This window comes from Pseudonaja textilis, chromosome 2 (assembly GCF_049901715.1).
Source record: "Pseudonaja textilis isolate UNSWEBS1 chromosome 2, rPseTex1.2, whole genome shotgun sequence".
NCBI classification, from domain to species: Eukaryota; Metazoa; Chordata; class Lepidosauria; order Squamata; family Elapidae; genus Pseudonaja; species Pseudonaja textilis.
The window spans coordinates 28,758,622-29,912,054 of NC_141991.1; the positions used below are offsets into that span (position 1 = coordinate 28,758,622).

Sequence of the window (1,153,433 nt, forward strand, 5' to 3'; positions counted from 1 at the left end):
CACAGACTTCAATGGATAATTAGAACTGCAGAAAAAAACACTGCTACCAGCCTGCCTTCCATTGAGGACTGTATACTGCATGAGTCAAAAAGAGGGCTGTGAAAATATCTACAGACCCCTCACATCCAGACATAAATTGTTTCAACTTCTTCCCTCAAAATGACGTTATAAGATATTGCACACCAGAAGAACTAGACACAAGGACAGTTTTTCCCCCATACCATCACTCTACTAAATAACTAATTCCCACAACACTATCAAACTACTTACTAAAACTGTATTACTATTATTCTTCTCATCCTTCCTATTACCTATTTCCTTTTCTGCTTATGACTATAACTTGTTGCTTGTATCTTTATGATTTATATTGTTTTATTTAGTTTCCTATTATGATTTATGTTGATTGCTGATTTAGTATCCTATGATTATCACTGAGTTGTATCCCATGATTCATAATGAATGTATTTATGATGACTATGATCATGATTTATCATTTATATCTTTATGTACGCTGAGAGTTTATGCATGAACACATATTCCTTGTTTGTCCAATCACACTATTCTAGAACTCTACTCTACTCTACTCTACTCTACTCTACTCTACTCTACTCTACTCTACTCTATCTCACAGTGCTATAATTTGGACCAATGGCAGATAAGGTTTCTTTATAAAGCCTACTGTACATACCTGTTTTATATTTGTTTTAGTGTCCAAGCAGACACTATTTTACATGTATCTTATGGAACACATTGGAGGCATAAATGGATAAAGGAAAATAGGTGTGACCAAATCAACACATCAGCATCCCCAGATACCACGATTCTTCAACCCCATGCATATATCTTCATTGGGTGAAGTTCTCCAAATGTTTTCTCTACTTAACTCACTTTCTCTACTTTTAACTTAAAATTAGAAATGGTCCAGAAGACACCTGTGCATAAAAAGCATATGTTGGAGGTGCATAAAAAGCATCTGTTGGACCTGTGTAGTTCTTGGGATGCAAACTATCTATATTCTGATGGCAGAAATGATCTTTTACCCTCTTAAAAAGGAAGATTTTGTTTTTAATTTGCTGGAGCTTGAGTTCAACATTTCCACATCAACTCAGGTTGCTAAAGCATGTTTCATTCATGAATAATACCATGTTTGCCAATTGGAGGTTTTATTTTCCATAGTATTATTCTTTCCTATGTGATTTGTGAACATAAATTATGTTGACTTGGCCATTTATCTGTCCAAATACATTTTTAAATAACAATTCTTTCACTGCTATCTGCACATTATCAATCTCACTGATGAATTATTTCTCTGCTTCTCTTCATCTCTGTGGATTCAGCAAAGTTGGTCACAATTTGAAAATTTATGGTTGTTTGCAAAAGAGGAGAGCCAGAGTAATGGGGGAATAGGAGCACCTATGTATAAGATTCAACATATTTTTCAGTTTAAGCCAAAAGGAGACATAGAAAATTCATTGGGAGAATATGAATTAAGAGGTTGGGAACAGGGGAACGGTAGGCCTGTAACTATCTAAAGCACAGTAGCTTCAAGTTCTAAAACTGGAATTGTTTACAAATATCAGCTGGTTAATTCCTTCATATACTCATTTATACACCCAACATGATTAGGAAATTTGCCCTTTAAATTAAGATTCTTAACAATTTAAATTTTGGATAGTGGTGTTATTTTGCTTTTTTTCTCATTCCATATCTCTCAGTTCCACTACACAATTTTTAACCAAAAGGCTTTAGATTTATTTTTATATTAAAGCTTTTAAGCTCTGCTATTCCAAATAGCAGACTGAACTAGCAGACATTTCCAGTGTGTATTTGGTGGTCTCTTTGTTGTGATTTAAGACAGAGCCATGTCCTCTTAGGTCTCAAATACAATTATAAAATTCTGGTTTCACTAAAATATCCTTGACTTTTGGGCTAGATTCTGGTTTAGTCCAATTTTTTTATGATATCTATTTTATATTTGAGCCAAAGATTTGGTGGCTTTGGTGGCCTTAAAGCAATATAATTAGTTAGTATATTCTAAACATATTATAATACAAATCTGAACAACTATGTAAGTGTGCACATAAAATGTGCATTTCTAATTCTTGCTCATCTTGGAGTAGTTCTATCTTTGTAATCCCTAAATATAGATACTGAATTGATGCCACGTAATCATCACTAATTTCTTATCGGTTTGTATACAAGTGATCCCCATTTATTGTTCAGCGACAATTCAGCTTACAATGCTGCTAAATGAGTGGTACCAGCTATTGAAGTGCTCCTGTAGTCATGCGATCACAATTTGGACATTCAGCAATTAGTCCAGATTTCTGACCTTTACAGTATCCAATGGTCACGTGATCATATCAGGTGACCTTCTCTGACAACTTCCTGCAAGCAAAATCAATGAGGAAGCTAATGAGAAGTTGGAAGTCATGATCACATGAGGTCCTCACATAATAACTCCTATGGTTTTCACTTAATGATGGAAGCTGCTGGAACTGCCATTGCTAAGTAGCACGTCATGTGATATTGTACTATACAGTGGGACCTTGGGTCACGGATGCTCCTGTTCGCAACCAAATCCACCTGATTTTTGAATCGGGTCATGATTCACAAATCGGGTAGTGAACAAAATCAGCACAGAAAGATTCCCTTTCCACACTGATTTCCCCTTCGGCACCATTTTTTTAGTGCGCGCATGCGCAGTCAGTTGTGCTTCCAGTCCCGACCCAAAGCTCCACTGTTCAACCATATCCCTTAGCAATAAAAAATTCCAGTCCCAGTTACCATCATTAAGCAAGAACCAACTTGAAAGAGTCCCTATTTCATTTTATGCAGAATTTCTCACTTTTGTAATATACAAAGCAGGTTTCTAACATGTGCCTGATGCTATGAGACCATATTACGAACAACATGTCTATTGAATTACGAGCAATGTAATGCTAGCATTGCTGAGAGGGAACATTTGGGGAATTATTATCAGGGTATACAGATTGTAATTTTTTTTTTCCTGCCTCCCAGTTCAATTCAGACAGAAAAGAGTATTAACTACAGATCAAATTACCCCAGAAAGGAAGCTAACATAGGATATATGCAACTGTGCCATTTCGATTAATGACAGACTAGCCTCATCTCTGTTCCCCAATGGAACCCTTGTTTTTGTTTACTGCCTCTTCCTATTTAAAGAGCTGCACAGGAATGTCTCCTAGGAGAAAAGGGGATGTTTTTTCCAAGTTTTTCCTTCAGAATACAAGAGAATACAACACTCTAATCCCTGGCCCTGCAGCCCTAGTGTTTTGAGAGCTGGCATCCAACCACATCCGGAGGGGGCAAGAGGTTCCCCTACTCTTGACCTAGATTAGCGTTTAAATTATTCCCAAACAAAAATAAAAGACAAGGGGATCAAAACTGTTGTTTTTTTTTGTCTAGAAAAGTTGCGGGTTTAAATCATTTAAAACTACCCCTCCTCCCCCCCACCGAAACTTCACGAGAACAATAAAAAGTAGCATTTCTTCTCATCTATATGATATTTCTTATCAAAGAGCACTCTGATCGTTCCATTTAAGATCTTTTCCAGCAACAGCTTTGTTTAGCATAGTCGTCTCATTTGCAAAGAAACGTAGATAACCAAAATGTTATTAAGAGGTCTGTGACCAATAAACAAGAAGTCACAAGGCTTCTAATTTATTGCCATGTGCTGGGTTTATCTTCTTTTTCTTTGATTTGATTTTGGGATTTATTTATTTTTTTGCTGTGTTGGCTAAAAAGTGCTACTTAGATTACTTTTTTTTTTCTCCTGCTGACTCAGCATTGCTGTTGAAAAGGACCTAGGTTAATCCATCATTTTCTTTTCTTGGAAATAAATATTCTTGTGGCAACATTGTCTAGAAAGAGTACAGAAAGTCTGAGAATGATTTAGCTTAAAGGTGAAGCCAAGATAGATCCTTTTATCGAAGGGGTGGGATATTTATACTAGAAGATGCTAAGATTGGGATCTTCAGTAGTCCGCAAATACAGACCTCTAGCCCTTTCTGATAACATAAAGATCAAAATTTACAATAGACTTTAATTCAAATCCTCTGTTGGCTTCTCGAGTCATTAGGGCAGTGGGCTTATTATTTATTTATTTTAGCAATGCATTTCGTTCTTAGGAAAGAAAGTTCAAAAATGCCACAATTTCGATAAGATCGCAACATTGATTCACACCACATTGTGCAGAATACAGATGGGATGATTTTGTGATCCTATTTTCAGAAAAAGCCAAAGTTTCTTTTGAAGTCTATGCACTTTGCAGAAAAAAGTCAGGACAGATATTTCAAATTAGAACTGGGCTGGCTTCTGCCTAAAATTTTGGAGGGCTCAGGCTTTTTGAGCCTCAGAACAATGGCCTGATTCAGCGTAAGGCACTGCGGTGTGTTCATGCACTGGAAAACCTTTTCAGGTTAACATGTTTAGATTTTTTTTGCAACTGTTGGCAATAATGTATGGCAAATATTCAAGCTCTGCTCTTATGAAAAGTTCTATCTCTTGGCAAGTTTAAGGGATCAGTGCAACACCTCCATTCTTTGGGCCTGATATTTCTAAAGAAAGCAACATTACTTGAAACCTATTGTTGTACGCCACTCTGTGTGAGATGGATGGCTATATAATTTTGGTGTTCTCCAAGCTTGGTTGTTTTCTTGTAGAAGTTTCATTATCCAAACTAAGTAACATTAGCAGTGTTCACATTAGAGTAAACCAATAAACCCTCAAAACCATGCTAGCCATTTAAATCCTTGTGAAATCATTTAGACTCTACCGAGGAGACCCTACAACAGGGGTATCAAACTCAAGGCCTGGGAGCTGGATCCACTCCATGGGGTGCTTAGATCTGGCCTGCAGGGCTGTCCTAGAAACAGCAAAGGACCGGCCCATGGTGCATTCATTCCCCACCCCCGAGCTCCATTTTCACTGGCAGAGGGTGGCAGGAGGCTGTCACAACTAAAAATGGAGCTCTGGAGTCTGTTTTCTCTGACAGAGAGCTTGGGCCGCCACAGATGCCCCCGACAGGAGTGATGTCAAGCTGGTCAGGCCCACCCCGGGTCCCGAGGTCAAACACAACCCTGATGCAGCCCTTAATGAAATAGAGTTTGATACCCCTCCCCTACAGGATTATCATAGAGTTGCCTTTACTATTTTGAACATTCAAATGGAGAAAGTAAAAAAAAAAAACAATTAAAAGGAAAGCCCTTCTGGGTCTGGAATGATTGTTCCCTCTTTTTAATCTCATTTTCATATTTGCCATAACTGCTCCAAGAAAGACTCTTGATTGGCAGATCCGTTTTTGCAGAACCTGCTTCTGCAAATATTTTGAGGTAGCACAATTAATATTCTGGGTGACTCTGTTCTAAAAAAAAAATAATAATAAGAAGAAGAAGCAAAGATCAATTAGCCAGGGAACTCTTCCAGAAGGTTACTAAATTCTAAGGAAAAGCAGTCTCTCCATCCCAGATCTGGAAACTGTTTATCCACAATGGTGCCCTTCCTTGGATGATTGCTAATCATGTACACTTTCCTTTACAGAGGTGGTATTCAGCAGGTTCTGACCAGAGTAGTTTGGAGAACTGGCAAATACCACCTCTGATTGGACCCGCCCCATCTATTCTCTGCCTCCCGAATCCCAGCTGATCGCTGGGTCTTCTTTTGTTGCCCTGCACAGGAGAACAGAGCTGGAAATCAGGTTTGTTGGGTGGGGTGGGAATGGAGATTTTACAGTATCCTTCCCCTGGAGTGGGGTGGGAATGGAGATTTTACAGTATCCTTCCCCAGTCACACCCACCAAACCATGCCCACCAAGCCACGCTCACAGAATCAGTAGTAAAAAAAAAAATGAATCCCACCATTGTACTGATTTCTTCTTAATTATCTGAAACTTTATTCCTTCTTTGTCAGTCTTTCTCTTTTTAATGTGACACTATCAAAGGAAGCAGGACAGTTATATGCAATTCATGACTTAGTCTTGAAACGGTAGTAGTGTTGGTCATAACAAAGCAAACTTATAGTATTTATACAAAATAATCAAGTGAGCCTAGTCAGAACTCTAAGAATACAGCTATAAACCTGACAGTACTACTAGGTGGAAAAAAAATATTTTCATTTAAAATTTAATAACTTCAAGCTGGTCATAGCTTTGCTGCATGGAATTCCCTAGCTGGAGCTGTTATAGAAAATTGACACCACTATCTGACTATCTCTACAGCACTGCATAGCCAGTTTATAATGCCCGGTAAGACCACACTTGAAGTATTGCATCCAGTTTTGGTCACTACAATATTAAAAAAAAAATGTTGAAACTCTAGAAAGAATGCAGAGAAAAGCAACAAAGTTTATTAGGGGAGTGGAGGTTAAAACATATGAAGAACGGTTGCAGGAAATGGGTATGTCTAGTTTAAATGAAAAGACAGACTAGGGGTGACATGATAGCAGTGTCCCAATATCTCAGGGGCTGCCGCAAAGAAGAGGGAGTCAAGCTGTTCTCCAAAGCACCAGAGGGCAGGACAAGAAGCAATGGGTGGAAACTAATCGAGGAGAGAAGCAAATTAGAACTAAGGAGAAGTTTCCTGATAGAACAATTAATTCCTGGAATTGCTTGCCTTCAGAAATTGTGGGTGCTCCAACACTGGAGGTTTTTAAGAAGAGATTGGACAATTATTCATCTGAAATGATATAAGATTTTCCACTTGAGCAAAGGGTTGGACTAGAAGATCTCCAAAGTCCCTTCCAACCCTGTTATTCTGTTATTCCTCCTGTCAGTTTCAAAGTATTATAGTGAATGCATGAATACCTGGTCTTTTCAGTACATTGGGAATTTAAGTTTTAATAATCTGTTCAGTGTGTTTAGTTCATCAACACATCTTGTAGGAGCAGAGGAATCCTTGAAATTGGGTTCAAACATTGACTCAAACAAAATATATGGAAGTAACCCCCCCCCCCCATCCTCATTTAAAACCATATGATGCTGTGAAACCTACGGATTACTTCTCAGTTTTTCTTGAGAGTATATCCCACTAAACTGAACAGGGCTAAGTTTTAATCAGGCTAGCTGGGATATTTCCTTTATTACTTAGGGAAACCTTTTGGTATTTCTTCCCACCGGATCTGCTGTTCGAGGATCTGGCCTTGGAGAACAATTCTGGATGCAGCCTATTACCTAACTGATATAAATTACCAGGATGTAGAAGAATTCTGAATCCTTAAGAGGAAAAGGACTTTCCATGCCAGACAAAAGAAGGCCATTTCCCAGAGTAACACAATACTCTAATTGCAGTAAAAGCTCCAATAAAGTGATTCAGCACATTGAAGGTCTAGACGCATAGAAGTCCATTGTTAACATTTGGCCTTCTCACTCAGAGGAAGCTCACATCATTTCCTTTGCTGGTAGTGGAATTCCCCTCATTGTATACTCTGAGGAGATGCGTATTCTCCTCACTGGTTGTTAAAAAAATGTCCTTGTAATGGATCTGATAGTACCAACTAGCTAAGGCTTCCACTTCGTAATGATCATTATTTTTAAAATAATACATCCAGGGAAAAAAAAGTTACAATCAAGCCTTTTTTGCTACCCCCTCACTCTCAACCCTTGATCCTGTCATTTAAAAAAAAAAAAAAGTAAGAGAAATATGAAATTCTGTGATTTGCTTCCCTGCATTATTTGTTAAACAGAAAAAAACATATTCCACTCTCTCTATTCTCTCTATTCAGCCCAGGAAATGTGTTTTAACATATACATTAGGTCCTTCTGCAGAAAACATTAGTGCCTCAACAATCAACACTCAAACTTAACTTGCTGAGTTTTCCATACGGCTCTTAGAAGAAAGGAAGTAGAGAGTCTGAAATCTCTATTTAAAAGACCTTCCTATTTTTATGTATACAGTTTTTCTTAATTGATCACAGACACTTATTAATAGTCTATCTCAGGGGTCAGCAACCTGCTGCTCTGGAGTTGCATGTGGCTCTTTCATCCCTCTGCTGTGGCTCCCTATTGCCGGTTGGTTCCACAGTTGATAGGGTTTTGGTTAGGACAGGTAGAGGACAAAGGATGCCATGCTAGGAGGAGAATCTATGGTGGGGAAACTGCCATAGAGTCTGGTCAGCTTCAGAATTGAAAGGAAGACTCCCAATTAGGAACTTTGTGACTCTGAGTATTAAAGGTTGGTCTATCTCCTTACACATTTTGCTGATTTGTGACTATAGGAGGTCCTGGATCAAAAGCACCTTAAAGGGGACATCAACATAATCAACAATAAATGATATTTTGTATTCACCTTACCATTCCTGGACTTGCACCTTTAATTTTATGTGCCTAAAACACACACACAATTGTCTCTGCCATTATCAAGAGCATCTGGCTCTGTACCCAAGAGGGGACTGACTGAGAAGCAGAAGCAGTCAGGGGACACTTAGAATCATATAGCAATCGCAATAGCACTGAGACTTATATACTGCTTCGTAGTGCTTTACAGAGGTTTATAAATGTTGGCATATTGACCCCAATGATATGGGTTCTCGTTTTATCAGCCTCAGAAGGATGACTCAACCTTGAGTCCAGTTATTATTGAACTCCTGGCAGTGAGCTGAATTAGCCAGTATTACTACATTCTAACCAGTACTCTTTTTCTACAGTTGGAAGGGATGTTAGAACTCATGTTCTCCAATTCCCTGATTAATGCAGTAAGGGCTTGTTCATGAATAGACTTTCATTATTTATTTATTTAATTTATATTGCCGCCTCTTGCAATTGAATAGCCTATTGCCGCCTATCGACCATGGCAATTCAAGGCAGCTTACAAATATAAAACCACATTTAAAACAGTAAAACTAATAAAAGGAATAAAATAATCAAATAAATTAATAAAATAAAATAAAATCCACCCCCTCCACCCCGGCAACAGCACCTCGCACAAGCCAATTAATGGGCTCCATTCTGCTCTGGGTTCCCCAGGCCCGCTGGCAGAACCAGGTCTTCCACTCCTTCTGGAAGAGTGCTAGAGTGGGCGCCATTCTAATCTCTGGGAGAATGATGTTCCAGAGAGAGGGAGCCACCACAGAGAAGGTCCTTCTTCTGGGTCCCAACAGGTGTACCTCCCTAGGGGATGGGACTCGCAACATTCCCTACCTCCGCACTCTGATAGGTCAGGTAGATGTGATGCCAAGAGACAGTTCCTGATCAGTTCCTGATAAGTTTACAGGTGGACCATCTATGGTAGCCAAACAGCATTGTTCCACTGTTCATTGTTCTTGCTGCCCTTTGAGTTACATGGGCTAGTTCTGGAGTCTGAAGAAGGCTCTGACGAGTGCTCTGTGTTGGAAGCAGAGATGGGTCCAGGACTGTCTGACAGTTATCAGCTGCCTTTAGAGTCATACATCAGTAAGGCAGAAGAACAGCTAGAACCTGTTCCCAGTGTGCGCATGCACAGAGTTGTCAGACAAAGGGGACAACTGAGGAACAAGGGCCAACTTGGAAGTAAAGTTACAGATGGATGGTGAATTGTCCCTCCCCTAGAGTATAAAAGGGAGCAAAAGATGAGTGGGGTTTTGCAAGAGACAATTACTTCATTCCAGCATGCTTGCCAAGTATTGCAGCATCTGAGAGATATAGGCCAGCCCCTCTCCAAGCCTGATAAAGGTTTGTAATTGGGAATTATTGTGAAAACTGTTGGCTAGGACTTTGTTGGAGAGTGAATTCATTGTAAATTAAATAAAAGAGGTTTATCAGGATGGGACCTCAGCTTCCTGCTGTTAGGGAAGCCTAGGTCAGAACACAGGAGACCTTGCAGGTTTGATACCTTAACCACAACACCAAACTGACTCTCTCTTTCCCCACTCTTCATAGGAGGTTTCAGATAGATAGATAGATAGAAGATAGATAGATAGATAGATAGATAGATAGATAGATAGATAGATAGATAGATAGATAGATAAATTTATTGTCATTGTACTCAGAAACCTGAGAACAACAAAATAAGGAAATAAGGTGCTCTTCCACAACATACAACTGAACAACACCAAAAGACATATACAAATAACAATGTAAAACAAATTAAAACAAATAACAGTTAAAAACTGTACAACCAGGATATATATATGTTAAGACCACCAGATTCATAACTCTGCATTTAACCTAATCATCTGCTTCAGCAGTAAAATAATTCATTGCAGAAAGAGAGATAACTCACCAGAAGCATACTGAATCTTACGCAGATCTGCTGAATGATGCCAGTCTGAACAGATTGACAAGATCCAGCATGTGAAACCCAATACAGATATTATAAAGTCATTCATAGGAGTGCATAGGGAATATAAATAGCCTGGAGTTATTTCGCATTCTTCCTGTGCAGTGATACCTTTGCTAAAGTTCTTTCTGAACAGTTCAACAATTCCTACAATTCTGATTCATTCAATACATTTGCATTGGTGTAATGCTTTCTGGGAGATCACCTTCCCCTTTTGCTTTGTTTGCTAAATGAAAGGATTAAGCTTTACAACAGCTGTTGATCAGATACAAATGTGGCACAAACGTTAATGGAACCATTCCCCCCACTTTAAATTATCTCGAGGAAATACAACATGTGTATCTGACCTAGTTACACAATGCCTTGCTAGCAGCTTCTTCCTTATTATTACAGAGAATATCATCACAATATGGTTGCAAATGTATAGGATAGAGCTATTGAACACTGATTAAGACTTATTCTTTGGTTATAAGTAAAAGAGATATGCAAATGTTTTATCTAAAATGTTGACAATTTTATACCCCAGTTATAAATTAAGGAAGGACAAACTGTATGAAAAAGAGGGATTCGTAGACATTTTTTTTCTGGATATAAAATACGATGAGATTGAAATAAAAAGATAATTACTGATTCAAAAATAGGACAAGGAATCAAAGCTTACATTATTCTTGTAAGTAATAAAACCCCAGAACCGCCCCCTATCACAAAAAAAACCCATTTCATCATAGGCAAAAGAAGAACAAAAGAAAAACTACAACACATATAAAATGTCCATTGTTCAGGTTATATCTGCTTCAGCAGTAAAATAATTCATTGCATCCTTCAATCCAACACATTAGAACAAAGGTCTCATTCTCGCTGCCCGCGGGCCAATTGTGGCCCGCAGGATGATATCCTGTGGCCCCCACTGTGATATGAAAGTATATTAGTGCGTTCTCCATGCGTCACTAGCTGCCTAAACACTTCTATATGCGGCCCAGCCTCACCCAGACTCTGCCTCCAGCGGCCCCCAGGTAAATTGTGTTTGAGACCCCTGCTTTAGAACATTCACTTAATTCTTTACTATTACGTATAAACCAATAATCAGGTTCCTTTTTTAATACAACAGTTGATATATTTCCACGATGCTTAACTCTATTTTATTTTAAAAGAATCTTTTTACCTATTCATTAGGAGCAAATAGATGTGACCTTTTCAGTAACAGAGAATACTGGCCTGTCTGTTCACCCATATGTGTCATGTTAACAAGAAAAATAGCACCTCCAGTCTTGGTATCAGCACTTGTCAAACTTTCAAGGAGGAATTAATTTGTATAATAAAATATTGTGACACAATTCTATTTTCTGACCAGCCAAGACAAGAAGCTATCAATTTGTAACAAAAAGAGTCACATCATGATAACTACCAGTAGCTGCTTTGACAACATGATTCTCTCATAATGTATTATACTTCAACTTCTCTAAGTTCCTACCCTACTCATTGGCTGGAAATTATGATAAGAAACCAGGATAGAGAATATATCCCACTAGAAGAGAATATCTGCACCTCAAGGTTGAACTATGGAGTCCTTAGTTGCTCTTTGAGCTTGGTTGTTTGCTTGCAGACATCTCATTGCCTGACTAAGTAACACCATGCTCTAATCATTACGATGATGATAATGACAACGCTCTTAGATAGTTGACTGATCATGTCACCTATTTGGGTAATTCAGAGAGGACCAAGGACTTCACAAGATACCCATTGTTGGGCCTGTTGCATAAAGCCACCATGAGTAAACATCAATAACCCCAGTCCAGGGGTGGGATTCCACTGGTATAACAACCGGTTCGATGATTGCATGCTTCATGCATGCACACACACTTCATGCATGGGCCAAACACGCACTCCATGTGTGTGCTCTGCATTTTAAAAAGCTCTAATACTTACCTTCTACTGCAGTCCCTGTGAATAAAACAGCTGAAGCACAGAAAACTGCTCTGCTGAGTGAATCAGCTGTGTTCTTAAAAAAGGAAATAAAGCACAGGAAAGAGCAGGGGCGGGCGGGCCCACATGCTAATCGCAGCGAACCGGTTTGCTGCCAGCTGATTTTTGGATCAAGGGGTTCGCCCAAACCAGTCTGAACCAGTAGAATCCCACCCCTGCCCCAGTCCAAAAAATTATTAATCCCATTTTGTATCATCTATCGCTAAGGCAATTCCTTATGGCATTGATTTCTGTAGTTACTGCTGTGTGAACAAGTATTTCTTTTTGGTCTTTCCTGAATCCCTTGCCAATTACTTACTATATATGGCATAAACCATTTTTTTATCTGTAAACTTTATAAGGATCTAAACAGCTTAGTAGTGGGACCAGAGGTGGTATTCGGCAGGTTCTGACAAGTTTTGGAGAACCGGTAGCGGAAATTTTGAGTAGTTCGAAGAACTGGCAAATACCACCTCTGACTGGAGATTTTACAGTATCCTTCCCCTGCCACATCCACCAAATCACGCCCACAGAACCAGTAGTAAAAAAAAAAATTGAATCCCACCATAAAAAATGTTTAGAAAAAAATGAACACTAGATTTTCAAATGTTTGGCTAAATTGTTTGAGAAATATAATAAGAACTGAATATTATAAAGACTCCATTTGGTGATCTTACATAGATAGAAAAAACCATGTGTCTACAGTGAAAAAAAATGCTAGAGACATCTAAGTCAAAAGGATGAAGGAAGAAATATATGTAGACTTATTACGTGCTATGCACATTGTTATGTTCTGATGTGAACTGGGATAGAAACAAAGGAGTAAAAATTAAAGTATAGGTTTATTCTGGTTTTTAACTTTCAGACTTTAAAAGGAATATGGGATAGACAAACCCATCCCTGTTTTTAGCAATAAAGTATTGCATTTAAAGGTTTGCAAGAGGCTATTAATCATACTTGATTTAAGCAACATGTTAAGTGTTTCCCACTTTTGATCTTTCATTGTTCTCCCTTGCTTCCCAGAACAATGCTTTGACATCAGGAAAAAAGAAAAAATAACAGAGAAAGCCTTTCTAACATGCCAAACTCTAGTTGTAAATAGGCAGCATGACTTAGCAGAGCAAACAGAATAATGAAATCTAATTCTGCATTAAAACTATGATCATAGTCAAAAGTCAGAGAAATTGCAGAGTTGCAGAAACTTGAATTTAATTATAAAATTCTGAAAAAGTATATAGGTTGAGAGCACCTAACTATCATTTTTCAGGATTTGGGATGCTGAACAGCTTTTGATAGGAGATCCGATGTGGTTCTAAATAATATCTGAGTCATCAGTTATATTAATAGTATAATAATGAAGAGATTGCCTCAGGAACTCCCTCTTTCTCCTGTAAGAATAAGCAATGTCAATAAATATATAGAACTTAGGAAGAAGTTAAAAAGAACAGTGTATTTCTGCAGGTGAGCTGATTTTAAGCTGCTGCAAAAACCAAAATAACTCAGTATGGGTTATTGACCCAGTATGGAAAACTGCATCTTTGTGCACATAATAGAAATATTGTGGACCGAACAGACTAATTCTTGAAATTTTCAGAAAGAATAAATTTTTTATAAAAAGCTCTTACCAGAAATCATAACCATCTATACTAGATGTACAAATATCCACTTTTCCTATTCTACACATTTCTGCTCAAGTCTCTATAGTTTTATTGGCACAGTTTCTCAGAAGTGGTTTGCCATTGCCTCCTTCCTAGGGCTGAAAGAAAGTGACTGGCTCAAATCACTCAACTCGCTTTGTGCCTTAGGAGAGACTAGAAGTCATAGTCTCCCACTTTTTAATCTGTTCTCTAATCCCCTACCCCAAACTGGCTCTTTCTTTGTTGTTAATGGTAACTAATGAAAGGTATATAAATAGCGATTTAACTAAAATTTAACTGATGAGGTGGTTCCAGTATTATTAACATTCCTTTGCCTATTAATTTTGTTTCAGCTGCTTTTATACTTTTTAATTTTTGTTGTTGGTCATGATTTTAGATATTTATTGCTTTGGTCTTGTTGTACACCAGATGTTTGTATGATGGATGGCTAAATAAATCAATAAATATCACAATTGTTAACCGATTGCTGTATTGTACATAATTCTCATTTTATAAATACTGTCAGGGTTCCGACGATTGCCTAATTAAATCATGAGTCTCAAGTCAATGCTTTACGAGTTGACAAATAACACATTTGACAATACAATAACACATTTGACCAAGAAAGTAGGTAAAAATAAATGTTTCCCCTATCTAGTCGTATCTGACTCTATCTCTCTCTCTCCTTCTCTCTCTCTCTCTCTGTGTGTGTGTGTGTGTGTGTTCATCTCCATTTCCTAGTTGAGGGAGCCAGTATTACGTTTCCATGATCACATGGCAGCATGACATCATGCTGCAGTGCAAAGTATGCAGCAAAAATGGAACATTGTTACTCTCCTGCTGAAGTGGTACCTATTTATCTAGTCACGTTTTCATTCTTTTGATCTGCCAGCTAGATAGCAGCTGGGGAAAGAACAGGAGCTCGCCTGTCGCACAGCACTCAGATCTTGAACCCAGGCTGTTAGCTTTCTAGCTGACAAGCTCAGCTTCATGACTGCTGAGCTCCCCAAACCAAGAAAATATGAATGGGCAAATAGCAAGACAAATCACCTTCTCACCAGTTTTTGTTCCATATGAATGCCAGGTTTGCAGGAAATGGAGGTTTAGTTCTGTTATATCAACAATGGCAGATCCTCTCTTTTTCAATTAAAGATATGACATGCTTGACAAATAAATGATTCATAATTAATTGGAGCAACTTTACCTAAATTCCTTTTTGCATATCCTAAGGATGTGTGCAAATGTATCCTCAAGAGTCATATGAATAGATTCTTTGTAGATATGACATCCTTTGGCAGACTTCTGTGGAAAGTCAATCTGCTTTTTTTAAAAAATAGCAGAGGACAAATGTATTTGTGCAAGAATCAGAAAACTTCTGAATAATTTCCAAAGCATGCCCAGCCCTAATAAACACATTTCAGCCTGCACAGAGTTAAGTGGTACTGATGTCATTTTTAAAAGAATATTTGTTTTAATTTATGCAATTCTAGTGCTTGACATCACCTCAGAAGACATTTCCATTTTCCAAAAAGAGCTTAAGCTCGTGGAATTTATTCAAGGAATATTTAGCACATTCAGGCAGGGTAGACCCTAACCATATTCATACTTACTTGGCAGTAATCGTGTATATAAAGGGACTTACATCTTAGTAAACAAGTTTAAAAGGACAGTCTAAGGCTCTTTCAAAGTCTCCAACTAAGCCTCCCCCCCACCCCAAAAAAAATAAAAATCTGAGTGCTTTATAAAGTTCTCAGAGCAGGCTTTATTTGGAAATACTAGGACCAAAAAAGTTTTTATGGCCTAGTCTTCTATGCAACTTGTTATACAAAGCAGTTAGCTTGTTATCAACTATATTCTTAGAATTTTTGGTTTATTTCTTTCCCTGGCTGAATCATCATCCTGTACTAGAACGTACAATTTGTTCACTATGTTAACAAGTGCACAGGAAAATCCATGCTTAATAAATTATTTAAGAAAAATGAAAGAGAAGGAGAACAGAGAATAAGGTAAGGTAGAAAGAAGGAAGAAAGGAGGAAGGGGCAGCTTACTATGAATCTATAAAATTATGATAGAAGTGCCAAAGTCTACAATAAGGCAGGCAGAGTTTTAAACTTACAAAACTGTGGCCTGTCATTCAAGGAGAGTTATATGGGATAGGACAAAAAAAAAAAAGCTGTAATGTCGTGTATTTTTGTATACACTTCAAATTTACTCACTTGCATAATGCATTTTCATTGCTGATAAACTATGATTCATGATTCTGAGGAACAGACACACTGAATGGAGTAGCATTTCAGTTTTTGTCTTTATAGGGGGCGAGTATGTAAATTCATCCTAGAATGACTACTGAACAAATTGCATCCACTTTCAAGCCTATACATTTCCTTATTTCATTCTTAAATTGTCCCTGTTCTTCATGAGTGCTCAAAATGCTTTACAATAAATCTGTACAAATAACATTAAACAGTAAATATTTCAAAGAGTAAACAAAAAATAATATACTTTAGACTAAAACAGGAAATACCCAAAATTAGGGAACTGTAGTATCTTGAATGAATATACGTACATGCATCACAATTTGAACAAACAGATGTTGAGATAGTTTCCTTATAGTTTCTGTTTAGATCATAAGAACAGTTGCGCCAATTAAGGGACACTTAAAGAAGGTTTTCTAAAATAAAATTCAAACTGAATCTACAAGATCAATCTCTGAGCCTATATTTCTGAATATAATCAACTGCTTCTTAAAATCCTGGATAATTTGCTTCCCCGACATCAAATCGTCTTTTTATTTGTCTTCCTCTTGTTGTCCTTTTCCTGGAAGATTCAGAGACAAAAATCTTTATCAGACTCTTTCCTTGTTATTTAATTTCAAGCTAAATGTCCACCTGAGCTTCTTAACCAGAGGTAAAAGAAATTAGGTTATACTTATTTTTACTTGATAACATTCTAATCCAACAAAGGCTTTTAGGGACTTATCTAGGTAAAGGGGCTGTTCCTTTAAACATCCTATTTTTATTGTACTATCCTCCAGCTATCTGATTTTCTATATTTATGTTAAGAACTTGGAGAGCATAAGGCTCCCCAAGCTTCCGAGGAAACAATAGGGGTGGTGATAGAGTGCAGTTGTATCATATGTAGCAGATAGACAGGAATTTAAATTGGATTTAAATCTCTCTCTCTCTCTCTCTCTCTCCCTAACCCTAACCCTAACCCTAACCCTAACCCACCTATCTACATCTATCATGTAGAGGACACAGATTGTTGGGGGCAGTATGCCGACTCTGTAAACCGCTTAGAGAGGGCTGTAAAGAACTGTGAAGTGGTATATAAGTCTAAGTGCTATTGTTATTGCTATCATCTACTTACTTTCCTACCCACCTACTTGCCTATGCCAATCAATCAATCAGTTAGTCAGTCACCTGTGTGTCTATCATCTGTCTATCTTCTATCATCTCTCTCTCTCTTTCTCTCTCTTTCTCTCTGTGTGTGTGCGTGTGTGTATATGTGTGTATGCAATAGTGGCGAATATCTGTAGCTCAGGTGCAGGATGAGGGTAAAGGATCATTTTCCGAGCTTGTGGGTTGGTTTCTAAACATTTTGTTACCAGGCTAGATAACATCTTCAGTAGAGTTTAGGAGATGTCAGTATTCTTCTGTTTATAACAGTTTCAGGTGTGGGTGTGTCAAGTGAGGGTCTTGTGATGGGTCAGTTGTGATTCTTGTGATAGGTCTTTTTATAAGGATCTGAGTCATTGGAAAGTGAATTGCTGGTGTGGGGAGGGTTGCATGGGTTGGTTGAGGGTCAGTGCTGTCTCTGGTTGGCTGTGCAATTGATTTGGATTCTGAGGGGTTCGTAGGTTGGTGATAGGTCAATGTGTCTGTTGATGGAATTGCTTATGGAGTGCCAAGCTTTGAGTGTGGTGGGTAGTAGGATGATTTTTGTGTTACTCCAATTGAGCTGGTGCTGTTTGGTGTTGGTGCGGGTAGAGATTAAGGATTTAGGATCGTGGCATTTGACTGCCACCCAGTGTTCATGGATCCTGGTTTTTAATTGACGTGATATTTGTCCCATGTAGAATATCAACTGTAACCATTGCAACCAATTCTACATAGATATATGATAGATAGATATAACGTAGATAGATATGTCGTGTATCTATTCTATCTATCTATCATCTATCACAGGGGTGTCAAACTCAAGGCCCAAGGCCCAAGGCCCAGATCTCGCTTGTGGAGTCCTTTTATCTGGCCCATGGGGCTGCCCTGGAAACAGCGAAGGAGTGATGCACCATGGCACTGCCAGTGAAAATGGAGCTCGGGAGCCTGTTTTCTCTGGCAGAGCGCTTAGGCCACCACAGGTGCCCCAACATGAGTGACGTCGAGCTGGCCGCACCCACCCTGGCCATGCCCACTCAGGCCCCTCCAAGGTCAAACAAAACCCTGATGCAGCCCTCAATGAAATTGAATTTGACACCCCTGATCTATCATTTATCTATCTGATCTATCAATCCACCCATCTACCTAATGTATATATCATGTAAGTGATTCCGGATCATTTACAAAAAATTTAAATTGTTGTAGAGAAAAAGAAGAAGAAATAGAGACAGAGGGTGAAAATAGAATGTGGTTTGGGGATGACATTCATGGCATCCAGTTGGGCAAATGGAGAGAGATTCTCAGTTGGGCAAATGATGGTCTAAGAAGATGCATGGTGGTTTGTTAGAACTGCAGTTGGCTGGTTTGGGAAGATGGGAAGAGGGTAGCTCTTCCTTTGTGGTGATTGTTTTGGCAGTGAATGAAAAGATGAATTTGGGGGGGGTGGGGTGTTAATTGGCAACTGTCTTTCAATATCTAAGTGGCATTGAGAATGCCAGCTAGTTTTGAGCAGTATCAGAAAAGGTTTTTTGACCTGCATAAAGAGGTTATCTTGGATAGCTAATCCTAGATCTGGACAGGATTTTTTTCCTCCTTTTGGAATGTTCAGAGAGCTTTGGGTTTAGGTTCAAAGTTTTCTCCTGAGTAAGCTGACCATAGCTATGAGATTCTGGGAAATTTGCCTGAGGAAATCTTTGAAAATGTTGATAATGTTTTGTAATATGGTGTGGGAAAGCAGCATTTTGCTTAGTTCTGGGAATGTGAATATTATTATCCCAGTGAGTCAGTTCCAGAATCCTATCAACCAATTGCCTTGATATCTTGTTTATGTAAAGCTATGGAATGTGTATTGAACAAACATTTAATGACATTCCTTGATAAGCATTGTTTGCGTTTGGATATTCAACTTGTGGTTTTCAAGGAGTGTAGAACTTTGGGTCATGGGTTTTGATTGGAAACTGATATTTGGAGAGCCTTCTATTCAAAGGCTTTTGTGAACGTGGTATTCTTGGATTTGGAAAAGGTATATGTTTTGGTGTGGCGTAAAGGTTTGCTGTATAGATATGAATAGGAAATTCAGGGAAGATTTTTATGGTGGTCGTTTCTTTGTAGATGGATTTGAGCTAGTATGTGGAATTCCTTTTTTAACCTCCAGGATGTGACTAATGGTATTCCTCAGAGTAGCATTAAAATTTTCTTTGTTTAATATAATGGTGATTTACCTCAGGTTTTACCTCAAGGTAAATTTTAGTATCTTTACAAACGATTATGCAATTTGGATTAGGAGTGAGAATATGAGGGAAGTGGTTGGTTTATTGAATATTCCTCTTTGCAATTTGAAATAATGGGAGAATGCTTGGGGTTTTGGGTTTTCTCAAAATAAGACTATAATGATGGTCTATATGTATGTCAGGTCGGATATTTTTGGAAGGTTTTCGATTGTTGTTTGCATAGTTCTCCAATTTTAAATGCCTGGGTGTAATTTTTGAAAATGTTGACTTGAATCCCCCATATTCAGTGTGTTGAGTATAGAAGTTAATAATGTAAATAATTTGTTTCATTATTTGCATTGTATTGCTGGGTCCTAATGTGGGGAGATTTGAGTTTCTTTTCATGGTATTGATCCTGCTTTTCTGAGGCCTTTTCTGGAATGTGGTTGCCAGGTGTTTTCTTCAGACTCAAAGGCAGTTTTGTGTAGATATCATTTAATAGAAACTAGGGTTCTTTGTATTATTTGTGATGCATTTGTTATTACTCCTTTTAGTGTATTTGAGGGTGTGACAAGTGAATGACAGGAATTTTATGGCAGAAGTGTCTTGATATTATGCTTTGAAATAAGTAACACCTGCAAGCTCATTATCATTGATCCTGTGCTGACAATGATCTATGCTGGTGACCATTTGCAGATGTTAAATAAGAGTGAGGACAGTTTTGAGCCCTGTGGGACCCATCAAAACAAAGGCTTTGGGCTCAGTCATTTCCCCCATCACCAAATCTGACAGAAACTGACACCAGAGAAAGGAGCACAAGTGGAGTCAGTGTCCAATTTCCAAGCTCCAGAGTCAATCTAGAAAGATCCTGTTATAGATCGGAAAAAGGGGAGGCCACACCAGAGCATTCCAAATAACACGCTTTATTCAGGGAATAAAGGGGGCTGTCGCGTCTGCATTCTAACAGGCAGACCTACCAGCGAACAGCAGCTGGCTCGACCTGGCCGCAGCCGGCTTTTATAGCCGGCTGTCGAAGGAGCCAGCCAATGGGGCTGCAAACGCCCCGCGGAATGAACGGACCTGATGGGGAACTTGAGTCAGTCCGGGACATAACACCCCTTCCCCCAGATACGAACACGAATAATCTTTCAAGTAAGCGGGTGGTCTGTGCGAGCGCCCTGACCGGCGCAATTGTGGTGAGTCACAAAGTGGCACAGAGTTCGGTGGGTCAGGAACGGGTTTTGCTGGAACACAGGATCGACCCGGGACCTGGTCTGGAGTCTGGGAATGACCCCCGTCTTCGGGTTGGATTGTTGAACTGTCATTGTCACGCAACCCGGTAGTGTCATTGGACGGTAAGGCTGGCGACTCTGACGGACGGTCCCGGTCTACCGTCCGTTCCCTCGGCTCGACTGGTGGAGGCTGGTCACTCTGGTGGTCCCAACTAGGATTCGGGAGTGGCGCCTGGAGTGTCCCTGGAGTCCCTGGGTCAGAGTTGGCAAATTCGCTCTGGTGACTTCTTATCTGGTCCAGATGTCTCCTCCAGACGTGCCCGTCCTCCAACTGGATACGGTATGATCTCGGACCGGTGATGGCCACGATCCTTCCGGGTACCCACAACGGATCGCCCGCGTAGTTCTGGACAAACACTCGGTCCTGTAATACAAAACTCCTGACCCTACTGTTAGAACCAATTGGTGTGTCAGGGCAATAGTGGGGATGCAGTCTATCTAATACTGTCCTTAAACGTCTGCCCATCAGTAGCTCGGCTGGAGACTTGTTTGTGACAGTGCATGGGGTCAGTGTTGGCTTAAAAGAAAACGAGAGAGTCTGGGTGCCAGTCGTCTTGAGTGAATCTTGCCAACGCCTCCTTTGCTGTCCTAACGGCTCTCTCCGCCAACCCATTGCTAGCGGGGTGAAAGGGAGCCGTTAGGATATGTCGGATGCCCAGGTTGGTGACATACCGGCTGAATTCTGTGGACGTAAATTGGGGCCCATTATCTGAGACTATGGTGTCAGGCAGACCGTGTGTAACAAATAGGTGGGTCAGAGCCTGGGCAATTGCTCGGGTGGTGGTCGCGAGTAGGAGGGCCACATCGATCCATTTTGAGAATGAATCAACGACCACCAGGAAGGTCTTGCCGTGGAATGGCCCGGCCAAGTCAATGTGCAAACGTGACCACGGCGCGTTGGCACTTTCCCATTTGGTTGGGGTGGTGATTGGCGGTGCTGGCCTGTGTTCCTGACAGGGACGGCAGGAGCTTACCCATTTTGCTATCTCGTCGTCCATGCCCGGCCACCAGACGTAACTCCGAGCCAACGCTTTCATCCGGACGATGCCGGGATGTCCCTCGTGTAATGCCTTCAGGACGGGTGTGCGCAGTGGTTCTGGAATGACAACTCTGGTCCCCCATAACAGGCAGCCCTGCAAACTGGAAAGCTCTTGCTGGCGGGTTTTAAACGGTGAGAATTCAGTTGAGAGATCGTTGCCCGGCCACCCCCCCCGTACCCAGTCCAGAACCTGGGCGATAAGTTTGTCTTTTTTGGAGTGGAGGGCGATGTCGCCAGCAGTGACTGGAATGTTGAACTCACTGGCATCGAAAATGGCATGTACCGGGGCCGGGTCCTCCACGGGTGCTGGCGCGGGCAGCGGCTGAGGCGTCGGCGTGGCTAAGGTGTTTTCCTGGGCGGTGAACTAGTTTGTATGAGTAAGCCGCCAGGAATAAGGTCCACCTAGTCATCCTAGGTGACAAGACTTGCGGTGTCTGCTTTTCACCTGAGAGAAGCCCCAACAGTGGTTTGTGGTCTGTGACAAGTTCAAAATTGTGACCAAAAAGAAATTCATGGAATTTTTTGACCGCAGCTACGGCGGCTAGGGCCTCTTTGTCAATTTGGCTGTAGTTACGTTCAGTTGCTGAAAAAGTTCTCGAAAAGAATGCGATTGGGGCTTCAGAGCCGTTGGGAAGTCTGTGACTCAAGACTGCCCCAATCCCGAAAGGTGAGGCGTCTGCTGCTAAGACTAGAGGAAGGTGTTGGTCAAATTGTATTAGGACAGCGTCCGAGGTGAGCAGCGATTTAACTGCCTTAAAGGCGTAATCCTCTTTGGGTCCCCAATGCCATGGAGTGTTTTTGTCTAGAAGTCTATGCAGCGGTTCTGCTACTGACGCTTTGTGGGGTAGGGAACGATGCATAGAAGTTTAGCAAACCCAGGAAAGCCTGTAACTCTGACTTGGAAGAAGGAGTGGGTGCCTCGTGAATGGCTTTGACTTTGGATTCCACCGGGTGGATGCCTGAGGTGTCTATTTTATACCCAAGAAAGTCCACCTGCTTAGTGGCGATGGCACACTTCTCCCTTTTTAGTTTGAGGCCATGCTGCCTGAACCTATCCAATACCGCTCTGACTCTGAGGAGAAGTTGGGGTCTGTCCCTGGCTGATACCAAAATGTCATCAAAATACGGAACCACGCCAGGGAGGCCTTGCAGTATCCGTTCCATTAATGACTGAAATATACCTGGGGCGACGCTGCGCACGCCAAATTGGAGACGTTTGCATAGGAATGCCCATCTGTGGGTGACAATTGTTTGTAATTCGGCCGTTTGGTTGTCTACAGGAAACTGTTGATAAGCCTGTGACATATCCAATTTGGCGAATATGGTTCCTGGTTCAAATGTGTGTAGTAAGTGTTGGATCACCGGAACTGGGTATGCGCTAGTCTGTAGATAGCGGTTAATTGTGGTCTTGTAGTCAGAACACATTCTTATACTGCCATCTTTTTTTAGGAGTGTGACAATTGGGGTCTCCCACTTAGCAAAATCCGTGGGCTCGATCACCCCTTGTTTGAGCAATTTGTCCAGTTCCGCGTCCAGTTTAGAGCGCAGAGCAAATGGTACTCTGCGTGGCTTTAAACGGACGGGAACTGCTTGGGGGTCCACTGCAAAGGAGATGGGCGTACCCTTATAACAACCCAATTCATTGCTGAACACATCAGCATAGTCTGAAAATAGCGAGTCGATATCGGAAGGTGAGACAGCATGAACTCCCGTTATGCTAAGGCCAAGATAGGGGAACCAATCCAACCCCAAAAGGCTAGGGAGGGCACCATCTACCACCACTAAAGGCAGATGGCCTTTAAAGGATTTGAATTTAACGAGGAACTTGCCTGTTCCGAGTACTGGGATGTTCTTCCCCTGGTAGTCCCTCAAGGTGAGACGACTCTTCTGGAGCTGGTTTCTGGACAGGCTGGGTCGTAGTTTCTTGAGCGTGCTCCATGAGATGATCGAGAGTGCTGACCCGGTATCGACTTCCATAAGACAGGGTTTACCTTCTAAATGGATAGAAAGTGTGATTTCGTTAGGTGTCAGAAAAGTGTGGTTAGCTTGGTAGCACGTGTAACAATTTTCTACTTGCCTGGGTGGCCCCAGAGGGGAGTAAGAGGACGCTGACTTTTGTGGAGCCACGTATGTTGCCTGGCAGGCCCTGGTGATGTGGCCTTTCTTGCCACAATTGTTGCAGGTGGCGTTCCTGAACCTGCAAGTCGTTCTGGCATGGGAACCCCCGCAGGTGAGGCACAACAGGATGTGTTTGGACGCGTTGCCGTTCCCAGGCCTAGTTCCTACCTGTGGCTGCTTGGATGGTTTGAGCCGATGAACTTCTAAGTGCTCGACGGGGTCTTCTTCGCTCACCGCCTCCTCTGAATGGATGGTGACTGGACTGAATTTGGCCGCGCTCCCTTGTATTTCGGCGGCTGACTGGGTCGCTAGCTCCGCTGCCAAGGCTTCCTCGATCGCTTGAGTGAGGTTGAGGTCTTTTCTAGCCAGCAAACGCCTCTGCAATCTTAAGTCTCTGACTCCACAGACGAGTTGGTCAAGGAGCATGTCATCTAGGTAATTTTTAAATTCGCAGTGGAGAGCTGCGGTTCTCAGGGTGGCCAAATACTGATTGATAGATTCCCCATCTGCTTGCTTCCTCGTACGAAAGGCAAAACGTCTCGCGATCTGCGATGGTTTTGGGGAATAATGGTTAGAGAGTGTCTCTAACAGCTCGAACCAGGGGACGCTCTTTAATTCTCTGGGTGCAAATAGCGCTGTGGCGGTATCGTACACTGCGGCCCCGCAGTAACTCAGGAAGTACGATTTCTTCCTGTTCTCTCTAGCATCGGCCAGACCAATGGCATCAATGTAGTGATTGAAACGGTTCCTGTAAGAGTCCCACTTGTCTTCATCTGGCTTAAATGGCGGGAACGCCGGATTTGAATTCATATTGGGTTTTCAGTCTGTTGGTAGACTGACCAATCTCACTGGGGAATACAATGGCCCTGATAAGTGTTTCAGCTCTTAGAGGTTCTCTCTGTGTTTCACGCTCTATGTGACTCTGTCGGCTATGGCTGTAGCCCGTAACTGACTTCCGTTTGAATTTCGTGCCTTTACAAAGGCGTAGGCGGCTATAGCTGTAGCGTTGTGCTGACAGCTATTTGAATCGCGCGCCCAATGCGTTCTGGCGGCTGCGAGTACAGCGCCAAGCTTGCTAACAGCAGAATCCGAAACACAGCGGTTGAATTCTGTGCTCCAGTGTTGGGCGGCTGAGGCTCTCAGTGCCCTGCTTCTCACGTAGCTTTTTTTTTTTTACACGGAGCGGCTACACGCTCCGCTTTCACTTCTGCAATCCACAACTGACCGAGCTCTCACGACGCGGCTACGGTTCAGCGTTTTGGTGTGTGATTTTCAGCTCTTTGATATTGCTGCTGGTTGGCCAGATCCCACCTTCGTCGCCAATGTTATAGATCGGAAAAAGGGGAGGCCACACCAGAGCATTCCAAATAACACGCTTTATTCAGGGAATAAAGGGGGCTGTCGCGTCTGCATTCTAACAGGCAGACCTACCAGCGAACAGCGGCTGGCTCGACCTCGCAGCCGGCTTTTATAGCCGGCTGTCGAAGGGAGCCAGCCAATGGGGGCTGCAAACGCCCCCGTGGAATGAATGGACCTGATGGGGAACTTGAGTCAGTCCCGGGGACATAACAGATCCCATGATTGGTATCAAATACTGCTGAGAAATTACAGGGCCAGGGAAGTATGGACAATTATTACAAGTCATATCATTATAGGAAAACCATCTTGTGATGGTAGGATGAGTAGTAGCAGTAATGATAGAAGATGGTTTGGTAGAGCTTTTCTGGAAATTCAAAGTCTTTGAGTCTTTTCAAAATGCAGTGAAACCTCAAGTTATAAGTTTATACAAACCATTCTGAATGAATAACTAAAGGTCTGTGGAGACCTTAGTACTCTCTGAGCTTGGTTGTTTTCTTGCAGATTTTTCATTATCCAACTAAGCAATATTATTGCACAAAGGTCAGAGAGCACCAAGGGCTCTACAATTCAACTCTGAACTACGAATATTCTCTTCTATTGGAATTAAAGATTTCCCATGAACAGAATACAATTCTTGGCAGGATATAAATATTTGTTTATGCTTTATGTGCATTATTGTGAATATTATCTTTGTCGAGGCTTATTTGGGTTTTGGCATCCTCCCAACTGTGGGTGCTGCCTTATCTTTTGGAAGTCTGCAATTTATCATCCCAGCCTGTCATGTTAATTACTTCACAGTGTTGGTTTTTTAATTTCCAATTATCTTTACTTTGGGTTCGGACTGCATTTCTTCCCTTCCTAGACTGCTTTTGGAAGAGTTTGATCTCCAGCCGAGGATAACTGGACATTGGGGGCCAAGTTGGAGGCATTACAGGAAATTTATCTACTTTGGTGACTGTTATTTTTGTGCCACGCCCTGGGTCATCACAGAATTATGAAAAAGGTAGGTTTCTCTCTTCACACTCCTATATTGAGAATAATGGCAGCCCCCTATTACCTGGACATTTTATGCTATGCTGTGCTCCTGGAGTTCTTGAAAAATACACAAGGCCTGAACTGCTGTGAAACATCATGACATGTACCAGAATATGAAAAGGGAAAAGACTTCTCTTGCTTCTGCCTTTCCCTTCCTGTACTTAAAGGTGTGGGAGAAAGGAAGGAAGTGTACAGAAGTGGAAGCAGGGAAAACAACACAGAGAATTCAGTTCAAAAATAAACAGAGCTCTTTCTCAATTTTCAAGGAAATTGTTTGGCATGATTCTGAGCCAATCCAATTACAGCTAGAAGAAACGTAACCTTCAGCTGAGAAAGGAAAAAGGTCCACTTGGATTCCTTTCTAACTTCTTATTTCTCCAGTCTTTTGGATGGTCAAATATGTACTTTTCTTTTCCATAATCATCTTGCAATTTGTATGTTATTATTATTATACAATAATATCAGGCAACTTGTATCACTAGCATCATTGTTTATGCCTCACCATAATATACATAGATTGTCTGCATTTTTGACTTAGAGAACTGTATAACAATATTTTTTAAAATGCAAACATCAAAAAGTCACTGACATTTTAGGTCACATATTCCTGCAAAATGCAAATGTACATTTAAGTCCATTCTTATTAAGTCCTCTAAGAGTATTTGGCCTTTGTGTTTCTGGGATATTTATCACCCGTATTGGGAAACTCTAAATCCAATTTAAGCCTAAGCGGGGGGTGGGGGGGGAAGGACGGACACCCTAGATTTGTATTTCTTTCCAGGTCATTTTTCAGGGCATACAAAAATGGAATCACCTGCCTGTTACAGATTTTGGGAGCAGGAGAGAAGCAAAGACAATGGAGCCCACAGCTGCAATTGTACAAAGGGCTATTTATAAAGAAATGAGTCATAACATGATGACATTAGCATTCTCTCTCTCCCTCCCTCCCTCTGTGTATGTATGTTCCTCTCTCTCTCTGCCTCTGTCTCTGCCCCCCTCTCTGCCTCTCTCTCTCTCTCTCTGGCCTCTCTCTCTGTCCCCCTCTCTGCCTCTCTCTCTGTGCCTCCCTCTCTCTGTCTCTCTTTCTGTGTGCTCCCCTCTGTGTGCCTCTCTCTCTCCCCTCTCTCTGCCTCTCTCTCTGTGCCTCTCTCTCTCTCTCTGCCCGCTCTGCCTCTCTCTCTCTCTTCTCTCTCTCCTCCCTCTCTCTCTCTCTGCCCCCTCACTGCCCCTCTCTCTGTCCCCCTCTGCCTCCCCCTCTCTCTGTGCCTCTCTCTCTCTCTCTCTGCCCCCTATGCCTCTCTCTCTCTCTCCCTCCCTCTCTCTCTCTGCCTCTCTCTTTCTCTGTGCCTCCCTCTGTCTGCCTCTCTGCCCCCTCTCTGCCTCTCTCTCTGTGCCTCTCTCTCTCTGTCTCTTTCTCTGCGCCCGCTTTGTGTGTGTGTGTGTGTGTGTGTGTGCGTGCGCGCGCGCCCCTCTCTCTTCTGTGCCCCCTCTCTCTCTGTACCTCTCTCTCTCTTTGCCCCCTCTGCCCCCACAGACTGCCATTCTCTCTCCCTCCATCCCCCCCTCTGTCTTTCCACAGACTTTATGGGACAACTAGACAAATAAATTGTGCCTATAATAGGCCTATTTCAAAATGCTTGCGAAAGCAAAAATCTTCTGTCGCCTTGTTTCTAAATGACAAAAATATGTTTAAAGAACAGTCAAGTAAGTGTCTTTCATGTGGTGAATTTAAGCTATGAAATCCCCACACCCTTCTCCAACCATAAAACCAACTGCTGATTTTTCTCACTCAGTTATACAGTAGCTTCCTGGTCAGAAAGATGGTGATGTGGCAAATGAAGGAGTGAAAATGAGGAAGAAATAGACCCTTGCAAATGCACACTCTCCTTTTAAAGATACAAATTACTTAAATGTGTTCTTAGAAGCAGATATGTTACCATTGTCCAGGTGGGGTATAATCCAAGTATTCTTAGATTATATCAGCTTGTAGGAAATTCTTGCAACTGAAGTATAGTTTGATCACAAACTTAGTCTTTGTTACATATTAAATTTCTTCAACTGCTTATTTGTGATGAAGTTGAAAGATTGAGGACTCTAGTTTATCCTGCAGAAGAAGCACTATAAATGGACTTCTTGATTGTGCTGTTTCTTTGTTGCCTAAGCAACAAAGACTTCCTGGATTTAATGCAATTCTTTTATTTTATGGCTAGCCCTTGACACTGATCTCCTGGCTTCTGGTCTTGTGCCATGCATCCAATTTCTGGCTTTCTTCTTAGTCAAAAATATTGATTCCATTATTAGTTTAGCTCCTTATTGATTATTCTTTAGCTCCTCATTCCCAGCTTTAGTTTGTTGCAGACTACTGCGTATTCTTAATTCTAGATTCATTGGTGTTATCTTTCCTATCAAACTATTTGTAATTTCAGGGAACAACCTTACTAATGCCCAGTACTAGATATATGTGGGGGAGACATATGGCAGCAGTCAAATCTGCACTGAGTTCTAGTCTGTGTTGGAATCAAAATGGAAAAGGAAGTAGGCTGGATGTGTCACGTGGTGGCCACACCCACACCCAGTTTAGCGAAAGGGAAAAAAGTCACAATATATCACGTGACGATACCGTGATGACTTCTCATTGTCAGAAGTAGGTGTGATGGAATGCAGTCTTGATCCCCAGAAGGGAGGGAGTGCATTCCAGAGGAGGAAAAGACAGAAAAGTTTAGATAGTTTGTGAGGTAAAGAATTAAGATGACTCCTTCCTAATAGTTTCTGGAGTATATGTTTATTGGTGCAAGTAGTTCTGTCTATAGGTGAGGGACAATAAAGGAAACTGCTTAGAACAGGGATGTTAAACTCACGTCATCACAGTATCGTCACGTGATGCGTCATGACTTTTTTCCCCTTCGCTAAACCAGGTGTGGGTGTGGCCAGCATGTGATGCATCCAGCCTGCAGGCTGCGAGTTTGACAACCCTGGCTTAGAAGAATCTCAATGTATCTTACTGTTCTGACCCAGCCTTAGCAGAACCAAGAAATAGACTCCTTTCCCCCAAAAAACCCTCTTTATTTAGCTACTGTGAATTCATGACATTCACACCCAGAAAAGTCCAGGTAATAATCCTTCCAAGGGTTAACTAGAGTACAGACTTTATCAGTTCCTTGGATAATTGCCAGGCCAGGAGCTTCCAGCCATAAAGCAGTAAATCAAACTCTCTCAAGCAGTCTCTGAGGCATGAACCATGATGAGCAAATCTTCCGAAAGAAATCTGTATGGTTGTCTCCTATGACACTACTCCTCTTTTGCATCTGTTTATTCCCCAGCCAGGGAGGGCCCATTCAGTGTCCATGTGTGGCTTTCTTCCTAGGTCAGCTCCTGGTCCTCAGTTGTTCCCCTTTCCTGACAGCTCTGCGCATACATGCATCTGGAACAGGCCCCAGCTGTTCTTCTTCCCCACTTATTTCCGACTCTGAACGCAGGTGGGAAATGTTGGATGTCCCTGGCCCTATTTCTGCAGAGCATCCATCAGAGCCTTCCCCAGACTCCAGGACTAGCCCAAGTTCCTCCCCAACCTCCTCATCGTCTGAATCTCTGCTGGCGGCCACAACCCTTTCTTGGTTTTTAGAGCCTCACAGTAGATGTGCTCATGCACAACAACTTTACAGTAAGATTCTGTATGTTTAAATGTTCTCTCTCTCTCTCTCTCTCACACACACACACACACACACACACATACACACACACACACGTTCTCCCCCTCTTTATTAAAAACTCATTTACAAGAGAGAGAAAATTGGAATGTCTTATGTGATCCATCAATATGACACTGATTTCATCCGTTAGTCAAGCAAACACACATTATGCCAAATAGGCATTCCATATACCTGTTGCTAAGATACAGGTATGCACTCCACAACCTTGTTGAATTTTACTATAGACACATTCCACACCCACACCCCACACCCCACACCCTGGTAGCTTCTTTCACATGTTTAGCGAATGGAATATTCCTTATAGGACCAAAACATTTTGCAGTGGTTCCTATAAACATTTGGTCTTTTTCATCAGTAAGTGACTGATGATGTGAGAACATGCTTTTAAATCCAGTGTTAAATAGCATTGTTAAAAGCACCTCAGCTATAAAAAAAAACTAAATTCTTGCATTCTTATTTTGACTCAAAGGAGAAATGTGTAATGACTATGAAGATATCTTTCCTCCCCCCAAAAAAATATGTTCTAAGGGAATTTAGATGTGGTGGAGAAACACAAAAAAAAATAGTGAAGAGGCTGTGTTGTTGTTCCATGGTCATTAGTGAAAATACATGCCAAGCTAACATCTTTTGATGAACACTTGCAGGAATGAATCCTGTGCATATAACCACCATCATAGAAGTTCCTTGCCAATCAAGTGGAAAATTCATTCACAACAATAAATGTTAGACAAGAAGAGGAAGGCAGTCAGTAGCTCTGATGAAGTGTGGGTTTATTTACTTGGGAAGTTAGTCCTGCCTCTAGGCAGAGCAAAGCAATATGTAGCCTCAGAAGCAATGCATTATATTTTATCTTATTGACCACTGGAGGCCTTAAGAGTAGAGATACCAAGCAAGTGAGCATTTTTGTTTCTTCTCAACTTTCACCTGATTGGAAGATGGATATCATTAACATTCTTACAGGAAGAATAGTTTCCATCGGTGTTTCTCAGCTGTGGCAAATACTGGCAGGTAGAATTCTGCAAGTTGAAGCCCACATACCTTAAAGTTGCCAAGGTTGAGAAACGCTGGACTATGTCTATCTTTTTCATCTCCCCATCAGGAGGATATAAAAAAGAATATGGGAGGATATAGAAGAGTAACATCATGTATCTTTTTGACTGATCAACGAAAGGGCTAGGTTTCTACCTCCTGCTTGCTTTCCTGAAATTCCTCAACTACAGTGAGAATTGCAACATATACAGGAATCCAAAACAACTGGGCAACAATTCAAGATCACAGGCATGCTTAATCAATCATCAACAAAAATAACCCAATTTACTACAATATTTTTTAACTGAAGCATGTAACTCTTTAAAAGAAGCATTATTTTAAACCATAGCATCTGTCTCTAATTGGCTTACTTGCACCCACAAACACATACTTTGCTAAATAAGGAACTCGGTAAAAGAGTAGGAAAATTCCAATTAAGGTTACCTTAAATATGGTCTACATATTCTACTGAAAAGCAGTGACAACGTGTTTCCTGGCTAGTCCTTTATGGAACCCTCCAGCTATTCCTTGCCTTGAAGAGTATAGCAGAGTGTATCACACAATCTGTCATGTTAAGCTAGCCAGTTCTCTGCACCTTGAGGAAAATATTTTACCTCATTGCCAGCGGTGGGGTAAAATTCATCAGATGGTTTAGGTAGATGGAAATGAAATGGAGTTAAGAGCTTGGTCTTTGACTCGACAGGTAAGTGACATGAAAGGAATTCTGCCTGTATAGTTTTCTCCTACTAATTTAATTCTTCAGTCTAAGTGAATGCACAGTGAGATTAATAATACACTTAATGTATCACAAAAGAATATACAGAGAGTGCAGCGGACAGTGGTGTCTCATGAGGTTAGAATGCTGGGCTGCCAATCTGCCATTGCTCCTGCGGGGCAGCGTGAGCTCCCATCATATGCTCTAGCTCCTGCTGACCTGGTAGTTCAAAAGCAGGCAACTGCGAGTAGATTAATGAGTACCCTTTGGTGGGCAACTTCAAGGGACATAAAAGGAGCCCACAACTGGGTGTTCCCTGGGCAATGATGACATCACCAGAAAATCCTTGTGCTGCAGAACTGCTTCAGGGCTTCCAACACAGGGAAAAAAACAAAAATATACAGTTTCTTTGATTTTGATACAAAATTAACAGAACTTTAAAAACATAAAGTCTGTTAAGTAGACCGTCTTCCATAAGAGATGGAAAGAGAGGAGGCAGGACTTTTTGGTGGTTGCCCCATCATTATATAGAACATGATGTATACAGAGGTATACCTAACTCCTTTTCATTTGGTGCAATGAAGACATTTCTTTTTAAATGGAATTTGACACCCAAAGCAATGGCAACTTGATGACCATTGTAAGCTATATATTGTTGTTTTTATTTAGTTGATTAAGTTGAGCTTTCTGGGAATTGTGGAATTTAAGGATTTATATTTATATTTTTCTATCATATGCTACTCAGAGTTGATCAGATAATTGTCATAGAATTTCTAAAATAAATAAAATTGTAAACAAAATAATTTTCATTAGTCATATCTCTCTATAAATCTCCCCCTTAGAACAAAATATTTCAAGTTACTGACCTAGGGAAAGATGTATATTTTAAAAGTTATCTTCACTATCACCCCCAAATATTATAGGAAAATTAACTAATCTATTCTCTCCCTCTAAAAACACTGTATATTTTGATGATACTCTCACTATATATTGGAACAGACTTTAGAATGCAAATGAATTGGAAAAACTATTTTTTGATCTTGCATAAAACTTGTATCTCAGTTTTAGCAGCCTTCACCCTCTCAGAAGATACTACAAGCTAGTAATATTCACCCAACTTTACATCAAATATTCATTCAGCTCTACAAGCTGATAGAAACTAACATTACAAGCAGTACAGACACTTCACCTTATTAAGGAAAAAAGGGAATTGTATATCAAGGTATTCATTCATATCCAAACATAGTAACTGGTACTAGAAATGCTTCAAGCAAAAATCAACAACCCAAACAGAAGTCTCCAATATAGACTTCCCATCTTGGACACTTCACAGCAATAGCTGGCCTGGTTCTAGGGGTTTATCCACATATCTGGAGGACACCCACATCAGATAAGCCTAACTTAATATATTCTATAGTCTGGCTTACCTGTAATGTAGATACATAAATAAATTACCTGAAAAATAGATCATGTCAAAATCAGACTTCCTTGTAGGTAAGCATCTCATCCCAATGGGATTGGCCCAGGGGTGGGATTCTACCTGTTCTGTCCACCTCTGTAGAACCGGTAGCTCTGAAGAGCAGCAGACATAAAACCAGTTCTATGTCTGCTGCTGTTTTGGCCCACCCATCCGTCCGGGCTCTTACCTTTTTCAACCACTGTGCACCCACGTGCAGTGCTGCTCAGCTGTCCAGGCAGCAAGCTGATGATGATTCACACACGCATGCAGTGTAAATCGTAAATCACGGAAGCAGTAGTTACACTGGTCGGATCCCATCCCTGGATTGGCCCATCCCACCCATGCTGGCAAAAGGGGCATTCTGCAAACTCAGTTGGTCAAGGAATTCCAGGGGGCATTATTGAGACCTGATCAATTCAGTAATATTTGAATGTACATTAAATGTACACAAACTACACTCTGTTGAATTTTGTGTACATTTATTTACCAAGCCTATGACATGAGTGAATGCAGCTGAGCTCAACCTAAGGGACAGGCTCAAACCCTTGGCAAAGATGCAAATTATAAAAAATTCTGAAATGTGAAAGCAAAGATAATTATTTTAAATATGCTGGAAATGCTACCATCTTCAAATCTTGACATCCCTCAGACTTTATTGGAAGTCATGACTTTTCTGAAGTGAAATGCATTGGTTGAATGAATGTCATGTGAATGCTCCTTCCTTGAGCATAAAGCAGTAATCCTATATCCATTTACTTGGACATTATTTCTGATTGAGGTCCTATTTCAAAGGTGCTAAGTCCTCATGACCATGAGGAGAGAGTAGGAAGCAGTTAGAGAGTTAAATAGTATTTTAAAGATAATAAAATAAGGATTTATTTGTGTCCCTTTGTCTAAGACAGAGATGGGGAATTGTGGCCCCTTTATGACTTGTGGATTTGAATTCCCAGAATTCCGAAGAAAAATCAAATTAACTATCTCTTAGCTCATGGGTGGGGAACTATGGCCCTTTTATGACTTGCAGACTTCAACTCTAAGTATTCCTGGGGAATTCTGAGAGTTGAAGTCCACAAGTCATAAAATGGCCACAGTTCCCCACCCCTGATCTAAGAGATAGCTAATCTTATGTGATTTTTCTCTGCCTTTCTTCTCAAGTAAAGAAACACGGATACAAACACACAGACATGCTCAAGTCCAATTCTTGGACTTGAGCATGTCTGCTCTTGGAAAACACACACACACACACACGTACAGACACGCAATACTTCAGTTTGACAATAAAAATGCCTTGGATTGAACATTTAATTGCTGCAACCTCTGTATTCCATTGTACTTTCTCTCAACTACCTGAAAATGAGGAAGGAAAACAGGATAAGCCGATAAATGCTGTTAACGTCCCTATCCTTGGAGAAGCAGCAGAATGCCAATGAGTTTAATAAATTGTTCTGTTTTAGGGAATACAAAGATATCCTTATAGTCATGTTTATATTGCTGTATTTATCACAGAGGTCCTATGGATCAGAAGATCTATAAATAAGGCCTCTTCTGCATTGAAAAACAGGTTACTTCATTGTTTGCTTATTTAAATTCACTTGGGAAGCACTGTCTAATACGCTGCACATTCTCAGCAAGGAAAAAACCCCTTTGATGAAATTTAATGACTTCATGCCACCCATTTGAATTGAGACAAACTGATAGCAGGATACCGAAGCTGTGAAAAATATTGTTCATTAAAAAAGATACCATATCAAACTTCAAATGCCAGAAAGGAACATTAAGCATTCATCTACATGTAAAAATGGGTTCCTTGCCTTCCTTGACAATGTAGCTGAAAGCAAAATTTAAAAGTGCCATTTTTAAAAGAAAAAAAAAAGGACTGGCAGTAGAGCAGAAAGGACAAAGTGAAGTTGTAAGGGGGCGTGGTGGTACAGCAGCTTAATGATGCTGGAATTGTTGGCCAGAGATGGTTGTCACCCCAACAATTCAAGCCCATGACACCGTGTGACAGAGTGAGATCCTGACTTTTGCTCCTAGCTCCTGCCTGCAGTTTGAAAGCATGTAAAAATGAGAGTAGATAAATAGGTACCACTTTGATGTGAAAAGTAGTATTCTGTGCAGAAGCAAGAGATAGCACTAGACCTGCCCGGATGCAAGGCAGTAAGCCCAGATGATCCAACATTCCCCGAATGCTGCTAGCCACCTATACAAAGTTAGTTCATCCCCCTGTGGTGTTCTGTGGATAGCATGCATGCATGAAAAAAAATGAACTACTCTGTGGTAAAAAGCATTGTAGACTTCCCTGGCTATGTACGGCATATGCTAAATAAATAAATAAATAATAAAGACCGTTGTGATGAGATGGAATTATGAGTTCTTTCATAGAAGAGGCATAAAAATTCTGAAGAAGAAAAGGTTGTGTATATTTATTCTTGTTTTTCCTAAGTTTCCTATTTATTCTTGTTTTATTTTTAATCCTAATTTTTGTTTTTAATCTTAATTAAAAAATATGTAAACTAAATACTTCATTATTTTAATAATTTTATCTTTTAGTTTTCAGAAACCTTGGACTATTACTGGATGGGGAAATTACTTATGAATGTGGATATGCTTAAAAAGAAAAATGAAGGAAAAAGTTCCTTGTGGTAGCATATTCTTCCACCTTTCCACTGGTTTGGTTTGGTTTTTGCTGTGCTCCATAATCCACTGCACAGAGAACAACACAATCCAGATTCTTGGAAAGGATAGATTGGGAAAATAATAAATTAAGTGACTTGCCAAAAACACTGAACACATCACTGGACAGAGTTTATCCAGAATTTATTCTGAGTGCTTTCTTTCTTAATAATATCTGGAAGTGGTTATTTAAATCACTAGAGTTAATACATGTCAATAGTAATTAGTGAGCACATTATTGGTGTGTACATGCTGGAAGAACACAAGTCTTCATGTCAGAAGGAAATGGTAAGAACTCCACCCCTTGAATGGGAGTAGAAATCATTAAGACATTTGGCTAGCCTTCCATCTTAAATTGGAGCCTAGCTGTCCTACAATTATCATTCTTAAATCATTAATAATGATTAATAACTAAATAACTTTTAGCAATAATAAATAACATGAGAGCCTAACAACAATATTCAAGTCTTGTATCGGGCAAATAGTCAACTTAGCATGTCCTTCCCAGGATGTGGTATTCAATTTCACTTTCTTTGAAATTTTCCATTCCCCTTGCAAAAACTTATTTTTTAAAATTGTCATAAGTGTTTCCTATTTGTTCTAGGTTGTTGTTTCAGGTGGGGGCGAGCTCTAAAGTTCCGTAGTTCTGCAAAAGTTGTGATTACTTCAAGCTGGCTGAATTCTCCCTTCCTTGCGTATATGATTTTTATTGGACTTTTTTCTATTGTATTATTGTGTTATCACATAGTCATAGATTGAAAGGGTTAGAAGAGGCCATTCAGGACAAAAAAATCCAATTGCCTGTCCTGGACAGAAATCCACATTAAAACATCCATGACAGATGGCTGTCTGGCCTCTGCTTGAAGAGGTGGAAACCAATTGGTTCCACTGTCAAAGTCCTCTATTAGAATTTTTTTCCCTTAATAGTCAACTTGTTCTGCCCTTTGGGATAATAAAAAAACAGGCTTTAGCGTTCTTCTGTATGACATCGTTTCATAGAGTGCATTTGCAAAGTTCCACCATATCTTATCTAAATTTCTTTTCTCAACACTAAGTAATCCTGGTTCTTTCAATCTCTCCTCTTAGTTTCAAATCAAGCTGTGTAGTGGTTCAGATTCAAAAGGTCATGTGGAGCATCCATTTTATTTTCAGCATCTCCTGAAATATATGGATCATGTAGTGGCAGCCATGGAAGTACAGAACAAGGAACAGCCTTTCACGCCCACAACGTCTTCCAAATCCTTTCTCCCTTGATTACTGTGCAGCCCTCATTTCTAACACCCAATCAACCTCACTGAATATGTAATAATTTGGCCAAACCTGGAAGCACCATTGGAAGGTGAAATAATAATTTCCTATGATTTAGAAACTCTACTTTTTAATACAACTTACAACTGCATAAGTCTTTTCTGCAGCTACATCACATTGCTAATTCATCTTCAGTCTATAATGAATTCATCCTCAAGAACATCTTGCTTACAGATATTACTGCTAAGGCAGGTATTCAGTGTTTGAGGCCTGGATATTTGTTTATTGTGTCCTAAGTAAAGACTATGTATATCTCCATGTACACTTTCATTCTGGTATTTTCAGCCCGTTTCTCTTATAAAGATAGCTTTGAATATTATACGTCTTCCAAACTAATAATTATTGCACCAGATAGTTGCACCCAACTCCAAACTGAAGTCTTCCTTTGGGAAATCTAAAGTTTTGTGAATCTCCATAATGTTGCAAATCAAGAGATACAACTTGTTTGCTTTTTACTAAGGGGAAGTACAGCCTTATAAAATGAAAACACTGGAGAGTGGTGTTATGCTGTAAAACTTTGTGTGTTTTATTTCTTAAGAATGTAGATAACTTATTTATTTCTTGGCTAAACTGAATGAAAATTAAATTGTATTGAGCCAGTTCGGTCTAGTGGTGAAGATCCCAGGGAGACCATGCATTCGAGTCCCACCTTAGCTCAGAAAGCCCACTGGCTGACTTTGGGCCAGTCACTCTCTCTCAGCCCAACTCACCTCAGAGGGTTGTTGCTGCGGGGAAAATAGGAGGAGGAAGCGGTGTTGGATATCTTTGTAATCTTCAGTTATTTGTAAAAAAAAATATGACAAGATATGAACAAACAAACAAGGAGATAAATAAATAAATTGCTCTCTTTACCAACAAGATAAACTCTAAAATGTTTGCAGATTGTTCATTTCAAGGTAATAGCTAAAAAAAATCAGCTTTTACATCTTGGAAGAGCATGCAGAACAGAGCTCATGTTTTGGGGAAGTGCAAGTCTTAAAGGCTTAAACCATGCACATCCCCTTAATAAAGGCACTTGACAGGAGATGCCCAGAGGTTTTTCAGCTAGGCACTTTGGTTGCACACCCTTGTTGTACTAGAGTCTGTTCATTACAGTTTTCTGATCCCCTGACAATGCCCTCATTACACAAAGTCTTCCAGTGCTGATGGAATAAGCATGGGTGAGAGAAAAGATGAGTGTGGATGGACAGTAGAGATGTTTAATGCAAGCGAAGCTCTTAAAGACTGCAATGTGCTCTTTTTAAAAAAATAAAAATCTGGCTTGTGTACGTTATTATGTTACACGCACAAAGAGAATTGCTGTGTTCTTAAATAGTGCTTTCTTCAGGCAAAAAAGAGTGTGTCCTTCTTTTCATCTAACTGGTCGCAGGAGAGCTGTTCTGTCTCGTAAGATCAGCCCTTCTCTGATTCTTCCCCTTGTCGCCTTAATTCATTAGCTGACAGCTTGCAACCTTTCTTCTGTGTTTCGCCTTTCACCTACATAATTCTTTCTGGGCTTCTGTTTAAAATTTACTGATCTTGGTCAAGCGTAATCTAATCTTATCTCCCTCTCAAGATCCTTTATGCTGGGTTGAATAGATTTTTGTCTCTTTTAACATTATCTTACAAAAGAAATTCTCTCTTCCTTGAGGAACCCCGAACTCAGCCTAAACTAATACAGATAAATGGGCTGGAAGTGAATTATTTATCAAAGCACAGAGACATTTTTTATGAAAGGGTAATAACTAGAAATTATTGTCCAGTGATGCAAAAGTCCATTGTCACTTTTTAAACCCCTACCTAGAGAAGATCTTTCTTTTTTCCCCTCCTCTTATATGGTTTTACACAAAGCCAGTATTGCTTGTACCTCAAAGCAAAGCTTCCTTTTTTTCAGAATGCAGGTTCAATGTAATGGAGACTTGTGAAAGCCATCACTGGAAACCTGCACACTAAGCTACAATTGATGTAACATTGCTAGAAGCAGTAATGCACAAACAAATGTGCAAGAAAATCTCTAGATTTCTAGTCACATAGCTATGACATGTAAATCTGTGTTTTGGAAGACAGTGGATTTTTTTTTAAGTAACTCATTCCAGCCTTTGAGACCATTCAAAAATATTTAAGGATGTGTAGGAAGTAAAACCCACCCCTCTCCTAGAAAAATGAAATACTCTAGGAAATATTAAAAGGGCAGAATATTTCCCCTAAAAAGAGAAGTAGAAACTCAGAGAGGCAGAAACTCAACCCCCTCCCACCGTTGTTAATGGGCCATTAAAGCCTGGGGTGACCTATTCTACATAACAAAGATCTACCTCTTTCAGGCAGAGCCATAATAGGCATTGCCCAAAGCCTTTTCATTACATCATCACCCAGCAAGAGCCTGGGACTCAAAAGACAACCTACCAAGCTACCCCTGCATGGCCCCATGGGAGTCTGACAACCAATCAGAACACCATCTCAAATTCAAAGCCCAACAGAGGGCATAAAATCCAGGCACTCTCAGCATCTCTTCCCTTTTCTGCCCAGGAACCCATCCTGTTCATCCATAAACCATCTTTCCAAATGGCTTCCATGTTTCCAGTGTCTTTTTTTTCCCCACTTGGAACTGAACCCAGAAGGATTTTTCTTCCAACAGGTGCTTTAGAGCTACTAGAGCACAGCTTTTGTAGAATCACATCAAAGTGGAATTAAAATGGTTCAGTGTTATGTAGAATACAAGGCTAGATTTGCTACCTGCTAACAGGAGGGGAATATCATGTAAGAAAATCAAGAAAGGCAAGAATTGGTGATTATGGTTTTTGAGCCGGAAAATCCCTAATCTGCAAAAGAACGCAAGAGGAACTAATGACCAAGGGAGATAGTAAAGTCCTTTTATGCCAATATTTTCAAGCAAAGCCTGAACTATTATCAGTCAGAGGTCATTTACTTTGGTTCCTGGTGCTGATCAGAAGGAAGATGGTCTTGGGAACTCAAATTGAAAGTGTCCTAGGCATAAACATCATCAGAAGCCAAATTAGGCACATTAGCAGGTGATGGGTGTGGGGAGGACTCTTAAGTGGGTAAAATCCCTTTCCAGACACAAAAGTTTATCTCCTTGCACTAGTAAATTATGATTTCCTCTTCACACTTGTTGCCCTTCTTTGCCAAGCATTGCTCCTCGGGAATTGGAGATAAATTGCTCCTTGATTAATCTCTCTTTTTTTTCCTACCAAAGCTAATGGAGAGGAGAGAGAGAGAAAGAAATGAAATTACAGATTTATTTTCTTGTTAATTTTGTAATGGAATAATGCTGTTTCATCAGAGAAGCGGGGCGGGAATCATCATAAAAAGAATTACCTACCGGTACTAAATATAAAACAGGTACTGGAGCAGAAGCCCTAACACTTTTAATTAAAATGTACCATTGCCTTTACTAGTACCCTACGTCCCTTGACTTCTCACAGTGGCATCCTTGTGCTGGGTCAGAGGCCATAGATACTTGCCTTGACTCAATTGCAAGATATTTGGGCAGAAATGAATTGAAGATTGGTAATTGATGAAAATAAGAATTAGGGGTAATATGATAAATGATAGCAATGTTCCAATATCTAAGGGGCTGCCACAAAGAACAGGGGGTCAAGCACCTGGAGGCAGGACAAGAAGGAATGGATCAGTGACAGTGTGCTACCAGTTCAGCCCGGTTCACCTGAACCGGTAGCAAAACTTGCTACCAGTAGCGAAAATTACCAGCCAAACCAGTAATTTTAAAAAAGCCTCCAACGATCAGCTGGGAGGAGTGGGGGAAAGCTGAAAGGAGAAAGAAGAGAAAAACATAGGATCGGCCCTCACATCCTTGCGCTTTTCTCTTCTTTATCCTCTCAGCTGATTGACGCTGCAGGCCTCAGCTGGTGGATGGAAAGCTGCGCGCACACTTTAGGTGCACGTATCTTAGGTGCATGCACATGAGGTGTGTGTGCACAATCACTGAACAGGTAGTGGGACAGGTAGGATCCCACTGCTGGAATGGATGGAAACTAATTGAGGAACTAACTGAGAACTAAGGATAAATTTCCTGACAGTTTGAACAATTAATCAGTGGAATGACTTGTCTCCAGATATTGTGAATGCTCCAATACTGGAAGCTTTCAAAAACAGATTGGACAACCATTTGTCTGAAATACTATAGAGTCTCCTGCTTGAGAAGAGGGTAGGACTAGAAGATCTCTAATGTTCCTTCCAACTGTTATTCTGTTACCTGTTAATTGTGATGATCTGCATGAGGATAGGCTATACCCTGAATAGGTGGAAAGCAGCTATATTATTATTCACAAAAAAACAACAGTATGCACAGCAAACGAGATAAACTATGCTGGGTTTTGTATCACAAATCACTAATCAAACACTTCCCAAGTGTTTAGGACTGTGTGATGTATCGGCAGATTATCCGAGCAGATCCCAGTAAGGTTGCCTTCTGCAGATGACCAATGGTGATTTTGTCAGTGCCAATTGTTTTCAAGTGTTTGCCTAGGTCTTTAGGCACAGCACCCAGTGTGCCAAGTACCACTGGAACCACCTGCACTGGTTTATGCCAGAGTTTCAGCCGCTTCTCTGGTGGGAGAGCCACCTCTGTAACTTCCATGGTTCCCGCCGCTGCTGCCGCTGTTGTTGGAGATAGCACTGGCGAGAGAGGGACAGCTGTAGCTCGGCCTGGGAGCTTGGAATGCAGGAATGGGCTGTGCACTGGGACTTTTGGAAACTTGCAGAGCCCAAGGCTGGAGCACCAAGGGTAGCAGTAGCAGAGATGCTCGCTTGGCTCTTCTCATGCCAACCAAGCCACTCGGGATTAAACCAAAATGCAGCGTGCGACGCTTCCAGGTACCTGAAAATGTTTTTTTTCCCTGTTGTTACGGGGATGGGAGAAAAGCGGGAGCGATTCAGATGCTGTTGTTGGAGATGGTGCTGGCGAGAGAGGCGCCAGCACTGGTGGGAACTGTGGAAGCTACGGAGGCCTGAGAAGCGGCTGAAATGCTGCCGGCGGACATCCACACCGACAACGCCCACCTGCTGACTTGGGTCTGTGGCAAAGGCGCTTGATGGGAGTAAGGGAGCCCTCCACACTCCACCATGATTGGCTGTTAGGAGCGGCTGATAGCAAGGCATAGCTACCTGCGGCAAGTTTCCCCCCATCTTAAAATAGGCCTAAATTTGGGGGGAGGGGCTTAATTTCATTTTATGCCTAGAAAACATGCTGGGTCTTCCTATTGGGAGGGCCGTATTGTTGGAGAAACACGGTATTATTATTATTATTATTATTATTATTATTATTATTATTATTATTATTATTATTATTATTATTTTCCATCTTTTGGTTATACAACTCTTTTTTAATAGAAATTTTATTCCAAAGATGATCATGAAAAAGATAAAAGCTAATACAAACTGAACAAATAAAAGAAGAAAATAAAAAATAGAAAGTGCAGAAAAGGGAAAAAAATAGAAAAACAGAAAAGAAAAGAAAACAATACCGTGATATAGTAAAGAAAAAAGAAATATATAAAAAAGTTCATTACAACATTACAACACATATAAACAATTCTTAAACTTGTCACCTTGGTCAGACATTATGTGTGATGTTTTCATAGTCAGGAGAGATATTTCAGCACACGTCTAGGAATGGAAACTAATCAAGGAGAGAAGCAACCTAGAACTAAGGATAAATTTTTAAACCAATGGAACAATTTGCTTCAGAGGTTGTAGATGTTCTATCACTGGACATTTTCAAAAAGAGACTGGACAAGCATTTGTCTGAAATAGTACAAGGGCAGTTTCCCCCCGAAGGCCATCACTTTGCTAAAGAACTAATTCCTACAACACTGTCAACTTATTTACTAAGACTATATTACTATTATTCCTCTTATTCTTCTTATTACCTACCTCTTCCCACTTATGACTATAACTGTGTTGCCTGTATCTTTACAATTTATATTGTTGTATTTGTGTCCTAGTATGATTTGATTGCTTATTAGTAACCTATGACTATCACTAAATGTTGTATCTTATGATTCTTGATGAATGTATCTTTTCCTTTATGTACACTGAGAGCATTTGCACCAAAGATAAATTCCTTGTGTGTTCAATCACACTTAGCCAATAAAGAGTTCTCTTCTATTCTGAAATAGTATGGAGTCTCCTGCTCGAGCAGGAGGTTGAACTAGAAGATCTGCAAGGCAGTGGTGGGATTCAATTTTTTTTTTACTACCGATTCTGTGGGTTTGTCTTGGTGGGCATGGTGTGGCTTGGTGGGTGTGGCAGGGGAAGGTTACTGTAAAATCCCCATTTCTACCCCCACCCCACTAACCTGCTTTCCAGCTCCGTTCTCCTGTGCAGGGCAACAAAAGAGGACCCAGCTGATCATCTAGGACTTGGGAGACAGAGAATAGATGGGGGCAGGGCCAGTCAGTCAACCGATATTTGCCAGTTCTCTGAACTACTAAAAATTTCTACCGGTTCTCCAAACTACTCAAAATTTCTGCTACCGGTTCTCCAGAACTGGTCAGAACCTGCTGAATACCACCAAGTAGAAGAACAGAAGGCCTATAAGTAGAATAGTAGAAAGCCTATACTTTGCACTGCTAAGAAATCTGACATCTTATTTTGGACCAGTTATAATTTCTGTAGATTTTCAATAGCACTGGATGAAATGAAAAGGAAAAAAACAACAACCAGTAAACCAGGACTGAATTGCATATTTACCTAGAGACTGAATAGATTTCAGGTAGATCCATTCCCCAGAATTAAGTGGCAGCTTCTGGCAGCCCTCGGCTGATTCTGAAATGCGAAGCAGGACCTGAAGTGATTGGTTGGAAGTTGGGTAGAAGATAACCAAGAAAGCTACATGATGGTGGAGGCAAGTTGTTGAAAAAATCTAGTAGATTAATGGTAAACCACAAGTTGATTGTGACCAAGAAAATTACATGGATGTTCTATATTGTTACAACAACATGAGCTTTACCCAAAAGGGCCCTCTATTTTTTTTTTAATCTAAGGCAAAAATCAATCATTTTATCACTATGCACCTCATATATTTAAGAACCAAAACACAAACTAACCAATATGGCTATTTATCAGCCATTTTAAATATCTGTCATAAATGTGTGGTTAATTTGGCAATATTGCATTTGCCTACAGAAGTCGTCTAACTTCAACTAATCGATATAACTTATTTTGAAGTGACCTAACTGGAATATTACCTTTGTTACACTTTATTAACCTACATACAAAAAACAAGATTAAATACACCAGTAGTCACATCTTTCCAAATTGGAAATGCCACAGTTAGTACAGTATGTGAATTCAGCTGATTGTATACATTATTTTATTTAATTATTTTCATCTTGTAATAAGAAGCAAACAATTATTATCACTCCATTTCTGGTATTAGCAATTATTTTCTAGTTGAGGGAGTATAGTTGTGCCTTACTTGTACATGTGGGCAAATCTGAGTTTTCTTTCTGATGCAATGGTCTAGAAACAGAAGAATGGGTAATCACATTTGTTTCAAAGGGCATTATTAGAATAAGTGTAATTAGCAATTAAGATATAAGGAGCAATTTGATCTGATTCAAATCATTGTTTTGATTCAACTCATCGATTTACTCCAATTTGAACTGAGTTGGAAAATCAAGTAGATTTCTTTTCTGGGTCATTTTTTTTAACGACATCTAACTTGATATTTCCATTCTTAATCAGATAACAGATAACAGATAATCAGACTTGGAAGGGATCTTGTAGATCATCCGGTCCAACCCCCCTGCCCAAGTGAGAGACCCTACACCATTTCTGACAAATGGCAGTCCAATCTCTTCTTGAAAGTCTCAAGTGATGGCGCTCCCACAACTTCCAAGGGCAAGCTGTTCCATTGGTTGATTGTTCTCACAGAAAGTTTTTCCTTATTTCCAGGTTGAATCTCTCCTTGTTCAGTTTCCATCCATTATTTCTTGTCTGGCCTACAGGCACTTTAGAAAATAGCTTGACCCCTTTCTCCCTGTGGCAGCCCCTCAGATACTGGAAGACCGCTATCATGTCTCCCCTGGTCCTTCTCTTTACTAGACTAGCCAAGCCCAGTTCCTGCAACCGTTCGTTGTATGTTTTAGCCTCCAGTCCCCTAATCATCCTGGTTGTTCTTCTCTGTACTTTTTCTAGAGTCCCAACATCTTTTTTATAATGTGGTGAACAAAACTGGACGCAGTACTCCAGGTGTGGTCTTACTAAGGCTTTAGAGAGTGGTATTAGTACATCACTTGATCTCGATTGTATCCCTCTGTTAATACAATTTAGGATTATATTAGCTTTTTTGCTGCTGCTGTAGACTGCTGGCTCATATTTAGCTGGTTGTCCACTAAGACTCCAAGATCCCTCACCCAGTTACTGCTATTGAGCCTGATTTCACCCAGTCTGTATGTGTACTTTTGGTTTTTCTTGCCTAAGTGTATTTCAAATGTGAAATATCTGTCTGAGTTAGAGTTTCAGCTGAATTACATTTGAATTGCCTTTCCGAATAAAGCATCAAGTGGGACTTAATAGCTACTATTTTGTAAGCAAAGTCAAAGGTCCTTAGAATAACACTTTTAAATAATTAATTCTGTGTACTTGCTTGGAGAAAGAATCACTGGATCTAGATTGCCTTCTGCCTGCCCTTGCCTATTTATTGTTTTATTCTCTTGGACTATATTGTTTAATCTGCTCCTAGTCTTTTACTTAATCCAATATTAGACTATTTCTGGAAGTGTACAAGATTTACAGAAAAACCAACTTGGGCAATGACCCCGTTTCTTTCTACATGTTACAAAAAAATTAAGAAAGAAAAACTATCTTTGGGTTGATGTGTCCCTGTAGTAAGCAAGTTGTTCATGCTCCACTTTGTCTTGTAATATTCTTTTTGTTAGCATTATTGTAACCAGATGTAGTCTTTGCATAATTCTTTGAAGCTGTGGTTGTAACATTTGATGTTCCAATAACCTGAGGAGGCAGAAGGGAGGAGAATAATAAAAAAATATATTTCAAATGCCAAGAGTCGTTCCAGCCCTCCCTCACCCCTAGTTATGTTGTCAGAAATCCAAAAAAACAAGAAGTTCATTTTGAAAAGACGTGTCTTCTTCTCATTATGAAGGTTTGCAAAGAGAAAGACTGGCCAGAATATCCCAGTATGGCACAACTTCCAACATCAATGTAGACCAGGGGTGAGCTGCTGGGCGTTTGCAGGGGTTCAGGAGAGCCCCTACCTAAGATTCTATGCAGTTTGGAGAATCCCCAAATTCCACTCCTGGCTGGTCCCACCCACCCCACCCCACCCTGCCCAGGAGTCCCCATGTGGCCCATTTTGGATTCAGGTAAGTGCAGGGCACGCACGGAGGCACAGGGAGGGTGAAAAATGGGCCTCCCAGAAGTTCAGGAAGGCCGGAAATGGGCCTGTTTCTGGCTTCCAGAGAGCCTCCAGAGCCCAGGGGGCCATTTTCACCCTCCCGGAGGCTCGAGGAAAGCCTCCGGAGCCCAGGAAGTGCAAAACCCCGCCTCCCCTGCTGCCATGGTGCTGTCAACTGCCCCCTAAGGAGCTTCAAAAATCAAAGTCATGCTTTTCGGACTACAGGGTCCCCTGGAGGTGTTCATGCAGTTAATAAATGAGGTGCTACATGAACATCTTTATAAGGGGGTTCTTGTCTACTTGGGTGACTTCTCATCTACATAGAGATGATGGACAACCACATACCCCTAGTCCACCAGGAAAAACCTCTAGCAGCACACCTGAACGTCGAGCTATCTTGAGCCATGCCCACCCAGCAACCGGGCAGAGAACTCTTTGCTAAAAATTTTGAAGCCCACCTGTTGTGGTTAGCTGGCAGCAGGTGCGGACTGCTGAGGAGAGCAAGGACTCAGAAGAGGGCCCAGGACCATTAGGGAGTAGATCGCTGCCTTCAGAGTTTGTGGGGGCTTGCAGCAGCGATGAGGAGGTTCCCGAGGAGCCTGTGCCAAGTGCGTGTGCACGCAGGATTGCTCAGAGGAAAGAGCAGTTACAACAGCACAGGCAACTCGGTAGTAAGGCTGCAAGGTAATGGCCCCTCCTTCAAGAAGGTAAGACCCAGCTGTGAAATGAATATACTTTGAAGAAGGCAAAGACATTTTGAAACTCCAGTCTCATGGACATTCCAGTATCCTGAGTTTGTATTTGAAGATTCTTATTTTGCAAATTATTTCTTGTCTGTTATCTTTTGGCAAGTCTTGCATAGTTTGGCAAGGCTTGTGCTTATCACACCTAATTATTTTGTAAAAGTATTACAAGGTTTCTGTTCCTTTTGGATTGTGTTTGATTTGTTGGAAAAAGGTGTGGGTCAGAACACCACCCCTGATGTAGCCATCTAAACACCTACCCTCAGAAATCTGCCTGTATTGCATATCTGCATTCTATTAGCACCTGCAATCTAAGAGAAGGCTCCCTGGAACTCATATTTGTCCTAGCAGCACTCCTATGTCCTCCTGAAATTTAGGGTGACTCATTACATATAGTCCTCAATTTACATTCATTCATTTAGCAACCTTCAAAGTTAGAACAGCAGTGGCCCACACACTTCTTAACAGTGCAGCTTGCCTATGGACACTTGATTGTGATTTGGGCACTTGGCAAACAACAGATGTTTACAATGGTTGTAGCACCCCAGAGTCATGTTGTCACTATTTACAACCTTCCCAGCATTTTCCAACAAGCAAAGCCAATGGGGAAGCCCACTGGAAGTTTCAAGTCATGGTCACATGATGTCAAATTTGTAAAAAAAATCAGGTGTGTTCGTGTAATGACTCATGTAATGACTGCACTGCTTAACAATGAATTTCCCAGTCCCAATTGTGCTCATAAATTGACAATTACCTCTATATAGATGAGTGAACCTGGAAAAAGCAGAAAGAGAGACTAGTGGTTTCGCCATCCTGTAGTACTCTTTGACTTAGGAGTGCATTTATTTGTCAGCAATTTAACTCTTGCACTTGGGAAAGAGATGAGGCAGCCTCCTTCTTATATGCCAATAAGAGAATGAAACTGAAGGTTTTTAAGAAGACATTGGACACCCATTTGTCTGAAATGGTATAGGGTCTCCTGTTTGGTCTAGAAGACCTCCAAGGTCCTTTACATCTCTGTTATTCTGTTAACTGTGGGTGGCAATGGATTCCTTTGGGGGTATCAGTGCTATGCCTGGGGGAACCTACACAGGGCAGTGAACTTTGGGGAGAGAAGATGGAACCACCAGCCTGTCCCTTATGCTTTCTTGGCTTTCATCAAAGCACAGATGTTGCAGTTGGACTCTGCCAATGAATAAGCCCACTTGCCAGCATGTTTTTTTGGGGGTGGGGGGAGTCCATAGACTTATAGACACTAAAGAGAAACTTGAACCCCAGGACACTTTTGACAATTCAATGTCATACCAATGCATTATGCACAGTGTCCAAAGATGCTTTATTTTTCCAAAAAGCAACTGGAAGTTCTTGATTATTTTTTTCCATTGAAAACATTCAGCTTCTCATCCAAGAAGCTTCTTTAGTTCATTGCCTTATGAGAAAGTTTGAGAATCTCCATAGACATTATGCAGAATGGTATTCCTGGATCACACTCCTGCTAAAAATTATCTAGTGCAGGGGACTTTGATGACAGAAAGGGTTTTTTTTAAATAGCAACAGCAATAGCCTTTAGACTTATATACCGCTTTATAGTGCTTTACAGCCTCTCTAAGCAGTTTACAGAGTCAGCATATTGCCCCCAACAATTTGGGCCCTCATTTTACCCACCTCAGAAGTAGGGAAGGCTGAGTCAACCTTGAGCCTGGTGAGATTCGATCTGCCAAATTGGAGGCAGCCAGCAGGCAGCAGAAGTAGCTTGCAGTACTGCACTTTAACCACTGCGCCACCAAGGCTCTTGATCCAGTTACTAAATAAAGGCCAGCCTCAAGAGACCTTCAATTTGGAATGAGGATACCAGAATAGCTTTACGTAGCTCTGCCTAAAAAATAAACGCAACTGATGGTTAGTGAGGAGATGGGTATAAGATGGAGAGAGGTTTTTAGGCTACTTTTATTTTAAAGACCACTGGTAACATATTACATGGATTAACACCCCTCTCTCATAAAGCATATAAGTGTGACCCTTTAATTAGAAGAGAACATGTTGTAATCCATACAAAGGTCTACAATTATTGTGGATGTAGGATTGCTTGTCCATTAAGGATGGAGGGGGAAAATCTCATTAAAAAAAAGAATTTTGAGAAGATACAGGTTAATATTAATAAGAGCTAAATGTCAAGCCTTTCACATTACTAGGCACCTAGCATTTAAAGCACATTGATGAATGGGAGGAAAGTGAAAGAAAGAGGGAGAAATGTTAATTGAAATTAAAATAGCATTAAAAATTCTGCTTCAGAAGATGAGAATTTCTTTTTGTGTACCATATAATGGGAAGAAGGAAACCTCAGACTTCAAAGCGCTCCATAATTTAAGAGACACCATTGACAATTTACTGCCACTACTTAATCTCTCAGCCTTTTTATATTAAAACCTTGGCTTGGCACAAGACAGTCATTGGTGGCGCTGACTGAACTAATGAAATTTGTTATCAGTGTTTCTTTTTTTAACGTCTTCCTTTACTTAAGGAACAAAGTGGCCTTAAAAATGCAACTTTTAAGCCTTCTGTTATCCTTAAGGCAAGCCCTCACATTTTAAACACAAAATAATTCAACTGAGGATCCAAAAATACATGTTGAGTTTCAGCAGACTGAGAAGTGGTCTTAGCGGGTAAAGCTATCAACCAAGGGCACATACTTCAACATAAATATCTATCAATAATTAATCAGTCATATTCTCTTCTTTTCTCATCTCTTCTCTCCTCTCCTCTCCTCTTCTCTTCCCCTCCATTCCATTCCATTCCATTCCATTCCATTCCATTCTATTCTTAGTTTGTCATCTTTCTGAAGACTTGGCTGGAGCTGAAATGCACTGACTTGTTCCTTTAACAGATCTACCTTGTGTTATACCGGTAGCCCTCAACTAAACCATTGGTTTAGTGACCATTCATAGTAAACTGAAAAAAGTGACTTATTTTTCACACTTACAACTGTTGCAGCATCCCTAAGTCCTTTAGAAGGAATTGATAGGTTAATAAAAATGTCAAATCCGGTCTATCTGACTGACTGTTCAATGAATCATAATAAACCCAATAATAATAGTGAAGACAATAATAATAAATCATTACTTATTATTTGCAAAACTTGAAACAGCTTACATCCTGTGATGATACCTTTAACACCATCAAATAACAACATGTCCCAAGTCCTTTGATAGAACTCAATAGGTGGATAAAAATGCCAAATCTAGTCTAAACATCTGGCTGATTGTTGAACGAACCATAATAAACCCAATAATAATAGTGAAGACTATAATAATAAGGACTATGTTAATTGATAACTACTCAGAATTTAGATTCTTTGCATCAAATTGATCTTGAGCCTTAATTAAGGAGAAAAGATAGATACATGAAATGAACATCTATAAATAGCTACCACTCTGAACTGTATGGATCAATGCAACTTTTATTTTAAGGAAGGAAAATAATATGCTTATTGTGTAGTACTCCTCTTAACCTTATATAAAATCTCTCTTTAATATCCTAGTTTTCATACATGCTATTGTAAATTTTCCTTGTTTCTTGTTTCCTTCCTAGATCCAAGAACAGTTTTTTTCCTGAACGCCATCACTCTGCTAAACAAATAATTCCCTGCTTATATCCATACAATTTATATTGACTCTTTCCTAGTATGATTTGATTGCCTATTTGTACCCTATGACTATATTGTGTTGGACCTTATGATTCTTGATGAATGTACCTTTTATTGTTATGTGTACACTGACAGCATATGCACCAAGACAAATTCCTTGTGTGTCTAATCACACTTGGCCAATAAAGAGTTCATTCATTCATTCTTCTGCTATCTAGCCTGAGAAGAACGCGGCTGGTTCAGACTTGATCTTATACTATATGAAACGTACCTTTACGATAGTTGGTAATGATTTCTGTATGTAATATATATTGCCTCAGTTGAAGAGTTAGAAGAACAGGTAAGCCTGGTTTCATAGGGCATGTTAACCAGGCCAGTTTTGTTCCCCTGATCACAGCTTTCAGTTGTGGGCCTTTTCCAGTAGGTGTCAGTCCAAGTGTGTGTTTTGCACCCTCCCAGAGGTTCCTGGTACTTCTGGTCACTTGGGCGTCATAATGGGATAAGGCATACAAGAATAGTTTGTGTACTACATTTGATATTAGCCCAGAGGATTATCATTAAACCAGATGGCTTGACTGGAACCTGGCCATGGTAGTATCAGTATTCAAATAAAGCCATCTGGTTTTGAGTGCTAACCTTGCACTCAGCCTGTTTGACGGATTGTCTCTCTCTGCTCCTTAAGCTTCAGAATCATTTGTCCTATTAGCACGGAATTCAGCACTTGGAGAATTTGTTCAAAAGAACCTTTAGAAGAAGAGTGCAAAGCAGTGGTGGGATTCAATTTTTTTTACTATCAGTTCTGTGGGCATGGCTTGGTGGGTGTGGCAAGGGAAGGATACTGTAAAATCTCCAGTCAGAGGTGGTATTTGCCAGTTCTCCAAACTACTCAAACTACCAGTTCTTCAGAACTAGTCAGAACCTGCTGAATACCACCTCTGGTACAAAGTATTACATTTGCAGGTTAGGAAAATTTGTGATCACGAATCTGTTCAGCTGATTCTAATCAAGATGATGCTAGAAAGAACAATCGCTTTAGAATACATAAGCTGGTTTTTAAAGGTCTAATATTGAGGGCAGTCCAGTTTCACACTGAGAATTTTTTATTGCATCCTGAAGTCAAGGAAAAACTGGATTGGAGACTAAAGCATATGAAGAACTGTTACAGGAACTGGGCTTGGCTAATTTAGTGAAGAGAAGGACCAGGGGAGACATGATAACAGTGTTCCAATATTTGAGGGGCTGCCACAGAGAGAAAGGGGTCAAGCTATTTTTTTTAAAGCACCCGAAGGCCACACAAGGAATAATGGATGGAAACTGAACAAGAGGAGATTTAACCTGGAAATAAGGAGAAACTTTCTGATAGTGAGAACAATCAACCAATGGAACAGCTTTCCCTCGGAAGTTGTGGGAGCGCCATCACTTGAGACCTTCAAGAAGAGATTGGACTGCCATTTGTCAGAAATGGTGTAGGGTCTCCTGCTTGGGCAGGGGGTTAGACTAGACCTACAAGGTCCCTTCCAACTCTGATTATCTGTTATTTGTTAAAAACGTATCTGCTTTTTCTCCTCTCTTGTCCACCTTCTCTCATCCCTGCACAGTGTTTCCAGAAGGCCTGGCATTTTATGAATGCAGGTAGCTTGCATGGATTTAGCACAATGAAATATGTAAACATTACAGGAACAACCCAGGAACAGCACTTGAGGTTCTCCGTCCAGAAGTCTGCAGTGCTAGGAACAGCTAAGAGACTGTGCCAAACCCCCAAACTCCAAGGTCCTCTACCAGACTGAGGAAGACACAGATAACCCACAGGGTGATTTTTTTTTTTTTATGAATGGTACACAACTATGGGTGGTTGTCTAGTCTCTCCATAATCAGCTGCATTTGAATTTCTGCAAAGGATATGCTACTTTCCATTCTGAGTTGAGAAACATGGAAAATCTGTTTCTTTCTTCCTGACGAGAGACAATAGTTACCAAATATAGCTACCAGAAAGTTGGCAGCAGGAATGGAAAGGCTGACTTGATTTTTATGTATTTGTTTAAAGTGTCATGATTTATTTATTTATTTGCCTAATTTATATACCCCACCCCCCATCTCACAAGCAAATGATCCTGGGCAGCGAACAACAAAATGAAAGCCATTAAGATTCTTGCTATTTATTCACAAACTATATCCCAGGCTACAGCCCCAAATATACTGTATAATTTAGAATTTGCATAGTAGATATATCTAGCCCTTAATTAGGGGTGGTAGAAGGTGTTTTTTAAATGGAGGAAAATGTTGAAAATCTGAATGCTGTACTCAAAAGTATCTAAAGATATTTTTGAATCATAACCAAATCCTTTCCAGCGTTCTTGAAGTGGGGTTCTCAGCCTATGCTGGCCCCTCAACTATCTGCCAATTTTGTAAGTGAAAAAGAGAAAAAGGTGAGCCTTTTCATATTTCCTGTATACAGATTATCAACCTCCAACCCACCCCACCCCCAAAATGTTGCTGTTACGGGTATTATTATTAATGTTGTGCTAAATTGTTCATGCCCCTTTCTTCATTCCATAGAAAGATGAATTAAAAACAAAACTCAACAGAAAAAAAGGATGAGAAACAAATCTTTTAATTTTCAGCCAGAAAGGCAAGATGGAGAAATCAGAATAAAAGAGCTGGAATGGACCTTAGCAATAGCACTTACACTTATATACCACTTTACAGTGCTTTACAAGCTGTTCACAGAGTCAACATATTGCCCCCAACAATTTTGGTCCTCATTTTATCCTCCTCAGAAGGATGGAAGGCTGAGGCAACCTTGGAGGTCTTTTGGTCATGCAGGAAACCCTAAACCATTTCAAACAAATAGTTGTCCACTCTCTTCTTGACAACCTCTTGTGTTGGAGCACCGACAACTTCTGGAGCCAAGTCATTGCAACTGTCAGGAAAGTTCTCCCTAATTCTAGGTTGGTTATCTCCTTGATTAATTTCCACCCATTACTTCATGTTCTGCCCTTAGGTTCTTTGGAGAATAGCTTGACTCCCTCTTCTTGGTGGCAGCATCTTAGATATTGTTATCATGTTACCCCTAGTCCTTCTTTGTGGCCACAAAATCCTACACAGTAGAGCAATTGCTTTGTAGAAGAATCACCTGCAAGATGTATGTATGCATGTATGTGTGTATATGCGTGTGTGTGTGTGTGTGTACACACACACATATATAAACATATATAAATACATACATATATACACACATACACATATCTAAAGGCTTTTATAAATGTTTTTTTTAAAAAAATCAGCCACATTCTGCAAAGTAACACTAACGTACCCTTCCCTATCTGAATAATTGTTATTAAAATTCTTTTACTCCCTAGGAAAATGGGCCTTCTCCCAAATACCGAAGCCAGGGCTTGGTTTAACATGATTATAAATATTTTAAATCAACCTCCTTTGAAATAAAGAATGTCTAAATCAAGTCATTTTCAAATAGTCAAATAAAGTCAAATAGTCAAATAAAGAGATGTAATCATGCCTGGTGATTCTAAAAAACAGAAAATGTTCTCTTTCATTATGAAGGGAAAGAAAAGTTGGATGACCCCATGATTAAAAAAAAAATGAGATTCTACACATGTTCCAAGAAATTCTGTCATATTGTCAAAATGAATCCAGGCCATAGCTACTAAATCAACTTTGCACAGGAAGCCGAATTTGGCTTCTCTGACACTACAAATAGAAAGGGCTCTGCTCAATGCAGTTATCAGGGAATAAATACCACAAGGTATAGTGCAATTTCTTTCTAAGTAAATGGAAAAAAGGGTGAAGTTGCAGTTTGAAGTATACCTTGCTTACATTCAGTCCCATGTAAATTCAGTGCAACAACTTGCTTCTGATGAAAAGTATTGAGGATTGACTGTGTACAAGAGTTTGAAAAGCTGAGCAGATAAACATTGGTTAACATAGTTTCTTTTTTCAAGAAACAAAAAAAATCCCTGAAAAAAATGATGAAAATTGTTCAAGCTTTATAAAAATACAATCAGTTCCATTTTGTTTCTGAATACAAATATGTATTAAGAAACACATATTTAAGAAACACATATTATGATTGCTGGTATCCTTGGGTAATAGATAACAAATTACCTAATCAAATTTACTGTATCCAAATATTTGCTGTACACATTTACTTCCACTCTAAGAAAAAACCTTGTTCTTGTTTTCTTAGAATAAACATGTAACAGATATGACACCCAAAGATTTTCATATCTATTTCTTTATAGTTTTTCCCATAAAAGGGTTTTTTTTCATTGCTTCTTTGGTCTAATAAGAGATATGTTGCGTAATACCCAATTTTTCCTAATGAAGATGTTCTTTTCCAGGTAGCTTATGGGAAGTCCATAATCAGGGTCTTTGTGTATTCCAGGCTGGTGACTGCTTTTCGCTGATGAAATGTAGAGGGGCGTCTTCCCAGGAGGGAGGGAGTGCATTCCAAAGGAGTAAGAGGGTTACTGGGTTGAGATAGTTTGTGTGAGACAAAGAGGATGAAGACAGCCCCTCCTTAATAGTTCCCAGAGTATATGCTTGATGTAGGTATTAGGCTACTTCAATTTGGCAAGATTTTTTTCATAGGTTTGGAACAATGAAGATACCTGCTGAGAACAATCAACATGTATGTTTCTTGGTTTTGGAGGCCTGACACTTTCATTTCTTCTTACCATGATTTGGTATCAGGTCATTAATCACCTTGAAGACAGACTTTTTTTCTGTGCCCAAATTCAGTATGGAATAATTAAACAAAAAGGTGCCTACTCTACATTAAATCTTATTAAGTTTTATGATTTTAGCACAAGATCTCCAGCTTGTTTAAATGAATTCACTGGGAATTTTGGAGAAAAAAATTCTTGCCACTTTGACACTTTTTCAGTATGAAAGTTCATTTACAAAATGGTTGGTGGGATGGGTACACTTTAATTTGCACAGAAAGTTAAAATATACATTACTTGATTCAAATGATTGAATACTACATGTTTGAGTCATAGACACATTGGGATATATTAAAGTGTTGTGACTCGGAGGTTTGAACCTGCTCTGTCAGAAGACATAGGCTCAAGTAATGAGGAAGATCTGGCATTGAGGTTTGAGCCTGCTTTGTTGAGTGACACAGATGGGAGTCAGGAGGAAGAGGAGGACTTGGCTCTAAGGTTTGAGCCTGCTTTGCTGGAAGTTTCAGAATCATCTTCCTCCCCAGAATCTTCCTCCCTGATTGTGCCTCAGGTATTGGCAGATAATCAGGAGAGCGTGCCGGAGTCATTAGCTGAAGATCAAGCCGAGAAATGCTGGTCTGATGCAAGGCAAAGATGCAGGCAGAAACGTGACATACAACGTAAAAGGAAATGTCAAATCAGGGACTGAGAAAAGAGACTGACATGCCCCTCAGGGAATATAAGGGGGCATGTTAGCTCTGCATCCTTGTTTGGGTCAACTTGTTTATTTGAGTTAGCAGTTTGGACAAGTTATTCTGTGGGTGTTCGCCTCTGATTTATGGTTCTGCTCATTATCAGACTTGGCAGGCAGCTTCTGGGAAAACTGCCAAAGACGGATTCAACCAAAGGAAGTTAACTCTGCCATTCCTGTTCCTGTCTGTTTGTGTATTTTCCTTTGGAAATTTGAACTCTCACCTCGTGGCTACAGGTGAGACAGAACATTAAAGCATAAGAAAATCGCCTATAAATCTTAATAGTGGATATGGGATTTGGGCCCCAAACTATAAAACTACATCTGTGTGCTCAGAAAATATATATATTTGTCTTTTAGGATTGTGAGAGGGCAAGCTGCCTGAGATTAATTAGCACTTGGGCTGATGGTACCTCATTAAGACCTCTCCCCAGCCAGCTCAGCTGCTTATCTGGATGTAGTGAGAATATGGTTTGGTCATTGTGGTGGAGCAGTTGGCATTGATGGTGTTAAGCAGAGAAATAATCCAGAAATAAGGAGAAATTAATGGACAGAACAATTAATCAATGGAACCATTTGCCTCCCTAAGTTGTGGGTGCTCCAACACTGGAGGTTTTTAAGAAGAGATTGGACAACCATTTGTCTGAAATAGTATGGGGTTTCCTGTTTGAGCAGGGGGGTGGACTAGAAGACTCCAAGTTCCCTTCTAGAAATCTCTTTGAGTGGACAGCCATTTGTTTGGAATGGTGTAGGATATCCTGCTTAAGCAGAACTTGGACTAAAAGACCCTCAAGTTCTCTTCCAACTCTATTACTCTATATTTTATGTTTACTGGTACAACATATTTCTTATTATACCATTTCAAAAAGAAAAAGAATCCTAGCATATGGTTTAACATTCTCTAGATCCTTGTCTATGGTAAGGTCTGAAATAATCATAACGCTAACATTCATTTCAGTTCCTGGGTCTCAGGTCAAATTTAGGCAGACAAAAATCTGGTTCTGCAGTGAACAATGCTATTCAGAAATATTAACAAATATAAATATAATCCTAAATACACTAAATAGGAGTGGCTTCTGAATAACCACCCAGCCAACCAAACATGGACCATTTTTTCCAGGTTGTACTGATACAAGCAGAATGACAAATAGGACTGTGTTACTCTCTTTCAAGGATTTATTTTTTGCTGAGCAGTTTATCCAAGTAGAACTTTAGTTTTCCTAACATAAATTGTAAATCTTATTTCTTGTTCCTATGCCTACGTCATCCAATGTCCTAATCCTCGGGCTTACTGCTACTACATATTAACTATTGCCTTCTTTACTGAGTGTTCCTAACACTTTACTTTTGTATATAAAATCTCCTATGCTTCTTCCCTTTTCCACATTGTTGTATATAAACAGCTGTCCATAAATCAAACTATTACACAGTCTTTGCCAAAACTGGTAACTTGGGTTCTTTAAGTAATGCTGCATTCACTCCAGCCCCTCTAAAGTTTCCTTCTCATTCCTTCTTATTTTCATTCCTATTTATCTTTTTATTATTAATGTGTTTTAATTCCACCAGCTTTCTTCTGTTCTTCTAATTTCCTCTGTGCAGATTCTGTTTTTTGAGGGTGCCTCAGTTTTTTATTAAGCTTCAACACTTCATTAGATTCTTGGTCCTTTCTTCCTCACCTTCTTTGCTGCAGGACTCTTTAAAGTCACCTCTGTCTTCTTCTCAGTCCCTATGTTATCCTCTTCCCCAGAGGAAAATCTTGCTTCCTTCCTGACAAAATGGCAGCCTCCATACACGAATGCCCAGGCCAGTTCTAACAGCACCTCTCATGATCTCTTGCTTTTATTGCAGCTTATTTTCCCAGCTAGTAGATGACAGAAGGTTAAGAAAGCACAGATTCCTGTCCTAACTAATATGCTTGGAAATCTACCTGATAGGGAAGGTCATTCTTTAAAAAAGAAAATCAGAAGGGAGGAAGGGGAAGACACGCTTGGAAAAGACTCCCCTCTTCCAGATCTTTTTGTGAAACTTTCCTTCCAAGCCGCATTTAGAACTGCAGTCTTTCTGGGACTTCCGGTTTGAGCTTCTTCAGCGACAGACCAAAACCTCGTCTCTGTGAGGCTTCGATCCGTGCTCGCTGCTGGAGCGCCCCGAGATGGCTGGCTTAGGGGCTAAGTCACCCCGTAGAGGTGGTGAAGACGGGGGAAACTGCCAGCAGGGTTGAGGAGAGCCACATCTCTCCTCCCCAGCTGGCCATTACTCCCTTTCCTGAAGGCGGTTGTAGCGGTGGTCAGAAATGGCCACCACAAAGAAGAACTCGACCAGAAAAGAATGTGCAGGAGGAAGATAAGAAGAGAAAGTTTTGGTTGACTGGGTCAAACAGCAAAAGCAACAAATAAGGTGCCCTGGAATTGAAACTGTTAAAAAACAATAACATTGTTCCCTAAGAAGATTTTGAAGCTGCGAAGGAGAGAGAAAAGGGAAAAGATTTGGTTTTCTCCTTTTCCTATACTGACAGCTAAGAGACTTAAGCAAGAAATTGGGAAAAAAATTCCACTTTGACATCAATAGGCATTTAATGCTGAAAATAAAAAGTCAAAGGGATAATAAAGATTTCTGGATAATTAAAAGCTTTTGAAAACAGGAAAGGAGAGAGGAAGAATAAAGGGGTAGGATCTGGAAGGGAGGAGACTGCCTGGAATTAAAAAAGAATTTACAGCAAAATCTCAACAAGACTTCCAAAAGATACATTCTAACTGAAATATCGCAACAAAAACCCCAGGAAGAGAAAGTCAAAGAAGAAATAAGAAGATATAACTCGGGACTATCTGGATTACTTGATGATTTCTGGATTCTTGATTATTGTTTTGAATGACTAAAATCAATTGGGTGGTTGTTTAAATTTTTTTTAAATGGCTCCACTTTTAGAAGAACCGAAAATGGAACTTAAAAAGTACAAAGAAGATGCACAAGACGGGAGAGGTTCTTTTGGCTTCGTATTTCAGTTTTTAGAAATGGAGATTTGGAATTATGAGAAACAACAAGAAATGCCTGCAGAACAAGAAGATTGTGGCAAAGAAGAAGCCATCTTTAATAAACAAGTAATCTTAGATGCGGGGGAGGAAAGGGGAGAAAGAGAATGGAAAGTTTAAGATTAGGAAAAACAACTCCAAAAAAAAAAAGGTGAAAAATAAGTATAAAATCAGAAAGCAACAGAAGAGGGAAATACAGAAGAGAGAATTAGAAGTAGGGAGACAAGGGGGTAAAAAGGGGAGGAAGAAGATGAGAGGGAAGAAAGAAAGGAAAAGAAGTTATAAAGGACAGACGCAAAATATAGAGAAACAGGGCCTATTTAGAGATAATGGGTGAAAACTTAAGGGGAAAAAGGGATTCTGCAAAGGTACATAAGATAGTATGGTTATATTAGAAGCAGAAATAATTTTAGAAAATATGAAACAATGTATGATTAAAATGTCTGATAAAATAGCTATCGTAATTCAGTGGAATGCTTGTCAATAAACAAATGTAACAAAAGGTATATTTAATGATTTATAAAACATATGTGAAGAGAAATAAAGGAAAAATTAATTATGGAGATTATATGTGTCCTTAAGGAAGTATGATATTTAATTGAAAAGAAGTGTTAAAGATGTTATGGTTTTAATGATTATTAATGATAGAACTGAACTGGAATGGAATGAGGGTTTATAATTACATATATTTACAATCTTTCTTTTTTTTAAAGAATATAGTATGTATTATAAGAATGTGCCAAGCAGAATTTGATTGGAAGTTATGTATTATGTATTATATTGAAGGTCATAAACTTAAGGTATATATTGAAGCTTAAATAAGAGTTGAATGGATGTAATTAAAAGATATAAAGGTGTCATACTCCAATTAGTAACTACAGGAGAAAATTTGTTTAATGAGAAAAGATAATATGAAATTGAAACAGAACAGGCAAAAGTATAAATATAATGATTTGAATTGAGATGAGATAATCAAAATGAAATTGAGAAAATTAAAAGAGGGGAAAAACTATATAGAAAATGTAAAATAGTATAAGATATGGAATAGAATACAAAAAGGAGCATGAAATTGAGTTTTGTGTCTGTATAAAGTTCAACCCAGGACCATGCTATTTTCAAAAAAGATGTTTTACTTGTATTTTGTGTGTGAAAACCCAAATAAAACTTTATTAAAAAAAAAGAATTGCAGTCTTAATATACAAAACGATTAATAGACTTACATGTATGGTTTTCCTGAAGTAAACAGAGCTGCATAGCTTCCACTCAATAGCATAGAACAAACGGCCCCCTAAATAGATGTGATATGAATCAAATAAACATACATAGTTATAAGAGAATTTTAATTAATGGGTTTAAGTGCAGTTAACTCTCTTTTGACTTAACAGCACATGGAATGAAACAAAATCAGGCTTCAATTACTTAATTATAATTATACATTATATCCTTTATATCGAGAAGATTATAAAATTGCACTGACATTGTAGAAGAGTCAAGAAACTTCACTGGCATAAAAAATAAACCCTGTTTCCCCATGTAGTCACACACCGATACGCACACTGTAAGGTGCAAAGAGAGGGCAACATATCTAACTTTTTAAAGCAATATAACCAAGATGGAAGTTATTTTTACTCTGGTCACATTAGAAATCTTAGTCATTCTACATGTTCATAAGCACAGGGTCTGAACTGAAGCTAATGTGCAATTCCACTGTCTAAAGGACAAAAAGACTAAACCAATTGGTGACCTATAATGAATACAGACTGAAAACATACGTTAGCTATAATTGCTCTTCAGGAAAAGAGCACTGTCAAAACAAACAGAAGGTCTTTGCAAAGTATGGCAAAATGAGAGAAAGGTTTGCAATCCAGTGATAGGTCAAATGTTCTCTAAAAGTGCCCCTATTTTTTAATATCTCTGTAAATATCACTGAGTATCTTGGAAACAACATACAGTTGAATTTAGTTGATCTTAAAAATCTAAGGAAGATTAGTAGTTAAACTATTAATTATACACAATACGTGCAAAATTGCTGGTATAATCATCTATATTATGAACTTCTAATATTCTTGTTGGCTCCTGGACTATTAAAATGACCAATAAATTTTTAAAAATGTTGAAACACACAGAGAGAAAAAGAGAGAGGGAGAAGGAGGAAAAAAGAAAGAAAGAAAGAAAGAAAGAAAGAAAGAAAGAAAGAAAGAAAGAAAGAAAGAAAGAAAGAAAGAAAGAAAGAAAGAAAGTGCTAGCAGCATTTTATTGGACTTTACATGCTGCATTACTAGATGAAAAAGAAATCCAGATTCCATTTTGGTGTCTATGCCTGTGTTTTACTTTAAATACCATTTAAACAATAAGACCAGATGCAGAGGATTAATCAGAAAGGGTGTTTTTTCTGTCTCTTTCTCCCTACAGTGGATAAGAATATTTGGTTTGTTTATTTTTATATAGTTTCCCTTGAGAACCAGTGATTTAGAAGAGAGATAGAAACAGGGAAGGATTGTGTTTTAAAATTCTAAACGGGAAATGTGTCCTTTTAAATGCACTGCAACAATCCACAGAACGGTTTATAAAACCCCAAACAAGGCTAAACCATTAACCTCTCTGCCTGAAAAAGGCCACATGGCTGGTTTCAGTCAACTTTGTAGTTTTGTTGAAACAACTCCTCTTTACATAGCATATCATTTTTTTGCAAGACACAATCCTGAGCCATTTAAGCTTACAATTCTGGAAGCAGGACACTTATACACATACTTTACAGAGCTGCTGCAAGAGAGAGATGATAACACCTTTTATTTATTTTATTATTTATTAAGAAAATGGTGAAGGTATGTTGCCTGGAAGGCCTTTTGTTGACCATAAATAAGTTGCAGCTGTTTTTTTTTTAACCTTATGAACCAACTTAGCTGTTTTACCTATTTTTATTTTGTTTTTTGATTTGCTTGATATCCAGCTGCTGCTAGCAACTTCAAGCACCGTTTTGTGAAAAAAACAGGATACACGTGTATCAATTAATAAATACACATTGTTTACCTTTCAGCCTGGCTTAATTCCAAAATAAATAGAATGCCCTTAACTTAAGTTGGTTTTCCAGATGTTATTCTGTGATCCAATATTTGAGGGGCTGCCACATAGAGGAAGAGGTCAAGCTATTTTCCAGGAAGGGGTCAAGCACCCTAAGGCCAGAAAAGAAATAATGGATGGAAACAGTGGTGGGATTCAAAAAATTTACTACCAGTTCTGTGGATGTGGCTTGGTGGGCGTGGTGTAGCTTGGTGGGCGTGGCAGGGGAAGGATACTGCAAAATCTCCATTCCCTTCCACTCCTGGGGGAAGGTTACTGTAAAATCCCATTCCCTACCCACCCCACTAACCTACTTTCCAGCTCCATTCTCCTGTACAGAGCAACAAAAGAAGACCCAGCCCATCAGCAGAAAACAGATGGGGGAAACACTACTGTTTTTCCAGGACTGGTCAGAACCTGCTGAATACCACCTCTGGATGGGAACTGATCGAGGAGAGATTCAACCTAGAAATAAGGAAAAATTTTCTGACAGTGAGAACTATCAACCAATGGAATAGCTTGCCTTTGCAAGTTGTGGGAGCTTCATAACTGGAGGCTGGATTGGACTGCCATTTATTAGAAATGGTGCTTGGGCGGGGAGTTGGACTAGATGACCTACAGTACAAGATACCTTCCAACTACAATGCTAATCTGTTAAATCTTTAAAAAAGCCAACTTGAACAGACCCAAAAATTTCAATTCTAATGCCATCTTGGTATAGGAGGAGGAGAGGGGGGCTTAAAGCTGTTTAAAGTATAAAGGTAAGTTAAGACTTCAGGCTATCGTGGAAATCTTGTTATGACACATTTTTAAAACAAAATAACTCCCTCTATCTCATTTGGACATGCCATTATATATCTATGCATATAGGAAGTTATATCCTTTTGTGTAGCACTCTCTCTGTAGCAGTGGTCGCCAACCAGTGAGCCGTTGGCCCACTGGTGGTCCATGAGAAAATTTTGGTGGTCCACAGAGAAGTGTCATCCCCAGAGCACCACCCAAAGCAATTAATCCAGGCTGCTCAGGAACACAAGACACAAGCCACATGGCCTGCAGGAACCCTCCCCGCCCACTCACTCCTTTCCTGTCAAACTTGCCTGCTAAGTTGCTATTTTTCCTTTTCCCCCCCCCCCGCAACATCAGCTGTTCTGCTGTACTGGGAGTTTTAGATTAGCTAGAAAGCAGGAAACAGTTGCATTTCTTGATTTCTAACTAATCTTTAGATCTTCGGCTCTGCTTTTAAGCAGACTTGAACCTTCCTTAGGACTGAAGCTTCTATTATTCAGTGCAGGTAGTCAATGACAGAAAGATAGATCTCTGAATGAATCTGTAATTCTGTCAGCAACTCAGTCTGCCTGCCTGCTTTGCCTGATTTTGGATAAAAGTTGCTCTTTTTTAAATAAAAAATTCAATATTTAAATACATGGTGTGTTGTGAGTTAATTTTGTGAGTTTGCTTACTAACAAATATTATGAGTTTGCTTGCAAGCAAATTTTATGTGACAGACTCAGGTAGCCAATGCCAGAAAGATAGATCTCTGAATGAATCTTTGATTCTGTGAGCAACTCAATCTACCTGCCTTACATACAAGCCATGCCCAGCCAGGCACATGACCACCAAGCCACACCCACAAATTAGACCACGCCCACAGAACAGGTTGTTAAGAAATTTGAATCCCATCCCTGTCTCTCCGTGTTTGTGTGTTTGTGTGTGTGTGTGCGTGAGAGAGAGAGAGAGAGAGAGATTAGATCAGATCTCTCTCTCTCTCTCTCTCCCCCTCCCTCCCTCCCTCCCTCCAACGTCAGCAAGCCACTGTCAGTCAAAATTCATATTAGTGGTCCCCGGGACTTAAAATCATGAGTGGTTCCTGAGGTCCAAAAGTTTGGTGACCCCTGCTCTGTAGCATCCCCTTCACAAATTTAGTAGAATTAATACACCAGTAAATAGTGGGCTGGATTAAATTTAGACTTCTGTAAATTCTGACTTTTGCAGGAGAGATCCTTATAATTTTTCATAATTAGAGATAAAGAGCAGTAGCAAGGACTCTCTGCAGCAGCATGCAGATTTTTTTATTTTTTATATTGTTTGGATTTATTTTGTTTTGGGGGATTAAAATAGCCAAGTGCTTCTTTGGTGAGATTAATCTTATTGGAATTCCTTTCTGATCCATGTTCCCTGCAGACCCATGTTCTAAACTCAGTTAATATTCATGACGACATAAAGACACACACGGGAAGAAGCAGGATTGTAAATCACTTCTGGAACATCTGCCTCATTGGAAGTGGCTGTTTATAAAAAGCTTCAGAAAACAACACTTTACTGTACCAAGTACATACACTATGTACGCAAGGAAGCCTAAGCAATGCCAGAGTTTCCAGGAAGCAAGGTAACACTGTGTACTTTACCAGAGTGCCTTGATTAGATCATCCATTTCTCTACTGACCTTAAAGGTTGTTACAATTTGGTGATGTGGAACAGCAAGAGAGCCAACATTTCTGAAGCACATCAGATTAGAGTGAACTGCAGATATTTCATTAACTATAAGCTTTGATCAGAAGATAATTTTTTTCCAGTTAGTGACTTCATATAAGGTATTAAATACAGACTTATGAATTTATTGCTTATCACCAGGTCATGCTATAAATCCTTTAAAATGAATTAATGGAAATTATCAAATACACACACACACACACACACACACACACACACACACAATATACAAGCCTGATGATGGCAGATGAGATTCTGCCAAAACATCGCTGCAACTTTAAAATCACAACTATAATGACGTGGGAAAATACCCAAACAAAGCTGAATACCATACATATATATTTATTTTCAGTCAAACTTTGGGTGGGCAGAAGACTTATTTGTTTTTGAATGATGAGAGAAAGAAGCCAAAATAAAATAAAGGATTTTATTCCTTTATTTAATTCAACATTATTCATGTAGATGGCCTCTTTCAGATTATCACCTTATGATTAGCTGGAAAGAATGTAAGAAAAAGTCTAGATGAAAGATTGGTGTTTCCAAAGGGAACTGCATGGAATCTGAATATTTTGTTATTGCAAAGTCATTTTCAACTCATAGTGACCCCGTGGACAACATTCCTCCAGGCCTTCCTGTCTTCTACCATCTTCTGGAGTCCATTTAAGCTCACGCCAACTGCTTCAGTGGCTCCATCCAGCCACCTCATTCCCTTCTTCTATTGCCCTCAATCGTTCCCAGCATCAGGCTCTTCTCCAGTGAGTCCTTCCTTCTCATTAGAAAGTATTTGAGTTTCATCTTCAGGATCTGGCCTTCTAAAGAGCAGTTAGTGTTGATCTCCTCTAGGACTAACTGATTTGATCGCCTTGCAGTCCAAGGGATATCTACAGAAGATAGTCCCCAAAGCAATAGGCAGCTTTAGAGGTAAGAGACAGTCCCTTGAATTGGACCCAGAAATCTACAGGGAATCAAGACAGTTGTCTACAAAATAGATGTTCTTTGGCTGAATTGGGTTGTGCTAGTCAGCAAAGAAGCACCTGGATTTTGTGTTGGTTGCAATTTCTGATTACCTTCAAGGGCAGACCATGAAGGGTAGACTGAAAGATGACAAGAGAGTAAGTCACAGTTTTCAGTCTCTGGTTCAATTCCTTTCAATGTTTTGGTGATCAGTGAGAGGTAGTGCTGCTAAATATACTCATTACTGAAAACTAAAACTCTCACTTTCTCCAATCAAGTCTCTATAGTGGAAGTCAAATTGGTCAGACATCATGATAAAATCCATCCTCGTCTGGATGGTTTTTCATAACTTTCATTTCTTGGGATAGGTTTGCAATTGATGCTAAAATAAAAGAAGGAAACCATATTATAGATTAATGTTATGCATGTCTCAAGCCAAATGTATTCAGTATATGCTTACCCCTTTGTATGGAGAATCAATATATTCTTACTAATTATCCTCCTATTTTAAGTCCTCCTTAAATTAGGCAAGACAATTTCTTTGAGCCACAATCCAGCAACCACAGACTTAGAGGCCAAGATTCATGCTCAAAACATTTCATTTTCCAAATGCAGATCAATACTAGATTTAGTCTTGTAAGCAGTTATGGGAAACTTTAAAAAGCTACAGTTCAGTCTTCCAAACTTCCATTAGGCTGCAAAATAAAAAATTAAAAAAAATCTGGAGCTGATGTGAGTGAAGCTGCATATTTTTTTTAAGTTTACTTTTGGGCATGGGAGACAAATCACTTCAATTTCCACACCCAATTCCCTGAAAAATGTTCTCTAACAAGGCTCCTCAAGTGTGATCATAAAATAGCCCACTTCCAGGCTATTTTCAGAAGAGTTAAATGTGGAAATGTCAGTGGGATCCTTCTCACTTTCATTCTCCTCTTTCTTTGGTGGGGATAAAGAAGAACAAACAACTGCATAAGCAGCCATTTTGCTACTGAAATTTGGAAATGCAAGCTTACAGTGATGACAAGGCACACATGAGGCATTGGGGTGTGTGTGCACAGGTTGCCACTCAACAATATGAGGAAAGGTGGGACTTCCGGTTTGAAGGGCTTTGGCGACAGACAGAAATCCATGATTGTGCACGGTTTCTGTCTGGGCTCTCCTCTGGAGCGCCCCGAGCCAGCTGGTTTCGGGGCTAAGCCACCCCATAGAAGTGGTGAAGAGGGGGGAGACCACTAGCAGGGCTGAGGAGAGCCGCATCTCTCCTCCTCAGCTGGCCATTACTCCCTTTCCCAAAGGCGGTTGCAGTGGTGGTCAGAAATGGCCACCACAAAGGAGAACTCGACCAGAAAAGAATGTGCAGGAGGAAGATAAGAAGTGAAAGTTTTGGCTGACCAGGTTAAATTGTAAAAGCAATAACTAAGGTACCCTGAAATTTAAACTTACAAAAAATAACATCACTCCCAAAGAAGAGTCGGAAGCAGTGAAGGAAAGTGAAAAGGGAAAGGTTTGCCTTTTTTTTTTCTTCTCTCTCCTTCCTTATACTGACAACTAAGAGACTTAAATACAGAAGAGAGAAATAGAGGTAGGGAGACAAGGGGGTAAAAAGGGGAGAGAGAAGAAGAGAGGGAAGAAGGAAAGGAAAAGAAGTTACAAAGGACTGGAGCAAGATATAGAGAAACAGGACCTATTAAGAGATAATGGGTGAAAATCTAACTGAAAAAGGGATTTTGTAAAGGTACATAAGATTATATTGTTATATTAGTAATAGAAATAACTTTAGAAAATTGGAAACAACGTATGATTAAAATGAGGGAAAAAATAGTTAGTGTAATTTAGTGAAATGTTTGTGAATAAAATAAGTGAAATAAAATAAATTGAATTAGGAAGGAACAGGAACATTTTAATTAGTTAATCTTTTATAAAATATAAGTGAAGGAGGGGGAATTAACTATGGAAAGCTTATAATTGTTCCCACAGAAGTATGATATTTAATTGAAAAGTAATGTTAAAGATGTTAAGACTTTAATGAATATTAATATTAATGATAGAATTGAATTGGAATGGAATGTTGTTTTAATTATATACATTTATAATATTTTTTTTTTTTAAGAATACAGTGTATATTTCAAGAATGTACCAAGCAGAATCCGAATGGAAGTTATGTATTATATTGAATGTTACAACTTTAGAGAAAAGATATAAAGGCGTCATACTCCAATCAGTAACTACAGGAGAAATTTTGTTTAATGAGAAAAGATAATAGATAATTGAAACAGGACAGACAAAAAATATAAATACAATGATCTGAATTGAGATGAGATAATTAAAATAAAATTGAGAAAATTAAGAGGGGAGTAGCTATGCAGAAAATGTAAAATAGTAATAAGATATGGAATAGAATATAAAAATGAGCATGAACCTGAATTTGTGTCTGTACGAAGAAATGTAACCCGGGATTACGCTACTTTCAAAAAAAGATGTTTTATTTGTATTTTCTTTTCTCTTTGTGAAAACTCAAATAAAATTTACAAAAAAAAAAAAGAGACTGAAAAAATGTTAGAAAGTACCATAACAATGATGGAACTAACGGAAGCACTTAATAGGCAGAATAATGGAAAAGCACCAGGCCCAGATGGGCTCCCGGCAGAATTTTATAAAACATTACAAGAATCGTTGAGCATTCCATTGTTAGAAGTTATGAATGAAGCCATGTTAAATAAGAAAATACCTAAAACATGGTCAGAAGCTTATATCACACTTATTCCAAAAGAAGGGGCTGATCCATCACAAATTAAGAACTATAGACCTATTTCTTTACTGAATGCAGATTACAAAATCTTTGCTTCCATCTTGGCAGAAAGGCTCAAAAGATATCTAAATAACTTTATTCATCCTGACCAGAATGGATTCCTGCCAAGGAGACAAATTAGGGATAATATGAGGGTAATTCTGGACACTTTGGAATATTACGAGGCACACCCTGAAAAACAAATGGCTTTGGTATTTTTAGATGCCCAAAAAGCATTTGATAATGTGAATTGGAGATTCATGTTTTTGTTATTGGAACAGATGGGCTTTGCTAGAAAATTTATTCAAGCAATAGAAGCCATATATGACAAACAAACGGCGAGAGTGATGATAGAGGGAGATTTTACAGATTCTATTAATATAAGAAAAGGCACAAGACAAGGTTGCCCATTATCACCTTTGTTATTTGTATTGACTTTGGAAGTGCTGAATAGAAACATTAGAGAGGATCCAAATATAAAAGGAATGAAAATTAAGAAGGAGGAATTTAAATTGCAAGCCTTTGCGGATGATTTGGTTTTTATTTTGGAAGATCCTCTAGGAACAGCTTTAAAGCTACTGGAAAAGATAGAGATTTATGGTGAGATGGCCGGTTTGAAAATAAACAAAGATAAAACAAAGATCTTGACAAAGAATATGTTATTAAAACAAAGAGATGAACTGGCAGATTTATTGAAAATTCAAGTTATGAATAAGGTCAAATATCTGGGGATATATTTGACGTCAAGATGTACTACATTGAAAGAGAATAACTATATCAAACTTAAACAACAGATAGCATCTGATTTGAAAAAATGGGAAAATCTACAATTGTCATTGATAGGTAGAATATCAACAATCAAGATGAATATTTTACCCAGAATTTTATATTTATTCCAAACCATACCAATCAGGCTTGATAAAGATTACTTTGAAGAATTAAATAAAATTGTGTTGAAGTTCATATGGCAAGGTAAGAAAGCCAGAATAAAATTAAAACTCCTGCAAGATGCTAGAATTAGAGGAGGTTTTGGCCTCCCGAATTGGGAGTTGTATTACCAAGCTGCAAATTTAATGTGGGTTAAGGATTGGATAACATTAAGAAAGACTAGATTGTTGACTCTAGAGGGGCATGATTTATTACTGGGATGGCATGCTTTTCTGTGGTATAAGGGAACCAAATCGCAGGGCTATTTTAGAAGGCATTATATAAGGGAGTCTTTATGGTTGAATTGGGAGAAAATTAAGAGAAAATGTTATTTGAAAATCCCAGTCTGGTTATCAACTATTGAAGCTTTTTCTTATCCTATAATATATGAGAAGGAACAAACAGTTAGATATGGGGAAATATTGGATGAAAAGAGTGAACTTAAAACAATGCAAAAACTAGAAGAACAAGGCATAAAGATGAATTGGTTTTCATATGCTAAATACATTCAAGGTATCTTATAGATTCTAAAGCGGAGGGATTTTATGATAAATTGACTGATCCAGACAGGATCTTGACAGGTACTGATGAAAAAATGATTAAAAAATTATACACTTATTTGTTGGAAATTTTATTAGAGGAGGAACAAGTTAAAGAAACAATGATTGTTTGGGGGAAGAATTTTGGATATGGGATTGATTTGGAGAATTGGGAAAAATTGTGGTCTCAAAATTATAAAATGACAATGTCAACAGCTTATAAAGAAAACTTGTATAAGATGTTTTACAGGTGGCATTTTCCCCCGACAAGAATTGCAAGAATGTTTAAGAACAAATCTGAAAAATGTTGGAAATGTCATCAGATACCTGGCTCATACTACCATATGTGGTGGACTTGTGAGGACGCTAGAAAATATTGGACTAAAATTCGCATATGGTTGGAAAAAATGACAAAGACACATATAGACTTGAAACCAGAGATTTTTTTATTGGGAATCTTACCGGATATATATAATAAAAATTTGAAGTATTTGATTGTAAATATATTAACAGCGGCTAGGATTGTATTTGCTAAGAACTGGAAGAGTGAGAAAATTCCATCAGAAGAAGAAATTATTAAGAAAATATTGGATTGTGCTGAAATGAGAAAATTGACATTTGAAATCAGAGAACAAGAAGATAAACAATTTTATGAAGTTTGGGATCTTTTTTATCAATGGTTAGATAATAAAACATAATGATAGAATATTCATGTTATGTCCTGAGGACTCAAGGAGTTCTCACTCAGGTCCACTCACTTTGTGTGGGCGTTATTCCCCCATTCCCATTGGTCGGTTCTCCCCAGCAGCCAGCTATAAAAGCAGGCTGCGGGGTCCAACTGGCTGCTGATTGCTGCGAGCCAGTTCCAGGCTTGGCAAGCACGGTCAGCCCTTTATTTGTAAAATAAAGTACTGTTGCACTCATGCTCTGGTTCAGCCTCTCATTGCTCAAACTTAACACTGGCGACGAGGATGGGATGGCTACCAGAAGCACCTTGCAACCGCTGAGTCACTAGCCACCGATCTACAGCCCAGAGAGAGCGATCGGCTGGCGACAAGGGAAACGCTGATCCACAGCCAGAGAGAGCGGTCAGCTAGCGAAACGAGCGATCAAAAAGAGCAAACGCAGATCCGCAGCCAGAGAAAGCAGTCTGAGTCAAATAGTTAGAAGCGTCTGTAGCCGCTTGTTAGCCTCGCTACGGGGAAAGTGAAGCGCTGCGAGCCGCAGCCGCTCTGCATTTGGCGCGAAATTCAAACGGGTGTCATTTGAATTTCGAGCCAGTAGGAATCACAGCACAGCGCTGTAGAGAGTCACTAACGCCCACTTTTTTGGCGCGAATCAAGACACCTCCAACGGCTAGCAGCCAACGTGGTAACCCAGAGAGAGAGAAAGAGAGGGTAGCAAAAAACCTCTCCAGAGCTGATATCACTAGTAACTCACGAGCGTTCGTATTCCCAGAAAGATTTCTCCCGCAGGTAGCCCAGCCGTTCCAGCACCATGAGTTCCAATCCAGTATTCCCAGTGTTTAAACCAGACGAAGAGAAGTGGGAATCGTATAAGAACCGTTTCAATCATTACATCGATGCGGTCGGCCTGTCGGATGCGGGAGAGCATCGGAAAAATCCTATTTCCTAATCTACTGCGGAGCCACCGCTTACGATACCGCTGCAGCACTCGTGGCGCCGAGAGAATTAAAAACGTTCCGTGGTCCGAGTTGCTTGAGATCCTCACAAACCACTACGCTCCCAGGCCTTCACAAATCGCCAGGAGGTTCACGTTCCGAATGAGGAAGCAATCAAGTAAGGAGACCATCAACCAATATATGGCCGCCCTCAGAACAGCAGCCCTGCACTGCGGGTTTGGAACATACCTGGAGGACATGCTCCTCGATCAATTGGTTTGTGGGGTCAAGGATCTCAACCTACAGAGGCGACTGCTAGCTAAAAAGACCTCAACCTCGCGCAAGCGGTAGAGGAGGCCCTAGCAGCCGAGCTAGCAACAAACTCAGCCACCGAAATTCAGGGCCCAAGCGCCAAGCTAGCAGCGTTCCCAGTCCATTCCGAAGAGGTGGAAGCGGAGGAAGGCCACAACGATGAGAACGATGTCCATCGCCTCACCAATGACAGACGGTCGCAGGTAGGGGCCAAACAAGAATACACCGGTCCACCCAAGCACATCACCCTGTGCCTAGCCTGTGGGGGATCACATCAAAGGGCCACCTGCAAGTTTAAAGGAGCCGTTTGCAACAACTGCCATAAGAGGGGGCACATTGCGAGAGTCTGCAAAGCCCCCAAAGCGCTGCACAAAGACCCCGTCCTCGCACTCGGGACCACAGAGGCAAGTATTAAACTGTCGCACGCACCGCCTTGCCAGGCGTACTTGCCACTCTGTTAGTAAAATTTCTCTCTCCGTTTCCCTAGAAGGTAAACCGTGCCACATGGAGGTTGACACAGGGTCAGCGCTCTCAATAATCTCGTGGAACACCCTCAAGAGACTCCACCCCAGCCTATCTACTACCCGGCTTCAGAGATGCCAGTTCGGTCTGAAGGACTACCAGGGGAAGGCCATTCCCGTGATCGGCAGAGGCAAGTTCTTTGTCAGTTTTAGAGCTTTTAAAGGCCACCTACCTCTAGTGGTAGTTAACGGCAATCAACCCACCTTATTGGGGCTCGATTGGTTTCCCCACCTCGGCCTAGGGTTAACAGGAGTCCATGCTGTCTCAACCTCAGACACTGACTCCTTATTCGCTGACTACGCAGATGTGTTCAGTGAGGAGCTGGGGTGTTATAATGGAACCCCATCTCGTTCACCGTTGACCCCCAGGCAGTCCCAATCAGATTAAAACCACGTAGAGTTCCATTTGCTATTCGACCAAAACTAGATGCTGAATTGGATAAACTACTAAAACAAGGGGTCATTGAGCCAACAGATTTCGCCAAGTGGGAGACGCCCATTGTCACACCCTCAAAAAGATGGTAGCCTGAGAATTTGCTCGGACTACAAGACAACAATCAATAAATATTTACAAGTTAGCGCCTACCCCGTGCCCGTCATTCAGCACTTATTGCACACATTCGAACCGGGCAGTATTTTTGCTAAATTGGACATGTCTCAAGCATATCAACAGTTCCCTGTTGATAACCAAACAGCGGAACTTCAGACCATTGTCACTCACAGGGTGCCTTCCGATGCAAGCGTCTCCAATTTGGCGTAAGTGTTGCCCGGTATTTTTCAATCCCTCATGGAGCGGATTTTACAGGGCCTCCCTGGTGTAGTACCCTACTTCGACGACATCTTGGTCTCGGCCAGGGACAGACCCCAACTCTTCCAGAGAGTGCGAGCAGTGTTAGAGAGGTTCAGACAGCATGGCCTCAAGTTAAAAAAAGAAAAATGCGCCATTGCCACTAGACAGGTGGACTTTCTGGGTTATAAAATTGACGCCTCTGGCATTCACCCCTGGAGTCCAAGGTCAGGGCGATCCACGAAGCTCCCACACCGACCTCCAAAACGGAGCTACAAGCTTTCTTGGGACTCCTAAACTTTTATGCATCCTTTTTGCCCCATAAAGCCTCAGTAGCCGAACCCCTACACAGATTACTAGACAAAAAGTCACCGTGGCACTGGGGGCATAAAGAAGACCAGGCGTTTAACGCCGTCAAATCACTACTTACGTCAGAGGCAGTGCTCATCCACCCGACCCCAACCTTCCTTTAGTACTGGCAGCAGACGCATCCCCTTTTGGAATTGGGGCGGTCCTTAGTCACCGACTCGCCAATGGCGCCGAGGCCCCATCGCCTTTTTCTCCAGGACGCTCTCGGCCACGGAGCGAAATTACAGCCAAATAGACAAGGAAGCCCTAGCAGCTGTTGCAGCCGTGAAAAAGTTTCACGAATTCCTTTTGGCCACTTCTTGAACTGGTCACCGACCATAAGCCCTCCTGGGCCTACTGGCCGGCGACAAACAGACACCTCAAGTCCTCTCCCCTCGGATGACAAGGTGGACACTTTTCCTAGCGGCCTACTCATACAAACTTATCCACCGCCCGGGCAAAACTCTATCCCACGCTGACGCACTCAGTCGCTGCCCCTTACCCGCTCCGGCTGAAGACCCAGCTCCTGTCAATGCCATTTTTGAAATCACCCAGTTGGACCTGCCCATCACCGCCCTTGACATCGCCGCCAAAACCAAGGCAGACCAAACGCTCGCCCAGGTGCTCGACTGGGTGAGGAGGGGTGGCCGGGAGGCAATGTTGATAACAAATTCGCACCCTTTAAGACTCGCATGCAGGAGCTGTCCAGTTTGCAGGGTTGTCTACTGTGGGGCACTCGAGTGGTCATCCCGACCTCGCATGCTACCGAGTCCTGGAAGCGTTGCACGAGGACACCCGGCATTGTGAGAATGAAGGCGCTGGCACGCAGCTACGTGTGGTGGCCGGGTCTAGACGAGGACATTGTCAATTGGGTAAGTTCCTGCAGCATTTGCCAGGAATCCCATCCTGCTCCCCCCCATCGCCACCCCTACCAGATGGGAGAGCGCCAGCGCCCCTTGGTCTAGAATCCATATCGATCTGGCCGGCCCCGTGCATGGAAAGATGTTCCTAGTGGTCGTGGGCGCTTATTCCAAGTGGATAGACGTGGCGCAGCTATCCACGACCACCACACTAGCAATCACCAACGTGTTAACGCGCCTGTTCATTACCCATGGACTACCCGACTCCTTGGTCTCCGATAATGGCCCACAGTTCGCATCAGTAGAATTCAGCCGTTTTGCAGCCAACCTAGGCATTCGCCACATTTTCACAGCCCCATTTCACCCTGCGAGTAATGGGTTGGCTGAAAGGGCCGTCAGGACCACCAAAGAGGCCCTCGCTAGGTTTGGCAGAGATGACTGGCACCACAAACTCTCACGGTTCCTGATGAGCCAGCACTCAACCCCTGTGCAGTCACCAATAAGTCCCCAGCGGAACTTCTGATGGGCCGGCGCCTGAGGACTGTATTAGATAGACTGCACCCACAATACTGCCCTGACTCTCCCTCGCTTCCACTTCGGGGTTAGACATTTTATGTTACAGGAGCCGATATTCGCAAGGAATTTTGCTGGGGACCCACTTTGGATTCCGGGCGAGGTCATCGCCGTCACCGGGCCGAGATCATATAGAGTCAGGCTGGAGGATGGTCGCGTCTGGAGGAGACACATAGACCAACTCAGAAGGCGCCTCAGCAACCTCGCAAACAGGAATCCAGAGTCTCCAGTCGAAGGGGAACCGTCCCATCCGCCACCCAGCCACACCGCACCCAGTGACCAGTCTGCGCCAGCGGTCGCCCGGTCAGCCCAAACTCGGACAACAGCGCCCAGAGAGTTGATCAACCGGATCCAACCCACGAGAGTTTGATTCCAGAAACCAACCCGGTGGTTTCCGAGGATGCCCAGTCCAGAGAGAGTGTTGGCGACACTATGCCAGCTCAACCGTCACAGACTGATACCGAACAGTCAGACAATGTTCCCGAGTTGCGCCGCTCCGGGCGCCAACACAAGCCCCCCATCTACCTCAAGGACTATGCGTGTTCGCATCTGGGGGGAAGGGGTGTTATGTCCTGAGGACTCAAGGAGTTCTCACTCAGGTCCACTCACTTTGTGTGGGCGTTATTCCCCCATTCCCATTGGTCGGTTCTCCCCAGCAGCCAGCTATAAAAGCAGGCTGCGGGGTCCAACTGGCTGCTGATTGCTGCGAGCCAGTTCCAGGCTTGGCAAGCACGGTCAGCCCTTTATTTGTAAAATAAAGTACTGTTGCACTCATGCTCTGGTTCAGCCTCTCATTGCTCAAACTTAACAATTCAGATTTAGCATAAAAAAAAATTTTTTTTTCTTAATATTTTCTTTATAAAACATTATTAAGGTAGATTTGGTATGATCTTATGATTTATTGCAAAATAAATTAAGCAAACTATAGTTATCTCGTTAAAATATGAATTAACAAAATTATAAATGATTTATTTTTATTTTTTTAGTGATGATATTAGGTTATACAATTATTGATTGATAATATGAGCTATTATGTAATATAATTATACTGGTGACTAGGAAATGGATGCACAAAAAAAAGTGGTAAACCAATTGATGCACTGTATGTAAATTTATGAAGAAGGATCTTTTTATGTTTTTTGTGGTATGTTTATGTTTATTTTGTTATGTATGTTTATGTTTATCTTGTTATTAAAAAATAAAAAAAATTATTTAAAAAAAAAATTACAAAAAAAAACAATATGAGGAAAGGTGACTCAGTAGATTCTCAGCAAGCTGGCAAAAAAGCTGGAAGATTTGGCTTTGTGTCTGTTTAAGGAAGCGGGGAGAAATAAATCAGTAGCTCCTTCAACCGAATCCCTGATTTCTCCAAGATAAGAGAGCTTTTTACCCACTGTTGCAGCTCATTTTAAACCAAGTTTAATTGCTGCTCTTTCATGGAAAAACATCCCATTAATTCATAGTAGAATTTGACTCTCAAAGGTTCATCGACTGTTTCTCTTCTTTGATTAAATGGCAGAAGCCAGAAAACTTTTGGCCATGGTGATAAATGAAGAAACACATATGTCTCATTTCAAGGAACACATGAAAACAAAACAATTTCCAATTATCTCTTCATAAACAGGAAACATCCAACAATTACTGTAGGATCTCTGTGATACACCATACAAACATTATAGTCTGCAAAGACTGCATTGTTTCAGGTTTTGTTTATAATGAGACTCTTTTCAGAAACTTGAAGTTTTTAATTTTTCTCCTCTATGTGAAAGATGCCGCAAGAAGAGTTTCGCAAAGTTTTTCCTTCCTTTTCTTTAAAAAAGAAATTGAGGAACTGCATACTTGCTACAGTTAAACAGTATTTTTTATGGAATACTAGGAAGTATTCAACATAGAAACATATTAGATAATTTAGTTACTGATCAATTAAATTTATATGTCTATGGAGATTCTCAGTCATCCAGCTCATGGTTGTCCAAAGGTACATTTTCAAGAGGCAACTGGACTTTCTGGTTTTTCTTTGAAGATGTTTCAGTTCTCATCCAAGCAGCTTCTTCTGAGATGAGAAGCGAAACATCTTCAAAGAAAAAACAGAAAGTCCAGTTGCCTCTTGAAAACGTATCTTTGGGACATTAAATTTCTAGGCCACCCATCTTGCTATCCAGAGTGATTCTGAGTGGCTTACAGTGCAATAATATATATTTAACATGCTAACCAACACATTGGACTGGACTCAGAAACAATTTGGCAACCAATGCAGTTCACATAACATTAGTGTTGCATGTACCGCCTGATACCCAACAGAAATCCACAAACTGACTCCGTTTTCTAAAAAAATATTGGCAGGCCAATGCTCACTTGAGTATAGGTGAGGAGATCATTCTTACATTGAGGGATGTATTCTTTTCAGTGTGAAATGAGGACAATGTCAAAATGTCAAAAAAGCAGCAGGTGTGGCCAGAGAATGGAATATCCATTAGCTCTGTTATGAACACGTTTTCTTTCCATTTCTGACTCCTCTTTTTCCCTCTTTCTTTCTGACACCATTTTCTCTGTGGAATTTCTCTCCATGTCCACTATCAACCAATATGGAGAACTGGGGCAGATCTCATTAAAAACTCCCTTTTCTTGACCTGTAATATCTTACATAGGGGAAGAGTCAGGGTGACCAGATGGAAGATCCAATTTAGGTCAGTCACTGGGACCAGACTTTTTCTTCTTCTGAGCTTTCAGACTCATGCTGGAGCCCATCCTAAGGGAACTTCTCTCTAGCACAAGTCAAAAAGCTTGGAAGAGAAAACCTCTGGTCCCACTGACAGACTCAGATTGGATCCTGCAACACTACCCTGGGACATGTATATTCACCTTCATTCATGACTGGATGGAGCTGAGCATTTACTGGCTGGATGCCCTTCCTGATGCCATGTGGAGTTTGCAGCAGATATTTTTTTCCTTTGCGTCCTAGGAGAGAAACATCTGCCGCTACCTAGGATTGAACCCTGGACTTCCTGAGTGGGAGGGGAGCATCTTCACCACTAGGTCACCACTTTGATCTGGGACATTTTCCATCAATTGTTTAAAATATTTATCCAAAAACCCTTGTGTGAGGGAGGATGGAGATCAATGAATAAGAACATTCACAACCATATCTAATGTGTTTTCAATGAACACAGGATGTATTCTTCATCACACAGATTAAAATATATATAATATCTGGGCATTCTTGTTAAATTAGATTTCCTTTTCAGAGATCTGCATTATCTCCCATCACAGCGCATCAGATCGATGAAAAAGAGCTGAACCCATTCTCCTTTGAACATGGAATTATAACTGGCTTCATATAGTCGCCACATTTTTGCTTATGTATTTTATGATCAAAATGAAGATTATATTGTTATTTATGTCCTTCTCTGGTAGATGATTCTGAATGAAAGAAAATATTGTTTATGGAGGCTAAATCTATATTGCAGTCTGAAGTTAAAACCAATCCCTGCTGCTTAACTCTGGATTCATATAACTGCAAATACAATTGATGAATGTGGTTGGTAACTGGTTTTCTAATCAATAAAAAAAAAATTTCTAATGGTGTAGACGTATTGTTTTGAACATGTTGTTGAACAAGTTTAATCGGCACTTTAGTGTGTCTGTTGATTGAAATTGCCTCAATCTCTCCTTTCTAAAGACTTTGCATTGCAATTTATGTTCCTCTCTGTGAGTAATGTTATAATCCAGTGGAGTCAAGATATCTATTAAAGAAGCTTTATTTGCTAGGAGATTTATATGGATAGTGTCAGATTCATTGGCATCAATCTTCATATCAGTCTCTACAAGGAGCTTGCTGAGAATCTTAACTAAGGAATATTCCAGGAACCTCCATCAGGCACTGTCACAATCGTTTAACTAGAAATTCAAAGACATCACTCACTTCCTGATCCATCTACCATAAACCTGATCAAATAGTTAAAAATGAAGCAACCATGTAAAATCACTGTACCTAATTATAGAAAAATACCAGGATTGGTATTGCTCTGATGTTCTACAAATGAGACCAACGTATATTAGAACATCTCTGAGCAGTGAAATCTATTCCAATGTTTCACAGAAACTGTTACAACATTGAAAAAAGTGAGTTATGACCATTTCCCACACTTATGACCAGTGAAGCATTCCCATGGTCACATGATTAAAATTCAGGTGCTGGCAACTGGCTTTTATTTACGACAGCTGCAATATCCCAAGGTTATGCAATCTCCTTTTTGTGATCTTCTCACAAGCAAAGTCAATGGGGTAATGATTCACGTAGCAACCAAGTTACTAACAACTGCAGTCAATAACTTAACAACTGTGGCAAGAAAGGTTGTACAATGGGGCAAACACTCACTTAACCCAATTGAAATTCTGGTTCAGTTGAAGTGGTAAGTCAAGAGCTACCCTGTATATTGCATCTGAAGCTTTAAGAAGCACATAAATTGCTGTCTCCTTTACTAATTAGTGAATCTAGTTTTGTTCTTATTTTACTCAGATGCCTAGGCCTGGTTCTGCCTCAGGTAGGGAGTTTATTATTGAATCAGTAGCCTCTCCAGTCTAGTGAGGACTGGGAGAACTAAGCAAAAAAGCAAGGTTACCAAGTTTGTTCTGATGGACGGATCTCCATTACTGAAGAATGGTGGTTTTAGATTTGGAAAATAAACATTATCTCTTGATGTTTTTTCCTCCAGTTCTTCTATTCTGTTTTTTTTAAAAAAAACAACAACAACAACTTCACAACAAAAATTATTACCTGCAATAAAAACTTGGAACTTGCCCTATATATTTTTATATATTGTATATTATACAGTCTGGAGAATAGAAAAACTTGAGTGTGCTACACACCAGAAAAAGTAATGGAATTCTGTGGTTGGCATTTTCCCCATGAGTATTGCATTTCTATGTTTTTAAAAGTGATAATGTAGGAATAATGACATACATTTTTATAACCTAATCTCAGTTGTTGCACACTTGCATTCCCATTGAGTGTCTTTGAAACTAAAGTAATGATCTTAGTCAATTAAAACAAAAATGGCATTTCTTTGTCGCATTTCAAACAGTCCTTTCCTGAAACCGATCATTTTATCCATGGAAATGTTAGCCATTTCTCCATAAATATCTACAAACTACAAATTTCCTTGTGCTTTTATATTCTGCTTCTTCTTAAGTCCTAAAATAAAGTTACTCTATCATATCTGGGACTCATAATAAATGGGATATTTGCCAGGTGGAATCCCATGGAAGGAAGTGAAAGTTAAAAATCATTGAGCTGGAATTAAACAGGAGGTGAAATTTCTCTCAAGTGGTTTGGGTATGAAAGAAGATCGTTACTTTTGGAATATAAAATTAGAAATAGTTTTTCAAGACTAACTATACCTTTAAGGTAAGGAAAAGTTTCTATGGCTTAAATTACATTGGTTATCACCTTTTCAAACTACCACATATGTATAAGTTATATATAAAGGCTGACCTTTTTTATTCTTATATCTGCATAATAATCTAAACCCTTTAACAGAATTAACAGAGTTGGAAGGAACCTTGTAGGTCTTCTATTCAACATCCTGCACATGCAGAAGACTTTATACCATTTCAGACAAATGGTTGTCCAATCTCTTCTTAAAAGCCTTCAGTGATGAATTTCTGAAGGCAAGCCATTCCCTAGTTAATTGTTCTCACTGTCAGGAAATTTCTCCTTTGTTCTAGATTGGTTCTTTCTTGATTATTTATTTTATTTTATTTATTTATTTTTGTCAATTGCTTACAAGATAATAGGTATAAGTTAAAACATAGTTATGAATACATGGATACATATAAGAAAAATAAAAGAAACAATAGGACAGGGATGGTAGACACGTTGGTGCGCTTATGCACGCCCCCTACATACCTCTTAAGAAAGGGGTGAAGTCAATAGTAGACAGTCTAAGGTTAAAGTTTTTGGGGTTTGGGGAAGAAACCACAGAGTCAGGTAGAGTATTCCAGACATTGACCACTCTGTTGCTGAAGTCGTATTTCCTGCAATCAAGTTTGGTGCGGTTAACCTTGAGTTTGTATCTATTGTGTGCTCTTGTGTTGTTATGGTTGAAGCTGAAGTATTCATTGACAGGTAGGACATTGCAATGTATGATTTTATGTACTATACTTACATCGGACCGAAGGCGGTGTAGTTCTAGGTTTTCTAGGTCTAGAATTTCGAGTCTGGTGGCATAAGGTATTCTGCAATGAGTAGAGGAGTGGAGAACTCTTATTGTGAAATATTTCTGGACTTCCTCAACTGTGCTAATATCAGATACGTAATGCAGGTTCCAGACTAATGAGCTGTATTTGAGTATTAGTCTAGCAAATGTTTTGTAAGCTCTAGTTATTAGTGTAATACTACCAGAGAAAAAGCTAGGTAAGATTAGGTTAACAACTCTTAATGCCTTTTTGGCTGTGTAGTTACAGTGGGCTCTAGCACTTAGATCATTAGAGATGAGTACTCCAAGATCCTTGACAGAGTTTGGATCATCAACAAGGCCTTGACTATTCACCCTGTATTTTATTTTCTGATTTTTTTGCCAATATATTGGACAGAGCATTTATTTGTTGAGATTTGTAGTTGCCATTTGTTTGACCATTCTGATACATAGTCAAAGTCTTTTTGAAGGGTAGCAGTATTGTCTGTGGTGTTGAATAGCTTTATGTCATTAGCAAAGAGAATGCAGTTGCTCTTGATATGATCACAGAGGTCATTTATGTAAAGTATGGAAAGAGTTTGTCCTAGAACACTGCCTTGGGGGACACCACTGTTGACAGATACAGAATTTGATAGGACGCTCCCAATTTTGACCATTTGTTGTCTGCTTAACAGGAAATGATTAGTTTCCATCCATTGCTTCTTGTGCTGCCTTCAGGTGCTTTGGAGAATAGCTTGATTCCCTCTTCTTTGTGGCAGCCCCTCAAATATGGAAACACTGCTATCATATCACCCCAATCCTTCTTTTCACTAGACTAGACATACCCAATCCCTTCAATCATTCTTTGTATGTTTTAACCTCCATGCCCTTAATCATATTTCTTCTTTTCACACTTTCCAAAGCTTCAACATCTTTTTTTACAATGGGGTGGCCAAAACTGGATACAGCATTCCATTTGTGGTCTTACTAAGGCTTTGTAAAGCAGATCTAATACTTCATGTGATCTTGATTCTATCCTTCTGTTAATGCAACCTAGGATTGCATTGGCTTTTTTGGTTGCTGCTGCACACTACTGGCTCATATTTAGATGATTGTCCACAATTTTCTCATGCAGAATTAGCAATTTAGAATTAAATGATTGTCCACTAGGACAATCAACTACATTCTGCTAATTCTGCATGAGAAAATTAATTCACTAATGATGTTCTTGTAGATACAAATATAATGGTTTAGGATGAAATTAAGCAGAAATGCAATTAAAACACATAAGACTAGATTGTCCTCTTAGATCAGAACCAGCATCATTAGACATCTTGGAAATTCTGGGAGTTGAGCTCCACAGATATTAAAGTTGCCAAGATTGAGAAACACTGCCATAGAGAACACACATAGTAATTCTGGTGCTTTCCGCTCTTGAAGCTGTTGCTTCTTGCTCTTCCAAGTTAATTTCATCTTGCTTTCATTGACTTTTCCAACCAAGCCAGCAGAGTTGATGTCTACATATCTTAAAGTTGCCAAGATTAAGAAACACTGACTTAAGCAGCGATAAGAATGAAGCTTCATCATCATTGTTTCACTCTCTAAGGACATTTATTGTAGGTCGGCTGAGAATATAAACACAAAAAAAATTGGCAGAGGAAACATAAAGATAAGAGTGTCTCTTGCCCTTGGGCCCCCAAATACCAGAACTTGACCTGTGTAATGCTTAATTACTTCTCCAGCCACTTTCTTACTATTTCAACATATGCACTAAATACCTTGCAAACTACCATCAAAATACTTTTCCCACATGTGGAAAAAATAGATGAAGAGTATATTTTTCCTTCAGGTACCTAAATACAGGTGATCACATATACACTGTCATCATTACTATCATACATTAATATCCTTGGTTAACTATATTGCCTCTAATTTATTTCTGCTTTCCCCAACCCATAATATATTTCAATACCCCCTAGCAATTTTTGTGATTCTCACACAAATCTGCAAAATTGCGAAAGCCATCCCAAGGTGCATACTATCGATATATATAAAAACAGGTGTGTGTGTGTGTGTGTGTGTGTGTGTGTGTGTGTGTGTGTGTGTGTGTGTTCCAGCATAGCTCTGGAAAGCCTTGAGCAGTTTCAACCAAATTTGGTACACAGCAGTGGTGGGATTCAAATTTTTTTACTACCAGTTCTGTGGGTGTGGCAAGGGAAAGATACTGTAAAATCTCCAGTCAGAGGTGGCATTTGCCAGTTCTATGAACTATTCAAAATTTCTGCTGCCAGTTCTCCAGAACTGGTCAAAACCCGCTGAATACCATCTCTGGTACACAGATGACTTACCCTCTGGAAACAACTACTGTGGAGGTAAGACACCTCTAACACTACAAAAATGAAACACCCGCATAGACAAGAAACTCCTGAGGAGAGGAATAGAAGATTTGCAATGCTGCACGAGAGACAGTACAACAGTGTGAATCCCGACTACAGGGTTTTCCTGTCTAATACAGGATTGGGATAAAAAAAAAAAAATACCCAGGCAATGCCAGGTTATTGGCTACTTACAAATAAAATCAGATTCTAATATTCACTCCTGATAATTTGATGGATTGTTTATGGTATTCTGCAGACATTCAATGTAATTTAGATCATTTAACATAGATTAGAGCCTTACATGGAAAGGAAGATGCTAGAGGTTCAAGCGGATTTTCTAAAAGGCCAATTATATTGTACAACAATGATTTTGGTTCCTGAACCAAATATATATTTTATAGACACTCTTCACTACCTGATGGCCATTCTGCACACATGAAACAAACATGTAAAGACACAGAATTGTTGAAATACATTCAGCATACCAAGCACAACTGGAATATCTATGGAGAGCTAAATGTAGTGGCTCTCCTGATTAGAATGGATCTCAGATATACCAAGTATTGTTATATATTCGAATAGGACAGATGTGCAAAAGAGTTGCATCACATAAAAAAAAATCACCACTCCAAAAGAATTTGGTTCCAGGACAGAAAAATGTGGCACATGAACCACTTGATGGCCCAAGATAGATATTGTTGTCTCCTTTTTTCATGAACCTCAAACTAATGAAAAAATGTGTGAAAGCAATGAACAAGGGAAATGAAGGTTTCTGTTACATGAGTCAGATGTTTCCGAGAATAACTGATGCCAAGATTAAGGAAGGCATATTTTGGTCTATAGATCCAATACATCATCAATGACAAACAGCTCAAAGATTTGTTAGTGGGGTTGGAGAAAATCACTGGGAAAGCATTCAAGGATGTCATTGAGAATTTGATTGACAACTACAGAGCACTAAGCGACATTCAGTTGGTTGACAAACTTCTTACAGCATATAAGATCATGATGTGCAATATATCAGTGAAGATTCATTTTCTGTATTCACACTTAGACTTCTTTTCTGAAAATCTAGGTACAGTCAATGGCGAACATGGTGAAAAAAAATTGTTGTCCAATGTTGGTGCTGATGTTGTGGTTTTCAGTATGATACTCTATAGAACCAAAAGTTGGGCTTTGAAGAAGCAGGATAAGAATAATATTAAAGCACTTGAAATTTGGGTGTTGGGGAAGATTCCACAATATATCATGAATATCCCCAAAAAACAAAAAACAAATGTATCATAAATAAGGTAATTCAGAGTTCTCACTCAGTGCAAAGTGAATGCATCATATTCTTGATGCATTATGCAAAGACTTACCTCTCTGGAGAAGTCTATAATTTTGGGAAAGATGGAAGGAAAGGCAATAGGATGACCAGCAACAAGATAGATGGACTTGATGACAGCAACAATGGGTGCACCTTTGGAATATCTGAAGGGCCAGGTTGGGAATAGATGTTGTGGTTCGCTGGCAGCAGGTGCAGACGGCTGAGGTCTTGGAGAGCAAGGACTTCGATGAGGGGCCTGCATGTGATGCAGAGATGGGGCCAGGACTGTCAGAGAGTGGGAGGCTGCCTTCGGAGCTTGTGGAGTCTGGCAGCAGTGATGCAGAGGACCCCGAGGAGCCTGTGCCCAGTGCGCGTGCATGCAGGGCTGCTTGAAGGAAAGAGCAGCTGCAGCAGCACAGGCAACTCAGGAGTAAGGCTGCAAGATGATGGCCCCTCCCTTAAGGGATAAAAGCCAGCCCTCAGAGGTGGGATTCTTTGCAGGAAGCAAAGAAGTTTTTGCACTTCAAGTCTTGTGGAAGTTTGGACTATCCTGGTTTGTGTTTGGAGACTTTTGGTTTTGAATATTTCCTTGCAATTTAATCTAGTGTTCTTGGCAGCCTTGCACAACCTTGGCAAGGCTTGTTCTTATCTGGGACAAGTAGTTTTAATAGCATTTTACTGTGAATGAATGGAATTCACAGAGAAGCAATAAAAAGGTTTTGTTTTTATCTCTGTTTGTAATTTCTTTGCTTGGAACGAGGCTTGGGTCAGAACAATAGATCATCCTTGGATGATCAATGTATGAGCTTGCTAACAGAACACCAACTTGATGGCATATGCTCAATCAATCAATAAGTGTGATTTGCACCTGGATGCTTTATCAGAGAATCATGCATTCGAAGAATCTATTTAGCATTTATTAAGATCCAAGATTCAATATAAAACTTCCAAATTAAAGTATTCCCAAATCCACCATTACCTCTACTTGAACAATTCTTCGGGGGGAAACTCACCATCTCATTGCTTGCACTGTTGATCTGTTATCAACTGGAAGGATTTCATAACATTTAATCATTTAATAATATCATAATCATGTAATCGTTCATCTAACTTACAACTATTACTCTGTGTCCTGTATTTTAGTATACCCCATAGGTCCCTTCAAGCACTTAACAAATACTGTCATGTTCTCACGTAATGGTATTCAGGGGTGGGATTCTGCCGATTTGGACTGATTCGGACAAACCCCTTGCTCCGAAGATCAGCTATCTCAGAACCAGCTCGCTGTGACAATCATGTGGGCCCACCCACCCACTCCTGCACAGTATTGATCTTTATTATCCCAGCTGATCAGCATGGAAGAGCGGATTGCCGCTCCTCAGCTGTGTTATTCCCCCAAAGTAACATAGTAGGTAAGGACTTTTTTGTTGTGTTGATGCACACACAGTGCGCGTTAGGCACAAGCACACATGAAGCACGTGATCAACGAACCGGTTGCTATAATCAGCAGCAGGTATTGCCTCGAGAAGCACAGATAGGTTTTCACCAGACTCTCTGAGTATCCTTTTTAAATCAGTTGTGAATCCTCCTAACAGACATGCCTCTCAGGTGGTACTTAATTAGCTTGTGTTTTCTTTTTTTAAAAAAAACTTACGGGTAAGACTACTATATCTGAACTATAAAAATCTGGATAATCAGCAGATACAAAAAACCCTCTCGTTTTTTAACTGCCATGTAGTGATCGTCCAAATTGGTACAGCTCAAGCCAGCAATATATCAACAAACATTATGTTTTCCTCTCCTGAGTAAAAATAAAGAAGTAGTAGAAGTGTGTTGTCATGGGGACAATCCCTAGCTTTTACTTTCATGCCAGCCTCTTTTTCAGAAAGTGCCAAACTGTAAGAATATGAAGCAGTCACTGAGGGATACTATTGTCATTTACAGGTTGTGTAGTTTCAGATATTTGGATCCTAAAATGGGCAAGGAGAAACTAATAATAAACAGTGAGCAAAAGCAAAGAACTGAAAACAACTTTTACTGAAAAAACTCTCAGGAGATATTTCCCAAACCAGCTCCCACATACTTTGAACTTTTTGTATACCCCTGGTTATTCTTGTTACTGATTTATTCATATCATTTTCATGTTTTCATTGATCTGGATAGTTTCCTATAAATTACTCTCATGTTCAGAAAGAAGCACAAAATTAGTTTATGATCAGGAAACCATCTTCCCCACTTTTTTGATTTTTGATTTAATTCTTAGATCTTTGTTCCTTGAGTGGTATTTAGGTAATAAAATACCTCATTTTTCCAATTCCGATTAAACACTTGCATCTAGTATGTATATAAATCCATTCCACTAGATTCAACAATGGTCAAAATGACCTCTGTTTCACATAGAAAAAGTCATTTTTTTAAAAAACCTGAACTGAAATAATAGTTCTTCTTGGCATGATTATATAAGTAGTGGAAACTATTAATATGTTACTCTTTGTTTTTTGCTATATGGCAGTGTTCCCAAAAATGTATCTTATTCTTTACTCATTGTCAAAATTACTTTTGGTTGAAGCCCAACTAAGTCCATGCTGAATCAATGGGACTTTAATCATGGGGGATGTGAAAATTAATCTGGATGCAGTCTTTTGTCTATTCTAAGAAAATGCAAGGAATTCAATAGTAATAGTCGACTTCCTTCCTCCCTTCGTCCTTTCCCCTTTTCCCCAGTTGGATCATAGACAGGGAACATCTATCTAAGAGAAAAATTTCTACAAAGCAAAACAAATTCCACATCCATCTTCTGGTTTCCTATTCCATTTGGTCCAATGGTTACAAGAATGAAAAAAGAAAAAGGAATTTTGATTACATAAGGATATATACTTTTGTACCACTTTAGGCTTCATTTAATTAAAAAAAATCTGATCTGAAAGAATGTGTAAGGTTTTCTGAGAAGATTTAGCTGTTGTGAGATAAGGGGAAAGGCTCTCATAGATTTGTAACATTTTATGCAACATGTTATGGATCAGAAAACAAAGCATAAAATGTTAAGTTCTCGTGGTGATAGTAGGTACAAAGCAGTGGTGGGATTCAAATTTTTTTACTACTGGTTCTGTGGGTGTGGCTTGATGGGCGTGGCAGGGAAAGGATACTGTAAAATCTCCAGTCAGAGGTGGTATTTGCCAGTTCTCCGAACTACTCAAAATTTCCACTACAGGTTCTCCAGAACTGGACAGAACCTACTGAATACCACCTCTGGTACAAAGGGATCTTCCAAATAGAAGAACTTACAGAATTTGTTGATGTTGTGTGAATGATTAATTGAGTGTTGCAAAATTGTGAAGTAAACTTCACCTCTTATATAGAGGCATGTAATGCTTCATGGTACACATATGGAAGGTATGTATTCTCATTTTGTTTCACTTGTTCCCTCTCCCTGTAGATGTTCATGCTCCAAGAAACTTCATTTTAACCAACTTTATTACAGAAAAATAAGATAGGGTGAATCACAATTTTATATCAATTTATTATGGTAACTTGAAAAGAAAGAATAGGGCTTCAGATCAGCCTCAACAATCTGAAAGTCTCAATAGAAATTTGAGGAACTTCTTTCTATATTCCACCATTTTGAAAATTATCCAGTTTGTTCTGTTCTTTATTTCCAGTTTTTAATGGCTTATTGAACTATAATATAGGACAATGTTGTGACTGCTCTGTTTGCTGAAGTGTATTTGTTTAAGAACTTCATCAAAAGTTGTTTGAAAGTCTAAAGAGACAAAGTCTACCAATCACTCCTATCCATGTGTTTGTTGACACTCCCCAGGAATATTAAAGAAACAGTGAGACAGGATTTAATCTTTCCAGAAGTCAACTTAAGGGTCTTCACCTTTGGGAAGTTGTAAATCTTATCTCCAAAGTCTATATCCACCAAAAAAGAATTGTTTTTAGTGTCAGATAAAGGCAATTCTGGCTTTAGCATATAGTTTTTAATTGAGGATTTTTTAAGATTGTGGGTAGTTAGTGTTTTTGGTAATGTTTTTGTTGTTGTTCAATCACTAAGCTGTGTCTGACTCTTTGGAACCCCATGGACCATCACATGCCAGGCTCCCCCTATCCTCCACTGTCTCCCAGAGTTTTCCCAAATTCATGTTCATTGCATCAGTGATATTATCTCACTATCTCATCCTCTGTTGTCCTCTTCTCCTCTTGCCTCCAATCTTTCCCAATATCAGGGTCTTTTCCAATGAATCCTCTCTTCTCATTTGGTGGTTGAAGTATTTAAGCTTCAATTTCAATATATGACTTTCCAAAAACATCAGGATTGATTTCCTTTAGGAGTGACTGATTTGATCCCCTTGCAGTCCAAGGGACTCTCAAGAGTCTTCTTCAGCACCACAATTCAAAAGTATTAATTTTTTGGTGCTCACCAGTGGTGGGATTCAAATTGTTTTACCACCAGTTTGGTGGGAGTGGCTTGGTGGGCATGCTTTGCATAACCCTGTGCACAGCACCAATCAGCTGAGAGGATAAAGAAGAGAAAAACACAGGGGTGGATAGGAGGACTGAACATGCTCTCCTCTCAGCTGATTGTGGAGGCTTTTTGTCCTCCTCTCAGCTGATCATCAGAGGCTTTTTTTACTACCAGTTTGTCCAAACCGGTCCGAACCGGTAGCATACCACCACTGGTGCTCACCCTTCCTTATGGTCCAACTTTTAGTCATTACATTGTAACTGGGAAAACTTTGACTGCACAGACTTTTGTTGATGTCTCTGTCTTTCAATACACTTAAATAAAACCTAGAATCTGCACTGTCTCTAATTAAGCAGCAAATGTGCATTCTAGTCATATTTAATGAAGAATGCATCACAAAAATCTATTAATATTAAAGGTAAAAATGTCTGCAGTGTGTTTTTCTCCTTCCTTCCTATTTTGATGTTTGCATTGACAGCAAAGGAAAAGGCCGCTTTTTAGAATGAAGCGCCTGAAATCTTTATCTTCAATCTCAATTCGTTCTGTGAAGTTTGCTAAATAGATAACTTGAGGTATGTAGATTTTTGCATTATATACACTCGGACATAGCATATTGGCAGTGGGTGGGTGTTATCTGAATTACTGCATGTTTTGATAAGTTTAGATCCTTTAGAAAAAGAAGGTATGAAGACACCTATCTGTATTCTGCCAAACCTTATCTTATTTGCTCTTTGGAGCATTTTGCTCTTTTATGATAAATATACATGATGCTTGTAGTGATAACAAAGGTATACCTATTTCAACAACACAAAATGCAAATAATATTGACTTAAAAGCAAGGCACATATGCATTTCATTTAGCCAAAATAGGAGGGAGAAAACTATATAGCAATTAAGGAAAGCCACAGAGGAGGTATTAGGTACAAATTAGCTTTGTTTACTGCAGAACTAAAAGGAGGGGGATTTAATTTAAAAAACTGAGAGGAGGGGAGTCAAAGATACTAATTTGTTGATCACAGGGCACTAAAAGCTAAGCAAACATCAATGTAGCATTTTAGAAATTAGCAAATAGTTCTAAAGGAGAGCTCAACAAATATCAAAACCTCTTCAAAGCTGTAGGCGAGACTAAAGCATTTTTTCCTATGTTTCAGGGGAAAATATTTATTGAGTCACAGTTGCAGTGAACCATCAAATCCTTGGCAATGTATTTGTCATTGGTTGCTTTGCAAAATAGACAGGAGAATGACTGTGCAAAAGACCTTGGGATTTAACTGAAAAGAACAACAATCCTTCCCTTGTAGTCAGAGCAATATGCTTCACACATGCTGAAGCTCGCACCCCACATGCTGCTTGTAATTTTAGCATCATGGAATTGATCTTGCATTCCTAAAAAGATGGTGTTCCAGGACAAAATTACCTGGAACGGTGCATGGCAAGCAATTAAACAACACAGATAATCATATCAGGGCTAACAGGTTGGTTGGCTGATAGGGAGAAAAAGAGGCAGGAAGAGATTTGAGGCAAGGAAGGAGGGACCCCATTGTCTATGGAGATTCTCAGTCATCCAGGTCATGTCCCAAAGGTGTTTTTTCAAGAGGCAACTGGTTTCTCTTCGAAGACATTTCACTCCTCAGCTCAGAGCTAAAGAAGTTTCAAGGATGAGAAGCGAAATGTCTTCAAAGAAAAAACAGAAATTGCAGTTGCCTCTTGAAAAAAAGGCACCTTTGGGACTAAGACCCATTCTTGCAAATTTAGGACAGCCCCAGTGATTTTCCACAGTTTATCTTCTCCCTGGCTGAGGCTAAACCAGACAGCAAGCAAATTTATGTGAGCTTGCTGTATCTGCTAACCCCGATACAACTCTAATTCCATTTGCTTAAATCCACAAAAGCCCATTATTATGAATCAGGATCATCATGTACAGGGAACAAGAAGTCCAAGGCTCCCCTTAAAACCTATATTTGCTTTTTTTTAAAAAAAACTCAGTTGTTTTGCATGAGTGCAAGAGGTGTTTTTTTAAAAAAAAAATAACGCCAATTCATCACAAGATATTTTTAAGGAACTAAATTTAGATCACATCAGGAAAAATAATACCCTTATTTGTTTTTATTTATGTAGGGATTCAATTAGTGAAACAACTTTTCAGCCTGCTAGATACCATGGGCAACAGACAATAAAAATGTTCAGTAAACATATTATGAATGAAAAGAAATAAAGGGACAAAAAACATCCTACAATGATATTTGGAGGTGACACTAGCATTAAAACGGAGGAGTGACATGAGATATTTTAAGGTGTTTTGGTATTTTATTATAAGCAACCAATTTCACCTCTCTAGGAAGGGTAGCTTTAAAATCCAGGTGTTAGTTTCAATATGATCCAGTCAGCTTAGCCTCTCTAACTGGTGGGACATTAACTCATTGTATTCGATTGTCTTGCCTAGAGAATTGTCAAGATAAGGAAATTGGTGCCTTCAAAATATTCTACACTATCAGGCCTTGTCAAGATCTATCACTTTCTGAAGCTGGGGCTGATAAGAGCTCTCTGAAAGAAAAGAAAGCCCTGGCACACTCCAGGACATGCTAAGCTTTGAAAATGTGGAAGCTGCTGGCACAAACCTACAGAAATTGAAGCAATATTACAAAATAAGTTTTTTTTTTTTTGAAGATGTCATACTTCTGAAATACAAATTTTAGTCACTTGGGGCTATTTAAAGAAGGTGGTTATGGACAGAAAAGCACTCTTTAAATGTCTTTTATATCAAGGCTAAATAAATTTATCAAATTTATCATTTCTTCCATTATTAAAAATTACAAACAGGAAAAGAGAGGAATTGGAATATAGGGTTAAGTGTCTGTTCATTTGATGGAGAATGTTGTTTTTTCTACAGCCTTTGCCACATCTATTATTCCCACTCATATTCCCAACTCAAAATATCTTTCCTGGATAAGAAATAAGGACACTTAAGAACCATGTGCTTGTAAACAGGCTTTGAAATATGCATAATAGTCAATATATAATACTGCTTCCTTACGTCTTTTATGCTTGGAGGCAAACAGTTACTCAACTCCCAATAGGGATGCATTTGAGGCTTAATTTATATTTTTTGTTTGAAAAATTTAGTTTATTCAAAGATTAAAATGTAAAACACTTAATTTATATTTTAACTTAAATTAAACATAATGTATATTTTACTGTTTCAAATACTCATACCAGATCCTTTCTGTTATAGCAAGGAGCATGAGGCTGACTAAACTATTACATTTTTAGAATAGAAGTTGGAAGGGACCTAGGCAGGAAACCCTACACCACTTCAATCCAATCTCTTCTTAAAAACTTCCACGGTTGGAACATTCACAACCTCTGGAGGCAAGTTGTTCTAATTGTCAGGAAATTTCTCCTGAGTTCTAGGTTGCTTCTCTCCTTGTTTAGTTTCCATCCATTGCTTCTTGTCCTTGCTTCTTGTGCTAAAAACATTCCTGGATGAATGATTCTCCTCTATAGTCCCAAAGGGGCTTTTTCCAAAAAGCAATTGGACTTCTTGTTTTTTCCCCTTTAAAAACATTTCACTTCTCATCCAAGAAACTTCTTCAGTTTCTTCATGCGGCTTCTTCAGTTCTATCTAGCAACGTCCAGCTGCCTTTTGATGAAAACACCTTTGGGACAACCATGATGTGGATGATTGAGAATCTCCAAAGACATTCTCTATAAGATGCTACTATTGGTGCCATGGACTATCCATGTAGAACAATAACAGAATGACAGAGTTGGAAGAGAGCTTGGAGCAATGCAATCCCCTGCTCAAACAGGAAACCTTATACCCATAATGGCGAACCTATGGCACGCATGCCGGAAGTGGCATGCAGAACCATTTCTGCCGGCATGCAAGTGGTTGCCCAGAAGAGCTCCACTGCGCAAGTGCATGAGCCCCCTGTCAGCCAGCTGATTGTCGGGTATCTACAACGCATGCACAGGAGGAGAAACATGCATGGTAGATGCGCATGCATGCATAGAGGCGTGCGGCGTGCGGGGGTTGCATGTGCATGTAGAGAGGGATCGCACGCACATGTGCAGAGACATGCAGAGACATGTGCAGGGGGTCGTGTGTGCATGTGCAGGGAGGTGGGGGGAGTCGAATGCACATTGTATCATGGGTGCATGCAAGCACGCAACTTGGAAAAGGTTAGCCATCACTGCCTTATACTATTTCAGACAAATTGTTGTCCAATTTCTTCTTTAAAATCTCCAGTGTTGGAACATTCACTATTTCTAGAGGCAAGTCGTTCCACCGGTTAATTGTTCTAACTGTCAGAAAATTTATCCTTAGTTCTAGGTTGGTTCTCTCCTTGACTAGTTTCTATCCATTGCTTCATGTTCTGCCTGCTGGTGCTTTGGAGAAAAGGTTGATCCCCTCTTCTTTTTGGCAGCCCATTAGTTATTGGAACACTCCTATCATGTCACCCTTCATCAGGGGTGGGATTCAAATTTTTTAACAATCGGTTCTAAGGGCGTGGCTTAGTTGGTGGGCATGGCTTGGTGGTCATGTGACTTGGTGGACATGGCTTGGTGGTCATGTTACTGGCTGGGCGTGGCCAACTCAACATCACTCACATCGAGACACGGATCTCCTTGCCTGGCCTCTCGTGACTGTGGGGATGCTGCAACAGTCTTAAGTGTGAAAAATGGTCATAAGTCACTTTTTCAGTGGTCACTCCACACAAGCAAAGTACCAGCAAAGGAGGGGAAAAACAACTCCTGAGATGTTCCTGAGACAGGAAGTCTAGTCCTGCCAAGAATGTAATAAGAAAAGGCAGTTTCTGTAAGCAACACCAAAATGTTTCCTTCCTGCCTTCCTTACAGGATTAGACCAGTAATTTCTTCTAACAACCGGTTCTTCAAACTGCTTAGAATGTTAACAACCAGTTCTAGCGAATAGGTGCAAACTGGTGGAATCCCACCCCTGCCCCTCATCCTTCATTCACTAGAGATACCCAATTCTCATCTGTTCTGAAATCTAATATATGAGAACACTTTTCCAATGTTGAGTCTTGTATATAATGTGGATAATTTAACGAAATGGCCTATCCTTGCATATTTATCACTGTGCATTGTTAGGGCTACAAGTTGTAGCCTACAACTCCAATGTTTACCCATCGGCTAAAAGGAAATATGCATGGGCAGCAGCTATCAACTGAGTTACAGAACAATACATTAGATACACTCCCTGTCAGTGGAGACAATAGGTTTCTCTTGGGAATCCTTTGCTGGAATCCCTGTTCTTTCTTATGCATAGATAAGCAGGTGAGTTTGTAATGTAAGTATTCTTTTCACAATCTCAGGCAATAGGTCTCTTTTCAGAGTTCATCATATATATCTGTGTGTGTGTGTGTGCGCACCAAATCTGGCCTTGTGTTTATGTCCACAATAGTTTTAAATGCCAGCCTTTATAGCTCTCTCTCTCTCTTTCTCTCTCTTTCCCTGTACATGTGTAGGTTTGGGAATAAAGCTCATTTAGTTCTCATTACTATGCTACCTTTTGGCAGAGATTTTTATTTTAATGTAAAACAGAAAGTCTGGTTTCAGTAAGTCTTATCTTTTGTTTATATATAAAAGCAAAAAAGGGGGGGAATATTTAAGTTCACATAGTAAAACTGATGCTGTGGAGTGCATTCTCCAAACTTCCAATTGAAGCAAAAAGAAACTATATGCTGGCTCTATTCAAGCTAATAAAAATAAGAATCCATATGACCAGCCTTAGATAAATGGTCAGTATTTGTGGCTCAATGGCTAAGATGCTGAGCTTGTCGATCATAAAGGTCAGCAGTTCGGCGGTTGAAATCCCTAGTGCAGCATAGCGGAGTGAGCTCCCATTACTTGTCCCAGCTTCTGCCAACCTAGCAGTTCGAAAGCATGTAAAAATGCAAGTTGAAAAATAGGGACCATCTTTGGTGGGAAGGTAACTGTGCCTTTGATGTTTAGTCATGCCGGCCACATGACCACTGAGATGTCTTCGGACAGAGCTGGCTCTTTAGCTTTGTAATGGAGATGACCACCACCCCCTAGAGCTGGAAACGCACAATGTGTGAGGGGAACCTTTACCTTATTAGTGATGCAGTGGTTAGAGTGCAGTACTGCAGGCTACTTCTGCTGATTGTCTGCTGATAGTAAAGCACTATTAAGTGGTGAATAAGTCTAAGTGCTACTGCTGTTAGAGAGTGGCATTCAGTTGCAATACTCCATTATTCTTGATTTCCTGAGAAGAATCTGAGTGTTATTTATTGTCTCTCTTAGAGATAATTTTAAAGGTCAAGAAAGGAAACAAGGACTATAATATATCCCCTCCAGCAGCCCATTTTCAGATAAGAAACAAAGCCCACCCTCTCTCACACTGATGATATTATTAGTTGGGTTATGAAATGTCTGCTAGCAAACAACCAACTTCAATGAGCATCAAGACTCCCCTGGTCAACCATGGCAGGGGTCTCAAACTCGTGTTAGCATGGTATCACATGACATATTGTAATTTTTTTCTCCTTCACTAAACTGGCCATGGGCATGGCCCATGCCTGAGGCATCTGGCCTACAGGCCACAAGATAAGATAAGATAAATTTATTGTCACTGTACTCAGAAACCTGAGAACAACGAAATAAGGTGTTCTTTCACAACATACAACTGAACAACACCAAAAGACATATACAAATAACAATGTAAAATAAATTGAAACAAATAACAGTTTAAAACTGTACAACCAGGATATATATATGTTAAGACCACTGTTATGTCCGTGGAACTGGTGGGGGTTCCCAACCAGGTCCGCTGTTTGAGCGGGAGCACCAGCCGCTCCCATTGGTTGGCTCCGTTTGACAGTCGGCTATATAAGCCAGCTGTCGGGCAGAGCCAGCCCGTTGTCGCCCGCTAGTCTGCAAGTTAGCAAGCAGACGCGACAACCCTTTATTCCCTACAATAAAGCCTTAGTTGTACGCTCTGGTCTCATGCCTCTTCCTTACCATCGCTCTACAACACTGGCGACGAAGGTGGGATGGTCGAAGGCTAGCCAGACGCGTCTTTTCAAAGAGCTGTAAATCACTGAGAGTGAAGTCACGAGCGCTGTAGCCACAGCCGCGCAACGCTCACAAAGAGCGCGAAATTCAAACCACCATTACTCGAGCTGCAGTCACTGAAACGAGCCGCCGGCACCGTAGCCGCGGCCGCCAACACTCACCAAGAGCGCGAAATTCAAAAAGAGCTACGTAACCCAGAGAGACAGTCACAGCCTGCGCTCTTTTAAGAGCGCGATTTCAAAGACGATTGAAGAAGACGAACCCGACACTACCCATGATGAATACTAATCCAGCATTCCCGCCATTCAAGCCAAACGAGGAAACGTGGGACTCCTACAAGAATCGCTTCAGCCATTTCCTCAATGCCATCGGGTTAGCTGACGCTGCGGCACATAGAAAGAAGTCTTATTTCCTCAGCTATTGTGGGGCCGCCGTTTTTGACACCGATACAGCGTTAGTCGCACCACGCGCCATCAGAAGCATCCCATGGGATGAACTACAAGAAATACTCTCCAATCACTACGCGCCAAAACCATCCCAGATCGCTAGAAGGTACGCCTTCAGAATCAGGAAGCAGGCAGTGGGGGAGTCGATCAACGAATACATGGCTGCCCTGAGGACAGCTGCCTTACAGTGCGGTTTCAAAGAATATCTGGAAGACATGCTGCTGGACCAGATCGTCTGTGGGGTTAGAGACCTGAGACTCCAAAGACGTTTGCTGGCAAAAAAGGACTTGAATCTGGCCCTAGCCATGGAGGAAGCCCTGGCTGCTGAGCTCTCTGCCCAGTCAGCAGCTGAGATTCAGGGCACTCCATTAAAGCCCAGCAGTCCAACCGTCCATTCTGAAGAAGTGCTCAGTGAAGAAGACCCCACAGACTCATCAGACATTAACCGCCTTAAGCATCAGAAGCCTTCACAGGTAGGAGCGGGACAGACAAACAACTTCAAACAACCGCCCTTGTGCCTAACCTGCGGAGGCTCCCACTCTAGGGCATCCTGCAGGTTTAGAAACGCCATCTGCCTGAACTGCCAAAAGAAGGGTCACCTCGCTAGAGTATGCCAAGCAGGGCGCTCCTTGCCTCAAAGACCCCCACCACCTTCTATTTCCCAAAGGCAAGTGGAGGACTGCTATACCTGCTACCACGCTAACCATACTTCCCAAACCCCCGATAAAATTAAACTTTCTGTTTTCCTAGAAGGTAAACCCTGCAGGATGGAAGTAGACACGGGATCTGCGCTCTCAATCATCTCCTGGGACACTCTGAAGAAGATCCAGCCCAGACTGTCAAGGAAACAGCTCCAAAGATGCCACCTGACACTGCGGGACTACCAGGGCAAGAACATTCCTGTCCTCGGGAAAGGCAAGTTCCTCGTTCAATTCCAAGCCTTTAAAGGCCATTTGCCTCTAGTGGTTGTTAACGGTGCCCTCCCCAGCCTGTTGGGACTTGATTGGTTTCCTTCCCTTGGCCTTAGTGTAACTGGGATCCATGCTGTCTCAACTTCTGATGTAGATACATTACTTTCTGATTTTTCTGACGTATTTAGCAGCGAGCTGGGTTGCTATTCAGGCACCCCCATCTCGTTTTCCGTAGATCCCCAGGCAATTCCTCTCCGCCTTAAGCCACGCAGGGTGCTCTTTCGCCATCCGTCCTAAATTGGACGCAGAATTAGACAAACTACTTAAACAAGGGGTGTTAGAACCTACTGATTTTGCCAAATGGGAGACCCCCATAGTCACCCCACTCAAGAAGGATGGCAGTTTAAGGATCTGCACAGACTATAAAACCACGCTCAACCGTTATTTACAGGTCAGCGCATACCCCGTCCCTGTTATTCAGCACCTGTTACACACATTCGAACCCGGTACCATTTTCGCCAAGTTAGATATGTCCCAGGCATACCAACAGTTCCCTGTTGATGATCAGACAGCGGAATTACAAACCATAGTCACGCATAGAGGGGCATTCAAATGTAAGCGCCTCCAATTTGGGGTCAGTGTGGCCCCGGGTATTTTCCAATCACTCATGGAACGGATTCTCCAAGGTCTCCCAGGAGTTGTTCCGTATTTCGATGACATCTTAGTCTCAGCTACTAGCCGACCTCAACTCATTCAGAGGGTCAGGACAGTGCTAGAGAAGTTTAGGCAGCATGGCCTCAAACTTAAAAGGGAGAAGTGCGCCATCGCCACTAGGCAGGTAGACTTTCTGGGTTATAGGATAGACGCCTCTGGCATCCACCCAATTGAGTCCAAGGTGAAGGCCATCCACGAGGCACCCATACCAACCAACAAGACTGAACTACAAGCCTTTCTGGGGCTTCTAAACTTTTACGCCTCATTCCTCCCGCACAAAGCATCAGTCGCTGAACCCCTACATAGACTCTTAGATAAAGACTCACCCTGGCATTGGGGACCCAAAGAAGCCCACGCTTTCAAATCAGTCAAATCATTACTCACATCGGAAGCGGTTTTAGTCCAGTTCGATCAACGCCTTTTTCTGGTCCTGGCTGCTGACGCATCCCCTTTTGGGATTGGGGCTGTCCTAAGCCACAGACTCCCCAATGGCTCCGAGGCACCAATTGCCTTCTTTTCTAGGACCTCCTCCACAGCAGAAAGGAACTACAGCCAAATCGATAAAGAGGCCCTGGCTGCGGTTGCTGCAGTTAAAAAGTTCCACGAATTCTTATTTGGCCACCATTTTGAACTTGTGACTGACCACAAACCTCTCCTAGGACTTTTATCTAGAGATAAGCAAACCCCGCAGGTACTTTCACCCAGAATGACCAGATGGACTTTGTTTCTGGCCGCCTACTCATTCAAGTTGGTGCATCGTCCTGGCAAGAACTTGAGTCATGCCGATGCCCTCAGTCGCTGTCCCCTGCCAGTCCCAGTCGAGGACCCTGCACCAATTCACGCCATTTTTGAGGTCAATGAACTCAAACTTCCAGTGACAGCCGAAGACATCGCGGCGCACTCAAAAAAAGACAAAATAATCGCCCAGGTTCTGGACTGGGTGGGAAGGGGGTGGCCGGAAACTCAATGTACAGTTGACTTTGTTCCCTTTAAAACCCGCCAGCAGGAACTGTCAAGGCTACAGGGATGTCTATTGTGGGGCACAAGAGTAGTCATCCCAGCCACCCTTCGAGTACCCATCCTGAAGGTGCTTCACGAGGGCCATCCGGGCATTGTAAGGATGAAGGCGTTGGCCCGCAGCTACGTTTGGTGGCCCGGCATGGATGCTCAAATCGCCAACTGGGTAAGCTCTTGCCAACCTTGCCAAGAAACCAGGGCTGCCCCGCCCGCCGCCACGCCCACCAGGTGGGAAAGTGCTACTGCCCCGTGGTCTCGCCTGCACATCGACCTGGCTGGACCAGTGCATGGCAAGACTTTCTTGGTGGTCGTGGATTCCTACTCCAAGTGGATTGACGTGGCCTTGCTTCCCACGACCACCACCCAGGCAGTAGTCAAAGCCCTGACCCGTTTGTTTGTCACCCATGGACTTCCAGACACGCTGGTGTCCGACAATGGCCCGCAGTTCACATCATGTGAGTTCAGTATGTACATGGCTAATTTGGGCATCAGACATGTCCTTACAACTCCCTTTCACCCCGCTAGCAACGGGATGGTGGAGAGAGCAGTAAGGTCAGCCAAAGAGGCACTCGCCAGGTTTGGCCAGGAAGACTGGCACTCTAAACTGTCTCGCTTCCTGCTTAGCCAACATACGACGCCTTGCACCACTACTAACAAATCTCCCACTGAACTTTTAATGGGGAGACGCCTTAGAACCACCCTGGACAGGCTACACCCCCACTACTGCCCAGACACCCCTTTAGGGTCTGACAGTCTGGTCAGAGACTTTGCCTTGCAAGACCCGGTGTTTGCCAGGAACTATGCAGGGGATCCTTTGTGGGTACCAGGTCAAATCGTGTCAGTCACAGGTCCGAGGCACGTGGACCAACTCAGAAGGCGACGTGCGGCTGATACCAACCCAACCCGACCTGCCAGCGCCAACGTCTCCCTGCCGGTGCCAGACGGAAGCTCCCTGTGGGACCCGGTTTTCCCTGACGAACAGGAAGGTCTACTGGAGAACCCGAGTTTCCGGCCAGGATCACCGACTCAGCAACCGAGCGTTCCAGTTTGCCAACCGGACCACGAGACTCGCCCGGGTCAGCCCGAGCAAAGGGACTCGCCGACTTCGCAGAACACCGCGCCAGGGCAAGCCCATACCTCGACGACTGCCGAGGCGCGTCCCGAGGGCCCGGACTTGTCACCAGCCAACAGTTCACCCAAACTGCGACATTCTGGTCGCCAGCGCAGACAGCCAACTTACCTACAGGACTTCGCGTGTTCCCAGCTGGGGGAAAGGAGTGTTATGTCCATGGAACTGGTGGGGGTTCCCAACCAGGTCCGCTGTTTGAGCGGGAGCACCAGCCGCTCCCATTGGTTGGCTCCGTTTGACAGTCGGCTATATAAGCCGGCTGTCGGGCAGAGCCAGCCCATTGTCGCCCGCTAGTCTGCAAGTTAGCAAGCAGACGCGACAACCCTTTATTCCCTACAATAAAGCCTTGTTAGTTGTACGCTCTGGTCTCATGCCTCTTCCTTACCATCGCTCTACAACAACCACCAGATTCATAACTCTGCATTTAACCTGATCACAGCACTTGGGTAAAAGCTATATTTAAATCTACTTGTCCTGGCTTTTAGCACTCTATATCATCTTCCTGATGGTAGGATCTCAAACAACAAGTGGCCTGGATGCGAAGGGTCTCTCAAGATCTTTTGTATCTTCCTTCTACATCCCATGTTATACAACTCCTCCAATGAGGGAAGAGGACATCCACTGAGCTTTTGTGCCTTTTTTATCACTCTTTAGAGTGCCCTTTTCTCTGCCTCTGTACAACTCCTAAACCACACACAGAGGCAATAAGATAAAATGCTCTCTATAGAGCTTCGATAAAAGGCAACAGCCCTGAACCCTGGGCTATAGATATCCTCTTTTCATGAAATGAAAAGAGAATTATAAATGTTTTTTCTCCTAGAAATATCATTTTCTTAACATTATAAATGTATAATAGAAAAAAACCCCAATGGTTTATAATAGGAATAAGACATCAGTGAGTGATCAACAATTGACACATCTTGCCAAACAAGCATCCAACCTTGGATGCTTGCTTTTATCACCACAAACAATAAGAAGCTGTTAAAGTAAACATGGGGAACACATGCAGTAAAAAAATATTTTGGTTGTTGGAAATCAAGATCTCAGTTTATAAGTGGGCTGAGGGAGGAGGAGGAGGAGATGCTGTTAAAGTCACTCATGTGTGGCAACTGCCACAACTGGATAAAAAAAACATGGTGCAAAGTTACAGGGTTTCTTTCAAAAGTAGATTCCTGGAGTCTCATTGAGCAGGAAACAATATGAAATGTTTCAAGAGACATTATTCCTCTCTCAGTTGCAACGAACATTTCTACTGCTCTAGAGTTATTGCTGAGAACATATCAACTCTATTTTAAGATCAACTACCTGTTATGCCAAAATAGGTAGTTTCCAAGTGAGCCGTTTAAAAAAAAAAACACTTTAATATCAGGGTAGGGAAGACTGTTCCACATAGGGACTATTGTGCCAGAGAAATGAAGAGTTAGATTTCATCGCTCTACCGTTTTTTTTCCCCCCTCACCACTTTCCACACCCTCCAATGTTTTTTCTCTTCCCTATTTAATCCTTTCAGTGTGGGGAAAATTTCAATATGTATTTTAGATCTAAAGACTTAAACCACAACCTTTCCATGCAAATTATTAAAACCTTCAACATCATCTGCCTTTCTGGTCTAAGAATAGGAAATATGATTGCTAGTAGCTAAGGCACCAGGCTAGAATAACAGAGTAGGAAGGGACCTTGGAGGTCTTCTAGTCCAACCCCCTTCTCAAGCTGGAAACCGTATACCAATGATGGTGAAATCGAGTGGCACGCGGAGCCATTTTTGCCGGCATGTGAGCCATCACCTGGAACAGATCCACTGCGCATGCATACGTGCCCCGCTACCAGCCAGCTGATTTTGGGGTGTCTGCCGTGCAAGTACAGGGGCAGGGTGTGCATGAGAGATGAGAGTGCATGCGCAGGTGGCATGGGGGGGTTGCATGCACATGCGCAAAGGCAGGCAATGTGCCCAAGTGGGGGTCACGCATGCATGTGCAGGGGGCGTGGGGGTCACACATGCATTGCATTATGGGTGCAGGCACACATGCGTATGCGCATACTTTCAGGACGTGATGATGAAAAAGTTAGCCATCACTGCCACATACCATTTTAGAGAAACTGTTGTCCAATCTCTTAAAAGCTTCCAGTGTTGGAGCATTTACAACTTCTGAGGGCAAGCTGTTCCACTGATTAATTGTTCTTACTGTCGGGAAATTTCTCCTTAGTCTATCTTTGTTCAGTTTTCATCCATTGCTTCTTGTCTTGCTTTCTGGTGCATTTTTAGAAACCAGGAGACATTGACTTCTGGTCAGTGTGGACCATTAGTTCTTACAAGTATCAAACAATTTTCCCTTGGATGTTTTACAGACCATAACAATAGTCCTCTTGGCTCAGAAGAACTTTATCTAGCTGATAAAAAACATAGAAGCAGCCAATGCAGATAATTCAAGAGTAATTCTGAGTATTGCTTCCTCAGCAACTGGCATTCAGTTGTGTGCTACACCCAATGGTCAAAAAGTTTAACCATCATAATGAGTAGTCAATGATGATCTTAGTCTTCTCCAACTTCAGCATCCTCCAAATATGTTTAGATCCTATTCTGTACTTTTCCAAGCAGTTTTGTTGTTACTAAGGGTTCTGGGAATTGAAGTCTATACATCGGGAAACTATGGCTGCTTTAATGACCCAGGAACTTCAACTCCCAGAATTCCTGGCTCAAGAATTCTGAGAGTTGAAGTTCACAGATCATAAAAGGGCAATAATTCCCGGCTTCCGGTCTAGAGGTGGCCAGAGTAGGACAGGTAGTCCCAATTCTCTTTTAAATCCAAAGTAGCCCTCAAAACCACCTATGTTGCCTAATGTTACTATCTGTTGTATGAGAAAGTATCTCCTTTAATCAATCCTGCATCTTCCAGCATTGATTTCATCAAATAATCCAATATCCTGGTATTATGAGAGAAGGAAAAAAGCTTCTTATTTTTATCATAGCATGCATTATTTCATAATTTTCTAATACATTCCAATTACCCATCTTTTTCATGAAGTCACCCCCTGAAAAGGAGTTTTATTTTCCTTCAAGAAGAGGTTTTTCTGGTCGTTTAATGTCATGATTGTCATTTCTGCATTTTTTTTTTCTGGCTGTGCAACATCCCTTCCAAGTTTTTTGGAAGTCAGAAGCTGATGTCCTGTGACAGCATTTGTGCCCGAGAGATACTTGATCCATGGAACCTTTTATACTCAGAGATAATTTGTGCTGCAAGTTGGTTTTCCATATTCTAAAACTATGAAGTGTCAAGACAATCCTATTATAGTTGGCTATAAATGCCTTTAAAAAAAGGCTGGTTTTAAAAAGGACCAATTTTCTTCTATCAGATATAAAGCTGGCAGACTTATTTGCTGTTAGTAATATCTTTGTCTAAGCAATGGGCTTTTTTTAAAGCAGGAGTTTCAATTTCAGATAGAACAGTTTGTCAGATCAGGAGTGAACCAAATAATTTCTATAACAAATACATGGGCTTCTATAACAATAAATAAAATAATTGCCTACATTGTTCCCTGTTTCTTCAGTGCTATCTCTTCCAAAAGTAATAAATGTCCCCATTGTAGAAATACTACTACATTTGGAGGATTATAAACTGCCAGAGTGTGTGTCAGTACTAATTGCATTTTATGAACCTTAATTCAACGTAACACTGCCCTCTTATGTTTAATCTCATTAGATGTCTTTTGAATTTAAAGTCTGCTTAGATCAGAGGGCTGTAGAGATGCATATACATGTACAAAACATTGGAAAAACTGCCCTTGGTCCTGTAATGGAAATTTTGGTACAGGACAATATAGCAGTTCAATCTGTCTGAAAGTGGATGGAGTACTTGTAATGAGTTTGTGAAAGGCTCATTGAAACTGATAGAACCATTTCATACATGGCTAGCTCAGAAATAAATCCCACAGAGTTTAATAAGATTTATTCTCAGGTAAAAGACACAGGAGTGAAGCCTTAGTTATGAAGTCAATTGGTGTATTATCCTTTGTAGTTTTGACTGAAGAGACATGGATTGCCATCAATACTAGGATAAGCCATGAAACTTTGTACCTCACAAGATTGTTGTGACTACTAAGACCTGCAAAATTTCAGATGACCACCAGGCAATAGTACAGAGAGACAAAAAAAACTCACTCCATCTAATCATCATCTGGAATTTGATGGCTTAGAAGAAGCATCAATAATAAAGAGGGAATAATCTAAGTGTCAGGGTTCCAAGTAATAGACCAATATCAAGCAAAAGTCCAGTTGCCACACTGGAGCTGTAAAGATGGCTTCAGTCAGGTCAGCTTCAGGGCTGACCCTAAGTTAATGTTTCTCAACCTTGGCAAACTTTCAGATGTGTGGACTCCAACTCCCAAAATTGATTGGCTGAGGAATTCTAGAAGTTGAAGTCCACACAGCTTAAAGTTGCCAAGTTTGAGAAATATTGGTCTAGGTATGCTTCTCTGAACAATTTGGCACAGGGAAAAACAGAAAGTGAAAGGAAAGCAATGGAGAAGCAACCTAGAATTAAGGAGAAACTTCTTAACAGTGAGAAAAATTAACTGGTGGAATGACTTGCCACCAGAAGTTGTGGATACTAAATCACTCGAAGTTTTTAAGAAAAGATTGGATAGCCACTTGTCTGAAATGATATAGGCAGAGGTGGTATTCAGCAGGTTCTGACCAGTTCTGGAGAACCGGTAGTGGAAATTTTGAGTACTTTGGAGAACCAGAAAATCCCACCTCTGACTGGAGATTTTACAGTATCCTTTTACAGTATCCTGCCACGCCCACCAAGCCACACCCACAGAACCGGTAGTAAAAACAATTGAATCCCACCACTGGGTATAGGGTCTCTTGCTTGAGCTACAAGAAATCCCCCAAGATTCCTTCCAGCTCTATTCTTTTTTTTTTTTGTAAATTTTATTTGAGTTTTCACAAAAAGAAAAGAAACACAATTAAAACATCTTTTTTGAAAGCAGCATAATCCTGGGTTACATTTCTTCGTGCAGACACAAATTCAGGTTCATGCTCATTTTTATATTCTATTCCATATCTTATTACAATTTTACATTTTCTACATAGCTTCTCCCCTCTTTTAATTTCCTCAATTTTATTGTATTTATTTCATCTCAATTCAAATCATTATATTTATATTTTTTGTCTGTCCTGTTTCAATTGTCTATCATCTTTTCTCATTAAACAAAATTTCTCCTGTAGTTACTGATTGGAGCCTTTATATCTTTCCCCTAAAGTTATAACACTCAGCATAATAGCTTCCATTCGGATTCTGATTGGTACACACAGTATTCTTTAAAAAAAATTATAAATGTATATAATTAAAACAACATTTCATTCCAATTCAATTCTATCATTAATATTAATATTCATTAAGGTCTTAAGATTTTTCACATTACTTTTCAATTAAATATCATACCTCTATGGGAACAATTATTAGCTTTCTATAATCAGTTCCCCCCCCCTTCACTTATATCTTATAAAACATTGACTAATTAAGGTGTTCCCATTCCTTCTTAATTCAATTTTCTCATTAATTTTATTTCATTTACTTTATTCACAAACATTTCACTAAGTTACACTAACCATTCTATCCCTCATTCTAATCATATGTTGTTTCCAATTTTCTAAAGTTATTTCTATTTCAAATATAACAACACAATCTCATGTACCTTTACAGTATCCCCCTTTCAGTTAAATTTTCACCCATTATCTCTAAATAGGTCCTGTTTCTTTATATCTTGCTCCGGACCTTTGTAACTTCTTTTCCTTTCCTTCTTCCCTCTCTTCTTCTCCCTCCCCTTTTTACCCCTTTGTATCTCTACCTCTACTTCCCTCTTCTGTATTCCCCTTTCTGTTGTTTTCCAGTATTATACTTATTTTTTGAATTATTTTTCTTTTCTTTGGTTGTTTTTTTTAAGTCTTAAATTCTCCATCCTCTTTCCCCCCTTTCCTTTTTCTTCTCCACATAGAGTTACTTGTTCATTAAAGATGGCTTCTTCTTTGTCCCAGTCTTCTTGTTTTGCAGTCTTTTCTTGTTTCTCATAGTTCCAAATCTCCATTTCTAAGAATTGAAAAACGAAGCCAAAGGAACCCTTCCCTTCTTGTGCATCTTCTTTGTACTTTTTAAGTTCCATTTTCAATTCATCGAAAAGTGATGCCATTGTAAAAAAATTTAAACAACCACCCAATTGATTTTAGTCATTCAAATATAATAGCCAAAAATCCAAAGGTCACCAAGTAATCCAAATACACACAAACTGTTTCTTTTTGCTCTTTCTTTTTTTTCCACTTTCTCTTCCTGGGGTTACTATTTAGTTGCAAAGTTTCAGTTAAAATGTATCTTTTAAAAGTCTTATTGAAATTTTACTTTAGATTCTTTTAAAGTCCAGGCAGTCTCCTTCCTCTTCCAGATCCTGCTCTTATTCTTTTTCTCTTCCTTCCTGCTTGTAGAAGAAAAAGTTTTTAATGTCCAGAAATCTTTATTGTCCCTTTGGCATTTAGTTATATTTTCAGCTTAGTTGCCTATTGATGCCAAAGCGGATTTTTCCAATTTCTTATTCTTAATTGTCAATGTAAGGAAGGAGAGAGAAGAAAAAAAAAGCCAAACCTTTCCCTTTTCACTTTCTTTCGCTGCTTCAGACTCTTCTTTGGGAGCGATGTTATTTCTTGTAAAATTTAAATTCCAGGGTACCTTAGTTATTGCTTTTTCAACTTAGCCCAGTCAGCCAAAACTTTCACTTCTTATCTTCCTCCTGCACGTTCTTTTCCAGTTGAGTACTTCTTTGAGGTGGCCATTTCTGACCACCACTCCTACAGCCTTCGGGAAAGGGAGTTTGACCAGCTGAGGAGGAAAGATGCGGCTCTCCTCAACCCTGCTGGCAGTCTCCGCCTTCTTCGCCACCTTTACAGGGTGGCTTAGCCCTGAAACCAGCCAGCTTGGGGTGCTCCAGCGGCAAGCCCAGGCAGAAACCGTGCACGATCACGGATTCCTGTCTGTCACCGAAGCCCTTCAAACTGGAAGCTCTATTCTGATTGATTGATTGATTGTATAAAGCCCCAGTTTATAAAATGTACTGTAGAAAAAATATATTAAAAGAGAAAGAAGTCAATATGTAGGGAAAATAAGTTTTCTGTTTCAGAGATCAAATATTGAAAATTGTTAATCAGAAAATGTTGCCTTGAAAAGTCATTCTTGAACATCAGTATTCTTTTTATGTAAAATTTAACTCTCCTTCAATCTTCCAGAAAGAAAAGAAGAGCAACAGAATGGCCATGACAATAAAGCATTTTTTTCTTCTTCTTTTTGCTGCACTGAGCAGTTTAAATGAAATATTAGCACTAAGTGTGTACTGTCTGTATAACATGTGTAACTGTGTTTTCCATTATATAATTCCTCACTGTAAAAACAAAATGAAGAAGAAGTAGTCAGGGAGAGAGGGAGGAAAATGCAAGAAAAACAAATGGAGATATTGCTGTAAAACAATTAGGAGGAATGGAAAGAAATAGCCATTTTTTCATTAATGGGATAGGGAAGGATATCAGCTTTGAGATACCTTCCAGTAAGTCAGGGGCCAAAGTGGATGTTTTCCAGATAATGGTCCATATTTAGTCTTTGATTGTCATGATGGAGGCTGTGCCCGAAAACAACAGAGAGGACCAGACCAAAAATGCAACACATTTTAATTTAATTTTCATGTAATCAAAATTCGAGTATTACCAGGTCATATATTTCTTCCTTCAGTTGTATTAAAATTTACAATTTTGTAATCAATGTTTGATATTGTTAGAGTTTGGAGCAGAAATTCAAGTCCAGAAAACACACAGACTGATTCAGCAGGATCATTAACTTCTTTATAAACATATTAATATGAGTAAAGTTTACAATGCCATTTGTAGATTCTTTCAACGTAACATAAGCAAAAACACAAGCAGCAGCAGCTCAGAGCAGAGATCTGTTGCAAGCAAGCAAATCTAGTTTCAGTTTCACTTCTCAGCAAAGCACCCAGAGCCAAACCACACCCAAGCTGTCAGCTCCCATTGGCTGGTCTGTTGCCATGCTTTCTCACTTACTGACTTTGTTAACCATGTCTCTGCCAGTTAATGAATATACTCTGACATATATCTGAAGATAGCAATCAGAGCTTGGGAGATGCATCATAACCTTGGCTTATAGGTTTTGGTGTCAGCTCTTAGCAATCATCTAGACATATTTTCACTGTGATGGTATGTCCCTAACCTGGTCTCTCAGGTATTCAAACACTGAATAAACACTCAATTTCACTGTAATTGGGTCCATCTATCTTGCTGCTGATTGCCCTCTTCTGTTTTTTTTTTCCTTCTGTTTTTTTCAGCAATAGAATCTTCTCTAAAAAGCAAGGCTTTGAATAGTGTGCCTGAAATAGGATAACTAGGCTCAAATTAGGGTCATTTGTGCCTAAAGTGATAACCAGGGGTTGGCTTGTTGGATGATCCATTTGCTTGTTTTCTTGACTGTCAATGTTATCCTTAGGAGTCTTCTCCAATACCAAAAGTACCAACAGCTTCCTATTCTGTTTCTTCAAAGTCCAACTTTCATTTCCATAGAACGTCACAGGGAATATCATTGCTTGCACTATTCTTGACTTTGTACGTAGACCTTCTGCCTACAGAAGAAAGCAAAACAAATCACAGAAATCCAGATTATGTTTGTCTTTAAACGATGGGGCATATTTGTTTATTTATTCAATGTATATGGCTGCCGATCTCACTCACATAACTCTGGGTGATGCACAACATTTAAATTACTTCCTGTTCCTCAATGTACAATCACAATTGAATCCCAGATACCTGTTGTTAACGAGGCAGTTGTTAAGTGAGTTATGTTCCATTTTACAACCTTTCTAGTCATTGTTGTTAAGTGAATCACTGCAGTTGTCAAGTTAATAACATGGCTGTTAATGAATCTGGCTTCCCCGTTGACTTCACTTGTCAAAAGGTCAGAATAGAACTGCAAAGGACCTTTGAGGTTTTCTCATCCAAGTCCCTGTTCAAGCAAGTGATCCTATACCATTTCAGACAAGTGGATATCCAGTCTCTTCTTAAAAACCTCCAGTGATGAACCATCCACAAATTCTGAAGGCAAGCTGTTCCACTGGTTAATTGTTCTCACTGTTAGGAAGTTTCTCCTTAATTCCTGGTTGCTTCTCACCTTGATTAGTTTCTTGTCCTGACCTCTGGTGCTTTGGAAATAAATTGACCCCTTCTTCTTTGTGACAGCCCCTCAAATATTGGAAATTGTCCACTAGGATTCCAAAGTCCCTCTCACAGTTACACTTTTTGATCTCAAAAGATGATCACATGACCTTGGGACACTGCAACCCAGAGGTGGTATTCAGCAGGTTCTGACCAGTTCTGGAGAAATGGTAGCGGAAATTTTGAGTAGTTCGGAGAACTGGCAAATACCACCTCTGACTGGCCCCACCTTCATCTATTCTCTGTCTCTTGCATCCCAGCTGATTGGCTGGGTCTTCTTTTGTTGCCCTGCACAGGAGAATGGAGCTGGAAAGCAGGTTAGTGGGGTGGGGAGGGAATGGGGATTTTACAGTATCCTTCCCCTGCCACGCCCACCAACCCACACCACGTCCACCAAGCCACGCCCACAGAACTGGTAGTAAAAAAAATTGAATCCCACCACTGCTGCAACCATTATAAGATGAACCAGTTGCCAATCATCTGAATTTTGATCATGTGTATATGGGGAGGCTGCAGTGGCCATAATGTGATAAAAGGTCATAAGTCACTTTTTTCAGTGCCATTGTAACTTTGAAAGGTAACTAAACAAATGGTTCTAAATCAAGGATTACTTGTACACATGCACATACATACACATAGCTAAAATGAAGCCCCCCCCAAAAAAACATACAATATCCAGAAAACTATCTTAAACAATGCCTTCAACAGGAAACATGTTCCATCACACACCTGGAGCCCCAGGCTTGGGCACAGAACCAGGTCTCCAAAGATTTATCAAAGGCCAGCAGGGTGGGATTCAACCTAATCTCAGAAAGGATTGTGCTCTTCAAGGGCCCACCACCACTTGAAATTCCTTGGCCAATGATACCCATTGCATGGTTCTCCCTGCCAAATTGGATTGGATGGATAGAAACAAGCAGGAAGAGACATCCCATAAGTAGCCACTCCCCAAGCCATGTAGGTCTACTACTATCACCTTGAATTGCACCTGGAACCAAACTAGTAGCCAGTGCAGCTAATGTTGTATAGGCTATCTGATTTTTTTTCATAATTTGGCAAGCTCCAACTTGATGTAAATAGATTTACAGTCATATAACATGACAGCTCCTTGTTGTCCCTTCGGCAAACAGCAGGCACACACACTCAAATCAGCTCCGGTGAGTTTTTCAAACTGACAAAATACATTTGGAAAATGCACAAGAGAGTTTTAATAAATTCTTTCCTCTTTCATCATTTGTTTCCTCTGAAATGCAGAATATAATACTGAAAAGTCAGTGATGAATGCAGTCCACTTTTGTGTATACAGATCTGAGATCACAGTTTTCCAGTGTTTTAGTGATCATAGCATGTTTGATCCACAATCTGTTTATCAAAATTAACAGTGTTTAGATGAGGCCATATGCGCTATAACAATTTATATGAATGAAAAGCTGCATATATTATGGGAGCTGATACTTTAAAAACATGGGCCCACGTTCTATTCAGATTTTCCAATGCATCAGTGCAAAACTATACAGTAACTGAGGGAGATCAGATGCAGAAGAAGAAAAGATGGCTGGTGCCCAGAATCCATTTCTAGCACATTGTCCTCCTCACGTTAAGAAAAGGTTTGTAGACAGCAGTGAAATGTCTGTCAAACATGGCTTGCATCTGTAGTGTTAAATGATACAGTCTTGCATGCATGCTTGTTTCGCACTTCTAATTTGAGAGGCATTGCATTGATACTCTTTTTGATATAACACCTTGTCAGAGAAATAGAAACTCACAGCAGCTTCAAATATTTGTGCCAGGATATATTCAAAACTAGCTTGGATATAACTTAACATTTTTTGTTTTGCCCAGTGCATTTTGTAGTGTTGGAAGAAATATCCATCTGGTTCAGTTCCAAGCTGGGAAAAAGACACTGGAAACATGGAGGCCAATTGGAAAGATGGTTTAATGGTGAAGCAGAAGTACATGGGGGCGTTCTGGGCAGCTGACCACATGGAGTTGTCAGAGAGGGGTATTTATACCTTCTCCTGGGCTTTGCACTTGAACTTCCTGTTCCTGTGCAAGAACATGTATTCTATTGGCTGTTGTGGGAGTCATAGTTAATTTTGTAGGTTATCTGAGTCCCAGGTTTGATTGAAGTTTGGACTCTCTGAGATGATGCAATGAAGAGGTATTCTGAAAGGGTGATGGGCAGCAGTGGGATTCTACCAGTTTGGACCAGTTCAGGCAAATCGGATGTTAAATTTGCATCTGGTTCGCCGAACTAGTATTTGAACCAACTGTCTGGCCCTGCCCACCACTCCCCACTCCCATGAGTCTCCACATGATCATTTTCAATGCGGGTAAGTGCAGGGTCTGCACGGAGGCTCTGGGAGGGGGAAAATTGGCCTTCCAGAAGTACCAGAAGTTTCCGGCTTCCGGAGAGCCTCCAGAGCCCAAGGCAGCCGCTTTCACCCTCCCAGAGGCCTGAGGGAAACCTCTGGATCCTTGGGAAGGTAAAAAAAACGGCCCTCCTGGGAGTTCTGGTAGTCCACGCCCACCATGGCCACACCCACCAAGCAACTGGGCAGCGAACTGGTGGCTGGGATTTTTGAATCTCACCCATGGTGTTGGGCAATTCCTATTATGGAATAATGGCTTTGTCCTGGAGGGTCATATCTTAATTCCATCACCCTGGAGCTGAAGGTCTTTTGTCTTGTAGATAGGCTGACCCAGTCTTTCTTAATGGGTATCAAATATTTGCTGGGGGCAGTGAGCTGCTTTCTGTCTTTAAACCATGTTTCTTCTTTTCTCATCCAGGGAAATGTAATATTCTGACTTTTTAATAGTTCTCAAAATAGTTCATTCTTCTAGGAGAGAGGTGGGGGATAACTTTCCACAGTAGTTTGGTGCCCAAAACTATGCCCAGTTACTGAATGAACAGTACAGAATAAGTGGAGGCATTGTTAAGTCATGCTCATGAATCCAACCACATAACTTGCATAGAAGCAGTTAATCACAGCTTTCCTCCAGAATGTTTCGACTTTCCATTCTAGCCTATAACCCTGGGATATTCTGAGGGTCTCCCCTGCAAGATCCGAGCCTAATTAGCTCCCATGGCCAGACAAGTTCACCTACATGCTACCATAGCTGAGCAGTGTGATTTGGAATAATTTGTCAGCTTGACCTCTTGATATCAGCACTGCAGAATTTATACCAGGCAGGCATGACTTAATGGAATGAATCAACTAATAATTTTATGAAACAGCTAATTATAAATTCAATATTTTATTAGTTACATTTAGAAGTGAGAGCCATATGAAGAGGAGGGCAAGTAGGTGCTTGATGACTAGCTCCCAGCTCCTGATGTCTCGGTAACACAGACATATTCTAAAGCAGAGGGGCGCAACTATGGCAACTTTACAACTTGTGGGTGTCAACTCCCAGAACTCCTGAGCCACCATGGGAATTCTGGGACTTGAAGTCCACAGGGTGCAAAGTTGCCCACCTTTGCTTCAGAGCGCTCTTCCTGCTCACATGCTTAATTCCTGTACAAGAATCCGTACAGCAGGTGGTAATTAACTGCAAACGTTTACATAATTCATTTTTAAGTATGATATTACTATGGGATTTAGATGGGCACAGAGAGGTTTTTTAGTTAACTCTTTCTGTCTTCTACATCATCTATCTATCTATATCATCGATCTCATCTTCTATCTATCCATATCTCTCTCCCTCTGCCTCTCCCTCTCTCTCTCTCTCAGTTGGGCTTTAAAAAATGTAGGCTAGAAAGAATATTGATGCCTTTGAAATTTGTGTTGGAGAAGACCCTTGAGAATACCCTGAAAAAAAAATCTAGGAGACAAACAAATTGATTATAGAACAAATCAGTTCAGAGGCTGATTTGAGGCACAAATGACTAGTTTAGTTTACTTTACTTTATTGTCATTGCACCTTGTACAATGAAATCAAACACCATCTTCAGTGCAAATCATGATCATGACCATGAAAATAAACACAAACAAACATCTTTCACCCTTCACACATTGAACCGGAAACCCCCGACACCACACCAACACTGCACTATACAGCAGAATTCAAAAGAGCTACTGCCCTGGGATAGAAGCTGTTTTTCAGCCTATTTGTCCTTGTTTTTATTATTTGTACCGTCTGCCAGATGGTAATAGTTCAAAAAAAGGGTGCCCAGGATGAGATGGATCTTTGAGAATGTTTTGAACTTTCTTAAAGCAGTGGGAGCTATAAAGCTCTTCCAAAGAGGGGAGAGGGCAACCAATGATCTTCTGGCAATGATATTAACCCTCTGGACTGCTTTTCTATCTGCCACTGTGCAATTGGCAAACCATACAGAGATGCAGTATGTTAAAATGCTCTCTATGGTGCAGCAGTAGAAGGTCACCAGCAGTTTTTCATTCTGTTGTTGTTTTCTGAGAAGCCTCAGGTAGTATAATCTCTGCTGGGCCCTTTTGATCAGGGCTGCAATGTGGGCATCCCAGGTCAGGTCCTCTTTTATGGTAACACCCAGAAACTTAAAACTGGCCACTTGCTCCACTCAGTCTCCATTGATAAGCAAGGGCTGGATGTCTGATCTGTTCCTTCTATAATCCACTGTAAGCTCCTTGGTCTTATTGGTGTTGAGGACTAAGTTATAGTCTTCACACCATGAAAGCAATCATTTGGAGGCTCAAATGATTATATTTTGGACAGATTATGTGAAGACCTAACTCTCTGGAGAAGCACATAATGCTGGGGAAGGTAAAAAGAAAGTGAAGAAAAGGACAACCAGCAGAAAAATGGATGGATCCAATTAGAGCAATGACAGGTATATCACTGGATATTCTTGATGTTACCTAGTTGGGTAATGAAACATCTGCAAGCTAAGAGCTAGGGAGCAACAAAGACTCCACAGTTCAACCCTGAGCAACAGATATTATCCTTATGGGAAAATTAAATATGGACACGTGTATGTATAATCATAGCAGAACTTAAGAAAACTTGATTTGATCCAATTGCTTGAAAATCCTGTTCTTGACCATCTGCCATAAAAGGACCAATTGACAAATATGCCGATTAATCTGCTGCTTTGGGTGACGTGTTAATTTATCCTTCCGAGATTGTATCACAACTCTTGTTATATTAGCCACATTTCAGAGCTGATACATAACAGAATCTGACTGATTCATCCATACCTAAGAAATCCCATGAATTACACCCATAAAAACTAAAGGAATTACATGAAAATAAATTTTGTGAAACATATGCATTATTCAGCTATTTAAAGGTGATGTTTGTTTTCAGTAAACCGATCACACCTTCCGATAAGCAGTTTTCTGCAGCATGCAAAATAATCTACCAGTAAAATCTCTGTGATACAGGAAGTTGTTTGGACTTCAAAAGCCAAACTATCTGATCCCACATTAGAGTGATTTAAAACTGTGACAGTAGCAACAACAAAGCTAACTTTAACATTTTAAAGTCTCATTAAACCGTAAGTCCTTTGAACATCCTCATTTGCTTATACCATCTGGGCCAGATCCTTGGTGATTTTAATGTAACACCAAAACTGCTGAGCACTGAAGTTCTTCCATGCACCAAGTTCACCTTCACAAATTTGGGGAGGAAAGAGAGAGAGAGAGAAAGAGGGAGAGAGAGGAGGGGGAATATAAAGGAATTCATGAACGAATTAAAAATGCTGAATATACTAAACAAAAAGCTTTTGCTGGGAGAAAAAGCCACCCTTCCATCATTGTTCACAACAAAAGTGCAATTGACAATGTGCTCTTTTTATGTCAGAGACTCTAGCATGAGGCTAAACATGCAAATGATTTTTGGAGGTGGTTAACGAAAGGAGCTGATTAATCCCAATTGACAGTCAGTTTCTTGCAGGAAGGCAGCGAGATGATTGATTTACCCCAATGTGTGCAGGGTCGATTGCATGACCTCAATCCAATTTCACAAAGTCCAGCTAGAAGACCAAATACAGAAGCCGCCAAATGGAAGATTAAGTGCTGGCCAGCTTAGACAGCGGTCCCTTCTATACAACTATCCCTAATAAAGCCACTTTAATCCTTCTTATCATTTACAAATAGGCATCTATAATTCTACTATTTATTTCAATCAGCAATATGGGATCCAATAAATTCTTAATGATTGCGGTAGAAGAATTAATATACTGCAAAACATTTTAAGGGTGGGCACTTAGTTCACAAAAGACACCACTGCTCACCTAAATTATTGCTGCTTATTTGAAACAGTTATGAGTTCTAATCCTTTTCTGGATATAAAAGAGGTGAATTATCCTGTATTGGACCATTTCAAAGAACACATTCTAGCTATATCTTCAGTAGACTATAAAAATATAACCCTTCCACAATTTTAGACACCATTTTTAAGATCAGCCTATATGGATACTGTTTACACTCTTGCTTCTATTTTGATTACATCCCTACTTGAATTTCAACATGATTTATATTGATAATCTATTTTAATTACTTTATAATCAGAAAGGCAGAGTAGAAATATTTAGATGTAAATAGATATCAATTTTGTGCTATAAAAGAACCCAGAATACAAATTGAAAATCAGTAGTCTGAAAATGCCTAATAGAAAAGTACAATCACTCACTGAATAGCATTGTTTTCCTTTACTATGAACACCAGTCAAATTATATTTCTGCTATTTGTTTCTGTCATCAGTTGCTGGGGTGGGGAGGGGAGCGATTATCCCCACATCTGTACCAATTATAGCTTTTTAAGTGGTATCTGCTTAGCTACAATGTGACCCACTGATATTTATACGCTGTAGATATGTTACATAGCCCAAATCAGAGGTGGTATTCAGCAGGTTCTGACCAGTTCTGGAGAACCTGTAGCGGAAATTTTGAGTAGTTTGGAGAACCAGAAAATACCACCTCTGACTGGAGATTTTACAGTATCCTTCCCTTGCCACACCCACCAAGCCACGCCCACAGAACCGGTAGTAAAAAAAATTGAATCCCACCACTGGCCCAAATCATATAATGCCTTTTTATTTCAACCCTGATCCGTAAAAATCACATGAAGGTTTAGATCAAGTTTGCCCAATCCATGGTCTTTGATTCACATGCCCTTGGACAGCTACTAATGCAGCCCCATCATCATAGATTGAAGGGACCTTGAAGGTCTTCTAGTCCAACCCCCTGCTCAAGCAGAAGCTCCTGAAGCCCCTGAAATGGTGTATTGCAGACAAATGGATGCCCAATCTCTTCTTAAATACCTCCAATGATAGACCACCCACCACTTCTTAAAGTACACCATTCTACTGATTGATCATTCTCACTGTTAGAAAATTTCTTCTTAGTCCTAGATTGCTTGACCATAAACTGTCAACCTTATTCTGTGATTCTTTAAAAAAAAAAACATTTTATTGATTTTACAATTAAAACAGACCAACAACACATACATAAATGTAAGAGAGAAAAAGAAAGGGTTAATTTGTCCATTTCTGCACAACTTGAAATTTTTTGAATAATCATCTCCTCTGATGGAACATGAAGCTGTTTCCAACATTGTGCAAAAGCCAATCTGGCTGCTGTCAAAATATGTATTATGATACATTTCACTTTTTTTGGTATTTGTTTATCAAAGATCCCTAATAGAAAGGACTCTGGTTTGAATTCGATCTGTTCTCTTGTCATTTCCTCCAGCCAATTTCTAATTTTCTGCCAATATTTTTGAGCTTCTGTATAAGACCACCACATATGGAAGAAAGTTCCCTCTCTTTTTTTGCATTTCCAGCAATTCGGACTCATATTGGGGTGCATCTTCACTAATCTCGGTGGAAGGTGCCATCTATAAAACATTTTATAGGCATTTTCTTTGTATGCTACCAATTTTGTTATTTCTACCCCAGACCTTTTCCCATTCTGTTATGGTGATACTATGTCCTATATTCCTACTCCAGGCTATCATGTTCCCTTTAACAATTTCTTCTTCTAATTCTACCTCTAATAAATAATTATAAAATTTTGTTATATTTTTTTTGCCCGATCCTAATAAAATTTTATCTAATTGCTGGTGTTTATTGTTAATTCCAAATTCTTTCTCGTCCTGTTTGTATCTACTTTGAATTTGAAGATATGCCCACCGATCAATTTTTAATCTCTGATCTTGAAGGTCTTGTCACGATTTCAGATTTCCTTGTGTATCCAATAGGTCCTTATATTTAATCATTTTAGTAATATCCAGATTATTTGGGTGAATCATCGCCTCCATTGTTGAGATCCAAATTGGTATTTTTAAATAGTGTTTTTTCCGTATTTTCTTCCAATTAGTCAATAATGAATCTCTAATTAGGGGTCTGTGGAAATATTTCTGGCTAGTTTTCCCAACATCCCATAAAAAAGCATGCTACCCCTTTTGTAAGCCATGGCCTTCTAAGAATAATATTCTTTTATTGGTTAAATTCACCCATTCTTTCAACCATACTAAAGAGGCTGCACTATAATACAACTCCCAATTTGGAAGTGCCAACCCTCCCCTGCTCTTCATATCCTGCATTTCCTTTAAGTTTATTCTTATTCTGTGATTCTTAACTTCATTAAATATGTTTTATATTTTATATGTGGCCCAAGCCAATTCCCCTTCACTCAATGTGACCCAGACAAGGCAGAAATTGGACACCCATAGTTCAGATAGAAAGAAGTTATAAGTCTGGGACCTTTCAGGTCAGACTGTTTTCTCCCCCATTTCTCTCAGTATGGGACTTTCTAGAATAGCAAATGTTGCCCTCCCTAACTAGTTAACATCAAAATATTTTTTTAAATTCAGAATCACCATCACAATCAAAACCTTGGTAGATCATCCAAGGGCTTGACAATCCCATCCTTGCCAGATGTGATGTCCATCCACATGTAAATGCATTGGAATGAAAATAAAAAAGGAAGAGTATAAATTACAAGCTTTTGCAGATGATTTGGTCTTTATATTGGAAGAACCATTGGAAACAGGCCCTAAGTTGATTAGAGAAATAGAGTTTGGTGAAGTAGCAGGATAGAAAATAAAGAAAAAACAAAAATCTTGGCAAAAAATATAACAGAAAAACAAACGAAAAGATTAATGGACAAATTAAATATTCAAATTACAAAAAAGTGAAATATTTAGGGATACAAATGACAGCTAGATGAGGAACACTTAAAGAAGATAATTATGAGAGATTATTACAACAGATTGCGATGGACTTGGAAAAATGGAAGAATTTATAACTATCTTTAATAGGTAGAATTGTGACAATTAAAATGAATATATTGCCAAAAATATTATACTTATCCCAGACAATTCCAATTAGATTGAAAAAAAATATTTTGAAGATTTAAATAAAATGATGTTGAAATTTATTTGGCAGGGGAAAAAGACAAGAATTAAGATAAAACTATTGCAGGAGGCAAGGGTGAGAAGGGGTTTTGGATTACCCAATTGGGAACTATATTATCAGGCAACAATATTGATGTGGATGAAGGAATAGATTGTACTGAAAAATGCCAGATTATTAACACTAGAAGGGAATGATTTACAGTTGGGGTGGCATGCATTTTTATGATATAAAGAAAGTAAGGTACATGGATATTTTAGAAGACGCTACATTAGGGATGCTTTATTAACAGTAGGGGAAAAAATAAGAGACTATCATTATATGAAAATACCAGTCTGGTTATCAACATTAGAAGCTTTTACATATCCACAGCTCTTTAAAAAGGAACACATTATTAGATATGAAGAAATTTTAAATGAAAAGGGTGAACTCAAAACAAAGCAAGAATTAGAGTTACAAGGGATAAATATAAATTGGTATTCGTATTTGCAAATACATACAAGGTATGAAAAAGACATTAAGATGGCTGGTTTTATAAGGAATTGACTAAATTGGATAAAATCCTAACAGGCACTGAAAAGAAGTTGTTCAAAAATATATATGGTTATTTATTAGGAGTGAAATTAGAAGAAGAACAAGTTAAAGAATCAATGATTGCATGGGGAAAAACTTTGGATATGGAATAGACTTGGATTAATGGCAGATATAATGGTCCAACAACTATAAATTAACTATGTCAATGGCTATAAAGAGAATTTGTATAAGATGTTTTACAGGTGGCATCTACCCCCAATGAGAATTGCCAAGATGTTTAAAGATAAGTTGGCGAAGTGCTGGAAATCTCAGAAGTCATCAGAATCATACTACCATATGTGGTAGACATGCACAGAAGCTAAAAAGTATTGGACTAGAATACACATGTGGCTGGAGAAAATAATAAAACAGCCTATAGACTTAAAACCAGAGACAATTTTATTGGGAATTTTGCCTGAGGGTTACAATAAAGAATTAATGTATTTGATTATCTATGTACTAACAGCAGCTAGGATTGTATTTGCACAAAATTGGAAAAATGAGAAAATTCCAATGGATGAGGAAATTATTAAGAAAATAACGGAATGTGCAGAAATGAGTAGATTGACAATGGCAGTTAGAGAACAAGAAGAAAAAAATTATTATAAAATTTGGAATTTATTTTATGAATGGCTGGATAGAAGAGTAAGAAATTGAAATATGTAAGTACAGTATAATATATCATTACTGATAAATGGATGAGTTAATAGAGTAAGAAAGTGAACATGAAATATATCATTGAAAATCAATAATTACAATGTTAAGGATAATATATTAAGTGATATATGTGCTATAAAATACTGGTTAGAATGATTATAAACATATATAAGTAAAATATGTATGATAATGTTACTATGTGCACAAAGAGTGACACATTGTTGACCAGAAAGGTTTTATTTGTTTGTTTTTGTTGTTGCTATAAAAATAAAAAAAAACTTTTTATATTAAAAAAACATGTAAGTGCATCATTCCACCACCCCCTGAGTCTGAGAGGTCAAAAGACAGGATCAAATAACCAGGGGTGGGCTGCTGGGGGTTCGCAGGGGTTCAGAAGAGCCCCTAGCTAAGATGCTGTGCAGTTTGGAGGACCCCCAAATTCCATTCCTGGCTGGGCCCGCCCACCCCTCCCCTCCCAGGAGTCCCCACTTGTCCCGTTTTGGATGCAGGAAAGTGCAGGGCCCATGCGGAGGTTCGGGGAGGGTGAAAAACAGGCCTCCCCGAAGTTTGGGAAGGCTGGAAATGGACCTGTTTCTGGCTTCCAGAGTGCCTCCAGAACCCAGGGAGACCATTTTTGCCCTCCCAGAGGCTCGAAGAAAGCCTCCGGAGCCTGGGGAGGGCAACCTCCACACACACCCATGGTGCAGAAGCCCAATTAGGCCATGCCCACCATGGCCACACCCACCCAGAAACCGGGCAGAGAACCCTTTGCTAAACCTTTTGAAGCCCATCCCCGCATATAACCCAGCCCCCAGTTGAAGTAACTTTTGCCTTAAAAGTATGTTTACAATTACACTGTTTACATATTTCTGCCAAGCCATTTAATAGAAGGCCCTGAGTTATGTACAGGTCATCATCCGAGTGAGACCTTTTCACCTCAATGAAAAGGCCCTCCCAAATCTTCCCATAATCCATGAACATGAAGCATATTTCTACCATATGTGTCCTATAAAATATATATATATGGCCCAACATAGCTCTTGGGAATTACAATGGAATGACATAGCCACCCACCAGTCCACATCCCAAGTCAACCCCGACAACTGAATTGCAAACAGATAATGGCAACATGACGAGAATGCAGGATCTGACAGCTAAAATCACTCACATCCAAGAGAGGTTTCCCAACAACTATTTGCAAGGAATTATAAGGAGTTGCAACTCTTCAAGCTTGCAATAGCAACAAAGGTATAGTTATGGCAGCAGGCAACCATCTGGTCAAAGGGTGAAAATATAACAGCAAGGAGCTGGAATTATGCTGAATGAATGCCAATAACATCTGCCTGATTTTCAGGAAGGCAATCTGTAATCTTAAACTGGGAAAAAGCAATAGTAAGAGAAAAGCAGGAGTACAATTGTTGCTAAATAGTAATTTATAGAACTCTGTTTAGATAAGCTACCTTCCATATCCTAAAAGGGAAAGAGAAAATGATGTATTGATTTCCTTTCCAAACTTCCCTATTGCAAATTCATATCAAATGTTAATTTTTGCAGAGAATTGCAACAAGTCTGGCCTATTTGGGATACTTCAAAGGGTCTCTGTTATGTCCTGAGGACTCAAGGAGTTCTCACTCAGGTCCACTCACTTTGTGTGGGCGTTATTCCCCCATTCCCATTGGTCGGTTCTCCCCAGCAGCCAGCTATAAAAGCAGGCTGCGGGGTCCAACTGGCTGCTGATTGCTGCGAGCCAGTTCCAGGCTTGGCAAGCACGGTCAGCCCTTTATTTGTAAAATAAAGTACTGTTGCACTCATGCTCTGGTTCAGCCTCTCATTGCTCAAACTTAACACTGGCGACGAGGATGGGATGGCTACCAGAAGCACCTTGCAACCGCTGAGTCACTAGCCACCGATCTACAGCCCAGAGAGAGCGATCGGCTGGCGACAAGGGAAACGCTGATCCGCAGCCAGAGAGAGCGGTTAGCTAGCGAAACGAGCGATCAAAAAGAGCAAACGCAGATCCGCAGCCAGAGAAAGCGGTCTGAATCAAATAGTTAGAAGCGTCTGTAGCCGCTTGTTAGCCTCGCTACGGGGAAAGTGAAGCGCTGCGAGCCGCAGCCGCTCTGCATTTGGCGCGAAATTCAAACGGGTGTCATTTGAATTTCGAGCCAGTAGGAATCACAGCACAGCGCTGTAGAGAGTCACTAACGCCCACTTTTTTGGCGCGAATCAAGACACCTCCAACGGCTAGCAGCCAACGTGGTAACCCAGAGAGAGAGAAAGAGAGGGTAGCAAAAAAACCTCTCCAGAGCTGATATCACTAGTAACTCACAAGCGTTCGTAGTCCCAGAGAGATTTTTCCGCAGGTAGCCCAGCCGTTCCAGCACCATGAGTTCCAATCCAGTATTCCCGGCGTTTAAACCAGACGAAGAGAAGTGGGAATCGTATAAGAACCGTTTCAATCATTACATCGATGCGGTCGGCCTGTCGGATGCGGGAGAGCATCGGAAGAAATCCTATTTCCTAATCTACTGCGGAGCCACCGTTTACGATACCGCTGCAGCACTCGTGGCGCCGAGAGAATAAAAAAACGTTCCGTGGTCCGAGTTGCTTGAGATCCTCACAAACCACTATGCTCCCAGGCCTTCACAAATCGCCAGGAGGTTCACGTTCCGAATGAGGAAGCAATCAAGTAAGGAGACCATCAACCAATATATGGCCGCCCTCAGAACAGCAGCCCTGCACTGCGGGTTTGGAACATACCTGGAGGACATGCTCCTCGATCAATTGGTTTGTGGGGTCAAGGATCTCAACCTACAGAGGCGACTGCTAGCTAAAAAGACCTCAACCTCGCAAGCAAGCGGTAGAGGAGGCCCTAGCAGCCGAGCTAGCAACGAACTCAGCCACCGAAATTCAGGGCCCAAGCGCCAAGCTAGCAGCGTTCCCAGTCCATTCCGAAGAGGTGGAAGCGGAGGAAGGCCACAACGATGAGAACGATGTCCATCGCCTCACCAATGACAGACGGTCGCAGGTAGGGGCCAAACAAGAATACACCGGTCCACCCAAGCACATCACCCTGTGCCTAGCCTGTGGGGATCACATCAAAGGGCCACCTGCAAGTTTAAAGGAGCCGTTTGCAACAACTGCCATAAGAGGGGGCACATTGCGAGAGTCTGCCAAGCCCCCAAAGCGCTGCACAAAGACCCCCGTCCTCGCACTCGGGACCACAGAGGCAAGTATTAAACTGTCGCACGCACCGCCTTGCCAGGCGTACTTGCCACTCTGTTAGTAAAATTTCTCTCTCCGTTTCCCTAGAAGGTAAACCGTGCCACATGGAGGTTGACACAGGGTCAGCGCTCTCAATAATCTCGTGGAACACCCTCAAGAGACTCCACCCCAGCCTATCTACTACCCGGCTTCAGAGATGCCAGTTCGGTCTGAAGGACTACCAGGGGAAGGCCATTCCCGTGATCGGCAGAGGCAAGTTCTTTGTCAGTTTTAGAGCTTTTAAAGGCCACCTACCTCTAGTGGTAGTTAACGGCAATCTACCCACCTTATTGGGGCTCGATTGGTTTCCCCACCTCGGCCTAGGGTTAACAGGAGTCCATGCTGTCTCAACCTCAGACACTGACTCCTTATTCGCTGACTACGCAGATGTGTTCAGCGAGGAGCTGGGGTGTTATAATGGAACCCCCATCTCGTTCACCGTTGACCCCAGGCAGTCCCAATCAGATTAAAACCACGTAGAGTTCCATTTGCTATTCGACCAAAACTAGACGCTGAATTGGATAAACTACTAAAACAAGGGGTCATTGAGCCAACAGATTTCGCCAAGTGGGAGACGCCCATTGTCACACCCTCAAAAAGATGGTAGCCTGAGAATTTGCTCGGACTACAAGACAACAATCAATAAACATTTACAAGTTAGCGCCTACCCCGTGCCCGTCATTCAGCACTTATTGCACACATTCGAACCGGGCAGTATTTTTGCTAAATTGGACATGTCTCAAGCATATCAACAGTTCCCTGTTGATAACCAAACAGTGGAACTTCAGACCATCGTCACTCACAGGGTGCCTTCCGATGCAAGCGTCTCCAATTTGGCGTAAGTGTTGCCCCGGTATTTTTCAATCCCTCATGGAGCGGATTTTACAGGGCCTCCTGGTGTAGTACCCTACTTCGACGACATCTTGGTCTCGGCCAGGGACAGACCCCAACTCTTCCAGAGAGTGCGAGCAGTGTTAGAGAGGTTCAGACAGCATGGCCTCAAGTTAAAAAAAGAAAATGCGCCATTGCCACTAGACAGGTGGACTTTCTGGGTTATAAAATTGACGCCTCTGGCATTCACCCCCTGGAGTCCAAGGTCAGGCGATCCACTAAGCTCCCACACCGACCTCCAAAACAGAGCTACAAGCTTTCTTGGGACTCCTAAACTTTTATGTATCCTTTTTGCCCCATAAAGCCTCAGTAGCCGAACCCTACACAGATTACTAGACAAAAAGTCACCGTGGCACTGGGGGCACAAAGAAGACCAGGCGTTTAACGCCGCAAATCACTACTTGCGTCAGAGGCAGTGCTCATCCAATTCGACCCCAACCTTCCTTTAGTACTGGCAGCAGACGATCCCCTTTTGGAATTGGGGCGGTCCTTAGTCACCGACTTCGCCAATGGCGCCGAGGCCCCCATCGCTTTTTTCTCCAGGACGCCTCGGCCACGGAGCGAAATTACAGCCAAATAGACAAGGAAGCCCTAGCAGCTGTTGCAGCCGTGAAAAAGTTTCACGAATTCCTTTTTGGCCACTTCTTGAACTGGTCACCGACCATAAGCCCCTCCTGGGCCTACTGGCCGGCGACAAACAGACACCTCAAGTCCTCTCCCTCGGATGACAAGGTGGACACTTTTCCTAGCGGCCTACTCATACAAACTTATCCACCGCCCGGGCAAAACTCTATCCCACGCTGACGCGCTCAGTCGCTGCCCTTACCCGCTCCGGCTGAAGACCCAGCTCCTGTCAATGCCATTTTTGAAATCACCCAGTTGGACCTGCCCATCACCGCCCTTGACATCGCCGCCAAAACCAAGGCAGACCAAACGCTCGCCCAGGTGCTCGACTGGGTGAGGAGGGGGTGGCCGGGAGGCAATGTTGATAACAAATTCGCACCCTTTAAGACTCGCATGCAGGAGCTGTCCAGTTTGCAGGGTTGTCTACTGTGGGGCACTCGAGTGGTCATCCCGACCTGCCGCTGCACCCGAGTCCTGGAAGCGTTGCACGCAGGGACACCCCGGCATTGTGAGAATGAAGGCGTTGGCACGCAGCTACGTGTGGTGGCCGGGTCTAGATGAGAACATTGTCAATTGGGTAAGTTCCTGCAGCATTTGCCAGGAATCCCGTCCTGCTCCCCCATCGCCACCCCTACCAGATGGGAGAGCGCCAGCGCCCTTGGTCTAGAATCCATATCGATCTGGCCGGCCCGTGCATGGAAAGATGTTCCTAGTGGTCGTGGACGCTTATTCCAAGTGGATAGACGTGGCGCAGCTATCCACGACCACCACACTAGCAATCACCAACGTGTTAACGCGCCTGTTCGTTACACATGGACTACCCGACTCCTTGGTCTCCGATAATGGCCCACAGTTCGCATCAGTAGAATTCAGCCGTTTGCAGCCAACCTAGGCATTCGCCACATTTTCACAGCCCCATTTCACCCTGCGAGTAATGGGTTGGCTGAAAGGGCCGTCAGGACCACCAAAGAGGCCCTCGCTAGGTTTGGCAGAGATGACTGGCACCACAAACTCTCACGGTTCCTGATGAGCCAGCACTCAACCCCCTGTGCAGTCACCAATAAGTCCCCAGCGGAACTTCTGATGGGCCGGCGCCTGAGGACTGTATTAGATAGACTGCACCCACAATACTGCCCTGACTCTCCCCTCGCTTCCACTTCGGGGTTAGACATTTTATGTTACAGGAGCCGATATTCGCAAGGAATTTCGCTGGGGACCCACTTTGGATTCCGGCGAGGTCATCGCCGTCACCGGGCCAAGATCGTATAGAGTCAGGCTGGAGGATGGTCGCGTCTGGAGGAGACACATAGACCAACTCAGAAGGCGCCTCAGCAACCTCGCAAACAAGAATCCAGAGTCTCCAGTCGAAGGGGAACCATCCCATCCGCCACCCAGCCACACCGCACCCAGTGACCAGTCTGCGCCAGCGGTCGCTCCGGTCAGCCCAAACTCGGACAACAGCGCCCAGAGAGTTGACCAACCGGATCCAACCCACGAGAGTTTGACTCCAGAAACCAACCGGTGGTTTCCGAGGATGCCCAGTCCAGAGAGAGTGTTGGCGACACTATGCCAGCTCAACCGTCACAGACTGATACCGAACAGTCAGACAATGTTCCCGAGTTGCGCCGCTCCGGGCGCCAACACAAACCCCCATCTACCTCAAGGACTATGCGTGTTCGCATCTGGGGGAAGGGGTGTTATGTCCTGAGGACTCAAGGAGTTCTCACTCAGGTCCACTCACTTTGTGTGGGCGTTATTCCCCCATTCCCATTGGTCGGTTCTCCCCAGCAGCCAGCTATAAAAGCAGGCTGCGGGGTCCAACTGGCTGCTGATTGCTGCGAGCCAGTTCCAGGCTTGGCAAGCACGGTCAGCCCTTTATTTGTAAAATAAAGTACTGTTGCACTCATGCTCTGGTTCAGCCTCTCATTGCTCAAACTTAACAGTCTCTCTCCATTCCCTACTTTGGGGGGGGAAATCTGAATCTTTCTGGTCTACCTCACTCTTTTATTCCTCTCTGTTCTTTCTCTGCCTGAACCCTCTCGTCTTTCTTTTTAGCACTCAAAAGTGGCCAGGAATACTAGTGAAATGAATAGAGTCACCCCTGGCATTTTCATTTATCCTGTGGGACATAAAAATATCAGGGCAACCCAGCTTGGTTCTACAGAATGCAGATCTCTCCTAAAAAGCTCAAAGGATTAATGAGGAATAAAAATCTCCTGGAGTTTGCAGCAAAGAAAATGAGCAAATAGAAAGATGTGGAATCTGTGCTATGAAAGGAAGAACGAGAGGGAGCTGAGGATAAAAAAAATCCGGGAATAGCGGAGTGCATGGATTTAAACACACACATTCTTTCCAAGCCTTCACCATCCTTACAAGGTTAAACTCTCATTTGCTATTAATCTGTTTGCTCAGCTCATGTGAAGTATTCAGTGCATAAGTGGATAAACATCGATGAACAAAGGTCAGATCCAATGGATGTTGCTTAGCCACAATCATTCATTAGGCAACAAGGCAGGAACCAGGTTAGGTATCATAATGTGTGTGGCAGGGGGAGGGAGGAAGAGAGCGGGGGAGAGAAAGGGAAAGAAGGAGAAAGAGAGAAGGAAAGGGGGAGGAGAGGGAGAGAAAGGGAGAGAAGGAGAAGGAGAGGGAAAGAGGGAGGAAGAGGGAAGGAGGGAGAAAGGGGGAGAGAGGGAAAGAAAGAGAAAGAGGGAGAAGAAGAAAGGGGGGAGGGGGAGAGATAGATAGATAGATAGATAGATAGATAGATAGATAGATAGATAGATAGATAGAGACAGACAGACAGACAGACAGACAGAGACAGACAGACAGACAAACAGACATATAATAGATATATATAAAATAGATATCAATGATATGTATATATCATAGATATATAAAACTTAGCAAGAGAGTTTGAGCAAACTAAGGCCAGAGAAGGCTGGGAATCAGGGATTATTGGAAAAGAACGAGTCGAATAAAGTGTCCTCTAAAAGGTTGCCTCAGAAATTGGAAAATGGAGCCAGTTTGCTTTTTTTTTTCGTAAGAGCAGGCGAAATTAAAGAAAAGTTTTGATGAGAATTGGCATTCCATCCGTCTCCTGTTCTTGCAGGGGCAAATAGTGGATATTGTGCTGTAATGCAGGAAAGGGAATTAAAATCAAAAGGCCTTTATTGTTCTATAAGAACCTGTAGAAGCTCCCGGCATAAGAAAAAATGGCCTGCAGGCAAGTAACCTTTTTCTGGTGGGGAAGGAGAGTTGTTCTGGTTCCTCTTTTTCTGCATTTCTGCCCAAAGTTACCTTAAGTAGGTTAGAATATTAGAGTGTCACCAGAGATTGCAGGGTAGAATTTTTAATCCATTCCTCTCCCTCCAGTTTTATGTGGGACACTTGTTTTCTTTGTATGTTAAATCTACTGGAGGTTCAAAATATCTATTTTTCCTTCCTTTCTAATCCCCAGACAGGAAGGAATCATCTGCAGTTTTCAGCAGTTTGCTACTGTGATAACCCGCAGTCTCTCAAAATAACCCAAAACCCAAAAACATATATTAAAGTCCGGTAAAGCCTTCAACTTAACTTCACTGTTTTATTAGGCACAGTTTAAAGTCACAAAAGTAAATAATGAGGCAAACAGAAAACCAAAACAAACCATATTGATGAGAGTTCTGAAGCAAGCCGAGATAACTAATCATAAACTCCAGGAAAATAACCGAGAAAAGTCCATGGGAAGAATGCCAACAAAGATAAGCCTCTTTCAAGGTGAACACTAAATGACTTCAGCAATTCTAACTGAGCAGTTGGAAACTTATATACATAGCTCCCACCTGCAAGCCACGAGGAGGATCATGGTAATCTCCTCTTGAGTAGACCTCACTTTTCCCTGATCCTCTCCTCCCTGCATGATCTAGGATGGATAGGGGATGGGCCTGGATCCTCCTCTGACTGCTCAGCCGGCCTCTCCCCTTCCCCAGCCTCCTCCAACACCTCTGGAGCCACACCCCACTCCCTGTTGGCTGTTCCTCCTCTTCCTCAGAGTCAGACTCCACCAGGGGCATGACAGCAACTGAATTTCTATTTTGTGATCCAGGTGGGTGTGAGAATGGGGAACAGTTCTCAGTCCTCACCAGGGGTGGGATTCTAACAGTTCACACCTATTTGCTAGAACCAGTTGTCAACATTCTAAGCAGTTCTGAGAACCGGTTGTTAGGAGAAATTACTGGCCTAATCCTGTAAGGAAGGCAGGAAGGAAACATTCTGGTGTTGCTTACAGAAACTGCCTCTCTGTTAACTCTTATTACATTCTTGGCAGGACTAGACTTCCTGTCTCAGGAACTTCTCTGGAGTTTTCTTTCCCTCCTTTGCTGGTACTTTGCTTGTGTGGAGTGACCATTCAAAGTTACAATGGCACTGAAAAAAGTGACTTATGACCATTTTTCACACAACTGTTGCAGCATCCCCACAGTCGTAAGAGGCCAGGTGAGGAGATTTCTGCCTCGATGTGAGTGATATTGAGTTGGCCATGCCCAGCCAATAACATGACCACCAAGTCATGCCCACCAACTAAGCCATGCCCACAGAAGCAGTTGTTAAAAAATTTGAATCCCAGCCCTGGTCCTCACCACTCAACTATCTGGAATGTTGAACGCATTCAAGCTAAGATTCAGCAGCAACATTTATTTGCAGTTGTTTTAAACAATTGCCTTCAAATAAATAAAAAAAACAAGACTCTTAAAATAGCAGAAGGTTGGAAGAATTGCCCTAGTTAACATCTTTTTTCTGCTTTGTGTGTGTGTGTGTGTGAGAGTGAGAGAGAGAGAGAGAGAGAGAGAGAGAGAGAGAGAGAGAGAGAGATCATCATTTGAGGCTTCAGTGTTGCCAATGTGTGTGTGTGTATCAGTGGTGGGATTCAAATTTTTTTACTACCGGTTCTGTGGGCATGGCTTGGTGGGCGTGGCTTGGTGGGCAAAATCCCATTCCCTCCCCACCCTACTAACCTGCTTTCCAGCTGCCTTCTCCTGTGCAGGGCAACAAAAGAAGACCCAGCCGATCAGCTGTGACTTGGGAGGTAGAGAATAGATGGGGGTGGGGCCAGTCAGAGGTGGCATTTGCCGGTTCTCCAAACTACTCAAAATTTTCGCTACCAGTTCTCCAGAACTGATCAGAACCTGCTGAATACCACCTCCGCCTAGTTAACATCTTTTTTCTGCTCTCTCTCTCTCTCTCTCTCTCGAGAGAGAGAGAGAGAGAGAGAGAGAAATCATCATTTGAGGCTTCAGTGTTGCCAATGTGTGTGTATGGATGGATGGATGAAGGATGGATGGATATGTGTATGGATACATGGGTATCCATGCTGATGCCTTCCTCTCATTCACAACCCATAAGTATGATAAGCTTACTCTACTGTGTTAAAATAATATTTTACTAAGATTAAAGGTTACCTCAAACTCAGAGATTCCATGGCTAATAGTCCCCAGTAGATTGGTTTGCAATTATGTTGCTTCATTTCTCTTGAAAGCCCTTTAAGAAATGAGCCGTCAGTACATGTTGTGGCTAGAAGTTCAAATGCTTCATTTGTGTGAAGGAGTTTGTCTCTAATGCATTGCCACATTAGATACTGGTATTATGTTAGAGGTGGGCAGGAGTGGATCTTATAGATATGCTGACTGTCTACATCAGGGTCCCCAAACTTGGCAAATTTAAGACTTGTGGACTGGCTGGAGAATTCTGCCAGTTGAAATCCACAAGTCTTAAAGTTGCCAAGTTTGGAGACCTCTGGTCTACATCAAACTCAGAGAATCTGATTTGGGTCATATAGAATCATAGACTCATCGGGCCAGAAGAGATCTTGGAGGTTTCTTAGTCCAACCCTTGTCCTTATTCCACCCACACCAGACAAATGAATGACCAATCTTTTCTTGAAAACTTCCAGTGATAGAGCACCATCAACTCTATGAGGCAAGCATTCCACTGACTAATTGTTCTCATCATCAGGAAATTCATCCATAGTTCCAGGTTGGTTCTTCCACTGATTATCTTCCACCCATTGCTTCTTGTCCCGCTCTCAGATGCTTTGGAGAATAAATCAATGCCCTCTTCCCTGTGACCTTTCATAACTGTTTACAAAGTCTCATAAAATATAGAAGCTTTGTGTGCATCTTCTTCTAATTGACATAATTGTTAAAGTAAGTTGCCAGTAATCTTTTTTTTTTTTAATGCAAGCCCTGCCTGTTGCATTCTTTTTCACCTAAATTCTGCCTGCTGCATCCTTTTAAAGCAACAGTCACCAACTGGTGGTCCACGAGAAAGTTCTGGTGGTCCATAGAAAAATTATTTGCATTTTTTATATTGCATTAAGCCAGAGGTCTTCAAACTCCGCCTCCTGGGCCAGATACGTGCGATGAACATTTGTGTTGCTGCAGAGAGTCTCCCCCTTCGGTGTCTTTTTGTGTGGGTCAGGGGGGCGCAGAAATTCCGACAGGGTGTCTACTTCAGCCTCCTGGTGTGGGGCTTTGGGTGAAGTGCCACTGGTGGTGAAGAGCTGGTGGGCCATGTTCCAGTGGGACTGCATTATGGCCTGGAACTGGCTGACCACTTCAGCCACTGAGCCTCCAGGCCTTCCCACTGCTTGGAAAGCCCATGCTCGTAGTCCTCAGTGAAGTACTTCTGCTGAGCCTCCTTCTGGTCAGATTCAATCTGAACTGAGCCAGCTGTTTTGCCAACTCTTTCTCATGGTGGCTGCTTAGTTCCAACAACTGCTTCTATAGAACTGGTCGTTATGTTTCTGCACAGTTTGGAGAACCAGGAAATCATGCCCCTGGCTGGCCCGCCCCTCTCTGCCCAGTCAGTCCTTATCGCATATGCACAACATTGTGTGCATGCCCGACATTGCTGACTGCATTCTTCCCCACCCAGTCACTCCTTAGGGTATTTTTTCCCCTCCCAACGATCAGCTGTTCCTATGGTCAGCTGTGCCGGGATTCACTTCACTTACTTACTGCTTCACTTAGGAGGCTTCTCTGAGGCCTAGGAAGCACTGGTGCCAAAAAAGGGAAGCCACACCCACCCAGTCACAAGGTCACACCCATTTAGCCATGCCCACAGAACTGGTTGTTACAAAATTTTAATCCCACCCCTGGCCCCACCCCAAAAACAGCCAGATGGATACATGTTCACCTTGGTCCCTTCATCATGCACAGATTATGAGAAAATTGCAATTCAGTTTGCAACCAATCTAAACAACTGTTCAAAAAAAAAATCTGGGTTACATTTCAAGAACCTTTGATTTAGAAATTGGGTATTCATTAGGATAGTAACATGATATTTGAGCATGGAGGAGCATAATCTCCCAGCATGTGGAAAATGATTTAAAACTTAATCTGTACCTTGTGATGCTCACTAATTATTTTTATTTACTCATGAGATTACAAGCAAGAAGTCAAAAATGTCTTGGGATTTACAAACTAATGAGATTCTGAGCAATTAATGTATGTATGTATGTGTGTGTGTGTATGTAGGTATGTATGTACGTATATATGTATGTATGTATGTATGTATGTATGTATGTATGTAGTGGAGGACATTCATAGCTGTTATCTGCACCTTGGTGCATATGGATGCTATCATGCCCACCCATGATGACTTATAGTGTGTTCTAGGAAAGCCAACCATGATGGCATAGGATTATCCAAAATTAAAAGGTTTGGGGATCATTAGAAAAACATGCCATTTGTTTAAGAGTATGCTATATACCATTTTGTATATGCCAGTCTAAATCCTATTGCTCTTTTTCTGAAATACACACAATCTGGATTCATTGTTATATATGTTTGGATAGCTGAAAAGTCGGACACATTTTTAAGTGCAAGAATCATAATGTTTTCTGGGATGTGTGTCACGAACTAAGCCTCTCATACTTATTTTTTTTTTCCATGATCAGTGGTATCTTTCTAATGAAAACCGTCTAGGCAATGCACACTTCAAAACCCAGCAGGACAAATGATATGTGCCTAGAGAATAAATATGCATTGCCTTCAGTTTCCTGAAGGTCTTTGTTTGATGGATTGACAAGACAAAATACCAGCGAAAAGGCAGATACAAGTTTGCAAATAAAACTAAGGTGGATGCCTCTTTCCTCCAAGATGATTTAGTAGAAAACAGAGTTAGAGCTATTTCTCATGAAAAATTGGTCTCTAGGAACAAGGTGGCCCCTGGAAATTGTTCCCTAGAAGTTGATATTTGGGAGACTATGTCAAATTCAATATATATTTATAATGATATATAACGCAAGGACCCCTCCTCCAGAACTCACATTGCAATACACAGTCATCGAAGAAATAATATTTCATCTATTCATATTAACTTTTTCATTAGTTTCCAATAGAGCACGGGTTATCTTAAAGCAAGTATCATATGTTAAAAACTGAACGGGGACTTAGAAGAGTCATAATAGCAACTTCTGTGTATAGATTTGCAAAGCAATATAGATAAACAAGTATTGTACTTTAACAGTAGCATAGTAAGTAAGGAATCAGTAAATTAGCTACAGATATATCTATGGTAAATGAACTTAACTGTTATTAAAGGACATGTACACTGCTATGATATTGCTGTAAAATGTGAGAACTTGTTCCTCTTTTTTAAATTGTTGAAACTTTGAATAAATGATGAAGAAGCATAGGATAACTCAAACTGTGATGAGTCAACCAGCAAAATGACTTCAGTAGAAGCCATTCTTTCTCATGCTTACTTCTTTTTCTTTTCTTCATTGCCATTCACGGGGGGATGGCAGGGCCATCTTAACAGCATTATGGGCCCTGGGCAAAGCAGTGTACTGGTGCCCCTACGACAACTACTCACAGGAATAAAAATGCAAAATGCAATAAAATTAAACATATATTTATGTTATTGGCACTTCCAACAAATAAATACATAATAAATGAGGTATGTTGCTGTATTTACCATGTTTCTCATAAAATAAGGCCGGGGGTTATATTTTTTTGAGCCCTGAAAAAATGGCTAGGCCGTCTTTTTGGGGGTGACTTAATTCCTCCCCTTGCATCCTCATCTAGAGCGCAGGCAGCCTCGCCACCAACCACTCCTAACGGGTGATCATGGTGAAGCACAGAGAGCTCCCTACTCCCACCAAACACCTTTGCTGCAGACCCAAGACCTTTGGCACCTGCCGCTGTTGCTTTCCCTTCTGCCCATTCCGCTGCCACGTTTGGAGCTGCCGCTTCCGTGTTTGGAGTGCCGCTGCCATTTGGAGTGCCGCCGCCATTTGGAGCACTGCCGCCACGTTTGGAGCTGCCGCTTCTGTGTTGGAGTGCTGCCGCCATTTGGAGCACTGCTGCCATGTTTGGAGCTGCTGCTTCCGTGTTTGGAGTGCCGCTGCCATTTGGAGCACCGCCGTCATGTTTGGAGCTGCCATTTCTGCATTTGGAGCTGCCGCTGTGTTTGGAGTGGCGGTGGCGCTCCAAATGGTGATGGTGCTCCAAACAGTGGCAGTGCTCCAAACGCGGAAGTGGCAGCTCCAAATGCAGACATGGTAACTCCAAACACTGGCAGTGCTCCAAACAGTGGCAGCGCTCCAAACACGGAAGCGGCAGCTCCAAACGGCAGCGGTGCTCCAAACAGCAGTGGCAGCTCCAAACGCGGCGGTGGCATGGGCAGAAGGGAAATCAACAGCGGCGGGTGCTGAAGGTCTTGGGTCTGCTGCAAAGGTGCTTGGCAGGAGTAAGGAGCTCTCCGCACTCTGCCATGATCGCCCATTAGGAGCAGCTGGTGGTGAAGAATTGCTGCCCACGGGGTGCTCCTAATGGCAAGTCCCCCCGCCCTTCCCCCCATTTTGCATGTTTTAAAATAGGCCTAAATTTGGGGGGAGGGGTTTAATTTGATTTTATGCCTAGAAAACATGCTGGGTCTTCCTATTGGGGAAGGTCGTATTGTTGGAGAAACACAGTATATGATACAAGGTGCATTGACATACGTTAACATACAAGATTGATATGGAGGGCCTATGTTCGTGGGGATCAGGGGCAAGTGCCCATCAGGCCCATGCATTAAGACAGCCCTGGGGGAGAGATGGGGGAATTTAGGAATTTGGTGCCTCAGCCGCTAATCAAAACATCTAACAGCCGGCATGTGGACCAAGGCCATGTCAACGGACACCTGTCAGAACTGAGCGGGAACTTGTGGCTGATCTGATTGGCCCATGTGACCTAAAAGAGGTGTCTCCAACCTTGGCAACTTTAAGCCTGAGGGATTTCAACAAAGCAAAGCTGGCTGGGGAATTCTGGGAGTTGAAGTCCCCCAGGCTTAAAGTTGCCAAGGTTGGTGACCTCCAACCTAAAAGACACAGGGGATGGGAGAATCTTATTCTTTTAATTATCCATAAGCAGGGAAACTATTTAGAGCTAGCTTCACTTTTCTAATTGCCGACATGATATTCTCAATAAAGATAACATCTGAACCTAACCCTAGTGTCAGAGTCCTGACTTCTCTAAGTTCATTGATCGGAACGATGGCAGAGAATGTGAGAAGTTCAAAAAGAAAAAAAAATCTTCTCTGAAGAACCAGCTTCAATATTACCAATTCTTAGGCGGAACCAAGCTATAACCTGGTAAGCATTAAGATACAGAAACTGATGGACTTGCTGATTCAATGTTTTTGCCACTGAGGGTCTTTCCAGGGCAATGAGGGCATTACTAACCACAGCCAACTCACCATCGGATAATTTGCCACGGCCAACTTGCTGTGGGACAAGTTGCTGCGGGACAATTACATACTATGGAAGAAATGGTGAAATAGAAACATTAAACAAAAGATACAAAAGGAGACCCAAAATGAAATGAGAATGACAAAAATTAAAATACTTTTAAAAATTATTTTAAATAAATAAAATTGATGAATGGTCCTGCGGTGAGTTTTCCCATGCTGAATTGGCCTCTGTGAATTACCCTGTGGCGAGTTGGCCATGGCGAGCTGGCCACGGCAAGTTGGCCAAGGCGAATTGGCAGCAGTGAACTGGCCGCAGCAAGTTGGCCATGGTGAGTTATCCCATTCTGTGCTGGAAGGGCTAGATTTTCAGCCCTGTGTCCAGGGACACCAGCAGTTTCCTCATAGTTGTCTCCTGGCATCTACTAAGCTTTCTGCTCCATTGACGTCACCTATTAAAAGAAGAAACACTTCTATGTTCACATTTTTTGTATTATCAATTTCTATAGAAGTAAGTCCTTGCTTAAAAGCCAATTACTTAGCAACAATTCAACAATTAAAAGAAGAAACACTTCTATGTTCACATTTTTTGTATTATCATTTTCTATTGAAGTAAGTCCTTGCTTAAAAATCAATTACTTAGCAACAATTCAAGTTACAGCAGACTCCCCCCAAAAGATACTTACAATCTGATTTAGAAGTTCTGATGGAAGCACACATAGATGCACACACACCACAGTCAGTTGTAGGGTGCTGGAAAGGATATGTTCTGGTTTCTTCATTTCCTTCTTAGCTTTTTTATTGCCTCTTCTGAATGACATATAACTATGGTTTATTTCTAAGTGTCTATTGATGACTGATTTGTCTGTTTGCCAAGCTTCCAGGAATTCCTGAGCATGTTTGGATTTGGCTAGATTTAGGATGCTCACAGGTTTCCACCTGAAATTGTGGTTGAGTCTGTCTATGTGTTGTGATAGTAAGGAATTTTCATCATGCCATTTGGCCTATGGTTGGTATTCATGGATGCGCTCTGCCTGTCTATCCTACACTCTGGCTGCTACAGACCTTCCATCTTAAGTTGTAGATGAATGAGACAAGTTCCATCATGGCATCTTTGTTGAAACATTGAAAACCAGGAGGCTGCTGATTGAAAGACAAGATATCACACCTACACGTTGGTTATTATTCTTTCATTAAACATGGCCTGAAATTTTCTTCTCTTAAATTCCAAAACAATCATGGCTGAGTAGTATAGAAAGGTAGGATGGGGTTGCAAAGCAAGCAGATTAGAAAAGGAGGAGCTACACTGATTCAAAGGTTAGAGAATTAAAGTTAGACAGCGTGGGATGTGTTGTAGAGCGAAGGGACAAACGAGGCCAAGACCAGAGCATACAAGTAAAGGCTTTATTCAGGGGAATAAAGGGTTGTTGTGCCTGCCCGCTAACAAGGCAGACTGCTGGAGAACAACAACGTCTGGCTCCGTCCGGCAGCCGGCTTTTATAGCCGATTGTCAAACGGAGCCAACCAATGGGAGCTGCTGATGCTCCCGCCTAAAGTGCGGACCTGGTTGGGAACTCCAACCAGTTCCAAGGACATAACACCCCTCCCCCCCTGGCTGGGTGCATGCATAGTCTTTGAGGTATGATGGAGGACTTCGCTGGCGACCCGAACGTCGTAGCTCAGGAGAACTGCCGGTTGGCATCGAGTCCAAGGAGCGCGGCTCCGAGGCCGCCGTGGAGCCCTCTGGGATTGGCACTGGATCCGGGGATCGAGAAGTCTCCCCTCGTTCGGGTTGGCTCGGTAGAACGTCTCGGCCTGGACGGTCGGTGCTTCCGCAGGGTGGACGTGCAGGAGCTTCGGGCCGGTCGTCTAGGTCCGCTCTCGGCTCCCTTTGTTCGTGTGGAAATGTCTGGTCCCTCAGGGAATTTCCCTCTGGGACCTGGGCGAGGATTCGAGGGTTGGCTGCTGGATCTGGCTCACCGCTGTTCCAGTCACTCCGCCGCCTGCGTAGTTGGTCCAGGTGTCTCCGCCATACTCGACCGTCTTCTAATTGGATCCGGTAGGACCTTTGATCGGTGATAGCCACGATCCGCCCTGGCACCCACAATGGATCTCCTGCATAGTTCCTTGCGAAGACTGGGTCCTGCAAGGCAAAGTCTCGCACCTGGCTGTCAGAACCCAAAGGGGTATCAGGACAGTAGTGGGGATGCAGCCTATTGAGAGCTGTCCTTAAACGTCTCCCCATTAACAGTTCAGCCGGGGATTTGTTAGTGCTAGTGCATGGGGTTGTATGCTGGCTGAGGAGGAAACGGGATAACTTGGAATGCCAGTCTTCTTGACCGAATCTGGCTAGTGCCTCCTTGGCCGATCTGACGGCTCTCTCTGCCATCCCATTACTAGCAGGGTGAAAGGGGGCCATGAGGACGTGTCGGATGCCCAGGTTCGTGACATACCTGCTAAATTCGCAGGACGAGAACTGCGGCCCGTTGTCGGAGACTATCGTGTCCGGGAGTCCATGAGTCACAAAAAGTCTGGTCAGGGCTTTGACAACTGCCTGCGTGGTGGTCGTGGGGAGCAAGGCAACGTCAATCCATTTAGAATACGAATCCACGACCACCAAGAAAGTCTTGCCATGGACCGGACCGGCCAGGTCGATGTGTAACCGTGACCAGGAGGCATTGGCACTTTCCCACTTTGTGGGTGAGGCTGCAGGTGGGGCTGCTCTGGATTCCTGACAGGGTTTACAGGAGCTTACCCACTCTGCGATCTGATCGTCCATCCCGGGCCACCATACGTAACTGCGAGCCAACGCCTTCATTCGCATGATACCCGGATGGCCCTCGTGCAGCACCTTCAATATGGGTACGCGAAGGGTGGATGGAACAACGACTCTGGTACCCCATAGCAGGCATCCCTGGAGTTTTGATAGTTCCTGTTGACGTGTTTTAAATGGGACAAAATCAACTGAACATTTTGTTTCCGGCCACCCCCTTCCCACCCAGTCCAGAACCTGGGCGATTAGTCTATCTTTCTTGGAGTGTGCCGCGATGTCATCAGCAGTTACAGGTAGCTTAAGTTCATTGACTTCGAAGATCGCGTGCACCGGAGCTGGGTCTTCAACCGGGGTCGGTAAAGGGCAGCGGCTGAGAGCATCTGCGTGGCTTAAAGTCTTACCAGGGCGATGGACCAGCTTGAACGAATAGGCCGCCAAAACAATGTCCATCTGGTCATCCTGGGGACAGAACTTGTGGAGTTTGCCTGTCTCCGATAAAAGTCCCAGAGTGGCTTGTGGTCTGTAATGAGTTCGAAATGGTGGCCAAAAAGGAATTCGTGAAATTTTTGACTGCCGCTACTGCAGCCAGAGCCTCCTTGTCAATCTGGCTGTAGTTTCTTTCAGTCATGGAAAGGGTCCTGGAGAAGAAGGCAATTGGCGCTTCTGTGCCATTGGGGAGTCTGTGACTAAGGACAGCTCCTATCCCGAAGGGGGATGCGTCAGCGGCCAAAACCAAGGGTAGGCGTTGGTTGAATTGAATTAAAACGGCGTCGGAGGTGAGCAGAGATTTGACCGCTTTAAATGCAGAAGACTCCTTGGGGCCCCAGTGCCACGGAGCATCTTTATCTAACAACCTGTGTAAAGGTTCAGCGACTGAAGCTTTGTGTGGTAAGAATGAGGCGTAGAAATTTAATAAACCCAGGAAGGCTTGCAGTTCCGCTTTATTATTTGGCGTGGGTGCCTCGTGGATGGCTTTTACTTTTGACTCCACTGGGTGGATGCCTGAGGCGTCAAGTCTATATCCTAAAAAGTCCACCTGTTTAGTGGCGATGGTGCACTTCTCCCGTTTGAGTTTGAGACCATGCTGTCTAAACTTCTCCAATACTGCTCTCACCCTCTGGAGGAGCTGGGGCCTGTCCTTAGCTGAGACCAAAATATCATCAAAATAGGGGACTACTCCTGGAAGACCTTGGAGGATTCTTTCCATTAGTGACTGAAAAATCCCTGGGGCCACGCTAACGCCAAATTGGAGGCGCTTGCACCTAAATGCCCCTCTGTGTGTTACAATTGTTTGTAAGTCTGCGGTGTGGCTGTCGACAGGGAACTGTTGATATGCCTGCGACATGTCTAGCTTGGCAAAAATTGTGCCTGGCTCAAAGTGTGCAATAGGTGCTGGATAACTGGAACGGGTATGCGCTAACCTGGAGATAACGGTTAAGTGTCGCCTTGTAATCAGCACAAATTCTCAAACTACCGTCCTTTTAAGTGGGGTGACTATGGGGGTCTCCCACTTGGCGAAATCTGTGGGCTCAATTACCCTTGCTCGAGAAGTTTGTCTAGTTCCGCATCCAATTTGGGGCGGATGGCGAAGGGTACCCACGGAATTTCAGGCAGACAGGGACTGCCTGGGGGTCTACAGAAAAAGAGATGGGTGTGCCATTGTAGCAACCCAGCTCGCTACTGAAAATGTCGGAATAGTCAGAGAACAATGTGTCTACATCAGAAGTTGAGACAGCATGGATTCCTGTGACATTAAGGCCGAGAGAGGGGAACCAATCTAACCCCAAGAGACTAGGAGGGTACCATCAACCACCACTAAAGGCAAATGGCCTTGAAGGTTTGGAATTTAACAAGGAACTTGCCTTTCCCGAGGACAGGGATGTTCTTGCCTTGATAGTCTCTCAGCGTGAGGTGGCACTTTTGTAGCTGTTTTCAGGTCAGTCTGGGTTTAATCCTTTTCAGCGTCTCCCAGGAGATGATTGAGAGCGCTGAACCAGTGTCCACCTCCATGGTACAAGGTTTACCTTCTAGGGAGAGAGAGAGTTTAATCTTATTAGGAGTTGGGGAAGTGTGGTTGGCGTTGTAACACGTGTAACAGTCTTCCACTTGCCTTTGGAGGCTAGGAGATGAGGGAAACTTCTGGGATGGAGCTTGTGCTGCCTGGCAGACTCTTGCAAGGTGACCTTTCTTGTGGCAGTTAAGGCAGCTGGTGTTTCTAAATCTGCAAGATGCCCGGGAATGGGCACCCCCGCAGGTCATGCACAAAGGAATCTGTTGCGGGCTACTGCTGTTTCTCTGTCTCACTCCTACCTGGGGCTGTCTCAGTTGTCTTAGGCGATGGACATCCGCGGTTTCAGAGGGGTCAGCTTCGCTCATCACTTCCTCCGAGTGGACGGTGGAAGTGCCAGGCTTTGGTGCGGTGCCTTGAATCTCGGCCGCGGACTGCACGGATAGCTCAGCGGCTAGGGCTTCCTCCACCGCTTGGGAAAGACTTAGATCTTTCCTGGCTAGTAGGCGTCGTTGGAGTGTCTGATCTCTTACCCCGCAGACGAGTTGGTCAAGAAGCATGTCGTCTAGGTAGTTCTTGAACTCGCATTGAAGCGCGGCTGTCCTCAGGGCTGCCATGTACTGGTTGATGGACTCCCTTCTCGGCTTGCTTCCTCATCCGGAATGCGAAATGCCTAGTGATCTGGGAAGGTTTGGGAGAATAATGGTTAGAGAGTGTTTCCTGTATTTCGGTCCACGGAACGTTTCTGATCTCACGTGGTGCGAAGAGTGCGGTGGCGGTGTCGAAAACCTCAGCGCCGCAGTAGCTTAGGAAGTACGACTTCTTTCTGTGTTCCGCAGCATCAGCCAGGCCAATGGCGTCCAGGAAATGATTGAAGCGGTTCTTGTAGGAGTCCCATTTTTCCTCACTGGGCTTAAATGGTGGGAATGCCTGATTGGCATTCATTTTGGGACCCTCAGCCTCTGAGTGGGGTAGGCTGTCTCTCTGGGTGGTCGTGGCCCTTGGGTTTTGCGCAGTTTCGAGCGCTGGCGGCTGCGGCTGCAACGCCCGAGACTCACTCCGTGAGCTACAACCTCGTGAAGGCAGTTTAAATTTCGCGCCCTCCGAGTGCAATGGCGGCGGTGGCTAACAGCGCCGAAAATAGCTTCAATGACTTCAGCTCAGTGCTTCGCTAGCTTGATTTGAATTCAAACGGCAGCGGTTTGAATTACGCGCTCTTTTGCGGCGGGCGGCTGAGGCTGTCAGCGCCGTGACTTTCAGCTCCGAAACGCAGCGGTTTGAGCTCGAGCTCTCTGTGAGCGAGGCAACTACGACCCAGATGCCGTGGCTTCAGCTCTTTTGCCTTTGGTGCTTCTGGTTAGCCTGTAGTGATCCCATCCTCGTCGCCAGTGTTGTAGAGCGAAGGGACAAACGAGGCCAAGACCAGAGCATACAAGTAAAGGCTTTATTCAGGGGAATAAAGGGTTGTTGTGCCTGCCCGCTAACAAGGCAGACTGCTGGAGAACAACAACGGCTGGCTCCGTCCGGCAGCCGGCTTTTATAGCCGATTGTCAAACGGAGCCAACCAATGGGAGCTGCTGATGCTCCCGCCTAAAGTGCGGACCTGGTTGGGAACTCCAACCAGTTCCAAGGACATAACAGGATGGACTGAACCTTAGGAGAAACTAAGGTATGTCAAGAAAACACTTAGCAAAAAGGTGGGGAAAGAGAAAGCAAGATAGAGAGCAGGTACCCCAAGAACAAACAGAGGGAAGGGTAGATCAAGGCCAGAAATGGCATCAGAGAGGGAAACCAATATCTAAAGTTGTACAGTGTGGTTGGGCTTGTGGCAGGGACTAATATAGGGTGAAGGAGTGATGGCTTGGAAGCAGCTGCAAGGATAAAAGTCAGGGTGATGGATCAGGCCAAGACCAAAAAGATGTGGTGGTAACCAAGTTCAGGTGGAGGACAGCAGGAGAAAATATTAGAGAAGATCAAAGAATGCTGAAAGACATATTGGGTGGAGGGGGTCAGAAAACAATAGAAGAAAAGCGACACAGCCAGAAGGGAAGTTCAGAGTTACAACAAGGAGCAGAATTAGGCCAGAATACAGAAGAGAGGAGAAAAGTCAAGGGTGGGTAAGAAGGAATAAGGGTCAACAGAAGAGGAAGAGAAATTTTGGTTCTTACATGCTGCCAGTATTTGCGCAGGAAGCACTAGAGACCCAGACAGCAAGGATTGGAAGGAAGCAACTAAGGGCTTTTTGTGTGTAGTAGAAAGAACAGCCCTCATTGCAATGAATGACAAAGAGTTTATGAAGATGGGCCAAAGGGGGCAGGAATAGTTTTGAATAATTTGCAATTCTGCTAATTTACTAATTTTCCTCTGCATGCCAAAGACCATGCATTTGCCTAATGCTGACCTCTGTGTTTGACTAATGGCTAAAGACTGAAGCCAATGAACAAGAGCTATTAATGTCATTCTGGAAACAAGCTAAAGGTTTTCTCTAACATTCTATGTCAGTGTGAAGTCTATGCTAACAGGCTTCTCTATCTTAATTATTTGCTTTCAGTAGAATGTTTGAAAGGCACTTTGGATAAATATAAATTACATTTGCCATCAGAAGGTGATCTTTCTATCTTGCTTTTATTGGAGTTCCCGGGGAGGGGTTAGGAATTGATCCCTTTTGTTTCAACAAAAGGAAAGTTTATAGTTACCTCACTGGTGCTGATTTTGTTTTAAAGAAAGTTGGAAGTGAGATGGAAAGAGTCCCACTGAATTCTTGGGCTAATCAATTCCCAAATCTATTGATCCTACATTTAATAGGAGAGATAGTCCTTGGCTTATGACCAGCAGCTTAGTAAACAGATAACAGATAATCAGAGTTGGAAGGTACCTTGTAGGTCATCTAGTCCAACCCCCCCGCCCAAGCGGGAGACACCTGATCAGCCACAACCCAACGCAGACCCTCTGGATCTCCACTGGTTGAAGCTCCATGATGAATAACTGCTTCCTCTTCTTCACTGCATTATTTTCTTCCTTTTTCCTACAAACATTGCCTGCAAACCCCCTCAATCTACACCAGCCAGTGAAACAAACTTGGACAATATATGATGCCTACGATCGTGTCTTATTTTCCATCAGCAACACCACTCACCCATACACCTGGTGGCCTACCCTCAAAGCTGACATCGGACAGATATTGGTAGGCTTCACCGCCTACACCAGCATGACCGAGACACCCACACCTTCTCTGGGATTCGTCCATCGCTATCGATTTTATATTTGCCCTGGACATAACAGACTCGCGAGAATATTCGCATTTGCGGAGGCCCTGCAGATGCCTTGTATGCCGCTTGGTCATGTCTCTCCACCGGTTCTATCTCCTGGTCGCCACCGATCAAAGACGATTATATCTTTGCCTTCCAAAATGGTTCTTGGCATCAAGCTGATTGCCCCTCAGGGGGCATATGGACTCCATGTAATCCCATGTATATTTTGTTTTCAGCGGGAGGGAAAAGGCTGACTACATGGTGGGAGGCGGGACTTACCTGGGGAATCCGGATTTATGCTGATGGGTACGACTATGGCAATACCTTTACCATAAAACTCGTCATTGAGTGGCCTGCTATCCAAGTAGGTCCCAATAGAAACATATCCCTGGTAGAATATCGTCCAGGCCATACAGTTCCCCAACCTTTGCTACGGTTAATAAACTCTAGTTACCTCCTCCTCAATGCCAGCAACCCTGCAATTACCAATGATTGTTGGCTGTGTCTTGAGATTCATTAGATAAATTAAAAGAACGGTTGGAAATACGCAAAAAGGAAAGGGAAGCAGGTAACACTTGGTATCATAATATGTTTAATTTCTCCCCATAGCCACAACACTTCTTTCCTCAATTGCCGGACCATTAATATTGCTCCTATTGCTGTGTGCCATGGGCCCTTGTGTATTTGGGAAAATAATGCAATTCCTCAAAAAACAACTGGCCATTATTGATACTGAGATTACCAACATAAACATGCTTGTAAAAATAAGGTCCGAGATCAACACTCCAGCAGAAAAAAGGACTCGGAGGAGAACGAAGATGAATACCCAGAAAAAGGAGACGGCCCTCGCATTCTAATATGCCGGCAGGACTTGGACTCGGAGGAGGACTAGATCTCGCAGCATAAAGAATAGAGGTGTATCAAAATAATAAAAAACAGAGGAGATGTTGCGATATCATGACATATCAGTAGGAAGTCACGTACACAGACAACCCAATACACATACAATACACATATAGGGCGACACTATAGGAACAGCAACGCGTAAAACCTGAGTTGGCTATAGCATAAGGATTAGCCATATATGGCAATATTCCCTATTCCTGTCTAACCTCCTCATGTGTAACCTAACCCCCCGCTTGCTGCACAATAAAAGAGAGGTGCGTAGTACTATCTGTGCTTCCTCTCACCAAAAGAAACCTTTGTGTTGCTATCATCTTTGCCATCAAGAGGAGCCCGCCCAGACAGTCTGCCTGGGTGCAGGTCGTCAGCTGATTCATCCCGGCACTGGGACCCGCAACGCATCAGAATCCCACCACTGTACAAGGTTCCTTCCAACTCTGTTACTCTGTTAATGTACTAAGTAGTTGTGACCCAGATTTGAAGTTCCAATGGCCGGGCACTCCCTGCAATCATGTGAGTGTATTTTGGACACTTGCCAATTGTTTTCAGCATCCTGCGATTTATGAGGGTTTTTTTTTTTTACTGGAAACCAACGTTTACTTCCAGCAAAAATGCCCAGTAACAAACAATGGTTCATTTAAAGACATTGGCTTATTGACTACCTCAAAAATTGTCATAAAATGGAGTGTGATCATTAAGTGGATGTGACATACTAAACAATCATAACTGACTTGCCACCGTGATTTTGGGCTCAGACAATATCTTCTTAACACTACTTTTAATAGTGAAGTTATTAAGTAGTAACTTGGTTTGGTACTGATGCAAAGCAATTGGAATGTACTTTTATTAACTGACACCTTGTTCAAGAGACACTTTCAAAAACATCCTGTTTAGCCTCTTATCTATTTAAGACCAGCAGAACGTGCCATCAGTTGGAGATCAAGGATGTATCTGTAAGAAAAGTTAGGTAACAGAGATCTACTTCTGTCTCTTCTTGCAATGAATTTATGTATTATGGATTTATAACCCAAGTACTTACTGAAGCCATCAAAACACATCATGTGTCATGAATAAAATATAATGAAAATATTAAATTTTTAAAAAGAATAACAAACACAAAAAAGTACACATAATGGCAGCATAAAAGCAATCAGCTATTTAAACAACATCTCTCAAATATCTGTAATGCAAAGATTTCAGCATTTGGGAACTTTCAAAAGAAGAGCTGATCTAACAGGTCCAACCTACTGCAGAAACCAAGGGAAATATAGTTCAACTTTTTTTTAAAAAAAAAAAATGAAATGGTAAGAGAAATTCCCATTTCCAGTCCTCCAGGGAACAGGTTGCTAGCTTGGAAAGAGACTTGAATTGTTCAAGACCTCCAAAAATTGCTGAATGAAGATAGCATCAACTCATATTAAAAGGGTATTTTAATTATGCAGTATGTTCCACATGGATGACCCTCAAGATGAAGAGGAAGTTCAGGATGCAGTTGCTGTATTTTAAGTTGGATAACTAAATGAGACCTTAAAATTGTCCTGTCTAGGAAGGCAAAAATTAAGGTCAAACAGTCTGAGACTGAGAATCTAGCATAAGGTACTTTCAGGAAAGTCTGCAGCAAAGAGCTTGTCGGGGTCAATAGGGAGGGCAAGGCAAACCAGTCTGTATCTCTATCTAAGTGTATAGGTTCAGAAGATCAGCAGTAAAGCCTGGGACAAATATTCAGGCCATCAAAGCAAGACTGAGAGCACAACACATTTAAAATAGCCTGCCCTAATCATTTGTGCCAATGTCATTCTATGTATGTTCCCAGACTCACCCTATGGGCATGAATGATCCACACTTATAACTTGACAGAAGATTTTGTTTTTCAGGGGTATTCCCTAATCATGGAATGCTTTGGTTTAAGAATTGCAGATGGTCACCGTGCTGTCTCATTTTAGCTGGCTGAAATATCTTTGTCTGTTCAGGATTTTGCGAATATGCTCCAAAACAAAGTTGGAAGGTTTTTGCATGCACAATCTTACTGTTGATGATGTAATTGTTGTAGAGATCAGTGTGGTACTTTCACTCTTTTTATACTTCTCTTGACACTCCACTGGGCCTGACACCTGAGGACCTTTTACAAGGTCTGGTAGAGATGCCAAAAGAAGCAGGGTGAGATGCTTCTTTCCCAACTAGGTTTCCAAGCAGCTCTTAGCAGATGGAGATACAGTGGGCACAGAGAAAAGTCCTGCTAAGAACCATAACCAAGTTATCAACCATGCTTAGAGGCCCTGTAGATTATTTGTGTGGCATTATTTGCATTGGGACTCGGGGGAAAAAACACTTTGGTACCAGAACAGCTAGAGCAGGGCTGTCAAACTCCTGGCCCATGGGCGGATGCGTCACACGCTGGCCATGCCCACGCCCGGTTTAACAAAGGGTGGGGGGAAGTCCCAATAGATCACATGACGTAGCCACGATGATGTGTGTTTGACACCCCCGAGTTAGAGTACCTACAGAAAGAAAGCATTTGTCATGAGAATAAACTTTGTGAATGGTTAGGATATCTTTGTGCCATAGTTATTGACATGAACCATTATTCTGCAAGTTAAAAACTGAAGAGGGTTTTAGGAGGACTGTACTATTTCTCAGCTCTTTGTTTTCTATTTATTTTTGCTGTCTTTGGGTCCTGAGATAAAGGTTGGGTTGGGTTGGGTGAGGTTAGTTTTGACCCAAAGACTTCCTTAATGCAGAATGGCCAACAACCAAACATGAAATACCAAATTCCTAATTTGTTGTATTCTGAGTTATAGTTACAGAGGGTGGGCAAAAAAAAAATGTTTTTCCCTCTGTATAGACATCTGGGCTTAATCATCTTTGGGTTATGTTGTGATTAGCTTCGAAGTGATAACTTTCTTTCTTTTTTTTTGTTAACAAAGACAGTGGGCAGAAATGGTTAAACTCATTTAAAGATTCCAAGGGGGTATTTTATTTCAGCCACCTCAACTATTCTGCAAGTGGAAAAGAGTATAGATTACAACAACAGCAACAAAAGCTTTCTCCCCCTGATACTTTTCACAGGTGATAGAACTACAATTCCTACAATAGCCAGTGAGTATGGACCATGTATACATTGCCTGGGAATTATTGAAAGGGTTGAAATTCAAAACATCTTGAGAGTACAAAGTTAAGGAAGGCTGATTTACAAAATTACCTTGCAGATGCAGTATTTACAGTGGTGGTCTAGTTAGGCTTTGTTTTACTACGGGTTGTCCTATAATACCATGTTTATTTATTGTTATGTTGATAGGGTTCCACCAAAAAACCAGGGCAATTGTGACATTGACTATTCCGTTTTTGCCATTAAAGTCTTGTGACCTGCTAACACCATGTATGTTTTTCCCATCCAAGGCAGGATAATTTTACTAGACTGGTAATATTTGAATTAAAATTGATCATTTAACGACTATTCAAACTTACAACAGATTCTAAAAAAGGGAATTAGGATTCAGATTCAAAGTTTCATTGTCTGTCCACCTTTCCCCAAACAGTCATATGATTGCATTTTGGCACACAGCAATCAGTCCGCATTTGCTTTGGAGTAGTTCATGGTCATATGACTGCAGCTTAGAGAATAGAATAGAATAGAATAGAATAGAATAGAATAGAATAGAATAGAATAGAATAGAATAGAATAGAATAGAATTCTTTATTGGCCAAGTGTGATTGGACACACAAGGAATTTGTCTTGGTGCAAATGTTCTCAGTGTACATAAAAGAAAAGATACATTCATCAAGAGTCAAGAATCATAAAGTACAACAGTTAATAATAGTCATAAGGTACAATAAGCAATCAAATCATACTAGGAAACAGTATAAATCATAAGGATACAAATGACAAAGTTACAGTCATACAGTCACAAGTGGGAGGGGATGGGTGATAAGGAGCGATGAGAAAATTAATAGTAATAGTAGTGCAGACTTTGTAAATAGTTGAAGAGTGTTGAGGGAATTATTTGTTTAGCAGAGTGATGGTGTTCACTTGTGTCTACTTGTTTTGTTGTGTGCAGTGCTCTACAGCATTGTTTTGAGGGAAGGAGTTGAAACAGTTTGTGTCCGGGATATGAGGGGTCTGTAAATATTTTCACAGCCCTCTTTTTGACTCCTGCAGTATACAGGTCCTCAATGGAAGGCAGGTTGGTAGTAATTGTTTTTTCTGCAGCTCTAATTACTCTCTGAAGTCTGTGTCTGTCTTGTTGGGTTGCAGATCCAAACCAGACAGTTATAGAAGTGCAATTTTTAAAATGTTTTGGGCAAAAACTAGCATCTACTTCCACTTTTCTTTGAAAACCACTCCATTGTGAACAATGAGTTCACTAAATAACCGCCTTCACTTTTCAACAGCTGCACACACAAAAAGGTTGTAAAATTGGCTGAGGTCACATGGTGATCGGCTTTATGATTATCCCAAATTAGGACCAAAATTGTGGGCTCAATTACTGTCACAAGTCAAGGATTGCCTGGATCTAACATTATACGCTATCAACAACTATCTCACCTAAAATCTTCTTTCCATAAAATAGGTGCTCTTTGCATGATAAAGGGTTATGTGTATCTCAAGATATTCTGTATTTATATTATAGACAAAGTCTATTCTCTCTTACACAGTTCTAGTTGTTGTTGTTTCTAGTGAAAGCTGGCTTTATTAACTTTATAGAGAAATATTAGTTGCTGTTACTGCGGAGATGTATTGCCTCGTTTTCAGCAACCAAATAGAACTAGCACTCTTGTCATCATTTTCTTTTTAATGCCAGCATGAAATATAGATTAGCAAAAAGCTGTATAACTGGAGTCTGCAGCCTCAACTGAGACTGGAGAATTTTAAGCAATTCAAGTCTGTGATGCCTTGTTCCAGCTAGTATGGATTGTTTACATTTCAGAAAACATTGTTTTATCATCTGAAAGATGATCATACTCATTAAAATACAATCTTACCAGACATAGAAATTCTAGATTAGTTTTCCCAGCTGTGCGTTTGACTTATAACTGAATGATGACACCAGGAAAATCTTCACATAATAGAAACAGCACTTCAGCTTATATACTGCTTTATAGTGTTTTACAGCCCTCTCTAAGCAGTTACAGAGTCAGCATATTGCACCCAACAATTTGGGTCCTCATTTTACCCACCTTGGAAGGATGGAAGTCTGAGTCAACCTTGAGCCTGGTGAGATTCGAACTGCCAAATTGCAGGTAGCTGGCAATCAGCAGAAATAGCCTGCAGTACTGCATTCTAACCACCACGACTCATAACTGCTTGTGCTCCTGATAGGTGCCCCCTATTCTATTTTCCAAACCTTTTGGGACCTCCAGAAACATTATGCACATTAGAAACACATTTATCTTTAAACAATCAGATCTTAGATATTTATTTGCTTATTTATTTGCTTATTTATTTATTTATTGTACCATTTAATCCATATCAGGAAGATTAAAGTTGCCATCCCTAAACATAATTTATGTCCATAATGTTACAAGTGAAGTTCAGATACAATCACCTCAGCTGAAACATGGCATAGATTCTTCTGGAAAATATTTAATACAGAATAGTAACTGTAGTGAGCCATATTGAGTTGATCTCAGTGAAGTGGCGATTATTACCAAGTATGTTTAGTAGCATATTTGGCTAGATGAATATGCAAGACTTATTCATAGTAGCTGGTGGTAATTATGTATTACTATTTTTTTAAAAAAAATGTCACAGGAAAGATTTGGAAGATTTGATATCTTTCTATTTTTGTGAGGAAAGCAATGTTTAGACAGTCCCAGGGAGTTATTTTTCTCTATATGTCCTATATATGTCAGGGTTTTTTTTTCAGATATGCAAATATGGGAAATAATGACAGCAACAAACTTCTTTTTACCAGCTTAGAAATATATTTGAAGACACATGTCTTGTTCATACCATAAAGGGATGAATAATCAGAAAACCAGCACAACTAATGCTAGATCAATATATTGTAACCAATAGCATGGTTTTCTACCTATAGGTAGAAAATGTGGCATTTTCTTGAAGTAGAAGGAGTATTCAGACAAAAGAAAAAGCAAATGTAGGTTTCTTTTGCTTTTCTTATTTAATATTATAGATTGTTTATTCTGTAAAAGTAAGAAAAACCTTTTCCCCCCAAGGTTTTGTAAAATAGAGCCAATATATAAAATAGCCTAAGTTGTGGTCACAGAAGAATTTGATTTAGCTCCCTCAAAAAGTCAGAAACACAAAAAAGCTAAATAAACAAGCAAGCAAGCCAAACCATCTGATTAGGAGATACTGAAGAATCCATCCAAAACTCATCTGCTTTTCTTTAATTCTCAAGGAAGAAAATGATTGGCATTAATGTATTGTCTTGACGCTGCAATTCAGGAGAATCCAGAATCTACCAGGAGTACAAAATACAGCAGTTCGATGGTGTGAGAACATCTTTGGGAAATTATATGACTCTAATCCAAAAGAAATTAAATTTCCTAACCTAAATCATGGGGAACCTTGATCCTAAACGAAATACTTTTCTGTATTTGTGTGTTTTTTGTTCATATCATAGAGTCTATTTTTGCTGGCACTCAGCTTCTTTACAATTCTATGTCTCTTCTTTGTTTAAACCTCTTGGGGATCCATTGCTGAGCTTGGTTATAAATATTAAGGGCTACATATATATTGATAAATAAACCAGAAGCATCATTGGTGGAAAAGTAACACATCAGCAGCTACCTTTACCTGTGAGCCCACAAGAGCTCAACCCCCAAAAAACATAACTGTAAAAGACAGACCAGAAATAAAAGTTAAAATAAGCAAAAAAATATAGAAAGAGAACACCTGTCTGATCTTGATGAAAACAAATCACCGGGGCCTGATGGATTACATCCCAGAGTTTTAAAGGAGCTGGCAGAGGTCATCTCAGAACTACTGCACCATATCTTTCAAAAATCCTGGACACCAGAGAACTACCAGAGGACTGGAAAAGAGTTGATGTGGTTCCTGTTAAGTTTGAGCAATGAGAGGCTGAACCAGAGCATGAGTGCAACAGTACTTTATTTTACAAATAAAGGGCTGACCGTGCTTGCAAGCCTGGAACTGACTCGCAGCAATCAGCAGCCAGTTGGACCCCGCAGCCTGCTTTTATAGCTGGCTGCTGGGGAGAACTGACCAATGGGAATGGGGGAATAACGCCCACACAAAGTGAGTGGACCTGAGTGAGAACTCCTTGAGTCCTCAGGACATAACACCCTTCCCCCAGATGCGAACACGCATAGTCCTTGAGGTAGATGGGGGTTTGTGTTGATGCCCGGAGCGGCGCAACTCGGGAACATTGTCTGACTGTTCGGTATCAGTCTGTGACGGTTGAGCTGGCATAGTGTCGCCAACACTCTCTGGACTGGGCATCCTCGGAAACCACCGGGTTGGTTTCTGGAGTCAAACTCGTGGGTTGGATCCGTTGATCAACTCTCTGGGCGCTGTTGTCCGAGTTTGGGCTGACTGGAATGACCGCTGGCGCAGACTGGTCACTGGGTGTGGCTGTGGTGGCGGATGGGACGGTTCCCCTCGACTGGAGACTCTGGATTCTTGTTTGCGCAGGTTGCTGAGGCGCCTTCTGAGTTGGTCTATGTGTCTCCTCCAGACGCGACCATCCTCCAGCCTGACTCTATATGATCTCGGCCCGTGACGGCGATGACCTCGCCCGGAATCCAAAGTGGGTCCCCAGCGAAATTCCTTGCGAATATCGGCTCCTGTAACATAAAATGTCTAACCCCAAGTGGAAGCAAGGGGAGAGTCAGGGCAGTATTGTGGGTGCAGTCTATCTAATACAGTCCTCAGGCGCCGGCCCATCAGAAGTTCCGCTGGGGACTTATTGGTGACTGCACAGGGGTTGAGTGCTGGCTCATCAGGAACCGTGAGAGTTTGTGGTGCCAGTCATCTCTGCCAAACCTAGCGAGGGCCTCTTTGGTGGTCCTGATGGCCCTTTCAGCCAACCCATTACTCGCAGGGTGAAATGGGGCTGTGAAAATGTGGCGAATGCCTAGGTTGGCTGCAAAACGGCTGAATTCTACTGATGCGAACTGTGGGCCATTATCGGAGACCAAGGAGTCGGGTAGTCCATGGGTAACAAACAGGCGCGTTAACACGTTGGTGATTGCTAGTGTGGTGGTCGGGATAGCTGCACCACGCCTATCCACTTGGAATAAGCGCCCACGACCACTAGGAACATCTTTCCATGCACGGGCCAGCCAGATCGATATGGATTCTAGACCAGGCGCTGGCGCTCTCCCATCTGGTAGGGGTGGCGATGGGGGAGCAGGACGGATTCCTGGCAAATGCTGCAGGAACTTACCCAATTGACAATGTCCTCGCCTAGACCCGGCCACCACACGTAGCTGCGTGCCAACGCCTTCATTCTCACAATGCCGGGTGTCCCTCGTGCAACGCCCAGGACTCGGCACGCAGCGAGGTCGGGATGACCACCGAGTGCCCCACAGTAGACAACCCTGCAAACTGGACAGCTCCTGCATGCGAGTCTTAAAGGGTGCGAATTTGTTATCAACATTGCCTCCCGGCCACCCTCCTCACCCAGTCGAGCACCTGGGCGAGCGCTTGGTCTGCCTTGGTTTTGGCGCGATGTCAAGGGCGGTGATGGGCAGGTCCAACTGGGTGATTTCAAAAATGGCATTGACAGGAGCTGGGTCTTCAGCCGGAGCGGTAAGGGGCAGCGACTGAGTGCGCCAGCGTGATAGAGTTTTGCCCGGGCGGTGGATAAGTTTGTATGAGTAGGCCACTAGGAAAAGCGTCCACCTTGTCATCCGAGGGGAGAGGACTTGAGGTGTCTGTTTGTCGCCGGCCAGTAGGCCCAGGAGGGGCTTATGGTCGGTGACCAGTTCAAGAAGTAGCTAAAAAGGAATTCGTGAAACTTTTTCACGGCTGCAACAGCTGCTAGGGCTTCCTTGTCTATTTGGCTGTAATTTCGCCTCCGTGGCGAGAGCGTCCTGGAGAAAAAGGCGATGGGGCCTCGGCGCCATTGGCGAGTTGGTGACTAAGGACCGCCCCAATTCCAAAAGGGGATGCGTCTGCTGCCAGTACTAAAGGAAGGTTGGGGTCTAATTGGATGAGCACTGCCTCTGACGTAAGTAGTGATTTGACGGCGTTAAACGCCTGGTCTTCTTTGTGCCCCCAGTGCCACAGTGACTTTTTGTCTAGTAATCTGTGTAGGGTTCGGCTACTGAGGCTTTATGGGGCAAAAAGGATGCATAAAAGTTTAGGAGTCCCAAGAAAGCTTGTAGCTCCTTTTGGAGGTCGGTGTGGAGCTCAGTGGATCGCCCTGACCTTGGACTCCAGGGGGTGAATGCCAGAGGCGTCAATTTTATAACCCAGAAAGTCCACCTGTCTAGTGGCAATGGCGCATTTTTCTTTTTTTTAACTTGAGGCCATGCTGTCTGAACCTCTCTAACACTGCTCGCACTCTCTGGAAGAGTTGGGGTCTGTCCCTGGCCGAGACCAAGATGTCGTCAAGTAGGGTACTACACCAGGAGGCCCTGTAAAATCCGCTCCATGAGGGATTGAAAATACCCGGGCAACACTTACGCCAAATTGGAGACGCTTGCATCGGAAGGCACCCTGTGAGTGACGATGGTCTGAAGTTCCACTGTTTGGTTATCAACAGGAACTGTTGATATGCTTGAGACATGTCCAATTTAGCAAAAATACTGCCCGGTTCGAATGTGTGCAATAAGTGCTGAATGACGGGCACGGGTAGGCGCTAACTTGTAAATATTTATTGATTGTTGTCTTGTAGTCCGAGCAAATTCTCAGGCTACCATCTTTTTGAGGGTGTGACAATGGGCGCCTCCCACTTGGCGTAAATCTGTTGGCTCAATGACCCTTGTTTTAGTAGTTTATCCAATTCAGCGCCTAGTTTTGGCCTAATAGCAAATGGAACTCTACGTGGTTTTAATCTGATTGGGACTGCCTGGGGGTCAACGGTGAACGAGATGGGGTTCCATTATAACACCCCAGCTCCTCGCTGAACACATCTGCGTAGTCAGCGAATAAGGAGTCAGTGTCTGAGGTTGAGACAGCATGGACTCCTGTTAACCCTAGGCCGAGGTGGGGAAACCAATCGAGCCCCAATAAGGTGGGTAGATTGCCGTTAACTACCACTAGAGGTAGGTGGCCTTTAAAAGCTCTAAAACTGACAAAGAACTTGCCTCTGCCGATCACGGGAATGGCCTTCCCTGGTAGTCCTTCAGACCGAACTGGCATCTCTGAAGCCGGGTAGTAGATAGGCTGGGGTGGAGTCTCTTGAGGGTGTTCCACGAGATTATTGAGAGCGCTGACCCTGTGTCAACCTCCATGTGGTACGGTTTACCTTCTAGGGAAACGGAGAGAGAAATTTTACTAACAGAGTGGCAAGTACGCCTGGCAAGGCGGTGCGTGCGACAGTTTAATACTTGCCTCTGTGGTCCCGAGTGCGAGGACGGGGTCTTTGTGCAGCGCTTGGGGGCTTGGCAGACTCTCGCAATGTGCCCTCTTATGGCAGTTGTTGCAAACGGCTCCTTTAAACTTGCAGGTGGCCCTTTGATGTGATCCCCACAGGCTAGGCACAGGGTGATGTGCTTGGGTGGACCGGTGTATTCTTGTTTGGCCCCTACCTGCGACCGTCTGTCATTGGTGAGGCGATGGACATCGCTCATCGTTGTGGCCTTCCTCCGCTTCCACCTCTTCGGAATGGACTGGGAACGCTGCTAGCTTGGCGCTTGGGCCCTGAATTTCGGTGGCTGAGTTCGTTGCTAGCTCGGCTGCTAGGGCTCTCTCTACGCTGCGCGAGGTTGAGGTCTTTTTAGCTAGCAGTCGCCTGTAGGTTGAGATCCTTGACCCCACAAACCAATTGATCGAGGAGCATGTCCTCCAGGTATGTTCCAAACCCGCAGTGCAGGGCTGCTGTTCTGAGGGCGGCCATATATTGCTGATGGTCTCCTTACTTGATTGCTTCCTCATTCGGAACGTGAACCTCCTGGCGATTTGTGAAGGCCTGGGAGCGTAGTGGTTTGTGAGGATCTCAAGCAACTCGGACCACGGAACGTTTTTTAATTCTCTCGGCGCCACGAGTACTGCAGCGGTATCGTAAACGGTGGCTCCGCAGTAGATTAGGAAATAGGATTTTTTCGGATGCTCTCCCGCATCCGACAGGCCGACCGCATCGATGTAATGATTGAAACGGTTCTTATACGATTCCCACTTCTCTTCGTCTGGTTTAAACGCCGGAATACTGGATTGGAACTCATGGTGCTGGAACGGCTGGGCTACCTGGAGAAATCTCTCTGGGACTACTTAACGCCATGAGTTACTAGTGATATCAGCTCTGGAGAGGTTTTTGCTACCCTCTCTTCTCTCTCTCTGGGTTACCACGTTGGCTGCTAGCCGTTGGAGGTGTCTTGATTCGCGCAAAAAAGTGGGCATTAGTGACTCTCACAGCGCTGTGCTGTGATTTCCTACTGGCTCGAAATTCAAATGACACCCGCTTGAATTTCGCGCCAAATGCAGAGCGGCTGCGGCTCGCAGCGCTTCACTTTCCCCGTAGCGAGGCTAACAAGCGGCTACAGACGCTTAACTATTTGACTCAGACCGCTTTCTGGCTGCGGATCTGCGTTTGCTCTTTTTGATCGCCGTTTCGCTTAGCTGACCGCTCTTCTGGCTGCGGATCAGCGCTTCCTTTGTTGCCAGCCGATCGCTTCTCTCTGGGCTGTAGATCGGTGGCTAGTGACTCAGCGGTTGCAAGGTGCTTCTGGTAGCCATCCCATCCTCGTCGCCAGTGTTAAGTTTGAGCAATGAGAGGCTGAACCAGAGCATGAGTGCAACAGTACTTTATTTTACAAATAAAGGGCTGACCGTGCTTGCCAAGCCTGGAACTGGCTCGCAGCAATCAGCAGCCAGTTGGACCCCGCAGCCTGCTTTTATAGCTGGCTGCTGGGGAGAACTGACCAATGGGAATGGGGGAATAACGCCCACACAAAGTGAGTGGACCTGAGTGAGAACTCCTTGAGTCCTCAGGACATAACAGTTCCCATCTTCAAAAAAGCAAAAAAAACAGACCCAGGAAACTATAGACCAATCAGCCTAACATTAATACCTGGGAAGATACTGGAAAAGATAATAAAAAAAACAAATCTGCCAACACCTAGAAACAAGTAAAGTAATAACTAGCAGTTAGCACGGGTTTGTTAAAAACAGATCATACCAATCTCGTTTCAGTCTTCAACACAGTGACTAAATTGTTAGACCAGCAAAATACTGTGGACATAATATATTTAGATTTCAGCAAGGCATTCGACAAAGCAGACCACAACCTACTTCTTAGTAATCTAGAAAAAGGCGGAATAGATAGCACCACCATTAGATGGACTTGTAACTGGCTGGCAAACTGTACTCAACGAGTAGTCCTTAATGGGGCTAAGTCTACATGGAGGGAAGTAAGCAGTGGGGTGCGGCAAGGGTCCGTCTTAGGCCCAGTACTCTTCAATATCTTCATTAACGACTTAAATGGGGGAATAGAAGGGGTACTTACCATATTTGCAGATGATACTAAGCTGGCAGGAATAGCTAACACCCAAGAAGATAGGCTCAAGATCCAGATGGATCTTGACAGACTAGAACACTGGGCCATATCTAACAAAATGAAATTCAATATAGAGAAAAGTAAAGCCCCACACTTAGGCAAGAAAAACCAAAAGTACACATATAGACTGGGTGAAACCAGGCTCAATAGCAGTAACTGTGAGAGGGATCTTGGAGTCTTAGTGGACAACCAGCTAAATATGAGCCAGCAGTGTGCAGCAGCAGCCAAAAAAGCCAATGCAATCCTAAATTGTATTAACAGAGGGATACACTCAAGATCAGGGGAAGTACTAATACCACTCTCTAAAGCCTTAGTAAGACCACACCTAGAGTACTGCATCCAGTTTTGGTCACCACATTATAAAAAAGATGTTGAGACTCTAGGAAAAAGTACAGAGAAGAGCAACCAGGATGATTAGGGGACTGGAAGCTAAAACACACAACGAATGGTTGCAGGAACTGGGCTTGGCTGGTCTAGTAAAGAGAAGGACCAGGGGAGACATGATAGCAGTCTTCCAATATTTGAGGGGCTGCCACAGGGAGGAAGGGGTCAAAGTATTTTCTAAAGTGCCTGTAGGCCAGACAAGGAATAATGAATGGAAACTGAACAAGGAGAGATTTAACCTGGAAATAAGGAGAAACTTTCTGATGGTGAGAACAATCAACCAATGGAACAGCTTGCCCTCAGAAGTTGTGGGAGCGCCATCACTTGAGACTTTCAAGAAGAGATTGGACTGCTATTTGTCAGAAATGGTATAGGGTCTCCCGCTTCAGTGGCGGGTTGGACTAGATGACCTACAAAGTCCCTTCCAACTCTGATTATCTGTTTGATCTGTTTGAAGAGGGATGCTTTTGTTATATCTCTCTAAATTGTATCTATTTTTGTCTTCATATATTTACACACATTTCCTCTCATTTGTACTTGATATCTTGTGGGTTTCCAGGATTTATACAGTTCTTGTTTGCCAATGTATTGAATGTTATATAGCACAAAATGAGAGGAGAGAGGATCCGAACATAAGATTATGAACACCTCACCTGAGTTTAATTTCTGTCAATTTCTGTTTGCAGCTGCAAAATTTTGTTTATAATTTATGCAAAGTTCTAACAATATGCCAGCGCTGGTTTGGGGCATATCAAAGTCAATTGGTGCTTGGTAGTTGGCAAGTTAGACAGCAGTGAATAATTTGTTTATTCATCAGCCCAAACTGCATGTTAGGTCTGATGAAGTCCCTTTGTGCCATGATTACGTTTTATCAAAACATACATTACAAATGTTAGTTTGCAATCCAGAAGATACATCAATACAAGATGTGTCCACATTGAATCATCCTTTTTCATCTGGTTAAAATGGGTTTTAGATGTTTTTTCATGGCTGAAGTCAGAAGGGGGTTTAAAAGTATTAGTTGAGATTGCTAAAAAGTGTCATGAGAATTAAGCCACCACAAAGCATTGCACTGAACTGAATCATGTGGCTTCTTTGCTTTACTTCTCGAACTAACACAGCATGGCTAGAAGCAGAATAATCAAAACCATCAGGAAGGAAGTTTCTATTTAGAGTATGGATGTACTGAGGAACAAAGAATGGCTCAGAGGTTAGTTCCAATATCTAAAGGGCTGCCACAAAGGAGAGGGAGTCAACCTATTCTCCAAAACACCTAAAGGCAGAACAAGAAGGAATGGATGGCAACAAATCAAGGAGAAAACCAACCTAGAACTCAGGAGAACATTTCTTGACAGTGAGAACAATTAATCAGTGGAACAACTTACCTTCAGAGGTGATGGGTGCTTCATCACTGGGGGGTTTTAAGCAGAGACTGGGCAGCCATTTGTCAGAAAAGCTGTGAGAATTCTTGTTTCAGCAGGGGGTTGGACTAGAAAACCTCCAAGGTCCCTTCCAACTCTATTATTTTATTGTATTCTCTCTTTGTATCTTGCAAATTTGTGTTTGAATACGCTTCGGCCCTTACAATGCTTACTTTGGATTACTGCTTAACTCTATTATCCACCCAGCATTGGCTTTTCTGACTGTTTCCAAGATGTATTTTGCTGACTCATGGATTTTTCTTGTTTTTGCTTGCAGCGGATTCCAAATTAACTTATTGCAGAAGAGTGACCATTAAGCGAGAGGGAAATTGCCTTACTTCTGTGTGCCTTAGCAACAGTGCTTTTACTCTCCTGTTGCCATAACAACTGCAGCACACACATCAAGGTCACCAAACCCACTTTTCCTTCCAGCCTGAAGCTATATCAGATGGATTTTCGGCGTGTGCTTCTTTTTATTCTACATTGCATAAAGGATGACTTGTTACAAGAAACAACTTTTCACCTACCATGTGAACAAGCACAGGAAGACAATGGTGTACTATAACAGCTCTTATAACATGATGGAGATGGACCTAGCTTTTACCTGGAAAATAGCCAGAGTAGGAAATTTCATCTCCTTTTTCCTGTAAGAAATAGATAGATAGATAGATAGATAGATAGATAGATAGATAGATAGATAGATAGATAGATAGATAGATAGATATAGATATAGATATAGATATAGATATAGATATAGACAATCCATATACACATACAGATAAAATATAGACAGACAGACAGACAGACACAGAGAGAGGGGGGGGAGAGAGAGAGAAAGAAAAAGACAAATACACAGAAATACAATACAGAAATGGAATACAATTGCAATCCATGCCAAAAATGATTACTATAATTATCAATCGAAAGTCATAACATTTTTCTCTGTAGAGCAAAACTAAGCGAGAGAACATTACAAATTGCACCACTCTCTGTGTAGTCAGCTGGGAATTTTTTTTAGATGCATTGTGCTTATACAATATTGCATTTTAAATCATGTTGTCTGCCCACAGTGAGATGGATTGACATATAAACCAGTTTGCATAAATAAAAATAAAATAATCTGATTCATAGATTCTTACACATTTATTATGCCTGCAGCCCACAGGAATGTCCTTTCCAAACCCACTTATAATCCCCAAGAAGAATCTAATCATTTGGAGTATAAAATCCATCATTTCAAAGTATTACATGATTCTTCTGTTTCATTCAAACTCTGGAGAAAAATTTAAAAGATATACCCAGCAGCTTTTTGATTACTGATAAAGCAGTTTTCCAATAACAAGGAGTGACTGAAATTTGGGACTGTGTTGAATTGAGTCACAATTCAATATTTATTTAAATTGCCAGATAAATATTGCTATCCCACCTTTTTTAAAGTTTCTCAAAAATGGTTGATGGTAGGTTTTAAGAAAAAGGTAATGACAAGATTTTCCAAGTAGACTTAGAGAAGGTATGCAGAAATATTTAAGCTCTGTTGAGACAAGAAGTTTGTGGATGTCATACAGTCAAAAAGGAAGGTATAAGAAGGTTGAAGATATCAGGTGGGATATGAGGGAGATTTTTCTTCCCCATTCAGACACAATAATGCTAAAATTCACTTGACAAAATTGAGGGAATTTAAATAAGAATTTTCTTTCTTTCAATCGATAAGGGTTCTATGGATTTCATCATCGTCATCAAAGTTCTACCTTGAATGGTAAGGCTTTTGTTCCAACAAGTCTCCTCCATGTTGGTGCTATAGTTTATCTATCCTTTATTTTATTTTGTTTTGTTTGTTTGTTTGTCAGACATGTACAAGATGACAAGTACAGGTATGAACATAAACATGAACAAAGGAAGTAAATACAGATAAACGGGGACAGTAAGACAGGGGTGGTAGCAGAGTGGTATTCAGCCAGTTCACACCAGCTCGGGCGAACCGGTAGTGGTGATTTAGTGTGGGTCGCCAAACCGGTGGCGACCCCTCGCTGGCCACGCCCCCAACCCAGTTGCCCGGTCACTCACTTGCCCCGGTCACTCTCCTAGCTTTCCTTACCATGTGGCGACTGGGTGTAGCTCGGGCAGATATCCCGCAGTTGCTGCACATGTGCACTGTGAGTGCAGCCACTACATATGCAGTGCGCATATGCAGAGGCCCTGGGACATCTGCCCACCTGCCTATCCATCCAGAGCACACTTCTCCTGGTGGATGCACCTCCTCCAGCCCGTCCTGGCCCGGCACAGCTAGCCAGTAGGTGGCCACATGTCTAGCCATCCCTTTTGCAGCACCAGAAGCTTCTCCCAACTGTCTGGATACTCTCTTCCTCCTCAGCCATATAGAACAAACAGGCAGAGAAGGAAGGGAGCAGCCGTCTGTCCGGTTGCACTGAAAAAAGGGTGGCTGGGACCGGGAAAAAAAGCCGTTTCCAACCACCTCTTTCGGAGTGCTACACCAGCAGGGTCAATGGGGTAGACCTGCCTGGCCAGTGGCTAGGATGCAGCAGTGGCGGCGGAGGGTTGGAGGAGTGCAGCAAAGCCGCTTGAAGAAGCCTATAGCCACTGTGTGTTCTTTTTCAGTGTGGAAGGAAGGAAGGTAAGGTTTCAGGCAGTCGAGAAAGCTGCCTGGCCCAGAGCTGCTGGTGGGAGGGGGGGGCGAGGCTACAGCACACGCCTCACTTGAATTTCCCAGTACCAGAAGCGGGAGGGGAGGATGGCTTTTTCAGGCAATGCAGGACAGGAGACTGGCTGGGATGAACCCTTGTAATGAGAGATTCTGCCAGGCACTTGGAAGCCTGTGTGTGTTTCAGATGGGTCTCCTTTCCTAGAGGGAAAGGAGGGAGGAAGAGAGGAAGAGAGGGAAAGAGAGAGACAGAGAGAAAGAGAGAGGGAGGGAGAGAGAAAGAGAGAGAAGAGAGAAGAAAGAAAAGAGAAAAGAGAAAAGAGAAAAGAGAAAAGGGAAAGAAAGAAAGAAAGAAAGAAAGAAAGAAAGAAAGAAAGAAAGAAAGAAAGAAAGAAAGAAAGAAAGAAGAAAGAAAAAAGAAAGAAAGAAAGAAAGAAAGAAAGAAAGAAAGAAAGAAAGAAAGAAAGAAAGAAAGAAAGAAAAAGAGAGAGGATGGAAGAAAAGGGATAGACAAAGAAAAATGGGATGGAAGGAAGGGAGAGAAAGAAAGAAAGAGGGAGGGAGGAGAAAATGAAAGATAGATGGATGAGTGGATGGATAGATACATGGAAGGAGAGAGGGAGGGAGGGAGAGAGAGAGAAAAAAAAGGAGAAGAAGGAAGGACACAAACCCTGGCTTCAGAAGACTCTTTGAAACAGCACAGCAATCTAGGGCTGGAAGGGATCTCGGAGGTAAATTTCTAGTCAAACTTGGCAAGTGTAAGACTTATGGACTTCAACTCCCAGAATTCCTGAGCTAAGATGATTGGAGGAGGAATTCTGGGAGTTGAAGTCCACAAGTCTTAAAGCTGTCAAGTTTGAAGACCCCTGTTTTAGTCCAACCCCCTGCTCAGGCAGGAAAACTCTGAGGATGCCAAAATCTGATTAGAGGTCCTGAGAAAGGTGTCAGAATAACAGAATAACATTTAGAAGGGACCTTGGGGGGAACTCTATACCATTTCAGAGGAAAAAAACTTCCAGTGTTGGAGCAACCAGAACTTCTGGTGGCAAGAAATTCCACTGGTTATTTGTTCTCATTGTCAGGAAGTTTCTCTTTCCTTTTAGGTTGCTTGTTTCTCTGTTCAGTTTCCATCCTTCTGGTGTTTTGGAAAATATATACATTTCCTCCTTTCAGTGGTCCATGAAAGTACATCTATAGTATGTAGATAATAAAGTCAAAAAAAGGTGAACAACAGTTTTACAGAACTATAAATATGTTGAGGCTGGGTATGGACAAGGAATGGCTGGGAGGGGAGGGGCCAGCCGAGGCACCCCTTGACATGAGTGACATTGAATTGGCCACACCCACCCAGTCACATGACCACCAAGCCATGCCCACGTGACCTTAAGCCACGCCCACAGAACCGGTAGTAAAAAATTTGAATTCCACCACTGGGTGGTAGGCACTCTGTTGCCAGTGGTGGGATTCAATTTTTTTTCACTACCGGTTCTGTGGGCGTGGCTTGGTGGATGTGGCAGGGGAAGGATACTGTAAAATCTCCAGTCAGAGGTGGTATTTGCTGGTTCTCCAAACTACTCAAAATTTCCACTAACGGTTCTCTAGAACTGATCAGAACCTCCTGAACACCACCTCTGGCTGGTACACTTATGCATGCCCCCTTTAAGGACCTCTTAAGAATGAGGTGAGGTCCACAGTAGACAGTTTATTCATCGCTATCAGGTTTTCCCTATCAGTTTTTTTTTTCTTTTCAGAAAACTGGGAAGGGGGAGGGAAATGAGCTGCTTTAATGAATTGCAGGGAGGTGCTGTGCTCCCATGAAAATTCAAAGCATTTCTTCTGAATAACTTTTTGGAGTGTTCATCGCCCTAATGGGAAGAAAGAAAATTTCTACAGTTGCTTAAAGGTTTTCCTTAGAAGAGGTGGTAGCACCGTTACTGAAAAAAAATCCAGGTAGAGTCCTTAGGATATTATTCCCGATGGTTCAGTTAAAGCTACAGATCACCTCCCAAATGATACAATGATAATGTTGCTTATCTTAAAAGTGTGAGAGGTGTGTACATTCCGATCGTCCTTTCCTTACAATGGCAATTGGGACTGGAATTTTCATTGCTAAGGGATGCAGTTGTAAAATATAATGTCACATGAACCTGTTGTTTAGTGATGGCAATCCTGGCAGTCCCATTACCATTGTAAACCAAGGACTGAGTGTTCAGGTTGTCGTTGTCATATGATCACAATTTACAATTTCCTGCCAGCTTCCCCATTTACTTTGTTTGTCATGGAATTGCAGGGATGCTGCAGTGACCGGAATTACAAGTACTCATCATAAATACCTTTCATTTAGTACCGTTGTAACTTTGAGTAGCCTCTGAATGAAAGGGTGTAACCTGAGAACTACCTATATAAAGGCATGCAAAACATCGCAATGCAATGTCAGCCATATTTTAACTTCACAGTTATGTAATCTAGTTTTTAAATTAATATTTGCCCATAAAAAATAATAATAAAAGGGTTTTCAAAACTTAAGTTAAAGGTTTATACGGCTCTTCAAACATTGATAGTCTCACTTCCCTGAAAAAATGAGATGGGCAATTTTTTTAATTACTATATATGAAGTATATTTTCTAATGAGATAATTTTATCAGGTACCTCTCATTTGGCTTTCTGTTTCTGAGGCGTCCTTTTGAAGATGAGATTCTCACCTCCTTTCTTATTTTACAGCTGTATATTAGAAATCATTTTAATGAAATGTAAGCATATGGTTCCTGCATTAAAAAATAAAAGTCTTCAAAAGCTATTAGCGCAATTTACTTCAGGAATTTCTTTGAAGTCTGAAGATGTTTCCATTCTTAAAGTAGCACCTTGCAGATTAACAAAAGACTGGCTATTGTTTAGGGTAGTGATTGCCTACCGGTGGGCCACAGACCACTGGTGGTCTGTAAGAAAACTTTGGTGGTCCGCAGAGAAATGTCACCCCCAAAGCACTCCCCCAAAGTAATTAATCCAGGCTGTGCAGGAACTCGAGGCTGCACTGCCCACATGGCCCACAGGAACACAAGGCTTGCATCACTCGCATTGCAAACAACCTGAAGTAGTGAGGGGAGGGGGGAAAGGGCAGGGGGGGGAACTTGCCCCACTTGCCCCACATAGCTTGGCTGGCCACCGGACTGCTTCGTTCCACTTCTTTCTTCATCTGCTTTTGGCTGCACACAAGGAAAGCGGCTTTATTTCTCTCCAGAAATGAGTCTTTGGGACCCTGCAAGGCATCCTGCTCCCAAGAGGCTGCACTGGCATGACAAGTCTCACAAACGAAGACTCATTTCTGGTGGAGTTTGGGGGAGAGAAAGAAAGACTTCTGCTGCTTCTGCTGATTTCCTTGCACGAAGCCAAAAGTCTCTCTCCCGCCCCAAGAACAGAGCTGGAGACAGTATCCTGCAATCTCAAATAAAGAATGATCAATCAGTAGGAAAACGGGGTGGGGGATTTTCCTGCAGATTTTGGGGGGGATTTTCCCAGGGTCTCTGCTGCTTCTGCTTCTTCTACAGAGACCCTGGGAAAATCCCCAAAAAATTCCCCACCCTGTTTTCCTACCGATTGATCGTTCTTTATTTGGGATCACAGGATATCATCTCTCTCTCTCTCTCTCTCTCTCTCTCTCTCTCTCTCTCTCTTTCTCTCTCTCTCTCTTTGTGTCTCTCTCTCTCATTCTCTCTCTCTCTCTCTCTCTCACATTCTCTCTCTCTCTCTCTCTCTCTCTCTCTCTCTCTCTCTCTCTCTCTCTCTCTCTGTCTCTCTGTCTCTCTCTCTGTCTCTGTCTCTCTGTCTCTGTCTCTCTCTCTGTCTCTTTGTCTCTCTCTCTCTCCCCTGAGAACGGAGCTGAAAAGCAGGTTAGTGAAGGAATGTGACTGTCTTGGAGTGAGTGGGGGGGTGAGGGACCTGTGTGTGTGTGTCTCTCTCTGTGTGTGTGTGTGTGTGTGTGTGTGAGAGAGAGAGAGAGAGAGAGAGAGAGAGAGAGAGAGAGAGAACATCACTGCCAGCTCTCTAAGATTAGATTGAATCTCTCTCTCGTCCTCCCTCTCTCTTTCTCCCCCCAGCGGCAGTGGTGGAGCTTCAGTGCTTGCTGGTAGGGAGCCAGGCAAGGCATGTCGCTCACTATTTTTGGCCGCGAAAGAAGCAGCCCAGGGGTCAGGCAAAGGATCTGGGTAAAAAAATAGGACACCCCTACCCCTAAAAGCAGCTCCGGGATGACCAAAGGGCCAGTCTTGTGACAACTCCATCTCTGGAATAGGGGACCAACTTTTCCACCAATGTCAGCAAGCCACCATCAGTCAAAATTCATATTAGTGGTCTGCAGGATTTAAAATTATGAATTTGGTGGTCGCTGAGGTCCAAAAAGTTGGTGATCCCTGGCTTACAGAAGGAGCTAAAAGTAACAGGCTATCTCTCTGCATAAGAATTTCCAGTTGGAGGCCATTATGCACGTGATACCAGTGTAGCTTCTATCAGTTCACCAGTGGCTTCCGTCACCAAGTTCCTTGGCAGGCACATTTTGTCACTTGAGCCTTCTTCTGTCATGGGATTTCCAACTGATGAGAAGCCACTATAAGCTTATGCCACATACAAGACTGGAATTGGTCTTTAAAACAGGAATGTCCAACCTTGGCAACTTTAAGACCTGTAGTCTTCACCTCCCAGAATTCCCCAGATGACCATAGTGGCTGAGGAATTTAACTGACTATAAATGAGGGCTGGAAAATAGAACAGAACAGAGCTGCCTGAAAGGGACCTTGGAGGTCTTCTAGTCCAGCCCCCTGCTCAAGCAGGAGAATGTATACTATTTCAGATAACTTTCTACTCTCTTCTTAAAAATATCCAGTAATGACTTTCGAAGGCCAGCTGTTCCACTGGTTAATTGGCCTCAGTGTTAGTAAGTTTGTCCTTAATTCCAGATTGCTTCTTTCCTTGATTAGTTTCCATCCATTGTTTCTTGTCTTGCCTTCTGGTGCTCTGGAGAATAATTGGACTCCCTCTTCTTTGTGGCAGCCCCATAAATATTGGAATACTGCTATCATGTCATCCCTAATTCTTCTTTTCTTTAGACTAGCCAAACCCAAAGCTTGCAACCGTTCTTCATACGGTTTCGTCTCCAGGCCTGTGATCATCTTAGTTGCTCTTCTTTGAACTTTTCCCAAACAGATTCCTTAGTTACGAGAGACTAGCAAGAGTCCTTTCTGAAACTCTTAGAATCTGTCTAGTTCATGCATCCTAGATGTTCTTTATCTCTGAAAGGGCTGGCAGAAGAAATATCAGTATCTGCTGATTCGCATCTGTCCATTTGAATCTTTATTTGCATTACATATCAGTTTTAGGAATTAATTTTGGGGCAGCAAATTTGATTATGGAAGATTATTGATATTCAGAGAGCCAATATGCTTTTAGACCTCCCCTCTCCTTCCCTCCTCTCCTTCCCTCCCCTTTCCCAGTGATTTAATCTCTTATGTCACCATAATTTCTTTTTCAATTTCATGAGGCCATAGTATCTAAGAACAGTAATGGTCTCAGATGAATGAAAACAAATTGGGACTGACTCCAATAAGATGGAAATATTTTGGAGTGAGTGGTGTTCAACCTTTCCTAGATAGAGTTATTGCAAAAATCAGTTTCTACAATAGTTATTAATCTCTCGCAACCCTTGAGGGATCAAACAACCTCTTTGACTTTGGCTGATGTACCAACTGTGACCTTCTTGATAGAGACCACTTATCCAGAGTCACTCATGCTCTGATCTTCTTTAGGCTATGTGTCTTAGCTGCCTGTTGGACATAAATCAAGAACATGTGCTGAATATAGCATCTGTCAGCCTTAGAAACCAAGGCAACTGATTTGGAAAAGCGGAGTAGTTGGTTAATAAAGTCTTTGAGGAGTTGATAGTAATAGCCCCCACCCTTCACGCAGGTGACAGCATGCATTTTGACAGCTGGGCTCTGTGTGGACAAATTCTCTGTTTCGCAGTATGAATTGGCTCAACATGTGAATATTCCTTATCTCTAATAGGATGCCTGCAGAAAATTCCAGTTGTTTGTTTATTTTATATTCAGTTTTTATCCTGCCTCTCTTTGAGGAGCTCAAGGCAGATTACACTGGCCTCTCCCCCCATTTTATCTATGCAGTAGGAACACGCATTAGTGTCAGGAGTGTCAAACTCAAGGCCCGTGGGCTGGATCCGGCCTGCAGGGTGATTAGATCTGCCATATCGGGCCACCCTGGAAACAACAAAGAACTGGGCCATGTTGCTCCTGCCAGTGAAAATGGAGCTCCGTTTTCACTGGCAGAGGGCTGCAGGAAGCCATCACGAATGAAAATGGAAGTTGAGTTGGCCACGCCCATCTTTGCCATGCCCCCTGAGGTCAAACACAACCATGATGCAACCCTCAATGAAATCAAGTTTGACGCCACTCGCCTAGAAAAATATCTCAGCATTATACTCGCCTAGAAAAATATCTCAGCATGCACTTCCATGACTGAAAACAAATTCCTGGTTTGAGCCCATGCACAGTGATGCTTTGTTCCTCAGTTCCCGGTCCACTGTTTTAAACCACCTTCCACTCTACAACCTTTTACATGTAGTCCTCGACCTGTGACCAACAATTGAGCCCAACATTTCCGTTGCTAAGCAAGACAATTGTTAAGTGAGTTTTGCCCCCATTTTATGACCTTTCTTGCCATGGTTGTTAAGTGGATCTCTGCTGCTGTTAAATTAGTAACACAGTTGTAAACTGAATCTGGTTTCTCCATTGACTTTGCTTGTCAGAAGGTCACAAAAGGTGACCACATGATCCTGGAACACTGCCACATGTCAAGATTCCAACCGATGCCCTAATAAAATCAGGAGCCTCAAGCCATCGCGGAAGAAAAATCCAGTTGTTTATTAGGAGCACCATGTTGGCACAACCTAAGCAAAGCCAGCTCTGACTTCACCCAGTTTGCTGACCTTGTTTCCCCCTCCCCTCAAGATGTGTCATCAGTCACATTCCCCAACGAAGCAATTTCGTGGGCCATAGAAGTCACTCCCTCCAGCTGCTATGGGTCTCCGTGGAGATGGCCTTGACTCGGTGGGTTAGGATGTGTTTTGTTTTGACTGAGGTGTGAATTCCTTGGTGCAGCTGTGAGGCACGATTTCCCATCCCCTTGCCTATGGCAACTTGGAAGCAGGTCAGGAAAGCTTCCCGAGTTGACACAACCATCATAAATATGAACCAATTCCCAAGCATCTGAATTTGGATCACTTGATCATGGGAATGCTACAACGGTCATAAATGTGAAAAACAGTCATAAGACACTTTTTTCAGTGCCGTTGCAACTTCAGTTGCTAAGCAAATTGTTATACATCAAAGACTACATGTATTGAAAAATGAAATACATAACCACAAGTGTAAATGCTATTTATCTCTGATGTATATTTAGAGACAAAAGCAAAGTATTTGGTACAAGAAACACCTGTACTGTATCACCTCATGAAAAAAAACAAAAGCAATTGAAATGCCACCAATAACACTATATTAAAACTGATGTCTCAAAGTTTCTTGGGCTATCATTGCTAAGATGAAAATTCTAACAATATTTAAATGTCATATATGTGCATCACAATCCTTAACAGTAATTTTTGTGACAACTCACACAAAACCAGGGACTGGTATAGATGCAAAATTTAATATCGTTGGGTGGGATTGTTTTTTAAAAGCATATTCCTTGCATTTCTGGAAAGGTACCAGAGCTGAAACAAAACAGCGACTGAATAGAAGCTGTTTAAGCTGTTTATAGAATAACAGAGAGCTGGGAGGGACCATGGAGCTCTTCTAGTCCAATCCACTGCTTGAGGAGGAGACCCTGTTCAAACATATGGCTCTCCAGTCTCTTCTTAAAAGCTTCCAGTGATGGAGCACCCATGACTTCTGAAGGCAAACCATTCCATTGGTTAATTGTTAGGAAATGTCTCCTTGCCTTCTAAGTTGCTTCTCTCCTTGATTAGTTTCCATCCATTGCTTCTTGTCTTGCCCTCAGGTACTTTGGAAAATAAGTTGACCCCTCATCTTTGTGGCAACCCCTCAAATATTGAAACACTGCTATCATGTCACCTTTTGAGTAAACCTCTAAGGATCAAGAGACTAAATTCTATAAGTATTCCCCCGACAATTTAGATTAAATAGATCTTCTTACACGTGAACAGACACAGATGTACAGAAGGCCAGTGTATAAGATTTGTGCTATCTTTTGAAACAATAGAATGTAGTGTGAGTTGGCACATAACAGGTCATTCTAATGTTTCATTCGGCGGGAGGAAAGTTACTATCAGAATCTACTGAGATGCAAAATATGTTTGAACAATTATAGAATAAAATGAAATTCCCAGAGTAATTCTCGCTTGGCAAAAGCAACAGTAAAGTTCACACTTAACACATTGCTTCTCACTTCTTCTGTAGCTCCAAATGTCTCTGTAGCACCTTCCATGTGGAGTTAGCAGCATTCCGGAAGCCTTTGTTTCGACAAGCCTCTCCATGCAATCCTCCATGTAACAATGAAACATGAAGGCGGCCTAAGGAAACATGTTGCTCTGAATTGTTTGTAAAACAACCTTGCTAATATGGCAGCTCGTAAAAAATATTTATAGCCCACCAAGCACCATCTTTTACACCCTGAAGCAGAAAGCAGCAGTAGCAGCTGTAGCCTAGTGTTAGTGTGCTCAGTGCTTGGAGAATTAGAGATAGTTTTAAATCTCAAACCAACCAATAATCCACCCTCCAAAACCAGGAAAAGATACCGAACCAATGGAAACGGTTAAACCTCCAAATCAAAGCAGAAATATTTTGATTTCATCGGCAAATAGGGAAAGTAAGGATTGAGGTGGCTGATCCAGGAACCATCCGCTCCCAGATTTAAGGTGGTTGTTATGCAAATGTTCAACTGCAAACCAAACAAGCATCACATCAAATATCCATTATTTTGGAAAGATAACACAAGTGTCAGCTGTCACCGTATGCTTGCTGTGCTTTGTTGTTATGAGGTGACAGACTGCCATGAGCTGGTGCGGGTGGGGGGTTGTGCTTGGGGAATTGAAAGTAGAGGCTGCACCACCTAGAGATGCTGTCCCAAGGTCATCCAGCTGGAAGAAGAAGGGAACTGCATACCAAGATGCACTTAGATTGACCATCATGAAAAATCTTGCATGGACTGATTTGCTTGGTTACAGTAGACTGGGTAGCTTGCGGAGGGCAGGAGAGGATACAAGGGAGGGATTTAGGCACACAAATCTCAGTTCTGTCTTTGCAGAGCTGCATTACACCACTTAACCTCTAGTAAAACTATGCCTTTCTCAACAAATAAAGCCAAGGATTGTTTATATTTAGACGGTTTAACTTGTGGCCAGTCTGACAGCAAGTTTAATCTTATTGGGATCTTTAAGCTATTTCTATTTTGGCATTAGCCGTGGGCAATAAATTGTTGTGCAGTCCCATCTGCAATAAAATCTAAACCTCTCGCTGAATGAAGCCATGTCTTCTCAGCCAAGTCAAGCATGGAGTTGAACAAAGTTGTGGAATTTTGGGAGATGAGAGCCATGATTTAGTGTTCAGTCCAGGTCAGAACACCTAATGCCAACGAATGCTGACTCCGACCCCCACATTTAGCCATCATCCACACCTCAAGGATTTACGCAAGAATTCTGAACTTCTGGCAACTCATTAATGGTCAGCTAAATTATTGCTGCTTTGTACTATATCCTGCACTGCAATCTCCTCATTGCACTCTTCTACAACTCTGGAGAAAGCCAGTTCAGTATGTTTTCACTTCTATCAATTCCTGGATATGTTTTCCTCTATTCTGCTTTATTTCAAAAGGAGGAGAGTGTTAATCTCCTCTGACTTTTCTCACTGCAGTCTAATATATATGAATGTGCTAAAATTCTGTTAAAAAGATTGGAGGTAATTCAATTTAAAAAAACTGTGAGCCTTTAATTATGTTTATCAGTTTTAAAGAATTAACAGGAGCAAAAGACAAATAGTGTTGAAAGGCTGTCAAAATGCCTTTCTTCTGAGGATTCGATTTCCCTCTGGGAGAGCTCCGGCGCAAGGATACGGACAACTGCTTGAAAGCTGGATCTTTTTATTTTTCAGGAAGGCGAGAGATAGCAAGAAGTCTGCGTTCCTGGGCTAGCTAGCTTCGAATGGTAAGTCCCTGATTTTTATACCCTTTTCTCCTTTTGTGTGAGTGCTTGTGTTTGTATTTCTTAATGTTTTAAATCCTGTCAGGGGTTGTCTTTCTTCCCGCCGGAGGGTAAACTCCGCGGGGTGCAGAAGGCAAACTTTGCGGGGTGGCTTGATTGTTTTATCGGTTTTGTCCTAATCTTTTTTAGCTTAATGGTTTCTTATATTTGTTTTGTGTCAATCTCCTGTCTGTCTCCTTTGTAATATATTTTGTGTCTTTTATCTGTTTGTTTTACTGATTTGGCATGTCTTGTGTTTATAAGGGTTTTCTTTTCTTGTTTCCCTAGTTTTCTTAATTATTTGGGCTTTTGTCTAAGGGGCTTCTTTAATAACTTTTATTTGATTCCTTTTCCTATGCAAGTTTGTTTTATGGCTGGCCTGATGTTCCCTTTGGGCTTTTCCTGCTTGGGTGACACCACTGTCCTCGTGAAGTTCCCTTTTCACAAAAGGAGAACTAAAAGGAGAATTGAACAACCAATTTGAAGAGTTTTCCCTTCAGCGGCTATATATCTTCACCCAGGAATACACGAAATAAAAATGGTAAGAGGAAAGAAACTAGAGCAACATTCAGCAGCCATCATTCCAATTTCACATCCACTTTTTACTAATCCTTCGTCTTACTATATTTCTTCTAGATCTTCAATTCAGCTTTCTTTGATTTAAAGTTCTTTTTTAAAAATCTGGCATTTAGACAGCTTTAGGAAAGGTGCTAACATGGTGGACATAGAAGAGAAAAGCACAAAAGAAAAAGACCAAAAAAATGAGCTGCTCAGTTCTCTTTTTAAAACCCATCTGACAAGGGAACCTTTTGGTTCTCCAAAGTATGGTTTTACTGGGCTTTGATGGTCTCGGTCCACTATTTACACTGACAGGTTTGCTTGATTGAGAGATAAAGTTTATGATTTTCTGCAACCATTTTATGTCTGATTCTCTTGGGATAGGAATTCTCCCCATCCCATATAGCTCTGAAGTGGGCAGCTTCTTTCTGATCCAACAAAGGTTTGGATTTAGACTACTGTGCATGCCTGAGACCTGCCTGAGACCGAACTTCAAGGATCTGGACATGCAAGTATCTGCCAACTGTGAAATCCATCACATATGACAGACTAAGTGCTCAGCACAGGAATAGGCTGCTGAGTTTCAGCTTCTAGCTCAGGATGTGGACAGGAATGAAAGAGAGTTAATTGACCAAAGAAGATCTGTCAGAGTAGCTCATTTGCCATGGCACCCCAGAGATTATGACAGCATGAATCCAGATCTACCTGGACACTGCTGGAAAATTCAAGGAATGGAGACAGAATATTACGGAAGGAATATGCCACTATTATCTTTCATTCCCTTTCTCCCTTCCATTTGAGAGACTTCAAAAGTTGACCTCATGTACCTCTGCTTTCTACCTGAGAAAAGTTGTCACTTCACAAGGATCTATATCTCTATTGCAGAGAGCTCAGCCACTTGGCATAGGAGTGTTTTGCTGAGACTGCCTTTGCCTATGAAAGAATCAAGTGTTGCCCTCGGGGGAAGAGAGACATTCTAAGGGCAGATTACCTTAATCCTCCTGTAACAAGACAGTCCCACCCCTCATTGACTCAATTGCTAGAGCAAGTAGACATTAAGAGGTCAGGCATTCAGATGTGTGCTCTGACATTTAATCATAATTGTTACCTTTCAGGCCCTAATTGACACTATAGTACATCCAGGGATGGGCTTCAAATTTTTTAGCAAGGGGCTCTCTGGGTGGGCGGGTGTGGGTGGGTGGTCATGTGACTGGGTGGGTGTGGCCAACTCGATGTCGCTTCTTTTCCCTAATTACCTAAAAAAAGATATATACCAAAAAGTTGTTTGTTATTTCGTTCATTTAATACTTAAATAAAGGACTGGATGAAACCAGGCTTAAAAGCAGCGACTGTGAGAGGGATCTTGGAGTTTTAGTGGAGTTTCTGGTGGGAGTTATTATTTGGGAATTAATCCCTTTGGAGGCTAGTGGCTATGTTATCTGATTTTCTCAATGGCTCTCCCTTGCAACCGCTGAGTGGATTGTTTATCTAGCTTGCAACACTTTTACGAGGTGTGAAATGCTCTTGACTGATTGCCCAGAAATTCAATTAAGCCTATTAAGAGCTTTCCTTTGCTGCTTGTCTTTCTGAGGTTATTGGGGGCTCTCCGAGCCCCGCAGAATCTTAGTTAGGGGTCTCCCAAGCCCCTGTGAGCCCCCAGCAGCCCACCCCTGAGTACATCTAAAGGAGAATGCTTGTAGCTCAGGGTTGGAATGAAGGGTCTTTAATGCTCCCTGAGCTTGGTTGTTTTGTTGCAGACATTTCATTACCCAAAGTAGCTAACATCATCAGTATCATCAGTATTCTGATGATGTTACCTAGTTGAGTAATGAGACGTGTCAGAATAATCATGAACTAGCAGAGACATGAGTAACAAAGTCAGCCAATGAATAGGCATGGCAACAGACCAGCCAACGGGAGCTGAATTGGAAAGTGAAACTGGAAGTAGCCTGGTTGTGGCTCTAGTCTCTGCTCTGAATTCTGAAACTGCTGCTTGTGGATTTTGCTTGTAACCTTTACCACATTGGAAGAATCTACTACTGGTATAGTAAACTTTATTTCAAATGTTATTAGGCGTATAAAGAAGTTAATGAATCCTGCTGAATCCATCATCTGCATGTGCTTTCTGGATTTGAATTTCTGCTGCAAAATCTAACAAAACGTCTGCAAGAAAACAACCAAGCTCAGAGAGCAACCAGGTTCCTTCACTAGAATACATCAGCAGATCTTCTTAGGTTCTGAGGTCACAGGCAACTTCACCAAATTCTCCATCACACACAAACATGCTGCATCTCTATGGAGGTTCTCAATCAACCAGATCATGGTTGTCCCAGAGATGCTTCTCTAAAAGGCAACTAGACTTACTTGGGGTTTTTTTTTCCTCCTCCAAGAAGCTTCTTCAGTTCTAACTGAAGAAGCTTCTTGGATAAAAAGCTAAATCTTTTCAAGGGGAAAAAAAATTAAGAAAGTCTAGTTGCCTTTTAGAAAAGCATCTTTGGGAACCTGCCAATATGCCCTGTTCAGTCTCTTGCTAGGCTTGGGAGCAATTACTGTTGCTTCTTGTCTTCATAAGTCATCACAGAGTGCACATAATCTCCATATCTGATAATTGGAAGTAATCAGGGATGCCTGCAACTTTATTTAGCCTATGGAAGGCTTGAAGATCTGGTTCCTCTCCCTGGCCTTTAGCGAAAATGAGCGTAGCCCCCTTGGATTCTCTACCCAGTCTGGTTTTGGTCATCTTGCTACCAAATTTTATTCCTTATTTTGGTTTCTGATTATATATATATAAAGGTTTTATTGTGAGTATCCTAGAATTGTGGTGAGCCAGACAGCATACAAATTGAATAATAAATCATTATTGTCAATATTTCTGGGAATGGACTGGCTAGGGACTTAAAATCTGAATATTCATTGGGATCCAAATGACGTCATTCTTGATTCCCCAGAATACACGATTCACAGCCTTCAGAGTCCCAATTTCTCATTAGTCACATACTTCATCAAGTACTTTTTCTTTCTTTGCCTGCCAACTATGTGTTTTGACAATGTGTTTTAAATCTCAGGCTGTCCCTTCATTCCTTCCCTGCTGGCTGTTAGCAAACGTAGGGAAGAGAAAGCAAGAAATTGTGCTGTGCCTCCTCCCCTTATTATACCCACGTGAATTATGGAGTGTCTGCCTGAGTGGCTTACACATACTTTCTGCTTGCTTTGGACTTAAGACATTTTTTTCCCTCCTTATTACTTTGGTAATAGATCTGGTCAATCTCTGTCAAGGTCTTCTTTCTTATTCTTTACAGCAGGCTCTGTTGTCCAGGCAAAAGGGACTGAAGCATTCTTAAAGTCTACAATGAGATAACATTCAGGAGTGTCTAAGGCAGACATGTCGCTATTTCACGGAATTATAAGAAGGAAGAACTAGCAAGATTGTTATTATTGTAAATGGTTTCAAATAAAAGTAGGTCTAGCCTTTCTGTGGAATTGATTTCCTGGTCTGGTCTATCTGACCAAGAAACTGGACTGACTGAAGGCCTCTCAGTTGGTAAGGTAAAGGTAAAGGTTCCCCTCACACATATGGGCTAGTCGTTTCCGGCTCTAGGACTCATCTCCATTACAAAGCCAAAGAGCCAGTGTTCTCCCAAGACATCTCTGTGGTCATGTGGCTGGCCTGAGTAAATGCTGAAGGCGCATGGAACGCTGTTACCTTCCTACCAAAGTGGGTTCCTATTTTCCTACTTGCATTTTTACATGCTTTCCAACTGCTAGGTTGGCAGAAGCTGGGACAAGTAATAGGAGCTCACTCCATTATGCGGTGCTAGGAATTTGAACCACCAAACACCAACTTTTCTGATCGACAAGCTTAGCTTCTTAGCTACTAGTCAAACCCATTTGCAAATGGAACACACATCATATCCTGTTGTGGCCTCTCCTTCACCCTCAGTCGTCATGCCTGTTTGTTTACCATAGCTAGTTTGCCCCTTCACTTAACTTGTGACAGAGACCCAACACATTTCAACTCTTGGATGTGAAATTCCACCTATCCTCTGCCCATCATACACAATCACAAATTGTGAGACAAATGGCACCTTAAAACAAATGACTTTGCTTCTGTATAGACTACAGGTTAGTCCTTGACTTAACAACAGTTCATTTAGTGATGAACTGAAGTCACTGGAAAAAAATGACTTGTGACCATTTTTCACACTTATGACCATTGCAGCATCCCAATAGTCATGTAATTTACATTTGGATGCTTGACGACTGGTTCATATGTATGATGACCGTAGTGTCCAGGGGTCATGTGACCATCTTTTGTGTCCTTCTGACAAGCAATGGGGAAGCCAGATTCATTTAACAACTGCAGTGATTCACTTAACAAATGTGGCAAGAAAAGTCATAAAATGAGACAAAATTCACACTTGATAAATTTCTCACTTAGCAACATAACTTCTGGTCTCAATTGTGGTCATAAATTTAGGATTTATTGGACAACTCTCCTAACTTTTAACTCATGGATGAATTTATTTATAATCACATAGTTGATGTCTCCACTCAGCTGTATTGTAGTTCATCTATGTGGATTGTAGGTCATCCATTGTAAGTCATCTATTGTTGTGGTAGCCAGCAACAGGTGCGGATGGCTGAGGAGGGCAAGGACTCAGATGACGGGCCAGGATCCTTAGGGAGTGGACTGCTGCCTTCAGAGATTGTGGGGGCTGGCAGCAGTGATGAGGAGGTTCCTGAGGAGCCTGTGCCAAGTGCATATGCATGCAGGATTGCTCATAGGAGAGGGCAGTTAAAACAGCATGGGTGACTCAGGAGTAAGGCTGCAAGGTAATGGCCCCTCCTTCAAGAAGATAAAAAGCAGCTGTAAAGTAAACATTCTTTGCAGAAGGCAAAGACGTTTTGAACTCAGCCTCATAGACATTACGGTTGGTATTTGAAGACTCTTGTAAACTATTTCTTATCTGTTGTTTTTTGGCAGACTTGAAAAAACTTGGCAAGGCTCTTTCTTGTTGGAGCTAATTAGTTGGAAGCAGCCTTTTAGCTGTGAAGAAACAGGATTCTTAGCTGAAACCTAAAAAGGTTACACTGCTGCCTTTGTTTTGTGTTTGCTCTCTTGGAACCAGGTTTGGGTCAGAACATCTATGTCTACCATTACATCTGTTGCTGATTGCCTCCTGCCCCTCCTCCCCATACCACAGGCCTCCCTTTTCCTTCTTCTTAAGGATCATGCCAAGGCCTCTTACAAGAAGCACTCTGTAACCATTACGAGTCAACCCTAAACCCTCCCTTGCCGCTTTTAAAAATCATAAATAGATTTATCATATTCAAACAACCATCTAAGAAGATGTATTTATTTATTTAGTCAGGCATGCATTTGATAATATATATAAGTATAAACATGATTATTAATACTTGAAATAGATGCGAATAAAAGGAAACATTAAGACAGGGACGGTAGGCACATTGGTGTGCTTATGCACGCCCCTTACAGACCTCTTAGGAATTGGGTGAGGTCAACAGTAGACAGTCTGAGGTTAAAGTGTTTGGGGTTAGTGGAAGAAACCACTGAGCCAGGTAGAATATTCCAGGCACTGACCACTCTGTTGCTGAAGTCGTATTTCCTGCAATCGAGTTTTGTGCAGTTTACCCTGAGTTTGTGTCTATTGTGTGCTCATGTATTGTTGAGGTTGAAGCTGAAGTAGTGATTAATGGGTAGGACATTGCAATAGATAATTTTATGTACTACGCTTAGGTCAGACTGAAGGCGGCGTAGTTCTAAGTTATCTAAGCCTAAAATTTCAAGATAGGGAGCCAAATTTATTGGCTTATTCTCAGTGAAACCCAGGTCTGTGACCTTTCCCCTGCAGTTTCCAGCCAAACTGAAAATTCACCATTTTCTACTCATTCATTCCGATCTTGGAGTACCTTCCTTGCAGCTTATATGCTTCTGTCACTCTTTCCATCTCCACTATCAGCTCATCTTAGAGGCGGGCGGAAGGAAGAATCTGAATGATATCCTAATGTTGGATTCTTTGCAAGGAGGGGAAACTGGAATATTCAATTCATTGGACAGGGAATGTTCTTGAGTGATAGCAGATGACAGTGACAGATATTTGCTTCCTCAAGAGTTCCATTTCAAATACATTCACAAACCAAAACCACACGTCTGGCCATTCACAATAAAGCTTTTGCACCTGCCAGCAATCTATCTTTGAGAGGATGGTGACATAATAGAGAGGGAGTGGCAGGGAAGTTGGTAAGGACAACTGCATAATTGATGAGAGAAATCAAAAGAGCGCCCCATCTCTTGAAATGAGAGGGTGGGCAATTCCAGTTAAGTCAGGAAATTGAGACTGAGGAAATGGAAAGTGTTCCTGAAAAAAGAAGAAAGAGAAATTCAGGGTGGGGGTTGTAGCTACACAAAGCCAGAAGGAAGAGGGAGAGAAGTACTCATAGACTCAGAGGTGGGGGCAAGAAATGTATGAGTGGGTTGAATCTTTAGATCAAGGGTCCCCAAACTTGAAGTCCACGAGTCTTAAAGTTGCCTAGTTTGGAGGCCTCTCCTCTAGATCATAGAATCATAGCTGAAAGGAACATTGAAGATATTCTAGTCTAATCAGCTGCACAAAGCAGGAAACCTTATACCATCTTGGTCCAATGGTTGTCCTGTCTATTTCTGGAAACCTCCAGTGATGAGGCACCCACAATTCTGGGAGGCAAACAATTCCATTGATTAGTTATTGGTGGGTCAGGTCAGAAGGCACCAAGAACCCCCTCAGACATTTTATCTCCCACTCCCAGAACCACTGAACCCTACTTCTACAGCCAGCAAGAGGGAAAAACAGATGCCACTAATATAATAATGAGATACTGAAGTACACAGAGCTTACAAATCTTTATGTCAAATCTGCTTTCACAACTCAAATTAAGAAAAAAGCAGTAAGAAGGAAGACATCATTTTAATTCCAAAAACTTACCTGATCTAGATTTTCTAGATCAGGTTGGAGCACGCTCCCAAGGTAATGATGATAAGGGTGGGTTTTAAAAAGTTGTTTATGTTTTCTTTATAGGAAAGTTAGTTTAAACCAGTGGTGGGATTAAAAAAAAATTTTCCTACCAGTTCGGTGGGTGTGACTTGTTGGGCATGGCAGGGAAAGATTCTGTATCCATTCCTACCCAACTCCAGGGGAAGGATACTGCAAAATCTCCATTCCCTCCCCACCCCACTAACCTGCTTTCCAGGACAATCAGATGGGACTTGGGAGGCAGAGAATAGATGGAGGTGGGGCCAGTCAGAGGTGGTCTTTGCTGGTTTTCTGAACTACTCAAATTTTCTGCTACCGGTTCTCCAGAACTGGTCAGAACCTGCTGAATACCACCTCTGGTTTAAACTCAGTTGTATCTCCCAGATATAAAGAGGATGAATGGACATTACTTTGCTATTGTACACTATGAAGAACATACCAAGGCCAAACACTCAAAGAAATGGATAGAAGAAAAATCCATTTTTGAAACATGGACCACAACTGAGACACGGGTCAGCAATATACATTCCACTGGGTTAATGATAATGCAAGGCCTGTGGCCATGACTTAAATTCAATGTACAACCCATTAAAACCATCACCATATTTCAAGCTGCCAGCCTATAATGCAATTTTCAATGGGATATATGCCAAGATCAAACCAAATTCTTACATAATCATAAAATAGAAAGTGACCCCCAAAGAACTAAGATCTCACACAAATGAAATATTATTTGATACCTTGTTGAAATCCATCTTGCAGATGTTGAAAAGCTATCTTCCCATAAGAAATGGGCTCAATTTTAATTCTCATGGTGCTTGAGAATTTTTTTTCATTTTCTTTGGCTTGTATTTTTGAGTCGGCTTTATTATAGTAGACAAAGTAGAGGATCTTATTATTTGTGTTACTGTTACTTACTGTTGCAGATCTTTCTTTCATTTGGAAGCTTCTCTCAATCATTAAGCTTTCCAGTCTTTGTTTTTTATTTGGTTTATTTTTTTCTTTTTTCTTTACATAAGTTTGAGTTACTATCTTGTTATCTAAAAGCTTTAATAAAAATTATATACCAAAGAAAAGAAATGCCCTGGAATCTTTTTGATCCCTCTTGTTGCTCTGCTCAGTCAGAGGATGAAGAGTCAGCAAATGGAAAAGTCAGAAAGACTGTTGAAGGAGTTAGAACCTTAAGTGGTTGATAATGATAAGAAGTAGAATAGAAGTAGTAATAGACTAGATGTCAAAGAATTGGAGAAGATAAACAAGGTATCAAGTTCTGAAAATCAAAAATGGTTTGGAAAAACCGGCTGGGGGAGGCTCCAGTGGTTATAGGCACACTAGGTGCCATATCAAAAATTTGGATAAGAGATATTGCAATACCTGGAGATAGCAGAAGAGAAGAGAAAGAACTGAGAATATCACAAAGTATGAAGACGTGCAAGTAGAAGTAGAACTGCTGTGGTATAAGATAACAGGGACCTTGGTTATAATCCAAAAACACCTGGAGCATCACTTGAAGATCATCAGCATTGACAGCATCAATATCAGTCAATTGCAGAAGATAGTTCACTTGGAACAGCTTACATCCTACAACGGGGCTGTCAAACTCATGGCCCATGTTAGCCACGCCCATGCCCGGTTTACGGAAGGAGGAAAAAGTCATGATACACCATGACGATGCAAGTTTGACATCCCGTCCTATGACAATACTATCAAACAATACTATCAAACAATGTCCTATGACAAGACTATCACCCCTGTCCTATGACAACACTATCAAACAACAACATCTGCCTTTCCCATGTCCTTGAGAAAGACTCCATAGTTGGATAAAAATGTGAATCAAATCTAAACATTTGGCTGACTGTGCAATGAATCATAATAATAAGCATAATTATAATAATTTTAATAATAATGATAATACAATTGTAATAATATTCTTCAAATAATGTACCTTGCACCCATCATTTCTGTGCCCTGTAACCATTTTGTGAAGGGTTGTCCCTAGTGATGGGTCCCCTAAAAACAGAAGGGTTCTAACGGCATCATTTTTATGGGAAGTTAAGCTGATATAATACTTATATTTATATTCTTTCCTAATAGTTCCCCAACAGCAAATCTATTCCTGAAATTCTAACTAGAAGGAGCAATTGTTTAAAAAAGAAAAACTAAAAATAAACACGAACCTAGTCCAGTAAAGAACAAAACATGACTTGCATCAAATAGGTCAAGAGATAGCATTGTTTCCCTTGGTGATAAGTGCAATTAATCAGCTGCAGATAAATTGTAGTCTGGCACATATTTTACATATGAAGACAATCTGGCATAATATCTCAGATTAATCTTCACCCAGTAGCATGGCTCTCCCTTGTTCTCTTCTGCTCTCTCTCTCCCCTGCTGTGACTTCTGGAACAGAAAATAGGTTGTTGAATAAGCCAGTGCAGAAAACTTCCTGTCATGAAGAACTCATTAGGTCAGCTGTAAAGCAATTTATCAAAGGTCTGGATGGCGGCCACGAGTTTTGCTTGTACAACAGATTCAGTTGTGATGTTGAAAAGCAAAAAAGCTTATAAATTGCCAGTCCAATCTAAAGATGCTTATCCCTAGCTATGCTACAGCCTGGCCATTCAAGTGAAGACCAAGTGATACAATCTTTGTTGACCTCTATTATGTGTTGTCGCCCATCCAAATGTGATTCCTTTGACTTAAGCAACTATTCATACTTGAGTTGGCTGATGAGGAAAGAATTGCTTTGGGATAGTGCCCAGGCAGCAAAGGATGCAAGTAACGTATTAATGTGTCTCTCATTGATGAGCAGTATTGTCATTCGGACTTAAAACCTACTGAGGGAAGATTTCTTTATTTCATTCATTTTCCCCAATAAGATAGACTTAAGCAAACAGCCATCTCTTCTGCTGCAAAGCCAGACTACAAGCAGTTGAAATGTTCTTCAACTGGCAGGATTTATCTGCAATGATCACTGACACAATTTGCATGAACTGCTTACTTTAAAAAAAAAGAAATGGTGACATGAAATTTATTCACAAAGCATTTCTGCAGGATAATGGTTCTCTTTTTGAGAGGGGGAATTAAAACACCAACTTCAGGAATAAATTACTAGTCCGAAATTGCATCAGGAGAGGTCATAAAGTAGATCTCCTAAATGTAACTCTCTGTAATCCTAAAAATGGGTATTGAATTTCTGTGACTTACTCCACCTTTGGCCTGAAGAAATTAAGTGCATTGCAACCTATTATTTGATCTATCCTATTGACAGAGCTGCTTCTCAAATGACACAGGAAATGGGAAGTTTTTCAGGTTGTCCTGTACATCTCTGGATTTTTGTCTTGGTCTAGATTTGTTTAGGGTAGTGCGGCGGCTCAATGGTTAAGACCCTGCTGGGCTTGTTAGCTGGAAAGCCAGCAGCCTGAGTTCAAGACCCGAGTGCCATGTGACGGGGTGAGCTCCCATCCTCCTCCCAACTCCCACCAACCTAGCAGTTTGAAAGCATGCAAATGCAAGTAGATAAATAGGTACCACTTCAGTGGGAAGGTAATAATGCTCCATGATGTCAGGCTGGCCACATGACCACAGAAATGTTTTTGAACAGCGCATTTCAGTGGCCTTGACATGGAGATGAGTATCACCCCCTAAAGTTGGCAACGACTAATGGAATAAAATCCACAGAGACTCCTTTACTTTTGCCTAGGTTTATTTAAAGATTTTATCAATACACAAGGGCTTCATCAAAACATCCTCCATGTCAGCTTTTAGCATTCAATTCCTATCAGCCCTACCACCTATCACCATCCAATCCTTTTGCCATCAGTCTGCTTAATCTTGTTTTATGGTAGACATTGTTCTCCTCCTGATACCATGTTTGATGACTTCTGAATCATACTGGGATGTACATTCAATCCAATAGTTAGAACCAGATGGGTTAAAGTCTTGAGAGTGACCCTCTTCGTTGTTACTCATTGACTGAGACGAGATTTGGAGTGCACCAGTGTTATATTTACAAACATGGGATGTTTCCATGATGGGATCATCTTAGTCAGCAATGAAAGACTTGGACAATTATCAGCATTAAGCAGCATTATCTTTCATTCTTTTGCCTCTTTACTGATTTCCAAATTAGAAGGAGAAACATCAAATTAAACGCACGATGAACCTACAGTTGCTTTCCTTTCAAGAATGCCTGAAATTAAACAACCAGTAAAATATTTGGGTATCATCATGACAAATACAATTGTATGCTACTTCAAAATAACTGTATCAAGTCATAGAATGAAGTTAAAAAGCTACGTTAAGACAGGAGAAGCTACAATTGACATTGCTGGGGGAATTTACATAACAAAAATTAGTGTCTTACTTAGAATGATGTTTTTGTTTCAGATAATACCTGTTTTGACAACTGATGCATATTAAACATTGGTAAAAGTCTAGATCTAAATTTGTGTGGCAAGGGGGAAAAAAGCACCTGTTAAATATAAAGTGTTACAAAATGTAAAGGAAAGAAGATGATTGGATCAACCTGATTTGAAATTGAATGTTGAAGCTTGTTGTTTGGTTTGGATGAAAGAGTAGGGTATTGCTGAGAAATAGGAGGCTCTTGGGGTTAGAAAGACAAGAGCTGAGATTTGGGTGGCATAATGTTTGGGGTATAATAAAGTAAAATTTAATGTGGATTTTAAAAATCATGATAGCATTAGAACTTAGACTTATATACTGCTTCATAGTGCTTTAGAGCCCTTTCTAAGCAGTTTACAGAGTCAGCATATTTTCCCCAACAATCTGGGTCCCCATTTTACTGACCTGGGAAGAATGGATGACTGAGTCAACCTTGAACTGGTCAGGATCAAACTGCTGACAGTCGGCAAAGTTAACCTTTGTTATTATATTTTAACCAATGCGCTATCACAGGTCTTTTTATGTTTTATATTTTATGGTATACATACGGCTCTCTTATGTAACACATATGCTAGACAAAGCCCCTCCTTGAAAGATATGAGCAATTCAGAAAGCAATAAATAAACAAACAAACAAATAAATGGATAAATAAAATGTCATACTGAGAACATAGAATAGATACAAATCCAAGCTGTGTCTGAAAACACCTTTATGGCTCTCAGCGCAAGAAACATTTAACAGAAATAATAAGCAAAAAGATAAGAAATAATATGCAAATAGAAATGGGTAACATATTGTGAGACACCAGTACTTTGCCAAGGGGAATACAAAATAAAATCAAGAAAATAATATGTAGCAGAAAGATGTAGTTGTTACTGTTCGTTTACAGTTACAATAAATATTTCAAGTAGACAAAAGAGTTTATATTATTGAATATGTATATTATACAGATCAAACAATGGAAAAATATACGATTGAAAGGATTGTAATTTACAGAGTTGTAATCTTAAAGACAACATTTATAAAACAATGTACCATTGGTATATAACACCAGATAAATTGTCTAGAATATATAAATTCTTCAAATTTATGTTGAAAATATGAACAACAAAGAGTCATTGAATCACGTATATGCAAAGAAAGTTAGAAAATGTTGATTTCAAATGCCTGAATTAATTCAAAGGTTTGTAAAGGTTAATATACAATTGAGACCAGAATCCTCTCTCTTGGGACTGATGGACAGACAGTTGGGAAAAAAGTCACGGAACTTTGTTTTTGTATATGATAATTGCAATGAGATTACTGCATGCACAGGGATGGAAAGATTTGGCACTACAAGTCATTTCAAAGTGAGATGACCAGCAACAAATTTAATAAATATGGCCAACAGAGGATTGGTTGCTGAAGATGATGAAACTTGTTGAGATGACCAAATTGTTTTGTTTGATGAGAGAAAAGATAATATGTATGTTTATTGCTGGAACTGCTGGTGGATATTTGCATAAAGCAGAAAAAGTGACCTTATAATTTATGATTTTGATGGCAGGATTAATTATTGAAGAAGAGAGTCATAATGTAACTTTAGAGAAATAATGTATGTATGTATGTACATATAGATATGTATGTATGAATGTGAATAGATAGATAGATAGATAGATAGATAGATAGATAGATAGATAGATAGATAGATAGATAGATATGATATAGATATACAATAGACACACATGTTCACAACCATTCTTTCCATCTAGCTTGCTTTAAAATCTGCACAGATTCAACCAAAAAGGAATAGAAAGCGAAGATATAGGGTAAACGAATGAGAGGCCACAAATGGTTTGCCATTTTTCTCTTTAAATGGTGACACATCATAAAACATTTACAATTTATTTGATGCCAGCAATCGGTAGAAGTTCCATTTGTATACCATGCACATCTACATGAATGAGGGGAGCCCTGAAAACACCTTCCTAATGTCAAATAGTAATTGCATTTTTATAACATTAATCACTTCTTATCATTTATGTTCAGTTTGGTCAGTCAATGCCACATTTGCCTATATAAAGGTTGGAGCTACCTCTGCATTAATTCCACAGACAGAGGGAATTAGTTACCATGTTTGTTAAGACCCAGCACATAAATAAAAATAAGTGGGCTTTTTGTCCTAAGGTTCTGATAATAGTTTAAGCCAGGCCTGTTATTAGTCCTTGTCACATTGAGAGATTATGGAGCAATTAGAAAAAGAATAAAATGCACCTGCACTGCTCTAAGTGGAAGTCTTAAGAACTACTGTGTATGTAAAGATGATTTTATTTGTTTGTTTGTATCCTGCCTTTATATTTTTTTAAAAATCACTCCAAGCAATGAACACATCCCACATACCTTCCTCATCTTATTGTTCCCACAACAACAATCCTGTGAGGTGGGTTGGGCTGAGAGAGAGTGACTGGCCTATGGTCATTCAGCTGGCTTTTATGACTAAGGACTAGAACTCACAGTCTCCTGGTTTCTAATTTATTGTGCAGTGATGGGATTCAAATTTTTTTACTACCGGTTCTGTGGGTGTGCCTTGGTGGGTGTGGCAGGGGAAGGATACTGCAAAATCTCCATTTTCACCCCATTCCAGGGGAAGGATACTGTAAAATCCCCATTCCCTCCCTACCCCACTAACCTGCTTTCCAGCTCCATTCTCCTGTGCAGGGTAACAAAAGAAGACCCAACCGATCAGCTGGGACACAGAAGGCAGAGAATAGATAGGGGCGGGGCCAGTCAGAGGTGGTATTTGCCGGTTCTCTGAACTACTCAAAATTTCCACTACCGGTTCTACAGAACTGGTCAGAACCTGCTGAATAGCACCTCTGGTGGTCAGATAAAAGGCAGCTTACCCCACAGCAGGAATGTGACCCTAGCAAGGAACCTTCCCTAGTTTCATGGGCCATAAAGGGTGACAGGGGGAGGGAGAAGGGTATTAACACTAACACTAACCTTAACGTAAACCAGAATTAGCTTCATCTGGCTGTGCTTCCTATCTGTTCTACCTTGCAAGAGTGACGGAATGTGAGGAAAGGGCTGCTGCATAAGTAACATTTAAATCAAGGAAACCACACCACACAAGATAAACCAATGATGTAGGTCTCTAGGTGTATACCATGCATTTTTCTTGTCCTCTAGAAAACATCTAAAAAACCGTTTTGTTTATTTTTACATCATTATTTGAGACATGATTCCATAATGGTAGGGTTTAGGATTGGATTAAACCCAGTTTCTGTGATTCGATGCTCTTTGTTCATTATTTCTATCCAAATACTTGATAGAATATCTTTGAAGACTGAATTCCCCAGAGTGAAGCATATGGATTTACATTAATTTCAACAAATCAATTAGAAAGTCCATAAAAGGAAAGTCTTCTGTGAATCAGACCCAACTATTACTCACTACATAGACATCAAAGTTTACAATAAAGAGATAGTTGGCAATTGCCTTTTCTTGTTATTTTTTTTTAAATTTCCCTTGCAGTTTCCTGGTCGCGTCCTCTCCAAGGACTAAGCACATCCAATCCTCCACGGTTTTTTTTCCAGTCAAAATCTGGGTCAGGGTTTTTCAACCTTGGCAATCTGAAGACATCTGGATTTCAACTCCCAGAATTCTTGGGAGCATATTGGCTGGGGAATTCTGGGAGTTGAAGTCCACACATCCTAAAGTTGTCAAAGTTGAGAAACTTTTATCTAAATGGTAGCGCCCAGTGGTGGTATTCAGCTGCTTCGCACTGCATCAGGCAAACCGGTAGCAAGGATTTGGCGTGGGTCGCTGAACTGGTAATAAGTTCTGGCTGGCCAGGCCCCCAACCTGGCCGCAACTGGCTCGCTTGCCCCGCCCACCCGATGCTTGCTCACCCACCCTGTCTGACACTGACCCCTTAAGGTATTTCTTTCTTTTTTTCCCTCCCGACAATCAGCTGTTCATATGATCAGCTGTGCTGGGATTCCCCTTGCTGAGGCCCAGGAAGGCAAAAAATGGAGGGATGGGCTCAGGGCCCCCTCCCTCCATTTTTACCTTCCTGAGCCCCAGAGGAGCCTTCTGGAAGCAAAAACACTCCTTTAGAGGCTCCTCTGAGGCCCAGAAGGCCCAAAAAACAGGTAGGGGGTGGCTGCAAAAAAAAAAGCAGAAAAAATAGCCACACCCACCTAGTCACATGGCCATGTCCACCAAGCCACACCCACCAAGCCATACCCACAGAACTGGTTGTGAAACATTTTGAATCCCACCACTGGAGGCGCCAGATATGGAAAAGGTTCTCTTCTTTATGTGTCTGTTTGTTTAGAATAACTCTACACCTGGGAGCTGGGTCACAATGAGCTTAAGCAAGGTTGAAACTTTCAGACTGTTTCTTCAACAGAGGCCTAGACTCTGCTTTAATGCTCCCATCATCTCCCCTGGCTGCGTTAGTCTTTCTCTGCATCTGCAGTATGATCAGCTGGGCTGTTTTCTAACAATTACAACAAGCAGCGCATGTGAGGAAAGCAGAGATCCTTGAACTTAACAAAGTGGGAAAGAGAAGGACGTTGGCCAACGAATCAAAGCAGCTCCATTTTTTTCCTCAGCAGACATCCCCCTCAAGAACTGCATCTATAATTAACCGAAGAGAAAGAGCAGGGCTCGCCTGCCTTCACAAACCGCACGCATATCCTTCAGCACTGCATAACATTTCCAGAAAGCGATGTAAAACGCAGCATGTAAAATAAGACCACAAGGAATTAGGCAGCTGAGGACAAAGCACGCAAGTGGCGTGTACTCGGCCAAAAATCCCAGAAAGTGTTGCCGAGAGGTTGCCGAGGCTTGCTGAGCCCCCGAGGGATCAAAGAGATCAAATCGAAAGGCTGGGTTTTATGCCGTTTTCCCTTTTCCTTCCATTATGCGGGGAGCGAAAAAGAGCAAGCACACAACAGGAAGGCCGTGAAATTAATCCCGTGCCTTCCCCGGTGACTCCCCTCTTATGTTTACATCAGGTGAGCCCTTTCTACACTGGGAAATGGAAGATGCTGATTTGATCTGGGAAAACATAGGAAGAATGGTTGCAGGATTGGGGTTTGGCTAGCCTAGAGAAAAAAAAGGACTAGAGGTGACATGATAGCAGTATTCCAATATTTGAGAGGCTTCCACAAAGAAGAGGGGTTCAAATTATTCTCCAAAGCACTAGAGGGCAGGACAAGAAACAATGGATGGAAACTAATCAAGGAGAGAAGGAACCCGGAACTGAGCAGAAACTTCCTAAACAGTGAGAGCAATTAACCAGTGGAGCAGCTTGCCTTCGGAAATCATGGGTGCTTCATCATGAGAGGTTTTTTTTAAAAAAAGACTAGACAGTCACTTGTCTAAAATAGTATAAGATCTCCTGCTTGAACAGGGGGCTGGACTAGAAGACCTCCAAGGTGCCTTCCAGCTCTACTCTACTCTACTCTACTCTGCTCTGCTCTGCGCTATTCTATTCTTAAACTGGAGCAACTGTAAAAGCACTGGTGCAAATGTTTCAGAGCCGAGAAACCAGTTACAGGTAGTCCTTAACAGAACCATTCATTTAGTGACTGTTCAGTGTTACAATGGCACTGAAAAAAAAGTGATTTATGACCAGTTCTCCCTTACGGCCATTGCAGTATCCCCATAGTCACGCGATCAAAATTTAGGCACTGAGCATTAGTGACACTTGCACTGTCCCGGGATCCCATAATCACCATTTGTAACCTTCCCTGCCAGCTTTCAACAAGCAAAGCCAATGGAGGGAAGCCAGATTTGCTTAATGGCCACATGATTCACTTAACGATTGCAGTGATTCTCTTAATAACAAAACAGGTCGTAAAATGGGGCAAAACTTGCTTAAGAACTGCCTTGCTTACCAATGGAAATTTTAGGGTCTGTTGTGGTTGCCACTAAAGCTCTTCTTATAATATAGAGAATTTTGGGGTCCAAGTATTGAATGGTCGCTCCCTTTGAGTTTCTTTTTTTTTTAAAAAAATAGGAACTTTCTTTAAAGTAAACGAAAATAATATTGTTGGACAAGGCAAGGCTTTAAAAAGAGATCTGCCACCTGCCATCAATGAATAATAAAGCTCAAACAAAACAAAAGCCAAACAAGCCAAAATTTTAAAAAAAGATAAAAATCTGAAAGGAATTCTCAAGCACCAAAAGAATAAAACAGAAAAAGAGGAGCTTTCCTGCAGGCAAGGAACATTTCTGAAAAGCTGCAAGATTCATTACCACAAGTCCAGGACTGAAATGTTTCCTATTTTATTTCCAGGGCATTGAGCGTTTCATGCTCTGAATTTCAAACAGATCAACCTGCTCTTTTTAGAGGAGTGGGGTCCAACTCAAGGCCCAGGGCTCAGATCTGGCCTTCAGGGTGCTTAGATCCAGCCCATGGGGTCACCCTGGAAACAGTGAAAGACTGGCCCACGGTGCACGCTAAAATGGAGCTTGGGAGGGCCACATTTAGCATGATTCTGTTTCCACTGACAAAGGGTTACAGGAGGCTGTTGCAGCTGAAAGTGGAGCTTGGGAGGGCTGTCTGCAGCCCTCCTGAGCTCCATTTTCACTGGCAGAAAGTTGCAGGAGGCCGTCACAGCCGAAAATGGAATTCGGGAGCCCGTTTTTGCTGGCAGATCACTCGAGCCACCACAGCTGACCCTGACATGAGTGATGTCAAGTTGGCCGCGCCCACACTGACCATGCCCACACTATCCCCCTGAGGTCAAACACAACCCTGATGTGCCCCTCAGTGAAATCGAGTTTGATACCCCTGATCTATTTAATCTAAATTTATGGGGGGGGAGGTATCTATAACATTTAGTCTCTTGATCCTTAGAGGTTTACTCAAAAGGTGACATGATAGCAGTGTTCCAATAATTGAGGGGTTGCCACAAAGATGAGGGGGTCAACTTATTTTCCAAAGCACCTGAGGGCAAGACAAGAAGCAATGGATGGAAACTAATCAAGGAGAGAAGCAACCTAGAACTAAAGAGAAATTCCCTAACAATCAGTGGAACAGCTTGCCTTCAGAAGTTGTGGGCACTCCATCCATTTGACACTCCTGTTTTAGAGCATCATTTTTTACTTTAATCAGGCTGAGTTGGGATCATTTTGATGCTGTGATCTATTACTGTACAAACAGAAAAAGCAAAGCATTTTTATAAACCATTTCTGCATAAATATCCATGAGTCTTGGATTTAACAGAGCCTGGAAATTTGGCCTATGACTTGTATTTGTTTTTGGGTTGGGTTTTTTTGGTTTTTGCTTTTACTTCCCTGAGACCCACGACTTTACACTTCTTCATTCCAGCCGTATTAGCTCAAATTAGAACTCAAAGAAACTCATAGGAAAGTTACTAATGAATTATATATAGATTTAGCTATCTAAATAATGGATAACATTTGAATGCAATTATTCGGAGCAAGGAAAATTCTCGTGTAAGAAAGTTGCTTAATAAAAGAAGGCAAGAAACTTAGTTCTGTGTGCTTATTGAAAGAAGGCCCAAGTTAAAGTAAAAAAAAAATCCAATAGATAATAGCAAATGATAATAGCAAATGCAACTTTCACAACTGATTAGCTGATGATGACAGAGTTCAGGAAATGACCTATTACAGGGGTGTCAAACTCGGTTTCATTGAGGGCTGCATCAGGATTGTGTTTGACCTCAGGGGGCCAGGGTGGGCGTGACCATGGTGGGCATGGCCAATATGACGTTACTCATGTCAGGGGATGCCTGTGTTGCCCCAAGTGCGCTGCCAGCAAAAACGGGCTCCCTAACTCCATTTTTGGCTGAGATTGTCAACCCCTGTGATGGCCTCCTGCAACCCTCTACCAGCAAAAATGGAGCTTAGACCCTTTGCTGTTCCCAGGGCAACCCTGTGGACCAGATCTAGTGGTAGGATTCTTTTTTTTTTACTACCGGTTCTGTGGGTGTGGCTTGGAGGGTGTGATGGGGAAGGATACTAAACGCTCCAGTCATAGGTGGGATTTGTCGGTTCTCTGAACTACTCAAAATTTCCACTACTGGTTCTCCAGAATTGGTCAGAACCTGCTGAATACCACCTCTGGCCAGATCTAAGCTCCCCATGGGCTGGATCTGGCCCCCGGCCCTTGAGTTTGACACCCCTGAACTATTACATCCACTGTTTTGCAATAGTTCCATTTTTTTTTCTTCAAGGGACAATTTTGTAAGATGGGATTGGGTGATTCCTATTCAAGGTCCTTGCTACCATTTGCTTATAACATTCTTCAGGTTTTGTTCTTGGCCCTGATGCCATTTAATAATTAGATAAAAAGACCTCAAATCTTGGTGGTCTTCCAGATGAAGGTGTGTGTTCCTGGCAGCGTGCAAGTTAAACTCTTTATTTATTACATCTCTATTATAACTGAAAGACTTGTGGCACAATGTAGAATACCAAGAAGACCTTGAAGAAGGAGGTTGGAGTTATTATGTAAAAAGCCTATGCATAAGGGGGGAAGAATGAGAGAGAAACCCAAGATTACCTTGCCTTGATGCTCTGATATATGGGAAGGCAGGGTGGTGGAAGCGGGAGAGAATTTCTGTCAGATTTTTAAGTTTTTGTTAATTATACCCTGCAATAAAGCAAAGTTCCAGTAGTCCTTAAGGAGTCTGCTTCCTGTCCTGGTCTTCCTTGAAAGGCTGATAGTAATAACACTTATACTTATTTACCGCTTCATAGCCTTCACTAACCAGTTTATAGAGTCAGTGTCAACTCACGAAGCATTCCTGACCTGCTCTCGAGTTGCCATAGGCAGGGCGATGGGGAATCGAGCCTCGCAGCTGCATGGAGGAAAGTGCATTTCAATCAAAACAAAGCACATTCCAGCCAGCAATGTCAAGGTCATCTCCATGGAGACCTACAGTGGTCAGAGGGTTTGACTTCTATAACCCACGAAATTGCTTCGTTGGGGGATGTGACTTATGACACACCTTGGGGGGAGGGGGAAACAGGGTCTGGAGACAAGGCACAAATTTAGTGAGGTCAGAGTTGGCTTCACTTGGTCCCTGCTGACATGAAGCTCCTAATAAATAACTGGATTTCCTCGGAAGCTTGGCCTGAGGCTCATGATTTAATTAGGGCATTGGTTGGAACTCTGACAGCCAGAATATTGACCCCAACAATTTGGGTCTTCATTTCACTGACCTCAGAAGGACAGAACACTGAGTCAATCTTGAGCTGGTCAGGATCAAACTCACGGCAGTGAGCAGAGTTAGCCTACAATACTGCATTCTAACCACTGCATCACCACAGCCTAGCTCTTGGCCTTGACATTGTATGCCCGAACAGCAAAACATCTTTTCAATGTGCATGCCACCTCATTAACGTCAATGTTATCTTTCTTTTTTCCTTTCCTTTCTATTTTTGCTTTCAAGTCAGTCTTGACTCCTGATGACTACATGACCAGGTCCATGCAGTTTCATAGGCAGCTTTCTCAGGCCACAAGACCTAAGAATGACATGTGGTATTACTTCTAGTTTCTTTATTCTATTCACCTATAGACAGAATCTTGCCAGACTAAACCAACTATTTGCATAACTTTAGATATACTCTATAACAGGGCTGTCAAACTCCCAGCCGGATGGCCATTCCACACCCGGTTTAGCAAAGGGGGGGAAAGTCCTGAAATGTCACATGATGCCATCGTGATGACATGAGTTTGACACCCCTTCTCTATGAACTACTAGGGAGGGGCTATTTCAGTCATCTTCCTACTTACCAGACTTTCTGTCTCTGCCCTTTGGAAAGCAACCCCACCCTCCTGGAACTCCAAATTACATTCCACCACAAATTTTTGAAAAGTTTTTTTTTTTTGTCGTTGCTTTCTTTCTATGACTGAGAGTAACTAGCCCCCAAAAGCCTAGTTAGACTATCTAAAATAGGACTGAAAATCAAGTTCCTCTTTTCTTGACCCAGTGCAACTAAATCAAACTGGCTTTCCAATATATTATTGTCTACTGTTTCATGAGATAATCTGTGGATGGTATTTTTTTAGTGGGAGTGTTCTTGGTGGTCTCTTGATTAATCTGTTGTTTCAGTAAATGTCTGCAACCAAGCTCAGAGGGCATCAAGGACCCCACAGGTCAACCCTGAGTTATAGCATTCAACTCTGAATTAAAGGGTTCTCTTCTATTGAGGATGCGGGTATTCTTGTCTTCTCTCATCTTCCAGTTGTTGGGAGCCTTTCACTTGCTCTTTGCTGGCCTGGCTAGAACCAAACATTCAAATGCAGAATTGTTGATTTGTGAGTACTTTAAAGTAATAGTAATTTGCCACCCACCCTCTTTCCCTAAGTGGAAAAGTTTGAAGAGTATTCAATACTTTATACTTTTGACAATCCATCTTATCTTTTACCCAATTCAGATTTGAGTTTTCCTCAACCTGGTTCTAATATTTGATTACAGAACAAAATTCAAAAGCAAGCACATAAAACCACTCCGCACAGAAGAACAGAATGGTAGCAATTTATTTACATTTTTTTGGAAAATAGAGAAGGAGTTGGGGGCTTTTAGGCATGAAGTTGAGTAAATTGGTCCAGACTTACAATTGTTGACAGTCTTAAAAGTAGCAGATTGGAAGTTGACTCTCTGGCAGTTCTGTGTGCTTAGGTATTAGCCAGGAAAGGCAAACCCTAATTGGCTGTTGGTTCCCTACAAGCCCTAAATGCAGAAACAGATGAATGTGATTGTGCTGAAATACGAAAAACAGAGTTTAATCTCTCTCCAGAAAGTCTGGATGGCAGAAATGCTGATCATCTGGAAGACTCTTTAGCCATCAGTGTCACAGACTATTATGCTGATGACATCCATTCCTGTCTTTCTTTCCCCTCAAAATCTAGGAAAGTAGTTCAAGCCAAAGACCAGGGCTTGAAGTTGGCAATGGACTGGAATCTTAATCCAAGCAAGGCTCAGCCAGTTTTGATCAGGGGATGGGGGGTTCAGTTTGTCTGGATAGTAAATTCCCGAGAATCCCTTGCTTTATTGCTTTGGATTAGTTATGAAACTCAATGCCCACCTTTCAGTTACAGTCTGTTGTGCATTTGAACAAATATGGTTAGTATGTGTACTGTTCCCATTCGTGGAAATGTTTTAATCTCATTTTACAAATGTCAGCTAATCCAGAGTGTTGCACTCAGACTGTCAACCCTGAAGCTGTCCTGACTGAAGCCATTTTGTCCACTTCAGGGAGGGGGATTTGAGATAGGTAGATTTTTGTAGCCAAAACAAAATATTTTCTCTTGGGAACCAAGGACCTTCTTGCAGAGTGATGCCACCCGGTTGTTGGATTCCACAGTGATTGGACCATGTGACTGATTGTTTTGAGAAAGTAGAAAATATTTTACTACTAATAAGGTGAAAACTGCGGGAGTTTCCAGAGTTGATCTTCACCAGATACGTGCCAATATGATTTCTCCAATAAAAGTAATCTCTGAGGAACTCCATTGCCATGGAGTCTTGATTACAATGGATTTCCCACAATTCCGGGAGGCAAGCTGTTCAATTTAATTGTTCTCACTGTTAGGAAATGTATCCTTAATATAAGGTTGAATCTCTCTTTAATGGGCTTTCACTCATTGCTTCCTGTCCTACCTAGATTTTTTTGAGAATAAGTCTCCTCTCTGTGACAGCCCCTCAAGTACCAGAAGATAGCCATGTCTTCTCCTGTCACTCCTAAATCTTCCCTTCACTAAGCTAGACAGACCTGTGCTGGGGATGCAATAACCATGCTGGCTGAGAATTCTGTGAATCACCTGTCCTCCATACCTATGTGGTACCAAGTTAAGGAATACTGCAGTATATCTGCATCTCATCTGCATTTGCCATCTCCAAAATTAGCAAAGAAAACATAAAACATATTAAACAGCTTTGCTCAAAATTCTCATTTCACCTGCCTGGTTGTGGACGTATAGACAAGCCTTCCTATTTTGCTGAAATATTTCTCACAGTATGCTTCATATCCACTTCTTTCTTTGACAAGGGAATGACAGCAATTGCTCAGTTGTGTCTGACAACAGAATCAAGCAACAGCCTTCTCAGAGTGCAAATCACAAGGGATACTTGAATCCAGGTTGTGAATATTGTGAAAAGGTCAAATGAAAAAGCCAAAGACAAGTCTGCATTTGCAAGAGAGAAAGAGAGAGAGAGAGAGAAAGATTTCTGTGCACAAAAAGCTCTACAGCACCCATTGGCACTGGGGTCTATGACAATTTGCCATGACGAATTCACCACAGCTAACTCGCCACAGCCAATTTACCATGGCCAACTTGCTGCAGGACAAGAGTTACAATAGTATCAAAGAAATGGTGGAATAGAATCATTAAAGAAAGGATGCAAAAGGAGGTACAGACTAAATGCCGTGTGTGTGTGTGTGTGTGTGTGTGTGTGTGTGTGTGTGTGTATGTGTATGTCTAGATGTGTTCGGGACATTTCCCATGTAAGATTAGGAGTATCTTGGCGACATTTCAGCAAGGTCCCACTTGCCATCCTCAGGCTGGTGCTTTTGGCTTCGTGCCAGTGCAAGCAGTGTGTGATCAGAGCTGCCATCTCTCTATAAATACTGGTGGTGGTGGTTGGTGTGCTGGGCTGGTTGGCTGAGCTGCTGCCTCTTGATTGGTTGATGGAGTTGATGTTGGCATAATGGGCTGTGTGATGGCCTTGTGAGTTTTGTTGTGGAGATATCCTGGATCTTGTGCTGTAATCTCCTGGGTCATTTGTTTTGTAGTGATCTTTTTCCATTAGCCTCTCATGTTTTAATGGCTTGGGTAATGGGTTGTGTGATAGGCTTGTGAGTTCTTTTGTTGTGGTATCCTGGGTCCTGCGTTGTAATCTCCTGGGTCGTTTGTGTTTTGATCTCTTTTCCATTCACCTCCTGTGTAGTAACAGCTTGGGTAATGGGTTGTGTGATGACCTTGTGAGACTTATTGCTGTGGTATCCTTGGTCTTGTGCTGTGATATCCTGAGTCATTTGCTGTGTTGCAACTTCTTGAGTTCTTGTGGTGTAATTTCCTGAGTTTTCTGATGTGATATCCTGAGCGGGTGGCAGTGATGTAGCATTCTGGGTTTTAGTCTGGCTTCGAGTTTGGGGTCTGGGTCTGTGTTCTTGGCGTGTGTCAGCTTGTTTGGTTTTGGGGTCAGGGGGTGCGACAACTGGCATGGAAGCCGTGGTCTGTTTTCTGGATGGTGGTTGTCCTTTGTTTATAGGATGGGCTATACACATATATATAAAATTATTGAATAGAATTGTTACATTGTTCTGCAGTGGTGAGTTGACCATGTCAAGTTGTCCCACAGTGAGTTGGCTTTGATGAGTTGGCTGTGATGAGTTGGCTGCATTGAGTTGGCTGTGGCAGGTTGACCCATTCCCATGACATTGACTTCTGGGTGTCACCATTTCCAGGACAGCTACTGATTGTGCAGGTTTGGGTTTCAGATGAGCCCTTTTTTTTTCTCAAGTAGAAAACCTACCCAATAGTAGGCAATCTATGAGCTCAGGCCATAGTAAGGAAGAAAAAGAATTAAAGCATTGGAGAACTCTATTTTTTAATGTATTAACATTTTTTAATAAATGAAACCGTCAGCAGCCTCGTTGCTTTTTAAGACCATTTTGATGCCCTCTTGAGATTTAAGAAGAATGGATCAAACAGTTAAAATGAGGGCTGAAATTATACAGTCAGGCGGGCTGTATGGGCTGACATTTTTACTGGCAGATGTCCCTACTTCCAGGTGTGCCCAGAAAGTAAATTCCAGAAGATAATGTCCTAACATTCATAACTGATGGCAAGATGGAGAAAACTTCTTTAAAAAAGAATCCACTGGATGGATCTCCTGAGGTTTAAGGCCACCACCCACAGTCTGGTCTCCTCCAGCTATGTTGACATTGTAGTTCCCAGAATTCCCCTATCAGCCTGAGTGGAATGGTGTAAATTTGTTCCCTGGATATTTCTCCAGATAATATTGTGGTCAGTCCTCATTCCCCAAGCCCATATAATCAGGATGTTTTTCTTTTATAAATCATAATACTTGAAATGCTAATAATTAATTTCATCCTCCTTTATGTATGTGGAAATTATCAATATTGTTAGTAATCTCCGTTCTATGCTCACCAGCTAGCGAAGAAAGGAAACCTCATGTCCTTACAGAGCAAAATCTCTGAAAAAGAAAACTGAGCAACAAAATGGCACAAGCAGACAGTGTATAACTAAGAATACTACCAGGTGACAGCTCTGTAGTTTATTAGATAAAAGCATCCAGTTGTAAATTAAATCCGATATTAGCCATTGTCAGCTTCTGCTGGCAGTCATATCAAATCTTCCTACACTTTATAATACATTATTAACCTAATTAGAGACAAAGAAGCAAAAATATTCTTTGTCAGTTTGTTCCAATAAAATCTTCACAAATTGGGCTCAACTTTCATCATGTGCAATTTGGTAGTTGTTTGTGAGTCTGATTATACATCAGGTAGACAATAATTTAGAAGAATGCAGAAGCCATTAGCAATAGTGTACTGACAAATATTTCCTCCTACTTTGCAATGTGCAGAAGGGAAGCCCAAAATAAGGACACGCTATGCAGAAATACAACAAAGCGAGCTTTTCTGATGTTGCATAGCTTCTTTCACTTGCTCAGTCACTTGGATTACTTCTTTTCTAACAGATCTTGGTTTCGTAAAACTGACTTGGAGTTTGTTTTGGATTTCTTGAAGATCCTAACTCAGCTGTGTCCAGAGTAAAACTAAGATTCCTAATACGGTAAATAAACCATGAGGTCACCTTTGCTACTTTTCTGTTTTCAGTGGCAGTGCAAAGGTTTGCTTTGCAGAACAATCCAAGCTTGGGAAGCAGAAGAAGAAAGAAGAATATACACATTGCTCAAGACAATCATTTGTCCTTCCTCTTCCAGCCTCACTGTCCCTTATTAGAGAGTTGTAAAATTTCAGATAGAGTGGAAAACACACACAAAAAGAGATTCGTGCCCCTATGACAAATAGAGGAGAAGCCACGCAATTTAGAAGATATGCGTGCTAGCCATTTGAATTAACAGCTACACTCACAGTGCATAATTCATCTAATTCAGCTATTTGAAGAAGTGTCTCAGAACTTTGGTGTCATGAGTGCATCCATCCCCCCCCCTTTTATTTATTTCTTTTTATTTAATTTAGGGTGAAACAAGATCGTTCCACGAGCCAGCACAGCAAGTTGGCTGTCTTTTTGTTCACTCTATGTTTCATGGCAGCTGAATTCATTTGCACATCAACCGTATTGCTCTGCAAGCAGGACCACTATGTAACATTATCTTCAAAAGGACTTCAAGAGCAGTGGAATCTTCAGGAAAGTTGACTTTTTAAAAATATACATATATAGAAGGGGAGCAGAGAGTGCAGAGCAATAAAAGAAAACCTCACAAACCGTATTTATGATTTGAAGAACCACAAGATTCATCGGCGATAGCTAGAGGTAGTTTTTGACAAGAGGATATGGTAATTTTTAGAGTGCACCAACTCAATTTGTCCAGTCACTTTGCTTTCAACATCCTTGATGGACCTTGAGATGTGTTTGATCACAGTAGAGGATACTGAGATTAGAGTTTGGAGCCTATTTCACTCCTATCTCCTTAGAGTTTGTTTTCAGTAATAGGTTTTAGTTGTCAAAGAATTTGACATTGATGTTGTCAAGTGCCTGTGGGAGAAGCCGGAATCTATGACCAAGGACTAGGTCAGAAAAGCAGTCCAAAAAGCAGAACTCAAGAAGAATAATTAGAGTTCAGGAAGACTTTGCTAGACAGATAAAGTTCAAATAGCCACAAACAGCTGTACATAACACCCAGCTATATAACAGCTGTACCGTTAAGAAGGGATTGTGGGGAAGCAAGAGAGTCCATAAGAGAGGGAATTGTGAAGTTTGGGGATTGTTTAGAACAGGGCTCCTCAAATTTGACAGCTTTAAGACTTGTGGACTTCAATTCCCAGAATTCCTCCTCCGGTCATGTTAGCTCAGGAATTCTGGGAGTTGAAGTCCACAAATTTTAAACTTGCCAAGTTTGAAGACCCTTGGTTTAGAAGTACCAAAAACCTATAAAGATATAAGTTTCAATTATCTTCTTTTGTATCTAAAGGAAATACTATATTTTAATGATCATCCCAACTAGGATCATTCAAAAGTCTACTTAGCTATTGTAAGGGAAGAGTTGTGTTAGTCTATGACAGGGGTATCAAACTCACAGTGTCACATTGTCATCACATGACATATCACAACATTTTCCCCCTTTGCTAAAACAGGGGTGAGCATGGCTGGTGCATGATGCATCTGGCCATGGGCATGAATTTGACATCCCTGGTCTATGGGAACCGGAACCCATCCAGTCTTTCCCTCCCCCTACCTCTTCTTGGTTTAAATCCAGCATCTATTTAACCAACTCACAGTATCTGATGAAGAAAGCTGAAGATGATGCAAGTTTATGCCTTTGAAATTTCTCATTCAGAAAAGGATTCCCATCATCCCAATCAGCTATGAAATGTGTTACTTGACTTCGGAGCAACAACTGTTTCACCCTACAAATAACTTCACCGGATTGTTACCAGACTAATGATTAGGCAATCGGATAATTTAATATACCTCCCTAGGTTCATCATCATCATCATCTTTCCACAACCATCAGCCGATAGTTAATTATGGTATTTGATAAGTGAAGCTTTCCATCTAGGAACATAAAAGTAGTTACTACTAATAAACATTGAAACAACTTTTTATTCAGGGAACATAGAATCATAAGGCTGGAAAGGATCTTGGAAGTTTTCTAGTCCAAACCCCTGTTCAAAGCAGGAAACCTTTATACCATCCTCATCAAATGGTTGTCCAGTCTGCTTATGACTGGTTGTCCAGCATTTCAATGTTTTTAAAAAATATTCTGCATTTTTTTTAAAAAAAGACTCTCACTTCTAGCAACTTGGAATTATTGCTATGTATTCCCCTCTGTTTCCAGTTAAGAGCTGGCATTGCCAATCCACAACGCTTCAATAAAGGTGATAATGGTTTTCTAAGCCAGAATGAAGTGACTGGGGTTTTAGTCCTTAGAGAGAAGTGTTCCTTAGCCCATCTGAAGCTTATTTTCCTCTCTTTCTAATCTGAGCTCAAGCAAAGCAATGAAAAGAAGAGCATGGAAGCCCCTCAAACTAGGGGTGTGATTCTACTGGTTCTGTCCACCTCTGTAGAACCGGTTGCTCTGAAGAGCAGCGGACATAGAACCAGTTCTATGTCTGCTGCTATTTTGGTCCACCTGCCTGCCTGGGCTCTTACCTGTCCTTTATTTCCTGATTTTTCAACCTCAGCTGCTTTGTGTGGCACAGCTGCGGTTGAAAAAGCAGGGAAAAGGGGCTTTTCCAACCGCTGCGCACCCCACACAGAGTGCTGCTCAGCTGTTCGGGCAGCTCAGCAGGTTGTAAATTGCACTCGTGCGACTCGCACAATTGCACGTGATGCAAAGCAACAGAACTGGTAGTTATGGCTTCCGGATTGAGCTTCTTCGGCGACAGACCGAAACCTTGTCTCTGTGAGGCTTTGATCCATGCTTGCTGCTGGAGCGCCCCAAGCCAGCTGGTTTCGGGGCTAAGCCACCCCGTAGAGGTGGTGAAGAAGGGGGAGACTGCCTGCAGTGTTGAGGAGAGCCGCATCTCTCCTCCCCAGCTGGCCATTACTCCCTTTCCTGAAGGCGGTTGTAGCGGTGATCAGAAATGGCCACCACAAAGAAGAACTCGACCGGGAAAGAATGTGCAGGAGGAAGATAAGAAGAGAAAGTTTTGGTTGACCGGTCAAACAGCAAAAGCAACAAATAAGGTACCCTGGAATTTAAATGTAATAACATTGTTCCCAAAGAAGATTTTGAAGCTGCGAAGGAGAGAGAGAAGGGAAAGGATTAGTTTTTTTCTTCTTCCCTTCTTTATACTGACAGATAAGAGACTTAAGCAAGAAATTGAAAAAAAAATCCACTTTGACATTAATAGGCGTCTAAGCTGAAAATAAAAGTCAAAGGGATAATAAAGATTTCTGGATATTTAAAAGTTTTTAAAAGCAGGAAAGGAGAAAAAAAAAGAATAAAAGGGCGAAATCTGGAAAAATGGAGGAGACTGCCTGGAACTAAGGAATGGAACTGTAACTAAAGGGAACTTACAGTGAAATTTCAACAAAATTCCTCAAAGATACATCTTAATTGAAACTTCGTAACAAAATAATAGAACCCCAGGAAGAGAAAGTGGAAAAAAGAAGCAGAAAGAAACAGCCTTGGATTAATTGGATTACTTGGTGATTTTTGGTTTTTGCATCTGGATGACTAAAATTAACTGGGTGGTTGTTTAAAAGTTTTTAAAATGGTATCACTCTTAGAAGAACTGAAAATGGAACTTAAAAAATGGAAAGAATATGCACAAGAAGGGAGAGGTTCTTTTGGCTTCGTATTTCAATTCTTAGAAATGGAGATCTGGAACTATGAAAAACAACAAGAAATGCTTGCGGAATAAGAAGATTGGGACAAAGAAGAAGCCATCTTTAATGATCAAATAATTTTAAGTGGGGGGGGGAGAAAAGGGGGGAAAGAGAGTGAAAGGTTTAAGACTAGAAAAAACAACCAAAAAGAAGAAGAATAATTTGAAAGATAAGTATATTAGAAAGCAACAGAAAGGGGGATTACAGATGAGAGAGTTAGAAGTAGAGAGACGAGGGGGTAAAAAGGGGAGGGAGAAGAAGAGGGGGAAGAAGGCAAGGAAAAAAAGTTGTAAAAGACAGAAACAAGAAATGGAGAAACAGGGAAAAGATATAAGGGTTATAACCATAAGCTTGTTTAGAGATAATAGGTGAAAATTTAATTGCAAAAGGGATTCTGCAAAGGTACATAAGATAGCACTGTTATACTATAAACAGAAATAATTGTAGAAAATGTGATTAAAATGATGGATAAAATATTTACTGTAATGTAGTTGAATGTTTGGTAATAAATAAATGAATTAAAATGATTGAGAGAATTAAATGGAAACATTTTTAATTATTAGTAATTTATACTGATAAATAGTGATATTAGTGATTTATAAAAATATGTGAGAAATATGGGGAAAAAAAGAATTAACTATGGAAAATTTATAAGTGTTCCCAAGGAAGTATGATATTTAATTGAAAAGAAATGTTAAAGATGTTAAGATTTTAATGAATATTAATGATAGAATTGAATTTGGAATGGAATGTGCTTTATTTACATCTATATACTTACACTTACATCTATATACTTATACATATACATATATGTTTGTAATATATATATATATATATATATATATATATATATATATATATATATATATATATATATATATATATGGATCTTTGGTTGTTCGGTTTTCTCCCGCGTAAGATTTGAGGTATCTAGGCAACGTTTCGATGAAGTCTCATTCATCATCTTCAGGCTTCTGTCTCCGGCTCTGTGCTTCTCAGAGTAATGGAGATTGCAGCTGCTTCCTCCTTTTAACTGCCAGTGGGGTGGGACTTGATTGGGTGGGGGCTTGGCTGTGTTCTGATTGGGTGGGGTGTGTTCTCATTGGTAGGGGTTTGGCTGTGTTCTGATTGGTTGGGGGTTAGCTGTGTTCTGATTGGTTGGAGGCGTGTTCTGTTCAGGTGGGGGCTTGGTTGTGCTCAGGTTAGTCTTAGTTGCTGGGGATTTGAGCTGGGGGTTGTGATCTTGCTGTTTGGCTTCTAGTTCGTGGTCCTGCTGCATCTTCATAGTGGGTGTCGGTTTGCTTCATGTATGGCTCAGAGGGGTTTGAAGTGGGTAGTGATGCAGCTGCAGTGCAGCTTCTGGTCCATGGTCGTTTCTCATTTTTGAATGGGTGGGAGTCTGTTTTCTACATGGAAGTGTGGTGGTGGCATCTTGTGTGGCTCTCATGGGTGTGGGTCCGGTGTCCTTCTTCATGTTAGGTACTCGTCTGTTCATGAGGCGGGTTTCCAAATGGCTGGAAGGCGGGAGGTGTCATCTCGTTTGTTCATGCTGTGTGGGCGTTTTCTATCTCTATGGCTTCTCTGATTATTCTGCTGTTGAAGTGTTCGGTTTTGGCGATAGTTCTGGTATTTTAAAATCAATTTCATGTCCTGTAACTTTGAGGTGTTGGACCAGGAAGAGGTCGTTTCTTCTTTTTGATTGAGTTCTTATGTTCTTCAATGCGTGCACTTATTCTTCTGTTGGTTTGTCCAATGTATGTGGTAGGGCAGGCAGTGCAGGGATTTCGTATACTCCTTGGTTTTCTAATTCGATTTTGTCTTTGGGGTTTCTTAGGATGGTGGATATTTTTCTGTTTGTGCAAAATGCTGTTTTGATGTTGTGTTTTTGGAGGATCTTGCTAATTTTGTCTGTAGTGCCTTTTATATATGGGAGGAGGGCTTTACCATTTTCTTGTTCTCTGTCTTGGATTTTGGTTGGGGTTTCTTTTTGGATTAGGTGGGTAATCTTCTTTCTTTGGAATCCATTGGCTGTAAGTACGTTGGTGAGAGTGTGTAGTTCGGTTTTTGGTGTTGTTCATCGGCTAAGCATTTTGTTCTGGAGATGAGTGTCTTGGCTACGGAATTGATCTGTGCTGGGTGGTGGTGTGAGAGTGCATGTAGATAGCGGTTAGTATGTGTTTTCTTCTGGTAGATGGTGTGTCCTAGGGAGCCATTGGATCTTTTGTATACCAAGACATCTAGGAAGGAAGTTGATTGTTGGCTTCTGTTTCCATGGTGAATTGTATTTTGGGGTGTAGGCTGTTGAGGTATGTGAGGAAGTTGTTCAGTTTTTCTTTCCCGTGTGGCCAGATTATGAAGGTGTCATCTACGTATCTGAGCCAGAGTTTGGGTTTGTGGTCGTATTTTTCTAGAGCTTGTGTTTCAAAGTGTTCCATGTAGAGGTTTGCGATAACAGGTGAGAGGGTGATCTCATGGGTGCTCCTTCTATTTGTTTGTATTTTTGTCCATTGTAGGTGAAGTAAGTATTGGATAGGCAGTGGTTGGTTAGATCTAGGATGTGCTTGGGGGGTTGTATTTGTTTTGGATGGCTGTCAAGGCTTCTTTTATTGGCACTTGGGTGAAGAGGGATATGACATCGAAGCTTACTAGTAGGTCGCTAGGTTGTAAGTTTTGTTTCTTTATGATCTCGATGAACTGGAATGAGTTTCTTACGTGTGAGTTGATGGATTCTGCATAGGGTTGTAGTTGTTTGGCAAGAAATTTGGCCAGGTTTTGTAGAGGTGAGCCTATGGAGCTGACTATTGGTCTGAGTGGGGTTCCTTCTTTGTGTATTTTGGGGAGACCATAAAGCTTGGGGCATCTGGATGATTTTTCTCTGGGTATGATTCCTTGCTGGATTTCTTCACTGATGGGGGAGGCTTTTATTTTGGATTTGGTAGTTTTTTCTAGGTAGGTGGTGGGGTCTGTCTTTAGGGGTTTGTATGTGGGGTCTTGGAGTAGGTTGGTTAACTTGGTTTGGTAGTCAGATGTGTTCATTACCACTGTCGCGTTGCCCTTGTCTGCTGGTAGGATTATTATGCTGGTGTCTTCTTTCAGGTTAAGTAGTGCAGTTTGTTCTTCTTTGGATAAGTTGCTTTTGGGTGGTTTGCTAGTGCAGAGGATGTTGGTGATTTTGAGTCTGATTTTGTTAGCATCATCGGGGTTGGTTTTGGTCAGGCTGGTTTCAACTCCGCATATGATGGTTTCTGTGGGGATGTGTTTGGGAGCGACAGCAAAGTTGAATCCTTTAGAAAGGATCTTGGTTTCAGCTTCAGTGAGGATCTTGTCTGAGATGTTGTGCACTGTTTGTTTCATGTGTGGCTGTGGGGGGAGGAGTTGGTTTCTGGCGTTGTTGTAGTTTCCTGAGTTTGTTGGTGTGTGTGTCTGTCTTGAGGATGGTCTGTGTTTCGACTCTCCAGACAGCGAGTTGTTTGGATTTGTCCCAAAGTAGAGGGTGAATCTTGTTGCTGAGTCTGAGGTGGAGTGTGAGGAGATCTTTGTTGATTTGGTCTAGGAGAAACCTTTTTGTGTGAAGTTCATTTCTGATTAGGGCCAGTTCTGTTCTTTTAAGGATGCGTTTGGTGGCTGCTGTGTTGGTGTGGAATTTCAATTGGAAGCTTGTGGGAATTAAATTTTGATCTCGGCAGTTGCATAGGAATGCAAGGTCACATAAAATGGAGGCTCTTTGGACTTCAAGTTTTTCATAAGTCCTGGTCAGATGGTGGGTTTCCTCCCCGTAGAGGTGCAATATCTTCCCTGGTCCAACACCTCAAAGCCACAGGACATGAAATTGATTTTAAAAATACCAGAACTATCGCCAAAACCGAACACTTCAACAGCAGAATAATCAGAGAAGCCATAGAGATAGAAAAACGCCCACACAGCATGAACAAACGAGATGACACCTCCCGCCTTCCAGCCATTTGGAAACCCGCCCTCATGAACAGACGAGTACCTAACATGAAGAAGGACACCGGACCCACACCCATGAGAGCCACACAAGATGCCACCACCACACTTCCATGTAGAAAACAGACTCCCACCCATTCAAAAAATGAGAAACGACCATGGACCAGAAGCTGCACTGCAGCTGCATCACTACCCACTTCAAACCCCTCTGAGCCATACATGAAGCAAACCGACACCCACTATGAAGATGCAGCAGGACCACGAACTAGAAGCCAAACAGCAAGATCACAACCCCCAGCTCAAATCCCCAGCAACTAAGACTAACCTGAGCACAACCAAGCCCCCACCTGAACAGAACACGCCTCCAACCAATCAGAACACAGCTAACCCCCAACCAATCAGAACACAGCCAAACCCCTACCAATGAGAACACACCCCCACCCAATCAGAACACAGCCAAGCCCCCACCCAATCAAGTCCCACCCCCCACTGGCAGTTAAAGGAGGAAGCAGCTGCAATCTCCATTACTCTGAGAAGCACAGAGCCGGAGACAGAAGCCTGAAGATGATGAATGAGACTTCATGAAACGTTGCCTAGATACCTCAAATCTTACGCGGAGAAAACCCGAACAACCAAAGATCCACATATAAATACCCCGAGAACCTCAGAAAACAAATATTGCACCTCTACGGGAGGAAACCCACCATCTGACCAGGACTTATGAAAAACTTGAAGTCCAAAGAGCCTCCATTTTATGTGACCTTGCATTCCTATGCAACTGCCGAGATCAAAATTTAATTCCCACAAGCTTCCAATTGAAATTCCACACCAACACAGCAGCCACCAAACGCATGCTTAAAAGAACAGAACGGGCCCTAATCAGAAATGAACTTCACACAAAAAGGTTTCTCCTAGACCAAATCAACAAAGATCTCCTCACACTCCACCTCAGACTCAGCAACAAGATTCACCCTCTACTTTGGGACAAATCCAAACAACTCGCTGTCTGGAGAGCAAACACAGACCATCCTCAAGACAGACACACACACCAACAAACTCAGGAAACTACAACAACGCCAGAAACCAACTCCTCCCCCACAGCCACACATGAAACAAACAGTGCACAACATCTCAGACAAGATCCTCACTGAAGCTGAAACCAAGATCCTTTCTAAAGGATTCAACTTTGCTGTCGCTCCCAAACACATCCCCACAGAAACCATCATATGCGGAGTTGAAACCAGCCTGACCAAAACCAACCCCGATGATGCTAACAAAATCAGACTCAAAATCACCAACATCCTCTGCACTAGCAAACCACCCAAAAGCAACTTATCCAAAGAAGAACAAACTGCACTACTTAACCTGAAAGAAGACACCAGCATAATAATCCTACCAGCAGACAAGGGCAACGCGACAGTGGTAATGAACACATCTGACTACCAAACCAAGTTAACCAACCTACTCCAAGACCCCACATACAAACCCCTAAAGACAGACCCCACCACCTACCTAGAAAAAACTACCAAATCCAAAATAAAAGCCTCCCCATCAGTGAAGAAATCCAGCAAGGAATCATACCCAGAGAAAAATCATCCAGATGCCCCAAGCTTTATGGTCTCCCCAAAATACACAAAGAAGGAACCCCACTCAGACCAATAGTCAGCTCCATAGGCTCACCTCTACAAAACCTGGCCAAATTTCTTGCCAAACAACTACAACCCTATGCAGAATCCATCAACTCACACGTAAGAAACTCATTCCAGTTCATCGAGATCATAAAGAAACAAAACTTACAACCTAGCGACCTACTAGTAAGCTTCGATGTCATATCCCTCTTCACCCAAGTGCCAATAAAAGAAGCCTTGACAGCCATCCAAAACAAATACAACCCCCAAGCACATCCTAGATCTAACCAACCACTGCCTATCAATACTTACTTCACCTACAATGGACAAAAATACAAACAAATAGAAGGAGCACCCATGGGATCACCCTCTCACCTGTTATCGCAAACCTCTACATGGAACACTTTGAAACACAAGCTCTAGAAAAATACGACCACAAACCCAAACTCTGGCTCAGATACGTAGATGACACCTTCATAATCTGGCCACACGGGAAAGAAAAACTGAACAACTTCCTCACATACCTCAACAGCCTACACCCCAAAATACAATTCACCATGGAAACAGAAGCCAACAATCAACTTCCCTTCCTAGATGTCTTGGTATACAAAAGATCCAATGGCTCCCTAGGACACACCATCTACCAGAAGAAAACACATACTAACCGCTATCTACATGCACTCTCACACCACCACCCAGCACAGATCAATTCCGTAGCCAAGACACTCATCTCCAGAACAAAATGCTTAGCCGATGAACAACACCAAAAAACCGAACTACACACTCTCACCAACGTACTTACAGCCAATGGATTCCAAAGAAAGAAGATTACCCACCTAATCCAAAAAGAAACCCCAACCAAAATCCAAGACAGAGAACAAGAAAATGGTAAAGCCCTCCTCCCATATATAAAAGGCACTACAGACAAAATTAGCAAGATCCTCCAAAAACACAACATCAAAACAGCATTTTGCACAAACAGAAAAATATCCACCATCCTAAGAAACCCCAAAGACAAAATCGAATTAGAAAACCAAGGAGTATACGAAATCCCTGCACTGCCTGCCCTACCACATACATTGGACAAACCAACAGAAGAATAAGTGCACGCATTGAAGAACATAAGAACTCAATCAAAAAAGAAGAAAGCGACCTCTTCCCTGGTCCAACACCTCAAAGTTACAGGACATGAAATTGATTTTAAAAATACCAGAACTATCGCCAAAACCGAACACTTCAACAGCAGAATAATCAGAGAAGCCATAGAGATAGAAAAATGCCCACACAGCATGAACAAAGCGAGATGACACCTCCCGCCTTCCAGCCATTTGGAAACCCGCCCTCATGAACAGACGAGTACCTAACATGAAGAAGGACACCGGACCCACACCCATGAGAGCCACACAAGATGCCACCACCACACTTCCATGTAGAAAACAGACTCCCACCCATTCAAAAATGAGAAGCGACCATGGACCAGAAGCTGCACTGCAGCTGCATCACTACCCACTTCAAACCCCTCTGAGCCATACATGAAGCAAACCGACACCCACTATGAAGATGCAGCAGGACCACGAACTAGAAGCCAAACAGCAAGATCACAACCCCCAGCTCAAATCCCCAGCAACTAAGACTAACCTGAGCACAACCAAGCCCCACCTGAACAGAACACGCCTCCAACCAATCAGAACACAGCTAACCCCCAACCAATCAGAACACAGCCAAACCCCCTACCAATGAGAACACACCCCCACCCAATCAGAACACAGCCAAGCCCCCACCCAATCAAGTCCCACCCCCACTGGCAGTTAAAAGGAGGAAGCAGCTGCAATCTCTCCATTACTCTGAGAAGCACAGAGCCGGAGACAGAAGCCTGAAGATGATGAATGAGACTTCATCGAAACGTTGCCTAGATACCTCAAATCTTACGCGGGAGAAAACCCGAACAACCAAAGATCCACATATAAATACCCTGAGAACCTCAGAAAAATATATATATATATATATATATATATATATATATATATATATATATATATATATATATATATATATATATATGGCATTCAGCTTTGTTCGGGTATTTTCCCACATCATTGTAGTTGTGCTTTTAAAGTTGTAGCAACATTTCGGCAGAATCTCATCTGCCATCATCAGGCTTCTGTATAGTGTTCATCTGTGAGTCAGGCTTTTACAGTGGTTTCAGATTTAAATTTGGGGCAGCCAATTGCTGTGCCAGAATGGTTTTTTCTTCACCCTGATTGGTTGGGAGTCTTGGTCTATGTTTATTGGTCTTGGAGTTTGCTGTATTCTGCTTGATTGGTGTTTCTAATATCTTCTGTCTGTTTTTTGGCTCTTTTTGTATTTTGATTGGCTGGCAACATTGTGTTACTTTATTGGAGGCCTTTAGTGCAGTTTGGCTCCGGGTAAATGGACGGCTATCATTAGTTAGGAAGCTAGGTTTCATCTGGGTGCCTGGTTGGGGTGTGTTTGAGCTGGAGGTATCAGGGGGGATCTGTCTGTGCTCAGGTGTTTGCCTGGCTTGTGGTGTGGAGATTTTTTTGTTTGTGAGTGCAGGCTTCCAAATGATTGACAGTCTGGTGGAATAATCTCTTCTATTCATGCTTTCTGGTCTTTTTTCAATCTCTATGGCTTCTCTGATGATTCTGTGGCTGGGGTTTTCTATAGTGGCTAGGGTTTTGGTGCCATTGAAGTCGATGCTATGACCTGTGGCTTCCATGTGTTGGACTAGTGAGGAAGTGTGTTCCAGCTTTTTGACTGCATTTTTGTGTTCATCCAGGCGGGTACTTATTCTTCTATTGGTCTGTCCAATGTATGTGGCCGGGCATGATGCAGAGGGGACTTCGTATATGCCTTGGTTTTCCAGGTCAATTTTATCTTTGGGGTTTCTAAGGATGGCTGCTATTTTTCTGTCTGTTTTGAAGGCAGTCTTGATGTGATGTCTGTGCAGTATCTTACTAATTTTGTCTGTAGTACCTCTTATGTAGGGCAAAAAAGAACCGGTAGTTATACCGGTTGGATCCCATCCCTGCCTCAAACACGTGAATGCACCTTGAACAAACATTTGAATTTCTCTCATTTTGGCTCAAAAGCTTTTAACAAGCAGCTTTTAGAATGGAATTTTCATCCTTGACAAGAGAAGGATCCAAAAAGCACAAAAAATGTTCTCTCAACCCTCCATTAAAATAAATACCAAAAGATTGAAGGCTTACTCATTTCTCCCACAGATGAGCTGTCTTTAATCTATTATCTGCCAACTTTGTGATTATTGTACAACATGTACTTCTCTTTATGCCAAGATATAAATGGCAGATCTATAATTCTCCAAGACCCACTCAGGTAAATAGGGGAAGGAAGAGAGGATAGAGGAATTCAATCATAATGATTTGAGAAACATCAAATATATCAGCCCCAGAATTTAATGATACAAGAGATCAAAAACAGCTGGTTCATAGCATGGTTATAAGGAAGGAGCTTTCCTTCTCAACATTCCCATTTTTCAACTGTAACACTATTCTAGGTGTCATCTGGGCATTCTTGGCTAGTGGTTCTTTTACAGTGATGTTATATTAATAATCCAAGAGCTTTTCTAAAAAGAGTTAATCTCCCGGGATAAATTCAGGATTGCTGTCAACAGATTTTCATTCCAGTTGGTGTGTCTTAGAAAAGGAGAGAGCAGAACCACAAGTTGGAGAAAAGAGAAGGATAAATGAATAAACAGCTTCCACATGAAAGATGCAAGAATTCTATTTTTTTTCTCCTCAGCTTCATGGACAAGAAAACAGCTACACCACCAAGAACCAGCACGGGCAGAGGCCAAAGATTCATCAGTGGTATATTATTTCAGCTACATGCTCTGTAGTATATCATTTCAGCTACATGCTTTGTAATTATCACAAGACAAAATGGAGATCTATCATAAAGTTTCTAAAGCCTCAGACACTCTAGAAGTGAATACTTACAGATAATTAAGAATGCACTGCAACAGAACAGTAGTTACTACCCCAGGTGGATTCTCAGTAAAGAACATTCAATTTAGCTATGGTAGAAAAATTCCAAACAAAGCAAAAAATAACAAGAACAACTTTGATAAGTTTCTTTTCCAGGGTGCTTCCAAGTTGTTTGTCCAAAGCTTCAGTCAATTAAGAGCTGTGAGTAAGGCTAAATCAAAGGCCCTTGAAAATTTTAATAACAGGTTTTTACAAAGAGCTAGCTCTACGTAGTTCAACCAATTGTATGTCAACTTTGGAAGGTCTTACTAACAAAGCATTTCCTTCCCAGTGTCCTCTTTCACTGTATATCCCCAAAACATTCCATCTGTTTGGCTCAGCTATTATTCTTCATAAAATTCTATTATATGAAGTATCACGTGGCACAGTAGCTTCAACTTTAATCATTTGAGCTTTCAGTAGTCCTCAACTTATAACCACAACTGAGCCTAGAATTTTGTGAAATATGTTTATATCATGTTCCACTCCTGTGTTAGAAGTTGAGCCGGAGAAAAATATTATTGTAAACATCAATGCCAGTTAAAAACACAAGATAAATGGGACAATTTCTGTAGCTAGTGACTCACCTTACCTAGAGTTCCTTTGAGCCCAATTTAACATGGAAATCTTAATCTTACATCTTAACAAATAAAACTTCTTGTGAACAACCTCTTCTTCCTCCTCCTCCTCCTTCCACCCAAGAAGAAGTGGATTCTTGAAAAAAAATAGTTGTTTTTGATTTCCTACAGTCCTGGGATTTCTGGTAGTCCTCCATCCATTTATTAATTAGTCTGACCTTACTTAGCTTATCCATAATTAGCCAGGTGATGCTACCTGCTATAGATTTAGATCTGCTTCTCTTAATTCCAAGAAGGAAGGCCAGATTTTGTCCAATTGAACAATAAGGACTTCTTTTTATTAGAGGGGCCCACTTAGAAAGTAGAAAGAATTGGGGGGGAAGGTTGTTAGTACAAGGTTCCATAGCAATGCAGCAGTTATATTTCTAAAACAAGTTGAGTATGCTGCTTCTACCCTCTCCCTCTCCCTCTCTCTCTCTCTCTCTCTCTCTCTCTCTCACACACACACACACACACACTTTTTGTTCTTTATATGTAGCTGTCAAGTCTGTCCCAGCTTGAGAATTTAGGAAAGAAAGATCCTTGACTCCATTTGCAGTGCAAGGTATGCTTTTACTAAAGCGAAGTAGTTACAGTGTGTAAGCAAAGTCAGATCTGACTTTACCTGCACAAACCAGGTAATTTTCTCCTCTCCCAGACCTTCCCCCCCTTGGTCATCTTGTTAGTGACCAATAAGGTTTAAACAAGTTGTTTTGGTAACAGTTCTAAAGATTAGCACATTTTCAGTGGGATTCACATTCTGTTCCCATGCTTGTGTCCTTGGATCATTCAACTGTTGTCTCTGGTTGGCACTTCTGGTTCCCTTCATCCACCTCCCTATATCCTCCCAGCCCCTCTCCCCAAACTTTGTGGCAGGATGCTATCAAAGTGAAGTAGAGCTGCAGAGGTGTGATGGAAGCTCCGACAGTAGCTCTGCCACAAGGGCTTCGGTGTTACTATTGTGCACACCTGCCGGTGCACTCTACCGCTAGATCCATTCTTCATCTGAAAAACACCAATCTGCAAAGGGAGGAACCACTGTACTGCATGTGCAGCCTGGTTAAAGGGAATAAACAAAGTACAAGCACAGGACAAGTGAGAAGGCATTCAGTTCCACATCACTGTGCACTGCACAGCATGGATGTGCCAAATGTTCTAGCTCATGAAATATTTCACCTTTCAGGAAGGATAATAGCTTTTGCAGTCTCATGAAGCATGACCAATGCTGCCTTGCATCTTTTGTTTTCAGCATCAACTAATATGCTCTCTTCTCTGGAAGGCTCAGCTCAGCCATGGAATATATATTTTAAAAAACACCACTACATTCCTTGTTCTATTTAAGGCAGTATCCTTTCTATCGCCGTTTTCCCAAGATATACACACTGTAGTCAAGAAGATTTCAATTGGTAATACAGTGCACTAGGGAAAATAGATAGGATATTTATCTACTTATTTACTTATTGCTTTTTTCTTGCACAAAAGAAGTACCTCCACTGGGAGTTTGGGGTTTTGTTGTTTTTTGTTGCAGAAGAGATAGACAGAAGGGAAAGACTATAGAACAGCAAGAGATATTTCTTTTAACTATTTAGGGACATAACTGATGAAACCTGTAAAAGAGCATGCAAAGCTAGGGAAGCAGAATTAAATATGTCATCACTTTAGAGTCCTTGCAAGTCCAACCTTCTTGAGTTCTGTTGCTTTATCTAGTACCAGTTTAGTGCTGACCATTAGTTGACTAGATTCTTAAGTACAAGTTTGAAGAAACCTTCTATGCTGCTACTTTATGAATGATCCTGATTCTTTGTGCCTAACATTAACCCATCTAAATATTGAGGATGCTGTAATGTGGCTGGTTGGTTTACCTTTGCGCATGTGTAAACCTAATCATTGGATTCACAGATATTTTTTCAAGTCATCCTCAGACATCCCTAATTGCAGTGAATCTGCTGCGGTAATACATAATTTAGCAGTTTCATACAGCCAGAGACTTACAGCACTTTAGCATGCTAGCTGAAAACTGGATTACTGGAAGCTGTTTATGGGATGCTTCCCCTTAAATTATGAGCACTGGGGATGGAGGAAGCCCAGTCATCTCAGATTTGTAGTCATTATGTTGGAGAGAAAAAGATTCAGTAGAACAGATTAATAATTCCTGATATCATCATTTGCAGCTAAAAAAAAAAGGATTGTGCATTTTAAGGACTATGGAAATTTAAATTTATAATTTTGGGGGCAAAAAAAATGAGAGAACAAAAGGAATGCCAACAAAGACTTACAGATAAAAGAAAGAAAATATGTTATGAGGGTGTTTTTTTTTTTAAAGAAATGGGAAATTGCAAGTGTAATTCATGGATGCACTTTGCCGATGGGAGTTGTTTCCATTGATTGAGAAGGAAAAAAAAAATCAGTTTTACTTTCTCCCCAGCAGGAAGACGTAGTATGAGTCCATGTAGCTTCAGAATCTTCTCTGGAGGGTACCAGCTTCCTCCATGAGCTAAAACAAAGGAAAGAGGCAGGTTATCAGGAAAAGAAACAGCTGGATGTTTTGCATGCTTTGAAGACCTGGAACTACCTCTGTGAATTACTAAACTAATCACTATACACTAAATAAAATAAAACCTCACCTGCAGTTTCACATCCTCTAGAACAGGGGTGTCAAATTCGATTTCATTGAGTGCCGAATCAGGGTTGTATTTTACCTCAGGTGGGCCGGGATGGGCATGGCCAGGGTGGGCATGGCCAGCTCAATGTCACTCGTGTTGGAGGCGCTTGTGGGGGCCCGAGCACTCTGCCAGTGAAAATGAGCTCTCAAGCTGTGTTTTCGGCTGCAACAGCCTCCTGCCACCTTCTGCCAGAGAAAATGGAGCTCCATGTGCAAAGCTTGTGAGGTCTGTTTTCGGCTGTGATGGCCTCCTGCAGCCCTCTGCCAGAAAAAAAGGAGTTTGGGAGGGCAGCACATGGCCCTCCCGAGCTCCGTTTTCACTGGCAGAGGCACCATGGGCCAGTCCTTCACTGTTCCTTCAACCAAGGGCCAGATTTAAGCACCCCGAAGGCTGGATCCACCCCAGGGGCCTTGAGTTTGACACCCCTGCTCTTGAAGGCTTAAGTATCATCTTCTAAATGCTGCTACCAAAATGAATTATTTTAATGTGATAGAAGGGAGAAGTATTAAATAGACGAGGATTAACCCTTCTTGATTATGCTTAATTGCTTTAATGTTCATTCAAAACTGAAGTTTAAAATCTATTTTGGTTTTTGTTCTACGACTTGTTACTTTTTGGAGTACCACAATTGCTAAGTGTGTGGTCCACAGATTAAAAAAATCTTAACACGTATAAACAAATAAATACATAGCGTTGCTCTTTGTGCAGTCTTGTCTCCTAATATCCTTGCAAGATGAAGCAGCTTTTCCTTTGATATTTAACTGGCATATATTTCATTGTTACATTTTTCCACCCTCTGTAAAAGAATAAGTGAGTTTTCACTCTCATCTACTTCTTAATGTATTTGAATCTCCTTCTGTATAAGACACTTTATATGATAAATGATATTACAGAATGTGATTCTTATTTCATTTCAGGCTGTGTGTAAACTCAGACAAACAATAAATGTGAGAATCATGCCTGCTAATTTTGTATAAATGAAAACTATAACAAGAGATGAAAATCACATAGGGCAGTCTAGGGAGTTGGCTTTTAAGAAAGCCAGAAAGCATCTCTCCTGAAATGGAAGTCTATTTATTGCTGTTGTTATTTATAACTGAGGCATGGATTGCAAATGGATGCAGATCCTATTAATTAAACAAATGAATGCCTTTGTGTACTTAAGAATGTCTCTACCCTCACATTTATTTGCAAAATCCTTTTGAGGCCTGCCGAGATTTTACCAGGACTATTTGCCTCTTGGTAAATGTGACTATCAGTCTTCATCGTGACAGCCATTTTATAAAAAACAAGTCTCTCATACCAGCCCTGTTGTTGACCAAAGGGCCAGATCTCTGCACTAGTAAAGATAACAGTTTCTCCTGTCCAATCATGTCTGACTCTAAAGGGCGGTCCTCATCTCCATTTCTTAACTGAGGGTTCAGCGTTATCTAAAGACATTTTCTGTGGTCATGTGGCCAACATGAGTATATGCTGAGGTGAATGGAACCTTCCTACCAAGTGGTACCTATTAATCTACCACTCTATAAAGTGATAGATAAATTGCCACTCTATAAAGCCTTAGTAAGACCATACCTAGAGTACTGCATCCAGTTTTGTTCACCACATTACAAAGAAGATGTTGAGACTCTAGAAAAAGTACAGAGAAGAGCAACCAGAATGATTAGGGGACTGGAAGCTAAAACATATGAAGAACGGTTACAGGAACTGGGCATGGCTAGTCTAGTAAAGAGAAGGACCAGGGGAGAAATAGTAGAGGTCTTCCAATATTTGAGGGGCTGCAACAGAGAGGAAAGGGGTCCAGCTATTTTCTAAAGCACCTGAAGGCCAGACAAGGAATAATGGATGGAAACTGAACAAGGAGAGATTTAACCTGGAAATAAGGATGACATCTTCGCATCTCACTATTTGAGGAAATGGCACAGCATTCTCAGAGACGCTTCCCATCCGGCTTACAATCTTTTTGAACTGTTGCCTTCTGGCAGAAGATATAGAACAATTAAAACTCGGACCACATATTTTCTGAACAGTTTTTATCCCAGGGCTATAATTGTACTGAACAATGAACTTAAGGACCACCATCAGTGACCTGTTGGACAGTATTACTTGTTCTGTTGTGTGGTTGCTTGTGTTTTTCGGGGGCACAGAAGTTTGGTGGGTGCGGTTGTGTTTGGGGATTGTGTGTGTGTGCATCTTGGGTCTGGTCTCTAGGTGTTATGTGAATTTCGTTGTATGTGTATCCTGTGTATATATGTACAATGACAATAAAGTATTGTTATTGCTATTGCTATTGTTGTTGTTGTTATTGTTGTTGTTATTGTTATTGTTGTTATTGTTGTTGTTGTTGTTATTGTTGTCATCATCGTCATCGCCATCGTCATTATTAAGGAGAAATTTTCTGACAGTGAGAACAATCAATCGATGGAACAGCTTGCCTTTGGAAGTTGTGGGAGTTTCATCACTTGAGCCTTTCAAGAAGAGATTGGACTGCCATTTGTCAGAAATGGTGTCGAGTCTCCTGCTTGGGCAGTGGTTGGACTAGATGACCGACAAGAACCCTTCCAACTCTGTTAATCTGTAATCTACTTGCTTTTGCATGCTTTTGAACTGCTAGGTGGGCAGGAGCTGAGACAAGTAACAGGAAGTCTTGAACCACATGCTGTCAGCTTTCCAGCTGATAAGCTCAGCGTCTTTATATTGCTGAGCCCTCACACCTCCTTCAATTTCTTCATTTTTAAAAAAAAATAAACCTCAATGAGCTTTATTGGCTTCCAGTTGTTTGCATATAAATATCTTCATGGTTTGGTTCTGGGCTATTTATGGTTCTGTCTCTCCCCAGTTCTTTCCACTTATCCCTCCTGGTTTGGCAGGAGTGGCCCGCTCCAGACTCTGTCAGTTGGGGTCAGCAGGCAGGGGTCAGAAGGATAGCCTTTTCTGCTCTGGGACCCTCCCTATGGAATATCAATCCCCCTGAGATTAGGTTAGCACCAATTCTGCTGGCTGCCAGCTTTGGAAGCCATATTAGCACCAGAAGCTTCCACGCTGCCACATTCTTGAGCATGGGAGGAGGGAATTTCATGGAGCGTATGTGGTTAGACATAATAGCATTCTTCCTCAGAGTCAAGGTCATGTTGTTCCTGCACCTGGCTGAGGAGTAGTACAGGGGATGTCTCAAGTTGGGATGGATGGTGATTGCGGCATGTGATGGAATGATGGGAGCAGGGGGTGGATTTGTAATATTTTACTTATTGGAGGGAAACCTGAGACTTTCAGATTCGGGATTTCCCAGATGTGCCAGTTTACTATTCTAATAAAAGGGAACTTTGAGAACATGTCTTGTTTGGAGTTATCTGTTGGAATCAAATTTTTCTGGAATGCTGACATTGGCCTTTTGCAAGCCCCTTAAAACGTGGTTTTGTACCTGATCCTGGGATCCTGGAAGTGTGAGAATGCCAATCTCTTGGCTATGTTGATGCTTGGTTTTATGACGCTCAGATGCTTTTATTTTATGTTACATATTTTATTTGCATTTACCTGTTTCATTGTAAAATGTATAGAAATCAGATTAAACAAGCAAACAAACTTCAGGGGGGAAGAGTTAGGCGGTAGACTTTTGTTAAAAGCTCAATACTACTGCAGTCGCTGTTGCTCCTGGAGGAAGCATTTTGGTAAAGTTAGGTGTCAACTCAAAAATATTTATCTGGTCTTTTAGAGTTGTCAGCAGAAAGGGAATGGGGGGAGTAATACATACTTTAACATTTTTATAGATAATTGCTAGGCGGCCAAAATTTCTGGCACGCAAGATTATTACTGGAGAGCATGATTGATGGTTCTTAGCTGTGGATGTGTCCCATTGAAGAATATACATCCAGAGGGTGGGGGAAGACTAGGGTCAAGGGTGAGATGAATGATGTGTCGGCTGCATCTAGGTAACACCGACATGTTCATTCCTAATATATGATTTTTTAAAAAAAACTCTGAAAGATGCAGCTCGAGACTCATGATTTGAATGGAGGTAGACATTAGGTATCACAAAGGCTCTTAGCATGAATTCTGATTGGTGGTGGTAAGAGAATTAATGTCGTAAAGTATTTTAAACATTTTCTTTCACTCGGACTGCACTGGAAAAGCATCCAAAAAGCTTAACAGGCTACAATTTCCAAAGTATTTCTAAATGCAGGTAGTCCTTGTTTAATGATTGGTCACTTAGTAACAGTGGTGGGCTTCAAATGTTTTTACTACCGGTTCTATGGGCATGGCTTGATGGGCATGGCAGAAGAAGGATACTGTAAAATCTCCAGTCAGAGGTGGCATTTGCCGGTTCTCCAAACTACTCAAAATTTCCGCTACCAGTTCTCCAGAACTGGTCAGAACCTACTGAATACCACCTCTGCCTAGCAACCATTCAAAGTAACAAGAGATATCCCAAAAGGTCTTTACCATCTTGTTCTCGCTCATGCAGACCCCCAGTCACATGTATTTCAGGTGTTTGGCTCACTGTTACAGTCAGTTAATGGTATTCTCCAGGCACATGACTTTGAATTACAACAGGGTTGTTGTTTTTTGCCCAATTCTGGCTTTTTCAGCCAGTTTTCAGCCAAAAAAACCCAACAACCCATAGGAATGAACGGTTTTGTTTTATGACTGCCACATTGGCTTTATATCCACTGCATTCACTTTAACAACCACTACAAAGAAAAGTCATAAATTAGGGTGAGTCACATAGGTGCCAGGACTTACAATTGTCATGGTTTATAACTGAAATTCTTAGCTCTATTATGGTCATAAGTTAAGGACTATATATATGCTCCTCCCTTAATACATATCTTTCATGCTCCACTTGTTAATACAGTATCATCTATAGTACCAGCAGTCCTCTAGACTGTAAATCTGGTTTACGTTATTTCTGCCTTATCTCATTGCATATTCATGAATATGGAATATGGAAATAGATGTCTGTAGCTTATTTAACTTTAAAAGAAAATGTTTTGCTCACAATAAATGTCACAATTTCACATTGGCAGCTTTTCTTCAGTGGCAGATAATTCTCCCCACCCCCTTTCATTCACTAACACAGTTCTCTCTAAAAGCCACAAGCCCAACTCACCCCTCCGACTTTCTGCCAAGGACCAATGGTCCATTTCAGGGATTCTTAATCTTAAATTGTGTGGACTTTAACTCCCAGAATTCCCCAGTAGAATTTCTAGAATCCAGATGAATGATTTACCTAGAATGTTCTTTTTCCTTCAGACAATGCTTGTTTTGAAAATTGATGTGCCGTTTAAACAATGTAAGAAGGACCAATCTAAATTTGCATGGCGAGGAGGAGGAAAAACACAAGTTAATATAAGGTGCTACAAGATGCAAAAGAAAAAGGAAGATTCGGCTTGAAACTACATTTTGTTCCCTGTTGCTTACTTTGGATGAGAGTAGACATTCTTAAGAAATAGAAGGCTACTGAATTTAGAAAGTCACAATCTGAAATTTGGATGGCATGGATGTTTTTATATATATATAAAACATCCATGTGTGTTGTATATACATATATATATATATATATATATATATATATATATATATATATATATATATATATATATATATATATATATACACACATACATACATACATACACACACACACACATACACAAACATGAAATACCACTCACGGCATCATCACAAAATCTCCAGAACCGTAAAGCCTACAAACTTGAAATTTGGCACGTATGTTCCTCTTGGTTTCTAGGTGCTCACTAAGAAAGGATTTTTCAAAATGACCATCAGAGTATTAGTATTTCGGATATATTATTAACACGCTCTGGTGCTAAGAATTTCTATTTCCCCTGCCCACCTGAAAAGAAATCTGTTCCAAATGCAAAACACAACCAGAGGAGAGGAGTTTCAGTGTTACTTTCACAGCAGCAATCAGCTTTAGTACAGAACAGTTGAGCTAAGCCATGCCCAGACTCTGTCTCCTTCTTGCTCACACAGCAAATACTGTTTCAGTTTCCAATCAGCCCTCAACTCTCTCACAAACTGACAGGACATTAGCCAATGAATGGATGGCACAATATTTATTGCAGACTGGAAACCCCTTGTAGACCTTTTATGTGTAACAAAAAAAAAGTACTTCTGATGTGCCGTTTAATGATTAGAAAAAAATATGGGTAATAGAAAAAAGTGAGTTTTGATGTAATTATAGAGTAGGAATTAATATTGTAACTGCATTTATATTTGCTGCAGAAGAAATTGCTTCTTCCTTTTATTTCTGTCAGTTCTTCCTTTCTGCATTTTTTCTCTTTCTTTTCTTCCTTTCCTTCTTTGCATCTTTTACTCTTTATCAATTTGTGTTAATTTTATGTTCTTTATAATAAACATACATGTGTATATGTAGAGGTGGGTAATTTTGAGCAGTTTGCCGGTTCTCTAAACTACACAAAATTTCTGCTACTGGTTCTCCAGAACTGGTCAGAACCTGCTGACCCCAGCCTGGTTGAAAATTACAGATCAATCTCCTTATGCTGCGTCACCTGTAAAGTCATGGAATCAATTATTAACCAATCCATCACCCTCCATTTAGAGACAAACATTCTACTCTCTAATAAACAATTTGTTTTCAGAAAAAAACTATCCTGTAATCTGCAATTCTTACACTGCAAAAACATATGGACTACACAACTCAATCAGGACAAAGCAATAGACATAATCTACATAGATTTCTGTAAAGCCTTTGACTCAGTGGTACACGACAAACTACTACTAAAACTAAAATCTTATGGTAACTCTGGACACCTGCATAACTGGATAGAAGCATTCCTGTCAAACAGACAACAAATGGTCAAAATTGGGAGCGTCCTATCAAATTCTGTACCTGTCAACAGTGGTGTCCCCCAAGGCAGTATTTTAGGACCAACTCTCTTCATACTCTACATAAATGACCTCTGTGATCATATTAAGAGCAACTGCATTCTCTTTGCTGATGATGTAAAGCTATTCAACACCACAGACAATACTACTACCCTCCAAAAAGACCTTGACTATGTATCAGAATCGTTGAACAAATGGCAACCTCAAATCTCAACAAATAAATGCTCTGTCTTACATATTGGCAGAAAAAATCAGAAAATAAAATACAAGCTAAATAGTTAAGATCTTGTTGAGGATCCAAACTTTATCAAGGACCTTGGAGTACTCATCTCAAATGATCTAGAGCCCACTGTAACTACATAGCCAAAAAGGCATTAAGAGTTATTAATCTAATCCTATGTAGCTTCTTCTCTGGTAATATCACACTACTAACTGGAGCATACAAAACATTTGCTAGACCTATTCTTGAATACAGCTCATCTGTCATGTATATGATATTAACACAATTGAAAAAGTCCAGAAATATTTCACAAGAAGAGTTATCCGCTTCTCTACTCATTGCAGAAGACCTTATGCCACCAGACTTGAAATTCTAGACCTAGAAAACCTAGAACTACACTGCCTCTGGTCCAATCTAAATATAGTATATAAAATCATACATTGCAATGTCCTACCTGCAAATGAATACTTCAGCTTCAATCATAACAATACAAGAGCACACAATAGATAAAAACTCAAGGTTAACCGCACCAAACTTGATTGCAGAAAATACGACTTCAGCAACAGAGTGGTCAATGTTTGGAATACTCTACCTGACTCTGTGGTTTCTTCCCCAAACCCCAAAAACTTTAACCTTAGACTGTCTACTATTGACCTCACCCCCTTCCTAAGTGTCCTGTAGGGGGCATGCATAAGCGCACCAATCATGCCTACTGTCCCTGTCCTATTGTTTTTTTATTTTTCTTATAAGTATCTATCTCATGTATTCAAAACTATATTTATTCTTATATCTCTATCTTGTAAGTGATTGACAAATAAATACAAAAAAAAACACCCACCTCTGGGGTGGAGGTTTCCAATTCAATTCAGGAAGGGTCATCAAAGGGTCTTCTGTCTCCTAACAATCTTTCCTTTCTCCCCTCTCTGCCCTCCCTTGATCAACAAAACATACTGACCAGAAACTGGAACTCTTCTACACCTGGTTGGCTTATCTAAGTCCTAGCTCATTTTCTTTTTTCCTCCAAGTTCACATCATTGAAACTAAACAGCAACAAACTGAAAATATTGGGCAGATTCATGTATTCATACACCTAGTATTGGTAAATTGCTCCACTCCAGAGAGTTGGGGAAGCTTTAATATCTACTACAAGCAACCAAGAAAACTGCCACGAAAGAACGACAATAGTTCCCTCAAGAGAACACCATCACACATTTAGTACCCAATGCCCCAATAAACATCAAGAGTGGGAACCTTTGGCATTTCTTACTATTTTTTTTCCCTAGGGTGGAAAAACACACTAAAAAAAGAACATTTTAACTATTTATGTCTGTATTTTAGGTTAAAAATACCCACTATTTTCTCAAGTGGCCAGGCAGGCAGCAATCATGTGCCTAAACAATTCATTCTTTGTAGATCCAGAAGCAATACACCAGTGAATAAGAAGAGTTTAAGCCTTATTGTTTAACTGCAGCAGGCAAATTAAACATAAACACAAGAAAGTAGAAGATACCAAGGCAGGATGATACCCAATCTCCCTTCAGGAGCTCCAGGAGAATGACACCAGAGGACACCCAAGGCAGCTTGCACTATGTCTGTGCCAATGACCCAAACTCAAGAGATAATACCAGGGTCTTATTAAAGTCTGAAACTAAGACCTTGTGACCCTGTTTGCATGGTACTGAAATTACAGGACCTGACCTTGACTAGAAGATGCATCTGCAAACTGACAGAACCCTGGGATAGGAACCAAGAGCCTGGGAACTAGACAGATAAACCAGCGCTGACCCAAACAATCCTGAGGTTCTCCAACAACTGTGGGAAGATTTCCCTCTTCTTATTTCCCAGGCAAAAAGAAAAACAAGCCAGCCAAACGTTACTATGACTCAGAATGACCTCTAAGCTTCTATGTCATTCTTCATATAAAGGAGAAATTAAAAGATGCCACACTCTCCTTGAAATGGTCTTCTGAATGGTCACTACAACAACCCAGTATTTTGCTCTAATCTTTTATTTATCTGATATTGGATAGCACTGTTGCATTGTTTGCAGTGTTGATCATTCTGGTGATTTTATTTATTCTAAAGTTGAACATTAGGATCAAATCTTGGAAGTGGAAAGGGAAGAAAAACTCAGGTGTTAAAACATTTAAACCAGAAGATGCAATTAGACAAACAGATGGTCCTTGTTTAACAACCACTCATTTAGCAATCGTTCAAACTTATAACAATGTTGGACTAGTGGTATTTATGATCAGTCTTTGTATTTACAGCTGTTGTAGCATCCCTGTGGCCATATGCTAACAATTTGTGAGCTTTCCTGCTGGCTTCCCATTGTTTCCTAAAGCCAATGGAGAAGCCAACAATGGGAAGTTGTGGTCATTTGAAATCCTTGCTTAATGACACACAGGGTTCTCATTTAATGACAGCAGCCAGGACTGCCAGAACTGCTACTGCTAAGCAGTCGCATGGTTGTTTTTTTACTTAAACCATGTCACTTAACAATGAGTTTCCAGTTCCAATTAACATTGGTAAGCAAGGACTACCTGTAGGTCATAGTTAGGGTAGGGCCCTTGCAGCCCTCTTGAAATGGCTAAACTACAACACCCAGCAACCTTAGCTAGGATGGCTACTGGTGAGGGAGGTGGAAAGACAGTTCAACATCAGGATGGATTTCTCCTACAATTGTATTAATCTCCTCCCTCTAAGATCTGACTCTATATCAGGGGTGTCAAACTCACATCGTCACGTTGTCATCACATGATGTAGCACAACTTTTTCCCCCTTGGCTAAAACGGAGGTAAGGGTAGCCATTGCATGACACATCCACCCTGTGGGCTGCGAGTTGGACACCCCTGCTCTATGTATTTATAACATTTAAATCCCACCACAATCATAACTCTATTTTTGGTTATTAAACAAATCCCAACAAGAATATAGTTATGATTGTGGTGGCATTTAAATGTTATAAATACATAGGTAGAGATCTTAGAGGGAGGGGATTGTAGGAGAAAGCCATCCTGATGTTGTTGAACTGTGCCTCCCCACCTGCCTCCCCAGTAGCCATCCTAGCTAGGATTGTTGTAGTTTAGCCATTAAACTACATTAAATCCCACCACAGTCATAATTATATTCTCGGTGGCTCAGCAAACAAAGAAACCAAAAATAGCACAGCGATACCTAACCACATAAGGTCTCCTGCTGGAGCAGAGGGTTGGACTAGATGACCTCTGAAGCATCTTCCAGCCCTGGATTGCTGTGCTGTGCTGTTTTAATGAACCAATGTTTTCAGCCCTTAAACAACGCCTGGCATCAAGCCCCAAATGCACCTCCAGAAGTTCCATTTCCAATTGTTCCTAGCTGGTAATGCTGGAGCCAATTGTATCTCCCTTGGGAAGTCTTTACAGAAAGCTGGCCCCATTACTGAGAAATGACCCCCTCCAAGCTTCAGCCCCACTGAGCACCCGCCCCCCCCCACACACACAAATGGGGAACCATTAGCATCAACTAACTACTTCTGACAGGATCAAAGTGGATGTTTTATTGTAGAGTTTGCTCTCTGGGTGCTTGAGACCTCTTTCTTTCTTTTCTTTTCAAATGTAATCCACCCAGAGTCATCTAAAGTCATGCAGCCTCTAAATTACAATAAATAAATGGATAATCATTTGCTTTTCCAACACTTTAATCTGTTTTCTTAAGATCAGAAAGGAAATAACACTTTAAACGCAGGAGTCTTGGCATTCTAATTGCTATTTAATTTAGTTTACTGTTTAATTTGCAGGTGTCTGTCTTTTGATTTTTCTTTCAAATTATACTGACATGTCAATTTACCCAAGCTTGACAAGTGCATGCCTTAAGTAAAGAAGCAAACCATCAACAACAACAAAACCCCAGCTCACGTGGCTTTATCTAGAGGTTAATACTCTAGCTGAACAAAACATTTTGTATTGGTTAATACAAAACATTTGCTAGACCAATTCTTGAATACAGCTCATCTTTCTGGAACACACACTGCATATCAGACATTAATACAATTGAGAGAGTCCAGAGATATTTCATAAGAGTTCTCCACTCTTCTGCTCACAACAGAATACTTTATGCCACCAGAAATGAAAATTTTGGGCTTAGAAACTTAGAACTACACTGCCTTCGGTCTGCCCTAAGCATAGTACATAAAATTCTTTGCTACAATGTCCTACCTATCAATGACTACTTCAGCTTCAACCACCACAATGCAGGAGCACGCAATAGATACAAACTTAAGGCAAACCACTCCAAACTTGATTGCAGAAAATACAACTTCAGCAACATAGTTGTCCATGCCTGGAATGCACTACCTGACTCTGGTCTCTTCCCCAAACCCCCAAACTTTAACCTTAGACTGTATACTATTGACCTCACCCCATTCCCAAGAGGTCTGTAAGGGGCGTGCATAAGAGCACCAACATGCCTACCATCTCTGTCCTAATGTCCCCTTTTATCCCTACCCATTTCATGTACACATAATCATGTTCCTAATTATATCTGTTATCAAAAACATGCTTGTCAAATAAATAAAATAAATAAAAATAAAACTTACTAGTTCTGTAAATGTACTCTGAAGCAACACAATCTGCTTTATTGAGGTGTAGAGATGATACTTTGCAATTTGTCTTGAACAACCTTTGCAGCTTTTGACTGGTCCATGCAAAAGCCAGAGGATGAATTTTGCAGAAGGTGACTAGAAATCCTTTTAGCAATTGCAAATGTCGCTTGGGTCTGTTGAACCAGATTAGCAAAGCAACGGTGCTGCTTGGCTTCATTCTGAGAAGTAAATGGGCCATTTAGATTCCCAAAGGCGAGAAGGTACTTAGTTCCAATCCCTCAGCCCTCTCAAAAATCAGTAGAGTCCCTTTTCACTGAATGTTTGAGACTTGGCTCCAAGTATCTATCTGCACTGCATATCAGACATTAATACAATCGAGTGAGTCCAGAAATATTTCATGAGAAGAGTACTACACTCCTCTGCTCACAACAGAATACCCTATATCACCAGGCTTGAGATTTTGGGCTTGGACAACCTTGACCTACGCCGCCTACAGTTAGACTTAAGCGTAGCACAAAAAATTATCTGCTACAATGTCCTACCTGTCAATGACTACTTCAGCTTCAACCACAACAATACAAGAGCACAGAAGAGATACAAACTCAATGTAAACCGCTTCAAACTTGATTGCAGAAAGTACGACTTCAGCAACAGGGTGGTCAATGCCTGGAATGCACTACCTGACTCTGTTGTTACATCCTCAAACCCCCACTCCTTTAACCTCAAACTATCCTCTATTGACCTCACCCCATTCCTAAGAGGTCTGTAAGGGATGTGCATAAGTGCACCATTGCGCCTAACGTCCCTGCCCTATTGTCCCCATTTATTTGTACCTATTTCCTGTATTCATACTCATGTTTATACTTATATCTATTACCTTGTAAGCGATTGACAAATCAAATAAATAAAATAAAATAAATACAGTATATAGTCAGGGAGGGTGTGATGAACCCATTTGTCTGCTAAGATCTACAGAAGAGGCCCTTTCAGAATGCTCAGGCTGTTGATAATGATGATGATGATGAAATTGTTACCCATTCAGTATCCAACTCTTGGGGATTCTATGGTCCAGGCCTCTTCACATCTTCCAATCTTGCACTGCTTTAGTTGTTCCATGCTCTGGCTGGTGTCAGGTTTGATAGTATCCAGCCCGCGTGTTCTTCGGCAGCTTTCCTTTTACTGCTAACTCTTCCAAACAGACTGCTTTCTCCAGTGAATTCCCCTGCATGCCATGACCAAAATAAATGAGTCCTAGTTGTAAGAAGACTGTAATTCTGGCACATGAAAGTGAGCCTTCTGCATTGTTACCAAGCTATGAAGCACATTTCCTTGGTTTTCTGTCTCAAGATTTTTGATTTGGTGCACTTAGTAGTCCTCACTTTTTTTGTTGTTGTTGTTCAGTTGCTAAGTTATGTCCAACTCTTCATGACTTCATTGACCATAGCACATCAGGTTCCCCTGTCCTCCACTGTCTCCTGGAGTTTGCCCAAATTTATGCTTGTTGCATTGATGACACTATCTAACCATCTCATTCTTTGTTGCCCCCTTCTCCTCTTGCCTTCAATCTTTCCCAGCATCAGGGTGTTTTCCAATGTATCCTGTCTTCTCATTTGGTGGTCAAAGTATTTGAGCTTCAACTTCAGTATCTGTCCTTTCAAAGAACAGACAAGGTTGATTTCTTTTAAGATTGACTGATTTGATCTCTTTGCAGTCCAAGGGACTCTCAAGAGTCTTCTCCAACACCACAATTTGAAAGCATCAATTCTTTACACTCAGTCTGCCTTATGGTCCAACTCACCAACTGGAGTTGGGACTGGCAACTCCATTGCTAAGAATGCAGGCATAATACTTCCCTCTCAGCCCTAGGAAAAAAGTAAGGACAACTCATTTCTGAAAATGTTGTTGTTGTTTATTCTTTTATTTCTTTTTAATAATGGCAAATGGGAGAAAACCCAAAAGATAAAATACATCCATTGTCAGGAAGGAAGGAAAGAAGAGAAGGAGGGAGGGAGGACATAGAAAATATTTTTAATACAACCAAAGAAAAAAATATAATTGATCACTTTATCTAAAATTACAATTCTATATAGAGGTATCTAATGCACTTTGACAACTATAAATTAATTGGAGTAACTGCCAGAATCCTGATGCAATTATTATTCAAGTACATATATACTGTATTTCTAACACATTGATATAACTATCATATTTGTAACCTATTGTATTTTGTTTAAATGACTCCCAAATTTCATTATCTGTGTCTGACTAAATGAAAAGTCTATATCAATCAAGAAGTGCATAACTTTCCAAAGCAATGAGGAACAAGATCGGATAAATAGCCTGAGTATTTCCAAAGGGAGAAATCTTTGGTTGTTCCAACTTTATCCCATTTATGTACCTAATGGTGGCAGAATACAGATGAAAAGGAGGATACCAGGTGATGATCCCTTCTCTATATTGCACCATGTTTTAGGTCTCTCTGGTTGGGTGACTTTGTCCTGTCATTATCTCTCAGCCCAACCCACCTCATAGGATTGCTATTGTGGGGTAAACAGGAGCCAAAAGGATTAGGTATGTTTTTGCCTGATGGAGTAAATGAAAATGGAGAAGAAGATGGAGGTGGAAAAAAAGAAGGAGAAGATGGAGAAGAAGGAGAAGGAGAATCATGTGGCAATACCAGGATATGATAGAAGACAATTGGAGAAGATTACAAAGTTTCAAAATCTTTCAAAATAGAAATTGAAAGATTATGTGATGGTCTCAGTGGTTTATCAGCCATACCAAAAAGAAAACTCGGACAAAAATCTTAGAAAATTTGTGCATTGACAAAATTTCCATCTATTAATTGCAAAAGGCCTCACTACTTGGATGTGCGCATATACTACACCGATATATTATGACATCCTGGATTCTTGGGAAGAACTCAATGTGCATGAAGCCCAACACTGGCTAAAGAACTGACATCTATGACTTCATGTTATTTGAACTGATTGTGACAATGATAATGATGATAATTAAGGAGGAGGAAACAATTTCATGATTGGGAGATGGTGCCCCAATCAAGATTCTATTGCATCTGAGATATTTATACTGAATAGACCACCAAATACTTACTCATCAGCAAAACTTACCTCTATGTTACATGTTCAAAGAAAGCTATTATTACCGAAGCTTAAGATGACTTTGAACAAATGAATGGCATCTGATTATTTTTCAGGTAAATCCAAACTAGTCTGGAATCTCCTTGAATTTCTTTGTCCTCCCAAATTTACACAACCTCGGTATTTTTTTCCAGAAGCATTCAAGGCATAATGGATCCTTTGATGAATGTAGTTTAAAGTCCATCAGGATTAGTCTGTGAAGTCAGATCTTGTGAGTACTCTGAGAGAATGAATAATTAGAATTTGAAATAAGATTGATCAAAACCAAAGAAGAAGCCAAAAAGAAGAAAGCAGGAATTGGTTTGAGGCTGCTTTTATCAAAAAGGGACATGAAGAAGGGAAGTTAAAAACTACAAACGGGTTTCTGATCTAGTGGAAGGATTAATCAAAGTACACAGTGAGAAGACCAATGCAAGTAAACATATAAAATAATATTATTTAGATTGTAGAGAATCTATTCGGCCACTGTTGCAGCCTTGGATTAGATTGTGCCTGAGTGGCCTCTCCATGACCATGGTTCCTGGAACTGCCCATGGTATACAGAGGAGTTGAGATAGCTCAAGAGGGTTAAGAGACACCTAGAGCATTACTGATAAAGACAGGGAATGAAGACAACCAAAGACAAGCTAGAGTCTCGTGGTAGTAAAGGTTCACCACCTTTATGTGATTATGTCTCCACCCTTATTGCATCCATGCAATCTCCCAGTTTTGTCCTCCTGCCTTTAGGAAAGATTATGGAGAAAATGGTTGCATAGCTGTTCAGAGGACCCTGGACAAAGTGGATTATATTGGCTCTTCTTGACAGGGTTTTGGCTGGATTATTGATCGCACTCTTAGAGGGCCTCTGGCAGGAGAAGAATGGGCATAATGTGACTGCCTTTGCTCTTGATCTCTCAGCAGCCTTTAATACCATCATTCATGCTATCCTCTGACAGGTTTGGGGAATTGGGTTGAGCAGCAGTGTCTTGCACTTGTTCTCCTTCTTTGTCCAAGGTTGGTTCTAGTTGGTATTGATGGGGGGGAGGAGAATTCCAGTCATGTCCCCTACTTTATGGGATGCTCCAGAGCTCAGTTCTTTCTCCTCTCCTAGTAAATATCTAGATGAAGTTGCTGGGTAAGATGATCTGACAGTTTGGGGTGAAGTATCATCAATATGCTGATGATACCTAGCTTTACTCTGTATCTTCACCCCAGTGTGCCTGAGCAATGCTGTGGATGTCCTGTCTCAGTGCCTGGAGGCCATAAGGGTCTGGATTGATGCAATGGGCTTCAACTGAACTCAAGCAAGACTGAGTGGCTTTAGGTAGTTAAGCCTTCTGGTGACAATTTTTTTCTACCACCATCCTGGGTGGCATGACATTGTTTCAGATGATCCCAGTGCACAATTTGGGGGGTGCATCCTCTTTGACTCACTAGAAGAGGGCCATAGCCAGGAAGCCCACTGCACCCCTTAGGGTGGTGCATCAGTTGTGTCTGTTCCTCGAATGGCAGGTTTTGGTCAAGGTTACTCATGTCCTCATGACTTCTCATCTGGACTATGGCAATGCATTCTACATGTGCCTGCCCTTGAAGAGCATCTGAAAGTTTCAATTGGTGCATTATGCAGCTGCACAAATAGTAAAGGTGTGGAATATTCAACATCATTAACACCACTGTTTTGTGAATTGCCTTGTTTCCAGGGAGTCCTAAATGTAATTGAAGGTGCTGGTTATCACCTTGAACCTCCTTGATGGGCTTACTGAAGGAACCATCTTCTCTCAGTTGTTTCTACCCATCCAATTTCGTCAACCAAGTTCTCCCCAGGGCAGAAAGTCAATATGTATTTATTTAGTATATGGCATATCATACATGGACTTGCAATATACATTAATATTTCACCTAGATTTTAAAAAAACTATAAAATATTAATGTTAAAAAGATCTATATTCAAATACCAGTGTCTAGGTCATGTAACCATTGAAGCACAGCATCGTTTATATGAAAAAAAAAATCAGATACTAGACCTAGCTGCTGTAAAAATGAAAAATCCTTTTCTTCCCTCATAGTCATTACAATCAGTAATATACAAATTCTTGCAAGTTCAGGTTCTAATACAAGAAGGGCTCCTTAGCTGTTTACTTAGCTGAGAATAGAAGAAATTTTCAATTAAATGAACCGAAGTGCAATACATTAAAGGACAATTCATTCAGCTTTTGTGTCCTAGATGTGATCTACAATTTGATGTGGGACTCCACAGTCACACTGAGGGGAGGATATTATGCTCCATTTATACAGTGAGCCCCAACAGATTCTGTGTGAGGTGCAAATCCTATTCAGGACTAACCATGGCTGACAGGGTCGTTCAATGGCCGGCACCTTTTTTGTGGGATCATTTCTATGTCTTTCTAAGTCTGAATATTCAGCAACCCATTTGGCTTTGCTTTGGGAATCAATGTGAAAGTTGAGCAGATGTCAACAGGCAACTGCCCGTTACCAAAGTTGATGGGAAACTGTAGAGCTGTACAGCTGGTTTTCCATTAAACTATGGAAAAGGGAGATGAAAAGGGTTAAACCAAAGTGATTATTGGGTAAGGTGGCAGCATGGAAATGACTTCAGTTCTTGGCTTCCAAGCAAGGTCCTTCCTAGCTAAACCCACACCCTGAAACTTCAGCCATGTTTGAATTGTATAGAAGAAGCTGACAATGCCTAGGAAAATATAATACATTGAAAAATCCATCTGTGTAACTCCCAGATTATAGAAACTGCATTCTGAACACAAGTGGTTTAGAAATTTCTCAATTCTACAAAGTCAATTCATTTGGGCTTTGCTAATTTCCATCAAACAATCAAAAGTGTTTTGGATCTTGGCTATCCAAACTTTGGGCATCTCAAGCTTAACATAGGATATCAGATCCAATTATTTCCCCCTTACCAGAATAGACCTGAATAATTATAGCCCAAATATGAATTTCGGTTTTGTTCACTGCACTTTGACAGATGAGACCTTCAGCCTCTTGGAGAGTCCTGGACATTCAGATGGTGGTGTTGTAATGACGAGGCAGTCGAGTTGTTTGATCATGAACAACTGAATCATGATGATCTTTATTGGAGTCCAATGTTGCATTTATACACATTTTTAGTTATCCTCCATCACTGGTTAACTTTGGTTACTGCTTAACTTTCGTTACTGTTTAGCACAGTAATCCATACAATTAATTATCTCTAGTTAAAGTCTAACATATGTTTACTTCCTCTCTCTAATCCTCCTTTAGATTAGTGACTTTGTTTACCTGAGTTGTATTTGCTTGGAAACATTCTTTATCTGAGGTTTGCCATCCGAGATTGGAACATTCCTGCAATTACAACTCTACATGGTGGCTGTAGCACCATGTCCATTATCACAATTACATTTACTGCAATGCATTTGCTATTAATATTTCTCAACCACAGCGACTTTAATAGGTATGTACTCCAACCTTCCAGAATTCTTCAGCCCCCATACTATGTTCTACATGGTATCTTCTTTTAAGACTATTCAAAAGCTTTTATTTGAATAACAACGTGAGACCACAGAGCTAAATCAATCTGGGTGATTGTAATTCTATCACTCAGATAGTGAAAAATCTTCTGGTGGCCAGCAATTTTATGGTCTTTATGGTGTGTCCCCCCCACCCCCAAGTTGGGTTCTGCCTAGCTAAAGTTTGCCTCATTAATGAACAGATCCAGTTAAGATTTATATCCAAAACCTTTTGAAATCATAGCAAATGAGGTGGCTACATTTTCTGAAGGCAAGAAAAATATGTTTATTTTAGTTGACTTTTTATCCCACCTATATTTTATCCCGCTTATTCTTTACAAATAACTCCAGGTGCTGAGCATATCTGATCTTCATTCTACCTCCCATTTCCCCCACAACATTGTGAGGTGTGTTGGGGTGAAAGAGGGTGATGGCCCAAAGTCACCCAGCTAATTTTTTAGGTCTAAGGCAATACTAGAACTCATGATATCCTGGTTCCAAAGCCAGCGCCTTAACCACTAGGCCAAACTGGCTCTGAATGCTCAGTATGGTCCTCAACAGCAAAATGCTTCTTTTGTTATTGGAATTGCTACTTTCAGGTGTTTTGACACATTTTTACAATGAGGCTGAGGTTTTAAAAGGCTTTTTGTAGGCTTTTAGTGTTTACTTTTTCCTCATCTATACATCAACACAACTTATTAAGAAGGTACCAGGTCACCTGATATAATGGCATAATTCCTGTTTCAATTGATACATTTATAATATTTAGGACCGACGAAATGATGTACAGGCCAGTAATTCAGCCACTGAAATCATTCATCAGCACCCACACTCCAATCAGCCCCTACGTATTTGTAGCAAGTACTGTTTTTAAAAAGACCTTGCTTTTCTGTGTGACAATGTCTCTTTTGTTAAAGCTCCATTTAAAAACACATTGGCTAGCATTGTGTCCCCAGGGGTGCCATTCTTGTGTGTTTAGACTGCTGTAATAGGCATTTTACAGCTTCTTAATTGTCTCTTGCTGGAAAAAAAATGTGAAAGAATATTGCACAGGTTAAAAATACCAGAATAAATAGAACCATTGAGAGCCTCTTGGATCAAACACCTCTTGTTAGCCGTTTGGCTTAATTCAAAGGCTAACACCAGGAGCTGCTCAGAATGGCTAAAATGTGTAAGATGGTGGTGGTGGGCTGCATAATAAATTGAATATGGCACACTTGGGAGTGTATCAATGATGCTTTCACAAGTAAAGTAAGGGTAAGGAGTAGAGACCATATTTGCATCTCATTTCAGGGGATAGCATCTTAACTTCCCCATTCCAGATGGAAAGGATGCTGTTTTTTTCTGTCAGCTTATTTGCTTCTTAGACATATCTAGTTGGAGAAAGCTGGAGGAGAGCAAAAAATTCTGTTGTGTTTGGTTCACGTCCTTTTATAAAGTGGGTGTTTGTCCTGATCTAGCAGAGATCTGTACATGTTCCAATGGGAGTGTGAAATGCAAGGCAGTTTTTCATCAGTTGTTGCAACCACAAGCTTGTGTTTAGTACAGTGGCTAGTGTGCTATCATATATCCCATATGCTCAGTAGTTCTGTGCAATTCAGTGGCTGCCATGGACAGAGATGATAGATGCAGCTGAAATTGGTAGTTATATCCAGTGCCATTTTTTTTTTAGTAGAGATTGAAATGCAAAATAAATCTCAATCGTAAATCTGGAGAGCACTCCCCTGGGCCATTTTACTTCCTTCAAATTAAGACTTGGCTGTCCTTCCTGTACTTGAACACACCCAGCCAAAGGGAGTCTCTCTCTTTTGTAATTGTTTCCCCGCTGTTGCTTTTGTTGTTAGGGGAAAAAATACCTTGAATTGAACTTGCTTTCCTGTAGCATGAATCCATTATCCTGTCATCAATTCAAATGGATTATTCAGACTAATGTGATTCAACCATTCAAATCAACAAATTGAATTATTAGCTGATTCAAAATATTGAATCTTTGACCTAATATTGAATCTTCCCTTCCCCCCCTCCCGCCCCAGATATATATTAAATGTAACTGCTGCTTCAACCAAAGAAATGTATTTACCAATAACAAGAAGACAAACTTGGAAGGACAATATTTTTTTCTGGTAGACATTTTCTACCTCTCTTTTCTTCTCTCTCTTTTCAATACAATAGATCCAGCTTTTATGGATAATTCTTTGAATTACAGGGTCTATTTGTATGGGACTGTATGGGATCAAAGTAGCCTATTCTTCAGAAAGAAGAAGGAAGTCTAAGTAATGTATAGTTTAAAGATCAGGAGTAACAATATGAATTACACTGAGTTTTCTCCTGAGTTCAATTATGTTCTAACACTTCAGAGGCAGGGTGTCTATACTGTAGATCTGTTGAGCTAAATTGGGCTGAATAGGAACACAAGATATATCCATCAAAGAAAATACTTTAAACACAAGTACTTACTCTTTTATAAGTTATGCTACACAATCTTACCATTATGCATCAAGAATGTTATAGTTCATAGTGTAGAATTGACTACATTAAAGATCATTCCATTTAAGTGACCCTTTTCAAGTAGAAATTAGAACTATTATAGTACCATGAAAGATATTTAATTAATGCAACTGATGGTCGACATCAGGGAGTTGAGTTTACTACTTGAAACTTTATGATTGGTTTTGCTAAAGCAAACTATGTGGAATCATGAGGACTACATCCTAAAAAAAATCATGAAAGTTTAAGGAAAGTAGATCTGGAATCAAGGGGAATCTATTTCTTTTGAACAATCTAGTGAACAGGGTTTATATTACAATAATCTTTACCAGACTCTTTTCATCTGTTTGTAAAACACACCTCAACCCACAATGGGATGTCTGTGTTATTTGGTTTTTGGAAGTTTAATAATTTTCCAGAATTTACTAATTCTACTGTGGTTTAATGGCTAGCAAATCCTACTGAGATGGCCAGATACTATTCAAATCATCATTGTCTGCTTTAACTCTCATTAGGATAGTATATACAGTCCACCTTGATATTCTTAAACTCAAAGAGTCGTATGTGTAGTCACTTGTGACTATTTTACCTAGGTTCTGTCTTGTATTTTTCCACAAGAAGAAATCTTGCTGGAAAGCACGTATTCAGCTCAGCAGGGAAGCACTGACAGGGAGGAAGTTAAATAAAAGAATAACCCCAGACAAGAATGTGTATTCCAAGGAGATATGCCTGTCTATAGGAGTTACAAAATAACAGCTATAGAGTATGTGACTCATGTCACGTAAACTGGTCAAAAAAGATTAACATTGTATCTCTTTACCTTTCTGTAAATTTCCTCTTTCACCCCCTCCCTTGAATTAGCACAATAAAAGAGGACAGCAAAAAGCCTGGGAGAGGAGGAAAAGCAGAAGAAAGGAGCAGGAGAAGGAGAGAAGCCTGGATTTTTCCATCTGTTCCAGGGCAGCCAGGGAATCCCATCTCCCCCAGGCTCAAAGTGTTGCCTCATTTTAAGATCTCTTGTGTTTTGTGTGTTTTATTTCTTGTGCTTGCTTGGCAATCACTCTTGTGAGAGTCTTGCCTAGCCTCACCCTTGCGAGGGTCCCACTCTATCTCGCCCTTGCGAGGGCTATTTTCTCACCCTTGAGAGGGTTACTTTAAACTTCGTCCTTGCGAGGACTAATTCACCCTTGCGAGGGTCCCACTGTCTCGCCCTTGCGAGGGCTACTTTAAATCTCACCCTGGCGAGGGTTATTCTCTGAGAGGAATTCAGCAATCAACCAGAAAGGCGAAACAATAGACCGGTCGCTCAACGCGACAGTCACTAATGAGTGTTTTCTTTTATGTACACTGAGAGCATTTGTACCAAGACAAATTCATTGTGTGCCCAATCACACTTGGCCAATAATTCAATTCAATTCAATTCAATTGGTGAAAAAAATTGTACAGTACTGCCTACAGGTACTCTACTTACAACCATAATGGAACCTGTTATAAGTCATGACAATCATAAAGCAAGGTAAGTCAAGGACTATTTGTTTACTGCAAATAGTGAATGCTACAATGAACTCTTTGGAAGGCATTGGCACTTTAGAAATGATTATTTAAAGAAATCAGAAATATTGTCTTTTCTCTACATTTTTATATTTTGTCTAAATGGCTTCATAAGATTGATTACATACATGGTTGTAGATTCTATAACTTGTATATATAATACTCAGTGTGACCAGAAAAGTATTAATCAGTTGTGGGAAAAAGGAAGGCTAACGTTTGAATGCAGGGGAAAATAAAAGCAAATCTTCTCAAAAATTAGTATGGATTTTGTACTTGGCTGTGCACGTAGACACCCTGCTCTTAATTCTTACATTTTTCACCACTATTATTTTGCCATTGGCTCTCTCCTCAGATAGATCTATTTTAATAGATATTTAAAAATATTTATTAATGAACTAGCTGTGCTTTGCTACAAAACTATGTGGTCAGGCTTTGTATTTTTTGGGGGTGGGGGGGTGGAAAAAAAAATCTGCCTCTGTCTACCAGCATTCCTCAATATTCATCTGGCTAGCATCTTGTCAGTGTGTGAGTGTTGAGGGCTGTTTGGGAGCTGAAACAGTATTTGCCGTGTGAGCAAGGAAACAGCAAGGAGCCTGGACATAGCTTAGCTCAACTGTTCTGTACTAAAGCTGGTTGCTCCAATGAAACTGAAACTCCTCCCCGCTGCTTGTGTTTTTTACATTTGGAACATATATTTTTTCAGGTGGGGAGGGAGAGTAGAACTACTTAGCATCAGAGTGTGTAATAATAACAATATCTGAAATATTAATGTTCTGATGGTCATTTCAAAAAATCCTTCCTTAATGAGCACCTAGAAGCCAAGAGGAACATATGTGCCAAATTTCAAGTTTGTAGGCTTTACAGTTCTGGAGATTTTGTGATGATGCATGAGTGGTATTTCACTTTTATATATATAGATTTCATATAAAAATATCTTCAATAAACTTAAAATCTTTCTTTTCCTATTGTATGGTATTTTAATCATCTTTTAATTTTCCTTATTGTTTACATTACCCAATCTATTCTCTTTCTAAACATCATTTTCCCTCAAATTACTGGCCAGTCATTAAACTGTATTTATATTTTCTGAATTTAACAAAAATAACCTTCATGTACATTCTTTCTCATATAAGCTGCTATTGAAAGATCTTAAAATGTCCACACATTTACTATATTTATTTCAATTAGATGGAATTATTTAATCTCCAATTTTTTTTGCTTCTCACATAAGTAGTCAACACCAGTGATTATACTGCTTAAATTACAAGTGCCTTATGTTCCTTCTTTCCTTTGTGTTTTGCTGTGCTTTGAGCCTTTGTTTGTTTGCTGTAATGTCACTGAATTAATGCAGCGTTGCAAAGGGAGCTAATCTCCACATTTATGTAAAGTATATAGACCTGAGCTAAAACATTCTAACAGATTTCTTTATAGACAAATAGGATAGTCCAATGCTGCCAATTTAATCAATGAAAAAATAGTATCTGAGAATAAATATTGTCTTAAGGTATTTTATGTCCTTCTTACATGGTAGCTTATGATAATTAAGCTGCTAAAATTAAAGAACAATTTTGATAGTGGTTAGCACTAAAATAACAGCTACAACCCAACAAAACCCCTTTTGCACATTATCAGGTCAAGATTTGTAATCCTTAAATGTAAATGTCGTTTTATTCTCACCTCTGATATTTTTAAATGGAGTGGCTGCAAAATAAAGCAGCATTAAGAAACAGGAGGCAAAGTGACTTTGAATGCCTCTCTGGATTGTGACTGTTCATCACATCTGAGAACAGAATTGTTCTTTCTCTCCAGTGTAAAATTAAAATCAATCGTTTTAATTCTCAGGTACCCCTGGCTAAGTTTGAACGTCTTTTAATTATCTTTGCAAATCAGCAGCCTACTGTCTTATTGATTTAACTCCCAGATCCATAAGCAAATCATCAAACAATTATTGTTTTGCTGCTCCACTGATATTTCTCATAACAACTTTGTCATTGTTATACTTCTACTCCAGTTTGGCTTCAAAACAGTTGAAAAGTCTTAAATGTAGTCTTTTCCCATTCAGGTTTTTTTCTTTTTTCTTTTGTTAACAGAATTCCTTTAAGGATGTTCTGGGCTCCAAATCATTGGTAGGATTTAAACATTTTATGGCTTGGTGGGTGTGGCAGGGGAACAATACTGTAAAATCCCCATTCCTTCCCCAGCCCACTAACCTGCTTTCCAGCTCCGTTCTCCTGTGCAGGGCAATAAAAGAAGACCCAGCCAATCAGCTGGGACTCGGGAGGCAGAGAATAGATGGGGCGGGGCCAGTCAGAGGTGGTATTTGCCGGTTCTCCAAACTACTCAAAATTTTCACCACCGCTTCTCCAGAATTGGTCAGAACCTGCTGAATACCACCTCTGCTCCAAATCAGTGATGTCAGTGGTGTCAGTGGAGGGGCATCCACTGTGTTTAAAACTAATTGAAATATAAAATCAAAGAAAGGAAGATTTCTAAGACAAACCAAAGAAAAGGCTGTTCTTGGATCACAGCAGCCTATCTCAATATTACTAATTCACCAACTAGCAGGCCCTTTTCAAGGCTTTAACCAGGAGATATTTATTTTTAATCTAGCCATGCAAAGGATCAAATTGATTGCTGGCAGATTGCGTGTTTAATTTGTCAATTTGAATCTTCTTCTTTCGGCTGTTGGTGACATGATTTGCTCCAAAACTGCACAAACAATATTGATAATGGAATCCTTGGTATTCTCTGAGTTTTGTCGTTTTCTTGCAAACATTTCATTCATTATTAAATAATGTACCTAACCCTGAGCTGCAAATATTCACGATGATAGGAGGTACAAACATTTGGCCAGAAACCCAAAGCTTGTGTTGCTTTGTGAAATGTGGTGTCAAAAATAGAGCAAGAAAAATCCAGACAAATACACAGCGTTTTTTCCTTAATTGTACCACTGGAATCACGTGGATGCTTTGTATGGAAATCTTTATTTGATAATAAAAATAGCATTCAGAGACTCTTTCCTTCATTGTAGCTACATCATATACATTGTATTTTGTCCCAAGGAAAGAATCTTATATTGAGTAAAGTCCACATCTACTTAGACTATTGTCATGTATAAACCCAATCTTTCAAATAAAGCTATGAACAATGCCGTATTTATATATGCATAGGGTTTTATAAAAAAGATTGGCCCATGTATGCTTCTCGTCAACACAGAAAAACAGCACTATAACTAGACCACATGGTAAGAAATGATAATTGAAGAACAGAAACCTCATCCCGAGGCCTCCAAGAGTCATTTTCCACCCCACAAAAGGGTGGAAACATGATATGATCTCCCAATCAACAAAATCTTCCAAGTTACTTATATTGTCTTCTGTTAAAACAGCTTTACATACCTGATTCAGTTTACATTAAAATATATCCCCGTGAATCAATTTGTTCCATTTCCCCCCCAGAAATATAAACACGTAGCACATTCCTCACAACTAAATTCTGTCATAAAGTCTCTTTTATACAAGCAAAAAGGCAACAGTTTCGTTTTGTTTGTTTTCAACAGGCTCTGTTAATTACAATTTAAAGTCTGTATACACAATGATAAGCCAACTTTGTCTTTCCTTTTTCTTTACAGTACCAGGGCAATAACAGTGATAGACTTGCAATCTTATTTTCTTTATGTATATGTGTCTATGCATGAGCATATGGAGGGGAAAAAACCCAGTGAAACGGTATTACATGTACACATCAATGCACTGTAAAATAAAAAGCAGCAGTTTTTTAAAAAATTTAGTGGTCCAACAGTAACGGCAATTTTTCTTTTTTTTGGCTCAGCTAGGCAGTAATCCATTAATTCTGCTATTGGTACTACAGTATATTTACGGAACAAACTTGTTGCATGAAAACACCCAACAGAAAAGAATCCTGAATAGGTTTATTCCACTCATGACAGAGCTCAAACCACTGCTTTCTCTCAAGAACTCCATACCACAATTTTTAACTTTTTCTTTCTTTTTTGACAATTTTGCAAACATATTTCCTTTTGTCTCAAGTAAGAGTGCACCAGAAAGTGGAAAGGAAAAAAGGTAAAATAATAATAATTAAAAAAAACCCTAGAAGCCCAGAGAAACAGTTCCATTTGGCAACAAGAGTACTTAAACTGGCCTGAAAGCATTTAAACTCAGCCTATGAAAGAAACATTTGTTCCTTAAAAGGCTTCTTGAATAAGGAATCAAAGTCATGTCAGCTTCCCTTTCAAGGCAAACAAGTGATACTATTCAGGCTCCAATTTCATCTGAATGGTTTTACTGGTTGAACAAGAACAACAGTGGTGCTGCCTTTGTGAAATTTCATTAATGGTCACAATTATTGAACAAACATGATGGTTTATCCTACGCATGATGCCATGCATGATGGCTACCGATCCTTGGCCACCTTATTTCCTTTCAAAGGAGACCCAAAAGTACTTATTGTTCAATGGAACACACTATACATTCCTTAACCACTTGTGCTGTGTAGATCTGTATAAATATCCTTCATCCCAGCAGTAGTCTCTTCAAAATGCTATCTTAGTTTGAGAACTATGTTTGTTATTGGTAAAGGGAAAAAAAAATCCCTCCACAGTAGTTCAAAGTTTTACTGATCAATCCTCCATCCCATTCTTTAGACAATCATAAATTCATGTTTGCAATGAAGTAATCAACAAAAACAGTGTGGTTGATCACAAATGTTTAACTACTGTTGGCTTGCCCACCATAAAACCAAGAATGGAACAACTAAGCCACAGAAAAGTACAATGAATCTAATGTCCACAACGGTGTGTTGGGAAGGAACACAACTTTTCATCACACTTTGGGATGAACATTTGGCAAATATGATTTGAAATGCATATACTTTAATGTTGTCCACACCATGTGCAAAACACGTGAATCGGTTGTGATGATAAGATTTTAATTGGGTGGTGGCTGCGAGAGGCATTTGAGGTTTGCTACCTTCCTTCCTAGGAACTCTGAATGCTGGAAAGGCTGCAAAAGTATTGTAGGTAGGGCTTCAAAAGCCACTAGATACTGAGGTCAGTGCTGCACTCTTTATAGGGTCTCCGTCTTTGTTCCGTAGGGTGCCTGTTACTTTTGTTTGTGTCATATCTCAGGGTGCCTTCTTCCTTCTCCCAAAAGCTGACTCTGCCATTTTTATTTCGTTTATCGGGAGACCTCTCCCTTCTTCGTTCAGGGGTTCGCTCTCTCCTCCTGTCCGTTGATTTAGCTCTCCTTTCCGGAGGTGAGCTCTCCTTCTTCCTATCTGGTGATCTCCTCTGATCCATAAGTCTTTCGAGTGACCGTCTTCTTCTGCTGGGTGAGTTTTCCCGTCGGTGAGCTGGTGATCGTTCTCTTCGTTTCTCTGGAGAAAAATCTCTTCTCCTCTCATACCTGTCTCTTCTCTCCAGAGTATTTTCAGCACTTCTTGTACCTTCTCTCCTCTTTTCAGGAGGTCTTCGTTTTTGTCCATTGATGGCCACTCTCTCTGGTGGACGCTCGTGCCTTTTTTCGGGTGACCTATCCTTTTTTCGGATTGGGGTGCTATTGCTGTTTTTAGAAGTTCCATTCCATGTGTGATGCTCATTTGATTGTCTGCCGAGCTCTCTGCTGCTTTGGGGGTCCTTAAAATATATCCGCTTTTCTCCATGTTGGGGTGATTTGTGAAGATCTGGTGGATAACTGGGCTCCAATGGTAAGTGTTGTCTGTCGTACGGCATATTTTTCACTTCCAAAACTTTTTGTGAACCTGTGGCTGGGCTGCTCCTGTCACTGCTGGGGTCTGAAAAAAAGATAACAACACAATGTTTGGCAATGGTGGCCTGAATTTAAGACTTGGATACCAGTCATTATTCTGAAGACTTCATTAGTAACAAAAAACAAGCAACTGTTAAGCAGTCAAAAAGATGCTTCCTGAAGCTTTTGTTAATTTTAGCAAAACAACAAAGGATGAGCGCTCTACATTAGTATGGATGCTTCTCAAGGCAATGTCAAATCTCTAGTTAAATTCTGGTCTCTACAGGATCAGGAATGGGAAAGTTAACTTTTTTTTCCCAGCTCCAAATCAGAATATAACATAAAGCCTTTGTAGTGAACTCCTTCATAGCCTCCTATTCTTTTCATTTACTGATAAAAACTAGCGATTCAAATAATTTAAAAATATTTTACATTTTTTTAAAAAAGAAAACCACATCTGGAAGATGGCTTGTAACTTGTAACTAAGCTTTGAAGACAGATGTATTTTTAATTATTTCAGAACTGATTCTTAGAACTCTGGAATGAGATTCCTCAAAGCTCTGGACAGCTGTCACTCTGATAATGCTCAGGAAGAACAAGCTATCCTTCCAGCTTCTGGGACAGAGTAAAAGTTGAACCCCTGCTGGGTACTTTTTGGGGTGGGTCGTGTAATCAGTTGTTTTGGTATCATTCATGGTTCTTTTTTTTCTTTTTGAACCTTACACTTTCAGTTGTAAGCCACCCAGAAACATCAGACATCAGAAGACCGATTGCCTGTTTTAAATACACTCAGTGAACACACAACTTAGCCCCACTTTCATATATAACACGTGCAAGCATTGAGGACAATTTTGGTTTTGCCACAATGATTGAACTTAAACACACACAATGAGAGCAGCAGGGTAGGGGAGGATATGATCCGATCTTATCAATGCAGCAGTCTTTTAGATCTGCATTAATATCGGGTAAAATATTTACATTTATCCTGTTGCAGTAAACACAGATGCTTGTAAGCAGAAGCAGCAAATCATCGCACAGGAGCAACCTTTGTATATGTACTTTGCAATACTTGATAATGAATTGCTTTAAAAATAGCAATTCAATTGTTTTGAGGTTGGTACTGTAATTGTTTATTACTTTGGGGGAAACCCCCCCTAAATATCTTGTGTGATACCACTTCCTGGATTCTAAGCCAAATGATTACGTGCCCAATAGATGTTTGAGAACATTAACACGATAATAAGTAATCACAAAATTCCTTGGAATCCCAAATTCCTCTCTCTTTTCTCCTGAATATGAAATAAAATTCCCTGATGCAAGCTCTCTTCTGGACAGGCATAGCGAGCTTGGCTTTTCTGCAGGCTTTGGATGATTTCTGAGAGGAAACCATGGATTGCTTACACCAAAAGACTTCAGAAATGAAGGACCACTGTTCCATCTTCAAATGAGGCCAAGTCAATTTGGCATCTTGTGGTCTCTTGCAGAAGACCACAGGGTATGGGGGTACTTACAATTCTGCAGGATGCTCAGAATGAATTGCCGTGTATGCAGAAGTTTAGCAAAGTGGAAAGCAAGGTGAGAGAATTAGGCCACAGCACAGAAACACCTAGTATTGATTTTAGCTACAAACCGTAGTTTGATTATGGCCCATAAGGTAGAAGCAAGATTCCCCGAGCTTGTCATTTCTCATGCATGCAGTGAGATTAGGAGGTATCATCGCTGAGGAAGGAAGAGCCCCGGCACCAAGAAAAGTAGGAGAAAGAGAAAGAAAAAAGGTAGAATGTTTAGATTCCCTATAATAAGGAGGTAAGGGGGAAAAAAAAATCTTCATTTGTTTAAAAAAATATTAGAATAAAGAAAAGTTTATTTTTTCCCCAGTCAGGATTGTCTAGGCATCACCCAAATATAAGGCTGCAGAAACAGCAAATTGTTAAAGCGAGACAGTGTACTTTAAAACATTGGGAAAAAAAGGTGACTAAACAACCCAGACAACCAAAGTCTCAGTTTGGAGTGGGAGAGTGCAAAGGAGAGAAGAGAGACATAATTGGGACAGTGAAACAGAATGTCAGAGATAAAACAATTAACAATCAACAACGACCAAAAGAAACCCACTACAGACCATGACATTGAAGAGAAGTACAAAACTCATTACAAAAATATACAGCCTCCTCAGAGAAGCATGTTCCAATTGAGTCAGAAAAAAATACTGGAACCTCATTCTTCTTCTTTTTTTTTTTTGGGGGGGGAGCAATTTGTTAGTGACTGCAAGGGACAGGAATGAAGCAATTCACCCCCCAAAATTGCAAGCAACTGTAAGACAGCAACTGTGCAGCCCATGACTTGAAAATGGAATTGCTTAGGGGATTTCAAAAGTGACTCGCAGCCCAGACTGTTAAAAAGAGAGAGAGAGAGAGAGAGAGAGAAAGAGAGAGAGAGAGAGAGAGAGAGAGAGAGAGAGAGAGAGAGAGAGAGAGAGAGAGAGAGAGAGAAAACAAACTAACAAAGAGACAAAAAGAAGCTACCTTGCCCCCAAACCCTAATGTTAAATTTTTCATTCCTCAGGGCAACAGACATTCTGGAAGATGTGAAACACTTTTTGATAGGCTATATTTGCAATGTTTAGCATATGGTACAATACTTTACAGCCAAAAGAGCATAGGAAAAAGACAGAACATAAAGAACATTACACAGTTTTAGTCCTGCGGAAACATGGCCAATTAAGTGTACAACAGAAGTGCAAACACAGGAATTTTAATCATGACATGGATTAAAATGGTAGAGTGAGTTGGCTAAACTACTAAGTCGTCTGACTGTGTGAAGTTTTCAGGATGTTCTAAATAATAATAATAATAATAATAAAAAAGGACAAGTCTATGTGTGGCACACTAATTAAATCCTTTTAAGAAACTGGCATTAGAGGCAACACCAGAAGAACTTTAAGGGCAATGTTCTCATCTGAAAGCATGCCAAAATACTTTGCCCTAAATCCAGGGATGGGGAACTATGGCCCTTTTATGACTTGTGGACTTCCAATCCCAGAATTCCTGAGTAAGTCATGCTGGCTCAAAAATTCTGAGAGTTGAAGTCCACAAGTCATAGAAGGGCCATAGTTCCCCACCTCTGCCCTAAATGACTGCGTAAGTTTTTTTCACTTCTTATAGTACCCGTGAGGTCACTCTTGCTGACACCTTATATATAATCTCCCATTCTTTTATTTTTTTTTCTAAAAAAACCCCACTTATTAAAATGAATATAAGCCACCTTTTTTCAGATTATGCAGCTTTACAAGGAATATAACTGGGCCTTTATCAATGAGGACAAGTCCATCTTTCTCAAGACAAACTGAATTGGTATATAGATATTCACTGATTCATTTATAAGACCAGTTCAACCTGGTGCTAATATAATGGAGTGAAAAAATAAAGAATTTTTTTTTCTTTTTGGTAATTTGTGGGGATACAATTATAACCTTTGAAAGATCCCACCCACGTGTTGTTTTGCCACTTCTCCCATCTCTGGAGAACCAAAGTAGAAAAGTACAATAGTTGGAACTTTGATACTGCTCCACACTAGGAATAAAAAGAAATATAATTTATTGGTATATTATCCCAAATATGGGGAAACATAAAGGACACCTGTTCATTTGTGTGCTTATAATTCATAACTGGTTGGAAACCAATTATATTTGGGAAAAGCCCTACATCTAGGGCATATATCTGAATAGCTGTCTCAAATAAATAGGACATCATAATACAGTACTAAGCCACCCAAAACCAATACTACATAACTTAAATACAAGTGGGATTTTTTTTTAATGCAGATATATCCCTCGGCAACCAAATAAAACAACATCTCTTCTCTTATAATAAACATTGAGAATGGCAATATTAATTTGTTCATAGCTGACACAGTTGTGAACAAACAATCTAAAGGAAAAGGGCAGGAGGGGAATCCAAGTGAATATATTCTTGTATTGCATACGTTTTTAAAAATAAATTTATAAATATTTACATAAATGTACGGGGACAGTAAAAGCCCAGACACCATCGTGGAATTCATGCCTATGGTTACAGACAAAAGCCAAGGACAACAGTTTCCAAAGGATAACACAAATTTCCCAACTCTGCATTGATCAGAAGACGAGAGAACAATTCATCCGCTGAGAAAGAGTTTGGCACAGTTCAAGAAACATTCCTTGTTTGGTCGGACAGGATAGTACAGTTTTGGTTTGTCTATATGTTTTTGCCCCCTTGGATCACCAAAATACTGCTCTGAAGATGGTCTTGCCTGTACACTGTGCCCCCACAAAAGTCCACAGTAGCAAGCAAAGGATGAAAAAGTGTAGAGAAAATTCAGCACAAGCGAGGCAATTAACCACGGTTGTCAAGGTTGGTAAGACATTGGTGGAAAAAGAGAAAAAGAAAGAAAAGGAAAAAAGAAGAATCCCCGCTTCAGATCTTGGAGATATATCATTCATGGTGTGATGCCCGGAGCAAGATAAGGAATGTTTTCATAGTTTGACCCACCATATTCCGGTACAGAGCCATCTCCACGTTTGAGAAACAGGCGAACTTTGCGGCCACCGTTTTTAATTAGTTCTATGGCTCGAGCGTGCTTCATGTTCTTTGTGGTTTCTCCATTAATCTCCAGGATTTCATCCCCAATCTGTGAAAATAAAATACTCTTATGATTAGAGTAAAATGCTGGCAGGAAAATCACATAGAAGAATGTGGAACGAGCTGTTTGCCAAAGTGCAGAATTGAACATGAGCCCAGCGTTAAGATTTTGAAGTGGGAATGTAGCATTTTGGAAACTTTCTAGTGACAAAGGTACAAAAAACACATATTAAATTAAAGACGAGATCCTGAGTTATTTACTGGTAAAATTCTATTACTAAGATTTCTGTACTATTCCATTTTGGAGTGGTATGACATAGACCTACAAACATGATTTTAAAAAACCTGAAAAAAAAGAAAGGAAGGAAGAAAGGAAGGAAGGAAGGAAGAAAGAAAGAAAGAAAGAAAGAAAGAAAGAAAGAAAGAAAGAAAGAAAGAAAGAAAGAAAGAAAGAAAGAAAGAAAGAAAGAAAGAAAGAAAGAAAGAAAGATGGATGGATAATGATAGTTTGAAAATATCCATGTATCTAACCCCCAATGCGAGGATGGCAAATTAACCAATTTTGCTTATAGAACCCTGATAGAGATTTTGTTGTAAATGTGCTACTTCTAATAAGACAGTGGTATGGAAAAACAGAGCTTTTTATTCTTTTTTTAAAGCAAGCAAGTTAAAATATCCAGACTAATGTTTTAAAAAACTACATAGGTAAAAAGAAAAAAATAAACTAGGAACAACATCAATAACAAAAAAGAGAACAAAAAAGATGACCATGGATTATGTATCCTTCTCTCCTTTTCTGAAGCCTATAGATAAATGCATAACTGGATGGCCTATAGAACCACCTTAGAAATACTGCACCCACTTTTGATCGCCATAATGTAAAAAAAGATGTTGAGATTCCAGAAAGAGGGCAGAGAAGAGCAGCGAAGTTGATTAAGGGACTGAAGGCTAAAACATATGAAGAACGGTTGCTGGAATTGGGCATGTTTTATTTAATGAAAAGGACTAGAGGTGGCATGATAGCAATGTTCTGATATCTCAGGGGCTGCCACAAAGAAGAGGGAATCAAGCTATTCTCCAAAGCACCTGAGGGCTGGACAAGAAGCAGTGGATGGAAACTAATCAAGGAGAGAAGCAACTTAGAACTAGGGAGAAATTTCCTGACAGTTAGAACAATTAATCAGTGGAACAACTTGCCTCCAGAAGGTGTGAATGCTCCAACACTGGAAGTTTTAAAAAAGATGTTGGATAACCATTTGTTTCAAATGGTATAGGGCAGGGGTCGCCAACCTTTTGGACCTCAGGGACCACAAAACTTATAATGTTAAATCCCAGGGACCACTAACCGGTTCTGTGGGTGTGGCCTAATTTGTGAGTGTGACTTGATGGTCATGTGACTGGCTCGGCATGGCTTGTATGTAAATATTATAAATATTTATATAAATATTGAATTTTTTATATAAAAAGAGCAACTTTTACCCAAAAAAATCAGGCAAAGCAGGCAGGCATATTGAGTTGCTCACAGAATTATTCAGTGAGCTATCTATCTGCCATCTCAATCTGTCACATATAATTTGCTTGCCGTGAGTCTGCACTGAATAATAGAACCTTCAGTTCTAAGGGAGGTTTGGCTGTGCTTAAAAGCAAAGCCGAAGGTCTAAAGACTATCTAGAAAGCAAGAAATCCAACCATTTCCTGCTTCCTAGCTAATTTAAATCTCCTGGCAGAGCAGAAAAACTGATGGGCGGAAAAAGGAAAAATTGCAATTTAGCAGGCAAGTTTGCCGGGTAAGGGGTGAGTGGGCAGGGAAGGTTCCCGCGAGCCATGTTGGCTGCACAGCTTTGAGTTTCTGTGCAGCCTGGATTAATTGCTTTGTGGGGGTGCTCTGGGGGTGAGATTTCTCTGCAACCCACCAACATTTTCTCGTGGCCCACTGGTATAGGGACTAGAAGACCTCCAAGGTCCCTTCCAACTCTAGTATTCTATTTTAATTATTTCTGCAAAGACATATGTTTAGTTTCTATAGATTTTGAAAATGTATTTTTGTAGTGACGCGATGGGGAAATCTCTAATTAGTTTTATACTGGAGAATAATTTTAATTGAATGTATGTGTACATGAAATAAGTATTTTTTTTGTAGGGACCCTGCCTATTATTTGAGGGTATTCAATATTTGGCGTGGCACTCAACGATTAAGCACGGTGATCTTTGGTCCAGAAAATGTTGCACATTTAAGTTTGTAAGTCCTAAGGACTTCTTAAGTGAAATTCTACAGATGGAATTATGAGGCCTTGTTTAAAAATGCAGCAGTTCTAAAACAAAACCAACAAAACACTGTCACATGAAAACAGTTCAAATGCAGAGCAATTTCGAGAATGGTATCAAATGCAGAGCAATTTCGAGAATGGCATCTGAAGCAGTGAGATATCTGCATTGAATAGAGGAAAATCAATAATCTAAGCACATATTTATTTATATGGGCTAAAAGGCTTTTTCACTTTTAGACATAACAAAAGAAAAAAATATCATTTGCTGATGATTTTTGTCTGATGGCTTGAATAAGATCATCTGTATTCTGCAACCAAACAGGAAAAAAAGGAGGAAACTGAGTAGAAAGCTTGGCCTGCAGATACGGCAAAGGAGAAATGGTAGCTCATGTGAACTTGTCACATACCCTCATTTTTCCACATCTCTCAGCAGGCCCATCTTCTGCTAACCGCAAGACATAGAGATCCATGTTATATTCTCGGCCACCTCGCAGACTGAAGCCAAATCCTTTAGCTCCTCTTTCAAGTTCCACAGTGTAAAAATCTTGTTCTGGCTGGAAAAAGGTAATAAAATACAATGTGCAACCTTAACCATCAAAAAGATTTAAATTATTTACATACAAAGGCAGAAGAGCATTGATTCAAATGATCAGGCTGATTGGTATATCATTAAAATGAACACAGGACATACGAAATATGGAAAATGCCCCTGTATTAAATTAGACTTATTTTCAAACCGCTATGTTTAATCTATTTCTTAAAAATTAAATTCAATTCTTATATCAAAAACAAGATAGCTCCCATTTTTAAAGACAGAAATCTTGTGGCATAGTTTACACCTTAGTGTTCTCCAAAAGTTCATTAATTAAGTCATTCAAATCTGTGTTAAGACCACTTAGAAGTGCTGAAACAGCTGCTTCTTTCAGAAGTTTTGGTACAATTGTTTGGGAGGTATCCTAGTAGTGTAATTGGCATGTATGCATGTACACAAACTACACCACTGCTACCATTGTCAGCAAAGCGTATTTGCTCTGTATTTGTTTCATTGCTTATTTAAAAGATTTGCAAGGTCACTCAGTTTAGAGCACAATTTTGGGTGGCTCACAGTAGCACATGTGTACATACATGCAGAGACAAACTAAGAAAGCACTCAATGCAGATACACTGAACTTTATGTGGGAAATACATACATAAATACAGTTTATACAGAGATGGGAAGAATACTGTTAATGTGCAAGCTGCAGCTAATAAGGTAAAACTGTGGGCAGCAAATAGCCTTACCTGGGAGGCTGTTGGTGCTTTGAAATCAAACTGGGATTCCTGTTTTGTCTTTGCATTGTTTCTGTTCAAATTAATCATGGAAAGAAGGAGGAAAAAATAAGATCAGATTTATGGGAGTGAAGATAACGTGAGAAATACTGAATGGAGATAACAGCCCAGCCACTCTAAGGGAGGGTAGCATTAAACTAACCTGTTCTCCTGTGGCATTTGTTGAGGAGTATGTGTAGTTGTAATTGTAGCAATTTTTTCTGCGTTGGTCAATAACGTTGCATTGGAAGATTCTGGAAAATAAAACAATGCTTTTAGTGCATCAGATTATTCCTGTAATTAGCTTCTTGTTGGCTGAGGTAACCCTTTTGAAGTTATCAAATACATTTCTCAACACTATTCATGAGGGATTTGCTCAGATCTAATTCAGATTTCAGAAATCCAATAACAGAAACCATACTACTGTACGTAAGTTTTTATTTAACAATACACCTGTGAACATACTGCCTACAAATCTTTACTATGAGGGAAAGGAGCAAAGGAAAAAACCCAATGCAATTATGAAAATCACAAGAACAATTTCTGCTCTCTCACAGTAGCTGTGAACAATAGCGTGGAATATCAAATCAAGGCTACAGACTGTATAGCTGTTTTCTTCCCTACTTTTAATTTTACCCTATTGTTTAAAAGTCCTCTTATTTTCATGAATTCATTTCAATACAGTTTAATATCCTTTTGCTTCCCAAGATTCTAACACAATTTCCCAGGTTTTTTTCCCCTTTATCCCCCATGACCTTGGATTCATTTGCCAATGCTATCATTTAGTACAAGAGCTTACAGTGACCTATGTTTTTCAGCTGCCCTTGTCATGATAATCACATCAGATATTGTATTGATTTTGATAAAATTGCATAGGTCACAGTGATTTAATCTGATTAAATCAAAGAAGGGGCAATGAAGGTATAGAAATAAATAAGCAGAAAATTCAGTATTAGTCTGTGGTATTCCTAAACCAAAATATTTGTTTATTATTTCATGCTCAAGTCTGTTAGTAATCCAACACAACAGGCAGACGCTTGCAGTACCGCAAATACAATGCTTTCCAAGCAAGATTCAATTGCTCACCATTAATTGGGTGAATAATGTGCCAAATAAATAAGTAAATAACTGAATTATTATTAGCCAATCCTATTCACAAGCTTCTTAATACCGATTCCATGCTGAATGTTTAGATAAAAACATATTCAGTGAACAGACCTTTGATAAGCACCATACCTCTAACTTAATGGTAAGCAAAGTGTTTTCCTTCAGATAGGTTAGAAACTTCTATAATGACTTGTCATTATTAATTCTGGATATAATCTGAAGGAAATTAGTCCAAAACATCAGAAGAGCACCAGACTAATTATTCCTACCCTAAACTGATTCAACTGCATAAATGCTGATTCAATTCTACAGTTCAAATAGAAACTACACATACATATTTTAGGCAGTGTTTTTTGGTTCCTGTCTGCAATTTAATCTGACATTTAAACCACAAAAATGTTTTAACCTAAAAGTACCCAACACCTGTCATCAACGCATTATAGAAAATTTGAACTACATATATAAATAGTAAGAAAATGTGAACTTTAGCTTGTATCCTAAATTCCACAAGTGAATGTTTATCAGCCTTAAATTTCTCTCAAATAATCTACCCTTAAAAAAGAAGAGTTGAGGGCTTCGTGAAAACGGTTTTTTAAACTGTAGTTTAAAAATATATAAAGCAAATAAGATAAATGTTTTAAAATTTCTCTACATTGAACAGTAAGTTAAAAATGTTTACAATGTTTTACAAAGTTGTATATGGCATGTTAATTGCTATATCTGGTCTTTCACACTTGTACAGCAAAATTTTCAAGGATTTCCTAAATAAATAAACAAACAAACAAATAAATAAATGCAATAGCACTTAGACTTATATACCACTTCTCAGTGCTAAGTGGTTTACACAGTCAGCTCCCAACAATCTGGGTCTTCCTTTTACCCACCTCAGAAGGATGGAAGGCTGAGTCAACCTTGACCCTGGTGAGATTCGAACTGCCAAATTGCAGCCAGCCAGCCAGCCAGCAGTCAACAGAAGTAGCCTGCAGTACTGCACTCTAACCATTGCGTCACCACAGCTCATAGTCAAATAGATTCATATCGGAACGATATACACAATGATTAATTTACAAACTGTTGAACAACTTAGTGCCCCTGAGATTTTATAATGCACTGTGCCCAAGCCATCTGGATGTGTTAGATATACACAATGACCAATCACCATTAGCTTTTGGCCATGCCATCTGGAGATTTCAAGAGTACAGAAGACTTTTCTAGTGCACTCTTTAAATTCCACCAAGAAACTATTTCTAATATCATTATTCAGATATCAAGCTGAGTAGCCAAACACATCAAATTGTTCAAGAGACTGAAATATAGCTTTGAGGCCTATTCTCCAGGAGCTTTGCATTGTTCCCTCATAAAGAACTCTAAACTATCTGGATGAATCACACAGAAAAACTTTCAAGTTCCAACATTACGTGTCTCACAGTGGCTATTCGGAAGCCTGTGGGAAGTATATAGAGAAGGCCAAAAAGAAAATGATATATAAAAAAGAAAGATGACAGGAGGATATTTTTTTTTTTGGCATACAATAGTGTTGAGATAACATTTAAATATAACACTTAACATACATTGGTATTATCTCTACAGTTTCCAATTCTAACATAGTCACTGTATCAAATGCATATCCTTATTGCAATGCAGTTCCCATTGGTGAGATTCTAGATTAGTGCTAATGATTTGTTAACTTCTATCACAATGAGATTTTTTTTTAGTTTACTTTATTGTCATTGCACCTTGTATAATAAAATGAAACACCATCTTCAGTGCACATCATGACCATGAAAATAAACACAAACACACATCCTTCACACTCCACATATTGAACAGAAACCCCCAACACCACACCAACACCGCACTATACAATAGAATTTAAAAGAGCTACTGCCCTGGGATAGAAGCTGTTTTTCAGCCTATTTGTCCTTGTTTTTATTATTCTGTACCATCTGCCAGAGGGTAATAATTCAAAAAAAGGGTGCCCAGGATAAGATGGATCTTTGAGAATGTTTTGAACTTTCTTCAGGCAGTGGGAGCTATAAAGCTCTTCCAAAGAGGGGAGAGGGCAACCAATGATCTTCTGGGCAATGACATTAACCCTCTGGAGTCCTTTCCTAGCTGCCACTGTGCAATTGGCAAACCAAACAGAGGTGCAGTAAGTTAAGATACTCTCTATGGTGTAGAAGGTCACTAGCACTTTTTCATTCAGTTGTTGTTTTCTGAGAAGTCTCAGGTAGTATAATCTCTGCTGGGCCCTTTTGACCAGTGCTGCAATGTGAGCACCCCAGGTCGGGTCCTCTTTTATGGTAACACCCAGAAATTTAAAATTGGCCACTTGTTCCACTCGGTCTCCATTGATAAGCAAGGACTGGATGTCTGATCTGTTCCTTCTATAGTCCACTATATGCTCCTTGGTCTTATTGGTGTTGAGGACCAAGTTATTGTCTCCACACCACAAAAGCAACCGGTCTACCTCAGCTCGGTAGGCAGACTCATCCCCCATCCCGGAGATGAGTCCCACCACTGTTGTATCATCTGCAAATTTAATAATAGTACTACTAGCATGAGTGGGACTGCAGTCATGCACATAAAGAGTATAGAGTAAGGAACTCAGCACGCAACCCTGTGATGTACCAGGGTTAAGAATACCAGTTGAAGTGGTATGATTACCTAATCTGACCCTCTGTGAGTGGCCAGACAGGAAATCCATAATCCAAAGGCAAATTGAATAAGAAAGTCCAACGTCCAGAAGTTTAGACACTAGTCTATGTGGAAGAATTGTGTTAAATACAGAACTAAAATCTACAAAAAGCATCCTCACATAGCACCCCCACTGTTCTAGATGAGTCAGAGCAGTGTGAAGAGTGATGGCTATAGCGTCCTTTGAAATTCTTTTAAATAGGAGAACTGTGCTTTTCTTCAACAGAGCTCCAAGCAAAGCCCTTCTTTGAAGGTGCTTCATGTTGCTTTATTTCAGTCTGCTTGGAAAGCTTTCAGCCAGTACTATTAAGATGAATTGTTCATGGCCTTCAACCTGCTTGCCAAAAAGCTTTGGAAATGCTGCTGAAGAAGACACGTGTCAACTTTTGTGAGTGCTATGAAGGATGTGCTGCCTTCCTTCCCTGGAATGCCTCACTCCAAGCTTTGGTGAGCCATACTGGGGAACATCCATTTCAATGATGACCAGGCTGTGGTTCAAAGAATCTTCTGTCCAAATGCAATGTCTGTATTCTGGCTTTGGGAAGTGACAGGCAGGAGACAGTGAGAAGATTTGAGACCATATAAAATGCTTCAGTGAAATAAATATTTACTTTGATGAAAATAATCATATTGCCTCTTCAGCAGGAATCTTTCGTCTAAATGAATCTAGGTCACCTAGCACAGAGCTACCAAATGGTGTTATATCACATTGCTCTATTTTTACAATGCTTTATCAAATCTTGCATAAGTGTAATAAAATTACTAGGAAAAGAAAGGGTTTTTTCCCCCAATTTCTTTAGTTCTCTAAACTCCTTACTGCCAACTATGTGATTACTCAATAGCAAGTAGAAAAGGTTGTGTCTGCAATTGTCTTCTAAATATACCTGGCAAGACTGTATACATAAAAAGGCAAGAGAACCATTCTGTGTGAACTTTCAAAAACTGAATTATTTTACCCATAATACTCATGCTGATGACCATTTTAGATTGAACTGTCATACATAACTTTAAATGAAATGAGCAATTTTTAGACAAGAATTAGTTAGTTACATAACATCAGGTCACTGATTTCTTCATGGATGGATTTTCAATAGGATAGAAGATGTATAAGAAAAGGGTATATATACATTGAATTGCACAGAGAATGAAATTTAGACTATCTGAATCTAATGAAAAAACGTATTTGCAATGAACTCAAATGTCAGCTTTGGAAGCCATATTAGCACCAGGCGCTTCTACACTGCCACTTTCTTGAGCCTGGGAAAATGGGAGGGGGAATTTCTTGGAGTGTATGTGGTTTAGACATAATAGCATTCTTTTTCTAAGTCAAGGTCATGTTATTTCTGCACCTGGTTGAAAGGACATCTCAAGCTGGGACGGATGGTGATTGGAGCATGTGATGCAATGAGGGGTGCTGGGGGTAGATTTGTAGTATTTACTTATTGCAAGGAAATCCGGAACTTTATTTCCCAGATGTGCCAGTTTAGTATTCTTATAAAAAAAACAAACTTTGGAGAGGATATCTGTCTCTGAGTTATTTTTTGGAGTGGAGGTTTTCTGGAACGCTGACACCAAAAATGAACCTTAAGACTTTTCATGACTATAAAATCAGCCATCGATTTCCATAAAGATCTTCAGTATAATTGAGATGCTAGAACTGGGATAAAATTCAAATCTTGTTTAGCTTTAGACTCTTAGCAAAAAAATACAACTATGTTACTTTCGTTGATTCTTTCTGCAGTATAACTAGTTAACAGGAAATAGTTTGAAGAGAAATGGTGTGATCAACATGCTTTCTGTATTTAAAAAAAACATTTTTGTTCAATTTGATTGGGAAAAAAACCTTTTTTTTCCCAAAGAAGAAAATTTGAAGTGTATGTACATAGATTGTAGGATTCTTGGTCTTGCCTTCAATTGTAAAATGGTTGATGGAATGCATGAATACTCTCAATTTCATTCTACAACTATCTTTCATGTGAACATGCAGTTTTTTCCAACTTTAATTAAATTTCCCAAAGGTACCCAGAGGGATTCTTTCCATGGGCATTTTCAGTTCTACCATAGAAGCATGAAAAGTAGTCTAAGAGGCTGCAGCAAACTGATAAAAAGATGTGCAACAGAAAAATAGAAGTACTTAGGACTCATAAACTAATCAATATCACCAAAATAAATATGAATGATAGTAAAGAGAAATACACTCTTAGAGGCATTCTTTTTGAGAAACAGGTAGGCAGCAAGTGTATATTGAACTTGTTAAGCATTCAATACCTTTAATTTTTGATTTCCCAAATAACAGCACATCTAGTAAACATTAATTTCTTTCCTCGAAAGAACTCTGGATGACTAACAATGACAATATAATTTAATATTTGTTGTATTAGACTTTAAAATGTCATAGCACTCGAAAATCAGATAGTGTACCTATTAAAGTTGGTGTGTCAGATTGCAGAACGAAAAGACTAGCTTACAAATGATAATATTCTATACATCTGATAATACATCTGATAATATTTCTGGTTAGGGTTAGGGTTTGGGGGCATGTCCTCAATCAGGAAACATCCTTCAAAAGCTAGAAGATGAGCATTGTTTAAAATGATAATGATTTCTAAAAGCACTGTTACAGCTAAAGAAAAACCTTTAACTCTCCCTCAATCTCAGAAAAACAACAAGCTTAGTATAAGGCAATGTGCTTATCAATGACCTTTGTTTGCAGATTGCAAACATCCAGATTATACCCAGGAAAAAAAAGCAAAAGGATGCAAACCAACTATCTCCCCCTGTACTTACAGTAACACAACTTACACTTACGATAACACAAAAACAAGTTCCTAAACACACTGAACGTACACCGCCCAGAGCCCTTCCTTGAGGGAGATGGGTGGTCTAGAAACATAGAATATAAATTTAAAAATTAGATTTATTGATGGTATTTTAAGACTCCACGGATATCAACAATTTTACAAAACTAGAGTCCACTTCCCAATTTCTCCCTATAGAAAGAACCACTGGTTTAGCAATTGGTTCATAACATTTTTGTCCCCAGAAATATAGAAATAGAGATGCTGAAATAAGAGTTATTTCAAGACATGTTTAACACAGGAGTGTGTTACCTTCGCAGGGACATTTTTTAGCACCAGAAGTTGCTTTGTGTGATGTGCTGGTTTTTTTTTTTTTTTTTGAAAGATGTAACATAAGGGAGAGTAGGCCTAACCAGGAGCAAGAAAAAGAAGGCAAAGCAGAGAAAGAGGTTTACTAAATATACATAACCAACAAGTAATGAGATGAAGAAGTATTGTTCAGGAGTGAATGGCATGACAGTGGGACTCTGAAGCTCACACATCAAAGAAGTACAAGACGTTAAATTTATTTGATTATTTTTTCCTCTTTTTTGTACATTATGAAGCCAGAGGAATATTGAGGAAGTCGCTACAACTTGTTGATACTTGACAACATATATTAAGTAAGGACGAGATAAAATAGTAGAGAATGGATACTAAGATGGATATTCGTCAATCAGCTTTTCGTCAATCGTATACTTTTGCAACTTCAGTTGTATGCCTCCTCCTCCACAGAGGCTTCCCTCGAGCCTCCGGGGAGGCAAAAACGGCCTCCAATGGGCCGAAAATCAGCTGGGAGGTGCGTGCATGCACAGTGCAGGTAAGTTTGGCCAGGGTTCACGTGCCTGTACAAATGGCTCTGCGTGCCACCTGTGGCACATGTGCCATAGGTTCGCCATCACGGTCCTAGGGGATGAATGACACAGTGAGGAACTTCCATTAACATCAAAATCCCTTTGTCTTATTAATTTTGTTTTACCTGTTTTTATAATGTTCTAGTGCTTTAATATTTGTTAATGATAATGAGTTTAGTTATTTATTATTTTAATTTTGTTGTACATGCCCCAGAGTCATTGACTTGTGAGATTTATTTATTTTATTTATTAAATTATAATGCCGCTCCTCTCCCTTATATGGTGATTCTGGATGATGAGTAGTTATTTAAATTAGATAAATTAAATAAAATATACCTTACAGTTGCAGCCAAAAATTTAGCCTTAGTCAAATGTATGTTTCTAGGAATTTCTATGTGAACAGAAGCTAACAGAAGCTACACCTGTTACAAGCTTGGATTCAATTTCTTCCTGAAAATGGGAATGCATATTTATTCTTTTGTGTTGTTATTTATAAATTCAAAATTAGAAAACAACGAACATTTGGACACACTCTAAGTTAGTTATTTACTTTGGCAATCGAAAACAACTTCTAAATATTTTCTATAACCAGTGCAGGGTCTTACTATTCTTACATTCTTTCTTTCAGAGCTCTTCCAATTGATAAATAATTTTCAGTATCTTTCTGTGCACCACATATTTCAAATCTATCTGTAATTTCATGTCTGGGGTCTCACATCTTTTTTTCCCCTAAAGCTGCTTAACTGAGAAGTAAGTTTCAGGTTGGTCTCTTGCTGAAATATTTAACTTTTGTTCAGGTTCAAAAACTTCACTGACCATGCGATCCTAGTTAAATACAGGCAGTCTTCGTTTAGTGAGCACAATTAAAACTGGCAACTCTGTTCCTAAATGACATGGTTGCTATGTGGAAAATCACGTGACTGTAACTCTGCTTTCAATTTTACTTTAGCTTTCCTTTGTCCCCATTCTTCCACTCTTTGGAATGTTTACCCTGGAATTGGGATAGTTAGCAAGAAGAGAATTATCTGTATTTACATTCACTGGGGAGAAAGGGATTAAAAGAGAGTAAACAGGCACATAATGGAGAATACACATCAGAACAGTGGTGCTATTCTACTGGTTTGGCCCGGTTCTGGCATACCGGTTAGCACCAAAGATCAGTGGAGACCAAACCGGTTCTCTCGGACGAGCTGCTGTTGGGCCCACCCGCCTGCCCAGGCTCCCATACTGACCTTTATTCCCTGCTTTTGAAGCGCAGCTGCTTTGCGCGGCACAGCAGGGTGCCACACACCAGCTGTTTAAGCTACAGGATTTCAGGAGGTGAGTAGGAAAGCCTCTGAGCATGCGCAAAATGCGTGTTTGGCATGCGTGCGCACAAAGCATGCCCACCAAGTCACACCCACCAAACCGGTGGTAAACTACTCTGATGCACCGGCTATTTGTCGAGCATGCTTGTGGCTCCTAGGCGAACAGTCAGCGACAGCACATTCCTTTTGCTGTGTGTTCCACATTATATGCCTACTTACTCTCTTGTAATCCTTTTCCGTACAATCATCCCAATCTGCAAGGAGGGTGAGGTGGAAGAAAAATTGTGATAATTTGGCAGATGCTGAAATCTGCCATTCTTACTGTTGGTTCATTGCTGCGTTTTTAAACTGTGCAATAAAGTTGTCAGTAAGACTAGAAAAGGTGCAAGGCTTGTAAGGCCTACAATAGGTCTACTCATAACTATTAAATACAAGTCTGGACCTGGAAGACTGAGAAAAAATCTTTGCTGGAACTGGTCAGATCTTCCTATAGATCACTGCAAATGACCTGCTGAAAAAATTAGGCAACACTGAAACAGTTCTCCGTACTTGAACTTATTTATTAGCTATTGATATGGTCACCCAACTTGCAAATTGTGACTTTAGTTGATTAATGGAGCAAAATAGATTAATAGAGCAAAATGAACTTAAAAACCACAGGAACATCTCACAATACAATTTATAGCAACTTCACATTCCAAAACCATTTGCCAGAGAGGCTCAACCAATACTCAAGCCAAAGTGTGTGTGTGTGTGTGTGTGTGTTTGTGTGGAGGTAAGTTTTTCTACAGCGTTATGAAAAGCTAACAGGGTTGGAGCCAACCAATCCTTGATGGTATATTGTTCCAAAGAGTACATAATATGAATCTAGTTTCACAGAAGGTATTTTCCCACTCTATCAGATCTCATGTTTCATTTTCTACCATACAGAGGTAATGTAAACTCTTGCTAACTTAGGGATTTATTGATATATATAAATTGATCATAGGTACCTAAACATTTTCATGTAATGTTATATATAATGAGTCATTCAATTTTTTATGCTCATACTGCTCATTATATCATTCGGTTTTCCAAACATTTTCTGCAAGTAATTTGGGCTCGAAACAATAATGTGACTATTTGTACACACACACACACACACACGAACAAATATTTCTACCTGAATATCATATCTATCATATACCTGATATTGAATTCAGCAACCAACTTCCAACTCTGTAAGTGCACTAAACTATCCAGAGTTCAAAACTATTCACTTTATGATGCACTGCTTCTGAATCAACAAAGCTGCCATCACTTTTTTTTTTCAAGAAACTGCTGAAAAGCAGAAATCCAGTTTGTACATTCCCTGCTTGACCAGAAACTGCACTGCACTTAGCAAATTCGTCACTACCTCCTCCTAGGGCCTTTTGATCACAATTTTGCCAAATATCTTCCAAACATGCTTAGCAAATTAATACTCTACAATGTTTCCATTCACTCTTGCTAAAACCTTCCTTCAGGGAATAATAATGGTATCTCTTCTATTATTGGGCACAGATGCCGGTTTCACACACACATGTTAAAAAGTCATATTGTTACTCCATTACTATTGTTTCCCTAGAAGTAAACAATATGAACTATATGCTCATTTAACATTTCTCCAGTTCAATCCTCTATACCGGGGTGCCAAACTTGATTTCATTGAGAGCCGCATCAGGGTTGTGTTTGACCTTGCCGGGGGGGGCGGGGGGGGATAGGCATGGCCAGGGTGGGTGTGGCCAGCTTGATGTCACTTGTTGAGGCTCCGTTTTTGGCCGTGATGACCTCCTGCAGCCCTCTGCCAGTGAAAACGGAGCTTGGGGAGGCGGTGCGTGGCCCATCCAAGCTCCCTTTTGGCTGGTAGACGCACTGTGGGCCAGTCCTTCACTGTTTCCATGGCAGCCCCACGGGCCAGATCTAAGCACCCTGTGGGCCAGGTTGACACCCCTTCTCTATACTCATAACCTTACCATTTTTCAACATTCTCATAGCATGTGTGACTTCTTTTTGGTTTTTAATTTTATAGTAACTTTTACAGCATTCGTTTCAAAGCGATTCCTGACATTTCACTACCATTCCCATGTAAAAACTTTAAAATACTAATTCTAGCATCTAGCATTCAAAACATATTGCTCAGGAGATCTTTTTTCCCAAATACATACTCACCATTTTCAACATTTTCATTTATTCTAGGCCTCTGACTATCCCAATTGGTTGTATTTCTATACTTTCTTGTCTGCTCATGTATCTCATTGTCCAAAACTCCAACATCTTACATCGTCCCTAAATCCATACCTGTGTTTCCATTGTAAGAATTTACTGGAACATAACGTATTACCATTACTAATGTTGATTTCTATAATATCTGCTCTCAACAAGTGATTCATTTTCATTATCAGGCTAGGTAACATCTCCAGCAGAGTTTAGGGGATGTCACTCTTCTTCAGGTGTGGGTGTGTCAAGTGGGGTTCTTGTGATGGGTCAGGTGTGAGTCATCAGTGAACAGAAGAACACTGAAACTGACATCCCCTAAAATCTGCTGAAGATGTTATCTAGCTTGGTAATCAAACATTCAGAAACCAACCCACAAGCTCGGAGAACGAACCTTCATCCTCCACCCGAGCTACAGATATTTGCTACTATCGCAATTCAATTCATATGTTCTGAAAGATGTTGTAGCCATAGAGAAAAACAGACAGCATTGGAGGACAGAGTTAAATGTATGATCACTTCTTGCAGTCCTTGTGTTGCCACAAGAGATCCACATCCAGCCCACCCTTGAATTTTGTCAACCCTTATCCAGGACCAATTTAGTGCTGGCTGTTAGTTGACCTGATTCTTATGTATAGTCATGAACAGTAAATATTTCTGAGCTACAACTCAATCTATGGTTTTGATCCTTTGTGCCCGAGAGTAGCCCTTTAATACACAACTACAATCTTCCTTTTCCTTCATGTATTCATCAGCTCAACAATCCTAGATCAGAACATCTTCATTCAACCTTTATTATTAATCATATTGTAAGCATTCCCTCAGTTTCAGAAAGAAAAAAAATATTTTTTTCTCTCTTTCATTATTTCCTTAATTTGCATTCTTTACTATTTACTCCATGAAGGAGATGGGTTTGAAGTTTGATAAATAAATGAATATATTTACTCCCCTTACATTCCATTCATATTTCATATGGTAAAATCAGAATGGCCCCCTAGACCTCTAGCCCAAGTGGTCTATAATCAGCTGAGGTTTTCATATATTGGTTTTTAGTAAGGTATAGCAAATAGCACTCAGACTTGTATACCACTCTGTAATGAAGTTTGGCTAAGGCCCGGTTTCCTCCACCTCCTCCTCATCAAAAGATAAATTCTGCAGGGCCATCAGAAGATAAAGGGTTGACTAAATTAGTAGATTTAATTGCACCTGTGTTTTACTCCATGGATAATGACAGTAATAGCAATAAAAAGCAACCATGACAGTAATAGTTTATATGTTTGGGGCCAATTATGACACAACCCAAACCTAGTTTTAGCTCAAATATACTTGAGATAGACTATGCATCTAACTCTCTAATACAGAGACTAACTTGCAAACCAATACACTATTGTATTATATATACTATATATTGTATATATTGTATTATATATATACTAGAAAGCACATGCACTATACTGTACACCCAGGATACATGGATTCCTTATAGGAGGAAAAGAACCTTTGCTCTCATATACAGAAAGAGACACTTCTTGCAAACACTGTACCTGGTTTTCTAAATAAAAGTAGCAAGTTTTCTCTCCATGCCCAGCACACAGGTAGTCCTTGACTTAAGTTATGATGGACACTCCAAAAGTTACTTGTGACCAGGTTCCAAAGCTACAACAGTGGCCCTCATTGCCATCATTATCACAACATTTTGGGAGCTTGGCAACTGGCCCACATTGACGGCTATTTGTAGTGACCCCAAATCACATTTTTGTCAGAAACTGAGGTTTGCTTCTTCTTTGCAGCAAAAATGTGGCCCATAGCAAACAATGGGTTTGCTTAACAACCTCAACACTCACTTAATGACCCCTACAAAAAAAGCTCCTAATATTGGATTGGTGATGTAATGACACACATTATGACAATCACAACTTTGGGCCATAATTGCCAGGGTCCATTACAGTCGTAAGTCAAGGACTTACACAGAGAGAGAGAAAAAAATCAGGAGAAGAAGGCAAAACAGAGCAATGCAGCTCAGAGCAATTCAACAGCAATATTGTACTGTAGGGAAGAGGGTAGTGGAATGAAAGAGAGAATATATACTTTACCATCCCCTGGAATTATGCGCAGAGTAACCATATTTCCTGCTTCTTTAATTAGGTTGACGATGTCCGAATGTGATTTGTTGGTGATGGAACATCCATTAACGGCCAATATCCGGTCCCCGACTTTCAGCTTCCCGCACCGGTCTGCTGGGCTCCCCTCAATAATCCGACCTATTTTGTGAGGCATGGCCACACATGCATTGCCTGCTTTTGAATTGATTTTTTGTTTTTGCGCGTGTGCATTTTTTTTAAACAAATTGTTTAAATACGTTGGGAACATGGTGAGAGGGGGAAAGGAGAAAAAGGGTTGAAAAGGGAAAGAGAAGGTTAAGGGTTAATTAATTAATGCATCAAGCAAACGTTATTAAAGGAGAGCTTTTGCTGCCAGTGTTCAAAACATTGGCAATTGACTCTGTGAGTACAAATATTAAAATGTGCTAATCAGCGCTTCCTATGCTTCTCGTAGTGCTTCTCTTCTGCACAAAGGGCTCTTCTTGTTACATCGCATGGTATGTTTGAATGGGTTGCCACTGTGCTCAGCAGCCTTCAGAATAAAATCTCAGAGGATTCTACTTGTAAATCTGAAATTGCTGAATGGCAACCCAAGCCTCTTTGATTTGCCTTGAACCCAACTTTGTCTCATTCTTTATCTTAGCCAATGATGCTTAAAATCTCTGCCAATGTTTTGTTCTTTCTCCGTTTTGAAAGACAATCATTATATTGCCTACCAAGGAATGAGTTTTCTCTTAATTCAAACTCAGAAGGATAGATTCTACAAAAAATAATTTCAGCAAGGATAAAAGCAGTGGGGAGTCAGGAGTTTCTACTACAATGGAGAAGGAACTAATTGAGGCCAGGAGCAAGTAGCCACTAAAGATGGACCAAGGGAGAATATAGAGCTTTCCAAAAATGCTTACTTTCAACACAATTTAATATAAACTATCAACAAAAAAGTGGGAAATCTTAAATATACCCCAAATATACCCTCAAGAATTTAAATACAAGAATTTAAACTCTTATTTTCATAGCTAATAGTTTTAAATATGCATGTTAAGGATGGAAGATTAAATGATGACAGTAAGGGACAAGGAAAAATTTCCTTTTTACAGTACTGTTTACAGTACCTTTTTCCTAATCAACTCTATTAAATGTTTCTAGTAACACAAATTTCAGCCAGTGAAGGTAATGATGAGGAATAAAGGAAATTATTATTCATGCCTATATCATGCCTTTACTAATCTTAAATCAGTCTTTGGAGAGTTAACAGGTTTGTTGGCCTTGATCTATACCTGTAACTTTCATTATTGGGTTTGATCCATCCTAAATTTGTGTATATTTTCCACAGTTCAGAAAGCTAGATTGAACTCTTTCCTATTGTATAATGTATAATGACTTATATAATGATTTTCTGCCATACTACTGTTTTAAAATAGCATTTAGAAGTTATGAAAATGTTCTATCTTTAATAAAAAGGAGTTACTTTATGCACCAGTTTAATGGATTACATAATCTAACTTGCAACAGTGATTAGGTTAGCTACACCAGGCTGTTCCTCAGTTTAAGCTGTACCTATTTTTCAGTATGATCACCGAGTAACAGAATTACTTGTAATTATATCCATATATCTGTATCTTCATTTTTTGCTTTACATAATATAGAAAACCAGTGAATATTTTTTATTTATAAAATAAGGAACTTTTAATGGCTTTGCTTCATTCCAAATGATTGATTACTATGTATTTCTATTTTTATATATTTTACGATCAATCTAAACCATTACTGCTACTGCTTACTCTACTCTTCTTTGGACATTTTATTTTCCTGGCGTTCTGACTTGATTCCTATCTCAATTTGCCAATTTTGTTTCCACAAAAATTCATCTCTGGAATTGCAATTTGAACTAATATCAAATATGATTGTAACCTTACCTAACTTGGCTTTGTCAATGTTTCCTGCCCACATCTGGGTATGCTTCTTTAGAACTTTGCACATAATTGTGTTTTGAAGCAGCTACTTCACTCACTTTGCATGGGGCCATGATGACTATGGAGGCCTCATTTGTGTGTGTGAATGGAGATTTTATCAAGCCATCCAAATATAATATGCTTGTACTGTATTTGTATTAGTAATTTTAGAAATATGTCTATGTTGTGATAACATGGAAAACATCACAATGAAGGATGAGTTAAATGATCAGCCATATATTATCCAAAGTCCATTATAACTCCTAGAATGGATTATTTTCATAACAGATAGCAGTAGTCATGACTTATTCTTAAATATAACCACCATACAATGAAAATATTTCTTGGTTAATTTCTAAAAAAATTAGGAATGAACAAACCTAATCCACAGATCTGTAGAAAAGACAGTGTTGGCCTAGTCCAACCCACTTTTGTTGACCACCTATATAAAACTATAAAGCCTCCTATAGCTACAGGGCAAGCACTGTATAGCCAAGGACAAGGATTTCATGCAGAATATGGGAGCAGAGGAGAAGGGAGGGATTAACTTGAAGTCAAGACATAAAATTGCTTTCACATGGCCTTGTATGTCTAGCTTTCAAGAAACTTTCAGAAATGAACATTAATCACTGGTGTTCCAACCAAACTGGAAAGTAAACATTTAATTACCTTTATTTAACAGACCATCCTATCCCTTCAATAAACCTTGCAATAAAATTCTCTGGGCTTAGAACATACATTTTTACCATTTTAGGGTTGCCTCTTATACTTATGAGTTTGTACTAAATGCATGGGATTTGAGTGGTTTCAGATTATATTTGCTGCTTTATTTTATTTGTCGTTATGATTTTTTAATAGGCATTCACTATGTTACTTTTAAGATCAAATAACTATCTCACATGATTCCAAGTGCTTTTTTTATTAAATGAATGCAAACAAGAACCATATGAATTCTTCAAGGGTGGAAAAGAAGTTTGAAAACTCTTCTATTTGCTAGCACCTGGTATGTATAGGACTGACAGATGAAAATTGGAAGATGAATCTTTTTTTGTTGCTTAAGCAATAAATATATAAACAGGCCTCAGAGTCAAGAGGTGAACCCCATCTCTAATTACATTTAGATTGATTTGGATATCAGCAGTTTTAGCTAGGTGCAGGGTTAAATCCAGATTAAAAAGCTCTAGAGATAAGACGCTTCCATCGTATTTTTATTTATTTATTTTTATTCCGTAGGAATGTCTTAAGACTATCTAAGCCACTCAGTTCCATCCCTGTGCTAAGAGAGAAATATAAATGGAATAGCGATTCACCATTGATTTAGGCTTTAGATAATTTAAAATGTGTTACATGCAATGGTGGGGGAATTGAAAGAAGAGGCTGCAGGTGTTTGATCTAAAAGGATCACCTGCAAGGTCAAGCCTTACCTAGCAGGTAAATGGGAAAACACTCATAAGCAAAGAGAGGTTACCTGAGACAGGTTCTCCTCATGAATGATGCTATGTTTAAAAAGTGAATCAAAAGGAATGCCACGCCAACTACATAAACCACATTGCTAGCACATGTTTCCTTTACAGTATCTTCTTAAAAATTCCTAATCTGTTTATCTCAAGAAAAGCCATATGCTACGGAGGGTTCTTACTTTAAGCATAGGATTACACCCCCTGTTGTCTTCCTCCCCCTCTTACTGTTGCCATTATTTCTAGAATCCCAATTTCAAAATGACTCTTTTAGAAAGAAAACAAAGTCAACACAAAACAAAAATTGTAATTCAGCTTTGAACAAGACCCGGGAGGCAAACATTTCCCAAAGCCTGACTTTCCAATTAGTCACATTATTGAAATAGAAAGGGGCACATTTGTGAATTTTAATTACTGTTTTGTAATTTGTAATTACTATTATCATTGTACTCTAATGCAGGGGTGTCAAACTCGTGGCGTCAGGGCATCCTCCTGTGACGTATCGCGACTTTCCCTCCCTTCACTAAACCGGCGTGGGTGTGGCCAGAGCCTGATACATCTGGCCCATGGGCCGCAAGTTTGACAGCCCTGCTATAGTGTAACAATTTAGGTTCTGTTATTAACTTAGAGTTGCTGTCTTTTCCCTTGTTCTTATTTTGGTCATTGGTGAAGGCTTATTTCTTCAATAAACACTACAGATGCATTAAGGATAACCCTCCCAGCCAAAAGCATAACTGGAATGTCTCCAGGTCCTTTTGAAGTTAAAATATTGATAGGAGTCACATAAACCCCGCCTCCAAATCTAAATTTTAGAAGCATATTCTGCACTTACCGAAAGTTGTTCCAGCTTCTGGACGACTAACTGAAGACACAATGACAAATCCAAAACCTTCATTCTCTCCACGCCGTATTTCTACATCATAGGGCTGGACCACAGTGCTGACGACGCCACTGCCTCCTCCCCCACCACTACCAATTCCACTGGTGCTGCCACTGCCTGAACTGACAGTGTTGAGTGAGTTTTGACTCCCTTGCGGAGTGCGTTTCTCCTCGGTCAAAGAAGTTGGTTGGTTGCTGCTGTGATGAGAAGAAGCTGGAGAGGGAACCTCATTCTCTGCTTTGGGGACTGTGTGAAAAAGATGCAACCCTGGATTAACAGCTTTTCAGCAATGTCAAGTTTTTAGGAGCATTAGACCAAAGTATAAAGCTAATACATTAGGTTCCTGCTTTGTATCAATTGATTATAATGGTGAACAATTAAGGAAGATTTAAGGCAAAATATCTTGAGGGACTCAAGAGGTGGGAGAAATCTGCTATTGGGACAACATTTAGGAAGAATCTTTTTCTACACATTTCTATATTCCTAAGTTCATCTGAGGCTTTCATTTTATATATGTCTATTCAATAGTGGCACTCATCTGGGGGGACACTAATACTCAAGAACAATACCCATGATAAGTTTTTGCTAAAAGATATTCAAAGATTAAGAGCACCATTCAAATCAAAGATCAAAGATTTAGTACGTCAACTTATTTTTTCTGTCATGGAATTTAGTGGTTTGACAAAAAGTTGTATTACTCTTTGGAATGTGTACAATAATTCATTCTTTTTCTTTTATACTACATTTTACTAAGTGTGTCCCATTGTTTTTCCTAATTTGAGGAATAATTCTAAGTAATGATCACTAAGAAGATACTCTTAATACAGGCTTCAGTTAAGGAAAGGCATTCTCAGCCTTTCCATTAAGCATACTGAAGGCTGGAACTCTTGAATATCTGGAAGTCATCTACTTGCATAGATAACCTCCATAAAGTACCATCAAATCTTCATTAATTTAACCCCTGACACACACACACACACACACACACACACTTTTTATGCTAGAAATTGAGAATAAATGGTAGGGGTATGACTATCACATTAATATTAGTGTAATTTTAGAAGCATCTGCTGTAAACAGATAGTTGAGCTAAATGAATCTGGTCAAATGTAACAAGGCAACTTTTATAGGAGAATATTCAGCATGAATCCTGATCACTTCTGTAATTTTGCCAGGTTACATTCAGTACCTTTACAGTAAATTTTCTTTCAACTATTGTATTTTTACACAATGATGTATGATGCTGTTACCTAATTTAGATAATGAAACATCTGCAAGAAAACAACCGAGCTCAGAGAGCACCAAAGTCCCCTTATTGTATGTTTTCCTCCAAGTACAATACACTATTCTTCCAAGTATAGAATAGAAATAAAACAACCACAGTCACATTGAAGCTTACCTGTGAATACCACTTTGCGTCTGATAGTTAAATTGACATGGCCTTGCTTTGCAGCTTGCTGCATAAGTTGGACTACAAGCTGGTGTGATTTTCCAACTACTGGTGTTCCATCCACGCAGATCAATTCATCTCCAGATCTCAGGCGACCATCAGCATCTGCAGCACCCAATGGCACAATATGACCAATGTAAATCTGTGAAAAGGAAGTGAATGTATATGAGAAGGGCTGTCACTTGCTCAAGAAACAAATCAGGATTACCTACACCCCAAACACCTTTGAAAAGACTGCTCCAAATCAGAACTCTTATCCTAATGGATTCACGCACCAAATATGCAAAAAGATTTGGATTACCTAGATCTAACCTAGACCTGTGAAACATATTCACAAAAAGGATAATGAAACACATTGTAGTAACCAGTTGATTCCACAGGGGGGAAAATACTACTTTCCTATTTCAAACAACCAGCAGGTTTGATTAATTATTTCTGGTACAGTTTCAATTTAAAAAAAACAATTTTCAATTGGTATTTTATATCACTGAAATGTCCTTCTTTAGGGAATTGAACTCAACATGGATACAAAATTTCACCACAAGCTCATTTTCAGTTCTTGTAAATTTCTCTTAAATGAGACTGTATATGCAGATTAAAAGAAGTCTTACCTTTAACTTGATTCAAATCATCAACAGACTAAAATTGATAACATCTGTTCAATGTTTAGCTCAGTAGCTATTGTACAACTGCTTCAGGGCTAAGCCACTTGCTGGTGGAAACTGCCACTCATATTTGAGCTGGATTGAAGTAGGACCATAGCTATTCAAATTGCTTTCAATTGGTTTGGTTTTGGGTTTTTTTTTGCTAGCACAATCAAGTGCCATATCCAAGAGACAATCAAAGGCTGTGCTAGCAATACACATTAGATAAGCAGGGCCATATTTTGCTGAAGATGATCCTAGAAATTAAGAAGATATGAAAAATAAAAAAGCTAATTTTGGATACTTACTGGTTCCCCAGGCTCATTTCCACCAAGAATTCTAAACCCAAAACCAGTTTCTTTCCTCCAGAGAAATATATCCTGTTCTTGATAATCTGGAACTGTAAGGAAGTAGAAGGAATTCATGATTTATAATTAGCTGGATGTGTTTGTTTTAATCAGAGTATATTGAACAAGCGATTACAAAACACAGACATACAATGGCACTGCCCTCTATTTAGGGCAAGACGGCAATTTGATTTGCAAGGAATGACATCCATTTTCTACAATGAAAGAGATGTAGTTTGCAAAATGCACCCTTTGTTATTTATACTATTTTAAAATTAAAATGGCACAGCTTCCAAGGCCTTCTGGAAGATCTTCTCATGGTCTAATTAAATTAAATATATTTGATGCCATTTGCTCTTGAGACGATGTAAATATGATACCCATCTTCAAAACCTTGCAAAACAAGCCAATGACTTTGATCCAGATTTAATCAGGATTAGAACTATTGTAAATTTGAGTTTTGGTTTGGATCCAAACTCGTGTTTTTTAATTTACTTACGTCTTATATTTATAAACCTGTCACATGAATTTCAAAGGTTAATATCAGAAAGTAACACATTTGTCTATTTTGGAATAAAGCACAAGTAGGACAAAGCAATCGAAGCCTTTTCTCTCTGGAACAGTTGTTTATATGGTTGCCAATCATTGCTTGAGAGTTTTCAAAAAGAGGAATAACATGCAGCATATATCATACTTCCAAGATACATGTGCCAGAACTTAAGGGTATGCTGGCCCATTGTCCAGTGCATCTGGTCTTCACCAGCCAAATGAATTGCAAAACCAATATAATCCACTTCTTCTCATACTTGGTAAAAGAGATTTTTGCGGAATCCATTTTTATGACATTATGTTTCTGGTTCAATGAAAAACTACCCACTCTAAGATTTGAATATGTATGTATGTCCAATTGTAATCCATGCCATAATATGCATCTATGCACTGCATAGTAGTGCACTATGCACTGCATAGTAGTGCACTACATAGATGCACTATATGCATCCAAAACAAACTTCTTTTAAACCTAAAAGATGTTAATGTCAATCTCTGTCAATCTTTAAAACTGGATGGGATTTGAACAGAGATACAACTAGAAATATACCAAATATACAAACCACTAATTTATATGTGAAAGACAATTGCATATATAAGAAAACACAATATCAACTTGGAAAATATGATATTATCATAGATGAACAATTTCAGCAAACTCTTGAATCCATGAATTTAGATTCCCTGTTTTTGCAATAATTCAAAACTCTCTGTTATAGACAGCCTTTAATATGGTCAAGGTATTTTATTTTTTCAGTTCTCAGTAAACCTAAAGCATGGTTTTTATTTCAGATGCCAACTGACTGCCAATTAAGTATTTGCTCTTTGCCGCATTATCAGAATTTGTTGATGCTAGTGTCAGTTATAAATCCCTGATCCTTTTTGGAAATAATGAGTAGATAGTTTTTTTGTCATTAGATAAATGAGATCCTGTTAGAGAGTATAACTCCATTAGTAGTATAGTACTGTTGATTTTCTTTTCAAAAGAGAGATAAGGAATGGAAAACAAATCAAGAGAAATAATTTTTGTAATAATTAACATTTGCAAGCCTTTTTTTAAAAAAATTGCAAGCATAAATTCAGTTGACAGTACTATAAATGGCTGGAGCTACTGGGCACACTCCTTGTAAAATATCTGTTACATTGACTGAGAATATATCTTTTCTACGGTATACATCCAGGTTTACATACGCAGGTTTATATACGCTCCCCCAGGTGAGAGCTCTATTTATCCACTGATCAGACCCAGGTTCAGCACTGAAAGAAGATTAGGTGCATAGCAAAAAGACTAATGTGCATCAGCCCTCTTGTTAATGGTTGCAGCTTCAATGTCATATTGCAAGCATAATCAATGCAAAACTCATTTTAGACCTGAACATTTCTAGGATGCCACAGCCCTAATAACACACTGCCTGCCTGTGGTGACTTTCCCTTTCCGGCTGTTGTTCTGGTTTGGGAATTGTTTTCTTTCTTCAGCTTTTCCTTTTCTCATCAGCTAAATAAATGATTCTATCACGATGCTTCACTGAAATTTGGCTACAAAAATGATTCAAAATGAAGGCAATGTTTTTTGTTCATTTTGATCTCTCCCTCTCTCTCCCTCCCTCCCTCCCTCTCCCTCCCTCTCGTTCTTCCCCTGTACCCAGAAATGGCGAAGTGTGGCATGTGTATGCATTGCAGAGATTTGCAGCAACTTGAAACATTAGCAAGGCTCAGTAACATGATGCAACAGCAGCAGTAGTAAGTAACAAAATGAATGTATTGAGCAAATGGAGTATTAGGTATTCAGGGTGAAGTTTGCTTTGTTTTGATAAACATAACATGCTGGATCATTCACAGTCTATGATCTGTGATGGCAGATGGCAACCCAGGACAGTAAATTGAGCATAAACCTTATTTTGTCATTTGTGCAAGAAAGGAAACTTCTTTTCCTGAATTCTCTTCAGAAACAAGATGTACTTCGTTTCTGACCATTACATTTTTGAAACTTTTCAGAGGACAATATTGTTGCACTAACAGGATCAGAATATATAAAATACAGTATTCCACAAGGAAATTGAATCTTTTAAGAGACTGTATAAGCATACTAATGTATCAGTCAAGTACCAACAATTACTTTTAAATGCATCAAAACATAAAGTTTCTTATGCAGTTAAGAAATGGTGTTTTAAAATTGAAATATTTGAGCGGAGGGAACTAATCCCACTATTTCTATGAATGGTGAGTTCCAAGATATTTTGAAATGTTTTCTTTGAAAGCTTCCTTTGGCTTTTAAAAATTCAGTGCCAGAGTCATCCAGATACAGAAATGATCCCAGAGCAAAAGAACAGGTCAAACCAAGTCCCTATCCTTTCATGGAAGTGTTGAAAGGAAGCCGATGGCATCCAGTTTAAATAAAATGAATTCTGGATTCCGTTTGCTGTAGGTAACATTAAATCGAGCAGTTGACAGTTTGTTCTCCACTATGGAGGATGACTAAGAGTTTAATATTAAATTAGTGCATGAACTAAATAGTTGGAATATAAAAAATGCACATATGCTGTACATTGTTTTTTCTTCTTACATCTATTCTTTTCTGTCTACGTTTTCCATGTCCTATCATCTTAACCTACCAGTGTTTATGATATTAAAGTGGCTCTAAAGCTTGCGTGCATTGGTGCACTGAGCTACAGCTCCACAATTTTCTAAATATAGTGACAGAATAGTGAGATGATAGGGTTGGTCAATACTTCGCTACCTGAAAGTTATTATCTTACAGCAACTTAGTTTAAATGCAAGTCAAATTGCATAAAAAAAATTGTGAACTTTGCCACTAACTCAAGCTGAAGGCCAAACTAATTGGTCTTGGCTGCTGTCTCTAGTTCACAAAAGCCAAAGATTTCTTCCAATTAGGTCTAGGTGAAATATATTAAGAGCTAGTTTGATATATGCAAAATAGCTTCTGCAGAACATTTCAGCAGCACTTTCTCACCTATTTTAACCTGTGAACTTTAGAATGCTTTCATCCCAAATTAGAGCTTTCTTTTCTTCTATTTTCTCAAACAAAAATATGTTCTACCTATGTTACTTGCAGTTCTTGCACAGTTTAGTTAGAAAAAAGTAATGAGAATAATGCTGCTTCCCCACCCCCCACCCCTTACAGTGGAGTTATTTTTAAATAGTAAAAGTAGCACGATAGCAAATAAAGTAAAGTTGCTTTAGTCTATCTATAGTGACCATTCAAGGAAACTTATTCCTGAAAATGTGACTTACCATAAGGAAGATGACATTTTCAAGGTTAAGAAGTTTGTTTGCTCTGGTATATTATTTCAGGCTTAGTCACTTATTCCATTTATATTAATGATTCATTCATTGATTCTAATGCACTCATAATTCCATGCAATTATCATTACCTCACTGATGCTATGAATTTTAATTCCGAGGATCTCTGGACAGAGCATTAATAGAGGTTTGGATTTGAAACAATCCAATCAAATATAAACTCTAATACGTGTGACTGCTTACAATTCAGCAAATACTTCTCAAGAATCTCAATACATCCTTATTTTCATTACTGTTGACACAGTCTAACAGTGAATCTCCTTTGAAGGGAAAGGAGATAGTAATAAGATAATGGCAACATGAACTACAAACACACATGTGCACAACATAACCAAAAGTGAATCAAAACTCATCTTACAGCCTTTTGCATCAATTGATCCAAGTACATGGCTAACCTTAGCATCTGACTGAGTGGTGAGCTAAACAAAATTTTATTCTAAGTCCCTCTTGATATAGTTTCCATATCTTTGGGAGGCCATTTAATTGGTTATAGTGCTAGCTAAAGATGGCAATGGAGTTACATGGCTGGTAATCTGGAAGTTGTCATCAAACATGAAATCTCAACTATCTGATATTTCCCCTGATGCAATGATAGAAACTGACCAAATGGCATTGGTTAGAAACAAGCCACATGGACAAAATAAATGTGAAGGGGATTCCAAATTTAAAATGTTATTGCCTGATTTTCCTCCCATTAATGTTTATTTTGAAAACAATGTTTGAAGACTGATGAGCACAGTTAAGTGCTGATCAGCATAATTATCATTTCAAATTAAAGGACATTTTAAAGGACTAGAAACCTTCTTAGAGGGAGGGAACCCTCTATCAAGTATTCTGCAATGATTTAAATCTGTTTCCCATGACGTAAGGATCAATTTTCATACCAGTGGCTTATCCATACTGACTCGTTATTGCAGCCTCTCAATGATTTCATGCAAAAGTTATAAAAAGAGTTCTTAACATGGGATGAATGGAAGGAATGATAACAGGTGGCTACAGGTAAATCTTTTTTTTTAAATAGAGCAATGCTAATACTTCAGCTAGAATATTTTGTTTTCATTATGTTGGTTGACAGTGACATATTAAGGAAAGCATTAGTGACTCTTCGTACATTTCATGCTTCATGCCAAAATCTCCAACCAACCCAGCCACATGAACTCCCCCAAATCACAAACACTACTACATGATGGACAGCAAGACAAGATATAAAATTCTCAACTCATTCTTACATTCTCCAAAACTCGTTGAATTGATTTCTCTTTCTCTTTCACCCTTGCTCAGTCCAGTCGTAGGCGAAGGTGACATAGCTGTGAATATTAATTTTAAGATTTTGCAAAGCTTAATGAAATCTGTTTTTTTTTTGTTGGTTCAGTTCAATTTCGCATCTGTTTTCATATCTAACATGACACCCCCAAAATTACAGCTCCCAAGGATTACAACAGACCCACCAATTTTAATAGATTTATCTAGAGCTAGAAAATTTGAACTTGGAATAATTGTACCAAAATATAAGATACAAACATGTTCTAACTAGGTTTTAGAAAAAAAGCAGCAAGAAGCATTTCTTGCTTTTGATAACATGAATTCCTACAGGGTTAGAAAACAAAATGTACAGGAAATTACATTTAATGATCTTCAATCAAATATTGATTTATTTTACCCTTTTAAAATGAGAGGTACCCAGAAGCAGGAGGAAGTTGAATAAAACCTTGCTTTGAGTTGTTTTAGAACTTCTGCTGCAATGAAACATTTTTGTGACTTTTTTAATTATGAATACTCATTACTTGTACATGAACTAATTCTACCAGCATAGATTTTGATTATTAATATCAAACATGTAGGCCCAGCTGATACAGACACAGGTTTCCCAAATTATAAACAAAACTGTGGTGACATCAATTATATAAACTCCTATGAGAAATTTCAATTAATCTGAAAACCAGTGACCAGTTCAAGGATCTATGATCATACTATTGAGCAGTAGCCTAATAACAGACAGATTCAAGTCATTATATACTCAATGTGTAATCCTCAGTGGAACTACATCTACACAGAGGGAAGTATACAGTGGGGTACCCCAAGGTTCTATCTTATGCCCAGTACTCTTCATTATCTTCATCAATGATTTAGAAGAAGAACATCTAATCTGTGGATGACACCAAGCCAGCATGAATAGCCAACATGCCAGAAGGTGGACTTAAGATATAGAAGGATCTTGACAGACTTGAACATTGGGCACTATCTAACAAAATGAAATTCATGCTGAAAAAAAAGTAAGGTTCTACATTTAAGCAAGAAAAACCAAATGCACAGGTATAATATGGGTGTATAGTATGGCTCAATAGTAGCAAATGTGACAGGAATTTTGGCGTCCTAGTGGACAATCAAATATGAGCCAGCATTGTGCTGCAGCTGCCAAAAAAACCCCAACACGGTTCTAGGCTGCATTAACAGAGGGACAGAATCAAGATTACATGAAGTATTAATACCACTTTATAATGTCTTGGTAAGACCTTGGAATACTGTTGGGCACTGCAATATACTATTCTATCCAAAGTTTTGAATAAAAAAGTCTGGATTCAAAATGAATGTGCAAAGGAATTCTTTCTGCTGTTTTATCTCTATGTCTGTAGCAGGCCTGGTCAGGATCCTCCACCAAGTAAAGACCACTGCCCACGCCTTAAAGCCTACCAAGCTATGCAGTCCAAATTAAAGTCAAACTTTGCCTTTGACCTTTCTAGTTACTTTGCCACACGAAGGGATGTACTGCTTAGAAGCTGGGCACTTTTACAAATAGCAATAGCATTTAGACTTATATACCGCTTTATAGCGCTTTACAGCCCTCTCTAAGCGGTTTTACAGAGTCAGCATATTGCCCCCAACAATCTGGGTTCTTATTTTACCCACCTTGGAAGGATGGAAGGCTGAGTCAACCTTGAGCTTGGTGGGATTCAAACTGCCAAATTGCAGGCAGACAATAGTCAGCAAAAGCGGCCTGCAGTACAGCACTCTAACCACTGTGCCACCGAGGCTCATATAAATAGGGTCAATAGGATTTTCATATAGGATACAAGCAATCTTTGACTTGAAACCATCCATTTAGTAACCATTCAAAGTTGCAACAGGACCGAAAAAAGTGATCTTTGACCAGTTAACAGATTAATAGATAATCAGAGTTGGAAGAGACCTTGTAGGTCATCTAATCCAACCCCCACGCCCAAGCGGGAGACCATACACCATTTCTGACAAATGGCAGTCCAATCTCTTCTTGAAAGTCTCAAGTGATGGCACTCCCACAACTTCCGAGAGCAAGCTGTTCCATTGGTTGATTGTTCTCACTGTCACAAAGTTTCTCCTTATTTCCAGGTTAAATCTCTCCTTGTTCAGTTTCCATCCATTATTCCTTGTCTGGCCTACAGGTGCTTTAGAAAATAGCTTGATCCCCTTCCTCCCTGTGGCAGTCCCTCAAATATTGGAAGACTGCTATCATGTCTCCCCTGGTCCTTCTCTTTATTAGACTAGCCAAGCCCAGTTCCTGCAACCATTCATTGTATGTTTTAGCCTCCAGTCCCCTAATCATCCTGGTTGCTCTCCTCTGTACTTTTTCTAGAGTCTCAACATCTTTTTTATAATGTGGTGAACAAAACTGGATGCAGTACTCTAGATGTGGTCTTACTAAGGTTTTATAGAGTGGTATTAGTACTTCCCTTGATCTTGATTGTATCCCTCTGTTAATACAATTTAGGATTGCATTGGCTTTTTCGGCTGCTGCTACACACTGCTGGCTCATATTTAGCTGGTTGCCCACTAAGACTCCAAGATCCCTCTCACAGTTACTGCTATTGAGCCTGGTTTCACCCAGTCTATATGTGTACTTTTGGTTTTTCTTGCCTAAGTGTAGGACTTTTCTCTACATTGAATTTCATTTTGTTAGATATGGCCCAGTGTTCTAGTCTGTCAAGATCCACCTGGATCTTGAGCCTATCTTCTTGGGTGTTAGCTATTCCTGCCAGCTTAGTATCATCTGCAGATTTGATAAATTCCCCTTCTATTCCCTCATCTAAGTCATTAATGAAGATATTGAAGAGTACTGGGCCTAAGACGGAACCTTGTGGCACCCCACTGCTTACTTCCCTCCATGTAGACTTAGACCCATTAAGGACTACTCGTTGAGTACAGTTTGCCAGGCAGTTGCGAGTCCATCTAGTAGTGGTGCTATCTATTCCACTTTTTTCTAGCTTACTAAGAAGTAGGTTGTGGTCTACTTTGTCGAATGCCTTGCTGAAATCTAAATATATTATGTCCACAGTATTTTGCTGGTCTAATAATTTAGTCACTGTGTTGAAGAATGAAATGAGATTGGTTTGGCATGATCTGTTTTTAACAAACCCGTCTTCACACTTATCAAGTGTGCAAGGAGTCACAGCATCCCCACACACAGTCATGTGATCAAAATCAGATGCTTAGCAACTAGCCTGTATTTACAATGGTGGTGGCGTGTCAAGAGTCATGTGACCACCATTTGTGACCTTCCCAGACAGCTTTGCTTAATAAGCAACATGATTCAGTTGACAAGTAGGGTGATTTGCTCATCAACCATGTCCCCCCCCCCGCCCCCAAAAGGTCACAAAATTGTGAATCTTTGGTTATTAGGCAAAGTCACTTAAACTCAGCAATGGAAATTCTGGTCTCAGTTACCGTTTTAAATCGAGGACTAGCTATATGTTTAAATGTGGTTGCTTGTTTCCTAGTCACGCAAGGATAAGCACTTCGAACCTTCCCCCAACACGCACTTTGTTTTAAAGCTGCTTCATCAAAAATGTCCTATTTCCCTTGCTCTCACATTTTTCAAACTTATCTAATTATGGATTAAGGAACTGCTTCATGTGCTTTTCTGTTTATCTGATTTACAAGCCCTACATCTAGCGTTTGACTGCAAATAAAATCCAAATATTAAAAAAAATGAATGCAATAGTTGTTAAAGCTCTAAAAAAGGTTTATACCTTCTTCTGCATTGTTTTAATTAATGCTTGTTTAAGCCTTTCAGAGGGGTTCATTAACACATCTGCAATTCAGTTTAATTCATTTTGTCACTGCTGCTTTGATAGATGGCCCCTACATAGGATATGGCAGCTTTGTAAAGCATGCAGGCAGCACAATAACTGATTGCAGCAATCCTCAAGGAAATTTTAGACTAAGACACCAAAACAAAGAGGAGAGGGGAAAAAAGCAACTTCTGCTAAATCTATGTTTTTAAGAAATAGGTTACCTATTTGGATTTGCAAATAGGTACAGCATTTGCTGAATAGGTAAAGGATGGTTCTTGAAAATAATGCTAATCTAAATATTAGTTCATCACTTGTATTTTATTTATTTATTTATTTTATTTGGTTTGTCAATTGCTTACAACATAATAGGTATAAGTAAAAACATAGTTGTGAATACATGGATACGTATAAGAAAAATAAAAGAAACAATAGGACAGGGAATGTGCAGGCACTTTGGTGTGCTTATGCACGCCCCCTACAGACCTCTTAGGAAAGGGGTGAACTCAATAGTAGAAAGTCTAAGGTTAAAGTTTTTGGGGTTTGGGGAAGAAACCACAGAGTCAGGTAGAGTATTCCAGACATTGATCACTCTTGCTGAAGTCGTATTTCCTGCAATCAAGTTTGGTGCGATTAACCTTGAGTTTGTATCTATTGTTTGCTCTTGTATTGTTACGGTTGAAGCTGAAGTATTCATTGACAGATAGGACATTGCAACGTATGATTTTATATACTATACTTAGATCGGACCAAAGGCAGAGTAGTTCTAGGTTTTCTAGGTCTGCAACAAGTAGAGGAGTGGAGAACTCTTCTTGTGAAATATTTCTGGACTTTCTCAACTGTGTTAATATCAGATACGTAATGTGGGTTCCAGACTGATGAGCTGTATTTGAGTATTGGTCTAGCAAATGTTTTGTATGCTCTAGTTAGTAGTGTAATATTACCAGAGAAAAAGCTACATAAGATTAGGTTAACAACTCTTAATGCCTTTTTGGCTATGTAGTTACAGTAGGCTCTAACACTTAGATCATTAGAGATGAGTACTCCAAGGTCCTTGACAGAGTTTGGATCATCAACAAGGTCTTGACAATTCAACCTGTATTTTATTTTCTGATTTTTTTTGCCGATATGTAAGACAGAACATTTTATTTGTTGAGATTTGAAGTTGCCATTTGTTTGACCATTCTGATACATAGTCGAGGTCTTTTTGAAGGGTAGCAGTTTTATCTGTGGTGTTGAATAGCTTTACATCATCAGCGAAGAGGACACAGTTATTATTAATGGAAAGCATTGGCAATTGCTTGTTTATGTACAAAGGGACAACTGAATTCATATGCATTTAAGAGTAAGAAAGCAAACAATATATTAATTGTGGGCCACTCCTCAGATGTCATGAAGTAAGTAACTAGTTTTTTAAAAGAGAAAAGTAGCTGGTTTGTCTGCTAAGGTTGAGCTCCATTATAGTTTTGGAACTGTCTAGTAACATGATGTTGATAATAATAACTATATATTTGAAATGGACCCAGGATTACTCACCATATAACAATGATTTAGACATTAATAATATAAAATTCATCTTAGTGGTCTTATAAAGACCATTTGTATTCACATACATATGTTAATAAACATTCTAAAACATGCCATTTCCTGGAACAATATTACACAGATTTGTACTATAAATTTTTTATTTTTAGTTCTATTTGGAAATATTTGATCAATTTACACACTCTACAGTTCACAAGTGGAATGATTCTGCACTGCTATTGACATCTGCAGGTTGGCTATTCAGTGTCCTGAGTCATCCTAAATTACATTCAGTTGTACTTTTTGGTCATTACTTTTGCATGCTTCTGACTGGCACAGAAACCAACCTTTAGTCTTATGGAAAGCATACTGAAACATATCCTGCAGTCTTGACTGACTGATTGATTAATTGATTGACTGTAAACACAGTTAATGTTGTAAATGAGGTATCTATGGATTTATATGATACTGTAGTTGTTTTGAATGTATCTGGGTATACTTTTCAAACCACTGGTGCTTCCTGTTACTCAGAAAAATAGTATCACCACCATCTTCTAATATAATCACATGGTTGGTGGTTCTGTCACATACATCTTGGATCTAAGATAGGATCCAAGCAAAATAGGTTCAAATTTCAAGGCAAGGGAACACCCTAAAGAACATCTGGATTGTACATGCTATTTCAGAATGGATCAATGGTGAACACTACTTAATTAAGAATTTCTAAGTAGAGATCCAAATTGCATCAACTGCAGATTCTTTAAATTAGCAGGAGACTGGACTACATTCTTTGAGGTCCATTTATATTTCATGATCCTATGACCTGAATCTTCTGCTAATTCTTATTTCTGTCACTTTATGTATTGTTTTAATCTGTATGTTCGATAATTTTACATTTGAGCACTTTTTCTAAAAAATATAGCCAAAACATTTTGATTAAATGCTTTAAACAGGGCTGCCAAACTCATGGCCCGTGGGGCGGATGTGTTACGTGTTGGCCCCACCCCTGCCTGGTTTAGCGAAGGGGGAAAAAGTCTTGATACATCCCATGACACTGCCGTGATGCCGCGAGTTTGACACCGCTGATTTAAAATAAGCCACCTTTAAATATAGGTAGAATAAGGGATGACTGAATTTCACTGAGGAAAAAAGGAAGGCATTGCATTGCTAATAGCAGACATTTTTTGGTTGAAGGAATGGACATCAGCAAGAAAGTAAGTACTGTTTTGATTTGTTTTGCATTATTATTACTTATTAATATATCAGTGTTGGTGGGAGTGGTCTTGATGGTTCCTTGATTGAACTGTTGTTTATTGTTAGCTTGTTTGGCAGCCCCTTGTTTGGAGTATTGTTTGCTTCTTGATTGTTAGGTCTAATGGTATTAATCTATGCTCATCTGGGTGCTGATTGTTTGTGAGTTTTGGTCTTTTTGTTTCCTTTTAGTATTTTTCAATGTCTCTTGAATGGCATGTAGATGTTGTTTATGTCAATATGCCAGTTGATGGCCAATCTATCTGAGTGCCAGGTTTCCAAGAATTCTCTATGGTTTTAGACTTGGCTTGGTCTAAAATGCTCACAGTTCCCTAGTTAAAATTATGTCTAAGTCGGTCTATGTGTTGTGAAGTTAAGGAATTTTCATCATGTCTTCTGACTGGTAGTTGGTGTTCATGGATGTGCTCTGCCAGTCTTCCGCAGAGACATGGGAGATTTCATGGAGTTTCATGTGAAGAAAGACTGAAAGTTTGAGCAGCTTCAGCCATTGAAGACATTGGACAATTTTTTTTTTTTACTGCAAATTGTACTCTGCAGAAAGGGCTGGTTGCTCTGAGTCTTAGGAGCCATGGTGACAGAGTGGTTAAAATGCAGCATTGCAGGCTAACTCTGCCTACTGCCAGAAGTTAAATCCCGATTAGCTCAAGCCTTTCTTAACTCAGCCTTCCATCCTTCCAAGGCCAGTAAAATGAGGCCCCAGATTGTTGGGGCAATATGCTGATTCTGTAAACTGCTCACAGACTGCTATAAAGCACTATGAAACAGTACATAAGTCCAAATGCTATTGCTGTTTGAAAACTAAAAAATGCTGGGGCAGCCAGAAGAAACTATCTTACTACATGCAGGGAATGAACCGGCATACCACTAGTAAGATGCATGCTTTATTTCAAAGGCCGTTTCAAAGAAGACAGAATTTAGATCAGTTTGGGTTAATTGTAGGGATGTCAACTTACTATGAACATGTCATATTGTTTTCTTTCTATCTACTTGTATATTTGTATTAGTTTTATTGATTTAGTCATTTGGTATGGTCAAATGAGTAAATCAATAAAGATTCTATTCTATTCTGTTCTGTTCCCTTTAAGACAAATAAGGATTTGCACAGATTTGCTGAAATATCTCCGTGATTAAATCCTCCATCGCCAGCAACCTGAACATCAGAAGCAGCCTGGCTTTGTGAAATGCAGGAGCATTTTAGCAGTCTGCACACACAGTGCTCTGAAGAAAAAGATTATTTTTATTCTGAAAGATTAAGATACTATTGGTATCTGTCTCAAGTAAGGAGAAGCCTAGGAGTAAAAATAATGCCAGGGAACACTGCAAATTCAGGTTGAATCTGCTGAGAGGGCAGATTCATTTACCTGTATAGAGCAAATTATATTTTAAGAAGATTCACTTCTCACTGCAGATGGGACAGATTTGAAATATTCAGGTAGGTTTTCCAGATGGCTTTATCCGGCTTATTCAAAGGCTATGCCCACTGTTCTAACTTGCACTGTATACATTTCTAATCCAAAACATTCTTCAGTAGTCTTAAGCAACGTTGGGGCACAAGGGAATCATCTACTTTTTTTTTCCGGCTTAGAATTATTTTCTGAGGTCAGGCAATATACACACACACAAACATAATCACAAACAGAGAACTGGTTAAAGGAAAGCCTAGGGAACCAAACAGGTTTCTACACAATAAAAATTGTTCTGTGTCTAAAGTATGGCAAAATTTGGATGGTAATCCACATAAGAGGTGGAACATCAGCTCATTGACAAAACGCACATCAGCCCTCAGACTGCTTGCCCAAGGAGGGCTGTAAAAGATTGCGTCTCAGAAGCAGTCTACTCTCATTTGCATTTCTGGGATGGATCAAACAGAGCAATTGGTAGTCAGCCGCCCATCAGAACTTGTATGAACCAAAGTCCCCAAAACAGCTTTTATTGTTTGATGGTATTGTTATGGGATATAAGCTGTTCTGAGTAATTGCAATTGACTGTAATTAAGATGTTCCTGATGTTCAGACTGGGCACTTTTATCTACCTATCAAGTCCTTCCCAAGAACCTGGGATAGGCAGATGTGGATGTTTGATGGTGTTACAGATAGCATCACATGATGTAAACTGTTCCAAGTCAACTTGTCTTTTGCAATTGACTGATGGTGAATTTGACAATACTGATGGTGCTCTAGTTGGTTTGAGATTGTACCAATGGGCTTATTACTAAACTTATTACATATTATTACTATGATGATGATGATGTGAAAATTCCACCATTGGAAAACTTGAAGGACTAGATTAAAGACAGATCACCATGGATAAAATCTATGTGGTCACTAAGAGTCAACATCAACCTGATAACACATAATCGATCAATCAGGATTAAAATATCTAAGGTTATTCTCTCTCTTCTACCGTATTTCCCCTATAATCTTACTAATATTCAGTAATATTCTTTCTTATGTTGGCTTTTATTGTCAGTGTTTCTTCATGCATTATTATTGGTTAAAATCGAAAATATTTTAAAGTAAAGGATAATTCTGTTCATAGATTTAAATAATAATGATCAGTTGAGAATAGTCTCTTTAAATGGTAAATAACAGCAAAATTGAAATAACGGTAAAATTAATATTTCAAGGAATTTGAACTTTTCAAAGTTCAAATTTTAAAATTAGAATGTTCTAAGCTAATTCTGATTACCTCATTTCTAAAAAAAAAGTGCTAATGGTTTTAAAAATGTTATTACACTTTAAAAAGCAAATATAATGTTAAAATATGCATTAGATAAAACTCTATGCAAGTGTCAATGGTCATACAGTTTACACTACAGCATTTCTACGGGCTGCTTTTGTTCAACCCAGCTGGAACAATATTACTATGAGAAATCCCCTTTAATCCATCTACCAGCCTTTGAGGCACTGATGTGCAACAAAACACTCTTGCATTTTAAAAAAATCTCAGTAGGCATTAATATCCTAAAAGATAAGTTGATTTTGAAAATTCTTTCAAAACCCCTTTCTTTCTGAAGAAACATGGAGTGTGGAGAAATCAAACCTGGAGAAAGGGCCACATTTAATCAACTAGGAACTGAATAAACCTATGTATGAATATGTTGTATAGAATATATTTATAGATTACATTATATGTCCTCAGAAGCTGCATCCATCCTGACTTCTTCTGCTTCCATTTATACATTACATTTCAAGGAGAAACATCCTTTACTTTTTTCTTCTTTTTAAACGGGGAACTGTCAGCATCCAGGGGAGTCTTTGAGTAATGAAAACTTGTAGAGCAGGTAACAACAACATAACAGCACATTCACTGTGACCTCTAGCAATGAAGAAACCCCCTTACCCAAAATTATGGACTCCAAAACTCCTAACATGCATGTAACTTGTGTTGCCTAAATAAGTAGATGCAGAAGTTGAGAAAAACTCAGACACACGTATATACATATATTAATATATATGTATGCATGTGTGTATATAGATAGACAGACAGACAGAGAGGCAGGCAGGCAGGCAGACAGACAGATACAGATAGATAAATAGATAGCTAGATAGATAGACAGACAAAGAGAGATACACGCACAAACACACACACACACACACACACGGATGCAGGGAGAACAGATTGCAGCTGAATCTGTTGCTCTTATTCTAATTAGTAATTAGCTATTTCTAATAAACTGTTTAGCTGGCAGTATTATAGCTATGACGGAGGGGGTCTTAGACAAATGTGATCTAGTGGTTACGGCACCAGGCTAGAGCCAGGCGATGGTGAGTTCTAGTCCCATTTTACTCATCTTTGGTTGTTGGGAAAAATTGGAGGAGGAAGGAGTACTAGATATATTTGCAGGCTTGAGTTATTTATAAAAATAAATAAATAAAAGAAGGATAAAAATAAATAAATAATAAATGTTACTGCAGGGATGATTGAGGGAGGGAACAGGAGATAAAAACTCCATATAATGGAAGTTGCATGATGACAATGCAAAAATTAACCAAATCTTTTTAGGCCAAGCTACATGCTTACATTAAATGTGCAACTAATAAGCTCCCAAATATTAGGGGATAGTTTCCCCTTGTAATCTGCATTAGAATTGTACTGGATTTAGAATATCAGAATTGAGAATTTCTTTAATATCACATATTAAGGATTATATTGCCCGTTTTTCAGTCAATTGCTACCTCCCTTGAGTCATTGTCACTTAACAATTGTGCAGCCAACCCTGCTACCAGCTTTCTAAGCTAAAAAAAAGGACAAGACACCCAAGTGAAGGAGGAAAAGAAGAAAACCATTTCTTCAAATCTAGAAGGCAATGGTAAATCATAAAGTCGCACTTTACACAAACTTCATAGGGCAGATTTTCCTTTGCTTATGTGATTGTTTGGCAACTAGGATTCTTGCCATTGTTTTGTAACAGCGTTTCTCAACTCTGGCCACTTGAAGATGTGTGAGCTACAATTCTCAGAGAACTCCAATCATAATGGGCAATTGCTAGTGGGAAAATTATGGGAATTGTAGTCCACACATGTTTAAGTGGTCACGGTTGAGAAATACTGTTTTACAGGATGAGAAGGGACAAGGCCTGGTCCTGCATCTGCTCTTTCTCTGGTGTAGTGTTAGATAGATCAGGTGGCTTCCCTTGGCTCTGAGGTTCTTCCTAGAAGGTAGGATTTAACCTTGGTCTTCTGATCATCAGAAACCAATGCTTAACTGTTTCTTACTCTAAAACAGTTGAACATTTTGAGAGGGAGAGGAGGAGTCTATTAATATTTTGGGTAGACAAAGGAAGGATGAACCTCGGGTATAGACTGGCTCTATAGTCCAGAGCAATCTATAAGTTAATAAGTTGACCATATTTTTATCCCAGATTTCCAGAACTGAAACACAAAAATAAATTTGTTAATATTTTATGGAAGATGTACTTTTAAGCTCAGAACAGTATTTGCCCTTTTTGGAAGAACTTTGGGTCTAATTCTTAGCCTGCAGATATCCACCCACCTGTAAAAGGCTAGTGTACAAGTTTGTTATGCTATTTAGAATTGAATGTATGGAGAAATGTCCTTTGTCGTTCTCTTAGAACAAATATGAGTAATACGAGAGGAACAACCAAGCAATAAAAAGACTTTGGCATTGTTTTACCCTCAAAATCCCTACCAATGTATTCCTACCCTTCATGCAATACATTTCACGCTGATTTTACTTTAAGTCCATTCAGTTAACTATAGCCAATACAAAATTCCCAACTCCACATGACAAATGGCAGTTTTTCATGTATGTAGTTTCAAAGCTGCTTTATCCCTAAGTCACTCTTAAATGATAATTCATGCTGTAAAAGATGCTATTTTTTAAAAAATAATAATCCATTATTTAAAATCAAAAGTATATTCAAAGACATCTATTTTTAATTTTACTTATTATTTATTTACTTTATTTGTATCACACTCTGTCCCAAGAGTATATTGGCTATCAATCTCATCATAAAATAATTCATCAATAAAAGAGGGGGGGGGAAAGGAAAAAAAGAAATGCATTAAAATAGTCAGAATAATGAATAAACAAAATCCTTTGGAATCAAATCAACTCTCTATTGAATTATTTGTGGACGGAATCTATTAATAACTAAAATAAAAGCTGCTTGCTGTATTTATTTGTTTTCTGCATTGATGGAACAACACATAATAATAAAGATAAGCATGGTTTATCAGCCATGCACCTGTACTTTTTTTTAGATAGGATTACAGCATTTTTGGATTTAAACCTTTGTACTTCAAATAGCCAACTAGGAAATGTTAACCTGACTAATGAAAAACAATGCAATAATTGAACACACAAGGGCCTGATGCTCCTATCCAAAGGTTCTTTAAGCATACTATTGTAACGTTCAATTTTAACGAATTCTTTAATTAACCCTTTGCAAGATCAAGGCTTGAGAGCATAACATTTTGTAGAGATTAACTACAAACAGGAAATGCTGACCAGTTTTGTCTTTCTGAGAAAAGTATTTGGACAATCTACCCTTTTAGGAATGGATTCGTTTTTAAATGAAAAAGAGAAATAAACAGACATTCCCCCTCCCACCCAAAGTCATAATACTGAAAATATGGGTCCTTCTTTGGTCATTGTTAAGCCCTCAATCTACCTCTTGCAAGTAAGCAATGCTCCTTCAATTACACATAATTTGCTAATCTTCCTAGTTGCAAAATATTGGTTTCTTTCCCCACCCATTTCCAGCCACAGCCGGCATCCCTTACTCACGTAGCCCACTAATACAATCAAAGGCAAATTTATTCTTTTCAGTCCAAGCAAACGTTTTCCTGGAGTCAGAAGTTGATCATAATGAATAGACGCTGCTGTCTAAAGCTGCCATTAGCATAATAATATCTCGCGGCATACTCACGTCGGCTTTCATACATGCTCCTGGACTGGGCCCAGATTTTGAATGGATCTGGCTTCTTCTGCCCTGCGTTGTCCGGCTGGTCTGTTGCTGGTGTTTCAGGAACAGGGTATTCGGGAAGCACCTGAGTGCTGTGAATCGGTGAAGCCGTGTGGGTGCTGTGGTGGCTGGAGACGCTGTGCTGGGAGCTGTTTTGGCTGTCTTTCCGTTCAAGAGGTTGCTGTCCAGGAAGAGAGCCAGAAAAGAAGGAAGAGTAGGGATGGGATGGGGAATCCCAAGAAGGTTAATGATCTGCAAGCAAGCAATTTCCCTTAGCCTTTTCCCCCGCCTCTAGCTTCAGCACTTCTGCAAGTTCCCAAATAAATACATAAGGGCACTTTGGGGCTTTGGCGATTTCCATTTTTTTTTTTTTTGCTGAGCGCAGGAAAATTCAACCAATGATAAACAGATAGAATGACGGAGGAAGGGAAAATCATCCATCACAAACCACACTGGCATCCCTCCGATACTATATAGACATATCCCCAATCAAGGATTCTGTATGGATTAGGGACTCAAAAGCGTCATCTTCTGCTGAGGACAGCATTTCAAATCCAGGAATAGGAACAAGGAATGGATCATATCAGACAGGTTCAAATAGTTTCTCTTCCATCCGTACAATGACTCAGTGGCTTTCACTCTCCCCTAAATACCGTACACAGCACAAGCAGATCCACAAAGTTTCTCTTGCCATCATAATGAAGTTGAGACTGGTACTCAAACATAAGAGTTTTTCTAGGATAAAAAAAACAGCTACCAGAAATTAAATTTGAAGGGGTGCAATATTTCTTGTTTTAGATCCTTAATCTGCTTTTCGCCAGGAAAATTGTCTACCTTACTTTAATAAACCCTTGAACAGAATCAACACATATGGGTGACAGATTCAGGGACAACTTCACCTGTGTTTCCCCTCGATAGGTTAGATAGCTAAAATCAAAGTTGCTCTGAATTCTTACATTGGTACAAAAGCAGAATTCCTTGCCAACTGAATCCCATTAGGCTCTAATAAGAACTGTAAAGTGTCTTTTCCTGAATTCTCTTTCTATTCTGTCTTACAATACATCATTAAACATGGGACAAAAAAAAAATCCAGTGTGGGGATTAGATCGGCTATCTATAATTCATTACAACGTTTAGGTTCAGTGAAATGAAATTTACAGAAGAGATTCTCATTCTAAATAAACGATAATGCCAAAACAATGTGAGAATAAATTACATCAACTTCAGGGGAACAAAGCAGTCTGTGCAACTACGTAGATTCCATTTATTTGTCATTCATCAGCAGTCATGACAGCACAAAATCAATATACATTACAATAACCCAGACCTGGAATAATGTTCTGGTTCCACTGTACATAAGAATATTCAGGTGCATCATAAATATGAAACAAATCTCAAAATAATGATTGAAACCAAATCAAATCAAATTTCCAAACTCTGAATATCATTAACCTCTTATTTGAAATATCTATGATCGCTAGAATATTTGGATTACTTTCTACATCGTGTTTTAAGATACTTGTGAGATAGAAAGCATGTTGTTGAATAAGGACACTTTCCTTAAGTCCAATACATTTGAGCAACCAATGTTAAAAGAGATAGACAATGGTTTTCAAAGAAGCTTGTCTGATCATGCTAATCTTTTCACTGAAAATACCAGAGAACTCTGAATGACAGTCTAGAAACACTGAATTAATCTATCAGTGCCAATTATTTTCATATGCTTCAAAGCACAATTTTATAACATCATCACTAACATGAAATATAAAAGAAACCAGACAGAACAACTAAAGTGTAGCTCTTACATCTTAGTACAAAAATATCTTTAAAAAGCAAGGGCTTGGTCAAAACGCATTGAAACAACATGTCAGAGACTATGCTGAAAAACAACTCCTGTAGCATGTTTCTTTGATAGAAAAACTGCAATGGTATCATCCACCAATTCCATCTATATCAATTTCAGCTTTCTGGTGGAAGCTGCAGGCAGATATTCTATCTCCCTACTATCCCTTTCCCCAAAAATCTGACTTATGACACCACATTGTAGACAAACCTGATTGGCTGCTTGTTTTTCTAAACTGATTGACAGCAAGAAAATACTGCTAGAGTTCCAAACGGTTACATCTCTAAGGTAGAATTTCTACCGCAGTGTGTGTCCTTGCTGATTAGGATCATGTTTCCAACTGAGGAAGAAGACTATAATACAATTATGAAAAATTATGCCAGCGAGAACCTGCCAAAAGGAATAGGGAATGTGAGCAAGCAGGAGAAAATGTAATTATGGAGTTGGATCCTACAATCTGGAGCTACCTAAGCTCATTTCTTTGTCAAAAATATTTAGTGTTCCAAAAAGCTTTGTCTGAAATATGTAGCATATTTAAAAGAAAATTTTAGAAGTGCTTTTCAGTAGCATTTCATAAATAATATATTTATTGATTATTGTAGCAGCATTTTTATATCACTTACTCCCCTGGCAGTTGATTAAAAAAACTGACATAAACCCATAGAAATAATGCTAAAAAAAGACATCACCCCAACATCAAAACAGTGACGTCTATTACTACAGGTAGTTCTCAACTTATGACCATAATAGAATAGAGTAAAATAACAGAGTTGAAAGGGACCTTTTTAGTCCAACCCCCCGAGGACCATTATTTCTATGACTAAGCAAGCTAATTGTTAAGTGAGTCACAACCAATTATTCAAGCTTTTTTAAAACAAGCCTGTTAAGTGAATCACTACAGTTAAGTGAATCATGCAGTCATTAAGTGAATCCAGCTTCCTTCATTGATTTTGGCTTGCCAGAAGCTGTCTGGGAAGGTCGTAAATGGTGATCACATGACCCTGGGATGCTGCAACCATCATAAATATATGCCAGTTGCCAAGTGTCCAACTTCTGAGCACATGGCAATGGGGATGCTGCAACAGTCATTCAGTGGGAAGTCTGGTCATAAGTCACTTTTTTCAGTGCCATTGTAACTTCGAACTCTCAGTAAACAAATGGTTGTAAGTTAAGGACTACCTGAACTCAACATTCATCCACTCATTTTTTAAAACAGTTGCCTGATTTGAAGGATTCTGGGTCTCCCACCATACACCAGACAACATCAAAATAATATAAAAATAATATAACCGCCACCAAACTAGAACTGAAGGGGGGAACAGAACAAGATGGTAAATGCAGCAGACATCCCAAAACATCCCGTTAAAAAGGCCTGCGGAAGAGCTAAGGGTTCACCACTCTCTGAATGACTGTTAAGGAGGCTCCATTTAGCTCCTTAGCAGTACATTATTCTAGGGAGTGGGGCCTAACATAAGAAGCAGGGCACTCATGCCCTCTCCCTTAGAACTCTTGGTATCCCAATTTGGATGAGTCAAATCTATCTGAAGCACACGGTCCTACAGTTACCTATGGGCCTTATAGGTTAAAGCGAGCATTTGGAATTGTACTCAGAAGTCTACTGGAAGCAACCATAGCACTTTCATAGCACTTAGGTAGTACTGGTGCCGCTCACCCATGACTAGGCAGGCTGTTGCATTCTGTCCAGTTGCTCCTTCTGAGTAGTCTTCAAAGACAGCCCCATGTGGAGTATTGCAGTATAAAATTTGAGAGATGATGAGGGCATGGGTAACCACTGCCAGTTCATCAAATTCCATGCTGCTGTAGCACAGCAAAGACTCCCTTCCCATGGATTCCACACACCTCTCAATTAGTAGCTGTGAGTTCTGAAAGTGGCTGCGTCCATTCGGGTGAGGGGAGCAGAACCATGGAAAATCCCAACTCTATAGATCAGGGGTGTCAAACTCATGTCATGTGATGTATCATGACTTCTCCTCCCTTTGCTAACCCAGGCGTGGGCATGGCCAGCGCATGATGCATCCACCCCGTGAGTTTGACACCCCTGCTATAGATGATATGCAAACACACCACCCATGGTCAATAATGGGAAGGCCATTCCAGAGGTCAAGTTAGGCAGTAACCATGCATTTCCCTCTACCAGGCTGAACAAAGACTGTCCATCAGAGCAACCAATGTGGTCCAGACCATCTGTTGTCTCTAGAACAGTCTGGAGTTGGAACCTTACCATTCCCTAAGAAGAGGAGACTGAAGCAGGCAGAACATAGCAAAACTTGCCACATTCAGGAAGATGGCATATAATGCCCCCTTCAAGGTAGAACAAATACTCCCTTGCTGAGTTGATATAAGATCTAATCTTCTGCCCCACATCCAATTCCTCTGGGATGGTACCTGAGAGAGAGCATGAATCAATCCTACAAGCGGCAGAGCTCAAACCACAAATCACCCTGTCCATTTTCTCAGACTTCACAAACCTAAATGAATCCCAGGTTAAACTGCTAGATTCTACCCAAGCCATTGTTGATTCTCTCCATGTGGAGCGGGCAGAACAAATAGAAGTGATTTTATGTGTAGAAATATTTGCCACATCTCATTACAACCTTCAGTAACAGCTTCCTGTTTTCTATACACCAAGAGGGCATGGGTTACCCTAAAAATTGCTGCAGGGTCACCACCTACAGTGAGAATGGAGAAGAAAGGCCACTTCCCCCGTATCACTAGTGTGGATATTCAACCATGCCCTTATCCATATATGACAACAATTTAAAGTAGTAAAAATTATTTTAACCAATTGGAAAATAAATGTCTACGGAGATTCTCAGTTATCCAGGTCATGGTTGCACACCCATTTGCATTACTCAGGTGACAGATAAGCCTCAAAGTGGCCTCAATGATTCTCTAAAAGAATGCAAATGACCAGTTGTCTGCAAGGAGTATAAATCCTTCCGTTCCCCAGCATCCAATAAGAGTTGAAGAAGCTTCTTGGAAGAGAAATGAAACATCTTCAAAGAAAAACTACAAAGCCCTGTTGCCTCTTGAAAAAGCACCTTTGGGACAATTGGAAAATAATACATTTAAATCCCAGGTAGCCAAACACAACAAAATTATAGAGGTGTATGGGTTTTTAAAAAATATAATAAAAGTAGGATTTCATTCTGCAATAGCTATTTTATGTTGAACTCTTATACTAATTATGTTATAAAGACCTAAAATATGACAATATCTATTAGTAACTGCTATGGAACGATAGCAACCCAGGCCTTGCAGTGATGAGTAAAATCTAAGAAGCACAAATGAGCATAGAAAATAAAGCAACTCTTCATATTGCTTTATATGACTGAAAGTGCGATTTTGTTTTAAATGAATACAAGTGTGTTTCTTGAGGGGGTGTGGCAATTCCAAAAGCAATAATTGCTTTGTGGCTTTATTGACACCTTGTAGGAGCTTTTGTCCCATCAGTGACATTTTTCTAAAATGATATGCTCCCAACAGACTTACAAAATTAACTTCAAATGACATTTTGAATAACATTAGCTAGCTCTCTTTTCTCAAGTACTACATTTTCCGTTGCTTAAATGTGGCCAATTTTCTCCCTATCAGGTATGACTAATTCACGCCTGTTTTTTTTTAAAAAAAACATACTGTGAAAACAACCTTTGGATGTAGACAATTGCTTTTTCTTCAAGTACAACAGCATAAAACATTTTAGTTGCCCTTTTGAGTGTTCCCACTTAAGTATGCCCACAGAAATTAAGGCACGGGAGGGAAATCCATTCCAAAAGGTGGGTGCCAAATTTAAAACTGGAAAAGCAAACGAGAAGCAAAACAGCAAACTATGGGAACTAAACTATTGCTTAATCAACTTAGCATTCTAAGCCTTTGCTCTCTACCTTGCTTTTCTTCTGTCCATTCCAATACATAGTAAGAAAGCTACAGAGAGGGAGAAAGAGAGAAAAGTGAGAGCGATTGAGATTGTTAGGGTGATTAAAAGGTTTAAGGCATTATATTTGGACTGAATAAACCCATTTAATGGCAATTCACTCAATGACTTTGTCCCCTGTCTTTCTGCTCTCTTAGCCTCAATTATCTCACAAGCTTACTGTGCCATAAACTGTAGGGGGACTACATTTTATGGTGCAACATCTTAAGGTTTCAGAGAAAGATGGATAGGACTGTGACAAACCCCAACCACTCAACTAGTCACCCAATCAAATTTATTTTTAGAAGAAGGTAGTAATTCAAGAGAGACAACTGCCAATAGCACTTAGATTTTTTCCTCAAAGGCACCTAGAGATAGCAAAAGAAAAAGTAACACATACAACCACTATGGCTGGGGCAGGATCAACTAACAAGCAGGACAACCAGTGGAAAATAGAGAATTGGTCGCAACTGTGCTAGTGAAGACAAATTTAAGAAGTAATAAATATAATAGCGTTTCATATTACCTAATGATGGTTTTAGCATAGATTTAGGACCCTTGAAAACTCTCCAAGATCAGAAGCATTTCTCATGTTCGCTTGTTCAATTGAATGATATAAAGTATGGGTGTCAAACTCGCCGCATCACGTTGCCGTCATATGATGGTTCATGATGTTTCTTCCATTCACAAAGATAAGGTAGGTGTGGCCTGTGCATGACACATTTGGCCCACGGGCTGCCAGTTTGACACCCTAATAAAGACTCAAACCGGAGTTCAGATCACACCTTACTTAACTACCGAGTTAGGTCAGAATTGGTTGGATTTATACATTTTGATGAAAAAGTGAATGGACCACATTATGCTTTGGCATGATGAATGAACTCTAACTCAAAAATATTAACAAAGTAAACACATTTGGTAATTTCTTTAGATTTCTATGTTAGAAATCTAGTATCAATGTAAAAATATCCATATGCATATTTTGACCTGCTTAAAGTAGAGAGTTTATTTAATTAGCTAATTTATATCGCTGCCCACTTACAAAATGTGACTGAGAGGTTAAAACGTCCAAAAAATAGTAGAAATAAGAGAAGAACATAGTGAATATGAGAGAAAATCATTCAAAACCAACAATTGTAGGAAGCTTCAATTCAGAGATTTGATATGAGAACAATTTGAGCGAAATCATCCATCAAATTGAATCTTTGAACCAAATCAATGAGTTAAATCAAGTATAGGTGCCTTCAAATCAATTTGATAAACTTTTGCACATACACAAATGACCCTTTTTTTCCAAAACTGCAAATCCAAATCAAAGAGAAACACAAATGCATAGGAAAACACACACTTCAAGCAAATTGATTTGAACTGCAAATCTGAATTGGATGAGGGCTGATATGTATATCCTATTACAGAAACCTTTTTTATAAAATGTCTACTTCATCTTCACTTTCAAAAATGTCTTGGGAATTTCAGCACTCAAATTTTATTTAATAAGACTAAACAGAAAGTTTAGAGGGCATATCTAGAGAAACAGAAACATTATCTGTAAAAATGATAAATGAGGCCATCACTATTATTATCATATATAGTGTCACAGCCATAACAATTAGTCGTCATAAGATCCAGCATGTTTATAGTGAAGGGGACTTTTATAGGCATGGGAAAATGAAGATATATGGTCAAAATGTAAAAATAAAGATATCATGTATGAACACCATTGCGGTTTTGAGCTTTAAATATACAATGGAGGAATGTAAAATTCACACCAAATACTGAGATTTTAAATAAGTCTTCTACCTTATACTTACTGACACAACAAGAATATTATTTATAGTATTTCCATGTATTTTCATTCCATGAATAAATCTCTTCTCCACTAATGAAAAATGTTTGCTTCCAAAATGTGATTAATGGATTTTTTTCCTTTAAATTCCTTGTTTAAGAAATCCTTATATCATTTAGTTCTTCTAAAACATATATTTACTCACTTACTTATTCGTTTTATTTATTTATCCATCAATCAAATTTATACAGCTGCCCATCACTCAAAAAGTGACTTTGGATAGTGTACAACCATTACTTAAAACAATACATATATCAAGTCATTATTAAAATGTAAAAACCACAAGGCACCCAAAAGAATGAATGTATGCAGGCAGAATTTTGAAATTATTCATAAATTATCCCAACCTTGTCTTCAGGGTGTTTTCATCCACAACAGCCTCCTGCAGCCCTCTGCCAGTTTGAGGGCCACACATGGACCCCCCCCACCTCAATTTTGGGTGGCAGACGGCTGCAGTAGGCCATTGCGGTCAAAAACAGAGCTTGGGGAAGCTGCACACAGCCCCCCCACCGTCCATTTTCACTGGCAGAGAGCTGCAGGAGTCACATCAAGCTGGCCACACCCACCCCAGCCACACCCACCCAGCCCCACAAAGTCAAACACAACCCTGATGCAGCCCTCAATGAAATTGAGTTTGATACTCTTGATCTATGAGTTTTCTTACTAAGTAGTAGTAAAATGGTCCAGTGATCAAAGCTTGAAAAGCTACTGAACCAAGTCAGGGCAAAAAACAAGAATGCAGGAGTGGGAGGAGCCTAGGCATCGTCATTTTCCTCTAGCCAAAATTGTTCTCAAGACTGATACTTTACTTTCTGATTTAAGAGTTGCACTATTCAAGTATCCCAATGCTAGGAAGCTGCCAGATTTCTTTGCCTATTGCTTTCTCTTTGAAATAATGGAGGCTACCTTGAGGTCTCAAGTCATTGACAACTGTCTACCACAGAGAGCATAGAGGAATGCAATGAGATGCTATGACTCTAGCATGTAGAGAGGGAATGCCATCTTCTAATGTTTATTTGGAAATACACTGCTTTATTTTGGTGTTATGCAAGTGCACAGAATTGTGTGAAAAAATATATATTCTGATGTTTTCCCAACAATTTTTTTTTGGTTTGCCCATCATTGATTTCCAGCAGCAAATGTGAAACCGGAGGAAAATTCTTTGACTGGAACACGAAGTTTTACAGTGTTACTATTCAATTACTATCATCTGCAAGTTTTGTTATACCTATTTGAGTGCCAGCCATTTTAACTGAAAAACTGCAGCCAAATCTCTAATGACTTAGCTATATGTAAACTGAAACCAATCTCCAGGTCTACAATTAGCCGTAAGAATTTGATAAAATGATCCAGGAAAAAATCCACAATAATAATAAATGTGCTACCTTTTATGACAGAAGAGTTTTTACTCTTAAGGCTAAAAAAGAACTTGCTTGATATTTTGATGCCCTGTCCTATGCTGCTAGTCACAAAAACTCTGTCAAGCTAAGCAGAAAAGAAGACTAAAAGGATAAATGAATGAACTGTATACCTAAACTAAAATGAGATTTGAATGAAGGTCACATGTTATATGTTACATAAGCAAGAGGTAGACTACTGGGCTTGGAGAGAAAATAACCTCCTTCCAGGCTAATTTCTGTTGTTGCCTATAAAAGCTAAGCATATCTTTAATAATGGGCAGTCTTCCTGAAATACTACTTTTTCCTCCAAAATGATGCAATGTTTTATGATTCAATCCTACTTTTTCCTTAGCTTCAGTACGTTGGTGCTTTCATTCCAAATGGAAATGCCATACAATTCAGTTTGCTGGAATGGCAGCAGTGATTTTGACTCTGGTCACATTTATTTATCTGGAACTGAAAAAAAGGCAGCTGAAGATACCAGCATCATTTGGTTATCAGGCAAATTATATTGGCTCTTTAGTCCTATGTAGGCTTTCCAGGGTAACTCTTACAATGAAAAAATATTTACATAGCATATTCAAAAATACCTACAGAAAGATTTTATCCACACCATGAAGAAGAAAATTATTAGATGTTTTGCTTCTCAACTGGCACTAGTCTGTGTTCTAAAAAATCCTGCATACAATCGAAGGCAAAGTGAAATCAATTTTGCAATTTCATTTCATGTAAAAGGTACAGCACCTCATAAATAAATGGGAAGAAGTCTTCAAAAAATGGTGTCCCTGAGAAAAAGAGTGGACGTGTATTTGTTTCCTTCCTTCATGGTACTTGCAAGTCTAGAAGACCACTTCTGTTTCAATGACATTTCCAGTGTGAATAACATGAGCATAAATGCAACACATAGACAATGTCATCGTTTTTATATACATCATTTTTTATCTTCACCATTTCAATCATCCTATGTAGTAACAGCTGTTCCATCTTTCTCTAGGCTGGTGCTTCCCAAAATTGTCAACCAACTAACGCTATTTTTTTAAGTCCAAACAACCTGGAAGGCATCCATAGAATGTTGAAGATTACAATATCCATTTGTAGTTAGAGTGCTTTCTTTATCATTGATTTTATGATGGAGATGAACTTAACTCTTTATTCACAAGCTTCTACCAAGTGGTAGAAACTACTCCAAATCAGATACAACAGCAGATTCAGAGCAGTAAAGAGAACTTCCATTTTCCACGTAACTTTTCTTCTGACTTGCCTTAAGATCTCTCCACTAGTAACAACTGATAGATACATCCTTCTCTATTGATAGGACTGGAAGTAATATCCCAAAGTTTATCTGATTCACCTGGCAAAATGGTTGCCCTTATTCATTCTACATATGCAGTTGTATCATATAGCATTACCACTTGTCATCTGAAAATGACTAAGTTGATCATTTCCATAGCAGTTACCGAGATTCCCTATTTGTTCTAGTGAGGTAAGGTATCTTCATTCCATTTAGTAAGCAATGTTAATTTTTCCTCTATTTTTATATGATGATTAAGCATGTATTGGAACGTGCAGCATCTGGCAATGAGCTGCCATTTTAATGAAATTGGTTAGCTGGAAAATGTGCTACCAAACTCCTGATTTTTTTTTTGCCACTGCAAATTAACACAAGTTTCCTCCTACAATGGCACCTTTTTGTATTTATGAAAAGCTAAGTCCATTTGTTTTTCACAAGCAGATGCATTCAGTTTTATTTAGATGACAACTCCCATCATATTCCCATCCAGTTACTCATGAAGCAATGTAAAACTGTGACCAAGCTTGAACAATGCTCAGGAAAATCACTCCTACTATCAATCTCACCAGGTAGACTAGACCATGAAATCAACTCTACAGGAAAGCAAAAACAACTTTCCTCGAGATTGGAGGAAATCTTGTAAGTTTGATTTTGTTGTACCTTCTCCTCATCCTTATGGGTTCAGTGAATTAGGGAGTGCCTGACCCACTTCTAATTGTCACTTGTGGAGTTTAAAAATGTTCCAGTCCCCTTTGCCCAGACCTTTTCTATCAAGGTCATCTTCCTTACTCTTCAAACTTACTAACAGGTTTGGATATCCTAGAATCGTAGAGAATAGAGTGGTCATTTAGGCCACTGAAGCCAACTCCCTACTCAGTGCTGGAAACCAAGCTAAAACATTGAAGTCATTCAGTGAAGTCATCAAGAACTGAAGAAGATTCTTGCACGAGAAGCGAAATGTTTTCAAGGAAAAAAAAAAAAAACTAAGAAAGTCCAGTTGTCTTGTGGAAAAGCATCTTTGGTATAACCATAACCTGGATGATGGAGAATCTCCAGACATTCATCCAGTGAAGGGAAGTCCACCACCTCTCTGAACAATTAATTCCACAATTAAATTACTCTTACTATTAGGAATCTCAACTGCAACGTGCCTTCTTGTAGCTTGAATCCCATGCCTAACCTTCTGGGATGACAGAGAAGGGATTCTCATCTTCTCTGTCCTCAGGTCTTTGTGCTTCTACGCCCCTGCTCAGTCTTCCCTTCTCAAATCTAAGTATCTCCAAGTCTTTTCAGTCTCTTTCTTCATAGGATTTATATTCTGGTCCCTTGATCATACTCCTTGTCATTCTCTGAGCACGATACTCAGGGCGGGACCTGACCAATGCAGAATAAAACGTCAACATCATGATGTCTGTTTGGAGTTATTACCCCCATAGCATAACGGATTGAGAAAGCAAAGGTTTGCGAAGGTGTATTTTTAAATTTAATTCAAACAACTGAGGAGAAGGGTGGCCATGAGAGGAAGCTGCACCTTGCTCACAGAACAACAGCTAATCTATTATTGATCAAGAAATAATTAGTGTTTAAGGGACTCCTGGAAACAAAACTAGGAAAGTGGAAGGGGGAAAAGAAACACAACTGCCAGACCATGTTAGTAGCCGCTGGGGACTTCAAGGGCAAAAGGGTTCTGTCATCCTGGAAAGCTGTCAACAAGTAGGTTTCATCCAATAACAGCAACCAACTGGATAATATTGTACAGCATTTTCAAGGATTGGATTAAGAAAAATCCCATGAGGGGTGGGGGAGAAGGGTGGATTATTACATGTCTAGAGAAAAACGCTTCAAGCATTAGCAATATGGATTCCCAGAGCATATACTTTTAATTCCCCCATACTTTAAAACATTCCTGTTACAATATTGTGATTGATTTTATCTCTAGTGACATCAAGAAAAATCTCCTGAGATCTCCCGTTTCTGCTTCTTGCTACCAGCAAAATGATACCTTCAGATAAAGCCGTTTTGTTATTAAAACACAAACACAACACACACACACACACAAATCAGCATGACATTACTGAACTACTGCCCCATTTGGAAAGTCTTTTTTTTAAAAAAAATAAAATTATATTTCCTAAAGCATTTCCCTCTTCTGAAGGAAATGAAAAAGGGAGGAAGGAGGTGTGGCATTTGGGCTCTCAGCAATGCAACATTCCAAGACTCCTCATTTATGTAAAGAATTGACGCTTGAGACAGATGGAAGGGGGGATGAATGAAAACAAGGAGCAGCTCTAGAATGACAGCTGTTTGTAAACAATCTCTTTGTTCACTCAGCAGCATGATCCAAATCCTCTCTAAATGGATCTCAAATTCCATACGGAAGATTTTGAAGCTTCTTATGAATTTCTTGAGCCCCTCACCAGGCAGGCACCTGGGACAGCCTCTCAATAAGGAGAGGAGGCGTCCTGGAACTTGCGTGAAGGGAGAAGGCTCTCGCGGCAAAGTTTTGGATCCATTCATCTGATATTTTTTTTTTTACTTAATTCCAGGGACAGGGAGAAACGGGGAGCCCTTCCTGCTTGCCTGCCCATTCCCCTCCCACATTTTGCACACCTGCTTCCATTTTAACCAAGGGCTAAATCCTTTGCTGACAGTGACACAAAATTAAACCCAGAGCGTGCTGGATTTGAGACGAAGTACGAACGGTTCTTGTTTGCCTCAAAAGCAAACCCGATCGTAATAGAGGCCTGGGGAAGGTGTGACTTTAATCAGCACAGGCTTAAGCCAGGAGAAACCACATTTATGATATCAGGGTTTGCCCTCCACCGAGCAAAGTTGCACTGAGGCTGGCAAGGGATTTCGGCACATCTCTCCCCCCTCACCCCGCCAACCGTTTGCCACACAAAGGAGCCCTAGAAGAACCGTGTGGCTGCAATCCTCTCCTTCCCTGCCATCCAAAGGCTAAATGGCTAGAGATCACCCTGTCTACTTCCTTACTCACCATCCAACAAATGAGAAAACTTTCCTCCCACAGAAGCTAACTCCCTAGAAAGCCAAGGTAATTGACATTATTCCTCTGGGTCTGCATGTGTAGGTCTGCAACATCGCCCGTTTTAATTACACTTCTCTGCAATCACCTCCACGCTATTAGCTAACACCTCAACCAGGTAACTGCTCTGCAAAGAAATGAGATTAGCAAGGACAATAAAACATTGATCCCTCCCTTCTTTCTCTTCTTGGGAGGGGGAAAAAAAAGGCAAAAAAGAAGGAAAACCCAACCTGCAGGATACTGAATGCTGCTAAATCCAAGCAAGAACAATAAAGGATGATTTCCCTTTCCAAAGAAAACTGCTTCACATAAGCAAAATGCCCGGGCAGCAGCTCGTTGCAGCTGCGGGGAAAACAACAAAGATACCCTTTTGTATGTGATCAAAAGGGATTTTCTCTGATAATACGGTTAGGCAGCCACCCCCAAGATTTCCTCCCCCCCCCCACCATGCATTATTCATAATATAGCACATTTAAAAGCTCAAAACCATAGTAGTCACTGATAGGGAGTACTATCTTTAAAGGGGGACGAACCTTCAACACCGAGAGAGAGAGAGAGAGAGAGAGAGAAAGAAAGAAAGAAAGAAAGAAAGAAAGAAAGAAAGAAAGAAAGAAAGAAAGAAGGAAGGAAGGAAGAAGGAAGGAAGGAAGGAAGGAAGGAAGGAAGGAAGGAAGGAAGGAAGGAAGGAAGGAAGGAAGGAAGGGGAAGGGAAGGGAAGGAAAGGAAGGAAGGAAAGGGAAGGATGGAAGGAAGGGAAGGATGGAGGGAAGGGAAGGGAAGGGAAGGAAGGAAGGAAGGGAAGGATGGATGGAAGGAAGGAAGGAAGGAAGGAAGGAAGGAAGGAAGGAAGGAAGGAAGGAAGGAAGGAAGGAAGGAAGGAAGGAAGGAAGGGCATTTCAAGTCTAAATTAAATGCCTCCGTAGCCCAATATTAAAAGAAGAAATATGTAAGTTACTCAACTGATTTCAAGGCAAGCCTTCCTGCCCGCATCAATTTCATTAACCACTTTCTGCCCTGCTTTCTCCACCCCTTTTCAGCAAAAGCCATGCCAAGCAATTAGTGCAGCAATAAAATGGTTATCCGGCAACTTTTAAAGGGACTGGCTAAGGTGAGGGCGGGTGGGATAAGGATTGGGAGCCAGCTGCGTAGATCTAGCTTCCCACCTTATTTTTATCTGTATTTGAAGAAACACCCACCCACGCCCCAGACAAAAATAATCAAACAGGTCTAGTAGCTGAAAAGTGCTTACCGACTTTGGGCTCTTCTTGGGGGCTGGCAATCCTGCAAAAGATGGCAACAAGGAGAAAAAGAGAGGATTAGCATATAGATCTTTACCGTCCTGAAGGAAAAACAAAAAAAAAACACACCCCCAAGCCTTAGGTGTATCATCCGAACATAGCCATCTGCAGAGTTATGTCAGATGTTGCTGGAGCACCGGAGTTGCCAGTCTGTTCATATCGAATCAAAGCACAGCTTTTTTTTTTCCCCCAAGGGTGGGGGAGTGTAGAGTTGGTGGGAGGAGAGGAATGAGACAGGGGGGTGGGGGGAGAGAGAGAGAAAGAGGGAAAGTGTGTGTGTGTGTGTGTGTGTGTGTGTGTGTGTGTGTATGAGAGAGAAAGAGAGAGAGAGAGAGACTGTGCGTGGAAGGGGAGGAGATCTATCTGCATTAGCTATGCTGACTTGTGCTGCAGCAGCCTGGAGGCTGGAGAAAGAAATTCACAGACCTCAGTGGCCTGGGAAATTGAACACTTGGATAGAATCTCAAATGCTCCCCTGGATTAAGAGAGATTTAGCTTACAATTAAGCTGAGGATATTACCTTTTGATGCAAGCAGCGTGTGAAATTTATCAGACCAATTGGAAAGGTGGTGGGGTGGTGCATAAACAAGAGGATGGTGAGATAGATAGATAGATAGATAGATAGATAGATAGATAGATAGATCGATCCTAAACATTTTAACAAAAGGCAAAAGCGTTTCAGACTTCTTTTCACCACGCATCGATGAAACAAAAGCCAAAGCCGAGAAAGAACAAAGGAGGACAACATTTTAATGAAAAGCAAGGTCAATTATTATGGTGGATGCTACAGGCAACCCCCCTAAGTTTCTTGCCAAGTCTAGTCTGCATCACTGTACGAGGAGACCCTCAGCTAGCTGTGCTGTGCAGAGTACAGAAGATTCACAATGAATGCACCACTAAGTATATCTGAATAAAGAAAGGACCGCTAAGGACAGAAGGAGGGATGAAAATGCAAATAAGAAAACCCTTTAAAACTCAGTGGAGAAGCCCAGAGGAGGTATTTGCATTTTGAATGTAGACCCTTAAAATTGCTGTGCATTTTCTTTCTTTTCTTTTCTTTTCTTTCTCTCTCTGTGTGTTGTGTGTGTGTGTGTGTGTTTGTGTGTGTGTGTGTGTGCTGCAAATGGAAAGGATGGGATGAAGAGATTTTCCACTTTTTGTACTACAATGTCCATCTGGAAACACGATTTCGCGCTTATGTGAGCTGATTGGTTTAAAAAAGAAAGAAAGAAAACTAGGTCCCTAACCTCATGGAGAAAGGTAAGGAACAAAAAATAATAATTCAAGAATTGAAGAAAAACGTACAATGGAACAAATGGGCAAAGTGATTGTTTCAGATATAGATCCTTACACTCAGCGTTATGATGTAAAAAAGCTCAACACGTTTCCTTCCTTTTAAAGAATTACTTCTTTAATATATTCCAATGACCCAATGCTAAAGATCACATGCCTGACTAAAAAAAGAGTAGCACTTGTATAAAGAATGTTGATCATGCATTAAGATACCAAACAACACAGACTTATTGCTAATAAACCACTAAGATCCATGCCACTGGGTCATCCCATGAGCCTGTAGAGTGATGCCCTTCGAATTATGGCTCCCTTTAACCAGAATACTATCCACCAAAAGAGATAAACATGAATTAAATGCTTTTAGTTCTGATATGCTTGTGTTAGGAGCAGGGCTGCTTTCTCCGCAGATTGTCCATATCATCTACACCCTAAATTGTCTATTGACAGTAATTGTAGCTAGGAAACAGTAGCAGGGTGCATGCTCAAGCTGCATTTTCTAGCAACTCCCTAGAAATCCTTTTGTTGAAAGCACTTATCTATGTTAACAAGCTGACTTGGGGTCATATGGTATCGAGAAAATAATTAATTAAACAATTAATTTGAAAGCGTCTATGCTTATAAAACCCTTCCTGTGGCAGGTTACTCAAAGGCAAATAATGTGATGGTCCCTAAAGAACAAACAAGCCAGAAATAGGTTCCCTTTTACAATAAAACCTGCAAAGTCTTCAGTGCAAGGAACATTGAAGCATATTCACAGATAGCCCATGACTTACAATTGGATTTCAGTCTATAGGCACATAGGACAGTTGTTAAATGAGACATGTCTGATTTTATGACTTTATTTGCCATGCTTATTGAATGATTCATATAGCTGTTAAGCAAATCTAGTTTCTCCTATTGCCTTTGTTGGAAGTCAGATGGGAAATGATCCTATGATCTCCCCCCCAACTCAAACTATCATAACTACATGTCAAGCTCTTGAATTTTGATCACGTGATCACAGGGACACTGCGATGGCTATGAGGGTCCACTGTGAGGACCAGGCATAAGCCACTTTTTCAGGGCCATCATAATTTCAATGGTTGCTAAATGAATGATTGCAAATTAAGGACTATTGGTATTTTTGAGTTTCTCCCTCTTTGGCCTTTGGTGGAGTATAGCATCAAAAACATTCAGAAAACAGGTCAAATTGAATATGAAAAGTGAATATTTGCTGAATAGTAAGAGTTTGGAGTCAATGTAGTTTTGCAAAATGCTAACCCAGAATTGCTGAGAATTTTGGCCTGTGGTTCAGAGCAACTTTGCTGGTATGCCTGCTTTTGTCAGTTCACTTCCTTTGCAATCTGAGGCCATCCGAAAATAGCTAGGATAGACCACTTTAGATTTATGGCAAAATCTGGGCGGTACCTTGTTGTTCCACAAGACACCTTAAATATATAAATCAGTCTAAATGTCTGGTTCCAAAAAATAATATAAATATTTTTTTCATTGTAGTCTCTGTTTGCTTCCATTTACTGGAGCAGAGAGGTGGCAGTGGCTGGACAGTGGGCATCTGAATGCTTACTCCAAATAATAAACCAGGTTTTCCAGTCATTCTAAGTCAGCATTCTTGGGCGATGAACATCCATTTCCATGGAGCAGGTGTGAGAAATGAGAGCCATAAATAAAAACATGAAGTGCTGAGCATTTACCAATGGAGATTACGTAAATTATTCAAAGCAGCTGATATTAATGATCTCAGCCATCCCTTAACTGTACTCTTCAGGGACCTTTTTCTGGATGAGTTTTCTGTAGTTGTCAGAAAATGTTGGGTGCAGCTGGATTCAATATGCCCTTATCTTATAACATCCCACCCCATTCCTTTGGGATTGATGGGGAAGGAAGGAAGAACATCGTTGGTTAACTTTTCATTTGCACTCCTAAGACAATCTCTTTTGCCTTATAGTCTCACATTCTGTCCAAGGTATCTGAAATGTGGGTTGGTTTTTTTTTTTCATTTTTCATTTTGGCTTTGTAATAAAAAATCAACAGAGCTTTTTTTTTTAATACTTCAAGAATCCTCAGCCTTATTAGGAAAGTATTCAAGAGTGAAGAGCAAGCAGATTTAAATGTAAAAACCCAATGAACTCTCTCAGTTTGTGGAAGAAATATGACCAACGAATCCACAAATTAGTAAAACTTCAGTAATACTGAATGATACACTCTGGATTGTAACATCAGATGTAGTGGAACATTACTATGCAGCAAGTTAGGTTTGGTAAGAAATCTGCATGTCAGCTTTCTTGGTTACCAAAATGTTCCCATTAAGCAGTCTAATTTCTGGAGCTTTTGTCTCCAGTCTGGTCCTTCTTGGATATTGGATCGGAAGCAATAACTCTCAAGCTAACACATGAATGACAACTTCTGCCAGGGGATTGTCTGAAGCAATACTTTTAATCAGGATTTTCCTTTAATACACATTCTGTATTCACCTTGTAGAATAGACACCCAATAATTGCACAGAACTTTGTGCATACTGTAAAGCCACATTAAAAAAAATCCAGAAACATCCAGGTAATAGGCATCATTGCACTCATGCCAGCAACCCTACCTCGTTTCTCTATCTTATTAGACTTAAAGGCAAGAGCTTTCATCTGGTCATGGAAGCTACCATGACTTGGGGAAAAAAAATCCACAATGTAAGAACTAATCAGGCACTAAGCCACAACTGCAATATGACTTTTCAGCATATTTCAGTTATTGAACAAAATGAGAAATTAAAAACTTAATATGGGGTATATATGATAGGTTTTTCAACTGAGCCAAGGAGACATTATAATTTCTTTGAATATTTGAGAGAGCATAGATGAACGAAGTGGCAGGTTTGTTTGATTTATAAGAATGGCCACTAAGACACTACCATCTCAATCAGTGTTTGTGATAACATCAATAGTTTGGAAGCAAAAACAGAAGAAGAATACAACTACTTAAGTAGGAGCCATCCGTGTGCTGCAGCCTCCAAAAAAGCCAATGTAGTCCTGCATTAACAGAGGTGATAGAATCAAGATCATGTAAAGTGTTAGTACCATTTTATAATAGCTTGGTAAGACCACACTGGGAATATAGCCTCCAGTTTTGCTCACCATATTATTAAAAAAACATGTTGAGACTCTGGAAAGAATACGGGAAAGAGCAACAGGTGGCTGGAGGCTAAACATATGAAGAATGGCTGCAGGATTTGGGTGTATCAAGTGAAAAGAAAGACTAGGGCAGGGGTGTCAAACTCACGGCCTGTGGGCCGGGTGCATCACGTGCTGGCCCCACCCTGCCCAATTTAGCAAAGGGGGGAAAAGTCCCAATACGTCATGTGGTGACGCGAGGTTGACACCCTTGGACTAGGGGCTGACATAACAGCAATGTTCCAATATTGGAGGGGCTGCCACAAGGAAGAAGGGATCAGCCTATTTTCCAAAGCACCTAAAGGCAGGATAAGCAGCAGTGGGTGGAAATTAATCAAGGAAAGGACCAATCTAGAACTAAGGAGAAATTTCCTGACAGTGAGAACAATTAACCAGTGGTATGGCTTGCCTCCAGAAGTTGTGGGTGGTTCATCACTGCAGGCTTTTAAGAAGAGATTTGGCAGCCATTTGACTGAAAGGGGTATAGTTCTCCTGCTTCAACAGGGAATTGGATAGAAGACCTCCAACCCTAACACTTCTAACTCTGTTATTCTGTTAAATCACTTCATTCATATGCTTACTAGCCAATCTCTCTTTCCTTCATGCATCAGAGGAAACAGCTGGGAAGTACTAGATATGCTTCCAACCCAACTGCAGCTTATTCCCTGCTCTTGGTCCTGGATTAGGATTTTAGGATTTATTTTTGTTGCTGACCAGAGTGCACTTGTAGCAAATAAAAAAAAAAAAACATAATACATCCAGGGAGACTCAGATGCATGGCTATCTTAATTAATAAATTATTCGTTAACATCAGAAGAATCTTACACTGCTGACTTCATTGATTCTGGCAGAAGGATGGTAAATTACATTGCAATATCAAGTGCTGAGATAGATATTAATTTATCACTAGAGAGAATGCTGTATTATCTTTCATCAAAGTTGAATAGACCTGAGTAACAAAAAAAAAGGCCAGTAGAAAAAGAAAAGATAAAGGGGACATTGTTGTATATATTTTTTTTAAAAAAAACCTAATCAGCATATTTATTAGGGATGGAGGAAGAAGTTTATTGGAACTCGCATAAGGAACAAATATTTCTGGCATAGGTGATCCATCTAAATGTGGAATACTGTCCTCTACTGGACATAAACATTCACGGTAGTTTTTAAATAAAGAAATCAAAGCCCATCCCAAAAGCAGAGGCTGCAGAGGCTATATAGAGACCCATTACATTCTTCACACACACACAAAATGTCATTTTCCAATTAGCGCTACACAGGAGGTCCATCTGAAATGTTGAAAACAGAACACATACACTAAACTAATTATCAGAAACATCAGAAGCAAAACATCCTGCTTAAAGTTCATCATTCATAAAAGTTTGTTTTTACACAGGTTGCTGAAGGGAAATGATAATTGTGAACTATTAAAGATTTTTTTTTAAATCACTGTATGGCAATTTGGAATTATTCTTGGTGCTTGCAATATTGTGCATAACTATCAATGATGGACATTATTACTGTAGTAATACTTCCTTTTTGCATAGCATTTGTGCCGAGCTATGAAAGTGGAACTATTTTTTTTCTTTTAAAATAGTTGGCTTAGGTTGTCCGTGGATTTGTGAATCATACCAGCACCACTTAAAACACCTTAAGGGCAGGAACTAATCAAGTAAACATCCATAATCAATGAGCTCATAGACGCTTCCATTGGAACCTGTTGTGCTCCCTGTACCAAATGACTCTTTTACACTTTTCATTATTTTAATCTTAAAGAACGGTAGTGGCACATTGCAAAGTAAATGCCAGCCTCCAGTGACATCTATTTCCAAGTACATCTCTGAATTCCAAATATAGCTTACCTGGAAAATCACGGCACAAGTTGCTAAGATTCTCCACATATTGAGAGAAAGGGGACATTCTCTCAATGGATCCCTGTCAGGTGGGATAACTTGCCCTAAAGGTAAAAGGGGCTGCTTCCTTTGTGATATTAGGTTTGTTAAAACTTATTTATTGTAGAAGGCCAATGTAGATCATGCAGGGTAGAAAATGAAAAGCTAGAAAGGAGCGATGCTTTGGATGTTTAGGATAACTTTACCACAGCTTTTGATGCATTGTTTTAACTGTTAATTAATTGTATATAATAATATATAATATACAGATCACTTAAGAGTCATCTCGAACTCAGGAAGGATAAAGTTTCATAAACAAACAATCAAAAGTTCTTGAAAACTAGAGATGCTGAAGAACTACAGCCTACTGCTCTGTTTGCAAACATAACTTATACATTCAAAATCTATCCAAAAGAAAGGTACTTAGTAAAGAATAATCTACAGCAGGAGGAACTAGAACATAGATTAATAGGGTTGGAAAGGACTTTGGAGGTTTTCTAGTCCAACCTTGCATAAGCAGGAGATCCTATTCCATTCTGGACAAATGGCTGTCTCTTTGTGAAAACTTCCAGTGTTGGATCACCCACAACTTCTGGAGGGAAGGTGTTCCACTGATTAATTGTTTTCACTGTCAAGGAATTTATCCTTAGTTCTAGATTGGATCTGTCTTTAATGATCTTCTTTACTTCTTATCTTGCCCTTAGGTGCTTTGGATAATAGGTTAATTCCCTCTTCTCTGTAACAGCCCCTCAAGTATTGGAAGATTGCTATCATATTGTTCCTAGTCCTCCTCTTCATTAGACTAGACATACCTAGTGTCCATAATTGTTCATCGTATGGTTTAGCCTCCAGACCCCTCAACGTTATTGTTGATCTTCTCTGCACCCTTTTTAGAGTCTCAGCATCTTTTTTGGTGTCTTGGGTGACCAGAATTGGATGTAGTATTCCAAGTGTGGTCTTACCAGTGCAATATAAAGCAGTGCTATCACTTCACACAGTCTTGAAACCATCCCTCTGTTGATGCAACCTAGGACTGCATTAGCTATTTTGGCAGTTGCAGCACTGCTGGGCCAATTCTGGTAAAGTGGTGCTTTGTAAATGGGGATGTCCTTCATGGCTGCCATTTCATGAAATGGGAAAGCCTCTGGAGCAATGACTTGCAAAAAATGTCCAACCCTTGTTTTAAGCATTTCAAAAAGTCCTCAGTCGACCATTGGGTTTGATGATTTTCTGTTTGCTTATAGACCCACAGTTGTTGAATCAATATAGACATCTGGCAATTTCAAGTTGATTCCGTGCCTCGGAAACCTAAGCTTTTAATGGGGGCTTCCTGGGGACCCAAACATATTAGAATCCCCAAATGCTCTGCCCAGCTTTTCTGGGACTTTTGAATAAGGAACATTTTTATTGTGTGAAAGATAAGCTTCACTCTTACTGTAAACAAATGGAAACCTCCAGCAATCAAACTTTTTAGTACAAAGGTGAACAAGCAGACTACTGGATAAATACATCTATTTATAGGACTTTTAAAAGGAAAAGAAGAAGCTCTTAATTATTTATACTAATGAGCAATAATATTTTTATTTGTGGAGAAAGGAGGAGGATACTAAAGTAACTGCAGAAAATTTTGCCAGCAAAGTCATATTAAAGACTAATTTAAAAGTCAAACATTTGTCGGCTTGATCTGAAGAGCAAAGAGAGAGAGAAAAAAGTCTTGATGTGTTGCTACTTCAACAAAATTACTTGTTTATAAACTTAAATATATATCATTTATGAAAAGAAGCATTGGCATGAGTGTATGCATAAAAAAAAACTTTGAATGTCATTTTCCTGCAAGAAAATCAACCTAATTCTTGTTAAATACCAAGGCAAAAATACTGAAGTGTTAGCCTTGCATGTAGACCTACAGATGACATCCTCTGATATCCAACCTTCACAATCTGGTTCCATAAAACTTCAGTTGATTTGTTTATTTATTTTATTTTTATTTATTTATTTTGTCAAGCAATTATAACATAGTCATGAATACATGAAATGGATTCATATAAGAAAAATAAAAAGAATCAATTGGACAGGGATGGTAGGCATGTTGGTGTGCTTATGCATGCCCCCTACAGACTTCTTAGGAAAGGGCTGAGGTCAACAGTAGACAGAAAGTTTTTGGGGTTTGGGGAAGAAGTCAGGTAGAGTCAGGTAGAGTATTCCAGACATTGACCACTCTGTTACTGAAGTCGTATTTCCTGCAATCAAGTTTGGTTCGGACCGAAGGTGGAGTAGTTCTAGGTTTTCTAGGTCTAGAATTTCAAGCCTGGTGGCATTAGGTATTCTGCAACGAGTAGAGGAGTGGAGAGCTCTTCTTGTGAAATATTTCTGGACTTTCTCAACTGTATTAATATCAGATACGTAATGTGGGTTCCAGACTGATGAGCTGTATTCAAGTATTGGTCTAGCAAAGGTTTTGTTTTATCCCATCTCGCATCTTGCACTCTGAATGTCCTTGGCTCAAAACATTTGATTTTAATTTAATTCAATTTAGCTATTATGAATAAAGCTTTTGTCATATTTATAATACATTAATTTGATCATTTTTAAAAAATAAAAAGGGCGTTTATACTTACCTGATAAGCCCGTTCTCTGTAAGCTGTGAAGAGCATCCAGAAGTGGGAGGTGCTTCAGTCTCTTCTGGAAAAGCTGGGCTTAAAACTCCGGGATGCTCCTCCTCCTCCATGGGACACCTCCTCAGCGTCCCCCAGTTTTGTGAAGACCGAGTGTCAAAGTCCGGGACTCATCACCTAATCTAGATCCCTGACTGGAATGGAACCCCACCAGGCGGAAAGAAATGGGTGGGGCTGGATGCTCTTCACAGCTCACAGAGAACAGGCGTATCAGGTAAGTACCAATGCCCTTTTTCCCATGAGCTGTTCAGAGCATCCAGAAGTGGGACATACCAAAGCTTGGCCTGTCCTTACAGAGGGACTCCATCTGGATTAAATCCACTCCTAAACTCTGTGGACCCTCTGCAGGACTCTTCTGCCAAATGAAGCATCTGCTGAGGCACAGACATCAATTTTATAATTTCTGACAAAGGGAGATGGTGAAGCCCAAGTTGCCACTCTGTAAATTTCGTCTATGGAAGCCCGTGTGGCCCATGCTGCTGATGTTGCCGCACTCCTTGTTGAGTGGGCTGTAATGTCTTGAGGAACTGAGGTGGACTGGCATTCGTAACTTTTAGCTATGGTGGCTCTCAACCATCTACCGATGGTCATCGACAACACCTTTTGCCCTAAAGTGGATAGATTGAAGGATAGGAATAGAGCCTCAGATTTTTGAAATGCCGCTGTGCGGTCTAGCTAGATGCTTAAGGCCCTTCGAACGTCAAGTCGATGCCATTGATGCTCCAGTCTATGAGATGGTTTCGGACAAAAATTTGGAAGCACCAACTCCTGCGCTCTGTGGAAGGCTGAATTTACTTTAGGAGTGAACGATGGATCCAATCGGAGAATCACTCTGTCCACATGAAACGCGCACAGATCCTTTCTCATTGACAATGCCGCCAATTCGGAAATTCTCCTAGCTGATGTGATTGCAATTAAGAAGGCCACCTTATATGTCAGGAATTTAAGACTAGTGGTTCTTAAGGGCTCGAACGGGCCAGTTGTAAGTGCAGTTAACACCTTGTTGAGGTCCCAGGTGGGATAGCGGTGAATTACAGGAGGTCGTAAGTTTGCAGCACCCTTAAGAAAGCTGTGGACATGTGGATGGTGCGCTATGGAACGGAGGTCACCCCAGGCTATCACCGAGGCTAATGCCGCCACCTCTCTGCGTAAAGTATTTGGAGATAGGCCCTTAGTCAACCCCTCCTGTAAAAAGTCCAATAATTGTCCTATTGATGGGGCAGTTGGATCGATCTTAGACCCCTGGCACCAGCAACAGAAGGCGGACCACGTGGCCTTGTATATACGATTTGTTGAGGACTGTCTGGATGCTTGAATGGTGGCAATAGCATCCTCGGAAATCTGTTGGGCCCTTAAATGGCTCCGCTCAACCTCCATACGGCTAGACTGAGCCATTGTGGGTTTGGGTGAAGTATCGGCCCTTGGGAGAGGGAAACCTTCGACGGTGGAATTTTCATGTTGTTCTCTCAACAGGTCCTGTAAATCTGCGAACCATGTTCGTCTGGGCCAGTAAGGGACGACCAATATCAATTCCGCTCGTTCCTCCAATAACTTCTGGATCAACCTGGGTATTATCGGGAGGAAACACATATAGAAGTCCGGGAGGCCGCTGACATTGTAGGGCATTGACAGCCTCCGCCCCCTGAGTCGGGTACCTTGAAATATACCAGGGCAATTGGGCGTTGAGAGGAGAGGCAAATAGATCGATCACCGGTTGCCCAAACCTCCGCACTGCTTCCTGGAAGACAGACAGTTGTAGGCACCACTCTGCCTGATCTATCATGGCCCTGCTGAGCCAGTCCACTTGTGTGTTTAAGGCCCCTGCTATGTGTTCTGCCTTGAGCAAAAACAGATTGGCCTTGGCCTACTTGAACAACTTGACCATTTCCAGCATCAGAAGTTTGGAATGGGTAACCCCCTGTCTGTTTACGTGGGCCTTGGTTGTGATATTATCTGTCAAGACCAGAATGTGGCGTGATTGGAAAAGGGGTAGAAAACTGCGTAAGGCCAGGTGAACCGCTCGTAGCTCCAACAGGTTGATGCTTTGTGATTGTTCGAAAATAGTCCAAATTTCCTGCTCAGTGTGGGATTGGAAGTGAGCTCCCCATCCTACCAGGCTGGTGTCGGTTGTGATTGTTGCCCTGCAAGGTTCCTTGAAAGGACACCCCTTGTTTATCGTGTTGAAACTCTAGCGCCAAACCAAACCTAATAGTGTCCTTGACCCACGCATCAGAGGTGGAGCTGTCCCATTGATCAGCAAACAATTTTAGCCACCCTCCAATGGGAACTGCTGTCAAGGACTCACTTGCGGCAATAAAAAAATCGGCCTCTGGTGCCTCTGGGGTTTCTTCTGTTTTGGCCTCCCCGCTGACCTCTATCGGAAGATTCAGACCTATCCTGTCTAAAACTGGATCTGTAGCCTGATGTTCTCTGAGCTCTGGGAACGTATGGGCCTTGATAGTAGGGCTGAAAGGAACCCCTTCGAAACGACTGGGGTGTTCTGTTTTCAGACCTCCGAAAAAGAGGGGGAAGCACTTTTTTCTTGTTTCTATTTCTACAAGGAGGGGCTCCAAGACACTGCCAAATAATTTATCCCCCGATATTGAGGCTGATGCCAACTTGCATTTATGCTTGGTATTCACCTGCCAATGCCGGAGCCATAGCAGTCTCCGTGCTGATACGTGAGATGCTATGGCCCTAGACGAGAATTTGAGTGCATTAAATGTGACGGCAGAGAATTCTGCTGCTGCAATAATTTTAGCTATGTCCTGGTGGGCTCTGACATTTGACGCCAGCAATATATCCCTCAAGTGGAAGACCCATCGGAGGGAGGACCGTGTAAAAAAAGGATGCCGCTGTAGCAGCCCTAATGGCCCAGGCGTCAGAAACGTGTGCCCTACGGAGTGCCAACTCTGCTCTCTTTTCTTCCGGTCTCAGGGCTTCCTCGGCCTCATTGGGAAAGGTTGAAGAAGAGGCCAGTGCCACCATGGGCTCATCCACCTCCGGCATTTTGAGAAAATTTGAAAACTCTGATGCCAAATTATAATATCATTTATCATACCCTGTTGGGGCTGGGTATGATGATGCTAATGCCCACTGATTTTGTACTAATTTAGCAAACATATGAGGGACAGGAATAGTTTCCGCCTCATTAGCCGGTTGTGAGAATATTAGATCCTCAGATTCATCCTGAGACCCTGTTGACAATGGATGAGGGTCTGATGTGCCTAGTTTAGCGGTGTTCTTTGCCTTGAACAGTAAGGATTTAAAGAGGTGCGGGCGAAAAAGGCCAGAAAAAGTAGGTTGGTCCGGAATGAGGCATTCCCCGTTCTAGCGGGTCAGCTTCTGACAACCCCAAGTCCATCTGATGGATCGACCCCCCCCTCCATGGGAACATCCTGATCCTCAAAGTCCACCTCCTCCCGAAGACCCTGGGCTGGTATGTTAGGAATATTGGGGAATACTGAGATTGATGTTGTCCGATATGCGCAAAGGATCGAGTGGACAGGGATCCTGCATCCGAAGCAGCTGAGAAGTTTCTGGTCCTGATGGATTGCTAAACTCCAGCCGCAATGCCCCTTTGAATCGCCATCTCCATCCATTGCCTCATTTCGATGAGGATAGTCTCAGGCAATCCCTCCTCCTGTCTTAGGCCGGCGACCGTAGGGGTGAAGGTTGTCTCTGGGATTGGCCGGGCAGTGCTCATTGGAGGAGATATGCCTATGAGAGGTTGTCCAGAAACAGTCTGCCTGGGCTGAGTAGATAAGTCCAAGGGCCCCATCAATGGGTTTGGGTTCTGATCAGATTGTTGTGTCATAGCCATCTTGTCTGCCTCCCTGGCTCATTTCTGCAATTGCCTTTCCAAAGCTAGGTGCCGTCTATGGGCATCCTTATCCGCCACCTTAGAGGCCTTTTTGGGGCCCACTGGTTTATCTCGGGACTTATTCTTTAATTTTAAATTTTCTTTTTTCTTTTTTAAATTATTATGATTATTATTGTTGTTGTTGTTAATATTTGTACTTTGGGGTGATGCCTTCCCCTGCGGTTGAAAGTAGAACGCTCCTCCAGGAGAGTAAGAATATATATATATATATATGTGTGTGTATGTGTATGTCTTTGTGTATGTATATGTATATGTATATATGAATGCCCATATACATAGACATATGCCTATATCTATATGTATAATTGTGTATATGGTAAACAGCATCTAAAGGTCCCCAACAAGGGAAACCACCAAGTGCTCCAAGTGAGAAAAACTCTGGATCCCTGGTCCCCAACAAGGGAAACCAGCTATACAGTCTCTGAGGTGAATCCTTTCCTGTCAAAACCAAACATCCCGCAATTTAAATGGCACTTGCAATTTCAGTCCGAAGAAATGATCCAAAGGCAATTGCAAAGAAATGCCTGTTTAATGACTAGCCTGGTTATCCAATGTTAGCCAGACAAGGGAGAGCTAAACCCAGGGAGAACAAAGTGGAAAGATACTGCCTCGGTCCCCAGAAAGGGAAACCAGTGAGGAATGGCGCCTGTGATAATTAGGCGCTAAGTTGAGCCAGCCGTTGAAAAGGGCGGGAAGCAGAATCACCGTTGCTAATGTCTGAGCCGTCTAATGAGCCGCTGCTGCTGAGGCTCTAACTTGCGAGTTAAATGCTTCTGTCAGACGAAACGACAAGGCAAAGTGAGCCGCAGCTGCGAGCGCTCCGATCGCAGAGAAGGTGATTGGAAAGTTAGATAAGGTAATTGCCTGAGGCGGTACCTCAAGCTGCCTGCGGAGTGGCAGGCTCTGCTATTTACAAAGAAACTGTTTTTGTTTTTTGTTTTGAACTAATCGAGGTAACCTAATAGAGGGACAAGCCTGAAAAGGCCAAATTAAAAGGGGAAGAATTTTAAAAGCTGAAATAACCCAAGAGCAAACCTGAATCAGAAAACTGTTCCAGTCGGGGAGTGCACAACCTCTTACCACGAAGGCTGAGCTGAAACTGGGGGACGCTGAGGAAATGTCCCGTGGAGGAGAAGGAGCGTCCCGGAGTTTTAAGCCCAGCCTTTCCAGAAGAGACTGAAGCACCTCCCATTTCTGGATGCTCTGAACAGCTCATGGGAGAAAGGCTATAACATTTCACAAAATATTACAGTATGGAAGATTTTATATTACATGCTACATTCAGAAAATTTATCTAAACTTGCTCTCAACTTATTCACTGAAGATCCCTGAGTTCTCATATGCTAGAGAGAGAGAAAATAAAAGTTGCCAAGTTACTCTAACTGAGCTTTGATACCAGTTATAAATATTGGGAACAATATTAATACAACCCTGAAGTTGAAGCTCCAATACTTTGGCCACCAAATGAGAAAGGAGGACTCACTGAAAAAAAAACCCATAATGTTGGAAAAGATAGAAGGCAAAAGGGGTAGGGAGGATGAGACAGTTAGATAGTGTCATTGATGCAATGAACATGAATTTGGGCAAACTCTGGGAGACAGTGAAGGACAGGCAGGCTTGGTGTGCTGTTAAGCACCAATCCATGGAGTCACAAAGAGTTGGAGATGACTTAGTGACTGAACAACAACAAATTAATCCAGCCAAGTAGAGCACTTTTATACATTGTACTAGACCTTAATTTGCTTAACTGCACTCTGTTGATTAAGTCACATGTTGCCTTAAATCACAAATAAGAATTTAGTTAGATTCATAGATCATCTTGAGTCAAACTCAAACAAACCATATTACTATTTATGTAATGAGTATGGAAACCTAGACTAAATCTATTAATATTGATCATTCTTTCTATCGAAAGACAGAAAAGAACTGTGTGGTAGATATAGAATGATGATGATGAACAATTAATTAACAGTTTCTAGAATTCAAAGACAGAGTATTTGAGAACCACTAATAACATTTGTTGAGATTTATATATTTTCAAAAACAAGGACAGACTTATAGGACATGAAAAAAATAAGGGAAAATAACCAATGGGCTTAGGCATGCCTATTCCATTAATGACTCAAGGCAATCAATTAATGAGGTCAATTCCTTTTAGAGTATTCTAGGCACACCGTTCATCCTATTTGTGTTGAATTTTGTAGCTTTCAATGAGGCTGCTTAATCAATTGCCCAGCTACAATCTTTATTTGAACCAAACACTGACGTTTTCAACCTTCCAAAATTATATATAGAAGCCACTTGTGAGAAACATGACATTGCAATCTGCTTTCAGCAAGGCAGAGTAAAATACTGTTTATCTCTCTTAGCTGAGACAACTTAATGTTTGCTTGATTTACTGGTGTGTAAGTTATAACTGGGAAAATGGAGAATCTCACCTCTTCTTAAAACATGCCTTTTTTAATGCACAATATAAGGTTCTGCTGTGCCACCTTGTGTTATATTATATCACATCTGCTAAAAAACACCAGGACAAAACTGGAGTCCGTAGGATTACTCAAAATCATGCAGTTTTTATATTTAAACTCCTGCTAGATCAACATCTTTGCTCACAGAGTTTCATACCCATAGTGATGACTGAATTAAAATCTCATTATTCAGAGACCAAAAGAAAGAGAAAGGGCATTGGTACTTACCTGACATGCCCGTTCTCTTTGAGCTGTGAAGAGCATACAGTAGTGAGCATCCAGTAGTAGTGGGAGGTGCTTCAGTCTCCGCATGTCTAGACTGGGCTTAATTTGTGGAACGCTCCCCCTCCTCCACGGGACTCCTCTCCAGCATTCCCGTTTTGGCGAAGACGAGATACTTAACCGCCCTCGTCCTCAATGCCCTAACAATTTGTTGGCTGAAACAGCACCCCACCAGATGGAAAAAAAAGGGGGTGGGGCTGGATCTCTTCACAGCTCAAAGAGAACGGGCATGTCAGGTAAGTACCAACGCCCTTTCTCCCATGAGGTGTTCAGAGCATCCAGTAGTGGGACATACCAAAGCTTGGCCTGTCCTACGGGAGGGACTCCATCTCGCCTGGAATCGCCTCCGGGTCCCTGTGGACCCGTTGCAGAACTCTTCTGCCAAACGAAGCCTCAGTGGATGCAAACACATCTATTTATAATGTCTAATGAATGGTGATGGGGAGGCCCAAGTTGCGGCTTGACAAATTTCAGTTATTGGTGCCTGTGTGGCTCACGCTGCCGATGTTGCAGCGCTCCTTGCTGAATGAGCTGTTATGCCCCTGGGCACTGGCAGGGATTGAGTCTGATACGTTTTCGCTATTGCGGCCCGAAGCCAACGGCCTATCGTAGAAGGTGAGACCTTGCATCCCTGAGTATTGGGCTGAAAGGACACGAATAAGGCCTCTGTTTTTCTGAAAGCCGCTGTGTGGTTGATATATATTTGCAATGCTCACCTCACATCAAGCCTATGCCATTGCAGTTCCATCCCTTGAGATGGTCTGGGGCAAAAATTAGGAAGTATCAGCTCTTGTGCCCTATGAAAAGCCGAGTTAATTTTGGGTATAAATGTAGGATCAGGGCGAAGGACTACCCAGTCAGCATGGAAAACACAAAGATCTTGTCTGATAGACAAGGCTGCAATCTCCGAAATACGACGAGCAGAAGTGATCGCTACAAGGAAAACTACTTTATATGTCAGAAATTGTAGACTTGATGATTTCAAGGGTTCGAAAGGGCCCTTAGTGAGTGCGACAAGGACCTTGTTAAGGTCCCAGGTGGGATAATGGTGCACTGCTGGAGGGCGTAAATTTGTGGCTCCTCGAAGGAAAGTCTGTATGCGTGGATGATGGGAAAGAGAAAATAGGCCTTCACAAGTGAGAACTGATGCCAAGGCCACTACCTGTCTTTTCAACGTATTAGGTGACAACCCCTTGTCAAGTCCCTCTTGTAAGAACTCAAGATGTTGAGCCACGAAAGGAGAGGTGGGATCAATTCGAGACTCGGTACACCATTTGCAGAAACTGGACCATGTGGCATTGTAAATGCGAGTTGTTGAGGAGTGTCTGGCGGCTAGGATAGTGGCAATAACTCTGTTGGAAAACTTTTTGCTCTTCAGACAACTCCACTCAACCTCCAGACGGTCAAGTGCAACCATTGAGTGTCCGGATGTTGAAGGGGCCCCTGAGTTAACGAAACCCTGGCTGGCGGGATTCTCCATGGAGCTGATACGGAGAGACTGCGGAGGTCTGCAAACCATGGCCGTCTAGGCCAGTAATGAGCTAATAGAAGTAGTTCCGCCCTCTCGTCTAGCAATTTCTGGATGACCTTGGAAATCAGTGGAAGGGGTGGGAATGTATACAGGAGTCCCGGGGGCCAATGACAGCGGAGCGAGTTGAAGTTCTCCGCTCCTTGTGAGGGGTACCTGGAAAAAAATCTCGGGAGCTGAGTGTTGAGGGGGGAGGCGAACAGGTCCACCACCGCTGTCCAAATGTCCTGATCACTTCTTGAAACAGGGAGGGATGGAGGCGCCACTCCAATTGATCGATGGTGGCCCTGCTCAGCCAGTCTGCCTGTGTATTCAACAGACCCAAAATGTGCTCTGCTCTGATGGAAAGTAGGTTGGTCTCCGCCCAATGACACAAGCGCTCTGCTTCTCACATGAGATGTTTCGACTGTGTGCCCCTGTTTGTTTATGTGAGCTTTGGCTGTTACGTTGTCAGTCAGTATTAGTATGTGCTGATCACGTACCTGAGGAAGGAAGCTGCGGAAAGCCAGGTGTACTGCTCGAAACTCCAGCCAGTTTATGCTGCACGACTGTTCTATGGTGGACCAGTGGCCTTGGGTTGTAAGCGATTGAACGTGAGCTCCCCATCCAAACAGGCTAGCATCGGTGGTGATAGTAAGTCTGTGTGGCTCCTTGAAGAGGCAGCCTCTGTTGATGACTGGTCTGGTCCACCAGAGGAGAGATATGAGGACCTTTGGTGGTACCCTGACCTTGTGTTTGGAGTTGCCTTGGCCAGAGCACTGGTACAGAAACAGGAACCACTGGAGAGATCTAGTGTGGAGCCGGGCCCAAGGGATGATAGAGATACATGAAATCATCTTGCCTAACAATTTTGATAGATCAGCTAGGGACACCCTCTTAAAACCCCTGATCTCTTTAACTAATTGCTGAATGCTGTTTAGTCTATCTGGTAACAGGTAAACCTTTCCTTCCACCGTATCTATGACAGCCCCCAAGGTGGGTTAACCAAGTCGATAGTGTTAATTGACTCTTTTTCCAATTTATTGAGAAGCCATGTTTTTGTAGGGATTGTAATGTGGTTTGAGTGTCTTTGACTGCTTGATGGGCGGAAGATGACAAAATCAAGATGTCATCAAGATAACACTGGAGTCGTACGGGGATGTCCTGGAGATGAGCAGCTAGCGCTGCGAGAACCTTCGTGAAGGTCCTAGGGGCAGAAGCTAGTCCGAAAGGGCCACATATTCAAACTGGTGGTTATTATAACAGAATCTCAGAAATTTATAGTGGGAAGGCCGAATAGCAATATGCAGGTACACCTCCATCAAGTCTATGGACATGAGGACGTCCCCCTTTCTGATGCCAAGTAAGATAGATTGCAGGGTATGCATCTTAAACTTGCGATATACTAAGAAACGGTTGAGACGTTTCAGGTCTAATATCGCTCTCCACCCCACCCCCCAAACTTTTGGGAACAACAAAAAGATGTGAATGGAAACCTTGCCCTCGTTGAGTGGTAGCTACTGGTTGGATGGCTCGTATATCCAGTAGGTGTTGGATAGCCAATTCCATGAGATTACATTTAACCAGGTCTCTGGAGAGAGGGCATGACATGAAAAAAATCTGGGGGAGTGGATTGAAACTCCAGTGCAAGGCCAAATCTGATCGTGTCTCTGACCCGCCAATGGGGGTCGGGTCCCGGGAGTTATCTTGGATGCCGAAAAGGCCTGTTTCCTTCTCCCGAAAGGATCTTTTGGATTAGCCACCCCTTCTGCTCCTATCCCCGAAGCCAGACCTGTCTGGCTGCTGCCCTGGTCTGAATGATGGGGGTCTCTGATATCTGGGTGAAAAGGATCCCTGGTAAAAGGGTCAAAAGGATCCCCACCGAAAGGACTGGGGGTTTCTAGGATCTGACTTCCGAAAAAGGGAAGGAAGAATTTTCTTGTTACGGGTTTCGATTAGTAGCAGATCAAGGGAAGGGCCAAACAGTCTGTCTCCCACAATTGGGGATGAAGCCAGCTTGCATTTGTCCTTAAAGTCGGCTTGCCAATGTTTTAACCATAACAAGCATCGCGCTGTGACACATAAGGTAATGGCCCTGGATGAAAATTTGACTGCATGATAAGTTGCATCAGCTGAGAATTCAGCAGCTGCAATAAGTTTAGCAATATCTTGGTGCGCTCTAAGGTTAGAATTAGGGACATGTTCCTGTAAGAGGCAGAGCCATCTGAGAGATGAATGGGTGAAGAAGGAGGTGGCCGTGGCTGCTCTGATGGCCCACGCGTCAGGCTGATGGGCTCTGTGTAGGGCTAGCTCGGCCCGTTTTTCCTCCAGCTTTAATGCCTCCAGTGCATCACTTGGAATGGGGGAGGATGCTAATCCCACTATAGGTTGATCTACCTCGGGAGTATTCAATAATTTTGAGAAATCAGGGGCCAAATTGAAATATTTCCTGTCATATCCAGTGGGGGCTGAGTACGCCGCTGCAGAGGCCCACTGCTTCTGTACCAGGTCCGAAAACATGGGAGGAACTGGGATCACCTCTGCTTCAACTACTGGTTGGTCGAAAATCAGATCCTCTGGTCCCTCTTCCGAAGGAGTTGGTGTGGTGGAAGGGGTCGACTTGTTTAGGCGTGCAATATTTTTTGCCTTAAACAAGAGAGATCTGAAAAGCTGTGGGCGGAATAAGCCTGTAAAAACAGGTTGGTCAGGAACAAGACCCTCATCCTCAGACATTCTCCTTTCTAAGGGGTCTGCTTCTGACAGCGGCTCATTGTCATGCATTGATCCTGATTCAATCTCTTCCATTTGATCAATTTGATCCAATTCTTCCTCCTCCTCCTCCTCCTCCATCGGCCCTTGGAGGGGGACCTCCCCCTGTAAATGTACCTGGGTATAGTGCTGCTCCGACCCGATCAGTGACCTCAGCGATTGGGAATCATGATTGGTGATCACAGGATATGCCCTGGTCATAACAGCGTGCTGAAGCCCCGCTGTGATCCCCTGGTGGATTGCCAGCTCCATCCAGGCTTTCATCCTCTCTGGGACCTCCTCAGTAAAACTATCGCCCTGACGAAGACCAGCAGCCATCGGAGTGAATGTGGCTTCAGGAGCCCTTCGCGTGGTCAGTGTCCCAGGCACTTGGGCCTGTTGGCCTTGGGGAGCCAAGCTGCGCCTGAATGAGAGGGAGAGATCTAGGGGAGGATGAAGGTGGGAAGAGGTAGACGGACCTGGGCTGGAGGAGGGGAAGTCCTTTGAGACTTTGTGCACCTCCCGAGTGCGCTTATCTATCTGTTTTTGTAAAGCATAATGGTGCCTGCTAGCGTCCCTTTCTGAGGCTTTAGAATTCCCCTTAGCCTGCTTAGGTTTGTGTTGAGATTTGGCTTTTGCCTTCAAGGATGAGGTCTGAGAGCTGCTACCATCTGCCATTTCGATTCAAATTGGAATTGCAGTATGCTTTTTATACAATGCAATACTGTGACGGCGGTTGGCATGCCCAGGGGCCTGATCTGAGGATAGACCAGTTGCCCTGATGATGATTTTATTGCCCCCTTTTCTCTCTCTTTTTTTTGGAATAATACTTATCTAAAATGAATCATATCTAGTAATAATATTTTATTGAAATTAAAATATTATACTGAAGAGAAAATTATTATTATTATTACACACACACATATTAATAAGTATAAGAATGTTAATTAAGTGGCACGATGTTGCGTGCAGAGAAAAACCAAACAGCCAAATTGCGAATGCCTAAAGGCCCAGATTGATAAGGGTAGAGGCCTTCAACAGCTTCCCTGCACAGGCGGATACAGGCCTGGGTGCTTGCTGTTGTGCCGCTGGGTTGATTGGGCTGTGAGGGTTAAGCCAACAATTTAAATGTAAGAATAGCCTTGAATGGAGAACAAACCAAGACGAGGATATAATGGTTCCCAGAATATCTGAAGGGAACTTCTGTTCCAAGCAGAGCTACCTTACACAGCATGAGAAGGAATACAGGCGCGTGGCCACGGGTTCTTGAAAGAAAAGATGGCCTCTGGCTATTAATCTTTTGGTGCGCTCCTCAGCAGCAAACTCCCGCCTTGTAAATGAATAGCCTCCGATGGCTTTTTTCTATGAGGCTAAGCGGCGGGGAAGGGTGGAAGGTACCAATCCACTCTAAATGGCGTTCAGAGGCGGGGAGAGTGATACGACTCAGTTTGGAGCGAGAACTCATGCCGCTGATTGATTAAAAGAAAACACTGCAGCAATCACTCGAAATGGCAGGGGTAGAAATATCGCTGTGGGGAGGGGGTGCGGAGTAGGGCTAAGGTTCCCGCCACTTTGAGGTGCGAATTGGTGCTTCCCTAAGTTGGACCTGTCTGGCTGCGATCTCTACAATGCGAGCCAACTTGAGAAATCGGAATGGAATAGAAGGCTAAAGACAAGATGATTAACTGTCAAACCTGCTGGCAACGAAATAATTTTTCGTGTTTCGGCCAAGGAAGAATCACAAGCACTGCCTATCTCTCACGAGGCTGAGCAAAAACTGGGGAACGCTGGGGAGGAGTACCATGGAGGAGGAGGAGCGTTCCACAAGCCCAGCCTAGACATGCAGAGTCTGAAGCACCTCCCACTACTACTGGATGCTCACTACTGGATGCTCTGAACAGCTCATGGGAGAAACTAAAAATTCTTTTAGCAGATTAAAGGCCACTGTGTGGATTTATTGTACCATAAGTCTTAGTAGATTGAGTTTTATCAGGTGTAGCTGTAGAAGTCAACTCTACTTTATGAAAGCTTACGCCACAATAAATTTGTGACCCCCTGCCCAAGCAGGAGGGGTTGGACACCATTTCTGATAAATGGCAGTCCTATCTCTTCTTGAAAGTCTCAAGTAATGAAGCTTCCACAAATTCTGAAGGCAAAGTGTTCCACTGGTCGATTGTTCTCATTGTCAGAAAATTTATCCTTATTTCCAGGTTAAATTTCTCCTTGTTCAGTTTCCATCCATTGTTTCTTTTCTGGCCTATAGGAGCTTTAGAAAATAGCTTGACCCCTTCCTCCCTGTGGCAGCCCCTCAAATATCGAAAGACCGCTATCATATCTCCCCGGTCCTTCTCTTTACAAGACTAGCCATGTCCAGTTCCTGTAACTGTTCTTCATATGTTTCATATGCTTCTTGAGCCTATCTTCTTGAGCCTATCATCTCCCTGAATTTTCCTCACATTTGCACAACAGTATCACTATGGGAAACGCAGTCAAACAGTGTTGTCAATTCTGACAATGCCAATCATTTATCACATGGGAAAACACTCTGTCCAGTTGGTAATACTGTGCCTTATCCTGTGGAATTGATTAACGGATGAGAAGTACCGTTACCATTGAGGGAGGGTTCCTTAGGGATTGATGAAAGGCTATGAGATGCAGGCCTTGTGACTTTTTGATAGCAAGGATCAGGAACATTTTCAAAGAAATGCAAGTGGGGAAATGAAGTGACTGGAATTTTTAAATATTATAAAACCTAATAAATATTTTCATTTAAGAACTGGGATACATACTATCGGTGAAATTCTTGTCATGCACATGTAGAAAATTTAAAGGTGAGCTTCAATATTCTGTTTTGCATTCTGAAAAGACTGGGATCGTGTGGGATGGGGAAGGAAAGATAATTTTGAAAAGATGTACATATAGTCATGTTGTCAGTGGATATAGTTTGCTTCCCACAAGACTCCAGCCTAGGAACAGAAAGGATTGTTCTCATTCTGAAAGTGATCAGATGGCAAGCCTTGACATCAGTACTTATATATCTCCACACATTTTTTTAAAAATGTTATCTTCTACACATTTACCCATCAAATGAATCTATACGTTAATTTAACTACGATTGTATACTGAAACTTCAGTATATGTTCAGCTGAGATATAGGTACAGAAAAAAGAAAGAATAACTGACCACACACATTAACAAAAGTCTAAAAGGCGTTTGACAAAATAAACAATACAAGTTTGGTGGTTGATTCTTTGAGACATGAACTCAACCTGTGATGTGCAAAAATAAAATAAAAAAGTACTTGACTCTTCAGGGTCAATATCTGGTTGTATTCCTTTTAGCTACATTGACTACAAGCAAAACTTACAACAGGTGGTGACTGGTTCTTAGATTACTTGTAAGAACTACTGCCTACACTTCCAAGGCTAACTCCTACAACTTAGTAATATTTGAAGATTTTCAAGCATCCATTGCTTATTTCAGGTCTTCCCATAATATTTATATGGTGTTTCCATCCAGACATTGTCCTGGAAATTCTAAGAGTTTCTTCTTCATTCACTCTCTTGTAGATATACCTTCATTCTTGGGTTCATTGTCTTGCTATCTGACCGACTTGCCCTTGACAAGACAGATGGCTTAATATTTTCCTGCAGAATTCTCTCACATAAAGCAAAAATTAATCCTTCCTTCAATGATGGCAAATAGTCCAGATTTTCAGACAGCAAAGCATACTTGAAACATAATGCTCTACCTCTATGCTTAACACGAGAGATGTTATGAGAGTCCAATTGTTGATGGCAATGTTTGCTGATCATCAGACATAATTGTAGCCATACAGTCTGAAAATATGATATATCTGTCCACAGAATATACCTCCAGAAGTCTAGAGAGTAATTGAAAAATGTTTGGGCAACTTTGAGAAAAGCATTAATTTTCTTCTTAGTAAGCAATTGCTTCCATCTTATTTAATGAACGTATTTTCATCCAGATATTTTGTTTATGGTAGAATCACAGAATAGTGTCTTAAAGACCTTTGGATGTTTTGTAGGGGTTCTCTGTGACTTCCTGGATTTTATGCTGTACTTCTAGTTATTTTGGCAGGACAATCACTTGAAAGAAGATTCACAGGAGTTCAAATCTTCTCCATTTCAAATCTATTCATCTGACCATGAACCAATGGAGACCCAGATCTTCACATTTGCAATTAATTCTCCTTTCTCTCACTTCACTTCTTCAATTAGTGAGGGCATTTCAGTAAATTGTAACTTCCTGCTACTCTAACCTAGTTTGTGGATAATGAAGACATGGCTAAGGTTTGCTTCCAAATCTTGCCTCATTTGGAAGTAATGAATTACAGCTTCCACTTTTGACAGGAGCACTCCTGCCTTCTTCACTTGATTGTAATAATGGAAAAACAAACTGGAAGCTAAGGGGCTAGGGTTAGGGTCAGGGTGGTTGCAATGGTTTTAAGTGTGAATAAATGGTCTTAAGTTATTTTTTTCAGTGACGTAACTTCAAACAGTCACTAAATGAACTGTTGTACCTCAAGGACTATCTGTAATTTGTTTATACAATTGTGCTTTTTGTACTTTGTGTATTGACACCCTCTGAAAGTAGTGAATGACGTAGATCTTACCCAGTGGTCCAAGTACCTATCCCAAATACATAATAAAATTTCTTACAGAAACTTAGAAATTGACTCTATCAGAACTGACAAGCTTATTTTATTGGTTAGCTGAGAGGAATAGTATACCTGATACCACACTAAAGGAGTTTTCAAAATGCTAATTTACAAAAAGAATTCTTCATACTGCTTTCTCCTTCATTCACTTTCTCTTTGTTCCAGTGGTAGCAGAGATAAGAATCTGTCAGCACAAGTGATCTAATTATGGGGAATCAAGATTCTAATGGTGGATGCATTATCGTAAATATTTTACAGGCTATCCTCTCTCTGGATGTGCGTCTTGAATTTTAAAAGAGAGGCATAATTGTGAAGAAATACCAGTGGCTTGGAGCCTGGCTGAACTTGTCACATCTACTACACGTACATTCCTGATATTTTTCAGCCTGATTTGTAATCATGACCAAAGAATCTTTGACGCATCTCTGCTACATTGAGGAGGCTTACCTGAGCTTGACCGGGCAGAAATGGCATGTCAGTAAAATCACGACCTAAGAACTGGGATGGGCAACTATAGCATCTTTACAACTTATGGACTTCAACTCCCAGAATTCCTGAGACATCAGCCATGCTGGCTCAGGAATTCTGGGACTTGAAGTCCACAGGTTGTCAAGGTGTCATAGTTGCCCACCCTGCCTAAGAATAAGGCATTTTCCCAGGTGCTGTTTCCAAAGGGACATCAGAAGGAGAGGTAGCTCAAACAGTGTGTACTTCAAGAATGATGAAGAGTCTGATTCTAAACCAAGAGCCAGAAATCCCTCCCAGAAGGAGCCCAACAAAAAGGAGAAATTGTGTATTATATGAACTTTTGGTTCTGGCAGCACAACTGAGGAAAAAACAGGGTGGAAGTGAAATGAAAAAGAACAGAGTCATGTAGAAGGAGGAGTTTTCACAAGAGATGCTCTCCTCACTGACAGAATGGGGGTGATGTCTGCCAAAATTTCCTCTCTAAAACAACTACTAAAAAAATTTATACTGGAGCATTACTGTTGCATTTTTGGTTATCTTAGTTACATAAAACAAACAGCTCTGGAAAATTCAAGGATGCCCTTAAAACTTTGTGTGTGATGTTAATGTACTTGTTAAAAAAACCCCACTCATTCTTTTCTATACAGGTAGAGTCCTGGACCTGCAACCATAATTGGGACTGGAATTTCTGTCATTAAAGGAGACAATTGTGATGTGAGTTATGCCCAATTTTATGACCTTTCTTGCTGCAGTCATTAAGCAAATCCCATGCTTGTTAAGTGGATCACACAACTTTTAAGTGAATCTGATTTTGATCATTGATTTTGTTTGCCAGAAGCTGGCTGGGAAAGTCACGAATGAGGATTGCATGATCTAGGGATACTGTAACTGTCATAAATACATGTCAGTTGCCCATCACCTGAAGTTTGATCATGTGACTGTGGAGACGCTGAAATGGACAGATGTTTGAAGCCTGGTTGTAACTTTGAACAGGCACTAACCAAATGGTCGTAAGTCGAGGACTACCTGAATAGCACTGGTTCGGACAGCATGCAAATATCATGGTACTCTAAATCAGGGCCTCCCCAATCCCAGGTCCGTGGACCGGCACTGGTCCACAGCATGCCAGAAATTGGGTCATGCAAACAAGCGAAGCCCCATCCGCGGGATGCATGCAGCACGTGAAACCACGCCCCTTTCGGTCTGGGGAAAAACCTCTCTCCACGGAACCGGTCCCTGGTATCCAAAATGTTGGGGGCTGCTGCTCTAAATCATACCCTGGATACTCTTTTCCTCTAGCCAAGGCTAAGCTGTCTTGTCCATCTGTCCTTATACTAACAACAAGAAGAAAACAGGCAACTTTAGCCAGTCTGCCATAATGTAAGCTTTCCATTTTGGAGTTGGAACTATCAAATTAGGGATTTTCATCCCTTGTTCTTCATGCATCTTTTTTAAAAAATTACTCTCAAAAATAACATAGAAAACTAAAATGAGACAGCTCAGTAATACTGGATTTTAAATGTGGCAGCTGCAACATCTTTTCTAAAGTCTAGGGTAAGATTCTTACTTTGCGAGTAGATACTGAACAACTCAAGCTATTCAAGAACAACAATAAGAAATTCGACAGTGTTTAAGTAGAATGGGATAGCCTTTAGCATAATCTATGACACTGAAATGAGAAATCCCACTATGCAGATGGAAACAATGAAATGCATAGTTATTACACATACACAAATAGTGAAAATCAGAGATAAAGAAACGATCAGCATTTCCAAAGATCTGCTTGTTATTGTGGCGCTGCAGATAAGAGAAGGTGATGATCGAGAGATGTCCTAAAGAGAGATGAAGTCAATTTTTTGAGTGATTACACCTACCAAGGGCTTGATGAATTATCAATACAATGAATAGAAACTGAGAAGCTTTTATTACAAAGTCACTTGAACAGAAGGTGACTAACACCCTGGGGTTTTTTTCAGTCTAAAGGCTACACTTTCTACTCTACCTGGAGGCTCAGGAGGAATGGGCAGAAATATTATGTGATAATTAGCAGTTATTTTCAGACCCATGTTTTACTTGTAGAGTTTAGATTAAGGGGATGAAATGCATGCATTATAATTTGCACTAGCTATATTTTATCTGATTTTGTCTCTTGGCCTCTCCTAATGGAAAAATTGATCCAACATCTGTAGGGATTTGTAGATTTCAAAGGATGAAATAAGTGCAATTAGATTCTGCAATGTTTAAGGCATCATCTAATCCATTAGACTCTCTCAGCCAAGAAATGCTTCTGAAGTATCAGCCCTACCTGTCATGAGGTTGGGGACTGCAGCCACAAATACACTACTAGATATAGAAGATGACCATGCTGAGGCCGAAGGAGGGGTTAAATGCATCATCAGTCATGAGTCCTTGCATACCCACAAGAGCTCTAAGTCCAGCACATCTTGCATTCCTTTCTATTCTTCACTCCCGCTAATTTTCCTTGACCGTTAGTGGTTCAGAATTTTATAGGGAGCTTAAGTTTACAATAAATCTTTATACACATTTGAACTGCAGGGTCTCCTGACTTCCCTAGTGCTTGACACTAAATGACTACATGCAGATCCCACAGCGAAAATACCCACCTTTGCTAAAGAAACTACAACCAACGTGAGGATATGCACATTCTTTCCAAGGCCACCATTGTACAGACTAGGCACTGTGGTAACCATAGGTACTCTCATGCTTGTGAATCGTCCTCTGACAACACATCAGATTCAATATGCACATCATAAGTTATCCAAAATTGCCTTTAAGTTGCAAATTGGTCCCTTTGCTTTCTTGGAAAATTAAAATAATAAAACAAGATAACTTGGAATACCATAGTACAAATATTCTAGTAGTTTCAAACTAGAGAAGAGGCAACCCCACTCCTTTTTGCCTTCTGATGAACACATAATTTATAGTGGTCACATCCATGCTAGCAGCCATTTTGTAAATCAACACCTCCCTGAAATGTTATCTTATGCGAAGATCTCTCAATCACACAAATATCCAATTGAATCCACAGGCCTAAAATATTGTCTGTTTTTGATTCTGGACAACTTGAGAAGTACTCTGTGAAAAAAGATAGATGAAGTCCAAGGGATGAATGGCTCTTCCTCTATACATTAAAACAATGGAGAACATGGAGAAACAAACATGTATTTAAGTACCAAGAATTAAATGAATTTTCTGTAGTAATAGGAAGGTGAGCATAACAACTGAAGCAAGGTGATAGCAAACCCCTTGTTATGATTCTGTAATAAAATCATCAACTGAAATGTACTAAAAAATTAAGACAGAAATGAGACACATTATGAATCACCTGACTTCGAGAAGTTCAATGTTTCCATGAAAAAAATAGATATTTTAACTTTTCAATAAGCAAACAAGCAAACTCCCATCTAATCATATTTAGGTCAAGAAAGTTTAAATGCCATCTATGCCTGTAATATAGCCATCAATTTCTAAATACAGGTAGTCCTCGGCTTATGACCACAATTGAGCCCAAAATGTATATTGTTAAGTGAGACATTTGTTGAATTTCATCCCATTTTACAAGCTTTCTTGCCATAGTTGTTAAGTGAATCATTGCAGTTGTTAATTAGTAACCTGGTTGTTAAGTGAATCTGGCTTCCTCATTGATTTTGCTTATCAGAGGGTCTCAAAGGGGGATCCAGTTGCCAAGCATCCGAATTTTGATCACATGACCTTGGTGATGCTGCAATGGTCAAAAAAGTGTGAAAAAAGGACAGAAGTTACTTGCTTCAGTGCCATTGTAACTTTGACTGGTCACTAAATGAAATGTTGCAAGTCGAGGACTACCTGTAGTGTTTATATCTTAAAAAAATCAACACATTAAGCAAACTTTCTAATGCATTTATGTTCATTACCTTGAGTTACTTGTAAAAATAAGAAAGCGTGCGTGTGGAGAAGGGTGAAAGATACAAATAGATAGAGGCAAATACAAGGACCAGGGCTAACTCAAAATAATATCATGCCATATTTTGTTATGTTTTCACAATGCTGTTTAAAAATATTTAAATTAAAAGCCAACAGCTATCTTTTTTTTTTTTAAGCCAAATTAAACTAGTTATGTATATTTAGACACCAATGTTTTAAGTAGAGTACTTTGGTATTAAATTTTAAAAAAACCTACCTCCTCGCTGTACCAGCAGTGTCACCTCACTTCCTTTAGGACATTCAATCAGCATATCCACAACTTGGTTGTGAGTTAGATTCTGCACATTCTTCTTGTTGACTTCAACTATAAGGTCCCCTTCTTTTAGACCACGGCACCTTGGACTGTCGACAATTTGCTTCACTCTCTGTCCCCCACCCCCGGGACTGTCTGCTATAGTGAAGCCAAAGCCCATTGGCCCTTTAATTATATGTACAGTTATGAGTTCAGGTTGCGTTGCTATAGAAGAAGCCAAGGAGACTGTGTCATTGGGGTAGCCGTGGGATCCATTGGAAGAAACCTCGGCGGGACTGCTAGGTCTCTGCTCTTTCATCCCGTTGACTTTCCCTGTTTTGCTACCATGGCTTGCCGGAGAGTCATAGCTTTCTTGCCCATTTACAATGATCGGTTCTTTATCCAAAATGGCCACAGACGTCACCAGGCTTGTGTTGGGATCATCTGGGTCAAAAGGCAGAGGATAGCCTCGGCACAGTTCCAGGTCCACGCTGGCACCGATAGGAATTGACTGGAAGATTTTGACCACTTGAGCATGGGTGTGGCCCAGGACACATGTGTCATTCACGCTGACAATAACATCTCCTACAGAACAGATGGTTGAAACTCTGTTAGGTTATCATACAAACTTCTTGCTTCATTTACTCCATAGCAAAAGGAAGGAGGCGGAAGAGGAACAAGAACTATTACTAGTAGTTTTATCAAATATAATATTTCTATGTATGTATGTATGTATGTATGTATGTATGTGTATATGTATGGTATTCAGCTTTGTTCAGGTATTTTCCCACGTCATTGTAGTTATGCTTTTAAAGTTGTAGCAACGTTTCGGCAGAATCTCATCTGCCATCATCTGTATTGTGTTCGTCTGACAGAAGCCTGATGATGGCAGATGAGATTCTGCCGAAACGTTGCTACAATTTTAAAAGCACAACTATAATGACGTGGGAAAATACCCGAACAAAGCTGAATACCATATTATACACACACACACACACACACACACACACACACATTGTTCAAGGAAATGTATCCAGGTTTGTTCATTTATCTCGGCATCAAATAACTCAAAATGCTATGTAACAGAGACAAAGAGTGATTTTAGCTTATCAATTATTAAAAATTATTATAATAATTTTTCTTTTTGTGAAACTAAAACTTGCATAGCCATCTTTCACTACAACAAATTCAGAGATTATGAAAAAGGAGGTATTGAATCCAAAGCGGAATATTACATATATTAAAACTATTATGCTTATGTTATATTAATATTTAATATAGCATTTTAAAATTCAGAAATTACCTTACATAACTAAGCACATGAGTTCCTGGGGACAAGATAATGGATTTGGATCTGTGTTTAATGCCGTGGGTGATAGAATGCAATGTTTTGGGTGCGTAATTGTATTCATGGCATTTTTTGAATATTTGTTGTAACTCCAAATGTTCACTAAGTGAGTGGTTGTAAATTAAGCACTACCTGTAGCTTACATTCTAAAATTCCCCAGGAAAGGGAACAATAATAGCATGTCATATAAAGCGGAACAAACACTGTTATAATAGTAAATATATTCCAACATGGAAATCATCAAATATTCCTGTAGTAATATAAATTTCATTCTTGAATGAGAATAAACTAATTTACTGATAAATACTTTTTTAAAAAAAGAATCATTTTGTTGACTGGAAAAGACTACACTGGTTTCAGCAGTCAAGCTTCACTTTTAACCAATAATAAAGATGAAGGAATTTTTGCTTTTAATTGTTTTAAAACATCTCAAACATAATTTTTGATAGATTGGGTTACAGTTCAGTTCACTTGGAAAGAAATATTTTGATGTTTTTATTTTTGAAAAAGAAATTGCTTACATAAAACTCTTTTGCCTATATAAAATGAGGTTTGTAGCAGATATGGGATTATCCTTCAGTGTCCTGGAAATTTACTCTTTGCATTTTTAAGCTCTAATATGTTTTGTCCCTTCAAAAGGTTTGTTAAGTGCAGCAGTGCTACATTGTGTGTGCTCAATTATGACTCACACAGTGAAGGACTTTGTTTTGAATTATATCCAAAAAAATGGCAGAACATTTCGGCTTTGACATAGCACATGTTTTAAAAATACACACAAGTCCTTTAGATTTAATTCTCTACTATTAAGAAATTCGGAAGATTGTAATATTTTGCTTCTACAATGTAATGGCTTTATGCCTGTGTGGTTTGACAGTATAACCTATTTATAGTGCTATATATAGACGTATTATAGAGAGACACTATAACCTCCTTGACATTCTTTTCTTTTGCTTTTTTGGGGGAAAAAGTCCTTTGGCCAGAATAGAATAATTGAGGTTTAGATTCTGGTAGACTACTAATTTTTCTCTAGCGTTGTATTAGTTAAAGGGGCTCTTGATTGAATATTTTATTATTTTCTTTTTGTTTAAAAGACAAGTGGATGTATAGAGGGTAAGTTATTAACTGTAGGACTGCTGCTCTTTTTTTTAAATCAGAGATTTAAAAAAACTTTTGAATCAACTTTGATTCCTGGTGATTGCTTGAAGAAGTCTCGGCAGTTTTCTTGGCCAGATTTGAGAAGCTTACTGTTGTCTCCTTCCTAGGGCTGAAAAGGTGACTGGCCCAAGCTTTGTGTCTATGGTGGGACTAGAATTCCCAGCCTCCTGGTTTCTAACCCACTACCTTAACCACTACACCAAACTGTCCCTGTCTCTCCTCTTTATTTCATCTAGTTTCCACCAACGATAACTCTCAGTGGATTGACATGAAATTTTATAGGAGGCAAGACAATCATGATTTTTAAAACAAGGCACCCACATCACCCAAACAGCTGGCAAACTGTACTGTAAAGAGTGTGGAACAAAACTGTGGAATGGAACTTCTAGTTTTATCCAGAGGAATGTGTTATTTCCCTTCTTTTGCTTTGAGACAGAAATTAAGGCAAACTTAACATGATTGAACTCCAGTTAACTACGCTACTTTTCCGTGGCTGATCTCCCATTAGAGCAGAGAATCCAGGAGTTTCCTGTCAAGCTACCTGTTTCCATTTTGCCATCCAGTGCTGCAGGCCCATCAAGCACCAAACTCTTTATCTGAAGAAATTCATCTGGTTCGTCTCCGCCGACCACAGTGAAACCAAAGCCTCTGCTGCTTTTCCTCAGTTTGGTGTGAATGAACTTCCCTTTCAGTTCAGATGGGTTCCGGGTGAAAAATGGCTTCCCTGCTGTGAAAATTCCAGAAGTTTATAAATCAGGAAAAATAAATGCACTAATTTCTCTGTAGTATCCTTCTCTTCTCTAACTTCTGCCAGCAGAGCAATTAACTAACCTCCCATCAGCACTGATGATGTTAGTTTGGTAATGAAATGTCTGAAAGAAAACAACCAAACTGAGAAAACACCAAAGACCCCTTATTTCAACTACAGATATTCTCCTCTATCAATGAGTTAACCCTCAGAAGGACTAAATGTTAGAACTTGATTGAGCTTTCCTCTTCTGAGAAGTTTGCCCACACCCAAACATTGAAAAACACAAGGGGTATCAAATGGGAAAATCTATAGTGTAAAACTTAGGACAAACCCATGGGGTTCTGCTAAATAATTCTGAGGTGGTCATACCTTAACAGAACTGAGACCCAGAAATATTGCTTATTCCAGGTTTCAGATGAAACAAATTCCAGTCAGGAAGAGAAAGTCAAATCTGATGTGCACTTTTCATTTTCTGAATTCACAGCATCATTTACTATTTACTATACCATTTACTTCTCAATTTGCTTACTATCTTTCTTTTCTTATGTTGGCTTCTGCCATTGATGCCCCAGTACAACACCTACCACAGGTCTACTCACCATTTAATTTTTCCAGGCCTCTTTCCCTCCCTTCTCTCAGATACCAACCAAGATTGCTACTATTCTAACATGACTTATTCCAATGGCCTGTCAGCTGATCTTCCCTGCACCTTATCTTCACCCTACAATGGTATGTGGAAATAACCTTGGGAGACATTAGATAGAGACAGGAAGGAAGAATAGAGACAGTAGACTTGAGAAAGGACTATCCCTGGTTTTCAGAGGAGTAGAAATGAGGGACAGGAGAGATATTTTCTGACTTGCAAGATTCTATTAATAGAATCTTGCAATGAAGATCGAATTAGTGTTCATTGTCATGCTTCTTATCTGGACTAAAATCAATGTGTAACAGCCACTATGAAGAGCAGATAGGCAGAAGACCAGTAGGCAGCATACGTGAACACCAATTAGCAGCCAGAAGACATTATGAAAACTCCTTAATCTCACAATAGACAGACTCAACCATAGTTTTAAGTGAAAAATTGTGAGCATGCTAGAGCAGGGGTGTCAAACTCACGGCCCGCAGTCCGGATGTGTCATGTGCTGGTCCACCCCTGCCCGGTTTAGTGAAGGGGAAAAAAGTCCCGATATATTACATGATGCTGCCATGACAACGCAAGTTTGTCACCCCATCCTAGAGCAAGCAAAATTAAAAAACACTAGGGAATTTCTGGATGATTGACATTCATAAAAATCTGCCAGAGACATATAGAAAAACCCCCCACATAGATTGCCTTTTGTTTTTAATTCCTCACCTGTTCCACCATTAAAAAAAAGGATATACCATTCAAAAGACCCAATAATAAAGTAAGAAGGAATCACATCCTCTCCAGCAACCAATACCCAGATAAGGAGGAATTAATACTAGACAAACTATCAAGCAGGAAACAATACTCTAATCAAGGAATTACCAAAGAAAGAACCACACTGGCAAATCAAGCTACCAAATACAAACATGAACCCTGCACTCACTCATACAGATGATATTACCTAGTCAGATCATGAAAAATCTGGAACAACCGAACAACCAAGATCAGGGAGTACCAGGGACAGCACAATTCAACCAACCTACCTTCCTTCCTTCCTTCCTTCCTTCCTTCCTTCCTTCCTTCCTTTCTTTCTTTCTTTCTTTCTTTCCTTCCTTCCTTCCTTCCTTCCTTCCTTCCTTCCTTCCTTCCTTCCTTCCTTCCTTCCTTCTCTTTTTTTCTTTCTCTCTCTCTCTCTCTGTCTTATTTACCTACCTACCTACCTACCTACCTCTACTATCCTCCCATCTATCTATATTCTCTTCTATTGTAGCATTAGAGGAGTCTTCGTTGGCAATGTAACATGTACTTCTTTATGCAATTAATCTCAAGTTGTTGGAAAATCAAGCAATTTGCAGCACATGTTCGACAGACTACTGTATAGGATACAATGAGAAGCATGGATGTTATGTAATACATAAATGGTGAAAAATTAGAGCAAGTGTATCTTGTTAGAAGGGTTAATAAAAACATGGGGAAATGGATAATAAGTGTTTAAATTTCCAAATGCTGGTAGAAAGGTAGCGAGCAGAACAAGGTCTGTGCAAAGAATGTTTGTGGAAAAAAATGGCTGTGCATAAGAGTGTACTACTATCTAATATATTTTATGGAAGTGATAGAAAAGAAAAGTTGAACGCAATAAGAATTAAAACTATTGATTGATTTGACATGACTTGATTTGATTTATTTGTATGGCCTAAGTGACTCTAAAGAGATAGAGGATGGTCCAGGACAATAAAGCCAAGGAGGGACATGAAGCAATAGGAACTATATCAGTGTGGACTGAACACAGAAATGTTTGTTAGCACAAAAGAGGCAAGATTAAGTTGCCTTGTCCCATGGAGTAGAATTGAAAGGGATTGAAACTGAAAGCTTATGAAGGAGGAATAAATAAAAGGAGACCGAGAGTAAGATTGAGAACGTTATAGTTGGACGGAGTTGATGAGATTTTCAAAAAGCAAGAAGTGAGGAGTTAAAGAACAGAAAACATCTACAGCGTGATGTATAAATGGGACAAAAAAAAGTTTGCTTGCAAGGCTGCAATTGTATGAATGGAATTGCTATTAACTAGATTTAATTATGTTTCCATTTCCTTTTCTTTTTATCATATACCTTTAATTTATTATTTCTTACTTCTTAGTTAGGCTCTATAGAGTGCTGTTGACCCTGAAAGCAGGGGTGGGATTCAAATTTTTAACAACTGGTTCTGTGATCATGGCTTAGGTGGTGGGTGTGGCTTGGTGGTCATGTGACTGGGTGGACATGGCTTGGTGGTCATGTTATTGGCTGGGTGTGGCCAACTCAACATCACTCACATCGAGGCATGCATCTCCTCGCCTCATGATTGTGGGAATGCTGCAACAGTCGTAAGTGTGAAAAATGGTCATAAGACACTGTTTTCAGTGTCATTGTAACTTTGAATGGTCACTCCACACAAGCAAAGTACCAGCAAAGGAGGGGGAAAAAACTCCAGAGAAGTTCCTGAGACAGGAAGTCTAGTCATGCCAAGAATGTAATAAGGATTAACGGAGAGACAGTTTCTGTAAGCAACACCAGAATGTTTCCTTCCTGCCTTCCTTACAGGATTAGGCCAGTAATTTCTTCTAAAACCGGTTCTCGGAACTGCTTAGAATGTTAACAACCGGTTCTAGCAAATAGGTGCGAACTGGTAGAATCCCTCCCTTGCCTGAAAAGTATGTATATACATATATGACCATTTGCTAATCTATGTAATATCAATTAAAATAAAATAAATTTTGAATTTTGAATAAAAGAGGTGTATTGCATGCCAGCTTTGCATCATTTTTGTATATATTAATTCCTTGTTGTATTTCTGGTGCACCATCACAGGCAATTAAATCCCCAGTTTTTATCAGCTGAAATCAAAAGGCCAGGTATGTGTTTAACTTGGCCTATGAATGGCTCACACATGCTGAGACTATGATTCAGCCTCTTTGACAAAACGGTGGGTGCATTTGAGATCAATAAGCTTTCCCTAGGTTTCTTTTGGAGTAAAGCTCTCCAAAGTAGCTGCAAAGCTTTTGAAATTATACATTACAGCTTTTCTAATTAATGGGCAATTATATATTGTGCGTTAAGTACATTTTAGAGGAACAACAATTAAAAGGCAGAATTTTCCACGTGAATAAACTACCTTTTTTTGAATTGGCTGCTATAGCAGAAAATCTCTCCAAATATTTTCATAGTTCCAAAGGAACTCAGGAGGAGTTCTATGGCCTGTTTTAAATTATTCAATCACAAGCGTGATTGAAATGAAACAAATAATAAAGTATAGCAGGTCTTGATTTGTATGTGCATATTAATTCAACAGCAACAGAAAAAAAATCTTAAATTGGTTCTTCCCAAGTATTCTAAGTCAGAACATCTTCAATACTTTCTTCTTATGTTAATGCTAAATAATCCAAAACAGAGTAATATTGTACTTCTTCAAAAGATAAATCTGTCCACAAAAATTAAACCAAATCAATGATGTATTTATCCTCTGATTGCATCTAGGAAGACTTTAAGTAGGGGATGTGGCAATGCCCATAGCTTCTCCCCAGAGAAAGTCTCTTGCCACCCGGAATCTGAATTCCCATCCTTTAGTCATAATTTCTTGTTGCATGTTATTAATAACATACTGTATATACAATAGCACAGTGAGCTTCTATACTGCTAGTACATTTGGTTGGTATCAAGCTGCAGATGCCCAATGTTCTCTAATTCTCCCTTTCCCATTTCAGCTTGGCATCCTCAAACATGTTGAAAAGGGTAGACTCAAGTGCAGCTTTTCACGAGAATTTTTTAGTAGAAAAGAGAGAGTACAAAGCTTCCTGCTTTAATGGCTTCCAAAACTTGAATCTGAGCATTTCCTTGCTACTCTGAACACCTCAAAGAATGAGCAGGTAAGAATGTAACGTTATGGAAAATAATATTCTTCTCAGAATAGAGGGCAACATCAATTTACACTAAAAAAAAAAAAAGTATTATTACATCATTCTGAATGTCTGCCTGAAGTTTGGTAAGACCTTAGACACCCTTGTCTGGTTTAGTTTAGACACACTGGAAAGGAGAGATTAGATATGAAAATTGTATATAGTCTTGTACAATTATGTTATACAACTAGGGCATTTTCTATTCCTGTTATTCTAGATTTTCAATGATCAGAAAGTTACTTCCTTGGATGAATAGTAGGAATTAATAATATTGAATTAATAAGCATTACAAGGTAGTCCTTGGCTTACAACCATGACTGAGCCGAAAATTTATGTTGCTAAGTGAGACAATTATTAAGTTTTCCCCTATTTTATGACATTTCTTGCCACAGTTATTAAGTGAATCACTGTAGTTCGGGAGTGGGATTCTACCAGTTCACACCTATTCACTAGAACCTGTTGTTAACATTCTAAGCAGTTCGGAGAACCGGTTGCTAGAAGAAATTACTGGCCTAATCCCGTAAGGAAGGCAGGAAGGAAACATTCTGGTATTGCTTACAGAAACTGACTCTCCGTTAACCCTTATTACATTCTTGGCAGGACTAGACTTCCTGTCTCAGGAAATTCTCTGGAGTTCCCCCCCCCGCCTTTGCTGATACTTTGCTTGTATGGAGGGACCATTCAAAGTTACAATGGCACTGAAAAAAGTGACTTGTGACCATTTTTCAAACTTATGACTGTTGCAGCATCCCCACAGTCATGAGAGGCCAGGCGAGGAGATGCATGCCTTGATGTGGGTGATATTGAGTTGGCCATACCCAGCCAATAACATGACCACCAAGCCATGTCCACCCAGTCACATGAACACCAAACCACGCCCTCCACCTAAGCCATGCCCACAGAACCGGTTGTTAAATATTTTGAATCCCATCCCTGCTGTAGTTGTTAAGTTAGTAACTCAGTTGTTAAGTGAATCTGGCTTCCCCATTGACTTCGCTGTTCACAAAAACTGTTCACATGACCCCTGGGCACTGCAACCATTATAAATAGGAATCAGTTGCCAAGTATCTGAATTTTGATCATATGACCATGGGGATACTGCAAAGGTGGTAACTGTGAAAAACCATCATAGGTCACTTTTTTCTGTGCTGTTGTAACTTTCAATGGTCAACAAATGAACTGTTGTAAGTCAAGGACTACCTGTATATTCTTATTTGGAGATGATGATCTGGTTGTGATAATCCCAGAAGCATCTAAACCGACGAAAGCCAGTGAGGACAGCAAACAATTTTGGAGGGAGGTGTAAAGTTGGGATGAATGTTCCTGAAGGTCCTACGGTCTAATTTTCGGATAAATATTCTTCTTTTGACACTTTAAAAACAAAAAACCTTTCATTACACTTATAGCAACTTACTTTGTACTGGAACATCTCTAACTGCCTCCTGGTTACTGGGAATATGGTTTGGAACAGGAGGAGGAGCAAGGGGAGGATTCTCTTCAGCCCATTCTGAAAAAAAGAGAGAAGAAAACAGAGATTTTATTTATTTATTGAATTTATATTGCCGCCTATTTGCCCATGGCGACTCGATGTGGCTTACAGAATGTAAAACCATATTTTTAAAAAAACAAAAAAAACCAATAAAAACTAACAAAAAGAATCAAATAAATTAATAAAGTACAATAGAACAAAATCGTTTAAAAAAAGGCACCTCCCAACTCCCCTCCCCCACCATGACGACAGCAGATCACATGAGCCATTTGATGGGCCCCATCTCGCTCTGGGTTCCCCAGGCCCGCTGGCAGAACCAGGTCTTCAGTGCCTTCCAGAAGAGTATCAGAGTATTTTAACTGTTTTCACCATTAAATAGCCCATTGCTTCTACAATCCAAAGGGCATTTAACATGCCGACTAGAATATTCAAAGCACATTTGTTTTTGAACTGTATCATCTGGAACAGGAAGTGCTATTGGAATATTATATATAGTAGTGGCCCCCCAAGCTTTTTGGGCATCAGGGATCGGTGCCGTGGAGAAAGTTTTTTTCTGCAGATTGGAGGGGTTGCGGTTTCGTGTGTCGCGTGCATCGTGTGGAGCTTTGCTTGTTTGCGCGGCCTGGTTTCTTGCATGCTGTGGACTGGTGCCAGTCCATGGACCAGGGGTTTTTTTGGGGGGGAGCCCTGATATATGGGATCCAGCCACACAATGAACCACTCTGGTTTTGTACATTGTTAATACAAGCCCATTGTGTCTCTAGGCACAGTCCCCTTCCTTTGACTTTCCTCAGAAGGCTTGTCACGATAGATTTTATGGGCATTTCTCAAAGTGTTCTCGGGAACAAGTGTGGGCAGCACCATTAGCCAAGCAAAAGCTGGAAACCTGAGTGGGAGACCAACCAGTGGATGGAACATATTGGCCACTATGAGCTGCACCATTGCCTATCACTGCAGGGGTAAACAAGATCTTAGAATACTTATGTTATTTAGACTGCCACCTTTATATTCATTTATTTTGCGTATCAGAAGAGAAAACTGATTACAACTTAAAAAATGATTAATGGAAGAAAGTACTGAGATATAACAGATATAATTTATCTATTAAACAAATTTGTCCCCCAGAAATTATTGGAGTAATAAACAGCTGGGCTGTGTGGGTGGGGCGAGCTAGCCAGAGAGTGAGATAATAGGATGGGATACACGGGGTGGGGGTGGGGGGCAGCCAGTGGTCGAAACTATCAGTATGGATGAACTGGTTTGAACTGGCAGCAGCCCACCTCTGATCTGGAGGGATGGAGTCAAGCAAGGGCTAAGCTTAGACTCATTACGCTGCTGTAAACGGCATAAGCATGAATCCATGAAGTCCTATCTGGTCATTCCCAGGGAAAGCTAGCAATTTAATGATAAACAATAAAGTTTACACAAGTGGTTTTAGTTGCTTGTGCCTGACACTTCCAGACAGTACTTTTACATTTTGATCATTTTTAGCTTTGTATTTTTAGTTATTTTTTTCTTATTTAATTCCTGCACTCTGTAAGCCACCTAGAGTTCAGTTGGTTTCAGGTAGTCAGATAAGAATATTAAATATATATATACACACAAACAAATAATGCTACCTTGTTATAATGAATCACTCTAGTTTGAGATGATATCTGTTTGCTTTGGAACAATTTTAATATAATTTTATGACAATTTGTGCATACAGAATGCAATTGTATTAGCTTCAAGCTCTGTACTCAAAAAGTTTTTGCAGTCTTATCTTTTTGTCTTTCATAAGTGTATATGTGTCCTTGTGCATGTGTGATTACAAGAACTGTACATGTAATTTTGTGAACTAAACATGTAGAATACCTATCAGGCTCCATTTCTTCCACAAATAGGGCTTTACACATGTCTCAAGCATGCATGTTTCAAATTCAAGTTTCAATAGTTAACTCACAACTGCATAGGATTCTCCATAGAGACCCTCCATAGAGTCCCAAAGAGATTTTTCATAGTGGCCACATAACCATTTGGGTGAGCAGATTATTTGTCTTAAATATTCCAGTTAAATAACCTCACGTTCCCTGTGTCTTCGTGCAGGAAGGAAGCCAGGACTGTTCAGTCATTTATCAAAAATATGAAACTTTAGAGAAGTGTGTATGTGTGGCATTTGGCCATTTGTTCAACCCTGGTCATTCTATTCAGGAGGTGCCAACCTTCAGATGGTTGCGGTGGAGGCTGTGCTGGCGGGGGCTGCTGTTCAAGCTGCTTTTTCCTTTTTGCTTCCAGAACTGGATTCTCATATTGTGTTTTCCTGTTGATGTGGCTAAAACAGAGAAGCAAACAGAGCCATTAGTAAGGAAACTCTTGGTGCAAAGTGCAAAAATGATAGGGAGACTTAAGATTTTTTAAAAAACAAAACAGGGCAAACATTAGATGTAAAATCTGCAGGAGCAATGCTCCTTGACTCCGTGCCCAATGTTGAACTATGAATTACAACAACTTATCTGACATAGCAACTTTCAAATATTCTAAGAAAAGTACAAACCCAGGTAGGTTTCAGTATGGTTTGGCTTGGCGAAGTTTCAAATAATTAGCTTCTCTAAATTATCTGATCAAAATACGGAATGGTCTTAAATTACCTAATTTGTGCTTCAACTGCTAAGGAAACAAAAAATTGGAAGTCTGTTAAAAAAAGCCCTATGGATACAGTCCTGATTTAAAAAAATAGAAATTGGAACTTCTCAGATATTTCACGTGATGACCCAGGGTGGGATACAAAACAAACACAGTCACAAAAAACCGGTGAAGCCCCTTTTATTCCTTTTTTGTTTTAATAATGCTTTATTGAATTTTTTTCTATTTATACATAATACCAATAGTTATTAAATAGCACTGTGACATTATATATACATTTATGTGTCCTATCAAAACTTACAATGCATAATACTATTATACCGTCTTATTTATTATATACATTATTTACATTTTCTATTTTTATATCTATTATTTATCCAAATAAACCATGTTTCCCATACTGCATTGTATACTGTGTCTGTTTTCCCTTTTAATTCCATAGTTATTTTAGCCATTTCCACACACTCTAAATTTTTTTTTTATTATTAAGCCGTCAGGTGGTATAGAGTTTTCCTTCCAGTACTGAGCATATGAAATACTTGCTGCTGTTAATATATGTAATATAAGATATTTTATCTTTCTATTATAGGGTTTTTTTTTATTATTCCTAAGAATAATAATTCCGGGACAAAATCAATTTTGTTTTTAGTTAACTCTTCTAGCCACGTTTGAATCATTTTCCAGTATTTTATCGCTTTGGGGCATGTCCACCAAGAATGAAAGAAGGTACCTTGTTGTTGTCCACACTTCCAACCATTTGGTTTTAAGTTTGGGTAAATCTTAGCCAGTCTTGAAGGTACCAAATGCCAACGATAGAACATTTTATGTTGGTTTTCCTTATATGCCACCAATTTTGTTATTTTATAATTCACATTCCAAATCTTTTCACATTCTTCCAGATCAATAGTATGTCCAACATTCCTACCCCATGCAATCATCGTTCCTTTCACAATTTCTTCCACTCTTTCAAATTCTAATAAATGTTTATATAACTTCGATAATAATTTCTCCTCTGGGCCAATCAAGATTTTACCTAGTTTTTGTATTTCATTATCTATTCCAAATTCCCCACTGTCTTTGTGATATCTTGTTTGAATTTGCATATAGGTCCACCAATCCAGTTTTATTCCCTGCTCTTCCAATTTCTGTCTGCTCTTTAAGTTCCCTTGGTCATTTAGAATTTCCCTATACCTAGCCGTTTTCTTAACCTCCATTATATTGGGGTGGCCCTTTTATTCCTTCACTTTACTTTTAAGCATCAAATATCCTTGACAGAAAACAAAAACCTCCCACACAAACAGTTACAAGAAGGAGGAGAAAAGCAACACAAACCAGGCAAGATAAGGGCTGGAGGACGTCCGCAGATAACAGAACACATACTGGGAAAGGCACCAGACTCAGAGAGGAACCATTAACTAGAGATATTTCAACGTTTTGTTTCCAGCGTTCACCCGTACACAAGTCCGTCCTCTTATTCAGTTGTCACAGCTGCAGCCCATGAAGAGGATCAAGGCCCTCTCCTCCCGAGTAGACCACGTCTCTCCCTTATCCTCTCCTCCCTGTGTGCCCTAGGATGGAGAGGGGATGGGCCTGGGTCCTCCTCTGGCTGCTCAGCCGGTCTCTGCCCTTCCCCAGGTTCCTCCCCAGCTTCCAGAGCCACACTTCCGCTGTTCCTCCTCTCCCTCAGAGTTAGTCTCCACCAGGAGCATGACATTTCACCATAAATTCAGGTCAGAAGACTATGTAAAAAAATGGAAACATATTCTTTATTACAGGTAGTCCTCAACTTACAACCACAACCGAGCCCAAAATTTCTGTTGCTAAAATAAGTTCTGCCCCATTTTATGAACTTTCTTGCCATGGCTGTTAAGTAAATCACTGCAATTGTTAAGTTAGTAACAGGGTTGTGAAGAGAATCTGGCTTCCCCATTGACTTTGTTGCCCGAACGGCACAAATGGTGATCACATGATCCCAGGACATTGCAACCATCATAAAGACATGCCAGTTGCCAAGCATGCAAATTTTGATCACACGACTATAGGGATTCTACAAAGGTTGTCACTGTGAAAAATGGTTGTAAGTTACAATGGTTCAGTGCCATTGTAACTTGGATGGTCTTAACTTTAGTGAATGGTCATTAAATGAACTATTGTAAGTCAAGGACTACCTGTATTGTAAAATTAAACTGCTACAAATATCTTAATAGAGAGGTTCCATGTCCAGAAATTGATACAGAAGGAGTAATCTGTCTCACTTGTAACCTGCATCAATATTAACAACTCATATTCTCCTTCCTCCTTCCCCCAACCCTATCCCAATTTAAGTCAAGCTATTTTCCAAGGCACCCGAAGGCCAGACAAGGAATAATGGATGGAAACTGATCAAGGAGAGATTCAACCTGGAAATAAGAAGAAATGTTCTGACAGGGAGAACTATCAACCAATGGAACAGAAGTTGCCTTCAGAAGTTGTTTGAGTTTCATTACTGGAGACTTTCAAGAAGAGATCGGACAGCCATTTGTCAAAAATGGTGTAGGGTCTCCTGCTTGGGTGGGATGGGGAGGTTGGACTAGATGACCTATAAGGTACCTTCCAACTCTGCTAAATCTGTAAATCCTACATCCCTCAACCTACTCTATGCATCGCTTTTCTTTCTTTTTATTAAAACAACGACATCCTTCTCTTCAAATGCAAGCATAGTACTTGGGGCCCTTAACACAATATTAATCATAGCATTAACCACTATTAACATGACATAATTAATAAATCAACAGAGCAACAACTGCAACTACGGTCTAATTAAAATTAAATATAATTTCCCAGTTGCTTGGACAAACGTGATCCTCACATCTGTAATGTGAAATAGATTGTCCCTAAAATCAAAATCACAAAGTTTATTTCTTTATTTATCAAATATATTGGCATTATGTTATATAAATATTGAGGTAGATTATTTGCAAAGAATAATTTTATTGTATGCTTATTAGTGTACGCTCGAGGTGGCAATAAAGTTATTCTATTTTGTTCTGTTCTATTTTTCTTTATATCTATATTTATCAGGAAAAAAACCGAGTGATTTTTGTTCCATTTTAAAATGCCAAATTTGCTCTATAAAGTTTGTTCTAGCTCTACAGCAAACCATGCATGAAATTCAACAGCTGCATGAAACAAAGGCATATTTGTTTCTAAACAAGTATAAATGAAATAAATTGGCTTATGTGTACATGAAACTCTGTCCTGCATGGACTATGTGTAGATATGTATAACCACTTTTGCAGCATAAATATTGAAGGATTACATCTTTAAAAGATGTATATAATTTCCAATGGACAATTTCTTAATAAGGTTACTACTTAACTATAGAAACGACTTGACAATTTTATTCATCTCCTATTCCCAAAGAAGCTTCACAGATGACATTAAAAAATATTCAAGAAACTCTTCCAATTTTTGAAACAGGTTTTGGGAGGCACATGAAATGGAAAAAAAAAAGAGATTCTGATAGGCAGGTGTCCATCATTGATCTCAACTCAGTATCCCTCCAGAGTTCTTGAATTCCTAGCCATGTGACCAATGGATTCTAACAAGCTGTGGTGCCCCATATATTTGAAGAACATCTTAGTTAATCTCTCACATAATATATAAATGTAAAAGAAACAGCCATTTGGATGTGCTCAATTCCTTATCCAAACTGTGGTCCAGAAAATAGTGGTGAGGTTTCCTATCTATCATAATTAATTATTTTCTCTTGATATTTTCTACAAAATAAATTTCATATTTTAATAATTATCCAATTGTGTCCCTAGTACCAAGAGAGTATAATCTAAAACAAATGTACCCAATTATTAAATGTTATTATTATGGAGGTGAGGGGTTTTGAAAATTATCCTTTTACTTTTCTTCAAAATTGCTATAAGTCACTTATAAATAGGAACATACTTATATTTAAATGTGCATTTTTATCAAGTGAGCAATATGGCTAATGCTGAATACAGATTATTAAAAAGGATGAGGTTATTGCCATCCAGATTAAGCTCATTTAAAAATGATAATAACATAGAAGCTTTGATTTGCTCTTTCATTCTGTATTGAACAGCTAAACATTGCAGAATTCCATGTGACTAATATTGATTTTATACATTTAAATTAGTTTTTTAAATTCTCCATTATTAAAAGTAATGATTGATACAATAGGAATTTGTTCTGCTAGAATGCATTTTCTTGCAAAGTATCTTTTTTTAAAGAACCCAAATATAAAACTTCGGGCAATATTCCTTAACTTTGTCATATTTTATTTCTAGAGTACAGCTTAGTCAGAATGTTTTATTTCAACTTTGTATTTAGGTACCCTCATTTTTTTGCTTTTGCCGGCTGAAATACTGATTTTTCAACAAAAGATCACTAGGGGGAGCTCAAGAGCAATAAATCACGAATCTTTCTGCCTCATTCTTGGAATCTTTCCTATGGGATACAAGCAAGTGTATGCTGTTAACAAAATATAGCACTAGAATAAACAAAGGGAAACACAATCAAGACTGCTAATTTGTTTGAATGGCAAATGTGAAATTAAGGTGAAATTCCATGGCAGTTGAACATTATTCTGTGGCATGTGTTCCTACAAAGTAATCTGTACAAAAGACTTACTCTACATAGTAGACACCATATACAGGATCTTCAATCTTTTCCCAACCAGCAGGTAGTTCTAGAAACAAACAAATAAACTTTTCTTTAAGCATATTAATTTTGCACATAGAAAAATTCTGCACACCCCCCACTATTTTCCATAAAGCTGCAATGTTCCTTATTTAAAACATACAAAAGCACGAATGCAATGACAAAACATTTTTTTCCAGGAAGAAAATGATTCCATTTAAGGCATACCCACTTATTCTTACTTTTTGATTTAACCAAGCATTCAGACAATGGAATTAACATTTATGGATCCCTGGGTCTTATTTTGCTACTTAAGAGTAAAGAGCATGCAAATCTTATTCAGAAAGATAGCAAAGTTGTAGTAGTGCAAAGAATGCAGATTAAGAGAAACTTTTGTGATCCAGGAGCTTTTGTGTAACTCTTTTTTAAATATAAGAACCATGTTACCAATTACATTGAGGTTTGTGATACTGCTATGTAAGTTACATTTGAACACTTAAAACATTACAGTGTTATCCAAAAAGACAAACAAAGAACACAGTGGTGGGATTCAATTTTTTTTACTACCAGTTCTGTGGGTGTGGCTTGGTGGGCGTAGCTTGGTGGTCATGGCAGGGGAAGGATACTGTAAAATCTCCAATCAGAGGTGGTATTTGCCAATTCTCCAAAGTACTCAAAATTTCCGCTACTGGTTCTCCAGAATTGGTCAGAACCTGCTGAATACCACCTCTGAAAGAACACATTAAAAGTAAATTCAAAATGAACAAATAATGATTTGGTGATTCACTGAAGAAGACAAATGACTTCCAAAATCTTTCTCTCCAAAACTTTTCTAAAAGTTGAGCTCAAGTTGTAATTTTTAATGTAGCAAAAGGAGAACATTATAGAATCTTCCGCAACAAATTCCATTACATTAATGTAATAAAGTTTAAATGAAATCACATCAAATTCTGCCTGGAGTGCTGGGACTACAAATCCCAGGATTCTCAGCCATGATGATCCAAAATATTTGGAAGGCCTCTGATTGAAGAAGGCTCCAGGATCTAGCTGATGAGGTCTGACTTGTAGCAAGTACCTGTTAGCTATCAAGGCATTTCGTATTTCTATCACAACTGAAATGACTTAGAATCCCAGAGCTGACAGCGCAAATCTCTGTGCACACACCGTCATTTTATCATGTTACAAAACTTGTCACTGAATCATTATCCTTTAATCACACCATAAAGTAATCTTCACTGTTATAACAACTGCAGGGGGAAAGAGTGCACGAATAAGAGGCGGAGGAGTGCAGAGAGAAAGTAAAGAGCTCTGTGTCTGAAGACTTGCTAACTGAAGGTGTAAATACTTCTATAAACATAGGTTAGTTTACAGAGAGAAAGTGTGGGAGTGTGTATCCGAATTCACCTTTTTAATTTCACTCTTTTGTTTTCTTGATTAATGAAAAATTCACTGTAAATCCTGTGAAAGAATACTATTTGAATGCTGCATTGTCACAGGTGTGGCAATTGCTCTCGCCTGTGCTCTGTCTACAGATTTCAAGTTAGGGATAAATGCATTGACAGTGCTTGTGTTGCAGAAGGGGGTATGTGTATGTGAATATGAGAGAGAGAGAGAGAGAGAGAGAGCACTAGCCAGCCAGTTCAAAATGGAGGAAGGGAGAAAGGCAAAATTAAAAAAAAAATATGGCTTCATATCTTTACCTTACTTAAGATTACCAGAGAGTAGAATTTTACAGAAATATGTATTATTTTCAATAGAGTATCTCTACTATACGTAAGGATTTTCATTTTTCTACTGGCACACTAATAAGAAAGAACCCCAGAAACATTCTAGGCTCATATTACATGAGACTGCATAAAGAGGATTATATGAGGAATTCTTCCTTTCAAACAAATCTATCTTCTCTACCTTTGTATCTTTGTATCTCTATTTCTATGTTTTTCTATCGCTATCTCTATTTCTCTCTCTCTCTCTTTTGAGCCATCCATCCATCCATCCATCCTCCAAAGCGCCTGAGGGCAGGACAAGAAGCAATGGGTGGAAACTAATCAAGGAAAGAAGCAACCTACAACTAAGAAATTTTCTGACAGAACAATTAATCAGTGGAACAACTTGGCTCCAGATGTTGTGAATGCTCCAACATTGGGAGTTTTTAAGAGGTGATTGGACAACCATTTGTCCAATCTGAAACGGTATAGGATTTCCTGCCTAAGCAGGGGGTTGGACTAGAAAACCTCTAAGGTCCCTTCCAATTCTGTTATTCTATAGTGTTGGAATTCATTCATTCTGTCTGTCTGTCTGTCTGTCTGTCTATCTATCTACCTATCTATCATCTACACACACACACACACACACACACACATGTACACACAAGGAATAGCAGGACATGATACAAGGGAAATGGAACTAAAGTATGCTGGCTTATGACCAGGTGGACAACTGAGCAGCGATCAATTGCCCTGTTGCAATTTTGATATGGTATAACACAAGAAAAAAACTGCTTTTCTTTCCCTCTGAACTAAAACTATAAGCATAAAGTTTAGGAAAATATCCCCCAAAAGAGATAGTTTATTAGCTGCATAGTGGGGCACATGGGTGGACTGGAAGGCAAATGACAAAAAAGAAACCTTTGCCACGGCATTTCAAACTGTGCTCTTTTTCTACGTAGTTCAAGATGCCAGATGCAGGTAGAGCCCATCATGTTGCTTGTTTCTTCATTTTGGCAAATCGTTGTATTTTGCGGGTGCACTGCTTTTGACATTTAAAGGCATCCATGTGCAAAATGGAGGGGGCGTATCCTAACATACTCAACCGCAGGATAAGTATTCAAAGATGATCAGAGATCATATTTTTTTTATTCATCAGGAAATACACAGTAGTTAACAGCGCAATCCTTTGCGCAACCAAGGAGGGGGGGAAAAAAAGTAGCTAAGCTCAGGTAAGTACTATTGTATACAAGAGAAAACCTTGCTGTTTATAGAATCAGGCGCTTGCACATAAATCTCTGCGCTTTTCAATGTGCTAGCTGCAGGCTCCAACTAGTGTGCCATACGGACACAAACAGTTCCAGACTGAAAAGAAATTAATCCCTTATAAACACACATGGGCTAATTACTCAAAGTTTATATTACGAACCCAGAACTGGCTAAAAATCAAGGAAAAATATTGAACAAGTTTTACTCCACATGTTCCTTGTTTGCAAATAAAAACCAGGTTTCCTCCAATTTCTCCCACCCACATGCTTTTCATGGCAACTATCTGAAGATTTTTTGGATTTCCTGAGAAAACGAAGAAAGGAAATGTGGGGCTAATTGGCAATAGGTGTGATGAGAAAATATTTGGCAACAGAGTTTTAAAAATATTGGCCTCTTTCAAGTCCTACACAAATGAGGAATCTCTGAGGATAAGAGTCTTATGTAAGCTAGTGAAACAAACTAACTCAGGATAAAACTTGTATAACGTACTTTGGTCATTCTCCAGCCACAAATCCCTATCAATAGGATATTTTAATTTATTTAGGAAAGAAATTCCAAGCATCCCCTTAAAAATAAAATAAGAGTGCCCTGGTTAGATCCAATCTACTTCGAAAGCCATTTTTTTTTTTATGTCATGCTTTGCTTTCCATAAGAACCTTTGGTCCACTTCTATTTAGCTTTTTGAAAAGTTTTAATAGATACAGGAAACCCATTCCCCCCTCAATCTATAGAATTTATTTCCAATATTCTACTTGGCTGTAAAAAATAAAAAGATTTTGTGGGGGCCTGCAAACTGGGAAATAGGTTCCATTAATTAATTAGGAAGTGAGGATGGAGGATGGAAGAAGATATTTTCTCATCTGCTATGACCACACGCTAAAGCCAGTTTGAGGTAATAATCTAAGGCAGATTATAAACTCAGGGACAGTGAATTTTCATCCTGCCTCAGGCTGTCAAAGCCAGTGGGATGACTTTGGACCACTCTCTCTTAGTCCCAAAAAGAAAGCAGTGGCAAACCACTTGCAAGAACTTGCCAAGAAAACTATAGGGACTTGTCTGAGGCAGTTCTCTAGGAGTCAAGACAGACTTGGAAGCACAACAACAAAAGAGACCACACACATTTTTTAAAAAATTAATAATAGTAGTAAAATATAATCAACGCTAAGTAACTTCCCATTCCCCTTCATCCTACATTCTTTGTAGAATATTTCTGTATTCCACACTTAAGGCAGAAATCTAAACAGATAAAAATGTGTGCCTATTGAAGGAAGTGCGCACCTGGCTGAATACATCAGGCTGTCGGTGTTTAGCTCATAAAGGTAAATTACTTGATAAAGTGTTTTAAGAATACATAATTATAAGAATCGTGGCCAAATTCTCTAAAAGAATTATCAAGTAGATCATCCTAAGTGATCATATGCTCCTGACCCTAATCCACTTCTGCCAAGTAGATCCCAGCTCTTATTTCATTCTTTTTATTTCTGGTTTTGTATGTGGTGCTATTTTTTATAATACCTCTCAGGGTTCAGTGTCCTCCAGAGGAACTATGAAGAGTTACTTCAATAAATGAAAGTTGAAGGTCCTCCAGCTGCCCAACCATTAAAACCGAGTGCAACCAATCAAAGCTCTATGCAAAGCACACTCTCTGGTTTTGCGCAATGCAGCTGCTATTGATAATTTGCTTAAAAAATGTGTGTGTTTTTAAAAATATATACATCTATTTAAATTTTAAGTAAACAAAATATATGAATAAAGAAGAAGGGTGGGGGAGAATCTCCACATAGCTACAATCATACAGTAGTTAAAATGCAGTACTGCAAGCTACTTCTGCTGACTGCCTGCTTCCAGCAGTTCGAGTCTTATGAGCTCAGCCTTCCATCCTTCCGAGGTGGGTAAAATAAGGACTCAGATTATTGGGGGCCATATGCTGACTCTGTAAAACCACTTAGAGAGGGCTGTAAAGCAGTGTGAAGTGGTATATAAGTCTGCTATTGCTTTCTGCAAACCTTCAAAAGTCTCAGATTTTCAAGGCATATGCCATCCAGTCACGATCAGGTCTTGCAAGTTTCCTGACCATAGCAAGGCCATGAATTCATGATACTGGGTTGTAATTAAAAATATCGGGGTTGTTGTTGTTTGTTGGGAGCTTCTGCATAAAACCTAGCACTAGGTACTCTGGAAACTGGCCACTGTGGTTTACCTCTGTTGTGGTTATTAAAGAATTCCTGAGAGCATGTAAGAGATAGGGGCATCATCATGCTTGATATGTATGTTTTTAAATGATGCTTTTATAACCATTTGCTTGAGCTAATAACAAAGTCTAAAGCCCTTTATTTATTGGTGTGCTCATTGTCTCTGGACCCAAAAAAGCCAGTTGCCTTGGCAGCTGATCACTGCCATGACATGTGGGAAAATATATAGAGTGGTACTTCAGTGCTTGGGACTTGACACATTTTGACTTAAAATGTTGTTGTGGTACTCATATGTTTGGTACTTGACGCACTTCGACAGGAAAAGGGGGACGGACATGAAAAATGGACAGGAAGTCAGCCATGCCGGGAAGTTGCTACAAAGGGAAGAAGGGGATTGCTGCAGAGAACAGACAGGAAGTCCCCCATGCTGGGAAGATCATGGAAATATTGGAAGTCCTTCCCGGCTGAAACAGAGTCACCTGGCAAGTCAATGGTTTATTTGGAACTCATCATTTTTAGTACTCACTGTGCCTTCCAGAACTAATTAATGGCAAGTACCAAGGTAACACTGTAGCAAAAAAACCTTCAATAAATGTGTAATTGTGAGAAAGAGAGGACTACGAACAGAATGGAAAGAGGTGCATTAACAGGCATGTCACTATTTTTATATGTTGAAAGGCAAGCCAGGAAACATAATTTTCTTTTGCAACTAATTTGCTAAACTTTTTCCTTACTTTTCCCCAGAAGGATTGCAAACATATAGTTAAATAAGTTCATCTTGCATCAAGTAAATTACACCTTCCATTCAAAATGTAACTGATGCTTTTTGAATCCCACAGAAGGAATAAAATTCAATAATTGAGCTGCATCGTTTTAGGGTTTCATGGTTATGTCGCATGATGCCAGTTACATGTTTATTCTAAGTATGCCTAAAAATACTCAGCAACCAGAATTAGGATGGCAATTTAGATGATCTCAAAATGTCAGTTTCAAATTCTAGGTCTTTGCAAGCACATTTTATACTTTAAGTACTGTTTAAGCCATATGGCATCATATATATCCCACAAGAAAAAAAATAAGAACTTTTTGTACCAAAATAGCATAGTCTTTGTATGTATCCTGGAATCCTAATGCTGCAGTATTTCACAAAGTTTAACTCAAAACTCAAGTTCCTAATTTAATATCAAAACTAAACAGGAAGGAGCCAATAATTAGAATTATCACTCAGCTCATGGAAAAAGTCCTTTAATGTCCTATAACTATATCCATGTCAAGCAGAAAAAGTTACAATAATGCCATGGGGGAAGAAGGGCAAAGATCCCAAAATAACGGGGCATTCATTGATCCCAAAATGTTATTCCTATGCAAATGCTGTTCAGTGCAGAAGCCAAGCTACATGTTGTTATTGCTTGAAATTAAAAAAAAAAAAAAGGAAAAAGTGATACAAAGAAAAAAGATGCTAAGTGGTTAATACGGCAGTCCAACCAATGAAGCAAAAAAAAATGAGAGATGGATGATTTACCTAGTTCACTGTCCAGTTCTTCCGTGTGTACCCCTTCTTCTCCAAAGGAAGAGCAGTGAGATAGAAAAAAAATTAAAAGAAACATTCAGACACCAGCAGCAAGCAAGAAATTCCTTCCAGTAAACAGCAGAACCAACACCATGTTTCATACCAACTTAGCCCAAACCCATGCCGCCACAACACTCTGGTTACTATAAAGCATGTAGCTTTTGGCAACTGTGCTAAAGACACATTTGGCACTGCAAAAGTAAAAGCATGGATCTCCTCTTCAATCCCACAAAGGGTAGAGAAGATTGCAGGACAATCAAGAACGTTCAAGGATTACAAATGAACTGTACTGATCGAGGGCGTTGGGCATGGCGAATTCTTGCATGTTTGGAATTTCCATTCATTTCAGGGAATGGCGGAAAGGCTTAAGTGGTTTCCTGCATGTTATTTTTATGATAATTTGTGAACATATTCAAATCAGAACTCTTCTCTGTACAAGGAACCAAAGTCTCATACCAGGTGCAATTCAGCTGTTTCCAAATCTGGTAGTCCTCAATTTACAACAGTTCTTTTAAGTGACCGTTTGAAGTTACAACGGCACTAAAAAAAATGACTTATGGCCATTTTTCACACTTATGACCTTTGTAGCATCCCCCATGATCATTTGATCAAAATTCAGATGCTTGGCAACTGGTTCAAATTTATGATGCTTGCAGTATCCCTGTGGTCATGTGATCCCTTTTGTGACCTTCTCACAAGCAAAGTCAATGGGGAATCCAGATTCACTTAACAACTGAGTTACTCATTTAACAACTGCAATGGTGATTCACTTAACAACTGTGGCAAGAAAGGCCTTTAGAAAAGGCAAAACTCACTCAACAAATTTCTCACTTAACAACAGAAATTTTGGGCTCAATTGTGGTGGTGAGTCAAGGACTACTTGTACTTCCATTCCACAATAATTAAAATAAAAACCCTCATGACCAATTATAACTTCCTATTAAATAAAACCATTAATGGAAATGATTAATTACAACTCCTGGGTCAACTTCATTGGAACGAGTTGACACATCATATAATGCATGCTTGCTAGTTGGTGTCATCTTAGGACTGCATTTTTAGCCAACGTACATAGCTTCAAAATGGGCTAATTGCATGAATTTCAAAGCAAATGTCTTTTAGTCTATTCTAAGAAACTCTTTCATGTGAAAGTACTTGCAAAGAATGTACTCCATTTAAAAATACCACTAAAGCGTAGAATTTTTATCTGTAAATGATGGCATGAATGAGAGTGTGTGGTGTTGTTTTTATATTAAGAAACAAAACTGTAATCAGCAAATGAGAAATGATAAAACTTGCAAGCAAATTATAGGACAGGCATGGATTCATTTGAGCACATCAGCCATGTCTTCTAAAAAGACATGACTTCTCAGCATCAAAACACCAAAAACAAAGTAACGTTCCCAGCTAGATTAATTTATATTTGTAAATAATCTATCAGTCACAATGCAAACAGTATTGATTAAGTATGTTTTTTTTTCTAACAAGTATAATAATGTTTTCTCAATTTCAGATAGAGCATACTATGATTCAGGTAGTAGACACCACTTTTAATATAAAAGAAATCGGAATCAATAGAAGGCAATTTTACTGGTAGCAAGAACAGGAAACACTTACCAAAGCCATTTGAACCAAAGGTGCTTTTGAAAAGGCAACTGTGCTGAAGAAGCTTCTTGGATAAGAAACGAAATCTTTTCAAGGAAAAGGAAAAAAAAAACAAGAAAGCCTAGTTGCCTTTTGAAAAACATCTTTGGGACAACTATGACCTGGATGATTTGAGAATCTCCATAGGCATTTAAAGCCATTTGCAGTTGAAGCAACATAAAATTTAAATGCTTATGGAGATAATGGATCTGTTCAGGTTTGTGCAGTATTCAAGTCCAAATATGCCAACCAATCCCTGCTCGCATGGTCAACAGTGAGGAATGCTGGACTTATCATTCAGGCACATCTGGATGGCTGGATACTGATTAGACAGGACTCAATGAGCCAACAGGTCTAAACTAAGACGTGGAAAGCTTCCCGGATTAAAGACCACCCAATTCCTTGGACATGATGTCTCAGAACTTCAAGCACTTTGATATATTTATGCATTATGTTTATTACTGAAGTTGTTGTAACTGCTGATTGGGAGCCTCCAGAATTCAGTATAAGACAGGTGGCTATATAAATGGTTTCAATAAATAAGTAAATGCCATACTGACAGGGAGTTTTCCATGAATTTGGATCTGGTTTATAGGTAGTCCTCGACTTACAACACTTTGTTTAGTGACTGTTTAAAGTTACAGAGGCACTGAAAAAAGTGACTTATGACCGTTTTTCACACCTAGAACCATTGCAGCATCCCCATGGTCATATGACCAAAATTTGGATGCTTGGCAACTGATTCATATTTGTGACGGTTGTAGTGCTCTGGGGTCATGGGAACAGCATTTGCAACCTTCTGACAAGCAAGATCAATGGGGAAATCACTTTAACAACCCAGTTACTAGACTAGAATAACAGAGTTGAAAGGGACCTTGGAGGTCTTCTAGTCCAACCCCTTGCTTAGACAGGAAATCCTACACCACTTCACAGTTTAACAACTGCAATGATTCACTTTCTTGCTAACAACTGTGGCAACCTGAATTTTGGGCTCAATTGTGGTCGTAAGTCAAGGACTACCTCTACAGGTAGTCCTCGTCTTACGACAACAATTGAGCCCAAAATTTCCATTGCTAAGCAAGGCAGTGGTTAAGCAAATTATTCCTATTTTACAACCTTCCTTGACACAGTTGTTAAGCGAGTCACTTCAGTCGTTAAGTAAGTAACGTGACTGTTAAGTGAAACTGGCTTCCCCATTGACTTTTCTTTTTTTGTTGGAAGCTGGTCAACCATCATAAATGCATGTCAATTGCCAAGCATCTGAATTTTAATTATGTGACCACAGGGATGCTGCAATGATCATAAGTGTGAAAAAAGGTCACAAGTCACTTTTTTCCCCCAGTGCTGCTGTTAATTTCAAATGGTTACTAAATGAATGGTTGCAACTTGAGGACTTACATGTATTTGAAGAACATCAAGTCAGGGATGGGTATCATAAAACCATCACTCTATGTGTTCATACGTAGGAGCCATGTCATGCAACCAGTACAGTTTCTTGAGTTTGAAAATAAGCGTGATAAACTCGTTTTAAAAGACAGCAAGAACGTTCTCTCCGAAAAGTTAAATCGAAATGGAAGTTGGCAAGGGTTTTTCTGAATTTACTCACTTTTCAAGTGGTTGACGTGCTTTTAGCGATTGTCTGCCAAAAAGATTTTGTCCATCTCTGCAGCCTTATTCTCAAATCAAGATATATTTGAAAAACATGCTATGGAAGTACCTTCAAAGCAGAAGTTTATTATTCCTGATATGTATGTATGTATGTATGTATGTATGTATGTATGTATGTATGTAAAAAATATTTGGTTTTTCATGTCAATTTAGTTTATGTTTAAAGAGGGAGGTGGCATTTAGCTTTTTAACACCATCAACGATGTTAACATCCTTCTAATTTGTTGCTTGAATATCTGTTTGCCCACATCTATCATTCCTAATTCTATAGTTTAAGAAAATCTTTTGAACCATAGAGAATCCATCACAGTGTTACATTAAGAAAATATTTCTTTATATATGTAGAACTAGCCTATATTTGCATGCTCAAAAGAGAATTTTGAAAATGCTTTAGAACTTTAGAACTCGGAAAATGATTTAGGCTTAGCCTTTTTTGAAATGTTTTCAAATGACATATATTCTGCCTGCAAAAACAAATTGTTTTTTTAAATACATCCCCCACCCCCCCATTCTCAATGCATGCCTAACAAATTAAGGTAGTTTGGTTTCTTAAAGTGGACACTAATTTCCTTCCTTCAGTGTTTCAGAAACAGTCAAAATTAAATCTTTGCCAATATAGCATTGCAAAAAATATACAGAATATATATTGCAAAATATATTTCTGCAAAAAAGAAGTACCAGTATACATTTGCCTTCAATAACGTTAATAAAGTGACTTTGGCACCAAATGCATAGGATAATAAAAATACGTGATTTCATAACTCTGATGTCTAGTGTTCTTTTACCCAGAGTGGTTTTGAAACTATACCTACTATAATTGTGATTCCAGTAGTTTAAAAAAAAATCTAAGAGGACCAATGATGATAATAACTAAAACACTACCTAGCTTGGAAATCTGGTTTTATCCTTTAATCCTAAAATAATTTTGACCATCTTCCTTATTTTCTTGCCAAGACCCTGTAACCATAATTAGATGTTTCAACTAATGAGATGAGACAAGGTTGATGGCCATTAAATGAATGGTTATTTTGGTACAAGGCCTTATTCATCAAACACTCTCTCTAGAGCAGAGCTGTCGAACACATATTCTGGCCATGCCCACGCCCGGTTTAGCAAAGGGGAGAAAAGTCCCAATACGTCACATGATGCCGCCATGATGCTGAGGGTTTGACACCCCTGCTCTAGGGGGTCTTTGAGTATGTGCACTGTGCTCTTTTAAAGGTGATAATCTTGTTTTCCTTAACATTTTTACTAATCTTAAAATGTGCACTACTTATTTTGCTATTGTTTTCCTTTCATTTACGAACAGCTAGTCCTTGACTTATGACTGTAACTGAGCCCAGAAGGTCATTCAGAGGGTCACCATGTGACTGTGGGAAGCTGCAAACTGCTGTAAAGGTAAATTGGTTGCAAAGCCCTCCCCCCTCCCCAGTGATGATGTGACTGTGGGGGAGAAAATGACAACATAAGTTTGAAATTGAATCATAAGTAGCTTTTGGGGGAGAGGTCTGTCGTAACTTTGAATGTTCACAAAACAACTGGTCATAAATCAAGGATGATCTGTACCAATTTTTTATTACTACTATTGCTGCTGGTGGTTTTATCTTTACTTACAAAATTGTTTCCAGGGTGGGTGTTGGCTGGGTGTATGGCTTCGTAATTCCTACAAAATGTGAATATTCTTCCCCCACTTCCACGCCATCAAAAAAGAATTGTTTCCTATACAGACACACCCAACCAAAGACCTTTGTGTGCAGCTGCTACGGGTGTATGTTTGTCTCACTCAACCCACATCTGAGCTTCACTGAGCTGGTGGAATATTTCTTCGGATAAAGATCAAGGAGAGGCAAACAGTAAGATATATGGAGCTCCCCAGACTCTTCTAAGTCTTGGAGTACCATATGATCGTACTGCTGAAACTATGTAGTAAACAAAACAAAATTAAAATGGCAGTGAGGAGAACACTAAAAATCTCCCCTGTGCTCCTTCTCTTACATCATGTCACCAATGGTCTTCTGAAACTCTTAGAGGCCTACTAGACATTTTTAAAAGGGGTTTTTCACTAGCTACAAAAGCATTGCTCACTCAGATTTATACACCACAATTGTATTAAGACTACAGGCCATGCTGGGATATTCTGTGGACTCTCGTGACCCAAGACTTCTTGAGGGCTGCCAATTGCTGAAGATGATTACAGACCAACCTGTGATTCTCAGATCGCTTGTCATTAAGGCATGATGACTTGTTAAACAACTGAAGTTTGATTGCAGCCAGAGAATCAAGCCTGAATTGTAAACTACTGACTTTCAAAACAAGAAAAGGTTGACTTCCCAAATTATTTAAGCACGGATTGTCTTACCATCATCTTCACATTCTTCTAGAGGCTTTTGCTGTTTGTTCAGGCACCTTGGGTCTAGCCAAGACGTTGTTTTAGTATTATGACTATAAATAAAAAAATAAAAAATGAGGTTCATAAAAAAACATAGTAAAAAAAAAAATAACATGTCGGCATAATTTTTATTTTCAGAAAATGGAGAGAACCAGTCTAGAACTAAGGAGAAATTTCTTGACAGTTAGAACAATTTATCAGAGGAGTGGCTTGGCCCAAGAAGTTATGGGTGCTCCATTACTGGAGTTTTTTAATGAAGAGATTGGACAACCATTTGCCTGAAATGTTAGAGAGTTTCCTGCACGAGGAAGAGTTGGACTAGAAGAACCCTAAGGTCCCTTCTGTCTTTGTTATTCTGTTATTTTGAGCTGTATGATTGGATTGTGAACCATATACAATTATGTTCTTTATTCCCCATTCCACTGTTGTAGTTTCCTATGACTTTTAAAGAAGATGTCATTTTAATTCTTGGTGTGTCTACAACCCAGCTGAGCCCTATGATTTATTCACAGTTCTTCATTCAAAGAGCCACAATGTATTTGCCTGTATCCACAAATAAATAGGAAAACACAGAAATTCTACATTGTTGAAACAGAATACCATGGTTCCTTCCACAAATCTCAAAAGGATGATTTAATCATCAAAGTGATCTAATCCTCCTGTGACATTATGTGAAGGAGAATATACATGTTCCTTTGAAGACTTACTATTAAATAACAGTTCTGCTTTCAAAGGAGAGTATTCACATCCCTGCTATCCATTACTAGTGATGTGAAAGCTGGAGTGGAAGGTCACCATTTCGCATACTACATTACCCACCCTTGCAATGCAAGAAGAATCCATCTATTCAATTCTTTTGTGCATTTCTAGGCAATTAATCACCGGTTGGTAAATTAAGCCATAGAATTCCAACAAGCAAAGCAAATTAACAACAATGGAAAACACTGGGTTTGCCAAGGTACAAAACAATTTATACCTCAAAATCATAAAAGGAAGTTGTAAAATGTTTGAATATCCTTCCAAACTGAAGGTGAAGGATATATTTATGGAGGCAGAACAATGCAAATTCTGGGCTAAGTATTGCATAAATGAAAATTAGGTGTTTTTTTTAGTTTGTCATCCTATAATTTGTTTTACTGTAGAAAATAAAAATGACTAATTGTGAAGACCGTAAAGCAGTTACCACTGAATGTTTTTAATAACTTACCACACGGTAAGAATTCAGATTCTAATTTACTCTATCAGCAGCCAGAGTGCTATCAATGAAATGTTTACTATCAGCATTACATGAAGAAATGTCGCTACATGAACAACTCTATATGCATTTGCTAGAAACAAACTCTACTGGATTCAGTACAATGTATTTATGAATTGATGCATGATGATTAATTGCCGAATAAAAGATCCAAAGGCTGCCACCATGATGCCCATTGCCTGAAACTGCTAAACTGAGCAACACTTAGTCTGGATGAATCATTCAGTCATGAGACCTAGGCTACTTGGAGGTTGTGCTTCCAAATAGTCAAGGAGCATCATTATCATACAAGGAAGAAATAATCTTGCCCTAGTCATTATCACAAGCTTAGTTTATCTCGCCTGTAACAGAAGGTACTTTATACCATTTGGGAGTGACCTCCAAAGTTGAAAAGTAGCACACTATGGTACTTACTCAATGGAGCAAGGGCTACTAGACTAATTACAATGCATATATCAATAGAAGATCTGTCAGCATGGAAGATCAGCCTGGCCCCATCTAAATGCCTGTGTAAATCTCTTCACTTCATCCAGGACACTGTCAAATTATTCCTTTTTTATTCTCTTTCCTTATATAATCTTCTCCAAAAACAAAATAAAAAAACACAGCAACTAAGATGATTAAAGGCCTGGAAACTAAAACATGAAGATCAGTTGCAAGAATTGGGTATGGCTAGTCTAGATAAAAGAAGTACTTAGGGGTAACATGATAACAGTATTCCAATATTTGAGGGGCTGCCACAAAGAAGAAGAGGTCAACTTATTTTCCAAAGCACCAGAGGGTAGCATAAGAAACAATGGAAGGAAACTAATCAAGGAGAGAAACAACCTGAAATTAAGGAGAAATTTCCTAGCAGTGAGAACAATTAACCAGTGGAAAAGCTTTCCTTCAGAGGTTGTAGGTGCTTCATCACTGGGGTTTTTAAAGAAAAGTCTGGACAGCTACCCGCCTGAAATGGTATAGGGTCTCCTGATTAAGCAGAGGGTTGGACTAGAAGATCTCCAAGGTCCCTTCCAGCTCTGTTTGGATTATTATAACTTCAAAGCTTGAGATGGGGATCTCTTATAAGACTAAGATTTTACAAAGTTAAGGCAGATAAATAGTTTATACCTTCAGAAATTCAATGAAATTTCAACTCTTTTCCAGAATTCTTCTCCATGTTCAGAAAACCCAGAAAGTCCCAAAGGTGCTTTTTCAAGAGGTGACTGGGCTTATCTGTTTTTTCTTTGGAGACATTTTGCTTCTCATCCAAGAAGCTTCTTCAGGTCTTCAGCAAGAAGCCAGAAAGTCCAGTTGCCTCTTGAAAAAGCACCAACTGTCTGATTTGGTTCTGCTACCCAACAAGGCAGACACAGACTTCAGAGAGTAATTAGGACTGCAGAAAAAACAATTACTACTAACCTGCCTTCAATCGAGGACCTGTATACTGTACGAGTCAAAAAGAGAGCTGTGAAAATATTTACAGACCCCTCATATCCCGGACACAAACTGTTTCAACTCCTTCCCTCAAACGAGGCTATAGAGCACTGTACACCAGAACAACTAGACACAAGAACCGTTTTTTCCCCGAACGGCATCACTCTGCTAAACAAATAATTCCCTCAACACTGTCCAACTATTTACTAAGTCTGCATTACTATTACTATTAATCCTCCTATCCTTCTTTCCTTTCATCCATCTCCTCCCACTTATGACTGTATGACTGTAACTTTGTTGCTTGTTTTTATTGGCTGCTTCCTAATACGATTTGATTGCTTATTGTACCCTATGACTATTATTAAGTGTTGTATCTGATGATTCTTGACTCTTGACAAATGTATCCTTTCTTTTATGTACACTGAGAGCATATGCATCAAGACAAATTGCTTGTGTGCCCAATCACGCTTGGTTATTCTATTCTATTCTATTCTATTCTATTCTATTCTATTCTATTCTATTCTATTCTATTCTATTCTATTCTATTCTATTCTATTCCATTCTTTGGAACAACCATGACCTGATGACTGAGAATCTCCATAGACAAAACTCAGAGAGGTTTATGGAACCTAAAGGTTAAAAAAGAAATGAAAATACACTTTACTCTATAAAGTAGACTTCTCCATTCTCTGTATAAGCCATCTCCCAGTTTTCAGGCAGAGGACCCAAGTTTTCCTCTGCACAAGGAGGTAGGTATTGAGGGAGCTTCTCAGATGGTTCCGTGGTGGAAGCAGTGGTGATGCTACTATTCAGAGATGGGAGAGCTGCATCTCTTATACTGTGTATATTGTGCTCGTCTTGTTCACCGGATTCTGCTGTAGAAGAACATAATAAATAAAAAGAGATTATTACTTGGAATATTTATAAAGCCCCCTTTTTTTTGTTTCCATCCCTACTTGGTTTAGACCAGGGATGTCAAACGTCATGCACTGGCCACGCCTACACCCGATTTAGCGAAGGGGGGAAAGTCCTGATACATCATGTGACGCTGCCGTGACGCTGTGAGTTTGACACCCCTAGTTTAGACTCTCCACTCACTAACTCAGAATGATATAGAGTTTTAGACCCTTTTCACTGAATGAGAGACAGATCAGTTTTCTTTTCTTTTTTTAGAAACAAATTATCACCAATGACGTGGCATTAACGAGCAAATAGCTAAGAGGGACATACATTATTTATGGACCATAACACACACATACATTTTAAAAAGAGCTTTCAAAATTGGAAAATGAGTCTTAAAATAACAAAGACAATTTCAATATAAAAATCTGTACTGAGATACAATCCCCTCCCCCCAAAATCCTAAACTTTAAATATATGTTTATGGACTCTGACTTAGTAGTGAATAAATAAGAACCTGATACATACTTCTAAATGGCTGAAAAAAATATATAAAAGTACAATTACTAGAAAGCAGAAAACATAACATTGTAGCCTGGAAAAGCTACAGAAAATAGAATGGAACTAAAATGATCAAGAGTTGATATAACTGTCCTAAGTACAATATTTCTGGTTGGATTTCTGAAACTTAGGAAAAACTTCAAGAGAAATTGGAGGAGAACTATAATGCTGATCTGGACCTCAAAAAAATCCAGTTTGACGCCCCTGATCTAGAGAAACTTTTTCAAAGCTATCAGAAAAATCAGAATATCGGACTCTATTCTCAGTCTTGCTGGTTTCCACAAAGCAGCTGTTCCTTAAAAGCATGACTCATTTTACTTGTTATGAAAAGTAGGGATATGCAGCAGTTTGGAATTCTGTTGTCTCCAGCTATTGCAATGTCCACTATCCAGATTTTTTTTTTTACTTTCTTATCAACAGTGGTTAGGTCTGATGTGTTATGTAGCAGATGCTTGTCAGTGGTTAAGTAAATGCCATGGTTGTTAAGTTAAACAAAGGTTTGCTATGGGCCTGTTGAAATAAATGCCACTTTTCAGCAAAATTGTGGTGAAAATGCAGTCATGCAATCATGGGTGAGCACAAATGGTTGTACATACAGGTCAGCTGCTGAACTCCTGACATGTGGAGGGCATGTGACTGTGAGGGAGGAGAGCTAGCAGTGGGAACTTTGGAACTGAGTTGTAAGTACTTCGAGGAGGTCCGTGGTAACTTGAAACAGTTGCTAAGTGACCAGTTGCAAGCCAAGGACTTTGTGTACTTTGTCTATTTTGTGGTCCCAACAATTCTTGCTTATAAGCAAGTGGCATCTCCTGCTGGTATTCCAATGCATCACTGTTGCTACTTCGACATTCTGTTGGCATTTTTATCTATCTATTGAGTTTTTCCCAAGAAACTGTCGTCCTCTTTGAAATAGGATGTAGACATTCCAATTATGCTCCATCAGGTGATTTTTTTTTTAAAAAAAAGGATTGTTGCTAGCAGCAACAATCTTTTTCAATCTGTCAATGTTGTCTTATGTGTCTTACCACACATTACAGTTAATATATTACTCTGATACTTGTCTAATTGCAGTAATGCAATTACTTTAATTCCCCAGCAATGCTGGCTGGGGAATTCTGGGGGTTGAAATATACATGTCTTAAAGCCACCAAAGATGACAAACACTAATCTGACATATTAAATAATATACTATCAAGTAAGAAATACACAGGGTTATTGCTTAGGAGCCAAATTCCAACCAGTGTAATAGCCTTTGGTGACCCCCATCTGATAGCTTAAATTCAAAAATTAATAGATTGTTTCCTCAGGATTGTTCTGATTACTCTCATAAAAGCTGCAATGCATATCTTAAATTTGAAATTAGAAAAAAAAATCATATTGTTAACCGAATGCAGCCAATCCCAGGAAATTATCTCATGAAAAAATACTGATTTACATGGATCATGATTCTCCTGATCTTCCAATTCATCAAGGGAGAAAGAGAGACCGAAAGAGATGGGGGAGACAGAGAAATTAAGAGATTTACCTGTAAAGCTACTGTTCATTTCAGGGGTGTCATCCTCTTCATTCTCTGCATGTACTAAACCAGCATTTTGCATATCATTGTAGGACTTGGTTCGTTTGGGAGTTGTCTGCTTGGAACTTGAGGGGAGATTTTGCAAAGCATCAGCATTATTCACTTTCCCACTGAGGGATTGGCTGGGAGGTTTGGGTGTTCCATAATAGTTACCTAGGAAATAGAAACACTTTTTATTTATTTGATTCAATTTAGGCACCACCCAATTGCAGCTGGCGGAGGAGGCCCACAATATAAGTTTAAAAAGGGAAGGAAAAGAATCCTGCCACTCTACATAGCAATAGCATCATCATCATCATCAACATCATCACAACAACAATAGTTATTATTATTATTATTATTATTATTATTATTAATAATAATTATTATTAGTAGTAGTAGTACATCCTTTTTTGGTAGCCTCATTTTTCTGGTTCTGCTTTGTAGTAGCATTTCATTACAGTGCGGTTCTCTGACATGGTGTATTTCTGCCGTTTCTGAGGTTGTTCAGCTTCCAGTAGCCCTGCAGGCCCATGCCCTGGTTGCTCAGCTATGGGACCCGTGGCCTGTAGCCCACTTGTTGACAGCTGCCCAGGTTCCCCAACACCTGAAGCGGTCCTTGTTAACCTGGGCAACGACCAAGCCGGTATAGGCTTCGTTCGGTTGTGCTTCATCATGATTCACTGCATGGGTTGTTGGGTGCACTCAGTTCTCCTCCTTGGCTGAGACCTCTTTGACATGGTTGGACCTGCTGGTAGTTTGCACTACTAGCAGCACAGCTCTCAGCTTCATTGGAACAGTTAAGCCCTACCCACCCCCACTATGTCAAGGCGGCACCGCTGAATACAGACTGACAAAGTTTTGGAACACAATACCTCAGATATCACGACTGTGGAGAAGAAAAAAGTATGAATCGTCAACATTGCCATACCTAGTGACAGCAGAATCAATGAGAAACAACTTGAAAAAGTCACCAGATATCAGGACTTGAGAATCGAACTGGCAACAGACTTGAGACTTTGGCATAAACCAATGCAGGTGGTTCCAGTGGTACTCGGCACACTGGGTGCTGTGCCTAAAGACCTAAGCAAGCACTTAAAAACAATTGGTGCTGACAAAATTACCAAAATCAAGGCCTTGAAGAACAACCAGGTTATTAGGGAAAGCCAGTATGAATCTCAGAGGGGATCTTGTTTTAAATTTGCAAGTTTGTATGTCATCCCATTCAAAGTTTTCCTTTTCTCCCCTTCACTAGCTGCAACAATAGGCATTTCCCCCTTATTATTTATTTAGCGTATGATATACAGGAAAATCTGCAAAATGCTAGAAACAATGCAGTCCTGGCAGCCTAAATTCTTTTATACAGGTATGAATAAGTTGTGGACCCTGACTTCCCATCAACTGGAAAACTTTAAACAGATGTCTGCAGCAGCGAATCCACATCTAACAGCCTGGGCATATGCCAAAGCCTCACGTAGGCAAAGGAGTTTTGATATATGCCAAGCCTCACGTAGGCAAAGGAGTCTTCGATACCTGCAAGGCCTCACGTAGGCTGAAAGCAGGTATCAGGAACAAAAGGATGCTGCCCACCTTGGGCTACTGGCTGGACTGCAGGCGCGGATTGGTTATTTTGTATCCCTTAAGCACTGTGATTGGGTGCTACAATATATCCACTGAGACCCCCAACCCTTTTAACATGTAAAGTAGGCTGAACTCTCTTTTGTGACGTTTTTTGTTCAATAAAAGGGCTTCCCTGAGCGCGTGCTCGGGGCTGCTCATCCAAGACTGAACCGGCTTGGTGTCTTTCTTGATGCATTGGACTCAATGAGAAGCCCTCCTAATGCGGAACAAAGCCGCATCTGGTGACCCCCGACGTGATCTGCTGAAAAGAAGCAGATTCGCCTGCCTTCTACCTCCCATCTCACCCGGCCGGACGAGCCAGTTGCAACCCAGGGACGCCGTCTAGTCACGGATCCTTCCCCAGGAGAAATCCTCCCTTCAGGTGAGTATGGGCGGGAAATTCTCTAAAGTGCAGATGGTGCATCTGCAAGAATTAAGGAATTAATGAAGAGCTCAATTTTGATTCTTAGGAGTCAGGGCAAAAAGCTCCTGGCTCCAACTAAAAAGGACCTCAGAGCCCTTTTAAAATACATCCACAAGCAATGTCCGGCTTATCCGGAAAAGGGGTCCTTAAAAGTCTCCACATGGCAACGTTTGGGTGACTTTTTTCATGATACTCCCAGGGCTCCGCCAAAGATTTTAACCACTTGGAGGGTGGTAATGGAATGTTTGATAGTTCAGAGCTCAGCGCTGACTAACGCTGGCAGCCCCCTCTTCGGGAGGTCCCCCTCCCTATGCTGCTGAGACCAAAACCAAAGATGCTCTCCCACTGGAAGCCTCTTCCCCACAGCTCGTGAACCCTCGGTTCCTCCTAAATTAAATCCTGTGGGGATCAGACACCCATGGAAGCAGTTGCACAAGCCATGGCACAGGGGCGCAAGGAGGGCTCTCTTACCCTAGAGGAGCTCTCCTCTGCCCCATAGAATATGTAGGGATAGAGCTGGGAATTTGGTGCCCAGGCTTGAGCCCTTATCCATGAAATTAATTAGAGATTTAAAACAAGCTGTGGCCATGTATGGCGTTCAAGCACCTTATGTCAGAGGTCTCATTAACACCAACAGCAGCTCCTTTTTCTCCAAAAGGCTGTCCAGAGGCAAATTTCAAATGGAGAGGCCTGCAGAGAGCTTCTGTTGAAATTAGCCTTTGAGAATGCAAATGAGGATTGCAAAAGGATTCTGCAGCCCCTGGCTGCCCAGTGGGGTTTCCCTCTCGGACTATCTAAAGGCTTGCAGAATCGGGGACTGTTTCCTACAATATGAAACACCTGGCAATGGCCCTGCAGCACGCAAATTCTCAAAACAGGCCGGCTGGGAATTGCTTCAATTGTGGGAAACCAGGCCACTTCAAAGCACAATGTAGGGCTAGGGACAATCCACAAAACAACAACAAGCCAAAAACAATTTACCCAAGGTGCAAAAAAAAAAAAAAAAGGGTACCACTGGGCAAACCAGTGTTGCAGCACCACCCCCAACTGCAGGAAAACTAGAGGGGGGCAGTCAGCCAGCCCCACTCCAAAGGCTGACACCATATCTTTCCAATTAATTGCTTCTGAAGATATGGAAATTGACATCCCAGGAACTGTGTACTTTCTCCCCACGTGTCTGAAAACCATTCCTCCTGCCATGACGCCCTCATAATTTATCCCATCCGGGACCTCATGGCAAAAGGAATTATTGCATCTCCATTTCTGAGAGATTCCGATGACTTTTCCTCAGTTGCCATAGCAGTAATTGGAAATACTCCCACAAAACTTAGCAAGGGAGAACTAGTGGCAACTGCTGTTCCAGTACCTGTTAAAACTGAAGATGCCTGGGCATTCACTGTTCATCAATCTATGGAACGAGCCAGGCCTGTATTACAATTCACAATCAATGATAAGGTCTTTTCGGGTCTCTTAGATACTGGAGCTGACGTTAGTGTCATCCGAACGGCTGAGTGGCCAGACGCATTGGCCCCTGGAAACTGCCCGGCCGCTCGGGAGTGGGAGGAGTTCAGCACGCCCACCGTAGCAAACACTGGCTACCGGTGAGTTCATCTGACATCTCTCGCACTGCCTACCTCCAACCCTTGGTGCTTCCACTACACACTAACCTGTGGGGCCGTGATCTCATGTCTCAACTTAATGCAAAACTCATCATAGATTAATGGCATCCTCCACTGAAACCCCACTGCGGCTGCAACTAAAAACCACAGAGCCTGTTTGGGTGGATCAGTGGCCCCTCACTATAGACAAATTAGAAGCCTTGCAATCACTTGTCCAGGACCAAATTGTCAAAGGGCATGTTGAACCATCTGTCAGCCCATACAACACCCCATTTTTGTTGTAAAGAAAAATCAGGCAAATACAGGCTCCTACAAGATTTGAGGGCCTTGAACTTGATTATAAAACCAATGGGGGCATTACAATGTGGTCTGCCAAATCCCAATATCATCCCTGAAAAATTTGATCTCATGGTTGTTGACTTAAAGGATTGTTTTTTCTCTATCCCACTGCATGAACTTGACCGCGCCTTGTTCGCCTTTACTCTGCCTCGCTTGAATAACTCCTCTCCTCCTCTCGCTTTCAATGGAAAGTCCTACCTCAGGGCATGCTCAACAGCCCCACCATGTGTCAGCACTATGTAAATAAGGTCCTGTTACCCTATCGTTCTGCCTATCCACAATTTCTGGTGTATCATTACATGGATGACATCCTTGTTGCTGCTCCTGGACCCCCAGGTACAGTGTTTGCTTCGTTCTCTTTCCTGAAAGCCATCCTTGCAAAGGGAGGCTTGCACATAGCACCTGAAAAGTGCAAGTGCTGACTCCTATGCATATCTAGGCTATAAAATGCTCTCAACTACTGCCTATCCTTCACTCCCCTCACTCTCTCTGCCTCCTCAACCTACCCTGGTTCAGCTTCAACAATATCTGGGCACCATTAATTGGGCCCGACCTTTCCTGTCACTAACCACTGACACTCTCTCTCCACTATTGAAGCCCTTACTTGGGAAAAGGGCCCGCTGACAAAATATCCTTGCAGCAACCTCAGCTTCAAGCGCTGACCCATATAGAAGAGAACATACGTAGAATATGGGTGGATAGGGCCGCTGCCAATACTCCTCTAGATATGGTCATTCTAGCCACCCCAAGGCTCTTGACTGCGGCAGTGACCCAAAAGGACCAAAAGCTCCACATCTTAGAGTGGATCCATCTCTCCCACACACCCGATGCTCCATCACTTCCAAACCAGCTCAATTGGCTCAATTAATCATAAAGGGCAGGAGCGCACAAAAGCACTCATGGGGATAGATGTCTCCACACTTTTATCCCCTTCTCGCTGCAAATTTGGGAACCTCTATTCCAAAACTCCCAGGAGCTTCAGTTGGCCTTATCCGACTGGCCTGGGCTAGTCTCCTGCCACCCACCCGCTGACCCACGTTTCAGATCATTAGAACCATACCCATCTCCTTCTCCTCTCCCATCAGCAAACAACCTTTGGTCAGTGCCCTGACTATATTTGCTGATGGCAGCAGGAACGAGGGGCATGTGCAGCAAAAGAATGGAGCATGGCACACCAAAACCACCCTGTGCAGACTTCACCACAAAGGGCTGAGCTTGCTGCAACCATACTAGTCCTCCAAAATTTCAGCGAACCCCTCAACTTGATCTTGGACAGCCTGTATGTTACCCAAATAGTCTCTACCATCCACGACTCTTACCTCTCTCCTGCTATTGACAAGAACCTTCTCTCTCTTTTTGTTACACTGCAACAGCTTGTTGCACAACGACAACACCCTCTCTTTGTAGGCCACATTCGCAGCCACCAGCCTTTCCCAGGAATTCTCCAGGAAGGCAATGGCGCGGGCCGATCAAGCAGCTGCAGGTATTATGACCACGCACCCTAACTCCCTGGGAAAGCCATTCTTACTTTCATCAAAATGCCAAAGCCCTCATGAAACATTTAACCTTACCATGGCAGAAGCCTCAGCCATCAGGCAGCAATGCCCCACCTGTAGTCAACAAGCCAATTCCATCCCCTTAGGAGTAAATCCCGGGGTTGAAAGCCTGTGAAATATGGCAAATGGATGTTACTCAGTTTCCCCCATTTGCCCCCTGGAAGTATCTGCATGTCACAATTGATACTTATTCAGGGTTCATAATGGCAACCCGCAGAGAGGAGAAGCCTCTAAACATGTCATCAACCACTGCATTCGCACCTTTGCATCGTTGGGACGCCCAAAGCGAAATAAAAACAGACAATGGTCCTGCATACACTAGTGTGGCTATGTCAGAATTTTGCTCTAAGTGGCAGGTCACCCACAAATTTGGGATCCCTTACAACAGCCAGGGACAAGCCCTGGCAGAGAGAGCCAATTTAACTTTAAAGACAGCACTAGAGCGACATCTGGCCAAAGGGAAAAACCCTTGGCCTCCGGTCATGCAAAACACCCTTAATCTTTGCCTTTATCGCTTAATTTCCTCAATCCCTCTGGCACCCCTGCTACAACAGCAGCGGAGCGGCACTTTTCCTCCCCCCTCTCCTGATTCTCCCAAACCACAGGTGTACTACCGCCAACTGCCAGACCCTGCTTGGAAGGGTCCTGCTGATCTCCTCACCTGGGGTCGTGGCTACGCAGCTATCCAGCTTCCAGATCGTGTCCTGTGGGTTCCTGGACGGCACGTCAGGCCATACCACCCCAAGGTAGCAAAACCACCAGCTGCAGACATATCAACATGATCTGCCCTGCTGCTTCGCTGGCCCTCCTCCTCCTCCCTCTTCCACCTTGCTGCGCACGCCTCCAAAGTTTCCATTCCATCCAGAGTAACATACTTCACGCCAGACACCCCCTCCTGCTGACCTGCACTGCATCCTGGGACATTTTTCCTCCTTATCTCAGATGGTCAACGCTTCCTCAGCCATGGTCCTACATCTCCAGCAACGCCTCTTTCCGGGTCAACACCTTTGAACAACCCCCTCGAGCTACACTCCTCATATCCCATCCTACTGCAACCATCTACTATTGTTCAGGTCGGGCGCCTCCATGATTCTACGCGCAACACCTACAGCTCCTGGACAATCCTCAGACCTCGCTCATCTCATCATCATCACAGACAATTAGTGAATCCAGCCTGACACTCATATTCAGAACCCCCTTTGCTGCATAGGATTAAAAGATCACCAAAACCCTCCAAACCAGATGACTGCACCCCCTGCTTGACCAAAACCACACAAGCAGGCTTCACTCGACTGACTCTCATTTACCATACCCAGCAACCTCAGAGATGCCTTTCTACTGGGAAAACTTGCCAGAATAACGGGACTATGTATCAGTTATGCAAAATGAACTCAAAAACTATTTGCTATGACCCCAAGGCGGCTGTTCGCCTCAATGTTACTTTGTGGGCCGGACTTCCAAAAGCCTCTGGCAGAGCCGATCCTGAAGGGGAGGAAAACTTTACTACCTAAATCACACCACTGTGCTTAAGGATGGTACTGACCCAATTGTCTTAACTTTTGATGTTTGCATTGCTTGTTCCAAACCAGGGGATATCCTTGTGGGTCAGATGATTGGAAAACCAAATATGCTCATGATCATAAGTATTTGTGTCCCACGCCCATCAATTGGGCCGTAGAAAACCCTAATCATTGGATCCCTTGCGGGGCTCCATTGAATGCTCGGGTTGGTCTTGTGTCTGTGATTACACTGGGGAGGATACTCAGGTTGCAATCATCTGTCACATTTTAAACGAGTATCAGGGTCTACCAAGGACAACAAGGTAGAGATCACTATCTCCAGACAACACCCTGCCATGGATACCTATGGTATAGGGATCGATGGCATAGGAGCAGACCCAAACACCTACATTACTATAAAAACAGAAGTGATATATGAGGGTAAGGAAACATCATTAGGCTGGTCAGTGTATAATAATTTAAGGAAGCTAGATAAAGCCCCTGATACCAGCATAATAGCAAAAAACCTATTCATGGACATGGCAGAAAAAATTGCAAAACAACTTGCAATAACCAATTGCTTTGTCTGCGGGGGAACCACCACAGGAGAACAGTGGCCATGGCAAGCCTTAGAAGCCTCGCCATCACTGTTCAACAACATGTCTTCTATAGGAAACATAACAGCCAGAACTGCCCCTGACCCCCTTATCTGGACAATTACTACCAATCTAATCGGTAGAAACTGCTTCTCCCGAACGGGTCCATTCCGGTAGGACATCTCCTTTGTTTAGGTACGTGGGACATCTCCTACCAGAATTGGACAGCACCTGATAATGCTACTACCACACCCACAAAATTCAACACAACCCTCCTCCCTTATCTCAGGGACACTTCATCCTCCCAGAACTGGACTGCACCCAATGACATGTATTGGATCTGCGGTAACCTAGCCTACCCATCCCTCCCAGCAGATTGGCAAGGGTCATGTGTATTGGGATGGATAAGACCTTCCTTCTTCCTCCTTCCAATCTCAGTGAAGCAGGAACTAGGCATCCCTGTTTATGACATGTTGTCTCTCAAAAAGGAAGCCGACAATACTTTTGTAGGCTTCCCCTGCCAATCAGAATACACAGGGGACACCTGGACCTCACAGAGAATCGTCTGCACCTATGGCATGGCCACTTGGGCCCAAGACGGGTCTTATGGGTACAGGACCCCCATATATATGCTTAATAGAATCATTCGCTTGCAAGCTGTCTTAGATTTAGCAGGTCAACGAATAGATAAGGCTCTAAACACTCTTGCAACTGCTACAGACAAATTACGCACAGCTGTCTATCAAAATCGCTTGGCTTTGGATTATTTATTAGCCAAGGAAGGGGGTATGTGGAAGGTTTAATCTCACAAATTGCTGTCTTCAAATTGACAAGGTTGGCAAAGTTGTAGCACAGTTAACCACTGAGATGCGACAATTAACCTACAATCCGGATCAAATATGGCGGTATGGACCTCAAAAATATCTTTGGCTCCTGGCTCCCAAAACTGCCAGGATTACAAGCTATAATAGCGCTCATAGGTATTATTGCTGCTGGGTGTGTTATTCTTCCATGTATATTACCAATCTTTGTTCGCACCATCTCTAATAGTCTGTCACTGCTAGCAGAAAACGCGCCATTGCACAGGTCAATGCCCTCTGGGAAAAGAATCTCTGTACAAAGCTATACCCTCAGAGGACCCGATGAGAACATGCGCAGGGGCTTCTGTATGGACTATAGCGAAGAACCAGAAGAAATCCCTCTGCGTAAAACTAAAACAGAGGAGATGCAGCAGCGAATCCACATCTAACAGCCTGGGCATATGCCAAAGCCTCACGTAGGCAAAGGAGTTTTGATATATGCCAAGCCTCACGTGGCAAAGGAGTCTTCGATACCTGCAAGGCCTCACGTAGGCTGAAAGCAGGTATCAGGAACAAAGGATGCTGCCCACCTTGGGCTACTGGCTGGACTGCAGGCGCGGATTGGTTATTTTGTATCCCTTAAGCACTGTGATTGGGTGCTACAATATATCCACTGAGACCCCAACCCTTTTAACATGTAAAGTAGGCTGAACTCTCTTTTGTGACGTTTTTGTTCAATAAAGGGCTTCCCTGAGCGCGTGCTGGGGCTGCTCATCAAGACTGAACCGGCTTGGTGTCTTTCTTGATGCATTGGACTCAATGAGAAGCCCTCCTAATGCGGAACAAAGCCGCAGATGTCTGCTGTTTTATTTTGCAGCAACTTAACCATTTTTATTTTAAAAGGAGAAACAAAGTCTGCATTTTTAGGGGCACCACACATATAAGATCTAAACAAAATAAAAGGCAACTGAGACTAATGGAAGAAAAAAGGGAAGAAAAAAAATTACGTCTGAATTTTGATTAGTTATCTCCAAAGAAAATGCACACTAAATTAACACTGAAACATACTGACAGTGAACTTCTCACAAAATTCTATCATCACCTGGAAAAATAAGGGAAGGCTGAGATCATGTTCTTTAATAAATATCCTCAGCAGATGGTAAGTTCATTTTTTAAAAGCAACATTAAAAAAAATGCAACCTACAGCCTAGAATTTAAAACCATGTCACCTGCTTTAGAAGGATAAGCTTTTAATGGTTGCAAATAAAAAAAGAGAATCAAAAGACAGATCAGATACATCTAATTTCAGCAACAGAAAATGCATGTCAAATGTGGAAGCTGTTCTTCTCAAAAACGGATGTCCAGGAAAAGCTCTTCCAACTACGTTAGAGTCATTTTATTTATCTCCCATCTTGGTAGCATATGCTTGGAGATTTTCAGGATGGCACCAGGAAAATGTTACACATTTATCCCACTGCAATTGTTGAGCTTCGTACCTGCCAGGAACTGTTAAAATCCATGGGCTTGGCATAGCTCAGATTCCGAGGGAGAGCCCTCGGGGTGTAGATTTTTAAGAAAAAATATTTTTTAGATGTGTTAAATCTATCTGACAGCTGTTTCCTGCTCAAAATATTCAGAAAATGACTGCCAAAAAAAAAAAAAAAAGTGTAGGGAGCAGCATTTGAAATCTCATGAAGCTCATGGGCTGCCCACTCTTGTTTGAAATAACTGCAGACTCTTAATTAAACGCTTCCCCGGATTCAGTAAACTCAGTCATGTAAGTTGATTAATTCTTCCTAAACAGAAAAACTGAATTTCCTAGGCATTGTTAACAAAGGAATGACAAATGCCATATCTGCAAACACCAGGGTATCAGTCACTCTGCAAATGTCACTTATGACAACCCCACTTAAATTAAAGCTTTTTTTAATGGGCACTTTTCTTCTTGTGGGTCCAAATTTGGAGAGATTTTTGATATCACTGTGTGAGGCCTTGCGGATGTTGCAGTGAGAATACTGAAATCTTGGGAAATGGAGATTGATGACGGTGGTTGAGAAATGCCAAGCCACCCTTCCAGTTTCTGTAATAATGTTCAGTGCACAGAAATATGCTAGGTGCTTTATAGAACAAAATCTATCCAGGAATGATCTAGTTTCAGCTAAGAGCTAAGCCTTAACACTGCAATCTAGCCCAACATCAATTTATTAGTTTTTTTTTAAAAAAGTCATATATTGAAGTACAACCTTAAGATGAACCATACTAGAATTATATGACTAGTTTATGGAAAAGGACCAGGAGTGACATGATAGCAGTCTTCCAATATCTCAGGGACTGCCACAGTCAAGCTATTCTCCAAAGGACCTGAGGGCAGGACAAGAAGCAATGGATGGAAACTGATCAAGGAGAGAAACAAGAACCAAGGAGAAATTTCCTGACAGAACAATTAATCAGTTAACAATTAATCAGACTTGCCTCCAGAAGTTGTGAATGCTTCAACACTGGAAGTTTTCAAAGAAGAGACTGGACAGCTATGTCTGAAATAGTATAGGGTTTCCTGCCCGAGAATCGGGTTGGACTAGAAGACCTCTAAGGTCCCTTTCAACTCTGTTATTCTGTTATAGAAATACCTCTAGAAACAAGACTAGACCATTAACAGGGTGCTACTTTCTAAATCTCTCTGGATCAGAGAGATGGGAAAGCCCATTTAAGTTTTCAGTGGGGTGAACTTTCTCTCACCCGTACCCTGACTTTCGCCTTCTATAATTCGCTTCTGGAGGAGACTGAAGCTGAGGAAAATTACTCAAAAGAGTGATTCCTTTTCAAAGGCCTTGCATAAATCAGTTCTAATGAACATAAAGGCTTTAGCTTCAGTGCAGATGCAGGACCTTTAAACTCCTTCTTCATTTTGGATTTGAAACGCACATGTATACATTATTGATACAGAGGAAATGGCTTCTTCTAGTAAAAGCATTAATGGGAATAATGAGTGCTCTTACAGCACATCCTGTCTCTCTTATTTGTATGCTCTAAATAATGCCAGGGTAGCAGGATGATGAATGGGGAAGAAGATTGAAAAAGATTGGGGGGGGGGGGAGAAATAGGAAAAGAAAGCACTTCTTTAGACCATCTTCCTGTAGCAGTTGTGTTGAAATAGTTGACAAAGGTTCCATAAACAACACAGTTTCTTCTGATAACTTCCATGATGCTGTAATGCCCTCAAATTTTTTTTTAAAAAATTCCTTTACTTGGGAAGAAAGAAAGAAAGAAAGAAAGAAAGAAAGAAAGAAAGAAAGAAAGAAAGAAAGAAAGAAAGAAAGAAAGAAAGAAAGAAAGAAAGAAAGAAAGAAAGAAAGAAAGAAAGAAAGAAACTGGGCATTTCTTTCTTTGCTAAATTTATTGGCTGCACACTTTTTTGGAGGAATAATCCTCTGTTCCATAAAAGTGTCATGTCAACTGAGGTGGACAAAGAAAAATCAGAATGAGGTAGAAGGTACAGAGATTGGGGAAGTTTCCTCTTCAGCTTCCTTTCTGAAAAAAATCATATTTCTCTGATTATGTATGGCCAGATGGAAACTATTTGGTACATTCGTTCGTGACATGTTTTCATATTTTTGAATGTACCTATCAGCCAAAAAGATTGCCGATCCTTAACGGTGGCATACCTGGCACATTTGACACCAGAGTGGCCACCACCCCTCACTGAACAGCACCCTAAGGGCTTGGAACCATGGTCTACTTCATCTCCATCCCTGTGCTGCCTAGCAAACAATTGATCAGATAAAATAACTTTTTATTAACATTTTTTACTGTGAGCCCACTGGCCCAGATTAAAAATGAAATTCTGTTGCCTGCTCTGAAAAGAAAGTATGCATCTACCCATACATAACACACATATATACATGCTATACACATACACATGCTACACACACATGAATGGAATGGAACGGAACAGAATAGAATAACAGAGTTGGAAGAGACCTTGGAGATCTTCTAGTCCAACCCCCTGATCAGGCAGGAAACCTATACCATTGCAGACAAATTATTGTCCAATCTGTCTCTGTCTCTCTCTTTCTGTGTGTGTCTCTCTCTCTGTCTCTCTCTCTGTCTCTCTCTCTCTGTCTCTCTCTCTCTACACACACACACACAGACACACACATATATTTATATAGTTTTCGTAGATTTTCATGGGTACAGATATGCAGGTCTTGGCATGTTCGGGTCTTTTCCCGTGTAAAATTGAGAATATCTTGGCAACGTTTCGATAAGGTCCCACTTGCCATCTTCAGGCTGGTGCTTTCAGCTTCATGCTTGTGTGAGCAAAGCGTGATTGGAGCTGCTGTCTCTCTATAAATACTGGTGGGGAGATTGGCTGTGTTATTATTTCTTGATTGGTTGATGGAGTTGATGTTTGCAGATTGGTTGGGTTTTTTCGTAAGAATACGTGTAACCTCCTCAGTTTCATGATGTGATATCCTGAGTGGATGGCTGTGATGTGACGTTCCGTTTTTTGGTTTGGTTCCGAGTTTGAGGCCTGGCTATGTGTTCATGGCGTGTGTCAGTTTGCTTGGTTAGGAGGTCGGGGTGTGTGTGGCAGCTGGTGATGCAACTGTGATCTGGTTTCTGGATGGTGGTTGCCTTTCATCTATGGGGTGGGTTTGGGTTTGAGTCTGATGAGGAAGATTGGTGGTGGCGTCATGTGTTGTTTTGGGTCCGGTGTTGGTTTTCGTGGCTGGGACTTGTTTGTTGATAAGGGCTAGTTTCCAGATGTCCAGTAGGCGGGAGGTATTAATTAATTAATTAATCTCCAATACAGAACACTTCAACAAGAGAATAATCAGGGAAGCCATCAAAATAGAGAAAGACCCCTATAACATGAATAAATGGGACGATACCTCCTGCCTGCCAGACATCTGGAAACTAGCCCTCATCAACAAATGAATCCCAGCCATGAAAACCAACACTGGACCCAAAACAACACATGACACCACCACCAACCTCCCTCACCAGACTCAAACCCAAACCCTTCCCATAGATGAAAGGCAACCACCGTCCAGAAACTAGATCATGACTGCATCACCAACTGCCGCACCCCCTGACCTCCAAACCAAGTAAACTGACACACGCCATGAACATGTAACCAGACCTCAAACTTGGAGCCAACCAAAACCTGGAACATCATATCACAGCCACCTGCTCAGGATATCACATCACGGAACTCAGGGGGCTACACCACCAAACCCCAGGATGTTACAACACAGCCAACTACCCAGGAGATTACAGCACAAGACCCAGGATGTTGCAACAATAGAACTCAGAAGGTCATCACACAGCCCATGACCCAAGTCGTTACAACACAGGAGGCTGATAGACACACAGCCAATTTCTCAGCCACAAGTGTTCTTACGAAAAAACCAACTAATCTGCAAACATCAACTCCATCAACCAATCAAGAAATAACAACACAGCCAATCTCCCGACCAGTATTTATAGAGAGACGGCAGCTCCTATCATGCTTTGCTCGCACAAGCATGAAGCTGAAAGCACCAGCCTGATGATGGTGAGTGGGACCTTGTCGAAACGTCACCAAGATACTCTCAATCTTACACAGGAAAAGAACCCAACACGCCAAGACCTGCATTTATTGATTGATATACATATACACAAATATACATATAAATATTAGTCACTATCCATTTTGAATACATAGTGGAAAAAGGAACCTTGAGAGTTCACAAGATTGATGCTAGGTGGAACCAAAATGTGGCAGAATCTGGATGTTCTGCTTCCGATGTTCTGTTTCATTACCTCCTCCCAGAGAGTAACAAGGATGTATAGCGTCCCAGACAATCCTGCGGACTCTGTTCAAGCATCACTAATATGCTATGTCCTGGGTAGAAGGGAGTGAATTGCCAATAATCTTTTCTTCTATCTGTTACTCTACTCCACACATGTCATCCACCTTCCAGTCAGCCTCCTTGTCTTCAGTAGCACCTTCCTATTACCTACTCCCAACATTCTGCCCTTGGGATACTACTTCCCTTAAAAATGGTTTTATAAAAGTCTCCAGTTTTGTAGACGAAACAACTGGTGACAATCTTGTTATGGTGTCATTCCATGAACTGGTGCAATCATTCATGTTCTGCTTCAGTTCATCTCCCACTCAGTTTAACAAGGCTGTAGAACAACTGCCAGTTTAGTATTCAAAACAGAGTATTGTCACTCTTATGTGGAAACTATTCACTGTTTTTAGGTCTCTAAATTCTTGAGCCTACGTTGGTTGGAAAAGATTGTGTTCTGTGACTTGTAGCAGTTTTGCAGACCAAAAGTTCATCCCTGATGGATGCCTTTAAGGCTTCAGGTTTCCTTTCTTTGCCTTGGACTGGAGACAACTAGGACATAAACTGACACCAAGCACAATTATTTTTCATGGTAAAATTCAACAGCAAATGGAGTTTGGGCTGTCACTTACAATCCATAATTCCCAATCTAGGAGCACCTCTTTTACCATGACATTTATATCCTGCTTGTCTTAGGGGGAAACAAGGCAATATAACTGAATTCTGTACGATAAGTTAACCTGAGAAGTTGTGAATGGCTTAAAATCACAAAGTGAATGGGAATTCGAACCTGAGTCTTCCTAATCTCAGTCCAACGATTTAGTTACTACCTTAAACTGCATTTTTCTATCTCACACTGCATTTTTCTATCTCATTCAACACAGCAATTAAAAGGGTATTAGGCCAGATATTAAGAAACTATGCACAACTTCTTAAACATTTAAGTTTACAGATAATTTCCCAAGAACTACCTTTTTCTTGTACAGAAAGGATTTTTTAATATTCTACTTTCTACCTAATATCCCTTTTCTCGGAATCACAGTAAAATCACACTGTCCTTTGGAAAATGTCATTTATACCTGGTTTTAGTTGCTGATTGTAATTAAAGGTTACATTTGGTTCTCCCACAATGTGGAGAAACAAATGCCAAGACAGTTGTGAGACATTTCACAGGGGTACATATGTTTTACACCACAAGTAGAAACAAATAATTCACTGATAACCTTTATAAAGGCTTCCTGTTAATTCAGTTTTCCCCTGAATATTAACTAATAGAATAAAATATCCTTGTTTCTTTCTAAAAAGGTAAAGCCTGAAAACTTTCATCTGCATATCCATAATAGAGGTTATAAAACTGGGTAGGTCAGTTTAAAGTTAACTATTGAAATGTGGGCATTCTCTTAACTGCAATAGCTTGCTCCATTAATTTTTGGAAATATTTATAATGTTTATCTGATCCAGTGGTCTTAGGTGTATGTTGATTTTCATTTTTTTTTAAAAAAAATATCCCGATTTCCGAAGCTCTTCAATTGCACCCCATTTGTTCTTTTACCTCCTAATGATGTAAATTACTTTAGTCGTCGACTCAAGAAAGCCCTACCCTATGATTTAGCACAACACACCCACTGCAAGTAATGAGAGCAGTCAAAGCAAAGCTTATGTAGAACAAATCAACCTCTAGTCTGCAGGCTATTCATTGAAAGCAAAGGGAAGGAATGAGGGGGTGGTGGGAAAGAGAAGGAACCCTGAAGAAAATGCATCACAATTTTACAAACTATTTGGGGAGCCACCAGAAAGGGGGCGGGGAAAGTCTACTTGTAATTCCAATCAATGGTTGTCTAATCATCATAATCTTCGCCTAAGCCAGGATCCTGTTTACATAACCTTTTACATTTTGCAGTGAATTTATGCAGCCACCGTAATTTAGTGTTAAAAAAATACACATTTAATTAATAATGTGGTGGCTCCCACAATGTGCGAAGAGGAAAACTTCCTTGCCTCATCAATAGTAATGGATGAATGAAACAAACGAAGAATTAGGCAAGTTTGTACTGTGGTTTCTATTTCTGTGACTAGCAAAGCGTGGTTAGAGGTTGTTGGTTTTTTTTTAAAAAAAAGATGAGAAGCAGAAGATAACCAAAAGAAATACAAGATTTTTAGTAGGATTGCTTCCTATTGTAAGGTCCCTGTAAAAGACCAGAAAACCGAGGTTGCTAAAACAAAGCCTTAAGGATATCTCAATACTGCTAATTTATATTTCTAAATTATTGTACTGAACCTCAAAGCGGGGGTGGTCTTCAAGCATTTTAGCAATGGGTTCTCCGCCCAGTTGCTGGGTGGGCGTGGCCATGGTGGGCATGGCCTAATTGGCCTCCTGCACCACAGCGGGGAGGGGATGTTTTCGCCTTCCCCAGGCTCCGGAGGCTTTCCTAGAGCCTCTGGGAAGGTGAAAACTGCCTCCCCCAGGTTCCGGAGGCTGGAAACGGGCCCATTTTTGGACTTTCAGAACTTTCAGGAGGCTCGTTTTTTCCCCTCCCTGAGCCTCAGTGCGGGCCCAGCACTTATGTCGCGTCCCAAATGGGTTGTGTGGAGACTCCTGGGAGGGGCAGGGCAGGGCGGGGTGGGGTGGGCAGGGCCAGCCTGGGTTGGGGTTTGGCAGTTTACCCAACTGGCCATAACATTAGCTACATTAGCCTGAACCCAGGCGAACCCATAGAGACCCACCCCTGCCTCAAAGTAATGTTTGCTTCTGGATCCAACTCAAGGTGTTGGTCATTACCTTTTAAAGCTCTTTAAGGCATGGGTATCATCAGAGAAGCTATCTCACTTCAGTGGGATTAATCTGTCCCATTCGCTCCACGAAAGAGGCCTATTTGGATCCCATCTGCCAAAGAAGTTCAGCTGGTCCAGGAAAAGAGCCTTTTTTGCTGTGGCTCCTGCCCTCTGCAATATGGTGAAGTCTGTACCCAAACTCCTGGTTTCTGAGTAACAGAATAAGAGAGTTGGAAGGGACCTTGAAGGTCTTCTAGTCCAACCCCCTGTGAGGCAGGAAACTTCCAAAAGAGCCTTAAAGCCTGGCTCTGATGGCTGGTCCTGAACATTATGATGGGGCCGGCTGGCAGCGTTTCTTATTTAATGCTCTTTACATATCTACTTTAATGATAAGAACGACTAGGAAGAGCAGTTGAGGGCCTGCCACAAGGAAGAAGGAGTCAGTCTATTTTCCAAAACACCTGAAGGCGGGAAAAGAAGCAATCGACGGAAAATTATCAAGGAGAGATGTAACCTGGAATTAAGGAGAAATTTCTTGACAGTGAGAGGAATTTACCATTGGAACAATTTCCCTCCAGAAGTTGTGGGTACACAAACACTGGAGATTTTTACGAAGAGGCCGGACAGCCACCTGTCTGAAATGCTATAGGCTCTCCTGCTTGAGCAAGGGGTTGGGCTAGAAGACCTCCCTTCCAACTGTATTATTCTGTAAAAAGACTCAATTGTTTTTAGTAGCAAGATGAAATTTCTACCTGTGTCATAGTTCTTTTCCCTATGGACCTTCCCTTTAGTGAAGATTTGCATTTAATTTATTTTTAAAAGTTTTGAGTCAGATTGAAAAGAATTTCCGTATGCAGCAAAAGAGGGGAAAATGATAAAGATCTATTATTAAACTTGCAAGAAAACAGACTTGATGAATAGTTCTTAAATTTGTAAGAAGGGCCACTCCCCTTCTTTTTAATGGAACATTTCAGTCATTCTTTTTAATATACAGCCATTCATCCTCCTGATAATCTGAGAAAAGGCGTTAGGATAATTGCTATAAGACACCCAGAAATATATCAATTATCACCTCTTGTGGCTGGATTGGCATAGCAACCTCTTATTTAGAAAGCCTTTGCAGAATGCCTTTGTATTTGTTATTATAAGAATTATTTCCTATTCTTTCAAAAAATCTCCAACTAGCAAAATCTTTGTTAGCTTAAAAAGAAAGTTAAGTAAACTTGAGAGAGTTTAAACATTAGCCAAATGAGCAGTAGAGGAGCAGGAAAAGAGAATACAAAATAGCCCTGAACGTATTTGACTCAATTCTGTGAAGCTTTCTTCTAATTAAGAATGCATAGCATTGCAGCTAAAAGGGGCTTAAATGGCCTGCAAGATCATTAACAAATCAATGGAGTTCAATGTTATTTTGGCTCATGTGTCCAGCTATCCAGACACCCAGACATTTTCAAATAAACAAATTACAGGAAGCAATAAGTAATTGTTCACCACAGCACACAGTAGGATGTAGGCTGAAATAACCTCAATATCACAGCTAGTCCTTGACTTATGACTACAACTGAACCCAAAATTTCCGCTGCAAAGCAAGGAGGTTGATAAATGAATTGTGCCCATTTTACAAATCATGGATGGGGGGGCGGTTGGGAATCCCTGCTCTATGGCTATTGTATTCAGATGGTCCTTGGCTTATGACCATAATTAAATCTTAATTATAATTATAATTGAGTCCCCATTTTTTGTTGCTAAGTGAATTATTTGTTAAGTGACTTTTGCCCCTTTTTTCGTGCCACAGTTGTTCCACGAATCACTGCAACTGTTAAGTTAGTAACACAGATGTTCAGTGAATCTGGTTTCCCCATTGGTTTTGCTTGTAAGAAGGTCACAAAAGGTGTTCAGGTGACTCCAGGGCACCGCCACCATCATAAATATGAGTCAGTTGCCAAGCATGCCAATTTTGATCATGTGACTATGGGGATACTGCAATGGTCGAAAAATGTGTGAAAAAACCCAGACATAATTGTTTACTTTATTGTCATCGCACCTCGTACAATGAAATTAAATACCATCTTTAGTGTACAATTTATGACTGTGAAAGTAAACACAAACACACCACCTTCACATTCTATACATTGAACCGAAAACCTCCGACACCGCACCAACACTGCATTCTACAGTAGAATTCAAAAGAGCTACCGTCCTGGGATAGAAGCTGTTTTTCAGCCTATTTGTGCTTGTTTTTATTATTCTGTACCATCTACCAGATGGTAATAGTTTTAAAAAAGGGTGCCCAGGATGAGATGGATAAATGACTTTTTCAGTGCTGTTGTAATCTTGAATGGACACTAAGTGAACTGTTGTAAGTCGAAGATTACCTGCATACATTGGACATAAGGTTCACCAATGGAGGAAAATATACAGTCATATATTTTTGTAGGCAACTAATGTTAATACATAATGTTAAACTTTAATGGATTCTTTCTATTGCTGATTTTTTTGCGTTGTGGTAGAGGTCTACTTAGACAGATAAGATTTCCTCCCCCCACCCCTACAAAATATTTCAATGGATTCCTTATAAACCCTCAGGAGTGTCACAATGTCCTCTTAAAATTTTCCAAGATGTTCTCCTTTCAACATTCAAGGTGTCTCAGAACATACCTTCATAGGTTCCTACTTCAAGAAGAGTTCCACTTTTCTCAAGTTCAAGAAACTCTTGTACGCTTAGAAAGTTATAGTCCACACCAGGCACTTCTCCTTCTCTTGGAGGACGTGTGGTGCCTAATTAAAGAAAAGAAAAAAAAAACAGATAGAACAAGGTGAATATTGATGTTACAAGAGTACTATTGGAAATAAACAAATATTACATTTTGATAATGCTGAGAGAAACAGTGGTGGCCAGGTGGAATCTTCTGTGTTAAAAGTCAGTGTAGAGAAGCCAATAGAGTTTAAAGCAGCACCTCTTTGCCCAAGTATGGATAACTATCACTATTTCATTTGCTCTGCTCCCTGCTTGTCAGAGGGGAGAGGAAAAGAGGGGAGGAGAAGGGAGGGGAGAAGAAGAGGAGAGGAGAGGAAAAGAGAGAAGAAAAGAATTTTCTCTCTAGAAATTATTTCTTAAGTTCTTTCTATTTGAGTGGTTATTTAGGGAATACCACTGGTTCTCTTACTGGAATCTTTCTGTAACGTGAGCTTATTTCCATAATATATTCACATTTTTAACTATGCCATTCTTCAAGGGATATTGTTTTGTGCATCTTCTGTTTCTATGATAGTCTAACGGTTTTTCTTAATCTACCAAGTACATGCTGAATAGCAATATTTCTCAGTTTACTTATACTTTTTCATTCCTTTCAAATACCTAGCCTACTTATACAAGGAAATATGAATTAATTTCACAAAGCTTTCCCAAATAGGATAATACTTGCATAAAATAGAGTGGGAAGGGGTAGGGAGAGCTGTTTCTCATAATCTTGATACAATCAAATAAAAATTGAACATTAAGCACTCTGAGTGATGTATATTTAACTTTCTCCGGGTAGAGGTAATTCACTGTACTTTATTCTGAGTATCTCTTCAAAACACAGTTCCTGTATCCTTGGAGACTCAATGAGGAGAAAATAAATCTATATCTTATTCATATTAGGGAAAAGATACACCCTATGAGTGAGACACCAGCTGTAATGCTTTGAATTCTATACAAATGTGATTTTAGTAGTATTTTTTTTGTTCCAAGTGCTGAGAACTAACACATCTGACCATGTCAAATGGGCTGGTTTGTATCAGCTCACTGCTCTTCCTGAGCTCTCCGCACTGACTGAGCTAAAGGTCCATTGATTTACCTTCCTTCAATTTTATTTGGGCTCCAGGCATATCTTTTTGCCAAAAGAGCCCTCAAGAAATAGGCAACTTACTACAAGGCCATGGTCTAACTTTAAGATACAAGATCAGTGACACTGTGTAACTTCTCCTTCCATGGAACTAACCAAGCTATAAACATCCATATTTTGCATTCTGAAGAGCAATGGTTGCTTCTGGCTTTGTGGCTTTAAAGCAAACGTTCCCCAACTGCAATTCAGAAACAAACTAAGGGAAACAAGAGGTAAAGGAATTCCCGCCTTCTCTTTTCTTGCAGCAAAACGACAGGCTGCTGGCTGGACACACGCCTGACAGATGGCATTTGAAAAGGATTTTATGAACCATCTGGGGTGTTTACAATGAGTCTAAACCACAGTTACCACCAACCTAGGGACATTTTCCTCCTCAATGTGGTTTAAGCAGAGAAATACAAACAGGAAAATCGAAAGCAGTACGTTTTTCTAGCATTGTTGCATTAACAGTAAGTGCCAAATTCTTAGTTGAATTCATGAGCTGAACATGCAGCAAATGGGTTGCTATCATGTCGGTAACAAATTCTGAAAAGGAACTGATTTTATGGAACCACACTCAGAAAATGTTCCTGGAGTAGAGATCCAAACATAAGTTTTCTTTTCAACATGCACAGAATAACAACCAACATAAAAGGGTTAGTTTTGTAAGAGGAGAGCTGGGTTCGTCTATGTTTTGCCAAAAAAAAAAAAAAAAAAAAAACCCAGGAAAAATCTGGTAGCATCTTTGCAGACAAACCATTTTTATTAAAAGGCATATGCTTTTATGAAGTGCAGCTCATTTAATCAGATGTTAGCATTAGAAATCACAACAATACATGAAGAATTTCTATATTTGGGGCAAAAAATGAAGCAACCAAGAAACAGTCACAAGAAATTACTGAATTCTGAATAAATTTCATGTAAGCAAATGTTGATGTGAAAATGCTGTAATGCAAATGTAAGTTTACTGAAAATCTTATCAAATGTCTGCCAATATTTGTAAACAAAGAACTTTTAAAATTTATGTGTATTATAGTATCTTCAAAAAAAACTCTTACTGTTCTAGCATCTTCAAAAAAAAGTCTTACTGTTCTATAAAATCTATTGCAAGTATGTTAGATGTGAAGAATGCCATTTATTTGGCAGAGAAATCGAACTTGCTTTCCTTGGTTTTATTTATATTGCAAAAGCCTTTAAATATGACAAGTTTCAAATCTGTCACAAAAACAGAATGACTGGTTTGAATCTCCTAGCTGTAAACTCTTTTAAAGAATCTTAAATTATATCTTAAATCAGGAAGTTAGTATGAAAAATCATGGTTCTTGTTATCTTTTTCTCCTCTTCTCCAAGGGATTTTTGGATGTGCAAGGTTTCCTCTTATACTGCTTAATAAATGTTGACACTCAGCGGATAAATTATTCCAAACTTGCTTACCATAGTCTTAGAATGACACTTCAGAACTCGCATTTGGTAACCTCAATTGATTTTCCATTAGATTCAAACATTTATCTAATACTACAGAGCAATTAAAACATATGCTAGTCTTAAAATGAATCATATGGCTTGGAAAAACCATTACAGATTCAAAACAGTCTACTTTACATTATTGTTATTCTATATCAATCCAATATTCTCTGATTTGAATCTAGCAAGGAATCCTAGCTTATTACCAATAAGAATAATGATATAATGCTTGATTGGTGGAATATTTGGTCTAGATACTTAAGGCTGTTTTTTTATGAGGTGCAAAAGACCAGGTCCACACATGAAAGTCCAATTAAACTGATTTATTACTAAAGTGTATGTACAGGCATTTGTTTCAACTAACCATCAATACCTGATCAGAGTTAGGCACCTGAGGGAATTTGGATTTAGTTTGCTTGCGCCTACATAATGATTCTAGGATGATTCCCCTTTTCATTCCACTCCCAGATTCTGACATTCCTTCTCCTACAGCAGGGGTGTCAAACTCACGTCATCGCGGCTGCATCACATGACATATTGGGACTTTAACCCCATTTGCTAAACCAGGGGTGGGCCTGGCCAGCGCATGACACACCTGTCCTGTGGGCCGGGAGTTTGACAGCCCTCTCCTACAATTTCTTGGCCTCCCCAAAACTACTGTCCATGCTTTCTTAAATATGGTAATCCCAAATTTACATTATACCATCTAGATGATCTTGCCAATTTATACTTGCATGCAATATCATGAAAGCAGTTTTGCTTTGGAACCCTCTGGCACAACCCCATATGCACATGCATTTAGCTCAGAACAAGAAAATACAGCCTGGTCTCTTGATCAAACCACAATTTAGCATTCTCCCCACTCTTCCTTCAGTCCTTATCACATTTATTTATTTAATTTATTTATTTTGTCAAGCGATTATAGGATAACAGGTATAAGTATAACATAGCTATAAATACATGAAATGGATACATATAAGAAAAATAAAAAGAAACATTGTTAAGTCATGTTTCTCAGCACTATGGTGTGAAGATGGGTGAATCTGAAGAATTTTTCCAAAAGACGCGAGTTTAAAAAACCCTGATGCCACTCTTTTTTGCAGATGTTCAGTGGCATTTGTCCTCAACCTATGCTTTCCACAACATTAAACTTTCACTCCATTAACCCCAGGAGCTTGGGCATTGACCTTGCAGGTTTAGAGAAGTACTCAAAGAAAGATAGAAAGTATCACATTGCTGATGGCTTCTGTATATTCCTTTTATTCTGTTTAAAAATAAATAAAAATAGGAAGGCATAATTCTATTCAGATGAAATATAAATGTGATTAGTTGATTGATTACATGTAATTAAGTCAGTGTTGATTATTAGCTACCATGTAGATAGATTTTTTCCAGAATGATCTGTCCTCAACCTGGTCTTTCAGGTCTTCCGACAAAGCACCAATCCATCCACCTCACCTTGTTGCTGGTCATCCTAATTTTTAATTCATCTACCCTTCCCAACATTATGGATTTCTTACGAAAGCTACAACAGGTTTCCACATAATGCACTCAAAATATGAAAGTTTGAGCCTAACCATTTGTACTTGAAGTGAAAACTCTAAACTGATGTGTTCTAGTATCTATTTATTTATTTTTTTTGGCTACCTAATAGTATTCTCGGGAGTTGGTTCTCCAACACCAACATTCAAAGCATCTATATTCTTTCTATTCTGCTTCTTCAAATCTTTTGTGTGTGTGTGTGTGTGTGTGTGTGTGAGAGAGAGAGAGAGAGGGGGGGGTGAGAGACAAGAGACAGGGAGACAGAATTTCTAGGGCAACTGGTTCACCACAAATAATAGTCTCTTTGTATGTCTCATACCCTTTCTAAATTGGAATGGCTCTCTTCCATTTGCTCCCAGCAAATGTTACGTCATGTACAAAGTGTGAGCTTAAAGTTAAGCAGTAACTGTGACCCTGTTCTATTCTTCTCAAATGAGGCCATTTTAAATGGACCCCTCTTTCCACTCTGAACTTTTGAACTAAATACTGAAGTCATATACTTGCCAACTTTAATATCTTCAGCAACTAAGGGAGCCTAGGTTACTTAAAGGTCATCTTCTGCCGATGACATCAGCTGACAAACGCAGAGGTCTGCTTCCTTCTGCCTCTGTCATCTAAATCACAGTGGACAGCCAGAGTTCTGCAGATCTGCTGAAGGCAACAAGGCAACTTGTTCCATCTTCAGAAGGGGCAACCTGGTTATTGACTAGGCAAAAAAGTATAACCATATATGACATATAATTAGCAATTTCCCAGTCAATTGTGATTAAAAAAAAAAGTCCGATAAAAATTGCACCCAGTCTTTCAACACAATCAGGGCATCTAACTTTTCTACTTCTGACGTACTGCCAAGGTACTTTACCTGGCTGAATGATTTGAGAATAAAGTGCCAAACTGAATCAGAACAGCAACTAAAATATAAGATGCTTCAAGAAAGATGTGGCTTGACTAGAAAGCAGGTGGAAAATAATACCTATTATTTTATCCTTGACCTCTAGATGGCAATTCCTATACAGGCCATCTGCAAAGCTTCATTTGAGCCGATTTCTTAACAAGAAGATACGTTTAATAAAACCTGCCATACTGAGCAAGGCAATACTGAAAATCACCCCTTGACATCCACTGGAAGGGTGGGGAGGGCAGAGAGAAAGAAAGTATGCATTGTGACTTCACAGTGTAAACTCAGCCTCTTTACATACTTGCCCCGAATATCATAATGTAAGTACAAAAGGCTGCAACTTGTGACATCGTAATATCTGTTTTGTCAATTTGTCACCCCTGTAGCTAGCTGCAGACTCCAATGCTTGAGATACTAACAGAATGAAATGGAATAACGGGTATGTTTGTGTGCATATGTGTGTGTGCGTGTGCGTGTGTGTGTGTGCGTCTGTGTATTTTTTTTTTTTGCAAGTTCTTTCCTTTCCCAGGACGGCTATATACATATGAATGCCTGCCTTTGTATTCTAAACATTTATTTCATTTAACTGCTTGCTAATGCAGCAGGCAGGAAACATTACTGGAGCAGGTTTACAACCACAGTAGCTATAGGAAGGGCCAAAGTCTCCAAATTCTCAGTCACTTCCTCCCTTTTCCTCACACACGTCCTTGGTGCAGGTGGGAAGTGGTCTCTGTGTCTGCCCCCTTCTCTCTGCAGTGTGGTGTGCTAATGAAGGGAGGGACAGCTGCTATCTGGGACAAAAGACTTTTGTTCCTTCTTGACTCCTGGCTGGGCTGCGAGTGGGGGTGGGGGGAAAGAGAAAAAGAAGAAGGGGCAACAGCTGTTGCTCTAAGCAATGTTGCTCTAAGCCATCTGAAGGAGGTATGCACCACATCCCTAGTTACTGGCAGTCTAGTTCCTTGCAAAGCCCCATGACTGAGCTTCAGTTCCCTGAAAGTGGAGCGCATTGATGGCAAAGATGGATTTTAAAGACCAATTACTCTAGCAGAATACAGCACTTGCACATCCCTGGAGAGATAGGCATGTATAGGTGAGGAGTATATACTAAAGCCTCACTTTAGCAATAAAAGCAATTAAGCTCTGGTTGCTTTTTTTGATTTTCTTGGATATGAACCAGAACTTCCTTTCGGGGAAAAAAAAGCCAGATCTCCTGCTGTCAATCCTTTGAGATGAGCCAAGTGAGGAAACAAGCACCACAAGGTCTGTAGAGATTCTTAGTCATTCAGGTCATGGTTGTCCCAAAGGTGCTTTTTCCAGGAGGCAACTGGACTTCCTTTTTTCTTTTGAAGACGTTTCGTTTCTCATCTACGAAGCTTCTTCAGCTCTGACAGGATTGTAGGGATTGGAATGGAATATAAATCCATCCATTCCCCACTATCCTATCAGTGCTGAAGAAGCTTCTTGGATGAGAAGAGAAAGGTCTTCAAAACAAAAAACAAGGAAATCCATTGGTTACAACTAATCCTCAACTTACAGCCGTTCATTTAGTGTCCGCTCAAAATTACACCGGCACTGAAAAGAGGGAGTTATATGATTGGTTCTTGTACTTACAACTGTCACATAATGAAAATCTGGCCTGGGTTTAGGGATTTATGATGGTTGCAGTGTCCCAGGATGTGATTGCTATTTGCACTCTTTCCAACCAGCTTCCAGAACAAAGACAATGGAGGAAGCCAAATTTGCTTAATAAATGTGTGCTGCACTTAAAGACCAGTGATTCGCTTAATTACCATGTCAAAAAAAAGATCATAAAAAATCAGGTGTGACTCACTTAATAATGGCCGTGCTTATCAATGGAAGTGGAAATCTATACATGAATGTTACTGTATCATTCCTGGATATAAAAGCAGAAGCTTGAAAAATAGTTTTCCTCTGTTCCTCTTGTACCAAAATGAATCAAAGCAGATTATGTTGAATCTCTTTCTCACGTTCCCTCCTTTTCCGGGGCTGATGTGTGGAAGTTGGGGAGTTGCCACTTATTTTCCATTTAGTTTCTCTTAACAATTCCCCTAAGGACTTTTGCACTGCTTTCTTAAGGTTATCTCTGTGATCCTCTGCACCTACTGATTGATACTGGGGAAAACAGCAAGCAGCTATTAATGCTTTCTTTCTTCTTTCAGCAGGACCAGGTGGACTTTGCAATCATCTCCAAGTCGATGAAGTCTATTTGAACAGGACCAATCTGGTGCAGTTTTATACCATTCCTTTCTTTTGACTGTGCTAATTCCAAGAAGTATGGCAAGGAGCCCTGATCTAGCTTTTAAAATCTTTAGATGAGCTGATCCAAGAGGTTTTACAAAAAAATGACTAAAGACTGCAATTGATTGAGAAGAGAACAGAAAAAAACAGAACAGAAGTTGGAATCGGTGGACCAGAAAATGAAAGAACCGAATAAGGAAGTGGAAAACTCTTTGATCCACCTGGAAATGGAGCAAGCCTCATTCTACCTGAGATTTCAGAATATGGAAGAGATGAAGGAAGAAGACTTAACAGCAATAATGGCTGAAATAATAGCAGAAGCTCTCCAAAGAGATCAGAGCAAAATAATTAACGAATTGGACAAAGTTTACTGAGTTTACACAAACTATGCCAGAAGATTTAGATTGCCGAAGGAGGTTCACATCCATTTTGTGCGGAAAAAAGTGAGGGATATAATCTACAAAATCACCAGAGATGAGCCTATGTCCTATAGAGGAAAAGAAGTTATTACGCTAAAGCAAATCCCGAATGTGTGAACAACGGAAAGAATATCGCTTCCTGGCTGCTCAACTTAATAAAAATAACATACTGTTTAGATAGATAACACCTGAGTGAATGTTGGTGTCATGGCAAGGGAAGAAGATTAAGATAGATGCCTTGGAAAAGGTGCAAGACTTCCACACCCAACTGGTAGGAACAGAAGAAGCGGGCAGCAGCAGAGAAGAATTGGAATTGAGCAGCCAAGAAGACCAACAATTAGAAACGAAAGAAAAAGAGCAGGAAGGAGAGGTGGAGAAAAGAGAAGAAAGACCACAAGAAGAGAACAGAGTAAGAACAAGGGCACAAACAGAGGCAAAGAACAACAGGAACTAGGTAGTAACAACAAAGAAGGAAAATAATTGGAAAATATTGTCAGTAAACGTAAATAGACTCAATTCTCCATCTAAACAAAATCAAACCTTAAAGAAATTGGTAAAACAAAAAATGGATATAGTGTGCCTCCAGGAGGTAGCTTTTAACATCTTTAGATGAGCCTCCAGACATAACTATCTGTGGTGGCAAAAGTTAATAGTTAATGTGACAAAAGAGCAAAGTCAAAATGAAACAGCATCAGTTTTGGTTCTATCCTGCCTTCATGTATTCCTGTGAATGTGATGGTTCTCTGTGAAGGAAAAGTTCTAATTTTAATTCAAGTAGAGGTCTCCTGTCCATGTTTATCATGGTTAAACGCTTCCCGTTTTCTGAGTTTGCCCACTACCTTAAAATGATAAGCCAACCACATGGCCTGATTAATCAAGATAGGCTAATCATTAGACACTATGGGCACCAAAGGTCTCTGGTACTGAACAATTAATCAGTGGAACAACTTGCCTCCAGAAGTTGTGCGTGTTCCAACACTGGACGTTTTTAGAGAGAGATTGGACTATGATTTATCTGAAATGGTATAGGATCCAGCCTGAGCAAAGGGTTGGACTAGAAGATCTCCAAGGTCTCCTCCAACTCTGTTATTCTAACAGAGTCAGGGTTGCACAGTGGTTAGAGTGCAGTACTGCAGGCTACTTCTGCTGACTGCCAGCTAACTTTCACCAGGCTCAAGGTTGACTCAGCCTTCCATCCTTCCGAGGTGGGTAAAATGAGGAACCAAATTGTTTGGGGGCAATATGCTGACTCTGTAAACCGCTTAGAGAGGGCTGTAAAGCACTGTGAAGCAGTATATAAGTCTAAATGCTATTGCTATTGCTATTGCTATAAGTGTGTCCTATAAAACCAGCCATGATTTGGAAACCATGCTTTATGGCTTAGCATGTTGTATGTACCTGGCTTGCATTTTATTCATCCAGCCATGGTTAAAGTTATCATGCTTTAGCACAAAATCATAATGTAATGGCTTTAAAAAAAAGTTCCATTCAATAGAGATTTGAAAGTAGAAAGTTTGCTAATATCTGACAAACTAAATGAAAAATGACTGTTCATGGGACTTAACTCTAGTTGATAGTGAAATAAGATGTTGGCTTTTTGTCACAACAATAGGCATGTCAGATTCATTATCCATTTTTTCCCTCAGTCTAGCTGCAATAGGGTTGCTGCAAAGTGTTCCCTTGAGAGCTCTAAAGAAATTTATTTCGCATGAGATGTGGGCTTCTATTTTCTAATCTTTATATAATCGATGTGTTCAAAGGAAAACAGTAAAGATTTAATCTCTTCATATGGTCCTATTGCTACCTGCTGCAAACCAGCATTTATTTATTTATTTATTAGTTTATTTATTTATTTTTATTTGTCAATTGCTTACAAGATAATAGGTATAAGTAAAAACATAGTTATGAATACATGGATACACATAAGAAAAATAAAATATATAAAAGAAACAATAGGACAGGGATGGTAGGTACATTGGTGCATTTAGGCATGCCCCTTACAGACCTCTTAGGAAAGGGGTGAGGTCAATAGTAGACAGTCTAAGGTTAAAGTTTTTGGGGTTTGGGGAAGAAACCACAGAGTCAGGTAGAGTATTCCAGACACTGACCACTCTGTTGCTGAAGTTGTATTTGCTGCAATCAAGTTTGGTGCGATTAACCTTGAGTTTATATCTATTGTGTGCTCTTGTGTTGTTATGGTTGAAGCTGAAGTATTCATTGACAGGTAGGACACTGCAATGTATGATTTTATATACCATACTTAGATCAGACCAGGTTTTCTAGGTCTAGAATTTCAAGTCTGGTGGCATAAGGTATTCTGCAATGAGTAGAGGAGTGGAGAACTCTTCTTGTGAAATATTTCTGGACTTTCTCAACTGTGTTAACATCAGATACGTAATGTGGGTTCCAGACTGATGAGCTGTATTCAAGTATCGGTCTAGCAAATGTTTTGTATGCTCTAGTTATTAGTGTAATATTATCAGTGAAAAAGCTACGTAAGATTAGGTTAACAACTCTTTTTTTTTAAACAAATTTTATTAATTTTCAAAGACAATACACAAACAAACAAAACATAAAACATAAAACATCTTTTTGAAAGCTGCTTATTAAGTTTTAACAAAACAAATAAAACATCTTGAGTACAGCATAGTTCCAGGTTATCACATTTCCATACAGACACAATTTCATATGCGTATTCATCTTATGTATTCAACTTCATATCTTTTTACTCTTTTTCCAACTTCTCACTATTTCTCCCTTTACTTCTCTTAATTTTCTTTTATGGTTATCTCATTTTCTTCTTATTCAATTATATTTCTTTTACCTAGATTTCTATATCTTTTTATTCATTGTACTTATACTTTCGTCTGTCTTATTTACAATTTCATATGTTCTCTTCCAACATTCTTCCAAAATTTTATTAATTTTCAATAAACAAACATAGACAAACAAAACACAAAACATAAAAACATAAAACTTCTTTTTGGAAAGCGGCTTAGCCCCGGGTTACATCTTTTTGTACAGACATAAATCAAATTCAGGCTCACCTTATATACCATTCCATATCTTATTTAGCATTCTATATTTTCTATATGTCTTCTCCCCTCTTTTCACTCTCTTAATTCTATGTTATTTATTTCATCTCAATTTAAATCATTATACTTGTATCTTTAGTCCGTTCTTTTTCAATTATCTATTTATCTTTTCTCTTTAATACAAAGTTTCTCTTGTAATCACTGGTTGAAGTGTGACACCTTTCTATCTTTCCCCTAAATTTAACACTTAAAATAATATATAATTTCCATTCTGATTGTGCTTAGTACATTCTATGTACTACATTTTAAAATAAGAAAATAATAAGTTTATAATATAGTTAAAACAATATTCCATAGCAAATTAAACTCTATCATTAAATCTTAAGACATTTTACACATTCCCTTTAATATTTTATTAACTCATATAATATTCCAATTTTCTAACTCTATACTACAATACAACCTTATGTACTTTTGCAGAATCTCTTTTTTAATTGTATTTTACCCTTTATCTCTGAAAAAAACCTGTTTTTTAACATCTTGTTTCAAGCCTTTATAGCTTCTCTTCCCTTTTTCCCTTCCTTTGTTGTCAAATCTAGCCTTTTTACCCCCCCATCTCTTAATCTCCGCCCTCTTAGTCTCCCCTCTCTGTTGTATTCCTCTTTTCTGTTGCTTTCTGACATTGTATCGATTTTTCACCTTATTTTTCTCTTTCCCCTCTTTCCCTTTTCTTCCTCAACTAAAATTATTTCTTCATCAAAGATGGCTTCTTCTTCATCATCCCAGCCTTCCTGTTGTTGTAATTCCTGGTAGGTAGAAATCACCATTTCTAAGAAGTGAAAAACAGATCCAGAAGAGCCCCTGCCTTCTTGTTCCTCTTCTTTTAGCTTTTTGAATTCTATTTTCAATTCTTCAACCGACAATGCCATTGTAAGATTTTTTTAAAAAACAACCCAAATGTTTTTAGTTTTTTCAAAAAATAGTTTCCAAAAGTCCCAAAGTCACCAAGCAATCCAAATCAACAGAAACTGTTAGCACTTTCTTCTTTTTATACTTTCTCTTCCTGGGGTAGGATTCAGTTACAAAGTTACAAAATGTATTTTTTAGAAGTCTTATTGCAGTTTACCTCTGATCTTATAAGCTCCAAGCAGTCTCCTCCAGCAAAGTTTTAATATAAATTCTTTACCTCTCCCTTCCCACTTATAGCAAAAAGATTTTAATTTTTAATTCCAATGTTCAGGATTAGGTTAACAACTCCTTTTGGGCTATGTAGTTACAGTGGGCTCTAGCACTTAGGTCATTTGAGATGAGTACTCCAAGATCCTTGACAGAGTTTGGATCACCAACAAGGTCTTGACTATTCAGCCTGTATTTTATTTTCTGATTTTTTTTTTGCCAATATGTAGGACAGAGCATTTATTTGTTGAGATTTGAAGTTGCCATTTGTTTGACCATTCTCCTGGTAAGGAAGAAAGGTTAAAGCAATCTCTGTTTGTCAAATGTGGAGTTTCTGTTAGCATTCATATTTTAGTATACTGTATTTTAGTCTTAGTTTATTTTTAGTTGTGTTTGAAGCCAAGAGTGTTGACATATTTGCTATATACTATTAACTATAGTTACACTGGTTAGAAATCTAACCAGTGACACATATCTATTTTTTGTAAGTTTGCAGTCTGCATGTCCTTTGCAACCGTAGATTGAACAACTGGATTTTATAAATGTGATACCTTTTTGTTGTCCTTCAGTGGTAGTTATTAGTTGAAATAAAAGTGATTAAATATTACAATAAAAGTGATTAAATATTACAATATCTGGCTACCCTTACTTGATAAGGCGTACTTCTAAATAAGTATCTCTAGAATTGCATTCTTCTAGCTATAGAAGTTATATACACTATTATGCTTTAATTCATTTTTTTATCAGTCCTTCCCCCCCTCAGTCATGAAATAAATACACACACACACACACACACACACACACACACGTATTGAACACAGATGCAGAGTATATTTTTTCTGAACTGGTATTAGTAGTGATATGACATGTGGCTTCAGTATGAAAATATGTTGAAACACCCTTGGTGGTCCCTGGATAATATTTATTAATATTCTGTCTTTAAAGTTATTAAAAGTTGGTTTAATAAAATTTAGCAGCCAGGGGTATGGAAAATGAGTGTAAATGATAGACTCAAGAGGGCACTGAAAATCTGGTTCTCAAACTAACCATGATATTTTAGAAGTATAGGTAATCCTCAACTTAAGATGGTTGCTTAGCAACTGTTCAAAGTTATCACATATCTCCCTGGAGGTACTTATGAACCAGATTCAAAGTTATGACCCCCTCCCACGTGGTCACATGGCCACATTTATGGCTATCTGCAGCATCTTTCCAGTTCTTGGGTATAAGAATTTGAGATAAAACTATAGGGAAGAAAACAGATTTCTAGAAAGGTCATGCAGAAAGAAAAGGAAGGGAAGAAGTTCTGGATTGCAAGACATCCAAGTAACAATAGCAATAGCACTTAGACTTATATACCGTGTCGTGCTGCTTTACATCCCTCTCTAAGCTGTTTATAGAATCAGCATATTGCCCTCAACAATCTAAGTCCTCATTTTACTGACCTTGGAAGGCTGAGTCACTCTTGAAGCTGGTCTGGAATCGAACTTCTGGCTGTAGTCAGTGTTAGCTAGCGGTACTGCATTCTAACCACTGCACCACCATGGCTCAACAAGGTGCCATCTGCTCTCAAAATGGAGAATGGAGCCTCCAATCTTACCCTTTGTTTCCTAGGAATAAATCTCTGGTATATGATGAAGGGACATCATGATTTTCACTGGAACTGACTGTTGCCCAATTAGAAAACACATTTGTATATGTGTGTTTCCATTGGTACTGGAATGGCAGCTATCATAAAGAGAGCATTGCTCATCAGCCTTTTGTATTAGTCACATTATGGAGATTTCCATTCTTTACTTACAGATGGTCCTCAATTTATGACCAGCTGCTGAGTGATCATTCAAAGTTGTAACAGACCACCCCAAAGATACTTAACAAACTGATTCAAAATTATGATAGCTATTTTCCCGTTCCTTCCCGTGGTCACTTGATTGCATTTTGGGCATATGGCTACTGGCCTGCATTTTACGCCATTTGCAGCCTCTTGTGAGTTGCATTTTTTGCCAGAAACTGGCGTTTATTTCCGGTTCCTGGCAAAATAGCCTGTTGCAGACAATTGGTTCACTTGATGACCATGGCATTTGCTTAATGATCATGAATTTGCTTAATTACTGCCATAAAAATGTCATAAAATCCGAGTCAGTCATATGAAGATCTGCTAAATGACTGGCACGTCATACAGGTGTAATTCCAGGTTCAATTATGGGCCAATTATGGTTATAAGTCGAGGAATAGCTGCATTTAATTGTACTGATCAGATCTCAAATCTTGGGTCTAGCACTGTGCCTTCTAAACCTTCTGACTCTTAACAAGGAAAAGCAATCACTTGGAAAAGATCTCTCAAACCTGATTTTGGGTCTAAAGGTGAGAACTCAGCTACGCCCACCCTAATAAAACAATAAGATTACATTAATAGTGAACCTATACTCTTGCTATTGTTTATCTTCACAGAAAGATCTGCTGAATACCTTCAACTCAATGCAGTTTTTCTGGTTCACTCATGAACACGCAAGATTTCTAGCAAGTTAATTGATACAGCACATACATTACCACACAACAAATTGTAAATTACATTAGACTAGCAATCCCGTATTAGCATCAGAGAAGGGACAGGGCAGAATATTCCCCTTCCTAAATGGTAAGAAAATGCCATGATAAAAGATGGCTTCTTCTTGATCTCCATTTACTGAAATTATAGGAATGTAAGGGGATAACTACCCATATAAATCCGAAGAAAACACACAAACACACACACACACACACACACACACACACACCCTGTAAGAAAGTTACTTGATCTCATTAGGTTGGGGAAAACAAAAACAAAAAGATTTCCCCTTTTATTTCTTCCTGGAATATAATACCATCATCTTCTCAAGAACCTTGTGCTTCTTGAAGTTGAGCTGTCTAACTATGATTTAAACATCCCTGTTGTATACCAATTCTCATGTTGCATAGTAACATAGGAAGTAACAATATCCATCAACTTTTCTTTAGCATTTTGTGGAATGGAGTCACTTAACTGTTGGGGGAAAAAATGTAAGCTCTCCCTTGGGGCAGTAAGCAATTCAGCAGATTTTTCCGTTAGCAATATAGAATTGCTTTTAGAGTTGGAGAGGTCATATCAGTTTATTCACTTTTAAGGAAGTATTTCAAATGTAGGCTTTGATTTTCCCGTTCCTTACTATTATTTCGATCACACTTTTGGAATCTGCGCAGGATAATCAGACCAGATTCTAAGCGGTCACTTAGATGCAACATATCAGTAACTGAAGAGCAATGACTGCCTAGTGCGTCAATTAAGAAGTATATACCACCCAGATTAGGAAATACCTTGAAGTGTATACAATCCAGAGATGTCTACAAAAAAAAGAGAGAAATGATGAAAACAGCATTGCATCATCATGATGCAAGCTCCGCCCCTCGGGAATATACAAGATAACATTGGTCACACATAAAAAGAGTGGAGCTTGCAATGGGATGGCTCATTTTGATGAAAGCCCTGGATTTTGTGGTGTCTCTGAATTCTGACCACTGCTTTCAACTTCTAAAAAGATGTGAAGATATAACTTTTATGGGCTAAAGGCCTGTTACTGAAGTACATGGTCTGAAAGACAAACTGCTAGTAGATATGCGATAGATATTTTTGTAAACAGCTAAATTTTTAATCAAGAAAGAATAAGCAACTTGCTGGATTGAACCAAAAGCCAACCACCCAGCTAATGTGATCCATAAAAAAAACAAAGATGAACAAAGACCTCTCCTCTACTATTGCTTCCCACAAAGGGTAATAAAGTTCAAAAATAATAAACTAAACTAAGAACTAATAAAAAGGGAAGGGAAGGGAAGGGAAGGAAGCTGCCCATGATTCTGGAAGCAATAAATGGCCACCAAGTCTCATAGCTGTTGAAAATTTGATATTCAGCAAATTTGTCCATCAATGAAAATATCTCATGGTAGCAAATTTACTTCCTAATTTATTTAATGGGTAGAGACAAATTGTAAAAAAAATTAAAACAATTAAAAACAAGTACAAAAATAAATATATACAGCAGTTAACATAATATAATAATTGTCACTATAGCCAAGAAATGGACTTAACATATTCAGGGCCTCAGGCCTGGGCACATAGCCATGGTTTTAAAGCTGTGGGTCAGGGCCATACTGAAGAAAGGATGTTTCAAAGAGCAGAGGCTACAATAGAGAAGACACTTCACTTAGTCCCTACCAGATTGTTTGGTGAGACACAAGCATGCCCAAACTGCTGGACAGAATTGAGTTGGTAGAAACTACTGGGAAAAGACTTAAGTAACCCGTAATCAAATTCCAGTTGATTTCATTTTCAATCCTTATTTATAAAGCTATCCACATTTAATGTTCCTTGTTCAGCAATGAAAACCACAAACATTTCTATGAATCCCCCCAAAGTACAGAAGCCGTGAGATGCTTGAAAATTAATGGACCTCCAACTGGGATAACCTCATAGCATTCTTACAAATATATGGCTTCTGTGACGTGCCAATTTTTAGCAAAAAAGACACTCTGCTCACTTATCTTTAGCTTAGATAATTCTTGTTCACAGGAAAATCATGATATGTCTTGGTTCAGAATGTTTTTTCTCAGATATCCATGACTCTGGAAGTTATTTTACTTATTCAATAAACATTTCCTTCTTAACAGGCATCAGAAATAACTGAGTTCTCAGTAGTATTCGGAGGCTAAAATGTACCTCTACTTTCCTACAGAAATGTTATTTCTGCATTTGGACCTTTGTCGTATTAAGACATAAGCTGGGTTGTATACCACATTAAGCCACAAATGTGTTTAACTATGATTTACTGAGTAACCAAAACTGGGTTTAATCATACCACACACTAAGCAAAAATAAACATCAATACAGCACTCTTTGAGAACTGCTGCTTTGTTAGTATATCCAGATGAATTAATGGTTGTTGGAAATATGGGATGGGGAAAATGGATTTCCCTTTCTCTCTTCTATTAGAAAAATCCAGTGATAGGCAGTCTCTCTGTTGTTTTTATTATGCAAACAAACAGGAAATGAAAGAAATCAACCCAGAATGGCACAGCATCCTCAGCATTCCACCATCTGTGGACTACCAAAGATTGAGACTGTCAAAAACTGTGGTCAATATGGCACCATTTTGGGTAGTGGTGATGAAGCTGGTTTATGTGGAGATAGGTGTGGTTTGTCTCAGACAGGCTGCCTGCTTCCATCCCTACCTATAACTATTTCCCCAAAGAGGTGTGGTAGCTCAGTGGCTTAAAGATGCTGGAGAAGGTGTATGCTCCAGCAGCTCAGGTCCTAGCACAGGGTGACAGGGTGAGCCTGCCTCACTTGTCTTGGCTTCTGCCAACCTAGAAGTTCAAAGCATGCTACATGCAAGTAGATAAATAGGTACCATTTAGGTGAATGACATTGACAGCCAATCTATTGTGTATTAACACTGTAGTTTCCTGGCTAATGTGCCATTGCTAAATAAACAAATAACAACTATTTCCTCAGAATTGAAAAGGACCAATAAAATAAAAAGTCTATCCCAGATTTGCATTTTGGATCGGCTCAGAAGATTGAAAGGCTGAGTTGAAGCCGCAGACCCCTCAAATTTTGTCTACCCCATCCAGTCCATGAGGAGCACTAACAAGAGAGATATTACAGCTGCCTAATGGCGACTGGACATACAAAGATTGAATTAATCCATTGGATGGTAAATCCGTATACAAAAAAGTTGAAAGGACTAAATATGTAGAATTAAATCAGAATTGTGATATTTTGTCTCATCTGAAAGATGCCTCTAAGAAAAGAAGTTTACTTTTCTATATTCAGTGAAAAAGAGCCATTTATTTCTATGTGAGCACTGCTTTATCGTTGTTTGTTAAGTAGGCTAGAACACAACGGAAAATGAAAAGAATAATTGGTCAGTGGGTTCTCTTGGCATTACATGGAGAATAAAATGAATCAGAAACCAGATCATCAGCCCAAGCCTTTATATTCTTCCTGGAAGAACATTAAATATTCAAACAATTAAGTACTAAATTCCCTAAACACAAACAGGAGTCTAGAGTTGTGACGTTTGTTTCTAAGTGACACTTGGTATTTCGGTGGTTCTGCTAGTAAGAATTGGAGAAAACAAACATTTGTAATAGGGCTGCATCAACATTCCAGCATTTAGCTCAAAGACCAGATTTTTTTCAAGCATTTCCTTAAGTAAAATGTCATTTAATCCCATTGCATTTAATCGCAGGGCACTCCTCATATGTAACACCCATGTTCATTTTGGAAATGGCAACTCGGACAAAGATTTGGGGCTGGAATGCAAGAAGCCTCCAGAAAGATGGGCAGTCCCCACTTTGGTTTTCACCATTCCTAATCACTCAAACAAAGGTGGGCTCAAAGCACCTTCCAGTCATTCAGAAAATACATTTCTTAGAATGCATTTTATCTAGAAAAAGCAGGTCTGAGACAACATCCAAGCATTCTGAATTTATCCATTGTATTTTGGGGGGAGGAGGACTTGGGAATTTCATTCAAATATAGCCTTAATTTAGTTCAGCCATAGAACTATCGTTTTCACTTTCTTAACCATCAGGGCCAACGTTCTAAAGGAACAACTTTTATACTTGGCTTCTGGAAGTCAAGCTTAAAATGGAAGATCCCACTTCCCACTCGCTTTGGGTCTATTTGTAACAGATGCCTCAAGACATATCCTGCATGAATACGCACATGGACAACTCTACAGTTTGTTCAGTACACTTTCCTGTTAAGATTCTACTCCCCAAGACTAAGTTAAAAGATTAAAAATAAAGAGAAGCTGTCGTCACTTGTTAAGAAATGCATAACCCCCCTCCAACTTTGTCAAAGTGACATCAGTCTCCTGTGGATATTCACATGCTGAGCATCAATGTCTGATGGAGAGAAGCTTCATGCATATATGTGCATATGCACGACAGATTCCATGTGAGCCAGCATGAATATTTCTAAGAGAGAAAAAAAAATCCTTTCAGCAATGTTGTTCAGGAGGATTATAAAAAAATTTGCATAATGAGCATTCCAGATTGGAAGTTAGATGGAATGCTAAAATTAAGAATTGACTACTCCTTAGCAAATCTTTCCTGATGAACAACATATATCCATATCTATCTGTCTGCCTGCCTGCGTCTCTCTATCCCTATTTATTTATTTATTTATTTATTTATTTATTTACTTACTTACTTACTTACTTACTTATTTATGTGTGTATGTATGTGTGTATGTATGTATTCATTCATTCATTCATCCATCCATCCACCCGTCCATCTGTCCGTCCACCCATCCATCCATCCATATGGACAAATTCATTGTGGAAAGCGTGAAAAATGGATGCATGAAGTTACATCTGGGATAGAATTCTCCTTAGCTATAGTAACTTCAGTTTCTCTGTAAATAAGAATGTTACTTACTTACAAGTAGAAGGTTAAGATAACCCTGCAAGTGCCAGAACGTGGGTAAGAACAGGACTGAGCAGTAGCTGGTGCTAAGCCCTAACTTCCTGATTATAGCATAGGAAAGATTGAAACTGTCTAGATGCTTGTAGTAGTCAAAGCACCATCTTTCTCTTTATATCCTTGTATCTGAACTGTCTACATATGCTTGACCATATGCTCAAGTTTTTGTTCAAGGAAAAGTTGCCAGACTTATCCTTTGTGTGTTTTGACCAGACTCTTTTGTTGTGTGTGCTTCTGAGTCAGTGTTGATTGCTGACAATGGCCTAAATAAATACCTGTGGTTTTCTTGGCAAGATTTTCGGAAGTGATTTACTCTTGCCTGCATCTTACAGCTAAGAGGGACTGGCCTAAGGTAATCCAGCTGGCTTTGTGCCTATGGCAAGACTAGAATTTACAGTGTCCCAGATTTTAGAATACAATAGAATTCTTTATTGGCCAAGTGTGATTGGACACACAAGGAATTTGTCTTTGGTGCAAATGCTCTTAGTGTACATAAAGGAAAAACATTCATCAAGAATCATAAGATATAACACTTAGTGATAGTCATAGGTTACTAATAAGCAATCAAATCATACTAGGAAACAAATCAAACTATATAAATTGTAAAGATAAAAGCAACACTGTTATAGTCATAAGTGGAAAGAGACAGCCAACCTGAGTTTTAATAAAAGTAGTGGAGACTTCACAAATTGTGGACAATTGAATAACAACAGCACTTAAGAGTTATATACCACTTGAGCGTGTTTTACATTCCTCTCTAATAGATTTACAGAGTCAGCCTATCCTATTGCCCCCAACAATCTGGGTCCTCATTTTATTGACCTTGGAAGGATGGAAGGCTGAGTCAACCTTGAGCCACTCAGAATAAAACTCCTGGGGTGAGCAGTGAGTACTGCATTCTAACCATATAGAGGGATAGACCTGAATGTCACCACTTAGGTGACTAAGCAGGGAGAAGAGTTATAAGTTTTTCTTCATCAAAAGAAAAGTGCAACACAAAGAGGTCTGAAAAAAGACAAAACGAAAGTTAACATCACGTCCCACCATTATTTACCACTTACCATTCTGAATCTCCTACAGATCTCAAGTATAGCAGAGTCATAATGCAGTTTAACTGGCTGTCATTATACTTTAAGTTTAGTATAGGGTGCCCAATTCATACTGATCAGTGTGCAGACCTGTGAAGTTCATTCTGAACAGCACAGAAGGTCAGAAATAATGGGCAAGCTAATTTCCAGGGAGACTTGTCTATTATTATTCACCTTCACCTTAATAAACCTCTGCCAAGGAATTCCAGGCTTCCCAAGAAATCCATTTTAAAGCTCCTGCTAAAGGCAGAAGGACTATTTAAGGAGGACATATCCCTTCATTCCAGACTTTCTACCTACAAGCGGCAGTCAGAATTCATTCATTTGAAGAGTCTCACGAAAAGGATCAGATAGATGCTCAAAAAGACTTTCTTTTCCCTTTCCAGCACAGTAAAAATCCACAAAGCTTAGCTGCACATTCTTCATTTCAATAACAGCGGAATTGAATTGAATAGATCAGGCCTTCAAGACTTTGGTTCATTTTGTTTCTAATTATAGCCATCACAACTGTAAACATTAGAACAACAACAACAATAACAGACCAATGTGCCAAACTTCAGAAGTACTTAAAATCCCCTATTTCAGGGGTGTCGAACTCACGTCATCACGGCAGCATCATGTGACGTATTGGGACCTTTCCCCCCTTTGCTAAACCGGCCGTGGGCATGGCCAGTGTGTGACGCATCTGGCCCTTGGGTCGGGAGTTTGACAGCTCTGCCTTATATCTTCCTAGGTTTTGCTGGTAATATTAACAAAAGCCTTCCACAGGGCAGTGAAAGCAAAATAAAGGGTAAATTGGTGCCCTTAAGGAAAGTGGCTGTTATTATACATTTGATTTACATTAGCTGGGTTCCCCAGAATTACATTAGTGATGAATTACTTAATGAACTTCAATAGAATAGGAAAAGGACAGAGAATAGAAAAACTTCAATAGAATAGGAAAATACCCTTACTTCCCAGGAGATGGGCAAGTCTTTCCCTGTCTGTGTCTTCCTTCTTCATAACTCATCCTGGTACAATTTCTTTAAGATGGGGTGTCCAAGCTTGGCAATTTTAAGGCTTATGGACTTCAACTTCTAGATTTTCCCCAGTCAGCATGGCTTGCTGGAGAATTCTGGGAGTTGAAGTCAGGGGTGGGATTCTACCAGTTCGCACCTATTCGCTAGAACGGTTGTTAACATTCTAAGCAGTTCGGAGAACCGGTTGTTAGAAGAAATTACTGGCCTAATCCTGTAAGGAAGGCAGGAAGGAAACATTCTGATGTTGCTTACAGAAACTGCCTCTCCGTTAACCCTTATTACATTCTTGGCAGGACTAGACTTCCTGTCTCGGGAAATTCTCTGGAGTTATTTTTCCCTTCTTTGCTGGTACTTTGCTTGTATGGAGTGACCATTCATAGTTACAATGGCACTGAAAAAAGTGACTTATGACCATTTTTCACACTTACGGACTGTTGCAGCATCCCCATCATGAGAGGCCAGGCGAGGAGATGTGTGCCTCGATGTGAGTGATATTGAATTGGCCACGCCCAGCCAATAACATGACCACCAAGCCACATCCATCCAGTTACCTGACCACTAAGCCATGCCCACCAACTAAGCGATGCCCACAGAACTGGTTGTTAAAAAATTTGAATCCCACCCCTGGTTGAAGTCCATAAGTCTTAAAGTTATCAGGGTTTATGGTGGATGGACACTAGATGAACTGGTATTATTAACAGAGCAGAATATTAATACTCTGTACTGGTATAATTATAGAAAATATGTGCATCCCTGGATTGATAAGTATACAAGTAATCCTCGACTTATGACTTATGGCTGCTTAGTGACTGTTCAATGTTACATCAACACCCCACCCCCCCCAACAACAAAAAAAGCTATTTATGAGCTGGTTCCAAATTACTAACAAGCAGGATTCTCCCCATGTTCATGTGATTGCATTGGGCACTTGGCAACTGACCTGCACTTATAGCCATTTGCTTACTTTTGAATAATTTGCAGTTCAGTTATTAAAAGCAAATTATGAATCAAATGAGTTAAAGAATAAATAAATGCAAGAGGGGTATTAAAAGCTTTATGAACTCTAGCAAAAAAATCCAAAAATGAAAGAAACTAGAAAATACCTGGGAATACATTTCTCAGCAGTACTTGATGTAGCATAATGTTCCCAACTAAGATTTATTATGGTTTTAATTAAAATACTAGAGACTACTTCGAATGTCATATGGGCTGAGACCTGAAAACTTAAAATTTAACATCTCATTTATGTAAGTGAAAAATAGTTTGGATGAGGAATCACTAATACTTCTTTATAGCACATTCCTTGCTGAATTGCTATATTAAAGGTCAATGACACCAAAGATGTGAACATAGAATGAAATGCTGATACAGTTCAACCACTGAAGTGAAGAACTTCCATTATTCAATGAAAGGTCAGAAAAAACTGCAAAGCAGCAACGAAAGCCACAAAGTTTGGGTTCAACATGAGAGGATATAGAAGGCAACACAATCCTTTATGATAGCTAGCTTAGGATATAGGACTCCTCCACTGCTATTTGATTAAAAAAAACAACCTACCAATAACAGCCCAGAGTCCCCACACAAACTTCCTTGAAAATATAGTATCTATAAACTATGCAATTAAATAGGGCATTTAAGCTATTGGCCGCTAAAAAAAACTTGAATATAAAATGATAATCCCGAGATATGCCACCAGTAACTATTTTAAATTGATAAGAGAAATTCTAATTGATAAAATCAAAGATTCCTTTAGTCCAGGGTCTCCAAACCTGCCAACTTTGTGAGTTCCACTCCAAGAATTCCCCAGCCAGTACCCTGCTCTGGTCCTGCAATGGGATAATTTGCCGCGGCTGACTCATCATAGTCGACTCACCTCAGAGTTCCCATCACAGGTAACTCGCCACAGTGGGACAATTCAACTTGTATAACTCAAGAGGTGTACAGATGTTCCCAGGAAGTTCACAATCAGACATGACTCCAATACAGTAGTACTTTTATGTTCTTTCTCATGAACTATTGATATTAAAACATATAAGGAAAAATCATGGTGGGGAAAAGGAAAAACAAGAACACTTTCACTAGATATTAAATGTATCTTTTTATAGGACCTACACAAGTACTACATATGAGGCATTTACAAGAGAAGGAACTAACTAGAAGCCTTTTCTTAATGCTACTCTTGGAAATTTCTTTACTGACTTCATATTTTTTATTTATTCAATTTCTTTTGCCACTCATTTCAACCAATGACTCTGGGCGGCTTACCACTCCAAAATGATCAAATCAATTAAAAGAATGAAAACTATTTAAAACAATAAAAATACCAAAAATAAATATCCTTCTATATGTTTATAAGTAATCAGCATTTAAAATGCAGACTTTTCTAGAACTTGAGCACTGAAAGACTATATTAAGTTACACAAATTGACGCATTTTATAGATTTTCCATACTTTATGCTGCTTTTGTTCATCTATGGTAGCTGCAAGGAGCTATATGACATAGCTGTAACAATACCTTCTTAATTATCCAGCATATTTTTAGTTTCTGAAATTAAAAAGTCTATTTGTAAAACGTCTAAAAATAATAACTCTTAAATAATGAAATGGCACAATGAGTTGTACAAAAATACCTGTCAAATTCACTCAAGTGGCAAGAAATGTTAAGTGTAGACTTCCAAAGGAACCAAAGCTCTAATAAGTTAATTTATTGTAGCAAAGATAATGAAACTATTTCAGAAACTGCTGTATATTACCTGCAAGTCCTATTTATACAGATATTCTTGTGATTCTTTCTCCTGAATGCAAAATGTGACAGGCTAAAAGTCATTCTTTTGTATGAAAGGGATATTTTGTCCTTGTATCTTGATCTGGTAGTGGTCTGACCTATTATCAGTTGTTTGTTTATTATTATTACTCTACAAGAAGATACTCTCACAAAATCTTTTGTATAACACGGGCATTTTTAAATAAGATATTAAAGGTTCTTTCTTCAGAGAGACAAATTGTGACAGTGGAAACAGCATGTTTATCTGAGATAAAATGACATTATCTGAACTTTATAAAAGTAATAATAGCATGGAGAATTGCTTGTACAAAACTGAAAGAAATTTGGATTATTTACTCCCTTATCAAATAATAATTTAGGAACAAAACCCCCTATTAACTTTGTAAGCAAGGTAAGATAATGCAAATTCTGAGGGTTTATAACACATGCAAATTCAAAAATGTAACAGATTTTCCAGTAAAATGTACAGGAATATATAATATATATATATTATATATATCTTTTACCTCCCTGTCTGCCCCCCAAAAAAAACCCACACCCCCGATGTAAATATATTAATGTTATTTTCCGAAGAAAAAGGCTGTTATTATCTGTTATCAAACCTCAGAATAATGGCAAGGATATTCTTTGGGCTTTACTATTTTAATAAAAAGAGCTGTTTCATCTTTATCATTTCAACCCCAAGACAGACCCAAATCTCAAAAAGAAATTAGCTTTTGCAAAATTAATACACAAATAGCAGATTACGTACAACCACAAGTCAGGACCTGTGCTCCAGAGAATCTGCTAAAGTCCCAATTCTTACCAGATTTAATAAGCGTGAACCATAGCTAGATGCTCACTAGTAATTTCAACCTTGTGGTAGATGAATTAAACAGTTAAAAATGGGAGACAAGGAATAACTTGCAGGTATATGTTCTTAAATCCATCTGGCAGTATAAATAAATCTAGGCTGTACTAGAAATAGGGAGATCTAGTCTTCAATTCCAGCATTTCATATGTTCAGGTCATTTTTTAAGGATATTCACAAACAAGCCAGCAGCTGTTATTTAAAATATTTTTTAAAATATATTAAAAATATATTTTTAATTTTTAAAATATTTTTTTAAAAATTCAGTTTCAATATTATAGCTAGAGATTTGTCTGGAATCCAGTGTTGCTATTGTGGAAGGAAAAATAGGGTGGAGTGCTATCTATAGCATTTTGAGCCCCTGAACCAAAAAAGAATAATAATAATATACATCAAATCAATCAATCGATCGATCGATCAAGGTTGGACTCATACTTCAAAAAACTTGATATTTTTAATTATGATTTATTTTCAAATCAAACCTTTACCAATGTTAAAGGACCAGTATAAGGAGGGTGGGGTGCAAGAAATTAAAGAAAATAAAGACAACAAAAGTACAGGGATATAAAAAGGTAAAAAATGTTAAAACAAAAGCCTAAAGAGAATCTCTAAAAAGTTTAAAAGGAGAGTAGGAGCAGTAGCTAGACATAGGGGTACACGGCAAAGTAAATTAGCATAAATCAGAGTATTCTAGGTGCTCATTAAAACTGGCTTGTGGCATAGGTCATTTTCTGACAATTGTTAAGTGCAGCTGCATAGAACCTGGCAATGTTATATATTGTGGCAGGGTCAGTATATGAGATCAGTGGGGAAGTGAAGCAGTGTCCTGTGCATTCTGCATATTTATGCCATAATGGTGAGATGAAGTGAGCATGAATCTCTCTGTAGTACAGGCATTGCAGAAGTACAAGTTCTGTAGTTGCTATGTGTTCAGAGTCATAGGGACCTTGTCTTTCTGGATAGGGGAATCTTCTTGTATCAGCCTTCAAGGACGGCTGTGCTAGAGTAAAGGCCGCCCAGTGATTAGGTACTTCAAGATTAGAAGTCAAAGAGGATCTGATGAGTTCACTGGCAATAAAGTTTGGGCACTTGGCTAGGAAAAAGGATAGACTGAAACAGTGATTAAGTATGGTCATCCATCCTCTGGCCTCTACTTTCTTGAGGCCTGTCTATACTGTAGTCTCAAGGTGGCATTAGAGATATATTTAGCGGCTTGAAGGGCCCATCTTAGGAATTTGGATTGAACATGTTCTAATAGTGCAAATTTGGAGAAGGGTTCCAGCTGGGCACCATAAAGAAGTTGTGTTAATGGTTTGGCTTCAAATAATGGAGTGTTGCACGAATGCAGTGGCCACCTATTGTCTTGAGGAACTTAGAAGATGGCAGAACATTCAGCTGATGTCAAGGGAGATGGGAGGATGTAGATGTAATCTTTATAGAGGACAACCAGTACCATGAATTGAATCTGGAAGGCCATTGGGAGCCAAAGAAGCTTGTGGAAAAAGGCATCACATGGGCATAATAAGATAGACCTGTAACTGCTCATTCTCCCACATTCTAGACTGTCACAAGTTCTTTTAAACTATACCCAGGTTAGTTGTCTCCAAAACCCCAAAGAGCCAACACAACCACAAAGGTCTCTAGGGTAGGGGTCTCCAACCTTGGAAGACTTGTGGACTTCAATCCCAGAATTCTTCAGCCAGCAAAACTGGGAGTTAAAGTCCACAAGTCTTAAAGTTGCCAAGCTGACCCCTTAAAGTTGACCCCTGCTCTAGGCAACAGCCACACCAGCACTCAAAGGCTAGTATTTTACTGCTCAATATTCCACTCCTACCAAATTGTACTCCAGCTCCTACTATTGCTTCAAGGTTCACGTTTGGCACATGTATGCACGCAAAGTGTGTGCACACATGCAAAGCGTGCCCACCAAACCACGCCACTGAACCAGTGGTAAAAATATTTGAATCCCACCATTGAGCTACACCATGATGCAGTGCAGGTAGTCCTTGACTTACAAACATTCATTTGAAAGGTACAATGGCACTGAAAAAAAGTGACTTGCAACCAGTCCTCACACTTATGTACTATCCCCATGGTCACATGATCAAAATTGGGACATGTATTTATAGAATTGCAGCCTGCTAGGGCATTGTGACTTTCCCTGTGTGCTTCTGACAAGCAAAGTCAATGGGGGAAAGCTAGATTCACTTAACAAAAACATGATTCATTTAACATGATTTGCTTAACAGCCATGGCAGAAAAAGGTCATAAAATTGGGCACAACTCATTTAACAGCTGCCTTGCTTAACAATGGAAATTCTGCTCCCATTTGTGGTTGTAAGTCAAGTACTACAGTGGCACCTTGATACTTGTCGTCAATTGATTCTGGGAGGTGTGACAAATATAAAAAATGAGTACCAAATAAAAAATTTCCCCATAAGGAATAATGTAAATAAATCTAATGCAATCCCAAACCAAATAAAATGCATGTTTTAAGGCAATATATAAAGATGGAGTTGTATATCATTGCTTTGCATGAGAAATAAATCTAAAAAATCAATAAATATTTAGATTAAATAAAATAAAAATTTCACTTTAACTGAACTGATGAGAAAAAAATGGGGAAAAAATACACAAAATGACCATAGAAGCTAAGATAAGGCTGCTAGAGATATATGCACAGGGCAAGAGCTACCACATGTCTAAGATGTGGCCCTTTGTTTTGGTTGGAAACGGTAGCGAGTTATGAGGCAACCAACACTGACAAGTTCTAACTTGCGCGTTGAGTACCAAACAAAAAACAAATCATGGGATAAAATTTTCTAATCAAAATGTGCCAGGTACCAAATTCAATGAGTAGTTGAGTACCAAGATATGACTATACTTCTAATCCAACTGGGAGATGGTGATTAAGGCACAAGTAAGGATTCATGATCTAGGAACAGGTGGCATTGGGCACATAAGATGGACCTGTGTAAAAGTCCAGCTCGTGTAGCAAGAATGACTCCAAAAGGAAACCTGTGGTGTGCATCGGCTTTGTCTGAGGAGATACAAACTGCATTTAGGCGTATATACTGCCCCATTTACAACACTCTTTGGGTGGTTTACAATGTAAGCAGTATTTGCATATTGCCCCAAACAATCTGGGTCTTCATTTTACTGACCTTGGAAGGATGAAAGGCTAAGTCAACCTTGAGACTCGACAAGATTGAACTCCAGGCTCTGGGCAGAGTCTGCCTGCAATACTGCACACTAACCAGGGCTCTTCATTCAGGACTCTGAATTGGATGTTTCCCCATTCAGAGATAAAGATTGGAAAATCAATTAATCTGGGGCAGCCTCAAAACTCACAGCCACCCAATCTTGAGACGAGCTCATTCTTCCCCATCCAGAGCCCGACTGTTGAGGCAGAACCTCAACAGTATCACTTGGTCAGCCCAGGTTTGAACCATTGTTCAAAATAAATGTACTAGAACAGTAATTATTTTATGCAATTTCTTACATAAATATTCATTAGGCTCTTCCCTTTTAGGGTAAACAATGTTATGCACAACACAGAAAAGGAGTAGGCCTGAAGCACAATCACAGCCTAGTTTTATGCCAGGCTTACATATAATATTCCATGCAAGGTTGAATTTTTAAACTATAGACTAGCTTGAAAGCCAAAATATTGCTGGCTGAAGCCCACAACTAAAATGCACATAGACAGTCTCAAGATCCATTTCTTAAAAGTAATGTTGCCATATAGGCATACTGAAAACACTTATGTTTGGTTATCCAGCAATACATTTAAAGTAGAAAAATATTTCTGACAGTATTGTGAATATAAGAAATGGGGAAAAAAATAGAAGTAGAAGTAAGGTACATAAAAATAATGTCAAAAGGAAGGATTTTTAATAATTATTTTTTTAAAAGAATAAACTACTTGCAAATCTGACTATAGTAGATGCAGAAGATTCAATGAATATCACTGATAACATCGAAACTGACACCTTTTCCAATTTGGGGAACAAAAAATTGTGAATATCTACAGCTTTCAAAATTTGTACTTCTAGTTCTTAATTTTTCTTTTATTCTTTAGCAAAAAGAAATGGAAAAGATAAAATACAGGCTGCTAATAAAGCATGATGACAACACTTATATGACCATGAAATTATTGCATCTTTGCAAAGAGTAACCGGGAGTATGTGGAAATATCTGCCTGAAAGTATCTCACTTTCTAATTACAGCATATAATTTGGGATATAGTATCCATAGCAACATTTCATTGCTCTACATTTTGAGGGGGAAAATCCTACAAAAATGTATTTTTTAGAATATAGACTAGTGTTCTCAATGCGGTAGATAGTATTAAGCATGTTTCAGAATTCTAAATCTGATTTAATGCAATTTAGTAGAAATATAGCTTGTGTGTATATTTTTAGTGGCTTCCTAATTGTTGTATTCTGTTGTGTTGTCATGTGGGTGTCAACCTGTGCAGGAGTTGTGGGGTTCACACCAATCTTTAGACAATGACACTTGATGAAGAAAGAAATGGGGAATTCAAACAAAAGTCACATGACATTTGCTAAACAATCATTTCCTGAATCTTGTTATTTATGGAGATGTAGTATTAATAAGATATCACTTAGATTCAGGGGTGGGATTCTACCAGTTCGGACCAGTTCAGGCAAACTCCTAGCTCTGATGATCAGCTGGCAGTGAACCGGTTCGGTCCGGCAATTATGTGGGCCTGCCTACCCGCCCCTGCACCGTACTTACCTATAGCCTCTCAGCTGATTTGCGCTGCAAAGATTGCTGCTTCTAAGCTGTGTTACTCCCCAGTAGTAACATAGCAGGTAAGTGTTTTTAGAAAGCTGTTCATGTGCGCAAAGCACATGGTCACCCTTCAAAACATCCTAAGTAAACCAGAAGCCCCAGGGGGGAGGGAGGAAACTGTTGTCATCTACAATATACAAATATAAGGACTGCAACAGCCACTATGTAGGACAAACAGGCAGAAGAGTAGCAGAACTCATCCATGAATACCAACTAGCACTCTGAAGACATGATGGAAACTCCTTAGTTTCACAACAGATGGACAGATTTTACTATAGTTATTGGGAAACTGTTAAATCATCCTACACCAAGCCAAGTCCAAAAACACTAGGCTAGAGAATACCTGGAAGCCTGGCACTCTGACTAATTGGCCATCAATAGGCACATAAACATAAACAACATCTACATACTGTGCAAATGAAACAATCAACAAGCCAAAAAGGAAACAAAAAGACCAAAACATCTCCCCACCACCAATCATTTCTCAGATGAGCAGAGATTAACACTGAGATTAACATCAGACCAACAATCAAGAATAAACAATACCCCAATCAAGGAACTGCCAAAACATACTAATAGGAAACAGCCCAACAAAAGGACCACCAAGTCCATTCCCACCAATACTGACAGGGCAAGACACTAGAACAGGGGTCTCCAACCTTGCCAACTTTAAGACTTGTGGACTTCAACTCCCAGAATAGGAATTCTGGGAGTTGAAGTCCACAAGTCTTAAAGTTGGCACGGTTAGAGACTCCTGCACTAGAGATGGACCTTGACAGACTAGAACACTGGGCCATATCTAACAAAGTGAAATTCAATGTAGAGAAAAGTAAAGTCCTACACTTAGGCAAGAAAAAACAAAAGTACACATATAGATTGGCTGAAACCAGGCTCAATAGCAGTAACTGTGAGAGGGATCTTGGAGTCTTAGTGGACAACCAGCTAAATATGAGCCAGCAGTGTGCAGCAGCAGCCAAAAAAGCTAATGCAATCCTAAGTTGTATTAACAGAGGGATACAGTCAAGATCGAGGGAAGTACTAATACTACTCTATAAAGCCTTAGTAAGTGCAGTACACCTAGAGTACTGCATCCAGTTTTGTTCACCACATTATAAAAAAGATGTTGAGACTCTCAACAAAGTACAGAGAACAGCAACCAGGATGATTAGGGGACTGGAGGCTAAAACATACAAAGAACGGTTGCAGGAACTGGGCTTGGCTAGTCTAGTAAAGAGAGGGACCGGGGAGACATGATAGCGGTCTTCCAATATTCGAGGGGCTGCCACAGAGAGGAAGGGGTCAAACTATTTTCTAAAGTGCCTGTAGGCCAGACAAGGAATAATGGATGGAAACTGAACAAGGAGAGATTTAACCTGAAATAAGGAGAAACTTTCTGACGGTGAGAACAATCAACCAATGGAACAGCTTGCCCTCGGAAGTTGTGGGAGCGCCATCACTTGTGACTTTCAAGAAGAGATTGGACTGCCATTTGTCAGAAATGGTGTAGGGTGTCCCGCTTGGGCGTGGGGGTTGGATTAGATGACCTACAAGGTCCCCTCCAACTCTGATTATCTGTTAAATCTGTTAATCTGAATACAAAAAGGAGAGAAAATTCCACTCCTTACTAGCACTGATTCTGTTAGCTATATTGAATAATGAAACGTCTGCAAGAAAACAACCGAACTCAGAGAGCACCAAGGATCCTTCATTTCAGCCTTGAACTATTTATTCTTCTCTATAGATATTTACTCCAGTATTCAAAATGGAAACAAGATTTTAAACTAAGGATGAAAAGCAGATCTCAGAGGTTGTACAGAAATAGCCAAGCAAACATTCCCCAAAGGGAAATTGATTCTAAAAGTCTAAGCTTCGGTTTCAACCTAGGAAAAGAGAGTTTGGCAATCCCTAAGTTTATCTTTCAAAGTAGTGTGAAAAGGCTGCAGCAGTGGTGAACGCTTTCCCTGTAACTTTTGACCTCCCCTTATGCGTCAACTTTGAGCCTGTCAGGGTCAAATTCCAGGCTGTGGGCAGAGTTTGCCTACAATACTGCATTCTAACCACTGCACCACCGCAGCTCTTAATGTAAATGCATCAATGATCATACAAAGCAATATACTAAGATACTCTACTACAGCTATTCCCCAACTTTCAAAATTTCCATTGCTAAGCAAGGCAGTTATTAAGTGAGTCACACAACCTTTCTTGCAGCCGTTGTTAAGTGAATCATTACATTTATTAAGTGGATCATGTAATCATTAAGCAAAACTGGCTTTACTTTTTGGAAGCCAGTTAGGAAGGTTGCAAATGGCAATCACATGACCTGGAACACTACAACCCTCGTAAATACGTGTCAGGCGTCAAGGTCTTGAATTTTGATTGTGTGACAATGGGGATGCTGCAACAATCGTAAGTGCAAGGACTGGTCATAAGTCACTTTTTTAGTGCTGTTGTAAAACCAAATAGTGGTTAAACAAATGGGTGTCAGTTCAAGGGTTACCTGTATTTTGCTAAAATCTTTAAGTCAAGCTTGACTCTTGGGACTACATGCAAGCAACCATGGAAGAAATGATTTGTTATGCTGTATTTTCTTAGGATTTCCTGATAGCCCCTCTTCCAAGTACTAGTTAGGCCTGACCTTGTTTAGCTTTCAAGCCCAAGCATGTTTTTTCATGGGGAAAAAAAACCAACATTCCTGATAATTTGCCAAAAATGCCCTTAACTACTGCCTCACTTCTAAACTGAACCGAGGGATACCCTTGTCACTGTTGCTGAAGAACTAGTTGAAATTTTCCCCAAACTCTATGAGAAATTCCATTTTTTTAAAAAAACCAGTACTAAATCCCAGACATTTTAAGTACCTTTAAGTATGCCTAGTTACAAACATTTGAGCGCTTGGAACACAATTATCCTTGTTTAGTGACCACTTGAAGATACAATGATCATTTTCACACTTAACAGCTTTGCAGCATTCCCACAGTCACATGATCAAAATTAAGGTGCTTGGCAGCTAAATCCTATTTATGGCGGTTGCAGTTCCCAGGGGTCACGTGATCGTCTTTTGCGACCTTCTGGAAAGCAAAGCCAGTGGGGAAGTCAGATTCACTTAACAACCCTGTTACCTACTTAACAACTGCAGGGATTTTACTGTGGCAAGGCAGTTCGTAAAATGGGGCAAACCTCGGTTAACAACTGTCTCAGCAACATAAATTTTGGGCCATAAGTCGCAGACTACCTGAATACATAGCTCCTGATTTATGGCCCAGAATTATGGTCATAAGTTATGCCAGTTGAAATGTGGGTCATCATGTGACTGATGCAGTGTGACATTTTTATTAAAACAAATTACCATAGTCATTAAATGAATCCGCAGTAATTAAGTGAATGCCTTAATTAAGCTGTTATGTAAATGGATTGTCTGCAATGGGCATATTTTGCTGTAAGCAAATGCTGGCTTTCAGCAAAAAAAAATGTTGTAAATCAGGATCATGTGATCACGATTGCTAAGCCCACAAAATGCAATCACTTGACCATGCGGTATAAGGGTGGGGTGGCCATTGTAATTTCATATCCAGCTTATAAATAAACAAGTTGTTGTAAGTCGAGGACTATATATGCAGAGATATCATTTTGGTTCTTTTGCGCCAACTTACTTTTTTTTAACAAAAAGTGCTCATGACATGATCAATACTTTACCAATAATTCATCACTTGTGTGGCCTGAGTAGCTTTATTACTTGTAACCTTCTTGCACATTTTTAAAAATTAATATGACTTAAGATATAACCTAGAATCTTTTCTATGTCCATCATAATGCAAAAAAGAAATGCTTCCTATTTCTCTGCCTAATTAGTCTCAAAAGCACATTTCCAGCACCAGCTTCGATTCATAGCAGTAGCATTCTCTGTGCAATGTTGTAATTAAACTACTAAGCTGTCAGGAATTCCTTATCGGTATGTAAATTATTTTCACATGTTATATATTAGCACTCATGGATGCATTAAAAAAGAAATGAATCAAAACCTTGTAATGCAATAATTGTACATATGCCACCTAACCATCCCACCTCTTCTGCTACTAAAAGACTGAAACAGAAGACATTAGATGGGGGTGGCAATTAAATAACAAAGAAATGCATGATCAGGAAAACCATATTAATTTTAGGAGAAATTGCAGAGGTAAAACTTTTTCTGTAATATTGAACTTTCTATGAATGGATTACAATAATAGTTTGTTAACAGAGTGTTTTGAAACTTTAAATGTGTTTTGTTTTTAGTATTATTCATTGAGTATGATTTATTGCTGTATTTTATGATTTATGATCTATGATTCATCACTTTATTGTTTGTATGTACCAGAACACTAGAGACAAATTCCCTGTGTGTCCAATGACACTTGGCCAATAAAAATATTCTATTCTGTTCTGTTCTGTTCTAGTTCTAGTTCTATTCCATCCCATCCCATCCCATCCCATCCCATCTTATTCTTCCTGTTAACTACTTTGTCACTGATATAATTGATAGAAGATGGTTCAATAATTTACAAAAAGATTTAGTAGTTTAAAATTTTTGGGAGGGCCTGTTTCGCAAGGGCTGGGAACTAATGTGGTACTAATGTATTAATCAGTATTCAACTACTAGTAGTAAAACGTGTTTATGTGTTGGCCTTTTTTATGAACCTTTGTCTTTTTTTAATGTTTTGATTCTATTGTGTTTTTTGGTGGGTTGTCTTTTTTTGGAGTTTTGTATTTTAACGTTTTGAATAAAATAAAAATATATGATTAAAAAAAAAACAGTAATATTGCACAAAATTCCATTAAAGATTACAAGATGAGCAAATATATCCATATATATGCGGGGAAAGTTAGAATTAACAATAAGATCAGCAGCTGTTTGCTCCAAGCTCTGACATCGGTCATCAGCTGTTGTTGAACCCAACGTGGACAAATGGAAGGAAATACATAAATGTGGCAAAGAAAGGAGAGGGTTCATTAGATCTGCAGCCCACTGCAAAAAAAGGGGGGAGTTATGGGGCAGGAAAAATACATGGGCATGTTCCATTCACCTAAGATATTATAGGCAATTAAAAACTGATTATCTCCTAAGCTTAAATGCTGATTGCTTTTACAAAATTGTTAGACAGAAAAGGCACTCAACTGTATCTCTACAGCTTTCTTAGATATTGTATCTCATCCAGTCATCTGGAGACAGGGTTGGAAAAGCAATATAATAAATCTTTGTGTATGTAGCCTCTCTTTCTCTTTTCTTCTGGTGATACTTTAATATCAAAGAATAAACACATTTTCCCCTTCCAAAACACACAGTAGTATTCCACAGCTTATTGGTACAATTTTTTAAAAAAAATCTTTGCAACTCAGAATATTTGAAACATAACTGACTTCAGAATAAATTATTTGGGTGTACATGCAGAGCTTATTCTTTGCATAGACTTACTCTCTTCCTTGCTCTTTCTGTGCATAATTTTGTTCTCTGTATCATTTTTGTTACATTTCTTTTTTTTCCTTTGAAAAATACCTCAGAAAAGCATGCTGCACATTGAGATGTAAAAAAAATAAAAGGTAAGTTCAACTGTGAAGTCCCCTTGAACATGGGTGAATGGAATACATTTGGAGAGCAACCAGGTGAAGTGGAAGGTTGAAAGTAGATTGTCCAGAAATTTATTTAGATCCTTTAAGTTAGAGAATGTAGATTCCATCCTGGAATCTAAAATATCAATGCATTACTGAATAAACTTGGGATAAAATTATCAGTGTTCTTATCCATAATTTCCATTTTCATTTGGGCATTCTACAACTACGAAGGGTTTTGAATTGACCAATTCACAATTAAAAACAAAAACAAACTCTTTTTATGCCTAATTGTGAATTGGCTTTATAAAGAACAACACATTTCCAAGATCCCATAACGGGAAAGGCTCATCAAGATTATTCATCCTGCTATTGAGCCACTTTAGCTGTTAGCTGAAAAAATTGGTTTTACCTATGCAGGCTGGAATTTCCATTCTTTATGTCCTACACTGTCATGTAATACACACTGCTCTAAAATTATAAAGTCTTTTAGCCTCGGTTTACACAGTTCTTTGTTATTCTCTCCAGTCAAGGCATATATACCTGCACACTTAGGGTAAAATTATAGATTATAATAATTGTGTGGGTTGTTTCTTTTTCTTGGCTGTTCCTTTTCCTCTCACATACAGTATGATAGCCCTACACAGTCTGAAACCCTGAACAATTGCTATGAAGTAATTACAAAGATTGCCGCTTCTAACCTGTGCACATGTATTTGTTAGGCTTGAAGCTTGATGCAGTGGAACGTGGACCAGAAAACCTGAGTTTAAAACCATGTTTTATTGGAGAAATATACCAAAGGCAACTAGCAAATAATATAACAAATGAAATACTCCCTGTAAGCAAATATGTGGTGGTGCAAGGCAAGGATATCCCCTCTCACCTTTACTATTTGGAAGTAAAATATAAAGAGCCTTGGAAGCCCTAGCAAACCAGGTGAGAACAGATAACCAAATAAGATTTAAATCTGAGGAGAGGAATGCAAGATGAAACACTATGCAGACAATAAAAGTACTGGCAATAATATAACCACAAAGTTATATATGACATTTGATGCAAGTAGTCAAAGACTTTGGCTGCCTTTCTAGATGTAAAATTAATGAAAAGAAAACTAATATAATAATGAGACATTTAACCTCTGAAGTAGATGACTTTATGGAAAAACAAACTGGCTGAGAGATAGCAAAAGATTTGGCAAAATACATAGAATTCTACAGTATTTGAAAAGAATACACACAAACAAAATTAAATTATGGAAATAAATATAACAAGATATTGAAAGGTGTAGTATTCCAAGAGAAACTTTATATTCCAAATGACATCAATTTTGATGTCAGAAGAATATCTTGTGGACTGGCAAGGACAAAAAAATATTGAGAGAGAAGATAAAAATTGAAACTTTTACACAAAACTAATATGAATTATTAGGATGTATTTACAAATTGCTGCTGAGTCTATACTGCTATTACAAAGATTCAACAAATCAAATTCAGCAAAAGTTGCATGTTAAATTAAATGGAAAACTTCAATTTACTGCAATTACAGTAAATCAATGGGGAGGATTATGGGGGGAGGGAGTCCATTACATTTACTCCCAAATATAATTTAAGGGAGAATTGGTATACGATGTTACAGGAACATTTTTCCAGAAACATGAATGAAAATTATCACAATTTACTAAGATACATGTTGACAGCTTCAAGAACAAACTTGGCAAAATGCTGGAAATGAGAAACCTTGCTGACAATATCAGATTATGAGACTAAAATTGAAGAATATGCTGTAGTGGCAAAATTGAATACACAGAGACACACATATACTGTTGTTACCATTTTCTTTCAACTCCTGAGAGTGGTTTATGTCAACAGGCCACAACAGAGTGGTGATGTGTATGAGAGAGAACAGATGCCATGTGTAACACCCTTTTTTCCCCACCTTTCCTCAACTAGTGCAGCCTTGAGTTTTTTCACTTGGCATCTGAGCTCTCTCATCAGTGGGGCCCACTTCAGAGGTATGTCTTGCTGTGCCCAGACAGCTTAACAGATAATCAGAGTTCGAAGGGACCTTATAGGTCATCTAGTCCAACCCCTGCCCAAGCGGGAGACCCTACACCATTTCTGACAAATGGCAGTCCAATCTCTTCTTGAAAGTCTCAAGTGATGGCACTCCCACAACTTCTGAGGGCAAGCTGTTCCATTGGTTGATTGTTCTCACTGTCAGAAAGTTTCTCCTTGTTCCCACGTTAAATCTCTCCTTGTTCAGTTTCCATCCATTATTCCTTGTCTGGCCTACAGATGCTTTTAGAAAATAGCTTGACCCCTTCCTCCCTGTGGCAGCCCCTCAAATATTGGAAGACCGCTATCATGTCTCCCCTGGTCCTTCTTTTTACTAGACCAGCCAAGCCCAGTTTCTGCAACCATTCGTTGTATGTTTTAGTCTCCAGTCCCCTAATCATCCTGGTTGCTCTTCTCTGTACTTTTTCTAGAGTTTCAACATCTTTTTTATAATGTGGTGAACAAAACTAGATGCAGTACTCTAGGTGTGGTCTTACTAAGGCTTTATAGAGTGGTATTAGTCCTCACTTGACTTACCCCTGTGCTTCACAACACAGCTGTCAGGGAAAAGTGGAACAAAATGCTTGGGACTAAAGCATTCTAAAATGAATACAATGTACGTAAATAAAATATATATATAATCCAAATTGCCTGAGATCATCTGAGGAAATTCATCTAAAGCTCTTGTGCTCTCTTTCCATAGGGTCAATCTATGTTGTTCCAGGACTCTATGACCAAAATTGGGACCAGAATTTTGATGGCTAAGGAATGTGGTCATTAAATGAGTCACCATATAACCAGACCCAATTTTATGACCATGCTTACTGCAGTCGTTAAGCAAATCACAGCAATTGTGAAATGAACTGTACATTCATTAAGCAAATTCATCTTTCCCCATCGACTTAGCTGGGAAGGTCACAAAACATGATCATGCAACTGTAAGATGTTGCAACCATGGTAAATATTAATTGGTTTCCAAGTGCCCAAATTACAATCACATGGTTATGGGGATGGTGTGATGGTCATAACTTCAAGGATGGGCCCTAAGACACTTTTTCTGGGACCACTGAAACTTTGAACAATCATTAAATGAATATCTTAAGGATTACGGTAGCATATAATCCCTGGTGTGTTAAGGAATTAAATCTCTTTGCTGGTTTCAAGATTGACAGGCTTTACATTATTATTTTAGGATATTCTATTTTGTCTTTTTATAACTTTGGATTTTTAATAACCCTGGTTTCAGGTTATTCCAAACCATAGAGAAACTTCCGCAATTTGCAATTTAATAAATGAAGTATTGAAATATGTAGCAGATGAAAAGTCAAAAGGAAACGCTGCTGAGACCTGACAAGTCAATTGTCATAGAATTGTACATAACAAACCTGATGAAAAGTAAATGAGTTTTGCTTTGTTCCATGGGAATACACACTTTTCCAAGGTGTGCATCCTTCATGCCATTGTTTAGACCCATCTTTTATAACTTATTCCCAACCTTCTATCGGTGTCAAATGAAAAAGGATTTTTAAAAAATCTTGCCTGAAGTACATTTGCAGATACCATTTATTTTAGAAAAAGCAGCTGATTCTTGCATTAAAAGGTGAAAGCTACAGGTGCAATAAAGGGACTATGCTGGAGAAATTACAAGTAGCTAGAATATAAATCTTACTCTATTCAGTTTGAAAGGAAGACAGATGTTCTAATCCAGTTAAGATACCTTATTTAGTTACAAAGGTACAACAATTTCATTTACAATGCATTTGGAGTCAAATGTTCAAAAGGTAGATGACATATGGGCTTAAGGAGACATTTCTTGTAAACCATGAAGGTGAATCAAAACACAATTTGCTACTTTTAGAAATATACAACTTTAAAGCAATATTACTAGAAAAAGATTAATTTGGTTATACTGATTTTTCCAAATATAAATCTGATTCAATTCTCTGACATTTCTACAATTCTGTTTATCTGGTTATATATTTATAATCGACGAGAATAAAAAAAATCTACCATGAAAAGAGAGAAGATACCTACATAATTGATTATTCTGTTAGATTTAATCAGTTGCATTATCCGTTTGTGGCATTTTAGTTAAGAGTAATATCAGTATTTCTCAACTGTGGGTTTCTGAATTCGTTTTTATAGAATAAAATATATTTTTTTTATATGACCATGATCTGTTGCACTAATGTTAATGGCATATTTACTAACAATCCCAAGAATTTCAGAACTATTTGTTTTTATTTTATTTATTAAATTTATTTGTTGCCCATCTCATCCTAAGGTGACTACCAATCCAGAAAGAAGAGATATACCCAAAAAAAGTATGTTCAATTCAGCTACTGAGATAAGTTTAGGTATCTCTATCATGGACATATTAAGTTTAGGATTTTAAAATGTCTCAGGAACATCTCTTTTGTAGCCTAAGGCCAAAGATTTAGATTTTCTTTGCATATTTAGCTAGTTTTGAACAGAGTTGAAAATGCTAAATCAGGGTCTTCAGCCTTGTAAATGCTTGGGGTACCCAATTCATTCTTTAAAAACTTAGACTTCTTCTCAGAATGAGCCCTAGTTTCATCTGTTAAGTAGGGAGTGTGACCTTTCTGGAGTATATGCTGTTGAAAGGCATACACCCTGATGTAAAAGATGCACAAACCAGAGACATTAACATTATCTTTCTTATACATCATTTTTGGCATAAGAATCCCCAGTTTCCTAAAAGAAATTGTCAACTCAGTACAATACCAAGACTCTTATCCCATTCAAACGATTATGAATGAAATTGTTGGTCGACTGGCTTAAATATTCCGAGTTGAACATGGAGCCAATCAGAACCCAGCTTTCTTGGATTCCCATGACATGGGCCAATCAGAGTTCAGCTTGCCAGGTTCAAGTACAAGAGCCGAGTCAGTTCCTGTACAATTGCCTGAGGGACACCACAAGGTCCTCTTACCTCTGAAGATGCCAATCAAATCTGCTGGCAAGATGCCAGAAAACTGGACCATTTAGTCTGAAAGATAATCTCTACTTCATTGACGCCATGAAAGCTTATACCAGTATATCAAAATAGGTTTTATCTACCCACGAACAAGAAAGAACTGAGTCCTTATTAAATGACGAGGATTCGTTTGAGTTTTTGACTCCCTGAAGATTTACTGGAGGAAATCAAGAGACTAGGAATGCAATTTCGTGGTCACTTTAAGAATTGATTATGCATAATCTTAAAACCTGGTTTCAATGTGCCAGGTTCCTCCCCCCCCCCCATGATACAGAAATTGGCCCAGACACGGTAGGCAGTTACTGACATTCAAAATTGTTTTCCATCACCTTCAAAATATGTGAGGTACATGCTCCCACATTAGCAGCTGACTTTTTCTCAACTTTTTCCGTCTTTCCTTATTTTAAAAAATGAATGCAACCAAACTACCTTTGATTTAATTCTTTTGCATGATTCAGCCATTTAGTTCATATGTTTAAAGGGGAAAAATCTGGAAATCACTTCATCTTGTAAACTTTCCTATGTAGTTTTGTTGTAAAGCAACTTTTTAAACACTGTATATAAGAGAAGAGAGCCCAGGTTCTCCAAGCTTTGGTTAACCATAATAATTTGATTGTACTGCATTACATTTCTAACAAAGCACAGAACCTTTTGTTCACTTATGTACAAAAATGCAGTTTGTATCATATTATATACATTTGTGGTAATTTCATTTAAAAAAAAATTAAAAATTCAATCTAATGATTTCCACATAACTCAATTACAAGTGGTTTTAAATAAGGAAAAAAATCACAGTGATCTGCTTTAATATGTTCAGGACAAGGCAGGGCCAATTTGAGAAACTATATCATCGGCTGCATATTATGCATCATACATGAATTCTCATGAAAAGTAGACAAGAGGCAACTTTGGTGAGTAAAATCATTTGCCTAAAAGCTGTCTGTTTTAATGCCTTTATATCTTTGGGTGTAAATTTGATATGGATATTTTGCTTTTGTAATGCAAAATTCTATTATACTGAGACCAACAATACAAGGACCTTTGTCTTTTAATGCTGCAATTGTTATTTGAGGAGGTAGTTTATGTATTGTATATAACTCTATATTATATTGTTTTAAAAAGCACTGCATTGGTACTCCAAGTAAGTTGGCTTGGATCATCTTCTAATACATTATATTTTAATGGTCGTAAGGGATGATTTTGCTGAAAACATGAAAAATTGCTTAAATCTAATTAACATTTGAAAGACTGCTTGCAAAAACATTATTCATAAAGTTTGAATTCTTTTTTTTTTAAAAGCAATATTTGCTTATTCTCTGGCCACACCTTTCCTAATTAGTTCTAGCAGTTCTAGACTGGTAAAGTATCTGAAAAAGCAAAAATAAATCGGTAAATTATCTCATATGTCTTTACTCAGAACCAGAATCACTGAGTTTATGAACAAGTAAATGGCTATAGCACCAGGCTACAAACCGGAAGATTGTGAATTAACAGATAACAGATAATCAGTGTTGGAAGGGACCTTGTAGGTCCTCTAGTCCACCATCACCCCGTCCAAGCGGGAGACCCTACACCATTTCTGACAAATGGCAGTCCAATCTCTTCTTGAAAGTCTCAAGTGATGGCGCTCCCACAACTTCCGAAGTCAAGCTGTTCCATTGGTTGATTATTCTCACTATCAGAAAGTTTCTCCTTATTTCCAGGTTAAATCTCTCCTTGTTCAGTTTCCATCCATTATTCCTTGTCTGGCCTACAGGCACTTTAGAAAATAGTTTGACCCCTTCCTCTCTGTGGCAGCCCCTCGAATATTGGAAGACTGCTATCATGTTTCCCCTGGTCCTTCTCTTCACTAGACTAGCCATGCCCAGTTCCTGTAACCGTTCTTCGTATGTTTTAGTTTCCAGTCCCCTAATCATCCTGGTTGCTCTTGTTCTAGTAGTCCTGTCTTAGGCACAAAGCCAGCTGGGTGACCTTGGACCAATCCCCTTTCTCTCAATTCTAGAAAGAAAGGAATGGCAATCTTGCAAAGAAAACTGGAGGACCAATCTGGCAGTTGCCAGAAGTCAATGGTATCTTGGAAGCACATGCACACAAACACCCCTAATAGTATGCAGTTGCTACCTTCTAATCTTTGTTGCTAAATTTGTTGGAATACATGTCAGAATGCATTCTGTATTGCAACAACTACAGAAGTATTCAGCCAGTAGATGGCAGTGTTTGTAACTTTGATGAGTATAATCTATGGTTATATTCTATAGTCTTTTCGTTCTGAGGAGAGTTTCCTGTGATAGTTAAAATGGTTAAGCAAGAGCCATTGTGACTGTAGATTTTATTTGATCTGTAGGGCTATAAGGCTATGCATAAACAGAATTTCTAACAAAATTATGTTGAAAAACTACATTGCCATCCAATATGGATCTTTTTTTATTCCATTTGTGACAGAGGAAAGCTCTAATAACATGTAGCAATTGCTATCTCCCCAGATTATTGTGTTTATCCTTTCAAGAAACTCAGATTTAGTAAACTGATCTGTGGTACCTTATTTATCACTATTAATTTTGTCAAACTTAGTCACTTCCTCCAAAAAATATCTTGCCACAATTAGCAAATCATTTAGCTAAAACACAATGAAATTTCCCATTAACTACAATTTTATAAATGTTGACCTTTTTAAATTATGCTTAACATTTCTGTTCAAGACCACTCCCACTTATACAGTATATGAACCACTGATCTGTCAAAGGAATAAGCTGCTCTTTAAATGAATCATGTTTGAGCAAAATTATTCCAAGCATCTTAGGATAGCACATTTCAGAATGAAAAAGCAATTATCAGTACATTTTATTTGTAATGACTGCAGTTCTTCTCTTTCAAAATTCCCTCATGAATTCCATTTACTGCTCTGTTCAGATCTCCCATTGCCAAAAAATATGTGCTGTTAATGGAAACCACCAGTTGCCAGTAAGGTTGGCACTGTGGCTCCATTGTGAGTTCAGCTCATCACAATGTTTGTTTGACAAAGTTCTGTGGAGTTATTTATAGGCACTCATTATTTTGGGAGCATTCAGTCTTGAATCCTATTCATATTCTTGGAAGCAAGATCTTCCCAAGTGTGAGTCACAGAATTGCAGAGTAATCTCTCTGGCTGTTCTAGGGCAAGATTATTATTTTGTCTGAGAAAAATATAATAGGAAGTTCTGATACCTCTAAAATGCTAAAAGCCAAAAGCACAAATGTATATTGTCTTCTTTCCAATGGAAAAAATATTAAAAATTAATAAGCATCAGTAATAACAAAGAAGTTCTAAGCCCTCTTAGCAGTTCAAAAAGATGCAAATGCGAGTAGATTAATGGGTACCACTTTGGTAGAAAGTTAACTGCATTCCATGCACTTTTGGCACATAGTCATGATGGGCACATGACCACAGAAATTGTCTTCGAACAACACTTGCTCCTTCGGCCAAGTAATGGAGACAAGCAATGAGTCCTAGAGTCAGAAATGACTGGCAGGCTAATCCCACAGCTCTCAAACCTGTTAAAGAGCACTATGTCATTCATTCCAGCAATGCTGGTTAACTAGTCACTAATAGTTACCAAACCATGTTTGCTATTCTGTAAGGAAACATATATCCAATCTGATTTTACAGAATTTACCTCAAACCAAATGGCTGTTCTCTCATTTCTTATATTGCTTTCAAGGAATCAAAAGTGTTGGAAGTAAGATCTATGAAGCTTTACCATGGGAGAAATGTACTTATGCATGTTGGCAAAATAAATAAATAAAACCAAGCCCAATGCTTAAATTAAAGGAATAAAACATCTGGATCTGAAAACTGATCCCCCCCCATCAACTTCAGAGATAATGAGAAATAATGGAAGGAATAATTCTATAGTGTCAAAAGTTAATAGTTACTGTTGTTGCTATTACTAATCATTATTAGCTCCCAATGACTGATAAAACAGGTAACATACAGTTTTGATCAAGCACTGTCATCTTGTCTTTCTCTCTTGGTGCTCTTTTAATTTTTTGGCTCAGAGTTTTTGTTGGTCTGAGTGAAGTGGCTTTTTCTTATCAGATTGAATATTTGGAGTGTACAGATGGGCCTCCAACACTGGATTCTCCCAGAGACAAAACCCAGATGGTTAGGTTTTGGGGTTATGTCAATGTCAGGGATTATAATATGCTTGGAGTGTACTGGTTAGAAACTGCTGTTAATTTAGTTCAGACATATTGTTGTGTATTTTCCTCTGTTAGTACTATTTTTTTTTCATTCAGGTTCAGCATTTAATTTTATGTCTTTATGTAATTAATTTTATATTAATTATTGAATGGATTGAATAATGTAGTTATGATGCTTCCATTAGTAATCTTTTATAATGCTAATAGTTTTATTTCGGTTTAATTTTGCTATCATTTAAATTCATCATCATCATCCAATTTCTCTGGAAACTGAAACTGGCTTATGTGGGGCTCTCTCTTCATTTGAACATCACACCAACAATCCAGTGAGATATAGATTTGAGTACATATCCATGGCTCAGGGTGTCAGGATTCCGGCAGTTATTCCAATTAAATCAACATAGATTTTAACATTGGCTTTCCCTGAGCCTAAGTCTAGTTCCTTAAGCATTCTCTCTTTCCTTAACCACAAACCTCCACCTTAATTGCTTTATGAAATCTGCTAACACAGTGTTTTATCGTTTTATTTTCTGCGAATCACTCAAAGTAGTTTGCAATCTACTTATCTCATGCCCAAGCAAAAGTATTGGGTCCCTGCTGAATTTCTCTCCCTCTTTATCACTCACAACGATTTCATGCAATATTAATCTATGTTTTATGAAAGATGCAATGTATAAATAAATCAACTATAATAAAATTACTTGGTGAATATCTTATTTGACATTCCTGAATCTTACCGGCTCTATTGACTCTAATTATATTAGAATTGGTAATACTCAGTGTTGTTTATCCCTCATAATTATATATGTGCTGCTCCAGTTCTACAACTAGATGCAACGTTATTTTCAAAAATCCCCGGAAAAAACAACAACAGATAGAGTGATGCTGTGTTGGTGTTGGACTAGCAACAATGAAACCCAGATTCTAGTCTACCTGATGAATAGGATTCACACCTCATGAAACTGTAGATCATATCGTAATCAGCTGTAAGCTGAGGGCATATATTGATCCAGTATCTGTTTTTTTATATATATAAGCAATGCTGCACTTCAATTGTTAGATGGCTCCTAAACATTAGTACTTGAACTAGATCATTTAACATTTATATTTTATTGGCTTCTACTAATCTAGATGAAATTATATGTGTGTGTGTGTGTGTGTATTCTTTCCAGGTACCAATGACAACCTCTTCAAGCTAAAAAGTGAGATTATGTGAGATAATTCCAGAAAAAAAGGATCTTGCTCTGTTGCCCTTCTACATGTGCAAAATAATAAAAAGTAATTTAAAGCCATAAACAAAAAATGAACGTAAATGAAGTACGTGGCTGAATGAGATCGTGTACACCTTAGTCCTATTTATAGCACCAATCCTTTTGAACGCTTTCAATATACCCAAATAATTTGGAGTCATGGGAATTAAAACCACACCACATTTGGAAAGCAACAGGCAGAGAAGGATGTTTTAGAAATAAAAAAGGGAGAAGATGGCCCTCTTACTTATTCTTAGCATTTTGTAATGAATGTTTCGGTGTATCAAGATTTAATTAATCTTCTAGTGCGTGAGAGGAATGCCCTCAATAAGTTTTTCTAATCTTCTCTGAAAAGCCTTCTAACATAATCCCTGCATTTTATGGCAGCATATGCAAACTTATGCTCCACGAGAAAACTATAAATAAGAGACAGGTTGACAGTGCAAACCCCAAGGGGGTATTGCTTAAATCACAAAATACATTTCCTAGTACTACTGCATCCTAGTATAACTTTCTGCATCCTGACAAGTCATTTGTCATAGCTGCCAAACTTGGAAGGAAAATAGCTATGTTTATAACAAGCTGGCTTGCAAGTATGGATGTCAATGGTCTTGCATTTCGAAGCTGTCAATGAAGGTTGCCTTTCTTAAAATATTGCCATGTGTAGGTGTCCTTCTGTGCAAGTATAACTGTAATCACCCAGCTGTTTCTTCCTTATTAATACTTTGGCTGCACTATACACACAATTTACAGCAAAGAGTGAAGAAGTTAGGAAAGTATATCAGGTACCTAATGGCAACACCTCAAGATGGTTGATCTTATTAACTGAGAAAACTGCAAATAAAAAAGCAATATAAAGACATCACAATGAAAATGCTTAAAAGTCACTTGAAATTATAATACTCCTTCACGTCTACCAATCTGGGTTTCATTTTCCAATACAGTAGATACTCCTTGACTTATGACCACATTATGAAGACCAGAATTGCCATTGCTAAGCAAGGTGGTTGTTAAGTAAATCACACCCGAGCTTATCACCTTTTTTCCACAGGGCTGTTAAGCAAATCACTGAAATTGTTAAGTGAATCATGTAGTCACTGGGCAAATCCAGCCTCCTCCCTTGAGTATGCTTGTTGGAAGCTGACTGGGAAAGTTGCAACTGGAGATCATATGACCCTGGGACTCTGTAACTGTTGTAAATACATGTCAGTTCCTAAGTGTCCACATTCTGATCATGTGACTATGGAGATGCTACAACAGTTGTAAGTGTGAGGCCCAGTGTAAGTTATTTTTTTCAGTGCTGTTGTAACTTTAATCACTTGCTAAACAAATGGTTGTAAGTCGAGGACTCCTTGTAGCCATATCTAAAATTTGGGAGAAGATAATGGTACTTACAAGAGGGTATAAAAGTCTAAGCAGTTATGTGTTTTAATCAGAAATGTACAGTTATTTTACTTCCAAAATTTAAAAGCTGTCTTAGAATTCTTGATATTTATGTATCTTTGGTATGAGGAATGATGATACTCTGAACAAAAAGGTGTGAATCGCAGCATTTGGCTGAATATGTTATTTGCGCGATGCAATATTATTTTGAATGGTTACATTGCTTTCTCTTGCTGGGATCAGCACTATTCTTTGCAGTTCTTCCCTGGGGAACAAACATGAAAAATATTCTTGCCTGACCAAAACTAGTATCCATTACAAATAGAAGGATGGCAAGCATAATGATTTTTTGCTCATTGGGGAAGAAGGTCTCCAAATATGAAGAAGTGATTGAGATGGATAGATAATATTTCAAGTAAGTAGGAGTGATTCTCTTTAATTTAAAGGCTAGTATTGGTTTGAGATTTGGTTTACATATGTGCAATGGAATGGGGTCCACGTTAAACCTTTAACTGCAACGTCTTCATCAGGAGCTCATTCAAAATATTTTTTTTAAATGTTAACAGCTCAATTTAATGTCACTAATTCAGCAACACATTGTTTGCCAGAGTGGAAATGTATTCTATCCCTTTCACGGGCTTAGAAGTGGACACTGGACTTTGATGAACTGAAGATTGTCATGCCACTCAAACTTTGAGCACTTCTACACCTAAAAGTGTATACAAACTAGCATCCAGGATTACAAACAAGGATCAAATCATGATTTGTAATGTTGGAGCAGCAAACTGTAAATCAAGACATAAAGTGAAGTTGGACAAGGTGCCCCAAAAGAAGGACTGTAGGCGGAGACTGGAGAAACTTCCAATCTGACAATCTATTGTTAGCCGGAGCATGAAGTAAGACAGACTATCCATCATATCCTCCATCAAAAATGTACAATTATTGGTTTTCACTTCAATATGCTATTCTGTATGCAAATCTGCAAACATTACAACAAATAGACCAAACTAAGTTGGAAAAAAAAAAGATGCAGACACTAGGTCCAATATGTATGTGTGCCCACAATGATTGCTCTGAATATAAAGGGAGTAATAAAAAAGAATTTTAGTGCAAATGGTAACATAGTCCTATTATTAAAGTTCAGGAGAAGAATTCACAATTCTACAGTGATGTTTGATTTTTCTTTATCTATCTTCCATCACGCTGTGAAGCTTAGAAAATATGTAATATATATTTTTCTCTTCTGTATACCTCTAGGAAAAAAGAAATGAAAAAGGGAAACAGATAGGTTTATGGGAATCCATAAGAGAACATTATTTAGTTTTATAACCCTCAAGAAATTTGATTTGTAAAAAAAAAAGCAATATAACACATTGTATCATAAACTACTTTATATTTTGGAACATAACCAGTGCTATGGCGGACCATCACTGAATATAATTCCAACTCCACTGGCAGAGTGTTTTTCAGAAAGAAGTAATGCAGTGCACTCCTAAGCAAAGAGAACAGTTTTGAATACTCCCTCAGCTAATTTTGAGTCAGAATATCTAATGTGAGAACATCACAGTGGACCCATGGTGTCTTGAAGAAAACTAAATCAAGGAAGGAATAAAGAAGGGTAAAAGCAAGGAAAATGAATCCATAAAATAAATCAAATAATACTTCAGAAATTCTTCTCTGTACAAATCTGATTTCAGGAAGTGATATTATTAGAGGAAATTATTATTAGAGGAAATCTATTTCAGGATTGCTTATAATGATAAGACAGGACAAAATATTACAAATAGGGCAAGAGTTATTCATCAAACCTTCTCCTAAGAGGAACACTGATCCAGGTCAACACTTCTTGGTATATGGGATTAAATTTTGCCTGTTTTGCCTCAAAAGGAAAAAAATTAAACCAGCAAAAAAGTTGGTTTAACTTCTGCAGTAGTCTTGTTTATTTTCTAAGGTTTCAATAACTGAAACTTAAATCATGGAGAGTAACTCCATTGCACCTGCTAAAATTGCATCTAAACTATTATATCCAGTTCTGATTATAACATTTTAAGAATGGCAAACAAGTGTGTGCAGAGGTCATCAACCATGCATAAAAGGCCTTTGAAGGAAAAAAAACAAAACAGGAATAGTTAGATACGATCGCAAAATTCTAACCAAAAGGGCATTCTTGTAAACCAACATATTTTGCAGTAATGCATTGTTATTATGGGGGCACCTGAATCAAGATTGTATCACTAGAGGGACTTCCGGTTTGAGCTTCTTTGGCAACAGACCAAAACCTCATCTCTGTGAGGCTTCGATCCGTGCTCACTGCTGGAGCGCCCCGAGCCGGCTGGTTTCGGGGCTAAGCCACCCCGTAGAGGTGGTGAAGAAGGGGGAGACTGCCAGCAGGGTTGAGGAGAGCCACATCTCTCCTCCCCAGCTGGCCATTACTCCCTTTCCTAAGGCAGTTGTAGCGGTGGTCAGAAATGGCCACCACAAAGAAGAACTCGACTGGAAAAGAATGTGCAGGAGGAAGATAAGAAGAGAAAGTTTTGGTTGACCAGGTCAAAGAGCAAAAGCAACAAATAAGGTAACCTGGAATTGAAACTATTAAAAAAAAACCAATAATGTTGTTCCCTAAGAAGATTTTTAAGCTGCGAAGGAGAGAGAAAAGAGAAAAGATTTGGTTTTTTTTTCTTCTTTCCTATACTGACAGCTAAGAGACTTAAGCAAGAAATTGGAAAAAAATCCACTTTGACATTAATAGGCATTTAATGCTGAAAATAAAAAGTCAAAGGGATAATAAAGATTTCTAGATAATCAAAAGCTTTTGAAAACAGGAAAGGAGAGAAAAAGAATAAAAGGGCAGGATCTAGAAAGGAGGAGACTGCCTGGAATTAAAAAGAACTTACAGCAAAATCTCAACAAGACTTCCAAAGAAACATTTTAACTGAAATATCGCAAAAAAAAACCCAGGAAGAGAAAGTCGAAAAAGAAATAAGAAGAAATAACTTGGGACTATTTGGATTACTTGATGATTTCTGGATTTTTGGTTATTGTATTTGAATGACTAAAATCAATTGGGTGGTTGTTTAAAACTGTTTAAAATGGCTCCACTTTTAGAAGAACTGAAAATGGAACTTAAAAAGTACAAAGAAGATGCACAAGAAGGGAGAGGTTCTTTTGGCTTCGTATTTCAGTTTTTAGAAATGGAGATTTTGAATTATGAGAAACAACAAGAAATGCCTGCAGAACAAGAAGATTGCGACAAAGAAGAAGCCATCTTTAATGAACAAGTGATCTTAGGTGGGGGGGGAAGGAAAGGGGGGGGAAAGAGAATGGAAAGTTTAGGATTGGGAAAAACAACTAAAAAAAATAAAGTGAAAAATAAGTATAAAATCAGAAAGCAACAGAAGAGAGAAATGCAGAAGAGAGAATTAGAAGTAGAGAAACAAGGGGGTAAAGGGGGGAGGGAGAAGATGAGAGGGAAGAAAGGAAAAGAAGTTATAAAGGACAGAAACAAAATATAAAGAAACAGGACCTATTTAGAGATAATGGGTGACAATTTAATGGAAAAAGGAATTCTCCAAAGGTACATAAGATAGTATTGTTATATTAGAAACAGAAATAATTTTAGAAAATATGAAACAATGTATGATTAAAATGTTTGATAAAATAGCTATTGTAATTCAGTGGAATGCTTGTCAATAAACAAATGTAACAAAATGAATATTTAATGATTTACAAAACATATGTGAAGAGAAATAAGGGAAAAATTAATTATGGAGATTATATGTGTCTTTAAGGAAGTATGAAAAGAAGTGTTAAGGATGTTAAGATTTTAATTATTGATAGAACTGAATTGGAATGGAATGAAGGTTTATAATTACATATATTTATAATCTTTTTAAGAATGTACCAAGCAGAATTCGATTGGAAGTTATGTATTATGTATTATATTGAAGGTCATAACCTTAAGGTATATATTGAAGTTTAAATAAGAGTTGAATGGATGTAATGAAAAGATATAAAGGTGTCATACTCCAATTAGTAACTACAGGAGAAAATTTGTTTAATGAGAAAAGATAATATGAAATTGAAACAGAACAGACAAAAGTATAAATATAATGATTTGAATTGAGATGAGATAATCAAAATAAAATTGAGAAAATTAAAAGATTAAAACTAAAGATTAAATTAAAACTATGTAGAAAATGTAGAATAGTATAAGATATGGAATAGAACACAAAAAGGAGCATGATATTGAGTTTTGTGTCTGTATAAAGAAGTTCAACCTGGGACCATGCTATTTTCAAAAAAGATGTTTTACTTGTATTTTGTATGTGTGAAAACCCAAATAAAACTTTATTAAAAAAAAGAAAAAGATTGTATCACCAGTGGTCTTCAAAAAGAGACTGGATAGCCATAAGGCAGGGGTGTCAAACTCAAGGTCCATGGGCCAGATATGGCCCTTAAGGTGTTTAGTTCTGGCCTGCAGGGCCATCCTAGAAACAGTGAAGGCCAGCCTGCAGTGATTCTGCCAGCAAAAATGGAGCTTGGGAGGGCCGCACACAGCCCTCCTAAGCTCTATTTTCACTGGCAGAGGGTTGCAGGAGGCCATTGCAGCCGAAAACAGAGCTCGGGAGGCCGTTTTCACTTGCAGAGCACTCAGGGTACCACAGGTGCCCCTGACAGGAGTGACGTCAAGTTGGCCATTCAGGGCATGCCCCCCCCAGCCCCCCCGAGGTCAAACACAACCCTGATGAGGCCCTCAATGAAATTGAATTTGAGACCCCTGATATAAGGCCTCTTGTTTGAGCAGGGAGACCTTATGTCATTAGCAGATCTCCAAAGTTCCTTCCAATCCTATTATTCTATGTTCTATATTTTACGTCATTTTATATTCAAATGGTTTCAGCTCTAATATATGTGTGTTTAAATGTGGACCCAATCCAATCATGTATGGAGCAAAACAGGATGGGATTGAGTGTAAGAAGAAATAAGACATGCTGATAAAAAGTAGCCAACTCTCTGCTTACATCTAATCCTTCAACCTTCTGTCTCAATCATTTGTCTTTCAGATGGGAACATGTCCAATTTCAAAATCAGACCAAAGAGAAAATGCACTTTTAAATATAGAAAATGTTCAATTGGAATGGGGGGTGGGGATGGGGAAGAGATCCTAAATTAAATCTCATTTGGATACTGTTGAAGCAGATTCCAGTTAAATATAGAAATATTCCAGTATGATTCCATATAAAGAATATTCCACTATGGTTTCATATAAGGAAACAAAGAAAATGCACTGCGTTTACATGATGAGCCCCAGAGGAATTATTTTGCCACTAATAACATAGTTATACCTAAGTGAAACTGAATTGCTCTCTGGAATAATTTCTTTTTCAAGCACATGACAACAGTACACATAATCCACTTAATAATTCACCACAAGTCTTCTGAGACTAACCAAACAGTATCCCTAGCTATCCAAAAAAAGCTGTTAATAAGGCATCTCAGGAAAATAAAAGAATAATGGCTTTCACAAATATTAACTTTAAAAAAATATGAATCCCAAACACAACATGATATAACATGATATGTTAAAGAGCCTCAAAGACTCAATAAGAAAATCTGGAAACCTGATTATTTACAGTAGCCTGATAGGATTCACAAAACACTTCTGATATCTTGGTTTAAGGAACAACCAAGTAGGCTACTGTTATGCCCAAGTAATACAAAACAATACAAACAGCAGAAGAAATAACATGGAGGTGATTGATCCAACCTCTCTCTTCTTCTTCTCAAAGGAAGCCAATATCACAATTTAAAATGATATAAAGTCAGGAAAGAGTTCAAACTTTTCCTAAGTATGAGAAGCACAAAGGCGGCCGACTTACCAGAGAACTTTCACATCTGTTCTCAGTACAGACAGAAATCAGAAACAAAACAACAGTCCCAACCATCTGTATCATGACACAATAATCCTGGGACATTAGCTGCTGAGTTGCAGTAAATTACAACTACCACTCTATCTTTTACTGATAGCAAGCACGAGAGAAGACGGTCTCCTATTAATATTTAATCAAGTATGTGCGTGTAAGAGACGCAGCTGGGCAGATTCGTAAGATGCTTTTTTGCTACACCATTCAGCAGAATCATGGTCATTTGTCACCCAAAGCTCAACAGTAACTACAGGCATTTTCTAATTTTAATATAGGGCTCCCATCTGTTTGAAGACAACACTTATCACCATGTTTCTCTCCCTTTGCAAAGAGCAAAACAAAAGACTCAGCTTCCAATTCCGAGACACAGGCAATCAACATTAAAGTTTTCCAAAGGAAACTAAAGCCTCATTCCTTTAAAAGGCTTTTCACAATTATGTCAGATCTTGTGTTTGTGATACAAAAGGAGGTTCCCTTACACATCAGCTAAAATTAATCTAAATCATCATGCCTTTACACTTTTTTTTATCTCACCCAGTTGCTTTTCTTGCTGTATTTATTATAGGTTACAAACAGATTATTTAGCATTTCAGGATAACAGCCAAACACTACGGAAGCCCAACAATTCAATGATAAGCAGAATCATTCAAAACAAGAAGGTGATATGAACAGATTGTTATAGTTTTGGAACAGTTCACCAATTAAACGTGGGATTCTTTCAGTCAATGTTGTCTGAGTACATCACACATATCTTAAGCATATGTGAATGTGTGTGTAAGCGTGTGCATGTGTTAGGACGTCATCCTCAGCATTTCCGAATAAAGGAGAAAGTATGCCTCTTCCACCATCTACACATTATTTCCACCAGGTTTTATTAAATCCAGTCTATAAAACATGACAGCCTGCAGTTGAGAGCAATTTGAAAGGCATATCAACCACTTAAGGAGTCAAAAGTGATAGTGGGAGAATAGCTTGTCCACAAATGGGTGGAGGAAAACACAGGTTTAGCAAAACGCACAGCCTTCTCTAACAGGGAGATTCTAAAACACGTTTAGGATGCATGATTATTATTTTTTTGGCAAACCTATTTCTGCAGGCAAGAGACAGTTAACTAAGAAGGGCTGCTGGACTACTGGATTGCAAAAAGGTGGGGGGGGGTTGTTAAGAGACACAGAGAAAAGCACAATGGCTCTTAATACAAAAGGCCAGCCTTTTCTTCCTCCCAGCCTCTCCATTTTACCTCAGCTGCAATACAGCCTTATTCCAACGTTTTAAAAACACAGCATGATGGAAGAAAATGATTTTCACTAACAGAAACAATAAACAGAACGAAGAAAGCTGGGGGAAGGGAGAGGAGAGATTTTCACTGCTGCCTACAAGTATATAATTTAAATATTCCTACCTCTTCACTATTCCATTTGGATGGGGGGGGAAACCCAGTAATATCAGCCATCCAGCACCAGCTTATTCTGTTTCTTCACCTTTGCGTGAAGCTGTAGTAGCATTGCCTCTGAAAGGACTGTGAGCATCTCAGCAAGAACCAACATAGTAGAATAATCACATGAAAAACATGGCTGGCTGGTGCATCGACAGATGCAAACAAGAACTTACTGACTGAGGCTTATTTCTAGCCTTGCACAGTTCTCCCCCTCCCTTTTCTTTAATGAGAGCCAGGTCTCCCTTTATTAACCTGGCAAAGCAACTCGAGTCGGCTGAAAAGGCTTGGCCAATATAATTGGATTCTTTTTTTCTCTCTCTCTCTCTCAGCACCGCTTCATTCATTCATTCGCTCGCTCAATTCATTCCATCATTCTTCTCTCCGTCAATCAAATAAACCCAACAAAGATATTATTCGAAAGAGAACGGAAGATCCTTTTACCTGATTCAGCGCAACTTCATGTGTGAGAATCAGAGAGAGGGAGGGAGAGGAGCAGAGATTCTGGAGCTGATGTAGAGGAAAAAAGTCTTTTGAGATTCTACCCACCCCCCCTTTTATTTTATTGCAGTCCACAGTCTCATCTACATGCATCAGAGCAAGCAGTTACTAGCAGCTGCTTCTTTTTATTAAGCCCACAGGCACAGAAAATTAGTCCCCTGCCCAGTTATCCAATTCAGTTCCGTGCAAGCTATTCAGGCACCAAAATCCTGCACGAGGCCAGTCCCTTCTGTCCCCCTGGTCAGCCCCCACCCCATCTCCACATGGCCTTTGGATAAACAAGAGTTTCGCATCGCTCACTAAGCAAATCACATGACCCTGGCACTCAGCAGCAAGAGAGATAGAGAAAGGCTAGCTGGATGTTGGGTTGAGCGCTGAAGGCCCTGCCTAAAATGATCTCCTGCCCCGCAACTTATTTCATCTTCCTAAAATATCTAACTCTTGGGTGTAAGAATCAGAAAGTTCAACAGAGATCAGCATTTAAAAGAAAGGAAGGTGGAACAAGGGGCATACGTTGTACTCTGAGGAGGTCTCAACAAACACAATGGTTGTTTAATACTTTGCCATTTTTAATTGATAGGGCACTTTTACCCAGTCTCACATGTAGCGTGCAACTGCATCATCATTCTGTCTCCCCCTGCCCTCCCCTCCTCCCAATTAAAAACCTACATCTGTTCAGTCACGCCATGCATTTGATGAAGTGAGCTGTGGCACACCAAAGCCCATGCCTTTAATGAAATTTGCTAGTCTGATATATTCTGAATTTATTTTCTAAGAATGCTAGGTAGAAATATCGGAATTGGTTAAACCCAATCTCTGATCGGCCCTTCAAGGGGATGCATGCCCAATTTAAAGTACTGAGTATAAAACATCAGCCAGTTCTCTTTCTTGTCACCCTCTCTAGATGTAAGCAAACAACCAAAAATTCTCTCTGAATTAGAAGAGCTATTAAATTAAGTGGAAACAAGATTCATTGTGAGATTTTAAAACCCATTAACCATTAAGTGTTTTGGGGGGAGGGTTAGTTACAGGGTTATTAAACTTGTCTTAGAAGTCAATCCTGCTCATGCAGAATAAATAATACAAAGTAAACATCTATTTGGAAACAAAAATATGTAGTAGGGAGATAAAGAGACAAACCAAGATAGAGTTACTTGCTGGAGAGTTGAAATATAGGAAGTTGCTTTATGCCAGCTAACTCTATTGATCTATACAGGCCAATGATGTCTACTCTGACAAATAGCTACTGTTCAGAGTTTTAGGAAGTAATCACTCAGGGCTGTTTACCTGATTTATTGACTGAATTTATATCCCATTTGCCACCAAAAATAGCATTCAAGACAATCCTTTTAACCTAATTATTTTCACTGGGACATCACACAAGGAAAACATACTGAAGATGCTCCCTAAATAAAAATACAGAAGAGTCCCTAACTAGAATGGCAAAGCTTAATTTTAAAAACTTGGTGAGGTCATCTTGAAGATCATATGCCCAACTTTCCATGAATCAGCAAAGAAAAGTGATAGCCAACAAGACAGCTTCAGGAGTGTACTCTATATACTATTTGCAGAGAAAAAGTATACCAAATTTGTTGTGATAAGATCCACTTACAGTCTTTATAATTTCAGTAAAAGTAAGTGAAATCTAGAAAAAAAAAATCTGAGGAACTTGCAACAGAATGCTAAATTTCCAGAAGTGGTAAAAAGTATTTTCAGGGAAAAATGATAAAAGCAATGAGTCTGTAATAGGCTTCCACGGATACACAGATATATTAAACTGTGATTCCCCACTAGGGAATTTTCCATTGGGAAAACTCCCACACTGCAAATTCACCAAAGCAGAGATACACTGTGACTGAATGGATAAGACAACGGTGGGTTTGTACCATGAGAAATTTCTGAAAGAAGAATATATGGATATGGATATTATAAGATGTCAAAAACATAATAACAAATAATTTCTGCCACCAATAAGGAGTGAAGAAAATGCATTATACTGGAAAGTGACCAAAAGTAACAATACCAGACTCCAAAAATCTACAATATTTTACAAATAGCTTTAGAAAATGACATCCTTTGCACATGCGCTCAAGAATCATTAATATCCATCATGAACAACTAATATCCATTAACTATGAGATTAGTTCCTCTTAGAAATAAATGGCTTTCCCAAAAGAACTAAAGAAAATGGGATCAATAATATGCCTTTGGAAATGTGGCCCAACATTCATATTAACAGTTTGGTCCAAGGATTAGCTTGTTCCATGAAAAATACTTTTAGTTTGACTTCTGAGTAGAATATGTAAATGACTAATGCATGTAAGAAACTACAAAACATATTCATTAATTCATCAATTCACTTATACGGTCATTTAAGACTTCTATGTTAGTCTAACCAATCAGCAGGTTACCACCTAACATATATTAACAAGATCAATAGCCAAAATAACCAAATGATAAATGACAATACATAATATATTCCAATGATAAGGAATCATAACATTTATAATCATATTCTCTTGTACCAAAGAAATCACTTTCAAATTATTTTCCCTTCAAATGCCAATTGAAATGAACAAGTTTTTATTGTCTTCCTAAATTCCATTAATATTGGAGCAAGTTGAATCTCTACGTAGGTGTTCTTCCAGGGAAGTGGGACAATGCTAAAAAGGTTCCATCTTTGAGAACTTTGTAGAAGACATTTCTGAAGACAAGGAATTTAAAGGAAGCCTACTTTTCTCAATCTAATTGGGTGGGCAGAAACTATTTAGACATTTTAGCTCTCAGGAAATCTGAGTTTACTTCATTCTGGTGAAATTCTACAATATTTATCTTCTCAACTATAAGAATGTAGTTTATTTAGATAAAAGACAGGAGAGTCAGTGTGGTTTTAGAGTAAAGAAACTTCGGGTGTGATTTTGAGCCATGCTCCCACAGACCAGCTTCCCTCACTTGTTTTTTGTGGGGGGGATAAAAAGAAGAAAAATCCCTGCCTTGAAGTGAACTTAAACTTTTAAGAATGTACAAAAGCCTCCATAATATTAATCAGTACGCAGAGAATAGCTTTTGGTGTCTAATTTAGGGGAAAATAGATCATTTTTCATTGGGAAAAATCCAAATAAATGACTAAGCAGTACTGAATGACCACTTTTTAATGAACTATTATTATTAATAAAACATCTAATTCTCCATTCTAGTGCTTAGACAACAATCTTGAATTTGATGACCAGTGTCTGTTCTTCACAGATGGTTATCTCTAACCAGATGACACCGAGAAAAAAAATATGTTGCTATCATTAACTTTAAAACAGTATCCCTTGCTTAAAAACTATACTGAAATATAGCAGCATTTATTAACACTGCTCAGTAGTTAATTAACAAATATATTGACTCCATTCAGATGCATTCATATTTGAAGTATCGTAACACTTTATGAGCATATATAAATGGCTTCCATAAAGGCTCTTACTTAGAATCTGGAAATTTAATTTGTGACTTTTCCCTCATTTCCAATGTATTTTAGAGTCTGGTGTTGATCCAAACAAACATTCCTGTGAGAAGCCTATTTCAAGCATCCAAGGAATTGATTCCATTATCCATGATCCGAAAGATGCTTTTTCAAAAGGCAACTGGATTTTGTTTTGGAAACACAAAGTTTTGAAAAAGCATCTTTGGGACAACCACGTGGACGTGGATGACTGAGGATCTCCACAGATATTGATGGGATTCTCTTAAGATTTTTTTCTGTAATATTCTACTAGAATTTGCTTTCTGTTAATTTCAGGTGCTGTATTCTGCAAGGCTAAAGGAATAGGTCATAACCCTCTTCTACCAGTGATACCAATTTTGATTATTTCAAAACAGCCCATCTTCTCTTTCTTAAGTTAAACATACCCAATTCCTACATATTTCTTCTTGCTGCACTTCATTTCTGGTCCTGTGATCATTCTGGTTTCTGAATACATTTCAATTTATCTATAGTCTTTCTTATACTGGAGCACCAGTTGAACACCATCGGCATTAACAAAATCACCATCAGTCAATTGCAAAAGGCAGCTTTATTTGGAACACCTACATCTGCCTATCCCAGGTCCTTGGGAAAGACTAGATAGGTGGTCAAAAATGCCAAATCCAGTCTAAACATCCGCCTGTGCAATCCAAAACTGAAATGAACCGAAATGAGCAAGTAATAAATACATTTTAAATACCTTAGATGGATTTATGGATCTCCTACATTTAGAAGCTGGATGCCACACAAGTCACTGTATTTTCTAAATGCACCCATTTAGTGACTTGTAGCCTTGTAGCATAGCTAAAATTCCTGCCCAAATATAATGCATTAAGACAAACCAGTCTTCTCATTATAACTAGGTTGTTAAATTGCTTCCATTTTTGCACTCCTGGAACCTTGTTCCTCTTCCCATGTGTAGCAATAGACATACAGTTTGCTATCCTTTTGATAAATTCTGGGCTCTTTTTGAATTTCAGTCCCAGAAACCAGATGAAGTCTATGGTTAAAATTTTATCGGCTATTGCTTGTACAATTCACCTATTGTTCAATACAATTCTAAGATGAATTCTTCACCATCCTGTTGTTCTCATTGTGAATATGAAGACCAGCATTTTGAAACTATCCACTATTGATAGTTGTAAATATGACTGCTTCCCTAATTTGGTTAATCTGACATCAAATTAGTTTGGCTAATTATATGTATCCCTCTTTTCCACAATATTAATTATCATTTTGACTTAATGAAGCATTAATTTCCTGTAGAGCAGGGGTGTCAAACTTGCCCTGTCAAGTTGTCATCATGTGACATTTTGTGACTTTTCCCCTTTGCTAAAATGGAGGTGGGGGTAGCCAGTGTGTGATGCATCCGGCCCACAGGCTGCGAGATTGACACCCCTGCTGTGGGCCGGATGCATCACACACTGGCTACCCCCACCCCCATTTTAGCAAAGGGGAAAAGTCACAATATGTCACATGATGACAACATGATCATTAGAAATAATGATCTCAAAGAAGATACCGGAAATCTTTCTAAACACCAAAAACAAAACTATTATATGTGTTTAGAAAGATCTCTGGTATCATCCTTGAGATCATTATTTCTGGAAGAGACCAAAAAAGAAAAAAATGGTCTAGACTGTTCTTCATGCCCAAATCTAAACTAATCCAACTCCTTTTGAAATAGGCCAGTGGGTCAATACTCTTTTATGACTCACATGGGCCTGATTATACTTAACAATAGCTGTTATATTTGTTATAAAGCCTCCTATGACATCTCACCACAAATTGTATGATGTATCTCGGTGTAGAAAGTAGTCCTCAAAAGATTCCAGCCGTCCTTTTTTTAAGCAGAGTTCTTGCTGAAAACCTAGTTCTTGCCAATTTGAAATATAATAGTATTTCAATCCAAAAGATCCTTCCCTTTCAAACTCCTTTGAACAGAATAAATGCTATGGTTGGCAGCAGGTGAAACCAGAAAGTGTTCATTTGGCTGTCAGTGAGGAAGATGGCAGAACATGGGCTCTGAAAGTTTGGGAGGGGAGGGGAAGAGGAAGGGGAAGGGGAAGGGGAAGGGGAGGGAAGGATAAATTGTGTATCATGTCCTCTCCTTAGAAATATTTGCTCTACCTTTTCCATCTTTGCTTAGGAAAAAAATGATAAACTTAAAAGAGTTGAAATTTAACTCCATAATACCCAGAATATTTTTTAAATTGATATTGAATCTTACCTTTAAAAATTATCAACGTAAACCACAGAATAAAATAAAAGGCTAGGCTCCATTGGGTCAAGTTTAACTCCTGATGGCTAATCAGATGTTCCTATGCAATCTTCTAGGGGAACAATGCAAATATCCCTTCTCTTTGATTCTTTCTGGGATTTTATTTTAAATTATTCAATACCCTAAAACTGTAATATTTTCTAGTGGTTTCTATCCAAGTAGTAACTGCCTGATCCTGCTTTGTTTTTGTGGCTAGAAAAGGGCTGACTAGGTACTTCCATCTATCTGGGTCACAGAGTAATCCTGTGGTATTATTTGAGATTATAGGTTAATTTCTTGTTTCTTATCATAGATGTTGTATTGTTTATTATTATTATGGGTAGTTGCACAGCCAGCCAGATGTTTAGACGAATTTGACATTTTTGTCCACCTATCCAGTCCTTCCCAAAAACCTGAGATAGTTGTTTAATAAAATTAAAGCTATCGTCACAGAATGTAAGTTGTTCCAAGCAAAGCTACCTTTTGCAATTGACTGATTATGATTTTGTCAATGCCAATGATACTCAAGTGGTGCTCCAGATGTTTTGGGATTCCACCCAAGGTGGCTATTATTATTGGTACTATCTTTGTTTTCTTTTGCTACAATCTTTCTACTACTATTTGCAGGTCTTGATATTTTGTGGTTTTCTTTAGTTTGTTTAATTAATTGTTCTATTCAGTTACCCCCCAGGTATTACAATGTCCACTATCTAGATTTTTGATCTGTCTTACCAACAGTTGTTAAGTCTGGGCTATTATGTAGCTGCTTGCAGGCAAGTTTTATTTATTGCAAATATTCCAATGTACCATTGTTGCCACTTTATTTATTTATTTAGATTTGACAATACATTGGTGGTTTACAGTGATTAGAACATGTGATTAGAAAGCAGAATCAGTTTTAATTATAATTAACTGGCAAAGATGTTCCCAACCAGAAGCCCAGAATGTTGGAAATATAAAAACAGTCAAAGGTATCTTTTTTCACATGTGGTGGACATGCCCGGAAGCTATTGAACTAGAATTTAAAAATGGCTAGAGGAAATAATGACCCAACAAATTGAGTTTAGACCTGAACTTTTCTTCCTAGGGATAATAAGAGGAGACTACAGCAAAAAAGATAAATATATTATTTTGCATATAACTACTGTGGCCAGAATTGTATACACACAAACCTGGAAACACGACACTATTCCCACTGAAGGGATAGTGATAAAAATATTTTAGACTACGTGGAGATGGACAGGCTTACACTAGAATTAAAAGATAGAGGTGAATCGGAATACAATCTGGTCTGGGACACATGGTACAGTTGATTAGATTATGAAAGTAAAGATTAGTAATGTAATTATGATGTATATACGAGTATCTGCGATGCTGTAGTGTGGTAAATAGTGTATATATGTTATAAACTGTTGAGAAATGTTCAATAAAAATATTTTTTTTAAAAAGAAACTAGAATTAGAACTAGAACATGATTAGAAACAAGAACAAAAACCCAAAATACAATATAAAAATCATTATGCTGTTGGAGAGCCAGGCTGGTCTAACGGTTAAGGTGCTCAACTTCCAGGAGATGATGGGTTTTAATCTTACCTTAGGTGTTTAATCCTGGGTGACTTTGCCCAGGTATTCTCTCTCAGCCCTATAAAGTTGGTCCTGCCAAGCCACTTTTGAAAACTTTGCCAGGAACTTGCCTGTGTAATCACCAGGAAACAGGGTTGAACTGATGGACTAAAAGAACATTATTGTAAGCCATCTTGAAAGATTTGGTGGCATATAAAACAAATCAGCTTGCAAGTGTCCTACTAAAATAATTATATTCTACTTTATTTCAGCTCCATCATATCCAGCAATGCCAATGCATTTGCAGTGACCTATCACACACCCCATCCCTGTGTCTCCTCCTGTTCTCTTCACTCAGCCTTGACTGTGAGCAGATTATGTTCTGGTTGATTTGATTTGGACCCAATTTCCTCCTGTCCGCACTTGCTGAATTGATTTATGAAATCCATTTTTAACTACATATTCAAGCTGCAGGGTTTAGCATTCTGGCTCATGCTAAAGGTTTAAACCCAATCTTAGCATTATGAAACAACTAAAAGACATACTGTAGAGATACATGCTTGAGTCCACTCTATTATTGTGAATGTCTCTCCCCAGTTTTCTCTCAAAGATGGTTTCTCCTTGGGCTATGGCTCAGGAGTTGTTTTATTCATGATTTTGGGAAGATAGTGGTGACCAGGTGGGCAATAACAAATTATATTCCCTTGAACTGCATTATTTTGGTGACTGTAAACAGTTTTGAGATTTCGTTTAATGAAAATCATATAGCAATTTTGTAAATCTATAATATCCTCTTTTTCATCATATCAATCCCCTTTCTCATCCATCTCCTCTATTATCATAGAGAGCAGGGGCAGAGGGCAAGAAAGGGTCCTCAATAGTGCAGTAGCAAAGTATCTGCTAATAGCAAGGCAAATGACCATTTCCTACTCAATTTCCTGGTCTGTATAGCTAGAAGAGATGATTGGTCAAGGATTTGCAGAAAAGAGGAGGAGTGGGAGATAAAGTTATGTGTGTGATCCTAATAATCAGAAGTGCATGTATGTAAATAACATGTCTCTAAACAAAACAGGAAGGAAAAATGACAAGGACTTATTTTAAAGATGGGTTGATCCTGCTTAATGCACTTACATTACAACAATTATGTTTATACTTTGCATTACTTTTAATTGATATAATTATATCAACTTAGATCAGTCAATTAACTTAATGCTTATTAGTTCAAGGGGTTTCTTTTTTTCTCCTTTCCATTCCACCTTTGCTTTATGGGATGTGGATTTTTAGCTAGAGCCCTTATTCAGTTTTTTTCTCACATGATCGAAACCAGACTGCTACTGTGAGGCTGATTTAATATTATAAGTTATTTCAGTAATAAATATGGGATATTCTGCTTAGCTTTTGATTGCCTAGTTATATAAGTGGTAATGGATATAGAGGTTTAAAAATAATAATGTATATAAATATAAGGACTGGGAGGAAAAGGGAAAGAAGAACCTAGAGATCTTAAATTGATTGTTCTACTTTCTGTGCACAATTCAGTGGCTCTGTTCCCAGTTGTGTGAAAACTGTAGGAAAAATATCAAGTTGCCCACCTAGGAACTACTATAAAATGTGTGGTATTACTGCATTTTTGCAAGGCTTTCTTCTCTGCTAGTGCCTGTCTATGCATAAGCAGATAGAAGAAAGCATCATTCAAAGAACTTTGGGGTTTCCAAATATTGCTCGGAACAAGAGCTCAGATTCTCTGCTTCACAATTATGGAATAAATAACAAAAGATGGCCTTGATTAAAAACAAAGAAAATAATTAATCTTAAAGCACAAAAAACTCAAAGATTGATTAAAAACTAGACCTGCTTCATCTATAACAAGCCACATACAGATGTTAACAGTATTCTTTCCTTTTTGGTTTCACTTTGTTTTACTTAGTTGTGGGCCATTTGAAAACTCTTATCAGTATGGAATACTTATCAGCAATCATGGATTTGGCAATTTTATTAGCTGCCTTTTCTTTAGGACTGAGATATGAAGACTGGTTTCAGTAGGCACCCTATATATGGGAAGAATTCAGAGTGATGAATGACATAGCTTAGCTAAAATATTTGGTTTGCTTTACAAGCAAATATTCATCTTGTATCATGTGTAATGCTGAAAAAAAAGAAAACCAGGTTCAAATCTAGCCCGAGTACAGAGTAGTCCACACTGCTTTAGGCAAGTTATTAAATCTTATTGTTACTAAATGGTCATGAAGTCAAAATGCTATTCTGAGTTCTACAAAGGAAGCAACCAACCAATCTATCTCTTATTCTTAAGCAGTTTAGAGACTGACAGTAATACAATATCCTCTATTCAGGAGTAAAATGCCCCACATTTTTATTGTGTACATGACAGATTGATATATTCCAAGTTATATTTACTGCTAAAGTCATTTATAAAGAGTATAGAATGTACATAACTCTTTCAGAAATAATTTCGGCTATAAACATTTCTTTGGCTCAAGAAATTTTTACCCGGTGCATTCATGTCAGGAAGAATCATCATAGATTTGGACTAGGAACAAAATTTTGAATTCATTGTAATGTGGAGATTATATCAAGGCTCCTGATATGTTGGAGCAATTGAGAAGGAAGTAAAAAAAAATTCTACAGACTGATGATATGAGTTTTCACGTTGAAATATTTAGGGACAGATCTATACTTCAAGCATCATGACCCAAGAATTAACCTGACTCTGTTAATCAAGACAAATTCAGCTATTTATTATAAATACTGTAGAAAAAGGGCTGGGTTCATCTATGATGGCCAGTTGCTATGTTGTGTCCGATTCCTCAAGACCCCACGTACCACAGCATGCCAGGCCCTCCTGTCCTCCACTGTGTCGAAAAAATGTCCCAGTTTTAATTGTTTATATTGCATGTTAGTTACCTATAAACCAAGGATGCCAACTTGGCAACTTTAAGTCTTGTGGCCTTCAACTCCCAGCCCTGTGGGATTTCTAGGCATTTGACTGCATTCTGAAATGATCGTCTTTGTTCAAAGATAAGCACAGAGTCTTTCTGGGCTCAATTAACAAGAAGAGCATAACACCTGATTCTCCTCGTGCCAGACTACTATAAATTCTTGTCAGATCATTCAGAAATATAGGTTTCCCAGATGAGAACGTTCTCTCACATAAGGAGGGTAATTAGAGCAGACTCTTAGTGAAACCACTACACATTCTATACCCATCCAGGTCTTCCTTGAGGTGAAAGTCAGAGCTGGTTATTCCCAATTATGCATGAGATTCCATTTACCAAGAGATGTTCATTTAGCAAAATGGGCATGGAAGCTTTATTGCTCACAGACCTGGCTACAAATCCTTATGGATATTCAAACTGCGAATGTGTTTTTAAAATGTGTTTTATCATTCATAACTGAGCAATCTGAAGATTAGTTGTTGGTCTACTTATCATAATTCAATATATATTTGCCTATTTATTGTAATTCAATTTTGTATTTTGAGTTTCTGTTTCTTGCAGCTCTTTGGCAGTTTTCCTAACTTTGAGTACTACGGTGTTTTCACAAAATTAATTGAATGAGCAGGTTTTGAGGCAAATCATACCCATTATCTCCCAGGCCTTATACATCAAAACATTTACAATAAGAAAATACCAAGGCTTGTTCTGCCAGAGGCTCCCTAACTTTATGGCATTGTATCATATATAAATACATAGCTGAGATACAGAAGGAAAACTGCTACAAAACACTTTACAAATAGACAATATGATCAAAACTATCTAAAAGTAATTATTCTATACTATCAGAATAAAAAGGCATTTTTCAGCTTATTTGAGCACTCTTTCGATGCAAAAATTACCAGAACTTTCTCATAAACTTTAGCAAGATGGGCTGCCCTATTGTGACTCACTGTGAATGAAATCTATGAGAGTGTACCCACATCAATTATCCCTATTTTGTTCCTTCTAAGAAATGATTTGCTAGAAGAAATGTTAACTTTTTATTAAATTCAAAGCTATGATTCCAATGTGTTATTTTCCCGAAACAAAAGCTAGCATCCCAAGCCCACAACAAGCTATGCTTATACATTTCACTTTGTGAAAAACAAACCTACACAGTGAATGCAGAACTAACATAAATCAAATGTTTTTGATTTGTTTACTCAAAGTACAAAAATAAATAGGTGACATACAGTGGTGTATATGTAATTCACAGGAAAAAAATAACAATCATTGTTGTTTCCAAACTTGGTTTTGGTTGGTCTTGGCTATTGGTACTGTTATTGCTTATCTTTCTCTTTTGAATGCCCTGTATCATTTAAATCCCATTTTTTTTCTTGATGCATTTTTAATAGCATTTTGGTGTGAATAAAGACAAAAATATAGATTTCATGTGTATAATGAAAACATGCCATCCACTTTGTGCCTTTTAGATGGACTTGAACCATATGTAGGATGGTTACATGGAAGTACAGAGGAAGTCCAAATTTGTAGTATTACACAAAATAGTTTGTGAAATCATCTATCCATAATTCTCACACTAGTTACTTTCAGAGTAAGCTGAGTTATGCAAAATGTAAGGGAAACATAACCAAAAAATAATAATTAAAAGTGTGACAGAAACAAGAAAAGGCCAGTTAAATAAAATTATCTTACATCAAAACACACATCTCGCCATATTTCTGTACTTACTATTTATTCCTTGTTCTCCAGAATGGTTTGACAGGATCCATGCATGCGAAGTATTCAGTTCTGTTTGGCTATAGACTGGATAGAAAAAACTAATGACACACCCCCTTTGGGCCACCATCTCCAGTTCTTCTATTCAGTCTTGGCTGATCTAGACTGCTGCTTGATAGCTCCTCTGTTATAAATAGAGAAACGCTGGTAGCTTAAAATTACTTGATTTTTTATTTTGGAAATAATCCACACAACAGTCCTAAAGGGACTACAAGCACGACAGGCTTTAAATTGCCTTTGTGCTTCATTCGACTGAACAGAAAAGCTACAATCTCAGCTAGTGCTTGCCTGTTCTACAACGGAGCCTCCATCTTACGTCCGATTGCAAATTCTTCCAACTCACTCCCAGAACCTAGATAAAGGAACTGGAAGCATTTAAGACTCATCTGCCTGCTAGGTACCCTGCCCGCATTAAGGGAGAGCTACATAGGAAGAGCACGGGAGATCGAGGTACGGAGACAAGAACAGTTTAGCGCCTAACAGCTGACTGGCAGAGACCCATTTGGTGCTTTACTCGATGGAGGGAGTCACGATCACAGTGGAAGATACTGAGGGGCTCCTGAATCAACAAGCCTGCTAGGAAGCCTGCCCAAATAAGGGAGCGCTGCCTAAGCAGAGCTGAGGTTCAATGGGTGCGCAGTTCCAGGAATGGTAATTTCAGTGCTATAGTAATTAAATTTGGCGGGAGTGCCATTTTGAAGTAGACGGCCATTTTCCAAGCCTGGCGTTTCCTCCCGCTGATCCTTTCTGCCTTTTCAAAGCCAAACTGCCTGGTGCTCTTTTCTGCTGATCAGTCAAACAGTCTGGTGATTTTTTTTTATGCTAATTTTTTGTTTTGCTGTTACCAAGTCACAGTCTGGTATTTTTTTTTTTCTGCTGACTCTAACAAATGTCAGCTTCAGCCATTGATTGACATCATCTAGCTATTTAGGGAACTAATCAATCGTAGCTGGTTTATTACTGCCAATAGAATAAAGCCAAAAGTTTTCAATCACCTTTGAAGGTATGCTCACCATTAGCAGTTATCCCATTGGAGTTGAACTATTTAAATTACAGGGACTTCATTATCAGATAGAGTCTCACAAACACATCCAGTAAAATAATGAAGGATTCTTCCAGCACATTGTCTCCACTTCAGGCTGTTGACACCCAGCAGAAAGGAAGGGGTAAACGAACCTGCAAAACCAGAGGTTCTGTTCAGGAGGCGCCAGACAAAATCAGGGCTAAGGCCACAGGATATAGGAAAACCAAGGCAGATGAACAGGCTGAGTGTCGGCTTCATAACGCCTTGGTAAAGCAGGTAGAAAAGAACTCCAGAGAGCAAGAAAAACTAATACAACTCAGTCCTCCCAGGGAGGATCAGGCAAGTCAGCCAGTTCAATCCCAAGAAGGTTCAGACATAGAAATTCAGGGGCAGACAGTTAGAAACGATCAGGCTGCAGAAATTCCATGTTGCTCTCATTGGAGTGGGTCACACTCATTGGTGCCTCCCTTTCCACCACAGCCGGTGCCAATGCAACAGGCTAGGGCAGCCGGAGCAACAACATATACAATCAACTGCAAAATTTAGGAGGGCACTTAATGCCCACAGAGGTATAACAATGGTTCACCCAGTTAATTAGACAGGGACTGACAGGGGAAACATACATAGCAGATGCAACACTGAACTCCGTGAAGTTCACATCTATGCCCTGTCTTCGGCAGTGGCTGCTCGTCATTTACTCTGGCTCAAATATTGGCAGGCAGATACCAAAAGAAAATGGAAACTTGCGTCAGCACCGTATAAAGGAGGCAAATTGTTTGGTGTGCTATTAGATCCTGTTCTCATCGAGTCAAGGGACAAACGTAAGATCTTGCCGTCAGTCTTGAAGAAGGGAGAAACCAGGTTCTTACCCTTTTATAGATGTTCCTTTCGTGCATCTTTCTACAGGGCAACTAATCAAAGGAATCAAGGAAGTTTCGGCCAGAGGCAAGACACCCAACCTGTGCAAGGGAGCTGTTACAAGGCAAGATTGCAACCAAAGGCCAAACAGCCATTTCAAGGGTCCTCCAACAGGGCCTTTCGCAAATACAAATAAGCAATCAGTGGCTCCTGTTGGCAGCAGACTTGAGTTTCTTGCAGACCAATGGGAGCAAACGACCTCGGATGCTTGGGTTAGACATACAACAAGGCTGGGTCTTGTCCTTGAATTCCGATCCTGACCCCTGAGATTTTTCATCCACTGCCCAGTGTCAACAAACACCTCTAGACGAAAGCTGATGAGGAGGCAATTCAGCACCTCCTAACAATCCAAGCTGTGGAAGTGGTCCCAGACCCTGCAACAGAGGAGATTCTCCTTGTGGTACCGTACTAGCCCAGGAGGCTGTGGTTCGTGGACTTGGTCAGTCTGTCAGTATCACACCCATGGAGGATACTCCCTGACAGGATCTTTCTCAGCCAGGGGCCAATCCAACACCCAGAGCCTCAGTGGCTCCACTTGGCCACCTGGCACTTGGGAGACGATTGCTGGGGGGGGGGGAGCTGATCTTTCATTTCAAGTTATTAACACCATACAAGCAGACAGAAGACAATCCACTACCCGAATTTATGAAACCACTTGGATGGCTTTCTGTACCTGGAGCAGGGGAAGGAACTTTGACCCCACAGAGGCTTCAGCCTCCCAGATGTTAGAGTTTTTGCAGCAGGGACTGGACAGGGGCCTTGCTCCAGCAACACTGTGTAGACAAGTGGTGGCACTTTCATTGGTGCTATCATGTACAAGCCTAGACTCATTAACATGGAACGCGTTAATTCTCCAGTTCCTCAAAGGAGCATCAAATTTACGACCATCAGTCATACATAGATTTCCCACCTGGAATCTCTCTAAGGTGCTGCAAGCCCTTACGGTTCCACCTTTCGAGCCCTTGAGAACCGTTAACCTACAATACCTATCTTATAAAGTAATCTTCTTGGTGGCCATTACATCAGCCAGGAGGATATCGGAACTGGCTGCCCTGTTGGTAAGAGCTGAACTCTCTATATTCCACCCCAATCACGTAGTCCTGTGATTGGATCCGACCCTTATACCTAAGGTCAATTCATTTTTCCATAGGGTGCAAGAACTTATTTTGCCAAATTTTTGCCCAAACTCATCTCACCTTAGAGAGACTTTGGCACACGCTAGACGTAAGAAGACCCCTTCACATATACATGAAAAGAACAGCTTCCTTTCGAAAGACAGAGGCTATGTTTATCACTTTTCATCAGAACTCCTTCGGTCAGAAAGCTTCCTCTTTTTCCAGAGGCAGATGGATTAGAGCAGGGGTTCCCAACCTGGGGTGCTCGCACCCCCTGGGGGTGCAAGACGATATTCCAGGGGTGCGAGAAAAGTCCAGGTAAATAATAGGATATTGGCTATATGTTGGCATTTTTTATTTATTATTTATTTCAGGGGGTGCGAGGTTCGAGTGAAATTTCTTTAGGGGTGCGGGGCGAAAAAAAGGTTGGGAACCACTGGATTAGAGCAACCATTGTTAGGGCTTACGCAGCACAAGGCTAACCTGCTCCGTCACATATTACACCTCATTCTACATGTAGTGCAGCCACAGCAGCTTGGACTTCTCAGGCTACAGTGGAAGAGATATGTTGGACGGCGACCTGGTCCCTTTGCCATTCATTAGACACTATAGACTTGACTCATTTGCCTCCCGGCCTTTGGACGAAGAGTCTTACAAAGGGTCCTACCAGAAGGGCAGCCTCAATAGTGGCCAGAATCCTGCCCATCGGACATTTGCTTTGGTATGTCCCATGCATGGATCCTGTTGAAACCATTCCGGAGAAGGGGCATTGGGACTTGCCGAGAATGCACCTTCTCAGATGGTGTAGACAGGATCCAGTCCCACCAGTTTTTCCTGGCCAGTATGGTCAGGGCTGTACAAGAGATAGTAGTAACTATAACTGTTATGTAAAGATGGGACTCTTACAGCAACTACAAGAAGGCCTCGCCTTCATCAAGAACTGGAGATGGTGGCCCAAAGGGAGTGTGCCTTCAGTTTTTTCTATTCAGTCTATAGCTGAACAGAACTGAATACATCCCATGCATGGATCCTGTCTACACCATCTGAGAAGGTGCATTCTCAGGTAAGTCTACCAACGCCCCTTTTCATCTTTTCTATAAATTGCTTCATATATTGCATTTGTTCTTTTAACTTCTCACTACTTTTTTTAGGATCTCATCAACTCTATATGGCTCTGACTTTCCCATTTTTTCTTTCCTCTGGATCAATATTTTCTTCCTTCATACATTTATTTTGCAATTTGATACTCGTTCATTCTCTCTAGCTGACTTACCATCGCAATTTATTTCATGGTAGTCTGTCACTTTTGTATTCCATACAACAGACTACAATCATGACCTTCTACTTTACCAGCATTTCTTAAAATCTCCCATTTTCCCAGCTTTAGTTGAGATACATAAATAACTTGCAATCATTTCATTTTCTCAGACACTTCCTTGATCTTTGTTGCTTTAGCTATTAGATTCATGACCTCTGTTGCATCATGCAATCTATCTAGCATTCAGTGCAAATCATTCAGATTGTAAACTAGTAAAACAGTATTTGTATGCAAAAATACACATCCATTAATATTCCTAATCAACACACTTTCAATGTCACTTTAAACATACCTTACATGCTTACCCACATCTATATTAAATATATCACACAAACTTCAATCTTCAATATCACAAAATCATTTCCATAGAAATACCTGAAACTCCTTCTTCAGTATTTCCCTTTTTTCAGCTTTATCCCAAATCATCCCATCACTTTTATTTTTTAATTCTGTTCCATGTGCTGAGGACTCCTTGCTTAGTTCTCTTCATCAACTTCCAAAACTATTTTTATTTCCACCAAAACCATTCCATAGGTTTTTGGGGAGGGGGAATGGGGGAGCTCTTTTAATCCTAACTGTACTTTTTTCTCTTTGACTAGATTTCTCTTTCCCTCATTCTCATTCTTCTTAGCAAGGATAGGCATTATTTCATTTCTTTTGTGGCTGATTGTTATATCATATTCAATTACTATAATAAAGATATGTATATATGTATGTTTTTTCCTCATTCTCAGGTTCTTTTACTTCCTCATTTACCAAGGAACCTTTTTATACATTTGGACAACCCAACACTCTTTAGTGGTGCTTTTTTTAAATCTAAGCTGCAATCATACCTTTTCTTTTCATCTATTTTCCATTTATTCTGTTGGGAGATTCATTTAATCACTTAGCACTTGGACCTTCTCGTCCTGCACCAGAAAGGTCCTTCTGGTCCTTTCTTGTAGTAATTTTTCTAGTTTCTTCCACATCTTTTATATCTATTGCTCCCTGCCATGAATTCATTCTTACGAAACATATGATTTGTCCCATATTTAGAACTTTTCATCACCTTGATGCCCCAAATTCTCCCAGTCTTTCATAACAATTAGATCAAACATGATTGTTAGATTTATATTCGTTCATTTTCCTTGTGTATATGATAGATTTATAATTAACTGTGTATTCAAAACAGATATTTTTAAAGTATAAAGTCATTACTTGTCCTCCCATTTCCAAAGAGCCCAATCATATTTTCTGTACTGCTAATCCATTTACATCACTTAGCAAAAAAATTCTACTCTCTAACTCCAGGTCACATTTATTCTGGATATTGCATTACTTTTTCTAGTATTCATAACTGCTTCTTTTATTATTACCATTCATTTTCCTTCCTGACATTAATTTTTTGCTATGTTCATCATGAGATGGACTCACATATATTGACCTCTGTTACCCTTGTTACCCTCGGCTTTGATCAATCAAGACCTTCAAATAAGACTAAAGCTAAAGAACAAGGTTGGGCAACTATGGCCCCTTTACTACCTGTGGACTTCAAGTTGATGTCCACAGGTCATAAAGGCACCATCATTGCCCATCCCTGGTACAGAAGGTATAGATTATGTTACCAAACCTAGTTGCAGCTAAATTAAGAATAAAGATATTATCTGGCATATTCTGGCACATTCATACACAATTCAAAATTGGATTTATCACAGACATGCTCACACAATTCAGTGCTATCTAGGATTTCTAATGTAGTTAAGATAATAAAGCCAACATCCCTCTCAAGAGTACATGTATGCAGGTCACTAACTTAAAATCAACCAATCAGTTCAAATTATCAGGTAACCCTGGAGGGAAAAAAATCATATTAACTTCATTTGCAGCAACTACAGTTGAAGGATATAATTTCAAAAAAGGGATTCTCATGCACACTCACAGAGAAAGGAATATTCATTTTTCCTATCTTATCTTTTGATTATTACTATTATTATTGGTGTGCTTTCACTGATACAGTTCTTTTACATATATGTACAACTGTGAGAGGATAGATAACATACAATTACTTAAGTATAACATGGGTGAAGTAAAATTTAAAGTGACTATTGCTTTCTCAAAGTGCTCTTTTAAAGCTTTACAAATTAAACATAATAGCCCTTTCTTCAGAAGTTCCTGCTGTTATCTATTGCATCTATGAAGTCTCATAGACCCTAACGTATCCAAAAGAATTCTTTCAAACATGAAATAATGTTCACAGACATACATAGAAGTATAAAACAATCCATTTTCCTGTCATAATACTGAATCAGAGAAAGACAGAATGAATTATCAATTCATTTTTCATGTTGCAAAAATGCATACATGGAAGATAGTAATTCTTTTCAAAATTTGTTTCAGCTCTCATTAGAATCAAAATTAATGATGTCATTATAGAAACTGGAAGTAATCACACTATTTTATTACGCTAAAGAAAAATCTAATAAAGTTTATCACCCAACTGTCTTTAATGGGAAAGTGAGTTATAAATTAACGTAGAATTTTATTGCAAAATAAATTGCATCGAGACAAATTCCTTGTGTGTCCAATCACACTTGGCCAATAAAGAATTCTATTCTATTCTATTCTATTCTATTCTATTCTATTCTATTCATATTCTGTTGAAAACTGCGAATGAATAACCTTGCTGTTAACGCTTGGGAAACAGTGCAGAAAAATGTTTTTTGAAAGCTATTCACATTCCTTCATAAGCACCCCTGCTCTTTTTCAGAAGTAGATAGGATTCTCAGTAAGTGAAAATGCTACTACAATGCACAGCTAAAATATATTAAGTGTACTGGATGCTTGCTGAAATGTTTTTTGTACTAAGATATAAGAAAAAGGAGCTGAATTATGAAAATTATGTTTTACTGAAGCATCATGAGATATTAATCAGCTATCAGATACTCAGAAACTGAGGAACAGGATATTGTCTGCATTTTAAGTGGATGACATTTGGGATAAATAATTCTCCATTTGAATTAAAGACAAAGCCAATAACTGATAGGATCAATTATACCCTCTGTGATAATCCAAGTATTTATGACAAATAAGGAAATAAGATCTTTCATGCTTCATGTTTCTATGGAACAAAGAAATATACTCATTTTGAGTTTTTATCCTACTTTCTCTTGATTTAATGATTCCACTTCTTACTTAGCCTCACCATTTCTACAGTGCTCGTGCTACTTATTTAACAGAAGTTAGTTCTGTACCTCAGCCTTTCTCTAAGCCACAATGTTTCTCAATCTCAACAACTTTTAAGATGTGTGAATTTCAACTTCTAGGATTCCCCAAGGTAGGGAATTCTGGAAATTAAAATCCACACTTGTGAAAGTTGCTGATGTTCAGAAACACGATCCTAAATCTACTGTCCTCAAAAATAATGAGCAAATCCAAGCACTAGAAAGTTGGTATAGATCCTTCTCTTCAGTAAATCACTTTGGAGTCAAGTTTGGAATAGTCGATATCAAGATAATTTTCCCTATTGCAAGATCCCAAATTAATTGGAGCACAGTATATAGTCTGCTGTATGTACCAAACTTTGGGGGAATGTGTTTTTCACAATATATATTAATTTTTACTTGTATGAATGAGGATATATCATACTATCCTAGCTCAATTTAAAGCTGCAAATATGCTCTAAAAAGTTGAAAAGACTTTTTAACACATTTATCTCACCCTCCGGTACATTACTCCATTTAACACAATGGCTAATTACTTCTTTATCACATATCTGTTCTTCACCTTCACACTCATGAAATATTAAATACTTTCTGGACAATTATGCTAGTCTATTGAGCAATGTCTACTACATGAGGAAGATGCTCTGTTGTTATCTTTAAAAGATAAAAATCTCCAAATGAGGCCGCACAGTAGGGCTAGAGCTGTACAACAAAAAGAACATGAATCTAAATTAAGCAAAGCCTATTGCCACTCTATCTCCAAGTATTATATACAGGTAACCTAAAATTAGACCAGCTAGTCACCTGATTTCCAGCAGTTAATTCTGTCTCTAAAATACAAGCTATGTCAGAAGAAGAGGCATCACCTCACAGGACAGATTTTACTCATTTTTCAATGGGACATCAGGTCACTCTTAAATTCCTGATCCAGAGAGACAAGTATATACTTAGAGGTGACCCTAATTATGTCTTCATCTGTCCCAGGATTGGATTCTACCCAAGGTTGATTATTACTGTCCTTTTGGACTCCTCTGTCTGTCTTTGCTTTGTTTTTGGAAACAACCCAATATAAAAATTTGACAGCTATGTTTTGTTATAATTAAGGGAATCAGAGGAACTAAAAATAACTTCTTATACTCAAAGAGTCCACAACCACGGAATTTTTCACACAGATCAAACACTCACTCATGAATTAGGTATGTTTAGTCTAATGAAGAGGTTTAGGGGAGACAGTCTTGTTACCGAAGGGCTGTCACAGGGAAGAACACATCAATTTATTTCCCTAAGCACCTGAGAACAAGTTAAGAAGCAATGGGTGGAAGCTCGTCAGATAGAGACGCAACTTGGAAATAAAGAGGAATTTCCTGACACCAAGAACAATTAATCAATGGAACAGCTTGCCTCCCAGAGTTATGGGTTCACCATTGCTGGAGGTTTCAAGAAAATATTGGACAATCATTTGTCCGGGATGATAAAATAATCCCTGGCTTGGTTGCACAATGGTTGGACTTGAAGTCTTGCAAGATGCCTTCCAGCCCTATAATTCTATGTATGCCTCAGCCACCCAAACTTTGCTGCAGACACTCAAGTGATCATTAAATGGCAATTATTTTTCTCAACTGCACCCTACTGTAGCTACCTAGTGGGTGTCCAGAATTTTGCAGTCCAAATCTGATAGTCTTATGACGATAGTCCAGATTAGTAAAACTGTTCATCCTATTCAAATCATTGTTCTTCTGTACCTTAGTTTCCACGTACTATGCTTGCTTTCCAATAAAGACACTATGTATTAAAACCTGGTGTCAGGATAATCAACTATATATTTTGCTTCAGGAAATCTATTAAGTAATTAAGTAGTTAATTACTTGTTACCAGGCAAGAGAATACTCATGAGTTTGATCCAGGTATCAAAACCTAAAAATATTCAGAGCACGGACAAGGCCTCCTTCAGAGTTCATTGCTATCAAACTGTGGACAAACTATTCTGCTGTGTAGCTTTTATTACAAGTTTAAGACACTCAGGGCTGAGCATTCAACCCAATAACCTACAAATTAGCTGCTTCAGTCTCTCTCACTGTTTCTACTTGCTGTACATATTTCTCCTCCTCCTACGAGGTTTTTATATAGATGTCAGCAAAGAGAGCAGTCATGCAGAGAAAAAGGGGAAAGCTCCTTACAACTCTCAACTTGTTTCTAGCCCATTTAATTAGACAGAGTGTATAAATAAATGAATAAGCAAACAAACAAATGCCTAGGACTAAAAATATTTTGCTCAGGTGCCGTTCTACAAAAGTTGTGGATAGGAGGCAGTAGGAAAAAAAAAAGGACAGGACAGTCTCTTTGTTATCTTGTATGGACCACTGATATTTGCTTTACATGGAGTTTCTTTTGAAGATCATTTGAGAATTCAGTTGATGCAAATTGTAGGTAGGCCTACTGACCAATCTCACTATTGCCACAATATATCATTGTTACGGAAGCTGTGTTGGCTGGTGTGTTTCAAAATATAATTCAAGATGCTGGTTATCACCCATTAAGCCATATGTGGGTCAGAGTCTCAGTATCAGTAAGGACGCCTTTCCCAGATGGATTCTGCCATCCAGTTCAGATGGTAGGTTGCTTCCTATCTTGATGTACAAGAGGAGAGGACTCAATAGCAGGCATTCTCAGAGGAGTCTCTACTCCTTCTCAGTAACAGTAACAACAAGTATCTCCTACTCTCAGTGTGAAGGTATCTCCTGAGGTGAAAGTATCTCCTACCCTCAGAGCCTTACTGAGCTTATAAAGATATGGTTTTTGCAAAAAGTCCTGGAATGGTTCACAGGCTTACAACTGGTTACTTAGTGACTGATCAAAGTTACGAAGACTGCCAGGTACAAAAGACCACACATAAAGTTGCAATTAATTTGATTTATTACTAATCAAGCCTGTACACAAGAATCTACTTGACTAAAGATCTTTAGCACTATCTTGGCATTAGGTAAGGGTCAACAGAATTCAAGAGCGGTTGGACTTAAACCTGTTTTGTGACTACATAGACTCTAGACTGCTTCCTCTTTTGACTCAGCCTTCAGGTTTTGCCACTCTGTCTCCTGAAAAATCTTTCAGGTATGTTTCATCCAGTGGAGTCCCTGCATTGTAAGGGTTCCATGGGGGACTGGAGGCCATACAGGTGCTAGGAGGAAGGGGAACTAAAATCAGATTCACATGGGAAAGGGGGGAGGGGGTCTGGGAGAGGTGAGCTGAGAGTCATGCTGGTACGCTGGAGTGTTGGAAGAGCCTGCAAATTGCAGAGCCCCGAATCCGCCCCTATTGTGGAGTCTATATTCTATTCTCTATATTCTATTCACACTTACACATGCAAGTAACGCTATATAAACATTACACTTAATCACAGACACATCCCCCCACACACACTTTCCATTCTTCTCTCTCTCCAGAACATGCTGTCAGAACCAAGGCTCTGGAGCCACCCAATTGGTCCGAAAGCACAGCCCCTTTAAAAAAAAAACTTGTGGAGCATCCCTGGAGCTTTAACAAAAAAAATCTTGCATTGCACGCTGCCCCTCTCACAGCCCCTGCGTTCATCCTGCCCACTGCAAATCACACGCTGTCCCTGCAGCACCATTGCTTCTGCCTGCCATCTGATTGGATGCAGTCTATTTGTCCTGTGTAGCAAAATGTCTGGGTCATACAGTGCCTGGGTGAAAGGGCAGGGACAAAGGGCAGGGGATAGAGGGCCAGGAGGCCATTTGCTGTGGACAATGGCCAGGGAAGGGTCAGCAGAGGAGGAAAGCTGGTTTTGAATTGGCTGAGGTGGGTGGCTGGGTGCAAAGTGAGCATGGCTGGTGCCTAAACATCCTAGACCCACATTTGATTATCATGGCCCTGGAGGAATAAATGCTGCCCTGTTTAGGGGAACAAAGTAACATTATTTGAATTTACATTTCATTAAAATTCAGCTCGTTAAATATTGTTGATACAATGTTTGCATATATATATTTGATGCGAAGTCAAATATTACACTGCCAAAATAAAATTAGGTGCAACATTTAAAATGCTGGGAAGCAATGAGACAGAGCTCTCTTTTTTCCCTCCGAAGCATGTTTTCACTTATCTATTTTACGCTCTGTAAAAATGTTAAAAACTACAGCAGAAGGAAGCTGAGCTGGCCTAAATGAGAAAAAAAATATCCCAAATCCTGTAATTAGAGGCAACCATTTGGGCCATCAAACCCAACAATTCAGGAATCTCAATTAAAGTATAATTTCTAGCCTTAACCTGAATACATATTGTAAAAAAAAAATCTTCTGCTTCTCTGCCTAATTGGCTCGGCTGTCAAAGTGCTTTATTCTTCAGAAAATCAGGATCTGTGCCTTTCTGTAACTTAAAGCCATTATTTCATATCTTGTTCTTGGAAGCAACAAAGAAAATGCCTTTGCCATCTTCTCCTTTACATCCCTTCAACTATCTAAAGAGCACTGGAATGATATAGATGAAAACAGTAGTTCGGTCTTCGGATTCTAGAACTCTCTTCCTCAAATTTCAAAACCCTTGATGCTGCAGGTCTTCCCAGTGTTATTTGCTCATACAGATTAGCAAGAGGATAACAACTGCGAGGCCACATTTCAAATAATCAGCCCATTTTCTCAGGCAATGGATCCAGATAACATACTTCTGTACCGGTTCCTCATAGTAGTAAGTCATCAAAGACTATGACTCTTCTTTATCTTCACATAAGGAATTGCTGCATCTCTTTTCCTCCTCAGATTCTGCTCTCATATTTTTTTATCCCTATCGTCCCTTTTATTTTAATTAAATTCAGACCCCATGTCTTCTACAGAGATATCAACTGTCCCAAGGTTCAGCAATGGACATCTCTTTTACATCTCTTGCTTGTGGTATTATTCTTATTCAAAGGCATATTCTTTTGTTTGATCCTTATAGTTTTTGTCTCTATATTTCTCTGAATAAGTATCAGACAACCACAACATACACAAGAACTTCTCCAGCAGATTGTGATACCCAAACAGTTGTGTAATGTGTGTAAATCTATCAGTGAATCTTATCTTAGTCTATTAAGTGTTTTTTAAAAGTCAATACTAGTATATTAAACTGTGCCTAGTAAACAGGTAACAAACATTTTAACACAGCCATCATGTGATTCTTGTATCTAAATTGTGTGTATTAATCACAATGATTTGCAACCTACATTTGAAGATGACAACTTCTCAAACTTTACTAATAGTTCCACACAGATAATACCAAAAGTTACAACTAGTTGTTTTTACATATATATAATATATAATCATATATTAGATTCACATTATAATTAAACTGTTTTAATTTTTAATGTGAAACAATATGTATATTTGACTTCACTGTAATATGGATGGAACTTAATATATTCTAATTAAGTTGTGTTTACCATTTCCTGAATTTCTTCTTCATATTTGGCTTCAAAACATATCTACAATCTTAAAATGTTTCAGGACAGTTATATAATGTGTATAACCTTATTTATACATTTTTAATCTCTTATGGTTAAAAGCATTGTTAAAAAACAAAACAAATTCCAAAACAGGAGACAACAAATTAAAAGTAATAGTTCAAAAAAGACATTTATAACATATTTGAAACCAAGATCAGGTGAAAAATTATGAAACAAGTTAACCTCTTAATAATATAGGGTAACAGAACACAATAAGCAGGTGCATCTTAACACCAAATGTTACTATGTTCAGCACAAATTCAATCTGAATAATATAAATGTATAGCAGTATTAGTTTTAACCATGAAAATTAGTTCAACTCAGACAATCTATTGTGAACTGTGGACCATAATCAGCCTCCAAAATCTTTTGCATTTTCTCAGTCCAAGCAACTTGCCATTAGTGAAATGGTTGGCTTCCACGGCACAATCTTTGTTTTCTTCTTTTATTTAGGATATATAGTACTTTCTCAAAATTGGCAAGCAGGATTTCAATGTTGACAAATGCAAATACAATAATGCTAAAAGCTAATTATTTTAAGCAGGGTGTTTGATTATATCTATGCAAGACTGTGCGAACTATTCTTTTTTCTTGGCAACAGTATAAATGTGTTTTTATTACCTTTACTTACTTACTTACTTACTTAAACTGTATACCTTCCAAATCTAATCCATATCCCTGGAATTTCTCACTGCCTCCAACACAAATGTTAACTAGATCCCATCCTACATTGGTTTTCCAAGATCACCCAAGTCATCTAAATCAGTGGTTGCCAACCGGTGGGCCATGGCCCACTGGTGGTCCGCAAGAAAATTTTGGTGGTCCGCAGAGAAATGTCATCCCCAGAGCACCCCCCAAAGTAATTAATCCAGGCTGCGCAGGAACACAAGGATGGCCCGCGGGAACCCTCCCCGCCTACTCACTCCTTACCTGGCAAACTTGCCTGCTAAGTTGCTATTTTTCCTTTTTCTGACCATCAGCTGTTCTGCTGTGCCGGGAGATTTAAATTAGCTAGATAGCAGAAATCATTGGATTTCTTGCTTTCTAGCTAATCTTTAGATCTTTGGCCCTGCTTTTAAGCAGAATCGAACCTTCCTTAGGACTGAAGCTTCTATTATTCAGTGCAGGAAACCGATGGCAAATCATTTATCTCTAAGTGAATCTGTGATTCTGTGAGCAACTCAATCTGCCTTCCTGCTTGGCCTGATTTTGGGTAAAAGTTACTTTTTATAAAAAATTTAATATTTACATACATGGTGTGTTGTTAGTTGATTTTGTGAGTTTGCTTGCTAGCAAATTTAATGAGTTTGCTTGCAAGCAAATTTTATGTGACAGACACAGATAGCCAGTGGCAGAAAGATAGATCTCTGGATCTGTGATTCTGTGAGCAACTCAATCTGCCTGCCTGCTTTGCCTAATTTTGGGTAAAAGTTGCTCTTTTTTAATAAAAAAATAAATATTTACATAAATATTTATAATATTTACTTACAAGCCATGCCCAGCCAGTCACATGACCACCAAGCCACACCCACAAATTAGGCCCCACCCAAGAACCAGTTAAGAAATTTGAATCCCACCCTGCCTCTCTGTCTCTCTCTCTCCCACCAACGTCAGCAAGCCACCGTCAGTCAAAATTCATATTAGTGGTCCCCAGGATTTAAAATTATGAGTTTGGTGGTTCCTGAGGTCCAAAAGGTTGCTGACCCCTGATCTAAATGGCAGTACCTGAAAATACCCTTGATTCAAGTTCAAATGTGGACTAGATCCATGCTAGACAGTAGAAGTTACTTGTTAGATGGTTTGTATGATTTAGTTTGTCACTGTCGTCTTTGATAAATTCTTTGATAATTCAGCTTAGCTTCTGAAATCAGCCAAAGTTGAATAAGTGCAGTCATTTGCAGCACAAATAAGATTATGCAATATATTATTAAGAGACACACAACTATCTATAAAAACTGTGCTCTCAGTCCCATTATCTATATATATTTTTTTGAAAAAAAGTAGCTATCCAAACTTTACAGATATTTTACAAATATTACAGTTTTTATGCTGTCAGAATGAATAGCTTATTCCCTCTCCAAGTGCTTGACAAAGTAACTAGGACCTTGAATTCTTCCGTAAAACTTACAAGAGAAATAAAAGCCTTGGAATCCGCCATGTTTAGGCTACCAATGTTATAAGCAAGGTTCTTTTGTTAATGCTATGGAAAGGAGTTGTAATCCAAAAAGATCTGAAGAATAAAAAGGTTGTTTAGCCCAACTTATATTGTGTTAAGAGAATGCATTAAAAGAAGACGCTATTCTGCTATTAAACCTAGGACAGTTAAAGTGATAAAAAAATCTGCTGAAAAGCTACTTTGGTCATTTATTTACTGATGCATAACACCTTTAAGTAGCTGCTCTTCTGTCAAAAAGAATAGCAGCATGACTTTTGTATTAAGAAAATAAACTCAAGAGGACTGTACATTGTCATTACCTTTCCCAAATGACAGAAACGTTTATTTCATGCCAGACTCACAAACACATATAATTTAGCAGTAAGACAAAAATATATGAATGAATCCATGTACATAATTATCCACACATGCTGGGAATGAGAAATTCTGAAAAGCATCTAAAGCAATTGCCAATTCTTTAGACTATGTGTCTAAAGAAGCAAATTGCATGTACTGGACTTCTTTTGCAAACTGTGGGTCTTTCTCACTCTTGGTCCCACACCATTCAAAAAAATCCCCAGAAAAAAATGTGCCTCACCTTTGCAGAGGTAGGGAAGGAGAAAAGCATTCAAACTTAATGGCCATGAAAATGATGATGCCAGAAATGGAGCTGCCAAGGGCTTGCCATTACATTACCTAAACAGCTGCAAAATCCCAAGGTAGACAAGTGAATCTGACAAGCATCACTAGTTTTACTGCTTTTTTTCCTCTTTGAAGTTCCTTTATTATTACTATTACCACAATAATCCTACTAAATGAGTTAATTCTTCCCAATCAAAATATCTTGATGAAATGAAAGAATTAACTTTGCAGCCTTTTTCAAATATAGGAAGGGTTGACATATCTCAACAAAACAGAAGGCTTAGTATGTTATATAATGTAGTTCAGAAATAATAAACTATTTTATAGATAAACCTAAACTCCAACCAACTGTTGCTTAGCATGATGTGTGAAACCCCAAGTCTCATAGATTGTTGTTGTTGTTATCACCAAAATTAAGATTCTTGCAATTCATATCAGTGATATTCCTAAAAATTCTATACGTAGTTCTCGACTTACAACCATCTGTATAGTGACTGTTCAAAGTTGCAGTGAAAAAAATGACTGTTTTTCACACATATGAAACATTTCACAGATTTTCACGCAGCTTCGCCATGGTCACCTGATCAAAATTTGGACGTTTGGCAACTGGCTTGTATTTACTATGGTTATAGTGTACCAGGGTCATGTGACCTATCTTTTGTGACCTTCTGACAAGTAAACTCAATGGGTAAGCCAGATTCTCTTACAACCGTATTACTAACTTAACTGCAGTGATTCACCTAACAACTGTGGAAAGATGGGGCAAAACTCATTTAGTAAGAGAAATTTTGAGTTCAGTTCTAGTTGTAAGTCAAGGACTGCCTGTATTTGCTCTTTCTTGTTCTTAGCATACATGGTTTCTGTACACTTAGAGTTGAATTTCTGAGAGAAATCCAACTCCACATTCAGAAACAGCAGAAACTTCAAAGGTTCAACACAACTCTTGTCTTGTTAGGGAAGAAGTAAAATTAGAAACAGATACAGACACAGTAGGTTTTTCCACCTGCCCTTTCAAATGATTTTGATCCCCCCACCCCCCTCCCTTTGGTCTTCCAAGTTTACATATTAGTTCAGTCAGGATTCAGTCAGAATAGTTGTTTCCTGGTGTGCCAATTTTAATTCTTGCCTAACTTTGTTGCTACATTTGCTTTCTACTATAAGCCTCACAAGCCCTACTTCAACTTGAAAGACAGAGTATAAAATTATTAAATAAACAAAATGTCCCATCTTTATGAACTGTTTCCATCAGAGACCACAGTATATGATCTTCGCTATCTAAAGAACTATTACAGTGCATTGGGGTTTTTTGGCAACTTAAAATTTAGAGTATAATAAAATAATAAAACAAGATTATACAGAAAAGCAGATCAGAAAAAAAGAAATAAAGAAACAAATTAAAAGTGACAAAAATTATACATCAAATGAAATTATAACAACAATGACTGCAGACTTCCTTTTAGTACAGAAATATAACAAAAGCTACATCTCTAAATTTAAATAAATAACACCACTGTAAAATGTGTTAATAAAAACCAAAATTCATAAAAATCCTTCTTAATTTTATCTAAGGCATAGCAAATTATCAAATATAAATAACCTTGTATTTCAAAAACTACAATATTTCTCTATAAACCACTTTAATCTTCAGATCCAAAAATATATTCTTGTTTTCTTGTAAGTACTCTGTGTTGGTTTGTATTTCAATGTTTGTTGTTGAAATTTAATAAAGATATTATGAAAAATAATATTTCTCAGTCTATATCTTTAATTCTCAAAAAATTCACAAGAATTTTCAAGGTGTTCCGAGAAAAAGGGAATAACTGCATTAAGCTAGTCAGACATTTTAAAATGTCAAAAAAGTCAACAACAGACCGCTATTTAATAACAGGGAATCATATGCCACCTAAAACAGGTAATTCAACAACAATGCATTATTTCTAGTTTATATTAAAAGAATCCCATTAAGATAAAAAATTCTCATTTTCAAACATGTCTTTCAAGATCATATAATAATATATATTGTTTTAATTTCAAATGAATTTTATTTAAATAACCCCTTAAAATGATGAGAATTATATCTGTAGCCAACAAAAAAAAAGCAAGAGTATCTATAAAAGATCTTCATATTCTATAGAAGAAAAATCTGTTTCAAGTTGGATGTTTAATTAAATTAAAAGATAAAAGATAATAGAAGAACCCTTTTATGGTAACTAAAATCCCTATTAGCATATTCATTGCAAATTTATTTTTTGAATGTGCATAAGATTCTGAACTCCTATATTCATTGAAAGATTCTGAAACTATTCCAAAACTCTGTTCAGGTATCCTGACCCTCTGGTGCTTCTTAGTATGGTAGGAAAGATATCAGGTCCTGTCAATCTAATCACAGTCAGTGTGACCGTGATTCCCAACATTTCCTGCCAACTTCCAACAAACAAAGTCAGTGGGGAACCTGGCAGGAGTTAGTAATCACAATAGCTTCCACTACTTTTTTGCCCAGCCATGGTCTCTGTATAGCCAGGGAAAACCTCTCTGAGAAGATGACCCAGTGGGTCATAGGTCATCTAGCAATCCATAATTTCCGGATGAGTCCAATTCCTTTGTAGCCTATTCCTGTATTTAAAAAAACCCGGTATAAACCAATTAAATAAAATTTAACAAATTAACTTAAGAATCTGATAATTTTGGGCAAAAAAGAGGTATAATTTTAGAACATAGCACACATTCATTATTTTAGATGTTGCTTCCCCAGAAACAGTAGGGAAGGGAACATTTGTTAGAGTGATGGTTGACACCTGTATTTCCCCTCAGTCCTGGAAAAACATCTACCTATCAACCTACTTTGAACCAGCATGGAAGATTACAGTCCATAACCTTTAGTGATGAGGGCTGTATCTGGCAGTGGATTGATTGAGCTAGTAATAAGAGACCACTGCACATACACGGGGAGGGGACCCTGTAATGGCACAACAGAAGACAGAATTATATCTCTGAGAAGAACCTGGAGCTTTTAAAAGGAGAAAAAGGGAAGAAGCTATATTCCTCCCTCTACTCAAAAATCCAGAAGCAAAGCTGCATGTGCCTAGGATGGTAGGGAAAAAAGAAAGGTGCTAGGCAGCTCACTCAAGTAATCTAGGCAGAGCATAAGCTGGATTCATATTGTACAAGTAATCCTCGATTTACGACCATAATTGAGCCCAACATTTATGTTGGTAAGTGAGACATTTGTTAAGTGAATTGTGTCCCATTTTACGACTTTTCTTGCCACAGTGGTTAAACGAATCGCTGCAATCGTTAAGTTGGTCACACAGTTGTTAAGCAAATTTGGTTTCCCCATTGATTTTTCTGGTGAGAAGATCACAAAAGCATAAGTACATTGCAACTCTTATCTTTAAAAGATTGTAACTAAAATTTAGTTTAAAGAATAAACAATAACTAGACTTCACACTTCTGAAGTGAAGCTCCCTAAAATCAACCATTCCAATACTTTTTGTGCAGCTGACTTTGAAAAGCAAAAATTTACACACAACCATGAATGTCAGATGCTCACAGGAAGAATTTGTCTGACTTGTTTTTCTCTTTATCATCAAAATATCTTGGAAACACCAGAAGGACGCATCTGAAAAGTGTGCAAACAAGAAATCAATGTAAGACCATCCAAAATGGCAGTATGTCAAAAGAACTGTGTGAATTTGATGCTGAGTATTCACAAGCTGTTCTCTAAGTATTCCCGTTTTTTACAAGACATATTATCTGTCTTTGACAACTGATGTTTAAATATTTGACTGATATTTGATAATCTTACAAATTTGAAGCTTACATAACAATATCTACTGTTTTATAATTGACAGCTTATAACATTTCATATTCAACATTACCAAAATCAAAACGACCCACAGATGCCAACAAGTGTAAAACAACTTTATTTTAAGACAAAACATCATTTGACATTTAAATTTCAAAGTCTGCATTAGGGCTCTGAATGGCAGAGTTGCAAATCTAGGTGAATGTTCTGTTCTAATTAAACATTAGAAGCTTAAATTGAAGACTTGAATCTTGGGCGTGAACAGCAATTATTCCATTATGATATGGTGATGAAAGAATATTGGTCAGTTTAATAGCTCATCCATCTGCTAGCACCCACCTTTCATGTTGAAATTAAGTTAACAGTTTAGTCAAAGATACATCTAGCAGAGGTGGATTAAGGTTTTCTATATAATGAATGTTAAGAAGATTTCCAGTCCCACTCACCCTATGTGGAGCTGCTGCTATCCTCTGGAACAGATCTTACTTGCAAGATCTAATCTGGGTTGCTCACCAGGACCAGAGGTTTACTCTCCCGAGCTTTCAGACTCGTTCAGGGAACTTCTCTCAACTGGAATATGTGCTTTGTGCTATTCTGTGAGTCATATTCATGTGGTGCCATGTAAGGCTGACCCAGATTCGATCTTGCAACATTATCCTGGGACATAGTACATTTGCCTTTATTCATGTGATCTTACTTGTCACCATTTGGCCTGCCACATCTTATTCTTATACATTCTGGAGTTCAGCAGCACCAATATTGAATTAAATTAATAATTATAATAAATGAAATTATTGGCACCTATAAAGCCTTACATGGCATATTAGGACTGCCTTACCACCATTTGTCTGCTTGTCCCACCAGAATTGGCAGGATTGGTGTGCACCACATCCCAATGTCATATTGTGGGACCTTGGAGCCATGCCCTTTTTATCCCAGCACCTGCTTTATGGAGCAGTGTCCACCTGGAGATTTAGATGCCCCAATCCCTTGGTCTTTTCTAAGGTAATGAAGATGTGGGTATTACCTCAGGCATTTGTGCCATCAGAGTAAACCAGCATTACTACTACTACTACTACTACTACTACTACTACTACTACTGTTTTGAATTAGTGGTGTAGATGTATACGTTTATACAAAATGTGGTTGTTTCTCTATTGTCTTAATCTTCTATATATCACCTAGAGTCACTGTAGCTGTATATTGTTTTAACAAACAAACAAACAAATTCAGATGCTTCTGAGAATGACATACAAGCATAAACAAATAGCTGACTACCATCTGCTCTGTCAGCTTCTTAAAGCAATCTGGGGGCTACCTATCTGCAACAGGGATACAACAGAAATATTTGACAAATGCGAAGAAGCAAATGACTTTCTCCTATCAAAAATCAATGCTTCTTTGAATAAGCAATAGTACAATGGAGGTATATAATGCTCTAAATTGTTAAGTCCTATCTAGCCCTGTTTTATTACCTTCCCATTTTGCAGAATAGGAACAGAAGCTCCGTTCAGAGCTCACCAGGCTTAGTGCCATGAAGTGTGGTGAGAAACAGCTACCATACATGTAGTCCTTGGTTGATAAGCATTTGCTCAATTCATGTAGTCCCTGACTTATATCCATAATTGAGCCCCAAAGTTTTGTTCCTAAGCAATGCAGTTATTCACTGATTTGTGCCTCACCTTACGACATTTTTGTCACAATTTTTAAGTGAATCACTGCAGCTGTTAAGTCAACCATGTGGTCCTTAAGTAAATCTGGCTTTCCCCATTGACTTTGCTTGTCAGAAGCTGGCTGGGAAGGTATTGGAAATATACTCCTTTGGTAAGTTTAGTGAGGAATTTATAGAAATTCAGTGTTCCTTTTTGCCATACCCAGTAATGACATTTTCCAATGCCTTAAAAAAAGAATAGCGGTGATGGAGGAAGTGCTAATAAACTCCAGGGATCTGCAGTTACCAATGTTACCATTTTTGGAAATACTTAATTAGAGCCTTTGACATTTGCTGTGTGGATTTGCTGGCAGAAAAAAAAAATAACAAAACCAACATGGAGTGGAAAATGTGGGATGCAAAATCTATTTTTTATCCCTGGTTCTTCCAACAGCGAATTCAATGCAATGGTCCACAATTCTTTAAAAAAAAATCTGCAGCTGATTAGACAATGGCTTGCAAATGTGCCTCCCTTGCTTCAAATACTAAAGCCACAAACTGAGTCAAAACAGTATGGGGGAAAATAATTTTGAAAAGCCACACTTCACTGGCGATACAGAGGGCTAACAGACACCAGTGTACAACTCAAGTGAATGAACCAAAAAAGAGTTTTGGAAATTATTATCTGAAAAAATGATGTCCCAATTGATTTAAAGGTATGAATCAGGAATGGTAGAGAAACAGTGAAAGAAAAGTCACATCAAGGATTTCTTTCACTAACGTTTTATCAAAAACCTTAATATAATTAGGCTTTGAGAGATCAAAGTTGCAGAAAGGATAAAACTGGAATAGCACCAGGTATTATTAGAGAGTTGTATGGTTGAAAATTCTGATAAAGAAAAGCTACTATCGTGCTTAAAGATAATGGAATTAAAAGTTCTTTCCCAATAAAAATAATGCTTAAATATTAAAAGAATCAGACTAATTAGAATGTCAATACACACTTTTTATGCTCACTTACCCTGTGAGGTTTCACCAATAACTCTTTTTTTTCTAATTGGGTAACCAAATAACATGAGAATCTCACAAGGCTCATGAAATCCTTGCATAAGCACTGATGGGGTTCAGTGCTTTATTCCAATTTCTCATTCAATTCACTGGTCTGCTTCAATACTAATATTAAACTTCCATCCCCTTCTACAAAATATTTGAAACAGAACTCCTGTACTTGACTTACAACTTAAAATCTATTGTGCTGTTTAATAGTATTTCAACAGTTGCCTTAAGTCTGTAGAGATTCTCAGTCATCCAGGTCACGGTTATCCCAAATATGCTTTTTCAGAAGGCAACTGGACTTCCTTGTTTTTTCTTTAAAGATGTTTTGCTTCTCTTCTAAGAAGCTTCTGTCTGCAAGGAATATAAATCCTTCCATTCCCCACCATCCAGTCAGGGCAGAAGAAGCTTCATAGGTGAGAAGCAAAACATCTTCAAAGAAAAACAAGAAAGTCCAATTGCCTCCTGAAAAAGCACCTTTGGGACAGCAGTTGCCTTCTTCGACCAAGTATGGGATTTCACTAGAATTTCCGCAATTCTATTTTGAGTCCCCAAAGTAAGTGTATTTAAAACTTTAGGACAACTTAAAAACTTCAGAACAATAAAATTAGCCAAAGAAAAGTTTACAAGGAGGAGGAGAAAGAGGCAGTAGCAGGATTATTCACTTGTTGTCTCTGTAAATATAACAATGTACAGCTCTTTTCTTTGCTTCCTGATGCTGTGATTTTGGCTGGAAAAGAGCTTGAGAAAGGGATGGACATTAAATTAATTTCAAAGAACATTGTTAAAACACATCCACCGGTTGTCATCTTGAATGCAAACAGAACTTAAGAATAATTATTCCTGTAAAAAATAAGGAATTAAAAAAAAACTTATTTAAAAAGACTAGCTTCATCTTCTTTAGTAGGAAATTTATGCCAAATGCTTTCTCATAAACATTCATTCAAGAAATAGCCCTATATTTTTTTTCTCCTCTTTCTCGGCAGTTATTTGCATCTACAAAAAACAAACATGAGGGGGGAAAACTATCCAAGAGACAGATTTGAGAGTAACTGCAAATATTGGTTGGCTAGTAAACTAAGCTAGAATATAGGGGCTTAATTCAAGCTGTTCAAGTGTAAATCCTTGTTAATCCTCCAAGGTTTTCTTCCCATCCTTTCATTCCCTTTCTGCCCGAAATTCATCTAATAACTATTTAAGAATAAAGTGCTGAAAATATAAGTGTTTGCGCTTCCCAGAAGGGCAGTAAGGGATCAATGAATCCTACGTATAGTCCATACTTCTGAAAAAGATAATTCTCTGTTTATTGGTTAATGAAAACCCCATATGGTTATTTTGCATTTTTTAAAAAAATATTTTATTTATTACATTTTCCAACCATTTCCCTGTGAGGAGAATTCAAATAATGAACTTATGATTTATGGTTTTGATTATTAAGTCATGAGAGATTTTAGAAAGAAGAGGGTTGTGATATAACTTTAGAGAAATGTCTAATTATAATTGTATTTATAATTTGTAAAACAGATCAGAAGCCAATCATTAGTTTATGTCTTTTTTTTCTTTTGTTTCTATTTTTCTGCAGTTGTTTCATTCATTTTTTTCCTTTTTATTTTTGCTCCGTTTTGGTTTGTATTAGTTTTATTCTTCTGTTCAAAATTTTCAATATTTATATTAAAATATATATTTCTGAATCTAGGGCCAGGACCAATCTGTTTCTAAAAGGGTTTTCAATTCACAAAGTAAACACACAATTGATTTGAGTTTGCTTCCTTGTAACCACATCCATGCAGGTTTTTTGGAAACAGGATTTATTTATTTCTTTATTTTATTCCAACTCTAGTATTTCCAGGTGGCCCTCAGAAAAGTTACCAACCAGAAACAACTCTTCTTAGCTTCCAGGATTAGCTATGGCTGACTAGTTATTCCCACCCACTGAGGCAAGTATATTTAATTTATTGTGGCCAGAAAATAGAATAAGCCTTCTGTGTGGCTTATTTTCCATCCATTACAATAATCTGACTTTCCAACTGCTTTCAATCAACTCAGCTAACGATTGGATGGAAAGAGGACAATCTTCTGCTCTTGAGTAAATACTGAATTATTTTATCAAAATGTGAAGAAGAAACTAAACTGATCCTATAGAAACAATGTTTATCTCCTCCTTTTGAAGGGGAAAAGCATGACATAGTTAAGAACAAAAGAAAGCTAATTATGACATCATTCCAATTACTTATCTCTTTAGGATGTCATGGAAAAAGAATATGGTCTTTTTCAATTATGAAGTCATTCTACAGGCAAAGAACAAATGAAAGACTGTATGATAAAATGGGATAAAAACTGATGATAATATACAACTGGAACAGTGGAAGAACATGTGACTGAAAGGACCGAAATTTACACTGTCTTAACAATATTTTTATAAAATGATATATTGTTTGTTCATGTAACCAAAATGTCTAGAATGTACAAAGAGTCTTCAGACTTATGATAGAAACATTACCAAAGAGAAGGAACATTTTATTATGTTGTTATGTAAAAAAAGGCAAAATTCTGAGATCCATTACATATAAACAATACAAGATTTTAAAGATTGTAAAAATCCATATACAACTGAAACCAGAGACTTGCTTTTTGAAATTGGTGGATAGGCATCTGGAAAAAAAATCACGGAATTTTGTTTCTTCGCTTCAGAGATAGGACATTGTCTAAAGTTAACAATGACTGGAAATCCGTCATTGACTCTGTGTGAAACAATGAAAAATGAAGCTGATAATAAGAATAATAGCAATAGCACTTATATATGGCTCCATAGCGCTTTACAGCGCTGTTTGAGGTTTTACAGACAGTCTGTTTACAGTCTTTTCCCAACAATCTGAATCTTCATTTTACCAACCTTGGAAGGCGGAGTCAACTTTGAGCTGGTCAGAATCAAACTCCTGGCTCTGAACAGTGAATTAGTCTACAATACTGCTTTTTAACTATTGTGCCACCAGGTAGAAAATGTTAACAATTCTGTAATCATAAATGAAGAGGTTAATTTACTTATACTTATAATTCATACTTATAGCTGCTATAAAAGAAAATCTGGTCATTTCTTTATTTTTTCCAGAGCCTAGCCCTGGTGGCGCAGTGATTACAATGCAATATCACAGGTAAACTCTGCCCACTACCAGGAGTTTGATCCTGACCAGCTCAAGGTTGACTCAGCCTTCTAGCCTTCCAATGTGAGTAAAATAAGAATCCAGATTGTTGGGGGCAATATGTTGACTCTGTAAACTGCCCAGAGGGTGCTATAAACTAAAGCTTTATGGAGCGGTATACAAATGCTATTGCTATTCTTTCTTTGCTCTTTTCTTTTTTCTTATCTCTTTTTCAGTCTCAATATTAATTCTTGCTAGTTTTTATTCTGGCTTCAAAATTCTAATAGGGTTTATTTAAAAAAAATAAAGTCATTCTATGTGCTTTTCACTAAAACTGCTGTAATCTGATTTAATCCATTTCTCTTTCCCTATTGCATAAATTGTCAGTTATATAATATTCCAGAACCTAATTTTCCCTTTACAATTAAGAGTGTTTCAGATCTACACGTAGGTACAACTTTAAAATCTCTACAATGAACAGTAGAGCAGAATACCCTAAAGGCACTGAAGATAGGTGTAAATGAATTTGGCGTCTGTTTTTCCTGCCTTGAAAATATTCCTGAATGCAAACATTTGGTGAAATATCAAATTATTAAAATGTTACATTTCATAATATTTTTTTCAAAAGGTTAATAACTACTTAAATGGATAAGGTTATTACACATTTAATCATATTTAACTCTCTTCAAATGTTCAACAAAGAAAAAATATGATTGAAATGAGATTGTTGATGCTGCTGAAGATCAAGGAGAAAGGGGGTTGTTTGATTTCCAATTTAAAGTTACAAACCATATTAGATAACGGAAATCCACATTTGCAACCAGCTATGATTTACAAGCCTTTAATATAATTGTCCATTGATTATATAGCATTATAATGTTATAATAACATTGCTCTTCACTTTCAGAGCTAAGTGTGAAAAAAAAAATCATCACTTATTTTCATTTCTACGGCTCACAGGGTAAATACAACCTTAGAGATCTCAAAGGATTAGCAGAGCATATGGTACAATCCATAACCTAAAAGCAGAATTCAGATGCAGACTATATATAGAACTGGGAGGATAAAAAAAACAATTTAGTCTGGGTTGAAATGTTGCCTGCTTTTAAATACTTGAAAGAAAGGTAAAACAAAGAAAACAGTATTTTCATTGAAGATGGTAAGGGAAAACCATTTTAAGTTAAATGAGAGATTTAAAAAAAATCCATTGAAAAACTATTATTTAGAACTGCAGCTGCTGCTTTTCTCTCATTTCCAAAGGTCATTCCAAATACCGTTACATTAACTGAGTTCTTGGATCATACCTATGAACAATTTTCAAGTTGTGATCATTAGAAACTTCAAAGCTTTTGGAAACTTTTTTACAATTTGAGATGCGTGTACAGTTTCCAATTAGTGGTCCCAATTAGTTGTTACAGATAATAGTCCATAGACATTATTTAGGCATTAAATTATGGATGGATCAGGAACCCACCATTTTGGCAGAATACAACATTCCTACTCTGACTCAATTACAGCTAATAGGAAGCTTCATATTTTGATCATCTAGAACAAGAACCTATATCTGATCATAAGTCATCCAGTTCATAGCTAGGTAATGCCGAACTCTGCTTTGTGGCAGTTCACCAACCCTGAAAACTTTCATTTCCATAAAAGCTCAACTGATATACTGTCCTCACAAAGACAAAGAAATCACAATTATTTTCCAAGTAGAAAAACTGTTCCACCTCCAATGTTATATTCTTGGACATATAAAGTAGGCTAATGATTACTAAGCCTTGTATCAAATATTATCAAGAATATTTGCTTCTCACAAAGCTTCATGATTGCTCTATCTTTATTTCTGGATTATTCTTTTGAAATCATTCGTGTTCTCTTGCAAGTTTTATTTTTCAGTACAATATTATATTGGGTGATCAATATATAGTGCAAAATTTTATTGATTTTAATATATTAATGTTTTTATTATATAAAACTCTCTTTTCACAATCCTGTAGTTTCTTAATTTGGAGTAGAGTCAGGATCTGAGCATTTATTGGCCGGATGCCCTTCCTGATGCCTACACAGAGTTCACAGTAAATATGTTTTCTTTGCACCCTAAGAGCCCAGGATTGAACTCTCAATCTTCCAGGAGGGAAGTGAGAATCTTCACCAATAGGCCACCACACTGCTCAAATATTATATTATATTATATTATATTATATTATATTATATTATATTATATTATATTATATTATATTATATTATATTATATTATATTATATTATAATATAATATAATATTATATTATATTATATTATATTATATCAGTGTGTGTGTGTGTGTGTGTGTGTTTTCTTAAGTTTTCACGGGTACTTACATGTATGGTATTCAGCTTTGTTTGGGTATTTTCCCATGTCATTATTTAAAAGCACTAAAAAAAGTACTAAAAGCATTAAAAGCACAACTATAATGACGTGGGAAAATACCCGAACAAAGCTGAATACCATACATACATACATATGAATTCAACAGGAAATCCAGAAAAACTTACAGCTTATAAAATGCAAATTGTTATAATAATGAAAATATTGAAGGAGATTTTAAAGAATGGAGTCAGAAATTAGCAGCCACAGTATCAACAATGTCTTCTGCTTCTAGGGATAGACTGCTATATGGCTGTAAGATATCATTAATGAAATGACAAATATAGAACAAATTTTATCTGACAAGATAGGTCTTGAAAGTAGATTTACAACTAATAGGCCAAGAGAATGGCTTACAAAAAGTCATTTCATTGGATCAACAGAAGAAATTGGCTCATATTTTGAAGTTCAAAATAGATTACAAATGACAAACCAAAAGAGTGAACTGATTTTTTTCCCCTAAAGACACTTGTTTTAGTCTTGAAGAATTCTGTGTGACAGGACAGAGAAAAGACAGAAAGAAATCAAATACTACAATAATAGTTGCATGAACAAAGATAAAGATTGTTAGAAATAAAAGGATGGAATATAAAGTGGGCTTGTTTAATCAAAGTTAAAACTAGGTACGTTGTTATTTCTGGCAACCCTTTAAGGACTTTCTGCTGATTTAGGGGCTGACAAGATTGATGCTTTATGACTAAGGGGATATATGGGATTAAGAGATAATTGTTTGCAACCTTAGAGAAGGTGAAGAGCCACCAAATATATTTCTCCTTGTGAAGAAAATTATATTTCTTTTGTCTTTATTATATCCTTACTTTTTTCCCTTTCACGTTTTTCCTCTTCTCTTTAAGTTTAGTTTGTATTAGATGTTATATTATAATAGAAATTCTTAATACAATTATATATAAAAACATTTTTCTCTGTCATTATTTTTTAATCTGCAAAATATCCATTTTTCTTCATTCCATCAAACTTGTACAGGTATTAAAGGTCTTCTAAACCTACTCAAATACAAATATTTGAACAAGAATTAGTAACAAAATGTTGCCAGAAAGGAAACTGCAACCAAGGACAGAGGCATCAACAATTTTAATTAGCATACCTCCAAGGAATAAAAAAAATGCCTTCAAAAATTCTGGGTATTGGCAGAGTTCCACAGCAACTTTCCCCTTCTGGGAACCATTCCCACTTCTTAAGTTAGCATTATAACCTAGATCAGGTTCCCTGAACTTGATTGAAGCCTTTAAAAAGTGTACTTTGGAGAGAGAATGATAATATAAACCACTCAGATTTACTTAGGTGAGATGGATGAGGTAGAAATGATAGATAGATGATAGGTGGATGGATGGACGGATGGATGGATGGATGGATGGATGGAGACAGACAGACAGACAGACAGACAGACACAGACAGAAGACATGGAGGAACAGACAAACACATAAAAAAGAGGAAGGAAGGAAGGATACCCTTTGACATAAATGACTCATAGGGACTATATTGTAGCAAATACGCAGGGCTGGGAAAATGTATCTGCTTTAATGTATTCTTAAATTTAACAAACACCATACAAATATGTTGCCAGTCAGACCAGACAATTATTCTCTAGATCAGGGTTATCAAACTCACAGCCCACAGACAGGTTCGTTGTGCGCTGGCCACATCCATACTCAGTTTAGCAATGGGGGGGGGGGGAGTTGTAAAACATCACATGACGCCACCATGACAGTGAGTTTGACATCTCTGCTCTAGATAGTTCAAGAATCTGAATTCTTTAAAAAAAAAAATGTTTATAAGACTGTAAGTCTTCTTCCTGAATCTTATTATGTTAGCCTTCTTTAATTCAGTTGCACTTGCTGTATAGCTTGATTATCTATAGATTATGCCACTAATTTTACAGCTGCTGTATGATGTATGCCTAACCCACTGTTAGCGTGTCTAATCCACAGTTAATCCTTTATTCTTATTTTGAAAGAAAACAAGAATAACTTTTGAGGAAAACTAGGACACTCAAAAAGGTGCCAAGAGGCAAGATCAGAATATCTATTTCCAACAATAATTTCTATATAGCCCTGAATTTGGTAATTCAATCTTCAGCTTGAATGAAAATCTGAATCATTGTCATCACGGAACTTGCTAGATAAAAAATCTTCATGTAGTCATTAAGAAGCATAATATATTAAGATTATTTTCTGTGGCAGACCTGCTCTGTGGAATGATCTTCCTGTTCCCACAGGCTTTAGATAACCATGGCCTTGTTAGTTTTCTGGAAAGATTAAAAAAACCTGATTTGTCATCCAGGTGTTGTGTCAGGACAAGAAAAGGGCCTGCCTTTTTGGAGGCTGAATTTGCATTGGGTTGACTCCAGTCATATGATATGTTGTTTGATATGTTGATTATATATTTTATTTTATTTTTTATGTTCTGCTTAATCTGCAGCCATTGTTTTTCATTTAGTTTTATTTCATCTACACCACCTAGAGTTATGATTATGTGAGCTGGGTGGCAATGCAAATCTTCTAAATAAATATAAATGCTGATGAAATTCTAATGGATATTAAAAATGGACAGCAGCTCAGGATTAAGAACTAAGGAGTCTATGCCGGATTATCACGACGCCTATCAGAATATTTAAGAGCAACATACAAGTGACGGTTTTTAAAAATAAAATAAAGACATCTGAATGATAAAGAAATTAATGCACCATTTTTCTCCAACACAATTACATCCAATTATCTTATTCCAACAGCTCAGTTTTTTCATACATTAATTTTGCAAGCATTCATATCATAAATTATGTTGAAGTTTCCCTGGTAATGTGAATGGAAGGATAAAAAAGAATATCAATGAGATTTCTGAAGTATCAGCACAAACCTTAGTTCAGGTACTTGGTTTCTTTGTGGGAGCATTTTAGGGAACAGATATATGACTGAAATTCAAAGACAATTTTTTCATTGTAAATAAAATAAAAACCCTGAGCAATTGGTCTGTGCTTCTAAATTAATGCTTTGAACAGTTGCATTTTTTTCTTTCCACTATATGATCCCACTTGTACTCAACAATGTAAGATTGAGTATGTGAATGTATGTTTATTTAAGGTTAAGCTTTTAAATCAATGTTTTTGATAGTTGGTTAATATAACAGAGCCTATTGTTATGATACAGAGTGGGACTGAGAACAGCACAGTTCTCACACTATATGTTCCACATTTAATCTTTTCAGAATTTTAGAAACATCAACATTCTGCAGTGGTGTTAGAAGTTCTGAATGAAATTGCCTATGAAACAGTTGTAGTAGAAGTGCTAAGGATTATTAAAGGTTAATTCAGCTCCAGCATAATTATAATTTATGTTGTTTTTTCTTCCAGCTGGACTCAACTAATAGAACCTAGACTCCCTTGTAATATTTTACTTTTAATAGTTAGCTCCCTTCCACTGAAGTCAACAAAAACTCTTTAGAAATCATTGAAATTTGTAATAAACCAATCTGTAGGAAGCCAATTGTTATGCATTTCATCCAAGAAGTTTTTTTTGACTCCAACAATTCCTCAAAAGGACAATTACTTAGAGTAAACGAACAATCAGGAGTCTGATAGCACCTTTTCTAACACATTTTATCAAAAAGAAAAAGTCTTCCTAAAAAAATATCACCATAGAGTAATTCAGCTCTTCTTGTACAACATCTAAAACAAGAAGCGTAAAGTAACTAATGTTACCCCAAACTGAAATATTCTCACATATTTGATACACAACTCCATAATATGTAAGCTCTGTCCCATCTTTTCTAACACTGCTGATCCATAAAGGAGTGTTACATTTTCTAAATCATCATTACTTTTTGGGATGTTATTTTGCAAAGCCCCTTTCATGATGAAGACTAATCTAAAAATGTAAAGATGAATTACTTTAGCAAAGAAAGCTATTGTAGATATGGAAAGAAATACAGAATGGTTCAATCAAAATAAAGAAGGTACTGGAGCAATTCCCATATATGAATTATACTTTTAATGTTTTTTAAGAAGTTAAAAATGAGCATGAAGATTTACATATCAAACATTCTGAAAAATAACATTCTGAAAAAACCCCAATGGTTTGAAAATTCCAAATTTAGTCACTCATCCATAGGGTTGAGGATGCCTGCCATTCATATCTAGTTGATGGCCACTGTCAAAATCAGTGCTACATTGCACAAGGATTGGTTTGATTATTTATGTTATAAATCTTGCAGGAAATATTTCTCTAGCAAGTTCAAACAAAGAGAAATACCACCTGATGAAAGAGGGAAAACAAGCTTATCTGTTTCAAATGCAAGAAAATAGTTAAAACTTGATCAATATGATACTGCATGGAATTGAAAAGCTGTTCTCAAGGAAAGCCCTAGAAGAATTACCAATTAGCTAGAAGACTTCCAAGAAGCCTTCTCTATCCTTCTCTATCTTGCCCAAGAAAAGTTATAGAATTGTTTCCTCCGAGATGCAAAATAGAGGGAATCAATAACTGAATGGAAGTCTTGTCCTTACTGAAAGGAGAGGGATCAGCTCAGAAGGTATCTTGCTTGAAGTACAAGATACAACAAAAGTGAAGTATCCCTCTTATCTCTGGACACTAACAGTGATGGGAACTTGACTGTGATACCTTTATTACAATTGACTTGGGAAAACAAAATTCCTCTACTTTATAAAAATTCTCAAAATGACAAAAAGTTGATGCCACAAAATCTGGCTTGACATGACTAGAAAAAACTGAATTGAGGACCATTGAAGCAATAATATCTTAGACTAACTGTATGCCTGATCTTCTACCGTTCTCTGCCACTACTACCTCTCCACTCCACAGAATGGAGGCCATCCAATTGAAAGTTGGCATTTAGTCCCCAACTTAAATAACATATTAAGTTCAAAATCTCAAACAAACCAAGGAAATGTCAAAGGCATAATTATCAGATTCACAGAAATCAGTATTAGTTGTACTATAGAATGACAGGAGATCTAATGGCTTAATAGCAATGGAAAAAAAATCTACTGTCAAATAAATTTCCTGATGTGGTTGTAACTAGCTAATACTACTCTACCCTACTGTATCTTTGGCTCTTCCACTGAGTACTAGTCCAACTGAATGAGATGGCGAAAAGGTTGGTACCAAGAAGATCAATGAATCTCTGAGGAAAAAAACACTAATCAACCTCTGGGGAAGAAAAGCAACAAAATCAAGAAGAGAAAACTTTTAGAAACAGAGTGGGCATTAGGCATAATCTTGATGATTTTATGACTACTGGAAGGAGGAAGTTAAAATTAAGTACCCCAGAAAATTAGAAAATCGTCTGAAGGAATATCAGTTCCATGTCACTCTATGCTTGAACAGAAGTTTGTGAGGATTAGGCAGTTCAAATTGGAGAGTCCATTAACATTGTGGAGGGAAACTCAAGGCAGCTGGACCTGGAATTGGAAAGAATAACATCGGCTTTGTCCCTTTTTTTCCATTTATTTCTGTTTGGAATTGAATGTGGTAGATTCTTTAGAAGACTTTGACCTTTAATGAGTATTTTCCTCAGTGCTGATAATCACACAGCAGAGACATGAGAATCTGGAGAGCAGTGAAAAATAGGATCAATAAGATCTCTTCTTTGAAGAGACAAAGAAGCTATCTCTCAATTTTGGTAACATTGTAAGAGGCTTGAAGGAAAACGGAGGGAGGGGACTACAATGTCTTTGTAGTCTGCCACCCTTAAAAATTGCTCCCACAGAGAAAGAATGATGATGATAAGCTGTTTAGTGCTTACAAGCGTCTATACTGTGACCTAGGCAAAATACACGCAATTTGTGCCCATTGAAGAGACAGAGTTTGGCCATGTAGCATTGTTGGTTAAGCACCAAGTGGTCATAAGGCTGAAGGCTAGATTCCTGCAAAGAAGAACATGATCCAACAAATAATTGTAAAGAGTTTTCAAGGAAAGGTGAAGAAAGAGTGAGTAAAATAAGAAAAAAAACAAGAAGGGAAAAACGCAAATTATAAAGAAATATGATCAGAGTTAGGGATAAGCTATACTAATGCTGTGGCAATAAAGAATGAAGAAAAGGAGTTTGGTGGGAGCTAATGCATAGCAACAGAGTTCCCACCAACAGTTCTATAAGCTTTGGAAAATTATGAACAAGGTTTGCAGAGGCATATAACCTGGGTTATATAAACCAGAGAGATCATGATGTAGAGGCTGAAGTACATAATAATAGAACAGAATATTTGTAGTTCAGAGTTGAACGGTGAGGTTTTTGGTACTCTCTGAGCTTTGTTGTTTTCATCAGTGCATTGATGATGTTACCTAATTTAATAATGAACTGTCTGAAGAAAACAATCAAATCATGACCTCATGGAGCTTAAAGTTTTAAATTAAATGCCTACACATTTTATCATAAAAATGTTTTCAAAACATTTATTTAGCGTAAGAAAGTTTTTCTTAATTCAAGTTAACATGCCAATGCAAATAGTATGAAATATCGTGTATATATCCACCCATAACTGGGGGTGGGGGGATGGGGAGGATATCATATATGATAAGCCACTGTAGGCTTTTCTTTGATGCTTCCATTTTATGGCCCGTTTCCTGCCATTCCTACTTTAAAAGCAAATCATTTAAATAGTAGATAGTTAATCTTGAGATACTCCTGCCATCGATGTCAATATTAAAGACACATTACACTTGTAAATATTGCCTGCTGGCTCAGAATAGTATTTAAGTAGCTTAGCAGACTGATAAATAAATAGCGTGAAGCTTGGTAAAATGAAGGGAAATTGAATTAATAGGACTGGATTGAGGAGAATCTCAAATGGCTTGCCTGTCAACAAAATCAATGTCCTTCACAAATAAATCCCACATGGGCAGGTGGACTTGATATGGAATTCAAATCACTGTTACAAAAGGTATTGCTGTTCATCAAATTGGTCTACTGTAAACATCAATGAAGTTAAGATTAGCGATGGTCTTCTAGTTAAAACATCTACAAAGAATGGGTAGCATCATGCAACTTCACACTGGTTATGAGTGGGAAATGATATCCTACATGGATCCTACTGGTGAACCTGTATGTGGCTGAACAGTATCTGAACTGAACATTGGACATGAAGGAGCTTAAATTTGGTCCAGCAAGACTCTTTTTGTATTCTTTGAAATACTGTATATACATATTCCCAGGGGGAAAAACAGAATGCAAAGGGATATTCTAACTTTTTAATTCATAATTACATATTCACTAATTTCACATCACACTTAAAAACATACCAGGTATAACATTAAGTCAAACTAAGTCAAACATTAATTCCTCAAAGAAACCAAAGTATCCGGTTAGCTATACCAGCTCTCCGCAGTACACACTTGATGTTACAGATGTTCTGGTTTACAGCCGCCACCATCCCACCCTCTTCTATAGGTTGAAGGAGACTGCAGTCCAATGTGCCTACAGAGCATCCGCCTGGAGGGACTAAATTACAGGCATCCTTAGCCCAGGGATCAAATGAAAAGTAGGTCCCTGCAACAAGTACATCACATTTAATGTGATGATTTTACAAAGGAGGCACAAGGCTTATGGCCATTCCTTCCCTCCATGTCAACAGGGGGATGCAATTTGACACACAAGACATCTCACCCTGGCAAAGTAGATCTTTGTGAAATGGAAATAGGATACCTTAACAAAAGCAAGGTTAGAGAGATAGCATTTTTTTTACGACGACTGGTTAACGTCGCTCTAATGACTGGGGGGAAATGTAGCAGAATCACAACCCGGCTATCGAAAGAACGACCCCCCCGCAATAGGAAATCAAATTTAACCTTTTATTTAACGCCACTGTAAACCTTCCATATTTCAGGACACACACACACACACACACAAATACCTCACCGGCAATCCCAACAACGGGTTAACGGAAAAACGCTCGCCAAAGAGCCAGACTAACGCTTCAGCCAATGCAAGCGCCTGACCTCCCTCCGAGGAGCATCTGCCGTCCAAAGGCTCAGGAGCCAACCCGCTTTCCCTCCGCGAGGCGAATCCCCTTCGTTCTGCCGTGTCCCTAGGGGCCGTTTGGAGGAGGAAGGCTCGCTTCCGCCGTCCCCTTCCTGAGGGGAAATTCTCCGGCTCCGACTTCGGCGGGCCAGCCTCGGGCGCCCCCCACAAAAGTGGGCCGTTCCGGGGCGCAGCGCGCAGCTGTCGGTTTCAGGGAGCCCCGCGCTCCTTTCCGTGCGGGCGCCGCTTACTCACATGCTTCGCCTCCCCCTCCCCACCCCCATTCCTAGGCTCCGGGGATGAACTGGAAATGGGGTTGACAGTTCCGCCTTCTTCCCTCCCCACCCCCAATTCAAACACGCAGGAATGCCTGAGGAGCCGCTAAGCTCCCCACCCCCCCCACCCTTTCTGTTTTTTAAAATTCAGAGTGAATTGCTTCGGGCACAAAGATTCTCTTTTGCAAAGCCAGTACGTCGCCTCATCCTTTGGCCAGCCACCCTTCTGGCGGTCAGAGCGACCCTCCAAGGCGGGGGTGGGGGGAGAGAATACTTAGAGCAACACCTGCCGTCCCCCCATGAATATGCAAGGGGAGACCTTGAGAGATTCCCCCACCGCCTTTTCTTCCTCTTCCTCTTCCGCCCCCACCCCCAGCCCAAGCACTAAGACCGCCTTTTTTTCTCCCCTCAGCCAGCCATCAGCTGCTTGGCTGCCCTTCTTTCCACTCTTAGACAAGTTGCTTCCCCCTCCTCCCTCGGAAAGGGAGGGAGAGCGCCACCCCACCCCCCACCCCACCCCCCGGGAACGACCCCCTTTCGTCCTCGCTTCATTAAAGCGGAGCGGCCCCTTTCCAACCTGCAATGCGGAGGCAAGACAAAAACCCCGCGCCACACGCTTCACCCTCGCCGCGCTCTCAAAAGCACCCATTGTGCGCCCGGCATCTGGTCCCGGCTCCCGGCTTATTCGCCTCCACTGACCCCGCTCTTTCACGGCGCGCCCGGGGCCAGGCACGGGCCTCCCGCAAAGTTCGCTTCTAGGGACCCCCCGAAAAGCCTCCCCAGCGGCCATCTGGCCTCCCGGACTGGCCAAGGGGCGAAGGCAGCCGGCGTGGACCCCCGCCCCTCCCGAAGCTGCGCGGGTCGGGAGGGAAAAGCGACACCGAGTCTTCTCCAGATGAAATACATACACCCCCCTCCCCCCACACACACATACACTTCGCCCACTTGCCTGCTCCCTCCAAACGCTGCCCGGTCCGGATTAATCCTCGTTTTGTGTCGCCTTCGCCTCTAGAAAGTCGGGGCACTGAACGATCCCCGCCGCTGCGGTTAAAAGAGAGAGAGAGAGCGAGAGCGGGTGGGGGGTGTTCCCCCCTCCAGAAAAGAGAGCGCCAGAGGAAAGGCTGGCAAGGCTGAGGAGTGGAAGATTGGGGGGCGGGGGGTGGTCGGGGCTTACCGCATCAGAGAAGTTGCCACATGACACACATACAAAAAAAGGGGGGAGACGCAGAGGGGGAAAGTGATGGTGAGGCTGCAGCCGGCAGCACCGAAAGGGAAGAAGAGGCAGGAGCCAGGCTTTTTTATGTTATTGGGGACATTTCTAACACATGACAACAACTTCCATCTGGCTGGAAAGCTAGGAGTGTGAACTAAGGCAGCCTTGCAACACAATTCCTCCAGGGACTGGAGATGTAGGCCAACAGGACCCCAACACCCCAGGGACTTGTTGCCAAGTGAAATCCCAACAGATGGGTTTGGGAATCCCTTTCCTTCCACGAAAACCTTTTCTCTGCAGCTTACTACAAAGCAAATTCCCAGAGAAGAGCCAAAATGGTACTGCAAGGCAACAGAACCAAAGGCTGAATTATCTATGGATGCACAATGTGTGCCTGTGCAAATGGAGTAGTTTGTTTTTAATGGTCCCTGCCTTTCCCCCAGAAGCCCCAGATTAATTTTAGAACAAAACCTGGAAATCACACTGCTTGAATCTTGCCTTCATCCAGGTCAGCTTCTCCCTCCAACCTAAATACTGCATCTGAATCTCTCTTCGAAAATGCCACTTGACTTAGCCTCTACTATTAATTCAATCAGATAATATCTAATTCCTTTCATATTGGTTGTAAAATTAGTTGTTCTTTCCTACTGAACATTGTCATAATGTCTCTCCTCAAAGGAGGCAGGGGTACTTGGGACCCTATTTTTAAAAAAGTGTGACAAAATTTCATATTAAAAATGTATTGACCAACACTTTAAATACAGCTGAAACCTTTATAGAGATTCTTGGTCATCCAGATCATGGCTGTCCCAAAAGTGTTTTTTTAAGAGCCAACTGGGCTTTCTTGTTTTTCTTTGAAGTCGTTTCGCTTCCCATTTAAAAAGCTGGATGAGCTGAAGAACTGAAGAAGCTTCTTAGATGAGAAGCAAATCGTCTTCAAAGAAAAACAAGAAAGTCCAATTGCCTCTGGAAAAAGCACCTTTGGGACTACAGCTGAAACATTTCCTGTCCTGCATATCATCACATTGCCTGTTATACCTCTAGGCCCAATGTCTTGGAGTTAGCAGACAGGACCTCACAAACCAGATTGCTACTTGCTACATTGCTTTCTGTGTTCTCTTCTACTATCAAATCACACCACTTTGACTAATGCTAATATGTAAGTGTCCTAATTACAACCAAGACCTGTGGCCAATTATGGGAATGTGAGTCTGGATGTGGGCCTGGAAATAAGGAGAAACTTTCTGACAGCAAGAACAATCAACCAATGGAACAGCTTGCCCTCGGAAGTTGTGGGAGCGCCATCACTTGAGACTTTCAAGAAGAGATTGGACTACTATATATATATATATATATAGACACACACACACATCTATATGGTAACATTGCCAATTATGGCTTATTCAACAGAATATGATCATTGTCCCTTCCAACTCTGATTATCTGTTATCTGAATTCTCTGAATAAAATGGGTTAAATCCTTGCTGATCAATTTACTCTTATTAGGTTGTATCATCAACTATCAGACTCCATCTAAAGTACTTTCAGGTGTTTCTATGACTAGACTCCTGGGATGCCCTTTCTGGCTCAGCCTTCAACCTCACTAACTGTTGTCTTATCAGTGCAGCCAATTCCCCGGAAACCCTGGAAAATCAAGGCCCATTTTGCATAAGGCATCCAAGTTGCCCACACAGTGAAATTCTTGATACCGGTCTACAGATTTCATTTGTGTGTCTGGCTCTCCTGCCTTTTGCCTGGAAGGGAGCCATTTCCCTTGCCTTGCTTGAACTGCTTTCACTATCAGCTTGCCAATCCTGGACAGACTGTCTGCCCAGAAGGCCGGATTTCTGCTGTTTGCAAGAGCCAAACTATACATTCCACACCTCCATCTGCTTGTGGGTTATGGATTTCACTGGAGGAATAGATAAGGCAGCTCATGTTTGGGACAGGAACAACAATCTTGGACCTTCAAGGATTTTTTTTTAATTCTATTTGGAGCCAATGGACATTTTTTCTAAAATTATTAGTTGTGCGGGAAGAGCAACTGAGGATATTTTCATAGAATGAACCTCTCATCATACCATGGGAATCTTTCACAGACTTAGAAGTAATTAATCAAAAAAGCAGACAAAGACCTAATTCATATGCTACATTCTGAGTAGTTTATTCAGTATATTAGGTTATTAAACTATGGTACAGCAAAAAGTCAAATGATTCTAATGTTGAGGTGCACCACAAATACATACAAACACAAAAATGAACCTGGGGGAGAGGAGGAAACTCTACCCCTCCTATTGTATTCTGAGTGAATCTAAATAGACATTTTACTATGAGGTGCTCTCTGACCTTGGCTGTTTTCTCACAGTACCCAAATAGGTAACATCATCAATGCTAGAAGGGAGTGAGGATTTTCTTCTAGTCAAGGTAAGTCATTGGAGGAAAAGACTAGCTTTCCTTTTAAGTAAATATGGTATTTATTGCGCCACCAATAATTTGTAGAAGAATGTCTGGTGCTCCAGAAATTCATTCAAGGTCTCCTAGGATGCAGGGAGATCTTACATGCTCTTCTTGAGTCCTGGCCCATCACTTAGCATTCAAATCCAAAAAACAAATCCAGTTGATTTGTTTTCTTGTTTAACAAAGTTTATTTGGCCATCCATCTTAAATACATAAATCTAGATGGCTAGCAACCAGTTTATAAAGCAAAACAAAATTCATAACGAAGTTAAAAGCAATCCAGCACACAGAAAGAAAAGGACAAGGTGCCATATAAGCAATTCATCAACAGATAAACTTACATTAAATATGTTGTGAGTTTTCCTATGTTTTAATCCTTGTAAGTCACCCAGAGTCACCTATATGACTTGGGTGGATATTTATTTATTTTTATCCTGTCTTTACTGCTTTTTTTTAATAAATAACTCACATATGATGTTCCTTCCTCTTCCTCCTCTTTTCCCCATTACAACAATCATATGAAATAGGTTGGGCTGAGACAGAGTGACTGGCTTTCATGCCCTAGGGTGGGACCAAAACTCTCCCACATCTAGGCTAGCATCTTAATTTCTACACCCAGCTGATTATATAAATCATATCCCTCCTTGGTGCTGCAAGATGACCCTGTTTAATGGAGGCGATGTGGAGTATAATCAACCTGACAGATCAGGTAGAATAGCAGAAACCCTTGGAGATAGGTGGTCCCACATATAATCTGGTTCATGTCATGAAGGGCTTTAAAGGTGATAACCAGGACCTTGAACTGTACCCAGAAGCATATTGTAAAGTTCAACTTAATTGGAGAAACTCTGAATGCTCAAACTTGCACACATCGTTGCATTCTTAGACCAGTTTAAGGTTGCAAGTGCTCTTTAAGGGCAGCACCATGAAAACTCCATTGCAGTAATCGAATCAGGAAATAACTAGAGCCTCTCAGTCCAGAAAGTGAGCAGAGCCTCTCAGTCCAGACTAGGCACAACTGATACACAACACAAATCTGTGCATAGACCTTGCTGCCAGGGGAGGACATGAGCTCAGGAAGAACCCCAGATTGTGCACTAACTTTATTTGGAGGAATGCTCCAACTCTACAGAGTGAAAGATGAAAAATCACTCAGGGAACCCAAAAGTCCAAACCACCCAATCTTGGTATGATTTAGCTCTGCAGCCTCTGTTCTCCACCTTAACCAACTTCACATGAATGGCCAAGTGTGGAAATAGACAGATAGTCCTTGACTTCAACCGTTTGTTTAGCAACTGTTCAAAGTTACAATGATCCTGAAAAAAAGTAGCAACAGGTCCACTTAAAATTGCTGAAGCATCCTCATGATAATGTGATCAAAATTTGGGTGCTGGGCAACCAGTATGTGTTTACAACAACTGCAGCATTCCAGGGTCATGTGATCACCATTTGCAACCTTTCCAACAAGCCAATAGATCGGGGTGTCAAACTCATGTCATCATAGCAGCGTCACTTGATATATTGGGACTTTTTCCGTCTTAGCTAAAGCGGGTGTGGGCGTGGCCAGCAAATGACGCATCTGACCCGGGGGCCAGGAGCTTGACAGCCCTGCCATAGATAATGTCACCTAGGAGTTTCATGTAGAAGGGAAATATTCCCAAGTGAGATCATTTTTCCATCCTTTACATTTTAAAAATAGTAATACTCTTCAGTTCAAAAAGGAAAGCCTTAGAATAGCACCTCAAAGACAACAAAGGCTTTGGAATGTATCAGAAGGAATCTGGGATTAAGGATACGTTTCTTGCAATTTTTCTGTGGCTCCTTTGTTTTTGGAGAAATTAATCTTAAATGATGCTGAGCTGTGCATTTGGCATACTGAATGAACATCATAACAACATAGACAGATTTCTACTTATTCAGCAGTAGGAATCAACAATTTAATAAAAATCAGGATTTGGCACTAAATGTAACTCTCTAATAAAATAAATAAATAGCATGTGTGTCCAAGTGTACTGTGCAAGACTTAGACTGGAAGCTGATAGTAATCTTTGTTCGAGAAGGGAAAATCTGGTATCTATATAAATAAGGATCCTCTGGAGCAGTGATGGGATTCAAAAAAAATAACTGGTTCTGTGGGCATAACTTGGTGGGCATGGCAGGGGAAAGATACTGCAAAATCTCCATTCCCAACCCACTCCCGTGGGAAGGTTACTGCAAAATCCCACTCCCTCCCCACCCCTCTATCCTGCTTTCCAGCTCCGTTCTCCTCTGCAGGGTAACAAAAGAAGACCCAGCCAACCAGCTGGGACTTGGGTTGCAGAGAATAGATGAGGGCAGGGCCAGTCAGAGGTGGTATTCCAAGCTACTCAAAATTTCCGCTACCGGTTCTGCAAACTACTCAAAATTTCTGCTACCGGTTCTCCAAACTACTCAAAATTTCCACTACTGGTTCTCCAAACTACTCAAATTTTCCACTACCTGCTTCTCCAGAACTAGTCAGAACCTGCTGAATACCACCTCTGCTTTGGAGATACCCAAGCAAAGCTGAGCAAACTGAAGAAGCTTCCAGCCGTTTAGTTTCAAATTGTGCATTAAGTCAAGATGTATGGTATAAGGTCCACTGTTAGAGAGGTAAATACCATACTGATGGAAACAATGTGCCACAGTTATATACAGTTCAGAAGAACATTCATTCCATGCTGGAAATTGTATATGTAATCTCATCTACTGTCATTTAACTGAAAGTTCTTAAACTGAAGCACTCGTGTTTCAATGCTCATGGCACAATGAAAATGTGATGGCTTTCAGGATGAAGCCAACGTCTGCATCAGTACATATTGGAACCAATTCACTTAGCATGTGGGAGCAACAAATGGAGAATCCAACTGTGAAGTCACATTAACTGAAAACTCAGCAAGATGTGAAAATCAAACACAGATGGTTCAACTTCAGATGAAAGGGTCAGTGTTTTGCATTCTCTTTTCACTTTGCAACCTCTCTGATAATATTTAGCAGTTACTTTACTTTTTTGTTCTGACAGGACTAAAATTTAGCACACAGCCACTGGAGAAGTCCCTCAACACATTTCCATTAATATAGAAATTAATTCCATTAATATATTAGACTATGATATGGAAGATACTTCTGGGTGCCTCCAGTGAGTTCAACCTCATTCAACATTAAACTACAGTTTATCGTTCATCCAACATTAAACTTAGCACCACGGAGATAAAACTTGGCTAGTGCATACTTCCTTCCCTTCTGTAATCTCTATGCAGCTGTGAGGAGAACTTTAGAACATTTCATCTCCAACTAACTGGAGCTAGTCAAGGTAGAATTTGGCTTGTTTTTCTGTTCTGTAGATAAGACTAAAAATAGCCACAGTCCATCCATATGTGAATATAATAGTAATTATTCATTTAATTTTTTTTTAAAAAAAACCAAGATCTTCCAATCTCCTGCTCACAGTTGTAGTTTTAAAAAAAGAAGTTTAATCATAGTTTGTTTTAGTATTGTTTGCAAAGTTGTCTAATATCTACTAGATCCATGATGACGAACCTATGGCATGCGTGCCACAGGTGGCATGCAGAGCCATTTGTGCGGGTACGCAAGCACCAGGAAAATTTACCTCACTGTGCATGCATACGCCTCTCAGCTGATTTTCAGCCTGTTTGAGGCCTTTTTCGGCCTGCCAGAGACTTGAGGGAAGCCTCTGCAGCCTTTGCAGGCCAAAAAGGTCTGTTTCATCACTTCCTGTATTTCCGGAAATACCAGAAGTGAGAAAATGGGCCCATTTTTCAGCCTGCAAAGGCTGCAGAGGCTTCCCTCAAGCCTCTGGCAGGCCAAAAAAAGCCTCAAACGGGCCAAAAATCAGCTGGGAGGCACAGTGCAGGTAAGGGGACAGTGGGGGCGGAGGGAAATCGCATACGCATGCTCAGGGGACATGGGGGAGGGTCCGCGTGCATTGTGTTCTGGGTACTGGCACTCGAGTGCACACGTGCAAGCACACACACAATTTCTGGCACAGGAGCCCAAAAAGATTAGCCACCACTGTATTAGATCATCTTACCATACCAGTTCTCGCTTTCAAGATGCAGTTGCCCTTCAAGGGTCATTGGTTATACATTCTCAGTTAAATAACAATAATTTTCGCCATTTCGCTCTTAAAATCACACATTAAGCTGCAGTCTCTGACACTAAAATGCCTTTTAAAAGCTGCAAAAATGAGAAGCACCTCCTGCCCACTCTTAAACAATCTGCTTTGGCAACTTGCCAGCAACCTTGATTTCATAGCTCAAAGCTGTAATTCTTCCTGGAAGACAAACCTTTGATTATTGATACATCTAAAGTACCACTTTTGAAGCAGAGAGGGTTTCCCCCCACCTTTTTTTTTAAACAGAGTAGACACCAAAGATATTTCATCTATGTTATTTCACAGTACAGGCAGTCCTTGACTTATGATTCAGCGTCTATTCAAAATTACAATGGTGCTGAATGAAGAGACCTACGACTTGTGCCTGAGGTTATGGTTATTGTAGCACCCCTACAATCAGGGGATTACAATCTGGGAACTTGGCAACCTGTTTGCACTTAACAACCAACTGCCAAATGCCCACAAACATGTGATCACCATTTGCTATCTTCCCTGCTGGCTTTCCCAGAAAATCAATGGGGAAGCCAGTGGCAAAGGTTGTAAGACTCTGCAGCCAGCTGAGAGGGCTTTTTAAAAGGTCCATGCTGAAATCCAAGCAGAATTTTCAGGTCTCTCAGAACACATCCCTCCACTCAGGAGTTCAAAATCTTACTTGGATTTTAGCAGAAATACTGAAACCAATTAGAACGGAGAGGCAACACAGTAAGGTAAAGGTATTCTGGATCCTTCACCCCACACAAAGTTTCTGAAAGATATAGCAGTATCGTGTAATCTGCAGCAATGTGTAAAATATTTAAGAATCTTGATCGCAGGAGCAGCCTGAAATCCGATATGTTTGATTCCACTCTGTCACAGGAGCCTAATTCTAAGAACATTTATTTGAAATGTAATCCCACACAGACCAGTGGGACTTTTTAAAAAATATGCTTAGGACTGCAGCCAAAATATCCAACTATGCAAACACAGTTTATCAGCAGGTCCAGTTATGCTGTAGCCCAGAATGGGAGATGTGAACATGAAAATAGATGGAGGTTAAAAAGTGTAGTAATTTTTTTTTCAAAGATGGCACAAAGCTAAAAAAAAGGGGGGGGGATATTTAAAAAATTGAGGATATTAAGACAGAAGTCAACAGTATTTTAGAGTACGTTTGGCATAACGAGGGACTCAGAAGTGCTCTCACAAAATGGCTATCAGAAGTGGGCCTACTTATTCATAAAATGGCTGCAATGATGAGTATGGACATTCAAAAGCCATGCAGCAGACAGGCAACATAGTGTAAGATGTTCATTCCCAATCTTCAATTAACATACCAAGGAAGGTGCCTACCAATCCTTCTATCTTTGTCTTTTTTTTTTGAAGCAGCAAGCACATTTCCATGTCACATGATAACAGTGATCCAATATCTAAGGGGCTCCCACAAAGAAGAAGGGATCAAACTATTCTCCAAGCACCTGAGGACAAGACAAGAGGCAAAGGTTCTAACTAATCAAGGATAAAACCAGCCTAGAAATAAGGAGAAATTTCCTGACAGAACAATTAATCAGTGGAACGCCTTGCCTCCAGAAATAATGGGTGGTTCAACACTGGGGGGTTTTAAGAAGAGATTGGACAATTATTTATCTAAAATGATATAGGATCTCCTGTTTGCATCTAGTTGGACTAGAAAACCCCCAAGGTCCCTTCCAATTCTGTTATTTATTACATAGCTCCTCTTTGTCAGTGAGACCAGCTAAACAAACATGGATGGACCCAACTGGGGCTTGTTTAACACAGCAGAAGTTAAGACTAGAAGACTTCTAAGATCCCTTCCAATTCTAATTATTCTGTTAGTCCAGGAGAAACATTTGAAGATTGGCTTTTGAACCCATGTGAGATCCAAGGGCATTCTTGTAAATAGAAATGAAACTAGAAGTTGGAGCCTGACTTCACACCAGGTCAGCTTCCCATGAATTTATTTATTCTTACAATAAAAATAGAAGGGAAGGCAAAGTGTGTGATGGTGTCACTGGTGGCATCTTCATACCTATTGAAGCTCTGAGTATCACATTGTTTATTCCTCGGCTATTGGAAGAAAGGCAAAAGGAATGTTAGCAATAGAAACATAACTGACAAATACCGTGGGCTGTTTTCAACTATTAAAGCTTCAGTTCAGAGAAGTCCATTTTCCCAGATGGCTATCCAGGTCTACTGAAAGGAGGATTCATAATAAGCCTTAACTCTTTTAATTTTCTCTTAATGGCGTTGCATCATTAGAGTTTGGTAGAAGGAAGAAAAACTCCCATGGCCTTCTTCCACTTGAACTCATTGTTCCTCTGAGGAAGAGACATCCATTTGATTCAAAAAATATTCCAGTGACTGGGCTTTAGACTTTGAATGCCCCAAGAACAATTAAGTACACTAATAAATCTGCTAAAGGCTTCAACTTCTTCCTTGTTGGTTCCTAACTTTCTATCAAATACTTTTTGGAACTATTTAAGCCCCCTAGTGCAGACTCCTTGCCATAAAGAAACAAAACCATTTTCTGAACCTCTTTGCTCTTTAGTCAGGATGGGAGCAAACTGAAGAGTGCTAAGAATTAATAAAGAAACAAGGTCACTAAATCATTAACTCTCTTCCCACAATCTCTATTAAGAAACTTACTGGCAAAAAACCCCATAATAGACATTGAGCTAAGCAACAGAGGGAATTCGCATTTTCTATTAGTCTTTGGCCAATTTTAAGCAGAAGCAACTCTACAGTGTTGGCCAAAACATAATGTAGAAGGAAAAAGAGTCCCTTTTCTCTCCAAACCTGGAAAATTAAATTAATTAATCTTCACCTAGTGTGGAAGATACATTGCAGTACAGGTCAGAATAAGAGTCAAGTACACAAAATCCCCTTGCCTTACTTCAAGAGAATATTTCTCAGAGTGAGATACTGTGCTGGATGCATGTTGTAGGAAGACATAATAACCTTCCTACTCCAGCACATCTCATTTTAGGGATACAGTCAGTAGATTCATTGCATCTTCTGCTCAAAACCTTCCCCACAGGAAGACCTCTCCAGAGAAACACAGTGGTCCCTTTCCTACTGCTACCCATCCAGCATCTTCAATTAAATCTTTCCCAACTGGTCCATGATGGCAGCTTTACAATGCCCAAGATGCAGCAGCAGCAGCAGCCATCATCACTTCCCAATTTGTATCCAAAAGCAGTGACCAATGCTGTATCCATGGTTACAGTCTTTTGCAGCAAATGTGACTGCTATATTCTTATTGCATGAGTTTCCACAGATTACAGTATCCCCGGGACATTAAGGGAAAGGGGATGCAATCAATAACCAACTTTCCCATTTTTTTTTGTGGGGAGACCTATCCCCAATTCTGCATATCAGAAGGCAGAAAATCATTAGTTTGCATGAATTATGCATTGGATAATGAAGCAGACAATGAGGAACAGAAATACGGTGGCAATTTTCTCAACTTTAAAAAAGAAAAATCGATAAGTTGTTTACACATTCTAGATCAGTGGTTCTCAACCTGTGGTCTGCAGACCCTTGGGGGGCTGTGATGTCATCACAGGAGTTCCGTGAAGGCTTGAAGAAATGTTACGATTTAAATTTTAAGTTAGTTAAGTCTTTGGGGTCCATGGCCACAACAGGTATTTAAAGTATGTCTGGTGAACATGTTGAGATCACTAGAATATCACACACAGAGAGTCAGGTAACAACTCATAGAAATTAGAGCTCTTTAAAAAGCTCTTCGTACTTTAGTTCTTGTTTCTGGTAACTGCTGGTGTTCTCCAAAGTCCTATTTTGAGTGACCCCAGAGAAATCTTTCTGCATCATGGGATAACAGCTATGGAACAGTCTTTGGAAAGGAAGATATAATGGAATGTAGTCTGACTTCTCAGGAGGAAGAGGGTGCATTCCAGAGGATCAACATACAACTCAGTTCAGATAGTTGTGTGAGAGAAAAAGGATGATGATAGCTGCTCCCTAATAGTTCCTAGAGTTTATACTTTATGTGGCAAGATTATGCTTTGTGTGGCAAGACTATGCTTTAGTCTAGCAAGATTCGGTCTATAGGTGAGGAACAATAAAGAAATCTCCTTGGAAGAATCACAATGTGTCTTTCTTTGGTTTTGGAGCCTGACAGGAAGGGTACCTGAACTATCTCAGTGACTACGAATCTGTGTGTTAGCTCTGATGTTATTGTTAGTGTATTCCTTTACCTCTTATTTAGAACACTTCACAACATGTTGCTGATTTATGGGCTACTTTTCTTGAGCATGATTTTTGAGAATTTTTTTTAAAAAAATCCCTTCATATAATTTATATGTGGCACACACCGTAAGGACTTCCTGTGTGCTGGCAAGTTACACAGTCTTCAACATCTTTAGTAACTTCCAGAGAGGGCATAGTGTAATTAAAATTATCTCTGAAAATATTAATGAATGATAAAGATGCCACAAAAATGTTCCATTCCAATAAGCTGATTAGAAACCTAGGACAAATTGGGTGAAATAATTACCTTACTTGCCTAAGATGCAGAAGAATTGGTAGATAAACCTTTAGTATTTCTCCACAGAATGTGCTTTTTTTTAAGAACTGGAATTGACAGAACAGGAAAGAGCCAAAACCATCATAATAACCCCAGAACACTTGGGAGAGAGAATGCCTTTCTGAAGAAGATTCGGAAGGGAACTCTCTCCAGAAAGAATTTTTAAAAAGCATGAAATGTATGTTTTATTTCCACCTAATCTGTTTTTCATATCGACTCTCAGCCCACCTTGCATCCTTCCTAGTTGTTTTTCTTTTTATTCATACTGTACAGGGCCTCTGTGAAACTCACACAGGAGTGCAATAATGCTTATTTATTTACTGCTAGTTGTAGATTTATCTGATTCAAGTTTTGGTGCTGCTAAATTTTAGCTTAAGGTTCATGTACTTCGGGGAAATTGGCTGAGGCTTCAGATTTTGTAGACCATTTTTAAACACTTCCTCTTTGAATGGTAAAGTGGAGTAGGCTATATAAAGATGGGACTAAAATTAAGATTTTGTATTGCTTTCCTTTTGGTGTTCATTTTTGCTTGATACACCATTTCCAAATTGCCTATATATCCACAAAAGAAGCCACCAGCCAGTGCACGAAAGGAAGCCTAGCCAGTGTAAAGAAAAACTTGGCCAGTGGTGTATATGGCCAATACACATTCGTTTGCCTATAATTTTCACCTGATGATCTATGGGATGTTTCCGTGGTCATATCCCGGACATGACTGGGATGAGGAACCCAATGAAAAAGAGACAGGTGAAGACAATGATGAAGGTAAGCTGGGCAGATCATGGTATCCTTTTGAGTCAACTGTAGGAGTTGCAGGTGGACAATTTAGGGTTGTGCTGGTTCTTCTCCTTCCTCTGTAGCTGGTTCCGGTCAGTGATGAGGGTGTGTATGGAGAGGTCAAGCCAGAACCCTCCTTTCCAGATGCTGTAGGGGACTTTCTCCCCATCTATTTAACATCTACATGAAGATGCTGTATGAGTTCATCTGATGGCTTGGAGTGAGATATGATCAGCATGCAGATAATATTCAACTTTATATCTACAAAGGAGAATATCTGTAGCTCAAGGTTGGTGTTGACTAGCATTGATGATGTTACCCAGTCTGGGTAATGAAACATCTGCAAGAAAACAACCAAGCTCAGAGAGCACCAAGGACCCCATCAACTTTCTATCTCCATCCTAGGCTACCAGAGTGATGCTGGGGAGGTTCTATCTCAGTGCACGGAGTATACGGGTGTCTGAATGGGGCACAATAGCTTTTGATTCAACTCAAGCAAAACCAAATGGTTCTGGAGATCTTCCACCTTCTGAATGGGATACTTCTACTTCAAATAGATCAGGTACACAATCGTGAATTCTCTTGGATTCATAGCTCCTGTTCTAGAAATTTGCACAGTGTTATGCATAGTTGCACCTGTTCCTGTACAAGGGTTCCTGCTCATGGTCTTTCATGCCCTTATTGGAAGCTTCAACTGGTACAAAATGTGGTGGGGCAGGCAGTTAATGGCACCGGTATTTGAAAAGCTGACACTTATAATGGTTTCTGAGAATGACCTTGGGACATGGACCAAAGAGATACAGCCTAGGGAATGGTCATATAATAGATAGTGTAGCCTGCAGCTGCATAGTGGAGCTCAGAAGGGATCCTGCTTAGATTCTCGGGCTGTCAAGGTGACGGTGGGATAACTGTACTACCAAATATGCAGGGAAATCTCAGACTTGGGTGTGTGACAGAACCAGTCTCCTAGCTATGTTGATAGCTGTTTGATAGTGCTTGGTTGCTATCAAACAGCTATTTTATTTATTTTTGTTTTATTTTTTATACTATGTATTTTATCTGTTTTATAGTACACTACCCAGAGCCCCTATGTGAGATGGATGGCTATATAAATCAATTTAGTAATTTAAATAAGTAAACCAGTATTATGAAAACCCACTGAGACCTAAAAGACTTAAGATGAACACCCTTTCACCATCCATGACCCAACGAAGGTCTCCCACTAGTGTAACTAATGCCGCCTCCTTTTCATGTCTAGCCTTGAACCCTGACAGTGGAAGGCAACATAATCTATTTTCTTTAGGTGCTGGGTAGTTGATTCCACATTGCTTTCAATAAACCTTCCTGAAAAGGTTGGAGACTGGGCAATAGTTGTCTAGTATTCCTGATTGAGAAAGAGCCAATTAAGTTGTAACCACACCAGATCAGTGCTTACATCTCTTCAAGATCAGTACTTACATCTCTTCCCACGATGAGGTATTAACTATCTCCCAAGGAATTACCTTCCCATCTCATAATCAGCAAACCAACTGCTTATATAATACAGAATATCTGTGACTGTCCAACTCTGACATTAGCTCTTTCTTCCAAGCAAGTTCTCCCTATTTCAGAAAACAAGAGTAATGCCTAATTACAGGTCTTCTAGATAAATTACCATGGTACCAGTGGTGCCTGCACCCAGCAAGATTTCTTGGGTAGAAGAATCTTTTTATTAACCTGATATGTTTTTTAATGTGGCTGCACAACATGCAACTGCATTATTAGATTCAAATGCACAGATTTCTAACAAACTCACCCAGGATGCTGAGGCAAGAAGCTGATCTACATATTCTGGGCCATTAATCATCAATGCCATAAGTCCTCTGGTTGCAGCAATAAACAATCAGCAGGCAGCCAAAGTCTGCTCTGTGCAAGCGACCTTGTGAGCCTTTAACATGTTTACTTCATAATCAGCAGGGAATTCCATTTTAAAAATGTTCGACCTCATAATCCACTACCAATAGAGAGACTGGCCCAGAGCACTGGATTTTCTGGTCACATGTATCAAAGGATTAAAACAAAAATAGTATGCAACCTCTAAGAAAAATCCCTCTCTTCCTTCTCTTGTCCCACCTACCACCAACTCCCAGCTGCAGACAATCATATGCATAGTAGCTTAATACAAGCCTAAGCATGTTTATCATGGCTGAACCCTGTAAAGAAAAGAAAGACAGGAAAGGCAGCATAATATTTGACAAGTAGCTCAGTCAAGGTAGCATTAAATGACTATTACTTCTCCTCCCTAGAAGTGAGTTACAAATACATGCATTCATATTCATGGGGAAAAACTGAACTGTTTCTTGTTCAGCATCATTAACTCCTTTTCCTGTTTTGGGGAGGGGTGGGAATAAAATAGCATCGGGCCCTTTTCCATCTCCATCCAACATGCAAACACAAATCTATTTCTATAATCGTGGCCCTGGGTGAGATTTAAAAGCAACCAAAGGAGTTTAGCTCCTAACCATGCCCAATAAATCACAGAAAAGAATCAGATCAGAAGCGTTTCAAAATGTAACCTTGGCAACGCAGGAAGAATGGAACCAACAGAAAACTTAGCTTCTTTTGCTTTATTTGTCGTTTCTGAAATTGGAAAGGAAAATAAATGTTCTCAAGGAAGTCAGCAAGAGATATACATATACAAAAGATTTAAAACGTTTCCTCGCATACGCATTTTCATGTAGCCCTTCCCAACCTACTGCCTTCCAGATGCATTAGAACTGAAGTTCCGTGTGTGTGTGTGTGTGTGTGTGTGTGTGTGTGTGTGTGTGTGTGTCTGTACACACACACACACATCATGCTATTCCCTCTCAGGATAAGCAATGTTATGCAGAGGATAAAATTGGAATTAGAAATTGTAAATTAGGGCATGAGGGAAGAAAATTAAAGGGGAATATAGGTAGTCTTCAATGAGAAAATTAAAGGGAAATGTAAGTAGTGCTCAACTTATAACTGAAATTAAGCCCCACAAATATAATCGTAAATCCTGATGGACTTAAAGCAGGTTATCACATGATCGGATCTGATTTTATTATCTTTTCTGCAGTGGTTGTTAAGCAATCCCATTGTTTGCTGTGGACATATTTTCCTGCCTGGAAATCTAAGTTAATGCAGATTTCTAAAAAAAAAAAAAAAATGGTATAAATCCCAGTCAAAAATGACCCAGTTGCCAAGTGCCAAAAATATAGTGCCCTTGGATAACTGTAATCATTTAGAGCAGCTGTTGCCAACCGGTGGGCCATGAGAAAATTTTGGTGGGCCGCAGAGAAATCTCACCCCACAGCGCAACCCCCAAAGCAATTAATCCAGGCTGCACAGAAACACAAGGCTGCTTAGCTCACATGGCCTGCGGGAACCCTCCCCGCCCACTCACTCTTTACCTGGCAAACTTGCCTGCTAAATTGCTATTTTTCCTTTTTCCGACCATCATCTGTTCTGCTGTGCCAGGAGATTTAGATTAGCTAGGGAGCAGGAAATGGTTGGATTTCTTGCTTTCTAGCTAAGCACAGCCGAACCTCCCTTAGGGCTGAAGGTTTGCTTGCAAGCAAATTCAGTGCAGACTCACGGCAAGCAAATTTGAGAGACTGTGCTAGCCAATGGCAGAGAGATAGATCACTCAATGATTCTGTGAGCAACTCAATCTGCCTGCCTGCTTTGCCTGATTGCCTGATTTGGGGTAAAAGTTGCTCTTTTAAAAATAAAAATTCAATATTTACATGCATGGTATGTTGTGAGTTAATTTTGTGAGTTTACTTGCTAGCAAATTTTATGAGTTTGCTTGCAAGCAAATTTGTGTGACAGACTGAGCTAGCCAATGGCAGATAGATTTCTGAATGAATCTGTGATTCTGTGAGCAACCAATCTGCCTGCCTGCTTTGCCTGATTGCCTGATTTGGGGTAAAAGTTGCTCTTTTAAAAAAATAAAAAATTCAATATTTACATGCATGGTATGTTGTGAGTTAATTTTGTGAGTTTACTTGCTAGCAAATTTTATGAGTTTGCTTGCAAGCAAATTTTGTGTGACAGACTGAGCTAGCCAATGGCAGATAGATTTCTGAATGAATCTGTGATTCTGTGAGCGACTCAATCTGCCTGCCTGCTTTGCCTGATTTTGGGTAGAAGTTGCTCTTCTTTATAAAAAATTCAATATTCATATAAATATTTATAATATTTATATACAAGCCATCCCAGCCAGTCACATGACCACCAAACCACACCCACAAATTAGGCCACGCCCACAGAACCAGTCAGTGGTCCCTGGGATCTAAAAGTATGACTTTGGTGGTTCCTGAGGTCCAAAAGGTTGGCGACCCCTGATTTAGAGTCTAAGTCACCATGAGATCAGTGATTACACCTGGAATATTCTGTATACCATCCATACTTTCTTGCTTCTTGGTGTAACAAATCTACTGGAAAAGCAATCTCAATGTTTTTTTCACCAATGTGAGAATAATAATAGTAATAGTAATAATAATAATAATAAAAATAATAATAACTTCCAACAGCAGTGCCATTATCTGCGGTTAAAACGATACCCCTAAACAGAACTTACATTTTGTTATGCCAAATATAATAGAGATGTTAATTACTTACAAGGCACAGCATGGCGATAAAGGTTATCTCTAATAGTTTGCTGAAGCTCATGATCTGGAGATCCTTTCTGAAATCTCTGGTTGAGAAAATGTCTCAGGTCTTTGTTCAGACGACTTCCTGAAAAGAATGAAAGAATGAATGAATGAATGAATGGATGGATGAAGGAATGAAAAGAAGGAAGGAAAAGAAAGAAGGAAGGAAAGAAGGAACAGAGGAAAGAGAGAGAAAAAAAGAAGGAAGGAAGGAAGGAAGGAAGGAAGGAAGGAAGGAAGGAAGGAAGGAAGGAAAGAAAGAAAGAAAGAAAGAAAGAAAGAAAGAAAGAAAGAAAGAAAGAAAGAAAGAAAGAAAGAAAGAAAGAAAGAAAGAAAGAAAGATTAATGTCTTCTTGTCTGGTGAGTATTAGATTTGTAATTTCAATTATTATATGTCCCTTTCTTCTATAGATGGCTGATTATCAGAAATGAATTTGTCGCAGAGATATGATGCCAGTGGCTTTGTAACCCATCATTCTTTTTTTCTTATCATCCCCTTCACATCACAGTTCTTTTTGGTTAACACAAAAATGACATGGTAATCCTTTCATTTGGAGTAAAATTGGGGGCTGAATGGAGCTGAACTTTTACTGCCTGGATGCCCTTCCTGATGCCTATATGGAATTCACAGCAGATATTTTCTCTTTGCACCTTGAGAGAGAAACATCTGTCACTGAGTAGAATTGAACTCTCAACCTTTGGAATGAGCAGTGAGCGTCTTCACCACTAGGCCACCACACCACTCTAGATAAAATGAAAATGTTGAAAAAGGCTTTTTTCCCCTTCATGTCTCTACTCACCAAGCTAAACAAAAAAAAATGTGATATTTTTTTTAGATCATAAGGATATAGAAATGAGAAGTTGCTTATTAACAAGATCTTCACCACAACGGGGTCTAGCTACAATGCAAACATTAAGTGCTACCTCTATTTACATATATTAGAGAATAATCTACTGTTCCTACATTACACCCATTAATCCATGCAGATTTCAACCCAAATGATGGATTTCTTACATGTAAATATAATTCAATATCAGTGGGTACAACTGTGAATCTAGGGTTTAAAATGTTAGTTTATAAATCAACATTAAGCCTATGTGGCATAATAGAGTATCTGGTTTAAATGAACCAGTTAAAGCCAAATGTATAAACTGAAGTAAAAAATATAATCATTTAGGGACAAGGTGAGACACATAGATTCCTATTCATTCTTGGCTTATATCCAAGCTGGAATAAGTAAACTGGAATACCAGCATTTATTGTCAGCTCTTTCTGGCTTCCCCAGTCTAATAAAAACATGTATGAATGTACAGTAGCTAAAAAGAATGCGTTCTCCACTTTAAATCGTCAGGTTTCTATATTAGAATGAACCTTACGTCTAGTCACCAAGAAAGATACAAGGAATTAGGTCAAATTTATTATAGGGTAATGAAATGTTTATACGGGTAAATAAAATATTATGGTAGAATATTCTGCAGCATCAGCACATAAGATCGATGTAGAATATAAATCATATATCTTCTTCTGTGTTCATAATCATATACATCAATAAATGAAGTCATTAGTCATCTGGTCACAGGCCAGTAGGGATTTAACATCCAGTAGTTAAAAATGAATTTGAAACACTTAATTAAAAATTATAAGTGAGAAACCTCTAAGTCTTTTTATAGAAGCAGTTCTCCATTTAAGACCGATCACTGTTCTAAGGTAGATAAACAGGCAGAGATGGACAGAGGGAGAGAAGGAGGGAGGGAGTGGGAGAGAGAGGGAGAGAGAGAAAGAGAGAGAAAGAGAGAGAGCGCACAACTGAATTCCCACTATTAGACCCTTCCAAGCAAAGGAGCAATCTTTTGTTTACTTGTTTGTCTGTTTAAAGATGGGAACCATTAAGAAACGTTTCTCTTTGCTACACAGTCATCTATTTCTCATAATCCCTGAAGGCCAAGGAAATTTATTCTCCAGATATATAAAATGATTATAAACAGGAACAAAACTGTTCCAGTAGGGCAAACTCCCACAGGCCTGAATACACCCTTTCAAATTCCATCATCATCATCATCGTGTTTCAATTTGACTGTATATCATTCAAACATTTTCATGAAACAAAAAATTCTACCGGTTTTGCATTACATGAAAGACCTATATCCTTTACAAATAGCTACAGTTGCCTGGAAACAACTTATATATTTTTGATTTTCTCTTCCCCACTTTATAAAACCAAAAAGGGGGAAGAGAATGTTTTTTTTTTTTAAAGGAGCGGGGAGTCCTTATTTTACCGTCCTTGGAAGAATGAGTCAACCTTGAGCCAGTAAGAATCAAACTGCTGGCTGTCAGCAGAATTAGCCTGCAATACTGCATTCTAACCACTGCACCACCATGGCTGTTCACAAGAAGGGTACAAACACATTTATTTTTAAATGTATTATTAAATTGATATGCCGCCCCATCTCATCATCCAAAAAATAAAATATTATTTTTAAACCAATTGTCATTATTTTATTCCCATGCCTTGTTTTAATGTTTTAAATTTTTAGATACCACTACGATGGAATTTTTGGAAGCAAATCCAAATATAATACAGTAGATATTTTGTTTGGCAGCAACAATACAATTATAATTATATTGTATAATTATACAATTATACAATTATATCCTGTTTCTGAAGACAGGGTGGTTTGTTCTGACTCAAACCCTTTTCCAATAAAACAAATAATAACCAAAGGAAACAGAAACCTTTTAATGAGTCTTAGAAATCCCCAGTTAAAAGGCTGCTGCAAACTAATTAATTTTGATAAGCACAAACCTCACCAAAACTGTGTGAGACTGCCAAGAATAACAGATAAGAAATATTTTAAAACACAAGAGTCTTCAAATACCAACTTAAGATACTGTAATGTCCATGAGGCTGAGTTTCAAAACATCTTTGCTCCCTGCAAAGAACGTTCACTTCACAGCTGGCTTTTATCTTCTTGAAGGAGGGACCATTACCTTGCAGCCTTACTCCCGAGTTGCCTGTGCTGTTGCAGCTGCTCTTTCCTGCGAGCAATCCTGCATGCATGTGCACTTGGCATAGGCTCCTCAGGAACCTCCTCATTGCTGCTGCCAGCCCACACAATCTCTGAAGGCAGCAATCCACTCCCTAATGGTCCTGGCCCCTCATCTGAGTCCTCGCTCTCTTCAGCTGTCCGCACCTGCTGTTGGCTAACTACAACAGGGTGGGACTGTAGAACTCAATATTGTTTTGGTCTTCTAAAATAAAAAAATAGCCAGTGGTTATTATATAGGCTTGAATATTGGTAGTAATCACTGCAACTGTTATGAAATAGCAGAATAACAGAGTTGGAAGGGATCGTGGAGGTCTTCTAGTTCAACCTCCTCCTCAAGCAGGAAACTCTATTCCATTTCAAAAAAATGGTTGCCCAACCTCTTCTCAAAAATCTCTAGTGTTAAAGCATCTACCATTTCTGGAGGCAAACAATTCAACTGATTAATTGTTCTAACTGTCAGTAAATTTCTTCTTAATTCTAGGTTGCTTCTCTCCTTGATTAGTTTCCACCCATTGCTTCTTGTCCTGCCTACAGGTGCTTTGGAGAACAGTTTGACTCCCTCTTCTTTGTGGCAGCCCCTGAGATATTGGAACACTGCTATCATGTCACCCCTAGTCCTTCTTTTCATTACACCAGACATACCCAATTGCTACAATTGTTCCTCATGTTTTAGCTTCCAGTCTGCTTAATGATCTTCGTTGCTCTTCTCTGCACTCTTTCAAGAGTCTTAACGTCTTTTTTTAAACTGTGGCGACCAAAACGGGATGCAATATTCCAAATGTGGCCTTACTAAGGAATTATAAAGTGGTACCAACACTTCACATGATCTTGATTCTATCCCTCTGTTAATGCAGCCTAGAACTGTGTGGTTGTTGTTGTTTTGGCAGCTGTGGTACACTGCTGGCTCATATTTAAGTGATTGTCCACTCGGACTCCAAGATCCCTCTCGCAGTTACTGCTTTTGAGCCAGGTATCACCTATTCTGTATCTGTGGATTTGGTTTTCCTTAACTAAATGTACAACCTTACTTTTCTGACAATTGAATTTCATTTTTTTAGATAAGGCCCAGTGTTCCAGTCTGTCAAACTACTTCTGTATCTTGAGCCTATATTTTGGTGTGCTGGCTATTCCTGCCAGTTTGGTTCATCTGAAAATTTGATAAGTTTGATAAGATCTTTGTTTCTTTGATCTCTCTTGTCTAAATCATAGCTGACATTTTTGAAGAGTACTGGGCCTAAAATAAAGCCTTGGGCTACGCCACTGCATACTTCCCTCCATGTAGATGCAGTTCCATTAAGGTCTACATGTTATGTATAATTGGTCAGCCAGTTATAAATCCATCTAGTGGCAATGCTGTCTAGCCCACATTTTTCTATCTTATCAATAGATTGTGGTCTACTTTAAAGTATTTGTAATATCTTACTGAAATCAAGTACATTATATCCACAGCATTTCTCTGGTCCACTAATGTTGTTACATTGTCAAATAATACAATAAAATTTGTCTGGCATGATCTGTTTTTGACAAACCCATGTTGGCTTCTGGTTATGACTTTGTTTGCCTGTAAGTATTCACACATTCGATGCTTGATGATCTTTTCCAGAATCTTTCCTGGTATTGATGTTAGGCTGATAGTTCTGTAGTTTCCTGGATCCATTTCCCCCCGCTTTTTTAAAGATGGAAACTACATCAGCTCTTTTCCAGTCATCCCAGTGCTCCAGGATTGGGAACTGTCAGAAAAGGGCTGATGTAGACACCATCTATATCATGGGAAATTTCTGAAAAAGATAATCAAGCAAAAAAACTGAGAAGCCCTAGAGGCAAAGTCATAATATTCCCTTTTCTTCCTATATTTAAATAATCAAGATCATTAACTATAAAGTAAGATAGAAAACTATGATCTGAGCAAGCCAAGATCAGCATACAACGATCTATGACTTACATTAGAACTCTTACAATGGGTATGCTTACTACATGATTAAGTTTCCTGGATAAAGTAACAATTCTCAAATTGTTGTGGGAAAGTGAATTACATGGCTTCTAAGAGCTGGCATTGAAAAGTAAAAACTGTATTTTACCAATGTTTTTTTTTATGAAAAACAGCAGATGCCTTTTGAGTTTCTTACAGTATTTCTCAAACTAATAATCAATAGTCCTATTAACACTAATATCAGAAATACATATCAACTTCCAGTGCGCCTTTAGAAAATCCCAGAATGGAATCTCTGAAACATTGACATTATTTTGTAACTGGCATAGAAGACAATGTTTAGAGAGCAGGCCGATCAAATACTTCTGGAAATGATAATTCCTCCTATTAAAGAAAATCTGCAGAGCTGAAAGCTCTAAACACCTATTTTATTGAATTCACTAAAAAAAAGCTATTTTTGTAACTGCTGACACTACATATTTGAAGTGTTGCTTAGTGCACAGCAGAATATTTACATTCAGTGCACATGGGAAATCCAAGTTCAAATGTCTCAACAATTATTCTGTTTTAATTAACACGGAAAGCCATTGTCCCTCAGTGTTTCTATAAAGGATCCCTTTAAGAGGATTCTTTTTTTTTTTTTTTGGATCTTCATAAATGCAGGAACAGAAAAAGTCTTCCAGGGCACAGGTCATTCAGTCTTTTTTTAATTCAACAAGCATCCTCACGTGAAAACAGTGATGGGTAGAACGCAAGATTAACTGCATCTAGAATGCATTATAAAATGAACAAATGTGTTTCTTAGACCTTTTTTACCTTCCTTTCTTTCTTTTAAGTACCTTTTATTAAACATTTTCCAACAATTTATAACATATCAACATTTTCAACAACGTTACAGCATCATCAACATTCATATTCATACATTAGTTACCGTGTTACTTTTGTATCTATTGTCTAACCAGGTATACCAGGCGTCCCACCTTTGGGACATTTTTTCCATTTCACCTCTATCCTTTAACTCTAAGGTCAGCCTGTCCATCTCCGTGCAGTCCAAGATTTTTCCTATCACTCTCCCCTCAGATGGTATATTATCCTGTTTCCAGTTCTGTACATACACAATTCTGGCCACAATTGTTATATGTAAAATAATATATTTGTTTTCTTAAGTTTTTGCGAGTACTTACATGTATGGCATTCAGCTTTGTTCGGGTATTTTCCCACGTCATTGTAGTTGTGCTTTTAAAGTTGTAGCGACGTTTCAGCAGAATCTCATCTGCTAATATATTTGTCTATCTTAGTATAATCTCCCCTTATTATTCCCCTTATTATAGAAGCAGTATAATCTCCCCTTATTATAGAAACAGTTTCAGTCTGAATTCAATTTTTTGTTTCATTATTTCCTCTACCCACTTTTTAATTCTTCTCCAATAACTCTTGGCTTCTCAACATGTCCACCACATACGGAAAAAGGTGCCCTGTTTACTTTTACATTTCCAGGCTTCTGGGCTTCTGGTTGGGAACAGTCTTGCAGGAGTACCTACCCTTCTTTCAATCTGCTGGCAGTGAAAAGAAAGCAGTGACTTTCTACAAATACAACGAATCATTGACTGATTGATTGATTATATATAGTGACAACTCAGTAAGTACACAAATCAGGGTTGCCCAAAATGATCACTATCAATCCCCAAGAGTTCATGAGACTATTCATTGTTGTTGTTTATAATATTGTTATTATGGAAGACAAAACCTCTGGTCTGGTAACCAACCCAGATCGGTTCCTGCATAATACTATTAGTTATTAAATTATTTTCATATAATGAATGTCTTGGGGTTCATGAACAATGTGAAATTGACCACATAGTTTTTCTCAATTATGATCTGTCTCCAAACTGGTCCTCCAGATCTTCCAATGGTGCATCAATTGCCATTGTAACTGAGTCCATCTACCGTGCTAGGGGTTATCCTCTTCTCTTTTTCTTCAGCCTTTCCAGATTAGAGCCTTCTCAAAAGACCTAGGTCTTTGCATAATGTGAGTGGAAGATGATAATTTGAGCCTGGTCATTTCTGCCTGAAATGAGAACTCTGGGTTGATTTCTTTAATGATCCATCAGTTTGTTTCTTGGCCAACTGTGGTATTCTCAGGAGCCTTCACCAAAAGCAAAGTTTGAAAGTGTTAATACTCTATCTTGCTTTTCCAAGGTCCAACTTTCAGTTCCATAGAGTGTCACAGGGAATCCCATGGTTTGTACTATTCTGATCTTTGTAAGTCCAGAAATAGTAGCATGTGAATATCTTTTCCGAAACCTGTGGAGATTTTCAGTCATCCAGGTCATGGTTGTCCCAAAGGTGCTTTTTCAATGGCAACTGGATTTTCTTTGTTTTTCCTTGGAAGGAAAAACAAAGAAAGTCCAGTTACCTGTGAAAAAAACACCTTTGGGACATCTTTTCCAAGGCCTTCATGGCTGCTCTGCCAAGGATTTCTTGGCTGCTTGTTCCTTTACTGTTGATGGTTGAATCTAAATGGCAGAAGTTATCCACCACTTTGATACTTTCATTGCCAAGGGTAGTTGTCCTACCTATTGGCCTTAGTTTGCTCTTTTTTACATTTAACTTTAGTCCTTTTTTTACTGTGCTCCTTGATATACTAGTAGATATTTTGCAGATATTTTGCATTTTCAGCTATCGAGATAGCATCATAAATACAGCACAGGCTATTGATGTTTCTTCCACTAATTTTAAAACCATACTAATCTTTTTCCAATCTGGTTTCACTCAATACAAAACAAGGATACTGCTGCTTAAACATTTCTAACGACTTCTGATACTTTTCCAAATATTATTTCAGACCGCTGAGGGGATAGAGTAATAATATCCCATGAACCCCTGGGAACCAACCATCCAGGTTGTAGTAAAGTTCTTTCTTCAAGTTGTAATATATAACATCCACACCATTATAGTGTTCTAATCCAAGACATATATACAACACATATGCCTTTATGTATATTTCAGTTTCAGGTAGAGCAAATTATTTTCTCCAGAAAAGTTGGTTAAACATAAATCTGGTGTACATTTCTAGCAAAGTGAATAGCTTCAGGTTAGCACATCAAAATATGAGGGATCCTTGGTGCTCTCTGAGCTTAGTTATTTTCTTGCAAATATTTCATTACCCAAAGTAGGTAATATCACCAATGCGAGTTTGGGTAATGCAGCATCTGCAAGAAAACAACCAAGTTCAGACAGCATCCTTCATTTCAACCCTGAGCTACAAATATCCTCCTCTATTGGTAGATAAAAATAGTATAGTATGTGCAGTACAGCACATACCATCAAAGTATTTAAACTGTTGGGTCCAAATACAATCTATAGTTATTTCGCTATTGATTAATACACCAGAGCTGTCTAAACTATTGTTTCTGGCATATATCTAATCCCAGGAGCTGTTACTGACATGACAACATTTTGTGCTGTATTACTTTGTATTGATCCCTTCCAGTCTTCTTAGTGAAGCCCAAACTGGTAAGTTATGGAGCTGTTAAAATGGTGCAATCATCAGCAGTCTCACTGGCCAAGTGCCAAAGTGATGAAAGGAGACTTCATCCCACAGTTTGCAAAGTTTTTCCTTCTGCATTACAGATTAACTGTTCAGAGATATGTTTCCCACCAACAAGCATAGGCTAATGCAATTAATTAACATTGGTCAAGGCAGTTTGTTACAATATTGTTAAGGGTGAGTTATTATTTGAGAGTATTTTACTTCCCGAGCTCCATTCACCGCAATTAAAATCAAAAATAGATATTTTCACATATATCACTGACCATTCTTCTATCATCTTGTTTGGGCTTATTAGATACAAATCTTTTAGGATTGTCCAGATTTAGACCGTGACTATTACTATTACGACTTCCGTGTCAGAAGCACTGAAGTATTTCTGTGGCAAAAGGATCTGCTGGTGACGTCATTGTTGCCTGGGGGATGCCGAGTTGGGGGCTCCTTTCATGTCCCTTTAAAGTTGCCCACCAAAGTGGTACCCATTTATTTACTCATTGTTGCCTGCTTTCGAACTTCTGGGTTGGCAGGAGCTGGAGTGTGTAATGGGAGCTCACGTCACTCTGTAGCATAACTGGATCTTGAAAGTAAGCTTAGCCCAGCATCCTAACCTAGTGAGCTGCCACACTCCTTCAGACCCATGACTGAAGCCAATTTAAAAACATATTCCCCCACCTCTGAAGAGAACTGGTTCTGCCTTTATTTACTATGAGAGATAGTGCCTAAGGAGATGTGATAGATAACAGTGAATTAGCAGCATCCCAAGAAGGAGGGAACACATTCTAGAAAATGGAACCAGTCAAGAGGCTGCACAACATGGAGCTAGATAGGAGACTGAGGAAGAAAGTAAAGATACCCACTCTTTAGAGCAGGGGTCTTCAAACTTGACAGCTTTTAGACTTGTGGACTTCAACTCCCAGAATTCTTCCTCCAGTCATGTTAGCTCAGGAATTCTGGGAGTTGAAGTCCACAAGTCTTAAACTTGCCAAGTTGGAAGACCCTTACTCTAGCATCTCCCAGGTTACATCTGTTAGAGTAAGAGTAATAAAGGTTTAGTCTGACAAGATTCTATCTACTGTACTGTATATAAGCAAATAAAGAACTGAATTCCAGCTGATTTGTTGTGCTTGGACTTAGCTTGACATTTATTTGGAATGAGTTTCATGGAGTTGGCTAGGGCTACCTGCCAATTAAATGTGCAGCAGACAGTAACTTAAGCTATTAGCACTGTATCTCACATTTACAGAAGAGATGAAATGCAATGACGAAGGGAGCTGATATCTATTTAATAGTCATTGGATATTGCAAACTAACAGTAAAAATACTTAGAACTCAACTTAGCAATCAGCAGCAATATATCTATGAACCAATCTTTCAGTATCCAGACTTCCTACCCCTCCCCGATTTTTATTTTGTTTCATTTCATTTTTATTATATAAAAAGAAAGGAAATCTTTGGCCCTTACACAGACCTCAAATGAAGAATTTTATTGTACTTCAAAGTAAGTGACAATAATAAAGAGCTAGAAGAAACAGAATTACTTGACCAGTTTTTCTTTTCCCTCCCAACAAGTGGAAGTTTTGTAATGGGCAAAAAATCAAACTTTTCATGAATAGGCGAATTCACCTGAAGCAGGAGTGGGATTCTACCAGTTAGCACCTATTCGCTAGAAGTGGTTGTTAACATTCTAAGCAGTTAGGAAAACCGGTTGTTAGAAGAAATTACTGGCCTAATCCTGTAAGGAAGGCAGGAAGGAAACATTCTGGTGTTGCTTACAGAAACTGCCTCTCTATTAACCCTTATTACATTCTTGGCAGGACTAGACTTTCTGTCTCAGGAACTTCTCTGGAGTTTTTTTCCCCTCCTTTTCTGGTACTTTGCTTGTATGGAGTGACCATTCAAAGTTACAATGGCACTGAAAAAAGTGACTAATGACCATTTTTCACACTTACAACTTGCAGCATCCCCACAGTCATGAGAGGCCAGGTGAGAAGATGCGTGCCTTGATGTGAGTGCTATGGAGTTGGCCACGCCCAGCCAGTAACATGATCACCAAGCCACATCCACCCAGTCACATGACCACCAAACCATGCCCACCAACTAAGCCACACCCACAGAACTGGTTGTTAAAAAATTTGAATCCCACCCCTGACCCGTAGCAACCATTTTGTGGGACTGCCCAAAGCATGCTATGAAAATATCAGATAAACCCAATAGGTCAAAAATAGTTTTATATTTTGTATTGATGAATTGATGAAATGAATTAAATTAAACTGAAATACAGGTAGTTCTCAACTTATGACTGCAATTGGGACCAGAATTTCTGTTTCCAAGCAAGATGGTTCTTAAATGAGTCACATCCAAATTTATGACCTTTTTTGGCCACGGATGTTAACTGAAATCATGCATTCATTAAGCAAACCCAACTTTCCCCACTGACTTAGAAACTGGCTGGGAAGGTCCCAAATGGTGATCACATGACCCAGGATTCGGGGGAAGAACTTTGAAGTGGGTGTGGCAAACCCAGGGAACTTCAGAGTTGGGTTTTCACCAGCTGTACCAATATGACATGGCTAATAAATCTACACTTTGAGGAAACCTCTGGCCTTGGAGTTTTGATTTCATTTGGGCTGTTACTTAGAACCCTGACATGACCATTGTAAAGAGATGTCAGTTGCCCAGTGCCTGAATTTTGATCACATGAACATGGGATTCCATGATTATCGTAAGTGCAAGTGCTAGTTATAAGTTACTTTTTCAGTACCCATTGTAACTTTGAATGGTCACTAAGCAAATTGTTGTAAGTGAAGGACTACCTATACATCATCTATCTGGCCACAAATGAGCAAAGCAGCAAATGATTTTTTATAACCCTAGGTGTACAACTGTGGCCCTTTATGACCTGTGGACTTCAACTCCCAGAATTCCTGAGCCAGCCTAGCTCAAGAATTCTGGGAGTTGAAGTCCATAGGTCGGAAAGGGCCATAATTGCTCACCCCTGCTATATTACCTTTCAATGGGACAAAAAGCTTTCTCTTAAATGATCACCATGCCTGAAAACAATAACGGGCAATTGGGTCTGATTCATTTGTCCTTCTCTGTTGTCCCTGAAGAATACTCATCAAACATTGAGGTTAGTGAAAAAGAGAGAAACATATCATCAAACCTGCCTGACCTGATGCCAAAGATTAAAGGTGAGGAATGAGCATCTAAAGGATCAAATGTAACAGTGCATTTATCTAAGTGAAATGAAATATTAAGACCAAATTAAGAATCAGAATGATTAATATACCCATTAAAAAGAAAACATTTGTATTGGTGAGAAGTTCCTGGAGAAAGTAAGAGATGGAAAAAAAAAGACCAATCAACCACAACCAAATTTTATGAGAAAGAAAAATTATAATCATAAATTTATTCTTTCTCACTGTAATTGAAAATGTCAAGAAGTTAAGCAGCATATATTTCACTACTGATATTTTTGCCTGCATTATTTCTAGGGCATTTGTGAAATTTGTAAGCTTTATCTTAAAAATTATTTCCCTAGTTAATAGTCATTTTTCAAATTACATTTTTTTTCATTTGGTGATGTAGAACAACTTTTTCTCCCTGAAGTCTTACCAGAAATTCCAAATCTAGGATATAGAACAATTTTTAGCAGTAAATGTAAGGGTACCCCATGAAAAATATTAGGAATTTTTATCTTCTTAATACATTAGAAAAAAATATTTGTAGTTCAGGGTTAAACTGTGGGGTCTTTGATGCTTTCTGAAGTTGGTGGTTTTCTTGAAGACATTTCATTACCAAACTAGGTAACATAATCAATACACTGATGCACCTAATTTGGTAATGAAACGTCTGCAAGAAACCCACCAAGCTCAGAGAGCACCAAGGACCCACAGTCTTAACGCATTAACAATGATCAAATCATTTCTCAAATAGGATCCATTGTACTTGGATGGTTATAAAGTTCTCTACAGAAGCTCTTCCAGGAGGTAAAAATTATTTTTCCAGAAGTAAAAATAGGCTGATATGCTGGCAAAAACACAGCTGAAATTTTAAAGCCTGAGGAAAAGAAAGCAATTTCTGATAAATTAAATTGGATTTAGGCTATTTTGGCTGCTGAAGGCAGGTTCCAGAGTGAAATCTTGAAAGATTGTTGAAGAATTTCTGGATGAAGGGAAAAATCTTTGAAAATTCGTGTCTAATTATTCACAAATGGAGAAAGTGTTCCAGAGAAGACCCAAGAAGAAAATCAATGTTCTGTTAGCCACAAAATATTGCCAGTCAAACTTAATTAATGCCCTTGATTGACTCTAAAGGGTAAATTTGGTAATGGCTGTATGCACAAGACGTTAAGTTAAACACACTTTTTGTAATGGTAATGAAAGTAGATTATTGGAGGCAGAGAACTAATCACTAAAAGGAAGTAAGACATAATTAATTTACTGCTTGATTGCATGTCACAATTTTTCAAAGTCAAACACTGGGAGAGGATACTGCAGTTTAGCTACCACTCACTGTATATTATATACCTTACATGGCTGATGAGACTTATAGTTGTTGTTGTTTTTTAATTTAAAAAGCTAGCCCACCAGAAAGTCTTTGTGTGATGTGAGTTTTGTTTGACTGCATGCTAAAAACCCAACTCCCTGGGACAATTAGCATAAAATAATACATAATGCAACATTTTTTTCATAATTTATCTAGAATTCTACAACATAATCCCAATAAAACACCTAAAACCCAAGCACCTCATGAGCTCCAGTTCTCGCCTGAGCTCCTGACAACCTAATAATCTGAAAGCATGCAAATGCAAGTAGATAAATAGGTACCACTTTGGTGGGAAAGTAACAACGTTCTGTGTGCCTCGGTATTCAGTATATACTCATGCTGGCTACAAGACCATGGAAGTGTATTTGGATACCAGCTCCTCCAGTTAGGAAATTTAGATGAGCACTGCCCCCTAAAGTCGGACATGATTGGACAGGGGAATCCATTAATTTTTCCTTATCTTCACAGTTATGGATAGAAGTGTGATTACAGCACAAATGTGTAGTACAGTAAACAGTTCACTGCTTTCTTACTTTTGTTAGGCAATAACACATTTGATTTATATTATGCAAGTAACAAAAACAATATAAGAGTGAGCAAATTAAGATTATGCCCTTTTCATATGGCACATCTTCTGGGACTCTTGGATATGGCACAAAGTAAAACCAAACATTTTTACATTAAAATAAAAAAAAATGAATATAAATTCCAAGAAATGATACATGGGGAGAATATATATCTCTGCACTACAGTCAGAAGACAAGAGTTGTGTGATGCAGCAAGAGTTATTAATGCTATTGCTGCAATTGTGAAATTCTCTGATGGCTTACTAATAAATCCCCGAAGTCATTTGTAAGGTCAATAGCTTAACTTTTACATTTTTAGTTTACATTGTTCTCATATTAAGCTTCCTAATTTTCCAATTCAGGCTGCATGTCAAACTGCTAAGACATGACTTCCCAAGAAAGTAAACAAATCCGAGCATAACATATTGTCAGAGATGACAATAAAGACCAGTACTAAGATTGAAAAAAATAGTACTGGCTATTAAAGCTGTAAACACAACAAGCAATCTGTAAGCAGAGCAAGATCTATTATTAAATAGAGTTTTCATTCAGTGAATATGTTGCTAGGAGTAACAAATTAATCCTCTGCAACATTATAGGGAGTAAATTCCACTTATTTCAGCATGTTTTAGTTGAAATTGCAGGCTTACCAATACTACAATCTAACAGAAGCCATGATGTCTTGTTCTACTGCCGGCAACACATAAGATTAGCCACTAGATTCCTATTGTAACTACATCATGCGTAGGGCTTGGAAAACAAATGAATTTCCTTACTGTCCTTAGAAGGAAACAATGTGATTTATGAAGCCATTACATATTGAATGACAATAACCTGCATGCCTCAAATGAATAGAAATGACATATTCAACTGCCAAGTCTCAGATACACAAAGCTAAACTTGTAATAAGTCCACCAAAAAAAGTGTGCAGTTTTAAGACCTGCCATTCATTCCCTAAATTCAAGCATGTGCTATTTCAACACATAATTTAAAAAAAAACAACCACATACAAATGTATATGTGGCATGGAAAATAAAGGCTTATGTTCTGTAGTGTCAAATCATAGCATATAATGAAGAGGAGTGATTGGATTGTTTTGTAAAACAAAACGTATCAAACCCTTTTGGTAAACAATAAATGACAAAGATGCAAATTACTTTTACATTTTATTTTTAAAAGCACTCAGACTTGCACTGATGGGATTGATATCTGTCCCTTTTCTTCATCAACTTATCTTGATATGGAATGCTAGAGAAGATTATCTACTCAAATTCAGTATTGAGTTATTGGGCATTTGTAGAGGTTTGAACATATAAATAAACAAAACATTTCTGATTTGTGGGGTTGTTTGGTCCTCTCTGAGTTTAGTAGTTTTCTTGCAGACATTTAATTACCCAACTCAGTAAGATCATCCATACTAGTTCTAAACCCCAGCACAGATGATGTTACCTAGTTGGGTGCTGAAACGTTTAAAAGAAAATAGAGACCAAGGACCCCATAGTTCAACCCTAAGTTACAAATATTGTCTCCTGTTTGTACTTTTCTGATTTCTAGGACACATGTGGTTTATGAATGTCCATCTTTAAAAGGCCACATTGTTTGTCTTAAGGTGCCCTGTACAAAAGCCATCATGTCAGAGAAAGGGGTGCTTATTCTCACGGAGACAAAGTTGAACCTTGGACCTTCAGCTATTTAAAACATGTTCAGCCTTTTCTCTCCAACCTATCTTCTTGGTCAAGATGCAGGAAAAGTTTGCCAGCCCTTTTGCAATCAGGAAAGGGGATGAAAGATGTTGGCTATTTACAGATTCCAAGGTACAAAGTGGTACCCAAAGACATTTTGAAAGCCAATGATCTCAGTATTAGGCAACAATAGGAAAACACAGGATAACAGAGCAGTTTTTAAAATGAGAAATGTAATAATTGAAAATACTGTAGTAGCAGGTTTCCTAATGGTGAACATATGTAAGAATAGGGGTCACATTTTATTCACCATTTTTCCACTGGAAGCAGTTAATAATTCATAATTCATTATGAACAAAGCCTTCAGCAGCTTTAACTGCTGGCTTACAAAATGAGTTGCCTACATTGAGACATAATAGAATTGGCAAAGAAGATAAGTAAAAAAAATGTGTGTGTGGGGGGGGGGAAACCATCTCAAAATACAAACACGAATGAGAGAAAGCCCATGCCAGTAAAATTAAATGAAGCAAAATTAAAGAGAAGCACCCCAACGTAAATTTTTACTAGTGTTAAACGACTAGACAGAGGGCTGTTCTATTTTTTTTTATTATCCATTGTAAACATAAAATGCATTTGGATTTAAGAGGCTGCCTCTCTCTAATGTACGCTGGCTGGGTCTGTACAACATATTAAACCTAGTTAAGGATACTTTTGCATCAGTGTTTTACACCACTTTGCGATCGACGCTAGATCTGATTGATTTGACAGTATTACTACCAGGGGGTATTAAGTCCATTTATTTCTACCTTGGCTCTAGTGCTTTCCTTTGATCCTGCAGGCCTTGGGGCAGTTCGGTTTTCCCACTATTTAGTCTCCTTTCTAGCCTTCTGTACAACATAGCTCCATTTTCACCACACAGCTATGCATCAGCATGCTCACTATTGAGGAAAAACAGCTGGCTTTAAAATTACCAAGAATTTGTCTTCAGAAAACACAGAGATCGTTAATGCAACAGAAATTATAACTAGCAGAAAGAAAGGCTTGTTGAATTGCAGTATTCTTGCTTATATTTTTATTAGGGACTTTGTTGTCTTCGAAAGAGTGACCTGGTCTTTTGGCGAAAGGTCTTCAAAGAAAAGACAAAGTCCAGTTGCCTCTTGAAAAAAAACATTTTGGGGATAACCATGATGTAGATGACTGAGAATCTCCCCATAGACATTCCAGCAAGTACTCTTTTTCCAAACAGACACCCATACTTAGGTAATTTGTAATGCCAAAATTCTTGTCTATTTAATTTCACAGAGGAGGACAGGCTTGCTTGTTTTTGTGAATAGGCTCATCTTTGTCTGTTCATTGTTTTGGTAACTGCTATTTTTATCTTAGCTAGGAGGATGAGTTTGCATAATCACAACATAGAATCACAGATGGTAGAATGACGTTTCAGAAAGCTCATCCATTTAGGAAAAAAAAATATTCACATGCACAGAAAACAAGCATGACAAGAAAGGTTTAAGTTTAATCCGTGGCATCTACACTTTGTGGTAAAATCAGTTTATGCTTAATGTATTATACATGTGATTAGGCATTTGAACTGGATTTCAAAATCAGTAATGGACAGATACAGTACGTAATGATTGTGTGAATAGACGTTTTGCATATTACATGATTTAGTAATAATTTCAACAAGGCAGAAACAAACAAGAATGTGCTTTTTTGCAGATAAGCACAACGAACATGTTTGAATTTGTTTTTCTTCTGTTTTGATCCTCTTAGTTTATACATCAGTGAAGCTGGAAAGGGTCCATGAATAAGCCAGAAATAAACCTGAAATGTGTTTGTGTTTGTGCATCATATATATCAGTTAACCATAAACCAAGAAGCTAAAGTTTCAAACTGCAGACCATTGATTCCTAAATTAAAAAATGAGTTCTAAGAATGTAACCTTTTTGTTCAAAGTTATGCATAGTATTAACTAAATGTTTAATCTAATTGCTCATTTGTAACATTTACTTTATTTATAGACTTTCAAAAATTGAAATTAATAGTCACAAAATTTTATTTTTATTTCTTTATTAAATGTATATGCTGCCTATCTCACTATCCAAAGCGACTCTGGGCATTCATAAATATATTATATATATGTCATACATATATAAGCACGTTTTGATACATCCATACATCCAGACACAACCAACAAAATGTTTTTGCTTTTCATTGTAAGCCTTTTCCTTCTCATGACCCCAGATTTTCAAAATTGTACCTGAATTTAAAACCATATATTATATTGCCACTTGCACTTGCACTTACAACTCAATCAGTTGTAATCAGTTCAAGGTAGATATTCTGCTCAAGTGTGAAATGTTCAATCTATCAAAATACCATTCATACTTAATTCTTGTTCAGATATCTAAGATTGGAAGTGTTATGACTAACACAGATATGTCACTCATCATAAGAGAAAATAATTACAAGATAAGAAAAGGGGTGTTGGTACTTACCTGACATGCCCTTTCTCTGTGAGCTGTGAAGAACAGCCATTGTTTGGGATGATGCTTCTGTCGCTCGTTTGATAGGCTGGGCTTTAATTGAGAGGACACTCCTCTTCCTCCACGGGACTCGTCCCTAGCGTCCCCAGTTTTGGCGAAGTCGAAGTGATGAAATATTTCTTCTCCTTCACCCTTTCTAATACTTGGTCGGAATATCATCCCACCAGACGAATAAGGGTGGGGATGGATGCTCTTCACAGCTCACAGAGAAAGGGCGTGTCAGGTAAGTACCAAAGCCCCTTCTCCAGATGAGCTGTTCAGAGCATCCATTGTTTGGCACATACCAAAGCTTGGCGTGTCCTACGGGAGGGCTTCCATCTGGTTTGGATTCCCCTTTTCTTGGTCCCTATGGGCCCTTTGTAACACTTTCCTGTCAAAGGCAGCCTCCGTAGAGGCAAAGACGTCATTCTAATAGTTTCTAAATAAAAGGCGATGATGAGGTCCATGTTGTCGCCTTGTAAATTTTCGCTATTGGCGTTTGTGGCCCATGTTGTCAACATCGCAGCGCTCCAGGTCAAATGAGCAGTGATGCCCCTGGGTACAGGAAGAGATTGTGTCTCATAGGACTTGGGAATTGTGCTCTCAGCCACTTACTGGTCATTGAGGAAGGGGTCCTGCACCCAATGGTGGGTGGTTGAAAAGAAACAAACAGAACCTTTGTTTCCTAACACACATCGTGCAGTTGAAATATATGCAGAAAGCTCGCCTTACATCTAGATTGTGGCATTGTCGTGCTAGATTTTATGTCGGTTTCGGACAAATGTACAGGAGTATCAGTTCCTATGGTCTGTGGAAACCCAAAATTATCTATGGGTGAAAGATGGATCTGGACTAAGGACCACTTTGTCTATGTGAAAAATACAGAACTCCTGTCTAACTGACAAGACTACTAGACCCAAGATGTAACTGTCCGATGTAATGGCAACCAAGAGAACCACCTTGTACGTTAGGAATGGAGACGCATGGTCTACATGGGCTCAAAGGGAGTTTTCTTGAGTGCAGTAAGGACCTTGTTGAGGTACCACATGTGATATCAATGCACTACAGGAGGCTGTAAGATTGTAGTCCCGTGCAAGAAAATGGCATATGCATGGGTGATGAGAGATGGACTGCAAGTCTCTCCTAGTGATGACCGATGCTAAGGCCTCCCCTTTGCCTGTTTATATGAACAAGATAATAATGAAATGTCATATAAATAACACTGCCATCTAACAGGTGTTCCCCTGAGATGAACAGCCAGAGCCATCAGAACCTTTGTAAGAACCTTGGGCAGATGACAACCCAAAGGACAGTGCAATGTATTCAAAACGTTGAGTATTATAACAAAAACTAAGAGTTTTGCTATGTGAGGATCTAATTGGAATGTGGGGATGGGCCTCCATTAAGTCAATGAAGGGTAGAAAATTGCCCCTTCTGAAGCTCAGAAGTATGGAGTTCAATATACTCATCTTAAGCCTCCTATGAACTATGGATCAATTAAGTCATTTTAAAACTAAAATTGCCCCTGCTGATCCGGTGCCACAGGTTGGTTGCCTGGATCTCCAATAAATGAACAATAGCTGTCTCCATCATGCTCCCTTTGACAGGATCCCCGGGGAGAGGGCAAGTAATGCAAAGGTTCCGGGGAGAGGATGGAAATTCTATAGCCAGGCCTAATTTTCTGATACCTCTAACCCAGGAAATAGAGGTAGAGGCATCCCATCTCTCCGTGAAAGGCTTGAGCCTTCCACCAATAGGAGCACAGTCGTGAGGCCTATGTTGTGCCTCGGAGACCTCTATTTCATGTTCCTCAAGAGATTCTTTTGCTCTGCCATCTCCTTCAGTATCTATCACCAGATCGGAAACTATCTGACTGTTGGTGATTCATGCGTCCAGACAGTCCCTGGAGTCTGGAGAGAAAAAGTCCCTGGTAGAGGGAACGAAGGAACTCTCCAAAAAGCTGGGAAGGACTAGTTTGGGGTCTATGAAAAGAGAAGAACTTATTTTCTGCTTCTAGTCTCTATCAGTGATAGCTCAGGGGCACCACCAACCAAATTATCTTCATATATTGGGGAGGAAGCAAGCTTCCATTAGTTGTGTGATATCTGCTTCTCAATGTCTGAGCCATAACACTAGGCGAGGAATAACCTGAGATGCCCTGGCTTGAGCAGATAATTTAATAGAGTTTTGTGGCGTCCTTGTATGCCCTGATATTGAAATATGAGATAATCTCCCTCAGATGGCACAGCAACCTGAGAGACAATCTAGTAAAAAAAGGGGGGGATGAGGCCGACTCCGCTCTTATGGCCCTCACATCAGATCCACATGCCCTACATGGGGACAACTCGACCCTGTATATCCTTTGACTTGAGAGCCTCTTTTGCTTCCATTGGAATTGCAGAGGAGGAGGATAATTGCCATTATTGTTTTATCTACTATCGTGGTGATGAGAAATTTAGCAGAATGAGAAAACCAAATTAAAAATTTGCTATCATATTCTGTAAGAGGGGTATACGCCACTGAAGAGACCCCTTGTTTCTGGACGAGGTCCAAGAACCTCTGTGGGACAGTTATGACTTCCTCTTACATTATTGGTTGGGAGAAGATTAAATCATCTGTCCCCTCCTTATAGTAATGATTGTTGGGCCGAGGGGAAATGGAATATCAAGGCAGGAAGTGGTTTTTTTTTTTTTTTTTGAAACAACAGAGACTTGAAAAAAGTCTGTGGACGAAACAGACCTGAAGGTCGGTGGTCTGGCTTAATGCCTTCAATGTTTGACATCCCCCCACTTTTTAGGGGATCCGCCTCTGACAGATTTTGGTCACTGTTGTGAGTAGACCCTTCCTCAACCTGTTCCATTTGGTCTCTAGTTCTCCCTCATCCTGTGCATCATATGAATGTGTAACTGGATTATATAATACTCCCCTGAAGGAGGTACCTGCTGGTAATGAAGGTCTATTCTGCATAGTAACTAAATCGAGTGAGAATCGAGGTCAGATTGTGGAGGCTGCCTAGCCATCAACTTCTACTGTGCCCTGGCTGCGATGCCTCTTCAAGTTGCCATGTCCCTCCAGGCCTTCAATTTGTCAGAGATATCCTCTGGGAGGAGGAATTCTGGTGTGGTCCCACAACTGTCTGTCAGGCAAGTAGCACTGCTGAAGGCCTGGGTTGAACCGGTCTCTCTGAGGCTCTCCTGGATGGCGTTGAGAGATCCAGGGATAGCGGCAAGGTGAAATATGGAACACTTCACAAATTGTGTGTCATCCTTGCGCAGGGGCCATGCTAATCTTCTCTGTATCATTCCAATTTTAGTATATGTGCTGCTGAAGCGAGCATTCTGGAACTGGGACCAGCCTGGCTGGGGAAGAGGACTGAGACTTCTGTTCAACCTCCCTCATGCATTTTTTAAAAAATTTAAGATATGCTCATCTAATGCATTTTGGTGTCTCTTGGCATCCTTTGTTGCCTTAGAGGTCTCTCTAGGACATTTTTACCTTCTTTGAGTTGGTTTATTGTCCTCTGGGGGTATTCTTGGTTGCCCTTGAAGATTCTGACCTAAAGCCCACAAGGTGAGATAGCTATATCTATGTATCTATATGTGTATGAGATATTAATGGACTGTTGACTGGTTCAGCCGACTGATATAAACAGAGGCAGGGAAACCTCTTGATATTTGCTCTCCTCTCCCCCCATTTTTTGGTAAATTCAATTTGTTATTATGTTATTATTCATAATAATATTGATATCATTAATATTGTTATTATTCATAATATTTTTGTTATATCTGTGCACAGCTACTAACATAAATTGTTGTGCTGTTACCAAACTTGTAATTAGATGACTGAATATGGAATCAAATTGTGAGGCCAAATAGAGAACACCTTTCAGGACCTGTATTGGAATTGGGTGATACTGCATTGACTGGTGCTCAACAACTTCCTGCCCAGACGGACACAGGCCTTGGTGCTCGCTGTTACTGCGCTGCTAGAATTCTGTGAGGGCTGCCAACTGAAAAAGGAAGCCCAATAGTCAACCTCAGAAAGAGGTCCGTAATCGGCATAAATGTCCCCAGGACCCTCACGGAGATCCTTGTGAGGGGAAGTGGCTTCTCAACAGATAATGCCATGGGATTCTTATAAACAAAATGATGCCGGCGTTGTTTTAGTCATCAAGATGTAGCATCAACCATCACCTTTTTATGTGAGCCGATGCGAATCTAACTAGAATTTGAGAATTTGAGCAGGAGAACTCAGAGTCCTCTGGCTCCACCCGATCAATAGCCCTTGCTTCTTCTATGTACCTTGAGGGAGTATATCTGAAACTACAGAATCTCCTGTGGTAAGGATGCTCTGTCCTGCTTAGTGACCGGAGTTATAGGGAATTCCAGTCAGAAGGAGCGCTCTGTTGTTCAGAGCAGTATGCTGCACCTCCACAGAGATACATTGGCGTATTGCTAATTCCATCCACAGTCACATCTTTGTGGGGATCTTTTCCAGTAAGTTATCAGCTTGACAGAATCTGGCCGCTGTTGGAGCAATGTGGCCACAGAGTCATTTCGAGCCACTTGTACTGATCTAGATGGGCTACCTGATCTTGTGCAGCTGTGCTGCATCTGGATTACACAGACAGATTCAGAGGGGGATTGGAGCCGAAGTAGGCCTGGAGGAGATGAGGTTTGAGAATTTTCTTCATCCTCCCATATGAACTTCTTCATGTGTTTTTCTAGTATCTTATGGCACTTGTTAGCATCTTTTTCTGCTGTTTAGGAGATACACTTTGAATGCTTCAATTTGTTTTGAGAATTTGACATTGCTCTTGAACTACTGTTGCTTGCCATTGTGACCGCTTATTAAATTTTACTGTTAATGAGGCTGAAATGTTGGGCGGTTGGCACGCCCAGGGGCCTAAACCAGCAATGGCCAGGGAACCCTAGAACAATGCTCCCCAGTTTTGTATAATCTTATGTAAGAATACTGAATTCTTATTCTTGTTCATATTATTATTATCGTTATTGTTATTTTGTTATTAATATTATTATTTCTAAATTAGCCAAATTTGGAACACCTCATAGGCCTAGAAAGGAGGAATTGTTGAAATAAGATATAGGCCTGCGACAGCTTCCTGCACAGGTGGACACGAGCTTTGGTGCTCGCTGTGGTACTGCTGTTTAATTCTGTGAGGGCATAAGCCAACAGTTTCCTCCTTAATGAATAAGGGTCCAAAATAGAATAATTATATCTGAGTATGTATGTATGTATGTATGTATGTATGTATGTATGTATGGCATTCAGCTTTGTTCAGGTATTTTCTCACGTCATTGTAGTTGTGCTTTTAAAGTTGTAGCAACGTTTCGGCAGAATCTCATCTGCCATCATCAGGCTTCTGTACAGTGTTCATCTGTTCGGAAAATACCTGAACAAAGCTGAATGCCATACACACACACACACACACACACACACACACACACACGTATTAGGTTGATTTCTCTCATGTTTCAGGAAGGAGACACCTGCTTAGGGAAAGAAAAGCCTCTCACAGTTCCAGAAATAAAATGCAGATCACTACCGCATGGTTAGTGAGTCTGCAATGGCACCAGCCGTTATCTCTTTAGGTGTATAATGAGTTAAATCGGCTCAGCAGCACTTCCACGCCTTGTGGGGAGTCGATACTGCAGAGTTTCCCCTTGAATAAAAAGGCATGGTGGGGCAGATGGGCGCTGATGCCCCCACCCCAGACGGTGTTCCCAGGGGAGAGAAAAAAGCCTCGGACCCTTTTAAAATGGAGCCTCTCCCATCAGGCGCGGGCAGCGGCGATCGTAGCGGCTCAGCTTGAAAAAATCATAATGTGAGTTGTTAGCCATGCAGCTGAGGTGTTATCACCTCCTATCATCCTGGGGGCGAGAGATCATTATCTGAAGCTATGGTGAGCTCCCTTGGCTCGAGTTATATATCGTAGGGAGCTGCTTGACTCATTGAAACTAAAAGCCTTAAAGGAGTTGTTTAGAGTTTAAAAGCAAAACTTTTTGTTGACTCCTTTTGAAGCCTTTGCTATTCCGGCCAAGGGAAAGGAAATTAAGCTGCCTATATCCACGAAGGCTGAGCAAAAACTGGGGACGCTAGGGAGGAGTCCCGTGGAGGAGGAGGAGCGTCCTCTCAATTAAAGCCCAGCCTACCAAATGAGCGACAGAAGCATCATCCCCAAACAATGGATGCTCTTCACAGCTCATCTGGAGAAAATCATGAATACGTTGTTATTAATACATGACAAAACACTGGGTATTATTTCTTACATATTTTGACAGAAGATAATGAGATACCCGCAGCTTTCTGGCATCTGAAAGAGCAAGTAGAGATACAAAGCATCCGACATTGGAACACAACTATGTAATGGGAGGATTTAGGTTGTAATATCACCACACATGTGATATCATTTTGATATAATCTCAATATGCAGCCGATACTTACGAATATACAAAAGAGCTAAGCACTCAGTTAATAATTGGGCTGGGTAAAAGTAGTAGTGTACTGTTTTACTGCAAACAACTTCAAGATTGCTTTTTTAATGAGAAACAGTATAAAATTTCATTAAATACAATAAATGTTTTGAAATATATCAACACTTATTTCTTCCATTAGAACATAATGAAATGTTCACCTTTATTTAATTAAGTAACTTTTGAATATTTTCTACATAGACCAGTTGCTATCAAATTTATCACGCTCGTGTTCCTGTTAATACATTTGTTCCTGCTGATAAATTTCTTGCCAATTTAACCGATCTGAATTTAAACAGTATTAGTGATTCAATCTGGATCGCCTTATCTTAACTTGCAATTAGGCATTAATAAAAAATGTAACCCTAAAGAAATCTTGCAATATGTCGATTGTTATCTACAGGTGAAACTCGAAAAATTAGAATATCGTTGAAAAGTTCATTTATTTCAGTAATACAACTTAAAAGGTGAAACTAATATATGAGATAGACTCATTGCACGCAAAGCAAGATAGTTCAAGCCATGATTTGTCATAATTGTGATGATTATGGCTTACAGCTCATGAAAACCCCAAATCCACAATCTCAGAAAATTAGAATATTACATGCAATCAATAAAACATGGATTGTACATAGAACAATATCGGACCTCTGAAAAGTACAAGCATGCATATGTACTCAGTACTTGGTTTGGGCCCCTTCTGCAGCAATTACTGCCTCAATGCGGCGTGGCATGGAAGCTATCGGCCTGTGGCACTGCTGAGGTGTTATGGAAGACCAGGATGCTTCAATAGCGGCCTTCAGCTCTTCTGCATTGTTTGTTCTCATGTCTCTCATCTTTCTCTTGGCAATGCCTCATAGATTCTCTATGGGGTTCAGGTCAGGCGAGTTTGCTGGCCAATCAAGTACAGTAATCCCACGGTCATTGAACCAGGTTTTGGTGCTTTTGGCAGTGTGGGCAGGTGCCAAGTCCTGCTGGAGGATGAAGTCAGCATCCCCATAAAGCTCATCTGTGGAAGGAAGTGTGAAGTGCTCCAAAATCTCCTGGTAGATGGCTGCATTGACCCTGGACTTAATGAAGCACAGTGGACCAACACCAGCAGATGATATGGCTCCCGAAATCAACACAGACTGTGGAAACTTCACACTGGACTTCAAGCATCTTGCAGTGTATGCCTCTCCATTCTTCCTCCAGATTCTGGGTCCTTGGTTTCCAAATGAGATGCAAAAGTTGCTCTCATCAGAAAAGAGGACATTGGACCACTGAGCAACAGACCAGTTCTGTTTTTCTTTAGCCCAGGTAAGATTCTTCTGATGTTGTTTGTGGTTCAGGAGCGGCTTGACAAGAGGAATACGACATTTGAAGCCCATGTCCAGGATCCGTCTGTGTGTGGTGGCTCTTGACACACTGACTCCAGCCTCAGTCCACTCCTTGTGAAAGTCCCCAACACTTTTGAATGGCCTTTTCCTGACAATCCTCTCCAGGTTGCGGTCATCCCTGCTGCTTGTGCACCTTTTTCTTCCACACTTTCCCTTCCACATAACTGGGGGAGGGGGAGGGAAAGGGGAGGAGGAGGAGGAGGAGGAGAAGGAAGAGAGGAGGAGGAGGAGGAGGAGGAGGAGGAGGAGGAGGAGGAGGAGAGGAGGAGGAGGAGGAGGGTGTACACTACAGTTGCGATGCAATGAAAGAACCCTCCCACAGTGGCACGTTCTAAAAGCAGCCTTTAGTCTTGCTTCCATTTTTTTTAAATGGATAGGGTGGCTCCATTATCAGCATTTCCCGAGCAAATTAAAATAGCATTTAAGACAAGAAAGAAGATGCTCTACTGCAGGGAAGTCAAATTCATGTTGTCACAGCGGCATCATGTGACCTATCAGGACTTCGCTAAAGCAGGCGTGGGCATGGCCAACGTATGACGCATCTGGCCCATGCGCCTGGAATTTGACAGTCCTTCTCTACTGGGAACTGAGAGGAACCACAAACAAATGTTGCCTGAGATTAGGAATATCTTGATTGCATTTCTGTTTATTTATTTATCAAATTTAGAAACAGCCCATCTCACCCACAGAGTTACTCCGAGTGGTATACAATTAAAAACATCAAAACTGTATAAAAACAGGTAGTCCTGGACTTCCAACCACAGTTGATCTCAAAATTTCTGTTGCTAAGGGAGACTTTTGTCAGGTGAGCTTTGCCCCATTTCAGAGATTTTCTTGCCACCACTGTTAAGTGAATCACTGAAGTTGTGAAATTAGTAATGCGGTTGTTAAGTGAACCTAGCTTCCCCTTTGACTTTGCTTGTCAAAGGGTAATCACATGACCCTGGGACACGGCAACTATCATAAAAATGAGTCAGTTGTGTTTAAATTTTGATCGCATGACCCTAGGGATGCCACAACAGTTGTAAGTGTGAAAAATGTAAGTCTCTTTTTTCAGGGCTGTTGTAACTCTGAACGGTCATTAAACTGTTGTAAATCAAGGACTTCCTGCATTATGCTTCACTAGGGATCAGGTAAAATAGAATAAGTGTAAAATTGAAAAGGAAGGAGTATAGGGGGTCTTCAAGGCCAAACCCAACATTTACTTATTGTAAATCACCTGGAGTTGCTTCTAGGCAAGTTGGGCAGTACATGAATTCCATAATAAAATAAAAATATAAATTCATTCAATGAATTTTCTTACTGGAGCAGGACAGTCTATTATTATTAATAATTGACAGAGAACTAAAACTCTTTATTTCCCAGTACACATGTACACACAGGAAACTTCATTACACAGGAGCAAATGCAGGTATCCTTTACCTTCTGCTAAAAAGGTTGGAAAATATCCCACCCATCCCTTGCTCTGCTTGTTTCCGTATCCCTAATTTTTGTTTATTTGCTCACATTAAATTCAGGTGTTCCCTGGGTTTACAGCCTCAGCAAATCCAGTAAGTATTCCCAGTAGCAGGAATTACCAAAACTATCAATCATTTCTTTGTTTAGGCAGGGGTGGAGAGAGAGAAAAATCTGACCTTTTCATCTCAACCACTTTCTGCACAGAACCAGGAATGTTTTGCTCCAATGCCTGTCCTGAAAATCAGTTGGGGTTACTGGAGAATCCCAAGTGCACGTGAGCAAACTAGTGGTGGGATTCAATTTTTTTTTACTACCGGTTCTCTGGGCGTGGCTTGATGGGCGCAGCAGGGGAAGGTTACTGCAAAATCCCCATTCCCTCCCCACCCCACTAACCTGATTTCCAGCTCCGTTCTCCTGTGCAGGGCAACCAAGGAAGACCCAGCCGATCAGCTGGGACTCAGGAGGCAGAGGACAGATGGGGGTGGGGCCAGTCAGAGGTGGTATTTGACGGTTCTCAAAATTTCTCCTACTGGTTCTCCAGAACTGGTCAGAACCTGCTGAATACTCACGTCTGGAGCAAACCCACTAACATCATCAGTTTGTATTTAGATTGTACTATAGCCTGTTGACTTCAGAATCAAAGTAACAAATGCAAAATGGGAAACAAGGGTCCTTTTCAACCTTCAAAAGGTGAATTACAGGTAGCCCTCGACTTAAACATTTCGTTTAGTGACTGTTCAAAGTTACAACACCACTGAAAAAGTGACTTACGACCATTTTTTATCCTTACAACCACTGCAGCATCCTCTTGGTCACATGATCAACGTTTCGATGCTTGGCAACTGGCTCATATTTATGATGGTCATAGTGTGCCGGGGTCATGTGATCACCTTCTGTTGAACGTCCCACCAAGCAAAGTCAATGGAGTAGCCAGATTTACGTAACAATTGCATCACTAAGTTAACAATTGCAGTGATTTACTTAACAACCGTGGCAAAAAAAGGTTGTAAAATGGTCCAAATTCACTTAACAAATGTCTTACTTAGATATAGAAATTTTGGGCTCAATTCTAGTCATACGTCAAGGGCTACCTATATAGATTTTAAAAATAATAATAATTCCAAAGTGATGACAACCATCTCCTTAAAATAGTACCCAGGAACGCTAGATGATCAGACAGCAGAGAAACAAATATTACAACAGAGCTATGAAAAGACAACCATTTCTGGATGCCTCAGGATGTTCTAACCACCCTGTTACCTAAAACATAATTACAAAATCCTGTGCTAAGATTGGATCTGAAACAAGAATTGAATATCCGCATCTAATTTTGTTATCAGAAAGAAAATACTGTTGCATAAACGTTAAAAAAAACAAACCACCTGACAAGGGAAAAAAACAATGAAAGCAGGTGTTTCTTATAAAGTAGGAATCTTAAATGATTATACTGAAATGGAACTTGAAAATTCATTTCCCTCTTTAAATTCTTCACTGCTTTACATTCTTTTTAAAGTAAATGTTATTTTTACAAAGAACATAATAACTAACACAAAGTGATCAAGAGCAGAAGAAGAAGAAAAAACACAGAAGGAAAAAAAGAGATGAACAAAGTGCAGAGAGCAAAAACAAAAAAATTTTTTTAAAAAAAATCAGTCTAAAAGAATTCCAACTTTAACTGCTGGATCAACAGTGGTAACCTTTCTAATCTTTCATCACCTGATAACAGAAGAGCTATTGGAGAAATTAGACTCCTTGTGAACAAAAATCTGGCCAGAGTTCCTTCTCACCTTCCAAACGTTTTCCTGGATGTTATGAATTAAGTTGGAAACCTGGAGGAGCCCTGGTGGCGCAGCACTTAAAATACAATATTGAAGATGAACTCTGCCCACAGCCGAGAGTTCAATCCTGAGAGACCCAAGGTTTGACTCAGCCTTCCATCCTGCTGAGCTCGGTAAAATGAGAGACCAGATTATTAAGGGCAACACGCAACTAATGCTTCTATGGTGTAAACCATCCAGAGAGTGATTTAAAGCTCTGGGATGGTACATAAACCCAAAATGTTGTTGCCATTGCTAGTAGCTCTGCACACAGGAAGCTTCAGGCTTCATCCGTGATATCCCCCGAGCCACCTTAAAAAGTTGAAGAAGCCAATTTCAGTCAGCAGGACCCAGACCTGAGGAAGAAGGTCCAACTTAGGGCTTGAAGAAGGCCTGCTGGCATCTTTCTTCTTTTCTTGGGCCCTTCTCCAAACCCTGCTGAGCTTGGTGTTGATTAACTCCTATACCATAGCCAGGGGCTCTCTTTTTCTCAGCAGTTATCTCTGACCAGTTGCTGATGTGAACATTGTTTTTGAAACTATTTTCTCCACATGAAACAAATAGAGAACAATCAGTTCCACTCTCCTACTTTATGAAGAAAAGCAATTCTAGCAAAGAAAGGCCCTCATCAGATGCCTTGTCCACATCACAAAGCCTGATGGACTAATTTCACCTGCTTCTGATAAGCATGGATTTGATTGGTGGTTGGCAGTGTAGTTAGTTCAGTAACACATCAAAAACCCATGCATAAAAAAACCTGGGAAATGCAGATCAAAGTAATGTGAAATTAAGAAACCAGATCAAAATCCGAATGTATGAACTAAAAAGCAGGAGCTTTTTACCAGTATGTCTAACTTTGTGGGATATTTTTTATCTGAGGGGTCCTTGGTGCTCTCTGAGCTTGGTTGTTTTCTTGCAGATGTTTCATTAACAAAACTAAGTAATATCATCAGAACTAGCACTGATGATGTTACCTAGTTTGGGTATTGAACCAAGGACCTCTCATTTCAACCCTGAGTTACAAATATTCTCCATTATTTGTACATCTTCATCTAGGTGCTGAGGAGGCATTCTAGGGGTTTTTAAAAAAATATTTGGACAATGACTTCAGTCACCAAATAGAAGTTTAAAAGCTTCATACGGGTAGTCCTTGACTTACAACCATTTATTTAGTGACTGAAGTTCTAATGGCACTGAAAAAAGTGACTTAGGACCGCTTTTCACACTCACGACCACTGCAGCATCCCCAGGGTCATGTGATCAAACTTTGAATGCTTGGCAACTGGCAGGTATTTATAGTATATTATATTATAATATAATAAACCCAATAAATAAATATTATACTATACTTTATTATATTAAACTGTACTTTGTTATAGTATATTTTATTGTATTAATTTATTTCATTCTTTTTATTAGTTTTATTGTTTTAAATGTGGTTTTTATATTCTGTAAGTCACCTTGAGTCGCCATGGGAGAATAGGCAACAATATTAAATCAATCAATCAATCAGTCAATCAGTTGCCATGCCGCAGGGTCATGTCCCCACCTTTTGCAACGTTCTGACAAGCAAAGTGAAAGGGGAAGCCAGATTCACTTAACAGCCAGATTACCAATTTAACAATTACAGTGTGTTGTAGTTTGCCAGCAGCAGGTGCGGACGGCTGTGGTCTCGGAGAGCGAGGACTCAGATGAGGGGCCTGCATGTGATAAAGGGATGCGGCCAGGACCATCAGGGAGTGGAATTCTGCCTTTGGGGATTGTCGAAGCTGGCAGCAGTAATGAAGAAGTCCCTGAGGAGCCTGTGCCCAGAGCATGTGCGTGCAGGGCTGCTCGAAGGAAAGAGCAGCTGCAGCAGCATGAGCAATTTGGGAGTAAGGCTGCAAGGTAATGGCCCCTCCCTTAAGAGATAAAAGCCAGTTGAGAAACTGAAGTTCTTTGCAGGAAGCAAAGAAGTTTTTGTATTCAAGCCTTGTGGACATTCGGAGTATCTTGATTGGTGTTTGGAGAATCTTTGTGTTTGAAATATTTCTTAGTAACTTTAAATAGTTTTCTTGGCAGCCTTGCACAACCTTGGCAAGACTCGTTCTTATCAGGGACAATTAGCTTGAAACGGCCTTTTAACCATGAAGGAACGGAATTCATAATCACTAAAAGGTTTTGCTGTTACTTCTGTTTCATGTTTGTTTCTCGGAACAAGGTTTGGGTCAGAACACAGTGATTCACTTAACCACTGCAGCAAGAAAGGTCACAAAATGGGTCAAAGCTCACTTTAAAAAGTCTCTCGCTTAGCAAGGGAAATGTTGAACTCCATTGTGGTCATAAAGTCGAGGACTACCTGTATCTGACTCAAGATAACCTGATCTACGCCCACGACAGTAGTTCTGCCTGTTTCCTTTCCCTTTGTCAAATGCATATTTTCACATTTCGGGTGTAAACCTGAATCTGTACTACAAGGAGCAGCTTGATTAAGGGCGGTACAATGGTTGGGACACCCAGTATTTTAAAAAGCTTTGAATCCTCCAGCGCCCGATTCTTCTCTCACTCAATCAATGTAAAAGAAAGCTCCAGGCAGCAGAGAGATTGCCTTCTGTTGCTGGGTAGAAGGAACTCAACAAGCATTTCAGCTTTTCAGCCTCTCCAAGCTTCAGGGCAATTGCACTGACCATAATTGCAGCTGGATTCTACTACCTGATTTTTTATCTTTTATTTTTTGTAACTGAATTATCCAGAAAGAACCTGGCAGCTAAGTGTCATAGAACTACCAAGAGAGAGGCATTATATGCCAAAGCATATTCAGCGTCATTACTTTTAGAATCAAATCAGTTTTAGCTGACACATTTGTGACTCTGAATCTTTTGAAGACAATGAAGCTCTGGCTGAAATTCTTAACTCTGTCAGTTCACCTCCCTTCCCGCCTCCATTTCTATTGCAACATATAGGTCTTTCTTCCTCCTATGGGACAAAATGTTTAATATTAATTCCTTCCTTCTGAATGTATATGCAAAGTTCATTTTCAGATATATATGCTTAAATAAATGAAGTTCTCTCGTGACAGTGGAAGAAGAATGCTGAATAAATACTGAGCTAAGCTGCCATATCAAAAACTCAACTATGTGCAGGTAGTCCTCAACTTATGACCACAAGTGAGCACAAAATTTCTGTTGCTAAGCTGTTAAGGGAGTTTTGCCCCATTTTAAGATCTTTCTTGCCACAATGGTTAAGTTGAATCATTGTGCTCGTTAAATTAATAGCATGGTTGTTAACTAAAGGTCGCAAAAGGGGATCACAAGACCCCAGGGACACTGCAACCGTCGTAAATACGAGTCAGTGCCAAGCATCCAAATTTTGATCACATGACCATGGGAATGCTGTAACGGTCGTAAGTGTGAAAAATGGTCATGTCGCTTTCTTCAGTGCTGTTTTAACTTTGAAGAGTCACTAAACAAACCAATGGACAAGGTGTCTATTTTAAACACATGGTTTAAACATTTCATACATAGGAAAGAAAAAGGAATTACACATTTTAAAACATGATTGAATGGGTTGATAACGATGAAGAGTTAATCTACAAGCAGGTGTGAAAGGTGAGTCAGACTGTATTTTGGTAGTGTCAAGAATGAATCTTGGTTGAAAATGGACATGGAAGAAAAGGGAAAAAAATAGAATGATTGCAAGAAAAGAAAGTAAAAGTAGCACTTGAAAAAATATTAGAACCTATATTAACCTTCTAACAAACAGGAGCTAAATGTGTACTAAATATTGAAGTGAGTTGTCAGTACAAAAGAAGTGTCATTATTTGGTCATTTAGGCCAAGTGACTGAGAGTCAAAACGCAGACCAAAGATATGAAGAAAGAGACAATGGGTAGAAAGGAAGGGGGAAACTGAGGTGGCAACTTTATGGAATAAAAGGCAGTTTATATATTTAATGGGAGAAAATATAGAAAAATACAAAGAGATCCAATGAATGGAATTTCTATAAAGTATGTGTAGCTTTACTCCCTTTTTCTTATTTCACAGTTTTGATTTATTTGGCTTTGTATTTTCCCTTTCTGAGCTTTCCATAAGCTTGTTTCATTCGAAAGACAATAGATTGTTGAGTATGTGTGTGTTTTGGTATAGATGGACACACTCTCTTCTCATCTGCAAGACAAGTTAAGACTTAACAAATGTTATTTTACTGGCCAATGCTTCAAGACTTTACTTTTACTGGTTTGAAGCAATTCTTGCACACATGCTGCTATCAGCACCCTTCCACTTTAAATTTCAGTGCAAAAATACTATAGGTACATCAGTTCCTCTATAGCAGTCTCTCAAGGATTTTGCCTCTCTACTTTTCAATTTTTCATTTTTTTATTACAATGGCATCAAACTGACACTGACACATTTCTAAAGGTTTGTGAACCAAGATCATTTATATTCTTGTGAACCAAGACATATTTATCCTTTCCTTTCCTCTCCTCTCTCCTCTTAGCTTCCCCTTCCCTTTTCCCTTCAACTTTCCCCTCTCCCTCCATGTCCCCTTTCCTTTGTTAAGCTTTCTCACCTCAAAACTTGCCTTTATTCCTCGATTGCTAAGTTTAGCTCATGAACTAACACAGCAATCTCCTCCTCTGAGAAGCAAGTTTCCCTAATATTCCACTATGTGCAGTTTGGAAAGGGCAAGTTTATTTTCAAGAGTAAGTCCTCCCTGCCACAAAAACATTGAGAGGGTTGGGGAAAAAAAGGCACATTTCATGTTTTTTATTTACACTGTTTATCCTGCATAACAGTAATTGCACTGAGACATGGACTACTATCTAACTTTTAAGTTCCTGCAATGAATCTTCATAAATATATTGTAATGGCCCTTTAATGTAAGGAGCAGTAGAATTGGCACTAATACACATTACTTCTCAATGCTAATTGCAAACCTTGTTTTCTTCATGGACAAATAACTGAGATGAAAGGAAATGTAACATTTTTCATTCAAAATCACATGATGGGGCAATGTCAACTTTTTAAGCTTCTTGACAACACAAGCCTGGTTCTTCATCCATTGTTGTCAATGAAAACCTCAACATCATTACTGTTACCGCATTATGGTGTGTCCAGAGATGACTGATTGAGGCCATTTTGTTTTGTTTTGGTCCGCGCATGCGCAGACGGTCATGCTTCCGGTCACAACCAAATCTGGTTGTGAACATAGTCCTGGAATGGATTATGGTCGCAACCCGAGGTTCCACTGTATGTTAGGAAATATACATTCACTAAATAAACCCATGTGAATGTCTTTCCAGTGTTCCCCCAAAAGAGGCTGTTGATTATGCACTCATGATCTGCCCCTTGGGCTCTCATCAGCAATGTATAGGGTGATGGTGGACACGCGGTAGATAAAAACTCCCAAATTGGCAAACAGACCAATTTCTCCATTACTGTCCTTTCTATTGGTGAATTTTCAACACAGATTCAATGAACAAGGGCCTCCAAATCAATGAACAATTTCATCACAACTGATGGTTATATCTCTGCTTTCCTCTCTTAAGTTAAACTGGGATGTATTTAAAAAGATTATAGTCAAAGCTATGGTTTTCCGAATTGCAATATATGGCTGTGAAAGTTGGACCATAAGAAAGGCTGAGCACCAAAGAATAGAGGCCTTTGAACTGTGGCGATGGAGAAGATTCCTGTGAGTCCCTTGGACTGCAAGGCCGGGCAGTCATAGAGAAGATCAACCCAGACTGCTCTTTAGAAGGCCAGATCCTGAAATTGAAAGTCAAATACTTTGCCCACCTAATGAGAAGGAAGGACTCGCTGGAGAAGAGCCTAATGCTGGAAAAGATTGAAGGCGATAGACGAAGGGGACAGCAGAGAATGAGGTGGCTGGATGGAGCCACCGAAGCAGTTGGCGTGAGTTTAAATGGACTCCAGAAGATAGTAGAGGACAGGAAGGCTGGAGCAATATTGTCCATGGGGTCGCGATGGGCCGGACATGACTTCACAACTAACAACAACAACAATTTAAAAAGATAGGTTGTTAAACAAAAATGGCAAATCGGCCATTCATAATAAGAGCCAATATTGCTACATTGATAAATAAATACATTGGTATGAAATATATAGTGGAGAGCAATCACCTGTCTATCCATAAGCATGGTAACTTGAAATAAGAATTCTATTTCATTCAATGTTTTTATTTCACAGGCATTATTTGCTTTTTCTTAAAGTTCAAGGAATACATAGAATAGATATAAACATAGACAGAGACAGAGAGCCTTTGAATTATTATTGAATCCTGGTAACTGCTGGACTAGATGACAAGATTTCAGAAGTGGTTTGCCATTGCCTCCTTCCTAGGGCTGAAAAAGTGCATCTGGTTCAAGGTTACCCACCTGGCTTTGTATCTAAAGGGAGACTAGAACTCACATCTCCCAGCTTCTAGCCAATGGCTAATCATTACATTAAATGGGTTCTCTTCATAGAAACAGTAGTCCCAAATTATTTATGCTATTTTTTTTTCTAACTATATCATTAATAAAGTCTTCTTGTTCTATGGGGCATAAGCATATAAGAATAAACACAGGTATATAAATATACATTCAGACACAGGAACACATACATACAGTGATTTTGAGTTAAACTAAAAAGTTTGTGGCATTAAAGAAAGCTAGACTGGAGAACAAATCCATTATCACAAAAATCTGTGCATATATGGCAATAAAGAGAATAAACAAACCATCCAATTGCCCATTGTTGCACAGACACAAAATAAGTTGGGTAGGCAATCAGATGTTTTCCTGATATTCTGAACTACAATGCCCGTCAATCCCAATCTGTGAAAAGGGATTGTGGGGAGTGTAGTCTTAGACATCGGGAAGGCAAAGGTAGTGTACATGGAGTCTATGAGGCACGGAAATATTTTTCATGCAGCAACCAACTTCATGCTTCCTTTACGACAGGGTTTTAAAAAGTTACCCTGTTCTTTTGTTGGTATTTGAGTGGAATTTAAATCTGCCTTTATCCATCATGGCCAGCCACTGACAGACCGTTGCTTCATGAATATGCAAACCAATGCCCATTTCATCTCACAGGAGCCGGTCCAAAAAATTAATTAGGAACTGTATGAAAGAACAGATTCTTTTGTCTTTTGTCAGTTTTGCACCAATCATATTCCTTGGATGGTCATGGATTAAACTATAATTAGTCTAACACAAAATTATTTGTAGCCCAGAATGCCCCTCCAGAACAGAATTAATATTTATGGCCAAATCTCTGGAATTTGACATTCTGAAGGAAAAAAAAACAGGGAAGAACCATTCAAAACAGCATTTCAGCTTATGTCACAGAGACGTACCCTGTAATTTGTAAAGCTGCATTTCCTTCAAAATCACAAAAGCTCTCTGTAATAAATGCATCTCTCTGGGACATATTGCCCCTCGTTCTCCTGGGTGGTCTGACTAGCTGTCAAACCCTCATTAGGAAACTCTGAACCATAATTACTTTTAGTCAGTGGCTGTTAGGAAAGAGGTTCATAATCCTTATTTAGAACCATTTTTTCCTGTTTTTTCCATTCCAAACGATACAAAGATATGAATGTTTCATGCAGAGTTTATGTTATTATTCAATTAGGTAAATATTGTGTGGAAAGAAATGTCGATCTCAATTTCAGTCTGCACTTCTGAAAAGAAAACATTAACATCTAAGATAACCTTTGTCGGTCATTTCAATTTAAGAGGAAGTTGTGAAAAGCATCCATAACAAACAAGAAACACATTGCAATAGAAATTACTTCTGCATTGTTGATGTGTTAACAAACACCAAGAGTTAGACCTGCTTTAATTATATCTTTACTATTATGCTCTATAGACACCTCCAAGGTTCTTTCTTAGTTTTGCATTTCTGACCTTGGTGGAGCTTCTAAACACAATAACTATGTATATTCCTGTTCTGATGCCTTTGGAATCACATGAAGTAAATTTAAGACTGAGCTTTTTCTGAGTGCATATATTTTCCTGCCTACCATCCAATCTCACAAAGGACTTTTTTTTGTTGAAAGAGAATAGTAGAAGCCTTATTTGGCCATGGCAAAAATATCAATTGGCATCTACAATGTTTGCTGTCAAGTGACAAAGTTGGGTGTCCACTTCCTCCAAGTACATTTTCAAGTTCTGGTGACTACCCTAGATTTCTGGTTTGTTTCTACCCTGGAAACAAACTTGAAAACAGGTAATCCTCAACTTACAACAGTTCATTTAGTGACCATTCAAAGCCACAAATGGCAATGGAAAACGTGACTTATAACCATTTTTCACACAGCTCTTGTAGAATCCCCATGGACTCATGGACAAAATTCAGATGCTTGGCAACTGACTTATATTTATGATGGTTACAGTGTCTCAGTGTTATATGATCATCTTTGGAACCTTTATGACAAGCAAAGTCAAAAGGGAAGCCAGATTCATAAATCATAATAAGTCTTACCTCATTCTATTAACTGTGTTAATTTAAAAACTGCAGTGATTCCCTTAAAAGCTGTGGCTAGAATGGTCGTAAAATGAGGAAAAATTCATTTAAGAATTGCCTCACTTTGCAACAGAAATTTGGGGCTCAATTGTGGTTGTAAGCCAAGGACTATCTGTATGTAAATGGTGGAAATATATGGATCATTACTGCTTCAAATACATGCTTATGATTGCATGCTTTATAATTTTCCTGTGGCAGGATGATATGATAGCAACACAAATACCTTAATCTCTTTATACCCCATGTCATTATTATTTTATTATCTTTCATTAACACTTTAGTATTGTTTTTTTCTCCTGTGCAAATAAGAGGTGGCATACCTGGGAAGTTTTGCTCATTTTGTCCTGACAAAAAGAACCAGGTGAAGTTATTGAATTAGCTGGGACAAAACCCATGGTCAATGAACGGTTAAATCCAAATCCTTCTACAACTTTAACACTCTACTATATTATGTTCAAAACCTTCTCAGTTCATTGAGTTGCTAGAGGGGGAAGTGTGTGCTGGGGTGGGGGGGAGATGAATGGGATTTTACAAATCTTACATAATATACACAAAATGCACAAACACTGTCTACATTAAGTCCTCCAATGACCAAACTGTGTTCACCGATTGGGGTGAAAGCCACCATTGCCTAAAATCTAGACTGTATCCATTACATTCAAAGGTCCCTGACAAAAGATCCATAAAATTAAGGGTATATTGTGGCTCTAATTTACAAATCCTGGGAATGAATGAATGGGGAAATCACTTATGTCACTCTCTGCTCTTGCTGTATTCTGATTCTTACAGCGGTTGTCTGAACCCTATGAGGGCTTAATCTTACCAGAAAATGTAGAACTATGCAGTCTACATTCTTGTATTTGCTTCCACATCCATTCAACTTATTACTCCTTTGGCCAGTTCCCTATTGTTGCATATGTTTATTTTAAACTTAAGGACAGTAGGAGAATTGTACAGGTAGTCCTCGATTTATGACTTCAGCTGAGCCCAACATTTCTGTTGTTAAGGGAGACACTTGTTTAGTGAGTTTTGCCCCATTTTGCAACCTATCTTGCCACCGCTGTTGAGTGAATCCCTGTGATTGATAACTTAGCAGCCCAATTGTTAAGTGAATCTGATGTCAGCATTCCAGAAAACCTCAACCCCAACAAATAACTCCAAGACAGACATCTTCTCAAAAGTTCTTTTTATTAGAGTAGCAAACTGGCACATCTGGGAAATCCTGAATCTGAAAGTTCCAGGTTTCCCTTCAATAAGTAAAGTATTACAACTCCACCCCCTGCACCCTTCATGGCATCACATGCCCCAATCACCATCCGTCCCAACTTGAGACGTCCTCTCAACCAGGTGCAGAAATAACATGACCTTGACTTAGAAGAAGAATGCTATTATGTCTAATCACATACGCTCTAAGAAATTCCCCCCTTCCATTTTCCCAAGCTCAAGAATGTGGCAGTATGGAAGCTTCCGGTGCTAATATGGCTTCCAAAGCTGACATCTGACTTCCCTATTGACATGGCTTGTCAAAAGGGTCACAAAAGGTGATCGCATGATCTTGCGACACAGCAATGGTCATCAATACAAACCAGTTGCCAAGCATCTGAATTTTGATCACATGATCATGGGAAGGTGCAAAAGTTGTAACTGTGAAAAATAGTCATGTCATATTTTCAGTGCCATTGTGACTTTGAGTGGTCACTAAATGAACTGTTGTAAGTTGAGAACTACCTGCATATAGAGATAGAAAAGATATCCTGTACTTCTGGTGTATTAATGATAAGGATCCATTACATCTTTAGAGAAGATTCCATAATAATCTTCCTTCCTTTCTTCTTCCTCCCTCCCTCCCTCCCTTCCTTCCCTTCCTTCCTTCCTCTCTTTCTTTTATTCCTTTCTTCCTTCCGTCCAAAGATACTTAAAGAAAATCAAAAATATACTGTAGCCTTAGGCATTGCAACTGCACCACTTCAAGGAAAGTAGCACCTTGGACAGCATCCCAAGGTCTTCTGAAGGAGTCCCAGTGCTTCAGCAGTCAATGTTCCTTCCCCAGAACATTGAATAGAAAGAAGAAATTAAGACTGTGAATGGCAGTGCAATGGAGAAGTATACACTGCTTCACATTGCTACTTTACGGTCCTGCCACTGGAGTGTGAACATTTAGTGAAGGTTCCATGGCTGTAGCTACTGCTGAAATGTCAGAAATATTGCTAGCAGATTGCTGACTTGCTCACTGGTGATAATACGGATCACTGAATTCAGGACATACCATGCAAGCCAAAGCAGCTTTTCCAATTGCAAACATTAGGAAATTAAAGGTCTTATCCATAAAGGCTTGACATTCATCAACTGATATTGAATGCTGTCACAGAGAATAGAGTAATTTGCAGGAGGGGAAAAATTACTTCAGCATTCTGTTAATATACACTGGAGTCAAAATTTATATACATTGAAACAGGTGGCTGTTTACAATACAGGAAAGAACAACCAAGCAATTTTCACTCTGTAGCTTAATAATGAAAATGAAGGCTGTTAGTGTATAGCTCAGCATTAAAATCAAATGAAAAACATATTACATATGAACCAAGAAGATAAAATCTCTTCACTTACTTCTATTTTTATTTCCATTCAAGGCTGCAAGAAAAAAGAGAAGCTTATATCTATGCATGTCCAGGCATTGCTGGTTTTAATAAGTTAACCTTAAAAGTTAATAGATTGCAAAAAAAGAGCACGAATGGAAATGGCAAATAGTAGTAGACTCCCATGATTTAAACAATGCAGCCTTTTGATTTTCTTAAGAACAGGACAGAGTATATTCTCAGTCCAACAAAAACAATCTAACTTTGCTTTCCCATCCTTTATACTGGATTAGCAACAAAATATTAGATATCCATAAAGGGTTTCCAGTCTTTTATAAAAGCCCTTATTGTTTTGTCCTGATCAAATAGGTCATTTTTCCCACCTCTGCCGATTCTGCCATTGCCGATTTCCGGTTAAGGACCCATTAAAGACCTATTATACTGACCTGCAGTAAAAAACCTTATCTGGGATAACAGATTAGTCCAGAGAGGACTGTAAAATTGTATGTACTGTATAGATTCTGAGTGTCTCCTTGCCACTTCTATCTCCATTATATTTGGCAAGAACAATTCGAGCCAGAAAATTGGAAAGGCACAGTGTACACAGGTGTAATACAAATCAAAGACATTAATTATTATTTATATAAGCAACATGAAACTTCCAAAACAGACACTTTTACCCTCTGCCAGATTGCTAACACAATCAAATCATCTAGGAACACCTCTTTAATTGGCAGTCTCATACTTTCCACTTGGGAGGTCCTTACAACAGGACCATTTAATCTCCCATTGACACACAGTAGCGTTCTCCTCAAAGAGGAAGTAACTATTTTCACAACATACAATTTCTCCGATCAACCTTGAGTTTCACATCAAAGGTTTAAACAGGGACTGTTTCCAGGTAGAATGAAAGATAACAATCATGAGGTTCTTCAAGCTTGATCAAGGTTCCTCTTCTCTATCAAGAGAGAAAGCATATTCTCGTGATATCCTGGAAGATTCTGGCATAAACACTTCTGTTTTCTCTGAGTTTCATATTACGTTGGTCTCAAATGTATAACAGTTTGTAATACAGGTAGTCCTTGACTTATAACAGTTCATTTAGTAACAGAATAACAGAGTTGGAAGGGACTTTGGAGGTCTTCTAGTCCAACTCTCTGCTCAGACAGGAAACTTTGTACCATTTCAGACCAACGGTTGTCCAGTCTCTTCTTAAAAACTTCCAGTGTTACAGCACCCACAATTTCTGGAGGTAAATCATTCCACTGATTAATTGTTCTGTCAGTTCATTTCTCCTTGTCTCTAGATTGCTTCTCTCCGTGATTAGGTATCCATTCATTGCTTGTTTGTCAGAGTATATTCATTAACTGGCAGAGACATGGTTAACGAAGTAAGCATGGCAACAGACCAGTCAATAGGAGCTGACAGCCTGGGTGTGCTTTGGCTCTGTGTGCTTTGCTGAGAATTGAAAGTGAAACTAGACTTGCTTGCTCGCTAAAACTGATATCTGTTCTGAGCTGCTGCTGCTTCCGTTTTTGCTTATGTTACATTGAAAGAATCTACTAATGGTATTGTAAACTTTACTTCAATATGTTAACATGTTTATAAAGAAGTTAATGATCCTGCTGAATCAGTCATCAGTGTGTTTTCTGGACATGAATTTATGCTGCAAACTCTTAACATTGTTGCCCTGCCTTCGGATGCTTTGGAGAATAGGTAAACCTCCTTCTTTGTGGCAGTCCCTTAGATCAGGGGTCCCCAACCACCAGGCCGCGGACCTGTAGCGGTCCGTGGATCATTTGGTACCGGGCCGCAAAGAAAATAAAAATAAAATAAAAATGGCGGCTTTCTTCGCCTTCGGTGAATGCTGCTGGGATCAGGGATCAAGGACATAAATGAAAGAAGGGGAGGGAGGAAACAACCAAAGCCTGTCCTGCTCTCCGGCTCAGCGGCTTCAGTTTCCTCCCGCCTCGTTCCTCTCTCAGTCGCTCTCTCGCTCCTCCACCAGCCCAGGAAGAAACTGCTTCAAAGAAGCCGGCAGGTTGGCTTTTCCTGTCGGCGCAGCTCCTCCGAAGCGCCCTTTCACCCCCACCCCACCGCCCGCAGTTCAATCCAGTGCTCCGTTCTGCCTGCCTGCCTTCATTTCTGGTTGTTTCGGAGTAGCTTTGGCTGAGAATAATAACTATTCGCTTCTTTTACTCAGCCAAAGCTGCTCCGAAACAACCAGAAAGGCAGGCAGGCAGAACGAGCACTGGATTGAACTGCGGCGGCGGGTGGGGGGTGAACGGGCGCTCGGAGGAGCTGCGCTGACAGGAAAAGCCACCCTGCCGGCTTCTTTGAAGCAGTTTCTTCCTGGGCTGGTGGAGGAGCGAGAGAGCGACTGAGAGAGGACGAAGGCAGACACCTGAGGGATAAGGCTGAGGGAGGGAGGGAGACACCTGAGGGATGAGGCTGAGGGAGGCAAGGCTGAGAGGCGGGGATTCTCAGCCATCCTGCAGGGACTTGTCCTGAGCCTCCCTGAACTTGGTGGTTTGCTGGCAGACGTTTTATTACCCGACTAGGTAACAACATCAGATGTTATCTAGTCAGGTAATGAAGCGTCTGCAAGCAAACCATCAAACTCGGACTCCTCCCCCTCCTTGAAAAAGTGTCCCGTCCCCACGCCGGTCCTTGAAAAACTGTTTCTGTGTGAAACTGGTCCCTGGTACAAAAAAGGTTGGGGACCACTGCCTTAGATATCGGAATGCTGCCATCCTATCACCCCTAGTCCTTCATTTCATTAAACTAGACATACCCAATTCCAGCATCCTCTTCTTGCCCATCTCTTCCTTTTCTTCTAGCCTGTCAGTATTTCCTCTCCCAAGCTCTCAAAACAACAGTCTTATGAAACCTGATTGCTTCCAGATATACTGAGCCATTAGCTTCCAAGAGTTAAGAAGGCTACACTATGAACTATAGGAAAACTGTCCATATTCTTTGGTCCTCCCATTCCTCCTCCAATGTTTTATGTGTATTTTTTGTAAACAGATAAATGCAGAGGGGAGAGGATAGGGTAGGGTAGAGTAGGACTTATGACCATTTTTAGGGTAGGGTAGGACTTATGACCATTTTTCACACTTCATGATCTTTGCAGCATCCACATAGCCACATGATCAAAATTCAGATGCTTGACAACTGGCTCATGTATATGACGGTTGCAGTATCTTGGGGTAATGTAATCACCTTTTGTGACCTTCTGACAAGCAAAGTCCTTCGGGAAGCCAGGATTGCTTAAAACCTTGTTACTAACCTAACAATTGCAAAGATTCACTTAGCAACTTGTAGCAAAAAAAGCTGTAAAATCGGGCAAAACTCACATAACAAGTGTCTCACTTAACAACGTACATTTTTAGCTCAATTGTTATCGCAAGTCAAGGGCTACCTATTATACACATACACTCCTACATACATACATACTGTTGGGTATATGGATACTCCAACTGGTTTGGGTTGAATAAATATGTAAACCTAGGATTAAGTGCTATGTAGCTTTAAGCACAAGAAACTGCAATGTCATTGTGGGTGCGGTTGCAGGCAGCCATATAGGTAGGAGGGGAAACGTAATAGCCCCGGCTTCTGGATGCAACTGTCTGAGTCCGGCTTCTGCATGCACCTGGTTACTGTTCCTGGTCTGCTGCCTACTGTTGTTGGAACGTCTATCTGCTTACTTTTGGAGGCTACTGTGCCAGATATCAAATTCAACTGAACACAAGGACTGTTTATTGGTGAGCTGAGGATTCAGCATTGTACTTGAGAGAAAGGTATCTTAAGAAGAAGATATACAAGCAGATAAGGACATTGTATTTACTGTTTAAAAGACTTGATAACTGGATTGATAAACTGGATACTGACATATGGACTGAATGACTATTCTTAATCTCTGTATGAATTAAATAATTATTTAAAACCACAAACAGTCTTTTTGTCTCAAGTGTGTGTATACTCTAGGGCCCAGCCTCTCTCTCATTTGGCTGCCTGGCTTGACTGCTGCTGCACACTCTGCTAGGGGGTTTATCCCCAAACACTAACACATACATACATGACACACACACACACACACACGGTATTCAGCTTTGTTCGGGTATTTTCCCACGTCATTATAGTTGTGCTTTTAAAGTTGTAGCAACGTTTCGGCAGAATCTCGGCAGAATCTCATCATTAGGCTTCTGTATAGTGTTCGTCTGTGAGTCAGACTTTTACAGTTGTTTCAGTTTTAAATTTGGGGCTAGCCTACTGCGGTGCCAGAATGGTTTTTTTCTTCATGATTGGTTGGAGTCTTGGTCTGTGTTTATTGGTTTTGGAGTTTGCTGTGTTCTGCTTGATTGGTGTTTCTGATATCTTCTGTCTGTTTTGTGGCTTGTTTTGTGTCTTGATTGGCTGGCAACATTGTGTTCCTGTATTGGAGGCTTTTAGTGCAGCTTGGCTTCGAGTAAATGGACAGCTATCATTTGTTAGGAAGCTAGGTTTCATCTGGGTGCCTGGTTGGGGTGTGTTTGAGCTGGAGGTATCAGGGGGAGTCTGTTTGTGCCCAGGTGTTTGCCTGGCTTGTGGTGTGGAGATTTTTTTGTTTGAGAGTGCAGGCTTCCAAATAATTGACAGTCTGGTGGAATCATCTCTTCTATTCATGCTTTCAGGTCTTTTTTCAATCTCTATGGCTTCTCTGATAATTCTGTGGCTGGGGTTTTCTATAGTGGCTAGGGTTTTGGTGCCATTGAAGTTGATGCTATTACCTGTGGCTTTCATGTGTTGGACTAGTGAGAAAGTGTGTTCCAGCTTTTTTACTGCATTTTTGTCTTCATCCAGGCAGGTACTTATTCTTCTATTGCTCTGTCCAATGTATGTGGCCAGGCATGATGCAGAGGGGACTTCGTATATGCCTTGGTTTTCCAGGTCAATTTTATCTTTGGGGTTTCTAAGGATGGCTGCTATTTTTTCTGTCTGTTTTGAAGGCAGTCTTGATGTGATGCCTGTGTAGTATCTTACTGATTTTGTCTGTAGTACCTCTTATGTAGGGCAGGACAGCTGTACCATAGGTCTGTTCATCTTCTAGGTCTCCATTATGTCTCAGTGTGTTTTTGTGGATCAAGCCTGGGCAAACACCTGGGCACAAACAGATCCCCCCTGATACCTCCAGCTCAAACACACCCCAACCAGGCACCCAGATGAAACCTAGCTTCCTAACTAATGATAGCTGTCCATTTACTCGGAGCCAAGCTGCACTAAAGGCCTCCAATACAGGAACACAATGTTGCCAGCCAATCAAGACACAAAAAAAGCCACAAAACAGACAGAAGATATTAGAAACACCAATCAAGCAGAACACAGCAAACTCCAAGACCAATAAACACAGACCAAGACTCCCAACCAATCAGGATGAAGAAAAAACCATTCTGGCATCGCAGTAGGCTAGCCCCAAATTTAAAACTGAAACAACTGTAAAAGTCCGACTCACAGACGAACACAATACAGAAGCCTGATGATGGCAGATGAGATTCTGCCAAAACGTTGCTACAACTTTAAAAGCACAACTATAATGACGTGGGAAAATACAGCTGAATTCCATATACATATATATGTGTGTGTGTATGTGTATATGTATATGTATATATTCATGTACATATACATAAACACAATGTATGTATATATTAATCAGTCATTTTGAATGCATAGCAGAAAAAATATACTTCCATATTTGCATAACAAGCCATTTTTAAAAAATTACTGTGAACTCTGCCTTATTGTCTACTTATATTCTGCCATCTGGATCGCCCAAATTCTGCCCAGACATGGATGGCAGGAGGCAACCACCCCTTTCACATGTTGTCTGATGATTGGTATACCTGAGTATATCATAAAAGTAGAGTAACAACACAATTTTCACAACAAAAAAATGGGTAAAGTATCTATGAATGTGAAGTTCCAATTTCATAAAGTTTCTGGCATTTCAAAGAGAAGGACGTATAAATTTGTTCTTTTCTCCAGAATCCGTTAATTTTAAAATATTATTGTGGCGGAGGGAAAGCAGAATGATGTTTACTTCAATTTTGTGATTTACAACCACAATTGAATCCAAAATTTCCATTGCTTAGCAAGACAGTTTTAAATGAGCTTTGACCCATTTTATGACCTTTCTTGCCACAGTTGTTAAGTGAATCACTACAGTTGTTAGTGTGATGGCCTGGGAAGCGGCACACACAAAATAAATTCCCAAACATAAATAAATTTCCTTTAATACCTCCAACTTGGCCTCACTGTTCAATTGTTCGCAGTTGGAGATTTAACTCTTTCCAAAATAATCTCCAAAATACAGTCCAAACTCAAAGAACAGATAAAAACCAAAAAACCAAAACAAATCGCACTGAAGGAATTTCCACAACAGGCCAGGATAATTAATTACAAACTTTGAGAAGATAACAAGGCACAGTCCATTGGAAGAACACCAACCAAGATAAACCTCAGCCAGAAATAAAACATGCTTTGCTTCTAGCAACAATGTGTTTTAAATGCCCCTCCTATATACTATTCCTCCCAGCTGCATCCAATGAGGGGGATCATGACTGCTTCCTCTCCCATAAGCCATGTTGTTCCCTTTTCCATTCCTCCCTGCATGTCCTAGGATGAAGAGGGGATGGGCCTGGGTCTTCCTCTGACTGCTCAGCCGGCCTCTGCCCGCTCAGCCGGCCTCTGCCCTTCCCCAGACTCCTCCACAAACCTCTAGAGCCACACTTCCACTCCCTGTTGGCTGTTCCTCCTCTCCCTCGGAGTCGGTTTCCAATGGGGCATGACAGTTAGGTTAGTAATGTGGTTGTTAAAGTGAAACTGGCTTTCCCAGTGACTTTGCTTGTCAGAAGGTTACAAAAGATGATCACATGATCCTGGATCATACAACTGGCATAAATACAAGTCAGTTGCCCAACTGTTGATCATGTGACCATGGAGATGCTGCAACGGTTGTAAGTGTGAAGACGGGTCATAAGTCACTTTTTTCAGTGCCACTGTAACTTTGAATAGTCACTAAATGAATGGTCAGGAACTACTGTATTTTTATTTCTGATCCTCCAAAACAGAAAACATTTACTTCAGGGATCCAAGTTTATTCTCAATAACCATGATTAAAACATGTCATGTTTCCCATGTGCAATGGTTGCAAAGTTTTATACAAAATCAGAAACTGAACTTTCTGATTGCCTCCTCTGAGGGACAAAAGATATCGGGAGAGGAGACAAGGGTTGCTACAGTTCATTCACGCAGCAGAAAGTCAAATTTTACCATTTCATCTACATCAGACTAGAAACAAAAAAGGTAAGCAATGTTTTTGACCTCTTTCTTCTCACAAGAAAACATTACATACTTATTTAAAATAATTTCCGGCTACTCGCTCAACTACTTTGTGCCCTGAAGGAACCGCTGTATGATAGTTTTTGTTATCTGGAGTAAAATTCAACTGAAAAATAATTGCCACTGAAAAGAGATCAAATGCTACAACAAAAAGGCCACAGTGTCGGACATAGCCGGAGTCTGAAGCTGGCTTTTACATTTGGATAAAAACAATTTCTTTTGCCTTAATAACTACTGCTATTATTAGAGACAGAAGATAAAGTTTTGTCTCCAATAATGGCTTTTTATTAAAGTGCTTCACCATATAAAAAAAAAAATCCCTTGCAGCTTGTTTGATCAGTCAACTGTGCAAAACCTTGCTTTTAATTGACAGCTGCTGCTGAAGGGATGGAGAGGAAGGATGAGACAGTTTATACACCAAGACAATCACCAGATTCACATCTGGCACTGAGGCTTCAGATGGTCTGCATCAGGATTGTGAAACTCAATTTCACTGAGGGCCGCATCAGGGCTGTTGTTGATCTCAGGGGGATGGGTGGGTGTGGTCAGTTGGGTGGACGTGGCCAACTGGGTGGGCGTGGCCAGCTTGACGCCATTCTCGAAACTGCTGGCATGTTTCTTCTTTGCATTGGGTAGACCAGGCCAATACCATGCTGGCCTGATCTTTCCCCTTCACAATGGTAGACTGGGCCAGAGCTACGCTGGCCTAATTGTTCTTCGCACTGGGTAGACCAGATCCAGCCAGTGGGCCTTGAGTTTGACATCTCTGGTCTGCATGAATTGGCTTAGGGGGTTCCATTAACCTATCCTGTACTTTGTAATACAGATGGTTCTCCATTTACAACATTTTGTGTAGTGACCATGCAAAGTTACTGCAGCACTGAAAAAAAAGTGACTTGTTACCATTTTTTCACACTTACTGCTGCATCCCCATGGTCACATGATCAAAATTCAGACTCTCGTCTTGTCCTGTCCTGTCCTATTCACCACTTAATGGTCACTACGTGATACAGTCATTCTGAAATTATATTTGTGTACAGTTTAAAAAGGTCTATCATAATCACCAAAAGAAATTTTTTTTGGGAAATTGCCCAATGAAATCCGAAGTATTAGTTTTCAGCAAAGCCATCATAATATGTGATCGGGTAATTATGGGATATTGCAAATGACCATAAATGCAGCTGTGTTGCCAAGTATCCAAAGTTTAATTATATGACCAGCTCAGGGAACATCTTCAGAACCTTGAATCCAAGTTGTAAGCGGCTCCAAGATAGGTCTGTCATAACTCTGCATGGTCATAAGTGATGTGTTGTAAGTTGAGATTACATATACAGCCTCACTGTTAAGGTTTTGGGAACATACCTCCAAAACGTTGACTTTAGAAATCAAGGTTCACCTATTATTTCCTGCCTAGCTGGAGAGAAGGTGTTAGGATTTAAAGACATTTAATGCTAGGGGTATTGACGTGCTACAACTACTAGGCTTTTTCTTGGAGAAAACAGGGCAGGGAAAACATGACACTTTTCATGGGACCACCAGTGAAGCAGCTGTTCACATATACATTCACAAAAAAGACAGCCTGGCTAAACCCTCTAAAGATACAGCTACTCCAGGGAAGGATGCTTCATTGATATAAATAGATTTATGAACATCTCTCTTAAACACTTGGCCCAGTCTAAGTATACTATGTGGCTGAAAGGTGCATCCCACAATTCGGTGCTACTGGATACTGAACACTTCAAGTCAGGATGTAAGTAAAAAGGGAATCTTCAAATAGCATTTAATTCCTAACATAGAATCAATGTGGAACACTATAGTACTGAAATATTTTGCATAATGAATGAAACAGCCTATAGACCAATTTCTATTCCATACGCCTTATTTCACCTCCTTATTTTCACATGGTGTTTTAGTTTATAATCCGAAAAAAGTATTTCACAAGAAGACATTTAGAATAATTCTGGCATTTGAATCTGATCTGGCAAATCCATCTAATATTATCCTTCTTCCCACAAATACACACGGTTAAAAAATATATAGAAAATATAAAGGTATATATAGAGTATTTGGCACTTGTTCTCCACTGCATACCAGAATGAGCAGCAGATGGAGTTCCATCCCACTCCACTAACTTTTTTTGTGCGGGTTCTGTACTCTGTTAAAAACAATCCATGTTAAAAGTAATGCCACACACACTTCCTTTCCATCTTTCTTTGTTTCTTATCCTGGTTAATATGATTTCCATTGGGTCATGAAGAGTCAGAGAAGGCTGGCAACTGAGTAATAACAAAAAAAAAAATCAAGATTTCACAGGGGTGAGGTGAATCTGATCAATTTTTTCCATTGGAGATGCATGAAATGTAATTTAACCTAATAGAATTTTACTTTGAAAAGGGAAAGGCATTTTCTAGGATTTTGTAGACTTGGGCTTAAATATTCTAATCCTCCCACAAAACAGCCTCAAATGGGTCATCGCAAAGTTTCTTTTTTTACTTGTGGTTCAGTCAAAATGCAGGAGGTGAAAAAACGTATGACTGGAAGACTCCAAATGGCTTTAAAAGTATTTAAATTAAATCTTTGGAGGAGGGGAATTTGTTGATTGTCAATATCTGATCAAACCTGATTCTAGTTTTGACACTACGCAAGGTCACACTTTCCATAAAACATCAGGTCTATAGTTGAGGTTCTCCTGGATTTACAATTCCAGATGAATTAGTGGTTGACTAGAAGTCAGTTCATCCAGCATTGGTTGATTGTGCTAATTATAGGTGTTTCCTGATAACCCTGACTCACATTTACATGTCTTCTGTAACACTACGTACATGAAGTAGTACAGTTAATCCTTGAATTGCACCCACAACTAGAACCAGAATTTCCATTGCTAAGCAAGGATGTTGTTGAATGAATTAGACTTGATTTTTCCACCCTTTTTTGGCATGGTTGTTAAGTAAATCACTACATTTAAGTCAATTATGTGACTGTTAGGCAAACAGTCAATACTCTCACAATCTAAGCAGCATAACTGTAGTTGTTACCTAAGAATTCCTGTTGGTAGACAGCAAAAAAAACAACAACAGCCCAGCTAAAGACAATGACAAATCATTTCCATAAAGTTACCAAGAAAACTGGTTGAATATAGTCGCCCAGAATCAAGGTTGCTTCAATGTTATTTTTATCTTTACTTTAGAAAAAGATTGTATTTGGGGACACTCATTTGATGAAGAAAAATCTGTCCTCCTGTCCTCAGCAAAATCTTGCTGGATGTGGCAATGTTTTAATAGCAACTCTTCCTTCTACAGATGACACAATTATACCATATGCTTTCCAGCCTTATTCTACCGGAAAAAAATTATTGGATGTTACTTCAAGGTTTCTTGGGTTTTATAAATAACCAGCAGAACCTAATTAAATATCCCCTATATCAGAGAAAAATCTGCAAACTAAAATCCTTATCCATAAAACCACTCTGCTTCCCAGAATGTTCTTAACATTCATCTGAAATGGACCATGGACTGTTATTTTCTATACAGCTTCTTGGTGAGGCCATTATAAGACTGGTGACTACTGTTTCTCTCTGGCTGAAACTCAAGTGTTCCCAACTGCAGGAAAGTTGCTACCAATCTTAGTGCAGAAAATATGCCAAGGCGCTGCTTGTAGTTTGCAGTCCTTCCGCCCAATCATTTTTCTTTCTTTTACAAAGGACTACAAACTCTATTAACTGGCAACATAGTGGTCAGCTGGTTTTATGCAAGCCAGATCCAGCTGCTGCATACATATTGTTGGAACCAGACTCCAAGAAAGGGGCTTTGGTTTTGTGTGAGAAAAGTGTTCAGCTATGTAGTGGTCTACAGGACATCTACATCATTTTCCAAAAAAACCATTTTACATACAGTTGTAGTTACTCTCAGGGAAGAAGTAATGACTTACTGTGTTTTAAAGCCATATCTGAATATTCCATTTTATGAATGAGTGAATTTTCTCTAAAAAATGTATGTTCCATATAAGTGAGGAGTCAGGACTTCCATAACAACAATATGAGATGCTACTTTTATTCCTAAACACCTTGGACTAGTGTGCACCAACAATGGATTATTTGTGATACGGAGCCTCAAGTGTGACGACATGTGGTCATGTTTATATCCTAAGTGAGAACATAACCGGATCCTAGCATTATAGTCTCCCTTGCACTCAAAAACAGGACTGCAAATCATCTTCTATCTTCTGAGAGAAACTTCGCTATTTCCATGCCAAAATACTTGGGTATGTCTAATTTAATAAAAACAAGGACTAGGGGTAGCAGTATCCAATATTTAAAGGGCTGCCACAAAGAAAAGGGTGTCAACCTATTCTCCAAAGCAACTGAAGGCTGGGCAAGAAGCAATGGGTAGAAAACAATCCAGGAGAAAACCAACCTAGATTCAAGGTGAAATTTTTTGGCAGTGAGAACAATAAATCAGTGGAAAAACTTTCCTTCAGAAGTTTGTGGGTGCTCTGACATTGGAGGTGTTTAAGAAGAGAATTCTCTGAAATGGTATAGAGTTTCCTGCTTCAGCAGAGGGCTGGATTAGAAGACCTTCAAGATCCTTTCCAACTCTTATTCTATTTTGTTTTGTGGGTGAGGGCAGCAAGGATGGCTATGGGCTTTGAGACGGGGCTCCGTGTCTTCTGTGGCATAGTCAGTGGTAGAGAGCAGGTCTTCACAATAGGCAGATTATATGGATTAACAGTAAATATGTTTAGGCAGCCATTAGAAGGTTGTGTTGTAGGCCACACATACTATGCCTGTGATTATTCCGTAAAAGAAATCTAACATAATTTAAGAATTGTCCAGGTATAATACAGTATATCTTTTCTTTTTGGTTATTATAAGAGTGATTACCCTACCCTCTGCTATCAGTCTAGCAATCAAACATGACAATTTTTTTTGATAAGGGTTCTCTTAACCCATTGGGTAAATAACTGCCAAAATGCACATCAACAAAGGAATTAGCCTTGTTACCCTAAGTTTATTATTAAGTATAATAAATGTAGTAATTAGTTATGACAATATATTCATTCTTGTTGCTGGGCATTTAATTCATGGCAAACTACTATCTGTGCATAAAAACAAGCCATTCTGGGCAGCGTTATAATGAATTCATATCTTTAAATACCATTAAATCAAAAATTAGGACATTTACTTACTGAATATGAATATCATACATATTTATGACTTTTTGTGAAGAGTAAGAAAGAAGAGCAGGTTAAAAAAACAGACATAAAAAGACAAATGAAAAAGGTCAAAGCTTCAAGGAAAAATAGATTAAAATGCCAGGATCAGAAACGCAAGATGTGGAGATGAAACAAAAATTATGTAGTTTTTGTAATACTTCCCAGCACAAAAGAAAATACTTCATCTTCACCAATAATGCTTTGTAACGCGGTGGGCAACCTGTAACCTCAGGGGCAAAGGCAGCATTCAAAATCCATATTTTTATGCATCCTGACATCCTCCTGCATCAATTTGCAAAAATTGGTAGTGGAATTTCCTGCCATTTTGAGGCAGCCAATACACTACCCTGGTCATTGTCCATCATTCTGCTTGGAATATATGAAAGATATTGCACAGATCAGGGACATTTCCTGGACACAAGAGGTGCCCCATGGGTCAAGAAAAGCACACAGGGGAAATGTGTGGGAGGAGGAGGCTGCTTGGGGCAGAAAAGGTATGCTGAGGATTCATTTCCTTCACTCCCTGCCTTCCACCATCCCTATTCCTGCCTTCATCCCTTCCCTTCCATTTCTAGCAGGCAGGTAAGTGGTTCCTGCTGAGTGGCAGAGGGACCAAGGGATTGCAAGACTGGCTAGGAAACTGTCACAGAACACTGTAAACGAAGATCATGTGATTGCAACAGTAGTGCTGCAGCAGCCAGTAGCCTGAAGCAGCCACAACTTTACCAAATTTCATCTCCTTAGGAGTCATGAGTCTGAATTTGGAACACATTCTGAAACTAAGCCCATTTGAGGTACCTTGGTTCAAAAAAAAAATGGTTGCCCTATGATGCACCAATTTACCTAATTAAAGATAATGACAAATTACCAAATTTCATCTCCTTAGGAGTCATGAGTCTGAATTTGAAACACATTCTGAAACTAAGCCCATTTGAGGTACCTTGGTTCAAAAAAAAAATGGTTGCCCTATGATGCACCAATTTACCTAATTAAAGATAATGACAAATGGGGTTTTAGTAGTATATATATGTTAAAATATGTCTCTTTTAAGCTGTGGTAGCTCAGGTGGGGAAAGGGGAATCACAGAACATAAGAGCAGAATATCTCCTGTATTTTTCTCTAGTCTTATCCCTCCTTTCTTTAAAGATAGCTTCTTTCATAAAAAGAGAGATTGTGGGAAGTGGTGGCGGTGAGGAAACTCTTGATGGAAAGCTACTCTTCAGGTACCCCCATGCTTCTTTCAACTCAGTTTTAATGAACTATCAACCTCCTCCAGACTCACAACCATCAAAGCTGCAGTGATCACCATGGAAACTAGTTTCAGAAAAATAATGAAAGAGGGAGAGAGGGAGGGAGGGAGGGACAGAGAAGAGGAATTAGATCAATGAAGGCTTCCACAGCTAATATATTGCCTGTCACCGCCTGAGAATTAGTGTAAGAATGTCTTTGGGTGTAGGTGGTTAAACATACAGCTCTATACAGACACAATGCATATTTAGTTAAGTTTTTGCATTTATTTTATGATAGCCCCCGTTTTGGATGAACAGAAATGAAAGAAACTGTTCATCTGCATTGATGTTGTGCAGAAAGTGATGCTGTGAAGAAAAAAATTATTTTATTTTAATCCCACTTTTATTATTTTTACAAATAACATAAGATGGAGAACATAACTAATACACCTTCTTCCTTCTATTTGCCCTACAATAACAACCTGTGAGGGCTGAGAGAGGAGGACAGGCCAAATAACACCCATCTGGCTTTCATGGCTCAGGCAGGACTTGAACTCACAATCTCCTGCTTTCTAGCCTGGTGCCTTAACCACTAGACCAAACTTGCTCTATAGGAAAAAATCAACTTAATCTGCATTAGTTACCCTATCACAGAATTCAAAATTCTCTGTTTACCTTGGTTGTTTCAACAAGGAGCTTTGATGACATTTATCATGCAGTAAAATCCCAGAGGATGCCTGGCCTTGTTACTGCATTAAATATTACCATCACCCTCACCTGAGACAAAATAGTTGTGCAATTCTTTCACTAGAACTTTTGAATTCTTTGTCACAGTCAAAATCCTAGTTGTGGAACTACTCCCCACACCCTTTTCTACTGTCGCTTGCTGTGTGATTTAATTGATTTTATGGCATTTTTTTCTAATTTCCATCTGAAGGTGTTTAATTTTGTCATAAATCACAAGAGAAATCATCCCCAGATGAACAAAGTACTATAAAGAATTAATTAGCTTGAAGGGTTTCTACAACTCTCTGTCAATCTTGAGCAAAGTTGAGATGAGAAAGAGAAACTGATACAGGTAATCCTCGACTTGCGACCACAATTGAGCCCAAAATCTTGTTGTGGACATTTGTTAAGTGAGTTTTGCTCCATTTTACAACCTTTTTTTACCACAGTTGTTAAGTGAATCGCTGCAGTTGATAGATTAGTGACCTGGTTGTTAAGTGAATCTGGCATTCCCATTGATTCAAAAACTGATCATATGACCTTGGGACACAGCACCAGCTGTAAGTATGAACCAGTTACCAAGCATCTGAATTTTGATCACAGGTCATAACTGTGATCAAAGGTCATAACTGTGAAAAACAGTCATAAGTCACTTTTTCAGTGCCCTTGTAACTTTGAACTGTCACTAAATGAGCTGTTATAAGTCAAGGACTACCTGTACAAACTGAAGCCAAGTACAGAAGATGAGAACAGACTTTATTCTGTAGCAGCTATGAAGTTTCTGAGCAGATGAGGACAGAACCTAGGACAGATGAACCAAAGGCATCGATATATTGTGTAAATCCATGAAGAGCTATCAAACTACAATGACTAGATTCCCTCATTTCTGCAGGCCATAATCAATGGTTTACATTTTATAATAACTGACTGGATTCATGTAGCACACTAAGCCAAAACTAAAAACACTGAATCCAGTCAATGCTCAGTTTTAACCTTAAACAAAAATTGCAAGTATCATCTAAAATGCAGAGGAGATGTAAAAACAAGTAACATCGATAAATCTTTCTTTATCTGCTGTGAAACTTATTTATTACTAAATAAATTTATTTGCTGCCCATCTCATTTTGAAGTGACTCTGGATTATGTATTTATTTTTTATTTGTTTATTTACTTGAAGTGGTAAGGACCCTATTTCTAATGGGTAATAAAAGGAGATGCAATAAAGTTTGATTTTTTAAAAAATGAAGGAAGAACAAAATAGTAATAATATACAAGCGCGTGTGCGTACAGATGAAAGAAACAAACAGAAACAAAATATGACTGCGTACATTTTTGTTAAGTGTTTCAGAAGGTTTATTTTTAATGCATTAATTAATTTGCTGCAGATTAATTTAGGTGGCTGGTCTCCAATTTGTGCTCAGTTGCATTCCAAAAAGTCTCAATATCACAATAATTTTAAAACGTAAAAATCAGACTGTTGAAATTTCATTAATATAAGATAGGCATTTTGTCTGTGTTTTTAATCTGTGTTTTTCACACAGCTTCTTGTGTGGTTCACATTTTTATTCCATTTCATGTCAATTAGTTTTATATTTATACACCTGGTTTTAGAGAGATTCTGAAAAGCTGGCTAGACATCCTTTAAATGTATATATGTCTGGCACAGAATCATTTCGAACTCACATGCAATTACATCAAGCATTTATACAGAAACTTGATACATATAAATACCTCCCTCATTCCAGTCTTTTTTTAATAACAAACCAAAACTACCAGATTGAAACCTTTAAGTAACCAGATTCAAACAGCCATAAAATCATTAGAAACACTACAAACCATTTTAGTGCAATCTCTAACTAGTTAATATAAATATCCAGCCTTTAAGTTTTCCCAGTTCGTTTAAGTTCAGCCCTAGAGAATGGTAGTTAGATCACTGCTGGGATACACAACACTGTCAGATTTTGTTTTAACAGGGGCTGCTCTCTCTTTGCTTATGAAAAGATAACAATTTTGGTTTTGGGCAATCAATTTCTTTCAAGTAGGATTCCCCCTTCTGTTCAATCCTAACTGATTCTCAAAGATAGCCAGGACAAATTCTTCCAGTTTTCTCACCAAGTTTTTTCAAAAGTTTTTAGCCATTGCTTCCTTTCTATGGTTTTAGACAAGAGAGAGTGGCTGGACCAAGGCAGCTCAGCTGGTTTGGTGCCTAAGGTAGAACTAGAACTCAAACTCCTGGTCCTAAACTGATGCTTTCATCACTATGCATACTATCTATCTGTTCTAGAAGTCTGTAGAGATTCTCAATCATCCAAGTCATGGTTGTCCCAAAGGTGCTTTTTTTCCCCAAAAAAATATTTTTTATTGTTTTTCCACCAGTACAAATTGTATTTACCTTTTCAACAGCATTTTGCATCGATATACAATATTATCTTATATTTTCTATCATCTATTCATATACATCACCAATAATTATTGTCCTTACTTATACTTATTAATATCTATCTTTATCTATTTTATATATCTACATATCTATATATCATTCCCTTAAGGATTCTTCTATATAATCTTCGCTTTTCATTCCTTATCTTGATTTTTCTAACCCTTTCATACCATCTATGCCAAATTGCGTAATAATCGGATTCTTCTTTTTCCTTCATTTTTAATGTAAGCATATCTATTTCTGCGCAGTCTATTATTTTTTGTAAGACTAATTCTTCTGTTGGAACATTAGGCCCTTTCCACATTTGCACATAAGCTATTCTGGCTGCTATTAGAATATGTAAGATTATGTATTTTATCTTTTTCGGGTATTGGTCTTTAATTATTCCCAATAAATAGAGTTCTGGTTTGAGTTCAGTTTGATGTCCTGTGATTCCTTGTATCCAATCTTTGATTTTGGTCCAATAGATCCTGGCCTTGGGGCATAGCCACCACATATGGTAAAAGGTAGCGTCAACTTGTTGGCATTTCCAACATTTTAGGCTGGTATTTGGGTATATCTTGGCTAATCTTGCCGGGCCTAGGTGCCATCGATAAAACATTTTGTATAAATTTTCTTTATATTTTGAGGCTGTTGTTAATTTATAGTTTATATTCCATAATTTTTCCCATTCTTCTAAATCTATATTATATCCAAAATTCTGCACCCATGCTGTCATAGTATTCTTAACCGTTTCCTCTTCCATTTTAAAGTCTAACAGGTATCTATGTGTTTTGGATATAAATTTTTGTTCTTGTCCAATTAAAACTTTGCCTAATTGATTTTGCCCCTTATCAAATCCAAATTCTTCTGAGTCTGTTTTGTATCTGTTTTGAATTGGAAGATATGGCCACCAACTGATTGTAATTCACTGTTCTTTAAGTTCTTGATTTGATTTTAGTTTCCCTTGGGTGTTTAATAATTCATTATAATTTATCATTTTTCCTAAGACCAATCTATTTTGGTATATTGTGGCCTCCATGGTTGACAACCAACGTGGTATTTTTCATATAATGTTTGTTCTTAATTTTTCTCCATGTCTGTATTAATGAATATCTTATTAAGTGTCGGTTAAAATAGGCATGTGTTTTGCCTTTTTTCTCCCACAAGTATGCGTTCCAACCTTCCTGGAGGTCATGATCTTCTATTGTTAATATTCTTCTGTCTTATTTAACCCAATCCTTAACCCAATGCCTGATAATAAAGTTCCCATTCTGGTAGCCCAAAACCACCTCTGCTTTTACTATCCTGCATCAGTTTTAATTTAATGTGTGGTTTCTTGCCCAGCCAGACGAATTCGGTTGTTATTTTATTTAATTCAATAAAAAATGGTTTTCCTAATTTTATCAGGATCATCTAAAAGAGATACATCAATTTTGGTAGGGTATTCATTTTCAATTCTGCCTAATATTGATAATTGTAGTTTCCCCCATAATTCCAAATCTTTCCTAATTTGTTCGATTAATTTAGTATAATTGTCTTCTTAACTGACGAACACCTAGTAGATAGCCATATTCCCAAATATTTTTTTTCACTCTGTAGTCCCATTTTATTTTTAATTCTATTTTCTGTTTTGCAGTGCAATTTTTAATTATCATTTTACTTTTATTTTTATTTATTTTCAATCCTGCAACTTCTCCAAATTTTTCTATTTCTTGAAGAAGTACTTGTCCATTTTTTATTGGTTCTTCCACTATGAATACAAGGTCATCTGCAAATGCTCGGACCTTGAATTCTTTTTATCTGATTTTGATCCCTTTTATTCTTGAATTTCGTCTGATTGTGGCAAGTAACACTTCTAAGGATAAAATAAACAGCAGAGGTGATAGTGGGCACCCTTGTCTCACTCCTTTGCCTATCTTAAACTCATCTATATGATCTCCATTCAGTGTTTTGTTAGGAGGCAATTCTCCATTTTCCATTCCCCACTATCCTGTCAGAGCTGAAGAAGCTTCTTGGATTAGAATTAGAATTAGAAGAACTTTATTGTCATTGTACAAGTACAACAAAACTATGGATGCACCCCAGCTGTAAAGCACTATAAAGTGGTATATAAGTCTAAGTGCTATTGCTATAAATCCCATATTTAACAGTAAGAAGAAATTCCTTTTGTCAGTTATAAAGAACACATTAATAAAACCAGAAAAAGTAATATTCATGAGCCTTTAAATTCATTTTTCAGATTAGATTTTAAAAATATTATTATGGAGATGGGAGGAGCTTGCGCCGTGGCGATACGGTCTGCAATCGAGCTCCTCGATTGCAGCCGATATCTCCGCCACTGGCCGGTCCACGGACCTACGCTGTCCCGTAGGGACAGCCATCGTGAAGAGCATATCCTGAGGATTCCGGGATACCGCAAAATCCCTGGAGAGCCCGGGTGAAGCTCTTCTTGCCAGCGGCGGAGAGGCAGCCCCCATGCTGCTGAGGCCGGGCGACTCCAGACGGAAAGAGTTTGAGAAAGAGTTTGTCGGTTGGGTGAGAACTTCTTTTTTTATTTAATTTTTTGAATTTGGAAAGTTTACTCTAATTATCTGAAGAAACCTGTGTGATTTTTGTTTTGTTTTTTGACAAAATTGATTTAGCGCGTTTTTTAGGGAAACGTCAAAGAGAGAATCCATTTTTTTCTTTTCTTTGCTTCCGGACTCTATTGTTACTTATTGGATAACTGGACTGTTTTCTTTTTTCTATATATTCATATGTTTTATTCTTCTTCTGGACTTTTTTTTTTTTTTTTTCTGGGCTAGAGGCTTCTCTTGATTTTGTTTGATTTTTCGGTTTTTGTTTTGTGTATTGCAAGTCGGCTTTCCTTAAGAGAGGAGGGGGAAAGTGAGAACTATGATACTTTGTAACACTGCCACCTAGAGGCTCGGAAATATTTAAAAAAAGAAAATAGACTCTTCTTCTCAAGGACATCCCCTGATAAGATAGAGGAAAGCACTTTGTGGAATATTATTACAGGTGTCTTTCTGGATATACATGGCTCAGCTTTGAAGCTTGTGGGAAAGAGAAGGGAGTTATAATTAGAGCCTTGGATAATTAAATAGAGTGCAGTGTTGTTGTTTTTTTTGAGTTCTGCCAACCCCTTCACTAACATCAAGGTCCTGACTTTTAAGCTTGATTTATTTGCAAAGGGAAGCCTCTGAATTTCTTTTTTCTACTTATATTTTATTTTGATTTAACTGATTTTATTTTTTCTTTTGCCTATTTGGATCCTGTTTTCTCTTTTTTCCTTTTTTTTTTTTTTAATCTACATTAGCGGACTATTTCTTTTTCCTTTTTTAATTGAGGTTTTTTCTTTTTTCTTTTTTTTTTTTTTCTGGCTGGACTAAGGTGTGGAATCTGAAGAAACTTATTTTTCTTGGTTTTTGTTTTGTTTTTTGTTTTTTCTCTTTTCTTCTTCCCTTCTTCCTTTTTGGCTTTGTCTTGTTTATTATTATTATTGGGTTTTTATTTTTACTGTTACTTTTTTTTATGGTTTTTTTTTCTTTTTTTATTGGACTAAGGTCAGGAAGAATTTGAAGAATTTTTTTTTTCTTTTTTTCTTTTTTTCTCTCACTTTTGGCTTTTTTATTGTTGGCCTTTTTACCTTGGATTAAAATTTCATATTTTTTTCTCTTTTTTTGTGGATTAAAATTTGAAAAAACTTGAAGAGTTGGAACCACTTAAAATGAGTAAGAAATTTATATCTTCGGGTGCCTCTATGTCTGCTTCTGCCTCCCCACCATCTGGACAGCGCTCAATTCAGACATTGTTAAAGCAAGATAAAGAGAAAGAAAAAGAACAAGAAAGAGTATCCTTCCAGATGATTATGCAAGGAATTCAAGATCTTAAGGTAAAAATGGATACTATTGAACAAAGAACAGGTAGGATGGAACAGATGATGGAAAAATATGAAGAGAGACTCCAAAATGTTGAAGAGGGAGGCAAACAAAGAGAGGAGAAAATTGGAAATATCGACAATAGATTAACAGCGATTGAACAAGAAAAAGTGAGATGTTGAAGTGGGAGTTGGATAGATCAGAATTTTATCTTAGATTCCAAAATATAGAAGAAGAAAAAGGACAAGATTTGGTTGCGATAATGGTAGGAATCTTGGCGGAGGCGCCGAGATAACAGAAGAGAAGATGATGGATGGAATTGATGAGATATATCGAGTTTTACAAGATATGCGATGAGAAATAACCTACCCAGAGAAGTTCATATTAGATTTATTAAAAATCTTTGAAGACACAAATATTGCAAGTAGCAAGAGAGAAGCCACTGAAATACAAAAGTAAAGAAATTTTGGTTTTAAAACAAATACCTAGAAGAGTGAGAGAGATGAGAAGAGAATACCGATTCCTGACTAAAAGGTTATTGGAAAAAGAGGTGTCTTACAGGTGGTTGATTCCAGAAGGATTGATGTTTACGTGGCAGGAACAGAGACATAGAATTGATTCAATTGAGAAAGCAGAACTGTTTTGCGTAGAGGTTTTTGGAGGCAGAGAAGGAGGAGCAGGAAAGGAGGTCCCATCAATTGAATCTCAAGAGGAACAAATGGAGGTTGGAAAAGAAGAAGGTGCAGTAGGTGGACAAGTGGATATTAAAGATCAACGTGAGGCAAGACCCACGAGAGTGGTTAAATCTAAATATAAAACATAATTATGGAAGAAAAAAATTGATTACAATGAATATAAATGGACTGAACTCAGCTGCTAAGAGAAGGAAGATTTTCCATAAATTAATGAAATTAAGGTTCGACATAATTTGTTTACAAGAAGTTCATATTAAAAAGCAACATGAACAATTGTTATTACAACCAAAATTAGGGAAATTGTTTACCTCTTTGACACAATCCAAGAAAAGAGGGGTGGTTTTATATATTAAAGAGGCCATTCCAGCAAAAATGATTTATACAGATGATGATGGGAGAATATTAATGGTAGAAATAATGGACAATAATAGAAAGATACTTTTGATTGCAATTTATGCAACCGAATGATAAACAGGAAGAATTCTATAGAAAATTACATACTAAGACTGCCGAACTTGACTATGCTAATGTAATTATGATGGGAGACTTTAATGGAATTGTGGATAATAGACTTGACTATATTGCAACAACAGTAAAGCATAACAGGAAAACTCTTCCTAAATCCTTTTTAAAATGATAGATGAATTAACTTTAAAAGACATATGGAGAGAAAGAAATGATAAATCTAAGCAATTTACGCTCTATTCAAATAGGCATCTATCATGGTCCAGACTGGATATGATTTGGATCTCAACAGATTTAATGTCTAGTATTCAAGAAGTAAATATTGAAACAAGTACTTGGGCTGACCATAACCCATTGACAATTGAATGGAAGGGACAAAGGAAAAGATCGAGATGGACATTAAATAATTCTATTTTAAAGGATAAGGAATTTATACAATGGATGGAGAAAGAATTGGCCTTCTTCTTTAAAGAGAACAGAAAAGAAGACACCTCAATACAGAATGTTTGGGACACAATGAAGGCCTATGTTAGAGGCTTGATAATAGACTATACAAGAAAAAAGAACAACAGGAAAAGGCGAACTCTTAAAGCCTTGGATGATGAATATAAGGGACTTGAAAAAGAATTACAGAAAATGCCACACAGAAAAGATGTTAAAATGAAACTGGATATAACTAAACATAAAATGGATTTAATAGAGAAAGAAGAACTGGCACAGAAAATTAGGAATGCTAAACAGAATTATTTTGAGGATGCAAATAAGCCAGGTAGATGGCTAGCATACAAATTGAGAAAGGAGAAAGAGTCGAGGAAAATACCGCAGTTAATAGACGACCAAGGTAAAATTTGTTATGGCAGCAAAGAAAAAAAGAGATTATTTATGATTTTTATAAGCATTTGTATAAGAAAGAAGACATTGATGAGGAGAAAGTTAAACAATACCTACAGAATGCAAATCTACCTAAGATACCTAAAGAGATTGAAGAAATGCTAGAAAGTAATATAACAATGATGGAGTTAAGTCAAGCACTTAAGAAACAAAATAATGGAAAGGCACCAGGTCCAGACGGGTTTCCTGTAGAATTTTATAAAATCTTTCAAGAATCACTGTGTATTCCACTGTTAGAAGTTATGAATGAAGTTATGTTAAAAAAGATGATACCTAAAACATGGTCAGAGGCTTACATTACACTTATTCCAAAAGAGGAGGCGGACCTACTGCAAATCAAGAATTATAGACCGATTTCTTTACTAAATGCAGATTATAAAATTTTTGCTTCAATATTAGCAGAAAGACTTAAAAAGTACTTGAATAACTTTATCCACCCAGACCAAAATGGGTTTTTGCCAAAGCGACAAATCAGAGACAATATGAGAGTAATTCTGGACACCCTGGAATACTATGAGGCACATCCTGAAAAGCAAATGGCTTTGATATTTTTAGATGCTCAAAAGGCATTTGATAACGTGAATTGGAGATTTATGTTACTTTTAATGGAACAGATGGGCTTTGCTAGAAGATTTATTCAGGCAATAGAAGCAATTTATAATGAACAAACAGCTAAGGTAATGATGGAGGGAGAATTCACAGATCCTATTAATATAAGAAAAGGCACAAGACAAGGTTGTCCTCTTTCTCCCTTGATATTTGTATTGACTTTGGAAGTGTTGAATAGAAATATCAGAGAAGATAAAACTATAAAAGGAATGAAAATTAAAAAGGAAGAATTTAAACTACAAGCCTTTGCAGATGACCTAGTCTTTATCTTGAAGACCCTATAGAAACAGCCTCGAAACTGTTGGAAAAGATAGAGGTCTATGGGGAGGTGGCTGGTTTGAAAATAAATAGAGATAAAACAAAGATTTTGTCAAAGAATATGTTGCTGAAACAAAGGGAAGAGTTGGCAGAACTGTTAAAAATTCAAGTTACAAACAAGGTTAAGTATCTGGGGATATATTTGACATCAAGATGTAGTACATTGAAGGAGAATAATTATATTAAACTTAAACAACAGATAGCTCAAGACTTGAAAAATGGGAGAACTTACAATTGTCATTAATAGGAAGGATTTCAACAATTAAGATGAACATTTTACCCAGAGTCTTATTTTTGTTTCAAACAATACCAATTAGGCTTGGAAAAGAATATTTTGAGGATTTAAATAAAATTGTTTTGAAGTATATATGGCAAGGTAAGAAAGCAAGAATAAAGTTAAAGCTTTTACAGGATGCTAGATTTAGAGGAGGGTTTGGACTGCCTAATTGGGAGTTGTACTACCAAGCTGCAAACTTGACGTGGGTTAAAGAATGGATAACATTAAGGAAAACCAGATTGTTGACATTAGAAGGTCATGATTTGTTGTTGGGCTGGCATGCTTTTTTATGGTACAAGGGAACTAAAACACAGGGGTATTTTAGAAGGCATTATATACGGGAGTCTCTGTGGTTGAATTGGGAGAAGATAAAAAAATAGTGTTATTTGAAAATTCCAGTTTGGTTATCGACGATAGAAGCGTTTTCTTATCCTATAATCTATAAAAAGGAACAAACAGTTAACTATGGGGAATTATTAGATGAAAAGGGTGAACTTAAATCGATGCAAAAATTGGAAGAACAAGGTATACGGATGAATTGGTTTTCATATTTGCAAATATATTCAAAGTACTATGAGGATTCCAAAGCAGAGGGATTTTATGATAAGCAAACTGACTTGGATAAGATTTTGATGGGTACTGATGAAAAGGTGATTAAAAAATTGTATGGTTATTTATTGCAAATTAAGCTTGAGGAAGAACAAGTTAAAGAAACTATGATTGCGTGGGGGAGGAATTTTGGATATGGGATTGATTTAGAGAAATGGCAGAAATTATGGTCGCAAAATTATAAAATGACAATGTCTACAGCCTATAAAGAAAACTCGTATAAGATGTTTTACAGGTGGCATTTTCCCCGACAAGGATAGCAAGAATGTTTAAGAACAAATCCGAAAAATGCTGGAAATGTCATCAGAAACCTGGTTCATACTATCACATGTGGTGGACTTGTGAGGATGCTAGAAAATATTGGACTAAAATCCACATGTGGCTGGAAAAAATGACAAAGAAGCATATAGACTTGAAACCGGAGTTTTTTCTATTGGGAATACTACCAGATACTTATAGTAAAGAGTTGAAATATTTGATTGTAAATGTATTGACTGCTGCTAGGATTGTATTTGCAAAAAATTGGAAAAATGAGAAAATTCCATTGCAAGAAGAAGTTGTAAAGAAAATTTTGGAATGTGCTGAGATGAGTAGATTGACTTTTGAAATTAGAGAGCAAGAAGATAAACAATTTTATTTAGTTTGGGATCTTTTCTATCAATGGTTGAATGATGAAATATTAAAATATAAAAGTTAGATAATAAGGAATAATAATGACTTTATTTTCCCTTTCCTTTTATTGGTTTTTGATACTATATTTATATAATAGTTTTCTTTGTTTCTTTCTTTTTCATATTTGGGATAGAATTGGTATGATTATAAGATTTGTTTTAGAATAAAATATTTAAAATATAGTTATCTCATAAAGGCATGACCGAATAAAAGTTTAGTCAATTTTTTTTTCTTTAATAGAGATACTAGGATTTATAAATTTGTATTGATAAGAGTATTATATAAAGTAACTGTAATTGTGACTATGAGGTGAATGCACAAAACCGATGGACCAACCGACTTACGGTGTGTACAAAAATATGGGGGAGCTGATACTTTTATGTTTTGTTGTTGTGTTTTTTATGTTAAAAAAATAATAAAAATTTATATATATAAAAAAAAAAAAATATTATTATAGTATCATTCTGTATTTGCTTTGCCTAGCTTTTCTGGGCCAAAACAAAATACGAAATATAGACAATAAGCAACTGACATTTATTAGGAACATTAATTTCAGATGCTCTGACCCACAGTTCTGGACTGGAGAAGCTGTAATGTAATATTAGTAATATTATTTCCTTTGCATTAATACTTCCAGATTTCCTGAAGTCTTAATAATTAAAAGAGACATGCAAATAATAAACCTGATGGGTGACTTGGATAACTTTCCTATATTGGATTTCCAAAAGAGTCCCATTGAAGTTTTGAAGTACTTTGTCAGAAGGGACAAATTAAAAAGGAAAAGAAATTGTTCTAGAACATTATTTGAAGGGCCAAGATTGTTAAAAGCAAAGGGAATTTTGAAAGTTTGAAGTTTGAAAAGTAGAATAAAAGTGTGTTCCCACATTTAACCTCCGAAGCCAGTCTAAAAAGATATGCCATGATTATAGAAAGCTATTGAGAAGTTAAAAAGAACAAGAATTCTATTCTGCAAATCGTTTTGCACCAGTGAATTTACACTATCACAGAATGTCAAACTTTAAACAACTTCCCACAACCTTAATTGATATATTTTAAAATCTTTCGATTATATTCATATAAAAAGGAACATATTAGAATAGAATCTAAACACCTAGGAATTTAGTTATCCTTTAAAACTTGGTATCTAGATATTCACACATGTTGGATTTTTTTTAGTCTTCGGATCTGCCTATGTAGAATGTGTTTTCCAAATGAACACATTGGTGGTATTATTGCCACCTGGTGTCTGAAAATGGTACGTATTTGGGCCATTTTGAAAGAAAAGGCAAAATTAAGTAATCATTCTGAAACTTTAAAAGCTTCATTTCCCACCGGTGTATTGGTTGACTGTACTGAAATACATGGCTACTGCAGCCCATTTAGAGAAACTCACTGGACAGACGTTTGAATCTTGAAGCATATTGGCTGTGGAATTCTGGAGTTGAAGTTTATGAATTTTAAAGTTGCCAAGTTTGGAGTCCTTGATATAAGTAAGTAATAAGTTGAAATCTATATTATATGCATAAAGAGAGAAGCTGGTATGTAAATTTGTAACATTTACTGCTTATACCAGGAGTCCCCAAACTTGGCAACTTTAAGACTTGTGGAGCATAGCTGGCTGGAGAATTCTGGAAGTTGAAGTCCACAAGTCTTAAAGTTGCCAAGTTTGGAGACCTCTGGCTTATACTGCACAATGCCTCTGCCTGAGCCTTATAGGGCCAAGTATATCCCTCCAAAGATAAGTAAGCTGTGCTCTTCTATGATTCAGATCTCATGGTCATTAAAACTACTACCTCTAATTTGATGATAGACAATACTCTTAATGGCACTAATAAAAGATTCAAATATCTGTCTGGTAAATTTCTCTAAATTGACTGTAGAAAGAAGCCATGAATTTCCTTCTTTCCCAGGACATAGATAATAATGTGTACATAATCAAAAACTATAATAGATTGAAAACATGCTAGGTATCATGATGAGCCATTGTGTATCGGACCTTTCCTTATAAATACAAGTAATTAGATCTAACTATATTCACAGTGAAATCTTTTCAAATAACTTTAGTGGTCACTCTATAATTTTATTCAAGTAGCAGCTGAAACAAAACAACTATTTTAATTCACCTTTTCATTTCTTTTCCCATTTTTAAATTTATCCTCCCAAGTCTGTCATTCTGTAATTCTGTAAAAGGTTCCCCAAATGTAAAACATTTTTTAAAATTTAAACATTAAATATTTTACATATACAGACACATATGCTTGTGTAAATTAATATTCTGCATACAGGCTTTACTTCCAACATGGCTGAAGTTTGTCCATTATATGTTATATTTATGCAAAAATATTTATTAATATGCCCAGAGTTCTGTGCTGCCAGATATTTTCTGACCATCTGCTTAGATGACAGCTTGCTAAACATGCCAATATACTGGCTACCAATTGAAGAAGTATTGACTAATCCAATATCTGTGAATGAATGGTGGCAAATGTCTCACAGAAAACAGAATCCACAGCATAAGGCTATTAGCAATTCTTCTGAACAAGGAACAGCTTTGAAAACATGCCAGAAAGTTAATAGTGGCAGTCATATTTCCGTAGTCTAAGCTCTCATCCCAAAGTGAATTTCTTATCTTACAATGTTACATACCATTTTGATACATGAAAAAATATGCACAGGAATAAGTTTTAGTTAGTTGTTCCTATCAGAGGAGAATTAGAATCTGGAATAATGAAAGTAGCACCATTTTTTATTTTAGCTGGTTATATCCATCTACAAGGTACAGCTCATCTGTATAAAATTCAGTGTCTTATACATTGGACTAAGCCTTAGTTCAGCCATTCCTGGGTCCCACCAGGAGACATTATTTATCTCCTGGATACATGTCAACTTTTGTCAAAATGTGTGGGACAAGCAGAAATTACTGCAGGTAGGGAGTCCCTCAAACAACCAGGGTCTATGCCAGGGGTCCTCAAACTTGACAGCTTTAAGACTTGTGGACTTCAACTCAAGTTGAAGTCCACAAGTCTTAAAGCTGCCTAGTTTGGAGATCTCTGGTCTATGCCATGAAGGACACAGTAGGTAATAAGGCACCCCTCGCTTCTCACACCCACAGGTCTTGGGTCTGCTTTCCCTGCTTTCATCCCCCTGGGTCACACACTTTACTTTCCATGCCCCATCACAACTCATCCACTTATCTTTTTCATAAATCTTCATTGGGAAGCAACTACTCTGCCACATAGCAATAGCACTTTGATTTATACACTGCTTTATAGTGCTTGTTGTATTATATATAGTACTTATATAATTGCTTATTGTACCCTATATTGTACCTTATGATTCTTGATGAATGTATCTTTTCTTTTATGTACACTGAGAGCATATATACCAAGACAAATTCCTTGTGTGTCCAATCACACTTGGCCAATAAAGAATTCTCTTCTCTTCTCTTTTATTCTTTACAGCTCCCTCTAAGTGGTTTACAGAGTCAGCCTATTGCCCCCAACAATCTGGGTCCTCATTTTACCCACCTCGGAAGGATGGAAGGCTGAGTCAACCTTGAGCCTGCTGGGATTTGAACTGCCAAACTGTAGGCAGCTAGCTGGCTGCAGAAGTAGGTTGCAGTACTGCACTCTAACCATTGCACCACCACAGCTCAAAGCCTTCTTACACAGATTGAATTGTGAATTACAGCCACTCTTAAATGGCACCCACTTCCGGGACAGCATCATGTGGCCTCTGTATTGCACAGGGAGACCAAGGGCCAAATCGGCCAGTTCTTCTTCCCAAATGCTATCTCCAAGTAATGCTATCTCCAAAGTTTACCATCTCCCAAAACCCAAAACAGTTCACATGCCTTGTGATCTAGCATGTGAACTCTGCTGAATGTTAGGTCCACTGTTTCCAGGAACACCTGAGCTGCTTCTGACTCCATACCCGGAAATACTCAGGTTCTTCGTTTTGGGAAATTCCACTGCTGACCCAGCCAAGATCATCCCTCTACCCCATCAGTATTTATTTCAGATTTTATCACACATGGCAAGTCTTCTCTCACACCCATGGAGGAGGATGGGCTTATCACAGACCAACCTGATATTCAGTAGAAGCAGCCAAAACCGAGATCCATGACCTCATCCTGGGTCGGAACACACTACAAAGTGTGTTGGTATAGATTTAAGCTCCCCATGAACAGTTTTCTGCCCACTACTGTAGAGATATTACTGCTTGCCCTACTCCTGCCCCCAATATTGGATGTCCCCCTTCTCTACCCTTTCCCCAACCAGAGAGTGCCATCCAGCCTAACTAATACAATAATCACTACTCAGAGAATGCAGCCAGTTGGCCAAGCTTCTACAAATTGCTTCTGACCTGGCATTCAGTGGTCCTAGGAACCAGATCGTGAACAACCCCATAAAATATTCTACAAAATATGCCATATACATTATAGAAGTATATACTAGCATTATTTGTAGAATACAATTATCTCATCATAAATATATTTGCTACTTTATCTGATCAACAATATCTGAACTAAGAGAAGAATTAGTCCATTTCCTTAGTACTAAAAGCTTCCTAGAATCTATACTTCTTGTCCATGACAGCAATTAAAATTGGGATACGTGCCAACAACAACATGAATCCTTCCTGGTTGTTCAAACATTTAAGGTGTTGGGGTGGAGGGAAATAACCAGAATCCTTTTCTTCTAGAAAGGAAGAAAAGTGATGAGCTGCACTAATTTCTTAGGAAAAAGTTGTAATGTACCTTCTATGTTTATTAGCCTGCTGGTTATTCCCAGAAGATGGAAATGTTTGTTTGCTTATGCACTTTTTGTCTCTTCATTACAGATTATTATTTTTTAACCATGTGTTTAGCTGTATATAAAGCAGACACGGACATTAAAAAAAAAAAGAGAAGATTGTTCTCTTAAGGAATCATGGAATGATACAGCTTTTTAACTGGAACCAAAACGATAATCTAAGCCAATCCTTTGCAACATGCAGGAAACCATTCATATATATAACAACAGGAATTGTCCAGCAGTTTAAAAATATTTCATCAAGAGGATTTTTAAAAATACTTACAAGCGGCTCCCTAATTTCACAAGCTAGAACATTTTTGCATGATTTAGAAGCTTACAAATGACAGTAAAATGGAAACATCTGTCAGGTTCGAAAGGCATCCTGGATTCAGTGAATGTAATTCCTTACCTGAAAAACATAAAGAGGAGATTCGCATTTACACTCTATTCTGCAGAAGTTAATGGCATATTTCCCATTTTTAAATATATGCACAATCAGCCCCTTCTGCCAACCTTGTAAAAGATGTCTACATCAAACAGTCAAAACATGATTTAAAAACTGTGCACATCTTCCTAATATAATATTGTGAAGCAGTGACAGATGGGACAGCATAATCAATACACTGCCACTGGAGATGCCTTTCTGCATTGCCTCTAGATGTCAGATATCAAAATAACTGCACATTTTGTTATATATATATATATATATATATATATGGATCTTTGGTTGTTCGGGTTTTCTCCGCGTAAGATTCAAAGTGTCTAGGCACGTTTGATGAAGTCTCATTCATCATCATCAGGCCTCTGTCTTTGGCTCTTGCTTTTCAGAGTGAAAAGCAAGAGCCAAAGACAGAGGCCTGATGATGATGAATGAGACTTCATCAAACGTGCCTAGACACTTTGAATCTTACGCGGAGAAAACCCAACAACCAAAGATCCACATACAAATACCCGAGAACCTCAGAAAACAAATATATATATATATATATATATATATATATATATATATATATATATATATATATATATATATATATATAAAAACGAACACAATACAGAAGCCTGATGATGGCAGATGAGATTCTGCCAAAACGTTGCTACAACTTTAAAAGTACAACTATAATGATGTGGGAAAATACCCGAACAAAGCTGAATACCATACGTGTAAGTACCCGTGAAAACTTAAGAAAATATATATATATATATTCATTTTTATAGAAAATAGGTTTAAGAATATTCATGCAAATCACCCATACAACTAGAAATAAAATAAAAATATAAGAATATATATGCTTTGCACAAAAAGTTGACAGTCCAGGTTCCAAAGAAATTATTATTATTTTTTTAATAATTTGCATTTTTTTAAAAAAAGAATTGATTTTAAGATCAGAGGCCAGAGTTTGGAAACTGCACATGAATATCAAAATAAAAATACACTACATGGGGTGGAAAGAGACCACAAAATCTAAGATGTTTATATGCCAGGAATGTCTTTTTCCACAAATTTCTAGCTTCCATACCTTACTAGGTAGGGTGGGAATCTGTAGGTTTTGGCACCTCTGGGAAAAAAAGGAACTAAAGGCCCATGATAGCCAGTTTGGTGATGGCTAATCTTTTTGTCATCGCATGCCGAAGGTGCGTTAGTACGCATGCGTGCCTGCACCCATAATGCAATGCACGTGCAACCCCCCCTGCGCTTCCCCATACCCAGAGCATGCGCACACGACCCCATTCATGCTCTCCTCACCCCTTGCACATGTGCACGTGAACCCACTGTGCTCCCCTGCCCCCTGCACATGCATGCGTGACGTTCCCATGTTCCTGAAAGAAGTAGAAGAAGAGTACATATGAACAGTGTTACCTATGCATCATTTGCTTGTTGCAAAGAGTCAGGCCTTGTTGTCCAAAGCATAAAGCTTCTTGAATGGTCTGCAAATCTTACAATGGCTACTTCATATACATCAGCTTTCTTCTGCTAGTAGAGAGCTACTCTCATCAAGTCATTTGCAAAACAATCCAGAGTGTTTTATAACAGGGATCACCAACCTTTTGGACCTCAGGGACCACCAAACTCATAATTTTAGATCCCAGGGACCACTAGCCAGTTCTGTGGGTATGGCCTAATTTGTCGGTGTGGATTGGTGGTCATGTGACTGGCTGGGCATGGCTTGTATGTAAATATTATAAATATTTATATAAATATTGAGTTTTTTATAAAAAAGAGCAACTTTTACCCAAAAGCAGGCAGGCAAATTGAGTTGCTCACAGAATCACAGATTCATTCAGAGATCTATCTATCTGCCATTGGCTAGCTCAGTCTGTCACATAAAATTTGCTTACAAGCAAACTCATAAAATTTGGTAGCAAGCAAACTCACAAAATTAACTCACAACACACCATGCATGTAAATATTGAATTTTTTTATTTTAAAAAAAGAGCAACTTTTACCCAAAGTCAGGCAAAGCAGGCTCACAGAATTATTCAGTGATCTATCTATCTGCCATCGGCTAGCTCAGTCTCTCAAATTTGCTTGCCGTGAGTCTGCACTGAATTTGCTTGCAAGGAAACCTTCAGCCCTAAGGGAGTTTCGGCTGTGCTGAGCTGAAGTTCTAAAGACTAACTAAAAAGCAAGAAATCCAACCATTTCCTGCTCCCTAGCTAATCTAAATCTCCCAGCACAGCAGAACAGATGATAGTCGGAAAAAGGAAAAATAGCAATTTAGCAGGTAAGTTTACTGGGTAAGGAGTGAGTGGGCGGGGAGGGTTCCCGTGGGCCATGGGCGGTGCAGCCTTGTGTTTCTGCACAGCCTGGATTAATTGCTTTGTGGGGGTGCTCTGGGGGTGAGATTTCTCTGCGGCCCACCGAAATTTTCTCAACCAGCCCATCGGTTGGCAACTGCTGTTTTATAAGCTTGGAATGCTTCCAAGCAATAATCCAACAATCATCAGACTTTAAGTATGATGCTAAGCTAGCAATGACATGAACTGATCAACTCATTAAGTTCATAATTTTTTTATTCATCTTGTAAAATTCCTTATCATGACATAGCAAATGTATTAGGTGACTATTAAATATCACAAATGAGTAGGATCAATTTCTTGTCATTATGCATTACCAGGATATGGGGCACAAGGAAGAGGATGCATAATAAACTTAGTGAGGATCTGTAAAATTTGCCATTTAAAATTACCCTGGGTTATATTCCACCTTTTCTTTAAAAAAAATATGACTGGAAACATCTGAGGACTCCCTTTTTCCTTACAATAACCCTATGGAGTAAATTTAATTGAGATATATTGACTGGTCTATGAATACACAAGAGAGTTTTCGAAACTTGAGGTTACTGGATTTGGATGGAGTCTCTCCAAACCTAGTCCAGGTAAATCACTAGAACACACTGATTCTCACTGTAACAACTGGCTTTACTAACTGCTGCATTATTTTTGGAAAAGCAAGACATTGACACACAATATTAATCTAGGTAACCACTTACATCATGTTCTTCAACAGCTTTTGCAGTTGAATTCTTTAAACTGTTTAACATTGTGTTGTACTCTACAGAGGGAATTCATTTAACATGATACACCAAACATAAGCTAACTATGGACATGACCCTAACTATCAGATAGCATGGCAAATCACAAGCATTCATAGTTTACTGGTTATTCTCCCTTTTAGGCCAATATCTTCACCAGGACTGGCCAACCAACCAGCCTTATACTTTTTTTTTTTAACAGCTCCATTTTAGAAAAGAAAATGAGTATTAACCCACCTTCCTATTTTATGTCTATATTCCCCTTGTGAATACACACTGTGTGTGGGTGGGGGGTGGAGGAAGAGTAGAGGACACTATAGCAGAAAAATCATTAAAGTTAAAACAAACCCGTTTGGATCCATTCAACCTTCTATCTTTATGTTCAAAGATATGAAGCTAGGCCCAATCATTAAATGCATTAAAGAGAGGCTGCAAATAAAGCATGCAGGATAATTCCCTGATAACGAGAATAATCTCAGGAGCGGATTTATTTCTCTAATAATTGTGTGAGAAAGGCATTATCTTTACAAATAAAACAATCCACTAAATCCAGTTGTTCTTGCTTGTTCTTGTGGTTATGCCTAGATTAAATTAAATTAAATCCAATCAATTAAATCAAAAAAGAAAAGAAGTAGGGGTGACATGATAGCGGTGTTCCGTTATCTAGGGGGCTGCCACAAAGAAGGAGTCAAGCTATTCTCTGAAGGCAGAAAAAGAAGCAACGATGGAAACTAATCAAGGAGAGAAGCAACCTAGAACCAAGGAGAAATTTCCTGACAGGATAATTATTCAGTGGAATGACTTGCGTCCAAAAGTTGTGAATGCTCCAAGACTGGATGTTTTTAAGAAGAGATTGGTCAGCTATTTTCTGAAAAGGTGTAGGATTTCCTGCTTGAGCAGGGGGTTAGACTAGAAGACCTTCCAACTTCTATTAAACCCAATTATGCAGATAACAGATAATCAGAGTTGGAAGGGACCTTGTAGGTCATCTAGTCCAATCCCCCACCCAAGGGGGGGGACCCTACACCATTTCTGACTAATGGCAGTTCAATCTCTTCTTGAAAGTCTCAAGTGATGGCGCTCCCACAACTTCCTAGGGCAAGCTGTTCCATTGGCTGATTGTTCTCACTGTCAGAAAGCTTCTCCTTATTTCCAGGTTAAATCTCTCCTTGTTCAGTTTCCATCCATTATTCCTTGTCTGGCCTACAGGAGCTTTAGAAAATACTTTGACCCCTTCCTCCCTGTGGCAGCCCCTCAAATATTGGAAGACTGCTATCATGTCTCCCCTGGTCCTTCTCTTTACTAGACTAGCCAAGCCCAGTTCCTGCAACCATTCATCATATGTTTTAGCCTCCAGTCCCCTAATCATCCTGGTTGCTCTTCTCTGTACTTTGTCAAGAGTCTCAACATCGTTTTTATAATGTGGTGAACAAAACTGGATGCAGTACTCTAGGTGTGGTCTTACTAAGGCTTTAGAGAGTGGTATTAGTACTTCCCTTGATCTTGATTGTATCCCTCTGTTTATACAACTTAGGATTGCATTAGCTTTTTTGGCTGCTGCTGCACACTGCTGGCTCATATTTAGCTGCTTGTCCACTAAGACTCTAAGATCCCTCTCACAGTTACTGCAATTGAGCCTGGTTTCACCCAGTCTATATGTGTACTTTTGGTTTTTCTTGCCTAAGTGTAGGACTTTACTTTTCTCTACAATGAATTTCATTTTGTTAGATATGGCCCAGTGTTCTAGTCTGTCAAGATCCACCTGGATCTTGACCCTATCTTCTTGGGTGTTAGCTATTCCTGCCAGCTTAGTATCATCTGCAGATTTGGTAAGTTTCCCTTCTATTCCCTCATCTAAGTCATTAATGAAGATATTGAAGAGTACTGGGCCTAAGACGGAACCTTGTGGCACCCCACTGCTTACTTCCCTCCATGTAGACTTAGACCCATTAAGGACTACTTGTTGAGTATGGTTTGCCAGCCAGTTGTGAGTCCATCTAGTAGTGGTGCTATCTATTCCACTTTTTTCTAGCTTACCAAGAAGTAGGTTGTGGTCTACTTTGTCGAATGCCTTGCTGAAATCTAAATATATTATGTCCACAGTATTTTGCTGATCTACTAATTTAGTCACTGTGTTGAAGAATGAAATGAGATTGGTTTGGCATGATCTGTTTTTAACAAACCCGTGCTGACTGCTAGTTATTACTTTACTTATGCAAAGTGGCCTCCATTCCAGGAGGAGAATATGAAGTTGAAAGATAAGAGTGTGTCCCTACTACAGGTAGTCCTCAATGTACAATCATTTAGTGATCATTCAAAGTTACAATGGGACTGGGGGAAAATTACTTACCACCAGTCTTTGCATTTATAACCTTCATAGCATCCCCATGTTCAAGTGATCAAAATTTGAGTGCTTGCCAACCAGCATGCATTTACGAAGGCTGCAGCGTCCCAGGGTCACGTGATCATCAATTGCAATCTTCCCAGCTGGCTTCCAATAAGCAAAGTCAATGGGAAAAGCTGGATTCATTTAACAATCGCATGATTCATTTAACAGCTTAACAATCCTGGCCAAAATGTTGTAAAATTGGGCATGGCTCCCTTAACAAATGCCTTGCTTAGCAATGGAAATCCTGGTTCCAACTGTGCTTGTCCATTGAAGACTACCTGTTTCCTGGACTACCAGTGTTTTCCCCCAATCTCATCCAGTTGATTTTTTTTTAAAAAAGCCATACATATCCATTAAAATGATTGTCTTAAAATTTTTAGGGAAGGATAGAGAGGTTCCAAAGAGACAAGGTCTTTGGAGAATATACCAAATCACAATTTATTCCGTTTCTCTGAAATCTGCTTTTGCAATCTGGTATGTGCCATATGTCCTGGACTACATCCAAGACATTATGATTAACAACAGACAGCTGGAGGGATTTCCTTAAAAACCAGCTACACATTTTCTGTGGTTGGATACCATCACCTCACCCCACAAAAACTCAAACCATTGCAAGATTTTGGCCATTTCACATTCTTCTTCTTCAAACCTGTGTATGGTTTGCCAATTGCACAGTGGCAGGTAGGAAAGCATCGCCCAGAAGATCATTGGTTGCCTTCTCCCCTCTTTGGAAGAGCTTTATAGCTCCCACTGCCTTAAGAAAGTTCAAAACATTCTTAAAGATCCATCTCATCCTGGCACCCTTTTTTTGAACTATTACCATCTGGCAGATGGTACAGGATAATAAAAACAAGGACAAATTGGCTGAAAAACAGCTTCTATCCCAGGGCAATAACTCTATTGAATTCTACTTTATAGTGCAATATTAATGCAATGTCAGGGGTTTTCAATTCAATGTATAAAATGTGAAGGATGTGTGTTTGTCTTTATTTTCATAGTCATAATGTAGACTGAAGATGGTACTTAATTTTGTTGTACGAGGTGCAATGACAATAAAGTAAACTAAAGTAAACCCACAACAAAATATTTACAAATTTAAGTTTTCTGCAAACTCTTGAGATTCCAATTATTCCTTTGAATTATTATTATTTTAATTCAAATTAAATTAATTTAGTTTTAGGGTTCTGCAGTACCATATAGAGGGGATTAGGGGCGCTGGGTTGCTAAAGTATGATCTCCACTGACAGAAAAAAAAAATGCAGACATGAGTAGCTTTAAAGTGAGCCATATTCAGCCGTGTGCCCAATCATCAGATTCATGGCATTTTCATTGTTTTTCTTATGAATACATTTTCTAAAAAAAAAAAAAGATGCATACTTGTTAACAGACCAGAAATCACAACCCTAGGAACTTCCAACTGCCCTACCTTGGAAATTACACATCAGACACTTAGCCCATTTGAATAGCATTCTCAGATGTCATCCAGTCAACTTCCACTAGGTTAACTACTAGAAAAATGCACAATTCAATAGTTTGTAAAGTAAAACCACAGTACTATTGCTCTTGACTTTGATAAGATACAGTCGAGATGTATTTAACATGAGGCGAGATAGAAGATGTAAACTTAAGGTCATTTCTAAAAGGTGCTCATAAAAATATATAACAATGGGACACCATTGTGTACTGTGAACTATTTTATCTTTTCAGCAAAAAAAAAAAAACAGCATTCTGGAGAAATTGCCAATATGTTATTGCTAGCACTTTTCATTTTTATTAAGTCCCCTACATGAAACACACAGACACAAGAAAGCTTCTAAGCAAACAGTGTGGGAAAATTCTTATTATAACAGACAAGGTCCCATCCTCCCTTTAGCTGGAAGGAGAGCGATGCTTGAAATTTTTTATTGAATTATTAGCTTAACATTTGTTTTATTTTACTATCCTCACTTATCGAACACCCAAAACAAACCACACCATAAAATCAGCAATAAAAACAGAATTCCTAGCTGCTCATAAAGATTTGTCTGTCAAATGTGTAAAATTCATCCAATCAGAAAATTTAAGTGGGAAAGTTTAAGAACAATGATTTCAAAAAGGAAGCAAATAAACAGAAAGTTTAAAAAAAAACATTTTCAAATATCCTGGTATTAAGCCATGTAGGGCTTTAAAGGTGATAACCAGCAATAATAAATGTTAATTTATTACATTAAATGTAATTAATTCAATCAATTTAAATTTTAAAACAATAGTAAAGATGGAAATAGAGGGGATTGCTTTGGAAAGTCCTTTTTTCCCCTGAATTACATAAAGTAATTTAAAAACTAAAGAGATATCCATCATGGAGCTTGGCTGGATTAAATGATAAACATTGTCCTGTTGACTCCTGAGGTATATAGGGAACATTTTAAATAGTAAAGTAGTAATATAGGGCATTTCCCTATGTAGTAATATAAATGCTGGAACATCTTACCCCTAATCTCTGCTATGTTGGCGTTAAAAGTTCCTAGATAAGTAAACTGCAGAAGTAGTAATTTTCAAAACCTCAAAATTCTCTATTTATGAAGAATATTTCATTAAACTTTACAGCAAATAATTTGTTAGGCTGGTTTTTTTTTTTAATCTAGCTAGACTTCCAAATTCTAGGGCACTTCTACTTAGAATGAAAAATACACATCTAAACATGTACGGGTACAAATGGATAAGGGGTTACCCTATTTCATCCTCCTTTTAAAATGAATAAAAATTGTGACAGCAAGTGCCAATTTAAATTAGGCTAGCTTGTAATCTTATACTTTTTTCAAATAACTGAGATTGGGCTCTTAATGTACAGGTTAATATTCCTCAAATGGAGTAGGCGCTATTCTCGATAAGGATATCTAATGAGCTTTTTTTTTTCCTACTGTAATACCTAGAGTGCTCCTTTCCTCTTTATTATTGTAATTATTGCAGGTTAGCACAGCTCTCATTTTTCTCCTCTAATGGCTTGAAGAATGCTATTACATTCTTTCTGGAGAGAAAATGTGGGTGACTTTAATGGTACTATTACCATTTCCTAGTGTTTACCTTTCATATCAAAACTGGTTAGAGACAATGATCAGCCTTTTGAAATTCCTTTGTAGCAAAAGGAGTACAATGATTTATTATGCAAATATCAACCTTTCACAGGACTTGAGAAAAGGAAACTCTTGCAAATCTGGTAGTAATGCTATTAAAATATGACTATTCGTTTTCATCTAAAACAAATTTGTCTTTGATTTGGATCCATTGGGCAGGTAGTGTAATTCTTCAAATGATCTTACATTGTTAATCAAGTAATCAAGTTTTAAGGAACATCTTTTTGGTAATGTTATACAAGCACGTTGCTCTTCTATCAAGATTCATTTGAAAGCTGCAACTTAATATAATAACAACAAAGAGAGAAAAATCAAGAGAGAAGATGATATATTATAACACCACCACAGATTTGAGAGATACATAGTTTGATCATACAGATTTTAGAATTTAATACCCAACTGATGGCAATTTTGTTTAATATAAATGCAACCATCCATTGAAAACTAAAGAGGTTCTTAAAATGACCTGTCAAAAAAGAGCAAATTAATAGAGGCCTTTAATTGGGTGAGTGAGGGGTGGTGGTGTTGCATAATGACACACTTTTTTTAGGGTAAGTTTCAATCCAATTTCTTAAAGTGGATTTTACCTATAACTGCAACTGCAATAATAATTGTATTGTACTCCTCATCTGGTTGTTGCTTTTGGAAAAATCTGAGGAGGAAGAAATATTAGTTATGTTCAAAATTATTTATAAAAAATAATAAAGGCAGAAAATAAAGTAATTGATTTTGAATACAGTACCATTGTTTAACATTATTTTTGAATTTCAAAATATTTGACTTCAGTCGTTTTGATTAAACAGATTAACAGAGTTGGAGGGGATCTTGTAGGTTATCTAGTCCAACCCCCTCACCCAAGCAGGAGACCCTACACCATTTCTGACAAATGGCAATCCAATCTCTTCTTAAAAGCCTCCAGTGATGAAGCTCCCACAACTTCCGAGGGCAAGCTGTTCCACTGGTTGATTGTTCTCACTGACAGAAAATTTCTCCTTATTTCTAGGTTGAATCTCTCCTTGTTCAGTTTCCATCCATTGTTCCCTGTCTGGCCTTCGGGTGCCTTGGAAAATAGCTTGATCTCCTCTCTGTGGCAGCCCCTCAAATACGAGAACACTGTTATCATGTCTTTCCTGGTCTTTCTACAACCGTTCATTGTATGTTTTAGCCTCCAGTCCCCTAATCATCCTGGTTGCTCTTTCCTGCACTTTTTCTAGAGTCTCAACATCTTTTTTTATAGTGTGGTGACCAAAACTGGATGCTGTACTCTAGGTGTGGTCTGACTAAGGCTTTATAGAGTTGTAATAGTACGTCACTTGATCTTGATTGTATCCCTCTGATAATGCAATTTAGGATTGCATTAGCTTTTTAGTTGCTGCTGCACACCACTGGTTCATATTTAACTGATTATTGCTTTACAACTTAGGATTTAATATGGATTTTCTGATTTATTTTATCTGCTTTGTTTTTAGTATCATATGATGTCTTTCAAACCCAAGTTTCTCCAGGGCAGTATATTTCTGAGAGAACTCAGTAGTCAGTGGTACAGCCAGTTTTATCAAATTCAATATTTTAAATGATCTGTAAACCACAATGAGATTTGGAGTTAACAAGTCATCTAGATCAGGGGCACCCAGGTCTGCAGAACACTATCGGTCTGCTTCCCATCGACAGCCAGGCTGCACAAGCACTGGGCAAGTGTGGAAGCTCCATTTGCACAAGTGGTATGTGCACATGCAAAACCATCCCAAACCCTCACTGCTGCCAGTCCACAGAGCCAGAAAAGTTGGGAGACCACTGATCTAAATATATAATAAATCACTATCCTATAGTATCCACACAAGAATTTAGAGTGAGCTACTAGGCTTAATATTTGCCATGAATGTTGGTTTCAGCAAGCCATTTTTAAGCGATCCAAATATATTACATATATTGTCTCAATATAATTCTTTAAAACAAGATAAGAAGCTTCTAGATGTCACTGGATATCACTGGGTGTCTGAATGTTATTGAAGAGCGATACTTTATTGCCCCAATCAGTGGTGAGAAACAGAGAAGCACTAAGGTTTGCCGATGAATCCACAGAATCACTTCCTTGCCTGCCTCACAACTATTCGCAAAGCAAAGGGACTTCCGGTTTGCGCTTCTTCCGTGATGGACTGAAATCGCATTTGTGCACGGTTTTGATCCGTGCTCGCTGCGAGAGCACCCCGAGCCACCCAGATTCAGGGCTGAAGCCACCCCGTAGAGGTGGTGAAGACAGGAGAGCCATCAACCAGGTTGAGGAGAGCCACATCTCTCCTCCTCCGCTGGTCATTACTCCCTTTCCCAAAGGTGGTTGCAGCAGTGGTCAGAAATGGCCACCTCAAAGAAGAACCCAAACGGACAAGATTGTGCAGGAGGAAGTTTAAAGGAGAAAGTTTGACTGACTGCGTTGAATGGAGAACATCTATTTAAGGTACCTGGAACCTGAATTTTAAAGACTAATACTATTCCTAAAAAAGATTTTAAGCAGTGAAAGAGAAAGGGAAAGGAAACAGAATTGGCTTTTTTTCCTCTCACACTGACAGTTTTAATTGACTTGGAAGAAGTAAGAAGAAGAGATTCGAATAAGAAATTGATACTAATCCACTTTGACATTGATAGGCTATTTCTAGCTGAAAATAAAGTGTCAAAGGGATAAAGATTCTTGGATAATTTAATTTTTTCTTTAAAAAAAAAAAGAAAGTAGCGGAGGGAAAAAAGGAAAGAGGGTGGAATCTGGAAAATGGAGGAGACCACCTGGAACTTTAAAAAAAATCAATAGTGGAATTTTAACAAGGCTTGCAAAAGATACATTGTAGCTGAAACTTTGTTACAAGATAACAAAGCCCCTAGAAAGAGAAAGTGAGAAAAGAAGCAAGAAACAGTTTTGGATTATTGGATGATTCCTGGAACTTTGGATGGAGGATCCTAATGAAACAAAATAAAATCAATTGGGGGTTGTTTAAATTTTTTTTAAATGGCATCACTCCTTGGAGAGTTAAAAATGAGACTTAAAGAACAAAAAGAAGAAGCACAAGAGGGAAGAGGATCTTTTGGCTTCATATTTCAATTTTTAGAAATGGAGATCTTGAACTATGAAAAACAACAAATGACATGATTTTTGTTAAGCCATCAGATTATTACAATGGATTTATATGACCTCACTTCCCCCATGGTCATTAAGCAAATCATCCACAGTTGTTAAGTGAGATACCACAAGACCATAACTTTTCCTGCTGTTTTTTTCCACTAACTCTGCTTGGCGGAAGCCAGTTATGAAGAACACAAATGCCAATCATGAGGCCATGGAGATGCCGCAAGAAAGACCAGTCATAACATGACTTTTTCAGCACTATCATAACTTTCATTCATCACTAATCAAGATAGCCATTAATCAAGGACTACTGTATTCTCTATTATTGAGCTACCTCTCAGAAATAGGCTTTCTGGAGAACACTGGGGAAAGTAGAAGGAAAGAGAAGGCAGTGACAAACAACAGCAAGGTGGATGGACTGAGATAACAGTGCCGATGAGTGCACCATTGGGAGACCTGAAAGACTAATTATGGACAGATCATCATGGAGAAATCCTTGGGGTTGCTAGGAGCTGAAAATGACTTGATAGCACATAATCAATCAATCAATTTAATGAAAATGTCCAAGTGGCGCAGATTCAGGTGCATGATATCTTTTTCCAAGGTATAATTGTTGAAGTTCATCAGATGACAGATTCTCAAGATCCTTAATAGGGAAAAAGGAAGCACAGTCAAAACCAGTCTCTTCCGAAGTCACCCAGCAAGGCAACTGTGTTGAAAGACAGTCAACTGTCAAATTTCTAGCAAAAGCTGTCATCTCTCTTCAAGGACAGACTCAATTATCCAATAACCTTCTGTCACGCAGGGTGAGAATGAGAAATGAGCTGACTGCTTTTACACACACAAAAAAGCCACAGTAAAAGAAAAAAAAAATAGATAATTTCGATACACAGACTTGCTGCCTTTACATACAATAATAATCAGTCAATTGGTTGCAGCAATTTGCAATCAACTCTATTAACTGAGAACATCAAACACACATCTGAATCAAATCATGTAGGCAAAACCAGCGTTGTTTAAATAGTTTAAAATGTTTTTATTGCTCCTTAAGATCATGTGTATATACGAAAGAAACAGAATATGTAATTACTTACTTACACACATACACACACACACACATTTTATTTCTTTTTTTTTTAATTGCTTTTGTCATTGGTTGATTTTCCTTTTTAAGGTTCTGTATTTTCAAAATAAATACTAAAATAGAACTTTAAAAAGCATCAAATCATTGTCAGCAGTAGTTCTTACAAGAAAAAATGTTCATTTATATATACTTTTAATTAGGCACTATTAGTTTACAGTGTCCTTAAGTCTTGTAACATACTCTTGCAAATATTTTCTAAACCTGCGCCCATGTTTGCTAATAATTGTTGTCATTCAAACTAAATTGTAAGGGCCAGGGAAGGCGAAGCTTCCATTATTACCTTCCTGTCTATCATTTGCCTCCTCCCTTTTTTTTTTTTGGGGGGGGGGGGAGAGAAATATTTGTCGATGATAGTCTATCACTCCAATTCGATTTATCTTTCCAGAAAGAGTTGCTAAACAAATCAATTTTTAACCAAGATCCCTGCTTCTTTCCTTTCTAACTGGACAGAAGCTCATGTGGGTTTCTGAGTTATGATTAGGTTCAAACCTAACTGGAATTATAGAGTAGTGTTTTCATTAAGCACTATGTCTGAAGACGATCTTTGCCTAAGTTATCACTGGAGATGGTCCTCCATTTTGATCCTCTTCATATTGACCACGATCAACAGGATATATTCTCTGTTCTTTTCTAGAACTTGTAAATACAAAATGGATAAGTAGACTTTCCATGCAATGCTTCACAATGGCTTGATGACGATTTCTGGACAACGCAGCTATTTTATCACACATCTGTTTCAACCAGTTTCTTGGTGATCAGTTGTACAGAGATTGACCTAGACATAAAATAATAAGTTTGGCGGAGAAAATGCAAATGTAGCAGAAACACCAGATTAATCTATATCTTACAGGTTGGTGGTCTCAAACTTCCTCTAGCAATAGACCTCTGGGGTCTTCACTCTGTTCCCACCAAAGTTAAAGAAAAGAAATACTATAGTGTGATGTCTTTTCATCAGGGAATTTCATGAATTTCATCAGAGGCTTGCTCTAATTGTGCTTTTAAAAAAAAGACAAAACAAAGCATGAACATTAAAAGAAGAAGCCCAACTGGATACATTCCTAAATGAAGAAATACTAGAGTCACGTTGAATGTTTCATGTGGATTAGAGAAATCTGTCACTATATGTTCTCTCTCTCCCCCCCCCTCTCTTCTCCTCCCCCTCTCTCTCTTTTCTCCCACCATTGCCTCATTCATAAAGACAGCCAAGAGGTCATTATCTTCCTTCACTATCTGAGGAGCCTTCTAAAGATTACAGGACCAAATTCTCCCACCAGCTGAAAACATTTAAGCACGGAATCTTCTTGGCTGTGATCAGACCTGTCATGGAACCAAGTTTCTTCACTAAGCAATGGGAAACCAACCAATTTAGCCAGAGACAGCTTTGTAAAGGCCATTAATCCTGGAACAAAGCACTGAGCAATGCATGACAGATGGAACACTGGGATGCTGAAACCCAAAAGATTGGCGGCCGGAGTGGGGGGGAGTTGAGTGGATAGCAGAAGTAAAACATCAAAATATTGCATTGGTTGGTAATTATTTTCCTGAATCTTCACGGCAAATATCAAAACAGCAAGCCCAATACCATATGACACTTTTGTGCATTACTTTAAATGAGTGCCATACAAACCTCTTTGGAAAAAGAACCATATGTCTAAGCAACTACTCCTCAAAAAACCCTGAGATTCTGCCATCACTTCCAGATTCCATCATTTGGCTGAGATGCTAATAAAAAAATTACACACAGCAACTAGCAGGAGTATGAATTAGCCACATGTCTAATAAAATTTGTGGGGGAATCTTTGATTCCATATATCGTTTAAGAGAGTCTAACTACAATATGTACCTTAAAATACGTGTTTCCTCAGGAGCATCGTTTATTCCAGCCTTCTGCATGACCCTGAAAGTAAAGCTAATATAGCTCATTTATACTTGTGGCTTTTATAGGGCAGGGATCCCAATCCCTGGGCTGTAGCCCAGCACTGGGCCACAGCCTGTTCAGAACCGGGGCATGTGAGCGACTGGCTGATGCAGAACAACTTGCATAAGTGATGAGGCAACTCGAACAAATGCACACAGATATACTTGTGTGAGCAATGCATTGGTTCTCCACTTCCCGCCCCAGGCACAAACCCGTTAAAGGTTCGGGACCGCTGGTATGGGGGGGGGGGTTCAGCAGGGGGTTGGACTAGAAGACCTCCAAGGTCCCTTCCAGCTCTATTCTGATTGAAACAAGGGAGCTGGTGCATTTACACACAATCCAAAGGACTTCTTTCTCACCATTTCCAAAGAGTGCAAACCAGAGGTGGTATTCAGCAGGTTTTGACCAGTTCTGGAGAACCAGTAGCGGAACTATTGAGTAGTTCGGAGAACCGGCAAATACCACCTCTGACTGGCCCCACTCCCATCTATCCTCTGTCTCCCAAGTCCCAGCTGATCGGCTGGGTCTTCTTTTGTTGTCCTGCACAGGAGAACGGAGCTGGAAGGCAGGTTAGTGGGGTGGGGAGGGAATGGGGATTTTGCAGTATCCTTTCCCCTGCCACGCCCACCAAGCCACACCCACCAAGCCAAGCCACACCCACCATGCCATGCCAACAGAACCGGTAGTAAAAAAAATTGAATCCCACCACTGGTGCAAACTCCTCCCAAATGTGTAATTATTTCTTCTAAAAGTGGATACATCTTGTCAAGTCTTGATTTAATGAAGCCTTCAATTAAAAGTAAAAGGAAGCCAGGCTGCCCAAAGCACACGGTGGCTGGACACCATCAAAGGTGACACCAGCCAGAACATAGAACAACGCAAAGAAATACTGCATCATCAGAAGATGTGGAGAGACCTGGCCCATATAATCATCAAGAGTCAGACATGACCAAATGGACAGCTCTATCATCAATATAAAAAGCCAGTTTGTGTAAAACATTGCTGTGTACCCAGGTTTCAGGCTCATCTTGCACCCATCTGCTCTGCAAGCAGTGATACAAGGGTTTCATATTCATTGTCATTTATTGTCACAGTTCAATCAACCATTTTTAATTGATAAAATGTTAACAGGGCACCCTTCACTTATGATAAGTTGCTTAGTAACCGTTCAAAATTACAATCTTGTTCTTTTAACAAGCCCATAATCCCTTAAGAGGTGGAGTCTGGACAACCGATTGGAGCTAGCAGAGTGTTTTAATGGCCGGATGCCCTTCCTGTCACCAATGTGGGGTTTTGTTCAGTAGATATATTCTCAGTGTGCCCAGAGAGAGAGAGAAATATCTGCCTCCACCTAGGATTGAACTCACAGTTTCCTGATTGTGACGTGAGAGCTCCACCTCTAGGCCACCGCTCTACTCCACTGTTCAAAGTTACAATATACCCCCCCCCCCAAAAAAAAAGCTACTTACAATCCAACTTTGAAAATTAGGACATCATCCTCAGCCCCCAGCAGTCACCTGAACGTATTTTGCATCTTTGACAACTAGCTCACATTTACATCCACTTGTAGTGTCCCACATGGCTGTGATTTACAATATTTTTTGTCAGAAACCAACATTTATTTCCAGTATGTGGCAAAAAAAAACCCAGCCCTTAAGAAAGAATGGGTTCGCTTAATAACCATAGTGTTTGCTTAACAACTCCCAGATTTGCTTAACAACTGCTGCAAAACAAAAAAAAGGTTGTTGAACTGGATCCTGTCACATGGTGAGTTGTTTTACAGCCATCATGACTTACAAACATAGTTGACAGGCTCAATTACATTCCTAATTTGAGGACTATCTGTAAACCACGCACTAACTCTGGGCAATTTAGTGAGTATAAAAACATCGAACATTAAATCAAACCATTTCCTAAATCACAACTCTCATGCCTCTCAATTAAAATAACATAAAACAAAATTCTTGATCGCTGCCCAGTCACTGAGTGACTAAACTCTCAATGAAAAGAAATATCTTTGGCACCTTTCAGGAAGGCAGGAGTAAGGAAGCCAGATGTGAACAGCACAGTCATAACGGCAAGGACACTGTTCTGCCCTTTATAAATACTGGCTGAATGTATAAAGGCAGACAGATTTATGTTTTCTTAAGTTTTTGTGGGTACTTACATGTATGGCATTCGGCTTTGTTCGGGTATTCTCCCACATCATTGTAGTTGTGCTTTTAAAGTTGTAGCAACCTTTTGGCAGAATCTCATCTGCCATCGTCAGGCTTCTGTATAGTGTTCATCTGTGAGTCAGACTTTTACAGTGGCTTCAGATTTAAATTTGGGGCAGCCTATTGCTGTGCAGAATGGTTTTTTCTTCACCCTGATTGGTTGGGAGTCTTGGTCTGTGTTTATTGGTCTTGGAGTTTGCTGTGTTCTGCTTGATTGGTGTTTCTAATATCTTCTGTCTGTTTTTTGGCTCTTTTTGTATCTTGATTGGCAGACAGATTTAAACTCCACAAAGGCATCCATACAAAGTCTCTTTATTGGTTCATGAGGCATCCTCAAGTATAACTTCCTCTCAATGTCCAATTCTCTGCATAACTGACTTTATGGTATAAAAGGATAGTGATCTTTCATCCCATAGTAGTGGAGCAAAGGGGAGAGACGCCCGCGCGATTCTGGAGTCCGAGCAAGAGTGAAGGAACCTCCCCCAACCCACCAAGGGTCAATTCAGTGACCAATCAGGATTACTGATGTGATCACATGAATGGACTACATTTCCCAGGATACCTTAAGTACATTTACCATGATGCATTCCCTTAAGGGGCAGCTCCCAATTACTAACTAACTATCCCAGTTCCCTATTAACTATATACTGGCTGGACAGCACAGACAACCCTGAGAAATTTGTTCTTTGGCCCCTTTCCTCTCACTTCTCAAGAGGACAGGAACCTGTGGAATTCTGGGAGTTGAAGTCCACAGATGTTCAAGGTTCAGATGTAATTTCCTTCAGGCACTAGAATACCTATTGCTGACTTCTTTGGAATAAACTGCTTATCAACAATCAACAGAGGGGGTTCCTCCAGAAGTAGCAAGATCCATAAATGAATACATGAACCAAGCTTTCCTTGAGAAAGTGAATGGGAAGCAGCCACAAGAAGCATCCAAGAACTCAAGAGTGCTTTCTAACAAGTAGATATATTGCAGACATTACTAATGAAGCCATTGTGAACAAAATCCCACTTATTACTGCATCTCAAATTCAAAACCTATTTACAGGGAAATCAAAGCTTTAAACTCCCACATTTCTTTCCTCTTTGTACAGTGGAACTGGCTTGAAGCCACCTGCTTTGTTAGGCTTTGTTAACTAGACTAGTCTGGTTTCAGAACGTTCAGTTCAGACCTTGTGAAAGCTGTTCCTTTGAAACAACTGTCTCTGTCACTTCTAAGATGAGGTGGTTAGCAGCATGAGGCCCCCTCCTGGTACACAAACTCTCTCTGTGGAGCACTAAAACGAAATGGAAGAAGTAGAATCAACAGAGTCAACGCCAAAGCGATAGGGCTGAGAGCTTTTGTAGGAGAGCTGGCTCTGTCTTGCCCAGGCATTAATTAATGCTGTTTCTACACGGGATGCCTGTTAAATCTCTTGACAGCTCAGAATCTGCTTACAGTGCATGAATCGTATCGAAAAAGGTATGTCAGCTACCATGAAGTCAAATGCAAACTTCTTTTTACTGGTGAAAGCATTTTCATTAGAGAGGGGTGTGTGTGTGTGTGTGTGTGTGTGTGTGTGTGTGTGTGTGAGAGAGAGAGAGAGAGAGAGAGAGAGAGAGAGAGAGAGAGGGTGCTATTACCAGATATATAATGAAGGCACTGGGATTTCTCCCTTGCTAGACAAATAAGCATTTGAGTCAAAGAATGTGACATTTTCCAGATTAATTCTAACAATTGTGTGAATAGGTGACTATGGTACATCTGCTAACCTGGATTGGCTCATTACCAAGGAAGTGACAGGAGAAAGTGAGCTGTTTCACAGATAATATTGTAGGGGATGCTGCAGGCCAAAAATAGATCTCCGACTGATTTTGTTGTAGGAGGAAGGTGCTTGTCACATTTTCTCTTCTTGAACTTCCTGCACACCTACAAAATACCTGAAGTCCAAATTAAGTCTCCATTTCAAAAGGTTGTTCTGCAATAGGACAACGATTGCAATCTATACGAGGATTTAGACATCTACAGCATCCACCCAAATTGAAACAAAATTCGAACACAGAAACAATCTTAGTGATTCCTTGCTTTGGCAGGCATCCTTTCAGGCTAATTAAAGCATGATACATGCCTTATTTTGAGCATATGTTATTTAAAGCTGTTTTATACAACCGTTTCATAGTATTTCTAGCAGAATGGAAAAAGAATCGCTAATTTATTCTTATGACAGCCATGAAGCTCTATTTATATTTGAGGTTATTTGATGCATAGTACACGGTCACTTGTTTTGAGCACAGTGACGGAAGCGTCATGCACACTGATGTGATTTAGACTCTCGGAGTTTTCTGGTCTGAGATTCCCTAGATAGATGGGAAAGCCGAATTATGTTGAAGGGTTTTAAAGATCCAACCTGAATTTGAGCAAAGCCGTTCCAGTCAGGGAGTGCACAACCTCTTACTAAGAAGGCTGAGCTAAAACTGGGGGACGCTGAGGAGGAGTCCTGTGGAGGAGGAGGAGCGTCCCAGAGTTTTAAGCCCAGCCTTTCCAGAAGAGACTGAAGCACCTCCCACTTCTGGATGCTCTGAACAGCTCATGGGAGAAAGGATCTTTTTGAATAATTTAGCTGGGATACCTGATGGATCTACCAGTTTGTCAGAGTGCCATCAAGGATTGCAACTTTGGGACTGCATTCTGGTTTCAAACTTCTCTCTTTTTTTTTACAGTAAAGAGTAGTATACCTGCAGCAAATCCTGTTGACTACAAAGATTCTATTTTTTTAAATGTAAGAATCATAGGACTTCCTTCTAGGAGGAAGTAAATATAACTGTCCAATTCCTGCAGAAAGACACAACCAGCAATCCATCAACCAGTCCATTTCCACAGATCAACCCTTGTCAGCAATCTCACAATAGATGAGCAGACACATCTTACTGAAACAGATTGGCTAGCAAATCATGAGAGAATTGAAGTCTTGGTGTCCTATCCATTCTTTATAGCATGTTTTCCTCTTATTCCTGTCCACATCTGTTCTACATGGAATACCTGGTGATTCTGTTAAAAGTTGCAGAATTCCTAACCTGAAGAACAGAGTCAAACCACAATGTCTCTAGCTATAGTGGCTCTTCAAAGGTTCCATCTCAGATCTGTCACAACACTACTTGAACCTTGAATTAAACCTTCCATGGAATGAAAATTTATGTTCTACTATAAAACTAAGTATAGCTATGGACAGATAGACAGAGAGACGGATAGATAAGTTATATTTTTTCTCAGAATTTGATTCATAGAGAGAGAACTGTGTTGATAAAACATAGCTAAAATACCTTTAGAAGAGCTACTTGATATTAAAAGACTGTTTGTTCAAAAGAACTCTTATGATGAAAATAAAGTTTCATTATTTTTGCAGTTACAGATGTAAAGGTGACCACAACCAATTCTCATTAAAATCCCACAGACTATTTGACTGATGAGGCAATTGGAACCAGCTTCTTTTAGGTATCTTTTCAAGTCTTTGATTGCTTTTTCTTTAATTCACTGTCAAGTAATTTTCCCATTTTTTCCTATGTTTCCAGTTTAATTTGCAACAAAGGGCTTTAGTGGTAAAGCCACAGATTTAATTTCAGGACAACACTGATTATTTCCATGTCTTTTCAGAACTGACAGATTTAATTAGTCTTCAAAAACAGTTGTTTACCAATATAAAAGAAAGAAATAAAAGAAATAACTGAGAAACAGTATTTCTCAATTGCATCTTTATGCCTTCTATCAATTCTGAAGAGTAGACCATGAAAGTATATCACTCACTACAGAGCTTAACACTTATATTCCATCTGCCAAGAATTTAGTCATCATATAAAGATCATATTCATCATATAAAGATCATATTCACTCATTAAGGTAAGTAATATTGGTTTAATCATGATTTATTCAATAAACTACAACAATAGCATGTTGATCCAAGCGTCATGGTCCACCAACCAAAATGGCCAAATTCACAGCACCCTGAGCCAAAACCAAATAAACGACATTATGGCTTATTCTGCTGTGCAAATATAGTAAAATATACCTTAGTCAACAATATTAGCAATTCTGTAATTTGGGTATAATACAGGAAAACTAAGAGTAACAACTAAAAAAGAAAGCTTTTTCATAAGCTTCCTTTAACTGGAAATAATTCCTACTTATTATAGGAAGCAATCTGAATTCTTCTCAAAACAATACCGTGTCACTCTGCACTCTAGAAAGAGTGTACAGAAGAGCAATAAAGATGATTAGGGGACTGCAGACTAAACCATATGTGATGAACAATTGCGGGAGTTGGGTATGCCTAGCTCAACAAAGAGAAGGACTAGGAGTGACATGATAGTAGTCTCCCAATATTTGAGGCTCTGTCACAGAGAAAGGGGGCGAAACCTATTTTCCAAATCCCCTGAGGGGCAGAGCAAGAAATAACAGATGGAAGCTTATGAAAGAGAGATCCAGCCTAAAATTAAAGAAAAATTTCCTGTCAATGAGAACAGTTAATCAGTGGAATGGCTTGCTTTAGAAGTTGTGGATGCTCCATCACTGGAGGTTTTTAAGAGATAATTGACATCACTCTACACACATTTTCTCAGAGTAAAGTTTGCTCATCTCAGTGGGGCTTATTTGTGATTATGTAACACTGTGCTATATTTAATTAAAACAGGATAGTTCCAAAATACATCAGACACTTCCTTGCCAATACTGAATCTGCTCATTTGGTAAGAACATCTGCAGAATGGCTTGCTCCAGGTGTCTCCACAGCTTCTTCCCTCCTGGCATTTTGAACAAGAGTCCAAACAGCTTTATACTACCAAGCTATTAAACCCAGTGCATGGCTAAGAAGTGTCCATCCGGGAAGACGTGATTAGCGTTCATTGCATTATTTGTGTTGTTTGCATTATCTATTTTACACATAGTTTATCTTCTGATGGGCTTAAACTATACAAGTTATGAAAAAAGCAAGCAAATTCTGGAAAAAAAAAGTTATGAATAAAGCAAGCAAACTCTGGAAAATAAGCCACAATAAATTGCTCTGGCAAAAGTTTTTTGAAAGCAGTTGCTTTTAAAGCAGTAATAAAATAAGCTTGCATATATTTGTAGTTATACAGAACCATGTGATTTAGCATAAAAGGGGGTGTACATAAGCGCATCAGCGTGCCTAACTATCATCATTTGCGGCCTTCCAACAAGCAAAGTCAATAAGGAAAGCTGGATTTATTTAACGTCCATGTGATGCACTTAACAACTGATTTATGTAGAATTGTTGGAAAAAAAGTTGTAAAATAGGGCACAGCTCTCTTGACTACCTTGCTTAGCAACAGAAATTCTGGTCCCTATTGTGGTCGTAAGTTGAGGACTATCTGCAGGTCAGGTTGCACTTGGGCTATGAAAAACTTTCCACTAGCTCAAACAGTGAAGTCCACTTCTCACATCTTATTTTTCCAGTCTAGTGCAATCTATATATGAAAATAATGACAGTAGATATTGCCATGCAGCTGTCTTACTTGGTAAATATTTGCTGCTACAATTTAAATGGTTTTTTTTAATCCTCAGGAACGCCACGCTACAACATTTATTTGCATAGAAATTGCTTCCCCAGAATTTTGGAATTTTCAAATTCCTCTTACCACCTCTGGGCAGCAGGGGGCGCTACTAGCTCATATTTGTAAATGGAGCTACAGTCAAATATAAGGAAGAAATCAGCTGCTCAAGTAAGTATTCAGTGGATAAGCAGGGAAAGTGGATAAGAGTTGTCCTTGAGCCATGGATTGTATTATCTGCACACTTTTCTTTCAAAATGTTTTGCTTGTTTGCTAATTAAAGCTGAGCACAAACTCCTTTGCGTTGGTCCACAAATCAAGAACTCTCCAACAGAAACTAAACATCGTGCAGCCATTTCAGCAGGACATAATGGTCTTTTAAAAGGTTAATAAAATGGATGGGTATAAAAGCCATGGGATATCAACCCACCCGACTTGCCATGCAAATTGATGGGAACGTTTCAAAAACCATAGGAGACTTCAAAAACATCCCCCATTTCAAATTTCAAACAATCTCCCAACATCTCTGATCCTCAAATTTTCCTTTTCACACACCCCTCCTATGACAACGCAAAACTCACTGAACAACTGTTGCTTAGCAACAGAAATGTTGGGCTCCATTGTGGTCATATGTTGAGTACTACCTGTATTCTGAAGTTCAACTGAAGTACTTTCTGAACTTGGGCCAATCAAGGATGTTGCGTCTGCTGAATTAAGCAATCCAGAATTTATGCAAACTATAATTTTGACCCCACATTACAGTTTGACCCCTAGGCCATGTAAGTGAGACATTCACACTGGAATCTCAACTGCCTTTTTGCTGGGAAGCCAGGGCTATGAGGAAAAAATAAGGAAAAATGAGGAAAAAATGAAGAAGAGTACTATATCTTTCCTTTCCTTTCCACCTCACCTTTTATTATTTTTACAAATAACTCAAGACAGTGAACATTCCTAAAATTCTTTCCTCCTCCTATTTCTTCCACAACAACAACCCTGTGAGGTGGATTGGACTGAAAGAGAGAGTAACTGCCTTGGCACTCAAAGCCAAAGCTAAGGCTGAATAACACTAGGATACCAAAGCTTAGGATAACACTAGGATACCAAAGCGATCTCTCCTTCCAAATTGTTCTAATCATGCAAATCTTTGCAATTGCAGGAAGTGGCACCATTGGCCAGCTTAGTTTAGGGATGCAAAATAATCTGCAACTCACATTGCTTGGACTCTTGAGGGATATGCAGGATTATACATCAAGCAAACAAAACACATTTACTCAACTTTAATCTCATCGTCCGAATCGTAACCGTATCTCTCACACACTTATTTCCTACTGCTTCCAAACTAGAAAAGCAACTTATAGATAGTCCTCAAATTCCCACTGTAACGTAGCCTGGAATTTCCGTTTTATGTCATGACAGTCATAAGTAGAAAAGACCAACCTTATTTGGGTGTTTTTTGTTTTCTGGCAAAAAAAAAAAAACCCTTCTAAATTGGGGTCATGTGACCATGGGAATACTGCAAGTGGATGTAAATGCCACATGGACGCCACATGGACAACAGTCATAAGTCAAGGATTACCTCTATTTCACTGAATTGTTGCAGGAATTTGACAGAACTATAAAGCCCTGTGCCTAACTAACTGCTTGCTAGAACAAGGATGGATATTTAGGGTCCCAAAGATTTGGGCTAAAGCAAAATTAGGCACAGTTGCCTTTATCTGTTGCCCAGGTGGAGACTCGGTTAACCTCTGTTGCTAAAACCAACAATGTTTGGCCTTAAAAAGAAAATCCCCAAACCCACCATCACAAAGCCCTGGAGAGTCTATGCATAATACAGTCCCAGTCATTTTGTATTACTGTTCTACCTGTGTGGTGTTTCTCTTCCACCCACCCATTTTATACTACAACCCCTCCAACATAAAACCCTTCCTGAAGTGTTTATAAATCTCTTTCTTTAGCATTACATACACTTCGGTCCTTGTAGGTCCTGTTTTCTGGAACAAGAACAGAAGTATCCTATTAGATCAGGGTTGACAAACTCGATTTCATTAAGGGCCGCATCAGAGCTGTGTTTGATCTCAGTGGGCTGGGGTTGGCATGGTCAGAGTGGGCGTAGACAGCTGACATCACTCGTGTCAGGAGCGCCTTTGGTGGCCTGAGTGTTCTGCCAGCAAAAACGGGCTCCCGAGCTCTGTTTCCGTCTGCGATTGCCTCCTGCAACCCTCTGCCAGTGAAACGGAGCCTGGGAGGGCCGCACACAGCCCTCACAAGTGCCATTTTCAGCTGCAATGGCCTCCGTTTTTGCTGACAGAGGCACCGTGGACTGGTCCTTTGCTGTTTCCAGGGCGACACCGCCGGCCAGATCTAAGCATCCCACGGGCCAAATCTGGGCCCCGGGCCTTGAGTTTGACACCCCTGTACTAGATCATGGGTTGAGGCAATGGTGCGATTCAACTGTTGTAACAACTGGTTTGGCACACACGCGCCAAATGTGTGCTTTGCATGCATGCTCTACGTTTAAAAAAGCCCTTTTTCAGATGAATTACTTACCTTCTACTGCAGCCCTGTGACTGAAACAGCTCAGGCCCTGTGCGGCATGAATCAGCTGTGCCAAAAAAACAGGAAATAAAGCACAGGAGAGAGCAGGGGCAGGTGGGCGGGGCCAAACACTCACCGGAACTACCAGTTCACCCAAACTGGTCCAAACTGGTAGAATCCTACCCCTGGGTTGAGGAAGGAAATATCTGAAATATATTAACTTCTGAAAACACAGTCTAAAATTATTTTAAGCCCTTCCATTCTTGGAGAGAAGCAGAAAAGGCCTGTCTACTGTAATCCACGGGGACTCTACTATTCAACTCCAAGCCATTTGGAGCCTATCTCTTGAGTATCCTCCAACTGGCCCAATAAAACAAGGGTGTGCAAATGAATGGATTCACAGACTGCAGAATCCAAAGACCTTTCTCTTTCATAACAGCTCAGGAAATGCTTATTATGTGCCAAATGCTAGTACAACTCCACATTTAATAAAATCAAAGAACCAGTAACGGGGGTGGGAAATCATTTTCAGCCTTTTTGGAAAAGGAAACAGGCTGAACCTCTAAGTTCCAATTATGACTAAGGGATAATGGATATAACCTAAAGAGAAACGGAAAGCATGCCTAATCTTTCTCAGGTAGATTGAAAGCATAAACAAAAGAAAAAGAAAAAAATGGGAAGTGGGAATTCAATTAAATTTACAGCCAGTTATGATTAAAATTACCATTATTCTATTGCTTTGCATATACACTGAGAGCTTCTGCACCAGAGACAAATTCCTTGTGTGTCTAATCACACTTGGCCAAATAAAGTATTCAATTCAATTTGACTTCTAAGAGATATTAAAAGATTTCAAACTTGATTAATTTCTTTCAAACTCATCTTGCTCTGAACACAGAGGAAGGTTACCTGTTCCTCATTACTTCCAAAGCACAACCTTGTCTAGCCCCAAAACACACCCGTTCCCGTCTTAACAAAGTTTTGCTAAGCCTCACAAACTTGCCCTCCCATTTCTAGCAATTTTACATCACAATCGCTAGCAGTTGAAGAATTTTTACCCAGAGATTCAGAAATGTTTCATGTGAAAGAAGAAGAAAACCCCTTCCTTTTCCAGAGTCCCACACATTTCTCTCTTCCTCTCCTCTATCTTCCTAAGCCAAAACCATAGCAACAATAGGCTTTGAGAATTTATATGTGCTCCTTGATCAGTGGTTATTTATTTGATAACAGGCATGATAGGGAAAGGAATGATTATAGGAGAAGAATTAGACCTGTTGTTCCTGATATTCTACAAGAAAGCACTTGATGAAACTGGTACAGGTAGGTATCGACTTATGACTATGAGTGATTTCTATTTCAAATTCAATGGTCAGAATTATATGTAATTATAGAAAAAATATAAATGATTGTGAACTTTAGAGTAAGACTTGATGTGTCTTTTATCTATCTATCTATCTATCTATCTATCTATCTATCTATCTATCTATCTATCTATCTATCCATCCATCCATCCATCCATCCATCCATCCATCTATCCATCTGTCTGTCTATCTATATGCCAAAGAAATTTGGAAATTATTCTTTCTATGTTTGGCCCTTTAATCCTGCTTTTCTTGACTTTTTTTCAGTTCTTCTTTTTGCTCATTTATTTTTTATTTTGGGAGGGGTTGAAATTCAGTAAAGATGTCTCTCTCTCTCTCTCTCTCTCTCTCTCTCTCTCTCTCTGTGTGTGTGTGTATGTGTGTGTGTGTGTGTGTTCCAGGATACTGCAACCATTGTAAACATGCCGGTTATCAAGTAGCTGAATGTTGATCATGTGACGGCAGGATTGCTGCAACAATTGTGAGAACAAGGACAGGTCGTAAGTTATTTTTTTCAGCCCTGTTACAACTTTGAATGATCACTAAACTAATGGTCATAAGTCAAGGACCATCCGTATTCAATGTCCAACCATTCTATAAGGATCGTTGTTCAATAGTCTGAATATTTATAAAATTAAGATTAAAGGTTAAATCATTTTGAAAGTTCTTGAAAAATGGGTTTATGTTACGGGTGGGAAGCTACATCCCTTTCTGGTAAACCTGCGTATTGTCACTTTATCCAACGTCCATTGAGATGGATTAAATCCATTTAAAAAGCCCTTGTGCTTAGTGAACATGACTATAAGAGTCCCTGGAGATTTCTTTAGGGATTGGGCAGGCAATCTTGCTATACACTTACTCACCTTCTAGAATTCAGAAGCAAGGTGGGCATTGAATGAGATTGTCTCCAAGATTGTGTCCTTGTGATACTAATAAAGGAGAATATTAGTAGCTCAGGGTTGACATGAAGGGTCATTACCCAAACTAGGAAACATCATCAGTACTTATGCACTTTTACCTAGTTAGTGCACATATTAGCTAGTTTGGGTAATGAAACGTCTTCAAGAAAACAAGCAGGCTCAAAGTGCACTAAGGATCCCTCAAATCCTTTGGTCCTTGGCCATAGATCTCAGAAGGATCTTTAATCTTCCAAGTAACTCCAGGAAATGAAGCAGCCTTTAGCATGGGTGGTGGAAAAGAAGAAATGAACATACAATTATATAGCCATGTCTGGAAGTACAGCATGGTAAAAAAAAACAATGAGAAAGCAAGAATATTTCTCAGCTCAATGTCATGCGTGCTAGATTCTTTGAAAATAATGCTACATTATGTCATACTTTTGCCTACCTAAAGTCACTGCTACTAAATACCTGCAAGTGGCCTTCCTACTTGTAACACTGAAGTGAAATATCCTAGTTTTGCAGAAACCAAAAGGTAGAGAGACATTGCCATAAGAAGAGGGAGTCAACCTATTCTCCAAAGCACTTTGAAGCAATGGATGGAAACTAACCAAGGAGAGAAGCTACCAAGAATTAAGGAGAAATTTCCTGACAGTTAGAACAATTAACCAGTGGAACAACTTGCCTCAGAAGGTGTGAATTCTCCAACGCTGGAAGTTTTTAAGAAGAGATTGGACAACCATTTGTCTGAAGTGGTGTAGGGTTTCCTGCTTGAGTAGGGGTTGGCCTGGAAGACCTACAAGGTCCCTTTTAAGCTCTTTTATTCTGTTATTCTGTTAAAGAGCCTACCAGTTCTGCAACCCACAGCTCTGTGCATCAAACAGAAATGAAAATTTTCTGGCACAGACAACATACCAGACTTCAGTTCTCTAAAGCCACAAAGCCTTAGAGGAGATTCCAGGGCCCCTGAGCCTAGAATAAGTTTTGATTTTTACATGATTCACCACAGCTGTTAAAAAAGACAAGCTAGATGGCGCTTGCCTTCAATCCCTGCCAGCTGTGTTGAGGGTCAATTACCTTTAGCCAACCAAAAAAGAGCATGTCCAATTTGCATTTTCATGGGAGATGTCTTGTCCTTAGCGGTACACATTACTTGTTAAATATTCTTATGAACCGTGACTGATGTCTGCGCACACTGAGAAAATTAAATATTAAGCTGCTATTTACCATACAGAGTAGAAAGCAATGAAGAATGAAAAGAAAATATACAGAAGGTATTCAGCAACTAGTCCTGCAGGGGTAGAGTGTATTAAGTACCAGTGCAACAGAAACGATACAAAGCTATGGAATTAATGCTCAAGCCAAATCACTGGTTTATTCTTCCCACGGCTGTTATTGTGGGCCTCGGCATATGTTTTACCCAATTCTATTAATCCATAGCTAAGCTTTCAAGAACTTAAGAAGTTCATTTTTGCAAGTGAATGCGCCACCTTTTTGACAATGTTCCAATCTAGAAAATAATACTGAAATTCATACTAACTTCTGTTGGTAGCATCAACTAATTATAATCAGAGGTGGTATTCAGCCAGTTCTGGAGAAAATTTAGAGAAGTTCAGAGAATCAGTAAATACTACTTCTGGTTGGCCCCGTCCCCATCTATTGTCTGCCTCCCAAGTCCAAGCTGATCTGCTGGGTCTTCTTTTGTTGCCCTGCACAGGAGAACGGAGCTGGAAAGCAGGTTAGTAGGGTGTGGGTAGAAATGGGGATTTTAAAGTATAGCCTTCCCTTGGAGTGGGGTGGAAATGGGGATTTTGCAGTATCCTTCCCCTGCCATGCCCATCAAGCCACACCCACAGAACCGGTAGTAAAAAATGAATACCACCACTGATTATAATCATTCTAAAGATCAGACAGTTAATATTGTTACCTATAAGAAAGGTTTCCATAATTAAGGTAGGCCATTTACAGGCTTTTCATTTAGTACTTGAGTAGTCGGTTAGCTAACCTCAAATGCATCTGTTTACTTCCAACGTAATAATACAGAAAATAGCAAGTCTAACAATCCTTTGAGAGTATCAGTGGTCAAATTGTCACCGCCTCATGGCAGGGTGGTTCCTGGCCACACCACCAACAGGATACAATTCCCACTGAATAGGAAACCCAGATGTAGCTACCGCCAACCCAAGTGTTTCCTTCATAATAAGTCCTTATTCCTTTACTGATTCTTAGATTCATTAGTTCTGGCTCTAATTCCAGTTTTTCTAGATGTTATAAACAATCCAGACCACAGAACACTTTTGGCTGTACAATCCAAATATCCATCTGTTTCTGCCACAGTTGTTTCAGGACTGGCTCAGCACTTTTTCTATAATAGCAAAACTTTAAATAATATTATTTTCAAAACCAGGTGTTTAATTGCTTCCAGCTGGAAAAATGCTTATTTTGTCTACAATCCTCTTTTACATTATTCGTTCATTTGTTTAATCAATTTATTAGCTATCTCTTGGCACGTATCGTCCCCATTTAGAAAAAAAAATTAAATAGGTTAACCCAGACAGTAAGTATTAGACACCTCAAATAACAATACAACAAATACCATTGAAAGAATTATCCTGTCTTAAGGCCTGCAGAGAAAGACAGGTCTTTATGTCTTTCATAAAAAACCCCAAAGAGTCAGTTTGGTGCAGTGGTTAAAGCATCAGGCTAGAAACAGAAGATGGTGACTTCTAGTCCCATCTTCAGTACAATGCCAGTTGGGTGACCTTGAGCCAGTCATTTCCTTTCCACCCTAGGAAGGAAGCAATGGTAAGCTACTTCTGAAAAACCTGGATAAGAAAACTTCAGGAACTTGACCAATCTCCGACAATTGGATACAATTGAATGGAAGAAAATAAAAGATCACAGAACCAGGGACTTATGGTTACCGCTGTTCCAAAAGGCAGGCACCTCCACAAGGAAGGCACTGCTTTGTTCATGGGACCCAAAACATGCTACAGTATACTGGAGAAATTGAAGTCTTTACATCCATACCATCTTATCTTGTAAATCTCATCCTATTCCTCCTCGAATAGATCCCAACAGCTTCCAAGAAAGGACATTCTACTGAACCACTCAATATATTAAGCCACAGATCACAGTTTACAAACCACAATGCTGCATTCACATATTATGCTAAGCCAAAAGCAAACATGAATTCTGATTTAGTTTGAATTATCAAAAATATCAGTGATTTTTCTATTTAATGGAGGAGGAGGAGGAGGAGGAGGAGGAGGAGGAGGAGGAGGAGGAGGAGGAGGAGGAGGAGGAGGAGGAGGAGGACTGCAGAGTTCCCTTATCATTATTATAGAGAGCTAAATTTTTAAAAATTATCACTGTCATTGTTTAAAGTTGAGCACTACCTGTTTAACCATAGTGAGTACAGCAGGGGGTACAAACCCCCATGACCAGGTTGTGGCCAGTTCAAAACCAGGCTGCAACAGATGAGCAAGCGCTCACTTTGCAAGTGGAGCTTTGAGCATGAGCGCAAGCACCCTCCTCTCACATGTTAAGCACTATTTGTGCAAGTTGAGGGCACACAGGCCAGCCACTCAAACAAATGGAGCTAGGTGCGTGCGTGCGCCTACCACTTCCCGCTGGGCCAGGGCACCAATCTAGAAATGTTGTGGACTGCTGAGCTACAGAATAGGAATACCATTCTTTTCTGATAAGTGGAAGACTCTGCCTTAAGCAGTTAATTTGTAGGCGACTTCCAGTTTGAGCTTCTTCGGTGACAGACCGAAATCCATGATCGTGCGTGGTTTCAATCCATGCTCGCCACCGGAGCGCCCGAGCCGCCTGGATTCGGGGCTAAGCCATCCCATGGAGGTTGTGAAGAGGGGGGAGACCACCCGCAGAGTCAAGGAGAGTCGCATCTCTCCTCCTCTGCTGTCTATTACTCCCTTTCCCGAAGGCGGTTGCAGAGGTGGTCAGAAATGGCCACCTCAAAGAAGAACTCGACCAGAAAAGAATGTGCAGGAGGAAGATAAGAAGAGAAAGTTTTGGTTGACCAGGTTAAACTGAAAAAGCAACAACGTAAGGTACCCTGGAATTTGAACTATAAAAAATAACATTGTTCCCAAAGAAGACTTGAAGCAGCAAAGGGGAGAGGGAAGGGAAAGGATTTGGCTTTTTTTTCCTTCCCTTTCTTATACTGACAGCTAAGAGATTTAAGTAAGAAATTGACAAAAATCCTCAAATGTCAAAGGGATAATAAAGACTTTTGGATACTCAAAAACCTTTAAAAGCAGGAAAGGAGAGAAAAGGAAAGAATAAAAGGGCGGGATCTGGAAAAATGGAGGAGACTGCCTGGAACTAAATGGAACCTACAGTGAAACTTTAACAAGATTCCTAAAAAATACATTTTAACTGAAACTTTGTAACAAAATAATAGAACCCCAGGAAGAGAAAGTGAAAAAAGAAGCAGGAAGAAACAGTTTTGGATTATTTGGATTACTTGGTGATTTTTGGATTTTTGGCTATTGGATTTAAATAACTAAAATCAATGGTGTGGTTGTTTAAAAGTGTTTAAAATGGCATCACTTTTAGAAGAACTGAAAATTGAACTTAAAAAACAGAAAGAAGATGCACAAGAAGGAAGAGATTCTTTTGGCTTCGTATTTCAATTTTTAGACAAGGAGATCTGGAACTATGAGAAACAGCAAGAAACGCTTGTAGAACAAGAAGATTGGGACAAAGAAGAAGCCATCTTTAATGATCAAGTAATTTTATGTGGGAGAAAAAAAGGAAAGGCGGGGGAAGAGTGAAAAGTTTAAGATTTGAAAAAGCAACCCCCAAAAACAATAATTTGAAAAATAATTACAATATTAGGAAGCAACAGAAGAGAGGATCACAGAAGAAAGAATTAGAAGTAGAGACAAGGGGGCAAAATGGGGAGGGAGAAGAAGAGGGGGAAGAATGAAAGGAAAAGAAGTTATAAAAGACAGAAACAAGATATAGAGAAACAGGGAAAAGGTATAAGGATTGAAAGTATAAGCCTATTTAGAGATAATGGGTGAAAATTTAATTGAAAAAGGGATTCTGCAAAGGTACATAAGATAGTATTGTTATATTAGAAATAGAAGTAATTTTAGAAAATATGAAAAAATGTATGATTAAAATGATGGATAAAATACTTATTGTAATGCAGTGAAATGTTTGTTAATAAATAAATGAAATAGTGAATGAGAGAATGAAATTAGGAAAGGATGGGAACATTCTAATTATTATTAATGATTTAAAAAAAAGAATTAATTATTGAAAGTATAAGTGTCCACAAGGAAGTATGATATTCTATTGAAAAGAAATGTTAAAGACGTTAAGATTCTAACTAATATTAATGATAGAATTGAATTGGAATGGAATGAGTGTTTTATTTACTACTGTCATATATATATATATATATATATATATATATATATATATATATATATATATATATATATATTTTAAGAACATAGTGTGTATTTTAAAAATGTACCAAGCAGAATTTGATTGGAAGTTATGTACTATATTGAATGTTATAATTTTAAAGGCATAAATTGAAGTTTAAATAAGAGTTGAATGGATAAAATTAAAAGATATAAAGGTGTCATACTCCAATTAGTAACTACAGGGGAAAATTTGTTCAATGAGAAAAGATAATATGAAATTGAAACAGGACAGACAAAAGTATAAACATAATGATTGGAAAGACATTGAAACTTAGAAAAAGATATATAATTGAATTTAGATAGATAATTAAAAATAAAGTTGAGAAAACCAAGGGAGGGGAAAAATTATGGAGAAAATATTAAAACAGTAATAAGATATAGAATAGAACACAAAGATGAATTTGAAATTGAGTTTGTGTCTGTATGAAGAAGTGATAACCCAGGATCATGCTATTTTCAAAACAAAAGTTGTTTTATTTGTATTATGTTTTTTGTGAAAACCCAAATAAAATGTATATTTAAAAAAAGAAGTTAATTTGTAGAAAAATTCATCCAAGGCAAATTATTTCTCCCCACACAGTAATATTTTTACTGTTGCTGCAGCTCATCTTGCAACTAGGAGGCCCTTAAGAGAACAAGAAAGAGAAAAGGTCATTACAAACCTTTTTCTAGAATTATTATTTACTTGTTCAAGACGGTATAATAAGTGATATTATTAAACTTTACAACTTCAGGTTGTGAATCGAATAGTACAGATTGTTCTGCTACATTTTGCCAAAATCAAGTGATTTATTCCACTCATTAATGGGCAGTTTGGCACAGTGATGTTTTGATTCATATCTTCACATCTGCCTAATGTGGTACTTTGCAGAATTAAGGTATAAAATATACTATTAAGCTCTTTTAGAAAGGCTAGAAGTTATTTATGGGAATTAAACTGAAAATTAAGCATTCTGAATATGAGAAAAATAATCAAAAACTATATCAGTATTCCCATTCAATTTTATTTTAACTCTTTGAAGTCCAGATATTTCATTCTAACATACCACATAAAATATTATAACAACACCATTACTGTTTCCAAGTTTTAATTTTATGTATAGATTAATTTATCTTTCTTTTCTTTAAGTACTCTGTTCTTGGTCTCTAGTCATGGATAGTCTATGATCAATTCCACTACCGATCAGGCTTCCTACAAGATACTAACAACCACAGTCCAAACTGAGAATAGGGTTATCAATTTAAGGTGGTATTTGCTCTGCACATTATGGATTCATATGAGAAATGAAAATCATATGAGAAATTTCTCCTCAGTGTGTTGTAGTAATCAAGATACTGGACTAAGATTGGAGAGGCCCAGGTTGTGTCACACTGTGTTAGATAAACTCATTCTCTCTCAAGTCAACCTACCTCACAGACTTGTTTGGTGGAAAACAGGAGAAGGGAGTTTTGTCTAGGCTACTCTGAGTTCCCCTAGAAAAAGTATAATACAAATCAAATTAATTAGTTACCATCTTTCAAAAGAAAGTTGTTGTTTTTAACTTGGTATAGATGCTCATTTATTCCACAATGAGCACAGGGCCAATTCTAATTAGACAGCTCTCACGAAGAGGCTGCCAAAAATAGTGGTGATGTAGCCAATTATATGTGCAACATCTGCTGATCAGCATATAGTTTCCCGTACTTTGATTTACCACGGATAGAGAAATGCTGGCTTTCCAAAAAATGTTAACTTAAATGTTGAGGACCTTCACCATTGTCCATGGGACTGTAGCGCACTGTGATTCAACAAAACTACAGTACTTGAACTCAGTACAGAGAATCAGCCTGATATTACCAGAAACAAGCGATCTGCTACATATACAATCCTAGCTACATGAATGCATGATACATTTCTAGTATATATAATCATCTGTCCTGTTTGTAATCTCAAAAACGATTTCCATCCTTCTTAATGTTTCAGAAACACCTGTTCTGCTACTTTATTAAAGCATTAACAGTGGAGGAAAGCGTTATTTTTTTTTTGGCTCCTGCTGTTTTCCATTTTAGGCACAGGATTCCTGCTAATATTGTAGAAATATGATTTTTTGCCTGTCATTTTTGCTGTTCAGAATATTAAAAGACTGAATAAAAATGTCATCTTAACTACCTGGCTTATGACTGGAATTGGCAAGGACTGCCTGTCCCAATCTTCACCTATCTCTTGTTTTCAGGTGCCTGGAGTTTCCACCTGTCAGAATTTTTAGGCTGTGTGGTCCAACACAAATTTGGGTACCCTGTTACTGCAGATGTACCTACTTATGAACTGAGAAGTTAAAAGCTAGCTGTCCTTGTAAGTTGGAGGATCAAAGTTAACTTGAAATTAATTAACTTGATAATGAGATGGGTGGCATATACATTAGATAGATGACAGGCAGGCAGACAAGATTGATGATAGACAGAGAGATAGACAGACAGACAGATGATGGATGGATGGAAGAATGGATGGACAAATAAAACTGTCTTCTGCTTCTTCTGTTAATATTCTCACCACATAGACTTTATGATTACAAAAGAATAGGCTTCTCCCTTTCTCTTTATGATCTGTATTCCATAAAAACTTCAGACAGCAAAATGTTATGCATTTTGATTTAGTCCTAAATATTAATATGGAATTTAAAAATACCTAATTTTCTAAGTAAATTAGTATGAGAGTAAATGTAGATACTTTTTATTTGTACTGATCTGGGTACCTATCGGAATTTTTTCAAATGTGGCATGACACTTTTTTCCTTCTTTCCTTCCTTCTTTCCTTCCTTCTTTCCTTCCTTTTTTCTTTCTTTTTTGTTTCCTTCCTTCCTTTGCTTTCTTTCCTTTCTTTTTTCTTTCTTTTTCCTTCCTCCCTCCCTCCCTTTCTTTCCTTTTCTTTTCTTTTCCTTTTTGGTGAGAACTGGAACTAACCAACATTTAGGCATTTAATAATACATAAGTCAGAATGTTTTCCCCCTAAATACAGTAAAGGTTACAGTTGCAACTGCAATGATTCAGCATAAAAGCAAACACAATGCAATAAAAAAGGCATACTCAACAGAACCAATATTAGTAAAAGAGAAAGCTTTAACCTTTTTTAAACAGATCTTTCTTTAAAAAAAAACAATGAATTTTTTTTTGTTCATTTATTTCTCCTAGGTGGCCAATTTATATTTTATCAAGTGGCTGCAGTTGTTTATGACAATAATGCTAAAAACATTTTTTTTCCAAAATAAAATTGCAGAATTACATGTTTTCAAACAGCCAACTAGGTACCTCTGGCGATGCATGAGAGAGAATCATCAATCACCCTCCAGCTCCATTTTTATTAAAGCCAACTACCAGTCCACCACCAAACAGAGAACAGGTGCACCCCATAACAAAAAATAAATATATCTAGATTAACCAAGAAAGAAACAGACAGAGGTCACTTCTTAACATCTTCAGGTGCATGTGTCTGGTAGATCTCCCTTTCTATACTTAGAGCAAAACGAAAACAAAAAATAAAGACAAGTATGTCATACAGGATAAATTCTATAAACAGATTAATCTTCTGTTTACTAAAAACTGGATGAGTTTGCAAACAAAGCCTGGGTTAGTTAAAGGAGCTGGTAGATACATTTACACAACATGGCAAGCTTAGATTCAATCTTTGCCAGGTTTCTGATCATTTACTCTTTGAATGCTGAAAATAGATTAATCCACTATAGAAATTAAGCTTGTTATAAAAAAACACAGCCATTTTGTCATCCAGTGGGGACAAATATGGTTAGTATACTGAATAATTATTTCTGTGGAAACTGATAAGGAATAAAATCCAGAGTATACATCCGATTTGCATTAAGACAAACTTCATAATGAAATGAAAATAGCTGTTACTTTTCAGCGAAGTACACCTGAATTGCCTTTTCTGGCAATACCGTGTTTCTCATATAATAAGGCCGGGTCTTATTTTTTTTTGAGCCCCGAAAAAATGGCTAGGCCGTCTTTTCAGGGGTGACTTAATTCCCCCCCCCTTGCATCTTCGGGCGGGTGACGACGGCTTGGATGTTGACCTCGGCGTTGATGGGGCGCTTCGTATCAGGGTCAACACAGGCAGCACCATATCCGGGTGTGCAACAAAAGTACTTCCTAATGGCAAGCCCCCCCACCATTCCCCCCATTTCGCATGTTTTAATATAGGCCTTAATTTGGGGGAGGGGCTTAATTTTATTTCATACCTATAAAACATGCTGGGACTTCCTATTGGGGGAGGCTGTACTGTTGGAGAAACAGGGTATCAGAAGTAATACAGTGGCTTTGCACTCCATCTTCATGAGCTCCCAAAGAAGTTAACTACTGACTTGCACTATCTGATGGGTACCGTCTTTCAAATAAAAGTACACAATCTAGTATAGGCAACACTGTTGGAACCAGGCTTAGTATTGATATCATTTGATTAAGATCAGTCCGGAAATTAATTTGCATTCAGTTATAATGGAGAAAACAAATGTAACAAATAAAATGGAGGCTGCAACCACCAGTGGTATCACCACCACCTCTTTTGGACAAGACCAGGATCAAATCCAGTCCATCTCTTTGCTGAATACAGGTAGTCCTCAACTTACAACAGTTCATTTAGTGACCATTCAAAGTTATAATGGCACTGAAAAAAAGTGATTTATGACCGTTTTTTCACAGTTACAACCTTTGCAGCATCCCCCATGGTCATGTGATCAAAATTCAGATGCTTGGCAACTGGTTCATAGTGTCAGGAAATCATCTTTTGCAACCTTCTGACTAGCAAAGTCAATGGGAAAGCCAGATTCATTTAACAATTGGGTTACTAACTTATCGACTGCAATGCTCACTTACCAACTGTGGCAAGAAAGGTGGAAAAATGGGGAAAACTCACTGAACAAATGTTTCACTTAACAACATAAACTTTAGGCTCAATTGTGGTCCTAAGTCAAGGACTCTCTGTACTATCAAACCTAAATTGACTGTTCCTGTCCCCCGACAAAGGCCTTCTGCAATATTCTCTAAACCAAAAAAAAATACCCCAGAAGCTTCCTCACATCAACAGAGGGATGGAGTCAACACAAGAGTGGCAGTACCACTTTACATCGCACCACTGATACCTCACTTAAGTACTACATCCACCATGATGCAAAGATGTTGAGACTCTGGAAAGTGTGCAGAGAAGGGCAACAAACACAATAAAGGGTCTGGAGGTTAAATCATATGAGGAGTGGGAAAGAGATCTAAGCATGTCCAGGGGTGGGCTGCTAACGGTTTGCACCAGTTCAGGCAAACTGATTGTTAATTTTATGGCCAGTTCAACAAACCGGCAAATCCCATCCCTGACTGGCCACACCCACCCCACCCCACCCCTTCCAGGGGTCCCCATGAGGCCCATTTTGGATTGCAGGTAAGTGCAGGCCCCGTGTGGAGGTTTGGGGAGGGAGAAAAACAGGCCTCCTGAACGTTCCAGAAGACCAGAAATGGGTCCGTTTCCAACCTCCAGAGAGCCTCTGGAGCCCAGAGAGGGCACCCCTCCCATAGCCCGTTTTGCAACCAGGGTGCTGCAGGAGGCTGACTAGGCCACGCCCACCATGGCCACACCCATCCAGCAATCAGGCAGAGAACCAGTTGTTAAATTATTTGAAGCCCACCCCTGGGTATATCTAGCCTAGAGAAGAATAGGGGGGGGAGCGTGAAAGCTATATCTCTCTTAATCTCTTGGAAGTAAAGAGTCGTTTTCTGACAGTTAACAGCAGTCAATCAATGGAATAACTTGGCTCCTAGGGTTGTGTGTGCTCCATCACTGCAGATTTTGAAAAAAATAGAATGGACAATCATGTGAGTGTGATGGTATAAGAGTCCTGCCTAGAGCAGGAGGTTGGACTAAAAGACTTCCAGGATTCCTTCCAGCCCTGTAATTCTATGATTTACCAGCCAACAGTAAAGCCCAAGTTGCAGCCCTTAAAGGAAATAGCAACCTAGAAAAACCCCAATCTTCCATCTTCTGTTATATTGACTGTTTCCTAGTATGATTTGATTGCTTATTGTACCCTATGACTATTATCTCTTGCACCTGATGATTCTTGACTCTTGATGAATGTATTTTTCTTTTATGTACACTGAAACATTTCTACCAAGACAAAGTCCTTGTGTGTCCAATCACATTTGGCCAATAAATAATTCTATTATATTCTGTTCTGTTCCTCTTCTGTTCTGTTCAGCTGATGACCTCAACATTCCATCTTCCTCACAATGGACTTTCCCAACTCTGATTCCCTCCTGAAAGGACCATGGTGGCCATGCGTGTACAAATTGTAAATCACCAAACCGGTAGTTACACTGGTCGGATCCCACCCCTGATGAGTTCCATGTGGAAGAAACAAATTCAAGGACTTTTTTTTCCCCTTTAGAAACTAAAATAGAGTCTCCTATCCCTTTTTAGGCCATTTGTCAGCCAGAAGCTATAACACTGAAGTCCTCTTATACACTGATGCAAAAGTCTTCATTTACTCAAAAATGAAGAAGATGAAAAGTGTGTGTATGCCATTAAAAATAAATGTATAGAATGGAGGGTCTCATTACTATAATACATGGGAAACACAGTCATTTCACTTGTCCACTTAGCTGGCAGCAGTTTTATCAATTAAGTATGAATATTTAGTTATATTACTGGATTGATGCATAATATTTTTTTCAGCATCATTTTTAAAATAATAAACTCTAAAAAAATCTATTCCAGAACTTCCAAAATCCCACTTTTTCATTTTCTTCTATCTTCTTGCAAGGAACCATGATCTTCCCTTTTTCAGCCCTCATAATACGATGCCATGATAAAACCAATATGGAATATATTACAAAAATAAGATTGTGAACTTTGGTTCCAAGAGCTATCCACTTGGAATAAATGAAATAAACCATGAATTGTTTTGAGTGACACTATTTGACCTCAGGTGATAGGGAGAGAAAGGGAAATGGATCTTTCAGAATTTGGCTGAAAGGATACAGGAGAATACAGAATTACACAGAATAAGAGGAAAACTGGCAAAATACATCAATCCATTTTTCTTGGTACATTTATTCACATTTTGGAAATAACAAAAAAGCAATAAGCAATCCTGTCAGGTTAAATAATATATTGTACCACATTAAAACAAAAGTTCATCACTCTGAATAAAAAAAAGCAAGGATTTTGTTTCACCTCAAAAGATTCTTTAAAAAGAAAGAAAAAAGATGAAGTAGGACATTATCTGAGCCATTTTGTTGATTGTGTTGTCAGATCTGACAGGCAATTTTAAACTCAACCATGAGTTCCCATATTTTATTAACACGTTTTCTGGAAGATTCTGTCTTCTACTCACCTCATAATACAAAGAGCAAAGAAAAGATTAATGAAGAGGCCTTTCTGATAACAAATGGGACTGCCCAACTCTGTTTAACATTCCATTAATAAGGCATCAGTTCAACAACTTAAGCCATGTTTCCTACACTTTCAGAAATTCCCACTGGTTGAACTCAATTCTGGCATGCTAAGATGTGTGAAATATCACAATTTTGAATACTTTTCCAGGAGTTGGCCAGTGGTCCTCCTCTCTATTTTACATGCAGCACCTTTTATTTTTCATGCCAGGATGATCCAGGGCTTAAAGCCAGGTATCAAAATCTGTTCATCTCTGGCTGTTAACCAGATCTCTTTTATTGCAAGCAGACCAACATTGCACAGAAATTCAGGTAGATCACATAGTTTATTCTTCCATCCTGCTAGATTCCCGGTTAATATATGAATCATTGTAATATTAATTGTAAGGTGCAAGAAATCAGGAGAAGAAATAGGATTCAAATAGGATAGGATTCAAAAGTACTACAAGTTCATTTCAAGGTTCCTATACACAAGAATCTGATCTACTAATGGTCAAGGCAAATTGGTGCCTGATAACAGTCAAGGGGAATACACTTAGGTCTCTTTCGGAGCGTAGGGACTCCAGACTGATTATGCATTTGACCCCACCATCAGGCTCAGTCTGGTTATCTCCTACATCAATCATCTCTGTGAGAGAACAAGAAGGGGAGCTAGCTGGGAATGGCTTGTAATGTATCCCTTTCAGTCAGTCATCTGCAGATATGAGATTGAAGGAACCTGATGTATTCACATATGCAAACTGATTGGTTACTTGGGTTTTCCTTGAAGATTCTGTATAGCAAAGCAGCTTGCCTGGTCTATGACATTCTTTACCACGCTGACTTCTTTCATTGCAATGTTTTTTTCTGATGTCCAACACTGTTTTACAACACTGCCAAACTATTACTAAGACTATTACTATTATTCTCATCCTTCCTATTACCTATCTCCTCCTATTTGTAACCATAATCTTGTTGCTTTTATCTTTACAATTTATATTATTTTATTTAGTTTCCTTGTATGATTTGATTGCTATTTAGTATCCTATGGCTATCACTAAGTGTTGTATCTTACGATTGTTGATGAATGTATTTTTATGTACACTAAGAGCTTATGCAGTGAAGGCAAATTCCAATTACACTTGGCCAATAAAGAATTCTATTCAGTTCTGTCCTGTTCTATTCTATCTGAATCTGATGGTGCAATGCACTTGTGTTAAGGTCGCTCATCTTTACATCTAGTGTTACAAGGGGTCTGAAGATCTCTAAGATTTGATTGGGTTTGCTGAGCGAGAGGTGTTGCTAGACTGTTCATGGCAATAGGGATCATCCAGAGTTTTGAAACTCTTCATTTCAAAGGCCATTTCAAAGAGGACTGAATAGTTAGGTGAGATTGCGGTTAACTCAGTGGTGGTATTCTACTAGTTCGGCCCAGTTCTGCTGAGCTGGTAGCAGCGATGAGCAGCAAAGACCAAAACGGTTCTCTCCGCCACTCTGCTGTTGGGCCCACCTGCCTGGGCTCCCATACTCACCTTTATCCTCCGCTTTTGAAGTGCAGCTGCTTTGCACGACCGGGAGAGTGCAGGCTTGCAGGAGGTGAGATGGAATGCCTCTACACCTGTGCAAAGTGCACATTTGGTGTGCACGCTCGCAGAGTGTGTGAACATGCACAAAGCACATCCACCAAACCGGTGGTAAAACTTTCTGAATCCCATCACCGGGTTAACTGTAAGGGTGACAACTTACTATGAACATGTCCTATTGTTTTCTTTGTATTTACTTGTGTATTTGTATTAGCTTTATACCTTTGATATGGTCAGGTCAAATGACTAATCCAATCAAGTTTTTATCCTTATTCCACATGTAGTAGTTGTTTCTACTTCTACTTTGCCAGTGGGAGAGTATCCTTGCTTGTATCTGAAAACAGCAAGCAGCTAAACATGTCTCTGTCCTCCAAGAAACCAATGTGGCCATGGGTCTCAGAAGCAATGGCTCAAAGATCATAACAGTAAAAGTTAAACACTGTTGGAATCTGATTTTCACAAGATAAAACTGTTTGGTAAACTCGGGCAGGACTTTTGAACATGCCACATCACTGTTGTTATGAAAGTTAGGAAGAAGAGACCCAGAATATAACATGGACATACGTGCATATGGATTTTGTAAGTCATTTTTAAACTTAATTCAGCATGAGCATTGTGGAGTGAGTAACTGCTATAACTGGGTATGAAACCTTGACAACTATTGCTATTACTACTACTCTCTAGTATCTGTTCCCTGATAGGATGATATCCTTCTAACAGTTGAGAAGATGCTGCTGTTCCCTTCCCTGTCCAACAGTCAATAAAGGTTGGAAATGTACAGAGCTGAAGGGCAAAGATAGGTCATGAGAAAAACAAGTGAATGTGGGCACTCTGGTTTTCATTAAAAAATAAATGAAGTTTTATTAGAAAAAGGGTCTTAAGACCCTTTCTAAGCAATTTTAATATCAGAAATGGATACCCTAATATTCTGAGCTAACCAAACAATTTATTTTGGCTAAAATGAAAATCCAATTCCCACAAACAAGCATTTTCTCATTAATTCATTAGACATGTCATTTTTTCTTTCTTTGCTCCTACTCATTTTCCCATTCCTTTATCGCATATACTGAAGCCCTGTTCCAATTTCTTCTGTATCATTAGCCTCTGGAACATCTGTTTTCTATTTGAAAGGAACCACTTTGCTAATGCAAGTGCCAGAAAAGAGGACAAAGTGCCAGTTTAATACAGCTGCCTTATCTTAAATATATGAAGGAAATACACACGGCAACTGACAAAAACACAACAGAAGAAGCATCGTATCTTACATGCAGCATACATGTGCCAGGGCGAACCCAGTCTTAAAGCTTGGTATCGAAATCTGTTCATCTCCAGCTGTTAACCAGTTCTCTTATACTGCAATCAGACCAACATGGGACAGAAATTCAGGTACATCATATATTTTGTTCTTCCCTCCTGCTAGATTCCATGTTAATGTAAGAATCAGTAGCCATTTTTGACAAAATGTGGAGACATAATATAAACCCAGATGAAACATCTTATCCCTTAAATTTACCTCCAACTTCCTCTTCATCCTCTTAACCAGGGGTGGGCTGCTGGGGGTTCGTGCGAGTACGGGAGAGCCCCTAGCTAAGATTCTGCACAATTCGGAAAACCCTCAAATCTCACTCCTGACTGGCCCCACTTACCCCTCCCCTCCCAGGAGTCCCAACATGGCCCGTTTTGGAGGTATGTAAGTGCAGGGCGCACATGGAGATTTGGGGAGGGCAAAAAATTGGACTACCAGAAGTTCGGGAAGGCCAGAAATCGGCCAGTTTCTGGCTTCCAGAGAGCCTCTGGAGCCCAGGGAGGCAGTTTTCACCCTCCCGGAGGCTCGAGAAAAGCCTACGGAACCCGGGGAGGGAAAAAAACGCCATGGTGCAAGAGGCCGAGTATGCCACTCCCACCATGGCCATGCCCACCCAGTAACTGGGCAGAGAACTCCTTGCTAAAATTTTTGAAGCCCACCCCTGCTCTTAACTATGCCAAAAGATCCTTGTGGCTATATCACATTCTGTAAATCATATAGTAAGATAAATGAGGAAGTTTACTCTATGGAATACCCACAATTTTTTCCCCTAGCAAAAGGCCACCACTGTACCATATGTTATTTATGTGGCATTATCAGTAGCATGATTATAATAAATGCATATCTCAAGTGCTAAGTAGTGCATTTAAGGACTTAGTGATAGAGCCATTTTAATATTCCATGCTTCTTCATCTGACCTAACAGGCACTTTAATCATCAAACAGAATCTCTATACGTAACTATGGATTCTGCACATCTTGCCAATGGGAATTTTCTAATTCTCCATTTTATATTAGAAAACAGCTTTTGTGTCATTTTATGTGGATGCATTTGTATATGCACATAAGGCTCTACCTAAAACACAGTTTGTGAAATTGACTTTCATTTTAGTCTTGCGAAATCAGCTCATTATATTGCTTTCAGGTGATACTCGTAAATTATTCTTGCCAGAGTAGAAAGAGTTAACAGAGAATATTTTAAAAGAGGAAATTAAATAGTAAAACTGAATGATCAATGAGTTCTATTAAAATTATTGAAGGAGAACTGGAAAATTTAGGATGCTCCCTTAAAATGTGGTGCGTGTTTCTTTTATAACTGTACCAGTTGTGTTAGTTCTGTTAAATTACAAATCATCTGCATGGCAATAAATTTCTCTGCAATTTATGGGGCAGGTGCAAAAACAGAATGCAGCTTTTTGTGCATTTAATAACAACCTGTAAAGTGCATGAATTTCCTTGTGTTTTGCTTTTCAGAACACTAGGTTTTATCAGTAGGCTTAGGGTTCCCAGAAAAACAGCCCACGGAATGGCTGAATTTTAGGTAAGATTCTGAATGCATTCTGTGTAGTTTTCTTGGTGTTTTTAGTTGTTTTCAATAGTTTTAATGGTTTTGTTTTTAATTGTTCTGTTTATATCATGTACATCACCCAATGCCATTGTGGGGGAGTTGGGCAGCGATAACAACCAGATAGATAGATAGATAGATAGATAGATAGATAGATAGATAGATAGATAGATAGATAGATAGATAGATAGGCAGGCAGGCAGGCAGGCAGGCAGGCAGGCAGGCAGGCAGGCAGGCAGGCAGATCGATCACATGTATTGTGGGGAGGAAAAAAGGTGTTTATACTGTATATTAGGAAGATTGAGAAATGAATTTTTGATAACTTTGCTGATGTCAGTCACATGCGTTATAAATATTTCTCATAAATGAAAAGTATTGCTATGCTCCTTCTTCTAAATATCTAACTTGCGTATCACTCGCATATCATTTAAAGCTAGTTCAGATAGATTTCAAGGGAACTACAAATGTTAATCTTTTTCTTTCAAATTTTCCTTAAGATTCTTGAATAGTCAACGCCACATCCTCCCCAAATTTTACTGCCAAGAAAAACGATATTCTGTTACCCATAAAACTCTGCAAATGAAATAGATTTACAAGAGATAAGCATGCTTGATGAAAAATTGTTCTCTTTGTTTACAGTTACAAAAAAACCCTGCTACCAATAAATTCCATATAAATCCTATTCCTCCCCCACCCACCCCAAAAAACACCTCCAAGGATGCCATTGGAAGGGGGGGCAATGCAATGAGAGCTTAGGATCAGACAACAGTTGGAAGAAAGGGTTTGTCTAGACTTTGCTAGTTATAAGGGAGAGGACTAGCCTTAGAAGGTTTGGAGGGCTTGGAGTATCTTAGAGGTGGGCAGGAGAAACGATCACCTGAGGAATCTGGAAAAAGCTTTTTACACTGCAGATAGTCAGGGGGCCTGGCAGAGGGAAGGGAAGAAAGAACTGTTCCGGAGTGCGGTGGCAGGAGGCAGCACCGGTCGAGAAGGATAATAGGGGCATTTAAGAAGTGTCCTGCAGATCATGAAAGACATATAGGAGCAGGGGCGGGCTTCAAAAATTTTAGCAAGGGGTTCTCTGCCTGGTTGCTGAGTGGGTGTGGCCATGATGGGCGTGGCCTAGTCGGTCTCCTGCACCATAGCATTTTTGCCCTCCCTGGGCTCCGGAGGCTTTCCTTGAGCCTCCGGGAGAGCAAAAACAGCTTCCCCGGGCTCCGGAGGCTCTCTGGAAGCTGGAAACGGGCCCATTTCTGGCCTTCCCAAACTTCCGGGAGGCCCGTTTTTTTGCCCTCCCCAAGCCTCCTCATGCACCCTGCATTTACCTGCATCCAAAACGGGGCCACATGGGGATTCCTGTGAGGGACAGAGTGGGGTGGGCGGGGCCAGCCAGGAGTGGGATTTGGGGGTTCTCCGAACTGCACAGAATCTTAGCTAGGGGCTCTCCTGAACCCCTGTGAACCCCCAGCAGCCCACCCCTGTGTTGGAGGTATGGGTCAGGAAGAGTACCTGGAGGTCTGCAAGAGATACTACATGAGTCAGGGAAGGTGCATGGGGTGGGGACAGGAAATAAGTTGGGGGAGCATGTAGAGGAACATTGGCCGGGAAGGATACCTGGGAGTTTCTTCCTCACTATCCCTCCGTCCCTCCCTTTCCTTCCTTTTCCAGCAGGCAGGTAAGAGGCTGTGTTGGGTGAGGGAGGAAGCAAGGGATTGCGAGACTGGCTGTGAAATGATCTGGGAAGATCATATGACCTCAGCAGGAGCCCACAGTAGCAGTCATTGTCTCAGGTTTCAAAGGTCAGATTTTTGAACCCATTTTGTATGTGTCCTTCATGGTATGGATCTAGTCTAACTGAAGAACCATCTCAACTCAAATGAGATCGGCCTATCCAACCTGGGTCTGAAAGGAAACATGCTGCAGAACCCATCAGTCGAGGAATTCCAGAGGGCAGAATTGAGGAAAATAGGCATTTCTGACATGGATTTCCCCCACCCTCACCTCCAGGAATAACATTGCCCTGAGGTGAGATCTACACCCACCCTTTTGGCCTTCTGAAAGGGCTGAAGACTTGGTAAGTGGCGGAAGGAAGGAAGGAAGGAAGGAAGGAAGGAAGGAAGGAAGGAAGGAAGGAAGGAAGGAAGGAAGGAAGGAAGGAAGGAAGGAAGGAAGTTAGCTAACCCCTTGTTTCAAAAAAATGTTGCTTCTTACTAAGCCTTTTAAAATAAAACCACATGATTAGTGGAAATGGCTGTTCCCAATTTTATAATCCACCACAGTGTAGCACTGATGTAGGGCAGGAATTGAAAAACCTGTGATATTCCCAATATAGCTGGCTTGTAATTCCCAACATTGACTGTGATGGCTAAAGCTGCCAGGAGTCATTACTAACTCCCCACTCCTAAGTTTGAAAGACCTTTCTTCACTCCCTTTTATAAACAGAAATAATAAAGCCCCACAGCTCCGCTTGGCACACTGTCCTGAACTTCTCTGCATCAAGCATTTTCCTTTCCCCTTTAAATCATCTTCTATAAACAACATTTATCCCCAGCAGAACACTATATAATTGGTGATGACTCAGCTCTGCACACCAGAGACAGACAAACCTGAATTCATTCTTGGGAATTTGCAAACTTGTTGATGCAAGGGGAAAAAAAGTTTTTCTCAAGGAAGTATAGAGGAAAAGGTGTGGGCTTTGCAAATTTGTTTGCTATTTTGAAGAATCCCTAGCCATTGTCCTTTCAAGATCAGAGGCAGTTCATTCTTTTCAGGTTTGTTTATCTTATCCTGATGCTATCCAGACATGTTGCATTATGACTCGCAGAATTCTTCTGTTTAAGTCTCTGGAAATGTACAGCATTTGTTTTTAGGCAGCATAAGCAATAACAAATAAGACACCAACATCCAAATGATTGCAACAGTACAACAGATTATGTTCAATTAAAAAATAGACATTAAAAAGGGTCCCTCAGAAAATTATCCAAATTATGCAATAATTCATGCATTCATTGCTTTTCTAAAGGCTAAAAGAAAGCAAGTTATTTATAATCCACCATGTGATATTCCCAATATAGCTGGCTTGTAATGCCCAATATTGACTGTGATGGCTAAAGTTGCCAGGAGTCATTACTAACTCCCCACTCCTAAGTTTGAAAGACCTTTCTTCACTCCCTTTTATAAACAGAAATAATAAAGCTCCACAGCTCCGCTTGGCACACTTTGCCCACAATATAAAGGTTCTCCTTACTATATATTTACAAAGTTATTTCTAAGAGACTGAGTCAAATGTAACTAAGAACAGCTGAATTAAAGGTGTTTGATGTTTAGTTCCCAAGCAATTTCTCTCTCACAATACTAATAACAGGAAAAGACAGGAATAGCATTATAAAAATCAAACAAGTTGACCTTCTGCACTTTTTTTGTCAAATGCAGATATCAATTAAATCTTCTGGGCTTCTGCCATTGCCAATTGGCATAAAAACAACTGGACATAAACAAAAGGCTATTAACTTTTATTTTGTATATCAGAATAGAGCTGGAAGGGACCTTGGAGGTCTTCTAGTCCAACCCCAGCTCAAGCAGGAAACCTTATACCATTTCAGGCAAGTAGCTAATTCACTTCTTAAAATCCTCCAGTGATGAAGTACCCACAACTTCTGAAAGTAAGTCGCTCCACTGGTTAATGGTTCTCACTGTTAGGAAATTTCTCCATAATTCCAGGTTGCTTCTTCTCTTCTTGCTTAATTTCTATCCATTCCATCCATTGTTTCTTGTCCTGCCTCTGGTGCTTTGGAAAATAAGTTGACCTCCTCTTTTTTGTGGCAGCTCCACAAATACTGGAATACCGCTAGTCCTTCTTCTCTCTAGACTAGTCATAGACTAGCCATTTTAAAGCTTTAAGGAGATTCCACATTACTAAATTCTGCTAACCAGTTAACTCTCTTAATCGAATGCCACATTTATTTATTTATTTATTTGGTTTGCCAATTGCTTACAAGATAATAGGTATAAGTAAAAACATGGATACATATAATACATGGATACATATAAGAAAAATAAAAAAATAAAATAAACAATAGGACAGGGACGGTAGGTACGTTGGTGCGCTTATGCACGCCCTCTATGATGAGAGGGCTGAAGGACATTAACGGGATATCAAGCAAACCTAATTCTTTCCTAACTCTTTGCATGATGGTACACAGACATGATTGTATACTGACAAGTTTGCGAGTTAACATGTACAAACAAAGCTCTTTTTAAAAAGCAGCAGATTATTATCTATAAATGAACATACGTCTAAAAACAAGAAAAGCTACCTTTTTCTCAATTTGCCAAACTCCAAATCTGTTGGCAATTGCTATTATTTCCAACCAGCAGAAGCTATAGTGGATGACCCCAATTGAAGAAGACTGGAGAATGGGCAGACAATTAAAACTGACTTGATTAACAGCAAATGATCTTCAAGAATGTTTATGGGCCCTGCATAGTATGTGTTATTAACAAACAGAAATAATAGTAGGCTCTAACAGAGTGCTTCATCCCAAAAATGTACTAATTAACACCACCCTCCAGAAAAAAAAAGAACAACCAGTGAAGTTAATTCAGAATGGAGAACCCCTCTAATCTAAAGAGCTTCCTTTCCATAAAAGAAGACTTTGTGACTGGTCACTATGAATTTGACTACTAGCTATTTCATGCTTCCAAAATATTTTAACCTTCCCCAAACGACTGGGAATGCTTTCTGTAGCTGTACAAAACAATATCTCTCTTTTACAGATACAATATAGAAAAGAACTGCTTTTCAGGTTTACCATACAGTTAGTCCTCGACTTACGTCCACAACTGGGACATAATTTCTGTTGCTAAGCAAGACAGATGTTAAGTGAGCCGTGCCTGATTTTATGACTTTTTTTTGCCATGGTTGTTAAATTAATTGAGGCAGCTCTTAGGTGAAACACGTTGTTAAGCAAATTTGGTTTCCCCCGTTAGACTTGCACTTGTCCGAAGCCAGCCAGGAAGTCACATATAGCCATCACACCATCCTAGGATGCTAGAATGGTCCTAAATAGCCGGCCGTTGAGAAGTGCCCAAATTCTGATCACATCACTGTAGGAATGCTGCACCAGTTGTAAGGGCAAGCAAGGTCACAAGTTTTCAGAGTCCTAAATTCAAACAATCCTAAATGAATGATGGTAAACTGGGGGGCTCCTTGTACTAAGCAGTGTTTTGATTGCCGCAGAAACTCATGGCTTCCAGATAAGATCTGAACAAAAGAACTCAACTCCTAAAAGGATGCAAATGACCAGCTGTCTGCAAGGAATATAAGTCCTTCCATTTCCCACTATCCGGTCAGAGCTTGAAGAAGCTTCTTGGATGAGAAGCAAAATGTCTTCAAAACAAAACCAAGAAAGTCCAGTTGCCTTCTGAAAAAGCACCTTTGGGACAACGAATGATGGTAAATTGGATGACAGAGAATCTCTACAGACTAAAAGAACTCGGGAGCTTTTTAGGATTTTATACAACCCAATCAGTATTGTTATATTTTGTTAGAATGCTAAGGGGAGGGTGGAGGAGGTGAATCAAGGGACCAGAAATCAAAATGAACCCCTCATCGGCACACATCATTCAGTTTAAACATTATGCAATGCTGTAACAAGTGCTAATTTACTGCCTTTTGTACCACTGGATCTATAAAAATCTGCCTCTTCCTTTTTATGTATACATAAATTATCCATTTAACTGAGATGTTTTGTTGCCTATCTAAGCATACCCTATAAATCATTAGTTGCTTTCTTTTTCCTGTGCCGAGTTACTGCTCCGTAATGAAAGGGAAGAAGAACAAGAAAAGAAAATTGGAGCTCGGAAAGCTATCTGTACTAATGAACTAATTAATAAAATCTCCTCTCAGTCATCACGTAGGAACATCCACAGACTCATTTTCATTATTCAGGCTGACATTTCTTCACAAACACCCCAGTCTTCAGAATATTGAGTAAGCGAGTTTTGTTTTAACTCCATCATTTGCCATGGACCCTTAAACTTTATGCAAATTCAGCGGGGAAAGGAACAGTCCTATCAAAATAAATGTATTAGCATTAGTTTGGAACTGACCAGTGGAGGGATTCAAAAATTTTTACTACCAGTTCTGTGGGCGTGGCATGGCATGGCTTGGTGGGCGTGGCAGGGGAAGGATACTGTAAAATCTCCATTCCTTTCCCACCCCGCTAACCTGCTTTCCAGCTCCGTTCTCCTGTGCAGGGAAACAAAAGAAGACCCAGCCAATCAGCTGGGACTCGGGAGGCAGAGAATAGATGAGGGCGGGGCCAGTCAGAGGTGGTATTTGCCGGTTCTCTGAACTACTCAAAATTTCCAGTATCGGTTCTGCAGAACTGGTAAAACCTGCTGAATACCTAACATCAAAAATGTCATCAAAAAAGCACAACAAAGAATGTTCTTTCTGTGCCAACTCAGAAAGCTCAAACTGCCCAAGGAGCTGCTGATACAGTTCTACAGAGGAATTACTGAGTCTATCATCTGCACCTCTATAACTGTCTGGTTTGGTTCTGCAACCCAACAGGACAGACACAGACTTCAGAGGATAATTAGGACTGCAGAAAAAACAATTACTACCCATCTGCCTTCAATTGAGGACCTGTATACTGCACGAGTCAAAAAGAGGGCTGTGAAAATATTTACAGACCCCTCACATCCAGGACATAAATTGTTTCAACTCCTACCCTCAAAACGTGCTATAAAGCACTGCGCACCAGAACAACTAGACACAAGGACAGTGTTTTCCCCGAACGCCATCACTCTGCTAAACAAATTATTCCCTCAACACTATTCAACTATTTACTAAGTCTTCATTACTATTACTATTAATCCTCCCATCCTTCTTTCCTTTCTTCCATCTCCTCCCACTTATGATTGTATGACTGTAACTTTGTTGTTTGTATCCTTTTTATTGACTATTATTAATATGATTTGATTGCTTATTGTACCCTATGACTATTATTAAGTGTAGTACCTGATGATTCTTGACTCTTGACAAATGTATCTTTTATTTTATGTACACTGAGAGTATCTGCACTAAGACAAATTCACTGTGTGTCCAACCACACTTGGCCAATGAAGAATTCTATTCTATTCTATTCTATTCTATTCTATTCTATTCTATTCTATTCTATTCTATTCTATTCTATTCTATTCCTTTTCTATTTCTATTTCTATTCTTATACCACCTCTGGAACTGACACATAAAAGAAAGTAAAGATTTCCAGTTCTAAGGGTGGAGAATTTCCCAGTTAATAGGCCTGAGTCACAAATGAAGTGTCCCAGGATAATTTATTGAAGGATCTAATCTGAGTCGGTCACCCAGATCAGAGATTTAGTCTTGCAAGTTTTCAAACTCGTGTTGGTACCCATCCTCTTTCTGATGTTTCTCTAGCAACTGTGGCTGGCATCCTCAGAAGTGAAAGTGGTGCCAAATTGTTTGCATTCCTGGACCTGGAGGTTTATTCACAGTCACTGACACCCTGGTCTGTGTACCGAATGAGGTTACCTAGTTTCATAATGAAACGTCTGCAAGAAAACCACCAAGCTCAGAAAACACCAAGAATCCTGACCTGGTCACTGGCTTTTATATCTTAGTACAGACTCAGCTAAATGACATCATAGGAAGGAGTCAACCCATCCTGGGCTCTCAATGCAGCATGGAGGAGAAAAGGTACATTCGTTAAGAATCAAGAATCATAACGTACAACACTTAATGATAGTCATAGGGTACAATAAGCAATCAAATCATACTAGGAAACAGTCAATATAAATCGTAAGGATGCAAGCGACAAAGTTACAGTCCTACAATCACAAGTGGGAGGGGACGGGTGATAAGGAGTGATGAGAAGGTTAACAGTAATAGTAGTGTACACTTTGTAAATAGTTGAACAGTGTTGACTGGTCTACAGGTAGTCCTCGACTTACAACAGTTCATTTACTGACTGTTCGAAGTTACAAAACATCCCCATGGTCACATGATCAAAATTTGGATGCTTGGCAACTGGCATGTATTTGTGATGGCTGCAGTGTCCAAGAGTTCACCTTTTGTGAACTTCTGACAAGCAAAGTCAATGGGGAAGCCAGATTGACTTAACAACCTTGTTACTAACCTAACAACTGCAGTAACAGTTGTGGAAAGATCACAAAATGGGGCAAAATGAACTTAACTGTCTCGCTTAGCATCAGATTGTGGTTGTACATCGAGGGCTGCCTGCAAGGTAAACACATTTTACATGGAGTTGCTCTTGAAGATCATCTGGAAATTAGAACTGGTCCAGAATGCAGCGGCACTTTTAAGTACCACACAATTTGTCCAGGTCATACCGTTGTTGGGTGAGCTGCACTAGCTTCCAGATTCTTTTCTGGTGCAATTTAAGATGCTGATTATCATGTTTAAAGCCCTGAATGGCTCAGGGCCAACTTATTTGTGGGACTGCCTCTCCCTGTACCTACCTGTTTTACCAGATTTTACCTTCCCTTAAATGTTGGCATCTAGCAGGATCTAGCATGGGAAAAGTGAAATTGTAAACTCATTAAACTTTACTAATATGTAAGGATCTGCTGTTTTGAGGGACACTGGAAGTTTTTGTGATAATTTAATGTTTTTCCTTCTTTTTCTTGCAAACTTTCCATATTTATGTTGCACTATGTATGTCTTTCAAATGATTGAATATACTCATATTGCACTGCTTTGTTTTAAAATTCTTCTAGTGATTTTAAGACTAAACAGTATATTTTGAAACTCCTTGCTTAGTAAGTTTAAGAACTTTTGAAGTTGTTCTTTACTGCTATTCATACACTTTGTCTTTCTATTCTTTTCTTTTTCTTTTCATAGATAAAGGCTGAAAGATTAGCTTACTAAAACAGTGTTTGAGACAAACTGAAGACTGGCCTTTATAGATTCTAGACTTCTAAAACAATCACACCATCGTTCTCTGTTTTCAATGACTTCACTGGAACCATTTCTATTGGGTATATAGATTGTAGCCTTACGACAGTAAGAAACTAGAAGGAGAACAGACAGACATGATCCAGAGAGGGTGGACAGGCTAGAAAAATAAAGAAAGAGACAGAGGGAGGGAGGGAGGGAGGGAGGGAGGGAGGGAGGGAGGGAGGGAGGGAGGAAGGGAGGAAGGAAGGAAGGAAGGAAGGAAGGAAGGAAGGAAGGAAGGAAGGAAGGAAGGAAGGAAGGAAGGAAGGAGAAAGAAAGAGAAAGAGAAAGAGAAAGTTGGGTTTGACAATCTTGTCCCAAGGCAGCAAGGAAGGAAACTTTGAAAAACTAATCCTTTAAAAGTTATGGACAGCTCCCAGGTTTTATAGTAAAATAGGATTACCAGATCTTTGCTGCAAACAGATCACGAATAGATGGTAGCATAGAGTGATTTGTTGTCTCTTTGCTGCCATCTAGCAAGTTCCAGATTCTTTGATACTACCAAAATCACAGCTGGAAATCACAGGATTCAGATACTGCCAAGCACTCATGATTTTTTTTTTGAAAATTTTATTGATTTTTAAAAACAAATATAAACAAACAAAACTTAAAACATAAAAACATAGAACATAATCCCGGGTTACATCTCTTCATACAGACACAAATTCAAGTTCATGTTCATTATGATATTCCATTCCTTATCTTATTACTGTTCTACATTTTCTATATAGCTTCTCCTCTCTTTTAACTTTCTTAATTGGATACAAAGTTGGAAAGCAACAGAAAAGGGGAATACAGAAGAGGGAAAAGGAGGTGGAGAGACAGGGGTAAAAAGGGGAGAGAGAAGAAGAAAGGGAAGAAGGAAAGGAAGAGAAGTTACAAAGGTTTGGAGCAAGATGTAAAAAAACAAGAGATAATGGGTGAAAATTTAACTGAAAAGGGGATTCTGTGAAGGTACATAAGATTCTATTGTTATATTTGTAATAGAAATAATATTAGAAAATTGGAAACAACGTATGATTAAAAAGTGGGATAAAATAGTCAGTGCAATTTAGTAAAACTTTTGTGAACAAAATAAATGAAATAAAATAAATGAGAGAATTGAATCAGGAAGGAATGGGAACATTTTAATTACTCAATGTTTTATAAAATATAAGTAAAGTGGGGGGAAATTAATTATGGAAAGTTTATAAGTGTTCCCATAGAAGTATGATACTTATCTGAAAAGTAATGTGTAAAATGTTAAGATTTAAATGTATATTAATGTTAATGATAGAACTGAATTGGTATGGATTGCTGTTTTAATTATATTATACATTTATAATTTTTTTTTTTTCAAAATACAGTGTGTAGTTTTAGAATGTACCAAGCAGAATCCGAACGGAAGTTATGTATTATATTAAGTGTTATAATTTTAGGGGAAAGATATAAAGGCGTCATACTCCAATCAGTGATTACAGGAGAAATTTTGTTTAATGAGAGAAGACAGTAGACAGTTGAAACAGGACAGACAAAGGATATAAGTACAATGATTTGAATTGAGATGAAATAAATAAAATAAAATTAACCAAGCACTCATGATTTAATACAAGTGAAACATTTATGACATTTTAACTCTCTACCAGAATGAGAGAAAAATAAATCTGCCATCATCTTTTATAATGCTCAGGCACTTATGACATCTGTCAGAAAAATTATCCTTGCAGACTGTGTCAGCCCTTCCAGCAAACCAAACAGAAAACACAACAGGATAAACTAATTCTACTTAATGTAAGGCTACATTAATAGAATCTTGCAAGCATGAAGGCACAAACTTTCCACCTCCTCATTAAACTATTTGAGCCAATAGAGCAGGGGACTTCAATTCCCAGAATTCGTCCTCCAGTCATGTTAACTCAGGAATTCTGGGAATTGAAGTTCACAAGTCTTAAACTTGCCAAGTTTGAAGACCCTTCCAATACAGCAAGCCTTCCTAAGTCCTTCTATGACCATAAGTGACTGTGGGCTCCTTCCACTGTTGTCTGATTCCAGCAATAAGCATGTGTCCTTTCTTCCCCCAAGGGAAGAATGATTACATTACATTATTCAAACTATTATCAAAAAAGAAACAAAAAAAATGATCTCTGGCTAACTTTCCATTGAAATGCTAGAGTTCTAGGAACAAATGTTAGCGATAATAGAGGAGGCAAGAAGAATCTTAGATTTCATACTTCAAACTGCTAATTATTGTTCATGGATGAATTTTGCAGTCAGAAGACATAATGAAAAATCTTTAATTTCCTAACATAGAGACAGACTTAACCGTAATTTCAAGTGGGAAATCATGACTGTCCTAGACCAAGCCGAGTCCCAAAGCACTAAAGAATCCCTGAAGGCTAGCACTTTGAGAAATCAGTCAATAAACACATAGAATAAACAACATTACTGTGCAAAAGAGACAATCAACAAGCTAAAAAAGAAACAAAAAGATCAAAACCCCTTCCCACCAGCAATCAACATGCTGATGAGCATCGATTAATACCAGGATTAATACCAGACCAACAATCAAAACATGAACAATACCCCAATTAAGGAACTGCCAAACAAGCTAACAATAAACAGCCCAACCAAAAAACTTCCAAGATCATTCCCACCAACACCGACAGGGTCAACCACTAGAATATAAATTGAGAACAAACCCCATTCCCTACTAGCACTGATGTTACCCAGGGGTAGGACTCTACCAGTTCGGACCAGTTCTATAGAACCAGTTGTTATGATTCTGCACAGTTCGGAGAACCAGCAAATTGTGCCCCTGACTGGCCCCACCTCTCTCTGCCCACCCCTCCCCTCCCCGCCCAGTCAGTCTTTATCGCGCATGTGCGATATCGCTGATTGCATTCTTCCCTTCCCACTCACTCCTTAAGGTATTTCCTTTTTTTCCCCTCCCAACAATCAGTTGTTTTGATGATCAGCTGTGACGGGGTCTCCCTCACTGTCCTAGTACTTCGCCCAGGAGGCTTCCCTGAGGCCCAGAAGGCAAAAACATTGGGGGGGGGGGGCTGCAAAAAAGAAGCCATGCCCACTTAGCCATGCCCACAGAACCGGTTGTTAAAAAATTTGAATCCCACCCCTGCTGTTACCTAGTTTGGGTAATGACCCATCTGCAAGAAAACAACCAAACTCAGAGAGCACCAAGGACCCCTCATTCAAATTCAATTGTTTCACGACAGAGCTGTATATGATACATTCCTGTAAACAGTAGGACCAATTGAAACAAGAAATTTAGAGGGGCACCACGTAGAGCAGGTGTGTCAAACTCATATTGCCATGGCGGTATCACATGACATATCACAACTTTTTTCCCCTTCGCTAAACTAGGCATGGGTGTGGCCAGTGCATGAATGCATCCGACCCAGGGGCTGGGAGATTAACAGTCCTGATGTAGAGGGAACAGCAGATGAAAAGTGATTCTAGGGGCAAGGGATGATTCACACACTCATCATCTAATTATATGCACAAACAGAAATGTGAAGACCAAAGATGATTTTCCAAAAGGCAAAACAACTTTTCTTGTTGTTTTTTTCCTTGAATTTTTTTTGCTTCTTATCCAAAAAGTTTCTTCAGTTCTGTCAGTTCTGTTCTTCAGTTCAGAACTGAAAAACCTTCTTGAATAAGAACAGAAACATTTTCAAGGAAAAAAAAAACAAGAAAAGTTGTTTTGCCTTTTGGGAAAGTACTTTTGGAACAACCATGCCCTGAATGATTAAGAATCTCCATAGACACAAAAAACTGAAGGATAAACTCCAATGTGGTAATGTGGTTGTATCAAGAAAGCTAAATTCCACTGCAGGACTAATTTTTTCCCATTTTTATTTTTTAAATTCCAGCAATCAAAAGATTGCAAAGATTATAAAGTGATGGAGCCTCCAGCACATTTGTTGATGATAAATTGAGAAGAAAATTTCTGTTTTGGTTAAAACAAGAAAGCAGAAAGATATTACACCCCAGTTTTTTTTTTCTGATCATTTTTTATCCCACCTTTATTTTGCTAACAGCAGCAAGTTTCAGAATATGCACAACATTCTTGGTTTTTCTTTTTCTTGAAGACCTTTCACCTCTTATGCAAGAAGCTTCCTTAGTTCTAACTAAGTAGTGGGGAAAGGAAAGCCTACCCTTTGCAGTCAGTCATTAGAATTCTGAGGGCCCCAATGAACCAGGGCAGAATTCAAAACTCCGTCTGCACCTGACAGAAAAGGGCCACTCCTTTGAGGACAGCAAGGTTCACATTCTGGACAGAGAGAACCACCGATTTGAAAGAGAAGTCAAAGAAGCTATCTATGCAGGGGTGCGATTCAACCTCTGTAACAACAGTTTCAGTGAGCACACCAAACATGCACTTTGCACGTGCGCAGAGAGAGCATTTGCTACTGACCTTCTCCAGCAATCTCTGTGTGTTAAACAGCTGACGCGTGGCAATCCACTGTGCCCCACGAATCAGCTGAGTTTGAAAATCAGGATATAAAGCACAGACTAGAGCTGGGGCAGGCAGGTGGGCCCAACAGCTGATCGTTGGAGCAAACCTGTTTCCTCACAGCTGATCCTTGAAGCTACCAGTTCGCCTGAACTGGGCCAAACTGGTAGAATCCCACCCCTATATCTATGTCAAAAATGAACAGCTCTCCCTCAATAGAGGGAAGGGATAAGAGTCCTTATCTCTCTCAGCAGTCCCATGATGGTTCCACTCTCTCATTCAGATGACTCTGGGGACACCAATTAGTCCGCAGGTGGTTATTGAGTGTTAAAAATAAAAATAAAAGTCCAGTGGCCTTTTTTTTAAAGCACCTTTAGGACAACCATGAGCTGGGTGACTGAGAACCTCCACAGACATGCAAATTTTAGTGTTTATTTATTAGAGTTATATCCCACTTTTCCTTCAGGGGCTCAATTTTTCCCCTCAGCAACAACCCCAAGAGAAGTTGACTGGCCAAAAAGTACCCAGTGAGTCGCTATGGTTGCAATTGGATTCAATCCAGATTTTCCAATTTCAACATCCAACGTCTTTTAAATTTATAGTCATTATACATATGAAAGTAACTGGTACTTTCTAGGTTCTGCACCAGTGGTGGGATTCAAATTTTTTTACTATCGGTTCTGTTCAGGTGTGGCTTGTTGGGTGTGGCAGGGGAAGGATACTGTAAAATCTCCAGTTAGAAGTGGTATTTGCCAGTTCTCCGAACTATTCAAAATTTCCACTAACGGTTCTCCAGAACTGGTCAGAACCTGCTGAATACCACCTTTGATCTGCACCCATTATTATCATCATGGTCATCTTTTCCTTCAGACATATCTATCACTGAGATAGACAAAGAACAGAAGACAATATGTAGAAAGAATCACTGAGATTCAGTATCTGGCACAGACAGCAAGAGCCTTTGAAGGCTCTTGATAATTGCATATTATCAAATGCAAGAACACTTTCATCTGATGTCAGAAATGTCAGCGCTAATTATGTGGATCAATCAAGAGTCCCCATTCTCTGGACTAATTCGGATGCAAAAATCTGTTAAAACCCTTCATGTCAGCCTCTCACAATCTGGAACCCTGAAATATATTGGGACAGTACCTCCTAGCCTTCTAACTAATTGGGAGGGAAATTACTAAATGAAGCAAATTTCAGAATATGTACAGTGCGCCACAGCAGAATTTGGCAGTCCTTATTTCCCTCATATTCTCTGACAGAATACTATAGAGGATTCCCAAGTTTTACATATGCATGGATTTATCCACCTCAAAGGATTTTTGTGATAAGAATTCACACACACACACACACACACACATATAATTGTTACTATGAATGTATGCATGTATATATTTGCAGATTTTCACAGGTGAAGGTATTCAGGTCTTGGCATGTTCGGGTCTTTTCCTGTGTAAGATTAAGAATATCTTGACGATGTTTTGATGAGGTCCCACTCGCCATTTTCAGGCTGGTGCTTTCAGCTTCGTGCTTGTGCGAGCAAAGCGTGATCAGAGCTGCTGTCTCTCTATAAATACTGGTGGGGAGGTTTCAACTTTTTTCAAGCATGAACAGAAGAGATGACTCTACCAGACTGTCAATTATCTGGAAGCCTGCACTCACAAACAAAAAAAATCTCCACACTACAAGCCAAGCAAACACCTAGACACAAACACACACACACACACACACACACACACACACACACACAATACCTCCAGCCCAAACACACCCCAACCAGCCACCCAGATGAAACCTAGCTTCCTGATAAACGATAGCCGGCCATTCACCAGAAGCCAAGCCGCACTACAAGTCCCCAATACAGGAAACACAATGTTGCCAGCCAATCAAGACAAAAAAACACTACAGACAGAAGATATTAGAAACACCAATCAAGCAGAACACAGCAAACTCCAAGACCAATAAACACAGACCAAGACTCCCAACCAATCAGGATGAAGAAAAAAAACATTCTAACACAGCACGAGGCTAGCACCAAATTTAAAACAGAAACAGCTGTGAAAGCCTGACACACAGACAAACCCAATACACAAGCCTGATGATAGCAGATGAGATTCTGCCGAAACGTTGCTACAACTTTAAAAGCACAAAAATACCCGAACAAAGCTGAATACCATATATATGTGGTATTACACACACACACACACACACACACACACACACACACACACACACCTAGGATACACAGTCTTTATCCCTGTGTCAAATTAGCATCTCATCTTTCTTTTTTGGGGGGGTGGGGGGTGGAGAGGGATGTCGATGCCTAGAGCAGTGTGGTGAAACTGTGGCTCTCCAACCGATGCTGACATCTCTCATTGGCCGCTACAAATGTGGCAGCTCAATTTTAAAAAATGGACAAATATGGGTGTGGGGGGGAGGAAATGGCTTTTTGTATTTCTTCCCCGAAATCTTCCCCCTGTCCTGCTTTGCTGGGAAATTCTCAGGGAAAGGAGCCCAAACCAAAATAAGTATGATAAGCTTAGTGGAGGCTTAACCCACCTCTTTTCAATCACTGTTTTCAAAAGAGGGAAAGCAAGAAATCAGGCTTTGATCATACCACTGAAATCAGATTTCAGTGGCACCATCTTAGGACTGAAGTTGGTGTCTCTGAAACATCTTTGCTGTCACCTCAACATGTGACAACATGATTCTGAAACAAAGGAAAATTCCAAATGTAAAGAATTGTGATCATTTGACTTGAAGAGAAAGGCAGATATCCCACTGAGAAACCTTGATCGTGAAATCTGATATGGGAGAACTACTCTGCCTAAACACACCCTTAACTTTGCATGGTTTGAAGGGAACAGAGGAAAAATCCTTGCACCAGCAGTGGGATCCTACCTGTTCCACTACAGGTTTGGTGATTGTACGTGCAAACGTGGGCACCTAATGCACACGCACAGCTTTCCCCACATCAGCTGAGACCTGCAGCACCAATCAGCTGAGAGGATAAAGAAGAAAAAAAGCACAGGCATAGGTGGGAGGGCCTATCCTGCGCTTTTCCTTCTCCTCTCAGCTGATCGTCAGAGGCTTTTGTTACTACCGGTTGGGCCAAACCGGTCCAAACTGGTCCAAACCGGTAGCATACAACCACTGCCTTGTACCATCCTGCTATGTGCATTCTGTAATTCTATCTTTGGATGGATGGAAAGGGTTTGAAACAAAGTTAATGCAAAAGAAAAAAGAAAAAAAAAGCATTTGGTTGTAATTTATGGTTTCTCTCTACAAAGTTCTTTTTTCTCATTGCTTAATCTAAATTCTATGCAGTTTTACAGGGCCAAGGCTGCAGCTTAGAAGCAAAATCAAAATGGAATATATTAGCTAGTTAATGTCTCATAAGGACTGCTGCCAAAATTACCCTCAGAGAAAATATTAAATCATATTGACTAGCCCGTTTGCATTCCTAGATGCATAATGCTCTGCCTTCACATGTCCTGGATTTTTCTGTTTTCTCAACCCCTGAAGAGCATGTAGTTTGAAATGACATTTAGGGACAAATTTAAGGGATAGCAGCAATGGCAGGGGATAAATCTAATTTCGGTAATATTCAGGTACTTAAGATTACGCATCAGGCACAGAGATATGAAAATGAAACAGAAATACTGAAATTTTATGGGTTATAAATCATAAGCTTATTATGGTCTAACTATCACAATGTTTATTAACAACCTTATTAGATTGTTCTTATAGAAGAGAATATTTGTACCTCAGGGTTGAACTATGGAGTCCTTGGTGCTGTTTAAGTCTGGTTGTTTTCTTGGAGATGTTTCATTACTCAACTAGGTAACACCATGGGTGTTAGCATGATACTTTACATTTGCTCTGTTGGTGTTATTTAGTTGGGTGACGAAAGCTCTACAAGAAAACAACTAAGAATATGAAGAACCCTAATGGTTTTTTACATATACACCTATTGGGTACACCTTGGAACTGGGCTCCAGAAACAGCAGCAAGTACATTCCAAAACATCTGAGCCTACTAAACTAAAAATCCAGAAATTGAAATTTGGTAGGTCTGTTTTAAACAGGGGTTAAGGTTATATCTGTACTTAGACTAAAAACTTGAATGCTACCTAAGATGAAGAGCAACAAAAGATGTTGCTACACAGCTTAGTGTATAAGGAGATTTTATTTATATAAATAACTTAGTTTTTTTTTTTTTCACTCGTCAGATGGAAATACACCACCGAGAAAAACTACAGGGGATGATCTGAATAAAAAGATTCTTCAATTTTGTTACAGTGATTTTCTCATCATTGAATAGTTTGGCAAAATGAAACCTCAAGCAGAAATAGTAATTTTAAGTTCAGTCCTCTGCCAAGACACCAGAAGACTGAGAAACTTCTCTAAATAAATTATTCTTAATAAACTAGATTCTGTCTTACACATGTACTCACTTATTAATTAAACTAGACCCAGAAGACTACATTCTTAAGAATGTTTACAAAGTTTTGGCAAATTCAAAGTGAACCAGTGAAAATATTATTCAAATCGAATTCAAAAATTTAATCCATGCTCTTATGGAGCATCTCAATACCTGTATTTTTATATGCCAAACCAAACATTTGAAAGGCACCTTCCCCAAAATGTGTAGCTGGTGTCTGAGAATCAAATGTTCTATAACAGCATATTTTACAATACTCAGATCTTAGGAAGTGCTCTGCCAAAATTCATTTTTAATCCTCTCATAAATCATTAGCCTAGTAGCTGCTTCACCATTTACCTGAAATAGAATTCTGGTTGCAAAAATGAATAATCTAAAAATAATGCTTATTTATCCATCATTGGGTATGTATCAGAAAAGAGTGGAAAATCACACTGTAATTATACTACAAACATATTGTACAAAACAGAAATGCTATAGATACTCCATTTCATACTCGGCAGAGCTTCAATCTTGCTGCTTAAGAAATATTCAGCTTGGCCCCCCAAAATAAATTCACCTTAAAGTCTATCTTAGTTACCAGACATTTTCATAATTTCCTTAGCTTGATACAAAAATGGTTTACCATTTCCTATTTCCAAGATGGTTTTTCAATTACACAGTTTCTGAGCTCTGGATTTTCTAAGTAGTCCTCCATCTAAATCAGGGGTGTCAAACTCAACTTCATTGAGGGCTGCATCAGGCTTGTGCTTGATCTTGGGGGCCCCAGGATGGACGTGGACAAGGTAGGCTTGGCCAGCTCGATGACACTCGTGTCGGGGGCACCTGTGGTGGCCTGAGCATCCTGCCAGTGAAAACAGGCTCTCAAGCTCCGTTTCGGCTGTGACGGCCTCCTGCAACCCCCTGCCAGCAAAAACAGAGCATGGAGGCTTATCCTTAACCCTCCGTTTTCAGCTGCGATGGCTTCCTGCAACCCTCTGCCTGAGAACACTGAGCTTGAGAGGGCCACACTCAGCCCTCCTGAGCTCTGTTTTAGGCAGGTCCTTTGCTGTTTCCAGGGCAGCCCCGCGAGCCAGATCTAAGCACCCTGCAGCACCCTGATCTGGCCCCGGGCCTTGAGTTTGACACCCTTGATCTAAATACAGTACTAATCAGGACTGATCCTGCTTAGTTTTCTAGACCAGCCAATGTCAGCTATGTGCTTTGCTATTGTTGAAAAACTAACTCAAATAAATATCATTTGTGAATAAGGCCACATCTCCTGTTTAAAGAAAAACTTTCAATCACTATGTTCCTCTAATGTCTAATGAGTCTAATGGAAGAGAATATCTGTAGCTCAGGGTTAACCTGACCTGTTTAGTCCTAGCTGTTCTCTGACATTGGTTATTTTCGTACAGATGTTTCATTGTCCAACTAAGTAATATTATCCATACTCTTACCTAGTCGGATAGTGAAACATCTGACAAACAAACCAACAACCCAACTCAGAAAGCACCACTATATGTCAATTATCCAGGTGTGGTTGTCCCCAAGGGGGTTTTCCAAAAGGAAACAGGACTTTCTTGGTTGTTCTTTGAAAAATGCTTCGCTTCTCAATAGAACTGCAGAAGTTTCTTGGAAGAGAAGCAAAACATTTTCAAAGAAAAAACAAAAACAAAGACAGTCTAAGTTGACTTATGCAAAGACCCTGTGGGATAACTCCACCACTATATTTCTCATCAGATAACAAACCAAATAAAAATTGAAATGCTGGGGGAAAAGCTTCTTGGAACAGTAAAGAGACCTTGATTCACACAATTTTAAGCATGCCTACTCAGAAATGTTTCACTGTGTTAAACGAGACTTATTCTTATGTGTATTTGGATGCTGTCCCTAAGAAGAATATCAAGGTTGTTCAGTGCTAGGTAAAACCATTTTAATACATTCACACATTTTAAACTTTCATCACATCTGGTGTTTTCCACACTATTTTCACAGCTGTTTTCTTTGATATATGGACTATAGTCATGGGATAGTCATTCTTTGATATATGGGCTATAGTCATAGGATACTTCAGATATCCCTGACAGAGAGGGAAGTAAAAGGAAGACAGATACTACCTTTCTATGCCCAAGAAAATCTTAGCAATTCTTGATGCACCAACATTTTCTAACATCAAGATTGGGAAAAACAAAAGGACGTAAGGGAGAATCTTGAACTGATTAGTAGATGCTTTATAGTATCCAGGACTGAAAACACATCCCAAAGGGGGCAAAAAAATTTTCATAGTAGCAGAAAATCATTTCAACAAAAATGGAAGAGAAAAAAATTAATCCTTCCTATCTTGACATTTTGAGATCAAACTTTAAAATCTGTGGTGAGTAAAGCATCTTGAGCCAAGAAATACATTCAGCCTTGTATGGTACATTGTCAGAAAGCTTTTTAAAAAATGAAATGGCCTGGATGGATGGATGGATGGATGTACAAAAAGAATGACAGGTTGATTGATTTAAATATGTCTCTGATCCCAGAGGTGCAATAAAAGGCCATGCAGGAAAGAAAATTGCGCGTTCTCCCACACGCTTCTATCACCCGCTATTTTTTAACATGCATAATAAACAAATTAAGTAAGAAATAAAATGGGGTTTTTTTTCACCAAGCTTTTCCTTTACTTTAATGCATCTGTTTTCTTTATTTCTTTTGATGTGCTTTGCTTCTGTAATTGTGGGTACTTTTCCATTTCAAATTCTGCAAACCACCTTGGAGACTTTTTTGGGGGGGGGAGTTAGATATTCGCATTTTTCCAAATAAAGCAATGTTTTTTAGCTTTCCATCATTGTCGAACGACACCAATCTGCATTCTGCATTGGCCCAGCAGCATTTTTGAGAGGAAAAAAACAACAACATTAAGGGTGGAGCTTTCCTTTGAGTCAGCAAGCATTCCCCATTGCAGGGATAAAAAAAAAAAATTCATTAAAATCATCTTAAAAACATAATAATAAAATTAGACCCTGTAATTTCAAGAGAAGGCTCCACAGAGCAGCTCGCCTGTCTGCTCTGGACTTGCAGTTTTTAGGTTTTGGCAGTGACTTGTCTGTAAAAGTCTCCACGTTAAAAAAAAAAAAAAAATGCTTCAGCAAGACATAATTCAGAGTCTAACTGGATTAGCAAAGGACACATCATGTCAAACTAATTGAGAGAGGCATGAAATGTATCACTATCATTCTTCTGTAAATCTATGATGAGCAGTTTAGGCATACATATAACAAAGGCAATTATCATCTGCAGAGAGAACGGGATGAAACCACAAGGCACTGGAAATACAGATTTTTCCCCCCTCTATAAGACAAAGCATTTCTGATCTATTTAACCTCACACCACCACATCTACATTAGCTACCGTATCTGAAATTATTTTACCATAATGAAATCTAAGGAATTAAGATTTCTAAAAGCTGCAATAGGTGTTCCATAGAGTTTATTATTGGCTTCTAGAGATTTACGGCCATCCATTTTGATAATTTAGGTAGGTTTTGAAAGGATCAATCAGCACACCATCTTTTGAAACGAAAACAGCACAATTCTTAAATTTTCTGGAATACGGAAACTTAAAATCTGAACCTGCTACTTCTAAAGAAAGCTCTGACAGTATTTCTTCAATGGAAATATAGGTAATCCTTGACTTATGACCACAACTGGGATCAGAATTTCTGTTGCAAGACTGAGTTAAGGAAATTGTGCCTGATTTTATGTCTTTTTTCTCCCACTGTTGTTAAACGAATCAATGCAGATTTGAAGTGAATCGCACAGTCATTAAACAGATCTGTCTTCCCCATGGATTTTGCTTGTCAAAAGCCATCTGAGAAGGTTGCAAATGACTCTGGGACACTGAGATCGTCATAAATATTGTACATAGTGGTTAGCAATTTGTTCTGTTTTTTCTGTGCCATTGTAACTTCAGTCACTAGATAGATGGTTGTAAGGTGAGAATCACCCCCGTAATACACACATTTTTTTAAAAAAAAACCCATCACTGAGGGCTGAGAGTAGACAGATTTCTGCTGGGATGAATAAAATTCTCTAAGTCCAACAAGAGGAAAGGGTTTTTTAAGAATCCATAAATCAACATGTGGCCCACAACACTTATACTGTTTTAAATGACTGTTTCCCAGGAAAAAAGAAAGGTTGTGCAGTATCAGTAGTTACTACCGATGATATACAGCTTTCATTATTGTGTTCTTATTGGTGACATTTCCACAGCAATGAAATTGGGGTTGCAACTTGTTTGTATGGGATACAATTTGATTTCTTTCTCTCTCTTTCTCTCCTCACCGTAAAATCCCCACCCACCACTCATGTCTCCTGCAAGCCATCAGGGATCAAGTAATTGAAGTTGAAGTACAATTAAAAACATTTGTTTTAGGTTTCAAATAAGAGATAAGGACACCCTTGCCTGACTGTAGTCACTCATTTCAACTAACTGTCTCTTCATAGTTGTAATACTTACCTTGGTATTAGTTATACCATTATACAGCCCACCTTCTGTATAGCACTGAGAGGAGTTTGAAAAAAATGGTTATATTAACCAGGGTTTGATTTGGTTGCTCTTTGGAGGGTAGACTAGACTGAAATCCATAACCATTTCAGAACAGAACAACCACTGCTGCTAAGAAAATTTCACATTTTAATCCAGATCAGTGTTTCTCAACCTTGGCTACTTGAAGATAGGTGGACTTCAGCTCCCAGAATTCCCAACCAGCATGGTTGGCTGGGAATTCTGGGAGTTGAATTCCACCCTTCTTCAAGTGGTTATGCTTGAGAAACATAGGTCCAGGTTATTGTCATCATAATCAATTATATTTATATACTGCCCAACTCTCAATGATTTTGTGTGGTTTATAAATTACTCATATAACTTCAGAATCTAAAGCTGGCTTCAATTACACTCGCCAAAGGCCTGAGTGAGTAGCCATTATGTTCAAGACCCTTCAAACACCAGCAGAGAGGCAGTCATCCAAATCTTGGGGAGAAGCCTTGTTCCAGAGGGCAGGTACTTTTACAGAAAGACAGTTCTGGATCCCAATAGATGGCACTGTTTAATTGAAGAAATTTGAAGTGCATTGGCACTGCCAGATCACAGAGCAAATGTTATGAGAGACAAGCAGCTTCTCAGGTAACCAGGCCCTAAGACATCAATATCAACCAGCACCCAAAAGCACACTGGCAATTAATGCAGCTTACAGAGCAGAGGAGTGTGGGTGGGATCGGGGTGTGGTGTGTGTGGGTGTGTGGGTTTGTGGGTGTGTGTGGCTCTGGACAACTGGTAATGTGGTCCCACAAGATCATAGGCTTTTAACATTATGTGATTTAGATACGCTGATGTTATTATGTATTTTATATGCAGCCCAAAGGAAATTCCTCTTCACTTAATGGGGCCCAAGCAAGCCCAAAGGTTGGATACCCATGTTCTCTAGATTAGAAAATACATGTCTGACATACAGAGAAGAAAAAATTGTTTTTCTTCCCCTTATAAATTTTTGTCAATCCCAATCCCTATCAGTCCTATTGTAGTTTCAAGAAGGATAGGATTGTCAGTCAGCTAGACAAGGAAAAATAACTCTCAATAGATTTTATGGCACCTTAAAGGAAGAAAAATACAAATAAAAACTAATTGCCTTAATAGAAGTCTACTTTTTAAAAAAGCATCAGCTATGTTAATTGTTTAATGATACATATATGGTTCCCTTGGTTAATCATAATCTATATCTGGGTAGAACCTGCTTCAATTACACTAGCACATGCCAAACTGGGAGGGAGGACTTAGGCCTCTAGCCAAAATAAACAAGTTGGGGAAGACTGCCCCACCTCTGATTTTCTGTATTTCCTCCAATTGCAATCTATGCCCTGAACAAATAAACCAGTGTTTCTCAACCTAGGTAACCTTGAGACATATGGATCTCAACTCATAGATGGCAGACATAACATGATCAGCTGGGGAATTCTGGGAGTTGAAGTCCACATGGCTTAGAGTTGCTCAGGTTGAGAAACATTGAAGTGGACAATCTTATTTCATTTTAATTCGAACTTACAAATCCTTTTGTTAATTCCTATCTACAAATTCTCACATCTGCAGTATATGTCTCTGTCTTTCCCCATAGAAAGACCTAAAAGGAAAGAAAATTTTTATTTAAAGTTTGGTAAAATTTAACTAGGTTCATTTACTTCAATTAATTCAGATTTGAGCATGGTAAAAGGATGTTGCTAGAGTTAGTATAACAAAATGTGTAAGACTAAAAAAGGCATTCATAATGTTTCAAATGTTCTTCAATCATAATGTGCATTAGAATATTGCTTCCAAAAGTGTAATTCTTTAAAAATACAAAAATATTAATAAATGTTATGTTTTTAAAAACTGAAACAACTATGTAATTATTATTTTGGTATATTCTTCAAACTAATGCTGTGAATATCTTAAACCTACACAATATAATATAAAATACTATAAATTACTCTAAAAGGTAGAAACTGAGCTTGTAAAAGTACTTAAAATACGCAAAATGCAATGTTCCAGAAATTTTAATGGTTCTTGGTTCTCTTTTGCTTGTCATTATCCTATTTATATATTTAAGAGCTTGTTTATATCTACTAGAACTACAGCAAGGAAGAGGAAAATGAGATAATATAATTTTGGTTTAGATGATTAATGAAACATTATTATTATCAAATTAACTTCAAATTTTATTTTAATGAACTATGATTAGTGCATTAATTAATATCAATAAAACCTACGTTTACTGAAGTTGAGAGTCCAATACATTTAAATATTTTTTTAAAGAATGAAAGCAGGTGAAAATCTATCGATATTCTGTCTTGGGTGGTGTAAATAAATAAATTCCATTTATTTTACCGAGGAAACAGATGAGATATAAACACTTCTACTACTTCCTCCTTAAATAAAAGCTAAAATTGCCACTTTAGTATTTGCCTGACAAGAAAAAAAAAAAGTCTCAGCAGCAACAGCAAGGTCAATAAATGTAAAAACATTCCCCAAATAAAAGTTCCCACAAATTCTCTGCAAGATGGCTAACAGCTCCCAGCAGAAAGAAAGAATAAAAAAAAATAGTTCAAAAAGAGCGCCAACTGCTTTCTCAGAATAGGAGTTTTGCAAAAAGATTGGCACAACTGCTTCCTTTCCATGTCAAGCAACAAAGAATAGTTTCTTTTAAAAAGCTTATCAAACACGAATAAGGATACCTTACCTGCATCCCTGGGTAGACACAAAGTTTGCAGCAAACCCGTCTGAAATTAGTTAGCGGAAGAGTAATCGTATTTGTAGAAGAAAAAGAAAAAGATAATGATGATGATGATGGTGATGATGATGAAGTATTATTGTCTTGCCTTTTTCAGTCCTTGGCGCTGCAAGAGCATGCCCAGAGCTGCCTTGCTTGTCAGCGTCTTCAAAGACAGATCAAAAGCGCCTCAATGCTTTTTTTTTTTTTTACAAGTTTGAACTATTATTTTAAGCTCCCTGATTAATGCTTAGGATCATGGTGGAAAAGCCATGAAATTTAACTAGGTATACCAACGTGTCTGTTCCTGCCTCATTTTCAAAATTCTTGAATAACAGTGATTGCACATTTGTTTCTTCATTTGATGTATCTCCTGGCAATCTTTCAGGACAATCCATCAGCACATCATAGGAGCTGAAACGGTTTAACAAATTTAACAATAAGCCAGTTAAAATAAGGTATAAATCATCACCATTTCTCAGGCTATGCCATGATTTCACAGAAAGAGTCTTCCGTAAATAGATATTCTGTCGGTAACTTATGAAGGCTTTGTCCGTAATTCTCTTTCAATATACTATAAGTTACCCTGTCTGAGATTTTATAAGTTGGCCTCATGATTAAAACACTGGGTTTGTCAACTAGAAGTTCAAAACCCAAGGACCACATGATGGGGTGAGCTCCCATTACTTGGTCCAGCTCCTGCCAACTTAGCACTTTGAAAACATGCAAGTAGATAAATAGGCACTTCTTTGGAGGGAAGGTAACAGCATTCTGTGTGCCTCGGCATATAGTCGTGCCAGTCACATAACCATGGAAGCGTCTTTGAGCAACGTTGGTTTCCCTGGCTAGGAAACGGAGATGAGCACTGCCCCCCCATAGTCAGATATGATTGGACTGGGAAAACCTTTTTTATCTTTATTTTTTGCAGTATGTGTGAAGAGCCCCATACCAGAGGAGGGTACACTACTGCAGCATTCGCTAGCAATACTAAGAAAAAGCCAGATATCTTTCAAAATCATGAAAAAACTTATTCCAAATAGTCCTCAAATCATGACCACAATTGAGCCCAAAATTTCTATTGCTAAGTGAGACAGTTGTTAAGTGAATCTTGTGACCTTTTTTGACACAGTTGTTAAGCGAACTTCAAAATTATCCTCTATTTTTTTTATCTAAATCTGAGGGCATTGGTTAAAATCTCTGATGGATCATGCAGAACAATAGTCATGAGACCATTAACAAGGGCAAACAGATTAATTTATGTAAGTAATATTAAGGGAGTACAGTAAGGTAGATTGATCATATAGAAACAGTGAATGAGACTTAAATCACAAAATAAATATATGAAGGAGGAACGAAGTGATCCAAGAGGAAAACCAAGGAAGTTGTAGGCATAGCTGATGAGATTAAAGAACGAAAGGTTTAAAAAGGTTGCAAGGTTTAAAAAGGTATAAAAATGTTTCATGAACAGGACTGGCATATATTAGATTTTATTTCTCTTCTCTCCAACTTGTTGCTTTGAATTTCTTTTGCTAACTACATATTCTTTTTCTATACTTTTTGTCTGCCAGCCAGACTAGATCTAATTACCTTCTGCTACATATCAACTCAAAACATTGTGCAATTTTTTTAGCATCTAATTGGTGGTTGCCTACAGGGGAAAAAAATGCCTGGGAAAAAATTTCAAAAATTCATCGCTCTCAAACTACCTGCAGCGCTCTCTACTTGTATCAGTTATTTTGCAGACAGCCCTAAAAAGCGTTGACTTTACTTATAATACCATTTTATTTAAAAAAAAAGAGAGAGAGAGAGAGAGAGAGAGAGAGAGAGAGAGAAAAGGCAACCTTGCCAAAACTAAAGATTAATTAATATTTTAAAGCCAGATTTTGTAATACTAACTTTAAACTAGACATTTCTCTAGGAAATTTCTGAATTGGTTGGATAGAAAGAATATTCCAGCAAAGGAACAAATAAATTTTGGGACAGGTCTAAGAAGATTAGACCAAGTCTTAATTCTAAATCAGTTTGTGAGGGAAAAAAATAGAGGAATAGAGATAGTATTTGACTTAGTTCAGGGTTGTCAAACTCCATTTCATTGAGGGCTGCATCAAGATTGTGTTTGACCTCAGGGAGGAGGCAGAGGGGGCGTGGTCAGCTGGACATCATTTGTTTGAACACGGGGAGCCAGAGTGGGTACGGCCAGCTCGATGTCACTTGCGTCAGGGACAACTGTAGTGGCCTGAATGCTCTGCCAGCAAAATCAGGCTCATTTTTGGCTGAGACAGCCTCCTGCAATTTCTGCCAGCAAAAATTGAGCTTGCAATACAGGGCCTTCCCAAGCTCGCTTTCCCTGGTAGAGGTACCAGGGGGCGGTCCTTCGCTGTTTCCAAGGCAGCTGCATGGGCCAAATCTAAGCACATTGAGGGCCAGATCTGGCCTTGAGTTTGACATCCCTGACTTAGTTGATGGAAATAAAAAACTGGGGGAGGGGAAGAAAAATTGGAGAATACGTCACAATTTTCTTACGAAAAGAAATACATAAGAGTTATGACTAATTGGTGGCTATAATTATCATGAACTGTCTACACTCAGGGAGCAGAGAGACACAGCTACAACTTGTCTCTTGCTGCTGACATTCTAGGTTCCTTGATTAAAAGCTACTCTAAATCAATCCATTATCCTTCTAAATTGGAAAATAAGCTGACTTATTGTATGTTGACAGTGCAGTCAATCCATTCCATATCATACATTGCTGGTATGATAAAGGAGGAGGAGGAGGAGGAGGAGGAGGAGGAGGAGGAGGAGGAGGAGGAGGAGGAGGAGGAGGAGGAGGAGGAGGAGGAGGAGAAGAAGAAGAAGAAGAAGAAGAAGAAGAAGAAGAAGAAGAAGAAGAAGAAGAAGAAGAAGAAGAAGAAGAAGAAGAAGAAGAAGAAGAAGAAGAAGAAGAAGAAGAAGAAGAAGAAGAAGAAGAAGAAGAAGAAGAAGAAGAAATAATAATATAATAATGCAGCTTGGATAAGTGAGGTGGAAAAGAAGAAGCTGAAATGAAAAACCTGTAATAATGGAAGAAATGGTGGAGAAAAGGGCAAGGAAGATGAAGACTTGATCAGCACAAGGGAAAGATGAACTGCTTGGTTTATGATAGAAACATATGACTGGCTTACACGCATTGATTGTCAGGTTGCTTTTACAAGGAGGTGAAATTGAAGGTTTGTTAATACCTGGTAAAACATACCTGATAATGAAAGATCCAGCAAAAGGGGCAACTACAGGCCAACTACAAGAAAACTATGGGGCAGGGATGTCAAACTCAAGGCCTGGAGCCAGATGCGGCCCACAGGGTGCTTAGATCTGGCCCCGGGGGCTGTCCTGAAAACAGCAAAGGACCAGCCCACGGTGCCTCTGCCAGCAAAAACGGAGCTTCGGAGGGGGCTCCCAAGCTCCGTTTTCACTTGCAGAAGATTGCAGGAGGCCATCGCAGCCATAAACAGAGCTCGGGAACCTGTTTTCTCTGGCAGAGCCCTCGGGCCTTCATAGGCGCCCCCAACACGAGTAACATCGAGCTGGCCATATCCACTCTGGTCCCCCAAGTTCAAACACAACCCTGATGCGGCCCTCAATGAAATCAAGTTTGACACCCCTGCTATAGGCCAATCATCTGCTTTCAAATTTCTAATGGGTATGGTGCACAGTCCAACACTATGTACTTGAGAACAGACCTTTCTACTTGAGCAAAAAGAAAACTGCCCAAACAGCAGAGGAACAAAAGATCAGTTACTTCTTGACAAAATGATTTTGGAAAACTGCAAGAGAAGGGAGACCAGCTTGATTGTAGCTTGGGTTGATTACAAGAGGACATTTGACTGCCTGACACGTTATTGGATAATCAAATGCCTAGAAATAACAGGAGTCAGTAGAAACACCAGAAGCTTTGCGTAAAGATCAATGGCACAATGGTGTTGGGAGAAATATCTATCTGGTTCAGTTCCAAGTGGGGAGAAAGATACTGTTGTGTTTTTGTCTCCCTTAAGATTTCCATTTCTCTTTTAGGGGAAATGTAATATTCTGCCTTTTTAAATATTTCTCAAAATATTTCATTCTTCTAAGAGGGGTGACTTCCCTCAATGGGATACATAGCTGGTCAATCTCTAGGAGATATTAATATAAAGAGAGGAATCTTTCAAGGAGTCTTACTACTGCCACTAATGTTTGTCATTGCACTGATTTCTCTGTCAGCGATGCTGAACAAACCAGGCCAAGGCTATTAAACATCAAAAACGTCAGCCAGGTTGTTCTACCTCCTTTACGTGGCCAATCTGAAGCTGTTGGAAAAACACCATCTGAAATAAAAACTCTGCTCAACACTGTCTGTATATACAGCCAAGAAACCACAATGGAGTTTGGATAAATATGCCACTTTTACCATCCACAGGGCAAAAGCAGTGGAAACTAACGAAATGTCCTATGGAAATAACATCTAGATTCTGTATGAAGACAGTCACTACAAAAACACCAGACAGTTAAAAAAGAAAAAGGGGCATTGGAAGAATATCTGAAGGACAGTGAGGAAGATACACTGAAGCTAATATACTGTACCAGGAAGGCATACTGAATATCATAGAGACCAAATTGACCCTCAAGAAAAGACCAAATGAAAAGTAAAAAGAGACATGGGAAGCAGTGGTGGGATTCAAATTTTTCTACTACTGGTTCCGTGGGCGTGGCTTGTTGGGCAAGGCATTGCTTAATGGGCATGGCTTGGTGGGCGTGGCAGGGGAAGGACACTGTAAAATCTCCATTCCCATCCCATTCCAGGGGAAGGTTACTGCAAAAACCCATTCCATCCCCACCCCATTAATCTGCTTTCCAGCTCCGTTCTCCTGTGCAGGGCAACAAAATAAGACCCAGCCGATCAGCTGAGACTTGGGAGGCAGAGAATAGAGGGGGGTGGACCCAGTCAGAGGTGGTTATTTGCCAGTTCTCTGAACTACTCAAAATTTCCGCTACCGGTTCTCCAGATCTGGTCAGAAGAACCTTGCCTCTGGTGGCAAGGCTAAGTAGGGTATTACATGTTCAGTAAACACACACACACACACACACACACAGAGAGAGAGAGAGAGAGAGAGAGAGAGAGAGAGAGAGAGAGAGAGAGATTGATTCTTGTCTGGAATACCTTCTAAGGCTGATATAGAGTAATGACATTGCTCTTGATATCTAGCCTGGATCTCCTCAAGAACTTACCTCAAAGGTGCTTTTGCAAAAGGCAACTGGACTGACTTGAATTTTTTTTCCGGAAGAGGGGGGGAACATTTCACTTCTCATCCAAGAAACTTCCTCAGATCTAATTGAATGGTGGGGAATGGAAGGATTTATATTTATTCTGCATATTGTTTCACATTGCAAACCGAGATCTGAAACTGTGGAACTCTGCTTATGATTTTGTCCTGGTGCTAGAGTAGGTGTTTCAATACCAAAAATAAACATGGAGACACAGGCTATGAAGAACAGATATAGATATAAAAAGCAGCAGCAATGAAAGATAAAACAAAACCAGAGGCACAAAATTAATCCTATTCCTGGCCCCAGTCCATCAGCTAGGAACAAAGGCAGCCCAATTTTATATGTTATTGGGCCACTTGAAAATTAAAATTAAATTAAAAAGAGGAATCCTTGGAATCCTCAGGGAAAATCTGCCTCCAGACATCACATATGTAAACATAATTCAAAGCCTAAAGTAAAACAACAACAGAAATATAAACCCTTAATTGCAATTTTTATAGATTGAAATTCTTCTTTCAACAGCCTCTTGGTTCTTAAGATTTTTTTCCCCCAAAATCTGGGAGTCCCTGCAAGAATGCCATTTATACTCCCTGCACCCAGGATTCTTCTATCCCATCCAGATAAATCTAGAAGAAAAATAAGACCCTCCTTTATAGGTTCAGGAAACCAGAAAAGATCCTTCAGATATTCTGAAGGCCAAAATGATTTAGAAGATTCTGAATTGGCCTGTTACAACCTACTTTGACTTCTAGGACCGTGTGTTTGCTAATATTCATGTTACACTCATTTGATCCATTTTTTTAATGACCCTGTAATTCCTTAATTCGGGATAGAGTCAGGGCAACTGAATGGAACTGAACATTTACTGGCCGAATACCCTTCCTGACACCTACACAGAGTTCACAACAGATATTTTTTGTTTGTGCCCCGAGAGAGAAACATCTGCCGCTACCTAGGATTGAACTCTTCACCTTCCAAATGGGAGGTGAGAGTCTCTGCCACTAGGCCACCATACTGCTCACTCACTTGATGTAATGTTCTGTTTAAAACAATATAGCATCTTGAAAGGGGAGAATAGAAATACAGACTTTTTTCCAGCATCTGCTCCAATTCTTTTCAGGAGATTCACTGGCACATTCTTAGAATAACTACCAATACCAAACAAAGGTATTAAACAGGCAAGAAAACACTCAGTAGAATGGAGAAAAATCCAACAGCTATGCAAGAGGCTTATGCACAATGTCATTAGTTTTAATTCTTAGTGCTTGTTTGCATCATCGAGAGTAAAGTTCCCAACTAAGATAAAGTACACCAAGAGAAACTGGAGCTGACCTACTCAACAAATTAGTAAATTGAGATGCCATCCCACTGTAACTACTTTAAAACTAGAGTGGGTTCAAAGAAAAAGAAGATTGGATCCCAGACAGAATTGTTTTAAATTCACCGTTATATTGGACAGTACAATTTACAGTGTGAGCAGATATTTGACATGCAGTGTGGTTTTTTTTATAAATGTATTCTCTCTTCAATTTTATTCTGTATTCTCTCTTCAATTGGATTTTCATTGTTCCTAGACCCACTGCTTTTTAATCCAACTGAAATTAACTTTCATACTGTTATGATTTTACAGTTACCTGCTAAGATTTTAAGAAAATCTCAGCATCACTCTTACAAAGCTGATATTGGCTTGGGGGGGAGGAATATTTACATGAAGATCTTGCAGAAGTAAACATTTATTTTAAACTTAGACAGGTTTCTTTTCAATTCACCACTAGAGGGCACACTATGCTGAAAATGATTTGTTCTGTGTTAACAAAGACTTATAATAATGTAATTAAATAAGCCATGAAGATACCAACCCATCCATTAAGTTGCCATGGAATAAAAGCTTAAGCAACCACAGATCCAAATTCCCCATGAACACATCATTCATCTTGCCTAGCACAACAGCTATATGTTGCCTTTGCTGTTTCGGGGCAAGGGAGACTATACCATAGATGACTCAATTCCAAGACTATCCTGACTGGGAATTATGAGAATTGGAATCCCACACTTCAAAGAGGTGGGGAAGGGAACTAGGTTGCAGGAGGCTGTTTTCTACAGGCAGTCCTCCACTTACAATCATAATTGGGAAGATAATTTCCATTCCTAAGCATGGAAGATTGTTGAGTTGTGCCCGATTTTACAACCTTTTTTGGCCACGATTGTTAAACAAATCACTGCCGGAGTTAACAAATTAATTTTAATTAAAACGTGAGTGATGAACATCCTGTCCCTTCTTAAACTCCCTTATAATATTTACAGTAAATGAACCTATTTCCTCCTAGGTGTGGCTCTGAGTAAGAAACTTCATCGAAGATTCCACAAACAGCAGCTTGTTCTGTAACTTTTCACCTATTGAAACATTCTGCCTTAATCACTGAAGAATGAAGTCAAGACAATTCTGTCTTATAAATAAACTACATATAGTAGGTAGGTGTCCATGCATAAATGCAGCAGGTACAACTTTCACAATCACATTCTCCTGCAATGAAGTTCTGGTTTACAATAGTCAGTTTCGCTGGAATGGAAACATGGAGAATGAAACTCTCTTAGTTTGGAATTATTTGGAATTATTGCATCTCTTTGTAAAATGCTAAAAGACTGATGATTTAAAAAGGGCTTCTGGATAGGGACTGTGCAAGCTTCATTGCTTTTAAAAGTGTTTGTGAAAGATAAAGTTAAGAAAGTTATCCAATTCCTTAACAGATTGACCAAACAAAGGGATTTCTCCACTGCTATTTGCTTTTAACGACATTGTAATCCCTCGCTTCACTTTTGAAAATAATGCACTTATGATTGAAAAGCATATTACCCAGTGTCCAGATCATCACTCAAGCCCCTTTGATAGTATCTGAAAATACTTGCAGCTTGCAATGCTTGCAAATATGTAGTTGCTACAGATATGCCTGTAGGCTTGTGTTCTAATCTAACCTGATTAGAAACCACCAAACATAAAAGTTCAGCTGTCTTGCAGTCTGTTGTTAGGCATTGTGGACATATGCCACCAATAGGTAACCACAGATTAACAGTATGAAGGATGTTCCAAAGGTGCTTTTTCCAAGAGGCAATTGGACTTTCTGGGTTTTTTTTTCCTTTGAAGATGTTTCGCTTCTCATCCAAGAAGCTTCTTCAGCTCTTCTTGCATGAGAAGCGAAACGTCGTCAAAGAAAAAGAAAAAAACAGAAAGTCCAGTTGCCTCTTGTAAACAGCATCTTTGGGACAACCATGATCTGGATGACTGAAAATCTCCATAGTACGAAAGAAGCTCTAACACTGAAATACAAACCAATCTGGACAAAATAAAAAGGCAAGGCCAGTGAAGAGAAGGCAGGACTGAGCTCTTTCAATCAAGAGGCATGTACTTTTCTGCCCATCAGTAAAAGGAAGCATTATTTTGGAGCTCAGGCAAAAGGCTCTTGACCAAGCAAATTTAACGCACTCTATCTCTGACTTCAATCTTCCTTGATTGCTTCTATCTGGTAATTCTTCCGCCTCGAGACTACTATTTTCCCTCATTAAGTCATTTCCATGTCACCAGGATATAAACAAGGTCCAGCCAAAAATGTTGCTTTTGACATTTATTCTTAAGTTGTGATCCAAAAATTCCAGTTGATACAAAGACCTTCACAAAAGACATCCCCCATAAACGCCTCCCAGAGGACGGCTGATATTTATTAAGGAGCCTAACCCTGGAAAACTTAAACTATAGTCCTCAAACTCCTTCAAAAGTTGAAGGGGAAATTGTTAAGCGCTCGGAGAACAAAATTCGGATGCTTGTCGACTGGCTCATATTTATGGCGGTTGCATTGTCCTTGGGTATTGTGATCCCATTTTTGTGACCTTCTGACAAGCAAAGTCAATGGGGAAGACAGATTCACTTAGCCACCGGGTTACTAACTTTAACAACTGGTGTGATTCACTTAACAACGGTGGCGAGAAAGTCGTAAAAGGGGGCAAAACTCATTTAACATAGTCTCAACTAGCAACAGAAATTTGGGGCTCAATTGTGGTCCTAAGACGAGTGTTACCTGTACCTCCCTTGTTGAGAGCACCATCAGCTTGGTGGCCCTTTGGATACTTTAGTGCTTGCAGAAAACATAGGTTTAGATGAATTTTGGTTTACCAGACGGGATCAACAGTCCCAAAGGAAAAAGGAAAGAGGTGTGCGTGTATATGTGTGTATAAGTAACATTGCATGTATAGATGCACACATGTGCTGGGATGTGAAGGAATGCACACGTTATTTAACCCAACGATCAGAAATCTTAGAGTATATCATCATTAAAAATATAGTAGGGAGATCACAATCTCGTGCTAACCTGATGTGATTTGGGGCAGACGGCCAATCTAAAATCTGAAATTGGCTCCGAAGAAAAAAAACTGTTCCAGTTGGTGGAATGACATATCACATGAAAGGATCAACAACAATAAATGAATTCCCGAAAATGAAACAGCCACATAACCAACATTCAGAAGATAAACAAGAAACCTAATCATAAGGCAGAAAAATGTTTTGAAGGCTTTTTTAAAATCTAATAACATAACGGAGAAACGTTTTTTAAAAAGTTTACAAAAGTGCATCTTTAATGGGAAGTTGTTTACACCAACTTTCCCTTTCCCACCAGAATGCTTATCTAAGCTGAAAGAGGCTCTTCCTTTTCTTCCTATTCCAGTTTCTCCTCACCAGACACTTAATACTCTTCACATCCTGAAGTGTTGTAGATAATTTTGGAAACTTAAAATATTTCATCTTCTCCAAATCATTTGCAGAGATACCGAGGCAGAGTAATGTATTCCTCCAAGTGAGGGATAAGTCACTATCTCGTCTTGGAGTGTTAGTGTTTTGTTGCCATCCCAAAAGGTCAATCAACTGTTTTAGGTCATTGTTGAAAGACAAAAATGAAATTATGGGAAAATATTCCATAGTGATGCGAGGAAAAAAAAGTACTGAAGATCGCTAGTGATCGCTATCTAACAGAACGCTTTCAGAGACTCAGCTACTGACTGAAAGGAGCTGAGTCAAAAGCTGGGGTCTCTCCCGGGGGCTGGCTTTTATATCTTAGTACAGACTCATCTAAATGACCTCATAGGAAGGAGTCAACCCATCCTGGGCTCTCGATGCAGCATGGAGGAGAAATGACTGGTCTATGAAGTAAATTACAATATTTCTGATGCCTCTATTGTCTTCAAGTCCCGTTGTACATCATCCCCAGTAGTAGTTTATAAATTCAAGAGGTATGGTATGGTATGGTATGGTATGGTATCCTATCGTATCCTATCCTATCCTACCCTACCCTACCCTAACCTATTGTGAGCAATATGGTAGCCTAGTGATGAAGACGAAGGTTCAGAGTTCAAGCTTAGGTAGCAGCAGATGTTCTCTCCTAGGGCGCAAAGAAAAAGTATGAACTCCAAATGGCATCAGAAAGAGCATCTGGCCAGTAAATATCCAGCTACATCCAGTCCCTTGATTCTAGTCCAAATTAAGGGATTACAGGGTCATAAAAAGGGAGTGTATAGTCTAGCCTAGTCGAGTACCATCTATTATAGTATAGTATGTACTGTAATATAATATTTGACACTGAATAGTAAAAGAACTCAATCAACCTATATTGAGCTAAGAATTACTCATCATTAAAGTCAAGAATCAATCCAACAATTGCAAGATGAATATGCCAAGAATAAAGCTAACCCAGAACACTTGCCAGAATGTAACAGTGAATAGCAGAATATCATAAGTTGTATCCTGCATATCCTGCTTTTAATATCTACAACTATTACTAAGCCCGGGGCTGGACAACTTGAAAACACAGGACAGCATCTCACCTCTATTCATATATTGACAACCATTATCAAAACTTGGTAGTCTAGATCTGGTCGCACATCCATGCATAAATGCATATTAATGCAGATCATCTATCATAAACTACACAACCATAGGCCTGGTTGTGTAATTTATAAAGCAAAGTTTGAACATCCTGGCTTCGTCTCCTCCACACCATCTCCAGATCACACTGTAGCCCTCAGCCGCCCATAAAATGTTTGCTTTCAGCTGCCAACATTGAAAGTTTAGCCATTCCTGACAGAATCAAAAAGCACGTGTGAACAATATGCCAGATACCATGTCTGCTACCCTTCTGACTTTACTGTATATCTTAAAATAAAAAAATAAAACTCAACCTCATCTAATTCCTATACTATATCCTAGTTTGGACTTGAAGCTGGAGGATTTTCTTCTCTTCTGCTTTAAGGACAGTCTCATCCCTTTGCTTTCCATGGTTACAGTTACCAGAATAGAAGTATTTACATGCTGTGAGAATCTAGAGGCTATAAGTTAAAATTCGTACTGTATAGTAAAAAAAAAAAAACATAAATCAATAGCTATTCCAAGCATGAAAACAGCTCAGGGTTATGTACAGCATTACTTGAATATGGCTACACAAAATATCTAGTTTGATCAATTCTAAATAAGATGAAACATCTTTTTTTCCCCTACCAGAAACGCTCCAGCCAAGGCTCTTAAGCTTTTTATTGGAGAAAGGGGATGTTTGTTTTCGTTTTATGGCCACCAAATTATCCCCAGGAAGACTCCTCTCAATATTTTTTTTAATATAAGAGCATTCAACCGTGTACAGCATCCTATGAAAGGCTTCCCAACGTCGTACATTTTAAACGGTTTCAGTGCCAATGAAGATTTTAGTACTATCACAGCTTTCTACTACGAATGAAATACTACCTGTTCTGAGGGAGTCAAAATGGCCAGCAGCAAGACCTCTTACTGCACAGAGGAGGGCCTGTCATCCATCTCATTTAAAATGCTTTCGGTCAACGAAGCATGACCAACAGGAACCACAACATTGCTAGAGAACAGAAGTTACATAGAAACTTTTCCGTCACCAGTCAAAAGATCACGCTGGAAGCGATGGCCAAGATCTAAAGTAGATTACACCACACGAGAAAGACTAACAATTTGGAGCGGTTTAAGGCAGATTACCAATTTCATCGTGTATAATTCTGAATCATGACTTGCCTGGATGTGCATCAAAAGGAGGTACCCAAAGGCCAATCATAAGAAGTATGCAGTTAAGACTATAGAGGTGGTTCTTGTATCTAACTATGATCAAGCAACTCAGTCAAAATCAGAAGAATCAGAATTAGAAGAGAGCTGGATGAGACCTTGCAGGTCTTCTAATCCAACCCCCTGATGAAATACAGTAAATGTCAGGGAAATCAATAGTAACCAGCAGGTTTTGTGAGCTATGTAAACAAGGTACAGACATGACATTGTAGGAAGTTAGCACCCACCCCTCTCCTAGAAAAATGAAATATCCTGGGAAATATTAAAAAGGCAGAATATTTCCCCTAAAAAGAGTAAAGTAGAAACTCAGAGAAGCAGAAACTCAGCCCACCCACCTTTGCTAATGAGCCATTAAGGCCTAGGCCAGAGTATTCTACATAATAAAGACCTCTACCCATCTTACCAGCTGGCCTGGGAAGATTGTATCAGCCAGCACTCAGGTGAAGCCATGTGGTCCAGACAAAGCCTACAAAGTTAGCTAAGACCCCTGGCCCTGGGACTCTGAGAGCCAATGGGATACATTTCTTACACATGAACAGGAAACACTAAGGTGGGGTCCAACAGAGGTTATATAAGGGTCTCTCAGCATCTTGGTCTTTCTCACCTTGAAGTATGTGACCCTCCTTTCTTTTTCACTTTGGAGCTCCAAGCCATGTGGTCCTGCTGTCCACCCATTAAACCATCTTTTCAAATAGCCTCCATGTTTCCAGTGTCTTTTTCCCCACTTGGAACTGATCCCAGAAGGATATTTCTTTCAACAATATCTAATGTGGAGCAAGCTCTCATCTCCTTAAAGGAATGCTTCAGACCATCTGTCCAGGGCTGGGCTCCTACGGGTTCACCCAGGTTCAGGAGGACCCGTTGCTAATGTTATGGCTGGTTCGGAGAACCACCAAATCCCACCCCTGGCTGGCCCCTCCCCGCCCACCCCCCCCCTGCCCTACCCCCCCCCCTGGAGTCTCCACGCAGCCCGCTTTGGATGTGAGATTAAGTGCAGAGTCCATACGGAGACTCAGGGAGGAGGGAAAACAGGCCTCCCATAAGTTCCAGAAGTCAGGAAACAGGCCCGTTTTCAGTCTCCGGAGGGCCTCCAGAGCCCAGGAGAGGCAGTTTTTGCTCTCCCTAAAGGCTCGAGGAAAGCCTCCAGAGCCTGGGGAAGGCAAAAACGCCTCGCCCCCGCCATGGTGCAGGAGGTCAACTAGGCCATGCATACCCTGGCCACATCTACCCAGCAACCGGGCAGAGAATCCATTGCTGAAATTTTTGAAACCCGCCCCTGTTCTACTTGAAACTTTACACTTGCAGGAATAACTGTAAGGATTGTCTTCAGTCCCAACTAATAGCGTACATTATTCCTGTGAGTCTCAAGGTTAAGGATGTCCCACATTTTTTTCCTTCAACTACCTCAAGGCAAGCATAAGGAACAGGAGGGGAACCCCCCCCCCAAAACAAATCATAACTGACTGAATTCATACGACACAGTAAGTTAAAATCCAACATATCACACGATGAAAACAGCATTCGAATATTGTTTTCGTTATGGGCCTTGGACATATTTATGAGGCAATTCTATCACTTTCTAATTTTGCTTTGGGTCAGTCACTCTCTCTCAGTCCACAATGTCAGGATTGGGGCAACAAACTGGTCAGCCAATTGCTGTCGTAACCAATGGAGCAACACTTGGTTGATCTGGCGGGAAAAGTGGACCCAGTTCTGCAGGAAAACGCTAGAAAGAAAAAAAAAATCCATTTTTATTTTCCTTTCAAGGGGAAGCAAAGAAGTATAAATTTAATTTTAAATCAGTTCTATTTTAATAAGCTATGCTGAAATTTGTACTTCCTAATTTAGCAGTAATATTCAATGTTGTACTAGGAACCAAATTAACCCTATTATGTTGCTGTTTCAGGCCATTGCATTTATGAAGAAACACCAGCAATTTTATACTTTAAAAGCATAAAGTATAATATGAAAATGTTTCTTTTAAAAAACCTTCAGTTATAAATGCTTAGTATTTGCTTTTCACATTTATTTACTTTCTACTAGCCAGGTTTCTCTATAACCAAGAAGCTGCCACAATTAAATTTTCTGAAGATATATTTTTTTAAAAAATGAAGAGAATTTTTTTAATTGACAACATTTTGATTGCTGCTTTGTGCATCAGGCTACAAAATTAAATAAACCTGAATAAGTATAATCAGGAATCTGTGTGTTTTAATTGACTGAAGATAACACATACATCATAATTATCTACAACTGAATTAAACTAAAAATAGGCTGATAAGTATTGAACATATACATATGAATATGCATGTGAACATGTACACAGTGAGAATGTTTGTATGGTCATGATCCAGTCTAAAATATATTTAAATCAATATCTTTATGTTGCTGGTTTTTTTACTTTATTTTACTGTTAATTAAGATGTAGCACCGGCACTTACCCAATATTGAATTTGCTGTTCATGGAACAGCTAATACTGACTCACAATCTAGAGAAACACTAACTCTTATTTGTATTTCAGATCAAAACAATGAGGAAAAACTGGCTCAGCAGACAAATACTTTTGAAAGACTGAACTCTAGAGAAGTATTATGGTCTGAATATATTTAGAATTTTATTTTAGATATCAAAGCAAACAAAAAAAGGAAGCAAAGGAAAGCAGCCATTCATTTCACACATGATTAACATGTCAACTCAACAATCTCCTGCCCCTGAAAGCTTCTAGCTATGAGACGGTGATGACAGAATGAACTATAAAGGCAAACCAGCATTCAACATCACCAAGTTCTGCACAGTACACCTTTTATGATAAAGGAGAAATTTCCATGGATTTTTAACAAAGGGATAATCCACACCCAAATTAATGACTTTGACCATCACTGGGGAGAAAAATGGCTTCTTAACCACACATATAACCAGAATATTTTTCCAGAAAGAAAATTGTACTCAACCAGGTCACTAGGAAAGAGGCAAGGAAGAAGTGAACAAGATGCAAAACAAACTCCTTTATTGGAAGTTTGCAGGGACCATCCCTTATGTGTTTCTGTGCTCTATTTAACTCTCCTGTTGTTCAAGCTTCGGGATACATCAACTATATCAACTTCTAACTTGGACACTTTAGCTTGTCTTGTATTATTCACACTGACAGGCTGAAGCTCACAGGGCAGCTTAGCTTAATATTTCACGACGTTTGCAATATTCTCATACAGCTGGAGAAGGCAACCTGCTAGCTCTCCAGATGTCTTGGTTTTCAGCCATCAGCTCCAACCAGCAAGGCTTGTGGCAAGAAATCATGAGAACCGTAGTCCAAAAATATCCCGGCTTGATGAGAATACATTTTATTTGAGATTGACTTCAATTCCAATGGAGAGTGTGTACCTCTAGAAATATTTCTGGAAATATTTCTAGCAGGATTACCAGATTCTGTAACAGCTTTGTTCCCTATGTCATCCATCTGGTAAACTCACAAGATATGGGTTTTTTTTCGCCCTGTACATGTAAACATCCAGACTAGACTGTGTTGTTTCTCTGTGTCATATAATATATGTGGGTATATACATATTTTTTGTCATGTTTATGTAGTACATATTGGAGGTGGTGATCCTTTGAGAACTATATGCAATGAAATTCATTTTAATATATGCCAACTTGTGTACATTTAAAAGTGACAATAAAGTTATTCTAAGTCTAAGTTCTAAGTCTACTGATTTTTTTTATACGAACATATGAATATTCTTTATTGGCCAAATGTGAATGGAAACACAAGAAATTTGTCTCCAATGCATAAGCTCTGTGTGTACACACAAACAACAAAATGGTAAGTTATAGATCATAAATCATAAGATACAAACAAGTGATAACTCATAAGATACCAATAGGAAAAAGCAGTATGAAAGATAAAGAGATAAGAAAGATGAGAAGATGAGAATAATAAAAGCAATACAGTTCTACTACATGGGTAAATATCTTTAGGCATAAGACAGTGCTGTAAGAATTAGATGTTTAGCAGAGTGATGGCATTGGGGGGAAATTGTCTTTGTGTCTAGTTGTTTTGGCATGCGGTGTCCTGAGGGGAGACTTGAAATAGTTTACAGAATAGAATAGAATAGAATAGAATAGAATAGAATAGAACAGAACAGAACAGAACAGAACAGAACAGAATAGAATAGAATAGAATAGAATAGAATAGAATAGAATTCTTTATTGGCCAAGGCTGATTGAACACACAAGGAATTTGTCTTTGGGCCATATGCTCTTAGTGTACATAAAAAAATACATTCATCAAGAATCATACGATACAACACTTAATGATAGTCATAGGATACTAAATAAACAATTAAATCATAATAGGAAACTATATAAAACAATATAAATCATAAAGATACAAGCAACAAGGTTATAGTCATAAGTGGGAGGAAATAGGTAATAGGAAGGATGAGAAGAATATTAATACAGTCTTAGGAAATAGTTTGACAGTGTTGTAGGAATTAGTTGTTTAGCAGAGTGATGGTATTCAGGGGAAAACTGTCCTTGTGTCTAGTTGTTAGTTGTTCTGGTGTGCGATGCTCTACGACATTGCTTTGAAGGTAGAAGTTGAGAGGGGTCTGTAGATACCTTCTCAGCCCTCTTTCTGGCTTGTGCAGTATATAGGTCCTCAATAGAAGGCAAGCTGGTTGCAATTTGTTACTAGAGGGAAAAAGCTCAGCATTTTCCAATATAAACATAATAAAGAAGGGCTGTATAGTACAGAGGGCTCCAAGAATTTGCCAAGGATTAGGGTCCCCTTAGGCAGAAGCGATGCTTTAGATTGATTCTCACAGATTGATTCTCACACCACAAATAAAAGTTTTTGACTTTTATAACTCTAGAAGTATTTTATACATTTAACCTTCATGTGACCAACCGCATGAATGCATACTTTCTGCCTGCTGTATTTACAGCTGACCCAATAATGCTGCAACAAAGATCAATTCCATTTTATCCAGACGATGTTTAAATTAAAACAGAATGACACAAAGCAAATGGTATGTTTTCCCTTTGTGAAGCAAGATTAAGTCGCATTCCTCTGTCCAGCTCACAGCACAGTCCTAAATCTCTCTCGTCTTGGCACATCCCGTGGATCTACAAAGCTGCTGAGTTGAGAAGGGCAAGTGTTATGGGAAGAAACACAGCAATGAAGCCTCAATATAAGGTTTCCAAGCCTTGGTTGCAAGGAAAAGGCAGCAGATCGTCCTTGCCTAGTAAACTCTTGTACTCTTAGAATGCTGAAAATTTCCTTTGATTCAGAAATGCACTAAGCAGAAAGTATAAATCTAACTTATATTGAAAAAGAATCCAAAGGCTGCAGATGAGTACAGTAATATCAGAATGGAATGGAGCGGAGTGGAGCAGAGCAGAATAGGTTGGAAGGGACCTTGAAGGTCTTCTAGTCCAACCCCCCTATTCAGGCAGGAAACCTTCACTGAGATAACTGTAAAATGTCAGATTGTAATGAAGGTTTCCTTGGGCCATCCTGACTGAAAATCTGGAAGTTGCAGCCCCAAAGGGACGAGATTGCATCAAGCTATATAGAAAACCACTCTGGGTAAATTAAGGGCAACCCCTTGACCAACTTGTCGCCGTATTATTATTTACTCTAATAGAAAAAGACAAATATAAAGTAATTATATACATTATAATAATAATGAAAATAATTATGATGATAATAATAATGATTATTGATCATAATAATGATAATGATACTAATAATATAGTTATGAAGGAATTGGTTTACAACTGAAGAGGCCAAAGTACAGATCTATTCTCAGCCCAGGAAACACAATTCAGTGACTCTTGGTCAACCACACCCTCAGGCAATTTACTTCATGGGGTTTTTATTGCAGAGATAACATGAAGGAGATGCCCACCTGAACTGCTTTAAAGAACCTAAATATAATGGCTAAGGATGACACAGATTGTATTAATTTAATTACAATAAATACACAGATCAGTCTTTGCTTTTGTTTTTGTTTTACTATGTAAGTAAGACTTACTCACTATTGTGAGTATTTGCCACAACTACTTTTTGCAAGTTGCACAAAAGTAGCACAAAAGTCACAAGTGTCCTCAGCTTTAAAATAAGTGCAGCACTGGGAATCTTAAGAATCTTCCACAAACCTTAGGGATCAGTTTAGAATATAGAATGTTGCCCTGTTCCAAATCACAGCACTGTTTTATCTTGTTCCATCTTGTAGAGGTTCCCAGACATGGATTCTACCCTTGGAAAACCTAGAAACCTATCTTTGATTAGAGCCATGCAAATGGATGTCCTACCCCCTTATTTGTCCTCCCATCTCAACGGATCGTGAGCCATGGTAGAACAAGCATTCCATGAAGAATGCTCCCAATACAGCTCCTTGCCTTTCCCACTAAGTAAACCTACTCACAAGTGTTGGGAGAGAAGTAGTGACTTTGAAGCAGCTGCTTTATGGGAATGAATAAGAAAATTAGGGAGCAAAGAAAAATGCAATAAATCAAATGTTTAGAGATGTAAGCTATTACCCCATCAAGCTTATTTTAAAGTATTGTGACCACAAGTGAAAAAAATCAGAGCTCTTCTAAAACTAATACTGAATGGCATGCTACAATCCCAGCCACTCAGACCACAGGCCAGACATAGAAGCTATTTCCGTGTGTGAGGCATGCCTTTTCATCACATATACAGTCAGATTACTTCAGTGTCTCCCTCTGCTGAGGAAAGATTAGTTTAAAACCAAACAAAAAAATCATAACCCTAGAAGCTGGGAACAAAGGCTAGGAAAAACACAAAGCAACCTTGTCTCCATAGACTCCAATAAAAAATTGAAATTTTTCAGGGGAAAAGTAAGGTAAAAAAAAAAATAAGCAGGGGGAAAACCCATATAAGACCTTTTTGAAGTAATAGATAAATATATCTACCAAGGGACTTACATTAGGATTTTGTTTTTTTTTTATTTGCTGCTAAGTAAGTCTCACTGTCTCCAACAAACTACAAAATTGAGTGCTTAAACATCACCCTGAATTCTGACTCTCATTTGGGTTCCAGGTCACCTTTCTCTGTAAAAAGATATTCTGTAATATGGAATTCTCTATCCTATCTCTTTTCATGGGCATTTTAAATTTCTCTACTTTTCCAGATCAACATCATTTTATACCAATGACTGCATCTCAAAAGATCCCTCTGTTAAAGTACTCAAGTTTGCAGATGATACAACAGTTATTGGTCTCATTCAAGACAATGACAAATCTGCATTGGGGGCAGGAGTTGAACAAGTAGCCTTATATCTTGAACTAAACTCACCCAAAACCAAAGAAATGGTGGTAAATTTTAGGAGAAACCTTCCTCTACAGCAACCTCTTACAATACTAGACAACACATTATCAACAAGAGACCTTCAAGTTTCTAGGTTCTATCGTATCTCAAGACATAAAATGGACACCTAACATCATAAATGTCATCAAAAAGGCACAACAAAGAATGTTCTTTCTGCGTCAGCTCAGAAAGCTCAAACTGCCCAAGGAGCTGATGATCCAGTTCTCCAGAGGAATCATTGAGTCTGCCATCTGTATCTCTATAACTGTCTGGTTTGGCTTTGCAACCAAACAAGACAGATACAGACTTCAGAGGATAATTAGAACTGCAGAAAAAAAAAAAAATTGCTACCAATCTGCCTTCCATTGAGGACCTGTATACTACACGAGTCAAAAAGAGGGCTGTGAAAATATCTACAGTCCCCTCACATCCTGGACAGAAATTGTTTCAACTTCTACCCTCAAAATGACACTATAGGGCACTGCACACACCAGAACAACAAGACACAAGGACAGTTTTTTTCTTGAATGCCATCACTCTGCTAAACAACTAATTACCACAACTCTGTTAAACTATGTACTAAGACTATATTACTATTCTTCTTTTCATCCTTCCTATTACCTATCTCTTCCTACTTATGACTATAACCTTGTTGCTTGTATCTCTACGATTTTAATTGTTTCCTAGTATGATTTGACTGCTTATTTAGTAACCTATGACTATCACTAAGTTTTGCAACTTATGATTCTTGATGAATATTTTTTCTTTTTATGTACATTTAGAGTCAAAGACAAATTTCTTATGTGTCCAATCACTTGGCCAATAAAGAATTCTATTCCAGACTATTATGACTTAACTGGACCTATCTATTTATAATTACCTTTTTTCCCAAACTTCTGTTTTGTCATGATCTTCCCAACTCTGTAATTGATCTCCTTCACTACTAAATGTTTATATTTTGGATAGTTGAAGTTAAAAAGGGAATTTTATATTTTTTTTCAAGAAAAGTTGATTTCTGTTTTAAGAAAAGCTATGTGACTCTACATGGCCATAAGGATACACTATAGATTTTTTTTCTCTAGTTGTCCCTATTCTCTACCTTTTAATCTTCTGATGACAGCATGAGTTCACACTGGGGTTAGGAGATAAATATAGAAGGCACTCTGCTTGTATGAAGTCACTTTCCCAAAGCAAGAAACAAGACCATGGGAGCTTATGGAAAAGATGATTTGTGACTTTTCAACTTTTCTGCCAGGGTTTTTGTCCTAGTTCAAACAGTCCATGCTTCTATAAACCCTCCTTAAAGAAAACTTAGAAAGGTACCCCCAGTCAAAATAAACAGCAAAAAAATCCTATGAATGGAATGGAATGGAATGGAATGGAACGGAACAGAATAGAATATCTTTATTGGCCAAGTGTGATTGGACACACAAGGAATTTGTCTTTGGTGCATATGCTCTATGTGTACATAAAAAGAAAATATACATTCGTCATGAATCATAAGGTACAACACTTAATGACAGTCATAGGGTACAAATAAGCAATCAAATCATACTAGGAAACAGTCAATATAGATCATAAGGATACAAGCAACAAAATTACAATCATACAGTCATAAGTGGGAGGAGATGGGTGATAGGAACGATGAGAAGATTAATAGTGATAGTAATGCAGACTTAGTAAATAGTTGGACAGTGTTGAGGGAATTATTTGTTTAGCAGAGTGATGGCATTCAGGAAAAAACTGTCCTTGTGTCTAGTTGTTTCGGTGTGTGCAGTGCTCTACAGCATCATTTTGAGGGTAGGAGTGAAACAGTTTATGTCCAGGATCTGAGGGGTCTGTAAATATTTTTGCAGCCCTCTTTTTGACTCGTGCAGTGTACAGTCCTCAATGGAAGGCAGGTTGGTAGCAATTGTTTTCTCTGCAGTTCTAATTATCCTCTGAAGTCTGTGTCTCTCTTGTTGGGTTGCAGAACCAAAACAGATAGTTATAGAGGTGCAGATGAGAGGAGGAATCCAGTGAAATACAAAAGTCTTCTGCATTTTGAGGCTTAGAAAAATTACAATATCTGATGATTGTGATCAGAAACACACAAGTACTCTGCTGAATAAAAGGACTGTACCTTTACAACTGAATTAGTTTGCTTGCAGTAAACAGCGTAGGCTACAAATTTGCCAAGAAGTGGACTTACTCCCTGGGTTTCTGCAAATACAATTGCAAAATTGAAATAAACAGAAGGAAGCAAGGTTAGACCCTAGAGCAGGGACTTTTAAAGAGGCCACTGATACCTGATGTAGAGAAATCTCAGAGCAGTCTAGAATCATCAAATGTATTGCATAGGCTCCTTGGGAAAGGTCACCTTGGACTGTCATAAGCTTTTAAGTATGAAATGTCTATTTCAAGAACTTGCATATTTTCCACTATTTACTAGCAACCACTTTCTCTCCAGTTCCTGATAGCAGAAACTGAGTATACCAAGGTCAGATAAGTAAGAGCAGAAAAAAGGTTTGGTGCCTAACCCTAACACCTGCACATTCTCAATCCCCATCTTAAGAGTCAAGGAACAAAAGTAACTGGATAAAAGCAAAAGCAAAAGGCAGTCCATGTTCCTGGAATTGTGGTTTGCACCATTTTACCTTTTATTGGGTTCAGAGGTGAGCTGCATTTATGTTACCAACTGGTTCACTAGTTGTGAGCACGCGTGCGTCCCTTTGGGACTGAAAAGGAGCTTCAAACATGCAGCTAATCAACTCAGGCAGCTCCAGTGAGGGCAGCAGGGGCATCGCGGAACTCAGGTGGGCAGCGTGGGCAGGGGGAACGAGCGAGAAAGTTAGTTATATATGGAAAGGATAGCACAGGAACCGGTGGGCGGGCCCAGCCTAGCCTGCAATCACAACTGCGGGCTCACCCAAACCCATGCGACCAGTCAACAGCCCGCCACTGCTTGGGTTCCTCTCAAATGGAACCCCCTTGGCAAATATATTGGTGCTTTTTTATTTTATGAAATGAAATAAAACAGCCACGAGAAGATTAAAGAAAATTAACAGGTTTTCTGCATATGCTTGAACATAATTTGCAACAACAGAAGTGGTGCATCAGTATTCATTTTCTATTAATGTTTGAGGATTGCAAGTGAACATAGCATATAGAAGACTGAATTCATTTAAACACCCAACATAATATTGGCCAAGTTGTTGGCTTTGTTTTTAAAAAAAGACTGAACAACTTTGAAAAGTATATAAGTGATTATTTAACATTTTTTAAATAAAACGCTGCCAATTCTGATTGTTTCAACTTCTTTTGGGAAATTACTTGTTCCAGAAGGAAAGCAAAGACTGGAACGTGCTTCCTTGTAAACAGCAAGGGACAAAATTGCTAACTATAACTACAGAAGACACCCACCTACCCATACAAACACACTAGAAGGGGTGGTGGGGTGGGAATCATCTAGATCAGAAGCATTGAAAAAATACCAAGACCTAAAAACGTATCAAAGCAATTTGTTCATATGGAATGCTATATCATAATATTCGTACTGGAGAAAGAACAACTTCAGGGGCCTTTTAATTTAGGGAAACACATGTTAACGGATACAGTTTCCATCTAATTCCCCAACTGTGTTTGGAATTTTTAACAAAGTAAAAATGAGATTTTTTTTTTCCCCAGCCTTATGAGAAACATTTCCACAAAAGAAGTCAATCACACTCTGAAAAATTGCCAGGGTCCCAGTTATGGTGCAATTTAACAAATTCAATTTCTCACAGAGGAAAGGATTGAGGTCTGATTTCAGCTTTTTATTTTAGGGAGGTTGCCTTCTGGAACAAATAATATTACCTTCCCAACAGAAGTTAGAAACAATCAGAAATGACGAGTTTTATTCAAAAATGTCAAATAACCTTTGGGGTCCTTGGTGTTCTCTGAGTTGGTTTTCTCACAGACATTTCATTACCCAACTAGGTAACATCATCAGTGCTGCAAGGGAACAGGGTTTGCTCTCTACTTATATACTAGTGGTTTGCCCTGTCATTGTTACTGGGGGTGTTTCTGCTTGTTTCTTGGTTGCTATACCAGTTAACCTCTTTTCAAGCGGTTCAGTATTTTAAAAGCTAACAAATGAAGCATACTTTAAATGTAATGATTTGAAGCAATGACAGAATGTAAGGTGCAGTTCTGAAATTATGTGCATCATGGCTTTGTTTCTCTGGTGCAAAAACTGAAGTTGGGAAGGGCTGTCCTTTCAACTAATCAAACAAATTGAGATGACAATTCTATAGCATTTGATCTCCCAAGCCAATACATTTTTTTTAAAGTTCCAAAAGTAGTTTTTTTTTTAAAAAAAGAAAGCTGTTTACATACTTTGAAAAGAAATAAAAGAAAAACCATCAGGATTCTTCTTAGAATGATCAACTTTCACCACATGTGACAAAGGGACTACCAAAATCATAAGTCATAAATCTCATGATTTAGCTAAAGTTATTTCCAATGTAGCTTTCATCTATGTATCTAATTTCCATACCCTTTCACTGCAAAAGCAGAGGTGTTTGTTTTTAAAAAGAATTCTTAAAGCCTTTCTCAAGAGATTCTTATTGCTAAGATTGCATTTATTGAGGATACACAACCTTTTCCCATCCTGGTGTGCCCTCTGGAGGTGGTAATCCAGGAAGTCATGTGAGAAAGAGTGGAATAAGAGTTAATGTGTTGGAATAAATTTGCAGAGACCCTGGGGTCAAATCTACTCTCAGCCATGGAAAACCACTAAGTATCTTTGGGTCAACCATCCTCTTTCAGCTCAATCTATCTCACTGAGTTTTTGTGGAAATAAAATGAAAGGAGCTCTTCATGTAAAAACAAGCCATTGAGTTAATGAATAAATGTTCCTAATCCCCAGCCAGTTCTACTTTTCCCCCCTAGTGACTTGATGTTACAGCCTAACACATCTGGATGGTAGAGATTCTGCACTGTGACTTTGAAGTTCTAGGAGCTGGACTCAGCTATGGGAGTCATCTCTTGCCTTGAATGCATGAGCTAGCCTTGGACTGTAATAAAACATTTGTTCCTTTGGGCCTTGAATGCTGGCTGGGAAAACAGCTGTTTCCTATGCTGGCAAAACTACACTGAAAGCTGGGTGGAATTTGGAAACAGGGAAGAAAAGGGAAATTCCCCTGACGTCCCTATCAGTCATACACTCATTATTACATGATTCAGCAAAGCTGAATCCGAATTTTCAAGCATGCTTCCAGATGGACAGCTCCTGGCTACAGCCCATCAAAGAGGATTGCAGATTGTCTGTTGCTGGTTTTTTTTTTTCCCTTTGATCTAGCTGTGTGTGCATGTAAAGAGAAATAGTGAAAGCAACACAATGTGCTATTAGTGAACGGTGATGATTTTTGCAGATTGCAAAACAACTCTATAAATCAGGCCAGGCAACTGTGCACAATAAAAGCAGGAGAATTGCATTGTAGCCCTTGCAAAGCTGCTTTTTCTGAACTCTTCATCTGTGCATATGAAGAAACAGCACAGTGTCTCAATGTTACTGTCTGAATGATAATTTTCCTTCTTTTACAGGAACCTCTGCTATTTGATGAAAGGACTACATGCATATCAAGTATGGCATCCCCATGAGATTGTTCTGGCAGAAACTGCAAATAGCCAAGCCTGGATTTTCATGGAACTACTTTGCTTGCTTGCTTGCTTCTTCAAAGAATTTGCAGCCCCAAATTACGTTGCTCCCAGAAGCACAATATGTTCCTAAGGGCTTTCCCCAGAACAACCTGTCCTTATGTCTTCATAAGAACAAGGTCTAAAAAGACAATCATCCACTGTGCTATTTTGACAGCCTGCCAATCCCACATATTTGTCCCTCAAGGACAATGCAAACAGTACCAGGAAATATAGCCAGACTGATAGTCAAGAGAGGAACAATAGGGCTCCTGCGTTCAACCCTGAACCCAGAAGGTCCAGTGTTCTTACTAGGTTTGGAACGAAAGGCTCAAAGTTGCTGATGGGTTTTCCTTCTTTATGGATTACATTGTCCTTTATGGATTGTTCCCTGGGACTTTAAAAGAGCAAGGGAGCAATCTGCAGAAAGATAAAACAGAAATGCTGAAGGGCCCAGGTTGTGTGTGTTGGTGGAAGACACAAATAAGGGTGTATTGGAGAGCTACAGCACCTAGTTGTGTGTGGAGAAGGTGAGACCAAAACAGTTGATGTAGTGAGCATACAGTTGATGTAGTGGGATTCAACGTATTTTTACCATTCGTTCTGTGGGTGTCGCTTGGTGGGCGCATGCGCGCACGCAAAGGGTTTAATACTGACCTTCTCATGTAACCCTGCACTCTCCTTGTGTCTTCAACAGCTGACGTGCTTCAAAACCAGGAAATAAAGGTCAGTATAGAGCCAAGGCAGGTGGGAGGGCTTAGCAGCTGATCATCGGAACAAACTGGTTCACTCACAGATGATTGTCAGAGCAATTGGTTCGGCCAAACCAGGCCGAACCAATAGAATGCCACCACTGGAGCAGAGACTTAGAAGCTACTGTATCTGAGAAAGGAGCAGCAGAGGCAGACCAGCTATAGCCAGCAACAAGTAATTGCTTCCCTCCCTCCAATAAACTGGCAAGAATTGAGAGATGGAGAAGCAACTCAGAACAAGAGGGCTACTCAAACCTTAAGTTAGACCTCCTGAAGTCTAAGGGTTAAAAGGCTGGATATCATATAGGGCTAAAATGTAAAGTAAAGGACAGTAGGCAGGAGTAAAAGGAATAGAATTTACAGTTCTTAAAGAAAAGAGCTAAGGAAAGAACTCTGGAAATGTCTCCTTATTGTTGGAAAAGGTTGGCATTTAAAAAAAAATCAGAAAAAAGAAACCTGTAAGTTTGTTAAGTATAGCTATTTTTCACTTTTCACTATAGCATTGTCATTCATAAATGTAACTAGGCAACGGTAAAAGATTAGTTGCATATAGTTGTGTAGCTCAGCAAAAGCTATATTTTATAATGAACCAGTTTAAATGTCAAAAGACATGATTCAGCCTGTTGGACTGTGGTTTCTACCATAACTTAAGCGGAACCTTTTCACAGCATGTGATAAAGGGGAAATAATTCAGGTATTAATAAATCAATTTAAAAACCAAAATCTGTATTTTCATTCAGTTTCAGCTCCCAGGGCTTCCCCAGAGACGCAATTAGATTTCAAATGGAACTGGAACTTGAAAACAGAATTTTTTAAATAAATTCTGTCTTGCGCCCACTTGTTTTAATCTCTCCTCATTTTTAAATCCTCAGGGATCCACAAGAAGAAAGTACCAATTGTTATAGTGCTTGAAAAGAGCAAGAAATTAACACATTTGAGTTTTCCTATTTACTTTCTCCTCCCAATGTATCTTCAATTATTTTGATGAGCCACAGAAAAATTATATCTATCAATGAAGACTCTGTTCAATTATGAAGATGTTGAATAATACAGAGATAAATAAAATAATACTTCTAAGAAATGCTAAGAAGAAACGATGAATTCGTATGCTATGAAGAACTGTTTCAATTGGTCATATTAAAGCTGTAGCAAATGCAATACAGAAATAAGTGAGCATAATTGAGCAAGTGTGCAGAAATGTTAACATTTCAGCATAGCAATTTCACTTAATCAAGTCTTAACAATTCTATTTTAGCAGCATTTTGAATCTTATGCATAGACATTGCAACTATATCCTTTAAATTTGTGATAATATTTTAAATAAGTCATGTATGTTGTTATTCCATCAGGTGAGTCTTGAAAATGACTAAGGATGCATATGCAAGTAATTCTTAGCCAAAAATTATGCTCCACAGAGTGATTTTCACAGATCAGTATGGATTCAAACATAGATGCACCTGGGTTCACACAGCTTCAGGTCAAAAATCACAGTGAGCCAAGTTTCAGTTTAATTACAGCTTTTTGACTAAAGTAATATACACTGTGTTCACACAACATACTAAAACATGGGCAAGCAGGACACACTGTGGCTTGGTTTATTGCGTGAACACAACATATAGTGATTTAGTCAAACACAAACATGGTCTCCAGTTTTTTAACCACCATTCCATACTAAGCCTCTGACTGTCTTAGCCCTTGGAAATTTAATCAATGAGTAATTTGATCCCCATGAGTTTCAACGTTCTTGGTTTATAATATATACAAGTTATATTTCCATGGCTTCTTACAGCTCCACAACGGAAACTGGAAATATACTTAATAAATTGCAGTCTGAGAGCGACACGCAAGCCATTTATTTATTCTTATTTATATAGCTGCCTGTATCACAAGATGTGGCTCTGGGTGGCATACCATGAAAAACAAACAGCAGTATGTGCTATTAACAGATTGGACAGAATTTGATGGAAAAGGTATTGCAGCCTCCTCACTAATTCCCCATTACTTTGAGATGTCCAAGCCTGTTGATGCAATCATGCTTCGTAGGAATTTTGGAAGGAGGTCAAAGATGGGGCCAGTCTTAATTCAGGTGGAATGGTGAAATGGCATCTCTCCTGGGTCCCACCAGATGTAGTTCCCTCCCATACTGGACCTACAGCATGCTTCTTCTCTTGAACCTGATAGGGTGAGATATAATCAGGAAGAGGTGATCCTTCAAATGTTAAAAGATCTTTGAAGATCCACAGAACCTTGACAGCCACTAGTGTTCCCAGACTGTAATTTATTAAAGTCATGCCTGGAGAGTAAATGTATTAACTATACTAAAGTTTAGTTGCATATAAATAGAAGGCAATTAATTTTATTTTTGTTCTATGGCTTTTGGAATGCAGCCCAGGCATGATTCGAACCAGCTAGGTTCCTGACCTGAGAAAAGTTCTACCTGCTGCTCTGGAACTCATAGATCCATTTTATTCCAAACAATCTTGGTTTTAATGTAACCTCCTTGCCTCATTTAAAAACCCTTCTATGATGGAAGGAGCATCAATTTGAGACGTGAGCATTCAAAAGCTGAATGGAGGCCTACAGGTGTTGACGAGACATGGCTTCTCATTGGTGGGAACCTGTTTTTCCTACCTCCTGGCTTCCAGACTCTTCTGCCTGAAGTCAAGGTGCTTCGTTGCCTCAACTTTCACCTTGATAGTTTCCTTTTTAAACATCCTCATTGAAAATAAAACACCATCATGAACATAAGTGCAGAAGAGAGAATGGATTGAAGCACAGATTTTCCTACTCCCGCAAATGCCAACCTTCCTTCTTCCCTTCCTTCCTCCCTCCCTTCCTTCTCTTTTCTCACCCACCAAAACCTCAAAGATGTAGTCTTGAAGATTTGGCATATTCACACAAAAGTGCAAGAGGTATGAGGTTGGTGGCTATATAGAATTGCCTTATTACCATGTTGACCAGGCTCCTCCACATATTTTGAACTACAAATCCTAGAACAGTGGTGGCTAACCTTTTTGGGCTCCTGTGCCAAAAACTGTCTGTGCACGTGGCAGCACTTAGGAGGCAATGTGCGCACCCCCCACGCCCTGTGCATGCGCGCACGATCCCCCATGCCGCCCCCTTACCTGCACTGTGCTTCCCAGCTGATTTTCAACCCATTTGAAGCCTTTTTCAGCCTCCCAGAGGATTGTAGGAAGCCTCTGAAGCCTTTGCAGGCCGAAAAATGGGCCTGTTTTGTCACTTCTGGTATTTCAGGAAATGACAAAATGGGCCTATTTTTCGGCCTCCAAAGGCTGCAGAGGCTTCCCTCTAGCCTCTGGGAGGCCGAAAAAGGGCTCAAATGGGCCAAAAATCAGCTGGGAGGCACAAGCATGTGCAGTGAGATAAGTTTGCCTGGGGCTCGCATGCCCGCACAAATGGCTCTGCGTGCCACCTGTGGCACGTGTGCCATAGGTTTGCCATCATGGTCCTAGAACTTCCAGCTGGGGAACACCAGTTTAAGACTTACAAATATCAAGTCTGCGGCGTTTGTATAATATCGTTGAGGAAAATAACTTTGTCTATCCAGTATGATATGCCCTTGCATTGCTTTGCCAAAGCCCTGTTCTTGCTTACAGAAAATAGGCTATGCTGCAGAGATGGAACAAACATAATTACAAGGTTACAGGACAAGGATAACCTGCTTTACAGAAATGAAATTAGGACGCAGGTCCACAGAAGTGGCCTTTCATTGGCAACAGAGATAAGCTGGGGAATTAAAAGGTGGATTCAAATGACTCAGTTGCCAACAGCTTTCCTGCTGACAGTATTTTCAAATAAAATTGCTTCATTAAATTCAGATTTAGTCAGCGATAGCTGCTGTAAACAGGCATTTACGGCTTTGATTAAACAGGTGCGGCTTTGAGACACTTTAAGCTGGGCATCCAGCAATTCATTTACATAGTCCAGTGTCTGGTGTATAACAAACTAGTCAACTAATCACTACGCTCTAGCAACAGAAAACATAAAAATATGATTGTGGTTAAACCGCATCTTTATTTTTTTTAAAAAAAAAAACCTCTCCAAGATTGGAAATTTACCCCAACCTTGAAAAGTCAGCATTTTGTGTCTTTATAAATAAAGTAATAAAGATGTACATGTACAAAATTACCCCTTGCTTCCTGAAAAGTCCTGCAGTGAAAGTTCAAGCCACAAAAAGCACCACGTTGACAAGACTTCATGGCTAAATTCAATGTCATTTAAAAGCTGCTACTTTTGTTTTATGGCTACAATCCAATATCTTCAAATGACAAGATATAAGCATGTGAGTTATTAATCATTGCTACTTTCAGATGCCCTCCTTCTTCCTACCATAGAAATCAAGATGGTAGGCCTGACTTGGAGCTGCCCAAGCTGTGTCTCACGGAAATGCTTGCCAACCCTTACCTGCTGAACTTCAGCACAATAACTTAACCTTGTCCTCAGTTTGTGCCCTGGGGAATTTACATCGTGATTATTGCCTGATTATATGCACAATCGTAAGGGTGGGGAATGATGATCCTTTTATGACTTGTGGACTTCAACTCCCAGAATTCCTGAGTCAGCCAGGCTAGCCCAGGAATTCTGGGAGTGGAGTCCACAAGTCATAAAGGGGCCATCGCTCCCCACCCTGCTTTAGACTGATCTAAAGTAATGATTGAATGATTTAATCATGGACATAGATACTGTTTAACAACTTTATGAAATCAGGAAGAATAGGTAGCAGAAGGAGGAAGGCGGATAAGCTGAGGATACTCTATGGCATTTCTCTGCATCAGAAGAAATTCTACAGCAATGTTTTTCAACTTTGGCATGGTTAAGATATGAGGACTTCAACTCCCAGAATTCATGCTGGTTGGGGTATTTTGAGAGTTGAAGTTTACATAACTTAAGATTGCTAAAACAATACTCTACAAAATGAAATATTGTTTCTGTTATTTCCAAAAAACTGAGGGAGATTCTCCCTCGGTCATTAGAATTTTATTATCTATTGATCTTGATTTTTTTTTTTTTTGCTTGAATATATCTTGCTATATTATATGGTTGGGAATTTGGGACCATGGCTATTTTATTATAATATTTTATTATAACATGTTATTTTGGAAGCCACCGTGAGTCAGGTAGGAGTCAACAGAAAATAGTAAGAAGGGATGCATGTTTACTGAAATAAAAATGCACACAAAGTTTTGTGCAGATAGTCTTGAGCCCAAAATTTCCACTGGTAAGCAAGACAAAGTTAAGTGACATTTTGTCCAACTTTATGACCTTCCACTTTTTTCAGTGCTGCTTAATTTTGAACCATCACAAAATAAATGGTTTTAAGTCAAGGACTTTACCTGTATTATGAAGAAGACCCATGGATGTTTGATGCTGACCAACAATAATAACCCACAAATGAATAAGTTTCAGTTTTGCCATTTTTTATCAATTTCAAATCAGGTAGGGGGCCACCAATAATCAGATACCATACTTAGGAGCAAATACATTATCCAGGAGCTCTGAACTCTGTATATTAAGTATATGTAGATTGGGGAATCCATTTTTCAATCTTCACTGTCTGAATCAGTTGATCTACTATCACATGCTTCATATTCCCCCATTCGATATGGGACTTATGGCCCATATTTCTCCTTCTGTCCTGGCCACTTTTTAATACAGAGGCACAATTGAGAATGTTTTAACAAACTGCATCACTGTTTGGTTTGGTGGCAATGGTGCCTGAGATAGAAAGTCCATACAGAGAGTGATAAGGGCAGCCGAGAAGATTATAAGAAGTTCGCTTCCTGTTATTCATGACAGTGCTTGTAAGTGTAAGGTGCTTAGAGCTTGAAGTATTGTTAGAGACCCCACACACCCACTTCACAGTCTGTGTCTGTTGCTCCCCTCTGGGAGAAGGTTTCAAAGTATTTCTAGCAGGTCTACCAGATTCTATAACAACTTTGTTCCCTATGCCATCCATCTGGTAAACTCGCAAGATTTGTTTTTCTATTCTATTCTATTCTACTTGAAGGATATCAGTTAGACAAAGTTGTTTCAAATATTCTTTAACCTCAGAATGCAAATACGAGCAAAAGAAGACTGAAATGATTAATTTCCAATACCTTTGTGGAATTAAAAACTTAGTGGGAATAAATCTTCCCTTTCTGATTGGCACTTTATATTTATCATTTATGTTTAATAGTTCTTTTGGTAATATTTTATGAGGTCCATTTGTATCGGTAGTATTGCTTTAATGTCATCTTTTATTAATGGTTACCTTTATTGTTTAATGCTGTGGCTTGCTGAGAGCATGCAGGTGAGAGGCCTAGCAATAAAATAAATACCTTTTATTATTTCAGTAATACTTAATTACACATAATTGATAGCACTGTTCCCTGAAAGCATTGCTGTACACAAGCTTTAAGAGGATTGTGAGCAAAACATTTTAGGATTTCAGTTTCAGACCAGAGGAGTTTCCCAGAGGGGTTTAAACCCCAAGTCTATTCTCTGGACTTCATGGTCACATCATTTTACAAATGAAGCATCTAACTTTTGCAAGACAACATTAGAGAGACTGAAGTCTTTGCAAGCATCTCTATCAGACAAAAAAAAATGTAACTTTTTATCCATTGGCTGTTTTTTTTTAACCTGACTAAGGGAAAGAACTAAGAGTCAGGTATAGGTGAGGGGCAGGAGTTTGGGGGACAGTTGGGGGTCCTGGAAGGCTGTAGATTAGATGCCTCATCTGTGGCAAATGCAACGGACCATTGAATGCATCATTTACAAATGGGCCAATACTTTCCGGAGCTGACAGTAGCATAAAATTAAGAGGAATTCTCTAAATGTTGGTTTGGTAACTGTCCTTCTTAAAAACCTTAGGGCCTACTATGACTAAATTCTGAGGCCTAAAAATACTTTATCTTTACAATATCAACAGACCACCCCAATGCGACTGACTCTTTATAGTGCACATCAACAAACCAAAACAGGGTGTCTGAATGATTTAATAAACACATATTCTAAAAACAATACACCCCCAATTATCTTGAAATCTGAAGGCCCTCTGATATCAGGTTTTATGGGCTATCCTAAATCTGAAGGGGGGGTATAAGAGCCAACTGTAGAGTACTCCATGTTTTATCATGTGGGGTTACCACGGCCCCCAAGTGAAACCCCTCTTCATTTCATATGGGAGAAAGGGTTGAGATTTTTTTGAATTTTAAGGAAGAATCATGCTTGAGAAATGGACCCCAATTAATCCTGTACCACCCCATTGATGGCTTCATAAGTGACAATCCACACATTGAATTAGGCCCAGCTTACATTTTTTCAAAAAGGAGGAAGCAAGGATTTATTAAAATGTTTATTTTATTTTATAAATAAATAAATAAGCTACCTCAATTGCCAAAGGGGCTCTAAGTAACGTATCATACATCAAAAAACATTAGACCAAAGCAAGAAAAAAGAAAAACCAATAACATACAATTCTGCAAATCTCAAAACAAAAATCAGGTGCTTTGGGAACAAATCCTTTTTCCAATACCATATTAAAAGATACGATTGAAAAATAGGAAATGCTTTAAAACAATCTTGCAATCATGTCCTAACAAAAACATTTCTGGAGAACAGTAATTCTATCAGTAGACAGATACTGCTTCATGCAATGTAGATATTTTCCAGAGAAATAAAATGAGCAAATAAAGTATAACAAATTTAAAGTAAAATCTTGTGTGCCCCCTTGCCCAGTGGAATTTTTTTTCCAGAGTATTGCATATATGATTGTCCCCCTTAGGTTTGGTATAATTAGGGGTTTTAAAAATACAGGCTTGCTTTTACAAGGTCTTAATATTTCTAGCACAGAGAATATATTTAATGTATGTCATCAAAATCTGAATTAACTTTATATAGCTGTTTGATGCATTGCAACTGAATCTGTACTTGCTGGGGAGATGTAGTTATATTATTAATGTATTTACACTGAGTCATTTAAAAACCAACATTATTCTGAATTCATGTATGATTATCGATGCATTGCTAACAATTTTTGCATCTGCATATGTAAGATCCCAGTCAAGTATGAACAAAATTATTTCATGAACCAGAAAAATCAGAAAGGGAGATAAATGATAAGCATTTGAAAAGAAAATGTTTAAGAGAAAGGCAATCGTTTCCCTTTATTTGCTGTTCATGTAGGTATAAAAATATTCAGTGAGTTCATACAGTCATTTAACCAAGTGTTTAAAAGAAAACACCAATCTATTGAACTTTGAAGTGTGATGATTATGTGTCAGCTTAATGTAGAAACTCAAGTATCTTATTTGGCAATTTAATAGGTGGGAAACACAAAAGGGGATAAGTTTTTGGCTTTGGGGATTCTTGGTACAGATTCTTGGTACAGAACCACTTACGATGGTTCATTTAGTGACCATCTGAAGTTATAACATCACTGAAAAAGTGACTTTTTTCCTTTTGTGACCTGAAAAGCAAAGAAAATGGAAAGCCTGATTCACTTAAGAACCGTGTTACTAATTTAACTACTGCAGTGATTCATTTAACAATTGTGGCAAGAAAGGTCATAAAATGGGGCAAAACTTAACTGTTTTGCTTAGCAATAGCAATTTTGGGCTCACTTGTAGTCATAAGTCAAGGACTACCTGTATGCTTGAAGCAACTGCTTACTAAGATAGCAAACACTTTATATTGAGGTACTAATGCCACTCGATAAAAACTTAGTAAGACTTCACCTAGAATACTACATCCAGTTTTGGTCACCACACTATAAAAAGGATATTGAGACTCTAGAAAAAAAGTACAGAGAAGAGCAACCAGGATGATTAATTAAGGGACTGGAGACTAAAACATACGAAGAACGGTTACAGGAACTGGGCTTGGCTAGTCTAGTAAAGTGAAGGACCAGGGGAGACATGATAGTGGTCTTCCAATATTTGAGAGGAAGGGGTCAAGCTATTTTCTAAAGCACCTGTAGGCCAGACAAGGAATAATGGGTGAAATCTGAACAAGAAGAGATTTAACCTGGAAATAAGGAGAAATTTTCTAACTGTGAGAACAATCAACCAATGGAACAGCTTTCCCTCAGAAGTTGTGGGAGCACCATCACTTGAGACTTTCAAGAAGAGATTGGACTCCCATCTGTCAGAAATGGTGTAGGGTTTCCTGCTTGGGCAGGGGGGTTGGACTAGATGACCTACAAGGTCCCTTCCAACTCTGATTATCTGTTATAGTTTTCACATAGCAAACTGCTCACTTGAACATATGTATTTGAAAGGAGAGGGCAGACATGCTTTCATTCTGGCTCCCTATATTCTCTTGATTTTTATCTCTGCATGTGATATTGGCAGCTATAAATCTACTGGGCACATTTCAAGTTCCCAAAATTGTCTCAATGAAGTAAGACCCATCTGGTCTAGGCAGCAATCATGCAGCGATATCAAAGGAAGAGCAACCTCTGTATGTCAAGTTTCTCTAGGTGGCCTTACTCTTTGCTTCACAGGCTGTTTACAGACAGTTGCCAAGGTGGCGAGATTTCAACACTTATTTTTAAACACAGCTTGCAGGTAGATCCTTCCACAGGTGAAACTAGTCAAACCGGTCCAGCCAGGTCATCAGGTGCACACAGCTCACCAAACAGAGTTTTGGAAGCAATGTAAAAAGCACAGAGAAGCCAAGCTTATTAAAGTGTCATACTTGTCACGAAAGAATTCTTGAATCAGCAGGTCCAACTTACGAGAGGTAGAATCTGGAGGCTCAAAAAGAAAATATGAAGGACAAGAAACCTTTTCAGTCTTTGTGTTCTAATTTTGAGGAATCTATTGGATTATGAGAAAAAAACATTGCAGGAATTGGGTATGGCCGGTCTAGAAAAAAGAGGAACTGGGGTGTCATGATAGCAGTATTCCAGTATTTGAGAGACTGCCACAAAGAAGAGGGGGTCAAATCATCCTCCAAAGCACCGGGCAAGGAACAATGGATGGAAACTAATCAAGGAAAGAAGCAACCTGGAATTTAGGTGAAGCTTCCTAACAGTGAGGACAATTAACCAGTGGAACAGCTTGCCTCCAGAAGTTGTAGGTGCTTCATCACTGGAGGTTTTTAAGAAAAGACTGGACAGCCTCTTTGTCTGAAATGGTATAGGGTGTCCTGTTTGAGCAGGGGGGGTTGGTCTATTCTGGTTGATATGCAAAACTTCTGCTGATCAGGAAAAAAGGCTCCATTATAGGACAGAGCAGCATTTCACCATTAGGAGCCAATTATATTTTGGATTTCCCAGAGGTGGCACCACATATTAAAGAGGGTTGAGAAATGTGATTGCCCTCCCCGCAACTTTTTGAAATGGCAATTCAACTCGTATGTGCTGTGCTGGTCACCAGCAAAACAGGACAGCAACTTGCCATTTCCTAAAAAATAAGCAATTTGATTTTCTTCTTTAAAATCATTAGCTGTTGAATTCAGACATTAAATGAAGGAGAAAATTCCCCAAAAGTACAGAAAAAAAAATGGGATATGGCTTACTTTTTGGGACCACAAAGCTAGTGAGTTGCTGGGTAGAGGCAGTGGCAGTGGCAGTGACTTCATCCTGCCTTTCACTTGAGACTTTCAAGAAGAGATTGGACTCCCGTCTGCCAGAAATGGTGTAGGGTCTCCTGCTTGGGCAGGGGGTTGGGCTAGATGACCTACAAAGTCCCTTCCAACTCTGATTATCTGTTATCTGTTATGCAACTAAAAATGGATGTCCAAAGAAAGAAGAGATGGGAAGTGGCTGGTGTGCATTCAATTTATACCCCAGTTATATTGTACTGGAACACATACAAATTCTTAATTTAGAATCTCATATTTTTCCCAGGGTCCACGTGTGTCTACATTCATGCTTAAAATAACAAGTCATACAACAGTGCTTTGCTTGCCCAAAATTCATTGACTAAACCACAACTGGCCAGATTCACTAAATGGTAACTAATGTTTGGCAGACAGACGATGGCTGGGTTTAAACATCACATGAAGCCGAAACAAGAAAACACCTTATGGGCTATAGGTGTTCTTAAAACTCCATGCTCTCCAGAACTGTTGAATGGAGTGGAAAAGTTTATTACAATCAAAGGACACAAGAGCAAAGTATTACAATGGTATACATTTTGATATTTCATGAGAAACAGATCATTCAAAAAATAATTTCTTCCTGTCTGATCATGACAGCAAAAAAAATTGGGCTACTGCCAGAATCACATTGTGCCTAAAGCTAGGTAAGAGAAAATTTGCATATGCATGGTTTAAACAGTCTGCTTGAAAAAAAATTTGAACAAGTAGAAATAAAGGTCTCAGTTCCCTATAGAATCCACAAAAATGGAGTTAGGAATTTAGCTGTCAGATGAACTTGGGCGCTCACACATACATATGCCTATCTATTCAAAGTACTGCCACAAATCAACATTATTGGTTTTACAACCTGAACAAATTAAAGAGGCCCATAAAAACATTTTGCATTTAGTGATGCTCTCTGACAAGACAGAAGATCCATATTACACATATTCCAGTAGAAAAAAAGGAAAAAATCTATCCAAAGTGAACTGTAGTTGATTTCCCCACAACGGTGGCATCAGGGGCAAACTATCCCACAGACAGAAATGCAGAGTTTATATTCATTCAGTTTTTCACATTCCTTGACAGACTTCCAAGAAATAACGATGTACCCTAATCAGATCAGAAGATAAAAAGATAAAAAATGTTAGATGTCAAGTTCTCAGAGAGAAAGAAAAAAGATATATTTTCAAATCAATAAAAGTCCTTGTGTTTTTTACTGGTTTTGAAGTAGTGGCATCAAAAGAATGCAAAGTCTCTCAGCACCCTCACTAAAATGATTATGATCTGGCCTATGGATCTAATCCAAAGATGGAAAAAAATTGAAAATAGTGATTATATTTGCCTATTGGGCATTCTAACTCTGTGTAAGATAAACAGAAGTTGGTTTGGAAAACGAACACTGGTGTAGAACCTGGAATACGTGGGTAAGACATTGTGTTTTTTGAAAGCATCAATTTTGCCACTGAAGTACGGCTGAGGTTACTGTTATCTGCCATTTGTCCTTCCCCTCTTCAAGAATTTTTTCTCACTGCATTTTTCTAGACATTTTGAGCAAAGAGAACGCATTGTTGGGGTGGACACAGGACAATCTAACTCTGTTTTTATTAAAATGTTTCTTCATCACAGTGAAAGTCAACCACCCTTCCCTGGGCATACAATATAACACCAACCATCAGTAAAGTGATTAATACAGTAACATTAAAGAAACAAAAATTTACTAGTAGTAACATTTCAATAAAACCAATTAACAAACCAATTTTGCAGATAAGAAGGGATCTATATGGAAATTTATGAACAAAATCTAATTGAATTTATTCATGCAAACTGAAATAAATTAAACATTATTTTCCATTCTAGATTTGCATATTCATTTATTTTTTTCAATAGTATTAGCCAAATATGCAGATTTCCCAAAAGTCAATAATGAATGAACCTTTACAGTAGCTTTTGTGCATCATTTCAATGTAAATGGGGGGGGATCAATCACACATATACAAAACACTTGTTTAGGATAGTTTTTACTGGAAACAGCTAGGTTTTTGTTAAGATTTATAGATTATTTTTTGTCTACAAGGATTCTGATATTACTCAGAATTTATACTGTGGGAAAATGAAGAATTAGCCGTAAAAGCAACACATAGGCAATGTTTGGGTACTGCAACAATTACTCAGCTGTTGGAGACTTATTAGTATAAATGAAAATTTAATTAAATACCTGTTTGATGAAAGATACTGTTGCCCTAACTCAATGGTTACATTATTCAACTGCATGAAATTGCTCGTGCAATTGTTAAAATCAATTTAGTATTCAAAATAACTATCAAAACTACCTTCTAGAGCAATGGAAAGTAACTTGTACGCAATTTAACATGCAAAATAAAATTTGCCAGAAGACATTTAAAACTATTTTGTAACAAAGCAGCAAACTAAGAGCTTTTAAATCAAAAGGGAGGAGTGAGACAGTTAATTATCCAGTTAAAATATTATTTTCCCTGTTCACCACAAATCTATTTTTGATATTACTCATTTCTTCTCTGGCACATCTCACCGATTCTACAGATGATAAATTCAATTTGCTAGTATTGAATTGGGTGCACCTAATCCATTAAAACATCAGCTTCTGTAGACATTGGTTGATGGAGATATTTGGAAAGGAAAGGAATTTTAAGTTTTACTTGTAGTTTCGTGAAGAGAGAGCAAGGGAAATTGAGAAAGTGAACCAAAATTGTTGCTGTACAAAATCCATTTTGAAATCCATTTTAACAAGAGAGTAGAAGAGCTCTTTCCTCTGTAATGGACAAAACCATCACATCTTGATAGAAAAACAAAAAGACAACATCCTAAAAAAAACCATCTACTACATCATAACAAGTAATTTTACAGATCAAATTCCACTTCATCAGAGGTTTGAAACTGTTGTCCTAAACTGGCAAAGCAGGTTTGATCAATAGCATCCCTATTACTGGGATAGATTTGTTATTCTAATGGAACAAAGAGTTGGGACCGCAGAACTGAAGTAGGTTCCCTGTCATTTCGATGTAGGTTGATTATTAGAAAGAGTGGATTTTATGGCTAGAGGCCTTCTGGCAGCTGTTCATGGATCTATTCTAATCTCCTCATCAATCTCAGTCCAACTGCATCTACACCTACTTGTATGTTACAGTAAAAAGAAGGTGAGGAGAAAAGAAAGAACTATGAATTAACTGTTTAAAAAAGTCTGATCAGGAGACGTTATCTTTCTGGTGGAGAAGCGTCAGATAAGATGAATGAAGCCATTTTCAAATGATGCAGAAGTCTGACCACTGAGAAAGTGACAAAAATAATTTCAAGATCCTCTTGAACGAAGCCTGTCCCAAGAAATCCAGAACTCTGATCACTGAGGTAAAGGTAAAGGAGTCCCAGCAAGTTTACTGTTAGTCATAGCTGACTTTAGGGGGCGCTGCTCAACTGTGTTTCTTTAAGCCATTGAGCTAGTGACTGCAGTGCCCCTGCGTCATGTGATCACCTTTTGCGACCTCCTGACAAAAATCGATGGGGAAGCTAGATTCACTTAACAACCATGTTACTAACTGAACAACTGCAGGGATTGTCTTAACAACTGTGACAAGAAAGGTCATACAATGGGGCAAAACTTAACAACCGCCTCATTTAGCAACATAATCTTTTGGCTCAGTTGTGATCATCAGTCAAGGGCTACCTGCACAGTCATGAGATACAACAGGATTATAGTATTGGGAGCGGGGGAGTTTACTGTTTTAAAGAGGGCTGTTTCCCATTAATGAACTGGCCTACCGTGTTTCCCTGAAAATAAGACCCAACTAGAAAATAAGCCCTAGCATGATTTTTCGGGGTGTTCATAATATAAACCCTACCCTAAAATATGCCCCAGTTAAGATCATCAGCCAAACAGAGGCATTTAGTACTGTATTTCTCAAAAACTAAGACCTAGCTGGAAAATAAGTCCTAATGCGTCTTTTGGAGCAAAAATTAATATAAGACCCAGTCTTGTTTTTGTGGAGACATGAGTAGTATCTCTGGATCGTTTTAGGATCCAGTACAAACCCTGGAAACACTATATATCTAAGATGCTATGATCTATGATCCATGCTTTCTGACATTGTCAATTGCCAATTATAGACTTTAAGAGTTTTCTAATCAGGATGATTGTTGTTGAAAATTCTAAGAATTCAAATCCATACATCGAGAAATTGCCAAATTGGGAAACATTGTTATAGACTGATCTGTGGCCCATAATTCCTTACTGTGATATTTTTGATTGCCTTCAGTTACGTATGCTCTAATAAGTTTACTCCGGGATAATTGCACTGCACTGGGGATACTCCAGCTAATGTAATATAGAGCTTTAAACCTGCTACATACTCAAGTGATGTTGCGCTTAGCCAGCTGAATATATGCAATTTTTTTTAAAGAAATGTATAAAAAAAGGGAGAGGAAAAGAAGTGTGTTGATGGAGAAGGATAACCCCTTTTCCAGACCCAGTTCAACGTTCTGGTTCTGACTTGAGCAGCTTGGAAATACAGTATCTTTAAAGCAAATAAAGGTAGTCCTTTACTTTTGATGGTTGCTTAACCAACCTGGTGAAGTCACAATGGAACTGTCTGCATGTATTTACTTATGATCTGGTTCTGATGGCCACATCCCTATCATGTGACTGCATGTGGGGCACTCGGTGATGGGTCTGCATTTATGGCTGTCTATAGCATCCCACATATTGTCAGCTTTTTTAAAAAAAAAATCTAGCAATTTTATAATCTGCCCAGAGAACTTGGTTTGTTGCATTACAAACACAGTAAGTACTGAAATGTATGTTCTTGCACATAAGTAATATCTGCACACACCAAAATAAATAAATGGAGAGGAAAATCAAAGCCAGAATTCATTAATGGGAGATCAGCCTTTAATCTATCTCCAACATCTCTGCTTATTCCCTACATAGATTTGCAGCAAAAAAAAAATAAAAAAATTCCACAGCTCTTTCTCTTAATGTCAATTTCCAAGAAATCCCCATGGGTTAAATCATGCAAAATTATTTTATGGCTGGTTTCCAAAAACGGCAAAGATCATAGCAAGAACTCTACAAAAGAAAGCAGAATTTGTTATGTTCCCCCCCCCCTCCTCCTTTCCCTTGTCTGGCTGTTAAAATGACTATAAGTGAACTCTGAAATGATTAACATCACTGGAAATCTCAGGGCACAAAAGCTATTTGTATTCCTTACTTATCTAACAATAAATGCTCAAACGCATTTTTCTCTATGTTTCTCTGTTGAACCAGCCAATATGTTTTTTGTTTGTTCCTTAATTGAGAAAATAAAAGGCACCCTAACGGACAGGCAGGATACAATCAAGATCCCTGTAATTTCAAAAACATTTTCTCAACAGGCTTTCCTCAAAGAAATCCCCAGCAGCCATTTAAAAAATAACTTTTTTTAAACAAAACTAGAGTGGAGGGAAGAGGGGGAGCTAAGAAAACAGCATACTTTTTTTTTTTTTTTTGCAAAGCTGAACCAGAAATCTGATCAAATGGAGAACTGTTCTGGCCTCCCTTTTCAAACACAAGCAAATTTAAAATTAACACTGAAATTCCAGTTACCTAGCTTTCCTAGGCTTTAGAATTTCAGCCATAAGACCACCCAATGTCTGGAAATCTTTGCAAAAGACTAAAGCACAGCGGGGTATGTTAACAATCATTGGAGACAGGATATGTGGCTGAAATTAAATACACAGAATGCATATACAACGTGTGCCACACTCTGCATTCTTTCTTAACACCAGAGATTCACATTAACCTTGGTGGAATGTATAACGAGCTCAGGTTTCATCTGCTCTCCAGAATATACATCCAAACATATTCTTCAAAAGAAAAGAAAATACAGTAACATGTATTTTCAATATCAGCCTATTGCACCCAACAATCTGGGTCCTCATTTTACCCACCTCAGAAGGATGGAAGGCTGAGCCTAGCTTGAGCCTGGTGAATATTGAACTGACAAAATGCATCGGCTTAATTTTTTTTTAATTTGTCAATTGCTTACAAGATAACAGGTATAAGTATAAACATGACTAAAGGTACAGGAAATAGGTACAAATAAATGGGGACAACAGGACAGGGACAGGAGGCACGATGGTGCACTTATGCAGACCTCTTAGGAATGGGTTGAGGTCAATAGTGGATAGTTTGAGGTTAAAGGAGTGGGGGTTAGAGGATGTAACAACAGAGTCAGGTAGTACATTCCAGGCATTGACCAGTCTGTTGCTGAAGTTGTACTTTCTGCAATCAAGTTTGGAGCAGTTAACATTGAGTTTGTATCTGTTGTGTGCTCTTGTATTGTTGTGGTTGAAGCTGAAGTAGTCATTGACTGGTAGGACATTGTAGCAGATAATATTATGTACTACGCTTAAGTCCAACCGTAGGCAGCGTAGTATTGATGGAGATGAGCAATCACATTCAGAGTAAAATTTCTCTGATTTACAAATCAGTCCATGATCTGTTGAGGTGAATGCTTTATTCCACGTTATCATATAAAATTGATATAATCATTTCATCTTGTGGAATGTTCTATCAGAATTTGATGGGGAATTGACTACACCTAGAAATCTGTCTTTTTGCATCAATAGCAACTTTGTAGATCATCACCACATGGATTTTAGGAGTATCATCATTTCAATAAACACATGTGCCTATTCAGAATCAGTTATGAGGTGGCAAAATTATTGGATTTGGCCAAGGAAAACTAGGCTCCATATTCACTCAGCCATAACAACGTTATTAATTTTAGAGCTAGGTTTGGCGTAGTGGTTACAGTTCTGGCTCTAGAAACCAGGAGATGATGGGTTCTAGTCCATCTTAGGCGCCATATAACATAACCTGCTGGGTGACCTTGGGCCAGTCACGTTCTCTCAGTTCAGGGCTTGTTGTTGTGAGGAAAATAGGAGGAGGAAGGGGTGTTAGGAATGTTTGCCACTTTGAGTTACTCATAAAATAATAAAGGTGGATAAAAATTAAATAAATACTTTATCATATGAAGCAAGGCATCCTCTCTTGGTTGAACCAACCACTTTGGTTTGAAGTCAGAGTATCATTTAAATTTGAATTCTCTTATATGATGTCTATGGACATGGTTGGCATCTCTTGGGCTCCTTTTTTCACTTGACTCTTGGGGGTGTGTACATGTGCATTTTTTTAAAATTAAAACAATAATTAAATGGATGGGAAGTTCTCCTTTACTCTCAGGTAAACAGAGGGAATCCACATCAAGGTATTCATCTCCCAAGTATGCCCACACCGTGCCTAAAAAATCTCAACCCTGATGAGGTTAATTTTGTTGGGGTTCCTTGGCTTAAGCCACTTTACCCCAATGTGAGCTAGAAAGAGGAGGCAAAAGCTATTTACACTCTCATCTTCACCAAAAATGTGAATCTTACACGTCTGTTAGACACACTTATTCTGCAACTTGGATAATTTAGATAATGGTCTAAACTGACTCTATGCATCCCTCTCAACTTTTGGGAAGAGTCAAACTGAAGTGTAATAATAATATAATTGGCATTTATATTATTATATATAACAAATAATAATATTGCCATTTCAAAACATCCACAAAAAAGGACTATGTGCATACACACAATAGTGCATGTGTTACAGTCCAGATCTGCCCTGGATCAGAGATAAACTGAGTTTATCAGGTACCATCAGAAATGCAAACTTAAAATGAAGTTACCTCAGGAAAATGGAAGCATGATTTTCAAGAAAAAAAATCCCCCTCATATTTTCCAGATGTCACCAGCTGATGGCAATCGGCCCTCAGCAAGTCCTAAGATCACTGAAAAACGATCAGGAAATGCCTCTGAATACAAAGGTTTTGTTTTCCTCCAAGACAGGGTATAAAAAGCGAGTATCCAAAATATGTTACGACACATTCATTCTGAACCATTTGTAAGACACAAAATGTTTCCTGTCTCAATCATCTGCAGCCGTTTCAGAGTCGAGCTACACTTTGGTCTTTGGGTGACAAGAAAACTACTGAAAGCAAACTGTGCCCAGATATAAAAAGGGCCAAGCCAAGCTGTACACTTTTAAATCACATTTAAATTAATTAATACAATAAAACCATCATTAAAATATAGTTAAGACAAGAAGTGTATAGCACTAACAATTAATGTTAAATTCTTAAACATTAAAATATTAAAGTCTTAAATAGATGACAAGCATACTTTAACTTCACCTAGATTCTTTAAATCGTAGCCGTAATTCCATCTCTATGGTCTCCACCAAATTAACCTTTGATGTTGCAAACATCATTTGAAAATCAAATTGAGGGCCCAAAGATGCAGATGTACTAAACATGAATGTATTCCTTTAAGGAATTTGGGGCCTAAGGCCAATTGGAATTACACTTCACTAGCAATTTTGGGGACCAGCGGGCATCTCTTGAAGGCTCCAATTTAGGCAGTTAAGATGAAACTTGAGTCTTACATGACTCTACAATCCTGGATGAAACCATGGAGGTGACTTTGGAGAAAGACTCAGATTGAATCCTCGTTGATCCCCCGGCTTTATAAGAAGGGGAGAAGAAAAAAATGCAGTCAAGTATACAAAAGTCTGTCGTTATAGCCTTATAACATAGCCTTATAGTATATTTTAAAGAGTCTGTTTCCAGATCTGGTTGACCTTGAAGGTCTGACAACAGCCTCGCTCCCCAAAAAAATTAGTATAGATTGAGTCATTTTAGAGAGTCTGTTTCTCATATCTGGTCGACGCTGTCAAATCCAGAGTACTTAACAAGATCTTTTTACAGCAACGATGCTTTTTCTCAAAGGCCAAAGAATAATTAGATGAGGAAAAGGGATAATTTTCACTGATGAACCACTTGTGTTACAATTACCCTATATCAGGGGTGGGATTCAAATTTTTAACAACCGGTTCTATGGGCATGGCTTAGGTGGTAGACGTGGCTTAGTGGTCATGTGATTGGGTGGATATGGCTTGGTGGTCATGTTATTGGCTGGGCGTGGCCAACTCCATATCACTCACATCGAGGCACGCATCTCCCCCCCTGGCCTCTCATGACTGTGGGGATGCTGCAACAGTCGTAAGCGTGAAAAATGGTCATAAGTCACTTTTTTCAGTGCCATTGTAACTTTGAATGGTCACTCCACACAAGCAAAGTACCAGCAAAGGAAGGGGGAAAAAACTCCAGAGACATTCCTGAGACAGAAAGTCTAGTCCTGCCAAGAATGTAATAAGGGTTAACAGAGAGGCAGTTTCTGTAAGCAACACCAGAATGTTTCCTTCCTGCCTTCCTTACAGGATTAGGCCAGTAATTTCTTCTAACAACCGGTTCTCCGAACTGCTTAGAATGTTAACAACTGGTTCTAGCAAATAGGTGTGAACTGGTAGAATCCCACCCCTGCCCTATATGGAAGAAATAACTATAATTTATCATTTACATTCTTTCCACAAAAAAGACTGTCACTTCTGTAAAAAAGAGAAGTTGACATGTCAGAATACTACTGTATTATAAAATTCCATTCACTATTAGGGACCCACACTAATGAATTATTCTATTTACCATTCTTCAGCCTCTTGTGCTACCTTAGGACATTATTCTGACAGAACTTGAGTATCCTACTAAATAAGAGTAGAATGATGAGATTGAAAAAGGGTAGACCTACAAAATCATCACTTTATTATACAGAATGTTAATCCTAAACATATTACTATGAAAATTATGTTCTCATGGAGTCAGGAGGACTTTTTTCTAAGTAAATATACTTTCTGAAGGGAGATATTAAATTACTTATAAATAAATTACAGTATATCATATTGACTTTGCACCTTCGTTTCTACTGAACGTCTCATTCAAAGAGAAACGTACAGCCAAGCTGGATCATTTCTATTTTACAGTTCCAAAGCATAGTCTATTTGATGTTAAAATAATCTAATAAATTCCCAGCTGGATATACATGCTACATGAATGAAAAGAAACATTTTTGAATTGGAAAATACAATACAATAGTAACAAGTCCAAAGACTTATTTATCCAATATTCTTAAAAATTGTGGTCACTTTTGTGTATACTTCTGATCTACTGGGCTTCAGGCCCATAAAATGGAATTGTTTCCATGTAATACGGCATGGGTATAATCCAAAATATGCATGTCTCCAAACCCTGGTTATTGGGAATCACAGATATTGAAGGCTAGCAATATGAAGGATGGCAATTTGGGGAAACTGGAAAGTATGAAATATACTCTATACTCCTATATACAGTACTTTATTGGTTAGGAGCAGTACGCAGTAGGAAATCAATTCTGGATTAATCTTTCTGGTCATATTGAAATAATATTATAGAGGAATTTTTGTTTGAAAACTGCAAGGAAATTGCTTGATTTGAAAACCTGAGCAAACTGTGAAGTGTATACAAGTAGTCCTCAACTTACAACCACAATTGAGACCAGAATTTCCCCAAATTGCTAAGCAAGGCTGGTTGTGAAATGAGCCACACCTAATTTTACAACCTTTTGAGAACTTCAGTGAATCATATGGTCATTAAGTGAATTTGATTTCCCCCACTGATTTTCCTTGTCAGAATCCATCTAGGAAGGTCACAAACGGTGATCACATGACCCTCGGACTCTGCAACCATCGTAATTACATGTGGTTGCCAAGATGCCAAATTTTGATCACATGATTGTGGGGATGGTGCAACAGTTGTAGGTGCGTTGTCTAGTTGTAAGTGTTGTAAGAGACACAGGGGATGAGTGTTTTTTCCTGTGCCGCTGTATCTTTGAATGGTCTCTAAACAAATGGTTTTATAATGAGGACTATCTGTATCTTGACTTTATTAACAAAACTAGTAATGGAGTTTTGCTCACATCATGAACCTACCTCAGTTGATAAATAGTAGTATCTAATATTCTAGTAGTGTCCTCCCTAAAAGCCCTTCTCAAAGCCCTTCTCAAACCTAGAGATGTGGTATCAAATTGAGACATAGACATCAGCAAAGAAGACTTAATGGGACTTATTTCAAAAGTAAAGTATCTGGATTATGATTAAATATTAAGACAAAGAATAAAGAAAGAAAGGTGGCCAATGGTATTTTTCCTTTGCTCAATAAATGCAAGTACAGTTATTCTGGTATACCTGCAAGATATAATGAATAGTCTTGGGAGAAATTAGTAACATAAAAATGGGAATCTTTTTTTTTATAAATCTAACCAACAATTTCTATATTGGCTTGCTAATTTTCTTCTTCTTGGATTGCTTGTTCTCTTTATTTCCAGAAGATCATAATATACTCCAGAGCAGAACTCTGTTACTAAGTAAAACTCTTGGTTTAAGTGATGCATTTTTCCACTTAAAAATTGATTCTTGTCAAGATGCTGCTTTGCTTTTTTTTTCCCCTACAGAGTAATTTTCATAAAAACCAAGGTCCTATGTCCACCCATCTTCTGGAGCCAATCACACTAAGAGTGATTGATCTAACTAGTGACTTAAAAAGAAGACAAATTTCTGCATTTAAATTCAAATCAGAAGTCACAATTCAAAAACAAAACCTTGTTTCAGATTCTGGCTTGATAGGGAACAATAAGCCAGGAATTTTGTTTGAATACAAAATTAATATTTGTTTCTTATATTCTTTCTACTTTAAGAGCACAATGGCTCCTCATGGTTAGGATTCTGGGTTTGAGGTGAGCAACATCATGTTCAAGATCCATGTGCTGCCATGGGGTAGAGTGAGTTCCTGTCCTTCGCTCCAGCTCCTGCCGGAGACACAGGGGATGAGCATGCATGCACAGTGGGTAGGGGCATGCTCTGGGGACACACGCATATTGCATTTTGGAGTTGCGCACACACGCTCTTTGGGCACTTGGTGCTGAAAAGATTAGCCGTCACTGATCTAGGCCAAATGTATTTAAAGATTGAATCATGGCAACTGGACCAAACTCCGTTAATCTGAGACGTTTCGTTGCTGATTCAAGCAACTTCATCAGTCCCCCGTGCAAGCCCCCCATCCCCGCACATGCAGGCTCGTGCATGCACCCCGCACCCTACGCATATACACATATCTCCCTTGCATGCGCCCTGTTCCCCACGCATGTGCGGCAGACCCAAAGACCAACTGGCCGGCAGGAGGTAGGCACACACATGCACGGCGGAGCTGAACTGGGGCGATGGCTCACATGTCCACAGAGAGGGCTATGCGTGCCATCTCTGGCAGACGTGCCATAGGTTTGCCATCATGGGATATAGCATACACTTGGGGCCCAATTTACGTTGATTTGTTTAATGATTGTATGAAGTTACAACAGCACTGAAAAAAGTGGTTTGCCAGAAGTCCTCACACTTATAATAGGCACAGTGTGCCCACAGTCAGCTGGTCTTTGGGTCTGCTGCGGATGTGTGGGGGACAGGGCGCATGGGTAGGGGATGTATGCGTATGCGTAGGGCACTGGGCACATGCACGGGGGACACATGCATGCACAGGGGATGTACATACATGCACGGAGGACACACATGTATTGCATTGTGATTGTGATTCCGGCCCTTGGCAACTCGCATGTATTTATAAAGACTGGTGAGAGGCGGGTGTCACATGATTGACGTGTGCAATCTTCCTAGGGACTTTCAAGAAGCAAAGTCAATGAGAGAAGCTAGAGTCATTTAATGCTTGTTGATTTGCTTAACAACCATGGTAACCATGGCTTACTTGATATCCACATCAATAGCAACAGAAATTCCTGTCCCAATTGTGCTTGTAAGTCAAGGAATGCCTGTATTTCAAAATGTTAAGTTTCTTTTTATTACTGGTAAAACTGTTTCTAGAGTAGTCCATGGCCAAACACACCATAGGACGGTGGCTCATGGCTATCAAAATATCTCTTAGCGCTTCCCAAGTTTGCTACCATACCTGCCCATAAGCCAACCTATGCTGAAATGAAATACCAGTTGCAGAATCTTTTCTTTGCAAGAAAATCAGTAGGCCCACATATTTTGAGGTTGTCCACAACCCCTCAAGGACAAATGAAACCTAGGTTAATAAAAAGAGAGATGAGGACAAAGAGGGGGTTAGAGATGGTGGTAAGTTTTGTAAGACTGTTTCGGCTACGTGCAATTTTTTTTAATGATCAGCCATCCCTACCCCAGTGGTCAGTTTGTGAATGAAAAGCCTCCCAGTCGTTCTATGACAGCACCCACAAAGTGCTCTAACATTCCAGCAGTCTAAGGATCCATGTCCTAACCAAATTAACAACCCGCCCCACCCGCTCCGACTTCATTAATACTTTTCAACAGCCACTCTTTACATTACTTGATAAGCCATTGCAGTTTCTCTGGTCCCTATTTCCAAAATAACATATTTCAAAGCCATTTGCACATTTTTAATTACACCTATAATAATTTCCTTGGCAACCGAAAGCCAAGATTCAGATTAGCAGTTTGCACCATTCCCTTTTGCAGAATAAAACTTGGGAGCATATTCACTTTCTTCATGATGGATGGTTTTAATTAGACTGCATGCTCTTTGAAGTGCAGGATTCGTCTCAACTCAGTTCCTTCATAGCCTTTTCATCTTTTGCATGCACCTCTGTAGGAATTGTTCCTAGACAGGCAAGAATCTAAGTGATAATCCAACATGAAATGGATGGGAAAAAGAGCCTGAATTTTTAGCCATATACATCAAAATGAATGCTTTTTAGGTATACATGAAAAATGAATCGCAAACTTAATGAACCTCAAACATTGTGACAGTCTAACCTATTATAGTGAAAGAAAGCAACAAAACTCATCTACGATATTTATGGGCTTTGGACCACTGACGCAACGAAAAAGGAAATAGAAAGAGGTCTCAATCCCAAAACAGAGCAAGTTGGTAATATGAAATACAGGATAAATGCCAATGATAAGTCTCTCTTAACCAATAAATGGTACAAAAAGTATAACAGCAAGCAAGGAGCCAAAATATTACACAAAAAATAAAGATTTGAGACAAGATAAAGAAAAAGAAATATAGCTAAATTTAGTTTACAGCAATGCCATACCTGCCTATGCTGTTCTATTCTTACATGCAATCGCTACTTCTGCTACATCTAAATATAGCTTTTCATCCTATAAACTTCTCAAACAATAATACGTTCCTGTGCATAAATGTACATGTAGAATTTATCCCTCCATGTCTAACAAGCATCACTTATATTTATTCCATCAATAGAATAGCATCCTGGCTTTACTGCCTACTTTATATTAAAGCATTTGCTAACGTTCCATTTATTCTCACATATGCTTTTATACCCATCAAATATCTCTTTATGACTGTCAGGAACCAGTCTTCAACTCCATATTGATGTATCACTTTTCCATAATTCAAGCTTACTTCACCATACACTTTCTCTAAAGCAAGAAACATACAGTAAACGTTCTTCCTCATATTCTTGTGTTTCTCTCTTACCCGTTGAATAGAGAAAACTGGTCTATATACCCTCCACTTGACCCCCCAAAAAAAAAACTTCTCCAATTTTGTACGCAGCCATCTATGATGTCGTCCCTTCTGAATCCTCTGTGTCAGGCCAGGCAGACCATGAGGCTGAAGAGAAAGCAGCTTTCCCAGGAAACGGTAAGCTTGAGCAGGTGGGACCATATTTAATTATGAGGAGCCAGATTCTGGTCAGGTGTCTGGAGTGGTAGCTATGAAAGGCTGAGCAAAGATGGTTGGCATGTCTCCTTGAGAGGAGAGAGCAGTTGCATCCTTCTTGATGACCCTGCTAGTACCTGGGGCTACTATATAAAAACAGTCTCCTGGACCTAGCTCCATACTTGAAAGCGACTGTTCCATGCTCCAGGCTTGCATTCCTGTCATGTTTGCTCCTTGCAGACTCTCAACATGTGTAATTTTTTTCTGTTGCTAGTACTCTGGACTGTTTGGGACAATCTTTGTCATTCTTCCTGTCTCCTGTGGGCAGACTGATGAAGACCCATATTTCAAAGCAAGTCCTAGTGGTTAGGCATATACTGCCTACACCTACTGCACCTACTACCTTACCATTTTTCAGCATTTATTATTTCCTTTTATTGTATATGTTAGTTCTCAAGAAAATGTATCATCTGTTTCAATGCCACTTTTCATGCCTATCCAAAATCCTTAACACAACTCCTTTTAATATTCCCTTTACTTCGTTTCATCCCAAATTATTTTATCTTCTTTTATTTTTATTAATTTCATTCTCTCTGCCTTGAAAAACTCCTTGATCGGCTCATTTCATTCTCTTCCAAAATTTTTTTTAATTTTAATCAAATTCACTCTATTTTCTTGGCCTGCTTCAATATTAACCTCACCTTGTTCCCTTTGGTAAGTCCGCTCATCTTCTCAAACTGCTAAAGCTCAGAAAAATTGCTCTATTAATTTATTTATCAAATGATACAGGTGGTGCATATTTCTTCCATAATCAAGAGGCGTTGTCTCTCTCAACTTGCTCAGGACAAGATTATGGAAAGTTCTGTTGATTGCGACAGTATAAGGAGCCTAGCAGGCTTTTTACATTCTTAGGTCCTTAAATATTTTGGCATATGCACACAAGTCTTGAACCAAGCTAACCCTTCTCCCAATCTATTTATCCTTTCAGAAAATGAGATTACATTTCATTATGCAACTTGGTAACATCATCAGTGTTAGAGGGGACTGGGATTTGCTCTCTGTGTATAATACAGTGGCTTGTCCTATCAGTGTTGGTGGGAGTGCTCTTGGTAGAATTACCAAGATAGTTCTTGGCAGTTCTACCAAGAATACACTCACCAACACTGACAGGGCAAACCGTTAGGATATAAACAGAGAGCAGCCCCCTCTAACACTGATGATGCTACCTAGTTGGGTAATGAAATGTCTGCAAACAAACAACCTCAGAGAGCACCAAGGACCCCACAGTTTAACACTGAGCTACAAATGTTCTCTTCTATTAATACAGAGATTAATTTCTGGGAAGGTCAGTATTTATGAAAAAAGGACAAGGCAGAACATATTCCAGGAGATGAAAGTCATGCATCATATCTCCACTGAAGACACTGTCCAACTGCTTTTATTTTAGATTAACTAAAGCATAGCTGTCTTTCCATCAAATAGCATTCCTCTTACTTCATTCCCAAAGTAATGATTACATTGTGCAAATATCATATCTTTTCCAGCAGTTCCAATCTTCTGACCAAGGTAGACAAAACAAAAGCAGCTGAGCTATAAAAAAGGGGATTGCTATGTTTTGCTCAACCACAAATCAATTCAATAATATAATGGTGGAGTTCAACCACACCCCCTTCTAACCACTATTTTAAAGAAGCAAAGGGTTATCTCTTTGGGACTTGTGGCATTTTATTTATCTGCATGTTTTTTCTGCTGTTGTTCTGATTATTCCCAGCAGCCTTGTGCATTTCTATTAAAGCAAGGTAACCCAGCAACCCAGAAGAAGTTGTGATTAACTTTTTTTTATGGCAGGGATCTAGAACAGGCTGGCTCTTTTCCCTGAAGACATTCCTATCTCCACTGAATTGCTTTTTCTTGCAAAGTTATCTCACATCACTATAAAATACTTGCTTTACACTCAGACAAACTTGGTTTCAAAACCTGCATGCTGTGCCAAATCATACTTTGGTTGTGGTTCAGTGTTTTGTGTGAACCCAGATTTTTCCATTCATAAACCTGCAAGCTTAGCTTATAGTTTAGGACGTTGCACGATCCCAGCCAATTTATGCGGCAAAGAAATCATGGCTCTATGTGATATGTGAATCCAGTTTGTGTCATTCACAATTTAGGGAGGGGGGGAAATGTGAACATGAAATTCAAATTATTGAACTATTGCAACTGTTTTTAGCACGCTTTAGAACAGGGCTGTCAAACTCCCAGATGCGTCACGCACTGGCCACGCCCATGCCTGGTTTAGCAAAGGGGAGAAAAGTCCCGATATGTCACGTGGTGCCGCTGTGACGATGTGAGTTTGACACCCCTGCTTTAGAAGAAGCTTAAGGTTAATAATGCATCTTTATTTGTTATATTTTATCCCATTTTTATTACTTTATAAATAACTCAAGGTGGTGAGCATACCTAGTACTCCTTCCACCTCCTATTTTCCCCACAACATCAACCCTTTGTAGTGGATTGTGTTGAGAGAGTGACTGGACCAAAGTCACCAAGATGGCTTCATACCTACGACAGGATTAGAACTCACAGTCTCCTGGTTTCTAGGCCAACACCTTAAGCATTACACCAAAATGTCTTTCTGATTTAATAAACTTTCATTTTAAATAGTTACTCTAAAACATGGGTTCCTAAATGATTTGCCATCATATCTCCCTTAGATATAATCTTATCGTGAAGGATGTGTCTATACTATTAGATATAATTGTATATACACATCCCTTAAAAATCCAAACACAAATTAATATAACCATACAGAGAATCTATATTTTTAATAAAGAGATATTTTTTTAAGGAATGTTTTTTTACACTTATGCTAGACAAAAGAGGCTCATCTCACTATTTTGGAAGTCTTGTCTTAAATCACGAGTCTACAACCTCGGCAACTTTAAGACTTGTTGGCTGGGGAACTGAAGTCCACAAGTTTTAAAATTTGCAGTTTGGAGACCCCTCTCCTAAAGAATGACCAGGGAACCCTTTAACTTTCAGGTACAACACAATCAGCCATTTCAAGATTAGTAACACAAGATGATAAAAAACAGTCTCTATATTTTAAAAAATAATTCTGAACTGATATTGTTTACAGAAGGGATGAGGGAGAACCTCTTATTGCAGACTAAATCAATCTTTGTTTCTTGTTATGTTCTCCCAGTCTACAAGACAGTCTAGAAATTACTTTCCACATTGTTCTCTTTCATTCCTATATAATATTCTTCTCACTCAGCCAAGTACCGAAATTTACAGGAAATCTCTCCCTGGAGAATCTGAAGAGATGATCGGTAGCACCTGAGATTCAAGGTTATATTAGAGATCTAATTTTAGGTACTGCAAGAGGGACTTTGAAAAGCAACTTCTTCAAGATACTCACCTCCATTTCAGAGTTTTCAGACACAAGCCATCATACCGCTTGCAAACAATTAAAAATATTAGGAACAAGTGTGTCCCAAAACTGAGAAGATATTTTTAAAAGATTCAGTGATTTACCTGTAGTGGAAAACCTAGCCTTATTCATCACAGCTGTTAGTCTCATATACATCTGCTGTTGTGACAGGCAAATGAATGATCATAACGAATAGTAATACAAAAGTATTAGAAAAATAAACAGGGGCTTTAATTGGTAACACCTTATGCAGTTTGGTAAGTATTTGATCTTGGTGAGTCTAGATTAAAAATGTTGATAGCACCTATGATATGAAGCCTCCTTTCATTTAGCTATGCAAATGTGTTTTTATGTTTAAAAAATATATTATTAAAATATGTTTAAATATAGATACTGTAAAGGTGAGATTCTTAAAGTATTCTAGACCAGGGATGTCAAACTTGCAGCATCACGGCAGCATCACGTGACGTATCGGGATTTTTTTTCCCCTTTTGCTAAACCGAGCATGGACATGGCCAGTGCATGACACATCTGTCCCGTGGCCCGTGAACAACTCTGTTTTACACTAACCTTGTCTTGTATTCATAATGGTTCACTTTCAATATTTTAAGAAGCAAAGCTTAAACAGGACTTCGAACAGAAGCTGCTCAAAATCGGTAAGAGAAGATGGATAGCTATATAAATATTTTAAATAAATAAATAAAAGCTCCCCACTTGAAGTCCCTTCCTCATATTCAGCCCGGACACTGATTTCAGAATAACAGATTTGGAAGGGAATTTGGAGGCAGGAAACTCTATACCAGTGGGTGGCTAATCTTTTGGGGCTCCTGTGCCAAAAATTACGAGCGCGCCAGCATGCCTGTACTCGCATGCCGGCACCCAGAATGCAATGCACGCCCCCACTCCCCACACCCCCTGCACATGCCCGCGCAACCCCCACCCCCACCCCTCTTACCTGCACTGCGCCTCACAACTGATTTTTTGGCCGGTTTGAGGCCTTTTTCAGCCTCCCAGAGACTTGGAAAAAAACTCTGCAAGGCTTCTCAGGCAGAATTATAGGCCTGTTTCATCACTTCCGGTATTACAGGAAGTGACAAAACGGGACTATAATTTAGCCTGTGAAGCCTTGCTGAGGCTTCTTTCAAGCCTCTGGGAGGCTGAAGAAGGCCTCAAACCAACCGGGAAAAAAAATCAGCTGTGTGGCGCGGGCATGAGCAGTGAGGTAAGTTTGCCTGCAGCTCGCGTGCCAGCACAAATGGCTCTGCGTGCCACTTGTGCAATGCGTGCCATAGGTTCGGAATCACAGCTCTATACCATTTCAGACAAATGGTTGTCCAGTCTCTTCTTAAAAACCTCCAGTGTTGGAGTTAAACACTGTACTGACACAGCAGAGATTAACTTATATTACTGGCATCAGCCTTAGCTTTTCAGAGAAAAGGAAACACATGATTAACAAGTGCTACAATCTGTACTCACTATCAAGAATCCACATATTAAAGAAATTGCAGAATATTCAAACATGAGGTATACAATCTCTACTCTTACCTTCTGCAGAATGTGTACAAATTAATACAGGTAGCCCTCAACTTACAACCACAACTGAGCCCAAAATTTATGTTGCTAAATGAGGCAGCTGTTAAGTTTTGCCCCATTGTATGTCCTTTCTTGTCACAGTTGTTAAGAGAATCATTGTTGTTAAGTTAATAACCTGGTTGTTAAGTGAATCTGGTTTCCCCATTGACTTTGCTTGTTAGAAGGTTACAAAAAGTGGTTCCATGACCCCGGGACACTGCAACCGTCATAAATGTGAACCAGTTGCCAAGCATGTGAATTTTGATCACACGACCATGGGGTTATAATTATGAAAAAAAATGGCCATAAGTCACTTTATTCAGTGCCATTCAGTGGTGGTATTCTACCGGTTCTGCCCAGTTCTGCCAAGCCGGTAGCGCCAATGAGCAGTAGAGATCAAACTGGTTCTCTCCGCCGCTTTTGTGCCCGCCTGCCCACCCAGGCAGCAGTTGCTGAAGCGACCGGGATCGTGCAGGCTTGCAGGAGGTGAGTTAGAATGCCTCTGTGCCTGCACAAACACCTCTGTGTCTGTGCAAAGTGCGCATTTGGCACGTGCACACAAAGTGTGTGCACACGCACAAAGCACGCCCACCAAGTCACGCCCACGAACCGGTGGTAAAAATATTTGAATCCCACCACTGGTGCCATTGTAACTTTGAACAGTCACTAAATGAACTGTTGTAAGTCAAGGACTACCTATGGATAATCATAACATAGGTATAACAGTGTTCCTTGTCTGCATTCAGTAAATGCTTTGTTTCTTTGAATATTTATAATCTGCTCATTATCATAAGGTTTTCAGGCCAAGTTACAGCCCATGAAATGCACATGATGAAGGGAAGAACAAACAAATCTTTGAAAAATTAAAAGAACCAGCATCATAATGCAAGAAAAGAGATTCCTAGTTTTTATTTATTTATTTTTTAAAAAGGCAAGGGCAAGTATTGACCAGATGATACAAAGTAAATAATTTTACTGCTGCCAATAAAAGAGCATTTCAAGCCAGGGTGCCATTATTGGAACATGAAAACAGACAAGATGAGAATTACATTCACCACATGGATTCACATGCAATTGCAGGCAGGCAGGCAGGCAGGCAGGCAGGCAGGCAGGCAGGAAGGAAGGAAGGAACGAACGAACGAAGGAAGGAGCAACTCTCAAGAAGCTAAACACATAAGGGTACAGTCTTGTTGTTTAATATGTGGCCAGGGCAACTAAATATTTTAACAGAAGGGAACCTATTTCAACACCCTTTCTAATTTCCTCTTTCCCTTACATAAGAAACTGTTGTGTTTGCATGAAACACAGCAAAAACAGAGGAACAGGGCACTATTGTTCCCCAGAAGAAGAAGAAGAAAGAGTCAACTGGGCAGAAGAAGAAACAAGGGGGGGAAATGCCAAGAGCTTTCAGGACTTTCAACATCAGATAGAAACTGGTCCCTGTATTTAGCCACATTATTCTATCTGGGATGAACATGTTATCAGCACTTAATGTATGCACTTTGGTCCTTCCAGGGTTTCAAAACACAACATGATTTAAGGTCTGGCACAGGCTGACAAATATATAAGCAAACACAAGGGAATTTCCCCCCCTTTACATTGGACTTGGCTCCTGGCAACTACATGAACAAGCCCAGGCAATTTTCCAGGGACCATGTTCAGAGTTGTCTGCCTCCTTCTTCCTAAGGTTGAAGGGAGTGAATGGCCTTCGGTCACCCCTGGCTTTATGCCTAAGGAGCGATCAGAATTCAGGTTTCCTGCTCCTGGTCCAGAAAGTGAACTATTAGACCCCACTGGTTCCCATAAGGGGGCTGCAATAATTATAAACCAATTCTGTATTATGCATATATTAATTAGCATCTGTTATTGCACACTGCAAGCGTTAACATTCTGCCCTTCCCACTCTAGCTCCCAATTTCAGAGTACAACTCAGATAGGAACTTTTAATAGAGAAAATGCCAGAGAAATAGGAGGAAAAAATGGATAATGCAAATATTCCTTCACGCTGTGATGTGACAACGATGAGATTTTTAACATCCAGTTCAATACATCTACATTTCTTTTTCAGATCCTATAAATGACCCTGCAGGATCTTTCCTGAGGACTCTCTAATCTACCTTTTGACCTCAAGGAAGCCAACCAGATGCATCTGCAAAGCCCAGAACACTCCACATATTTGAGGCAATTAACATCCTAGCCTAAGGGCTAAAGATGAGATTGAGATTTCTTCCTGCCAAGGTTTTCAAGGAGGCATGATGCCCTTCAAGCTTTTTAGACAGCTAACAGCAGGACAATAGCAAAGTGCAAGAACAGGTTTACCCCCTGTTTACTCCGCTCCTATTGTGTTCAACAATCAACCTTCATAGTCAGACAAAACGTTTATAATTGAAGCCTATTCAACTAACACACAATCAAGTTTTCTTTCTCACGTTCATGCGTTCCATCTTTGGTCCGCTAAACAGCAAAAAATCTGATCTGTATTGCTTCAGCCTGACATAAACCCATTGCACTTCCCAAATGTTTATTTATTTGATTTATATGACCCCACATCTTGGCAAAGCAACTCGCTCTGACCAGTTCTGGAGAACCAGTAGCGGAAATTTGGAGTAGTTCAGAGAACTGGCAAATACCACCTCTGACTGGAGATTTTACAATATCCTTACCCTGCCACGCCCACAGAACCGGTAGTAAAAACATTTGAATCCCACCACTGCTCTGAAACTATTTTTACTGAATTCTGCAAAGCACCTTCCCAAGCACAATTAATAGATGGATTCCCCTGTAGTTTTTGCATTTAATCTTCTAATATTCCAATGAAGAACAAGAATAATATCACAGAAGGATGTTTCTTATGCCATTAAAGATGTCTAAAATCGCTTCAGTTTCTGGTGCAAAGTATTTAGTTTGTGTTTACAAATGCATTAAATGGGTTGCCTTTCAACAAACGACTTTAAGGAGTCATTTCCTACACAATTCAGGAAAAAACAAAAAACAAAAACACTGTGATGACCTGGGGCATGGCACAAGGGCAACACAGTCACGTAAGTAAGAAAAGTCCCTTTAATACCTCCAATTTTGCTCCCAATGTCCAGTTACCTTCGGCTGGAGAAAAAACTCTCCCAAGAACAGTCTGTAAGTGGAGGAAATTCAGTCTGAAAACAAAGTACACATAAACTGTAAATAAAAATCAACACAAACCATGCTGCAGCAATTAACTGGAAAGGGCAGGATAAGGAATTGCAGGTTTCAAAGGCCAACAAAACATACACAGTTGGGAAGATGCCAGGAACCCAGATAAGCCTTGACAAAACAAGATAATACATGTTTCCAACAATGCGCAAACTCCCTTTTTCAATACTGTGTTCCCAGTTGCAGCTAAAGAAGGGTATCAGGGCCCTTTCCTCCCCCATAAGTCACGCAATTCACATTGCTCCCTTCTCCATTCCTCCCTGTATGCCCTAGGATGAAGAGGGGGTGGGCCTGGATCTTCCTGCTCTGCACAGACGGACTGTGCCCTTCCCCAGTTTCTTCCACAGCCAACAGAGCCACACTCCCACTCCCTGTCAGCTGCTCGGCCTCCCCCTTGGAATCAGATTCCAACAGGGTCACGACAAACACATTTGCCATATAGATTGCCATGTACAACTCTTGGGCTTCAACCTAAGATCCACAAATATTGTAAGAGCTCTACATAGCTTTTAATAATAACAGCATCCAATTACTGTAAAATGCAATAATGCAACAAGAAACAGGTTAGTCACAGCCTGTAATCCAGAAGTGTCTACCAGGGCTTCCTAGATTTCAGCTGATTCTTAGTTTCTGCAGTCACCTAATAAACATAAGTATATGTTTTATGTATTATGTACCCAGGTACAGAGGTAAGAAGATTGCCTCCACATCAATGAGGTGCCCCTTAGCTCTCTATGTGCAATAATTATAATTGGAAGAGGGAGAACATGAAACCCAATTGTATCCTTACTATTTTAACAGAATAATGTTTCCACATAGTTTGTGGAAATAACTTCCTTAAGCAGCATATGTCTTACATAAACACTATCCTGCCTGCCAGTCAAGCTAGGAAGAACTGTTTTTCTCAAAGGATTCTCCATTATAAACAACCCCATCGTGTTGACCATGGCTGGCTGCCAAAATGTTACTCTGTAGTTTCTATTTACTCGTGTTTGGCAAAAGATTATTATTTTCCAATCATGAGTAGCGGATAGGTTTGTGTGCAACATCAAGAATATGTTCAACAGTACAACGCTTCCTTCTTTATTGGACCAATTCAACACTGGAGCTATATCCTTACGTTTCTCTGTTTTTTCCATCAAGAATGTTCAATAAATGAAAAGTGTGCAAAATGATAACATCAACTGGTGAATGTTTATGGAGTTTCTCAGTCATCCAGGTCAGAGGCCCTGTCAAAATTGAACAGGCCTCTCTCAACAGAGGGGGAGGAATATGACATCATCTATCTCCAGTCTACAACACAGTCCTTTTAGTAGTTCCAAGAAGGCTCCACATCCATTTGCATTACTCAGGTGACCCTGAGGAGGTAGACAAACCTCCAAGTGGCCTCAATGACTCTTTAAAAGAAGACAAATGACCATCTGCCTGCAAGGAATATAAATCCTTCCATTCCCTATCATCCACTCAGAAAACAAGAAAGTCCAGTTGCCTCTTGAAAACGCACCTTTGGGACATCAACTGGTGAATTTATCTGACCTCTGCATATATCTATACAAGTTTTCATTAACTTAAAACCCACCATTTATAATGGCAGCAAAAAAAGTGACTTATGACCAATCCTTGCACTTATAACCATTTCAACATCTCCACAGTCATACGATGAAAATTTGAGAGTTTGACAACTGGCATATATTTATGATAGTTGTGGTGTCTAGGGGTCATGTGATTGCCATTTGCTACCTTCCCAGCTGGATTCTGACAAACAAAGTCAATGTGAGGAGAGCCAGATTCACTTAACAACTATGTGATTAACATAGCAACCATGGCAAAAATGATCATAAAATCACATGTGGCTTGCGTAACAATTTCCTTGTTTAGCAACAAAAATTCTGGTTCCAATGGTGGATTACCTGTAAAGCAAAGGCAGAGAATTCACAATGTTGTCACACTATTGACTGTTTCCAGGTAGAGAGAAAAGATGAGAAAGCAGGCCCTGCTTTGGGCAGGAGATATAAAATGTCATGCCAAAGGATGCTTCAAGAGGGTCTACAGAAAGAAACATCTGTGATTTGTGTTACTGTTGGCACAACTTCCAATTTTAGAAGTAAAAATTTTGAAATCCATAACCCAATTTCTGTTTCTTAAAATATGTGATTAAGGAAAGTTACACCTTTCTGAGAACTGTATCAAAGAAGACTACAAGGTCATTCTTAGTCTTTGTAGATTATTGAGAATATCATTCTGCCATCTTGGAAATCTTCATCAATTACTTTACCCAGTTTGGAAAAGTAGAATTATTTCTCCTTGGGAACCTATCAGGTACAGAAAAAGCATTTAGTTAGACCCAGAGTTTTCTAGGAAGAAAAAAAACAGATAATGGTTTTGATCTCTGTTTTTTATGAACAATTTTCCATATTTTTTCAGTTAAAAATAGGACCAAGGGTTTATTAAGCTAACTTCTTCAAAGAATAACAATTTTACATCTCTAATTAGTCTTAAACTTCATAACCTATTGTTTTGAATTATAATTCAGTTGTAGCTTAGAGCTCACAATAATTATCAGTTTCATTGATTATTGTCAGAAAGCTAACATATTTTAAAAATTACTCTTCAAACATCTAACCATGCATTGTTTCATTAGCACAATGTAACAATAAGATAAAGGAATGACGTGGGGCATATCTACAGATAGGAAGCCAAGAGAAGCCAAGGGAAGAGATTGCCTAAAGGCACCAGCATTAGAGATTAAAATCAACTATTGGCCAAATGAACAAAACGCTCTCACCACTATTCCAACTTTTTCTCATCTGTTACACAGCATTTTCTCAAACAACAAACATTGCTTCTTGTTAAGCCACTGTGAATATTCACCAGAAGAATGTGCAGGGATATATGCTTGATAATTACTTTTTCCCAAAACAAGAAACTTTTTTCTTCAGGTTAGATAATTTTGGTAATGTTCAATTCCCATATCCAATCATTTCTGTTTATGCTGCTGGTAACATAAAATTTGCTTTTGTCGTTTTTTTAGTCAGATTTTAAATATGTTTAAAAGCTCATATAATATGTTTTTTTAAGTTAGTTTAAAAAAACTAAATGTTATATGCAAAATTATTCTGGAGAGGGAAGATTTGCAGAGGAGAAGAGAGTTAAATCTATTCTGAACTGCAAGCACTGTTTTAGCATTCAAATGGTCTCATTAAATATTATCTTATATGTAATATAATTTTTGTTATTTTGTTAAGAAGAGTTACCTTGCAATTGTTTTCTCCTGTGTATATAGCATTAGCCTGGGGAGGCGGGGAAGTGGGGGGAATTAATCCAGTTTGTTAGAAAAAAACCTACAAAGCTTAAGATTCTTTTACTTTCTAGTAATTCTAATGGTAGTTGTAAATTACATTTATCTGGAGTATTTGAATTATTACATTATAGGCATATTTATTAGTACTTGTGCCTGAAAAAAATAAGTTCAACCAACACCTACTTTGTAGACCAAACTAGAAATTGGTTGGTAAGTGAGGACTGCCTTTATATCCAGGCAAAGTAGGTTAGAAATATGTTAATAATTAACATAGATCTGAAATCAAGATTTAAGATTCTGACTTGGAATCTCCCAATGTGGAATAATTTAACAATGTGGATACCACATAACATTTTCCATTAGTAATGTGATATCAAATTAAGGAATGTAATTCCTGAGTTCATTTGTCCATATTTTTCGAAACAGATTCTTTTAGGTGATTTTTCATTTTTTAAGACATCCAAGTCAAGAGACTTTTTAAAATAACAATTCATTTTATATAGTGCAAAAAGCTTGGAAGCACATAAAACTGTAATAGTAAACTCTTAAAGATGTATTATTGGGTTACCACCACTCGATTATCCGAAATAAGAAATGGATTTCTTATAGTTCACTTATATGCTATATAGTTACAGGCATTTTGTTCCTGAATACAGAAACATGAGCCAAACGAATGCATTCATCATAAATTCTGTATATACCTTCCAGTTTAGAAGAACAGCCTGTGATGGCCTAAATAAAGATAGCTTGTTATTTTAACAAAGTGAGATGCATATAAATTTTATTTGATCAGTTTCTCCCTGAAAGTCCCCTTTCACCACAGAATATAACAGAGATGTGGGGAAGTAGGGCCCTCCAAATATTGTGAACTACAATTCATATCATCCCCAGCCATCGTAGTCAATGGCAAGGAATGCCAGGAGTTGTAACATGACAACACTTACTTGGAAATTTTAGTACTAAAATCTATGGATATCACGATTTTAGGCACAAAGAATTAGGACCAATTAACCTAACGTATTGCTCACGTCTATTCTCAAGAATCTAGTCAACTAACACTCAGCACGAAATTGGCACTAGATCAGAGTTAATGGAATTCAGAAGGCTGGACTTGGACTACTTGTGGGAATGTCACAATTCTAGGCTGATTCTTCGCTTGACTCCACCTTCAAGGTTCTGTCCCTCTTTCTCCTACATTCAGATATAATCATTTCCCCACTTTGGTCAAAAGATTTATGCATTTAGTATTATAGCACCAGGATCCCCATGAAGCCCACCATGAAATCCATGGTGAGATGGCACCATACCTCTGTGTCTCTATCACCATTGTTGAGATGGACAACTACAGTATATAAATCTATGTAATAATCAATTGACAATAGCACCTTAGGGCTTCTGAGCAGGGTGTGTGTGTGCTAATATCGGTGACCAAAATTGTTGACCCAGAGGAAGCACTGAAAAGGTAGTTTGAGGGTGAGACCTCAGTTTTCAATTCGGTCAGTTGAATCCCATTGAGTGCCATCACTAGCATTCTACTTTTATTTCCATCCTTGAAAAGACCTGGTTGACTTCACTCTGAATAGACAGGCGTCAGATAAGTAAAACGATTCCATCCCTTCAGGTGAGCTCAGAAAAAAATACAAACCATATGTCCTATGCTCAGTTTTCAGGAAAACACTCACTTTTTTTCCTATATGAGAGAAGACTTTATTAGTGTTTGTAATGTGAGCATTAATGACATTTTCCCTCAGGAAAAGAGCCCTGATACTGACCTGGGAATGCAATTAAGAGCACTTATTTCTCCCTCCTCCCTAAAGTAAATACTATTGTGAACACACATCTCTCTGTGTGTTATACAAGGAAGTATAAAAAGCGGGCTAGATTGTATGTTACTGAAAAAGAGAGCTATGGAAAATAAGAGATGCTGACAGAAATGAATGCAGTCTCTCTGCTGTTCTCTAAGGAGGGGAACTTTTCGTAGTTATGAACTTCAGAGTATATTATTCTAATAGCTATAAATTAACAACCAAATTGACAGCTTTATGCCCACAAATATTTCTATAAACAAATGTATAAAAACTTTTTCTTTGGCTTAATGCTATTTGCAAAAGGATTAGGGTGGCTGATAAATGAAAAGTACCCTGCACAAGAATATGTAGAGAAATAGCATGGCATTTAACAAGGGGGAAATGTAATTCCTTGTATATTTGTAGCAATAATGAAATATTTATTTAGGTTTCTCACACTATAAGTTAGGCAGACGAAGACTAACTTATTCACTCTGACTTGGCAATAAGTACTTCCTAGACTCAAATGGATCATTTGAGAGATCTTTCCTTTTACATGAATATCAATTAAAATATGAAGCTGAGGTCAAATGATTTACTTTTTACTTATTTTGATTTGTCAATCGCTTACAAGATAATAGTTATAAGTATATACATAGTTATGAATACATGAAATGGATACATATAAGAAAAATAAAAGAAACAATAGGACAGGGACGGTAGGCACAATTGGTGCACTTATGCACACCCCCTACAGGTCTCTTAGGAATGGGGTGAGGTCAATAGTAGACAGTCTAAGGTTAAAGTGTTTGGGGTTTTGGGAAGAAACCACAGAGTCAGGTAGAGTATTCCAAACATTAACCACTCTGTTGCTGAAGTTGTATTTCCTGCAATCAAGTTTGGTGCAGTTAACCTTGAGTTTGTATCTATTGTGTGCTCTTGTGTTGTTATGGTTGAAGCTGAAGTATTCATTGACAGGTAAGTCATTGCAATGTATGATTTTATACACCATACTTAGATCAGACTGAAGATGGCATAATTCAAGGTTTTCTAGGTCTAGAATTTCAAGTCTGGTGGCATAAGGTATTCTACAATGAGTAGAGGAGTTGAGAACTCTTCTTGTGAAATATTTCTGGACTTTCTCAACTGTGCTAATATCAGATACGTAATGTGGGTTCCAGACTGATGATCTGTATTCAAGTATTGGTCTAGCAACTGTTTTGTATGCTCTAGTTAGTATTGTGATATTACCAGAGAAAAAGCTACATAGGATTAGGTTAACAACTCTTAATGCCTTTTTGGCTATGTAGTTACAGTGGGCTCTAGCACTTAGATCATTAGAGACAAGTATTCCAAGGTCCTTTATGGAGCTTGGATCATCAACAAAGTCTTGACTATTCAGCTTGTATTTTATTTTCTGATTTATTTATTTTTTGCCAATATGTAAGACAGAGCATTTATTTGTTGAGATTTGAAGTTGCCATTTGTTTGACCATTCTGATACATAGTCAAGATCTTTTTGAAGGGTAGCAGTATTATCCGTCGTATCGAACAGCTTTACATCATCAGCGAAGGGAAAGCAGTTGCTCTTAATGTGATCACAGAGGTCATTTATGTAGAGTATGAAGAGAGTTGGTCCTAGAACACTGCCTTGGGGGACACCACTGTTGACAGGTACAGAATTTGATAGGACACTCCCAATTTTGACCGTTTATAGTTTGTTTGACAGGAATGCTTCTATCCAGTTATGCAGTTGTCCAGAGATACCATAAGATTTTAGTTTTAGGAGTAGTTTGTTGTGTACCACTGAATCAAATACTTTACAGAAGTCTATGTAGATTGCGTCTATTGCTTTGCCCAGATCGAGTTGTGTAGTCCATATGTTTTTGCAATGTAAGAATTGCAGATTACAGGATAGTTTTTTTCTGAAACCAAATTGTTTATTAGAGAGTAGGTTGTTTGTCTCTAAGTGGAGGATGATGAATTGGTTAATAATTGATTCCATGACTTGACAGGTGACGCAGCATAAGGAGATTGATCTGTAATTTTCAACTAGGCTGGGGTCTCCCTTTTTGAAGATGGGGATGACCGTGGCTTGTGACCATAGGTTAGGCAAGGAGCTGGTCCTGAAAGATTTTTCAAAGATTATGCTTAGAGGTTCGGCGATGGCGGTGGATAACTTTTTTAAGAAGTAGGCACATATTCTGTCCAGTCCAATAGATAGGGATGGTTTCAGATTGCGTAGTGCTTTTTCAACATTGTCTTCTGTGAAATCGATATGTATTAGATCATTGTATTTTTTCCTTGGTTCGGCTAGGAAATATTGGGCATGATCCATTGCTGTTTACAAATACTGAGCCAAAGAATGGGTTAAAGATGTTGGCTTTAATGGTGTCGTTTTTCCAGTCTTTGCCATTAGGTCCTTTCAGGGGTGGGATAGACCTTGAGTCTTTTAGTTTGTTGTTTACAAAACTGTAAAAAGCGCAGGTGGAATTGGTGCATAGGTTTTCCTCTTGTTTTATTGTGATAATTGGTGCATTCAGTCTTTAACTGGTGGCATAAATTTTTCTCCAAAGCTTACTTAATTTATTTAGAGTCTTCTTACCATTATAAGCTAACTTTGAAACCTCAAGTTAATACATATAGGAATTGACACATATAACCTTGTGAAATAGTTCTATCTCACCAAGATTGACTGATCCATGTCCACTGAGTCCATGATCAAGCACGGACTTGAATTTGGGTCTTTGTTATCTAATCTCCAATATGACCTAGGTTAGGCCTAGGACAAAGAAGTTGTTATGAAAAATATAAATATACTGACCAGTTGAGATTAAGCAATGCTGGAGAGGGCAAAGGAAATGGACACATTTGATAGGGGGTTTTGTGTGACTTCACACAGCGGCTTCTATTAGGGATTACACAAAATGGTCACAAAATGACCATCATAATACCACAATCAATGATTTACTGGGAATAACAAATACAGGTAGTCCTCAATTTAAGGTGACAATTGGGACTGGATTTCTGGTTGCAAATCATTATGGTCTTAAGTTTAGGGACCTACGTGACCAGATCTGATTTTATGACATGTTTCACAATGATCATTAAGTGAATCTTCAATTGTTAAGCAAAGGCTGCAGCCATAAGTGCAAACCTCTGAATGGAAGTTTTTTTGCTGGAAACTGACAAAATATCACAAATGGTGGTCACCAGACTTCAAGATGTTGCAATCAATGCCTGAAATGTAAATACGTGACTGTTAGTGGGGATGGATTCTAAAACCTTTAGGACATCTTCCTCAGTATTTTAATTTATTTTTCAGATTTTTCACTACTAAGTCACTTGCTGAGATGGTCAACGATCAAAAGAATGAATGAATGAATGAATGAATGAATGAATGAATGAATGAATGAATGAATGGTTTAGCTTATTATCCACCCGTGACAATGGCTCTATCCCCAACTTATTTTTATCTTCTTTCTGGAAAGTCAAGCATTTATCAATCTCTTTAAAAAAAACATACACAAACATACAGACACAGACACAAAACAGATTTGGAGAAGTTTAATTACATTGTGCCATCTGGATAGTCCCTGGAAAACTGATGAGAAGAAAAAAACACACGAAGAACACAATATATTAGTGCTGAAACAACAGCAAACTAAATGCAGCAAACACCCCTATACCTGAGAATACCCTATGAGGATTCCGACTCTACTGTTCTCCAAATATGCTAGCAGTACAACTCCTAGAATACCCAGACAACAATTCACCATGCTAATTGGAAATTAATCAAATGTAATTAGAGGGCATCAGTTTGGGAAAAACTGTCCTAAATATTATATTATATATTAAAAAAAAATTGCACACATGTCAAAGATTAGCCAAAAATACCCAAGCAAGGAAAAAATATACTGCATGACTGCTGCCCATGGAAGGAGGAATCAGTGCCTCTGGTGAATGAGGGAGATAAGTTGGTAAAAATAGAAATACCAGCTTACAACAGGCAGATGTGTCTGGAATGCCCTCAGATCACCCAACTATAGCAGTTCTTATTAAGCAGCAATGTTTCCTCAAGCAGAGGAGCTGTAATATGTATTTCTATGAGAACTGTTTTCTTACCTGCTGCTCAAGAGGGTCTACATATCTACTTATTCAGACATTACATCGAACACTGGTATTTTGAGCTGCAGCGTCAAAGACAATATCAGCATGATGCTGTTGAATAGACAACCTTAAAAATGCAGGAAGTAACAAGGAGGCAGCTTCAGTTCTGTGTCATCGTAATTAAAGAAGAGCAAAGCAGTGGTGGGATTCAGTTTTTTTTACTACTGGTTCTGTAGGTGTGGCTTGGTGGTAGGGGAAAGGATACTGTAAAATCTCCACTCCCTCCCCACTCCCGGGGAAAGGTTATTGCAAAATCCCATTCCCTCCCCACCCCACTAATCTGCTTTCCAGCTCCGTTCTCCTGTGCAGGGCAACAAAAGAAGACCCAGCCAATCAGGTGGACTCAGGAGGCAGAGAACAGATGAGGACAGGGCCAGTCAGAGGTGGTATTTGCCGATTCTACTAACAACTCAAAATCTCCGCTACCAGTTCTCTGGAACTGGTCAGAACCTGCTGAATACCACCTCTAGTGCAAAGACTAGTCTTACCCATCACACTAAACTTGATCTGTAGGTTTGTTCAGTGAAACATGATTAAACTGAAGCTCTCTTACCAGTTGTTGTCAATTGAAGGCTAAAGGAGGACTCATATTCATGAGCATATAGGAGAATATCAGCAGCATTTTCTTTTCTATGAATGGAAAAGATCTGGTCTTTCCCTATGGATGGGAACCAAGGGAAACAAAGTCTGTATGTGCCCAATATTTGTTTGAAGCCCCTGGTCTACTAAAATGTTAAAAAAATAAGCCCCAGAATCAGCATATGATACGATAGGGCTAAAAACTTTTTTTATTGTTTTTTTTTAAAAAACAGTAGAAATAATGTTTATTTACTCAACTCTTTTTAACGTTTTCTTTTAAAAATAACCTGCAGACTATTTTTAAATTAATATATTGTAGAATAGAAAGGTTGATATAAAATCTGGTTAAATGTTTGACCCAGCTCTTTTGTATGAGGTAGCAAGAAAGATTAAATAAGACATTGAACTTACTAGTTAATATTAAACCTACCAATTCTGTGCAGTACATTGATACTTGTTTGACCTTACATTCTAATGACATTCTAATGACATCATGTCACACTTTTGCAACACTAAGAGGTTGATACTACGCATGTGTCTCTTTATTATTTATTAGAAAACCCATTTATCTAGAAAAAAAGTTGCCTCCCTTTGTTTTGCTATGTGTGGAAACATTAATGCCTATTGGAATAGATCCTAGGCTTGGTTGGATTTTGTCCTCTTTTACTGTGCTTTATGAACAGAAATGTTGGCTACTTACAAACTTCCTTCCAGTTTGGTGATGCTTGTCTTTTTCTATATCGGTTAGTTTGCTTTCTCTTTCTCCTCCTCTTATTTTTATGTTACTGCAAATTCTCCTGCCGGTTCTGTTCTTGGGAGATAACAGCTTTAAGACAGATTTTAGACCTCTTTCTCTCTTTTTTTTTTTTTCGGGGGGGGGGGTCATGCACGCTGCTTTCTTGAGATTAGCGGTACCATACTTTAAGCAAAGCTACTATAAAAGAAACAGATCTGTAGGAGCTTGTGAATTGACCTCTGAGTGACTTCACTAGGAAACAAAATGCTTACAGAAAATACATATTAAATCTCTTTTAAGATGGCTCATGGAAGGCACCTGCACTTTACATATTGTAGATGTAAGACATATCCTTTTGGACGCTTTATCTGATAATGCCTATCTGATGTTCCCAAACATTTTGTGAACTACAGGTAAATTAAGATTGAATCGGATTTTTGAGACTACAGGAAAGAGTAAATGCTTTAGAGGAGGCGTTTGTTTTTGTTTTTTACACTGATGATCTTTAAGGTTTTATTTTGCTGCTGGTAAGAGCTTTAAGATGACTAATCCCTTAATAAGCTATCTACTGTTTCCTCATTTCAGTAGTGCCTATTGATACTGGAAATGATTCTTTCTTTAAACATTTAAATACTTTCTACTGAAACCAGGAGAGAAAGAAAGAATAGATCTTTCTTCCTCTAACTGGGGCTTTCTAGAAGGGTTAGACATGTATCTCCTAGAATTCCCACGCAAAAGGGAATTATGAGAATTTCCAGGTCAACAAAGAGTATAACAGGAGCATCACACATTAGGAGATGGGCAAGTGTATTCTCTCTTCTTTGTGGCAGCCCCTCAAATACATGTAGTGGAACAACATTGCTATCATTTATTTATTTTCATTTATTTGATTTGTCAATCGCTTACAAAATAATAGGTATAAGTATATACATAGTTATGAATACATGAAATGGGTACATATAAGAAAAATAGAAAGAAACAATAGGACAGGGACGGTAGGCACGTTGGTGCGCTTATGCACGCCCCCTACAGACCTCTTAGGAAAGGGGTGAGGTCAATAGTAGACAGTCTATCATGAGATAATATCATATTTCATTTTAAAAAAAGTTATATGTGCTGCTCACAAGGTCTTCCAAATTACCCCAAATTGAATCTGAGTATTTTGTCCATTTACAAGCAGCAATAAATGTGTTTGCTGGTCTAGAAACGATGACTTATGATGTCTCTCACAACTGAGACCATCTCAGGTTTTTTTAAAATATAATGGGAAGAAAGCAGGGGGTCAGCAAGAAGAGAAATTAGAAACACATGATTTGGATCTCGGCCATCGCCATCTCCCATATGCTTCCAAACACCAAAGGTAAACTTATTTCTTAACAGAATTTTTTGCAAAGATCTCAAAGATAATTTCAGATAATCTGATTTATGAGAACAGCCCCTGTGAGGGGCTGGATGGTGGTGGTGGTGAAACATTCAATGGTGGCACTTTTTCTGCAAATGCCTAGGCTGTAGATCCTATTCTAAAAGCATGCAGAAACTACCAACTTTCAAAAAAAAATGACAGTAACGGTGATGCCAAGTTAAGATTGTTTTTCCATTATACAAAAGTATTTTTTAAGAGTTCTTTAAAAAGAGTCCTTTCCCCACCCCCAGAATTTAGTTCTGAAATGGACAAGGATGAGAAATTCATCCAGGGAGAAAAATGCTTTTCTTTAACTGAACTAAGATTTTGCTAGAATATGTTTAGCACCAAGTATCTTTTAGGTTCATATGATCAAAGTTAAAACAAGAAATATTGTTACTTCTGACACCCCTGTATGGACTTTCTATTGTCACTAGGTCTGAAAAGATTATGCTTTCTGGATTTGTTTATAAATAAGAGATAGGATATGGGATTCAGAGATAATGGTTTGTAATCTTAAAGAGGGTGAAGAGTCACTAAATTTCTTTTTTATATGTTTTTATATGTTTTTTTCTCTTTGTTTACTGTATTCTTTTTGCATTCTTTTTCTCCTTTCTATTCTTTTTTTCTTTCAGAAGAAAAGAAGTTTGCATTAGATTTTACAATTATACTCACAATTCTTAATAAAAATTATATAGCTAGTAGTATATTTTAATCCTGATCACTATTTAATGGCTTTAGTTTATTTCAGTGGTATGTATTATTTTTCTTTTGTATTTGTCATGATTTTATTTTCTGCCCGGATTCACATCGTTTGAGTTGGGCAGCCATGCGCCTCTCCTAAATAAATAACTGGAAGCATGAGGTGATGAAATGCAGATACAAAACCTAACAAAAGACTTATTGACTAGCAGCACAACATCTTGGCCAAATTCTGTGCCACAATGACGACATGATGATGTGAGTTTGACACCCCTGTGCAACAGCATTGTGAAGCTCAGGCGTGAGTTGTGTTATTATTTGCATGGCCTGATGCCTCATTCAATTTCCTGATAGCTGGTTTAAAAAATCTCCAACAGATTTCACAAGAAACCTTCATAATTCCTATACAAATCTGTTCATCTTCATATTCCCTATCTCCAATTTTGAGCTCAAGGAAACATGTGCACTCCTCTAGAAGATACATGCATGCACTCTCCATGTGCACAGGTTCAACACATATTACAGCTGCTGACAAAAGCTTCAGGCTATGAAGCTACAGTGTTCTGGTCTCTTCAGAACATGCAAGGGGAATTATTTATATGAAAGAAGATTGACATTTAATGTAGACAGCCAATCAGCTCTCCTCTCATACTCCAGCACAGGGCTTTTTGGACAACAGCCAAATACACAAAACATGCAAAGCTGAGCGGAAGGAATAAGAATCTATTCTTTTCCTTGTCTGTTTACAGAGGGACAGAGCTACAGGAATTGCTATGATTCAGCTTAAAAATTATCAAGCTTGTTAAATACTGTGGTGGGACTGAAGAATGAAAATGGAACAAGGTGTCCTAAAAAACATGATCCTCGGGCAACGATCAAAGCAGTCAAGAAGAAATGTAGAACAAATCTACTAGAAATTGCTGCAGATGCCCACAAATTGCAGATAATACGTATATTGACTAAACAGTAATCAAGGGGTTGCCTCTTCAAATCTTGCCTGTATAAGAAACTTGACAGACATCTTAGAAAGTTATTCTATACCTCTTTGTGTGGATAGTGTTATGACTGCTCCTTAGTGTTAGTTACAGGTAGTTCTTGATTTACAGTTGAGCCAAAAATTTCCATCTCTAAGCAAGGCAGTTGTTAAGTTAAGGAGCCACGGTGGCGCAGTGGTTAGAATGCAGTACTGCAGGCTACTTCTGCTGACTTCCAGATGCCGGCAGTTTGGCAGTTCAATTCCTACTGGCTCAAGGTTGACTCAGCCTTCCATTCTTCCAGGGTGGGTAAAATGAGGAGCCAAATTGTTGAGGACCCAATAGGCTGACTCTGTAAACCGCTTAGAGAAGGCTGTAAAAGCACTGTGAAGCGGTATATCATTCTAAGTATTATTGCTGAGTGAGTTTTGTCCATTTTACCATTTTTTGTCACCACTGTTGCTAAGTGAATCACTGCAGTTGTTAAGTTAGTAACAGGGTTGTTAAGCAAAAATGGCTTCCCCACTGACTTTGCTTTTCAGAAGGTCGCAAAAGGTGATCACATGACCCCAGGGACATAGCAAAAACCATAAATTCATACCAGTTGCCCAGCATCCGAATGTGAATCATGTGATCATAAGGATGTGGCAACTGTCATAAATGTGAAAAACTGTCATGTCACTTTTTAAAATACTGCTGTAACTTTGAATGGTCACTAACTAATGTCTGTAAGTCGTGGACTACCTGTATTGCATTATTTATGACACTGTTATTTTGTTATATTGGTATATCTATAATTTATGCTTCAGTTTTAATCTTATTATTGTCTGGGGAGGTCTATAAGCCACCCAGTCAGGCATTCTTGGATGGGCAAGCTGCCCTTAACAAAATAAAGCCAATAAATTATAGGGATATCAAGCTTGTTAAAGGTAGCAGTTGAATATTTAACAGCATAGCATTCTGTAGAAGCAGTAATGCCAGAATATCAAGATGCTACTGAAAACAACAGCAGCAGAGAAAACATATAATCTCTAGCTGCAATATGGGGATAACACTGTCATACTTTACAAGGCTGTTCCAGGAATTATGGGACTTCATGCCTGAATGAATATTTGCTGAAGAAATGTAAAAAAATTCATTGCCGTCTGGACTAGGGTCTGCAGCTCTAAGAATAGCTTGCATCAAAATGTTCATTGCATAATCATTGCAATAATTTATAATTATTTTTAGCGTTCCTTTGCTTAGTGCCTCAAGATATCACCATCACCTCTGCCCTATGGGCTAGTGATATATGAGCAGCACAGGTAATCCTCAACTTGCAAAAATCCATTTAGTGACTGTTGGAAGTTACAATGGAATTCAAAAAAAGTGACTTACGACCATTTTTCACACTTACGACCATTGCGGCATCCCCACAGTCATGGGATCAAATTTCGGACACTTGGCAACTGGCTCATATTTATGACGGTTGCCATGCCCAGGGTCAGTGATCGTCTTTTGCGACTTTCTGACAAGCAAAGTCAATGGAGGAAGCCAGATTCATTTAACAACTGTGCTACTAACCTAACAACTCCAGTGATTTGCTTAACAATGGTGGCAAGAAAGGCCGTAAAATGGGGCAAAATCCATTTAACAAATGTTTTGTTTAGTGACAAAAACTTCAGGCTCCATTGTGATCGAGGACTAACTATAATTTAAAGCAGTAGGCCAAAGCACTCATCCTATCTCTCAAGTAAAACAATATCAACAGGTCTTTTCTTTAAAAGCAAGCTTTTATTAGAGAAAGATAATTTCTACTTCTTCTATCTTTAACCCGTATACAAAATGAGTTATAATACACTATTACTTGTAGGTAGACAGAGAGACTGTCACATATAGCTGTACAACTTCAGTTGTCTGATTTTGACCATAATCTTAGAAGTATTTATGCAGAAAGCTGGCCAGTTGGGCCAGTTGGGGGAGGCTGATTAAAGCTGTTGTCATCACTTCATCTACTTTAAGGTGTGAGCTTTGTCACAACATATACCATAATTACATTACTTTGTTCTCTATGCTCTCCTGATGTGGTAAGAGAATAAATAAGTTAAGATAATTTCTAAGATGGGCTTCAGAACCCCTTCTGTAGTAACCTGTCAAAAATTATCCTGATATTATTGCAGCTTTTTCAACAATTATCTATAACTCCACATTAGACAGGGAACTTACACAGAAAAGTGAAATCCTTGTCACACCATAAAGAACAATTGAAGGTTTTCTCAATTGCCACTTGGAATTTTGCTTCTAAAAATGTACAGATCCATACACTCAGTCCATCTTTTCTCCCCCAAAATATGGAGCTTAAATAACAGATAATCAGAGTTGGAAGGGACCTTATAGGTCATCTAGTCCAACCCCCTGCCCAAGCAGGAGACCCTACACCATTTCTGACAAATGGCAGTCCAATCTCTTCTTGAAAGTCTCAAGTGATGGCACTCCCGCAACTTCTGAGGGCAAGCTGTTCCATTGGTTGATTGTTCTCGCTGTCAGAAAGTTTCTCTTTATTTCCAGGTTAAATCTCCCCTTGTTCAGTTTCCATTCATTATTCCTTGTTTTCCTGGAGGTTTTCTTGAAAATATAAAGCACTGTTTTCCCACAGTCCCAATGAAATTCTTAAATAATGAAAGGTACCCTTAACTCCTACTATGAAGCATCATGTACATAAGTCATGCAGAAAAAAAAAGTACCCATGCAGAGATGTTATTCGTTCTTAAATTCTTAAAGGACTGGGTAGACATAAAATGACATGCTTATATTTTTCCCCCTGCTATTATCTCTCCCTATAGCCCTAAGCCAATTTCTGTGTTTGACTTGACATTTGGAAGAAGAAAAATTTAAAGTTCAAAATATAGCCTATAATCAACAATGAACTATTGATAAATACCTGGGAAAGAATATTCTTCAAGATAGTCCTTCACTTATAACCACAATTGAGTCCAAAATTTCTGTTGTTAAGTGAGACATTTGTTAAGTGAGTTTTGTCCTTAACAAACATTTTTCGAACTTACTTGCCACAATGGTTAAGTTCTTAATAACACAGCTGTTAAGTGAGTCTGACTTTCCCAAAGGTGATCACACGATTCCAGGACACTGGGGCCATCACAAATATGAGTCAGTGGCCAAGCACCTGAATTTTGATCACATGACCATAGGGCTGTTGCAAAGGTCATAAGTGTGAAAAATAGCATTTAGCAATAGCACTTAGACTTCTATACTGCCTCGCAGTGCTTTACAGCCCTCTCTAAGCGATTTACAGAGTCAGCATGTTGCCCCCAACAACCTGGGTCCTCATTTTACCCACCTCGAAAGGATGGAAGGCTAAGTCAACTTTTTCCAATGCCGTTGTAACTTTGAACAGCTACTAAATGAATTGTTATAAATTGAGAACTGCCTGTACTTCTAGCTTAGGCAGACTGTTATCTGAGGAAGACTTAATTAGCATGCCTTTCTTTGCTTTATTCCAAAGGTTTAGGATACATTTGAATAAACGGTTATCTCTTTTTCATATCCTCACAATATGTGATGGACACTGTGATGTCAAACTCAACAAATCCAGTTTTTCAAAGCACTGTGCAACAAGAACAGCTGAGGTACATCATCTTTTCCAGCCAGAACTAGGGTGTCCACTGCCAACTATATGCCACTAAACATCTCTGCTGATGATCACCCGGCTTTCTATTCCAGTTGAGGTTTTACAAGGATTGGTGAATATTTTCATTTAAGGAAAAACAAAAAGATAACAGAACATCCTCTTTCCATAAAACAAAGCACTTGTTTTTAATCTCAGGGGCTGCTGCAAAGAAGAGGGAGTCAAGCTATTCTCCAAAGCACCTGAGGGCAGGACAAGAAGCAATGGATGGAAACTGATCAAGGAGAGAAGCAACTTAGAACTAAGGAGAAACTTTCTGAGAGTTAGAACAATTAATCAGTGGAAACAACTTGCCTCCAGAAATTGTGAATGTGCCAACACTGGAAGTTTTTAAGAAGAGATTGGACAACCATTTGTCTGAAATAGTTTCCTGCCTAAGCAGGGGTTGGACTAGAAGACCTCCAAGGTCCCTTCCAACTCTGTTTATTCTATTCTATTCTATTCTATTCTATTCTATTCTATTCTATTCTATTCCATTCCATTCCATTCTATTGTTTATTTCAAAAGATTATTTGAGCTCATATAAGTATATATGCCACCACATATATTTAGTCTCTTTCAGGATAAGCGACCTTGGTTGACTCATTGACTTGAGTGATTGATTTAGTTTCTGGCTACTCTAGTTGCAAATGACTCTGAACTGCCTATAAAACCAGTTAATGAAGGGGGGGGGGGGTAGGGGAGTGAAAAAGTTGCAAGCCAAAGAAATTTAAAGGAGGAGAGATTAAAAAAAAAGAAGTCTTCTCTTACTCTGACATTCAAAATTAGTTCCTTAAAGCTTGGTTCCTGAACAACTGAAATCTCTCTGCTAGGTGATTACCTAGCAAATACAAGTAAGTCCCTGGACTTACTACCACAATTGAGCCCAAAATTTCCATTGCTAAGGCAGTTTTTAAATGAGTTGTGCTCCATTTTACAACCTTCCCCCCCCCACCAGCTGTTAACGAAATCATTGCAGTTGCTAAGTGGATCATGCAATCATTAAGGAATATGGCTTCCCTCAATGACTTTGTCAGAAGCCAGCTGAGAAAGTTACATATGATGATTACAAGACCCCAGGATGCTGCAACTGTTATGAATACTTGCCGGTTGCCAACTGTCCAAATTTTGATCACGGTTTGCAATGCTACAAATACAGGTAGACCTTGACTTACAACGGTTCCCTTAGTCACCATTTGAAGTTACAACAGCACTGAAAAAAGCAACTTATAGCAATAGCATTTAAGACTTATATACCGCTTTGCAGTGCTTTATAGCCCTCTCTAAGCAGTTTACAGAGCCAGCTTATTGCCCACAACAATCTAGGTCCTCATTTTACCCACTTCAGAATGATGGAAGGCTGAGTCAACCGTGAGCCGGGTGAGATTTGAACTGCCAAATTGCAGACTTATGACCATTATTCACACTTACGACCCATTGCAGCATCCCAATGGTCACGTGATTTATATTTGGATGGTTGACAACTGACTCATATTTATGCTGACTGCAGTGTGTGGGAGTCCTTTTGCGACCTTCTGACAAGCAACAGAGAACACAGATTCACTTAACAACTGGGTTACTAATTTCATTTAACAAATGGGCCAAGAAAAATCATAAAATGGGATAAATTCACTTAACAAATTTTTCTTTCTTTTTTTTAAAATAAATTTTATTAAGTTTCCAAATTTTAAAAACATAAAATAAAACTTTATACATTGTTATCAACATCAGGACATCTTTTGCTTCTCACATTTTTCAGTATATGTATTTACTTATTCCTTTACCATTGCATCTTGCTCTTACTATAGATCAAAATCTTTTATCCTTACATCTCAATGTTCTCCATGGTATATTTACATATTCCCTCATTCTTTTCCTAATTGCCATTTTATTTTCTTTTTATTTCTAAACCACTCATACTAGGCATCCCAGGCCCTATAATAAATTGAATATTCTCTGACTTTTATTTTCATTGTTAGCCTATCCATCTCTATAAAATTTATTATGTTTTTTATAACCATGCCTTCTAGTGGAACCCTTTTTTCCTTCCAGAGTTGTGCATACGAAATCCTTGCAACTGTTAATATATTTGTAACATAATATATCTATCTGTTTTATTGCATTTTTGTGTTATTATACCTAATAAAAAAGTTTCCAGATTAAATTCAATTTTCTGATTTGTGATTTCTTCTATCCATTGTCTAATTGTATTCCAATATTTTTTCACTTCCTGGCATGTCCACCAGGTATGAAAATAAGTACCTTTTTTCTTTTCCACATTTCCAACAATTTGGGTCTGAGTTAAAACATTTTTGCCAATCTAGCAGGTGGAAGGTGCCATCTGTAGAACATTTTGTATTGATTTTCCTTGTATGCTGTGGATGTAATTAGTTTGTAATGTGATCCCCACATTCTCTCCCAATTTTCCAGGTCTATATTGTGGCCAACATTTTTCGCCCATATCACCATCGTTTCTTTGACCACCTCCTCTTCCATTTTAAAATCTAGTAGAAAGTTACATATTCTTGAAATCATTTTCTTTTCCATTTCTTATAGAATTTTATCTAATCGATGTTTGCCATGCAGAAACCAAATTGTTCTTTGTCCTTCTGATATCTTGCCTGAATTTGCATGTATGGCCAATCTATCTTTATATTTTGTTGCTGTAATTCTTATCTCGTTTTTAATCTTCCTTGTGTGTCTAATAGGTCTTTGTAATTCCTCTTTTTCCCCAGATCCATTGCATTTGGGTAGATTTGTGCTTCTATAGTTGACAACCAGTTCGGTATTTTAGTATAATGATTCTTTTTAATCTTGTTCCATGTCCAAATTAATGAACCTCTAATCATGTGTCTCTGAAAATATGCATGCTGTTTACATTTCCCATCCTATAGGAAACTATGCCACCCTCTCTGCAAGTCGTGACCCTCTATCGACAATACTCTTCTATTTTCCAGGTTGATCTAATCTTTAATCTATATCATAGCTGCAGCCTGATAATACATTTCCCAGTCAGGGAATCCAAAGCCACCCCTTTCTCTTTTGTCCTTTAACAATTTCATTTTTATTCTAGCTTTTTTCCCATCCCAAACGAATTTACTTATTAGTCAATCTAATTCTTTAAAAAAGGTTTTATCCAATCTTATTGGTACAGTTTGAAAAACATATAGCATTTTTGGTAGGGTAGACATTTTAATTGCCGCAATTTTCCCCAGTAGTGATAGCTATAATTTCCCCCACATTTCCAATTCTTTTTTTATTTGTATTATTAATTTGTCATAGTTATCTTTTTTGATTGAAGAGCATCTTCAAATGCCTAAATGCCTAAATACTGTATTTTACCTTTTTCACACTCTGCATTCCCAATTTTCCTTCTAATTCTTTTTTTTTTTTTTTTGCTTATCTTTTAAATTTTTAGTCAATAATTCTGTTTTGTTTTTATTAATCTTAAGGCCTGCGACCTTGCCAAATTCCTCTATTTCCTTTATTAATTTTACTCCTGTATCCTCTGGATCTTTCAAAAAAAATACGATATCATCGGCAAATGCCCGTATCTTATAATGCTCCTTTTTAATTAAGGCCCCTTTGATTCCTACATTTTTCCTAACGTTTTCCAATAAGTTTTCTAAGGTAAGAATAAAGAGAAGGGGTGACAGTGGGCATCCCTGCCTTACTCCCTTGTTGATCTTGAATGTTTTTGTTCTGTTACCATTCATTATTACACTGGCCATCTGTGTCGTATAAATTGTCAAAATCAATTTAATAAATTTATTGCCAAATTGCATGCTTTTTAATTGTTGTCTTATGAACTGCCAATTAACACTGTCAAATGCCTTTTGCGCATCGAAGAAGACCATTGCCAATTGTTTTCCTGGGTTTGCTTCATAATATTCTATTATATTCAATACCATTCTGGTATTACTTTTAATTTGTCTATTCAGTAAGTATCCGTTTTGGTCACTATGAATGATCTGATTAAGGGTTTTTTTCAATCTTTCTGCCATTATAAACATAAATATTTTATAATCAACATTTAAAAGGGATATGGGCCTATAATTTTGAATTAATTGGTGGTCCGAATCTTCTTTTGGGATCAATGTTATGTATGTCTCCCCCCATGACTTAGGTAATTTTGCTGTCATCAGTTTCTCATTATAGAGTTCTAATAATTGCATTTCTAATTCTTCTTGGAGCGTTTTATACAGGTCCCCTGGGAGACCATCCAGTCCTGGTGTCTTATTGTTTTTCTGTTTCAGGATTGCCTCTTGCAGTTCTCTTAATGTTATTTCCCTGTTTATCTCTTCTTTATCCACTTCTGGGATCACAGGTAGCTCTTTTCCTTCTTAGCAATGTTGGATATTTCCCTCTGTTAAGGTAGCGTCAGAGGATATAAGCTGTTCCAAGTAGAGTGGTTTTTTGTAGAATCAGGTTATACAAGTCTGATAAGTTCAGAATTTCCAAATAGCAAGGTAGCCCTTTAGATATTGCTCCAAAGGCTCCAATTACAATTGGGGTAACATCATCATCATCATCATCATCATCATCAACAACAACAACAACATCAACATCATCTTAGAATTGAACCATTTGCAGATAAATAATAGAAATAGATTAACTGTGAACATTTGGAGCAACTGGTTGATCATGAAATTGAAGACAGGACCTTACTATCCTTGTGAGTTTAACCCTCTGTGATATATGTACATGTCTCATCTAAATCTTTGTGGGTTTTAGTTAAACCTGATCCATGTAAGCAGAGGCTAAATTTATTTGGAAAGATTGTCAGTGTAACTAAAGAGAAAGAGACCTGATTTGAAATAAGTCGATTAAAATTTATCCGTTTATTACATTTAGATGTCATCCATCTCACTATCCAAACAACCCTGGATAGTTAATTAATTTAATTAAAACTATTCAGAGAGGAGGAGTTACCTAAGTTAAAAAAAAAGGGCATAATTCCTATATGAAACCTAGTACAGATATAGGCAATTTCCTTTGAATTGAGGGTTACAATTAGAGATGTGTAAAATGGACCATGGTGAAGATAATCCAGACTGTTCCATTCTCCTCCACTCCCAACACCCCCCCCCCAACCTCCTTCACATTGGACTAGACCAACATTCTGAATCTAATTCATGTATCTAAATAAAACAATGGTGTTTTGGTAAAATGGCAAAATTTCAGAGGTACAATTTAGGCTTTACCCTGTGGATGGGGGTTAAGAAATGAATGCAAATAGCTTGCCTTCCAGACACTTCTGGCTCCCATTTTGGAGGGAGGGAGGGGGGGAGAGAGGGAGGGAGGGAGGGAGGGAGGGAGGGAGGGAGGAAGGAAGGAAGGAAGGAAGGAAGGAAGGAAGGAAGGAAGGAAGGAAGGAAGGAAGGAAGGAAGGAAATAGAGTATTTTGTTATCAATGCTTGATAGCATGATTTTAGAAGCCACAGAGAGGATCTTAGAATTGCTAACCCTACCATAACAGCTATATCTATATAAATCTATATAGTGATATTTAAGCTAATATAAGCAAAGTTTATTGGCCCCCGGCCCTTTTTTTTTAAACGTGCATGGGGTAGGATTCAATTATTTTACTACGGGTCCTGTGGGTGTGGCTTGGTGGGCGTGGCAGAGGAAGGATACTGTAAAATCTCCAGTCAGAGGTGGTATTTGCCAGTTCTCCGAATACTCAAAATTTCCGCTACCAGTTCTCCAGAACTGGTCAGAACCTCCTGAATACCCTCTGGTACATACCAACTGTCTTAACAGTGGTTAGCTCAGAGCTTACAGCTAGAACAGCTAAATGTTAATATTTGTGTGGAAGGATAAAAGCATATATAGGGTGACACAGATCATCCTCATTTTAAAAATAAGAACACAACAACCACCAAAATCTAGCTAAATTATTTAAGATTGTGGTTTTAAATAATTTAGGGGGATGTTTTTTGGTCATTAATTTTGTAGTGCTTGTACTTAATGTTACTTATAATGGAAGGGTAATTGCTCAGTGGTCACTGAACTTCAAAAATTTATATTTGGAGATATTAGTTCATAAGAATGACTTAATCATGTTGAAGAAAATACAATCCAAATTTATTCCATTATGAGCGTGATACTATAAAAATTATAAAAATCTATATTATGAGTTATCCTTAAACTAGTAATTATGGCACGTGAAAAGGTAATAGGAATCTTATGAGAGAAAAATAGCAATAATTTTAAGGACTAGACAAGAATTAGCCTGTTCCAAGAGGTTGCCCTACAGATGTGCAAACATCTGTCATAATTTCCAGCAATGACCAGGTTTTCTACTTAGCAATAGCACTTAGACTTATATACCACCTCACAATGTTTTACAGCCCTTTCTAAGCGGTTTACAGAGTCAACATATTGTCCTCAACAATTTGGGTCATCATGTTACCAACCTCAGAAGGATGGAAGGCTAAGTCAACCTTGAGCCGGTCAGGATCAAACTCCTAGTAGTGGGGACAATTAGCAAATCTTCCCATCAGTCCAGCAAAAATAAGAACTTCAGGTAAAAAGCACTCAACAAAGTAAATAATCTTAAACTATAAAATAGAAAACTAAAAAACTGAACAACAATAAGAAAGATTCAGCAGTCCAAAAAAATGAATACCCTGAAACACTAAATCTACAGGATTGATTTCCAAAACTTCTATTTAATTGGTTAAAAGGAAAAAAAAGAACTGTTGGTAGGCTAAAATAAAATGCTAATCAGCAAGTTAATACGTACATCTAGTTACAGTCCTAAAATATGCAGCATAGCCTTTTCCATTAGATACATCTATTCAAACTTCCAGGTTTTGTGCATTATGCTTGTTTGAAGTACCGCACTGTATATACATATTACAATAATGCAAAACAGAAAAGCGGGTTTTTTTTAAAGAGGACCTGACAATTTCAAGAAAGAGCATCTCCTAAAATTTTGGATGTATCATGTCATGCTTAGTTTTATAAATAATAATAATGTGCTCATGACCAGAGAGACTTCCATATTTCATGCTCAGAACAAATAAAACTAAGAAAAAACCTTATTGACATTCAACTAAAATGGGTTTCTCAAAATATAGGATATAGTGCTTCCACCCTATGATGTCTTATATCATTATTCAGTTACCTTTTCCACCCTAGCCCGGCCTATAACTATTTACTGAAGTTATCTATTAACAAAGTTAGCATATCGCTTCTCTGTATACATAAGGCTGTTAAAAAAGGACGTTGGTACTTACCTGACACGCCCGTTCTCTGAGCTGTGAAGAGCATCCAGTAGTGGGAGGTGCTTCAGTCTCTGCATGTGTAGGCTGGGCTTAATTTGTGGAATGCTCCTCCTCCTCCACGGGACTCCTCCCCAGCGTTCCCCAGTTTTGGCGAAGAAGAGAGAAATAAACGCCCTCGTCCTCAATGCCCTAACAATTCGTTGGACGAAAAAAGACCCCACCAGACGGAAAAAGGGTGGGGCTGGATGCTCTTCACAGCTCAAAGAGAACAGGCGTGTCAGGTAAGTACCAATGCCCTTTATCCCATGAGCTGTTCAGAGCATCCAGTAGTGGGACATACCAAAGCTTGGCCTGTCCTATGGGAGGGACTCCGTCTCGCCTGGAATCTCCTCCTGGTCCCTGTGGACCTGTTGCAGAACTCTTCTGCCAAAGAAAGCCTCAGCAGATGCAAACATATCTATTTTATAATGTCCAATGAATGGCGATGGGGAAGCCCAAGTTGAGGCTCAACAAATAGTTATTGGTGCCTGTGTAGCCCACGCTGCTGATGTTGCAGCGCTCCTTGTTGAATGAGCTGTTATACCCCAGGGCACTGGCAGGGTTTGAGTCTGATACGTTTTCGCTATTGCGGCCCATAGCCAACGGCCTATCGTAGAAGGTGAGACCTTGCATCCCTGAGTGTTGGGCTGAAAGGACACGAATAAGGCCTCCGTTTTTCTGAAAGCCGCTGTGCGATTGATATATATTTGCAATGCTCGCCTCACATCAAGCCTATGCCACTGCAGTTCCATCCCTTGGGATGGTCTGAGGCAAAAATTAGGAAGTATCAGCTCTTGTACCCTATGAAAAGCTGAGTTAATTTTGGGTATAAATGTAGGATCAGGGAAAAGGATCACCCAGTCAGCATGGAAAACACAAAGATCTTGTCTGATAGACAAGGCTGCAATCTCCAAAATACGACGAGCAGAAATGATTCCTACAAGGAAAACTACTTTATACGTCAGAAATTGTAGACTTGACGATTTCAAGGGTTCGAAAGGGCCCTTAGTGAGTGCGACAAGGACCTTGTTAAGGTCCCAGGTGGGATAACGGTGCATTGCTGGAGGGCGTAAATTTGTGGCTCCTCGAAGGAAAGTCTGTATGCATGGATGATGGGAAAGAGAAAATAGGCCTTCACAAGTGAGAACTGACGCCAAGGCTGCCACCTGTCTTTTCAACGTATTAGGTGATAATCCCTTGTCAAGTCCCTCTTGCAAGAACTCAAGAAGTTGAGCCACGAAAGGAGAGGTGGAATCAATTCGAGACTCAGTACACCATTTGCAGAAGCTGGAACATGTGGCATTGTAAATGCGAGTTGTTGAGGGGCATCTGGCGGCTAGGATAGTGGTGATAACGCTGTTGGAAAGCTTTTCGCTCTTCAGACAACTCCGCTCAACCTCCAGATGGTCAAGTGCAACCATTGAGGGTCCGGATGTTGAAGGGGCCCCTGAATTAACGAAACCCTGGCTGGCGGGATTATCCATGGAGCTGATAAGGAGAGACTGCGGAGGTCTGCAAACCATGGCCGTTTGGGCCAGTAAGGAGCTACTAGAAGTAGTTCCGCCCTCTCGTCTAGCAATTTCTGGATGACCTTGGAAATCAGTGGAAGGGGCGGGAATGCATACAGGAGTCCTGGGGGCCAACGACAGCAGAGTGAGTTGACGTTCTCCGCTCCTTGCGAGGGGTACCTGGAAAAAAATCTCGGGAGCTGAAGTGTTGAGGGGGGGAAGCAAACAGGTCCACCACTGGCTGTCCAAATGTCCTGACCACTTCTTGAAACAGGGAGGAATGAAGGCGCCACTCCGATTGACTGATGGTGGCCCTGCTCAGCCAGTCTGCCTGTGTATTCGACAGACCCGAAATGTGCTCTGCTCTGATGGAAAGTAGGTTGGTCTCTGCCCAACGATACAAGCGCTCCGCTTCCCACGTGAGATGTTTTGACTGTGTGCCCCCATTTGTTTATGTGAGCTTTGGCTGTTATGTTGTCGGTCAGTATTAGTATGTGCTGATCGCGTACCTGAGGAAGGAAGCTGCGGAGAGCCAGGTGTATTGCTCAAAGCTCCAGCCAGTTTATGCTGCATGACTGTTCTATGGCAGACCAGCGGCCTTGGGTTGTAAGCGATTGAACGTGAGCTCCCCATCCAAACAGGCTGGCATCGGTGGTGATGGTAAGTCTGTGTGCCTCCTTGAAGAGGCAGCCTCTGGTAGTCTGGTCCACCAGAGGAGAGATGTGAGGACCTTTGGTGGTACCCTGACTTTGTGTTTGGAGTTGCTTTGGCCGGAGCACTGGTACAGAAGCAGGAACCACTGGAGGGATCTAGTGTGGAGCCGGGCCCAAGGGATGATAGATATACATGAGATCATCTTGCCTAACAATTTTGATAATTCAGCTAGGGACACCCTCTTAAGACCCCTGATCTCCTTAACTAATTGCTGAATGCTATTTAGTCTATCTGGTGACAGGTAAACCTTGCCTTCCACTGTATCTATGACAGCCCCCAATGGGTTAACCGAGTCGATGGTGTTAATTGACTCTTTTCCAATGTATTGAGAAGCCATGTTTTTGTAGGGATTGTAATGTGTTCTGAGTGTCTTTGACTGCTTGATGGGCGGAAGATGACAAAATCAAGATGTCACTGAGATAATACTGGAGTCATACGGGGATGTCCCGGAGATGAGCAGCTAGCGCTGCGAGGACCTTCGTGAAGGTCCCAGGGGCAGAAGCTTGTCTGAAAGGAAGGGTCACATATTCAAAATGGTGGTTATTATAATCTCAGAAATTTATAGTGGGAAGGCCGAATAGCAATATGCAGTTACGCCTCCATCAAGTCTATGGACGTGAGGATGTCCTCCTTTCTGATGCCAAGTAAGATAGATTGCAGGGTATGCATCTTAAACTTGCAATATACTAAGAAACGGTTGAGACGTTTCAGGTCTAATATCGCTCTCCACCCCACCCCCTGAACTTTTGGGAACAACAAAGAGATGTGAATAGAAAACTAGCCCTTGTTGAGTGGTAGCTACTGGTTGGATGGCTCGTATATCCAGTAGGTGTTGGATAGCCGATTCCATGAGATTACGTTTAACGGAGTATCTGGAGAGAGGGCATGGCATGAAAAAATCTGGGGGAGTGGATTGAAACTCCAGCGCAAGGCCAAATCTAATCGTGTCTCTGACCCAGGAAACAGAGGTTGAGGAGTCCCATTGGTCGGTGAATAATTTAAGACATCCGCCAATGGGGGTCGGGTCCCAGGAGTTATCTTGGACGCCGAAAAGGCCTGTTTCCTGCTCCCCGAAAGGATCTTTTGGACTGGCCACCCCTTCTGCTCCTATCCCCAAAGTTGGACTTATCTGGCTGCTGCCCTGGTCTGAATGATGGGGGTCTCTGATATCTGGGTGAAAAGGATCCCTGGTAAAAGGATTGAAAGGATTCCCTCCAAAAGGACTGGGGGTTTCTAGGATCTGACTTCCCAAAAAGGGAAGGAAGAATTTTCTTTTTCTTACGGGTTTCTATTAGTAGCAGATCAAGGGAAGGGCCAGTCTGTCTCCCACAATTGGGGATGAAGCCAGCTTGCATTTGTGCTTAAAGTCGGCTTGCCAATGTTTTAACCATAGCAAGCGTCACGCTGTGACATGTGAAGTAATGGCCCTGGCTGAAAACTTGACTGCATGATAAGTTGCATCAGCTGAGAATTCAGCACCAGCAATAAGTTTAGCAATATCTTGATGCCCTCTAAGGTTAGAATTAGGGACATGTTCCTGTAAGAGGCGGAGCCATCTGAGAGACGAACGTGTGAAGAAAGAGACGGCTGTGGCTGCTCTGATGGCCCACGCGTCAGACTGATGGGCTCTGCGTAGGGCTAACTCGGTCCGTTTTTCCTCTGGCTTTAATGCCTCCAGTGCATCACTGGGAATGGGGGAGGATGCTAATCCCACTATAGGTTGATCTACCTCGGGAGTATTCAATAATTTTGAGAAACCAGGAGCCAAATTGAAATATTTCTTGTCATATCCAGTGGGGACTGTGTATACCGCTGCAGAGGCCCACTGCTTCTGTACCAGGTCAGAAAACATGGGAGGAACTGGGATCACCTCTGCTTCAACTACCGGTTGGTTGAAAATCAGATCCTCTGGTCCCTCTTCCAAAGGAGTTGGTGTGGTGGAAGGGGTCGACTTGTTTAGGCGTGCAATATGTTTTGCCTTAAACAAGAGAGATCTGAAAAGCTGTGGGCGGAAAAAGCCTGTGAAAACAGGTTGGTCAGGAATAAGGCCCTCATCCTCAGACATTCCCCTTTCTAAGGGGTCTGCTTCTGATAGGGGCTCGCTATCATGTATTGATCCTGATTCAGTCTCATCCATTTGATCCATTTGATCCATTTGATCCAATTCTTCCTCCTCCTCTCCATCGGCCCTTGGAGGGGGACCTCCCCCTGTAAATGTACCTGGGTATGGTGCTGCTCTGACCTGATCAATGACCTCAGCAATTGGGAATCATGATCGGTAATCACAGGAATACCCTGGTCATAACTGCGTGTTGAAGTCCCGCTGCGATTCCCTGGCGGATTGCCAGCTCCATCCAGGCTTTCATCCTCTCTGGAACCTCCTCAGTAAGACTATCGCCCTGACAAAGACCAGCAGCCGTCGGCGTGAATGTGGCTTCGGGAGCCCTTGGCGTGGTCGGTGTCCCAGGCACTTGGGCCTGTTGGCCTTGGGGAGCCAAGCTGCGCCTGGATGAGAGGGAGAGATCTAGGGGAGGAGGAGGGTGGGAAGAGGTAGATGGACCTGGGCTGGAGGAAGGGAAGTCCTGTGAGACATTGTGTGCCTCCCAAGTGCACTTATCTATCTGCTTTTGTAAAGCTTTATGGCGCCTGATAGCATCCCTTTCTGAGGCTTTAGAATTCCCCTTAGCCTGCTTAGGTTTGTGTTGGGATTTGGCTTTTGCCTTCAAGGATGAGGTCTGAGAGGTGCTACCGTCTGCCATTTCGATTCAAATTGGAATTGCAGTATGCTTGTTATACAATGCAATACTGTGAAGGCGGTTGGCACGCCCAGGGGCCTGATCTGAGGATAGACCAGTTGCCCTGATGATGATTTTATTGCCCCCTTTTCTCTCTCTTTTTTTTTTGAATAATACTTATCTAAAATGAGTCGTATCTCAGTAATAATATTTTATTGAAATTAAAATATTATACTGAAGAGAAATTGATTATTATTATTACTACTATTACTATTATTATTATTATAAGCACTAATATATATATATCTATGATAATAAGTATAAGAATGTTAATTAAGTGGCACGATGTTACATACAGAGCAAAGCCAAACAGCCAAATTACGAACGCCTAAAGGCCCAGATTGATAAGGGTAGAGGCCTTCAACAGCTTCCCTACACAGGCAGACACAGGCCTGGGTGCTCGCTGTTGGGCCACTGAGTTAATTGGGCTGTGAGGATTAAGCCAACAATTTGAATGTAAGAATAGCCTTGAATGAAAACAAATCAAGACGAGGGTATAATGGTTCCCAGAATATCTGAAGGGAACCTCTGCTCCGAGCAGAGCTACCTCACACAGCACAAGAATGAATACTGACGCGCGGCCATGAGGTCTTGACAGAAAAGATGGCCTCCGGCCATTAATCTTTTGGCGCGCTCCTCAGCAGCAAACTTCCGCCTTGTATATGAATAGCCTCCAATGGCTTTTTCTATGAAGCTAAGTGGCGGGGAAGGGTGGAAGGTACTAAGTGTTTAAATCCTCCACTCCAAATGGCATTCAGACGGGGGGGGGGAGAGCGATACAACTCAGTTTGGAGCGAAAAGTCATGCCGCTGATTAAAAGAAAACGCTGCGGCAATCAGTCGAAATGGCAGGGGTAGAAATACCGACTGTGGGGTGGGGGCACGGAGCAGCGCCGAAAAAACCTCCCGCCACTTTGGGGCGCGAATTGGCGCTTCCCTAAGTTGGACCTGTCTGGCTGCGATCTCTACAATGCGAGCCAACTTTAGAAATTGGACTGGAATAGAAGCCTAAAGACAAGCTGATTAACTGTCAAACCTGCTGGCAACGAAATGATTTTTTTTCCTGTTTCAGCCAAGGAAGAATCACAAGCACTGCCTATCTCTCACGAGGCTAAGCAAAAACTGGGGAACGCTGGAGAGGAGTCCCATGGAGGAGGAGGAGCGTTCCACAAATTAAGCCCAGCCTAGACATGCAGAGACTGAAGCACCTCCCACTACTGGATGCTCTGAACAGCTCATGGGAGAATTACATAAAAATTCACCGAGGCACTGATAAATATGTCTCTCTCTCTCTCCTTCTGCTCTTACTTATCCAAACCCCTGGAGTGTTTTCCAGGGAGGAGATGCAAACAAGGAAAAAAAATACAGACTAGTGAAGCCACCACATCCCTTTCAGACACCCTCAGGGGAAAAGATGTCAGAATTAAAGAGGCTGTTTCATTCACACTGGTAAATGTAATTGAGCCTAACATTCCACAGCTGACTTGGATTAATTCATGCCAGCCCTGCAAAGAAATCCACCATCCTCTTTCTCTGTTTTGAAAAGTCAGGTCAGACTCAAATTAATGTTGTCAGATCAATATATATGATGGCAAGCAGAAAAACAGGACCACTGTCTCTCTTCATTAACTCACTGCATTTGTTCCTTTCCTTTTAGCGATCATCAAAATATTTTAATTACATCACTCGGATAAACAAATCTGTATGGGTAGTAACTTTAGACTGATTAATTCACAGAGAGGAATAGAAAATGCAACAGCTGAAACAAAAAGCTAATACAGGAGGTGAAGCCAGATTTTTAAGGTACAAGCATGTTCTAATGATAGATGGTTTCCCGCCACACTCCATCCTCCACTCCACCTCAGCCCACCCTCACATTCAAATCAGGCCAATTCTAAAGAGAACTTTCTGGCATTCCAAAGTGTTTAGCTATCAAGATCTTTATACAGTTAGTTGTCTTTGTACATTACAGCAATTCTGCTCTGTAGGCATTAATGTATCTGTTTAACAGAACCAGAAAAGGCTTTAGAGAAAGAGCACTTTGCTTAGATCCTGGTAACTGCATTATTAAAAAAATATTAATTCCATATTATTCTCCAGCTCCATTGCAATTAATATTGGAAGCAAAGAGAAGACATATAAGTGGACAACCCTAAACCAAAGTGCAGAAAGTCTATTCTTAATGTCCAGCCAGTTAAGAATATGCTGCTGCACAATTTGATTGAAAAGGATCTTGAACCGTGAAAATAAATTCAAATATCTAAGAATCACAAATATCTAAGAACACGTTTTATTAGAACATTTTTTCCCCTCTAACTTCAATGGAAACAAACAATAGCATGAAAATGGGAATTAATTTAACCATTGTTTTTAACCAGTAGTGAGCTGCTGCCGGTTCGGACCGGTTGTAGCAAACCGGTAGTTCCAACCCTCAGCTGGCCCCGCCCATCCACCCCGGTCCTATCCTGTCCTATATTTCTTTCTTTCTGGCTCAGTAGATTTGTGCACTACAGCTGATTTCCATACCTTAGCTGTTCTAGTTACCAGGGCTGCCCTAGAAGGTAAGCAGTTGAGCTTCAAATTGCTGTACTTTGAACGCCGTGCACGCGCTCACAGAACCAATTGTTAAACCGGTTGTAGCCCACCACTGTTTTTAACTTTCCACCTTTGACCTTCATGAAAGAACTTAACCCCCTGGCCCTAAAATCACAGACTTGAACTTTTTGGATGAAGCAGGTCAGTTACCTGGGATGCAAAATAGAGAGAAGTAACTGCAAGGCAAATGATAACAACATAATAATAGCTTGTTCTCAAACCAGCTTAATGAAATGTATTCTTGGAAACCCAAAACTTTTTTTTAAATGATGCAACCCGAGAGCTTGCAAAAGATTAAATTAAACATGCTCAACTATGCAACCAGAGATACTTACAGGTTAAAAAAAAGTCTAAGCATGAAAACTGACTAAAGTTTTTGAATACTGCGGCTACACTACTTGGAGAATTAATTCACTTAAAACATGGCATTGGAATACAGACTACAGTGTCCCCACTGGAATAAAACAGGAATCGCGTATGGGAAGATTTGCACTGTTTTTTTCTCCTCAGGCCGGAATGTAAGAGTAGATGAATTTTATAAAAACCAGATTCTCTTTCACCGAAAAACTGACAGAAACCCTCCTTAATTTCATAATATTCAGCCACCACCAACCTACCATTCAAGACTGATTTTAAAATTCAGATATAAATTGAAGGATAACAAGTCAGATCTGAACAAACAAGTTTGCATTTTAATGTCATCTGCAGGTTTTGACTTTTTTGAAGACCTTTTTTTTTTTTTTTGGCCTTGTGTCAGTTTCAGGGCAGATTTTGGAAAGTTTCAGATCAACTTCCCTGTTGCAAACAAAGGAGAAGAATGAGGTTATTGACTATTATTCTGTCTACTGGAATTCAAAGCATTCCACCAATTTGTAGAAATCTATTCTTACACGGAAACACCAATTTAAGTGAGAGCCAATGCAATCATCAGACTAGCCTTTCAAAAATTATGGAGATGGGCATTTACTTCAGTGAATATTCATTATGCTTAATAAGTGAAACAAAATTCCAGCGTGTTTTAGAAGACTAATGCAAAATTGGAAAAGTTAGTGGAAAATTAGGTTTTCCCAGCAATAAGCTACCGTCAGAGGAATGGTAAACCACCAAATTGTTGGAGTATAACCACATATCAACTGACAAATCAATACAGGCCTTGGACAAATAATTGCATTTTACTTCAACAATGAGTTGATGGTACAGAATCATCCATTCCGTTAAAAGATAGCAATATAACTTGGAAGGTATAAGATAGGTGATGGTGACATGAAGTTTCTTATCTTCCAATCATTTATTGCTGCTCCATAATGCTCAGTATCAGGCAACTAACCTTATAGCTATACTTTGCCTTAAGATATCAAAACGGACTTTTGCCTTTTGTCAAGGCAAAAAGCACTCAGTGGTTTACTGTACTTCTTGATGAATTTAATCTATTATTTCTCTCTGTGTCTTTAGTGAGTATGATTGTAGCATCATTCACCCAACCTCATGTCCTTTAAGTCCCATAATCCTTCCCTCTTTGAGGGAAACAGGTAGTTCCAAAATGTGAAGAGGGAGGGAGGGAGGAAGGAAGGAAGGAAGGAAGGAAAATTCTATAGACATGGCTAGAAACAGTTATCAGAGTAATTTGGAAGAGAAAATCACTGCTCAATTATATGGACATTCTTCCCATGTTTGCCACCGCTTAAACAAGTTTTACAAGTTTTTGCATTTAATCATAAATCCATAAAAACCAATTGGACTAGTGGATGGGGGGGGAGAATAAAGTGTGCATATGCACTATGGGAAAAGTTATTGCTCTTAAAAATCTATTTTCTTCTACAGCCTTGGGCTAGAATAAAATGGCGTTAGGACCCTATCATCATGATGCTTGAATGGATTTCTTGCTGATCAACTTAGATTGAGCGATGGCTCCTCTCACATAAAATGGACACCAAGTTCCTAATCAAACTCAAATATACCGTTGTTGATTTTAAGCAAGTTCAGATTTAGACATGTCCAATGCCAGGTCCTGATAACTCATTAATGTTACGTGTTGCATTGCATGTTGGGTATGAACTAGAATTAAAGATCTTTTTAGTGGCCTTCAATGGCTTTTTCTCTTTGCCCCTGCCATTGCAATCTCCTTCAGCTTTTCTAGGAAAACTACTCAAAACAAATAAAAGATCCCGTAACACCATGTAAAGTGGGCTATATGAAGTTACAGTGGGGCAAAATCAGTAAATAATTTGTAATGATTGCTTTTGCAAGCCCTATCTAGCTTTAAACTAATATTAACTCAATTTCACATTTTTAAAATGCTTCTTTGATTAATAAGATTCCTACGAAAGAAAAATTTAACATTTCTCAAAAGTCTTAGCCTGACTTTTCAGTGCATTCTGGCAGTTCAGTACATTGGCACACTAAGAGCCAGAACTGGCACGAACAGTGGCACATTACAGCATGTCACCTTGCTGGTTTCCCTTCATTTTGGTGATATCTCAATCATCTTTCCTACGAGCAGCAAAACGAGACTTCCTTGTATAGTTTTGCTTCTGAATACTTCATTTAAAAATTTTTAAAAAGCCTTAACCTGATCAGCCAGTCTATCTCAATCTCCACCCACCAAGGATAAATTAAAAAGTTAGGAGCACTGAAAGAACTAATGCTAGTGTGGCCTCTTTGGGTCCTATCCTACTTCCTGTCTCTGTATCTTGAAAACAAATACAGGTGGTGAGCCTTTAGGTTCACCACCGCCATTTCCAACATAATAACAGTAGGAATGATAATTAGTGATAATTTGTTAAATTTATATTCCTAACTCCCAGCAATTCATATATGATATCACAATTAAAGGCTGAGTATGGATTGTGGCATTTCACTCTGCCCTAATTACAATTAAACCATGGTCTCTCAAGGAAATCAGTTCTGCCTCTCATTTCTGACTTAAGATAATCAACAGAAAAGTGCTTTCAAAATAAGCCTCTACATTTTCTAATCACTTTAGCTGCTGCCGTAACTTACAAATAGTTTTGCACTGCCATACATAAATCATTTACATCAGCCGAGGCAGATTCCAGAGCTGCCACCAGGCTAAACATCTACAAATTCCAGGATAATGTTGAAACAAGACAGAGATCTTCAGTCAAATCACAAGTATATGAACTGGACCTTCAAATTCTAGCAATGCCTGCCCGATCTGAGCTGCAAAAGTCCAGATGACTACCAGACAGCAGCAAGAAGATTTTCCTAGGTCTCTTTGCTTCCACTTATGTTTGATTCTCTTGGTTTTTGCAATCCAAATTTGGGATAGTCACTATAGCCGTGACGGCGAACCTATTCCATGTGTGCCAGAAGTGGCACACAGAACCATCTCTTTGGGCACGCCAGCTGTCGCCCATTGCTCTTTCAGATTCCGTCACGCACATGAGCGCTGGCCAGCTGGTTTTCATGCATGCGGGAGTACCAGAAACTGGAAGAGCATCTCCCGGCATGTATGTGTGCACTGGCCAGATGGTCTTTGTGCGTGCATGCATGCTGGCCAGCTGGTCTTCGCATGTGCATGTGCGTTAGAAACTGGAAGACAAGTGGCTGGCATGCATGCACGTGCTGGGAAGCTAAGCTTCCAATTTCCGGCACTCCCACACGCGTGCATCAGAGAGCTGCTCTTCCGGTGCACGCGCTCTCATTTCGTGACTCAGTGCCGAAAAGGTTAGCCACCACTGCACTATAGCATTCTTCTGAACTTCTGTTCAAATTCTGGCACTATGTTACACTGCACTGGCTGAAATGAAACACAGAATAACAGAGTTGGGAAAACCTTGGAGATCTTCTAGTCCTAGTTCAAGCGGGAGACCCTGTACCATTTCAGACAAATGTCTGTCCCATCTCTTCTTAAAAGCCTCCAGTCATGGAGCATCCACAACTTAGAAGGCAAGCCATTATATTGGTTGATTGTTCTCACCATTAGGACAACAGTGGATACTGATGGGAAAAGAAACATCCACACTTTGCTAAGTCCTTATCTGTATAACTAAGGTTTACTGAACTACAATCAAGTAGATTCACACATAAAGTCATAAAGCATGTAGTACAAATATGTGAAGTGATTTAAAAAATTTCAATAGCCAGAAAATCACCAAACCAAATAAACCGTAAGGACACTTTTCAATTTATCCAAACCATGCTAAAATGTTCTAGGAGTTTTGAAGAAGCTTGCTGCTTTTCTAGCACTAACACTACTACGTGTGATTTATTGACTTGTGGCTCATTACATTTGGGTGAACCTCACCAAAAGATGTTAGAGAGTTAGAAAAACATTGCATTTGCATTAACCTCTAAGCCATAATGAACACCAAGTGATTATAGAAAATGTAGCAAAATGTGTGCAGATTTAGACTGCAACTACTGTAATGCAGTTCTCATATTCTTCAATGCATATACCGTGTTTCTCCAACAATACGACCTCCTCCAATAGGAAGACCCAGCATGTTTTCTAGGCATAAAATGAAATTAAGCCCCTCACCCCAAATTTAGGCCTATTTTAAAACATGCAAAATGGGGGGAAGGGCGGGGGGACTTGCCGTTAGGAGTGCCCCGTGGGCAGCAATTCCTCACCACCAGCTGCTCCTAATGGGCGATCATGGCAGAGCGCAGAGACCTCCTTACTCCTGCCAAGCACCTTTGCAGCAGACCCAAGACCTTCAGCGCCTGCCGCTGTTGATTTCCCTTCTGCCCATGCCGCTGCCGCATTTGGAGCTGCCACTTCCACGTTTGGAGCACCACTGCTGTTTGGAGCACCGCTGCTGTTTGGAGCACCGCTGCTGTTTGGAGCTACGTTTGGAGCTGCCGCTTCCGCGTTTGGAACCCCACCGCTGTTTGGAGCACTGCCGCTGTTTGGAGCACCACCGCCATTTGGAGCACCGCCACCACTCCAAACACGGCGGCAGCTCCAAACTTGGATGTGGCAGCTCCAAACATGATGGCAGTGCTCCAAATGGCGGCGGCACTCCAAATGGCAGCGGCACTCCAAACACGGAAGCAGCAGCTCCAAATGTGGCGGCGGAATGGGCAGAAGGGAAAGCAACAGTGGCAGGTGCCAAAGGTCTTGGGTCTGCAGCAAAGGTGTTTGGTGGGAGTAGGGAGCTCTCTGCGCTTCGCCATGATCACCCGTTAGGAGCGGCTGGTGGCGAGGCTGCCTGCGGGGCGCTCTAGATGAGGATGCAAGGGGCGGGGATTAAGTCAACCCCAAAAAGATGGCCTAGCCGTTTTTCGGGGCTCAAAAAAAATATAAGACCCGGCCTTATTTTATGACAAACACGGTATTAATCCTCTAGATACAAACTCCATCAAACAGCTATTGGGGAAAAACAAAACCCAGACATTCTTTTAAACAGCAAGGATTTAATCAAGAGTGAGTCTAAGTGGCGGCTCAGTGGCTAAGACGCTGAGCCTGTCAAACAGAAAGGTTGGCAGTTCAGCGGTTCTAATCCCTAGCGCCACATAACAGAGTGAGTTTCCATTACTTGTCCCAGCTTCTGCCAACTTAGTAGTTCAAAAGCATCTAAAACTGCAAGTAGAAAAATAGGGATCACTTTGGTGGGAAGGTAATAGCGTTCCGTGCGCCTTCGGTGTTTAGTTCATGCCGGCCACATGATCATGGAGATGTCTTTGGACAGCGCTGGCTCTTCGGCTTTGTAATGGAGATGAGCACCACTCCCTAGAACTGGAAACAACCAGCACGTATGTGCGAGAGGAATCTTTTTATTTAAGTTACTATTAAAACTGCTCAAGCCTTCCAAAAGTACACTTTGCATAATTTAAAAAAAAATTCCAGACAAAATTTATTCACATTCATAAAAAAAAGCCTGTCACTAATGACAGAACTTAACCATCATGAACTTTCCCCAACCTCACATCCTCCAGCTGGACTTAAACTTTTCAGTACTTGCCTACTGTGATAAAGAAGCAAACAAACAAAACCACACACTGGCTAGAAATTTGAGGGTTCCATCTAATCCCAGTTAACAGTCTAGGTCATCAGAATTAAGAAAAGTATGCCAAGGATTGATTGGATTTATTCTCTAAAACTTAAAGACCATTAAAGTTCAGTCCTATAGACTCACTTTTTAATTAATATAGTTAACAGCAGCTTACAACATATTATCCAGATGACTGTAAGTGCAAGTCAAACCATGTTCCTTATATCCATATGGATAAATTTGCTGTTCCAGGAGAAGTATTTCAAATACAAGCTGGCTTTCCAAAAGCCAACAACCATAGCAAAAGCCAAGGAACCAGTGAATAGATTGGCTACTTGGAACCTCCCAGGATAATGAGAGGACAGGAGATTTGCCCACGAGTGGTCATCAATTACTTCTAACCTATGAGACACCTTCAGAACACCATGTTTGAAAATGTCAATCCTGAATGAGAAAAAATATACATGTGCTTAACAAATTAAGGAATCTGGAATAAACAGGTAAATAAAATGTTGATCGTAGAAAGTTATAAATGGACTAAAGGTCCACATAAAATTGAAATACTGAAACTTTGATAATAAGGTTTTGGAATTATAAAAAAACAAATAGCTTCTCTTGGGAAATCTATTCTGTTTTGGTTTCTACAAGACAAAACAAAAATAAGCAATTTAATTATTTCAAAAACTGTTCATTAATGGAGACTAAACTTTTTAGGTAGAGGAAAACTTCAAAATTTATTAAATGTTGGAAAAACATGACATTGAAAATATTGAAGGAGACATCTGAAGAACAGAATCAGAAAATATCTGTGCCTGCTTCTATGGTCAGGCTATGTCCAAAAGACTTTAATGAAGAAATGACAGATGTAGAAAAGAACAGCTGATAAGATAGATAGTATTGAAAGTGGATGTAGAGCTGACAGTCCAAAAGAATGATTTAGAAAAGGGTGTTTCATTTGGATTTACAAAATAAATCCAGTGTTTTTAAAATTTAAAAGGGAAATACAAATGACAAACCAAGGAAGTGACTTGGCTAATTTTTTCCCATTGTATTTACAGAACATGCTTGTTAAGGCCTGTGCATTGAAACAAAGAAAAAAAGCAAAGAAAAATAAAGTCTTATGACAATATTTGAATGAACTAAAGATTAATATTGTTAGAAGTAAAAGGAAGAAATAGAAAGTGGTTCCTTTGATCATGGTTAAAACAAGATATGTTGGTATTTTTGGCTACCCTTTATGGATTTTCTGTTGACATCAGGATTGAAAAGATAATGTATGGTGGAATTGTTTATAGTTACAAGATGGGATATGGGATGAAGAGATAAATGTTTATAATCTTGAGGGGAGGGCAAAGTCACTACATTTGTTTTTACTTGTGGAGTTGGAAGCACCTCTCTATATATTCTTTTTTTACTATTATTTTTTTTCACGAATGAAGGCAAATGTACGTGTCCCAGGACAATGTTGCAGGATCCAATCTGGATTGGTCATCAGGACCAGAGTTTAGTTTTCTGGGCTTTTGGACTTGTGCTGAAGTCTATCCTCAGGGACCTTCTGTCTCACCAGAATGTGTCTTTTCTTTTTCTTCTCTTTTTTCCTTTTTTGCGCATTTTACTCCTTTCTATTCTTCTTTTCTTTAAGTTTAGTTTGGATGAGATTTTACTATTACAGTCAAAATGCTTAATACAAATTATATAAATTTATACTTTAAAAATGATAAAATCCACATTGCAGATAAGCAACTTTGCTAGATGCTCAGGTAAGGTCGCCAACAGCTTAAGCATCCCTTCAGGAACAACAATTCTCTTTTATCAAGGTTGCTAAGTCTCTTGTTATCGTCCTGGTGGACAGCCAAGACTCAATCGGCTTCAAGGGTCAAAACTCAAAAGCCCTGCTGCTCCTGAGGGATGATTATCTCCCAACCATCCCAATCAAGATGGCCGACAGTAAGAGACATTAGTTGATATAATTCAGTTGAAGAGCCACAGGTTGCCCATCTTCAACTTCCTTAATCAAGAGATCCTACTTACTGTTGAAGGTGCCCACCGGGATCTGAACAGCCCAAGGCAGAAAACATGAAAATGTATTTTTGTACAGACTAAAAGCGATCCAGAGGCATCCTGTTGCTAGGGGAGTTTCTTATTTGAAGGAATGTTTGGGATTTCAGTAAAGCTGAAAATAACCCATTCCTGGCAAGCAGCAGTCCGGGTGGGGGTGGGGAGAAGGGGAAGGAAAATAATCCATTCTCCATGCAAAGTCTATGCCACCCTTTTGACGTAAAGGAAGGAGGCAGCTGGCAATCACATGCTTCCATTGGGGAGGGGGGGAACCTCACATACACAGACCTTAGTCATCCTCAAGCAGAGAAATCAAAATGTTCCAATTCAAAGGGATACTTCGCCATAGGAGGAGCCTTCCCCTTTCTTTCCAGAAATTCTTCCAAGTCCAGTCAAGTGAAATATTTCTTTGGCTCTTTGACAGAAGTTGCCACCCGGCCTGGAAATTCCCCATTCAGTGAACTGAAGAAAACTTTGCCAAGATCATAAATATTTTTGAATTCTGGACAAGAACATTGGACTTTCCGTGTCACTTATAGACAAAGGGGATGTGGAAGTACAGGTAGTCCTCGACTTACAACAGTTTGTCTAGTGACCAAAGTTACAACAGCACTGGAAAAAAGTGACTTATGATCGTTTTTCACAGTTACACTGCAGCATGGTCATGTAATCAAAATGCAGATGCTTGGCAATTGGTTCATATTTATGATGGTTGCAGAGTCCCAAGGTCACGTGATCACCTTTTGTGACCTTCTGACAAGTGAAGTCAGATTCACTTAACAACCAGATTTCTAACTTATCATCTGCAGTGATGCCCTTAACAACTGTCGGAAGAAATGTGGTAAAATGGGGCAAAATTCCCTTAACAACAGAAACTTTGGGCCCAATTATGGTCATAAGTCAAGGACTACCTGTAAAACTTTAAGTTAGGTCCAAGAGTAGAAACATAAGGATGTAGGAGAGAGAAATATAAGATCCATAAGAAGAAGAAGAGGAAGAAGAAAAGACAGAAATAGTGACTCAGTTTCTCAGGTGAATGCATTTCTCCCAATTGATGTCCTGCATCCAAACAAAACATATTGCTTCTGGCCCTTTCTCCTTCTCTTCTGTAGGTTTATTCAGCTCCTTTAATAATGCCAAGATAAGGGGAGAGGAGAAGAAACTAGACTGACTGCTGGCTGCAAGAAAAACAAAATGAATAAATGTTATTTGAAGGTGGCTCTGCCTGGTGCAACTTTGCAGTCCAGGAGGAAAGAAAACAAACTAATTCATTCACCTTCAAATCCTCAGAAACAGGATGTAGAGAAATTTCTGGAAAAAGAAAAAGGCAGAAAAGCTGCATTATTTTGGAACCTTAAGAAAAAAACTAAATGACTCAGAAGTCACTCAAACAAATTAAACTTTCCTATTCCTTGCCTGGCTACCTGTGAGTTTAAAAGATAAAGTCCTAACTGGAATCTGATAAGCACCTGAAGCTTATGCACACCCAACATTACCTAACAATTTTCTTCTTTGAGAAGTTACCCTTCCTTTTTTTTTTTAAGCCCAATATTTCACCACATCCTTCATCTGCCAGGTCCAGCTATACCAGGGGTGTCAAACTGGATTTCTATGAGGGCCAGAGGACTGGTCCTTTGCTGGATGGCCCTGTGGACCAGATTTAAACACCCTGCAGGCCAGATTCAGCCCGCGGGCCTTGAGTTTAACATCCCTGTGCTATACTGTAAAGTGGACCTGGGAGAAAGCACATCTTTCAAACTACACAGAAAAAAGAGAGAGTTTCTTTGCTTTGCCAAAGTGACAGAGGGAAGACCAAGAACTTTTTGCATCCAAGCCAAGGGACAAAAATTGCCCAGTAAGGGAAAATTCAGCCTTTTCTAAGACAGACACTGCAAATTTTCCAAGAATTAGACAGGGATAAAAACCTACTGACTAATCCTTAACATGCATTCCATGACATGCATTCCACAAAAGCTATGCAATAATACATCTATATAATTTCAAGGGTACCAAAGAACCTTGTTAGTCTTTCAAAAGATATAAGAAAGCTACCCAAGTTGGAGCCAAGTAGGAATTAACTTGTCTGACTCTTGGCAGGTTTTTTTTTTTTTTTTACAGACTTGCCACCATTCTTTATGAACCCAATAGGGATCTACAGCTCCACGCAGCAGAAAAGATGTCAATCTTGGGAGAGCTAAGCTAGTTTTTAGATTACTGCTTTGGCAGGTCTGGGATTTCAGCCATGTACATTACAGGAGGGACTGCTAAAGTGAAACCATAGCTCATACTTCAAAGTACAAAGGATAAAAATTAAAACACATGCAAATTATCCCTGGCTCCAAGTCCAACAAGCTTGATTTGAAGCAATCAAACTAGTTCAGGAGTCAACCCTAACAATCTGTCAGAACCGTACAATAAAAGCCAATAACTTTAGGATCTCATCAGGACTGGACAGTCAGAACCCACCCACCCGAGGCAACTTAAGATCCCTGCAGATCCAGCAAACCAATGAAAGTCCTCCGCTTGATTGATGCCTTGGCAGAATGCCATTTTACCTAAAGATCCAGGGTTTAAAATTCTAGGAAGAGCGGCTTCCTAAGTCCCAGGCACCACTTAGGAGCTAGAAGTCCCACGGGATGGCTGGCTGAGGAAAACACGACCGGAATGCTTTCATTTTAATAACAACCAACCACCGATCAGATATTTCACAGAAGATGAATCCACGAAAGGCAGGAAAGGTCGTCTAAACTCTAAAGCGTCGCTGTCGCGCGTGTTGACCAGAAAAACAAGCCATTCAGGCAGGTCTCCTCAGCCACCCCACCTCATGAAAAAGGTTGGAGGGGGGAAACCTCACAACTTCGCCCCCAAAAGGCATCAGGACCGGCAACCCTCCCTCATAGCCCCTCGCCCCCTTCGCTGAGGGCAGCAAACAATGAAAGCAAAGGCTCCTGGAGCGCAGCGGCCCCCACTCCCACCCCGTCTGGAAGTCCGCACCAAAGTCCTGCCAAGCGGCCCGCCTTTCTCTTTCTCTCACCTTGTCTGACGGCTTTGAAAACAATGGGCTCCTTGCAGCTCCGGATAACTTCCAGCACGTCGTAGAGGGGCAACCCGGATACCCGGACACCCTGCACCTCCAAAAGTAGCTCCCCTTCGCCAAGTTTGCTCTCGCCGTTGTCTCCGGGCAGCGCCGCCTCCCCTTCGACCTCGGCCGCCCCGACGTAAGGAAACTCTCCGTACTCCGCTCCCCCGAGGACGGTGACCCCGAGCTGGCCCTGAGCATTGCGGCTCACCGTGGCTTGGTGCACTTTGGCCGTCCAGTGGTTTTTCTTCTGGATCACTTTCGACATGGCGATCGGGTCGCCAAGTTGCGCGCAAAAGGAAGGGAAGGGGGATTTACACCGGGAGAGGGGCCGGTGGGGGGAAAGGATCGAGCCGACGTCCACCGCGGGGCTGCTCCGGGCAAAGGATCCCGACCGGCCGGGCATAGAGCAAAAAGCTCTCCGGCAACTTTCCAGCCGCTTCGCTCAAGCCATCACCGAAGCGACTTACGCGCGGTTCAAGCCCGCAGCCTCTTCCACCGGCGCCTCCAACGAGGTTCCCATCGTAATCACCGGGTCGTCGTCCTGCCCCGCTTCTCCTCCTAGGGTTTTTTCCAACCTGCGCGGATCTCGGCCGGTTCTCTTCCTCTTAGCTAATTCTCTTTCCCCGCCGAGAGGTTTTCCCCTCGGGGCAGCGCCTGGTCCCGGATCCTTCGCCCCTCACCTGGCGCCGCCGTTCTTTGCCCCCTTTCTTTTGCTACTTTGCTCTCCTCCGAGGGGCTCCGACCGACCGACAGACCGCGGCTCCTTTAAGCCAATACAAAAGACGCCGCTTGTTTTGTTACCTTTCGCCCGGGCTCGATTCCACCAAGACCGAGCCGAACTCCAGAGTAGCGATAGGAATGGCTTGGCGCAGGCGCCCGGCCGACTCTCCGCCCCCTCCTGCCCTCGGCCCCGCCCAGCCGAGGAAAACTGGGATCCTCGCTGCCGGGGGAGGGGGGAATAAACGGGACTGGGGCGCGCGCTGCGGGGACACGTGTGTTTGGTTGTGCTTCTCTTTATGAACTCCCCCCCCCCCCAAGGGAATAGCGTCCAGAAAGCGGGTCCGGCTAATGCCCAGCTAGTTGTTGTTGTTGCTGTTGTTGTTTCTTCTGGGGGGGGGGGTAAAGGGGGCGTCTCCTTTGTTTTCCAAACCTGCCCCTCGTTCCTGAGCCTATCACAATGCGTAAAAGTTGGCTTCTCCTTTCCAGCAGACGCCGCCTCTCAGCGTGTGTAATTTACCGTGGTTGTAGAGTTAACTGTACTTATTGCACGTGATAAAAGGATCTCTACAACAACGGCTGGGCAAACAAATTCAAACCTTTATTGTCAGAAGACAACATATTGTATACAGTGAGATTGGCTGAGGCGTCCTTCATGCAACCCCCCACCACCACCACTCAATACAACTCACAGTGAAGAGAGAAAAATCCCTAACCCAGTGAATCCTACTAACAAACACACAATCCTATTGCACCATGTGAACTTACTGCACGTCGCCCTGGCCCTGCAAGTCACCCATACTATGTTGTAAGGTTATTTTCCATTCAGGAGTCTGACAAACCCTAACCCCATAGAAATACTGGGGTTCTGCTTCAGCAGACTTCTGTGGAAGTCTTTTGCTTCTTGTTACAGGGTGCCCATGTTTCATAAAATAAGTAGTTATAACAATAGCAACAGCAATAGCACTTAAGACTTATCTACCATTTCACAGTGCTTTACAGCCCTCTCTAAGCAGTTTACACAGCCTATTGCCCCCAACAATCTGGGCCCTCATTTTACTGTCCTCTGAAGGATGGAAGGCTGAGTCAACTTTGAGCCTGGTCAGATTCGAACTGCCAAATTGCAAACCACCGGCAGTCAGTACTGCAGTACTGCACACATCACGCCACCACAGTTAAACTGAATTCCATGCAAATTTCACAAAAAATGTACCCTAATCAAATTGTAGTGTGATGTATAGAGTATAATGTAATGTAATAGTGTGATGTATAGAGTGTAACAATGTAATTGTTAACTTATCCTGTCCTGCAAACCTAACTTTGGGAAACTTAAACGGTTGAAACAACCATGACCTGGATGAGTGAGAATCTCCATAGATGTTTGGGAAACATAACAGTCGACACAAAATGATATACATGGTCGTGTTCAATGAATTCTGCAGAGATGGATAAGTAATTATTTCACAAAGGTCTGGACAACTTCAATCATGTATTTATTTTTTAAATGCATATAGCAATAGCAATAGCACGTAGACTTATATACCGCTCCACAGTGCTTTACAGCCCTCTCTAAGCAGTTCACAGAGTCAGCCTATTGCCCTCAACAATCTGGGTCCTCATTTTACCACCTCGGAAGGATGGAAGGCTGAGTCAACCTTAAGCCTGGTCGGATTTGAACTGCCAAACTGTAGGCAGCTGGCTGCAGAAGTAGCTTGCAGTACTGCGCCTCAGAGACTCTTATATGCTGCCCATCTCACAGGCACACGACTTGGGGCAGCTTACAACATACTGTAATAAAACAGTAAAGCTAGTCCTCCACTTATAATAGCTCTTTTTGGCATCCAAAAAATGTGATTTATGACCATTTTTCACACTTCAGACTGTTGCAGCATCCCCAGAGTCACACATGATCAAAGTGCAGATGCTTGGCAATTGGTTCATATTTATGATGGGTTGCAGAGTCCCAAGGTCACCTTTTGTGACCTTCTGACAAGCGGAGTCAATGGGGAAGCCAGATTCACTTAACAACCAGGTTAGCAACTTATCAACTTCAGTGATTCACTTAACTGTGGCAAGAAAGATGGTAAAATGGGGCAAAACTCACTTAACAAGAGAAACTTTGGGCTCAATTGTGATCGTAAGTTGAGGACTAGCTTCTAAAATTTTAACTTAGGTCCAAGAATAGAAACTTCTGGGTATATGAGAGAGAAATATAGATCCCCAAGAAGAGGCATTGCTAATGTGTCCTGGGGTCATGTGATCATCTTTTGTGACCTTCTGACAAGCAAAATCAATGGGGAAGCCAAATTCACTCAACAACTGTGTTTATGAGCCACAGTGGTGGTTAGAGTGCAGTACTGTAGGCTACTTCTGCTGACTGCCAGCTGCCTGCAATTTGGCAGTTCAAATCTCACCAGGCTCAAGGCTGACTCAGCCTTCCATCCTTCTGAGGTGGGTAAAATGAGGACTCAGATTGTTGGGGGCAACATGCTGACTCTGTAAACCACTTAGAGAGGGCTGTAAAGCACTGTGAAGCGGTATATAAGTCTAAGTGCAATTGCTATTGCTAACTTAACAACTGCAATGATTCACTTAACAACTGGGGCAAGAAAGGCCATAAAATGGGGTAAAACTCACTTAACAAATGCCTCATATAGCAACACAAATTTTGGTGTCAATTGTGGTCATAAGTCGAGGACTACCTAAGAATGCAGTGCCACTATCATAGGGGAAGTAAGAAAGTTGGGAATAAAAATTGGAGGTAGAAAAAAAAATGGAGATATGCTCTTCTTTAGTCCAAAGGAAATGTATTGTGAAAATAAAAATGGAAAAATCGAGTTTTATTATATTGGCCCCAAGAAATGAACGCAGATGGACAGTGTGCTGGAAGTGTCAGGGGATTAATTCTATAGAACTAAGCAATGCAAAACTCAGACAAGATCAAGAAGGATAAAGCCATTTCCATGACAACACGGATTATAGTAGTTAAAGCAATGGTCTTTCTTGTGGGGATATACAAGATGGCTGTGAAAGCTGGACTCTGAAAAAAATGTGAGGTAAAAAGACAACTATGGAGATGGTTACCTTGTACTAGGACTCAAATAAAGGCTAGCGGTTCCACTGAAGTGATGATCAACAAGAAGAAGCTCACTGGAACCGGACATGTGATGTAAGCAAGACAGGTGGTATTCAGCGGGTTCTAACCAATTCTGGAGAACCGGTAGAGGAAATTTTGAGTAGTTCGGAAAACTGGCAAATACTACCTCTGACTGGCTCCACCCCCATCTATTCTCTGCCTCCTGAGTTCCAGCTGATTGCCTGGGTCTTCTTTTATTGCTCTGCACAGGAGAACAGAGCTGGAAATCAAGTTAGTGGGGGTGGGGAAGGAGTAGGATTTTGCAGTAACCTTCCCCCAGGATTGGGGTAGGAATGGAGATTTTACAGTATCCTTCCCCTGCCATGCCCATCAAGCTATGCCCACCAAGCCACACCACGCTCACCAAACCATGCCCACAGAACCAGTAGTAAAAATTTTTGAATCCCACTACTGAATCAAGACTAGAAGAAGCAATTACAGGTACAGTGGAACCTCAGGTTCCTTAATCCTTGATTAATATAATTAAACCTTAAACCGTTCCGAGAATTCAGTCATCACCCGATTTTGACATTCCCAGAAGTGCATGCGTGGGAAAAAATGGCGTGGCGTGGAAAGGGAAATTGGGGCAGAACAGAAAATCGCTGCACCTGTGTTTGGTCACCACCCGAGCACCTGTTCGCAACCAGAGGTAAAACCCTTTGGTCGTCTCCCAAATTGGTCACAAACAGAAGCGTTCATGGCCAGAAGTTCCACCTGTACTCCTCAACTTACAATCACAACTGATCCCAGCATTTCCGTTACTAAGCAAGACAGTGATTAAGTGTGTTTTTCCCCCATTTTAAGACTTTTCTTGCCACAATTATTAAGTGAGTCATTGCAATTGTTAAAATTGGCAACACGTTTGTTAAGTGAATCTGGCTTCCCCATTGATTTCACTTGTCAGAAGGTGATCACGTGACCCCAGAATGCCATAATTATAAATTATAAATATGAACTAGTTGACAAGCAACTCAGTTTTGATCATGTGCTGCAATGGTTGTAAGTGTGAAAAATGGTCATTAGTTACTTTTTCAGCGCCATTGTAACTTCGGTCACTAAATGAACTGTTGTAAGTCGAGGACTACCTGCAATTCATTAGTAGGTGTAAGAAATATTTTATTTGGAACAATATTAGGAATGGATTGGGCAAGTATAGCATTGTTTGGATGTTGATGCAAAAGTACAAAACGCTTGTTTATCTAAAAATGAGAAATAATTGGGCACATAGCTTCTCATCAGTCTGGTGTCTTGGGAACCTCAGCTCTATTTTATTTCCTGGTGATGGGGGAAATAAAGTTCTTAGTTGTTAAAATTAGAAGAACAGGGGTGGGTACCAGCTAACTAATTTGTTTGATTGATTCACACCTTTAAATCCTTTCTGACTCCTTCTAGCCACATAGTTAGAATTGATGGCATTCAATATTATTTTTCAATGTTTTTATTGTAAACCACTTTGAGATGAATTTGTATGGGAAGCAGCATAGACATGTGTTAAACACACTTATATAAATAAAATGTTTATAATTATCATTGTGCTTGAATTGCCGAATTAGATGGGTGACCATATACATTTAATTTAAATAAATACATATTAAACTGTTCCTCCTCCATTAAAAAAAAATCATTATTCCTAAATCTACTTTAGTATAGAATGATAGTATCATGTTATCCAATTACAGGTAGTCCTCAACTTACATCAGTTCATTTAGTGACCGTTCAAGAGTTACGACGACACTGGAAAAAAGGGACTTATGACCATTTTTTTCACAATTACGACCTTTGCAGTGTCCCCAAGGTCATGTGATCACCTTTTGTGACCTTCTGGTCAGCAAACTCAATGGGGAAGCCAGAGTCACTTAACAGCTGTCACTAACTTATCAACTGCAATGATTCACTTAACAGCTGAGGCAAGAAAGGTCGTAAAAGTCACTGAATAAACGTCTCATTTAAGAACAGAAATTTTGGAGCTCAATTGTGGTCCTAAGTCAAGGATTGCCTGCAATGAATGGCGTGGCATTAAGTGCTTTCTGTAGTTCTTTGTCTCCATTTTACATGGACTCTTTTAAAAAACAGAGAGGTGCTCTGTAATCAAAGCGATGCATCAGAGAAACAGCTGGATGCGATTATGTCAGTATTTCCAGTTATTCTGAGGTTTCATTGCCGGACTTGTCCAGTTGTCATCTTTTTTGTAAAAAAAAAAAATAGAAAGCACTGGGATATTTGAAGTTTTACCCAAAACCATTTTCCAGACCATGGAGAGAAGATAAGAGGGGCTTTAAAGCTGTTGCCCCTCCCTCTATCTCAAAAATATTGGGGGGGAGAGGTTTAAAAGAAAAATGGGTTGTTTTTGTATAAAATGTTTAATAGATGGCACTTTTCACCAACAAGATTGGCAAAGATGTTTATGGACATGTCCACTAAGTGTTGGAAATGTAATCAGAAACCTTGCTCACATTATCATATGCGGTGAACCTGCCCAAAGACAAAAAAATATTGGACAAAAATACATACATGGTTGGGAAAAAAATGACAAAACAGTACATAGATCTTGAAACCTAAAATATTTTTTGTTGGGCATCCTACCGGAAAAATATGATAGAGTGAAAATATATTTGATTTTACATGTATTAACTGCAGCTAGAATTGTATTTGCACAACAATGGAAAAGTAAAGAAATCCCGACAGATGAAAACTTAATTAAAAAAATATTAGAATATGCAGAGATGGATAGACTAACACTGACAATTAAGGAAAAGGAGGAAATTAAATATTTTTTTCACATGGGACCTGTTTTATCAATGGCTGGCTAATAGAAGCAGAAGTTGAAAACATGGAAATGTAAGAAAAAATCTAATGTTATAAGAGAGGTTTGTTAAAATGGATAAGCAAACATTATATAGAATTAATATCAATGAAATGACTATTGCTGTAAATGTTTTGATCATTTTTCTGAAATGACATGTACTTAGGCAACACACTGTTTCAATTGAAATTGAAATTTTTATAGGTTACAACATAAAAATAAAAAACTTTAATGAGAAAGAAGACAAGAAAAATGGACAGGATCCCACCGCCAAACCTCACTTTTGGCTTCTGTCCACATCCTTCCTAACTCCTTCTCTTTTAAACCTGCATCTGAGCTCTAATTGGCATGGATTTGCCAGTTCATTATTTATTGATTTATTGTTCAGAGGCCAAGTGGCAGTTAATAACATTACAAAAAAAATAGTCCTCGGAGACAAGATCTAACAAACGGTTCTTGAACAGAGAGAACTAGTGGAGTAGCGACCCTCCCTGCCTTTGTTCACCGCCAGATTTTTAATTGGTGGTCTCTAAGTCCATGTGGGTACACAGCTGATACTCTGTCACCCTTCTTCTGCTTTTTGAGCATAGAATTTATGACATATGAAAGATGCCATCTTCTAGGTCCCTAGTAACAACTTCTCAAAAGAAAGCTTTCTCCCACCCCAATTTGCTGGTTGTTTCTGCATTCAACAGTAAATCTTGCTTAGAAGAAACTACGGATAAAAGACTCATCTAAGACAAGAAACAGGGCAAGCAGCAGTTTGCCGGTAGTTATTTCTGTCAGTAGATATCCCAGTAATTTGTAGCAGCTGGCTGACGCTTCCTCGGTTTGGATATTAAAGAAATCCTAGCAGCTTAATGAAGATGGGAGCTCCCATGCCTGTGAGAAAATGCAATGCTTGCTCACATTCCTCCGTGCTCTCGTTTCATGCTGGGGCCAGCCGCGGACACAATGTGGTTGGCGGTGGCCACATTTCTCTGCGTGCCTGAAAGATGGAAGCGAAGGTCATCCTTAATTAGCCTCCCTCCCTAAGATTGGGCCCAAATAAAGCACAATGGTTAAAGTAACAAAGTAAAAGCAAACCAAGGTGATTATGGTGCTCCATCTTAGTTAGAATTATAATCTGGGTTTAGACTTCACGCTAAGCCTAATAACCCTATGACTTTGCCTGCTGTGTGAAGCAAACCACTTGTGTGGATATAGTACATGCATAAAAAGCCTGCAGTGTTATGAGAAAAAGTACAGTAGTCCTTGACGTACAACCATAATTGGGACTTAGAATTTCCATTGCTAAGCAATAGCAATAGCACTTACATATGGCTCCATAGTGATTTACAGCACTCCCTGAACAGTTTACCAATATCAGCATATTGTCCCCAACAGTCTGGGTCCTCATTTTACCCACCTCAGAAGGACGGAAGTCTGAGTCAACCTTGAGCTGGTCAGGATCGAACTGCTGGCAATGAGCAGTGAGTTAGCCTGCAATACTGCATTCTCATCACTGCGCCACCACGGCTGAAGCAAAGGTGGCTATTAAGTGACTTGCACCCAATTTTACAACCATTTTTGCCATGGTTGTTAAATGAATCTGGCTTCCCCCGTCAACTTTGCCTGTCTGAAGCCAGCTGGGAAGGTTGCACATGGCAATCATAGGAACCCAGGATGCTGCAACCATCATAAATATATGCCGGTTGCCAAACTCCCAAATTTTAATCTGGTTACCATGAGAATGCTGAAAAGATCCTAAGTGTGAGGACTGGTTGTCATTTTTTTTTAATGCCCTTGTAACTCTAATGATCGCTAAACAAATGGTTGTAAGTCGAGGATGAGGAAATATGTAAATAAGTATGTAATGAGTAAGGGTGTAAATTGGAGTTGAGCAAGTATGAAGCTAGTTACCAGGAGAGTTCAAAAATAAGCTACAAGTTGCCCAGAAATCTGCTGTAGAAACACCCTCAAGATAAATTGTCACTTGCAAATGAGATGAGTAGCATATAGATTTAAGAAGCAAACGAACAAAATACATATTTTAGCACTCAGAGGGGAACAACCACAATAAAGAGAAGCATCTCAAGGATCCAGGCTTAGATCTAGGGTAGATTTTCATGCACACGTTTGGATTCCCCCTCCGCCCCATCTTTATAGGGCTGTCTTCTGTATCTTTCTCAAAAAGTCAGCCCCATGATGACTGGGAGAAAGAAACAATCAATGAGGGTGTGGCTACAAGAGAGAGCCTCAGTAATTCTGGCCACTGTACCTCCAAATTGTTTTCCATCATTCCTCCCAGAGGGCCACCCTTCAAAGAAGCAAGCTTCTTTGACCTTGTCCCTTAAGGCAGAATTGGGGGACTGGTGTGGGAATCAAATAGGGTCCTCTTTCACATGGCAATAGCTTTCAAATTGCTGATAGATTGTGGGCACAAATCTGACAGCTAATTAGGGTTTCAAAAACAAAAAAGAAATTGCCAGTTTGGCCTAATGTCCAAAGGTGCTTTTTCAAGAGGCAACTGGACTTCCTAGTTCTCAGAGCTGGGGAAGCTTCTTGGATGAGAAGCGAAACGTCTTCAAAGAAAAACCAGAAAGTCCAGTTGCCTCTTGAAAAAAAGCACGTTTGGGACAACCATGACCTGGATGACTGAGAATCTCCATAAACAGTTTGGTCTAATGGTTAAGGCACCTGGCTACAAATCAGGTGTCTGTGAGTTCTAGCGCCACCATAGGCATGAAAGCCAGCTGGGTGACTTTGGCCAGTCACTCTCTCTCAGACCAACTCAGCTCACACAATTGTTGTGAACAAAGGAGTATGTACCTTGAATTATTTATTTTAAAAAAGTGGGATTAAAAAAAGTTAAGATTTCCAAAAAAAAAAAATATTCTGAACATGTGCAGTTTTGCTTTTAAATTCAACTTAGCAACCATGGCATAAGGTACATTTTTTCTTACAAAAATTAATGTAACAAAATCATCTTAATCTTGTACATGTCCTGCAGCTGCTATTTGACCAATTGTCCTTTCTGCACTCATTTGGGGAATGCTATGGTTAATTGCAGATGAACACATTTTGTTTCATTTGCTTGTTACTGGGTAGTCAGCAATAAGGCTACTATACTTAACCAGACCTATTTCTGAATAGGCATGTACAAATTAGTGCTTTGAAATAAAGATCAGAATATGTAGATTTTTTTTTCCATAAAGGCACCACGGAGTATAGGAACATTGTTGTTATACTTAAAATAGTAGCAGTTAGAGAAAAAGCTAGGCAATAAACACATAACAACTGAGCTCATAAATGACTTACCTGCTTATGCTACTGATATAAATAGGAATTATTTTAGAATGTGATTTAATCTGTTTCAATGGTTCATGGAACAGAACCATTTCCTTACCGCATTTGTCTGGTGTTTTACCAACAAGCAGTTTGTTGAATTTTCAAACAAAAGAGGTTGGAGTGTTGTTAAACAAAATATTCAATCTTTGCGAACTGTTGCCTTCTGGCAGAAGATACAGAACAATTAAAACTCGGACCACACATTTTCTGAACAGTTTTTATCCCAGAGCTATAATTGCACTTAACAATGAACTTAAGGACCACCATGGGTGAGCCGTTTGGACAGTATTACTTGGTCTGTTGTGTGGATGCTCGTGTGTTTTTAGGGGGTTGGGAATTTGGCAGGTGGGGGGGAGTTTTGGGATTGTCCAGTGTGTGTGTGTGTGTGTGTGTGTGTGTTGGGTCTGGTCTCTGGGTATTATGTGACTTTCGTTGTATGTGTATACTGTGTATATACGTACAATGACAACAAAGTGGTATTATTATTATTATTATTATTATTATTATTATTATTATTATTATTATTATTATTATTATTATTAAACTTGAGGTACAGATAAGGGTAACATTCCGAACTTTGGCGTATACGGAAAAATCTAGGAACGTAAATGAGTTTGTGAAGCCATCCCTGATCTATAGACAACCCTGCCCAACAAACAATTCAAATTAGGCTTTACTTTGCTTCATCCTTGGCTACTGACCCTGCTGGTCAGGGCTCTTTAGAGGTCAATCACCTAGAAGGCCATGGGTTTCTACCCTTTCTAGAAATCTTGGGTTTCCTAACAAGAAGGAAAGTGTAATCATACAGCCGCTTCTCCTTGGCTGAACTTGAAAAATTAAACTAAGTTGGAGAAGCCAATATTTGGATAAGCAGAGTCCAGTGGTGGGATTCAAAAAAATTTTACTACAGGTTCTGTGGGCATGATGTGGCTTGGTGGGTGTGGCTTGTGGGCGTGGCAGGGGAAGGATGCTGCAAAATCTCCATTCCCACCCACTCGAGGTGAAAGATACTGTAAAATCCCCATTTTCTCCCCACCCCACTAACCTGCTTTCCAGCTCTGTTCTCCTGGTGCAGGGCAACAAAAGAAGACCCAGCCAATCAGCTGGAACTTGGGAGGCAGAGAATAGACGGGAGCAGGACCAGTCAGAGGTAGTATTCCAAGCTACTCAAAATTTCTGCTACCAGTTCTCCAGAACTAGTCATAACCTGCTGAATACCACCTCTGGAGCAGACACCACATCATGCCAAGACTGCAAATGTGGGGGAAAAATGGAGGGGGAGGGAATCTTAGAAAAAAGATATGGTTTGTGATGTGTCACCAGAGATTTTGTGAGAGACATCTCTTAAATTATCTAGAGTTGAACGTTTAGAGATTAAAACAATCTCAGCTCCAAGCTATGTCTTCTCCAAGCAGGTCTTTGGAATCATCTACTGCCCCAAATTCTCCAGCAAAAAACAAATGCAACAATAAACAAGTTTGTAAATGTGCCGCAAATGAAGACAATAAAGATGCAATGACAACATAGCTCCATGCTGGGTGGATGTTTGAAGAAAGACTTAATAGTCCCTCCTAAGCGCAGCAGGCCAGTCTTATTTATGTCTCTCTGGCTTTCTCCCCTTGAGGTCTTGTCCAAGACAGCCCACCCACCCTCTCTAGTGGGTTTTGTTTTGCTTTGTTTTTCATCTTTAATTCCAAAGCACCCTGCTGCCCTGGATTTGATCTCAGCACAAGGGATCCTAGAACTGGTTGGTTTCATCAGAGTTCCTGCCAGTTTCACACAGAGTCTTCCTTCCCTGCCTGGAGCTGCAAGAGACTCTTCATGAAAGCAGCTAAACTAGTTGGCTGCCTCCCTTCTTCTAAAGAGCTACAATCAGGAAGCAGGATGGCACCAGTTCGATGGAGGGAGGAACTGGTTTCCAAGTTCCCAGTAACCAGAAGTGAAAATCCCAACTGCTGGCAGACCAGCAATGGCAGAAAGTTGCTGCTTCAATTGCCCTATATGGGCACTATATGGCACCCAGCTGACCTTTTCTGGGTTCCACAGCTAAACGAAGTTAAATTTGGGTAGGAGCTGGAGGGAATTTTGCCAGGAAATCCCAGCATTGTGGGATATTTGGGGAAGTAAAAAAAAACACACTGGAATACCCTGGGAACTATCTTCCTCCTGCTGTATGCTGTTAGTCAAACAAAGTACAGAGGAGACTTTGTCTGGGTTGAAAATAACCTATTCCCCACAAGGTGGCAGCAAAGAGTTTTCTACAGGTCTTTACTGCCATCCAGTGGTTGTCTGGGATTTTTCAGTAATCTGAATTTCTCACAGCACGCTAAGGAGTAGCTGTTTATTGTGTTTGGCTTAGTAAGTTGCATCAACTCAGCTAATTGTTATTTATTCAACAAACTATGATTCAAGAAACGGTGAGCCCAGTCAGAACATTCATTTATTCTACGTTTATATTACAAGAGCACTCTGTCTAATCTGCTTGCTTACAACTGAGGGCTGGTTCACTGTACAACCCCCACTAATTATCTCATCTCAACTGGAGATGCAGACTTGTGGCCTTGTGAAGAAATAACCCAGCAGTAAAACAGAAGGCTGTTGTAATTCTTCTAAACACGACCATTAGAGAGGACAGCAAGGAATCAAAAAAGCCAGGATCAGTAGTGGGATTCATTTTTTTTTAACTATCGGTTCTGTGGGCATGGCTTGGTGGGCATGGCAGGGAAAGGATACTGTAAAATCTCCAGTCAGTGGTGGTATCTGCTGGTTCTCCAAACTACTCAAAATTTCCACTACCGGTTCTCCAGAACTGGTCAGAACCTGCTGAATACCACCTCTGGCCAGGATGCACTCGTGACAAGGTCTGTGTGCTGTCTCATCTATTACCAAACTTCCTTGCTGGTCCTATTTCACATTGCAAAGAAATGAATACAGCACAGGACCCCTGTGAGAAGTCTGGGATGGACACCTGTCCTTCCCTTACATTTGCTATGGCTGTGTTCTCATGAGACAATACACTGAACTACAAACTATATAATCCCAGTGGAGTCCAGGGGATTCAAATTTCTTAACAATGGATTCTGCGACCTAATTTGTGGGTATGGCTTGGTGATCATGTGACAGGGTGGGTGTGGCGTGTATGTAAATATTGTAAATATTTATGTAAATATTATGTATGTATGTATGTATGTATGTATGTATGTATGTATGTTTGTATGTAGCAACTTTTGCCCCAAATCAGGCAAATCAGATTGAGTTGCTTGTAGAATCACAGATTCACTCACAGATCTACCATCTGCAATCTGTTGCCTGAGTCTGCACTGAAAAATAGATGCTTCTGTCCTAAGGAAGGTTCAGCTCTGCTCTCAGGCCACTTCTCCCCCACCCACCAAACCCCTGAATACCACCCCATCTGGGCCTCAGTGAAGCCTCCTGGGTGAAGGCAAAGCAGTACAACAGCGATTTAGTTTAGCTAGAAAGCAGAATTTGGACAGGAGGGGAGGGGAGGAGCCAGCCAGTGGCACGATTTGCTTGGTCTCCAAATTGCACAGAATCGTAACAACTGGTTCTATAGAACTGGTCCGAACTGGTAGAATTCCACCCCTAGTGGAGTCTGAAGTGTTGTACAAATCCATGCCAGAGAATAAGTTTATGATTTACTCTGTCATATGACGGGTAAAATACAGTATATTGTTTGGCAAAGAACTGCCTTTGTCCTCTTTATCCTCTATGTAACGAAAGGTGATATAAGTATATATTTTTTATTTTATTTTTCCTTTACAAGATAACCATCTTTCAATTCAATGTTGTGTTAACTGGGTATATATATCTTGTGCACATATTCATATTTAATATACATTCCATGCTGTAATATATATCATTAAAGTTATATTCATATTGAAAAGTTCATCCTCTTTTCTCTTATTATAATATTCTCATTACCTCTTATCTTATATTCATTCCATTTCTTTATTTTCTAACCATTTATAAAATATATCCCATATCAAATAATATTCTGTATCTTCTTGTTCTTTAATTTCTAATGTTAATCTATTCATTTCTGCACATTCAAATATTTTCATAATCATAAGGGTGATATCAGTATGATATGTGAATATTTAGATGCCAAAGATTGATGTGTGTGTGTGTGTGTGTGTGTGTGTGTGAGAGAGAGAGAGAGAGAGAGAGAGAGAGAAATGTGAACATACAAAATACTTTTTTTTTGGCAGATTCAAAAAGGCCAAGGACTACTTTTGAAAGAAAAACTTTCCAGGCAGTGGATAGAAGGTTCAGCCTCTCACATCTGCACGAAGGCCTTGTGAGAAGGATCTTGGAGGCAGGGATGGGATACGAAAGGATTAACTACCGGTTAACTACCGGTTTGAGATTTACGAGCTGTGAGCCTTGCACCAGTAAATCGTCATAAGTCATCATTAGCACGTCATTAAGAAGCAGTCTTTGAAACAGCCCTCTTTTCTTGTTTTTTTAACTGCAGCCGTGGCTCAATTCAATAAAGACCAGGTAAGACCCCGGGTGGGCAGGTGGGCAAAAACATCAGCAGACATAGAACCGGTTCTAAGTTTGGTGCTCTTCAGAGCTACCGGTTCTACAGAGGTGGACCCACCCCTGCTTGGAGGTTTCCTAGAATTTCTTGTTGGTCTTAACATCAACTATAGGACTCACTTAGCTTCTTAACTACAGAGCTTCAACTACAGTAGGAGTACGTTGCCAGAATTTAAAGCATGTGGAAGTTGCAGTTTCAGCAAATGTTGAGGTTTAGGAAGAGAAAAACAGACCTCATTTAGACAAATACATTCAGACAGATAACAGATAATCAGAGTTGGAAGAGACCTTGTGGATCATCTAGTCCAACTCCCCACCCAATCGGGAAACCCTACACCATTTCTGACAAATGGCAGACAATGATCATATTCTGTTGAATAAGCCATAATTGGCAATGTTGCCATATAAATTTACTCATGAACTCTAAAGGGCAATCTCAACCATTTTATTTATATTTATTGATTAGATTTTTTAAATCCTGTCTTTATTACTTTATAAGTAACTCGAGCCAGCAAACATACAAAATATTCCTTTCTCCTCCAATTTTCCCTACAACAACAACTTTGTGAGGTGGACTGGACTGACAAATAAAATGACTGGTCCAAGGTCACCCAGCCAGCTTTCATGCCTAAGGCAGGACTAGATCTCACAATCTCCTGGCTTCTGTGTTAACCGCTAGACCAAAGTGATTCTCAAATTGTTTGACAATTGCTGTATTCGGCCTCCAAAAATCACAGAAAGCTTGGTCTGTGAGGTAATAAAGTTACATTTCTGGTTGTCACTATTTTCCTCAGCTTTGGAATGTTGAGGGGCAGTATTAAATTGTAAAAAAGAACTTTTTATCCTTAAAACATTACTGTAAAATATTACAAGTGTGTTATGAGGAAAAAAGCACACCTCCATCACTGCAACAGCATAAACTATGAGCCTTGGGGAGTAAGGTTACATAACAGGAGAAATACCCTGATCACAGAAACTGGCTTCCAGAGGGAATGGAGAAAAGACAAAATATGTGCAGGCAAACTGTTTCACTTATACACTCATATACAACATTGCAGTTTTATGACAGAATACAACATAAACTGTTGTTTTTATTTTTGGTACTCATGCTGCTGGGAGACCTTTGTGAGGCCCAGCAGCCAGAATGTGTAGACTATTTAGCCGTGAAAAAGTCACTTTGCCCAGGGCACACCATGAGGACGCTAGTCTGGCATGTACCCAAACATTGCAGTGCAAGTCTAAAACAGAACTGGCACCATGATTAGTACATTGCAACTATTGCCGTTTTGGTAACATTAATGGCACAGTAGTTTGAGCGTAGTATTGCAGGAAAACTCTGCCCACCTTCTGGGGTTCGATCCTGATGGGGCTCAAAGTTGATTCAGCCTTCCATACTTCCAAGATTGGTAAAATGAGGACCCATTGTTCGTAGCAATATGCTGACATGGTAAACTGTTCAGAGACTGCTATAAAGAGCTATGGTGTAATATGTCATGCCCCTGTTGGAATCTGATTCTGAGGGAGAGATGTAATAGCTGACAGGGAGTGGGAGTGTGGCTCTGGTGTTGTGGAAGAAACTGGGGAAGGGCACAGGCCGGATGGGCATTCAGAGGAAGACCCAGGCCCATCCCCTCTTCATCCTAGGGCACGCAGGGAGAAGCGGATAAAGGAGAAATGTGAGTGGTGTGGTCTATGGGGGAGGAAGGGGCCCTGATCCCCTTCATGGGCTGCAGCTGGGAGGACTGGTTAAAAAGACAAACTGCGCATGGCAAAGTTGCTGGAAGCAAAGCATGCATTCTTGTCAGAGCTTATCTGTTTTTTGGCTTCCTCCCAACTGTGCTTGCTGCGTTATCTGGTAGAAGTCTGCAATTAATCATCCTTGCCTGCCGTAGTAATTCCTTCAGTGTGGTGTATTGGGTTTTTTTATTTCAAATTAACGTTACTTTGGGTGTGGACTGCATTTACTCCCTCTATAAACTGTTTTCTTTATGAGTTTGATATCCAGCCGAGGATAATTGGACATTGGGGCCAAGTTGGAGGCATTAAAAGGACTTTCTTCTATTGTTGTGACTTGGTTATTTTTGTGTCACACCCTGGATCATCACATAATATATAAATCTAAGTGCTAATCAGTGGTGGGATTCCATTTTTTTTACTACTGGTTCTGTGGGCGTAGCTTGGTAGGCGTGGCAGGGGAAGGATACTGTAAAATCTCCAGTCAGAGGTGGTATTTGCCGGTTCTCCAAACTACTCAAAATTTCCGCTACTGATTCTCCAAAATTGATCAGAACCTGCTGAATACCACCTTTAGTACTAATGCTGTTGCTATCATTGTTGCTAAATGCAGATGCATAAATTCAGGGCCACAAAAATGGAATGGAGTGGATAGTTGCCTATAGGCCATGCACTGCCACTCTCCCAATAAGCTAGTGTTACTTAAATATTTTTTCTCTTCCCACTTTTAAAAATTAGAGAGGACTCCCACAAAAGAGTTTTGTTTCTATGGGGACTATTTATTAATATTTGCCATATTAAAAATTAAAATTGATGCATTTGCTGCATCTACCTCTTCTCGTGGTTGTTTGATGAGATTTGAATATTGCATTATTTGTCAACATTGGCTGGCAAATAATTTTGATTTTGCAAACCACTGATAGGGTATTGGGAAGAGAGGGGGAAGGGTCCTAGGACCACACTTTACCACTGCCATAAACTGGCAGAGAAACCACAATGGGAAAGCTTCTCAGGGAGGAAGAATATGAGGGACTGTCATGCCCCTGTCAGTCTGAATCCGAGGAGGAAGATGAACAGCTGGCAGGGAATGGGAGCGTGGCTCCGTTGCCTTTGGAGGAAACTGGAGAAGGGCAAAGTCCGGCTGGGCAGAGGAGGGAATAGGTAGAACAAGGGAGAGGAAGACCCAGGCCCACCCCTTCTTCATCCCAGGACACGTAGGGAGGAACGGAGAAGAGAACAACATGGGTTGCATGGCTTACGGAGGAGAAAAGGGCCCTCTCCCTGGGAAGGGAGTTTAAAAGAGATGCATGCTGAGTGTGGCGTCTGCTGGGAACAAAAGTGAATTTATCTTGTGTTGACTTTGGCTATCTGCATTCCTGGCATCCTCCCAACTGTATTGGATTACTATCGTTCCCTCACATCTGGAATTCCTTCTCTTGCCCTGCTGGACTAATTTCCTCATCTTGCCTTGATTGGACTTATAGTTACAGTTTTTGTTGACCACATTTTGACTTGATTCTCTGTAGCCAAAGGCTGTTCCTGGGGGAGTTTTTCTCCAGCCAGAAGGTAACCAGGACATTGGGGGCAAAGTTGGAGCTAAAAAAGGGACTCCTGCTGATTATCTGACTGTTGCCTTTGTGCCATACCCCAGGTCATCACAGGGACATGGCTATAATTTAAATGGGGAATTGCATATATCACTTCAGCACCATGCATACCTTGTTGCTTAACACATTATTTGATGACAGAAAACACAATCAGTCATTTTTTGACCCTTAGTTTTGTAAAAGAAAGAACTGCATTAGAAATACTACAAATTTCTACTCTTGCTCCTACTTTTAATTTTTCCAGAAATGTACCAAAACCCAGGCTGAATTTCTGAATTATTTACCATGTAAATAATTATTTAGCTAAATATTATTTTGCTAAAAATTATTTAGCAATTAATTTTTACCAGCTTTTTATGAAAAAAAAAGTTTCTTTCCAAACAGCGCATATATTAATCATTGCAAAAGATATTTCCCACCATGTGCTAAAATGCCGAAAAATAGGGACAAAATGGGAAGAAATAATGATTGCAGCATATCTCAGTTTCTACCATGGTACCCCAATGCCACCAATTGTTCCTTACAACTGACCAGAAATTGTCACCCTATCACAGACACCAATTTTGTCCTCTCGCTCTCTCACCCAGAGAGGGTTATCAGCTTCACCAGTCCCTACCAGGGAGGCGGGAAATTTTGGTCTGCCAAATATTCAGAGATTGGTTTAGTTTCTTTGGCTTAATAAAAGAATCTTCCACATCTGTATAGATCAGCATTTCTCAACCTGAGCAACTTGCAGGTGTGTGGACTTCAACTTCCAGAATTCCTGTGGTGGCTGAGAAATTCTGGGAGTTGAAGTCCATACATTTTCAAGTTTCCCAGGTTGAAAAACACTGGTTATAGACTAGGGTGTGCCAGGAGGCTTTGCCTGATTCATGGGAGCTCTAATAAATGTCTTTTTACTGGCAAGCCCTTGGAAAACAGGATCTTTGAGTGAAGTTTTATGTGATCCTCCCTTCCAGTTCATGCTATGCTGGTAGGCAATGCTGACAGATGCAACAGCATAGTTTCTGGATTACCTTCAGCAGGATTGTTGTAGAGCCAGCCTGCCCAATGGGTCAATAGGTCAACATCACACACACACACACACACACTCCTCAGTGAACAGTCATGTTCATTTTCTCCCTGTACAGCACACTTGTAACAGGCAACAGGCAACCTGGCCTTGGTCTGTTTCCTATATGGCTAGAACAGCCATAACTAAAAAGCTACTCTTCTCAACAGGTTTGAGGCATTTTTTTTGTAAGTCTGGAATAAAATGCTCTCAGCAACCATTACATTTCAAAACAGTCTGGGGAGGCTGCTGTAAACTTGAAGGTAGGCACTATGGAAAAACCATTACATAGGTCACTTGCATAGCAAGCCAGAAAGAAGCTAATAATAGCATTTTCTATTTACAAGGAGACCATGTAGCACTTTGCAGACATTCATTAGTGATGTTCCCTAACACCATAGCTTTGGATAAATTTGATTATTGCAACAACAACAAAAAGTTCAGTGCATTCTCTTTTGAGAATACAACAAAAAAGAAATTTCTTTTCTTTTTTAAAAAAAATAGTTCTTATTTTATTTTTCTATTTGATTTGGCAATCGCTTACAAGATAACAGGTATAAGTATAAACATAGTTATGAATACATGAAATGGATACATATAAGAAAAATAAAAAGAAACAATAGGACAGGGACGGTAGGCATGATTGGTGCGCTTATGCACGCCCCCTATGTTCTTGTATCAGTAACAGGTCTTTCTTAGTTGCATGAAAATAAAAAGTTGCATCAATTACATCAACATCAAAAAGAATGTTTATTTTTATTTTGCTTTTGAATAGATGTCACATTTATGTACCTCTATTACTTTGTTGGGCATAAGACAGATGAATGTAAAAAGGCAACATAGAAATCTTGTAGTTCTCTTGATTGAATGCCATCCTCAAGATCTGAAGACCTGCTTTCAAAGATAACAATTCTGATTTATTTTTGAATTTGTTGCATTGCACTTCCTTTTCTACAGGTCTTCCTCAATTTACAACCATTTGTTTAGAGACTAGTTACAAGTTACAATGGGATTGAAAAAAGTGATTGCAACTGGTCCTTGCACTTACAACCATCACAGAATCCTCACAATCACATGATCAAAATACAACCGGCTTATATTTACAATGCTTGTAAAGTGTCCAGGGGTCGTGTGATTGTTATTTGTGACTTCCCAGCTGGCTTCTGACAAGCATAGGCAATAGCAATAGCACTTAGACTTATATACTGCTTTACAGTGCTTTACAGCCCTCTCTAAGCGGTTTACAGAGTCAGCATTTAGGTCCTCATTTTACCGACCTCAGAAAGATGGAAGGCTGAGTCAAACTTGAGTCTGGTGGGATTCAAACTGGCAAATTGCAGTCAGTTGGCAGTCAGTAGAAGTAGCCTGCAGTACTGCACTCTAACCACTGTGCCACCATAGCTCATACAGCACATGGGGGTCAAACTTGATCACGTCACATGACATATCATGATGTTTTTTGGCTTTGCAGAGCCAGGGTGGGCATGGCTGTGCATGATGCATCCGGCTCACAGGCTGCCAGTTTGACAACCCTGCAATAGAGGAAGCTGGATTTGCTTAACTTCATGATTCACTTAACGATTACAGTAAATCGCTGAACAACCATGGCAAAAAAAGGTTGCAAAATTGGGCATAACTCACTTAACAACAGAAATTCTGATCCCACTTGTGGTCATCGGTTCTAGTTGTATGTTCTTTAGTTCAGTCTACATCCTGACACCAATACTTCAATAACTGCATATGGAATTGCATTATTTTTTTATTCCAAAGCAAGATAAATGGATATAATTGTCCCTATTTAATTATTGGGGCAGGAATTTAAAAGGAAACAAAACCCTTAAGACCCAAGTGGTGCAAAGTCTCTGCAGTGATTAGCTGTAGCAGGACAAAGAAATGAAACTGGATGAGATAACCCCATGTCAACCAGCTAGGAGACTCCTACAGCAATTGAAAGGGTTGACTTTGAGCTCTCCGACTGAAATAACTTGCCGTGATGTTTGAACTGATGGCAAAACGCTTCTATAATTAAGCCCAGTCATGAAATATAAAGCTGAAGATCAGTCACATGATCATGTTGATACTCCAGGGTGTGTTTTATGAAGTCATTAATAAACTTCTTGGGTGGTAGAAACTCAATCATGGTGTGAGTTAATGGTTCCATAAATATACTCTGTAAATAATCTTTCTTGACTTACGTAATATACAATCAGCAGCATGCTGGGGAGCCAGCATCAAGTGCCTTAGGAGAAATTGCATTTCAGTTAAAAGCTTCAGTAAAGCCTTATTCAAGTTAACCTCAATTCTTGGTGACTTCAGGGACAAGTCCATACAGCTATTTTCCCTTCCCATCTTCCTGGTAATCTCTTATCAAAGTATAGGCTCTCCCAGTTTTCTGAGATCAGCTGAATTGATCATATTAAGGGAAATCTATCATAACATATTGAACGTCAGTGACTAGATTCAGCATCATAGACCCAGGTAGCTGAACAATTTCAGATGTGCATGTTCTGAACTTGGTATCAATACAGAAGAACACCCAAGCCATGAAATATTCATCCAAGCTGCCCATTTTTCATTTCACAAGACCTTTTTGTGCTGAAGCCTACCTTTGCTGATTACCTGCTAGGATGTCTTTGACAGAAATCTCCGCCTACACTAGTCTAGACATCTGAATTAAAGTTAGCAACTAAAATGCTAACCTTATGAAATAGTACAACAATGAATCACATTTGAAAGGACTTAGCAAGACAAAGGATAGTGGCAGCTGAATTTCAAAACTCGGCGTGATTGATATTGTGGATGCTTTCTGGATGCCTTACATATAGTATGTTCAGCCTTATTCAGGGAACCTGATACTCAATAATATAAACTTTGGTTCTAGAATTAAATTCCCTTCCCAGTCAGCTAAATCATAGATTTTGTGCAACAATATTTTTAATGGATTTCAAAGCAAGGATTGCCTATAAGAGCTTGGTAGTAGAATTCTCAGATGATCAAAAAAAGAACTGCAGTGGCTTTAAATAACAGCAAATATTATTAGAAATATATTTGGTCCACCACAACTATTTTTCATACAGCTGTGTTCACACATTGCACTAAGGTATAGTTTATTTAAGTTTGCTTCTTTGACCAAGCCATAGTTTGGATGTCGTATGTGAGAACAACCTTGGGAGACAGGAGGAAGATCCAAAGCCCAGACAACAATCTGATTAAATCTGAGTCCAATGGAGAAGGAGGAACAAAAGCATTTCAGAAAGGACCTTCCCTAGTTTTGGGGAGAGTAAAATTGAGGGACAGAAGGGTATTTTCAGACTTGCAAAATTCTATTAATGTAACTATTCCTGATTTGGACTATGTCACAAGGTTAACATACATATTCCCAGGTCAAACTAATGCATGCATTACAGGTTGCAAATCACCAAGCCTGGGTTTGCCCAATCCCTAAAACTAAGTCAAACAAATTATGTAAAGGCTTAGCAAGATATGTGAGTCCAGTCAATGAGTCAGCTGGTGAGCATCAGAAATGAAGAACAATCAAAATTTATTATCCAGTCAGAAAACAAGACAAGAGTCAATATCAGAAAGCAAAACCAAAACTAACAATGGGGCTAAAGATCAAAGCCAATATGTGGCTTGTTTGTTTACAGCTTAGTATGTGGTAGAGGCCCACCTATTGCAGTTTCCCCACATGTGTTGTGAAACCCAACCAACAACAGTTGAGCAAACCATATCTTAGTGATTTGTGTGAAGACAGATTTATATTCCTTCCTGATTAGAGGCAGCCTAAACAATCTAGGAGGTTTTCTTTTTTATTTAAAAAAGTTGCTGCTCTTTACAAAGGTTATTCTTCACAACAACAGCAGCAGGAACACATCTTCCTCTTTCAGAAAAAAAAAAGGATAATGTCTAGGAGAAGATTATGCTAAGCTGCTAACTTTCTACTAGAGGCAAAAGCAGCCATGTGGATGGAGAGAAAATAATCCATTAATAAAGTTAGGTCAACATGGAGTCCTGACATAAGAATCATGCAAATGCTTGCCTGCATTTTAAAGTCCCAGCTAGATCATACATTTGCAGCTGTTTTGTCAGTTTAGAAAGCTCTAGGTAAAGGATTGAATTTATTCTGCTATTACTGGCATCATTCTGTCCATTTATAGCTAGAGATTGTCTCCAATATTACATGGAGTTGTCTTGCATTGCTAAAGGAAGCAGCTTAGGAAATTCAAGTATTAGTTATTTCTTACCTTCCTATCTAATAATCCTCCAAAGCAGTGGTCGCCAGCCAGTGGGCCAGGGACCACTGATGGTCCATGAGAAAATTTTGGTGGTCCACTGAGAAATGTCACCCCCAAAGCACCCCCCAAAACACCCCCCCAAAGCAATTAATCCAGACTGCTCGGGAACACAAGGCTGCGCCGCCCACATGGTCCGCGGGAACACAAGGCTTGTGTCGCTTGCATTGCGAACAACAGGAGGTTGTGATGGGAGGGGGGGAAGGGTGGAGGGGGGAACTTGCCCCACTCACCCCACATGCCTCACCTGGCCACCGGGCTGCTTCTTTCCACTTCTTTCTTCTTCTGCTTTCGGCTGCACGCAAGAAAAGCAGCAAAAGTCTTTCTTTCTCTCCCCCAAACTCTGCCAGAAATGAGTCTTTGGGACCCTGCAAGGCATCCTGCTCCAAGAGGCTGCACCAGCAAAGATTCATTTCTGGTGGAGTTTGGAGGAGAGAAAGAAAGACTTCTGCTGCTTCTGCTGCTTTCCTTGCATGAAGCCAAAAGTCTCTCTCTCTCTCTCTCTCTCTCTCTCTCTTTTGCCTTGAGAATGGAGCTGGAGACGGTATCCTGTAATCCTAAATAAAGAATGATCGATCAGTAGGAAAACAGGGTGGGGAATTTTCCTGCAGGCTTTTGGGGGGATTTTCCTAGGGTCTCTAGTCCGAGAGATTTAACATTATGAGTTTGGTGGTCCCTGAGGTCCAAAAGCCTCCAAAGCAACCAAAGACAACATAACATCCCTCTGCACTGATCTACTGCATCTTCACAATGAACCTAAGAAGGAAATTAAGCTGAGCTGTTTGTACAATGCACTTATCCATAGTCAACCCAATGACTTTTCTGGACTAATTTGCTTGAGGTACTAAACATTTGGTTGAGAAATTTAGGCTTCAGTATGTCATGTGATTACAGTTTCTGCAACTTGTCTGCAGAAATCTAGAACTTCTTGTTTTATGTCTAATACCTAAACCAACAAATCATACAATGAAGGGCTCTGTTGGGTTGCATCAGACACCATCTAGTCCAACAGCCAGATGTATCTGAATAGATTACAGGTAGATATCTTGATAGCAACCTTGTCCTACTTTTTGTCATGACACGGATAGTACTTTTTTTTCCCAAAAAATTTATTAATTTAAAAAACAAACAAACATACAAACTAAACACAAAACATGAAAACATAAAACATCTTTTTTGAAAGCAGCTTGATCCCGGGTTACATCTCTTCGTACAGACATAAATTCAAGTTCATGCTCACTTTTATATACCATTCCATATCTTATTACCATTCTATATTTTCTATATAGCTTCTCCCCTCTTTTCACTCTCTTAATTCTATTTTATTTATTTCATCTCAATTTAAATCATTATACTTATATCCTTTGTCTGTCCTGTTTCAACTATCTATTATCTTTTCTCATTAACACAAAATTTCTCCTGTAATCACTGATTGGAGTATGACGCCTTTATATCTTTCCCCTAAATTTAACACTTACTATAATACATAACTTTCATTCGGATTCGGCTTAGTACATTCTAAAGCTACACACTATATTTTTAAAAAAGAAAAAAATTATAAATATATAATATAATTAAAACAACAATCCCTACCAGTTGAACTCTATCGTTAAAAAATTAATATTCATTTAAATCTTAAACATTTTACACATTCCTTTTCAAATAAGTATCATGCTTCTATGGGAACCCTTATAAATTTTGCATAATTACTCCCCCCCCATTTCACTTATTTTAAAACATTATGTAATTAAGATGTTCCCATTCCTTCTTGATTCAATTCTTTCATATTTCATTTCATTTATTTTGTTCGAGAAAGAAAAAGTTTCACTAAATTACCGTATTTCCCCATGTATAAGCACCCCTTTGTATAAGCCACCCCCAATTTTTGGACTGTGAAGTTTTGACAAAAATATTTTATTAGAGAAACAAGTTATGAAGAAAGAAAATTTACAAAGAAACAAAATTCGACGCCTAGATCTACAACTTCGGTCATGACAAAGCGGTGCGGGCGACGCTAGCAATCTACGATCGGAACGAGAGTAGGAACGGAAGCATTCAGGCCGATGCCTAGCGTATGCATTTCTATCGCGTACTCGCACTCGTAATCGTATCATCACGTACAATTTTTACAAAAAGTATAGCATACTGCTAGAAAACCAGTTTATTCCTACTTTATTATTTTATGCATTTTTCACGTATAAAAAGTGTACCTGCTTTGTATATGCCACCCCTACTTTTGGGCTTGAAAATTTTGGAAAAAAGGGGTGGCTTATACATGGGGAAATACGGTACATTGAATATTTTATCCCATTTTATAATCATATGTTGTTCCAATTTTCTAACATTATTTCTAATGCAAATACAATACAGTCTATATGTACCTTTGCAGAATCTCTTTTTTAGTTATATTTTTACCCATTATCTCTAAATAAATCCTGTTTCTTTACATCTTGTTTCAAACCCTTGTAGCTTCTCTTCCCTTCCTTCCTCCCTTGCTTCTCCACTCTGCCCTTTTTACTCCCTTGTCTCTCCATCTCCATTTCCCTCTTCTGTATTCCTCTTTTCTGTTGCTTTCTGACATTATATCCACTTTTCACCTTATTTTTCCCTTTTTTTGTTGTTTTTTTAGGTCTTAAATACTCCATTCTCTTTCCCCTCTTTTCCTTTTCTTCCCAAGATAAAGTTACTTGTTCATTAAAGATGGCTTCTTCTTTGTCCCAATCTTCTTGTTCTTGTAGTTTCTCATAGGTAGAAATCGCCATTTCTAAAAAGTGAAAAACAGAGCCAAAAGAGCCCTTTCCTTCTTGTTCCTCTTCTTTATATTTTTTGAATTCCATTTTCAGTTCATCCACAAGTGATGCCATTATAAAAAAAAATTTTAAACAATCACCCAAGTATTTTTAATCATTAAAATATAATTTCCAAAAGTCCCAAAGTCACCAAGCAGTCCAAATACACACAAGCTGTTTCATTTAACACTTTCCTCTTTTTTCACTTTCTCTTCCTGGGTTTACAATTCAGTTACAAAGTTCCAATTAAAATGTATCTTTTATAAGTCCTGTTACAATGTAACTTTCAATTCTTTTAAATTCCAAGCAGTCTCCTCCAGCCAAATCTTACTCTTTATTCTTTTCGTCTCCCTTCCCACTTACAGCGAAAAAAAAGTTTTTTCAGTGTTCAGAAATCTTTATTGTCTCCTTGGCTTTGATTTTCAGTTTAATTACCTGCTGATGCCAAAGCAGGTTTTTCCAATTTCTCATTCATCTGCTGTCACCGTAAGGAAGGAGAGTGAGAAAAAACAACTTTCCCTTTTCACTTTCATTCGCTGCTTCCGGATCTTCCTTGGGAACGATGAATCTTTTTTAAAGTTTAAATTCCAGGATATCTTGACTGTTGCTTCTTATCCCAGTCAGCCAAAACTTTCACTTCTTAGCTTCCTCCTGCACATTCTTTTCCAGATGAGTGCTTCTTTGAGGTGGCCATTTCTGACCGCCGCTCTACCGCCTTCGGAAAAGGGAGTTAAGCCAGCTGAGGAGGGGAGGTGCGGACTCCCCTCAGAACCCTTCCGGGTCTGCCCTGTCTTCAGCCACCTCTACAGGGTGGTTTTAGCCCTGAAGCCGGCTGGCTCGGGGCACTCCAGCGGCGAGCGCAAGCAGAAACTGCACATGATCACGGATTCCTGCTGCCGCCGAAGCCCAGCAAACCGGAAGTTCCACACAGATAGTCTTGATTTACAACTATTTGTTTAGTGATTGTTCTGAGTTATGATATCACCAAAAAAAAGTAACTGAAGATTGGTCCTCATACTTATGACCCTCACAGCATCTTTGCAGTCACATATCAGAATTCAGGCTCTTGGCAACTGACATGGATTTATGATGGTGTCAGAATCCTGGGATCATGTGATTGCCATTTGCAACCAGTTTCTGACCAGCATAATCTTAAGGGGAAGCTGGATTCAGATAATAACCATGTGCTTCCCTTAATGACTGCAGGGATTCACTTAACAATGGTGGCAAAAAAGTCATAAAATTGGGGTTGACTCTCTTTACAACCATCTCACTTAGCATCAGTCCCAAATGTGGTTGTAAGTCGAGGACTACCTGTATTTGATATTGCTGCTTCTGAAGGTGCAGATTTCTTTAACAATTAAGTCTTACCATCATCACTAGAGCTGTCCTTTGTGAATATTTCTAGCACCCTTTCTGATATCACCATATTTTGTGACAAAGCCATAGCAGCCAGTTAGTTGCATGAAACATTTTTCTATTATGAATAGTTTCTAATGACTAGAAACTGTGTTGAATTGAATGACAAGACACTGTGTTGAAGTGAAAGTGATCCTTCATAATAATGTCTTCCACATATCCATGTAATTTATATGGCAATAATAAGATATTTGTTTGATATTGCTTTCTGGGTGTTTTAAAGTTTTCTTCCTAGCAATATAGCTGGTCCATTCAAGTGCTATTTAGTTTTTGAGATTACCCAAGATCTCAAAATATGGCTTCCAAAGCTGACAAGTAAATGTTGCCATTTAGTTGGGTTGGAATATTATATGCAAATCAGTCCCATAAAAGTTAGAGGAAAGAGACAGAGAGCTAGAGAGTAGAAAGCCACTGTATGAATATCATGCATAGTATTATTATTTGACTGGCCAATAATCTTAGATGTGGGCCATTTCTACACTACACAGAAATATGAGGTCATCTAATTTATTTATTTACTAGCTCTATACCAGCGCTTAGCTACGGAACTATGTGATTGAGTTTAGTTTTGGGGGAGGAAAATAAGAGGGGGAAATTGTGCCTTTACCTATCAGCATCCATCAATATTCATCTGGCTAGTGTCCCGTCAGTATGTGAAAGAGTTGAGGGCTGTTTGGAAACTGAATCAGTATTTGCTGTGTGAGCAAGAAGGAACCAGCAAGGAACCTGGGCGTGGCTTAGCTCAACTGTTCTGTACTAAAATTGCTTGGTGCTGTGAAACTGAAACTCCTCTCCTCTGCTTGTGTTTTGCATTTGGAACATATTTCTTTTCAGTCAGGGAGGGGGAGTAGAATGTCTTGGCATCAGAGCATGTTAATAATAATATACAAAATACTAATACTCTGATGGTCATTTCAAAAAAATCCTTTCTTAGTGAGCACCTAGAAGCCAAAAGGAACATGCGTGCCAAATTTCAAGTTTGTAGGTTTTACGGTTCTGGAGATTTTGTAATGATGCATGAGTGATATTTCGCTTTTATATATATTTATTGGACTGTCAAAAAGATTCTGTGTGGTGCACAATATTTAAAAGAAAATTGTGTTTTTAAAGAAACATGGGCAAAACCACATAACTAATATCCAGGAAAAAAATAATTGATACAGATTCCAAAAATACACTAAACTCAGGCCTTATGATTGTTGCAGTATTCCCATTATCATATAACCAAAATTCAGCATGTATCTAGGATGGTTGCAGCATCCCATGGTCATGTGAAACCCATCTGTGACCTTCCCAACAGGCTTCCCACAGTGGGGGAAACCCAATTTACTTAAAGTCTGCATGATTCATTTAACAACTTCAATTAAATACTTAGCAACCATTTTTAAAAAGTTGTAAAATTGGGTGTGACTCACTTAAGAACTACCCTTCTTAGCAATGGAAATTCTTGTCCCAATTCGGGTTGTAATTAGAGGACTACCTATAATGACATGGCTGTCAAACTCGCGGCCTGACGTATCATGTGCTAGCCACGCCCAGTTTAGCAAAGCGGGGAGAAAGTTGCAATATGCCATGTAATGGCACCATGACAATATGAATTTAGCACCCCTGACCTATATAGTTATTTTAAATCTCCTTTGATTTGAATTTGTGAATTCGGCCTACAGGCCAGACATATCATGTGCTATCCACACCAAGTTTAGCAAAGGGGGGAGAAAGTTGCGATATGCCACGTAACGGCACCATGGCAACATGAATCTGGCACCCCTGACCTATATAGGTACTTTAAATCTCCTTTGATTTGAACTTATGAATTACCCTATCAAAGTGCAAATTTCATGTTTCCCTAGGCTACATTCAAAAGCTGCAACATTCGGCTGATGCTTTCACATTTTATACTAAATCATGCTGTATTTAGTTTGTTTGCTTTTTGCTTTGTTTTTAATAATCCACAACTGGATTGCAAGCATTTGGGTTGCAATCAAATAAAGTTATGTAATGAAATCATTTGATCACATAGCGCAAGGCAGACATCCTGTCAAAGGGTCTTAGTTAATTAATACCATCTTTACACATTTTCATGACTTTCCGAAGTTTGCCACAAGTAAAGCAAAAATGCAGATGACATATTACAGACATGAAAACATGCATATTTATCTTCCTCTGTAAAAGTCTTTCCTGTGAAGTGACCTGAGAGTTAGGAGAACATGAGTTTGAAGGGGTGGTGGAATGGCTATGAATACCTTTAAAAGAAAAGAAAAAGGCAACGTTTTTCCCCAGCCATTTCAAAAATACAGTTGAGCTTCCTTAGATCTTAAAAAGCGTAGCTGTTTTGAAATATTGAAAGTTGATGTCTTTCATGAGACAGTGTGTGTGTTAGCTCCCTCACTACCTCCTGGATGTGACTTTAATATCCTTCCTTTGTTGTACTCCACATTGTTTCTCTGTGTGTATTTCTTCCTAAGCAACGGCAGTTCTCTACTGTATCTTTAAATTCCAGCCACTTGACAGACACTGGCTGTTCTGAAGAGGAATCAAGTGCTAAGAATTCAGAAATCCAGCCTCAGGAGAAAAATGCTTTCCAAGCATTTATTATCTTTAACTTTTTGTTTGTTTTCATAACCAAAAATTAGCTCTATCATAAAGCCTGCCAAAGAAGGGGGGAGGGAGGAAGAATCACTGAAGATTTGTATAGTATGTATAAATGTACTCAGAAATCAGAAGGACTTGCTGAGTGGGTTAAATGCTTGCACAAATAGATTAATAGGAGGATATTTGTCTGTACAAGGAATTCATAGCACTTATAGACAGTAACCTTAGGTAGGTAATATTCTTATATTTTGTATCTTGAAGTAAAAAACTAAGGACAGATCAGATGCTTATTCTTCAGAAGTTTGTAAGTTCAGCCCCAAACTTCTGCAGCATAATAGGGGCACAACCTTTTTTCTTTTCTTTTTTCTTTTCTAACTTCTCTCTTTTTTCTTCGTTTCTCTCCTCTCTTTTTTTCTCTCTTCTCTTTTTTTTCTCTTTTCTTTTCTCCCTCTCCTCTTTCCCCTTTTCACATGGCAGAGACATTACCAGAGAGCTGATGCTGTAACAATGTAAGTTGGAATGTGCTGTAAAAACAATTTTTAATCTACTGTGCAAGTCCATATTAGGGATCTGCTGCATGTCAGAATGTATCAGTGTCTGAGTTATGGTTAAATATACAAATGCAGCTCTTTGCACATCTGTTCTTCGCTTACAAAAGTGGTTAAACTCATTGGAGACTCTCTTAGATCAAGTTCAACCACTGATCCAAGTAGCTCAGTATTGCTTGTTCATTCATGACGACATGTGCTAAGCCATTACATGGTTTGTTTGGAGTTGCCATAAGGTGACTGTAAACTTGGCCTTTTGTAAACCATGTTTTTATGATTAAGCATTATGTGTGAAACCAACCACAATAGTTAAGTAACTTGAAATTATTAATTAGGCTCAATCAATCAATCAGTTAGAAAGAGCAGAGTTAATATGATGTGTAAACCCAGCCTTTGATTGACAGCAAATTAGGGGGAGCTATTTACCAGTTCTACATGACAATGACAATGGGTTGAGCAAACTAAGACCTTGTGTGCATGCAAAGCATGTGCCTGATCAGTGAGCTACAACCTTATTCAAAGAGAGAGAAACAATACAATTTGCCCATTGTTTAGAGCTTTGCAAACGTTCAACAAACAAGACAAACCTTCCCTGGAGAAATACTGTAAGTTGAACATCAGTTTGTCTCTTGCTGGATCTAAAAATGTAAGCCTGAAGAATGCTTGGAATGTTGCCTGCAAAGGGAGCAAAGGTCCCCAAGCTTTCATGAAGTTAGTTTTTCAATCTGCTGTTTCTGAAACTTCTATGAACGCACAAGGCAGATTGGCAGATCCTGCTGAGCCAGCCGCCAATACGGTCCACAAAGTAGGAATGGGCAACACTGGGCTCATTGCAAGGCCTGTTCTTGCCCACTGTTTTCCAGCTATGACTCAAAAGCAGCATTTTTCTGCCAAGCTACCTTAAACCCTTCCAATTTAGTTAACCATCATTGATTAGCTGTGATTGGCTACTTGACTTGTCTGGCATCTGCTGTGTGAAGCTATTTCTTCGTGGATTGCTGAGATCTCTGCTTTTTTGTCTCTATCTCTCTCGCTCTGTGTCAAGGAAGGGGGGGGGGGAGGGAGAGAAAGGAGAGAGTGGGAGAGAAAGAGAGGGAGGGTCTCTCTCTCTCTCTCTCTCTCTCTTTCTGTGTCTCTCTCTCTCCAGATAGTCCTTGACATAATGACCACAAATGAGCCCAAAAGTTACATTGCTAAGTGAGTCATTTATTAATTTTATGACCTTTCTTGCCCCAGTTGTTAAGTGAATCATTGCAGTTGTTAAGTTAATGACACAGTTGTTAAGTGAATCTGGCTTCCCCATTGACTTTGCTTGTCAGAAGGTCGCAAAAGGTGATCATATGACCCTGGGATATTGCAATCGTCATGAATATGGATCAGTTGCCAAGCGTCAGAATTTTGATCACATGACCATGGGAAATGCTGCAATGGTTGTAAGTGAAAAACGATCATAAGTCACTTTTTTCACTGCCGTTGTAACTTTGAATGGTCACTAAACACACTGTTGTAAGTTGAGGACTAATTACATTGTAAAACAAAGACTTGATAAAAATCTAGCAGTTGATCCAAGGCTGACCTGACAGTGATTTCCTAGGGTATATAAAAGCTCCCACTGCTTTGAGCCTTTATTATTCCCAGAAAACACTTTTTCGGTTTTCCCCAGATTTCATGAAGCTTCCTGTCCTTTATCTCCTAACCACTCTCTGCCACATGCATGCAATCTTTCCCTTTTGTTCTATGACTTATGGTGGTCAAGGATTATCCCACCACACTCCCAGAGACACATCAGCTTGTTGCAAGGGGATTGAAAAATGGAGACGGGCCAAGAAGCATAACTGAGGTAAAAAAAAAGGGTTAGTCCACAGCTTCAGTTCACTGATACAAGATTAAAAAGGGGGGAAAGGGAAGGAAAAGCTAAAAGAAAAGGAGGATTATGTAAAATTAAAATGGCAGAAAGCAAGAAAACAAGGGCAGGGTATCCACAAGAAAGAGACAAAACGGGGCACCCCCTGTCCTCAGAAGGAAATGTTCAATATAGTGACAGCCATTCACACATATGGGCCATCCTATAATGCTAGGCCTCCCTGAAAAAATGAAAAGACGAGAAGTACAAAGATGACTCAGATTCTACATTGGCCTAGTTTGGCTGAGTATTAGCCTAATCCCACTGGCAACCCATTCAGTCCAGATTTTCCAGAGAAGCTCCGAAGTTCCTTTTAAAACAGGATGTTTTGACCCAGCTCCCCAAACACCACAAACCCTCTGAACTCAAAAGATTCTTTTATTAGGAATGCCGGCAGCCCCAACAAAAAGTTTCTCTCACAGGCTCACAAGTCCATACAGCCAGAAGATGAACACTTCTCTACCACACCATTAATCATCTCTGTTCTATCGCCAGGACAAAGCAGACGCAAAGAGCAGCATTGGATTCAGCTCTTTATTAGCAACTAGTAACTTCAACTAAAGTCGAGCCACGGCAGCCCTTTTTATAGCGGCTGCTCGCGGCTCGCAACCAATGGCATTTATTCAAACTTCCCGCTGCTCAGGCGGCCAATCCGAGACTGTCGTTATTAACCAATCGTTAAGCTATATTAACTAACCAATAGAAATGCAGTATTAGAAGTATGTACATGAGTACACTACAATCTCCCCCCCCCCTTTTATCTCCAGAGCCTCGCTAGCAGTGTTGGCTCTTCCATCCCAAGGATTGGCCCATGACTTTCCACTGCTCTCCCTTCCTCTGCCTTTTGCGCAGCCACACATCAGGCACTGGACCCAGCTGTTCCTCCTCTTCTTCATCAACCACAGAAGTAGTATTCAGCAGGTTTTGGACCAGTTCTGGGGAACTGGTAGAGGAAATTTTGAGTAGTTCAGAGAACTGGCACCTCTGACTGGAGATTTTACAGTATCCATGCCTACAGAACCAGTAGTAAAAAAATTTGAATCCCACCACTGATCAACCATCTCCAGACCTGGGGGCTATTGACTTTCCATCTGAGGGCTGATGGATGGCCCAGGCTCCGCCTCTGTCTCTCTTTGTCTCTCTTCCAGGTCTATTTCTTCTTCCCCCTCAGAGCTCCCAGGTTGCCCTTATGCTGACCCTGACTCCTATGCTTCCTCCTCTGATTCGGCTGCTGGAGGGGCCAGTGGCTGACAGGCCACAACACAGGGCTGTCAAACTCCCGGCCCATGGGCCAGATGTGTCACATGAGTTTGACACCCCAGCTTTAAAATAAAAGCCCAGAGCAGCATAGATGACAAGCAGGTTAGGTTGTTGTGCAGAAATGTCCTGAGAATCAGGAACTGATACTTAATGATTAATCCAGAACATTGATTGTGCTGAAAAGAAGGAAATGAGAGGTAAGGAATTCAGGGAAGGTAACTGAAGGAAAACAATAGAGAAAAAATTAGGAAAGTGCAAAAAATATTGGATCCATTAACACACTAAGCCATAATTTACTGTCTTTATGTATGGGGAACAATGAACCAGGATTTGTTTAAAGGCAATATACTACTTTAGAAGTTTAGTTTATTGTTGCCTCACTAATTGCAATACGGATTTATTTACGAAGGATTTATGGTTTATGTGAGTTTTCTTAGAGTATTCCTTTCTGGTTTTGTGCCTTCCCCATGCCTCGATTCAATCTACAGAAATTCAAAGCAAGAGCTGTTTCTTGCTTTGAAGAAATAAATCACTGCTTTTTTTAAAAAAAAAATCATCTGCTTGTTTCTGGCTTGTTTAAAATCAAGGCTCAGATAAACCTTGGCTTAGTATAGTTGTAAGTGTACTCACTGACCCTGAGAATTGACAAAGGTCTGTTAGTCAAGCTTTGTACAGTAGACAATATGATGTGGATCGGGGGGTCAAACTTGTGGTCCGTGGCCCGGATGCGTCCCGTGCTGGCCCCACCCTTCCCAGTTTAGCAAAGGGGGAAAAAATCCCAATACAACATGTGACACTGCCATGACAATGCAAGTTCAATGCAAGTTGTTGATATAAATGGACACCTTTTCTGGTAAACCACACATATCAACCACACAAGACTGGTGGCCCATGAAGCTGCTACATCAAATGGTTGAAATGAATCATCTCATCTCACCAGGCCATTTTTCAAGAATAATTTAACAACTAGGCAGTACAAATAAGAAAGGAAAAGAGCCAACACTAGCCCTGGGATATGACTGCAGGATATATTTGTTTCAGGCAGTCCCATAATGTTTGAAGCTGGATCAACAGTCAAATTGAAGCCTGAATGTTGCAACCAGATTTTGAAGAAAGTTGATCCTGCAAGCTGTAGGATGGGATGGGGACAGAGGTGGTATTCAGCAGGTTCTGACCAGTTCTGGAGAACCGGTAGAGGAAATTTTGAGTAGTTCAGAGAACCAGCAAATACCACCTCTGACTGGCCCCGCCCCCATCTATTCTCTGCCTCCCGAGTCCCAGCTGATCAGCTGGGTCTTCTTTTCTTGCCCTGCACAGGAGAACGGAGCTGGAAAGCAGGTTAGTGGGGTGGGGTGGGAATGGGATTTTGCAGTAACCTTCTCCCTGTAGTGGGGAGGGAATGGAGATTTTGCAGTAACCTTCCCCTGTCATGCCCACCAAGCTATGCCCACCAAGCCACACCATGCCCATGAAGCCACGCCCACAAAACTGGTAGTAAAAATTTTTTGAATCCCACCACTGGATAGGGAGTTGATGTCATGGCCCACAGTTTGACGAAGGAGATGGGCACTTTGAAGAAATATATTTTGAATATCCAAACTATATTCACCTATGAAAAAAGTGATTAACTTTTAGTTCCAAACTCTGTAAAGCTTGCCTTATCCTGCTGTTGGAATTATTGCTTAGCCCTTAGAGCGTGGGTATCTAGCCTCGGCAACTTTTAAGACCTGTGGACTTCAACTCCTAGAATTCTCCAGCCAGCCAAGTGAAGTTGCCAAGGCTGGACACCTCTGCTTTAGAAGATTTTGGGAAAGAGGATTTTGGAAAGAGGATTTGAGGGAATCACTGTTATGTGCAGAAAAGTCAATTACTAAAGCAATTGGTTCTTGGTTAATTTCCACACTCTTAGAAATCTTGGTTATTAGTTTTTTTTTCCTGTTGACCTCAGCTACTAAACTTGTCTTTCCTGTTTGAGAAAAAGCTGGTTTAAGTTTGATTTATACTGACTGGCTCCTCCTCACTGCACTAAGAAATATTGTGATTGTTTTGGATTTGGTTTAGTATGATATTTGTATGAAATCATTTTTTTTTTGGTAAATTATAATTTATGAATTAGCATTATAGGAGAAATCAGAATACTATTGCCCATTTATAACTCCTAATCTGATTGATTGATGATCAGTTGATTATGTTCTTTCCAGTGGGTGTCAATTCTTAAGTGTCCAAGCAGATAGACCCTTCTCCAAGATCATCTGGCCTTTTAATAGTGGACCCTAGTAAAATAAAGCAAAACAAAAAAACAAAACAAAAAACCAGTGAAAAAAAGATAATGTAAAATGTTTTGGGAGATGTTAGGATATCTTACTAGACCAGTAGTGTTAACAAGATATTGGATCCTGAACACAACCACACCAGGCAAAACTCTAAAAACATTACCTGAACATTTGGGATTCCATTTAATTAGTTAATTAAATTTAATCATCATAACAGCAAGGAATTAAGGAGCTATTTAGAACACACATTATATCTTGTCTTCTTCTGGAAAAACTCCCAATTAACATCTTTGAATCTGCAGGAAAAAAAACTGTAGCTGTGTAGCAGAAAGCGGGTGGGAGGGAAATTGCATTAAGGCTGTTGCTTTTCCTCTAATGTTTGCCTAGCTGAAAGTTGCCCAGGGCATTATTTGGCAGAAGCAGTGAATGAGAAGCTGGTGCCCGTTTTTAGAGCCCAAAGCAGACTCTGTGAGCTCTTGTGTGCATGCATACATATGTACGTATGCATGGTATGAATACATTCCTCCCCCACTGTTACTTGTGTATTTCTTTGGAAAGCTCCTGGAATAGCTTTCATCCCCATCTAGGAGAAGCACAATATATAAGCAACACTTTTTTGTTTAGGTACATAAATCTCAGTGCATCTGGATGAGCCATATGCCCTGCGGTCTTTATGTTACTGCATCTGATTTTCATTTGCACCAGCAATTCCCTCCTGAGGTCATATTTTCTATGCTGTTTCAGTGGCACAGGAATGGAATTGTACTGCAGTCAGTTTATTTTGTTAGATCCGCACCACTTTAGCTGGTCAGCTTGCTGTTTTGTTCGGATAGATTCTGCTCCTGAAGGAATTCCTGTCAATGTTCTTCTACCATGAAAACTCTCCAGGCAGAAGACCAGTATAAATACATAATGCTTTAGTCTCCCAGATACATTAGGACTTTGTTCCAGGGAAGCAGAAGCAAGACCGCGCATTGTCCCACAGGTTAAAAAAAAAAGAAGGGAGAGGGTTTTCATTGCATGGTTGTGATGCCCCCGAGTGGAAGTGGAGACCCAAACAGACAAGCAGAGCTTCTCTGCCTGCAACTCAGGATCAAATTTTATTATTATTGAAAAACGGAAGTACTGCTACTGATTTCTGTAAACTTACACCTTTTGTAAACAACTCTCAAGTGACAACCCAGAGCAAATCTGTTGCATACAATGTATGGGTTTTAACTTTCCTGATTCCTTTCTCTGCTGTTAAATCTTACCGACACAAGAGTGACAAACTGTTTTTAACATGACTATTCTGCTTTGATTGCTCTGGATATCTTGTCGATCTACCGTATGACAATGTTCAGTATCTGTCTGTGGTTTTATCCTCCCTGAAGGGAGTAGCTTAGGCAATGGGTAATAATCCTTTGCATATGCAGATGGGCAAGAGAAAGACATTTCTTAAAATGTGCAGACAAAATTAATTTTGTTGATTCTCTACACTTCATTATTATTATCTAATTTTCTTCATTTACATAGTCCAGGAGTTATCCACCCACCTTCCCTGTGTACTCGAATAGAGATGCAAACAACAAGGCTTCGTAGTGTATTTAAAAAACATATGTGGAGCCTTTGCATGAAATACTTAGAAAGATGTGTGGCTAAATACATGGCTGACAGATCCTCACGTAACATCTCATTTTCTGCCTCTTTAAGTAAGTCTTGAGAAAGATAACCTCCATTTTAATGCATTATCTCAATTGTGGTGTTTCCTCTAGCAAAGAAGTGCAAAATTGCATTCCGATCTATATTAAAAGATTGAAATGATCCGCTCCTCAACAATATTTTGAGTCTATAAGGAAGCCAGATCTGTATTACAAAGAATACATTTCTATGCCTGCACAGAGACAGTGAAGACAATATAATAGAAACTCAGACTTTTACTGTTAAGTCTAGGCAGTGGGTCCCAAGGAGAGACGAGACTCGAAATAGTGACAACAGCTCTTTATTAGGAAACCAGATACTGAGACAAGACTCCCAGCCGAGGCAGCTCCTTTTATAGAGCTGGCTGCAGCTAGGCAGCCTATGACATGCATTTGAGCTTGCCGCGCTTGGTTTTACCCAATCGCGGCAGCCAAATAAGAACCAATCAGAACGCTTAGTTCTGTCCAATCACGGCCCGGCTTTTCCGGACCAATAGGAATGCAGGCCTACAAGCCTGCTAGTATGGAACATTTACCAATATAGTAATGTTTTACAAATGATGTTGAGAGCTGGGAGGAACAACTCATTGTTCATATAAACTCAGAACTATGGTTATTTTTTGTTATATTTATTTTTATCCCACCTTTATTATTTTTATAAATGACTGGTTGCAGTGAACATACCTAATACTTTCTTCCTCCTATTTCCCCACAACAAGCCTGTGAGGTGAATTGAACTCAGAGAGAGTGAATGACCCAAAGTCACCCAGCAGGCTGTCATGTATAAGGTAGGACTAGAACTTACGATATCCTGTTTTGTAGCCTGCTGCTCGACCAATCTTATAGCTGCCATAGGTGAGTTGCTGCAGTTAGTCTGCAAAAGTAAAGATTTCCCTGTCCAACTCTAGGTGTGGTGCTCATCTCCATTTCTTGCCAAAGAAGACATTTTCTGTGGTCATGTAGCCAGCATGGCTATAAGCCAAAGGTGCACGGAATGCTGTTACCTTGCCACCAAAGTGGTATCTATTAATCTACTCGCATTTGCATGCTTTTGAACTGCTAGATGAACAGGAGCTCAACCTGTTGCGTGATGCTCAGGTCTCAAACGCGGGCTGGACAGATGGATGGATGGATGGATGGATGGACGGACAGACAGGGAGAGGGAGGGAGGGAGAGAGAGAGAGAGAGAGAGAGAGAGACAGGGGTGGGATTCTATTGATTCGGACCAGTTCGGGAAAACCAGTAGTTCCGGTGATCATTTCACCACCACCCCATCCCTGCTCTTTCCTGTGCTTTATTTCCTTGTTTTGGAGCACAGCTGATTCACGCAGCAGAGCAGTTCTGCCGCACCTCAGCTGTTTTACTCACTGGGACTGCAGTAGAATGTAAGTATTATAAATGAAAATGGTTGTTTTTTTAAGTGCACGTTCAGTGTGTGCACGATCAAAGTGCACGATCACCAAACAGGTTGTTACATCGGTTGAATCGCAACACTGGATGGATAGATTGATAGATAGATCATTGGGTGCCAATATACTATAATTATTATGATAGGATGCCAATATACTATAATTAATGTGATCTAGCAGCACAGGTCATGTTCTACAAAGTTCAATGAGTTGGATGTATTGTGTGAAATCAGTGGTTATAGGAATGCAACATGAATTTCTTATATATCAGCATTTCAGAATGAACAGTGAAAAAGGAATCTACACCATCAAAATTCAAAGTTCCAGTTCTTCAAATTCAGCTCAGTTCTTATGGACTTCACAGAGAAATATGTTTAGTTTATTTGCAAAAATCCTAAAGGTTTTACCACTTCCTTTTTCCAGGATGTTCCCATCTAACTTACAGTTCAAGGATTTCCAGTTGATCTCCTGGGTCAGTACTACCCAGAATAAAGTCCTGCTTGACTTTTGGAGGCCAGCCAAGGTCAGGTTAGAGTTGGCACCTGCTGAGGCTGCTAAAGTATTTAATGCAAGTTTTAGTCTTTAAACAAAAATCAGCTGTACAATAGTAAAATGGTATCCCAGGAAACTATTTTCCTGTATTTCCTTATCCTAATAATCTCCAGATTTCTTCAGAAGGCCCAAGGAACCTCTTAAAATGAGATGAAAGAATATCTTTGCAAATCCAAGGACTATTGTGTAAATTTGAGTTGTAGTTAAACAAGCAATTGTTTAGCATATGTGAATCTAACTTTTCTGTTTAATATAGTATAAATAAGAACATGGTTATATGCAACAGTCACCTTAGCTACTACTTAGCATTGTGATTTGCCTGGCCTATAACTTCGTGTGTGAAGATAATGATACTATATTCACAAATGAGTCCTTTGAAGTGTAATTGCCCCAGAGTTTACTGTCCTTTTTCTATAACCGCACAATCTGATTTCACAGAGTGCATCTTGATAAAGGTGATTAACAATGGCTGATGGTTGCTTTGTTTGTGGCAAGCATTGTCTCTGGCAAGACCATTAAGTCTTTCAAAAGTTGACTCATTTGTAACTTATTGCAGGGCATGTTGTGAATTATTGTTACACAGCACATGCATCAAATTAGGAGAAGAAAGAATGTTTTAATTGTTGTCAAGATTTTCCTGCAGCTTTCTCTCAGTGAAGTCAAAGTAGAAGTAGATAGGAAATAAGGACAAAGGGGAAAAAATTCAAAGCCCAGTCGCTCGCACCTTAAACAACAACACTTGCTTAGGAATTACTTAGGAAATTGTATGAACCATAACTTAGTAGTCTGTGTATAGGAGATGAGCAGGGAGCTGGGGGATAGAGTTAAATGTATCATCAGTTTGGAGTCATTGCACAGCCACAAGAGACCCAAGTCCAGCCCCAATGAATTCTGTTGACCAGTGGTGGGATTCAAATTTTTTTTACTACCAGTTCTATGGGTGTGGTTTGGTGGGTGTGGTGTAGCTTGGTGGGCGTGGTTTGGTGGGTGTGTCTTGGTGGGTGTGGCAGGGGAAGGATATACTGCAAAATCCCCATTCCCACCCCACGCAACTAACCTGCTTTCCAGTTCCATTCTCCTGTGCAGGGCAACACAAGAAGACCCAGCCGATTAGCTGGGACTCGGGAGGCAGAGAATAGGCAGGGCCAGTCAGAGGTGGTATTTGCTGGTTCTCCAAACTACTCAGAATTTCCGCTACTTGTTCTCCAGAACTGGTCAGAACCTGCTGAATAGCACCTCTTACCTAGTGCCAATTCCAATTTAGCATGACTGATAATAGACCAGATTCTTGTGCAGAGGTAGCAATAATAAACTCTTAGTGCGTTCCACTCTTTTTCCTGGTTATTTGCGCCTACTTTTAAAATTGGAGAAAGGCTTATTTTTCAAAAATATGTTTTAGGATCAACAATATTCATGATAAAGGATTAGTTTTAAGGATTCCCTCTGTATGAGTAGTCTCCCTTTGTTTAATAGAGATTTCTAATGCAAAAAAAGTAGCCGTTATGTCTTTTTCATTACCCTCCAATGCAATAATGTAAATATGGCAAAAACAGTAAATAAAAAAAAATACAAACCATTACTGTGTATGCTAAATCTATAAATACAGTAAACAAGTAAAATAAACAGTTCTATTATAGAGGTTTACCAATTACAGGGTAACTTAAATTGCTCTAGAGCATAAGGGAACAATTTCTTAACCAAAACTTAATTTCCTGTCTATAAAACTAAAGGGCACATTTTCAATAAACTACTGAGAGTTAAATAGCATTTCAAAACGTTATCTTTTAAAGATATTGGTTTGATTTTTAAAAAGGTATTCATTTTTAGACAATGATACTTTTGTTTTGCCTTTATATTTTTTGTGCATTCAAAAATACACCACAGATGCCATGGCATTTCGTAAAGTAGCAATGAAGGCCTTGCAAAACACCCTCAGATGTCTATATCTACAGAGATCAGGACTATGCAGGCAAGCATGTTTCCTCTACAAAAGCAAAAATTGGACTGTGAGGAAGCAGGATAGAAAGAGTTTTGCAAACTTTGTTGATGGAATAAATTCCTGAGAATACTGTGAACAGCCAAGAAAAATGAAAAGAAATGCATCTTAGGAAAAAAAAATCAATCCAGAACTTTCACTTGAGATACAGATGACCAGCCTCAAATGAGTATACTTTGGACCCTTTCAAAAAGTTATCTCGCTAGAGAAGTCTGTAAGGCTGGGATAGCAATAGCACTTAGACTAATATACCACTCCTTAGTGCCTTACAGCACTCACTGAGCAGTTTACAAACGTCAGCATATTGCCCCTAACAATCTGGGTCTTCATTTTACTGACCACAGAAGGATGGAAGGCTCAGTCAACCTTGAGCCGGTCAGGATCAAACTCCTGGCTGTAGGCAGAGTTAGCCTGCAATATTGCATTCTAACCGCTGCACCACCGTCGCTCTTAAGGATAGATGGAAGGAAAGAGAAAAAGAGCATGACCACTTGACCAGCAACAAGCTGGATAAACTCAATTATGGCAACAAAAGGTACTCTGCTGGAAGACCTGAAGAACCTGGAATCAGATTCTCCTGGGGGGAAAATATCTACTTGTGTGGTTCCTAAAAGTTAACACCAGCTTGATGGCACACAGATCAGTTGTATATTTTTCCCCACATGTTAATTAATTGATAGATGAACCAGCTAATAACATTTTCTTTTAGGTTAGATGTTTGAAAGACATTCTTAATTTAAAGCTTTAAGGCCTTCAAGACAAAAGGAGAAAAACATTAACATCCTAGCTATCACTGACCTGGTTTAAGCACAATGCTTATAGTCACATAATGTAGTTTGTTTATTCTCAACGTAGCTTGTGTGAACCGAGTAATGTTTCCTTGTAAACCATGATTTATGGCTTTTTCCCATGACTTAATATAATGTGAATTTTAGATGCAGCCAATCTTTTAGAATCTACAGACCAATAATGGTAGACAGAAATACTGTATATCCCAGGTTTTAAACTGAAACAATAGAATGGGCAACTAATTGCAAAAAGTCTCACTGGTGAGATAGAATCCTCCCACTTCAACAAAATACAAAAGATCAATATAAGATAGGATTATCTGGGAGCCTAAACAAATAGAACATGTTACTAAGTAAAGATATATAGGCTAGTATTGATAAAAAATATTCAAGTATATTTTTCATTTACTCTAGCTGATATACAACATCTGTGTGCAGTTCCCATCTGTCTTCTATGAAAATAAGCTGGTAGCAGCATAATTCTTTCGTTGCTCATATAGATTAAAAATGCTTCTTTACCCTGACATTGTCTGGTTGGTCTGGAAGCTCTGTACTGAAATGTTACAGAATTTAAGGCAGATTGCAAGATTTATTAGGGAGCATTAAATAACCACAATCACATAACAAGTAAATATGCATCATAATGTATATTAGATGTTCTTACTCTTTTGCTTTTCAAGATACTACATAAAAATTACAGAAAATTAGATTGAAAAGTAAGGATTGACCCAAGTCATCTAGTGAGCTATCATGACGAAGAGTGGAGCCTGAGTTCTTAATTTAGTCCCTTAATCCTAGTGGCCCATAAGTTGCTTTAGCTTCAGAATATTATCTGCTTACAATAAAGGTGAATACTTGCAGCTCAGGGTTGAAAAGAAGGGTTCTTGGTCCTCTCTGAGCTTGGATGCTTCATTACATTTCATTCAACAACAGCCAAGCCTCCTACAACTGGCCCCAACCCATTGGGCTCACAACCTCTGGTGATCACAGAAAAAGAAGTGCAAGATCTATTTCACAGACAAAAGCCAGGAAAAGCACAAGGGTCAGACAAGAACCTTCTTGCTTAAAAACTTAAAAGTGTGAAGCAAGACCTTGTTTAAAAGTCTGTGCTGACCAATTGGCCCCCATCTTCACCTGAATCTTCAATGTATCACTAGAGACGTGCTATGTTCCTTCTTGCTTCAAACACTTTACTGTCATCCCAGTGCCAAAGAAGCCCTCCATCAAGGAACTGAATCACTACAGACCAGTTGCTCTAATATCTGTAGTTATGAAAATCTTTGAAAGGCTTGTGCTGTCCAGCCTGAAAACCATCATGAATCTGCTGTTAGATCCCATGCAGTTTGCATACTGAGCAAATAGATCAACAGATGATGCTGTTAACATGGCTCTGCACTACATCCTACAACACCTTGAATCTCCAAATACCTACGCAAGGGTCCTCTTTGTAGACTTCAGTTCAGCATTCAATACTATCATTCCAGACATTCTCCTAAGTAAATTAAATCAACTAGTGGTACCTGAACACACTTGTAAGTGGATCATAAGCTTCCTAACAGACAGGAAGCAGCAGATAAAGCTAGGCAGAATCACACCTGATACCTGTACAATTAGCACAGGGGCCCCACAAGGCTGTGTGCTTTCTCCACTTCTCTTCTCCCTATATACCAATGACTGCATCTCAAATGATCCATCTCTTAAAATACTGAAGTTTTCTGATGACACAACAGTGATTGGTCTCGTTCGAGACAACAGTGAATCCGCATACAGACAGGAGGTTATACAACTTGCCTCGGGGTGTAATTGGAACAATCTGGAACTGAACACACTCAAAACCGTAGAAATGGTGGTAGACTTTAGAAGAAACCCTCCCATACTACCACCTCTTACAATACGAGACAACACAGTATCAACAGTAGAGACCTTCAAATTTCTAGGTTCTATCATATCACATGACCTAAAATTGACACCTAACATAAAAATGTCATAAAAAAAGCACAACAAAGAATGTTCTTTCTGCGCCAACTCAGAAAGCTCAGGAGCTGCTGATACAATTCTACAGAGGAATAATTGAGTCTATCATCTGCACCTCTATAGGTGTCTGGTTTGGTTCTGCAACCCCACAGGACAGACACAGACTTCAGAGGATAATTAGGACTGCAGAAAAAACAATTACTACCAACCTGCCTTCCATCGAAGACCTGTATACTGCACAAGTCAAAAAGAGGGCTGTGAAAATATTTAAAAACCCCTCACAACCCGGACATAAACTGTTTCAACTGCTTCCCTCAAAAAGACAGTATAGAGCACTGCACTCCAGAACAACTAGACACAAGAAGTTTTTTCCCTGAAAGTCATCACCCTCCTAAACAAATAATTCCCTCAACACTGTTCAACTATTTACAAAGTCTGCACTACTATTACTGTTAATCTTCTCATCATTCCTTATCACCCATCCCCTCCCACTTGTGACTGTATGACTGTAACTTTGTCGCTTGTATCCTTACGATTTATATTGACTGTTTCCTAGTATGATTTGATTGCTGATTGTATCCTATGACTATTATTAAGTGTTGTACCTGATGATTCTTGATTCTTGACGAATGTATCTTTTCTTTTATGTACACTGAGAGCATTTGCAAATGACAAATTCTTTGTGTGTCTAATCACACTTAGCCAATAAAGAATTTTATTCTATTCTGTTCTGTTCCGTTCCGTTCCGTTCTGTTCTGTTCTGTTCTGTTCTGTTCTATTCTATTCCCCAAACTAGGTAACATAATTAGTGCTACTAAGGAATGAAGTTTGCTCTCAGTTTATATTCTAGTGGCTTGCTCTGTCAGTGTTGGAGGGAATGTTCTTGGAGGTTCGTTTGTTGGGCTGTTTATTGTTAGCTTGTTTGTCAGTTATTTGATTGAGGTATTGTTTACTTCTGTTTACTTCTTGATTGTTGGTCTGATGTTAATCTTGGAGTTAATCTATTCTCATCTGGGTGCTGATTGCTAGCAGGGAGGTGTTTTGGTCTTTTTGTTCTCCTTTTGGGTTGTTGATTGTCTCTTTTGCGCAGTAGATAGATATTGTTTACCTCTATGTGTCTATTGTTGACTAATTTGTCAGTGTCAGGCTTCTAGAAAGTCTAGCATTTTTGGACTTGATTTGTCTAAGGATGGTAACAGTTTCCCAGTTGGATCTATGGCTAAGTCTGTTCATATTTTGAGAAATTATAGAGTCTCCCTCCAACATTTGCAGAGCAAGCCACCGTCTTCTCTATCTGATTGCATGAGATATAGCTCCCTATATTGTTGAAATCAGATTGCAAACATCTTGAGCATTATCTCACTACATGTGAGATAGGCGTAATTATTCAGTTTTTTAGTCTTTGGGACTGTTTTTTTTTTTCCCAAAGAGAGAAGTATTGAGATATAATTTGATTTTCTTCCAGTCTCTTGATCATTATGAACATGCTTAGAAACCACAACTAGCATTTTAACTGTGTTAACTTATGTTAAATGCTTCTGCAAAATAGAAAAGCTTCTATTTACTCAACCTCTGTAGCTCTATTACTGGCAACATTTTCTAGGGCCCATTTAACTTTCCAGAATGTCCATTTCTAGTTCAATGGTCAAACCTTCGTGCATATCATCTATTTTTAGGATATTTCTTTGTCTAAGTTCTGCAGACAACCATTTCATCCCCTTTTTCTCTTTGCGTTTCAATTTTTGCTTGCTGCAATTTTAAACAAATATATGTTCCGAATCCTTCAGACACTCTATTTATTAAATCTAATATCTTATATCTATTCTATACTTTCATTGCATAATCATATTATTATAGATGAGGCTGTATCTTGCTGGTCTATCAGTTATTTATTTTCTGTAATCTAACTTGTAATTTTGCAACAATGCATTCATGATCTCAGCCACAGTGAAATCTTGTTCTTGCTGACAGAATAGATATTCTCATATTTGTTTGCAGAATACATAATTAAGTTGATGTTGTCCATTCAATGATGTCCATGTGTTGAGTGTCTTGGAGTTTGTTGGATCATTGTTATAAAAGCTAACTTTTCTTGGCAAAAATTCTGATAGCCTGTCTTCTGCTTCATTTCACATACCAACACCAAATTTTGCTGTATTTCCAGATGCTATTTTTCACCCAGTTTTATCTTTCCAATAACCTATAATTAGTATGATGCTTTGATTTGTGTTTGTGTGTTGTTTGACTTAGTGATGCAAATCAGTACAGAACTATTCAACTTCTGCCTCTTTTATGATAAGGAAGATAGAGCTTGATTAATCATAATTTTGACTGATTTGTCTTGGACTTGGACTGTGATCGTTCTATTATTTAGTGGGTTATAGTCAAGGGTACTTGACACCCTTTTATTCATTGTGATGGTTATTCTATTTCTTCTAGGTCCTTTTTGTCTACATAGACAAATATGAAACTCCACTGACATGAAGTGACTCATTCCAATCTATTTCAGCTTGTTGATGCCAAGAATTTCACTGTTCAGTCTTGAGATCTGTGCTCTGAAAACATCAAATTACACAGCAGATATCAGAAGTGAACAATAGTTTTCTTCCAACAAAGTTGTATCCCAAGGCCACCCATAGAGTGTTGGTGTTGAATAGGAATGTTCTATAGCTTACTAACCTCTGCTGATCATCAATTTTCTCCTGATGCCTCTCCTGAGTCAGTAAACTGTGTTGTATGGAATGGAGGTTATATGCCAAATAACCATGTTAATCTTAGAGAAGAGATAATTGATACCAGAGGTGGTATTCAGCAGATTATGACCAGTTCTGGAGAACTGTTAGTGGAAAATTTGAATAGTTCAGAGAAGCGATAGCAGAAATTTTGAGTAGTTCAGAATACCACCTCTGACTGGCCCCACCCGCTGGGTCCCCACCAGCTGGGTCTTCTTTTGTTGCCCTGCACAAGAGAACGGTGCTGGAAAGCAGGTTGGTGGGGTGGGGAGAGAATGCGGATTTTACAGTATCCTTCCCCTGCCACACCCACCATGCCACGCCCACCAAGCCACACCCACAGAACCGGTAGTAAAAAAAAAATGAATCCTACCACTGTACATTACTAGGATTAAAGTTGAGATTACCCTATGTTGGCTGGTGCAATCTTAACATTGCCATAATTTTATTTTTCTATATTCTTATCTTGTTTTAATGTTTGGGTTTTTTTGTATTTATTATTGCAATCAGATTCATGTAAATTTGATTGAGATGGGTTTGTGTTTTTATGAAGTATTGGGTCTTTTTTATTTTATTTTGTGCCTTCAAATGTCACTTTTGGAAACCTTATTCATCACTGCCACTTAGCTTGAGAAAGTGGGAGGAGGTGATTTTAATTGAGTAGTTCTAAGTAGATAAAATAGAATTCTTTTGTTAGTTCAAGGTCATGGAGTGTGGCACAGGAACAAAAAGGAGCTTACTTTGGGATTGGTTTATGTGATGTGATGATGAGAGAAAAGGGGATGGTTTGTAATTTGGGACATTGTGGGAAGTCCGGGAAACTTTTAGTTTCAAAATTCCACAGGTGGGCCAGGTGCTATTTTAATAAAGGTACTTTTGAGATTATGCTTGTCTCGGAGTTACTGATTGGAATGGAGGTTCCCTGGAACACTAACATCAAGTCAGTCTCCTGATAACCACTTGGGCATTAACTCTCTTCAATTTTGTCATTGCATGCTTCCTGGGGCTGAGTATCAACCACCCAGATGGTTTTGTGCTTAAGGTAGGCAGTGGTGGGATTCAATTTTATTTACTACCAGTTCTGTGGGAATAGTTTGGTGGGCATGGCAGGGGAAGGATACTGTAAAATCTCCAGTCAGAGGTGGTATTTGCCAGTTTTCTGAACTACTCAAAATTTCTGCTACCAGTTCTCCAGAACTGCTCAGAACCTGCCAAATACCACCTCTGATTGTAGGACTAGAACTCGCTGTCTCCTGGTTTCTAGCTTGGTATCATAACCAATGTACCAAACATGCTCCCTAAGGGAAGTTTATATAATATAAAAAAGTTAGATCTGCTTTTTCTCAATTTACAGATCTGAGAATTGAGTAAAACATAATTTTCAGAACAAAAAAGGGACATCACTTTTGCAGGAGTTTATTTGAATGGGTGTATTAAGCTAACAGTTTTATACATCCTATAAATGTTATGACAACGGGGATTTTCATTTGTCTTCCAAAGAACACTTTACAGAGAAGTAAATAATAAAACTACTTCTGCATGCCAAGTGTAATGAAAAAAAAGCAAATTCTCTGACTGTTCTATTTGCATCCATTTTTAAAAACATTTCCCTGGACCTCTAATCATTATCAATATAGTATCTCTTCTTTTCCATATTTGAAAAAAATTGGAAGATGATGTTCAACAGCACCATCTGCTGATGTCTGGCATAACCATGCATATGCTTCCCCCCATTTTATTATCATATATTTTTGGAGGAATAAAAGAAGTAGGTGATAGAAATAAGAAAATCAGGTACATGTAATGAAATATGGATAAACAAGAAACAAACCTAAAATATCAAGCTAATACAATGTAATAAATCATTATAAGCTTATAAGATATTTCATATACATTTTTAATCAGAACTCACATGTCACGTCAAACTTGAAGCTAAAAATTATTAACACTGTTTCAGTCATTACAAAAGACCATTAATGTAAACAATACATTAAATCAATAATTTACATTATGAATCTAAATGAAATATTAACTGAAAAATAATGAATTTTGGACATGGCATGTAGTCCTATTAAAATTGGATTCTATGTCAGGTTTATTTTTTAAATGAAAAGTTATTCTAAACAAGGCCTATGCCTTATTTAGTTAGCCATTGTTCTGAAGAAGAAATAAAAAATCTTAACTCGTAGAATTCTTAGCACTACTAACCTATTCAGTGCCAATTAGTTATATTTTAAAAGGTTACTTGGTTTAGTGAAATTTAGTAAGATTATCTCAGGTTGTAAAGGAATTACAATGTTTAGAATATGTTCCATTTTACACTGAATTGTTTTCCAGTATTTTTTAACTATTATTGCCACATATATATAAAAAATAAACAATCCAGCCTCATTACATTGCCAGCACTTGTGGATTTATTTATTTATTGGAAAAAGGATTATTCATTTTAGCAGTCAAGACTGTATAATAATGATAAAGCATCTCATACAAATTCTCTCTAAGTATAACGTTTAAAGTAAATGTGATATTCTTCTTCCACTGAAATTCCTACTGTTGCTACAGGGAAATGTAGTTCACACATATACTTATACTTAGATAATCTAACACAGAAGCAGCATTAATGTGTTTGGAAAAAGAGTTGAAGCCTGATCTTGCACATTAATAGGAGTTTTACACATAGTATTGTAATAAAAGAGAAAGTAAAAATCATTCATAGTTTTCCCCCATAGTCATGAGCGGTCATTAGGTGAAGTCTTATTCTTCATATTGTTGGAAGAAATATCAGTCTGGTTCAGTTCCAAGCTGGGAGACAAAATGGAGGTTGGAGGCTGATTGGAAAGAGGGTCCATTTATTGATGAACAGAACCACGTCTGTAGTTCTGGTGCAGCTGACCACATGGAGTTGAAAGTGTGGGGGGGATATTTATACCTTCTCTTGGCCTTTGCACTTGAACTTCCTGTTCTTATGCAAGAACATGTATTCTATTAGCTGATGACAGACTCACATGGGACCGTGTACAAATCCTAGGCGTTTGTCTGAGCTAAGTTTGGTTGAAGTTTACTGGGAGTGGTGCAACTGAGATGATGCAATGAATGGGCTTGTGTTCTGAAAAGGTGTTAGGCAATTCCTATTATGGCTTAATGGCTAATCCTACCTTTGTTGGATCTTGGGTGACGGTATTTGCTTAAGTGCTGATATCTGCTGAGGGCTATTAAGAAAAATAGGGACTGCTTTCCAAGAGTATGTTTCTCCATTTCTCATCCCGGGAAATATAATATTCTGCTTTTTTAATATTTTCTAAAATATTTCATTCTTCTAGGAAAGGGTGGGTGCTAACTTTCTACAATCTCAACAAAAGAGAATATACATAGCTCAGGATTGGACTGTGGGGTTCTTGATGCTCCTTGAATTTTGTTGTTTGCTTACAGACATTATCCAACTAGGCAACATCATGGTGTTGGTTTTGCTCGTTGTTAATATGCAGGAACTTGCCCTGCCGGTAAAGGTGCATTTTTCTCCTGATAGTTTGATTATGGCATTGTTTCCTGCTTGAAGTTTTTCTGGTGTGAATCCCTGCTTATCTGGGTGTTGGTTGCAGAAGAGGATGTTCTCCATATAATTTATATCAATCCTTTTATAAGTCATCCTGTTGCTGACCATTATGTCACATTGCCATAGCAAATTCATATTTAATTCTGTGCTGTGTAAAGCAATAATTTATTCTTAATCTTCCCTGAATCTTCTGCCATTTGGTTTCATGGGATGATATTGACTTTACTTCCAGAAAACGCCTCCATTTTTTCCACACCCTTTTTAATACCAGTATCCTATCCTATGTTACTGGCATTCCTAAACCCAAAACCCAAACATGGTAACTTTTTATGTATGGGTAAATAGCATTCCTTGCAACACCAATATTCATAAGGGATACATTTGACTGAAAGACATTCAGCCTCTTTTACAGTTTACTTAAGGGGAAAAAAGTTTCTGATTTTAAATCCTTTTATTATTACACTAACTCAAACATATTATCCATAAAGAAAGAATTGAAGTGGAAATGGAAATGGAAACATAGCAAGAAGAACTAATGGCAGATGAACCAAGGCAGTCATAGAATGGATCCCACTTGATAAAAAAGCATTCATGAAAGAGATCTAAAAATATATATACACATACTATATACATATACATACCGTATATCAGAGGTGGTATTCAGTAGGTTCTGACCAGTTCTGAAGAACGGGTAGCTGAAATTTTGAGTAGTTTGCAGAACTGGCAAATTCCACCTCTGACTGGAGGTTTTACAGTAACCTTCCCCTGCCATGCCCACCAAGCCACGCCCACAGAACTGGCAGTAAAAAAAATTGAATCCCATCACTGCTGTATATATACCATATATATACCGTATGTATGTATGTATGTATTTGTTTTCTTAAGTTTTCGCAGGTATTTATATGTATGATATTCAGCTTTGTTCGGGTATTTTCCCACGTCATTATAGTTGTGCTTTTAAAGTTGTAGCAAAGTTTCAGCAGAATCTCATCTGCCATCATCAGGCTTCTGTATAGTATTCGTCTGTGAGGCAGACTTTCACAGCCGTTTCTGTTTTAAATTTGGTGCTGGCCTACGTTGTGCCAGAATGGTTTTTTCTTCATCCTGATTGGTTGGGAGTCTTGGTCTGTGTTTATTGGTCTTGAGTTTGCTGTGTTCTACTTGATTGGTGTTTCTAATATCTTCTGTCTGTTTTGTAGCTTTTTTTGTCTTGATTGGCTGGCAACATTGTGTTTCCTGTATTGGAGCCTTTTAGTGCGGCTTGGCTCTGAGTAAACGGACAACTATCATTTATTAGGAAGCTAGGTTTCATCTGGGTGCCTGGTTGGGGTGTTTTTGAGCAGGAGGTATCAGGGGGAATCTGTTTGTGCCCAGGTGTTTGCCTGGCTTGTGGTGTGGAGATTTTTTTGTTTGAGAGTGCAGGCTTCCAGATAATTGACAGCCTGGTGGAGTCATCTCTTCTATTCATGCTTTCAGGTCTTTTTTCAATCTCTATGGCTTCTCTGATAATTCTGTAGCTGGGGTTTTCTATAGTGGCTAGGGTTTTGGTGCCATTGAAGTCGATGCTATGACCTGTTGCTTTCATGTGTTGGACTAGTGAGGAAGTGTGTTCCAGCTTTTTTACTGCATTTTTGTGTTCATCCAGGTGGGTACTTATTCTTCTATTGGTCTGTCCAATGTATGTGACAGGGCATGAAGTCCCCTGTGCATCATCAAGCCTGATGATGGCAGATGAGATTCTGCTGAAACATTGCTACAACTTTAAAAGCACAACTATAATGATGTGGGAAAATACCCGAACAAAGCTGAATACCATACATACACATACACACACAGTGTTTGTATATTTGGTTTTGGAGTGTTCAGGTCTTTTCCCATGTAAGATTGAGAGTATCTTGGCGACGTTTCAATGAGGTCCCACTCGCCATCTTCAGGCTGGTGCTTTTGGCTTCGTGCTTGTGCAAGTAAAGTGTGATCGGAGCTGCCATCTCTCTATAAATACTGGTGGGGAGGTGTGGTGTGCTGGCTCTGTTGTAAGCAGGTTGGTTGGCTGAGTTGTTATTTCTTGATTGGTTGATGGAGTTGATGTTTGCAAATTGGTTGGCTTTTTCGTAAGAACCTGTGTGGCTGAGGTACTGGCTGTGTGTCTATCAGCCTCCTGTGTTGTAATGACCTGGGTAATGGGCTGTGTGATGACCTTCTGAGTGCTATTGTTGTCCCATCCTGGGTCTTGTGCTGTAATCTCCTGGGTTGTTGGATGTGTTGCAACATCCTGAGGTTTTGTGGTGTAACCTTCTGAGTTCTGTGATGTGATATCCTGAGCAGATGGCTGTGATGTAATGTTCCAGGTTTTGATTTGGCTCCGAGTTTGAGGTCTGGCTATATGTTCATGGCATGTGTCAGTTTGGGGTGTGTGGCAGCTAGTGATACAGCTGTGGTCTGTGTCGTATATCTCATACGCACAAAGGACGCGAGGCAGTGACTTGGTTCAGCTCTTTATTCGGGTAAAACACAAGTGGGGAAAGTGGGGAAGAAGCGCGGCTTAAAAGACCTTCTGCTGAGTGCTGCGGCCAATCGGGTCGTTTTGAATCGCCCGCGATCGGCTCAGCCAATCGCGGGCGATCCCGGCGACCAATCAGTGCCGCGCACTCAGCCAATCCGGTGGCAGTGCGTTTTAGCCAATCCGGGTTGCGGTTCGAGTATGTAGATTTCTATACAGAACACCCCTCCCCTCTTGGTTTGGTCCTACGTGACGTAGTCCCGTAAGTAGGCGGGCTCCGTATTTTCCTACTTGACTTGCGTTGGTCAGTTGTCATCTGGTTGTTGGCGGTTCGGGTGGGACTCCTGTCGCTCTCCGCCTCGTTGATGGAACCGCCTGGAAGGTGAGTCAGGCCTCTCGCCGCGGCTCCCTCCTGGTCTTCCCGGGTCGGTCGAGCTGCTGGCTCCGCTGCTCCCGCTCGGCTTTTCCGGGCTGGTTGAGCTGGCTTGGCTGCTCCCCTCGGGCTTCGGGGTCGGTTGAGCTGGCTCGGCTGCTCCTTCCAGGCGAGGCTTGGTGGGTCGCTCTCCGGTTCTTCAGGTGGTGAGTACTGCTGGTTCCTTTTCGGGTGGGTTTGTTCTTTGGGGTCTTCCCTCCCCTCTTGGTTGGTGTCCTGCCGGTTCCCTTCTGTACCTGGTATCTGCGTGTCGGTTGTGTTTCCCGCGGTGGTTCTTGATCTCAGTTGGTCGATGTGGCGCTTCCACGCTCGTCCGTCAGCTGTTTGGAGGCGGTGCAGAGTGGCCCTGTTGCTTGGGTGATCGTTGCCGGTACCCAGAGGGTCTCCGGTGAGGTTTTTGCGTAAACCTTGTCTCCCGGTGAGAATGTTCTGTGTTTGCTGGTAGAATCAGGGGTCTTTCCGGGTTGTATGTGGGGTGCAGGCGGTCGGCGGGGATCGCAGTTTTCTTCCCATTAATAGCTCCGCTGGGCTCTTGTTTGTTGTGGTACTCGGGGTTATGTGTTGAATTAGGAGCATTCGATTTATCTTGTCCTGTATGTCGCGGTTTCGATCTTTTGGATGGTCTTTTTGTGAATTGGACCATTTTCTCCGCCCTACCGTTCGCGCCGGGTGTGCGGCGCTGTTATGCGTGTCGGATCCTCGTTCTGCTAGGAATTTCTCGAGCGGTAGTGCGGTGAACTGGGGCCGTTGTCCGATACGATGACATCTGGGAGGCCGTGGGTTGCGAAGAGTTTGCTGAGTTCTCTGATGACGGAGTCTGTGGTGGTCGTCTTCATGTTGCTTACCTCAGCCAGTTTGAGTAAGCGTCTACGGTTATCAGGAAGGTGTGTCCTTTGGTTGGTCCCTGAAATCTCGTGGATTCGGGACCATGGACCCCTGGGGTTTCCCACTCTCGGCTCGGGCGGCGGGTGGGTTTGGTCTTGATTCCTGGCACTGCTTGCAGGAGGCTACCCAGGCTTCGATCTCTTTGTCCATCCCTGGCCACCAGGCGTGGCTTCTGGCCAGGGCTTTTGTCCTAACGATGCCGGGGTGCCCTTCGTGTAGCATGCTTAGGACTTTTTTTGTAATTTTTCCGGGATTACGACCCTGTCCCCCACAATAAACAACCTTTTTGTGTTGACAGTTCTGTTTGTCGGCTCCGGTAAGCTTTGAACTCGCTGTCTTCCTCTTTTTCTGGCCAGCCTTTCCCCACCCATCTCAGGACCTGCGCCAGACGTCTGTCTTTATTGGTTGCTAGGGCAATGTCTGCGCGGTCAGGGGTAGGTTGGGTAAGGTCTCGATGCTCAGGGTAGACGTGGTTGGTGCTGGAGTCGTCGTCCAGGGTTGGCAACGGTGTGCGGCTGAGGCGTCTGCGTGCGGAATTGTTTTGCCGGGCGGTGGATTAGTCGGTAATTGTAGGCGGCAAGAAATTCGGACCACCTTGTCATCCTTGGGGAGAGGATGATTGGTGTGGCCGGTCTCCTGCCAGTATTCCCAGCAGTGGTTTATGGTCCGTGATTATGGTGAAGGTCCTGCCGTAAAGGTATTCGTGGAATTTCTTTACGGCGCGGCGATGGCTAAAGCCTCCTTATCCAATTGGCTGTAGTTTCGTTCGGGTTTTGAGAGGGTCCTCGAGAAAAAGCGATGGGCGCTTCTTTTCCGTCTGCGAGGGTGTGGCTGAGGATGGCTCCTACTCCGAAGGGGATGCGTCGCACGTTACCGTGATGGGGAGTGTCTCGCTGTACTGGATGAGGACAGCGTCTGATGTGAAGGTCCTTGGTTCTGTTGAAGGCGTCCTCTTCTCGTCTCCCCCCGTCCAGGTGGCTGCCTTGTCGAGCAGCCTATGCAATAGCTCCGCCTGTCGCCTTTTGGGGCAGGAAAACATTGTAGAAATTTATTAACCCCAGGAACGCTTGTAATTCCGTTTTGTTTCGGGGCTTCGGGGCTTCTTTAATGGCTTTTATTTTGCCCTCGGTGGGGTGGATTCCATGCTGATCTAGTAAATACCCCAGGAACTCGACCCTTGTTGTGTGCAGTTGGCACTTCTCTCTCTTAACCTTGGAGCCCGCGTTTTGGAATCTCCTCAGTACTTCCCGTGGCGGCCCTCTAATTGTTTCGATCAGCCCGGCTACCAATACATCGTCAAAGTACGGCACCACCCTTTTATGCCCGGAGGAGTCTTTCCATCAGGCTTTGAAATACCCCGGGCTACGCTGACTCAAGTGCAGCCTCTTGCAGCGGAAGGCCCCGGTGTGTGACTATTGTCTGCGCTTGGCGGTTTCCTCGTCTACCGGCAGTTGCTGATAGGCTTGTGCCAGGTCGAGTTTGGCGAAGACCCTGCCTCCTCCCAGTGAGTGCAAGAGGTGTTGTACTACTGGGACGGGGTAGGCGCTTTGTTGTAGCGCGCGGTTTAGGGTGGCCTTGTAGTCCCCACAGATTCTCACCGACCCGTCTGGCTTTATCGGGGTGACTATGGGGTCTCCCCATCGGGCATGATCTGTGGCCTCGAGGACTCCCTGTTCGATGAGCTTGTTTAATTGCTCATCGATTTTGGGTCCGGAGGGGGCGAAGGTACTCGCCTGGGTTTGAGGCGGATGGGTGCAATGGTGGGGTCTAGGCTGAGCGATATTGGGGGCCCCGGTACTTGCCTGGGTTCCCGTCGAAGACCTCCTGGAAGTCGCGCACGAGCTGTTCCTCCCAGTCTGCTTCGGCGATGTGGTTGGTGCGGTCACTTCTAGTCCCAGCGGCGCAAACCATTGTAGTCCCAATAGGCTGGGGCGGTCTCGTTCGGCGACTGTTAGCGGAAGTATTTCGGTGCGCCCTTTAAAAGTGACCTTGAAGTGCCCGGTCCCCACCACGGGATGCGATTCCCCTGGTAATCTTTGAGGGCAGTGTTTGGCTCTCCAGCTCGTGCCGCTTCATGGAAGGTACTAGTCGCTAATTTCCCGCCATGCGACCATGGACAGAGTGCGACCGGAGTCGACTTCCATTTTGCAGGGCGGTCCTCGATCTCGACCTCCACGTGGACCTTCCGGCTGTCCCAGTTGGAGGAATGGCCGAGCGATGACCGTTTGGTGGGTTTCCTCACGCTGGCGGCCTTCGTGTAAGCGGCGGTTCCTCGCTTCCCGGCTCCAGCGGCTCTCGCTGTCCCGATCGCGGTTTCTTGGTGGAGTGTTGTTGCGCCTGGTGGTGTCGCGTCTTCGGGGGTTGTGTCTTGGTGGCGGGGCTGTGGTTCCTCTTTAGGCGGCAGACCTTTGCGATGTGTCCCGTTTGTCGCAATGGCGGCAGATCGCGTCTAAAAAGCGGCATTCTGACCTTGGGTGCTCACCCCGCAGCGGCACACTGGAACTTTGATCTTCGGTTCCGTGGGTCGCGCCGGTCGCGCCCGTCTGCATGCGATGGACATCTTCCTCGTCGTCTTCCGAGCCTGAGGAGGACTCGAGGTCGCCGTGGTGCGTGGAGGTGGCTGTTCGGTAGTTGTCGTCGGTCGCGGCTGCGGTGGTCCGTTCTGCGGTGCTGGTTTGCTTCAGTTGGGCTGCGGATCTCCGGGTCGCTTCTGCTGCCGTGGCGTCTGCGAGGGCATCCGCGAGGAGATGTCGCCTTTTGCCATGATCCGGCTTTGCAGGACGGAATCCCGGAGGCCGAGGGCGACGCGGTCCCTCAGGGCTTCGTCTAGATCGGTAAACCCGCATAGCCCTCCGAGGTCCCTGAGCTCTGCCACAAACTTGCTGACGCTCTCACCTTGCTTCTGGTCGCGGCGGTAGAATTCGTGCCGACGAATGAGGGTGGGCACAGCGGGTGCGTAGTGGCTCCTCAGCAGGGGTTCGAGGTGCGTCCCAGTCCATGACCTTCACATCGAGCGGCTTGGCAAGGGCTTTTGCCATTTTGAAAACAGCGGGGCCAGTGCGTGAGAAAAGCGGCCCGTTTTCTTTGTCCGTTCGCGTCCTTGAGATTGTTGCTCTCCAAGAACATGAGGAATCGGTCGATGTAAGATTCCCATTCTTCAGTAAGCGGCGTTGAAAGGAGCGGGTGGCACGTTGCCGCTGGCCATGTTGCGGTTGCGGTTCCGTGGGCCACGTGCGGTGTGGGATTTGCTAGAATCCCACCTTCGTCGCCAGTGTCGTATATCTCATACGCACAAAGGACGCGAGGCAGTGACTTGGTTCAGCTCTTTATTCGGGTAAAACACAAGTGGGGAAAGTGGGGAAGAAGCGCGGCTTAAAAAGACCTTCTGCTGAGTGCTGCGGCCAATCGGGTCATTTTGAATCGCCCGCGATCGGCTCAGCCAATCGCGGGCGATCCCGAGCGACCAATCAGTGCCGCGCACTCAGCCAATCCGGTGGCAGTGCGTTTTAGCCAATCCGGGTTGCCGGATTTCGAGTATGTAGATTTCTATACAGAACAGTCTGGTTTCTGGATGATGGTTACCTTTCATCTATGGGATGGGTTTGGGTTTGAATCTGGTGAGGGAGATTGGTGGTGGTGTCATGTGTTGTTTTGGGTCCAGTGTTAGTTTTTGTGGCTGGGACTCGTTTGTTGATAACGGCTAGTTTCCATATGTCTGGTAGGTGGGAGGTGTCATCCCATTTATTCATATTATGGGGGTGTTTCTCTATTTCGATGGCTTCCCTGATTATTCTCTTGCTGAAGTGTTCAGTATTGAAGATTAATTTGGTTACCTCAAAATTAAAGCTACAGGACATGAAATTAATTCTGATACACACACACACACATTCCAAAAGTCTTGTTCTTTTCAGAACACATTGTTTGTAATTGACAAATCATCCTATTCCAGAGCAGGAAGAAAGGGCTGCATACTGTAGTTAAATTATTTCTCATTTTGTCAGTAAGCACTGCAAAACAAAAGTACATTTTTTTCTCTTCTCAGCTCAGTTGGTAATCCTCCAACAAGAAGTTTCAGATTTACAGAATGTGATGCCTAACTGTATGCCACAAGAATAGCTAACCCATTCATTTGTAAAATTTTAAGTTGGTAAAAGAATATGCGTTAAACACCTTTGTTGGGGGGAACAAAAAGAAGCTTAAGGTTTCTGCGCTAGTTTTTAATTCACCAGTGCCAAGTCTCAAAGCAAATATAGTTTCTTCAGGATTACAGTTCCAAGTAGTTTGCTACGGAGGTCTCAGTAGCACTGCCAAAGCTGAATAAGTGAGAACAGATAAAGACTAGCCAAAAGGTAGAAACTTGGAGTTTAGGAAATTACAGCCAAGGTACAAAACTTGGGGTGGAAGCCCAGGAAGATGGCAGAGGCAGGACTTGGCTCAAGTTAAAAACTTGGAGATGACTCTACCTCTTTGAATGTAGGAGACTTTTTGATTGCTAGGCCAAATGGGATAGATGGGAAGGGTCTCCACATCCAATCTCTTCTCTCTTTGTAACCTGACTTATTGTCAATTAAATGACTGTATATGTTTAAAAGATAAAGGGAACTGCTTAACACCTCCCGCCCCATGCTTCCTTCCTTCCAATTTGTGGTTTAGGTAGAAGTGAGGACTTTCCATCCTCATCTATGTCTTAATAAATATAGCCTTTACTTCAAATAAACCTGAAGTAAATATAGCCTTTACTTCATTGATAGGTGCACTAAGTCTACACTTTACATTCTAGGCAACACTTGCCTAGAAGTGTTGCATTTTAATGGTACTTCCTATTACTTAATTATGCAGTGTTCTTACAGCTATCTTTTCAGAAGATATCTTCTAATAAGAATTCCTACTGAATTCAAGTCTCCCAACACAAATTCGTATCCCAGGTAGGATATTCTCATAGTAGTTGAACCATTAATTAACCAAATGATAATTTTAATAGAATCATTCGGGAGGTGTCACACTAAACTTTAATGTGGGAGTGGAGGTGTCATACTAAACTGTAATGTGTTTAGTGCTCATTATGTTGCATATTGTACGGATGTGGATTATTATTATAAACTAAAAGCAGGATATAAACATGAATAATCAGGCATATCAGAGGTGAGTTGAAGACCTCATTGCCTTCTGAGACATGTCCTAGAACAGGGGTGTCAAACACGATTTCATTGAGGGCTGCATCAGGGTTGTGTGTGACCCCAGTGGGGACAGAATGGGCATGGCCAACTCGATGTCACTCATGTCTGGGGCGCCAGTGGTGGCCTGAGCGCTCTACTTGGGAGTGTGGGAAGCCACCTCCTCCCAGAAGAATGAAATATTTTAGGAAATATTAAAAAGGCAGAATATTAAATTTCCCCTAAAAGAGAAATAGAAATCTTAAGGGAGACAAAAACTCAGCCCCAGCTCCCTGCCTCAGCAGATATTTGGTGCCAATTAAGAAAGACTGGGCCATTCTATTGACAACACAAAAGACCTTCAGCCTCAGAGTGATGAGATTAGCCCTCCCTCAAGATCCAAAACCAGGACAAAGCCATTAAGACACAATAGGAATTGCCCAACACCCTTTCAAAACACAAGCTTCTTTATTCATTACCCTCCAAGCTTCAACCAAACCTGGGAGCTCAGACAACCTCAGCTATGACCCCTGCATAACTCCATGGTGACAGCAACCAATAGAATACATGCTCTTGCACAGGAACAGGAAGTTCAAGTTCAAAACCCAAAGAAGGTATAAAAACCCCTCATTCTCCACTCCATGTTGTCAGCTGCCCAGGACCTCAAACCCATATAGTCCTGTTCATCAATAAACCATCTTTCCAATCAGCCTCCATGTTTCCAGTGTATTTTTCCCCACTTGGAGCTGAACCAGATGGATATTTCTTCCAACAGGAGAAAAAAAATAGATGTATTTAAACAAGATATTAAGGTACAAGGATTACAAAAATACTAGTAGTGAAGGGCATAGTTTTCTCAGTCATAAATAAATGGCTGTGAAAGCTGGACCATCAGAAAGGTTGAATGAAGAGAAATGGATGCCTTTAAATTGTGGTATTGGAGGATATTTTGGCCGAGGATATTTTCCAAGCAAAATCTTCAGCCCTAGATGAAATAAAAACAGATGGCTCACCAGAAGCTCTAATAAGGAAGCTAACAGCTAAAAATTTTGGACATATGATACAAGGGCAAAAGTTATTGGAAAAAGACCTCAATGCCTGGAGGAATCAAAGGCAATTAAAGACAGGCCAACTGAAGATGACTATATTTGATCAACACAAGCAGGAGCTCACAAGAATTCAAAGAAGCAATGACTAGGATAGTTCTGGCAAAATCATGTCAAGAGTCAGAATGATGAAGATGAAGAATGAGTGCAAAGAAGCAAAGGAAGAGCTTCAGGAAGATGGTGCGACAGAACTCAGTGGTGCTCCAACAAGCTGGATGAGAAGATCTTAAAGACTACAATGTTTAGTATTTCACCATCACTCCTGTATGATAGTTCCAGAACTGAGATTGCTGTTCCTAGAAAGCAGTTGATACAATGGCACTGACCAAGGCTAATACAGATAGACCTCGACTCGGGACCAGAATTTCCACTGCTAAGCAAGGTGGTTGCTAAGTGAGCCATGCTCAATTTTATTACTTTTTTTGCCACGACTATTAAGCGAATAATTTCAGTTGTTAAATGAATCAAACCAAAAAAATTGGTTTCCTCCATTGACTTTGCTTGTCAGAAGCTGGCTGAGAAGATCGTGAATGGTGATCACATGATTCTAGGACACTAAAACTGTCACAGATACATGCCAGTTGCCAAGCACTCCAATTCTGATAATGCTGGGACGGTCATAAATACAAGGACTGGTTGTAAGTGACCTTTTTAGTCATCGCTGTAATGTTGAACACTCACTAAACAAATGGTTGTAAGTCAAGAATTATCTATACGTTACAACACGATTTCACCCGAAGCTCTTTCTCTCTGGCTATCTGCATTGCCTTCGAAAACACTGCATCGTCTTCTAAAAACAGATTTCAATAATGCACAGGCTGTTTTTGCACATACAGAAAAGACGGGATGCAATTGTTAGGTTTTTTTTTTAACCAATTATTATTGAAAAGGCATCTCCCTAATGCCAGCCCTGTTTCTATTTAGTAACATTTATATTCTGACCCAGTCCTGCAGATACCCACCGCTGTGGATGGGAAGATGATTAAAAGCGTACTCCTGGGTCTTTGAGAACAACACAAATGCTATGCATACATCGGTTGGGCTAATGTGAATCAGATTGTATCAAACTGGATAAACCCCCAAGCCAACAAGTGAAATTTTGCTGGTTGGAAAGATGCAACGGATCATAATGAGTTCAACCTGACAGAGGTTTTCAGCACATTTTTGGTTACCCTTTCTCCCCCCACCCACCCCACCCCAAATCATCCTTTTCAAAAATTGGATTCTAGCACGTTTGGATAATGGGCGTATACAAATTCTGGACCATGATGAGATATGCAGACATGCACAGATTAATAATGGGATGAAAAAGAATAACCATGCACAGAACCACAAATGTGCAAAGGCAGTAGAAAAAGAGATATCAAGTCTGTAAGGTAACTCTTCCATTCCTGAGGTCTCTCAGCTTCTCTTGTTCTGCAGGTGATCAGGACTTGCACTTTCCCAAGTTAAATTGAAAAGTCTTGTTGCAATGATGGAACTCAGAGGAAAAAAATAGGGATGTTCCAGAATGCAATTGAGTCAAGCCTTACCATTATGTGTGGACCTCATCATAAATGCAATAAAGGAAAGTTTTCCAAAATAAACCAATCTTGAGTTACTGGTCTTTGAGTTTCTATTTAAACCTCCTCTTCCCATTCTGCCTGTTTTTCTTATTTCCCCAGATTTAAATAGCATCACACATCCACATCAGTTTAGATATCTGAAATCTGTGTGTGCAATTTGAATATCCTTCTTTTTATTACTTTTTATTTATGTATTAAACAAATTTGTGTAGCTGCCCAATTCACACATAGGCGACTTTGGATGGTTTACAAAATTTTCCCGTCTGACTATTCTGCAGTTATTCAGAGAGCAAGAATTCAAAGACATGTTTATATTCCAGTAGGAAAAAAAGAAGATCCCAAACTGAGAATACTTGGGGTTGCTTCATTATTCTTCATCCATCCATCCATCCATCCACCCATCCATTCAATTTCTATAGCTATCCATATCAACCAGATTACTCTGATTCATTTAAAAATATTTATTTTTACATATATTATCATTACGGGACAAACACATATTTAAAAATGATCTGAGCCAAAGCATTTTGTGTTTAGCGTGCATCTTTAAGATTCACAAGAGCCAGATGCACATGCCAGCAGAAGCTTGGTATGTTTCCTTTTCTTCACCAACCACAGAGGTGGTATTCAGCAGGTTCTGACCAGTTCTGGAGAACCAGTAGCCAAAATTTTGGGTAGTTTGGAGAACCGGGAAATACCACCCCTGACTGGAGATTTTAAAGTATCCTTCCCCTGCCATGCCCACCAAGCCACGCCCACAGAACCACTAATAAAAAAAATTGGACACCACTGGACAGGTTCCTTCTTAACTACAAAATGAGAGACCAGGTCAAAAGCTACTCTTTTTCTGTTGCTCTTTGGTGTAGGTAGGTAGGTACGGAAGAGAAGGAAGAAGGAAGGAAGGAAGGAAGGAAGGAAGGAAGGAAGGAAGGAAGGAAGGAAGGAAGGAAGGAAGGAAGGAAGGAAGGAAGAAAGAAGAAAGAAAGAAAGAAAGAAAGAAAGAAAGAAAGAAAGAAAGAAAGAAAGAAAGAAAGAAAAAAAGACTAGAGCAAATGGAAGCACCTTGAATGGGCTAATGTTTAGAGACGCAACCAAAGCATATCTTTTTTGTTGCCTTTACCAAATGAGTAGCTTTCACTTAGAGTGGTATCTATTATATACAAGCAGATACTAAGTCATCTGGGCCTGGTAAATAAAAAAACACCTTGAATTGGATAAGGAACGTTACAATGTTTTGTTAATGTTATCTTGATTCTTGGCAACAACAAGGCAACTTATCTGGCAGACTTCTGTTATACATGTGTAATACAAGCAGGCCGTCTTTCTGGGGCAGAGTATTGTGTGGGCTGAGAACAGTAAAAAGATAAGGCGGCACCATTAATAAGGCTGGCTTTGATGTGGGCAGCATACAAACTAAGTGGTGCTGCGTAAAAGATCCATTTTAGAAAAGGAAGAATGGTGATGAATAACTAAGGCTTGATAACACTACTTGATTTACAAGCCCATATCAACGCAACACTGAAATAGGTCCTTTCCCCCCACAAACATAGACACATATATATGAAACCACAAAGCAAATATGGGCTTTCTTTCTAGAAACTTTTCAGTGATTTTAACTGCAAGGCTTTTTACAGAATTACTCACTGGACAAGTTGAAAAGTAACAGAAAAGCTAGCAATCTTGACACACAGTAAAATAAAACTCATTTGTTACTAACAAAAACATTACCCATCCTAAAGACACATACGAAGATGCAAGCTTTCAAGTAGTGAAGTGTTACATAAAATAAAAACGGAGAAGAAGGAGAAAAAGTTAAAAAGACAAGCCATAGATTTTGCCATTTAGAATTAACACAAGCAAAATTGTCGAGATGTACCATTTATAATTTTCAATCATATAAGGTAAAATAATAACTGGTGAAGAATGAGGAAGTGGGGATTTACAACCTATCTTTGGGCTTCCCAAACTCAGATGGCCAAATTCATTAAACTATAATCTATAATGTGCAAACCATAACCACAGTGCGTTATAGCTCAGTTTAGTGCGATGTGTGAATCCAGCCATTCTCAGTTGGAAGAGTTAGTAAGTATCAGAATCCTCCATGTGTGACATTGTGATTTAGCTATGTTATAACATGAGAAGTCCATTTTAGTGCCAGGATAATATAAACGCTACCATCTATTTTTTACATTACATTTTACATCTATTCTTTACATTCAATGCTTACTCTTAGAATTTTAATTTGAGTGGAGCTTTATTTTTTATTTATTCTCGATTATAATGCCATGCATGTTTTATTACAATTAGAAATATAACCCACTGGAAGTACTGTTGTTGGCAAGCAAAAGAATTAGATCAAGTCAATCAATTCATCTTTATTTATTTTTTAATTTGTTTATGCATCACTAAATCTGTCAACTTAAAAGAATCTGTTAAGGAAAGATATAGCCACTGCAGAATATCTATTGAATAGAAGCTGAAACATCTGTCTGAATAGTGCCTGAATATTTTTAGACTTTTGAAGGATATAGGTAGCAGCCTACCGTGCTACAGCACAGAGGTATCTTATTCCTACAATATGATAGCTAATCCCTCTAAATTCCTGGTCAGTTGGAGGTATTAAGCACAGATAGGAAGGAAGTTAGGATGACTCATCTGGCCTTTTGTTAATTCCCTTGATTATTATTATTTTTTTTAGACTGCTGGCTATTGAACTTTCTCTGCAGTTGATAATAAACCAGGCAAAGACTTTTTCTTTTCAACTAAACTTAGGGAATTCATCCTTTCACAATCCTCTCGGCTCAGTGTTGTATTTGATTATACAGAATAAATATTGTATCATGTGCTCATGTAACCAATAGCTCTAGCATGATCTTCTAGACAGCCTTCACCAAGACCTCCCCCAAAACTGCAGCATGGCAGAATCTGGCTGCAACATCTGTTTGGCTTTCAAATTAGAACATTACCCCCAAATCATATTCAAAAAGATAATGGGTATCATAGAGAGCTATTTCAGTTCCATGTCCAAATCATCAAGCAGGTTTGGTGTGGCAAACCAGTTTCCTAACACAATTAGGAATTCCTGTTCATATGAGGCACAGTGGTATGGTGGTTAGAGTGTAGTACTGCAGGCTACTTTTGCTGACTGCTGACTGCCTGCATTTTGGCAGTTCAAATCTCACCAGGCTCAAGGTTGGCTCAGCCTTCCATCCTTCCGAGGTGGATAAAATAAGGACCCAGATTATTGGGGGCAATAGGCTGACTTTATAAACCACTTAAGAGAGGACTGTAAAACAATGTAAAGCTGTATATAAGTGCTATTGCTAAGTGCTATTGCTATTGGTATATCCAGCTTCATCCAGTCTTCATGCAAACTCAAGAAGAGTAATAAGAGCTTATTTATCAGAGCTATTTTCCTAGTACATACTTATTTTCAGCATCCAGTCCTCTCTGTACATGTTGTCATCAACCCTCAGCCACTCTATGGATCAGTACTCTTCATGTTCCTCTGTCTCTCAATGCCTGTACATGATGAGCCATCAATCCTATGATCTCTAGATATCATAGCCAGTTATCGTGGTTAAGGTTGTTGTATGCTATTGCGGCAAAAGAATCCTGCTGAATCAGACAAAACCTCTATCTAATCCAGCATCCTTTGTCAAGATGTGTGTATGTATGTGATTTCTCACAAAAGAGACTCTGGGTGATGTACAAGAATTAAACAATAACCCCAAACACAAAATAACCTGCCAACAGCAGCACATCTAGAGAAATAGCAGGTTTTCAACCCCCTTATGAAAACCTAGTAGGGTTGGAGCCATCCAGGTTTCTTAGGCATGCTCTTCCAAAGGCAGGCATGGCCAAGAAGACACAACTTCAGAGTCCAACAAGATGTTTGACAGAAAAGACCCAAAGCATGCCCAGTTGTGCAAGAACAGTGCACACACTGAGAGAGACTAGATGTATAAACAACACTTTAAACAATCATGGCCAGTGAATATGAATAAAGAGCGAATTTTAATGTTCCCTGGTTGAATATGCCTAGCCTTCTCCTGCCTCACAGCAGGAAGTTGGATGCAGTCAGCACTCTTGAGGTGCATCTCCACACGATGCATAGTTGGAACTCTTGAGGTGTTTATGTCAGCCTTATAGCTATAAGCCTCTTTATAGAGAAAGTAAGCAAACAAGCAAACCAGTACTCCCTAATGAGTACTCTTCTTTGACTGTGGTTGGTGGCTTTTCAAAAGACCACTAATTCTTATTAGCCTGACAAATTAGCCATCAGTAAGGTAAAGGTAAAGATTCCCCTTGCACATACATGCTAGTCATTTCCAGCTCTAGGGGGCAGTGCTCATCTCCGTTACAAAGCCGAAGAGCCAGCGCTGTCCGAAGACGTCTCCGTGGTCATGTGGCCGGCATGACTAAACGCCAAAGGCACATGGAACACTGTTACCTTCCCACCAAAGTGGTCCCTATTTTTTTACTTGCATTTTTTACATGCTTTTGAACTGCTAGGTTGGCAGAAGCTGGGACAAGTAACGGGAGCTCATTCCATTATGCAGTACTAGGGATTTGAACCGCCATTAGTAGATGCATAGATATAAACTATACCCACCTACTATGCAAAAGTGACTATCAACACGTCAAAAGGGGAACAAAAAGACCAAAACACCTCCCTACTAGAAGTCAGCATCCAGGTGAGCATAGATGAAGTCCAAGATTAACATCAGACCAACCATCAAGAAGTAAACAATACCCCACTGAATGAACTGCTAAGCAAGATAATAGCAAACAGACCAACCAAAGAAACTAAGACCATTCCCATCAATACTGACAGGTTAAGACACTAGAATATACAGTAAACTGAAAGCAAACTGCACTCCTTATCATCACTGATGAGGACTGAAACGTCTTCAAAGAAACCCAGAGAGCCCATTTGCCTCTCGAAAAAGCACCTTTGGGATTATGTGAACTCCCTCATTACTCTCTTGCATGAATTATGTCATAGGTTTGATTTACACAGACTTGTATACCCTAATATGTTGGGTTGGGCTGGAATTATTTTTGTTTTAATTGCCATGGTTTATAAAACATGGCTTACAATCAAATGATGGTTAAAGCAAAACTGATTGGCTCATGTACTCTGTAAGTCCCAAGCAAGATGAAAGGCCAATAAAACTCTTTGAGTTTTGCCAAAGAGCCTGTATTTCATCTCCCCTGTCTAGGGAACAGATGTTGCTATTCCTTTCAAAAGTCTTGTTTGTTCGTTTTGACATATCCATTTTAATGATGAATGAATTTCTGTATTTCAAATTTTAAAATAATGTTTAAACTGCTTGACAAGGAGGTTGTGATAAAACACTCTTCCAAATCAAACAGTGATCTAGGAATGCTTGCAAACTTCCTTCCAATAAAGTTGACCTGGTCAATTCATCAAGGCTGGAGAAACACTTTTTTCTTCTTTTAACTGTGTTTTAAAAGCTTCATTTGAAAGAACAAAACTCTCCATCATTGTTGCTGTTGGTCTTGCAGCCAACAAATTGAGACTTTACAAGTAATTGCACAGCATTGTACATAAATAACGACCAATGGGAGTTTTCCTTTGGATGGTTTAAAGACGTATTTTACATGGTTGACTAGGGTATTTCTTCTTCGCTGCCAATAAAAGACATTTAAAAGTCTCCAAAGAATCACCGTGCCATTAATTTATCCATTTGATGGGTTAATATGCAGCAAGAAAAGCTTTGGGTCAGAGTTAATCTCTTCCTGTATGTGATGGTGGAAACAGCAACTTGGCTCCAGTTTTTATCTATTTAAATATGATGGAGGGCTTATAGCATTTTAAAAAATGATAAAAAATATCAATAAGTTCAGGTGATAGAAAATATCCATCAGTCAGAAGAGAAATAATTAAGCGGTTGGCTTACAACTTGATGGCTGAGTTTGGTAGTTTGCTATCAAACTACAATTCTTTCTTAGCTCAATCTTCTATTTAAGTTGTGGTGGAAGTAAAATTAGGGGGAGAGATCCCACATAAGCTGAGCTGAGTTCCCAGAGAAAGGAAGATTTATATTTCAGTGCAATTCAGTAGGAACATTTGAAGGGATACATCATTCAAAGATGTTGAGGGAGCCACAGATTCTACACCTAATGAAATCCTTCAGATTATTGTGTGGACCATATTACCTTTTCAGTTTTGAAGGCTACATGTGTCCCTGGCTGATATTTCACACATTTAGACTCTTATACACTCCAAACACATCCATCTCATTTATCAGGATAATGATGATTTAATAGCTGACCAGCTACTGTAATGTTGTAATGCTGTAATGATGATGCAATTATAGTAATGAGTCAGCAGGGTTATTTGTCTGCTACCACTTTAAGAGGCTGTATTATAAGAGAGGCCCTGTTGAGGCGTATCTCTTTCTCCATGTGTGCTTCCCTGCTGTAAATTACTGATTGCTGTTTGTTCAAGGCCTGTCTCAAAGTACTTGTATTTATATATGCTTTTGTAGGGATAAAACCACTATATGTAAATACAAACCTGTGTACTCTATTTGCATCTGGGTTGTCTCACCTAGTCACACTGTGCATACTCTGACATATTTATTATTGGTTTTTGACTAACTGAAGCCTAACTACAAACATTCTGTAGATAACACCGGCAATCAAATTGTTCAGAGAAATCAGGTTAGAACAAAATCAAGTTAAATTGAATCAGAACAAAAATCAAGTTAGATTCAAGGTGGAAGTGAGGGAATTTTTTTTTTTTTAAATGAGATTTTTCTCCGTCCAGATCAGAAATGACAACGGGGTCAAACTATCTTCCAAAGCACCAAAAGGCAACACAAGAAACAATGGTTAATACAAATTAATGAAGCAGAAGAAGCAACCTAGAACTAAGGAGAAATTTTCTAAGGATAAGAGCAATCAATCAATGGAACAGCTTACCTTCAGAAGTTGTGAGGGTTTCAATAGAATAGAATAGAATACTTTATTGGCCAAGTGTGATTGGACACACAAGGAACTTGTCTTGGTGTAAATACTCTCAGTATACATAAAAGAAAGGATACATTTGTCAAGAGTCGAGAATCATAAAGTATGACACCTAATGACAGTCATAGGGTACAATAAGCAATCAAATCATACTAGGAAACAGTCAGTATAAATCGTAAGTATACAAGTGGCAAAGTTACAGTCATACAGTCACAAGTGGGAGGGAATAGGTGATAAGGAGAGATGAGAAGATTAACATTAATAGTAGTGAAGACTTTGTAAATAGTTGAACAGTGTTGAGGGAATTATTTGTTTAGCAGAGTGATGGCTTTCAGGAAAAAAACTGTTCTTGTGTCTAGTAGTTCTGGTGTGCAGTGCTCTACAACGTCGTTTTGAGGGAAGGAGTTGAAACAGTTTATGTCCGGGATGTGAGAGGTCTGTAAATATTTTCACAGCCCTCTTTTTGACTTGTACGGCATACAGGTCCTCGATTGAAGGCAGGTTGGTAGTAATTGTTTTTCTGCAGTCCTAATTATCTTTCAAGATGGTTGTGCACATGGATGGTGCAGCTAACCGCTCCTTCTTTCAGTGTATGGTGTGTATGATTCTGTGTGTGTTTTGGATCCTTTCCTTGATTGAATCCCATGGGGCAAAGAGCATTTATAGTCAGCAAGCCTTGTTACAAACTGGACTGAAATGTGAAAAGGCTATTACAGATGATTTTATAAATTCTCGTAACATACCAAAGGAGGCAGCTAGGCCCCAGGGGGAGTCATGGATCACTATCCCTGTGAGAAGGAGGAAGAGGCGGAGAAAGAAGAACAGAAAGAGGAAGAGAGGATGCCATGCTGGGGGTTTTCTTTAGGCTGAGTAAGTTTCCACACAACCCTTCAATTCCAAGTATATTTCTTACCAATGCAAGATCTCTAACAAAATGGATGAATTAAGGCTACAGATTGCAAAGACTAAATTCATCAAGAACTGCTGTGTTTTGCTAATCACAGAAACTTGGCTTCATTCACTCATTCCAGATGCAGCTGTTGAGCTGGAAGGTTACATAGCTCACCAGCAGGACAGGAGTAGAGATTCTGGCAAGATCAAAGGGAGAGGTTTAAGCCTTTATGTGAACAAAAGCTGGTGTATCAATACAAAGACTGTAGACAGCCACTGCTCCATGGATCTGGAGTATATGACTCTTAAATGTTGACCCATATATCTCCTGCGGGAATTCAGTGTGGTTTTGATTACTGCAGTCTATATCCCACCTGATGCCAATACTACCATCGCTTTGGGATTCTTGTATAACATTGTTAGTAATCAGCAGCATTGGTATCCTGATGCTGTGCATATCATAGCAGGGGACTTTAATCAAACTGATTTAAAAGAAGTGCTCCCTAAATTCTATCAGCATGTTAAGTGTGCTACCAGAGGAGCAAACATATTGGACAAAGTATATACCAACATCAAACATGGCTATAAGATTATACAATTACCACATTTGGGGCAATCAAACCATATGTCACTGCTTTTAGCACCAGCTTACATCCCTCTTAGGAGACGGGCTCTGCCTATAAAAAAAGACAGTGAAATCTTGCCCAGAAGATGCTTCCCAACAACTTCAGGATTGTTTTGAGAACACAAATTGGGACATCTTTTACTACCCTGACCTAGAGGTGCACGCTGCAACAGTTCTGTGCTATATCAAACACTGCACAGATACTATCAGGTGGATAAATGTATTAGGATCTATCCCAATCAGAAACCCTGGATGATCAAGGAAGTCCAGTGCCTCTTGCATGACAGGACCAAGGCCTTTAGGTCCAGTGATGGGGCAAGATACAGTGTTGCCAGAGCTAATCTGAAGAAAGGTATTCGGAAGGCCAAGACTGATTATAAGAGGAAGATTGAGGATAATTTTTATAGCAATAACATGAGGCAAGTGTGGTGAGGGATTCAACAAATTACAAACCATCAACCGACCAATGTCATCCCTGTTGAGGGGGATGCTTCATTAGCACAGGAACTGAATCATTTCTTTGCTCGCTTTGAAGTGGAGACATCAGAGACAGATAAAACACAACTACCAGCCAATTGTAGCCCCCACCTCATTGTGGAAGAACAGGAGGTGAGGAGCATTCTGAGGGCTGTGGACCCTAGAAAGGCTCCCGGTACTGATGGTATCTCTGGCCGAGTGCTTAAAGACTGTGCTGATCAGTTGGCTGGAGTCTTTACCAGGATCTTCAGTTGGTCTTTATCCCAGTCCACTATTCCATCTTGGTTGAAGGCTTCCACAATTGTTCCACTGCCAAAGAAGCTCCCTATCAATAACCTCAACAACTACAGACCAATGGCACTCACTCCTATCATCATGAAGTGCTTGGAGAAATTGGTCTGCCAGCACATCATTTCTGGTCTTCCGCATACATTTGATAAACACTGTATGCAGTTTGCATACAGAAAAAATAGATCTACAGAAGACGCTATAGCCATCACTCTTCACACTGCTCTGACTCATCTAGAACAGCGGGAGGGCTATGTGAGGATGCTTTTTGTGGATTTTAGTTCTGCATTTAACACAATTCTTCCACATAGACTAGTGTCTAAACTTCTGGACCTTGGGCTTTATAATTCAATCTGCCTTTGGATTATGGATTTCCTGTCTGGCTGCTCACAGAGGATCAGATTAGGTAATCATACCTCTTCAGCCCTTATTCTTAACACTGGTACACCACAGGGTTGCGTGTTGAGTCCCTTACTCTATACTCTTTATGTGCATGACTGCATTCCCACTCACATTAGTAATACTATTGCTAAATTTGCAGATGATACAACAGTGGTGGGACTTATCTCCGGGGGGTGGGGGAATGAGTCTGCCTACTGAGACGAGGTGGACCGGTTGCTTTCATGATGTGGAGACAATAATTTGGTCCTCAACACCAATAAGACCAAGCAGCTTATAGTGGATTATAGAAGGAACAGATCAGACATCCAGCCCTTGCTTATCAATGGAGACTGAGTGGAGCAAGTGGCCAGTTTTAAGTTTCTGGGTGTTACCCTAAAAGAGGACTTGACCTGGGGTGCCCACATTGCAGCACTGGTCAAAAGGGCTCAGCAGAGATTATACTACCTGAGGCTTCTCAGAAAACAACAACTGAATGAGAAACTGCTACTGACCTTCTACCGCTGCACCATAGAGAGCATTTTAACATACTGCACCTCTGTATGGTTTGCACAGTGGCAGATAGGAAAGCACTCCAGAGGTTTAATGTCTTTGCCCAGAAGATCACTGGTTGCCCTCTCCCCTCTTTGGAAGAGCTTTATAGCTCCCACTGCTTTAAGAAAGTTCAAAACATTCTCAAAGATCCATCTCATCTTGGGAACCCTTTTTTTGAGCTATTACCATCTGGCAGACGGTACAGAATAATAAAAACAAGGACTAATAGGATGAAAAACAGCTTCTATCCCAGGGCAGTAGCTCTTTTGAATTCTGCTGTATAGTGCAGTGTTGGTGTGGTGTTGGGGGGTTTCCAATTCAATCTGTGAAGGGTGAAGGATATGTGTTTGAATTTATTTTCATGCTCATGGTCATGATGTGCACTGAAGATGGTGTTTGATTTCATTGTACAGGTGCAATGACAATAAAGTAACCTAAATTATCCTCTGAAGTCTGTGTCTGTCCTGTGGGGTTGCAGAGCCAAACCAGACAGTTATAGAGGTGCAGATGACAGACTCAATAATTCCTCTGTAGAATTGTATCAGCAGCTCCTTGGGCACTTTGAGCTTTCTGAATTAGCGCAGAAACATTCTTTGTTGTGTTTTTTTGATGACATTTTTATGTTAGGTGTCCATTTTAGGTCATGTGATATAGTGGAACTTAGAAATTTGAAGGTCTCTACTGTTGATACTGTGTTGTCTAGTATTGTAAGAGGTGGTAGTATGGGAGGGTTTCTTCTAAAGTCTACTGCCATTTCTACGGTTTTGAGTGTGTTCAATTCCAGATTGTTCCAGTTATACCACAAGGCAAGTTGTATAACCTCCTGTCTGTATGTGGATTCATCGTTGTTTCGAATGAGACCAATCACTGTTGTGTCATCAGCAAACTTCAGTATTTTAATAGATGGATTGTTTGAGATACAGTCATTGGTATATAGGGAGAAGAGAAGTGGAGAAAGCACACAGCTTTGGAGGGGGGCTGTGCTAATTGTACAGGTATCAGATGTGATTCTGCCCACCTTCACTCACCTGCTGCTTCCTGTCTATTAAGAAGCTTATGATCCACTTACAAGTGTGTTCAGGTACTGCTAGTTGGTTTAATTTACTTAGGAGACTGTCTGGAATGATGGTATTAAATGCTGAACTGAAGTCTACAACGAGGACCCTTGCGTAGGTATTTGGAGATTCAATGTGTTGTAGGATGTAATGCAGAGCCATATTAACAGCATCATCTGTCGATCTATTTGCTCGGTATGCAAACTGCATGGGGTCTAACAGCAGATTCATAATGGTTTTCAGGTGGGACAGCACAAGCCTTTCAAAATACTGGAAGCTTTCAAAAAGAGACTAGACAGCCATTTGTCTGGAATGGTATAGGGTCTCCTGCTTGAGCAGGGGGTTGGACTAGAAGACCTCCAAGGTCCCTTCCAACTCTGTTATTCTATGTGGTAAAAGTAATATGTCAAATATTCCTCAGAACAGTACAAGCATGGTTATCTATCTAGATGATAGACAGATAGACAGACAGGCAGACAGACAGACAAATACAGATGTTTTTGCAGTACCTGGGCAGGTAGACTTTCTTCATTTTCTTTATCAATTTTCAATTAATGTTCTGTTTCACTTCCCGGGTCATTTTCATCATTTTGTATATCAACAAACTTTTGCATAATTTAAATGTTGTCATGGTCACCGATCATTATTTCAGGAAGGAGATGCATATTTTATGCTGTAAGCAGAATTGACAATCAAACTTAATAAAATACAATTGTCAAAATCAATAAAAATTAAGATAACTTTTCACTGACAGAATTGATAGACAAAGAGTAAAGTTAATCATCCTTCCTTGGAATCCCCCCACCCCATTTTTTCCTAGGGACTAAATCAAATGACCTATCATTCATTTTTAACCAAATTTGACCTATGTTGTCCTTGATTAACTTGTTATGGTAGGCAATAATGAATAAAATATCTCTATTTCTCATTCTGACTCTTTACACCCTGTGTATATTGCCAGCAAACCATTAATTGGCTTCTTAGATGCTTCCTGCTGTAGCATTTGTAGTCTGCACATGCAATCCAGATGTGCAATTTCTTCATTTCGACTTTCTCATTCTTTCTAAAGTTATCGAATACCTCCACATTATATTATGTTACCACAAATCACCAAAAACGGATGAAGGTTGACACCTACAAACATGCAGATAATCCTAGGAGAATTTCAGGAATGCCTGAAAAAGAGGAAGATTCCCTGTCTCTACAAGGGGCTCCATAGCAGCATTTATGTGTCTGTTAACTTTCACAAGATTTGCTTTCAATTGTCAGTATTTACAAGCACGCCTTGATCGTCCCTGCATTAACATGCCTTGTAGTACATGGATACATTGGATTACTTCCCTAATGAATAGTCTCAGATCAGCTCATAGCACAAACTAATTCAGAGCACATTTACTATGTAGGTAAATTTGCTCTGATGGGAGGCAATAATTTGTTTGCAGCAACTCCTGAGCCTCCTAATGAGTAGGAATGCTATTTAAGGGTTGTTGTTTTTTTTTGCAGCATCGAAGCCTAATGCCAGATGGAATGAGAATATGAGAACTGAAGCCTGAGATATCTGAACACTCCCAAGTTTGAGGAGGTTGCTGTTACTGATATACAGGTAGTCTTTGACCTACAACCACAATTGGGAACAAAAATTTCCAAAGCAAAACAATTATTAAATGAGTTGCACCTGACTCTTGTGACTGGAGTTGTTAAGTGAAACTGCATTGGTTAAGTAAATTATGCGACTGTTAAGCAAATCCACCTTCCGTCATTGACTTTGCTTTCAGAAGCCCTCTAGAACAGGGGTGTCAAACTCACATCGTCATGACATCATCACATGATATATTGGCAATTTCCCTCCCTTGCTAAACCGGGCGGGGGCATGGCCACCATGTGATGCATCTGGCCCGCAGGCCTCGAGTTTGACAGCCCTGCTCTAGACAGTTGGCAAATAGTGTAGTGCAAACATGAAAAATGACTCGGAATGCTGCATCCATCATAAATACAAACCAGTTGCCCATTGTCTGAATTTTGATCACATCATCATGGGGATGCTACAATGGTCATAAGTGTGAGTATTGGACATAAGTAACTTTCTTCCATGCTGTAGTAATTTTGAACAGTCACTAAGCGAATGGTTCTAAGTCAAAGACTTCCTGTACATTCCCCATAGCACGTAAAAGACATGTCTTTGATTACCTGCAGTTCCAAGTCTATAATCAAAACCCAAAGGATGAAGTTGACTCTTCGGAAGGAGAATACAGGTAGTCTTTGACTTATGATCACAACTGAGCCCAAAATTTCTGTTGCTAAGCAAGACATTTGTTAGGTGACTTTGGCCTCATTTTATGACTTTTCTTGCCACAGTTGTTAAGTGAATCCCTACAGTTGTTAAGTTAGTAACACGGTTAAGTGAATCTGGCTTCCCCATTGTTTGTCAAAAGGTTGCAAAGGGAGATCACATGACCCTAAAACACTGCAATTGTCATAAATATGAGACAATTGCCAAGCACTTGAATTTTGATCACGTGGCTACAGGGATGCTGCAACAGTTGTGAGTGTGAGAATTGGTCATAAGTCAATTTTTTCAGTGCCGTTGTAACATTGAAGAGTCACTACGTGAACTGTTGTAAGTTGATGATTACCTGTAGTTCCCCTCATAATACTTGTTGAAAACAGTCAAGTCCTGAAGAGATCTGTATCCAAACCTATACTCAGCACTCAGAACTCCTAGTGAAGAAAATCAGTGGAGAAGCTCAATCAGCAGCAGTGTAGTTTGCCACAAGGAACCTATCATAGAAAGGGTGGTAAACACACAAACTATATTTGTGTCCAAGCTTTGGCAGACTAGCTCTGTGATGATCCGGGGCGTAGCACAAAGGCAACTCAGCCAGAGAATAAATATGGGTCCCTTTGTTAGCTCCAACTTTGTCCCCAATGTCCCAGTTACCTTCCGGTCTGGAGAAAAAACTCTCCCACAAACCTGCAACGGAAACGTTGTAAACAGACAACTTTAAATTATAAATCCAACAAGGCAAAATAAGGTAATAAAACTGGCAGGGCAAGAAAAGGAATTCCAGAAATGAAGTAACACAGCAGGAAATCAAACCAGTTGGGAGGATGCCAAGAACTCTGATAACGGCAACCAACACTAGATAAACTCAGCAATTGATCCCAACAACTGCCCTACCCATCTGCCTCTCCTCTAAACTCCATCCCCAGGTGTGCCTTGTGTACGGAATCAGGGCCCTTTCCTCCCTCATAAGCCATGCACCCCATGTTTCTCTCTTATCTGTTCTTCCCTACGTGCCCTAGGATGAAGAGCGGGTGGACCTTGGTCTTCCTCTGAACCCCCTCTCCCTTGTTCTACCTCTTCCCTGCTCTGCCCAGCCTGACTTTGCCCTTCCCCAGTTTCCTCAAAAGCCAATGGAGCCATTTGTCTTCCTCCTCGGATTCAGACTCTGACAGGGGCATGACAAACTCATTCTAGGCTTAGCCTTGAAGAATCCTTTGCCAGGTCAGGAGGAATCTGACAACAAAGGAGCTCATTTCAAATCCAGGAGCACCATCAGCCAAGTGGAAACATGTTAAATGCTGTTGATTTCAGTGATGAAATAATCTAGGGAGTCAAGCTACAAAATTCTCTTCGCTCACCTGCAAATCAGCTCATTGAGATCAATCAAACTCTCTTCTGAATAGACCTCTACAAGGTTGCTGAGTAAATCTCCCTGACTGGAATCACTGGGATCCCCAAAAGCTTAATTTCAGGCCTCATTGCAAGAAAAGAGACGTATGAATAAATAATAAAAATGACACATTATCTTCTTTCTGGACGTTGCTTATGTGGGAATGATAGCAGAGTGATGGTCTGCAGTATAAAAGCTCTAGCCTTATTGTTTAATTTTAAGTGGAAAGCATATGCATGGAGTTTGAAATTCACCACTTTCAATTAATTTTGAAATGCCATATATATCCAGAAGAAACATCCTTTAGTGCTGGATGCATCAGCTCTTCTCTGCGTTTTCTCTTTTTTTTTTTTTTTGCTGTTTGACCCTTTTTCTAAAGCATAATGTGGAAATATGGGTTACAGAGTTGCTTCTGATGGAAACCAGAACACTCTTGATTTTCTTAAAAAAATTATTGCTGGCCTGTGGCCTTAGTTACAGAAGGATAATGTTTCCTGAAATGGACTTTGAATTGTTTCATGCTGTTCCCTGATCTTTTGAGGATTCATATTCCACATGGTCCAAGATATACGTTCATCCTGTAACTCAATCCTGGCTTTGCCCTCGACTGTAGAGTTAAAAGTCCTGGGATCAATCTATTTAGAATGTTCAGCAATTAATTTGGCTTAATTCTGGGCTACTGCACTGAGATATTCATATTCTCAGGATTATTAAGAAAAAGCAAGTCTTCAGCACATTTTAGGGAAGAAGGGAGGCAATTGTAATTATAAAAACACATTCACGCCCCATATTTTAAAATATATGGGAAGTATTTATAGGTGGTGTTCATTTATCATGTTAAGCCGTAATGTGTACTGCTTGTTTGGGGCTTAGAGTAATGAGAGAGCTCAGCTGTTATGACGTGCATTATGTATAAACTGGGTCATTATGGTTTTGCAGTAAACCCTAATTAAAAATGTTCTGGTTTAGTGTTTTAAAACTTAATTATACTTAATTGTATTTGATTATATTGTATTTATTATATGAAGACAGACATCAAAATATGTTACAGAAACTGTAAACACTTTCTCTCTCCCCCTCCTTCCCTCCAATTATCCATTCTTGAAATATAAAAGAAAGGACCCTCTCACTTGAGTCAAGTTGAGGGATGTCCACAAAGTATGGTCAAAACAAATCAAGATAGCGGCTGTAAAGATGGCTGTTCATTTTTCATATGCATTACAAGCATCTCACCACCCTCCTTATTTGTGTTGAAGACACTCCTGGTCAAGGCCAAATCTTGGTGATTTCTATATGGACAGGTCCATATAATCATCATGGCAAAACCACAAGTAACTGTTAACTTCTTAGATTAAAAAAAAAAGCACCTTTCCTGTCTAGCCTACCACCTGGATTTTATGGGGATCTTCAGCCTACTTATTAGACCCAGCTCAGTTTAGGTTTTTCAAGATCACTCAAGACAATCACACTTGGACAATAAAAAATATTCTATATTCTATTAAGCAATGGCTTCTTTTTCTTTTTCCTTGCCATCCACTCAATTTCACTTTCTCCCTTGTCTCTCCTTTTCCTGAAAAACCTTTTCTCGGTCTTTTAGTCATTGTAAAATCATTCACCCCCTGATAATGGGGTTTGGATTTTCTCTCCACTGTAAGGTTTCCTTCCTTCCTTCCTTCCTTCCTTCCTTCCTTCCTCCCTCCCTCCCTCCCTCCCTCCCTCCTTCCCTCCCTTTCTTCCTTCCTCTCTTCCTGAATTCTAATGTGCAATCTGCTTTAGGTTATATTGCAATGTAGGTATGAAAAGTGTATTCTTGAATAGTAATTACTTTTTTGAATTTATAATGTTGTACTTCAGCTGGTCCTAAACCTTAATCCTGACAAATGACCTGCCTAGGTTTCTAAAATATATCCCACTGGTTCTGAAGATTGTCCAACATGGCCCCATTTTTTGTACTGGGATAACAGCTCAGTAATTCCAATTCATACTCCCCATCTTCTACTTCAGGATTTGAAATCAGTTTTTTTTCTCTTCCCCAAAGATGGTGTGTGTGTGTGTACTCATGACCATTTTTCACATTTATGACTGTTGCTGCCTCCCTATGGTCACAGGCTCAACATTCAAACACTTGACAACTGACTCAAATTCACGACAATTGCAGTGTACATACTGTTGTGTAAAAGTGAAAAGTTGCGGTTATTTTCTATTCTGCTAAAAACAGAATCAGAAGTTGCTGCTTGTTTCTTTCCTTTTCCCTCTCTACACTATATTTTTTTCCTTTTTTCCTTCCCCATCTAGTTTTCTGTTACTTTTTTTTTTGTATTTTATATTTTGATAAACCAATAAAAAGTTTCATTGAAAAACGATGGCAAGAAAGGTCGTAAAATGGGGATGAAACTCACTTAAGCATTGGAAATATTGGGCTCACTTGTGAGATGCGGACTAGCTGCATTTTGTGGCTGAGCTAATAGCTTCTACAAGCTGCAGACACAACAGTAGGTGCCTCCATTAAGAAAGCATACTTCAAACCTCCCATTCTTTTTTTCTTTTCTTTTCTTTTTACATCAGGGTATCCTCAGCAGACTGTTTTGGGATGAGCACACAGGGTGGCCTAAATTTGTCAGACATGATGACCCTGGAAACGTTGGCCAAACTAGATAGGCCTTGAAAGGTTAAAAGCAGAAATGACCTGCGGCAGGCATGTGCTGCACCAAGGACATAAGTCTTTTATGCTTTGGGTCTAAGGAATATAAATTGAGATGTAATCTCTTTTATAGCTTTGTAACTTATGGCTTTGATCAAAGTGGAGAAAATGATTTACTGGCAACATTTGCCTTTTGTTATATATGGCAATGCTTTGTGGGTAGAAGCAGAAACTCGAGGATTGATAATATCTTCCAGAACCTTTTTGTGATTATTGCTAGTTCAAATTAGATGTGAGCTTCAGTTACTACATTTATTTTCTGATGTTCCCTGTGTACAACACAGTTATTTCAGGTCCTGCACATTTGAGGGTGGGGAAAAAGTTCATCATTTTTGCTACTGAAGTTCTAAACAAACATTTACGCCACGTGCTGTTTGATGATGGCTGCATGCCCAAGGCCGTGATCTCCTGAGTGGGAAAACATGGCTGCTGTGGTGGATTTTCAAGAGAGTGATCACCTGCAATGCCTTAAGTTTATTTTCTTTGTAAAGAAGGGAATGGGAAAGGAACATTATTCAGTGCAACCTAATAATATTCTCCTTGGGTTAGACAAGAAGGGATTTAATTTTCCTACTGAATCTTCCCATCTAGAAAAGAGGGATAAAAGGTAGACCCTTTGGGTAAATGGATGGATCATTTGCAAAAATTATGAGTCATTGTTTTAAGAAACAAAGAAAGCCTTCCCTGTGCAATAAAATAACACCAGCTCAAATTAATGAAGTTTGCAGTGTCCTGGGATCATGTGATTACCTTTTGCAACCTTCTGACAGCAAAGTCAGTCACTTAACAACCGTGAATTAGAATCGGTGTACCAGCAGATACACAGTAAGTCTTGAGGAGATTCCATATAGCAATAGCAGTAGCACTTAGACTTATATACCACTTCACAGTGCTTTCACAACCCTCTCTAAGTGGTTTACAGAGTCAGCATATTGCCCCCAACAATCTGGGTCCTCATTTTTCCCACCTCAGAAGGATGAGCCAAGCTTGAGCCTGGTGAAAATTGAATTGACGAAATGCATCAGCTTAATTTTTTATTTTATTTTATTTGTCAATTTGCTTACAGGATAATAGGTATAAATATAAACATGAGTAAGAATACAGGAAATAGGTACAAATAAATGGGGACAATAGGACAGGGATGGGAGGCACGATGGTGCATTTATGCACGCCCCTTACAGACCTCTTAGGAATGGGGTGAGGTCAATGCTGGTTAGTTTGAGGTTAAAGGAGTGGGGGTTAGAGGATGTAACAACAGAGTCAGGAAGTGCATTCCAGGCATTGACCAGTCTGTTGCTGAAGTCGTACTTTCTGCAATCAAGTTTGGAGAGGTTTACATTGAGTTTGTATCTGTTGTGTGCTCTTGTATTGTTGCGGTTGAAGGCCTTCCTTTCTAAAAGATGTGATATGTATTATTTGTGACAATGGGAAAGAAACTTTTAAGTTATAATACATTCCTAACATTCTAGAGAGGAAAATTTTCACCAGATGTTTCTTTAAAAAAAAAAATCACCATTGTGTTTTTTTTAATCTTGTATTTAAAAGGAGGGGAAATATAGAAGGAGATGTGCAGCACAGTTTATCAGTACTTCAAGCATGTCACATGGTTTTTGTTATTGTCAGAATTAGTCTTAATTTTTTAAAATAAAAGACCTTGCTTATGGATATGCACAAACATGTCCAAGTACCAAACCTAATATGTAAACTCACATGTACAGTTTAAAGCACACTGAGAGTTTGATGGTGAATAAACTGGACAGTATGATAATAATAAGATACACTACTGGAATTATTAATTGGACACAAACCAAATTGGATAGGATGGATCAAAAATAAGAAAGATGATGACTGTTCAAGATGCATTACATCCCTGTAGTGATGTTGGTAGATTATACCAGCCCTGCAGAAATGGAGGCAGAGGTTTACTTCAAGTCAAACAAACTGTCTAAGAAATAAGGGTGCATTGGTTGATTATGTAAAAAACCACCAAGAATAAGCATCAATGCAAGTTAAAAATTGGAACTTATTAAATTCACAGGAAAACCTCAAATGATTATTGAAATAATGTAATAAAAATATGAACAGAATGTTGTCAAGGAAAAGCATTATATGGTCAATTTCTAGGAAAGAGCAAGGGAAACCGAATGAACCTGGCAATGGCTTACAACTGGAATATTAAAAAAAAGAAACTGAAGCTTTGATTTTGGCTGCTCGAGAGTAAGCTATTTGAACACATGCAATCAAGATCAAAATTGAAAAGTGCAGATTGTACAAAGTGGAAGAAACAATAGACCACGTATGCAACTCATGCAAGAAGATTGCACAAACTGATTATAAACAATGAGATAATACAGTTGCCAAAATGATTCATTGGAATATCCATAATATCCATGTACCAGTAATGAAAAATTGACAGAAACAGAGTTGAAAAAATAGCCAAAAATGAGCAGGTTAAAATATTGGATTTCTGAATACAGACCGATAAAGTCTTGTCTCATAACATACCAGATATAACTGTGATTGAACAGAATAAAGTGTGTATATTTGATGTAACAATACCATGGAGTGGTAGAATAGAAGACAAAAAAAATTGGAGAAGATAATAAAGTATCAAGATCTGAAAACTGAAATGGAAAGATTACGGCATAAACCAACTGTGATTGTCCCAATGGTTATCAATAAACTGGTTGTCATATCAAAAATGTTGGACAGCTCTGTCAATCTGTGCATTGACATAATTTCCTCCTGTCAGTTACAAAAAGCCACACTGCTTTTGGTTCCATAAATAGTACACATACACATTATGACATCCTGGGTCCTTGGGAAGAATGTGATGTGCATGAAGGCCAACACCAACAAAAGAAGTGGCAGCTGTGACTTCATATAATAATAAAATTGGCAGAAAAAAAGACAAAAAAGTCTGGGAAATAGATGTGGCAGTATGAAAACAGCAAAACAGAAAAAGAACAGGAGACAATCACAAAATACAAAGGCATGCAAATAGAAGTAGAATAACTGTGGTAAAAGAAAGTAAAGATAGTACCAATAATAATAGGCGCTTTGGATGCAATCCCAAAACATTTGGAGATCCACTTGAACAGTATTACATTGACAAAATTTCCATCAATCAATTGCAAAAGGCAGTTTTAGTTGGAACAGTTTATATTTTGCCATGGCACTTTTAACGCCATCAAAAACAACATCTGTCTATCTCTGGTCATTGGGAAGGACTCAATAGGTGGAATAAAATGCTAAATCCAATCTAAACATCTGGCTGACTGTACGACCCACTACAATAATAATTAATGCTAAACTGCAAGAAAAAGAGAAAATGCTCTAAGAGGCTTTGGAAAGCCTTGGTGGCATAGAGGATTAGAATGCAGTACTTCTGCTGACTGCTGGCTACCAGTAGTTTGGCAGTTCAAGTCTCACCGACTCAAAGTTGACTCAGCCTTTCATCCTTCCCAGGTCTGTAAAATGAGGACCTAGATTGTTGGGGGCAACATGCTGACTCTGTAAACCACTTACAGAGGGCTGTAAAACACTGTGAAGTGGTATATAAGCCTAAGTGCTATTGCTATTGTATGACAGAGTTGATGAAGTAGAGCCTGAGAAATCCATTAATATATGTGATCAGTAGTATAGCTAGGTCTTTGCTATTCTTCACAGAAAACCTTGACTATATAGTAGGACAATACAGAGATCCAGATTTGAAGAACAAACTGTGAACTGGAGCATTGTGGACCTACAGGCAGCATGTGCTGGGATCATCTTAAACCAGACCTGTCTTTTCCTGGGATCAGCAGCAGGCCAAGAAAAGGCACAGCTGCAAGATTAGACAATTAACAACACTCCAGATGTTGGATTGGTAGAAGATATGGGTCAACAACACCTGAAGGACCATAGCTTTTCATTCCTGGACAATCCGCTCACTACCCCATAAGGGATTGTTAAAGGGTTATACACAAGTCCAAAGGGATTATTCAATTTGTAGGAAATTCAGTTGAATCATTCCTTCAAACAAAATTATCAGAGTCAATCTCTGAGTTGCTTTACATTGTCATAATGAATTAAATGCATTTGAATCACCATATATGTATGACATTTATCTGACTGCCTGAAATCAGCTGGACTCTAGGCGTCTGGCGGAGTTTAAGTATTAAAAACTGAATACAAATCAGAAAAAAGAAACAGATGGTGACTAAAAAGACCAAGCTAAAAATTTGACGTGGTTGTGAGACTTAAAAATTATCAAAGTGCCAAAAAAACCATCTAGATTCTAGAACAATGTTTCTCAACCAAGGCTGGCTGGGGAATTCTGGGAGTTGAAGTCCATACATCTTAAAGTCATCAAGGTTAAGAAACAGTGAGTGATGGGCAGGCAAGCAATACCATAGAGAAAGAACTTCTAGAGCAGGTGTGTCAAACTGGCGGGTTGCGGGCCGGATGCGTCACGGGCAGGCCACACCCTCTCCAGCTCTGCAAGGGCAAAAAACATCACAATACATCATATGTCATGTGACACAACTGAGTTTGACACCTGTGTGCTAGAGCAAACTCCTTAATGGGATTTAAAAGTGATCTAGAGATCTGATAAGTTTTCTGATTCTTTCTGGCTTCGCGGAGCCTCTAATGTTGTTTTCTTTCCATAAACAGGAACTCAGTGTGATGTGCTGTCTAGTGCAGAGGTAAGTAGTTGGCTAGTTATTTATTTATATTCATTCATTTATTTATTAAATTTGCATGCTACCCATCTCACTGATAAGGCCGTGAGCTACTTATTGCCAACAAGATGAACAATCTAGAAAAGCATCTGTCAGGAAGTGGTGAACTATTTCATCTTTACTAAAGCTTAGCTTTTAAAAGGTGTTTGAAAGTTTGTTTTATTTTTAAGTTGAAGTAGGACGTTATTTGAAGTGATTATAACACAATTCCTCTAAAGGCCTTTTGATGGACAATTGAAGATGGCTCTCTTCATTCCTTCGTGCATTAAAAGTGGTATGGAGGAAACATTTCATAAAATTATGGTGGTAAAACTCTCGAAGTTATTCAGCTTCAACTTGGCAAATTTGATGCCTCTAAAGGATCTATCACTTTGATGTTTTGATCATATTCTACTAAAAAGGAAGCAGTTGAAGACATTCTGATACTTCCTCATTACAGTCTAGAGCTGAATCATTTATTGAACTGAACCTTAAACCTCACTTTAATTGGAACTGAATCAATCTTGTTGCTTTTAAATCTCAAGTGTGAATTATGCTTCTGTCTTTGAACCTGAAACCCAAAAGAGATTAGAATGATTTACATCCCTGTTGTAAGAAATAAAATATTCCAATGTAACAAAAAAGCAAATCTCCATTATTAGAAACAACAATGACCTTTGATTTGAAAATGCATGGTCTGAAAATTATATCCTCCCCAATTTTTGTGGAGATTTTCTATGTGTGCATAAACATGCAGGCCACTGCTAAACTTTCCTGTTTAAAAAGAAACAGCAGCTGTACGTGATGGTTTTCAATGGATTTTTAAAAAAAAATCAGGAAAGAAAAAAGCTTTCAAAGGCAAGATGATAAAACCATTTTTAAACTGTGTTTCTCTGGCCAAAGACAAACCAGATTCAACTCACAGAGCACAGAAGCCTGCCAGGACAGGAAAAAGCTTACCTAAACAAGACAATGAACAATATACATCTCATAGACAAATATGGAGCTGCATTGGGATTCATTGGATGAAAGAGTTTCAGCCTTCAGATCATCTTCTTTGGATTTCATGAAGTTGCACGCTGTCCACATGCACAAGCACACAGACAGGGAAAGACACAAAACAAAATTAGTAGGTTGTTTCCTTGTGTACCCTGGAGATTTGCCTGCACTCCTGCCCTCTGCTGGATGAAACCAGATCTGCTCAAAAGGTTTTAATCCCTTTTTTTTTTTTTGCCTTTTCTCTCCACTGGGTCCTGCCCAGTGGAAACTATACATGGAATGTTTGTCCAGACTGACTACACCCAGCTGATAAAAACATTTTGCTGAATGATTCTTTAAAAAACTTTCAGGCAACAAATATGTTTGGTAATAATTTGAGCAACTCAGCAATCTCTCTGGGTGGCCTTCAATTTAAAAGAACAATCATACATTTTTACCTTAAGTTTTCAGGCAATTATCCAACCTGAAAGTAGAGGTTGTTCCATTATATATATATATATATGTATTACAAAAATATGTAGTAATATTGTGTCTATTTTTGGAATTGATAATATATATTTTATTCAGATTAAGAGATGATGTCATTTACTGCTGCTATAACTATTTTATTAATTTTATTAATTTATTTTTCTTATTTCTTAACTGTCCATTTCTGTCAGAGATACTTGATTGTCTGGTTTCTATCTTTATGTTTTTAGGGTTCTTTTTGTTAAACTAAAACAAGAGTGTATTTTATTATATATCTACATCTATATTGAAGAAAATTGGAAGTTACCTTTTTATTATTTTTGTTATTTTGGTGGGGGTTTTTTGAGTCACTTTTTAACTTTCCCTGTTCAGCTCCTTCCCTCCTTTCCTCTTTGGTTGTAATTTTGTACTTTATCATTTTTATTTTTTAAAAAATAAAATAAAATTCTGTTTTAAAAAAGAACAATAAACCCATGTACAGTCACAGAAACTCACAACAGGTTGAATAAACATAGATTTATTCATGTATTTATTTGTATTTTTCCTTTATTATTTTTACAAATAATTCCAACACACCCTGTTCCCCCTATGTTAACAGAATAACAGAGTTGGAAGGGACCTTGGAGATCTTCAAATCCAATCCTCTGCTCAGGTGTTTTCCTCACCACAACCATGAGGTGGGTTGGGCTGAGAGAGAGGGACTTACCTTTCATGGCTAAGGCAGGATTTGAACTCATGATCTCCCGCTTTCTAGCCTGGTGCCTTAATCACTGGACCAAACTGACTTAATTGAAACAGACCATATAATCTGTCTGGGTGAACACATCCCTGGCTTATCCCACAGCTCAGGAAAAAAAGCCGGGTAATTGAGGCTTTAGGAATGTTAGAAGATATGGAAATGTTTGACAGGAAAAAAATCAATGTTGAAAAGGTATCCGGGTAGTCAGAGATCCTCTTGGCTGAGCAACAGTTATTCCATTCAGGTTTTCTTTATTTGTTTGGTTTTTATAAACACTTCTGTTCGGGTGAAAAGCTGTTTGGCTGCATTCTCCTGATGGCTGTCCTTGCTGCTGTGTTATATGAAACAGTAGAATGTAAAATAGCCATGTGGGAATAATGATTCAGAACTACATTCAGACACTATTGATTTAAATAAACAGTCAGATATATCTTAATTTGGAGTCCATTTGCAGGAAATAAGTACAGACTTCTTCTGAAAGTCTGACAAAGAAAACAGTTCCACGTATAAACAAACATACTCCTTCCTGCACTTAGCTTCAACCACAGTCTACAAAACAACTAACAAAGTTAATTCTTGTAAATTTGTCTGATGAAGTAGGTGGACATACAACAGGGAAGGAAATACATAACAGAAATGCAGTTTATTTTTTGAGTTAGTCCAGTTATTGAGAGAAAAGGAAATTATGATCTCTTTTCTCCTGGTTTTTACAAATTAAATTGCTTTGCCTATGACAGTGTAGAATCATAATCAATTACAGCACCTTAGATTACAAAGAAGATGTCCTTTTCTTTAGTTAGTCAATGCTTTTTTTACTTTCAATAGTGTGTTTTCATGCTACTCTCTGAAATACTTTTTCTCTATTTTGACTTTGGTACTTTTTAAAAATCTCACCGTGGTATTTTTCTTTATTCCATGTGTTTCTTTTTAAAAAAATCCCTTTTAAAATAAAAATGAAATAGGAAATGTAGGAAGCCGCCCCCCCGCCCCCCCGAAATATTTTGGGGAATATTAAAAGAGGCAGAATATTATTTCCCCAAAGGAAAAATGGTGAAAAATCTTAACAAAGGTAGAAAGCAGACCCAACAGCCTACAGCAGATGCCTGAAGTCTTTAAAGTTGGATATTTTGTGCCCATTAAGGAATATTGGGCCAATCTATTCACAAACAAAACATCTGTAGCTCCAGCTAATGGGATTAAGAAGGAGAGGACTGGACTTTTAGGATATAATATTTTAGGACACCCACCACCATTAGAATAGCAAAAGACGCAAAGCTCAATACATTATACAATCCCTGAAGCATTTCAAACACAAAATCCCAAACAATGTATAAAATCCAACCTATCTCAACTCCATTTTATCAGCTGTCCCAAAACTACATGCTGTTGTTTGTTCTGTTCATTTATAAACAAGAGTCCTTCTTTCCAATCAGCCTGCATTTTATTTCCAGCAGCTTTCTCCCGACTTGCAACCGGACTGGATTTTTCTTCCAGTAGAAATTAGCAAACTCCCAAGCAAAGTCTCAATGCTCATAACCATCACAGGCTTACCTTAGGGTGGCTGAATGGAGAGAAATAAATGAAAGTTTTACCACTGGCCACCTTTGTTAGGACAGCTATTTTGTGAACAAGCAAAGTTTACCCGGCAGCCATTTTGTAGTACAGTATAATCATCAAATGCTTCCCTCCAGAAAGGCTTTTGATAAAACGAACAGGCCTTCAGATAGGATCGCAGTCTGACTAGAAAAGCAAGGAAGACCTATCCTGTGCCTATATGTTTATGTCTGGTGCACAGCTTTAGAAAAGACAAATTAATTTGTTTTCATTTTCCCCCCAATCTGCATTGAAAGCCCCTGAAATGTGAACCTGGAAAATAGCTCTGGGATGCTTTAGAGCAGTAGAACATGACATTTTTCTGTATGAATGTTATTGGTGGTGGTGAGTGAAGAGGGACATAATCATCAAATAGATTAACAGCAATGCATTTTGAGAATGTGACTATTGACTAGAGCGAGGAGATATATTGTAGCTTCCTCTGTATAAAACACTCCGTGACTAAGCAGATTAATGCGGGCCATATATCATGCACCGCCAGGATTAGAAAGTTAAATATGAATATTCTTGTAACTTCTGGTACATCGTGTACTTAGCTATTTCCCTGTCCTCCTTCCCATCCTTTTCTCTCTTAGTTTATTTTTAGCTTTTGATGATGCACAAACTTCAGATTTTAGTTAAAACAGCAACACTTTTATTTTCAAATCCTTTTCTAATAATTCCTATGTGGAATTCATATTTTGTTTTTTACAGAAATATATAATGGTGATTGTTTTTAGAGCTGTTTCCCAAGTTTATTGTTCACTTATTCCCATATTAAACTTCATTACTATATATGTAAATTTTGGATTTTTTTCTCTCATGAATTTTACTGGGCGCTTGCTTGCACTTGTTATTTTAAACCTGTTTATCTAGTCTGAAGGTTTGTTTGTTTTACATTTCCTAATGCTTTGTTAGAAGGTTTAGCCATTTTAATAGCCCCTCTTAATTCTCAGTTAATAACAATAAATTGAACTTTGAGGTATTCCATTTTGCATACCAATGCAATATGTGAATTGTCGATTTATCCAGACACATCTAGAGGGGAGAGGGAGTTTTAAAAAATCAAGATGGGTCTAGCATTCTTGCATCCTTTGCATGCATACTGATTTTGTAACTGAAAGTTAATACAATGCAGTGCAGTGCAGTAGAATGGAATGGAATGGAATGGAATGGAATGGATAGAATAGAATAGAATAGAATAGAATAGAATAGAATAGGAGTCTTTATGGATTTAATTATTTGAGCATATCGAAATATAAAACTTATGCGAGTAGATACAAAGAAAACAATGGGATATATTCACAGTAAGTTGGCACCTCTGCAGTTAACCAAGTATTCTGTCCTCTTCAATATGGGCTTGATATAAATAGTGCACTCTTACAAAAAAATAAATAAAACAGTTTCTCCTGAGTGTCTCAATATGAAGTTTTATTTATTTTGCAAATTGCTGCAAGTAACAATGAGTGACTAAGGAATCCATCAGTGGTTTCATAACTTATGGTAGTAGCTTCTGGAATAACTACCCCCACCCCCACCACCCCAATAACATAGGAATAGGCAAAATACTAATAAAAAGCATTTTTTAAAACACCAAGAAGATACAATCACAAGAACACCTTTGTTGGCAGAAGCAGTGGGAAATTGATCCACACATCTTGGCAGCAATACACAGTTGACAAGACCCACCTGACTTTTATGATTTGAATTTTGCTTCTATGCAGGGCAGGACTGAAACACTGAAAAAGCAAGTCTAAATGTCTGTTAAAGTCATGCACGTAAAGGAATCACTTAAGACCTAGAACATGCGTCCACAAAGCCCTTGTCAGAAATTATGTAGGGAGATGCCTCTGTAAAAGTCAAAGGACAGGTCTTCCCTATCTTCCAAGCCAAAATGGAGAGCACTACTTGGCAACCAGCGAAGAGATGAATATGTCCATAGCAACCTTAAGGTGGGCAGAGGAATTTGGACAGATCCCATTCAGCAGGTTCTTACTAGTTCTGGAGAACTGATTGCGGAAATTTTGAGTAGTTCGGAGAACAGGCAAATACCACCTCTGACTGGCCTCTCCCCGCTCTATTCTCTGCCTCCCGGGTCCCAGCTGATTGGCTGGGTCTCTTTTTGTTGCCCTGCACAGGAGAACAGAGCTGGAAAGCAGGTTAGTGGGGTGGGGAAGGAATGAGGATTTTGCAGTATCCTTCCCCTGCCATGCCCACCAAGCCACGCCCATCAAACCATGCCACTCCCACAAAGTCATGCCCGGTAGTAAAAAAATTTGATTCCCACCCCGGCAACATCAGTAACAATACAGTTAGTGAAACATACCGAATGTCAAAACTGTGACAGGAGAAGAGAGAAAATACCACTGTTCTTTAAAACTAGTAGCTAGATACAAATTTAAACCAGCTCTGTGAGATCAGGGGATGAGATACAACCCACGTCATCTTTGGGCCATGCAAAGAAAAGGATGTGAAGGCCTGTGCTTCCATTTGTGCCTCAGACAGGGTTTTTCTTCTAGTCTAAAACAGAAGTTTATTCATGATCTATTTACTCAGGCTTGGAAGCTGTTTCTGTAGTAAACAGACTCTAAGCAGCTTTTATGCCCAATTAGAGTAAAAAGATTAAAACAGTAAACAAAAGCTCAATAACAACAACAATCTCATACAGTGCCAAGCAACAACAAAGCAAATGCAGGTCTAAAGAAAAATCTTACTTTAGGAGAACACTGGTCCCATTATTTCTCAAAGAGCTGTTGGACCAGCAAGGTCTTAGTGAGAGAGGGCATCCATTTCTCTTTGAGAGTAATTATTCAATAGAAGAGGGCAGTCATTAAACTTGAATAAAGTGTAATAAAGAAACCTTTGGTGTTTCTTCTGTCCTTTCCTGAAATTCGCTTTAGACTGAAAGCTTCTTAGGTCACCCAAGGAGAGAGTTAAATAATTTTAATAGCCTGATACACACACACACACACATATATATATATATATATGTAAATTTGATGTGGGTTTCCTCCCTTTATGGTTGTTTGGTTTGTTGTTTAGTTATATCTTAAGGATTTTTTTTTTCATTTTCCATGGTTTGCCTCCGCGCACTGTTTTCCTTTGTCCCCTATAATTTATTTTATAATGATCAAAGTCAGTCCACTCACTATATTTCTCACTGTATATCCCTTTTTATATACTAAATGTCTTTCTGTATTTTTATAACATAGTCATATAATTATATAGTTACGCTGCTGTTTGTATATAACATTACAAATAAATATTACCTTTAAAATGTAGGTATCTTCAGAAAGTTTTTTAAAAAACCCAACACTTTTGCTGCATAAAGGGCTTGCTCATTTTCCTAATCAGCTATGGAAGAATGTAGATGTGGTCCTTTAGAGGAGAAGGAATGAAGGAATTGCTAAAGATCTTCTGAGAGTTTACTCAGTCCTGAGAAAAAGTAAAGGAGGAGAAAACAAAACTTGTCTTGATTTTCTGTGATATAAGATGGATAGAGAGACAGGCTTTCAAAGCTCTTTGTATCATTTACTGTTTTATTACCATTCTTTGATTGTGGTTCGTTGTATGGTCAACCAGATGTTCAGACTAGATCTGGCATTTTTATCCACCTATTGAGTCCTTCCCAAGGACCTGGGATAGGTAGATGTGGATGTTTGACGGTGTTATAGGTATCATCGCAGGATGTAAGCTACTCCAAGTAAAGCTGCCTTTTGCAATTGACTGATGGAGAATTTGTTGATGCCAATGATGTTCAGGTTGTATCCAACTGTTTTGGGATTGTTATTATTACTTTATTTTAACTGAATTTTAAATTTAATTTCCCTAATTATTGTTTTAATGTTTTATAATGCCTTCTAATTGAATGCTTACCTAGAGTTGATTCAGCAAGTCGGGCATATTTATAAATAATTATACTCAATCAAGATTATACCTTTCTTTCTTCACTTTTAAAAAAATACAATTAAACAAAAAATTTCTTGTCCTATTCTGTAACAATAAAGTGCATTTCTAGAAACCTTGCTGTTTCTGTTTCCTGACCTTGCCTATCTTGAAGGGCTGACGCTAATAAAATGTTATTTTTCTAGTCAACAGATTTAATAAGGTTTCTATATGTATGCCTTCCAAAAGGGTAATTGAGCTGTTGATAAATAGTTTTACAGATTCTGAAGTAGTCAAGTATTTACTCAGACATGATTTATTGCTACAGGTAGAACATTCTACTAACGCATTTATTATAGTTCTATATGAAGTTTTTATATTTCATCCTAAGCAAAATTGGTATATTTAATAGGGTTATAAACAATTTACATAGCAATTGAATTTCATGGCAAAGTGTTTCATTTGAGACAATCTTAACAATGAATGAAAAAAATGTCTGCAGTTCATGGTAAGAATCATCCTGAAATCCTTGCAAAATTCATACTAGGCATATTTTGCCGTATATAAGTGGAACAGTCCATATTTCAGTAGTAAGAGTACATATAGAAAATCTAAGGCACCATCAGCTGTTGAAGGGCTGCTGCTATTGAAAATCAGAAATGCAGAGTAAATTAAATGCCTCAGTGCAAAGCAAAACATTGCTGTGTTTTCCTGAAAGGAAAAAGCAGAATAAATTCTAAAGAATTTTCTCAGAACTCAAGAGTTGTTTAATAAAGCTTAATAGGGCAGAAATTTAAAACAGAAAAGAGGAAATGTGTTTTGCTTAAGGACGCTTTGCATTCACTACGTTTCATGGTTTTAAAGAGGATTTGTTTAAATCCTTTGATGATATCACCAAAATTAGAGGCAATGTCCTAGATCTCACACCCTTTTAAGCCATGCTTTACTGAACATTCCTTTCACCCACATTGGCATGCTACCTACTCATATGACTCCAGTGAACTCAAATCAACAGCAGTTGGCTAGGATTTCACTATATGATGAGTCTAACTTATAACAGAATAACAGATTTGGAAGGGACCTTGGAGGTCCTTCTGGTCCAACTCCCTGTTTCCTCTGCTCAAGTAAATAACAGCCCATTGCCGACCATCAACACAGCAATCAACCAATAGGAAGGCAAAACTATGACAACACAAATACGACTCATAGAATAGTCCAAATCACATGTTCCAGTACAGAGAAGTTTCCTGAAGATGGGCTCCAGTACAAGTCTGAAAGTTTGGAAGAGTAAACCTCTGGTCCCAGTGACCAACCCAGATTGGATCTTGCAATTTCTTGTTATTTCAATATTGGTTCTCAGCTGGATTAGTTTCCATCCATTGCTTTTTGTCCTGCCTTTAGGAGAATAGGTTGCCCCTCTCTTCTTTGTGGCAACCCCTGAGATATCAAAACACTGCTATCATGTGAACCCTAGTCCTTCTTTATATGTTTTAGATTCCATAGTCCCCGAATCATCTTTGTTGCTCTTCTCTGCATTCTTTCTAGAGTCTCAACATATTTTTTATATATATTTAAAATTACAAATCTGTATGGCTGGCTCAACGTATCATGTTAAATCCAAATTCAATGGTACCGGTTAGTGGAGACAGTAGTGTAGCAAGTAATGGTGAGGAAGAATTCTCAACAGCAGTGTCCATTAGCAATGGTTACTAGTGATACAGGGACTTTCTAGCTGACCACCATCTGGACTATTAAAGGCTGCATATCCCTGGCTTAATATTTACTATTAGAATGTGTGGATGAGGAACATCAACTACAGAAAAAGGCTACTGCCCTCATTTCTTGCCTGTTGACTACTGCAGAGCACTATGGATATTCTTTCAAAGAGGTTTTTGATTTTTTCAAAGAGGTTTTAGAATGAAGATAGTTGGGGCTTTAATGCCTGAATCTTCATCTGGAGATTCTGTCAGATTAAGCTCTTCTTCACCACATCTATTATAGGTTATCCGGGTCAAGAAATCTCTGTTAAAGCCCCATGTCTCAAGACTGATTTTATTAAAGTATTGTAACCAGTTTTCCCATCAACATTATTAAAGGTCATTTCATCAGAAATTTATCATAGTGGAGAGTCCAATAAGCTCTGCCTTGACAGCAACATTATTTTCCCATTACCATGTATAATGCCACTAGTGAGAAGGAAATTTGTACATTTCGTCCTGTTATCACAAATATCTGAGGAACATCTCTCTGAGGAACAGAGAGTGGTTGCTGGGTATGCAATAATTCTTTCCACCATTTAGCCATCCCTTGTTTAAACATATAGTATCAGTTTTCATGTAGCTTTGACAGAGATGTCTCAATAGCACACTATATATGCCAACCTGTAATCTCCAGAGTCTTGTTCTGTCACAAATTCACACTGAAACACGAGGGGGAAAAAATGTAAATTCTGACTCAAAGAAAGTAGCATAACAAGATATGTATACAGGAAGTCCTCAAATTAGAACCATTCTTGTAGTGACCATTCAAAGTTAAAACAGCAATAAAAAAGTGATTTATGATCGGTCCTCACACGTATGACCTTTGCGGCATCCCTGCAGTAATGTGATCAAAATTTGGGTGCCTTTGTATTTATCATGTATTTATTATGTTTGTAGCATCACAGAGTGAGGTGATCACCATTTGTAACCTTCCCAGCTGGCTTCCTACAAGCAAAGTCGATGGGGAAAGCCGAGTTTGCTTCAGAGTTAGTCTGTGACGGAGATTGGTAGTTTATAAATATATTCAATCAATAAATAATATAAACAGCTGTGGTGATTCACTTAGCAGCTTGGCAAAAAAGTCATAAAATTGGGCACAATTCAGTTAACATCCACCTTGCTTAGCAATGGAAATTCTAGTCCCAGCTGAAGTGGTAAATATGCAAAATAACCTAAAACAAGGGTGTCAAACTCAAGGCCTGAGGATGAAGATGCTTAGATCTGGCCTGTGGGGCCACCCTGGAAACAGCAAAGGACCAGCCTGTGGTGCTTCTGCCAGTGAAAATGGAGCTCGTGAGGGCCACGTGTGACCCTCCCAAGCTCTTTTTTCCCTGGCAGAGGGTTGTATGAAGCCATCACAGCCGAAAACTGAGCTTGGTAGCCCATTTTTGCTGCCAGAGCACTTGGGCCACCACAGGTGCCCCCCAACATGAGTGACATCATGCTGGCCATGTCCACCTTGGCCAGACCCATCCCAGCCCTCCCTCGAAGTCCAGCGCAACACCCTTAATGAAATTGAGTTTGACATCCCTGACCTAAAACGATGAAAATCTAGCATATCTTCATAGATCTTTATTAAATATATGCAATGCTTTTCACTTTAGAGTGGTGTGGGGAATGATGGCCCTTTTATGACTTATGAACTTCAGCTCCCAGAATTCCTGAGCTAATCCATGCTGGCTCAGGAATTCTGGGGATTGAAGTCTACAAGTCCTAAAAGGACAGTCTTTCCCCATCTCTGCTTTAGGATAAGCAATGCCATGCAAAGAAGAGAAAAGGAATAAGGACTAATAAGCAAAAGAGATAAAAGAAGAGGAAGAGCCAATTCCGAATCATATTTCATGACAGCAGACATTATATACAAACTTTGTATACAATTCATGTCCATACCTTTCTGTCTTGGCAAATCATCCTTTACTTCCGGTATATCTGAACATCATTGTTTGTTCATTAAACTTTTCACCTTTTTTGTTTTGAAGAATTCAACAGGTCCATCACAATGAGTTTCTCATTCTTCTCTTTCCTCTCAACCCATTTGCAACTTTTCTTTGTGGTTTGAAACTCGTTCATTCTTTCCAGGGAAGAAAACCTTTCAAAGTATTTTTTTTTTTTTTCATATCAATAATTCATTCTCACATTCAGTCCAAATTCCTTTGACACTCGTTCATTCATGATCCTCTATCTTCTGGTTTTATCACCATCACTTCTGAAGCAGCCCACACCCATTGCATTTTTCAAAACTATAACTCTGTAAGTTACAACCCTATAACTCATTTAATAATTCTAAGTTGCTTATATCTCATAAGCCATTAAATATTCAATAAAGACATAAAACCCAGCTTGCCTCAGCCATTGCTTCTTCTCATCTTGCCTCCTCCTTCCAAAAGTTTCAAGGTTCTGCTGTCAATTTGTTAACAAAGGACTTGCTCATAAAATGTTGTAGAAAACTCTGTAAATTAGATCACCATATGCCTTTCATGGAATATGTATATAAAGTATTGTGGAGAGGGGCTTGACTACTATGCAATAGAAGGAAGAGTTGGCTTGGGACATAAGTTGGAATTGCATTCCTTCCAAATCCTTCTCCTCCCCTTCCAATAGCAGCCAAGTTGAGATTTATTTTCCTCAGCAGAGACATCTCCAGTGCTTTTGTGAAGGCTGCTGGAGTTCAAAATGTTGTAACTCCAGACTTTATTCTGGCTCTTGCAGGTGACTAAGAGTTCACAGGGGGGTAGGAAGAGGAACAATTTTGCCACCTGCTCTTCTTGTGTTTACCCACCCCAACAAACTGTCATGAGAATGGCATTGCCATTGCAGCTGGTGCATTTCACATGCCTGTTTCACGTGCCAAAGGTTGTGGTGGGGAGGGGAAATGTTGCCTGAGATCAAGAGGGACATTAAAAAGAAAATGGAGCCTTGAGAGTGGCATGGATTTGAAGATTTCAGATATTATTCTTATTTGGATATTAAGATGAACATCAGTCTTGTGGGTATGATAATGTCTTCCCCATACTGGTATGCCGTGTTTGGTGACAGAGTATCCTAATGATTATGTCACTAAACACAATGTTTTTGCTTGTTCTCCTCAGCCTGTTTCTGTGAATTTCCTAATCAAATTTTCCTTCTTTTCAATTTTTGTCCGATTACTTCAAGGTATTTTGCAAATGTAAGGGATCAATCAAGGATTATGCTCAGATGTTTTGCGTGTTGGTTGTGTTTAATCCTCTTTCCACAAAAGGATACATTGAATACTTTATTTGCTTCCTCTAAATACTTTATTTGCTTCCTCCAAATGCACAATTGGTCAACTAAACTAACCCTTCCTATAAATGAAGCTTTTGCAGTCAGTCTTTTTAGCTACTTCTGATAAGTGTCAAGGCAGATGTTACCTAACTGCTGATCCTAACAATGGTGAGATCAGGCAAAAACATAGACAAAGAGTTTAAAATAAAGTAGCTCAGATTTATACAATCTCTTAATGGTTTGTTAGCAGATTAATAGATGGGGCCCTTTGTGAGATAAAGAGAGGAAGATCACCTTATGATGGAAAATGGCACCCTGGATTCCTTGTTCCAATATCACCAGTTTACAATATACCAGTTGTTTCATTAGTATTTCTGTCCTTCCTTCCTTCCTTCCTTCCTTCCTTCCTTCCTTCCTTCCTTCCTTCCTTCCTTCCTTCCCTCATCCCTAGCAATTAAAAGACTTGAAAAAATTTCAGGAAGGGATGGAGTCCTAATGGAAAGAATGCATTAAGAAAACCTTAGGATCAGGGGTGGGATTCTGCCGGTTCAACCAGTTCCAGTGAACCCCCAGCTCCAATAATTAGCTGGTTCTGAACCGTTCGCTCAGACAATCATGTGGGCCTACCCGCCCACCCCTGGGCTGTACTCACCTATATCTGCTCAGCTGATTCGCGTGGCAGAGCAGATTGCAGCGCCTCAGCTGTGTTACTTCCCCAAAGTAACATCCAAGGTAGGTAATTTCAAAAGCTGTGCGCCTGTGCATAGCGTGCATCAGGTGCGCTCACACACAAAGCACACATGTGTGTGCAAAGTGTGCAATTAGCAAATAGTTGTTACACCGGCAGCATCTCACCACTGTTTAGGATGCTCAGAAGTCAGCACATGTTAAGAATCAACTGGAGAGAAAAAAGTCAGAAATCAAGGTTGGGCTGAGGGGGAGAATGCAATGGCATATCCTTAAATGAAAACTCCATACTGTGACATTGGCTGCAATGTTTGGTTCCAATACCATCCATTCAACTAGATGAATGGTGTGCTGATTTCTATTCTAGTCATCCGGTTTACCAATATGAGCAAGAGCTGGCAGGGAGAACAAAGGTCCCTATGGCCCTCAGCAGTTGAGTGGTAATTTTTTTTTTTTATCTGACCCATGTTGGGAATTTCTTAGATTCCAAGGAGTCAATCCCTCATTTTTGGAAATCCAACTTTTAAAGTAAAACTAGATCCCAAGTCTGTAAGATTGTTGGAAAGGTGTCAGAAAAGGGCTGAACTAGCTAGGATGATTTAGGGAAGCCAAGCAGCTCCAGAGACTGCAGTTCTAAAAAGCTGAATCTCACTGCTGAATGGCCAGATCTGATATTTCCCAAATCACAGCTGTATTGAGCATGACAAGACAAACAAAAGGCTTCTGCTTTGCTTGTTCTACATGCCTAGCAACACCTTTAAAATTATGCATGGGTTGTGGTGTTAAAAAACATGTTGCCTAGAGCCAGGGGCAATGGATAAAAGGATTGGTGTAGACTGTACACTGTAGATCATTTAATATTAATTAAAAAGAAGGCTGCTGTGATAGTTGTAGGAATGAGTGGCTGAGATTAGAGAGGACCACTATGAATGGATGGGAAAAAGACATTTAGGTGCTTGATAGTGGCGTCATATTTTACCAAGCACTTTTTAAAAATTAAATAGAATATTTTATGAAGGATTCAAGGATAGATTTTTTTAAAACAAATATTTCCATTAAATTAAAAAAGTAAAATATAAATGAATATTCAGAGGCAAAAGAAAAGGGATTAAAAAGGCAAAGTTAAAAAATGACAAAAATATGTAAAACCAATGTAACAGAGATGACTTTCAACTTTTTGCAATACAGAGATAGTAATACTTCCATTGTCTAAGTTTAACTAAATAATATCCATACTTAAAGACCTTCAAAACACTAATAATAACATTAAAAACAATCACATTATGTTCTTAGTTCACTTTTAGTCTAACATATAATAACCTATCAACTATAAATAAATCACAACCATATTATTAAGAATCCACAGTATTTTTTTAACCAAATCACATCTAATCCTCAATTTCCAAACTCCAAAGTTGATTTTTCTTCTTTTTTTGTAGGAAAGAACTTGCAAGCTGCAATATTTCTTTTTCCAGGGTGAGTGTCTCTATTTGAAGCAGTCAATTTTTGTCATCTCAGCTATCTCCATTCATTTCAAAATCCATTCTTTTGTCGTGGATTCTCCTCTTTCCATCTTTTTGGGTATAAGAGCCTTGTAGACAAAGTATGTATAAAGTCCCATATTTTCAAAGATTGTTATCTTCTTGTGTGCTGCTTCTCCAATCTATGTCTGACTTTTCAATAAATCCAGTGGACTGCATTTAAAAAAAAAATTCTAACAAATACAGTAATTCCCATTCCCTTGCAGTTTCTTCAGAATGCAACAGAACAATTGCTACTAGTCTGGTCATAAGAAATGATGTCTTTTAGTGTTTGTTGGCTTTCAAATATGGGTGATGTAGAGGTGTTTCCTATTATTTTGATTTGTCCTTGAAATAGTGGCCGAGGGGCTGCTACCACTTGAAATCTGATTGCTTTCCATAATGAATGTGTTGGTATAAACATAGGCTTCGGGGCTGATTTACAATGGCACTCTGATATTTCACCATATAATGACTCACAGCTGAATGCCTGGGCCACTTCCCTATAACAGCTCTCTGCCAGAGCTGATGTGAAATTATAAACATTTTCTGTTGCTGCACCAATATGCTTTGTGCATACAATTCCTAGTCCAACAATTTGATGAAAATTGTTAGAAAAGTGAATAAGGCCTTTACTCCTGCCTCTTCTACTGTAAACAGCTACTGAAAATACTCATAGCCAGAGGTGGTATTCAGCAGGTTCTGACCAATTCTGGAGAACCGGTAGCGGAAATTTTGAGTAGTTTGGAGAACTGGCAAATACCACCTCTGACTGGAGATTTTAACAGTAGCCTTCCCCTGCCACGCCCACAGAACCAGTAGTAAAAAAATTTGAATCCCACCACTGCTCATAGCTGGTTGTTTAGAAAACCCACTAATGTGTTTATTGGCATTTTTTTATCCCCCCTTTACAGATAGTCTTTGACTTACAACCATTTGTTTAGTAACCATTCAATATTACAACGGCACTGAAAAATTGTGACTTATGACCATGTTTCACACTTAATGACTGTGGCAGCAACCCCATGGACATATATGATCAAAAACCAGATGCTGGCAACTGGCTCATATTTTTGACAGTTGAAGTGTCCCTGGGTCACATGATTTCATTTTGCAACCTTCTGACAAGCAAAATCAGTAAGGAAGCCAGATTCATTTAACAACTGGGTTACTAACTTGACAACTGCAGTGATTAATTCAACAAGAAACAGATAATAACAGATAAAAAAGAGTTGGAAGGGACCTTGTAGGTCTTCTAGTCCAACCCCCCGCCCAAGCAGGAGATCCTACACCATTTCTGCAAAAAAAAAAAAAAATTAATTATAGTATTGTGACTTTGTATATCCACCAAGAGAAATATGTCTATTACCTAACAATTAAAATTATTATGTTTTATCTTTTTGTCCTCTCAATTCTATTGCTGAAATATATATCTAACAACAATTCTTATGTTAATGTATTTGTTTTTCCTTATAATTTCAGCATTGATGAGCTTTGCTGGATTGTTGTACAATAAGCTCTGGAAATGCAGACAGATTGAAATGCAGAATCTGTCTGATGTTCCTCAATTGTTCTGATATTAGAAAGGGCAATGCAGCCTATGGACATAATCCCACTGTACTCTCTATTCTGTTTATAGGACTTCTTAAATTGTTTTGGTTAGTTAATACTACTGAACTCTAAATCTTATACTTGTTTTATAACATAAGTTATTGAAACAGGTGGTTGGAAACTAATGCTAGGGAGTTTTAGATCTGTTTACATTGTCTATTTGCATAAGATAATAAATATGCTATATCATAGAAAAAAGCCAAAGTGAAACCAAAATGAAAACTAAAGAAAAACAACTATTTTTCTTTCTGTATATTTGTACGACCAATACAGAATTATCACAAGAGATGTCTATATTATATGTTTGCTTTAAAAAAATAGCTCCAGTACCGAGAGCCATCGGTTCAAGGAAATCTCTTTTCACATCATTTATCATTATTAGGTGGCAAGAAATAATGTAATGTTCTAAACATAAGCTACATCAGCTGAATTATGTTAACTTTTCTAAAACATACAGTTAAACAAAAGAATAGATACGTGGTAAAGTGAGATAGAATCTTAGAAGATCTGGTCATCTAAAATAATTTTAATGAAGTATGGAGGACAGATGGAAGGTTGGACTTATCAGATAACATAGCAATGGAGATAAGAAAAGTGCTGTAATTTCTAGGTTCCTCTATTGAAACCAAGAAAGGAAAACCAGATGAAGTACTGTAGATCAAAAGGAACTCTCTCATACTCAGAAGAACGCAAGAGTGAAGGCTCAATTAGCTGCTACACTGTTGGGATTTTCAAACAGCTGGCAATATTTGGGGACAGTGAGTAGTATGTCTCACACACAACTGGAGGCCTGTATGAGACATCTTTATACAAAGCCAGGAACTTCAAATCTCAATAAATAAATGCACTGTCTTACATATTGGCAAAAAATATATATCAGAAAATAAAATACAAGCTGAATTGTCAAGACCTTGTTGAGGATCCAAACTCTGTCAAGGACCTTGGAGTACTCATCTCTAATGACCTAAGTGCTAGAGCCCACTGTAACTACATAGCCAAAAAGGCATTAAGAGTTGTTAATCTAATCCTACATAGCTTCTTCTCTGGTAATATCACACTACTAACTAGAGCATACAAAACATTTGCTAGACCTATACTTGAATACAGCTCATCAGTCTGGAACTCATATCTTGTATCTGATAGTAACACAATTGAGAAAGTCCTGAAATATTTCACAAGTCCAGAAATATTTCTTTACTCCTCCACTCATTGCAGAATACCTTATGCCACCAGACTTGAAACTCTAGACCTAGAAAATCTAGAATTATGCTGCCTTTGGTCTAATCTAAGGATAGTATATAAAATCATACATTGCAATGTCCTACCTGCAAATGAATCCTTCAGCTTCAATCATAACAATACAAAAGTACACAATAGATACAAACTCAAGGTTAATAGCACCAAACTTGATTGCAGGAAATACAACTTCAGCAACAGAGTGGTCAATGTCCGGAATACTCTACCTGACTCTGGTTTCTTCCCCAAACCCCAAAAACTTTAACCTTAGACTGTCTACTATTGACCTCACCCTTTTCCTAAGAGATCTGTAGGGGGCATGCATAAGCGCACCAATCGTGCCTACCGTTCCTGTCCTATTGTTTCTTTTAATTTTTCTTGTACGTATCCATCTCATGTATTCAAAATTATGTTTATACTTATACCTGTTATCTTGTAAGCGATTCACAAATAAAATAAATGAAATAAATAAATAAATTTATTTTACATGTGTGCATAGGGCATGACATTTGTTTCTGGTTGGGGGATGCCAACAACATTCAGAATCCTACAGGCTCTCTGGCATGTCAATTTTACTTTGAGAAAAAAACCAATACAACAACACATTACCTCCTACCCATAAGTTTTCCCTCTTCACTACTTTTTATTAATGGACAGATTTAAGTATTTGCATTAACATGGTAAGCTTTCCTAAGATTTGAACAATTTCTAGGAGAAGTACCTATTTTATCTGTGATGCTGTCTTCTTAGGTAATTAGCTATTACTTGACCAGGTAGCAGTAGGCTCTGGCAGGGGTGGGATTCTACAGGTTTGCACCTATTTGCTAGAACCGGTTGTTAACATTTTAAGCAGTTTGGAGAACCGTTTGTTAGAAGAAATTACTGGCCTATTCCTGTAAGGAAGGCAGGAAGGAAACATTCTGGTGTTGTTCAGAGAAACTGCCTCTCTGTTAACTCTTATTACATTCTTGGCAGGACTAGACTTCCTGTCTCAGGAACTTCTCTGGAGTTTTTTCCCTCCTCCTTTGCTGGTACTTTGCTTGTGTGGAGTGACCATTCAAAGTTACAATGGCACTGAAAAAAGTGAGTTATGACCATTTTTCACACTTACGACTATTGCGGCATCCCCACAGTCACGAGAGGCCAGGCGAGGAGATGCGTGCTTGATGTGAGTGATGTTGAGTTGGCCATGCTCAGCCAGTCACATTACAACCAAGCCATGCCCACCAACTAAGCCACACCCACAGAACTGGTTGTTAAAAAAATTGAATCCCACCCCTGGGCTCTGGTATTTATACTGACAAATCAATAAAACAGCGGTTTTTATGTCCGTGTGTTTCATGCCTTACAGTTCTTAGATTCTTTGAGATCTTGAATATGTCTTTCTCTTTGACCTTGTCTTCTGAACGTCACATGCCAATCCATGAATCTTTGCTGCATGTGAAACTTGAACCAATTCTTGAGGCCTGAATCCAATTCTTCTGCAGTTCAGCTGAGAAATCCATGAACTAAAATAAATTGCATCTGCTTTCTTTCCTCAAAAGAATGGCTTAGTGACGAGCCTTAGAGCAGGGGGGTCCAGCCTTGGCAAATTTAAGACTTGTAGACTCAACTCTCAGAATTCACCAGCTGGCATGGGTGGCTGAGGAATTCTGAGAGTTGAAGCCCACAGGTCTTAAAGTTGCCAAGGTTGGAAGCCCCTGTCTTAAGAGAACTGCTTTTAAGATGGGAAAAGTGGATGGAGCCTGAAATTCTGAAAACCTTGTCATGAAGAGGTGCAGGAAATCAGGACTTAGTCCAACTTGCTAATAGAGCTTCCTGCAGATCTAAGGTGGTAATGGTAAAATAATGTTTCCTCTGGACAGTTACCAAAGAGAGAGCCTTTCCAGGTAAAATATATATATATAGCCAGAAATGCATGGTCATTTTCCTGCAGGGCAGTCCTTTTGTGCCTGGATCTATGGCTTTCTCAGCTTCATATAACCATCTCTTTTTCTTGAGACAATATTGGGATCTTTGGATTCCAGTGATGTGATTTGTGCTAGGATCATTGACACCTATGAGATTAGTCCTTTTGACATCATGAAGTGAAACAGCATCTCCACAGCTATCAGCTGGCTGTGAATGGAGCTTTGCAAGGCACCTGAAACAGACTAGCTGTCAGGCTACAGAACTTTTCCCATTCACTCAACTAGAATGAACTTCTGAAAACGTATCCAAACGTATCAGAAAGGAATCCTTTATTGAGATGAGACAATTCCTGTAGGAGTTCAAAGCAGCGTCTGAGGTCTCTCAGGCATACAGGGATACATAAGGGAGTTTAGAACCCCTCCCCTTATCTCGATGTGTATTTAGTGAAACAAAAGCCAGTGTATTAATTCCTCCCCACCCCTTTTGTAAGGAACAATCTTTTTTCACAGTTTCCCAGGGCATATACCTAATTTCCCCACCCCACCCCGCTTTTAGAACTGACTATTCAAGAGATTCCCAGGATACATCTCACTTGGAATTTTTATGATCTTCTCATCTCCTGGTTGTGCCTCTCAGAGGTGATAGTTCTGGCCATCTGGCTTTTCTCCCTCCATTATATCATGTGTGGGTTATACAAATTCCATATAAGATTAAATATATTCAGGTTACATCAAGAAAGGATTTCTTTATCAGCCTCCCCCCCACTTTTCTTCTTCCACTGAAGAAATGACAGATACACGGATCTGACACTAGCCTCAGATGTGAATAAGCTATTCAGTTCCTTATCTGTTAGCATTCAGATATTTGTTTTAAGACTTAAGCTGGATTTGTTCCTAAAATTAAATTGTCAGGGGCTTTTAAAGGCTTTTTATAGCTGTAATGTTCTTATTTTTTTTTTGAAGGATTTATGGTTAGTTTAATCTTGTATGTCTGGCTGCTACTTTTATTGTCCCTGTTTTGGGTGAAGCTGTCCCTGTGAATTCTATATTAAACTGGGAAGGAGAAGTGTTTTACAAGAAATAGATATAGATCTTTATTCCTGGATTTTGCTTTGGGACTAATTAGGCCCTGATAGGGGGATGGCCTTATCTATCTGATTACTAATCCTGTAAGACTACTATTGAACAACTGGGAAATTTTTCCTCTGAAGTAAATAATATTGATGGAAATTGTTTTGGATTACATTCTATAATGAAGACTAAGAGCTCCGCCTCTTTCCCTGATACCATTCTCTCATGAATTGAGAATAAGATTGTTTCAGCTGCTATTTTTAAAAAAAGACCTGGGATTGCTAATTGCCTGAATAATCTAATAAGTGTTTGGCCTTGGTTTCAACTCCCATTACTACATTCATTTTTCAAGCTGACCATGCATGATCTCTTCCTCCTTCTCTCCCTTTCCCTTTCTTTCCCCCTTCTGCTGCCGCTCTAAATGAACTCAAGGAAAACTTCCCTAGATTTTCATAATGAATGCAGATTTGAATGAGATAGATGAGAGGATTGCAACACAGGGTACTTCAAAGGCTTGAAGACTTCTTCCTCTTCCTCCTTTCTTAGCTTCTCCCTATTGGTGGCTCAAGGTTGAGGCACTGGGCTACTTCAAATCCAGTTTGAAGAGAAGAGAAGATGGGAGGGGATGCAATTGTCTTTTAAATCTCCAAAGAGCACAAACGGACTGAGTTATCCAACTGCCATCATGTTCAAAGTTCTGCAGAGGCCAAGGTCTTTTTCAATTTCAAATAGTCATCTTAACACCTGCTGATTTTACAGACATTCAGATAGTTTTCATGGCAACCATTGGAATCTTATTCGGAAACTTGTCTTTTATGGGTTGCTTGAGTTAATAGCAGGGACATATTGTGCAGGCACAAAATAAAAAATCATCTTCGAAGTATTTTTCAAATACTTTGAACACTATTTGGGTGTGGCTTGCCATTGCCTTCCTACAGGATTTTTGTTAACTTCCTAATCAAGTTTACAACATTCCTGGAGGGATCAAAGGATTAGCAAGTTTCAGCCCTACTTAGCTTTTGAGTTCAAGCTAAGTGTTGCCACCTACTGCCACCCTCTTCAAATAGGATCTTTCCACATATATTAATCTTTGCTGCATACCATTACTCTTGGAAATGTGGAGGAGCATCATTGTGACTTGTGCTACTAATGATGCTCAAGTAAATAATGAAATGATAAATACTGGGTTGAATACAACAGCAGAGCAAAGGGTTTTTTTTTTTTTTGGAAACAATTAATTGAACAAAGAAAGAAAATATTGGCATAAAGAAAAAATAGAGAATGAAAAAAAATAGAGTGTCTAACTCATTATTTTAAATGTCTCTATACTAATGCACAGAGTATGAGCAACAAACAAGATGAAATATTTGCAGAGTCACAGATATAAATAATTCTACAGAGATGAATCAAAACAATGGAACACTAGGCTTTATGGATGTAACTTATTTCAGAGGAACAAATAACACAAGAAAAGAGATGCACATTAAGAATGAAATTGTCTATTCAGAAGTCCACTGGTCTGATCTAACAGAATAGTTATTTTGCTAGGAATCTTTTATAAACCACCAGATCACTCACAAGAGGTAGATAAAGATATATTAAAACACAAAACTGAAGCTACAAGAGTCATGAAAATGAAATATTTCAACTACCCAACATCTGCTAAATGCAAGATTGTCAACCCTGAAGCTGACCTATTGCAGCCATTTTGATGCTTCAGTGTTGCCACACTGGAGCTGAGGAATAGGGAGAAGGGAACAGAGATAGCTGTTTTATTAAAAGTATTTTATTTTGTAGCCAAAATAAAATACTTTTCCCTGGGAACTAAGGACATTCTAACACCTGGCCAAAGAGAAGAGGAGTGACATTACCAGGTGACCAGATGGCACCTTGATTGGACCATGTAACTGATTGTTTGGGGTGGGATTTGGTAGTTCACCGAACTAGCCATAATGTTAGCTATGGGAGAACCTGTAGCAGCCCTCCCCTGGTTTTTGCCCTTCACAAAAGCAGAAATAACATTTAGGGAGGAGATATAAACATTTAGGGAGACATATAAAAGAGGATGATTCCAGACTTGAAACTCTAGACCTAGAAAACCTAGAACTACACCACCTTTGGTCCAATCTAAATATAGTATATAAAATTGTACATTGCAATGTCCTACCTGCAAATGAATACTTCAGCTTCAATCATAACAATACAAGAGCACACAATAGATACAAACTCAAGGTTAACTGAACCAAACTTGATTGCAGAATATACGACATCAGCAACAGAGTGGTTAATGTTTGGAATACTCTACCTGACTCTGTGGTTTCTTCCCCAAGCCCCAAAAACTTTAACCTTAGACTGTCTACTATTGACCTCACCCCATTCCTAAGAGACCTGTAGGGGGTGTGCATAAGTGCACCAATCGTGCCTACCGTCCCTGTCCTATTGTTTCTTTTTATTTTTCTTATGAGTATCCATCTCATGTATTCAAAACTATGTTTATTCTTATACTTGTGTCTTGTAAGCGATTCACAAATCAAATAAGTAAATAAAATAAATAAATAAAAATATACTGAACCTCAACCAACAATATGAGTCAACAGCTAAAAAGGCTAACCCCCAAAAGACGAACCCAATTCTAGCTCAGATGAAACATTGTTTCAGAGATATATGAAATCCTCATTCCTCTCCACTCTGCACCAGTGAACCAGTGCACCAGTGATCTTGAAGTAAGATGAGTGAAATAGGCGGTACCTAAATTTGACAAATAAATAAATAATGTATATGTATCTGGACATCATATTCCTAGAATGATATTGGCAGATTAGAATAGCTTCATGGGAAAGTGACGAAGATGATATAGAGATCAAAGGCACACTCTGAGAAGATAGGCTACAGGAAGCTGCAATGTTCACTCTGGACAAAAGAAAATTGAGGGGAAGTGATAGTCGTTCCATTACATTAAGGGAAACCACCGAGAAATGGTTAAGAACTATTTTCCTGTCAGACCCAAGGAACAAGAACAACAGGAGGAGTTACTGCATAGAAGTTTCTTTATTGCTGCTTGCTTATAGACAGAATGCTTGCTAGACCACAACACTTAAAGTAGAATAGAATAGAATAGAATAGAATAGAATAGAATAGAATAGAATAGAATAGAATAGAATAGAATAGAATAGAATAGAATAGAATACTTTATTGGCCAAGTGTGATTGGACACACAAGGAATTTGTCTCGTTGTAAATACTCTCAGTATAGATAAAAGAAAAGATACATTCGCCAGGAGTTGAGAATCATAAGGTATGACACTTAATGATAGTCATAGGGTACAATAAGCAATCAATCATACTAGAAAACAGTCAATATAAATCATAAGTATACAAGTGACAAAGTTACAGTCATACAGTCACAAGTGGGAAGGGATGGGTGATAAGGAGTGATGACAAGATTAACAGTAATAGTAGTGAAGACTTTGTAATAGTTGAACAGGGTTGAGGGAATTATTTGTTTAGCAGAGTGATGGCTTTCGGGGAAAAACTGTTCTTGTGTCTAGTTCTTCTGATGTGCAATGCTCTATAGTGTCGTTTTGAGGGAAGGAGTTGAAACAGTTTATGTCCAGGATGTGAGGGGTCTGTAAATATTTTCATAGCCCCCTTTTTGACTTGTGCAGTATACAGGTCCTCGATTGAAGGCAGGTTGGTAGTAATTGTTTTTTTCTGCAGTCCTAATTACTCTCTGAAGTCTGTGTCTGTCTTGTTGGATTGCAGAACCAAACTAGACAGTTATAGAGGTGCAGATGACAGACTCAATCATTCCTCTGTAGAACTGTATCAGCAGCTCTTTGGGCAGTTGGAGCTTCCTGAGTAGGCGCAGAAAGAACATTCTTTGTTGTGCTTTTTTGATGACGTTTTATATGTTAGCTGCCCATTTTAGGCCATGTGATGTAGTAGAACCTGGAAATTTGAAGGTCTCTACTGTTGATACTGTGTTGTCTAGTATTGTAAGAGGTGGTAGTATGGGAGGGTTTCTTCGAAAGTCTACCACCATTTCTACGGTTTTGAGTGTGTTCAGTTCCAGATTCTTCCAGTTACCCCACGAGGCAAGTTGTATAACCTCCTGTCTGTATGCAGATTCATCGTTGTCTTGAATGAGACCAGTCACTGTTGTGTCATCAGGAAACTTCAGTATTTTAAGAGATGGATCGTTTGAGATGCAGTCATTGGTAAATAGGGAGAAAAGAAGTGGGAAAAGCACACAGCCTTGGGGCGGGGGACTGTGCTGATTATATAGGTATCAGATGATTCTGCCTAGCTTCACCTGCTGCTTCCTGTCTGTTAGGAAGCTTATGATCCACTTACAAGTGTGTTCAGGTACTGCTAGTTGGTTTAATTTACTTAGGAGAATGTCTGGAATGATGGTATTGAATGCTGAACTGAAGTCTACAAAGAGGACCCTTGCGTACGTATTTGGAGATTCAAGGTGTTGTAGGATGTAGTGCAGAGCCATATTAACAGCATCATCTGTTGATCTATTTGCTTGGTATGCAAACTGCATGGGATCTAACAGCGGATCCGTGATGGTTTTCAGGTGGGACAGCACAAGCCTTTCAAAGATTTTCATAACTACAGATATTAGAGCAACTGATCTGTAGTCATTCAGTTCCTTGATGGAGGGCTTCTTTGGCATTGGGATGATAGTAGAGTGTTTGAAGTAGGAAGGAACATAGCACATCTCTAGTGATCTATTGAAGATTTGGGTGAAGATGGGGGCCAATTGGTCAGCACAAACTTTTAAGCAAGAAGGAGGTGCTTTTGTCTGTGTAATAGATCTTGCACTTCTTTTTCTGTGATCACCAGAGGTTGTGAACCAATGGATTGGGGCCAGTTGTAGGAGGCTTGGCTGTTGTTGGTGTGTTCGAGATGTGGGTTGTGGAGATAGGTGGCTGTAGTTTCCTTTCAAACCTGCAGTAAAACACATTCAGGTCATCTGCTAGTTGTTGATTTCCTTCTGCCTGGGAAGGAGGTTTAGTTAGTTGCATAACTATCAGAGATACCTTGTGAACTGTTGAGAGGGTCTGCCTTTGCCTGTTTTATTATCTACATGCCAAAGATTCCAAGCTACTTTTTGTCTCTTTGTTCCTAGGAAAAGACCCTCCTTTCTGGACACCATTCCATCACATTTGCCTTGCCACAAATATTACACGCAGAAAGTAGCAGCTACCTGCAATATGTTCAGATATAGAAAGAAAAATTTCCCTGTTGTAAAATCTGTACAAAGGTTAAATATTCTACTCATAAAAAGATAAAATATTTTATTCTGAAGATTTTAAAGAAAAGGCTGTGCAGCTATCTCTCAAAGGTGGCTTAATTTGTTTTCCTGAGTACTGGAGAAGGTTGGATGGATCCAGATGGTCCCTTCCAACTCTGTAATTTTTTGTTTTTCTGAATCCATCTTCCTTGCCATATATTTGGGGAGAGGTTGTCAAAGAGTCATGGCAATTGTCTTATTTTAATCAATCCTTAAAAGTTTATTAAAAGACTTTATATGGACAGTGGAACACATTGTTTGCTCATCGATGGAGCTCTAAACCAAATGTGTGATCTGAAATATTTATATGTAAAGGTGCAATTTAGATAACTAATTTTAAATTTCTTCAAGACAACCCAATTAATTCATTTCTCACCTAAATCATCCAAACAGATTCAATTAATATTCACACCACTTTCTAATGTCTGCAAACATTTCCCTCTAATTTTTTGTCGGTTATTTCCAATTCAGCACTAAGAAAATGGGAAGGGCAATGATTCTGAAACTGAACATTTGTTCTGGGTGCAGAATGTGACAGATCTCTGGCATTTATAGGTAGAATTGGAAAGTAAGTTTGATTATTTTCCTGTATACTGCACAAACCAAAAAGAGGGCTGTGAAAATATTTACAGACCTCTCACATCCTGGACATAAACTGTTTCAACTCCTATCCTCAAAACGACACTATAGAGCAGGCGTTGCCAACCTTTTGGACCTCAGGGACCACCAAACTCATAATTTTAAATCCCGGGGACCACTAATATGAATTTTGACTGATGATGGCTTGCTGACTTTGGTGGGAGAGAGAGAGAGAGAGAGAGAGAGAGAGAGATCTGGTCTAACCTCTCTCACTCCCTCTTCCTCTCCCCCTCTTTCTCTCTCACACACAGATAAACACACAGAGGCAGGGATGGGATTCAAATTTCTTAATTGGTTCTTGGGCATGGCCTAATTTGTGGGTGTGGCTTGGTGGTCATGTGACTGGCTGGGCATGGCTTGTATGTAAATATTATAAATATTTATGTAAATATTGAATTTTTTTATTAAAAAAGAGCAACTTTTACCCAAAATCAGGCAAAGCAGGCAGGCAGATTGAGTTGCTCACAGAATTACAGATTCATTCAGAGATCTATCTTTCTGCCATTGGCTAGCTGAGTCTGTCACTTAAAATTTGCTTGCAAGCAAACTCAAAATTACTCACAACACACCATGTATGTAAATATTGAATTTTTATAAAAAAAGAGCAACTTTTACCCAAAATCAGGCAAAAAAGGCAGGCAGATTGAGTTGCTCACAGAATTACAGATTCACTTAGAGATCTGGTTTTTTTTAGTTAATCTAAATCTCCCAGCACAGCAGAACAGCTGATGGTTGGGAAAAAAAAGGAAAAATAGCAACTTGGCAGGCAAGTTTGCCAGGTAAGAAATGAGTGGGTGGGGAGGGTTCCCATGGGCCATGTCAGCGGTGCAGCATTGTGTTCCTGTGCAGCCTGGATTAATTGCTTTGGGGAAGTGCTCTGGGGGTGACATTTCTCTGTGGACCACCAAAATTTTCTCATGGCCCACCAGTTGGCGACCACTGCTATAGAGCATTGCACACCAGAACAACTAGACACAAGGACAGATTTTTCCCTGAACGCCATCACTCTGCTAAACAAATAATTCCCTCAACACTGTCCAACTATTTACAAAGTCTGCATTTACTATTACTATTAATCTTCCCATCATTCCTTATCACCCATCCCCCCACTTGTGACTGTAACCTTGTTGCTTGTATCCTAACTATTTTTATTGACTGTTTCCTAGTATGATCTGATTGCTTATTATACCCTATGACTATTATTGAAGTTTTGTACCTTATGATTCTTGATGAATGTATCTTTTCTTTTATAAAGACTGAGAGCATATGCACCAAGACAAATTTCTTGGGTGTCCAATCACACTTGGCCAATAAAGAATTCTATTAAAGCTATAGGAGACTGGTGCATGCAGCACTGATCTAACTCAGTGAAAGACTCTGTCCTATTTTTTATTTTGCTGAGTTTAGTCCCAGCACACTGATGCTTGAATTAAATTGTCTCCTGTCTTAGAATTAAAGCATTTAGTCAAGCTCCCTGCTTACTTATTTAAGTGCACTTGCTTATTTAGATCACTTTCTACCTGGTGGAAGGGAAAAGAGATTCACAAAGAAAAGGATCTTCTCTGAACATATTTAAATCAAGTACTGTAACCTTGAATCTAAATTTGTCTGCCAAGCAAAAGGCAGCCTCCATGATTCCTTGTGAATTGTAAAGGCTTGATTAATTTTCTATTAGTTTTTAAAGTACCTTATTTTTTTTAAAAAAAGAGAGACAAACCAGACCTAGATCTAGTTATAGCTGTATTCTCCATATATTTACAATTTGATTAAAGCTGTCAGGTGCAAGTAAATCAGGTTTGTTGTCAGAGACTATTTTATGAGGACTTCATCTCCTTTGCACTTTCTCCCCAGTCCATAAGAATTTAGCAATAAACCAAGAAGCTGACAACTTTAACTAGGACATTCTGGGGGGAAAATATTTCCATAAATATCAGATCCGAAAGGTTACAATTATGTATACCATTGTTGGTTTGGTCATTCCCTTTGCAGGGAAAAACTTAATCAAGAAAAGGGATTTTTCAAGCTATTTTTCACTATGTTATTTAATAAAACAGCAAATATTAGCTTCCATGTGTTCCCATGTTAACTAAGTACATTGTCTTTTTTTCCTACCTGTAAATCTTAAAATAGCTTCTTAACAGAGGAACAAAATAACAGAGATGGAAAGGACTTTGAGGTCTTCTAACCCAACCTCCTGTTCATACAGGAAACCCTATACAATTTCTGACAAATGGTTGTCCAATCTCTTCTTAAAGTTTCTGTTTTAATGCAGAAAAGTTCATTTATATTATGAGCTGTCTTCCTAATTTTTTGAATCTCGTGCAAAACAGAAAGAAAAAGATGGATAAATCTGGTGCAAATACAAATTTACCATGACAAATAGGGAAATTACAGTAACTTGGATGCTTGGAATCTGGCTACATAGGTTACGTAACTAAAAGGAATCAGAAGCAGAGAAAACAGGATCCTCAGATGTCAAGGCACGAAGAAAGTAATAAAGGTAAACTGAGCATAGAAGAGATAAGGGATTTATTTGCTGACAGTGCAGAGCCCACAAGGAAATCAAAATTGAGGATCTCTCAGGGAGAACAGGTAGTTTGTTCCAAAGAATTGACAGGAAAGAAACAAAGTCTGGAGGATAGTGTAAAAACAGTGAAGCTGTTGAGTGCAAAGCACCTTCAATATTTAATTTAGGGTCTTCAAGCCAGTCTCAACTGTTGGCAATGATCTGGACAAGTCCTTGCAGTTTTCTTGGCAAGATATTGGAAGTGGTTTGCTATTCCCTGCTTTCTAAAGTTGGACTAGGCCAGGGGTCTTCAAACTTGGCAAGTTTAAGACTTGTGGACTTCAACTTCCAGAATTCCTCCTCCAATCATGTTAGCTCAGGAATTCTGAGAGTTGAAACCCACAAATCTTAAACTTGACAAGTTTGAAGAACCTTGGACTAGATGAACTGGCCCAAGGGCATCCAGTTGGCTTTATGCATAAGATGGGACTCACAGTCTCCTGGTTTCCAGCCTGGTGCCTTAACCACTACCCCAAACTGGCTATATATGGGAGAGAAAAGCAGAAAAACAAAAGTTAGCCTGGAGCAATGGGCAGGATGAGTGGAAGAAACAGTTGGCCTAAAGCAGGGGTCCCCAAACTTGGCAACTTTAAGAGTTGTGGACTTTAACTCCCAGAATTCCTCCTCCAGTCATGTTAGCTCAGGAATTCTGGGAGTTGAAATCCACAAGTCTTAAAGTTGCCAAGTTTGGAGACCTCTGGCCTGAAGCAAGAGACAAACAAAGGACATAACTGAGTCAAAACTTTAAAAGTAAGAGAAACAGAAATATTACTTGAAAATAAGAAAGATCACAGGTAAAGAGGTGTCAGCTGTGAGTGAATTGTTGCTGATGGAGCCAAAGAAAAACAGATGGCTTAAAAAGGAGGAGGTTCAACAAAGATCAAGTAGCCAAGGGAAGATAACTATGAAATTGTTCCATGAAGCTGTGGAGAGGTGACTATGGTTTGTAAAGCAGGTGAGGAAGGGGTGAATTGTTTGAATGTGTACTGTGCTTTTGAACTTTACTACTTCTTTAAAGATACTTTCTAGCTCTGAGCCAGCCTCTCAGAACTGAGAGATTCATCTTCAGAATTGAAGAAAGCCAAAGCAACCCTGTTTTGGGAGATTTATTGGGGGATCAGGTTCATGAACTCAGGGCCAGCTACTGTCTAAAAATGAAGGCTACCCCTGAGCAACAAGCATTAATTAGAGCAGGAACGATTGGATTCTCAGTAGTGGGCTACCTTTTAAAAACAACAAGGATGTGGAGTTATTTTCAGAACAAGTTTCCAAAGTTTAAAAGTTTTAAGAGCTGTTTTCATGAATACCATATTGCTAATTCAACAGAAGAGTAAAGATTTTCTTGAGTTGAGCTTGACTCAGGGTGATTACCTGAACAGGTCTGTATATTTTCTTTTGGTGACATTGGAAAAGTAGTTAGCCATTGCCTTCTGAAATGTTTGCTCTTAGTTCTTTTCTTGTTCATTTGTCATCTAAATGCTACCCAATTCTGGGCTTGTTCATCTTTTTGAGATCAGCAACAAGTCAGCTAAGGATTCTTTCCCCAAACTTTCCTACTAAAATTAGGCGCAAATGAGTTTTAAGAGTCAAATTATGAATATTTCATTTTAATATTTATCCTAAAAGAAATAAAAAAAACATAGGATACACAATAAATCTTTGAACTAGTCATCAAGGCTGCCATGTTAATTTCATGGAAAAAGGATCCACTCAACTATTAGGATATGTAATTGTTACATTGACAGTGGATGTGGATTCTAAGGAATCGCAAATCATGTTACAGGTAGATTGATAAGAGGTGTAGAAAGACAGGTGGGTTATTTGGAGAGTATGAAATACATACAAATTCAAGTGGTGCATGAATACACCTTTGTGGATCTCAGCCCAATAAGCATTTTATATTTGAGAAATGATAAGTAAACATAGATGGTTAACTTATCATTATACACTAGGATTTTCTCAATAAAATAAAATCAAGAAAAATTTTGATAACAAAAAGATATGTTTCTATAATTATTAGGCAGGTATAAAATGAGCAAATGATTTTATGGTTTTGGACAATGTAGGAACTAAATTTGAAAAAGAACTTTATACAATTGAGAACCATGTTATTGCTAAAATTTACAAATTATTTTGAATTCTGAGACAAAAAGAACAAGTAAAAGAATAGGTAATAAAATGGCTGTTTTTTGTTGCTGTTTGCAATACATAAATGTATCAATGAGAAAATATATGGTTCAAACTACTGCATTTTATTTTATGTTCAAGTCTTAAAGAGAAAATTGTATGCCATTGGTATTTGTCAGCAGAGAAATGGTCTAGAATGTATAACGGTACTTTGAATGTATACTACATACATACATACATACATACATACATACAGAAAATGTTAAATAATAACTTCTTTTTGGATTAAGGGACAGAAAAAAGTCATGGAAATTTATTTTTATATATATGACAACTGCAGTGAGGTTAATATATCCTTAAAAGTAGATTCAATACTACTCACAATGGAGGAATGGTTGATGAAAGTAATGTAACTTGCAGATATGGTCCAATTGACTTCCTTGATTAAAGAAAAGATGGTATAAATATTTTTGGCTGAGAAAAACCCTTTACAGTAAAAATTTTTTGCATGCAACAGAAAAAATGCATTTATGTTAAATGGTTTTGATGATTAGGAGAAAAATAGAAAAAGTGAACTTTTTTATAACTAAAAAGTAAGAGACGACTTTGTAATTAAACTTGTATTTGCTGCATAGGAAATTGGAAGCATCTTTCTATTTCTTTTTATCTCTTTTTTCTACACTTTTGTCTTTTTGTTTTCTTGACCCTATATTCGAGTTTGTCAGTTTTTATCTTCTTCTGAAAAGTTTGAATACAATTTTCATATAAAAAGAGGCATACAAAGGAAATATTGTCCTAAATGATCTGTTTTTATAATTAATCACCCTTCCCTAGACATATAAATCCTTAGATACATATTATATGAAACTTCTTTACCACTCCAGAGAACTGAAATCAACATAAAGGTAATTAAAACAAAATACAAAAAAAAGATGTACTTTTTCTAGAATAAAATGCTGGTTGGAAGGAATATTGTACTGACTGGAATCTGGCATTGTCAAATTAATACCTGTTGCTTAGTAATATATTTTGCATCAAAGTTATAATTAGATCCTGTAAAATAAAGTTTGTGATGAGTTTAACAAATTAACCTAGTAAAAGAAAATAATTCACTTAAATCCTAGTTTTATAATTTTGTAACTAAAGAAAATAACAATTACATTCATAATTATGAGATTGCTTTCAAATTAAATCCTTTGTAAAAGAGAGCTTAGAATTAACAGTTTTTGTTACTAAGTGCTGTTGCACATATGAAGTTCAGTGGGAAAGATGCTATTATTAAAACACACAACTGAGACATTTAAAGACTTTTGATTTAAAAAATAAAGTTATTAAAATGTCAATGTAGTAAAAGCTCTGGAACGGACAGCAATGGATGTTTTTGGATGTTGTGTTGGAAAAAAACATAAAACTAACATTATGTGAATCATACAGGTTTCTAGAGACAAAAGTAAGTGACCTTAATAGACATGTACAAGTACTGTCACATAAGCAAATAGGGCTGAAACATTATTTTAGTCCTAAACAGCAAGATAGCATATGGAAGAGATTCAGTCAGCTCCACCCTGAAATACCAAGAGGAAAGTTTGCAAGATTTTGTAACCCATAATCAGCTTTGCAAGATTTTGTTATTATAGCCTACCTTAATAAAATATAATTTTACTCTTCCTGAGGGGTTTATTATTTATTAATTAAACAAATTTATATAACTACCCAATAAAGAAATTTCTTGACAGTTAGAACAATTAATCAGTGGAACAACTTGCCTCCAAAGGTTGTGGATGCTCCAACACTGGAAGTTTTTAAGAGTTTGGACAACCATTTGTCTGAAATGGTATAGGGCTTCCTGAATAGGGGGGTGGACTAGAAGACCTCCAAGGTCCCTTCCAACTCTGTTATTCTGTTCTGAACTCACATATAGTGACTTTGGGCAGTTTACAAAATTTGAGTTAAGTTTTTGTTTAGATCTACCCAGTAGGATTGAGATTGAGTCTGTGGAACTTCAGTGTGGGGGCGGGGGATGAAAGATACAGAAATGTTGTCCAAGAAAAGGCCTTTGTAAAATGACTGTCTCAGCTGGAAGAACATATTTTCTGTCTTGGTGCCAGAAGCGGACTAGAATGCATCACTTACTTTTTGTGGAGGTTTGCTTGCATTTATAATCCCAGCCTCCAATCTCAAGGTAAAGAAACTTGGAAAACGGCTCAATAAATTAAATGATCTGGAAAGTGCAGCTGTAATTTAGAGAGGAAATGTGAATTTCAGAAAGCCTGCGGGGTATTTGTGCCCCAATATAAAAACACTAATGAATTCTAGTCATAGATAGGTGGATAAGACAGTAGTGACTGGCAGGCTTGTGAGGTAATGTAGAAAAGAGGCACTACCAAGGACCCTAGCTTTATTTTCAAACTATCAGAATAGAGCTGGAAGGGACCTTGGAGGTCTTCTAGTCCAGCCCTCTGCTCAAGCAGGAGACCTTATACCTTTCGGATAAGTGACTGCTCAGTCTCTTAAAAACCTCCAGTGATGAAGCACCCACAACTTCTGAAGACAAGCTGTTCTACTGGTTAATTATCCTCACTGTTAGGAAATTTTTCCTTAATTCTGGGTTGCTTCTCTCTTTGATTAGTTTCCATCCATTGCTTCTTGCCCTGCCCTCTGGTGCTTTGGAAAATAAATTGACCCCCTCCTCTTTGTGGCAGCCTCTCAGATACTGGAATACTATTGTCATGTCCCTCTTAGTCCTTCTTTTCTCTAGACTAGCCAAACCTAAATCCTGCAACCATTCATGTTTTAGTCTCCAGGACTTTAATCATCTTAGTTGCTCTTCTTGGCACTTTTTCTAAAGTCTCAACATCTTTTTTTGTAATGTGGTGACCAAAACTGAATACAGTATTCCGGGTGTGGCCTTACTAAGGCTTTATAAAGCAGTACTAATACTTCACATGATTTTGATTCTGTGCCTCTGTTTATACAACCAAAGATTGTATTAGCTGTTTTGGTTAATACACTGCTGGCTCATGCTTAAGGGACTCCAAGGTCCCTCTCACAGTTGCTGTTTTTGAGCCAGGTTTTGCTTAATCTGTACTTGTACCTTTGGTTTTTTTCCTGTCCAGGGGTAAAACCTTGCTTTTCCCCACATTACATTTCATTTTGTTGGATAGGGCCCATTGTTCAAGTCTGTCAAGATCTTTTTAGATCCTGAGCTTGTCTTCTAGGGTTTAGGCTATTCCTCCCAGCTTAGTTTAGATTGTAAGGTTACATTAATAGAATCTTGCATGCCTTGAAAGTAAATATCTCCTCCTAAGCTTTTTAGTCCAAGAAATTAGGGCTGGTCCCTTTCTGAGATGTTTGACCAATTCCCATTGTTTGAGTGGGCTAATTGATTGTAGCCTAGTCTGCAGCTCTTTCTCCAGTCTCCCAAGGTGTTTCTTGCATACCATTACAAAGATGAAGGGAATATTTGGATACTTTGACTGTGAAAATTTTGGAAGACTGCATCCATCTACCAGTGATGACTAGTTCTGCATGACAGATTTGTAAAGTAATTGATATGTTCTCACTGGAACATATCACTGAAAAATACCAAAGGTTCAACTATCCAGCTATAAAAGGCAAATGTTAAATTACTTCTAAAGTTAAACTTTATTTTCCCATTAAGAATGAAAATTAATAACAAGCTCTCAGTCAATACCTATAAATAAAAAACATTTCCTTCCAGAAAAAAAGCAGAACTTTTCCCTAGAGCAATGGCCTTTTATTTTATAAAAGTTTTCTTTTAACTTATGAGACAATGTGAAGTTTAAATCTTTAACTACATTCTCCCTCATTGGTTCATTTGAATATTCTAACCAAAATTCTTAATTTGTTTATCATGCATTCCTTAACTGGCTCTTCTTCAATTTCAAATCTCAGCAAAAGTTTGTTGAGGTAATTCTCCGTTAGGAGAATGAGCGCATACAGGGAGACGTATTTGAGAGTAGTGTTTGAATAATACACACACAGCACACAGATACACTGTACAGTAAACGTAGGTTTTTTTACTTTCAATAAAGGCTTAAGCAAAGTTCAAACACAGTCCAAAGTCATTCACAGGTTAGATCAGTCAGTTTTTAGTCCAGGAATAATCCAATAACAAAGTCCAGTGTCAAAAACAGTTCAGTATCAGACTTATATCAAATCCAGGAATAGCAGTCAATTATGAGGAACGGCAATACTTTCCAACAGAAGGAAACAGAGACTCACTCACTTCTGAGACTAAGACTAAACAACCCAGTTTTCTGGCTCCATCTTATGGCCATTTGAGAAAACATACCCAACTACAGTTTTGCATTTTCTTAAAGATACAGTATTAAAATGTTTATCCTGGTTTATATATTTTCAACCCAAATTACTGTTAGGTGACTTATATTCCTAACAAAGTTTGTACATTTTGGCAACCAAATGTTCATCATGTATGCATAATTCATTTTCAAATTCCATTTTGTGATATTCTGTTCCTGGCGCTTTTACAGATTAAAAACTCTGTCTCTTAGTTGTGCATATAAAAACCATCAAAACCTAAATTCCTCTGCAGTTAATTGTTCTCTTGATTTCATCTTAAGTTCTCCATTGATTAGATGCACTCACTGTATCTTTTTATCTTAGTAAAAATGAACTCCTATGAATGGATTCACCTATAATATTAAGATACAAATCAGCATTCAGAAACCATATGGACTTTGTATATCACAGTGAGTGCTCTGTCCCCAAAGGCAAGACAAAACATGCCATGTTTCAGCATGTTGTAGAAGCCCTGTCACTGCGAAATTTGTACTCAAATATATAAACTGAAGAGACAGTCTTACAAGTTCTAATATCAGGACTTCCAGGAATCCCAATGTCAAGCTTATTGTTAGTTCCTGTTAATTTCCTACAGCCTCAGTCAATGATGAATTTGTTGTTAGGTATCTCATGGGATCAGGCTTGACAGAAAGAGCAAGAAAGCCACTATAGGTATCAAGTAAAAAATTGAGGTTTGAGAAAGAGTGCTTTCTCAGCCACCTCTGGCAACTTCTCTTTTTCTCAAATGTTAAGGCAAACCAGGGCCCATCCAGCACTAATCAGGATCCGCAGACAGAATGTTATGGTCTAGCCTACAAAATTCTTTGAGTAGGTGTATGGTGTAGTCTTCTACAGATGCTTGGACTGCAAGAGGAATCTGAGTGCCTCAGCAATACCAGGTGTTCTTGGTGGAGCTAGAAAGCTAAATGAGATCATCCCTGTTTAGTATTTAGATCAGAGGTCTCCAAACATGGCAACTTTAAGACTTGTGGACTTCAACTCCCAGAATTCTCCAGCCAGCTATGCTTGAGGATCCCTGATTTAGATGAAGGACAAACTGGAAAATCTAAGGCTATGGGAAATTTGGGGGGGTGGGGGAATCCAGAAAGAAGACAAGGTCAAGCTACTTTTGACAATAAAATTTCATGGATGTATCTAGATAAATTACCAGGAGTCCAATTAATCTTGGAAACAACTTTATGGGTTTAGAAAACAGGTGTCGTAGTGGGGATTGATACTAAACAGGTTTCTAAGGATTTTCTGGATGAAGCTCATTACAGAAAGTAACAGTAGCACCCCTTGGGATTTAGGGATGTATTGAGGACCTTCTTCCTATCTAGCAGGGCCAAGATCTCACTTTGCATCCATCAACTGATACATTAAATAAGGATATATTAAATTAGGACCAAAACAAAAAAAGCTTTTATATTGTACAGAAGTACATATGATAGGTGTATGCAAAATATCGATGGCATTTCTCATTTATTATCTCAGTTGTCTCTTTATTAACCTCATACAATTTTTCATTTGAAAGATGTAGAAGTAAAAAAAAAAAATCATTTGGCATATCGTAGGTGAAAAATAATTGCTTAAAAAGAAAAGAAACTTGACTCTGTTGCATGTGTACTCCCATCATTCTGGCTTTTACCCCATATTGCGTAGTTGACTGGAGATTCAGATGCCATGTGTGAATAGTTTGAATAAAGGGACTGCTCTAACTGAGAATCAATTTAGCGTTCTCGACTGCTTTTGTAAATGTTTCTAGGCAAAGTCTACATTGTCAGGCCCCAAAATAAAAGCGATGTATAGCGATTCTTCCAATCTGGGTTACTTATTGTCGCATACCTATGGACAAAACCTGTCCAAATTTCTATAAGCATCTATAATGTATTCAGTGAACTATTAGAGCAGAGCTATCGTCATCCTCTTTCTTTTACCTACAATATCTGAACTGAGCTGCCTCTTACTCCTGTGGAATATATCCCCTCCCTCCTGAAAACACACCTCCTGCAGTTCAGGTAGTAAATATGGTAGTTTTTCCCGTGGGTTGACTCTATTCATTGTTTTCATCCTTCTTTTTTGGGGTGTGTGTGTGTCTGATCTCGTGATTTAGATGTGCCTCCATCTAAATAGGCCTATTCAGAATTTGAAAAACTGCAAGAGGCATTGATAAATTCATTGATACAATTGCATTGCATACTTCATTGTAAGGAGCTCTTGCCATGTTGATGGACAGTTACTCACAAACGGGCTGGATATGCGATAATTTTCTCTGATCTGTTATTGCCCAAGAGCAAAAGGGGTTCTTTTTACTTTAATCTGAGGGAGCTCTAGCAGTCAGCAACAAAATGTTTTTTAGCTGTTTAGTACTAGCTGTTCAATCTTGGCAAGAAGCGGATGAGATAAAAACCAAATGAACAGCATGCCCTTTGTCTTTCCTGGTTGAAGCCATTAACACAAGGAACTTGTAAATTAGCCTAATCCAATACCTCAGACAAGGAAGCTGCCTGCCACAGAAGGACATTTCTTGTCCTTCTTTCATAAGACTTAGACTGTCACAACAGCAGGTTGAAGGGCCCTTTTGGCAGCGTTTGCTCTAAACATTAGGCTATAAAGGTCAATTAACAAACATAACAGGTTTTTTATTCCTGTTTTTAAATACATTTTGTGGCTGATTATATCACTGGAATTCGAATTGCGTGCTGCTTGGGTTTCTAAACCAAGAATTAGATCTGTCTTGTACCACAAGTCCTGGTTTTTGTAAAGTCCAAAGGCAGTTGCTTTGTGGTTGGATGATAACGGTAAAGGTAAAGGTTCCCCTCGCATATACGTGCTAGTTGTTTCTGGCTCTAGGGGGCAGTGCTCATCTCCATTACAAAGCTGAAGAGTCAGCGCTGTCCAAAGTCGTTTCCATGGTCATGTGGACGACACGACTAAATGCTGAAGGCGCACAGAACGCTGTTACCTTTCCACCAAAGTGGTCCCTGTTTTTCTACTTGCATTTTTACATGCTTTCCAACTACTAGGTTGGCAGAAGCTGGGACAAGTAATGGGAGCTCACACCATTATGCGGCGCTAGGGATTCAAACCACCAAACTGCCAACTTTTCTGATTGACAAGCTCAGCGTCTTAACCACTGACCACTGACCCTCTGGTTGAATCATAGAAGAAGTCATAAAGTTAAGTTAAGCCACTACTTATTAGAAAAGGGTCCCAGTTAGGGGATGGTGATAGGATGAGTCAAAAGGAAGAGCCATTCTTTTAAAATTGGATTTATAACAGAAGGATAAGGATTTGTTCATAATATAATGTATTGCACCACTTTTTTTCTACCTTACTTCCATTTCTAGAACATATGTCTCCTTATCTCCTATCCTACATTGTCTACAATTCTGATATGTTTGACTATATCCTTTATATTTCCCTCTCCTCTTCTCTTTTTCCTAAACCTGTAGACTTGGGTCATTTCCTCCCAATCCACACTGTCCCACAGTCAATCATGTCAGGCCACATGAGGCACCACTAACATAGACCTTTTTTTTTTTTTTTAGCTCACTTTGGACTTTACAGTTTTTTTCCAGAATTGGAGCTCAGCATCTGAGCATCTAGTATGGGCTGGTGTCAGCTACTGCTGTCTCCTACAGTGTAGGACAGTTGCTGACCTTGCTTGGACCTTCTGAAGCCTCCTATAGCTCTTGATTGTTAGGACCTGACTCCCCACTGAGCTGCCATTTTGTTTTGTTGTTGCCACTAATGTTGTATCTGCCCACCTTATCCAATCCAGCAAGATGCTCCATATCAGTGGTGGGATTCAATTTTTTTTTACTACTGGTTCTGTGGGCATGGCTCGGCATGGTGTGGTTTGGTGGGTGTGGCTTGCTGGTCATGGCAGGGGAAGGATACTGCAAAATCTCCATGCCCTCTGCACTACTGGGGGAAGGTTACTGCAAAATCCCATTCCTTCCCCACCCTACTAACTTGCTTTCCAGCTCCGTTCTCCTGTGCAGGGCAACAAAGGAAGAGCCAGCCAATCAGTTGGGACTCAGGAGGCAGAGAATAGATGGGGGCAGGGCCAGTCAGAGGTGGTATTTTCTGGTTCTCTGAACTGCTCAAAATTTCCGCTTCCGGTTCTCCAGAACTGGTCAGAACCTGCTGTATACCACCTCTGCTCGATATGCTCTGGATCCTGTCACCTACATAATGTTTTTTTCTGCTGTAGCACCTGCCTTCTGGAACATTCTCCCTCCAGATATTAGGGTGATTCCAACCTGAAGGCCTTTCATGGTTCTACTGTTGTACTACCCATTACCCACCCAGAGATTGGCATATAAGTGAGATTGGCATATAAGTGAGATTGGCATATAAGTGAGATTGGCACTTATATCAATTGATTTAATAAATAAATACCTGCCAGGCTGTAATGAGATTTTGTCAGGATCCAGGCTTCAAGGAGATATGGCTGAGTTCTGCCAATTGCTGCCAGTGTAGCATGTTATATCATTTAGCTGCTCTTACCTGGTCCCCTTCATTTCTCTGTTCTCCAATGCACATGGCTTCATTTTCCATTTTTACTTTCTCCTCTCCTTGGTTTTGGCTCTTCCTGTGGAGTCATCTTATTCCAATCCCATCCCATCCCATCCCATCCCATCCCATCCCACCTTTCTTCCTTTCAGGTGAATCTTGTTTAAAGGGCTAAGATCCCTGAAAAATGCCAGGATGGATCCTTTAAAATAAACAAGGTTAGGAGTAGCATAGGCATTCTAATGTTCTGCCTTATTCTTCCTCTGCCTTCTTCTCAGAACTGAGTTTGCCCCTCTTTGAATTATTTTCTTGTTGTTTATGAAAGTTGTGGAATTGAAGTTAATTCAAGATTTTATCCAGGTTGTCCCTAGGATTGTGTTGTTGAAGGCTATCTTCAGGCTCTGTTGCTGGTCCCCCCCACTAAAAAAAAAACATTCTGAAAAACATTTAACTAGACCAATCCCAAAATCCAGCTATGGATTCTTGTTTTTAAGAATAACATCACTGTAAACATTTATTTGGGAGTGTTGCTATCAAGCAGTCTGCTATAGTTTGTTCAATAAATTACAGTTAAAACAAAACATGGCTTCAGTGGATTAGTGTGATGTATGAATTGAATATGGAAGGAAAATAAAAAAGGGAAAATTAAATCTTTGTTTCAGGCTTCATGCCCAAATGATGAATTGGTTGGAAACTCTGGTGAAGGGGGGATTTGTTTTCTTCTATCAAGCTGTGTTCAGTATCTAAATTTCCCAAACTATAATATTTAAGGGAAACTTCTATAAACAATGCCCATAGGTTTTGGAAGACAGTGATTCATTCCCCACCCCCCCCCAAGTGTTTTATGTTCTACATTGGGAAAAGGGGAAATAAGAAATAACTACATAAATTGCTACTGGAAGCGATTTCTTTCCTGGCTGTCTTTTTCAGTCTTATCCACTCCTACGGAGAAAGCATGTAGAGATCCTAATCAGGCCTGTTTGCTTGTGTTGGGTACTTTAACAAGGCTAGGGAGGAAAAACAGAGGCCCAGTTTCTTAGAACCTTACATTCAAACACAGAATGGTTCCTCAGTTGCATCCAGTATGCAGAGGTTGCCTGAACAAGTCACTGCAGTTTTCTTGGCAAGATTTTTAAGAAATTTGCCTCCTTCCTTGTGTTGAGAAAAAGTACCTGGCTAAGATCACCCAACTGGCTTTGTACCTAAGGCAGAAGTAGAAGTCCCACTCTCTTGATTTCTAACCATCACACCCAAGTGGCTCTCATTACCATTTTAGGTCATTACATTTGGAAAAGGATAGGATAGGATAGGATAGGATAGGATAGGATAGGGTAGGATAGGACAGGATAGGAATAGGAATAGGAATAGGAATAGGAATAGGAATAGGAATAGGAATAGAATAACAGAATTGGAAGGGACCTTGGAGGTCTTCTGTTCCAACCCCCTGCTTAGGCAGGAAACTGTACACCACTTCAGACAAATGGTTATCCAATCTCTTCTTAAAAACTTCCAGTGTTGGAGCATTCACAACTTCTGGAGGCAAGTTGTTCTACTGATTAATTGTTCTAACTGTCAAAAAAAATTCTCCTTAGTACTAGGTTGCTTCTCTCCTTGATTAGTTTCCATCCTTTGCTTCTTGTCCTGCCCTCAGGTGCTTTGGAGAATAGCTTGACTCCCTCTTCTTTGTGGCAACCCCTCAAATATTGGAACACAGCTATCATGTTACCCCTAGTCCTTCTGTTCATAAGACTAGACATACCCAATTCCAGCAACTGTTCTTTCTGTGTTTTAGCCTCCAGTCTCCTAATCATCTTTGTCACTCTTCTCTGTGCTCTTTCTAGAGTCTCAACATCTTTTCTTATATCGTGGTGAGGAAAACTGGATGTAGTATTCTAAGTGTGGCCTTACCAAGGCGTTTTAAAGTGGTATTAATACTTCATGTGATCTTGATTCTATCCCTCTGTTTACGTAGTCAAGAACTGTGTTGGCTTTTTTTGGCAGCTGCTGCACACTGTTGGCTCATATTTAAATGGTTGTGCACTAGGACTGTCCACTAGAATGTAACTGAACAAATTTAGAACAAATAATTTAAAGCATTCACACGATATATATTAAAACAGTAGAATTCGCCAGCATAAGACTTGGTGATGATTACTAACATGGATAGCTTTAAAGGGAGAATTGAATAAAGTCATTCAGGACTAATAAAGAATAAAGACTATTGCCGGGACATAGTGACAGAATAGGGGTAGAAAACAATAACAAGAAATGTGGTCTCACCCACATTCGAGACTCAAGTTTAAGCAGCCAGATTATTTTATTGTTGCCTTAAGAAAATCCTCAGCAATTTAGCCATCTACATTTTTGAGCGGTTCCTTTTTCTAAAGAGATTTGCTTGTTTAATGAATACGTCCTTTCTGGGACAAAAGTATTTCACTAAGATAGTTGAGCTGTTTAATTTCTTTAATTTTAATTTCTTTTTTAAAAATTTTAATTCAGATTTTTTTTCCCAATGTTTTTGTTTTGTCTCTGTTCACTTTTCTTATTTTTGATTTTCATTTTCTGAATAAAAGTAAACTTGTTAAATAAAAACAGAAGTTTTGAGGGATTCCTGATCTGAGGGTCTGCAGGCCAGTATGGGAGCAGAAGGAGAAAGTTTCCACATGCTGTTTATGATTACTCTGCTTACCAACTGTGAAAATGAACCTGGAGCTAAGATGGGTTTTGGCCTGATCCAGCAGGGCTGTTCTTAGGTATGTGTTTGAGCATTAAATATAATGTCTGGATCTGATAGTCTGTAGTTCATACAGTATTTAATAAAGTATAAATATGCATGAGGAAATGCGATATAGTTTTATTTTGAAATCTGTTCTGCATTGGTTTGATAATTTGTTTTAGAACTGGAAAGAAGTGAACCGAACTGAAATCCCAAAGATGCTTTTTCAGGAGGCAAGTGGATTTTTCTTGTTTTTTTCCTTTGAGAAGTCCAGTTGCCTCCTGAAAAAAGCACCTTTGGGACAACAATAACGTGGATGACTGAGAATCTCCATAGACTTTTAACTGAACTGAAAATACACAAGTTCCCAAAGGTTTAGCCTTAAAAACCCACTACTGTCCTGTAATTTACACACAAAGTTAATTTATCCAAAGTTTCCAGATATCAAACAAATCAATTTCAGCATGTACTTTTGGGACATGTCACTCCAGAAGCATACGGGTAGAAAGGATTCACTAAATATTTTGTTCCCTCACTTTCAGAAATTTTTGATAATTTCTGGTTTCACGCAAAAGGGGATGAAAGCAACATTAGCTGATGAATAACTAAAATGCAGGAAGCAGAGAATAAGGGGAGCCAGATCCCAAATTTCTATGCTAATTTCCTTTTTTTTTTAACTTTACCTTACAAATGTACCTGATTTCAAGACAAAGAATAAAGCAGCCAGATTTTCTGAGGATACAAAAATACATAGTATAAAAAAATAGATTTGCAGTGACTTTTAAAAAAATGAATATTAATATTGAAAATCTGTGTAATGGAGCTGAAGCAATAGATTCAATCCACACAAACACTATTGGATATCAACTGACAGCAATGATTAAGGATTTTCAGTTTGTGGATAGTTCAGTGAAAATGCTAACTCAGTATATTTATTTATTTATTTACTTTGTTTGTTTGTTGTGCAAGTACAAGATAACAAGTATAGGTATGAACATAAACAGGAACAAAGGAAGTAAATACAGATAAATGGGGACAGTAAGACAGGGACAGTATGTGACTATTTTTCCTTGGCTCTGTCTTGTATTTTTCCACAAGAAGAAATCTTGCTAAAGAGCACGTATTCAGTTCAGAACATTATAGCAGGAAAGCACTGACAGGAAGGGAGTTAATAAAAGATTAACCGCAGACAAAGAATGTGTATTCAAAGAAGATATGCTTATCTATAGCAGTTACAAAGTAGCAATTACAGAGTTCGTTGCTCATGTCACGTAGCCTGGTCTAAAAGATTAACATTGTATCTCTTTATCTTCCTGTAAAATTCCTCTCTCACCTCCTCCTTGAATTAGCACAATAAAAGGGGCAGCTAAAAGCCTGAGAGGGAGGAGCGAAAAAGCCCAGAAGCCCGGACATTTCCATCTGTTCCAGGCGCAGCCGGGGAATCCGATCTCCCCCAGGCTCAAAGTGTTGCCTCATTTGAAGATCGCTTGTGTTTTGTGTGTTTTATTTCTTGCGCTTGCTTGGCAATCACTCTGCGAGAGTCTTGTCTAGCCTCACCCTTGCGAGGGTCCGCGCTATCTCGCCCTTCGAGGGCTACTTTAAATCTCACCCTTGCGAGGTTATTCTCTGAGAGGAATTCAGCAATCAACCAGTAAGCCAAAACAACAGACCGGTCGCTCAACGCGACAGCTGGGGGCTCGTCCGGGATCTCTAATCGTCTGGGATCCCTTCGCCTTACTGGTTCCAAGGTGTGACTTTTGTCTAGAAGTGCATCTCCTTCACCTCTATTCTTCTTCGCCTGGTATAGGCTACGCGACAAAAAAGTAAGTATGGGCGCCTCGATTTCTCAAGTTTCGTCAGGGCATAGGGATGAACTTTATAATCTAGTGAAGAAGGCTAATTCCTTTCAAAAAACCAATGGTACCACTGTGTACCCTATTTCTAAAAAATCTTTAAATAAATTTATAATTTATATTGAGGCACACTGTCCAGCCTGTCCATCTGCTGGAACTCTTAGCCATTCTCACTGGGAAAAATTAGGAAAATATTTACATGAAGTTCCCAGAGCTCCCATGGATATACTTATTTCTTGGAGAGCAATAATGGCTGCTATAACAACTATTTATCCTCCTTCTAGTCTTCCTGAAAATTCTTTTTCTCCTGTTTCTTCTGACTCCCACTCTTCTAATTCAAAAACTTCTAAGCCTCTTGCAGCTCATTTGGAATCAAAGTCTTCCCTACCACCTCCTTATTCAGATAAAATTCTCCTCGTCGTAGTTTTGCCATTATTCGTCGTAGTTTTGCCATTATTCATATGTGTGCTATGAATGCTTTAAAGTGAGTGGATGATTCAGATTCTCAGTCCATTCAAGCATTTTTAAAAATTATGCAAGAACCTGAAGAACCTTATGCTTCATTCATAAGTCGGCTTCAGACAGCCTTAGATAGACAGATAGATAATCCTGTTGCTAAACAAGAATTACTTATAAAATTGGCTTATTCAAATGCTAATCATGATTGTCAAAAAATTCTACAGCCAGTCGCTAATATGCCAGGAGTGACTTTGGCTGAGTTTTTACAACTCTGTAGAAAAATGGATATGCTTGCTACTGCAATCACAGCTTCATTACCAAATCCTAATTCTGCTACCACTTCTCCTCCTGATGCTTTTGCTTTAACACGCAATGGCAATTGTTTTAACTGTGGCAAGCCAGGACATTTAAAAATCAATGTCGTAAGCCAGGGGAGGAGCTGCTTTCGTGTGCAAACCAGAGGTCCACCCTCTTCATCTAAGCCAAAAACTATCTGTCCTCGCTGCAGGAAAGGCTATCATTGGGCTTCAAATTGTTATTATAATCCTTCTCCTTCACAGCCTTCGGGAAACTAATTGAGGGGGTCTTCAGCTAGCCCCGCCACAAAGGCTGAACTAACTGCCACAACGTTTCCTGTGGTATTGTTAGAGGATCTTGTGTATGATGATCCTGGTGCTGTTTTTACTCTTCCTTTAACTGCAACGCTTTTCAAACCTCTTCCTCCTTCCACACCTGTCTTGCTTATTCCCAATTCTTCTCTTACAATAGAGGGTGTGGTTGCAGCTCCTTACTTATATGATTCTTCTGCTCTTAATAATCTTGCATTGGCTGCAATAGGAGATCGTTGCTTTTCTTTAAAAAAGGGGACAGTAGTTGCTACACTTATAATTTTGCCTCTTTTTGAACCTCTTTCTTTGTTTGCATTGCAGCAACCTGTTCAAGCTTCAAAACCAACTCTTTCTGTTACACTCAATGGTCGAATTTTTGAAGGTCTGATTGACACCGGAGCAGATGTTTCTGTTATCCGTTCTAATGAATGGTCCTCTTCTTGGTCTCTCACAGAAGCTTCTTCAGTGCAGGGCGTAGGTGGTGCTCAAGCTGCTAAGGTCAGCTCTCATTGGCTTTCTGCTTCTACTGAGCATTCTACCTTAACTGCTTATCTTAAACCCTATATCCTTCCTCTACATTGCAATCTTTGGGGACGTGATTTACTTTCTCAATTTCAAGCTTATATTCAGATACCATAGTTTTTCTATCAAAATGTCTATTTCTCCTTTATCTCTTACTCTTAAAACATCTATTCCTGTGTGGGTGGATCAATGGCCTCTCACCAAAGAGAAATTGGAGGCTTTACATCTCCTTGTCCATCAACAGTTAATAGAGGGACATATTGAACCATCCACCAGTCCTTATAACACCCCAGTCTTTGTAATTAAAAAGAAATCTGGCAAATACCGCCTTCTTAGTGATCTTAGAGCCTTGAATAGGATTATTCAACCTATGGGGCCACTGCAGTGTGGTCTGCCTAATCCTAATTTGATCCCAGCTGGATTTGATCTCATAATAATAGATTTAAAGGACTGTTTCTTTTCTATACCTCTGGCACAAAAGGATAGAATCATCTTTGCATTTACAGTGCCAGAACTCAATAACTCTAAACCCACATCTAGGTATCAATGGAAAGTTCTTCCACAAGGTATGCTTAATTCACCAACTATGTGTCAATATTTTGTCAATGAGGCTCTGCATCCTTATAGATCTCAATTTCCTAATTTTCTTGTATATCATTACATGGATGATATCTTAATTGCAGCTGATGGGCCAAAGGGACGGTACAAAAACTTTTCGATCCTCTTGACCACATTAGCAAAAAGCAGGGTTACATATAGCATCTGAAAAATCCAGTCTCACTACCCAATGCACTATTTAGGTCACAAGGTTTTAGCTTCCTCAGCATCTCCACATATTCCTTCACTCACACTTCCACAGCCAACCACATTGGTTCAATTACAGCAGTACTTGGGAGTTATTAACTGGGCTAGACCATATCTTGCTCTAACCACACAGATGCTATCACCGCTTTTTCAAGCACTAGTAGGATTAAAAATCCTGCAGATAAGGTCTATCTTTCAGCTCAGCATCTAGAATCTTTAAAGCAAGTAAACACAGCCCTAGCAACTCAATGGGTAAACCGTGCACTTGCAGACACACCACCTTCTCTTGCTATTATTTCCACTCATCAATTACTGACTGCAATAATTGTTCAAGTATCTAATGCAAAAATCTTCATTTCTTGGAATGGTTACACCTACCACATATTCCAAAAACCTCTATTTTTACTAAAGCAGCACAAATGGCTTTTCTTATACAAAAGGGCGCAGAGAACCAAAGCCCTGATGGGAATGGATATTTTTACATTGTATATTCCTTTTAAGATTAGTCAATGGGAACCTCTTTTTCAGACTTCCACAACACTGCAGGATGCATTGGAAGATTGGTGTGGCCAAGTGTCATGCCACCTTCCATCTGATTCACGACTGCAGGTGTTGAAGACAGTTCCTTTGTTTTACAATCACCTTTTGTCCAACAGCCATTGAAGGAAGGCTTAACTGTCTTTACTGATGGTTCAAAAATATTGGAGCATGTGCATGGTGTGAAAATGCTCAATGGAACAAACGCTTAACTGCCCCACAGAACTCAGCACAACAAGCTGAGTTAGCTGCTTTTTCTTTGGCCTTGTCTCTTTTCCACAGGAATCCTTAAATGTAATATCTGATAGCATGTATGTTACTCAGATGGTTGCTCATATTTTCGATGCATATATTTCTCCTGTTACCCCTCCTTCTCTCATGACACTTTTTACAGCTTCAGACACTGCTGAAAAAGCGAGGGAAACCTTTATTTGTAGCTCATATCAGAAGTCATCAGCAATTGCCTGGATTTCTGTCAGAAGGCAATCATATGGCAGATGAGGCTTGTAAAATTATGGCCTCCTCTCCTCTTCCACAACAGCTTTCAGCTGGGGAGAGTCATGACTATTTCCATCAAAATAAGAAGGCCTTGGTACAGCAATTTGGGATTACATATCAAGAAGCCACAGCAATAATTCAACAATGTCCAACATGTAGCTTGCAGGCCAAAGGTATCCCTGAAGGTGTTAATCCTAGGGGTACTCAAGCCTGTGATACATGGCAAATGGATGTAACTCATTATCCTCCTTTGCTCCTGGAAATACATTCATGTATCAGTGGATACATATTCAGGGTTTATTATGGCAACATTACAAGAGAGAGGCTACTAAAAATGTTATTAATCACTGTATTCGGTCATTCGTAACGTTGGGATGTCCAAAAATTCTCAAAACAGATAATGGTCCTGCTTATGTCAGTTCTCCCTTTGCTGAGTTTTGCCATAAGTGGGCCATCACACATAAATTTGGCATACCTTTCAATAGCCAAGGTCAGGCTATTGTGGAAAGGGCAAACCAAACTCTGAAAAATGCCCTTGATCGGCAAATAGGAAAAAGGCTTAGGCCCCGAACCTCCCGGCGTTACAAAACATCTTGAACATTACTCTCTATTCTCTTAACTTTCTTAATCTTACTGGCTCTCCTTCTTCCACAGCGGCTTCTCGCCACTTCACCAAGCCAGTAGTTCCCTCTTCCCGTCCTCTTGTTTATTTCAGACAGCTTCCAGATCCTGCCTGGAAAGGTCCTGCACAGCTCATCACCTGGGAAAAGGTTACGCTGCTGTCCAACTTCCTGATCGAGTGCTTTGGGTTCCTGCTCGCTGTGTCAGACCTTACCATGGCAAACCTGACTCTAACTCTAATTTTTCTTCTGATATCAATATTTCCTGTCTTTTCTCAATTCAGGGCATCTCCTGATGCTATTTTTACTTTTCTTGCTGACACTGTTACCTTTATTTTTAAAGATAATCTCCTTTCTACATGTAATTATGTTTTCCAACACAATGGTAGCTTTCTTTCTCCTACTTCTGACATTACTGTTCACTATTACTATTCTCCTTGTTTAATATTTTTAACTATACATGTTACTCTATCTACTATAGGATCTTATTCTTGCTTAGGATTTTTCACAATCACACATACTTTAATCACACTGTTCTATTACTTTCCACTCCTTCAGTGGCATCTCCTCCACTATCCTCTGCTTTTCCTACATTGCCATCTCAAGCTAATTCTGAGACAACTTTTCCTGGAGACAAACTGCAATGGCATCTTCGTTGCTGCTTTCCACCCTGTGATGTCACCAAATGCATATTGCATCATTCATCTTCCTGGGTTCCTGTTCACTACAAAACACCTGTCGTGCGAAGACGCCACCCCATCCCTGATGACACTCATCGTAAGACTACAGCTCCCATTCGAGCTCGCCATCTTGGGTATCCTGTCTTCATCGCTGACAACTCCATCTCTAAGCGGTCTGCATCTCGTGCTGTTCCAAGATTTGGCTATCATCGCATTCCTCGAAGCATACAACCTTCTACAAATGAACATCAACCTCAAGATTATACCTGGACTATCCTTGATTTTCAAGGAAATATTTTAAACACCACCACTAATTATACTAGATGGCCATGGTTTCCTCAGCTTTTCATGGATTTTGCTGAAATGGGGACAGGAGTAGAAAAATTCGCAGATAAAAATCTACAAGCTGATATATGTGACAAGCAAGGCTCCTGTTCTCCAGCACCTATTCACAACTTTAGACTATATTATTGTCCTGCTCACAGTACTGGTGCTTCTCGTGCTGCCTGCGGTGGGGTAGTTGACAGATATTGTAAAAAATGGAGTTGTGTATCCACAGGTCATATCTGGTGGGAAGCACCTACCAAAAATGACTATATTCATATTACCCGTGCTCAAGAACATCTTCCTGCTCTTCAAGGTCTTGTTGTGGACAGAGACTAAATCCACTCAGAATCACATTTACTGCAAAAGGAAAGACACTTACAAAAAAACAATGGATGGTTGGGTTTACTTGGGGAGGACGTCAGTGGGATGGTCTAGGAGATGAAGGGAATATTTTTACAATTCGTCTTTCTATATCTATGTCTAATTATGATATTGGTCCCAATCACAATTTGAAATCAAACTTTCTACAAAACCCAATATTCAGGTGAATCCATTAGTACAATTGGTTAATTCTTCTTACAAATTGCTAGCAACTACACTTAATGATTCATCCAAACTGATCAATGTTGGCTTTGCTTATCTGAATTGCCACCATTCTATGAAGCAGTAGCTTCCAATGAACCTATTAGTAACTCCACCAGTGACACACAATGCAGATGGAATACTTCCTCCATCACTATCACTGACATAGTAGGTAAGGGATGTTGCCTAGAAACATACCTGCCAGTCACTCTCAATATTGTCAGAAGGTTTCATCTGGATATCACTGTGATGTATATTTACCAAAAGAAAGATCAAACCTTAACATTGGAGGCTATGGTCCTCTATACACCACCTCCAATGGCAATATCACAGCTCGTCTCAAAGGACAATTCTTTATCCCAGGTAATAATTTATATGGGCATGCTCCACAGGAGCAACTGCTTGTGTTCATGGTGATGTTCTTATTGCTCAGAAATCCTTTTGCATTCAGGTAACACTGATTCCAAAGATCACAATTTATCCAGGGTCAGAACTTATTAATGAACTTGAACCTCCACAATTTCCCCTTCATAAAAAAAAGAGAAGTAATAACAGCTGTAACACTATCTGTATTGTTAGGCCTTGGGGCAGCAGGTGCAGTCACAGGTGCAACAGCTTTAGCTGTTGGTCATCAACAGTTAGCTACTCTTAGTTTACAAATAGATGAAGATCTCAAACGAATAGAGACTTCAATTACTGCTCTTCAAAATTCTCTCTCATCTCTGGCTGAAGTGACTCTTCAGAACAGAAGAGGTCTGGATTTATTATTTTTAAACAAAGGGGATTATGTGTAGCAATAAAAGAAGAATGTTGTTTTTATGCTGATCATTCAGGAATTGTTAAAGATTCCATGGCTGAATTACGTAAGCGATTGAAGGATAGAGAGAATGAAAGACAACAAGGACAGTCATGGTATCAAAGCATGTTTAATTTTTCTCCTGGTTAACAACACTATTATCAGCCTTATAGGTCCTCTTGTGTTATTGCTTCTTGCATGTACTATTGGTCCATGTGTAATAGGACGTTTACTAAAATTAGTGAGGGATCGTTTGAAAACACTTGACAATGAAATTAACAATACTCAAAAAACAGTTAGCTTTCTTACATCCAGCATTGAATCAAAAGATCTGGTCAAAAAACCGCTGTTGGAATGGTACTCTGACCAAGAGTCAGAGAAGGAAATAGACATTAATAACTTCTTTTCTCCCAAAGAAAATTTCTTAACTCGGTCCAGCCACGACTCGGGGGATGAGGACTTCTCCTCGTATGAGCTGGTTCTGCAAGGCATCAACAAACCGAAGGGCTTGTTGCCACCTTGTGAGACTACTCTGGAAGAGAAAGAACTCTACCTAGAGTCATGAGCACAAAAAAATAAAGAAAAGGAGGAATTGTGACTATTTTTCCTTGGCTCTGTCTTGTATTTTTCCACAAGAAGAAATCTTGCTAAAGAGCACGTATTCAGTTCAGAACATTATAGCAGGAAAGCACTGACAGGAAGGGAGTTAATAAAAGATTAACTGCAGACAAAGAATGTGTATTCAAAGAAGATATGCTTATCTATAGCAGTTACAAAGTAGCAATTACAGAGTTCGTTGCTCATGTCACGTAGCCTGGTCTAAAAGATTAACATTGTATCTCTTTATCTTCCTGTAAAATTCCTCTCTCACCTCCTCCCTTGAATTAGCACAATAAAAGGGGACAGCTAAAAGCCTGAGAGGGAGGAGCGAAAAAGCCCAGAAGCCCGGACATTTCCATCTGTTCCAGGCGCAGCCGGGGAATCCGATCTCCCCCAGGCTCAAAGTGTTGCCTCATTTGAAGATCGCTTGTGTTTTGTGTGTTTTATTTCTTGTGCTTGCTTGGCAATCACTCTTGCGAGAGTCTTGCCTAGCCTCACCCTTGCGAGGGTCCCGCGCTATCTTGCCCTTGCGAGGGCTACTTTAAATCTCACCCTTGCGAGGGTTATTCTCTGAGAGGAATTCAGCAATCAACCAGTAAGCCGAAACAACAGACTGGTCGCTCAACGCGACAACAGTAGGCACGCTGGTGCGCTTATGCACGCCCCCTTTAAGGACCTCTTAGGAATGGGGTGAGATCCACGGTAGACAATTTGAGGTTAAAGCTGTGAGGGTTTGAGGCTGTAACAATGGAGTCAGATAGGGTGTTCCAGGCGTTGACCATTCTGTTGCTGAAGTCATATTTTCTGCAATCGAGTTTGAAGCGGTTTACCTTGAGTTTGACAACAAAAGGCATATTTCATGTTAAGGATCTTTCACAAAAGGTTATCACATAAAACCACCATCATCCATTTTGGGAACTAAAAGTTCTTTCAAATTCAAACCAGGTAAATTGTTTCTAACTTCAGCACAGGTGCACAACCACCTTGGAACTAAGGACTGCCTGCTTGACCTTAGAAATTCAAGCAAGTGATGTTACAACAAACTTTAAGTACAGTTAGTTAGTATTGCTAATTATGATCAGCTAACATAGTTATGTTGAATTAATTAATGAGCTCATTCTCATTAAATCTATTGATTCTCCTCCAATCCACCTTTTGAATATATTGGGCATCAGCTCTCCCATCAACACTGCAGTTAAAAGGATGTACCTGGGCTATTGAAACCAATAAAAATAATGTACAGATCATTACAGATTTTTCCTTTCCCCATCTGTCCATATTTGATTGATTTTGAATTAGTACTAAAAATATGCCAACGGATATTATGGTTGCTTTGCTAAAAAGATTCTAAAAATGTTTGTGTAACATAGGACATTAACTGTTACAATAATCTCTTAAGGTAAACTGTTTGCAGATGGATGATTACACATTAATTAGCACATAGCTGGAGAATCAGATCTGCTGTCTGTTCTCACTGTCCTTGATTGCTTGCTGACCTTCAGCAAATCATTTTACCTTATTGGTCTATTTGCCCTAATCCATAGCTTGACCGGCTGGTGTTTCCATTCTAATTTTATCTGTCTTACCAAGTAAAAATTAACTGAGTGGAAAACAATATGAAAGTAGTACAATGAAGTTGTAGGAAAGATATTATTTCTCATGTGAGTCCTGGGGGAACATATCTGAAGTAACAACTTGCGCTAAATGAGTGAATGAATATTCATAAGAATAACTTCAGTGTGGAAATTTCATTGATGCATCTCCAACCCTTGCTTAGTCCCTATGTGAAGCCATGGTTTATTCAATCAGACTTTTCAAAATAAGCCACAGGTGACTGCAGTCCCACAATGTGCAAAGGCAGAAGCAAACAACATATTTCATTCACAGATCGAGTGAAGTCCTAATACCACTTTATAAAGCCTCAGTAAGTCCACACTTAGAGTACTGCATCCAGTTTTGGTCACCACACTATAAAAAAGATGTTGAGACTCTAGAAAAAGTACAGAGAAGAGCAACCAGGATGATTAGGGGACTGGAGACTAAAACATGAAGAACGATTACAGGAACTGGGCATGGCTAGTCTAGTGAAGAGAAGGATCAGGGTAGACATGATAGCAGTCTTCCAATATTTGAGGGGTGCCACAGAGAGGAAAGAGTCAAGCTACTTTCCAGAGCACCTAAAGGCCAGATAAGGAATAATGGATGGAAACTGAACAAGGAGAGATTTAACCTGGAAATAAGGAGAAACTTTCTGACAGTGAGAACAATCAACCAATGGAACAGCTTGCCCTCGGAAGTTGTGGGAGTGCCATCAGTTGAGACTTTCAAGAAGAGATTGGACTCCCATCTGTCAGAAATGGTGTAGGGTCTCCTACTTGGGTGGGGGGTTGGATTAGATGACCTAGAAGGTCCTTCCAACTCTGATTATCTGTTATCTATTATCTTACTCCTGCTTTATTTATTTGTTACATTTATTTCTATATGTTCAAGGCCTTACATCAGGGGTGTTAAACTCTCGGGCCGAATGCATCATGGGCTAAATGCATCATGTGCTAACCACACCCACCCCAGTTTAGCAAAGGCGTGAGGTCGCGAATTTGACACCTGTGCTTTACACGATATATACAAAATAAAAGCCACAGTATAACTAAAATACTAATAAAGTAACAGTCCTAAAATCCCACATCAAAAGACATGATATAAAGTAAAATACAAGAAAAGAGAAAAAAAAGAATAAAAGACCACACAGCATGTGAGGTCAATTAAACCTGCTTTCCTTTCTAACCTTTGTCTGAAAATGAGTAACAATTGTGCTAGCCTGATCTCCATCGGGATTGTCTTATCTATACTCATAAATCTACACTTTCTCAGACATGGCAACCTGAAGTTGTGTGAACTTCAGGTCACAGAATTCTTCGAGTGACATGAATTCCAGAGTTCTGCCAGTTACAGCTCACACATCTTCAAGTTGCCAGGGTTGAGAAACACTGGCTTACAACCTGTTGGGCTGTACAGGTGAAACTCAAAAAATTAGAATATTGTGCAAAAGTTCATTTATTTCAGTAATGCAATTTAAAAGGTGAAACTAATATATGAGATAGACTCATAACATGCAAAGCAAGATAGTTCAAGCCGTGATTTGTCATAATTGTGATGATTATGGCTTACAGCTCATGAAAACCCCAAATCCACAATCTCAGAAAATTAGAATATTACATGCAATCAATAAAACAAGGATTGTACATAGAACAATATCGGACCTCTGAAAAGTATAAGCATGTACTTGGTTTGGGCCCCTTTTGCAGCAATGACTGCCTCAATGCGGCAGCTATCAACCTGTGGCACTGCTGAGGTGTTATGGAAGACCAGGATGCTTCAATAGCGGCATTCAGCTCTTCTGCATTGTTGGGTCTCATATCTCTCATCTTTCTCTTGGCAATGCCCCATAGATTCTCTATGGAGTTCAGGTCAGGTGAGTTTGCTGGCCAATCAAGGACAGTAATCCCACAGTCATTGAACCAGGTTTTGGTGCTTTTGGCAGTGTGGGCAGGTGCCAAGTCCTGCTGGAAAATGAAGTCAGCATCCCCACAAAGCTCATCTGCAGAGGGAAGCATGAAGTGCTCCAAAATCTCCTGGTAGAAAGCTGCGTTGACCCTGGACTTAATGAAGCACAGTGGACCAACACCAGCAGATGATATGGCTCCCCAAATCAACACAGAGCGTGGAAACTTCACACTGGACTTCAAGCATCTTGCAGTGTGTGCCTCTCCATTCTTCCTCCAGACTCTGGGTCCTTGGTTTCCAAATGAGATGCAAAAGTTGCTCTCATCAGAAAAGAGGACTTTGGACCACTGAGCAACAGACCAGTTCTTTTTTTCTTTAGCCCAGGTAAGACACTTCTGACATTGTTTGTTGTTCAGGAGCGGCTTGACAAGAGGAATACGACATTTGAAGCCCATGTCCAGGATCCGTCTGTGTGTGGTGGCTCTTGATGCACTGACTCCAGCCTCAGTCCACTCCTTGTGAAAGGCCCCAACACTTTTGAATGGCCTTTTCCTGACAATCCTCTCCAAGCTGTAGTCATCCCTGCTGCTTGTGCACCTTTTTCTTCCACACTTTTCCCTTCCACATAACTTTCTATTAATGTGCTTTGATACAGCACTTTGGGAACATCCAACTTCTTTTGCAATTACCTTTTGAGGCTTTCCCTCCTTAATGAAGAGCGTCAAAGATGGTTTTCTGCACAACTGTTAGGTCAGCAGTCTTTCCCATGATTGTGCTTCCTACTGAACCTGACTGAAAGACCATTTAAAGGCTCAGGAACCCTTTGCAGGTGTTATGGCTTAATTAGCTAATTAGAGTGGGACACTTTGAGCCTAGAATATTGAACCTTTTCACAATATTCTAATTTTCTGAGATTGTGGATTTGGGATTTTCATGAGCTGTAAGCCATAATCATCTCAATTATGACAAATCATGGCTTGAACTATCTTGCTTTGCATGTAAAGAGTCTATATTAGTTCCACCTTTTAAGTTGCATTACTGAAATAAATGAACTTTTGCACAATATTCTAATTTTTCGAGTTTCACCTGTAAGCGTGATACAAAGAATGTTGAGCAGCTTCTCCCCCTTGCCAAATTGCCTCAGTAGTGTCAATAGAAAAATTGACCAGTCACAGCTTCAACACATTTTTCAAATATTTACTTTGAGATATAGTGCCCATAACTGCTATGTAATCGTGCAGCATTTTCTTATGAAAGCTATACATGCTGCAGAGATGTCTTTTATTCTAAGAGAAAGAGACCTTTGGAAATATTTTCAATCATCCCTAGATGTCTTGGAAAGGAGAAGGCAGTTCACTCTTCTGTGCTGTACTGGGGTAATAGGAGACCTGGGAGCAGGATTAAAGAGGTTTTTGAAACTTTTATTCTTCTCTCCCTTTCTCTCTACAACCCAGTTTTTCACACATAATGAACTAATAAAGTATGGCAAATGTAACTTATTCATAGTCATTTCTAAAACATCTGCTGTGAAATCATGTAATTGAAGATAACGTTTTCTAAACAATCTGATGCTTCAGTTAGCAGACCCTGATTTTTTTTTTTCTAATGCAGAGTCAGAGTTCTGAAAACAGCCTCGTAGCACTTCAGGTGATACTGTTCACCTTCCCTGAAATTATACAGATTCTTAAATATATCTATATCACAGAACGCTAAATTAAGAATGGGTGTAAAACTTTGGCCCATAAGCACTGAAGATGGGACTAGTGGAACCAATCCAGAATGGCAAAATAATGCACTAGGTTAGAAGTAACTTAATAATAAGGAGCAAACTTAAAGTGAGTTAAATGCTTGTTACATTTAGCCTACTTCAAATTTAAGTAGTCATTCAAAGTGTCGGAGATCTTTCCCAACTATGCTATCAGAAGGACTTGTAATCTTTTGTAGTTTTGCTTATAATCTACAAGGCTTTTTTTTTTTTTTTAAATCCAGCAATTGTTGTCAGTCTCAACTAAAAAGGCCAATATGTCAGAAGCAAGGGAATACCCGGCAGTTCACAAATTGCACACTCTTGCAGTGTTACCTTATTGGTTATACAGCAATCCTAAACTACATTAACAGAGGGATACAATCAAGATCCAGTGAGGTACTAATATCACTCTGTAAAGCCTTAGTAAGACCATACCTAGAGCACTGCACCCAGTTTTGGTCACCGCACTATAAAAGAGATGTTGAGTCTCTAGAAAAAGTGCAGAGAAGAGTAACCAGGAGGATTAGAGGACTGGAGACTAGAACATATGAAGAACAGTTACATGAACTGGGCATGGCTAGTCTAGTGGGAGAAGGACAAGGGGAGAGGATGACAGCAGTCTTCCAATGTTTGAGGGGCTGCTACACAGAGGAGGGGATCAAGCTAGTTTCTAAAGCACCTGTAGGCCAGACAAGGAATAATGGATGGAAACTGATCAAGGAGAGATTCAACCTAAAAATAAGGAGAAATTTTCTGACAGTGAGAACAATCAACCAATGGAACAGCTTGTGTTCAGAAATTGTGGGAGAGTCATCACTGGAAGCTTTCAAGAAGAGACTAAGGTTAGTCCTTTTTGTCAGAAATGGCCCTGCTTGGGCTAGATGACTAGATGGCCTACAGGGTTCCTTCCAACTCTGTTAATTTGTAAATTAATCTGTAAATTTATTGGACTGGCCACTAATGACCGCCACAGTCCTGTTTCTGAATAACTAAGTTTTTTGATATTGTATTATTGGTGACAGGGAATGATTCCCTGTAATATCACTTTTTTACTTTAATTTTTTTTTCACTTGAAGCTAGTAGCTTAATCCCAAATAAAGCTTTTCAGTTTTTGTGCTATAGTCATTTCAAGTAGGCATCCCAACATTCTGTCTCTGTTATCTGATGCACATTTATTTTTATATTGTAGGTAGATTAGAGCAGTGTGACATTATCTCGTTTGTGCATTGTTCAATCCACTTCTAATCTAGTCACGCAAGATTTTTCTTTTTTAAAGGGAAGAAAGGAAGAACTTTTGGCTGATTCACTATAGGTAAATCATACTTTTGAGAGCAACATTTTTAGCATGAGTCAACAACCAGCAATATACCAGGCTATATGAAAGGGCTCTTTAAATAGATCCTGCTTTTGACTTGAGCAGCACCTGCTGGCTTGTAATAGAATTTGCACCATTATCGAGGTATTGAAATCTCTGCAGTCTTGGCAAATGTGTCTGGCACATTTGGTTTCTAGATTTGAGATTAATGCTGGAAGAGAGGATAGACATATGCATACACACATAGGATGTCCAATTCTAGCAAGAAGCTGTCAGCCAATTCCTATCACACCCAATAAATGAAAAAGCACACCCTGCACTTGCAGGAAAGTGCTAGAAATGCTTCTCACCCTTATGGACGTTTTGGGTCTTCTTCCAGGTCTTCCTCTGGATCCTCTACCAGAGGCCTTGGGAGTTTGAAGGTTCTGTGCAGTATCTCAGCTGTTCCTAGCATTGCACTTTTCTGGACAGAGAGTCCTGGGATCCAAAGCTACTCTCCAAGCTTAGGATCACAGCCCTGAATGCTCCAACCAGCAGTGGGATCATTTGGGGCTTTACTTTACACACCCTCTCTACTTCCTCTTCAGCCCTGGTCTTTCTCCAGCTTCTCATACTCTTTCTTTCGGATGTGGCTATCACTTGACACCACTTCATCTATCACTACTACTGTCTTCCACCACAAATATACTGTATATACAAACACACAGCTGACGTATACAATCCTATGTTTCAGAATAGTGAACTGAATTGCAAGGGTAATGGGATGGATAAATGATATTTTTTTCTTGCAGCATAAGCTTAATGCAGTGACTGGAGGCTGAGATAGTTTTACAAGACCGCATTCTGTTGAGACTAACCCCAAGAAGGGTAATTAATTTTGATGGCTGAATTGAGAAGCATGTTACAATCAATCAGAATAGGAGCTGGAAGGGACCTTAGAGATCTTCTAGTCCAACCCACTGCTCAAGCTGGAGATCTATGCCATTTCAGACAAGTGACTGTCCAATCTCTTCTTAAAACCTCCAGTGATGAAGTACCCACAACTTCTGAAGGCAAGCTATTCTACTGGTTAAAACAGTTAAAATATTGTCCTCACCGTTGAGAAATTGATCCTCAATTCCAAGTTGCTTCTCTCCTTGAGATACTGCTACCATATGCCCCCTCGTCCTCCTTTTCTCTAGATTAGTCAAAGCCATATCCTGCAACTGTTCTTCGTTTGCTTTAGCATCCAGGCCTTTAATCGTCATAGTTGCTCTTCTTTGCTCATTTTCCAAAGTCTCAACAACATCCTCTTTGTAATGTGGTGATTTTCTTTTTTCTTGTTTTTCTTTGAAGGCTTTCGCTTCTCATCCAAGAGAAACACCTTGAAAGAAACACCAAGCTCAGTTGCCTCTTGAAAAATTACCTTTGGGACAACCATGACCTGAATTGACTGAGAATCTCCATAGACATTCTATGCCTCTGTTTATACAACCAAGGGTTGTATTAGCTTTTTTAGCTGCTGTTGCACACTGCTGGCTCATATTTAAGGGATCGTCCATGGTTTTTGGGCCAGTTTCACCTAATCTGCACCTTACGTTTTTCTTGCCTAAGTGTAAAACCTTGCTTTTGTCCACATTAAATTTCATGTTGTTAGATAGAGCCCATTGTTTAAATCTGTCAAGATCTTTTTGGATGCTCAGCTTGACTTCTGGGGTGTTGTCTATTCCTGCCAGCTTAGTGTTGTCATCTGCAAATTTCATGAGTTCTCCTTCTATTTCCTCATCTAAGTCAGGGGTTGCCAATCTTTTGGACTGCAGGGACCACCAAACTCATAATTTTAGATCCCAGGGACCACTAACCGGTTCGGTGGGTGTGGCCTAATTTGTGGGTGTGGCTTGGTGGTCATGTGACTGGCTGGGCATGGCTTGTATGTAAATATTATAAATATTTATATAAATATTGAATTTTTTTATTTAAAAAAAGAGCAACTTTTACCCAAAATCAGGCAAATCAGGCAGGCAAATTGAGTTGCTCACAGAATCATTCAGTGATCTATCTATCTGCCATCGGCTAGCTCAGTCGCTCAAATTTGCTTGCCATGTGTCAAGCAAACCTTCAGTCTTAAGGGAGGTTTGGCTGTGCTGAGCCGAAGATCTAAAGACTAGCTAGAAAGCAAGAAATCCAACCATTTCCTACTTCCTAGCTAATCTAAATCTCCTAGCACAGCAGAACAGATGATGGTCGGAAAAAGGAAAAATAGCAATTTAGCAGGCAAGTTTACCAGGTAAGGAGTGAGTGGGTGGGGAGGGTTGCCGCGGGCCATGTGGGTGGCACAGCCTTGTGTTTCTGTACAGCCTGGATTAATTGCTTTGTGGGGGTGCTCTGGGGGTGAGATTTCTCTGCAGCCCACCAAAATTTTCTCACGGCTCATCAGTGGGCTGCGGCCCACCGGTTGGCGACCGCTGATCTAAGTCATTTATGAAGATACCTGTTGCTCTCCCAATTTTCTTCAGGAGGCTGCCCATAGTGCTTAAGTGTATCTTTGGCATGCCTCTTTTTGGGGTCCCCTATGCTCTTTTCCGGGTTCCCTCTATTCTGCTGCCTAGGTGACTGTGAGTAAATGTACTTCACTTCCTGCCCATTGCCATTGTTTTGTTGCCGGATATGAAAGGGGAACACACCTGCATTGCACAGAAATAACTGCAGGAAACAGGATAATATATTAGATAAGCTTTTCATGGGATCCAACAGGAAATTTGTTACATTAGACTTCAGGTGCCATCAACTAGAGCATCTGTCTTAGAATAGCTCTTGCAAATGTTATAATAAGCATTAGACCACCAGCAGGGAGAGACAAAGCATGCAGTCAAGCAAATTCTCTCTTTCTTGCTTTTTAAAAAGAGCTGTTAACTCTAATTCATCCTACAAAAACTGTCTGGATTAGAACATAGAATAACAGAGTTGGAAGGAACCTTAGAGATCATCTAGTCCAACCCCCTGCTCGAGCAGGAGAGTCTATTCCAAATACTAGCCTCTACCTAGGATCAAACTAACAGTCTCCCAATTGTGAGGCAAGAGCTCCAGCTCTAGGTCACCATTTCAAGTCCTAAATTATAATATATCACCCAAGTTATCAACACTACCTGGACAAAAATATTACTTTCTTATTTCTACAGATTCTGCAGAATTGTTTGAAATAAAAAATATTATTGGAAATTCACACTTGAGATACTTGAGATACTCTCACCAACCCAATTGTTGTATCTGTGGGGATTCTTTTTACAAGCCTGACAAAAATACAACTACTTTAATAAGATGACTTGTGAAAGCTATGTCTGCCTTCCATTGAGGCTCTTTATACTGCCCAAGCCAGAAAGAGGACTGAGAAAATATCTATAGGTTCCTCACATTCTGGACATAAATTGTTTCAACTACTCCCATCAGGACACCACTATAGAGTATTGCGTGACAAAACAACCTTACCCAGATACAGTTTTTCCTTTGCCATTACAGTAGAACCTCTGGTCACGAATGCTTCTGACCACAACCAAATTGGGTTCCGACCCAAAATGCATGCATGATGGGGGAGCTGCTCTTCCGGTTTCCGGTGATTCTGCACACGCGAAGGCCAGCTGGCCGGAGTGCGTGTGCACACCGCAACCCAGAGCAACAGGCGATGGCTGGTGTGCCCAGAGTGCATGACTCTCCCATTACATGTGACATGACACTTCCAGTACATGTGGCATAGGTTCACCATCATGGCTATAGTCTCAGACTTCCTTCTCTCAAAATGAATAGGAAGAACAAGTAATTATATCCCCAGTAAGATGGCATCACAGCAGCCATCTAAATGCTCTGGGTTTGTTTTTTTTAGGGTGGATCAAAAATAAGGTTAATCTTAAGTTTCAAATTTTATCCTTAGTATTACAAGTTTAGATCCCCTTAACTTGCAACACCAAGAATAAAATTTGGAACCAAGTATTAATCTTCTGTATGGTTCCTTAGGAGACTGAAAATGAGAAACATATTTCTTACTCAAGAGCCTTTGCTTGCCAGAGTAGACCATTGTGAATACTCCTGTAATTTTCTGTTCTTTTAGAGTTTTTATATTTTTTATTATGACAGAAGATTTGTGTGCAATCTTTCCAATCCCAGTTTTAAAAATAAAAGTTCTGAAGAAGCTACTTTGATGAGCAATGAAATATCTTTAAGAAAAGAAAAAAGAAAAAACCAAGAAAGTCCAGCTTGCCTTTCCGGACAAGCATGAACTGGATGACTGAGAATCTCCATAGACTTCTCCTTGTGTATTGAAAGGGGAGAAAGTAGCACCTTCAAACATCACCAAGGGATTTCAAAACCATGAACTAACCAACTATATTTTATCAGAGTGTATTGTGTGAACCAAGCCCATGGGTGTAGTGTGTGCTACTATATATTAGATAAACCAATGTAATGCTTCACAATTGACCAAGGATAAGCAGTCACCCATGACCTAATCTCCAGATTGTTAGTCATCCTAAACTGCACCGATATTTCAGATTTAAGGACATCGGACTCATGAAACAGATCCTTTGATATATTATCTTCACCAACTCCTGAATGCATAATAATATGTTCTGACTTCCTTCCTTTTATTCAATTAGGAAAGGAACTCAACTGAAAAATAATCCATGTATCTGATGTGTATCTACTTAGAACTAAGTGCCATTAAACTCAAGGATTCTGGGTAAAACTGAATTTGTTACTAATTGTGGATCACATTTTTATAGGGCACCCCAGCATTAAAAGAAAATTGGAATGTAATATGCCAGGATACAATCTGTGTTTAAATTCTGGCAAGTGTTCTAATCTAACATATATATGTAAGAGCTGCACTTTAAGAGCTTTCAGTTCAGGCTGCTGAAATATACTATATATATATTCTGCAGACATTTCTCCAATAGACACCAGCAATTGAAGGGTATGTTCTAGTTAAGGAGATTATTCTTAATCGTGTGCTTATACTTTAAGCATCTTGCATGTACAGTTTCTGATTCTTAGGCGGAAGCAAACTGGGCAGCCTATGGTTGTCATGGTGATCAGATATGTTCTCACATTTCTTAAAGAAACAGCAGAAATGATATTTAAGTTGGTTAACTTCTAAATTTCCAACTGGTGCAGAACCTCAGAGGAAAACAAATAACTGCATTTTTGGTTACAGTTCCCTGTGGAGCAAGTACATGAGACTCCTAAGCGTAGTGATAATTTGGGAATCCTCTGTTTGTTTTAAAGAGATACATTTTCTGAATCCAGCATAATTCCTTAAGTCCATATCATTCTTTGGCAATAACATAGAATAAAACGATAGGGTTTTTTTTTAGTTACAGTTGCAAAGGTCAAATGAACTAATTGCAACAGGATAGGATGCAAATGCAATAAATAAATGATTATGTCTTGTGGTCTTCCACCCATTACTGGCCTGGTCTTGCTTAGCCTTTGAGCTCAGACCTAGTCAATTTGATTATGCAAAACAATATAAAGAACCATTCCCAATGGCCTTGAGTTAATCCTCTATTGCTTTTACTAAATTAACTGTGAGTCGCTATCCTACTACTGCCTCTTTCAAGACTTTGTATGTTAAATGGTAAATTAAAAAATGAAAATATTTTTCCTGGCATTGCATGTCCATTAGGGTCAGCTTCTTTATAGATCTGTGTTGCTTCCTTCCATGCAAGGACTCTAAACTTGCTAGTGTCTTCACTCCTTCCTCTACTCTAGCAGTAGATACCACCAGATTTAAGGAAGGTGTATGACATATTGATTTCTGTTGAAGTTTTTTTTAGTTAATGACCATTACAGCTATTATTGTTCTGTATTAACATTCTTGTAGACTCGCATTCTGATTGGTCCACCCAGACCGCAACCCGATTGGTCCACTGAATGACTGTGATTGGAGCACTAAGAATCTACCGCGATTGGCCGAGCCGATCGCGGGAGATTTGAAGCGCTGCCATTGGCCGCCGAGCCGCTGGCCGGCTGTATAAAGCCAAGCGGCTCGCACCCTTTAGCTGTCCTTGTTCTGAAGCTACAATAAAGAGCTGATTGTTCACTCTCGCGCCTCGCCTCTTATGTGACCCGATCCACCGATCTAACACTGGCGACGAAGGTGGGATCGTGAGGCGAGGACCAACTAGCACATGGCAAACGGCGCTCAACGACCAGCAAGATGGCCAGCACCCTGCCGCCCGCTCCGTTCGACCCAGCAACCGAAGACTGGGAGTCATACATCGATCGCTTCCAGATGTTCCTGGAATGCAGCAACCTCAAGGACGCCAACGGCCAGAGGAAACGGGCAGTATTTCTAACACACTGCGGCCCCACGGTATTCAAAATGCTCAAGGCGCTGGCAAAGCCCACCAACGTCAAGGAGATGGACTGGGCTGACCTCGAGCCCATCTTGCGCCGCCATTACGCCCCTACCGTGCCCATCCTCATCCGTAGGCACGACTTCTACCGCCGAGATCAGCGCGAAGGCGAGACCATCGGCGACTTCGTGGCTCAACTGTGGAACCTGGGAGGCCCCTGCGAATTGCCCGACCTGGACCAGGCACTTCGGGACCGAGTTGTCCTCGGACTCAGAGACCCCATGCTGCAGAGCCGGCTGATGGCCAAAGGCAACATCTCCCTCGCCGACGCCCTCGCCAAGGCTACCGCCGCCAAGGCCACCCGCCGGTCAGCAGCCCGGATGAGACAAGCCAACGCAACTGAACGGCCTCCAACCAACGAAGCGACCTCAGCCACCGTGAAGCCCGGGGTAGCCAGCCACCGAGAAACGACCACGCATCATGGCGACTTCGAACCCCAATCCGACACCGAGGACGAAGACGAGGAAATTCATCGGCTACAGACCGAGCGCGACCGCCGGGACCGCAGGGGATGTAAGTCGGGCTTCCACTGCACCGGCTGCGGTGGCGATCACCCCCGCTCCGAATGCCATTTCCTCGACGCCATCTGCCGGCATTGCGAGAAGCGGGGGCACATCGCCAAGGTGTGCCGGAACAAAAAGAGCTACAGCCCGCAGCGACGAGGAAACAGCCCACGACGACGAGACGGCACCCCCCCCAGGCACTGAGACCGACCGACCGAGAGCCGGTGGAGCCGCGACAACCGCAGCAGATGACTCAGCGAAGCACAGTGGCACGAGGAAACCCACCAGACGGTCGTCATCAGCCATTCGTCAACCATGGACACCCGAAAGGTACACGTGGCACTGTGCATCGAGGACCAACCCTGCGAGATGGAAGTGGACTCCGGGTCCTACCTCTCAATGGTCTCTTGGCGCACAATCAAGCGCCTAGTCCCGACCATCCGCTGAAACGAACTAGACGACCAGAAGCTAATCCTGAAAGACTACCAGGGAAACCGCATCTCTGTGGCCGGCATTGGGCACTTTAAGGTCACCTTCAAGAACCACACCGACATCTTGCCACTCACAATCGTGGACCGGGACCGCCCCAGCTTGCTCGACCTGCAATGGTTCTCCCCGCTGGGCATCGAGGTGACGGGCATCCATCACACAGACGAGGCCGACTGGGAAGCGACTCTCGTAAAAGAATTCCAAGAGGTTTTCGACAACTCGCTAGGCAAGTACCGGGGGCCCCCTATATCGTTCAACCTTAACCCTAACATCGCCCCAATCCGCCTCAAACCTCGGCGAGTGCCCTTTGCGCTCAAGCCGAAAATCGACGAGCAACTAGACAAGCTCGTCGCGCAAGAGGTCCTAGAGCCCATCGACCATGCCCGTTGGGAAACGCCCATAGTCACCCCCATCAAGCCAGATGGCTCCATAAGAATTTGCGGGGACTACAAGGCCACCCTCAATCACGCGCTGCAGCAAAGCGCCTACCCCGTCCCAGTAGTGCAGCACCTTCTGCACTCACTGGGGGGAGGCCGGGTCTTCGCAAAACTCGACTTGGCGCAAGCGTATCAGCAATTGCTGGTCGATGCGGAGACAGCCGAAGCGCAAACGATTGTTACACACCGGGGAGCCTTTCGGTGCAACCGACTCCAATTCGGAGTCAGCGTCGCCCCAGGAGTCTTCCAAAGCCTCATGGAAAGGCTCCTCCAGGGAATAAAAGGGGTGGTCCCCTACTTCGATGACGTGCTGATCGCAGCCGCCAACAGAGAACAATTGGAGACCCGTTTAAGGGCGGTGCTTAGCAAATTCAAAGACGCCGGCCTTAAAGTCAAAAGAAACAAGTGCCAACTCCACACCGAGAGGGTCGAATTCCTGGGGTACCTCCTGGACCGGCACGGAATACACCCAACCGGGAAGAAACTCAGAGCCATCAAAGAAGCCCCCACACCAACAAACAAGGCGGAACTACAGGCATTCTTGGGACTGCTTAACTTTTACAATGTTTTCCTACCCCAGAAGGCGACCGTGGCGGAACCCCTACACTGACTGCTCGATAAGGCGGCCATCTGGACCTGGGGGAAGTGGGAGGAGACTGCATTCCAACAAACAAAAAACCTGCTGACATCGGACGCAGTCCTGATCCAGTATAGCGAGACCCTCCCGCCCACAGTAACTTGCGACGCATCCCCTTTCAGCATCGGAGCAGTCCTCAGCCACACCCTACCCGACGGGAAGGAAGCACCCATCGCCTTCTTCTCCAGAATGCTGACCAAGCCGGAAAGAAATTACAGTCAACTGGACAAAGAAGCCCTCGCCATCGTCGCCGGAGTGAAAAGGTTCCACGAGTACCTTTACGGTAGGAACTTTTCGATCATCACGGACCACAAACCCCTGCTCGGCATACTCGCAGGGAACAAGGCCACCCCGAACATCCTGTCTCCCCGGATGACACGGTGGTCCGAGTTCCTTGCCGCGTACTTGTACGAACTGTCACACCGGCCCGGCAGGAACATTCCGCACACTGACGCACTAAGCCGGTCACCACTACCCGACCTAGATGACGACCCAGCGCCCACGACGACAACCCTGCAAATCGAGACCCTACCCAGCCTACTCTTACCCGCGCCAGACATTGCCCATGCAACAAATAAAGACAAACGGCTGACGCGGGTATTGAGCTGGGTAGAGCAGGGGTGGCCGGAAAATGATGGCGGAGAACAGTTCAAGGCATTCCGAAACCGCCAAACGGAGCTGTTCACACAAAGGGGGTGCATTCTCTGGGGAGACCGGGTAGTCATACCGGAAGCACTACAAAACAGAGTGCTGGCAATGCTGCACGAGGGACACCCGGGGGTTGTCAAGATGAAAGCCCTGGCCAGAAGCTATGCTTGGTGGCCAGGGATGGACAAACAAATCGAGACATGGGTCGCCGGCTGCAGCAGGTGCCAAGAATCGAGAGCCACCTCCCCCGCCGCCCCGATCCTGGAATGGGAAACCCCCAGAGGACCATGGTCGCGACTACACATAGACTTCGCCGGGCCAACCAAGGGGCATACATTCCTCATCACCGTAGATGCTTACTCCAACTGGCTGGAGGTAAGCACCATGAGGGCAACAACAACCGAAGCGGTCATCGACAAACTCAACAGACTCTTTGCAACGCATGGACTACCGGATGTCATAGTGTCAGACAACAGGCCACAGTTCACGGCGCTGGCATTTGAACAATACCTGGCCGAACGGGGCATCAGACACGCCTTAACCTCGACGGCTCACCCGGCGGCGAACGGTAGGGTGGAACGGATGGTCCAATACACAAAGAAAACCATCCAAAAAATCGAAACCGGCGACATCCAAGAAAAAATAAACAAGCTACTCTTTATACAACACATCACGCCGAGCACAACCACGAACAAGAGCCCAGCGGAGCTGCTGATGGGAAGGAAACTGAGGTCCCCACTGGACCGACTACACCCCACCTACAACCCGGAGAAACCCCCAGACTCCTCCAGCCGGTACCGGGCGTTCAACACCGGGGACACGGTCTACGCAAAGAACTTCACGGGAGACCCCCTCTGGGTACCTGCACAAATAACACAGGTAACCGGGCCCCGATCATACAGACTCCAAACAACAGACGGAAGGAGCTGGAAGCGGCACATCGACCAGCTACGGTCCAGACTAGCCGCCAACACCCCCGACGCTGCAGCAACAACAAACACGGAAAGCAGAGAGGGAGGGGAAGCCTCAACATCCAAGCCGGGGAGCGACAAAAGGCCGGAATCGTCAACGGCACACCCCCCAACACAAGCCGAACACCCCCCACCAGAAGACAGCAACATTCAAATAAACCAGCCATACTCACCGGTAGACCTCGAACTGTCGCAGACGGGACCTTCACCTGGAAGGTACAGCCAAGCCAGCTCAACCAGCCCGGAAAGACCAAGCGGGAGCAACAGGAACCGCAACTCGACCAACCCAGGTAGTCCGGGCGGGAGCTGCGGCAACAGGCCCGGCTCACCCTTCCAGGCGGTTCCATCAATGAAGTTGAGAGCGACGCGGAGCCCGTCCAAACCGGCCGACGATCACACACAGACTGAACCGCGCAGGTCAACTCGACAGAGTCGAAGCCCCACCTACCTGCGCGGCTACGTCACGACGCTGCGTCGGACGAAACCATGAGGGGAGGGGTGTTCTGTATTAACATTCTTGTAGACTCGCATTCTGATAGGTCCACCCAGACCGCAACCCGATTGGTCCACTGAATGACTGTGATTGGAGCACTAAGAATCTACCGCGATTGGCCGAGCCGATCGCGGGAGATTCGAAGCGCTGCCATTGGCTGCCGAGCCGCCGGCCGGCTGTATAAAGCCAAGCGGCTCACACCCTTTAGCTGTCCTTGTTCTGAAGCTACAATAAAGAGCTGATTGTTCACTCTCGTGCCTCGCCTCTTATGTGACCCGATCCACCGATCTAACAATTATCATGTGCTACATTGCTCCTTCTTAAAAATGAAAAAAACTGAGGTGTTTTTTTTTTTGTGGAACCACATAATGAGAGGAACTTCCAAATGCCAGCTCTAAGTCAAGTTGATTTATTTTAATCTCACTTTTTTGAAATAAAAATTCCAGTGAGCAAATCATGTTTAAAATCTGGGACAGCCAGATTTTTATTACACTTAAAAATTAATTTTAAAAATCAAGGGGAAAAATGGGAGGAAAGGAAAAGTTTTCATTTCTCAAGACCAGAATGAAGTCGTAAGCTACAGTCCAGGATTTATATGTAGTTTCTCCATGTTGGGCTCTCCTTTCTAGCATTCTTGGCTGAGTAACAACAGTTGGCTGTGAGTTATTCTCCAAGACCAATCCCAAGATTGCGTGAGGGTGGGATGAGGGTGGGGAGAGTACACTGGCTCTCATACATCTATCAAAGAAAAATGTGTACTTGCGTTAAGGTCACCACAAGGGAGTTAGGAAGTGGAGAAACAACCCTTTACAGCTATTTGTTTTCAGAAAAATGAAAAGGGCCAGATAACTCTTCCCTTGCTCATTATGTTCTTTCTCAGAGTCAGAGGCTCTAAACTTGGTCACTTGGTCTAACTGGATGACATGGAATAATAACATTTGGGGGTCTTCTACAGCTTCGAGGTATAGCGTTGAGGTGTGTACATATCTTCCTAATGTTTAAGTCATAGCTTTAAACATATAAGTAAGCAAAGACACAAAATGTTCAGCTCAACATCAGTCAGCTAGCAATTCTCCTTTGTCTCTTTGCCTTACAGATTTGGCAAAAGGACTATCTCCAATCCCAGAATCTTAGTCCAAATTAGAGATGCCAAGGATTTCACTGAATTTTTGGAACTCTGAAATAACATGGAGGCTGATTGTAAAAGTCCATGTACAAACCAAACCAGTTGGTCAGCTGACTCAGAACTGCCCGCTGTGTATGTGAGTTAGTTCTATTCACCAATAAATAGAAACTTTCTTTCCAATCAGATTCCATGTTATTTCCGGCGTCTTTCTCCCAGCTTGGAACTGAACCAGATGGATTTTCCTTCCTACACTTCCTCTTCTATCAAATTTAATATTTCAATGGAGAAGTTCTGGGAACTGCACCCCAGGCTTTTTTGAGAGGGGGGCTCTGTGAGCCTGGGGCTTCAAAGCAATAAGGTCAGGCACCTGTCTTAGCCCCGCTCCCAGGGAATTCTTATTTCTTGTTCTGGGCCAATACATAATTCATTACAGATTATAGAATGAGGAATTCTGAGAGAACCATTTTTGTTTTAGTTTTAAACTAAGGTATCCACCTGAAGTGATGGATAACAAGAGAATAGATGTTCACGGCTGAGGAGTTTCAGCAATCAGAAATGATGAGAAAAGGTAGACACAAATCTTGGATTAGAAACATAAATCCCTCCAGGGTTTTCTAATGCTTAGAATCACTCTTGTCAGGATGGGCTGATTATCCATGTGCACCACAGAAATATTAATCTTAAAGGAAAGGGCTGGAATAAGGATGCTAGCTGTCTTATATATTAAGGCTCTGTGTTGCGGTGCTGTACATTGTTGAGAAAGACTGTCACAGAGGCTGTAAGCATCTTTGCTTCTTTCCACTTTCTCCATTCACAGGAGCAAAAGGGTCTAACCCCACAGAGACACTCTTTCTTTTTTGAAATAATTCCTCTTACTGATTAATTGCAAAATGAACGATAACACAGAAGAGCAAGCTTTGACAGCAATCCCTTGCCTACCTCTTCCACAATTTATGATAATGAAGCTCACTATCTTTAATTTATTTTCACTTAAATGAGTCCTCTGAATCCTCCCAAATTTCTGAGAGCAGGTTGTTTTATTTTATTTCATTCATTTAGGTTTAATGGGAGTTCAGATCATGAAATTGTCACTCAAAAATGAAGCTGCCTCAAGACAGCTTTGATGCAGGGGAGGAGAATCTGCTGGCAAATTCTTTCAGCTTGTAGGGACGACTGAGCCAAAAGGGCAGAGTGTGATGGATAGGGGACTTCTAGAGGAGTTATGGTGACTTGAAGACACCTGGATGAAAGCAGAGCTAATGACCCTGGTGAAGATCAAGGAACTGGCGAGAAGACTAATTCTTTGGAACCTCTCTTGGATAAAGAGAGGATGGGAGATTGCCCATATGAGCTCCAGACAGCTGCTCCTTGCAAGCAGACCACAGGACAGTGGGTTTCCATGGGTTTGAGTGCTGGGAGATGATGGGATTAGCCATTTTGTTCGCAACGGCAGCATATACTTTTAAAGGACTGTCAGTTCACAAGGAAATCGCTCATTAGTTAGATCTAAGGTATTATTTATTTAAGACGTTTATATAGCGGCTCATCTTTCAACCAACTCTGGGCAGCTCCCAATAAAAAATTAAAAGACATATAAAATCATATCAAACTATAAAACTCAAGCAATTAAAACATTAATGACATTATTTCTGTATATATATATTTTATTATATTCTTTTCAGTTTCTTATTCTTCTTGCACTTTTTACTTCCTCCTATTCTCTTCTTTTTTAAAAAGTTTAGTTGCTATTAGATTTTACTATTATAAACTAAATTCTTAAATATATGCATTTTTAAATATATATGAAAGATGCTGAAAAGTACTCAGCATGGTGAGCCTAATGGCAACTCTAAAAAGATTATAGAAATATTCATTGTAGAATATGAATTATGATACACCCAGGGGATGGGGGAAAACCAGGGTCAAGGGTGACAATGAATTACGTGTCTCAGAGTCGGCTACACCCAGGCAGTGCCAGGTGTAGAAGAAGGTACAGAGCCTGAGGATGGGACAAAAAAAAATCAGTCAGTATAAGAACCCACAAATTTTAATGGATTCGGCCAATGCAACAGTGATACAAGTTTAAAAGTGACTACATTTCTTCTTATCAAGTCTTGAAAACTAAAGCGTATTTTCAATAGATATTGTAGCCAAATCAATCTCATCCATTTTTTACTGCACTAGGTTCAAAATAAATCACTGTTCTATATGTTTTGTAGCAAGATACGCCTGAACTGTTTTGGCCCTTGATAAAGGGTAAGTATGGAAATATTTGTATGTGCAAATAGAACTGAATATATTGTTAGGCTTGGAGAGCAAAGTTTACAGATTTGGGAGGATGTGAGATATAATAAAGATCCTTCTTCTCCAGGTTATGCATTTTGTGCCAGAAAAGTTATGCGATTGAATTATATAATCAGCTGAGTGGACAAAATCATGTAAGCTAATTCATAATGCGGCAGGAGCAGCATCTAGTGGTAGAGGAAAATAACCTTTGAGTTTATTACTTTCAGAAGCCTCAGTTAGAGTACAGAACAATGAAAACAATGCTTTATGTTATGGTACATCAGCAGTAATGGCTTTATTTTTAACTTAGGTTCTCTTTAATCTTGGTACTATTGTGTGGCCACTGTGTTTTTGAAACCAGTATGATGGTACATTGTTCTGAGAAGCTAATATAGGTCAGCAAAGAGCATTTCACATCATGTTTTGGCTTTCCGGTTCTGTTCTGACCCAAGCCTTGCTCCAAGTAAACAAACACCAAACAGAGATAAAAGCAAAACTTTTTAATGCTTCTCTGCAAATTCCATTAATTCACAGTTAAAAGGCTAATAAAACTAATTGTCTCTGATAAGAACGTGCCTTGCCAAGGTTGTGCAAGGCTGCCAAAAGCACTAGATTAAGTTGCCAAGAAATATTCCAGACAAAAAGTCTTGATACACAGACCAAGATAGTCCGAATTTCCACAAGGCTTGAAGTGTAAGAACTTCTTTGCTTCCTGCAAAGAATACTGGTCTCTCAGGCTGACTTTTATCTCTTAAGGGAGGAGCCATCACCTTGCAGCCTTACTCCCAAGTCACCCATGCTGCTGCAGCTGCTCTTTCCTACGAGCAGCACTGCGTGCACGCGCACTGGGCACAGGCTCCCCAGGGTCCTCTGCATCACTGCTGCCAGCCTCCACAATCTCCAAAGGCAGCACTCCACACCCTGATGGTCCTGGCCCCATCACTACATCACATGCAGGCCCGTCAGAGGTGGTATTCAGCAGGTTCTGACCAGTTCTGGAGAACCGGTAGCGGAAATATTGAGTAGTCCAGAGAACCAGCAAATACCACCTTTGACTGGAGATTTTACAGTATCCTTCCCCTGCCACGCTCACCAAGCCACGCCCACAGAACTGATAGTAAAAATTTTTGAATCCCACCACTGAGGCCCGTCATCGGAGTCCTTGCTTTCCAAGACCCCAGCCATCCACATCTGCTGCCGGCGAATCACAACAGGTTCCTCAAGAACAGTTCAAAGCTCCATAGGTCCTCCTGTTGTCACCAAACATGGGCAACAATAGAGAACACCATGAGCTGTTCAATGCTCCATGCTGAACAAAAAGGAGTGTGCAAAACCAGAAATGCTGAAAATGAAATAAATTGCTACTGGCCTGTCAGTAAGGGTGAGCATATTCTACATTAGCCTGAAAAAAGAGGCAGCTGCATTAATAAGCTACTCTTAAAAGTCTAATCATTTGGACGCCCCCTTGCCCCCCCCCCAAAAAAAGATGAGTCCATTTAATGAATAGCAGAGCATTACTTTGCTCACAAGCAATTCTTCCAAATTATGTTTGAAATATGCATAGAGTTGCTAGCACATGCTACTAACAGACTACTACCACAGCACCACATGTTACTGTATGTACATTTGTCTGGGTGATCATCATTATCACCATTATCCTCATACTCCGAGCAGATATCTAGTGCTGTAAGTAGAATTTATGCATTTTTTCTGTTTTGATTTATAGTCCATTGAAAATTTGCAAAGCCAAAGAGATTATGTATTTTTTTTCCAACAAGGTATTTTCATAATAGAGGAAGAAGCACTGCTAATGCAACAGTCAGATCAAAGGAATCTGGAACAGGGATGTAATATGCATGAAACATTCAGATGAGCCTTTTCCTTTCAGATTTTCAAGATTCTAAATACCATGAGTTTATAATAAAAGTAATATTGGCCTACGTGACTTTTGGTTTACTTGTCTTCCATAAAGGACTGATACCACTTTTGCTCTTGTAGTGTCTTAAGCAATTCTTCATACAGTATATGTGCTAACAACTCTATTCATATTTCAAAAACAATTTTGAAGAATTGCTCTAGACCTTATGAGAGCAAAGTAATGCTTTGCTATTCATTAAGCTGACACATCTTTCTTTCAGGGTTCCAAATTATTAGATTTTAAGAGTAGCTTATTAATGCAGCTGCCTCTTTCTTCAGGCTCACGGAGAACCATACTCACCCTTCCAAAGTATGGTTTATTAGATAGTACTTACGTTTTTCTATTAATCCCCAGGAGTTTTCTTGGATGTAAGAATTGTCCTTCAGTGTGATCAGGTCAAAATCAAACACAGAAAGAAGACAACAGCTCTCATCACCAATTTCCTAGGTAAGGTCATCAGCTGACATGGATAATCTCTACCTTGGCCCAACCAAGCAGTGCTATTGAGATTCTTTCCAGTCTCTGTGAGGGTTTGTATGGGGGAGAAGAGGCATTAGTCCTCCCTGATAGGATTAAACAGCTATGTGTTTGAGGACACCAGATCCAAAGGTTTTCAGTCTTTAACCTTGAATGGGACAGCAGTCCTTGAGCTGATGTGCAATTTGGGAGGTCTCTGAATCATGAGTCCTACTCAGAACAAGTGTAGATCATGGCCTTGTTTATGGTGACTAATACCTTAGCCACCTCTCATTTGGATTACTACATGGGTGTCAAACTCTATTGAGTGACATATCGGCATGTATCAGGACTTTTTTGCCTTTGCAGAGCTGGGGTGGGCGTGGTCTGCATGTCTTTTATATCTAGCAATATTATCTGTTTGAATCCAGGCATTTTTAGTGGCAGCACCTGTAGAAGATCATGCCCCTAGAGCAGTGATGGCTAACCTTTTCATCGTCGGGTGTTGAAAGTGCGCGCTGGCGCACTTATAATGCAATGCGTGCATGACACCCCCCACACCCCTGTGCATGCAGCACAACCCTGCCACATCCACTGTGTGCCTCTGGGCATGCTTGCATGACTCACAGCACGCCACGGCCCCAGCGCATGTATGCACATCTCCTGCATGCACCCTGTCCCCCCTGCATACATGGCAGATACCCGACAATCAGCTGGCTGGCAGGAGGCGCACATGCATGCACAGTGGATTTGTTCTGGGTGATGGCTCCCGTGCTGGCAGAAATAGCTCTGTGTGCCACTTCTGGCAAGTGTGCCATAGGTTCGCCATCATAGCCCTAGAGACTCAAATGGCTCCCTCTCCCAGTTATCCTTTCATAAAGCACTCAAACCCTGAGTGTTTCCTCTGGGATCAAAGTTGGATTGGCAAATGAGCTCTATTGGTTGGTTTATTGTTTTTTATTGTTGTTTTTTTTTGCATGGTAAATTTGGAATGAGTTTTCTTAACCCTAAATTTGTATTATTGGTTGTTCAGTTTTATTATTTTGTTTCAGCTTCTTGTATATCACCAAGAGTCACTGCTATGTGAAGAGCAGCAATGCAAAATGCAATGGATGAATACTTGTTCAGCAGAAAAACTGTTTAATTGCTTAATTACAGGAGGCTGACAACTTGGAATCTCATATCCTGAGAAGATTCCATCATGGCTCAGGGAATAATTGTCCTTGAGGTAGAATCCAAATCCTAAAACTGTTATTCTCTATTTCTACACATATTTCTACACATATTTCTATTTTTCTAATCTATCTGCAGGAGAAGTTAACATGAAGATAACTATATTAATGTAGCAACATAGTCAATTCAAATAAAAGTTATACTGCATTGTCAAACACTAGATGGCAACCTGAGACCAGACAAATTACTGACTGCATAGTTCACTGTAAATGACACACAAAAACATGGAAAGCATGTCAGCTACACACCTCATGGATGTGTGTGTGTCTGTGTACATACATACATACATACATGAATTCTAGTCTTAGATTTTATTTATATGCATACAGAAGGGAGGGAACAGGTTGTTTCACAGCTGCATCCTCTTCATTTTGTCCCTTTGTTATGATAAAAAAGTTTGGGTTCACACCATAAAATGGAATGCTCAATTTTTGGCTTAGTTAAATATTGTGGGTTATGGACCATTGATTATGCACAAAATATTATATGAATCCCTGCAGTGGCCCTACTATAGTATGTGAATCTTGCTAATAGTATTAAGATGTGTTTGGTCTAGTGGTTAAGGTACCAGGCTAGAAAACAGGAGACTGTGAGTTCAAGTCCTGCCTTTGCCCATAAAAGCCAGATGTGTTGGATATGTTTGCTGCCTTGTGTAACTTGTAAAATAAAATGGGATCCAATTAAGCAAATAGCCATGCCTTATGCCAAAACTTAATTTTAAATATAAATGCATTTTTTCATTCTTAAATCAGGGGCAAGAATCAGAGCTCCGAAAAGTCAGATTGGTGTCACTTCATACAATTACACGTAACAAATGTTGGTTTCCCAGCACATAAAATGGTTGCTCAACATCAGAAAGGTCAGAGAAGAATAAGCGTAATTCAATGATTTATTAAAGATTTGCAATCTTTTAACAAGTTGTTTTTAAAGAAGTATGTATCATTCCAGCTCTGTGAATGCACAGGAAAATAAATACTTGTATGGAACTTGGGCAGACTGCCTTTAGAAATGAATGAAGATAGTGTCATGGATTCTTTTTTAAATCAAATGGACCTAGACTCAATACAGACACAAAAACACTGGACTTTGATAAAGTTTGTATATCTCCCTAGTAGCTCTATACCCAGGCTTCACTACGAAACTATGTGATTGAGCTTAGTTTTTGGGGAGGAAAATAAGGGGGGGAAATTGTGCCTCTGCCTACCAGCATCCATCAGTATTCATCTGGCTAGGGTCCTGTCAGTGTGTGAGAAGTTGAGGGCTGTTTGGAAACTGAAACATGGAAACTGAAACAGTATATGCACTGTGAGCAAGGAGACAGCAAGGAGCCTGCGCGTGGCTTAGCTTAACTATTCTGTACTAAAGCTGGTTGCTGCTGTGAAACTGCTCTCCTCTCCTCTGTTTTTGTATTTGGAAGAGATTTCTTTTCAGGTGGGGAGGGGGAGTAGAACTCCTTAGCATCAGAGCATGTTAATAATAATATAGGAACTACTAATACTCTGATGGTCATTTCAAAAAATCCTTTCTTAGTGAGCACCTAGAAGCCAAGAGGAACATATGTGTGTGTGTATATATACATAAATATGATAGAAGATAAAAAACAGATAAGAGATGGGGAGACTTTTTATTTTGTAAAACAAAGCAATGTCATAAAAATATGTAAATTTACAAATACATATGTGAATGCTTCCTGTTACTACTCTCCTATATTCTAATTCTATTGCTATTACTTCTACACAGTATTATTACTGTAGCAACTGCCTCTATACTAAACGGTATTACTTCTGTACTATATACTATTACTATTATACAGGTAGTTTTCAACATAACAGTTTATATAGTTCAGATTTCCCTGTCCTTTAGAGAGTCATAATACAGATTTGTATGACACTTGAATTCAGTTAACATTTGGGTTGGGTTTCAGGAAGAACACAATGGGCTTAGTGGATCAGGTTGATACGTACATGATGTAATCGTAAAGCAGTATAATTGTCATTCAGCAACAGGCAAACGTAGGAATTCAGCTCATGCATCCTTTTGACCATGCTACTGGGGAATTCTGGGAAGTCTCAGCTCACTGGGTCCACAACAGCATAAAATTCACTCCCATACACTCTTTGTCATCTTCATATACCATGGTGGCATCTTTATTTTCCTTTGATGCAACTTTAAAAGCAAGGCTGAGGGATGTGCAGGGAGTATTAAGATCTAAGGAACCACTTTAAGCAAAGCAAATAAACAGGACTTAAATTTGAGAATAAATGGTTTACATTCTGTGGGGCAAATGGGAATATAATACAAGGAGAAATCAGAAATACATTAGTAGCAACTTGGACCATTTCACAGTTTCAACAAATTGCAAACTATTATTGATTTTTATACATAAGATGCGAAAAAAGAATTACCAAACTTTTCAGGAGACTGAAAAACCAATATCGACCAGCCAGCAATGACATTTAGGAGAGCGATGCTTAGCTGATGAAAATAAATAGCAGTAAAATAGCTTCTCACTTGTAATTTTTATCTAATATTGTATGAGCTCGGTAGCTGTTTTAGAGTATCAGCTCATGCATCATTGTTGTGGAGAAACATGCACGGAATGAACAAAGGGTGATTTCAGACAATACCATACCTAAGGTGCTGAAACTATCCACTTGATGCATGGAGGTTGCTTTCTGATTAAACTCTACCACAAATGATGGCACCTTTCCCTACACAGGTGCTTAGATCTAGTTGGAGAAACTCATGTGAGGCAGCTGTAGGTTACACTATTAATCCATCTTGTTCACTCAGCCTGGCAGTGGCTCCCCCTGGACTAAATCAGAGAGCTTTCATATTAGCTGCTATTTTACCTAATAGTCTTTTTAATCAGGCGTAATAAGGGTTGAATCTTGGCTTTCCACCTGCATTGAAAACCATTCCTTGCTCCAATATAATTCATGAAAATTTGAGTTCATAACCCAACCCTGATCATGAGCTGTCAAACTCCCGGCCTAGGGGCCAGATGCGTCACGCGCTGGCCACGCCCAGTTTAGCGAAGGACGAAAAAGTCCCGATACCTCATGTGATGTGACACCCCTGATCTAGAAAGAACTTGGATCAAACTCCAGGAGAGGAAACAGGGTGGTATGAAATTTCTTGGCACTACTCTGCTTCCTCAGGGTAGCAGTTGGTTGGTGTTGTTATTGTTCAGTAACTAAGTCATGCCCGACTCCCTGCAACCCCATGGACCTTGAGCTGAGTTCCCCTTATCCAGTTCCCCTTATCCTCCTACTGGAGTACACCCAAACCTATGCCCAGTGCGTCAATGACAATATCTATCCATCTCATCCTCTGCCACCCCGTTCTTTTGCCTTCAGTCTTTCCCAACCCTTTCCCAACTATAATAGAATCTTTTCCAATGAGTCCTCTCTTTTCATTTGGTGGTGGAAGTACAATATTTGAGCTTCAGCTTCAGTATCTATCTATTTACTTATTTATAAAATTTATTGGCCATCCATCTTACCATAAGATAATTCTGGGCAGCTTACAGTCATAAAAATATATAGCTACATTAAAACATAACTTAAAACCAAAGTTTGAATTGAAGGACACATGGGAAGGGCAGTAGCAGAATGAGGGGAGATGGGATCTGTTGTTAATCAACCATCTCCACTGTGCTATTCCCCTGTTGGAGGCCCAGGCCTACTGGCAGAGCCAGGTCTTTAGGATAGGAGGGTTGAGCCCAACCCCATATCAGGGAGCAAGATGTTCCAGAGGGCAGGAAGAACAGCAGAAACGGCCCTGCTCCTGGACTCCACCAGCCAGAATAATTGGGCTGACAGGACCCATAGAATACCTCCTCTGCTGGCACAAGTGGGACAGGCCAATCTTAACAGGGTGAGATGGTCTCTCAAATAACCTGGACCCATGTCATGAAGGCCTTTAAAGGTGATCACCAACACCTTGAATTGCACCGGAAGCAGAATGGCAACCAATGCAGCTCGCAGAGCAGTGGAGTTATAGGGGTCATTCTTGGGGGGCCCAAGCCTGCCCACACCATCACATTCTGCACTAACTGTAGCCTCCGAATGTGCTTCAGGGGTAATTCCCATGTAGAGTGCATTACAATAGACCAACTAGGGATTGAACAACTGATCATAGGGAAACCTGATCCAGGAAGAGCCGCAATTGGAGCACAACACAAAGTTGTGCAAAGGCTGTCCTAGCCACAACTGCAAGCATGATAAATGCATGCGAATTGCCAAGCATCCCCACGGTCATATGATCAAGCTAAATTTTGATCATGTGAGCATAGGGATGCTGCAATAATTTTCAGTGTGTAGATGGTCATAAGTCACTTTTTCAGTGCCAGGAACAGCTACTACAATCATGAATGGTTTTCAGTCAAGGACCACCTGAAGTATCAACTCAAATTTTTATTAAATACTCTCCCATTTCTCTTTCAAATTAAGCCTGACTGTAGATTTCCTACTATCATCGGGGATAATGGAATGCTATAATAGCAGAAACTCCATGAGCTACAAAACCCTAAACATACATCTAAGAAGAATAAGCAAAGAGAAAGCCAGCAGCTTAGGAGAAGACATTGCCTCTTTCAAAGCTGGATTTGAAAATAGCCAGTCTCCACTTGTCACATCCACCATTCAAAAATCTGTAACTGATGTTTGTTGATTGGATCTAAATTCTTTTTGATCTCTAGAGCCTGAAATGGTGATTTGTCTTTGTGAAATCCTGAAGAAGGTGAAATGTTCTTCCAATAGAAAAGGCATTAATATGAATGAGGAAAAACCCCCCCAAAGAAGCTGTTTTCTGCTTGGCTTTACTAATTTGGTTTCCATGTATCAATTTAACTTCACCCATGGGGGTAATAAAGTGCTGTGGCTATATATATATATATATATTTGTAAACACCATCTGATTTAGAGAGTGGTGATTTCACTTAACAATCAAAACTTGAATAAGCCACAGGTTGGTTTGAAGAAACAAGTCAGCAACACAATTTAAGAAGGAACTGAGGTGTATAATTGAGTTTGTCGGGATAATTGTATTTTAGGATAGATAGCATTTTTAATTTTTTTTAATTGCTAGCAAGCCTTGTATTTAGGGTGCTGATTAATTCTATTAGAGGAATTAATTAGATCGGGAGGAAAGATGTATGTTATAGATTACATCTAAATCATTGTAAACACAGTACCTATCCGCTTAGCTAATTTTCTATGTGGTGGGTCAGGCAGGATAGTTGCGGGTGGTCTGAATTTATGGAAGAAGAAGGCCCCAGGGTTTCTGAAACATTTAAGCACCACAGTTTTGCACATTATTTTAATAAAAATTTAGAGAAAATATTTGACACAGCTGTCATTTATTTTTAAAGTTATATTTTGTCATTCTTTCAAGAGCTGAGGTTGGAATACCTTACATTTCCATCTGACTGTTCATTTATTTATTTTTATTGGTAAAATGTATTAGCCGCTCACCTTGCCACATGGTAACTCTGAGTGGCTTGCAATATTAATAATTTTTAATATTACAATATTAAAAAACAAAGCAATAATTCCTAATAATACAAATACAATACAATATCATAAAAACAATATAAAATCAACCTGGCTAAAAAATATGGGATTTAAGAGCTCATGAGGGAGAATAAAGCACTCCCACTTCCTATTTTTCCTCATGGCAACAACCTTGTGGCTAGATTAAGACGACTGCCCTGAAATAATGCACCATGTTTTTTTGTGGCTGCACATGAACTTGTCCCTGAATCTTTCTATTCATAGCCCACGCCTTAAACTACTAGTCCACACTAGCTCTCATTCATTTGATTGGGTGATCACAGAGGGGCTAGAATGCAAGCTAAATTTGAAGAACACTTTGTCTTGGGTTGTAAACTTTAATCTACAAGGTCATATCAGCCCTGAATTGTAGGGTTGCTGTTAACCAGTTTCCTTGACTTCCCCAGCTTGCATCACAGATCCAACAAGCCCTGGGCTGTGGAGAAGGGGACTGTGAGCTCACTAGTGTTATAATTTTTAATAGTTAATTATTAATAACTAGTAATATCACTATTAATTATTAATAATAATAATTAATAGTTAATACTTTTTCTATTCCCTGGAGATGACTATGGAGATTCTCAGTCATCCAAGTCATGGTGGTCCCAAGGTGCTTTTTTTTTTCCCCCCAAGAGGCAAATTGACTTTCTGATTTTTCTTTGAAGATGTTTCACTCTCATCCAAGAAACGAAATGTCTTCAGAGAAAAACTGGAAAGTCTAGTTGCCTCTTGAAAAAAAAATGCACCTATTCCCTGGAGAGTTTGCTATTTATTTGTTATTCTATTTCTGTTACATTATGTTTTTAACTTTTCTTGTATGATGCTGTTGGGAGAACATCCTAAAGGTGGGGGTGAGTTTCTGCTTCTGAGGTGAGTTTCTGCTTCTGAGTTTCTACTCTTTTTTAGAGGAAATATTCTGCCTTTTTAATATTTCCTGGGCTATTTCAATTTTCTAGGAGTGGGGTGGGTGCTAACTTTCTACAATGCTTTGAGTTATTTGCTAAGTAGGGAGCCTTACATATCAAATCAGAACAAATTAACTTATATTAAACACTTGGGTGCATTAGAATTAGCCTTGTTATGCCATCTCTCTCTCTCTTTCTCTCTCTCTCTCTCTTCTTCTTTCTTTCTCTCAGAATTTACAGATCAGGAACTGCTGTTTTAGCTAGAACCTTTTGATGTGCAAATTAAACATTTCTATATTTCTCTTTTTTTGGGAAGTGACACTTCCTTATTGGACAAAGACAGCTCTGAAAATATCCTATCCAGACAAGTGCAGATATGATTCGTTTCCAATTTTACCTATCATGGCCTTTCTATGCCCATTATTCCAAGCCATCATTCTGACCATTGGCCATGTTGGTAGGATTTACTGGAAAGCTGGAAACCAGCAATAACTAAGAGGCCATAGATTGCATAGGATTTACTCAGCAAGATAAGGGGATACACTGAGAAGGGATCATGGAGATAATTTTGTGTTCTGTAATTTTCAACTATGAGCTGATGTTTGCATTATTCTTCACTCATATTTTGTAATACGGGAACTGCATTTGAAAAGACTAAAATGAAACAAATGGATTAAAAAGAAATATTTCCTGACAAAAAGGAACGGTAACATATTTTTTAAGAATGTGAAAGTATAGTGAAAAGGGATTTCTTAGATCATTTCATTCAGGAATCAAAGAGAAAGAGGGTGTCCCTGAATATCAATGTACAAATCACACCATTAACCCTGACTGACCACATGAAAAATAAGCAGGGTCAGACCTGCTCAGTACTTCCAGGATTGTAGATTAGACTAGAAACTTTGAAACAAAAAACAAAATTAATGACAAATCATTTCCATATTATTGTCAGGATGCTGGATTGCACAAACACCACTTATATCCCAGAGTAAACATGTTCTGAAGTTTCCATAGCTCTATAGTAACAAGTATGTATTTAGTACATTCACTCATTACTTCACACTCCTCTACAGTTTTAGTATTTACATTAGCTAACTTTTTTTTAATCTTCTTGTTGTAATCGTGATTCCATCTAATTATTCTGGAGAAGGACTATGGTCATTCAGTGGCAGACTTTATAGCAGGGGTTGCCAACCTTTTGGACCTCAGAGGCCACCAAACTCATAATTTTAAATCCCGCGGACCACTAATATGAATTTTGACTTATGGTGGCTTGCTGACATTGGTGGGAGAGAGAGAGAGAGGGAGGGAGGGAGGGAGGCAGAGGGAGAGGGAGAGGGAGAGAGAGATCCGATCTAACATCGGAGGGCTGGTGGTGATGTTCTCTCTCTCTCTCTCTCTCTCACACACACACACACACACACACACACACACACACACACACACACAAAGGTTCCTCACACACCCCACACCCTCCAAGGCATTCACTAACCTGCTTTTCAGCTCCATTCTCAGGGGGGAAGGGAGAGAGAGAGAGGGAGGGAGAGGGAGAGAGAATCCTGTGATCCCAAATAAAGAACAATCGATCAGTAGGAAAATGGGGTGGGGGATTTTCCTGCAGACTTTTTGGGGGATTTTCCCAGGGTCTTTGCAGACAGAGACCCTGGGAAAATCCCCCAAAAAGTCTGCAAGAAAATTCCCCACCCCATTTTCCTACCGATCGATCATTCTTTATTTGGCATTGCAGGATACCGACTCCAGCTGTTTTGACCCAAACCTTGTTCCAAGGAACCAAACATGAAACAGAGGTAACAGCAAAACATTTTAATGATTCTTTACGAATTCCGTTCCTTCCTGGCTAAAAGGCTGTTTTAAACTAATTGTCTCTGATAAGATTGAGCGTTGCCAAGGTTGTGCAAGGCTGCCAAGAACACTAGATAAAGTTACTAAGAAATATGTCAAACATGAATACCAACCAAATACCAACCAAGATATTCCAAGCATCCACAAGGCTTGAGTGCAAAAACTTCTTTGCTTCCTGCAAAGAACTCCAGTTTCTCAGCTGGTTTTTATCTCTTAAGGGAGGGGCTATTACCTTGCAGCCTTACTCCCCAGTCACCCGTGCTGCTACAAGCAGCCCTGAGCACATGAGCACTGGGCACAGGCTCCTCAGGGACCTCTTCATCACTGCTGCCAGCCTCCACAATCTCTGAAGGCAGCATTCCACTCCCTGATGGTCCTGGCCCCATCCCTGCATCACGCAGACCCCTCGCCTGAGTCCTCACTCTCCGAGACCTTAGCCGTCCGCACCTGCTGTCGGCGAACCAGAACACCAGCTTCGTTCTCAGGGGGAGAGAGAGAGAGAGAGACTTTGGCTTCATGCAAGGAAAGCAGCAGAAGCAGCAGAAGTCTTTCTTTTTCTCCCCCAAACTCCATGAGAAATGAGTCTTTGCCGGCATGGAGCAGGATGCTTTGCAGGGTCCCAGAGACTCATTGCTGGCAGAGTTTGGGGGAGACAAAGAAAGACTTTTGCTTGCGTGCATCCAAAAGCAGAAGAAGAAAGAAGTGGAAAGAAGCAGCCGGTGCCCAGGTGAGGTGGATGGGGTGAGTGGGCAAGTTCCCCCTTCTGCCCTTTCCCCCCTCCCCTCTCTCTACCTCATGTAGTTTGCAATGCAAGTGACGCAAGCCTTGTGTTCCCATCGGCCATGTGGGCGGTGCAGCCTTTTGATCCAGCATAGCCTGGATTAATTGCTTTTGGGAGTGACAGTTCTCTACGGATCACCAAAATTTTCTTGCAGACCACCAGTGGGCTGCAGACTACCAGTTGGAGACCTCTGTTTTACAGTGTACACTTTACAGTATCCACCTTTGAGTTAAGGTAAAAATATTCCTATCTGACTATTTGCAGAACTATTGACAGTCAGTGCATAACATTTTTTAGGGTGAAGATCATAGATGGGCTCTTATTAGAATGCAAGAATAGATACTCAAAAGTGCATTGGGCTGAGATGAAAACTAAATTTGATTTATTTTTTAATGGATTACAATTAAATTATATTTAAATAGAATTTTACCCCCTATAGTGCAACAATATCCATTAAAGAGTATGTGTGCCAACAAGATAGAACCTGGAGTCTGATTTAGCATGCTTGAACTTCTATAAAATTGAATTTGAGGAGCTATAGGAAGAAATAAAAGCAAAACACTGTAAAAAAAAAGTGGAAATGTATTCTTAGAATTTCAAAAAGGAAAAAAAAATCCATATGTTTCCAGAATAAGCTGTTATGATAGCCAAAGAATGATGGAAGAAGGAAATGCTAAACAACAAGAACATTTAATTATTAGATTTTTATCCTACTTTTTTACTTTATAAATCACCCAAGGGAGCAAACATTTATACTGTAACACTCCTTCCTCCTATTTTTCCCACAACAGTAACCCTGTGAGATGAATTGGACTGAAATAGAATAACTGGTCCAAAGTTACTCAGCAGGTTTTCATGCCTAAGGAGGTACTAGAGCTCACGGTCTCCTAGTTTCTAGGCCAGCACCTTAACTAATACAAAATAAGGGAAGACAAGGAAAGGTATATTTAGTCTAGAATGACAACAAATGAAGCAGTACCCTAGGGTCAGAAAAGGGAAATAAGAGGTCCTTTTAAGAAGCTAATAGAAAACACAAGTAAATGTACACATATGATAAGAATTCTTAAAAACAATCATGGAAGAAATTTATCAGAGGCAAATGTGACTAAAGATTACATTACTATTACATTAAATGATACATTGACAAAAAGATACGTAGAAAGAGAACCTGTAACTTACCCAGAGTCATTGTGAGCTGGGCAGCATATACATGTAACTAGTAATAGTTAAGAACTGTTTTTTCTGAAAAGTGAGACATGATTAAGCAGTAGACTAGCTGATGAATCGAAAAACACTAGGCACAAATTATTCATAACTCAATGAATAATTTTAAAACTGCAGAAGAAGCAGTTTAAATGTTCCTGCTGATATGTTGACAAATGTGAAATAAGAGTGTGTTGCTTCGAGAAGATTGATGTATAAGATACCTGAAGAAGAGGGGAAAGGTGCGAAGTACCAAATAGTTGCATTAATTACTCAAACTTGGAAATTTTGCTTACAATCTTACAAATAAAGAGTAGAGTGATGTATTAAGACAGAAATGTCAAATGAACAGAACACTTTTAGAACAGGCAGAAAAAAGTGAGTTTATTTAGCTAATGTATAAAATATTAAGATGGATAATGAAAAGAGCAAGAAAATACTAGAGATTTATGTTTGTTTCATGGCATGGTATCAACCGTGCCAGAAGTTGCACTATATTAGGGCTAATTGGTATGCTCACCTGCTTATTTTTCTAAGAACATGTTACAATAAAAAAGAAATTATTGTTAAGAGCTGGAGAAACAGAGTGGTTCAGAGTAGGAAAAGACAGTAATATTCTATAAGATTAATAGAAAAAGATAGGAGAAGTACATACATATATTAATATCCATGAGAGTAAACAGTGTATGCAGAGAAAAGGATTAAGCAAATAAGAGCTGAAATAAAACACTACTTGTTTGGAACACACAATACCATATTGTTAATCAAAAGTTAAAAAAAAAGACTTCAAACTCATTTGAAAATAAAAATGAAAAATAGAAAGTGAAAATTCTGGGCTATTGTTAAATATTGAGAAGATAAACTGGCAGATATATGTTTCTTTCACTTTTTATTTACTTTGTTCTGATATATTCAGATTTTTGTTACATTATTTCCAGACAGTTTTTTTGCTTTTATGAGACTCCTATTAGCTGCTCAGAGCTTTAGAGAATGGGCAGCATGCAAAAATATTAATACAATACTATGAATAATATCAGCCAGCGTGTTCAGTGAATGTGTAATTGACAACAAAGAAGTGAAGGTAGTACTTTTATTTTGATAAAATAATAGAGACGGGAGGTGTTTTAGACAAATAAAGATAAGATTAACCTTAGCTGGCAATGACAAATTAGGAAAAAAAAATCACAATGCACATTTCTATGAAAATGAATATCATAATAGCTAAGTGCCATGGTGGCACAGTGGTTAGAATGCAGTACTGCAGGCTACTTCTGGTAATTGCTGGCTACCAGCAATTTGGCAGTTTGAATCTCACCAGCTCAAGGTTGATTCAGCCTACCATCTTTCTGAAGTTGGTAAAATGAGGACCCAGATTGTTGGGGGCAGTTTGCTGATTCTGTAAAACCTCTTACAGATGGCTGTAAAGCACTGTGAAGCGATATATAAGTCTAAGTGCTATTGCTAATAGCTAAAGTTATGACCTTTCCATAATACATGGCTAAATTGGACATTCTAAAAAAAAAAAAAGTATAGATAACTTCTAATTATGACTTATAAAATTTGAAAGTGGATGACAAGAGTACTAGATATTACAACAACAACAACAACAACAACCACTCTTAGGCCAACTAAAGACTGCCTGCCTTCTATATACTGATGATGATGTTCATCCATCGTATTCAAAAAGGACCTTGACATCTAAGAGGTTGTAGGCTGTCCACGGTGTGTGTGCAGGTGGCTGGTAAGGCCTATATGGGCACAAACTGTTCTGCCACATGTCAGGCAGACATGTATGAGCACCAGTATTGCAGCATTTGCAGCTCTAGCTTTGGAGTGCTCACTTCACTTGTGCTATGGTTGTATGGTCTTCAAATGTCTGCTATGGTCTTCAAACATCTGGCAGACTTGGTGGATCATTGTGCACCATGTACTGATAAACAGCAAGTAGAAAACTCACATACTTTGAGGAAATGATGTGAATAGAAAAACCAGGGGGGAAAAAAATCATACTTCATAGGCTTTTGAAGAGAAGAAGAGTAGAAACCATAGATGATGATAAATGTGATCAGTTGGCATATCCTTGGAAGAACTAAAAAAATGTATTATAAGAGGCAAATAAATACAGCAGACATGTTCCTATGCAGTCATCAGGAGTCAAGTTCAATTCTGTAGTACCTAATTCATTCAGTCATATCAAACATTTCACTTTCTTGTCAATTTCAGAAGCCTATTCAAAGCTAAAGCCAAGACTTTGCATAAGGCAGATTTCTCATTATATAGGATTTTTTAAAAATTCACTGAAATCATTAATGTTTAAACCAGTGCAAGAAAATTAATCTCCATTTTAATCCTGTTGAGGTCATGCCAGAAAGGCTAAATAAATACATCAGGGTTGTAAGTGAACTTTTTTTATGAAGAAAAATCCTCCCTTATTTAGAATAGAACAGAACAGAACAGAACAGAACAGAACAGAACAGAACAGAACAGAACAGAATAGAATACTTTATTGGCCAAGTGTGATTGGACACACGAGGAATTTGTCTTGGTGTAAATACTCTCAGTATACATAAAGAAAAGGTACATTTGTTAAGAATCAAGAATCATAACGTACAACACTTAATGATAGTCATAGCGTACAATCAACAATCCAATGTAATTTTCATGCAAGAAAAGAGAAAAATCTGTATAACTTCAGAATGGATATAGTTGTGCTACTAGGTTGGCAGTATATTTAAAAATAAAAAAAACACCTTTCTTGACATACCCCAATACATCTCTGGAATTATTTCACCTCTCAATGTACACTAGAGAAGCAGCAACTAGAGTATAGAGATGTTAAGATAGCCAAGAAAGGGATTTTGAAATTGGATCTCATCCATCAAGACCAAACCTTTCTCCATCTCTGTCCTTGGAGGGCTTCATCTCAGGAAATGTATTTTATTGTTTCAGTCATCCATTAGCAGTTTTTATCTTAAATTTTGTCTCAGAGCTCAAGTCAGTGGACAGAAGCCTACCTAATACTTGGGAAATTAGTCTCAGATTAACCAGGCATCCAGGAAAGAAATCTCAAACACAGATAATAAGCTGTAGAACCCCAGATCTTTTCTAATTATGAACACATGACCTATTCATTAATCATTTTTTTCTTTATGAGTTCTGAAACAGGTGTTTCTACTGTCAAATGCTTGGAGGAGCCATTAGCTGACTGGATGGCTGTTTTCTCCCATCTGTTTGGATTATATTTACCACAATTAGCACTTTAGCCAAATCACTCTACTCTTCTTACTTTTCACCAACTATCCTCCCCTCCCCCAAAGATTCTTTGCAAGATGATTTTATAAACAAAAGCAGTTCCCTGATCATCAGTCAATAGTACTCCTTGACCAGAGTTATTAAATGCATATACTAACTACACTATGGTAGTAAAGTATGGATTTCCACTATTGGTTTTAATCAACATTTCTGAATCTCGTGTCAGCATAAAAGATCATTACCATATAAAAGTAGGATAGTAGCAATTTTCTATCTGCATGATATTATTTTGAGTACAAAAAATGTACTCAACTTTTTAATTGAGATTTGCATTTATAAAAACATAACCAATTAAAATATTTATTTTAAATTTGTAACCATGGTGCGCTCAGTGCATGCAAATTAGTCCAAAAGAAGAGTTCATTCTGAATTGAGGAGCATCACTAAATCCATGAAATAACACAATCTCAGAAAAATATTGGTTGGGAGTTTAGTGGTTATTAGACTCTTTCCCCATACTGATGCCAACAACGGGAATGACAACTTGTATGCTGATTTAAAATCCAGGGAGCTGTAATTCCAGTGTCCTGGACAGCTCTTGCTTAGAAAATGGTGAGAACCATCATATAAGCAAAACTGAATGTTCATCTTTCAAACAGTTTGCAGATTTTGAGGCTCTATAAAGAGTACAGAGAAGAGCAACACAAATTTATTAAGGGACTGGACATTAAAAACATACAAAAAGAGGCTGCAGGAATTGTGTATGTCTAACTTAATGAAAAGAAGGACTAGGGGTGATATGATAGCAGCATCCCCATATCTAAGGGACTGCCACAAAGAAGAGGCCAAATTCTCCAAAGCAACAACAAGAAGAACAGAACAAGAAGCAATGGGTGGAAACTAATCAAAGAGAGGATCAGCCTAGAAATAAGAAGAAATTTCCTGATAGAACACTTAATCAATGGAATGGCTTGCCTTCAGAAGTTGTGGGTGCTTCATCACTGGAGGTTTTTAAAAAGAGAGTGGACAACCATTTGTCTGAAATGGCATAGGGTCTCCAGGGGTGGGATTCAACTGGTGTTACTATCCGTTTGGTGACTACATTTTGCATGTGTGTGTAAAACAACCTTAGGCTCTGAGAAGCGCTACACGCAGGTGCGCATGTTTGAAAAGCCACTTTCCCCCTGCTTTTAAAACCTCAGCTGTGCCATGCAAAGCAGCTGAGGTTGAAAAAGCAGGAAATAAAGGACAGGTAAGAGCCCAGGCGGGTGGGTGAGCCAAACAGCAGCAAACACAGAACTGGTTCAGTTCTCTTCTGCTTTTCAGAACTACCGGTTCTATAGAACCCGGCAGAACCAGTAGCATCCCACCCCTGTATGAGAAGTTGTGGTTGGAGGAAACTAACTAGAAGACCTCCAGGTTCCTTTCCAACTCTTTTATCCTGTTGTCCCTTTCTAAGAAACTGTAGTGGGCTTAGAAATTAGATACACATTTTACATAAGACATATCTAGATAAATTCTTTCTGAATAAGATGAACCTATTAAAGCAGAGTTTGATGTTCTGATACTAACATCCTCAGATTGTTAACAGAGAGCTGTGATGTAAATAGATTTACTAACCAAAGTTTACAAGGTCTGATTTCTGCTCAATGCACAGGAATAAATGGGATTCTTTGCATGTATGGAATTTCTTTCAAAATTCCATCTCTTTAATGGTCATCATTTAGCTGCTAAATCAGTCACTGCCAGCAGCTATGGCAGATTTCATTTCTCTTAACCAGTCTGTTTATAATTTTTTTATAATTCAGCCAAAGCAAATATGAGAAAATCCTTCAGCAAAGTTAATAAATCTTAGTCCAATTTCAGCTGTCTATCAGCTTCTGATGAAAAGACTGTTCAGATAATTGAAAAAGACTTGATCAGAGGAACTTCCCATTATGGAAAGATCTGCTTGTCAGTCTGTTGATTATGCACTATATAAGTGAATGATTTTATTTTTTATTGCTGCATTATTCAAAATTGACTGTTGACTAAATTAAAATAAAAAGGAAATAAAATAAATACCCTCAGAGCATAGAAGTAGAAAATGCTCATTCAAAGCTCTTCTCAAAATACTTATTTCTTATTTAATACAACTTGTTGACCCTAAACCATATTTTAAACTGCATCCATGTATTTTATTATAAACTACATGAAACCAGCTTGGATATTTCTTCCCTATATATTTTTTGGGCGTTTCCTTAGCAGAATGTGTAATGCAGGAGTGTCCCACCTTGGCAACTTTTAAAACATGTAGACTTCAACTTCCAGAATTCTAAAAGCATTGGGCAGCAGGGAATAAATGTACCCCACACAGGTAGTCCTTGGTTTATATCCATTCAGGGAATGTTCAAAGTTATGGTGTTGCAAAAAAGTAGGCTTGTGATACATCCTCAAAGTTCAAGCTGTCACAGAACCCCACAGATGATTGTGGTCCAGGGGCTTGGGTGCCTGGCTTGTGATGATAATGTCACAGTGAGCTACAGTCATGTGATTGCCATTTATGACTTTCTGTTCCTCTCCATCCATCCATGATCTCCTCTGACCTCTGTGTAGCCTCCATCAGCCCTTCCCATGCCTCCCCCAACTTGAGCAGGTTCTGATGGTTTCCCAACTCCATAGTGTCTATCCATGGTATCCACTTCCCCATGGCACCACTGCACTCTTTGTCTGGGACATTTAATAACTTGTGGGGTTCTGGGTTTATGAGGGCAACCAGGACTGCCATCACTAAATGATGAGGTCATGTGATGCTGTGCTTTATGATTGCTTTGCTTACCAATGGCAATCCTGGTTCCAATTGCCATAGTAACCACGGGATAGCTCCACCTCACAGGTTTAGCTCCCCCTGTATAGCTCCACCTCACAGGTTTATTACTATCTTGCAAAATTTATTTCAAGGTTTCAGTCTCTTTATTTTAAAAACAAAACATCCCAGGGTAATTCTGATGTTGTTCTGTGTTCTAACTCATTTAGGTTGTTACTACCAGTATTCCCTTCCTTATGGTGTCATAACATTAGACTGAAGGATCTTTTCACAATATTGAACTGTTCTCTGAAGAAGCTATGCATTCTTTTTAATATGACAAGTTGTGGTTGGAGGAAGCTGACAAAACAGGTGAGAAATTTAGAGGGCAAAAGGCAGTGTATAAAGCAGCACGTGGATATAGTTAAAGCAAACATAAAAAGCTACAAAGAAGCCTGGAGAATGATATTGGCGATTTTATTTTCTTCTCTCATGCCTTTAATTTTTGTGGCTTGTTTTTACTGCTTTTCTGCCCTCTGCATATCTTATCTGGAACAGAAAAAGTGCTAACAGGTAATTTTAGTTTGTTGATCCTACCACAGCGAGGTACCTGCTGTGTATGGGTTGAGACTAAGTATTTAAAATGCTGCTGCTCTAGAAAATGCATCTCTCCAACATCTACTGTAATCATAACTAATTATGGGTTTTCTCTCACAGATGGTTGTGTAACTAGCCTCTAACAGCTGTTTCCACCGTTTGTGGGTTGGGGGAAGGCTTTTGTAGGACTGGGCATGAATTAATTGAAGATTACAGTCACAGCACTCAGTACATATCATTTATCAGCTTCAAGCAAGAAAAACAAATTCCCCTTTGTGTTATAATTAAACGTTGTATCTCACATGTACTATTTCACTGCTGTCAATATATCTTTGTTTACATAGGGAAAGCGTTTGGCTTTTTAACCTTAGGAAATGTTTATAACCAAGAATAAAAGAAAACAAGGCAATTGGAAGCATCAGTATTATTGAAGGAAAAAAAATAATTGCTGGCAATTTGAAACACTAAATGGAGGTGTACAGTCACCATATATGGTCTGCAAACAACTGCACAATTGCTCAGCTTAACAGTATCCCTTTGCTGCCATCTCTTTTGGAGTTTAAAGCAGTTGTTTCCTCAACCTCAGCAACTTTTAAGATGTTTCGAGTCTTAAACAAAGGCTGAGGAATTCTGGGAGTTGAAGTCCACACATCTTAAAGTTGCTTGAAAAACTGATTTGGACAAGGGAGCGAAATAATTTGCTTACTTTCCTCTGCATTGCCTTACAAATAGCATTTCTTCTCTGCAAAAAGACTTGAAAAATGCGCTTTCTGTTGCGCACAGGCAAAACTGAATATTCATACAATATTTAGAAATCTGCATTGCCACGATTTGAGCATTTCCACACACTTCCCCAATAGCCGTGCCCCTAATGCACTTCTGAAGCAGCACCTATTACGAAGCGATGAAAGACACGCGAAAGGTTAATTACTTGTCGGCAACGCGCATGCGCTCCTGGAAAAAAAATATCTGCCAGCGTTTCGGAGCAGCAACTGTTCACATGATATTAAGAGAGGCGGGGCGGCCTTCCAATATGGCTGCGCCCGTGGGAAGCAAGGTTGTAATGTAGTGCCGCGTCTCCATGGTTTTCTGAGCACGCATGGATCGTGGGGATTTCTGGGTCTCCCTTGTGGTGAGTGAAGGAGACTTACAGTCCGCACTAGATAAACTTGGTTATCGGTGGAAGATCCAGTAGGAAAACCCCCTGAAAAGGCTTTGAAGACGAGATCTTTTAATTATGAGTTTTAAACTGCATAGCCTTGTGCCTGCTAAACTCTTTTGAAGCCTCCACGATCGGCTGATTTTGCATAGATACCCCAACTGGTGTGCGGGGCATTTTGCTGACACCTTCACGGTTAAAAAGGATTAAAAGGTACATATGCAAAGGCAAGGTGGAAAGGAATGGAGCAAAAATGTGAACTCCCCGATGGGAGTCTTTTTTGCTGTCATCTGGTGTCATCCGGATTTTTTGCAGCTCAGATCTGGTAGCTTAGTGAAAACAAGGGCTAAAAACATGCATATTCTATACATACTATGAAGGGACCACGTTAAGGTATTTTGAATTACTGGATTTAGAATGAACTGAGTTTCTTTTTGAGACAGAGCTTTTTGACATTGAACAAGTTTCCTAATTATGCTGCTGGTAGCTATCTTCTTGCACAAGAGCAGTTTAGAAATAATTCTTGCATCATATCAAATATGATAGGTTCAGCAGATGGCAGCATTGTCTGGGGTCAAAAGCTAAATACTGTGAATCCTGATTAGCATTTTGATAGGACACCAAGTTATTTTAAGGATTTGGGATTGCTAAAAAGAATGTTGAAAAAAAAACCCCTAATGACATGACTGTATTGTTGCAAAGAAAACTTCCATGTGTGCTTTTATAATCATCTGAAGTTAAATTTGATTAGAAGACATCTTTGTTGTAAACAGATTACAAACACATCATGTATCAGTAATAATAATTTAGTTCCCTCCTGATGAATTGTATGTGAAGTTCTAATGAGAACTGTAATTAATTGAATATGCCCACTATTCAGTCTTCTGCATATTATTGTGCTTAGAAGGCACTGAAGATTTAATGGCTTTATCCACTTAGAGGCTTATGGTATGATATTACTTGCATATTGTTTAAAAATAAATGCATCTGAATTCACTGTGGTATGGCAGGCATATTGGAAAGAAAATATGTGTAAGATCATGCAATAGGTAGCGTCTCAGTCTTATAAAAATACCGTGTTTCTCATAAAATAAGGCCGGGTCTTATTTTTTTTTTGAGCCCCGAAAAAATGGCTAGGCTGTCTTTTCGGGGGTGACCTAATTCCCCGCCTTGCATCTTTGGGTGGGCGGGTGGCGACAGCTTGGATGTTGACCTCGGTGTTGGTGGGGCACTTCGTATCGGGGTCAACGCAGGCAGCACCATATACGGGTGTGCAACAAAAGTACTTCCTAACGGCAAGCCCCCCCACCATTCCCCCCCCATTTCGCATGTTTTAATATAGGCCTTAATTTAGGGGGAGGGGCTTAATTTTATTTCATGCCTATAAAACATGCTGGGACTTCCCATTGGGGGAGGCCTTATTGGTGGAGAAACAGGGTAATAGCCACAGTTATTATAATAATGAACTTTCAGCACCCTCATTTGTGCTTTCTAACCTTTAATGTCCTAATGTTTAAAGTCTTCCAACAAGACAACAGCAGGGATATGGTCAACCTTTGGGTTCAAAGATGATATATTGTTGTGTAGTTCATGTATGGACACTGGGGTAACTTAACCGCAGGGCTGCCCAGTGTCCACGCATGAACTGCACAATAATGTATCATCTCTGAACCCAGAGGTCAGCCATATCTATGATCCCTGCTGTTGTATTGTTGGAAGACCTTAAAGATTAGGTTACAGACATACCATCATGGAGAATCTATGAAGTTGATAAGAGTTGACAGCTATTTGATGACACATAATCAAACACAAAAAACTAAAAGTAGACTATATAAAGTTATAGAAGAAAAAAACCCCAAAATATACAAGAAATATACTGTATTTGCACATCACAAGTATCAATAAATTGAGCCATGATTCATAACTGTTATTCATAGTTGCTCTATTTTAATCAATACTGCAAACCACTGAATGACTATGGAGCCATATGTTTCTGTATGTTAACAGTAAGTCTGATGATGCCTTTCATTTGTTTTCTCTTAGATCACATTTGCTAAAAATATTTGTGGTTTTAAATCAATTTTAATTTCTGAACTTTAGGGCATTTCTTTCCAATACTTTTGAGGATTTTTACATTAACCACTACATATGATAAAGCATTCTTTTTTGTTGTGGCATTTCTAACATTTCTTGTCAATTTATTTATTTGATTGATTGGTTGGCTGATTTCTATATCCACCCAACTCAACCATGTGACTCTGGGAGGCAGATTTATCTATCCTGACAGTTGTTAACAGAGTTATATACCTTGTTTCATTTTGCACCAAATTTTCCCTAAGACTATATAGCTTGGTATAAATGTTATTAACTTCTTCCATTGATCTGTGACTATTGCTTTTTTGACATTTTGCATGCCTTTAATCATATAGTTTATTATTTGCTCTGTCTGCATATCATGTTTAATTAGCAATTTGTAATTATGTGTCTTAAAAAATGATTTTAATTCTTTGTAGGTATTTTAAATTCTGTTATCTTTTTCAAAGTTCCTCCTTTTGTATGATGGCTTTTTACTTTTCCGGTTGTTTACAAATAGATTAACCATGGTAAATTTATTCCTTCATTAAGAAGAATCTGTTTTGTCAGTTTTCATGTAGTCAACATATTGTTCAAAAGAATATGAACATATTAAACCTTTTTCCAGGTATTTGGGTGTCTAAAAACTGTCTCAGGCTATCCAAAAGTAATGAAATGGCATAAAAAAAAATCAAATTCTGTGTAAAGCTTTCTATTTCTTACTTTTAGAGGTATAAAAGTAGTTCCAGAAAGGGTATCAATGTTCCTTTGCTGTCCAAAAATCATTACTGTTTTCCACAGTTAAAATAGGCATCTAGGTATTTGTACTCTCTGGCAGATGCTCCACATTAGCTACTTCATGAATTTAAATTACGTATAAGATGAAAAAGTTTCAAATCCAAAGAACCAATTAGTGACTTTTGATTCATGCTTTTGCCAGATGGCTAGATTAAAACCAGATCAATTTTCTTTTTCTTCTCTTAATCACTTGCTCCAGATAAGAATCCTGATGGAGAAAGAGCTAAAAGGATAGCGGGTAGTGAAATCAATGCATGCAAAATAGCCAAGCAGATTAAAAGAGTAATTAACTTATTGATTAAAATTTTAACTGAAACTAGTGAGCACTTTTTGAATGAGATATCATGGCTGAAGATGACCATCCTTGACTTCTGCTGTGAAAGAACCCAACAATACAAGGCAAACTAATTCTATCTGAACTAAAATTAATGACAGTTGCTTGGTGCTTTTTCATTTTTCTTTGATAAATCCTTTGCGCCTTTCTGTGAGAATTTCCTGAATTAGTCTGGGCTGTCATCCATCAAAATATTGGATTATTTTGAGGTGTCATTGGGTTATTGATGATACCTATCCCAGGTAGAGGGTATAATAGAAGCTTTGAGCCAAGGGTCTGGATTCTGCAAGGACTGGATGGAAAACAACTGAGTTTAATTCCAATAAGCAGAGGTGCTTTGCCTTTGTTATAACTCTGGATGGGAAACAAATCTTCATTAAGAGCCGAGGTGGTGCAGTGGTTAGAATGCAGTTCTGCAGGCTACTTCTGCTGACTGTAAACTGCTTAGAGAGGGCTATAAAGCACTGTGAAGCAGTACATAAGTCTAAGTACTATTGCTATTGCTATTTGTACTTGAGACTCCTCTAGACTTACTGCTAGATAGGCAAATGCTTGTGGGTGTTTTGCCCAATTTGGGCTATTGAATAGCAGATACTTACCTCTAAGATTGAATTCTGCAGTGCTCTATGCTTGAGGTTGCCTTTGAAGACAACTCAGAAGCTGAATTGATATAGAAAGCAATGATAATGGCACCTAAAAGCTATATTATCCATTTTGGGTCCCCTGCATTAGCTCCCTGTAGCCTTCTGAACATAATTCAGAATGTTTGTCTTAATTTATCATATTGTTTCATTGCCCTACTGATTTGTAGAACTGCTTCTTTCAGAATTCATCCATCGACTTATGTTTGTCCCCAGATAGGATATTCAGAGTTTCTCCACTGCTGGAAATTTGCGGAGAAATACCAGATCTTGATATTTTTTTTCAATGTATGCTTGGTTGGTACTGCATTCAGGAAGGAATTCAAAGTTGTGCTCTTATGCAGAATTTTTAATTAAATGGCACCTCTAAAGTTAGTGTGGCCATTTAATATGGATGTTGGGACCTGTTTTGTGATTTTGTTACTGATATTAATTGCTTTAAGGATTTTCTAAGTCATCATGAATCTTTTTTTAAATAAATATTAAAGATTTTCACATAAGAAAAAGATGAACATGAAATAATATAAAATTAAAAAACAAAAAAAAGATAAAAGTACTTGGCAACTGTTGGTTGCTGGCAGCTGAAGTTAACATTTGGGGTTGTGTGTGGTAGATGGTGAATGAGTTTTTTATACTAAATGGAGAAACTTGAGCTACGCTTGGTAATTAAGTCAATTTTCAAATTTAAGACTAAAGGTACTTTTCCAAAAGGCCACTTGACTTTCTGGGAATTAGCACGCTGCAGATGACTGCAAAAAATATAAATCCTTCCATTCCCCACGTTCCCTTCTTGGATTAGAAGCAAAATGTTTGTAAACTACCCAGAGTTAGTCTGTGATAAGATGGGTGGCTAATACATTTTATTTTATAAATAAATAAACTAAGAAAGTCCAGTTACTTTTCAGAAAAGCACCGTTGGGACAACCATGGATGATTGAGAATCTACAAGGATTTAAGATTTCTTGTTTCCAAAAAGTGAAAAATCTTGCAAATTACACATGGCAGTTGTTATAAAATATGACCTCTGCACCACAAAAGCATTTAAACCCTGTGTCTTTAATCTGCACCACAAAAGCATTTAAACACTGTGTCTTTAATCTGATGCTTTCCACCCACCCACTTTATGGAAGTTACACTTTTTGTCCCTTAATCTCTCCTCTGTCTCAGCTGAGAGAGAAGCAGTCAGTAAAGACTTTGTAATTTAGATTTAGCACAATTTTGTCAGTGGATAAATGTTAGCTATCTGATCATGTCTTATGGTTGTTAGTGCTGCATATTTATATTTCAGAACTGTTTCTTGTGCTAATGACACATCATGTTGACATTATGTTTGCATATTGTAATGAGCTTTTCTGGATTTTACCATCAATATTGGAATAGCTGATTTGCTTCTGTCATTTTACCCAACCTAGAGAAGAACAATTAAGTCCAAATAAAGTAATGATAGAATGTCAAGTTAATTATTTTTCTTCCAAAATGACACTATTTATATTTATAACTTTCATTTATTTTATTTTCAAATATTCAGTATAAGTACTTACCTCTGGAGTGTTGTTTCCACATGTCCTGTTGTATCATATTGGAAAGTATTTTTAATTTGTTTATTTTTATTGTTAAACCCCCTTTTAGATAGATCATGAGCCAGGGTGGCACAGTGGTTAGAATGCAGTACTGCAGGCTACTTCTGCTGCCTGCTGGCTGCCTGCAGTTTGGCAGTTCATATTTCACCGGGCTCAGGATTGACTCGGCTTTCCATCCTTCTGGGGTGGGTAAAATGAGGACCCAGATTGTTGGGGGCAATATGCTGACTCTGTAAACTGCTTAGAGAGGGTTGTAAAGCACTGTAAAGCGGTATATAAGTCTAAGTGCTATTGCTATTGCTATCAGAGTGGGACAGTAATAATTCTGGATAGCTACAAGTTAAACATATTAATTAAACTTTCATTCTCTAGTATTAATAATCATTGTTTGAAAAATTGTCTGTTTGATTCCTATTTTAAAAATGATGATGTGGAATTACTTAGTGGCTCAGAACAGAGTAGGAACTGAAGTACTGAACCATCCGTATCAAAGGCTGATTTAGTATGTGTTCTTCACTGCTGACAAATCACTGTTGTTGTTTTGTTAATATTAAGGATGTGTTTTTTTCCTTGCTTGTTTATTTTGTGAAGGCTGGCGGGCTGGCTGGTGTGTGTGTGGACCTGACATTATTTCCTTTGGATACAGTCAAAACTAGACTGCAGAGTCCCCAAGGATTTAGAAAGGCTGGTGGCTTCCGTGGCATTTATGCTGGAGTTCCTTCTGCTGCTGTAGGATCTTTTCCAAATGGTAAGGCATTCTGTGCAACTGTCTTTCCTGGTTTTATTCCAAGCTGGTCTCCTTCTAACTGACCAGAGGTGCTTTTCAAAAGGCAATTGGAATTTCTTGTTTTTTTTCCCTTGAAAACGTTTTGCTTCTCATTCAAGAAGCTTCTTGGGTTACAACTGAATGGTGGAGAATAGAAGAAAGGGTGTTTCTCATGTGGGAGCCCCTTCCCCTAATGAAAAAAAAAGCAACCAGGAGACCCTGAGTTGTAGTTCCACCTTAGGCATGAAAAACTGGCTTGAATGACTTTGGGCCTGTCTCTCTCTCTCTAAGCCCGCTCCACCTCACAGGTTTGTTGTTGTTCTGAAACTAGGAAAAGGAAGGAATATTATGTATTTTTGCTGCCCTGAATTATTTGTAAATAATAATAAAGGCCAGATAAACTCCGAGATGGGCGGCATATAAATTTAATAAATAAAAACAATAAATGCAAGTCAAATCAATAATAATAGCAACATACTGCTGCTGATAGAATTGCCACATTTTAGAGAAGAAACAGTTTTATTTCACAAGTAAGTGTCTGTTTTGGACAATGTAAGGGTCTCTTCTTGTTTCATACAGTCACTTGGATTTCTAACTTTCTTAAACTTAATTTTGCTTTTTAATTTCCATGAATACAGGGGTGTTATCATTGTTTCTACGCTTTTTCTTCTTCCGATGGTGGATGCTAACATAAGTTTATAGAATCATCCTCAGGCGTCTTTTAAACTTACTAAGCTCTTCCCAACTTATTAATTTTTCTGTTTCTTTTTTTTAAATCTTCTCTCTCCTTATCTTCTTTTGGAGAAGATAAACATCTTTTGATTAGCCACAGAGGGCAACAGAGGTAGCCCTGAAACAGAATTAGCAACTGCTCCTTTTGACACGTCAATTGTTTTTCTCTTACACCGTTTGTATTTTTAAATTCTGAACTTTGTCCTATTTTTACAATGCAATAAAAATCTACTTGAAGACCTTCAGAGTTACAGAAAGCCAACCTTTTTAATATCAGGGGAAACAGATATTTTGGTTTTAGTTTTTGCTAGTATGAAATACTGTTGCCAATTCAGGATGCAGTCTTTCATTTTATGCTGCTGCTTTAGAGCACTTACTCTGCTGGTGAATTTTAGAAGGAAGAAAAAAGTACATTTAGAATAACAACTGACTGAAAACTCAAGTTCAAAGAGCACCAAGAACAGTTCCTCCCAGAGTTACAAATATTTTCTTCTGTTGGAATGATAGTGTTATGCAGTACATGCAGTTGCCTGCTTTGAAGCATGAATTGTGTTCAGGACCTATTTCCCTGGAATTACAGGTTGGCCCAGGAGAAAGAGACAGATTCTTTAAGGCAGGAGTGTCAAACTCAAGCCGGATGCTACCCGTGGGGTGCTTAGATCTGGCCCTCAGGGCTGCCCTGGAAACAACAAAGGACCGGCCCGCGGTGCCTCTGCCAGTGAAAATGGGGCTCAGTGGGGACATGTGCAGCCACCTGAGCTCCGTTTTCACTGGTCTAGGAGAACAAACTAAAAACAAAACAAAAGGAGAAATGTTTCCCTTTTAGCATTTGAGCAGGCAAGAAGGACAGGAAAGGAGAAAGGGAAAGATGGGAAGAGAGCAAGAAAGGAAAAATAAGTAAAGAGAGATTGGAAGAAGAAAGGAGAAGGAAGGAAGGAAGGAAGGAAGGAAGGAAGGAAGGAAGGAAGGAAGGAAGGAAGGAAGGAAGGAAGGAAGGAAGATTATAATTAAAGTGAGGGAGGTCTGAGGGAAGTCCTGCCTTAGCACTTGGCCAGCACAGCAACCCCCGACACGAGTGATGTTGAGCTGGCCACCCCCACCCCACCCTTGCTCCCCTGAGCGGCCCTCAATGAAATCGAGTTTGACACCCCTGTTTTAAAGAATCATTGACAAATGTCACACAAATTCCATACCTGCTCTGAAACATCATCTTGGCCTTGGATCCAAAGTGCTGTTTATAAGTACAGGTATTCTTTGATTTACAACCATTCCTATAGTGACTTTTCAAAGTTGCAACAGCACTGAAAAAATGACTGAGGACTGGTCCTCCTACTTATGACCCTCACAGCATCCCCATGGTCACATGATCAAAATTTGGATGCTTGACAACCAGCATGTATTTACTGTAGTTATAAGGACCTGCCTCAGCTGGTCCCTCAGAAAAGCAAAACTCTTGAATCCATTAAGGAAAGTTAATTGTATTAAAGTGATATTACTGCCCATCTTACTGTAGTGACACTGGCCAAGTAATGCCAAAAACACCACACAAAATAACAAGCAAAACCAGTATATCTGGGTACCTCTTACTCTCAAAGTCGCTCAGTCTTGCTAGGGTTCAGCTGAAGGCTGTTCTTCCCGATCCAGGACCTCATCACCTTGACATACCAAAGAAAGCATCATATGGTTGGCCCCCAAATGTCCAACTTTTTGTTTGTTGGTATTTGTTTAAGTTTCAAGAAGGCAATCATTTGACTTTTCTAGTTGCCTTATCTTGTTTCCCTCTTTTAAAGTTGTCATTTTTAGTTTTATCATTTTTGGATCCTGCTGACTTGAAAAAAAGAAAGGTTGTGTTACTAAAACTCCATCTCTGGAAGACTGTGTGTTAGATAGCAGGGGACCTAGTCATCTTGGTTGTTGGATATACCAGATAATTTGACAACACGGGGAGGATTATCATAGAGATAGCTTGCTCCCTCACAGAATGAGTATCATAGCAGCAGAACTAGTTAAAAAACTGGAATGGAAGGGAAGATTCATGATACTATGGAAAATATTTGTAAATATGATGTTTCCCGCAAGCATCTTCTTTGAAATTTACAGTGTATTGTACAAACATTGTATGTAATCATAAGGGCCCTTAGGTGACTTAAGAGACATTCTATTTTGTGTTCCAGCTGCTGCCTTTTTTGTCACTTATGAATATACAAAAGCTGTCCTGCACACAGATGCCTCTCCATATTTAGCTCCAATTATTCACATGATGGCTGCCTCCTTTGGAGAAGTAGTAAGTGAAAGTTTAACTTTAGTAAAATGTGCTTAAGCTATTGAATTGCTATGATTTTTTCCTACCTTCTGGAGTAACCGGGTAGTAATATATAAGATTATAATGATTATATAACATAAAAATAATTAAAGCATACACTCATGACAGTGTACTTAGTAGCTACATCAAAGATTGATGTAGCTTCAGAACCACATGGCATTTCAATACCAGATAAGATTGTAGAAGATAACTAAAATTCAATAGCATATTATCTCCTAGAACAGGGGTGTCAAACACAAACCCGTGGGGTGCTCAGATCTGGCCCGCGGGGTCACCCTGGAAACAGTGAAGGGCTGGCCCATGGTGCCTCTGCCAGTGAAAATTGAGCTCCATTTTTGGCTGTGACAGCCTCCTGCAGCTCTCTGCCAGTGAAAATGGAGCTCGGGGGCTCCATTTTTACTGGAAGAGGGCAGTAGGGGGCTGTCATGGCCTAAAACAGCACCTCAGATGGCCACGTGCAGCCTCCACAGGCTCCGTTTTTGCTGGCAGAGGGCTAGCAAAACAAACTAAAAGCAAAACAAAGCAAAAGGAGAAATGTTCCTCCTTTTGCATTTGAGCATCCAAGACAGGACAAGAAAGGAGTAAGGGAAAGAGGAAAGACAAAGAAAAAGAAGGAAAGATGGGAAGAGAGCAAGGAAGGAAAAAGAAGGAAAGGGAGGAAGGAAGAAAAAAGGAGAATGAAGAGGGAAGGGGAAGGAAGGAAGGAAGGAAGGAAGGAAGGAAGGAAGGAAGGAAGGAAGGAAGGAAGGAAGGAAGGAAGGAAGGAAGGAGACAATGTATCCTCCAGCCCCACCTGGGCCACCACAGGTGCCCCAACATGAGTGATGTGCTGGCCATACCTACCCCGCGACGCCCAGCCAACCCCCAAGGTCAAACACAACCCTGATGTGGCCCTCAGTGAAATAGTGTTTGACACCGCTGTCCTAGAAGAAGGATCCATGATTGTGGTTCTTCTATGAAAAGATTTTGTCTTAAATCACTATCCCACAAGTGACAACAGCGTAATAATACAACAGCAGTAATAAAACTTGGATTCATCAATACCGAGAGAGACATATATATATCTACTGTATCCTTGCAATGGTCCTTCTTTGAAGCTGTTCGAGTATGGATAAATCAATCCACACACGTCCATCTTTGGAATGGCTGGCTGATAGCCTAGTTTAGTGTTTTTCAACCTTAGCAACTTTAAATTGTTTGTCAACTCATAAAACATTTCTATGCCTGTTTTAGAGTTGCCAGAAACAGAAAGGGGAGAGGGGGAAAGGAATTTGAAAGAGCAGTGCAGCCGTTTGGAACCGAAAGTGCATTCCATTAGTGTCTGAAGTTTCTGCAATCTGCAATCTCTAATTGGAAAACCTGATTGATGACTCTTGGCAGAACGTGTTTTGTTGGAGAATATGAATATGAATTATGATACACCCAGAGGGGTGGGGGAAAAGCAGAGTCAAGGGTGACAGTGAATTACATGTCTCAGAATTGGTTACAACCAGGTCATGCCGACATGTTAACTCCTAATAAATCCTTTGAAGTTTTGGAAGTTTGGTGTGAGGCTCATGATTTAATTGGGGTAACTGCCGGAATCTTGACATTGTGTGGACTTGACATTGAGCTCCCACAATTCCAGAGCCAGTATGCTAATTGAAGAATTCTGGGAGTTGAAGTCCAACTTTTAATCTTTAAAGTTATTGAGGTTGAAAAACATTGGCCTGGTTGAAAAGCTGCAACGCCTCTTCTTATTACCAAGATTACCTATATTTCGGAGCATAACTTTGTGCTGAAGAGAAATATATGGACCTGTTTCTTTCCACCACCAAGCATCCTCCAGGAAGGATGTGACCACTCATCCACACCTTATTGGTTATCAATACTAGATCCAGATACTTGCCTGGCAAGTTATAATGGGCAAATGGTAGATGGGTTATAATTTTTCTTCTCTAAGTTACTGGTTGCAAATAGCTGAGCCAGGAACTTGGAGCCATGGTGTGCTGGCCTCAGAGCTGACACAAGTAGATGAGAGTTTCTCATTTCTTCTCCCCTGCCAAAATACTATTGAACTGTCTTTGATTGATCCTTCTTTGTGTCCCAAATTGCACACAAAAGGGTAAAAAATTGTAATTATAGCTTTATTGATTAGTCATTAGGCTTTAATCAAGCCACAACCACAGGGAAAGGCTATTATTTGGTAAGCCGGCCTCAACTTTCAGCACGGCTTTCCCTCCGCACACTTCAGTTGTTGTTGGACTGTAACAAATGGCTGGTCTATAGATATGTAGCAATAAGATGCAGGCACAAGCTGAGGTTCCTATGAAATGGCCGTTTTATGTTCTTGGAATGTTGAGTGTATTGCGAAATCATGTCTCTACTCTATAGATTGCTCCGATGGAGCTGGACCGGATAGCAGGCACTTTTATTGGCAGCTCCTTGTGAATTCTCATCAGGAAAGAGCTGACTCCTATCTTGCTGCTTTCTGTTGGAGAAGCAGGCAAGTGGCCCTTGAAGCTGCTCAACTACCAATTGTGATGCTCTCTGTTTTAAAGAGGCTTCATGGCCGAGTGATCCAGAGCATGCTTCGCCTGCAGAAGGTCTTGGATGGCCTGGGATCAGCCTGAAACCCAGAGAGTCATTATTATACAGGGAATCCTCAACTTACGATTACAATTGAGCCCAAAACCTTCTGTTGCTAAGCGAGAAAACAGTTAAGCGGGTTTTGTCCCATTTCTTGCCATATAGCTATTAAGTTATGCAGGTGTTCAGTTAGTAATGCAGTTGTTAAGTGAATCTGGCTTCCCTGTTGAATTTGCTTGTCAGAAGGTGATCCCAGGATCCCAGGACACCGCAACGGTCATAAGTATGAACCAGTTGCCAAGCATCTGAATTTTGATCATGTGACCTTGAGGATGCTTCAATAGTTGTAAGTGGGAAAAACGGTAATAAGTCACTTTTTTCAGTGCTGTTTTAACTTCAGATGGTCATTAAATGATGATTGTAAGTCAAGGACTAGCTGATGTCACTATAGACACTATAGTTAAATGGCTTAACACTTTCATTCACAATATAGCTTGGTTTTGGATTACTGTGTTGTAGTACATACATCATACGTGTGTGTGTGTGTGTGTGTGTGTGTGTGTGTGTGTGTGTGTGTAAAAGGGGAAGATTTTTTCTTTTTCTTCTCTTTTAGCACCCAGCCAGGGTGGATCCTACATGTTAAATTTAATTGATCACTTTTTCCTCCTCTTTTGTACACTATTTTTTTCTTTTATTGTTGTTGTTGTTAGGATTGAATATATGCTTTTGTTTTTCCCTCCATTTTATTTGTTTTACTCCTTATATTTTTTATGGTAAAACAATAAATATTAAAATGAGGTCTATTAATTAAATAATTATTAAACGTTACATTAGTTAACTATGTATCCGGCTTGAACAAGATCTTAAGCTTTAAAGCAGGGGTGTCCAACCTTGGCAACTTTAAGCCTGGAGGACTTCAACTCCTAGAATTCCCCAGCCAGCTTTGCTGGCTAGGGAATTCTGGGAGTTGAAGGCCTCCAGGCTTAAAGTTGCCAAGGTTGGACACCCCTGCTTTAAAGTATGGCAGTCTGCTTTGGTTTTGAATGTTGTATGAAATTCCGCTGCAGATGTCTGTGATCCAGTGTACAACAAAGGGACTGATAGGACATGAGCAGTGACTCTTGAATGAATCACAACAGGTTCTGAAATATTCATAAACCTTTTGGGCTTGTTCATGTTATGAAGATGCTAGGATTCTGTCAAACTCCTGTGCAAGAGAGCAGATAACACGTTATTAAAAGTGCTGGGGAGGGGGAATGAGATTGTGCCACTAGAACCTGGTGGAGAAAATGAAGGGCAGTTATATTGGGAGGAAACTGAAATTACAGCTGCAGCTTGAAATTGCTTGTAAATCAAGATGAATGGAAGCGGAGAGTTACAAGCAACGCCAGCAGATTCATCACACAATTAAAGGCTAAACCAGCAAATTAAGAACTGTCAGCTATCTGAGCAGCTGCCCACATAGTTTTTATGGGAATTATATTCAGGCACATTCCCTTTCTATTTTTTACTCCCCATATTACTTTGGTTTATAGGATTTACTATGCTGTTGATGTTGTTGTTTCTCCTAACCACCGAACTCCCAAGAGTTTTATTTAAAGTGATGAACAGTATAGTAGTTACAGGTAGTCCTGGCTATGTAGTAGACATGGATATATATTTGTAGATAATTTGGGGATTGCAGTGCTGGTTCAGCAGTAGACTTCATAACTTTGTTTTTTCTCCCCCTGCTTTTTCCTGCTGTAGCTGTGATTTAAGTCTTTCCCTTCCCCTCCCTTACACTTAATACTTTCAAGATTTATTTTAGTTTAACTCTCAGAAGAGCTATTGGACTATGATCCCCAGCCTTCTTCATCCAAGGGCCCTTCAAAAGTGTTGGGGCCACAACTCTCAGGATAGCTAAGCTAGCCTTACTGCCAGTGAGACTAATGTGACTATAGTTTATTCCAGGGGTCCCCAAAACTTGGCAACTTTAAGACTTGTGGGCTTCAACTTCCAGAATTCCTTCTCCAGTCATGTTAGCTCGGGAATTCTGGGAGTTGAAGTCCATAAGTCTTAAAGTTGCCAAGTTTGGAGACCTCTGGTTTATTCCATCCGTCCATCCATCCATCCATCTCTGTCTCTGTCTCCATCTCTCTCTCTCTCTCTCTCTCTCTCACACACACACACACACACCACACACACACCACAGAGAGAGAGAGAGAGAGAGAGAGAGAGAGAGAGATGACAGACAGACAGACAGACAGACAGACAGACAGACAGACAGATAGATGATATAGACAGAGACAGACCTACCTTTCTTCTAAAGTTTTTCCCAGGCTTCAAGTTTACACAGCTCTCCCTCCCTACTCCAAGATTATTCTTAAAATGATGGCCTTGTGAAATGTGTTGGACTGAGTAACCCAGTGGACCTCCATGGCCGCGAGGAGACCCACCTCCAAGGTCTCAAAGACCATAGCTACTACTGCAGAGCCGCTTATTAATTCAAGAGGAAGGATTGCTTCACTCTGGCAATGTCAGGACACAGTGTGGGTCATGAAGCAGCAGCTTCATTGTTAAACTTTCACATCATGCTTTCTGATCACACCTCAGTCTGTCCCCTCTGATTAGATGATGAGTTAGTGCGATAAAAAAAGAATGATTGATAATACTGGCCTGGAATAATAAGTTCACGCCAAGCAAGTTAAATGATAAAATTTTACTGATGAAAACTCTGATTTTGAGGCATTCCTGTTTTGGAAAAAATGTTGGAGTTTTTTGGGTAGAGCACCCAATCTTCTGGATGCTAAAGTCTAGGTCAGGGGTCACCAACTTTTTGGACCTCAGGGACCACCAAACTCATAATTTTAAATCCCACGGACCAGAGATCCTGGGAAAATCCCCCCAAAAATCTGCAGGAAAATTCCCCACCCCGTTTTCCTACTGATCGATCATTCTTTATTTGGGATCTCAGGATACTGTCTTCAGCTCTGTTCTCGGGGTGGTGGTGGGAGAGACTTTTGGCTTCATGCAAGCAAAGCAACAGAAGTCTTTCTTTCTCTCCTCAAAATTCTACCAGAAATGAGTCTTTCTGAGACTTGTTGGGCTGGCGCAGCCTCTTGGAGCAGGATGCCTTGCAGGGTCCCAAAGACTTTCTGGTGGAGTTTGGGGGAGAGAAAGAAAGACTTTTGCTGCTTTCCTTGCATGCAGCCAAAAGCAGAAGAAAAAACAAGCAGAAAGAAGCAGCCTGGTGGCCAGGCAAGGTTTGTGGGGCAAATGGGGCAAGTTCCCCCACTCTGGCCTCTCCCTCCTCCCCTCACTATCTTGTGTTGTTCGTAATGCAAGGCAAGCAAGCCTTGTGTTCCCGTGGGCCATGTGGGTGGCACAGCCTTGTGTTCTCGCGCAGCCTGGATTAATCACTTTGAGGGATATTTGGGGGGTGACCACCTGTGGACCACCAAAATTTCCTCGTGGACCACCAGTGGTCCCCGGCCCACCGGTTGGTGACCACTGGTCTAGGTTACAGTCACTCATAAGGAGTGCCCATAGAGCTCAAGATGAAGTGTGCTCCACCAAACCAGACAACAGAAATTATTGGAGGGATGAGAAGTAAACTTATTATCCATGTTCAACATATTATTGTAAAATACCATATTTTGGAATCCAGAAGTTAAGGGAGTGCCTGACTGGTGACATAACGATGTTGAATTTTCTGTCCTTTCATGTATTGGGGTGAGTTTTGTAGGGGATTTAAAGGGCAAAATGGATGCTTTAAAGCATTGTGAACGCTTACTATGCTTACTTTCTCCCTTACTTTCTACAGAAAATAGGTGAAAATAGATAATTTTTCTGCTGAATTTTTGACAGCTTATTTTAGGAGGTCAAATAAGGGTGCATGTGGCCTCTGTGGCTTTCTGTTATTTTTATTTAGATTAATTTCATTGCCTGGTTCCCATACAGGGCAATGAGATTCAGATCTTTCAGTTTTGAATGCTTTCCAGTGTATAGGTAGCCCTGGACTTACAACAGTTCATTTAGTGACTGTTTGAAGTTACAACAGCACTGAGAAAAAACAGCACTTGAGTTATGACCGTTTGTCACACTTACGACCATTGTTTCTTTAAGAGTCACAGGATGAGTCAATTCCTTACTGTTGGGTGAGGGCAGGAGCAAGGAATTGCAAGACTGGCTGGGAAATTGTCATGGACTGTTCAAAATGGCCATCATGTGACCATAGCAGCAGCCTGAAGCAGCCACAACTTCCCCAAATTTAATTCTCTCCGGAGTTACAGGTCTCTGATTTTGTATGCATTGAATGCATCTAAGCCCTTCTGAGGTAGCTTGATTCAAAAATTCTTGCCCTGTGATGCACTGTTTTGCCCACTTCATGGTAAAGACAAGAGTTTTAGTAGTATAGAGTATATAGATCACAAAACTTGTGAGTTTTTCCATTGTCCCTGTAAACATTTGAAAGAGTTAGAGTCAATCTTTCGCAAGAAAAATAGACCTGTATCTATGAAGTACTTTGATCTTGATCGCTAGATGGCAGTATTGACCCATATATTAAATAATGAAATGTTTAAGGCAACCTTCAAAAAGAGGAAGATTGGGGGGAAAAGTACCTGAAGATATAGGTAATTCATTGAATTCATATAAAATTGCTTCAGAAGACAGTAAAAGGGATTTTTTAAAAAAAGACTTAAAATGTAAGATTTTGGTTGAGCATCAGAAAAAGATTCCTATTGATAAGAACTATTTAAAAGTGAAACAGACAGATTTGGGAGATCTCTCTCTTTCTCCCTCCCTCTCCCTCTCTCCCTCCTTCCCTCCCTTTTTGCTGGAAGTGTTTAAATATATGCTGGATGATTGTCTGTCACGGATGCTGACAGATTGGGCAGGTTTTCATCTAGCTGTTCTTTAAATCCTTTCCATGCTATGTTTCTATGTCCATACTGATGCTTCATAACATTTGTCAAAGAAAAATATCAAATGTAAAAAATTAATAGGTTGTTGGGTTGATTACTATGTAAGCATTCAATGCAGGGAAACCCATGTTTTATAGCAGTCATATAAGGAATAAGTTAAGTGGCCCAAAACATCTAGAAAACCAATTGAGGATTGACTTTCAAGAGTCATCAAGTAACTATCTGGGTCAAAATCAGTGGGAATAATTTATTTCTGTAAATAGCCTGTAGCTTGAAAGCACAGAGAATGTCTGTTCTTTGCCATTAGCTCTTTGTGACATGTACAATAAAATAAATGCAATTGGCTGATTTAAGGTGAAATTGTCACCGTTCTATCGTGGAACTCAATTCATTTTGCCAAACCTACAAAAAGAGAACATTCTACAGAACCAACTTGAGAAGAGAATGTTGAGGTTTGTTTTTGTTTTTCTTTGTTTTAAGAACTCCAGAGTATGAACCACATGTAGGGAAGTGAAATATGTCCATGGCCAAAGAGGGGAGCAGTCAGAGATCAGATTCTGGACAAAGCTACTCATTATACTCACTGTGCCTATCTCACTGCCATATCATCACCAGTCCCAGAGCCCTGTAGAACATAGAAGAGAATAGAAAATTAATAGAAATAAATAGAAATAGAAATAATAGAAATAGAATAGAGAACACTTTATTCAGCCAAGTGTGATTATACACACAAGGAATTTGTCTCCAGTGCAGAAGTTCTCAATGTAAACACAAAGCAACAGAGTAATAATAATCATAATATGATACCAATAAGATGGGACAGTAGAGATGAGAAGGATAATAATGATACTACAGCCATACAGCATGTGTAAATATCCTTAAGAATAAGACAGTGCTATGTGAATTAGGTGTTCAGCAGAGTGATGGCACGAGGGAAAAACTCTATTTGTGTGTAGTTGTTTTGTCCTAAGAGGGAGGAATTGAAACAGTTTTTATCCAGGATGTGAGGGGTCTGTAGATATTTTCTCAGCATTCCTTCTGACATCTGACTTCTGTAGTAAATACTCTAGTGTTAGTCTTCCACTGCTCACATTAAGGTCACATTTCGTGGCCATTGCAATCCTTACCAGGCCTTGCAGCTCCACCAAGGTCTTACTCTAGATTATATTGTTTTTTTCAGGTTGCTTGTCTAATACGAGTTCCTGCTGAAGTTGTGAAACAAAGAGCACAAGTGTCCCCATCTTCCAGTACCTTACGGATCCTTTCCCAAACCGTCTATGAAGAGGTAGGGTTGAAGAAAATTTGGGTGGGTGAGCGGGAAGGGGCTCTCTAACTTATTGGAGCTGATAAATAGTATAATCAGGAAAGTCCCTAAGTACAAAGGGTTGAAGGATACATCTTCCTTAGGAGATATTGCGAACACTTTTGAAAAATGGGTATATGGTGATTTGGCTATTTACAACATGGCTGCCATGAGTTAGATAATTCAAAACACCAGTTTGGCAGAATTTTACCTGCACCCCTTCAAGTCCTCCTCCCACAGGATAGGCTCTTCCTACCTCTGTCTAACTTTTTGTAAACAGGTTTACAAAGTTCTTAAACTGCCCCTTGAAAAATGTTTATATGCACCTGTCTCATTATACAGAGACTTTATTCTTTAAGCTTCCCATTGGGGCAGACACTTCCCAGCTCTCACTTGCTTTGATTTGCAATTTGCAGAGAGTTGAGATTGGATACCTTAAAGTTGCTAAGTGCACAGTCTTGGTCAGTGAAGGCAATTTATTCAAGAAAAGCACACAGAGAGAGGGGGGTGGAGGGAGGGGGAGAGAGAAGGGGGTGGGGTGAGTTCATTCAGATATTTATCCCTAACTTTCACTTAGAGTTCCAAATAAGAATCAGTTAGAAATTCTGTCAGAAATAAAGCATTACTGGTTTAACAAAATCCTGTAGCCACCCACACACTTGTACATACTTATATTTCCAGATATCTCTCCTTACTAGAACTGGCCAAACACCAGTATGAGAGAAAGGGAAGCTCTCATCTAGATAAGAAGCACTTTGTCTTCTCCAGCTTGTATAGTTATCATTGATGGGCCATTAATGGATTAATTGCTACTTGTTCATTTGTCTCTTCAACTGGCTTCCTTAGATGTTTGTTTTTATGCTTTCCATGGAGTGCATATGTGCATATATTTTCAGATAATGGTGACTCCCTTTATCTTATGGTAACTGTATAATGGTGTTGGCTCTAACCATTCAGAATTTTTTTTCTTTATTACAGCAGATGGGGACACTTAGCTGAGGCAGCTATCTTTAAAAATTATTAAGTGTACTTAAACGGGGAATTCTTGGCAGTTAAAAAAAGATGCTGGAGATGAGCATTGCAGAGTGTCATATTGTTTTTATTTTTAATTGGAATTTAATTGAATTAAGTTAACTCAAATAACTTCAATTAAGTTATTTATTGTAATCATTTAATTATTACAGTTAATTTAATTTGTTTCTAAGTCGTTAAGTATTTAAAATAATTGAGCATTTTAATTATTAAATTGGAAGGTAACTGACAATAAAAACAAAATAGGAATTTTGACACTTTCATGATAATAAAATCAGTATAGTTTTTTAAGAATTTATTTTTATTTATTAAATTTCTTTTCTGCCCACCTCGCTATTACATCTGTTAAAAACAGTATATTTAATTTTTCCTAAATTTAACTTACAAGTAATCCTTGCTTAACAACTAGTCACTTCATTATGATGAAGTTACTTATGACCTGGTTCTGGAGTTTTGATTGTAAAATCAAGTCAACATACAAACATCATGACTTAAGATGGAAATGTTGAGCTCCATTAGAGTTATCTCAAAGTCTACCTCCACTTTCTTTTATGATATGTATTTTGAGTAGCTAGCAACTTTAAGTGTCAGCAATAGATTTCTTTCTCTCTTGGTTCTTCTAGGTTACTGACTAAATATTATCCCTTCAATGTGCAGCTCTAGTTGACAAACTCATTCAAAAGTGAGATAAAACTCAGGACGTCAATAGGTAGTGTGTTTATAATCAATATTGTCAGTTTCCTGGAAGCCATTACATTATCCTCAGTAAAGCTGTTCTGCTTATCATGTAATCCTCAATACATTCGCAGCCTTTCCTAACAATTTGCAATAGCTGATGGGTTTTCTTTGTTGATTTTTTTAGGGTATCCTAGGACTCTACCGAGGTTATAAAAGCACAGTATTGAGAGAGGTAACACAATTTTCTTTTCTACTTCATTAAGAAAAAAAAAAGATTGATAAGGAATGATAAAAAAATGCTCCTTCACTGAATGGAAAACAAGCCTCATGGAGGAAGAATTTGCAATGGAGACTTCATAGTATTTGACTTTGTGTATTGCTCCAAGGCTTTCAGTTACAGCATGATTTAGAGACTGGATTAGTAAACAAATAACATTAATAGGAAAAAATGTTAATATACAGTAATTAATCCGAATGTTGTGTTGAATACATTCTCTATTATGTAATTGCCTGCCCTGGCAAACGTATTGTCCTATGGTTTTAATTTCTGTACACATTTAAGTAGCAAAAAAATAATTATTGCATGTTTGAAATAATTGAATGAATTGCACAAGGGCCCTCAAATACAAAATGAAACAAAGAGCGCTATAGAAATGCTTTAGATAAATTAAGTGCTAATTTATTAGGGATATCTTCCTTCCTTCCTAACACAGAAGCTAATTAAGGAACCAGTCTGGACTTATTAAAAAGTGCAATTTGTCCCACAGCTCAAATCCAGATTAAATATCTTATTTAATTTGCAGTGAATAAGTTGAACCAGCAATACTAGCAATTTTTGATCGCAATTGATGCAGTTTTAAAAATATATAATTTATTGATATGATTTATATAAGTGCCCATCTTTCACAGATGACTCTGGGTCAAAAAGAGGAAAGTATCCATAACATATTCAAGTTATCAAATGCTTTTTCCTCCTTTGTATAGTTTATACAGTACTAATATAATATTCCTTTGCATATCTATTATGATAACATTCCTTTTTTGTAATTTTAATCTATTTTTTCTCGCTTACTTTTCTTTGTTTATATGCTGATCACTTCCCCAGCTTATTTACTAATTTAGAATTCTTCCATTTTGCAAGATTCATTTTTATTTTCATTTCTTCTATCATTAAAATAAAAATCTATCATTATAAAAGTTTAATTTGCTGTGAGATATTTTTAGATTTCAAAATTTATTTAGCAGAATTATATATGTTGGCAATTATATCTGATGTATACATGATATATACAGTATATAGCCTTTGAGTCAGCGCTGACTTTTGGTGTAACTTTCTGGACAAGTCTCTTCAATTTTGATAAGTTTTTGAAAATGGTTTCTCAGAGCTGAGAGAGGGCTGTGCCAAGGTCACCCAGATGGTTTCATGGTTAGGACAGGACTAGAATGGTCTCCTGCAATGTTGTCAGATGCCCCAAATTTTTGTAACTCAAACCAATCATAGTCCAAAAGAATACAACCAGCAAATGCCAAACATTTCCCACAATCAATCTCAAAAACTAGTCCAGTTGGGCAGAAAAAGTACCCAGTTGGTAACACTGGTCTCCCAGTTTCTAGCTTGATGCCTTAACCACTACACTAATCTCTCTCTCTCTCTCCCTTTCCTTCTCCCTCTTCCTGTCTTCCCCTCTCTTTCTCTCTTTCCCCCCTCCCCACAACTTTCCCCTTTTGGGAGTTGATGAAAAGATTAGGCACCATAAAGCAAGATGGTTGACATGTTTTGCTTGCTTCAACATAATGTAAATAGTGAAAGAATCCAGAATTTGGTGGCATCTGAAAATTGTTAACTTCAAATGCCAATTTTTTCACTATTTTATTTTTTCTTTTAAATCTTTTCCTTGATGGGTTTTGGTCAGCTGGTAATGTCTGAAAGAACATCACAGTGACTTTTTGTTCTGTGTGTAAATGCTGTCATATAATTGCAAGAACTTTCACAGGTACACTTCCTCTAGTTACCGAGGGAAATGGGGATGGGGTGTGCTCTGTTACAACACCTCATAAAGTTGTATGAGGAGATGACACCTGCTTTTCTCGAACTGGAACACCTTCTACTTTCTTGATTTCCGTGTTTGTTTTCTGGCTCACCAAACACAGGTTTGGTTGGTGAAGATTCCACTTAGTTGCAAAAGAGAGAAAGAGGGGGAAAAAAGAGGAATAAAAAGAAGATGAAAAGGCTAGCACGACTTTTTGATTTCTCTAAGGGGCACTGAATAAATGTAGTTGGTAAAGAATACTGATTTGATTTCTTTTCTTTTTTGTATACTATCAGATAAAACACACACTTGCAATTGAATGCAATTCCCTTTCAAAAATGTATTTTGACATGTATCAGGGTGGTAATTAATTTCCAAGCGAGTCTCTTAGCATAAAACTTGACCCTACCGAGAGACCTTTGTTTACTGAAAATGGCAACATTTTGTTGGAATTTAATTGGGGCCTTTCCCATTATGTATATTCATAAAAAGTTCCTTCAAAACCAATTTCATTTGAAATATTGCTTTTGGAGGGCGGGAGGGAAGCACCTGCCCAGATAGAACGAAAAACAAATTATTGTTGAAATGAAATGCGACTTCTCTGCAGAATGAAACAATCACAAATGATCAGTTGTACAATGCTGTTAGATATTTTTTTCTAATGCTTTATGTTTAACTCTGTGTTAAAAGACGGCTGTTTCCCAACTCAGAATATTGCTGATTTGTGGGAAACCATCTGTTAAATTGTTTGGGATTTTTCTTTAAACATAGATAGACAAGTATTCATTGGCATGTTGTGAATCCATATTTAAGTTGGATCAAAGAAGAATACAGTAAAATGCAGACATTTTTTTTTCTTCAAGCGGGAAAACATTCTGTAATATTTGAGAAGCATGTTAATTGTTTTTCATGTTTGTTATGGATGCTGATAGGACCAGAATTATGTTCACTTCTTTTCAGATAAAGTGTGGAGTACTGGACAGGTAGTTCTTGCTTAACAACACTCGTTCAGCAACCATGTTGACTTAATAACAGTGATGAACAAATGGTAATAGGACCTTGTGGAAATAGGACCTTGTGGTAATAGGACCTTGTGGTAATACTGTGTTTCTCCAACAATATGCCCCCCCAACAGGAAGTCCCAGCATGTTTTATAGGCATAAAATGAAATTAAACCCCTCCCCCCAAATTAAGGCCTATTTTAAAACATGCGAAATGGGGGGGAAGGGCGGGGGGGCCTTGCTGTTAGGAGTGCCCAGCGGGCAGCCATGCCTCACCACCAACCTTCCTACTGTCACCAAGTACTTTTGCTGCACACCCGGGTATGGTGCTGCCTGTGTTGACCTCGGCGTTGGTGGGGCACTTTGTATTGGGAGACCTTCCACCACCGTTGATTTCCCTTCTCCCCATGTCACTGTGGTGTTTGGGGCATTGCCGCGGCGTTTGGTGCAGCCACATGGGGCTGGCCAGGGCTCCTTCCTGCAACCGAAGCCTGGCGGAGACACTTGGCTTCAGGCGCTCCTGTTGCCGCCTTCCTGGGTATCGTTCGAAAGCAAAGCCCATTCTTTTAAAAATGACATCCTACTACGACAAAGCCTCCCCTGCCCGAGAGGGCAGCCGAAACCCCCTATGGGGAGGCGAATCTCCTAGGGCCGCAGCTCAGGATCGGCCCACCCTGGGAGAAGCGCCCAACCGCCTTCCCTGCCTGGTGCCGGGCAGAGCGCGAAGAGCTTCTCCTGGGGCGCCCAGCTCAGCTGACAGGTGGGCCCTCCTGCCCGGCGGCAGAGCTCTGGCCACGGCAGCGAGCGCCTCCCCACCAGGCCCTCCGCTTATCCAGCCAGGACTGCGCCAGAGCCGGGTGGGTTGGGCAAAGCCAGGAAACTGAGCTGTGGGTAAGCACTCACCTGCCAAGCAAAAGAGCTGGGCCGACCCGAGCTTGGCTTCCAAGTCCCTCCAGCCCAACCCCGAAGGGGCCACCGGGAGAGGCCACCCGAGGCAGTGATAGCACCCACCCGTCTGCGGACAGGGAGGTGAGGAGATGGCAGAGCTGCTTCCCTGGCATGTGGGTCCGGTGGAGAGAGCCTGAAGCCACCCGTCCTTTCCACCCCTCACCCAGCCCGTCCCTGCCCCCACACATCTCCAAATGTGCCGGCAGCTCCAAATGCAGTGGCGACACTACAAACGCTGCAGTGACACGGGCATCAGGCAGAGGCACTCACTTGGCGGGGCTCAGCTCGGAGGAGGATGTGGCGTGGGCCGTTGCCTTGCCTCCCTGTCTGCGGACGGGTGGGCACTATCACTGCCTCTGGTGGCCTTTCCCGGTGGCCCATACGGGGTTGGGCTGGTGGGACTTGGGAAGCCAAGCTCAGGTCGGCCCAGCTCTTTCACTTGGCAGGTGGGCGCACACCTATGGCTCGCTTTCCTGGCTCTGCCCAGCCCGCCCAACTCTGGCACGGCCCCGGCGGGATGAGCAGAGGGCCCAGCAGGGAGGCGCTCCCTGCCTTGGCCAGAGCTCTGCCACCGGGCAGAAGGGCTCGCCTGTCAGCTGTGCTGGGTGCCCCAGGCGAAGCTCTTCGTGCTCTGCCCGGCGCCAGGCAGGGATGGCAGCTGGGGGCTTCTCCCAGGGTGGGCCGATCTTGCACTGCAGCCCCGGGAGATTCGCCTCCCCACGTGGGGTTGGGCTGCCCTCTCGGGCAGGGGAGGCTTTGTCATAGTAGGGTGTCATATTTAAAAGAATGGACTTTGCCTTCGAACGATGCCCGGGAAGGTGGCGACAGCACCTGTAGCCAAGTGTCTCTGCCGGGCTCCGGTTGCAGGGAGGAGCCCTGGCCAGCCCTGTGTGGCTGCGCCAAACGCCACGGCGATGCTCCAAACGCTGCAGCGTCACGGGGAGAAGGGAAATCAACGGTGGTGGAAAGCCTCCTGATACGAAGTGCCCCACCAACACTGAGGTCAACATCCAAGCCGTCAATGCCTGCCCGCCCGAGGATGCAAGGGGGGGAATTAAGTCACCCCCCAAAAGATGGCCTAACCGTTTTTGGGGGGGCTCAAAAAAAATATGACCCAGCCTTATTATATGAGAAACACGGTAAGACCTTACAATAGGACCTTGCAGTTGTGGCTGTTGCAATGTTCCCACAAGCACAATCCAGGGGTTTGTGAGGCAGTTGGTGATTATGTCATTGCAGCATCCCGTATTCACGTTAATTTCCATTTGCCAGCATTGCTGCCTGCTTCCGGCAAGCAAAGTCAGTGGGGAAGGTTGGAGGATACAAATTGCAACCATGTGATGTTGTGCATAACAGTGTCAAGGGATTCACTTAACGACCTCAGTGGAAGAGTTGAAGGCATGCAAGATCACCTTTTAGAACTTCATCTCTTTAATGCTGGAAATTCCAGTCATTTCATTAAAAGGAAAGGCTACCTGTCATCTTTTGCAACCCTCAGGTTTCCTAGAATTCCCATGCAGTATTGCAATTTTGGGATTTGAAGTCTAATACATCTGGCACCAGATTGAAGAAAGCTGGGATAAAGAAAAGAGAATAAAATACAAGTAGTCCTCAACTTACTACCACAATTGAACTCAAAATTTATGTGGTTAAGTGGGAAATTTGTTTCAGTGAGCTTTGCCTGATTTTACAACTTTTCTTGCCCTATTTGTTAAGTGAATCACTGAAGTTATTAAATTTGTAACATGGTTGTTCAGTGAATCTGGCTTCCCCGTTGTCTTTGCTAGGCAGAAGGTTGCCAAAAGGGGGACCGCATGTTCCCAGGATACCGCAACCAACATAAATATGAACCAGTTGCCAAGCATTCAAACATAAATCACGTGGCCATGGGGATGCTGCTATGGTGGTAAGTGTGAGAAATGGTCACAAGTCACTTTTTTCAGCGCCACTGTAACTTCAAACTCAACAAACACTAACAATGGAAGCCATGATGGTTCAATTTCCCCACTGCAAATAGCAACTCCAAAATTGGGGGAAGGAGAGGTTGCAGCACACCTAATCATGTCAAGCTGTATAGTTGTACAAAGTCATGAAAAAAAAAAAAGAAGAGGAGGATGCGTAATGATTCTGTGTTTGGCAGAAACCACAAAGCACTTAAATTCTAGTGAAAGTGATGCTTTGGAGCTCATAACGATAGTTTATAATATGTAGTAGTAGGAAAATGACAGATTCTCCAACTCCCATCCAGTCTCTTTAAAAAATTAGCATATCTTCTCCTGTGAGTTGAAGATGAGGTAATGGAGTGCAAAAAAAGGGCCAGGCCTTTTTCCATACCTCACTAAGCTTCCTGATAATCATTTTTAACAATGATGGGGCTTAGCACGTGGAATTATCTCTCTGCTGTGGAATGTTTCCCTGAGCAATTAAAGGCTTATCTTTTTGTTCATTCGTTTCAGCTGAATCTTTTTGCCTAATGATCGCTGTGATGTTTTTAATGACTATAAATGGTTCGGATGTTTTTTTTAACAAAATTGAAAAATTAGATATTATGTTGTGTGTACATTGAGTTGTGCTGGAAGCGTCGGGAATCTTGTTGCATGAAATAGAACGGAGGCATATATTGACACAGCTTGTGCTGGGAAAAAAAGAGAGTATGAAGGGGTAAGTTAAGCCACAGCAGGGGGAAAACTTTCCATGTGGCATTCACACACCCTTTTTGCCAAATGTGATCATACCGATAAGGCCAGTGGTGTAGGGAATTGAACGTCCTTGGGCTCATAGTTTGATGATGAGCTGGTGACATCTATAGCTTCTCTGCTGAAAGTTTATCCTCGTAAGCTGAGCCAAGCTTTTCACTGTCTGCAGAATTCATTTTATTAACTATGACCAAGGAGAACATCTGTTAGAATTCCATTGTGTTTAGTTCATGGGAAAAAGCATAGAAAGGAGGGAATCCCTCTGTTGATCTTCAACTCTCCCTTTACCAGATGTGCAAAATGGACATTATAATGAGTGCAGCTGTAGAAATAAAGTGCAAGTTTTGAATTTAATTGCAGTTTTTACTGTAGTAGAGTGCTTAATGATCTGTCCTGTTTCCCTATAACGCAATTAAAATTAACATTTCTCCATTAAATGATTGAATGCAGCATTTATTTATTTTTATTTATTTATTTATTGGATTTGTATTGCTGCCTATTCGCCATGGCAACTCAAGGTGGCTTACAACATATAAAACCACAATTTAAAACAATAAAACTTGTAAAATTAAATAAATTAATATAGTAAAATCCCACCCCAGCAACAGCAGATCACACGAGCCATTTAATGGGCTCCATCCTGCTCTGGGTTTCCCAGGCCCGCTGGCAGAACCAGGTCTTCAAGGCCTTCTGGAAGAAAATCACAATGGGGGCCAGTCTAATCTCTGGGGGAATGATGTTCCAGAGGGAGGGAGCCACCACGGAGAAGGCCCTTCTTCTGGGTCCTTTGCAAGTCCATTTCAAGCATTGTATGGATTAGGCTTTTTAAAACTCCTTTGACTCATAAGATTGTTAATCAGCAATGTATTGAAATACAATATAAGCACATAAAAAGAAATATCGATTTCTTGCTAACCTATGGTGATCTTCTTTTCAATTTACTTCCAACTTCAGATACTTGGTCTTCTATAGAATATGTCATTAAAATGTATACTCTCTAGAGCAGGGGTCCCCAACCACAGGTCCGGGGACTGGTACTGGTCCGTGGAACAATTTCTACCGGGCCGCCGGTTTGCTGGGCGCCGCCATCTTGTTTTTATGAAAAACTGCTTCCGGTGAGCTTTTCCGGGTAGAAAGCGGCATTTGGGTGCTGAAAGAATCCTCGCGCCTTAGTTTCATCGGGGGGGCAGCTTCGAACAAAACAAAGGCGCGAGGATTCTTTCAGCATGCATGGCAAGGCGAGCCGAGCGACCATCCCGAAGCCGTCCCGAAGCCCATCGACACAGGTACAAAGGAGTTGTTGAAGGTGGCGGGGAGAAGTGGGGGGCGACTGGCTGGCCGGTCGCTCGGCTTGCCTTGCCATGCGTGCTGATGCCGGTACCGGGCCGCGGCACAAAAAAGGTTGGGGACCACTGCTCTAGAGCTATGATATTTTAGTGCCCTAGAGTAGATAACGCTGTTCCCTTCCCCAGTGTGTTTGGGTCAGGGGTGGGATTCAAAAATTTTAAGATCCGATTCTGTGGGCGTGGCTTAGGTGATGGGCGTAGCTTGGTCATGTGACTGGGTGGACATGGCTTGGTGGTCATGTTATTGGCTGGGTGTGGCCAACTCAATATCACTCACATCGAGACATGCATCTCCTCGCCTGGCCTGTCATGACTGTGGGGATGCTGCAACAGTCGTAAGTGTGAAAAATGGTCATAAGTCATTTTTTTCAGTGCCATTGTAACTTTAAATGGTCACTCCATACAAGCAAAGTACCAGCAAAGGAGGGGAAAAAAACTTCAGAGAAGTTCCTGAGACAGGAAGTCTAGTCCTGCCAAGAATGTAATAGGGTTAACAGAGAGGCAGTTTCTGTAAGGAACATCAGAATGTTTCCTTCCTGCTTTCCTTACAGGATTAGGCCAGTAATTTCTTCTAACAAATGGTTCTCTAAACTGCTTAGAATGTTAACAACCAGTTCTAGTGAATAGGTGCGAACTGGTACAATCCCACCCCTGGTTTGGGTCCTATCCCCTGCTTTTAAGCCTACTGTTGCTTCCTTTTTCATTTGTTTTCTTTAAAAAAAAAACCCTTTATTTTTGGGGTCTGCATTGTATTTATGGATTATATTCATATTTAAGTTATGCTTAAAATTCAGTCACTTTAATACTGAAGGTCCTGGAGTATCAATTACTGGAGTCATTATTCATAGTGCTTGTACAGCCACTTGGCTAATTGCAAAAAGTTTCTTTATAGAACTCTTTTGTGATAGCCTAGAGGTAGAGCTCTTTCTTCACAATCAGGAGGCTGTGAGTTCAATCTTAGGTAACAGCATATATTTCTCTCTCTGGGCGCAATGAGTTATTGTCTGCTGCGAACTCCATGTAGGCATCAGGAAGGGCATCCAGCCAATAAACACTCAAATTCTGTTCAGTCACCCCGACTCTATCCTGATGCAAGGGATTGCAGAATAAATCAGACAAGGGAGAACCTTTTGTCAAAACTAGATTTCCGTTGTACTATGGATTGACAGATTTTAATTTCAACTCTGAAGGTTTGCCACAATTTTTTTGACTTTGTTTCTGTTCACATTTCATAGCTTGTTGATGAGTTGTTTTCATGTAATTTGCTTTGCACTGATTTCAGTAGATCTAATCTAAATAAGGCTGCTTGGATTCCATTTTTTGTTCTGATGGGTCATGAAATGCTTTCCATGTTTACAAGATGCTCTTAGGCTAGGCCAGGGGTCTTCAAACTTGGCAAGTTTAAGACTTGTGGACTTCAGCTCCTAGAATTCCTCCTCCAGTTGTGTTAGCTCAGGAATTCTGGGAGTTGAAGTCCACAAGTCTTAAACTTGCCAAGTTTGAAGACCCTTGGGCTAAGTAAAGGAATTCTTTTTTGGAATCGTATTTGTCCTTGATTTAAGTCAGTGGAAGGTTTCTATTTTAAAAAAACAAATTCCATTCAGATTTCAGTTAGAGATACATTACTTGTTTTCTTTAAGAACCTGAATCTTAGTCTCTTGTCAAGCAACCAAAATTTGCAGGGGATGGGCGTGAGATTTCCAGATAATTTAAATCAGCTACAATAACAATGGAGAAAGGATTGTACAGATGAAGGACTGATGGGAAAGGTAATTAACATGCGGTGATTGTGCATATAAATACCCTGTGAAAATTTTATGCTGAATTTTATCCCTGTAATAGAGTTTCAGTGTGAGATTATGTCGTGTTTTAGGCCTTTGAGTAAAACAAAATATTTGAATTGAATAATTTCCTGGATTCTTTCTGTCAGTGAACACACATCATGTTAACTACCAGTGTGTGCAAGTGCTTAATAAACTTATAGCAATCCTTTGAGACAATTAAATGTGAAAAAGAAAGGAAGTGATATATTTTCTGTATATTTCAGATTTCTTTATTTGATTAATATACTATTTTGATTTAAATTTGATCTAGGGATTTCATTTGTCCCCTTCTCAACGTTCCTTTATTTTAATGAATTATATTTATTTAGTGTATGGCATAATGAATGATAATGTTTCTATGACTTCTGAATTTTTTTTTATTAAGTTATGAATTACACCTTTTGTTAAGCTTCTTTCCTTCCTAAGGTTCTGATAGGAGTATTAGCAATATTCCCTATTAATTGACAAAGAGAAAAGAACATTTCTTTGGAAATCTGGATCCTTAAGAGTACTTTCCTTCAGTAAAAGGAATAGCATTTTTATTTCTTTTGAAAAGGAACATAATAGTTAGAAAATGTAAAGCTGATTTTCATTGTACATAAAAGTCATTGAAATAACTAGCTTGTTGGAACAATATTTCTTCAGTTCTATGACGGTGCACTAGAGGGTGCTTAACGCCTAACTTTGTGTAGCTGAAACATTCCCAACAGAAACATCTTCAACAGACAAATCAATTCAAATAATATTTTAGCTTTTTTTTTTTTTTGGAGGAGAGAAATATCTCTTTTGATTGTGTGATAGATTTAAAGAAACATAATGCTATTTGCATTTGGTTCACAATAAATGATCAGTTTGCTTTTCAATTATGGATTTCGGTACAGGCAGTCCTCAATTTATGGCCACAATTGAGCCCAAAGTTTATGATGTTAGGTGAAAAATTTGCTAAGTGAGTTTTTCCCCATTTTACATCTTTTCTTGCCACATTTGTTAAGTGAATCACTTTAGCTGTAAAATTAGTAACACAGTTGTTAAGTTAATCTGGCTTCCCTATTGATTTTGCTTGTCGGAAGGTCTCAAAACAGGATTGAATGACCCTGAGACACTGCAATCGCCATAAATATGAACCCCTTGTCAAGCACCTGAATGTAAATCACAGTGTCAACTTATAAAGCATTTTGCATACATGTTTTATAGTTATGAAAAGAAAGAAGGGGGGAGTTTCAAAGAGCAGGCAGCAGTGTGGAATCGAAAATACATTCCATTCATATTTTCTTCAGAGACTGATTAGATGACTGAAGCTTCTGCCGTGCAAAAATCTAATTGGAGAGCATGATTGATGACTCTTGGCTATGGATGTGTTTTGTTTGATGATACACCCAGCAGGGTGGGTGTGGGGGGAAGCAGGATCAAGGGTGACAGTGAATTACATATCTCAGAGTTGGCTACGCCCAGGCTAATGCCGGATGTAGAATGTTAACTTCTAATAAATCTTTTTTAGTTTTGAGAGTGTGGGTTGCAGCTCATGATTTAATTGGAGTAACTGCCGGAATCCTGACACACATGACCATGGGAATGCTGCAACTGTCATAAGTGTGAAAAATGGTCATAAGTCCCTTTTTCAAATTTGTTGTAACTTTAAACGGTCGCTAAATGAGCTGTTGTAAGTCGAGGACTACCTGTACTCCAGATCTTCAGTTCTTTCATTCTCCTCTCCTCTCCTCTCCTCTCCCCTTCCCTCCCCTCCCCTCCCCTCCTCTCCCCTCCTCTCCTCTCCTCTCCTCTCCTCCCCTCCCCACCCCACCCCACCCCACTCCACTTCTCGCCTTCAAATCAAAATTTCAGAAGTGGCTTGCCATTGCCGCCTTCTTCCTAGATCTGAGAAAAAAATGACTGGCCCAAGGTCGCCTACCTGACTTCATGCCTAAGGCAGAACTAGAATTCCCAGACTCCCGATTTCTGGCCAGGTACTTTAGCCACTACACCAAATTGGCTTTCAGCGGTCCTTCTTGCTTTATTTTGAAACCCTAAACCAAGTAATGTAGTTTGAAAGTTTAGACATAGTTTCCTGGAAGCATTAAATTCCAGGCTCTAACAAAGGTGGTGTATTTTTTATAGAAAGACAGTTGCTTTGTAACATATTAAGATTATTTGTCCTTTTGAACCATAATTACCTGACCCAACAATGGCTCTCCAGTATCTCAAGCGGATATAATGGTAATCATCTGCTGATGCCACATACTGAATTTGGGATTTTTCAGATGCAAATTATGTACGCTACATAATTATATGTTTACCTGCCTCCACAAAATTGATTTTCCCTGCAGATTTTCTGAAAACAGTTACCAGTCACCCGGAATACTCATTCAAGTTTTAGTGAACAACAATTCTCATAGAGTTGAACTTATCCTTCAACTTTTGCTGCAATCTAAAAGAAATATTCTTGTCAATGATCCAATCTGTTATTTAGATTAGATCCACTAAATCATAGCAATTTTTGACAATTTCTGCTAATGGTTTTTTTTCAAAAATAGTTTTTTAATTGTCTCATTCTGAAGAAACTAGTTTGTATCAAATAAAGACTTTCCTTTGCATTTGTTATTTAAATTAAATTGACTAATCCTTGTTAAATGCATTAGATTGGTATGAATAATATTAATTTTAAACATTTTTTTTTTATTTCAAACTAGTCTGTCAGTTTCGAGAGGTGTTTGAAACGTTCTGATGCCTGATTTTATTGGCAGTCATTCTCTATTATAGTTTTTAGAAAATATGGGTAGCTTTTCTGAGTTGAAGACTAGATTATTGGCATTATAATTGTTTGTAAATTATGTGCTTAATATAAGATTTGTTAATAAATACAGTATAATTCTGAAGATGTTTGGTTCAGATCATGTGGTTGAAGATGATGCATAGTTCATCCCTTTTAGCTGGGCAATATTGTGATGAATTTATCATTGGTAAAAGTTTCGATTGCACAGTTGGATTTGACAGTTGCTACCAAATCACTGTATAATTTTTTAAGCAACCTCTCCTTTCTTCTCTGATTAGTCAGTTTCATAGGAAAAAAGGGACTTCATGTAGTTTCAGAGATTTCTCAGGAAATAAGGATTAATCTCATCTTCTCCTGAATTTTTATATCTTCATAATACCCCAATTTAAATGATGTCAGTATGATTCATAGTATCAACATAAGAACAATATTTAAAATCAGACTGTGAGAAGTTCAAATTTGTTCCTGGCTAGTAAAGTATATTTCTTGAATAGAACTCTCTAAATATGAAATTCTGCAAACAGCAACTTCAATTCTCTGAAGAATTATATGCAGGAAAATTAGTTCATTTTCAGATATCTGAGGATAATCATATGTGTTTTTGAAAGTTTTGTATGTGTGATAACATCATGACGCATGTCCTTTTCCCATCACAGACAATTCTACTCTCTTCCTACATTTTTCCTGTTTTTCCTTCATCTCTTTTCTTCTCTGGCAAGAAAGGATCACAGCCATCAAAATTGGCAAGCGTTAAGCATGTTAATTAGTTCAATACACTGACCAATTCTCTGAATTACAAGTTCAAAGAAACATGTGGACATAGATGAAATCAGATTTTGGCATTTCTCACCCGGATTGTTCCAGGATACTCCAAGCAGCTTTGATCTGTAAATAACTGATGGGCTTTAATGTTTGGCTCAAAATACTTCAAACACGTTTTGCAAAATTTTGTTTTTAAACTTACAGTGAATTTTATGTTACACCTTTGAACTGTGCAGTGAAATTGTTCAAGTTTTTTTTAAATTTCAAGGTGCACTACTAAATTTTCAAATTACATTAAGGATTTTTTCATTTTTGTTTATTAAGCAAGGTCTAGTATGTGAATAAATACATTTCTGTATTTAATTGTAAGGCCTAGATTGTTGTTGTTTTTTAAAAATGCATTTCAATTGCATTTCTCATGTACTGTTAAATACTATAGTGTTCCCAATGTGGCTTATAGAGTAAAAACAGTACAAAATGCAATGTAAATAATTTGAAATAAAACCAACTCTAATAAAAGATCTGTCAAGAAACAACACCAGAATGTCAATTAAATATCCATGACCATGAGGCCTGGTGGTGCAGCAGTTAGAATGCAGTATTGCAGGCCCACAGCCTGGAGTTTGATCCTGAACGGCACAAGGTTGACTCAGCTTTCCATCCTTCCAAGGTTGGTAACATGAGGGCCCAGATTATTGGAGGCAATATGCTGACACTGTGAACTGCTTAAAGAGGGCTGTAAAGCACTATAGGGAAGTATATCAGCTTAAATGCTATTGCTGTGCTGTAAAAGCATCTACAAAGAGAGCCAATTGTTTTCTTCTGAAAGTAAAGTCTATTTTATTTTATTTATTAATTAAATATATATGTAAGTTAGGTGTGATGTTCTGATTTCTTTTTCTTCTGCCCTCCCTGTATAGAAATGAGATGAAGTAGTGCAAAAGGAATTTGTGAGGGAACATATGGAATTCATGCAGATCTTGGCTTATTAAACTAGGCTTTGATTATTCACTGTGGACCAATGACGAGTCTGGATTTCTTCTTAGTTTGCTCTGTAAAATGAATGACTTCCAATCTTCTTTTCATAGGTTTGTAGCAAGGATTAAAATAAATTGCTTACTTTGCCGTGTTTTAGAGCAAATGCAGTATTATTCCTCGTCATTTTCATTTGGAAGCGATTATTAGAGCAACGTGTCGCTCATAAAAGCAATAACCAGGTGGACAGTCACAGAAAGGTGCGGGGGGCGGGGATTGCAAGTAGAACATTATGGAGTGATGCCTTTGGAGAATTCTTTTCAACTTTGGAACAAATTCATTCTGCATCTGCTAGGTTTTGGCAGCAAGGTCCATTTCCATTTCATGAGGAACAGGGGGCTGGGTGGGTGAATTGTGGGGGTGGGAATGGACATTTAGACACTAAGGTCCATATGCACAGCCTGAATATGAGAAGGAAGCAAATAACATTGTAATATATATATTTGGGGGCGTGGGGATGGGGTGTGTGAATGATTCTTGCTAGTTGGAATAAAACCTGAGTGTGGTGTCAAGAGAATGGTGGATGAAAAATAGAGGAAAAACTGCATGAATAAATGAGAAATGAGGCTGCCTTTAAAGTTAGGATTAGAGAGTGAATGATCAAGGTTTGAAACTGTGGAAGAGTTTCTCCTCTTCTGAAGCCCAAATTATTCTTCATATTTTCTGAGATATATCATATGTTTGAAAGAACTTTCTCTGAGATTTTTCTCATGCATTAATGCCTTAATTCTTTCCAGGACTAAGGAACGGTTTTCACCTTCCCCTCCAAAATTCTTTCCTTCTTTCCCAACTGTCATTTTCCTCAGCCGCCATTTTAGTTTTGCTGTTGAAAAAAAAAATCTGGTGTCTTTCCACAGCCACTTAAAGAATTAGCCTCCATACAGTATGTAACTGGAAGAATATCCAATTTAGAGTTCATATGGTTGTGTACATATACATAAAACTCTAGCTTACAGCATTAGATAATTAAATTTTCAACCTAGGCTAGGGTACGGGGAGAAAATTTTAAAATCCTTTTGGAAAGGCTGCAGCAACAGGGAAAACAAATGTCTATTTTCAGTTATAATTTGGTAAACCAAAGGTAGGGAATGCAACTTTTTGGATGTCCAAAGAAGCACTGCAGTTAAAAACTTAATATTTGACTTGCGTGTTGGGGGCTACTCTTTAAAAGCTATTGGGACAGACAGATAAACAAGCAGACACACACAAGGAGAGAACCAGAAGAAAACTAAATTTTAATTTGATTGAAATATAAATTAATTTGGGTTAGTCATTGTTCTGCTGACAGACTAGATGTTGTATCAAAGCGAGTTATAATCTCTATTAAATACAGAACATAACTATTCCTCATGTGTTTAATCATCTTTTTGTTTGGCCACTTTAAAAATGAGAACTTGGCAGCAAGTTTTGAAGTTTCTGTCCTCTGGTCATTAGGAAGTTGTTTTTATGGAAAAAACCAGAACAAAACATGACATCGTGTACTTAGAGAATCTCAGAAATTCACCCGTAATTAAATTTTTTAAAAAAGTTTATCTTATAAAAAGAAAGTTATCATTTATTGTATACCACATTCACATCACATTTCGATCAAAAAACATATGAGACAAAAATACAAAACTTGAAACACAAAATCCAAAACATAGTATACATGTAGTACACTGCAGCACTAGTGAACTATGTAAATATACAGCCCCTTTTTTGTTTAAGTAGTCCTTGACTTAACAATCATTTGTTTAGCAAGCTTTCAAAGGTACAATGGCAAGGAGAAAAGTGATGAACAATCAGCCTTTGCACTTAAGACCGTTGCAACCGTCCCACTGTTGTATGGTCAGAATTTGGGCACTTGACAATTGGCATGTATCCCTGATGGTTGCAGCTTCCCGGAGTCATGTGGTTGTTATTTGTGACCTTCTCAACCAGCTTCTGACAAGCAACATCAATGAGGGAAGGTGGATTTGCTTAATAACCATGTTATTCACTTAACAATTTGCTTGGCAACTTGTAGCAAAAACATCGTAAAATCTGGCACAACTCATTTAACAAGCACCTTATTTAGCGATAGAAATTCTAGTCCAATGACAAGTAGTCCTTGACTTATGACCACAGTTGAGCCCAAAATTTCTGTTGTTAAGTGAAACATTTGTTAAATGAATTTTGCCCCATTTTACAACCTTTCTTGCCACAGTTGCTAAGTGAATCACTGAGGTTGTTAAGTAAGTAACACAGTTGTTAAGTGAATCTGGCTGCCCCATTGACTTTGCTTGTCAGGAAGATTGCAAAAGGTGATCACATGACCTTCGGACACAGTCATGTGTTGTAAGTGTGAAAAATGGTTGTAAGTCACTTTTCAGTGCCGATGTAACTTTGAACAGTCACTAAATGAACTTTTGTAAGTCAAGGACTACCTGTATGGTCGTAAGTTGAGGACTGCCTGTATACTGTTCTAATACATGGCAAAGTAGTTACAGAAATTTTAACTATGGCTAAACATTTTTAAAAGTGAATGAGGTGGGAAATCTATCAATATACATAGCTTCCTGTGAATTACTTTCCCTGAGTTAATGTCAGCAAAGAGATTAAAAGGCTTATTTTACATCTGTTTATTTGGGTGTAATCTCTACTGAATTCAGTAGAATTTGCTTCCATCTAGTCAAGGGATAAATGTATAAAATAATTGGTCATTTGCTGAGTCACTACCATTCTCTAAATTCAGATTTCAATCAGTTCTTTGAAATTATTGAATTCATATGCGCAGGTATAGCCTTCAGTGCTGTTTAGATTTTACATATGCTGTCTAAAGGTTTGATTGTAAGATGCTGAAATATCCCTTGCAAAGTTGGAGGATATTTTCTTTAATTTTTCTCTACCTCTTGCCTGTGAATATGAGGAAAGAGCTTCTTCCACTAAGCAGTTATAATTATTGATACAACTTTCCAAAACATGATGTTTTACTAACAAGCCACGAAGTGAGAAATTAGAGAACATTTTGCTCAAAGAACTGATCACAATGTGAAATTTCTTCACTGTTCAACTTGGAATGCTGTATTCTATTAGTGTTGCTATTTTGGGAAACCATATTAACTTTTTCTATGAGTGTTTGATAACATCTGTCATCCATCATGAGTTATACTTTTAGTATTATATTTTATAATCTGATTTTGACTTAACATTTTAATTTTTAATTCATCAGTGTGTGCAGGTTTGTTCTAGTATGATTTGAAGCATACAAAACAAAGCCTTATTCTTGTTTGCAATTTTCAAATTCTTTCTATATGGGCTCTCCTCTTAATGAAGGAAGAAGTGTATCCATATGGAAAGCTTAGAATGCTTTCATTAAACGTTTTCTTTTTTTCCTCATAACCACTTTTGCATTTTTTTTCTGTTTTCCAACTATGCAAAATTAATCTTGAAGAGATATTTCATATAAGCAGCTGTTGCAGAAAAAAACAAAACTTTCTTAAAGTGGTAATTTTGAAACTAAGCTTTCTGTAATCGTGCTTGACATTTCACTGAAGGAGAATGGGAAGGGGGGGGGATTATTTCTATTTTTTTTTAAAAGGGAATCTCTGAAGAATTTCAGAGGAATGGCATGCTATTGAACCGGCAGTAGAAACGCACCGTAAGTGTCCTTGCTTCAGTTTCTCCCTGTTATGCAAATTCACATACTTTACACTGGCTTTTATGGTCTGCTTCTCTAAGGATGTAAAAAAAAGTGCAACCTTGTTAATTTAATCATCAGAGCCTTTCTTTTCTTTCTTTCTTTTTAATAGAGCACATGGGCTTTAGCTAGGCTGCTCGGGTTTTGCCTGGCAAAATGCTTGCTGTATCAGCTGTTTTACTCTTAGTGTTTATAGTCCAGCTGTATGGAGGCTCTTGTTGCCTATTCATGCTGCTAATTCATTTGAACTTCAGTTCCCAAGAATTTTCTGGTCTCTTCTTGTTATTGGGAAATGGTGGTGGGGAATGCTAATTTTGATGGCCGTAGGGCACGGGTGGTCAAACTTGCACTGTCCTGTTGCCGTCATGTGATGTATCGTGGCTTTTTTTCCTTTCGCAGTGTTGGGGCGGTCATGGCCTATGTGTGACTCATCCAGCCCATGGGCCATCAGTTTGACACCCTTGCCTTAGGGGATGCATGTGTATTAAAAGGGAGTGTATTTTGCAGAGTGAAGAGTTCTGGTAGATGTTTATGTCTTAATTAGATTAGGTTCTTAGGGTTCTGTTATATTTAAAGTGGTTAACATCAAAGAACAAAAGTCTGTAGAGATTCTCAGTCATCCAGATCATGGTTATCCCAAAGGTCCAGAGCTTCGTGGATGAGAAGTGAAACGTTTTCAAAAGAAAAAACAAGAAAGCCCATTTGTCTCCTGAAAAAGCACCTTTGGACATCAAAGAACAATCGTTCTTTCTTGCACTGAAAGCCTAATAAAACAATTACATTGGACATCTCAGTCTGAGAATTAGCGCAGATTGTCCCTAATCATTTTGTAATTTTAGGCTTCTGTATGCAGACGCAGTATCTTTTCAAAGAGAAGTATTTGCCTGTCTGGGATGTTCCTTGTTTGGACAAATATTGCATGATGTTCTCCTCCTCTCGGGGTCTTACTCTTCTAATCTCTACTCAATCCTTTTATCCTTTGTTTTTTTTTTCTTCTTCTAAAAAATATTGCACATACTAACCACCCCCATTATCAGAACGTTCCACATAAAACAATTCTAATCTCCCTGAAAAAGCATGCAAATTTCTTGGTAAAAATAAAAAGGGTAATACCTGACCTTACATAACTCTGGTTATGCTATTGAGAAAGGCTAAAGTAGATTACAAGGGCAGAAATGTTACTGTCTCTGCAAAGAATCGGGCATTTTGTTAAGTATTTTTTTCTCTTTTGGTCATCATAGACTTTGTAATATATATGGAGGAATGAATCCAGATACTACAGGTAGTCCTCGACTTACAACAGTTTGTTTGGTGACCATTTGAAGCTACAATGACCCCCAAAAAAGGGACGTATGACTATTTTTCACACTTATGACCACTGTGACATCCCCATGGTCACATGATCAAAATTCAAGATGCTTAGCAGCTTGGCTAATATATATGATGTCCCGGGGTCATGTGACCATTTTTTGGGCGACCTTCCTACAAGCAAAGTTAATGGGGAAGCCAAGTTCACTTCACAAATGTGTTACTAACTTGACAACTGCAGTGATTCACTTAACAATTGTGGCAAGAAAAATGGTAAAATGGGGCAAACTCACTTAACCAATGTCTCACTTAGCAACAGAAACGTTGGGCTCAGTTGTGGTTGTAACTCAAGGACTATCTGTATGGATACTGTGAATATATAGTATGATCTGTTCAATCTGCAGACTGATCTGGCATATTCCCATCTTCCTTTCTGCCTCCCACACTCATTACCATACAAATGTATATACTCCATTTTCTACTTGGAGACATATATGGTTTTCATGCTAGCAGTTATTCTGCAGGAAACAACACCTCATACTTCCCCCTGTTACTGTGACACAGCTTCTTTAAGTTCTTCTCTGGACTTCACCTTGCTCAGGATTTCTCTTCTGTCTTTCCAGCTATTTTTGCTTTGTCATTTTCAATTCATTTCCAAGAACCAAATCATTTCCCCTTTGTTATTTTCCCAGCCCATTGTTACTCTCTTCTGTGAGCCATGGTGGCGCAGTGTTTAGAATGCTGTATTGCAGGTTAACTCACTGCTCAATCCAGAAGTTCGATTCTGAATGGCTCAAGGTTGACTCAGCCCTCCCTCCTTCCGAGGTGGGTAAAATGAGGACCCAGATTGTTGGGGGCAATATACTGACTCTGTAAACTGCTTAGAGAGGGTTGTAAAGCACTGTGAAGCGGTATGTGGGACTAAGTACTATTGCTTCTAGCTCCATCCTCATTCATCCTATTTCTCTGCATTTGTGTCAATGTAGGCTTCTGGTACTCTTGTCTGCAGTTCTCTCTCCACTGTAGGGATATTTCTCCCAACATCAATCGATGCAGCCCCTCCTTTTCTTCTTATCAGAACATTTAACATTAGCTTGTTGGATTTATATCCCATCTTTCTATATCTCTATTACCTTTGATGACTTTCAGATAAAAGATTTTAGCGTACAATTTTCCAAGTGGAATGCCTGACCTTATAGCAAATACTGGCTTTGGGTGAGTTTTAGGGAAAAGAGGAACCGCTGGATCCCTCTGAGGTACTAAATGCAAAAACACCTTTTTGTACACAGTCACAATGCCAGTGTAGGGTGGTGAAAGAGTGGAGGAAATTGGCTCATTTGGTCAGTCTGCTCAAGAGCCTGATGTGTCCTAGAATATTGTCTGTCAACTACAACCTTTAAGGTTTACTGACAAACTATTTCCTGTTATTTGAAATGAGAATATGCTGAATCCTTCAGCTTACTTCTGTGACTTGTTTCCTATCAACTTGGTCATTGTTCTATTTGTTTTTCCTGGAAGAGCAGACTGGGATATACTGGCTGGCACTCAATGTGGCCTGTTGCTGAAATAAAAAGTAAATTTTGAGGTATACAATATTAACATTTTTGTATAAGGTTTGTATAGAGCCCTGGTGGCACAAGTGGTTAGAATGCAGTACTGCAGACTACTTCTGCTGACTGATGGCTACTGGTAATTCGGCCATTCAAGTCTCACTGGCTCAAGGTTGACTCAGCCTTCCATGCTTCCGAGGTCCATAAAATAACCCAGATTGTTGGGGACAATATGCTAACTGTATAAACCGCTTAGAGAGGGCTATAAAGCACTGTTAAAGGGTATATAAGTCTAAGTGCTATAGTTATTGCTATATATTTTAGTGTACGTGCAGTTCCTCAGTCCCAGTCTGTTGCATTTCAGGTGGCATAGTCTATGTCACTTTATATTTGCAGCAAGATTTACTAAAGGTTGTTTACTTGGGTACATGGGGATTGATACAATCCTTGTCTCAAGAATTAGAAAACAAAATTAATAGTTGCATTTCAGCAAAGAAACATTTTGAACAGATTATTAGAAGGCAGAAGGGTCTATGGGAAAATATTATATCATCAGAGAAGAATAGAGAAAAATAGTAGTGCTGAGGGAGAATGAGTCAAAGCCACCGTCAGTGAGAAACTGGGGGAAAGCGATGGCGTCTTGGGACAAGTGAAGTTCTACCATGATCAGATGGGCCAGAGTTCTGACAAGATAACATGGGGGGAAAGTGTCTCTTTTATAACGATTATATGGCAGGAAGAAAATCTCTGTGGCCTTGCGCTATAGTTCTGATCATTATCAAACCACTTCGATCAAAAGCTTCTGCAGCTGATTTAGGAGAATATATCAGCCTGGAGAATAGACTTCAGAAGGAGATTTGTCTTTGTAGGCGATTTTGGTAGAAATTCCAAGATAGAAAGGGCAATCTGGCTAATATTTTCATTAGCGACTGAAACATTTCCAATAACATTTTTCTCCCCATGTATTTCACATATGGTGTTTATGACAGTAGCTAATAGTGTTACAGTATTCTGCATATTATTATACATATAATGGTTTTCAGAATGTTTATAATTTTGACTCCAAATGTACCAAGTTTATTCTCATGTTTAAACTCTACTAAATTATATTATACTAACTACAGTACATTACACAACACAACAACACAACAACACTACATCACAAACACTGCATTATACTGTAGTATACCATACCATATCATACCCTACCCTGCCATGTTAAAATATTTTAAAGTTTTGCTTTATTTCCCAAGGAGAAAAGTAAATGTTTTGTTTTTAATGGGGAAAGAAAGTCTTCTAATGCATTAGCAATTGGAGGAGGAGCTCTCCATAAATTTAATAAAAATAGTGGTATATAAATTTTAGCCTAATGGACCATATAGTTGAGATATGAAAGTCGGAAGAGATGACTTTGAATGGGAGTAGTGATCTCTGAAATAATAGAAAATGCTATTGGTCTCATTGCATTGGGCAGTTCCAGAATTTCCATCAGAATGTGGCCAGATGAATATCTGATCACATCCCAAAACAATTTAATTAACCTAGAGTAAAAGATTTTTGGAGTTATTCAGAATTCCATGAAAGAAACTGCAGATCCTACACCAAGGCTGTATTTGGAAAACAGCAAAGACAACCATCCCAAAGAATGTGAATTAACACTATGCTCCCAGCTATAAATTATATCTGTGAAATCAAAAACTTAAACGTTTGCTGTGGTGTATGCTTTTGTTTGGATGAATTATTATTGGATTAAACAACCAAGTTTTTAGATTTAAAAATGACAGAGGAGGGAACTGAATGTAGGAGAGTTTCCAAAGTTTCCTAGAGTGGTACATAACATGGTTTTGAATTCGGGCCAAGCAGGATCTCCATGTTACTGACGACCTAACTTTCTGTTTTAATATCAAGCTTGCATACATTTCGACCTTACACTAGAAATCTGATCTTTGAGTATTCTGACAGCGGTTTTATAGTCCGTTGTCTGAGGTGAATAAATTCCATGATCTGCATGGCATAGATAAACTTCTGTTTTCTTTCTCTCAAACTGAAGGTATGTAACTTTTTTGTGTCTTTCTCCTCCTCAACAGATACTTATGTCCTCGGAAAAATTCTCATCTCTGTTTATTATGTCTTGGGCTTCTCTGTATATGCTTGCCTGTAGCTATCCCACTGTCTCCTTCATCAGGATAGAAAAGATACATTCTGTAGATACATTCTACATCAATGTAGAAAAGTCAGTTTTTGACACATGGGCCTATTGTCCCTTTGAGGGGTGTTTGGATTTCCAGATGCAGCATTATCCATTTCATCAGGGGTGGGATTCCACCAGTGTTACTACCGGTTCAGTGACTATGTTATGTGCACGCATGCACACTTCACGTGCATGTGCGCATGTAAAAAACCTTAAGCTATGCTGCCCAGACAGCTGAAAAGCGCTGCGCGCAGGTGCGCAGCATTTGAAAAGCCACTTTTTTCCTGCTTTTTCAACCTCAGCTATGGCGTGCAAAGCAGCTGAGGTTGAAAAAGCAGGAAATAAAGGATAGATAAGAGCCTGGGCAGGCGGGTGGGCCAAACAGCAGCAAACATAGAACCGGTTCAGTGTCTGCTGCTCTTCAGAGCTACCGGTTCTATAGAGCCGGGCAGAACTGGTAGCATCCCATCATGCTACTGTTACAAAAGAAAACCATGGTCTCAGTCATGAACATAGAGTCGTAGGGTTGGAGGATACCTTGGTGGTCTTCTAGTTCAGCCCAGGGAGAAATCTTCAGATATCCAATCAAAAGGCTGTTAGTCTTTAAAAATCTTCATTGATGGAGCCATACTATAGCTTCAAGAATCTGATGTTTCTACTTATCAATAGATCTCATCCTTCTTATTTTATGTTCGGATTTCTCTCTGTAGAGATTCTCCTCACTGCTTCTTGTCTTTCTTTTCCGCAATTCATACCCTCTTTCCTGTGACAGTCCTTTGGATATATTGGCAACATCATGATGGAACCATTTCTGCTTTATTTTTATTTTTTTTGGCCTTCTGTCATCAGAGAAGCAATCACTTTGTGTTGTGTTTTCAGAATGGCCCAAATGAAGCAACATTTCTTGGGAAATTATATGAATTTTTTTTAAAATCTTCATTTATTTTTGTGAGGGGCCCAAAAAAAAAAACTTGAATTCCTAAAAAACACACAGCATTCTTTTGAAGGGCAGGAAAGTACAGATTAAGAGGATGACGCACAATGTGAAGAAATATAGTGCATCTGATGATGTCCACAATACAAATATTGCTTCTATGTTCTTTTACCAGATAAAATAGAATTTCTTCTGGGTTCAAAACCGTTATGTTTTTGTTGTTGTTAGTTGCAAAGTCAATGACCCATCGCGACCCCATGGACAATGTTGCTCCAGGCCTTCCTGTCCTCTGCCATCCCCAGAGTCCATTTAAGCTCACACCGACTGCTTCAGTATCTCCATCCAACCATCTAATTCTCTGCTGTTCCCTTCTTCATGTTTATATCAAGATGTAAATGCAATAATCTTACGACTGCATACGGAATCACATGACTAAAAAACCACGAATGTATGAATTTTTCCTCAAACCAAAAAGGGCACTAAAATTCCTGCTTGGAGAATGAACATTGAAGTGAAGTTGGTTGAAATTGCAGTGTCTACACAAGACCAGCTTAGAGAATGGACAGGTCAGCTGTCTTTATAATGCTAACTGCAGAAGTTTTTTTTTTTTTTTTGGTATGTGCAATAAATCAATTGGCTTTATTTAAAACAGATTCTCATACACACACACACACACACACACACACACACACAAAGATCTTCTAGCAGTTCTTATGTTCTGCTCTAGTAAGCCCTGGGAATTTAAGTTTCCTTTATGCAATGTCTTGAATAGATTTGATGATCTGATTATAGTATTTAAACTGTTTCATTTTCTGACGATTGTTTTATAAATAGCTTGGAGATATGTGTTTAAATATATTGTGCTTCCTTAATTGCAGAATCTAAAATCCTTGTTCATACTTACTAGTTTGTTTTTTCTTTACCATTGCTGTCTGGCCCCGGGTGTTACATTTGGTTTTGCTTCTGCTCGCTCCTTAGTGGGTGGCGATGCCTGCCTAAATTGTGGGGATTAGATGTGTAATAGCCAATTAATTTTTTTTACAAGATATGAAACCTCACAATTGGCTCTAGGTCTTTTGTGTTAATTGCTTGGTTCACGCTGTCTAATTTTAATACATACGTTTTCTTTGAACATTTTACAGAGGTAGAAAGAGATAGGGGAATTTAGGTGTGTTCAGTTTTTGGCTCTAATCCAAGCATACCCGTGTACAAAGTCAGCAAACAGAGAGAATTTGATTCTTGGCATATGTGGAATAATCCCACCAAGCAGTAGCAGATGTTCATTGAATTTTCTAAGGAACTAGAGAGGATGAAGTCATATCATTATGGCTCAGTTGTAAATTTATAGTGGAAAAAGAAAATTGTGACCTTTGTTTCTCCTTGCCATGATGTAGCCAATAGCTGATCAAATTAGTCAACCCTCTGGTGTGTGCTGCTGATGCTTGGAGTGAATCTCTCGTGTTGCAACCTATATCAGCACTCTTGTATAATCTTCTTCCTTATTATATATGATGACTGCTAAATACAATGTATTGTACATTGCTCGCTGGTTGACTTTTTTTTTTTAAATTGCTGATTCTTTAGTGCATGATGTTACTGTATTTTTCTGCGTAAGATGCCTCCACGTATAGGACATGCGCCCCCCCCTTTTTTTTACCCAAAATTCAGAAATCAATATTTTAAACAATAAATAGAAGACATTTATTTTACCACATTTATTTATTTATTGACATTTTTATGGGCTCAGAACGCTTTGACATACCATTTCCTGTTGCACCTGGGCACTGGCTACACGCTCTCCACAGCATTAGCTGACTTCAGTTCCATAAGGCTCATGAGGCTAGTTTGCAGAGATAAGGTATCTGGCAGTTTTGCAACTGAGGTTCTTCTCTTGCTGCCGCCCCCACTCCCCGGTTTATAAGATGTCCCTCTATTTTTAGGTAAATATTTTTAAGAAAAAGTATCATCTTATACCTGGAAAAATACGGTAATTCTTTTTAAAGAATTCACTTATTCAGATGATTCATTTTAATCCCACAGTTAAATTTCCAGCAAGGCAAAATAGATATCATAGTAGAAGGCAAACAGAAGATTAAATACTGTATTAGTTATGCCAAAAAACAACAACCCCTAAGTATGCTCTTCCTTCCACTTGGGTGAATTTTATTAACTAATTGTTTAGAATCAGGAGAACATATTATCAATTATATTTAAATTTGTCACTTTAAATCCTGCAAAAAACTTTATTTACCAACTGTTGAAAAACAAAAAGGGTTAAGTTATTTGCTATCATTATGAGACTTTAAGTAATTGATTTTAAAGTAGAGGAAAAGGGAACAAACATCCCTCCATCTTTTTGTAATGACAATAAATATAGTGAAAGGTATGAATAATGTTTGGTGTATGATAAAGATAATGATTGATGGTATACTGCTGAAAAAACTTTCACTCCCTTTTGAATTTGCTGAATTTTTGCATAGCTTTGCCAGTGAATTTTAGCAGAGCTTCATTTAGGTCTATATTGTATGAATATATACCAAATTTTCAAGCTTGTTTCATATATTCCATACTCACAATTATTTAAAATGCTTTTTGCCAGTACAGAAAAGTAATTCTGACCTTGGATTCTATAACAGATTGCATCAAGCTTACTTAAAATAACAGATAACCAACACTTCCTATTATTGGCGATACCTCTTTCACTTCTCTTGTTTGAATTTTGGCTTGTTCCTTCATAGTGAATGACTTCGCTAAGGTGTGATTGTTTTCTATAATTAACTGTTTGTTTCAGGTTGTATCACAGCATTTCTGTGGAGTCTAGTACTGGTCTTTGATTTGGTCATTCCAAACCATTTAACTTGTTGTTCTTCATACATGTTCTTTTGTTTGTTTGGGATCATTATCTTGCTTGATTATTTTGAACATTACTTTGCTTGTATGTTTAAACCAATATTTTACTGGGTTATTCATTTATGCTTCTGTGAACACTCTTTCAGGAGCCTTTTCATGACACAAATATCAACCGATGTTTTTAACAAAGAAGGATTTCTACTTTTTACCCTTCCATTTTCATTTTCACACAGTAGTATTGTGAATGGCTTTCTTCAGTCGAAGTAAGAATGGCCATCAGATCTCTGAAGATTGTCCTAGATTCCTTCTAATTTCCTGAATGATTTTAGGATATATTATCTGGAATTATTTTAAGGGGATGCTTACTTTTGGCCAGGTTCATTTTTGTCCCACATTGTTTCCATTTCAAAAAAGTTGAATTGTGGATAAGGGGAACCCCAGAGCTTTGAAATGGTTTCCTAACCTTTTGTAAACTGATAGGCTTCCATAACTATTTTGATGAGTCTTCAAATATTTCTTTTGAGTGGGATATCACATGCTTCTAGAATCTTTATGGTTCACTATGATGCGGAGAGCCAAATGAGATTTATATAGGGCAAGGCTGTCTCAGTGCGTAATGAAACTGTTACACAATTGGTCCTAATTATCCCTTTAATTTAAATTGAATTAGCAAGTGATTCTTTTTTCTCACTGGGACATCACATTTTGGGTGGAAATAAATAAAACAAGCAGCACATTTCGGGATTTTATGTTTATTCAGGCCCCCTTTATGAGATACATATGAAGTTTGTTATAAAATATTGAGTAGTAAAGTGGTAAACATTGAGTGGTTAAACCTCATATGATCCAACGGGAGGGTGGTGAATATTTTTTTTTTTTTTTTTGCATATGGAAACTAAACCAAAAGTTGTGTGCAAAATGTATTTTTATATATTTGATGCTGTCGTGTGTGTTTTGGAAAAATTGTATTGCCGTAATGAAATATCTTAAATTAGCTTTTTATGTTTCAGCAATGTCATGGGATTTTCCTCCCAAACATGAGAAAAGATGAAATTTCAAGGCTTATATGCCCCTAAATAAAAACACTTCAGATTTTGGAAGACTCCCTTACTTAAAAAAGAATGCTTGTAAGAAAAAGAGACATGGCATTATTGTATCCACAATTTAGCCAAAAGTTTCTTTAAAGTAATAGTTTAAAAACATAAATGGTTGGGTGGAGGAGGCTAATTGTCTTCAAGAAAGTTGGAAAGACTTAAAAAAAAATCCAAAGACAATTGGCCAAATCATATGCAAAATGGATACTAGATACATTAAAAAGCTTTACTAAACCCCCCAAAATTGGCAGCTTTGATATATACTAGAGCCCAGGAATCTATAAAAAAGAAAATCAAGTGTACTTTCTTTAGAAGTGGAAATGGATTTAGAGAATAATATGAGTTCTGAAAAAAGAAATATGAATATTTGTTTCTTAAATATATATCTCTTCTTTCTTTAATGAGTTCACACCATTTCATTTCCTATGATATTCTCACAGTTTCTAAATTCTGTGGTGTGGTGCATTGTCTTGGGTCATCCCAATGGACTCACAGGGGCTTTGTGTGTTCTGTAATTTACAGTATCCTGTAGCACTCACAAATGCCCCAAAACACTTCAGTGTAATGTTGGGAACTGTGGAGTATCATGAAAAAATTATTGAAATACTAAAATCACCATGGAGAATAGAGAACATTTGGGAACCTCTGTCCTTCTCCATTTTATGCTCATAATAACATGTGAGATATTGAGAAACATCATACCAAACATTATGTGAGTTTTTCTAAATTTGATTTGTGTAAACCAAATGCAACGATGGCCACATCAGGCAATCTTCTTTTCCTGTATTGTGGAACGGAGGTATTTGAATTCAGGTACTTGTTCTAATTGTACTTTATTTAGCTGTAAAACAATGTTATCTTCATTCCATTTTCAGGTGTTGCTGATAAAATAGTGCAAGTGTCAGTACTGGGATTTGTTTATTACTCTGAAAATAATTATGTCCAAACAAACATCAGTCCTACATTAGAAATGGCTACAATACAAGCTGAATTGAGTTTTTACATTTGATTAGGAATTGGAAGAGCAAACTCTCAAGATAATACACATGTGGTTTAATGATCAAAGTGACTTATTCATATGATAATTCATTTTTATTTCATCCCAATATTCCTTTAATGTAATGAATCTACTTCTTCAATTTAAATGTGGGCAACTACTGCTTTCTTGCTTTCTTAGTATTTTTACAAGAAATAGTCCTCATTTTTTCCAAGAGGGTGAAATTTTAGGATAACTGTCTGAATATATTTTTCTTTTTTTTCTCTGCACGCTTAGCACACTTTCCATAGTTCTTCATCATTCAAGCAGCAGCTCGTCTCAGTTTTCATTGACTGCAAGCGCTCTTTTCATTTTACCGTTTCACAGGGCTGCATATTTGTTTCCCACAGTTTTCTGCATGTTTGTCTGAAATGAACCGTGAAATGATTCAGTGCCAGCATGTGTTTCCAATAACTAGGGAATGTGGGCCTATGGAAGGATGCAGAATATTCAGTTTGATGTTCAAAGTACATTAACATGGGTTAAAATTCTCTGTGGATTTTTCTATGCCACTCTTGGCCAAAGATAGTTAATTATGTTAAGATTATGTAAGGTCTTACATGAATCATCTGAAACCTTCAGTAAGCCATAAATATGCTCAAAAGTGTGATTGTGATAGATAAGTTGTAAAATTGTAAAACAAAAAAAATTAGAAGAGGCTTTGTTCAGCCAGCTGAGTTCACAGAATTAAAAAAAAGTTCAATTTTTCCTCCTCCTCCTCCTCCTCCTCCTCCTCCTCCTCCTCCTCCACCACCACCACCACCACCACCACCACCACCACCACCACCACCACCACCTCCTCCTCCTCCTTCCTCCGTGTCTAGATCAAAGTTTAAACTGAAAATGAAGCCACCTTTTTGGTATTGTCATTGGCCAAAAATAAGTCATCATCGGTACCTATTTCTAATAGTAGATGACATAGCAGTAGAGCATATTGGTTTTACATTTAGGGACTCCATTTCTCAACCTATTCAGCCCCAAAAAGAAAAAGGAAGAAAAAACCTTCCAACCAAATTTTTTATTTTTTTTTTTTTTATTTTATCTTTTCCCCCCCTTTGTGTGCCCTCAAAAATGTTTGTTCTTGACATAAAGCTGCCTTATGATGTTCATTCTATAAACCAGGGGTATCAAACTCGATTTCACTGAAGGATGCATCGGGGTTGTGTTTGACTTGGGGGGGCATGGGACATGGCCCGGGTAGACGTAGACAGCTCGATGTCATTCATGTCAGGAGAGCCTGTGGTGGCCTGAGCGCTCTGCCAGTGCAAATGAGTTCCCTGAGCTCCCTTTTTGGCTGTGATGCCTCTTGTAATCCTCTGCCAGCAAAAATGCGTGCAGCCCTCCCATGCTCCATTTTCACTGGCAAAGGCACTGTGGTCCAGTCCTTCACTGTTTCCAACAGTGGGCCAAATCTAAGCATCCCAAATCCAGCCCACAGGCCTTGAGTTTGACACCCGTGCTATAAACCCATTGAAATAAACTTCCCTTTTCTTGTCCTTGGGAAGATTCTCATATCTTTTCACATCTCCAGGGGTAGGCTGAGCCTCCATATAAAGCAGAATGATGTGAAGTATTGTTTGCAAGGATGCTGTACTGCTTCAGTCAGTAGTCAGATAGAGAATGACATTTGACTGATTCCCAAATGCAAAACAATCACAGGACAGGAACCCCATTGAGATCAAAGATGGCAGATCAGCCCTTTTGCTCTGTCCTTCTGATTTCCTTATTTCTGATAATTTTTGCCCCATTCCTCAGCTCTATGTCCCTTTGCTTGCTTTCTATTATGAAGCATGTTCATGTGCGTATCAAACCAGAATTTGTAGTGGCTTGTTGGATGTATTGGATTCACGTATAAACTTAATTGCATCTAGAATGTTCCCGGATGAGTTACGGTGGAACGCATTTCTCATTTCTCTTAAATGAGAACTGAACATCATTATCCTCTGACTCATTACAAGGGACATTCATCTGATCACACATTCCTTTTTTCCTTAGAACAAAGTTTTCTTTAGTTAGTAACTACATTCTACAGATCATGAATTTCAGGAGAGGAAAATTATTCTGCGATTCTATGGTTTAGGATAAGATATTATTCCTTTGCTGAAAGTTACTAGAATCCTTGGGCAGGTTTCTAAGAGCTATGCAACTTATTTTAAAGGTTATCCCCCTTCTCACAGTGTTTTAAGGCTAAAAATCTTGGGTTAAGAGAAGAAAGAAGGCAATGGTAAATTTACTATTGTGTCCTAAAGAACAGAAATTATAATATAATGTGTTTTTCTCAATGCTTGTGTGAAGCAAGCAGAGTTTTGTGTTGCTGTGTGATAAATATATATTAATGCTAATCTCTGATTCCTTTTAAGGATATGATTCAAGTAATAAGAGAAAATCTAAATATCCAATTGTTTACCTTAAAAATAATCCATTGTACATAATACATGGCTAATAATAGTTCTTGTGCCAGTGGATCATTCCTGAATATTCTTTGCTTAGATAGAGTCTGTTCTCTCTCTGCCACAAGCTACTCCATAAATGGAAAAAATTGGAGCACTTTTATTTAGTTTCATGCCTATTAAGAGAGTTGCTACCTGACATATATATTTATTTTAAAAATTTCCATGAAGTTTATATTACTTTCAAGATGCATATAATATTAAAAATGGATAAACTTGCATTTGACTTGTGTTAAGACACCAAAGATTATGTGGTTTTCCTTTGGAGCTTGGTAACTAGACAATATGAAGTACAATATGTTAATAGGTGGCAGTAAACAATTGCTCACTTCACTTGTTTCGAGAAGTGTATAAAGGCTTTACTAAGTTTTTTTTTTTAAAGATTGTCCAGCTCACTTGCTTTTCTGAAAGAGAGGGCTAGAAATTCAGCCAGACTTCTGGACAGGCACAGACAAGCATGAATTTAAAAAAGACCCTACATATATAAATTGTACTGCCCATGAACCCAGTCTGAGGATCTGTCTCCCTTAAAAAAGGGCTCAGAACTCCCCCGGTCCCTCCCATTCAGGTATGAGGAAAATTTTTGGCACTGTTTTATAGCTAGTAAGCTGTATACTTACAAAGTTCATTTAGAATAGAATAGAATAGAATAGAATAGAATAGAATAGAATAGAATAGAATAGAATACCTTTATTGTCATTGCATCCATGAATACAATGAAATTTGCAAGCTACTCCAGCACAGTGCCCCAAATACCACATCACAATCACACTACAGAGTTTTTAAAAATAATAATAATAATAATAATAATAATAATAATAATAATAATAATAATAACAACAACAACAACAACAACAACAACAACACACAAATGCACTGTTTGATTCAAGACAATTACTGCCTTGGAAAAGAAACTGTTTCTCAATCTATTAGTCATCATTTTGGCAATCTATAATGCCTCCCTGATGGTAACAGTTCGAAATATGAATGACCAGGATGAGAACGGTCTGTGGAGATTTTTAGTGTTCTAGAGAGGAGTCTGGTCTTCGCAATCTCTTCCAAAGAAGAAAGAGAGCAACCAATGATTTTTTGTGCTATGTTTATAACTCTCTGGAGCATCTTCTTATCCACTGCAGAATATCCAGCATACCACACCGTTATACAGTATGCCAAAATGCTCTCAGTTTAGTGACCGTTTGAAGTTACAACAGCACTGAAAAAAAGTGACTGATGACCGTTTTTTACAGTTACAACCATTGCAACATCCCCTTGGTCACATGATCAAAATTCAGCCGCTTAGCAATTAGTTCATATTTTTGAGGGCTGCAGTGTCCTGGGGTCATGTGATCATCTTTTGTGTCCTCCTGACAAGTCAAGTCAATGGGGAAGCCACATTCACTTAATGGCTATGTTGTTAACTGAACAACTGCAGTGATTCACTTAACAACTGTGATAAGAAAGGCTGTAAAATGGGGCAAAATTCACTAAACAACTGTCTCGCTTAGCTCAATTGTGGTCATAAGTTGAGGACGACCTGTAGTCATTTTGCTGCCGAGATGCCAAAAGTAATGAAAATATAGCCCTGGACTCTGTCATAGCAAAACAGCTGTTGTTGAAATTATTTCCAAGCCCATTTTAGAACACAGAAGGAATAGAAGGAAAGAATTGTAAAAACACTGTTGTCTGAGTTACAAAACAGCCAACAGGACTTTTGAAAGATTAGTCGATAGGCAGGGAGCATTTCCAACTTTTTATGCTTTCATTGGTGGTGACTAGCTATAATCTTAAATAAATGGGACGAAACAAGCCAAGAACAGTTAGTACTTGACTACTCGAGTACTCACTCATAGATTGATAGAAAATAAGCACTGCTCCTTCCAGTTATGAATGTCCAGTAAATTCTGAGAGTTATAATCTTAACACATCTGGAAGACAGTGGGTTGAGGAAGGGTGAGGTAAAGATGCTGATGAACTTCATGCTTGAAAAGGAACCTGGATTTTTGTAATCTTCTGTGGACCTTTTTATTTGGAACTGCATTTTGTACAGATAGTCCTCAACTTACAGTCACAACTGAGCCCAATTTTTTTGTTGCTAAGTGAAAAATTTGTTAAGTTTAATTGTCTTGCCACATTTGTTAAGTGAACCACTGCAGTTGTTAAATCAATAATACGGTTGTTAAATGAATCTGGGTTCTCCATTCACTTTGCTTTGCCAGAAGGTTGCAAAATGACTCCTGAACACTGCAACCGTCATAAATATGAGTCAGTTGTCGAGCAACTGAATGCAGATTGGGTGACCATTGGAATGCTGCAGTGGTCATAAGTGACTATTTTCAGTGCCGTTGTAACTTCGGTCACTAAATGAACTGTTGTAGGTCGAGGACTATCTGTATTGCTATTTTAAGTTTTATATAACAAAATCTATTTGGAATAAGGAAAGGGCGTGGCGGAGGGTTAAGATGCTAGGCTTGTTGAGCAGAAGGTTGGTGGTTTGAGACCCAAGTTCTGCATGTCAGGGTGAGTTTACGTTCTAGTGCCAGCCTGCCAACCTAGCAGTTTGAAAGCATGCAAATGCAAGTAGATAAGTAGGTAGCACTTCAGTGGGAAAGGTAACAGCATTCCATGTGCTTTGACGTATTGTCATGCTGGCCATCTGACCACGGAAATGTCTTCAGGTAATGCTGACTCTCTCAGCTAGAAAACGGAGAGGAACACTGCCCCCTAGAATTGGACACAATTGTCAGGTGAAACCTTTATTATCTTTTAATTTGGAATAAGAGATTGCTATTTGTTTCATGGTTTCTGAAACAGTTTAAATTGTGAACATAAGGGGGGAAAAGGCAGCTTTGCCTATATTCTATCTGTGAGAAGAAGGCTAAGTAGTCCTTCAGAAGTTTTTAAAGAAGACTCTTGGTAAAACTCTGTTCCTTTATAACTTGTGTTCTTTTGATCGTGCAGTGGTGCTTGCCATCTTGCCTTTTCTGACTGACATTTCTCCTTCTGCAGACAACCCTGCAATGCCACAGCTTAAACAGAACATTCCACATCCTTAAGGATGTTTGGAATATATCCAGCTTTCTTTAAAACGAATAAGTGATTTTTGGATGGAAGATATAACTAGATCAGATATGGTACTCTATAACTGGATTCACACAAAGGTTTAGCATGTTATGGTTATATGGTTTTATAATAATCACATGTGAAGCCAGCCTTCGTATCTCACTACTATGTAGGTCTCTTTATGGGTCATTATTATCAACTTTTAGCCTGAAAAGTGAGAAAATGTGTAATAGTGGACAGTAATCAGCAGAAAGATGTCACTGCGTGTCTTACAGGCATAGTTTTAGCAATAGCAAAAGCACTTATACCACTTCACAGCACTTTACAGCCTTCTCTAAGTGGTTTACAGAATCAGCATATTACACTCAACAATCTGGGGTCTCATTTTATCAACCTTGGAAGGATGGAAGGCTGAGTCAACGTTGAGACGGTCAGGATCAAACTGCCAAATTGCAGTCAGCCGGCAGTCAGCAGAAGTATCCTGCAGTACTGCACTCTAATCACTGTGCCACCGCAGCTCTTCTTTACCTCTTCTACCTCTTCTTTTAGTTAACTGTTTTGAGCAAGTCTTTCATGTTTATTGATATATAGCACAACAATCTGATTTTACATAAGCATGCTCCTGGTTTAACTGTTATACACCTGTCTTTTTAAATGCTTGAGTGTTATGAGGACAAATGTCAAGAAGTACCTCAGATATTTCAATGAATGCATTATGTTCATTTGCCTCATTTGGTCTTAAGTCAGAAGTCTTAACCTGCAATTATGACCTTTCTATGATTAAATTACAACATATGTGTTTCCATTTTGGTACCATGGCAGTTAGTTTTAGATTAGGGTTTCCCAACCTTGTCATCTAAGCCGCATGGACTTCAACTCCCAGAATTCTCCAGCCATCAGCCGCATGGACTTTAACTCCCCAAATGCCCCACCCAACTATGCTGGCCAGGGAATTATGTGAGTTATGAAGTCCATGCGGCTTAAAGTTGCCAAGGCTGGGAAACCCTACTTTAGATACTTCCACCTTTAGCGTAAAAAAATTAAAATTCTGGAGAAAGTCTGGAGTCTCTGCTGCAAAACATGAGCTGGGACCCTGAAGGGTAGATTTTAAAATAATATTGATGATTGCTATGCAATTGGAGAAAATGTGATTAAATCCACTTTCAGCAGCAGCAGGACCAACTCATCACCCACCAACAATTAAAGGAGTCTAAACATGAATGCAGTTCTGTAATAGGCTGCTTTCTTCTGCAGGAAATGCTCAGCACCTTCCATTTCCACTGGATTTAGTTCATTCTTATCCAAGCAGGATTTTTCTTTAGGAAAAAAAACTTCTCTACCAAAAGTAATTCAAGGTAGTGCTTTTATAATATTGCATCCCAAGGTCAGCCTTAGTGCTCCATGCTGAAATACATTACCATGAGATGGCCATTTAATATATTTTTCTTGATGCTGTCATTATGGAAACTGTAGTTTGTGGCAACTGACAAACTGCAGACAATTAATAGCAGCCAAAATGTGTTTGTGGCTCCTGCATATCCTTAACCAGCTCAGGTTTGAGACTGATATATAAATTTTTGGGGGGTGTAAACTGAAAGTGTTTTAGCGGCTGTTAAATTTGGCTGGAGGGTTTTTTCTTTTACTGGATTATTAATTTTTGGAAACTCATTGCACAAAACACAGAAGGCACAATGAGGCACCCTGGAATATTACACAGAGCTTTAAGATATCTGTAAATGCAACATAGGCCTTGGTTGCCTTGAGATGCAGTTGTTCTTTTGAGGGCCCTTGTTTCATTTCCAAAACAGTTTGAATGGTACTCATTGTAGAAATGGCTAAATGTTATGACATGCCCTGAAATAACTTCAGTTCCACTTGTATAAATTCTACATGTGTGGTAGTTTTGGAGTTGACAGGTGGAATGTTATTAGGATTCTGTTTAGGTCTCTTGACATAGTAAAGACTTCTGCCATTTATCTTCTGGCACTAGATGTTCCAGAACAAATGAAGAAATCTGTAGATTTGTCTTTAAGAGACTGGGGGTTTTAATTTATTTTTTTAAAGAAAAAATGCTTAAAAATGCACGGGGAACCAGAACGAATGCTGATGGGATAAGACCAAATGACCATCTTCAAAGTATGAAGAAAGCATAAGGGGATGTTGTGAAGAAAGGTAACTGTGACCTTTGTAAGGTCAACTTAGCTGGCTCTGAATGAAATTCCATTCATCATTTCTGATGTGATATAATGGGTAAAATTAGGTTTGGGAGAACCAGAGTCCAAATAAGCAATCATGAAGGTCCCTGAGAGACCCTGGGGCAGTTTCTGACTTTTAGTTTTAGCTATCCCTTAAGCTTGCTTTGAGAATAAAATGGAGGATGGGCTATTTATGTACGGATAGAGTTTGATCTTACTCCCTTGGTTGCCTTGGGCTCTAGGTATTTTATAAATATTAAGCTAGCAATAAGAATAATGAATACAGTCTGGAATCATAATAACAAAAGTATAAAATCTAATAATAGGGAAATACATATACAAACTGGGAGCCATCTTGCTGTAGTAGGCAGCTAGTCCATGGCTAGAAACTAGAAGACTGAGTTCTGTGCTTCACTTTGGCATGAAAGCCAGCTGCCTGAGTTTGGGCCAGTGTCTCTTCTCTTCTCTTCTCTTCTCTTCTCTTCTCTTCTCTTCTCTTCTCTTCTCTTCTCTTCTCTTCTCTTCTCTTCTCTTCTCTTCTCTCTCTGTCTCTCTCTCTGTCTCTCTCTCTGTCTCTCTGTCTTTCTCTTCTTCTCTCCCTTCAACCTACCTTACAGAGTTGTTGTGAGGAAAATAGGAGACAGAAACATTACAAATGCTCCCTTGAGTTGACTAAAAATAAAGGTGGGATAAAAAAAATCAAATGCATAAATAAATATACATGTACACATAGGTACTCATGCCTCTGTAATTTGGAAAGGCCAAATATGTGTTGGCTTCCAGAAAAACATGAGTAGGGGGGCTGTTCAGGTTCAGGCTGTTCTGTAAGAGGAGAAATATCTGATTGGTAGAACCTGATAGCCAGAGATTCTTAGTAGGTGTTCTTTGCCTGCCAGGGTTGGAAGAGTAGAAACAGTCTCTTCAATATTCTGACACTGAATCATAAAGGTTCAGATAGTCACGATCTTGAATTGGATTCACACTGGCAACCAGTGCACTTCTTGTAGCAGTAGTCCAATATGATAGTACAGAGCATGGACACTGTACTGACCCTACACTCTTGATCAGTTGTAGTTTCTTAGAAATTTTTAAGGGTAGCCACATGTAGAGTGACTTACAGGAGTCTAATCCTGTCCAGGATATGAGTGATCAATCTCTAAGCTTCCTTTTCCAAGTTAAGACCGCAACTGAAGTACCAGTTGAAGCTAGGAAGTGGGTCTACTATCCATGGCTTCCACAAGCTCCTTGAGCACAATCTGCAAGGCCAGGACCCCTTGCTCTCTTGATTCAGGTAAGAGTCAAATGTGATACATCATTGAAATAAAATGACTTCTCAATTAACAAAGCATTGCTTGGGTTGGGTCTATGTCTGGTTTTTCCCCAAGCAGTCTCTGATGTCCTCCAGGCCCTGATGCGTAATTTCTGTGCATCTTCCATTGCCCCTCAAGGGTTTGGGGGTATGGATTATCTCTCCCACGGCTTTCATGTGGATGTTAAGCAGGATAGGGGAAAGGACTGTTATATGTCTCTCAATATCAGAGCATCCAAAGGCTCCCACAACCCGACTGAAACTGTCAGCTCCAGTAGGAGCGGAACCATTGTAGCCCAATGCCTTGCAGTCACCTCAAAGGTCTGATGGAATATCTGATATATCCCAAGAAGAGGAATCAGGACTTTTTAAGAAGAAAAACCTGAGCCCAGGAGACAGGAGAAACATGAGATAGGGACTTAAAGCATTTCTGTCTTAATTATGCTAGTTACGTAAAATAAGAGGAAAAGTTGCTTTGACAGCTATTCAAGATTCTTTTACATTATGCTACTAGCAATAAACACCTTTCCAGAAATCCAAGTAGTTCTTGCTTTCTCACATTATCAACCTTACAGGGTTGACAGAAGAATGCCATAGTCAAGAAGTTGCTGGCATATCTAAGAAAGCAATCCATCCATCTCTCTCTCACTATGATAGCAACCAAAATGTGATTTCCATCCTATGCTCAGGTCTGAAGGTAGACTGGCATGGAATCAAAGAATCCATTTCCTTCAATAACTCTCTGTAATTAGAGTGGGATCATTTTTTTCTGATTCGTTTCTCAAGAAGAAATTGCTTGGTAATGGTTTCATATCTTGGGGTCCAGGCTGGCTTCTTGACAAGTAGCAAGACCAACACATTCAGGGTTGCTCCAAAAAAGCAGCAAACCAGCTTTCAGTCTCTCCCTAGCTGCTTTCATCAGCCAGATGGTGCAAAAATCCAATCCAGATGTGGTGGAACTGATCTCACAGAGAATCCTGACCATTTACTTGAGATTCATAGGCTTGTAACTTCACAAGATATTACCTCTGTCAAATCACTAGATACTGTATCTCCAGTTTCCAACTTGAACTGAATGAAAGTGATCAGCTTGTACCTTGCTGGAATTATAAGTCACCTAACAACTATTTGGATTGAAAATATATAAACCAGGATAAACATTTTAATACTGTCTCTTTAAGGGAATGCCAAAAAACTGTAATTGGGAGTGGTTTCTCAAATGGCCATAAGATGGAGCCAGAAACCTGGGTTGTCTTAGTCTTAGTCTCAGAAGAGAGTGTGTCTCAGTGAGTTTCTGTTTTCCTTCCATTGGAGAGTATTGCCATTCCTCCATTTCCCCCAATTGACTGCTATTCCTGGATTTGATGTAAGTCTGATACTGAATTGTTTTTGACACTGGACTTTGTTATTGGGTTATCCCTGGACTGAAAACTGACTGTTCTTACCTGTGAATGACTTTGGACTGCTTATTTTGAACTTTGCTTAAATCTTTATGGGAAGTAGAAACCCTACATTTACTGTACAGTGTATCTGTGTGCTGTGTGTGTATTATTCAAACACTTCTCTCAAATATGTCTCCCTGTATGCACTCATTCTCCTAAAGGGGAATTACCTCAACATACCTTGCTTTAATTTTATCTTAATAGCAATAGCACTTAGACTTATATACAGCTTCACAGTGCTTTTACAGCCCTAAGCGGTTTACACAGTCAGCATATTGCCCCCAATAATATGGGTCCTCATTTTACTCCCCTCAGAAGGATGGAAGGCTGAGTCAATCTTGAGCCTGGTAAGATTCAGTCTGCCAAATTGAAGGCAGCTGGCAGACAGCAGAAGTATCCTGCAGTACTGCATTCAAAATACTGCTCCACCGCAGTTCTTAAAACTTAAATTAAAAAATTATCTTCATTTTATCTTTTCATAGGAAGGACCACAGATGAACCTTTATTGAATTAGAGTAGTTCATTCATTAGTTAATTGGTACACTGTACTTCATTACAGTTAAGGATTGAAGCTGGCTACAGTAATAAGTCTCTTAGAATAAAATGAACCTAAACATTGAAAAAATAAAATCAGATATTTTTAAAAACCAGTTCCAAAATTAATTTATGGAATTATAAAGCTGTTACCAAATTACCAGTTACTGAGAACAAAAATAGCAATGTGCTTACATTTTATTTCAGTAATGATTAAAATTTTAGGCTACTTAAATGATAGTACTTGGAAGATAAATATGAAGAACTGAATGATTTTTTAAAAAAGTATTGCTTAACCTTGCAAAGACATAAAATAGTTTTTAAATTTTGTTTGAGGGCCTATAAATTTCTAAACTATATTATACTCATCCTTTTTGTTATTGCTGCTGTAACATCCAAGAAACAAATCCTCTTTTAAAAGATCCAGATCTTCTGTGAGTTCCCTTATAAAGCAGAAACATACTGTCATTTCATGTTACATCCTCCTTTTTCTATTTGTATCTTGCAAAATGATGTTGATTGGCATTTCTGTTGAATCCTTACTTCAAAATTTGTTCGCATGATTGGAATGGGAGTAGGGAATGTAGACATACTATAGCTCTGAAGATGAGCTCTCAGGATGAACTTCTGGCATATTAACTTCAGAGTAAGCCCCATCAAGCCAGTAAGAATTCAGAAAAAACACGAATAGCCTTCTATCCTAAATGTGATTTCAGCAGGAGTTTCAAGGAAGAATGTGTTTTTTGGGTTTATAGCCTTGAACTTAGGGACTTCTGCTCTTAATCAGTTTTATAAAACAGCATTCACTTATAGGTATCAATATTTTAGAGAAAGTGGTGGTGTTTTTGGTCTTTCATTATTGCTTTCTAGGGTACTCCATCTTAAAAGTCCGATTTTGCAAGAATCTTCTGAATGTTATCTCCAAGTTTTGAAACATGGATCTCCAGCTAATAGAGCAGAATAGATCTTCACACCTTACTAAATAGCCAAGACCTCCAATAAAAAGTACGTTTAAGCATTACAAATCATGTTTGGTTTAAGTTTTGCTTTTAAAAGATATATTTCAAAGAAGTTTAGCTATTAAAATTCTTTTGTTGGTGAAGGAAAGAGAAATTACACATATTGAAGTCATCCTAATTTTATATTTACAGTTTGTATCTAATATCATTTAGAGAGAGAAAGATGAAGACAACAAGAAGTGTGGGGTTTGCAGGTTTTTTTATCCTATTCTCTCTACATATCAAACTCAAAGAACAGTTCTTGGTCTAATGCAGAGTCATCAAGCTCGCATCGTCACGGTGTCATCACGTGATGTATCGTGACTTCCCCCCACTTCGCTAAACCAGGCATGGGTGTGACCAGCATGTGACACATCTGGTCTGTGGGCCCCAAGTTTGACAGCCCTGGTATAATGAACAGTGCAGAATGTCAGGAAAAAAAACAAGCATGTATGAGCATTCTGAAATTGAGAAGACCCAACCTATGGATTGGATGCAAATGTTGAAAATGAATATTCTTTTAATACAAGAAAAAGCTTACTTGAAATATAGATGGTTAAATTAGCAAAACATGAGGATTCCCTCTTAACTTGCAAGCTATTTAGAACATCAGAACAGAACAGAATTCTTTATTGGCCAAGTGTGATTGTACACACAAGGAATTTGTATCGGTGCATAAGCTCACATATAAACAGCAAGTAATAGGTCATAGGTCATAAACCATAGTTACAATTATTATAAATTACAGACAACTGATAAATTGATAAATAATTGACAAATTATAAGAAACCAATAGGAGAAGGTAGTAGGAAAGATGAGAAAATGAGAAAAGATGAGAACTGAAACAGTAATGTGGGAATTAAGTGTTCAGCAGAGTGATGGCATGGGGGAAAAACTATCTTTGTGTCTAGTTGTCTTGGCATTGCAATCCTCTCTAGCGGCCTCCTGAGGGGAGAAGTTGAAATAGATCATATCCAGGATGTGAGGGGGGTGGATCTGTAGATATTTGAGAGGGGACATTTGGAGAATAAGCAGTTTTCGTTGGCAGATTGGCCCATAAATATTAATAACAATGTCATTGCAGTGGCTTTTGTTTTCAGAGCCTGGGTAACTTCTGTGATAAATTTCGCAGCCACATGGTGGAGATGGTGTCAGATAAAAGTAATATGATTTTTCTAGCCAAAACGTCATTTGTATTCATTCTCTTTAATGCATAGCGATCTTAAAGTTGCTCATAGTCTTAGAATTTTTCCCTTTTCTTCCATCCTGGATTAAAAAATGTGGAGCTACATGATCTGCACTAGGGCAGTTCATTTGTGGTTGGCAAGTCTGGGTTGATGATGATGTTGTTATCCATTTAGTTGTGTCTGACTCTTGGTGATTCTATGGGCCAAGCCTCTCCATATCTTCTGATCTTGCACTATTTCTTTGAGTTGTTCTGTGCTCTGGCTGGTGACAGCTTTGATGGTGTCCAGCCACTGTGTTTGTTGGCAGTATGGTTTCCTTTTACCGCTAACTTTTCCAAGCATAATTGCTTTCCCCCAAATGACATGGCCAAAATAAGTGAGACACTGTTTTGTGATTTTTTGCCTTCTAGTGACATGTCTGGTGTTATATGTTCCAATACTTGCTGTCCAAGGAATATCCAGGAGCTTTCTCCAGCACCACAGCTCAAACAGATTTTCTTCCTATCTTGATTTTTTAAGGTCCAACTTCCAGAGCCATAGGTAGTCCCAAAGGTGCTTTTTCAAGAGGCACCTGGACTTTGGTTTTTCTTTGAAGACATTTCACTTCTCATCCAAGAAGCTTCTTCAGCTCTCTTGGATGAGAAGCGAAACATCTTCAAAGAAAAACCAGAAAGTCCAGGTGCCTCTTGAAAAAGCACCTTTGGGACAACTATGACCTGGATGACTGAGAATCTCAATAGACACAACCATAGGTAGCTACAGGGAACACAACAGAGCGGACTAACCACATTTGGTTGTCAGGCTAATGGTCTTGCTTTCCCAGGGTCTAACTGATGTATCTTTTAGGAGTACAGTGAATATTAATGACAATTACAGATAGCCTTCAACTTATGACTGCTTGCTTAATGACCATTTGAATTTACAGCCAACCTTTAAAATAGGACTTACAACCCCAATTCAAAGTTCCAATGATTGGGTCCCCTCCATAGTCATGTAACCAAACTTTGGGCATTCAGCAACATGGGTACATTTACAGCTGTTTGTTGCCTCCTCTGGCCACAGGGCCACATTTTATGATGGTTTTGACAAAACAAACAAACAAACCAGCATTTCTGGCTTTCAGCAAAACCATACCCATAGTGAACCATTGGATTGCTTGCCGTCTGTGGTGTTTGCTTAGTTTTTTTAATTTGAAGCTTAATTTGAAAATTGAAACTTGAATACACGAAACTTAATTCTCATATATTAGAAATCGGTTTCCTTTGTTGCTGTATGTATTAAATTTTAAACACAAATGGACACAAATCTGAAATATGCTCTATCCTCTCATTAAGGCATATACACCAATTCTGTATTGGGTCTATTAGGAAGTAAGCCTCCAAAGTTCTAGAAGTTCTAGAAGAAAAATTTGGTAGCATTAAGAGACTGCTTTCCCATGCAGAGTTTAGCATGGCAATTAGATTTCCCTGGATTTAGGTCTGATAGCATAAATATGGAAAGTTTTTTTTAAAATCAGTGATAATGAGCAATTATTATAGTATTGTTTTTAAATATTATTTTGCTTTATAGAGGATCCATTACATTATGGACATGTCCTATGCTAAGACTTCTTACATCATGATTGTGTTACCAATATGCCTATAGATGTCTCTCTTGATACCCCAAGGATCCTGCTCTGTCTGACATTTTCATTTTAAAAAATAATAAATATTGAAAAATTGGGAGCTGGCATGTAACAAGTGGATGCAAGTATGAAGCATTGTATTTATTTCCAAGAATGCTTCTGGACTCCAAATAGACCCCATAACGATGTTCAGAAAAAAAAATAAAAAATGTTTGCTAATACAATCGGGATTAGAATGGGGTACAGATTCACTATTAAAGATTTGTGAGACAATGTGAACAGTTATAACTTGTTTCTTCAAATACCAGGGCCCTTGTATTCTCATATATATGTGGGTCAGAAGGACCCCCCTACCCTACCCAAGAAAGGATGGGGGTTGCCAGCTATGGGTTTTTTTTCTACCAGTCTAAAATCAGTCTTCATGGTCCTAAACTCAATGCATGTGCATGACTTAAAGGCATTACCTACCAATAAATAGGAGATTAGCTGCGGCTTGTATATTTCCTGATCATGTCTCATTTTTTTTCAGATGGCTCATTGTTATCCTGTTTCCTTTAACGATGGGACACTCTAATGAGTTTGCCATCTGACATACATCTGCTTCCTGTTAAACAATATATTCATTCTTCCAGAGCTGTTAAACTCATCTGTTATCCTATGAGAGTTGTATCTTTGCCTTGAAAACAGCAAATACAAGGGGATTGCTATATATTCTGTTTGCCTTTGAATGCCTCCCTCTTTGTCCTCTTCCTTATGGTCATATTTTGGTAAATCACTCTAGAATGGATTGAAAATCATAAAACTGAAGTGAGTTTGCATTTTTTGGGTACAAAGATACAATTAGAAATGGCATTTCATAAATTGATATCTCCCAGTTCCTAGCTGGAAAACATAATCTTCATTTTCATTATAGCATATTCCAAATATAAATAATTTTAAATCAGAACACACAAAACTTACCAAAGTGACTTGTGGCTAGATACCTATTGTAACATTTTTGCAAATAAAACAAACATCTATAGTAGACCTAAATCGTAAACTACTGTATACTGCAGTATTTCTCTGGATTAATCCTAACAGTGAATAAGTCTGTTGTGCAAGTTAGTTGCAGAAAAATGTTAAAAACTGATAATTTTCTTCCCTTATTGCATACAAAAGAGGAGATATGCTGTATTGCTATAAATTTCCCTTGTAATTTTATTACAACTTAATTTATTGTGGAACTTGCTCAGTAAGGCTTCAGGACTGTTGACATAAGGATAGCCAGGTCCTTATTCTGTTATTTGTCTGACTCAGCTTGAACCATAGGTGACAATAAGCTAATGGCATAGACATGGGGCATGCAAGTTTGTTCATGGGCTAAGAAAATCTTGCACTCTGAGGGCACTGATAGAAAAGAATATTTGTTTAGGGTTGAAGTGTGAGGTCCTTGGTGCTCCCTGAGCTTGGTTGCTTTCTTGGAGATGTTTCATTACCAAACTAGGTAACATCATCAGTGCTAGTAAGGAAGTAGGGTTTGCTCTCATTTTATGTACTAGTGGTTTGCCCTGACATTATTGATGAGAGGACTTTCTTGCTAGCATTGATGATGTTATATAGTTTGGTAATGAAATGTCTGCAAGAAATCAACCAAGCTCAGAGAGTACCAAGGACTCTATAGTCTGAGAACATCTGAATCTGGACAGGTTTGCTTCTTACATTATGAGAGTCTTGTATTTAACTCTGCAGTTCTGTGCTGTTCCTTCTTGGCTAAGTTGAGAATGCTGTGGATGGGTGCCCTACCTTGGCGCCTGCTTGACCCTATCCTCATGATATTAAGTAAGATGTGAAGATATATCTTCAGATATTAAGCAATTTAAGAGATTTTTGATTGCATTCTTCTTTGACTGTCATGCTCAAAGATAAGTCCTTTCTTCTCACTCTTGTAACGTGAGTGCTGGTTTGGGTGGGTTTTTGTTTGTTTTGTTTGTGCACACATGAGACAGACTAATAGATGGCAGTATATCCTAACAGTCAGCTGTCCATACATGTGCTTCTGTTCTTGAACAAGGCAATTGAAATTCAGCTCTCCTTCTTGTCTTCCCCACACAAATATCTCTGAGATGACCCATTACTCTACCCTGAAATTTCTGCCCATTCGCATTTGCCTAATAGCATTGTTCTGCTAATGTCACAAATTGCAGTTATTTCATGTGATGACATTTGAACGTTCTTTCAGTTCAGTTTTGTGTATGTTCGTGCACATGTGCACGTGTGTGTGCATTAACTTTTCTGCTCTTTTCTGTCTCTCTCATGGAGGGATGGAGTAAAACATTCATTGATGACTTTCCAGAAATACTCAGAGTGCATCACATTTACTGCGATTTATGAATTGAAATTAAATGGTGTTGAATACAATTTTTTTAAAAAATAGGAAAAGGTTACATAAAATGGACCAATGAGAGGAGCAAACAGAATCATCACTTCAGTGTTTTCAAAGTGGCCACAGACTGAAATAGTTCCTCTGGCAGGAGATTGTTTCCGTGTTTTGGAACGTTCAACAGGGTTGAAGGGAAGCCTTTGAATTCCTCCCTCTTTCTCAGTGAGGCAGAATGATTCCAGATGGAAGACATAAAATGTCAGGTATGTTAATTGAGCATGTCTGAAAGCCACAAGCCAAATAGGGGTCATGCTGGTCACGGCTAAGATGAGGGCCAGAAGATGTGTGCTCTGGATGAGACTGAGTGGTATGGCGCATGTCTTTTTATGGGTGAGAGGCGCAAGCACATGGCTGTGTACTGTACATCTGAGGAAGGTTGACTGAATGAACAAAAGAGAAAAAGTCTTACCAAGAAAGTCCAAAGCCAGAGGAAAAGCTAAAGAATAATTCTGGTCCATGAGCATGAAATATAATCCAAGAAATGGACACAAAGAGACCTCCCTCAAACGAAGATGTCTATATTTCTACTGCCTCCAGCATTATCTCGAAATCAAGGACTCTTGCATGTCTTCTGCATCTGAAGCCTGAAAATGGGAATATTGGGTGGATTTCTACCTTTGGGAAAGACCAGCAGCCAGAAATAAAGGTGTTTCAGAAGATGTACCTGGTGCAAGCCTCTTCTGTTGGCCCTGGGGTCTTAGAGGATGAGGTATCCTCCAAAATGAGAAGGAAATATCCAGTACAGTCTTCCTTATTGTTGATGTATATTTTACTTGAAAGCTGGGGACCTCTGGTGCTATTGAGATAGTTTATATGTGGTCAAAAAGAGTTATCAGCCTCTACACTTCCATATTGTTTTGCTCCATGTGTTTTTTACTTACAAAACAGTTTCCTAGAGTTTGCATTCTACAGCAAGTTATCTCTCATTGACTCCAGAAGCAGGTCTACAAAATCTTTTGCTGACATCTTCCTAATTCTGGCCTTGCCTTGCTCAGGAAGGCATATATGCTTGTTGACTCCATCTAAAACTTACGGAATTTCAACAGATTTTAGCTCTGTCTCCCTCCTTGCCCTTTCCGAGTAAGTTCTAGATTCATCTAAAAGACCAGCCTATCCCTCTAACCAATATTGTTGTCTATCAAAGCCCCCATGAAGAGAGAATGGAAGCTCTCCAGTTGGTCAAGGCAAATATACTATATGTCATAGCTGAATACATAGCTTAAGGTGATCCACAACATGGCTACATGGCTGCGAAAACCTGGTCCTGCTGAGCCTTGATCTCAGGGTGTTCAAGCAGATCACATTAATTTTGGGAAGCCAACAAGAGATATAGTAACCCCACCAAGTATAAGGTCAAGCAATTCATCTCATGCTTTGCAACTCCACTGCATTGGGTCATTTTGTCAACCTAGTCTACTTACAAGGATAGTAAAACCACGTAGACCGTCTTTTATCTTGAAGAACTTACACCATTCACTTATACACATTCACATAGTTCCACAGCAGTATTTGCAAGAAAAAATATGTAGCCTGCCTCTCCTTCCTGCATTTTTCAAGTTCCCTGTCTTTTTCTGCTTGATATTGCAAATCTTGAAAATGGTGTATCTCCTTCTACTGCAAGGGTCATCCAACCTTTTTGTAGCTATGCTTTGAACTGAGTGAGAAGGAAATAGGCACCATGGATTTGCAATTGGGATCTTCGCTGCAGGCCCAGTTCTCTAATCCAGGTGCTGAAAGCCGAATGAGAGAAAGAAAGATAGGCCATATCTATTCACCTTCTGTACATCACTGACTCTACCTGTGGTAGACTACAATTCCCATCATCCCTAGTTGCCAATCTGGTTGAAGTTAGCTGATGCATATTTCCATCCTACCGCTGTTTTCAGGAGTGAGCGGGACTGGTAACCATGATGGAGTTTTTCAGTACAGTAATGGAGGAAGAGGAGATGGTTATAGAAACACAATTTTCTGATTACCAATAAACATTTCTGTACCATTGGCATTAGGAAGTGCATGGGTTTAGAAAAGAATTTGACTTTTGATTTTTGTATTGCCATTGTTGTTTTGTTTAATTCTTTGTTTTTATTTCTTCTTTGCTCAACAAAGGGAAAATGCTTCATGACTAAATGTAGATGCTGAGTTTACATGTGATTGCCAAAACTTTGCTTTTCTGGAGTCTTCATCTGTTTAAGTTCTGCTTGGTGATATATTTAGCCTCTCTACAGAAAAACATAGCTGCACCTGTTGAATTAAACAAAGCCTGCTGTTACTGTAAGGTGAGCTACTTCTCTCCGGAGGCTGTTTACACAGATCTTCTCTTCCAGTATTTACTTTAGAGTTTTGCTAAAGGACTTAATTTGGAAGGCAGAGACTGTCCTGCTTCAGAAACAGACAGAACCTGAATAAACAAATGCTTGCTGCAGATTAGTAAGAACATCTGTAGTTTTTAGATTGTTTTGAGAGTTCATGCCATTGTTTTCATTTGGGGGGTGGTATACCTCTTGTTTGTCCATTTTTTCTTCTTCCCATTTAAAAAATATTAGTAACAAAGGATGAGGCCGGAAGGCACAGCTGCAGTAGGCATGTCATGCCACTGTTTTAATTTTACATTACAGGGCCCCAGCAAAAGAGTGACTTTATTGTATCGTAGAAGAGAATAAGGCCACATGTAAATTCCAACCACGGACATCTGTTTCCTCTTGATGCGAAGAATTCTAGAATTCTGAAGGCTATTTTATTTCTCAAGGAATCTTTCTCAAATTTTGCCTCTTTTCAACAAGCTGTGTCTGTTGTGGGCTTTCCAAAATGCTGTTCAACATCAGGATTTACAGAGGGCCTGCTTAGGCCCCGAAGTAGGTTGTTTCTCATCTGTTTTGTTAAGGTCCACATTGTCTCCCAGCTGATTTGCACAAATGAACTGCAGCGAATTCCCACACTTGAGGATAACCGCAATCTATCTTGTCTGACCTTTTAAACTTACGCTGTAAGAGGAATACAAAAGAACGCTTATGCATTGTTGAACATACCATTTTTCAGCCTTTTATTATGGAGGCATAAGAAGCTTCCGTAGCTTTTAACAGAAATGTTTGGTTCCTTTATCCATTCATGCTGTCTATTAGGTGGAAACACAGAATACCAGAGTTGAAAGGGACCTTGGAGGTCTTCTAGTCCAACCCCAGTTCAAGCAGGAAACTTTATGCCATTATGGATAAACGACGGTCCGAAACATAAGTTCTGCAGTTTTCTATTTTAGAGGGGTTCATTGGAACAGTTGGCTTTTCTCTACAAATAGGAGTGGCAAAATCTGTGGATTCTAGAAGGATCAAAAGGCTTTATGCTCTCCATTGACCCGAGAATGGTGGCAAGTTCTCTTAATAAATCCTGATGCTTAAATTTAAATTCTACATTGTCCCGGACCATTTTTAGATTATATGCCATAAAGTTGCAGTTGACTCTTAGTGACCGTTAGATTTTCTTCAGGAGAATGGAAATTTGAATGGTAAATGCAGCTTTTCTTATAAAAATTTCACCTGAACATCAAAAGAATTTAAGATTTCAATTAAAGCTAATCAGATTTAGATTGTTTGAGACCATTGAGTCCCAAGAAAAGCGTTTTATTCTTCTTGCTATTATCTAAAATCATCCAAAATGCCCTACATTGGTTCGTTCCTTCTTTCCTTCTTTCCTTCCTTCTTTCCTTCCTTCCTCCCTCCCTCCCTCCCTCCCTCTTTTAAATCTCAGTGTGCTTATATTGAATCTGTGGCTTTCACATGCTGCTTTTTCATTGAGAAGATACGGATAGATTACTACAGGGGTCTTCAAACTTGACAACTTTAAGGCTTGTGGACTTCAACTCCCAGAATTCCTCCTCCAGTCATTTTAGCTCAGGAGTTCTCGGAGTTGAAGTCCACAAGTCTTAAAGTTGTCAAGTTTGAAGACCCTTGGATTACTTGATTACTAGATTTAGTTGTATGCCGATACAATTCTCTAATCATAAAGGCAGAATCATCAATTTTAGCACATTTTGCTGGTACATTATAAGTGTGCAACCAATACTCAATTTCACTCTAAATGTTATTTGTAAGTTATTTACTGTCTTGCAAGCCAGTGTACAATTGCACCTACCCCACCTCTAGAAGATATAAGCAGTGTTTTGGCATCCACTTAGGAAACTCTTTCATATTAACTATTCATCATGGCATAAGTTTTCACAGGCTCAAGCGTTTAGAAGTAGGTCATTTAGAAGTCAAAGTTGATGTACCACTAAATGCATATATCACTTCAAATTCTGTGCTTCTTTTATGACTATAATTATGTGCCATAGGGGGGCTGACAGCATCTGTCTTGTTCCAAAGCACATAAATGTTTGCATACTCTAAAGCAGTTCATTCAAGAAGGTGAGCTTCCATTTATATTCATGGAGGCTTCAACACTCTAGAAAAAAAATATTTGGGGGAAGTAGACTTTGGTAGGCCATGATGAGAGTTGGTGGTTTCTCTGCTATTCTAGTGAAAATGAAATGTAAGACGAGATACAGAAGGTTCAGAATTATATCAAGTTTTGGTCCTAAACATAATATAGATCCCTGAGGAAATGAGTCAACATGGTCAAACATTGAAAGACTCTGTACTCAGCATGTTTGAATCCTACATAGAAAAGAAATGAATGCAAGCTCCAATCCAAAGAATAGAATCAAATTGAATGGGTCACTAAATTGTCATGGCAAAACCAAAAGCATAAACAAACATCTAAAGATCTATGCCAGTTTTTGCTCTGATAAACACAGCTACTCCTCTGAAATTTGTCACCCGGAAAAGACAGTTTACTGAAAGTATGTTCTTTCTCAGAACTAAATCTTTTGAAGATTATTGACAATGCTTCACCATTCAGACAAGCAGTAGAATTCTAGTCCAGCCAAATTTGTTGGTTAAAAATGATGCCCAATAAATTATGTGCTAATTTGGTAACATGCACAACTGCTATTCTCAGAAACAAATGCAACTTCCCTTAAAATATAGTTGGAGTTTATAAATATAGACTTTAATAAGAGACGCTATACAAAGAGAAGTGAAATTAACATGGACAATTAAAAGCTGTAAACCCTGCAACATTTGTTGCCATAAAATAGATGATATTAATCTCATTGGCTGCATAGTTAGCCAGATGTTTAGACTGTATGTGACATTCTCTTCATTTATTGGGCCTTCCAAAGGACCTTGAATAGGCAGCTGGTCTTTGTTAGTGTTAAAAGTATTGTTGCAAGATTTAAGCTCTTCCAAGTAAAGCTTTCTTTTATAATTGGCTGGTGTGATTTTGTCTATACCAATGGTATTCAGCTGGTGCTCCAGTTGTTTTGTGACTCCATCCAAATAATCTTACTATTAGTACTATCTTTACTTTCTTTAGCCACTGTCATTCAACTTCAATTTGCAGGTTTTTATATTTTGTGATTTTCTCCAAAGATTTACTTAAAGTCAAACAAACTGTTGAAGAAGAAAAACACGCATTGGCTGATTATATAAAAGAAGTACAAAACAAGCATTGATGCAAGTTAAAAACTGGAACTTACTACATGTACAGGAACCAAGACATCAATATATCAAAAGAATGTAATAAAAACAAGAATATTGGCAGGGAAAAGCATTACATGGACAATTCCTACAAAAGACTGAGGGGAAAGTGGATAAAGCTAAAACCTGGCTGTGGCTTAAAACTGGAACACTGAAAAAAGTAACTGAAGGCTTCATTTTCATTGCTCAAGAGCACGTTATTTGAACTAATGCGATTGAGGTCAGAGCTGAAAAATAAATGATTCAAAGTGCAGACCAATCAAAGCAACAGAAGAAAGAATAGAACATATACTTAGATCATGTAAGAAGTTCGCACAAACTGATTATAAATTGACATAATACAGTTGCCAAAATGATTCACACTAACATCTGTAAAAATTATGTGCTTGTGATAAAAAATTGGTGGGAACATACAGTTGAAAAAGAAATAAAAAATGAGCAGGTTAAAATAGTGTGGGATTTCCAAATACAAACTCATGCAATCTTGGCCCATAATACACCACATTTAATTGTGCTTGAAAATAAAAAATATAGATAATTGATGTGGCAATATCAGAATATAGTGGAATAAAAGACGAAGAGTTGAAGTTAAGAAAGTATCAAAATCTGAAAATTGAAATTAAATGATTACGGCATAAACCAGCCTCCTAGTAGTTATTGTCAAATGAGTACTATACCAAAAAATCTTGGACAGCACTTAAAAAAATCTATGCATTGACAAAATTCCCATCAAAAGGCCACATTACTTGAATCTGCACATATACTGTACTACACCAATGCATTATGACATCCTAAATTCTTGGGAAAAATTTGATGCATATGAAGGCTGACACCAGCTAAAGAACTGGCAGATGTGGTTTATTGTTATGAATATTATTGTCATTATTCTGGAATAAATGTATATGTGCTTGATCGAGAATTGACATTATTAATCTGTAAAACGTTCTGCAATAATTGATGTCTGTCTGGAAGTAATTCCATATTTGTCAGCTCTGCTGAATAATCAGTATAGTCATATAACTTCAAGCCAAAGAGTTGGTACTGCAGAGTCTGTTTTCTGTGAACATTGTAGGGGAGTCGATGGAGCCAGCCAGCCTTTTCCTGGCAGAAAGTTATGCACATGTGGGAAACACATTTTCAGTGTTGTTTTAACATATTTCAGGTGTAAATAGAAATGCTTGGCAGGACGTGATGATTTTCTGTTTCAGTGATTTCGTTAGGAAAATAATCACAGAATGCAATCAGTTCGCAAACCACCCAAAGAAGCTTGCAGCAAGCAGCAAGAAAAATCTTTTCTGGTGCAGGACATTGTAATTGCTTTAATTATGGTGAAGTTGTAAAAGGAAAAAAAAAGCTTGTGGTAAATCCAATCTATTTTTGTCAGTCTTTGAATGACCTCCTAAAGAAAGCGGGCTTTGTATCTTTGTCTCAGTGTTGGAGCCTCCCTTTTTCTCTTTACGGGTATTCTGTGAAGATGGTGTCAAAACATAGACTTTTGTTTTTTTTAAACAGAGGATTTTACGATTTATGTAGAATTGCAACTAAGGAGAACAAATTGCATTGGATTTCTGTCATTCCTTTCTTTACTGTAGGAGGATTTCTCTCATAGTCTAGGATGAGCACGAAATGAATGTCAACCATGAATGTCTCAAAGAACTCTGTGAATATGCCAGAGTTCATACTGTCAGACAGCTGAAGGAGGTGAACATGTAATGGAGTAGAGCTGCTCAACCTGTTATTAGTGACTCCACATAGACAATCTCCAGAGGCCTTAGGAAAGACTCAAATGTTACTAGTTTTCGGAAGGCCATTAGAGAGGGATATAGCCATCTTTGGGAGATAGCTCTTCCAGAATAGGAGAGCCACTTTAAAGCTCCCCCACTGATCCAAATTACGCTTGAAAATGAAGCAATAGCCAATGCAAGTCCCAGAGGGGTACTGTCACTTGACAGTACAGGTCTTGCCTGCAAAGCATAGGTCTCTGCATTTTGAACCCGTTGAACTTTTCAGGTGGTCTTCAAGGAAAGCCCTATGCAGAGAGAATTATAGCAATGAAACCATGAGATGATCAACCACAAGTAGCTGTCCGTAATGCATCCTGTTCCGGGTAAATCCTCAACTGGTGTACCAGTTAAGACTGATACAAAGGCCCTCTTGATAACATCCTTCATCTCTGGCGAGTTTGAAGATAACTATTCCAGCAGTATGAGTTTTGAAAGACTGCCCTCATTGCAAGACGACAGCCCGGTTGCGAATCACTTTATATGTTCCTGGAATCAGTAGGCTTCTAAATTAATAAACACTCTGTTTTTCTTGGATTTAGTCTGAGCCTGTTCTCCCCATTCAGGTTCCTAGTCCTGATTGAGCCACTACAAAAAGGTACCTCCAATTCTCAATCCTTGCAAGTGGTCCAGAAGGATACTATGGCCAAAAAATACCCTTTAATATTTTTTGACCACAGCTCTTCCCGTCCAAGTCTCAGCTCAATCATCAATGAGTTTTGTGCAGTACCATATAAATAAAAAGCAATATTGATTCCATAGCAATTGGAGAAATCCTATAGCTTCTCTGCCAGTATCCTGGTTCTTGCATTCTAATCCAGGTGTTTTATTCAAAGTACATTGAAGTAAGGCTTCCTGGATGAGGAAGAAATGTAACTGTCACATCAACCAAAGCTGACCATGGTTTCCTCTTGCTGTTCATGGAACTGAAACCATTCATTAAATTAGAAAGCATGTAGAAAATAGAAATAGAATAATGTCATTCTATGTTAGTCCACATTATAAATTGCATAGAAAACACTCATGCCACAGAAAGTTAATATACGCTGTAGTTTAATATCACAAACAGTTGCTCATAGCTGAAAGTGGGCACAAAAAAGAGAGAGTGATAGATTGCAGTTTTCTAAATGTCAATCAAAATAAAATAGCTTGGATGAAGTATGCAGACTAGATGTCTAACTATTTAATAAAAATGAAACATTCTGAAATATTTGCACCAAGGTCCTATCAAATCCTTGGACTCCACAGAAAGTTCTGGTCATAACTGACATGCATCAGTTTAACAATAATAATACTTAAATATTTATCCCCTTTATCTGCAAACTTTAAAAAGATCCATACCAACATTCATAAAATATTTTGGAACATGCTTTCTTATTTTCCTTCAAATCACAGTGTAACTTTAAACCTATATTTATATGTATAGACCAGTTTTCTTGTTAAAAAAAGTCTCAGCTCATAATAGTAATAAGCTTTGCTGCAAAATGCAACCATTCCTAACATTTTTCAGCCAGCTCACTAATAACGGTATTGATTTTCAACTTCCATGGCAACGAACTACTTCTTTATCTCATCCCTGGCATTATTGTTTGAGATGCATAAAATGAGATGAATGGCTAATCTAGTGAATTGTGGTTAATCAGTAGTGGTTTATTGTGTGGGCTCCTTTTTCCTTTATTGCTCTCTATTTTTGAAAAACAATGGGTTTAGAACTCAGTGTCATGAATGAAGTGGATTGCCTGGGGAAACTGGAACTCCAGGAGGCCTTGTTTGTGTATCCGTTGGCCTTTGTTACTTTGGAAAGTGGCTGGATTAAATGCTGCAGTGAAACCAGAAAAAGAAAAAGTGTTAAGACACATCATTTATCCAAAAGAAGGTTGACCCCAATTTTGAAATGACAATTCCCCTTCCCCCCACAAAAGTAGGAGTGCACAGGAACAAAAATTATAAACATGCCCCCAAATCCATGCCCAACCTCTCTAGTTGCTTTCAGCTGAGGGTAAATTTCTATCTACACCGTTCATCTTATCTTAATGACTGTGGGCATTTTATTAAAAATGTAAAAAGAGACTTAGTAAAAAGAGTTAAAAAGTTAAGAATGACAAAAATTAAGAGTCTAAAAAATTGGGGTGGCAGCTCCAGCTTCCATCCATCCCCAGGGCTGCCTGCTACTCTAGACCCCTTATGCCAGTTGTCAGAAGAATCTTGACACACTTCCAGAAGGCCAGAAGGTTGGAGTTGATGGAGGTTGGAGATTTCCTTGTAATATGTAACAAATGTAACATAACATATACACATACTCACACACAACAAATTACATTGCGCAAAAAACAAAGAAGAAGGAGTCAAACTATTCTCCAAAGTACCTGAGGGTAGGACAAGAAGCAATGGGTGGAAATTAATCAAGGAGAGAAGTAAATTAGAACTAAGGAGAAATTTCCTTACAGTTAGAACAATTAATCAGTGGAACACCGTGCCTTCAGAAGTTGTGAATGTTCCAACACTGGAAGTTTTTAAGATATTGGATGACCATTTGTCTGAAGTAGTGTTGGGTTTCCTGCCTAGGCAGGGGGTTGGACCTGAAGACCTCCAAGGTCCCTTCCAACTCTGTTATTCTATTCTATTCTATTCTATTCTATTCTATTCTATTCTATTCTATTCTATTCTATTCTATTCTATTCTATTCTATTCTATTCTATTCTAACAGGATGGGGGTGGTAAATAGGACCAAAACAAGAGAGAAGGAAATGAATCTTTGTCAACTGAATTTACTTCCCTTTAAAATAAGGCATCCCATAGATGAAATTATTTTTACCGCATTTTCTATATACAATGATCATAGATAACACATACAGCATCCTTTCCCTCTCCTCTTTTCGCCTGAAAGTGAGAAAAAAAGAAAAGAAAGAAGGAAGGAAGGAAAGAAAGAAAGAAGGAAGGAAGGAAGGAAGGAAGGAAGGAAAGAAGGAAGGAAGGAAAGAAAGAAAGAAAGAGAGAAGGAAAGAAAGAAATTTATGGAGAAAACATAAAGAGAAGGGTCATGGCAGTGAAAAGGAAGAAAAGAATGAGGAGGGAAGGGCTAAATTGGATGGAGAAGTGGGAAGGATAGCAGCGATGAAACAGGGACATAAAGAGAACCCATATAAATAAAGACATTAAATGTGAGCAGGTGGGGAGAACTCAGGACTCATTTTTGCTGTTTCTCTAATCCATTTTAGCCCCCCTTTTTGTTATAAATGGGCAATGTCTGAGCAGGACCAGAGGGTAAATGTTTGCAGTGAGGCTGGAGAGGAGAAAAACCACTGTGGGGTCCTTGGTAGTCTTTGAGCTTGGTGGTTTTCTTGTAGACGTTTCATTACAAAACCAATTAAGATAACCAGTGCCTCGGTGCCTTTATTTCTGTTGTGTCATCCATTGATTCCAGTTTTCTTGTAGTCTCTAACAGACAAGGCAGAAAAAAAGTCATTTTCAAGTGTGTGTGTGTGTGTGTGTATGTGTGTGATCTTTGAGTAACATTTAGTTGTTTATATTTCAATGGTGAGAGAAACGCCTTGCATTTTTGTTAGATAAATTAAGCATGTGGGAAAAACCTTTCTGTATTTTGCTAAATATTTTGTTAATTAGATCTCTTGGTAAACCTACCTTTATGCAAGCTTTCTAGGGGTCCAGCCTACACTTTCCCTTTCACACCAGTATTCGTTTGCGTTTAGTGAGGGTGAAAACACAAGCATAACAACTGATCCCACAATACTGCTTTACTATGAGTGCGTTAATGTATTTCCTGGAATAGTTGTTCTGAAATTGACCTCTGGAGCTTAGATGATTCTGTAGAAACTCCAGATGGTTCAGAAAGACCTCTGCAAGTTAAAAAAAAATATTACTCATTATGCACTGAAATACTTTGCAAAAGGATTTAATTTCATTCAGTGTTAAGTTTGTGAGAATACAGAATAACTCTTCTAGAATACAGAAGAGTTCTTCAAGTCCAACCACCTGCTCAGGCAGGAAATCCTATACAGATAGTCCTCAACTTACGACCCAAAATTTTGTTGCTAAGTGAGATAGTTGTTAAATGAGTTTTGCCTGATTTTATGACCTTTCTTGCCAGAGTTGTTAGTTAATTAGTGCAGTTGCTAAATTAATAACCTGGTTGTTAAGAGAATCTGGTTTCCCCATTGACTCTGCTGGTCAGAAGGTCGCAAAAAATGATCACATGACCCCAGGATATTGCCACTGTCATAAATCTGAGAGTCCGACCATCCAAATTTTGATTATGTGGCCATGGGGATGCTGTAGGGTCATATGTGTAAAAATGGTCTTAAGTAGCTTTTTTTTCCAATGCTGTTGTAACTTTGTAAACAAAAGAGTGTAATTTGACAGCTACCGGTAACCATGCTTTTTTGTATATGAATCAACCTGGGAAAAGCCCAGTATATTTCTCTCTCAATCAGATTCTTCTCATATATTTGCAATCTGATATAATGGGGTGACCATTCGCTTGTATTCTGACCAAGGCTTATGGAGACACTAAAAGACACACATTAGTCCCCAAGCCCTTTTTTCTTTATTTCAATGGCTGTAAATTTTAGTCATTCACAGCCCGTAATTAAACAGTTTGTAAATAGTCCCATGGAAGTCTACCAAAGTCCTTCAGGATAAGTCTAATAAGCATGCACCTTTATCTTCCTTGAAATGCTGCCAATGACTAAACATCTCATTAGTTATACAAGGCCAAAATGGAACACAAATTCAACACCAAGCTACAGGTTTCAAACCGACCAGTATGAACAAAGTTGCTTCCTGCAAAGAGTCCTGCTCCTTGCTCCTCCTTTATGTCTTATGGGAGGGCCAATCACCTCCAAGCCTTACTCCCGAGTTTCCCTTTTTGTCTTAACTTTTCTTGCCTTCTGGAAGCTCTGCGCACAGGCACACTGGGAACAGGCTCCCCTTGTTCCTCTGCCTTGCTGCTGCCAGATTCTGGAGGCTCCAGAGTCAGCACATAACTCCCAGATGGTCCTGGCCTCATCTCTGTATCAGATGCAGGACCCTCGTCGGAGTCCTCCCCAGACTCCCATGTTCCTCCCCACTGTCCAACTGTGCTGTCGTCTCTGCAGGCGGCCGACAGACCACAACAGCTTGTAGAAAAGCTATTCAGAAAATGTTGGCTATAAATATTCTGTTTGTGACAGTAAAATCTTAGTACAGAAGTAGAATTAATGAGAATTACTAATGTACAAGATCATGTACAACTTTGACTCTATCATTACATAGAATGAAGTGACTGCTTTGGGCAACAAAGGCACCAAGAAAGAAGGCAGGGATTTGGCAAACCAATGTTATTGTGCTACACAATAAGCATTCTTCTCCTAAACTATCTTGCTGCCCTGAGATGTGACAGAAGATGTTCTCTTGCTAATGATGTTGAAGTATTATTCAGTTGTCAGTTTGCTCTGGTGTGTTGGAGGATATCACAACATTTTTGTCTCAAGGAGAAAAATGATTTAATTGGGCTATGACCAGAGGAGTGGTGCTATTAGCAATGGCATCAGATTTAGCCACTGTTGGAAATATAAGTAAAAAACAGGTTGGATATACAAAATGTTTTTCCCCCCTTTTGGAGACCTTCAGTTCATAATTCTATATTTCGTTTATTTCCCTTCCTCAGTGACTAATTATTTTGTTTATTTGTGTTTTTATTTGCAGTTACTTTTCTTACAAGCCACTTGGGAGCTGTGTTATTTTGAAAAGCAAGGAACAAATAATTTAAATAAATTCATAGCTGAGTTATTATGTCCTCTTCATTTCCGTTGTTTATGAAATGGCCAGATCACCTTTGCCCTTCCCATTTCCCCAAAGAGTCTGTTGCAAATGTGTTTCTCTTGGCAAAAATAACTAAATCTGATTTTATGCTATGAACATATTAATGTTTGAGAATGGAGCTAGTTCTGGACTGGCTTTACATGCAGGATATGTGCTCTGCAAAATTTGCCATTGGAATCTGAAACACCCAGTTGCACATCCAATATGAGCATTAATTCAAATTATAGGATAGTTAGTATATGATTGATTAGGAGAGGGTGATGATGGGAATTGCAGTCTGGCATATCTGGAGGCCACCACAGTGGGGAAAGTTGAATTCCTTGGTGACATCAGGACTATTTGACTTTTGCCCGGCAAGAGACAACTGGAATTAAGGCACTATACTGAAACATCAAAATTGGTATTAAAGCAATTCATTTCTTTTTCTATTTCATATTATTTATTTTGTCAACAAGAATCAAATACAAGACAGAAAAGCATACATCCAACACTAACAACTACAAAATAGAAGAAAAACTGTGTACAAAAAAGAAAAAAAATAACTTAAATATCATATAAATTTAACATTAAAGATATAGAATCCACCCTGGCTGGATGTTGAGAGAGAAAAAAAGAACAAGAAACACTGATAAATTCACTCCCTCCTTTACATAATGGGTCTACAAATAATTATAAACTTTCCCATCCTGATTTACTGTGTTAAATGAGCAAAGTGAGGGGATCTCTGTCTGATAATGAAATCAAACCAACATCTGATCATAGTATATATGTTAAAAAAAAAGAAAGTAAAGCAAAACAGCCAACAATTTAGCCCAAACATTTTCGGTAGGGTAACTGCATTATTCATACTATTGTTAATAATATGCAAATATTTCAGGCCTGAGGTCACCTTTAGCTGTTTAAGCATGTCAAAGGATCTCTGTAAAATGGCTGCCATTGGGGCAGAGTTCTTTGTTTCCTGTTTTCTTGGACAGGATTGTACATTTCCAGTATTTTTTTTTCCCTCTAGGAAAAAGTCTGCACTATTCCCTGCTGTCATATTCTAAAATATTTCTTTCCATGCTTGTTTTGCTATCGGGACAGGAAACCTAGGGTGGTAGGTGTTCTGTCTCATTATATGCTGCCCCTATAGACACACAGAACACTGGACATTTTGGTTAAAGCAGTGTTATAAGTTGGTGCTTGGCAACATGTCAATTTGTATATTTGCTGAATTGGGACAACAGAAAGGTAAAGAGATACAATGTTAATCTTTTTAGACCAGTTTACCTGACATGAGTCACATACTCTATAGCTGCTATTTTGTAACTGTTATAGACAGGCATATCTCCTTGGAATACACATTCTTGTCTGGGGTTATTCTTTTATTTAACTTCCTTCTTGTCAGTGCTTTCCTGCTGAGCTGAATACGTGCTTTCCAGCAAGATTTCTTCTTGTGGAAAAATACAAGACAGAACCAAGATAAAATAGTCACACCTGCCCATTACAGTTATATGTCATAACAATCATAAAATGGATCAGTCACATGACCAACCTCATTCTAAGGCTCGAATCATTAAAGAAAGGATGCTAGAGGAGGGACCAAATAAAATGTGAATGACAAAAATTAAAATATTTTTAAATTATTTTAAATATTTGAATTGTCTCACAGCGAGTTGTCCCACAGTAAGTTGGCCATGGCAGATTGCCCATGAGAGTTGGCCGTGGAGAATTGGCTGCATCCAGTTGTTCCATTCTGTGCATTTGATGAGGGCAATGCCAGCTCATTGCCATCTTATGGCTAAGCAATCCATGTAGGCAAGTCTATGGAATGGAGCCAAACTCAGTTCTAAAAAGCCCAGCCCTTTTGCTCAGACGTACTTCAAGCTTATACTGAAAGCTGCAAGGATTAGAAAATTAAACCAGAAACAATTGAAAATTAATAGTTGAAAGGTGGGCTGTTGAATTTTGCATTTCTGTGATGTGAACCGCACACTTATTTAGCAAAAGACAGCAATGTTGCATTTGCTTCAGCAGAACAAGGCGATCATCCAGCTAATTGCCGCTCAGCAACAAGGTAGCAAGCATGAATCTCCTCATAAATATATTATAACTTTTTGCTGTAAAATGAACTGAGCTTTGGTACCTGAAATTGGGGCTTGGAAGAAACTTAATCACAATACTTGAGTTTCATGGCCCTGATAAATAAGAACCGTGTTTGACCTTTACTGTGAGGTTTTGAGATGCCACAAGGGGAATTCTTCCTTGTTTGCGATGCCAAATTTCCTATGAGATTTCAGTCTGTCAGCTTCATGTGCAGCAGTGACATTGATTTCTTCTCCATGCTACTTCCTGCCAATCCAGATAACAAATTTCCCTTAGCAGGTGGCTATCAAACTGAGTTTTGTCTGGTGGAGGAATGGTGTAGCTTCATTTATTAATCATTAGCTGCAATGTGATGAACCAGACCTTAATCTTTAACTCTGCGGGTATTGAAAAAGATGGGGGAGGAATGGTCATGGAAACAGAGCTTTTTCTGATGACAGGGAGAATTTTTATTGTGGAAAACAATAACCCATATTCTAGTTTATTCTAATTTTATTCATACTTGCTTTGTACAGAAAACTCTGTGTTTCCTAACCTTGGTGGAAGAAGTCTTTCTGTGTATTCTTCCAAAGCAGAGTTTCCCAATTTAGTATCTCCCAGATGAGTTAGACATGTTGGAAATTGTGAGAGTAAAAGTCTGAACTTATGCAGGATGCCAAGCTGGGGAAAGCTACAGTAGACTGTCGAGTATTTTTAATGACTCCATTGTTTTTGCATAAGGTAGAACAAACCCCTATGCAAAATATAAAAAAAACACCTCCAGTCTTTGTTAGGACTGTTCATCACTTGAAACTCAAAGACAAAAAGCTCATTTGAGGCATCTGGGACATTCAGCTATAGAGTCTTTGGTGCTCTCTGAGCTTGGTTGTTACCTTGCAGAGGTTTCATTACCTGATGATGTTACCTAGTTGGGTAATGAAATATTTGCAGGAAAATAACCAAGGGACACCAAGAACCCCATAGTTCAACCCTGAGCTGCAAATATTCTCTTCTAATGGTACACTCAGGTATATCAGCCTGCAACTCCTTCAGTTATGTTGTTTTCCTATAATTGTGTGGCTGCTCAGGCTGAAAAAAAAAAGACACACTTGGTTGAAGGAGTTGCACACAGTTGTTATATAACCGTATCTGTAATGCAGATGAGGTATATAATCGTATCTGCCACTAGTACAGGGGTATCAAACTTGTGGCCCACGGGCTGGATGCATCACACACTGGCTATGCTCACCCCCGACTTGGCAAAGGGGAAAAAGTTGTGATACATCACTCATTGTGAGTTTGACACCCCTGCACTAGTATTTTTGATTATTTTGACATATCAGAAAGTAAATGCAGTCTTGGACTTTCATAGACGTTCAAATTTGGGCTAATTTTGAAGCAAGTAACTCATAATTATTATTTTATGAAGAGCTCTCAGCAAGATGAATTGAGAAGCTGAATATACATCCCATTAGTTATTATCTAAGAGCAGACTTTTCATTAAGTTGTGATAGGGCCTCTTGGTTATTAATTTAAAAGTGGCGTCTGAGTTGATTCATTTTCATTGTGCCTCATTTCTTCTACATTTCATACTGTATATTCAGCAAGTCAAGGGGACAGCTGTTTCTGAACCAGGATTTACCTTTAGCCCTTTGAGTGATGTGTAGTTCAAAAAAGAAGTATGAGTCAGTGTGTAAACTAAATTCCAGCTCATTTATATTAACATGGATAGAGTTAAAGGGGTTAATCTTCTGTCATATATTTCACCAGGCTGAGCAAACCATGCCAGTGCTTTGCACAAATCTAATACATAATTATTTTCTGTGTCTGCATCATTAAAAATTGTAATTATGGGAGAAAACTTCTGGAAGCCTTTGAAAACTTTTAGGGACTGTATTTAGTCCCATGACCTCAGGTTAGGTTGCAGTTTCAAGGTCTGACTGAACAGCAAAACTAAAGTGCTTTATGTAGATAGAAACAGCTGAGAAATCATGTTATAACTGCTCTTGTAAGTTTAATAAAATAAATTGATGAACAAAAAACTGGAGTAGCTTTTCTGAATTATGTAGAAGTGTGAAGCATGAACTACATTATTGCAAAAGCCTAAAAACAGAAATTAACTGGGACTGCTGTAACAAATCAGTAATGCAGTAGAGAGAAGAAAAAAGGATGGAAAAAGAAGAAAAAAAAATGGTGGAAATATTGATTTATTCAACAAAGTTATATAGCCACCCAACTTTGCTGTATAGGTGGACTCTGGGTGACATACAACATTTAAAAATCTACTGCCTAATAAAAACCCATTAAAACCCACTCCACCCCCAATGGCAGCAATAATACAATCAAATCAGCCACTTGATTAGCACTATCTCCACTGACAAAGCCCATGTTTTTAGCGCCTTTTCAGGGTAGGGGCCAACATACCCCACCAAGTGTGTTGTTCCATACAGAAGGAGCCACCACTGAGAAGGCCTTTTTTTGTGATCCCACCAGATGACAATCTGTAATCGATGGGACGGGTAACATATCCTGCCTTCTCATCCTGGTGGCCCAGCTGGATATAATGCTGGATATAATAAAAGTCCTTCAAATAGCGAAGCCACGTGAGGCTTCAAAGGTGATAACCTGCATTTTGAATTGTACCCGGTAGGAGATTGGCAGCCAGTGCAGCTCCTGCAAAAGAGGTGTCATAAATGCGAATATGTGCAAATCTAAACTTGAAAAAAAGTACAGGCTGCTGCATAAGAACCCCATTTGTACAACAGCTGAATCTCAGTGCTGACCCCTAAGCCTAGTATTCGTTGGGGAAGTAAGGAGGGGCACCAGAGGGAAAGGAGTCAAAAAAGCCTTATCTCATTTGGTAGTGCGGGATGGATTTCACCCTGCCTTTTCAAAGCCACTTAAGAACACTTTAGCATTTTCTGCAAAGCAATCCATTAAATGGCTTTAACTGTTGTGACCAAGGCTTCCGAGACCATAATTATGCACAGGCTTATTTTAAAAACAAGTTTTGTTCTATTGCCATGCTGGGAATGATTTTCATTCTCAGCTGGTAATGAATTCCCAGAACAGTCCCTCGAGATAAGCACCCACCTTTCTTTTCTGTGAAGTGCTGCCAATAATAGAAGTGTCCAATGAACTAGAAAAAAATCCAACCAAAGTACAAAGAGCTTCAAGAATGAATCTGAAGCGAACGAATGACTTTGCTTCCTGCAAAGGTTTCGTCATCTTTGCCTGTCCTTTATACCTTCTGGGAGAGGCAATCACCTCCCAGCCTTACTCCCAAGTCACCACTTTTTTTTCAGCTGCTCTCGCCTTCTAGCAGCTCTGCACACACGCACACAGGGAACAGGCTCCTCTGGGTCCTCTGCCTCACTGCTGCCAGACTCTGAAGGCTCCTGAGTCAGCACATAACTCCTAGATGGCCCTGGCCCCATCTCTGCATCGGACGCAGGACCCTCGTCTGAGTCCTTTCTAGACTCTCTGATTGATCCCCTTTCTTCCCCACTGTCTGATTCTGCTGCTTGTCTGCACAGGCTGCTGGCAAACCACAACATTAACAACTTCAGGATAGGATCCCACAGTCTCAACTAGATTTTAATGGAGATTTCAAGAGACAGACATTCAGATGTAGGTGGAACCTTTGAATTGCACCTGACAGATTTCTTTATAATGCGTCCCACAACATTATTAGACTTGCAAAAATAGTGTAGCATAAATGCCCATTTCCTCAACTTTTTGAACAGGGAAGTGTTAAAATTGCAATGTACGTGGATTGTATTATGCTGAATTTCCATTTTTGGAAGTTGAAACTGAGAAGGAGACAGATGGTGATGTGGACGGATAACAAATGGTAAAGGGTTGTTTTTTTTTTGAGTGAATATGCTAAATTAATGTTAAGTGGTTACATCTGTTTCTCTGCTATTTTGTTCGAATGTATGTCATCTTCATAATTTTAAAAAAGGGTAAACAGTTTATCTCAGAGTTCTCGAATACATTTTAGTATCGCATTAAATTATATGTCATTATGAATAGCTTACTGCATTCTCACCTTGAGTCTTCCTTATTATACATGTCTGTATAGTTTTCTTAGGCTGACTAGTTGTGACATAAACTCAAATGAAGCTGAGATTGACAGTCTTCCTATAATAATATTTTACATTTGAAAAATTGTAGCTTTTAAGCAATGTAGGTTTTGTAAAAATAGTTTGTCAACATGTTCAAATATCATGAAAAAATAATGAATATACTACTGTAACAGTGGCTACATTGCATTGTAAAATTAAGTACGCTTGTTGATTTCAGAAGGATGTAAGTAGATTACCTGTTTGCAGCCACATTCATAGAACATAATACACAATCATCTCTCAAGGTTGATGTTTTGGTTGAACATGGAGCTTCTTGTGAAAAAAAAAAGATTCATAAACAAAATCTGAAAGGATCTGATGTATTCCACCAAAATTTCAGAGACGAAAAGTTCGTCTACATGGTAAAACTGGCATCCCAGTTTAGCATTACAGACTTAAAAAGGGATTCTCACAATCACTTTCTCCTATCAAAAATATCTTGCAGTTACAGTATCTATGAGTAGTTGTGTTAGATCCCTGCATCTGCTAATGGATTCTGTGCTGCTGTTACGTTCTTTACTGTTGCTGTACAGTAGCTTTGCTGTTATTTTGTTGCTTTCGTTCAAGGGATACCAGAAACTTTAATCTTAAGGAAGTCAGGAAGTTGTGATGGAATGGAAAGGATGTATTTTTTTTGAATTTAGAAATCACAAGGGATTTCAGTAGATTGAAAGAGTAGTCCTCAACATATGACCACAACTTGGACCAAAATTTCTATTGTTAAGCAAGACAGGCTGCAAGTAGTTAAGTGAGACAGATTTGATTTAATGATCCTTTTGGCAATGGTTGATAAGCAAATCACTGCAGTTGTTAAATGAATTGTGTGGTTGTTTCTAGCTTCCCCTATTGTCAAGATCTGGCTGGTAATCACATGTGCCCAGGATGCTTCAACCGTCGTAAATGCATGCTTGTTGCCAAGTGCCTAAATTTTGATCAGGTGACTGTGGGGATGCTGTGATGGTCATAAGTGCGAGGACCAGTAGTAAGTTACTTTTTAGCAGTGCCTTTGTAACTTTAAACAGTTGCTAAACAAATTCTTGTAAATTGTGCGCTACCTGTACCTTCTCAGGGTTCAGACCACAATCATCAAATGGTGAATTTTTAGGATCAGAAATGGGAATTCATCACAGAACCTGGACTTGTAGTAGCTTTTAGTTTCTGGAAACTAGCTGTCTTGCGTCTCTTGGGGTCTCAGCTAATGAGTGGGCTGCCGAAGATCATCATATGCCTTTAACTCTAGCAAAAGAGAATACATCAGTGATGCTTTTGACTGGTTCGGCCCGGTTCTGGCGAGCCAGTAAGAGTGATAAGCAGCGGAGAGCGAACTGGTTCTCTCTGCTGTTGGGCCCACCCACCCGCCCGGGCTCCCATACTCACCTTTATCCTCTGAATTTGAAGCGTAGCTGCTTTGTATGACACAGAATAGTGCTGTGCGGCAGCTGCTGAAGCGACCAGGATTGTGCAGGCTTTCAGAAGGTGAGTTAGAACACCTCTGCACCTGCGTGAAGTGTGCATTTGGCACGCGCATGCACGCAAAAGCATGCTCACCAAGCCACGCCCACCGAACAGGTGGCAACAATATTTGAATCCCACCACTAGAATACATCACTGTGCATTGTCTGTAATTTGCAGCAAACATGTACTATAATGACTGTATCAATGCTCATTGGGGACATTTTGGAACTTGTCTAATGGTTAAGTGCTTTAGTGGTTAAGGTACCAGGCTAAAAAACAACAGACAGTGAGTTCAAATCCCGCTTTAGCTATGAAATCCATCTGGAGGACCTTGGGCCACTCCCTCTCTCTCGTCCCAACTCACCTCACAGGTTTGTTGTTGTGGTGTGCGTAATAGGAGGAGGAAGGTGTGTTGGATATGTTCACCATCTTACATGTGAAAATAATAAAGGCGGAATATAAATAAATGAATGCGGTACATAAATTAAAATTATTCCTTGCATTTTGATATTAAGGAGAGAGCAAAGAGTCTCTTAAGTTGGGAAGAACAGCTTCATGGCCAGTCTTTTCTCCTTAGTAAAGCGAACAAGTGTATATGTGTGTGGAGAAAAAATCTGTTTGCGTGCCTTAAGATGTCCTAACAAGAATGGTCTCCAAAGTTCTGGCTTACTGTTTGAAATGTCTCATTGGCCAAAAATGGTTAAAGCCAGTCTCTTGGTCTAAATATTTATACATTTGGGTTGAAAATAAATGGAACAGCAGTGTTTAGGCCTTTTTTTTCAGCATAGGGCTGTTTGCAAAGGATAGATGGCAACCCTTTGGAAATATAGTTACTTGCACTGACAGTTTGAGTTCCCAAAGGATTTATGAGTTAGAGATCTCTGTTTCCAGTGGTCAGTATTGAACTGAGCTTCCTTGTGAAAATAGCTGAGTCTTCAGTTAAATGTCTCTGCTGAGCTGCAAAGCTGAGCCGGCAGCTAGCTCTTTGGCAAATAGTTTTCTGTGTGTATCTTCTAGGCTATTCTCAGTATTATTTTTCCAGGCTTTAAGTCATTAAAGTTCGCCATACTTGGTAGTGCCACTTCTGACTCTCAGAGCCCACCCTGGCTATAATACTTAACAGTAAGTCAAAGGTTCAGCCTTGTATATAATATAATACTCTGAGATTTATAATGTTAAGAAGCCACAGTTCACTGAGTGAATATTTTTTCCCTAATTTAGTTAGCTAACTGTATCCTACTTAATCATGCATCTCATTTGCCTTTTTCTTTCTTGAACTCCAGATTCCATTCTCTCTTGTACAGTTTCCTGTTTGGGAATCTTTAAAGGTAAGTCCCTTTATATAAAATTCTGTTTCTTTGATATGTTTTTTTTAAAAATATAAACTATTACAGATTAAAAGAAAAGAGATCCCAGTTAAAAGGGCATTGCAGAGTCTTGCAGAAGTAAAAGACCAAGAAAAAAATGAAAAAAATGTCAGATATTTTTACAACAGTTGCGGGTGTTTTGATGAATGTGGAATCACTACAACATATTAATATGCATTCAGAAATTTGTGCTAGAAAGATGGACAAAAATGATTTGAACGGTGGAATTGTAAGATTTGCTTGGATGGACATAATCTTCTCTTATATCACATATTCCTTTCCACAGTTTTCTTTCATTATTCTAAAGCATTATGGTATAACCCTATTATGGTATAACCCTATTATGGTATAACCCAAGTTTCACCATGCTGTGATACTTCTGAAGTGCAGAACTAATTCCATTTGTAGGAGTCCTCAAAAAGAAGCCTGTAGGAATTTGAAAGCCTTCTCTCATCTAAATAAATGGAGTCTATTTCTTCTTCTTTTTTGCAATGGTAATAGTGACTATAGAATTTGGAGTTAACATCCACATATCTGAAAGGCTATACTGATAGATAATGTCAGTATAAATTTGTTTCAAATACACCTTACAGGCTTCACTTAAATATTGATGTCTTTCATCATCATCACCATCATTTTAGCCATTGTCCATCCACTGCAGGATGAAGGCCTCTTCTGCATGTTTCCAACCTATATGGTCCTGAGCTTTCTTTTGCCAATTGGGCCCACAATACTTGCTGATGTCATCAATCCATCTTGTTTTGAGTCTCTTTCGTGGACACTTTTTATCAAGTGAGAGCCATTCTATGACTACCTTGATCCACCTGCCATCAGTTCTTCTTGCTATGTGACCAGCCCTTTTCCATTCCAATTCTTTTACTCCCTTGATGATATTGTATAATTTTGTTTGTTCTCTCATACATGTGGAGGCCTTTCTATCTTGTCTTGTAATGCCAGGCATCTATTTTTCCATCTTTGTGCCACTTGTAGCTTCTGTGTTGTTGTCTTTAGCGTGCCTTAAATATGGGAATGCGCTCTGCCTAATGATCCAGGATAAGGGTCTGGAAGTTCCATTTAAGAGCCATGGTGGCGCAGTGGTTAGAATACAGTACTGCAGGCTACTTCTGCTGACTGCTGGCTGACTGCAATTTGGCAGTTCGAATCTTACCAGGCACAAGGTTGACTCCGACTTCCATCCTTCCGAGGATGATAAAATGAGGACCTTGATTATTGGGGGCTATATGCTGACTCTATAAACTGCTTAGAGAGGGCTGTAAAAGCACAGTGAAGTGGTATATTAGTCAGTGCTATTGCTATTAATGCAAAACGGAGGAATTAAACTGTTCACAGAGCAGAAGTATAATATGCACCATTTTAGGAGCTCACATAACTGCCTGCACCACTTATTCTCTATTAGCTGAAACTTCCAAATACTTGTCAAAGGCAGCCCCATGCACAGTGCACTGCAGTAGTTCAATTTGGAGCTGGCCAGGGCATAACTGGTGCACCAGTTGAGGCTATGCAAAGGCTCTTCTAGCACAATTGCCACCTGCTCATTAAGCAGGAATTGTGAGTCTAGGAAGACCCTCGGTGTACACTGGGTCTCTCTGGTGTGGTGCAACCTCACCCAGTGCCAAAGATGACAGAGTGGGCCCCAATCCAAAGCCACTCAGAGCTCCTAGAGTGCAGCTGAAATCTCTTGTTTCCTAGACCCTACTGGCCTCCAGACACTGGGATAATACTGGGAATCTTCATGTGGAGGTGGAGAAAGTGAAGGATGGCATCATTTAAATTGCCTGCGGTGGAGATGGATAATTAGGTATCATCAGCATCTGATGATACTTCACTCCATGGTGGCAGATGAGCTTACCTAACAGTCTCATGTAGATGTTGAAAAGGAGAGGAAAAAGCACTGAACCCTTGGGACTCCACATAGTAGGGACTTAGAGTAAGAACATTCTTCTTCAATCAACACTGACTGGTTTTAATTGTTTAATGGTTTTAGGACTTATTTTATTGCTAGTTTTAGTTTGTATGTGAAACTGTTTATGTATTTTTTTATGTGTAACGTGTTTTCTTTGAATTAAGAGTGAGGGTGATAGACAGTAAAAGAGGGAGAGAGACAGAGGCATATAGTTGCCTTGAGAAGTCAACAGAGCAGAAAATAGCAGAAATGTAAACAATGTTGATAAATAAAGACTTTTTTTATCTCCTCCTTTCACCATCTTAAATATATACAGCACCAATCATAGTAAAGGTTTATTATGGCTTCAAATGTGGATTGTCTTCTCACAGCACCTATGGCTTTGAAGTATTACAGCAATTGTTTTATTTTTAATTAGTACATGTCGTTTTCTTAATGATTTTTTTCATTGTTTAGGTTTTGGTTTTTAGGAGCTGAGATATATTCAGAAATATGGCTGCAAATTATAGTTTTCCTATAGTAGTATAGGAATGTATATAAATACATATAAATGTATATAAATACATAATATATAGTATATATTAGCATAGAATATTTCCTGCAGTCATACACACATCTTTTGCTCAATATGAGTCCATAAACTGACTTATTTCTGAAAATCAAGCCTCAGACGATACTCTAAATTCATAATTACTCATTTAAATTATACTAGTGGATTTTGGATGTTGAAGCCACCTGCCTACCTGAAGTATAATTTTGACCACAATATATTTTTATTGGTCATTATAACCTGCTGTCAGATGCTAGCAAATTTCAGCCACTACTATTTCAGCTTAACAATATATTTTCCATTTAAAAGCTACCCAAATAAATGTGGTAAATCTGTGGTAAATCTACGGCTTCAAATAACTGCAAATCAAGAGAACAATGTTACTAATTATATTTACTTTTATTTGACTATCACATTTCATAGATTGCTTTAAGAATATGCTAGGGTTTTTTTCATGGCTTCCACTGACAAAACAATACTTTTACATTCCATAAGTGAAAAAGAAGCCTCAGTTAGAGTGCAAGTTCCAGGAATTTTAAAGAATTAATATGGGTTCCTCAAATATGTGCAAGGATAATGGTTCCGTTAAAATGCATTGAACTCCTCAAAGATTTTTTTTTTAATGTCTGTATTTTGTCCCATCTATTCTTCTGGACTCTGAAATACGATTTGGGTGAGCTGCATCTTTGCTAGCGACCTTTAGCTATATGTGAGAAGCTGTCCCCTGAACAGTAAAACAGATTTTTAAAAAACCCAACCATTTCATCTTAACCTGACTAGATGTTTTAATTTGGAAAAAAAAACAAACAGAAATGGCTTGTGGGATCTACGGGCCTGGCCAGTACAACACAGTAATAGTCTGTGAACATTTTCACGGAAGATAATTCATCAATTCTTTGAATTACCCTAGTCTATTTACCCTTCAGTCCTTTGCTCAGTTATCTAGAATTTTGTGAGTCACAGTGAATAGAACAATCTTTTCAAATGTCAAGCATGCTCTCCCCTAAAAGGGGAAAATAAGGGAAAAATGAAGGCCAGTGTTGTTGCAAGTTGGCCAAATTGGGCTCCAGGACTCTTGTTCCCTACATTGACCTAAATATTCAGTAACAGCTTGAACCCTGTTCTTTCGTGCCTTGATCACTGACAAAACCAACTTGAATACATAGCCCAAGCTACCAGCTTATTTTTTTCTTTGCAGAAATTGTTTTATTTATAATCATTAGTTATGAATAATTAGAGCCATGGTGGTGCAGTGGTTAGAATGCAGTACTGCAGGGCTAACTCACTGCTTCACTCCAAGACTTTGATCCTGACTGGCTCAAGGTTGACTCAGCCTTCCATCCTTCCGAGGTTGGTAAAATGAGGTTGTTGGGGGCAATATGCTGACTCTGTAAACTGCTTAGAGAGGGCTGCAAAGCACTGTGAAGCAGTATATAAGTCTAAGTGCTATTGCTAGGTTTTTTTCACTGTTCAGATTTTATTTTTGGCAGCTCATGGTGAGAGTACTCTCATGCACATAGGTTAAAAAAATCAATTGTTTTTGGCATCCAAGAAATTTTTTTTTTAAAAAATATATATCCCTAAATGTAATCTGCCTGTCTATTTTTCATTTCTTTTTCTTCTGCCTCTTTCTCATTCTCTTTTCACAGCCTTCTCTCTCCTTTCCATCGCCCCCCCTTCTCATTTCCCCTTCATACTGTTCTCAGTGGCATTAAAACTCAGGCTAGAGGAAACCCAGACAAAGCTTTAAATCCATTTCCTTGCAAGCTGTGCAGTAAGTGTTCTACCATTCACTTCTCCATCTTGGTGTAACGACTGTGCTTCTTTGGGGGATTAAACACTGATCATTCTGTAACACTAACGTGTCTACCATTTGCTTGGGTGCTCTTTTTCTCCCCCGAAACCCGATTTCTAGGGCACTGTTTCAAAGGAGGTGATGTCACTTCCAGACAGTGGGAGTGTACTTGCCATTCACCTAATAGTTGCCTTTTCTTCCTTCCCCGTCTCTCCCCTGCCCCCCCGGGCTCGGCCATGCGAAGAACACTGTAGCCCCAGCTGTTCAGCAAACAAGCCCTTACTTTATTCATGTCACAAGAATGGTTATTCACAGGGACTTTAAAATATTGTCAAAGACATTCTTGTGCACCATCTGTATGTGGCAAGAGCAAGGAGAAAGGGCCTTACTGGCAACGTTGAAACACCCTTTGAAACCACTTAAAAATTTGGAAGGACACAGCTTGTTTGAAAACAAGCTGCCAAAGGACGGAAGCACAGGGTGTTTTTCTCCAGGGCTTCCAAAACCTGCTTTTAGAATGAAATGCAATCCTTTTTCTACAAAACAGTTTCTCTGCTTTATTCTAAATATGTACCCTCCCTCCCCTTCCCCCCCCTCCACCAAAAAAAGCAAAATATTCTTCAGTGCCTTTGCATTTAAACAACTAGTTTGGATAGCACTACCAAAAAAGGTAGCCCAGTCTTGGAAGAAATATCCTTTTGGGTTTAGTTCCAAGTGGGGAAAAAGACACTGGATTCATGGAAGTTGCTTGGAAAGAAAGTTTAATGGTGGACAGGACCACATGCTTTGGAGCTCCTGGGCGAAAAGGGAAGAGATGCTGAGAATCCCTTGATTTTATGCCCTCTCTAAGCTTTGAACTTCCTAGGATACAGGAAGAGTATCCTGATGGGATGCTGTCAGGGATCATAGCTAGCTTTGTAGGTTGTATGTGTGCCAAGTTTGGTTGAATCCTGCTGGGTGATGTAATCTTCCCAGGTGCCATGTGGTGAGATGGGTAATCCTATCATTTCCTGAGGGCCATGTCTTAATCCCATCACCCTGGAGCTGAAGTAGGTGGGCAGGGAGCTGCAGGAAGCTGCTTTGTCTTTAAAACATGTTTCTCCTTTCTCATCCACGGAAATATAATATTCTGCCTTTTTAATATTTCCTAGAATATTTCATTCTTCTAGGAGAGTGGTGGGTGCCAACTTTCTACACCAGTGAACATCACGATTCCTTCAAATGCTAAATGCATTTTTGTAACAATAAATGAATATGTCAATGGTGGTGCAAGGAGTAAATATACAATTTTAATGATTAAATTAAATTTTAATCTGGGGATTTTCTAATGTATGATGCCATAGGTGCTACTGCAAGCATGTATAGGCCAAACAAGAAACAAAGCCTGATAGAGTTTAGACGTCTTTTATTTACTTATTTACTTACTTATTAATTTTTATTAAATATATATGCTATCCAAAGTGAATCTGCTCCTGTTTTATCCTTGCAAGCCAGATTAGGTTTTAAAATGTTTTGCAACCTTCCTGTGGGTTGTGATTCCTAATTTGAGAACTCTCTAATTTGAGAATTAGGTGCTTTTTTGCCAATAATTCATTGTATGGTGGACTATTCTTTTGTTGGTCTGCAAAATTGTCTACAAAGAAAGATTTCATATAGGGACTTCCGGTTTGAGCTTCTTCAGTGACAGACCGAAACCTCATCTCTGTGAGGCTTTGATCTGTGCTCGCAGCTGGAGCGCCCCGAGACAGCTGGTTTCGGGGCTAAGCCACCCTGTAGAGATGGTGAAGAGGGGGGAGATTGCCAGCAGGGTTGAGGAGAGCCGCATCTCTCCTCCCCAGCTGGCCATTACTCCCTTTCCCAAAGGCGGTTGCAGTGGTGGTCAGAAATGGCCACCACAAAGAAGAACTCGACCAGAAAAGAATGTACAGGAGGAAGATAAGAAGAGAAAGTTTTGGTTGACCGGGTCAAACAGCAAAAGCAACAAATAAGGTACCCTGGAATTGAAATTGTTAAAAAACAATAACATTGTTCCCCAAGAAGATTTTTAAGCTGTGAAAGAGAGAGAAAGGGGAAAAGATTTGGTTTTCTCCTTTTCCTATACTGACAGCTAAGAGACTTAATCAAGAAATTGGGGAAAAATCCACTTTGACATCAATAGGCATTTAATGCTGAAAATAAAAAGTCAACGGGATAATAAAGATGTCTGGATAATTAAAAGCTTTTGAAAACAGGAAAGGAGAGAAAAAGAATAAAAGGGTAGGATCTGGAAGGGAGGAGACTGCCTGGAATTAAAAAAGAACCTACAGCAAAATCTCAAAAAGACTTCCAAAAGATACATTCTAACTGAAATATCGCAACAAAAAACCCAGGAAGAGAAAGTGGCTATCGGGACTATCTGGATTACTTGATGATTTCTGGATTCTTGGTTATTGTTTTGAATGACTAAAATCAATCAGGTGGTTGTTTAAAACTGTTTAAAATGGCTCCACTTTTAGAAGAACTGAAAATGGAACTTAAAAAGTACAAAGAAGATGCACAAGAAGGGAGAGGTTCTTTTGGCTTCGTATTTCAGTTTTTAGAAATGGAGATTTGGAATTATGAGAAACAACAAGAAATGCCTGCAGAACAAGAAGATTGAGGCAAAGAAGAAGCCATCTTTAATGAACAAGTAATCTTAGATGGGGGGAAAAAAGGAAAGGGGGAAAGAGAATGGAAAGTTTACGATTGGGGAAAACAACTCCCCCCTAAAGTAGAGTGAAAAATAAGTATAAAATCAGAAAGCAACAGAAGAGGGAAATGCAGAAGAGAGAATTAGAAGTAGAGAGACAAGGGGGTAAAAGAGGGAGGGAGAAGATGAGAGGGAAGAAAGAAAGGAAAAGAAGTTATAAAGCACAGAAGCAAAATATAGAGAAACAGGGCCTATTTAGAGATAATGGGTGAAAACTTAATGGAAAAAGGGATTCTGCAAAGGTATATAAGATAGTATGGTTATATTAGAAATAGAAATAATTTTAGAAAATATGAAACAATGTATGATTAAAATGTCTGATAAAATAGATATTGTAATTCAGTGGAATGCTTGTCAATAAATAAATGTAACAAAAGGTATATTTAATGATTTATAAAACGTGAAGAGAAATAAGGGAAAAATTAATTATGGAGATTATATGTGTTTTTCAGGAAGTATAATATTTAATTGAAAAGATGTTCAAGATGTTAAGATTTTAATGATTATTAATGATAGAACTGAACTGGAATGGAATGAGGGTTTATAATTACATATATTTACAATCTTTCTTTTTTCTTAAAGAATATAGTGTGGATTATAAGAATGTACAAAGCAGAATTCGATTGGAAGTTATATATTATGTATTATATTGAAAGTCATAAACTTAAGGTATACATTGAAGTTTAAATAAGAGTTGAATGGATGTAATTAAAAGATGTAAAGGTATCATAATCCAATTAGTAACTACAGGAGAAAATTTGTTCAATGAGAAAAGTTAATATGAAATTGAAACAGAACAGACAAAAGTATAATGATTTGAATTGAGATGAGATAATCAAAATAAAATTGAGAAAATTAAAAGAAGGGAAAAACAATATAGAAAATGTAAAATAGTATAAGATATGAAATAGAATACAAAAAGGAGCATGAAATTGAGTTTTGTGTCTGTATAAAGAAATTCAACCTGGGACCGTGCTATTTTCAAAAAAGATGTTTTACTTGTATTTTGTGTGTGAAAACCCAAATAAAACTTTATTAAAAAAGAAAGAAAGAAAGAAAGATTTCATATAGAAATTCATTAGAATGTCTTTTGGACATGTAGGCAAAAGTTGGCAGAAGCCAGAAGGAATCTCTGAGGGAAGTCAGTCCCAGAATTGTAATAATAGGATTTAATTTCTGGTATGAGCTCTTCTAGTATTACTTAGTGTTGGGAGCTCAGTTAAGCCTGACCTATATTATCATGAATGAGAAGGGTATCTTTGAGCATTTTTAAAAAAAATCTATCTTAAGGATGGTATATCTAAATTTCTTCACACATTAAAAGAATATAAAAAGGGATACAAAAGTATAGATCATCATGAGCATGTTGGTTAGAAAACTTTCTGGCAACTAAGGAAGAACTTGGTTAGCCTAGAAGGCGATCTTGAATTAGGCAGGAAGATACGCAGTTCTTCCTAGTACAGGGGTGTCAAACTTGTGTCGTTGTCATGGCATCATCACGTAACGTACCACAACTTTTTCCCCCTTCAATAAACCGGGTGTGAGCTTGGCCAGAATGCATCCGGCTTGCGGGCTGCGAGTTTGAAGCCCTGTCCTAGTGTAAAGGTGACAAGATTGCTTCACTAGATTGTGTCAGATTGTTGACACTAATGAAGAAAAGAAGAATAGCAATAAGTCTGAAACTATTTATTCTTTGTTATTGTTGTTAGAGGTTGAAGGTACGTTTCTGTTTTGTTTCATTTTTGTTTGTTTTACTGTTTTGTATTTTATTTTCTATGATAAAACAATAAATTTACAAATGAAGTCTAACTTTATTTATATAAAGTGTTTGCATTTAATTTTACTAGAATGTTTCAGTTTATACTCTCATTGGTAGAAGCAGGAATTTTTATGGGTATTTCAGCACCTTAAACATTTTGAAGTACAGGTGGACCTTGACTTGTGTCCACAATTGAGCGCAAAATTTATGTTGCTAAGCAAGAAAGTTAAGTGAGCTTTTTGCCTCCTTTGTGACGTTCTTGCCACCATTATTGTTAAGATAGTGGCATATTTGTTAAGTAAATTTGGCTTTCTCAATACTTTCGCTTGTCAGAAAATTGCAAAATGTGATCACATGACCCTGGGACACTGCAACTGTCATAAATACATGCCAGGTGTTCAAATTTTGATTACATGATCATGGAGATGTTGCAACGGTCATAAGTGTAAAAATCAGTCATAAGTTACTTTTTTCACAGTTGTTGTGACTTCAAACAGTCACTTAAAAAATGGTTGTAAGTAGAGGATTACTGTGATGACCCGGCTTGTGGCACAAAGGTAACACAGTTAGCTAATCAATAAGAGTCCCTTTATTATCTCCAACTTTGCCCCCAATATCCAGGTTACCTTCTGGCTGGACAAAAACTCTCCCAGGAACAGCCTTTGACTGCAGAAAATTAAGTCCAAACAAGCCAAACTGAAGCAATTAATTTGGCAGGGCAGGAGCAAGAATTTCAGATTTGAAGGCATGGCAAAACTCACATGGTTGTGAAGACACCAGGAACGACAACACAGGATAAAGACACGTTTGCTTCCAACAGCCTGCCGCACACAGCCTGCCTTTCTTATCAACTTTCTTCCCAGCTGTGGCTAAGAGAATCAGGGCCCTTTCCTCCCCCATAAGTCATGCAACCCATATTGCTCTCTTCTCTGTTCCTCCCTGCGTGCCCTAGGATGAAGAAGGGGTGGGCCTTGTTCTTCCTCTGAATTCCCTCTCCCTTGTTCTATCTCTCCCCTGCTCTGCCCAGCCAGACTTTGCCCTTCCCCAGCCTCCTCCATAGCCAACAGAGCCACATTCCCATTCCCTGTCAACTGTCCAGCTTCCTCCTCGGATTCAGACTCTGACAGGGACATGACAATTACCTGTACTTGCAGAAAATTTACCGTTGTTAATGAAATAGCATGGATTTTTTTAAAAAAGAAAAATGGTAAGATTAAATTTCCTTTGTCCAGAAATAGTGAAATGTTGTCTGTATTGAATGCAACAGTGCTCCCCACCCCCGCCCCAAGAGAAGCATTCTCTATCAAACAGTGAAGTGCAAGTATGGTACTAGTAGAAATTATAGCAGGTGGATGAAGATAAGACACATGCGATAAAAAATATCAGAGGCTTATATAATATAATCCAGCATGAGAATAGGCTGTGTCTTTTGAGAAAGATGTTCTGTGTATCTTATGGAATGCAGAAATGTATCTGCATTCCAGCATAGGTCGTGCTTCAAAATTTCTTAAGCTATTTAATAACAAACCAAAGGAACATAGCACACGAGTGACCTAGAAAGATAGGGAGAGCCTAGATGTATGCGTTTCCATGTGTTTCATCCCCAAGATTTATTTCAAATTTGTTATTCATAAAGGAAGAGTGCAAGATGGGGATGGGTCCTTTGAAGTGGAAAACGAAGTCTTCTATTCAGGCTTGGATCTAATAAAATACATATGACACAGGCTTGGCATTACGGTCTGCTCTAAAAGTGTACTCACTGCCTGTCATATGTTGCTTTCCGATACTGGGAACACTGGTGGGAACAGGTATTGCCCTGGAACAAAAGCATGATTAATTTTATCCTGCTGTCTCCAATAGTACATGCCCCAGGCAATCAGATAAAGGAATATTAGAAAGAAATAGGGTGAGTTGGGCAGGGAATTTTTAAGTTTGGAGATAACTAGATATAAAAGAAACTAATAAAAAGCTTTCGTCGTTTTCCCGTGTATCTCTTAGAAGAGCAAAATATGTACAATCTTATTTAGTTTATGGTTAACCAAGTAACTGTTTCAGGGGCATTGGGTTTCATGTTTATCTTTTGACTTAGTTAAAATACAGGTAGTCCTTGACTTATGACCACAATTCAGCCCAACATCTTGCCCAGCATGATAGTTGTTAAGTAAGTTCTGCCCCATTTTAAAACTTTCTTGCAACAATTCTTCAGTGAATCACTGCAATTGTTAAGTTGGTAACATGGTTGTTAAGTGTAAAAAAGATGTTGAGACTCTGGAAAGACTGCAGAGAAGAGCAACAGAGATGATTAGGGGACTGGAGGCTAAAACATATGAAGAACAGTTGCTGGAATTGGGTATGTCTAGTCTAATGAAAAGAAGGACCAGGAGAGACATGATAGCAATGTTCCAATATTTGAGGGGCTGCCACAAAGAAGAGGGAGTCAAGCTATTCTCAAAGCACCTGAGGGGAGGACAAGAAGCAATGGATGGAAAGTAATGAAGGAGAGAAGCAACTTAGAACTAAGAAGAAATTTCTTGACAGCTAGAACTATCGTGGAACAACTTTCAAATTGATAGCTACAACTCTGAAGTTTTAAACAGATTGGAACACCTTTGCCTCAGGTAGGGTTGGACTAGAATCCTCCAAGTTCTTCCAACACTGGACAGTTCGTTCTATTCCATTCCATTCCATTCTAGTCTTGAATCTGGCTTCCCTGTTGACTTTGCTCGTCAAAAGGTCGCAAAAGGGTAACATGTGACCCCAGGACACTGCAACCATCATAAATGCATGCCAGTTGCAAATTTTGATCAAGTGACTGCAGTGGTCATAAGTGTAAAAAAAAGTTCATAAGTCGTTTTTTTTCAGTGCAGTTGTAACCTTGAATGGTCACTAAACAAATAGTTATAAGTCGAGGACTATCTGTACTACATTTATTAACGTAAATTTGAAAGACTGGGACTGCCTTGTGTTATCCAATCACATCGTTTTGGTCCTAGCGAGCCATGAGACGTATTTGTAACATCCCCAATCCACTATTGCTTTTGTTGGCATTCCACTAATTCTGCTAATCTCTATCAGAAAGACACTTTAACATAATAGTATTTGATATTGATTAGAATGGTATATTATCAATATATAGTATCTTATATTCTAGCTCAAGCAACATATTTCTTTGAACATAAGTGTTTGGGATCCCACAAGGCAGCAAGTGGTTTGTCATACTTCATTGTATATTATTGCAATGTAGCAGAGTAGTTTGTGGATTTTCTGCCTCTAAAACCAGATCTGAAAACAAAATGTAGACAGGAACAATTTTGCACTTCAAAAAGACTGCCAATTTGTACTAGCCATGTGTGTATGCACAGATATGGTAGTTTTTAAAAACTTTTCTCGACTGATCTTTTCTGTTTTCTTGCCTATCCTTAACCAATGCAGAATATTATATCATGGGGATTTCTTAGGAGTGAGTCCCAAGATAATATATTCAGGTTTGAAAAATCTTCACTGCGCTGTGCATGGTCAATGTATGCTCTCTTTGTGTGGGAAAATCACTTGGGTGCCCTGGACACTCTAAACGTGTTACTGAAATGTAGGTCCCAAGTAGTAGACCCACACAATTATGTTGTGCTTCTGTGGGTTTTGTTTGTTCTGTTTTGGTTCCATAAAGGAAATCTTAGAAATTGATGGCTGCAGTCTATCTATTCAGGCTTCATAAACTTCATAAACAGTTGAAAAATATTCTTATACAGCAACTTGCTTTTTGCTGGGGTTTTTTTTTTCATTCCACAGAGGAGAGATTTCAATATGTAGTTATTTATTTTGTTCCTTTGGTAGATGTATCTCCTGCCTTTCCTCCAGGAGCTCAAGATGCCTTCCAAGGAGAGGTCTCTTGTATTTATTCCAGCAAGAGCTGACCTATGAGGTAGGAGGATCTGAGTGAGAGAGTGAGGGAACATCCCAAAGGAACCCAGTAAGCTTCTGTTGAGTTGAGTTGAGGGCAGACTTGAACCTGGTTCTCTTTGATGCCAGTTGATGACAATAACCACTACAGTGGTTCTTGTATCTGTCTATCCATGAATATAGGCGTATCAGAGAGGTACAGATACTCTTTTGAGATTTTCATTATTAAAAAGAAATATTTACAAAAGAATTTTAACTCAACCTTTCAAGTATGGCTGGCTTGTGATAGCTGTAAACAATTCTGAAGGACAACAGATTTGATCAATCTCCCCTGTCAGGCATTTATATCATTTTTTTTTCCAGAAAGGGCAGAAAATGTTATCTGATACCTCGTAAGCATTCACCTTATGAGATTATTTGGAAAAGGTAATTACAACACACATAATAAAGAATTTGCTATATAGTTCACAACAAAACAGCATCTTGACACAGAATATCTAAAAACTATGCCACAGGTAAAGTAATCCTTATTTTTCTTAGTGGCAGAGCTATTTGTCTGTCTATCGTCTGTCTGTCTGTCTGTCTGTCTGTCTGTCTGTCTGTCTGTCTGTCTATCTATCTATCTATCTATCTATCTATCTATCTATCTATATACATTTCTAATTTAGAGATCTTTTATCTCACTTTCAGAGCGACTCTTGCAATAAACAATTTAAGCAAGAGACTCCAAGGGATTTTTAAAATCACATTCAAAAAGTCCCATATAGTCTTATTATGGGATTCCTTTCTATCCACATATATCTTCCCAAGCTCCCAGCGTTATATGTAACATAAATGAATAAAATACCCTGCCAAATTTACATATGACATTCTGCCTAATTACATGCAGGAGGGACCAGTATGAAAAGGATGATGGAAAGGAGAAAGAAAAGGAAGGGAGGGTAAGGGAACTGATAGGAGATGTGATTGGCTCACATCTCAGGTGGAAGCCCTCAATCCCACACTGATAAATTTGTGGCAGGGAAGAGAATGGAAAGAGAGAGAGAAGTATGTGTGGAAGAGAAGGATTGGTAGAGGAAGTATGTGTGTGAGGGAAGGAGAGAGGAGAGAACAGAATGAGAGAACTCATTCTTTTAACCCATTTTTGGATTAAAGTTCTGACAGACAGTCCTTCATCAGAATGCATTCCTCAAGAAAATATATACTCATCCTTATTCTCTAGGTTAAAAATTCCACCAAACTTTGTAGACTTTGTAATTGTTATAAAAATTTATCCTCCCCTTTAGCAGACAGATTTTTTTTCCTTTTTCCTTTCACATTTTCAGCTGGCTCTCCATGTAAAACAAGGAAATGGAAAGAAACATGTTAGCTCATTTATGTCAAGTGCCAGTGGTGAATTATTCCCTCTGGTATGCTCTCAAGTGCTGCATTCTGTGGTCTATTTTTAAATGATTCAGAGAGTAGGGCTTTCCCTGCCTTGTGGAAACACCATAATTAAATTGGCCTCTTTGTAAGGGGATTATCTTATTTCCTGTTGGCCAGTTTTCACTCTCCCTTTGGCCTTGGTCATCTAAGTTGCTTTGAGTTCTTATACGGAAGGGTGTTGTCCAGTTTTCTTGGTTCTTGACTCTCAGTTCAGCTTTTTTAGAAGCTAGCATCTACCTAGGTTAGGGATAATGCTATCTGTAATACCTCTTCATAATCTGATACCCTCAGATGTTTTCTGATGAAACTGCCACTGTTCCTTATAGCTGGCCATGCTGGTGAAATCAGCTAAGATACTTCACACATACTTATGGACTACTCTACTCGACCAGGGTAAAGCAATAGGCGCAATTTACATAGACTTCTGCAAAGCCTTTGATTCAGTGGTACATGACAAACTACTGCTAAAACTAAACTCTTATGGCATTTCCGGATACCTTCATAAGTGGATTACTGCATTCCTGTCAAACAGGCAACAAATAGTAAAAATAGAGAGCACTATATCAAACCCTGCTCCAGTTAACAGCGGTGTCCCGCAAGGCTGGGTTCTAGAACCCACACTCTTTATACTCTATATAAATGATCTTTGTGATCACCTTATAAGCAACTGCATCCTCTTCGCGGATGATGTAAAACTAATCAACACCACCGACAATGCTACTGTTCTTCAAAGTGACCTTGATTATGTGTCTGAATGGTGAAACCAACAAATGCTCTATCCTACACATTGGTTAAAAAAATTAGTACACCAAATACAACTAGGTGGATATGACTTCATTGATGACCCTCACTCTGTCAAGGACCTAGGAGTACTCATATCTAATGACCTAAGCACCAGAGCTCACAGTAACAATATTGCTAAAAAGGCATTAAGAGTTATAAATCTAATCTTACGAAGCTTCTCCTCTGGAAATATTGAATTGCTAACTAAGGCATACAAAACCTTTGCTAGACCAATACTCGAATATAGCTCATCTGTCTGGAATCCTCATTGTATATCAGACATTAATACAACTGAACGAGTCTAGAAATATTTCACAAGAAGAGTACTACACTCCTCCGCTCGCAACAGAATACCCTATATCACCAGACTTGAAATTTTGGGCTTGGACAATCTTGAACTAGGCCGCCTACGGTTGGACTTAAGCGTAGTACACAAAATTATCTGCTACAATGTCCTACCAGTCAATGACTACTTCAACTTCAACCGCAACAATACAAGAGCACACAACAGATACAAACTCAATGTTAACTGCTCCAAACTTGATTGCAGAAAGTATGACTTCAGCAACAGAGTGGTCAATGCCTGGTATGCACTACCTCACTCTGTTGTTACATCCTCAAACCCCCAGTCCTTTAACCTCAAACTATCCACTATTGACCTCACCCCATTCCTAAGAGGTCTGTAAGGGCCGTGCATAAGTGCACCATCGTGCCTCCTGTCCCTGTCCTATTGTCCCCATTTAATCGTACCTATTTTCTATATTCTTACTCATGTTTATACTTATACCTATTATTTTGTAAGCAATTGACAAATCAAATCAAATAAATAAATAAATAAAAAATCTGGAAGGCATCACAAAGAAAGCTGATCTAAGCTTGAACTTTTGAATCTTGGTCTTTCTCCAGAAATAGTTGTGGTTTTTGTGGTTGTGAGATGAGCCTTGCTTTGGATATGCTCTATCTGCTGATATAGGACTCGGCTGTTGAAATTTCATTTTCCAGCGTTCTTCCGAATTTTTTTTTTTTTAAATGCCCTGGAATTGGGTTGCTGTTTAAGGAATTGATACAACTGCTTGTCAATCAGTATTCTGGGAAGACTGGAGGAGAATGTGCTCATAATTTGCTATTATTTTTGAAACTGTAAATTGGCTTTCAGTTTAGATGTTTCTGCCCAAAATGTGGGTCAGGTGGGAATACAGATCCCCAGCTCAGCTGTTAGATATATAAAACTCTATACCATTCTAAACGCTTTAGCCATATAGTTAGAGCACTGTTTGTCAACCTTGGCAACTTTAAGACATGTGGAGTTCAACTTCCTGAATTCTCTAGGCTGGGGAATTCTGGAAGTTGAAGTTCACATGTCTTAAAGTTGCCAAGGTTGAGAAACACAGAGTTAGCGGGTTGTCTAGGGCAAGTTACTATTTTCTGGCCATTTTTCTGCCTCATTAAGATTGCTGTTAATAGTGATGATTGCTTAGCTTTGGGACTGCTCAACTTAGTATATCTTAAGACTATTAATATAGTCCAAAGTGTTGGGTATGGTACAATGTGGAGCGGTTGTTTGGAAAAGATATTGTTTGGCATGAGTATTCAGCTTGGAAGTCACTGCTGGTATTTTTTTGTTCATGTTTTATCTTCCCAAGAGAAAATAAGATCCGGGCAGTATCTGCAAAACTGCATTGCTCCAGGCTGAAACAAATACGTATTTAACTCTCTGCAAACAAGCTTCAGTGCTCAGTGCTCTGCAACAAGCTATCATTCATCAGATCGACCACTTTTACATGTGGCCCTTTGGTGGGGGTGGGGTGGGTAGAAGAGATCACTCATTCTATAATTGAAGATGCCACAAAAATAGCCGGTTAAAACTCCAGCACCCACTCACCCTGACAGGAAAGTAGCAAGCTGCAAGCAAGGCAGAGACTAACGTTTTGTTCACCCACCTCCTCTCTCTTTAAACACAGGAACTTTGGTCATGGAAGCAAGGACACGTGGTGGATTCTTGGCAGTCGGCAGTCTGTGGAGCATTTGCAGGTGCAAAGGATTATATGTTATCCTGGGAAACAGAGAAGAAGAAAAGCAGGGAGGAGGGACAGCGCAACTCTATGAAGGCCAGCGAGGCAGCCGCATTCTTTTAAAATTCCGGTTTGTTTAGAGTGAAGAAAATGGAATGTGGGGAAGAGGGGAGGTGGGGGAAAAATGAGGAGAAGAAGGTTAGTCTAAAGAGCCCAGGCCAGGGTGTCAGTTTGAAAGACAGCCAGTTTGTTTTTGGCAAATTTCTGTTATTGAACAAACAGGGCCTGTCAGTCAGCTTCTGGGATTATCCAAAGGTTGAGCTGTAAAACTCTCTGTGAGGAGAACTGTGCACTTGGGTGCGGGTTTATGCAGCTGCCTGCCCTGAGCTCCTCTCCAGGCTCAAGGGCTCTCGGTAAGGCCCATGATTCACTCTTCATGTGACAGCTCTGACAGGACTCTAGATTAAGGCGAGTCAGGAGAACAGAATGTCTACGCTCAGCAGCCTCCAGGCGGAAACTTTCCACGGAGGAGAACCGGAGGCTGAAACATCTGGGCAGTCTCCGGACACTCTGCCTGGAATGAAGAGTGGCAGGACGTGCTCTGGAATGATTGATTGCAAAAGAGCCTGAAAGTTAATTGAATTCTTAAAGAGCCTACCTTGCCCTATTATAACAGTCCGCTTTAAAATAATTTCCCTTCAGATGTCACAAGTGCCACCCGTCCCACCCATCCGACAAGGGGCGGTGAGGGGAAGTGTAATGGTCTGATAGAAACCTCAGATTTAGAGGAAGCTCAGGACTGAGTGGCAAAAGCTCTGCAAAATGTGCAGCCTCAGGTTCTGACGGTGGAGGGAAGCAAGGTGCAAATAGGAGCCATAATGATACTCTCGGGTTGCTGCTGAGTAAAACTCATCCAAATTTAATACAGGTAGTCCTCAACTTAGAACCATTTGCTTAGTGACTGTTTGAAGTTACAATGGTCTTTGAAAAGTTCTGAAGCTTTTGTTGTTCTTCTCATTGCGGCTGAGGTATCCAAACATCTGGAGTCTTTTCTTAAAAATTAACGATTTATTCAGATACAGGATATAATAAAATGGTTATATCAATGATTAAATAGCTGAAGATGTTGTAGTAGCCTTCCCCAGGGCAATTAAGATATACTCCCTCATAAACAGCTGCATGGCCAGTTGTCATGGTGATTGGGGATGATGAAAGTCATCATTTGACATTTCTGGAAGAGTCGAGTTTGAGGAAACTGCTAAATGTACTTATCTTTGTAGATACTGGTTCACTTACTCAGTTCGATCATGTAGTTACTTACGTTGCATGAAATCATTTTAATACATCAGTTTTCTCTTCCTCCTTCGCCATATTTCAGTCTCCTCCCATGTCTTTACATTTTTACTATTTTTAGACTAGTGCATTTACTCATTAAAAGCAAACCTTTCCATCTTTCCGTTTTCTTTGCCAATAGTGTGCAAAATCACTGGAAGAAATTAACGAACATTGGGTACTTATTAATATCATTACTGTTTCAGGCAGTGAAATTACTTGAAAATGTAACTTGAAGGTTTTGTTCCAATTCTCTTTTAAGACTCTGCAATCATTTTTTTAAACATTGATCTCAGAAATAAAAATAGGAATATTTTCCCCTGCCCTTTTCAATGTCAGCTGGAAATTGAACTACCGAATCCATCAAACATAAATCAGAGGACATTTTCTGGTATAATGTTTGCACGCAACATCTACAGTTGTGCTTGGAGCCTTAAGTTTTGGTTGCCTTGCTGTCCCTTTGCTGAGTAAAGAGCCAATTTCTTTTAGTAAAAGCTTCCCAATGGTTTTAATGAACAACACACAGAACTATATACATGCTGCCTAGAAAAAGTCTTGGATAGACATAATTTGAGGGGTTTTGCCAAGTATTGGAGCTCTCCTTGACTTTAACAAGGTTTTGGAAGCTTGAACTGGACCTGGTTTCTCAGTTCATATGTAAGGTAGCCTATAAGTTATCCTCTTTTTAGTAGAAAAAAGAATGATCTGAACATAGGGGCTACACATTTTCTATTTGGGTACCATTATGCCAAACATTTTTTTTACACATCCAGCAGGGAATTCAGAGGAGAAAAAGGGGTGAAATATTCAGCTTCTCTTATATCATGTATAAAACAGAATCTCCCCTCTTGTATAAAATAAGGCAGATACATTATATTTGGAAATGGGCACCTTCACAATTTCTCAGTCTTGTATAGTTTTGATGTATCTTGAGTTTGTCTCCTAGGAAATGTGGTATCCCACCTGAGATACAGCCAGACCTTGACTTGGCATCTGTTCAGAGTTATGACAAACCACCCCAAGGATACTTACAACCTGGTTCCAAAGTTCTGATGGCCAGCCCCACCCCTCCACAATCACATGACCGGATTTTGGATAGTTGGTCTACATTTACTGCCATTTGCAGTATCCCACTGTCACATAACTGCAATTTGCAATGTGGTGGGATTTTTTGGGGGGGGGCGGGGGGCGCAAAAAACAGTGTTTAATTCCAGTTTTTGGCAAAAACACTCCATAGCAAATAGAGTTTGTTTAATGACCACCTCAAAAGGGTCATAAAATCAGGTTGGTCACATGATGACCCACTTTATGGCTGTCACAATTGGGCAGGCTCCATAAGGTCATAAGTCGAGGACTACCTGTACTGGTATTTGGTTTTCATGAGCTGTGATCTGGGAACATTCTGTGATCTGTGAAGAAGCTTTCTGTGGTCTGGGGAGAAGCCATTGCTAAATCTCCAAAAGCCGCTGAAATGTTGACTTTCCAAACTGGATTTTGAAGGAGTCACAAAGTGTATTAACAGTTGTTGAACAAAAGCCAGCATTGTCACTTACTTTACTTCTCACATTCCCCTGCAGAAGATTCTGGCTGCCTCAGTCTTTTCATATATCTTATAAGAGATTGGGGAACAGGCTCTAGACAGAGTATAAATTTTGTAAACCTTCCTTTCCCATGAAAATTTAGAAGCCTAAAATATTTCATCTACTAAATTGTGCATGGGTCATGAAGCAATGAAGATCTATAATTACACTTCAAAATGAAACTGGACTTACAGTATAAAACCTTTTAAACATATATAAGTAATATCAGTTGCCTCTGCATTATTTAATTCGGTTACAGTTTTGGGGGGAAAGGAAAATAAAAGTGTACAAACTGCAGCCATAGGCCAACCTTTAATCAAAACAATGTTGCCAGTACCACAAAAAAGTACATTCAGGCACTATGACTGTCTCAGACACCCTCTGTGCTCGTGGTCTTTGCTTTACCACAAAATTTACTTAAAGTGTTCTAGTGGTCAGAAAAGAAGGGAGGAAATTAAACAAGGTACATACACCCTCTGATTTTTAATCTCTCACATTACCACCACCACCACCCCCAAATAATAATTGTTGGCTCCTTTCTTAACCAAAAGGTTGTAGAATTGACAGAAAAAAAACAAACATTACTGTGAGGTTAAATCAACAACACTGTATTTTTCTGTTTTTAATGCCAGTAAAAACTAGAGTGGTTAAAGTCAACTTTCTATGACGATTTAGCAGCTTGCAGTGTATTTTTTGGTTATGTTTACTGGTATGTCTATAAAGAGTAGCTAGCTATTTGACAAAGGCCTAGGAATACAAACTTTAAAATACAGTCAGAAGCCTGCCATCAAATAATTATCTGAGTGATTGAAATCAATAAATGAAATTATGAATGGGTTTTCTATCACTCTCTCCTTTGCCTTCCATATACTGCTATCTATTTTATTCAGTTTATTTATTTTTTTAATGTATATCCCACCTTTGTTATTTTGACAAAAAACTCAAGATAGAAAACGAATTCAGCGTACTTTCCTCCTCCTGTTTTCCTCACAATAACCCTGTGAGGTGGGTTGGGCTGAAAAAGAGTGACTGGTCCAATATCACCAGCTGGCTTTCATGCCTAAAACAGGACCAAAACTCACAGAATTCCTTGAATCTTTCCTGAAAGTAGTTTTAATTCCAGCCAAATTGAGACACTTTTCTATTATGCATGAATATGATGAATTATTGAATATAAACACATGGATGAACTTTCATGGTAATGATCTAAGTGCCAGACTATATAGTTATCAAAATTGCAAGTAATAGTAGATACAATAGTTGTTTTACACTATTAATTTTCATTAGTATTTATTAGTATTGCTAATTGCAATAATATTGCAACCAGGTACAAACATATGACTACAGGGAAATTACATGCAATTCCAAGAGTTTTTCTGCAATTGTGTACTATTTCTATCAGAAAAAAAAAAGATTTTAAGCATCATTATAAACCCTAAAAACAAAAACAAAAATGGATAGGTGTGCTTTAGTGATATATTTTTCCCATGTGTATAATAATTATAAACTAGAATGAAAATTACTGATAGAGTCTGGAATGCCCTAATCGGTATCCTGGAAAAATGTATTTTAAGTTTATTTTCAACTGTAATCATTAATTATATAATATAATTTTATATAAAATAGTAAGCTGTTATTCTGAATCTTCAGAAGAGTAAAATAGATCTCTTCTCCTGAAAGCCAGTTTTGCCCAAGTACAGGAGATCCTTGTTTAGTATCCACTCATCTGATGACGATTCAGAGTTAGCACACTGCCGTACCATGGGGTCTTACAATGGGTCTGTGTAGTTGCATAAGTTAAACAGATCTTGCTTAGAAACTAGCAATCTTAATTGCATTCTGTCATACTGTCACGAGGTCCTCAGATGTGCACTGATCAGGACCCAAAGGACAGGTATACATTTGTGTTGTTGTCTGCATCTCACCACAGTCAAAAAGGGCAGAAGCCACTGTTTAGTTCCATCTGGTCAGAGTATCTCTGGATCTTGTACCCATGCACAGGGGTACTTCCCTGCTTTCCTGCTTTTGCCAGGCCCAGCAGCCAGCTCCTCCGTTGGTTCCATCCAATGTTGGTTCTTTGTAGTTCTCTGCTTTTAAATTCTTCAAAGTCTTCCATCGAAGTAAGGAAGCTTTTCCTAGGTTTTAATTTCTGATGAAGTGGTTGTAGGCGATAGAGCGGGTATTGATGATTTAAGCCTTTTTCTGTATGCTACTGCTTCTCTGAACAGTAGGAGAGGCAATACCGATGATAGATTTTGTCTAGAGGAATAGGTTTAAGACATCCGGTAATAATTCTGCTAGCTTCATTCAGAACAACATCTACTTTCCCAATATGTGCTGATTTATACCAAACTGGGTAGGCATATGATCGTCATATACAACCTTGACTTCTGTCTTCTGACAAAGAAGCTGCATGGCAAATTTGGCAGGATGTCACAAATAGTAATCATGGGACTACAGGATTGCTGCAACCATGTGGTATTACCTGACAACAACAAAAATGGGATTGCTGCAATTACTCTCCTTATAACTTCTTAAAAAGGAATAGCAAACAATTTTATTGGAAGATTGTTGTGAAATTTCTATCTGCTTTATTTTGAAATTTTGTAGGAATTTTCAGGAATTCTTTTTTCTTTCCTTCTTTCTATAATGGGGGAAGATGGTTCAGGCAAACCTGTGAAAGTGTAAGGTGCTGATTTGAACCTTCCAAGTTAGAGAAATTTTATAGCAACAATCAGGCACCTCTGCTTTCAGTTCTTTGTGCTATTCTTAATAGGCTACTAATAGGCTTGGCCGCTTCCCTGAATAGAACAATCATAGTCTTCAGCTTCAAAAAAGGAAAGAATATGAACCCTGTTAACTGCTGACCTATTATTCTCCTTTCAGTTGTATGGAAACGGTAGGTGAGATTTCTAAGCAACAAATTATTTGTCTGAGCTGAGTAATAATATCATGGAAGAGAAATAGAGGAGGTTGTGATTCTGGCCCGTTGCTTGGTAGAACACAAAGCTGGCTGAGAAATTAACCTCAGTTCCTTGCATTATATTTATATTTTATATAAAAGACCTTTCTGTTATTCTGAATTATTGTGGATGTTTGTCTTTGTATATTTAATATTGAACTGTATTAAAAATACTGGACTTATATTAAAAATATTCAAGTTGATGGATTTTGAAAAAGAATGCCATATTTCTCTACATCCACAGTGCCAATTCTACTGAATCTACTGTTTCTATACCCAGATATTTTTACTAGTAAAGATCAACATAAAAATTAGTTCAACTTGTGTAAACTTTGCAGGATTCAGGGACACAATATAGGTAGTCCTCAACTTTTGACTACAATTCAAATACAACCCAAAATTTCCATTGCAAAGCAAAATGGTTGTTAAGTGAGTTTTGCCCCATTCTACAACCTTTCATGCCACAGTTAAGTGAGGCACTTCAGTTATTAAGTTAATAACATGGTTGTTAAATGAATATGGCACTTCCATTGACTTTGCTGGTTACATTGTTACAAAAGGTGATCACATGACCTTAGAATACTGTAAACATTATAAATGCATTCCAGTTGCCAAGTGTCTGAATTTTGATCATGTGACCATGGAGATGCTGCAATGATCATAAGTGCCTTAAGTCATTTTTTTCAGTGTTGTTGTAACTTTGAATGGTCCCTAAATGAATGGTTGTAAGTCAAGGATTACCTGTATGAATTCCAGCAGTCTACACAAAATTGTAATTATGGATGAGTAAGGACTTCCTTAAGGGATGCGGTGGCTCAGTAACTAAGACGCTGAGCTTGTCGATCAGCCAGGTCAGCAGCTTGGCAGTTCGAATCCCTAGTACGGCATAACAGAGTGAGCGCCTGTTACTTGTCCCAGTTTCTGCCACCTAGCAGTTCGAAAGATGGAAAAATGCAAGTAGAAAAATGGGGACCACTTTGGTGGAAAGGTAACAGCGTTCCGTGCGCCTTCAACATTTAGTCATGTCCATGGAGACATCTTTGGACAGCGCTGGCTCTTCGGCTTACAAACGGAGATGATCACCACTCCCTAGAACTGGAAACAACTAGTATGTATGTGCAAAAGGAGCTTTTACCTTTAAGGACTTCCTTTAATTCTCCTCTTCTGCATATGAAGCCATCTTATAAAATGTATATGTCAATCCTGAGCCTTCAACAGCAGGATGAACTAAAAAGATTAAATAAACATATGCGAAACATATGTAACCATTGGCATGTCACAAAATTTCAGTCAATTTAAATAAAGATGACTGAAGGAGTCTTTTCTAAAACAAACTGATGAGAATTTCTTTTCTCCTTTTACCCATTTTGAATTGTCTAGGCAAGATTCCAAGTTTTTCTTCTTGAAGTCAAAAAGGCAAGAAATATGTTAGGCAGATGCCTCCGAAGACAGTCAAAATAGCTTCAACAATTGGAGGTTTCCTATCTTCATGTCACCCTTGCTTCACTGAAGCCACTGCTAGCATTGAATCACAACCAACATCACACAAGTGTAATTGCTTATACTCAATGACTCAGATGCGTTCTGGAGACTCTTCTAATTCTCTATAGCAGGCCGAATAAGGGTGCAGAGGACAGAAGAGTGACATGGAATGATTCAGTTGGACATGGGCGGAGGGTCTCACTTGATACTGGGAGAATCAAAGAGGCTCAGTGGGTAGGTGATCAGTTTGATTTTTACTTTGGCGGTCATGAATTATTTTAGGACAGGGATGTCAAACTCGATTTCATTGAGGGCCACATCAGTGCTGTGTTTGATCTCGGGGATGGGCAGGATGAGTGTGGCCAGGGTAGGCGTGGCCTGCTTGATATAATTCGTGTTGGTGCCTGTGGTGCCCCACGGTGCCTCTGCCAGTGAAAACAGGCTTCTTAGCTCTGTTTTCAGTTGCAACAGCCTCCTGCAACCCTCTGCCAGTGAAAAACGGAGCTCAGGAGGGCCGCACGTGGAAAGAAGCAATTTTAAAAAGGATTGGGGAGAGGTGGTTAAGGTAAGGTAGGGGAGAAGAGAAAGAAAGAGAAAGATAAGAGAAGGTTGTTCTGCATGAAAACTGGATTTTTTTGTAGCTAGATTTTTCCAGTTGAAGCAGAGAATTGGAGGGGATACAGCACCCAGTCTCTTAATCCCCTGGCTGATAAGTCATACCAGAAAGGAAGCATTTGATCTGCAATTCTACAACAATCCTCCCAACACTTTGAATCGTGTCAATTAAAAATTGGCTAAATTGTCCAGTTTAGTGTCAGGGTTCCAGAAAAACAAACTCCAACAGCAAAACTCCAAGACAGGCATTTTCTCGAAGTTCTATTTTATTAGAGTTATCATACTGGCATATCTGGGAAAACCTGAATCTGAAAGTTCTGGGTTTTCCTCCAATAAGTAAAATTTACAAATCTACCCCCTGCACCCATCATTCCATCACATTCCCCAATCCCCATCCGTTCCAACTTGAGATATCCCTTCAACCTTCACCAGGTGCAGGAATAATAACATGACCTTGACTTTAAAGAAAAATGCTATTACGTCTAACCATATGTGCTCCATGAAATCCCGCCTCCCAACTTCCCACGCTCAAGAATGTGGAGGCTTCTGTTGCTAATATGGCTTCCAAAGCTGACATTTACATTGCATTATAGCAAAAGGAAGGAGATGCTATCATGGTCAAAGATGCGGAAATACAAAGTCCATGATCAGAGGCACTGTCATTCTACATGTCAGATGCTCTATAGAGGCAGAGAGGCTGAGTGTAATGCTTTGTTGAGAAGAGCCAGAGGCTGTACTTTTTTGCAGCTTGGGACCAATATTGGAACTTATAGGAAAAACTCAGAAAGAATCAAGGCTACCCAGAGGAGAGGCAATCAGTATATTTGGGGATACCTCATACCAATAAGGACATTAAAGCAATCCTTTCTACTGCTACAGGTGCCTTCCCCCAAACTTACAAAACAACACAGTACATCAACAGACATGAAAACGTTGAAGCAAAACGTGTTTGCTACATGTTTGCTTCAATATTGGTCTTTAGTCAGTTTGTAAGGTCAAAACTATAATTCTCACCTTAATAAGGAGAAAAATATAAAAGCCTACCTTTCAGTCAAATATTTGAAATGCGTTTAATTTTTAAAACCCCTCCAGAAATTTAGATTATTGAATGTATTTATTGGCTACCCTATATCTCAACTTCATTATTTAATTAAAAAAATGTTGTTATGATGGACTGCTCTGAGAAGGGAATTGTTATAACCCTAGACTTAAAGATTGCTGTTAATACGGTTTTGTTATTCTGTCCAGTGTAGAGGTTTCCTTCTGTCAGTTAGATTGATCTAATCCACTTTGATGCTTTTTATAATATAATATATTGGATTGACAATATTGATTTGAAACATTTGAAGAAATGGATGAATGCTGTAGTGTTTTTCCACTTCATTCTGTCCGTAAAACACATTTCTTCTTCAATCATGGACGTGTCATAAGAGCAGAAATCTATTGAAAGTGAAGATTGCAAACAATAAAATGCTAGTGATGGCTTTTTTGCCTATAAAGCTGGACAGCTGCCTTGGTTTCCCTTCTGCTCTAATTAGGCCTGACAAGTTTATAGTGCTGTGTTTAAGAGAGTTTCCTTGTCCATACAAGGCATTTAAAGTCAATGATGACATCTCTCTTTAGAAGTGACTCTGTGCAGATGCCCAAGACAGTTCTTCCAATCCTAAATTGGTTAAAGAATTACAGAGGAAATGCCCAGTTTTTTGAAGTTTCTGCTCCTATTGTGTCTCAAATCTTCCTTTTATAGGATATCCGAATTTCCTTTCGAACTGTTGAAAGTCATTAGGCTGCTTGGTTGTGAGTCTTCCAGGAGCTTTTAATGTAAATATATAAATATGGATGGTGATATTCTTAAATCTAAGTCTTCAAAAGGCCTTAAACATAGTGTGGATTTCTTTTAGAAGTACAACTTAGCCAATGGGCAGATATCAGCAAAAGATTGCTCACTGGGGGATAAGTGCCATCACAGCATACGATTGTCATTGTTATTTGATTCCAGATGGATTATATTTCCTTTAAAGATCTGTTACCAATTAATCTTGGGAAACCCAGACACCAAGTTGCAGGAGGCAGGACTCATTGCTTTTTTCCAGTGTGCTTCCATACCTCACCTGAAGTCAATTCTCCTCACAAAGGCCGTGAGAATCAGAAACGCTATGAAGTAAAACGTACACGAGGCTGGCGCTTCATGATGTCCCATGGAAGGCATCTTGTTTAAATTGTCATTGTTGAATTACTTTTGTGGATGGTCTTGGTAGCATTGATACTGTTTACTAGAGGAGCCAATTACAATGGGTTTTGTCACTAAGGAACTCTACTAAAATATAAACACCTCTATTGGTTGTAAACCTGTTGTGTATATTAATTAATTACAGTTGAAAATGCTGCAATTATGAAGGGTTTTTTTTTAATGTGTGTGTGTGTATGTGGTTTCCCCCTCGTAGGCCATTAGTTTCTGCAAAATATTGTGCAAGCTTATATAATCAGATTTTAAATATTGGGAGCATGCTTAGTATACTAGGGATTTGGAGTGATCTTCACTGCTCAAAGACTGTAGATCGTTTTAACAGTTCTTACTTACCCTATTGTTTTACAATAGGGTACCCTATTGTTTTACAAGTAGACCTCAACACATGACCATAATGGAGCCTACCCATTATGATCTCATTTTGTGATGACTGTTAGGTGAGACAGAGTTACTTAACAACCCCCACCCCTGTTTTCCCTTGATGTGGTCACTAAATGAACGTGTCAGTCATTAAGTGAAGCATGGGATGCCTCAGGGGTGGGGAAGGCCCTGAGAAGGATAATGAAGGCCTAGGCCTTCCTGCCCAAGGTCTCTTGAGGCCTCACCACCCCCTGGGACACCCCGTGCTCTCTTCTGCCTCTCTAGGATCCCCACAGCCCTTGGGCCTGCTTTCCCCCACCACTGGGTCCCCATAGGATAGGACTTAGGTCTGATTCCCACACCACAAGAGCTGTAGTGGTGCAGTGGTTAGAATGCTGCATTGCAGGTGAATTCTGCTGATTGCCAAGGATTTAATCCTGACCGGCTTAAAGTTGACTAACAAAGTGCATAAATAACAAAAGAGCATAAATTTACAGATACAGATAATCAGAGTTGGAAGGGACCTTGTAGGTCATCTAGTCCAACCCCCCACCCAAGCGGGAGACCCTACACTATTTCTGACAAATGGCAGTCCAATCTCTTCTTGAAAGTCTCAAGTGATGGCGCTCCCACAACTTCTGAGGGCAAGGTGTTCCATTGGTTGATTGTTCTCATTGTCAGAAACTTTCTCCTTATTTCCAGGTTAAATCTCTCCTTGTTCAGTTTCCATCCATTATTCCTTGTCTGGCCTATAAGAGCTTTAGAAAATAGCTTGACCCCTTCCTCCCTGTGGCAGCCCCTCATTGATTTGCCATTGATAGTGTAGTGAAGATTTTTCAACTAACAGTTTCTGAACATATTATCTTGGGACTCACTCCTAAGAAGTCCCCAGATATAGCATTCAGCATCGGTTAAGGATAGGCAAGAAAACAGAAAAGATCGGTAGAGAGAAGTTTTTAAAAAGTATCTGTGCATACACACATGGCTAGTACAAATTGGCAGTCTTTTTGAAGTGCAAAATTTCTCCTCTCTACATTTTCTTCTCAGAACTGGTTTTAGAGGCAGAAAAATCCACAAACTACTGTGCTACATTGCAATAATATACTATGAGGCATGACAAACCACTTGTCATGCCTTGTTGTGGGATCCTAAACGCTGATGCTAAAAATAAAAGTGTAGATACCACATGAGCCACGGTGGCGCAGTGGTTAGAGTGCAGTACTGCAGGCTACTTCTGCTACCTGCTGGCTGCCTGCAATTTGGCAGTTCAAATCTCACCAGGCTCAAGGTTGACTTATCCTTCCATCCTTCCAAGGTCGGTAAAATGAGGATCCAGGTTGTTGGGGACCATATGCTGATTGTGTAAACCGCTTAGAGAGGGCTGTAAAAGCACTGTGAAGCGGTATATAAGTCTTAAGTGCTATTGCTACTAGGGCTCACATCCTCCTCCTCTCTTACCTTTTGAAGAGCTCTGGAGCCTTTTATAGAGTTGGAACAAGGCACTTCAACACAATGCAATTTTGGAAGCAACTGCCATATTGCCAGTAGCCACATTGAACTATTGCTGAGAACATGGTGGCCGCTTCTGGAATTGTACCACATGGCCGCGCAATGAAACAATCCTTTCTGCTTTCCCAATGCAATGTGCACAGCATTGAGGAAAGCATCGGAACGTTCATTTCTGCCAACCCTGGTCTCTGCAGTTAATTTTTCCTTCCTAGAGATAAGATCTTTACACTTGCTATAATTAAGCATCTTTTTAAGTTTTACTTAATATTCATAAGCTATTGAATATGAGCATATGGGTATGGTAAGGGATGACAGACAATAATGGAAAGATTATTGGACACTGTCTAAATAATTTTATTTTGTTACTTTCTCTGAAATCATATCTAACCTGGTGGTTAAAAAAAAAAAGATGAGTTCCAGAACAATGCCAATGAACAATGAATACAAATGTTAACGTTTCTTGGTCCCTTGTTGAGTATGAAAACATCCGTTTCCATTTACAAGAGAAGACTGGAAATAACTATCCCCACTCAACCTATCCTTTCCTTAGCAATTAGAACACTTATAGCATCTGCGAATGTCAAAGTCTGCTCTTAATTAAAGCTGTTGTATATTATCTAAGATCCAGTTTGATCTATCTGCTTGGATGTGAATATATATATACATATATAAACTTATAACTTATAAAATCAAGAGGTTTTCCCAAATTCATACAAAATTAGTTGGAAAATGTAGTTTCAGTCTTTACCGATTTAAATATCTCTTTGCCACCTATACTTTGGAAAAGCACGTGCTTTCTTATTCCACAAAGCTAAGAGGAAAAGCTCACTATTTATAGATATCTCAGGCCAGTGTTACTGTGCCGGATTTTCTGAAAAAAAGTGATCTGATCTTGGCCCTTTGTGTATTATACTCTACTCTCCTTCAAGAAAATTTTGCTTTTTTAAAAACCTCTTTTGTTCTTTTCTTTATTGCTGTGGTTCTTTTCTTAGCTAGAGTGGTATCGCATTGTTAGAACAGTAAATCCTTTTCCTGATTCTAAATGCATTAGTGATGTTATTGTTTCTAAAGAAATAACTATAATTCTCCATTTCTTACTGCAGCATAGTTACATCCACAGCTCAGAAGCAAGATGGGATTGTTCAGATGTAGTCATTTTTATCACAATGAGCATATTTACAAGTTAACATTTAATTAGTTTAAAAAGTTATATGAGTCATTCTTTCCCGTTTTTCCCCCCAATAACAGGTAAATAAACAGTACAAGTGTATTTCTGTACTGGGAAGGATTTTTGGATAATCCTGGATTATGGCAAACAGGTTATTTGCTTGTTTGCTCATGTATAATTCTTCCCATATCTACTGCATGGCAGGTAAACAAATTGGATCTAATACTGGTTATGGATCCTGGCTTCTCTAGTTTGAATAACACACTAAGCTAGGACTGTCAAACTCCCAGCCCATGGGCCAGATGCGTCACACTCTGGCCACGCCTACACCCACTTTAGCGAAGGGGGAAAAAGTCCTGATATGTTAACGTGACACTGTCATAACGACATGAGTTTGACACCCCTGCACTTAGCTGTTCTGTCTTTTTAGCTTTGTCGTTTTTCCATTTTATCAGTTTTAAGAAAAAATTACATATTTGATGTTGGCTTAAGGTTAACTTTTCTCAAATTGGCTATTTCCAGATGTGTTGTGACTGCAGTTGACTGGTGTATACGTTAGCAGATATTGGGGAACACTTTGGCTTATAGCTCACCTTACTCTACAGCAGTTGTGTTTTTCAAGTCTTTGCTTTTAGACTCCTCTGTTGAACATTCTGATGAAATTAGGGTTGGCATTTCTAAGAGACTATGTCCAACTTTCTTGAATCAGCCAGAAAATGTTTGGGTATAAGCACTATTTCTGCATCTTATTCAAACGATTGGAATCCCAGAGATAATTAGAATGATTTTTCAGATGGTGTAAAATCAGTGCAGGCAGATGAAGGCTTATTAAAGTTTCATTAACCTAAAGTTGATAGGTGATAATCTGATTCATATATTGAGTGGTGCTTTTTTTTAACCAGTTACGGCATAAAAATCCCACATTTGAAATGTTGAGTTGGCCAATCGGGCCATCTTGTCTTGGCAGGGCCATGTAACCTTCCTGCTTCACTGGGTCCTAATGGTTTTCCAGATGTAATTCAGAGTGTTGGTTATCCCCTTACCTGGTATAGGTTCAGGATCAGCTTGTTTGTGGAACTGCTTTCCCCAACTGTTTCTGCCAGCGTTACACATTCTAATGCAATGGACGTACTTCAGATTCCACTGTTGACGCAACATCATGGGATGGGAATGGGGAGACATGCCTTTTCTGTTGCAACACCTGCCCTCAAGAAGGATCTCCCTCTGATCTATGGTTTGCCTGATCCAGTTACCATTTAAAAAAATACACTAAACACTTGGCTGTTCCATCAGGTGTTTGAATCAGAATGATAGGAGATCTCACCTTGGGAGATGTAGTATATATGGAGGGTTCCCAATTGCTTATTAATTGTAGATGTTGTAATTTTTAATTGTATTTCCATTTTTGTTTTTTCTCATTGCTATCCCATCACCCATTGAATTCAGTTGCACGGCTATGTTCCATAAATACATAATCACCTCTTGAATTAGACCTCTTGTTTTTTCAGGGTGGGAATGATGAGTAAATGAATAGGTACATAAATCTACTGAAAGCCATGTTCTTTGAACTTTGTGTCTTTCATTTTCCCCTTGTGAAATATTGTAGGCACGTTTAGTGAAAGAAGTGATGGGATAAGTATAGTTCACTTGTGTCTTTAGCTTGCTCCTCCTTCTAAATTTTCACTTCTGCATCCTATATCTAGCTAGATGACATTCTCAACCCCTCTAACTCTTTTTGTAATTCCTATTTTCTTCAGACAGAATGGAAAGCTAAACTGGGAAGAAGTTGTTCTGAATCCTGGGGTCACCCTCTCCCCCCACCCCCAAAGCTAATAAAATCAGCCACAGAGAAATTTGGAGGACCATCATTTTTAATTAATTAATTGGTTGGCTGGTTGGTTGGTTGGTTGGTTGGTTTGTTGGTTGGTTGGTTGGTTGGTTGGTTGGCTGGCTGGCTGGTTGGTTGGTTGGTTCCTTCGTTCATTCATTCACTCATTCACTCACTCACTCATTCATTCATTCATTCATTCATTCATTTATATTTCCTATTAACGGCCCATGTCCCTACATGTAGCCGGGTCAGAAAGATATTGAGGAATTGAGAACCACTGAGAGATTTAAGATGGCCAGGATGATCATATCTCTCCCATCTACCCTCTTCAAATCATCTGGTGGAACCAAATGGCATCTCTATATTTTATCCAAACTGAAAATCTGACTGAAAAGGGTCCAGATAATCCATTTCTTCTGGGGTCCTCTGTAAATGCAGCCTGTACATCTTTTTAACAGTGTTCCTCTAAAAAGGAAAGTTGGAGGCTAGACAAAAATTGGCCAGAGAATTTTTATATCCAATATAAACAAATACATACAGAAAGGTACGGTTTATACACACATACATATACATATGCATACAGATGCATTTTTGGACTATTACCACAAGTCAACGTGGCTCTGACTTCAGATAAACCTTTGAGGTGAAGGACAAGGTTCAGGAGTAATCATGAAGTGAATTTGGCAGAAGCTGTGGGAACTATGGGGCTAAGCAGCCTGCATTGTAAACTAACAAAGTCTTGTTTGTGTTTGGCATTTTTATATGCTCAGGTGGATTTGCAGCTGCAGTGACCACTCCTCTGGATGTAGCCAAGACAAGAATTATGTTGGCAAAGGTAAGAACTTGAAGGAGAGTGTAGAGATGGCTGGCAAGTTTTCAGATTAATAATTCTGGCATCTTGCTTAGTAGTAGCAACAAAACTGAATCCAGCGTCTGTTGCTAATTTCACTGCAAGAATCATAATGAGAGCATAGGTACATTTCATTTCTGCATTGAAGACGAACTACAGTACTATCTTTTCTTCAATAATCTAGTTCTAGTAGCAAATTTGTGCCTTTGAAATACTAAACAGCTTTCTAATCCACTGTTTTTTGTGTGACGTGATGTTCTTAGGTGATAATATTTACATTGATGATGAGTATCTGTTTGTTAGAATAAATGGGAAACTTTAAATTCTTGACTATGAGCTGTTGAGCATATTATTTATTTATTTATTAAGAAGGTGTATATGGTTGCCTACATATAATATAAATACATTATTATTTTATATTATGTGACAAATATATATTAAGATAATGTATATGGCTGCCTCCATATAAATTATATAAATTATGAGTTCCCTCACTGTGACTCCTGAAGGCTTACAGAAGTAAAATCCCAAATATAAAACCCAGTGAACCCCTATCAAAGAAACCACTTAATGGGCTTCATATTCCCCTGGGCACAGGTAGTATTCAGCAGGTTCTGACCAGTTCTGGAGAACCAGTAGCGGAAATTTTGAGTAGTTCAGAGAAATACCGGCAAATACCACCTCTGACTGGCCTCAGCCCCATCTATTCTCTGCCTCCCAAGTCCCAGCTAGATCGGCTGGGTCTTCTTTTGTTGCCCTGAACAGGAGAACGGAGCTGGAAAGCAGGTTAGTGGGTGTGGGAAGGGAATGGGGATTTGGCAGTATCCTTTCCCTGCCATGCCCACCAAGCCATGCCTACAGAACGGGTAGTAAAAAATGTTTGAATCTCAGTACTGCCCCTGGGCCTCTAGGCCTATTCACAACATTATTTTTTCAAGGCCTTTCGAAAGAGTGTCACAATGGAGGCCAATCTTATCTTTGCAGGGGTGATGTTCTTCAGAGAGGGAGCCACCACACAGAAGGCTTATTTTGGGTCCACTAGAACCAAATATTCATTATCTAGTGCAGATCATGGTTTTCCAGTTCAGTCATTCTCATCTCTTGTAAAAGAGTTTCAGCTGTGAGAGACCTTTGTGTGACATTTTGGCTGAAATAACGGTCTTCCCGGAGGCAGCTTTTTATATGTATACGTCTGCTTCTTTTTCTGTATAGACTGGCTCCAGAACCGCAAGTGGGAATGTGTTATCAGCTCTTCAAGGTGTTTGGAGAACTCAAGGGATATCTGGGTAAGGATAAATAAAGGTGCAGGGATGAATTGAGGGAAAATGTAAACACATTTTTTTTTCAGTAGAAAGTGGATTTTTTCCCCCCCTGAATGACTATGCAAAGCAAGATATTTGTATATTTTTTCACTTAAATGTTCCATGCTTTAAATCTTGTGTATGTGCTGTCTGGTGATAATTCATGAGAAGTTTTTGAGTAAGTTAAATTGATGTTAGCTAGATAGTTTTTCTGCAGGGCTGTGAACCAAGGAGGGCGTTTATTTCAGATGTTTTGTATATTGCAAGAGTTTAAATAGTTCATGATGCGAACGGTGGCGGGGGAGGGAAGCTTTTTTGTTGCTTAGGGAAGCCAACAGTTATAATCTGTTTTGTGACTGGTGTGAGTCCATTGTTAAGACATTCTGTAGTTTATTTTGAGTCAAAAGATAGCAGAGTCTTTCCAAAAGAGCACTAGGAAAGTTACGATGAGCACAAAATATTATAGATCTATGTATTCTTTTTTATTTCATGATTTATAATTCACCTTTCCTCTAGGAATTCAAACACTGTATTTTTTCCTCCAGTTTTATCTTCCCCCAAACAGCATATAACTTAATTAGGCTGTGAGACAATGAGCAGGCCCAAATCATCCAATGGACTTTTATGGCTGAATGTAGACTTCATTTTGAGTGCCTTCAGTCCTTAGCCAACTTTTAAATTGATCTATTTAAAAATGTTCCATTAGTTGTGTACTACGAAGTATTTACAACATATACTTTTTTTTAGATTTGCACGTGTGTGTTTTCAAAAATACTATAAGGATCTGAAATGTATGTTCTGTTTGCTAGCTGCTATTATTTGTCAGTAAGCAAACACTTTCCACTGGTGAAATATACTGCATTAAAACAATATTGTTCTTTCCAGTTGTCACAGAATAAATCACAAAATAAACAATGGCAATGAAATAAATAGGATAGCTGGGAGGCAAAGGAAATGGAGTCTGTGGATCCTTTAAATGTTTCAGTGATCTTCTCTCAGGCTGTTTTGGTGCAGAGAGTCCTTCCTCTCCTTCCAAGCTGCTTAATCTAACAAGGCTCATCAGTCATTGCTTCATCTTGGTCTTAACTTACTCTTCCTTCCAGCACATTACTTCCCCCCCCCTCCCAAGTTATTTTCTCTCACCCATTTCTTGAGAAAGTTTTTAATCCGTGTGAAAAGTTATCTGCTGTTCTCTCCAGACCCATATCAGGATAGAAGAACAATGTGTGTGTCTGGGCAGTCATGTGACCCTATGAGAGACAGTGCTCAGCTGTCACATTCTGTCACAAGCTGCTTTTAGCCCCAGCAGCCCTTTGCTAGCTCCCGAAAAACTCTGACTTTCATATGAAAAGAAAACACTTGTGGGCCCTTAGATTATAAGGTTTGTAAGCTTCCCAGAGTCGCTTGAGGGTGAGATGGTTTGGGAAAGAAAAAGGAGGGAGGGAGGGAGGGAGGGAGGGAGGGAGGAAGGAAGGAAGGAAGGAAGGAAGGAAGGAAGGAAGGAAGGAAGGAAGAAAGAAAGAAGAGAGAAAGGAAGGAAAGAGAGAGGAAGAAAGGAAGGAAAGAGAAGAAGGAAGGAAAGAGAGAGAGGAAGGAAGGAGAGAGAGGAAGGAAGGAAAGAGGGGAAGAAGGAAGGAAGGAAGGAAGGAAGGAAAGAAGGAAGGAAGGAAGGAAGGAAGGAAAGAGAGAGGAAGGAAGGAAGGAAAAAGAAAAAAGAAAGCAGGGAAGATAGCATGGATGCTTAATATAGTGCAGTGGTATCAAATTTGTGGCCCGTGTCTTAGTAAAAGTTTTATTCTTAATGTTTTAAAATTCTGAATTATGTTTAAAGATATCCTAGAGTTGCTATGGGTTTCCGTGACAGAACCAGTGGTGGGATTCAAAATGTTTTACTACCGGTTCCGTGGGCATGGCTTGGTAGGTGTGACATGGCTTGATGGGCATGGCAGGGGAAGGTTATTGCAAAATCCACCCCACTAACCTGCTTTCCAGCTCCGTTCTCCTGTGCAGGGCAACGAAAGAAGACGCAGCTGATCATCTGGGACTGGGGGCAGGGCCAGTCAGAGGTGGTATTTGCCGGTTCTCCAAACTACTCAAAATTTCCGCTACCGATTCTCCAGAACTGGTCAGAACCTGCTGAATACCATCTCTGGACAGAACATTGAAAATTGGTAGTGTAGCTGTTAGCAGGGGTTGTATGTGGTCCAAAGATGATGCTAACATGTCTTAAAGAAATGGAGACCTTTCAGATAGGTCTTCTTCATCATGTTTCCGTGCTTTGGGGGGCTTCTCAGGATGATCCTCTCTGGAAATTGCTAGAACAGAAAGCATTGCTAACTAGAATGGGTAAATGTAGAAAGCTTGAGGAATTATGGAAGAATACAATTTATATAAAATTGCAACTAAAAAAAAAGGTCACATTTAATTGATGGACTCCTTCAGCTGCCAGGCTTGGAACCTACAATCACATTCCTCTGTCTGTTCTGGGGATTTATTTATTATTTCGATGAAATTTGTCTGGGATCATAACGTCAGAAAAATTACAGTTCTGATGTCTAGGAAAGGAGAAAGTGGCAAGCTGGGGCAACTTGAAGGAAATTTTGGAAGGTGGCTGGAGATATTACAGGCCAATTTTGCAAGGCTTTCTACCAATTATAAATGGTTAATCAAAACAGGAAAAGTGTCACGCCTGGTGTCCATCCGAAAGGACAGATGATGAATTGCCTTATCTCCCATCCTGTTATTTCACAGCCAACTAAACTGTAGAGTCTCAGACTGCAGATTGCCACCTTATTAAAACCAGAGGCTGCATATTTGCTTCCAACTGGCACTTGAAGCGTGGGCCAGTGGTTTAACATCCCATCTTCTCTTTGCTGATGTTAATTCTTTTTCAGTCACTTTGATGTAATGGGGGATTATAAAAAGAGACTAGAGAGCCATAAACCAGACATGCACTTGTACCAGTTTTGTTCTTTCGAATCCATGCCCGGATGACTGACTTCCAAGTTTAGCCTATTATTTCTCAATGCCTCATAGCAGTATTATATGCAGCCCTACAGAGTGCCAGGCGATAATTATTAGCTGATATATTTTGAACAGAAGCTGGAGAAAGGGGTCATGAGTTGAATACTTGCTGGGGTCATGAGTTGAATACTTTCCCTATTCCTTCCAATCCTAAACTTTAATTCGTTGGGCGGTGCAACCAACTGACGGGCAATCAAGTTCTCTGAGCTTATCTGTGCTTTCAGTTAGCATAGTTTATGCTTGTTGGAGTTGGAAGCCATTGTGAGGAGGAGGAAGAATTAAACTTGACTGTCTTAGATGCAGTCCTTAGCTTGCCAATCTGATATAGAGATATAGAGATAGATAGATAGATAGATAGATAGATAGATAGATAGATAGATAGATAGATAGATAGATAGATAGAATTGTTTATTGGCCAAGTGTGATTGAACATACAAGGAATTTGTCTTGGTGGATATGCTCTCAGTGTACATAAAGGAAAAGATACATTTGCCAAGAGTTGTGCATCATAAGGTACAACACTTAATAATAGACATAGTGTACAATAATCAATCCTATCATACTAGGAAACAGTCAAAAATCGTTAGGATACAGGCAACAAAGTTACAGTCATACAGTCATAAGTGGGAGGAGATGGGTGAAAGGAAGGATAGGAGGATTAATAGTAACAGAAGTGCAGACTAAATAGTTGGACAGTGTTGAGGGAATTATTTGTTTAGCAGAGTGATGGTGTTCGGGGAAAAACTGTCCTTGTATCTAGTTGTTCTGGTGTGCAGTGCTCTATAGCGTCATTTTGAGGGAAGGAATTGAAACAGTTTGTGTCCCTGATGTGAGGGGTCTGTAAATATTTTCACAGCCCTCTTTTTGATTCTGCAGTATACAGGTCCTCGACTGAAGACAGGCTGTAATTGTTATTGTTTTTCTGCAGTCCTAATTACTCCCTGAAGTCTGTGTCTGTCCTGTTGGGTTGCAGAACCAAACCAGTGTACATAAAGGAAAAGATACATTCACCAAGAGTCATGCATCACAAGGTGCAGGTGGAGATGACAGAACTGTAGAACTGTATCATATTATGTATGACTGGATTTAGGCTGGACCCAACTCTCACTCTGGACCTAATTGTAGACAATATCTTTGTTGTAATAAAAAAAGGAACAACTAGAGGAAACACATGAAACAGTCAATATCTTCAAAGGAATAAAATTCACAAATGGAAGAAGAAAAGAACAATACAGTTCCCTTCCTGGATATCCTCATCAACAGAAGAAATGGCAGCAAAACTGGGCTGCCATTTTAGATTTAAATGGCACAACCTGATCTATAGGGGTCTGCCTTGGGGATGGACTTGAGGCTTTTCTTGACTCCTTGATCTCACATTGTTCAAAAGGATTTCACTGATAGTCATCAATTGAGATAGGAAAAGCTACTGGAGAGAATACCTGCAGACAGGAATCAGGTCTTGGTAAACAATATCAGTCTTGGTATTCATATGAATTTTTTTATAACACCTTTAAGCGAAGAAGGGTGACCAAATTCTTCTGTAGAGAGAGCTAAAATTTTGGAAGAGATTATTGGGCTGAATTAAAACCTAAAGCACATAGATAGATAATCCCTCAGCGTGGTCTATCTAATAAATGTGTTAGCACCCAATGAAATACATTCATTAAAATACTGATCAAGAATTATTTTGGATTATATCCCTTTATAGCTTTATTTAGAAATAACGGCTCCTGATTTGACATTTCTTGTAAGCATGCCTTATTTATCACCACACCTGTAATAAGATTTCACAGTGTGCTAAAGCAATGTGGTGGGAGTTTATAAGTTCCCTATTTCCATATATTTCACCTCATTTCTCTTAATGGACTGAGAGTGGCCTACAACTTATAGAAGTCTGCTAGATCCATGGAAAACAACACAGTTATTGGGAAAAACAACACACGCCTCTGGGAAGAACTTGAAACTCTCCAGGCAAATGTGTTTCCTGCTTTCTTTGCTTTACAAGAAAACCAAACTAAAGTGTGTCATTCTTAAATTTTTCCTGCGTGGAAGGAGTTAACAAACTACTGGACTGCAATCAGAACAAGAAAGAGCTAGGTAAGCTGGAACTCTACTGAAGAATTAGCATTTGAAAGAGAAATTGAATAGAGAAAATAATAGCGGCAATTACTTTGGCTGTGGATCAGTGCCAGCTTAACCTTTTCCAGTAGGAATCTTCTAATCTCCAGATACACGTCTTGGTGTAGATGTGCCGATCTGCTGAGGGAATCTTCTGTCAGTACTTGTCTTGCTACAAATTACTTCGCTTTAAAGCTGTAATTACAGTAATGCAGTGGATTGCTGTCTAGTGAAACCATAAAACATTTCCATCTGCCTGCCACAGCCCTGAAGCAGACCACAGACAAGTGCAAGAAGGAAGACAAAGTACCCTGAATCTGATTTAGCAACGGCTTGAGGACGAAAATAAAATAAAATGCTGTTGTACAAGGCTGTTGTAGAACTTGTTTCATATTCTCCAAAGCACAGATTAATCAGAAGTTTTAATTACAGCTGGCTTGATTAAAAACAACAACCCTTTTTCTTAGGACATTAGTAGTAATGTCCTTGTTGATTCTGATGAGCTTGTTTCTTACAATGAAGAAATCCAACAAGAGATGTCTTAAGGCCATCCTAATTTGAATTTTAGAGAATTATTGTTGAATGGGAGCAGCATGGTGGCCTAGAAGTGGTGCTCTCACCCAGGAGAGGGATTCAAATTTTTTAACAACCAGTTCTGTGGGCATGGCTTAGTTGGTGGATGTGGCTTGGTGGTCATGTGACTGGGAGGGCGTGGCCAACTCAACGCCACTCACGTTAAGGGGCGCTTATCCTCGCCTGGCCTCTCATGACTGGGGATGCTGCAACAGTCGTGAGTGTGAAAAATGGTCCTAAGTCACTTTTTTCAGTGCCATTCTAACTTTGAATGGTCACTAAATGAACTATTGTAAGTCAAGGATTACCTGTACAAAAATACAAAAAGCTTCTTTGCTTGCAAAAAGCTGCCCTAAATACTAATCATTAGATTAAAAATACTTGCAAGCCGGAGTTACAAATCAGGCAGGGTGCCAAAGCACCTTGAGGAATTAAAGTAGTTAAAATACAATGATAACTTATCAGCAGCCAGCTCTTGCTCATAAAGTGAACCCCTTTAACAGAGAGGTCATTTAAGCTCTCCAGAAAGAGCACACCCAGGAAAAGCAATCCTTAGATCCATTTGCGCCACTTAAAGATACCAGCTGGTCTCACTCATCTCACAAGGTATCCTAAGGAAATCATCCAGGTTTAAGGAAAGGTCACGTGCCCCCCAGAAAGGCAATAAAAAAATCAGTGCCAAACTTGCATCCTGCCTCTTGGAAGTACACCCCAAAAGGATAGTGCCAGATACCACTAAAGCAGTGAAGGAAGATCCCCACCCCAGATAGAAAAAGAAATCATGAGGCAGGAAAAAAAATCAAACACAATACAAATAATTAAATCACAACAGTAGCTGTTGCTTGTTAAACCATTACTAGAACAAATAGACACAGGAACTAGCCAGATTTCTCAAACCAGTTTCTTTTCAGGAACAGAGATTAATATTTTTCCTTCAAAACAAAGCTGAATAGGGAAAATTATCCCATCAATAAACACAGGATTAAATGTTACCAAGCACAGAATTAAACTTCACCCCAAACTAGTTTTAGACCCAAACTCAGAAAGGGTATGTAAACTCACATTTGAATGTCAATCTTTCTAGCTAGCCAAGAAGAAGTATTTCATGGGACTATTTCCTCCCAACAGCAACATAAAAAGCTTAAAACAACCCTTCCCCTTTAAAAAAGTATCAAGGAAGAAAAACCCCTCCTTTGGAGACAGTAAGTCTAGGCATACTGCCAAGAATGTAATAAGGGTAGAAAAAAACCTAAGGAGATTTCTTCTAACCTGCTTCTGACCTGCTTAAAAAGTCAACAAGAGGTTCTATAGAACCGGTCAGAACCGGTAGAATCCCAACCCTACTCTCACTGCGCAAACAGGAGGCTGGGAGTTTGATCCTAGGTAGCATCAGATATTTCTCTCTCTGGGTGCAAAGAGAAAACATCTGCTGTGAGCTCCGCATAGGCATCAGGAAAGGCATCCAGCCAATAAATGCTCAGCTCCATTCAATCGTCTTGACTCCACCCCGATGCAAGGGATTACAGGGTTGTTAAAAGAAAAAAAGGGTTATTGAATGAAATGAAAGAGTTTTGGTGTGGTAATTAAGTTAATGGGTAAACATTATTGGAAATGGCAGATCACCATTAAATACTGTAGGCTGTAGCACTGCCAATTAGCCATTTATGTAGTTATTGAACAGGCCTGGAAATTAAAAACTGTCACCATTTGCAATTATACCTGCTTTTAGCAATATTGAACACAGTCTCAGAGCAACCCATAGGTGACTTTTAGAACTGTGTCTTCTATAAGCAAAAAATGTAGTAGTTAGTGGCAAAATGGCTCTTGGGTATTGTTTCACATCAAAAGTACCATGAGGCACACAATGTTTCTTAACAAGATTTATTGAAGACGGAGTCAGTGGGTTGCAATGACTGTGGTGTTGGCATATGAGGGAACAGTATGAAGACTGCAGGACCAGAGTAGAGGTTGAATTGCAGAGGTTTAATATGCTGAGATGTCTGGAGGTAGATGCTGGTTTATGGATTGCCCTGAAGCGATCTTTTGGGTGGACTCAGGTGGGGGAAAACTTTGGAAAGTTTTATCCCAGTCCTTGGAGTATATCAGTATCCAGATGGGAAAGCATAGACTTAAGCTAATCTCTGACAAGACTGACTGGCTGAGGGTTCATAACTCTTCTGATGTCCTGATTTACTTCTGAGTGGAATTGCACTGTTCCAGAAAAAAAACTGGCACGCAAGTTGGGTGTCTTCCTGAACTCTCAGCTCTTGCTTGAAAATCGAGTAGTAGCCGTCGCCAAGAAGGCCTTTGAACAGATCTGTCTTGTGTGCCAGTTGTTCCTCTTTTTGGGCCAGAAGGCCCTTTTCATGGTTACTCGTGACTTGGTTACTTCATATATGGACAACTGCAATGTGCTGTTTTTGAGCTGTCTTTGAAGAACAGCAATTTCAGCTGGTCCAGAATGTGGCAGGATGAATACTTATGGGCATATCGTGCTATGCCTATGTAACATCTCATTTGTGAACTGTAATAGTTACTGCTGGATTTCCAGGTACAGTTCAAGGTACTGTTTATCATCTACAAATCCCTGACAGGAGGATGTGGCTATCACCATTCCCCCACTGTTTCTGCCTATCTTTTAAGTTCCAACAGTGTGCACATGCTCCAGGTTGCACACGTTAAGCAGTGTCATTTGATGGGACCATGAAGCATGCTGCTACATCAGCCCCAACCCTGTGGTCCTTTCAATAGGTCTTGAAGTTGTGGCTCAGACTTTCGATCAAAGATGGGTTGTGAGAAAAGGGTTCGTATATCTGATCCCCTGGAATGACCATCTTCCTTTTCTGTTATCTGTTCTTTTATTCTTTTCCCAGTATTCGATCTGTATTTGAGTTCGCGAGACCCCTTGTGTTCTTCGGGTTGCCCATGCTTACCGAAGTTTTTAATGGATGTGAGGGCGATCTGGCTGCGACATCTGTCACTCCATTGATCGCTTCAGTTTTTAAAATCCATGCCTCTTTCATGCACAAGCATGTTGTGAGAAATAATTCAGTTCTATATTTATGAGGTAAACCTATACCTTTTGAATATCGGGAAACACCTGTGTGCAGAGTTTATGTAAAAACTCCTCTCTCAGAATATGAAATCAATTATTATTTAGACATACGAACAAGAACTTGATTTGGACCAGAGTTTCAATATTAAAAAAATGATTTACTTTCTTAATATTTGATTATTTTCATTTTTCTGTCACATTGTTTATTATTTGGTGACACGTTTGGAGTTGTTGGGGACTATATTAGGGAGCCCTGTTTTGGAGGAGGACAGTGATGGCCTCAGGGCCTCATTTTGACAACTGTTTTGTGGCCTACAGAGCGCCACTTTTTGACACAAAGCTTGCAACTAGATGGTGCATTTTTGAGGTAGGAGGGGGCCCAAATTCTCTCCTCACTAAAGTGACCCCCATCTCAGAAAGCCTTGCTCCCAAATCTGCCCTCATGCAGCCCTCAGCTACAAATAAGTTGCGCTCCAGTTGACATTGAGGGAAGCAGTTTTAAAATGGAGCAGAGCCTCTCTACAGTATTTGTGGGAGTGGAGGGGTAGAACATCTTAGTGGTAGAACTTCCAAAATGTTAAATCACTTTTGTTCTTTTCTTCCAGCTTGTTTGCCGGCGTCGTCCCTCGAATCTCTTCTATCAGCCTTGGAGGTTTTATCTTTCTTGGGATGTATGACAAGATCCGAAGCTTGCTTTTGTGATTTTGGTCGAGAGGAATAGCTGTGGAGCCACTATCCCAACAACTCCCTCCTTAATTCTAAGAAGAAGAAAAACATACATTCAAAAAAGTTATTCCTTTACTTCCCACGTGTTTCTGCTCCCCCCCCCCCCAATTTCTCCCTTCCCCTTCTTCTCCCTCCCATTCCTGCCTCCCGTGGCTCAGCAGCTGTTCAGCAGCCTGGACTTCATGCTCTCTATTTAAACAAGAACAAGAAATCCCATAATTCCATTTCCTGAACAAAAAAGTCCATGTATGGAGAGTCCTTCTATGGTGATGAGCTCATGGAGAAGAGTCTGCCAAGAAATTCAGCTTTGGGGGGCAAAGAACCCACTTAGGGGCTCCAGCCAAGGGACTGGAAAGCATTATTATTAGCAGTCACTTTAGGGAGCGTGATGTGCAAATGACAGCTTGGGTCTCCATAGCATAACAGCCACACATAGTCATCATAGAAATGGCATCAGAGCCACCCCAGAGAAGAAAACAGCATAGTTAAGGTGACTGAAGACTTGCCATGCTCTGGGAGGACAGACGGAAGAAGCAACAAGGGTTTTTTTTTACTTTTAAAATGTATAGAAGGGGAAAAACCCATTTGTTTCTTTTTTTTTTGAAACCCACTTGGAAAATCTAGACCACTGTTCATACCTACAGGTGCATAGCCAGCATTCTTGCTTGGATAAGCAAGACTGCCTTTTTTAATTAGACTCGAATTTCTTTAGTACTGATTGAGTACAATGTTGTATTATTTTACCACCTAACAAGGTTGCCTATGAAAAAAAAAGAGCAAGCTTGGGGTTTCTTTTTCCCCCCTTTCCCATCCTTCGCCTCCAAAGAATCAGTCTGGCAGGAGGTGAAGAAAAAAAATGAAGATAACAGAGAAGGGGGAAGAACTGACGAAGGGTGAGAGAGGACAAGAAGATGCCATCTCCTGCAGGGGGCACAATTCCTCTTCTCCAGGGACAGTCACAAAAATGAGTGATCTTGCTGGAGAGGCAGAATGGGATAGTGATGGACCACAACGTGCTGAGTCCAAAGAGATCACACCACACAGGGGCAAGGTGGCTTCAGTGACTGAAGGACACTCACAAATCCTGAAAGAGGGTCAAAGTCAAAGGGTCGTAATGTTTTGATTGCATGCCACCATCTGGGCTATTTTGAGCTGTATCTCGACTCCAATATATGAACTTGACTGCCATGATGGCTCACCCCAAAGAGCTATTCACCCTAGATTACTTTTGTCTACTTGGGTTTTGCCTGATGGGTATACTTCCAAACCAAGCATTGGGTTGTTGCCATTCCGTGAGCCGTGGGAAACGCAGTGGTTAGAATGCAGTACTGCATGCTACTTCTGATTGCCGATGGCCAGCAGTTTGGCAGTTCAATCCTCACCAGCTTAAGGTTGACTCAGCCTTCCATCCTTCTGAGGTTAGGTAAAATGAGGACCCAGATTGTTGGGGAAATATGTTGACTCTGTAAACTGCTTAGAGAGGGCTGTAAAGCACTGCGAAGCGGTATATATGTGCTATTGCTATTCACTGTTTGTATTTTCAAAGAATACCTATATAGGGCCTTTGTAGGCACCCAAACCAAAAATGTTTGTATTTCATTGTGCAGCAGGCTAGCTCCAATTAGCTGCTTCAATTAAAAGAATCTAAAACATAACCCTGGAGGAGCAGAGAACCTGGCATAAATAAGAAAAATGCCCATTGGCATTTTTTTTTTTTTGCTTTTTCAGAATCCAGCAATTTTGAAAGTCCTGTGCTGACCTCATGCAGAATTTGAATGTTTTCCCTTCAGAGTTGCAGCTTAATCTGTTGTAAAGTTTAACTCCCTGAAAACACAATCCTATATTTTTTTTTTCCTGAAGTAGGCACTGTTTAACTCACACCAAGCTTATTTCCAGCCCAGGTGTTGCAGAATTGGACATAAAATGGAGATATGAGACAGGGTTGGTTTTTTTTTGCTCAAAGGAACCAACTAATTTATTGGATTTGGTGTAAATTTCTTGTCATTCAAATGACGTCTCCTTCAAGCTAAGCTCAATTCCAGATGACATACAGGGGCACAGTTTTCTGTTAATGGGTAGCCATTGCAATCTTCCAAAATAACACTTTTTTAAAAAGCCACCAGTTTATCCTACAAGTCCTAAATTTTCCAAGTAGTCCTGCATCCAAAGACTAAGTAGCTTTCATTCTTCCAATAGGAACTGGGTGATTCTGGGTGACACCAGAATTAGAGACAAGAAAGTGGGACATTGGCTAAAACTGGCAACTAAATTGCCTCAAACTGATTAAAGATAACATGTATTTCATTGAACTGGTGGAATGAATGACTCAGAAATGAGCCCTGTCCATGATCAGAGGATGTCCAAACTTGGCAACTTTAAGACTTGTGAACTTTAACTCCCAGAATTCTCCTGCCAGCGTTCTCCCGACAGGACCCCTGTCTTAATTATTCAAATACAACTGGGAGGTGTTTGGTGCTCTCCTTGATGCAAACCTTACTCCCTCCTAGCACTGATGTTGCCTAGTTGGGTAATAAAGCAACAAAACAACCAAAATCAAGGAAGCACTAAGAATTCCATAGTTCAACTCTGAGCTATAAATATTTCATTGATATTCAAACAAGTTCCATTTGTCACCCTAGCCCATTATACCAGGTTATGAAGCAGTCATGGCCTTTTAAAAAGTCTTCAAAATCCAGGAAGCCCAGCAATGCAGAATTTCATTTTACTTCACCCCAAACCGAAGTATAAAAAAGTGCAGATCAATGAATCAAGGCGGAATAATTGGTATTATAAATGAACCTTTATTAAAGACACTTCAATGCCATTTGTTAAACACTTCCAATATCTTTACAACGTATTCTCAATGTACAACATTGTACCACATTAGTCTAATAAATAAATAACTTTTTACACAAAAATTAATACTTCCTTTTTTCACATTGCCTCTCAGAAGCAGCAGATTCACATATTTAGTGGAAGTAACAACATTTAAACAACCGTATCTAAAACTAAATTTTCCAAAATGTTAATATGGCAAGTGTGCTTAGCAATTCCAATGGTGATGCCTTTTTCCTATGCCTTTGCCCATTTATTTTCATCTTTACCTAGTAACCTTCTTCAACTAGTATCCAAACCTTTATAAGATCACTTTTCTTTAGAAAGCATGTCACTTTCTCTCTTTATGAACAGGGGTAAATATTTACCCTGAATATGTTTCCCTATTAGTGGATCCGTTTTCTTTAAAATCACCAAATAAGCCACAAGTTGGCACCTTATATCACTAAACACCTATTCCAAAGTGCAAGTGTGTTTATTGTCTGGAGATAGGGGGATGGTGAAATTATGCATTACTTCAGAAAGTCCAGCTTCAGCTAAAAAGCAGATGACAAAACTTGTCTTACAAAGCTATGCATCTCCCGCCAACTGAAGGAGAAGGAAGAGTAATTTAATGGCATAGTAATCAGATACTTAAAAGCTCTTTCTTACTTAAAAGGAGAGAGTATGTTTTACCCCAGGTTTCCTATTAGAGGAAAACTTTCTCACAAAATTATGAAGAAAAAGCCTTGCCCATGGCATACCAAAATCTCTGGTTCTTTCCTATCCAGTTGCTGTAGCAAAATACTAAACCTCACAATAGAGAAATAACCTGTGCCAGCTGACCTTCTAATGTCTATTTAGAAAAATCTGGTTGTTAATGTTTCTTTTAGAGTCAAACAGTCTGGTTAATATAAGAACATACCAAAAAGCTTTCTTTGGTGTTTCAGAATAGATTTGTCCCTTCCTATAAAGAAAGTGTTTTGTATATTATGTCCCTAATATGAGTTCCTGATATCCTAAGCTAAATCATGTTTCCTATCTATTTCTCTGAAACTGGCCTTTAAGTCAAGGTAAAGAAAATAAGAACAGACAGAACCTGATGCTGTCCTACAGACAATGTCCTAACCTATGCTTATCACCTTTAGATTAGATTAACAGAGTTGGAAGGGACCTTATAGGTCATCTAGTCCAACCCCCCGTCTAGTCCTAAGTGGGAGACCCTACACCATTTCTGACAAATGGCAGTTCAATCTCCTCCCGAAAGCCTCCAGTGATGAAGCTCCCACAACCGCCGAAGGCAAGCCGTTCCACGGAACTTTAGTTCAGCCTGACCTACAATTAATCAAGTGGCGTGGAGAATGACTTTTGGGAACTACCATAGTTACATAGGCATAAATATCAAAAGAGACAGCAAAATTTTTTAAAAACCCACACGTAAGTTATAAAAAAACAGTTTTCATTCTATGCGCTCACATTTGTGCCTGGGGCTTAACTGAACTTAAAACAGTGTATAAAAACTAAAGCAAAGTAGCCTAAGGTAATTCATGCTTTTTAAATGATTTTCCTTGATCGATCTTTAAGTCAAAAGTCTCTCACAACATAAAGACGACCTTCAGAATTGGAGTAACTATCTGTGAACCTTAAATTCTAAGTCTGACTTGAAAAGAAAAGGAAATTAGGTGTATGTGTGTGTGTGCGTGCGCGCAAATGGATTATTCATTGTGTCAGGTTACTGCATAAGAAATATTAGCAATACATTTTGAAATCTCTATAAATGGTGTCAAGGTGCCAAGAGAAAACATTAATAAGTTCCTATGCAAAACAAAACAGCATGAGGATGTCCCCTCTGTAATTTTCTTGTTCTTGCTGCTGCTTTCTGAAGTGAGCTTGGCTGTTTAATATTGTTCCACTAGGATCATTGCTAGTGCATTGAACAGTTAATATTTAAATAGAAGTTGGGATTTACACAAGGTTGCGTGCATCTCAATTAAGGTTGAAATGGGATAGATGGGCACATATATATTCCAGATGTTACGATAGAGCAGGGATGTTTCAGTGTGCTGTCCTAAAACACTCCTACTGAGAGTTACTCTCTTCACTGGTGGAGGTTCAATTTACATCAACTAGAAACTCTGCCACTGACTCAGTCATGTTTCAAAAGGTACTACAGGTATTGAAGATGTTCTTGGAGCATTTGGCTCACCTCAACGTTAGAAGAGCAGAGTACAGTTTGCTTTTTAAGGTCAGCATCACAATCCTATGGATTTACTTGGGAGCAAGTCTATGGAAAAAAAACATACTGTACTCTACTGTACTATCAATATTTCTGAGAAGATGGTTAGACTAATGAACTAGTTCAATGTCTGTTTGAGAAAGCTGAATGGCAACGATCATGGGTAAATGACACGTTCCATCTAATCTGCTTGAAGATTCCCCCACAGATCCATGTCTGAGCCTACACAGTTCTTCAGCTTACTGAACTCTCAACAGAAGTGTCATTTGAGCATGTACACTTTTTTGAAGGTTTAAATGTTCAGTTCTTGATGGTGTGCTGTGTAGAGCACTTCTCTCAAATAGTGCACCCCTACAGTGGGGTACCATAGAAACGGCCTTTTTATCAGTGTGGTCTTCTCTATGTAAAGTTTGTGGTCCCAACCTCAAAGTTTTAACTAAAGACACCGGAGCTATTTCTCTTGGAGATGGAGTAGAAGGATTTTTAAAAAAAATCCTTAACAATGGGGAAAAATGCATATTGTCAACATTATATAATTTCACTCAATCACACATGCACCAAGGGATAAAACAGCCTCTGTTAAAAGATATAATATATATATATATAGATTTATATATTTATATATATATATATATATGAAAACTCTTATGTACACATTTGTTATCAAATACTTCTTTCACTTTACATCGTAACATTTTGCATTTCTGTGCTTTATTTGCAAGCCAACATGGAGCCACTGATCCTTCTCAGGGAAGTTTTAAAAACTATTTACAAGCGGGCATCGCAGAAACAGGGCTCTGTTCCCTTACTCAAGCTTGCTTCTCATACCTCATGGAGTTGTCACTTTTCCTTTAATTTGCAAAGCTGTCCATTCAGACTTTGAGGTAGAAGTAGCCTAGGTAATTCTGTGCAAATAAGTGGGAGAGACAGAGGGAGCATGCTCGGGGTATTTTTTGTTTCCTGGGTCCCTTGTCAGCATTTTAGTGGCTGGACTGAGGGAGAGAGGTGGGTGACCTTGTTAAATGGCCACTGGAGACAAGCCATGGCTGCACTTCTCCCCCAGGCAATGCTTCAGATAGTTCAGCACTTCCTTTTCGATGTAGCAGAGAGCCTTCGGCAGGCAATAAACAGTCATAAGGCTCACAGTTGGCCAAGGGCTGTGATAGACCTGTAAAACAATTAAAAGCAAGAATTTTTAAGGGCAGAGTTTTTAAAACTATGCTGTTATCTCTACCACCACCTCCTCTTTCTCTGTACAGAGCCCTAAATATATAAAAAAATCTAATTCTGGTTAATCTTATTTGAATCTAGGTTTTATTTTTTTCCACTCACAATTTAACTTGGGCTGTACCTGATGCCAGAGACCTTTTGCTCTAAGGAAAACCTGGACCTTTTACAGCCCTCAGGCCTTTGGCTGTCCCTGTTTGGTTCACCTGAGGTCAATTGGAAATTAGAAGTCAAATGTAGATAAACGGAGCTACAGGGAAGAAGCTCTGTGCAGTTCGCCATGCGCTCCTTCAGTTGGCTGGAGAGTGAGGAGATAAAGTGCTTTTCAGCACCTGCGCAGCACTCACCCCTCACCTGAAACAGCCTGATGAGGCACGGCAGAAGTTATCACATGAGGGGATGTGGGCTCGGCCACCCAACACTGTCTTGGTCGAAGCATGGCCATGTGGGTGAGTGGGCAGAACACAACCAGAAGCTATTGGTTTGGTTCTCCACAACAGTCCCAGTTGCTCATGTAGTCCCTTGGGAAAATTAATTGCCCAACCCTGCTGTAGAGTATTTCTAGAGTCCATAAAAAGTGACCCAGCCTCACTAGTGGTTCTCACCCAACACAGGATTTGGAAATTTAGCTGAAATCCCTGACTTTCCTGCCTCCAATGGGAACGTTCTTGAGTAGTGATGGAGAATTGTCTTTAATATGGCTTTAGAGCTATGGCAGTGCAGTGGTTTGAATGAAATATTGCAGGCTAACTAGCTCACTGCCAGGAGTTGAACCTCACCAGCTCAAAGTTGACTCAGGTTTTCATCCTTCTGACATCAGTAAAATGAGAACCCAGACTGTTGCAGGCAATATGCTGACATTGTAAGCCACTCAAAGTAGGCTGTAAAGCACTGTGAAGCAGTATGTAAGTCTAACTTGCTATTGCTAACTTTATCAAGGCCTGCTTTAAATAAGGAAACTTTTTCAACAATTTGGCTGACCTGAACAATCATCATTCCTAGTGCCCGAGAATCAATTATCTACTTGTGCCTTTGTCTTCTATCAGAGAAAGATAAACATTTTGATTTATTGTAATCTACTCAATATGTCCCAGCGTAGTAACCGAACACTGCTTTAAAATCAATAAAGCCTGTGTATAAAGTCAGATCAGAATGATTTGTATATTTATTGGACACATAGCACTAAGAGGTAGTATATATCTTAGATCATCCTGGTTAGAACCTGTCTTGCTTATCCATTAGAGAAAGTTAAGCATTTCAAGTATTTGACCATAATCTTTCGGGTTTCTGGAAGATGAGCAACTTGGGTAGTTCTGTCACTTCTACTGCCCAAAGGGCTACATTAGCTATAACCCAGTTTTATAGACACCCTGGGGCAAATTACATTCCAGCAGCAATTAAACTAAATAGCTGTTCAACTATTGAATGGCATTCAGCCTGGCCCATTTACAAACCTAAGGGCATTGGGAACCATTCTTTGGATTCTCTTCAAGTCTCCAAAATGTGTTCCTATTGCAGTTTTGAGGCTTGAAGCTAGCGTATCAACCATTCAGGTCAGCTTGCAGCAGGATTAACTTCATCTGTCAGAAACCTGTTCGATTCTACAGAGCTGTATTGATAGACAGCTGCCAATTCTGTGGGTATATCAGACTTGAATGGAGGAATTACCCAGCCTTTCTCCTGAATATGTAAGCCAACTAAACTTTATGCAGGCCAAATCAATGTACAGTATTAGGACACTGATCATCAGACTGAATTTGATCATCAAATGTTAAGGTGCCATAAGCTCTCTATTGTAGGGTATTTACACAATCTAACCACAAATAAATATAGAAGGGCTTTTTCTACAACCCATTTTAATGTTCTTCTTTCTGCTCTATTGCATTTGTGGCTCTAGGGAGGCAGCAGCTCCTGCCAACTTCTTACGGAGTTCTTACATAAAACTTCTTACATGGTATCCCAAGAAGTGCTTTGCTCTCTCCAATTATTTTCATGTTTGTAGGTTAAACATGAACAATTTATACTAATTTTTTAAAGGAACATTAATTCTTCATTTACATTCAAGGTTACCAAATACTCTATACTGAGCCATACCACTACGCAAAACTTTGACTTAGATTTGTTGTTCTATTGTTTTACGATAATTTCTGGATAATAGGTTTAACTATAGCAATCTATTTTTTTCCTCTTTACTAAAACACTCAGTTCTCATATTCTTTGCCAGAAATATTTTGGCTTCCAACAGTCTTCCTGGGCAAAAATGCTGACTAAAAAAAGAAAAAAACAAAAAACAAAAACAAGAGCCAATCTTGGTTTCCTATTTATTTTCCAGGGTGCTCCTCTGTATTTCTAGAATAAAAACTAAATATAAGATTAAAAACTCTAAAGGGCTCACTTGAAGGAAAAGGATGGATCAATCTGAAACAGATCTTAGCTAAGGCTATCATATCTGGGCTAGAAAAATCCAAATGGCCACTAGATGGCAGCAAAGAGTACACAGTCGTACCTAAACTTCCGTCTGTCCCTCACCCACCTGCCATTTTAAATGCAGAGAGATTTATTTGTCTCTCGCCTTTTTACTTTTTAAAATAACTCAAGACAGCGAACATAACCAACACACCTTTCCTCCCCCTGTTGTCGCCACAACAACCTTGTGAGGCAAGTTGGACAGAGTGTGTGTGAGACTGGCTCAAGGTCACCCTGTTGGGCTTTCAGGTTTAAAGTGGGACTAGAACTCCCAGTCTCCCGCTTTCGTCAGATCCATTCACCTCTAGACTTAATGAGAGAGGTGAGCATGACTGACTTCCAAAAGGTAACCTGGAAAGTGTGGGAGGTATTTTAAGAAACGAACCTCCCAAAAAGGCACACATACCTTTGCTGTCTTCTAGCGGTAGCTTGCTAGGGCAAGCCGTTGACATCCTGTCATGATTGCTAGGATAAATAGTGCCGCTGACATCTGATCTTCTACTGTCCGTATTCGTGCTGCACTTCAGAGGGCTAGAACAGTTAGTTGTTAGTATGCCATCATGCTTGTCGGAGTCCTTGCTACTGGGAGTATTTGGAGTCATGGCCTCTGCAGCCAGAGAATAATAATCTGGGCTCTTGGGATAAACATTCTTGATATCCACGCTTCCATCGCAGTCAGTGTATGCGGCAGGCAAGCTATAGGCTGGAGACAGAAAGAAAAACAGATCTAACAAATTGGAATTATATTCAGGTAGAAGAAATTCCAATGGTTTCTGGAATCTACTTGCCACTCATAGATATGCCAAGTATATTCTGGGTCAATGGCCCAAATTCCCAATGAACAAGGAGGACTGGTTAGGAATTCTGGAGTTTTCAACCTAAAGAAAGATTGTGTTTCATGCTAGAGAGCCCCATTGGTTGTTCTACAGAGCTGGGCACAGTTCTTTAGAACTACAGGTAGTCCTCGACTTAGAGACGTTTATTTAGTGACCACTCAAAATTACAACAGCACTGAAAAAAGTGACTTCTGACCATTTTTCACAATTAAGATGGTTGCAGTATTCCCATGATCAAAATTTGGATGCTTGGCAACTGGTATGTATTTTGGATGGTTGCAGTGTCTGGGGACATGGGATCACCTCTTGCAACCTTCTGGCAAACAAAGCCAACGGGGAAGCCAGATCCACTGAACAACCATGATACGGACTTCACTGCAGTGATTCCACTTAACAACCATGGCAAGAATGGGAGTGAAATGGGGCAAAACTCACTTAACAAATTTCTCACTTAGCAACATACATTTTGGTCTCTATTGTGATCCAAAGTCGAGGGCTACCTATTTACATTTGGAGGGCTATGAACTAATACATTTAACTGAAATAATTATGTGTCACTGTGAACATCAATTAAAAAACCCTACCTGACTCAATGCAAAGCATTGCTGAAAGACTCTGAAGATTTATACTCTTCTTAAAGAGTATTTGAAATGACATGATCCACATATCACCCAACATTTCCACATGTCTACTCCTCATTTCTACTTTATCAACTTCTATTTGTCAATAAAAATCCTTAGGTTAGGATGGGGTGAAGACTGGATTGGTGGTTCTGGCGTCTTGGTGGAAACACAACAGTATGTTTTTATATTATATGCTTTTCTGGTTGTTGTGAACTGCACAGAATTATTATGTATGCGTGTGAGTCAGGCAGCTCCATAGTTCTTTATATAAATAAAATAATGTTTAAGAAAATACGTAAATTATACAAGGGCAGGTTTTTTTTACAGTATAATCATTATTGACAGTCTGCTATTTCATAAAAGAGATGGGAGAGAACATATCCCTGAGAAAAAGTGTTAAGAGGAACATTTTTCAAAGTCAAAATGGTTGCCTACGTTTGCTTTATGTCTACTCCCCATACCTGTCTTGTCTGTAAGAAGCATCCTATCGGGAATGTCTTCTCCTTTCCAAGACTCTTTATTATAGCCCAAGCATATCTTTGGCTGCCGGTAAATGACAGAGGGAGCATCGCCCTCTACATCCCTTCTTCTGCTGAGCTGGCAAATACCTGTAACCGAACGGTAAAGACGTTGTCTAACTGCAGGCATGGCCAACTTTTATAGATAAAGATACTCTACGAGAATGAAAGTTCATTCTCCAAGCTTCTGGGTTGGTTTCCAAACAGTTCCTTACCAGGTGAGGTATAACATCTTCAGCAGAGTTTAGGGGATATCAGTGTTCTTCAGTTTAGAAGTATAGAATAACAGAGTTAGTTGGAAGGGACCTTGGAGGTCTTCTAGTCCAACCCACTGCTTAGGCAAGAAACCTTATACCATTTCAAACAAATGGTATCCAATCTCTTCTTTAAAACTTCCAGTGTTGTAGCATTCACAACTTCTGGAGGCAAGCTGTTCCACTGATTAATTGTTCTAATTCTCAGGAAATTTCTCTTTAGTTCTAGGTTGCTTCTCTCCTTGATACGTTTCCACCCATTGGTTCTTGTCCTGCCCTCAGCTGCTTTGGAGAGTAGCTTGACTCCCTCTTCTTTGTGGCAGCTCCTGAGATATTGGGACACTGTTATCATGTCAGCCCTAGTCCTTTTCATCAGACTAGACATACCCAATTCCAGCAACTGTTCTTCATATGTTTTAGCCTCCAGTCCCCTAATCATCTTTGTTGCTCTTCTCTGCACTCCTTCTAGAGTCTCACCTTCTTTTTCACATCGTGGCAACCAAAACTAGATGCAGTATTCCAAATGTGGCCTTACCAAGGCATTATAAGAGCTTCAGGTCTGAATGTGTCAAGTGAAGGTCTAGTGATGGCTCAGCTGTGAGTTATCAGTGAGTCTTGTGTTGGGTCTTGTGATAAGGAGATTACATCAGCTCAGAGTCAATGGAGGGTGAACTGCTGATGGGAGGGGTTGTGTGGGTTGGCTGAAGGGGTTCGTAGGCTGATTGTAGGTCCATGTGACTGTTGATGGAATTGATTGTGGAGTGCCAGACTTCAATGAACTCATCAGTGTGGCGGATGCTAGCCAATGGCCAATGATTTTTGTGCTGCTCCAATTGAACTGGTGCTTTTTGGTGTCGGTGTGGGTAGAGATTAAGGATTTGGGATTATGGCGTTTGACTGCCAGCTGGTGTTCGTGGATCCTGGTTTTTGATTGACGTTAAGTTTGTCCAACTCAGAAGCTCGGACAACAAACCTTCACCTTCACCCTGCACCCAAGGTACAGATATTCACCACTATTGCAAAAGATGTTCTATTCAGAGGTGGTATTCATCAGGTTCTGACCAGTTTTGGAGAACTGGTAGTGGAAATTTTGAGTAGTTCAGAGAACCAGCAAATGCCACCTCTGATTGGCCCTGCCCCCATCTATTCTCTGCCCCCTGAGTCCCAGATGATTGGCAGGGTCTTCTTTTGTTGCCCTGCACAGGAGAACGGAGCTGGAAAGTAAGTTGGTGGAGTGGGAAGGGAATGGGATTTTGCAGTAACCTTCCCCTACCACGCCCACCAAGCCACACCCACAGAACCGGTAGTAAAAAAAATTGAATCCCGCCACTGGTTCTATTCTCAACAGAATATGGAACCGGTGGGAAGACTCCAAAGTTCATTTGAGAGATTTAGCAGATTACATCTACGTGTGTTTGCCTAGATTACTGGTAGTCCTCGAATTAAGAATGTAACGGAGCCTGCTTGTAAGTTGCAACTGTCATAAAACAGGTCACCCATATGACCAACCCAATTTTAGGATCTTTTTGCATCAGTTATTAAGTGAATGCCATGGTCATTAAGTGAACTCGCAGGCATTAAGCAAGCCAATGGTTTGCAATGGGCCAGTTTTGCAAAATGATCATACAACATGGTCACATGACCCTGGGATTTGGCAAATGGCCATAAATGTGGGCTGGTTGCCAAGTGCCCACCAGATGACTGGGGGGGGGGGGCTGTGTCAAAACTTTGGTCATAAGTACTCCTGGGGAGGTCCATCATAACTTCAAATGGTTGCTATGCAAGGACTAATTGTACTTATGTGATTATCAGCTTTATACCTGTATAGCGTTTTACAATTAAAAAGACACAGGTAGTCGTTGATGTACAACCACAATTGAGCCCAAAATTTCTGCTGCTAAGTGAGACTTGTTAAATGAGTTTTGCCCCCATTGTACGACCTTTTTTGCCACAGTTGTTAAGTGAATCCCTGCAGCTGTTAAGTTAATAACAGGGTTGTTAAGTGAACCAGGCTTCCCCATTGACTTTGCTTGTCAGAAGGTCGCAAGAGGTGATCTCGCATGACCCTGGGACACTGCAGCCATCATAAACATGAGCCAGATGCCCAGCATCCAAATTTTGATCACGGGATCATGGGGATTCTGCAATGGTCACAAGTGTGAAAAGCTCTCACTTTTTAAAGTGATATTGTAACTTTGAATGGTCACTAAATGAACTGTTATTAAATTGAGGACTAATGATAGATAGATAGATAGATAGATACATAGATAGAAGATAGAGAGATAGATAGATAGTGAGAGAGAGAGAGAGAGAGAGAGAGAGAGAGAGAGAGAGAGAGAGAGAGAGATGGTCTGGTGATCAGTGATAAACTCTACAGATTTAAGGCTTTTTCCTCCTCAGGCAAAGCTGCAAATATAGGCTGCTTTACTTTATATACCCTACCTGTTTTCTTGTCTTTTGTTATGTGTCAGCTATGTGTCAGTTGTGTAAGTCCCTTGAAGAACAGAAGAAACTGCTGTGTTTTTTTTCTGAACAGAAAATTTGTAATAGTTTTAGTAACAGTGTAGTTCTGAGTTTTTGGCCTGTGGTCTCTCGTAACCCCCACCCCCAAATAAATAAATACAGCACTGTTTTTTCCAAAACGTACCATTGCTCTGGATTTGACCATTGGGCTGCTGACTGTTTTCCACACTCTCTTGTCGATCTGAAAGTGTTCCCTGGGAGGACAGACAGCTTGGCACGTCAGGTGGTACAATAGTCTCATCTTGAAAAACAGGAAAAAGAGAGAAAACTAAAGAACCAATGTCACAATGTTAAGAGCGGTGCTGAAATTCAGAAACAGCAGAAACCATGCTGGTTCAGGAATTCTGGGAGCTGAAATCCACAGATCATAAAGTTGGCATAATTATCTAGTCCTGATCTAAACAAATTGGGAATTGTGTAGCAATAGCCCTTAGACTTATGTACCACTTCACAGTGCTTTTACAACCTTTTCTAAGTTGTTTACAGAATCAGCATATTGCCCCCAACAATCTGGGTCTTCATTTTACCCACCTTCGAAGGACGGAAGGCTGAGTCAACCCAGTTCTAGGCACCGTTATATTCCCCAAAATGATATTAAATGATGGCTGGGAATGTCTGGAAGTTACATTAACCAGGAAAGACTCTATAGATTCCAGGAATAAATCAAGCAACGTTCTGAGGGTCTGCCCTAAACATTTAGCCCTGTCAATATAAAGTTAATTGAGATATTCCCACTGCATTCCCATTGAAGAGGGGATGCCACTGATTTGCTCTTAACTTGCTGGCCCAATCATGGCCCATAAAAATCAGCTGATGGGTGAATCATGGTTATATTAAGAAGCAAGGTGTGCATCTCCTTTGGAGTCACACTTCAAGAGCAAAAGCTCTTGCTTGAACTAAAGAACTACAGCTTTATTATATATCACCTAACCAACAATTTAATAAAAAACATGCCTTCTGTTTTGTGGTACTGAGATAGGGCAGTTTCATTTTTAGGTAATACTCTTTCTTGGTTGGCAAGTAGAATGTCTTTGACAAAAGTGAGAGCACAGAGATTAACAAGCAGCAGATAGTAGTAACAAGGCATATATTCAAATCATTGTAATGCTTTTTATGGGAAAAGAGCATCAAAGCAGATGGGTATTTTAACAGCCCTTGAATTTTTGAGCTAGGAAGAAGGCTTTCTACAAAGCAAATTTAGGATAATAGTCAAAACTGCTGGTACATAAAGCTAAGCTTAGGGATCACTTGCAATCACTTGGAAGGATGTGCAATTCTTGGAAGGATGGGTTGGAATAAGTGAAGACAAACCTATGAATTATGCGACTACTTAGCAATTCCACTTGGAACTGCCCACTATCTATGCAGAAGAACAAAGCCAATCTGCTTTTAAAACTTTTAACATTGTGCTCAATGGAGACGAAGCATTAGGAAGGCCATCTGGCCAGTAAACGCTCAGCTCCGCTCAGTCACACCAACTCCACCCCAAATAAAGAGATCAGAAATGGTCATAAAAAGAAGGAAAAAAACCGCAGAGAAGATGAGAAAGTTATTATGATGTAGTGCTCTGGCAATCAAAAACAATATTTTGGACTAACCTGTGTTTGTGACACTGTATTCTTCACTCTTCTTTCTGGTCTGATAGATGATACACACCCAAACCAGAGATGTTAAGACGATGCTACAGACTACAGCAATAGTCATGATTCCAAAAGTGGTTCCATCTTTCCGGCAGCCAAGTGAAGGCAATACGCTCACTTGGCTGTGTGCCCGTTCTGTTCCAACTGTATTTGAGATTTCACATGTGTACTTCCCAGCATCTTCTAACACAACGTTGCGGACAATAAGCAGCTGGTTGCCTGGAGTAAAGTGATGCCTCTCGGTCACAGTCAGAGAATGGTCGCCCTTCAGCCAGTTAATGCGTGGAGGTGGACTTCCAGTCGCTTTGCATTGCAGGACCACGGTTTCACCGACAGACACAACACGGTCCTCCAATGGGTGAACCAAACTTGGAGTCTCTGCAAGATCCCGAAAAGAAATGATACTGTATAAATGACATCATTCCATTTCTGATGACATAGGAAGGACCATTCTGGCACGCAGGGTTCCTTTACTCTTCCATTCTGAACTCCAGGTAGTTCTCACTTCATGACCAGTCACCCAGCAGATTTAGCAGTACTTACAGAGTTCCAGTGGCTAATTCTCCACCACTATCACCCACCCAGCCTCCATCACAAAATCATATTTTGGATGCTTGGCCACCGGCTCCCATTCTATGACCAATCCAGGCATCTGTGCCGTATCCTATCCTTACCCACTTGATTTATTGCTCCTGAGTTTTAAAGTTTGCCTCTTTAAATTTCACCCTCTTAATTTTCAATGTACTTCTCTAGGGCTGGGGTATCAAACTTGCAGCCCACGGGGTCACACATTGGCCAGCCCATGTGTCACACATTGGCCATGTCCACCCCCATTTTAGTGACGGGGAAAAAAGTCGCCACATGTCATGTGACAATGTGACGACACGAGATTGAGACCCCTGCTCTAGGGGATCCTTTTGGAAATATTGTTTTTTTTTTTTCTTTTCTTCAATAAAGGTGACCTACAAACTTTTCTTTGATTCATAAGCATTTCTTACCCAGCACGGTCAGGGTGGCATTGGCTGACACGGAACCTGCAGAGTTCTGAGCGGTGCAGCTGTAAACGCCCATGTCGTCTATCTTCACATCAGTGATGAAAAAGACATCGTCGTCGGGCATGACGTGCATGCGACGCTCTCGAGCTGCAGGGAAGTCTGTCCCGCCATCCTTCTGCCAAGCAATCTGCGGAAGGGGATGCCCACGAGCTGCACATTCCAACCGAGCAGTTGTTCCAGTACGGGCTGCAACGTCGTAGGGAGTTTTGAGGAAAGACGGCAGCACTGTGGAAAATAAAGAGAGCGATTGTACCCTCAAGCTAGTAAAGAATATTTGCTGGGCATCTCGAGCGTAAATAGGGAGTGGTGTGTGGCCTAGAGGTGGAGCTCTTGCCTCACAATCAGGAGGGTGTGAGTTCAATCCTAGGTGGAGGCGGTTGTTTCTCTCTTTGGGCACACTGAGAATATAGCTGCTGAATAAAACTCCGCACTGGTGACAGGAAGGGCATCTGGCCAGTAAACATTCAGCTACATTCAGTTGTCCAGACTCCACCCTGCAAGGGTTTGTAGGGTTGTTAAAAGAGGAGGAGGAGGAGGATCTCAAGTGCAAGTAGGACTCAATCTTTTTTCTTTTCTTTTTTTTTTGCTGAAACATGTTAAGTTCCTCTAACTTGCTGGAGGCATGGTCATGAATTTGGAACAAGCTTTCTTTAGAAAGAAAGAAAGAAAGAAAGAAAGAAAGAAAGAAAGAAAAAGAAGAGAGAAGAGAGAGAGAGAGAGAGAGAGAGAGAGAGAGAGAGAGAGAGAGAGAGAGAGAGAAAGAAAGAAAGAAAGAAAGAAAGAAAGAAAGAAAGAAAGAAAGAAAGAAAGAAAGAAGAAGAAGGAAGGAAGGAAGGAAGGAAGGAAGGAAGGAAGGAAGAAGGAAGGAAGGAGGAGGAGGAGGGAGGGAGGGAGGGAGGGAGGGAGGGAGGAGGGAGGGGGAGGGAGGGAGAAATTTATAGGGATGCAATTTGACCACAGACCTCAACCCCTTCATTCAGTGCAGCTTACAGGTCAGCATTCAGTTCCTATGACATTATTAAATTAAAACATATGACTCCAAAGGAGTTTAAGTCAATTTAAGAAGTGCCGGAGACTAACACTTACATAAAGGCAATGGGAAAAATCCCAATGAGCCAAGCCAATGTTTATAAGACTGATGCATCTTAATTCTCACTACTTACGCAGGAGAATAGTTTTTACACAATGGCAAGCTAATCTTTTGTGCAATAAACTAGAAAGGAGTTATTATTGGTGTTCACAACACTTTGGAGTCATTTCCCTTGTTGTTGCTCTGCTTTAACGCTTTGTTTCTCAATCCTGACAGCTTAAGATGCGTAAAGGTGAAGAAACACTGCTCTAATATTTACATTTAGAAAGAGAAAGGGGCTTGGGTCCTTTTTCTCCATCCTCCAGATGTGGGGGCTTGAATTCTCAGAAACTTAGCAAATCCTAGCTGCAGAAGTCTGGTAGTCAAAGTTCACATACCTGGCTGGAACGTTTTCGAGGTAAAGGAAGCTGCTTCACAGCATTATAATAATAAAAATAAGAAAAGCTCATTTCTATAACGCAGACAATATTCAAGCCACAATTTTCCTCACTCACCATTAACAATAAGCTGCGCCTTTTGAGAATAGGTAGAGCCAAAATGATTGGTAATGATGCACTGGTAGCGTCCCTCGTGGGAAAAAGTGACACGGCGCAAGTGCAGAATGGTAGTGTACTCTATCACCACCCCATCCCTGGCTCGGACGTGGGCAAAGTTCTCCATCTCGGCATGGTGCAGAATCTCATTGTCCTTCTTCCAGGCAAACGTCATCGGAGAGCTGCTACTACTGGCTGCAGAGCAGGTCAGGCGGATGTCTTTGCCCAGGACAGTGATGGTAGTTTCCGGTTCAATGATAATTTTGGGTTTGGGAAAATCGTCTGGAAAAGAAATAAACCATTCCCTCTTTAAAAGGATGCAAGGGGATCCCAAACATGCCAGCAAGCTTCAGTTGACTGCCAATAAGAAAAGCAACCCACTTCAGCTAACCTCCGACAATGAAAATTAAAATACAGTACACCTGCATGCTTTATCTCAATCCCTGTTCTCCATCTCCATTGCATTTCTTATAGAATGTCACTTTCCTGAAAAGGCAAGATGCCACGGACACATCCATTCAGTGTTTCTGGGAAACAATAGCACAGAAAATAGTTACTAACTTCCTTCAGGATGCTGTTTGTTTGTTTGTTTGTTTCTCTGTCTGTCCCTTCAGTTCTGAAACATCCCTCACTTGTCCCCATCCAAATAGCAACCAGACCTGATCCTCTCACCTACAACTGGTCCTTGCTTAACGTCTGATCAAAGTTACAACAGACTAAAAAAAAAAAGATTGGACAATCATTTAGAGCAGGGGTCCCCAACCACTGGGCCCCGGACTGGTACCGGTCCGTGGATCATTTTCTACCGGGCCGCTGGTTTGCTGGGCACCGCCATCTTGTTTCGATGAGAAAGTGCTTCTGGGTGAGCTTTTCCGGTTGGAAAGTGGCGTTTGGGCCCTGAAGGAATCCTCGCGCCTTTGTTTCATCAAAGGGTGGTGGGGCAGCTTCGAACGAAGAGCCGTCCCGATGGCAGAGGAGATTAAGAAAGCACAAAAAAGCACAAAAAAGGTACAAAGAAGGAGTTGAAGGCGGCGGGGAGAAGCGGGGGATGGCTGGCTGGCCAGTCGCTTGGCCCGCCTTGCCTTGTCATGAGTGCTGATGCCGGTACCGGGCCACAGATCATTTTGTGATGCCGGTACCGGGCCGTGGCACAAAAAAGGTTGGGGGCCACTGATTTAGAGGGTTTCCTGCTTGGGGATTAGACTAGCAGACCTCCAAGGTCCCTTCCAACTCTATTATTCTGCTAACTTACTTATGACTCATCCTTGAAATTACAACTTCCACACACATCTGCAGTAATATGATCGTGTTTTAGGCACCAAACAACTGGCTCACATTTATGTCATGTAACTTTTTTGCCAGTTTCCACCGTTTCTTGCTAGTTTTTTTGGCAAAAACCGCCCATTTGGGAGAATGGGTTTGCTCAACAATCATGTGGTTCACTAAATGACCACATGGTTTACAACTGGATGCTTAGCTTAATGACTTGCTTTACAACCGGTGGTAAAAATGGCCATAAAATCAAATCAGGTCACATGGCGACATGTTTAACAACCACCGTGACTTAGGAGTAAAATTCCAGCCACCATTGCAGTTGTTAAGTGAGGATTACTTGCCTTTACAATATTTGCATTGATGTGGCTCCTGCTGCCTGTTCCCCTTCGCATGAAATTAAATTGAGCGGTAATAGACCTTATGAAAAACGCCAGTAGGAAGTTGAAACAGGGGATATAAGTCCTAAGAAACAACTGTGGGATAACTTACAATAAGATAGCCTATCCTAACAAAAAACATATTACAAAAATTTACGATATTAAAATCCTTACCACTTTATCACTAATTCCAAAATATGCAGTAAAAAAATGGTGTGTGTGTGTGTGTGTGTGTGTGTGTGTGTGTGTGCGCGGTATGTATATAAGAGATACACACATGCATCTCTTATATAAAGCCGCAAAGAATGTCAATCCAGTAAGTAGCCAAAAGGGAAAAATATAGCATTTCCCTTCCTTAATTACAGGCTTCCAGACTGCAAGAGGCTCTGTGTAGGGGAAGGGATCCTTCGCTTGGGAAGCCCGCATGTCAAAAATCAAGGCTTTAGTATAAGCTACAAAGCAGGAGTTTTTCAAACACGGCACCTGCCACGGGCAGCCTCGAATGACCATCCACAGAAGACAGGCATTCGTGTTTAAATCTGTGCCTCTGCATTGGCCCAAGAGGTGACAACAATCACTCCTGGTGCAGTTAGACATTTGGGCTTCCAGATCTATCTAGCATGGCTGGCTCAGGAATTCTGGGAGTTGAAGTCCATGGGCCATAAAGCCTCCCCCTCCCCCCACTTAATGTCTGGGAGAAGAGACTGCAACAGGCTGTAATATTGGGGGGGAGGGGGGGAGGATTGGTACAGTGGATAAGCCGGGCACAGCAAGAGGAGGGGTGGGAAATTTATAGTACCCCAAAGCCAAAACATCTGTGCCTCTGAAGAGGGCAGGCAGACAGACAAGCTATCTTCTAGCACATTCCAGGCATGAGAGAAAAGACCACATGACTCAGCTGCTCTGCCACAACCAGTAGCTTTGCTCTGAGTGACAAGAACAGCAGTGAGTCCCTGCCCCTAACCCCTCGCCTCTCTCCAAGAGAGGCAGTACATTGTTGGGGGATGTGACAACTCCACAACTGGCAGTTGTTGCTAGACTGAGTGATTTTCCACGGCCATGTCTATTTGCGGCTGCTAAATTGCCATTTTTAATAAGATGAAGAAGGTGACACGTGTTACATAAATGCAGTTATTTTGGCATGCTGCCTCGGGAATTCTGGGAGTTGAAATCCATGCGTCGTTATGTTCCTGAGGCTGAGAAACATTGCTCAAACCTCATGCAGTACACAAGGGATGCCAAATAGGGCAGATGCATTCATTATTAATATTTGTTGTTTTTTAAAAAATAAAATGTATCCCTCCTCAAAAAAACAAAACAAAAAAAACAAGGTAGGTGATAGAACAACATTGCATTCTTGCAAAACAGGGAAGATATTTTTCAATTCAATTGGGATACTTTAATTGGGATGATTAATTGTGTCTAATTTCTAATGCTTCAATATTCTATCTAATTTCTTGCCTAGGCTTTACCTCATGAATGTACCTTGGGAAGGTTAGAAGTCTATACAAAAAGAAAAGACCTCTCGGATTCTATTATTCTCCATGTAAAACTAAAAAGTCTTTAAAATTTTGCTTTTGCCCCAGGAGATTCCTAGATCCACCCACTTAAGACCTTCACTGCTCGTTCTTAAAAATCGTAACAATCCAAACTCTACATATTTCGCACACTTCCTCAGTCACGCTAATTGAAACCAGTCCCATACACTCTGACAAGTTGAAACTCCATCACCCCAAGAACACCTGCATTAATTGTGGTGTCCAATTTAGAGCTGATGCAAGAAACTTTACCCTCAAAATCCAAAGTAGGCTACTGAATGGGTATCAGATGAGTCTGCCTCATGACTAGATCTGAGCTGCCCACAAAATAAGACGCAAATTATTCACCTATGCTTGTAAGGATTTCATTTTCTCTGCTATTGGCTCTCAAGTACTGGTACCAAAGCACATTTTATGAAGTCAGCTTCCTTTTTCAGATTTCCTGTACTGATGTGATAATTCCTACTTACTCATTGAGAGGAGTTAGCCATGTTTTGAGTACTCAAAGTAGCATAAAACAAACTAAAGGAATGCACAAATAACAAAAGCTGGGAAGAGCCTTCCTTTAATAAGAGCAAATGAAACCATTTTTGTTTTGTGCTGGAAGAAAAGTCAAATAAATCAGAAAAATCAGCAGCTGGAAAAGTCAAATAAATCAAGAAAAATCAACCAAGCTGGAGCCCAAATTAAAATGAATCAAAGCAGGATATGCTATTCAGAAAGGGTTATTGCTTTCTCATCCAAACTCTAACCCCTTCTATCATCAAATTTCCATGACCACCAAATGAGTCTCCAAGCTCATTTGGGATCACTGCCCCCGATCGATGTTGTGAATATGATTTACAGTTCTTGTCGATGGTGAAGGCAGACCACAAAAGGAGATGCTACACTCCACTGCACATGAAATAATAAGCTGACCACAAAATACATAGTCATTCCTGTGTCAGGGCTACCCTCCAAAGCAACCTCAAAATTACCATGCAGCAGCTAAGACTCACCACATACAAAACTTTCTGGGACCACTTCAAGAATATTTTTGCCCTTTAATGATTCTGGATGGGCACAGGTGGCTTCCACAAACAGCTGTTGTTTTTTCTTGGTTAACCAAAGTGGCAACCACTTGAGCTGACAATCACAGAGGAAGCTCTCGCTGTTGATACGGCTAGGAGAAAGCAAAGAAAACAACAAAAAGAATAAAATGTTTTCACAAAACTTGCAACAGAAGTATTAAAAACATTCATAAGACAAGTGTGTGAAGACGATCTGCGTTAGTTCTTATATGAATGTCAGCCTTAGATCGAATTATTCAACACTGTGCCTCCACGTCAGTCCAACACATAGAATAGAATAGAATAGAATAGAATAGAATAGAATGGAATGGAATGGAATGGAATGGAATGGAATGGAATGGAATGGAATGGAATGGAATGGAATAGGAATAGGAATAGGAATAGGAATAGGAATAGGAATAAGAATAAGAATAGGAATAGGAATAGATTTTTAAGAACCATAGAATGCACAAAGAAGGCCTTGCTCCATCATACAGCTTTCCAAACTGATTCCTTTAACCATCTGAATCCAAACAGATTCATACAAGTCTGTAAATGGAGGGGGAGGAATTTTAATTTTACTTGGAAAAGGACCCTATAAAGATATAGGGCACAATTTAAGCAGACCATGGTCACATCCTACGGGTGCTAATTTCATTCTTTAAAACAGTGTTTAAGTGTATATTCTGCAGTAGATTACATCTGGATAACCCCAATCTAATAGGCATGTAATAACACTTGTAAAAGGGAGAAGTTCAAAATTTAAAGATGGAAAAATTACCCAAAACATGTTTGAAATTCAGAATATAAGAAAACTAGTTTAGCGATAACCACATATATATTTAATCCAGCATTTTCCTTTCTACAACAGCTATCAGAATTATTTGGGAAGCTCTCAAGCACAGCATAAAGTATTGTGTATTGTGACATATAATTTTGACTTTTGCTGCATAGCAGCTGATATGTATTAGCATGACAATTAGCTTTTGAGAAATTCCCTAATTCAGTCATTACTAAACATATTCTTCTTTAAGCTTTTGATTTATACTTAAAACCTAGTTTAGTCTAGATTTATACTTAAAAACCCCTTTGATTTATACTTAAAACCTAGGTCATCAATTCCTTTTGAGGTAGATCATCCAAATTACTTTGTATATTTCTAAATGACTGTCCCAATACCTGAAGTGAAAATGAATACGCCCTTTAAATCTACAAATATGTTATTTCATAACCATGGGTTTGCCACATGAATAAACCCTATGTTTAAATAAAATAAAGTTTAAGTGATTTGTGGTTGATTTTGGACAGAGCCATATAGAGGTCTCCCCCCCTTTCCCCCCCCTTCAACAATAAACTTGTAACTTTAGCTTCTGGACATCTGTATAGGCCACACACTATTTTAAAGAGAGGGAAAGTACAGAATATACAGTATATCACAAAAGCGAATGTGACAAACAAGATTTTGTTGACATAGCTGAAGTGACAAATCTACTAACCCATTTATAATTCTGAGCTTCACTGTTTCGTTGCAGACATCTCATTATCCAACTAGGTAACATCATCAGTGCATTACCAGTTGGGTAATGAAACGTCCATAAGAAGACAACTAATTTCAGAGAGCACCAAGAACCCAAGTTCATTGCCGAGTTACAAATCTTCTCTTCTGCTGATACCATTTGTAATTCTCCCCTTCTTAAATGGGTTCAAGGATCAAATTCAAAGACAGCTTACTACTGAAATTTCATCATACAGATATAAAAGGGGGGGAATGAGAAGGGCAGGTATTTCACTATATGATCTACATGACTAGAGGACGGGAGTTTGGACTTCCTGAGTGCAATGGAAAAAGGCAGAGCTGCAGCCCAATGAAATCAACCACAAGGAAGATCTAATTTCACTAGTTATGGAATTTTACTATCTGACATCTGCTCTCTTGCAAAAATAGCTTGTAAGAAGAAGAGTGCGGGGAACAATGGAATTATTGATAATATGGAAAAGAGCTATTGGAGGGAGGAGTTGCCGGAGGAAATGTCACAAAAACGGACCAAAATATACAGCAAATATTTATTAGGATTCATTCCTTACAGTTCTTTCAGGTTTTTCAGCTTTGCAAAGGCATCCTCTTGAATAGACCGTATGGCGTTATTCCCAAGGTTCCTATAGAAAGTAAGCATTTATTTTAATTTATAGACGTATATAGAAGAGCAACTCTGTCGGTGTAGTTTCTTTTAATACGGCACTTTATGATTTTCCACTTACTCATAGTATCTCTGATCCTAGTAAATAGAGGAGGTGCAGAATTAGGGCTCGAATGCATTTACACATCATACTAACTTTATCAGGACATGACATAGTGAACCTCTCACCTGTCCACTTTCCCTTCCCATCCAATTTCTATTATTTTTTTGTTTTACTGAATCCTAATGGTGATTAATAAAAAAAAGGTGATTTTATTTATCTTATTATACAGGTAGTCCTCCCTTAAAGATTGCGCTGTCAAAATTACAATGGCACTGGAAAAGTAACTTTACCACTGGTTCTTGCATTTACGATCATTGCAGCATCCTATGGTCACGGGATTGAGATTTGGGGTTTTTGCAGCCTTTATAACTGTGGTCACATGATCACATTTATGCACTTCACAGCCAGTTTATGAATAGCAGAGTCAGTGGAGAAGCTGGCAGAAAAATCACAATCACATTATGTCTTGTTTAATGACCACAGGAGATTGCTTAAGGACTCTGTTGAGGTTATATAATATCTCACTAACAACCACATTATAGTTCCTATTGTGATTGTTAAGCATGGACTACCTGTATTTTTGTTTTTTGCTAGCCAGTTAAGATAGCAATAGCACTTAGACTTATATACCACTTTACAGTGCTTTACAGCCATCTCTAAGTGGTTTACAGAGTCAGCCTATTTCCCCCAACAAACTGGGTTCTCATTTTATCGATCTCAGAAGGATGAGTCAATCTTGAGACTGGTGAGAATCGAACCACTGAACTGCTGGCAGCCAGCAGTCAGCAGAAATAACCTGCAGTACTGCATTCAAACCACTTATAAGATACAGGTTAACTTCATATTATGCCTTGGAGATAAGTTTTTCAGGGCAAAACTAAAATGGAATTTGCTGCAGCTTATTGTTTTGGTTTAATGTTATATATGAACTGGCCCATGAGTAGTAGTATACCCATTATTATTATTATTATTATTATTATTATTATTATTATTGTTGTTGTTGTTGTTATTAATTATTTTAGTAGCTTAAGGTGGATTTTTAAAAAAATAGGATATCTGCACACATAACTCAGTTCCAATTGCTTGGTAAATTTGCCAGCATTTTAAATACCACCGTTTTTAGCTTTTCATCTGGCCAATTGGTGAAAAACTGAACTTGAAGCAAAGAACACGTAGTATTTTAAACTTTACCCCCCAACCCTTTTCCAAAGGAATCCCACTCCTCCTTTGCAATAAGATTTGGGCAAGATAGAAAGAACAGAGAGAAGAGAATTTCAGAACTTCAGCCAACTACGCCGGGGGAAAAACAGCAAAAACCAACTCCAAAATCTACTTCATAGAAACACACATTGCAATTAAAATGTCTTTAATTGGCTGGTCCCCAAGTAAAGTAGACATTTGCACATGAGTAAAAACAGCAAGGATGTGTAAAAACAGCAGACATTTTAAAACAGGATCCAATCCTTGCAGAAGGATTATCCATGCCCAGGGGAGATTTTTGCACCGACAAAGTAAGAGAGTGGCAGGATGGGGTGAGGGTGGGGGGGGGGTAAAGGGGTTTCAATGCCAACTCTCTAATTCACTGTCCAGCCTGCCCTCTCTGTTCAAAAAAAGTTAGGTAAAAAGTAGTAAAGTTAGATAAAAAAGTATCTTTTACAGTGGTATTCTTCCTCTTTGGATTTTGAGAGTGTTTTAAAAATTAGCAAGTACAAAAAACGAGCAATGCAAACAACCCTCAAACAGAATAACCCCAGGGGTCTTTAGGACTCTTAATATCATACACTTATTTTCCACCAAATGCTGTCCTTAATGCCAGCAGAGGGAGTCAAAGCGAGGACTATGGGAGTAGAACTGATCTTGATCAAAGTTGCCATCTCCATGGGTGGGAATATTCAAGGAGACAGGAGATGTAAATCCTCTGATATTCAGCTAGCTTTCCTGCCACTCTAGCCTAATTTATTGTAAATATATTCAGGCAATGGCATAGAAGAGCCATTAAAGTTGCAAGGGTTGTTTTTTTTCCACCCTGTTAGCAAAGATAACGTGAGATATTTTGACCCCAACTTTTTTGTAGATATGCTCAGTGCCAAATTTGATGTGCCTTCAAATTTTGGGGACAGGATAATAATTTCTCAGGAAGGTTTAGATTTTTGTGAATAAAAAAGAGCTGTTCCAATATAGATTTAAAACACACACACACACACACACACACACACACACACACACCATGTAACCGGTCATGTGTTCTACAAATTTCTTCCTAGCAGGGGTTAAAAAAAAGAAAGAAAGAAGCAGAGCCAAAGTTGGAACTGACTTATAATGAGAAGGAAGCAGCTGGCTCTCAGGAAGGGAGCTTCTCAGCTTACAAAGATGCTATTAAATTGCTTGCAGGCCGTTGCAGCAGCCATTCCTGGCAAGCCCACCCAGCCCCTCCCTCCTCTCCCAACCTGCAAAGCCTTGTGGGTTACTCACAGGTGTTCCAGGGCCTCCAAGCCGGAGAACGCCTCCTTGGCCACAGACTTGATCTTGTTTCCAAACAGAGTCCTGCAGTTGCCAAACACCCAGCAAGCCAGATAAGCAGCAGCCAGAGGAGGAGGAGGAGGAGGGAAGGGGAGGGAGAGAAAGAGGGGAAGAAAAAGACCCCAATTAGTGAGCATCTATCTGATGAACCATTTCCATATAAGGCGCTGGAAATACAATCTGCCAAGATTAAAGAAGCATATTCTCTCCCTTTCCCTGAAATTAAATACCTTTATCTTTATTAGAGCTTAATAGTGATGATAGCTTTATCCAGGACACTCTGTGTTGGGTTAAGAAATACAAGTTTCTCTGTACAGGGGGGGGAAGGCCACTCAGGATGTGAGCTGACTTTGGCTTATCAGCCCAAATACCATTGAAACAAGACACTGGATTCACCACCGGACAGTTGACCCATGATCTTTTCACAGTTGGTCATAAGCGGTTTTCAAAACAGACCACAACGTTCCAAACTTTTTTCAAGTTTCAAACTATAGATCAGGAGTGTCAAACTCAAGTCGTCACAGCGGCGTCTCATGACGTATTGGGACTCCGCCCTTTACTAAACCAGGCATCAGCGTGGCCAATATGTGATGCATCTGGTCCGCGGGCCATCAGTTTGACAGACCTGCTATAGATGGACCTTCTCCAGATCCTACTTTGATGCCTTCCTATCAGCTCTACTGGCAGGAAGATTTTGTAGGATTCCTCATTTATAGAAACTTTGCCAGCATGGATCCAGACAGGTAGACACTCTTAACTTTTCTATGATGCCCCAAGATATGCTCTGATGGCCCAATCATTTCCAAATACGAGGGCCATACAGATAAATTTTATATTTATTATTTTAAGGGATGCTAATAATCCCACACTCACATATCAGAAGGCCAAAGATCTTCAAATTATTCAACTGTGCAAAACTTTTGTTGTTTTATTGTCCTATTATTTTTTCCAACAATAAATTGCTATGTTAAATCACTTCCCTTTTTACTGTATTCGTTTGTTGAAAAGACTATAATAAAGACATTTGATTTGGGAGTTTTCATGCTATGTTTGAGGAGAGGATAGAGAATTTTTGGAAGAACATGTTACCCCCACCATAGCAAGTTTAGTCAATGGTTTTCAAAGTTCAGGGACAAAATACCTTTGTCTTGGGCAGAACTCTCTTTCTCCCTCAGAGATTTATTAAAGGAAAAACGTCAAAATTTTATTTTCTAGTGCTACTTTACCTCATAGATTCTCTTCTAGCTTGCTAGCAAAAGCCTGACAAAAGCATTTCAAGGTCTTTTTATTCCAAACATTTCATATAGAATTTAGAAATTCTCTTCTAATTATACAAAAATAACATTAATCTGATCATGGACTCAAAGTACACTGAAATATATTTTTTCCAGTGAATGTCTATGAAGTTGCTTACCAACAGAACCTATAAGCAAACCAGGATGGGGAATTAGGTTTTTTTTAAGATGATTGTTTTTCTTAGCAAAAAAAAATATGGCAGTTTCCTTCTGATAGCCAAGGTGACTAAAAGTCTTCGTATGGCACACTATAACATGTGGCTTTAGCTTTGTTGTCCTCTAACTTACTCTTTGCAACTTCTGGGAAAGAAATGGAAGACTTAAGATGGCTCCACAAAAAGCAGAGTGAACAACCACAGCAGAATGAACAGCCACCAAGGAGACTAGCTCTTTGAAATTCCTCTCTGGATAAGGAGATGGCTTGAGATCGGCCACAAGTGCTCTAGACAGTTGCTACTCACAAGGGGGCTGCAAAATAGTGAGCTTAGAGCTTTGACAGATGAAAGAATAGTCATCTTTTTGCTCAAACTGGTTAGCGCCTTTGAGGGGATACCATGTTCAGATATTTATTTTTTAATCACTTTTGGAAATTGTATCTTAATTATATTTTAGCTATTAGGAACTTTTGAATTGACAAGTGTAGGAACTTAAACAGATTTTGGGGGGTGGGGGGGACAAACAAGCAAAAAGATGGACTTAATGGACTTAATTAGGACTGAAATGATGTTTTATGGATTAGTTTACCAATAAAAGATGAGATATGGAAAGAAGTTTGTTGCATAAGAGTAAGTGGTATTGTGACTAAAATGCTTATACTTTTTGTAATGAAGCAGCAAATTGTTTTCTTATATATTTCTTTTCTTTTTCTTTACTATATTATTTTCTCTTTCTGTTCTGTTCCTTTCTTTTTTGCACCTTCTATTTTTTATTCTTCCAGTTTCCTTTAGTTTATAACAATAGGTAATAATTAGTACTATTTTCAATAAGTTCCTTACACTTTGCAGTACATATTAAGTAGCGTACTTTTAAAACAAAGGCAATGCAAGTCAATTTTAGCATACCCTTTGGCTCTGCCTTCCTTACAGAGAAATTGCCGTAGGGCAATATTCCAATATTCTGGTCCTGAAATCAAATCTGATAGATACTTGATTCCTACAATCCAAGAAATGTTTGAACACTTTCCTAATTCTGCTGGCGCCCCATAGCTGGAGCTAAATTAGCCCTGCAGAGCTTGGTTTGGGATAATATTGATAGTATTATTCTGTTACTTATCTGATTTCTAACATTTTCCTTTCTTCTTTTTTAAAAATGCAGTATAGCCCATCCTGAATCCTGATGACAGGAGAGATTAAACTTCTGTCACAAATTAATTCAGGAGGATACGGTATGGGGACTTTTGGAATGCATCTTTAATTTCAGGTTTTTGTTAATACTTCTGTAACTCTCTCCCCTGAATAAAGACATGAATCAAATACAATTAGAACATAGGAAGAAGGTCAGAGAAACTGTTCAACTTGCAAATCTATATTCAATGTGGCATGATTGTCCATAGATTTTGAGAAAGGCCTTCCATCAAACTGTACTCTTTGATGTCTATTTGGCTAGCTCTGTCATAAAGAAATCTAGGTTATGCATATTCTGCACTTTTCTTGACAAATTTTAAAAAAGAATGAAAAGCATTAAAATATTATAAAGGCATTTTAAAAATAAATAGATAAATATCTTGACCAAATTCTAAAATTAGGAAACTATGTGTCTAAATGTGAAATCTTTATGAGGAAAAAGCTATATTCAAGATCCTGCTACTGTGAGATTAACCTAATATCAATGCATACATTTCTTAGGAGTAGTTATGTTTCTATGAGAACCAAGAAAATTTTAGGAAAAGTTACTCAGTGCAAAGTCTACAAATAATAGCCTTTAGCACAGGGGTGTCAAACTCATGTTGTCATGGCAGCATTACATAATGTATCGGGATTTTTCCCCTCTGCTAAACTGGGCATGGGTGTGGCCAGCATATGACCCATCCGGCCTGCGGGCTGGAGTTTAAAACTTTTTTTAAAAAAAAGTTAAGTAGGATTGAGTCTGGTTAGTATTTGTACCGGAGACTTGTAGGATAGACTGAGGAAAACAACAGATCCTTGTAGTCACCAGACATCAAGCTTAACATAAGATAATCTTTACTTGAAACAAGATAGGCTTATCTAGACAATATATGTACAAAATGGGAATGCTACTTTCAAATACCTATCATGAGTGTGAGACTAGATTTATACTACAGGTAGTCCTCGACAATAGTGGGATTCAAATTTTTTTTACTACCGATTCTGTGGCCGTGGCTTGTTGGGCGTGGCAGGAGAGGGATACTGTAAAATCTCCAGTCAGGGGTGGTATTTTCTGGTTCTCTGAACTATTCAAAATTTCCGCTACCGGTTCTCCAGAACTGGTCAGAACCTGCTGAATACCACCTCTGGTCCTCGACTTACAATAGTTTGTTTAGAGGACCATTCAAAATTACAATGGTACTGAAAAAAATAACTTATGACCATGTTACACACTTGCGACTGTTGCAGCATTCTCATGGTCACGTGATCAAAATTCAGACCCGTGGCAACTGACTCACATTTATAACAATTGCAGTGTCCTGGGGTCATATGATCACCTTCTGACAAGCAAAGTCAATGGGAAAACCAGGTCTACTTAACAACCATGTTGCAAGCTTAATAACGGCCATGATTAACAACTGGAGTATGAAAGGTCGTAAAACAGAGCAAAATTCATTTAACAAATGTTTCACTTAACAAGGGAAAGTCTGGGCCCAATTGAGGTCGTAAGTCGAGGACTATCTGTATATTGAGGGATGGAAACATTTGGCATGTAATCTGTAAGAAAAGCAAAACATTATTTCAGTGCTTTATATCAATAGCTTTGATGGGTGGCTATTTTTAGCAAGAAGATACCATATGCTTTCTTCGGCAATTCCCAATAGTTGAGAATGACTAATGATATAAAAGAATGGAGCCTAACTGAAGAAGCAAGCTATCCCAAGTAAATCAGATTTGCTTAGCTGAATGTTGCTTTTCAATATAATCAAGAAGCAGCAGCAATCAGGTAAAAAAGAAATTACAAAACAAGTTTATACAATCTGTTTTCTGTGACAGATGCATCATATGTAATCTAATTTTAAATTCTTACACACATGAATGTGTGTCTCAAGAAAGTAAAACAAAAAAAAAATATTCTCCAAAAAAATGCAGTAGTGAGAAGAAAGTAAGTTATTCAGGATTTGAATATTTGAAGACTTCACAAAGATGCTTGGGGCCTCTGACCGGTTTTTATAGATCAGGTTTAGACTATTCTTTGTGTTCCACCATTGAGATATATAATTAGGTCATGTCTGCACTTCAAATTTTAAAAATTGATTTAATTGCCTTGGTTTTTCCTCAATAAAACTCTGGGGATTGAATCTATCTGAGAAAGCCAAATTTCTGACAAATTTTTGAGTTTCAGCATTTGTTTGAGCATTTCCAGGAGGTCTTTCAGAGGAGGTTTTTCCATTATGGATGGAAAAGAGGATCGACACACTATCCCCACATAGTTTAGCTGCAAACAGCCAAACACAACCAGCAGTTAATTAAAGGCTACCTCAAACTTAAAAGATGGGGAAAAGGTTCAACACCAGTGGTGGTATTCGACCAGTTCTGCCCGGTTCTGGAGAGCCGGTAGCGGCGATGAGCAGTGGAGACCGAACCGGTTCTCTTCGCTGCTCTGTGTTTGGCCCATCTGCCCACCCGGGCTTCCATACTCACTTTTATGGCCAGAATTCAAAGCGCAGCTGCTTTGCACGGCGCAGAATAGCGCTGCGCGGCAGCTGCTGCAGCGACCAGCATCATGCAGGCTTGCAGGAGGCAAGTTAGAACGCCTCTGTGCCTGCGCAAAGTGCGTGTTTGGCGCACGCGTGCACGCAAAGTGTACATGCACGCAAAGCACAGCCACCAAGCCATGCCCACCGAACCGGTGGCAACTTTATTTGAATACTGCCACTGTTCAACACTAATCACAATGGAGAAATACTTGATGATGGAGTACAGAGATAGCTAGCTTGATCACAGAAAAGGTAATAACTACATGAATGGCTGATTTTTATATAGATTGTTTTGCAAGAAACATGGAAAAATACGAACATATGACTTGTGGTTTTGATTATTAGAAAAAAATAGATGGGAAAAAGTGAGCTTTTTAAAATCACAGAGGTAATTTTGTAATCATACATAAATTTTCTCTAGAGGAAAACAGAAGATTCGATTTCTTTTCATTCTTTCTTACTGTACTTTTTGGGGTTTTTTCTTCTATTTTGTATTGGTAAAAATACATTGCATTGCTTTCAGATAATTATTTTCCATATACCTGGTTTGTTTTCCCAAACCCACACTTGGGTTTACTTCTTGGCTACTCATTAGCATCTTCTCTGTTGCCTTTCCATTAAAAAAAATGTTTTCCTTGATACACTTTTACTTTTATTTCACTATTATTGGTAAGCTGCTTAGTTAGGTTTTTTTTCTTTTTAAATTGATCAGCGTATAAAGTGGATGAAATAAAAGTATATAAAAGGTGCACAGAGCATAGAATACATGGCATCTCTGTCCTTTTTTAACTAATTGCAGGGATGTTATGAAGAAAAACATCCAAAGCTTCCTGACAAGGCCATGTTTATTTTATTTTTTTGACCCAAAAAGAATGGAACTAAAATCAGCCCCATGGACACCTTTTCCCTTCTCAAAATTGCAAAGAAGTACAAGGTCTAAAAAATTAGGACTATTTCTAGACATCAGTTTTTCTCAGTGTAATGTTTGCTCTTCTGAGGCAATGTTTTAATTTAAGCTTGCTCTCTCCTCCTCTCCTCAGTGGAAAATGGTATCTATAATTCAGAGAAGGCTGACGTCTTTGCTTGTCCCTTTCTCTCCTGTTAACACCTCCACTATGATGAACAAGGTGCTTGAGCACTCACTGCAATCTCCTTTCAGTAGCTTGTCCACACAGATCAAAAGAGGAACAGCTCTTAAAACTGTCTCCAAAACACTGGAGTAATTATTAATTCATGTGGAGATTTCCTCTTAAGTGTCTCTCTCTCTCCCTCCTTCCTCTACCTATGTGTCTTTTATGTTAATAGAGTAAAATGCTTCACTCTGACAGTTTAAATACAGTACCCAGCATATATAAGTTTATTTTGATTATTTTTCAAACAAAAGATGTTATTCGTTTATATTAAAAACGACCACCCAAAAAACTGGTTGATGTATAGGGTTTTTTTTGAAGTACATACTGGAAAAAACAGATGGCATAAGACAAGCACTATCATACAGGAAGATTCCAGAATAGGTGAAAGCTGTTCTATAAGGACAAGTCAAGAGATACGTTAGTCTATTCAAGAGAGGGTAGACTATCAATTTCCCAGATACAGCCAGCTGTCCAGGAGCCAATTGTCCATGGAGCCAATCTACAGGTGCAGAGCTTTTACTGCAGAGTACCTATCTACTTCTTTTAGAAACTTAATAGAATCCCAGATAAAAGACATTCATTCCATCCCTACTAGCACTGATGATGTTACCTAGTTTGGTAATGAAATGTCTGCAAGAAAACAACCAAGGTCAGAGAACAAGGAGAAGCACATTCCTCCTTTTTCCCTTACCTGACTTTGCCCACATTACTGTCTACACTTAAGTATGAATGACTTTCTCTCCTCTGCTCCAACGAAGCACATGTGTGTGAGAGTATGTAAAACCATAGTCACTAGCTCGTTCCTGCTGATGTTGTTTTTTTGCCAATTCTACAGCTCACCCACCAACTTCACTCTGGAAGGCAAGTTCTTGAAAGGAGAAATCTGCTCTCTGTCCCTCTGCAGAAGCCACACACACAGAATTAAGGAACCCGATCACACTAAGTTACTAAGTTCTGATTTTTGTTGGGAGTGGCCCTTTCCTAGTTAGCTATCTAGTATGCCAATTACAGGGCATGGTGCCTTAAACAGACATAATGCTAAACGTGGGGGCATCAAGTGAGAACCACACTCTCCTTCACGCATCTGTAATCATGTGAGGCCTAATATCTGAACAAAGCTAAGCTTTTAGTCAATTTCACAGTATGCCATGTAATGGTCTCCTGCAGACATATCAAAGGATTAAGGGAAGCAGGAATCCTCTACAGCTTTTCAATTAAAGTATGAGTAATCATCACTCACACATTTGGACACTCGGTGGATTTGAAAACAGAAATTCCTCTTCCATGTTTTTGTCAATTTTCCAAGGTTAGATATTTATTTCAAATTACTTTTTAGTGTTTTCCTGGACAACTATGGCTCATAGTTTTGGGGCTTAAAATTGAATTAAATCACTATGCTATAGTGGAAATCATTATCTCTTTTACAGAACAAAATCTTTACTTCATTGATGCTACGAATTCATATCTTTCTGCATTAAAAAGGGTGTAAAAGAATATCATTGTTTTTAATTTTTATTGTGTGGTTTTACTATGTTTGTAGAATGGTTTCTCTTAACTGACAACATCTTCCAGCTTTCGCTCTCTTTACAGAGTCAGCATATTGCCCCCAACAATTTGGGTCCTCCTTCTACCGACCTCGGAAGGATGGGAGGCAAAAGCTGACTGCATTTTCTGTTTAAAAGACCACCATCTGAACACAATGCAAAGAAAAATCAAATGTATGCCTCACTGTCATTGGAAGGCACAAAGTAAGCAATTTATCAAGAATAGAGAGCAAAACAAATTTATCATTTGAGGTTCATAAAATAAGGTGCCTCTCTTTTATTCTTGAAAAAAAAAAACCCTCTTTAGATATACAAACTAAGGAAAAAAAAGTATAGTCAAAGTTTGAATTATGGCCAAGTGAGTTTCTAAGGCATGTAGTTAGTTAGCAATAAAAAATATTTGACCTGCACATGATAGAAATTCAACAGATGTTCCACTTTCTCCCATCCCACTCCTAATATACACAGAGATATAGGAAGTTGTTTGGAAAAAACAACTTTTGTTTTCTAGAAGCAAAACTTATCCGATACTCACAGCATGCTTAGGTTTTCCAGGCCCGTAAATGCTCCACTGGTGTCTTCTATTGTCCCTGAAATCTCGTTATGATCCAGATTCCTAGGGAGAGGATGACAAAAGAAAGATTGCAATCAATTTCCCAGTTTGTGAGCCCAGAATTCAAAGAGGCTCACAAAGGCCAACCTTTAGGAAACCTTCCTCAAAGACACTGCCTTTTGTTCCTGTAGCATAAAACTGTCATCTGACGTATTTGTAGAAAAACAGTAGTAATTTACTCTAGTTGACTAGATCAACTGTTTTCTTTCAAAGAAAACTCCTACAAATTGTGCTTCTGCTACCTGTTTCTCTTCAACTAAAGTTAGGCCTTTACTTCGTCTGGTGTTCAGAAACCGCAAGAAAAAACTTATTTTACATCCCGCCTCCAGAGGTTTCTTGGAATTGGGCGGTCTTAATAAATCCAATAAAAATCAATAACTAGAAATAAGCCCAGAGGTGCTTTTATTTTAAAAGCAACTGGGCTTTCTGATTTTTCTTTAAGATGTTTCTCTTCTCATCCAAAAAGCTTCTTCAGTTCAGCTTCTTCAGAACTGAAAAAGCTTCTTAGATGAGAAGCGAAATATCTTTAAAAAATAATCAGAAAGTCTAGCAGTCTTTAAAATAAAAGGACCTTTGAGACAACCACAACCTACATGAATGAGAATCTTCATAGACAACTAGAAGTAAGGATGAGAATGTACAAATAAATACAAATACAGTCATTATGGTTTTACGGGTGTTGAGTCACAGCAGGGGTGTTCCTGGGCTTTAGGGCATAGCTCAGTTGGTAATATAAATGTGGCTACAAAAAGCTCCTCTTCCCTCCCACCCACCCACTACTGAAATCAAAAGAGTGGGGCCTGGGTAATGAAGGCAATAAAGCAATCAGGAGAGAAAAATGGGATCCAGAGGTAGATGGCAAAGCATTTGAAGTCCAGAGATTGAGCTGCACCAATTATGATAACAATGCCATTTCTATGTTTATGTTTTGCATGGAGTCAGTTTGCTCTTTATTCCAGAGTAAGCTCCTTGTTTCCCTCCATTTCTCTTTTTTGCAAAGAGAAATCAATCTCTGAAGGATTGGGAATCGGCACATGATCGTCCTGCTGTATGTGAGATGAACTGAAAGGACTTTGGGGGAATTTATGGTGGGGTGAGATTTCTCCAGCACCCTTTTTTTTAAAAAAAAAAAAAGTTAGTTGACCTTTGCATTGCATTTTGTATAAAAGGAGAAAGAGAGTTTACTGCTTCTTCTAAAAGAACATCCTTTTGTGAGAAACATGCTTTCTCATAAATGATTTTTTTTAAAGAATCCAATGTATAGGGGATCCAGTATTCCAATTCAGTTTTCTCTGCATTCACTTTGCTTTTCTCACAGCCTCTGTTGCCAATTTCCTATTCTTTCTGGCTGGCTGGCCCTGAAAGCATACTGCCTTGTTAATCATTCTGCTGTGAGGTCTCTAGGACTGACCTCCATTTGAATAGCTTCTCATTTCAGCAGTTTCACACCCACCAAAGGCTTGTCAACAATAGATCGTAATTAAAGCATGCCCAGCTCTTTTTCACCAGGTGCAGGGGCTGATGGGCCTTCCTCTTGATTCAATTAGAACTTGCGCTCCCCACCCTCTTTCCTCTCTGTGTACTGGACACAAAAGGAGACCGAGAATTAGCTGCAATCCAAACAGTCTTTTCAGTTTGGGAAAGACTTTCGTCCTTTTCTGTGCCAGCTGCCTAGGAGCAACCCCCTTTCTGAAAACAGGCATGGGATTGAAAAGTGGGTCTGGGAAAGGCAAAGAAACATAAAGCCCGTCCTCACTTCAATAAAAGGAATAAATAACTGCACAGTGCAGTAACCAAGGGGGTAAGTCTGTGTTTCTTTTCCATTAAGCTCCAACTTCAAAAGAGCTTTGGAGAAAAGAATTTTAAATAAGTAATTTGGAGAACTGTTCATTTGGTGGAAGGACATTATTTTATTTAAAAACAAAACAAGGGTCCTATAAAATCAGCTAAGGGTTTCACAAAACCAAAAGTATCAACAATTGTGCATATAGAATGGCGAGTCAATAAAAGCAGAGATTCAATTAAAGAAGAAATATCCCATTAGTACAGGGGTAAAATGTCTCCGTGAACACAGTTATGGCACTTTTCTTCCTTAGTTGATTCTGGAGGCAATATTTGCTAGACTGGAAGGTTCCCAGAAGCTGTTAAATAGAGAGAAGGTCATTCTCAGCTCATGTTCTCTCAGTACCAACAACTACTATGGTACAGTTCATCCACATAGTGTTAACTTTGGGATAGATTTTCCTACTAACCTTCTTCTGCAATCCTGCACTCTCCCTGTGTCTTCAACAGCTGACACGTGGCAATCGGCTGTGCCGCGCGACACAGCTGAGGTTGAAAAGCAGGAAATAAAGGTCAGAATAGAGCCAGGGTGGGTGGGAGGACCCAGCAGCTGATCGTCGGAGTGAACAGGTTCACTCACAGCTGATCATCAGAGCTACCGAACCAAGCCGAACTGGTAGAATGCCACCACTGAACTGGACTTTCTTGGGGTTTTTTTTCCTTTAAAAACTTAATTTCTTATCCAAGAAGCTTCTTTAGTTCTAACTGGTGGGGAATGGGAAGGGTTTATATTCTTTGCAGTCATTTGATCATTAGCACTCTTCCTTTAGTTTGAAACGGGAGTAAAAAAAATAGCCGTCTATTGCAAAACTGAACAGTCCTCTCTCAACAGAGAAGAAGGGATACAACGCTACATATCTCCTCCTATTTACAATCCAGTCCTTTCAGCGGTCCCAAGAATGTTCCATGCCCATTTGTACTTTAATTCAGTTGACTGAGGGTACAGATAAACCCCCAAGGGGCCTCAATGACTCTGGAGAGTCAACAGCCAATCCTCAAGTGCTAGTGACCAGATGACTGCAAAGAATATGAATCCTTCCATTCCCCACCAGTCAGTCAGAACTGAAGAAGCGTCTTGGATGACAAGCGAATCGTTATCAAAGGAAAAAAAATGACCCAAGAAAATCCAGTTGCCTTTTGAAAAAAAGCCCCTTTGGGATATTCATTCCTCAATGAAGAGAAGGCAAAAGCAAATATCCCTTTTATTCCTCTCAAGATTTAACCTGACAAACAAAAAGAAAAATGTAAAGCTCGTACAGAACATGTAAGCTTTTGAGTCCCTTGAATACTCCTTCTGCAATGTGACTGATGGAATTGTGACTCAGGTGAAGAATCTCCAGGCTTCCCAGATCTGCTAAACTTCCTTTATCCAATCTGGTTAAGTTGTTAAATGACAAGGACCTGAGGGGAAAAAAGAGCAAAATTTAAGTATGAAGCATTTATTTTCCCTTCTTGACAATAACTCTACTAGATAGTTCCTTTGTCCTGGGAATAATGTAGTTCTAGAATATCCTAAATGTCTTTCCTATGGAAAGAAGGTCAAGAACATCCAAGTTAGATAAAGTATTTACTATACAGGCAAAATAAAGCCAGAAGATAATTCATTTAACTTTTACCGGTACATATGGTTTTAGCCCAACAGCTCCTTCAGGTTCTCAGAACTTATTCACAGAGTTAAGCTCAATTATTTCATCAAGTCATTGGGAAAGTCAAAGCGTGTTTGCTTTCAGAGTGAGTTATCTTCAAGCTAACTTCAGGATCTTGGCTATACTACTGCAATCCTGCTAAAACATGGAAAGAATTGTCCATTTTTCTTTGAACCAAGGAAACAGGCATAAGACAGGATTCCATATATCCTTCCAACAATTCAGAAGATTTTTAAGACTTGGCTTTTTACTGAGATGCTGGGATAGTTTATAAAGGCAGATAGAATGAAAGGAAGGTAGCTAAGCCTGCAGTGAGGCAGTGTTTGCTGTTTTAGGATTGGCTTGATTTATTGGGTTAATTGTTCTAAGCTACCCATTTTTGTAAGCTATAACTTTTAAATAAACGTATGCCCCAAACTCCAGCTTCAGAGCAACCAATATAATGATATCATGATACTCAGAAAGTACATAGAACTGGAAGAATTGCAAAGCAGGGCTAGCATTCTGCCATCTGATCTCAGTTGCAATAAATGGTCAACTCCAAATCATCAGGAAACTATAGTTTCCTACTAACTGAACATGTTATGTACTGAACTATGTGTCTCCTTTTCCTAATTTTCTTCATTCATGTATCAGAATAGGAACATTTTGAGGGAATCCCTAAGATTGCCTTGCATCTTACAGAGGCTCAAAACTCCCTATCCCTGATTACATAAAGACTGATTTTTACATAATGACTGTTTTCCATTCCCCTTGCCCCTTTCTTTTAAAAGTTCTCCAACTTCCTCCATCCGCAGCAAATAAAAGGTAGAATAAAAATTCGGACCCCATGTAATCCAGGTATGGTCTGAGGGTTGTTAATTCAAAGGTAGGAAGCTCGGTGTGGTTCATGGATTATGTACCTATGGCTTCAGCAGAAGGCGGAGTTGCATTTTAGTCTGTGAGCAGCTTCTCTTCAAATAAAGCAACCTAAAATAGCAAAGTTTTATATGTATCCTGGTGTTTGCTTTTGTAGATTTGAGACAAATCTACAAAAGAAATATGGGAGAATGAGGCAAAAGTGCTTTAATAATACAGGTAGCCCTCAACATACGGTCATAATTGAACCCAAAATTTCTGTGGCTGAGCAAGACAGTTGTTAAGTGAATTTTGCCCCTTTCTTGGCACAATTGTTAAGTGAACCACTGCAGTTGTTAAGTTAGTAACATGATTACCAATTGAATCTGGCTTCCCCATTGACTTTGCTTGTCAGAAGGTTGCAAAAAAGGGATCACATGACCTCACAACACTGCAAACATCATAAATATAAGATAGTTACCAAGTGTCTGAATTTTGATTGCGTGACCATGGGGATGCTGCAACGGTTGTGTGAAAAACGGTCATAAATCAGCCTTTCCAATGCCGTTGTAACTTCAAACAGTCACAACATGAACTATTGTTAAGTTGAGGACTGCTTATGATGAAGTGTGGGATGTAAAAGTTACTGACCTCTGCCAAAACCAGGAGAGTCAGGAAAGAAACATTCCTAACTAAAAAATGGTATTTATTGGCAAACAAATGGCATGTTTTTTTGCAAACGTGCGCTGAGATAGCAATGATATAACTAGGAGCAATGGAAGGCCTTTGGAAAAGACTTCAGAAAGGCAAGGGACAACATAAATTAATTCCCAAGAAGACTGTGGTGTTGAATTATGAGGAGATGGCAACCAGTCAACATTATTTCCTCACCTGTGATGAAAGAATTTTTCTTTCATATAAATTTTATTGAATTTACAATTAAAAAAATAACATAACAACATTACATAAGAAACAGAGAGAGAAAAAGAAGAAAGAAAGAAGAGAAAGAGAGAGGAAAAAAAAAAAAAAAACGCTCGGTCTTTGAGTACCGAAAAAGGAGAAGAAGAAGTATAAAAGAGAGAAAAACAAAAAACAAAAAAAACAAAGAGACGGAAGAAAAAAGAAAATACGTTAAAACCAGACTAATATTCTTTTTGACAGTCTACAAGATCCAATTCTCCTACCTTACTTTAAATATACACATCTTATCGCTATTTATGGATATTTATGCTTATTTATGCTCATTAAACAGTTTATCTCTGATATAACCAATTATACCATGCATTCCAATTATTATCAAATGCTGAAGACTCTTTATTTTTAAGAGCTATGGTTAAATTGTCCATTTCTGCGCAGTCACATATTTTCTGAATGACCAATTGATCTGTAGGTAAACGGGATGATTTCCAGCACTGGGCAAATGCTAATCTGGCCGCAGTTAGAATATGAATTATTATGTATTTCGTCTTTTTAGGAAAATGTTTATCAGAGATCCCTAGTAGGAAGAACTCTGGTTTGTATTCAATTTGATCTTTGGTTATCTCCTCCAGCCATTTTCTAATTTTTGCCAGTATTTCTGGGCTTCTTTACAGGTCCACCACATATGAAAGTAGGTTCCCTCTATGTTTTTACATTTCCAACATTTTGGACTAGAGTTTGGGTTCATTTTCTAACCTCGAAGGGGTAAGTGCCATCTATATAACATTTTATACATATTTTCTTTGTACGCCGCAGATTTCGTAATCTTAATGATTCTATTCCAGATCTTTTCCCATTCTGTTAATGTAATGCTTCTTCCAATATTCCTACTCCACATTATCATGTTCCCTTTCACTATCTCTTGCTCTAATTCTACCTCCAATAAATATTTATAAAATTTAGAAATATTCTTTTATTTGATCCTAATAAGATTTTATCTAAGTGTTGTAATTTGCTATAAATTCCAAACTCTTTGATATCTTGTTTGTATCTACTATGGATTTGTATATATAACCACTGATCAATTTTAAATCCCTGTTCCTGTAAGTCCTGTCGAGTTCTTAGTTTCCCTAAAGGATCTAATAAATCTTTATATTTAGTCATTTTTGTTATATCCAAATTGTTGGGATGAACCATTGCCTCCATTGTTGAAAGCCAAATCGAATTTTTAAATAATGTTTTTTACATATTTTTTTCCAATTAATTAATAGTGAATCTCTAATAAGATGTCTATGAAAGTACGCCTGTTTAGTTTTCCCCACATCCCATAGAAATGCGTGCCATCCTCTCTGAAGGTCGTGCCCTTCCAAGGCTAGAGTTCTTTTATTCCGTAAATTGACCCAGTCTTTTAACCATAGTAAGTTGGCTGCCCAATAATATAATTCCCAGTTTGGAAGCGCTAGCCCACCTCTACTTTTTGCATCTTGTAAGGCCTTAATACTGATTCTAGCTTTTTCCTTGCCAAATAAATTTAAGAGTTACCTTATTTATATCATCAAAAATTTTTTGATAATTTTATTGGGATTGTCTGGAATAAGTAAAGGAGTTTTGGTAAAATGTTCATTTTGATTGTGGCAATCCTGCCCAGTAAAGAAAGCTGCAACTTATTCCAAGATTCTAGATCTTTCTTAATTTGCTGTAACAGTTTATCATAATTATTCTCTTTGAGTGATTTACTATGTGGTGTTAACCATATGCCTAAATATTTGACCTTTTTTGTTGCCTGTATCCCCATGGTTTTTTCTAATTCTTTCCTCTGTGGTTCTCTGTTAGATTTTTAGTCAGTAACTCGTCTTATTTCTGTTGATCTTTAGTCCTGCTACTGAACCATATTGTTCTAGTTCTTTTATTAGATTATGTCCCTTCTCCATGGGATCCTCTAGGAAGAAAACCATATCGCCTGCAAACGCCTGTAATTTATATTCCTCTGCCTTGACCCTAACTCCTTGAATTTCTCAGGATTTTGTCTTATCCTGCGTTAACAATGATTCTAAAGCAAATATAAATAAGAGGTGGGAGAGGGGCGCCCCTGTCTCAACGCCCTTTTCAATGCTTAGTGGGCCTGTTTGTTCACCATTAATTAGTATATTGGCTTGTTGGGTATTGTAAATTGTTGTGATAATATTCTCGAATTTAGTGCCCAGATTCATGTTATAGATTTTTTGTATTAAGAAGTGCCAATGTGTTATCGAATGCTTTTTCTCCGCATCTAGAAACAAGAGTGTAAATTGTTTCTCTGGATGAGCTTCATAATATTCTAAGCGTCAATAACGGTTCTTAAATTGTTTTTAATTTGGCGGAATGGAAGGAAACCATTTTGGTCTTCATGAATGTATAAATTTAAAACTTGTTTTACTCTATTCGCAATAATTGAGGTAAATAATTTATAATCGGCATTTAAAAGTGAGATTGGTCTATAATTGTTGATATATCTGGCATCCACATCCTCCTTGAATTAACGCAATCAACGCCTCCTCCATGAGTCTGGCATTTTGGCAGCGAAAGTACTTCATTAAACACTTCCAGCATCAGAGGCCCTACTAAATCTAATGTGGCTTTATATAATTCTACTGGAATCCCATCTGGACCAGGGGATTTATTATTACATTGATTTTCCATTGCAGATTTTAACTCAGACCATGTAATATCCTTATTTAGTAATTCTTTGTCTCCTTCCCTATTGTTTTATCATTCGTATTCTCCAGATAAGTTCTTATTTTATCCTCATTGATTTCTTCTTTTTTATATAATCTTTGGAAATAGTTTAATATAACATCCTTTTTTCTTCTCAATCTCATGTTGTGGGATGCCTTTCTCATCTATTAATTGGTGTATCAATCTCTTTTCTTTTTCTTTTTAAGTTTATAAGATAGCCATCTTCCTGGTTTATTGGCGTGTTCAAAATAATTTTGTTTGGACCTTCTCAAGCTAACTTCTAATTTATCTTGTTCAATTAAATTCAGCTTATGTTTGGCTAGTATTAACTGATTTTGTAGTCCTTGGGTCTTAGGGGTTTTTGTAATTGTGTTTCTAAGTCTTGGATTTGTTGTTGTAACGCGTTTTGTTGGGCATAAATTCTCTTGTTTCTCATAGCATTATAGGAAATTGTTGTGCCTCTTATAATTGCTTTCATAGTATCCCAAATGTTCTGTTTTGAAGTTGTTTCATTATTATTATCTTTAGAAAATAATTTAGCTCCTCTTTCAGTTTATTAATATACTCTTCTTCGTTTTACAATTTGGTTATTTAGTGTCCATCTTTTTTTTATTCGTCTCCTATCCCTCCAAATTAGCTGTATTGGGTTATGATCAGCCCATTCATTCTCGGTAGAATTTTGATTTCTTTTATTTCATTAGCCAAGTCCAAATCCATCCAAGCCATATCTATTCTGGTCCAAGTCTTATGTGGGTTAGAATAATATGTAAATTGTTTTCCTTCAAGATTCGTTCCCTCCATAGATCTTTTAAATTTAACTCTCTCAACATTTCCTTACATGCTGCAGAGAGTTCCCTTTTCCCCTTCTTGTTTTTCCCCATATTACTATGGTCTTTCTGGTAGTCTGCAATGGAGTTAAAATCGCCAATCAAGCAAATGTTTCTTTTTTCAAAGCCTACTATTTTTTTTGGTGAAGGTGTTTAAAAATTTCCCCTGGTCATCATTTGGGGCATAGATTGCTACAAGTAAAATGTGATGTGGTTTATCCAAACTTGTATAACCAGAGTTCTTCCTTCGGGATCCGACCAGATTAGTTCTGCCTTTACATCTTGTTTACATAAATTGCAATTCCCTTTTTCTTGTGTTGGTCGGCGGTGCTGTAAAAGTTTACCTAATTTTGGACAAATTAGATATCTTTCGTCATTCTTGAAATATGTGTCTCTTGAAGACATATTATATCTGCGTTATGTTGAATAAGTTTTGAGAATATCCTTTTTCTTTTTAATAATGAATTTAATCCGCTTATATTGATGGAGAGCAACTTCTTCCCCTCCACCATTTATCTACTTCTGCTTAGATTTTTGCCTAGTAATGATTCGGTTCTCTTGTTGTTGTTGTTGTGGGATTTGCTCTTTCTTCTCTCCCATGTTGTGGATTATCACTTCTTGAAATTGAAGAAAGTCGTTCCTTTGGGTTCTGTGATAATATCGGACCTCCTGTGGTCTTGTTTTAGGTTCTTCTTTGGTTGGTTGACTATTCTTATCTGTGAGCTGTTGATGAAAAACTTGGGCCTGTTCTATCGATTCTATTTTGATTTTCCTCTCTTTCCATGTAATTAACATCCCCTTCCGGGATTAACCATTTAAAATGGATTCCTTCTTTATTTAAATCATTAGCTAAAAATTTATAATCTTGTCTTATCATCCTCACTCTCTTTGGAATTTGTTTTAAAATCCTAATTTCTCTGCCCTTATATGATATTGTTTCCTCCCTAGACATTTTCAAAATTAAATCCCTCAGACATCTCCTAGAGAAGCGGATATGAATTTCTCTTGGACAGTTGTTACGCCTGGCGTAGCTTGTGCTAACCCTATATACCTCATCAAACTCTTTAATTAGATCATCTTTTTCCTTTCCTAGCCATTCAGCCAATATTTCTGCCATCAAATGTTCCAATTCTTCATTTTGGCTTCCGCCACATTCTGGAATCTTAAATACGCCATTGCTTTGTCCATCTCGAGGTGGATCAGAGAGTCTTCCGTTTCTCTAAGTACATTTTTAAATTCCTCATCCATCCTTTCAAAGTTAGACTCCATGCGTGTTGTTCTACTCTCTATATCTTTTATTTTCACTTCGTTTCTCTCCATGGCCTGCTGTAGAGACCCTATCTTACCCTCCACCTTCGCTATATCCGCTTTCATTTCAGCCTTCATTTTCCCCATCTCATCTTTCAATTCACTTATATCTGCTCTAGTTTCCTTGTGATTATTAATCATCATTTCTTGCATTTTAGATATAGCTTCCTGCAAGGCTAATATGGAAGTTTGTATATTAATATTGGGGACATTGGGCTGCTTTTCCCTATTAAAGACTCCTCGATAGTTTTTTGAGATGTTGGTGGGGTGGCTGTCAACGTAGTCGATAGGGTCGGGATAGCCTTCTTTCCTGTTTTTAAGGCCATAGTTGTTGTGGATGTCATCTCTCTAAGTATTTGTTTTTGTTGATGCACAATATTAAATATATTATCCCAAATCACCATTCAGTATTTGGGTTCTGTATGAAAGACTATTCACGTATTTCAATTTTATATCTCACTCCACAGTCTTTTCCCCTATATCATAAATAGAGATCTGCAACAATATTCTAGTCAATGTAATAAGAAAATTGGTCAACAATAGTACATCAATTAACACTTTAAGGAATTAATCTTAAATGTCGTAAGTAGTCTAAATAATTTATAAATAGATTATATCAACAAAGTTTATCCCTTTTACTATTAATACTTACAACAGTAAACTCTTAACTCTTTGATAATAGTGTATCCTCCTCTTCCCCCCAGTAAGTAAAATTATGTAACGTGTTTAGGAGATACAATAGGGAGGCAAGGGGCAAGATAATAAGAGAAGGGGTAGAAGAGAGATTACCACAGCTTCAGAAAATCAACAAACAAACAACCACAAGGAAATCATCTTAAAGAAAATAGTGCCAACTTAGTAAACTTAAGTAGTACCACGTAATAAAGAGAGCAAATTGGGTGAGCTAAAGTTCCATCTTCCAGCTAGAGGTTTCTTTTCAGCCTTCCAATCAGCAAATGGTGAAAAGTGCTGACTAATCTGCAGTCCCAAAACCGTCTTTACCAGCGTTCTGTTCGCCTCTGGCTTCTTCCTCTCTTGCTGCTTCTTTCTTTGCTTTCCAACTTTTAAATCCACATACAAATCTTCCAAAGTCCAATATAATGCTCAATTTATCTTCTCCCCAATATTAAGTAGATGTAATAGTAATAGTCATGTTGTGCTCAGACCAGTTCCGGATCTCCAATCTCCAGGTTTTAGCAATCTCTCTTTTTCCCCAAAGCTTCCCAATTGCTTTTCTGGCCGCTCTCCGCCCGACTTCCAAGAGGTGCTTATCACAACCAGGAGAGAAGAATTTATGCTATCATTCTTCTGTCATTCTACTCCCTTCAGACTTCAAAGAATCCAAGATATAAACCGTTTCTCTGTTCCTCTTACTGGATCTCGCAGGCTGTCACTGCTTTGCTTATTCACTCAAGTGGCAGACCGGATTGGAAGCCGCCATAAAATGACAGCTTACTCTTTAGCGCCGAGCTCGGAGCTTCCCTCTTCACTGTTGGGGAGTTGCCTTCCCCCTCTGCAGCTCGAGGATCTCCACGTTGACACGAACCTCTCCGGGGTTCATGTATCCCTGGGGGATCGCTCCTGACGCCAGAAAAGGTGTTCGAAGCCTGCACCAGACTTCTTCACCTCCGATCTCCTGTCCTCCCACTTGATGCAGCCGAAAGAATTTTTCAAAGGGGGAACGGAAATCCAATGCTAGCAGATAGCGCTAAACACAACTGTTAAAAAACTTCATAGTTGGCAGCAGGGTTTTTTTTTTGTCAGAACTGTAGAGGCACATTTCTTTTTTTGACATCAACTAGAATTAGCCAAGAGCAAATTTCAAAATAAAGCTTTGTAATATCCCTCTGCAATCAACCAGAAAGAAGCATATATTCGCTCACATTTTGTACCCCTCTGCAGCCTGAGTAGGGAAATATATAGATTTATCAAAAAACATTTTAATTCCAGAATGGGAAGGAAAAACCTCTCCCTTAAGGGATTTGTGAAGCCCCTTGTATTCTGGATAAATCCATAACACCTGTTTCCCTTGAATGACTGAATGTGTATCCTTAAAAGACATTTTCAATAGCTTTCTTAACATTCTTTATCTGGCTATTTGGATAAAACTAAAACAGACATTAACAAGAGAAGCAAACACAGTGTCAAACCCTTGGGTTAAAGAAAAATCTCAAAAACCTCTAGGGACATCAATTGATGTTCTCCATAGCATCACCAACATTTAAAAAAAACATATATGCATGTAGAAATGTATAAAAAGGATATATGCATGCACACATTCAATTAATCTTTTATCCAGTGTTTTAAAAAGGGTTGGAATTAAAATAATGGTAATAAAAATATACAAACTGACCAAACACAGTTAGATGCTGGAGAAAAGGTTTAAAAGCATCCAATAAATAATTGTTTCATATTTATCTAGGTTAATAAAAAGGCTTTTAAAGAGAAGTTAGGGACAGATAAGGAAGGCTTGCTGGTGATGGAAATAAATATATGGGTGCCAACTGCTGAAAATAATTTATCTAGCTGAAACAAACTTCTTTGACAGAAGTGGTATTGGGAGAAAAAATACAACTTTAGCACTGATAATTACTGTGGAAGAAACAGTGTTTTAATATTCCCTAGTCCCAAATTTTCTAAATTAAAAAGTAGCATTTTAAAAGAGGGGGTAATAATTGCATTCTACAAAATGTGAATCTTCTAAAAATCTTTCTTTCTTAAAGCATGGCCTACAACTATTGCAATGCAAGAGTTTCTATTTTTATTTTCAACCGTGGCCTCCCAAATTAGCTAACTTACAGTTCATTCAGCTTTTGGCAGAAGTTCCATCCAGCAGGACTGATACTGGATATCAGGTTGTTACTCAAATGAAATTGTTGAAGGGACAGCAGGCCAAACAGGGAACCACCGTTCACTTCTGTGAGAACATTGTGCTCCAGGTGTCTACACGAAAGAACAAGCTGGTCATTTTAAACTGCACATACATTTGCACCCGAGATTGATTTTTCATACAATTTTTCTCAGGCAAATTCCTCCAACCTGCAATTTCTTTATCATACTTAAGAGAAAAAAACCCACAATCCAAACAGCATGCTTATTTGATTTCTGGGATTATAGCTGACATGAAATTCCTTGCATGGTGTTCCAATATTCCAATATTGTGTTACTGATTAAAGTGAATGCACCTCCAAGTCAAGACTGACATTTCATAATGCTCATATGGTTATTTTGACAGTGAGACAGAAGTGCTTTGCTGATGCATCTTCTAAGATTTTTTTTGCAGTTTTCCAACTTAAAGACTTCCTCCCTCCCTCCCTTTCTCCCTTCCTTCTTCACCATAGGTGTCAAACTTGATCGCGGCATGTGATGACGTATCGTGACTTTTTTGCCTTTGCAGAGTTGGTGGGCGTGGTCTGTATATGACACATCTGGCCCACAGGCTGCCAGTTTGACAGGCCTGTTCTTCACTCACTGCCTCCCTCACTCTGAGTTCCACTTGGTACTGCCTCCATCATATGCCCTGTTACTGAATCAAACACCTAAACAAGGGGTATATAATTTTTTACACTCAAAGTCTGTACTGGAAAAGGTATTCAGGAGCAGGAGACAACATAATTTGATTTAAATAAATTAAAACTAATTGAATGTAGTTAACACAATTATTGTCTGTGTTTTTAATTATTTCCTCTTTTTTTACAATTACGAACCACTATGAAGAAGCAGCTCTTGGAAAGACTTGAGAATTGCAACCATACTTTGGGGAAAGTGCAAGTATGGCTTTGGGCCATAAATTGTACACCTTTACACAACAGCAAAAGTCTATATATGCCCTTCCAGAAATGATACCACATCATTCATAAGGACTACCCAAAAGAAGAAGTTTCAGGCACCAAAAATCACATATCTGCAGTCATGCTATGAAATGGGAGGATGACTTCCTTGGCATCCAAAGAAAATGTCAAAAGAAATACAATATTCCTTAAATCCATTAGTATAACTATTGACTTACAGAACCTCCATTTTGGCCAGACCCCAGAAAGCTCCATCCGTCAACTTGCTTATATTGTTGCGCTGCAGCTTCAAAACTTCTAAACTGTCCAGTCCATAAAATGTCAAGCCTTCTATCAAACGAATACGATTCCGGTTTAACTCTCTGAAAATGACCAACAACACAGAAGGATGTTAACTCAAGACTTTCTTATATACTCATCTTCAAAAGCGAACAGCCAGGCATAGGTAAATGAGGGATAGAATGGCACTCCTTACATTAGACTCATTTTCTGTCAATATATATATATATATATTCATATTCTACATACATACATACATACATATTTCTACAGTATTTTGTTTGTTTCTAAAATATGTTTAAAACATGTTACATGTTTTAGAATTCAATGGGATTCTTTTAGTGACCTTGGAAAAAACTGAAGTTTTCAACCATAAGATTTTTACTTCAAACAGAAGGCAATGTATGTATTTCTTCCCAATATAAATATAATCATATGCTGTTAACATTTATTTCTTAAAAAAATGATTCAAATCTTGCTATTTATAGAAGAAACTCTAATTTACTTCAAGCTGGTTAGAATAAAAATGGTTTACCTGGGACAATTAATGTTCTGTGTAGTTCATAGATATTTGGCACACAAGGGTAGATTTCTATCTCCCCAAACCTTAGCTGAGAAGTCCAGATTATTGGTACTATAATCTAAAAACGTCTGGAAAACCACAGGATTTCCACCTCTTCCATGTATTTCAAAATAAGCAATAACATAAATTTGAGTTTTTGACAACAGGAAAAATGAATATGTGAGCCATCTGAACAGAAAAAGTTATCCAAGAGAATAAAAGAAAGCTAAATCAACCACAAAACCAAACAGACCAAAACGGTATTAATTTGATTTTAAAATGGAAGAGGAATATACTTCCTTGCTTATTTTACTTTTTAAAAAAAATCCCCTTTTTTTATAGACCTTGAATTATGACCATTTGTTCTGTGACTGTTCAAAGCTGCAGCGCTCCTGCAGTCACATGAACAAAATTCAGCTCACACTTATAACTGGTTCCAGCATCTTATGGTCATTTGATTGTTGTTGCCAACCTTTCTCTGCCAGCTTCTCACAGGTAAGATCAATGGGGAAGCTGGTAGGGAAGGTCACAAGTTGCTCGGGTCAGTTTCACCCCTTCCCAACTTTTATTCACTCACTCACATGCATTGCACCCTCCTTCCCCCTCAGATTCCACACGCCTATCAGTTCCCTCCTTTCCTGGCTTCCCTATGTTTGCACACATCCACTGGCACCTTCCTCCTCTGTACGTCCTTGCACTTATACTCACACATGCATACAACACCAGTGGTCTCCTTTTCAGAGCCTCCCTGGATTTGCACCCACCAGCGACCTCTTTCTCTGGCATCACTGAATTCGTGCCACACACTCCAGCATGTGAGCAACATGCACTGGGCTTCCCAAGACCTACCCCTCTGTGCAACCATACATTCCTTGCCTGGGACTTCCCCAGCTTTCCACTTAACAACCCATATGTCTTTGGTTATGATGACAACCAGGACTGCCTGCATTGCTATCGCTAAGCGATGCAGTCACATGATACTGCACTTTATAACTGCATCACTTAGCAATGGCAATCTTGATTACAATTGCCATTGTAATCCGAGGACTACCTGTATTATCATGTAAAATCTTACACTAACTATGCTGAATCTAGCCTTTGAGTTCGGTTCCAAACTTCAAGAAGCAAATGTTGATGCCAAAGGTCAATCATATGTACACAAAGCACTGTCACAGATGCAGATCAAATGCAGCCTAAGCTGTACCTTGGCCAAACAAACAACAACATGTGTGCTAACCATCAAAAGCACCCTTTGTCTACCTAAATGCCAACTCTGCATTCTTCCCTCCTTGTAGTTTGAACACCGTATGTGAAAACAGAGTTTAAGAAAACCTTCTCAATCCTGTTTTTCTTTCATTGCATGCCCACAAAATCAAAGTTAAACCCAGAAACAGAAAGCCAGACTCTTTTTAAAAAATATGCACACACAAACATATGCACACCGACTGACATGAAGAACGTTTATCACATATTTTCTGGTTAACGAATACTCAAGATATCTTCTTCCTTTCTTTTGGTCCTATTAAGAATGAAGTCAATCCGGGGTGGAGCTACATCTAATTTTTATTTCATTCATGTCACCAAAGACCACTAGACTATGCTTTAATCAACATTTCATACATTCAAGCTGAAGGACTGTGTATGGAAATGTGTCCTTAGGGAGCTAAAGCTTGGTGAGTTATAATTAAACAGCACATTTCTACTCACAGTTGTGTTAGATGGGGCAGTTTGAATGCTTTGACGGGAAGTTGGACAATTCTGTTTTTATTCAGGCGAAGTGTCAGCAGGGATCGTGACAAGCTGTTAAAAGCCTTGGTGTCCAGGACACTGATTCTGTTGCTCCCCAGGTAGCTGTAATAATTTATAAAAGAACATTTGAAATGGTTGTGTTGGAAGTCTTGATTAGTCCCTCTTTATCTGAGCAGGTGGTATCATCAGACATGCTGTTTTCAGAAACCAAATGTCTCCCCACTCTCACAAAAAATCAAGCCATTTTGCACAATTTATAAGTAGGTGATGATTAAAAGATTCCTATGATACTGAAGCATTTCCAGTCTGCCAGAGCTTCCTTCCCTTACCTCAATGCCTTTTGTTGAACTAAAGCTTCCAGAATTTTCTATTGTTTTTGTGCTTTGAATCCTGGAGTAGTAATCCAGATGAGAAAGAATGTCCATGAAAGAATCAAAGCCAAACCCAAAGCAGAACAAATATACATTATACACCAGTTAAGTATAATAATAACTGGAAAAGACCCTGATGCTAGGAAAGGTTGAAGAGACAGGGGACAGCAGAGGATGAAATGGTTAGATGGTGTCTCTGATGCAATGAAAATGACGTTTCGCAAATTTCAGGAGACAGTGGAGACGCAGGGGCTTGCTGTGCTGTGTGTAGGGTCACTAACAGTCGGATACAACTTAGCGACTGAACAACAACTAAGTATAATAAAGCATACTGAAAGTAGGACAACTGTATTCCATCTAGATTAAAGAAATTAATCTGAAATTAGTTTCAGTTACACTAGCCATCCTTAAAATGGGAATGGCAGCTTCTTCATTCACAGGGATGTAAAAGAACAAGCCTAGTGAGATAATAAATTCTGTGTCTATCTAACTAGAATCCCAAAATCTATCGAACAGATCTGAACACAGAGTAATGGATGAAAAGTGATGAGCACCAATGATGTAAAATAATAGTTCAACTGAAAAAACCAAGGGCATACTGCCAGCCATGAGCGTTATAAAAACAACATTCTTAAAATTGTTAATTGCAATTTTAATTGTTAATTGCAATTCATCCAGTGATCTACTAATCATCTATGTCACCAAACTCTCAAAATATTCAAATGTTTTGATTTTTATAACTGGCTTATCTGTGAGTGACATGTTTTTATGGTGTTTGAAGGTTGTCTTATCCATCGATGGGTTTATCCAGAAGTATATATGAGTCCCTTAAAAAATACTGTTATATATACTTGCAGATAAGCCCATCAGCATATCAGCTACACCCAATTTTGGGGGGTGTAGTTAAGAACAGGGGCCCACAACCCCAGACCATGGATTGGCACAGGGCTACAACATGCCAGAAATTGGGTCGCGCCAAAAAGCGAAGCCCCATCCACGGGATGTAGACAGCACATGAAACCACACCCCCTCTGGTCCGTGAAAAAAACATCTCTTTGCGGAATGCTCCCTGGTGCCTAAAAGGTTGGGGGCCGCTGGTTTAGAACCTAAAATTCTCATCTATAAGCTTATCTCCATCTCTTACTTGTTCTTCATTTTCATTTATTACATTCAACTTCTGTACAGTTAAAAATAATTGACGAGATGATATTGCTTCAAAAGGGCAAAATTATTCTTTTTTATTGGTATGACTTTTTGTGCACATGTTTTGTCCCAAACCATTTTGAATGTAAAGAAAGAAAGTACAGGAACGGTTAATGGAGAGCAATTCTGATCTATCGTTGCATCAGAAATCAGAGAATCTGACTCTTCATTTTAAAAAATGTGTTCATCAAAACGGACATATACAGCATGAAATGTTTCAGCATGAGCATTTTAATTCTAATTCAAGGTAATTAGAAAAAAATAATATATTTTAATTTAAAAATCTGACGGGAGAATTTTGTCTATTAGTTATTTGTGGTAGGTATATATGACAGAATATTGAACTAAGTGTTCCTTGTACTCGCCTTCCTCACACCTCTCATGTTAGCTACTGTAAGCTACTGTAAGGGGCCACGAGAAAAAGATGGACAGAAAAACTCAGTTTTCATATCAGCTCAATAGGAAGAGGCAGAAAAGGATGAGAGAGCAAAAACCAACGATCTCTGTTCCATTCCTTTCATAACATTAGACAACCAATGAAAGAACTGGATGCTGGAGATGATGTAGATCAGGGGTGTCAAACTCATGCCCCGCAGCCTGGATGCCTCACGCACTAGCCATGTCTGGTTTAACAAAGGGGAAAATAGTCCCGATATGTCACATGACGAGTCCGTGACGACACGAGTTTGATACTCCTGATGTAGATGAACGGCATTTTTTGAGTTTTAACCCGTGTTATAATCAGTAATCCTTTTTTAAAAGCTCAAAATAATCTGAAAGTCAGTTCTTCTTGTATAAATTAGCGCTTTTCCATAAAACATTTTAAAAAGAAAGAAAGAAAGCTTACAGGTCCTTTATGGGAAGCCCCACTGGGAAACAGCCACTTTGGATTTCTGTGATGTTATTTGAGCTGAGATCTAACGTTTCCAGGGATACATAGGGCTCCAGCTGGCTGGCTTCAATGCTGTGGATTCGGTTGCGATTCCTGCCACACAGAATGGAGAAAAAGTCAGACATAAATTCACTTTTTGCCCTTCTGGGTTAAAATACATCCATACAGCAAGACACAAGTCTTTGTAACTGATCTGGCACTTTGCATTGGATGGAGTAAGGGAGTACAGCAGAATTTAGAGAGGGAAGATAAAACTTGTTATTAGAATGACAGAAATTGACATAGATAAGCAGAATACTGAGGAATTTATCCAGTGGAAACAAAGACCACTTTGAAGCCATAAGACTATGATCTACTGACTATGCTATTGTTTATTTAACCATCATTTGTTAAATAAACAATGATGGCTGAGTCCACATTGGGTGCTTTTCCATAAACTGTGTCTGATCTAACGTGGCTAGATTCACACATCACATTCTAACAAAACCAATGCTCATTATGACTTAGCACCATGTATGAACCTAGCCAAGAGTTCCTGCTCTGCATCCAGTCAGTTACCCTCCTATATAAGAAAATTCAAGGCATAAATAGTAACTACACACAGAATGAAAATCTGTGTAATATCTGTATTCCCGAGGAACATTTAAATTGATTTAAGGTTGCAGTCACAGGCTGCCTTAGCTGAGATTACAGATTAAGCAAAATCAATTATGCAGGTTATCATTGTACTGTATTACTGAGTAAACAGGTGAGACTTTGATTGGACAACAAAACGGAGAGGGAAGGGCTAATCTACAGGTGGATATCCTCTGGGAGTACAATTATGTCTCCCAGTTTGCCAGAGAAGCCAATATTTTCTCATGAATGAAGGCAAATATATGTGTCACGGGATAATGTTGCAGGATCCAATCTGGGTCGGTCACCGGAACCAGAGGTTTAATCTTCCGAGCTTTTGTACTCATGCTGGAGCCCATCCTCAGGGAACCTTTACAGAGAGCACACATTTTGCTGGAGAGAAGTTCCCTGAGGAGGGGCTCCAGCACGAGTCTGAAAGCTCAGAAGACTAAACCTCTGCTCCCAGTGACCGCCTCAGATTGTATCCTCCAATATTTTCAGTCCCCCTCCCCCTTCCTTTTTTCCCAAGGGGGAAAATGGGAACCTATAGCTGGATGCATGCTTCTTTCCACTATGCAAAGTAGAACTAAATCCAGCATTTTCTTTTCTGAATAAATCAGAAGAGAGAGTGGAACCTTAAATAACTAATGAGACAAGGAATTTCATCCTTGATCTTACTGAGAGGGCTTATGGCTGAAGTTTCTTCAGTCAAGCTTAGTTGCCTCAGAAACTGAATTTGGTTGGTTTCGAGAACTGAAGAACTTTTCTATGAATTGCACTAACATTTGCAATTTACAGAGAGGCAGGACTTAAATCAGGAGGTAAGGTGTTGATGTTAGATTGCAGCATGGATGGCGTGAGAAATGACAAGAGTAAACAGGTGGTGCTACTTCAAACAATCCTGGCTTCCCTAGGAATACCAAAGTATGTTTTAGAAGGTAAGATTATATCTTAATCCTGATGAGTAGGCTGTGCTAAGTATCTGTGTGAATATTTATTGGAAAGTCTTTCAGCAAGTAAAATTACCTGGGAGGAGGAAAACTAACCTGAGCATAGAGATGATTAGGCTCCTCCATAATGGAGGTTATTTCTGAACAACAGGAAAGCAAGATGAAACCATACAGTTGGCCTTCATCTAAGATCATCTTATAGTATTAGTTGGTGCTTTTTAAAAAAGTTAAGTCTTAACAGAGCAAAATTCCACCTTCTGCAAAGCAACAAAACCAAGCTTCAAATAACCAGAGAACTCCGCAAAACATTATTTTAATTTTGATACAATAATTTTCTGATCCACAGTTCTGTGTATCATGAAGTTTATCAATTTCAACCAGATTGCTGGATCCAGGGCTAAAAGGCCAGGAAACTTTCTTTAAACCCCAATGCCATTCAATTAGGCCAGATGGAATACTAATGACCAATGGTATACCTTGAGAGATTCAGACATTTCAAAGGAAGAACAAAATTGGCTGTAACAAGTCAAGGATAAAAAGAAGCATTTTAACTTTTGCCGTAACTTGTCTTAAAATGGAAAAAAATGCAGGCTATCCTATGCATCTTCCCTATGAATTTAATAATGGGTCACGGTAATGAATATGTATTACATTGTATTGCTCCACAAACGATTTCCAGCAAAACAAGGGAAAGTCCATCCTTTGAGTCATGTCCTTTGCTTTTATTAATATCTCTGCTATCTTCTATTTCCCAGGGACATTGCTAAGCCTGGTTGCAATTGTTCATGAGGCAGGAATGAACATCCATAAAAGCAGACCATACTTTTCTCAGAGATTACTGAATCATAAGGTCCAAAGGGAACAACTGGTAGATTCTCAAAGCTATTGACAAAGCTGTTCAGGAAGGGCTCAAATGCGTACCAAGAGCAGAACATGTACTCCTGATGTGCTTGGGTCAGCCACTATGAAATTCAACATAAACTGTATGCACCAACATCTTAATTAGTAGCAGCACTGGCCCTGGAGTAAGATGACGGGTTTGCTTGAAAACACAAAAGAAAGAAGACAGCCAATTTCCCTCCTTTTATTTCCTATCTGCAGGAATTTATGGATGTTTTATTCCCCTGGAATGAGTACCGGCTGCACAGACTTACAACCACTAATCACCACAGGATAAATGTTAAGCAGTGGGGTTTAAAGCAATCCAACTCTAAGGAAAAAGTACCACTGGTCTGCAGATGATTATAGCAATGTGAAAGCTGTTGCTAAAATCAGCGAGTAGCACTAGTCAGGGATGTTGGGTGACTTTAGGCCAGTCATTTTCTCTTAGTCACAGGCTTGTTATTGTGGAGAAAATAGGAGGAGGAAGTTGTGATGGATGTGTTTGCTAACCTGAATTATTTGTAAAAATTAGATAGATAGATAGATAGATAGATAGATAGATAGATAGATAGATAGATTCAACGAGACAACTACAAAGTAGAAATAACAGCATCAACTACAGAAAAGAAAAGAGGGAATGGCTTTTTTAAAAAACAGAGGTAGAATTTTAGTATCATTCTTATATTTTATAGGAATAAAAACCTACTGTTTCTCATAATATAGACCAAGAGAAAACAGATTCAAGAAGAACTCTGGCCTGTTAATATAGAATATCACTCATGGTAGAAGATGAAAGTGAATAGGATAACTACTTTTTAAAGAGTGAGCAGTACCTAAACAACGAAGATATTACATAGGACTAACAGGAGTTAAGGGAACAACACGATCACTCTTTCCAGATGAAAAGCAACACTGATAACATAGTACAATCCAAAAAGAAAAAGAAGAAAGAAAGAAGGAAATAAAGAAAGAAAGAAAGAAAGAAAGAAAGAAAGAAAGAAAGAAAGAAAGAAAAGCAATACAGCAATAAAGATGTTACTCTTTTAAATTGACACAAGAGATTTTGTAATTGTTTAGAATTTTAAAAGTTACTCCTTTGAAAATAGATAAACTAAAGCAGGTTACATAATATTATTTGTTTGTATTTATATAACTACAACCTTCCTGTGAGTCCTGACCAATCATCTTTCTTGAGGAAGGAAAACAATGGTTCTGCTAAACTGAGGTACTTGAGACTCCATGGAAATGAAAGTGTGGAATCAGTAATAAGAAATGTGGTAAGCACTAACAGGAACAATATGACTGAAAAATAGTGAAAGCCAAGAATATTGTGTACTTCCATTTCTTTTCATATTAAGACTTCACAAAGTTTTACAAGGCTGAATGATTCCATCTTTTCAGTTTAGAGGAATTTCACCGGACAATATTTCTTAAACTCATTTTGTGATGAGAAGGGCAGTAAACAAATTTCATCTCTGGCCTTCAGTTTGCACCAAGTAGCTCTCAGAACCTGCTAACCACCTCCACTGTTAATGAGAAGAATTGGAAGTAGATGGTCCCAAAGGGATTTTGAAAAAGATGACATCTTGGATGTTTCTTGAGGTGATCATTCTAATAATTAAATATGTTATACTGTCCCTTTTATAAAACCAGATTCCTCTGTGGCTTTCAGCCCAAAGCAGCTTGTCTAAGAACCCCTGCCTTAAGAAACATGGATCAATAATGGAGTCAACTACATTCTAAGCTGGAATTCAGAAGCTGCTCTTCATTGTTCTGTGTGTACGCGCTTATGGGCATGCATACAACCCCTCTTTCTTTGTTTCAAGTATACTTTTTGCTGCGCAACTTCTCTTCCCCTTGTCTGGCTAATTTATGGGTTTGGCAGGATGAGTAATGCGCTTATATTCATGTTACTCATAGATCTCCAACAGAACCTCCAGTTGAAATATTAACATAACACTTTTACGTTTCTTATGAAAGTTAAAGCACAGTATAGATAAATGAGCTAAAACAAATGACTGGCACTTCTTGGATGTATTTTATGGCTTGTCAATATTGACTGTCCCCACCGCACCCCAAAGACTCAAATTGCATAGTATATGCAAAATAAAACTATATAACACTGTTTTTCTATCAATGAATTATGATCTTCTTTTAAAGTTAGTAGCTGGAATTTGAGGCTTTCTACACAGTTTGGCCCTTATTTGAAAAAGAACAAAAACTGTCCTGCTCTGACAATGACAAGAGTATAGAACCAAACCAGTTTCTAGTTATTTATATAGCATCTTCCTCAGAGTAGACCTCTACAACTGTTACACTCTCTGGTCTTATAAGGTACAATGTTATTAACTGAAACAAATCCAATTAAGGGTCACTTTAATAGTGTTTGTGGTGATTGGAAGCACAATACAGCCTGACCATTATTTAGTTTCTCCTCTGGAAGGCACAGAGGACAAAACAGCTTCCCTAAGAAAATTCTACTTCCCAAATCTTATAATTAAGAACTGTATCCCCTTGCTGGACGATAACTGCACAGTTATCAATAACTGTGATTTGGCACCCTTTGCACTACAGTATTTCCACTCTTGACTTTGACAAAAGTAAACAAGTACTATTTCTAGCTGGGTCAATCTCACTCAGGTCTATTACAAAACTCCTGTTTATTTAATGTGTGGGCACAGATGCTGACTGATTACCTCACTTAGGGCTTACATCACCTTCACCTCCATCAAAAGACATATACACAGGAAGCCTCAGGTATCTTTCTCACTGGCTGGCAATCCGTGTGTTTTTCCGGAGTTGGTGTCCCAACGCTCTAGGCAGGCATCTGTGCTTATCCCAGTCATTTTCCTAGCCATCATCTGACCACTATAATGTTTTAACAGCTGCTTGAAACCCTCAGTTTTATTTAAAAAAAGAAAAGAAACCACCATCCTAATGGAAAGAACAGAGTACAGAATCCCTTGGTGCTCCAAAAAAAAAATATCATCCCCATCTAACTCTGTTCACTCCTTGTATGGGACTGTTTTAGACCTGTTTAAATCATCATTAACGTTTAATTTACAGCCCTGACTAAACAACCTTCCCAGAAGAGACATGACTAATTTTTTTTTGAAAAATAGGCCATTACAAATCAAATGCATCAATATAAATGATTCTGATTCAGCTGCATTGCTTTTTTTTTTAAATGGTTATTATTTATATCTTGGATTTATGGCCTGCAAAAGAACAGGGAGCTAAGCGGTTAGCAGAAAAAGCAACCTTTTATATTTATATACATAGAAAAATCCAAACACCAAACTAAAACAAAGAAACACCTTTGAAAGAAGTAAATTCTAAAAATCATAATTTCTGAGCAGTTTAAAATGCCATATTGCAGACAGCCCATCTAGTTTGCCAAAAACTAAAGTCCAGCCTCAATAATGATGTTTTTCCTCTTTATATCAGAATAGCAGAAAAGATGACAGGTTCTCTCTCCTATCAAAGTGCTCAGTCGCTCAGAACCTCTTTTTCCTAGACACATCTTCATTAAGTGACAGGAAAGTGAATGACCCCTTTGCAAATCTTAAAGTCCAAACAGGTATACGGCAGCTGTTGACATTGAAACACTTATTTTCAACCATAGGTTTTAGCAAAAGATAGCGGTTTCATTCTTGTAACAAATCATCATGAAAAGATAGAACTTGACTGAAAGAAATCTCTAAAGATCTGTGGAGAGATAAGTGGCTATAATCAGGGATACTTCAAAGAGGAGGGGAAAATGTTCTGAAAGAGAAGAACTATTCCTACCAAGGGAAACTCTAGCTAAACGTTCCTAAATTTCAAAGATTCAACAAAAAAGAAAGAAAAATAATAATCTAAGCTAAAATGATATGCTTTTGAGATCAAAATGCAACAGTAGTAGATTGAAAACAACTGAACTAAATCAGTTGAACTCTTCCAATTAATCTAAACTTAACCAAAGTAATATTGTATCTTGTTTTAAAGGCAATTCAACATTTTAAAGTCATCCGGACAGAGAAAATGGATAGATGGATAGACAGAAGACATACAGATAGATAGACAGGTAGTATACATATGCATAGAGACACGGTGGCTCAGTGACTAAGATGCTGAGCTTGTCAATCAGAAAGGTCAGCAGTTCAGCGGTTCAAAACCCTAGCACTGCGTAACGGAGTGAGCTCCCATTACTTGTCCCAGCTTCTGCCAACCTAGCAGTTCGAAATCATGTAAAAATGCAAGTAGAAAAATAGGGACCACTTTGGTGGGAAAGTAACAGCGTTCCATGTGCCTTTGGCATTTAGTCATGCCAGCCACATGAGCACGGAGACGTCTTCGGACAGCGCTGGCTCTTCGGCTTTGTAACAGAGATGAGCACCGCCAATGTCAGCTGGTGCTCCATTCAAAATCCAAGAAAAAAATACTTAGACCCCTTTAATCAGAGAAAAGATATCTTTTACTGGAAATCAAGTGGTAGCAACAAAAGAATTCTGAATCTGAGAAAATGGGCGCGTAAATCACATATACAAAGTAATGGCAATGTTCCCACCCCCAATAGTTCAATTGGCTCATCCAATTAAAAGTTGTGTGTATCATCATGTGGGCATCTCCAGGTGGTGATGAGGCTTCTGTCTGTTGACCTTGACATAGTTTGATAAAGGGTTTCAGCTGCGCATAGCATAGGATAGAAACCTAAGCAAGAATGTAACACACCCCACCCCAGTTTATACAGTTCTGGTTTGTAACACCTCCAGCTCACTTCCCATAACCATTCCCCCCTCCTCCCCCTGTTATTTATGACAGCCAAAAGATGCAAAGCAAAGGGAGAAAATCTTGAAGGCTGACAGCCCCCTAGAGCCGGAAACGACTAGCACGTATGTGCAAGGGGAACCTTTACCTATACATATGCATACACACATACAGTACATACACACTACACACAGACTGCAAAATAAATTCTATTAACCTTCTGCTTTTGAAAATCACAAGTAGCAACATCAGCTATAAGGGAAAAAAATCCAGAAATCTAAAATAAGTGGCTTTTTAATAGCCAGCTCAAGATCACAATTGTTTCTGTGTGCTTAAAAACTCTTTATAAGGCAATATAATGTTCAAGGCAGGGAGTAGGAACCACGTCTAGCTCTTGTGACACTTTAATGCCATGTCAAAATAAACTAAACAATAGTTTTTTTCAACTTGACATTGATTCCTGCTGACTTTGCCCATGGTGTCCTCCAAATTGCAGTATGAAAGAAGTCTGCTACTGCTTTCCTTAAGGAAGCTTTTTCAACTTACCATTCTAGTCTACAATCATGGATTTTCCTGTTGGTTTCCTATGCAAGTTCCCACCAAGTCAAGCACTGTTCAGCTTTCTAAGTTCAAATGAAATCAGGCAAGTGCTGCCACCTATCAGTCAGGTGAGCATGAGAAAGTGATAGATACTCTTACTGAGGTCCAATTGGTTGGTTCTCAAGTGATTACAACTTTAGTAGGGCTTTCCTAAACCTGGCTGGGGATTGAGATGGAACAAAATCTAACAAAGACATAGACAAAATGAATATATAATGTAGCAGTTAAGTTTCACGTTGCCTCCATCCTTAGATGAAATCTATCGTTAAGTGGAAGGTGAAAATACAAGAAAGCAACGTGAAAAAGACTTTTTGGCACAGAACTCTATTCAGTTCTTACTAAAACAAGAATCATTTGAAAATTGGTGAAAAATCTATTCAAAAACACATTTTCAACTATTAGGAACCACATAGGCAGACTTTGTGCATGATACTTTATCCCTAACCTGGATAGGGATATTCTTAAACCTTTAGTCCAGAGAGGTTCGAAATAGCTGATCTACTTATTGGCTCTTCATTCATTGCCAGTGTTTGTTTTGCTTATATCTGGTATTCCATTCTCATCAGAAGTTCCCACTCAAGTGGTCACCACTTACGACACAGTTATGAACATTTACAGCAAGGGCCTTCAAACTTGGCAAGTTTAAGACTTGTGGACTTCAACTCCCAGAATTCCTGAGCTAACATGACTGGAGGAGGAATTCTGGGAGTTGAAGCCCATAAGTCTTTCTTTATTATAAAAAGTTTTTTTTTTATTTTTATATCAACAACAAAAACAAACAAATAAAACCTGCTTTCTGTTCAACAGTGTGTCAGTTGGGTACATATATCTTTGTGCACACAATAACATCATACATATTCTACTTATATATGTTTATAATCATTCTAATCAATATTTTATATCACATATATCACTTATAAGTCCACAACTCTTAAGGCTGTCAAATTTGAAGATCCCCGATCTATAGCATAATCCTTGGCATTTTTACTGAAGTCACCTGTACTGGACTCCTTAATAAGAGAGCTTTGGACTGCAGCCCAAAATCTATCTCTTTCCTCCACAAGGGAGTCTGAAACTTCCTGACTGTTTGCAAGGTTTTTGTGCTGAAATCAGATAGACTCTAAAAAAAACAGACTGTCACAGGCAAACAATCTTTGCATAAGCAAATCTTAACCTACAGGGATTTAATCAAGAGTCTTAATTGCTCAATTACCATTCCTTTATACAAGCTAGATTTTAGGTAATTTTAGGTAAAAAGATGGAAGGATGTACTGATCTGGAAAAAAAAGCTAAATAAAGTGAGTATTCTCATTTCAAAGCTCCCCCCAACCATAATAAGGCATCCATACTATCAAAATTCAAACATGCATAATACATGTATTTGGGTACCTGAATGGGAATAAATGCACACACCCATACACACACAAAATATTTTTGGAAAGTGTCTTTTGTTCTTGATTCCTATAAAAAGTACCACTTCTAAGACCACAAGAAAAGCCTGTGATAATTTTCATGAGTTTGTTCTGTGTTCTTCCTCATAAATTATAAGACTAGCTAAAAGTCAGAACATGTCATTTGTTCTAGAATTTCACAATTCTTATGCATTTTTTGCTTTAATGATGTAGTGGCCCTTCTTCCCCAGACTGCAGTAGGCTAAAGTTCTTTTTACGTAATCAGATGAACATAAAACTTATATAGATTCTAAATCTGGACTGGAACAGAAAGGGAATAAGGCAATCCAAAGTGTGATGTTAGTACTGAACAGGATAGACAAAATTATGGTAATGGTATCCTGGAAGCTTTCAGTGAAACCTATTGGGTTCAGTTAGGCCTCTGATGTGAGAGTAAATCTGGTGTAATGCTGAAGCACTATACAAGAAACCAAGAGACTCTTGAATTCTAGTCTTTCTTTAAGCATGGAAGCTGGATGGGTGACTTGAGCTAATCAATGTCACAATCAATCCATGTCACAAGATGAAAGAATGTTTTCCAAAATAAAATTGGAAAATAAACTAAAAAATAATATCAAAATCAAAGTCAAAATTTGAAATCGAAACCAAAAATTTATTACAGCCTTTGAATATGTTATATGTTTTGGCCTTTATTTATATGCTATTTTACATTGCATAATTATACATTTTTAATTAACCGCTTATCGTGTTTTTTTAATCCTACAATAGCTACCCAGAATAGCTTTTTACAAGTCGGGCAGTCATACAAATTGTTAAGTAAAACAAGATTTTAAATATCACATAGAAAGGAAAGTAAATAAATTCTCTTATCTTGGGTATGATATAATCAAAGAGTATTTTGTTTATCATTTAAAGGAATGGCAATCCTTCTTTAGAAAGATTATTTTGTAGTCTCAATCAGTCACAACTTGTCTAGTTGTCTAAGTGCAAAGGAACATTAACACATCAGACTATCTCCTAGGTAGAATGGAACTGGAGGAGATTTACCCCTATATTTAACACTTAGTTAATACTTCCATGATCACTTTAGACTTCTGTTAACACTTTCAAGACATACAAGATAAAAAGTGTAAAAGGTGGCCTGCTCTCTACACTGTTGAAAGCGCTTGTCAGTGACTGTTGTCAGAGAAACCATGAGATATTACAGGAAGGGAGTTGTCCATCTTTATTTTATTTTTGCACCTCTCCAATCATGTAGACTTATAACAAGAACAGCTTTCTGCATCTCTGAGCAAAACAGTCCCATTAGCTGAGAAAAGAGATAACTTTTATGTAACACCAGTTTATTTCTTTTCAATATTCAATATTCTGCAAGCAATCGTGCAAAATCAATTTCTAAAATGAGTTCAAGAAGCTTAGAAACAGAACACACAAATTTATAAAGCAGCTATATAATAATAATTTAAAAACTCCATTAGGGAGGTAGCAGACTAATCCATCAGATATCTTTCTGAAATAACTACATATCTCTCCTTGAACTCCCTCCTTTCCAAAGAATACACAAATTTCTCTAAAGCGAGGTATTTTGAGGAAAGACTGTAGTTTATCCATCACGAGCACACAAAATTATTTCCACAAACTATGTGCTGAAGCTAATTTCCCCCCACAGGATCAGAGGTGGTATTCAGCAGGTTCTGACTAGTTCTGGAGAACCAGTAACGGAAATTTTGAGTAGTTGGGAGAACTGGCAAATACCACCTCTGACTGGCCCTGTCCTCATCTATCCTTTGCCTCCCGATCCCAGCTGATTGGCGAGATCTTCTTTGGTTGCCCTGCACAGGAGAACGGAGCTGGAAAGCAGGTTAGTGGGAGGAAAAGGGATTTTGCAATAACCTTCCCCCAGGAGAGGGGTGGGAATGGAAGTTTTACAGTATCCTTCCCCTGCCATGCCCACCAAGCCACACCCACAGAACTGGTAGTAAAAAAAAAATTGAATCCCACCACTGCACAGGATCCTTCTAATAGAAAATATATCTGTAGGCATTTTCAAAAACCCAAATGCTTTGTGCCCAAATCTTTTTCCAAACTGTGCCTTTTGTGCCCTTCCTCAGACAAGAGGGTGCAAACTCAGAATTATCAGGAAGAAAACTGAGATAAAAAGTCAGAACACCTGTAGCCCCCCCCTCCCCCTCCCTCCCTCTCCCTTAGAGGGGGAGGGCAGGGAGAATCTAAAACTTAAATATTAGCAGAGGAAAGCAAAGCCTCTACTTAAGATATGAAACCTTTTTGCCTAAAGCAATCTAAAGCAACTGTGGAAATGGATTCTCATCTCAATACGTCAAGTGACAAAGAACACCTTTGTTGTAATTCAAACAGCGATTTCCCTTTGAAATTCACCCAGACTATGAGCACGTTATAGAGGAATTCTCTTTGTGATGCTTAGTCCTAAATTGATGATAAAGTAAGATTAGACAAACCAAAGAGAAAGATCATTGATTAGAATTAGGTCTTTTGAGCTGCCCAAGACACAGGTATCAAGGCTTCCTTTGGTAAGAGATCCTTATGAACATTGTCTACGTATTATGAAGATAGATTCAAGCAATCCTCTCATTACACTACTGAGAATGATCCATTGAATGAAGATAAGAGACTTTCCTCAATTGTGGCATTCCCAATTAAGAAAGAGGCCTGGCAACTCTCGTAACTTTTTGAACTTTGTGACAAAAATTTAGCCTCAACATATCATCACTGGTACTTATACAAGATTACAAAATGTGTTGAGGCTGACGATGCAATGTTTCTTTCATATCTCAATATTTATGAGTTGCTTTTACATTTATATCATACACTGATTTTAAATATTTAAACAAAGATCTGGGTAATAATAATATTTTTTCAGCAGTTGTGTTGAATATTAGGCTGATATTTCTGAAGTTCCTTTGTTCTAATTTCCTGTGATTTATATTGATATTTTGGCATTATAATTGTACAGTGCTTTAACCAATCAAGGATGTTTTTTGTGCCAGATATCTAGCAGAATAGAAATTGTGAGAGATGTAGAGAAAGTGACATTTTTAGAATTTTATTCATTTCATTCATTCTATTTTATGAATGCAATAATTTTAGCTACTTGATTCAGAAGCTGCCCACTCCAAAATGATTCTAGCCAGCTTACACAATTCAGCATACCGTGAGCAAGGCTTATCTTGGTGAGCATTAAAGGGTTATCTGGAAAGTTCATGATTCTAAGTTAAGACTAGGAAGTTGGAAAAAAAAGTCCTAGAAGGAAGCAATTGTTGAGGTAATTCCCCGTTAGGAGAATGAGCGCATACAGGGAGACGTGTTTGAGAGTAGTGTTTGAATAATACACATACAGCACGCAGATACACTGTACAGTAAATGTAGGTTTTTACTTCCAGAAACGTTAAGCAAAGTCCAAAATAGGCAGTCCAAAGTCATTCACAGGTAAAATCAGTCAGTTTTCATCCAGGGATAATCCAAATATCAAAGTCCAGTGTCAAAAAAAAACAGTTCAGTATCAGACTTACATCAAATTCAGTAATATCAGAAGAAATGGAGGAACGGCAATACTTTCCAACAGAAGGAAACAGAGACTGACTCACACTCTCTTCTGAGATTAAGACTAAACAACCCAGGTTTCTGGCTCCATTTTATGGCCGTTTGAGAAACCACACCTAATTACAGTTTTGCATTTTCTTAAAGATACAGTTTTAAAAAGTTTATCCTGGTTTATATATTTCTAACCCAAATAGCTGTTAGGTGACTCATATTCCTAAGAGCAATGGCCAACATTTCTTATTATGCCAAGATTCCATGAATGTGTTTATGTAACGCCCAAGAAGTGAATCTTGACTTGAAAACATTTTTTTAACGCAATAGTCCATCTTTCCTGAAGCTGCTGGAATTAGGCAGGTTTAATATTTAAATACAGCTTTGCCAACCTATGATTGGCTAGGAAATCATAACTACTCTTTATGATGTCACTACTGACACATAAACTTATGCTCTTAAAAGGGAAATTGCTATCAAGCCAGTATTAAGAGCATGAACACCTGAGAGACCAGACAAAACCAAGTCCGGCTAAGTCATCCAAGCTGCTCAACTGAACAGGATTTTCATTACGGTACTGGTTAACATTGCGACGTGAAATTGCTGGGCAGAATGCCTCATAGCGCCAAAGAGCCAGATTCCATTCCTGTTTCATCCCAAACTGGCAAGGTTGAATCAGAACAGAAAGAAGGTCTTCCAGCTACCTGTGACAATATGAATGAAACAGAGAGCCAATCCATGGATCATTTATCAGTATCAATAATAAAGCTATCCTTAAACCCAGATGAAGAGAATAGTTCTGATGCAGCGACTGATGACTTAACAGTCCAAAAAAATGGTTCTGGTGACTCCTACTGTGAAGGGCAAATATCAGCTTTACTAGCTAATGGAGAACAATTAACAAATTCAGAAGTAATAGTGGACAACCAGCACGCTGACGATAGCACAATAAATAGAGAGCTCCAAGCTATTCTTCAGTGGATGGCTGCTTCCCATCTCAATGTCCCCAGCCTGACATTCATAAATGAAAACGACAATGAACTGTCAAAGCTACCAGAGCTAGCTGAGAGAGCAGGCAACAAAGCATACACAGTGGGTGACATTCTCCAAGAGGTGAAGAGATACTTTGTGCAACAACATACACACCCAGCATTGGGAAATACACCTCCGTGTGGACTGCTGGACTGGCTACTTGCCAACCTCTGAGAACCAGCTTTTTCATCTCCCTTTGTGTTTCTTCAACTGTGCCCCAGGTGCCCAAACCATGCTTTTATAGGAGCAGCAGATACCAACTCAAAGCACCATTGAAAGCTGCAATGCACTGAACTCAACTTGTCGCTACAATGGTAGCCGGTCAAGATGATCAATTAAAAACATTAAAAAACCAAACTGGAAGAGTCTTGTCTAGGTTTTTTTGACAATTTTTGACACTACTGATTAGGCTTTCCTTCAGGACCATCTGCAAAACTGGGCCTTTGGGGACACAACAAATCTAGATGGTATTGCCAAGGGACTACTGTTTGCTAGTTAGGTCAGTATTCTTGTTGGTGCCAATATACAGTTCTGTATCAGCTATCCAAGGAATCAGTCACTTCCTTTGATGGTGAACTTTAAGAGGGTGAACAAGCTGAAACTAAATCAATATGGTGGGATTGTGGTCTGCAGGAAATCAGATTCTGAGTCTGGAGTTTAACTTTTTCTAGTAAGAGCTGCATTAATACATTACCTTTCTCTACTGTTAAAAAAGCAGGTTCACAATTCGGAAATGCTCCTAGCTCTCCAGATATCCCTCAATCTCCAGATGACAGCAATAGTCAGAAATGTTTTCACCTGTGTTTTCAGTCACAATCATCCTTAAACCAGACAGATTGATTGCTTACACCTTAGATGCATAATGGTTTAGTTACTTTAATGGATTCCGTGAGGGGCTATTCTTAGAAAATATCCCGAAGCTTCAAATAATTGAATAAGCTGCAGCTAGACTACCAGTTGGCATAGGATCCTGCAAGCATCTTTTTTTTTTAAAAAAAAAGCTTTATTTGGGTTTTCACACAGAAAATACAAGTAAAACATCTTTTTTGAAAATAGCATGGTCCCGGGTTGAACTTCTTTATGCAGACACAAAACTCAATTTCATGCTCCTTTTTGTATTCTATTCTATATCTTATACTATTTTACACTTTCTATATAGTTTTTTCCCTCTTTTAATTTTCTCAATTTTATTTTGATTATCTCATCTCATCTCAATTCAAATCATTATATTTATACTTTTGTCTGTTCTATTTCAATTTCATATTATCTTTTCTCATTAAACAAATTTTCTCCTATAGTTACTAATTGGAGTATGACACCTTTATATCTTTTAATTACATCCATTCAACTCTTATTTAAACTTCAATATATACCTTAAGTTTATGACCTTCAATATAATACATAATACATAACTTCCAATCGAATTCTGCTTGGCACATTCTTATAATACACACTATATTCTTTAAAAAAAAAAGAAAGATGGTAAATATATGTAATTATAAACCCTCATTCCATTCCAGTTCAGTTCTATCATTAATAATCATTAAAACCATAACATCTTGAACACTTCTTTTCAATTGAATATCATACTTCCTTAACTACACATATAATCTCCATAATTAATTTTTCCCTTATTTCTCTTCACATGTTTTATAAATCATTAAATATACCCTTTGTTACATTTATTTATTGACAAGCATTCCACTGATTTACGATAGCTATTTTATCAAACATTTTAATCATACATTGTTTCATATTTTCTAAAATTATTTCTGCTTCTAATATAACCATACTATCATATGTACCTTTGCAGAATCCCTTTTTCCATTAAGTTTTCACCCATTATCTCTAAATAAACCCTGTTTCTCTATATTTTGTTTCTGTCCTTTATAACTTCTTTTCCTTTCTTTCTTCCCTCTCATCTTCTCCCTCCCTTTTTTACCCCCTTGTGTCTCTACTTCTAATTCTCTCTTCTGCATTTCCCTCTTCTGTTGCTTTCTGATTTTATACTTATTTTTCACTCTATTTTTTTTTTTTGGGGGGGATTGTTTTTCCCAATCTTAAACTTTCCATTCTCTTTCTCCCCTTTCCTTTTTTCCCCCATCTAAGATTACTTGTTCATTAAAGATGGCTTCTTCTTTGTCGCAATCTTCTTGTTCTGCAGGCATTTCTTGTTGTTTCTCATAATTCCAAATCTCTATTTCTAAAAACTGAAATACGAAGCCAAAAGAACCTCTCCCTTCTTGTGCATCTTCTTTGTATGTTTTAAGTTCCATTTTCAGTTCTTCTAAAAGTAGAGCCATTTTAAACAGTTTTAAACAACCACCCGATTGAGTTTAGTCATTCAAAACAATAACCAAGAATCCAGAAATCATCAAGTAATCCAGATAGCCCTGAGTTATATCTTCTTATTTCTTTTTCGACTTTCTCTTCCTGGGGTTTTTGTTGAGATATTTCAGTTAGAATGTATCTTTTGGAAGTCTTGTTGAGATTTTGCTGTAAGTTCTTTTTTAATTCCAGACAGTCTCCTCCCTTCCAGATCCTGCCCTTTTATTCTTCCTCTCTCCTTTCCTGTTTTCAAAAGCTTTTAATTATCCAGAAATCTTTATTATCCCTTTGACTTTTTATTTTCAGCATTAAATGCCTATTGATGTCAAAGTGGATTTTTTTTCCAGTTTCTTGCTTAAGTCTCTTAGCTGTCAGTATAGGAAAAGGAGAAAACCAAATATTTTCCCTTTTCTCCCTCCTTCGCAGCTTAAAAATCTTCTTAGGGAACAATGCTATTGTTTTTTAACAGTTTCAATTCCAGGGTACCTTATTTGTTGCTTTTGCTGTTTGACCCGGTCAACCAAAACTTTCTCTTCTTATCTTCTTCCTGCACATTCTTTTCCAGTCAAGTTCTTCTTTGTGGTGACCATTTCTGACCACCACTGCAACCGCCTTCGGGAAAGGGAGTAATGGCCAGCTGGGGAGGAGAGATGTGGCTCTCCTCAACCCTGCTGGCAGTCTCCCCCCTCTTCACCACCTCTACAGGGTGGCTTAGACCCGAAAGCAGCTGGCTCAGGGTGCTCCAGCAATGAGCACGGATCGAAGCCTCGCAGAGACAAGGTTTTGGTCTGTCGCTGAAGAAGCTCAAACCGGAAGTCCCAGGATCCTGCAAGCATAACTGTAAAAAAATGCACTGGGCATTTTCTGGGCATAGTTCAAGACATTAGTTTTCAATGGCTAAAGGCTTGACTACCTGAGGTATTATTTGGCTATCAACCTTAAAGGACTGTCTCTCCCAAGTTATTTCTATCTGTCCGAACTGGTCCAACAAGATGAGCATACTCCAGGTCCCATCAGCTAAGGAACGTCAACTGGTGAGCCTCAAAAGATGAGCCTTCTCTGCCATAATGGCCACCCTCCAAAGCATTCTCTCTCTGGAAATTAAGTTGACCTCAATCCTGTAGGCCTTTCATAAGGCCTTAAAGACCAGACTTTGTGCCTGGGCCTGGGGCCCTACTGTCACAGTTGTGTTGGGGACTTCTATATTTCTCTCAGCTATGTATTTTAATGGTTGTAATTGTGCTTATAATTGTTTTCACTTTTATTTTAAACATTGTTTTCCATATAGATTCATTTGTTGAGATAGACAGCTGTATAAATTGACTAACCAAATCTATCTAGGCATGAAGATCACCAAAAGATATTTTACAAATGTCCTCGTGTTCACAGGCTTGTCACATCCACACGAACGTCTTTTCTAAGATGGTTCTCAAATCCAGGAATGCCTTCCTTATGGTGTCAGATTTAATATTACTTTTTAAAATATTACTTTATCACCAGGAGCTGTGGTGGCACAGTGGTTGGAATGCAGTATTGCAGACTAAATCTGCTTACAGCCTGGATTTTGATCCTGACCAGCTCAAGGTTCACTTCCATCTTCCCAAGGTCGGTAAAATGAAGACCCAAATTGTTGGGGCCAATATGCATATGACTCTGTAAACTGCTTAGAGAGGGCTGTAAAGCACTGTGAAGCGGTATGTAAGTCTATGTACTATTGCTAGTTTGCCATTGCCCCTTAAAAATCTGAAATGGTTGACCACAGATATCCCATTCTTTCTATTTCAAAAAAAGGCAGCAAGGCCTTCATTTATAAAACAAATCCTCTAAGAAGTATTAGCAATTTCATACCTGCTACTTTTTCTTATAAACACAAAATCATACAATATAAATCAAAGCAACAAAATAAACCCATTTGGGTGAAACTAACTGATTTGATAGCAGAACTATCCTTCTGAAGGAATTGCAGCCCTGACAGCTATTATGTTTCCCCAGCATTCTTGGAATATCTGAATGCAGTGAGGTTACCTTAAAGCCAGCTAAAACGAGCCCTATATATGGATATTTCCTCAGCCCTTCCCCTGCCATTCTCAACATTGCTTTCTCAAGATTCCCCCTCTGAAAATGATTGTTTTTTTTTTCTTTAAGAAGTGAAAATGAACCAACCAGGAAAAGCTGTTCTCTCTAATAGGAAATGTATCTCCCATACCAAATCTTCTTGTGTCAGCAGGAAACATGAAATTGGTAATTTTTAATTGGACTGCACAGCAGGCTTCTATTTCCATTTTCTCTAACCATTGAATGTAATTTAGCAATCATTTTTCCTAATTGAAAACCCATTTACAGAATCTGTCTTTTTGCTACAGGTTTTGAAATTCCATGATTTCAAACTGGCCAATTGTTGTTGGGGTTTTAAATTGTATTCTGTAGGAAATGAAAACTGTTTTTGTTTCAAGCATAAAACTGTCCCGCTTGGAATGTTATGAAACAGCTGAATTCCAGTGAACAAAACTCAGCACATTCTGAGTTCTGACAGAAGAAAGCTAGAAAATGTTTGAGTAGTTCCAGGAACAAAAAATAATGGGAACCCAGCATATATGTGTGTGTGTGTATACATGTATATGTGTATATATATTCCTTGCTTCTCCCAAAGGTGCTCTTTTCAAAAAAAAAAAAAACTTTCTTGAAGATGTTTTGCTTCCCAATCCAGTTCAGTTTGGAAAACTGAAAAAGCTTCTTGGATGAGAAGCGAAACATCTTCAACGAAAAAAAAAAAAGTCCAGTTGCCTTTTCAAAAAGCACTTTGGGACAACCATGACCTGGGTGACTGAAAATCTCCTTAGACACATTCCTTACTTGGCCCTCTATGGCCTCTATAATACCGTACGTGGGCACCTGTCCATGCTAACTGCTACCAGATTCTCAACTTAAAGAAAATTATTTAGAAGATGGGTCTTAAAAACACCTCTGAAAATACTAAAAGCACTTCCTACACAAAGCAACTGAAACAATATTGGAAAAGCCAGTTCCTTCGACTCTGTCACCTAACATATGTAACTCTAGGTAGTGCAGCTCTTCAAATTAAGGGCTATATAAGGAACTAAATATCTCAGCCTTACATTAGCAGAAGAATATAGCTCATTTCAACTGTTAACACCTTCCAACCTAGAGATAGCAGCCAAATTGTACAGATTTTACCACTTAAAAACACATGGTAAGAATGTGCTGGGTCAAATAGTTATTAACCAAAGCTATAACAATCAAGAACACTTTTTCTGCATAGACCTTGGTTGGAAGAAAAACAGCCTTTTGCAACAGAATTCTTCAAATATTTCTTGAAAATTTGCTACTAATTCTTGGAGGAAGCAGTCCCAACAACTGGAAGATAGACAAGGAGGACTGCTATGAAGTACTGTATATTCCAACCTAAAAGAGGTGGCAGTCATTTAAAATCTTCATGGCAATACAAAACACTAAGCAATCTGGTACTTAGGCTTAGCATAGCATCTGAACCACTGTTTAAACCATGGGTTTCCTTGGGTTTACTTATCTCAACCATGCTTAGGTTTGTAAAATATATATTTGGGGTATTAAACGTATTGTCTTACTATTCAAAGGCACCACACATATGCATCCATTCACCCTGTAAAAAAACCATTATATCTACAAATTAAATTCATTCATAGCTTCTTTCTTTTTTTTCTGCTCTACCCCATCCACCCATTCCAAAGATTCTTCTAAATTAACAGTTCTCAGTTTTAATTCTCCAATTGCTGAAGCTTTATCCCCACAGTTACTAGCAGACCCATCAACAACAACTGTGAGAGCTGTAGTTCAGTATCATCTGAAGAACCACATTTGGGAAACTGCTATTTTCAGTAAAAGAAAGTGCTTATTTTTAAAATGTTCATTATCCTAAACACTTACGATTTATTATCAACCTGTTTTCCATTCCAAATTCTTTTCCTCATGGTCTGTTGAAATGCCTTCCATCTTTTAGTAGGTAATCCAAAAATCTCAACACAGAAGATTAATTAATTTCTGTGTACTCTGAAACAGCAGTAGAATACATAATTTGCAATGCATTGCCCATTATTAGACTAATATGTTTAATTATAATTTAATGTGAATTCATCTCTACGCTAATGAATTTGTAAAGATCACTGGTGTTTTCCAAGAAAGATTTATGCATTGTTTTAGCAGATGAATAGCTCTATTGATTTTACCCTGACATTTATATTATAGTATGCTCCTGAGTCCTTTATTAATTATCCAATCCTATTTTCCACTCTGGTGGTAAAAGGAAAAAGACAGTAAACTTTTAAACTCCTCTTACAACTTCTTCCTCTTCAATGTTTTCTTCTTAACACAACTACTAATAGCAATAGCAATAACAGCAGCATACTTAGACTAAAATACCACTTTTCACAGTGCTTTACAGCCCTCTCTAAGCAGTTTACAGAGTCAGCATATTGCCCCCAACAATCTGGCTCTTCATTTTAACAACCTCCGAAGAGAATGGAAAAGTGAATCAACCTTGAGCTGGTGAGAATTGAACGAATGGCAGTTGGCAGAATTAGCCTGCTGTACTGCATTCTAACCACTGCACTACCATAGCTAAACTGAAAAGGGTCAACAGCACATTTCAATTAGCATGTGATGGGGTGTTTGGAGTTCCAAAAAGTCATATGTGGAACAATTAGTGTAAAAGGGATTACTATTATCAGTAACAGTATTAACGTTAGGGCCCATGGCAACCTGAATAAACATCACCAAGAGATGAATGGGAGATTACATGGCTAAGAATTCACAGGTGACATTTGCAACACCCATTTATTATAAAGCAAATTCTATTTCACAGTGTTTGAAAGTGCAAGCAACATGTAAATACAGCAAACATTTCTATCTTATACAGGGTAGCAATTAGTCCAAAGAATAGAGAAATGATACAAGAAAATTGGATAAGAGTCTTTTAAGGTATTTTTTTCATAGTTCTCTGTTACGTGATTCCTGCAGACTTCAAATAAACAAAACCCAATTGTCATTTGATAAACAAAGCACATACTCATCTCCATTTTCCTCCTAAATGGGAATGGTTTCAAGGAGCCAGCCATTCACTTACCTAGACATGTAACAAAATCCTGCAATTATTCTTTGGTCTGAAAACTAAAGTCTAATCAAAAAAGGAAAGATACGTTTTACCATAACAAGGCAATATATCAAACCTCATGATTTCCCTTAATTAGTCATGGAACAATTGTTTTAAGAATCAGTAATGCACAAAAATAAGCAATATAATAAAACGATCCTGTAACAGAATAAAGAAAATGCAGACAACCTCACCAAGTGTGCCTATCTCTCCTAAGTTGCTACAGAAAGCGGGCATTCTCCTTAATCACAATAGTCACTTCCAATAACAGAATAACATAGTTGGAAGGGACCTTGGAGGTCTTCTTGTCCAACCCCTGCTCAGGCAGGAAACACTATACCATTTCAGGCAAAGGGCTGTCCAATCTCCTCTTCAAAACTTCCAGTGTTGGGAGCATGCTACTGCCTTATTCAAGAAGCAAATGAGGAAAGTTTAAAAGGTTTTCCCGATTTACCCTAAAATAACATCATTCCACTCCAGTGATATGGAAGGTCTGGCCCTGCAGATGTTTATTAACCGGAAATCCCAACAGTTCCAACGTGGACAGAGTTGAAGAAAGATGAGAATAGCAATTGAGCAATAGCTGGAGGGCCACAAGTTCTCCACGCTCATTCTCCTCCTTGAATTCTGGCCTCCCTTTTCCATCTTGAAACCAACCAGTTGCTTAACATATGTAGTTAGTTAACATGTGTCCTTATTGGGGAAGACATCTGTATTAAACTCATCAGTTAGCAGACGCTCTTGTTCTTTTGCTAATGCTGCAAGTGCCAAAATTGTCAGAAAAATATTCTTTACACGGATTTGTCCTCGAAGGCCTCAGAATGGAGCATAGGATGAGTGTTATCGTTTTAATCCCACTTTTTGGTATTTGTGAAGTCCTCAAAGGAGGCTACATAACTTTTTACTTGATTGTGTCATTGCCTGCTTTGCAAATTTCTGGGTTTTCTTCAGCTCACCTGCTAGTAATACAGAATCCTCAGGGGTCCTTATAAAACAAATTAAGAGAATTGGAACAATGAATGCCATAGAGAGAATTGTGCTTCTCCTGATCTTTTCAGAAGGCTTGTAAAAAATCTGCCAAGGTTCTACAAGCAATAATTAACTAAGTTACAATGAGATCTACTCCTGGTGTATCTTTGGAATTTGTAGAGATATGTTTCAAAATATAGTTTCCACACTTTGAATTTCTTGCATCACCACCAGATTGTCAGTATTTATATCTCTTTGCAGGTCTGTCTTTGGTTAACTCACATACAAATTGTTTTCTTCTGTTCCCATAAAACCCTTTCCAAATGTTTGCTAGTGTTGGAGATGAATTTCTTTGGCAATATTTTCAAAGCAGAAAGGAAGAAAAATAAAATCTGTTCCCCAGTGAACAGTTAAACTGTAATACATGTCAGGCTCTGCCTCAATTAACAATCTACTATGAGACTGCTACGTCTAGAACTATGCTGAGATTTTGCAGGGAAGTATAATTTGTATTTTATGTTTTTACTTAAATGCTTTGTATCAACCCTAGGAAAAATGCCCTCCACATGTATGTCCTCAATAGAATCAAACAGCTACATGTAAAGGATATGCATCAGCCAGAAGAATTGCCAAAAACTGTAGAAACTTGCTAATCACGCGATGCTGGTCTATGACCACAACAACTAAGAAACAACCAGTTGCATTCAGAAAGTGTCTACATAGCAAAGGCAAGTACAACACAAGCAGGGAGCAACTGCAATTCCAGGAGAGATTGTGATTCACGCTGATCATACCACAATTGCAAAGATGTTACCACAAGCCCCAGTGGCCTTTGAAGGGTTTTACTGCAGATGTTAACCTAGTAGGTCAATTAGAATCAACTACTAAGCTAAGACATTCTGAGTGACTGCGCCAAATGGATGGAACTCACTATTCTTTGAAATACATACCATCTCTCCTGGCTGCATGGCTTCAGAAGAAGCTTTAAAAACCCATTTTCTTGCTTTCCTGATTAGGATTTTTGTCGCTTTGAATAAGGTTTTTTTTTTTTGGGGGGGGGAGAAGGTTTGATAGTTTCAAGCTGATTAACGTTATGCTACTTTGATATTGTTATTTGTAAATTGTCAATCGAGCTTGGTGGCTCGTAGTAGTGGCAGCAGTATTCATTCATGTGATTTCACTCAATGCTTTGCTTTCTACCATGAATCACATTGGCTGATTTTACTAGGAGAAAGCAAGATGTAAATATGTTTGAGATGGGCAGCCATGAATAAATAGAGTAAAAAAAAAAAGTAATCAACTTACAAAATCTGGGGATTTTAATTTCTCTTTTAATTTCCCACCAGGCTGGAAAATGGATTTATGGATAAGATTCAAACTCACCATACCACAACATACCTATATAAATCTCCATACTCAAAGCTTCTTAACAAATAGGAACAAGACAAATGTGAATGGAAGATAAATAAAGGATTACTTCAACTTGTCTCAACTATAACAGAAGAGAGAATGGGATCAAGAACCTCTCTTTGATAATGGAATAGGGAGGGACAGCGAAATGACTCAAATGAGACATCCTTTAGTACCTAGATTTGACTTCATTTTCTTTGAAATAGGACCTCAGAGGGAGGGTGGACTGACACAGCTGTCAGTGTTGACCTGAAGGAGGAAGCTTTGTTCCTTTCCATATTTTAGACCAATCTTAATGGAAATGCAAGAAAGTAGCCAATTTGTTTTGCTCTCATACATAGTCCGCATGAATTGGGTTGTGAGGGGAGGAAGTTAAGTAAACAATGTAGAAAACCCAAACAGTGCCCCTTTACGGTGCAATGATCAATTAGGAATAGAAGTTGATAAAATCAGTTGTGGGTGCTCCATCACAGGAAGTTTTTGAAAGTAGACCAGACAACCATTTGATTGGGGTGGTATAAGGTCCCCTGCCTTGAGCACGGGCTGGACTAGAAGACCTCTGAGGTCATTTCCAGCCCCACGATTCTTGTTCTAAAATGTTCCAGTTTATATTCTATGGGTGAACCAGGACTTTCCAATTTATTCACAGAGTTTGGAAAGGGAAAATTTCTGGATATTGGTTTTAAACCTAATGTTTGGCTTATGGTAAACAATGCTTCCATTGATGGCTCCGGCTAGAGTATTGTTGAAAATCACCAGAATGAGGCCTTCCTAGCTAGCTTCTGACAAGCAAAGTCTATGGGATCGAAAGTCAATGCAAACCACCTGTGGCCCTAGAATCTCTGGTGGCTCAGCTTTCAGTTAGAATAAGAGCAACCACACTGAGAACCAGCCCTAATGCAACATTTTTGTTAATGGTCTTTCTCTTTTAAAAAGTATCCATTTTATATGCAGAGAGTCCTTGACTTATGACCACAATTGGGACCGGAATTTCCATTACTAAGCAAGACAGTTAAGTGAACTGCACCCAATTTTACGACCTTTTTATGCTGTAGTTGTTAAGCGAATGAATCCCTGCAATTGCTTAGGGTATCACATGGTCATTAAGCAAACTCAGGCCCCCATCCCCGGTTGACATTGGTTGTCAGAAGCCAGCTAGGAAGGTCTTGGGTGAGGATCACATGACCCCAGGATGCTGCAACCATCATAAATGCAGTCTGGCTGAAATTTGATCACGTGACTTGGAGCGATGCTGTGACAGGTTGTAAGTGCGAGGTCCAATCAAAAGGCCCTTTTTTCTCAGTGCTGTTATAACTTTGAATGGTTGTTATATGAATGGTTATAAGTCAAGGGCTATCCGTATTCTTTGTCATCCTTAATCTGATACTTAGCAGGGAATTTTTATTCAAATATAGTTTTCAGGGTTGCTGGAGGAGAAGGTAAGAATTTAATCAAGCCAATCCAGAAGCATATTGTTCAGGAATGTGTGGGCTGTACTTTTAATGACATTTTAACAGAATCTTGCACATCTGAAGATGGGGAATTATATAAATCAGGGGTCCTCAAACTGCGGGACACGGCCCACTACCGGACTGTGGTGTGTTGACCCCCAGACCAGTGAATGGCTGGCTAGTGTGGGCCTGTGTGTGCATGCTCACACCCCCACTTGCACTAGCATCACGACATATCGCCGCTAGATCACACGGGCGCTAGTGTCGCCGCAAGCACTATGTCACCTGCCCCTACCTTTCCCTTCAGGCCACCAACCCAAAACATTTGGAGAACTCTGATATAAATAAAATTTCAACTGAATTCTGCAAACCTATAACCTCTATTGAGTCCTGAGACCTATAACTGATCACCTTCATTTTCTCTCTCTCCTTCAGGTACCACAGGTTACTACTGTTTCTCTTTCAGGTTAGATGTTACTAATGTAATTCGGGATTTTTGTATTCCAAGGAGAATTTGCATTTTGGAGAATGGAAGTCTTCACTTTAAGTACTTTACAGCAGAGGTCTTTAAGTGGAACATCAACATTTAGTAAGCTCCAGCTGGTCGGATATCATTGAATGCATTCAAGCTAAAATAAGAAACACACAGTATACCTTGCACAGATTCTTCAAATTAAAAATATACTCGTAGGAAAGCTAAATGCTGAGACTTACAGGAACAAGGAAGTTATGTGGGCTGAAGCTGCTCCCAGAGATGGAATGGCTGTCAGTTCATTGTTATTCAGTCGCCTGGAGGAAACAATGACAACAATTAAAAAAACCAATTATTAAAAAAAATGAAGCAAACTTTTTTTTGGGGGGGGGCGGGGGAGACTCTCAGGTTGCTTTTTGTTGCTCGCTGTCTGTCATGATTATTAAACTAGAAGCCCAGCTGCATGCAGAAATGTGTCAGTGCACTTCCTGTAATTCTGTGACTTTCCAGCCAAGTCACCGCCAAGAACACTTGTAACAGAAACCCAGCTGCACATTCCATGCCTACTTTAGTTATTGCTAACACATATTTATGGAACAGCAACAAGTGCCAGCTCCCTCCAAGGCTGGGCAAACTACAGATCACGAGACACAAGTAGCTCCTGGGGAGTTCTAACCAGAGCTCCTGATTTACATCCTTGTGCACAATTTCTTTTGATATATGTATTTTTAATGGATGGCTTGGGGATCAAAAGTTTCTCCATTAGGATCTCCTTGTTGGACTTGATTACCGGACATGGTTACAGCCAAGGTCAGAAATAGTAGTGATTGTAACCACAATGGCTCCTGAAAGAGGGTTGCATCATTAGTTATAATAGATGAGGATGATCCATCCAGAGCTATCATACTAGCCAGCTTTAGACACCAACGTAGTTTTCCTGCTTTAGAGACTCTCATGTGGTCAAAGGGAATAAAAGAAGGACCTGGTGCCCGAGTCTGTTCTGTATTAAGTCTTGGTTCTCCCAACCACCCCTCTCCTATGCTGTGTCCCTTCAGCAATCCAGGTTGGTGCTGTCCATGTTAGTAGGATGCAGACAGACAAATAGCAAGAAGCATTTCTTTGCATACAGGATTGAAGTTGCTGTGGGTATGAATTAGCATCCTCCTGTTCCATCTGTCTCTCTTTCTTCCTCACAATATACATTGACCCCGATGGCTTTATGGCTGGTTGGACCCCACGTCAACTATTCCATCCAAATGAGTCCATCAGCCTCATGAATTTGGGAATCTTAGTGCATATGGAGAGAGTGAGTTTGGTGGAGGTTAAGAGATCAGAGTAGAAACCGGACATCTAGGACTTAGGCACAAAGCCAGCTAGGGGACCTCTTGAAAAAGCACCGGATGACTCTCTCTCAACCCTAGGAAAGAGACAATGGCAAACCACTTCTGAAATCTTGCCAAGAAAACTGTGGTACTTGCCCAGGCAGTTGGCAAGAGTCAACACTGACTCAAAGGCATAAAAAGAAGCGGAAAATAAAAAGATGTGGAAGCAATCATCAAATCCTCAGGAACTCAGCAGAAAGAAGGAATTAAGCAGGAAGAGGGATGTTTATGGAGATTCCCAGTCATCCAGGTCATGGTTGTCCCAAAGGTGCTTTTTTCAAGAGGCAACTGGACTTTCTGGTTTTTCTTTGAAGATGTTTCGCTTCTCATTGAAGAAACTTCTTCAGCTCTGAAGAAGCAGCTTCTTGGATGAGAAGCAAAAAAGTCTTCAAAGGAAAAACCAGAAAGTCCAGTTGCCTCTTGAAAATAAGCACCTTTGGGTCAAGAAGAGGGATAAGTTTTCCTTTGTCTTGATAATCAAAGCATATACAACACCTTAACACAGAGCCAGGCAAATACCTCAGCTCCCCCAGTACAGGTAGTCGTCTACTTGGGAGGACTGCCCATCATGGTTGTAAGTCACGATGATCATAAAACGGATCACTCACATGATTGACCTGATTTTACAACCTTTATTGCAGTGATTGTTTAAGCAAACACCACCGACATTAAGCAAACCAATGGTTCGTCCTGGGCCAGTTTTAAAGAAAACAAAAAGTAAATGCTGGTTTTTGGCAAAACAGTCATAAAATGTATGCATGTCACTGCAGGATGCTAGAAACAGCCATAAATGTGAGTCTGTTGCTAAGTGCCCAACCTGCAGTCATGTGACCATGGGGGGGGGGGGAGAGAAAAGCCATCAGAACTTCAGAACCAGGTTATAAGTATCCCCAGGAAGGCCCATTGAACGGTTGGTAAGCAACCAGTCATAGGTTGAGAACTACCTATGGCATCTGCTCCAATTACCTGCTCCATCAAATAGAAATTGGAAGGACTACATTTGTGATTATTATTTTTTTGTAGAAGCACATCATCTACCTTTTCTTAAAGAAGAAAAGGTATATATTGTGTAAAATAAATAATTACATCAAAAATACACTTGTTTCAGCAATTATGCCCATTTAATTGTTTCAGTTAATGGTTTATTAATGGTCTTTTAGGTACATACTGGATATAAATGAAATACAAATGAGGTTCAATCTTTTTCTAATAAAAATTAAAAAATGGATAGTTTCATCTTCCATTGCTGAATTACTGGACTTCAGAGTTTCACTCTTAGTAGTATGATATCTGTATTGGACTACTGAAAGAAAGCTGACCTACGTAATACAATCTGTTTCCTTCAGGATTTAGATACCTGCAGTTCTCACTTTGAATTAGTCCATTAATTAGCATTAAACAGGTGCTTGTCTTGTTGCTTGAAAACTGCCCAATTTCCTGGCCTCCTTGCCTAGCTTTAACCTTTCCAAAGAAGCAGTCAAAAAAGTTATTGAGGCCAAAAAACAAACAACCCAATTGCTTCCTGCTTAAGAACAGGAGAATTTCTCTAACTCAGGGGTCTTCAAACATGACAGCTTTAAGACTTGTGGACCTCAACTCCCAGAATTCCTCCTCCAGTCATGTTAGCTCAGGAATTCTGGGAGTTGAAGTCCACAAGTCTTAAACTTGCCAAGTTTGAAGACTCTTGCTCTAACTCTACAAGCGGTACGTATAATTGGATCTTGTTTATTTATCCTTTTTTGTCTTTCCAAACAGCAAAGATTTAAAATGGTTTGTTCTCTATTTTAGATGTATGATTCACTATATCTGTAAAATGCAGAGACGGGGGGAAAAGTTGCAAAATAAAAATAAGGTCCAGTTGTCTCAGCAAACTCCTTTATATCAAAGCATTTCTGTATTTCTTAACATTATTTTTAAAAGTCAAGCAAGGCAACTGTTTACACTTGTTAAAAATTATACTTGATAACCAACAAATTATGAACTATTTGCTTATATCAATAATTTTTCCAGGCCAGCATCCTTCAAATAAAACAGAAATTGTATTAGCTAGATTCTCTGGGCAGTACAAAAATAGGACATTTTGTAAACCAGTTTGAGTATTTATTCAATAAATATCCACTATTTAAAAATAAATAAATAACCATCAACTCCGAAGGATGCTATGTTGAAGATGTTCTAGAAGTATATAAAAGATAAAGTGGTATATAAGAAGATATAGCAGTAATGCATATATCCAATTATCCACTACAAACCATGCTAAGAGTAATTGATACAAGTATAAAGTTTTCAACAAAAAATACGTGTGAACATTTTTGTTCAATAAAACCTTCCAGAAACCAAGAAGATGATTATTGAACTGATTCTGTTGTTATGTATCTATGGAAAGTTGTGCCATGGAGATGCATAGCAAACTTCCTGATGTTCTACAGAAGTTCACAAGTTCTGCTTGGAACTCAAAAATGCCCTGGCCTTTATCGATACATACACAAAAGGAGATGGACAACATAAATGGGCATCTTTTTATGAAAGAGTTCCACATGAATATTGGAACCTAAGTAGGGTTTTCAATGGTGACGAATGGCTTCATTCATGAATTCTTTCCTAAGGCTTTTGTTAATGCAAACAGGAAGGACCTAAGGTATATTCGATAACAGAAGCTTCTATAGGGTGTTGATTGGCAAGTATAACCTGGCAGGACAAGTTAGAACTTACTAGCAATCTAAACAATAAATTCTTGGTTGTTAGTTTATTTTGCTGTTAAATATTGGCATATTGTTGGGTAAGGAGCTTTGGCATGTGGTCAGGAGCTTCTCTTAAATAACAAGCAAAGGTAAGACAGGCTGAACAACTCTCTGAAGCAACTACAGCTAAAAGCTCTCTTTCCAACCCTTTGATCCTGATACCACGTGTGGTAAGATGGGGAAGGGGGAGTGACACTCCCTATAAAATATTTACAACCTAGTTGCCAGGCTAATGTCATGTTGAAATGGATCTTACTTAAAAATAGCACAGTTCTCTTGAGGATTCACTGAAAGGCACTTAGATTTTACTTTTTTTTTAAAGGCAAAACAGTAAAAAAAAATAGTTTGGGAAAGGAACTTTATGCAATTTTGCCCTGATTATGATTAAAAGAAGCCTAGGGTTTTATGAACTCTGAAAGTAGACATTGTGCTCAAGTGTTAAGACTGTGTTCAAGCACCCTTTATTCTGCCTGGTAGGATAGTTCAACAACTTCTAGACAGCCACAAATTCTCACTTCATGTGGCGCTCAAGGAGCCTTGATAGATAAAAACTGCATGGATTTTTAGCTTACAAGAATAAATCGCTAGAAAGGAAAAACGACATTTTAATTAAGCATGCTGTAAAAAAAGAGTGGAGAGGGGAATATTCAGACAAAAAGCAAGTTTTACACAACATAAAGTGATCCAATGGTGCATGATCTCCAATGCTAACCATTGGGTGGGGTGGGATTTTGTAGTTACGATTTTCTTGTGGCCTTCAAGCAGGATCAATTATTTTATTTTAGTTATTAATTGAATGGATTAATCCCATGTATCTCTCATTACAATCCCAGGCAGATTCATGGTAGATACAAAACAGGAAACATCTGTGGGAACATGCTAGATTACTTAGGGACTATGGTCCGATTCCAAATAGTTCTGCTGCTTTTATATAACAGTTGTGAACTGTCCTGACTTCCATGTACCGTATTATCACCAGTTCATGTGCAAAGTATCGACTTCGCATTCAGGGGTATCCACAGAATGTAGTCCCAAAAAAGGTTAAGGTGGCTTTCACAATGGTGCAAGTGAAGCTCGGACCAATGCACATTAAAAGAACATTGTGGCCATCATGTTGGGGGATTTTAATCTTTTTTTTTTAATCAGTTACTTGCATTCTTCACTGTGAAGCCATAGCTGCAAAACCACCTCACAAGAAATAGAACGTTTCACTGATATGTGAATGTAATAGTGTAATAGTTAAGCGTACTGTATGCAGTTGCAAACAGGAGGCATCCAATTCATCTCAACTATAGCAGGGGTGTCAAACTCGATTTCATTGAGGACCGCATCGGGGTTGTGTTTGACTGGGGGGACAGGGCCAGCTTGATGTCACTCGTGTCAGGGGCACCTCTGGTGGCCTGAGTGATCTGCCAGCAAAAACAGGTTCCCGCATTTTGTTTTCAGCTGCAACGTCTTCCTGCAACCCACTGCCAGCAAAAACAGAGCTCGGGAGGGCCATGGGTGGCCCTCCCGAGCTCTGTTTTTGCTAGCACAGGCACTATGGGCCAGTCCTTTACGGCCCCACAGGCCAGATATAAGCACCCTACGGGCTGGCTCCAGCTCCTGGGCCTTGAATTTGACACCCCTGAACTATAGTGAACTATCCAAGAATATCAGTAAAGCACCATTTCCTCATCTTCTGCATCTACTACAGGTAATCCTTGACTTCCAACTACACTTGGGACCAGATGTTCCACTGCTAAGCAAGGCAGATATTAAGTGAGTTGTGCTCAATTTTACAACCACTTTGTTGAAACACTGGAGTGGTTATGTGAATCATGTGATTGTTAAGAAAATCTGGCTTCCCCCGTTGACTTTACTTGTTCAAAGACAGCTGGGAAGGTCACAAATGGCGACCCCATGATCCCAAGACAGTGCAGCTGTCATAAATACGTGCCAGTAACCAAGCACCCAAATTTCAATCATGGGACCACCATGAGGATACTGTAACAGTCGTAAATGCAAGGACCAGTCATAAGTAATTTTTTCAGTGCCAACAAGCAGAGTCAATGGAGGAAGCCAGATTTGACTAACCACCTCATGATTCACTTAACAACTGTACTTGCTTAGCAACAGAAATTTTGGGCTCAATTGTGTTGTGGGGCGAGGACTACATGTACTGTTTGAATATAATTAACTATTGGAAATACTGTAGACACATCTTTTCAAAACATCTCTAGGGATTCATATTAGAGTAAAATAATTTATGATTAATTAAATAATTATTTAATAATGTATTGCACCAGGCCTGGGTGTTCCAAGGGACAGATGAAACCTTGAAATGGTTCCATGGTTAACATTCACTCTCTTGTATTTTGTGGTGGGGTTTAAAATAATTTTCATAGAACCCAAGATGGTTGGGGGCAATGTGCTGACTCGGTAAACCACTTAGAGAGGGGCTGGAAAGCACTGTGTATATAAGTCTAAGTGCTACTGCTATTGCTAATAATGCTTGGTTTTTATATATTTGTTTTAATTAATTGCTATACGCTGCCTAGAGTAATGTTTTATAGGATGGGCAACTATATAAATTCTCATCATTTGGATTACATGGTAATGTAACCTTACATGGTGAGGCTACTGTTGAAACTGGTCTATCTATTATCAACGTGTATGCTGGGAAATTAACTGATAGACAGACAGACATACAGACAGACAGACAGAGAAATGGGGCACCCAATTTTGTGCTAGAATATAGTTTTCTGCTGACTCAAGAATGGATAGATCTTAACCAGCCTTGGGAAGAAGCTCTTTGTCCTTTCTGCTAGGGAGCAGTGGGTGGGAGGGGGAGAAGGTAATTATTCCATAGTACCAACACTATACATTTTCTTCTTGAGGCAGCCAGAAAAGATTAGCATTAGATGTCACAGCAGAGTCTACTTTGTATTAGAGGAAAACAGATCCATGCAGCTTAGTATGATTACCTGGCTATCTTTGGGATTATGAAATATAGTAGCAGGTAGAGCCAGGGAAGAACAGACAACACCAATGATTTCCAATAAAGACACTGCAGTTTAATTGAGACACTGTGTTCTACTAATTGACTGTTAATTTTTTAAACAGCACCCGGGTACTATATGAATGAAAAACAAAAGCTCAGATTTAATCTGTTGATGCAAGCTGGAAGAACAATGGAGTCACGTCCTCGGAAACTGTATACTTTTTCCGACTACTACCCTAGCCAGACTGGAAGTGAAGACAGAGAGCGGCCAGGATGAAAAGTCCTTTAGACAGAAAATACTTACACTTCCCGTAGTTTTGGCAGCTTTGCGAAGGCAGAAGGATCAATCTCGGTCAGTTTGTTGTGGCTCAGGTTTCTGTTTGAAAAAGAGATGGCAGTATCAGCAAAGGACAGTTTCTATGCTCAGCAAAAATTGGCAATCCTAATTATTCTGGAGTTGTACTGGATAATAATAAAAAGAAGAGCAAAGGCAAAAAGAAGGAAACACATGCTTACCACATCTATTCCACCCCACCCCCAACCCACCCCCCGCAAAAGATGCCCCAACGGTGAGCTTTAATGAAGGAATATGGAGTGCTTCTGAAGCATTAACAATATGACAGCTTAAAGTGTTTTCTCAATTAATTCAAAAGGTTCAGAGAAATCGGAATTCTGTTTTCCTAGAAGTGACAACTGAGTTATTTCTAGACAGTTCAGAAAACAGAATAAAAGCAACAGCATTTGCCTATCTATCACCAGCAACTGTCATTCGGCCTCCTGCTGACCAGGAGTCTCCAACCTTGGCAACTTTAAGCCTGGAGGACTTCAACTCCCAGAATTCTGGGAGTTGAAGTCCTCCAGACTTAAAGTTGCCAAGGTTGGAGACCCCTGCTGTAGACTAAGGTTGGGTAATCAAGGCTTCTGGTAACTGGGCCACGGAGAAGACCTTCAGTGAAAATGTTAATGTGGTGGTTAGTCCAAACGAACAAGTCAACTCCTTCAAATATCCCAAATTAGTACTGTGTCCTTGGGCCAAAATATTCTCAGTGAGCCTCACTATCTTCTGTTCCAAGCAGTCCAATGCAATTGATGTCCCAGCATACACGTTTCATAATAGAGGTACCATTTCCAACTACAGTCACACAAAACCGTAATGCAATCTAGTTTAATAGAAGAGTATAATAGCCATATTATTTCTTCCGAGAAGCACTACAGCAGAGAATTTTGCCATGTCACTATCACAGGAGCTTTATCCTGAGATATCTACCACAATCCTAGATTATTTTCCTACCCGTAATAGCCACTGCTGGTTTAAAGACATCAATGCAGGCTAAAAAAAATTTGTCCTAATGTGCCTTTAGTTCATGCTTACTTCTGCAGGCTTTCTTCATTACAGATAGTCTTCAACTTATAACGATTTCATTTACTGACTGTTCAGAATTACAAGGGTACTGAAAAAGTTTTTCACACTTATAACTGATGATGTTACCTGGTTAGGGTAAGGAAATATCTGCAAGAAAACAAGCAAGCTCAAAGAGCACCATTTGTATTCCTGAATGAAAGGTAGAATATAAATCTAACAAATGATAAAATCCATGAAGATTATTTCTAAGTAATGTGCAAATAGCACAATTCTCAATTGAGGCATTGAGTTAATGATGCTCAATTTCTAGTAAATCCAGAGCCAAGGGTGCAGCCTAAGCTATTGTTTTATTGTCGTATCCAGCAAAATATCAGCTCCACTAGGTAGGAAAAACCAAGAAATCAACTCCACAGGAAGGGCGAAACTACTTTCATTGAGACCAGGTTTTTATTACTGGCTATAGTAACAGAATCTTGTTTTATGTCTCCCACTTAGACTCATTAGGGAGATTTCTGTCTCAGCCGTTTCCATGCATTTTCTGCTTGTTTTGGACTCACAATTTGTTTTTTCCCCTCATTGCTTTGGTAACAGATCTTGCCTATTTCTGTCAAGGTCATCTGCATCTTCTACATTTTACAAAATTAATATCATTATTTTCCTCCCCTATAGCAACCTGGGTTAGCTGTAAATAGAAGTGGTGACCAAAATCTTAAAATAATGTTCTTGAACCCACACCAAAGAGATTTATAATACCCGTTACTCTGTTGAGTTCACTTGCAACTTTTATCATTTCTGCAAAAGTCTTTACTTTTCTCTCCTCAGTTTTTTTTTTTTTGGGGGGGGGGGGCAAGAAAATAATGACAAGGTGATAGAAGAAGCAGCTAAAGCATCTGTCCTCTGAAGCTTTTTGTGAAATTGTTAAAAATAGATTTGCTGGATCAGATCAAAAACTCATCTAGTCCCGTATTCCGTTTTCCCATGCTGTTTCCTGGCAGGCCCCGAAAACATTGGGATCTTCTCATTCCTTTTCTCTGGCAAACTTTATTCAGAGACTTGATGCCTCTAAAACAGAGTAGCATATATTTTGCTTCTAAGGTGAAGAGAAATTGATACCTTTAACTTTTTGATATTATCCACAGGATGAAGACCAATTAATACCTCTACTTGTCATGATATTCTCAACAGGACAATAAAGTCAAATTACCAGGATCTTAGATTTTCCCCGAATCAGAAGGAGTTACACTGTTAAATCCCATCCTTTGTTTAATTTAATGCAACAGTATCAATTAAATAATATACTAGTATTTATTATAAATAATATACTAGTACTTATTATTAGAATGTCCTTCATTATTACTACTTCAGCTTTTGTTCATTTTTATTGGCTAGATTTCTA

At 39.4% G+C, this 1,153,433-nt stretch overlaps 3 protein-coding genes, 2 long non-coding RNA genes and 1 other non-coding gene across 33 annotated transcripts in view; 2 read left to right on the forward strand and 4 right to left on the reverse strand.

Moving 5' to 3' along the window:
* The first annotated feature begins 88,429 nt into the window (after positions 1–88,429).
* On the forward strand, positions 88,430–92,145 carry LOC148126816 (uncharacterized). The gene is made up of 3 exons (XR_015741394.1): positions 88,430–88,461; positions 90,013–90,101; positions 91,973–92,145. It is a non-coding gene; the product is annotated as an uncharacterized LOC148126816 (long non-coding RNA).
* Positions 92,146–241,131: 148,986 nt separating this feature from the next.
* Positions 241,132–754,118, reverse strand: MAGI1 (membrane associated guanylate kinase, WW and PDZ domain containing 1). 24 transcript variants are annotated; one of them, XM_087923629.1, is made up of 25 exons: positions 753,219–754,118; positions 509,868–509,984; positions 388,482–388,601; positions 368,732–368,935; positions 366,410–366,620; positions 363,045–363,127; positions 357,326–357,361; positions 350,628–350,685; positions 345,563–345,672; positions 343,287–343,379; positions 337,103–337,288; positions 334,023–334,643; positions 304,742–304,773; positions 290,097–290,313; positions 277,091–277,168; positions 271,953–272,044; positions 270,950–271,142; positions 269,503–269,796; positions 265,253–265,453; positions 252,286–252,376; positions 252,096–252,156; positions 251,222–251,368; positions 248,458–248,596; positions 245,562–245,650; positions 241,132–243,977 (listed from the first exon to the last, which is right to left on the reverse strand). In XM_087923629.1, exons 1-25 carry the CDS (start codon positions 753,667–753,669, stop codon positions 243,921–243,923), a joined length of 3,981 nt encoding a protein of 1,326 aa, XP_087779755.1. In that variant the 5' UTR covers positions 753,670–754,118; the 3' UTR covers positions 241,132–243,920. The 24 variants fall into 24 exon arrangements, 23 of the variants coding, with proteins under 23 accessions (XP_087779755.1, XP_087779754.1, XP_087779746.1 ...); XM_087923628.1 differs by having other exon boundaries at positions 265,253–265,456; XM_087923620.1 differs by having other exon boundaries at positions 357,326–357,364.
* LOC113455200 (U6 spliceosomal RNA) lies at positions 530,980–531,085 on the reverse strand. The gene has a single exon (XR_003376488.1). It is a non-coding gene; the product is annotated as a U6 spliceosomal RNA (small nuclear RNA).
* A 73,273-nt stretch (positions 754,119–827,391) lies between the features above and the next one.
* LOC148126817 (uncharacterized) lies at positions 827,392–839,049 on the reverse strand. The gene is made up of 3 exons (XR_015741396.1): positions 838,915–839,049; positions 829,510–829,594; positions 827,392–827,549 (listed from the first exon to the last, which is right to left on the reverse strand). It is a non-coding gene; the product is annotated as an uncharacterized LOC148126817 (long non-coding RNA).
* Positions 839,050–931,843: 92,794 nt separating this feature from the next.
* Positions 931,844–1,066,695, forward strand: SLC25A26 (solute carrier family 25 member 26). Of its 3 annotated transcripts, XM_026722078.2 has the most exons (10): positions 931,844–931,977; positions 938,022–938,178; positions 941,103–941,212; positions 949,904–950,008; positions 951,921–951,968; positions 1,020,087–1,020,131; positions 1,036,993–1,037,062; positions 1,052,901–1,052,965; positions 1,054,193–1,054,266; positions 1,063,657–1,066,695. In XM_026722078.2, the coding sequence occupies exons 1-10, from the start codon at positions 931,945–931,947 to the stop codon at positions 1,063,751–1,063,753; spliced, it is 804 nt and encodes a 267-aa protein (XP_026577863.1). In that variant the 5' UTR covers positions 931,844–931,944; the 3' UTR covers positions 1,063,754–1,066,695. The 3 variants fall into 3 exon arrangements, with proteins under 3 accessions (XP_026577863.1, XP_087779757.1, XP_087779758.1); XM_087923631.1 differs by lacking the exon at positions 1,020,087–1,020,131; XM_087923632.1 differs by lacking the exons at positions 949,904–950,008; positions 951,921–951,968.
* Positions 1,066,563–1,153,433, reverse strand: part of LRIG1 (leucine rich repeats and immunoglobulin like domains 1) — a 138,334-nt gene continuing 51,463 nt past the window's right edge. For 2 of the 3 annotated variants that reach the window (XM_026722059.2, XM_087923630.1), the window contains exons 2-19: positions 1,150,979–1,151,050; positions 1,143,811–1,143,885; positions 1,117,938–1,118,075; positions 1,115,475–1,115,618; positions 1,113,145–1,113,288; positions 1,111,935–1,112,078; positions 1,102,142–1,102,285; positions 1,098,965–1,099,045; positions 1,090,545–1,090,616; positions 1,087,917–1,087,988; positions 1,085,781–1,085,944; positions 1,081,554–1,081,874; positions 1,079,913–1,080,194; positions 1,078,873–1,079,292; positions 1,077,399–1,077,515; positions 1,074,441–1,074,587; positions 1,072,927–1,073,223; positions 1,066,563–1,069,995 (exon numbers count right to left, since the gene is read on the reverse strand). In XM_026722059.2, coding sequence (XP_026577844.1) covers positions 1,069,808–1,069,995; positions 1,072,927–1,073,223; positions 1,074,441–1,074,587; positions 1,077,399–1,077,515; positions 1,078,873–1,079,292; positions 1,079,913–1,080,194; positions 1,081,554–1,081,874; positions 1,085,781–1,085,944; positions 1,087,917–1,087,988; positions 1,090,545–1,090,616; positions 1,098,965–1,099,045; positions 1,102,142–1,102,285; positions 1,111,935–1,112,078; positions 1,113,145–1,113,288; positions 1,115,475–1,115,618; positions 1,117,938–1,118,075; positions 1,143,811–1,143,885; positions 1,150,979–1,151,050 — 3,022 coding nt within the window. In that variant the 3' untranslated portion in view covers positions 1,066,563–1,069,807. The remainder of the gene's footprint in view (positions 1,069,996–1,072,926; positions 1,073,224–1,074,440; positions 1,074,588–1,077,398; positions 1,077,516–1,078,872; positions 1,079,293–1,079,912; positions 1,080,195–1,081,553; positions 1,081,875–1,085,780; positions 1,085,945–1,087,916; positions 1,087,989–1,090,544; positions 1,090,617–1,098,964; positions 1,099,046–1,102,141; positions 1,102,286–1,111,934; positions 1,112,079–1,113,144; positions 1,113,289–1,115,474; positions 1,115,619–1,117,937; positions 1,118,076–1,143,810; positions 1,143,886–1,150,978; positions 1,151,051–1,153,433) is intronic. The other variant, XM_026722066.2, reaches the window with a different exon arrangement.

Excerpts from the sequence above, each read along its gene's own strand:
- MAGI1 (XM_087923613.1), bottom strand. The coding sequence starts at position 753,669 with ATGCCCGGCCGGTCGGGATCCTTTGCCCGGAGCAGCCCCGCGGTGGAC. Across the intron at positions 265,457-269,502 it reads AGAAGCTGGAACAACTTTCG|CAGGCAATGCATGTGTGGCC; the intron begins GTAAGTGCAGAA and ends TCAATTCAAAAG. Across the intron at positions 252,377-265,252 it reads GCGCATAATTCCAGGGGATG|AATCTTCCAATGCAACGTTA; the intron begins GTAAAGTATATA and ends TTTATTTTCCAG.
- SLC25A26 (XM_026722078.2), top strand. The coding sequence starts at position 931,945 with ATGGATCGTGGGGATTTCTGGGTCTCCCTTGTG. Across the intron at positions 1,020,132-1,036,992 it reads CTGTTTGGGAATCTTTAAAG|GAACTTTGGTCATGGAAGCA; the intron begins GTAAGTCCCTTT and ends CTTTAAACACAG. Across the intron at positions 1,052,966-1,054,192 it reads CAAGAATTATGTTGGCAAAG|ACTGGCTCCAGAACCGCAAG; the intron begins GTAAGAACTTGA and ends TTTTCTGTATAG.